General features: G+C 37.8%; 2 protein-coding genes across 5 annotated transcripts; both read right to left on the bottom strand.

Moving 5' to 3' along the window:
* Positions 1-111,878: 111,878 nt before the first annotated feature.
* On the bottom strand, positions 111,879-667,403 carry MALRD1 (MAM and LDL receptor class A domain containing 1). The gene is made up of 41 exons (XM_061435952.1): positions 667,046-667,403; positions 658,548-658,688; positions 649,172-649,266; positions 648,922-649,083; positions 639,362-639,452; positions 628,919-629,020; positions 628,189-628,335; positions 623,374-623,540; positions 615,019-615,111; positions 612,278-612,485; positions 600,770-600,916; positions 594,256-594,353; positions 585,332-585,505; positions 578,760-578,880; positions 576,432-576,530; positions 550,002-550,154; positions 548,454-548,559; positions 547,632-547,999; positions 543,067-543,479; positions 511,645-511,732; positions 500,588-500,764; positions 497,137-497,299; positions 469,612-469,768; positions 465,883-465,993; positions 461,275-461,488; positions 435,292-435,539; positions 430,840-431,131; positions 390,104-390,349; positions 388,157-388,314; positions 340,869-341,052; positions 305,910-306,038; positions 295,252-295,413; positions 264,902-265,059; positions 246,680-246,881; positions 227,917-228,180; positions 218,354-218,479; positions 210,936-211,002; positions 143,468-143,547; positions 143,278-143,374; positions 115,456-115,531; positions 111,879-112,328 (listed from the first exon to the last, which is right to left on the bottom strand). The coding sequence occupies exons 1-41, from the start codon at positions 667,221-667,223 to the stop codon at positions 112,248-112,250; spliced, it is 6,543 nt and encodes a 2,180-aa protein (XP_061291936.1). The 5' UTR covers positions 667,224-667,403; the 3' UTR covers positions 111,879-112,247.
* A 306,510-nt stretch (positions 667,404-973,913) lies between these two features.
* On the bottom strand, positions 973,914-1,001,243 carry ARL5B (ADP ribosylation factor like GTPase 5B). Of its 4 annotated transcripts, none has more exons than XM_061435951.1 (6): positions 1,001,085-1,001,243; positions 987,583-987,643; positions 985,533-985,680; positions 982,832-982,915; positions 981,297-981,448; positions 973,914-980,287 (listed from the first exon to the last, which is right to left on the bottom strand). In XM_061435951.1, exons 3-6 carry the CDS (start codon positions 985,674-985,676, stop codon positions 980,239-980,241), a joined length of 429 nt encoding a protein of 142 aa, XP_061291935.1. In that variant the 5' UTR covers positions 985,677-985,680; positions 987,583-987,643; positions 1,001,085-1,001,243; the 3' UTR covers positions 973,914-980,238. The 4 variants fall into 4 exon arrangements, with proteins under 4 accessions (XP_061291935.1, XP_061291933.1, XP_061291932.1 ...); XM_061435949.1 differs by having other exon boundaries at positions 1,000,920-1,001,192; XM_061435948.1 differs by lacking the exon at positions 1,001,085-1,001,243 and adding an exon at positions 1,000,506-1,000,865.
* Positions 1,001,244-1,005,759: the final 4,516 nt, after the last annotated feature.

Raw genomic sequence — 1,005,759 nt, 5'->3', positions numbered from 1 at the left:
CGACAGCTACATGCAGTATGCAATGCGTTACAACAGGTGGAAGGAATTACAGAATGCCTACGTGAGTCATCAAGTAATGCAAAAACCCCCTATTCAGGGTATAGAAGAGCTGTGCGCAACATATGGGACCCCACGGACATAGTGACCAAGGAACTCAATTCACCTGCCACAAAGTTCAGAAATAGGTCTATGAAAATGACATATGCTGGCGTTTTCTCCCGCTCTCTGCGTTTTATCCTGCTCTCTCAACTTGTGGGCCAGGAGGCTAACTCAAGCCCTAGGAACTATAAAACTGAACATTCCAAGAGCAATCGTCTCAGAGCCTACCTCACATTAAGCGAGAGGCTACTAGTCAACACCTTCAGAATTCAACTGTTGACACCAAAAGACGACTTCCAGTTATAGGTCAGGACAGTAACTTGCTTTTGCCCTCACCATCGGTCTATACCCCCGAGGAACATAAAAAAGTAACCTTGGGACTAGCAGGTAAATCCTCAATAGTTTGGGTTTGCTAAGCTATATGTGGAATAGAATTAGAAAGGTCCTTGCAGTTTTCATCTGTCTTTTCCCTGGACTCACTGAAGACTACTAAGGTAAGTAATCTGGCCCCCCAAATGAGAAAAGTACCATTATATTAACCTGTGGCCTGTTATTCTATCTCTCCAGTCTATTTGACATTGGCTGTGGGTACGACAGGCCAGGGCGAAAACTACAGGTAGGAATGATATGATCTCAGAATGCTGTTTATGGCTTGTGTTCTGCTTAATGGTCATGATCTTCCCTGTACTGTACCTATTTAATATCTTATATTTTGCCCCTTGCCTAAGTAGAGGGAGTCTGTTTGTGGGCTGGGCAACAGCAGTGGCCTCACTCACTGCCAAATGAATTTGATTGCGGGGTCTCTGGCCAGATGTCATTGTTGTCCTCCTGTGGACGTCCATAAAAAATTGACCCGATAAGAACCTGTCTCCAAAGTTTGCCCACTTCTTAGACTCTGTATTCTATGTGTGGTATCTGGTTGCAGTACGCCTCTTCATACTTAAGCTAGGTATATCGCAGAAGAGGGGTGGACCAAGATTGTAAGGGTGGTGCAGGGTGTGTAGGGGTGTGATGTATGGTCAAGCCACTCAAGATGGCTGTTCTCTTGCTGCCTGTACATCCCCTGGTCGACCAGTCCCTGCTCCAAGTGTACCCTACTTATATGAACTTGTTTGTTTCCTGTCCGAGCTAGTGATTGTTCTCATCCTTAGGCCAGAATGGCTCCACCTGCTAGTTTATTAAAGAGAAACACTTGCCCTTGTGATGTTCTTTAAACTGAGGGGCTATAACGGACATTCCCAGGCTGCTGGTTTCCCTGGTAACTGATGAACCAACCTGATGTCAATTCCCCCTATAAATGGTAGCTCCCTTCTCTACTGAGTAGTGAATATGGCTGCCATGTCCTGTCTGCCATACACAGTGAGGTGTTGCTCCAGGAGTCTTTATTTCAGACATATAAGATCCCCTATCCAGTGTCATTAACTCTGGTGCCATTTTCAGATTCTTTTTTCATCTTTGGGGCTGGGTCACTGCAAGGCTTATAGGCCTGCAGGGTGCTACCCAGCAACCCCTAAAAAGGGTGAGGGCATTACCTGACATTTCTTTTCATGTAGCAACAATGAGTACTAGCAACATAGACCTTATTCCTCGGTTATTTGCAAAGATAAATTCAACTCCTGCATTTTGCTAAAAAGGAAAATGGGCAAGTACTCAGCAAGCACTTAGTGAATTAATAAATGAAATATGTTAAGGAATATGCTGCATAATGCCTAATAGGAAACACTCAGAAAAGTTCTGAAAATGCGGATTTGTTGTGGACATTGTCAACCCAGGCTTTTCTGAACTGATCAAAATATGTGTGAACCTCAAGAAATATGTTTTCTAAGTGTGGGACCCAGCCGAAGTTGTGCTTCTGCAAACCCCGGGTGGAGACTCTCACTCCTAGCACAGGTCGTGAGCCTTGTGTTCACTGCTGAAGTGCTCTGCACACAAACCACCACGTGACCAATATTCAGCCTTGAAGGCTTCTCCTGCACTTCCTTTTCTCACCTTGCATTAATCTTGTTTTCCTTTTCTCTAAATTTCCTCCTTTGCATCTTCATCACTTGAGTTTTTTATTGATGTAAAATTTAATTGGCATATATAGCTCTAGACTCATTCGTTTAAAGTGTACAGTGGATTTTCTACTTCCAGAACCATATGAATCACTCCCAAAACCTCATACTAATAGTTACTTCCCATTGTCCTCCCCTGGCCCAGCATCTGGCAACCACTAATCTACTTTCTGACTCTATGGATTTGCCTGTTCTTTATCCCTCACATGAACAAAATCAGACAATATGTGATTCTGGGCCTGACTTCTTTCGTTTACTGTGTTTTCAAAGTTCATCCATGCTATTGCATGTATCAATACCGTACTCCTTTTCATTGCCAAATAATATTCCATTGAGTGGATATACTACATTATATATACTCACCTGATGGACATTTGAATAGTTCCCACTCTGTTACTATTATGACTAATGATGCTGTGACATCACTTACAATATATGTGGATACATGGATGATACACTGAGTGTTTTTAACTTTGTGAGGAAATGACCAACTGTCTTCCATAGTAGCTACATCTTTTAAAATTCTCAGCAATGTCTGAGGGTCCCAAATTCTTGTCCTCTTCACTGACACTTGTTATTTCCCATTAAAAAAAATACTTATATGGCCATCTTGGTTGGCATGGAGTGGTATCCCATTATGGTTTTGATTTATATTTCCCTTCCCTTGTAGCTCAGTCTGTAAAGAATCTCCCTGCAGTGCAGGAGACCTGGGTTCAATCCCTGGGTTGGGAAGATCCCCTGGAGAAGGAAATAGCAACCCATTCCAGTATCCTTGCCTGGAAAAAATCTCATGGACAGAGGAGCCTGGTGGGCTACAGTCCTTGGGGTTGCAAAGAGTCGGACACGACTGAGCGACTAACACTTACTTCAGATCAGATCAGTTGCTCAGTTGTGTCCGACTCTTTGCGACCCCATGAATCGCAGCACGCCAGGCCTCCCTGCCATCACCAACTCCCGGAGTTCACTCAGACTCACATCCATTGAGTCAGTGATGCCATCCAGCCATCTCCTCCTCTGTCGTCCCCTTCTCCTCTTGCCCCCAATCCCTCCCAGCATCAGAGTCTTTTCCAATGAGTCAACTCTTAGCATGAGGTGGCCAAAGTACTGGAGTTTCAGCTTTAGCATCAGTCCTTCCAAAGAAATCCCAGGGCTGATCTCCTTTAGAATGGACTGGTTGGATCTCCTTGCAGTCCAAGGGACTCTCAAGAGTCTTCTCCAACACCACAGGTCAAAAGCATCAATTCTTCAGCGCTCAGCCTTCTTCACAGTCAAACTCTCACATCCATGCATGACCACAGGAAAAACCATAGCCTTGACTAGATGAACCTTTGTTGGCAAAGTAATGTCTCTGCTTTTGAATATGCTATCTAGGTTGGTCATAACTTTCCTACCAAGGAGTAAGCGTCTTTTAATTTCATGGCTGCAGTCACCATCTGTCATGATTTTGGAGCCCAGAAAAATAAAGTCTGACACTGTTTTCACTGTTTCCCATGAAGTGATGGGACCAGATGCCATAATCTTCGTTTTCTGAATGTTGAGCTTTAAGCCAACTTTTTCACTCTCCACTTTCACTTTCATCAAGAGGCTTTTTAGTTCCTCTTCACTTTCTGCCATAAGGGTGGTGTCATCTGCATATCTGAGGTTATTGATATTTCTCCCAGCAATCTTGATTCCAGCTTGTGTTTCTTCCAGTCCAGCGTTTCTCATGATGTACTCTGCATATAAGTTAAATAAACAAGGTGACAATATACAGCCTTGACATACTCCTTTTCCTATTTGGAACCAGTCTGTTGTTCCATGTCCAGTTCTAACTGTTGCTTCCTGACCTGCATACACATTTCTCAAGAGGCAGGTCAGGTGGTCTGGTATTCCCATCTCTTTCAGAATTTTCCACAGTTTCTTGTGACCCACACAAAGGCTTTGGCATAGTCAATAAAGCAGAAATAGATGTTTTTCTGGAACTCTCTTGCTTTTTCCATGATCCAGTGGATGTTGGCAATTTGATCTCTGGTTCCTCTGCCTTTTCTATTAAACATCTTTTCAGTTGCTTACTGGGCATTAGTATATCTTCTCTGAAGAACTCTCTATCCAAACTCTTTTGCTCTTTTTTAGTTGGTGGTTTAGTTGCTAAGCTGTGTCCAACTCTTGCGACCCCGTGCACTGTAGCCTACCAGACTCCTCTGTCCATGGGCTTTCCCAGGCAAGACTACTGGAGTGGGTTACCATTTCCTTCTCCAGGGGATCTTCCCAACCCAGGTATGGAATCTGGGTTTCCTGCATTGCAGGTGGGTTCTTTACCAACTGAGCTACAAGGGAACTCCTTTTTAATTGGGTTGGTGTTTTTCATTATTGAGATGTAAATGCTCTTTGTATATTCCGAACACTCGGCTCTTGTCAAGATATACGAACTGCAAACATTTTCTCCCATTGTGTGGACTGCCTTTTCACTTTCTTGATAGTGTCTTTATATGCACAACTTAAAAAAAATCTAATTTAAAATCAATTTAAATATATTTCATTGTTTCTGCTTTAGGTACCATATATACAAAACCCAAGTCTATTTCTAAGTCACAAAGATTTATACCTCTGTTTTCTAAGAGTTTTATAATTTTAGCTATTTTTTTAAGGTTTCTAATTCATCTTGTTTCAATATTTGGATTCAGTATGAGGAAAGGGACCAAAATTATTTCTTTGTATGTGGCTATACAACTGTCTTGGTAATTGTTAACAAAATAATTTTCTCACTGAATGAACTGGCATCATTGTTGAAAATCAATTGGTCATAGACTGTTTTATTTTTGAACTCTAAATTCTATCCATTAATCTATATGTGCATCCTAGTACTAGTACCAAGCTATTCTGGTTACTGGGCAAAAATAGTAGTTGGAATTTTGATAGGGATTAAACTTACTCTGTAGATTAACTTGGGAGACTTTTGCCATGGTAACAATAAGAAATCTTGCAATCCATTTATATGAGATGTCTTTCCATTTATCAAGGTCTTTAATTTCTTTCAAGATGGGAGTTTTCAGTGTACTAGACTTGTACTTCTGTTATATTTATTCATAAGTGCTTTTTTATGTTATTATAAATGGAATTTTCTTAGTTTAATTTCTGAATTGTTCATGGCTAGCATATTAGTTTGCTATGGCTGCCGAAACAATACCATGCTGTGAGTAGCTTAACATAAATTTTCTCAGTTTTGGAAACTTGATCAAAGTGTCAGCAGGTTTGGTTTCTTCTGAGGCCTCTTTCCTTGGTTTGCAGACAACTACCTTCTCTAAGTGCCCTCACGTAATCTTGGCTCTGTGCAAGTGCTTCCCTGAAGTCTCTTTGTATAAGTCTTTATGTCCACACTTCCTCTTATAAGGACACCATTCAGACTGAATTAGTGCCTTCACTGACAGCCTCATGGTAATATAATACCCTCTTTAAAGAACTGACCTCCAAATTCTGAGGTACTGTGTATTAGGATTTCAACATATGAATTTGGAGGGCATACAGTTCATCCAGTAACAACTAGTATAGACAAATACAAATGATTTTTTTGCTTATTAGTCATGTATTCTGCAACCTTGCTGAACTCATTCTAAAAGTTTCTTAATATGTGTGGATTCTATAGTTTTCTGTATGTAAGATCATGTTTTCCGCAAATAAAGCTCAATATCTTTCTTTTGAATATAAATGGGCTTTTTCCTTTTTCTTTTGGCCTGATTACCTTGGATGGAACCTCCAGTGCAATGATGAATAGAAGTGTTGAGAGTGGTTGTCTTGGTTTTAGAGGGAAACCTTTAGTTCTTTGATCACTAAGTATAATGTTAGCCATGGGTTTATCATTGATTCCCTCTATTAGGCTAAGCAAGATAGGGTCTGTTCCTGTTTTTTTTTTTTTTTTTTAATCATGAATGGATGTTGGATCAAGTTCGTTTTTCTACATCTGCCAATATGACTGTGCATTTGTTCCCTTGGTGTGTGCTCAGTTGTGTCCGACTCTTTGAGACACCATGGACTGTAGCCTGCCAGGCTCCTCTGTCCATGGAATTCCCCAACAATAATACTGTCATGGGTTGCCATTTCCTACTCCAGAGTATCTTCCTGACCCAGGGATCTAACCTGCATCTCCTGAATTGTAGGCAGATTCTTTATCTCTGAGCCACCGGGGGAAGCCTGAAAGGATACTGGCCCCAGATAGCTGAGGTAGATATCAAAGGAATGATTTCAATGAACTCAGACTCTAGTATATTCCCATACATAGAAAAGCACTAAATTCAATAACTTGAAATGTCTATTTTTATTCATGTGTGTTTAGTCAGTCCTGTCCTACAATTTGTGACCCTTCAGACTATAGTCTGCCAGGCTTCTCTGTCCATGGGATTTTTCAACTGAGAATACTGGAGTGAGTTGCCATTTCCTCCTCCAGGGGATCCTCTTGACCCAGGGCTTGAACCCATATCTCTTGTATCCCTTAATTCTATTGGTATAGTGTATTGACAAGCAAATCTTGCAGTCATGATATAAATTCCATTTGGTAATGGGTTATACTCCTTTTACTAAGCTTCTGAATTGAATTTTCTAGTATTTCTTGAGGTTTATAGCAGCCATCTTGGTAAGAGATACTGATCTGTATTTCTTCTGATACTTTGTCTAATTCTGGTATCAGGATAAAACTAGCCTCTTAAGTTGGTAAGTGTACCCTCTTCTATTTTTTTGAATAGTTTGAAGAATTAGTATTCTTTAAACATATGGCAGAACATTCCAATGAAGCCACTTGGATATGGGATATTCTTTGTGGAAAGCTGTCTTGATCACTAATCAGTGTTTTTACTTTTTATTAGACTGTTCAGATTTCATTTTTGAATCTGTTTTGGTATTTTGTATCTTGTTCACAATGTGTCCATTTGTCACCTAATTTGTTGGCATATAATTGGTCATAATACCCCCCTAAATTTAGTTTTCATTGGGGAAGTTTGGTAGTAATGTCCAGTTTCATTCCTGAAGATAGTAACTAAAGTCTTCTCTTTTATTCTTGGTCAGTTGAACTAAAGGTCTGTCAATTTTGATCATTCAAAAAAAAAAAAAACTATTTGTCTTGCTTTTCTGTATTTTTCAATTCTCTATTTCCCTCTAATCTTTATCATTTACTTCATTCTGCTTGCTTTGGATTTAGCTTGCTTTCTTTTTTAATTTCTTAAGGTGGGAAGTTTAAGTTGTTTTAGACATTTTTCCCCCAGCTTGACTAAGATAAAATTGACATAACACTGTAAGTTTAAGGTGTATGGTGTGAAGGTGTACCATGTGATTCAAGTATATATTGAGAAATATTGGCCCTAATGTTGGCTATCACATTCATCTTCTCACATAATGATGACTTTATGGTGGTGGTGGTCATGAGAATGTTTAAGATCTATTCTACTAGCAACTTTCAATATAAAATACAGTAGTGTTAGCTATATTCACTATGCTGTATATTACCAGAATTTATTCCTCTTGAAACTGAAAATTTGTAGTTACAGTTAATATCTCATATCCTCCCACCCCTCAGTCCTGGACAACAACTAATCTATTCTCAGTTTCTATGAATTCAACTTTTTTACATTGCACATAAGTGGAATCATTCAGTATTTATTTTTCTGACTCATTTCCGTTAACATAATGCCTTCAAGGTAAATCTATGTTTACCTTGAACAGATTTACTTTTTTTATAGCAGGATAATATTCCATTTTATGATATATATTTATCTCTTCATCCATTGATGGATATTTAGATTGTTTCCATATTGGCTATTGTGAATATTTCTATAATGAACACAGGGGTGTGTTATCTACTTTGTTATCCACTTTGTTATCCAATTTTATGATACTGATTTCATCTCCTTTGGATAAATACCCAGAGTATAATTGTTCATATACTTTATTGCTTTAAATAAATAAATGCTTTAAATAAACAGCTTTATTTAATTTTTTGAGGAACCTCCATATAATTTTTTCATAGTAGCTGAGCCAATTAACATTCCCACCAACAGTTCACAAGAGTTCCCTTTACTCCACATCTTCACCACTACTTATCACATGCCTTTTTAGTAACAGATAGGAGGTGGTATTTCAGAGAAGGCAATGGCACCCCACTCCAGTACTCTTGCCTGGAAAATCCCATGGACGGAGGAGCCTGGTAGGCTGCAGTCCATGGGGTCGCTGAGGGTAGGACACAACTGAGCGACTTTACTTTCACTTTTCACTTTCATGCATTGGAGAAGGAAATGGCACCCCACTCCAGTGTTCTTGCCTGGAGAATCCCAGGGACGGGGGAGCCTGGTGGGCTGCCGTCTATGGGGTCGCACAGAGTCAGACACAACTGAAGTGACTTAGCAGCAGCAGAAGCAGCAGCAGGAGGTGATATCTAGTGGTTATGGTTTGTATTAGTGATATTAAGCACTGTTGACCATTTTTATGTCTTCTTTGAGAAAATAACTATTCAAGTTCTTTGGCCATTTAAAAACCAGATTATTAGTATTGGGGTTTTTGCTAATAAATTTAGGTCCCTTATATTTGAATATTAGCCCCTTATCCAGAGATATGGTTTGCATGTATTATCTCCCATTCCATAGGTTGCTCCATTTAGTTTTTTGACTGTTACTTTTGTGTAGAAGCCTTTTAGTTTGTAGTTCAGCTATTTAATTTTTGTTTTTGCTTGTGTTTTTGGTATCAGATCAAAAAAAAAAATCATTGCCAAGATAAAACTCAAGAAGTTTTTCCCTTGAATTATTTAGGAGTTTTATGGTTTCAGATACTACATTTAATCCTTCATCTGTTTCAAGTTAATTTTCATGAGTGACATAAAATATCTGTCCAATATCAACTTTTGGAATATGAATATCTGTTTTCCCAACATCATTTTTAAAGAGACCATCCTTTCCTCATTTAGTATTCTAGCATCTCTTTTCAAATATTAACTGTGTATGGTAGGTTTATCTCTGGACACTTGATGCTGTGCCATGGATCTATGTCTTTTTATGGTTTGGTTACTAGCTTTGTAATACAGTTTGAAGTGTGGTACTCACTGCTTAAGAAGAAATTGCTTTCATTATCTGGGCTCTTTTGTGGTTCCATATGAATCTTAGGATTATAAACCATCTACGTGACTGTCTTAAGATTATTTAGATAATCATATGTTTTTTGTTTCTATTAATGTAGTATATTGCATTTATTGACTTACATTTGACAACCATCCTTGACTTCCAGGAATGTTTCATTTGATCATGGTGTATGATCCTTTAAATGTGTTGAATTCTGTATCTTAATACTTATTGAGTATTTTTGCAACTATATTCATCTGAGATATTGGTTTGTCATTTTCTTTTTTATACGAGGGTTTCCCTTGTGGCTCAGCTGGTAAAGAATCCACCTGCAATGTGAGAGATCTGTGTTCGATCCTTGGGTTGGGAAGGGAAAGGCTACTCATGTCAGTATTCTTGCCTGGAGAATTCCATGGGTGGTATAGTTCACGGGGTAGCAAAGAGTTGGACATGGCTAAGTGACTTTCACTTTAAATACTATCCTTATCTTTTGTATCAGAATACTGCTACCCTCTTAAAATGGTTTTGGAATGTTTTCTCCTACAGTATTCAATTTTTCTTTTTTTTAGAGCTTGAGAATTGCTATTTAATTCTTTAAATATTCAGCAGAAGTCACCTATGAAAATATCTGATTAGACATTTTAGACATTTTTGGTCATGAGGCTTTTGTTTAATGATACGGTCTCTTGGTCTGTTCAGATTTTGATCATGATTCAAATTTGGTAGGCTGTATGTGTCTAGAAATTTACCCATTTCTTCTAGACTGTCTAAATTGCTGGTATACAGTTTCTCATACTGTCTCTCATGATCTGCTGTATTTCTGTGGTATCAACTTCAGTGTCTCCCTCTTGATTTATAAAACTGAGTCATCTTTCTTGATAAGTCTAGCTAAAAGTTTGTTTTCAAAAAGTCTTATTTTCATTGATTTTTTTTTCTATTTTTCTATTTACTTCATTAATTTTTGCTCTGATCTTTGTTACTTCCTTCCTTTATACTAAGTGGACTTTGTTCTTTTTCTAGTTCCTTGAGGTATAAAGTTGGGTGGCTTATTTTAGATCTTGTTAATAGAGCCTTTATAAACTTCCTCCTTGGAACTGCTTTTCCCACATCCCATAGATTTTGGTGTATTGTGTTTCCATTTTCATTTTAAGATATATTTAGATTTCTCCTGATTTCTTCTTTGATCTGTTGGTTAATCAGGAGTGTGTTAACATCTACGTTTTGTTAATTTGCCAATTTTCCTCCAGTTACTGATATATATCATCATAGTTAGAAAAAGATTTCAATATTTTTAAGTTTACTGAGAATTGTTTAAACCCCTCTAGTAAATTTTTCCATTGGTTATTATACTTTTCAACTACATAATTTTTATTTGGTTCATCTTTACAATTTCTATTTCCTTATCAACTTTCTCTGAGATACATTTTCATAATTTTTAAAAATTCATCTGGGCATAGTTTCCTTTAGCTCTTGTGAACATTACTTAAAACAGCTGATTTAAACTTTTGCTTTCTTCTAGTAAAACATGTGACCTTCCGCAGATTATTTCTACTAATTGCTTTTTCCTCATGCATGAGCTATTCCTTTGTGCTTCTTTGCAAACTTTTGTAAACTGAACATTTTAAATAATGTGACAACTCTGTAAATCAGACTATACCCTCTCCCCAGGGTTTGTTGTTGCTGTTCTCTATAGCCATTGCTATTTGTTTACTGATATTTCCTGTACTAATTGGGAGAAATCTTTATATGCCATATGTGGCCATTTGAGTCTATTTGGTTGGTCTAGCAATTGTTGATCAGATTTCCTGAAAGGACTGGAACCAATTTTTCTGTCCTTGCTGAGGGGCTTGTGTGCATGTTGTATGCCTTCAACTTTCAGCCAGATAATTTTCAGCTCTACCTTAAGTTTCCACTTTCTGCTGGCCACGGCTTTATGGTCAGCCACAGAGGAGCCACTGCAGTCTTCTATGGTCTTTCCTCAGCAGGCACGCATGCACGTGGCCTTCTAGATTCCTTGCAATACGTCCGAGGTCTTTCAGAGCCACTGTAGGCATCTCATTCTCCAGGTTTCCCTTTTTAAGATTGTTTTGGTCAATCTGTTTTCTCCAAAAGTTGTTTTCTTCAGTAGTTATAAATCTCCCCAGGCAGCTGCAAAGATAAAGCACTTGGTTCTAAATGTTTTTACCGTGCTGTAAGAGAAGAAGGCTTTTAGTATAGCGTATACTCCAAGTTGAAAGTAGATCTTCCAGGAACCCTTCAGATAGGTAAAATAATGACCATACTATGAAAATAAGGCTTTGAAAGAGATCTTGTTCTATTTGCTCACTATAGTGAATGCCATGTTACACCAGAAATGCAGAATATTACCTATTATGGCCACCACTGAGCTGCATAGGGCTAGTGTATGATAAATTGCCCCAAAGCTCACTATTGTTCAGAGTTAACTATTTTTCTTGCATAACACTTATTGTGTTGCTGTGATACTTTGGTTAATTTCCAGAACTCTGAAAAGATTTTTCTGATGATTTTGCCAATTGCTTTTATGGAAGAACATGTTTTTGGAGATCCTGCCTGTACTATTTTTGCTGACATGTACCCCCACTTTTTGTAAAATAGTTTGAAAACTGGGGATTAAGGAGGGTAATAAATCTGAAAGTACTGAAGAATCACAGGAAGAAAAATATGTAAAGCATAAAATATCTGATCTAAGCTAATTCTTTGAAAATGTAGATGAGAATAGCACATGTGCTTAGTCCTTCAGTTGTGTCCAACTCTTTGCGACCCCATGGACTGTAGCCCGCCAGGCTCCTCTGTCCATGGGGATTCTCCAGGCAAGAGTGCTGAAGTGGGTTGCCATGCCCTCCTCCAGGGGATCTTCCCAACCCAGGGATTGAACCCAGGTCTCCCGCAGTGCAGGCAGATTCTTTACCATCTGAGCCACCAGGGAAGTCCAAGAATAGCATAACATTTATATATTTTATTTAAATAAGTTTAAGATTTACAAAATACATTAGTTTTATTACCTTTAATATACTTCATTTGCATGTCAGTATAAAATATTCAGATTTTAAACTCATTAACCTCATGAAGCCTGCTCCTACCTAAAGCAACTTTGTCATCTATTGCTCATCACCCCCTTGTATAATTTTTTTAAGTAGTTTTTCATTTTTATCTTTAAAATAGAAATAAACAACATACATGGAAACTGACTTGTGTTGTTAGGAATCTCAGTATATAATTCAATCGAACTTATTTTCTCACTTGACTTTTTCTGAAGTTCTTTGTAAACAAATTTGTTTCAACTGATTTATGTCTGTTCAATTTTAACAAGGAAACAGATAAAGAATGCAGTATAATATCTAAATGCTTCTTAAAAACAATTCGAAGTTTCCTTAAATGTCTTCATATGCAAAGATTGACTAAAATGAGTCATTAAAATTATAAATTACATTAGATAACGGCTATTTTAATGCTAATTTATAGTGCTCTTAAGCCCACTATAGTGTGCTTCTCCACATCCTTTCTAGTTGGCTTTTACTGTGTCCCTAAAGTGACACTAAGATCCCAAATGGACTCAAGATATTTCAAGGTATCTAATCTCTGTTGTGTAACAACTGTGGTGTAATGTACATAAAATTTTTCTATCGTTTTTAGGCATACAAATCATTAGCATTAAAAATACATTGTTGAACAGCCAACATGACTAACCATATTCAAAACTTTTTCATCAAAAACTGGAAGTCTGTATCTTTAGAAGAAAAGTCCTCATTTCTCCTCCTCCACGCCCACTACACCCCAAGCCCCAAGCATCTGACTTATTAGCTTACTTATCATAATGTCTTAAAGGTTTATGTGAATTATATGTATCAGAATTTGATTCACTTTTAAGGCTCAAATTATCAACATAACATATAGTACACTTGTTTATCCATTTGTGCACCAACAGACATTTGAAACCATTTCAACAAGGACAATAATAATCCATTTGAACAAATAAGAACTGAGTTGGAAGAAAATGTCAGCAAGTGAAAAAAATTAAATATAAATCTCAGAATACATGCATGCATTATGCCACATTTACATGACTAGTATGTAGATAAAACTGACATCTGTTTACTTGGACATAGATAAAAACCAAATTCTGGAGGAAATGTAACTTTTGCCTTTTTTGTTTCTTTCATGTTAATATACTGTATAAAGTCTCTATTCACACACACAAAAATCTATCAACAACATTATTTCTAGTTTCTTTTATTTTCCAATAAGAAAATACCATAGAGTGAATTAACTCTAAACATATTACTGCTAGAAGGAAAACTAATAATCGACATAATTATAGATATGTACTATTTAAACTTGAGAAATGTTAATAGGTTATCACACGTACAGCAACCTTTACTAAGGAATGAAGGGCAACCCTCACATGGGATGTGGATAATTAAAATCAATGCGTACAGGAGGCAAGATGGCTCATGCAATGTGATGCAAAAGCTTGAAGTGAAAGGGTGTGGTGAAAACTCAAGCTTACAGTCAACTGAAACTTGATGGCTCCAGCAAGTTTCTACACGCCCACATAAACAGGCTAATGTCAACCACAGTCATCTTAGGGATTGAAAACTGTGCCTGTTTTCTGGTCAGAGTAAAAAGATAAACTCAAAATTCAGGAAATCATAATCACTTCACATGAAGCCTTGGCAGATCTGGACTCAAATTTTTTAAGATTATTTTGTTGTTGTTTCTCAGTTGCTAAATTGTATTCAACTCTCTGTGACCCCATGATTCTATTACTTGTTAATTACTGTATAAAGTCTATTATACTAGAAGGGTTAGTAGGCAAATACATAGGAAACTAGCTCAGAGCAATCTAATGGGCAATCTTCATTTTGAGGAGAGTGAAAAAGTTGACTTAAAACTCACATTCAAAAAACTAAGATCATGGCATCCGGTACCATCACTTCATGGGAAATAGATGGGGGAAACAATGGAAGAGTGACAGGCTTTATTTTCTTGGGCTCCAAAATTATTGCAGATGGTGATTTCAGCCATGAAATTAAAGACGCTTGCTCCTTGGAAGAAAAGCTATGACCAAGCTAGACAGCATATTAAAAAGCAGAGACATTACTTTGCCAGCAAAGGTCTGTCTAGTCAAAGCTGTTTTCCCAGTAGTCCTGTATGGATGTGAGAGTTGGACCATGAAGGCTGAATGCTGAAGAATTGATGCTTTTGAACTGTGGTGTCGGGAAGACTCTTGAGAGTACGTCGGGCTGCAAAGAGATCAAACCAATCAATCCTAAAGGAAATCAATTCTGAATATTCATTGGAAGGACTGATGCTGAAGCTGAAGCTCCTGTAGTTTGGCCACCTGATGCGAAGAGCCGACTCTTTAGAAAAGGCCCCGATGCTGGGAAAGATTGAGGACAGGAGAAGGAGATGACAGAGGATAAGATGGTTGGATGGCATCACTGACTCAATGGACGTGAGTTTGAGCAGGCTCCAGGAGATGGTGATGGACAGGGAGGCCTGGCATGCTGCGGTTCATGGGGTCACAAAGAGTCAGAGATGACTGAGTGACTGAACAACATTTTGATATAAAATTAGTTATCAAACAGTTAACAGAAGTGGTATGGTCAAGTTAGATGTGATTCCTTTCACAAGACTCTTGGACAACAAAGAGATCAAAGCTGTCAATCCTAAAGGAAATCAGCCTTGAGAATTCATTGTAAAGACTGATGCTGAAGTTCCAGTACTTTTGGAAAAGACCCTGATGCTGGGAAAGATTGAGGGTAAGAGGAGAAGGGAACAACAGAGGATAAGATGGTTGGCTGTTATTGTCTAATCAATGGACATGAGTTTGAGCAAACTCGGGGAGATAGTGAAGGACAGGGAAGCCTGGCGTGTTGTAGTCCATGGAGCTGCAAAGAGTTGGACACGACTTAGTGACTGGACAACAACAATGTTTTAAAACCAACTGGATCTAGACAGCATCTTTAAAGCAAGGAAGATGCAAATAACCTGTGTACGAAGGACAAACTCTGTCATTCTAAATTTTAAATCTAAAATATTTCCATAGCAAACATATTAACACATCACAGTAAGTTGCCAGGATAGTCTAAAAGAACTGTTTAATTCATGATACAGAAAGTTTATTCATTTCAGAAAAACATTGTCAAAAGAAACATAATCGTTAGTATTAAATATTAAATGCATGCCTAAAAATATCCTATTAATTAAACTGTGCAGAATATAACATGGAAATACATGTGATAATATTACATTGATCTAATAACTAATAAGCAATAAACAAGAGCAACTAAAGTAAAGTAATACTGCCCACTTTTAGATTCCCTACATACGTCCTGACTACTCATTGGTGACCGCACATACCCCACAGAGAGGGCCCCGCCCTCCTAAACCACCACCTCAACTGTTCCCTGGAGAGGGCAATGGCACCCCACTCCAGTACTCTTGCCTGGAAAACCCCATGGACAGAGGAGCCTGGTAGGCTGCAGTCCATGGGGTCACGAAGAGTCGGACACGACTGAGCGACTTCCCTTTCACTTTTCACTTTCATGCACTGGAGAAGGAAATGGCAACCCACTCCAGTGTTCTTGCCTGGAGAATCCCAGGGATGGGGGAGCCTGGTGGGCTGCCATCTATGGGGTCACACAGAGTTGGACACGACTGAAGTGACTTAGCACATACACCTATTGAGTTTTCCACAATAAAAACCTTTCAAATTTATACAACTTTGTTGCCATTTTCCTTTTGTAGTAGAACCTCAGGATTGTGGCTGATTTATTGAAATACACAATATCTATTAAAATTCTGCAGGAAAAGGAAGGAACATTCAAATTTAGGTATTCTATGACCTACTTAAGATGACAGAGAAATCACAGGATAATTTGTGTTAAAAAGCAAATGCAAACTTTAAAATCTTCTAGAGCATCAAAAAATTTGAATAAATGCTAATATGCTATCGTTAATGAATGCCTTTAACTGGAAAAGTCTATTAGTTTCTTTTGCTACTTAGAGGATTTCATTTATATTAAAGAATTCAATAACCTATTTTTTCCCAGCTCTACAGAATTTGGTCTGACATATTTTACTACCTGTGTGCATTTTCTCCTTCAGATTAAATTCCAGTTTTCTTGATTAAATCATCCATCATTTTTAGGAAGATTTTTCTCCTATTGGCTTTTTGGTACTGCCTCAATTATTTTAGCCATTTGCTACTTTTTCTTCTTGATATGTCACTTTGAAAATATTTCTGTGGCTTTTGTATATTAAATTTTATAATAGCATATTAATTTTCATTTTAGTTGCAGTTGATTTTTCTATTTCTTATCCTTCAATGCTTTTCATGTCTCTGGATTTCTGTATCTACCTGGGACCTTCAATAAAAAAAGCAGCTCCTTCAAAGAAGAAATCTTACCCCTATGTTGTTATTATATGGCTTGCAAATATTCCATAACCCCTAAATCCTGTGACACCTAGAAGTAAATGTTTTCTAATGTATTAGATTTAAATAATTAGCCACTACTTATTTTATGAGCTCTGAAATGTTTTGTATTAATCCTGAAAAGACCAATTCAACTTTCTATTTTGGGAAAAATGAAACATAAAAGAGATACACTTTACAGGGATTGAGCTTACCTGATGAAGGCCAGTGAAGATAAAAGTTCAGACAATGAAATGTCTGCATTACAAGATAGAGGACATACATGATTGTTTCCTTAGTATTATCTAAACCATGGAGGTAGAAAATGTGTGGAGGTAGGAGGAGCAAAATTTCCGTGCTTGTGTGCAGGAAAGTGTGTTGAAAGATAATCAAGAGGTTGCATTTTTAAAAAAAAACTCAGAAGATACTTGAGAAGCTGTGAGGATGGAGCATGGTCTGGATAGAGGTATGTATTATCAAATGATGACTATGGAGAACTGAGATGTAAAATAGTTTTAATACACAGAGTATCTGGAGACACCACCGAAGAATGATTTCAGATAGAGGACAGAGAGATACAGAGAAAACACCATCAAATGACAGTTGTGGAGTCACAACCACACGAAGACCTTTTTCTATTCAAGGGATAACTCGGAGTCCTAGCATCATGAGCTGACCTCATGACTTGTGAGCTCTAAAGGCTGTTAAGTTGGATCTTAGATTAATGATGGCAACTTGAATCAATATCTTAACTTTTAATCAAAACATGATAGTAATTAATAGAACTGTGATTCTCAACAGGATGAGCATATTCCTATTTCTTACAGGGCTGTGGGGGATGTTTCGGGGGAAAAAAGGCTGTGTAGAAAAAAAAAATAACCCTGACATTATAATTTTGTATATGGGAAACAAAAGTCTTCTTTTTAAAACACAAACTACAAAACAACATCTCAACTAATTGGAATATAAAAAAGACCATGATCCTTGGCTGGGGTGCAGAGGGCACACACTGGCAGGAGTCATAACAGAATATTCGCAAGAAGTGAGTTTTGTGTTATGGAGGACAGGAAACAAAGCTGGAGATACTCGTGTCATAGAATGACTACTTAGTGTCACTCAAGTGTGTGCTCAAGTCAAGATGTGAATAGCTTTGGACGACTATCAAAGCAGGAATTAGACTAATTTAGTGGTATTTAAAAATCTATAATTATTGCCATCATTATCGGAAATTCCACAACTGTCAATCATCCATTTAAAAAAGAGTCTCACAAAAAATACACAACAGAGGCATACTTGTCATTAAAATGTGCTTTACAGAAGCTGGATAGAAAGCGTCTTAGATGAGACAACAGCCTCTAAAGCGGGGATACTTTAAGGTCACTCCTTCAACTAGCTCTATCAGTATCACCAACTATGCTTGTTTTGCATGCATTTCTGACCCACATGCCTGCCTGGTGAGTCTGATTCAGTGAGTCTGAGTTGGGGTGGAACGTGGGAAACAAATTTTTAGGCAAGCTCTTTAGGTGATTAAATGGCTCAAGTCATCCTAACACCACACTTTGAAAACACTGTCCTAGAGTAAAGGAATGACAAAGGGGACTTCTCATCACACATGTCTATATAAATGCATTTTATTTTTATTATCAATTTTTCATGATAGTAAAATTAAAAGGAAATAAACCTCTGTAAGATAATATATGCTTTAAAAAAGCCTTCTCTACCATATAAGTTTCTACAGTTTTATTAGATTAGAAAGTAAGACACAGTAATTAAAAATTATAAAGCACATCCCTCTATGATTAAATCAATTTACATAATGAGGTGTTGTAATTCAGAATTTAGAAAGTAGTAGTCAAGTTGAGGACAAGCCGTCTCATTAAATAGCTCTTCCTCAATTGTGAGTTAATAATCGCTCAGAGCTTAAATGCTTTTGATTCTAAAATAAGTTTCACTCATAGGGCCTTTTAGAGAGATCTGTGAGAACACTTCTTGTTTCATTAATCAGAATAAGTTAAAAATATATGGGGAAGTTCATTTTTCACATTTTTTAAATTATTATAGAGATGAAATTTCTATCTGGGAAAATGAGCCCTTCAATAACCAATACTACCTCTCATTGAGTGTGTGTGTACTATATAGACAGACATCTATTTATTGCTCATTTCTATTCTAAAACATCATCACTGAAATTAATAAACCATGTTTATAGCTTTATCTGAGAACATAGTTCTCTTGTGAAGTATAAGAAATAAAACATTTTGTTTCTAGTATTGCATATATACTGGTGTTTAGAAGGAAATGGCAACCCACTCCAGTGTTCTTGCCTGGAGAATCCCAGGGACGGGGGAGCCTGATGGGCTGCTGTCTATGGGGTTGCCCAGAGTCGGACACGACTGAAGCGACTTAGCAGCAGCAGCAGCAGCAGCCTATAATGCTTTTGCTTATTTAAAATATAGGAATTCAAAGTTACTACCTTTTCAATGGCAGTAATTCATATCATGTGATTCTTACACATATTTTGTGTGTAAATTTAGACACAACTTAGAAATTTTAGATTTCTAAAAATTTGTGTTGAAATATTCAGATTGCCCAGAGTAAAGGAATTGTACTTTGAAATGAATCAAACTGACTGTTTCAATAAGAACTGGTAATGTCTTATATGCAATTTAGAATGTAAAAGGTATTAAAAAGTTACAAACCTTGAGAAAATTTTATAGTTGAAAAATCTTATTTGGTGAGTCCATTAAGTCAGACTTCTGGATTTTTGATATACTAGAAAAAGGAAAGAATCTTCACGCTCATAACTGAGTTATTCTCTGCTTAAGTAGAGTGTTTGCCCAAATTATGACCAAGCTTGACAAAGGGATCTATTCTTGAAACTAGATTGGAAAGTTGCCACTGTGACACTCTAGTAAAACAGTAGAATTACAGTATAAGTAACAATACCCTTTTCTTTCCAGTTCATGACATGGGTCAATCTGGATAATTTGGGAACTGTGACAAAATTAGAAATGGATTGCAAGTGCATAATTTCGAGATTTCATATGTTTAACTTTAGTAGTTTGTATGTGAGATAAATGCATATCTAGAAAAAAACTACAATCAGTTCATTAATCACTTCAGCCTTTCTTATTCTTCTTAGATTTTTTAATTGAGGTATACCTGACATACATTGTATTAAAGGGGATGACATAATGATTCAATTATTTGCATAGTGAACACCATTAAAAAATTAGTTAATATCCAACAATACATAAAGATTTTTTCCCTCTTGATAAGAATTTTTAAGATTTACTCTCCAGTAACTTTTGAATGCAAAAGAGTATCAAAAAGTGTAGTCATCATGCTGTATGTTACATTGCCATGACTTACTAACTTCTGAACTAGAAGTTTGTATTTTTTATTCCTTTCACCCATTTTGCCCAACTGTGACCCTCTGCTTATGGCAACCACAAACATGTTATCTGTATCTATGATGTTGGTTGGTTGGTTGGTTTTATTTTTACATTCTACATGTAAGTGAAATCCTATGGTATTTGGCTTCTCTGTCTGACTGATTCCATTTAGCATAATGCCCTCAAGATGTATGCATGATATCGCAAACATGCAGATCTCATTATTCTTTGTGACTGAATAGTAATCCAGTGTGTGTGTGTGTATATTCCAGTGTGTGTATCTATGTATTTTCTTTATCCTTTCGTACATCAATGAACACATGTCATTTCTATATCTTGCCTGTTGTAATTCTGCAATGAACATGATGGTGCATGTATCTTTTTGTGGTAGTGCTTTCATTTTCTTTGGATGATATTTTAGATATGGAGTTTCTGGGCCATATGATAATTTCATTTTTAATTTTTTCAGAAACCTCCATACTGTTTTTCATAGAGGCTGTACCAATTTACATTCCTACCAATAGGGCACAGGGTTTCCCTTTTCTCCATATCCTTGGGAACATTTATTTTTTGTTGATGATGACCATTCTAACAAATGTACAGTTATAATCATTGCAGTTTTGATTGGTATTTCCCTGATTAGTAATGTTGAACATGTTTTCATATATCTGTTAGCCATCTGCATGTTGTCTTTGGAAAAATGTCTCTTCGTATCCTCTGCCTATTTTTAATTGAATTATTTGGGAGTATTTTTGCAAGTGATATTTTATAAGTTATTTTATGTGACCTGATTTGACAATATTTCCTCCCATTTCATAGGTTATCTTTTCATCTGTTGATGGTTTCTTTTGCTATGCAGTAGCTTTTCAGTTTGTACTCCAACTTCCTTATCTTTTATTGTCAAATCCAAAATATGACTGCCACAACCGATGTTAAGGACCTTATTGCCTATGTTTCCTTCCAAAAGTTTGATTTCAGGTCATACATTCAATCCACTTAAATTTTGTATGTGGTGTAAGATAGTGGTCCAATTTCATTCTTTTGCACATAACGGTACAGATTCCCAACATGATTTACTAGACTGTCTTTTCCACACTGTGTATTCTTTGCTAATTTGTCATAAGATCAGTTCAGTCACTCAATCATGTCCGACTCTGCAACACCATGGACTACAGCACATCAGGCCTCCCTGTCCATCATCAACTCCCAGAGCTTGCTCAAATTCATGTCCATTGAGTCAATAATACCATCCAACCATCTCATCCTCTGTTTTCTCCTTCTCCTCCTGTCTTCAATCTTTCCCAGCATCAGGGTCTTTTCCAATGAGTCAGTTATTTGCATCAGGTGACCAAAGTATTAGAGTTTCAGCTTCAGCATCAGTTCTTCCAATGAATATTCAGGACTGATTTCTTTTGGATTGTCATAAGATAATTGACCAGATATAATGTGTGTTTATTTCATGGGCTTTCTATTCTGTTTCATGGATTTATGTGTCTCTTCATATGATGGTAGCATATTGTTCTGATTACCATAGCTTTGTAATATAGTTTGAAATCACAGAGAACAATGTCTCCAGCTTTGTTTTTCTTTGCAAAGGTTGCTTTGGCTATTCAGGATCTTTTGTGGTTCCATACAAATTAAAGAACTGTTTATTTCTGTAAAAAAAAAAAAAATACCATAGGAATTTTAATAGAAACTGCACTGAATATGTAGATTGCTTTAGGTAGTACAGAAATTTTAACACTTTTAATTCTTTATAATCCAGAAGCACAAAATATATATTTAATGTGTCTACTTCAAATTCTTTATCAATGTCTTACAAGTTTTCAGTATGTAGGTCTTTTACTGCCTTGATAAAAGTTATTCATAGATATCTTACTTGTATTATGAAATGGTAAATGAGACTGTTTTCTTAATTTCTCTTTTTGATAGTAATCTTTGTTATTAGCATACAGGAATATAACAGATTTCTATATGTTGATATTTTCATCCTGTGTCTTTATTGAAATAATTTACTTTACTAGAATTTAGGTGGAGTCTGTAGGACCTTGGCTATATGGTACCATATCATTTGCACAGTTTTACTTCTTCTGTCCCAATTTTGTTGTTATTCAGTCACTCAGTCATGTCCAACTCTTTGTGACCCCATAGACTGTAGAACACAAGGCTTCCCTGTCCTTCACCATCTCCTGGAGTTTGCTTAAACTCATGTCCATTGAGTTGGTGATGCCATCCAACCATCTCATCCTCTGTCATCCCCTTCTCCTGCCTTCAGCCTTTCCCAATATCAGGTCTTTCCTAATGAGTCGGCTCTTTGCATCAGGTGGCCAAAGTATTGGAGATTTAACATCAGTCTTTCCAATGAATATTCAGAGTTGATTTCCTTTAGGATTGACTGGTTTGATATCCTTGCAGTCCAAGGGACTCTCAAGAGTCATCTCTAGCATCACAGTTCAAAGGCATCAATTCTTCAGCGCTCAGCTTTTTTATTGTCCAGCTCTCACATCCATACATGACTCCTGGAAAAAGCATAGCTTCAACCATATGGACTTTTGTAGGCAAAGTAATGTCTCCGCTTTTTAATATGCTGTCTCGGTTTGTCACAGCTTTTCTTCCAAGGAGCAAGTATCTTTTAATTTCATGGCTGCAGTTTCTGTCCATGGTGATTTTGGAGCCCAAGAAAATAAAACTCTGTCACTGTGTTTCCATTGTTTTCCTGTCTGTCCTCCTAATTTGCATATGTTTATTTCTTATTCTTGTTAATTACTTTGTGTAGGACTACCAATAAGTGAGCATACTTGTCTTGTCCCTGATCTTAAAGGAATTGTGTTCAGCTTTTCCTAATGTGTATGATGTTAGCTGTGGGCTTGTCATATATTAGTTACTCAGTTGTGTCCGACTCTTTGTGACCCCACGAACTGTAGCCTGCCAGGCTTCTCTGTCCATGCAGTTCTTTAGGCAAGAATACTGGAGTGGGTTGCCATTCCCTTCTCCAGGGGATCTTCCTGACCCAGGGTCGAACCATGGCCTCCTGTATTGCAGGCAGATTCTGAGCCACCAGGAAAGCCCAGGCTTATCATATATGGCCTTTATTATGTTGAGGCACATTCCCTCCCACACTGATAAGAATTTTTATTGTAAGTAGATGGTTATTTTTATCAAATGTTTTTACTGCATTGATCAAGATAATCACATGATTTAAAATTTTGTTCTGTTAACATGGTGTGTCACACTGACATACAAATAGTGAACCATTCTTGCATTACTGTAATAAATTCCACTTGATCACAATGTTTGACTCTTTTAATGTACTGTTGAATTTGGCTTGCTAATATTTTATCAAGAATGTCTACATCTATGTTCATTAGAATATTGGCCTGTAATAGTCTTTTCTAGTGAGATCCTCTGGTTTGGGTATCAAGGTAATGTTGGTCTCATAAAATGAGTTCGGAAGTGTTCCCTCCTCTTCTGTGTTATGGAATGGTTTGAAATGGATTGGCATCCTTCTCTGAATATTTGGTAGAACTTACTAGTGAAGTTGTCTCATTTTTTTAAATAGCTATTTACTTACTTATTTGGCTAGGCTGGGTCTTTTTAGATCTTGCAAGCTGGGTCCTTTTTTTTTTTTTTTTAAGCTGCAACATGTGGGATCTAGTTCCCTGATCAGGGATTGAGCCCAGGGTGAGAGAGTGAAAGTCATTCAGTTGTGTCCGCCTCTGTGACCCCATGAACTATATAGTCCACAGAATTCTCTAGGCCAGAATATTGGAGTGGGTAGCCTTTCCCTTCTCCAGGGAATTTCCCCAACCCAGGGATCAAACCCAGGTCTCCTGCATTGCAGGTGGATTCTTTACCAACTGAGCCACCAGGGAAGCATTGAGCCCAGGGCCCCCCACATTGGGAGCATGAAGCCTTAGCCATCGGACTACCAGAAAATCCCATGAAGTTATTTAATTTTTACAGGAAGTTTTAAAACTACTGATCAATCTCTTCACTAGTAATCAGTCTATTTAAATTTTCTATTTTTTCCTGACTTAGTCTTGGAAGTCTATGTGTTCTTAGGAATTAATCCATTTATTTTAAGTTGTCCAATTTGTCATTTAATTATTTGAAGTCTCCTAAAGTAATGCTCAAAATTCTCCAAGCCAGGCTTTAGCAATACGTGAACTGTGAACTTCCAGATGTTCAAGCTGGTTTTAGAAAAAGCAGAGGAACCAGAGACCAAATTGCCAACATCCGCTGGATCATCAAAAAAGCAAAAGAGTTCCAGAAAAACATCTATTTCTGCTTTACTGACTATGCCAAAGCCTTTGACTGTGTGGGTCACAAGAAACTGTGGAAAATTCTGAAAGAGATGGGAATACCAGACCACCTGACCTGCTTCTTGAGAAATGTGTATGCAGGTCAGGAAGCAACAGTTAGAACTGGACATGGAACAACAGACTGGTTCCAAATAGGAAAAGGAGGACGTCAAGGCTGTCTATTGTCACCCTGCTTATTTAACTTATATGCAGAGCACATCATGAGAAACACTGGGCTGGAAGAAGCACAAGCTGGAATCAAGATTGCTGGGAGAAATATCAATAACCTCAGATATGCAGATGACACCACCCTTATGGCAGAAAGTGAAGAGGAACTAAAAAGCCTCTTGATGAAAGTGAAAGAGGAGAGTGAAAAAGTTGGCTTAAAGCTCAACGTTCAGAAAAGGAAGATCATGGCATCTGCCCATCACTTCATGGGAAATAGATGGGGAAACAGTGGAAACGGTGTAAGACTTTATTTTGGGGGCTCCAAAATCACTGCAGATGGTGACTGCAGCCATGAAATTAAAAGACACTTACTCCTTGGAAGAAAAGTTATGACCAACCTAGATACCATATTGAAAAGCAGAGACATTACTTTGCCAACAAAGGTCCGTCTAGTCAAGGCTATGGTTTTTCCTGTGGTCATGTATGGATGTGAGAGTTGGACTGTGAATAAAGCTGAGCACCAAAAAATTGATGCTTTTGACCTATGGTGTTGGAGAAGACTCTTGAGAGTCCCTTGGACTGCAAGGAGATCCAACCAGTCCATTCTGAAGATCAGCCCTGGGGTTTCTTTGGAAGGAACGATGCTAAAGCTGAAACTCCAGTATTTTGGCCACCTCATGCGAAGAGTTGACTCATTGGAAAAGACTCTGATGCTGGGAGGGATTGGGGGCAAGAGGAGAAGGGGACGACAGAGGATGAAATGGCTGGATGGCATCACTGACTCGATGGACGTGAGTCTGAGTGAACTCCGGGAGTTGGTGATGGACAGGGAGGCCTGGCGTGCTGCGATTCATGGGGTTGCAAAGAGTGGGACACGACTGAGCGACTGAACTGAACTGAACTGATGATCCTTTGTATTTCTGTGGTATCTCTTGTAATATCTTCCCTTTCATTTCTGATTTTGGGTCCTCTCTTTTGATTACTTGGTAAGTCAAGCTAAAGGATTGTCAATATGGTTTATCGTTTCAAAGGGTAAGTTTTTGGTTTCATTAATCTTTCCATTGTCTTTTTGTCTCTATTTCATTTATTTTTTGGAGAAGGAAATGGCAACCCACTCCAGTGTTCTTGCCTAGAGAATCCCATGGACAGAGAAGCCTGGTAGGCTGCAGTCCATGGGGTTGCACAGAGTCAGACACGACTGAAGCGACTTAGCAGCAGCAGCATTTATTTTTGTTCTGATCTTTACTTCCATACTTCTACTAGGACTTCATCTGTAATTATTTCTCTAGTTCCTTTGAGGTGTAAATTTAGGTTGAGATTTTTCTTCTTTCTTTAAGTAAGCATTGATTCCACCTTAGCATTGTTTTTGCTGCATCCCACTGCATCCTACAAGTTTTTGTATATTTACATTTCCTTTTGTCAAAAGGAATTTTTTGATTTTGCTTGATTTCTTCAGTGAACATAGTTCAGCAACATGTTGTTTACTCTCCACATATTTGTGAATTTTACACTTTTCTTTTTATAGTTGATTTCTACTGTTATACCATAGTGGTTGGAAAGGATACTTATATCATTTGTTTCTTTTTTTGCTGAAGTACCTTTGATATGCAATGTTGTATAAGTAACAAGTGTACAATTTAGTAATTCACAATTTTCAAAGGTTATACTATACTTATAGTTCTTATAAAATATTAGCTATATTCCCCATGTTGTACAGAATATTCTTGTAGCTCATTTTATATGTAATACTTTATACTTCTTAATCCTCTACCACTATTTTGTCCCACCTCCTTTCCTCTTCACAGTGATAACCACTGGTTTGTTCTATATGTTTGTTAGTCCACCCATGTTTTTGCAAATGGCAAAATTAATGTATACACACACATCCCACCGGAGAAGGCAATGGCACCCCACTTCAGTACTCTTGCCTGGAAAATCCCATGGATGGAGGAACCTGGTAGGCTGCAGTCCATGGGGTCGCTAAGAGTTGGACACGACTGAGTGACTTCCCTTTCACTTTTCACTTTCATGCATTGGAGAAGGAAATGGCAACCCACTCCAGTGTTCTTGCCTGGAGAATCCCAGGGACGGGGCAGCCTGGTGGTTTGCCATCTATGGGGTCGCACAGAGTCAGACATGACTGAAGTGACTTAGCAGCAGTAGCAGCACACATCCCACAAACATAGGCAGTGTTTTAGAAAGCAAAGCCATCACTTTGGTGACAAAGGTCCATCTAGTCAAAGCTATGGTTTTTCCAGTAGTCATTTACAGATGTGAGAGTTGGACCATAAAGAAGGCTGAGTACTGAAGAACTGATGCTTTTGAACTGTCATGTTGGAAAAAATCTTGAGAATCCCTTGGACTGCAAGGAGATCAAACCAGTCAATCCTAAAGAAAATCAATCTTGAAGATCCATTGAAAGGACTGATGCTGACACTCCAGTATTTTGACCACACTTACAAACCTAGCTGACTCACTGGAAAAGACCCTGATGTTAAAAAAGATTGAAGGCAGAAGGACGACAGATGAGATGGCTGGATGGCATCATCAGTTCAACGGACATGAACTTGGGTAAACTCCAAGAGATGGTGAGGGACAGGGAAGCCTGGCGTGCCACAGTGCGTGGGGTCACAAAAAGTCAGACATGACTTGGTGACTGAACAACAACAACATACACACAACTTCTTAATACATTCACCTGTTGATGGGTACTTAGGCTGCTCACACCTCCTGGTAATTGTAAATAATGCTTCTATGAACAGTGGAGTATATGTATCATTTTAGTTGATGTTTTGGGGTCTTTTTGGATATAAACCCAGGAGTGAAACTGCTGGGTGATAAGTAGTTCTACTTTTAGTTTTTTGAGAAACCCCCATACTATTTATCACAGTGAGTGTACACATTTACATTTCCACCAATAGTGAACCAGAGTTCTTTCTTCTTCATATCCATGGTAACATTTCTGTTACTTTTGATGATAGTCATTCTGATATGTGTGAAGTGATATCTCATTGTGTTTTTGATTTGCATTTCCCTGTTTGTTAATGTTGAGTCTGTTTTCATGTGCCTGTTGGCCATCTACAAGTCCTCTTTGGAAAAATGTATATTGAGCTCTTCTGCCCCTTTTTTTTTTTTCTTTTTTATGTTGAAGTATATGATCTATTTATATATTTTAAATATTAACCCCTTATATCATTTTCAAATATTTTCTGCCATTCAATAGGTTGCCTTTTCATTGTATCAATGATTTCCTTTGCTGTGCAAAAGCTTTAAGTTTAATTAGGTCCCATTTGCTTTTGTTTCTTTTGCCTTGAGAGATCCAAAAAAATTACTGTTAGGATTGCTGTCAAATAGTCTTTTCCTATGTTCTCTTCTAGAAGTTTTATAGTCTTACCTTCAGGTCTTTAATCAATTCTGAGTTTAATTTTGTATATGGAATTAGAGAATGTTCTAATTTATTGTTTTAAATCTACCACTCCAGTTTTCCCAGCATCACTTATTAAAGAGACTGTCTTTCCTTCATTGTATATTTCTTACTTCATCATATTTTAATTAATGATAAATACATGTGTTTATTTCTAGGCTTGTAATTCTGTTCCATTGATTTATGTATCTGTTTTTGTGCCAGTACTATACTGTTTTGATTACTATAGCTTTGTAGTGTACTCTAAAGTCAGGGAATGTGATTCCTCAAGCTCTGTTGTCTTTCTCAAGATTCTTTTGACCGTTCAGGATCTTTTGTATTTCCGTACATAACTATGGGGAAAACCATAGCTTTGATTATATAGACCTTTGTCGGCAAAGTGATGTCTCTGCTTTTTAATATGCTGTCTAGGTGTCAGCGGGGGCTTCCCTTGTGGCTCAGCTGGTAAAGAATCCACCTGCAATGAGGAAGACCTGGGTTCAATCCCTGGGTTGGGAAGATCCCCTGGAGAAGGGAAAGGCTACCCACTCTAGTATTCTGGCCTAGAGAATTCCATGGACCTAGAGAAGTCCATGGGGTCGCAAAGAGTTGGATATGACTGAGCAACTTACATTTTCTTTCAGGTGTAAACTGTAACTTCCTCTTTTTCAGTTCTGATTTTATTGCTTTGGTCATTCCCCTTTTTATCTTCATGTGTCTAGCTAAAGACTTATCAATTTCTTTTCAAAGAAACAGCTTTTAGTTTCATTCATCTTTTTTGTCTTAATTTCTAGTTTATCTATTTCTGCTCTGATAAGTATGACTTCAAGGCTGTCTATTGTCACCCTGCTTATTTAACTTATATGCAGAGTACATCATGAGAAACACTGGGCAGATGAAGCACAAGCTGGAATCAAGATTGCTGGGAGAAATATCAATAATTTCAGATATGCAGATGACACCACCCTTTTGGCAGAAAGTGAAGAACTAAAGAGCCTCTTGATGAAAGTGAAAGAGGAGAATGAAAAAGTTGGCTTAAAACTCAATATTCAGAAAACTAAGATCATGGCATCTGGTTCCATCACTTCATGGCAAAACAGTGGAAACAGTGACACTTTATTTTGGGGGGCTCCAAAATCACTGCAGATGGTGACTGCGGCCATGAAATTAAAAGACACATACTCCTTAGAAGGAAAGTTATGACCAACCTAGACAGCATATTAAAAAGCAGAGACGTTACTTTGCCAACAAAGGTTCATCTAGTCAAAGCTAAGGTTTTTCCCGTAGTCACATATGGATGTGAGAGTTGGACTATAAAGAAAGCTGAGCACAGAAGAATTGATGCTTTTGAACTGTGGTGTTGCAGAAGGCTCTTTAGAGTCCCTTGGACTGCAAGGAGATTAAACCAGCACATCCTGATGGAGATCAGTCCTGAATATTTATTGGAAGGACTGATGTTGAAGCTGAAACTGCAATACTTTGGCCACCTGATGTGAAGAACTGACTTATTGGAAAAGACCCTGATGCTGGGAAAGATTGAAGGCAGGAGGAGAAGGGGATGACAGAGTATGAGATGGTTGGATGGCATCACTGACTCAGTGGACATGAGTTTGAGTAAACTCTGGGAGTTGGTCATTGACAGGTAGGCCTGGTGTGCTACAGTCCATGGGGTCGCAAAGAGTCAGACACGACTGAGCAACTGAACTGAATTGACTTCTTTCCTTCTACTGTCTTCAGGTTTTGTGTGTTCCTGTAATTTCTTTAGGTGTAAGGTTAGATTGCTAGCGATTTTTTCTTGTTTTCTGAGGTAAGCTTTCATTGCTGTAAATTTCCCTCTGAGAAGTGTTTTGCTGCAACCCGTAGGTTTTGGATCATTCTCTTGCATCTGGTGTCTACCCACCGGTGGGTAAGGCTGGTTCAGGGCCTACAGCAGACTTCCTGGAGGGAAAGGCAGGGACCCAGAGGATTCTAAAGCTGGTGTTTTCTGACTGATGGGCAAAGCTGGGTCCTAGGACCTCTGGTGGACAGGACTGTGTCTAGACTCCTGTTGAGAGGTGGCAATAGGCTCAGGGGGTCTTTAGGCAGCCTGTCTACTAGTTGCATGGTCTGAAACTGTGCCCATCCAGTTAGTAGCCTGGCCTGAGGCATACCAGCACTGTACTTACAGGCTATTGAGTGGGGCCAGATCTTGGTGCTAACAAGATAAAGGGAGGATTCTACTATGGTGCCTGTCAGCACCAGCATCCACACAGCAGAAGGATCTCCCAAGAATGGCTTTTTCCACTGAGTGTCCCTAGGGAGAGCTGCAACCACTCCCCACCTCTCTAGGAAACTACGATCAGCAGGAAGGTCTGGCCCAGGTTACTATCAGGTTATGGCTTTTACACTGGGTGCCACAGCAGGGGAGGTTTCATGTACCTATTTCCTGAATCTTATAGGGCAAGTCTTCAGAGTTGAATGCTCTTGGAGCTCATCTTCCCAGGACAGGACCCCTGAGGCTGCAGAACCTGACACAGGGCTCAGAACTCTCACTACTGTGGAAGAACTTCTGCAATATAATTACTGAAAAATGTGTGGGTCATCCACCACTCCCAGGGGTATACACTTGACTGTATCATGACTGCACCTCTCCTAGATGGCTCATTGTGGTTCCTTCTTTATGTCTTTAGTTATAGATCTTTTCTGGTAGTTTCCAGTCATTTTCATTGATGGTTATTCAGAAGATGTCATTTTGCTCTGTTTGTGAAAGGAGGTGAACTTTTAAGGTCTTTCTATTCTGCCATCTTGGCAAGATCTCTTGGCTGGTATGACTTCATATTTTAAATTTGTTAAGATTTGTTTTTTGCTAACATGATCTATCCTGGATAATGTTCCATGTGCACTTGAAGAATTTCTACTCTATTGCTTATGAATATAATATTCTGTATTATTTTTCTCTCAATGCTTTTATTTGTCTTTTCCTTTCTATGAAGATTTGTATTTCTCAGTCCAAGTTGAAATAAAGAATAACTTTGTTGAAATAAAGAATAACTTATATAACCTTGACTATGTTTCAAGGTTGTTTTTTTTAAGATTAAAAGTAAACTCTGCTGCTTACTTGGTCAACATGTATACTGAAATTGGAACAGCACAGAGAAGATAAACATAGTTAATGTGCAATGATGGTTCACACATTTGTGAATCACTCCATAGCTGTCAGTCTTTGTCTTGGAAGAAATAGGGTAGGGGAAGCAGGATGGCAAAGGAAAATTTAAGGGTACTGGACCTCTACCAATTATATTTTATTTATCATACTTTATTATATAAAACACTGGTCTTAATACAGTAAATTTTGGTGTGTGAGTGCAGTGATTGTGTAGTTCTGATTTTTGTATTTTAAAGTAGAGAAAGAAATCACTATAGCAGTCATTCCATTTCCAAACCTATAAAAATTATCGGAAGTGCATTCCAAGATTTATCCATAAAGATGTTCTCTTCAGCATTATTTATAATTTATAATAGGGTAAAAGTAACAATAATATAAAATTTTAACAATATAGGAATATCACATAAATTAGTCATGTGATTGTTTTATATACTAGCTTACAGTTCTGGAGGTCAGAGTCTAAAATGGGTCTAAATTAAAAAATCAGGATGTTGGTAGGAAGATTCTTTTTTTCTTGCATTTTTTTAGCTTTTGGAGATTTCTACATATAATGGTTCTTGACCTTTTCCTTACCTCACTCCAGCCTTTTGTTTCCATCCTCATTCACATCTTTCTACCACTGACTCTGACCCTTTGACCCCCTTATAAAGATCCTTGTGATTATAACATGCTCATCAGAATAATCCAGTTAAATTTACTCATCCCCACGTGATTAATCACATCTGCAAAGTCTCTTTTACAATATAAAGTAATATATTCTCAGGTCTATGGACATCTTTGCTGTTAAGTCACTTCAGTCGTGTCCAACTCTATGCGACCCCATAGACGGCAGCCCACCAGGCTCCCCTGTCCCTGGGATTCTCCAGGCAAGAACACTGGAGTGGCTTGCCATTTCCTTCTCCAATGCATGAAACTGAAAAGTGAAAGTGAAGTCACTCAGTCGTGTCTGACCCTCAGCGACCCCATGGACTGCAGCCTTCCATGCTCCTCCATCCAGGGGATCTTCCAGGCAAGAGTACTAGAGTGGGGTGCCATTGCCTTCTCCGATGGACATCTTTGGGGGACCACTATTCAGCTACCATGTTACATAAACAACTAAATGCATGTGAATATTTAAAATGTTTAGAATAGCGCCTGAGGGAGTTTCTTGGTGGCCTAATGGTTAGGATTCTGGGCTTTTCTGGCCTGGGTTCAATCCCTGGTCGGGGAACGGAGATCTTGCAAGCTGCACAGCTTGGCCAAAAAAAAAAAAAAAGAAAAATGCCTGATGCAGAACACCATCAACTGTGACTTGTAAAATGAATGGGTAGACAGGCATACTTCTCACTGCTTTCACAGTCTTATCTAAACCACCACCATCTATCTGATAACTTCAATAGTCTTCTCATGGGCTTCCCTGTTTCTACCCTTGCCCCCATCTATTCTCAGCATAGCAATCCGAGTCATCTGTTTAAAACACAAATCAGATTGTATTTCTCCTCCATTTAAAACCCTACACCATCTCATCTTCCCATTTCACTCAAAATACAGTTCAAAATCTTTGACCTTTCTACACTATGTGCTTCCCCTAATGTGACCTATTTAAAGAAAACGTCTGTATTTCCATTTTGCCCCACCCATGCTGGCCCCTTATTATTCCTTAAAAACACTAGTCTTGCTACCACCTCAGCACCTTTTCACTTGCAGTTATCTCTGCCTGGAACAGTGTTCTCCTAGATAGTCATGTGTCTCATATCTCCCTTTCTTCATGTCTTTTCTCATATATCACCTCATTGAGGCCTACACTATGCACTCCATTTAAAATCTCAAAATGATATTCCATCATTTCTGTATTCCAGATCCTTTTTACTCATCTTTGTTATTTTTATATAGCACATTACTTTTTAGTATCACAAATACTTGATTAATTAATCTTATATTTTCTCACCCCCTACTGAAATGTAGACTACAAGGACAGGAATGTTACATGTTTTGCTAAATGATATATTTTCACTCCTTGAATAGTGCCTGGCAAACAGAAACCACTCAATAGCTACTGAACAAGTGGCTGATAAAATCCTACTATGTGCCAGGTTATATTCTCGGTACTAAGATCACATCAGTAAATCTGAGTTTCTCCTTTATTGGTGCTTGCTTTCAAGTCCTCCAGTCTATCAAGAGCTACTCCACCCAAGTCCCCATGTTGATGCAATAGAAATCACTACAATGAGAAGTAGTAAGACTGGATTCATTAATTAGCCTTGTTTCTTTACACACCATCCCCACCCTTACCACTCCTATACTTCTGTCCCAATTACTGGGACTGATGTTTTGGAGATTAATTCAAATAAATGTAGCTGTTAATTGTGCATGCTGCAAAACAAAGCATGGAATTTGTTTTAAGGGTCATAGAATAAGCCAGTGGGAAATTAAAATATCTAAACATTATACCATTTTATAAATATACAGAGAATATATGCACATATTCTCATTGAATTGATTCAAAACTAATTAGCCTTTTTCAAAAATTATTTTCTTGTTGACTGTAATTTTTAAACTGCATTAAGGATAAATCTTTGTCTTAAATGCATCCTTCAGTATGTTATATGGAATCCTGACACAGTTACCAGGTGACTTCTGGCTGAGATTTTTCCATTTATTTGCAGGATAGCACATTACTACCTTCAGAAATTAAGCAAAGCAGGGAAATCAGTTATTCATAAGCAAATGTTTTAATCTGGCTAATTTATACTTTGCTGTTTCCTTTCTATATATAAAATACTCTTAAAGTTTAGAACAAACAGGCTGATGCTCCATCATCCCAAACTTTTTATCAGAGAACGCAGAGCCAGAACATGCCAAATAGTTGATATGCAACTTTCTGACCTCGATTGTCAGGCTTCCAACAGATGAGATTAACTAGATAATTTAATGTACTATCCTACTCTATTTTACTTTTCTATATTATAATGAATTTTTTATTGCAATTTACAAGTGTAAATATCTAAAAGCAGTATATTTTAAAAGATGAAAGTAAAATTTTTTAAAACTCAACTACTTGGGCACCATAGCCAATCATATCCTTTTCGTATTTTAAAACATCACCAAGACTTTCTTTCACATTTTATGAGAAAATAGATTCAAGTTCAATTTCTCCTCAAATACTTTTCAACCACTTGAAAACAATGTAGTATTTCAAAAGGCATCCATTATTTTAGGACTTTTTCTCTGTGACTATCTATTAATCTTTTTTTTTTTCATTATTTGGAGGACCCTCTAAAAATAGAATTTGGGAATACATTTTTGTTTTTGAAGTGTTAGTAAACTCTGGTTCATTTGGTCATCAACTACAATTTTAGTATTTTCAGATAAGATAATTTGTTATACTCCCAACTCAATTACACCAATATTATTAAGGTGCAATTAACTACTCATTGGATTAACTTGTATGTTTTTACATAGCAATATTTTATAAGTTTACATGAAAAATGGATCTTGCTTCAAGACAGAAATGTTAAAATTGCACATAATTTTATTTCCTAATAACACTAAATAGATGATAGTGATTGTGTTTGCTTGTTTCTTCTGTTTCTAGTTTCAATCAAAAGACCTAATTGTAACTTTTAGTTATATGCTCTAGAGCAAGTGCTCAGTACCTCTGAGCATCACTTCATCTTTTATATGGCGATAACAATTCCAGCTCAACCATACAGAAAGGCTGTAAAAATGACATAATCTGGAGGCATGTTGTAAACTCTAAAGCAGCTAGAGATACAAATATTAGATTTATTAAGTGCTTATATAAGTCTCCTCAGCTTAACTAAAATGTTCTCTCCTCTACTTTTTCTCCCATATGGTATTTCTCCTTAGAAAATAATAGATGTGTGACCCAAGTATTGCATGGTTCCACTTACATGAGTTATCTGAAATAGTCAAACTCAAAACAAAGATGAGAAGGGTGGTACCCAGATCTAGGCCAAGGGAGAAATGGGCAGTTATTAATCAACAGGAGTGAAGTTTCAGTTAAGATTTATAAGCTCGAGAGATATGCTGTAAAACATTGTTCCTATGGTCAACAATAACACACTGTACACAAAATGTTAAGACGATAGATGTCATAGTGAGTGTTTCTAACACTTTTTTTTTTTTTAACAGAAACTTACTTGATTGCATCATTGTATGATTCTGCTGATATGAAATGTCCATAATAGGTACATCTATATACATAGGCTTCCCTCATAGCTCAGTTGGTAAAGAATCTGCCTATAATGTGGGAGACCTGGGTTTGATCCCTGGGTTGGGAAGATCCCCTGGAGAAGGGAAAGGCTACCCACTCCAGTATTCTGGCCTGGAGAATTCCATGGACTATATAGTCCATGGGGTTGCAAACAGTAAGACATGGCTGAGTGACTTTCACTTTTGCTTCATAGACATGGAGATGATTGGAGGTGACCAGGGGCTGAAGATGGGAAAATGGGGAGTTAAGTGGTTGGTACAGAGTTTCTGTTTGGGGTGATAAAAATGTTATGGAAGTGATGATTGCACAACACAGTGAATGTAATACCACTGAACTGTACATTTAACATGGAAATTGTTTTCTTCTCCTAGATCAACACATAGACCTTAAAAAATCATGAATATGCATGTCCTCAACAAATATATTAGTGCTAATTTTGAGCTGGCCTTTTAAGGACAGCCTAAGTTGTTTTCCTATTTGGGGAATACAGATGTTTTAAGTTAGAATGCATTCACAAATCCTTTTACTTCCAGTGTTAAGACCTTCTTAGATTCCTGTTAACTCTGTACTTTATTTCTGAAGAGAGAGATCAATGTGCCCATCTATTTCTTGCCTAACCCTCACTTTTACTAAGATTTTTACAATGAAGAAAAAAACCACGCTAACCCTAACTATGAAACTCTTGTTCACCACATAAGAAAATATGTGTAGATCATCTTTTCACCATAACTCTCCTGAGATCTACAGTTCCACCTGGTTCTTCTATTGGCATCTCAACATCAGTACACCTCACACTGTACTTCTCTCTCTTTCCTCATCCCTAAGCTGCTCCTTCTGCTTTGCTATTTCTGTTAACACCAGTACCATTTTCTGAGGCCCTAGCTTGAGAAGTTTTTGTATTTCTGACCTCATATTTTATTTTTTCTTGTTTCCATTGTTTGTATCATTCTATGGTTCTCCACTTCAAAAACTTCACATTTCAGGCACTTACAATCTTGGGCCTGGATTTTTTTTTTTTTTTTTTTTTTATAATTACTAGTAAACTACACCTCTATGTTACTTCTTATCCACTCAGTTGCTAGAATAATTTCTTGAAGACATTATATTCATTCTCTTCTTAGAAGTCTTCACTAGCGTTCAGCCTCCTTAGAACATTATTCAAAGTGAACCTTATTGTCCAACTTTGTTCTTCGAGTAGCCTTGAAACTTGATGACTTATTCTATGTGCTAAAACCTCTTTTTTTCTGACTCCATTTGCTCATGTCATTAAGTTTACCCAAAATGTACAGCCAACTCCATATTCTATCTTCATTTCTTATCCATTACTAAAGACCTAACCAATTACCTTTATGAGAGACACCCTAGCAGGCAATGTGAACTTTCTTTATATTCACACTACTTTTCAAAAAGACTAACAGTTTGTATGCCCATAATTTGCTTTTACAGAGTTCATATTTCATCTGTTTAGCAATGTTGGTTCTATGCTCAGCATATTCATAAATTGTCCTTTTATCTTACAGTGTAGAATCAACACATTGACAACAAATGAAAAGAATCATGAGGGAGAATAAAAGAGTGGAAAGACGAGTTTTGAGATTCTGGGAAAAGCAGTTACTATATAGGATAGTGGAGGAAAAATAATGATCTGGGGAGGAGGAAAGGAACTATATTAAAGCAATAAGTGTATTAAAGAAACAAAATAGTTCATGTTCTTCTCTTGGCTGTTTTTTGATAGTTTTAATAGCATCTCTGTGTGCTCCTTAGAGTAAAGGCCTACACACTGTTAGATAAGTGAAAAGAAACAGACATGCAACATTGCTTCATTTTAAGACATAAATTCTTTGAATTTTTCTCTTTCTTGGGAGTTTTCTTATTTCAATAAGTAAGGGTATGAGGGTGGTCATGATTCAGGACCATTCTGGTTTCTCTGTTATAGGAAAATCTATATATATATTTTTTAAAGAGATCTTTAAAATATCTTCCCTTTTTATATTTTCTTTTTAAAAAAATTTATTGGAGTGTAGTTGATTAATAATGTTGTGTTAGTTTCAGGTATGCAGTAAAGTCAATCAGTTATACAAATATGTATATCCACATTTTTTTTAAGATTCTTTCCTAATATAGGCCATTACAGAGTACTGAGTAGAGTTCCCTGTACCATTCAATAGGTTCTTATTAGTTACCTATCTGATATATAGTTGAGTATATGTCAGTCCCAATCTCCCAATTTATCATCCACATCCCCTGGTAACCAATAGTTTATTTTTTACATCTATGACTCTACTTCGTATTTTGGAAGAAAGTTCACTTGTTGTTGTTGCTGTTCAGTCTCTCAATTGTGTCTTGACCCCTTGCGACCACAAGGACTGCAGCACACCAGGCTTCCCTGTCATTCACCATCTCCTGGAATTTGCTCAAACTCATGTCCATTGAGTATCCAATGGTGCCATCCAACCATCTCATCCTCTGTCGTCCCCTTCTCCTCCTGCCCTCAATCTTTCCTAGCATCAGGATCTTTTCCAGTGAGTTGGCTCTTCACATCAGGTGGTGAAAGTATTGAAGCTTCAGCTTTAGCATCAATCCTTCCAATCAATATTCAGGACTGATTTCCTTTAGGACTGACTGGTTTGATTTCCTTGCAGTCCAGGGACTCTCAGGCATCCTTTCCAATGCGACAGTTCAAAAGCACCAATTCTTCAGTTTTCAGCCTTCTTTATGATCCACCTCTCACATCCATACATGATTACTGGATAAACCATAGTTTTGACTATATAGACCTTTGTTGGCATACTGAGTGCAGCACTTTAACAGCATCATCTATGAAGATTTGAACCAGCTCAGGTGGAATTCCATCACCTCCACTAGCTTGGTTTGTAGTGATGCTTCCTAAGGCCCACTTAACTTTGCACTCCAGGATGTCTAGTTTTTGGTGAGTGATAACACCATTGTGGTTATCTGGGTCATTAAGATCTTTCTTGGACAGTTCTGTGTATTCTTGCCACCTCTTCTTAATATCTTCTGCAAATCCATACCATTTCTTTCCTTAATTGTCCCAATCTTTTCATGAAATGTTCCCTAATTTTCTTGAAGAGATCTTTCCCATCCTATTGTTTTCTTCAATTTTTTTGCACTGTTCACTCAAGAAGGTTTTCTTACCTCTCCTTGTTATTCTTTGGAATTCTGCATTCAGATTGATATATTTTCCCTTTTCTTTGCCTTTTGCTTTTCTTCTTTTCTCAGCTATTTGTAAGGCCTCCTCAGACAACCATTTTGCCTTTTTGTATTTCTTCTTCTTGAGGATGGTTTTGATCTGCCTCCTGAATAATGTTACGAACTTCTGTCCATAGTTCTTCAGGCACTCTATTAGATCTGATCTCTTAAATCTATTTGTCACTTCTACTGTATAATCATAAAGGATTTGATTTAGCTCATACATGAATGGCCTAGTGGTTTTTCCTGCTTTCTTCAAGTTAGAATTTTGCAGTAAGTTACAGTCAGTTCCCAGTCTTGTTTTTGCTGACTGTGTAAAGATTCTCCATCTTCAGCTGCAAAGAATATAATCATCCTGATTTCAGTATTGACCATACAGTGATGTCCATGTGTAGAATCATCTCTTGTATTGTCAGAAGAGGATGTTTGCTATGACTAGCGCATTCTCTTGGCAAAACTCTGTTGGCCTTTGCTCTGCTTCATTTTGTATTCCAAGATCAAACTTGCTTGTTACTCCAGGTATCTATTAACTTCCTACTTTTGCATTCCAGTCCCCTATGATGAAAAGGACATCTTTTTTAGGTGTTAGTTCTAAAAGGTCTTTTAGATCTTCATAGAACTGTTCAACTTCAGTTTCTTTGGCATAAGTGGTTGTGACACAGACTTGGATTTCTGTGATATTGAATGTTCTGTCTTAGAAACGAAACAAGATCATTCCATTGTTTTTACACCCAAATACTGCATTCTGAACTCTTTGCATTGACTGTGAGGGCTGCTCTATTTCCTCTAAGGGATTCTTGCCCAGAGTAATAGATATAATGGTTATCTGAACTAAGTTTGCCTATTCCTGTCCATTTTAGTTCAATGAATCCTAAAATGTCGATGTTCATTCTTGCCATCTCCTGTTTGACCACTTCCAATTTACCTTGATTCATGGACCTGACATTCTATGTTCCTATGCAATAGTGTTCTTTACTTTCACCACCAGATACATCCACAACTGGGCATTGTTTCCGCTTTGGCTCAGCCTCTTCATCCCTTCTGGAGCGATTTCTCCTCTCTTCTGTAGCATTTTGGACACTTACTGAACTCTGGGGGGTTCATCTTTCAGTGTTATATCTTTCTGCCTTTTCATACTGTTCACAGGGTTCTCAAGGCAAGAATGCTGAAGTGGTTTTCCATTCCCTTCTCCAGTGGACCACGTTTTGTCAAATCTCTCCATCATATCCAGTCCATCATGAGTTGCCCTATGGGGCATGGCTCATAGCCTCATTAAGTTACACAAAGCTGTGATCCATGTGATTATTTTGGTTAGTTTTCATAGATTGTGGTTTTCATTTTGTCTGCCCACTGATGGATGAGGAGAAGAGGCGTGTGCAAGCTTCCTGATAGGAGGGCTGGCTGTGGAGAAAAACTGAGTCTTGTTCTGGTGGGCAAGGCCATGATCAGTAAATCTTTAATCCAATTTTCTGCTGATGGGTGGCAGGGGTAATGGTGGGTAGGAGTATTGGTGACTTCCTTGAAAAGGACTTATGCCAGCAATACTGTGCCTCCCAGGACTGCTGCTGTCAGTGCCCCTGATCCCGTGCCAGGCCACTGTCAACCCACACCTCCGCTGGAGACCCCCAAAACACTCATAGACAAGTCTGGCTCAGTGTCTTTTGGGGTCACTGCTCCTTTCTCCTGGGTCCTGGAGCACATAAGGGAAGTCTTTTCCTTCCAAGAGGCTGTTTTCCTAGTTCTGTGCAAGTTCTGGAATCAAATCCTACTGACCTTCAAAGTCATATTCCCTTAGGATTCTCAGTTCCTTTGCCCGATCCTTGGGTTGGGAAGTCTGTTGTGGGGCCTAGAACTTTCGCAACAGTGAAAGAACTTCTTTGGTAAAACTGTTTTCCAGTTTGTGGATAGCCCACCTGGCAGCTCTATAGTAGGGATTATGGAAATCTCCTCCAAGAGGACTTATGCCACATGCCACGCCTTCCAAAACTGCTGTGGCCAGAGCTGCTGTCCCCGCGGCAGGCCACTGCTGACCCATGCCTTTGCAGGAGACCCTCAAACACTCACAGGCAGCTCTGGCTGTCTCTTCTGGGGGCCACTGCTCCTTTATCTGGGTCCTGATGCACACAAGATTTTGTTTATGCCCTCCAAGTGTCTCTGGCGGGTATGAGGTTTGATTTTAAATGTGATTGTGCCCCTTCTACCACCTTCTTGAGGCTTTTCCTTTGCCTTTGGATGTGTGGTATCATTTTCTGGTGGGTTCCAACATTTTCCTGTTGATGGTTGTTCAGCTGCTAGTTGCAATTTTGGTGCTCTTGCAAAAGATGAGCACACTTGTTCATTTGTACCCTCTTTAGACTTCATATGTAAACCACAGCATGTGATATTTGTCTTTCTCAGTTTACTCAGTAAGACAACTTCTAGATCCATCCATTTTGTTACAAATGGCATTTTTTAATGGTTATATTCCATATTTAATGTTTATATGTACCACATCTTCTTTATCCACTCCTCTGTTGATGGACATTTAGGTTGCTTCCATGTCCTAGTTACTCTAAATAGTGATGCAATGAATATTGGGATGCCTGAATCTTCTTAAAGTATGGTTTTTTCTGGGTATATGCCTAAGAATGGGTTGCTGGTCATGTGGTGGCTCTATTTTTGTTTCTTTAAGGAGCCTTTAGATAGTAGTCTGCATAGTGGCTGTACCAATTTATATTCCCAGTAAAAGTGTAGGAGGGTTCCCTTTTCTCCACATCCTCGCAAGAATTTATTGTTTGTAGATTTATTAACTTACTCTTTGTCTTAATTATTTTAGTATTTGTCACCCGTACCTAACACTCCACTATTGAAAATTTAGGAATTAACACTTCTTTAAGGATCAGATAAAAATCTGGGAAGAAAGCCAATTTTGTTTTTCACTTTAAAAAAATAAGGGACTTTTAAAAATTGAAGTGTATTTGATTTACAATATTGTGTTAGTTTCAGGTGTACAGCAAAGTGATTTAGTTATATATATATTGTTTCAGGGAGTTTTCCATTATAGGTTATTATAAGATATTAAATATTCCTTGTTATACATTAAGTCGATGTTGTTTATCTATTTTACATACAGTAATGTATATCTGTTAATCCCATACTGCTAATTTATCCCTCCCACCTTCCCTTTCTCCTTTGGTTACCCTAATTTTGTTTTCTATGTCTGTGTCTGTGTTTATTTTGTAAATAGATAAATTCATATTGTTCTTTTAAATTCCACATAGAAGTGATAACATATTTATCTTTCTCTTAGTATTTTATAGGTCCATCCATATTGCTCCAAAACGCATTATTTCATTGTTTTTTATGGCTAAGTAGTATTCCATTGTGTATACATACCACATCTTTATTCATGCATCTGGTGATGGACATTTAGGCTGTTTCCATGTCTTGAGTACTGTAAGGGGTGTATGTACCTTTTCAAATTGGAGTTTTCATCTTTTCTGGATATATAGACAGGAGTGAGATTGCTATCTCATATGGTAACTTTATTTTTAATTTTTTAAAGAATCTCTACACTATTTTCTATAGTGGTTGCACCACGTCACATTCCCACCAACAGTGAAGGAGAGTTCCCTTTTTTCTACAACTCCTCCGTTATTTATTATCTGTAGACTTTATGATGACAGTCATCCTGACCAGTGTGACATACCTCATTATGATTTTTCCACTTATCTAATAATTAATAATGTTGAGCATATTTTCATGTGCCTGTTAGTCATCCATGTGTCTTCTTCACAGATATCTCTATTTAGATCTCCTGCCCATTGTTTGATTGGGTTATCTGTTTTACTTTATTTTTTTACATGGAGTTGTATTAGTTGTTTGTATATTTTGGAAATTAATCCCTTGTTGGCTATTGAAATATTGAATATATTCATATTCACTATATTGAATATATTGAAAAATATTTGAAAATATTTTCAGTTTAACCATAGGTTGTCTTTTTGATTTGTTGATGGCTTCCTTTGCTGTGCAAAAGGTTTTAAGTTTGATTAGACCACATTTGTTTATTTTTGCTTTTCTTTCTAAAAAAAAATTCATCTAAAGAAAATTGCTACAATTTATGTCAGAATGTGTTTCCTATGTTCTCTTCTAAGAGTTTCATGGTGTTGTCTTAGGTTTATAGGCCATTTGACATTTAGTTCTGTATGTGGTGTGAGGGGGTGTTCTAATTTCGTTGAGTTTCATGACACTGTCCAGCTTCCTCAAAACACTTGAGGACATTGTCTTTCCTTCACTGTGTACTTTTGTCTCCTTTGTTTATGATTAATCCATAGTTGTATAGGTTTATTTCTGAGCTCTCTATTCTGTTCCATTGATCTGTAGGTCTGTTTCTTGCCAATATGATGCTGTTTTGATCACTGAAGCTTTACAGTATTGTGTGGACTTTGGGAGGGTAATGCTTCTAGGTTTGTTTTTTTCTTCAGGATTGTTCTGGAAATTCTGGGTCTTCTGTAATACCATATAAAAGTTTTACAATTGTTTTTTGTAGTTCTGTGAAAAATGTCACTAGTAATTTGATAGGAATCATAATAAATTGAAAGACTGCTTTGGGAAGTATGACCATTATATTAATACTTTATACCCACAAGCATAAAGTATCTTTCCATTCCTTTGCATCATCTTCAATTGCCTTGATCAGCATTTTAACTTCTTACTATATAGGTCTTTTCACCTCCTACATAGATTTATTGCTGGGCACTTTATTTTTTTGATGTGACTTTATTTTTTTCTTTTATTTTCTAATACGTCATTGTTAGTATAAAAAAAAGAAACAGATTTCTGTATATTAACTTGTGCTCTGCTAACTTGCTGAATCAATTTATTAATTCAAATAGCTTTCTTTGTGTGAAGTCTTTAGGGATCCCTATACAGAGTATCGTTCATTTGAGTCCAGTCACTCAGTCATATCTCTCTGTGACCCCATGGACTGCAGCACACCAGGCTTCCCTGTCCATCACCAACTCCCAGAGCCTGCTCAAACTCATGTCCATCGAGGCGGTGATGCCATCCAACCATTTTGTCCTCTGTTGTCACCTTCTTCCCTTGCCTTCAATTTTTCCCAGCATCAGGGTCTTTTCCAGTAACTCAGTTCTTTACACGGGCGGCCAAAGTATTGGAGCTTCAGCATCAGTCCTTCCAATGAGTATCGTGTCATCTACATATGACAGGTTTACCTCTTTCCTTTCAAATTGGACACATTTTATTTCTTGTCTTCTTGAAATGGCTAGGAATGCCAATACTATGTTGAACAGAAGCAGTGACAGTGAGCATCTTTGTCTGGTTCCAGAATCAGTGGGGAGGCTTTCAGCATTTCACTCCTGAGTTTTCTGTTGGCTGTGAAATGGCATTATCCTGTTGAGATATGTTCTCACTTTGGTGAGTTTTTTTTTTTTTTTTTTTTTTAAACAATGAATGTATACTGAAAGCTATCAAATGCTTTCTCTGAATATATTCGGATGACCATTAAGTTTTTGTCTTCTTGTTAATGTGGTGTTATCATATCAATTGATTTGTATGTTAAATCATCCTTGCAACCTTGTAATGAATCCAACATCAACATCATGTACAATTCTTTCTATGTATTCTTGGTGTAAGTTGCTAAAACTTCGAGGAGTTTTGCATCTATATTCATCAATTTATTGGTCTTTTTTTTTTTTTTGGTAGTGTCTTTTTTTATGGTCCTCTAAATATCAGTTGAGTCCAAATATACTACTGTGTCCTTTAGGATTTCTGTTGCCTTTTTGATTTTCTGACGATGATTTGTCCACTGGTATTCAGTTCAGTCGCTCAGTCGTGTCCAACTCTTTGCGACCCCATGAATCCCAGCACACCAGGCCTCCCTGTCCATCACCAACTCCCAGAGTTCACTCAGACTCACGTCCATCGAGTCGGTGATGCCATCCAGCCATCTCATCCTCTGTCGTCCCCTTCTCCTCCTGCCCCCAATCCCTCCCAGCATCAGAGTCTTTTCCAATGAGTCAACTCTTCACATGAGGTGGCCAAAGTACTGGAGTTTCAGCTTTAGCATCATTCCTTCCAAAGAAATCCCAGGGCTGATCTCCTTTAGAATGGACTGGTTCAGTTCAAAAGCATCAATTCTTCGGCGCTCAGCCTTCTTCACAGTCCAACTCTCACATCCATACATGACCACAGGAAAAACCATAGCCTTGACTAGATGAACCTTTGTTGGCAAAGTAATGTCTCTGCTTTTGAATATGCTATCTAGGTTGGTCATAACTTTCCTTCCAAGGAGTAAGCGTCTTTTAATTTCATGGCTGCAGTCACCATCTGCAGTGATTTTGGAGCCCCCAAAATAAAGTCTGACACAGTTTCCACTGTTTCCCCATCTATTTCCCATGAAGTGATGGTTTCCTACTATTATTGTATTCCTGTCAATCTCTCACTTTTATCAGCACTTGTTTAATATATTTAGGTGCTCTTATATTGGGTGCATATATGTTAACAAGTATAATGCCCTCTTGTATTGATCCTTTTACAAATATATAGTATCCTTCTTTGCCTTTATGGACTTTGTTATAAAATCTACTTTATCCAGTATCAGAAAGCTGCATCAGTTTTCTCATCATCTCTGTTTGAATGAAATACCTTTTCTATCCTTGTTGTATAATCTACGTCTTTGCCAAAAAGTGAGTCTTATATGCAGCATACTGTAGTTTCTTTTATTACCCACTCTGCTGCTTTATATCTTTTGATCACAGCATTTAGTCTACTGACACTTAAAGTAATGCTAAGTATGTAGTTATTGTCATTTTAAATCTTTTTTTTTTTTTTTTCAGTTGGCTTCAGCTCTCTTTGGCAGGCTTCAATGATGGCTCAGATGGTAAAGAGTCTGCCTGCAATGCAGGAGACCCAGGTTCAATCCCTAGGTCAGGAAGATCCTCTGGAGAAGGAAATGGCAACCCACTCCAGTATTCTTGCCTGGAAAATCCCATGGACAGAGGAGTCTGGTGGGCTATAGTCCATGAAGTCACAAAAGAGTCAGACACAACTGAGCTACTAACACTTTCACTTTCATATAATTATTGTCATTTTAAACCTTTTTCAGTTGGATTCTGTACTTCCTGTGTTTATTCTTTTGTCCACATTGCTACAAATGGCATGATTTCATTTTTATTTATTTTAAAAATTTTCATTGTAGTTGCTTTACAATGTTGTTAGTTTCTGCTGAACAGCAAAATGCATCAGCTATACTTTTCCATATATCCCTTCTTTGTCACCACCAGGCATTGATTAGTTTCCTACACAGTAGGTTCTCATCAGTTATCTATTTTATACATAGAATGTGTGGATCCCAATTTTCCAATTGATCCCACTCCCCCTTTCCCACCTTGGTGTCCATATATCTGTCTGTGTCTCTATTTCTGCTTTTTAATAGATTCACTTGGTGTATTTTTCTAGATTCCACATATATATATATTTATATGATATTTGTTTTCTTCATTCTGACATACCTCACTCTGCTCTGTATGACAGCCACTAGGTCTAGCCACATCTCTGCAACTTTCACTATTTCTTTTTATATATATATACATATATATATATATGCTACAATGCTACATCATCTTTATCCATTTCTCTGATGATAGGCATTTAGCAGGCTTACATGTCCCAGCTATTGTAAATACTGCTACAGTGCATATATCTTTTGGAATTATGGTTTTCTCTGAGTACCTGCCCAGAAGTAAGTTTGCTGAGTCATATGTTAACTCTGTTTCTAGCTTTTTTTAAAATAAAAATTTATTTAATCGGAGGCTAATTACTTTACAATATTGTATTGGTTTTGCCATACATCGACATGAATCCGCTACAGGTGTACATGTGTTCCCCATCCTGAATCCCCCTCCCACCTCCGTCCCCATCCCATCTCTCTGGGTCATCCCAGTGCATCAGCCCCGAGCATCCTGTATCATGCATCGAACCTGGACTGGCGATCTGTCTCACATATGATAATATACATGTTTCAATGCCATTTTCCCAAATCATCCCACCCTCGCCCTCTCTCACAGAGTCCAAAAGACAGTTCTATACATCTGTGTCTCTTGCTGTCTCGCATACAGGGTTATCGTTACCATTGTTCTAAATTCCATATATATGTGTTAGTATACTGTATTGGTGTTTTTCTTTCTGGCTTACTTCACTCCGTATAATAGGCTCCAATTTCATCCACCTCATTAGAACTGATTCAAATGTATTCTTTTTAATGGCTGAGTAATACTCCATTGTGTATATGTACCACAGCTTTCTTATCCATTCATCTGCTGATGGGCATCTAGCTTGCTTCCATGTCCTGGCTATTAGAAACAGTGCTGTGATGAACACTGGAGTACATGTGTTTCTTTCAATTCTGGTTTCCTTGGTGTGTATGCCTAGCAGTGGGATTGCTAGGTCGTATGGCAGTTCTATTTCCAGTTTTTAAAGCAATCTCCACGTTGTTTTCCATAGTGGTTGTACTAGTTTGCATTCCCACCAACAGTGTAAGAGGGTTCCTTTTTCTCCACACCCTCTCCAGCATTTATTGCTTGTAGACTTTTGGATAGCAGCCATTCTGACTGTTGTGAAATGGTACCTCATTGTGGTTTTGATTTGCATTTCTCTGATAATGAGTGATGTTGAGCATCTTTTCATGTGTTTGTTAGCCATCTGTATGTCTTCTTTGGAGAAATGTCTGTTTAGTTCTTTGGCCCATTTTTTGATTGGGTCATTTATTTTTGTGGAATTGAGCTGCAGGAGTTGATAGTATATTTCTGAGATTAATTCTTTGTCAGTTGCTCCGTTTGCTATTATTTTCTCTCATTCTGAAGGCTGTCTTTTCACCTTGCTTATAGTTTCCATTGTGCAGAAGCTTTTTATTTTTTATTTTTTTAGAAGCTTTTAATTTTAATTAGGTCCCGTTTATTTTTGCTTTTATTTCCAATATTCTGGGAGGTGGGTCATAGAGGATCCTGCTGTGATTTATGTCAGAGAGTGTTTTGCCTATGTTCTTCTCTAGGAGTTGTATAGTTTCTGGTCTTACGTTTAGCTCTTTAATCCATTTTGAGTGTATTTTTGTGTATGGTGTTACAAAGTGTTCTAGTTTCATTCTTTTACAAGTGGTTGACCAGTTTCCCCAGCACCACTTGTTAAAGAGATTGTCTTTTCTCCATTGTATATTCTTGCCTCCTTTGTTAAAGATAAGGTTTCCATAGGTGCATGGATTTGTCTCTGGGCTATTTTGTTCCATTGATCTATATTTCTGTCTTTGTGCCAGTACCATACTGTCTTGATGCTGTTTTTCATAGTGGCTGCATCAAGTTACATTCCCACCAATCGTGCAAGTGGGTTTCCTTTCTCCACACCCTCTCCAGCATTTACTGTCTCTAGATTTTTTGATGATGGCCATTCTGACTGGTGTGAGGTGATACTCATTGTAATTTTGATTTTCATTTCTCTAATTATTAGTGATGTCGGGCATCATTTCACGTGCTTTGTGGCCATTGTATCTCTTTTTTGGAGAAATGTCTAATGAGGTCTTCCACCCATTTTCTGATTGGTATTGAGTTATATGAACTGTTTGTGTATTTTAGAGATTAATTCCTTGTCAGTTGCTATATTTGCAAATACTTCGCCCCCTTCTGAGGGCTGTGTTCTCATGTTCTTTATAGTTTCCATTGCTGTGCAAAAAGCTTTAAATAAGTTCCATTTGTTTATTTTTTGTTATTTTCACTACTCTAGGAGTTGGGCCAAAGAATACCTTCCTGTAATTTATGTCAAAGAGTGAATTGCGCATGTTTTCCTCTAAGAGTTTAACAGTGTCTGGCCTTACATTTAGTTCTTTAATCCATTTAAAGCTTATTTTAATGTGTGGTGTTATGGAGTGTTCTAATTTCATTCTTTTACATGTAGCTGTCCAGTTTTCCCAGCACCAATTATTGAAGAAACTGTCTTTCCAACATTGTGTATTCTTGTCACCATTTTCATAGGTGACCATAGTCCATCGGTTTCTCTGGGATTCCTGTTCATTGGTCTATATTTCTGTTTTTGTGCCAATACCGTACTGTCTCCATTACTGTAGATTATGTAGTACAGTCTTCAGTCAGGAAGCCTGATTCCTCCAGCTTCTCCCTCCCCCACCTCAGGATTGCTTTGGTTATTTGAGGTGTTTTTTTTTTTTTATTTTTCCTTACAAATTGCAAAATTTTTTGTTTTGAATCTGTGAAAAATACTATTAGTAATTTGATAGGAAAATAGATAGTGAAACACTGGAAACAGTGGCTGAATATATTTTGGGGGGGCTCCAAAATCACTGCAGATGGTGAATGCAGCCATGAAATTAAAAGACGCTTACTCCTTGGAAGGGAAGTTATGACCAACTTAGCATATTAAAAAGCATATTAAATGCATATTAAAAAGCAGAGACATTACTTTGTCCACAAAGGTTCGTCTAGCCAGGGCCAGTATTGGAGTTTCATCTTCAACATCAGTCCTTCCAATGAACAGCCAGGACTGATCTCCTTTAGGATGGACTGGTTAGATCTCCCTGCAGTCCCAGGGACTCTCAAGAGTCTTCTCTAACACCACAGTTCAAAAGCATCAATTCTTCACCGCTCAGCTTTTTTTATAGTCCAACTCTCACATCCGTACATGACCACTGGAAAAACCATAGCCTTGACTAGATGGATCTTTGTTGGCAAAGTAATGTCTCTGCTTTTGAATATGCTGTCTAGGTTGGTCATAACTTTCCTTCCAAGGAGTAAGCGTCTTTGAATTTCATGGCTGCAAGCACCATCTGCAGTGACTTGGGAGCCCAGAAAAATAAAGTCTGACACTGTTGCCCCATCTATTTGCCATGAAGTGATGGGACCAGATGCCATGATCTTAGTTTTCTGAATGTTGAGCTTTAAGCCAACTTTTTCACTCTCCACTTTCACTTTCATCAAGAGGCTTTCACTTTCATCATCACTTTCTGCCATAAGGGTGCTGTCATCTGCATATTGGAGGTTATTGATATTTCTCCCAGCAATCTTGATTCCAGCTTGTGCTTCCTCCATCCCAGCGTTTCTCATGATGTACTCTGCATAGAAGTTAAATAAGCAGGCTGACAATATATGCCTTGACATACTCCTTTTCCTATTTGGAACCAGTCTGTTGTTCCATGTCCAGTTCTAACTGTTGCTTCCTGACCTGCATACAGGTTTCTCAAGAAGCAGGTCAGGTGGTCTGGTATTCCCATCTCTTTCAGAATTTCCCACAGTTTATTGTGATCCACACAGTCAAAGGCTTTGGCATAGTCAATAAAGCAGAAATAGATGTTTTTCTGGAACTCTCTTGCTTTTTCCATGATCCAGCAGATGTTGGCAATTTGATCTCTGGGTCCTCTGCCTTTTCCAAAACCAGCTTGAACATCTGGAAGTTCACGGTTCATGTATTGCTGAAGCCTGGCTTGGAGAATTTTAAGCATTACTTACTAGCAGTTAGATGAGTGCAATTGTGCGGTAGCTTGACCATTCTTTGGCATTGCCTTCTCTGGGATTGGAATGAAAACTGACCTTTTCCAGTCCTGTGGCCACTGTTGAGTTTTCCAAATTTGCTGGCATACTGAGTGCAGCACTTTTACAGCATCATTTTTCAGGATGTGAAATAGCTCACCTGGAATTCCATCACCTCCACTAGCTTTGTTCGTAGTGATGCTTACTAAGGCCCACTTGACTCCACATTCCAGGATGTCTGCCTCTAGGTGAGTGATCACACTATCATGATTATCTCGGTCGTAAAGATCTTTTTTGTACAGTTCTTCTGTGTATTCTTGCCACCTCTTCTTAATATCTTCTGCTTCTGTTAGGTCCATACCATTTCTGTCTTTTATCGAGCCCATCTTTGCATGAAATATTCCCTTGGTATCTTTAATTTTTCTTGAAGAGATCTCTAGTCTTTCCCATTCTGTTGTTTTCCTCTATTTCTTTGCATTGATCGCTGAGGAAGGCTTTCTTATCTCTCCTTGCTATTCTTTGGAACTCTGCATTTAGATGCTTATATCTTTCCTTTTCTCCTTTGCTTGTCACTTCTCTTCTTTTCCCAGCTATTTGTAAGGCCTCCCCAGACAATATTTTGCTTTCTTGCATTTCTTTTTCTTAGGGATGGTCTTGATTTCTGTCTCCTATACAATGTCACGAACCTCCGTCCATAGTTCATCAAGCACTGTATCTATCAGATCTAGTCCCTTAAATCTATTTCTCACTTCCACTGTATAGTCATAAGGGATTTGATTTAGGTCATACCTGAATGGTTTAGTGTTTTTCTTCATTTTCTTCCATTTAAGTCTGAATTTGGCAATAAGGAGTTCATGATCCGAGCCACACTCAGTTCCCGGTCTTGTTTTTGCTGACTGTATAGAGTTTCTCCATCTTCAGCTGCAAAGAATATAATCAATCTGATTTTGGCGTCGACCATCTGGTGATGTTCATGTGTAGAGGGTTCTTTTGTGTTGTTGGAAGAGGGTGTTTGCTATGACCAGTGCGTTCTCTTGGCAGAACTCTATTAGCCTTTGCCCTGCTCACTTTCACGCTTTGGAGAAGGAAATGGCAACCCACTCCAGTGTTCTTCCCTGGAGAATGCCAGGGATGGGGAGCCTCGTGGGCTGCCATCTATGGGGTCGCACAGAGTCAGACACGACTGAACTGACTTAGCAGCAGCAGCAGCATTCTGTATTCCAAGGCCAAATTTGCCTGTTATTCCATGTGTTTTTTGACTTCCTACTTTTGCATTCCAGTTCCCTATAATGAAAAGGACATCTTTTTTGGGTGGTAGTTCTAGAAGGTCTTGTAGGTCTTCATAGAACTGTTCAACTTCTGCTTCTTCAGCGTAACTGGTTGGGGCATAGACTTGGATTACCATGATACTGAATGGTTTGCCTTGGAAACGAACAGAGATCATTCTGTCGTTTTTGAGATTGCATCCAAGTACTGCATTTCGGACTCTCTTAATGACTATGATGGCTATTCCATTTCTTCTAAGGGATTCCTGCCCACAGTAGTAGATATAAGGGTCATCTGAGTTAAATTCACCCATTCTAGTCCATCTTAGTTCACTGATTCCTAGAATGTCGATGTTCACTCTTGCCATCTCCTGTTTGAACACTTCCAATTTGCCTTGATTCATGGACCTAACATTCCAGGTTCCTGTGCAATATTGCTCTTTACAGCATTGAACCCTGCATCCATCATCAGTCCCATTCACAACTGGGTATTGTTTTTGCTTTGGCTCCATCCCTTCATTCTTTCTGGAGTTATTTCTCCACTGAACTCCTTAGCATATTCAGCACTTACTGCCCTGGGGAATTCATCTTTCAGTGTCCTATCATTTTGCCTTTTCATACTGTTCATGGGGTTCTCAAGGTAAGAATATTGAATTGGTTTGCCATTTTCTTCTCCAGTGGACCACATTCTGTCAGACCTCTCCACCATGACCACCTATTTTGGGTGTCCCCACACGGCATAGCTTAGTTTCATTGAGTTAGACAAGTCTGTGGTCTGTGTGATCAGATTAGCTAGTTTTCTGTGATTGTAGTTTCAGATTGTAGTTTCAGTCTGTCTGCCCTCTGATCCCCTCTCTCAGTACTTACCATTTTACTTGGGTTTCTCTTACCTTGGATGTGGGGTATCTCTTCACGGCTGTTCAGCAAAGCACAGCCGCTGCTCCTTACCTCTGTTGCGGGGTAGCTCCTCTCGGCTGCCACCCCGTCCTTGGGCCAGGATAGCTCCTCTCAGCCGTGCTCGTGCACTGTCACAGCTGCCACGACATGCTGTTCATATTTTCTATTTTTTCCTGGTTCAGTCTTGGAATATTGTACCTTCGGAAGAATTTGTCCATTTCTCCTAGGTTGTCCATTTTATTGGCATATAGTTGCTTATAGTAGTCTCCTATGGTACTTTGTATTTTTATGGTATCAGTTGTAAGTTTCCCTTTTCATTTCTAATTTTATTGAGTCCTTCCTCTCTTTTTCTTGATAAGTCTGGCTACAGGTTTAACAATTATGTCTATCATCTCAAAGAACCAGCGTTAGATTCATTGATCTTTGCTACTGTTTTCATCATTTCTACTTCTTTTATTTCTCCTGTGATTTTTATGATTTCTTCTACTAACTTTGGGTATTCTTATTCTTTTCTCTGGTTGGTTTAGGTGTAAGGTTAGGTTGGAGATTTTTCTTCTTTCTTGAGGTAGGACTCTCTTCCTATAAACTGCTTTTGCTGCATCACACAGGTTTTAGTTTGTTGTGTTTTCATGGTTTTTTATTTCTATTTATCTTTTTATGTCTTTCGTGATCTCCTGGTTATTTAGTAGCACACTGTTTAGCCTCCAGGTGTTTGTGTTTTTTTACTCTTCTTCCCTCTAATTGATTTCTAACCTCATAGTGTTAAAAAGATGCTAGAAACAATTTCCAATGTCTTAAATTTACCAAGACTGGATTTGTGTCCTATGATGTGATATATCCTAGAGAATGTTCCTTGTGCACTTGAGAAGAAAATGTATTCTGATTCTACTGCTTTCATATTGAATGTCCTGCAAATATCAATTAAGTCTATCTGGTTAATGTGGTGTTTAAAGCTTGTATTTCCTTATTAATTTTCTTCCTGGATGACCTGTGTGTTGGTGTAAGTGGTGTGTTAAAGTCACCTACTATTATTGTATTACTGTCAATTTCCCCTTTTATGGTTGCTAGTATTTGCCTTATGTTTTGAGGTGCTCCTATTCTAGGTGTGTAAATATTTATAATTGTTATAACTTTCTTCTTGGAATGATCCCTTAATCATTATATAGTATCCTTATGTAGTGTCCAAATGATAGACAAGTCTATCTTGTCTGATATGACTATTGCTCCTCCAGCTTTGATTTCCATTTACATGGAACACCTCTTTCCACCCACTTCCAGTCTGTGTGTGTTCCTAGGGCTGGAATAGGTCTCTTTTGTGAACAGAATGTATATAGGGGTATATAGGTCTTCTTTTTGTATCCATTCAGCCAATCTGTCTCTCAGTTGAAGTATTTAATCAACTTAAATTTAAGGTAAGTGTTGGTATGTATGTTCCTATCACCATTTTCTTAATTGCTTTGGGTTTGCTTTTGTAGCTTTTTTCTTCTCTTGTGTTTCCTGCCAAAAGATGCTCCTTTAGCATTCATTGTAAAGATGGGGTGGTGGTGCTGAACTCTCTCAGCTTTTGCTCATCTGTCAAGTTTTTGAAGTCTATGTTGAATCTGAATGGTATCCTTGCTGTGGACATTAATCTTGATGTAGGTTTTTCCCTTTTACCACTTTAAATATATCCTGCCACTTCCTTCTTACCTGCAGGGTTTCTACTGAAGAATCAGCTAATAGTCTTATGGGGATTCCCTTGTTTGTTATTTGTTGTCTTTCCCTTGCTACTTTTAATATTTTTCTTTGAATTTCAGTTCTGTTATTTTGATTAATACAGTATTGACTGGGGGAGTTTTTTCAGAAAACTAATGCCGGTAGCTCTAAATTTGTAAGTGAATACTGAAACACCCTAAAATCAACAAGTTTTCTTTGCATTTAATGTACCTATTTGAAACCTGTAAGATGGTGAAAAACAGAGAAGCCTGGTGTGCTGCCATCCATGGGTTGGACACAACTTACTGACTGAACAATAACATGTCTTACAGAAGCATTCTAATATTTCGTTGAGAGTGTAATCAGTATAGCAAGCACCTCTGTACAGGGAACAGAACATATATTACAAATATACCATATACAATCTGCACTTTTCCTGGAAGAGCAGATGCTATACTTTCTGGCAGTGATTTTTTTTCAGTCCTGTGGGTATTATTTCCTCTAGAATATGTTATTGTACCTGATACTCAACAAGGTATATTTTCTTTTAGACATGCCACAAGGAGGACCAGGTATGGGACTACCACTACATTCACCAGAATGGTCATGGCTACTGCTAACAAAAGTTGCTTGTGCATCATTTTATTCTACGTGTTAAGGCTACACAAAATTTAAATGCATTGGATAAACCACAATTACTCGAATAGAAACCTACTTTCTTACACCATTTTTGAGCTTGCCAGAGTATACTGAAGTTTGCCAGGTATTAATCAGATCTGGTGGCTGTGCGGGCGCAGGAGAGCTGAGAGATCAGGAGGGGCAGCTGTGAGGAGATACCCCTCGTCCAAGGTAAGGAGCAGCACCTGCGCTTTGCTGGAGCAGCCGTGAAGATATACCCCACGCCCAAGATAAGAGAAACCCGGTAAGACAGTAGGTGTTGCGACAGGCATCAAAGGGCAGACACACAAACCATAATCACAGAAAACTAGTTAATCTAATCACATGGACCACAGCCTTGTCTAACTCAATGAAACTAAGCCATGCTGTGTGGGGAAACCCAAAATAGGTGTTCATGGTGGAGAGGTCTGACAGAATGTGGTCCACTGGAGAAGGGAATGGCAAACCATTCAGAATTCTTGCCTTGAGAACCCCGCGAACAGTATGAAAAGGCAAAATGATAGGATACTGAAAGAAGAACTCCCCAGGTCGGTAGGTGCTGAATATGCTACTGAAGATCAGTGGAGAAATAACTCCAGAAAGAATGAAGGGATGGAGCCAGCAAAAACCATACCCAGTTGTGGATATGACTGGTGATAGAAGCAAGGTCCAATGCTGTAAAGAGCAATATTGCATAGGAACCTGGAATGTTAGGTCCATGAATCAAGGCAAACTGGAAGTGGTCAAACAGGAGATGGCAAGAGTGAACGTCAACATTCTAGGAATCAGTAAACTAAAATGGACTGGAATGTGTGAATTTAACTCAGATGACCATTATATCTACTACTGTGGGCAGGAATCCCTTAGAAGAAATGGAATAGCCATCATAGTCATCAAAAGAGTCCGAAATGCAGTACTTGGATGCAATCTCAAAAATGACAGAATGATCTCTGTTCGTTTCCAAGGCAAACCATTCAGTATCATGGTAATCCAAGTCTATGCCCCAACCAGTAATGCTGAAGAAGCTGAAGTTGAACGGTTCTATGAAGACCTACAAGATCTTCTAGAACTACCACCCAATAAAGATGTCCTTTTCATTATAGGGAACTGGAATGCAAAAGTAGGAAGTCAAGAAACACCTGGAGTAACAGGCAAATTTGGCCTTGGAATACAGAATGAAGCAGGGCAAAGGCTAACAGCGTTTTGCCAAAAGAACACACTGGTCATAGCAAACATCCTCTTCCAACAACACAAGAGAAGACTCTACCCATGGACATCACCAGATGGTCAACACCGAAATCAGACTGATTATATTCTTTGCAGACAAAGATGGAGAAGCTCTATACAGCCAGCAAAAACAAGACTGGGAGCTGACTGTGGCTCAGATCAAGAACTCCTTATTGCAAAATTCAGACTTAAATAGAAGAAAGTAGGGAAAACCACTAGACCATTCAAGTACGACCTAAATCAAATTCCTTATGATTATACAGTGGAACTGAGAAATCTGCTGGATCATCAAAAAAGCAAGAGAGTTCCAGAAAAATATCTATTTCTGCTTTATTGACTATGCCAAAGCCTTTGACTGTGTAGATCAAAATAAACTGTGGACAATTCTGAAAGAGATGGGAATATCAGATCACCTTACCTGCCTCTTAAGAAACCTGCCAGGAGAAATATCAATAACCTCAGATATGCAGATGACACCACCCTTATGGCAGAAAGTGAAGAGGAACTACAGAGCCTCTTGATGAAAGTGAAAGAGGAGAGTGAAAAAGTTGGCTTAAAGCTCAACATTCAGAAAACGAAGATCATGGCATCCAGTCCCATCACTTCATGGCAAATAGATGGGGAAACAGTGTCAGACTTTATTTTTGGGGGCTCCAAAATCACTGCAGATGGTGACTGCAGCCATGGAATTAAAAGATGCTTACTCCTTGGAAGGAAAGTTATGACCGACCTAGATAGCATATTGAAAAGCAGAGACATTACTTTGCCAACAAAGGTTCGTCTAGTCAAGGCTATGGTTTTTCCAGTGGTCATGTATGGATGTGAGAGTTGGACTGTGAAGAAAGCTGAGCGCCGAAGAATTGATGCTTTTGAACTGTGGTGTTGGAGAAGACTCTTGCGAGTCCCTTGGACTGCAAGGAGATCCAACCAGTCCATTCTAAAGGAGATCAGTCCTGGGTGTTCGTTGGAAGGAATGATGCTAAAGCTGAAACTCCAATAGTTTGGCCACCTCACATGAAGAGTTGACTCATTGGAAAAGACTCTGATGCTGGGAGGGATTAGAGGCAGCAGGAGAAGGGGACGACAGAGGATGAGATTGCTGGATGGCATTACTGACTCGATGGACATGAGTTTGGGTGAACTCCGGGAGTTGGTGATGGACAGGGAGGCCTGGCATGCTGCAATTCATGGGGTCACAAAGAGTCGGACACGACTGAGCAACTGAACTGAACTGATTAACTCATAATTATACTGTAAAATACAAATGGACTTAGCTATCTGATGGCTGGGTCTCCTGTTTTCTTTTCCTATTGATGCTATTGATGCAACTGAGGTGTCATGAATAGTTGTCACCATGTGGACTAGCCACTTGTCTTTTAAGAAGACTTACTTCTCTCATCTGTAAGAATGTCATTTCTTCCCTCTATAGATTTTCAGATTTCTCCTTTAATTGATTTTGTAGAACAGGATTCTCTGTTACAGTCCCAGAAACTCTGGATTTTTCAATATTTTAGATGTAGACATACTGTTGTAATAACTGTCTTAGTAACTATGGTGTCATGAACCAAGATAAGGTTGTAGGACTGATAATATTGTTTCCTGCAGTTTCTTCACCTGTATAAATTTCAAGGTTGCATATACAACCAATTTCACTTTCACTAACCATTCTGATCAGAATTCATTCTATATTTTTTTTAAGTTTTCTAGGATTATAAATTTTGAATCTGAGTCATCCTCTCTACTTTTTTGTACAAAATAATCCAAAACAAGTTTAACTTTTGAGATTCTGTCTGGAGGAAGTGCAGTTTCTGAGTTAAAGTGAAGAAATGTCATTATTTGTTTGAGCCTTCTTCTTATAATACTCTTTGGAAAGTTAGGTGTTTCAAATAAGGGACCAGTCAACCAATACTCTTTTCACTGTGACTTATTCTTCCTATCAAAATTATTAATTCAAGAAACTACTTTGGGCCACTATTGGTTATATTAGTCCATTTTAAAGCCTTATCATACTTTTTATATGATTTTTCATTCTGTTGGTGATAACAAGTTTGAGAAGTGACCAACTCGAAACAGTCATTATCAAAAATTCTGTTATTTCACTAACTTTGTGGGTTATTATATTCAATAGTTACACCTGACATAGCTATAAAGTCTTCTAATATTCATGAAATGTTGTCTTCAATCCACTCTTCTATAGAGGCAAAGAAGCATTCTCCAGCACATGAGTTTCATTTTCACTTTCCATATCAGAATAAGTCACTAACTTTTTTTGTCTTTTTGTTAGTCTATTATTCACACTGTCTGAATCTGAACTATATTCTGAAGAACTATCATCTTTTGAAACACTAAAATATATGTTGTTTGGACGATCAGAGAAAATATCTTCATAAAATTCACTGAAAAATTCTTTACTCAAAATTTAACAATGCATCATTTTAAAACCTTAAAAAAAAAAAAAAAGCTTTAGGGTAATAAACTTGTGTTTATAGTATACACAAGGTTGGAATAAAACCTAACAAAGCAAAATGTGAATGATAATGACAATCATAACCCTCATCCAGTTTCAAGCTCTAACAGCTCTTCATGTTGATGTTTATTGTATCCCTCTCTAAAAACATATTTGTATCTCCAGGCAACAGTGTGTTTAATGTGTCTTGGCATGTTTCTCCTTTGGTTTATCCTGTATGGGACCCTATGCACTTTCTGGACTTGGATAGCTATTTCCTTTATCATGTTAGCAAAGTTTTCAACTATAATCTCTTGAAATATTTTTTCAGATCTTTCTCTTCTTCTTCTGGGATTCTTAAAATTTGAATGTTAGTCTGTTTACTGCTCCAGAGGTCTCTAAGACTGTCTTCATTTCTTTTCATTCTTTTTTCTTTATTCTACTACTTGGCAGTTATCTAGCTCACTTATTCATTTTTATACCTCAGTTATTCTGCTATGATTCTTTCCACTGTATTTTTCATTTCATTTATTCTGTTGTTCAACACTGTTTGTTCTTCAGTTCTTTGATGTCCATATTAAACATTTCTTGTATTTTCTCAATCTGTGCTTCCATTCTGTTTCCGAGATTTGGGGATCATCTTTACTCTCATTGCTCTGAATTCTTCTTTCAGGTAAATTACCTATTTCCTCTAAATTTCTCTCATCTTATAGGTTTTTACCTTGCTCCTTCATCTGTAATGTAATTATATCATTTCATTTATGTTGATGGGTGGGGCTGTGTTCCTCTTTGGCTTGAGGCATCCAGCTTTGGAGTCTGTGGGCAGTTGTGGGGAGTGAGGTCTTGGTGCCAAGATGAGGACCTCTGGGTGAGCTCACAATCATGAATATTCCCTGGAGTCCAAAGTTCTCTAGTAGTTCAGTGGCCCAGATTTTATGTTCCCACCACAAGGGCTTAGGTCCAACCCCTGGCCTGGGAAATCAGACCTTGCAAGCCACACTGTGGCAAAAAAAGAAAAAAGTATAAATAATAATAATATTAAAAGTAAAATATAAAATAAAAGATGAAAAAAATTTAAAGATTAAAAAAAAACAACTAAAAATTCCCAGGTGCCTCTATTAGTGTCTTTGCCCCTGCAGGCTGGCTGGGGTACAGGCTTCCACAGGCATGTCCAGAAAGCCCAGCACAACTTGAAGAGGCTTTGAAGACATGCAGCATTCAGATCACCAGGACCCAAGTGGCCCACAGGGGTTTTGAGGGAAGCAGTGCTCGGGTCCAGTAGGACCTGTGTGGATAGAGGAGGTGCTGAAGGGTTCAGGCCCAGGACCCACATGACCCTGAGGCTTTGGCAGGAGTGAGGATCAGGCCTGGGATACAAGTTTCGCTGGGGCCTGAGCAGGAGAGGAAGACCCTACCTTGAGAGGTAGGGGAGCCTGCACAGGCATGCGCTGCTCCCATTGCCCAAAGAGGCTGAGCCCAGGTGTGGAAGGGTCTTGCAATGGCTACCATGCCCTTTTGTGTGCCAGTTAACAATGGCACCTTGCTTCCACAGTGGCCAGGACCTCCCCTGCTAACCTTCCTGGCTGGTTGTGGAGGCCTTCCCTCCTGTTGCCTCAGCCTGTCTCCTCACCAACAGCTGTCCCTCCACTTGGCAAACCTCACTCTAGCACCTGGCCCGCCTCCTCACCAGGAGACACATAACTCAGGCTGGGATGTGCAGGGTTGCAGCACAGTGTACATAGGTCTTTCTCTATCTTGCCATCCACAGACCAGTTACTGCATTTCCCTCTGATTCTCTGAAGGTCCCTCTTAGTCCCCACTGATACCCTCAGCATGAGTGGGCTTTTCTGAGTGTGAGGACATTCTCTCCTCCTTCAGCTTCCCCTCAAGGGCACCAGTCCCATCCCACCTCAACTTCTACACCCCCATTCCTTTCCAATGTTCCATCTGGTTGCATGGCAATTTTTCTTGTCCCATTAGATGGCTGAGGTCCTCCACTAGTGTCCAGTAGGTGCTCTGTGAGAATTGTTAGGATGTATTCTTGATGTCGGAGAAGGCAATGGCACCCCACTCTGGTACTCTTGCCTGGAAAACCCCATGGATGGAGGAGCCTGGTAGGCTGCAGTCCATGGGGTCGCGAAGAGTCCGACACGACTGAGCGACTTCACTTTCACTTTTAACTTTCATGCACTGGAGAAGGAAATGGCAACCCACTCCAGTGTTCTTGCCTGGAGAATCCCAGCAATGGGGGAGCCTGGTAGGCTGCCGTCTATGGGGTCGCACAGAGTCGGACACGACTGAAGGGACTTAGCAGCATTCTTGATGTACTTGTGAGGAGATGGGAACTTCACAACCTTCTGCCATCTTTACTCTGTCCCACCCTTTCTTTGGGCTTCATTTGTGGCTCAGCTGGTAAAGGATCAGCCTGCAGTGTGAGAGACCTGGGTTTGATGCCTGGGTTGGGAAGATCCCCTGGAGAAGGGAAAGGCTATCCACTCCAGTATTCTGGCCAAGAGAATTCCAAGGATTGTATAGTCCATGAGGTCACAAAGAATTGGACACAACTGAGCAAATTTCACACACACACACACCCACACACACCCTTTATTTTTAATGACTATACAGAGTTATATTCCATTATATATATGTACCACATCTTTATCCATTCCTCCGTCAATGGATATTTAAGTTATTCACGTTTCTTGTCTATTGTAAACAGTGCTGCAATGGACACTAGAGTCTATGAATCATTTGGAAACACGATTTTCCCTGAATATATGCCCAGGAGTGAGACTGCTGGATCATTAATTCAGTTCAGTTCAGACACTGAGTCGTGTCTGACTCTTTGTGACCTCATGGACTGCAGCACACCAGGCCTCCCTGTCCAACACCAACTCCGGGAGTTTACTCAAACTCATGTCCATTGAGTCAGTGATGCCATCCAACCATCTTATCCTCTGTAGTCCCCTACTCCTCCTGCTTTCAGTCTTTCCCACCATTAGGGTCTTTTCCAACGAGTCAGCTCTTTGCATCATGTGGCCAAAGTACTGCAGTTTCAGCTTCAGCATCAGTCCTTCCAATGAATATTCAAGACTGACTTCCTTTAGGATGGCCTGGTTGGATCTCCTTGCAGTCCAAGGGACTCTCAAGAGTCTTCTCCAATAGCACAGTTCAAAATGATCAATTTTTCAGTGCTCGACTTTCTTTATAGTCCAACTCTCACATCCATACATGACTACTGAAAAAACCATAGCTTTGAGTAGACAGACCTTTGTTGGCAAAGTAATGTCTCTGCTTTTTATTTATTTATATTATTATTATTTTTACTTTACAATATTGTATTGGTTTTGCCATACATCAACATGCATCCGCCATGGGTGTACACGTGTCCCCTATCCTGAACCCCCTCCCACCTTCCTCCCCATACCATCCCTCTGGATCATCTCAGTGCACCAGCCCCAAGCTTCCTGTATCCTGCATCGAACCTAGACTGGTGATTCATTTCTTATATGATATTATACATGTTTTACTGCCATTCTCCCAAATCATCCCCCAAAAGACAGTTCTATACATCTGTGTCTCTTTTGCTGTCTGGCATATAGGGTTGTCGTTACCATCTTTCTAAAGTCCATATATATGCGTTAGTATACTGTATTGGTGTTTTTCTTTCTGTCTTACTTCACTCTGTATAATAGGCTCCAATTTCATCTGCCTCATTAGAACTGATTCAAATGTATTCTTTTTAATGGCTGAGTAATACTCCATTGTGTATATGTACCACAGCTTTCTTATCCACTCATCTGCTGATGAACATCTAGGTTGCTTCCATGTCCTGGCTATTATAAACAGTGCTGCAATGAACATTGGGGTACACGTGTCTCTTTCAATTCTGGTTTCCTTGGTGTGTATGCCCAGCAGTGGGACTGCTGGGTCATATGGCAGTTCTAGTTCCAGTTTTTAAAGGAATCTCCACACTGTTCTCCATAGTGGCTGTACTAGTTTGCATTCCCACCAACAGTGTAAGAGGATTCCATTTTCTCCACATCCTCTCCAGTATTTATTGCTTGTAGACTTTTGGATAGCAGCCATTCTGACTGGTGTGAAATGGTACATAGACGTTTCTCCAAAGAAGACCTACAGATGGCTAACAAACACATGAAAAGATGCTCAACATCACTCATTATCAGAGAAATGCAAATCAAAACCACAATGAGGTACCATCTCTGCTTTTTAATATGCTGTCTGCTGCTGCTGAGTCACTTTAGTCGTGTCGTTTCAGTCTGTGCGACCCCATAGATGACAGCCCACCAGGCTCCCCCGTCCCTGGGAGTCTCCAGGCAAGAACACTGGAGTGGGTTGCCATTTCCTTTTTCAGTGCATCAAAGTGAAAAGTGAAAGCAAACCCACTCAGTCATGTCCGACTCGCAGTGACCCCAGGGACTGCAGCCTAAGGGGCTCCTCTGTCCATGGGATTTTCCAGGCAGGAGTACTGGAGTGGGTTGCTACTGCCTTCTCCAATATGCTGTCTAGGTTGGTCATAACTCTTCTTCCAAGGAGTAAGTGTCTTTCAATTTCATGGCTGCAGTCACCATCTGCAGTGATTTTGGAGCCCCACCCCCGCCCAGAATAAAATCTGTCAGTTTCCACTGTTTCCCTATGTGCCATGAAGTGCTAGGACCAGATGCCATGATCTTAGTGTTCTGAATGTTGAGCTTTAAGCCAACATTTTCACTCTCCTCTTTCACTTTCATCAGGAGGCTCTTTAGTTCTTTGGTTTCTGCCATAAGGGTGGTATCATCTGCATATCTGAGGTTATTGATATTTCTCCCAGCAATCTTGATCCCAGCTTGTGCTTTATCCAGCCCAGCATTTCTCATGATGTTCTCTGCATATAAGTTAAATAAGCAGGTGACAATATATAGTCTTGTACTCCTTTCCCTATTTGGAACCAGTCTGTTATTCCATGTCCAATTCTAACAGTTGCTTCCTGATCTGCATACAGATTTCTCAAGCAGACCACTTGACCACAAGGAGGTCAAGTGGTCTGGTATTCCATCTCTTTAAGAATTTTCCACAGTTTCCTGTGATCCACACAAAGGCTTTGGCATAGTCAACAAAGCAGAAATAGATGTTTTTTTTCTGGAACTCTATTCCTTTTTCAATGATCTAGCGGATATTGGCAACGGGATCTCTGGTTCCTCTGCCTTTTCTAAATCCAGCTTGAACATCTGGAAGTTCACGGTTCATGTACTGTTGAAGCCTAGATTGGAGAATTTTGAGCATTACTTTACTAGCATGTGAGATGAGTGCAATTGTGTGGTAGTTTGAGCATTCTTTGGCATTGCCTTTCTTTGGGATTGGAATGAAAACTGGCCTTTTCCAGTCCTGTGGCCACTGCTGAGTTTTCCAAATTTGCTGGCATATTGAGTGCAGCACTTTCACAGAATCATCTTTTAGGATTTGAAAGAGCTCACCTGGAATTCCATCACTTCCACTAACTTTGTTCATAATGATGCTTCCTAAGGCCCAGCTGACTTTGCATTCCAGGATGTTGGCTCTAGGTGAGTGATCATACCATGATTATCTGGATCGTAAAGATCTTTTTTGTGTAGTTCTTCTGTGTATTCTTGCCATCTCTTCTTAGTATCTTCTGCTTCTGTTAGGTCCATACCATTTCTGTCCTTTATTGTGCCCATCTTTGCATGAAATAATCCCTTGGTATCTAAATTTCTTGACGAGATCTCTAGTCTTTCCCATTCTATTGTTTTCCTCTATTTCTTTACACTGATCACTGAGAAAGGCTTTCTTATCTCTCCTTGCTATTCTTTGGAACTCTACATTCAAATGGGTATATCTTTCCTTTTCTCCTTTGCTTTTCACTTCTCTTCACAGCTATTTGTAAGGCCTCCTCAAACAGCCATTTTGCTTTCTTGCATTTCTTTTTCTTGGGGATGGCCTTGATCCCTGTCTCCTGTACAGTGTCACAAACCTCCATCCATATTTCTTCAGGCACTCTATCAGATCTAATCCCTTGAATCTATTTCTCACTTCCACTGTATTGATTTAGGTCATACCTGAATGGGCTAGTTATTTTCCCTACTTTCTTCAATTTAAGTCTGAATTTGGCAATAAGTAGTTCATGATCTGAGCCACAGTCAGCTCCTGGTCTTATTTTACATGACTGTATAGAGCTTCTCCATCTTTGGCTGCAAAGAATATAATCAATCTGATTTCGGTTTTGACCATCTGGTGATGTCCATGTGTAGAGTCTTCTCTTGTGTTGTTGGAAGAGGGTGTTTGCTATGACCAGTGCGTTCTCTTGGCGAAACTCTATTAGCCTTTGCCCTGCTTCATTCTGTACTCCAAGGCCAAATGCCTGTTACTCCAGGTATTTTTTAACTGCCTACTTTCACATTCTAGTCCCCTATAATGAAAATGACATCTTTTTTGGGTGTTAGTTCTAGAAGATCTTGTAGGTCTTTATAGAATCTACTTCAGCTTCTTCATTACTGGTCGGGGCATATACATGGACTACTGTGATATTGAATGGTTTGACTCATTTCATTCAAAAATGAACACAGATCATTCTGTCATTTTTGAGATTGCATCCAAGTACTGCATTTTGGATTCTTTTGTTGACTATTAGGGCTGCGCCATTTCTTCTAAGGGACTCTTGTCCACAGTAGTAGATATACTGGTAATCTAAGTTAAATCCAACCATTCCAGTCCACTTTACTTCGCTGATGCCTAAAATGTTGATGATGTTCACTCTTGCCACCTCCTGTTTGACCACTTTCAATTTACCTTGATTCATGGACCTAACATTCCAGGTTTCTATGCAATATTGCTCTTTATAGCATTGGACTTTGCTTCTATCACCAGTCAGATCCACAACTGGATCTTGTTTTTGCTTTGGCTCTGTGTCTTCATTCTTTCTGGAGTTATTTCTCCACTGATCTCCAGTAGCATATTGGGCACCTACCGACCTGGGGAGTTCATCTTTCAGTGTCCTTTTTGCCTTTTCATACTGTTCATGGGTTCTCAAAGCAAGAATACTGAAGTGTTTTGCTATTCCCTTCTTCAGTGGACCACATTTTGTCAGAACTCTCCACCATGACACATTTGTCTTTGGTGGCCCTACATGGCATGGCTCATTGTCTCATGACTCATATGCTGGATCATATGGTAGCTCTATTTTTAGGTGTTTTTTTTTTTTAAAGAAACATCCATACTTACAAATTTATATCCCCACCAAGGGTATAACAGGGTTCCCTCTCCTCAAAACCCTCTCCAGCATTTGTTATTCATAGACTTTTTGATGGTAGGCATTTTCATTGGTGTGAGATGATATCCCCCTGTAGTTTTGATATGCATTTCTCTAATAAGTAGCAATGTTGAACATCTTTTCATGTGCCTCTTTGCCATATATATGCCTTCTTTGGAAAAATGTCTATTTAAATCTTCTGCCCATTTTTGATTGGGTTGTTATTTCTGATATTCAGCTGCATGAGCTGTTTGTAGATTCTGGAGAATAATCCTTTTATGGTTGCTTCATTTAGAAACATGCTCTCCCATTCTATGGGTTCTCTTTTTAACTTATTTATGGTTTCCTTTGCTGTGCTAAAGCTTTTGAGTTTACTTAGGTCTCATTTTTTGTCTTTATATCCACTCCTCTAGGATACAGAGCAAAAAGACACTGCTGCAATTTATATCCAGAGAAGGCAATAGCACCCCACTCCAGTAGTCTTGCCTGGAACATCCCATGGACAGAGGAGCCTGGTAGGCTGCAGTACATGGGATCGCGAAGAGTCGGACACGACTGCACGACTTCACTTTCACTTTTCACTTTCCTGCATTGGAGAAGGAAATGGCAACCCACTCCATTCTCCAGGCAACCCACTTGCCTGGAGAACCCCAGGGATAGGAGAACCTGGTGGGCTGCCATCTATGGGGTCATACAGAGTCAGACACGACTGAAGAGACTTAGCAGCAGCAGCAACAGCAATTTATATCAGAGTATTATGCCTACGTTTTCCTCTAAGATTTTTATAGTATCAGGTCTTACAGTGAGGTCTGACAGTTAACACAGCGAGTTTACTTTTGTGTAGTGTTAAAGAATGTTCTAATTTCATTGCTTTACATGCAGCTGTCCAGTTTACCAACACCATTTATTGAAGAGACTGTCTTTTCTCCATTGCATAGTTTTGCCTCACTTGTCATAAATTTATTGACCATATGTGCTTGGGTTTATCTCCGGGCTTTCTATCTTGTTCCATTGCTCATCTGTGTCAGTACCATACAGTTTTGATGACTATAGTACAGTCTGAAGTATAGGAAGCCTAATTCCCCCAGCTGTTTTTATTTCTTAAGACTATTTTGGCTATTATGGGTCTTTTGTTTCTCCATACAAATTTTCATATTTTCCTTATTGTTCTGTGGAAAATATCATTGGTAATTTGAAAGGAATTGCATTTAATCTGTAGATTAACTTGGGAAGTATGGTTATTTTGACAATATTGATTCTTTCAATCTAACAACATAGTATATCTTTCCATCTGTGTCATCTTTTGATTTCTTTCATCAGTGTCTTAAGAGTTTTCTGCATACAGGTCTTTTGCCTTCATAGGTAGGTTTATTTCTAGGTATTTTATTCTTTTTGATACAACGGTAAGTGGAATTGTTTTTAAATTTTCTCTTTCTAATCTGTTAGTGTACAGAAATGCAACAGATTTCTGTGTATTAATTTTTTAAGCTGAAACTTTACCAAATTCATTGATGGCCTCTAGTAGTTTTCTGGAGAAGGCAATGGCACCCCACTTCAGTACTCTTGCCTGGAAAATCCCATGGACAGAGGAGCCTGGAAGGCTGCAGTCCATGGGGTTGCTAAGAGTAGGGCACGACAGAGCGACTTCACTTTCACTTTTCACTTTCACGCATTGGAGAAAGCAATGGCAACCCACTCCAGTGTTCTTGCCTGGAGAATCCCAGGGACGGGGGAGCCTGGTGGGCTGCCGTCTATGGGGTCGCACAGAGTCGGACACGACTGAAGCAACTTAGCAGCTGCAGCAGTAGTTTTCTGGTAGCATCTTAAGGATTTTTTTATGTATATCATCATGTCATCTGCAAACGATGACAATTTTCTTTCCCAATTTAGATTCCTTTTCTTTTTTTCTGATTGCTGTGGCTAGGACTTCCAACCCTATGCTAGATAATAGTGGTGAATGTCTTATTCTTGATCTTAGAGAAGAAAGAAAAAGCTTTCAGCTTTTCACCACTTAGTATGACGTTTGCTGTAGGTTTTTCATAGATGGTCTTTATTATGTTGAAGTATATTCCCTCTATGCCCAGGTTCTGGATAGTTTTTATCATAAATGGTTGTTGAATTTTATCAAAAGACATTTCTCCATCTTTTATATGATCATGTGATTTTTATTTAATTTGTTCACCTGGTATATCACACTGACAGATACTGAAAAATCCTTCCATCCTTGGGATAAATTGCACCTGATCATGATTATGATCCTTTTTTAACATATTGTTGAATTCTGCTTAGTTGCTCAGTCGTGTCTGACTTTGCGACCCCATGGACCCCACCAGGAACCCTTGTCCATAGGGATTCTCCAGGCAGGAATACTAAAGTGGGTTGCCATGCCCTCCGCCAAGGGATCTTCCCAACCCAGGGATCAAACCCAGGTCACCTGCATTGCAGGTGGATTCTTTACCATTTGAGGCACAAGGAAAGCCCATATTATTGATTTTGGTTTGCTAGTATTTTGTTGAGGATGATGAACATCTGTATTCATTAGTGATATTGGCTTATAAACTTTTTTGTGGTATCTTTGCCTGGCTTTGGTACCAGTATAATGTTGACCTCACAGAATGAGTTTGGGAATATTCCTTCCTCTACATTAAAAAAAAAAAAAAAGTTTCAGAAGGAGAGGTATTAACTCTTCTCTAAATGTTTGATCAAATTTGCCTGTGAGGCCATCTGGTCCTGGAATTTCATTTCTTGGAAGTTTTAAAATCAGTTTCTATTTCAGTACTTGTGATTGCTCTGTTAATATCTTCTCTTTCTTCCTGGTTCAGTCTTGGGAGATTGTATCTTTCAAAGAATTTGTCCATTTTATTGGTATGTAGGTGCTTAATATTAGTGTTTTATAGGTGTTTATTTCAGCAGTGTCCACTGTAATTTGTCCTTTCTCATTTCTGATTTTACTGACTTGAGCTCTCTCCTATTTTTTCTTGAAAAAGCTTTATCAATTTTATTTTTTCAAAGAACCAGCTTTTAGTTTCATTCATCTTTTCTATTGTTTTCTTCATCTGTTTTTCATTTATTTCTGCTAAGATCTTTAAGATTTCTTTCCTTCTACTAGCTGTGGATTTTGTTCTCTTTTCTCCAGTTCCTTTAGGTGTCAGGTTGGGTTGTTTGAGATTCTTCTTTGTCCTGAGTTTTATTACTATAAAACTCCCTGTTAGAACTGCTTCTGCTGCATCCCATGGGTTTTGGATCACCATGCTTCTATTTTCATTTGTCTCCAGGTATTTTATTTCCTTTTTGTTTTTCTCAGTGATCCACTGGTTGTTTGGTAGCACATTGTTTAGCTTGCACACATTTAGGTTTTTTTTTTTAACAGTTTTTTTTTTTTCTTCTAATCTCATAGTGTTGTGGTCAGAAAATATGCTTGATATGATTTCAATTTTCTTAAATTTAGTGAGGCTAACTTTGTGACCCAGCATGTGAACAGGCCTGGGAAATGTTCCATGTGCACTTGAAAATGTGTATTCTCCTGCTGTCAGATGGAATGTTCTATAAATATCAAGTCTATCTGCTTATAATGGGTGTGTTAAGGCCTGTGTTTCTTCTTGATTTTCTGTCCAGATCTGTCGATTGATGAAACTGGGGTTTAAGGTCCCCCACTGTTACTGTATTACTGTCGGTTTCTTTTATGAATATTAGCACTTGCCTTATATATTGAGGTGCTACTATGTTGGGTGTATATATTTACAATAGTTATATTTTCTTGGACATTATGTAGTGTCCTTCTTTGTCTCTTGTAACAGTCTTTAAAATCTGTTTTGTCTTAGTATTCCTACTCCAGCTTTCCTCTGAATTCCATTTGCGTGGAATATGTTTGTCCATCCTCTCACTTTCAGTCCGTTTGTATCCCTAGATCTGGAGTGGGAGGTCTCTTATAGAGAGCATACATACAGGTCTTGCTTTTTAATCCATTAACCAGTTATGCCCTTTGCTTGAAACATTTAATCTGTATACATTTAAGGTTAAGTATTGATAGAAACATATATATCACCATTTGCTTAATTGTTCTGGGTGTTAGAGAAGTCCTCAAATATTGATAATCTTTCATTCCTTTACCATTTTTATTACCACCTTTCTGAACTTGGGGCTTAGCAGACCAGAAAGGCCTGTTTCATTGTTTCTTCTTTCAGGGGATTTCTCCTGTCCTTTTAGTTGGAAATCGTTCCTCCACTTTCACTTTTTCTCAAATTTCTCTGTCTCTGTAAATTCAGGAGAAACAGTTACTGTGGTCCTGAAGGGCTGTTTTTATGTGTGACCATCCCTGTGCAAACTGTGTGAATCCAATATTTTGGGTGCAAGGGTTATTTGCAAGTCATGACAGGCATACATCCAAAGGGTGTGCTGGCTGTCATCCTTCTGATAGGGGGTGTGGCTGGTGTTGTGGTGACAAGAGCCTTGTCTGGAAGTTGTGTCGGACCTCTTTGCTGTGTGGCTGTCACAGACCTGTCAGGGATGGGTCTGCTTCCCAGTTGTTTGAGTAGAGGCCCTGAGGGTCAGGTTTGATAAGGGTCTGTTGCTCATATGTGTGTTCTGTCCCCAAGAAGGTGAGCACTAATGCACGTGAGGCCTGTGTGGTCACAGAGAACCTATGCACCGAGTGACCATGCAGGGGTCCTCGGTTCTACCCAGAAACAGCCCAAATGCTGCATCCCTTTCTCCATTTTGTTCCTACTAGACTTAATGCCAGGCTGGTGCTAGGGCCTGCGGTGTGGCTATGGGGATTGAGGTGGCTGTGCTGCCTCTTGGAAACACGGTTGCCTATATGGCAGTACTCTCCCAGGACCTGTAGGCTCAGATCCAGCTCCAAGCTGTGGTGTGAGGTAGACTGGAATACTCCATTTGGAAAGGAATCCCAGCATGCTTCACCCTAGGGGCTCTCTGCAGGTACATGGGATTCTGTGATACAGCCCACCACCCAGTGTGTTCACCAAGAAAGTGGCCACTGCTGGACCCACCCCCTGGTTGCAACACTGATAATGGGCTTGCATACCAGCCACACCCACACCACGTGCTCACTCACAAAGAAGGCAACCAGAGTTGCTCGCCGCTGACAGCATAACTACAGTGAGGCTCCTATGACAGAGCCACGCCACCTCATGCATGTGCTAACAATGGCAGCCCAAACCACACTCCAGACCCTACAGGCTGCCTGCACAGCTACACCAAGTCCTCTCTCAGAGTCCTTCAACTGAATCCTGAGGTCCACTGAAGCCTGAGTTTCAGTGCTTAGCTTCTGCACATAACTAGCAGCCCTACCCAGCATGTGTTTCAGAGTAGACAGTGCAGCAAAGTGGCAGCTGTCAGCACCTGTCTCTCTCTGTCCTGACTGCTAGCAAGTCAGCATGCGCACACTCCTCCCAGAGAGTAGAGACCAGACCCCTTCAGCTCCCTATCCGTTCCCAGAGACCTCCCGGCTGCTGAAGGGTTCTCAGGGCCAAGGAATCTTTCCTTTTTCACGATTCCCTTCCAGGTTTGTCAGTCCTATCCTTATGCCTTGCATTTTCTTGTCCTACCTGGTTACATGGGGATCTTTCTTGAAGCTTCGTTTGCTTAAGAGGTCTTCTGCAACAACTGTTTCACATGTAGGCGTATTTCTGGTGTGTTTGTGGGAGGAGGTGAGCTCCATATCCTTCTCTTCTGCTATCTTGATCTCTGCCTCACTTTAAAGGTTTTTTAAAAAATAGAACCTTTACTTTCATTAAATTGTATCCATGTTTTAAACATAAAAGACATTTATTCCAATATAATAGAAAAATAATTACTATAATTAGTATCATGACAATAATAGATTGAATGTCTACTATATGCAGATGCTTAATATACATCTATACCTAATCTTCACAATAATCTCAAGTGATTAGTATTTTAATACATATTTTATACATGAAAAAAAAACTTTCTAAGTATATAAGTAACTAGTTCAGGGATATGTAGCTTATTAATGATAGAGCCAAGTTTTTAATCCAGTGTTAATACACAAACACATTTTCCACTGTGCCATGCTGTCAAGCATTTCTAAGGTTGACAAGTCTCCTCGACTCTCTCACACACCAAAAATGAGAGAAAAAGCACACAGGTTCTAAAACTTCCAAATATTTGAAATTCATACAAGTCAACTTACTCGAGCTTCTCTTGCTCTACCATGAGGTCTGCAATGCTTGTGGGTCCCTTTAGGTGTCACTAACAGGCCTAAAGCAGAAGCAGAGAAAATGCACATAGGAACAATAAAAGTGATATTAACAGAAGAAAAGAGAAAGAAAAGGAGACATGAAGGGAAAGGATACTTTTGGTCAGGAGTGGGAACATCACCACCAACTGGCTACCAGACACCACCATTTGTGGGTTCACTTTAACAGTTAATGTATTTCTGATAGTGTGTGAAAGTCTCATGTATAGCAGTCAGATATTAGACAAATATAGGAAGAGTTCTTCTGCTCATAGTTTAAAGAATAAAAAAGCTATTTTTTCCTGTTATACCTAATCATCAATGATTAAATTCCAACATTTCATACATGTTCTTAAACTTTTTTTGCTTTGACAAATGAATAGATTTATTCAAATATTTTCCAATGTTATTAGAAATACATTAGGTTTATGAGAGTCATATTTCTTGTCCTCTTTGGAGTGTTTATCATAAAATGATAAGGACAAATTGTAGTAAGATATTAAAATAATTACAAAAACTGGTAGATTCAAGTGATGTTACTGAATTAAAGCTTGAGAAAGTTCTTTTTGTCACAGCTTGAAATGTTTGTCAGCTAATCATAAAGGTTTAAATTCAGAGCAGTGAAAGTTTTTTAGGGACACTGATGGATAATTTGTGAAAATGAAACTGCCATGGAAGCTGAACACAAACAGAAGTGCCTTTAATTACATTTTGTCTCCTTGGTTCAATCTCTCCGAGGCTATCCAATATTTCTTTAATTACACTTCATCAAGGACAGAATTGCTCTTTCAAACCTGAAGAGGTCAAAAGTTCACTCATTCTTTCTTCTCTACATTCACTGGCTTTTCCCTTGAAGTACTAACAGAATAAATGTTCTCTTCTATGCAACATGGAGGAACATATGAATGAACAGTTCGTCTTCCCTCAAGGAAGACAAACTCTGAACTCCATGAGAATGCAAAGACTTGGTTATTCACTGCTGAATCCCATTAAGTGGAGCACCAGCTGTTACTTTATCAGTAGGCATTCAACATACATTTGTGATTGGATGACTATATCTAAAGCTGGGAAAGTTCATTAACCCAGGAAGGAAGGGACTAGGGGAAACTTTAGCAGTTATATAGTCTATGAAAAACTAGCAAGGGTATTTCATTTAATAAGTGATGGTTAATAATATTTTCATTTATAATTCCCACTACATTATTTTCTCAACATTAAGTACTTAAGATGAATCCAGCCAAATTTAGGCTTTATAAAAATATAGGGAAAATTACATTAAATATCTCTTAATCTTTGCAAAGTATGCTGTTTACACAATAAATGGTGTCTATAATTATTATTACTAAGTAGTTTATATTTAGACTTTTGAGGATGCCTCATGTAATAAAACTGTAAGTACAAATACCTCTCAAGACTTACCTGGGAAAATAAAAGATAAAGGAATCAAAGTGAATTTTAAATTGTACCATAGCATTCTAAATTTCACAATACTTAATATATTAGTCTTGGTTCTTATAAATAAACAGCTTAGTGAACATCTCTCAATGTCCTAAGTCATTTATTCTTTAGGATAAACTAAGGTTATTAAATATTTCGTTTTTTAACACACGTATACCTTATCTCTAGAGCTCTTTGGAGGCCTTAAAGTTTTTCTCCTGTGATTCCCTAGTGGTGCCTTTTCCTGAAGCTATTATCCAATAAAAAAGAAGATTAATCAGCATATTCAGTTTGCTGCTCACTTTTTCTGAAGTAAGCTAAATAGTATCTCTAAGGCAGGCAAAATCCTGGAAAGGAACTACCCAAAAGCGCACAGCAATGGCAAGTATACTCAGAAACCTGCTTGTGGTACCTTTTTTTCCCCGGTATACACGTTCTAAGATTTTTTTAATTGGAGGGTAATTACAATATTGTGATGGTTTTCGCTATACAGCAACATTTATTATTGTTGTTGTTTTTGTTTTGCTTTTGGTGTAAATAATAACCAAAGTGTGAATCAGTATGGAAGAAACTTTTGCTGTAAGAACAAGTGAAAACTTGAATCTGTCTATATAACAGCTGCATGAGAGGCCACGTCTGTCTATACAGTATAGTATACTACCTGCAACAGTTGGGGGTGGGGCAGTATATAGCAGAAACACAATTGCTTTATGTATCTTGCTTGATACTTACCAAAGTCTGGTTTAGAATATAAATTGCTTATTTCTGAGATTTCATTTCTGAATTGTAAGCTTCTTGAGGTTACAATGAGTGCCTGATTTATTTTTTCCCTGTTGTTCCTAGTCCACATCTTACGTATTTTAAGTGCTGCTCTAAAATATTAGGTGTAACTAGTTAACTTCAGATTTAATGCTTATACACTACAAATTATACACTATAAATTATTTAATGACACTGAAATAAACCATTTAAACACTCAAAAGCAATTCATATTTTTGTTATGGAATACCCTGAATATAGTGTAAGCCAAAATAAATAAAACTTTTATACAGCCCACAAATGAGGCATATTTGTTCATTGGATAATACTGAGCACCACCAGGAGCTAGGCAAATCTTGCTCCAGGTGTGGGTAAGATGCCTGAAAAGTTTTGGAAAGCTACTGACTTTACAAAGCTATGTTCTACAGACAGATAACAAACAAAATTACTAACACCAAAGTCCTAAAGTGGCAAGAACTTGATGTGCATGAAGATTCTGTGCCTGGAAAAGGTGAGCAAAGGGTGAAATGGTACACACAGATACTCCTGAAGGCCACTGTTAAGAAGCTGAGTTTTTTATGTTTTTAATTATTTTTACAATATTGTATTGGTTTTGCCATACATTGATGTGAATCCACTACAGGTGTACACGTGTTCCCCATCCTGAACCCCCTCTCCCACCTCCCTCCCCATATCTTCCCTCTGGGTCATCCCAGTGCACCAGCCCTGAGCATCCTGTATCATGCATCAAACCTGGACTGGTGATTCGTTTCACATATGATAGTATACATGTTTCAATGCCATTCTCCCAAATCATCCCACCCTCGCCCTCTCCCACAGAGTCCAAAAGACTGTTCTATACATCTGTGTCTCTTTTGCTGTCTCGCATACAGGGTTATTGTTACCATCTTTCTAAATTCCATATATATGAGTTAGTATACTGTATTGGTGTTTTTCTTTCTGGCTTACTTCACTCTGCATAACAGGCTCCAGTTTCATCCACCTCATTAGAGCTGATTCAAATGTATTCTTTTTAATGGCTGAGTAATACTCCATTGTGTGTATGTACCACAGCTTTCTTATCCATTCATCTGCTGATGGACATCTAGGTTGCTTCCATGTCCTGGCTGGTATACATAGAAAACCCTAAAGAGTCCACCAGAAAATTACTAGAGCTAATCAATGAATATAGTAAAGTTGCAGGATATAAAATCAACACACAGAAATCCCTTGCATTCCTATACATTAATAATGAGAAAATAGAAATTAAGGAAACAATTCCATTCACCAATGTAATGAAAAGAATAAAATATTTAGGAATATATCTACCTAAAGAAACTAAAGACCTATATATTATAGAAAACTATATAACACTGGTGAAAGAAATCAAAGAGGACACTAATATACCATGTTCATGGATCAGAAGAATCAATATAGTGAAAATAAGTATACTACCCAAAGCAATCTATAGATTCAATACAATCCCTATCAAGCTACCAACGGTATTTTTCACAGAGCTAGAACAAATAATTTCACAATTTGTATGGAAATACAAAAAACCTCAAATAGCCAAAGCAATCTTGAGAAAGAAGAATGGAACTGGAAGAATCAACCTGCCTGACTTCAGGCTCTACTACAAAGCCACAGTCATCAAGACAGTATGGTACTGGCACAAAGACAGAAATATAGATCAATGGAACAAAATAGAAAGCCCAGAGATAAATCCACGCAGGCACCCCACTCTAGTACTGTTGCCTGGAAAATCCCATGGATGGAGGAGCCTGGAAGGCTGCAGTCCATGGGGTCGCTGAGGGTCAGACACGACTGAGTGACTTCACTTTCACTTTTCACTTTAATGCATTGGAGAAGAAAATGGCAACCCACTCCACTGTTCTTGCCTGGAGAATCCCAGGCATGGGGGAGCCTGGTGGGCTGCCATCTATGGGGTCGCACAGAGTCGGACACGACTGAAGTGACTTAGCAGCATGGACACCTTATCTTTGACAAACGAGGCAAGAATATACAATAGAGAAAAGACAATCTCTTTAACAAGTGGTGCTGGAAAAACTGGTCAACCACTTGTAAAAGAATGAAACTAGAACACTCTCTAACACCATACACAAAAATAAACTCAAAATGGATTGAAGATCTAAACATAAGACCAGAAACTATAAAACTCCTAGAGAAGAACATAGGCAAAACACTCTCTGACATACATCACAGCAGGATCCTCTATGACCCACCTCCCAGAATATTGGAAATAAAAGCAAAAATAAACAAATGGGACCTAATTAAAATTAAAAGCTTCTGCACAACAATGGAAATTATAAGCAAGGTGAGAAGACAGCCTTCAGAATGAGAGAAAATAATAGCAAATGAAGCAACTGACAAAGAATTAATCTCAAAAATATACAAGCAACTCCTGCAACTCAATTCCAGAAAAATAAATGACCCAATCAAAAAATGGGCCAAAGAACTAAACAGACATTTCTCCAAAGAAGACATACAGATGGCTAGCAAACACATGAAAAGATGCTCAACATCACTCATTATCAGAGAAATGCAAATCAAAACCACAATGAGGTACCATTCCATGCCAGTCAGAATGGCTGCTATCCAAAAGTCTACAAGCAATAAATGCTGGAGAGAGTGTGGAGAAAAGGGAACCCTCTTACACTGTTGGTGGGAATGCAAACCAGTACAGCCACTATGGAGAACAGTGTCGAGATTCCTTAAAAACCTGGAAATAGAACTGCCGTATGACCCAGCAATCCCACTGCTGTGCATACACACCAAGGAAACCAGAATTGAGAGAGACACGTGTACCCCAATGTTCATTGCAGCACTGTTTATAAGAAGCTGAGTTTTAAAACTCTATGTACAATAGGAAGCCACTGAAAACTCTTAAATAAAGCCACATGGGCTTCCTACCTAAGAAAAAAACAAATATACATTAAGGTAAAACCAAAGAAAACCACACTGGCTGCTGTAAAGAGGATGGGTGACGAAAACTGAAAGGAGAGAGACTTGATATGAGGTCACTGCAATAATACAGCTACATACAGCTACCAGGAGATGACGATAGCTTTTTTAAAGGGACAGCAGAGGAGAAGAAAAGAAAGTGATAGTTTTGTTTCCAAAGTACATTTTGAACCTAAGAGGACTAGCTGACAGATTAGATGTAGGGAAGAATTAAGGACTCTAGAATTTTTTATTTGAATCACTAAACAAACAATAGTTCTGTTACTTTGATGGCAAGAATAGAAGGAGAAAGTGTGAGAGAGACCTCCACCCGCCACAGAGTTTCAATTCTCTCCTTCTTTGTTAACAACAGGGTTTATATTAAAGATGGAAATGGGTCCAGCTGAAATACATTTTTGCTTTCCTTTCCTTAATTCTAGGTGTGTGCCCACTGGCTGGGTTCTGGCTAACAGAACATAATTGGAAATAACATGGGAGATTTCTGGAAAGGTTGTTTCAAGCTAAGTGATGTTCCCTTTTCACATTGTTATCTTTTCCTGTCTTCCTTCTGAAACCTGAACATGATGGGTGGTATGTCAATACCACCATCAATAATGAAATGATTTGAAACACAGAAGCACATGCCAAGATAGTGAATCAGAAACAAAAACATACCTGATGAACAAGGAGCCTTCATAGCAGCTCTGAATGAAGACCTTCAGACCTCTTTCACATAAGAGAAATAAAATTTATATTTTAAGTCACTTTTATTGATAGTTTCATTTGCAGCTGAATTCAGTCTCCACTGATACCAACTTGTTTGAGGAGAGTTGTGGAAAATCAAGAACTATTTCTGAAACATTAATGTGAGGTGTCTTAGATATCCAAATGAAATGTCTAATAAACAACAGAATACAGAAATCTTGTCCTAAAGAGACCAGCACTGGGAGATATCCATTTGGGAGCTATTGGTGAGTTAAAGCCATGGGACTGATAACATTTGCATAGACAGAAAAGAAAAAACAAGTCCAGTGAGGTAGTAAGAAAATTCAAAGATTTTGGTTTCATAGCAGCAAAGAAAGGAAATAATACCAATATAAGGAGTCAATGGCAACCCACTCCAGTACTCTTGCCTGGAAAATCCCATGGATGGAGGAGCCTGGTGGGCTACAATTCATGGAGTTGCGAAGAGTTGGACACTACTGAGCGACTTCACTTTCACTTTTCACTTTCCTGCATTGGAGAAGAAAATGGTAACCCACTCCAGTGTTCTTGCCTGGAGAATCCCAGGAATGGCAGAGCCTGGTGGGCTGCCGTCTATGGGGTCGCAAAGAGTTGGACACGACTGAAGTGACTTAGCGGCAGCAGGGAGTTTTCAATTGTTCTGAATGCATTCAGTAGAGAACTGAATTTAATGAACTGAGTAGATAAAGAGTCTGCAGAACTGGGAAATGTGGAAAACATTTTGTCTTGGACAAAAACAGTTTCAACAGGATGGGGAAGAACTGGAGCCTGGACTGGAGAGAAGTAGGAGGAGTGCATGGAAGTTTCAGATTCCTGCGATGTGGAAAAATACATATCCTGGAAAGACTCCCAGCAGAAAACTTAGGAATACTGGGCAAAGTATAACAAACACCTTCCTAAAAATGCAGCTAAGCTATAAGAAACTAAGAATTGTAAAGGGTAGACAACGAAGAGGGACTTAGAGAAATAAGCTGAAACTAAAACTGGTTGCCCTGGGTTAATTTGCCAATCACCTTTTAAATTTTTATTAAAAACTGGATACATAAATATTGAATATTTACAATGTATGAAAACAATCATAACAAAATGAACACTTGCAAGTGCCTTCCAAATCCCCTTTGAGCTTCTTATTATATCACCCTTTCTGCTCCTTGCTAAGGGTTAAACCCTTTCCCAAATGTTACTACTACCTTAACTTCACAGACTCCTCAAAGCTGTTCACCCCACCCCAAATGTTATATTGGTAACATTTTCATAGCAAGTTTTAATCTATGTTTAAATGAATTCAGTCTTTGTTATCCTGCAACTTGTTTCATAATTGTATTTTTTCCAGTGTTTATCAGTATTGTTACATAAAGCCATAATTTAGTAACCGATGATGAAAATAACACCAGAGCTGTGGGGAAAAGAAGGTTTTGTCAATAAATTTGCAAACCAACTGGATAATACAGGTGAAACTCACCCCCTACCTAGCCCAACTCTTAACCCAAATCACACAAAAAAATAAAATGGTGGGTTTGAAAGCTAAATGTGAAAGTTAAAACAATCAAGGTCTAGAAGGTAATATAGGAGAAAATCTTCATGACATCATAGTACAAATATATTTCTTAAATTAGACACAAAAGTCACTACACATGAAAGAGAACTGCCTTAAAATTAGGAATTTTTGTTCATCAAAAGATTACGAAGAGAGTAGAGAAAGTATTTGCAACATGTATAACCAACAATGAGTTTGTAATAAAGACTATTCAAACAATTTTTACAAATTGATAAGTCTGACAATCCACTAGAAAAATCAGCAACAAATCTGATTAAGAATTTCCTTAAATTACCAAAAATTATAAGGAAAGATCTTGGCCTCATTAAACATGAGGAAAATGCAAATTAAAACCTCACATGGTACACAATAATGACTGCTATTTAAAAATGACAATTTCAAATGTTGGAAAAGATGTGGAGCAACAGAATCTGTCCTGCAGGTGGGATAATAAATTTATACAGAAACTTCGGAAAACTGGCAGCTTGTATTAAAACTAAGCATTCATGTATCCTCATGCATGTTTCTATTCTTAGGTACTTACCTAGAAAAAGCATATATATGTTTGTTTACCAAGAGGCATGTCCAAGAATGTTCATAGCAGCATAATTCATATAAATCCAAACTATTCAAACTAGAAACAGACCAAAATGTCCATCAACAGTAGAACAGATAGATTATTGGAATATTCATATAGCTAATACTTAACAATAGCAAAATGCAAAAAAAATGAATTTCACAAACACAGTTTTGAACAAAATTGAACAAAAACAAAAGACACAAAAGAACACATACTTATTATTCATTTTAAAAAATATAACAACTCACATATGGTGTGAGGTATGCAGAGTAGTTACTTACCTTTGAGAAGGGAGAAATAACGATTGGGAGAATCATGAGAAACTATGAGGAAGGTTTCTGGAGGGCTGGTGATGTTCTGTATCTTGATCTGAGTGCTGTTTACATAGTTGGTTTTACTTTTGCAGGCTTAGAAAATGAGAATGGGGTTAAATACTAACGGTTTTCATTAAATGTTGAATACGTTTTGTTGAATTTAAGATGAGAGGGAGAAGCCTTATAAATGAGATCATAACTGTTACATTATTTCAGTACTCCATAATACGTATCTCTACTGAAACCAAGAAACCAAAAGTGGCTAACCTGTGTCAACTATACATACTCTATACTTTTTAAATATTTAAATTAGTAATTCCTAGAAATTTTTTTTGGCTGCATCACATGGCTTACAGGATCTTAGTTCCCCAAACAGGGATGGAACCTGTGCACCCCTGCAGTTGAAGCGTGGCATCCTAAGCACTGGATGGCCATGAAATTCCCTGAATTCCCTGAATCTTATTCAGATTCTTTTTACCCCTGACAATTACAAATAAATTAGGTAATGAAAGTGAAAACACATCACTAAATAGGTTTCTAGTGGGGATAACCAAATTCTAAGTGACTTTCACTGAATTTCAGGAATATAATGTTAAAGTTTAACTCTGAAAGCTTTAGAAGGTATTAGGAGAGAAAAATGGGCAACATTTAAAATATCCCTAAAATAATAAGGCTTCCAACTTCACACTAACCGGAAGACCTAAAGAATAAACTGTAGTACTTATAAACTGTTACAACATAAAGAATGGAGAGTTAAAGGATTTCCTTCTTCTAAATGCTCTCAGAAAAATAAACACTTTCTCAAGAACTACTAGGCCAATCCTCAACAAAATACTAGCAAAAAGAATCCAACACATTAAAAGGAACTACAGTATGATCAACTGGGATTTATCCCAAGGATGCAAGGATTCTTCAATATAAACAAATGAATCAATGTAATACATCATATTAGCAAATTGAAGAATAAAAACCATATGATCATCTCAATGGATGCAGAAAAAGCTTTTGAAAAAATTCAACACCCATTTATGATAAAAAAAAAAAAAAAAAACTCTCCAGAAAGTGGGAATATAGGGACCCTACATCAACTTATAAAGGCCATATATGACAAACCCACAGGAAACATTATTCTCAATAGTGAAAAACTGAAAGCATTTCCTTAAGATCAGGAACAAGACAAGGGTATCCACTCTCGCCGCTATTATTCAACATAGTTTTGGAAGCCCTAGCCACAGCAATCAGAGGAAAAAAGAAAAGGAATCCAAACTGGAAAAGAACTATATCTGTCACTGTTTGCAGATAACATGATACTATATATAGAAAATCCTAAAAGATGCCACCAGAAAACTACTAGAGCTAATCAACTAATTTAAACTCACAGGATACAAAATTAATACACAGAAATCTCTTGCATTCCTATACATTAACAACAAAAGACTGAAAGAGAAATTAATGAAATAATCCCATTTACCACCGCAAGGAACAAAAATAGGAATAAACCAACCTAAGGAGGCAAAAGAGCGATATGCAGAAAACTGTAAGATACTGGTGAAAGAAATCAAAGATGACACAAACAGATGGAGAGAGACACCATGCTCTTGGATTGGGAGAATCAATATTGTGAAAATGACTGCACTACCCAAAGCAATCTACAGATTCAGTGCAATTCCTATTAAATTACCAACAGCATTTTTCACAGAACTACAACAAAAATTTTTACAATTTGTATGGAAACACAAGAGACCCCAAATAGCCAAAGCGGTGTTGAGAAAGAAAAACAGCTGGGGAAATCAGACTCCCTAATTTCAGATTATACTACACAGCTACAGTAAAGAGGAGAGCATGGTACTGGCACAAAAACAGAAATACAGATCAATGAAAGAGGGGTAGAAAGCCCCAAGATAAACACATGCATCTATGACAAAGGAGGCAAGAATATACAACAGAAAGAAGAAGATAGTCTTTTCAATAAGTGGTCCTAGGAAAACTGGTCAGCTACATGTACAAGAATGAAATTAGAACACCATAGTGGTGTTCTACACCTCACAGAGCAGAATGGCCATCGTCAAAAAATCTACAAATAATAAATACCGGAGACGGTGTGGAGAAAGGGGAACCAGCCTTTACTGATGGCGAGACTGTAACTTGGTGCATTCACTTTGGACAACAGTATGTAGGTTCCTTAAAAAACTAAAAATAGAATCACCATATGACCCAGCAATCCCACTCCTGGGCATATTCCTTGAGAAAACCGTAACTCAGGAAGACACCTGTACCCCATATACACTGCAGCACTACACAATAGACAGGACATAGAAGCAACCTAAATGTCCATCAACAGAGGAATGGGTAAAGGAGATGTGGTACACATATATAACAGAGTGTCACTCGGCCGTAATAAGGGAGAAATTTAGTCATCTATAGAGACAAGGATGGACTCAGATTGTCACACAGAGTGAAGTCAGTCAGAAAGAAAACAAACATCGTATATTAACACATATATGTGGAATCTAGAAAAATGGTGTAGATGACCTTACTTACGAAGCGGAAATAGATAGACGGAGAGGTCAAACATATGGACACTAAGGGGAACGATGGTGGTGGAGTAAACTGGGAGACTGGGATTGACATATATACACTAGTGATACATGTATAAAAGAGATAACTAATGAGATGTATAGCACAGGAAACTCAGTGGTGACCTAAATGAAAAGTAAATCCAAGAAAATGGGGATATGTGCATACATATAGCTGATTCATTTGGCTGTACAGCAGAAACTAACATTTAAAGTAACAATAATCCAATAAAAATTAATTTAAAAAACTACTAAGCCATAATAAAAATTCAAAACATTTGTAATTTATAAAATGTTAGCCAGGGAATATTGCACATGAAAAAGAGTTTTCTAATAATCTTTTGTCTCCCTAGTAAAGGAAGGAGGTGAGTTTCAAAGGGGAAAAGGAAAAAAAAAGTTGGTGCTATGTTCTCCTTTCCTATAATAAATAATAATTAAATCTCAGTTATTCTCTTTGCAGGTAAAGATTCTCTTCATTATGACAAGGTTGACAAAGAAAGAAATCATCTGTACCTTCAATTATACTTTGAAACCAACTCAGATTGCAGTAGTACTCTAAAAACATTCAACATCTAAAGAGGCTATTAAATAACTTCCTGAGATTTAACTACAAAAATAACAACAAAACCCAAATGCTCCAGGGCTACAGACAACTCCTCCAGCTCCAGGGTTAGCTACCTCCATGAGTGTGCTGCTCCAGAGGAACCAGCAAACAGTGAAAGGATTTAGCTCAGTGTAACCATTTGACTCACTGAAAAATAATTCAGAGCACAAGCCTTATCAATGAGTATCTATACTGTCATTTGTTGTTGTCAGTATTACAATGGACCATGTCTTGAGAGGTAGCTAAAGCCTTATAGTTTAGAAGACAAGTTCTAAAGCCAGGTTGAGTATGAATCCTGCCTCCACCATTTACAAGCTATGACTCTGAGCAAGTTGTTCAACCACTCTGGACCATAAAACCATTAACTGTGAAAAGGGACTAATAATGTATCTACCTCAGAGATCTATAAGGACTTCGATGGTTAATTTTGTGTGTCAACTTCACTTGCCTCGGGGGCCCAAGATTAAACATTCTTTCTGGGTATGCTGTGAGGGTGTTTCTGGATGAGATTAGCATTTGGAATGGTAGACTCAGTGAAGTAGATGGTCCTCCCCAGGGTGGATGGCCATCATCCAACCCACAGAGGGCCTGAGCAGAACAAAAGGCAGAGGAAAGGGGAATTCATCTTTCCTCTTGCCTCATTATTTTAGCTGGAACATCACCTTTCATCTTCTCCTGCCCTTGCAATGGGATTTATATCATCAGTTCCCCTATTTCTCAGGCCTTCATACTCAAACTATAGCACACCACCACTTTTCCTGAGTTTCTAGCTTGCAAAAAGCAAATCATGGGACTTCTTGGACTCCATAATTGCATGATAAAATTCCTAATAATGTATATACTATGAAACAAACCAATAGGAGATATATACCTGGAGAACCCTGACTAATATAGGGGCTAATGAGTTAATGAGGCTTCCCTGGTGGCTCAGAAGTAAAGAATCTGCCTGCAAATGCAGGAGATGTGGGTTTGATCCCTGTGCTGGGAAGATCTCCTACAGAAGGAAATGGCAATCCACTCCAGTAATCTTGTCTGGACAACTCCATGCACAAAAGAGCATGATGGGCTACAGTCCACAGAGTCGCAAAGAGCTGGACGTGATAGAGCACACACAGCACGTGTGTGTATCCAGCTTTTTTCCTGAGTTGAGGTTGAAAGGATAGGCATGGAGTAAAAATAATACATCTTTCTTTAAACAAATTGTAAATTTTTTAAGTTTCCTCCCCTCTTTTCTGTTTGTAGTAATATCAAACTTATTTAGTCAAAGGAATTGGTTGTAATGAGATTGTCAAGTGTATGAACAGACTCTTGTCAAATAGCCTTGAAAAAAGCAAGTATCTGTTCACCATACAAAAGTACATTCACATAAACATCTCTCTTATCAAATCTCTGGGCAAATATTCTTAAATCTGTAGTGGGATGGATGTCCTATATTAAGTTTATAACACAATAACAACAAGCCCAAAATGTATTATACATGAGGCACCATGCATAGCATTCATGAAGGCACAAAGATACACAAACACCTGTACTGTCTAGGTATACAATAAAGTTGTGACTTTGGGCCCTTAATCCCTCCTGGTGGGATGAGCAAAGGAACTGACGCGACATACCTCTGTGGTTGTATGTACCCTTAAAATCAACCTAACCAGAATGCTCAAATGTATACACAGGAACTTCAGCTGATAATGTCAAAAAGAATGTTAAGTGTGTGATAAATGTTATGGCTTCTAGACGAGTTCAGAGGAAAGGATTCACTGCAGGCTGAGTGTTGCAGGGAAGGCTTCCTGGAGGAGGGACGGCCTTAGCTGGATCAAGACAGAGCAGACACTGGATGGCCATAAAAGCAGGACAAGGAGTTCGAACATGTAAAGTGGCAGTGTGGTTTTAGGTGATAAAGACTGGATGTGATAACATGAAAAGGAAATGGTAATAAGAGTTAGCAAAAAGTAAGTCTGATTCAGTGTATGATTCACCTATTTCCACTTCTGTGTGAAAAATCTAAAACTAAGAAACATGCAGTGTTTTATGGGACAGAATCATTCTGGCAATGCTATTAATTGATAATTTTTATAATTTTCTAATTTCATTGTGTATTTAAGAGAATACAAAACTGAAAAATCAGCTTTCGTAACATTTACCATTTTGGATTATTTTCATACATGAGGCACCAAATATAAAATGGTGCCTAGCTAGCTTTATTTTAATAAACCGTCTTAAGGTAATGGACAATACTAAATATCAAATGAAAAATAATAATTTTGTAAAGTATCATTAGTCTGCCAATCAACAAATGTTCATTTGGCACCCAGTATGTGCCAGGCTCTGTGATAGGTGCTGCTGTTGCTGCTGCTAAGTCGCTTCAGTCGTGTCCAACTGTGTGTGACCCCATAGACATCAGCCCACCAGGCTCCCCCATCCCTGGGATTCTCCAGGCAAAACACTGGAGTGGGTTGCCATTTCCTTCTTCAATGCATGAAAGTGAAAAGTGAAAGTGAAGTCGCTCAGTCGTGTCCGACTCATCGTGTCCGACTCTTAGCGATCTCATGGACTGCAGCCCACCAGGCTCCTCCGTCCATGGGATTTTCCAGGCAAGAGTACTGGAGTGGGGTGCCATTGCCTTCTCCATGTGATAGGTGCTAGGGCAGATACAAATAAATGCATTCTGGCTGCAATGGGAAGCATTGATTTGAAATGCTGGAGAGGGTGTGGAGCAAAGGGAAACCTACACTGCTGGTGGGAATTTAAGTTGATGCAGCCCCTATGAAAAACACTATGGCAGTTCCTCAGAAAACTAAAAATAGAATTACCACATGATGCAGCAGTTCCACTCCTGGGCACACATCAGAGAAAACTACAGTTCAAAAAGATACATGCAACCCTATGTTCATAGCAGCACTAGTTACAAATAGCCATGACATGGAAGGAACCTAAATGTCCATCAACAGATGCATGGATAAGGAAGATGTGGTACATATATGCAATGGAATACTACTTAGCTATAAAAAGAATGAAATGTCATTTGCAGCTACATGGATGCAACTAGAGATTATCATACTAAGTGAAGTAAATCAGAAAGAGAAAGACAAATACCATGATATCATTTATATGTGAAATTTAAAAACAGGACACAGATGAACTTATCTATGAAACAGAAAAAGAATCAAGGACACAGAGAACAACTGGTGACTGCCAAGGGAGATGGGGTGGAAGTGGGATGGATTCATAGTGCGGGATTAGCAGAGTAAACTGGTATATACAGAATAAATAAACAACAAGGTCCTACTTGTTATAGCACAGGGAACTAGATTCAGTATCCTATGATAAACCATAATGGAAAAGAATATGAAAAAGAATGTATACACATGTATAATTCAGTTTGCTGTACAGCAGTAATTAACACTGTAAATCAACTATACTTCAATAAGTAAAATAAAATAAGGTGTACATAACAAAATCTGGTGCTCTGAATGTGACCTCATGCATTTCCTCTAGGGGAGGGCTGCAGGAGTGATGTGATCTTACATATTAATATAATGGATCTTGGATATTTATATTCTAACACATACATGTTTTTTGCTTGTGGGACATAATGGCTGTATAAGAACGTTTATCTTTAATATATTTCCACTTTTATGATGCAAACTTTAATGTGATATTTCATAAAGTTGCTGCCTTCTCAAATTTCAAGGGATAGCTTCTCAATCACATATGCCAGAATTTGATGAAAGTTAATTATTTCTCTGTAGCCATCTGGTTCATGTCATTATACATCTCAATAAACAGTAATAAATAAAGAAAACACTGATTTGAAATGCTGGAGAGGGTGTGGAGAAAAGGGAACCCTCTCTTTGGCAGGAATGTAACTTGGTGCACCCACTACAGAAAACAGTATGCAGCTTCCTTAAGAAACTAAAATTAGAGCTACCATATGAACCTGCAATCCAAATCCTGGGCATGTATCAAGAAAAGATGAAAAAAAAAACTAATTCAAAAAGACACATACACCACAAGTTCATAGCAGCATTAGTCACAATAGCCGAGACATGGAAACAACCTAAATGTCCATCAACAGATGAATGGATAAAAAAGATGTGGTATATGCATACACTGGAATAGTACTCAGCCATAAAAATGAATGAAAGTGTGCCATGTGCAGCAACATGGCTGGACCTAGAGATTACCATCCTAAGTTAGTCAGAGAAAGACCTATGATACCACTTGTACATGGAATCTAAAGTGACACAGATGAACTTCTTCTCTAAAGATAAACAGACTCAGGCAGAAAACAAATTTACCAAAGGGGAAAGGGAGTAGGGAAGGGGTAAATCAGGAGTTAGAGATTAGCAAATACAAACTACCACATAAAATAAACAACAAGGTCCTACTACATACCACAGGGAACTATATTCAATATCTCATAATAAACCATAATGGAGAAGAATATGAAAAAGAATTTATATACATATATATTAATCACCTTGCTGTATATCAGAAACACAACATTGTAAATCAACTATACTTCAACAACAAAACCACTGGTTTTGAATAATTCCATCAATAAAAGTTTAAATAGGTCTCTCTGATAACTAAAAAATGCTGCAATTTATATGTACATTATCCCAAAGAAACCTAAAAATATTTTCTACCTTGATATATTAATACTGAATCTGTCTTGATACGTAACTGTTAATCTCACTAAACCAATATGTTTTCATACTTGTCAATGCAAGATAATCATGTTAATTTTTCCTAACTTACAGAGGTGACCAAACTTATCATACTATTTCCAAATATCCACTGATTGGAAAGAAAGGAATAAAAGCCTCATAAACATCTATGCGCTCCTTCTCCCTCCTATACAAAACAAAAAGGTAGTGAGAGAATTCCGACATTACACCCTGTGAGAAAATTTTGTATCATAAATTTCACAAGGTATAAACCAATGCCATCAATTTTTAGAGTGTTTTTGTATCTTCCTTGTAAAAACAAAAACTATGGCCATGGGCACACAAAAGGCTAACTGAAATAGTCCTCCAAATTCTCCCGAGTTCTGTCTCAGGGGAGTATTTGTTAAGGTAATAGATTCTAATAAAAGCATGGTCCTTCTGCTTGTTCCCTACATCCGTTTCCTCCCTCACTCAGGGACTTTTCTTCTGCAATTATTTTTTCTCAGTTGAAAAAAATGTGCACCAGCTTTCTCCTAGAAGTGACTAAAGGTTCAAATTCTAATTATTTAACCAAAGTGTTTAATGTTACATTAATAATAGTGTCTACTTGGGTGGGTGGGTCAGCGTGTGTGTGTGTGTGGCAGAAGTAGGGGACGGCTTGGAAAGATGGGACAGGGGGTGCAGACTTTATAGCTGGACGACAGAGACAGGAGAGGACTACATATCTTTTAAGTGTTTTTTGGTCTTTGAAGTACATAACTATATAATTGATCACACCTAATAACAGCAACAATAACAATATAACGAAATTTTAAAAAAAAATGTTCTCCAATCTCTGTAGGATTACTAGAGCAGAGCTATAAGAGCTGTAACACCTAGCACAAGTTGCTGATTAAATGTGTAAATTAAGACACCACACTCCAATTGTGGAAATTTTCCATAAAATATTATATGCATTTAAAACTTTTTTAGCTTATGTTTTTAAATATTTACCAATCTGCCAGGTTAACATCAGCCATCTTTCCCCACGTGAAATATGAAGAGCACCAACCTAACTCCTAACAGCTTCAACTATGAAGGCTACTATATTAGCTCAAGCATTGCAATACTGCATCGTGATGCAGGCTTACCCAGATCGGGACGGCAGGAGGAAGAGTCATAACATTGCGAGGGACTAGTCGCAGCCAGAGGGGACCCAGATGAGAAGAGTGCCCTGCGTGGGCAACCAGCCAGGCCGCGCGGGTCAGGCTCCTGGGACCATGGGCATCAGGCCTTGAAAACATGAGGTTTTCCCTGTGTCCGCGAGGAAGAGCAACTGCTCTGGCAGCCCTGTTTTCCAAGGCCCCAGAGGCCAAAAGCCTCAGGCCACGCCAGGATGTACCGCTGTTGGCTTCTAGGGGGTGGCTTGCTCCTCTCAGCCAGCATCCAGGCCTTTAACATGCCAAGCAATCGGCCCTTCAGTGGATCTGCCAGGAGGGAGCGAATTGGGAGAGCTTGCGGTCTCTCCACAGACTGCACAGACCCACTAGGCTCCGTTCAGGAGAGCTGTCTGGAAAGGTGGTTTACCCCGTCCACCGCCAGCTATTGTGGGCTGTGTGGCGGAGAAGTAGCTCTTCAGAAACAGGTTGAAGGCCCCAGGACCTCATACAGAGGAGCAGATGCTCTGCAGAGTCCAGGCACGCTTCCAGGCCTTCACGTCCCTCCTGGTCGTCTCCATCTTAGCTGGCGGGACCGACGCTGTGGCGCAGGGCTACTTCTGGCTCTACATCCGCCTCCAGGCCTGGGGCTCACGCCTCGCCCTAGGTCTCTTCACCACCTACCTCCTCTGATGCCGGTCTGTTTCCACGTCTACGGCCAGCTGTGCCCTGAATGCAGAAAGTACCCCTAAGAGCCCGGATGTCCGTGGCTTCAAAGCACTCAGCTTCGCTTGCTAGCGGGTGGACTCCTGATGAAATTCGTGATGTAGACGCTGTGTGAAGGCTAGGCTGGCAGGGCCCGAGGCAGCTGGCGATGCCCAGGCCTTTGGAAGGACCGAAAGTGCTCAACTCTTCATTTGTGGCCAGAACACCTCTTAGGCCAAAAGATACCGAGCTGTACCTATTCTGTGACACTTTGTGAAGATAATTTCAAATGTATTTGAGCACCATTATGTCACCCTGCCTATTTAACTTATATGCAAGGTACATCATGAGAAACTCTGGGCTGGAGGAAGCACAAGCTGGAATCAAGATTGCTGGGAGAAATATCAATAAACTCAGATATGCAGATGACACTACCCTTATGGCAGAAAGTGAAGAAGAACTAAAGAGCTTCTTGATGAAAGTGAAAGAGGAGAGTGAAAATGTTGGCTTAAAGCTCAACATTCAGAAAACGAAGATCATGGCATCCGGTCCCATCGCTTCACAGGAAATAGATGGGAAACAGTGCAAACAGTGGCTGACTTTATTTTTCTGGGCTCCAAAATCACTGCAGATGGTGACTGCAGCCATGGAATTAAAAGATGCTTACTCCTTGGAAGGAAAGTTATGACCAATTAGACAGCATATTAAAAAGCAGAGATGTTACTTTGTCAACAAAGGTCCAGCTAGTCAAGGGAATGGTTTTTCCAGTGGTCATGTATGGATGTGAGAGTTGGACTATAAAGAAAGCTGAGCGCTGAAGAACTGATGCTTTTGAACTGTGGTGTTGGAGAAGACTCTTGAGAGTCCCTTGGACTGCAAGGAGATCCAACCAGTCCATTGTAAAGGAGATCAGTCCTGGATGTTCATTGGTAGGACTGATGTTGAAGTTGAAACTCCAATACTTTGGCTACCTGATGCGAAGAGCTAACTCATTTGAAAAGACCCTGATGCTGGGAAAGATTGAGGTTAGGAGGAGAAGGAGACAACAGAGGATGAGATGGTTGGATGGCATCACTGACTCAATGGACATGGGTTTGGATGGACTTCGGGAGCTGGTGATGGACAGGGAGGCCTGGTGTGCTGCAATTCATGGGGTCGCAAAGAGTCGGACATGACTGAGCGGCTGAACTGATACACAGGGAAGATAGATCAAGGGTTCCTGGGTTTCCGACAAAGCAGGTACCCAGATCTCATTCTGAGGTCCACTTGGCCCCTTCTGGGCCAGCAGGTGTGGCCCTAGGGAGATGAGGGTACCCAGTGGGTGGGGAGGCTCCACAAGCATCTTGCCCTTCTCTGCACAGGGCAGGCTTACTTTCCTGGCATTGCATTTCAAAAACCCACCCGATGAATAAAAGGAGACCTTGCTGGGGGGTGGGGGGTGGAGGGGAGCATTCAAACAACTGACTGATGTTCTAGAGTGTTCATACGTTAGTCAGGCATGACTTCGCATATGATAATTCACAAAAATAAACATTTTTCCAGTGTTTTCTGTTTTAGAAACACTCTGTTTCAATGCTTTCGTAAAGAAGAATTCTTATTACATACTGTTTTTCTAGTGAAGAAAATAGTTTAAGAATTTTTGCCATTTCTGAAGTAGAAGAAAAGTACTAGCTAGAAGGCACTGGGTTGCTTATTGTGGCTGCTACAATGCCTCACATCTCTAGAAACCTTCTATATGAAACTTCAAATACATCATGTTTATAGTAGTATAGTGTATCTTTATGAAATGAATGGGGTGGGGGGAGAGAAGGGGCTAAGGAGGCTAAGGGACTCCTCCAGGATCACAGAGTCAGCATGGAAATGAATTCTCAGAGTGAACCTTTACTGATGCACTTTGCTGATGACATCTGACTGCAAGGCAGAGAGAATGGCTTCTCCAAGAATGGAAATGAGTTCATGTATAAAAGGTTAATCGATGACCTTACTATTGGGGAGGCTTTCCTACTCAAAACACATCTTTCCAAAGTCTCTGTTCAAACTGAATTGAATCTTATAACTTCTCTGCCTTCTTCCTAGTCATCATTTTCCATTAGGCACCAGAGAAACAGTTCTTGGAGACTACAAGTTTTCCGAGAGTCTAAGAAAATGTCAATGGGAAAAATAAATTATACTAAATATATGAAAAAATAATCACAAAATTGAATTAAACATTTCATTCATTGTCTGCAACATGTGGCCTTATATCATCTTCAAATACGGTCCAACTAACATGATTATGTATAAAGTACACTTTAATGTCTGAGAGAATCCCATGGACAGAGGAGCCTGGCAGGCTATAGTCCATGGCGTTGCGAAGAGACACGACAGTGTACATGCACATAGGCACATTTTAAAAGTGTTTGATATAACATGAAGCACTTCAAAGAGTATCTATAATTTACAGAGAACCTGTTCCCCGGGCCTACCTGGAGACAACTACTTGTCTGTCAAATGTCAGCATTAAGTGCCGCTTTCTCTGAGAGGCTGTTTATTATTCTGCATTTCTGCTTCCTCTAGGCTAAAGAGGTAAGCACTTATTTCTCTATGTCCTGATGATGTCTCTGTATTCCCAGTTACCAAGAACTGTGTAAGGGCGTGGTAGGTGCCCCATAGTTCATGATTGATTCATATTCCTTTTCTGTGAAGATTCTAGAGCATCTGAAATGCTACCATTACAGTTATGCTTTTGGGGAGGGTACATATGCTTATAAAATGCACATAATCTTGGGACTTACATTGGAGTGTTTTCCCCAGATCTTTTGTATACCTAATAGTTTTTCCTAGGACTGGGTAGACACAATGTTAGAATCATATTTGATCATTTAACTTTTCCTCAAAGGATGACAGCTAGGCTGCAATTTCCCCCAAATGCTCTTTGCCTCCATTTCTTTCTCTGTTTCTTCTATCCATCATAATTTTTTCCCTCTTTACTCTTTCCATTTTGGACCTATCAATACAAGTTTTAGCTGGAATCAATTATCTTAAAGGTTATTTTTATAACAACTCTGAAAACTCAAGCTTCTCTTCTATATAAATCTTCTCTTAATTTACTGATATTTCCAGGATGTTTGTTTTATCTTTTAGTAGAAGGTGGGGAAAAAAAAAAAAGAAACAGAGCATGCTTATCCTCATACTTAGTATTTTTTACACTTACCCATTCTTGATTAATTACAATGATACGCTGCAGATGTCCAGCATAAACTGGATCATTTAATGCATAATTATACCTTTTAGATGACTCTCAGATCTATTGCTGTTATTTTCCATGGGCTGTAACTGTTATGTACCTGAACAGAATTAAGTTCCCATCATCCTGTGTCATAGAATATTATCTTATGGAAGATGAGAGTGAAAGAGGAAACTAGTTTGAGCAGAAATTGTTCTTATAATAGTAGAAGTAGCACTTTGGAAATGCTTTGAGTTTCTTGAAAGACAGAAAACTGCCAGATGCCACTATTAAAGCATGTAAAAAATAAACTCCATTCTACAGATGATGAAACTGTGTACATAGTAGTGAATCATGCCGCTTGAAGAGTAGGTTTTCAGGACATGTTGTATCATTCACTTGGTAACAAAATACTGTTCCTATGCTTAACTTTCTTCATATAACAGGGATAATGGATAAAAGGGTAAAACCAAAACATCATAGCATTGCTTCATTTTAAACTTTATCATATGGCATACAGTTAATGAGATGCGTGTTTTTCTGTAAGAGTAACTATTATTCAAGACAGCACTGAATTTGTGTGGCTGAATTTTTAGAGATAACAGTATCTTAAAATTGTGATTGGTTTAATTCCAAATAGTATCAGAATTTCAACACTGACCCTGCAAAAAATCAACATCACCTGTATCTCCAAAATATTTAATTGAACTGTGCACTTGACAGCTTAATTCAGTTATAGATTATGAACCTGTGCCTCCCTTTTAGATTTTCTTTTTTTTTTTTAATAGTGGTGATAAACTACTGATGTGCTTTCAAGATCAAAAAGCCTGTTTATCAGAGCTGCCTTCCAACAACAGTATTTCATGGAGCTATTTTATTGAGTCCCGGGGAAGTTCCAGAATAAGAGGATGAATGTTGAGCCACTGAGTGACTGATCTGATATGGCAGAGATGTAGGCCAAGAGTCAGAAGCCAGGCATGCAAGATCAGTCTCATAACTATACTTTGTGGCTGATCTTAGATAGGTTAAATCATAAGCCTTATAAAATTGAGATGATAATACCTACTTCAAAGAATGAATTTACAAGTTTGATGCTACATGGGAAGGCACTTTTAAAGTGCAAAATTACACAAATTTTAAATTCTAGATTTTCCCTTAACCCCAGTGGATGATTTGTTAATCCAAATAACTTAAAAAATGAATAGCAATAGAACTGTCATTTATTGAGGCACTGTGTATATCTCATTTAATTGCCTACTAAAGACTTTATAGGTAACTAGTATTATCTGCATTTAAAAAATGAAATCTAAACAACTCATTAAAAAAATGGCATGTGAATTTTCTCTTTTCATTTTCTCATTGTCCTGGAGCTAGAAATCCATATTACCTACTGTTTATTAAACTCTTTACTGGGATATCTAGGTTATTCAAATTTAATGTGTTTAAATCTAAACTCATTATTGTCCTTCCCAGATCAGGTTCTTTCTCTTGCATTCCTAATTTACTTAATCATATCAATATCTACTTAGTTCTAAATTGGGAAAGGAGTATATCAAAGCTTTATATTGTCACCCTACTTATTTAACTTATATGCAGAGTTCAGTTCAGATCAGTCGCTCAGTCATGTCCAACTCATTGCCACCCCACGGACTGCAGCATACCAGGCTTCCCTGTCCATCACCAACTCCCGGAACTTACTCAAACTCATGTCCATCAAGTCAGTGATGCTATCCAACCATCTCTCCATATTTCTTGAAAAACATTTTACACATTTAGGAAGGTCAGTGAACTCTAAGACTCTTTCTTTCTCAAAGAGAGCCAGAAATAGACATGTAATAGTAAAAATGATGAAAGTTGAAGACAAGGAGACAATCTTGGAACTAGCAGGAGAAAAACTGCTCGTTACTTTAAAAGGACCCCCAAGGAGATTAAAAATAGACTATGGTATGGTATGGTAGAAACAAGGGAAACCAAACACATTCAAAGTACTGAAAGAAAAAAGCTGTCAACCAAGAATCTTTTATCCAGAAAAACTATCTTTCAGAAATGAAGTCCAAATAAAGACTTTACCAAAAAATTGAGAGACTCTATTTCTGGCAAATCTAAGTTTTTCCAGAAAGAAATCCTACATTACTTTTTCAAGCAAAAAGCTGGTGACTTCAGATGGTAATCTGAATACATGAGGAAAAAAAGAGTACCAGAAGACATAATTATGTAGTTGTAAAAAAAAATAGATGTACATATTTTTTATTTCCTTATTTTAAATGATTTAAAAAGCAGTTATATAAAATATATACATAATCTACTCTTGGACTTATAAAGAAATGTGCCAATAATAGCATAAAGGAGGTGAGTGGAAGTAAAGGTGTTTTGGGTTAAAAAAAGGACTAGATTGTAGAATAATAATTGTAGCAATGTATTTTGGGGTCTGTAATATTAACAGACACAATGAGTATAAAAATAATACTTCAATAAAAGGAAAAGAGAACAGAGCTGTATAGGAATAATATTTAGATATAGATGGTAAACCCCGAGCAACTATCAGAAAAATAACCAACTAAAAAAAATGTAGTGAAAAAAATCATTTGAGAACTTAAAATGCTACATTAGAAAATATTCACTTAATGTTTAAAATAATCACAAAGGAGGAATAGAGGAAGAAAAAAGACATATGATATATAAAAAACAGAAAAATGGAAGCTGTAAATCTATCATAGCAGTAATTACATTAAATGCAAATGAATTAAAAATGTATTAAACTCTCCAATTAAGAGGTAGGAATTTTAAAATTTGACTTAAAATAACTGCCACAGTGACCATTCAAAAGTGGAAATAGATTGAAAGAAAAAGAGATAAGAAAGATGTATCAAACAAACAGCAACCACAAAAAAGCTGGAGTGGCTATAGTGATATCAAACAGACTTTAAAATAAAAGATGATACTAAAGATAAAGAGAAATGTTTTATTAATATACTGATAAAAGAGTCAATCCATCAGGAAGATACTATATATGCACTCAGTGACACTTTAAAATATATAAAGCAATAGTGATAGAAATTAAGGGAGAAATAGACAATTTAAAAATAATAATCCAAGCATGAATATTTTATTTTAAATAATGGATAGAAAGACTAGACAGAAGATCAATAGAAAATTTGAACCACACTATAGACCACTAGACCTAACACATTTATAGAACACTCCTACATAACACAGAATATACATTCTTCTTAATTGTACATGGAACATTCTCCATGGTATACCATATCCTAGGCTATAAAACCTCAACAACTTTAGAAGAATAGAAATTATACAGTATGTTCTTTGGCCACAATGGAATAAGAAATCAGTAGCAGGAAAAACTGGGGAACTCATAAATATTTGGAAATTAAAACACACTCCTAAATAACTAATGGGTCAGAGAAGAACTCAAAAAGGAAGTATTTTGATATATGTAAAAATTAACACAACGTACTGAAACTTATTGGAGGAGACTAAAGCAGTGGTTAGAGATAAATTTATAGTAGTAAATGCCTGTAATAAAAACAAAGATTGCAAATCAATAACCTAAACTTTAGACACTGAAAAAGAAAAGCAAACTAAACCTAAAGCAAGCAGAAATAATAAAGATTAGAGCAGAAATTAATGAAACAGGGAATCTACAAACAATAGAGAAAAATCAAGGAAAACCAAAAGCTGGTTCTTTGAAAAGATCAATAAAATTAACAAATTCTTAGCTAGATTGACCAAGAAAAAAAAGAAGACTCAAGCTACTAGAATCAGAAATCAAAGAGGGGACATTATTATTGCCCTACAGAAATAAAAAGGATTTAAAAAGAATACTATATTTACTTGAATACCAACAAATTAGATAATTGAGGTGAAATGAAAAAATTTCTAAAAGTATAAGAACTACTGACGTTGACTCCAAAAAATAAAGGCAATCTGACTGTACCTATAATATAAAGAGACTAAGGAAATAGTTTCTTTAAAAATCTACACAAAAAAAGTCCAGACCCAGATGACTTTACCACTAAATGCTAACAAACACTTAAAGAAAAGTTGAAAACAACCATCACAAATTCTGAAAATTAGAAGAGAACACTTTCTAACTCCTATGAGGCCAGTATTACCCTGACAACAAAGTCAGACAATATCATTATAAGAAAAGAAAAATACAGACCAATATCTCTTATGAACTTAGGTTCAAAAACCTTCAACAAACTACTAGCAAACCAAATCTACCAACATAAAAAAGTATTCTCTATGACCAAATGGAATTTATCCCAGGAATGCAGGGCAGATTCCCCATTTTGAAAACAGTACATTATATCAATAAAATAAAAAATGAAAGTCACATAGTCATCCCATTAGATGTAGAAACTGCCTTTGACAGATGTAATAACTTTTGACAAAAAAGGGATTCAACAAATTAGGAATAGAAGGGATCATGCTCAACTTGACAAAGGCCACAAAAATCATAGCTAATATCATAGTTACTGATTAAAAATCTGGATACCTCCAAGAACAGATAAACAAAAAGATACCCTTCCTCACTATTTCTATTCAACATTGTACTGGAGGTTTTAGTAAGGACAATTAGGCAGGCAAAAGAAATAAAAGCCATCCAGATTGGAGAAGAAGTAAAATTATCTATCTCTATTTGCAGATGAAATAACTTTATTTATAGAAAATCCTAAATAATTCACTAAAAAGAATTAGACCTAATAAATAATAAGATAAATAAATGAACTAAAAGAAACAATCAGAACTAATAGACAAGTTGTTGTTCAGTCACTAAGTCATGTCTGACTTTGTGACCCCATGGACTGCAGCATGCCAGGCTTCCCTGTCCTTCATTTGCAGAATACATGATCAATATACAAACATCAATTTTATTTATATTGCAGTGAACAATTCAAAATGAAAAATTTAAAAATCCTTTTATGACAGTGTCAGAAAGACTAAAATATTTAGGAATTAATTTAATAAAAGAAGTATAAATCTTATACTCTGAAAACTACAAAGCAATGGTAAAATAAAGAAAATGTAATAATTGGAAAAATTCCTTGTTCATAATATTTTTATATGGCAAAACTCCCCAAACTTATCTATAGATGCAGCACAATCATCATAAAAATTGCAGCTAACTTCCTTATAGAATTTACTAGCTCCAAAATTCATATGGAATTTCTGGTCACCCAGGTTTATAGCCAAAATAATTTTGAAAAAGAATACCAAAATTAGAAGATGCATACTTTGCTATTTCAGAAGTTATGGCAAAATTTGAGTAAGTGACACAGTGTGGTTTTGGCCCAAGGATAGACAGATCAATGGAATAAAATTCAGAGTTCAGGTACAAACCTATGGTTTATAGGTTTATAAACCTATGTACAGTCAACTGCTTTTCAACAAGGGTGTCAACACTGTTCAATGGGAAAACAATCATGTTGTCAATAAAAATGGTTAGGACAACTGAATATCCATTTGCAAATGGGATTTGGTCCCCTTCCTCACACCCTACACGATAATTTACACAAAATGGATTAATTGAAATACAAAAACTAAAGCTATAAAAGTCTTGGAAGAAAACATAGAGATAAACCATCATGACCTTAGATTTGGCAATAGATTATCAGATATTGACTGCTCCAAAAGCAGGAACAAAACAAAAAATACATGAATGAATTTTATCAAAATTAAAAAAAAAATGTGCTTCTATTGATGTCATCTGAAAAGTGAAAAGGCAACCACTAAAATGGCAGGAAATATTAGCAAATCATGCTGATATTGTTGACCATGAGGATGGAACAAGAAAACTGAGAAAGAGTTTCTGGCACCTTCATGCCCATTCTAAGCATGAGGTAATGATAACTAACTGCTATATGCCTTTTAAGTCTGCTGGGACGGGTGGCTAGGTGCAGGGAAGAAAGGTTAGGAGAGCAGCAAACAAGCCAGAGTCCTAATTAGAATAACAACCCAACACAACAGAAGCATGACAAAAGAAGAGGCATGCTCATTTTTAGGCATAAATAATATTTACTTAGTCTCTGCTAGTCTACATGTGATATCCAGCATTCTATACAAAATTATCAGACAAAAAGCAAAAAGAGCTAATCCATAATTGAGGTAATCAGAAAATCCAGTTTCAAAATGACCAAGATGTTAAAATAATCTGAAAAGAGAAATTAAAATAATGATAATTAATAAGAATCTTGCAGAAAATGTTGATAATGTATAAACAAATGAAAGATTCAGCAGGCTGAAAGAGAGTATTTAATCAAATGAGAATACTAAAAATAAAATATACAATGACAGACAGGGAGAATTCCTTCAATGGGATCATCAGCAGACCAAGCACAACTGAGAAAATAAATTTGCAGGTACAACAATAGAAATTGGCTTCTCTGGTGGCTTTACCTGCAATGCAGGAGACCCAGGTTCAATCCCTGGGTCAGGAAGATCCCCTGGAGAAGGAAATGGCAATCCACTCAGTATTCTTGCCTGAGAAATTCCATGGACAGAGTAGCTGCTAGGCTAGAGTTCATGTGGTTGCAAAGAGTCAGACATGACTGAGAAACTAACACACACAATAGAAATTATCCAAAGAGAAACTCAGAGATAAAAACTGGGGTAAAAACCCAAAACAGAATAGAGCATGCACAAACTTCAGGATATTATCAAATGATCTAACATATATGAAATTTGAGTCTTAGAAGAAGAGTGAAAAAATGAGATAGAATAAGAGGATGAAGAGATAATGGCCAGAAAATTTTCTAAAATTTACGGATTAAGAAAAAGACACAAATCTATGAATCTCAAAGAACCTCTAAAAGAATAAATTCCCCCAAACACACCTACACATATTAGAGTCAAACAGCTAAAACTCAATGATAAAGAAAAAAATCTGGAAGCAAACAGAAAAAATAAACAAAAGATACATTACACAGAGAGGAACAAAGATGATAATTTTATTTCAAGGTTGATGTGCATTCTAAGCTCATAGTAATAGTAATCACTTGAAAATAATATAATCATTTAAATTCTCATAAATACAAAAATTATACAATCTCTAGAATAAAAAGTGCCCCATATTTTTAAAAAACCTTAATTAATGAATACTGATGCTCTCTTCTTATAAAACATTTGTTCTAAATTGAAAGAATATATTTTAATATAAATGTTTAATCCTAAGGTCAGTAAACTTCATCTGTTTTCTCTCTACAAATTCAAATATAAAATAACTGGGATTAATCTAGTAAAGACAAAGACAAGGTGAACAATATTTTGTTCTATATATGCTCTCAACACCGTGAAACATAGTAGTAAAAGTTTAAAAGTATTTTATTCTAACAACAAGCAATAAGGTGAAATCTTTCACTTTCTATTCCTTACGATGGTACGAAAGATAATAAACTTGCATTATAAAATCACCTTCCACAGTATCATGTTTCAAAATAAATCAGACAGTGTGAAGAGCCCAAGTAATAAAGAGGAATTTTAAATTTGGAACTTTTAATAGTAAGAAATAACACTGTTTATTTGTTCCTAATATGTTTTACTTCGTTTTCATTTACTCTGATATTTTGGATCCAAAACCATTGGGAAAATAGAATGTTTGTATTTTTAATTGGCATAAAACATATGCCATTCGAACAAAACAAAAACCAAAAAAAGTTGAGTTTTTAATCCTAATATAAGCCTTATTTTTTCAGCTTCCAAATTACATTCGTGCTGTAATATGATTGATAGAAGCACATCAAGCACTGGCCGTTTTCTTGCATTAATTGAACTACATTCATTCTAATCTTTGGCTTGGTAATGATTTATGCACTGCATGCGAATGAGCAGCCACTGGGCTGGTTTTCTGACATCTCCTCCCATCCCCCTTTCTTTCTTTTCAGTTCTGCCTCTAGATGCTGCCGTAGGTGAAAGCTTTTCAGAAGCAGCAACATGCTCATTGTCTTTCTAGTCATGGTATGATAGAGAGTGACGAAGAGGAACAAGACTGTTTGGAACAGCTACAATAGTATCTATTATGCATCAGTCATAGAAGGACGAGCTGAATTGTGCGGAATTGATATGTGCCTATTGTGGAAGCTTTTTCTGTAACATCAGATAGAAATAATCATTCTGAGGCAGGCTTTCCTGGGAAAGACATCCTCTCTCTTTTGGACGTGCATTTTCAGTATGGTAGGTGGTGCTGCGGTTAATGTAAAGCACATCAAATGAGTAATTCAGTTTCAAAGAATTGGTTTTAATTACTGTGGCAATACTAAATGATCAGCCATTGGGATGTATAATACCAAGCATGGAACTGGCACTCTTTTGAATTAGAAATTATCTGTTTTCATATTTATATCTGGCAAGCACCTTAAGTGTGAAGAAATGCAAATGCTTCAGGGAACTGCAAATGGGTATCTGCCAAATAGGTACCCATGAAGAGCAAAATGTCTAGTGCTCTTGAGAATCTTGAAATTCATTTTCAGAAATGTCTAGGTCATGAAAATCCTACTTGGCATAGGCATAATTTTCTTGTCTTTGTACTTTAAGGCACCAGATACTCCGTACCTTTTTCTCCTGCTAACATAATTTTAATTGAAAAAATGTTAAATATTTTATTATATTTAACCTTATAATATAATATCTCTGGTTATGATCTACTTCATCAAATGTCCTTCAAAAAGTGAAATTCCAAGGTCGTTTTCTAATAAAAATTTGCCAGGAGATTCATTTTGTAGAAAGACATAGAAATTTATTTTAAAAAAGGGGGATTTTTGTAGTCTTATAGGCAATACAAAGACCCATACATTTTTTAATAGGCACATTATTAAGAATGTAAATCAACCAGTTTTAAATTTATAGTTTCTCTATAAGTTCCTTCTATTTTTCTCATGGAAGGGAAAAATCTGCCTCTAGTCTGTTACAGTGGGTTTTCTTGAGGAACACAACTGTTCAGACAGAGTTTGAACCCAAGAACTGTGCAGACAGAGAGGAGGTCACTAAGAATTTGACCGCTAGAAGCACCCCTTGTTTTGGCTCAGTTGGGTGGGGGTGGAGAGAGAGAAATTCTTTGCATGATGGCCATGCTAAAGCTGTCTTAGATTTGGATAGACTAGTGAGGTTAGCAAAAGAAAGGATTTAGGGTCTCCATCTTATGATTTAACATAAACCAGAATTATATGATCTCTCACTGTCTCTTTTTCTCTTTCTCTACACACACACACACACACACACACACACACATCTATATACACCCATCTGTATCTATGTCTATAGCTATATAAATATAGCTATAGCCATCTATATCCATATATCTCTATCTCTACATTGTTCTGAAGAGCCTGCTGCTACTGCTGCTAAGTCGCTTCAGTCGTGTCCGACTCTATGCAACCCCATAGACGGCAGCCCACAAGGCTCCCCCGTCCCTGGGATTCTCCAGGCAAGAACACTGGAGTAGGTTGCCATTTCCTTCTCCAATGTATGAAAGTGAGAAGGGAAAGTGAAGTCACTCAGTCATGTCTGACTCTCAGCGACCCCATGGACTGCAGCCTACCAGGCTCCTCTGTCCATGGGATTTTCCAGGCAAGAGTACAGGAGTGGGGTGCCATTGCCTTCTCCGTCTGAAGAGCCTAACTTGCATCAAAGGTTTCTTCACTCCATCATTGCAAAGTTTTGTATTCAATTGCATGTTATCTGGACATGAGGACTTTCCCTTTCTCTCCATATAATGTAACTTCTATGTGTAGACATAGGATAAAATTATACGTGAGCATGAGTATGCTACTTACCTACCTGAACAGAATTCATGTCACTTAAATGGATACATTTCTTCCTTATTACAGCTGGGAAATCATTATACTAATTTGTGGCACACTGATATAAATTATTATCATTCTTGATACTAAGGCCATTATAATGTCTAGTTCTATCATAAGTCTGTTTTAATTTGGCACTAAGTAACTTCTACTTCTTGAAAACTGTAATCATGAATAATATTAAGACATTTATTTTATTTATTGTGTTTCCAAATTTAATACAATTTAGTACTTAAAATTTTTACATCTGAAACAAAAGTAAAGCCATGTAAAATGATTTCTAAGGAATAATATATTTCCAAATCTTCACCATGAAATGTTTATTAGGGAAGTCAGAGTTAAGTGAAATTGTGTTCACTGGGAACAAACACAATTTGGTAAAGAGGACTTGTGTTCTTCTAGATTAAATCTATGCAAAATTTGGCAAATATATATTTTTTGTGATCCTTTATTTTAAGGAATTTCAATAACTTCATTCAGTGTTAATTAACCGTCTGTGAGTTTCATTTTTAAAAGTTGCTAAAACTAAAGTTTCTAAAAGTTATCCAAGCTGCTCTTACAGTCTGTTCTCATAGCACAGAATGCTTTCTGAAAATCTATAAAATATTTTATATGACTTTAATGATATTTGTTAAAAACTTAACTTTTATTGATATTTTCAACCCCTAATAATGGACAGTATACAGAATGCATCTGTAAACAAGAATGAAGGAATTACTAGAAAGCAGAAAGGATAGATTTTCTAATCCATTCTTGGTCTGTAATCACACGTCACTGTCTAAATCAGGATCTGAACTTTACATTCTTATTCTATTACATTCTTAGCCAATTTTTAATGTATTTTCCACACCTATGATCTATGAAAAATGTAACAAAAAACCATTGCAGATCCCATGTAACAACAGCACTGTTATGGACTGAAAGTTGGTATTCTCCAAAATTCACATGTCAAAGCACTAACTATAATGTGATGGTGTTTGGAGATAAGACTTTGGCAAAGTAATTAGGTTAAGATGAGGTCATGAGGTGTGGGGCCTTGAAAAGGAGAGGTTTATTTCACTCTTCTCTTCCCTAACACAAGGAAGAAGTCATGAGAGCACACAGGAAAGGTAGCTGCCCAGTGTCCAAGGGAAGAGGCCTCGGAATGAAACCCACTTTGCTGGCACATAGATCTTAGACCTCCAGCCTCCAGAAATAAATAAGAAATAACTTTTTTTTTTGTTTAAGCAACTCAGTCTAAGGCATTTTTGTTACAGCTGCTCAAGCTGACTAAGGCAAGTTCCAATTTATGCTTTAGTTGGTTTTCTTTGGTTGTTTGCAATAGAAATAGCCTGACCAACTTAAGCAAGATAAAGGGATATATTGGAAGGATACAAGGGAGCTCTCAAAACTGAACAAAAGAACAATCAGAACATGTGAAGGATTTGAAGCAGCGTTGCTTTGAATATTGAAGTAAGGGCACCATCTTTGTAGGCATTTCCCAAAGATGCCTCAGCTTCTATTGCCTTCAGTCCAACTATCTTACATTTTCATATGTCTGCTTAATAGGCAGATTCCCATCAGGGAGAAATTAATCGGCCTGCCTGAGAGTTGGTAAGATTTATTATTCTAGTATATCTATTTTACATTTATTATAATAATTTCATTTAAAAAATTTGTTTGTTCAAGACATATATTCAGTTAGCCTTATATATTATTCTTGTATCTAACAAACTTGTTATACTATTTATAATGACAATTTTTCCCTCTTCCAATACTTTTATGTATATATATATATTTTTTTCATGTCTTATTTTCTCTTTAGGATCACTAGTAAACAGTTAAAAAAAAAAAAAAAAAAACCTGGAAGGTGAAGTCTTTAGAAAGACTTTAGAAAGCATTACTGTGAACAAAGCTAGTGGAGGTGATGGAATTCCAGCTTAGCTATTTCAAATCCTAAAAGATGATGCAGTGAAAATGCTGCACTCAATATGCCAGCAAATTTGGAAAACATAGCAGTGGCCATAGTACTGGAAAAGATCAGTTTTCATTCCAAACCCAAAGAAGGGCAATGCCAAAGGATGTTCAGACTACCACACAACTGCACTCATTTCACATGCTAGCAACGTAAGGCTCAAAATTCTTCAAGCTAGCCTTCAGAAGTATATGAACCGAGATTTTCCAGATGTTCAAGCTGGGTTTGGAAAAGGCAGAGGAACTAGAGGTCAAATTGCCAACATTCATTGGATCCTAGAGAAAGCAAGGGAATTTCAGAAAAACATCTACTGCTTCCTTGACTATGCTAAACTCTCTGACTGTGTGGATCAGAGCAAACTGTGGAAAATTCTTAAAGAGATGGGAATACCAGATCCCCTTACCTCTCTCCTGAGTAACTTGTATGCATGTTAGAACCGGACAGTTAGAACCAGACATGGAACAATGTACTGGTTTGAAATTGGGAAAGGAGTATGCAAAGCTGTATATTGTCACCCTGCTTATTTAACTTATATACAGAGTACATCACACAAAATGCTGGGCTGGATGAAGCACAAGCTGGAATCAAGATTGCCTGGAGAAATACCAATAATCTCAGATATGCAGATAATACTACTCTAATGGCAGAAAGTGAATAGGAACTAAAGAGGTTCTTGATGAGGGTTAAAGAGAGTGAAAAAGCTGACTTAAAACTCAACATTCAGAAAACTAAGATCTGGTTCCATCACTTCATGGCAAATCGAAGGGGAAAAAGTGGAAATAGTGATAGATTTTCTTTTCCTGGGCTCCATAATCACTGTGGACAGTGACTGCAGCCATGAAATTAAAAGATGCTTGCTCCTTGCAAGGAAAGCTATAACAAACCTAGACAGCATATTCAAAAGCAGACATCACTTGCCAACAAATGTCTGTATAGTCAAAGCCATAGTTTCTTCAGTAGTCATGTACAGACGTGAGAGATGGACCATAAAGAAGGCTGAGCACTGCAGAATTGACGCTTTCCAATTGTGGTGCTGGAGAAGACTCTTGAGAGTCCCTTGGACTGCAAGATCAAAGCAGTCACTCTTAAAGAAAATCAACTCTGATTACTCATTGGAATCACTGATGCTGAAACTAAAGCTCCAGTACTACCTGATGCGAAGAGCTGACTCACTGAAACAGACCCTGATGCTGGGAAAGATGAAGTCAAAAGGAGAAGGGGTGACAGTGAATGAGATGATTAGATAGCATCACTGACTCAACAGACATGAGTTTGAGCAAGCTCCAGGAGATAGTGAAGGACAGGAAAGTGGTGAGCTGCAGTCCATGGGGTTGCAAAGAGTAGGATACACTTTAGCAACTGACCACCAACAACAATGTCTTATTTTCTCACTGGGATCACTAGTAAACAGTTGGGGGGGGGTGGGGGGGAAAGCTAGAGAGAGAAACAAAGTTTCCTATTCTTTATCTTTTATTCTGGCATTTTTTCATTGGCTCCAAATTATATATTGACTGCAGAGATTATGCTAATTTCCTCAGCTGATTTCTTAGTAACACAGCTTTAGGCAAATATTATAAAACTCTAAGGAAGCTGTCTTGAAAGTGACTAGAACCAGGCCTATAGAAATAAATGTTTTTAAATTTAGAAAAATAAAAACCTCTTTATTATTGCTTCCACATTCTAGAGAAGAAAATGTGTTCTTTACTCTCTCAGAATGTTTAATGACATGTATCTGTGAATTTTTGAGTGGATCCTTAAGTATCATAATCATTCATTTATGCTTTTATTTATTTGCATACTTAACAGATTCATAGTTATAGAGTTCTTTAATTCAAGATATGGCATGTAACCAGTTTCACTGAAATTTCACAAAGTGGGTGCTTGTAGAAAGTGGTGCTTTTTCACTTCTAATTAAAGAGCAAGTTCTTGAATTTAATGATTACTTATTTTACAGATTGAACCCTTGTGTTGGTTTTCTAGACACATCAGCAATAAACTCCAAGCATTTTGAAGGTTGATACCAAAAAAAAAAAGCAGAATAACATTAAGACTCACAAAGCAAGACTTCCCTGGTAGTCCAGTGGCTCCCAGTGCAGGGGGGGCCTAAATTCAATTCCTAGTCAGAGAAATAGAAACCACGTGATACAACCAAGCGTCTGCATACCGCATGGAAAAGATCTTTAGAGCCACAACTAAAACCCGCCGCAGCCAGAGAAAAGACTCACAAAGCTTTCATTGTTCACAGTGAAATATATACTTGAAATCTTATTTTTTAAAAGACTTTTTGGAAAACAAACTCAAAGTCCTTTTATGGATTTTCCCTGGTGTTTATTTTTAAGAATAAAGTTTAAGACTGCTTGTTGCAAAAGACATTGCCATGAATATCGTAGTAGGTTTACCTAAAGTACATGCCCTTAAGTGAAAAATACAAGGCAGTTATTATTTAAAGGATTCATGAATCTTCAGTTCTCTGTGTGACAGATGTGAAAAATGACTGACAGTCAAGAAGATGAAAAGGGAAAAGCAAATTCTTACATGATTTTTTCAAAATGCCATCTAAATGCAGAAAAACTAGGCAAAGATGATATGGTTATAATATGTTATATGCCAAGAAAGCACTGTTAAAATATTCTACTTTATCACATATATTTGGTAGTGTGCTTACAGCTAAACATGCTTTGTATTATTCAAAACTTATCATTATGCTAAAATTTGGCTGCTTCTAGTTAAAATACATATACTGGGAAATATTTTCAGTGCTTATTAGATTTATAGAGATTGCTGCTGCTGCTGCTGCTAAGTCGCTTCAGTCGTGTCCAACTCTGTGCGACCCCATAGACGGCAGCCTACCAGGCTCCGCCGTCCCTGGGATTCTCCAGGCAAGAACACTGGAGTGGGTTGCCATTTCCTCCTCCAATGCATGAAAGTGAAAAGTGAAAGTGAAGTCTCTCAGTAAGTGTCCAACTCTTCATGATCCCATGGACTGCAGCCCACCAGGCTCCTCCGTCCATGGGATTTTCCAGGCAAGAGTACGGGAGATTACTGCTGTGCTATTTATAAGAAAATATTTCAACGTTGTTCTAAGCCACTGCTGTTGGAGAGAACTTCATGGGATGATGGAAATGTACTCTGTGTTAACCGATACAATTGTCACAAGCCACATGTGGCTATTGAGCACTTGGAACATGGCTAGTAAAACAAAAGACACACATTTGCATTTAATTTTGGCTAATTTAAATTTCATATTAAATATCCACATGTGGCTAATATAATATACAGATATTTCCATGTTTGTGATTTTAAAACACACAAAATAAGAACAGTATTTGGCAGATGATTAGTACTTATCAGTGTGTTATTAATGTTGCTATTGGCTTAAAGTATATTTTGGGAAAGAGCAGGTTGGTCACATGTGTCCAATTAACAGTAAGATGTTGTCTTAAATATGTGTGCACTCAAAGCCCTAAGAATTTATTAGCACTGGTATCCATTCATTGGTATCCATTCTCCTGACATCTACCAGCTTAAAAAAAAAAATACTTTCAACAGATTCTCTGTCCTTTGTGACATTTTAGATGATTTAAAGCTGAATTATGTAATTTGTGGGCTCTCTATACTTCCTGTTGTCCCTCTGGTTTGGTTTTTTTTTTTTTTGCTTCCTTTGTTTCTTTTAAAAATCACAGTGATGCAAATTTGGACTTATATCAGAAAGTTTTCAGAAAAAGAAGTATGCAAATAAAAATAAAATTTTTATTTCTAAATCTTGCATTAAAATATGAAAACAACATAAACATTTCTACCTCTTCCACTTACTGTATAAGAAAAATTGGTTTCATTGTTTTAGCTCCACAGAACTGCATATGTATTTGTTGCTGCTGCTGCTGCTGCTAAGTCGCTTCAGTCGTATCCGACTCTGTGCGACCCCATAGACGGCAGCCCACCAGGCTCCCCCGTCCCTGGGATTCTCCAAGCAACAACACTGGAGTGGGTTGCCATTTCCTTCTCCAATGCATGAAGTGAAAAGTGAAAGTGAAGTTGCTCAGTTGTGTCCGACTCTTCCTGAACCCATGGAGTGTAGCCCACCAGGCTCCTCTGTCCATGGGATTTTCCAGGCAAGAGTACTAGAGTGGGGTGCCATTGCCTTCTCCATGTATTTGTTAAGGCCTCACAAATATTTGACTTATACTTTTTAAAGTGTGTTTAACTTGCTCCTGAAGAAAGTTTTAAACACTTTTAAAAATATCATAATTTCTAGTCTGTGTAGATTTTCTAGTCTCTGTCATTAGTCTCAGTCAGAAGCTACATATATGTCAGGAGTTTCCTCGATACTCCAAAGAAACAAGCCAATTTAAATTGGACAGTCATTTTTATTATCTCTTTTGCACTTAAGCTATATTTTTCATGTAGTAGCTTTGAGACCTTTACTAAAGCTATACCTGAATTTTAATCCACTGCTTCTTTAGGAAGTAAGATAAAAATACTGAATATATCTGGATGATATTTTTAAGCTAAAATAAATGCAACTTCCAAAAATGCATATGTCCCACAATGCCATGAACCAGTAAACAACAACAATTCGACAATAAGAATGGCAACTGATCCTCTCCTGTATGATTTTTTTTTCTAAGTTCAGAAATTTTGGTGTTAGTTGAAAAGCAGCATGTAGAAAAAGATATTCATAGAGAGCAAAACTAGAATGCAGTTTATGGAGTTCAAAAAATTAATTTCGATAAAATTTGAGATTAACTTTATTGTAAGTTTAATGAAAAGTAATATTTTTCTCTACTGTGTTCTCTCACAAAGGGCACTATGCTGGTAGTGAAATTTATATGGGGCTCAGAAATGTCCCAAACATAGCCTGAGTAATGAAACTTGTGAATGAGAATCCTTGCTGAAGCCATAAAGCTGTCATAAGAACTACTGAACCCACATACTGCAATTACTGAAACCCATGAGCCTAGAGCCCATGCTTCTCAACAAGAGGAGCCACTGCAATGAGAAGCTATTGTGGTACAGCTAGAGAGTAGCCCCTGCTTATTGCAACTAGAGAAAGACTGCATGCAGCAATGAAGACCTAGCACAGCCGAAAATAAATACATTTAGAATAAAACTTTTAAAGAATAACAAAGCAAAGAGATACCCTAGTTCCCAATTTCCTGATTTGTTGGCTAAAAATTGCCCCATTATTTAAGCCATTTCAGTAGGGAAGTTTTTACTTACAGCCCAAAATGTTGTTTTAAAAAAAATCAATATTTTATAGATAATACTACATTTAAGTTATTGTAAAATATTGGCTATATTTCCTTGTGCTGTGCATCCTTGCTTATTTATGCCAAGGATAGTAGTTTGTATCTCTTAATCCTCCACCTGCTTCTTACCCCTCCCTTCTGCCCTTTCCCTCGCTGGAAACCACTAGTTTGTTCTTTTACCTGTGAGGGTTTTTTTTGTATTTGTTGTTGTGAGGGTTTGTTTTTGTTATTGTTGTTATATTCATTGGTTTGTCTTATTTTTTAGATTCCACATATAAGCGATAACATAGAATATTTGTCTGTCTGACTTATTTCACTAAGCATAATACCCTTCATCCACATTGTTGCAAATGTAGAATCTCATTTCTTTTTTTGCTAAGTAATATATATACACACACATATATACACACATTCACACCTCATATCTTCTTTATCCACTCATCTATTGATGGACACTTAGGTTGCTTCCATATCTTAGCTATTATAAATAATGCTGCTGTGAATGCTGGGGTACATATGAAACACTAAGTTTCGAATCAGTGTTTTCATTTCCTTTGGACATACACCCAGAGTGGGATTGTTCCATTTTCAGTTTTTTGAGGAACCCCCATACTGTTTTCCATAGTGACTGAACCAATTTACATTCCTACCAACAGTGTATTAGGGTTCCTTTTCTATGCATCCTTGCCAAGATTTGTTATTTGTAGACTTTTTGATGATAGCCATTTTGATGGGTGTGACGTGATGTTTCATTGGGGTTTCCATTTGCATTTCTCTGATGATTACTGATGTCGAGCATCTTTTTTTGTTCCTGTTGGCCATCTGTATTCTTCCTAGGAAAAATGTCTATTCAGGTCTTTTGCCCATTTTTTAAATCACGTTGTTTCTTTTTTTGATATCGAGTTGTATGAGCTGTTTATACTTTTTTGATATTAACCCCTTATTGGTTATGCCATTTGCAAATATTTTTTTTACCATTCAGTAGATTGTCTTTTCATTCTGTCAGTGGTTTCCTTTGTTGTGCAAAAGTTTTTAAGTTTAATTAGATTCCATTTGTTTATTTTTGCTTTTGTTTCTTTTGCTTTATGCTACTAAGTCACTTCAGTCGTGTCCAACTCTGTGAGACCCCATAGACGGCAGCCCACCAGGCTCCCCCATCCCTAGGATTCTCCAGGCAAGAACACTGGAGTGGGTTGCCATTTCCCTCTCCAATGCATGAAAGTGAAAAGTCAAAGTGAAGTCGCTCAGTCGTGTCAGACTCTTAGCAACCCCATGGACTACAGCCCACCAGGCTCCTCCATCCATGGGATTCTCCAGCTTTATGAGACAGATCCAAAAAATATTGCTATAATTTACATATGCTTGCCTATGTTCTCTACAAGCAGTTTTATGGTTTCAGGTCTTACATTTAATTATTTAATCCATTTTGAGTTTATTCTTGTATATGGTGTGAGAAGATGTTCTAATTCAATTCTTTTATAAGCAGTTGTTCAGTTTTCCCAGAACCACTTACAGAGGAGACTGTCTTTTCTTCATTGTATATTTTTGCTTCCTTTGTTGCAGATTAATTGACCATAAGTGTGCAGGTTTATTTCTGGGTTCTCTATTCTTTTCAGAAAAACAAAGCTTGTTAACATATATTTTAGCATTATTTTTATATCTATGTAAAGATAGATGGAAAGTTCAAGATGATAATTTATCATATTCTTTTTTTCCAAATACAGAAATACCTTTTATTCATGGTTATGTTGATTAGGATTACTATATTTGCCCACCCACTCCTGCTGGTTTGTAGCCAGTTCAACTTTATTTCTAAGCCCAATGGACTATAAATAAGCATCTTAAAACTTCTTTATATTCAGAATCTGAAACAATTTGATTCATCCTTTAAAAAATAACTATAATAAAGTTAAAAGAAAACAAGAAACTTAAGTGGGACATTTTATTAAAATATTCAGATATATAATGAAGATAAAGTTCTAATTCAGATTCCATGAAAACATTCAAAATATTCTATAAGAAAATTTATTTGTAACTGTAATAATTAGAGTGGTATTCCAAATCCCTTCCAGTTTTACTATTGGATAAGATGAGTTTCTATCAGAGTTCACAGACTGGATATGAGATCATATTTGATCTTTTTGTTTTCTTTCTTTTTTTTTCTTTTGCCATGCCATGCAGCATGTGGGATCTTAGTTGCCTGACCAGGGATCAAACCTGTGCCCTCTGCAGAGGAAGTGCAGAGTATTAGCCACTGGACCACCAGGGAAGTCCCAATCTTGATGATCTTGATCGCACTATTTGAGACGATTAGATATAGTCTCCAGTCTTCCTGATATTGTGTCATATAATGGATTTGAGAAGGAGTATACAGAACTCTAAAGAAAAACACATCGAAAGAGTTATGATTTTAGACTTTAAAATAAGAGACTTTTTCCCAGATCATGCAGTGAGTTTTTAATGGATTTTCACTGGAGTAATAACTAGTGCATCTGTGACTCCTACTTCAACACCTCCAGTCCATACTGCCCGAACCACTGACACAGGCCTCTTCTTGGTGTGTGCCCAGCATCCTCTGAGCAAAGGAGCCATTGCCTCATCCTCACCTCTGGTGCGATGGGGGAATGCAGTGGCCAGGATCTTGACTGCTTCTTTCTATGGCACTGTTTTTAAGTTTGTTACTTTAATTATAGTTAGTTTAAATAAAACTAAATAAAAATATTTACAAAAAAACAACAGCCAACAGCTTTCAGCTGGGAGAATTATATTTTGCAGTATATATTAGAAAATCTAAAACATGGAAAGTTGTATAGGACAACCAACATGATTTCCTCAACAAATAAATTGCAAAGGGAAAATAGAAAACAAAATCTAGAGATTAAAAGAGACTAGAAACATGTCTGGAGAAGGCAATGGCACCCCACTCCAGTATTCTTGCCTGGAAAATCCCATGGACGGAGGAGCCTGGTAGGCTGCAGTCCATGGGGTCGCTAAGAGTTGGACACGACTGAGTGACTTCACTTTGCCTTTTCACTTTCATGCATTGGAGGAGGAAATGGCAACCCACTCCAGTGTTCTTGCCTGGAGAATCCCAGGGACAGAGGAGCCTGGTAGGCTGCCGTCTATGGGGTTGCACAGAGTCAGACACAACTGAAGTGACTTAGCAGCAGCAGCAGCAGCAGCAGCAAAGACATGTCTAACAATTTGAATGCACATAAATTATATGGATCCTGATTTTAAAAATATACCAACAACAACAAAGTACAACCCCTCCACACACACTTATTTATGAGCCAAATGGGATAGGTTGAACACTGATGGAATCTTTGATTGTGTCACAGAATTACTGTTAAGTGTTTGCAAGTGATACTGTGGTTATATATTTTTTTAATATATTTATCCTAGTATAACTGAAGTCTTTACAGGTAAAATTAAATGATACTGGAATTTGCTTAAAAACACTCTGGTTGGCACAAGAGTGAATTGTAATGTAAACTATGGACTCTGGGTGATAACAACATGTCAGTGTAGGTTCATCAGTTGTAAGAAATGTATCACTCTTGTGGGAGATGTTGATAATGGGAAAGGCTATGCATGTGTGGGGACACAGGATATATGGAAAGTCCATGTACCTTCTGTCCTGAACCTGAAATTTCTCAAAGAAAATAAAGCCTATTTTTAAAAATATCACCACCATTCTGGTGGGTGGAGGGAATGGGTGGCGGCAGAAGTGAAACAAGAATGACTATGGGTTGATCACTGTAGATGTTGGCTGATGGGTCCGTGGTTTTCAATATACTATCTTCTAAATTTGTATATCAGAATATGAGAATTTTTCTCTAGGAGTGTTCACAAGGGTATTTTCTGAGAAGTCTACTTTGTTAGGTCAGGAAAGGTGCACTTAGTTTAATTAATACAAAGTTATTTGTTTCTGAAACAACAGAAATCAGAAAAGCAACAAAAGTTGAGAGCTATGACAGGATTTCTTCTCTAGCCATTCTTAATGGAAAGAAACAACATGAAAGAGGAATGATTGATAAAAAATGTCAAATTTAAAACATTTTATTTCCTTAAATCATTTGTAACTTTCAGATTCTAAAAGTTAAACTAAAGACTAAAAAGATTAAATTTTCTTTTCTTTAGTAAAAATAAAAATACATTTATGTTACACCTTCCTACTTTGTCAAGAAGATACATTACTTTTGTTTCTTATTTATTAATATTATCCATTGAGTAGAACTATGTTTTCATTTTTGCTCTGTGACTTAATTGACTTGAAATCAAGTTAATTCTGTATTCTTAGGTATATCTTACTTATTTTCATTTCTAACATAACCACACACACAGAGTGTATTATGTCATTAATGAAGATGTAATGCCCTTAATTTCTCCCTTCCTCTTCTAAGTTATCAGGTAAAGTGAAAGTCGCTCAGTTGTGTCCGACTCTGCAACACCACGGACTATACAGTCCATGGAATTCTCCAGGCCAGAATACTAGCGTGGGTAGCCTTTCCCTTCTCCAGGAGATTTTCTCAACCCAGGGATTGAACCCAGGTCTCCTGCATTGCAGGCTGGATTCTTTACTAGCTGAACCACAAGGGAAGCACAAGTTATCAGGTAACAGAAATTTAAAAAGTCAAGTGTTTTATTAGTCTTTGATCACGTAACTCAAATACGCTGGAAACCACCTCTGCTACTTATTTTTAGTAATAGTAATAACTGTTTGTGACTGACTTTCATTAAAAATAAAAACTGGTTTTCTAACATATGCTCACTTTGACAACAGAATTAATTTGATACGATATTTCTAAAATCAGATGTAAGGAAGCTTTCACACAGACGTGATGTGTCATGGCTAATCCTGTTTTATACCCAAATGGATGCTCATATTACATACTTAAGAAAGGGATGAGAGGGATTTTACTTGACATTTTCTCTCCAGCCTATTTCATATTGCACTCATAAGGAGTAGCCGTTAAAAAGGCCAAGAAAGATGTAACACACTTCAGTTTCTCCTTTCTCTGTCTAAATTATCAGGTAACAGCCCTCACAGCCCACACCTGAACTGAAAGAGAGCACAGAATGCTATTCTGCCTTTTGTGTTTGGGAATAAAATATGAAGAACAGTCCATGAAGAGTTACTGTGAGGAGACGACTAATACCCTGTCAGTTAAACTGATATTTTCCAGAGTTGTTGCCTCTTTCTCGGTATGAACTATGACCACAAAGCCATTTAACAGTGAACTTCTTCTATAAGCAGATTGAAACTGTCCTGAAATGGAAAATCCTCACTGCATATTTAGAGAGAATTAAAATCCTTCCCATCTCATCTCTCTGGTGGAGAAATAAGTCCGCTAAAACATACCTCTTCACCATGATATGGGAACCTGTCCAGACAACACTCTGTGTGTGTGTGTGTGTGTGTGTGTGCGCGCGTGCGTGTGTGCAAGAGCAAGTGCTTGTGTTTTCCCTTCTCAGACAATACAGTTTATCATTGCCACTTACCTCTGTTTTCTCTGGGTTCCTCCAGTTCCCATAAATTGGATTAACAAATGCATGGTTAATACTTCTTTTCGTTTTCCTGAAAGCACACAAGGCCACAGAAAGGAAAGTAAGCATTGAAATTCACCACAGGACATTTTCAAGTTGTCATCTGATACAAATCTTTGGAAGACACACTGTCTAGCCAGCATACTTATTTTTATGATGGTATTTCCATAAGTAAAGACTACTTTGTAGGACACCAAGGCAACCACATCTTTGAAGGCAAACATAGTGTGATGTCTGAAAAGTTAGATCCAAATAAATCCAAGCACAGAAAAAAGTTGTTCGTAATTTCTTAAATATTACTATAATAATACAAAGGATACAACATTAGAAAGAATGATGCAATGTAAAGCTGAACTGGTTATAAGGAAAGACCACCGTGACGTCCCATAGATTCAAAAGTGCCAAGCCCACCACAGTCTGAGGACTATTTTCCATGACATTGTCTGTCATAATGATGTGTACATAGCATATGAGTCAAAGTATTTAACATTGTAAACAGAAAATTTAAATAGGAACATTTTGAAGAGAATTTTATGTTAGTATTTCCTTTCAGGAGTCATAAAGAGGCATGTCCTTGGTAATCTCACATATTGGTTTATATCTGCATAATTGACTCAGATTAACTGAGCTCCTAAATGAGCATTCCTTTTTATATTTTGGTTACTTAAGAGTCAATAGATTTATTAGAAGACAACTAGCCCTGGCATAGTTGGTCACAACTGATGAAGAAACAAATGCTCATCACAGGAAAAAATAATTATAACCAGATAACTAAATACACGCTATTGAAGACATAAGGAAAATTGCATATATGCACACATTCACATACATGTACACACGGTAGAGAGTGGAAGACCAATTCCAGGATGACTGCCAGTGTCTTAAGAAGGAAGAAAAAGTTATATGTGCTGTGTCTAGCTGCTCAATTGTGTCTGACTCTTTGGACCCCCATGGACAGTAGCCTGCTATGCTCCTCTGTCCATGGGAATCCTCAGGCAAGAATACTGGAGTGAGTTGCCCTGCCATCCTCCAGGGGATCTTCCCAACCCAGGGAGTGAACCCAGTTCTCCCACGTTGCAGGTAGATCCTTTACTGTCTGAGCCACCAGGGAAGCCCAAAAGGCATGGAAATATTTGCTTAATCAGAGTATAATGACAATTAATACTTGTCAATAATGTACCTTTATATTCTGAAAGAAAAGGGCGTAAAGAGTAAGTCTTACTGATTCCCTCTTTGATAAGATATTGTCAGAAGTGTGACCTCTTATTCCATCTACCAAACCACACGGTCCTCTTCTAAAAAGTAACAGGATTAATGAACCCAACAGCATAATCTGGGTAACTGTGACTGGCTGGCAATACATTCTCCCTGTGGATTCAGTGTTTTCTAAGATTCCTGACCTCTACTGTTCCTAAATGTTCAGTAGCTAAACCAGATCACCTTTGGGTTATAGGTGAAGAGGGTTGTAGCAGCCATTTTTGTGAGTTACTTTGTGGGGGAAAAAAAAAACAACAAAACAGATATACTTTAAAATGATGACGGAACAATTACTTAACCACTAATTGAAAATGCACAATTGCTATAATTATTAATGAAAATGAACAAGTGGTGTTTGATTCTTTGCCTTTTCTCTCTCCAAGACCAGTCAAGGTTGAGTTTTCAGAGCACTAATCTCAATAAGTGGCATAGTTAGGGCATGATGGGGCTGCTCTTAAAACTTAGACTGGGTAGGAAGTGAAACAGTGTTTTGAAATGTGTCAAATGTGAAAGCAGAAGCTGGTACAGGAGAGACTGAGGTTTAAAACAAGATGGAAATTAGGAGCTAGGTAAAGATGAGACAGCCACAAACACCAACAACTGACAAAAATTCTTGGCTGAAATCAGGCATGAAATCAGAAAGCAGGAGGAAACCCAAACCATAAGACCAGACAGGACAGATGGTCCAAAGACTGGGCAGGCAACCAGGAACTGAAGAGACAGGCTTTGCTGTCAGTGGGATAGAAGGGAGGCACACGCAATAGGAAAGATTTTGATACGAGATGATTATTTTTGGCTTTCAACTGCTAAGACTCCGGATGACCTAAACCACTACTGGCAAGCAGAAGTCAAGTAAATTGATCAATTTTCCAACCCTATTATTACTATGGCTTCAGCTATAGAAGCTACTTTTCTTCTGAAAGGATTTTAAGTCTTAAATAATTTTCTGTTAAAATGAAGTGACCAGCCTTTGGGGTGGGTGACTATAAAGAAAGAAGGGGGATACATAAGTGTAAGGATATGGGGCCACAATAAAAGAAGAAAGGGTCACAGTATGAGTAGTGGGAGGTGAGCGAATTATGTTTACTTCAAATTATGTTTATTAGCAATCTCAAACTTTTAATTTTCCCCAGATCAAGAGCTGTTTCCCAATATGGAAAATTTGAGAACTGTTGGGCTTAATTTTAATGTCTTTCCTATTTAAGAAGTAAAAACATACCCACTACCCATTGATAACTCAATTAAGTACATTTCAAGTGTCAACTCCATAGAATTACTATTTCAAGTTGCATGATATAATTTTCCACCTTCATCAGTTATATAAGTTGGATACTCAAACATAAACCAATTTTACTTAAAATGACAAATCCTGCTACAAGGGACATAAAATGTTTGATTATGAAGTTTTCAGCAAGTCCTAACACTGTATGGTACAATGTTAAGTTTGCATGAGGCTAAAAAATGCTGTGTTTAACTAACTGTATCTGTCATTATTAGGCAGATAGCTCTTTAAGAGCTAAGGTTGCGAAGAATGGAATCACCTCTGGGAATCAGAAGGGCATTGATTTAGAAGTTTAGAGTAGATAAAAGGAAATCGTGAATCACATGCATTCTCCTCCCCTGACTTAACAGGCATTCACATAAATTACTATTAAGCTCTGGCTACACCCAGTGTGTGCAGGCACTGTATAAGGTGGTGTTCTGAGGGGGCTAAACAGAGATATGTTAGTGCAGAACTAGGATAAGGCTGATACAAGTTTCTAATTTAGATGTAGTGAGCATATGGATACCTCCACAGGAACTGACTTCATGGCTTATTAACTAACAAAATTGTTTCAGTGTTGATTAAAAACATGAAAGTAGTTATAATAGATACCTGAAATTATTTTAGATGGGCAATGAAGAAAAACAAAAAATAAATTCCTGTATGTTGCATCCATTAAACATGACTTTCAGGTAAATGCTTATTTTATACCTTTTAACCACCTTATTAAATTACAATTGACACACCCTACAAGTTCTGCTTTATTGACTATGCCAAAGCCTTTGACTGTGTGGATCACAATAAACTGTGGAAAATTCTGAAAGAGATGGGAATACCAGACCACCTGATCTGCCTCTTGAGAAATTTGTATGCAGGTCAGAAAGCAACAATTAGAACTGGACATGGAACAACAGACTGGTTCCAAATAGGAAAAGGAGTTCGTCAAGGCTGTATATTGTCACCCTGTTTATTTAACTTATATGCAGAGGACATCATGAGAAATGCTGGACTGGAAGAAACACAAGCTGGAATCAAGATTGCCGGGAGAAATATCAATAACCTCAGATATGCAAATGACACCACCCTTATGGCAGAAAGTGAAGAGGAACTCAAAAGCGTCTTGATGAAAGTGAAAGTGGAGAGTGAAAAAGTTGGCTTAAAGCTCAACATTCAGAAAACTAAGATCATGGCATCCGGTCCCACCACTTCATGGGAAATAGATGGGGAAACAGTGGAAACAGTGGCTGACTTTATTTTTCTGGGCTCCAAAATCACTGCAGATGGTGACTGCAGCCATGAAATTAAAAGACACTTACTCCTTGGAAGGAAAGTTATGACCAACCTAGATAGCATATTCAAAAGCAGAGACATTACTCTGCCAACAAAGTAGCCATCTAGTCAAGGCTATGGTTTTTCCAGTAGTCATGTATGGATGTGAGTGTTGGACTATAAAGAAAGCTGAGCACCAAAGAATTGATGCTTTTGAACTGTGGTATTGGAGAAGACTCTTGAGAGTCCCTTGGACTGCAAGGAGATCCAACCAGTCCATTCTGAAGGAGATCAGCCCTGGGATTTCTTTGGAAGGAATGATGCTAAAGCTGAAACTCCAGTACTTTGGCCACCTGATGCAAAGAGTTGACTCATTGGAAAAGACTCATGCTGGGAGGGATTGTGGGCAGGAGGAGAAGGGGACAACAGAGGATGAGATGGCTGGATGGCATCACTGACTCGATGGACGTGAGTCTGAGTGAACTCCAGGAGTTGGTGATGGGTAGGGAGGCCTGGCATGCTGCAATTCATGGGGTTGCAAAGAGTCAGACACGACTGAGCGACTGATCTGATCTGATCTGACAAGTCACCCATTTAAGAATATAATTCAAAGTTTTCTAGGAATATTAATTGTATTTATTAATTTTAAAATGTGATAAATATATGTATATAACAAAATTTGCCATTTAAGCCATTTTTTAAGAGTGTACAATTCAGTGGCATTCACTGCATTCACAGTGTTGGGCACTATTTCATTCTTAGTGAAACGAACATCTTTGATGAAATCCAATTTATCTATATTTTTTTTCTTTTGTTTCCTTTACTTTTGGTATCATATCTAAGATGGCATTGCCAAATCTCAGATCATGAAGATTTACTCCTATGATTTCCCCTAAATATTTGATGGTTTTAGCTCTTATATTGAAGTCTTTGATCCATTTTGAGTTAATTTTTATGCATGGTATGAGGTAGGAGTTCAAATCCATTCCTTTGTATGCAGAAATGCAGTTGCCCTGGCACCATCTATTGAAAAGACTATTCTTTCTCTATTGAATGGACTTGTAAAAACTCAAGTGGTCATAGATGTATGGGTTTATATTTCAATTCTTAATTCTAATCCAGTGGTCTCCACTTATATTCACATGCTAATACCACACAGTTTCATTTCCTATGGCTTTGTGGTAAGCTTTGAAATCAGGAAGTGAGTTCTCCAAGTCCATCCTTTATCAAGATTGTTTTAGCTCTTTGGTGCCCTTGTAATTCCATACTAATTTGAGGATAAGTTTTATATTTCTGCAAAAAAAAAAAAAAAAAGCTGCTGGAGTTTTAATGGGTACTGTGTTGAATCTGTAGATTGCTTTGTGTAGTACTGACATCTTGACAATAATAAATCTTTCTATCTATAAACTCAAAATGTCTTTCTACTTACTTAGGTTTTCTTTAATTTCTTTCAGTAATGCTTTGAAATTTTAAGTGTAGAAATCTTTCACCTCCTGATTAAATTTATTCCCAGGTATTTTACTCTCTTATATGCTATTGTCAATGTGATTATTTCCTTAATTTCTTTTTCTGATTGTTCACTGATGGTATTTAAGAACATACCTTATTTTTATGTGTTGATCTTTTATATCAAAACTTTGCTGAGTTTATTAATTCTAGTAGCTTTCTTATGGATTTTTTTGAGTTTTCTATCTATAGGTGTTCATGTCATTTATAGTATAGTTTTCTTTCTTCCTTTCCAATTTGGATGGCTTCTGTCTCTTTTTCTTATATAATTTTTCTGGTTAAGGCTTCTTATTGATAAACACATTAATCTCTAGCTTGCTGCTGCTGCTGCTAAGTGGCTCCAGTGATGTCCGATTCTGTGCGACCCCAGAGACAGCAACCCACCAAGCTTCGCTCTCCCTGGGATTCTCCAGGTAAGAACACTGGAGTGGGTTGCCATTTCCTCCTCCAATGCATTTCCTCCTCCAATGTGAAAAGTGAAAGTGAAGTCGCTCAGTCGTGTCCCCATGGACTGCAGCCTAACAGGCTCCTCTGTCCATGGGATTTTCCAGGCAAGAGTACTGGAGTGGGGTGCCATTGCCTTCTCCGTATCTCTAGCTTAGCAGAGCTATAAAACCTTCATTAATATAAAACCAAATTGTAATGCTAGTGTATGAGAAAAATTATTATGGCAACATTTGGACAGTTTTAAGGTAGAGTCTGATTGCCATTTAATGTGAAAATCTTTAGATAAGTGAATAAGCTTTTATCTAGGTTGAAAAAAAAACAAGGTGACAGCATTCTGCAGTTGAAAAATGGCTATCAGGAAGCTGATAGAAAAGAATGACAAGACAGTGCTTGAATTGTTTTAACTGACAAGTCTATACTTCAAAATAAACATTTTGTATTTACACATATTGTAAGTTTATTAATAAACATTTTGTATTTACACATATTGTATTTACACATATTGTATTTACACATATTGTATTTACACATATTGTAAGTTTATTAATAAACATTTTGTATTTACACATATTGTAAGTTTATTAATAATTGTAATCTGCTTTTATAATTTGTCTTAGTGAGCATCTTATTCGTTTTCTTTACTAAATTTATTATTGGTTTTGGTTATCAATCAGTAGTTTACTTTCTTTTTGTTAACAACAGACATCTTTTCCTCCAATTTTGTGTGTTGGGGAAACTGGTCAGTCTTCTTAAGTCAAATCCACCAAATATCTTCTCCTTGCTACCATCTCATGGGGGTAAAGCTGTCACAATGTTTTCATACTTAAAAGTAAGCTTAGAATATGCTCAAGTGAGCTCAAAACTTTAGCACAAATTATTAGGGTGGAACAACACTGAGAGAGCCATGCACAATGGTTTCTGTTGTATCCAGGTGGACTGTATTATAAAACTGTACTGTAAAAAATCTGTCTACTAAAAAGTATGAAGAACAACACTCTCTGAAACTGGGTACTCCTAATGTAGCTATCAAGGTGATTTGAAGAGATAAACATGATCATTTATTTACCAAAAGATATTTGTTGTGCATGTGTGTGTGTGGAGGAATTTGCTCTCATGCTTCCACTAAAGAAATGATTTCTATGTTTGTTTCTAAATGCTAAAGAACATTCTAAGATCTAAGAAATAACTGTTCTAAGTGTCTAAAGGAAAATGATGTCTATAATGTGGTGACCGATTCCTCCAGATGGTGGAATGCTAGAATGCTGATTATGTTATTTATCATCTTTCATATTCATCTATTTAAATGTATCCAACATTTCTAGGACACATATTGTCTATCAAAGACTGCTTTAGGTCCTGTACTTACAGAGCTAATCAGTATGTGGCTCCTGACTCTAGATCTAATTTCTTTTAGAGGGTGGCAGCTTACTAGATTTCTGTCTCTTAGATTAAATTACATGTTTATAAAATGCCCACCACAAGTAGATGCCCACTAATGGTTCAGTGCTATTCTTTTACCTTCTTTTCTTATTTTCTCCTTTTGCCATTGATATTTTCATTTAAACTCCCTCCTTCTTTCTCCTGACCCCAAAGCTTGGGACCAATGAAAGGACATTGGAATAAAGGGGGGGGGGAGAAGGAAGTGACAACATTGGCAATAATACTCACTGTGGTACTTTTAACTTTTTATGATAGATTTATTTATTTAGGGAGAAGGCAATGGCACCCCACTCTAGTACTCTTGCCTGGAAAATCCCATGGATGGAGGAGCCTGGTGGGCTGCAGCCCATGGGGTCATTAAGAGTCGGACACGACTGAGTGTAGAGTTAGCAAGGACCTTTGCAATCATCTTGTTCATGCATTTTTTACAGAGGGTTAAATGAGGTTCTTCCTTATCTGACTTCCTCTTCTATCATAGCACCTAGTATAGTACCTAGTGCTATAGGAATCAAGTGAATATTTACAGAAAGAATAACAACAAATGTATATAGTCTGAAGTCTTGATGATCCACTAGCTAACTCTCTACTCTGTTCTTCCATGCCCACTCCCAGCAATATACTGCATCAATACTCAGAGAAAGACATTCATTTTTACTATTGTGACCTTGGAGTCACATTTGTGTTTAGATTTCTGTTCCACTTAGCCCAAGACTAAGTGGGCCAGGAGCCTACTTTTGACCTCTGTCTCTTTCTATTTTTTTTTTTTTTTTCAGCTGGTTAAGTGCCAGGCCAGAAGGGTAGCCTGCGGGATTTCCTGAAGATGAAGTGAAAGTGAAAGTCCCTCAGTTGTTTCCGACTCTTTGTTACCCCAGTGGACTATACAGTCCATGGAATTCTCCAGGCCAGAATACTGGAGTGGGTAGCTGTTCCCTTCTCCAGGGGATCTTCCCAACTCAGGGATCGAACCAAGGTTTCCCCCATTGCAGGTGGATTCTTTACCAGCTGACCCACCAGGTGGAGAAGAGTATAATAGAACAGGGCTGGTCCCCCTATCCATTTCATCACACAGGAAATGAAAAAATCATACAATTGGTGAAAAATTAATTTGGTAGAAATAAGTCACTTTCCAACATTTGAAAAATAAAGGTCTGTGTTTCCTACATCTCATATGTATCTCTGAAAAACGGTATGAAATATCTATGTATAAATATCAGGAGTTGATGTGAGTTTTCAGGCTATGAAGTATATGATTTGTTGCTACTAGGGAAAATGTTTTCTAACAGTAAAAGTACATGTGACATATTTTTTTAAAAAAGATCCATCTAAATTATGAAATACAATCATTTCACTGGTGAAAATGGAATTCATTTATTCTGGGAGTAATGCCTATTATATTAAATTTTGCTTACCCTGATTAATGGTGAACCTGAGGTGTCCCTCAGAAGTAAATCTCAATTCTACTTTACTCATTTCAGCCTCTGTCATTTTATACTCTTCAATTTGGTTTTTCTAAATATTTTCAGTTCTAAGAGTTTCTATGAAGTGTTCCTGAGTGTGCTTAATCTTTCAGGTAAAGGGAAAATATATTATAAAATCCTAATAAAAATAAAATATTTTTGATCCCTACTTTTTTTACTCATATCTATTAAACATATTTCTTTTGGTCAAGAAGAGATATTTTTAGAAATGTTTGATTCTTAGTTAGGGTACTATTAATTTTTATTCTCTATTCCATTATATAAATTAATGCTCTTTTTTTGCTTCCTGATTTTAAAACCTATGAAAATGAGGTTTGCTTGTTTTGATTTTTTTGGTTTGTTCATTTTTAAGTTGTAGTAATGGGGAGAGATTGTGCACTGCATTTTCTGTGCAACCATGAGTGCCACACGATTTACATATATCATCTTTCTTTTCTGAAAACCCTAGATAAGTTTTATTTTATACCTGGTCTCTGATCATTTCCAATCCAAATTTTAGCCTGTTTGAATAAACTGTTTTTAAGGAATGGTATCACAAATTTTAAAATTCAGACACTGTTTTGTCCTTTTTGTAATGAAAACAAATTTACAGCAGCTTGCAAAGATAAGCACAACAGAAGAATATAAGACAGATGAGAAGTAGATAGGAAGTGGAGAAAGGGATTCTGAGAACTGGAAAATAGAGTCGACCCAGAGGGAATGCGCTGGGGATGGTCCATGAAATGGGTATGGTCCAGTCTGTGTATTTAATTCATACAGGATACAACTTTGACTTGAAGATTCTCCAATGCAAATTTAAGCAGGACAAAAGAATCAGTTACCATAGGCCACGCTTTCAAAACAGAACAAACCAAAGCCAGTTGCTTAAAAGCACATGTCCAGCTTAGGAGAGAAGACATTTATGGTCTGTATCCTGTCTCTATCATCAAGACTAACAAAGTAACAAGGTCCCACAATATTATTTTAGGAAGACCAGCAATGTGCTTCATTAAGTTGTTTCAACTAAAATCCTTAAAAAATATCACACTGAGATTATGCCCAAGTGTGCTTCGGTAAAAACTATCTAGGAGAGGTGGTGGCCAGAAGAGAGGGATTTAATGGAAACCTTGAAACACAACAGTACCTTAGAGAATCTGATTTCGGGGGCATTTTCATATGGTTGTGTTTATCATAAAAAAGCCAGCACCAAGATTACAATCTGCAGTGTGTAATTACATCGTGGCACATTAAATCTGTTATCAGAATCTACAGCTAGAATAAAATTGTACAACGTTATAAGGCAGTATGAGAAACAATAAACCAAGTCTATTAAATCATCCTTTTCTCACTGAATGTGTTAAAATGCTGTATTATCTGACCACTGCTAAAGAAAAAAGGGAAGAAATCATGAGGAGTAGTAAACAAAAATATTGAGCTATAAAATGGTGTCTACCTTTGGAAAGATGAAGACTTAAAAAAAAAAAGAATTAAAACAATCTGTAAGAAAGGAAAGAAAGAAAACAAACAACCCAATTTGGAAAAGCAGCGATAATTGGGGGCAGTTGTGGGCGGGGTTGGGGGGGGTGTTCAGGGGCAGTGCGGGGAATGTCCATGAACTCAAGTTTTCATTTGCCAGTCCTTATGAAACAATCTGAACCAAATGTTTTGGGTGAGAAAATTCAGAAAACATTGGCTTTGCAAATGTAACCAGAAATGCCACAAAAAGGAGGGGAAAGGATTAATCATCCAGGGTCACAATACCAAACAACAACTGGGACATCAAACTTGCTAAACCAATTCACATGATACAGCAGCTGCCATATTTTTTCTCCGACTCTTCTCAGGCAGGAAATAAATATCACTGACCGCAAAAACTGTCACTGTTTAATTGGATCTAGCTGTGGGAGAGTGCTTAAATGGGAACATGCCCAGGAATATGGAGGCAGTTAGGATGAATAAAGCTGACCCAGGTTTCCGTAGCTTAACTCTAAGGAGACCCCGTGTTGCCAACAGAAAGGCGGTCTCTGCCAGCTTCTCCTCCCGAGTGCAGTGTTAGCACATCCACAGCCATCTAGTGGGAACCAGATGCAGAGGAAAACACAGACTTTCAAGATCAAAAGTGTATGTACGTGTGTGCACATGGATAAAGGTTTGGAAGAAGACACATCAAAATGTAACAGTCTGCATCTCTGGATGGTGACATTAAATATAATCTTTAATTCTTTTCTGGCACTTTGTTGTATTTCCAAAATTCCATTCATTATGCTGCTGTGTATCTGAATCTTGAGGGTGAGGTGATGGTTTTCCAATTTGGAAAAGATAACGAGGTGTTTCCCCTGAATGAGCTCCTTGCCTCGGTCCTGCCCGGCTCCTTGTAAATCATTTACCTAAAAGACAAGATCCTTATTGCAGTCTTTCCTGATTCCTCTCTTTTTAGCATTTCTTCTCAACATCTACCTACCTCCTGTTGCGGCTACACTCCTTAGGCTAGGTTTTGTAGGTCATGTTTTTTCATAATTCCTATTTTTGCTCTTAAATACCCTCTCAGGTGGCACTAGTGGTAAAGAACTGGCTTGCCAATGTGGGAGACATGAGACGTGGATTCGATTCCTGGGTTGGGAAGATGCCCTGGAGGAGACCATGCCAACCCACTCCAGTGTTCTTGCCTGGAGGATCCTATGGACAGAGGACCCTGGTGGGCTACAGTCCACAGTGTCACAGAGTCGGATGTGACTGTAGCCACTCAGCACGCACACACCCTTCTCATCGACCAGAGTCTTTGCCAGCCTTGGAGCCAGGTAAACCACATCTCTTCTTTGTACTTCAGTGTGCATTGTGCATTTTACCATCAGGCTACATGATATTTTTGTTAATTGAAATGAAATATTTTTCTCTGTAAATTCCTCCATATGAAAACTCACGCTAATTTCCTTATTGAATTCCCTTAGACACATAATCTCTTTGCTTAAAAACTGATGGCAGTATTGAAGTTAATTATCAGTCTTGTGATTTCCCCTAGCAATCACCTAGAAATTGGCTTCTTTCTAAATCTTTGACAATTTAAAATTGAAAATGCTGTGTAAGAATCTGTCTAGAAAAATGAACTTAGATGCATTTATTTATCTATACTCACATCTCTCCAACTAGAATATTAACTTCCTATAGGCGGAGCTAAAATCTTTATAATTTATCTAGGAAACATTTCTTCAGCCCCAAATATGAGCCATGTACTCTACTGCAGAACTACTCAAGAGTGTGATTTATATTTGGTTATGGTCTTATTCTGTTTACAGTTCCAAGATGACATAAATACAAAAATTGAGGATAGCTGTTTAGAAATGTTTGTTGCTATTTGTGTGCTGAGGCTAAGAATAAGAAATCTGGACGAGTGTCTTGTGTGTCTTTTAATTTCACTTTCCCAGTACGTCTTACAAAAGCATTGGTATGTGATGGATTGAAAACAAAACAAAACACAGCTGGTCCTTCATCATACAGTTTAGATAGCCCTGTTCTGCTAACACTGGTGTTTAGATATGAGTAAATACACATGTGCCTGGCTGGTTTCTACTTGTGATTTCTAATAACTTTTTGCTAGCTGAAAATATATATATATATATTTTTTTTTATCTTCTGAAAATATGTTCTCTTCCTTTCTCTTTGAATGAATGTGACACCCAAAGTCCCACAATTGGAAAAGACCAAGTACTATATAACTTTTTTCAATCAGCATGAAATATTTTTTCATGTAAATTGCTCTATATGAAAACTCACTCTAATTTTCTTATTGAATTCCCTTAGACACATAATCTGTTTGATTGAAACTGATTGCAGTGTTGAAGTTAATTATCAGCCTTCGTGAATTCCCTTAGCAATCGCCCAGCAACTTGCTTCTTTCTAAATCATTTTAGACAATTTAAAGTTGACAAATCCATATGATAATCTGTGTAGAAAAACTGACTTACTTCATTATGACTTATAAATACCAACAAATTCCTTTAAATATATCCTATATTGGGTTTATCAATACATTTATTAAAACTCTCTTGGATCTTTGAATTCATTCAGATCATAGTGCTTAAAATTTTTAAAAAGCAATAAAACTGCGTTTTCTTATAGTTATTCTAAAACAACTTAGTTTTAAAATATAAAGAGAAATTTTTATGTACACAAGCACATGATTAGCATTCTATGTAGATTTCTTAAATTCTTAATTTCCTATCATTTTTCCTTATCTGTGTTTGCATGTTTAGTCATGTCTGACTCTTTGCAACTCATGGACTGTAGCGCACCAGGCTCCTGTGTTCATGGGACTTTTCAGGAAGAATACTGGAGTGGGTTGCCATTTCCTTCTCCAGGGGATCTTCCCATCCCAGAGATTGAACCTGTATCTCCTGCATTAGCAGGCAGATTCTTTACACATTAAGCCATCACATTAATCCACATCATTCTCCAGTATAGCCTGTACCTTGACACAAGTTGTTCTGTCTGCTCTTCCTGCTTTTCATCTGGGGTTTTCAACCTATGAATTCAGACTTGAGTGATGTAGCATATAAATCCTTTCTCAACCTCCCCCACCATATTATTTTCACCTCTGAAATAGACTTGACCTCTTCTTTACCTGTGTTTCTCCAAAACTTAGTAGGAAGTAGCTGCATATATGCTTGTTGAAGAAATGACATTATTTGCTTTTCTATATGCCTTCTCCACCAGATTGTACATTATCCTGTATTTCTATATCCCCAGCCAAGAGCACAGTGCCCAGCACATACTAGGTGATTAATAAATGTTTGCCAACAAGTATATTAATGAATTATTAAGAGTTTCTGATATATGTATTTCTCTTTCCAAAGACAAAAACAGGCTGGTCTTTAAGGTCTGTTGTAATTGTGTCCTTTGATTCATTGGTGAGCTAGAGATTCCCACACAGTAAACAGATCATTGAACTTGTTAAGAGTGTCCCTAAGGATGGTTCTAAGGAGAAATGCTATCAAAGATGATGTGAAAGCAGAAAAGAGTCTAGCAGGAGGATGGCAAAGCAGTTCGTGAAGAAAAATTATGGAGCTGATCCCATCATCCCCTCTTTGAAATTCCCTACCCTCTAGTATCATTAATAATGAACAACATTTAGAATTCTGATTTTCTGGCAATAGTGACTGAATGTATTTGCTACATGCCATTGTGGAGCTAAATGGTTTGCTAATAGCACATACCTCACTTATCTTTACTACCTTCCTGTACTTCCTCATTTAAACAGAGGTTAAAATGAGGTTACCTCTTTCAAGGAGCAACTCTGGTTTCCCTACAACACATTCTTCTACTCTGATTGCTTGGATAGACAGAAACAAACGAAACACTGAAATACATCAGGACTGAAATGCTGTCTTCCTGCTCATGTAAGATTTATAGTGAACAGAAAGATGATGCTGAAAAGTGCCTTGAATCTTGCCCCGAGGACTACTTCTGCTAAACAGTCATCTGTATTGAAATGGGAAAATAGCTATCTTCAGATCAAATAATTAGAACATGGAGCTATTATACAGTAAAGTGCTCTTTCTATTTTTTCACACAGAATTTATTTCTTAGACTATTTGGAGTCTGTATCTGATGACAACAGAATTGAAACAACTTGGGAAAGTTAGCAATGACAACACACATATGTACAAACCACTGAAGCCTGTATTATTCCAGACTTATATCCCTGACACATTGCATGTAAGCTGATTTTGTACAGTCAACTCTTTGCAACCCCAGGAACTGTAGCCTGCCAAGATCCTCTGTCCATGGGATTCTCCAGAAAAGAATGCTGGAGTGGGTAGCCACTGCCTTCTCTAGGGGATCTTCCCAACCTAGGGATCGAATCTGGGTCTCCTGAATTGGCAGGCAGAATCTTTACCATCTGAGCCACCAGGGAAGAACCAACGATCAGAGGAGTGGTTACTTAAGGAGTTACTAGTTATTTACAGCAAATATTTTGAACATTCATGTGAAATTTTTAATTTTGTTCATTTGATAAATATGAATATTACTTTAAGAGTAAATCTATATACTCATCTATATAGGGGGAGAGTGGACACATGTATATGTATAGTTGAGTCACTCCACCGTGCATCTGAAACTATCACAACATTGTTAATTGGCTATATTCCAATATAAAATTTAAAAAAGTAGAATGGGAGTAATAATATCATTATGAATAAAACTGATAATTAGATTACCAACTAGATGGACTAGATTAGACTGTCAGATGCCAGGCATTGTTTTCAGAAACATTCAGGGTAAAATCTGTCACACATATAAATATCCAAATGAAATGATATAGTGTGAGGATGATATTGGGATGAGTGAATATAGTCACTTCTTAAATTTAAATTTCCTGCCTCCCTGAAATGCCCAGTGTTTTGATATCCAATTTCTTCCATAGATTATGAATGTGCATACTCACAGGATTTTGGTTTTCTCTAATGTCCTTCATTCATATTCCAGGATTTAAGCTCTTGACTATGGGCTGATTTTGTAGCCCATCATGGAATTCAGTAATGATTCTGCTAAAGGTCATACATGTAGGCATCATTTGGAATTCCTTTATTAGCTTTCAGCCAATCAAGCTGGATTGAAATTTTTAAATAAAACTCAACAATGATATCCTAACTTTAAGAGTCATCTGTGAGGATTCTAGCAGAAATAAATCTTGGAGCACTGAAGCCAAGTAAAATATTTCTTGGAATATAAGATGTTCATTTGGACTCAAACACCCTACTGGAAACAGGCTAAGAAATCTGATTTAACAAATAATTCAGTTCAGTTGAGTTGCTCAGTCATGTCCGACTCTCTGCGACCCCACAGACTGCAGTACGCTGGGCCTCCCTGTCCATCACCAACTCTGTAAAGCTTTGTTTGTAAAGCTTTTGATTTCTCCTTCATATTGGAATGAGATCCTTGCTGGGTACAGTAATCTGGGCTGTAGGTTATTTTCTTTCATCACTTTAAGTATGTCCTGCCATTGCCTCCTGGCCTGAAGAGTTTCTATTGAAAGATCAGCTGTTATCCTTATGGGAATCCCCGTGTGTGTTATTTGTTGTTTTTCCCTTGCTGCTTTTAATATTTGTTCTTAGTGTTTGATCTTTGTTAATTTGATTAATATGCATCTTGGGGTGTTTCGCCTTGGGTTTATCCTGTTTGGGACTCTCTGGGTTTCTTGGACTTGGGTGATTATTTCCTTCCCCATTTTAGGGAAGTTTTCAACTATTATCTCCTCAAGTATTTTCTCATGGTCTTTCTTTTTGTCTTCTTCTTCTTCTGGGACTCCTATGATTTGAATGTTGGGGCATTTAACATGGTCCTGGAGGTCTCTGAGATTGTCCTCATTTCTTTTAATTTGTTTTTCTTTTTTCCTCTCTGATTCATTTATTTATACTATTCTATTTTCTACTTCACTAATCCTATCTTCTGCCTCCATTATTCTACTATTTGTTCCCTCCAGAGTGTTTTTTATCTCATTTATTGCATTATTCATTATATACTGACTCTTTTTTATTTCTTCTTGGTCCTTGTTAAACCTTTCTTGCATCTTCTCAGTCCTTGTCTCCAGGCTATTTATCTGTGTTTCCATTTTGATTTCAAGATTTTGGATCATTTTCACTATCATTATTCAGAATTCTTTCTCAGGCAGATTCCCTATCACTTCCTCTTTTGTTTGGTTTGGTGGGCATTTATCCTGTTCCTTTATCTTCTGGGTATTCCTCTGTCTCTTCATCCTGTTTATATTGCTGTGTTTGATTGAGGTGGCCTTTCTGTATTCTGGCAGTTTGTGGAGTCCTCTTTATTGTGGAGTTTCCTCGCTGTCTGTGGGGTTGTACGGGTGGCTTGTCAAGGTTTCCTGGTTAGGGAAGCTTGTGTCGGTGTTCTGGTGGGTTGAGCTGGATTTCTTCTCTCTGGAGAAATGAAATGTCCAATAATGAGTTATGAGATGTCAGTGGGTTTGGAGTGACTTTGGGCAGCCTGTATTTTGAAGCTCAGGGCTGTGTTCCTGTGTTGCTGGAGAATTTGTGTGGTATGTCTTGCTCTGGAACTTGTCGGCCCTTGGGTGGTGCTTGGTTTCAGTGTAGGTATGGAGGCGTTTGATGAGCTCCTGTTGATTAATGTTCCCTGGAGTCAGGAGTTCTCTGGTGTTCTCAGGATTTGGACTTAAGTCTCCTGCTTCTGGTTTTCAATCTTATTTTTACAGTAGCCTCAAGACTTCTCCATCTCCTTTTGAAGACAATGGGCTGCTTTTCTGGGTGCCTGATGTCCTCTGCTGGCATTCAAAAGTTGTTTTGTGGAATTTACTCAGCATTTAAATGTTCTTTTGATGAATTTTTTGGGGAGAAAGTGGTCTCCCCATCCTATTCCTCCGCCATCTTAGGACCTCCTCCTGTCTCTGCTTTTTAATATGCTGTCTAGGTTAGTCATAACTTTCCTTCCAAGGAGAAGGGAAGCGTCTTTTAATTTCATGGCTGCAAGTCATCATATGCAGTGATTTTGAAGCACAAAAAAATGAAGTCTGACACTGTTTCCCCATCTATTTGCCATGAAGTGATGGGACTGGATGCCATGATCTTAGTTTTCTGAATGCTGAGCTTTAAGCCAACTTTTTCACTCTCCTCTTTCACTTTCATCAAGAGGCTCTTTAGTTCTTCTTTGTTTTCTGCCGTAAGGGTGGTGTCATCTGAATATCTGAGGTTATTAATATTTCTCCCAGCAATCTTGTTTCCAGCTTGTGTTTCTTCCAGCCCAGCATTTCTCATGATGTACTCTACATGTAAGTTAAATAAGCAGGGTGACAATATACAGCCTTGACACACTCCTTTTCCATTTGGAACCAGTATGGTGTTTCATGTCCAGTTCTTAACTGTTGCTTCCTGACCTGAATACAGATGTCTCAAGAGGCAGGTCAGGTGGTCTGGTATTCCCATCTCTTTGAGAATTTTCCACAGTTTATTGTGATCCACACAGTCAAAGGCTTTGGCATAGTCAATAAAGCAGAAATAGATGTTTTTCTGGAACTCTCTTGCTTTTTTGATGATCCAGTGGATATTGGCAATTTGATCTCTGGTTCCTCAAATAATAATTACTGGTTCCTCTGGTTCCTCAAACAAATAATTACTAAGATGCATTTTCTAACTGCTATTTGTTGAACTTAGGAATATGAATATGAATAGGACTTGGACCCTACCATCAAGAAGCTCACAATCTGATATGGGAGACATCAAACCAAAAGTCAATGTGAAGAGAAAAAAACAAGGCTGAGAACAAAGCACTTTGGACACTCAGAAGTGGGAGTGCTTGCTTTTGTCCAACGTCACCTGGGAAGATTTGCAGATGACACAGCTTCTGTGGTTAGTGTTTGTGAAAGTTTTTCCTTTTGTGTTTTATTTTTATGGGAAAGGAAGAAGTAAACCTAGTATTTCTGAAAATTTATTCTATCTTCCTTTGACCAATAAGTTCTTCTTGATCACTGGAGTCTGGAAAAATGGTAGCTGGTATCATTCATTCTATGTCTTGGGCATATTTGGCTTATAGAGCCTGAATTCCAAGACTTTGATGTATTACTGCAAATACATCACAGCCCCTAGCCACCTTATTTTTCATCTGCCCTACATGTTATTTGTGAAAAGCACACTGTGTGTTAGGCAAAGAACAGAGTAAACAAACACTGCTGTCTCTTCTTCCCAGAGATTTATCTGCAAATAGAATTAGAACTGAGTCCCAGATATTGCTGTTTCTAATCATCAGTCATCTGTGTGGTCAAGACCACCATAATGATAGATTTGCTAAGTGCCTAGTCTAATTTTGAATTGTAAGTTAGACACTTTTAATTTTTAAAATTAAGCATTAACTCTCTTGGAGAATTGTAATGCAAAGATAAAGACAGGACACTACTCAGTCAGATAAAAGGCACACTAATAGCTGAAAGGTTTAACACAGTTATTAATACATCACAACCAGGCAAGACTCAGGGCCCAAAGGAGTAAACCCTAAGTCTATTTAAAGATAAATAAACAAAAACAACAGTAAACATAATATATAGTCATGCCCTGAATTGTGGGGGTGGCCTATGCATCAGGATTTCCCAATCCCCTGGCCCCCAGTCGTGGCCTGTTAGGAACCAGGCCACACAGAAGGACGTGAATGATAGGTGAGCGAGTAAAGTTTCATCTGTATTTTACAGCTTCTCCCCATAGTTGGATGACTCAGTGGACATGAATTTGAACAAGCTCCAGGAGATGGTGAAGGACAGGGAAGCCTGGCGTGCTGCGGTCCATGGGGTCACAAAAGTTGGACACGACTGAGCGACTGAACAATAAACAACAACCCATTGCTCTCCCATCACCCCCAGATGGGACCATCTAGCTGCAGGAAAACAAGCTCAGGGCGCCCACTGATACTGCATTATGGTGAATTGTATAATCATTTCATTATATATCACAATGTAATAAGAACAAAGTCCATAATAAACGTAATACACTTGAATCACCCTGAAACCATCACCCCACTCCCAGTCTGTGGAAAAATTGTCTTCCATGGAACCAGTCCCTGGTGCCAAAAAGCTACACATGACAGGTATTCGGGAAAACTTTAGTTCAACTTCCTCATTTTATGTATAAGAAAATACAGAATATCAAAACAGTTTTCTTCCCTATTACCCAACCTGTTTATCTCCCTGGGTTTTTGGATTTTTGTTAGCGGCATTATCAACTATGCAGTTGTCTAAGTAATACAGTCTTGGATCAACTCTGACACGTGTTTTTTCCTCACCAGGTATATCAGGTCAGTTGCCACTGCTCAAGTTCAAGTTCTCATTGTTTCTTATCCAAACCTCTGAAATAGGATTATGTCCTCTAGACAGATGATCGCTTTTATAATCTTATCCTAATCTGTTCTCATGCGCTGCATTCTTTTATTTTAACCATAAATATGATCTGGTCATTCTTCTTACAGTCTGAAAAGACTTCTTGTCATTCTTAAAACACTTTCCTGGCTTGCATCAGTTAAGACCCTAGCATGAAACAGCTGATATACTCCAATTGGGAAAGTGAGGAGTGTTCAATAAAATGATAATTTGCAAAAGTGTGGCCAGAATATAAAGAAACCATACATGATGTGGCAGTAGGCTGGGCCAATGACATCAGGCCTGTTACCAGCCTAGGCTGGAAGGAGGAAGACTGAGAAGAGGTACAGCTGAGGTCTACATAGGGCCCCTCATGGACCTATCACAGCCACCAGCCAGCTAGAATGGTGCTGGGAGCCATAATCCTGGCTAGAGCCAGGATTATGAATACCCAGCCCCCTCTCTCTTTCCTCCCTCAAGGTATGCTCCACTTCAACCAAACATAATATAAATTCAGATGACAAGGGAGCCCATTAATGCAATCCATAAAGGCCAGTTCTCTAGATGCTGGGAGGGACAGACAGACAGACAGCACTTATCCCAACTTTATCAATAAATTGAAAACTCCTTAATAGTCATTCAAAACCCTTAACCACCTCTCTACCACATACTTTTATCACAAGTGTAATGTAACTTGTTCTCCTCCATATTCTATAGCTATGTCAGCCTACTGAGAAACTGTAAGTTTCCACAGTATCTTTTATTTTCAGCAATGTTCTTTCCTCATCTCTACCTACATCATCCTTTCAGGCTTTATATAAATGTTACTTTCCCCTTGCAGCCCTCTTCATCCATCTGAATTTCATCTTCCCAGAATATATCGTCTCTACGTGATACACCAAGACATATGCCATGCCCCACTCACTCCACTCTGAATAAAAGGAGTTCTGAAATCCCCAGGCACAGGGTAGGGAATGGGACTCTTCTGAGAGGTGCAGAGAGGTACCTGGGACAAAGGCTCTTCTTCCTTTGAGGTCTTTTTTATGGGCTTGTTCTATCATTTCAAGACAAAAAACAAAGATGAGGATTAAGGGAAAAGAATAGGTGGCGTGGTATTCTTTAAAAAAAAAAAGAGAGAGAGAGAGAAGAAAAGGAAGGAGGAGGAAGAGGAGAAATCATCATGATCACATATGGTCCAATCCTGTTTTTAAGGGAAAGATTTCAAAACCCTGCTCTCCATTGTCCTTTTCTAGCTCAAAGTAAACATTTAGCAGAGTTGACAGAACATGGCCAATATATGCACAAAGGCCTGAGACTGGGGAGTTAGGTTTGTGCATCTTAACAGCTGTACTTCTTTTGGGCAAATGCATATGTGGAGAGAGCAAAGGTTTGCAAGCATCGGGACCTTAGTCATTGCCGCTGGTGGAATTCCAATTTGCTAAGGCTAAGAATTCAGTTCTGGGACCAAAGACAGGCTCACTAGTGACATTCTAGCTGCAAGAGCAGCTGAATGCCTTGAGGCATAAAGTAAGTAATTTTTGATTTTGGCTAAGGATAAATATTCATTACTGAACCCAGTTTAGGTCTAGCCAAGGATCACAAACTAGGAGAGAAGCAAAACTTCTGCCACCAAAGAAATGTATTATCATACAAGGTGTTAGCAGTGGGAAAGGCTCTGGGAAAAAGAATAATAATATAGAGACAGATATTTTATTTGGCCATCAGGGCCACTCATTCATAAATCTCAACCAAGAACATCTGTACTTTTCATGGGCAGCTGGTAAACCTTTTGGGATTCCAGTCACCTTCTTTTTTATCAGAAATATAAACAATTACTATTTTGATCATTCTTTCCTTCCATTTTATCCCCAAAGTATTTTGTTTTACATTTCTACCTTTACACGTCCCATAGTCAAATAAATACATTACTATAATGGAGTATGAGCCAGAAAGCATATAACACATATATATATATCGCACACACACACACACACATACATATAAATATATATCTTTGAGCTTTTGCAAGACCAGCACATAGGACATCTTAATAAATGTTCACGGCATTGAATCAAGAGGCATTTCCAAGATCATATTCAGGTCTTATAATTTCCTACTCAGTAATATTTTTACAGTTGTACATACTTATAATCCCATGAAATTATTTAGAAAGTTTTTAGAAAGACGTAGACCTATCTTATTTCTCAGCATAACTGAATGAAATAGGTCTGTTAATTTTTAACATCTGTTAGTGTATTTATTAAATCAACACAATCCCTCAGGAGTAAGTGCCATAAGACAGCATAATAAACAGCTATTTACTGTGTATTTTTCCCCAGGCAAAGATGATGTAATCCCAAATAGGAAAGGAGTGAGTGTTATGTGGCTTTAGGAAAATAAGGATAAATAGTCCACTATTTATTTGTGTTCTTTAATACTGGCTTTCTGGTGTAGGTGGGATTGTCACAGCTTTTTGTATTAACTGCAAACAATTCTAGAAGTTAATACAAATTTGTTGCATCCTCTAAAGATGTGAGAGCTGGACTAGAAAGAAAGTTGAGTGCAAAGAATTGATGCTTTTGAACGGTGGTGTTGGAGAAGACTCTTGAGAGTCCCTTGGACTGCAAGGAGATCCAGCCAGTTCATCCTAAAGGAGATCAGTCCTGGGTGTTCATTGGAAGGACTGATGTTGAAGCTGAAAGTCCAATACTTTTGGCCACCTGATGTGAAGAGCTGACTCATTTGAAAAGACCCTGATGCTGGGAAAGATTGAGGGCAGGAGGAGAAGGGGACAACAGAGGATGAGATGGTTGGATAGCATAACCGACTCAATGGGTTTGGGTGGACTCTGGGAGTTGGTGATGGACAAGGAGGCCTGGCGTGCTGCAGTTCATGGGGTCACAAAGAATCGGACACGACTGAGCGACTGAACTGAAGTCTCATGAGGAAAATCTGGTGGATTTTGGACTCTGAGGCCAGGTGTAGTAGATACCTTTCAGAGACCTTTTGTGATGACCCCCATCATCCTTACCATGGGGCATTGTATGGGGTCCCAGAAGCCATGTTTGTACAGTTGATCTTGCCCTATAACTCACCCATAGTTGATTTAACCAGAAATGGGATCTTGACCCAAGTGGGCTAATTAGAGGGTCTTCCTTTGGAATATGGACTGGAGATAGAAAAACAAAGATATAGTCTCTCCCCTGGTCTGGGGGCATAATGAGTAACATCCATCCTCAAGGCAACACATTTTTGTTATATAGACAGAGTAAAGGCAGAATGTCTTCAGAGAGAGAATCACCAAGAGTGAAGCAAAAAGCAGCAGAGATGAGAAGCAGAATACCACTGGGTCCAGGCCTTTCTGAGGCCTGATCTCTTTATTCCTACCCTTGAGCTCTGTAAGACATGTGCATTGTTACACTAAATTCTTTATTTTGATTAAGGTGCTTGAGATGCTTTCTTCCCCTGCAATCATGTCCTCACTCATACATTTGGTAGCAAGTAGCTAACAGAAAGGTCAGAGAATGTATAATAAAATCCAGGAACTGCATCTCTAAAAACAACTTTAAGAGGCTTGTTGCTGTGCTTAGCATTGTCTGAGCACGCAGTGCTCCATCCTGTGTTTTTCTTAGAAATGAATACAAAAAAGTTTCAAGTCACTGAAGGATCTCTTATGCTACAGATTGTTTTTATAAAATCTAATGAAAAAGATTAAGGTTAAGGTTTATTTAGAGAAGGTGATAAATTTCTTGCTATCTCAAAATTCCTGCCTATCTCAAAGTTTTGGTATTATTTTCAAGAGGAGTCATTGTTATCATGTAGCTATCTCCCAGCCAAACATTCTAAGTTGCTTTAGGGCTTAAATGATTTTTTGCAAAAAGACATTTTAAAAAAGTTAATGTGCAACATTTTAATTGAAAAGTCATTAGTAAACATGAGCATTATTTCTGGTGATGATCAGAAGTATGGATAATATTAAAGTACAGATAGTCTTCAATAGGTGTGTATTGGATATGTTATGCATATAATGCTAGAAACTGGGAATATAAAGATAAGGAATGGTTAATATGGAAATTGTTAAGTAATAACACTACAAAATGGTGTTGTAACAGTCTCCTTGAGGATAACATTCTGACAACTCAGTGACTAACCCTGAAGGAATACCAGGCTATTTTTACTTAGTATCAAAAATACATGTGTTTGTATAGCTCTGCTAGGCATATTGTGTGAAATGCCACACACTTTAGAGGAATGCAAACACTTCCCAAGGGTAGGGTGTGTGTGGAGGGTGGAGTTGGTGGAAAATCAAACTTGGTGCAGTGGTCTTTGAACATTGCCACTTGAGTTATCTCTAAAATAATTTAGAAAAATATGCATTTCCTTTTACATTTTTATTTTAATGTTAAAAATTGTATTGAGTCAATTTCTAGATAGGTTGATAAGAAGTTGGGGGTCCCTGAGGAGGAGAGAGGGGTCTGGGGCTCTCAAGGGGTCTGGAGTTCTCAAGGAGGAGAAAAGGACAAACTTTTTTTTTTTTTTCTATAGTCCTTAGTTTTAGTTTTCTTTTCTTAAGCCCAGAGATGATGATTACAGGACAAAACAACTCAGCTTAAACTCTGTACTAAGGATTGTATTAACAATGTATCCTGCTTGAGGATATGTTTCTCCTTCTTGAGAACCTTCTGACTAATCCTGTTATCTTAAAATGTAAATTGTGGGAGTGGGTCTAGTAAGACCTTTACAATCTTGGGACATTCTTTTGATTTACTGTAATAACTAATTTAAAAAGTATAAATGGCAACCCACTCCAGTGTTCTTGCCTGGAGAATCCCAGGGACAGCCAAGCCTGGTGGGCTGCCAACTCTGGGGTCGCACAGAGTCGGACACAACTGAAGCAACTTAGCAGCAGTAGCAGCATAGCTCCCTTGCTAAGACTAGTGAGGGGACACTTTCCATCCCCTTCTGATGTCTTTGTCAGAAGCTTTCTTTTTCACTGTAATGAAACTTCTGCCACACAAGAGCCCTGAGTGGTCAAGCCTGGTCTCTCCTCTGGTCCTGAAGCTAAATCTTCTTCGGAGATCAAGAATCCAATATCGTTCACAGTAAGCTATAAGTTTAGTGGTTGCAAAGAAAAGAATTTCTGGAATATTTTATATTGAGTTCTTTATGGAATTTGTCTACCATCTCATCTAAGTGACAAAGCCAGTCGTGCTAACTATCCAAGCAACCAACTCAAACTTAATTTTCAGAAAAAGCTGACTTATTGTTAAATTTAAATACATATGTTAAAACATGTCCCAGGGAATCTAAAAAAAATGGTACAAATGAACTTATTTAGAAAACTGAAACAGACTCACAAACATAGAAAACAAACTATGGTTTGTTACTGTTACCAAAGGGGAAAAGGGTGGGGAAGGGATACATTAGGAGTTTAGGATTTAACAGATACACACTTATTTAGTTGCTAAGTTGTGCCCCACTCTTTTGCGACCCCATGGACTGTAGCCTACCAGACTCTTACTTCTACATGTAAAATAGATAAACAACAAAGTCCTACTGTATAGCACAGGGAACTATATTTGATCAAATATAATGGAAAGTAATCTGGAAAAAAATACATGTATATACACATATAACTGAGTCACTTTGCTATACACCAGAAACTAATACCACACTGTAAAACAACTGTACCTCAATTAAGAAAAAAATTATGATTTCAAACTCTAAGTGAGAAAGGAGAGAAAGAGGAAAAGAGATCTCTCAGGCTGGGCTGTGGTGCCACCAACATTTGCCTTAGAGGTCTCTCCATAGCCCAGAATATACAGGTTGTCCAATATGAATCTGGAGAAGGTGTGAAACTTAAGGTTCTTTTTGAGGACTTCTGCTGATTGTGTTCATATTGTTAGGTAGGTAGAATAGGGAAAAGGAGTCCAAAATGGCGGTGGCTAAAAGACAAAGAAGGGAAAAGCCCGCGAAAATAGAACAAAGAAAGGTCAAAGGAAGGTCTGAGGACCAGAGTGAAGACTTCAGGTAGAACAAACAGCACTCCTGAATAAGCCCAATTTGCATAGGGCAGGCCCAGGTGGAGGAAAAAACATATAAAAGGAGGAGCCAAAGCACTTTTTCGCTCTCTTTCTCTCCCGCGTGTGTGCGCTCTTTCTCTCTCTCTCCCTCTCTCACTCTCTCCCTCCGCTGCGCACTCCTCCACTCTCTTCTCTTCGAGTCTTTGGGTTGGCATGCCCTCACGCTTCCAGGATGGATTCTCCTGCTATCTTCTAAATAAAACAGAGCTGTAACACTGATTTGCCTAAGAGTTATAACACGGTTTGTCCAAGACCCGAGAGCTGTGACGCACTGAGGGCTTTAATGTCCATTGCTCCAAATCTTTGTTGTGACAAGACAAAGAACGGAGGAACATGCACAAACTTATTTATATAATGCAATGATTAGTTTTATGTGTCAACTTGGTTGGGCTGTGGAGCCCTATTGTTTGTTCAAACAATACTCGAGATGCTACCATGAAGGACTTCTCAGGTGTCACAAGCACTTACCATCAGCCAACTTTAAGATTACTACCTGTATTGTGGGTGAGGCTCACTCACTTATTCGCAGGCTTTAGGAGCAAAGGCTGAGATCTCTTAAAAAAGAAAGAATTCTGCCTCAAGATTACAACAGAGAAATCCTACCTGTGTTTCCAGTCTGATAGCTTGTCTGAAAGATTCTAGACTCAAGCTTACACCATCAACACTTACTTGACTTTCCAGCTTGCAGGCCTGCCCTGCAAGTTTCACGCTTGCCAGTCCCCACTATTACATGAATAAATAAGTCCTTCTCTCTTAATATATTATATTATTATCTTATTAATACAATTAAATTGATTATCTCATTAATAAACACTTTTATAATTCATATTGCATAAATGTAATATATTAATATGTAATTCTTTATATGAAGATATATGTTAGTTTTAAGATATCTTAATATAGTGTATACTGACATATTTAAACATAATAAGATAATATGTTAATATAATACTTATATAATAATTACTAATTTATTGTATAGGTTTTGTAATATATACATTAAATATATTATGTATTTGATAATTAAAGATATATATACACACAGAAGGATAGAAACAACAGGATATCTAACTAGATAGCTAGCTTCTATCTTTTAATCCATTTTTTTGTTTCTCTGGAAAAAGCTACTATATAGTAGCACAAAACCATTGCTTCACTTAGTAGCTTTGTTTCTGTTTTTTCCCACTACATTAAGTCCAGACTTATTTTCATTCATGTTTGTATCCACATTGTCTGGCATATTTTAGGCACATAAGAAACAAAGAATTAATAGATGAGTAAGATCTCAATAGTAATGGATTAAAACATATCTTTTTTCCTAATGAACACTATAATTTTATAATAAATTTGCCTTAATTGATGATATCAAGTTTGGTGTCTGCTAATTAACATGATTGCAGGCTGGTGATGTGAGGAGAATTCAAGCAGGAGGCACATATAAGTTGGCACCAAGGAACAGGCAGCTTATCCAGGGCTCTGTGACACACTGGCTTGCAGCAAATCTAAATTTATGAACACAAATGCAGGTGTGCAAGACACGATGCATTTCTTTAATTTCTTAAAATTTCATTAAATCTTATTTTGAGCCCTAGCTTGTTTAGTTCATGGGAAAGACAATCGCTTTCATTACTGGGGGGATGTGATGCGTTTCTCATTCAGATGATAGAAGATGGGTATGGGGTAGGAAGCCCCAGAATCCTGAAGGGCACAATAGCTTGTGAGGTCTTAATCATGCATGAGTCCAGCCCACAGAGTCCCTCCAGGTACACAGATCTCAGCCTCAGATCTGCACGCCGCCTGGGACATGGAGTCTCGGTCTGGGGCACTGGTGCGAGACCTCCCTGAGCAAGCTGAGAAAGGGTCTCTTTGACAGTTCTGCTGCCGACCCTGAGCACTGCCAGAAAGTGGGACATCCATCACCTTGTGCATTTTTCATTTGGGCCGAACGTCAGATTTTGTTATTTAGTGTCTTCAAAAATGTTCCTAACATAATCAGAAAAGTAAACTATGGCTTTTTATTTAAAAACTACTAATCATTAAATAGCTTAGGCTTTCTTCCCAGAAAAATAAATCCATGAAGTATGGAAAACTGAAGTTACCTGAATGTAATGTGGAATGAAAGAAAAATATAACAAATGAAATGTTTCAGAAAATTGGTCTGCCAGAGCAATGGAAGGCATCTCTTACCTTACTGGTACTTTTCTGTTGGCAAGAAAACACAAGACTGCTAGAGTAATATGAGCTATCAGGAAAGCTAATCCAATACCCAGGAGGGTCCATATATCTGGAATTTCAAACCAATGAAAAAATGTAAATATCCAGTGAAAAATATTAGAGACTCCAAAACTCAAGTGATTTTGGTCACAATGTCACTTACTGTTCTGAGTGTTCGGGAAATCAGCAGTCGGTGGGTTAACCTTGATGTGGCAACGATTTCCCTTCCAACCTTGTGCACATCTGGAAATGAGATAAAATGTGATAGTTGGAAAAAAAAAAAAAAAGAAGTGGAAACATATTTTAGCAGTACTGTCATGGAATAAAACAATGAATGTTAAAAAAAACAATGAGATACCAGGAATGTGGGTAACTTTGATATGAAACCAAAAATGCTAAAGCAAAACAAAAAAAAATTTTAATTTTATTATTTTCACATTATTGTTTAAGAGAATTTTTTTTTCAATATTTATTCCCTCCTTGTTTTATCTGTAAGGTGGGGGCTTGATTTCTTTATCTATTTGGTGGGAACCATATTCCATATATTGGAATATATTTCCTTCGATTCTTGTGTTCCACAGTTCCTTTGATTACTGTGGCAGACCAATTCCATATTTCCATATATTGGAAAAGACCCTAATACTGGGAAAGATTGAAGGCAGGAGGAGAAGGGACGAGGATGAGATGGTTGGATGACATTACTGACTCGATGGACATGAGTTTGAGCAAGCTCCAGGAGTTAGTGATGGTCAGGGAAGCCTGGCATGCTGCAGTCCACAGGGTCGCAAAGAGTCAGACAGGACTGAGCAATGGAACTGAACTGATGGGGGGAACAAGACTCATTTCTTGTTTTCAAAAGTTGACTTCACTTTTCACTTTACTTTTTCATTTATCTCAAACTCTAAAGCTAGCATATTTTTCAATAGTGAATGGATTTAAGTTCTTTCAGATACCAAGAGAGAATATTCAAATAATAGATTAACATAAATATAAATCAGAGAGTATTTTTATTTCTCATTATAAGGGGATGATCCTTCAATTTCATAGATGTGGAATCAGATTAATAATCAAACTGGAAATACCATCAATCCTATAGGATTTCACTATCTCTGCTTTATTTAGGGTCATACGTGATGAAATTTGTAACACTGGGAACATCTGCTCTGATATGGATGGCCTTCAAAAAACTCAGAACTGGAGACTAACTCATGCCTCAAAGGGAAACGAGGTTTATTTCTAAGCAGTATAAGTGTCAGAATTTCTCTGGTAGAATGTGTTTGCATATGAATGTGAAAGCTTATATATACATACATTCTTGTTTACCAGAAATAACAGGATACAAATTAAGATGGGTTTGGTTGAGTTTCCTGCCAAGTTCATAGTACATGTGACAAAACTGGATTAAAAACTGGCTTTTGAATGCATGTTTTTAAAAGCTATGTGTTAGAAGTAATGTTTCTTCAGCACACAGTTAATTTTTTTTCTCAATCTCTCTTTTGATTTTGAAAATCTGAATAACCAATAGCAATTTCTTCAAAAAAGCAATAGCTTCCTTAAATATAAAAAGCTTAGAGGTTCGAGGGGGCCCATAAGAATGCCTTCTTTCCTTAGTAAATATTCTTTAAAAATTAGAAATTTAAGACAATTTAGTTGTTTTTGATGTCTGTATTCAAATTAAAATAAATTAGAAATGTTTAAGATCAGAGTCTATTTGTTTTTTTATTCTCATAAACCTTAATAAGTATTCTTTATCAGTTCTCAGGTTGGCAGTGTGAGTCTACATGTCAGTCTTTCACATTTTGCCTTACACTGACTTGATCTAAGACATTACTTTGCTGACAAAGGTCTGTATAGTCAAAGTTATGATTTTTCTCGCAGTCATGTACAGATGTGAGAGTTGGACCATAAAGAAGGCTGAGTGCTGAAGAATCAATGCTTTTCAAATTGTGGTACTGGATAAGACTCTTGAGGTTCCCTTGAAATGCAAGGAGATCAAACCAGTCAATCTTAAAGATCACTGAGATTTTTTTTTTTTTTAAAGGCTAGTCATCCTCTCTATTCCTTTTCATGTGCAATCTGAAGCTTAGATATCTCATTCATCTATTTATTTTTCACTAGCAAATCATCAATAGTAGCATCAGTTCACTTCAGTTCAGTTCAGTTGCTCAGTCGTGTCTGACTCTTTGAGACCCCATGAATTGCAGCACGCCAGGCCTCCCTGTCCATCACCAACTCCCGGAGTTCACTCAAACTCATGTCCATCAAGTTGGTGATGCCGTCCAGCCATCTCACCCTCTATCGTCCCCTTCTCCTCCTGCCCCCAATCCCTCCCAGCATCAGAGTCTTTTCCAATGAGTCAAGTCTTCGCATGAGGTGGCCAAAGTACTGGAGTTTCAGCTTTAGCATCATTCCTTCCAATGAACACCCAGGACTGATCTCCTTTAGAACGGACTGGTTCGATCTCCTTGCAGTCCAAGGGATTCTCAAGTGTCTTCTCCAACACCACAGTTCAAAAGCATCAATTCTTCGGTGCTCAGCTTTCTTCACAGTCCAACTCTCACATCCATACATGACCACTGGAAAAAACATAGCCTTGACTAGATGGATCTTTGTTGGCAAAGTAATGTCTCTGCTTTTGAATATGCCATCTAGGTTGGTCATAACTTTCCTTCCAAGGAGTAAGCGTCTTTTAATTTCATGGCTGCAATCACCATCTGCAGTGATTTTGGAGCCCCAAAAAATAAAGTCTGACACTGTTTCTACTGTTTCCCCATCTATTTCCCATGAAGTGATACCAAATGAAACAGTAGCATACCAAATGAAAAGTAAGAGTGACTTTTCCTGAAGAAGGAAGGCACAGATTGTTATTTTCAGTGGCAGCGTTCTGGGTAGTTTTAACAGTTGTTGGGGATGGAAGGTGAAGGCTCTTGTGGGGAGAAAAAGGGAAAGTAGATGATCTATTGGAAAGAACCTGGTGTGCTTTGACTAAGCAGATGCCAACCAGGGGATACCAGTCCAGGTGGGGAATTCCAGGCACAGCTGTGAAAAGCTGGTTGGCTGGGTGGTGAGTTGGATTGGTGTGGGGAGTCCTGTATAACTGTCTGATACCAAGAGTGAGATCCCTAAAAGAATGGGGCAATGAGATTCACCCTATTTGCTTGAAAATTAAAGACCAAATCATCTTTTCTAGGTAATGTTTTAGCTACATTATGATTAGACAAGACTGAATGGTTGGGTTGTATAACCGTTGTATAACCCAACGAGATTTATTAATATAAGGATGATAAACACTATATAATATTTGTGCTAAAGACTAGGATTATTGTTGTTGTTTAGTCACTAAGTCGTATCTGATTCTTTTGCAACCCCATGGACTATAGCCTGCCATGCTCCTCTGTCCGTGGGATTTCCCAGGCAAGAATACTGGAATGGGTTGTATTTCCTTCTCTAGGGGATCTTCCTGACCCAGGGATCAAACCCACATCTGTTGCATCTCCTGAAGATTCCTTACCAATGAGCCAACAGGGAAGCCAAAGACTAGGATATCTCAGTCTAAATGAGAAGGCTTGTTTTGTTTTAATGTCAAGAAGAAAAGAAATGTTAGATGTGATGAAATTATTCTGGAAGTCTTTTTCATACTGAGTCATAAGAAACAGTTTAATCAAAAAAATTACCTGCTAATTTTTTGCTTGACAAAATGTCAAAAATAACTTGTTTTTATTTAGAAAGTACACATAAGCAAAAAGTTTTTGAGGTAAATTTAATTTATTCCGAGTTAATGTGAGGCTGTGTGTTTTCTCATTTATTTCATATATCTAATGAGTTTAACATTGGAGCATTTGAGCCTTATCTTTTGTTGTTCAGTCGCTCAGTCATTTTCAACTCTTTGTGACCCCATGGACTGTGGCACGCCAGGCTTTCCTGTCCTTCACTATCTCCTGGAGCTTGCTCAGACTCATATCTATTGAGTCGGTGATGCCACCCATCCACCTCGTCCTCTGTCGTCCCCTTCTCCTGTTTTCAATCTTTCCCAGCATCAGGGTCTTTTCCAATAAGTCAGTTCTTCACATCAGGTTGTCAAAGTATTGGAGCTTCAGCTTCAGCATCAGTCCTTCCAATGAATATTCAGGCTTGATTTCCTTTAGAATTGACTGGTTTGATCTCTTTGCAGTCCAAGGGATTCTCAATAGTATTCTCCAACACCACTGTTCAAAAGCATCAAATCTTCAGTGCTCAGCTTTCTTTATGGTTCAACTCTCACATCCATACATGACTATTGGAAAAACCATAGCCTTGACTAGACAGACCTTTGTCAGCAAAGTGATGTCTCTGCTTTTTAGTACGCTGTTAGGTTTGTCATAGCTTTCCTTCCAAGGGGCATTTGGAAGCATTTCAGCTTTATTTTAGAACAATGGAAGTTCAAGCTGCTACTCAATTACTATGTGTGTTATGACTGCCTGCCCCAAATTCACTGAAACACCCATCTTCCTTCCCTTCCCTCCATCAAATTATAGGCATTTCTGTGGTTTGGTTGAGATGGAACCCCAGCCTGTGTCTAGGGTTATCTCATTTTCCTTGGTGCAGTGTTTTGCCTCAGGACCCTGTCCATTACCAGACAGCATTCCCAGTCAGCAGGGATTGGTTCATAGACAGACATGGACATAAGTTGTCCAGAAATAATTCTGTCACCAGTGGGTACACATTGATGGATATTTGTGGTAAGAATTATCCTCTGCCCAATTCTGATGTGAACAAGGAAGAATATAGCCTTAGGAAGCTACCATTTTTCTACAAAAGCCAGCCTGAGGATAAAATAACCTACTGGGAAGACATAGCCTAGGAAATCATAGAGAAAGGGAAGAACAATTTTAATGGCATTTCAACCTGAAAGTCTGTTCCTGTTTCAAGTCTGCTTTGCATTCAGACTTTTTAGATACATGAGTCGATAAATTCCTTTATCATTTGAGCCAGTTTGAGTTTGGTCTTCTTTTAGGAACACACATGCAAAACCCATTTTCCTACTCTTCCATTTTGATCCCTGAAGTTCTCCTCATTAAATCAATATCCCTTATTCTTAAAATATTTATTGAATGTCTACTACATACAAGATACTCTGCCACATAGAAAAAGGATGGCCGAGATACGCTAGAGAATTGGCAGGAGCATAAACTTAGGAGATAAAAACCTTTTTTAAACATAAGTAATAAACAAAATAGAAAACAAAGTATATGAGGTGTAAGAAAGGGAAAGAAAAAATGCTAAAGGAGAAGATGAAAAAACTGCTTCCAGAATCTATTTCTCCAGACTCAGAAAGTGAAAAATGAATAATCACAACCAGACATGTATGGAACAAGTGATTCATTAAAGTGTATTTATTCCAGAGCATGAAGTATTTATATATATATATATATTATATTACAATGAGTCAGAAAAAATGGTCATCTGAGTATGTAGAAACCATCAATGACTGACGGGATCTGGAGAGATATGTCTGAATTATGTTCAAATTGTTAATGGGATGCTAATCTAGCCTCTAGATTTCCCAGTTCTGTACTGAAGTATATTTTTTTCAGAAATACTTACTCTATAGTTTTTTAAGTCTGCAAAAGGGAACTTCCTTCAGAAGGAAGGGATTTTGAAAATAGTGCAGATTAATCATTTAACATTCTAGTAGTAGACTTGTTTTTTTTTTTTACTAGGCATGTTTACAGTAACACTTTATGATTATTAAAATTATGAATATTGTTATAGGAACTGATATCATTCTACAATGACATTCATGCTTCAAAAAACTACAATATACTAAACCCAATAGGGAGTGGATTGAGCACCTCCTATGTGCTAAACAATATTCTAAATACTTTAATATATGATTTGTGATACACCCATGTTACAGGATACAAGTTATTTCCCCATTTCATAGTTGAGAAAATAAAGGCCCAGAGTGGTTGAGCAGTAAGTCACCAAAGGTACTCTGTGAACAAGCCCTTACGCTGTATCTGTTTGGCTCTCAGCTGATGCTCTATTTACTACATGGTTTTGCTTCCCACATTCTTCCTAAAGTTGTAATATAATTGTTTATAATTGCCATTAACTTCAGTTTTTGTCTGTTAGGAGAGACACTGGGGTCTGATCTTCATTGTCTGAAAACGTCCGTTTATCACATTAAGTTTTACCCTGCAAACATCTAGGTGTAGAGGAGACAGATGTGGTGCTGAGAAAGACTAAGAAAGGAGAATCAGGGCACCTGGATTCATTCAGCAAGACTAAGCCACTTTCTAGCTCTGTAGCTTTAGGAGAGTCAGATCACTTGATTTTACTATTTATTTACTTATTTATTTAGAGAGGAGACATACTTTTCATTAATTAAAAGGTGATTATTTTTCCTCTTACAAAAGCAACAGTAGTTAAAAAACAAACAAACAAAGGTAAGCACACACACACACAAAAGAAAAACCCCAGTTTCGATCCCTGGGTTGGGAATATCCCTTGGAGAAGAGAATGGCTAGCCATTCTCCAGTATTCCTGCCTAAAGAATGGCTAGCACTCCAGTATTCCTGCCTAGAGAATTCCATGGAGAGAGGAGCCTTGTAGGCTACAGTCTATGGGGTTGCAAAGAGTCAGACACAACTGAGCAACACTAACACTTTGACTTCACTTTTCTCCACCCAGCTAAAGAAAAGTCATGGTATTCATCTAGACTTTCAAAATACTACACAACAGTTATACACACACAAAAAATTCAGTTTCCTATTTATAAAGAGTAATAAGTACAACTCATCTCACAGGATGTGTAGGAGAACTGAATTTAAAAATGCACATGAAAGCCCATTGCTAACTGTAAAATATTATCTATGTCAGGCTTTTTGATACCCAGCCTTCTGCTTTCTATATAAACCATGGTCATGATCATTCCCTGCCCTAACATACTGACCCACCGGGGAGCTGGCATCTGACAACAGTCCTGTCTCCACCCCTGCCTGAGCATCAGTAAATCTTAGGAGACAGTGAAAAGCCATGGTTCACAGCTTCGACTTTCATAACTTATCACTTATGTCACCTAAAAAGCATTATTACACCCAAATTTACCTGGAGGTTCTTGAACCAGTCACACAGGTAGAGGAAGGAAGAGCAGGTATTTAAGGAGCTCACTGCCTGTGTTGAACACTTTTACACCCCTCCCCCATCCCCTGTGGTTTCTACCCACTGGCAGTACCCCAAGGAGGGAGAAAGTAGTGCCAACCCAGCTTTGCATGAAAGCACGAGTTCAGACGGAGTGCCTTCTGATCCCTATGGCGAGCCTGTGCCAGCAGAAGGGGAGTGGGACAATGGAGGTAAGCCCCTAATGAGCCATCCGTGTTGACATGCGTGAATTCATTTTAACAGAAAACAAGAAAGCAGGAGAAACAACTAAATAATCTCTGAGTCACAAAGCACTGAAATTCCACACTGAGCACCAGTGATTAATTCGCTTGGACTAATTTCCTCCTTGATTAATTAGCTGCAGCATATTTTATAACATTTAGAAGTATTAGGTAGAGCCCTCCTGAAAGAGAAAGATAAACCTCCCACTCCATCCATGCATAGGGGCCTGTTTTCTTAACACAAACAGGAGAAAGGGAGAAATAAAATGTAGTTAGACTCTTTCAGCCACAGCCAGCATCCTAATCTTTCCTAAATTCTTACAGGTCTTCTGCTACTAGTAGGTAATAAGGGAGGAGTTATAGAATAACAGCTTATTTCTGGGTGCGCTTGGGAACACCCATTCATTACTCACTAACACCTGGAACAAAAGATCCTCCCATCCTTTCTGTCATCTGTGTGCTGGTCCCAGCTCATCTCTCTCATTGCCAGGAAAAAACCAAATGAGGAGCCACACATTTTCAAGCATGTGTTCATGAATTAATTTGGTGGGAGCCAGCAGGGGGTTTACTCGGTCCTTTTTGAGCAATATGAGTTGTTCAAATAATTCTAAAGTAATAAAAAACAAACTAAGTGATAATGCAGAGGCATGGCTATTTCATAACATGTTGACATTTGAATATTTTAGATTTTAATTAGTTGACCTCATCCAATACGTCTTACTGATTCAAGATAATGAGGCAAACACATCTGACTGCATTTTTTTCCTAACAATTTTGAAAACTCTTGAAAGGGAATCTTAATTCTGTTTTGAAATATGACATTTCAAGCATCAGAGAGAGAGAAGAATTTTATGTTAAAAGAAAGATGTATAGGTTAAAAACTGTTTCTGAAATTCCATATCCATTCTTCCACTTCATTATCTCCAGGGGTCCCCAACCTCCAAGAATTAATGCCTGATGATCTGACATGGAGCTGATGTAATAATAATAAAAATAAAGTTCACAATATAAGTAATGTGCTTGAATAATCCCCAAAACAACCTCACCATCTCAGTCCCTAGAAAAAATGTTTTCCACAAAACTGACCCCTGGTGCCATAAAGGTTAGGGACCTCTGATCATCTCAATCACCAAAGTTCCATCAATTAACCTGCTAGGCATCTCAGCCATACGTCCTTCTGGTCCATCCTGCTTTGGTCACATGGCCAAAGGCCCTCCTTGCTCTAGTACTGGAACTGGATTTCCTGCCTTAAGAAACTGATGTCACATCATATAACTTCCCTGATTCAAGCCTTTGCTGGTTTTCTGCAGCTATGAGAATCCTATCTAGATGAAGAGGTTTCACGTGGAGACTGTTCTCCAATAGGGCCTCCTGATGGTATGGAAGGTTTGATCTCCATTCTCCCTTTGTTCACACTCGCTCTATCTTTATTTGAGCCGCCTTCATCTAAGATACTCTTTCATACTTCTAGGACCTTCCAGGATATCTATTCTCATTAGCTGGAAAATGGGTTCAATCCTTATCAACCTAGCCAACTCACTTTAAGGACACAGACCAAACAGCATCCCCTGGGAAGCCTTCCTTCATGCCCCTGCCTGACTTAAATGGACCATCTTTGGTTCTAGGAGATTCTTCAAGCTCCTAAGATAGCTCTTAACATACAGCACTGCAACTGCTGGTTTATTTATAAATCTTTCTTGACCATGGATTTTTTTTAAGGTAAAGACTATACCTGTTTAACTCCTGTATGCTCCAATTAGCACAATCCTGCTCAAAGACAATATTTGCTGAAAATATTCACTAGCATCACAACAATGGGAGTTAACACGTGGGCAGTGTGTTACACTTTCATTTTAATGAAAGTCCAGAGTCCAAATAGTATCTGTTTAGCCACAGTCATGGTCATTTATAACTTAGTGTGTAATAAAATGACCTGGAATGTTTGTGAAAACAGATGGCTTGCCCATCCACAGAGTTTCTGATTCACTAAGTCGGAAGTGACCCCAGAACTCCATTTCTCACAAGTTTTCAGTGATGCTGAACAGAGGCCACACTTTGAGAACCGATGCCTTAGAACCCCTCTTAAGGTAAGTGTTATTATCCCCAATTTACAGAGAGGAAACTGAAGCTCAGAGAGCAATGCTTTTGTAAGTGGCAAATTCAGGTTCTCAAAACTGATTAGCCTGTGTTCTTGTCGTTGTACCATATGAATATTTGTAAATTTCTCACTATATTCCATTTCCTTAGGAATATAGACCTCTCCTTATTGAAGTATAGTTGCTGTGCAATATTATATGTTACAGGTACACAATATTATATATTACAGGTATACAAGATTATATTTTACATGTATACAATAGAGTGATTCACAATTTTTAAAGTTTATGTTCCAGTTATAGTTATTTTAAAATGTTGGCTATATTCTCTGTGTTGTATAATATAGCCTTGTATCTTATTTTATATATAACCGTTTGTACCTCTTACTCCCCTACCCCTGGTTGCCCCTTCCCACCTTCCCTCTTCCACTGGTAACCACTAGTTTGTTCTTTTCTTTTTTATTGGAGTATAATTGTTTCACAATGGTATATTAGTTTCTGCTGTATAATGACGTGAGTCAGCTGCAGGTATACATCTATCCCCTCCTTCTTGAACCTCCCTCCCACCCCCATCCCAGCCCTCTAGGTCATCTCAGAGCACTGAGCTGAGCTGAGCTTCCCACTAGCTAGCTATTGTACACTGGCAGTGTATATATGTCACTGTGACTCACTCAATTCTTCCCTGGCTCCCTCTCCCCCGAGCCCACTAGAGATGTAGTCCATTCTCTACATCTGTGTCTCTCTTCTTGCCCTGCTAACCAAAAGCAGCGTATGTATGGTCAGATTTTGTCCTTAGGGGATGATAACTTGTAAATGTAAATCACATGCTCTTGTGTAGGAAATGCCAACCCACTCCAGTATTCTTGCCCAGAAAATCCCATGGACAGAGGAGCCTGACAGGCTACAGTCCATAGGGTCACAAAAGAGCTGGACACAACTGAGCAACTAAGTAACAACCATCACCACCACTTGAACTGGTAGCTAAGTTGCACAGAATTGCAAATATAGGAAGAAAGACTTTCACATGTTACTTCAAATGATTACAGGAGAAACAATTTTAATTACTTCAGAATAGAAATAAAGCAGATAAAAAGTATGTTTCTGTTTCCTCTTTGTTCATATAGGGAACTGATGTGATACCAAAAAAAAAAAAAAAAGAATTCCTGAAATTGATGTTTTGAGCTTCCCACTTAGTTTTTCTTTTTTTTTTTTTTTTGTTCCAACTGTTATGAAGTAATATTTCCCTGGAGTCAGATGAAAGGTGGGGAAAAGGTAGAGGAAATAACATAGAAACTAAATAATTCACAAACTGGGCAATTGAAAATGGCTGCAAGTCAATAGAAACCAGTCTTGTTCTAGGATGAAGAAGATAAAGACATTAAGTTTTTGCTGTGGAGTGTAAACTAGCAAGAAATAGGTTTTTGAACTTTTTCTCCTGTCATTCTATGAAGTGTAAAAGAATTTTCCTTTAAAACATAAACTCTGACTTAATTCCAGCAAGGCCTTATTCTTGTTTTCTCTCCTTCGTTGAATATATGTGGGTTGAAATACATACAAAAGCACACAAGATGGTAAGGCTGAAAACTAGAAGGAAGAAACAATGAATTGTCAGCTCTGAAGGGGATGTCCACTAACCAGAGTGCCCACAAAGGCCAGGATGGGAGTTCATGGGTGTTTAGGATTCACCTGGACCTTTATTAATAATGAGGTCCTGTACTTGTTCACTATACAACAATGAATCTCCTAATGACCTTTCATCTAACTGAGAAAAAAAAACAGTCTAAACCGTGTACTCTTGGTTCAGAGAGTAATTATTGAATGTCTCCTATTGGGTTGGCCAAAAACCTCGTTTGTTTTTCTATAGCGTTTTTCATAAGATGTTATGGAAAAACTCGAATGAACTTTTTGGCTAATCCACATTATACACCAGGCCTTGTTCTAGGTGCACTGTAATCTATTAGAACACATGTTGTCTGGTACTCAGTTCAGTTTAGTTCAGTCACTTAGTTGTGTCTGACTCTTTGCGACCCCATGAATCACAGCACGCCAGGCCTCCCTGTCCATCACCAACTCCCGGAGTTCACTCAAACTCATGTCCATCGAGTTCGTGATGCCATCCAGCCATCTCATCCTCTGTCGTCCCCTTCTCCTCCTGCCCTCAATCCCTCCAAGCATCAGAGTCTTTTCCAATGAGTCAACGCTTCGCATGAGGTGGCCAAAGTACTGGAGTTTCAGCTTTAGCATCATTCTTTCCAAAGAACACCCAGGACCAATCTCCTTTAGAATGGACTGCTTGGATCTCCTTGAAGTCCAAGGGATTCTCAAGAGTCTTCTCCAACACCACAGTTCAAAAGCATCAATTCTTCAGTGCTCATCCTTCTTCACAGTCCAACTCTCACATCCATACATGACTACTGGAAAAACCATAGCCTTGACTAGATGGACCTTTGTAGGCAAAGTAATGTCTGTGCTTTTCAATATGCTATCTAGGTTGGTCATAACTTTCCTTCCAAGGAGTAAGGGTCTTTTAATTTCACGGCTGCAGTCACCATCTGCAGTGATTTTGGAGCCCCCAAAAATAAAGTCTGACACAGTTTCCACTGTTTCCCCATCTATTTCCCATGAAGTGATGGGACCGGATGCCATGATCTTCGTTTTCTGAATGTTGAGCTTTAAGCCAACTTTTTCACTCTCCTCTTTCACTTTCATCAAGAGGCTATTTAGTTCCTCTTCACTTTCGGCCATAAGGGTGGTGTCATTTGCATATCTGAGGTTATTGATATTTCTCCCAGCAATCTTGATTCCAGCTTGTGCTTCTTCCAGCCCAGCGTTTCTCATGATGTACTCTGTGGCTCAGATCATGAACTCCTTATTGCCAAATTCAGACTTAAATTGAAGAAAGTAGGGAAAACCACTAGAGCATTCAGGTATGACCTAAATCAAATCCCTTATGATGATACAGTAGAAGTGAGAAATAGATTTAAGGGACTAGATCTGATAGATAGAGTGCCTGATAAACTATGGAGGGAGGTTCGTGACACTGTACAGGAGACAGGGATCAAGACCATCCCCACGGAAAAGAAATGCAAAAAAGCAAAATGGCTGTCTGGGGAGGCCTTACAAATAGCTGGGAAAAGAAGAGAAGTGAAAAGCAAAGGAGAAAAGGAAAGATATAAGCATCTGAATGCAGAGTTCCACAGAACAGCAAGAAGAGATAAGAAAGCCTTCCTCAGTGATCAATGCAAAGAAATAGAGGAAAACAACAGAATGGGAAAGACTAGAGATCTCTTCAAGAAAATTAGAGATACCAAGGGAACATTTCATGCAAAGATGGGCTCGATAAAGGACAGAAATTGTATGGACCTAACAGAAGCAGAAGATATTAAGAAGAGGTGGCAAGAATACACAGAAGAACTGTACAAAAAAGATCTTCACGACCCAGATAATCATGATAGTGTGATCACTGACCTAGAGCCAGACATCCTGGAATGTGAAGTCAAGTGGGCCTTAGAAAGCATCACTACAAACAAAGCTAGTGGACGTGATGGAATTCCAGTGGAGCTATTTCAAATCCTGGACGATTATGCTGTGAAAGTGTTGCACTCGACATGCCAGCAAATTTGGAAAACTCAGCAGTGGCCACAGGACTGGAAAAGGTCAGTTTTCATTCCAATCCCAAAGAAAGGCAATACCAAAGAATGCTCAAGCTATCACACAATTGCACTCATCTCACACGCTAGTAACGTAATGCTCAAAATTCTCCAAGCCAGGCTTCAGCAATACGTGAACCGTGAACTTGCAGATGTTCAAGCTGGTTTTAGAAAAGGCAGAGGAACCAGAGATCAAATTGCCAACATCCGCTGGATCATTGAAAAAGAAAGAGAGTTCCAGAAAAGCATCTATTTCTGCTTTATTGACTATGCCAAAGCCTTTGACTGTGTGGATCACAATAAACTGTGGAAAATTCTGAAAGAGATGGGAATACCAGACCACCTGACCTGCCTCCTGAGAAATCTATATGCAGGTCAGGAAGCAACAATTAGAACTGGACATGGAACAACAGGCTGGTTACAAATAGGAAAAGGAGTATGTCAAGGCTGTATATTGTCACCCTGTCTGGTACTGCTCTTCCCTAAATACACTAAGGTTGTTCTTGCCTTAGGGACTTCATAATGTTCCTAAGGGACTTAGGAACATAATGCCTCAGGGACTTCATGCCTTTCTGACAGTTAAGCAGTTTTGCCCAAATCTTGGAATAGCTTGCACTTTCCTGGAATTGTGATCTGGACTCCAATTACACTCTCTCAGAGAGGCCTTAACAAATTTATCAAAAATACATTACTGCCTTCATACCTGCTTACCCTAATGATTTCTTCATTGCAACCTGCTTACCCTAATGATTTCTTCATTGCACTTATGACTACTCAAATTTAATGCACACATGTACGCATAAGCATATATATTATATACATATATTTAAAATATACTTCTAAGTATAAATGTGAATATGCAAATATATAAGGTATAAAGAATAAATTTTTGTTTATATGTATATACACACATATTTAAATATTAAACTATAAATAGAAACTTGAAAACTTCCATGAAATAAATGATTTTGCAATGATACTACAAATTATACAATTAATGTAAGCGGTAGAAATCCAGATAAGTTCAATAATACATATGATATTGAAAAAGCCTTAAACACTGCTTCAAGACCAGGCTATCTGGCTGTTTTTGTCCTTTCAAAGTTTCAAGAAAGGTAATTCTCATGCTTTACATGCTGTTTCGGAAAATAAAAAGCTACCCAATTTACTTCAGGGAGCTAATGCTTGCCTAGTAATGAACCTTAAAAAATATGCACAGAAGAAAAGCTGAGAACAATGTTGCTCATAGATGCTAATATCCTAAATAAATTACCAGCAATCTGAATACAATGTGCAAGAGTACATTGTGCTTTAGGATTTATTAAACACTCCTTTTTCCCTGGGTATGTAGTTTTAATCCTAGGGAAAAGAGAAATCAAATGGTACAAGAAGCAGAGGACCCTGTGAGAGAGAAGTAAAATCAAAGTTTTAATCCTGGGGAAAAGAGAAATCAAATGGTACAACAGAAATCAAATGGTACAAGAGAAATCAAATGGAAAAGAGAAATCAAATGGTACAAGAAGCAGAGGACCCTGTGAGAGATAAGTAAAAGATATAACAGAAGAACCTATTGTTCTAAGTCATCCACAGAGTCCTTCCGATAAAGTTTCTTTCTCTAAATCACTGTACTGATGAATTTTCTCAAGTTCTTAATGAGTAAATAATTTTTATGTTATATAAACTCTTCTAAACATAGAAAATATGTAAAAATAAATCCATTTTGTTATTAATGAAAAACCTCCTAATATATTTCCTGGTTTACATCAGTTTACTAGTGAATTCTTTCAAATGTTTAATAAACAGGTAGTTCCCAGGTTATATATGTCCTTCTAAACATGATTTAAGAAAAAAAGGTTAACTAATTTGCTGCATAAAGTTACATATCTCTGCTACATAAATTAAGTATAGCACACCCACAAAATCATAGATCAGGGGCTTCCCTAGTGCTAAAGAATCTCAGCGGGCTAAATCTCAGTGGGTAAAGGGGCTCAGTGGCAAAGAATCTGCCTGCCAATGCAGGAGAAACGGTTCGATCCCTGGTCTGGGAAGATCCCACATCCCGCGCAGCAGCTAAGGCTGTGCGCCACAACTGCTGAGCCTGTGCTCTAGAGCCTGGGAAGCACAGCTACTGAAGCCCACACGTACTAGCGTCTGTGCTCTAGAAGCCGCCGCAACGAGAAGCGCATGCGCCACAGCTAAAGCGTAGCCCCAACTCATCGCAACTAGAGAAAGCCTGTGTGTAGCAACAAAGTTCAACCAAAAATAAATAAATAAAATTATTTAAAAAATCATAGGTCAATCTCACTCAAAGATGCACAAAAATCCTCATATAATTCAGAAAAAAATTCTCTGTTGCACACACACAAATATTTCCATTGTTTACATCTCTTTGTTAGAGTATGTGTTGATCCCTTAAAACTTCACGCCCTTGGACATAATGAAGAATGATGGTTCTTCGTGTGTAACACCTGGTGAGGATGGAGCTCTGGATGGCTGCCTATATGGGCGGAAGCTCTGAATAAGGATAGGGTGGTGTGGCTAGCGATGGAAGAAAAATGACTCTGTTAGGGGCTATTTCACCTTGTGAAAATCTCATAAATTTTAAGGATAATAGGTCATTAACCACCTGGCTGGGGATATTCTAGGTACACAGCGGGAGAAAGAAATTGGAAAAAAGAAAAAGTCAGGGCAAGAACAAGCCGGTGATGCTGATGGATCTTTACCAAAGAAATGTTGCTTCAACTCTCCTGAGGTTTCATCTGTTTCTGTTAAATAAATCCTGACATTAGAAGATTTTACGACATCCAATCTACAGAGAATTAAGCATTTCCCATTAAATTAAAAACACATATATACGCGCGCGTGTGTGTGTGTGTGTAGTTTGAATTATTTCTGAGCACCTTACTATGTTTGCAAGGAAATAAACATGCACGAACAATGGAATTTTTAAGCAATTAGAATGGACATGTAGCATGTATTGATTGTGCTTATGTGCCTAAATCCTAAAAATAAAGCTATTTTTGTAGAATGTTTTATTTAATTTGTAAAATATATCTCCCGTAGCAAACTCTGGGACAGAGGAGCCTAGTGTGCTGCAGTCCTTGTGATCACAAAGAGTCAAGCATGACTTAGCGACTGAACAAAAACAACATATTTATATATATTATATAAACAGATTATAGTGGCAAGTAAATATATGTTTTCATTTGATTTTATTTTACATTTCTATTAAATCAAATGTTGTTTTAAAAATATTTAAGTCATTGTCACACTGTATGTTGTATATGGTGGACCTTACAATGTTCTCTAAAACATCTTTCATAAAAATCATTGTGTTGTTTTGAAATAAACATTTGATACTTAATTTACTTGTTGGGAGATATTTATTGAGGGCCAGGTGCCAAGTCCAAAGTTGGGACAGGAGCATAAAAGACAAAGTCCTAACCTCACAAAGTATATATTTTATTGAGAGAGGGGGCTGTGGAGATAATAAGCAATTTATCAGTAACTATGTTTATGGTGGACTAGAGATGGTGTCACCGACTCAATGGACACGAGTCTGGGTGGACTCCGGGAGCTGGTGATGGACAGGGAGGCCTGGCGTGCTGTGGTTCCTGGGGTCGCAAAGAGTCGGACACGGCTGAGCGACTGAACTGCACTGAATTGAGAGGCTGCAGTGCCAACGGAAGGACCCAGTTGGCAAGAGTGAGCGTGGACACCTCTTTGAAGTGGACAAGATGGAGATACTGGGAGCTGGAATAGAAAGTGGGAGCTAGTGAGGGCTGCGTTATTTTAAGGGTATAGATCCAAGAGCATGTTGTTGATGATTCAGTAGGTAAGGAGAGGCTAATGTCTGATAGAGAGAGAGGGGGTGATGAAAGAAAAATTCTAGGATGAGGAGAAATGGCTGCCTTCAGAGCCCATGGGCAGTAGGATCTTTTTAAAGAGAGGATAGGGAACATGAGAACAGGTCATTTGATAATGGAAAGGCTTTTGGGGAGTTCTCTTCTAATAAATCTTTTCAATAAATTTGAGGGTGAGTAGTTGCCACAGATGGTATTTTGGGGTGGGGGGACTGAGGAGAGGAAAGAGCACGAAACTGGAGTAATTTCTGATTCAAAAAGCACTCAGTCTACAAACATGTAAGGGCGTGTTCACTGAGGTCACAGGTGTGTGTGTGTGTGTAATCAGGGGGATTTTGCTATATTTATATTTTCAGTAAAACATTACATGCATAAGTGTTCACAAACTCAAGTTGAACTAAAAGTCTTAAGCTCCAAGGCAAATACTTTCAATCTCCTTCCTGTTTCTTCCAGTTCTTCCAGTTTCTTCCTCTATTTATATTAATGATATTCATATGTGGTGCTTTTTGATTTATCTATTTTATTGTTATAGCTAAAAGTTTCACCGTGTTATATATGCAGCAGCTCCTTAGTCATGGTGTCTTAGAACCCTTCCTCCACCACTCCATATGATTAAATCCATATTCACAGTTTATAATAACTATTACTACATAAATATTGCTGTTAACTGCCGAGCTAATAGGGTATGAAAGTGAACCATTCATTTACTTTTTTTGTTCTTTTCTCTGGAGCTAATGATCTGATTTATTTTAATTTGCCAAGTTTTCTGGGCTTTGGGGCCAATTCTTAAACTCTCCAACAACTTCTCAATAAAATTTAATCCACTAGATTAAAATATCAGACTTATTCACTTATTTATAAATTTATATATTACTTAATTTTGGCTGTGCTGGGTCTTTGTGGCTCCATGCGGGCTTTTCTGCAGTCAGAAAGAGCAGGGGCAGGGGCGACTCTCTAGTTGCAGTGCACAGGCTTCTCATTGCACTGGCTTCTCTTCCTGTGGAGCACGGGCTCAGTAGTCACAGCTCACGGGCTCAGTAATTGTGGCCCATGAGCTTAGTTGCTCCATGGCACATGGGCTCTTCCTGGACCAGGAATAGAACCCTGCACTGCAAGGCAAATTCTTCACCACTGACCAGCTGGCAAGCCCATCAGACTGACTATTAGCACATTATTTCCTTTGGAGACCTCCAAAGCCCCTTTGTGTTGATTCTTTGGGCCAAACTTGATGCTTGTTCTCTGGACCTCCTTTCCAGGGACTTTTCTGGGACTTCTCTTGAGCATCAGCCCTGTGTCCTGAATCCCACTCTGCCCTCTTCTTTGGTTCTGTCCCCCATTTTCCCCCATTTGCACAGAATACATGGGATGTTCATTTTTTAATATCTTTTCTTTTAAAGACTACACTCCTTCCATTTTTAGTTCGGAACTCAGGTTTGACAATCATGTAATTGAATAAATAAATAAACTTAAAGATGTATTATCTTGTAGATCTCTCCATTCTTAGCTTCTAGTTTCCAGTATTTCTAGGATTATTCCCCCTTCTGTGTATGTGAACTGTTATATTCACGGAGAGTGCTGTCATCTCAGGTTTTCTGAAATTCCCCCAGGGAGAGTCTTTGTAGGACTTGTTTGTCATCCACCGTACCTCTCACTTCATCAGTCTGGGGAAGGTTTTTGCACAGATTTCTTTGACAACTCTCCCTACTTTTTATTTTCTCTGTTCTTTCTTTCTGCAACTCATTTTTTGGGGATACTGACCTTCTGAATTGATCCTTAAATGTTCTTATTTTCATCACATATTTTTTTAGCCCTTATATTCCATTTTAAGGAGAATGCTCTGCTTTCATCTGCCAACATTTTTACTCATATTTTAAAATTCTGAGAAACATTTTAAATTTCTTTAAGCTTTTTTTCTCTATTTTTCATAGACATCAGGTATAATAAATTTTATGTCTCTCTGAACACATTAAATCAAATTAAATATTTTTCTTTAGATCCACACACTGTTTTATATGAACTTCATTTTTCTATTGAATCTTTTGATTTACATTATGAGTTCTACCTGTCTTTTATATCATTGACCCTCCTCTACATTTGGTTATTCTTGGGTTTTTAGGTGTATTTAAGAGTAAAGGCCTGAAAAGATGATCACTGGGTCTCTGGGATGGGCAAAGCTGGTTGACTGACGGGTTACAATTTAAGGCAACAAGCCTCCTTTTCTTGGCACTGTCCTATTATAGAATTTATAGGTCTTTATTCTGGTGTGATTCAGTCTCTGTAGTGGGGGGTGGAAATTTGGCATAGGGAAGATACAAAATAAATTGCTGGAGTTCTGGGGGCTGTGAAGGAAAGGAAAAGAAAAATAAGGTTTCACCATTAAAAATGCAAACTGGCAATTCTTGAAGCAGCATCTCATGACTGTTCTCCACTGAACCTGCTCTTCTGGCATTCAGAGTGCTGGCACAATTTATTCAGAGAATTTTTGATCTCCTGAATGGGTGAGTACAGCTGGGGTTTGGCTGACAGTCCCTTACAGGCTTTCAACAAGTTATTTTCCAACTTAGTGCTCCATTCTGCCATTGAAGTACTCAGTCCTCCAACTTTTGAGCCCTACAAAGCAGCACTCTAACCTTTTTGGCAACAGGGACTGGTGTCATGGAAGACAATTTTTCCCCAGACCAGGGGCAGTGCGGGATGGCATGGGGTGGGGGGTTAGTTTCAGGATGATTCAAGTGCATTGCGTTTATTGTGCACTTCATTTCTATTACTTTATCAGCTCCACCTCAGATCATCAGGCACTAGATCATCAGGCACTAGATTCCAGAGGTTGACGACCCCTGCTGTAGGGTGTCTAATGGGGTGAAGGCACCTGTGGCTCATTGGAAGCCCCTTCTGAAGATGTTTAGGCATCAGCTAGTTCCACTTGGGCAAGTCATCCTTTACCTATGTTTCCTTCCTAAAATGCTACCAACTTATCTTTTATTGTCTATTCATCACTACTGAGGCCTTGTGGATTTACATGGCTTTCATGCTTTGTTGCTGCTGTTATTTTAGTGAGTCTGGAAAAGAGATAGAGGTAAATGCATTTGCACAACCTCCCACCTTTTATAATCTTCTTCATCTACATTTAGCTGACCTGGTATATTCACAGAAAAGACAGGGAGTTGTGTACATTTAGAAGTAGTGTTTTCCCCAGTAAATGATTCGGAAAGTGAAAGTCGCTCAGTCGTGTCTGACTTTTTTCAACCCCATAGACTATACAGTTCATGGAATTTTCCAGGTCAGGATACTGGAGTGCGTAGCCTTTCCCTTCTCCAGGGGATCTTCCCAACCCAGGGATCGAACCCAGGTCTCCCACATTGCAGGCAGATTCTTTACCAGCTGAGCCATAAGGGAAGCCCAAGAATAATGGAGTGGGTAGCCTATCCCTTCTCTAGCGGATCCTCCCGACCCAGGAATGGAACTGGGGTCTCCTGCATTGCAGGTGGATTCTTTACCAACTCAGCTATCGGGAAGCCCTAAATAATTCAGAGGAAAATGTGAATGGGAACTGACAATATTATCAAGAGAAGACTTTTAATCATAGACCACAGAATTGAACTTTGATAAGAATGTACAGAAATACATGAGGAAGTGAGGAAGAATGTAAAAACTACTTTGGAGTCAGTGGTATGGGGATCTGAATAAGAAGGAAGAGTACAGCAGTGGACACTGCAGTGATAGATTATGTGGTCTGGAAGTATTAGGCAGAAACTTGAAATCTAAATAATGGAGCTGTAGGTGATGACAGTGTCCAGGATATGACTATGAGAAAGAAGAGATCTGCAAGTGGAGAAGAAAAGCTAACTGGGAAGAAGTCAGAGAATTGAAAGGACAGAGTATTGTGAGGATATATTCACTAACCCTTAGGCCACTAAGAATGATTACAGGACTGGAAATGAATACAGATGAAAGCCAAAATCAAACACAGTGAGGCAGATGCTGGGAACAATGAGGGGTGGCAAGCAGCAGAGCCAGAGGGCACAGTTTTCAAGGCACAAACTGTTTCATGTGGTGGAAAGGAGGGGGAGTAAGTCATTCTAGAAGTTGCTGATGCTATGAGAAAGTTTGTTGACTACACAGATTGGGGGACATGAGGAAAGAGTGTGGGGAAATGGATGGAGGTGGGTGGGGGGGTTGATGTAGATTAGCAAATGTATCTTATAAAATGGGGTTGAAAATTCTTAGATATATTAAATGGAAGAAAAATGTAGAAAATTAAAGTTTAAGCTAAGAGCCTAATGGCTAAGTTTTGGGAGGGCTCAAGCTAGCTGTTCCCTTCAGTAGTTTAAGAAGATCTGATATCTTACAGGAGAAAGGGAATTAATACAATCAACCTCAAACAGGTTTCTGTTTATCTGCCAAGACTCTAGATAATGATCTTTGAATTATATGTAAATACTCGATGGTATGTGTATAACTAATATTATTTATAATAACTTTTGATCAAACAGAGTGAAGTTAAGTTAGAAAGAGAAAAACAAGTATTGTATATTAATGTATGTATGTCAAATCTAGAAAAATGGTACAGATGATCCTATTTGCAAAGCATAAATAGAGACATAGATGTAGGGAACAAACATATGAATGTCAAGGTGGGTGGGAGGAATTGAGAGATTGGAATTGGCACATATACACGATTGATACTCTGTATAAAATAGATAACTAATGAGAACCTACTGTATAGCACAGGGAACTCTACTTAATGCTCTGTGGTGACCTGAATAGGAAGTCCAAATGGGAAGGATATATGTATACATATGGCTGATTCATTCTGCTGTACAGTAGAAACTAATACAATATTATAAAGCAACTATACCTCAACAAAAACTGATTTAAAAATACCAAAGAACAAAGTATTATGATTCTTAAAACCATTAAAAAAAATAACCTTTTAAATGAAGTGCAAAAATAAGTTCATGGTAAGTACAAAAAGAAGTGTTCTGATAGTACACAGGCAGTATAATCTTAAAGTTAAGGTATAGCAACATATTAATTTTGATTACTTCTGAGGTGTTTCTATTTGATGTACTTCTGAATTCAAAATTTTCTATAATAAATACATTAGAAATATAATTCTTTTATAAGAAAGAAAAAATCTTTAAAAATATCCAACAACACCATGCATTGAATATTTACTTTTCTTTATGTGTGCTTATTTTTAAAAAGTTATTATATGAAAACTTTAGATTAATAAACAAGGTTGCTTTGAGATACATGAAGGCTATGAGACATTCATCCTAAAACTAAATTAACACTTACAGCCAGTGATTTCCAAACTGGACTCATCATTAGCATTCTCCTTTGTTGTTGTTCAGTCACTAAGTCATGTCTAACTCTTTGTGACCCTGTGGTCTGCAGCATGCCAGGCTTCCCTGTCTCTTATTATCTCCTGGAGTTAGTGCAAGTTCATGTCCACTGAGTTGGTGATGCTATCCAACCATCTCATCTCATCTGTGCTCCTCTGAGATCCCATTAAAAGTCCTGCTCCTCAGCCCATGGAACCCAGCCACGATCACACTCCATGGCTAACAGGCTATGGAAGACAGAGAGAGGGCTCTTCTGAGGGTTTTCACCCTGAATTTTTGCAGAACAACCCAGTCATCTCCTCAACCTGCATATCTGCAAATTAGAGGCTATCACAGAGAGCTTTCAGAGTAATTTTAACTACTTTTTTTTACCTTTACTGCCTTTGTGATGGAGGTGACTTTGGTGGCAGCAAAGCTTCACCTCGATGAACCACAATCAGGAATTAACATTTCACTATGTTGTATACGGGCCTGTACAAAACTGTGCTAAAACCTGAACAGTTGGAAATTTTAAAACCTTCTTTTTCTCTTCCTTTGGATAGCTGGATGACTTTGAGTAAATCATGTAAACCCTCAATACCTTTGTCTGCAAATATTCACAGTAGACTCTTTACATCTCAGAAATGCTGTGAATGCATAATTGTTTCAAGAGTGGGAAAATATTTTGAATTCTCCAAAAAGAACAATCCTATATAAACTCAATAATAATGCTTGAGTTTGTTCTATAACAAGTGGTGAGTAAAAGGATTATTTCTCTCTTTGCCCTTTTGCTTCTGCAATGTACTGCTACTCTGAAATGTACTTGGTGTGCCTTTTTAGTTTCCTCCAAAGAGCAGGTTAGGTAGAGACTCAATGGGAGAGGCTCGATGAACATGTTCATCATAGAGGTCCTTAAATTCCCATTCAAATAATGGTAATCTACATGTTGTTGTTGCTGTTCAGTTGCTAAGTCATGTCCAATTCTTGCGACCCCATGGACTGTAGCACGCCAGGCTTCCCTGTCCTTCACTATCTCCTGGAGCTTGCTCAAACTTATGTCCATTGAGTCAGTGATCCCATCCAAGCATCTCATCCTCTGTTGCCCCCTTCTCCTCCTGCCCTCAATCTTTCCCAGCATCAGGCAATTATAAATACAATATAGTACTGATGTTGAATAGTACCCAGTCAATAGCAAAAATATATGACAAAGCCTTGTCCAATTATTTTCTTTTTCTTCCTAGAACTTGTAACAGTATGTACTAATTACACTCTTTCATATTAAAGTAGGGGCTTCCTTGGTGGCTCAGACGGTAAAGCCTGCAATGTGGGAGACCTGGGTTCGATCCCTGGGTTGAGAAGATCTCCTGCAGGAGGAAATGGCAGCCCTTTCCAGTATTCTTGCCTGGAGAATTCCCATGAACAGAGGAGCCTGGCAGGCTACAGTCCAGACGGTTGCAGAGTCAGACATGACTGAGTGACTAAACACAGAGCACACATATTAAAGTGGTCTGTGATTTTATTAACAGATGCTACATTTTCAAGATATATATTTTTTAAAATAAATAATGAAGGAAAGGGTGTTCCACTGAATCCATCTGTAGGTGGAAAGCTAATTCAAAACCTCAAACTTTCCATCTGTTTTGTTCATTGTGATGCTTGCCATGGTGTTTTATATATGCATTGTTTCTCACAATAGCAAGTGACCTGTTTCCCTTGGTTTGCTTGCTGTGATTATGTTGTCATTAATATCAATCTGTCATTTGGTTTCCTTTTTACCAAAGAAAAACTGTTAGTGTTTTTGGCACGTTGGCAAATTGGAATAACCAATCTTATCCCTTACCTCCTCCCACATGGAAAGAAAAGAACCTGGGAAAAAATAGTTTAACAAGAAAGTCCAATTGGAAAACAGTTCTTTAAAGAAGTGTAATCACAGTAGCTAATTAGTTTCCTCTTTTATGAACACGTAGGGGAGTAGAGGAACCTTCTAGAATTAACACCACTACTGTGTTCTGTTTTTTCTTTTTGATTGAGCGCTTACGGGAGAAAATCTTTGATGCTTTCAGGAGATTATAATTACTGTGAACTCTCAAAAGCAAAGCAAGCCAAAGAAAAACAAAACAGAACTTTTTTTTTTTTTCCCTCACATGGAGAAAGGTGAAGGTAGCTTATCTGAGCATTTTGAAGTGATACCTTACTTGGGCGAATATACCTGATATCCTCTTCTTCCATTTTCATAGCCTCACAATGCATATGTAATAACTAATTAAGACCACATTTCACTTCCTACCCTCCAAGGCCCAGGAAGACACTGCAGTAATGACTGTCTTATTCACTGCTTTATCTGAAGCCTGGGATAAGAGGTACTCTGTGGTCACTCAGTACACATGTTTTGAATTAAACTATGATGGATGCTTCTAACTTTTTAAAATTTATTTTTAAAAGTAACTTATTTTTTAATAACTTCTTGTATGGGTATGTCTGATACACCACCACCCCTCACTTGCCAAAAGAAGAAAACTCAGAAACTCTAAACTAAGACTGATAATCCACCTATTGCCTGAGACTCGGAGAAGGCAATGGCACCCCACTCCAGTACTCTTGCCTGGAAAATCCCATGGACGGAGGAGCCTGGTGGGCTGCAGTCCGTGGGGTCGCGAAGAGTCAGACACTACTGAGCAACTTCACTTTCACTTTTCACTTTCATGCATTGGAGAAGGAAATGGCAACCCACTCCAGCATTCTCGCCTGGAGAATCCCAGGGACGGAGGAGCCTGGTGGGCTGCCGTCTATGGGGTCACACAGAGTCGGACATGACTGAAGCGACTTAGCAGCAGCAGCAGCAGCAGCAGCAGCAGCAGCCCGAGACTGGGAGAAATTTCTTCAGATAACAGTTTCAGGCAGATTAAGAGAAACATACACAAGCTTCGACATCTTGTGTAAGCAGACTTTAGTTGCTCAGTCTGTGCCTAGCAAAGAACAAGGAGTCATGTTATTACTGCCAAGCTGTGCTTTGATCTCTCTATCGTCTTTTCAGTGGAGGAACCCTTGGAAAGCACCATGACCCAAAGATACTGATTTGGGGGTACATTATGGGCTTCCCTGGTAGCTCAGCTGGTAAACAATCTGCCTGCAATGCAGGAAACCTGGGTTCTGTTCCTGGTTTGGGAAGATTCCCCGGAAAAGAGAATGGCTACCCACTCCAGTATTTTGACCTGGAGAATTCCAGGGACTATATAGTCCATGGGCTCGCAGAGAGTCAGACATGACTGAGCAACTTTTACTTTATGACCCACAAGATAAAGTCCTCACAGCTTGTCACTGAAGGTGAGGATGGCATTAGGAAGAAAGTGCTCCCTATAACTCAGGCTGTGCATTGTATCTTACACAATTCTGCATCAAGTCATCAACACAGTCATCAAGTTGGCAGATCCAAGGGCCAGTTAGTACCATGGAATAGAGCTGAAAATGGGACTGCTTCTTCCCATCACCAAACTCTGCGTTTGACTGAAGACAAGTTTAACATCATCCAAGTAGAAGTGGAGCAGGGATGTGAGCACCTGATATACTTATTTATTGACCTCAATAAATAAATATAAACACTTATATTTACTGACCTCAATCCACAAGGAAAAATAAACATGCCACCTTAAATATTATAGTAAGAAAAGGTGAAAGGAACATTATCCTAAAGATCCAGAGAATGAGCCACTGTAAGAAAAGGCTTCTTTCATAGAAGTGCTTCATGCACACCAGTGGTGGAGAGAGAAGAAAATGAAATAAACTGGAATAAGACAAGGAAGATTATGTGAACATTTAAAACAAAAGATTTAAAAATTCAAAATATATGTTGGAGGTAACGAACATAGAAATAGGCATTTCAGAAAATAGCTTATTGATGAAGAGAATAAATTTGAGAATCTCATCTAGCATGTAGAAGATAAAGATAATTACTTAGTCAATTTATGCTTCAGTTTCTTTATCTGTAAAATATGAAAACATAACACTTATCTCTTAGGGATTGACTCAATATATGTCAAAGTGCTTATAACTGTAACTTGATATATATTAAGCATTCCATGAATGTTAGCTATTATCATAAACAAATATTTTATTGAGCTCCTAATATATGCAGTGTGCAAGGCTAACTATTAGAAATATAAAGGCCAAGGCAACTGATGTATTGATGAAAAGTTCATCAAATGACTAGCAGAGCAAATATCAAAAAACTGAAATAGATAAGAAGGAGCTCCCTATCTTAACAGTGACAGCTAAAGAGTAAAATATAAGAAAATACACACATAAGTCATTTTTAGGGCTGGTTCAGAAAACAGGCAGTTTTCTACTTTGCCAATTAAACCGTTTACAAGATAGTGAATGATTTGTCTTCCAAAGCAAACATTTGGCTCAACTGATTTTTCATTTCTTCTTTAAAAAAATCATGACTGTTTTTAATGGCATCTCTCTAACAAAATCAGTGCAGCAATACTATTACTTTTAGAGATAAACCACCAAGAGACACCTACTAGAGTTTTTTCAAGTGTGGCCAACATGACAATGAAAAATAACCCATATGAAATTAGAGGCTATACCAAGTGTTATACCACGGTAGGTAAACAGGAGAGGTTGATTAAAAAAATCACATTGAAACAGCCCTTACTGCTCCTCTGGTCCAAGTCTCTCCTCTCATTCCCATCTATGTATAAGGAGACTCAACATCAGAGAAGTGAATTTGGTAAAAATGATTACAGCCATCAGAGCCCACAACTTTTGACCCTCAATATCAAGATCTCTCTAACATTTCCAAATTGTTGTATTTTGATTGTCCCTTGTTTGAACAATGGAATACAAAGAGAAGAAAATTTCCAGAACCTCTTCCAACACTTATTATGGTTCATGACACGCCTGTGTCTCAGAATTAAGTCTCTGTGATGTTTGTACTCTCAGGTTATGTTGAGAACTGGCGAGGTATCAATCATGGAGTAAAAGATTGAAAACGGACAAACCCATGTAAGGTTACAGTACTATTTTGAGCATGCTGAGTCTCAAATCTATTTTGATCTTTTGTGAAAAGTCTTATACTTGGTCTGAGTATCAAAATACAGCACTCATACCCTATTAGTCTGACTTTAATCAATAAATATTAACTGAATACCATGAGTGGAGCAGAGCAGATACCAAAGAGTGTAATAGCCTCTCCTCTTTCTAAACCCACAATCTACTAGATGCCTTATATCTACATCATAGAATTTTCAAAGAACTTCTATCCATACTGTTTTATCCAGTTCTCAGAAAAGCCCTACGAGACAGCGAAGACAGACACCGTCATCCCACTTTAAAGATGGAGAAATCAGTGTTTATAGAAGTCTCACAAGCAATAAACAGCTGAAGACAAGTGTCACCTAAACTCTTAGATGGGAATCATGATGGCTTTAATGATTCATGACTTGCACATTTTCAAAGTAGTGGTATATTTAACCAATTATTGAATAAATGTGTATATATTCTGTAGTATTGATGCTTCTCTCTTAATTCATTTATTTACAAAGGAAGCAAAAACAATTCTCCTTTAGTCCTTGTGGTCATTTCTTGGTGACTAGGTGGGGCTTCTTCGAGACCTGGTATCTAAACTACCAGTACAGAGGTCCTGCATATGGATACTAGGAGATGCTTTCTTTGGGTTTTTCTGGAGCAGCCACCCTGAACTCTGCCTTCTCAAGAAAGACAAAAGCAAAGGCCCAAAGATTTTGTGGGAGAATGCACATTATTAGGATGTGGAAGAAGGGGATGGGTTCAATGCCGAATAAAAATCCAGTTAGCATAAAAGATAAATCAGTCAACAATGTAAAATTTGAATACAGATTAAAGAGAAAAATGATCGGATTAGATGATCAAGTGTGGTTGAACAGCTGTGCCAGCACACCAAAATGTATACATGCCTGCAATGCAAGAGACACCAGTTTGATTCCTGAGTCGGGAAGATCCCCTGGAGGAGGGCATGGCAACCCACTCCAGTATTCTTGCCTGGAGAATTCTGTGGACAGAGTCTAGCAGGCTATGGTTCATGGGGTCTCAAAGAGTCAGACACAATGGGAATGACTTAGTGCACACGCGCACACACACACACACACACACACACACATCAGAGTCACGACCTACTTTAAAAAAAATTGTCTTTATCCTACTGGTGCTATTTTCAACAATGGATATGTCATATGTCTAGCTATTACATCTCACCAAGCAATCAGTTTTATCACAGGTAAAATGGGAATAATTGTGGATGATATACTTGTCCTGTCTCCAGAAACATACATGACTTCTTGGGATCTCTAGGTTCTGTGATATCAAATGTATCTTCAAATTATCAATAGTTACATTGAAGAAAGTCATACCTAGAGAAGTAAATATTGGAGAACTCAAGACCAGAAATGGTCTATGAAATCACTTCCCTCTTCTCTTATACAAAGGGCAAACTCCTAGAAACAGACTCTTCAACATCTTCCTGCAGAAATTTAAAAATTCTTCAATTTGAATTTCATTTTTAAAATTAATTTGACCAGAAGACTGTAGGAGAACCATACTCAACCCTCCAACTGAGGCATAGATTTCTTTTTGATCTCAAATGAAGCTTCTATAGCTTTTGCATCATCATTCTGTCTACAAATTCCCACTTGCTGTTTTTATCCCATACCACAGTGCAAAATATCGACCAACTACATCATGTTTTTTGCTCTTTAAAAATGAATCTTTAGATTCACATCAATTCTGTGATTATTTTAAAGTTATTATCAGAGGAGAAGGACTGATTCCTTCCTGTTAAATAAACAGGAAAAAAAATTGCAGTTCTTTACTCTCTACAAAAGGCAAACACCTCAAGTCTTCATATAACTTTTACGTAGCAGGTGGGGCAGCAAGCTGAGACAGCCATAAATATTCAAGGCCTGGGGCCCAGCACACACTCTGCATCTATCTTTTACATTTCTTTCTTGCCTCTAATTCTCTGGATAGTCACTTCCTGATTCCCCTTTGTATGTGGATATTTTCAGCTTCAACTTTCATGCTCCGTCATTTTCTCTTTTACTGTATTCAACGACAAAGGTAGTTTCTTTGGGGAACTTTGTTCCCTAACCTCTTTTTACTTTAAAAACATTGAATTCCAGATTCAACTGAAAGTTATTTGTTTGCAACTGGGAGTAAGTGAAAGCAAAGTACTGCAGCCATTTAATACAGCAAAGATTTCCTTTCCAAAATACACAGAGAACAAGAAACTGCACTATTTAATATGATTCGCCTTTTGGGTTCATCTATGTAGAAATATGGATACTGTTCATTTTTTCCAGCCCAAGACAGCCTTTATACCTGTTTTCCCTGGTGCTTACCATGTAAATCAGCAGAGTGTGGATAATATGAAACAAGGCTTCACTTAAAGGCTTCAATGATGACTGTGTTTCGTGAAATCCATTATGCTACATATCTTGTTAATAAGATGCAAAAAACCCCTCATTTTTTGATGAAATTTTTTTCTTTCTCTTTTCTTAATCTTGGTTTAGTCTTTTATCCATCAAAATTGTTTGTTCCCACTGGAGAGAGCATGCGAAGGGAAACATTACTCCTGCCGGGTGGATGGCAGTGCATATGGGAGGTGATAAATCATTTTGTCATGTTGAGGAAATCAGAAATTCATCTGCTTCCACAACAGACCATATTATGCTATGAAGTCTATGGCTGTCTATTCTTAACGCTGCGCATGTCAGGAAGCCACTCAGTACATCAGTGATAACCCCGCTCACTGTTAACAAAGAGCTTCATTAAACTGTTAAATGCAATATCACAGTTCCACTTAGAATTGAGGATCATGTGTCAGTGGCAAAGAAATGCTCAAATCTCTCCCCATCAAGGTTTCAAAAAATAGAGGAAGGATAATGATAAATGATATTGATATTTTAGGTTCCTGTCTATAATCTAGAAGAATCTTTATCTATTTCTATTATCCTAGTTTCATAAATTTAATTAATCATCTAATTAATTCCTGGACTATGAGAGTTGTAATGGTGAAAAAAAAGTAACATTTATCTTCACGGTTAGTTGGTACTTCAGTGAACTGAGACATACATGGGTTTAAAGGAATAACATTGATAATTTGTAGACTACCCAAAGAGTGTCACACAAAAGAAAATAGTTTTAGACAACAAAGTCTTTAGACAAGTGGGAACTTTGGCATCTGGTCCCATCACTTCATGGGAAACAGATGGGGAAACAGTGGAAACAGTGTCAGACTTTATTTTTGGGGGCTCCAAAACCACTGCAGATGGTGACTGCAGCCATGAAATTAAAAGATGTTTACTCCTTGGAAGGAAAGTTATGACCAACCTAGATAGCATGTTCAAAAGCAGAGACATTACTTTGCCAACATAGTCAAGGCTATGGTTTTTCTAGTGGTCATGTCTGGATGTGAGAGTTGGACTGTGAAGAAAGCTGAGTGCTGAAGAATTGATGCTTTTGAACTGTGGTGTTGGAGAAGACTCTTGAGAGTCCCTTGGACTGCAAGGAGATTCAACCAGTCCATTCTGAAGGAGATCGGTTCTGGGTGTTCTTTGGAAGGAATGATGCTAAAGCTGAAATTCCAGTACTTTGGCCACCTTATGTGAAGAGTTGACTCACTGGAAAAGACTCTGATGCTGGGAGAGATTGGGGGCAGGAGGAAAAGGGGATGACAGAGGATGAGATGGCTGGACAGCATCACAGACTCGATGGACATGAGTTTGAGTGAACTCTGGGAGTTGGTGATGGATAGGGAGGCCTGGCGTGCTGCAATTCATGGGGTAGCAAAGAGTCGGACACAGGTGAGCGACTGAACTGAACTGAACTTAACCCTGCATACATTTGCATATATATATAATATATATATATATTCATAATGCTATTAGGAGCCACAAGCAATGGTGTGGAATTCAAAAGTTTTTTTTTTTTAACTAATAATGGAAAAACTATATTAAAATGGATCACTATGGACCACCAAAGAATAACCTAGATATTATTTTGAAGTTTAGTCAGACTATTCAGAAGTAGCTTTTGAATTATCCACATGGAGGTAAAGAATAAAAAATTCTTAAAGTACAAAAAAAAGAGAAGAAATTAACAAAGGTAAATGTGAATAGAAGAAAACAAATGAACTTTAAATTTCCATTTTAAACCTACAGAAAATGCAACTTTGAGGGAAAAATCGTATTTAGTAATTGTTTAGGTTTATTCTTGCTAGGGATCAGAGGATTCTTTGCACATTTAACCTGAAAAGTAATTTTCAGTATTCTCATTTTTAAGAAATGTCATAAGCTTCTAATATTTACTCTATATGTTTTCTTTTTGAAACATTTGTCACGTCTTTATCCCATGTACCTTCTGGATTCATTGAGATGCTCTAAGTTAGGTGGCTGGCAGGACTCTAGTTGTTACCAAGGGACTCTTTTCTAGGTCTTACCTTACTGGACTTTCCACCATTTGAGAGTTCTGATGTCACTGGTCTGAATTCTCTGGGATTCTCTAGCTGAATCCCCCCTAGGACTTCTTGACATCAACTCCCCCAGACATTATCCTTACTCAGATTCTTCCTTTCATTCTTTTCTGCAGTCTGCCTGTCCTTTATATTTAAGTACTGCTGATCCCAAAATTAAAACCTCTAGTTCCAAGTTTTAAGAACTACATGCTTTATAGGTATATATCATGATTGACATATATTATCTTATTCTTTATATATATGAACCCTAGCAGTAGAAGTTATTCTCCTTCTAGAATTGAAAAACTGAGGTTCGGAGAGTTTAAGTAACCTGTCTAGTTCATACACACACATTTTTAAATTTAGTTTTACACATACATTTTTAAAATAGTACAGTGGTGACTCAAACCAAAGATTGTTTGACCAAAAGCTTCAGTCCCAGTCACCACACTACACTGCTTCTAATCAACAATCTCCTCTAACAGCCAGATGCTCATATTTAATCTCTAGAGTCTATCTCCATGTGGATATTTCACATCTGCTTCAGAATCAGTGTATCCAAGCTGGAGGTCAACATCATCCTGCAAAATCTTCGAACACATTTGCCTCTCTTAATTCAGAGACTGTTATTTATTCCTAGCAACCTAGTGGAACAAGTCAGTAACCTGACTGTTATCTTCAGCCATTTGTTTTCACTCAGCCCCATATCTGATTGGTTTTCAAGTCTTGCTGATTTCTCTTTTATATATTTTTATGTTTTTGCAGCTTCCTTTTTGTTCTCATAGCCATAGTCATCACCCAGGCCCTCATCATTCCTCTCCTGAATTCTATTCAGTGGCCTCCTCATGGATCCTTCTTGCTTCAGTGTATTACTGACACACTGTTTCCAGAGCAGTCTCCATGGTGCATCGTGATCTGTATAACATTCAGATCCAAGAATGTCCCTTCCCACTTTTCCAAGGCTTACCCTCCTTATTGCGGCACATGATCTGAACCCTGTCTGGCTTTAGAAGTTTACCTCTAAAACCTCTAAATGCCTTTCCTGTACAGGCCACATACTTGAACAGCACACTGAAGAAATGTCTTTACACACTTGGTTACTTCTTCTTGGACTATGTAACTCTTTGCCTGTTTAGTAAACATCTATTTATTTTCCAAGATTCATCTCAAAAGCATTTCATATAAGAAGTGAGAGGCATAGCACACATCCCATTACAGAAACTGAACACTCCAGAAATTTGCTTTTCTAGTTTCCATGGCAGCTAAGATGTCAGCATATGACTTAGGCTCTGCCCAAAAGAGGCTCTCATCCTAGACTTCTTTAAAATTTATTTTTAATTGGAAGATAATTGCTTACAATATTGTGTTGGTTTCTGCAATACAGCAACATGAATCAGCCATAAGTATACATAGATCCTCTCCTCCTTGAACCTCCCTCCCACTCAGCCCTCTATCTCCATCCTGCCCTTTTATCTGATGACCCTGGTCATCACAGAGCACCAAGCTGAGCTCCCGGTATTATACAGCAGCCTACCACTAGCTAGCTATTTTACACAAGGTAGGGTAGGAGGGATTAGGGGCAGGAGGAGACAGGGACGACAGAGGATGAGATGGCTGGATGGCATCACCGACTCGATGGATGTGAGTTTGAGTGAACTCCAGGAGATGGTGATGGACAGGGAGGCCTGGCATGCTGCGATTCATGGGGTCGCAAAGAGTCGGACATGACTGAGCGATGAACTGAACTGAACTGAGGCTATGTGTGACAATACTACTCTCTCAGTATGCCCCACCCTCTCCTCCCCTCACTGTGTCTACAGGTCTGTTCTCTATGTCTGTGTCTCTATTCCTGCTCCGCAAATAGGCTCATCAGTACCATTTTTCTAGATTTCATATCCCCCTAGACTTGGAATTTGGTGCTGGTGATGTATCATGGGCATTCTCACTGAGTCAAGGGACAAAGCAGGTGATTAAATAGTTAATCCCACTAGGGGACTGCAAGTGGAAAAAATATGGGAGACCCACGTAAGTTAATGGTTACTCAGGAAAGCACATTGCTTAACCACAAAACCAAGCAGGCTTGCATAGCAACAAAAGCATGCAACAGAAGTATGAGACATGCCCCCAAACAAAAAAACAATGATAGATGAGACCCACGTCCTTCTCAGTGAGCTCAGTAAGTTAGGACACGCTGTCTGCACACACAAAAAACAATCTGTGGACCTAGCTTGACCATGTAAGGACAGGAAGACTCCCCTGCCCAATCTGGAGGGGAAACTGATGATGGAAACATGGCATCTAATTGAGAAAGACAAAGAAGGTCCTCTACCTCTCCCCTCTCTTCCTTTGATTATAAACATGTGACCCACTAAGTTCTCAGGGCATGACATCCTCTCAGCCACTGTGTGTAAGCCTCTCAAGTGTTCTATTCTAATAAATAACTTCTTATCACTTTGCCTCTCACTGAATTCTTTCTGCACTGAGACATAAAGGACTATGGTCCTGGAGTTCTTCAGAGCCCTTTGAAATACCACCCATCTGTTTCAAAACAACTCTACTATGGGGATACGGGGTTAGCATCTGTGCTCTGTGGCAGCTACGGTGATGCCCCATCACCATCAGTTCTGGGGCATGAATTTAGTCATGGTTCCTGGTTTCATAGATACCGCATAGTATTCTTGAGTCTTCTAAGTGTTTCTATAGACTATACTCTATTTTAAAGATACATTCCTTTCTACTTAAGGCCACCAGAGTTATATCTGTTTATTGCAACTAACAGCATTGATTGTCATGCCCTGGAGGATTAAGCAAGTCCTATTCTCTGATCTCATAGCATCCTTTCTTGTAGGCTATTATGCACATCTCTCATTATATTGTGGTTTTCTTGCTCATCTGCCTTCCCCACTATATTAATCATTTTGAAACTATGATAATTGCCTTCTTTATGCTTCTATCCACATAATACCACAGGTCTTGGTGCATAATGGTATCAGTAAGTGTTTGTTTTGAATGAGGAAACTATTTAATGGATAACTAAAAACTTGTGATTCTGAACTAGTCTGCTTTACTACATTATACTTTTTCTTTTTCAAATAGCAGCCCTCTCTTAAAAATTAACAATGAAGCTCAAGTAGGCTCAGTCTGCCTACAATGAATCTGATGATTTTAAGTGTTTTCTAAAGACACATAATTGAGAGATCAAACGACACTCTTGTGTTTATCTGATCAAAAATGTTTTGGAAGTTACATGTAATATAGGTCACTATAGGACATTTCTTGCATATTCAAGGGTATCTCAGTCCCCATGAAATTTACTAACTAATCTTCAGTTAATGAGAAATGTCAATTTCCTAACCATGATAGCTAAATTAAAAATTATTTGAACTGAAAGAATACCTAAATTCTTTGGACTTGTGACCATTTAATTCACTTTATTTTTAATGAGGAAAAATAGGGAAATGGTATTGAGGGGGAAATTCCATTATTGAATTAAAGTATTTCATTTGGGTCAAGAACAGAGAATATCCTTTGATGTGGACAGTGGATTCTAAAGAGGGTGAGAGATTGATTTTCTATTGATCAACCATGCATTTAGAAACACTCAGTGCTTTCTCTGGCTTTCAGTACAGACTCCCACAGTCAGGACTGGCTGTCAAGCTGCTGCTGCTAAGTCACTTCAGTCGTGTCTGACTCTGTGCGACCCCATAAACAGCAGCCCACCAGGCTCCCCTGTCCCTGGGATTCTCCAGGCAAGAACACTGGAGTGGGTTGCCATTTCCTTTTCCAATGCATGAAAGTGAAAAGTGAAAGTGAAGTCATTCAGTCGAGTCCGACCCTCAGCGACTCCATGGACTGCAGCCTTCCAGGCTCCTCTGTCCATGGGAATTTCCAGGCAAGAGTACTGGAGTGGGGTGCCATTGCCTTCTCCGGCTGTCAAGCTGAGCTGATACCAATTCCACCTCTCAGTAGGAACAGCTGCTTCAGATCTAACCTAATGGGTGACATAGGAGGCAGCCTGTAGAGACCCAACTGACTTAAAAGATGCACATTAACTGGTTGGAACTCTGGAATGTCACAAAATCTTAAAAGGTTATTACAGAGACACTAGTTAATATTAGTTGAGGCTGCAGTGTAATTTTATTGCCCTTACAACCATGTATTACAATTACAAATTTATGTGTCTATCTCGACCACAGTCTACTTTGAGGATAAGAACTTTGCTGGACTTCATCATTCATCTTCTGATCTCCATGAGTAGGCACTGTGCTCGGTACCCCTTTAAAAGTAAATAAGTGAAAACAGGCTAAACCCATAAGCCAATGCCCCTTAAAAACAGGTTAAAAGCTGCTTTCTGCAAAAATCAACTCAGATCTTGTTATTACCCATTTGATGGTTTAAAGAGACTCTTCAATAACATCCATTGAGAAATGGAGTATTTTCTGCCATATCAGTAAACAAGGGTGTCACAGTCACCACCAATGGCTGCCCCCATGGATGGTAAGCTGGTGAACCCTGAAAGAACTCAGAAAAGAAAGAATACCTGCAGTCCAGCAGCCATTGGACTGCAGTCACTCCCTATGTGAATCCTGAGGAGCTCAGGATGTGCAAACACACCGTCCTGGCCCCAGATAGGTGAGGTGCATATCAAAGGAATAATTTCAGTGAGCCCAGACTCCTGCATCTTCCCATATATTTGTACTACGTTGTGTCTGACTCTTTTGTGACCCCAAACATAGAGTCTTTTGTGACCTCCTTACCTGGAGATACCTGGTTTTGTTAATTAAATAGTAATCTCTTGCTGTTCCAAACTACCTGCCCTTTGTTGAAAAATTCCTATGTATTCTAGCTCCTCCCCTCACCTCCTCTGAGCAAGTTCTCAGAGTTATCTGAAATGCTGTCTCCCAGGTTGCAGCCCTCATTTTGCCCGCAATAAAACTTAACTTATAACTCTCACATCGTGCAATTTTTTTTAACACTACCTTATCCTTTCCAATGATTTCTAAATTGTTTTCATCAGTTTTTCTTCTTTTATTATTCTAAGAAATGTTAAACAGTACTTTGCTTTGGTTTGAAATTTAACAGTACCATGATCATAGTTGAAAACAACAGCTAACAAACATGTGAACTTAAAACTTTAATTCATATTAATGGATATAAAATATTGCTATTTATTAAAACACAATAAACATCTAAAACATTTAACCAATTTTCAAAACTAATGTGTTTCTCAAATTGAAAAATCATTACAGGGTTAACCAGAGGAAAAGCAAAGAACCCAAAGGATGAAATGTTCTAAAAAGCCATTTTTGAAGGAATTTCTAACTCAAGGAAGTTTCTGATGTAACCATCCACAGTGAATCTAAAGCCTAAATTTTGTTGTTGAAATCCAGGCTTTGCTTACTGCTAATGTTATGACTTCTTTCAAGATTCTCATCCAGAAAATAAGGATGTCTACATTACTTATTTTACTTTACATTAGTACATTACTCATCTATTACTCCACAGAAGAGTTTTTGAGGATTGAGATAATGCGTAAAAGTGCCCTGCAAAATGCCTGGCCCTAAAAACTCTAAAAATATCATACCATCTAAATCAGATGGACAGCTTCCATGGAAACAAAAATGGGTCCATTTTTTTTGTAAATTAAAACCTGTATTATCATAAATGTATTTAAAAAATTCAGGTAGAAAGGACTTTGGTCACTCTTCATACAACGTTAATAATAATAAGAGTGCTTACTCTAAATAGAAGGCTTACTATTTAGGGAAAAAAATTCTTGTTGGCAATAAAGTACCAGAATATAACTGGGAATACATGAAGATTTTCACTATCTACTTACATTGTTCATTTTTTAAAAACAGAAAAGTAAATTAAATCTTAACTTTAGCCTGACTAGAGGATTATTGGTTTTATGTATCTTTACAAAGAGCCATCTTTTCATTGATTTTCTCTATGGTTTTCTTGTTTCAAATTCATTGTTTTCTTTCTTATCATTTCTTTTCTTCTACTTACTTTAGTTTTAATTCATTCTTTTTTATTTTTGTAAAATGGAAACAGGTTATTGATTTCAGCTCATCCTTCTTTTCTAATATATTCATTCATTCAATGCTATAAATTTCCTTCTAAGCACGGCTTTCATTGCATCCCACAAACTTTGATGTTATATAGTTTTGTTTTCATACAGTTCAAAATAGTTTTCAGTTTCTCTTCAGAGTCCTTCTTTGACCCATGTATTATTTAGAATCACATTTTAAATTTTCATGTATTTTGGGATTTCCCAGTTATCTTTCTGTTACTGATTTTTATTCTTTCAAATTTGCTAAGGTGTGTTTTATGATCCAGAATGTGATCTATCTTGTTGAATGTTCTATGTGAGCTTGAGAAGAATATGTGTTCTGCTGTTGTTGGGTGAGGTAGCCTATAAACACCAATTACATCCAGTGGATGGATGGTGCTGTTGACTTCAACTGTGTCCTTCTGATTTTCCTTCTGCTAGGTCTGTCCATTTCTGAGAGAGGAGTCTGAAATCTCCAACCATAATAGTGGATTTACCAGTTGCTCCTTCAGTTCAATCAGTTTTTACCTCATATATTTTAACACTGTATTGTTAGGTGCATAATACATTAAGGATGTTCTGTCTTTTTGGATTGACCCCTTTATAAATATAAAATTCCTTTCTTTATCCTGATAATTTTCCTTGCTCTGAATGGAGTCTGTTGTGGCAGAAATTAACATACCTACTCCCTCTTTCTTTTGATTACTGTTAGCATAGCATATTTTTCTCTATTCATTTACTTTTAATCTATACACATTTTTATATTTACAGTGGGTTTCTTGCAGAAAACATAAAGTTGGGTCTTGTTTTTTGATCCACTCTGACAATTTCTATCTTTTTATTAGTACATATAGACCATTTATGTTCAAAGTGACTATTGGTTGTGTTAGAATAATATCTACCATATTTGTTACTGTTTTCTATTTGTTGCCCTATTTTTTCTTCTACACATTATTGTCCCTTTTAATTAAACATTTAGGTAATTGTATTTTCTTTTTTTTTCTAAGTGTGTTGGTTATACACCTTTTTAATTTTTTTAAGTTGTTGCCCAACAGTTGGCAGTATATATTTACAATTAATCCAAGTCCACTTTTGAATAAGTGGTAACACTAAGTGGTAACTTCATGGATAGTGTATCTTATAATAACAAAATAATCCCAATTCTCTCTCTTGTTCATTGGATCATTGCTGTTATCCATTTCATTTATATACAAACATATACAATCAAAACTGTCACACTTGCAGTAAGCTCCATCAAACTTTCCTCCTAAACTTCTCCAGGGATATGCATTTGTTTCTTTCTGCTGCTAGGGCTTTTTTCTTGAAAAAGTTTTGAGGAATACTTCTGGGTCATCTGAGGACATTTTTCAAAACTTACCCAGCTTTAAAAAATTTTCTCTCTGCCTTTCCTCTGTCCAACCAGTCCCCTCTCATAGGCCTTCTATTACTCAGTGCTCAGCACAGCTCTTAGAACTTCTTCTGTTAAGAAACTACATATACACCTAGCACATGTTGTGTCTTAAATGACAAAGTAGCATCTACTTCTGTCCTTTTTAACTTCTGAACCAAGAAGAGTGAAAGCCTTTACATTGGTTCTCTCATTCAATGAACAAAACAACTTTATTAAAAAAAAAAAAGTATTCTCATTTGCTTTATTGTATTTTTAAAGCACGTATATGCCAAAGAAAGCGGGCAGCAGAGGATGAGATAGTGAGATGGTATCACTGACTCAATGGACATGATCTGAGCAAACTCCGGGAGGTAATGGAGGACACAGGAGACTGGCATGCTGCAGTCCATGGGGTCACAAAGAACTGGACACAACTTAGCGATTGAACAACAAATATGCAAACGGTGTCTGGGTGCAAGGGTCACAGACATAAACAGTACTTAGCTCTGTATCTGAGAAACAGAGGAAGGTTTAAAACCTATTTTAAATCTAAAATATTTTATATTCTACAAATATTTTGGGTCATTGGTTAACCAAAAGTTGGACCAATGTAGTCGCTGAGACAAAGGAATGGGTTTTCCTGTTAATAATCCTAGCCAGCAGCCACGTGCCAGCACCCTCCCTACTGCTACTGCTAAGTCACTTCAGTCGTGTCTGACTCAGTGCGACCCCATAGACTGAAGCCCACCAGGCTTCCCAGTCCCTGGGATTCTCCAGGCAAGATCACTGGAGTGGGTTGCCATTTCCTTCTCCAATGCATGAAAGTGAAAAGTGAAAGTGAAGTCGCTCAGTCATGTCCGACCCTCAGCGACCCCATGGACTGCAGCCTACCAGGCTCCTCCATCCATGGGATTTTCCAGGCAAAAGTACTGGAGTAGGGTGCCATTGCCTTCTCCGGCACCCTCCCTAATAAACTGCTGAAAAAGGAAATGCTAACCTTTAGATATGTCGGGGCAGGGGGTCAGGAAACTAAAGAAGAAATGGTGTCATGTTTTAAGTAGAAAAGAAAACTGGTGAAAACTGGACCCATATTTAACTTAGCAAAACTTTGCTTTTCCTTATTTACTTGAGCTACAAAATTTGCATTCAAACAAAGAAAATGCCAATAAAGGAAAACCAGAATTTGCTTCTGTAGGGAAAACAGTACATTGTGACCTAATTTACTATTTAGGAGCTAAGAAAAAGATTTTATTCCGATCCATTTTTTAATATACTGAATTCAGAGAGTATCATCTAAAATTTTACAAGATGCAATGGCACCATTTAACAAGAGAAAGGGAGGAAAATTATCTGATAATGTTCTTCAATTAGACCTGATATATAGTTTATTCTAAGTTATAATCAGTATGGGATAATTATTTATATACTGTTAACGAAATAGAACATACCTGCAAAGGACAATGAATAGCTTTATAAATGGCTGCTTTTCTACATCCAAAAGGCTAATTATGAGGGATAAGAGTTAGGAGAATGTTATTAATAGTCAGAATGGGTTTACTTTCTGCTGCTTGTTAGTTCCATGATTTGGAGAAGAACTACAAGGTTTTCCTCAGGTTCATCATCTGAAAACAACACCCTCATGGACTTTTTATTCTTAAAATTAAAGAGACAGGGACTTCTCTGGTGGTCCAGTGGCTAAGACTCCCAAGGCAGGTGGCCCTGGTTCGATCCCTGGTTGGGGAACTAGATCTCACATACTACAGCTAAGAGTTCTCCTGCAGCAGCTAGAAGATTCCACAGGCCACACTGAAAGATCCCACATGCCGTGATGAAGATTGACGCTCCCGTGTATTGCAACTCAGACATGGAGTGGCCAAATAAATAAATATTAAAAAAGTAAATGAAACAGTGGTATCTGACCCATAGTAGTCAGAAGCGATGGCCATTTATATTATTAAATTATAATATGTATCCACTAACAACCCGTTTTGCTCCTGTCCTGAGCTCCCATCATGATATAAGATCTTGCTAAATGTTAATCTTAAAGATGATCCTCATTTAAGAACTCCATTTTATTATGTAGAATCAGATGCTGTCTTGCCTATAAGGATAAAGATCACCTATTGATGTAAATGCCATTCTCCCACCATCACTGCACATGATCCAGTTAAATGAACTGCTTCCGCCTGTCCATCTTTGATGCCTACAAGCAACAAAGCAGACTGATAGGCAATTATGGTAAGCATCTGCTAAGCCTTGATACAAATTTTAATGTCTCTTTCAAATGAATAACAATGGGGTTACTTTATGAGATCAGTGGGCTTCCCTGAGAGCTCAGCTGGTAAAGAATCTGCCAGCAATGCAGGAGACCTGAGTTCGATTCCTGGGTTGGGAGGATCCCCTGGAGAAGAGAAAGGCTACCCACTCCAGTATTCTGGCGTAGAGAATTCCCTGGTCTGTATAGTCCATAGGGTCGCAAAGAGTTGGACACGACCGAGTGACTTTCACTTTCACTATGAGATCAGTTACCTGAAATGAGCTCAGAAAACAGTACTCCACAGGACCACTGGTTCCTGTACTTCTGGGATCTTTAAGCCTACAGAGCACTACCTTTGCATCTTCTCCTTCTTTAAAACCACCAGCTGGGAGGGAAAGTGCCCAGGTAGGGTTTTGGCAGAAAACAGATGACGAAGTCCTTTCAGTTCACTAAGGGGGTTTAGTAAAGGGATGTTTTTAAAAAATGAAGGCAAGGCTTAGGCAAAGCCACAGGGGACAGTGCAGTATATCAGGGCAAATAACAGTAGGAAGTTGAAGGGGTGAGAGGAGAGAGCGATTTCCTGAGCTCAGAAATAGAACTGTAGTTGGAGCAGGGCTCTAGGTCAGAAGCTATGTCTTAGAAGGTACAGCCAGACTGCAACAGCACAGGAGGGAGGTGTCCAGGAAAATAATCTCGTTTTCTCTTCTACCCTCTGATCTCTCACTGTGCATCCCCACAGCTGAATTCAATTAGAAGCCAAAAGGCATGGGAGTCTGTTGATACAGTCCATGAAGGTCAGCATCCCAGGACCAGAGCGTGGGAAGACAGAGTGGAGAATAGATATGGGGGCAAGTGGAGTACGTGCTGCGGGGAGGGGACCGAATATGCATCATTCGTGGTCTGGACACTGCATACTAATAAACACACCTCTGTTCAACAAAAACTAAGGTCAAACATTTAACTTGATCTGTTAGTGGAGTCAGTGGCTAAAATAAGAACACTGGGTGGTGATCTTCTCCATCTATTATCAGTGTTCATATGTGATTACATTAAAAAGTATGTTTAAATTACTGGACAGTTTCACAATTTTGGTTAACTGAAGAAATAACACACATAGTCTTATCCATGTAAACTTACAACATTCATGTCTTTACCCCAAAACTAATAATTACCATACTAGTTGGTATGCAAAATGTTTCCTACGGTGAAGAGAATATATAAAAGAAATGCAAAGGGACACTAAACTTGACCATTACCGACGAGGAGGCGATAAGACAGCTGTGTTTGGACTAACAAAATTATTACAGCTGCTAAGTCACAACAGGAATCAAGTCAGTGAGAGCGTGAAGAGAGAGCTTTTTGGAGCCAATGGTAATGGCTTTGTTTGCATAAGTCTATCTGAGACCACTTCCTTAAAGACCCCACTAACTTCACAACCACATCCCCTTGCTGAGTAATACATGGATGCCCAGTTATCTTTAGTTCTTTCATTCTAGACTCTCAAGCTGGAGGCACATAACCTAATACTTCAAATTTTAAAAGACCCAGATCTTTTCAATGGAACAGCACCTAAATTGAACTTGAGGATTTCTATGCAGAGTATATATTTTTTATTCTTAGATCTTTCTGAATTACTCAGACTATTGTACTTAGTCTTAGAAATAGGTTTGTTCAGTTGGATTATATGTGTATTGACTGTACTGATTATTTTTATCTTTTTCCCTGCTATTCTACTCAATAAATTTCTAGTGTGTTTTTATATTGTTTACCTTTGCTTTTTATTTTTTACCGAGAGATTGGAAGTAACAATGAAAGAGAGTCAACTATGTAGGTAGGCTGTTTTAAATTAAAAAAAGAAAAAAACTCTCAATATTCCTGTTGCTTAGGTTAATGTTTATAATAATTTCTGTACTTCTAAATGGATTTCAAAAAAAAAAAGGGTGCCAAGCCCTAGCAAAAAAGTACCCATTTTTCTAACTCTGAGGATCATAGAGTTCAACATACCTTCATAGAAAAGTAATAAAATTAGCCACTAAGATTGTTCAGTAGATTTTCTGAACTGTCTGTTATCCTGTTTCCACAATAATTGAAGCCAACTTCTGGAGATTTACATAAATATACAAACAAAACCAATTTGTTTGTACAAATATACAGACAAAAACAGTGTTTCGTTGGCCTAACCCTTAAAAACAAAATATGTGGCAGTTTCAGTAAATTTATTTTGGGGTTGAAATTGACATCTATCTTTCAAAAATAGCTTAAAACTATGCCACAAATGATTGAGATTATTTTTAACTTATTTTTAATTAATTTATTTTAATTGGAGGCTAATTACTTTATAATATTGTGGTAGTTTTTGCCATACAGCGACATGAATCAGCCATGGGTATACATATGTTGGGGATGAGTATTAATTTTAAGGAAATATATACATTAATCTTTATTCATTCAAAAATAATCTCCAGTTCTTACCATTATGTGTTTACTTGTTATTATCAATAATAAAAGGACAAGGTTGAGATATATGGACTATAATAAAACTTGGGTCATTTAATATATGTTTAATTTACAATTTAACTCTGAGGAAGTCATGTCAAGTGTTTGGTAAATATTTTGTATATATACTTGTGATAAAATGCTGTTCCAGGCATTAAAAATCAACCAATGAGCTTGCATAACAGACAGCAAACTCCCATTAGATTATAAGATAGCTACGATGCTCATTTTCTTCTAACAAAGATTTTTCACTCCAAGAATGTAACAAATGGTTTCTATCATTCCTTGAAGGTCTTCCTTTTCCCATAATTTGTCTGTAGGATCCTATAATCTGTAATGGAGAATTAGAGTACCAGAAACAAAACGTTCTAAACAAAGTCTAATATTATACTGGGGGAAAATAGTTGGTCAATAAGTAAAACAAAATTATTAATCTGTTTTAAGATGAGGTCTTTACTTATAAAAACCACACTCTTATATAAAGCAGTACCCATTGCCACTTCCTTTTTGTATTTCAGAATGCACCTTTTCCTTTTGCATGTAAAGCGTTTGTTTAATGATTAAAAAGCAATGAGTGTGCATATAATTATTGCTTGGTACTCTGATACATATAGTTTATTTATAATATCTTTAGTGATCTTCATAATTTACTTCAATCACCCTATTTAAAAATAAGATTTTGAATGCTAATTCTAGAATGTCCTTATGTATTACTTGATGTTTATCAGATTTGTCATACTATATATACTATCATATAAAAATATAATCCACCATCAGAGAGTCTAAATATGCTTACATTAAACATATCTTTGGGATATTTAAATGTGATAAATTTATGATAAATATACCTTGGGATTTTTAAATCCCATCATTTTAGCTTTTGCCTCTTTTTTAAACCTATTTTTAATCTTCCTTTGGGACCATTACTAAAAATGAATGTCCAAGAGAAAAAAACACAGATGGCATTAAGAGGATAACAACATGATTAGAAAGCAATTTCTAGATGATTTCTAGTTGGATATGAACACAAAATTAAAATTGCATAGCGCTAATTTTTTTCAAAGACAAAACTCCATTATTCAGACAAGTTCCATTTTTGTATTTTTTCCTTTTCATTTGAAAAACAAAAAATGATTATATAATTGCCAGCTCTCAGCTCTTTTGTTATGAAATACCACGAAACAGTTATTTCTGGATTGAGGAGAAAGGAGAAAGGAGGAAACGAGATAGGTTCAAGAAACAAAATGAGAGGAACTTTTTAACCACAGAGTAACAGTCACCCAGAGAGATACAAATTAGAATTAGATGCTGTTAGATACATTTTTCAAAATAGTCTAGTGTTATGATAATCCATAAAGTATATGATACAGAATATGGTTAGGGTAGAAAGGAAATTAATAAACTGTTCAGTGTTAAGTTTCCATTGAGGTTTTTGAAAGACCTTATACACATTTATCTATTGAAATAACTGAAACAGACTTTTCCTCCTCCGTTTTCTTTTTTTTTTTAATTTTTAAACTTTACAATATTGTATTGGTTTTGCCAAATATCAAAATGAATCCGCCACAGGTATACATGTGTTCCCCATCCTGAACCCTCCTCACTCCTCCCTCCCCATACCATCCCTCTGGGTTGTCCCAGTGTGGAAACACCCTGCTGCTGCTGCTGCTGCTGCTGCTGCTAAGTCGCTTCAGTCATGTCCGACTCTGTGCGACCCCATAAACAGCAGCCCACCAGGCTCCCCCGTCCCTGGGAGTCTCCAGGCAAGAACACTGGAGTGGCTTGTCATTTCCTTCTCCAATGCATGAAAGTGAAAAGTGAAAGTGAAGTCGCTCAGTCGTGTCTGACTCTTCGGGACCCCATGGACTGCAGCCCACCAGGCTCCTCTGTCCATGGGATACTGCAATGGGACTTCAGAAAATAGCAGCTGAGGTGAAGAATACAATGAAGCAGTATCCCCTTGTGGGCATCGCATTCAATGGGGAGTTGGTGTAATACATTTGACTTGAGGGGAGAGGAGGTGACTTGAGATGGTTTCATTTAATTGGCCCATTTCTACTGTGAAAGTAAATAACCTCCATCTCCACTACTACCACCCCTGAAAAAAAAAAAAACCCATATGTTCTTCCCTATGATATACAGACACAAAACCATACATTAACTCTGGAGGAAAAGAAATTCTAGGTTTAGTTAATGGTAACTCAAACTATATACTGTCTTGCTGAGTTAAAAACATGCAAATTATCTGAAAGTGATGCGGTGGTTAGCTGCTGGCCAGAGGTATATACATTGCAAATATGATCAGAGAAAATACTATTCATACTTTCTTATTTAATGCCTTCTGCCAGTGAAATAATTTGTATCTGCCATTTCTCACACGGATTTTATGATGGAAGACTAGAGCTATGTGCTCAGGTTCCTGTACACTCCAGGACTGGAACACTGAGATCTCAGTGATCCCTTCAGGGATACTGTGGAGTATCAAACTCAATTTTTAAGTGTTATTTATTTTTGCATCTTTGTCAAAATGTATGGTGAGAGCTGGAGAAAGCTTGTATGGTGGATAGACTTATTTTACAGGATTCTTACAGGGATCAAAGAGATGTGCTTGTTAAATTTGAACTACTTCATTTCAGCTAGTTCTAATCAAGACTATACAGAGATGACTACATCCTGCCAGCATTCTACAGACAAATGAGCACATGAGTTTCAACCATCTATGTACCACTGAAGTCTATTTGGTGATGTGATAGAAGTTTTTGTAAAATAAAAGCACAGTGCTGTGCTGTGCTGAGTCGTGTCCAACTCTTTGTGACCCCATGAACTGTAGCCTGCCAGGCTCCTTTGTCCACGGGAAGTCTTCAGGCAAGAATTACTGCTGCCACGCCCTCCTCCAGGGGATCTTCCCAACCCAGGGATCAAACCCATGTCTGCCTCATTGCAGGCAGATTCTTTACCATCTGAGCCACCAGGGAAGCCCAAGAATATTGGAGTGGGTAGTCTATCCCTTCTCCAGGGGATCTTTCTGAACCAGGAATCAAACTGGGGTCTCCTGCATTGCAGGCAGATTCTTCACCAGCCGAGCTACCAGGGAAGCCCAAAAAGTACAGTATGAAGACTAAATTTTTTTCTTTGCTACACATTTTTTTTTTTTAAGGAGAACAATGTTACACATTTTTGACACTGTATTCATTTCTATATTTGAACTTCTGGACCACTTCTCCCCTTGACTTCCTAACTTTTACTTTGTGTATGGTTGTACTCTGTACGAGTTTGGAATGATTTTTTTTTTTCCTACCTAGATAAAGCAAAGTTTAAGAATTTAGTTTTCATGAGGCTTCAGTAAAGAAGAATAAATAATAATAATTTTAAAAACCCTACCCTTCCTGTTACTCTGGTCATCCTCATGACAAAAAGGAAGTTAAACTGTTTGCTGACATGTCTCTTATGGTTTGAGCCAGGGCTTCCTTTTCTAGGACTCCTGCCAAACACTCAGCTTCCACAGACAATCTTTTGTGGGAGGTGACCTCTTTGGAATCTAAGAGCAAAGGCTAAAAAAAAATGCCATAATAATTGCAAACAAACCCTAGTTCTGGTGAAGGATTGTTTGGTTCACATTCCTGAAGTAGCTGGAAATATACTTTCTGAAGAGTTTAATAGAATATTAGTTCTCTTCTCTTAAAAACAACTCTTCTAGACACTCAAGTTCCAGTTTACTGTACCACCAATTTCCAAGTTAAAAAAGGTTAGGGTAAACTTTCACTCTTCCTTCTTTATTATCCATCATTCATATTTGATTAATTAGTTCTAAAATTTCTTTTCTAAGATGAATTTTCTGCTACTCCCTTAATGCAGTATCACTTGACTTTTAGATGAATGGTGTACCTGTACCTTTTTTTTTTTTCCCCTGTACCTGGCTTTTTAAAAATTTATTTTTTAATTGGAGGAAACTTGCTTTACAATGTTATGCTGACTTCTGCCATACAACAACATGAATCAGTCATAATTATATATAGATCCCCTCTCTGTTGGGCCTCTCTCCCCTCCCCCATCTCACCCACATAACTTGCATGATTAATTTCAGTCTCTTTAAGTATTCTCTCCATTATCATTTTCACCTAACTTCTTGTCCTGTGGCTTTTACACACTTCACATATTTTCATGATCCATGCAAAGAAATCAATAGAAGGAAAAGTGTCCTTTGGCATATAGGACTAATCCATTGCCTTTGTTTAAACATTTAGTGTATAGATCCTTGATATTCCTTTTGTTGACTAAAACTTGCTTTAGGACTAAGTTTTTTTGCCTTCTCTCCTGCATTCTTCCATCTGTTAGTGATGTGGTCTTTCTCATACCAAGTGGTTTCTCTCTGGGAAAGTGATCTCAAATTTGTTTTGGAGATTTTATCTTGGCATACCAGTATTATGACTTCACCCCATGTGCCTACCTTGGCATGTAGCTGGTATGTTTGCTGATTCATTTCCTATTTATGGAAAGGAAATGGGACATTAACCTTCTGAAAACAGAATTTTGACCATATGACTAATGTGGTTATAAACCATCAATGACTCCCCTTTGACTCTGGATCCGGAACTAGGTTGACCTGATATCCAGTTTTGTCACCACTAGCACAGAGGCAAGCTCCTGAACCTCATTAGGAATAAGTTACTTTATCTGCTAACAATTGATATATTCAGTTTCACTTTTGTGTTTAGAAGTAAACTTTTTCTACACTTTCTCTGCTTTGCCCTTATTCAATAGCAGAAGACACAGGAGATTCAGGTTCCATCCCTGGGTCAGGAAGAGTCCTTGGAGGAGAAAATAGCAACTCAATCCAGAATTCTTGCCTGGAAACATCCTATGGACAGAGGAGCCTGGTGGGCTACAATCCACTGGGTAGCAAAGAATCAGACATAGCAACTGAGCACGCACGTACTCATAAAGTAAACTAAGTAGGATGGTTTTTCTACTTCTATTGTTTTTAGAGGTAATAGCTAATAAATTTATAGAAGGGTTTACCAACTTCTTGAATCACCATTGTGTTGCACATCTACACTTTTCCTTTGGGATAAAGTTTTCTCTTTGTTTAAATACTTAACCAAGGAATTATTTGTTTTATTTGTTTGTCTTTGATTGCACTGGGTTTTCATTGTTTTGCATCGGCTTTCCTCTAGTTGCAGAGAGTGGGGGCTACTCTGTAGTTGCAGTGCGCAGGCTTGTCATTGCAGCGGCTTCCCTTTTGAGCACAGGCTCTGGATGCACAGGCTTCAGCAGTTGGGGCACATGGGCTTAGCTGCCTCAAGGCATGTGCTATCTTGCCAGACCAGGGATTGAACCCTTGCCCCTTGTATTGGCAGGCAGATTCTTAACCACTGGATCACCAGAGAAAACTTCTCTTTTATTAGAAAGCCTATGGATAATCAATATCCCTCTGACCATATCTTTATTTCACTCAGGCTTTATTTTTTTTCCCATAACTATATTTTATTATTATTATATATTTTTTTTTACCAGAGCATGAAACGTCAATTTGACAATTATGTTCCCTCAGTATTTTCCCTCTGTTGTCATGTGGTGTCCTGAGACAAGTCCATGGTTAGTTTAATTGCTAAAACTTTATAAGTACTGTGTATCTTTTCTTCCAAATGCTTTAAAAATAGTCTCTTTTCCCTAAAATCCTGCAATTTTTCTATGACACATTAAGCGGTGGATTTGGGGTTTTTTGTTTTGTTTTTCCTTTGTGTGCTACATTTGAAGTCATAATTTTACTCAAATCAAAAATATTCGCAGCACCTTTTTTCTTTCAATATTGCTTTCCTAATATTCTATTTTTTAAAAAATGTTTCTAGAAATCACAACACTCTACAGATCACTCCCTTCTGTGCCCTTATCTGTGAAGAACCACTATGGATGACATCCTTATCTGTGGTCCTTGGTTGGCTTTCTGTCAGGTTCAGCCAAAGGGAGACAGAAGCTGGAGTTGGAAGGGTGGGAGAATGGAGAATTCAGATATATTTTATCTGTTTGTTTCCTCCAGTTTCTCTGACAGGCAGCTACTTCCTCAACTGCTATGAGGTCCTTTCCCCACGGTTCCAGCTCTGACTGGGCACTGGGCATCCATGTCCGCTCCATGTAGTCTTTCTACTGCTGCTAGTCTCCAGGAGTCTCACCATCCCTTGTCATTCCTTACACCTTGCCAATGCCTTCACTAAAGTAAGTATTCTTGGAAGTTTGTTATTTTAGCCATCTCGATTTGTCTTTTCTGATAGGCTCCTAATACCACTATACAATTATGAAGGGTAGTCATAATTCTAAATGATCTAATTCTAAATCCATTTAGATCTAATTCTAAATCCATTCTTCCTTTTCTTATACCTCACACTATTTCATATACTTGACCTTCAATAAATGATTAAGTTTTATATATTGTGATACAATACCATAAAAACAAACAAAAATATAGGCAAAATACTTGTCAGTATGGATACACAGTTGTTCCCTAGTGTGATTTGTCCTAGTGAAAAAAAAAAAATAACATAAAAAGAATATATTACATATCATCTATCAACATATATCTTTTTATGTATATAACTTGTATCCCTCCATAACCAATAGGAAAAGACAACACATTATAATTTACATTGTTCCAGAGAAAATTCTTATCTTTTTTAGTTCCAAAAAATGGAAAAGAATAATATATATAAAGCCTCATTTTCTATGTTGAAGTCTTCATTCAAAGTAACACATTCTCATTCTGACACTCTAACAAGAGAACAGTACTTTTCAGTTTTATCTACAAAATGAAAAAAAAAGTAATTATTAGAAAATATTCTTATTCCAAACTTAGAATTCCCCATATACACTCCGAAGCATGCTACTTTAGTCCTCTACATTTTCAGATACTGGTGACACTAAAACACAAGTTTTGCTATGAAATGATCTTATATGTTTTCATTCTGAATCCTCAGGCAATAAATTCAAAAGGGATAAATTTCTCTTAATACCAAATACCTGTTCTCTCCTTTTATTTATTATTATTATTATTTTTTGCTGCACCTGCGGTATTTACTGCACTATATTTGTGTGGTCAGTCATGGCACATAGAGGGAATGAAAAGGCAAGAAGTTCAACACTATCATATTCTGCATAAAGTTATTTTTTCCATATTGTGTGTTGCTTTTTCTAGTGTTCATATGTCTGACTCACAATTCCTTCATGTTTCAATACACAGTAAATAGAAGGATAATATGGCCTTATAGATTTATAGCTTATATAAAATCTAGCCACTGATCATGAATAGAGGTCATTTAATCTTAAACTTAAAGACATAAACAAGTTCCATTACCTCTTTCTTCCTCCTGGTGCAACAAGGAAAATAAACAAAGTCTTTCTCTGAAGAATACAAAGGGATGCCCTACATCTCAGAGTTACAGATGGACAGAAGATTAAGGCAATCACACACATAAACCAGGGCTTTCAGAGGATAAGAAAAGTCCCACGGAGGTTTCAAAATTAAAATGCACTGAACTACTCAGATGTGTCAACATTTCACTAGGAAGAGGGACAAGTTCAAAAAGTTCTACCTCATTTGGTAGATTCTGCTTCTGTAAGGCAGAGATCAGACACCTAGCAACAGCACAAAGGAGTGTACTCTTGACATAGTTAAGCTCATGCTGGCTGAGCAGGAAGAAAAGCTATGTATGATCAGGGCAGAGCTGGAAGGCCTGCAGTTCCAGTGCCACTAGGGAGCCTGGTTTGGGAAATTGTGAAATTCCGTCAGAGGAATGCCTTTTTGCCAGCATTCTTTGAAGCTCAGGTCTCAGCACCTCTCTCCCATTCAGGGGACTGCACTGGACACATGCAGACACATCAACCTTGGCAAAGAAAGAACGGGTGTCACTTCCGACCCACGACTACCTCGTTAAAGCACCGGTGTGCATAGGCTAGGAAAAGTGAGGAAGTAAAAACTATGTCGATGAAGAGGAAACATTTTCTGACGTAGCTATTTTAGGACTGGTGAAGCACTGAGCTTTTTCAAGACCCTGATCTTCACAATATAGACAGCTATCTCTTGTTCTGTCTTTTAAAGCCAGTCCTTTGGCACGGTAGATCCTGCCCCAGAAATAACCCACCACTTTTCTTCTAGGAGAAGAGAAATATCTACTTAACAGTCAGGTCAGACCAGAGACTTTGGAAAATATCTGGATCACAAATCTCTGTCAGCAATGACCAGTGAACAAAATCTGGGCCATGTGCTTCTTTGGAGGGCACCCTTTTGGGAAGAGTCCACACCACAGGTCATTCAGAAGGCAGTTGCATCAGATTGTCAAAGCAATGCTGTAGTCAGCTGTGAAAGTTTACAGGCTGGCAGGTGGGTGGGGGTCTAAAAACAACTGGGCAATTAAGTGGCCCAGCACTTCACAAGGCTTGCTTTCTGGGAAAGGGTCAGAGAGGGAAAATGAGGTATTACTGGGCTTTTGATTTTCATGATTCTCTGGGCATATGTGATCAGAGGAGAATGGAGCTCGAGGAGGGAGGTAGGGAGGGAGGCTTGGTAAGAGAGGTTATTTGTTTCATCGTCAGTCGCATTCCTGGCCTGCCTGGCCTGTCTGACTCGGCACAAGGCAGAAAGTGTGTAATGCTTTCTGACAACGGGGGAGGAAAACTCAGAGACAGGCACATCTTATCGCAGAGCTGCTGGTAAAAGCAGCCAGTTGGCTCTGCCTTTTACTGTAAAAGGTGTTATTCTTTTCAAAACATTGCAACCATTTCAAAGATCTTTTTGGAAAAAAATGCATTTCTGAGCTACAAGAGCAGTTCTTGTTAAAATAAAAATGCAGAAACTAAAATATGAAACTGTCCTTTTCTCCAGAGCCAGTCTCCTTCTACAGAGGTCACTGACAACCCTGAATGTGTTCATGCTCATGCTGCTATAAGCATTTGTTTTGTATTTTCACATACTTTCTGCCCGCCCTCCCTCACACAGGATTTTAATACACATATTATTTTGGAATCTGCACATTTTTACCTAACAACAAAGATACTTTTCTGTCAGGATTTATATTTAATTTAAAAATTGTTTTCAAAATAGTACTGGCAAAATACCCAACTCAACACACTTATCTATATTTTTTTGTTAATATGACAGTGGGCTAGAGTCCTAGGATTGAGATGGCTGAGTTTAAGAATTCAGTTCAGTTCAGTCACTCAGTCATGTCCGACTCTTTGCAACCCCATGAATTGCAGCACGCCAGGCCTCCCTGTCCATCACCAACTCCCGGAGTTCATTCAAACTAATGTCCATCAAGTCGGTGATGCCATCCAGCCATCTCATCCTCTGTTGTCCCCTTCTCCTCCTGCTCCCAATCCCTCCCAGCATCAGGGTCTTTTCCAATGAGTCAACTCTTCGCATGAGGTGGCCAAAGTATTGGAGTTTCAGCTTTAGCATCAGTCCTTCCAAAGAATACCCAGGACTGATCTCCTTTAGAAGAATATGGATATTAAAAATCTTGAATGGATATTGCCATTTTGTCTTTTCTACAAGTTTCTTTTCCTAAATGTTGTATGTATAATTTCCTAAATATACAAGTTATATTCCCATAATCTGTATAAAATAGGGTAAATATTTCTACCTTCTAGTAGATATTAGTTGTAGAAGGCAATGACACCCCACTCCAGTACTCTTGCCTGGAAAATCCCATGGATGGAGGAGCCTGGTGGGCTGCAGTCCATGGGGTCGCTAAGAGTCGGACACGACTGAGCGACTTCACTTTCACTTTGATATATTGGAGAAGGAAATGGCAACCCACTCCAGTGTTCTTGCCTGGAGAATCCCGGAGACGGGGGAGCCTAGTGGGCTGCCATCTATGGGGTCACACAGAGTCAGACACAACTGAAATGACTTAGCAGCAGCAGTAGATATTAGTAGATAGTAGTAGTACTATCTTCTAGTACTATCGAGTAGTACTATCTACTATCTATCTAGTACTATCTACTAAAATGGTAGATATTACTAATTTTTTTTTGTCAATTTGATAGGTTAAATCAAAGTTTAAAAGGTTTAACTTTGTACTTTTTTATTAATGAGTGTTCAGTTTTTTCTGGTATGTGTTGAACATTTATATTCCTTTTTCTATGAATAATCTTTGTCTATCATTTATTGCATAATATGTATTGCTCTGAGGGGATACTACATATATTATAGCTAATCTCCATCTATGGTGTTTACTGCATATCTTTCTTGTGGCCTGCTATTGTATCTTTCACCATTACTGCAGTTTTATTTTTGTTTAGGAACCATCCATGCGGTCAAATTTCCAAACCTGTTCATCTTTTCTCTTATGGTTGTTGCTGCTGCTGCTGCTAAGTCGCTTCAGTCGTGTCCGACTCTGTGTGACCCCATAGACGGCAGCCCACCAGGCTTCCCCGTCCCTGGGATGCTCCAGGCAAGAACACTGGAGTGGGTTGCCATTTCCTTCTCCAATGCATGAAAGTGAAGAGTGAAAGTGAAGTCGCTCAGTCATGTCCAACTCCCAGCAACCCCATGGGCTGCAGCCTACCAGGCTCCTCTGTCCATGGGATTTTCCAGACAAGAGTACTGGAGTGGGGTGCCATTGCCTTCTCCACTTACGGTTGCTAGTAAGCTTATAAATGACGTCCATTCTTCAAGATTTTAAAATATTCTCTCATTGTATATTTTCTTTAATTATAAGTTTTCCCTATTTATACCTTTAACAAATCTTGGATTAGTTCATTTTACCCAGATTAGTTTCTGGGTATAATGTCAATAACAATTAATATTTTAAAATAAATGGCTAACCAATAGTCCTAACACCAATTATTACATAGTCCAACCCATCTACCCTCATCAACTTGAAATGCCACTGGCTTTATATTAATTCCATATAGCTATATCAACCTACTAGTAGACTCTTCGTTCTGTCCCAATAGTCTGTTTTGTGGTTTCTGTCCCTTCTCCACAATATTTATTACCAAGAACCTATAGCAAGCTTTAATATCAAGTGCAACAAATAGAAATCCCTCATTTTGTCTTTAAATATTATATTTCTTTTTCTAGTGAACATTAAGATCCATTGGTTTACTTCAGAAACAAACAAAATCTAAAACACTAAAAGTGTCCTTTGTTAATTATCATTTTTATATTATTGAATATTGCTAATTCCAGAAAGTAAGTTTGTTTTCTTTTCTTATCCATTTGATTAGGTCTTTGAGTATCCTTCATTTGTGCATGCAGTTCTCTTTATGTGGGTCTTCATCATTTGAGTGTAGGCCTGTATATATTATAATAACACTATTTCAGAATGGAGCTCTTTTTCTAATTATCTTGTTTAATTATTGTTCTTACTGGTGAAAAGGAAATTTAATTAGTCTTGCATTTTTATCTTGTATCTATCTACCTTGCTGAGCCCTTTTTATTATTCTAATAGTGCCACAGTTAATTTGCTTGACTTTCCTAGGCTGTGAGTATCTGCAATAATATTTGTGTTTCTTCTTTTTTAATATGTTTAATTTTTACTTCTTTTTGCTTGTTCCTTCACTCAAACCTCTTGAGCAAATAGAATAATCTCAGACTCACCCCCCCTTTTTTTTCTTATTCCTGGCTTTAAGGGAAAATACTTTCAGTTTTTAAAATAGATATACACATTTAAGTTTTTGGAGGAGAGGAACAACATCTTTGACATAAAATTTCTACTATGTCATTTAATCTAATCAACTTTAATATCTCTGTTTGGGCCTATTTTGGTGATTTATATTTTCCCATCAAGTGGTCTCTTCATGTGTTATTAATAGATATGAAAAGAAAAGCAACTGCATGGCCTTAAGCTTGCTACACAGAAAACATCTGAATGCTCTTTTTAAATTGACTTCTTGAAATTTTGAAATAATTTTCATTTACAAAGCATTCAAATGTTATTATAAATATATTTGTTAGTCCTTAGCACTTCAGTATTCTGTTTGGGAAAAAAAAAAAGAGGCCATGATCTTAAATTTTGATAATTTGTTCTATTTTCCACCAGTAAAGAATTGTTGTTGGTTGCTATGGAGATGATTTCAATGATGTTAAATAAGAAACTGGCAAACAGATTACCAGTGCTTCCCACTTAGATATGTTTTAAAAGTGTTCTTAAGTAAATAAAACAATTATGAATTATATATATTCAGCAATACAGAAGGTCTTTTCAATTCATAGCTCCATCATGGCAGAGAATGTTGGTTTCTTAGTGAATGCTCATTTCCCCTTCTCTTCAGAAAAAAATGAGGTAATTTATTCAAAGTCATGGAGTTAGTCAAGGTGAATGGAGTTCATACCCAAGCCCAGGTTGACCTCATTTTAGGGTCAAATTCCTGCCCTCTTTTGTACACTTCCTACAGGATATGGCTCATATGCATGTGGGTTCATGGAAATAGAGAGGAGTTTCTACAAGTTGGGACATAAAAAATTAAACTGGAGTTTTTCAGATAGTCACGGTGAGAAAGTGAAAAATGGGCAGAAAGGAACAACATGAAAACTTGTAAGAATAGAAGTGCACAGTGTGTTAAAGAACAGAAAACATGCAAATAAAACTTAGTTTTATAATTCCTTCAGGCATTTGAGTCAAATCTATACTCAATGAATCTGGCAATTATAGAATCATGAGTCACCAAGACTTTCCTGGTCTTCCAGTGGCCAAGACTCTGTGCTCCCAGTGTTAGGGGCCCAGGTTTGATCCCTGGTCAGGCAACTAGATCCCACATAGAACAGTTAAAGATCCCACATGCTGAGACTCAGTGCAGTCAAATAAATTAATTAACTAATTAGAATAAAATTTTAAAAAAGACTCACGAGTCACCTAGTCAAATATCCAAAGAGGCAACATATCACAATGGTTGATAACTCAGGAGTAGAGACACTGGCCAGAAGACTATGGTTTAAGTCTTAACTCTATCACTTTCTTGGCCTTTGTCTTTAGGAAAATTACTCAATTTCATGGTCTCTTCTTACCTGCAAAATTAGACACCGTATCATCTACCCTATAGGTTCATGTGAAGGCCAAAGTCATGTCAGACACTTAAGAGGTATCTGACGTGTGACAGTAAGACACCTGATTTGTAACATTTGAATCAAATGAAAGAAAAGCCATATGATAATTCTAGCAACTATGACTATATATTCTCATTTTCCTTTAGCCTGCCCCAGGCAACACTTGTCCCACATCTGGTAGAAGGGACACCCCTTAACTGTTCTACATTCCAATTGTAGTCTGTTGTGTGAATGTACCATTGTTTATTCTGCCACACTCCTGTATGTCGGCATTTCGGTTGTTTCCAATATTTTGAAATTATAAAAAATGCTTACAATGAGTAACTTTATGGACATGCATTATCATAGTGCTGGAATTGTACCAAGAGTATAAATTCTAGAAGTGGAATTCTTAGGTTCAAGAAGTAAATGCATATGTAGTTTTGCTATATACTGCCAAATTCATTTCTATAAAAATTATACTGATTTGCATTTCCCCTAGCAAAGTGCTTGTTTCTTCACTTTCTTACCAACAGAATATGTTCCTCATTAGAGAGGCAGAGAATAGCATCTTAGTATGGTTTTATCTTTATCTCATGAATGAAGTTGAGATTTCTTCATATATTTAAGCATAAGTTTGCATATTTTTTAACTAATCATGGTCTATTTTTAATACGATGTTTAGGCTTTGGCCATATTTTAAAATATTTAAGTATTAGGCAAATTTTCATTTGCCTGAGATATATGATACAAACATTTTCTCTCAGATTGACAGGTGTCTTCTGATGTTGCATATGGTACTTTTTTATAACATGCAAAATATTCCTTCTAACCACATTTGTACGTAGTCAAATTTATCAGTATTATATTTTACTGTATTTGGACCTGTTTTTTTCTTATATCCAGATTATAGAGAAATTCACCATGTATGTAACTGGTTTAAAAAATCACCCTAGTATATGCATGGTTTCACTTTGAATTCTGATCTACCTGAAGTTTATTTTTATTTGTGTATGGTGTGAGGTATAGTTTTAATTTTTATCTGTTTTCCAAATAGCTAAGAAGTTGCCCCACACTGATTCAAAGTCCATCCTGTTCTGAGACTGAGATGCTGTCATTCATATTTACTAAGTTTTCATATGCAGTTAAATGTATTTCTAGACTTTTTATTCTGTTAGTCTAAAATGTCTATAAAGTCTACTCTATTTGCTGTACTCAGTTCAGATCAGTCGCTGTCATGTCTGACTCTTTGCAACCCCATGAATCGCAGCACGCCAGGCCTCCCTGTCCATCACCAACTCCCGGAGTTCAATCAGACTCACATCCATCGAGTCAGTGAGGCCATCCAGCCATCTCATCCTCTGTCGTCCCCTTCTCCTCCTGCTCCCAATCCCTCCCAGCATCAGAGTCTTTTCCAATGAGTCAACTCTTTGCATGAGGTGGCCAAAGTACTGGAGTTTCAGCTTTAGCATCATTCCTTCCAAAGAAATCCCAGGGCTGATCTCCTTCAGAATGGACTGGTTGGATCTCCTTGCAGTCCAAGGGACTCTCAAGAGTCTTCTCCAACACCACAGTTCAAAAGCATCAATTCTTCGGCACTCAGCTTTCTTCACAGTCCAACTCTCATATCCATACATGACCACAGGAAAAACCATAGCCTTGACTAGACGGACCTCTGTTGGCAAAGTAATGTCTCTGCTTTTGAAGATGCTATCTAGGTTGGTCATAACTTTCCTTCCAAGGAGTAAACGTCTTTTAATTTCATGGCTGCAGTCACCATCTGCAGTGATTTTGGAGCCCAGAAAAATACAGTCTGACACTGTTTCCACTGTTTCCCCATCTATTTCCCATGAAGTGATGGGACCGGATGCCATGATCTTCGTCTTCTGAACTACCCTGCTTTAATAGTAAGGACTTTACTATCTTTGTACTAGTCGGTGTACTCAGCTTCTAGTAGCTTTTTTCAACAGTTAACTAGCTGTTAACTAGTTTTATTTTCCCATATGAACTTTATTATCAAATTATTTACCCCAATTTGTGGATATTTTTGTAGGGTTGTGTAAAATTCATAGACTGACCTAGGGACCAAGGTCCTTTAAGATGCTGAGTCAGCTACCCAGAGAAGGAAAATGTCTTTCTATCTGTTCAAGATTGTGGGATTGATTTTATCATATGGATTGCTTTTTACTTTATTAAATTTATTCCTAAATATTTTATATTTTTGTTTTTATTATGAATAGGGTTTCCTTTTCCATTTTCCCTGAATTTTGTGTATATTGACTATTGATTTCTGAATGCTAATTTTATATCCTCCAAACTTACTTATGGAATTGTTTTCAATTTTTGAATTTTATTTATGATCAATTCTCTAAGGTTTTCCAGGTTTATTGTCATAATAATTTAAGTTCTTTTCTAGTGCTCAGGCTGCTTTTTTCCTTTTCTTTTTGGTCCAATTAAATTGACTGCCATTTCCCATACAAATTTAAATATCAGTGAAGATAATGGCCAAATTTCCTTGTTCCTGACATCTTATGGAAACACCTTGTGTGATTCTCAATTAAGATACTGACTTTATAAATAAAGAATTGATTCAAAATTTAAAATAAGAATTTCTTATCACATTAAGAAAGCATCAGTTGGATACCAATTCATATGTTCCTTAAGGCTTTTTTAAAAAACTCAGGAATGGATATTAAATTTTGTCAAAGACTTTTTTTTTTTTTTTAATTCTGGAGAAAATCCTAATAGGTTTCTTTGTCTCTCTGATTTCAGAAGTCTAATGCTTGACTGATCCCTTTTCCTTATTATTTGGTCTTTCTCCCTGCAGGTAATGAGAATATTTTTCTTTGGTTTAGAGCCTAAGGTTTTTACTAGTGTATATCTTGGAAATGCTGGGTTTGTGTCTGATTTCCCAGGTTGTTGACAAACTGTCATCTTACAGCTGTTCATCCTTTCATTACGTAAATTCAGGTCTTCTTTCATTTCTGAGTTTCTTGGATGATAGTTTTAAATATTAATTCTGTTCTATTGTTTTGATTTCCTTCCTTAGGGACTCAAACTACAGTTGATCTTTGAACACCTTGAGGTATAGGGACTCCAACCCTTGCACAGTTGAAAATTTGTGTATAAATTTACAGTTGACCTGCTGTATCTGAAGTTCCACATCCCCAGATCCAATCAGTCATGAAATGTGGTATACTGTAGTACATATGTTTTTTAAAAAACTGTATATAAGTGAATTTGTAATCTGCATATAAGTTGTATGTACTTCAAATCCATGTTGTTCAAGGGTCAACTGTACATGCATGATTTTTGTCTTCCACTTCAATTACTTTCTCTTTGGTTCTTTTTACTTCATCTCACTTTCACTCCCTTGGTTATTTTCTCACTTTTGTTCAAAATTTCTTAATAAATTTAATTTTAATATATCCTTCCTTGAGAGAATTATATTTTAGTTTTTCTTTTTTAATTTCTTTTCTGAGTTCAATCAGTAATTTGATTCTTACTGTTGTGTTGTCCATTGTACTTTGGTTTTGTCTTTCTCAATTAAGATTTTTTTCCCTTATCTCTAAATGTTTTTTTTTTTTTTTCCTGACAATATTTAGGAGAAGACAATGCGAATCCACTCCAGTACTCTTGCCTGGAAAATTCTATGGATGGAGGCGCCTGGTTGAGAACTTTGAGTATTCTGTCTTTTGCTTCATATTACTTGTTTTTTCTTCTTTCCTGCCTTCCTTCTCCTTACTTCTCTTCTTTTTATTTTTTGTGGGAAGAAGAATAGTGTTCATAAAGTGAACTTTTAAACAGTGGATTTGTAGGTATGAAAATTGCATTTACTCTTCATTTAAAGCCTAGGGTTGTAGATTTGAGGTAGCTTATAAGATTCCTAGTTTAAGAGCACCCTCTTCTGTCATTATAGCAAAGTAGAGTTTCTTCAATGGGTGATATTTATCTTTTTTGATATCCATTCTGTCCTATAAACTGGAGAGTCGTTACTTTTTAGTATAATGAGCACATCATAGGCTCACTCAATATTCTTCTTGCAGTCTACTTAGAAAACATTCAATAATTCCTTTGTGGTTGACGGTCTGAGTTTTGCTGAGACCATATGCTCACCTGGGCTTCCCTAGTGGTTCAGATGGTAAAGAGTCTGCCTGCAATGCAGGAGACCTGGGTTTGATCCCTGGGTTTGGAAGATCTCCTGGGGAAGGAATTGGCAACCCACTCCAGTATTCTTGCCTGGAAAATCCCATGGATGGAGGGGTCTGGCAGGCTACAGTCCATGGGGTCACAAAGGGTCAGACACGACTGAGCGACTTCACTTTATATGCTTACCTCAATAACTTAAGAACATTTTTAAAAGTATTGATATTTTTTTCCTTGAAACTTCAAAACTTTGCATGTATATCCATTTGTTCATCCTTCATTCAGTATATCACACAAATAGCTCTTATAACGTCAGGTATGAATTTGGTACTAGTCATGAGAAGATGTACAACAAACTCTGGAAAATTCTTAAAGAGATGGGAATACCAGACCACCTGACCTGCCACTCGATAAATCTGTATGCAGGTCAGGAAGCAACAGTTAGAACTGGACATGGAACAACAGACTGGTTCTAAATAGGAAAAGCAGTACGTCAAGGCTGTATATCGCCACCCTGCTTATTTAACTTATATGCAGAGTACATCGTGAGAAATGCTGGGCTGGATGAAGCACAAGCTAGAATCAAGATTGCTGGGAGAAATATCAATAACCTCAGATATGCAGATGACACCACCCTTTGGTAGAAAGCGAAGAACAACTAAAGAGCCTCTTGATGAAAGTGAAAGAGGAGAGTGAAAAATCTGGCTTATAACTCAACATTCAGAAAACTAAGATCATGGCATCTGGTCCCATCACCTCATGGCAAATAGATGGGGAAATAGTGGAAACAGTGAGAGACTATTTCTTGGGGCTCCAAAATCACTGCAGATGGTGACTGCAGCCATGAAATTAAGACACTTGCTCCTTGGAAGAAGAGTTATTACCAACCTAGACAGCATATTAAAAAGCAGAGACATTACTTTTCCAACAAAGGTCCGTCTAGTCAAGGCTATGGTTTTTCTAGTAGTCATATATGGATGTGAGAGTTGGACTATAAAGAAAGCTGAGTGCTGAAGAATTGATGCTTTTGAACTGTGGTGTTGGGGAAGACTGTTGAGAGTCCCTTAGACTGCAAGGAGACCCAACCAGTCCATCCTAAAGGAGCTCGGTGCTGAATATTCATCCTGAGATCGGTCCTGATGCTGAAGCTGAAACTCCAATACTTTGGCCACCTGATTCGAAGAACTCACTCTTTGGAAAAGACCCTGATGCTGGGAAAGACTGAAGGCAGGAGGAGAAGGGGATGACAGAGGATGAGATGGTTGGATGGCATCATCGACTCAATGGACATGAGTTTGAGTAAACTCTGGGAGTTGGCGATGGACAGGGAGGCTTGGGATGCTGCAGTCCATGGGGTCACAAAGAGTCAGACATGACTGAGTGACTGAACTGAACTGATGAAAAGGTACAAAAAACATGACTTTTATTTTCTATTTTGGTCTTCAAAATTTTTGCCCACACTCTCTAAAAGAATTTTTGAAAATTTTTGAATTTCCTTTAAGTCAAAGTTATTATTTTTTTTTAATCTTAACTTTAAGCAATTTCAAATTAAAACTCTTAGACCACTTTTTCAAATGTTGTCATTGAAATGTAAATATCATGGTGATTGGATACACATTGGTGGTGGTTTAGTCTCTAAGTTGTGCCTGACTCTTGGCGACCTCATGGACTGTGGCCTGCCAGGCTCTTCTGTCCATGGGGATTCTCTAGACAAGAATACTAGGGTGGGTTGCCATTTCCTTCTCCAGGAGATCTTCACAACTCAGGGATTGAATCCAGGTGGCCTGCATTGCAGGCCGTTTCCTTACCAACTTAGCTATGAGGGAAGCCCTGGATACACATTATCTTCCAACAAAATATACATGAAGAAGTTTGCCTTTAATGGTTAGAATTTTTAATAGCTCCTTTTCCTCATTGAACTAATATTTTGATTTTCCTTTCCAACTGATTTTTATTGTTCATATTGCAAACTTTTTTTATCACAAAGCTTTGTTTTCAAACTTTCCTGCAACAAATATGTAATTTATTTTTTTAAATTGTCTGTGATCATAACTAAGATTTTATCCTTATATATAAAACTTATAAAAATTGGGAAAAGCAAATTTTGATGGTCATAAAAAATGAAATTGCATTGGAAATGTATTTCTTAATAGGATAGATAGGTTTTAAATAGGTAATGAAGTAAAACAAAGACTTGTAAAATAACACATACTTATAGAGTCAATACAGGAGCATAGAAGGAGCAATGAGTCATTTTACTTGGTTGGTATGGGAAAGGATATTCAAAGAAAATGCCATTTATATTGGATCTTAAGTATTAAAAAGTATCATTTGGGAAAATAAGGCAGAAAAAGAAAACTTGAGGCAGAAGTAACAGCGTGTGCGAAGTGTGGAGGAAGAGAAGATGGCCTGTTGAGGCAAAAGATCTTTTTGGACATGTTATATTTGTGATGCCTATTAGATATGAAATCTGATGTCTTCTTGGCAGCTGAATTTAAGAATGTGGAATTTGGTAGGATAGGTTTGAACTGCTAATACACTATTCAAAGTCAATAAATTAACCGAAGCTTAGATGAGATCATATGGTAAGTGAAAGTAGGCAGAAAAGAGAAGAATTTCAAGCCCTGAGTATTGGAGCACTCCAGTATTACAAGAAGGAGAAGGAACTAGTAAAGCAAAGTGAGAGTGATGGCCAGTGATATCTCAGAAACCAGATAAAGAAAAGCGGTAATTCACTCTCACATACTGCCACAGAGAGAAGATGAGAAAAGAGAAATTATCATTTTTATTGTCTTTAAAATTCCAGGTTAAAATGCATTTCTAACCTAAGGGCTTCCTAGAAATGGTATTCAAAATTTCCAAAAAGGTGTTTATTTTCTTTGTCATCCTTCTATTTTTTTTTTTTTTTTTTTCCTTTTGGGTATCTAGAAACTGCTGCTTTCTGTATTTTGTTACTAGGTCATTTGCTACATAGGGATTTTTGTCTGTTGTAACTTTGAGAGTGCATCATTTTAATTTAGCAATGTAATCTTTTAAAAATGTGCTTATACTATAATTTTGTGGGGTTTTGATATTAAAGTTACCACTGTGTATTTTTTTATTCATTTGTCAAATCATTTTTTTCTTGCCTTTTTTCAGTTCTTCTTCTAAATATATTTTTGTTTAAAATTAAATATATGTGAAATAAAAATATAACATATAATGTTCATACAATAAAAAATATATGAAATAAATATGTATATAGTAAACTTCCGTATATGTATGTAATTGTATAAATACTTTAAATTTAATGCTGTTTCCTATTTCTCTCTCTTAGCCTGGCTAACTTGATTTTCTTTTCTTCCTTGTAACTTCTTTCCTGCCCTCCATATTAACTTGGAATTTATATTACACAGCTCACTCTTTTTTCTAATAAACATGTTGGTATACTGAAATAATATAATAATCAAGCCTCCTCAGGTGAAGAATAATTTACATCTTTTGGCTCATGGTTTGCTTCCTAAGTCATTGAACATGCCAAGCTACTAGTGTTTCTCAGTAATGGGAAACCATGGTTCACCTTGTAGCTTCTGATCTTGGGAATAATTACAAGCTCCTAGCAATACGAATGACCTTATACAGTCTCTTTCCTCTGGGATTGTAGGTTAAACCTGAAGGTCCTTTCTCACAGATTCCAAGAGGAAGTTCAAAGGCTTTTCTGACAAGTTTCCTCAGGAAACCATGAAATTCTTGTATCCACAGTGGCCTGAATGAGAGATGGGCTTTGGACTTCTGTCCTTATTTCTTTGGGTGAGAATGACAATGAATTCCCACTCTTGGGAATGAGAGAATGGGGCTTGATATAAAGCCAACACCTTTCCACAGTACCCTAGAGTTACTCTAAAACTGTATTCTAGAGCTGTCTTCATTTAACCTTATATCCAAAAATGAATACCTGTATGTGACAAATGAACTGGATTCTAAATTTAACTGGAAATGAATCTGGCACTAAGTGCCATCAGAAATAATTTAAGTTGTTATTTGGCATTACAGAAAGACACATTATGCTTAAAATAAGGAAATGTACAAGAATAAGTCAAAGGATGGGTATTGCAAGATAACTGTGAAACAAAATACTTAAGAACCAAACAACTAGTAATAGGATTAATGGGGTTAATAAATGATGACAAGCCCATATATTGAATACTATATACTACACAGTATAAAATAGTGGCATAGTAATAATAATGGGTAGCATTCCTATAACGTCTTATGTGTCAGGCTTTGTGCAGAATGTCTTACGTATATTAACCCCTTTAAATCTCTTAATGGCTCTAGGAGGCTGTATGAGTGCACTTATTTTCTCCATTTTAACAAAGAAGAAGCTAAAACAGTCAGATTAATGGATTCACCCAATAATACACAGCCAGTAAGTGGTAGATCTAGAGCTATGTTGACTGATGTGGAAGAACAGCATGAGTTTTCATGAGAAGATTACAAATAAAACACACATACACAGTACAAAGTGTATTGTAAAGTGTAATTCACATTTCTGTAAGAAATAAATGTGTGCTTGTGTGTGTGTGTGAAAAGAAAGCCATGTGGATATAAGCCATACTACTCAAGAGGAGGATTTAGGTGTTGGGATTTCTACTTTTGCCTCATACACTATTTTATGCTTTTAAAAAACTTTAGTACAATACATGTGTCACTTCTGAAGTTCACGATTTAAAGAAATAAAAATTTGAATGAAAAGGCTACCATATTATACTACAAAAAAAATGTTTAAAAGTCATATTTTTCACCCCTATGGAGCAGATAGCCCTCAGACCAGTTGTTTATATTGATGGTAATTACAGTTAGCTAGCTATTTGAAAAGTATTATTTATTATGAAAAGTAACATAATAAAATACTTCATTGGCTTTCTAGTTAGTGAATTCCTTTATGTTGCATTGACCAAAAACTTCATGCGGGTTTTTTCCATAAGATCTTATGAAAAATCTGAACAAAGTTTTGGGCCAACTCAATACATTTTGCTGCATAAGTTTCCTTTCTTTAGTCTAGCTCTCTCTCAGTCCTCTCGTCATATCTTCTCCCCCCACATCAGAGTTTCCTCACTTGAGAGAAACAAGTTTCAAACATCACCATCTGGATTTCAATTTTTAAAGTTTATTTAAGTACACGAGGATGTTGCCAAGAACGCAAAGTCTTTGCTTGCTCAGCTGAGACTAACTACATTTGGGAGCTTTTGTCTAACCATCAGGGTTAGAAAAGAGAAAAACTGGAACCTCCTTATTGTAAACAGTTGACACTAAACATTACCCACTCAGATGATGATCAATAAATATTTATGCCATCATTCTCAATTTCTTCCACAAGATTTTTAGAAATTAGTAATATGTATCCTGTATTTCCATGAAGTCATAATTTGCAGAAAACTAATTTCCATGGAAACTGATACAGGGAAAAGCATAATTTTCCTAAGATGTTGTGAGTTAAATTATGTAGTGAATCTGAGAGTCAAAAACTTTTGAGAAACACATTAATATTTCTGTTTCAACAATGTTAAAATAGTGTAGTATTTCATCATAAAAATTTTTGTTGTTCTCCTTGGTAGACATGTTTGCTTTCTTATAAAGTGATAAATGAATTTTTCTAAAATATGAATGTTGACTCAGAAGGATATAAGAATTTAAACAACTATTAATGAGTTTTTCCAGATATTAATACTTTTGTGTGCTTTGTTATGACTTGAGTGTCAACCTGAAACCATTTCTCTAATAAGCAAAGTAATATATACACTGGTCTGTTAGAATAAAAAATCATAAACACAAATATAATGGAATATGTGTCATTTCCTTTAGAATTTATGAAACTGTTTTGCATGATATTCCCGAAAGGGTGAGAGACAGAAATTTAAGCCATCTTTTTGATAGGCAATATAAATAATTCCCAGAAGAAATCACAAGAACTGTTTTGATTATTTTTGCTTTAACTATGCAAATGTATTCCTTATCTGCACCTTAACTGTATCTACTCATAAACATCCATTTAATAAACCAGAAAAAGGTTTTACTTATGAATTAATTTCATTCTTGTCTTGTTAGAAAAGAAAAATATAGACCATGAAATAAAAAGGGAGATAGGAAATATAGACACTAAGTTTATCTGAAATAGGACGATACCTATATGAAATCTTTTTATAACCTGATATAAAAATTAAAAACAAGAAATAATGAATATTATTAAAACTATATATCCCATACAATATAAAATGAATGTTGAGAGATATAAAATCATGTGAAGTCATTGATATTTTCCTAAATATCAAATATTCCTTTCTCACACTCAAATGGATAAATATTAATACTGCCATTATTCACTGTTTTTACCTTAATAACCACATGTTCATTATGTTCTCTTAGATCAACCTCAAGAAAAACAAGATGACTATAATAAATGTTTAAAAAAAATTTAAAAAGGCAATTATTCTTACCGACACACTGGACCGTTTTCCTCCACCACACAAGTCCCACCATTTCTGCAGTAACCTCTTGGACACTCTAAAAAGAAGCAACCCCAAACCCACAGTTAATTATAAATATTATCAGGAAGAAGGAAGACATATTACTATTAATCAAGACATTAAGTCTAATCATGGAGAATAAATTGCTTCCTACCATCTAAAAGCACAAGAATTTGTTTAGGCTACTTTCCCGTACCCCAAAATTTGTTCAATGCTCCCCATGGCTCTGGATGTGTTCATTCCTTATACATGCCCTGTGCTTGGTCCTAAGACTTTCTTTCCCCATAGATTAGGTACAATCTACTTATTTAGAAGGTCTGTATGACATCTTTGTGATTATACTGAAACGTTTTCTATACTGAAACATTTCTTCAGTTCCACACACCAGTCACTATATCATGGCAGATAAATGCTTTGCATGGGTGACTGTCATTTTGATAAAGTGTCACTCATACGCAGACTCTTGTCCTACCCTCCATGTTTGTGACAGATGTCAACGCAGCTCAAATGGATCCTCACCGCCCTGAATCTGCTTAGTTTGCTGCTTGTATCATTCCTGAGTTCTAGGTTAGCATGAACATTTATTTTCAAAGATGGTTTGTTTATAAGTTAAAAAGAAGCTAAATAGTTTCATGCAGAAGAGGTTAGTGTTGCTCTCCCAAATACACTACGATGTGTAAGACAGGTAGCTAGTGGGAGGCTTCTGTATAGCAGAGCTTTAGCCGGTGTGCTCTGTGATAACCTAGAGGGACGGGCTGGGGGCTGGGGGTGGGAGACTCAGGGGGGATATATGTATGCATAATAGCTGATTCACATTGCTGTCCAGCAGAAACTAATACAACAGTGTAAAGCAATTATACTCCAATAAAAAAAGAAGTGGTTAGTGATTTCAGCTCTTTCCTTTACCCTGTCTCCTTGTATTGTCACTACACGATCCCAATCCATTGCAACTTGCCCATTTCCCTGCTCACATAGCTGTTAAGGCTGAGGGTACTGGAGCCAGACCACCTGAGTTGAAATCTCAGCTCAGGCTATTAGCTGTGTGATTCACAGCAAGGTAGTTAATCTCTCTGTGCCTCAGGTTTATCCCTGTTAAACAGGCTTAATAATAGTACCTATCCCATAGGGCTGTTGAGAATGTTAATAGAACATCAGGATCATAATATGTGTTTAAGAAATGTTGATCTAAAAATTATATAGGCACAGTCTCTGCTCTCATTGACCTTCCAGCTTCATAGAGGATGTAAAAAGTTACTAGGGAATTAAAATATGGCATTAAAAGTAATCTACTTTGTAATGAATGTAACAAGGGTAATGGGGACACCAAGGAGAGAATCTAAGTCAAATTTGACCAACAAGGAAAAGCTCCAGAAGAGCTTTTATTTGGATAGGGGTGTGTGTGTGTGTGTGTGTGTGTGTGTGTGTGTGTGTGTGTAAACATAAAGACACAATGGTCTGAGAAGAGATTGTGATGTATTTGAGAAACTGAGGGATGTTCCACCAGACTGGGTTGTTGATAATACAAAGTATGAGAGAAGGTTATAGACACACAGGGACCAGATTATCTGGGCTCAGTGAGTTTAAACTTTATCATAAGAAGCTACGATCTTAAGAAGGGAAGTGGTATGGCTTATGCTTTAGAAAGATAATTCTGGCTACAGAGTTTACAGTCAACAGAAGGGCAAAAGCGAAAAATCTGGGTGTATGTCACAATCCAGGAATGCCTGAATGAAAGAGATGGAATGGAAACATTCAGAGTTGTGGGGATTTATGAGATATTTAAATATTGGGACTGAAACATTTTGGGAAAGTCAAGGATGATATTCAAATTTCCTACTGGGCTACTTGATGGCTTGATTCCTTGAGTTGTGGAATTTATGGGGAAGGAAGATTTTAAAGGGAATGATGATGCTGTGTTTTAGGTGCCTAAGGGACATCCAAATGGAAGTATTTAGTGGGTAGATTTGTAGGTCTGAAGAAAGGTGAAATACTAACACAGATAGAGAAACCATTTATTTACTTGGGCAGAGGAAGGTTGATGTTCATGAGGCATAGCAGAAAAGTAAAGAGGAGAAATAGAGACATTATGTAGGTATTATCCAATGAAGGAAACCGTGAGTCTAAAGAGTCAGATTGTCAGGTCAGTCACTGAAAGTCCAGAAGGGGCTGGTAGAGGCGTTAGAAAAGAAGAAAACAGGGAAGAAGAAAGGTTGCCTTCTGGGAACAAACTTGAAATATACCATGTGTTTGGTATACATTTCATTTCAAAACTTTCAAGTGTCTTGCTTTTCCAGGGATATATTTCCTGTCTTGCCTTCCCCACATCCTCCTGTGTAACTTCAAGAGGAAAGTGCAGGGCTGGAAATGAGCATAAAGATCTGCCCCCCTCAGGCATTGAAGGCAGACTTGCCTGAACAGAGCAGATGTGAAATTTCCTTCATAAATAAGAAATTAGCTGGTCTGACGAAAAACACCCATCAATTTGATAGAGAATAAATAGATATATACCTTGTTAGTTAAACCATTTTATTATTATTTTTTGTCTTAGGTACAATTTTAATCTTCCTCAAGTAAGAGCTGTGTTTTAATAGTAAAAAAAAATAGAATGTCTGATACTCCACAGTATCAACATATAATACACAGCTGCAGATTTTTTTCTAGAGTTATTAAAATTTGCTTTGATGCTTGCTTTACATCAGAATGACTTTGTGGGAATCTAAATATGTATTTTCTTGCACAAGAGAGTGGAGCACAGCAGAAAGAACACAGGCATCGGCTGCAATAAAGAGTGAATCCCCGTGTCTGGGTGAACAAAGATTTCTAGATTATCTCTGTGAGAAGTTTTTCTAAGTTTTGGCCTTAAAACCAAGTTCTTTATAAAGATAATGGGCAGAAATAGTACAAGCAATTTCATTTTTAATTTATTCAAAACAATTTACAGCAGAGAGAAGAGAGTGAAATGGGGAAAAACATGGACACCAGATAGTAATGAAGATACAAAAAATATTTAGTAGATAAATGAATAGTTCGGAGCTAGAAATCCATAAGCTGGATGTTAGAATTAGCAACACAAATATCTCACTGCCTTGTACCCTCTTGAGTTGTTTATCATAACCATGTGTCTGGAAGCCTGTACAACTCACTGTTACCTATGTGGAAATACCATTCTGGAAAGGATTCACATTCAATCTCACTCTCACGCATGACTTTGGATAAGCAGAAAACACATATAAGTTGGATAAGTGATGAGTACAAAAACAAAAGTAACTTTTAAGCTTCAGTTCAGTTCAGTTGCTCAGTCATGTCCTAGTCTTTGCGACCCCATGAATCGTAGCACGCCAGGCCTCCCTGTCCATCACCAACTTCCGGAGTTCACTCAAACTCACGTCCATCGAGTCGGTGATGCCATCCAGCCATCTCATCCTGTATTGTCCCCTTCTCCTCCTTCCCGCAATCCCTCCCAGCATCAGAGTCTTTTCCAATGAGTCAACTCTTTACATGAGCTGGCCAAAGTACTGGAGTTTCAGCTTTTGAGCTTAAATCTAAATAATCTGCAATTAGGCACACACACAAATATATATTTATATAAAATATTTTTACACATATATTTATAAAATATGCATATGTAATATATCTGTATATAATATTTGGGCTTCCCTGGTGGCTCAGCTAGTACAGAATCCACCTGCCATGTGGGAGACCTGGGTCCAATCCCTGGGTTGGGAAGATTCCTCGGAGACCCACTCTAGTATTCTGGCCTGGAGAATTCCATGGACTGTACAGCCCATGGGGTCCCAAAGAGTGAGACATGACTGACTTTCACTTTCACTTTTCACTTTATATAATATTTATATATAATATAATCATATGTCTTTATATTTATATTTCATTTATATATTTTTTTCCCTTCTCAGTTGCATGGAAACTATAGTGATGACTATTCTTTGGTGGACTATAGGGAAGACTGACAATCACGTAAGTCCTGGTTTTCCCTTTTTGATACATGACTTAGTTAATGATTTATGGATTGTTGTTGGGTTAGGTATTTCAGGTATAAAGTTCTTTATGTTTAAAATGAAGATGACCTTCTTTTATAGGATTTCTGGGAGGATAAATTAGAAGGACTGATGCTGAAGTTCCAATACTTTGGCCAACTGATGCGAAGAACTGACTCATTGGAAAGGACCCTGATGCTGGGAAAGATTGAAGGCAGGAGGAGAACAGGACCACAGAGGATGAGATGGATGGATGGCATCACCGACTCAATGGACGTGGGTTCAAGCAAACTCCAGGAGTTGGTGATGGACAGAGAAGCCTGGTGTGCTGCAGTCCATGGGATCACAAAGAGTCGGACATGACTGAGTGACTGAACTGAACGTTTTTATAGCAGTGAATGGTATGAATAAAGTATTAAATGACTGTTCTCATCCATTTCTCCATATTTGGTGTTATTTTTTTTTAATGATACAATTTATTTCTTTATCTGGCTCTCGTGGGTCTTAGTTGCCACACACAGGATCTTCAATCTTCGTTGCGGCATGCCGGATCCTTAATTGGGGCATGTGGGATCTAGTTCCCTAACCAGGAATCAAACTTGAGTCCTCTGCTTTGGGAGCATGGAGTCTTGGCCACTGGACCATAAGGGAAGTCCTATTTGGGGGTTCTTTGAGTTTACCATGGAACTTAATTTCTATTACCACTGCTCTCCCTAATTCTCTTATTTTCCTTCTATCATCAAGATCACCATCTCACTACCATTTGCAGAAGACCTGCTCTATCAGAGACATACAGCAAGAGTCCCAAGAATTTTATTGATGTTACTTCATTTAATCCTCACAGCATTAAGTGCTATATCCCTATATCCCATACTTATCTTCTTCTTCTTTTTTTTTTTCACAGAGGAAGAAACTGGTTAATAGTATAATTTGCTTAAGTTAACAGCAAGGGAACACCAAATGTTTAACTAAATTTTGGTCCTCTAGTTCTAAATCCTGTTAGTCTAAAAATGTCAAATAATTTGTTGTTCAGTTTAGAATTTCTACCACCCCTTGTGTCTTGATATTATGTGATATTTAGGCAGTGCCATGGATTAAACATACATATACACAGCACACTGTATGTAGTTTCAGAAGCTCTATAGATTATAAGAGTTCACCAGAAAATTGTGCAGCAAACTAAATTCCTAGTGGGCAGAGACTTTTCTTTATCTTGAAATCCCAGCTCAGGGACAGCAGGAGGGATTAAGTGCATTTCAGAAACTTGATAAAGCTTCACAAGTACTTGTATGAGACATTTTTGTGTTATATTTTGGTTTGGTTTTCAGAACCTCTGAAACTTTATTAAGCTATACTATTATTATTGTTGTTCAAATATTAAATTAATACTATCTCGTCTGATAACTGTATATTTTGTGTGCCTTTCCCTAATTCTCCTTTAAATAATGATTATCATAATTACAGTATCACTTTAACATAATCTTTAGTAACTCTACTACTGCAAATGACTGGAAAAAGACTTTCAATGTAAATTAACTCAGACATATTCTGTTTAATAATTTTCTGTTGCCTACGCAACCAAAACTTGAAAATAATATTCCTTTTTAGTGTAACTTGGGAACAAATAGGACTCATTGAAATATACTTAACCTGCAACACTCATGCAGTGCCTGAGCTTGATGTTCTGGTTAATGACTTAAACCTTGAGGTGAGGGGAGACCAGCTGCTCACCATCTGTTGTGTGACCACTGGGAGAATTATTGGATGCTGTAAGATTGGGCTCATAAAAGTCTATGAAATGCTGACCTTAAGAGAATATGATGTTTGAAAAGAGGAAGGTATAATATGCATGGACACATTTTAGCATAGATGAGGTATAAAGGCATTCTTAAAAACAGAAACATTAACTTTATCATACTTGATTGACAAACTAAAAGGCATAAAATATAAATAAGAGAATACATAATATGAATCTTTTTTATGAAAACTGTTTCACTAGTTCTTTATTTCATTCTAACCCAACAGCTGTGGCAATATGACTTATACTTTGTAAATGAACTAAGTGAATTGTTGAGTGACTGAAATGACAGACAACAAAAATGTGTACTATAATATTATCTACAGATTGTCCATCATACAGTATGAATGACAGGTCTTCTGTTTTCCTGAACGTATTTTAAAAGACAGAATATGTCAAAGTAGACAGTGAACTGCAACATGTTGCAACATACTTGTTCTTAGATAGGACTATCTTGAAAAAAAAATCTCAGTTTTATATAGATAAATATGAGTACTGGACATAAGTGCTGTATCTTCATAAGTTCAAAGAATGGACTTATTTCATTAATACCATTCTTATTGTCTTCAGAGAATAAGAACACTTCCTTTTGGATATCTGATCTGATGTATAAGCATGCCTAGTAGAGATATAAAGTCAAAGAGCATTCATCTTTGCATATTTTATGGGATCAGATTTGCCCACTTCTCGATTTCCCTTCATGCTAAAATTCAGTGCTGTGCAAGAACTCATTTTTAGCAGCATAAAAAATATTTTTGCACTATGATTTGATTTTAAATATCTTGCCTTTGTTGCTTATCTCATAATGTTTTTCTATCTTTAAAGATACAAAGAATATATTCTGTCCTAGTTTTGATATGAAATATCCCTGGTTTATTTATTAAATGTGATTGAATATATCTTTTATCACCAGTTCATATTATCTTTTAGTTGTGACATTTACATTGCCTCTATCTTTTATTTTACATATCCCTGCATGAAATAAAAATTCAGTTACTCAGGAGAGATGTTAACAATATGCTACAACAAATTAGAGGCTATTAAAGCAGTTTTGATAGAAGTATAATCACAAAAACACATTATCAGTTCTTAAAAATATTCTGAGGTCAGAAGAAAGAAAAACATTTAAAAGCTAGTCTAAAGTTTCATAAATTGATTTTTAAGCATGACTAGATCATGAAAATAGGGAGTTCTTAGGAAGAGGTGAGAAAAATGCACAATTAAAAATATTAATAACATATTAGATTATGTAGGGGTTATATAAGATTAGATTATGTAGGGTTATTATAGAAACTAGCAATTTGTATAGAGGAGATTATTAAATGCGAATAATGTAAGTTATATTAAATTAAAATTGTTTTATTTTTATTTTGTGAACATTTTAAAATAGAATATGAATGAGTTCATTGTATTATATATTGTGCATTTCTATAAATGTAGCAAAATAACATTAACATTCTTCCTGCCACTAAGCCAATAACAGAAATGTAATTATCCTGTTTGCCGTTATTTAGAATTTCAAGTTTTAATATTTTTATTGTGCACAGGTGAAGTTACTGACTCATATTGCAAAGAATATTTCAGTGGATAGTTACCTAAGCAGCTGGATTCATCAGGTTGGAAATCCATGCAGTCAGCAAAACCATCACAGCGCTTGTGCAGTGGGATACAGCTGTTAGAAGGGGAGCATGTCAAAGCTCCATGAGAACAGCTCTTGTCGGCTGAAGAAAAGAACAATAATAATCACTTAAAAAATGGATTTCTTCTAATAATATAAGCCAATTTGTTTTATCCTTCATTTCTCGAGCCTTATTATTTAAAAAATTTTTAAGAATCTATTCTGTATTGGAGTACAGTCGATTGTGGTAATAACAGGTGAACAGCACGGGGACTCAGCCGTCCATATTTCTATATCCATTCTCCCTCACAGTCCCCTCGCCTCCGGGCTGCCACAGAATACTGATCAGAGTTCCTTGTTCTAGCCTTATTTTTAAACTATAGAGTTCTTAATTAAGAAAACGTCAATTTACTAAAACGTCCTCAAAAAACTATCAATACAATCATCGTCCAGCTGTGTGCATCATGTAGTATTATTCACGTATGTATGTATAAAATGCTTTGTGTATGTTTTATGGTCTGAATTGATGTTAGACTAGTCAACTTTAATATCAAGGCAGATCTCTGTTTGTTCTTCTGTTGCTCCCCTAACATCTCTACATTATGTGCTATTGAATTAGCAGAGACTGTAACTTGTTTGAATGTTCATCCATTTCCACCTGGGTCATAAGCCATGGGTAGTCACTGGATATCTGTTAGATCTGGGTGATGGTGAAGGTCACTGCAGCCCAAGGTACTGTGACTACATGCCTTGATAGCACTGTCAATGCATGATGTAGGCATTTTACTACTTTCAGAGTCTCCTGCTGGCTTGATTTCAAGGGGCAAGCATAAGTCTTGTGCATAAGACTTTGGCTATTTCAGAAAACTGCCTTTATGGATGCCCATCAAGACTACTGACAGCTCAATGGCAATCTAGTCCTGCAAAGTACTTGACCTTCCTCGGATGCTACTCTTAGTCCTGAAACTGTATTCTTGTATCCTTTATATGAATATTTTAACCCAAAACTGCTGCCAAAAATTTATAGAAGACTGATCTATGAATATGATCTACTAGAACAAAGACAGTTAACCTCAAATTTTTCAAGCTAAATTGATAGTTTTAGAATACTAAGGAGTAAATTTCCCCATGTATGCGTTTGCATAGATTTTTTTCAGTTATGTCACAATTTTTTTAAGTATATTTATGGGTTGGAAGGAGTTGTTTGTTTGAATTGTAGGTTATTGATCAAAGGTTATTGACAAGTTTAGTTTGAGAACTGCCTATCACCATTTACTGTCAAGTAGGACATAAAAATGTTTTTAAGAGTATATATTTTCATTGACTAAAACTGCTGGATCAAAAAATTCAAGTGATACTCTTCATTGAGTGATTCTTCCTGCTAGAACATTAATTCCCACCAATAAATAATATTGAGCTACCTTACTGTAAGTAAGACATTATACTTTGCACTTCCACTGGTAAGTGCAGGAAAGAGATTTTGAAAACAGTAATCAAAACATATGGAGCAACAAAATGAAGATAACAATATAAGAATGATTAATGTTTCAAAGTAAATATGGGAAATGTCATAAGGCCAGGCTTAGCTAGAAAAGCATTGGTATAGGTAAGTATGACAGAAACAAGAGATTCCTTTAGTATAGAGAAGTCTGTAAAGGGGCCAAGTAGGAATAGAGTCTTGAGATATTCTTTACATTTTAATGCTTTCAGAGAAAATCCATTTAGCAGAGTGGGAATCAAATCTACAGATTGGGAATCAATACTTTTGATATTGGAACAGTAAGTAAGGCAGTTTGTCTAGGCTGGAGAATTTCTGTGAAGAGGTATGAGAGACAAATCTAAAACCAAAGGCTGAAACCAGACTGTAGAAATGGCTAAAGTGCTAGGAGAAAAAGCTAGGGAAAAAGCTCTTTAAGCTTTTCCAAAGGGTAAAATAATTTTAGGGTATACATTGACAAAATAAATAATATTCCAAATCAAGCAAACTGAGAAACAGAATAATTTTCCAACTCTTATAAGATGAAGAGGTTTGTAAAAATTAAAAAAAAAAAAAAAGGATTGTGTCTCTAGAGCCCACAAGCCACATTTACTGAAGCACACATGCCTACAGCCTGTGCTTCACAACGAGAGAAGCTGCCACAATGAGAGGCCAGTTCATGGCAACTGGAGAGTAGACCACTAGCAAGAACCCAGAGCAAACCAAAATAAGTTAAAAAATATGAATGTGTGACTAAAAACATGCATCAGTATACCCATGTATATATGTATACGACAAAGGTCCCCATGGTCAAAGCTATGGTTTTGCCGGTAGGCATGTACAGATGCGAGAGTTGGACCACAAAGAAGACTGAGAGCTGATGAATTGATGCTTTCAAACTGTGGTGCTGGAGAAGATACTTGAGAGACCCTTGGACTGCAAGGAGATCAGATAGTCAATTCTAAAGGGAATCAACCCTGAAGATTCATTGGAAGGACTGATGCTGAAGCTCCAATACTTTGGACACCTAATGCGGAGAGATAACTCATTGGAAAAGACTCTGATGCTGGGAAAGATTGAGGGCAGGAGGAGAAGTGGGGGATAGATGATGAGATGGTTGGATGGCATCATTGACTCAATGGACACGAGATTGAGCAAACTCCGCAAGCTTGTGAAGGACAGAAAAACCTGGTGTGCTGCCATCCATGGGGTCTCAAAAAGTCAGACACAACCGAGCAACTGAACAACGGCAATGTATGCATATGCATTTTATCATTGTTTTGCATTGCTAGGAGCTGAGAGATCATACAAGAGGACAGTTTTAAGGTATTAAATAATGTGTTGAAATTTGTATACAAAGATGATGGTGCTTATCTACTTGTAGAGCATTAGTTTGGACCCTTCTTATCTCAGAAACACTAATCCAATTCATATTCTTTAACCCAGTTTTCAGTATGACTGAGAGCTTAGTTTCAAGTTTATTGTACAATGAAAAGTTCTAACTTGTAAATGATATAAATGTTCAACCATAGCCCAAGTAGCATTGAAAGACATAAAATATATATAAGAAAACACATGGCTTCAATTTGTAGGATATTTTTCTCTCTTCTTTTTATAGAAAATTTAGTTTAGATAATTTAAAATTGGCCTTTCACTTAATAAAATTAGAAACTAAAATCTTAGTTTCTATGGTATTTTAAATGATATAGTATTAAAGTTAATGAATACATATTAAAATTGCGTTTTAAAAGTAGGTGGAAAACCGACTTTTACATATGTAATGAATACTTATCAACATCTACACAGCAAAGGACTGAAAGGAGGAAAACGGAATCCTTACTTTCTTTTTATCCATTATTAATACACATACAACGAAACATTTTCCAAAATTAGTCCAAATAAGCTATAAATAAAATTTATAGGAAAATCAGGCTTCAAACTGTTTCCTTGGACAATATCAACTTTTGCCACATTATCTTTCAAACATTATGGTTTCACAGCTATAAAAATATTTATTTCAATCTGTCACCACCCTAGAGGTTCATACTCTTTCTAACCAAAATAGACTAAGTATCAGTGCATTTTATGGCTTTTAGCTCATTCGCTTAGGTAGATGATACATCAAAAATAAACAGCTGTTGAATGATGTCTCACCAAAGTTACTTCTGTAAAGTAATATCTCCTTTGAAGATTATATCTGCTACATAAGAAATACACACAAAAGTAAAGCATATATGACTATGGCTGTGTATTTATTTACTATTAAAATGAAAGGTCATATATGTAGCAGATTAACATTTCCAGCATTAGAGGAGCTATGGTTTTGTGCCACGAGAATGAAGGCGGCAAGCCCTTCAAGGCAAACGCACACCTCGCATGAAGCAGGATGGATATGTACTTTGTCCCTGAACAAAACCAATCAGTACTCTTATTAAAATATCTTAGCAGCTTAAATAATTTTAATAAAACTATAAAGACAATTTAATGTGGAAAGGATAATAATGCTTATATTATTCAATTTGCCACATTAATTCATTTAATTCTTGAATACCTCTGTAAAACAGACTTAACCACTATGATTTTCATGTTGAATAAACTGAGGAATACCTTTGTAAGAAGCTGTCAAATACAAAGGGTAATCTTTATACATAGGGTGCTGAGATCATAGCTAACAAATTGAAAGGGAAAGCCGCTCAATTGTGTGAGACTCTTTGTGACCCCATGAACTATACAGTCCATGGAATTCTCCAGGCCAGAATTCTGGAGAGGGTAATCTTTCCCTCCTCCAGGGGATCTTCCCAACCCAGGGATTGAACCCAGGTCTCCTCCATTGCAGGTGGATTCTTTACCAGCTGAGTCACAATGGAAGCCCAAGAATACTGGAGTGGGGAGCCTATCCCTTCTCCAGGGATCTTCCTGACCCAGGAATCGAACCAGGATCTCCTCACTGCAGGCAGATTCTTTACCAACTGAGCTATCAGAGAAGCAACCAATTGAAAGGCCCCAATAAAACTGTTGATAAAGGTTGGTCTACAAGTCTTAGGAGCACAACCCCACTCCTAATTTTCAGAAGTGGCACTTAACTTCATAAAATACATCAACTACTTCTGGAACATAAATAAAAAAGTTGTGTGTGCTCAGTTGCTCAGCTGTGGCCAACCTTTTACAACCCTGTGGACTGTAGTCTGCCAGGCTCCTCTGTCCATGGGATTTTCCAGGCAAAAATATTTAAGTGGGTTGCCATGCCCTCCTCCAGAGGATCTTCCCAACCCAGAGATTGAACCCACATCTCTTGCATTTCCTTCATTGGCAGGTGGATTCTTTGCCACTAGCATCACCTGGGAAGCCCATCAATTAAAGTTAGATAGCAGTAAAACTATTCACCTCCCCATCTACTGGTCACAGTTATCTCTCTTACTGATAGAGAGCATCCATGTACATCTCTTGATCCATCTCCATCTTTTCTCCTTGCTCTGGGCCCCAGGAGGCAGAACATCTTTCTTTATCTTTTGCTTTGATTGGGTTTGATTGATGGGTACCACCAGTGGGAGGTTAATGCAGAGGAAGAGACTGTGAGATTACCAATGGTTAGCTGCTCCCATTACAAATGCCACATCCTTTATCAAGTAGCTCTCCTTGATTCTAGGAGAATCTCTCTAGAACCTCTCTCATCCTTTGTTCTGTGGGTGACAAAAGACCTCCTTGTGGTTTTCCTATGCATATTACTTCCCTAATAAATAATTCCTTTATTAAAATAGTCGAAAATTGCACAACATCAACATGCCATCTATTTCTTGTCAGGACACTGACTGAAACATCTGATGAAATAAAAATCTTCATGACGAATAGATTTCTATCAGAGGAATATCAATGAGAAGAATGTTTCTAGTTTGGGGTCATTTTCCCATATCATTAAACCATATTTATTTTTTTCCACTTACTTTAACAAATTGGATATTTTTGGTCAAACAAAAGTATCACTAACATAAGTGACACTTTTATAGAAAATATGGTATCAATGGAAATACATGGTTAAATATGAATTATTTTTAAATGTTGGACACACCATATGCTCTGTTTAAGCATTCTGATCACTAAACATGTATTTTTGTAAAAATAAAAGACTTTTAAATATCAATTGGTATCGATTTTCCTGTATAAAATTTCAAACTTTTCAGAATTCTGTTCCTACAATGCTTAAAAACATGCAAGTCTCACAAAACAAACAAACAATCAACCAAACCTCTTATTTTGTCCTATATTCCAGTCTCAATGCCACCTTCTTGAAGGGGTTTTCTACAGCTGGCTTCCCTCTATGATTTCTCATCTTCTCCACAAAAGGCTGATGTCACAATTCTGTCCTCCCACTCCACAGGGTGTTACCTCTCCAGGATCACAGCAACTACTTTAGCCTTTTCCCAGTCTAAAAATTTTTACTCCTAATTTTATGTGATCTCACAGAAACATCTGAACCTGTGCATACCCTCTGATACATAGATTTCTACCTTTGATTTAAGATCATCATCCTCTTTTGGTTGCCCTCCTATGTCTATGACCACATCTCCCTGTCTTTTGATTTTTTTTTAAAAACTATCCGTTAGATGTTCCTTAGGATTCTGTCTATCCCCTTATCTTTTTCCTCTATTATCTCATTTACAGCCACAATCTGAATCATTGTATGCTAATAGCTTTGTATCTTTATATATCTTCCTTGAGCTCATTCCTGAGCTCCACACAGCCATTTCAAAACATATTCTGAATGTTTCCATGTGGGTATGCCAGAGATAACATAAATAAAACATGTTTAAAGGTGAAGGCACTTTCCTACCCTAAAAGGTCCTTCTCTTCCTATTTTTCCCAGCTCAAGAAATGGCAGATTAGCTGTCTTGTTGCCTAGATCAGAAATTTGGAAACTATTATTGATTTCTTTCTCCTGCTCTTCACTTGAATATCTCTTAAATCTATTCATACTCTGCACCATACCATTAACCTAATCAACCTCTTACTATTTCATGTGTGACATCTCCTAACCAAGCACCCATCCTCATTCCAATCCATTCCATGTACCACTTAAACACTTATCACTGGCATGATAGGGTGGACTCTTCAAGACCTAGTCCCTACTTATCTCTCCCAACTTATTTCTACGTTTTTCACCACAGACTCTAGTTATACGAAACATTCTTCAATCAAACAACTTCTCCTCTATTCTTGGAACATTCTCACTGAAATCAAGCATTTCAAATTGCCTAATGACTGTCTGTCTTTCCAAATTTGGCTCTGCAATCACTTTTCATGTTAAAATTTAGACACTCTGGCACCATAATTAGGGAGTACCCTATGTTATTCAATAACACTTTGGTTATCTCTCACAGAACTTACCACATGGTATCCCAACTATCATTTACTACTCTCCTTCACTAATATAGAATGTATCTAACAACCTGAGCTTGTATCGAGTCATGTCCATTGGATCATCAATGCCCAATACAATGTGTGGCATAAATTACATCCTTAAGGTCCGTCTAGTCAAGACTATGGTTTTTCCAGTAGTCATGTATGGATATGAGTTGGACTGTGAAGAAAGCTGAGTGCCAAAGAATTGATGCTTTTGAACTGTGGTGTTGGAGAAGACTCTTGAGAGTCCCTTGGACTGCAAGGAGATCCAACCAGTCCATCCTAAAGGAGACCAGTCCTGGGTGTTCATTGGAAGGACTAATGTTCAAGCTGAAGCTCCAATACTTTGGCTACCTGATGCGAAGAGCTGACTCATTGGAAAAGACCCTGATGCTGGGAAAGATTGAGGGCAGGAGGAAAGGGGGACGACAGAGGAAGAGATGGTTGGATGGCATCACCGACTCTCAATGGATATGGATTTGGGTGGACTCCCGGAGTTGGTGATGGACAGGGAGGCCTGGCCTGCTGCGGTTTATGGGGTCACAAAGAGTCGGACACAACTGAGCGACTGAACTGAACTGAATGAAGGTTTGTGAATGAATGAATGGCAGTTTATAAAATGCCATTCTAAATAAAAAAAGAGTCCGTAAAAAAAAAAGAAAAACTGTTATGCTTTCAATTTTTTAGTAAATTGTCACCATCAGATGACAATCCTGTAATTATTACTCTAGCATTTTGTCCACAATATATTTTCATGCAATTTTCCCTACAGAGCCATAACTCAATAAATATTTTAGAGATGGAGAAGAGCAATCTTTCACAGTACCATCTGTTCCTAATGTACACTTATTTCCCTTTAGGAGCAGAATTCCATATATTACTATCTCATCAAATACCAATTTTCTAACATATGTCTAAAAGTATAAGAATACAGTATCTTCCTATGCTTCTCTTTAAATAGCACTGTTATTTGAAGTCAAATACCATATGACTGTATTGAGCTTAATCTGATTTCTTTTTTATTTTTATTTTTTTAAATTTGGCCAAGCCACGAGGCTTGTGGGATCTTAGTTCCCCAACCAGGGATGGAACCTGCAGCTATAGGAGTGAAAGTGCCCATTAATAATCACTGGACCACCAGGGAATTCCTTAACTTAATCTGATTTCTAACAGCCAAATTCCATTAGAGCCTTGATCAGAACAGGGATAAGTATCTTGGCTTCCTTTTCCTCATTTGCCTCTATTTGCCTCTTACTTGCCTCTAAGACAATATTATATGACCTCACAAACTGACTTTACTATAGAAAGAATATACATGTAGGAAATAACAGGGAAATAGAAAGCCAAGGAAAAGAGATTCACTGATTTAAAGCTAAGACCTTTAAACACACACAAAAAAACATTCAAAAACTGTCTTACTTTACTTCATTCATCTTCATGCCTTTTGCAATAGATATCATAATTCTGGATGCTCACGCAAAATGGGGCACTGAAATAGCCTTCTATTTTTTTTCCAATACCCTCATCTTACAGTTACATTCCAAACTTTACTGCTCCAGAAAAAGTGGCCACTAGCATGTGGCTTATGGAGCTCTATCACTGCAGCTCATATACAGTGTGATATTACCTGAAACCAGACAAAAAATAATTAAATAAAATGCTAGTGGTGCCTTGACTCCACCATGATTATGTGCTCACCTTAGAGATTGGTGTAATTTGTGTAATTACTTAATTAACACTAAAGAAAGAAGTTGATGAATGCAGGACCGAGAATTTTACATGCATTCTCTCCAATTCTTATAGCTCTGTAAGGCAGGCATAACATGGGCTGTGAGACTGACTCAAATGACTTTCCCCAAATTGTACAGGTAGTAAGTGATGAAGATGAGGTCAAACCAGATGTCCCACTGATTTACTCTGGCATTAACTTTTTTAAAAAAATGTATTTGTTTATGGCTGGCTAGGTCTTTGTTGCTGCACGTGGACTTTCTCGAGTTGTGGCGAGTGGGGGCTACTCTCTAGTTGCGCGTGGGCTTCTCCTCACCACACCTCCTATTGTTACAGAGCACGGGATCCACAGCACAGGCTCAGTACTACGGCACACAGACTTAGTTGCTCTGGGGCATGTGGAATCTTCCTCGACCAGGGATGGAACCCATGTCTCTTGCACTGGCAAGTAGCTTTTTTATCTATTGTATCACCAGGGAAATCCTGCATTGACTCTTACTGACATAACATCCATCAAGGTCCAGGTCTAAACTCTAATTACATTTATTCACTAAAATGGATATTTCCCCACTTGCTTGTGCCATCTTCATGAACATGTTTAGGGGGAAGAAATTATAATTACATGTCTTTAATCCATCCCCACACACATTTTAAAAACTAATGGATGTGTAAGAGCATCCCCTATATGAATGATTCAGATGCAACTATAAAAAGGAGACGAGACACATCTAACAGAGATTAGTATGACTACAAACAAAATGTTTCCGGAAATGCTAAGCAAGGACTGTACACTTTGTTCAGCAACATAGCACAAACAACTTTGTTATTGATGATATGCTCATGCTAAGACTCTAGAGAACTTTGTTTTATCTGTCAAGCTCTATCATTTCCAAACAGCATTTCTTCCCTGGAACACTGAATGAATGAAAATAACTCACAGCAGCCAGATTCGTCTTCATTAAAGTAGCAGTCAGGCACTCCATCACAAAGCAGGAGGGACGGGATACACTCATGGGTAGAGCACTGGAATTCTGTTTGACCACAGAGCTGGGGAAGGGGGCTGATAGGACAATCCATTTCATCAGATCCATCTGTGCAATCTTCCTGTCCATTACATTTCCCTGCAAGAGGGACACACTGGACAACGTAGATACAAGAAAACTGATCAGCTTCACACAGTGACGGCTGTACTGTGACAAGACCTGAAAAAGAGAGCAAGTCATTTTCACATTAGGCGAGTTAGCTCTCTGTCCAGTGCTGAAACATTGTAAGATATTTTCAATGAAACATTTAGCTAATTTAAGTATTAATTTTCTATTAGGAATAATAAGAACTCTAACATAACAGGCCAACATAATTACAGAATACACCTTATCTTAACCTCAGAAACATTTTTATAAAGGGCATCATTACTGTTAAAAAATGACACTTTCCAATTAAAGAGGAAATTGTGATTCATATTCTTAAATTCAACCATCAGATTTTCTTGGAGGAGTAAAAACACTTTTATATGGTAAGTTAGGCACTTTGAAGGGTTACATTAATAATTTTAGCATTTAAGGAAATTGGCATTATGTCCTTATTAACTGTTTCTCAGTGACTTCAGCTTGGGGAATTTGGCTCCTGAGAACTTGGGGAGGACTGAGTCACAAAATTGAGGCTGCTATGGTTTTGTCACATTATTCTTCGCTCTTCAATAAAAGTACAATATGTGCAGTTGTATCAGAAGTAGAGATGAAAGCATAGCTTAAGCCAAGATATCACACTAGTGAGACTCTTCAAGATAATGTGATTCATACCCAACAATCCCATTTTATATATAAGGATACTGAGGCTTATAAAATTTTAGTGTCCAAAGACACAATGTAAGTTTAATGAAGTTTTATCACATGAAACTGTTCCACAGCAATGGTTTGAATCAACACTTAAAGCATGAGAGAAGAGTGCTGACTTGCTGCTGTTTCTAGAGGTCAGAGAGTATCTGTGAATATACAGGATTGCACTAATTTGCTGGAACATTATTCTTGGAGCAGTCTTTCTACTTCTTATCATTTCTGGGACATATGATAATGGGCTAATCAGTATTTTAGGGGAAAAAAATAGCATGTAATGGGGATTGGGAATTCCCTGGAGGTCCAGTGGTTAAGACTTCACCTTCCAATATAAGGCATGTGGATTTGATCCCTGATCAAGGAACTAAGATCCCACATGCCTTGTGGTCAAAAAACCAAAACGTAAAACAGAAGCAATAAAGTAACAGAGACAATAAAGACTTTAAAAATGGTGCATGTCAAAAAAAATTCTTAAAAAAAGGAAATAATGCGAACCAGTTCAGGAATACCTTTTTTTTGTGTTACATTTTAAAACTATTATTTATGGATTTTGTAAGAATGATTTGTTTTAAACATAAGAATGGTGGTGTGAATTCATTTTAGAAATGAAATCTAAAAGTTTCTCTCCCACTCAGTAGTGGTGATATACTCAGAACATATTTAAATTTGAACCCTGTGATGAAAGTCATGTATCTGAGGGAATTTTTTTTCATGAGAATAAGCATGTTTAAGTGGAGAGGGAAACATGTATGACTCTGAGATGTTTGTATCATGTTTTTATTTAATTATCTAAGATACAGCAGTGCATACAACTGCAGTATTCCAATGGAAACATTCTGAATGAAAACTTAGAAAGTAAATTGGATTTAAATTTTTATAAATATATATATATATATATATATATAGCATATATATCTTTTGATATTTAACCATGGTCAAATGAATAATTTCTCTTCATTCTTTTTATTAATCTCACATTGCAGGAATGGCAGACAGCCTTACTTTCATTTTTTTTCTCAAACATTTTATGGACTAAACTTTTATCTTTATAAACTTCCCTCAAGGTAGAACCTCAGCTCAAGGTTGAAAAAGCTGGATAAACTTTTTGCATGTGAAGAAAACCTAGAACTAATTTTAGTAATTAACCTATTACTTAGTTAAGCTATAAATCTTTTCGGAAAAAACACGAGGGAAGTAATTTTCTGTATTTCACAAGCTTCTTGCCTTATTCAAAATGAAGTATGTGTGCTTTCCTTTATATTTTTGCTTAGATAAGATATGCACAAATAAACTTCTCTCTTGTTTGGAGACAGCAATTCTGTTAAATTCTAGAATCATTTCTATCAAAAGATACTCAAACTCACTTGATCTAAGTCCTTCTTTACAGGAAGCCTGGTAGGTTTGTATTGTCTCCTGTGGACTCTGTCTTGTATTGTCCAGATTTTTCTTGCAAGGTCAAGGCCCTCATTCCCCCGACTGCTGAGAGGTTACCAGATGATAGCCCACAGCTGTCTACCTCTAGCATCTTCCCTCTCAAGTCACACACCCTTGCAGAGGCTGTTCCTGGCAGAATTTTCCAGTTGTCACAGTTGACCAATGGTGCTGGAAGGTTGATTATGGGGGAGACAGGTATACACAAACTCTCTGTAATTTTCACCTCATTTTGCTGTGAACCAAAAACTGTTTTAAGAAATAAAATTCTGTGTGTACATCTCAGCACCAATATCCCTCAGAATCGGTATTCTAGCCTATGACTCATGTTTGATATTTTTCTTTTCAAATTTCCTGTGTTTTAGTTTCTCTAAGTTCCTTTTAAAATCCAGCATTTAAAATTCACAGTACTTATGTAAGTATTGGAGAAGGCAATGGCACCCCACTCCAGTACTCTTGCCTGGAAAATCCCATGGACAGAGGAGCCTGGTAGGCTGCAGTCCATGGGGTCGCTAAGAGTCAGACACGACTGAGTGACTTCACTTTCACTTTTCACTTTCATGCATTGGAGGAGGAAATGGCAACCCACTCCAGTGTTCTTGCCTAGAGAATCCCAGGGACGGCTGGGCCTGGTGGGCTTCCGTCTATGGGGTCGCACAGAGTCGGATACGACTGAAGCGACTTAGCAGGAGTAGCAGCAAGTAAGTATACTGTCCATTGGTCAAGCCACATGGTCCATTTCTTCCCATGCCCAGTGAGCTGCTTAGTCAGTTGTTTAAAACCAATAGAATTGAGGTGCAGGGCCAGTGAATGCACAAGAGAAATGGCATCATTTCAGTCACCCTGCTTATTTAACTTATATGCAGAGCACATCATGAGAAACGCTGGGTGGGAAGAAGCAGAAGCTGGAATCAAGATTGCCAGGAGAAATATCAATAACCTCAGATCTGCAGATGACACCACCCTATGGCAGAAAGTGAAGAGTAACTAAAAAGCCTCTTGATGAAAGTGAAAGAGGAGAGTGAAAAAGTTGGCTTAAAGCTCAACATTCAGAAAACGAAGATCATGGCATCCGGTCCCATCACTTCATGGGAAATAGATGGGGAAACAGTGGAAATAGCGTCAGACTTTATTTTTGGGGCTCCAAAATCACTGCAGATGGTGACTGCAGCCATGAAATTAAAAGACACTCACTCCTTGGAAGGAAAGTTATGACCAACCTAGATAGCATATTCAAAAGCAGAGACATTACTTTGCCTACAAAGGTCCATCTAGTCAAGGCTATGGTTTTTCCTGTGGTCATGTATGGATGTGAGAGTTGGACTGTGAAGAAGGCTGAGCGCCGAAGAATTGATGCTTTTGAAAAACTGTGGTATTGGAGAAGACTCTTGAGATTCCCTTGGGCTGCAAGGAGATCCAACCAGTCCATTCTGAAGGAGATAAGCCCTGGGATTTCTTTGGAAGGAATGATGCTAAAGCTGAAATTCCAGTACTTTGTCCACCTCATGCGAAGAGTTGACTCATTGGAAAAAGACTCTGATGCTGGAAGGGATTGGGGGCAGGAGGAGAAGGGGACGACAGAGGATGAGATGACTGGATGGCATCACTGACTCGATGGACGTGAGTCTGAGTGAACTCTGGGGGTTGGTGATGGACAGGGAGGCCTGGTGTGCTGCGATTTATGGGGTCGCAAAGAGTCAGACATGACTGAGTGACTGAACTGAAGTGAACTGAACCCAACTTTGCCTCCTTGAACATGGACATGATTGTTCATTACGTGTGAGAGTTACTTTGAGGGAATGTAGCATGATCAGAAAAGGCAATGGATGACTTACAAGCTGGAATCAAGAGTGCCAGGAAAATATCAACAACCTCAGATATACAGATGATACCACTCTAATGGCACAAAAGTGAAGAGGAATTAAAGAGCCCCAATTGGAAAAGATCCTGATGCTGGGAAAGATTGAGGGCAGGAGGAGAAGGAGGTGACTGAGGATGAGATGGCTAGACAGCATCACTAACTCAATGGACATGAATTTGAGCAAACTCCAGGAGATGGCAGAGGACAGGGAAGGCTGGCACGCTGTAGTCCACAGGGTTGCAAAGAGTTGGGCATGGATGAGCAACTGAACAACAAAAGTACAACCAGAGCAAAAGAAAACCGACATCCAGAAAGTCAACTGAAATAAACCTCAAAGAGTAAAGTGAGAATAGGAAGGATGAAAGGTAAGAAAGAGAGATTGAGGGACATCAGGAATGTTGGTGACTGTGACAGGGGCAGAGAGAGAAAGTGGAAAGAAAGACAGTGCAAGAAAATGTGGATTCATTTTGACAATGTGATTCAATCTTTAACTTACAGGTGTTCTTATTGCTGTTCAGCCAACATTTCTCAAGCTGTATCTGATTAGGGGAATTGTGAAGACCTGATACCGTGAAGACTTAGTACAATTGTACACACATACACTCACACACATATTATATCATCTTAGCTTTAGGGGCATGTTTCTCAAATAGATCACAAGTCTAAAGCATGTTGGGTTCAAAAACCAAGGGTATCTCACATTGTGGTTTGCAACTGATTCACAGTCCATGAGGTTGCAAAGAGCTGGACACGATTGAGTGAATTTTACTACTCTTTGCAGGCTGGAGTTGATAGAAGGCATTGTTAACTAACTTTTGCATTCCCAGGAATCAAAGACATTCCTCTCATTACCACATTCCACTTCATATTGTGCTATGTAGACAGGTACAATTTCTAACACTATGGATATTTCTTTGTTCTCCTAAAATGATGTTCAGTGTCATTGTTCACTTAGTTTGGGTAGTAGCTGAAATACCTTTTTTTAGAGCAATAAACATTATAAACAATATAAAGCAAAAACATTTCATACTGATGATTTACAGTGAAATACAGTGTAGCATTCTCATGAATTTCATGTAAATTCAATAAAAGTCTAAAAGTGCCCAAGGAAAATCTCATGGATTTTGATCTTTATGATTAATATGTTTAGTGAAAGCAAAATTGATTGCCTGTTTTGGAGGGAAAGAAAAAATATGCACAGGGGAACTTTAGTTTTAAAGAGCAGGAATTAAGCTTTTGCCAAATCTTGCCATACTCAATGACATAAATGGTAAAATGCTTATGTAAAATATGATAGCCAGTTATAAATTGGTAATTCTTTGTCTTTGGCCAATACTTCATTAACAACATTCAAAAATGTTACAGGAAGCTACAAGAGGGGAAGCAGATGATAAAGTTTTAACCTGAATTCTGCAGAACTCTTGATTTCAGATCATTTTGAATTAAAATTTAATTTTTATATCTTTGCAAATCACTTCATAAAGTATAAAAATATTTCTTTTTCAATTAAAAATACTTAGCTTTAATGTGGAGTCATAAAAGAATCATTTTTATCTTTTTATATCATTTCAATATTTAATAGTTTAAATATTCCTAGAAAGATGGAATGTGACTTCAGGTTGAACTAAAGAAGATAGAAGAGCCTGACATAAACAGAGCAGTATGGGGAGCGCTGGAATGAGTGATGAATCAGGAGAACTTGGGTGGGTGGTTAGAAAGGCTATATAGAAATGTCAAAAGTCTAACACAGTAAACAAAAATAAAGGAAATTTAAAAGTTTGCAAAAGGTGAGTCCAAAGTTTTGGGTTGACCAAAAAGTCTGTTCAGGTTTTTCAATAACATCATATGAAAAATCTGAACAAATTTTTTGGCCAAGCCAATAGAAGCTGCTAAGTATTTCAAAAGAGATGCCATATGGAAAGTGATAATTATTTTCAGAGTGAATGGCAGAGCTAGTTAAAGCTAAGGCTAAAATAAAGATAGAAGAATACTAGAAATTAAATTTGTTTTACATTTGAGAAGAGACCATATATCTACATGACACAGAAATCAAGAAAAAGAGTAACAATTATTGAAATTGAAAAAGATAGGAGAGACAAGTTCAAAATTGATACAGACATACAGATATGCACAGACATACAGATGGCAACCGCAGCCATGAAATTAAAAGATGCTTGCTCCTTGGAAGAAAAGCTATGACAAACTTAAACAGCCTATTAAAAAGCAGATACATTACTTTACCAACAAAGGTCCATCTAGTCAAAGCTATGGTTTTTCCAGTAGTCATATATGGATGTGAGAGTTGGATTATAAAGAAAGCTGAGTTCTGAAGAATTGATGCTTTTGAACTGTGGTGTTGGAAAAGACTCTTGAGAGTCCCTTGGATTGCAAGGAGATCAAACCAGTCCATCCTAAAGGAAATCAGTCCTGAATATTCGTTGGAATGATTGATGCTGAAGGTGAAGCTCCAGTACTTTGGCCACCTAATGTGAAGAACTGATTCATGGGAAAAGACGCTGATGTTGGGAAAGATTGAAGGGAGAAGGAGAAGGGGACGACAGAGGATGAGATGGTTGGATGGCATCACTGATGCACATGAGTTTGAGCAAGCTCCAGGTGTTGGTGATGGACAGGGAGGCCTGGTGTGCTACAGTCCATGGGGTTGCAAAGATCGGACATGACTAAGCAACTAAACTTAACTGAACAGATTAGCACTGATAAATGCATATATGTACTTTTGTGTAACAACTGTGTGTATGGATATATGTGCTCATGCACTACACACAGAGGCAGGTTATTTGAAACCATGAAGCTCTTTGCTAGTGACAGAAAGGCTGGAGGAGAGACACACGGCAGTGGATATTGGGTTACCTACAACATGAGGTTGTGATGGAGCCGCTCTCTCCCCAGCACACAGAGGCTGGACGTGAGAGAAAATAAAAAAACACAGTTTCCATACTGGGGAAAATCAAGAGCCGAAGGAGCAGAACATCATTTTTACCCAACATCAGTATTTGCCACAGTGATAGCCAATACCTTCCTAACTATAAATAGTGATTCCACTGCAAATGTCTGAAACTGCATAAATGAAGAATTTTCTGCCTACTTATACCCTTCAGTAATCTAAAACATATGTGAATGTGGAAACATGCATAAAATATGGAATGTTAGAACAGTTGTTGGTCATTCCTTTCTTGTCATGAAGCCTGGAACCCAGAGAGAGACCCCAGTGGATAAGAGATAAATTCCTCTCTTATCATCTCCAGATAATGCTATACTATACTTCTTGGTCTGCCATATCTATGCTGGTGTGGCCTCTTTTGTATGCACTGTTGGGTCAGGTAAAGTACTTGACTTAATGTAATGCTACTGTTCACTGATAGCTCTAGTTCCATATTAACTAAATTTTAATAGTCAAAGAATTCCCCAAATGTTAAACTCTTGACTTCTATATTAGGGCCAATATTATTAAGTACACTCCCCTTTTAATCCATGCTTTACATTGCTTCAAATATATATTTCCCAAAAGAAGAATCCTGCTCAAAAATGGTTCTCCAAAGTCTGACACAATGAAGTCTGCTGTCCTCATAAGATAAAGGTCCACTGTCCTGTGGTTATTCAGTGACTTAACTCCTGGTTCAGTCTCACCAGTGCTCTCCCATTAAGCCTAAAATTGCAGAGGAAATAGTGACTCTCTTTCAGTTATGACTGTATTGTACTCTTTGGGCTTCCCTGGTGGCTCAGATGGTAAAGAATCCACCTGTAACATGGGAGACCTGGGTTCAATTCCTGGGCTGGGAAGATCACCTGGAGGGAGGGAATGGCAACCCACTCCAGTATTCTTGCCTGGTGGATACCCATGGACAGAGGAGCCTGGTGGGCTACAGTCCATGGGGTCACAAAGAGTCAGACACTACTGAATGACTCAGCACAATACTCTTTGTCAGTTGAGGTGAGGCAGAGAAGAGAATGCTGTTGTCATTCCTGTAAGTGGGAAGGTTTTCACTTATAATTATGAGAGGGTGTCTTGGCATCAATCAATTATTACATCTTTGTCTCAGTGTAGAAGGGTTGAGATGGAGAGTGGAAAGCTGTTTCTTTAACACACTCTACAAATACACACAATTGAAGGAAATCTAAGAGTCTCAGGCAATCTGTCTGTGAGGGAACATTGCTGAATTTCATACCTACTTTGGGGACTTTCTACATGTCCCTAGAAAGTCAAAGGAGAGAGGCAGATACCAAGATGAAGATATGGAGGTGGGCAGTAGAGACGACCAGTCAGGAATTAAATATGGTGGTCTTTTAGAGATCTCCCAGCTGTACTGTAGTGACTGCCTCTATGATCCAAGAGAAAGTGGTGGGGATAGCCCATAACTTTTAGTTAACAGGGCCTTGGCTCTAAGCACAAAGACAAATACTTCCAGCTATGTTTAACTTACTATAACTTTTGAGGAATAGGAATGAATAACTTTCTCTAAAGTTTAGTGTTCTATATGATTGAATTACTATTAATTTTAAAATCACATAATTTGAAGACTAATTTCTGCCCTTCTAATAAACCCATTTAAAATGTACAGCTATATACCTGAAACTAATACAACATTGTAAAATAAAATTTTAAAAGTTAAAAATACACTTTAAGTCAAAAAGAACTCATAGAAATAGTACTTCATTCGTTGCTTAATGACAAAAATTGATTTATTGGGAAGATTAAAAAATGATTATTTTAAAATGCGTTGGATTATTTTGCTCCATATGGAATTCTATAGGAGGCATGCCTATTTAACATACCTTAATTACATTTTAATCAGAAACAGCAGAATGGGCAAAATGCAAGATCTGGATATTTTAGAACTTGAACTGACTTCTTATCAATTATCTCCATCCAACAGAGAAGACCAACTATGGGTCTATTATTCCTTTATACCTTTTTCTAATAAAAAACTGCTTATTTCTCTAACCTCATATTTTTTATTTTGAGGAAGTTCATATTAGTGAAAATGATAACTCATATATGTAAACCCATTTATTTACTCTTTGTTAAGACAAGAAAGTTGTTTTTTATTTTCTATTTTCCTATTTAAAAGAGTGGTCAGTCTTTGCTGAGTAAAATATTCTCACCATGCCAGTAAGATGCTATCAGAAAAACGGGCATTCTGTTGAAGTCACTTGTTTTCAATGAAAAGAAAAAAGGCCTTTCTTAAAATAGATTTCTTAGTGAATGAGTGTCAGTTTCTTATTCTATTTCTTAGGCAACAGACAAACACCCTTGTTTTCGTAGATCTGAATGTTTTCCAGATAACAACACATGTGTTCCAGGGAATAAGGAGACCTGTAATAGAAACAGACTTAAATAGCCCAAGAGAACTAAACAGGCCCAGACTGACCTTGGCTATTGAAAAACTCCCAGAATCCCTCAGATACACTTGGCTTGGTAAAACATTTGGCCTGCTGAGTATTTCCAAGTAAAAGGAAAAGAGTCAGCAAAGGTTATGATCATTTTCAAACTGACTGTGCAGTAGAGAAATAACAATCTCCATATTTTATTTTAAATATACATATATTTATATACTATGGTACAAAATATATATGATTATGTGGTAAACATCATTTTTCACATAAGAGCATTCACCTTTAAGACAGAGAAGTGTGGTTTATTGTTATGTTCAATATAAGGCACTTGTCAAATCCAGGCTAATGGAGTATGGTTCCTACTGGGACTGATTTTTCCATGGTTGTCATTTGGATTTCTTGCCCCTAATTCAACAGAATTCCTTCCAGTCTGAGGATCAGCAGGAAATCAAGTAAGAACCACCTCATAGTACAACAGACAAGCTCCTCCAAATGTAGTTAAGAGGGAATCCAGATTTTACTCCTATAAATTGGCTTGGTATTCACTTTTAATGTCATTTTTCTGGTTCCTGTGTTTTTCCCTTCTAATCTAATGTCCTTTCTGGGAATAAAGAGGAATTATTCTATTATTTGACAGACTGTGAGGACTTCACAACCCACAGTAACAGATTTAAAACGTAACAATATTCTATAAACCAGTAAGTGAATCAGAATGAACAGACAATAATTTTCCTTCAGCTTTTTGTACATTCATTATTATTCCTTTAAAGATTAGGCCCATGAATGACTCACTGAATCAGTATTATAAAACAGACCCATGTATTAAAACTATGGTTTATTTATCTACAGTTGCTATGATACCACTTCTGATATAAAATGGATATCTACTCTATATCATATACTTTTTTCAAATTTATATTTTTATCCATCAACCTAAAATTAAAGATCACTTACACACAACAAAATTTTCTTTAAAAAATAAGATAATGGAAATTTTTCAATGTAGAGGAACTAAAAGTGACAGAACTAAAAGCTACACATACCACAAAATACTATGCAAGATATACTACAGGAGAGCTGCAAATTTAAGTCTAAGACAATCTGGAACAGAGTTTGTCTTCCTGCTGGGACTATCAAGGATAAATTCAAGGATAATGACGGTTTTGCTCTGCCCTAGAAAGTGAAAAAGGATTTTAACAAGAGGAGATAAAGGACAGGGCATTCCCAGCCTGAGAAGTGGTAAGATTAAAGTCAATGAGATGAGAGGAGAGAATATAGGAAAATATAGGACAAGACTAGAGAAAGGCAAGAGGTCCTGTTTTAAGGGATCATTTTAGAACCAGAATCACACACCTAGCCAGGAGCTACAATAAAGGGTAAGCAGTGTATTCAGCAGGCAACTGAGAGTCTCTAAATATTTTCCTTCTTCTTTATAGCTGGTCTGAATTACTATATTTTGATTAGTCTCAGTTTTATTTCCTCTCTCACCACTGGCATATAGATAGATAATTTATTGTTTCTGGTCAGCCATATAAATTGAACTATATGGTTACCGAATATTCAGGCTTGATTACAAACTTTTTTAAAGAAGTAGAGGAATGGTGATCATCCAGGTGATGGATGATGTGGAAATTAGAAATGAAAGAGTAACTTACAAGACTCTGAAGCATGGGCATTTGACTAGGGCTTGGTCAATAGTATGCTTCCAATCAGTTCTTTTAATTTTGTGGGAAAGAGAAAGGCACAATTAGAGAATACTCATAATGATGGCAGGGAAGTAGACAGGTCAGCTCTGAAGGAAGTATTCATAGGCAGTGGAATTAGGCAGTTTTACTCACTTTCTGCTCATTTTTCTTAGACTTTTAGTTTTACATTTAATTTTTGGAGTAATCTAATATTCTTTCAATAAACTTATTTTCTGCCTTTTAAGTTAGCCTAAGTCAGATACTGTTGCTTGCAATAAAAAAGAAAAACCTTTCTGTTGCTATGGTAAGAAAACTGCAAGAAATACTTTTTTGGAACTTACACTACAGTAGGGACTAGAACATTAAGTTGATCATTATGTGTGAGTAAATTAGACACATCGGGTATGCAGCCATAAGAGAGATTCTGATGAGTCATAAGAAGCCCTTGAACTACAGTCTGAGCAACAAAAGGGAACTGGGGGGTTGGGGGGTGGGGGTGGGGGAAGAAGGCGAAGTCTATAGAATATGCTGCCTGAGGTATGCTTGGAATAAGCAAATGGAGTAAAAAATACTGGTTTCAAAGTGAATATTTGAGGGAAAAAAAGGCACTAAAATATTGATAATATCCTTTATGGCTATTCATAACCAAGACGTTTTGGGGCTTTGAAAATATCAACTGATACAAATGCTATAAATATCCTTATGATAGGGTAAGTTTTCATTAGCAATATTCTGGATACATTATATGAAATAAATATGCCCATCCTTTGCCCTGACTTTGCACTCCAGGATGTCTGGCCCTAGGTGAGTGATCACATCATCATGGTTATCTGGGTCATAGAAATCTTTTTTGTATAGTTCTGTGTATTCTTGCCACCTCGTCTTAATATCTTCTGCCTCTGTTGAGTCCATACAATTTCTGTCCTTTATTGTGCCCATCTTTGCATGAAACGCTCCCTTGGTATCTCTAACTTTGTTGAAGAGATCTCTAGTCTTTCCCATTCTACTGTTTCCCTCTATTTCTTTGCATTGATCACTTAGGAAGGCTTTCTTATCTCTCCTTGCTTGAACTGCATTCAAATGGGTATATCTTTCCTTTTCTCCTTGCCTTTTGCTTCTTTTCTCAGCTATTTGTAAGGCTTCCTCAGACAACCATTTTGCCTTTTTGCTGGAGTGCGAGGTCAAGTGGGACTTAGGAAGCAACACTATGAACAAAGCTTGGAGGTGATGGAATTCCAACTGAGCTATTTCAAATCCTAAAAGATGATGCTATTAAAGTGCTGTACTCAATATCCCAGAAAATTTGGAAAACTCAGCAGTGGCCACAGGAAGAGAAAAGGTCAGTTTTCATTCCAATCCCAAAGAAAGGCAATGCCAAAGAATGTTCAAATTACCGCACAACTGCATTCATCTCACACGCTAGCAAAGAAATGCTCAAAATTATCCAAGCTAGGATTCAACAGTACATGAACAGTGAACTTCCAGATATTCAAGCTAGGTTTAGAAAAGGCAGAGGAACCAGAGATCAAATTGCCAACATCTGTTGTATCATCAAAAAAGCAAGAGAGCTCCAGAAAAACATCTACTTTTGCTTTCTTGACTATGCTAAAGCCTTTGATTGTGTAGATCACAACAAACTATGGATAATTCTTAAAGAGATGGGAATATCAGACCACCTTACCTGCCTCCTGAGAAATCTGTATGCAGGTCAAGAAGCAACAGTTAGAACTGGACATGGAACAATGGACTAGTTCCAAATTGGAAAGGAATACACTGAGGCTGTATACTGTCACCCTGCTTATTTAACTTACATGCAGAGCACATCATCCAAAATGACAGGCTGGGTGAAGCACAAACTAGAATCAAGACTACAGGCAGAATATCAGTAACTTCAGATATGCAGATGACACCAAACTTATGGCAGCAAGCAGAACTAAAGAGCCTTTTGATGAAAGTGAAAGAGGAGAATGAAAAAGTTGGCCTAAAACTCAACATCCAAAAAACTAAGATCATGGCATCAGGTCCAATCACTTCATGACACATAGATGGGAAAACAATGAAAACAGTGGGAGGCTTTATTTTCTTGGTCTCCAAAATCACTGCAGATGGTGACTGCAGCAATGAAATTAAAAGATGTGTGTTCCTTTGAATAAAAACTGTGACTAATCTAGACAGCTTGGAGAATTTTGAGCATTACTTTACTAGCGTGTGAGATGAGTACAATTGTGTGGTAGTTTGAGCATTCTTTGGCATTGCCTTTCTTTGGGATTGGAATGAAAACTGACCTTTTCCAGTCCTGTGGCCACGGCTGAGTTTTCCAAATTTACTGGCATATTGAGTGCAGCACTTTCACAGCATCATCTTTCAGGATTTGAAATAGCGCAACTGAAATTCCATCACCTCCACTAGCTTTGTTTGTAGTGATGCTTTAATCTGTATGCAGGTCAGGAAGCAACAGTTAGAACTGGACATGGAACAACAGACTGGTTCCAAATAGGAAAAGGAGTCCAGCAAGGCTGTATATTGTCACCCTGCTTATTTAACATATATGCAGAGTACATCATGAGAAACGCTGGGCGGGAAGAAGCACAAGCTGGAATCAAGATTGCCGGGAGAAATATCGATAACCTCAGATATGCAGATAACACCACCCTTCTAGCAGAAAGTGAAGAAGAACTAAAGGGCCTCTTGATGAAAGTGAAAGAGGAGAGTGAAAAAGTTGGCTTAAAGCTCAACATTCAGAAAACGAAGATCATGGCATCCGGTCCCAGCACTTCATGGGAAATAGATGGGGAAACAATGTCAGACTTTATTTTTTGGGGCTCCAAAATCACTGCAGATGGTGACTGCAGCCATGAAATTAAAAGACGCTTACTCCTTGGAAGAAAAGTTATGACCAACCTAGATAGCATATTCAAAAGCAGAGACATTACTTTGCCAACAAAGGTTCGTCTAGTCAAGGCTCTGGTTTTTCCTGTGGTCATGTATGGATGTGAGAGTTGGACTGTGAAGAAGGCTGAGCGCCGAAGAATTGATGCTGTTGAACTGTGGTGTTGGAGAAGACTCTTGAGAGTCCCTTGGACTGCAAGGAGATCCAACCAGTCCATTCTGAAGGAGATCAGCCCTGGGATTTCTTTGGAAGGAATGATACTAAAGCTGAAACTGCAGGACTGTGGCCACCTCATGTGAAGAGTTGACTCATTGGAAAAGACTCTGATGCTGGGAGGGATTGGGGGCAGGAGGAGAAGGGGACTACAGAGGATGAGATGGCTGGATGGCATCACTGACTCGATGGATGTGAGTCTGATTGAACTCCGGGAGTTGGTGATGGACAGGGAGGCCTGGTGTGCTGCGATTCATGGGGTCGCAAAGAGTTGGACACGACTGAGCGACTGAACTGAACCGAACTGAACCTAGACAGCATATTAAAAGGCAGAGACATTACTTTACCAACAAGTATGTCTAGTCAAAGCCATTGTTTTTCCAGTAGTCATGGATGGATGTAAGAGTTGGACTATAAAGAAAGCTGAGCTCTGAAGAATTGGTGCTTTCAAATTGTGGTGTTGGAGAAGACTCTTGAGAGTCCCTTGGACAGCAAGGATATCAAACCAGTCAGTCCTAAAGGAAATGAGTCCTAAAAATTCACTGGAAGGACTGATGCTGAAGCTGAAGTTCCAATAATTTGGCCACATGGTGCAAAGAACTGACTTTATTAGAAAAGACACTGATGCTTGGAAAGTATGAAGGCAGGAGAAAAAAGGGATGACAGAGGACAAGATGGTTGGATGGCATCACCAATTCAATGGACATGAGTTTGGGTGAGCTCTAGGTATTGGTGATGGACAGGGCAGCCTGGTGTGCTGCAGTCTATGGGTTCGCAAAGAGCCAGAACAACAGCAAGTGAACTGAACTGATTCTTCGCCCTGGACCACAGCTGTGGTCTTCACTCCTGTGTGGTGTTGGTAGGAAGCAAACACCATTAACAGTGAGGATCCTTCCTCTGAAGTGTGTGTAGAGCAGCCTATGTAAAGAAAAAGACGGCATGCTTTTCTTCTTAAACCCACCAACCTGCAGTGATGTCATACTGGTAAATTAAAATTAACCATGCTGGAGAATCGACACCAAGGAAATAGGAAAATGCTACACACAGGGCTTTTTTATCCTCTTGAGAACTAGCTTACCAGCACACCACTGAATATTTCTCAGGAATATTCATTGATGGCTCAATAAACCACTTTTCTACGCCTGATGCTGCCTTCAAGTCAAATGAAACTGTCTTAGAACCATAGTTTAGAGCTAAGAGAGTTTCAATTACATTTACTACTATTTTAAGCTTTCAAGGATGCATTGCTATCCCAATATGTCCTTAGATATTAAACTTCTGGAGAGCTGGCAGTAGTATTATAGGCACATATGACTTTTCAATCTAAATTCAGGGCAGCACACAGTAGATTCACAGCAAACTTTAGTTACATGGGATTCCCTGGTAGCTCAGCTCATAATCTGCCTGCAATGCAGGAAACCTCAGTTTGATTCCTGGGTCAGGAAGATCCCCTCGAGAAGGGAGCAGCTACCCACTCCAGTATTCTGCCCAGGAAAATTGAATGGACTGTATAGTCCATGAGGTCACAAAGAGTTGGATGCAACAAAGCAACTTTCCCTTCACTTTTGGTTAAATGAAGGGCAGACTTACTCAAGTTTACAAACACAGCAAGTAATGAGAAGTCTTCTATGTCTTCCCACAATGACATTTCTGCTCTAACTCCTGGACCCTCTGAACTTCCTCATCATTCTCTCTGGACTGTCTTCTTTTCTAGATCATTTTCTATCCCTTCCTTCTGCTTTCCTGATCCTCTTTTACAAATCCCATCCCCTATGATCATAAGATAGTAGAATTAAAAGAGAGAGAAGACATTGTTTATTTCATCTCCCTGGTAATATAACATGATCTAAGGAGTTTAAATTTCTTTGAAAATTATATAAGAGTTTGGTGATACAGTCATGATTTAGACTCATGTCTCCAAATTTTTAGTATAATTGTTATCTTTCTACCTCTCAATACAGTCACACAGAGTACATTGGACAATTCACACAGCTCTGTCTATTGCTGTCTCTTTCCTTTTTCCAAAACAAGGGTTAGAAAATAAGACTGGAGGCAGAGTTCATTGTTGGTAGTGAAGAGGGGTATCATATAAATTCAGTTGATGACTTTTACTTATTCATCTTTTCATTTGACATATTTATTGTTTATTCATAGGACATGTTTATTGAGTATCTCCTATTTAACAGGACTCCTCTAGGAATATAGAATACATCACCGGAGATAATATAAATGATGAAGATGATGAAAACAGACAAATATGTCCATTTTTAAATAATTTGCCTTCAAGAGAATATACCAGTCCTGGAAATGCTCCAGAGTAATACTCTCTGTTCACATCCAGAGATGGGAAAAAAGAAGAAAAATCTCTATTCAAGAATGAGGTGAGAGCTACTGTCATTTAGCAGTGATAATATAAACAAGAACTTGTGGCTGCCTATTCCCCGTGAATTCCTTATGAATTTCATTATTTTGTTTGGCACCTTGCTAGTTGCTGTCATTTTATATTTACCAAGTCAAGTTAAAAGGGATGCCCCAGGATAACATTTCTTTTTTTTGGAATTGCATTCACTCCCCAAAGATCTATTTTCTTTCAATTTAACGACAATAGCAACAACAAAAAAATGTAGCTGGAAAGATTGTTCAAAAAGAAGAACTAAAAAAGCCCAAAGTTAGTGGAAGGAAGGGAATACCAAAGATTAGAACAGAAATAAATCAAATAGAGACTAAAAGCACAATAGAAAAGATCAGTGAAATCAAGAGCTGGTTCTTTGAAATGATAAACAAAATGACAAATCTTTAGCTAGACTCACCAAGGAAAAGACAGGACTCAGATAAAATCATATATGAAAGAGGGGATGTTATAACCAATAACACAGAAATACAAAAGATAATGAGAGACTACTACATACAATAATACGCCAAATACATTGGACAATCTAGAGGAAATGGATTGATTCTCAGTAACACAATCTTCCAAGACTGGTTCAGGAAGAAATAGAAAATCTGAGCTGATGGATGCTAGTAAAGAGATTGAATCAGTAATTAAAAATCTTCCAACACACCAAAGTCCAACATAAGAAGGCTTCACAGGTGAGTTCTACAAAACATTCAAATAAGAACTAATATCAGTACTTGTCAAACTCTTCCAAAAACAGAAGAGGAGAGAACACTTTCAAACTCATTCTGTGAGGTCAGAATTATATACATAAACAAAATACGGACACTATAAGGAAAGAAAATTATAAGTCAATATTCCTGATGAAAATGAATGAAAAATCTTCAATGAAATATTAGCAAACCAAATTAAACAACACATTATAAAGATTGTATGTAATGATCAACTGGGATATCTTCTAGGGATGGAAGGATTACTGAAAATCTGAAAGTGAGTCAGTGTGATACACCATATTAACAGAATAAAGGATAAAAATCATATGATCCTCTCCATAAATGCATAAAAGGCATTTGGCAAAATCAACATCCATTTTTCGCTAAGAATTTTCCCAAAGAAAATATAGAAGAAATGTACATCAACATAATAAAGTCCATAGAAGACAAACCCACAGCTGATGTTATACCTAATGATGAAAAGATAAACACTTTACCTCCAAAAAGATCAGGAACAAGACAAGGATGCACACTCTGTCTACTTTTATTCAATATAATATTGAAGTCCTAGCCACAGCAATCAGGGGGAAAAAAAAGTAAACAGCATCCACATTGAAATGGAAGAAGTAAAACTGTTACTATTTGCAGGTAATGTGATAGTATACATAGAAAACCCTGAGACTTCACCAAAAAAATTCCCTGTTGGAAACAATAAATAAATGCAGCAAAGTTGCAGCATACAAAATTAATGGACAGTTTGAAAGGCAATGACCCTACTCTCTAATGTTGATAAAGTGAAGGATTTTTATGAGAACAAATAGCCACTTAAATGGAAGCATCTTAAACATCAGAAACTCAGATTTTTGTTAAAGGTATGATTTCTTAGAAAAGGAGTTAATTACAAGACTTTTTTTCCTTGATGCAATAGAATAAGAGTTCTAGATTGTAATGTAGAAACAGAAGGGGAAAAGTTAATCTGGATGGAAAAGACGGGTGAGCAGAAGAGTCTTTGGGCAGTTACTGTGAACCTTTGGAAATTAAAAGAAAAAATAAGACAACAAAGCTATATTGAGAAAACTAAATTTTCTCTGGGTTTCTTAAAGAACTTTAGTCAAAGCTACTTTGTTGCCTAGAGGACATGGAAATTTCATGATAAAGTTTCATGGAGAGAAACACTTTACCTCCAGCTGTGTATACTGCTCTTTCTACAATGCATGAGTAAGACTGCATGAAAAGAAACGGAATTCCTCAGAAATTCCCAATTCTTTTATGTTTAGATATCTAAAACAGTCTTTGTACAGCCCATTTTCAGAAGGAATTGCTTACCTCCAAATACACACTCTGGGGTAAAAGAGATGTCATCAAGGGCGATAAGGATGTTCTGTTTTCCACTCAAATCAGCTTCAAATGCCACTTTAAATGGACTGTTACTCGAGAGAGGAACATGTCCGTACATCCAACCAGTGCGTTTATTGCCAATCACTGACCACATAAGGATGTTTAGTCCAGATTCATCAACGGTATACACCTAACAACAGGGAAGAAAACAAACAGAAAAAAATCAACTCTTTGTGGTTTAGGTATTAGAGGAACACGGACATCCAGGTTGTCAATGAAAGAATGGACTCTGGCAATGTGACAACCCAATAACAATACTTCTATATGTGTAAAAGCATGGTTGCCTATGGATGTTATATTTCTTTGGTGAATCAGACCTTGTTTAGTTCTGTCATATTGATTTCTGTGTACCAACTTAGATATGGCTCCAAAGTTCAACTATTTCAAGTCTCTAAAAAGCTGGAGGAGGCGTGCAACCAGAATTTTTTACCACTTAAAAAACAACAACAACAAAAAAAACAAAAAACCATGGAACAACAGACTGGTTCCAAACCAGGAAAGGGATACTTCAAGGTTGTATGTTGTCACCCTGCTTATTTAACTTATATGCAGAGTACATCATGAGAAATGCTGGACTGTATGAAGCACAACCTGGAATCAAGATTGCTGGGAGAAATATCAATAACCACAGATACTCAGATGATACCATCCTTATGGCAGAAAACAAGGAAGAACTAAAGAGCCTCTTGATGAAAGTGAAAGAGGAAAGTGAAAAGTTGGCTTAACACTCAACATTCAGAAAATTAAGATCATGGCATCTGGTCCCATCACTTCATGGCAAATAGATGGGGGAAACAATGGAAAAAGTGACAGACTTTATTTTGGGGGCCCCAAAATCACTGCAGATGGTGACTGCAGCCATGAAATTAAAAGATGCTTGCTCCTTGGAAGAATTATGACCAACCTATGCTATGCTAAGTCACTTCAGTCGTGTCCGACTCTGTATGACCCCATAGACGGTAGCCTACCAGGCTCCCCCGTCCCTGGGATTCTCCAGGCAAGAACACTGGAGTGGGTTGCCATTTCTTTCTCCAACGCATGGAAGTGAAAAGTGAAAGTGAAGTCGCTCAGTCCGACTCTTAGCGACCCAATGGACTGCAACCTACCAGGCTCCTCTGTCCATGGGATTTTCCAGGCAAGAGTACTGGAGTGGGGTGCCATTGCCTTCTCTGACCTACCTAGATAGCATATTAAAAAGCAGAGATGTTACTTTGCCAACAAAGGTCTGTCTAGTCAAAGCTGGTTTTTCCAGTTTTGGAAAACTACTGGTTTTTCCAGTAGTCATATATGGATGTGAGAGTTGGACTATAAAGAAAGCTGAGCGCTGAAGAATCGATGCTTTTGAACTGTGGTGTTGGAGAAGACTCTTGAGAGTCCCTTGGACTGCAAGGAGATCCAACCAGTCCATACTAAAGGAAATCAGTCCTGAACATTTATTGGACAGACTGATGTTGAAGCTGAAACTGCAATACTTCGGCCACCTGATGTGAATAACTGACTCATTGGAAAAGACCTTGATGCTGGGAATGATTGAAGGTGGGAAGAAAAGGGGACAACAGAGGATGAGATGGTTGGATGGCATCACCGACTTGATGGGCATAAGTTTGAGTAAGCTCTGGGAGTTGGTGATGGACAGGGAAGTCTGGTGTGCTGCAGTCCACAGAGTCACAAACAGTCAGACCCAACTGAGCAACTGAACTGAACCTAACTACAACATTAACTTCACATTCTTTGAAAGAGACACACTATTTAGGAGTAATCAGAATCAAAGTGCCTCTTAACAGCAGAATGACCTATGTAGCATTCAATGTTAGCCTGATACCTCTAAGTTTGTTTTTTTTTTTTAATCCCAATTAGTAATATAACTGTACAGACTACCTTCAAAACGCCTTCAAAGGATCTTCCCTCAAAAGGAAGGAAATTTTAGACTGTAAAACTACAAACAGGAAAAAAAAATGGAATTATTATTTGATTTACTCTTTTAGTGTATTCTGAAGAATTGTAAATATTTGGAAAAATGATTTCTGGTTCTGATGGCTAACTGAAAACATACGTTTATCTATACACCTCAAAAATGTTTCCGTCCACAGAAGCACTGGAAAATTAGGAGCACATCTACCAATGTACAAAAATGGTAAATTCTTTCTGGAAGTTTTAAATTAAATGAAAACTGTTGGTTGAAATTACATAAACCAAAAAAAAAAAGAAGAAAGAAAAGAAATTACATAAACCAAACTAAGGAATTTGCAAACATCCACAGGTGAAAAAAACCCACAAAATTGACTGTTCCCAGCAGAATTCTGGAATAACTGTAAGAGATGGACAGCATAGAGAAGAATCTATACATGTGTCACCAGCTTATAATTAATCAAAGAATTCCATGAAAAGCCCGGTCAGTCATTTTGTTAGGAGTTATTGATGCAGACTTGCATACCTAGAACACAGAGGTTGGGTATATACTACTGGAGAAAGTATTTTGTTATGGTGGCCATGAGCAGAGCAAACTAATGAACACATTAAACAAAAATAATTCAATATAGTGGACTGCACAGGGATTAAGACTGAGGGTAGGAGGAGAAGGGGGCCACAGAGGATAAGACGGTTGGGAGGATTATCAACTCAATGGACATGACTTCGAGCAAACTCTGAGAGATAGTGAGACAGGGAAACCTGGTATGCTGCAGTCCATGGGGTCGCAAAGTCAGACATGACTGAGTGACTGAACAACAATAGGGATTAATAAAGAGTAGTGAGCAAAGACCATGCTCTTTGATAATTATCATTGATAATTATATACTGATGATGTCAAAGGAATTTTAAAGAATACAATTGCCAGGAAAGTAGATGACGTTTACAATATGCACCTAACTTTAGTAAGTCATAGAGCTGTTTGAGAGGGTTAGTTTAGGTCAATAAAATTTTGCCAAAGGTCTTTTTTTTTTTTTTGCGGGATAGGTAGTTTAAAGTATGCAATTAATTTTCAACAAAAATGGATAAATATTTTATAGAGATTTACTAAAAAATAAGTGTCCACTTTACAGAAAAAAATATAGCAATTAGAATGTAGAAACACAGGAAATAAGAAGAAGTAAAGGAAGTACAATCAATATAAATGAAGACAGAGCTAACACGGTAAATAATGAAACAAACAAACAGACAAATAGAAAACGTACACAAAAAATGGTTTGTATAGATGCGAAAGAACGGCACTGATTTATCACATCTTAGATTACAGAAAAAAAAATCCAGCCATAAGCTGTTTATAACTGATGTTCAGTTCAGTTCAGTTCAGTCGCTCAGCCGTGTCCAACTCTTCGTGACCCCATGAATCGCAGCACGCCAGGCCTCCCTGCCCATCACCAACTCCTGGAGTTCACTCAGACTCACGTCCATCGAGTCAGTGATGCCATCCAGACATCTGATCCTCTGTCGTCCCCTTCTCCTCCTGCCCCCAATCCCTCCCAGCATCAGAGTCTTTTCCAATGAGGCAATTCTTCGCATGAGGTGGACAAAGTACTGGAGTTTCAGCTTCAGCATCATTCCTTCCAAAGAAATCCCAGGACTGATCTCCTTCAGAATGGACTGGTTGGATCTCCTTGCAGTCCAAGGGACTCTCAAGAGTCTTCTCCAACACCACAGATCAACAGCATCAATTCTTCAGCGCTCAGCCTTCTTCATAGTCCAACTTTCACATCCATACATGACCACAGGAAAAACCATAGCTTTGACTAGACGGACCTTTGTTGGCAAAATAATGTCTCTGCTTTTGAATATGCTATCTAGGTTGGTCATAACTTTCCTTCCAAGGAGTAAGCATCTTTTCATTTCATGGCTGCAGTCACCATCTGCAGTGATTTTGGAGCCCCAAAAAATAAAGTCTGACACTGTTTCCCCATCTATTTCTCATGAAGTGATGGGACTGGATGCCATGATCTTCGTTTTCTGAATGTTGAGCTTTAAGCCAACTTTTTCACTCTCCACTTTCACTTTCATCAAGAGGCTTTTGAGTTCCTCTTCACTTTCTGCCATAAGGGTGGTGTCATCTGCATATCTGAGGTTACTGATATTTCTCCCGGCAGTCTTGATTCCAGCTTGTGCTTCTTCCAGTCCAACGTTTCTCATGATGTACTCTGCATATAAGTTAAATAAGCAGGGTGACAATATACAGCCTTGCTGGACTCCTTTTCCTATTTGGAACCAGTCTGTTGTTCCATGTCCAGTTCTAACTGTTGCTTCCTGACCTGCATATAGATTTCTTAAGAGGCAGGTCAGGTGGTCTGGTATTCCCATCTCTTTCAGAATTTTCCAGTTTATTGTGATCCACACAGTCAAAGGCTTTTGTGTAGTCAATAAAGCAGACATAGATGTTTTTCTGGAACTCTCTTGCTTTTTCCATGATTCAACGGATGTTGGCAATTTGATCTCTGGTTCCTCTGTCTTTTCTAAAACCAGCTTGAACATCAGGAAGTTCATGGTTCACATATTGCTGAAGCCTGGCTTGGAGAATTTTGAGTATTACTTTACTAGCATGTGAGATGAGTGCAATTGTGCGGTAGTGTGAGCATTCTTTGGCATTGCCTTTCTTTGGGATTGGAATGAAAAGTGACCTTTTCCAGTCCTGTGGCCACTGCTGAGTTTTCCAAATTTGCTGGCATATTGAGTGCAGCACTTTCACAGCATCATCTTTCAGGATTTGAAATAGCTCAACTGGAATTCCATCACGTCCACTAGCTTTGTTCGTAGGGATGCTTTCTAAGGCCCACTTGACTTCACATTCCAGGATGTCTGGCTCTAGATGAGTTGCTCAGTTGTGTCCAACTCTTTGTGATCCCATGGACTGTAGCACGCCAGGCTTCCCTGTCTGTCTCAAACTCTCAGAGCTTGCTCAAACTCATGTCCATTGAGTCAGTGATGCCATCCAACCATCTCATCCTTTGTCATCCCTTTCTCCTCCTGCCTTGTAGCTTTCCCAGCATCAGGGTCTTTTCAAATGAGTCAGTTCTTCACATTGGTGACCAAAGTATTGGAGTTGCAGCTTCAGCATCAGTCCTTCCAAAGAATATTCAGGACTGATTTCCTTTAGGATGGACTGGTTGGATCTCCTTGCAGTCCAAGGGACTCTCAAGAGTCTTCTCCAACACCACAGTTCAAAAGCATCAATTCTTCAGCACTCAACTTTCTTTACAGTCCAACTCTCACATCCATACATGACTACTAGAAAAACCATAGCTTAGATTAGATGGACCTTTGTTGGCAAAGTATTGTCTCTGATTTTTAATATGTTGTCTAGGTTTGTCAAAGCTTTTCTTCCAAGGAGCAATTGTCTTTTAATTTCATGGCTGCAGTCACCATCTGCAGTGATTTTGGAGCACCCCCAAAATAAAGTCTCTCACTGTTTCCATTGTTGGGATGAATAAGATGTTAAAGTATTTATTTTTAAAGTGGTAAGGATGTCTGTATTATAAACAAACAAAATAAGATTTCAGGTAAGTATAAAGGGGGGATATTTAAAATTGATAAACATTATAATTCCTCTCACACATATAACTGTCTTGAATCTTCATGCATTCCACCACATGGCTTTGAAATATAGAAGCTGAGACCAATAAAAACAGAAAACCAAATTGAGACTTTATACTGGAGGAAAAATGTCTTTTTCCTAAATTGTCAAATTAAGTCAATAACAGTGAGTAAGGTTGTAGAGGATCATGATTTATCTCTGTGTTTCTATCATCTCTGTGTATCTATCTATCTTTGTTTCAACTAAGAAGCAATCATTTTCTTACACATCCATAGAAAATTTACAAAGGTATACATAAACTTAACAATGATAACGAAAGCATGTCTAATCAACAAAGAGAGGGCATAGTATTGAATCAACAGTCTTGGAATAACCAGCTTCGTATCTGGAAAGAAAATCATGAGTTTCTAACTTCTCACCACATATACACAAAATCAATTATGACTACATTAATCAGTTAGATCTGAAAATCAAAATTATGTGATAACAAACAAGTGAGAATATTTTGCTATTTATGACAGGAAAAGGCTTCCTAAACAAAGCATTAAAGCCAAAATCTATCAGGAAAATAGACTGATGGATTTCACAAAATAAAAATGGGGGAAAAAAGTTGCTTTAACTATGAATATATTAAGTGTTTTTCTCTTTTTAAGAAGTAATATTCAGCTTGGGACCCAGACTTTAAAGCAGAGCTGACTTTTGGTTTTTTCTCAAGGTGACTTTGCACCTAGCTTGCTTTTAGGCAGGTGTAAGAAATATCTTCTTTTGCAAATTCCCATGCCTCTATCCTAAAACTGTGACTTGATTTTAATTTTTAGCAGCATAACTCTTCAACTTTAGGTCACTTTTCTTTTCCTGCTTTTATTATATTCTAAAGGGAAAGTCTAATTTGAAGGTCATATTCGATCAGCTCCTTCTCCTGAGTGTCAACCTTTGCATTTCACAGAGTGCCTTCTCAGCCTGCTAATTTATACTTTAATAGAAACTAACAGCAAGGTTTTTCCCATTCTGAGATTTATTTTCCTATTATATACAATAAAAGATAACAGCACGTGTCAGCACTGTTTCCTCTGTCTGCACTATTGAAGTATCTCTGCCATCAAGGTCTGTGCACCCACCTTTGCTAAGCTGTTAACATAAGCCCATGATTCTCACTACACAACACGCTGGATGAAACATTCTGTTGGACACATTCTCCTACGGACACACTCCCCATCACAGCATCCTCAGTGTTACACAAACTGCTCAGCAAAATGCCTGGCACACCAGGTACAACCTTACCTTTCTTGTCTTCTATTCAGTAAGACCTGTCAGAAGAAATATAGGACACTGATACAGGGAGAATCTTGAAGCTATACTCAAAAAGGGAAGAAATCACTGAAAAATACTTGGGTTCATTTTAACTACTGTTCTTGCGTATTACCTGTGTCCCATTTTACAAATGACTGACACACCAGCATGCGTACACGTTGAGAATTATTGCCTTAGTACATGACTGACTATGTTTTTGCTAAAATAATATGGAATGCTCAAATGGAGGGTATTTTCTAGAGTTTGATAAGTTTGTTTAGAGGGCAGAAATTTGCTAAGTCTGCTCATTTACACAGACTTCCTACTTTTTATGCCTGGGGATATTTGCGTGTATCGTTGTTTCCTCTGTTAAAGATTCTCTGAGGTTATTCTCAAAAGCCGTCATTGATAAGCAGTGTATCACCACTTGTGGATATAAGGACTATGAGGTTCAGCATGTAACAGGAATGAGAGCAAACTTATTAGCCTGGGACAGTTAAAATGTGTTTAATAAAAGAATGAAATTATAGACCAAATACTGATAATGCCTCTCAACAACTTTTGTAATAACATATCATAAAAAAGCACTTTAAAATTAAGCATTAATAATAAACAAAAGGACTAAGCAGAAAAATCTGATGTGTAAATTGCCTTAAGCATGTGCCATACAAACTATAACCTATTTAATTTTGAATGCACAGTTCTATAAATATAAGTATATATTAAACTTTTTTGAATATATTTTTTCCTTCCTGACACTTCACATTTTTATCATTTATCCTTTTACTCAACATATCACTGGAAGAATTTCTATAGCACTAGTGATAATTAAGAAATAGGCCAGGTCCTTGCCTCTGTGGTAACATCACATGGTAAAAATCAGAGACTTGGGGCAAGTCATTAATTCAGGTTATCAGTTTGTAAATTACGACTTCATTGAACTAAGTGGTAATCTAGTGTCCTGATTTGTGTGAATATAATCTAAAATGGGCTTCCCTGGTGGCTAAGATGGTATAGTGTCTGCCTGCAATGCTGGAGACCCGAGTTCAATCCCTGGGTTGGGAAAATCCCCTGGAGAAGGAAATGGCAGCCCACTCCAGTACTCTTGCCTGGAAAATCCCATGGACAGAGGAGCCTGGTTGGCTACCATTCATGGGGGTTGCAAAGAGTCAGACATGACTGAGTGACTTTACTTACTTACCTAAGTCTAAAATGCATTTTCCTTTATTACTAGGAACTGTTTATATACAATATTTTATTAATTCATAATTCAATTATCTATGATATTATTATACGTGGTGATAAGGGTAGTTGCCAATCGGTGTATCAGATGTCCTTTCTAGAATACCTCAAAATACCTGGCCCTCAATGATTTATTGTGCTCTGCATCACCCCTAGAGGGCCTAAGGTCATTTTGCATTTAAGAAACAAGCCTCAATTGAAGTCAGAGTCTTTTCTCTTTTTTGGCCACATGGCTTGAAAAATCTTAGTTCCCTTACCAGGGATTGAACCCAGGCCCTTGACAGTGAGAGCACAAAGTCCTATCCACTGGACTTCCAGGAAATTTCCTAAATGTCTTATTCTGAAGTTTGGAAGTCTAGAAGCAACACAGGGAATATAAAGAATTTCCTCTTGCATTGTTTGAGAGATGGGGGCCCTTGAAAGGGCCAGTTCTTCTAATAGGACAGATATAGATCAGATAACAAACCCAAGAGGACTCTGAAACTGACCAGAAAGGGCTTTGAAAAGTTTGACAAAAAGGATATAGTCTTGGTGGCTCTTGTCCTTGAACAGCTCATTCAAAAGTTAACCTTCAAAAGCAGCAGAACAAAAGGATTAAATGTTATGTCACAGGGGCAATTATAGAAAAAAGGAATACTGATGGCACCCCCATCCAACACCAAACACACACTATACACTGAGGGTGCCACGTTCCGGTTCAGTTCAGTTCAGTTGCTTAGTCGTGTCTGACTCTTTGCGACCCCATGAATCACAGCACACCAGGCCTCCCTGTCCATCACCATCTCCCGGAGTTCACTCAAACTCATGTCCATCGAGTCGGTGATACCATCCAGCCATCTTATCCTCTGTCGTTCCCTTTTCCTCCTGCCCCCAATCCCTCCCAGCATCAAAGTCTTTCCCAGTGAGTCAACTCTTTGCATGAGGTGGCCAAAGTACTGGAGTTTCAGCTTTAGCATCATTCCTTCCAAAGAATCCCCAGGACTGATCTCCTTCAGAAGGGACTGGTTGGATCTCCTTGCAGTCCAAGGGACTCTCAAGAGTCTTCTCCAACACCACAGCTCAAAAGCATCAATTCTTCGGTGCTCAGCTTTCTTCACAGTCCAACTCTCGCATCCATACATGACCACTGGAAAAACCATACCCTTGACTAAACGGACCTTTGTCAGCAAAGTAATATCTCTGCTGTTCAATACGCTGTCTAGGTTGGTCATAACTTTTCTTCCAAGGAGTAAGTGTCTTTTAACTTCATGGCTGTAGTCACCATCTGCAGCGATTTTGGAGCCCCCAAAAATAAAGTCTGACACTGTTTCCACTGTCCCATCCATTTCCCTTGATGTGATGGGCCATGTTTAGGAGGATGATTTAAATAACTGTTACACCAATTTTTTTTGTTTTGTTTTGTTTTGTTTTCTGTTACATTGGTTGTTGTTGTTTAGTTGTTAAGTCATGCCCAACTCTTTGTGACCCCATGAACTGTGGTACACCAGGCTTCCTTGTCCTTTACTATTTTCTGGACTTTGCTTAAACTCATGCCCATTGAGTCAGTGATGCCATCCAATGCCATCATCCTCTATCTCTCCCTTCTCCTCTTGCCCTCAATTTTTCCCAGCATCAGGGTCTTTGCCAATGAGTTGGCTAGCTCTTCACATCAGGTAGCCAAAGTACTGGAACTTCCGTTTCTGCATCAGTCCTTCCAATGAATATTCAGGGTTGATTTCCTTTAGTATAGACTGGTTTGACCTCTTTGCTATCCAAGGGACTCTCAGGAGTCTTCTCCAACACCATAGTTCGAAAGCATCAATTCTTTGGTGCTCAGCCTTCTTTATGGTCCAACTCTCACATTTGTACATGACCAATGGGAAAACCATAGCTTTAACTATACGACCTTTTATAGCAAAATGACGTCCTTGCTTTTTAATATACTTTCTAGGTTGGTCATAGTTTTTCTTCGAAGGAACAAGTGTCTTTTAATTTCATGGCTGCAGTCACCATCCGCAGTGATTTTGGAGCCCAAGAAAATAAAATTTGTCACTGTTTCACTTTTTCCCCATCTATTTGCCATGAAGTGATGGGATCAGATGCCATGATGTTCATCTTTAGAATGCTGAGTTTTAAGCCAGCTTTTTCACACTCCTCTTTTACCTCTGTCAAATTACACTAGTAATTCAAATCAAATTTATATTGAAAACCACAATATGCAGAATATAAAACAGGCAAAGTATCTTTTAAAGACCAGATTTCAATAATTATTGCAGAGAATAAAACATGATTTTGAGCAATAAAGTATGAAAAATAAAATATGCCATAAAAACCCATCTAGTTTTGGGAGGCAGTAAAGCATATTAATTAAAAGCATAGGCTGGAGCCAGTGGATGTGGGAACATCATGGCCTGCCATCTCTTAAATAGTACTGTGACCTTGAACAAATTCCTGAAGCTTTTTCTATCTCATTTTACTCAACTGTTAAAGTGTATAGATAATGTCATTATGTTCCTCACTGGATGGTTGAGGATTCAGTTCAGTTCAGTCGCTTAGTTGTGTCCGACTCCTTGCAACCCCATGATTTGCAGCACAGCCAGGCCTCCCTGTCCATCACCAATTCCCAGAGTTCCCTCAAACTCATATCCATCAAGTTGGTGATGCCATCCAGCCATCTCATCCTCTGTTGTTCCCTTATCCTCCTGCCCCCAATCCCTCCTGGCATCAGGGTCTTTTCCAATGAGTCAGTTCTTCACATCAGATGGCCAAAATATTGGAGTTTCAGCTTCAGCATCAGTCCTTCCAATGAACACCCAGGACTGATCCCCTTTAGGATGGACTGGTTGGATCTCCTTGCAGTCCAAGGGACTCTCAAGAGTCTTCTCCAACACCACAGTTCAAAAGCATCAATTCTTCAGTGCTCATCCTTCTTCACAGTCCAACTCTCACATCCATACATGACCACTGGAAAAACCACAGCCTTGACTAGACAGACCTTTGTTGGCAAGGTAATGTCTCTGCTTTTGAATATGCTATCTAGGTTGGTCATAACTTTTCTTCCAAGGAGTAAGCATCTTTTATGGCTCCAATCACCATCTGCATTGATTTTGGAGCTCCCAAAAATAAAGTCTGACACTGTTTCCACTGTTTCCCCATCTATTTCCCATGAAGTGATGGGACCGGATGCCATGATCTTCATTTTCTGAATGTTGAGCTTTAAGCCAACTTTTTTACTCTCCTCTTTCACTTTCATCAAGAGGCTTTGGAGTTCCTCTTCATTTTCTGCCATAAGAGTGGTGTCATCTGCATATCTGAGGTGATTGATATTTCTCCCAACAATCTTAATTCCAGCTTGTGCTTCTTCCAGCCCAGCATTTCTCACGATGTACTCTGCATATAAGTTAAATAAGTAGGGTGACAATATACAGCCTTGACGTACTCCTTTTCCTATTTGGAACCAGTCTGTTGTTTCATGTCCAGTTCTAACTGTTGCTTCCTGACCTGCATATAGGTTTCTTAAGAGGCAGGTCAGGTGGTCTGGTAGATTAGATCAATGTAAAGGACTTCAGTGTATAGCATATAGTAACCATCTTACATTATTCTCATTTTTTTCCCACTGCTCTTACTACTTTTCTAAATATCACATTAAAACAAAACAAAGCAAAATTTACAAGCATAAGGCCATGGCAATAATGGCTTCCTGAATAGAAGATTTACATGTTGAATTCCATATGTTTTGCAGAAATCATTTAGCTCTAAAACTCAACTTTATTTTGGTTAAGATTTTTTTTTTGATGTGGACAATTTTTAAAGTTTTTTTTTTTTATCAAATTCAGTACAATATTGCTTCTGTTGTTTATGTTTTTTAGTTACTTGGTGATAAGGGATGTGAAATCTCAGCTCCTCAACCAGGAATTGAACCCATACCCCTGTACTGGAAGGTGAAGTTTCACCTTAACCACTGGACTGCCTAAAACTCAACTTTAAAATAAAAACTCACTTCAACCTCATAGGCTAACTGTAAGCTTCTGGGAAGCCCCTTTAGATATATTAACTCATGTGTTATTACTGAAAGAAGTTTTAGGATATAGTTCATTTTTCTCCCTTGAACAAAGAAAAGCTTCTATAAATTACAAAGAGCATTTTTAATTACAAAAGTTCATTTCCTTTTTGTGTCTTTAAAAAATGAGTCTAGAGGAATAAAGGGCTATTAGTTATTTGTAGGGCAATTCTCTTGTCTTGTGCCAAACTTTACCTGTTTTCATAGACATTAAATAATTCACCTGAGCTAGCATTAAATAGTAGGACAAGTCAGAAGCTAGGAGCTGAACTACTGAAACTAAATAATCACATAGGAAATTAATTTGGTTTCACTTAGGGCTTTTTTGGCAATATGTATCAGAAAACGACCAGCACCATTTTAAAGAGTGCTTTTAATTTTATATGTAGGTAGGTAATTGAAAGAAAGAAACTGACCTAGAAAATAAAGTATGTATTAGCATTGGTCCATAAATCATGAGCCTGTGAATCAGAGGATACTGAAGCCTGAATAGACATCTTATTATTCTGAATATTATTCATTCACTATCCTGAATATTACATATTTAGTATCAGGCTTTCTAGTTTCTATAAAACATTTCTTTCATCATGCAGCCTTCTACTTTGCAGGATGGATAGATGTGAATTATTTGGCTTTTTATCCTAAAAAAGTAATAGGGACATCATAATTGAATTTCACCTTGATCTCATCAACTATATAACATTTTGATTGAGCTAACTTTATATGATGCCCTTCACTAATATACTAATAAAATTAAAGTGTGTTTTATTTAGAAGATAATCTTAATATGCCAATGAAGAGCTCAGGCTTGTTCATTATTTGTAGCAATTGTTTTCCAGTTTATTCTTACACTCCACTTTAAATCAAGCTGGGGACCCCTGGAAATCATGTAACTTGCCTTCCTGTTTCACGTCCATTTCTGATTTCCTCCTCTTACCCCCAGGTCCTGTCCCTTTTCCACACAGCATATCTTCTAAATTTTCAAAGATGATATTATTATCCCTCAGTTTAATACTCTCGGCTATAGACTGAATATATCCCCTCAGATTCATAAGTTGAAGCCCAAATTCTCAATGTTTAGATTTTGGGAGATGGGGGTCTTTGGAAGGTAATTAGCTCATGAGTGTGGGGTCCTGTGGATTAGATTAGTGTCCTTTTAAGAACAGACCCAAAAAAGATGATTTCTATCCACTGGTTGAGCACACAGTGAGAGCCAGTTATCTACAAACCAGAAAGCGGGTCCACAAGAGGAACCAAATTGGCCCATACCTTGATCTTGAACTTCTGAGCTTCCAGAGCTGTGAGAAGGAAACTTCTGTTGTTTGATCCACCCACTTCATGGTAATTTGCTATAGTAGTTCAAGCTAAGACTCTCCAATGACTTTCCATGATTCTTAGAATAAAATCTAATCTCCTTACCATCCCTGCAAGGCCCTGGTTCCTACCTATCTCTGATCCTTTCTCTCTTTCTCTTGCTTACTTTGTTCCACTACAGTGGCCTTCAAATACCTTCTACTTTTGAGCTTTTCCCTTAGCTTATTTCTTCTGCCTAGAACATTCTTACTACAGTTATTCACAAGAATTGATCTTTCTAGTTTTTCAAGTCTAAATTCACACCTTGTATTTCTCAGATAGACTTTCTTACTATTCAATATAAAATAACTTTCTCAGCAGATTGTGAGTAATTATGTATTACGGGAAACAGTTTAATTTGGTCCGTAGTATTACATCACAAACAGAAGTTTCATATTGGTGTTCTTTTTTTCAATTTGTTTTCTGTCTTCCTCTACTAGACAGTAAGTTTTTAAGACGTTAATGTAAGGATGACAAATTTAAATTGGTGCTCATTCATAGTTTTTCACTGTTTTATCAGTTAATGTCTTTGAAAGATTTGTGTTTTCTTTGAGTTAGGTACCTAGACAGGGCTCAATTAGGAAACAGAAACTAATATATTTCAAATAGAAGAATTTTAACATAGGTAGTAGGTACTATGTTTATGGAAGAGATGAGAAATCACCAGGGAAATTATTTGGCAACCTATAGATTAGCATGTGCAGGAAGAAGTTTCTCCTCCAAAACCTAAAGTCAAAGGGAGGGAGTAGCGAAGTTGAGTTGCTGGAAGAAGATGGCATTTGTCAGTATCCTTGGTGGGAGTTGAACCAGGGAGGCAAGGCCTTCTGGGGGAACTGAGTCACAGATGAGATGCAGTACAAACTCAGCTAGAGAAATATAAATATACAGAAAAAGAGAAGAGACAAAGAGGAGGAAGGCTTGTCTCCTCTTCCTGCCCTGATTTTTGGCCAGTACCTTCCTTTAGTCAAACTTATTCAGGAATGCGGCAGCAAAGGAGTCTGGGAAATGTTGTTCTCTGGGATACAGAACAGAGCACAGAAAAGCAAGAGATACATAACACTCAGCACAATTTCAGATTTGTGCTGACAAGAGACCATTCTAGCACAATCTGCTATTTGAGCTCTTTTAGGAATGCCAGGTTATTTTTAGGGCCTCATAGACACTTTAGTATGGAACTTCACTTTAGATATTTTCTTTGACATATCCTTTTTAAAGAATTTATGTTATCAATCTAAGAGATGGTTTATAATCTACCAAGTGCTCCAGAGCCACATTTGCTCTTTATTAACTCAAGAAGTGACCTGTTTATGGATATCCTTGAGCTGTGTCTTTCAACGTTTTCAAAGGTGAAGATCCTTTAGAAAGACCCTTGTATATATTTTTCTTACTAGAAAGGCATCATATGCTTAATGTAGAAAAATTATAAAATAAATAAAAGTAATGAAAACAATCTTTTCATCTCACGTTTAAAGATAATTACTCTTTTCATTTTAGTGTATATCCTTTGACATATTTTTTCACATATATATATATATACACACACATTTATACTTATTTACATAGATTAAGGAATAGATAGTCCCATGTTAAAATATGTGAAATTAGATATATTTTTATACATTGTATAAATGTATAATACAATGTATTATACATTCTAGAATACATATTTGTAAATTTGGTTACTTTGGTTATTAATGAATCACAAATGCTTCTCTTTATTATCATTTATTCATTTACAGAATTAACTTCTCCACAGTATTTCACTGCAAGAGTGAATGTACTATATTTCACCAATTCTTAATATTTGACATTCATGTGGCTTCAAATATTCCTTTTTATAAACAACAGTGAGATGAAGACACTTATAAATAAAACATCATGCATATCTATCTTTATTTCCTTATATTTATAGATGTGGAATGTTTTGGTAAATAATATAAAAATTATAAAGCTTTTAATTTCCAAAATGCTCTTTATAATTGCATGCTGATAGCATTGAATATCTATTTATCCGCATCATGCCTCAGTGCATATTATCATTTATTATAGTCTTAAATTTTTTTAATATTAAAAAGAAGAAGTTCCTCCTCACCATAAATTTAGATAATATTATTTTGGATACTTTAGAAAATATATACACAAAGGTGGGTTTTCAGACCCTTTGTAAGAAGCTATCTGTCCATCAGTCTTGTCAATACTGTAACTACAGATGATTCTTTCTAAGGCAACACACCAGCTGAAATACCCCTGCCAAGGAAATTTTATAAAATGTGACACTGTTATACTCAAATTAGAGATTATGAAAAAGAAAAACAGTTGCCCGTGAAGGAATAACATGCAGCTGGAAAGTCTCACTTTAAAAGAGTGGAAAGAATGGGTTTCCACTTCACTGATTCGTTCACATAATATAAAAATATGGTACACTCAGGGAGTTTTTCAGACTGGGAATAACTCAAGATTAAAAGCAACAGTTGAGAAACAGACTTGCCACAGTTACTGTGATCCATCAGAGACATGAGGATACCTTACAAAAACAGTTTCTCCCTGGGTTTCTGTAACAGGAATTTTCCAACAGCAAGTAACAAAGAGAACTTGACTGACTCAGGTAAAGCAGGCTCCGGGATTTAAACAGAAACAGTCTGTCTTCCTTCTTTTGGTCCCGAATTCCTCTGTGTTCTAGCTTCTTTCTCAGACAATCTCTCTCCGCATATCGGGAAAGATGGTCCCCAAGAGCCCCAGATCTAGGCTACTTCTAGCCAGTGATTTGCAACACAGAAGACAGAGAAAGCCTCTTGTAAACATCGCATCAAATCCTGGAAGTGACTATAATTGGTTCTGCTTGGGTCACCTGTGGAGACGGTAAAAAGCCATGGGGGCAGTCAAACCTACCAAGACAATCTGGTGTTGAGGAGGGCAATTTCTCTACACAACCTGGATGTCAGCCTTACTGCAATTCCCCTCCACTATTCTTTCCAGTAGACCTCTCTGAAGACAGCTGAGAGTATAAAAGCAACAGTACACTTAAAGCTGCCTTCCAGTTAGAAAAAACTGTAATCACTATTTTAAGTAAGCTATCAGAAATCAAGACTTGAGATCAACACTTTCATTTCAAAGACAGTTTGGAGAAGCATGGCTAAAAACAGTGGGCTGTTTAACTAGGTAACTCAACTAGCTGACTGTCATAGTTAGGATTTAACAGGTGAATTTTGGGAGACAAAAACATTCAGCCTGTAGCACTGACTGACCAGCTGGTGAATAGCTAAAGGATATACAAATGTTAGTTTTGAATCAAGAAAGCAGCACTTTGTTAGAAAGTGACTGAAATCTCTGTGCATTCTGTTGAAAGGTTTCCATTTCATATTTGCTTCTGTGTGTAACAAATAACCACTGACTACTGTCCTCTTCAATTGCAGTATCTATGTTTTAAAATATCAGTGAAAACAACATATTATAGAGTCTTTTTAAGATCAGTGTTTAGGATAAAATTTAGCATAAGCAAAAGGCTAATCTACTGAATATTTATATACTACATGTAAAAACAAAACAAAAATCCAAAATTTTTTCATGATGTACAAAATACGTGTATCTAAACTGTTAAAAATGAATATCTTTCTTTGTTATTTTTACTGGTTTTTCTAGAGGAAAACAGATTTTCCACTTTCTTGCATGCTTTTATTTTTACTTGATAAGAGCTGGCTTTCCCAGCAATGGCTAGAATTGATAAGGCATTTTATTCTTTCTCTCTTTGCCTCATATTTCTCCTTAGATGTCTCTGAGTAATGCAGAAAATATAAGCAACAAGGATGTCAGATTTTTGAAATCAGATTTCTGGTCAATTGTGTAATCATGGAAAAGTTATTAAGCCACTTTGAGTTCAGTTTCTTTACTGAAAATTCTGGGAAAGCTAAACACTACCTTATTAGGTCAATGTGAGAATTAAAACTGTTAACACGTATAAAGTTAAAATGAATAGCCAGAAAGATAGGAATCACTTAATAATAGCTGTTATTATTTACGAGGGACAATGTTTGAGATAATGACAAAAATTCCAAATTGTATATTTATCCCAACAACAAATGACTGCATAATTTCAAGGCAATATCACTACATATTGTGTTCTGATACACAATCTTTTAATTAGAAATTAAGATTTCAAAATTGGTTCCTAACAAGTGAAAATTTCATTCATTGATCTTTCATATGAGAAGTATAGACGCAGCAACCCGTTTATTTAAAGAGATTAGCATTTGGTGTAGATTCTTGTATTCAGTTAGTTAAAAATAAAGCAGGCGCATTGTTTTCAGTGTGAGCTGATAATATATTTATCTTAAGTGTGCTTTGCTTTTACTTTGGGGAAGAGAATCCTCTCCATTACTATCCCTCTCATCATATTTCTTCATTGTTCCTATCTAAGTTGTTATTAGAAGATACATGTAGAATCTGCCCATAATCTTTCATCTGTAGATAATCTTTTAAAGAGCGTGCACCATAATTGAGTTCAGGTGGCAGCCATGAATGAGACAAATCTTGAAGGAGATTAAGATGAATAACAGAACTTCTTGCCAGAGTCCCATTGCCCCAGAAAGAAATGAGAAATTAATAGAATCAGGATTGGTGTGGTCTGGCTACCAAAAAAAGAGAGAAATGCTTAAACACGCGCTCTGACTATGTCAGTGAAAGACAAATCTCTGTCTTCCTGTTGTACCTTTAAGACTCCTGTGCTCCCGGGATCAACCATGTAGAACCAGAACCGAACAGTGCACATTCCGAGGCTTGCTGGAAAGTATTGGGAAGTGGTGATTCTTGCAGTGTATCCTTCTTTGGGGCCAGATGAGTTGACAAACAGGAAGTGCTGACCACTACCTTGAAATAGATAAACAATTTTTATTTAGTGAAATGATAAATTTTGTAGCACGAGGTAGAATATATTTAAATCGTGTATGAATTTCAGTTTTCCCCAAACACACACACGCACGCACAGAGAAAATTAAACACAACTCACTTTCTGTCAATTATATATCAACAATATTGACTTCTTTAAACCAACATTAAAAAGAGTATCACCATGATTATGTAATTCACAAGATTCACCTTGGTATGTGACTTGTGCATAAAGATGATCAAATATTTCGTTGACTCTGAAAGTGTATTCCTTTTCTCCTACATTGCACAAACTTGTCTGTCAGTTTCAAGCAAATAAAATATTTCGTATGCTGCATGTAGAACAGGTATGGAGGGTGTTGGGACTGACTGATACTCTATGTTATTTTTGGTTGTTCCAATTCTCACACTGACCAAAGTAGCAGTGAATGGCAGATAAGAACTGCAAAGTGAAATGTAATTCTGAAATTTACCTTATTATTTTTCTGAACAATAGATAACTTCTCAACTACATTAGTATGTGAACGATCTCTCAATTTAAACACAACTGGATTTTCTTTTTCTGTAGACATCATCAAAATGCATCACAGTTACTACTTCCTCTGCGGCTTTTACTAGGGGAGAATGAAATGTGTGTATATATATATATTTATATATATATATAAACATTTCCTCAGGTTAATTATTTATTTATAGTTCTAAACAAAGTCCATTAAAATATTCTTTAGTTACAAGTATTTTTTCTTGTGGCTTTCTCAGTATTTTTACTGAGAAATACACATGTAAATCATAAATTGTGAGTTAACAGTATGCCTTTTCCAGAATGTCATATAGTTGGAATCATACAGTACATAGTCTTTTTAGATTAGCCTGTTTCAGTTAGCAATATGTACCATTTAAGGTTCTTCTGTTTCTTTTTGTGACTTGATAGCTCATTTATTATTACCACTGGATAACATTTCCTTATATGGATGCACCACAGTTTCTGTATCTGTTCACCTATGAAGGACATCCTGGTTTCTTCTCAGCTTTAGCAAATGTAAATAAAGTTTTTATAAGCATTAGTGTGTAAATTGTTGTGTGGACAGAAGTTCTCAACTCATTTGTAAATACACCAAGGTAGACAACAGCTGGATCTTACAGTAAGACTAGGCTTAGTTTTGTATGAAGCGGACAATCTATTTTCCAAAGTTGGCAGTCCCACCAGCAATGAATGAGTTCCCATTTCTTCTCATTCTTATCTGCATTTGGAGTTATCAGTGACCTGGATTTTAGCTACTGTAATAGATAATATTTATTTGTGTTCTCTATTGAGGGCAAGTCTTGTTAGAGAGAACAGACTGTTCTGGATAAATGGCAACTTTTCTCCTCCACCAGCTCAAAGCGGAGAGGAGTTTTCTCTGATCTTTACTGTGAGAAATGGTAGGGCTCCTGAAGTTAAACCGTAAACAAGTGTGAGGACCTCTAACACTGGATATCCCCCGGGATTTTTTAATCTCTCAAATGGGTGCACATTGCTGTTGTTTAGTGGCTAAGTCATCTCCAACTCTTTCGCAACTCTGTGGACTGTAGCCCGCTAGGCTCCTCTGTCCATGGGATTTCCTAGGCAGGAATACTGGAATGGGTTGCTATCTCCTGCTCCAAGGGATCTTCCTGACCCAGAAACTGAAACTGCGTCTCCTACATGGACAGATTCTTTTCCACTGAGACACCTGGGAAGCCCAGGGCACACTGAGCCTAGAGCCCTTCATCAGTTAGGGATTAGAACTTCCTCCCCCAGTTCTGATTCCTGCAGAGGTTTCTGCTCTTGAGCTTCTGCTCCAGGAAGCTGTGATTCTGTTTCTCCTATTTGGCTTCAATTTGGAGGCAGTGGTTTGCCTTTGACATCGATTCTCTAACAGATCTAAAAGAGCTGTTGATTTTTAGTTTATTCAGCTTTTTGTCTTGTTATGAGGATAGGAATAATGACTTCCAAATGACTTACATGTCAGATGAGAAACTGAAAGTGACTGGTATATATTAAAAAAAACTATTCCTTTCTGAAAGTATTTCTCTTCATTAAGGACCTTTATAATGTCTGGCAAAATAAAGAAAAAATCTTATCCAAGAAAAATAACCAAGAAACATGAAGTATGAGTTATTGCAGCAAGATTCTCCTCAATATAAAAGAGTGGTGGGAATTCCCTGATGGTCCAATGGTTGAGAAATGGGCTTCCCAGCCAGGGGACTGGGTTTGATCCCTGGTCAGGGAACTAAGATTCTGCATGCCACAAACAAGACCTGATGCAGCCAAATAAGTAAATAAAGCATTTGTTTAAAAAAAGAGTGGTAGTGGAAATAATTTGAAATGCTTCTCTATTACATCTGTGAATGGTCTTCTATCTTCAACGTTCTATGAAATTTATTTTATGTGCTAGCAAGTACTGGATTAGGAAAACTGTACACACTATTTTAATCCAACAATGAAACAGTTTTCTTTCACATTTCATTGCAAGGATGTCACTTGCTTGTTTTCTTATTTGGAAAATGAAGACATATATGTGGCATGCTCAACCAAGGTATACCTACACTTCATCTGTTAAACCCAAGAACTGTGACTTATTCCTTAAGAACATGCATTCTTTATGCTATTTTGATTAAATAAGAACATTGAAGCTTTCCCTCATCTTAATTACATTTTATACCCTTGATGACTTATAATTAGCTTAAATAATTACTCTTTTATATAGTTAAGACTTTACTGAAAATATAGTGGATATAAAGAAATAGACTTGATCGAGTTCCAAATAAGGTAAATTAATGCTAACTGTCTGGGCTGCCATTGTTAGCTCATGCACGAGGTGGCGTGGCTCTGTCATAGGAGTCTCACTGTAGTTATGCTCTCAGCGGGGAGCAACTCTGGTTGCAGGCTTTGTGAGTGAGCACGTGGTGTGGGTGTGGCTGGTATGTAAGCCCATTATCAGTGTTGCAACCAGGGAGTGGGTCCAGCAGCGGCCACTTTCTTGGTGAACACACTGGGTGGTGGGCTGTATCACAGAATCCCATGTACCTGCAGAGAGCCCCTAGGGTGAAGCATGCTGGGATTCCTTTCCAAATGGAGTATTCTGGTCCCGTCTACCTCACACCACAGCTTGGAGCTGGATCTGAGCAGACAGGTCTTGGGAGAGTACTGCCGTATAGGCAACCGTGTTTCCAAGAGGCAGCACAGCCACCTCAATCCCCATAGCCACACCACAGGCCCTATCACCAGCCTGGCATTAAGTCTGGTAGGAACAAAATGGAGAAAGGGATGCAGCATTTGGGCTGTTTCTGGGTAGACCCGAGGACCCCTGCATGGTCACTCGGTGCATAGGTTCTCTGTGACCACACAGGCCTCACTTGCATTAGTGCTCACCTTCTTGGGGACAGAACATTCACACACATGAGCAACAGACCCTTATCAAACCTGACCCTCAGGGCCTCTACTCAAACAACTGGGAAGCAGACCCCATCCTTGACAGGTCTGTGACAGCCACACAGCAAAGAGGTCCGACACAACTTCCAGACAAGGCTCTTGTCACCACAACACCAGCCACACCCCCTATCAGAAGGATGACAGCCAGCACTCCCTTTGGATGTACGCCCGTCATGACTTGCAAATAGCCCTTGCACCCAAAATATTGGACTCACACAGTTTGCACAGGGATGGTTGCACATGAAAACAGCCCTTCAATACCACAGTAGTTAACTGTTTCTCCTGAATTTACAGAGACAGAGAAATTTGAGAAAAGTAAAAGTGAAGGAACTATTTCCAACTAAATAGTCAAGGCTATGGTTTTTCCAGTGGTCACGGATGGATGTGAAAGTTGGACTGTGAAGAAGGCTGAGCGCCAAAGAATTGATGCTTTTTAACTGTGTTGTTGGAGAAGACTCTTGAGAGTCCCTTGGACTGCAAGGAGATCCAACCAGTCCATCCGAAAGGAGATCAGTCCTGGGTGTTCACTGGAAGGACTGATGCTGAAGCTGAAACTCCAATACTTTGGCCACCTCATGCAAAGAGTTGACTCGTTGGAAAAGACCCTGCTGCCGGCAGGGATTAGGGACAGGAGGAGAAGGGGATGACAGAGGATGAGATGGCTGGATGGCATCACCCACTTGATGGACATGAGTTTGAGTGAACTCCGGGAGTTGGTGATGGACAGGGAGGCCTGGCGTGCTGTGATTCATGGGGTCGCAAGGAGTCGGACATGACTGAGCGACTGAACTGAACTGAGACAGGAAAAATCCCCTGAAAGAAGAAACAATGAATCAGGCCTTTCCAGTCTGCTAGGCCCAAGTTCAAAAAGGAGGTGATAAAAATGATAAAGGAATTAAAGACTATCAATAGCTGAAAACTTCCCTAACACCCAAAACAATTAAGAAAATGGTGATAGAAACATACATATCAGTACTTACCTTAAATGTAAACAGGTTAAATGTTTAAATGTTTCAAGCAAAGGGCATACACTGGTAAATGGATAAAAAAGCAAGACCTGTAAGTATGCTGTCTATAAGAGACCTCCCACTCCAGATCTAGGGATACAAACGGACTGAAAGTGAGAGGATGGAAAAACATATTCCATGCAAATGGAATTCAGAGGAAAGCTGGAGTAGGAATACTAAGACAAAATAGACCTTAAAGACTGTTACAAGAGACAAAGAAGGACACTACATAATGATCCTGGGATCAGTCTAAGAAGGTATAACTATTGTAAATATTTATGCCCCCAACATAGGAGAACCTCAATATACAAGGCAAATGTTAATATGCATTAAAGGAGAAACTGACAGTAACACAGGAAGGGGGGACCTTAAACCCCAATTTCATCAATGGACAGATCATCTGGACAGAAAATCCAGAGGAAACACAGGCCTTACCACACCCATTATAAGCAGAGAGACTTGGTATTTATAGAACATTTCATCTGACAGCAGGAGAATACACATTTTCAAGATACATGGAACATTTGCCAGGACTGATCACACGCTGGGTCACAAAGTGAGCAAATTTAAAATTTAAAAATTCTTAAATTCAAGAAAATTGAAATCATGTCAAGCATATTTTCTCACAACACTATGAGATTAAAAAATCAAGGGAAAAAAAAGCTGTTAAAAGAAAAACATGTGGAGGCTAAACAATGTGCTACTAAACAACCAGTGGATGGCTGAGAAAAATAAAGAGGAAATAAAATACCTGGAGACAAATGAAAACAGAAGCATGGTGATCCAAAACCCATGGGATGCAGCAGAAGCAGTTCTAACAGGGAGTTTTATAGTAATAGTCTTACTTCAGGACAAATAAAAATCTCAAACAACCCAACCTTACACCTAAAGGAACTGGAGAAAAGAGAACAAAATCCAAAGTTAGTAGAAGGAAAGAAATCTTAAAGATCCGAGCAGAAACAAATGAAAAACAGATGAAGAAAACAATAGAAAAGATGAATGAAACTAAAAGCTGGTTCTTTGAAAAAAAAAATAAAATTGATAAAGCTTTTTCAATTAAAAAATGGGAGAGAGCTCAAGTTAGTAAAATTAGAAATGAAAAAGGACAAATTACAAAATACAGTGGACACCGCTGAAATAAACACCCATAAAACACTACTATTAAACACCTGCTGCTGCTGCTAAGTCATTTCAGTCGTATCCGACTCTGTGCGACCCCATAGATGGCAGCCCACCAGGCTCCCCCATCCCTGGGATTCTCCAGGCAAGAACACTGGAGTGGGTTGCCATTTCCTTCTCCAATGCATGGAAGTGAAAAGTGAAAGTGAAGTCGCTCAGTCATGTCTGACTCTTAGCGACCCCATAGACTGCAGCCCACCAGGCTCCCCCATCCCTGGGATTCTCCAGGCAAGAACATTGGAGTGGGTTGCCATTTCCTTCTCCAATGCATGAAAGTGAAAAGTGAAAGTGAAGTCGCTCAGTCTACATACCGATAAAATGGATGAATTCTCTGAAAGGTACAATCTCCCAAGACTGAACCAGGAAGAAACAGAAGATATGAACAGGTCAATTGCAAGTACTGAAATAGAAACTGATTTTAAAACTCCCAACAAATTAAATTCCAGGACCAGATGGCTTCACAGGCAAATTTGATCAAACATTTAGGGAAGTGTTAACACAGGTCCTTCTGAAGCTATTAAAAAAAAAAAAAAATTGCAGAGGAAGGAACATTCCCAATCTCATTCTGTGTGGCCGCCATAATCCTGGTACCAAAGCCAGGCAAAGATACCACAAAAAAAGAAAATTATAGGCCAAGCTCATCTATGAACATAGATGCAAACATCCTTAACAAAATATTAGCAAACCTAATTCAACAATATGGGCTTCCCTGGTGGCTCAGATGGTAAAGAATCCACCTTCAATTGCAGGAGACCTAGGTTCAATCCCTGGGTTGGGAAGATCCCCTGGAGGAAGGCATGGCAACCCCCTCCAGTATTCTTGGCTGAAGAAGCCCCGTGGACAGAGACGCTTGGTGGGCTACAGTCCATGGGGTCACACAGAGTCAGACACAACTGAACAACTAAGCACGAGCACACAATCTTTTTATAAAACTATTCCACATTTCATAGTTTAGCTCTTAAATAGGATGATATATATAATGAGATTGATGAACTTTGATCTCACGAAAGAAGATTATGTTTAACTCAGACATCACATATATTTCTTTTCATGATTTAATGCTAACATGATGCTGAAGATTAAATATTTAGGGCAGTGGGGCAAAAAGTATTTGTGTTCATTGACATGAATTTAATCTGTTTTACAAAGTTGGGAACTCTCATTTAAAACCGGTATTGTAGTAAATTATTCTTCTAACTACAAAAATACACTGAAACTTCACTAATTCAGCTGTTTCTCTTGAATAGTTTTAATCATATAGTATGTAGTTTAAAACGTAAGTTTTAAGCTTGCCCAGAAACCTGAGTTCATTCTAACCAAGTTCTCCATGCTTGGTCTTTGCCCACTCGCTTCTAGAGGGACTTAGACTACAGCATCCTTAGTGTCTCAATACCTCCTTTCACGGCACCTCAAGTGGGAAGTTACATCTCAGTTTTGTTTATTAAGTACTTCAGTGCAAACAACTTAGTATTTATTGGTATCTAACAATATTACAGGCATTTGAAAACTAAAACATACAACTGAAAAAACTCATTTCATTCTTAAATAGCCACAATTATGTTCTATCTGAGTGGGCTTCTACTGGGCACTGCACACGTTCTCAAACCTCAAAATCAGATGGAACAAAATCACCTTCACTCCTCATTCCACATTTATTTTCCCAGGACTTAATTTTTTCTTACAGCAACTACTGAAAAGCAGTTTAGCAAAGATACAATATGACTGAAAAAAATGTAGGACAATCTGCTGTTTGTATTTTAGGGTTATATCATGGAACTCAGTGTAAAAAAAAAAAAATACTAACTAATTTACTGGGAATGATGATAATCCAGCATGCCACTGCAGTATATATTATTTCAGTACAAGACAAACAATGTCACATAAAGCTCAACATCAAAGGTAGCAATTCCAATTATTAGTTAGGGGACTGGATGAGCTTTCAGAGCACACCCCACATAGCCTCTTCTGATCTGCATATTCAATTTTGGTCTTACCAGATCCCCCAGTCAAACACAGAAATCAGAAAGTCAATTCCTGTGTGGTGTATTTGTGCTTATAAATGTAAAATTTTATCCATTTAAAAATTTAAGATTGCAAAACCGTGCATAGCAATTTAGAAGCCACCATTGCAAATTTGGTCTTTGGGGATTTTAAATTCTGGAACTCAAGCATATCTAAGTTTGACTTTGCAAGTGAAATAGACTTGTTGCGGTGCTATGTTTTTTGTTTTCCTGGAGAATCATAAAGGTGAAAAGTTGCTAAGTCTCTTAAAATTATTAATAGAAATGTATAAATTCTCTGGGAACTAGGTACTCTATCACAAAATTATAAACTGTTACATTGAATTATACTTTCAGAAATAGACTTGGTCTTTATCTAGCAAGCTCAGACTAGACATGCTTTCGTACGTTTATAAACTTTCAGTTGCTTCATTGAGAGCTACCTATTTATATCTGGAAAAATCCTTGGGGAGGTCAATCCAGCCTCCTTCACAAAGTTCAGAACTTGTTAAAGCAGAAAATAAAGCTGAAAAGTTCCAATCACCACAACATAGTTAGAATGATCAAGCATTCATTCATGGGACAGATTTCCACAGAAGGGGACTGTTTTGTTCATTAATTTGATTTTCAACTATTTCATAACTTTCTACTGGGCATTTAAAAAGCTATTTAACTCTGATATAATAGATCAGAATGGATCCAATTAAGTTTGTAAAATCTAAAACATTACTACATGTAATACTCTAGAACATGGGCATTCATTAAATATTATCTGAATTTTACCTCTCCTCAGATGCTATATCTCCTGATATTTTCTGTACCTTTTCAGTTTAACATTTCAATTTTGCTTGTACCAGACTAATGATTACAAATTCTTAAAATTCTCAGGGTATAGCTTTTATATTTCACATCTTAACTAGCTAAAATAAAAACTGGACAGAAATTTCTCATTAATGTTAAATTCTTTACCTTAAAAATTTTAAAGAGTCACACATGTTTTCAAAAACTGCCTTAGTGTCAAATAGGGCAAATTCATCATCAAAGTGTATTTTGTTCAAATCATTACCGTTTCTTGACATTAGAGGCCAAAATACACTAGCCATATTCAGAATCCATCACCATGCTTCATGAACATTCGTTTTAAACTTTGATGTCTGCAGAAAGTAAAGATTCTAATTTGTCTTGTAGATGTTATTAGCTACAATTTTGAGTTTTTGAAAATGTTTCATTGAGTTATTATGGCATAAGGTAATATATTTGACATGTCTCTTTAAAATAGACAGCTAACACTTTTAAAAGAAAGCTGCATTTTTAAAGCTCCAGTGCCCTCAGCAGAATGATACTCATTTGCACTAGGGTCAAATCATAAAAGACAATTTCTCACTTCAAGTGTTCTGAATTCACTCCCTGCTTTAAATTGTAGGCAATTTTCATCTTTTTTTTCTTGTTCATAAAATAGGCTAATGGTTTTTTTTTTTCTTTCTTTTTTAAATGCAATATGTCTCTCTTTCAAGACAGCAAATTCTCCCTTCCTCAAAGTCAGACTTACTTTGTTTGGCTCCATATCCTCTATAATTTCTGCCTGTCTCTCACTCTAAAATAGAAGGGTGCACAGGACTATGAGTTGAAATGCCCTCAATCTCTTTATGTACTTTCATTCCCTCCCCATACCAGATGTTCAAGGTGTTAGCCATTTGCATCTGCAAGTTTTAAAGCCTGTGAAATAGAAACACACTCAGAGAGAGAACAAAAGTTTCCTCAAAGGTGTCAGAATGGCAACCACAGATACAGCGCCTCTCATGTCAAGTGAGATCTGCTCATAGCATTTGATAGACATTGTCACTGCATCCCTTCCTGAAGAGCTATGCACTGAATATATTTGACATTTCTTCATTTTCACCTTTGCCAACCGTTTATTCTTTAGGCGTTATTCTCTTGAGAGTCATTATTACCTATTTTTAAAAACTCCACTTTCCAGCAGAATGTCTCATTCCAGCACTATTCTCTATTACCAAATCGAGTGGTATAAACTCTCCCCCTCAGGATGTGGTGCTCTGATATAAAAATGAAGCTTCTAGTTGCGACATGCTGACATAGGGTAGATTCAACTTCTTTTGAAGTTTCTAATATGCTCAGCAGCAAAAATGTCTCAATCACATGAAGATGATATATGAATGGAACTGGCTGGTACTTCCTATAAGTCTAGGAATTTCAAAGGATTCAGAGTTTCTCAAGCCTCAAAGAAGAACCCTGAGTTATATCTTTAGTGCTTTTTCCTGTCAAAATGCCTTTGGAAACATGTATTGGTTTAACAGTATTTCTGTAACATGATTTCATTTGCCAAATTAAGATTAAAAAGGAAGCTAATTAAATTATAAACTCTTTTCTTTAGGTAAGTGATATATAGTAAGAAATGATTTTGTTTGATCTATTGCCTGAAAGGGTATGGGAAGCAAATAAGAATGGAAGAAAATTTATCTTTATGGAAATAGAAAACAGTATTATTATATTATTTTAATAAATAAATAGGGAGCAGAATCTGGGCTGGATTGTATACTAGTTAAGCCTGCAGGAGCTAGAGGTCTTGATTCAAATTCTGACTTTTCCACTTATTAGGTATGTGACCTTGAGCAGCCTATTAAAATTCTCCAGGACTCAAAAACAATAAGAGATAAGTATAGTAGGTACTTTAGCCTCAAGGGGTTGTGGTAAAGACTGAATGAGACCCTACACAAGAGCATATAATACCAAATATTAATATAGATGGTAACTGCTATGTAGTTTAACAGATAACAGATGTCTTAAAATTGGTGGATACAGAAAGAGACCATAAAAGATGATTCATTATGTTGTTATTCAGTCACTCAGTCATGTCCAACTCTTTGTGACCCCTTGGATTGCAGCATGCCAGGCTTCCCTATCCTTCATTGTCTTCCAGAGTCTGGTCAAACTCAGGTCCATCAAATTGGTGATGCCATCCAATCACGGAGAAGGCAATGGCACCCCACTCCAGTACTCTTGCCTGGAAAATCCCATGGACAGAGGAGCCTGGTGGGCTGCAGTCCATGGGATCGCTGAATTGAACACGACTAAGCGACTTCACTTTCAATTTTCACTTTCATCCATTGGAGAAGGAAATGGCAAGCCACTCCAGTGTTCTTGCCTGGAGAATCCCAGGGACTGGGGAGCCTGGTGGGCTGCCCTCTATGGGGTCGCACAGAGTCGGACATAACTGAAGCAACTTAGCAGCAGCAGCCATCCAATCATCTCATCATCTGTCGTCCCCTTCTCCTCCTGCCTTCAATCTTTCCTAGTATCAGGGTCTTTTCCAATGATTCATTATATTAGAATATTAAAGAATATTTACAAGTGCTTCCCTTGTAGCTCAGTCAATAAAAAATTTGCCTGCAATAGAGGAGACCACGGTTCAATTCCTGGGTTGGGAAGATCCCCTGGAGGAGGAAATGGAAACTCACTCCAGTCTTCTTCCCTGGAGAATCCCATGGACAGACGAGCCTGGCAGGCTACAGTCCATGGGCTCACAAGAGTCAGACATGGCTTAGTGACTAAACCATTACCACCACCACCAAAGTATACAGCAGAGATGTCATAGGCAAAGGAGGTTGTACAGGAGTGGGAAAAGATCATCAAAAAAGAAAGAAAGAAAGAAAGAAAACAAATGTGGGGGAAGATTTCTGGTTTCCAGTCCAGCATATAAGGAGCTTGGAAAGTACTGGTTTCATCTTCCAAACAGCCAAAAATAAAAAACTTTTCTTAGATCCTTCAAGAAGAGAGATCACAGGGAAAACTGCTTCCCCCAAATTGATGGGCATATATGGAGAGTACAAGGACTTCCCTGGTGGCTCAGATGGTAAAGCGTTTGTCTACAATGCGGGAGACCCAGGTTCAATCCCTGGGTTGGGAAGATCCCCTGGAGAAGGATTGGCAATCCACTCCAGTACTCTTGCCTGGAAAATCCCATGGACAGAGGAGCCTGGTAGGCTACAGTCCATGGGGTCGCAAAGAGTCAGACACGACTCAGCAACTTCACTTTCACTTTCAGAGAGTACAAAAATAGCAAAGCAAAACCTGGGAAAAGGAATTATGACTGGAGTCAGCATTTGGCTTTCCAGGTGGCTCAATGGAGGAGACGTGGGTTCAATCTCTGGGTGGGGAAGACACTCTGGAGAACGAAATGGCAACCCACGCCAGTATTCCCTGGGAAATCCCATGCACAGAAGAGTCTGGCGGGCTACAGTCCATGGGGTCATAAAAGAGTCAGACATGACTGAGCAAGTAAACAACTCACTTGGTAGGAGCCCTACCAAGTTTTCATGGTGAAGATTAGAAAAAAATCCCTTCTACTTCTTACAAGGAGAGAGGAAAAAGTAGCCATCTGAAAGTGTGCCTGTTTTTCTTAATGATTTCTCTCTCACCTAAGGCTTCTCAGGTGGGGTAGGATAAGAAGTGGAAAGTACTTATGAAGGTTAGGGTCAAAGGACACAGCCACACTAGTAGACTGAGATCAAATCGCGAGATTGGAGAATGATTCCCTCCCCTGACCTGACACTTGGCACCTTTCCATCCCATCATCACATCACTAGGGCTCCTACATAATATCAGGGAACTGTAGTGAAAGAGTGTCACCTCTCAGACCTTATTTAAGAAGTTTGGACCTCCAAAATACAACAAGGGAGACAAAGCCAGGATGCCAGAGGAAAACTTTACCTTCTGACACCCACAGCTCTAGTCAGCAGTAAACACAACCTAGCCAGATAAACAAAAACCTGATAAGTATACAGTATTATACTTACTGTATACTGTATACTTATTATACATCATTATCTGGCTGTTTATCTTGATTCTTTCAAAGCAATTCATTATGTTCACCAACGACACAAACTTACAAGTCATACTAAAACAATGATATAGCCAAATGTTGACATTTGTTAATACCCAAAGAATATTCGAGGAACAAGCACACAGACTTTGTAGAAGAATAAGAGATGAAATAAAAACTGCTCTTTGGGGAAGAACATAGGAAGCCCTTAAAACCAAATTAAAAGGTAGTGAAGAGCCTCTGATTTGGTGTCATCATTTGGGAATATTAACCCTGTATCCATGTGAAGAGTGGCCTGGTTTAGGAGAATACTTGCACAAAAATGAGTTGGCTGGACATGTGCAACAGTCCAGGGGTTACTAAGATGGCAGAGGTGGAGATGCAATGAAAGAAAAGCATATAAGTTGAGAATGAAGAGGTAACAGATTGAAATTCAGAGAGAATTAGTTCATAATATTAATAATGATAATTTTAATAACAGAAATAGTAAGATCAGGATTAGAAAATTCTTTCCTAAAGGAAGGTAAGTGTGAGTTTGAATATGGAGTTGAAAATACTGGCAACTAAAAATATGGGATGAGGATGTGGAAACAAGGGTTACATACATGGGGGAATGAACAAATTTTGAGTGCTAAGAGAATAAAAATTCAAGCAAAATGTGTAGGAAAAGATATAAAAAGGTAAAAGTCAGAATATTGGTTGAGATGCACAAATAGGTCCCAAAAGGAGAAAGAAAAAGCATAAAATACAAATATAACACTAGGGGGAAAATCACATACACTATACTGAAAACATGAATACTTTAAGAAGGTGTGGATTGATCATGACTGCGTGCTAAGTCACTTCAGTTGTGTCCACCTCTTTGCAACCCCATGGACTGTAGCCCACCAGGCTCTTCTGTCCATGAGATTCTCCAAGGAAGAAGACTGGAGTGGGTGGCCATGCCCTTCTCCAGGGGATCTTCCTGACCCAGGGGTCAAACCCATGTCTCTTGAGTCTCCTGCATTCGCAGGTGGGTTCTTTTCCACTAGCACCATCTGGGAAGAACAGGTGGATTAATCAGTAGTGTCAAATGCAGCATTAGAAGAATCATTATAATTATGATTATATGAATTATTATGAAATTAATGAAGTCCTCAAAGACAGCTAGAATACATGCTTCATGAGGGTCAGGAATGTATTTGGTGAACAATTATCTCTACAGTTTTAGATCAGTGACCAAGAGTCAGTGACCAATAATTATACATTGAAGAAATACACACACACACACACACACACATACTGCACAATGCTACATGTGGACTCTTAGTTACCCAACCAAGGATCGAACCTGCACCCCCTGCATTGGAAGGGCAGAGACTTAAACACTGGACAACTAGGGAAGTCCCAAGAAAAAATATTTTGGGGGGACTATGGAAGACAGATTGCAGGAAACCAAAGATGATGTGTGTATTGAAGTAGAGGATACAAACAATGTGTTACTGTTCGGTTTCTCAGTTGTGTCCAGCTCTTTGTGACCCCATGACTGCAGCACACCAGGCTTCCCTGTCCTTCACCATCTCCTGGAGCTTGCTCAAACTCATATCCAATTAGTTGGTGATGCCATCCAAACATCTTGTCCTCTGTTGTCCCCTTTTTCTCCTTCTATCTTGCCCAGCATCAGAGTCTTTTCCAATGAGTCACCTCATCTCATCAAGTGGCCAAAGTACTGGAGTTTCAGCTTCAGCAGCAGTCCTTCCAATGAATATTCAGTGTTGATTTCTTTTAGGATTGACTGGCTTGATCGACTTGGAGGCCAAAGGACTCTCAAGAGTCTTCTCCAACACCACAGTTCAAAAGCATCAATTCTTCACAGCTCAGCCTTCACTGTCCAACTCTTATATCCATACATGTTTCACAATGTGTGGAAAATGTTAATTTGAGATAAAAAATAATTAAAAACAATAATATTTAGACGAGAAACAAAGTTAAGATTTTGTAGTTAGGTAATCCATTGTTTTTATCTCAAGTTAATTTGAGATAAAAAATAATTAAAAACAATAATATTTAGACAAGAAACAAAGTTAAGATTTTGTAGTTAGGTAATCCATTGTTTTTATCTCAAGTTAATTTGAGATAAAAAATAATTAAAAACAATAATATTTAGACGAGAAACAAAGTTAAGATTTTGTAGTTAGGTAATCCATTGTTTTTTAAGGTAAGAAAGAATTGTGATGCCTAAAGTCAAAAAGTGGTGATAAAGAGGCAATTTAAGGACACACACAAAATGAACGGAATACAAAGAGGCAAGGTTCTGAAAAGACAGAAAAGGAAAAGTTGAATGGTTCCATTATTTCACTGAGAACTAGAGTCATAAATAAACAAACATTTAGTAAATTCCTTTGAGAGAAATTCTTGATTCTTGGATACTTGGGAAATGAAAAATCACCTGAAAGATTTTCAGAGTATTTATTTAGGCTTTAATCTTGCCCTACAGGATTCTAAAAGCACTGCTTCCTTCACATGGCTTTCACTTTCCACCGTCTCTCACAGATGATACCTCTTGGCATTTCAAAAAGAGAAAGCATATCCTGAGTCCTACTTGAAACAATTATTAAGTATCCTTGGAAGTATTTTAAGTGAACACAGACAAAACAAAGAAAAGAAAAACAGAAATAAAGATTTTGTTTCTCCAGGGAGGCAGGAAAATGTGATATAAATTGGGTGGGGTACTGATTCAAATGGTACATGTGAATGATTGGAAGGGGTTCAAGTTTGATACCAGCATTACTTTTTGCCAACAAAATAGAAATTGCCGTGGGATCATGAGAATTTCTGAAGAAACACAGAGGAGCTGTAGAGGATCTGGGCGTGTTTCTGCTATCTAAACATCACCAAGTTTACCTTCCGTCTCAGAGTAAAATAAGGAGAACAGAAACAACCCTGGCCTAACCACTCACATCCTGAAGGAAACTGTCCTTGCTTTCTCACTTCATGAAGAATAGTCATGATGAGAAGTGCCTTTATTCTAATTCTGCTTAACAAATGAAGGGTGTCATCCATTGGCTTTTTGCAATGAGAAAATGAAATATGCAAGACATATCCTGAGATTTATCAGCCAAAACAGCCTCTTTTTTTTTTTTTCCCCGTTAGCATAGTTATATATTTGGAATGGAATGTTTGTAACTCCAAGTAACTGGAGAAAAAGAGAAAGTAGAAATGATACTGAACTGTGATAAGAAAATGGCAACTAGAGTGAACAGGAAATATAGAAATAAAATACTTGTTTGTTTTGAGCTCTTTGACATGGATAAAAATGCCATCTCCCAACAATTTTGTGTTTTAGAAGAGAAACTACTAAGTATTCTCATACGACCATCACATTTTACATTTGTAAGCTTCGAGAGTGTCATGTTAAGCTGAAGAGATTGTGGGTTACTCATGCAGGCTTTTGCTTTAGAGAGAGATGAGTTTCAATGCTGGATTCAACAAGTGTCTTCTGTGTGGCTGGGGGCAAGTTATTTATTCTCTCTGTGCATCCATTTCCTCTGCTGTAAAAGTCTCAAGGTATTATGAGGATTAGAAAAGAAAGCCAGGGACCTGGTGATTGGCATTCAGTGACTACCAGTTCAGTTCAGTTCAGTCGCTCAGTCGTGTCTGAGTCTTTGCGACCCCATGAATCACAGCACGCCAGGCCTCCCTGTCCATCACCAACTCCTGGAGTTCACCCAGACTCATGTCCATCGAGTCAGTGATGCCATCCAGCCATCTCATCCTCTGTCGTCCCCTTCTCCTCCTGCCCCCAATCCCTCCCAGCATCAGAGTCTTTTCCAATGAGGCAACTCTTTGCATGAGGTGGCCAAAGTACTGGAGTTTCAGCTTCAGCATCATTTCTTCCAAAGAAATCCCAGGGCTGATCTCCTTCAGAATGGACTGGCTGGATCTCCTTGCAGTCCAAGGGACTCTCAAGAGTCTTCTCCAGTTACACAGTCACAATTTTTGATAACCAGGCTTGTTCTATTTAGTTACATAGAAATAAGTAAGTAAGTAAGTAAGTGTTAGTCGCTCAGTGATGCCCGACTTTTTGCGACCCCATGGACTGCAGCTGACCAGGCTCCTCTGTTCATGAGATTTTCCAGGCAAGGATACTGTAGTGGGTTGCTATTTTCTTCTCCAGGGCATCTTCCCAATCCAGGTCTCCTGCACTACAGGCAGATTCTTTACTGACTGAGCTACAAGGGAAGCCCTTAGTTACATACAACAATTTTCAAGTTTTAGTAGTAAAAAGAAATAAATGATAATAAAAAAACCTCTCTTCATCTGTACTATACAAAACCTCTCTCCATCTGTACATATACTCTATGTATATGTAGATCATATAGTACTCTTTCATTCTGAAGTATTTACTTAGTTACTGAATTAATAATTATTTATTAAATATCAGTGCCAAATTACTTTTATGAGATGACATTAAAGGTTACCAAAAGATATAAGAAAATCAGAAAAATATGTTATACTATGTAATATTACTCATTTTATCCTAATAATCCATATCATTATTCTTGATAAAATCTCCTTTTACCTGATGCTATGTATTCAATGGCATCATAGAAGAGAAGTAAAGGGGACAGAGGAGGTACAAATAGGAGAAAATGAGAAAAATACCAACATACAACCTGTCATCATACAGATGTTATCATACAGTAATAACTATTGTTTAATTGGTATTTTCCAAATCTGTACTTTCATAAAATCAATAACATATCAACTTTGAACTTTAACTACATATTAAAAAAAGAAAAATATATAAAAGGCAAATGAAAGAAAATATGGAAATAAAGAATAGACTGATTCTTCTCTTTGAAAATTATTGAACGAGGAGCCACAATAGTTGGGCAATAATTCAGAAAGCAGTATTTTTAGACATAGAAATTGCTGATACCATAAGAAAACTGCATGCTAAGGTTTAAGTATTAGGATATAATATACACAACACAATATTATAAAGATAACATATCAGATAAGATTATAATCACCCCTCTTTACTTTTTATATGTTTTTTTTTTTTCAAAGTACCTTTTGCATAAAGTAGATGAAGTTGTGCTGTGCTGTGCGTAGTCACTCAGTTGTGTCCGACTCTAGCCTGCAGTTCCCTCTGTTCCTGGGGATTCTCCAGCCAAGAAAACTGGAGGGGCTTGCCATGCCCTCCTCCAGGGGATCTTTCCAACCCAGGGATGGAACCCAGGTCCCCCACATTGCAGGTGGATTCTTTACCGTCTGAGTCACCAGGGTTAAGCAGGTCATTTTTGCATTTTCTAGTGGCAAGTACGTGAATTCTAAAACAAGAGGCTGCCCATCTTCAAAGACATGGATATTTTTCTGAGATGGATATTTTTCTGTATTTCTTTAGTTAATTCAAGTGTTTTTTTTTTTTTTTTTCCACTTGAGAGATAAGAAAGCCTTCTCTATGTGTCCAGGGTAATATAGAACAGAGCCGTTCAACAGAAACAGTGAATCCCATATGTAGGTTTAGAATTTTTAGCAACACATTTTAAAAAGTAAAAGGAAATAGGTTAATCTTTAGTAATGCAACTTATTTAACTGAATGTTCCCAAATGCTATCATTGCAACATTTAATCAATAAATTCTTAATGAGATTTTCCTAAATTCTATTTTCTTTTGTATGACATATTTGAAACAGTGTGTAGTTAACATTTGGACCAGCTACATTTCAAGGGTTCAATAATTCCATGTGGCTAGTGGCTACCACATGTGGACAGTGTAGGCTGTAAAAGAAAGCCTTTTAGTCAGAGAGTTCAATATTCCAATCTCCCTGCCCATTTACCCTTGTGACTTAGTCAAGTTTTTCTTTCCAACCTTTTAAAGAATTAAGTATCTTCTACATCTCACTGTATTAAAAGGATGAAATGAGATAACAGAGGCAAATCTCTTACTGTTTCTGATTCTCAGGAAACATTGAACAGATGTTAGTTTTCTTCCTCTAAATCCTTCTGAAATTTATCCTTATTTTGTTTGTAAAAAAAAATCCTTTTGTTTGGGTTTTTGTGAATGGATAAGAACAACAACTATTGCACATCCATTCACAACCCTTTATGGAAACAGTAATGCAGGTAGACTCCTTCTAGTGGCTACAGACAAAAATGTCTTTAACCTATATTACCTCCCCACCCTTGTAACACCTACGCTACTCCCCACTGGCTCCTGGGTGATATTTTTTTGAAGGCTCCACTTTTCCTTTCTTTTTCCTAGCAGTTAACTTTCCACACACCATACAAGCTTTTTATTTAAAATGCTTGATACTTATTTTTTGTTCTTCTCTGCTACAATGTCAGCCACATGACATCAGAAATCCTTTCTTGACATATTCAACATATATTCCAAATAACTAGAACAGCTAACAAAAAATAAAAAAGAGGGGAGCTCAACAACAATATGCTGTATGAATAATTGAAAAAAATTTTTTTCACCATGTCAGTGTATGATTTGACTCAGACGGTAAAGAATCTGCCCACAGTGTGGGAGACTTGGGGTTAATCCCTGGGTCAGGAAGATCCCCTGGAGAAGGGCTTGGCAACCCACTCCAGTATTCTTGCCTGGAGAATCCCATGGACAGAGGAGCCTGGTGTGCTATAATCCCTGGGGTCACAAAAAGTCGAACATGACTGAATGACTAACACACACACACAATGTATATAATTTTATTTATCTGTCACACATGTGTAGAAACTCTTCCATTTAGTCACATGCATTTCTTTTAAGATTTTTTGATGTGGACCATTTTTAAAGTCGTTATTGAATTTGTGACTATACTGCTTCTGTTTTATGATTTTTTTTTTTTGGCCCCAAGGCATGTGGGATCCTAGCTCCCTAACTAGGGATCCAACCTGCACCCCCTGCATTGGAAGGTGAAGCCCTAACCATTGGACCACCAGAGAAGTCCCCAGTTACATGTGTTTTTAAAGCAGTGGCTGAAGAATTACACAAATGACAAATGTTTTACTTTAACACTCTTCTCAGACTTTAATGTGATGATGATGATAAAGAATAGTAGAAGTATATTAGTAGTAATTCACTCCCCTTGGAGTATCCCCCAAAATTCCCATAAAATATAACATGTATTATGTAATAATAGTATTTAATAATACATAATACAAAAATTATGCATTATTATGTATAAAAATACACAATAAATTCCAATGTATTTTTTAAGGATCAGCTAAAATATGTACATATTTAAAAATCATATACCCTCAGAGCAGGAACTGGCAACCCACTCCAGTATTCTTGCCTGGAGAATTTCATGAGCAGAGGAGCCTGGTGGGTTACAGTCCATTGGGTCACAAAGAGTTGGACATGACTGAATGTCTAACACACACACCTTTGTTCTACAGCATTGTCTCTACCCTTGAGTAGCACGTGTCTTTATGAGAAATATGAAGGCTTGACTTATGATACACTTTCATATTTAAGGAGAAAAAGATGTATGTGTGAATGAGCCGATTTTACTGAAATGCCTGATATTTGTGAAATATCATGTCTTTAACCAGCCAACACTCATATTTAATCTATTTTTTCTTTATTTGTCTGTGGAGTGAGGAGCACAGAGTAACAGTGCAACCTTTCCAGGCAAATCCCAGCTCTTCCCTCTGATTCCTCCTTAGAGAGCCTGCAGGAACACCTCAGTCATTTTCTAGAGGTTGAGTGCAGCCACAATAAAACAAAACACACAGCTAAATTAAGCTAAATGATAACAATACATTCAGAGAAGGAACTTCATCTTTAATCTTACAAAAGAGTGTGTGAAGATTTACTGTCAAGTAGACTGACTAGAATTTTAATGGTTAAAATGAGCATGTGTTGGTACAGGTACAGCTGAATTCCACAAGCGTCACCATTGGCTTAGTCCCAGTATATGGATTAATGACTTATATTATTTGTCAGGGTATTTTGAGACTCCTTCCTTTAATTTTTTTAAGCAACATGTGATAGTATTACCTCACATTAAGAAATATACTATACAGAAAGATATAAAGATAATCGTGTAATCACTCTGAACCCTTCTCAGGGCCTTTCAAATGACTATGTGTCTAGTTTTGTGGGGCCATTTTGGTCTGTTACTGAGTTCTTTATGTTAGCCTACTGATCTCTATATTTATACCTCTGCTAATACCACATTATCTTGAATACCATTGCTATCATTAAATCTTAAAATTGGATAAAGTAAAAAAAAAACCATATACCTTGAGTATCATTTGAAAATCTAATGAGATTATTTCAATTATTGCATTCATGTCTTCATTTCTACCTTGTGTATTTCTGAATATCAAATTCTTATTTCACGCTAGATATCATATTATCAGGGTTTTTTTCACTTAAGTTACATTCATATTTTGTGGGAAATATTTTTTAAATATCTTTGAGAAATTTCAAATTTATACTGAAGTATAAAAAAATAGCATAATGAAATCCCATCTACACAAAATCCAACTTTAACAGTTTCAACCCATGGTTAGATTCGTTTCTTCTAAATTAACACTCATACCCTCACTACCACTAGACTATTTGAAAGTAACCCAGAATACCAAATTACATGTTTATATGTTAAATATAGGTCAGTATATATGTCTACCATATTAGGACTATCATATTTCATAAATATATTACACAAAGATGAGTTATACTTCATTACAATCAAATATTTAGACAGTAGGAAATATATTTTATATTTATGTTAATATGGATATAAGTATATTTATTGGAGCATAAATGTATATATATACACACACATATATGTATAAATGGGAATATCTACATTCCCAATTTTTTCAGGAAATGATTATACTCCATTATAAATGGAGAAGGAGAACTGCTGTCTGCTTTCAAATCAAACTCATGTGCATCTGATTCACAGCTTTCATCGTAAGCACAGGACAAGTCGGGTGAGAAGGAACTCTTAAGGCTCAGTAGTAAAATAAACATCTTTCTAAAGAACAACAAGAACATATGACAAATGTCTACTGCACTGTTATCTCCTTCCTCTTTTTACGTAATTGTTCTCTTTGTACGTCCTTATCTTTCATGATATTGGTTGTTTTTAAATGCTTGGTGATGCTTGGCTATCTATTTCAACTTTTGAATGAAGATATCTATATATTATAGATATCAGGAAAGATATATAGATATATCTTAGTATATAGATATCAGGAAAGAATATTCACTGCTGTAACCAGAACTGTTTTTCCCACAGAGTTGTCCTTGGATTGGAAGAATAAAGAGCAGGTGCTGGACAGGTGGACTGGGCACAAAGATGCATAGATGTCCCTAGGATGGGACAGTATTTCTCAACCTGGGATACACATTAGACTCCAGGAAAGTTCTTAAAAATCTTGCTGCCCAGGTCACAGCATTGACTGATTTTGTCAGAATCTTTGCGGGTGGATCCAGGTATTAATATTTTGTTTAAACTCTCCAGGTGGTTCTAATATTCAACCAAGTTTGAGAACCATCGTCCTTGGTTGTGAGGTGAAGGGTTGGCAGACAGGCAGATTGCCTGTTTGATTTTCTTTTATTCCTAGGCAGAGTTATCTTTCTTTATTTCCTCCTGAAAACTTAGGGTATGGATCCTGTATAATCCCCAATATAACCCTGCTTCTTTTCCAGGATGTAATTAAATTATGATAATCATTTTGCAGGCAGATGCCTGGCTTTCCTTAGATGACATTTCGCTGATTTTATTCTGTGAGCAAAAGCTACTCTTGTGAGCAGTTGTGTTTGGAAACCACGGTCCTGGGAAGGAAATACAAAAGGTGGTGCCAAGTTCCAACTCGACCAGGTGTTCTGCGTGCTGTTTCTCAGGGACTTTGAAGAAGTCTTCACAACCTTGCCTGGTATTTGTATTAGTCAGCTCAGGCTGTGATAAATACCACAGACTGTGCTTCAACCACAGAAAGTCATCTCCTCACTGTTACAGAGTCTCAAAGTCCAAAATCCAGGTGCTGGCAGGGTTGGTTTCTCCTGAGGCCTTTCTCCATGGCCTGAAGACAGCCAGCTCCATTGTGAATTCTTGCAGGGCCTTTCCCCTGGGTAAGTGCCTCCTGGTGTGTCTTCCTCTTCTTATAAGGACATAAGTTCTTTGGATGCTGCTGCTGCTGCTGCTGCTGCTAAGTTGCTTCAGTCGTGTCTGACTCTGTGCGACCCCATAGACGGCAGCCCACCAGGCTCCTCCGTCCCTGGGATTCTCCAGGCAAGAACACTGGAGTGGGTTGCCATTTCCTTCTCCAATGCATGAAAGTGAAAAGTGAAAGTGAGGTTGCTCAGTCGTGTCCGACTGTTAGCGACCACATGGACTGCAGCCCACCAGGCTCCTCCGCCCATGGGATTTTCCGGGCAACAGTACTGGAGTGGGTTGCCATTGCCTTCTCCGGTTCTTTAGATGAAGGTCCCCCAATTCATGACATCACTTAACCTTTCAATTTCTTGAAAGGCCTTGTCTCCAATGCAGTCACATTGGGAGTGAAGGCTTCAACATCTGAATTTTGAAGTGGGGGGCACCATTCTGTCCAGGACAGTACTTTTGACTTTAATCTGAGAATATCTGTATAGTTTCCTTGGGAAGATCTACAGGGAACCATGTTCCCCTGGGCTGAGATTTATGCTGTTTTCACTTCACCCATTCTGATCCCATCTGTTTTTTTATTCCCTTCTGGAATACCTCAAACATTTCTGGTTGAAAGATGGGAATTTTCTAAAATGTGTGAAAAGTACAGTTATTATCTCTTTCTACATGTGTGTGTAGGTGTGCATGAGTGTGTGTGGATAAGATCAAAGTAAGTGGTCTGATGAACATATGAGCGAGGGCTGGCTTTTGTACATAACACACCATTTCCCTGACCGAGCCTCAACTCTCCCTGCTCTATCAGAGACCACGGTGAGATGGCGACATAACTCATAAGAAAGAAAAGGTTAAGCGGCCCCAAATAAGGCCATTAAGAAGATTCAGGCAAAGCTGTACCTAAGGATAAAGCAAGACAGTGAAGGAAACAGCTTGGATGAAGCTCCAAACACCAGGGGTTCTGTTCTGAAGTGGGTGCTCAGTACAGACTCAGAGAAGACCTTCAGCTCCTCTTGTTCTTCATCTCTGATGCAGGAATAATAATAGTATCTGTCCTGTCTGCCCAACAGGAAATACAGCTATCACCATCAAGCCTGTAGGGCTCTGTCAACTAACTACCAAGTTAAGTTCTGTTTGTTGAACACTTAAGGCTTTAAATTACTAACATACGCATTAGAGTGTTAGTATCACTAAGATTTTTTGCAGCTTTACTTTTTGACCTTGGGCTGTGAGTAGAGAATTGCACAACAGTAAGTGTGTGGATCATATAAGGAAATACACTCCATTTCAGTTATCTTCCAAACATTCACTTAATTCGGTTTCCAACACATTGTGTGTGGTATTTAGAAGGCACTCAGGAAAACTACACTGCATTCTTTAATCCTAAAAATTTGTAAAATACAGACAAACATAAATCTAGGTCACATGAGGCCTACATAAATACTCATTAAGGTCTATTCAATTATAAATTCTGGAAAGAATATAAAAATAGCAAAAGATGTGACTTTGGTATACCCTATCAGAGTTTATACTCTAGTTGTAGAGAGAGTTGATTTATTATAACATTAAAAAGAAAATAAAGTTATGAGGGAAGGGAAAAAAGAGACAGCAGCCTTCTGCATTTTGCCTCTGTTAATTTATGTCATGCAAATGTCATTCTTGCCATTAAAACTCGTATATACTCAGTCCAAACACTATTCATGTGCAGACTGGAGAGTAGATTAATGCTTGCAGTTTCTCTCTACAACTTTGGTGATGGCCCCAAAAAGACTCATAAATAGGCCTGTGATGGACATTGAGAATGCCCTCCTTATGTATCTAATTCTTCATCTTGGTAACAACAAGTGAAAAGATCCATAAACGCAGCTTTAATTAACAGCAAGGTTGTGATGCTTCGAAAAAGACCGTGGGTTCTTTGAATCTGTTGGCCTTCTCATAAAGAATTTTGTTTTTCCCAGAGGGTCAACATTAATTAATGTCCTTACAATCTATTTAGCAGCCCATTGTCTCAGTGATGCCTAAACAAGTTGAGTGAGCTGTAGTGGTGTAGCCTGGGTGATATAATCAGGCCACTTTGAAAAGAGCACTCCGTAAAAATAAACTGTCTTGCACAGTAATTAACAGGGAGGATAATAAAGTATTCTGTCCACATGATTTCTTTTCCTTATCTGTGAACAACATGACTTGTATACCATATTGCATAAAGAACCAGACGGAAGACTTTTCATGTGGTCTTTAATGAACTCACACTAGCTATAAAAGTTAAAAAAAAAAGAAAATAAAAATAACCATTAATATTCTTTAAATTACATTAAAAAGGATCAATAGATCACTCATGTTTGTCTTTTGGGACAATGCATGGAAGCTTTCTCATGTCCATTGATTATACTTCTTTTTCTCTAAACTATTATATTGTGCTATATTTCCTAAAGGAAATCAGTCCTGAATATTCATTGGGAGGACTTATGCTGAAACTGAAACTCCAATACTTTAGCCACCTGATGCAAAGCACTGACTCCTTGGAAAAGACCCTGATGCTGGGAAAGATTGAAGGCAGGAGGAAAAGGGGATGAAAGAGGATGAGATGGTTGAAGGGCATCACCAACTTGATGGACATGAATCTGAGCAAGCTCTGGGAGTCAATGTTGGACAGGGAAGCCTGCATGCTGCAGTCCATGGAGTCACAAAGAGTTGGACACAACTGAGCAACTGAACTGAACTGATTATATTATATTGTATTATATATTATATTATAGGTTAACTATTATATTTCTTCTTGTTGTTTATTTGCTAAGTGTTGTTTGACTCATTTGCAATCCCATGGATTGTAGCCCACTAGGCTCTTCTGTTTGTGGGATTTCCCAGGCAAGAATACTGGACTGGGTGGCTATTTCCTACTCCAAGGGATCTTCCCAATCCAGGGATCAAAGCTCATCTCCTGTACTGGCAGGTGGTTTCCTTATTACTCAGCCACCAGGGTAGCCCATTATACTTTTACATTTTCCCTAAACTGAGCCTACAATAATTTGTCCCACTAGTAATATTATACAAGCAGACATGCTCTGTAGTTTTAAAATACTGTCTTAAGATGAGGAAAGACTGCTACAGACGTTATCTAAAGAACTCATGGGCATTAGTTACCTAAATGCTACTCTCTGGATCTTGTGTGAAGTCGCTCAGTAGTGTCTGACTCTTTGCAACCCAGTGAACTGTAGCCTATCAGGCTCCTCCGGCCATGGGATTTTCCAGACAAGAGTACTGGGGTGGGTTGCCATTTCCTTCTCCAGGGGATCTTCCCAACTCAGGGATCAAACCCAGGTCTCCCACATTGTAGGCAGACGTTTTACTGTCTGAGCCACCAGGGAAGTCCCCTCTGGATCTTAGTAGCAAATAAATATCAGTTTATTTCTCTTAATTTCTCAAGGAAGAGAAACTAATATTTATCCTCAGAGACTATCAGAAAAGGTTAAAAGAAAAAAGTTCCATCTAAATGCATATTGACTGTTGTGATGTTTGTTATACTGAAAATGTTAGGAAATAATTTAAGAATTTACTGTTAGATAATTTTATAAATCATGATATACATATCCACAAGTAGAATACTATGATATAATTACAATTATGTTATTAAATGTACTGCATAAGATAAATTTGTTCACAGTATGGTTTTTTTAAAATTACTTTATTTTTGTTGGCCAATGTGTACATTAAGAAAGAATGGCAGGAGACACAGATATGAAGCTTAAAAGTAGTTATACTACTCTATTGGAATGACTAGAGTTTTCTTTTTTCTGCTTATTTAAAATGTTTTAGAAAAAAAAATGTATTTCCAGTCATGTAAAATTCAAGAAAAGAATTCTTGAAGAAAAAATTTTAAATATTAAGGATGAAATGCATTAGTTTAGGTTTTTTTAAGAAGTAAAACTTAAAAATACCCACCACGTTTTCCACAAACATATAATTGGGCTGCTATCATGTATGCTGGCATTTCTTTTGAGGTGTCATTCCTGGTTTCAATTATTCTTTTTGTTTTTGGATTTATTTCTCCTCTCCTCTACTTCAACCCTGTCACCCATTTACATAATTCATGTTAATAAACGAATGTATATCCCTTCTCATCTTATTTTCCATGTTCACAGTGTTATTCTAGAAATGTTTACATTTGGAGTTAAATGTATGCACAGATAAGAGGGTGGCAGTCATTGTTGTTTTAGGAATATTAGATCACTTCACATGATCATTTTGCATGCTATCTCACTCCTTTAAGAGTATCTTTTGGAAATCCTTACAAGTCTAGTGTATGGCACTACATTCTTTTCAGTGGCTGCGTGATATTGTGCACTGTGGATTGAATCAATTACCTCAGCTATTCCTCTAGATTCTTGACAAGGGACGATTTTGGCCCCTTGGTGGTAGTTGTCAATTTCTAAAGATATTTTGAGCTTTCAACACTGGAGAGAGGAGTGATGCTGGTATTAGCTGGAAGAGGCCAGGGATACTGCCAAACATCACGGAGTGTACAGGGAAGCTCCACCGCAATTAATTAGATTGCCAAAACACTCACCAGGCATACTCTGACCTCAGTGTGTTTGGCACTGGCTATTCTTCAGGCTAGAACACCCTCTCCTTTGGTCCCTACCTGTATCTCTCTCGCTCGCTTCTGTCAAGTCATTTTTCAAATGGCATTTTCTCAATGCAGCCTATTTTGACCAGTTTATTTAAATTACAACCCTCCCCCAATCCATCCACTAGCCTTCAGGAACCTACTTCCTCTATTCTTTCTTTCTCTAACTGACCATATAACTTTTTTACTTATATGTTTATTTATGATTGTTTCCCCTTTCTAGAATACAAACTCCACTGTGGTGATGATTTTTGTCTGTTTCATCCTCTTAATGTTTCCCCAGGTCCTAGAATGGTGCTTGGCATTTAATAAATGGATAAATAAATGACCAAGTGAATGATTAATGATTGTATGAATGATGCATACTCATGTTGAAAGTGAAAGTCACTCAGCTGTATTTGACTCTTTGTGATCCCATGGACTGTAGCCCACCAGGCTCCTCGATCCATGGAATACTCCAGGTAAGAGTACTGGAGTGGGCAGCATTCCGTTCTCCAGAGGATCTTCCCAAACCAGGGATGGAACGCTGGTCTCTTGCATGAAGATTTTTTACCATCTGGACCACCAGGGAAGCCCCATGTTCATGTTACTTCCCATTTTTTCAACCTCAAACAATGTTGAAGTAAATATCCTTACATACATATGCTTACATAATGGTCTTTATATTTCTACATGGACAGAATGCTTCCCCAAATGGAAAACTTCCCACAACCATGAATGAGTGTCTTTCCCCCTCTTTTCCCAATTCCATCACTCAGTCATCTGTGAGTAGCTTCTGAAAATCCTTTCCCATCTTATTAATTTGCATTTTTCTGATGAGTTGCAAACTTGTGCATCATTTAATATATTTGTTGATTATTTGAATTTGTTCATCTGTGAATTGGTTATGCAAATCTTCCCTTGTTAAAACTGCCATTTCTAATAAGTCTATAAGAGTTACCTACCTATGTACTTGCAATATGTAAAGAAAAGAATTTTTAAATCTATTATATGCCTGTTGATTTTGTTTATGAAAATTTTAGACCATAATTATAATTTTATATCTTTAAATACATGTGGTTTATTTATTTATTGTAGCTTTTGGAAGGTAGATACTTCTTGCAAGAATTTTATTATTTTAACTTGTTATATTTATATCATTAATCCATTTAGAATATATGGCTGTATATGAAATATTCAGAAGAAAAACTAGAATTTCATTTAAGTTCCTTCCATGCAGATAACTAGCCATGCCAGCATCACACTAAATAATACATCTTTTTCCCAGTGAATTAACCTTTGTTATATACTAAACTCTTCTAATTATTTATCCAAATGCCTTAATTCTCTATCCTGTTCCACTACCCCATCACCTGGTATATACTAATCTCATCTGTTTTTTAAGGAAATAAAAACTTGATGAAAGGCAGAGGAAATACAACTTGACAGGTCAAAAGGAATAGAAATATTCAACCTGAGGCTGAATTAGGAAATAGCTTTAAACAAAAACGCACATCCAAGCTGTAATTGAAATCATGATATTTTCAATCTGCCTGGAATATATAAATAACAAAAATACTGTTCTCATTTATTGGACATAGAATGGCTGAGCCAATCTTGAACACCCTTTCTATGAAAAATTATTTTAATTCCATGTAATCTTGTTCTTTTTCATTGAGCCTATGCTTCAATTATTTGGGGGAATGTTGTATTAATTAGAGTTCTCCAGAGAAACATAGCCAACAGGATATGTGTAAACATAGAAAGGCATTTATTAAAGTAACTGGCTCATGTAATTATGGAGGCTGGCAAGCCCCATATTTGCAGAAAGAAAGCCAACAGGGCAGTGGAAGTCCAAAGGCAGTCTGCTGGTGAGTTATCTTTTGCTCAGAGAGGCTGGTCTTTTTTGTTCTATTCAGGTGTTCAACTGATTGGGTGAGGCCCACCCACTATATGGCGTGTAATCTGCTCCAAGTTTACCAATTTAAATGTTAACCTCATCCCAAAATACCCTCCAAGATGATACATAAAATTAATCATCACAATAGTTAAGATGATTTTTTTTTACCTCAAAGAAAAGCTAGATTTTATCCCTAAGAATAGTTTTGTCCCTAAGAAAATTTATCACTGAAAAAAGTTATTTTTAATTCCTAAGAAAGTTTGACTCCTAAGAAAAGAAAAGTGTTAAGCATCAGGCAAAATTTCACGTTAAAAGCAAACAAGAATACAAGTTTACTTCCTGACTCTATCACTTGTAAAATCATTTCAGATCACCTCATTCTCAAACCACCGGCAGGAAGCAAAACTTGTTGAGTTCATTGATGCTTATTCCTTCTATCATCACTTACCTTTTAAATCACTGCCTCTGCACTTTAGAAGGTCTGGAATGAAGCTGATGGCCATCTTGCTATCACTGTGGTAGCATGCCAACTATATTCTTTTGTCTACTGCATGCATTAATTTGAACATCCCCTACTTGTCCTTGCACCAATTAAGAAATTTTAAGGCCATCTTTATTGCTGTTATTTAGTTGCTAATTCGTGTCTGACTCTTTTTTGCAATCCCATGGATTGTAGCCCAACAGGCTCCACTCTCCATGGGACTTCCCAGGCAAGAATACTGGAGTGGGTTGTCATTTCCTTCTCTAGGGGATCTTCAAAACCCAGGGATTGAACCCATATCTTCAGCATTGGTAGGTGGATTCTTTACCATTGAGCCACCAGAGAAGCCCTGGGCCTTTAGGGTACCATAAGTAAAATCTGAGTTTCTTAAAATATGAGTCATGGATTTCTTTGTTGTAGCAATATCAGTTCTACATCTGTTAAATAATTCAGGGGATAACCAGAAGGAACTAACTCTCTTTTCATAAAGGATACTGAGTTCTATCTCCACAAAGACACAAGGAAGGCACTCTGATGTTCAGTTAAAGCAGATTACCACCCAGTGGACTCTTTGGCCTGGCTATCTCTCCTAGATTTACCTGGTGTGTGATCAGGGTCTGGACTCAATGCTTCTGTAGGAATTCCACTGCCAATGGCCCAATCCAAGTCATCTTGAGAATCTTGAGTAAGATGGCAAGTTGTGGTCCAGTTTCCTGAAGTTGTTTCAAAACTGCAGCTTCCTGCTGTGCCTGTATATTGGCCTAAGGAAACAAAAATATTAATGGAGTGTTCTGGAAATGTATGTCACACTTGATATTACACTTCATTTGTGATGGTTTAAAATTATTATGTGCATATTATATTATTTAAAAATTTAAAGAATCATGGCATTTGTGTTCATTGGATATATCAGTTGTACACTGAAGGTTTTTTTTTTATCACAGAATCTAGAAGTGCATGAATACTGTCATTTAGCCGATAAGGATTTACATGAATTGACTAGTAACATTTAAAATGATAGATAAAACTGTATCTATACATGAAGAATGAATATAACATTATGATAGTGCAGATAATTCAGGTCAAATAATTCAATATTTCCAGTTGTCTGGATGATTAATTTAGTCCCTCTGTCCACTGTAGTGCTTGAACAGCAAGGACCATTAGAGAGGGAAAGTCAATAATTAAAGAAAAGTTGCCTTTGGGAGAAGTAGTAAACAATGTAGGATGCAAACCCTCTCTGCTACCATACCCATCATCCACATAAACATTTAAGAGCCAGTCACTAAATAATGAAAGAAGTTCTCTTCTAAAAGTGTTGACTGATAACTCATTAAAATATTAAGTTGTTCACAATGACAAAAATTACTAGATAATAACTGCTTGTCTACTAGTCATCTGTGAAAAGTGCCATCATAACACCCTGATATCTGCTTTCATTTTTCTTTAATTTTCTTTTTGCATAGCAGTTATTATTTTTGAACATTCACTGTAAAAGCTGTGTTACAGAGACAGAATGAATTATTGGATGGTTTAATCAGTATGAATCAACTGAGATTGTCATTGACTATTTTTGCTTTTTTGAAAGATGAAATTTGTATTATTTTAACACTTCTTCTCCAGGTGGTTTCTCATTCCAAACTTTTTCTTAACATAAAACTATTATGAGCATGTATAGATACATTGTCACAAGAAAACTTGCTGTTAACATGGATGCCAGACATTAGGTATTCAAAGCTTTACTATTTTTATAGAAACCTTTCTGAATCTCTGAGAGTATTTTCATAAAATATCAGCCTTTTACTTCTCTGGCATGATTGCATCTTATTTCTATAAACTAGAATCATTTTTAAATATGTACATTTCTTTCATTCATTCTCCATGGCTTATGATCCACTTGTTTTTACATGTTTATTTATGGGCTCTGTATATCCTTTTTATGTTTACATGCCAGGATTATGTGATATAAATAGATCTATATCATACTTACGCAATATGGATAAAAGTGAGGAATTTGTTTCTCCAAGTGTTTAGCTAACCAACTGCAAACATCCAGAATCTTCCAAGGTTACAGAAAAGACAGCCATTGTGTGTTTATTAGAATGAAGTCACATACAGGTTCTACTGTATTTCTGTAACAGTAATTATTCTACATCCTTTTTTTATTCTCTGTGATCACCCTTGCCCTAATTCTTCTACTCTATTTAATATTAAACTTCTTATTTGACTCTCAAGATATCTACACAATCAGGATTTATTCTGTTACATTTCAGCCTCTCTAACTCAAATTACGTCACTTTTACTTTTCCCTTTTCTAGGGCTAATCTTGCTAATCAACTGTTTACCAAGCACTGCTATTAGCATTCCAAGGCTTCATTTATTTCAAGGTTACACAAAGTTTCCACATCTCTCAAACACACATTCTCTACTAATTCCTTTCTCACCTTGCAGAGGTAGCTAGGGTGCACCTCATGTTAAAAAAAAAAAATCACATAAAATTTGAAAGTCTCACTGTGTATACCTTCATTCATTCTTTCCCATGGCTTTCATATTTTTGTGCAAATGATCTACAAATCCACAGACACAATAAAATGCAGGTGTTTTTCTACAAATGTTTGTTGAATATTCTACTTGGAATATGCAATTGTCATCTCAAAGCCAACAATCCTAAAATGAACTCATCATTGATCCCTCCAAATGGGTTCTTCTCTGAGATTGATTTATATCATAGTATGAATCTTCTCTTTCTAAAGATTCAAACTTTGAAGTTATCTTTTGATTTTGCATTCTTATTTACATATCTAATCTACCAACATCTGTGTAATCTCCCTTCAAGAATTTGTTTAATTCACTCCTCTTTTGCAGCCCCATAGTCCCTGTTCTAGTTCCATCGGTTTATGCTGCTGAGTTAAGAAGCCTCTTTCTTTACTGTAACCTTCATTCTATCAACCTTATAAACTCAAACTCCATCAATCATTTTTCAGACTTCTGTTATTTCTCTTGCTCAAAATATTCAGGTGTTCACATTATTTGAAAATGCCCTCAAGACTTCTAGTCCTGAGTACAATAACCTTTCTGTTGATGCAATTTTTTTAAGGCTGAAATCTCTCTTGTCTTCAAACTGTCTCTACAAATTTTTCAGTAAATTATCTCAAATACAATTGACATTTTTTTCAACTTTTATGTTAAACTACTCTTGTTTTTTGCATATTTTCTCTAGCAATTGGCTGCTACTTGTCAGTCCTTCCTTTTCTCTCTTGTTCAGGACATAACTGCAGTTTTATTAAGAGTGAAGAACTGAAGTTTTATGAAGAGTGTCTGAAGAGTCAAAAGTGTCTAAAGAGTCAAACAGCTGCTATCATAGCTCCAGAGGTGTCTCACAGTTTATCTAAGCAATCATGATGCAATGTTCAAATTTCCCTTGTCTTCACTGGTTTAAGACAGTCTTGGGATACATTTCGGACAATGAGACTTACTAGGAAAAAGACACCTAGGAAAATGTTTCTTTATTTTTAAAAATAAGTCAAAAGGAAGAAAATCTATCTGTCCTTTCTCAGGATATCATTGCAAAGACGTGTAAGGGGAGCTGACTTTATAAGACCATTCATTATCTGAAGAAGGCAGAACTTAAAGAATTATGGAGGGCATATAGTTCTATAGTTTTGATGACAAAAGCTACTAAATTAACCAACTCTAAATTGCTTTTGGACTTCTTGCCATTTGAGAAAATATATTTTCCTTATTGTCTGTATAAGAGATGCATTTAGTTTCAAGTACTGAAAGCCCAAATAATAGCGTAAATAGACAAGAATTGATTTATCTCAATTAACAATAGGTCAGGAAGGTGTCAGTATAAGGTTGGCATCCTGTTGTTGTTCAGTCACTAAGTCACATCTGACTCTTTGTGACCCCATGAACAGCAGCACACTAGGCTCTCCTGCCCTTCATTTATCTCCCAGTGTTCGCTTAAACTCATGTCCATTGAGTCGGTGATGCTATGTAACCATCTTATCCTCTGCTGCCCCCTTTCCTTTTGCCATCAGTCTCTCCCAGGATCAGGCCTTTTCCAATGAGTAAGCTCTTTGCATCAGGTGGCCAAAGTATTGGGGCACTATGGTTGTAGTTCCAACGTCCAGTGTGAAGCACACATTTTCCATCCTTCCTTACTGTCATCTTGTCATCCTCATGCTCCTTCATGGTTGCAAAATGCTGCTGTACTTCCCAGAGCCACAGATATTCAGGCCATTGAAAGCAATGCGAAGAGGAAAGAAGAGAAAAGCTTTTTGCCCATTCTGTCGCTTTTTATTTTTTAAAGTGATACTTTCTCCCAGTTCCCATGTATATCTCATGTGCCTCTAGTGGCTACAAAGAAGCTGCAGAAGATAGTATCTGTGGCTGGTTATAATGCTGCCCCAAGTAAAACTGGAGTTCTGTTTTTTAACAAAAACATGGATAGGCAAGTAGCAGGGATTGCTCTGCAGTCTAAACCTGTCAAGTTTCAAATTTCTCTACAAGTGTATTAATTTACCTTAATTGCTCCATTCCATCTAGCAAGAATACTTTTCCTTGAAAGTCCAACCTAGGTCCTATCTTTCTCTTTCCACATCATGTCAGTTCTCGGGTAGTGGGGGTGTTTTACAACAGTAATTATAGTTTTACTATTTAAATATTTAGCAACTTATTACTTCCTGGTTTTGCATTGTCACCCTAATTGTTATTTACCACTGCAGCCTGGTGTGCTACAGTCCTTGGGGTTGCAGAGTCAAATACAACTCAGTGACCTGAACAATAATAATCACTGAATTATTATAAACATTTCCAGGTGATTAGGTATTATTATTAACTGCATCACATAAGCCATAATGATTGCACACTAATTATTGAATGATAGATGATATGAACAATTTGAAATATTTCTTGATGATTAATACATATCAATATTTTTGAAATGGCTATGGCTTTAGAAAAAATAATTTCCAAATTGTGAACTTTGTCATGATTCCTTGAATGGCTTCAAAGCATTACTAACACTCTTAAACAACTGGCATTTTTCCATTGGTACAATATTCAGCCATATGGTTGAATGGTCAGTACAAACATTAATCACCTCACTTATATTAAAGAGATGGCTCCATTATTAGTTATTTTTAATTCTCACATCCATGTAGCCACCTGATTTTGCAACACCAAAATATATAACATGGGCTTCTCTGGTGGTTCACTTGGTAAAGAGTCTGCTTGTAAGGCGGGAGAACCAGGTTCTACCCCTGGATAGGGAAGATCCCCTGAAGAAGGGCATGGCAATTCACTCAAGTATTCCTGCCTGGAGAAATTCATGGACAGAGGAGCCTGGTTGGCTACAGTCCTTGGGATCACAAAGAGTTGGACACGACTAGAGTGATTAACACAACAATATAGAACTATTAAATAATTTTTCCTCATTGTGACATGACTTCTTGGAAAGTTGTATTCAAAAGAATTTTGGAGAGTCTGGGTACAGTGGGAAAGACTGTTGATAATGATGCTCATCACTGTAAAAGACAGGAGAGAAAGTAGCCGCCCCATTCTCTGCCTCCCTAGCCTAGAATATGAAGCACTCTTAACACATGTTTCAGGTAATATCTTCCTTCCACACACACACACACACAAAGGACATCTTTTCTAATGTAACTGTTTCTTTTAAAAAGAATTGCTCTCCTTTCCTATCAACTATGCATTTTTGCAACAAGAGGTAGAGATGCAAAAGAAAAATTTATCTTTGCTCATAACCTACAGTCAAAATTTAGTCATAAGGAATAGCTGCATTTATTGTCTGCTGAGTATAGGGGATATGTAAATAAGGTATTCACAATGACTGACAAATTTCAAGAGAATATAAAAACAACAGTACGAAAGAAGCTAACATTAATCTTCAAAGACTGAACAAATATATCCTTTACATTATTTCATTTAATTCTCAAAGCACTCTGGATGCTATTATATCTTCTGTATAGATAAGAAAAGTGAGTCTCTAAGAATTTAAATAATTGCCCAAGAAATGATGCTCAAAGTAAAAATGAAGACTTCAGTTTAATAATCTCAAAGGTCAATTCTTTCCTTATTTCTTCACAGGTCACTTTGAAAATGTTCCATTATCCACAGTAGATTCTCTGCCTGCAGGAATCCAGTGCTGATGTCTCTGCTACATCCAAAAGATCAGCAATATAAAATACTGAGGGAGTCAATCTGAAGCATCAGTGTTAGTTGCTCAGTCGTGTTCGACTCTTTGTGACCCCATGGACTGTAGCCTACCAGGCTCATCTGTCCAAGGTATTCTCCAGGCAAGAATACTGGACTGAGTTGCCATGCCCTTCTTCAGGGGATCTTCCCAACCTAGGGATTGAACTCGGGTTTCCTGCATTGCAGGCAGATTCTTTACCGTGTGAGCCACAGGGAAGCCTTTGCAGAATCAATAAAGTCACCTGAATATCCTTGTGTGCTCTGCAATGTTCCTCTTGGATATGAACAAAATCTATCAAGATGTTTTAAGAAAAGTACTATTCACTTCTCAACATATTGCTTTTAGTTTAATGAATTCAAATATTTCCTGCTGCTGTCCATCAAAGTCATGGGTAACACTAACAGACATGGTATGTAACGGACTTCAGTTTTTGAACATCAAAAATGCCTCTGTGTGTTTTACATCAGTACCTCAAACAGCTGTGGGAAAGATAAAAATCATGTAAGGTTCTCTGAGACGAAAAATAAATGAAACAAAAAAGCATAGGCAGCATTCACACCTGAAAAACTTTCTACTTGAAACTCTTTCTAATGTTTTAAAGTCTATTTTTATAATTCGTCTACAGATGTACACACGCACACACATCATTCTTCATATGTACCCCCCAAATAACTGGTGGTAACTTTATTCCTGAAAGTACCTGTTACATATAAAGAAAATAACCTAGGGATCTTTTCATTTACAAACTTTTTAAAAAGCAAAGAACTTCATACTTTAATATATTTTCACCTCTAATTGTTTTTCCACAGTAGAAAGTCAATTTCTGAAACCTAATACAATGTCTTATTAATTTTCATATACCCAATATGTGAACCATGAACTTCCAAATGTTCAAATTGGTTTTAGAAAAGGCAGAGGAACCAGAGATCAAATTGCCAACATCCGCTGGATCATTGGAAAAGCAAGAGAGTTTCAGAAAAACAACTATTTCTGCTTTATTGACTATGCCAAAGCCTTTGACTTTGGCATCATAGTAAACTGTGGATCACAGTAAACTGTGGAAAATTCTGAAAGAGATGGCAATACCAGACCACCTGACCTGCCTCTTGAGAAACCTGTATGCAGGTCAAGAAGCAACAGTTAGAACTGGACATGGAACAACAGACTGGTTCCAAATAGGAAAAGGAGTATGTCAAGGCTATATATTGTCACCCTGCTTATTTAACTTCTATGCAGAGTACATCATGAGAAACACTGGGCTGGAGGAATCACAAGCTGGAATCAAGATTGCCGGGAGAAATATCAATAATCTCAGACATGCAGATAACACCACCCTTATGGCAGAAAGTGAAGAAGAACTAAAGAGCCTCTTGATGAAAGTGAAAGAGGAGAGTCAAAAAGTTGGCTTAAAGCTCAACATTCAGAAAATGAAGATCATGGCATCCGGTCCCATCACTTCATGGGAAATAGATGGGGAAACAGTGGAAATAGTGGCTGATTTTATTTTGGGGGGCTCTAAAATCACTGCAGATGGTGACTGCAGCCATGAAATTAAAAGATGCTTACTCCTTGGAAGGAAATTTATGACCAACCTAGACAGCATATTAAAAAGCAGAGACATTACTCTGCCAACAAAGTAGCCATCTAGTCAAGGCTATGGTTTTTCCAGTAGTCATGTACGGGTGTGAGAGTTGGACTATAAAGAAAGCCGAGTGCTGAAGAATTCATGCTTTTGAACTGTGGTGTTGGAGAAGACTCTTGAGAGTCCCTTGGACTGCAAGGAGATCCAACCAGTCCATCCTAAAGGAAATCAGTCCTGGGTGTTCATTGGAAGGACTGATGTTGAAGCTCAAACTGCAATACTTTGGCCACCTGATGTGAAGAACTGATTCATTTGAAAAGACCCTGATGCTGGGAAAGATTGAAAGCAGGAGGAGAAGGGGACGACAGAGGATGAGATGGTTGGATGGCATCACCAACTCAGTGGACATGAGTTTGAGTAAACTCTGGGAGTTGGTGATGGACAGGGAGGCCTGGCGTGCTGCAGTCCATGGGGTCACAAAGAGTTGGACACGACTGGGCAACTGAACTGAAGTGTTTAGAAGGTGGTTCTTAGTCCAATTTAGGAATAGGAATAAATGGAAGAGTTTAATTTTTATATAAACATTTTCAATATATATTTTTACATGAGAGAAAGATAATTTACTATCTGTAATAAATTGTCTATATGCATGTAATAGCTGTCCCTCTTGGCCCATTGGATATGTACATCACTAGCACCATGTTCTTAATATTTTTCCTTTAGAACCTTCTTAAACTTTGCCAAGTTTTTAATGTTTTTACTGGTGATTATTAAAGCTCTACTTGTCATATCTTGTGGGGAAAATGGTGATTTCAAAATGCTTCAGAGCACTGTTTAAGAACTCCATTGAAATCAATTCCTTACAGTCAATGTAAAATATACATATATGTGTGTGTGTATATATATATATTTGATTCATGTAAAAGAAGCTAAAAATAATACTAGGAACTATTAGTTAATACATTATAAATTTCATTAGAGAAAATATGCATTATAGAGGAAACAATATTTTATAAAATTAAGATTATATATTGTAGTATTAGTAGTACAGTTTTTAAAAGTACCAACCATTTATACTTTTTTATGCGTGACTTAAAATGAAAAGATGGGGTGAATGTTGACAATAATATGCTAACTAAAATAAGCCAGTCACAAAAGGACGAATACTGTGATTCCACTTACATGAGGTACCTAAAGTCATCAAATGAATAGAAAAAAATTAGAAGGGTGGTGGTTGGGGGCTGAGAGTTAGGGAGAAGGAAGGGCTATTGCTTAATTGGCATAGAGTTTTAGTTTTTCAAGATAAAAAAAGTTCTGGTTATAGGTGGTGATGTTGGCTGCACAGCAATGCAAATATACTTACTGCCCCTGAACCGTAACATTGAAAGGCAAGAGTAGTACATTTTATTGCACATATATTTTACCACAATTAAAAAAAAATAATGGATGCAAAAAGGAGAAATGAACACTGCAGAAGCATTGTCACTGTACTATCCTGAAAACAATACTGAGCTAAAAATAACAAACACTTATTCACGGCTTGAGTATTACTCCTTCCCAGTGCATGTGTGATGTTTTCCCATTGAGAAGTGGAGTCTACGCTCTTCCTCCGTTTAAATCTAGTCTAGACATTGTTATCTGCATGATCATTAGGAAGAGTCAGGAGGGACATTCTGAAACTTCGAAGGTGAAATCATAAATACACTTGCTATTTTTCCACAGACTCTTGCAATGCTTGCTCTTGGAACATTCACATGTGTGAATGAAAAATGTTGCCTGCCCTGTCAGTAAACAAAGGATGTTGTAGTGATTAGCCACCACCCCGTCCCCCACAGTGAGCCCTGATGGACTCAGGGTAGAAACAGCAGAATGCCTGCCATCAAGCCCTCAGCCACTGCAGCCACCACAACAGTGTAGCCTGAGGGGACTCAGGGTGGGAAAAACCAGGGTGCCACCCTAGATAGCTGAAATGGATATCAAAAGAATTATTTCAATGAGCCCACAGTCTTGCATCTTCCCACACACAGAAAAGCACTAAGTTCCTCAAGATATCTGGTTTTCTTTAATTAACAGTAATCTTTTGATGCCTGGACTACCTGCTCTTTGTTGCAAAATTCCTATATAATCTGGCTCTTTCTGGACCTCTTGGGAACACTCCCTCAGAGCTATCTGAGAGGCTGTCTTGTAGGCTTGAGTCCTCCAAGTAGCAGTAGCAGTAGTAGCAGCATTTAGTAGTAACAGTAGTAGTGGTGGTGTCATCAGTCATACAGTTGTGTTTGACTCTGTGTGGCCCTATGGACTGTAGCCCGCCAGGCTCCTCCGTCCATGGGATTCTCCAATCAAGAATACCGGAGAGGGTTGCCATTCCCTTCTCCAGGGGATCTTTCTGACCCGGGGATAGAACCCTGGTCTCTCGCATTGCAGGCAGATTCTTTACCATCTGAGTCACCAGAGTCCTCCAAAGAAAACACAATTTTCAACTTTCATGCTGAGCACTCATTTTTTCAGTCAATACATGGTAAAGGCCAACCCCATGAAAGATGTCTGACTAACCTGTGATAGTCCAAGCCATACCAATTGCCCTAGAGGTTGAGTCCATGCTGATCCATACAGAGAAACCAAAGAGCACACACATGCCAAATAAGTAAGAGATATCACCATCTTGGAGGTGCTCCTCCAGGTCCAGATGTCCCAGTCTGAGCCATGTGGATCTGAGACAAACTGCCTCACTGATTCCTTCCTAAGTTACAGACCCACAAAATTGCAAACCAAACCAAAGTTGTTTGGACCACTAACTCTTAGGGTACTTTGTTACATAGCAAATGCTAATTGCAACAGGTAGCCTGTGTGGTATATGAGTTCTCATCAGTAAGATATATGAAAAAAATTCTTTGGATTTAAGTATGTGCTCATGTTTTAAAATTACATACTTGGCTTTATACATGACCTTAAAAATCATTTGAATTAAAGTTTGAATTAAAAAAAATGTGGCTCATGTATTCTTTTTCCAGTGCAATGTAATTAATAAAATTAATCATTAAACTAGTATTTATTCAAGGTGCTCATTTTTTGCCTCATCTATAAAATCAGCCATTGGGTGGGGGGGAGGAATGAAAACAGTAATGAGAATTGATGAAGAAATGTAGACCGCTAGTTCAATTTCTGACAATTAGAATTTTGACTCTGCACACAGTTCTATACAATGACATAATGGGAAATTTTTGTCACACGATTTGTTATAGGTTTGCTTCAGTTTTTAGTATGGGGATAAAAAGGATGGTAAGGCTTCTAAATATCTTCAGAGAGAAGTTGGAAAAATATTTTGGCTATTCTAAGTCTACTCTAGTGCGTGAAAAGAATATTTCTTCTCACTCACCAACGTCAGTAAGTTACTCTACTAATAAAGTGAAACTCTGTGCTGAACTGGCAGCATTAGAACAGGCAAACACACTTACCACAGTGAGCTTCATCAGACCCATCAGAGCAGTCTGGCTTATAGTCACAGACAAGGTGGGATGCAATACACTTCTTGTTGTGGCACAAAAAATCCGTGGCCTCTGGGCAAATCTCAGAAGTCTCTCCCACTGGAGAAAAACAAAATAACAATCACAAACATCATTTTGTAGTATTTTCATTATACTTCAGTGCTCCCTTTAGTTGTTTTATAGATCCCACAGTATTAGATAAGTTCAAGATTTGAGTCCTTGCCCAAGATAGACGTTACATGACTCCCCATCTCTCAGTCACTTCTGGAACTGTTCAGCAAGTAATAGAAACTTCACTTTAAAAATATATTTTAAGCAATTAAGGGCTGAACACTGTCTATTACATAAACCCAAAATCCCAATCAAGGCATTAAAATCTTTTGATTTTTGGTTCCAGCTTAGTTTTCCAGATGCAACTCTTCTCTGAAGCACCTGCAGCTAAACTCTATCCTAGGACTGAGGGCTTCACTGAGATGCCACTCGCTTTGTGTTTTGCCACGTCCTCAATAATATTTCTTCCATTGCCTGTACTGATCATTCCCTCTTTTGGTCCTGGTGGTCTGTTCAACCTTAAGACCCAAGGAAACAACTTTTCTCTACTCTGGTCCCACCTTCTCTTTGCCATCCGAGCCTCAGGTTGGACACTCCCTATTTCATGCTGCCTAAGAGCACTTTTATTTCTATATTAAATGCTTACCACCTTGTATAAGAGCTGTTTACACATCTGTCTGTCCTTACAGACTCCAAGCTCTTTTGACACAGGATTTTTTGGGCCTAATACAGCCCTCAATATACAATTTGTGCTTTATAAATGCTAGTTATAATAATTGAAGGCATAATGGTATCATCTAAAGGTGACTTAGAAAAGCAGATTGAAAAAAAAGAAAAAGAAAAGCAGATTCATGGACTTCCCTGGTGGTCCAATGATTAAGAATTGGCTGGCAAATGCAAGGGACACGGGTTTGATCCCTGGTTCAGGGAAGATCCCATATAATATGGAACAACTAAGTCTGTGTGCCACAGATACTGAGTCCATACTCTATAAAGCCTGTGCCTGGAAACAAGAGAGGCCAACACAGTGAGAAGCTGGCTCTCTGCAACAAGAGAAAGCTCAGGCAGCAACAAAGACCCAGATCAGCCAAAAATAAATGAAAAAAAATTTTTTTAAGCAAATCGACATAGAATTTTCCAAGCAATTCACATGTTTGCATATAATTTCAACTGATACAAAGTCTAATGGTAATACTTTATAGCTTCAAAATTATATACATTAAAGGTCTAAAACTATTGTTATCAGATTCAACAAATTAAATAAACCTCAGCAATTCCTTTGTTACATAGATTACTATGGTTTTGGACCAGTGTGAGTGTGGTGGCAGTAAGTCACTCAAAAATAGGCAGTATTTTCATGAAGGAAAATAGTAAATCTCTGCAGATTTCATAAAAGTGCATTTCCATAGCCTTTGAGTCATTTCCATAATACAACAGTTAAAACATGAATAATTTCCAGAAACAATTTACCAGTAAAATGGAGTCTAAATATAAGATTGAAGAGAGGAAACCTTAAAAGAACAGCCGCGGATATCAGTAACATGAATTAAAGGTTATGTTCTTTGAGTGATTTATAATCTTGCCACATAATTTTAATTAACATTAGTGAGAACTTACTATTAACCCAGAGCAGTATGCGGACACTGTTCACTATGCAAGTCTATGCACTGGAGATTATTTTATTTTTCTATGCCATAGGCTGTGGAGTTACATAATTACTCCACAGAGGAAATGTGTTTTAATTTATAATCTAAATAATTGGTTCTTTAGTTTTAAAAAAATGATCAAGAGAGACTCCATCTCTAAATGAGGCTTATTTCCTTAAAAATATAAAATAGAAAAAAAAGAGAGAGAGAAATCATAGTATAGTGAATTATAGTATACTTATTGTAAACTTGGCATAAACCAGAGTACCTATGGTATAGTTCAGTCACTAAGTCATGTCTGACTCTTTGTGACACCATGGACTGCAGGATGCCAGGGTTCCCTGTTCATGACCAGCTCCTGGAGCCTACTCAAACTCATGTCCATAGAGTCGGTGATGCCAATCAACCATCTCATCCTCTGTTGTCCCCTTCTCCTCCTGCTCTCAATCTTTCCCAGCATCAAGGTCTTTACCAATGAGTCAGTTCTTTGAATCAGGTGGCCAAAGTATTGAAGTTTCAGCTTCAACATCAGTCCTTCCAATGAATATTCAGGACTGATTTCCTTTAGGATTGAATGGTTGGATCTCCTTGCAGTGCAAGAGACTCTCAAGAGTCTGGATCTCCTTGCAGTGCAAGAGACTCTCAAGAGTCTTCTCTAACATCACAGTTCAAAAGCATCAATTCTTCAGCAGTCAGCTTTCTTTATGGTCCAACTCTCACATCCATACATGACTACTAGAAAAACCATAGCCTTGACTAAATAGACCTTTGTTGGCAAAGGAATATCTCTGCTTTTAAATATGCTGTCTAGGTTGATCTCAGCTTTTCTTCCAAGGAGCAAGCATCTTTTAATTCCATGGCTACAGTCACTATCTGCAGTGATTTTTCAGTCCAAGAAAATAATGTCTCTCACTGTTTCCATTGTTTCCTCATCTATTTGCCATGAAGTTATGGGACCAAATGCCATGATCTTGGTTTTCTGAATGTTGAGTTGTAAGCCAACTTTTTCACTCTTCTCTTTCACTTTCATTAAGAGGCTCTTTAGTTCTTCCTCACTTTCTGCCATAAGGGTGGTGTCATCTGAATATCTGAGGTTATTGATATTTCTCCCGGCAATCTCAATTACAATTTGTGCTTCATACAGCCCAGCATTTCTCATGGTATACTCTTCATATAAGTTAAATAAGCAGGGTGACAATATACAGCCTTGACATACTCCTTTCCAGATTTACAACCAGTCTGTTGTTGCGTGTCCAGTTCTAACTGTTGCTTTTTGACCTGCATACAGATTTCTCAGGAGGCAGGTCAGGTGGTCTGGTATTCCCAACTATTTAAGACTTTTCCACAGTTTGTTGTGATTCACACAGTCAAAGGCTTTGGTGTAGTCAATAAGCAGAAGTAGAGATATTTCTGGAACTCTCTTGCTTTTTCGATGATCCAATGGATATTGGATCTCTGGTTCCTCTGTCTTTTCTAAATCCAGCTTGAACACCTGGAATTTCATGGTTCATGTACTGTTGAAGCCTGGCTTGGATAATTTTGAGCATTACTTTGCTAGTGTGTGAGATGAGTGCAATCGTGCGGTAGTTTGAACATTCTTTGGCATTGCTTTTCTTTGGAATTGGAATGAAAACTGACCTTTTCCAGTCCTGTGGCCACTGCTGAGTTTTTCAAATTTGCAGGACTTTCACAGCATCATCTTTTAGGATTTGAAATAGCTCAACTGAAATTCCATCACCTCCACTAGCTTTGTTCGTAGTGATGCTTCCTAAGGCCCACTTGACTTCACATTCCAGGATATCTGGCTCTAGGTGAGTGATCATACTATCATGGTTATCTGGGTCATGAAGATCTTTTTTGTATAGTTATTCTGTGTATTCTTGCCACATCTTCTTCTTAACATCTTTTGCTTCTGTTGCTGCTGCTGCTAAGTCGCTTCAGTCGTGTCCGACTCTGTGCGACCCCATAGATGGCAGCCCACCAGGCTCCCCTGTCCCTGGGATTTTCCAGGCATGAACACTGGAGTGGGTTGCCATTTCCTTCCCCAGTGCATGAAAGTGAAAAATGAAAGTGAAGTCACTCAGTCATATCCGACTCTTTGCGACCCCATGGACTGTAGCCTACCAGGCTCCTCTGTCCATGGGATTTCCCAGGCAAGAGTACTGGAGTGGGGTGCCATTGCCTTCTCCATTTGCTTCTGTTAGATCCATTCTGTTTCTGTTTCCTTTATTGTGCCCATCTTCACATGAAATATTCCCTTGGTATCTTGGAGAGATATTTTCTTGGAGAGATCTGTCTTCTTTCTGATTCATTTATTTTCCTCTATTTCTTTGCACTGATCACTGAGGAAGGCTTTCTTATCTCTCCTTGCTATTCTTTGGAACTCTGCACTCAAATAGGTATATATTTCCTTTTCTCCTTTGCCTTTAGCTTCTCTTCTTTTCTCAGCTATTTGTAAGGCCTCCTAAGATAACCATTTTGCCTTTTTGCATTTCTTTTTCTTAGGGATGGTCTTGATCACTGCCTCTTGTACAGTGTCACAAACCTCTGTCCATAGTTCTTCAGGCACTCTATCAGATCTAATCCCTTGAATCTATTTCTCACTTCCACTGAATAATCATAAGGGATTTGATTTAGGTCATATCTGAATGGTCTAGTGGTTTTCCCTACTTTCTTCATTTTAAGTCTGAATTTGGCAATAAGGAGTTCATGATCTGGGCCACAGTCAGCTCCTGGTCTTGTTTTTGATGACTGTATAGGGCTTCTCCATCTTTGGCTGCAAAGAATATAATCAGTCTGATTTCGGTGTTGACAATCTGGTGATGTCCATGTGTAGAGTCTTCTCTTGTGTTGTTGGAAGTGGGTATTTGCTATGACCAATGTGTTCCCTTGGCAAAATTCTGTTAGCCTTTGACCTGCTTCATTTTATAATCCAAGACCAAATTTGCCTGTTATTCCAGGTATCTCTTGACTTCCTACTTTTGCATTCCAGTCCCCTATAATGAAAGGGCTTCCCTCATAGCTCAGTAGGTAAAGAATCTACCTGCAATGCCGGAGACTCGGGTTTGATTCCTGGGTCAGGATGATCCCCTGGAGAAGGAAATGGCAATCCACTCCAGTATTCTTGCCTAGAGAATCCCATGGACAGAGGAGCCTGGCAGGCTACTGTCCCTGGGGTCGCAAGAGTTGGACACGACTTAGCAACTAAACCACACCATACCACGTAATGAAAAGGACACCTTTTTGGGGGTTTTAGTTCTAGGAGGTCTTGTAGGTCTTCATAGAACTGTTAAGCTTCTTCAGCATTACTGGTCAGGGCATACACTGGATTACTGTGACGTTGAATGACTTACCTTGGAAATGAATAGAGATCATTCTCTTGTTTTTGAGATTGCATCCAAGTACTGCGTTTCAGTTTTGTTGACTATGATGGTTACTCCATTTCTTCTAAGGGAGTCTTGCTCACAGTAGTAGATATAATGGTCATCTGAGTTAAATTCACCCATTCTAGTCCATTTTAGTTCACTGATTCCTAAAATGTCAATGTTCACTCTTGCCATCTCATGTTTGACCATTTCCAATTTGCCTTGATTCATGGACCTAACATTCCAGGTTCCTATGCAATATTGCTCTATATAGCACATCCACAACTGGGTGTTGTTTTGTGTTGCTCCGACTCTTCATTATTTCTGGAGTTATTTCTCTGCTGATCTCCAGTAGCATATTGGGCACCTACTGGCCTGGTGAGTTCATCTTTCAGTGTCCTATCTTTTTGCCTTTTCATACTGTTCATGGGGTTCTCAAGGCAAGAATCTGAAGAGGTTTGCCATTCCCTTCTCCAGTGGACCACATTTTTTTCAGAATTCTCCACAATTACCTGCCCATCTTGGGTGGCCCCACACAGCATGGCTCAAAGCTCCATTGAGTTAGACAAGGCTGTGGTCCATGTGATCGGTTTGGTTAGTTTTCTGTGATTGTGGTTTTCATTCTGTCTGCCCTCTGATGGATAAGGATAAGAGGCTTGGATATGGAAGAATATGGAAGCTTCCTAATGAGAGAGACTGACTGAGGGGGAAACTGGGTCTTGATCTGATGCATGGGCCATGCTCAGTAAATCTTTAATCTAATTTTCTGTTGATGGGCAGGGCTGTGTTCTCTCCCTGTTGTTTGACCTGAGGCCAAACTATGGTGGAGGTAATGAAAATAATGGGCACCTCAGTGCCCCCTACCATGCAGCAGGCCACTGTTGACCCACACCTTCGCCAGAGACTGCTGGACACTCACGGACAAGTTGTGGGGTCACTGCTACTTTCTCCTGGGTCCTGGTGCACACAAGGTTCTGTTTGTGCCCTCTGAGTCTGTTTTACCCTGTCCTGTGTAAGTTCTAACAGTTCTGTGGTGGGGGTATGGGGGGGTTAATCTATGGTACATGGGTTGCACAAATTAAAAATAAAAAGATACTGCCATTCTAAGAAATGTAGATCTTCTTTAAGAGTATGGTCAGTCAGACTGGTGTTAGGAAAGTCAGCATGGTAAATAGAAGAGGTGCATTATTTCCCTCAGCATGTCTTGTCTATCTTTAACCATTCAGTTTCTTCTTTTAGTCAAAATGACAAAAGCAGTACCTATTCACCTGGTCAACAGATATATGAATGAAAGATAATCTCACATACACTGTAGTAAATGAGAATGGAAAGAGCATTGGCGCTCATAGGAGCAAGCTGAAGATACCCTGGCTGGCAGAAAACAATATATGAAACAGAGGAAATATTTATTTTAGTTTAAAAAAGTAAAGACTGACAGAGCCCTAAAGACCTAAAACTGAAACATGATAAATGGAAAAGTCCTAGAAAGAAGAAAAGATCTGCAAAATGATGTAGCCATAAGAAGTGAATATTTAATCCAACAAAAAGCATGGGAAATATATAGGACTAATCCACTGTGGATCTGAATACATTGTCCCCACTTAAAGTGACATCACTTGAAAAGTGACATCATTCTTCTTTGTAATAGGATTGACAGTAAAGAAATCCTTGCCCATATCAATTTGTATTTGGAGTGAAATAGCTTTTCACACAGGATTCATTACACAGAACTTGACATAATCATTCTAAAGGTTCTATTTGTGGGCACACACTCATTTTATCATCTCTTTCAAGTGATGATATTCAGTATGCTCTGGGATTTCAGACAGTAAAATTTACATGGGCAGATATTTTTAAACACCTTTTTTTCTCATGCAGAATATTACCACATGAAGTACACAAAAAATGTGATGATAATGGCCAGACCCATTATTGAAAACCATATTATTCGGTTGGTAAGGTCATGTTCCCTTAAGCTCCTCTTCACTGCGACAGTTTCTCAGATTCTCCTTGTTTTTGATAACTTTTACAATTTAGACATTACTGGTCAAGTATTTTGTAGGATTTCTATTGGACTCTGATTCCCGACCCCCGCCCTTATAATTTAGATGGCGTTAAGGATGTAGGGGAGGAATAATACAGAAGTGTTATTTTCATCACATCATGACCAAGGTACATACTATTACTTGACTTGTCACTGGTCATGCTGACCTTGTCTACCTGGCTAATGCAGTTCTTGTCATGTTCCTCCACTTTAATTTTTTCCTCCCCCTTTCCATAGAATAGTTTTTGGAAGGAAATCACTACGTGTAGACCACATAATGAAGATCTATATGTCCCTCCTTGTGGGCAGAGAATCTACCTAAATTTAGAGTTCTTACATATAGGAGACTGCTCTTTTCTCTCCCATTTATGTATTATTTAGTAAATTATATCAACATAGACTCAAGGATATTTATTTTACAATTTGTATTATTTAGCATAATACAATGCTAATTTGGGCTTCCCTCATAGCTCGGTAAAGAATCTGCCTGTAATGCGGGAGACCGGGTTCAATTCCTGGGTTGGGAAGATCTCCTGGAGAAGGAAAGGGCAAGCCACTCCAGTATTCTTGCCTGGAAAACCCCATGCACAGAGGAGCCTGGCGGGCTACAGTCCACAGGGTCACAAGAGTCAGACATGACTTAGCGACTAAACCACCACCAAGGCTAGTTTATTTTACTGCTCAAATTGCTCCAGCTTTGGCCAAGGAGAGCTCTTTCATTTGGCTCCTGTGTCCGTTTGACATATTCCTATCCATGTAGACTTAAAATTTTTTTTTTTTTTGCACACTGCCATCTGTTCTAACACCATAAGTTGCTTCAGGCTGATCTTGTATACTTCTTGACTCGGTCCTAGAATCAGCTGTTAGTCATTTCTGTAAGCAGCCTGGGTTCCTTTTATTGGAGAATGCTGTTGGAAACCAAAATCTGGGTGCTGGGTCGCCCCCTGCTATTAGGGTGTGACTGTTTCTATGCTACGATAACTTGAGGATTCATGATATTTTTCAGTTACAGAAAATGATTAATTTTATCTCTTCAAGTAGTCTCTGTTTCTATTTCTGGAATTGCCATTAGAAGTGTTGGATTCATATACTCTATCCTCAATGCCTCAATTTCTATTTAGTATTTTTTTCTCTTTACCTTTTTGCATCACATTCTGGTGAATAAGCTCACATGTCTTCTTTGACAATTTATCCATCAGTTGTGCTTCTGATCTGTTTAAAATTTTCACTGATATTTATTTTTAATTATAATCATTTCTGGGAATTAAAGTTAATTATCTTATTTAGTATCCTGCCTATTTTATGCTTTCCTTTTTCTGTATTATGATCCCAATAACATGGGGTCCCAACAGCATAAATGTACAGTGGCTTCATGACTGTCCTTGCAGTTTTAAAGGTTCTAGAAATTTTAATATTAATGTGTTGTTTTAGAGTTATTAAAGCTTGTACTATTCTATTTGTGGCATGGCATGAGTTTTAGGGTTTTGGTTTCATGCTGGTAGATCCTGTTCTGTTTTTCTTTAACCTTTTCTAAGTCCATGGGCAGACAACAAATTTCTGGGATTTCTCTGGAAAGGACCAGGCTTGATGCAAATTGTACATGTCTAGCTCTCCTATTCTTGTACAGGATTAAAACTTTCAGTCTCCAGATACCACATTCTATGTTCATGTCCCCCAGTCCTTTAAGCCACTGGGAAGTTAGTTTTCATCTATTAACTGTAGTTGAATCCCCTCTTTGGTTCCGGAACTGATAGATTTTCTTTTTTTTAATTCAGTATTAATTAATAAAATAATATTTAAATTATTTATATTAAATATTAACTTAAAATAAAATAATTAATTAAATATAAGTATTAATAAGTGCTTTTTAAGGATATTTTTAGATGTTTGAAGTGAATGGGAAACACATGCTATGATACAGTTCTGCGAATTTTTCTATAGTCTAATTTTCAACATGAATTTAATATTTTAAAACTTCTAATATATCATGAATTCTAAAAATAATCTCAAGAAAGTCCCAGAAAGCAATTTTCTCCAAATCACTCTCCTCATTTAATATTACTTGGATTTTGTCCAATCTATGCTTTAAAAGGAAAACCTCTGAAATCGGCATATGTTAGTTTATTTTGTGTTTCTATAAAAGTAAACATATACGAACATTTGAATGTGTTCACTGGAACAGAAACATTAAGATATATTTATAGTGGCTAGAAGAGAGAACTTTTTCATAAACATGTTTTTGTTGTTTGTTAAGATATAAGTTTTCCTTGTCATTTGTCCATTTTAATTTGTTGATAAATTGCCTTTGGGTAGTTTTTATTGTAAGTACGCTTCAAACATTTCATCATGCTAGGCAAAAATTTCTCTCCAGTTAAAGTTGGTACTATTGGACAGTAGATACTGATTGTTAGTGGAAAGTCCAAATACGTGAGGCCAATGTAATGTGCTGAGCCTCCATTATAAAAGCTCTGTAACCTTAGGGAAGTCACTTAATATCGATCTCCATATGAAAATAATGGCAATAACTCTCATAGAAAGGACTGTACCTTTACTCCTAGTGATGCAATCAATGTAGTATCTTTCCTTATTCATCCTAGAAACATATATCAAACCATTATCAGACACCAGGGTGGACAGATCTTACCATCAAGGAATTTACAATCTGGTGGTGAAGACTTATATGAGTAAAACAGGATGTTCGGGGCCGTAATTGAAGATATTAAATGGCTTGCTGTCAGAGGACAATAAAATGTAGCCCTAGTTTGCACTGGTGTGATAATAAATATTTAATACATTTATTCAGCTGCTGACCTTTCAAAATGCCTATCATCTCAGCCTGTCATTTAATCAGTCCGAAAGATGGGCTAGACTACTCAACTGAGAGGAAGTAAGTCCTTTACAAAATGCCATTCTTTCTGTTTCCATATCAAGTAAGTTTGGGCACATGTTGCAAATACGGAAGATTCAGCTTTATTTCGAGAATAACATTTGGCTTTTTGAGAAAGGGAAATGGGCTCAAGGAAAAAGTTTTTTGGCAAAGATAATACACCTGGAATCTTCCTTGACAGGTGTTATTCTTCCTTAACAGCATTGATTATTTCACCTGAGTGCTCTCTTGTTCGAGAAGCACTACCAGGGGCAAGTTTGCAACTAAAAAGAAAATCTCAGCACTGCTGACTACATTTCTCATGACCAGAATATTTAAATGTCCAGAAAATAACAATACCACCTTTCATATTTTCTTTATTCAGGGTGAATATTTTAAATCTATCTTATGTTAGAAAAATTGCTAGGTTTTAAGAAGGTCACTGCACATATCAGACAGTTCAGTACAACATATCTAACATAGTAACCTCATAAACTCCGTGACAGCAAAGTTCAACTTGTGCCAAAATTATCAGAAGTGTTATCGGAATTACTGGACCATGTACCATGTCTTAGATACAGCAAGAGCTTAGGGAAATATAAAAAAACGTGAATCCACTACACAGAGCCAAGGTGTATACACAGTTGTCAAGACCAACTTTTCAAGATTTTAAGCAAAAAAAAAGGGGACTTTATAAAATGATTGTATATCAACCTCTCCTTTAAGACATGAAACTCAGATTTTTATCTTTAGCGTTTTTAGATCTGGTTATATTGTAAATGTCTGATTTTCCTTATGGAGTATCCATGTAATTAAGTACAGTAGATTGCTAAATTCTAGGCTGTAGACACATCAAGTTTAAAGGTTTAGACAAAAAGCCTTTTTAGAAGGCCTATGATGAACGAAAAGGAAATAACTAAAAAAGTAAAACAAAATCAACAACAAAATTCAGAAATGATGTATATGACGAAGACCACTATGCTTTTATGCTTGAAGAAGCACTTTTAGTGTGTTAGTGATTCAAAGTCCTCATTTATTCCTCACGTCTTTTCAGGTCCTTGTTGCTATTGTTCAGTCACTGTCATGTCTGACTTTTGGAGACCCCATGAATTGAAGCCCTCCAGGCTCCCCTGTCCTTCACCATCTTCCAGAGTTTGTTCAGATTCATATCCATTGAGTTGGTGATGCTAACACTTCACTAAAAGAACCCTAGCTCAGTTATCTGATGATTTCCTAACTACCATTTTAAAAGAAATGTCAGCCTTTTCCACTCTGGATTTTACTTCTGCATCTGACATGGCAATAATGTCTTCCTTCTTGTAACCCTCCATTCCTTTAGCTCTTGGCCACCATCTTTCTACTGCTCTGTCACATCTTGACTCCCTTCTCCTCTCTTGGCTCCTTTCCTAATCCAAGTCTTTAATGCCACGGCAGCAAATTGTGACACTTTGCTCTCTTTGGACATCATATTCATGATCATGGTTTTACCTGCCATCTGGGAGTTGGTGACATGATGTCTGCAACCCAATCTGTCCCTTTGCCTGAGTTTAGGAACAGGATACATTTCCTGCTGGATTTCTCAATAACATACCAGACACACTAAACCTGACCAACAATGCACATTCTTCTTCTTCTTCTGTTTTTTTTCTTCCTTCTATTTTCTCTTTCCCTACTTTGTGCCTCACACCAAACCTCACAATGCCCATCTGGGGGTGGTCCACAAAAGCTTAACATTCTTCCTCGTCTACTTCAGGCTTTACTCTTGGTTTTATACCCTCATCCGGTCTCATCCATGTGGTGGAGATGGCTGACCGCTTACAACATATACCCTCAAATTTCTACAGCAGACCACTGTTGCTGGGTAGCAGCTGTTTAACTTCTCAGTTCCATTTGCAACCAGGTGGGGCCGCGACATTAAGTTCTAACACAAGGAGTGTGAATGGAGGAGATACCACCTCCAGCTGAAGGCACACAAACTTTCACGCCCTGCTCATCATGTTCTCTTTCTCTGCAAGGTGAATAAGAAATGAACTGTGATCTACCTGTTACGGTTGCAGCTTCACCAACTACAAATGGGATACAATGAGGATGATTCTGATGATGATGGTGGTGACAATAATTCTTAAGGAGAAAGGGGAGTGGGGAAGGCAATGGATTGTATGCCTAATCCTGTTTAAGCACATTACATATATTAACTCATTTAATTCTAAAGATAGCTCCACAAAGCAGGTACTATAAATTTCCATATGATTTGAACTACTGAAGGTCACACAACTACCTCATAGCAAAGCCAGAATTCATGCTCTGACTACAGTCTTTACTTTTACAAACCCCAACACCTCCCCTCATTCTGCTCAAATGTCTAATCCCATAAACTATATGTTAAGTGTTATTCTTTCCAAGTCCCATTTACCCATCCAGCTCTCTTAGTGCTCTGGATAATATTAATTATAGCACATGGTATTGAAATACAGTACACTGATACATTTCCTGTTGGATTTATCCACTATACAATAGAAAACTAGACATGCTTCTTCTGTGAAAAAAAATGAAAGAATCCTTAAAGGAATGAACTGTAATGTATTAATTGCTACATCCCTAATACTTATCACAGAGCCCAGGTATCTTCTAGTGATTAACATTTGTTGAACTGTGTTTAACTTTGGTAAAACTGACTGTACTTTACCACAATAATCAGAATAGGTGGTAAATTAAACACAAAATTCTAAACATGCTATGAATTACATTTAATGAATTTAAAATATGTTGGGCAAAATCATTCTTATAAAATTTTGCATTTAAAATGGTTATAAGAAAATTGTCAAATATTATAAACTATTTATAGGATAAATCAGCTGCAGGATAATTATTGTCACTGCCTAAGATCATTTCTGAGACGTACGATGTACTGTGAGCTGGACCATCTATAAACACAGGTCATGATGTAATTTTCTGGTTGTTACACAGACATGGGTCCATGATGTGTGATGACGTGAGGCAGAAAGCAAAGACAAGCTAAAGAGAAGTGAGGAAAAGCAGCCAGGAGTATTGAGATAATAAATACTCTTTTGAAGGATGATGAACTTGGTGTTAGACATAAAATTGTAAAGAAAGAAAAAAACTCACCCTTAAAATTGTAATCATCATTCACAAGCGGTCCTTTATTAAGGATATCTATCTACATGCCAAATTCCAACTCTAACTTGAAGACAACCCATAATGTAAGAAATGTCATCTGTTTAGACCTACTTAAAATTTTCTAATTGTTGTGTTAAGAGGGGAGTGCACACTTTAGCTTAAGTTTATCTCCAGTCCACTGGAGATGAGGTGTAAGAGGAAATTTTCATATCAAAGCATATGTATATATGTATACACACATATGATAGAAAATGCAAAGGAGGCAGATTGAATTGTTTATTTAGCATTTGTCTCAGAATACTATTTTTTTCCCTTTCTGGTACCTTTTGTATAGAAATTATACTGAAGCATTTGCTGATTGGTTCAAAATAGTAATATACAGTAGGCATATATGTTTATTTAGATAGATAATAAGTAGTTGATCTATTTTAACCAAACTGAAAGCAACTATTTGTATATATTTTACTAATCATGTCAGCAATTACCATGTGTGTTTTTTCCTTTTTCTCCTACACCTGCTTTGGAATTACAGAATAATTGGAATGACAGACTAAATTGAGAATCAGTAAGCCTCATTCAATCTTCAATTCTTTAGAAAAAAAATGACCTTGATTTAAGATTGGTAAAACTGGTTTCTAGTATATGCACTAAATGAAGATATAAACTGTTAATTATTATTACCCATCTTGCCCCCTCTTTAGAAGTAGGAATGCTTCAACAATAATCAATGATATGTGTAATATAGAAAAATGATCATATATCAGATATTTCCACATTAAAGGAAATATATGGTCTTCCTAAAAATGTAAGATTCTAGAACCCCTCTGGTATTGATACCATTAATGGATTTTAAGGAAGTATAAGAGATTTTGTAATGCTGATCAAATCTGATTCAGTTTTCTTAGTTTGTCTTGTCTCTTATTTGGGACACTGTTACATAATTTGCAACTAATGTGCAATTTTAGCATCAGTGATCAAGTTATGTTTTTCTGTATAAAATGAATACAAATAAGTATAACCACAGTATAATATTATCTTTTATCCCTTCCACTGAATTCTCTCATATATGTGAAATGTATAAAAATTTAATCTGTTCTGTATTTTTGGGAAAATATTTCATTCAAATCTTCAGAATTTAATCAGTTTACTGTAGTCTACATAAACACATTTTGATGCATTTCATAACTGTTTACAAAGAGTTTATCCATAACAAAGAAACTTAAAGATATTTTTAAACAAAATCTTCAAATGTCCCTGAGTAAACTCTCTAAAAACTGTGTCATTTGGCTAAATTAATCAGTCTCTCTGAGACTCAGATTCCTCATCCGACAAATGGAGCTACTGAAGGGCCCATCTGAATAACAAAGGTGAATGAACAATAGAAATCATGTTTGCAAAGCTTTCAAACTCAACATAATACTTAAATTGCTTAATATGTTGCATAAGTTCCTTTAAAGATAAACTCATCAAATAGAACATTACATCCTAAAGAACAAAGCAGGATTGACATCTTGGGAAAAGATATACATCTAAAGTAGGATTCAAAAAATGATGATATTATTTTCCATAAAATGTAAAACGCTGCAAAAGACTTTGGTAGTCATGTGTTTTACATTTTAAAATATTTTAAATATTATTGACAGAAACCACTTTTTACTTCCTTTTTTGGTGGTATGAGATTTTAGTCACCGTATTAAGGTCATCTGAAAGAAAATATCTACAATCTGTAATAAAATATGGAATTATATTTTCAAATGCAAGACTCTTCAAAGTAAAAAAATGAAATGAACTCAGCCAACTGGAATTTCTATTAAAATCTGGAGATAACTTCATGGGCTAAGAACTACCCAGGGCAGATTTATTGGAGGTTCCCAGACAAAACTGGAAGCAATAGGGTTTATATTTGCTGCATTAGACTAAATGAGAAAGAAACCTGCCTCTCAGAAGTGGTGGAGATATAGATATAGCCATAATGAACCACCTGAGTATCTATCTCTATATCTGTATCTATCTTTGGCCACCTGGTGTGAAGAGTGGACTCTCTGGATAAGACCTTGATGATGGGAAACATTGAGGGCAAGAAGAGTAGGGGGTGACAGAGAATGAGATGGTTGGATGGCATCACTGACTCAATGAACATAAGTTTGAGAAAACTCAGGGAGACAGTGAAGGATAGGGAAGCCTGGCATGCTGCAGTCCACAGGGTCACAAAGAGTCGGACACAACTTAGCAACTGAACAACAACATCCATCTCCATAGATACATACCTATACTTACCTCTATAGCTATATACCTAGAGAGAGAGAAACAGAGTCAGAGATCAATCACTTGAATCTAAAATTGATACAGAATAACAAAAGGCTAACAGGAGCAAAGACACTCCCGAGAAAGAAGATCAAAACCAAGAGCCTGTATAGTGGATCGGCCAAAAAGTTTGTTCACGTTTTTTCTGTAAGATGTTGTAGAAAAATGCAAATGAACTTTTTGGCCAACCTGATTTTCAGATATCAAAACTTATTTAAACATTATAGTAAATAAGAAATGAGGAACAGCAGATACAGACTCATAGACCAGAGGATACAATAAAAGACCTAGAACTGAACCTCATGTGTTTAGATATTTGATTTTTGGCAGACTTGGCATGCAGATCAAAAGGTAAAGAAAGAAAGGACCTATCATGTCTAAGCAGTCTTCAGGCTAATATGGGTGCACCACAAGAGATCCAATCAGTCAATCCTAAAGGAAATCAATCTGGAATATTCCTTGGAAGGACTGATGCTGAAGCCCCAATACTTTGGCCACCTGATACTCAGAGCTGACTCATTAGAAAAGATCCTGATGCAGGAGATTGAAGGCAGAAGGGGACGACAGAGGGTGAGATGGTTGGATGGCATCACTGACTCAGTGGACATGAGTTTGAGCAAGCTCCAAGAAACGGTGAAGGACAGGGAAGCCTGGCGTGCTGTCGTCCATGGTACTGAAAAGAGTCGGACACGACTGAACAAGAGAGTCCACAAAAATGTTTGCAAGGGAGATAAAGACATAGTTTTCAGGAAATGGATTTCTAATAGATTTTCTTTCCCAAATATGAAGCTTCCTATAACTGATATGCCTAGAATGTACCTATAATCAACTTGGTCTTCCTTTACACACTCTTTCACAAGCACACTTAACGCTTTATAGAAGGTAGAGCTTTGCATCTTTCCCTCTATTTGACATTCAAAAATATACATGGGCAAACTGTGACAGTAGAAATATGGTAATTTTTAGCTCATTTAAAGTCTCACTTCTTTTATTCTATTTTCAAAGAATGTTTCAGCCTGATGGAGTTTCATGAGATTGAAGGGAAAAATATTAGCATGAAACCATTTTACCATACAATGTTATTTACCAACAGTGCATTCACAACTAAAAATAAAGCTATATTTTAAAATTAAGAAATCTGAATATATCAGCACAAACATAAGTAAGTTTGATATTTTTAAGCTTCCATCAAAGTATTAAAGTTTGATACAAATCAGCATTGCTCACAGTGAAAGATCGAGAAACATATACACCTACAGAAAAATTATTATCTGATGTACTGTTAGTAGCTACAAGTTAAATGTTCATGTTAGCACTTCAGAAAGTTGATTGCCTATCATGACATCACTGTGCTCATGAATGAATGTTATGGCAGAAGCCGTTGTTCAACAAACTGCATCAAAAATCATCACAGGGGAAAATAAGACTATGCCTCATTGCCAAGAAAAATATATTACTCCTGAGATTACAACAAGCAGAGAAGAGCTTGTTGAAATATACTTTTGGAAAAGTATGTTTGGACTTACATTGGGAGAGGAGTATTTTTATAAATGTTTACACATTTGTATTTACAATTTTTTTTTTTTCCCTGAAGGAACTGCTTGATGACTAAACAGAAGGGTGCCTTTCTTGCTCATGTTCATCTCCTTACTCTTTTTAAAAGTATGTGCTTATAGACTTTTTTTGATGATGGCCATTCTGACTGGTGTGAGGTGATATCTCATTGTAGTTTTGATTTGCATTTTTCTATAATGAGTGATGTTGAGCATCTTTCCATGTGTTTATTAGCCATCTGTAAGTCTTTGGAGAAATGTCTGTTTGACATTTGGAAATGTATACGCTACCATCTGTAAAATAGACAGCCGGTAAGAATTTGTTGTATGACTCAGGGAGCTTAAACCCATACTCTGTGACTACCTAGAGGGTTGGGACAGGCTGGAAGGTGAGAGGGAGGTTCAAGAAGGAGGAGACATACGTATACCTATGGCTGATTCCTGTTGATATATGGCAGAAACTAACACAATACTGTTAAACAATTATCCTTCAATTAAAAATAAATTTTAAAAAAGTATGTGCTTAAAAGTCAAGAGCAAAAAAAGAAAACACACACACAAATAACATGGATAAAGGAATTGATTAGATATCCCTTGGCCCTCATACAAATAGCCAAGAAGCAACTTGAAATGATGCTGTGTGACCCCATAGACGGCAGCCCACCAGGCTCCCCCATCCCTGGGATTCTCCAGGCTAGAACACTGGAGTGGGTTGCTATTTCCTTCTCCATAAATAATGTATAGATTCAAATAATGTTGTGTTTCCATTTCCATTTGTCTCCAAATACTTCCTCTTTGATTTCCTCAGTGACTCACTGGTTATTTAGTAATATGTAAAGTATGTAGGAATCATGTGACAAAACCAACTTTTTTATCACATATAATTGACAAAGTTATGTTAAAATTATGTTTCCAATTTTTTACATCCTTATGAGTATATTATGTTAAAAAGGAGCCACTAAATGGAAGAGTAAAAAGATTACTATCTTTTTAAGTCTTGTTAGGTAACTCATTCTTGGATATTATTCTTAGAAATTAAGAGAATGAAAAATTCTACTGACTATATTATAATAAATGCTTTTATAAGTCAGGTGGATTCTAATCCATTGCTTCCAAAAATTCAGGGTAGTTTTCAGATATTAGATCAAAAAATAAGTTTTGATGATAAAATACTATGATTTTTTAAAACTTGTATTTTTGGCGCATAATCCAGTTCAAGTACTTTCAGGACAATGCTATAAGGAAATTCAGTCTTAACAAACATCACAGCCTTATGTTAATAAGGTTTCTTAGTACTTACTTTTAATAACAGCAAAAAGTAGAAATAGATTCTTATTCTAGGAATATTCATTCATGAACATATAAAGCAATTGATGTCATGAACATTAGTTCATGAAAGTTGCATGCAGAGTGAAGTCAGTTGCACACAGAGTGAGGACTCTCAAAACACTTTAGCCAAAAAAGAAGCAAAACACACACAATTTTACAGTATGATTCCATTTAAAGTATGAAACCTGACAAAATTAAATAATGTCATTTAGGAATATAGTTGTGCCAAAGCTAAAAATAAATTCAAGAAGATGATTATCATAGAAGTCAGGGTATTGATTTCCTCTAGCAGAACATTACATGAGTGGAGAAGTGCATATAAGGATTTGCAAAGTACCGGCAATATGCTTATTTTGTGTAGAGTAACTTGGGGGATCATTTTATTTTCATATTAAGCTGACAATACACAGTTAAAATACACACACACACACACACACACACATATATATATACACACACACACAATAAGGGCCTATATAACTGGCTGCACATTAGAATTATCTGAAACTCTAAAAATTATCGATGCCTGCAACCCACATCCAGAGATAATGATTTAATTGGTCTGGAATGGGGCCTGGGAAGAGATATTATTTTAAGCTCCCAAAGAGATTTCAGTGTGAGACCAGAGATAAAGGCCACAGCACTGATGCATTTCACAGTAGGAAGTAAATAATGGGTTTTTTAAAATTTTCATGAGAAAATAGTTTTTCCTTTTCTAAAATTTTTAATTGGAGGATAATTACTTTACAATATTGCATTGGTTTCTGCCTTACAACAACATGAATTGGCCTTAAGTATACATATGCCCCCTCCCTAGCAAACCTCCTTCCCAACCCCCATCCTATTCTGCGGGGAGCGAGCTCCGCCTCTGGCAAAGGTCATGAGGAAGGAGGCTTGGCATACGCAAAGGCGGGATCAAGCCTCAGGAGTCTCCCTGGAAATTCTCGAGCATATACCCCGAAAACCAGAGTCTGCCTACTTTCTGCTTTGTGCTTTCACCTACACCTCTGACTTTACGGGGGGCTGTCCCCCACTACCTCTCTCTGAAAAAGAGTTAGCTTACAGCTCCAGTTAATAATTCCTGGGTGTGACAGTGTTTAACCTACAAACTCCTTTGGAAATCCTCTAGCCTGCCTGAATAGGTTTTTCCGGCCACATGTGATTGTTCAGAGCCTCCCAACTGTGAGAGGCAGGAGATGTTCTAAACTGTCTAAACACAGATTCTTTTGAGTAGTTAAAAGATTGATTAGAAATTGTATTGGTGAAGGGATTTTCACTTGTTGAACCAATGTTTGCTGCTAAGTTTCCATATCCCTTACCTGCTGTGTCCCTGGCAGTGTATTGATTAATATAATTGGTGTAAGTAGTAGCTTTAATGTTTGTAACCTGGGACCCTTGAGTTAATTCTTTTTCTTGTTATAGCCCACCACACCTTTGCTCTGTAGGAATGCTACTTTATCTAATGCTTTTGGAGGGTGGCTCCTGACCAATCACCTTTAGAGAAAAATAAGTTTTCTGAAGAAAAGGTCTTAAAATGTTAACAGGCCTCCGGGCCAGAAGATGATGCAAATCACCTAAGCTTTTGCATATGATAAGTTTGCAGGAAGAAAGCCTGGTTTGCTGCAAGACTCTACCCCTTCCCCCATTATCCTCTATGCATAACTTAAGGTATAAAAACTACTTTGGAAAATAAAGTACAGGCCTTGTTCACCGAAACTTGGTCTCACCATGTCATTCTTTCTCTTACCTTCTGGCTGAATTATTCGGCCTCTTTTCTCCACTGAATTTCCTCACTGAGCTATCCTTATTTCAGCCTCTTTTCTTCACTGAATTTTACTGAGCTATCCTCATTCTATTACTCTTTATATCCTTAATTAACGTTTAATTAAGCAATTGTTTCCTGATCTTCGCCTATGCCGTCTCTCCTTCGAATACCCTGGATCAGCCGGGGCTGGTCCCCGGCACTATTCCATCTCTCTAGGTCATCAGAGAACAGCCAGTTGAGCATCCTGTGTTATATAGCAACTTCCCGCTAGCTATCTATCTTACATATGGTAATGTATATGTTTTTTTTTTAATTTAATTTTATTTTTAAACTTTACATAATTGTATTAGTTTTGCCAAATATCAAAATGAATCCGCCACAGGTATACATGTGTTCCCCATCCTGAACCCTCCTCCCTCCTCCCTCCCTATACCATCACTCTGGGTCGTCCCAGTGCACTAGCCCCAAGCATCCAGTATCGTGCATCGAATCTGGACTGGCATCTCGTTTCATACATGATATTTTACATGTTTCAATGTCATTCTCCCAAATCTTCCCACCCTCTCCCTCTCCCACAGAGTCCATAAGACTGTTCTATACATCAGTGTCTCTTTTGCTGTCTCGTACACAGGGTTATTGTTACCATCTTTCTAAATTCCATATATATGGCCCAATCAAAAAATGGGCCAAAGAACTAAATAGACATTTCTCCAAAGAAGACATACAGAGGGCTAACAAACACATGAAAAGATGCTCAACATCACTCATTATCAGAGAAATGCAAATCAAAACCACTATGAGGTACCATTTCACACCAGTCAGAATGGCTGCGATTCAAAAGTCTACAAATAATAAATGCTGGAGAGGGTGTGGAGAAAAGGGAACCCTTTTACACTGTTCGTGGGAATGCAAACTAGTACAGCCACTTGGAGAACAGTGTGGAGATTCCTTAAAAAACTGGAAATGTATATGTTTTGATGCTACTTTCTCAATTCACCCCACCTTATCCTTCCCCTGCTGTGTCCACAAGTCTGTTCCCTATGTCTGCATCTCTATTCTTGCCCTGCAAATATGCTGATCAGTACCTTTTCCTAGATTTTATATTCAGTTAAGTCACTCAGTCATGTCTGATCCTTTGTGACCCCATGGACTGCATCACACCAGACTTCCTTGTCCATCACCAACTTCCAGAGCTTGCTCAAACTCATGTCCATCAAGTTGGTGATGCCATCCAGCCATTTCATCCTCTGTCAACCCCTTCTCCCCCTGCCTTCAATCTTTCAGATTTCATATAAATGTGTTAATATATGATCTTTGTTTTCCTCTAGTTGATTCACAAGGAAGTAAATACTGCTTTTAAGAAACAGTAGAGGGAAAGAGAGAGAGAGAAAGAGAAGATTCTGGAACATTGGAGATTTTGAATTTTTCGGATCATCTAAACACAGGGGATATGGTTTATGCCTTGTTGAAGGCCTCCATATGTTTTATTGAGCATATGTTCTCATAGTCTCTGTAAAACATTCCATAACTTATTGGGCAATTCCACCCAATACCCAGAGAGTGCTGTATGCCTCTCAACTTCATTTGAATGTGTTTATAATATTTAATATATCAGAGATGACTTTCAATCAGTGATTCAACACTTAAAGGTATAGCTGGGCATAAAATAACTCACACTGAAGTGATCTAGAAATGTTAACAAGAGTAAAAAGTCAATGAATAATAAAATCATTAATTTCTTACTGTCATTTTTTATTTTCTTATTAGTTCAACCAACACATTTAGCTTATTACAGATTAAAAGAACCTTTTAATAATACTATGCTTATATTTAAAGCAATTAAGAAAATGAAAGTATGACCCTGCTAAATGAATTCCTATGGGTCCTTGATAATCAGGATAATCACCTAATTCCATATTTTAGTTTCCACCAGAGTGGGATAATTGAGAATTCTAATTAACCACTAAGAAATAAACATGTAAAATCAATGCAGAATGTTCCCCAAGTGCAAAGCACAACAGATTAAAAAAGAAAAGAGTAGATTACAATACTTGGAAAGTATAATAAAATGCACCAGCATGTTGTGAGTGAAAAAAACAATCTAACAGTGATTTTATTTTATTTTATTTGGTAGAGAGCTTGAGAAAAAGCAACAACCAAAAATATAAAGCATAATTAAAGTTAGAAAAAATCCAAATGGTGATGAAGTAGTATGTTCAAGAATATTTAAATGTAAGCATTAAAATGTAAAGATGAAAAACAGAATAAAATGTATTTATTTAACCTCTGGTGTTTCTTAAGCTATACAACAAAGGCACATGTATAAAACAAAACCTTCATTAAATTAGGTTAAATAAATTGGACAAGGATGCTTTCATCAAAATTTCCCTAGTGGCTCTGACGGTAGAGAATCTGCCTGCCATACAGGAGACCTGGGTTAAATTCCTGGGTCAGCAAGATCCCCTGGAGAAGGGAGTGACTACCCACTCCAGTATTCTTGCCTGGAGAATCCCATGGACAGAGGAGCCTGGCAGGCTACAGTCCATAGGATCACAAAAAGTAGGACATGACTGAGCAACTAACACTTTCACTTCATCATCAGATCAGATCAGATCAGTCGTTCAGTTGTGTCCGACTCTTTGCAACCCCAGAAAAACACCTTTACAATATACCTTACAAAAGAATGTTTATATAATTAGTGAAGAAAGAACATGTCCAAATCAATGCAAGAAGCAAACAGCTCAAAACAAATTTTTGACAAGAAAAGGAATGGGCAAATCTCAAAAGAAGAAATGTGAATGACCAATAACAGGCATTTTAGTAAAAAAAAAAAAAAAATTACGTGCATTATTAAGTACAGATGTAGATATATCATTTCACGTACTAAATTAGGAAAAAATTCTTTACAGAAATTTAATGAAAAACAGTGGGCAATGAGGATTTAAAGATATAGATAATTCACCTAAACTAAAAAGGGAAAGCAATCTAGATGGAAAAGGTAGGAGGTTAAGAAAGGTTTAATGTGTTGAATTATGGTGACAAGGGAAATATGGCCAAAGACTGAGAAGAACTGAGCAATAAGGAACCTTAACAGATAGCATGAGAAGAAACAGAGAAAACAATGAAGGGTTGCCAGTGGAAATCTGCATTTTATTAATCATTCTTATTGACAATATATATTAAATTCATCATTCTGTACACCTTTAGGCTGGGATATTGCCTGTAGGGACTTGTGGTAGGCTGCTGCTGCTAAGTCGCTTCAGTCGTGTCCGACTCTGTGCCACCCCATAGACAGCAGCCCACCAGGCTCCCCCGTCCCTGGGATTCTCCAGGCAAGAACACTGGAGTGGGTTGCCATTTCCTGCTCCAATGCATGAAAGTGAAAAGTGAAAGTGAAGTCGCTCAGTCGTGTCCGACTCTTCGAGACCACATGGACTGCAGTCTACCAGGCTCCTCCATCCATGGGATTTTCCAGGCAAGAGTGCTGGAGTGTGGTAGGCTAGTCATTCTCTAAACAAAGATCCATTCCCTTCCTCTTCCTTAGTTTTGAATAAACATATTTCCTAACCTTCCTTATGATTTGACTATGAAACAAAATTTTGACTAATTATAAGTGGAATTTTAAGACATCAGCTTCAAGAAAACTTTTTAAAGAACAGTTGGTATGGGCTCTTTGTCTTTTTCTTCCACCTTATTTTTTTCTTGCCAACTGGGAGGGAGATATTACGACTAGAGCTAAAGTATTTATCCTGAACTACCATCTCCCTTGCCAATACCTCATACAGCTATCTCCCCTTCTCTATTTCTATGGCAATACTCTAGCTAATTACTTTTCACCTATGCCATCAGACTAGCCTTCCACTGGAATAAGTAACTCATCTGTGTACTTATTTGTGGAGGCATTGTATTCATATTTGTTGAATGAATACTATTCTAAGAATACATGGTCAATGAACCAAGAGTGGACGTGTTTACCTTACTCCCTTCATCTGATGACTCCCCCTCATTCACCTGGCTACATGGGCCACCAAAGTGGGGGCTCAGTAGGCATGTTTGCACATGTCTCTGACATCAGATTAGTTAACTGGTGTAAAGATGGCTATTTGACCCAAGATAGGTCAGTTGGAGTCAGCCACCAGAGAACTAAAAAATGTAACTAATGGGTTTCTGCAATGGTGTTTTGAGGCTCTAGAATCCTGTGGTGTAGTAACATTTTTTGCCATATATGGTGAAGCAAAGAAATCTGGTTCCACAGTAGAAAAGCCCAAAACAGACACACAGAGGGAAGCAAAGCAGCACAGAAAGATTACAGCTCAATTTCCCTCTTTCCAAATCCTTGGTTTTAGAATCTTCCTGAAGCTGGACTGCTCTCCAGAGCTTGGGTTTCCTGAGATTCCTTGTATCCTTAAATAAACTCTTTATGTTTGATGTTTTTGGCAATTAAACTAGACCTAATTAACCTAGAGACTTCTCAGAAATGATCATGAGGATGTATAAAGACTGACAGCCCAAGGAGTAAATGAGTGGAAAGAAATTCAAACCACACTTGTTTTTCTGCTGAACTCCTTCCTGACCATTTAATCAACAATTTAAAACTGTATTTCTCAGCTCCTCTGAGGCAACTTTCCAAACAATTTGTTTGACTCATTTTGCTCAAATCCCTCAAGAACCTCTTCTGTATTAAATATCCTATTCCTGTCTTAAAAGACATTATGTATGCACTGGGTCTGGTTTCACCACGCCACCCACGATGCTAGGTGTTCAAAATATATTAGCTTCCTTTCATTGTCCTGATGCTCATGTATGCAGTGCAGGTTTCTGTAAAATAATTAAGTTTGTATGCAGCTAAACAATGAAGGAATTAAATCAATACAGCACAGAATTTGTATGGATTCCTACATTATTTTTCCCTCTATGATAAAGTCTTCTGCAGAGAAGGCATAGTGGAAGAGAGGGAAGTACTCTATCATAGTTCAGCCAGAGAGCAACAAAAAAATACAGGGCTGTTAGGTATGTACCTCATCCCACATTTCTTTGCTCTGTTTCTCCACACGCTCTCGTTTTTTTTTTTTTTTTTTTTTTTTTTTGTCACTTTCTCATGTCTCCATAATCCAAAAGCCTTAAACTCTTTTTCACACCACCCGTTCATCAAGATGCCTTGCATCCTACCCCACACACCTTTTTAGGTACAGTAGCACATTTGCTGAAAAGTTCCTCTATTAGGATTCCTTTATTAGGGTTTTTAAAATATTTTAAACTGTGCCTGTATTTTTACTATGGTTGCTATTTATACCAGCACTGTATAACTTAGTTATCTGTGCTTATAGTGGCTGGTCCCAATCCTGTTTTCCCATAAGCCCTTTTGTATGATTATCCAAATTACGAGGTTTTTGCATAAACTCATGCTTGCCTCTGTGTATATGTATGTACGTATGCATGTATATGTGTGTGTGTTTCATCAAATAGACAAAAAATTAGTTTCTGGTCCTGGCCTAATATTTGTACATGTGTAAACACCTATGGATTTTGTTGAAACCTATTTATGTTTGAACTAACTGGATATAAATTTGAGTTCCACATCTACTTATTTTGCATACACTTCTATCTTGCATATCTTATATAAGTACATTTGTTTCAGGACTGAAGACTTTACCTTTCAACTGTGTAATGGAAATTAAAAAATATATAAATATACACATATATATCAGTGTAAAATGGAAGTTTCATAAACATTAATATTCATTTTGATTAGAAATTAGCAAAAATACAATTCAGTAAAAATTGAAATGCCATACTATTACAAATTCTCTAAGCAATGGTCTTACTGACCTAATAGATATTAAGCGGGGAAATGTTCATTGTAATTGAAACAAATTCTAATTAGAAATTGCATGAATTGAGGAAGATGTTAGTATTCAGATCTACAGTAGTCTTCATTTGAACTTATGGATATTTCAAGGGTTATTGAAGGCTTACTAAAATGTATGTTCAAGTAATTATATTGTCTTAATATTATGAAGAAACCAAGTTATATTATTGTGCTTGATTATAATCAAGTACAATCACATTAATTATAATACTCAATTTGTCATGATGATACGATTATAGCTACATTTTTATATGTAGACTTTGACACTGAAGTGCTAATTATATCAAATTTATTAAAAGATAAATTAAGATTTGATATTTTCTAGGTACGTAATAAATGGTTGACTTGAATGCAACATTAAAATAATTAGATCCATTCATGGCTTTGATTTTTTAATTTAAAATAACTGATTAAAGATATAATAAACTCAATTACTTAGTCCTATTGTCTAAAACATGGAAATGGAATCAGGAATAAGAATCTATTCCCTGATTTTACAAGAAGCAAATAAGTTGGCTCTCAGAGTTAATGAAGAATAATGTTGTTGGCTGACTATAACAAGGAGACTTCTCCCCTGAGGCGTGGCTAAAATTAATTCAAGCAGTGAGGCAAAGTGAGCGTACTGCTCTCAATGTCCAGAACGAGAGGGTTGATGCCACAAGGAGTCTCTCCACCTCTTGGTTTTGAACTTTGCTTAGTGTCAACTTAATTTTCTGACCACTCTCCTCATGAGACTGGAGCCAGGAATGGTATGGATGTTCTTTCTCTCTTAACATATTTAAAGTTTTACTATAGGAACAGTAAATGTATTTTTTATAGAATAGCCCTAACTGTAAAAAAATATTACTGAATTTAACACAGGAAAATACATGATATGTTCATTAGATCTGACTAGATTATACGAAACTTAAAAAAATCTCCAAATCTCAAAAACATCATTTTTTTTTGGTCACTTTGCTATCTAGGTCTATAACAAGTTGAAAGTAGGGATTTTTCTCTGCAAACTCAAGGGAACCAGGCAGATGTAGACACACTGCCTAGAAAATGAGGCATCCTTAACCACAGCAGCAGCAGGAGACCAGGTGGGCTGTGCAACAGCTTGGAAATGCTTCAGCCTGGAAATGACATTTCACGTCCTCACAGCACTCTGGCCACATCTTTTTTACATGGATCTATCTATCTGAAAGGTTCAGGGACACTCGGGGGAGAAAATGGATATATCAAAACAGTAAATATCTCTAATGCACAATGGTAGGTTTAAAAATTTTATAGTATTTGTTCATAAATGAATGAATTGAGATCAGCATTATTCCCTTTTGATAAAGAAACATTTTTGAATCAATAAAAACTAGTTACCTTTCTTTGAAAAGTCAAAATGTTTAACTTCTGCATAATGCATAAAGTACATGCTTAGTAAAACATGAATTTATGGATGGATGGATATCTTATTGATATGTAAGTTGGGAGAGGAATATAATCAGGATATATATTAATTATAACAAACATTTTCAAGTATGACCTTGATACTTTTTGTTAACCCATAAAAGATATTTGCAGAAATGTAAAGTAGTTACTTCAAGTACTTTTTCATAGTCCTTTTCAGAACTGCTTGAGAATCACTGGACATTTCACCAGCCAACAGATAAAGTTCAATATAAAGTATTAGGTTTAATTTAAAGATATGAATTGGCTCTGACACACAGAATATGTTTAACAAATTATATCAATTCTTGGCAGAAATTTTTAGCTTTACACACAAAAGGTGCATTGCAGTTTAAGAAAACCTAAAATAAGAACAGTCGTATATAATCAGATAAAGAAACTGCTGTGAATTTAATCTCATTCAAGTCCTATAACATTTGTTCACAAAGTGTGTTTCCCTCCCTCATCTTACTGAAAAATATTCTGAATTCAAAATAAAACAAGTCTGTAACAATGAAGACTGGTTGAACATGAAATTTTTTAAAAAACAGGATTTATAATGTTGAAAATATTTCAAGTGTTACTAAAACACACCACTGTTAGGAGTACAAGTGATATGTCTGAGACTGCCTTTCTTCCAAGAGCATTTGAAATTATTGACAAACTAGATGTGGCAGGTGTTGCACGACTGCTTTTACTCCAGAGTATTCATCATGATTTTAGTAGTACTCTCTGCTGTTATGGTTCAATATGGTTGTTTCTGTGCCATTAAGCATCAGTAAAGAAATCAAGCTGGTTGGAATTATTTAGTATAACCTCTGGATCCCTCGATTTTCCAGAGTTGCAGTGATGATTAAATTAAACATAATAGTGAGGATTTCAATGATAATCATGTCTAACATTTACTGAGTAGTTATCACAAAGAGTTACTGTTCAAAGCTTCTGGCACATATTAACTTGCTAAATTCTCACAAATTGCCCTATAAAGTAGGTCTGATTTTCATTGCCATAAAAAACTGAGGTAAAGAGTTGATAAGTGCTTATTCAAGGTCACACAGCAACTAAGTGGCAGAGACAGGATTTAAATTAGGAAAGCTGACTCCAGAGTCTGCTGGCTTCCCCTCCGGGCTGTGAGATGATCCTAGCACAAAGCAGCTGGGGACAAAGCTCTGCATCCTGAGGGTCACTGCCGTCTCCCCACACTTCCTTCTGCTTCAGGAACGCATTCCCTCCCAGTGAGTCTGCCTTACTGTGCCTGAGGCCTGGAGTGCTTTTCCCCAGGGTGTTGGTGTGATTGCCTTTGTTTTTTAATATTTGGCCATGTTGTGAGGCACGTCAGAACATAGTTTCCTGACCAGGGATTGAACCCATGGCCCCTGCATTTGAAACAGAGTCTTAACCACTGGACCACCAGGGAAATCCCATGTGGTTGACTTAGTACATTCAAGCCTTTGCCCATCTGTAACTTTCAGAGATTACTTTGACTACTCTAATCTGGGTAATAATTCTCAAATACTTTCTCCCTATACCATTCATAGTACCCAGTACTACATGACACAATATTACATATTTCTTTGCTTATTGTCTGCTTCTGCCAGTAGACTGTAACTCAATTAAGGCTCTGTTCTGATTTTTCAAATATAATAAGATTTGAATAAATGTTTTCTATTAATCCATCTGTCTGTCCATCTATTGGTCCATCCACCCATTCATCCATCCACTCATTCATTCATCTTTTACATACTCTTACATTATAAAGCACTACATATTATCTAGCCATTAGTTATTAAAAATAAAAGTCACTTTTAATTATTTCACTATGGTGAGATAGTTAATACTTTTTTCTACTGACTATCATCTTCCTTTTTTTCCCTTTTCTGACATTTACTATAAGAGAAAATTACTTGGAACACTCCTGTGTTGAGCAGAAATACAGTTTTTCAGATTAACTTAGTGAAGAAACGAAGTTTTAAAGTCACTCCACAGGGTAGTGTGTATAGATTTATGTAAATGTGAACTCTATATAGAGTAATCACTATTTTGTGATCTCCCAAGTTCAATTTGAATTCCGAGTGAGGCTGCGCTGAAATCATTAGCATCAAACCACTCTTTTTCACTCCAAATCAATTACTGCTTACAGGACACTGAGGAGTCATACATACAGTGTTTAAGGGGGAAAGCAAAAGGTGCGAGAGTCGTTATAATCTTTTAAAGTGATGTGAGAAGACCGTGTACTAGATATCTGATATTATAATGATGCTATCTTCTCTTACTTTCTCCCCAAGGTTGCTTCCTTCCTTTCACATTTAGGATTATTTGGGGGAGCATGAGGTGTTTCCCTCTATATGAATTAAGAGAGAGACGGTGTAGCTACTGGGCTCCTGTCTACTTAGAAGACTTTTTTGACTTCTGGAAGCATTTGCAATCCCTGAATTATTTCCTTCTTTTCCTTCAATGGAAAACTGGTCATCATTCAATTGGATCTTTTAGATTTTTCAGTGGAAAAGGCAACATTTTATACTGTTACTGGCTCCTATCCCAAGGTCCTGGGCTTACCAGTGTCTTAGAGACTGCTTGCAGAGCAGTGCTGGCAGCAGAAGACACAGGAGGGGCACACAGGGGAGGGGAGGAAATGCTGGGCATCAGGAAAGGGTACTGAAAGGGGAAAAGGAAAGTCAGGAAAGCCAAACACTGTGAGCCACAGGCGGTTCAGCCCTGCTTCAAAAAGATGGACATAGTTCACTGCAGTTTTCTGTAGCCTAGTAGCTGAGCGATAAAGACCCACTGAACATGGAATGGGCCGAACCAGCTTTTAAGCGTTGATACAGAAAGTGTCATGCCTGGAACAATGTCAAGCTTTTTGTCACTGTTGTTAATCCATACTTGTAGCCAACAAATATTCAGTATTTTTTATGCCCCACATATTCTTCAAAGAATTTGTTTAAAGGATTTTTTTTAAGGATTAAAAAATGATTTAATCCTTGTGAGAGCTCTTTGAGATGGAAGCGGTATTTCTATCATTTTCTGGCTGAGGAAAAGAATACAAAGGAAGATTATGAAACTTGCCTGAAACCACAGAGCAGATAGCAAGTGGTCAAACTAGCATTTGCACCTAGCGTTCTTACTGCAAAATTGACTGATATTTAGTATTAACAGTCAGCTCAATAAGTATCAGCTGAATGACTGTGCATAATAAATGATTGTACTTAATAAATAATATTGATCCAAAATTGAGTAACCATTTAAATTTTGAATTGCCACTTTTATAAGTTACACCGATGGAATATTTCTTTTGTCACTATATGAATTCCCTTCCTACTTTTCTGTGTTATAGAATGGTGGTTGTGTTTTATAAGATTTTTGTACAAATAGTTTCTAAATCAAGTTGAATTTAAAAAGAGAAAATATCAAATTCATTAACAGTCATTTTTTTAAAAAATGAGTATGCTACTAGGTTCTATGTTAACTTGTCCAAAAAGGAGGTATGCTTCTTAATGTGTCCCTGCACACAACAAAGATAGACCTATTCTTTTATTTTTCTGGTAAAAAAATATAATAATTTTGACAGTTAATTGGAGGTAGCACCATGATGTGTTCTGAATACATCATGGGTATATATCTAGAAATATATATTTCTAGATATATGAAGAAATATGGGTATATATCTAGCTTTATGTTGGCCATGTACTAAATATTACTTAGTAAACCAAGTTATGTGTTTTTGAATGGAATGTAAAAAGTAGACATGAAGCTGAAATAGTTTTCTTATCTGCAGGTAAAGTAGATAACCATCAAATATAGCTCATCTATAGCCTCTACTTTCTCCCCTTTCACTCTTAATCAATTTAAAACTTTGTTCTCGTTAATTTTGAAATTTAAAATATATGCATAGATTCCAGAGTTTTCAAAAAGTCCTAGAAAAATCTCAGACACTCGTTATGACTCCAGGAAGAATTATAAGTCTATATACTCTATATACATAAAAAAATAATGATGTGCTTTTCAAAATTTTCTGGTTCTATGTCCCTCCAACTCTTTGTTGTTAGTCTTTTCTGATCTTCACCTTTCCCTGTTCAATTTTGACTTCACTCCCAGTGGTGTTTTTGTTTGTTCATTTTTTGTTTTGTGTTTGAATGTGGGCTGCTGTCCTGAAAGGGAATCCTGGTGGATCCATTTTGAGTGTTCCTGGGGTTTAGACTGCTCCAGCCCCACAGACTTAACCACAGATCCCTTGGTCCCAATGATTCTAAAAGTAGGTGAAATCTCTCCCAGTTTTGGCTGCCATTTTAAAACCACGTGACTGCATCTTCAAGTGAGTATCTGTGGGCCATTTTGTGATTCTCCTGGCTTCTCTCTCATACACACAAATACCGTACAGATCTTGCAGCTGTTGGCAGTTTATCCTCAGTAGCTCATATGCTGGGTTTCTTAGGAATGCATTTTCACTTACTTCGCTGCATATGTTTTCTATAGCTTATAGACTGCCAACTAGGCTTTGACTATTTCTTTTTTAATTTTAAAAATTAAAGTACAGTTGATGTACAGTATTATATAAATTACAGGTGTACAATATAGTGCCTCATAATTTTTAAAGGTTATTATACTCCACTTATACTTATTATAAAATATTGGCTATAGTCCCCAGTTCTGTTTTATGTGAGAATTTGGGAAAGTTCAAAAGGTATTCACCACCACCACCATTTTCGCAGAATTTTTTCTGAATTATTTTTTATTTTTAATAGCTTTTGATAAATAATTTATAATTTAGATACCATTAAGTCCACCCACATAAAGTTTACAACTTTATGGTTTTAGTATATTTATGGAATTGTATAACAATCACTATAAAAACTTATAATAGTTTCATCATCTCATAAAGAAACCCTGTATTTATCAGCAGTCACTCCCCACCCCATATTCTTGAGCCCTAAGTAGCCAGTAATCTGTTTTCTGTCTCTATATACCTCCTATTCTGGGCATTTCATATAAATGGTATCAGACAGTATGTGTTCTGTTGTAACTGGCAGAAAATGATAAGATAAATGAATATTAAGTCATTTTTTAAGTTATTTATCTCAAATGGGAATCAGTTCCATGATAGATTTTATGGTGACCTATTTGCATAGGGTCTGAAACTGGTTTCTTAATAGAGCAATAAAGTACCATTTAAAAATACGACATAGTTAATATTAATGATGATGGGTAAAACAATACAATACAATACATAAATTTTTTACTATGTGTCAAGAGTATTCTAAGCAATTTATGTATAGTAACATAGTATTCACAGAAATCTATGACAGAAGGGCTATTACTATTGTACCCATTTTATTGATGAAGAAACTGAGGAAAAGTGAAATAAGCTCACCTAAGTCAGTCAGTCAGAGAAGGCGATGGCACCCCACTCCAGTACTCTTGCCTAGAAAATCCCATGGATGGAGGAGCCCCGTAGGCTGCAGTCCATGGGGTCGCTCAGAGTCAGACAGGACTGAGCAACTTCACTTTCACTTTTCACCTTCATGTATTGGAGAAGGAAATGGCAACCCACTCCAGTATTCTTGCCTGGAGAATCCCAGGGACGGGGGAGCCTGGTGGGCTGCCGTCTATGGGGTCGCACAGAGTCGGACACGACTGAAGCGACTTAGCAGCAGCAGCAGCAGCAGCAGCAGCAGCAAGTCAGTCAGTGGTAGAGCCAGGTTCCATGCCCAGGTAGTTTCACTCCACTCCTTGTTCCTAACCACCATGTGTCTCTGATGTTTTGTCAAATACCATTCTCTTCTAAATTAGCAATAGTAGAAAACAACCTAGATCAACTTATACATTAATCTGCTTCTTATTACCGATTTTTCACAGCCCTACCATTTTATTGGCATACAGTTTAAAACTAAGAAGACCAAAAAAGTATTGTTTTTTTTTTAGTTCCAGACATATGCAACAGCCTGGCTATTTAAAAAACGGTTACTTCTTCCTAAAATATATTTGACATACAATTGACCATATTCACTACAATTAACCAAAATTGACTCTTTATTTATGACATAGAAAGACTTAAAAGTACTATATCACTAAATATAAGACAATAAAGTATTAGTCAGGAAGGTGAATGAATGTTCAATTGACTTGAATGCATTATAACCATGTAAATTTTCACAGGACTTTAAGAGAAGAACAAAAAGAACTTCAACATGAAACTTGGCAAAACTGGAATAACAACTCTCAAATTTTTTTCTGCACTGAATCAACCCATCCAAGAATCATTCTGTTTTCCTTGAGAGGAAAAGAATCTCTCCTGTTTAATACAAGCTTCTTTCTAAAAATCTTAGATAAAACTTTGAAGAGTTTCTCCTTTGGAACTTGCCAGAATCACTTATAAATTGAGTAACAAACTATAATGGAAATTTAGCATATTACTAGGAAGTTACTAGAAAAGCATTAAAGAAGCACATTCTAACTTCTAAGATACCTTTTCATGATTATATTTTCAGATCCCATTTTCTGTGGTCCAGGAATCCTCTTCCAAACACTTCCACACCCAAACCCTGTTTTCAGATTCTCTGCTCCCTAGATTATCTAGGGTGCATACATTCTGCTTTTATGTAATATGTGTGTGTGTGTGTGTGTGTGTGTATGTACATACATATAATAGCTGAGTCTCAGTGGCCTTTGCTGGAAACACAGCAGAGGGTGGGGGACTCAATAAAGGACTGACATCTAAGCAGAAGGCTTTTCATAAAGAAAGCAAATGCACTAACAGCACCAAAAACCAAAGTCATATTTTCAAAATGTCTCAGTGAAGTGATATTTTAATATGAAAGCAGCAACGGAATTAAGCAGCACTCAGGTTTAGCTCTTCAGTCTCAGGGGCTTGCCTCCAAGGGAACCAGCGTAGGAAACCGCAGAAGGCGTATCTTTCATGGGCAGGACATACCACACTGTACTATTTCGTAAATCAGATGGAATAACTTCTCAGAAAGAAACTTTGAAGTTGTGAAACTGTACAAATATATTTATAATTATTTTTGACATTTTCTGGGTAGTTTCATAAAGAGAATCTAAGTAATTACGCTTCAGATTTAGAAGTGTGATAAATGATAACATATTTTTCAAAGTATTGTTTACTGGCTAGAGTAGCCTTTTAGATGCCTTAAGTATAGCTCTCAGTTCAAGTTCTGCTTGAATTATGCATAGTTGTATATACTTCTTATATAGCCACTAACTTCCTGTTTTCTAACCCTTTCTACTGGTTCATTTAAAATTAATTACATAAATGTATGTGAATATTAGGCTTATGGTTTAAATTGTGTTGAAAAATAAATTCAAAGAAAAACACTTCTACATGTTAGAAAAAGACGATAACATAGAAGAAAGAGAGGAATTATCTTTATAATCAAAAGATGGAGAAACTGTTATCTCTTAACATGGAACTGTAAATTCAACCACCATAAAATCATCTCTTTCAATTGATTTTTATGTACATACAAAACATGTAACTGCAGAACATTTTATAAACATGAAGCAAAGATAAATGGCTAGGTTTTACGTGTGCTTCCAAACAGCAGAGCCTTCCAGAAACTTACCAGTCATGCAGTTTTCAAATTCAATGTCATCAATTGCAGCTCCTCCTCCCAGATCCCGTGTACGGAGACCTTGAAATATGACTTCAAAATTCCTTAACTTTCCTAGAAGGATGACAGCCTTTTGCCAGCGATCACCAGAGTTCTGCTTATTTTCTTCCCATACTTTCGATAGTCCTTTCTCTGTCTAAAGATAAAGAAGCTTGCATTAGGCAAATAATTTAACACAAAAGAAGGAAAAAACACCAATTATTTAGAACACAAGCATTTGACCAGTGAAAGCTGATTAAAAAGCTGATAATAGTCATGGTATACTTTACCCCATTGAAACAGAGGTCCATTAATCTACTAAAGTATTCCCAAAAGAAATATGAGCAAGACTTGTAAACTTGTTTGAATGTTTTCAGAGACATCATTATTAGCAAGTGAATACTCACTTAATTCCACTTCTTCTTGCTTGCATGCAGAGTTCTCAATGGATAGTTGATGGAGTCTGAACAGTTTACTGAAGCCCTGGTTTTACTGCTCTAGGTACCCTCCCCACCAACCTTCTATGCCCATTCTTTAATCATTGATACTGTATTGGGTTGGCCAAAAAGTTCATTAGGGTTTTTCCGTAACGTCTTATGAAAAACCCAAATGAAATTTTTTGTCCAACCCAATACCTTTCTTTACAGACCTGAAATAACTTAAGGAAAGAGAAAAGAGAGAAGAAAGGAGGAACAGGTGGGAGAAATCACAGATCCCTGATAGATATAAGATATTGTGAAGTGAATGGAAAGTGATTACTTCTAAGATGGTATTTCAAAAATTCTATTAGATGATTATATGATTTGGGCTATTTATAAAATTCTACTATGATTATTACATGAGGTAACAGTATTTTAGAGCAAATTCTTCAAATTGTAAAGGAAAAATTAATTTTCTAAGAAAACATTTAAATATCTCCTCTCAAGACAAATGTTTCCTTGACCAAGGGAACATAAAGAAACTACAAGGGACTAAAAATAACTGTACCCATGCACAGGTGGAGTAAATTATGAACAAGCTACACAAAGACTAAAACCCAACTGCCACTTCTGAGGTGCCAGGAGCAAAAGCAGGGACGGTTCATGATTCCTGCACAACAGTATCACCAAGGCCGTGGGCAGACCCCCCATGCCATTCCTCAGCCCACTTAAGGGACCCAAGCAAGGGAAGCTGGTGCTTGTTTTTGCTCCCTGATGCTGTAGCACGAGTCCCAATGAAATCTTGGTTGAATTTCTTGTCTGCCCTCTTATCAATTTCTATTGATTAAAAAGTTCAAGAACCCAAATTAGTAATACTCTGAATGTCAAAGTTTGGTCTGCTCGCAGTACAATAGTCTAATAGATGAATAGTCCAAGTATAACATGACATGACATGACAAGACATCATGTGACATATTGCATAATCTTAACAATAACAACAGCAAAAAAATGATGTTAACAGTAAACTAGAATGTAAGTCAGTTGATCACAAGGATAAGGCTTAAACTGTATGTGTTGCTCTTTGCTATTCTGGGCATAGGCCTTTGCTATTCTGGGCATAGGCCTTATTGGGAATTAGAGGTTAACAAATCATAACAATGGATATATAGCAAAGAAAAACAGAAAATATATATAATTATGTTGATGTCACCAAAATTAATAGTTCAGGGTCTAATACTGTGTTTTTATGACAAATTCACAAGTAAACTTGGTCACTGAAACTTGTAATCAAAAAGGTGGAATAGAGGAGAATATTTAATGGAATGGCATCTAGAAAATCAAATAAGATGCTCCAACTGATTTATAGCATATAACTGAAATACATATTTTACAGATCTTTTTAAAAAAAATATGGACTGAACAAAAAAAAAGAAATGCTTGAAGAGGAGATCCAAAGGAGTTACACATCTATAGTCTCACCCTTTTGGGAAACTAACATTAATAAATGAGGTGGCTGACACCTCATTCTGTTGAGGGAGGCACAGATCAATCAGTCAAACAGCTCTTCTGGGGAATTACAGAGAGAAAGTGGAACTCTGTATTAGTTACTCTAAAATTAACTTTGTAAAACAACCAACAGTACACAGATAGATCTTTCAACATCCTCCCCAAAATAACAAACAAATTTTTACACCCAGAAACTCCTGTAGTTTCTGCATTGAAGGGGATGAGAAATTCACACCTAATTAATGAAAATTCATATCTTTCTAATGATTAAGGAAGAGAAGCTTTTTCAAGGTTAGTCTCTGACTATCACCAATGTCTTAGCGATTTGGAATCAAAGGAATGATGAGTTAAATTAAAGATTAAAGTAGAAAGTGTTTGACACTTAACAGCATAACATGCATAGATAATGATATAAGTCTCTTTTAATTTGCAAACTTAATTCAAGCTCAGTGCTCAGTCATGTCCAACTCTTTTGGACCCCATGGACTGTAGACAGCCAGGCTCATCTGTCCATGAAACCAGGTAAGAATACTGGAGTGGGTTGCCATTTCCTCCTCCAGGGGAATCTTTCCAACCCTGGGATTGAACCACATCTTCTGTGTCTCCTGCACTGGCAGGCAGACTCTTTCCCACTGAGCCACCTGGGAATATATTGCTAATTTGTCCTGTTAGTTTCAGAAGTTTATAGAACCACTTCTATACTATGCCAATCACCAAAAAGGTTTTCCAACAAATGCCACCAAAGAAGGTTGTGTGATCACTTTAACCAATAAAATGCACATCATTTCTTTACTCTGACAGCAGGCCTTCTAATAAATGAGAATTAATATATTTGTTCTCATTTTATATGATAGGAGAAGAAAATGAGGATTAATGGATTGACCTGATGATGGGTTACTGTAGTGTATTATTTTAATATATGTGCTCTCATTCAACTCTGGATATAACATATCAAATCATGTCCCCTTAATTATCAAAAGTAGCCATTCAAATGTGCAATGGAGATTTATTTATTGGCTTATTCAGACAGTCTTCCATATATTCATCAAACATTTGATGCTCATACAGTTGCCATATATGACATTAGACACCAGGAATAAGAAGATCAAAAGAGAGGGGGCGCCTACCCTATAATGGTAATCATTTAATAGAGGTGAGCCATACAAAAAATTATTAGTATAAAATTACTCTAGAAACATAAAACAGAACTTTTAAAACATTTAATATTCATAATTTAAAAATATATAAATGTATCAGATCAGATCAGTCGCTCAGTCGTGTCCGACTCTTTGCGATCCCATGAATCGCAGCACGCCAGGACTCCCTGTCCATCACCAACTCCTGGAGTTCACTCAGACTCACGTCCATCGAGTCAGTAATGCCATCCAGCCATCTCATCCTCTGTTGTCCCCTTCTCCTCCTGCCCTCAATCCCTCCCAGCATCAGAGTCTTTTCCAAGGAGTCAACTCTTCACATGAGGTGGCCAAAGTACTGGAGTTTCAGCTTTAGCATCATTCCTTCCAAAGAAATCCCAGGGCTGATCTCCTTCAGAATGGACTGGTTGGATCTCCTTGCAGTCCAAGGGACTTGCAAGAGTCTTCTCCAACACCACAGTTCAAAAGCATCAATTCTTTGGCGCTCAGCCTTCTTCACAGTCCAACTCTCACATCCATACATGACCACAGGAAAAACCATAGCCTTGACTAGACGGACCTTTGTTGGCAAAGTAATGCCTCTGCTTTTGAATATGCTATCTAGGTTGGTCATAACTTTCCTTCCAAGGAGTAAGCATCTTTTAATTTCATGGCTGCAGTCAATGTATATCTTCTATATAACTAAAAGTAACTAAAAATTATCAAGTCAAATTTGGAAAAGTCAGAAAAAATAAAAACTACAAAAATTGTTTGACCTTTATTCATTTTTAAGATAATAGAGCATAGATTCCAAATATTCCAGTTAAACTTTCTGTGTTTGGCATGTAATGAATTATTTCTGCTATTAATACTTTTTGAAACTTCAACAATTTTTAAACTTAAAATATGCTTAAATAAACATAATGCTTACAAAAGATTAAGCACATAAAGGATACCAGCACATTGAGCAAATAAAGGGTAAAAAAGATGCAATGTGATACAGGAATAATTCTGAACCAAAAACAACAACAAAAAAGTCATTTAATACATGTCTGGTCCTAATTACTGGCACTGCAGCCAAGTTTTGTCTTCTGACTCTAGACAAGACTAAAATATTGATTAATGATGCCATGTAGTATTAAAATCTTTCATAGCCATTATAAAATATTTTTATACTTTTTTTTAATGGAAAGGAATAGCTACAATTTAGAATAATATCTGTATCTAGCAAATAAATATTGGGCTGGCCAAAAAGTTCGTTCAGATTTTTCTGTGTAAGCACTAATGAAAAAACCCAAATGAACTTTTTGGCCAACCCAATATATATAATTCTCTAAATCATCTAAATAGTAAGTCTTAAAAAATTAAATATTAGAAATTTATATTTTTTACCATTCTAAACATTTTCAAATGTTTAAAATTTATATATAGTTTAATCCTATTTTGAATTTTCAAAAATAGGATGATATCAAGCATAGACTATTTTAAAAGTGCAAAAAACCTCTTCCACAGAAATATCTTGCAAATGGCTGTTATACTGGGAGTAAAATCTCTAACCAGTGGCTCTTATATTTACAAGAGGATTTCTGTCCTAACAACATGATTTTCAAGTTTAGATTAATATATTCACTGAACAGTCATGTGTGGTTTTAGACATATATTCACTGAAAACATTTTAAACAATATGTCCTCATGTTTTGTAGAATAATGTTTCTTTAAATTCAAAACATTTATTTCTTGATAACTTTCTTTAAAGTTTTAGGCAACTAGCATGGGACTCGGGCAAAGTAGGCAGTTTAATGCAAAGTATCGAGATGAATAAAGCTGAAGTTATATAATTTTTATAATCACTTTTTATTTTCTTTTTATCATTCTGATCTTTCCGTTTCTTGGGAAACAGGATTCCAGAATCACAACTTCATTTACACTGTACAAGAGAGAAAGTTTAGCTTCTCTTTCAGTCATATGCACACACAAATCTGATATATACATATATATGTATGTATATGTATATACACACACATGTATATTTTTTTACCCCCAAAATAAGCAACTGTCTTTTTCTCTTCAAATGTCACCTTGGAGAAGCATTCATAGGACCTTCAGGGTGGGTTTCATTCTCACTCACATTGCATCACCCTGCTTTAATGTTTATAGCACTCTCACTTCTCATTTTCCAATATTATCTTACATTTTAATTATTTCAGTAATTCACTGTCTGTCTTTCCCACAATTTAAAGTCCATGAAGACAAGAGCTTTCTCTATCTTATTAACCTCTAGATCTCCCAAGCCTAAGACAGAGTTTGGCATAGTGTAGGCACTAAAAAAAGCTTCTTTTTAATCAGTGAAGACATATTTAATTCAAAATGGTGAATTAAGACGTTGCATTAAATTGTTAGTACAGGCTGAAAATAGGTTCAGTGTCTCTTTATAAAAATTCTACTGGATTTCAGATTCTCTGAAAAGGTAAAAACTGAAGTACCATTTCATGCCAGTCAGAATGGCTGCTATCCAAAAGTCTACAAGCAATAAATGCTGGAGAAGGCGTGGAGAAAAGAGAACCCTCTTACACTGTTGGTGGGAATGCAAACTAGTACAGCCACTATGGAGAACAGTGTGGAGATTCCTTAAAAAAACTGGAAATAGAACTGCCATACAACGCAGCAATCCCACTGCTGGGCATACACACTGAGGAAACCAGAATTGAAAGAGACACGTGTACCCCAATGTTCATCGCAGCACTGTTTATAATAGCCAGGACATGGAAGCAACCTAGCTGTCCATCAGCAGATGAATGGATAAGAAAGCTGTGGTACATATACACAATGGAGTATTATTCAACCATTAAAAAGATTACATTTGAATCAGTTCTAATGAGGTGGATGAAACTGAAGCCTATTATACAGAGTGAAGTAAGCCAGAAAGAAAAACACCAATACAGTATACTAATATATATATATATATATATGGAATTTAGAAAGATGGTAATGATAACCCTGTATGCAAGACAGCAAAAGAGACACAGATGTATAGAACAATCTTTTGGACTCTGTGTGAGAGGGCGAGGGTGGGATGATTTGGGAGAATGGCATTGAAACTTGTATATGATCATACGTGAAATGAATCGCCAGTCCCGGTTCGATGCATGATACAGGATGCTCGGGGCTGGTGCACTGGGATGACCCAGAGGGATGGTATGGGGAGGGAGATGGGAGGGGGGTTCAAGATGGGGAACACGTGTACACCTGTGGCGGATTCATGCCAATGTATGGCAAAACCAATACAATATTGTAAAGTAATTAGCCTCCAATTAAAATAAATAAATTTATATTGAAAAAAATAAATTGCAGAGCTTGTCATAATAAACATTTAAAAATTGACTAACAGATAAATTCTCTCAACAGTGAGTCACTACACTCATAGAGATAATTTCCTGAGACTTACTATAGTTATTTTAACTCTTAGGTGATACAAAATGGAGAAAGAATTATTTATAACAAGGACTAGGCTCTAAAGCTGATTATTCTTACAAAGTTACATTCAGAATGATTCTTGCAAGGTCCTTACTCACTTAAAAGAAAGGGCTGCCTAACCCAATTAAAATTCCCAATCTATGATACTGAAGGTGATATCCTCCTTAGTGGTTGATGGCTTGTTTCTACCGTCTTTCACACTACATTTGGTTCCTAAAGGAGAAAAACGTTCATACGGGTGAACGTAGAAGAACAATGGGGAAAAAAATAAAAATGAGGAGTCTTTAGGAAGCATCTGACAGGAAGAATAATAAGAGGAGGCAGCAGGTCCGAGGCAGAATGTCAGTCATGAATGATTGTATCTGTCCCTTGGCACACTGCTGTTCACCAGGGTTGATAACCACTCGATGCGAACAAAAGAACAGCATTTTATGACAAAATCATTGGACATAACTCAGCTCCCTGTCTTCCTCCAGGGGTGGGAAATAATGAGAGAGAAAATAAAACAAATATGTGTGTGTGAAACAGCATATGTGTACAAAGGAACGACAAACTTCAAGCTAAGATTCTTGCACAAATTTTTCTTCCAAAGGAGACACAGGTATACAATGTTTATAAGACATGAATAATGGTCTACTTTCCTTCAGGAAAGTATTAAAAGAGTAAAATTCTCAATCTAAAATTCTCTGAAGACCAATCCTAATAGCAGGCCCAAAATTATAGGTACAAAGGTATTATTACCTAGAGAAGTATATATTATGTGTGTATAAAGAGTGAGAAAATTTTCTGACTTTAATAAATCATTGAATTCACCAAAATAGTATTGTTGTTTGTATTCAACAAACAAGTCAAATATATCCACACTTTTACACTCAAAATATATTACTAAAATAAAAAGTGCAATTCAAAAATAATTATAAACCTAAAATCTGAGTATAAAGATGAAAAAAGAACACTAGGATGAGAATTAAGTCAATAACAAAAGAATAAGTCTAGTCATTAAATCACTTGGGATAGGAATTAAGTAGGAAAAACAATGGTTTATTAAAGACTAGAACCCCAATATGATAAAATGAAATTATGAATTTTCTACTTACTTAACTCATATGTTGAGTATTATGTCTAGGTCAGACATTCTTCTAATTGCTGATAAAATGTTATAATGATAAGAAACACAACCTAATATTCAGCTTGTTTTACATAATCTCAAAGCAGGTATGTGCTCACTACATTGCAATATTCCCTACTGTAAGTAATGAAGGAAATGAACATCTATGATTCAAATGAGTGCTAAATTTTAATTTAAATCAATTATTATTAGGTTCTTGTATGTGCTGTTAATTGAGACGGGTGTCAAGAAGAAAAATAAGCAGCTGTTATTATTTAGTTCAGTTCAGTCGCTCAGCCGTGTCCGACTCTTTGTGACCCCATGAACCGCAGCACGCCAGGCCTCCCTGTCCATCACCAACTCCCATGTCCAAACCCATGTCCATTGACTCAGTGATACCATCCAACCATCTCATCCTCTATCACCCCCTTCTCCTCCTGCCCTCAATCTTTCCCAGCATCAGGGTCTTTTCCAATGAATCAGCTCTTTGCATCCAATGGCCAAAGTACTGGAGTTTCAGCTTCAAGATCAGTCCTTCCAATGAACACCCAGGACTGATCTCCTTTAGGATAGACTGGTTGGATCTCCTTGTAGTCCAAGGGACTCTCAAGAGTCTTCTCCAGCACCACAGTTCCAAAGCATCAATTCTTCGGTGCTCAGCTTTCTTCACAGTCCAACTCTCACATCCATTCATGACCACTGGAAAAACCATAGCCTTGACTACATGGACCTTTGTTGGCAAAGGTCTCTGCTTTTTAATATGCTACCTAGGTTGGTCATAACTTTCCTTCCAAGGAGTAAGCATCTTTTAATTTCCTGGCTGCAATCACCATCTGCAGTGATTTTGGAGCCCCCCAAAATAAAATCAGCCACTATTTCCACTGTTTCCCCATCTATTTGCCATGAAGTGATGGGACCAGATGCCATGATCTTCGTTTTCTGAATGTTGAGCTTTAAGCCAACTTTTTCACTCTCCTCTTCCACTTTCATCAAGAGGCTCTTTAGTTCTTCTTCACTTTCTGCCATAAGGGTGGTGTCATCTGCATATCTGAGGTTATTTATATTTCTCCTGGCAATCTTGATTCTAGCTTGTGCTTCCTCCAGCCCAGTGTTTCTCATGATGTACTCTGCATATAAGTTAAATAAGTGTGGATCACAATAAACTGTGGAAAATTCTAAAAGACATGGGAATACCAGACCACCTGACCTGCCTCCTGAGAAATCTGTATGCAGGTCAAGAAGCAACAGTTAGAACTGGACATGGAACAACAGACTGGTTCCAAATAGGGAAAGGAGTATGTCTAGGCTATATATTGTTACTATTTAAAGGACTCACAAATAAATAGAAACAAAAACACCATGTAACGATTTAGCTTGAGTGTGAGCAAATTCCATTATATTACAGAAAAATAATACAGTACTTGAGTGGAGTTGCAGTAAAATTAAGGATCTATGTGAAATTAGGAAGGTGTCGTAAAGAGTGTAATATTTGTATTGGGCTTTGAAACTGCACAGAATACCACCAAGGGCATAAAGTATATGAGGACATTCCAAGTAAAGAAAATCACATGTGCAGGCAATAGGCTATGAAAGTATTGAAATATTTTGGGAACCTTGAATAGTCTGATGTGATTAGAATATCAAAAGTATAATAAAGACTGAGGATGTACAACTCAGATATAGAGATCAAGACCATACATTGGAAAGTATCTTTAATTTCATTGTGAAGGTTTAATCCAATCCTATAGCCAATATAAAGCCACCTACAATTTTTAAATAAGGGAGTAACCTGATCAGATCTGCTTTAGAAAGATCTGTTCTTTAGTAGAAAGAGCTATAGATAGTGGGAAGGGTGGATTCATGGCAACTAATCCTGGAGCTTTAGAGGAAAGAAATTCTAGAGCTTTAGAGGAAACAAAGAGATGCGATATGCAAGTGGGTTGAGACAGGACATGTATCATCAAAAAGTGTGACATGCAGAGAGCAAAGCCTGAGGCATCTAGGAGTAGACATTACTGTGGAATGAATGGGAGGCTTAAGGGACTTCACTGAAAAATCTAGTTGAAACTAGAATTCAAATTCCTAATGGAACTGATCAATATAAGTATTAATACATGGTTTCCTCAGTAGTCCAAAACCAATAACTAGAATTAGAGCAAATTCATGTAAAGAAATGCTTTTTGGAGTTGTTGCCAAGCTGGGAGTTCACAGAGAAGGAAAAAGAGGATGTAGGCAAACATATGCTTGTGTTTTATAAAGAAAGAATACCTTTGATGAAATTAACAAAAAGTGTAGCCTACAGTGAGAATCAGGTGAAACTTCTAGAGACTATTCATCCATTCCCCTCCTAATCACCAGTATTAATTTCCCAAAGACTCTCTCCCTACCCCAAGAAGACATGAAGATCGTAATGGAAAGTGATCTTAGGTCAAACTGTTCTTTATTCTGTCCACAAGATGGGGACATTGACCTAGAACAGTTGACACTGAGCAGGGCTTCTGGACAGGTGATGAGAAAGAGGTCAAGTCTTTACAGCTCCTAGTGTTAAAGGTAGGCAGGTGGTGCAGTGGTAAAAAACCTGCCTGTGAATGCAGGAGACCAAAGAGAAGTGGGTTTGATTCCTAGGTTGGGAAGATCCCCTGGAGGAGAAAATGGCAACCCACTCCAGTATTCTTGCCTGGCAAATCCCATGGACAGAGGAGCCTGGCAGGCTACAGTCCATGGGGTCACAAAAGAGTTGGACAAGACTTAGTGACTAAAACAACGAACCTATTATTAATCTATTTTGTAAATAAGGAAACTGAGGCTCAGAATACTTACGAAATTTGAAACTGAGAATACATAGCAAGAAATATTAGGATAGAGCAGAGGTTGGACCCAGATTTATGTGAATCTGATGTCCATGCCACGGCCTGCTGCCTGAAACAGGAGAGCCATGCTAACAAGAATTTGTAGGCAAAATACGGTTTAAGCCTCTGCTAAGCCACATGGAATATTTCTCTTTAAAACAGTAATAACAACACTCACTCTATAATTTATTATGTGGACATTTTAACTGCTGAAATGCAGGGTAAGAGCTAAAAAATGAAAGTTTGATTTGGATTAGCCTTTCAATTTATTATGTATATAAAAATATGGGAGCCATACTCATTAAGGTTTAATATCATAAAGAACTGTGCATGTCCTTTGAAGCCTTGGGCAGCAGCACTGAGACCCAAATGCTTACGCGTGGCGGATTAATTACTCAGCAATAAATAGTAAGAAGTTTACTAAGGACAAGAATAAGGAATAATTATTGGATTTATTTATTCATGCCCTTGTTCCAAGGATGAGAGGTAAGGATACAAGAGTATAATAAGATGAAACTAAGTGATAAATATGTAGTTAAGGAAAAACTCATATGGTAAAACTTACACAAATTCTAGTACACTGGCCTGAATGTTGGCCACAGATACTCCTCAGAGCTTCATGTGTTAGCAAAAAGAAAACATATGCACACACACACACAGTCTAAAACAGGAGGGTAATTAGAAAAGGCAGAACATATTTAAATCATGAAAAAGATACAAAGTTCTATTCATAGATCGGAGGTACCATAATTTCCTCTCATCTGTCAAAGACCAAACTTCCAAAAATGAATGTGGGCTTAGCAGTCAAGAATGTCACAGCAGTGGAAGGAGAGGGTGGGACGAAGTGAGAGAGTAGCATTGGCATATATACACTATCATACATAAAATAGCTAGCTAGTAGGAAGCCGCTGCATAGCCGCTCAGCCCTGTGCCCTGTGACGACCTGAGCGGTGGGATGGGCGCAAAGGAGGGAGGTTCAAGAGGGAGGGAATATACATATACATGTAGCTGATTCACCTTGTTATACAGTGAAAACTAACACCACATAGTAAAGCAATTATCCCCCAGTTAAAAACATAAATGCATTTTTGATAAAAAATATGCACACACACACAAAAAGGAAAGTCACAGCTTCCACGAGGCTTAGCTAGAAGGACAGTGCTGCTTTCTGTAGTTATTTCCCATTCCTTAAACCACACAGTAAGTGATAACTAAAATCTCTCCGTATTTGCAAACTTGCCTCATCTATACTACTTAATTTATTCTGCGCTCAATGGAATGTAATGGAAATAATCCAGTTCTGTACTACGAGTTTCACTTTCCTCATCTAAAAAAATGAGAACTATCATATTTACCTTGTCACCTTTTGTAAGGATTGGAGATCCAGTGTTTAGAGCTTCTAATACCATGCCTGACATAGAAGACATTTGCATTTTACCAATATATGTTTACACATAAACATTTATTATTAAGATCTACAGCAAATAAAAAATATATTTCTAAAACATAAATCATGATTGTTTAAATGCATTATCTCTCACCCTATTTTCTTTCCAGGGAAATGTTCTAGGAGTGAGATGAAGAAAAATAAAAATGACAAAAAATATATATGCACTGAGTTGGCCAAAAAGTTCACTGCAGTTTTTCTGTAACATCTTATGAAAATCCCAGATGAACTTTTTGGCCAACCCAATATATCTTTATACTCAACGGTTAGATTAATGCCCTAAGATTCAGTGAAGAGGGGAGACTAACAAATGGGCTGGTAGCTTGTGGCTCAAAGAAGACTCTAAGGACAATAGTCTGCAATCGTTACACTCCACAATGCCCTGGATCTCAGAGGTCTTCACATGAAATTTGTCCTGTCAACAAGTAGAGCCAAATACTCACTGGAGGTCTTTTCACTTACTTTCCTCTTCAGTTCTAAACAACTCAGGACAATGCACAAAGCTCTTCTTACACAGTAGACAGAGAGGCGCAGAATCACTTATTTTTTGTTTCACTCTTGCAATTCACTACAAGCCATCACAAACAATCACACCTTTCTTCCAATTATACACTTGTCAACCTGTGGCTTACACACACACACACACACACACACACACACGGCTTCCCTGGTAGCTCAGCTGGTAAAGAATCCGCCTGCAATGCAGGAGACCCTGGTTCTATTCTTGGGTCAGGAACATCTGCTGGAGAATGGATAGGCTACCCACTGCTTGGGCTTCGCTGGTGGCTCAGATGGTAAAGAATCCACCTACAATGGGGCAGACCTGGGTTCAATCCATGGGCTGGGAAGAATGCCCTGGAGGAGGGCATGGCAACCCACTCCAGTATTCTTGCCCGGAGAATCACCATGGACAGGAGAGCCTGGGGCACTACAGTCCACGGGATTGTAAAGAGTCAGACTAAACTGAGCGACTAAGCACAGCACAGCATACACACACCAACACACACACACACATATACACACACACATACACACACACACATACACACACACACACACGCATAAATAAAGTTACATGTATATAGGTATGTACAAGTATATACACATAACACCATACTTGAGTTTGACTCTCTGCGACCCCATGGACAGTAGCCCTCCAGACTTCTCTGCCCATGGAGTTTTCCAGGCAAGTAGTACTGCATCTTCCGAACCCTGGGATCGATCCCACATCATTGGTGTCTCCTGCATTGGTATACAGATTCTTTACCACTGGCGCTACCTAGGAAGCCCCACATACACACACACACATATGTGTATCTACCATAACCTATTCAATGCTACTATTTCTTTTTTTAACCTTGTTATGTAACTTTAAAAAATATTTTATTTTTATTAATATACTGATTTGGCTGGGCCAGGTCTTAGTTGCAGCATGCAGGATCTTCAGTTGTGGCATGTGGGATCTAGTTTCCTGACCTCCTATCTTGGGAGCTTGGAGTCTTAGTCATTAGACCATCAGGGAAGTCCCTACTATTTCTTGAGAGTCACCAGAAGCCACTGTTTTCTCCCACAGGTGTGATGCACTAATGCTAAAGGGAAGAAGGAAGAAATCATGGATAACAGGTGAAGTTCACTCAGGTAAAAGTCAAAATAAACAGCCACAAGTGTACCAGTAAGGCTAAGAATAAGGGAAAGACTCATTCTTAAAACTAATAAGAAGGGCTGAGGTTTCTCTCACATTGTTATTTAGTATCTGTTGAAGGGCAGATTTCCATTCGCTTGGAAAGCCCCTCAGGCAGATGAAAAGATAGGGAGGAAATAGCCCCCAATCACTTTTTAATGATGTGATTAAATATATAACTATCATATTTAAGATGGCAGAGCTCAGAATAATTCAGGTCAACCATTAACACACTTTTGGAAAAGTGGTCCCTCTGTTCCAATCCTACCCTCTTAACCTTTGTTGCATTTTCTAAAAATTGTATTTCTTTGTATCTCTTGATGGTCAGTTTTATTGTCAGAGACCCAGACTTCTCTGGTACCTGATGTTAATCTGGTGGCTGATATCCGCTGCCAAGCAAACTAAGCTCAGAATTTTATCACTTTTCAATAAAGTCCATTTCCATACTCAGAAAGCAATCACTCAGAGAGTGATTTTTAAAGCAAATGTTAATACTTAAACCCAACACAATCAGGGGAGTTTCTGAATACAGAAGCAGGTTGTAGTGAATTGTCCATTTCACAAAAGCAATAAACATCTTTGTGTAATATTTTAATTGTAGCACTGCAAGTTACTTAATCTCTGGTTTTTGAAGAAGGGTCCCAAGTAAAAAGGCAAAGCTCATGATAACATACATGCTTCTGTGTAGGACAGTCAGTAAAACCTCTTTTTCAGTTTTAAATTAAAATTAGTTAAGAGTATGTTAAGCAACAACTGGCATAGTTCCAAAGTATGAGCTAGATTTCCAAACTCTTGGCTCATTTAATTGAAGATATATTAATAGTCTAAAAATTGTTTTTCTTATTTTCTTACGTCTTATTTTAACCATGCATGCTACATCAATCTCTTCTGTGATCAGTTTCATCCATATTTTTATGTCATCCATGTTAGATGAATGTCTAACATAAATGATTTATATGACACAATCATCTCATTTCACTCTTACTTTTCAGCCTGTTCCTAGGTCAAACTGTGTTTATTGTTAGAATGGTGCTGATTACAATTAGAGTCCTTGGTATATCCTGATCTTCATGAATGACAGAAGGAAGTGCTTTGAGGTGAAAAGAAGCTGCCAATTATATGAGTCTTTTTCAGCCTTGATACTTGTTAGGTTCTTCATATCACATGGAGAAGGAACATACAACCTTTTACTCAGTACCTCAACCCCTCAACTTATTTTTTTCCTCTCTTCATTACTGACACCAAGGTTGGTTTTCTCATCCCTCTAAACACATGATGCCCTGCCACTGGCATCCCCTATTACTCTGACGGTCTTCCACGACACTGAAAGTGCAACCTGTACTATACTTCTTACAGGAAGAATGATTCAATGCTTAATGAATTTAGTTTATATTTCAGCATCATTATTTGCATAGAGATCTTCATTATAGGGTGCTTTTCGGTGATTTTTAGTATCATATAACTTGAAAGTCTGTTACTCCTAAATCATGACCATTTGAATCAAACTACCTTAAAGATAATATAAATAATTACTATGATATTTGTGCCTAGAGTAGTATTAAATGTCTGTCTCCTGAAGAAACAGATTTAGAGTAAAACTAAGTGAACAGGATTTCATTTTACTATAGAACGGTGATGATACAAAATATCTAGATCTCTGCTTTGTGGAACAATTACAATTTTATAAAATATTCTAAGGAAGATTTAGCTGAACTTCCTATAGCAATTATTAGACTTCAGAAAACTTCAATTGGAATAAGCTTTTTTTTTTTTTTTTTCAGTAGACTCTCAGTCTTTCCATTGTAAGGGTCATCTTCTATCTTGACAGCATAGCCCAAGCAGCCAGGAATGCAGAGTTAGCACTGCATGGGCTCAAGAATATCATTAGTGGCTCCACTGCCCAGGAGTTGATTTGTTACAAACACCACCAGTAGAAAGTGAAGTCGCTCAGTCGTGTCCAACTCTTTGTGACCCCATGGACTGTAGCCTGCCAGGCTCCGCTGTTCATGGGATTTTCCAGGCAATAGTACTGGAGAGGATTGCCATTTCCTTCTCCAGGAGAAGCAGAGCCTGATTACAGATGGAACTGCCTTCAAGTGGGACAGAAAATGAGTGCAGACCCAGACAACACCTCTTGGGGGCCCTCTTGGCACACATGGGTGAAGAATGAAAATGCTATCATTATTCTGCTCTTTGCGTTTCTCATAGAAATGTCCAGCCCAATTAGTGAGGCTTCATAAACTTCCCACATGGAAGGGAAAATGAAAATTCAGATGGATAAACTTCAGGAAAGCATTCCAGATAGAAATTTAAACCTGACTTTCTAAGATTATAAAATGCAGTAATTATTTTATATCGTTCCAATAAACCATAGATCCATTCTATGTCTCATCACTAGGTATAAAAAATGTAATTCTCATTTGTTACATTTCACTCTGAATCTGTAGCTCTGGAGCCAGAAAGCAATTACCACGCTATGCACAAAGATTATGCGGTAATAATTATCATTGTCAGTCTTAAATTTTCTCTAGCATGCTGGCTTGGAAGCATTCAAGCTTTTGTGTCATGACTTTTCCCCGAAATTGTAGCTCTCTTGGTTTTAGTCTATGCATTGCTATGCTTATTTTCTGTAAATGACATTTTTAATATCTGAAAGATATTTATCTGGCTAATACTTTTATTATTTCTTTGTTTGAAATTCATTTCTCATACATTGATTACTATGCTATGGCATCAGGGAATTTTATTGATCATAAAATTACAAAGATACTGCAGAGTGGCATTTTATCACAGGACTTCACAGTCAATTTTACTAAATAGTATTAGTGCCAACATGAAGTTAGGAAAGAATATAAATGGGAAAGAGACCACAGAGAAGCCATTAGACTTTAAAGGTTAGAGAAATGGATTTTCCTTTTCAAAATTTCTTGCTGGAAGAAATGCTATTTTTTCTGTACTAGTATCTTTATCAGTCTTCCAGAGGATTTTATTCATTACTGAAATCATTCACTGTTTTTTGCAGTGTTTTAATTATTGTTTTTTGCATCATCAAAGGCAATTTGCTACAGATGGGTCCAGTCATATGCTCCTTCCATCCTCCTTCTTGGCACAAGCATACTCATTTTGGCTCTCATCTTTGAAATCCTTGTATCTAAGCCAAACTCTGGACATGTCTTTCAAGTTAAGGGTTTAACCCTGTCCTAGTCCAAAAAAAATACAATAATAAAATGCCATTGAAGACTAGAGAACGATAATATGAATTATCAAAATATTCTTTCTGGATTACTGACAAGCCATACAAGCCCTGGCAAAAGCATAAATGGTATTTTTAGCTGTATTAATTTCAGTGCAATATATAGAAATATTTTAACTACAGCAGCAATGAATCATTACTGCATTTGGTCAAATTTGAAATCATAAAAGGTGGTTCTTTCTTGCACTCTTTAGTGTGTAAAGCTTTTAAACTTTCTCCAATTCTGGAGTAATTACCCAGGCACACAATAATTACAGAACTTTGGTGTCTGTAATATCTTGTACTCGTTTCACTGTGGCCCTAATTAAGAATTAAAATGCTCTCTTTTACGATTGCCTGCCTTTTCCTACAATGACTTCAGGTGAATCAGGCACTACTCATTATTCCTCATTTAAGCTAGTGAGTTTCTTTACACATCTCCAAAGCCAGTCAGCATTATTATGTCAGTCAGTGCTTAGAACTAGAATGCATTAGAGAGTCAGGCTTCAAATTCTGGATCTCATTAACACAGTTTCTGGAACACAGAGTATAACAAATTCTAGGTTTAAAACACACACACACACACACACACGTACATACATACACACACACACTGAGGAATCCAAAACATCTATGGTGACAGGAAAAGATAACAATGAATATTAAAACGTTTATCCTTCCACATAATAGGGGGCAGAGAAAGTAACACTTAGGTACAGTCCTGATTACTAAAATTACTGCAAAATGAGAACTAGCCATATTCTATACATTAAACACAATCAAAAGTTTCTTTCAGAGTCACAGAGAGAGAGGTCTCCTCTATGTAAGAAAAAATATATATTTCAATTCCCTAAAAGCAGTGTTTTAAGTGGAAAAAACATAACATTTAACTTTTTAGTTCTGAATCTTCTAAACTATAGCATTTATGTTTGAAAGCAGTATGTGTGTGTGTGTAGGGGGGTGAGAAGTGGTGTGGACATCATCCATTCACCTATCCATCTAGCTATATTATCTAGCTAACTAGATTACTATATAGCTACCTAGATATATCACTCTCCCAAGCACAGATATAATGAAGCATGAAGGGCATCCCCAGTAGTGGTAAAGAATCCACCTGCAATGCAGAAGACCCCAGTTCAATTTCTGGGTCAGGAAGATCCCCTAGAGAAGGGATAGGCTATCCACTCCAATATTCTTGGGCTTCCCTGGTGGCTCAGCTGGTAAAGAATCCACCTGCAATGTGGGAGATCTGGGTTTGATCCCTGGATTGGGAAGATCCTCTGGAGAAGTGAAAGGCTACACACTCTAGTATTTTTGTCTGGAGAATTCCATGGACTATACAATACAGTCCATGGGGTTGTAAAGAGCCAGACAGGGCTGAGCGAAGTTCACTATCAGCACATAGTTATTCTTGGAGATCTACATTTATCCTAGGATTTTACATTCTCTGTGATGATAAAACTCATATGAGTTCATGAATATAAAGAATGCTGTCAAGATTTTTCATAGGTCAGTAGGTTTGCCTTAAAAGAAGTGAATCCAGGACCTAGAGATTGCCATACTCAGTGAAGAAAGTCAGACAGAGAAGGAGAAATATGTGAAATCTAAAAAGAAATGATACAAATGAACTTACAAAACAGACTCAAAGACTTAGAGAATGAACTAATGGTTGCTGGGGGAAGGATGGGACAAAGGGATAGTTAAGGAGTTTGGGAAGAACATTTATACACTGCGTATTTAAAATGGATAAGTACGTACCGGAACTCTGCTCAGTGTTATGTGGCAGCTTGGACAAGAGGGGAGCTTGGGGGAGAGTGGACACATGTATATGTATGGCTGAGTCCCTTCACTGTTCACCTGAAACCATCACAACATTGTTAATTGGCCATCTCCACTTTTAGTCACTCAATCTTGTCTGACTCTTTGCAACCCCATGGATTGTAGCTCACCAGGGTCCTCTGTCCATGGAATTCTCCAGGCAAGAATACTGTAGTGGGTTGCCATTCCCTTCTGAAGGGGATTGTCCCAACCCAGGGATCTAACCCAGGTCCCATGCATTCCAAGCAGATTCTTTACTGTCTGAACCACCAAGGAAATACAATACAAAATAAAAAGTTTTTTTTAAAAAGTGAATCCACAGGCCATGCATGTTTTGCTGTTGTAACCCCAGTGCCAGGCACACTAAGCAACCATTTGCTGAAAGATTAGGAAATGATTTTTCCTTATACCACATGATATATAATACATGTTATATTACATACATACACATCTCTAACACATACATAGGCATATATATGATATACATACATTAGATATAAGATATACATTATACATATTACATATACATTTTGTATCTGTATACAGCCACTCTGAATTGAGATCTCTACACTCAAAATTCCTACACTGTGTAGAAGGAATGAATAAAAATAGCACTCTACTGCCACACAAGGCATATACAAAAATGACTGATATCAGTCTAGGAAAAGCACATTTTATTCATTTAGACATATTTCTTAAAACATATTCTATCCATTTAGATGTGTTATGTGTGCTTACTTAAGAAAAAGAGTTAGAGGTTTGTGTTCCTGTAAATTATTATACTAAGGTTAATTAACGACATCACTTAGAAGTAAATTTGTTTCTCTGTCTAGAACTGAGACTACATTTATTTTATAGGCTGTACTTGTCCTGTCATACTGACATATTAGTTGAATTCAACGGGTATTAAGCACCAAATAGTTCCCTCTCATTGTGCTATGTGTCATAACAAATAGTAAAGTATAAAATACATTTCTGAAACTCTAAGTATTCACAACCACTCTGGGAAACATAAGTCATATATATATACATATAAATGTATATATCTGAAGCTATGACGCTATTATAAAATCATGGAACTTAAAAGCATGCACCAGAATCAAAGTTTAATTTATATTAAACTTATTGGAAATCCAATTCATTAAGTAATTCGATATGAGGCGAGGAACAGAACAGTTGGCATTTAAAGCTGTATGAGGAACGAAATAACCTAAAGAGATTCAAAGATGGAGAATAAGGAGGCAAAGATACTGTATGGAGAAGAGTTAGGAAAAAATATGAAGAGGAAAAGATGGAGAAGTTAAAATAAAACCGTGAAGGTATAGTATCCCATAAGCTAAGACAAGGAAATGAAAGTGTTTCTAAGCAGGGGTGGTCACAGATGCCAAATACTGCTGAGCTGCCAAGCAACTTGGGCCCAGAAAGGTGTTAAGTGGCATTGGTGAGATGAAACTGGTAAACTTTCCAAGAGAAGATTCAGTGGAGTTTGGAAGGCTGAATATGAGTTGGTTGAGGAGTGAACACAAGTTGAAGATGGGAGTGCAAGAATTACAACTTTTTAACAAGTTTTGCTGTGAACAGAAGCCAAGTAAAGAGGCGGTAACTAAAGCAGGAAACGAGACAGATAAGGAATTTTAAAGGATTTTACAAGTGGATTGGATGATACAGTGAGAGGGTGAGACCGAAAACAGGAGAAAGAGCATCATTATATGGAAGCAAGCACAGAAGGAGAAAGAGATTATAATTGAGGACATACTGGAGAGGAATTGTATGCACAGTGATGTCAAAGTTGGTTGGTGCCAACTTGAGAGCAATTCCAGTTGAGAGGAATACACAAGCTTTCCATGTTTGGACGTTTTTTTTAAGCTGGGAATGAGGAACCACTGAATAAATGAGAACATGTAACAAGAAGAGAACACGTAAACATCAATGAAGTTTAAGCTGGGAGTGGTTATCAGGATGTCCTTGTGACAGCCAGCCAAGATGGCCCACTCCCCATTGTCTGATATTTACTGAGTTCTAGCCTGATGGACTGCTCACACTGAAGATGCTGGCCTATATAACCAATGGGTAATCCTGCAAATGATAGTGGATAACTTCTGAGGCTAGTTGTTAAGCCACTATGACTCTCGCCTTGTTCCCGCAGGCAAATTCCTTGACCTGCAACCAGTGCTATCTTATAAACATACAAAAAAATTGCTTACAGCCGGAAACAAGCCATAAAACATCCCTTACTTAGATTATTTTTCCTTAAAAGCACCATTTCATTTAGCAACTCAATATTTGAGTGCCTTTCTTTTTTTTTTTTAATTTAATTTTATTTTTAAACTTTACATAATTGTATTAGTTTTGCCAAATATCAAAATGAATCCGCCACAGGCATACATGTGTTCCCCATCCTGAACCCTCCTCCCTCCTCCCTCCCCACACCATCCCTCTGGGTCGTCCCAGTGCACCAGCCCCAAGCATCCAGTATCGCGCATCGAACCTGGACTGGCAACTTGTTTCTTACATGATATTCTACATGTTTCTACATTTATTTTATAGGCTGTACTTGTCCTGTCATACTGACATACTAGTTGAATTCAACGGGTATTAAGCACCAAATAGTTCCCTCTCATTGTGCTATGTGTCATAACAAATAGTAAAGTATAAAATACATTTCTGAAACTCTAAGTATTCACAACCACTCTGGGAAACATAAGTCATATATATTTACATATAAATGTATATATCTGAAGCTATGACGCTATTATAAAATCATGGAACTTAAAAGCATGCACCAGAATCAAAGTTTAATTTATATTGCAATGGTGAATGGAATTGTTTCCTTAATTTCTCTTTCTGTTTTCTCATTATTAGTGTACAGGAATGCAAGGGATTTCTGTGTGTTGATTTTATATCCTGCAACTTTACTATAGTCATTGATTAGTTCTAGTAATTTTCTGGTGGAGTCTTTAGGGTTTTCTATGTAGAGGATCATGTCATCTGCAAATAGTGAGAGTTTTACTTCTTCTTTTCCAGTTTGGATTCCTTTTATTTCTTTTTCTGCTCTGATTGCTGTGGCCAAAACTTCCAAAACTATGTTGAATAGTAATGGTGAAAGTGGGCACCCTTGTCTTGTTCCTGACTTTAAAGGAAATGCTTTCAATTTTTCACCATTGAGGATAATGTTTGCTGTGGGTTTGTCATATATAGCTTTTATTATGTTGAGGTATGTTCCTTCTATTCCTGCTTTCTGGAGAGTTTTTATCATAAATGGATGTTGAATTTTGTCAAAGGCTTTCTCTGCATCTATTGAGATAATCATATGGTTTTTATTTTTCAATTTGTTAATGTGGTGTATTACATTGATTGATTTGCGGATATTGAAGAATCCTTGCATCCCTGGGATAAAGCCCACTTGATCATGGTGTATGATCTTTTTAATGTGTTGTTGGATTCTGGTTGCCTTTCTTTTATCAAGACCAGTTCTTAGTGCTTGGAATCCATCTGTGAACAAAACAGACAAAAGTCCCTACTGCAAAATAAGGTTTATTGTTCAGAGATTACAAAGACCATGAACACACCCTTTTCCTACTGGCAATGTTACTTAGCCAGGGTTGTTCACTTCTTTAAAATTCTTATACTCTTCCCATAAAACATGAAACTAAACTAGGATCTTTAAAAAAAAACACTTCGATGAAAGTCTGCAGAAATCATCCATTCTCTAGGATCTATTTCTTAAAAGAGCACATTTATGAATTTTTTAAAAATAGAAATACCATGATCTGATAATTTTAGTAAGTCCTACTGAAAAAAAAAATCCTGCTTTCTTGTCTGATCTACATGTAGAAATGACATTTTGATTGCCATTTATCATGTTTAAATATGATAGTTGATTAGTCTAATATAGTATAATAATACATTATTTATGAAAATACAAATCTTAACAGATTCTCAAGAACTAGAGCTATTATATCGTTGAATTATTGATTTTGTCTAATAACTCAGAAAGGGAATCCCAATATCATTTTCTTTTTGTGAAAAGTTTACATAACCAACCTTCATTTAAATGAATACAAATCTTACACTGATTTGAAGGAATGGTCAATGCCCAAATACAAAAAGTCTTTTATGGCTGTGTGGCATTGGTACACGTGCTTAGCTGGTTGGCAGGCTATGCAGGTGGTGGTTGAGGCTCTTAGAATGTCCACCCAAGTTCCCCACACCCTGCCCGTTTTCTTGTGGGCATCCTTTAAGTTTAGTTCTTTGACTCAGCAGAATGGTGAGCCACCCTTCATGCCCACCATACACAACTTGGAAGTCTCCTTTCCATTCCAATCCTATCTCTTTGGTTTTGAAGATACGATGCTATTTTTGGTAAGACTCCATGGTGTTCCATGCCCAGTTCCTTAGAGCATGTCTCTAGAACCTCCATAATGTCTTCAATGTGTGCCTAGTTGTGCAGTTGTGTCCAGCTTTTTGCGACCACATGAACTGTAGCCTGCCAGTTTCCCCTGTCCATGGCAGTTTTGGGGCAAGAATACTGAAGTGAGTTGCCATTTCCTTCTCCGTGGGAATTTCCCAACCTAGGGGTTGAACCCGCATCTCCCATGTCTCCTGCCTTGCAGGCAGATTCTTTACCTGCTGAGCCATTGGGGAAACAGAATGTCTTAGTCCTATGGTTTAGTTTACACCTCTGAAGTGGAGGAACCTGAACATGGGTTGGGAAGTGCCAGGAGTCTGAGTTTCTTCGGGAGAGACACCTGCCTTAGGGAGGAACACAGGTGAAGGTTCAGGACTCAGCTCAGGTGTCTTCTGGTTAAAAACTGAGGTTTGACCAGAGACACGAAGAAAAAAAAACACATATGTAAAAGAAAAAGAGAGGATATTGATGTCTCAAAAAACATCTTCCACTGTAGGAGAAAACAAAACAAAAAATGAAGGAAAATATAGCAAAGTAAGATTGATACTATAGATAAAATATATAACTAGTGAGAACCTACTGTGTAGCACAGGGAACTCCACTCAGTGTTTTGTGGTGACCTAAATGGGAAGTAAATCAAAAAAAGAGGGGATGTATGTATATGTATGTATGGAGAAGGCAAGGGCACCCCACTCCAGTACTCTTGCCTGGAAAATCCCATGGATGGAGGAGCCTGGTAGGCTGCAGTCCATGGGGTTGCGAAGAGTCAGACACGACCAAGGGACTTCATTTTCACTTTTCACTTTCATGCATTGGAGAAGGAAATGGCAACCCACTCCAGTGTTCTTGCCTGGAGAATCCCAGGGACAGGGGAGCCTGGTGGGCTGCCATCTATGGGGTCACACAGAGTCAGACACGACTGAAGCAACTTAGCATGTATATGTATAGCTGATTCACACTGATGTACAGCAGAAACTAACATGGGTTTCTCTGGTGGCTCAGAACACAACACTATAAAACAACTATACTCCAATAAAAATTAACTTTAGAAAAGACAGAGAAAATAAATCTAAGGGAGAATGAAGAAGAAACTTTTAAATATGAAGGATTAGAGAAGGCAGTTAGTTAGGAAAGTTTTGTGTTTTCAAATAAAAATGTTTCCTTCAATTACAATCCAAATAAATAAAATGAACCTAATCGTGCAAGAAATATACAAAAACCAAGGGGAAAAAAACAAAGTGTTGAAATTCAATTAAATAAACAGAAGAGCACAATAAACATTCAAGGACTCTGAGAATGCTCATGAAGTCCCTTTATTATTCATCCACTCTCCATCTACTTCATCACTCCCCACATTAGTTTAATTCCTCTCACATGTTAACATTCAAAAGTAAGTCTAAAATCTTATCTTATTTAGGACATGAATTCCCTTTGGTTGCGTTATCTCTGACTCAACACATTTAAAAATCATCATATCTACCAATGATTATTCCGTCTGTGCCATGTGCTTAATTATAATTTTGTTGTTTAAAAGAACAAAAAAGATGTTTTCTATACCTATTATTTTCATTTCAGGTGTAGAATATATTATGGTTTCAACAGGGTTGTATAGATTAGTTTGTGAAACAAACCATGATTTACAATATTGTTTCTACAGAAAAATGTGTTGCAAGTTTCAACTAGCTGATTTATTCATGATCTTTTGGAAAATAAATCACTCACAAATTTTGGGCTGCCTAAAAATGATATGAATTCTATCAATAACCTCAGATATGCAGATAATACCACCCTTATGGCAGAAAATGAAGACGAACTAAAGAGCCTCTTAATGAAAGTGAAAGAGGAGAGTGAAAAATTTGGCTTAAAACTCAATATTCAGAAAACTAAGATCATGACATCTGGTCCCATCACTTCATGGCAAATAGATGGTGAAACAATGGAAACAGTAACAGACCTTATTTTTGGGGCTCCAAAATCACTGCAGATGGTGATTGTACCCATGAAATTAAAAGACGTTTCTCCTTGGAAGAAAAGCTATGACCAACCTAGACAGCATATTAGAAAGCAGAGACATTACTTTGCCAACAAAGGTCTGTCTAGTCAAGCTATGGTTTTTCCAGTAGTCATGTATGGATGTGAGAGTTGGACTATAAAGAAAGCTGAGCACCGAACAATTGATGCTTTTGAACTGTGGTGTTGGAGAAGACTCTTGAGAGTCCCTTGAACATCAGGGAGATCCAATCAGTCAATCTTAAAGGAAACTAGTCCTGAATATTCATTGGAAGGATTGATGCTGAAGCTGAAACTCCAATACTTTGGCAACCCAATGCGAAGAACTGACTCATTGGAAATGACCCTGCTGCTAGGAAAGATTGAAGGTGGAAAGAGAGGGGGATGATAGAGGATGAGATGGTTGGATGGCGTCACCAACTCAATGGAACTGAGTCTGAATAAGCTCTGGGAGTTGGTGATGGATTGGGAAGCCTGGCATGCTGCAGTCCATGGGGTTGCAAAGAGTCGGACACAGCTGAGCAACTGAACTGAACTGAAAAATGATATGAATTTTGATGTATTTGGCCTGTAGTAAAGAATTATAGTGCATTCAAGATTCTCTCTGCTCTTTTCATATTTGTGTAGAAAATTATGCCATATATGGGGTCTCCAGGTGGTACTAGTGGTAAAAGAGTTGTGGGTTCAATCCCTGGGCTGGGAAGATCCCCTGGAGGAGGTTATGCAACCCACTCTAGTATTTTGACTGGAGAATCCTCATGGACAGAGGAGTCTGGAAGGCTATAGTCCCTAGGGTCACAAAGAGTTGGACATAACTGAAAAAGCTTAGCAAGCAAGCATTGCCATATATAAGATTTCCAAGATGTTTCATAAGAACCCAATGGTTCACAAAATTTCTAGCCTATACAATTCTTTGGGGATGAGGTGACTCAGAAGATGCTGGATAAAATACTGATTATCAATAGCTGTCATTAAATCCTTATACTTCTACTGAAGTGTAAGGATACTGAAATTGTACTCATTATCTCTTTTCCTGTAACTTTAATACATTTCTGAGAGTAATCACCAAATTTTATTTTCAAAATCCAACATCTTCCAGGCCATAGCTATGTAATTCCAATTATAAGCTGTGTGTCAGATAAGTAGTAAAATACAACCTAAAATCAATTCATCTTCATCCCACAAATAGGTTTTTTTCCTTCCTGATTTTTCTGTTCTTCCTGTATGTAAATTTTTACCCCAATCACTCAAACTAAATTGAGGACTGTGATCTCTTTCTTTACCTGGCTACCCAGTTCCAGGTCACAAAACACTTATTTGACAATGCATTTTCAAAAATGTACTCTATGGTTTCCAACCTATTTGTGACAAAGTGGTTTATCAATTATTACTTTATGAGTTTTTAAAATTACATTTGAATGGATTTTATTCTTTCCTCCCACCTCGTTCATCCCATGTATTAACATCAGAAAAACCTTCTGGAAAAGGAATAGAGAGAATTTATTCAGGAGTTCAATTACTGAACACTATGGGCTATTATATAAAACTCTGCATAGTCTAGAACTAGGAAACCTTTTACTGAAAAAGACCACTAAATGATGTACTACATTTGAAAGGAAATTGAACTCAGAGGGAAGGAGCAAATGTGAGGAAAGAAATTGGAAAACTCACTATTAAAAAAAAACAAAACCTACTGACTATTTGGAAAAACAAGAAGAAAGTAGAGAATAATAATCTGGTTGATGGGTGAAATATGGGGATATACACTAATCTTTCCTAAAATCCTTACATATCTCGTGATTTAAAAAGAAGTAGTCTAATTAAATTGTGTCCACTAAATACAGAGAAGTTTAATTTATAATTTTCAAAGCAGAGATGAAAAACTAAAATAAAAAGAGAATCTCTTAAAATCAATCTAATAGAAAGCAAGAAATCAGCAAAAGAAGCACACAGTAAACATAGTAACTAATATTATTATTTAAGTATTTTTCTGCTTTCTCTGAGAATATAAATCTATCGGTGTCTCAGACCTAAATCTGTAGTGCTGTAAAGCAACAAAAAGTTAAAGCTATTTCATAAAATGTCAGTGTGAAATTATTGCTACTGCTACTGCTACGTCGCTTCAGTCGTGTCCGACTCTGTGCGACCCCACAGATGGCAGCCCACCAGGCTCCCCCGTCCCTGGGATTCTCCAGGCAAGAACGCTGGAGTGGCTTGCCATTTCCTTCTCCAATGCATGAAAGTGAAAAGTGAAAGTGAAGTCACTCAGTCGTGTCCGACTCTTAGTGACCCCATGGACTGCAGCCCACCAGGCTCCTCCGTCCATGGGATTTTCCAGGCAAGAGTACTGGAGTGGGGTGCCAACTACCTAGTGGCAGTTCATTGTCATCATGGACTATGAAGACAGACTTCAAAACTGAGCTGAAGTTCCTCATTTGTAAAATGGATAACTGTTTCATAGTATTTTTAAGAGAAGTAGAATACATCATACATATGGCATACCAGCATATAGAACATACTCCAAAATTAATATTTACCATTACTTTTTCCCAAAGGTTTCAATCCATGTATAGCAGTGAGTTCAATTTACAAGAATAAAATTATCTTCTAAAGTACATCATATAAGAAAGACTCTTTTCTTCCTTGTAAAATGGAATCTTTGATTTACAAAGGAATAACTTTTAATCTATGCAATACATTGTCTATACTTATCATTACTAGGAGAGAGGATAGTAATACACAAATCATGGATTTCCCTAGACAATGAGGAAGATTTTCATGGGAAAAATGGCAAGAGATTAGCTTGGGAGTAGAAGTAACAAGATAATTCTTTAGCTTTCTAGTGGCTGACTCAGCCTCCTCGCAGTATTGATTTGTGAGTTCATCATTTGCAGGAGGAATGTGTCCCTGTGGGGCTTTAAGTTCAACCCTAAAGGTTCCAGTTGTCCTACATTTGCTCTAATGCTAATTTCTTAGCTCAGCATGTCTCCATCACGCAGATAGTATACACCGGGATTTCTCATTGAACATTTTGCAAATCTAAGTTCTCCCATTATTTCAGAGACATTTTAGCCCTACACGAGACTCTTGAAAAATGGCAAACTTTTCTGCTGCTTTTCTTTGAGGGTTGATGGAGTTTTTCTAATACTGTATTTATTAATTACTTACTCAATTTATGCAGGGGAATTTTTGTGAGTCCAAATTCAGTTGCCCTTCTTTAAAAGAGTCAATTCCATTCTAAACTTAAGACAGTCACATATTATATAATTTACTTATGCAGTAACCGATATGAAGTAGAGATCTGAAAACGTGTCTGTACCATTTCACCACAAAGGTCATGCTGTCTTTAAAATTCTTTAATATAGTTTATAATTAAATAGCAAAATTTTCTCATACGAAATTCCAAATCACTATTATGCTTAGAGAAATCTAGGAAAGTACTTAAAGTCCCTTGGTTTCTTGCCTGCTAGATGTTGAATGAAGACTGTGTGTGGAATTCATAAATCTCTACATTCTACAAACTGAGAGGCAGCCTTAGGTGATGGTTAAGATCTGAGTTCTCAAGCTGAACTGTCTGGATCTATAATCCAGCTCAACAACTTACTCAATATAGCAAGTTAATGAGTACTCTCTAATGCAGTTATACCATGGAAAGAAGAGTATTACAGTAATATCCTTTTCATAGAGTTAGCTTCTTTGATGATTCTGCATTAAAGAATCTGCTTGCAATGCTGGAGACACGGGTTCGATCCCTGGGTCAGGAAGATCCCCTGAAGAAGGAAATGGCAACCTATTCCATTATTCCTGCCTGGGAAACCCCATGGACAGAGGAGCCTCATGGACTATAGTCCATATATAGTCCATTGTGACTATAGTCACAAAAGAGTCAGACATGACTTAGCGACTAAACAACTCCAACAACAAAACAATAAACAAGATAACACATTTAGTTAAGAGGGTGCTTAGTTAGTAGGAAGAGAATAAGAATAGCTACTATTCATTGCTCCATTAAGCACACATTTTTCAATTTCCTATTCCCTGTTAAATAGTGTCTGGATAATATTGCTATTAGAGAGGCTTTGGTAAATGCTAACAGCTGCAGCAACTATTGGCTTTTAGGGTTAGTTATATCTATTCACAAACCTAAATATTTTGTTATGTTCTTCATATTTTAGCTGAGAAGGGTAAGATGATGGAATCTAAACAATACCTCCTGCTAACCCTGAATTTGATACATTCAAGGGCTGGTGCATACATCATGATAGACAATCACTATGGCATTTGAAAACATCCTTCTCCCACTCACTGTGCCTAAGAGGGTGATCCAATATTCACCTTCTTTTTAAACCCAAAACTGTCCACTGTGATATCACACCAAATCATGTACTCATTGACAACACTTTTCCAAAAGTAAATTGTAGCACATTTACCAAAAAAGTTCAATTAAAGAGAGAGTTAATAAAATTAACCTGGGAAAAAACCTTATGGTTAAATAACACTGAGAGCCTATCTTGCTAGGAAACATCAACACCAAGAATGTTCTTTCTTTTAATGTTCTTTTACCCAAATTCAGCTCTTAATAAAGTTCAAATCTGTAACCTCTATCTCACAAGCTAAATGGAATTCTTAGAGAATAATAAATTTATTATCAATTTGCTGCTATCATGTAACAGTTATTCCCAAGTGTGGCTGGTTAAAAACAGGTCCTCACTAAACATTAGAAGGAATGAAGGAAAAAGGGAGAACAGTTCACTAGCTTCTATTTCTTTCTCTCCTTGCTTTTATCACCAAGGTTATTTCCTGAAGTGTACAATGTTCACACTTAACTGAAAGATTTCATTTAGATTTCCAGAGGTCAAGAGGCAGGCTTGTACTGTGCCATTCTTTTGATTTGAAATGCCTGATTACAGCTTAATCCCAAAGTGCAAATTATTCCATCTCAAATTTTAAAGTAGTGAGAAAAGTGTCTGTCTCCTAGACTTGGCATTCATGAGGACTGCTTCCAGGGTCATTTACAGTGACTTGTAATGAGGTTAGAAAAATCTGAACTAAACTTGGGCGCAAAATATCAAAAACCATTTACCCAACATCGCTAATCATTAGAGAAGGGCAAATCAAAACTACAATCAGGTACACCACCTCACACGGTCAGAATGGCCATTATCAAAAAGTGTACAGATAATAAGTGCTGGAGAGGGTGTGGAGAAAAAGGAACTCTCTTACACTGTTGTCGGGGGGGAGCATAAATTGGTGCAGCCATTGTAGAAAGCAGTATGGAGGTTTCCTAAATACTAAAGAGAGCTACCATATGATGATCCTACAATCACACTTCTGTGCATATATGTGAAGAAAACCATAATTTGAAAAGACACATGCACCCCAATGTTCATTCCAGTATTATTTTTACAACAGTCAAGACATGGAAACAATATCAATGTCTATTGGCAGTGAAAAGATAAAGAAGACATGGTACATATGTACAATGGAATATTAATCAGCCAAGAAATTGAATGAAATAATGCCGTTAGCAACAACATGGATGGATAGAGAGATTATCATACTAAGTCGGATAAAGACAAATGTCCTATAACATCATTTATATGTGGAATCTGAAAAAAAAAAGATACAAATGAACCTATTTAACAAAACAGAAACAGACTCACAAATATAGAAAACAAATTTACATTTACCAAAGAGGAAAAGTAGGAGGGGATAAATTAGGAATTTGGGAGAAACATATACACACTTCTATGTGGACACGACTGAGCGACTTCACTTTCACTTTTCACTTTCATGCATTGGAGAAGGAAATGGCGACCCACTCCAGTGTTCTTGCCTGGAGAATCCCAGGGACGGTGGAGCCTGATGGGCTGCCGTCTATGGGGTCGCACAGAGTCGGACACAACTGAAGCGACTTAGCAGCAGCAGCAGCATGTATAAAATAAGCAACAAAGACCCACTGTGTAATATTTTATAATAACCTGTATCTGATAGGTATATAGTGATATTTCCTTGTGGATTTAATTTGTATTTCCCTAACAGCTTATAATATTGAAAACACATTCATAATTTTTTTGCTATCTGTGGTAGTCTCTTCCAGAGAAGGCAATGGCACGCCACTCTAGTACTCTTGCCTGGAAAATCCCATGGGCAGAGGAACCTGGTAGGCTGCAGTCCATGGGGTTGCTAAGAATCGGACACAACTGAGCGACTTCACTTTCACTTTTCAGAAACTTTTATGCATTGGAGAAGGAAATGGCAACCCACTCCAGTGTTCTTGCCTGGAGAATCCCAGGGATGGGGGAGCCTGGTGGGCTGCCATCTATGGGGTTGCACAGAGTGGGACACGACTGAAGTGATTTAGCAGTAGCAGTAGTCTCTTCATGTCTTTTGTCTCTTCATGTCTTTTGCCCATTATCTAACTAAATTGTTTATTTTGTTTGTTAACGTATTTCACTAATGTATGATTTTCACTGTTTGAAAATACTACCCATTATTTGATGGAATCTATTAGGAGGACAGACTATGTGATTCCTTGAAAAAACTCGAGGAAGAGTCAAAACTGAACGGGAGGAGAAAGGATGGGAACTAGAATGTGCTGAAAGACGGAATCCATGTGGAGGTTTGATATTTGTTTTTTCTTCTGTGCTATGGGAATAGTCACATTCAGTCATTCTTCTACTGACTGACATTTGGGTCAATTCCAGCTTAGAGGTTTTAAAAACTCTTTGCTTTGAATTTTTTTCATGACTCTTAGACACACAAGCAATTATTTTCCTAGAAAATATGAAAATGAGGAACATAGCTGGATAACAGGGCCTACGCCATCTCAGTTTTACTTACTACTGCATAGCTATTTTCCAAAATTGTTATACCAATTTACAATCTCACTAAGAGCAAAAAAAAAAAAAGAAAAAAATCTTTCATGGCTTGTTTTACTTTCTTGGGAACACTTGATATTGACTTTTTAATTTTTGCCCAGCAATTTCATATCAAATAATAGCCACCTGTGTTTTGATTTGCATTATCCTGATCACTCGAGTGGAGCATCTCTTCATATGTTTAGTGACCATTTGTACCTTCTCTTAGGTGAAATACCTATTTATGTCTTATGCTTATTTGTCTGTGTTTTAGCAATCTGCAGGGATTCATTGTAAAGAGAGAAAATAGGATAAGTTGGTTTAAAGTGCAGATTCTGGATCTTAAATCTTAAGATTTAACCTAGGCTTAAGTCAAGCCAGGTTTTAGGATGGATAGGGGTACAAGACCAGAGATGGAGGAGTTAAACCTTCATCAGGAAGAGACATCCCCTCCTTATTTGAATAGGAAGAAAAGTTGTACGTGTATCTGGAGGTAGAAGGTGGACACAGGGCTATACATGGAAAACAAAACAAAACAAAAAATCTGAAATCATATTAATCATTGGATTATCCTTCTCATGTTCAGTGCTCTATTGGAGAGCTGGTACTCTGATAACAAAGTGTGGGCACTGGATTTTCTTCTCAGTAGAGAGCTACTGAATGAGGTGTCTACGGCACTATATCATGTTAATGTTCTTCCATCTGTGAGATATCGTGATTATTGGAACATTCGCCATGTGGGAGATGGGGAACAATGTTTTTTTAATGGACCATGTTGACATATCTCAATGTCCTTCCTTAGTTTAAAAACAAACATCTTAGGTTTATCCAGATACGTATTTGTCATGAATAACCTGACTCAGAACAACATTCTGCTTTTCTAAACATTATCTCCTCAATGACAGACATCTTTAGCCAGGTTATGGGAGTCAAAGAATAACAGCTTGTGCTCCAAGCTTAACGCCTGAGGGGATCTCATCATGGCTCAGCTACAGTGGGCACAGGTACAAAGTCCTATGCGTCCAAACAGACAATGTGCGAGAAGCAACACAGATAGTGAGTTCTGGCATCAAAGAGAAGGCACTCAAGTGGCAACAATGTGAAAATCCCCATTTAGAAAAGTAATCGAATTCACATTTGGGGATGATACATATATTAATAGTTTATTTTTAACAAAAGAACAAAGATAAATATTCTAAATTTTACTCTTTCTCCCTTTCCTAAACTCACTTTTCATTAAGAATCAATAGGAAAAAAATGACTTAAAACGTATTAAATGCTCTATAGTTTTCAAACAACACCCTCACCTATTATGGCATTGATGACTGTAGAACTGTTTCAGCTCATGCTATGACCATCATTTTATATGGTGGTTCAGTGGTAAAGAATCTGACACTGCAGGAGACAATCCCTGGGTCAGGAAGATCCCCTGGAGAAGGAAATGGCAACCCACTCCAGTATTCTTGCTTGGGAAATTCCATAGACAGAGGAGCCTGGCAGGCTGCAGTCCATGGGGTTGCAAAGAGAAACAACTGAGCAACTAACTTTCAATTTTATATATATATATATATATATATATAAGGTATACATATGTATCTTTATATATATATATATATTATATATAGACCCTAAGGTCATGCCCAAGGTCATGAGTAATAAGTGGTACAGCTGGGATTCAAATCTGAAGGTCTCTCTGGCTACATATCTAATGGTCTTTTGACACACCCTGAAGCCTAGGGTGAAACTCTGTCAGTTAAATACTTCACACCTTGAGAAATGAGCTGATATAGGTCTCAGTGTCTTGATCACTATGGCAAGATTCATCCACAGTGAAGACCAACTGCTATGTTTAGCGTGGTGTTATCTGAACTGGTGTCTGTCTATGCACTGGAAGGACAGATTATCTGATTCCTTGAAAGCCTCAAAGAAGGTCAAACCCAAAGGAAAGGAGTAAGTCTGAGAATGAATTTTGTTTACCTTCCTACTGTCCAAAATAATAATTAAAACTCTGTAAAATCTATGACATACACCAAAGGCTGTGTTGGTGATTTTGCTTTGAATGAATAAATAAGATCAAAGAAGTATGTGGCTTTCTTCATTTGGTGACAACAGCAAAGTGGTTGTAGCAATCAAGGGGTCTCAGAGTACCAGAGAGCAGCTAGAACAGAATAACTGATCACTGAAAATACTGTTGAGAGTTCCAGGCAGACGTACACAATGATGAGAGGCAGCTTCCTGGTAAACAATTCAATGGGGGATGTAAAAATAATTGCAAAAATATTAGATAATGGTGATCTTTCAAAGGGGAGAGAAGATGACCCTTCTCATGAATGTTTTGTTCATGTAGCTCCTTCTCCATTCTACTTGCAGTTCTCACTTCCTTCTTCAGATAGAGCAAGTAAGATGTTTCCAGTATTCTTACCAAATTCAGAAATATTAAGAAAATTAATGTTAATATATCCATAAGACTACCAAGGCCTCATTTGCAATTTCAACTATTGTCACAAATTTAACTTCTTGCAGAATTTTTTTTTGTTGTCATTATGAAATGCCTACTGAATAAATTGCAAATTATCTTCATGCATACATACATAGACGTATTCACATGGATATATTCACAGGCAATTACAAGGAAAAAATTAGTAAGCTTTCTTTCTCTTCTCTGTGTATAGAATTTCATGTGTTTTCCAAGCAATTATCATGTATAAGAAGGTACAAATGGATGAAACGAGCACTGTGCCTGGGGTAATGATTCTGATCCTTGTGGTTCACACTGCCATTATCAAATGTAACAGAACTTTTCAAAAGTGCTGACTAAAAAAAGTTAATACACCTTATGTGTGTGCAAAACATGACATGGAGCTATCATTTCCCCCCAGAGATCTATGAAAACAAAGTGAATCTATAGTCATCCATCAGTCACTCCAAACCAAGCACTGTCCTTTAGGCGGCTCGTGGTCACTGTGCAGCTATGCCTGCATTCATAAATTTTTCTTAGAAGTTTAACTGTATCTGAGCTACTCAGAAAATCCTACATGTTTGAAGCTAGAGAGTTTGGAGGGGAAAAAGAGGGAGATATTCAAGGAAGTAGGATATATCAGAAACTTCTAACAGAAAATAGAAAATATTGTATCTTAGCTATAGATAAATAATCTGGAAAAAAAAATATGACCTCGTGCTCCAGATCAACAGTGTGCCTTTAATCATTTTATAAAATACAGAAGCATTTTTCAAGTACTGAGGTATCTATTTGAAATATTGTATGAGATTTTGCAAATGTTTATTACTGTGTGGATAGAACAGTAATAAAAAGAATCATAAATACACTGTAAAATCACTACTAACGGTATATCTGGAAAAATAAAACTGCTCACAATCTCTCGGCATCTAAGTAAACAAACTAAATTGCAAACAAAAAATCAATTATATGTCCCCATATTTTGTGCTCAAATGTAGAAAGAAAATGAAAACGAAAAAAATTTCTTCTAATTCTGACTATTTCTTTTTCTTACCTTATCTTTTGTTTAGACATCTTTTGGAAGAAAAAAAAAACTCAAAATGAATAAATTGCTTTGCAAAAGTTTAGCTTGTTTAGTGCTATTTAACGTTTTATTTTCTGTTCTTCTGTACATGTGTTTGTGTATGTTCTTTTGACTATTAAGAAAAATTAGCTCCAATTCTGATGAAGCTGAGAAAGATATTACTTTGAGTCTAACTTATAATTTAGAACTTTTTCCAAAAATAATTTAAATACCCCACTCGGTGCAAAATTAAATCCTGCTCTAAACTAAATAATTTTCTCATCACTTAGAAGCCATATGCATATCTAACTTTGGTGAGATTTTATTTGAAGAATGACCCCAAGTGAGGTAAAAAAAGAGTCAAGTTAACTCATTAAAAATATGACCCCTAAAATCCTTAAGGGCTCATGAATGCTGATGAAAAGAAACCCATAAATTCACAGAAAATATTATTTTACCCTTCTTTTTAACCTCAAGTCTCTATGTCACTTCAATTGCTAGCACTCAGAATAATGATCTCTCAGCTCATAAAACTGAAGAACTAAGTATGCTCTTTTGCCACCAAGAGGTTAGCATAAAATAGAAGACAAAGCAATGTACAATGATTATCTGTAGGATATAGTACATGGTGCATCTTGAATTGAAAATAAAATTGATCTATATTTGTAATCCATAACTAAGTCCTCAATGAATCAATCAGGGAATGTGCATGTTCAAGTCTTGATAGGTGAATATATGATACAGGAAATAAAATGTTAAAGTCTTGGTCCATAAAGTAAATCCTTAAGAAAATGGTCTAATTCATAAAAAAAAAGAACAGTAATTCAGCCAAGTCCATGCTTAACTCTATTTTTCCATTCTTGGGAGAATAACATCAACCGCAACATGACAGGGTTTTCAATTAGGACCACAAAGGTAGTAGTTTTATAAAGAATCTGTCTAGATGGCATAGATAATTCTGTCTACAGGTCCTGCTCAAAAATTTCTTCCATTATTTTCCATTTTGCAAATTCCCTTCATTATATATTTACATATTGTTCTCCTTGTCTATATCTGAGTTCATTGAGATATTTGAAATCTGTCTTTTTTTTTTCCTAACAAGTACTTTATGTGCCTAAAATAAACTATTTTAGGGCTTCCCTGATGGCTCAGATGGTAAAGAATCTGCCTGCAATGCAGAAGACCTGGGTTCCATCCTTGGTTTAGGAAGATCCCCTGAAGAAGGGAATCTCTACCCACTCGAGTATTCTGGCCTGGAGAATTCCATGGACAGAGGAGCCTGGCAGGCTACAGTCCGTGGGGTCACAAAGAGTTGGACATGACTGAGAGATTTTCACATTCAAAATAAATTATTAATTACTTTAAAGGTCTAGTTCCAAATTCTCTTCCCCTAAACACTTTCATTCCACAAATACTCTAACAGCTTTGAATTCCTAGGATATTGAATGGTTTGTTCTCCATAGTTGGCATTTAATTATATATGGGAAGCCTGTATATTTCACTAATTCATTTCAAACACCTATTACATGCTATACACTAGACCTATGCTACATGCTAGAGATAAGTAAACAAGGTAGATACAGTTTCTGCAACATGAAAGCTCCCTAGTCACTGGACTATAGAGTTTTACATGTAGACAATCAGGATGCAATGTGATGGGGTCATGAGACATAGATCAGTGGAATGGGAACACACGCTATTCAATTACGACGCACACCATGACCCCAAGAGAAGTTCCTGTTCTAGGAATACAGCACAGCAAATCATAAGCCACCTTCTCAGATGGAGGACAACTTCAAAAGAGGATAATTAAATATCAAAGAACATTCCATTTTAGTGGGAGAGCTCTGATTGATTCTGATAGACTGAGTACCACACTGCTGCATTTTTGCAAACAGTTTAGTCCACTCTGAACTCACAGCCTTCATGACAGCAAGGAGTATATTCAATGGAAGTTCACTGAAGACTGCTTTGAATGCATGAATGGAAGAGTAATAGTATCCACAGAAGTAGGATCACAGCAGAATGTTACACAGAGCTTTGCTGACACAGGTCATAGATTATGAGAAAATATTCTTGACTTCTTTAGAAGATGTAAAGAGATGTACCAATCTGGACAATGGAAATTAATTCTAAATACTTTTCATCATTAAATGTGCTATATATTCATCTCATAGAGATAAGACTACCAGCATAATTAGGATTTTCATTGTTTATTTTGACAATACATATGAGAGTGAATCATAGGGTTTTTTCTACTCCAACTCTATGATCTATAATTAGTAAAAACATATCACTGACCCTGTAGCAGCCTGAGTCAGGCATGTGATTCATTTAGAACAGTCAGCCCATAGATAAGCAATTTTAACCTTTTCCAGCAGAAACATATGCTGCAAACTCCAAAGAAAATTAACAGAGCAGGCATTATAAATTAACTATAAGATAAATAAAAACTATACCAAGCATCAAAAAAAATTAATTGATGAGAACTTACAAGTTCCAAAAAGTTGCTATCATGTGCTAAAGACTCAATTTTTCCAGCAATGCCCTCCCCAAAAATAAAAGAAAGTGAAAGAAAAATGTGATATTTTGCTATGGCAAATTGGTTTTATATAGTGAAGATGCAAATATCAGGAAGTAAGCAAAAGTAAAGAGGAAATTAACCGATCCTCAGGATTCCCATCACTGGAGGAGGGCACGGCAACCTACCCCAGTATTCATGCCTGGAAAATCCCATGGACAGAGGAGCCTGGCAGGCTACAGTTCATAGGTTGCAAAGACATAACTGAAGCAGCTGAGCATGCACACACAGGATTCCCATTTAGGGCAGTCCGTACATAATTGCACTTTTGAATTTTCTGACATCAAATGGAGAATAAGCAAGTGAAGTTACCAGCCAATTACACCTTGAATTAAAATTAATTTAAACATTAAATTTAAATTTAAAAGTGAGGTAAGTTACAATATTGTTTCTCTTCACTTTCTTCTACCAGACTTTATATTACATAAAAAGTCAATAGCTGTGACTCCTTATGACATTTGAAAAGACACTCCTGAAACTGGGTGATAAATCTCTCAATATTTTAATCCACTAACAGTCAGTTCAGAAGCTGCTGACTCTACCTGGCTGCAAGTCTGATAACCAGCAGCTGAAACAGCTCTTTGCTGTGGCAGCACCTAAACCTGTTTACAGTCACACTGCTCTAAATTTGGTTCAGATTGAATGTAATCTTCAGTGCCTTTAAGTTCCATTTATTGGGAACTGGAATTGCTTTTCCATGCAAAAAGTTCCTACTTAGATAAGATATATATATTTTTTAAACAACAAATAAGGTACATACACTTATGAAATTAAAAATTCACAAGACCCTTTATAAGAGAAGGATCTGGGTTTTTAAGAGGGTAAGAACATGAATGGGGGAAACTTGAACTAAAATTTGGTATTTTTTTCCAACTGTGAATACAGGCAACAAACTCACAAATATTGATAGCACTTGTGACTTTCCCACCAATAATAGTAACAAATATTTTAACATCACTTTAAAGTGACATATCTGTCTCAGAAATATCATTTATGTTTATCACTCTTTGGAATAATAGTTATTTTATCTTCCATTAAATTTGTCTTTTAGAATTTGTCACAAATTTACTATATCACGATTTTGGAGTTTTAAAAGTATTTTAATAATTAGTATTATTTTTTTTTTCTGGCCATACAGCTTGCAGTATCTCAGTTCCCCAACCAGGGATCAAACCTGTGCCCCTAGAGTAGAAGTGCAGAGCCCTAACCAACGGAATGCCAGGGAATTCCAAATAATTAGTATTAATTAACTAGTTTTCTTTGTTAAGTCTAGCATTTTACACATTTATAAGTATTCTGAGAAGTAATTCAGAAGTTCAGATTTCCAAGGAATCTGTAAAACACACAAACATGGACAAGTAAGAATCCCTGACCTTGAAGACTTCTGCTTTAATTTACAGGGTCTCAGTTTTCAAAAAGGGAAAAATTATTACTAAGTTTGATCATACTAGTAAGCAGAGAGGGGAGGGAGAGGAAGATTCTAAAAAACAACAGATGTTTGCAACAGTTTTAAAGATTTCATGTTTGAATAAAAATTAAGAGCTTTAGTCTAGCTAGAATTCTGTCTTAACAAAAAACAAATTATGTTGCTTCTAACTCATTCTTTCTTCACCAACATTAAAACGCAGCTATTAATCATGATTCTGAAATTTTTGAAATATTTAGATATCAAGCAGAGTGATTTAGATAAATGTGGTTATTATTACTAGATGTTGACAAGCTGTTCCCCCCCCCCAAAAAAATCTGTAAAAGTTGCTAAACACAAACTAATCCTTTCCCCTCTTTAACACGTGTGGGACAGGCCTGTGGATTTATTATTATGGAGAGGCAGAAATCTCTAGTACATATGATCTCAGAGCCACAGGAAAACTTTGATGAAATATATTTGCCTCCTCAGCATGAGAATGTTTTAAATTCTAAAAGCAGAAGTGGAATGCAGTTTAGAGACAGATTTTAGAGCCAGAATTGGCTTTAAACCTGATGATACTGCTTATTATTTATGTGATTTGGGTCTCAATGTCATGGTCTGTTAAATTAGAACAAAATATCTACCTTGCAGATTTATTCTGAAGATTAAGTGAATTACTATGTATAAAAGACATATATGATATATAAACAATAAATCAGCCAAGATATGGAAGCAAACTAAGTGTCTATCAACAAATAAATGAATAAAGATAACATTGTATGTATCAGTTCAGTTCAGTCTATCAGTTGTGACCCCATGGACTACAGCACACCAGGCTTCCTTGTCCATCACCAATTCCCAGAGCTTGCTCAAACTCATGTTCATTGAGTCAGTGATGCCATCCAACCATCTCATACTTTGTTGTCCCCTTTTCCTCCTGCCTTTAATCTTTCCCAGCAGCAGGGTCTTTTCAAATAAGTCAGTTTTTCACATCAGGTGGTCAAAGTATTGAAAATTCAGCTTCAGCATCAGTCCTTCCAGTGAATATTCAGGAATGATTCTCTTTAAGATTGACTAGTTTGATCTCCTTGCTGTCCAAGGAACTCTCAAGAGTCTTCTCCACCACCACAGTTCAAAAACATCAATTCTTTGAGGCTCAGCTTTCTTTATAGTCCAACTCTCACATCCATACATGACTACTGGAAAAACCATAGCCTTGACTAGACGGACCTTTGTTGGCAAAGTAATGTCTCTGCTTTTTAATATGCTGTCTAGGTTGGTCATAGCTTTTCCTTCAAGGAGCAAACATCTTTTAATTTCAAGCTGCAGTCAGCATCTGCAGTGATTTTGGAGCCCAAGAAAATCTCTCACTGTTTTCATTGTTCCCCCATCTATTTGCCATGAAGTGATGGGACTGGATGCCATGATCCTCATTGTTTGAAGGTTGAGTTTTTAAAGCCAGCTTTTTTACTCTCATCTTTCACTGTCATCAAGAGGCTCTTTAGTTCTTCTTCACTTTCTGCCATAAGGGTGGTGTCATCTACCTGTCTGAGGTTATTGATATTTCTACCAGAAACCTTGATTCTAGCTTATGTTTCATCCAGTCTAGCATTTTGCATGATATACTCTGTATAAATTAAATAAGCAAAGTGACAACATACAGCCTTCATGTACCCCTTTCCCAATTTGGAACCAGTCCATTGTTCCTTGTCTGGTTCTAATTGTTGCTTCTTGACCTGCATACAGATTTCTCAGGAGGCAAGTAAGGTGGTCTAGTATTCCAATCTCTTTAGAATGTTCCACAGTTTGCTGTGATCCATACAGTCAAAGGCTTTAGTGTAGTCAATGAAGCAGAAATAGATGTTTTTCTGGAACTCTATTGCTTTTTCTATGATCCAACAGATGTTGGCAATTTGATCTCTGGTTCCTCTGCCTTTTCTAAATCTAGCTTGAACATCTGGAAGTTCTCGGTTCACATACTGTTGAAGCCTAGCTTAGAGAATTTTGAGCATTACTCTGCTAGCTTGTGAGATGAGTACAATTGTGCAGTAGTTTGAACATTCTTTGGCATTGCCTTTCATTGGGATTGGAATGAAAATTGACCTTTTCTAGTCCTGTGACCACTGCTGAGTTTTCCAAATTTGTTGCATATTAAGTGCAGCACTTTCACAGCATCATCTTTTAGGATTTGAAATAGCTCAGCTGAAATTCCATCACCTCCACTACCTTTGTTCATAGTGATGCTTCCTAAGGCCCACTTGACTTTGCTCTCCTGGAATACAGGCAACAAACTCACACATAAAAGTGAATATTACTAACCCTAACCTTAACCACACAAAATGAATGAAATCTTGCCATTTGCAACACTATGAACATAGACATTATACTTAGTGAAATATGTTAGAGAAAGACAAATACTGTATGTTTTCATTTATATGTGGAATGAAAAATAAAACAGAGGAATATAACAAGACAGAATAGACTTATAGATACAGAGAAAAAGCTAGTGGCTACCAGTGAGGAGAGGGGTGAGGGGAGCGGCAAGATACGAGAAGGGAATTAAGAGGTAGAAAGTACCAGGTGTAAAATAAATGAGATACAAGGATGTAATGTACAGCATAGTGTAAAAACCATTATTTTATAAAGATTTAAATGAGGTATAACCTATAAAAATACTGAATCCCTCTGCTGTACACCTGAAACATACAACATAGCAAATCAACTACACTTTAATTAATAAAAAGAAGAAAGAAATCAGTCAATAAGTAGAGGTTTGTCCAAAAAGTAGTTGTAGTAGTTTGGAATAGAAATGGAAGTGAAACAGCAATATAGTAGTTAAAAGGACAATCTTCAGTGCTGACCATATGAGTCTCTCGAAAAGTAAAACTCTAGGATCAATTAAACTAATTAACTAGTCTCTTAATAGAAATCTTAATAGAAGGGACTCCACTGGCTGCCTAGTGGGAAGCAGTAGAGGTACCTAAAAGAGATAGATGTGAAATAAGTAGTGAGAAGTTCAGAAAAAAAAATCTTAGGCAAAAATATATGGGGGATAAATACTACCCATTGTTGTGCAGCAGAAATCAACACAAAATGTTAAGCAATTTTCCTCCAAATTAAAAAAAAAAATTTTTTTTTAAATAAAAAACGAAAAAAAAAACCACTGGCATGTTCTCTATGGAACATTTGTTTTACATAAACCATGGTGTTGTGATCTTGTGGGTACTAATTAATCAAACTCTGGGTGTGTTGATCTCTTGTAAGTCTATCATTTGAAATGCAAAGATCAACTTTTCTCCCTTGATTTGGCTAAGATCAATAATATAATAGTACCAAAACTACTCAGACTGAATTGTTAACACACTGAAACAATTCCAGAAAAGCAAATAAAGTTCTGGTACTAAAGTTTAGTTTAATGAATTTACAGCTCCCAATGCACATGACTGGCTTTGAAAAAATCAATTTGCTATATACAACTGCTGTGTAGCCCCTCTATCCATATTCTCTACATCCTTTTCTCTGAAATAATGAATCAAATCTCAACAACGTGATTAAAATAGCATCAGATATTCAATAGGCAGAAAAGATCGAAAGATGCCTAAGTACAAAAGCCTGTCTGACATTCTCTTAGGCACATGAGTATTAGTAATTAGCTGTAAATCTCACATTAGGACTGTGGGGGTTGTGTGTGTGCACGCGCCAGGGATGGGGTAGTGGTGAGTGAGAAAGGATGGAGGTGCTCACTTTGGCCAGTGGACCCTTACACCCAACTGCAGCTCCTTGTTTGCTAGGCTGAGGGTAAAATCAGAGCCAGAACGGCCAAGTAGGCAGTTCTTCCAAGTAGGCAAAGGAATCTGGCCTTTCCTTTGTCGATTTGACATTTACCACTGCCTACTGAACAAAATCTGTATTTCCATACTGAATATGATTTTTAGATAGACTTTCCAGGGAGTCAAGTACATAAGATCTCTGAATTAGAAGTCAGGAAAATTGAATTTGCATCTTAACTTTTTTCTTAAAATACCATATGATCTGGGACAAGAAAGACAACTTTATAATCTTAGTTCCTTCATCTGTAAAATGAATTGTTTAAACATACTTCGAAGGACCTTACCAGCCCGAAAATTCTCTGAATCACTAAGCAAGATAAAGCAATAGGCTAATTTAATTACGCTCTTTCAGCATAACTAGGTTGCTATAATCAGGAGGGCTCTCCTGAAATAACATTATTTTCCTCCACTTCAGGCTTGAATACATTATGTTTTCTATCACAGTGGCATAATGGATAGTCCTGAAGACCTTCCGTCAAACAGATTCAAATTCCCTATAGCATGAAGTCATCTTGATTAAAATATCAACAGTTTATCACAGATGGAGTTGCTCCAAAACACAACAATGCCCTTCAGGCAGCAGGTGTTTCTGCATTTTATTCACAAGACTAGTTGAAAAGATGCAAAGGCCTTTTGTTTCATGATGAGACTAGAAATTTTACCTATGAAAAACAATTTATCAAATGCATGTAAACTTTAAAATTTCCTCAATTCTTTTTTACATATTAAAATCAACATATTACTCATCATTAATTAATTCCATCAGAAAAAATTGACCTGAAATGTGTAAAATTAAATATATTTGTAAAAACAAGTTAACTTTCATGCTTTGGAACTCTAACTCTACCCCTGAGCATTTGTTTCATATTTTTTAAATCTTAGATGGTTTCAAAAGCAATACATTAAAATTTAATGAGAAATTTCATATTGAATGTATGAGTTAAAAGGTAGGTAAAAATGATAGATGATATCAAGAGCAAAGTGAAGTGAGGTCTCTCAGTCGTGTCTGATTCTTTGCGACCCCATGGACTGTAGCCTACCAGGCTCCTCTGTCCATGGGATTTTCCAGGCAATAGCCCTGGAGTGGATTGCCATTTCCTTCTCCAGGGGACCTTCCCAACCCAGGGATCGAACCTGGGTCTGCTGCACTGTAGACAGATGCTTTACCGTCTGAGCCACCAGGGAAGACTATCAAGAGCAAACATACTATTTTGGAAACGAATCATGGTGTCATACGGCAGAAATCAACACAACATTGTAAAGCAATTATCCTTCAATTAAAAATAAATTTAAAAATAAAAAAAATAAATTTTAAAAAGAAAAACAAATTATTATTATATGCAGAAAAAGGCATGACTCAGTATGTGATACTGCGGTTATGATTTGCAGTCAACAACACTACCCTTTAGAACTATATGGTTATAAAATTATGGTCAGTGCTTTCATGCCTTTTGCATCTGAATGTATATGTGTATATATATATATATATATATATATATATATTTCAGACCTAGATTACAGATTCTCCAGGTTAGACTTTAATGTCATGCAAACAATGGTTGTCCTGAGCCCAGCGATGGGCTCCTCTGGGGGAGCACCACTCCTTTCCTCTAACCCCTTCATCCTGCAGTCCCTTCTCCAAAGAGCTGAGACAGACATAAGAATGCAGTCTCAAGGCTTTGCCTTCACTATGTTATGATGTACCTATTGAAATAGTATAAATATAAATGAACAGTCAGTCATCAGGAAGAATTTCTGGAGCTGTGAGGGACACTTACAAAAGGAATAGTCATGGTTGGCAAAGTGTCAAGGAAAGATTTGTGAAAGGCTGAATCTACCCGATTGTGTTGGACCTGATGTGGAGGAAAACCATGGGAACACAGAAGGAGGCATGCCTGAGAAAAAATAGAGGAGACTGGGCCGGGGATACCATATGCATATACTGGGTCCATTCTAAAGGATACGGAGCACAGAAAGAAAGAAAAGGTAGCATTCATACCCCTGCTTTGGTTGCCACCTGGCTAGGACGATTTCCAACTAATGAGTGAGGTGAAATCCAACATGCTTCCACACAGACAGAAGCCTAAGCAGTACTTTGTAATGATGATCAAAAATATGTATTGTGTTAATTACCAAAATGAAATGATCGCCCTAATTCACGAATATAAAATCAATATATGGTATGAAAGATTTCTCTTTGTAATAAATGTAACTAAATAATAATAGGCATTCTTTTAATACAATAGGAATATAGGTCTTTAAAGTTGCTATTAAATGTCCAGAGGAATTGGGAGGAATATGGGAGCTCAATGTGACTTGATAGGAAGACATATGTCAAATCAGTATAATTTAATAGTAAAGTTTTTTCTAGTAATGTAAAGCTTGTTACTATAAGAGATGAGAAATGTAAATATGAGTGAAGCAAATAATAAAGGCAAAATCCAATGCATCAAACCCTTCACATGGCACTGTTGAAAAAAGACAACTTGCTCAAAATGGAGTCACTTGTGCTAAGCATCATGACAGTAAACTAAGACCTTAACACCTAATTTAATTGCAGTTTCAACTTTCCTCAGGAATGTAATCTTAACCAGTCAGCATTAGAGAAATTATCTGTCCAACAGAACCCCTCCATCCTTCTTAGGAGGGGACCTTCCCTGAAACAATGCATTTTTTTTTTTTTGGCTAATAATTTCCTTTTCCTGCCCCCTTTCTGCCTTTGAAAACCTTTTTTGTTTCTATAACTTGGCAGAATTCCTTTCTATCTCCTACATGGGATGCTGCTGAACTCATGAATTGTTCAACAAAGCAATTTGATCTTTAAATTTCCTCAGTTGAAGTTTTGTTATTTAACAGTACTGACCATATAGCCCAGTGTTACATTCAATAGAGTACTGGAAAATATTCTTCTAAGAACTTTAAGCACTGTATTTCAGTAAGTTTCCATATTTAAATATAAGAATAAATCATTGTGATATTTTCTGCATGTATTTTATTAGGCAGGCTTTTCTGCATTATTAGAGAAGGGTTCTAAGTTATAAAGTTAGCTCAGGTTTCAGATAAAACATGAACTATGCAGCCACGAGCTATTCAGACAAATGAGGCCTTTGATATTCTGGTCAGGCATTGTCCATCAGTGTGGGGCACTTCACCAAAGCCCATGTGTGAGAAAACAGCAACAGCCCAAAAATCATGTCTTCAGAGTAAGCTTTCTTGGAATTCTAAAGAGATTCTTGAACACACATGTGTACATACATGTAGGCATGCATGTATGCACACACACACATACACACACACATACACACACACACCCCACCTTTTTGCTGCTGCTGTAACTTGCCAGAGTCAAAGTATGTGAACCAAGTCTCATTAATATTAATATATACTTTGTTACTTTGCTCCCCAAACACTGTCACTCTGTTAAACTAAATTAAAGCCCTGTCAGAAACATCTAATTAATCCACAGTAAGAAAATGTATTACTGTGTCATAGTTAATAAGTGGTTCAATGTAATCATACCTTGATCATTCGCCTGAGCAGTCCTGTCCTTTGTATGCTGTACTTAGGACCAGAATGTTTCACATTAATTTCTTTAATGATCGTTCATATATTAATTACAATGGATAGCTACTCTTCTTTCAGATGCACAAATCATCTAGATTCTTTCAGTGAGGAGGATAGGCAAGGAAATACCCAAATAGAGTGAAGAAACCTGTGGGTTTTAGACTAACTTACCACAGAGAGTTTCTGAGAGTCAGTTACAACCTGTGTTACAACCTGTTGTATGATGCTGAGCTCAAAGCTGGTTCCTGTGCCCAGTTTACCAAATTCCACAAAACATCTGAACCACAAGCAGCATCGCCCTCCGATGGGAGGAGGCCTCCAGGGCAGCAGAGTTGTGATAAACTCCCTTTGGCCATGTGCTGCCTGTAGGAAACTTCACGAAGCTCAGAGGCATCACCAACTGAAATCTTACCTTAATGAGGATCTGAATGGACCCCGTGGCTTTTGTGGATATGAAATACCAGAAGCTCATGGTGCAGGAAGCGCTGGATTCTTGCCACAGGCCACTCTTGAGATGTGCTTCTTCGCCCCGCAGGCCCACTGGAGTAGCTTCCAGATACAGGAAGTGCCCTGGGAACAAGATGAGATTCAGATCATGCCAAAATAACATGGAGAGGATCATTTTAGTTTTCCTATCGTTGGGTTTTTAATTACATTTCATAGGATCTCAACTGCCAAAGGTATTTCTACTTGAAAGAGAAAGGAAATCTAATAGCCTTGCCTCCAGCTCGCTGACAGAACAATTTCCAACTGTCTGTGCTTTTAGCAAAGTACTTCACAGTGTGCAGATGAACTGATCTGACAGAATATTTATGCCATGGACTCAATGAGACAGTTACAGAAATCATTTCATGGACTCCCCAAACTATCCAGTTACTGTGAAACAATGCAAAGATTGTCTACGAAATATAAATAAAGAAATATGACATGCTTTCAAAAAGTCAGTCACCTTTTGAGTGCACAAATAAAATGCTGAGAATGTTAATATACAACATACAAGGCAAGATACTGAGTTTTTGGCTTGTTTATCCAAATGTCCAAAACATTTTACGTATGTAGAGCTGAGTGTTAGAATGGGACTCAGGCCTTCCTTTCTCTGGCATGGTTGGCCCAGCTTGGAGAGCTCTGTTTTATCATGTGCTGTGTGCTTAGTCTCTCAGTCATGTCTGACTCTGCGACCCCATGGACTATAGCCCACCAGTCTCCTCTGTCCTTGGGGATTCTCCTGGAAAGCATTCTGGAGCGGGTTGCTCTGCCCTCCTCCAAGGGATCTTTCTGACCCAGGGATCGAACCCAGGTCTCCTGCATTGCAGGCAGGCTCTTCAGGGAAGCCACCAGGGAAGCCCCTGTTTTATCATAGGCCTGTGAAACTTCAATATTTAAACACCTTTATTCTACTCTGTAACAGCCAGGAATTCAAGATCCCTTCTTTATTCTGCTAATGTCTTTTGCCCCTTGACCAAAGAATATGAGAAATAGGTTCAGCTCACCGTAAAAATTAGCCATTCCAAGCACCCTTCACAGAGATGATCTTACAGCTACGTCTGCACAGCACCTTTAGGGCTTTCTACTGCCCCAAATACAGATCATCTCCCTTGATCCTGACAACTCCAGGGCAAATTTTATTATCTCCATTGGACAGAGGAGAGATTTGAGAATCTGAAAAGCTACATGACTTGCTACTGATCAAATGAATGGTAGAATTCAAGGTTATTGATTACAAATGTGTCATTTCGAAAAGGTACCCGAGGGCAGCCTATGTTATCATCTATCTACAATTATCAAAGCAATATTCAGTTTTAATTACTCACTGTTATATGTTACATAGTGTCCCCCCAAAAGATGTGAAAGTCCTAATTTCTGTCCCAGTTAATGTGAGCTTCTTTGGAAATAGGGTTTTTGCTGATGATTAAGTTGAAATAAAGTCATGAAGGTGGCCTCTAGTCCAATAAGATTATTGTAATGAAAAGGGAAAATTTAGACACATACATAGAGGGAAGACAACGCAAAGACAGAAAGAGACTTCCACCTACAAGCCAAGTAGCATCTGAAGCTACCAGAAGCTAGTGAGAGGCAAGAAATAGATTATTCTCCTTCAAAATCCTCAACAGGAACCAACAGCCCTACGGACACCGTGATTTCAAATTTCTAGCCCCCAAACTGTGAGACAATAAGTGTCTGCTTTTAACACCACCCCGCTGAGGCTGTCTGCTATGCAGTCCTGGGAGACAAAGGTACTCATTAAATGTTTGACTTAGTTGCCCTGACACCACGGTGGTCTCTCTGATGCTCTCGGCAAAGACAATGTGATGCTCACTGTGAACAAAAGTAGAGTAACTGGAACAACCTGATAACCTACCATTTTCATTTCCAAGTGTGTGGTCTCTGGGAGGTCTTAGGCTTTGTGGAGAGCCGACCCCCAAAACCCAATCAAAGTTTTCAGCCAAGGAGTTTTGCCAACCACACCAGCCTTTTTCAAAAGTACAGGAGCCACCGCATTCATTTTCATCAGTATAGTCTCCGCAGTCATCTACAAAATTACAGCTCTGCTCCGGTTTAAAACATCTGCCATTCTGACATTCCCGATAGCCAAGTGGACAGTAACCTAAAAAACAAACAAACAAAAAGGATGAGGAAACACTCCCGCCACGTTTATGAGGTTAAAAAGTAGGAAGAGTAGATTCCCTTTAATATGTAAAGAAACATAATGTTCTTAGGAGTTTGGGGTATCTGACCCCTGCCTCTCTCTCCCCTAATCTCTCCAGGGTTCTGGTCTATAGCTTATTCACAAGCATCATTCAAAATGAAAACAATCAATCATTTTATTGATCTAGGAGTGTACTCCAATCATCCTCAAATGCAGCATGTCCTGTGAGCTATCCTCAAAGAAATAAATTAGATCTGAAAACCAAAGAGAGGCTTTCTATTTTTAATCCTGAAACAAGATCTTCAGGGTAGTAAGAACTTATGTAACATGGGGTATTTGAAGGTACATCAGTATCCACGCACTCCATTATTTATCAGAAGCCAAACATATCATACTTCCTCAGAAGCAGGGGCATGAATATACAACTAATATTTAACCTTCCAACAGATTTTTTTCCTCCAAAATGCTTATTTATTTCATAGTTGTTTGGAATTTAAGGTGCAATTTTCCTACAAAGCAGTGTGGCCCATAAAGACTTTTCTATAAACTTTAAGACAAAGCATGATGATTTTAAATGTCTGAGTTTGAACTGATGCTGATAACTCATCACTTATGTGACTTGGATCATTCCTATATTTGATGAGTTTTAGTCTACTGATCAAAAAAGAGAAAAAAATAATAGTAAAAAGTTAAACTAATTAGAGAGACTTGTTTATACTGGGGATCCTCAATCTCTGGGATCTAATGCCTGATGATCTGAGGTGGAGCTGATGTAATAAGAATAGAAATAATGTGTACAATAAATGTAATGGCTTGAATTATCAGGAAACTATACCCCCACCCTCACATCACAGAAAAAATTATCTTTCACAAAACTGTTCCCTTGTGCCAAAAAGGTTGGGGACCTCCGGTTTCTGTCACTAGAGTAGTGCTTGAACCTTCACAGGCAATCAGTAAATATTAGTCAAATGAATGAGTTAAAGTGTTTTGGAAATAATAAACCCGTTCAATAGGCACAGTCAAGTTATAAATATCCTGCTCCGATATTTCAATAGAACATAACCACCGTGGTTGACAATATTTAAGTAGGAAAGGTTCTGATGTGGTGACGTCAGTTTCCCATTTGCTTTGTGACTCTATAGTACCTGAATTTTTGTTTTCCTTCCTCCTCATTTGGCCAGTTAGGGGAGCTGGTAATACCACTTCCTACTTCATTTTTAGATGGGAGTTTCCATGGCCTGAGAGAGTGGCTGGAGGTTGAGGACTGGTGTGGATTAGAGGAAGAAGGTGATTCAGACATTTCATGGAAGGTGTTCTGAGAATTGGAAATTGCTTTTGATAGAATCTCATAGAAAAGCTTTTAAGTTCTGGATCAGTCTCACATTTTAGAAAACAGATGGCTAAGAGGAAAGAAGTGGCAGGAGAGGAATGGAAGGCCATGTAGACATCAGTGGGGAAGAACTGGTGTTCTGAGAATTCCCAGCCACTTCGTGTGCTAAGCTCTTCTTGAACTGCACGTTCAAGATTGCCTAATTGAATGGCCTTTACATTTGCAATGCCTTTGAAACAAATTTCAACTCTGCATTCTGTCTCTAACAAAACTTTCTTGTCTTCTAGGTTAATTGCTAACATTTTCCTTTCTTGCAGTGTAAGATTAAACTATTTTCATTTAGGTGCCCAGTTCAGCTGGCAGATTGGAGGGTAAGACAAAAGACCTTTGCTGTTTCAATTACAGAGCTTGACTGAGAATTGTAACATTAAAGCATTTTTGAGCTACACAGAAATGGAGATCATTTACATTAACCCTCTCATTTATAGATGAGAAAACTGAGGATTATAGATGTTAAATGACTTGCTGAATTTTCAAGAGGAGCAATGCAATTTGGACCCAGGTCTGTTGTCTTCAGAATTATTTTTTAAGTCCATTGACTTGAAGGACAGTGGTAGGTCTACTATTGTAAGACACAAGATCACCGAGGGATGAAACACCAGTGTTGACTACCAGATGCATTATTTCTCATGGATCTGTTGAGAACCTGAGAAATTACTAGATCATTTGATTTTATATAATTGACATTTGTATTGATTCTGTCAATTTCAATTTGGGGAATAAAAGCAAATTTACTGGTTTTGAAGATATTTTTCTCCAAAGCAACTGGGTCAAGCTAAAATCTAATTCTTTTAAAACACACGAGAAGCTTTTAATTTTAATTAGATCCCATTTGTTTATTTTTGCTTTTATTTCCAATATTCTGGGAGGTGGGTCATAGAGGATCCTGCTATGATTTATGTTGGAGAGTGTTTTATCCATGTTCTCCTCTAGGAGTTTTATAGTTTCTGGTCTTATGTTTAGATCTTTAATCCATGGGATCTAATTAAAATTAAAAGCTTCTGCACAACAAAAGAAACCATAAGCAAGGTGAAAAGACAGCCTTCAGAATGGGAGAAAATAATAGCAAATGAAGCAACTGACAAACAACTAATCTCAAAAATATACAAGCAACTCCTGCAGCTCAATTCCAGAAAAATAAACGACCCAATCAAAAAATGGGCCAAAGAACTAAATAGACATTTCTCCAAAGAAGACATATAGATGGCTAACAAACACATGCAAAGATACTCAACATCACTCATTATCAGAGAAATGCAAATCAAAACCACAATAAGGTACCATTTCACGCCAGTCAGAATGGCTGCGATCCAAAAGTCTACAAGCAATAAATGCTGGAGAGGGTGTGGAGAAAAGGGAACCCTCTTACACTGTTGGTGGGAATGCAAACTAGTACAGCCACTATGGAGAACAGTGTGGAGATTCCTTAAAAAACTGGAAATAGAACTGCCTTATGATCCAGCAATCCCACTGCTGGGCATACACACCGAGGAAACCAGAATTGAAAGAGACACGTGTACCCCAATGTTCATCGCAGCACTGTTTATAATAGCCAGGACGTGGAAGCAACCTAGATGTCCATCAGCAGATGAATGGATAAGAAAGCTGTGGTACATATACACAATGGAGTATTACTCAGCCATTAAAAAGAATACATTTGAATCAGTTCTAATGAGGTGGATGAAACTGGAGCCGATTATACAGAGCGAAGCCAGAAAGAAAAACACCAATACAGTATACTAATGCATATATATGGAATTTAGAAAGATGGTAACGATAACCCTGTATGCGAGATAGCAAAAGAGACACAGATGTATAGAACAGTCTTTTGGACTCTGTGGGAGAAGGGGTGGGGGATGATTTGGGAGAATGGCATTGAAACATGTATAATATCATATAAGAAATGAATCGCCAGTCCAGGTTCGATGCAGGATACAGGAAGCTTAGGGCTGGTGCGCTGGGATGACCCAGAGGGATGGTATGGGAGGGAGGTAGGAGAGGGGTTCAGGATGGGGAACACGTGTACACCCGTGGTGGATTCATGTTGATGTATGGAAAAACCAATATTGTAAAGTAATTAGCCTCTAATTAAAATAAATAAATTTAAATTAAAAAATAAAAATATTTTCATTTGTAAAAAAAAAAAAAATCAAACACACAAGAAAATAATTTGGACATGTCTCTAAGTGGAAACATAAGGCAAAATATTATACAATCAATATAGCTAATATTTTAAGATACCCACAATGTGAATCACTGTTTTACATTTATAAAACATAAATACCTGCATAATTTAAAATACAATAACTCAAATATAACACAAGATTAATTTTGAACAGAAAACTCTCTAGGTTAATAAAGAAAATTTCACTGCTATAATGTACTCTTATCCATAAAACAATAAGCAACGTTTTTTGGTAAATTCAAGGGAAGTTATCAACTAATATTATTTACTTATTTCTAAATTATTTTCCATGCCTATTGTTTTGTCCAAAGAAATCAGCTACCTAGAAGTGTATATATCTTTAAATGATTTGATATTAAGAATCTAATGATATTATGCTCATTTTTACAGGAAAAAATACTGTTTAAATGAGGCAGTGACCCTCCTGATAGGCAGTTTAATTTTGTGTGCTGTGCTATGCTTAGTCGCTCAGTTGTTTCTGACTCTTTGTAACCCAATGGACTGTAGTCTGCCAGGATCCTTCATTCATGGGGATTTTCCAGGCAAGAACACTGGAGTGGGTTGCCATGCCCTCCTCCAAGGAACTTCCCAACCCAGGGATCAAACCTAGGTCTTCCACATTGCAGGCAGATTCTTTACCATCTGAGCAGTAGAGAAGCCCTTAATTTTGTCAGGAAGAACAAGTTATAAAATTTAAAAACCTCCCATGTAAACGTCAGAGACTCTGAAACTTAATATGCTTACGTTCAAAATCCGATTCTTCCCCTTCAAACTTACTCACTGAACAGTCTTCTCCATCTGTGTTAATGGCAACTCTATAACTCCAGTTTCTTGGAGAGAAAAAAGTCTTGTAAGGAGCTCTGTATTGGAAGTCTGACTCCACTTTTCAACGTATGACTTAATGACTGACAGCCTTTCCTCATGTGTTCTACACCCAAGAAATTTTCAAACCTTCTTGGTATGTATGTGGTGTCATCAGTCTTAGAGGTGATAAGATATATTCTAATTATAGGACTAACAATTGACAGAATTCACTGAACGATTACATTTGATTTATGAGATAAAATATTACATATATTATTATTACAACCCCTAGAGCTTGGGACTATCCTCAGTTTCAAGGTAGACTGCTGTTCAAAATTTGGTTCAGATATTAAGACTGATAACACCACACCACACACCAGGCTTGCATTACTCACAAAATGAGGTTTTCTAAGAAAGCCCAGGTGCTCCCCCTGTTGGTAGAAGATCCCAAATATATCAGCCCCTACCTGTGCACAGCAATCTTCATCCAGGTCCTATCCCCTAACCTGCATAACACTCTCCCCAGTTTCCTTTTCTCATTCTCTAAATAATAATAATATATCCATATATAATACTGTTGCAATAATATATAATATTTTATCTCATAACTCATATATAATCTTTCAGTGAATTCTGTCAATTTTCAATCCTACTCTGTTACGAGAGGTGATGTTACTACTACTTTTGGGTCAAGCCACTATCATTTTCAGTGTGTGATTTTATTACAACACTTTCCTTCCTGATCTCCGTACCCTACCACTTCCCATTAAGCAATAAAGAATGATGGTGACGTAAGCTGTTATATATGGAAGGGATAAACAACAAAGTCCTACTGTATAACGCAGGGAACTGTATTCAATATCCTATGATAAACCATAATGGAAAAGAATATTAAAAAGAATGCAATGTATATATATACACACACATATATATAAATCACTTTACAGCAGAAAATTAACACAGTATAAATCAACTATACTTCAATAAAAATACTTACCTAGAAAAACCATGGAGATATTTTATATAAATTGAATGTCACTTCTCTGTCCCAAATGCTACAATATTTAAATACTATTCCCCATTACAAGGAACTAGGTCTTCTTGGGAAAACGGTCTATTTGGGGCTAAGGAAAAGAAGGTTCAAGATGAGCCTGGGAATTTTTTGTGTGTGCCAAAAATTTTAAAAGTGCTCAAAAAAAATTACATCATTATGATGAAAGTCTGAATTACTGGTCAAATCAGAAATAATTTCAACATCAAAATAAGTAATGAGAGGACTTTGGCTCTTACCACACGTATAAGAAAGAGTAAGAAGGTACAAAATTATTCTCCAGCCATAAGCAACTAGAAATCTGGGGAAAATCTATGCCTGATGTTTATGCTCTCTGAAACTGTTTACACTATAAACAGGAGAAGCATCAGCTCATAACAACCTCAAGGCCTAGCTGACAGTTCCAGACCAGGTCCTGAATGTCAGGAGATGCCTTTCTTTATCTCACTTTGCAATTCTGTTTACATGGCAAGAGAGTTCAGTGGAGCCACCAAACCTTCTGGGTGATATGAGGCTAGAAAATAAAACCCTTCTGGTTGTCTTTGCAGTAGGTAAGACATGGCAGACCATTTGCTTTGGGAGATGCTAAAAGATTTCAAAGGCCTTCCTATTGGTTATTTTTATGCCTCTTGATATTTCCCTTTAGTAATTTTCAGCAAAAACTTGAAAATATCAAGGTTTGTGGGATCTACTTTAATGTTATTAGCATAAAGGAGATAATATGTGGGAAAAAGTTCCATAAAATAGATAGTGGTGGCCTTAAAGAATTGACAAACGAGACAACAACAACAAAAGTAGAGGGACTGTGATTTGCAATAAGAAATAAGGAGCAACATGGAGCGAAGTCTAGGCGGAAAAAAGGCCTCCAGGTTTTAAGGAGAAAGACCTAACGTGGCTCCAACTGGCTGTGACTGCAGTACTGCTGAGGCCCTCGCTGAGAAGAGCAGCGTTCTGTACTTCTGTGCTTCCTGGGCAAGGCTTACTAGCCAAAGGCTCAGTCAGCCCTCAACTGGGAACAAACTGCCAGCTGGACAAAATATAAAAATATTTTGCCTGCAGGCTCCCACTTCTTCATTCCAAATAGTAGCAATCCAAATATTCAAAGAGCACTTTCTAACAGTCTTGATCAGAACGATGAAATTTACACTAACACAGTTACCACTCATGTTCATTCAAAATACACTGTCAGAAAGAACAGTTCATGCCTCACCTCTTACTCAATTTTAATACTGAACATTTGAGAAATATTACGTTAACATTACATGCTCACCTTCAATTAACTCTAACTCTCTTAGAAGAACACTTAAATAATTACAAAGGAACCTGTAAAGATACATGTTTTTTAATAATTCTGACTTGGAGAACATTTCTAATGTCTTGGTGGTGAACGATTTATATATCTTGATTTTGAGGGTATCATACTTAGTAACACAAAGTAATGAGTTAGATCACTAAGCATCTCTGTTTTCTGAAGTCTTATTTTTGCTGTCAAGAAATGTAAAACAATTCTTTATTGTCCTTCAGCGTACCTAGTAGAGGCTCCAAGTATTTAAGGAGAATTATTTTTATCTAAGACATTGCAAATGGAGCTGTTGCCATAAGACGAAGCTAGAGCTACAAGTCCGACCTACGGTTAAATCTCAAGCTCGACATCACTTTAGGAAAATTGTATTTTGTACTTCTATGCAGTCCAATTTTTCCTTCCTTCCTTTTATGGCTTTTGACAATCCCATACTAAATAAAAGCCTTCCATATGCTTTCCAGGACTGTATGATTACTATATGATTTCATTTTTAAAAAGATTTCAAACCTGTGATGCACCTGAAATTTACTTTGGCTGCAAATGAACAATAAGATTTTTAGAGTGAAAAAGAGGAATATATACACAGGCATACATACATGTGTGTTGGTGTATTTATTGACTGTCTCTGGAAAGATACATAAGCAGTGAACAATTCCTCTGGAAATAGAAACAAAGACTAAAGTCAAAAGAAAAATTTTAATTTCTGCTCCTTTTTGGTAATACTGTGTGCGTGTAATGAAATGAAAGTTTGCTTTATTTTAAAAAGAAATTGGTGAGAACAAAGGCCTGAACACACCAGGGCCTCATCCCAGGTTAAAGAAAGGGCTATAGTTGTAAAGTTATATTATAATTGGGAAATCCCAAATAGACTGCAGTTCCTCTGAACAGTATTAGCCTGGAATGAGTGGCAAGAATGTTGACAATTTTCTGGACACTACGGTTTATGGGGAAGTGGGAGACTGAACACACTCTACTCCATATGGCTATGGAAGAAATGTTGAAATTAAGGGAATCCAATTTCCGTTTAAAAAAGGAGTTGTAAGGAATGAAATGCTCTACCATAGTCAGGGGAAAGGCCAAGTTTGCTAAGGTGACAGAGAATCAACTCAAGGTCTGTTCGCTGCTCACCTTTCCCGCCTCCTCTCTGATCATGCTCTTCCCCTCAACTTCCCACCATGAACCTACTGGCCTTCATCCAGCCCCTCCAACCACAGACACTTTACACAAGCTGGACCACCTACCTGCCTCAACAACTCTCCCTTTGAAAATCTTGCAGATTGAAGCTCAATCTCTACTTCCTGCAAGAAGCCATGAATGGTCAAATCCTTCTATTATAACCTCTTATCACACCAGGCAGCTTTTCTTCAACGGACTTTTCAGAACTCTGTGTTATATGTGTCTGCATGGTTATGGGCATGTGACTCCACCGCTAGTCAGAAGGGTCCACAGGGGACTGAAATCGACACACCTTAAAAGTGCTCACTATACGTTTGCTGGCTGAACAAAAAACTGAATGAGTGAATGAATGAATGAACTGAGTAAAACAGAGGAGAGCACAGTGATGACTGAGAGCTTCAAGAAGATAGTGCATGCTCAGTTGCTAAGTCGTGTCCGACTCCTTGCGACCCCATGAACTGTAGCCCACCAGGCTCCTCTGTTCATGGGATTTCCCAGGCAAGGATATTGGAGTGGATTCCCATTTTCTCCAGGGGATCTTCCTGACCCAGGGATCAAACCCACATCTCCTGCTTGGCAGGTGGATTCTTTACCACTGAGCCACCAGGGAAGCCCTCCTAGAAGATGGCTGAGTGGAAAATGACTTGCTATCCTGGTTGTTGGACAAGGATAACAGGCACGGGACTGTGTTTGAACTGATGAAATCTGAGATATCAAGACTGAGAAAATTATACAGAGTCAGTCACCTCAGACCTATTTTGCTGTGATGAAAATGTCAATTACTTCCAGGTTTTTCTCCTTTTGTTTTGGATAGTGACAGTAGCTATCCAGTTTGTTCAAAATATACATTTTCAATACCTTAAGCAAAGATTTACCTATTACTTATTTGTAAGTAATTACTTATTTATAAGGCAGAATTTATTATAGTCACAATCCCAATTTAATACTACCTTTATATAATTTGATTCTATAACAAAGCAGTTTCCATTTGTAAACCCTATTGACCTGGTTAACAAAAATTCTATGTAATGAAACTGAGGCAATTATCTAATTCAAAGGGAAATATACAACAGACCATTTAAGCTAAATTCTATTAATAGGAAGCAAAGCAAATCCACAGGATTTGTGTGGCTAAATGCTGCTCCCATTTGTGCAGTGTATTATGTCTAAAATTAACTGGGATAAACCAAACCATGTTTGAATTTGCTTTAGTTTATGTATTTTTGACTTAGTATATATCATTCACAGTGAGTTGAGTGCAAAATCCTTTTAAAACAAGATTAAAATACAGGGTCCCTTTCCTTAAAATATGTATTGTCTACCTAGGGTGAAACTAGTTTTCAGTACTTTTGTATGTATGTCTGTGTGTATGTATGTTACATATGTGTTGCATAAGTCACCAATATTATATATATATATGTATGTGTGTGTGTGCTTGTATAATTTTGTATATATACATATGACAGTATTAAATATATGAGCATGCAAATATATTAAAATATAGTTAAAATGAGTGAATAGCAATTTTAGAGTAAATGGCAAAATTAGTTATTTATCAATCACCTCCTATATGGTTTGCTTTGTGCTAGACATTTTATGAATATCATCTCTAATCCTCATGACAACATTATAAGAAACATTCCCTCCATTTTCAAATGTGGTAACTAAGGATAAGAAGGCTAAAGTACAATTTTACACACGATCGGTGCTACTTTCTCAATTCGTCCCGTCCTCTCCTTCCTCTGCTGTGTCCGCAAGTCTGTTCTCTACATCTGTGTCTCCATTCCACCCTTGCAATAGGTTCATCGGTACCATTTTTCTAGAGTCCACATATATGCATTAATGTACAATATTTGTTTTTCTCTTTCTTACTTCACTCTGTATAACAGGCTCTAGGTTCATCCACCTCACCACCACTGACTCAACTTGATTTCTTTTTACGACTAATATTTCATTGTATATAAGGTACATGTTATTGGTATTTTAATACTTTCTCTTCAGTAAGACTGCAGTGACCAAATGGGTAAACAGATGGAATCAAAAGATAAAGAGAGCCTAATACAATGAATCTAGTTACAAACTTAGAAGCACAATCTGGAATCAAGATTGCCAGGAGAAATACCAATAACCTCAGATATGCAGATGACACCACCATTATGGTAGAAAGTAAAGAAGAACTGAAGAACCTCTTGATGAAAGTAAAAGAGGAGAGTGAGAAAGTTGGCTTAAAGCTCAATATTCAGAAAACTAAGATCATGGCATCTGGTCCCATCACTTCATGGAAAATAGATGGAGAAACAGTGGAAACAGTGGCAGACTTTATTTTGGGGGGCTCCAAAGTCACTGCAGATGGTGACTGCAGCCATGAAATTAAAAGATACTTACTCCTTGGAAGAAGAGTTGTGACCAACTTAGACAGCATATTAAAAATCAGATACATTACTTTGCCAACAAAGGTCCATCTAGTCAAGGCTATGGTTTTTCCAGTAGTCATGAATGGATGTGAGAATTGGACTATAAAGAAAGCCAAGTGCTGAAGAATTGATGCTTTTGAACTGTGGTGTTGGAGAAAATTCCTGAGAGTCCCTTGGACTGCAAGGAGATCCAATCAGTCCATCCTAAAGGAAATCAGTTCTGAATGTTCGTTGGAAGGACTGATGTTGAAGCTGAAACTCAGTACTTTGGCCACCTAATGCAAAGAGCTGACTCATTTGAAAAGACCCTGATGCTGGGAAAGATTGAGGGCAGGAGGAGAAGGGGACAACAGAGGATGAGATGGTTGGATGGCATCACCGACTCAGCAGACATGAATTTGGGTAAACTCTGGGAGTTGGTAATGGATAGGCAGGCCAACTGTGCTGCAGTCCATGGGGTCGCAGAGAGTCAGACACGACTGACTGACTGAACTGAACTGAGCTGAATACCACCCAGAAACAAACTAAAAAAAAAAATTCTTGATTGGCACATGGAAAGAGTAGCATGAATACATAAAAAGAGACCCACTAGGAGGCTATTATGTTTAGGGATGAAGTAGGTTCAGACTGACAGGTATGAGTATTAAGTAAGCAATGCCTGGAACATAGTGAATACTCAACCCCTATGAGCTGTCAACATTGTCATTAGAAGAGTAGCTGAGTTGATGGTGAAAAGTGGCTGAAATTGGGAAATATGTTAAAGAAAATAGGGCCACAGAAATTTTTGCTAGATTCAAAGGTAAATAATCAGTATGGGAAAAGTCAAGAACACTTTTAGGTTTTTGGTATGAAACACTGCCTGAATGATTTAACCATTTATTCAAGTCAGGGGAGGAGGAAAATTTGAGACAAAATAAACTTCTATTATTATTTGCAAGAAAAAGATAGATTAGTATCATAATAGATAATAATAGAAATACCATATTTTTATATAACATTAACATTCAGAAAACTAAGATCATGGCCTCTGGTCCCATCACTTCATGGGAAATAGATGGAGAAACAGTGGAAACAGTGGCTGACTTTATTTTTTTGGGCTCCGAAATCACTGCAGATGGTGATTGCAGCCATGAAATTAAAAGATGCTTACTCCTTGGAAGGAAAGCTATGACCAACCTAGATAGCATATTATAAAGCAGAGACATTACTTTGCTAACAAAGGTCCGTCTAGTCAAGGCTATGGTTTTTCCAATAGTCATGTATGGATGTGAAATTTGGACTGTGAAGAAAGCTGAGCACCGAAGAATTGATGCTTTTGAGCTGTGGTGTTGGAGAAGACTCTTGAGAGTCCCTTGGACTGCAAGGAGATCCAACCGGTCCATTCTAAAGGAGATCAGTCCTGGGTGTTCTTTGGAAGGAATGATGCTAAAGCTGAAACTCCAGTACTTTGGCCACTTCATGCGAAGAGTTGACTCACTGGAAAAGACTCTGATGCTGGGAGGGATTGGGGGCAGGAGGAGAAGGGGACGCCAGAGGATGAGATGGCTGGATGGCATCACTGACTCGATGGACGTGAGTTTGAGTGAACTCAGGGAGTTGGTGATGGACAGGGAGGCCTGGCATGTTGCGATTCATGGGGTCGCAAAGAGTCGGACATGACTGAGAGACTGAACTGAACTGAACATATATTATACTGTCCTCATCTCAATTCCTAGGGGGATTAGAGACCAGGATTCCTTTGTATAGATGAGAAAATTGAGCTGGAGGAGGTATAAGTGGTTTCAACACCTATACATCCAGCAAGACATTTTCACACTAAAGCACACATTGGCAAATATTAACTATCTGCTGTATTTAAGTGCTCTCTCTGGAGAAGGATAATGCTGAATTTTCCTTGAAATTTACTGACATATGGAACCACACCCACGATGTATTTAAAAAGAGAAGGGAGAAGAGTCATGCACTGAGTGAGACAAGATGAGAAGTGGAATGAAAGCTGAAAGAATTTAAGTAATGAAGGTAATCAAAGGTAAACAAACCACTTCCTCCAAAAGTACTTGAAAAATACAAGGGAAAATAATGTACACACAAAGAAATCAACAGGAGAAAAAGTCTAGTTTTCTTTTTTTCAGATTGTCTGCTACAAAATCAAGGCACCGAAAATTTTTGATGAAAATATGCAAATGTCCGATAGTTTTAGGAATATGAATTACAGTTTTGGTGGAAGAAGGCTAACTGCTAATAGTTAACTAAGCATAGCAGGCAAATTCACCATGCGAAGATCCATTCATAGACCTTCAAAGTCTGGTCTCAATCACTTCTTTTAACCTTCCTGTACAAAAATTTTCCATTACTAAAACTGTTGTTAAAAATGACTTCACTTTCACAGTTTTTCCGAAATATAAATAAATGATCATAAGAAGCTTTGGAAAACATGGATCACTATGTAAATAACTATATAAAACCAAATTTAGGTGAACACATGCTTGGTTAAAAAAATAAAAACACTGTTTAATAGTCATCACTTTCATTATCGTAGCTTCCCTGATAGCTCAGATGGTAAAGAATCTGTCTCTGAGGCAGCAGACCTGGGTTTTATTCCTGGGTTGGGAAGATCCCTGGAGAAGGAAATGGCAACCCACTCTAGTATTCTTGCCTGGGAAATCCCATGGACAGAGGATCCTAGTGGGCTACAGTCCATGGGGTTGCAAGGGTCATACACAGCTGAGGGACTCTCATTTTCACATCATTATCATAACTAAAATTAATTGAATGTCAACCAACGCTGGGCATTTTATACATATTATCTCTAATTCTCACTACATTGAAAAATAATTATCTTGATTTTACATCAATATTAATTAACTAGTGCAAATTCACATTGGTATATGGCAGAGCTGGGATTTATACCCAAATGGATCTGACACTGTGGTTTGTGTTCTTTTTCATTATAACTCATTACATAAAATCCTAGGCCAAATGGAAAAACTAAGAAATAAGAAGCCAAGACTACATCTCTGTCCTAACAGAGTTTATAAATAACAACAATGCATACATTTATACTAGAGGTTAGCTGAGAATATAATTCAGTATATGATGGGAGAACTGAATGGCATAAGTGAAGTCTAAGAAAGATGAACGATATCAGCAGATGTAACACTGGGGTCACCGGTGATGACTCCAGAGAGGAGTTGAGTACTTAACTACCATAAAAAGAAGAGTAGAATTCATGGAAGAATCACTGAGAATGGAAAATGTCTTTCCAGCAATCAACAAGTGGTATGAATAATAATAAGTACAATTCACAGCATGCTTGTGGATAAGAAATAAATCAACTTTGAGATCCAAACTAATATTATTATAACATTGATAATTTACAAAGCACTTTCATATGTGTATGTACCTATAGAAACATATATATACATGTATGTATCAGTTAAGTTCAGTCGCTCAGTCGTGTCCGACTCTTTGTGACCCCATGGACTGCAGCACGCCAGGCCTCCCTATCCATCATCAGCTCCTGGAGCTTACTCAAACTCATGTCCATTGAGTCGGTGATGCCATCTAACCATCTTATCCTCTGTCGTCCCTTTCTCCTCCCACCTTCAATCTTCCCCAGCATCAGGGTGTTTTCAAATGAGTCAGCTCTTCACAAGAGGTGGCCAAAGTACTGGAGTTTCAGCTTCAACATCAGTATTTCCAATGAACATTCAGAACTGATTTCCTTTAGGATGGACTGGTTGGATCTCCTTGCAGTCCAAGGGACTCGCAAGAGTCTTCTCCAACACCACAGTTCAAAAGCATCAATTCTTCAGCGCTCAGTTTTCTTCACAGTCCAAGTCTCACACCCATACATGACCACTGGAAAAACCATAGCCTTGACTAGACGAACTTTTGTTGGCAAAGTAATGTCTCTGCTTTTGAATATGCTGTCTAGGTTGGTCATAACTCTTCTTCCAAGGAGTAAGTGTCTTTTAATTTCATGGCCGGAGTCACCATCTGCAGTGACTTTGGAGCCCCCAAAATAAAGTCTGCCACTGTTTTCACTGTTTCTCCATCTATTTTCCATGAAGTGATGGGACCAGATGCTATGATCTTAGTTTTCTGAATGTTGAGCTTTAAGCCAACTTTTTTACTTTCCTCTTTCACTTTCATCAAGAGGTTCTTTAGTTCTATACACACATGTATATAAGATTATACTTGTTTTGCATCAAGCCTTAAGAACAATCATGTAGAGAGTAAATTAGTCAAAACGGGGTCAGAACTCAAATGTATGTCCTCCTACTCTGAAATTCATATATGGACTTTAGTACAGATATGATCATAGGGGATTCTCATCTGTCTGCTTCATGGTCAGAACACTTCCTCTGAATTTAATGGAATTGAGTCTAAACTTCTGAGCATATCATTCAAAGACATTCACATGCCATATCCAGACCAACTTTATAAATCATTATCTCAAATTTTCATTATTACATCATCTCCCTTTCATTCAAACCAGGTATCTGTTCATCCTTCTAAACACACACGTACCGAGACTTTCCTGGCAGTTCCGCAAATAAGACTCTGCTACCACTGCAGGGGTGCAGGTTTGATCCCTGGTCTGGGAACTAAGATCTCGCATGCTGCAAGATGTGGTCAGTAAATAAACGAATAATAAACACTCACATGGATCTTTATGCTCCTGAGTCCTTAATCATGCTCTTCCTAGTTTTAAGTATATCTCTAGCCAAAGAAAATCTACAGTTCCATTAGATCAAACTTATCCCACTTTACTAGATCCCTCATTCTTTAGGAAAAATGATAAAGATAAAGATGGGTGTGGTAGTATAAACAATGACTCATCATAATGTTCCTGCCCAAATCTCTGGGGGGAACCTGTGAAATGGTAATTTGTGTGTGGAGTGGGGCGGGGGGCGGGGGTGGAGGGGGGTGGATCGGTGGGTGGTGTGGGTATGATTTTGGTGAATGTGATTAAAGGTAGCCATCATCTATCTTGGCATCACTAGAGCCTAGAACATCTTCATATATAATATCCACTCAAGAAACATGCTGAATAGAACCAAAGTGGAATACCCGTCTAAGAAATCTGAATTTTATCTTTTAGCTTAGGAAAGCCATTGAGTAATTCTCAGCAGAGAAGCAATGTGATCAGAGTATGGTTCTAGAAGGTTTAATCTTTTTAAATTGAACAATGACCTGAAATTGGCAGTGACTAGAGGCAGTGAGACTAGTTAGGTTTCAATTAGTTAGTCTCTTTCATTTGACACTTAACATGTTAGGAAGCTGACACAGAGAGGTGAAGGGACTTATTTAAGGCTCTATTTTTAACTCTGAGCTGGCAAAGGGCTAAAACTCATTAAAAAAAATTCAAGTTCAATATTCTTCCCACTATACAGCATTGCTATTTGTGGTTCAGAGTGTGATGGTGAACTTTAATGCAGAATCCAGAAAGCATTATCACCTGCCAGACAGTACCCATTTTTCAAAGTATAATGTGTAATTAACCAGGGACAGCCTCCTTTGGTCCAGCTGAATTTCCAAGGAAGTACCAATTCAGAGGACTGACAATGGACATAAAACATGTAAAGCTACTCCTGTGTATCTATGCCTACAGTCATTTCTGGTTACATTCGGTCTCATAAGACTAATAATATTAAGAGTAATGAAGAACCAAGAATAACAATTATTACTGGAGGCATAAATATCAATAGAGATCATTTAGCCTAATAGGATTCTTTGAATCAAGGAGACACACATCTCAGGAGCCAATACCAGGTCCATCCTTTCAGTGAATGTGTTTGGGACAAAGAGATCACATACACCTGCATCAGGACATAATAAGAATTCACCACTTACTATCTATGTTCAAACCTTAGTCAATAAATTATCCAAATATTATAATTACAATAAAGCAACCTGTTGTGGGATATTACGATGGTTTTCAGAACAACCTAACAAGGATGCAGATGAACTAGATTGTATGTTTCAAATACACTGAGGCAAAATATAAAGATAATCTTTAAAATTGTTAAGATTCATTTTGAAGTCATCTATAATAAATGATATTCTTTTAAAATATGTATCTTTTTAAAATTTTATTTTCAGTTGAAGGATAATTACTTTGCAATATTGTGCTGGTTTCTGCCATACACCAACATGAATCAGTTATACACATATGTATGTTGCCTCTCTCTCAAACCACCCCATCCCACCCCTCTAGGTTGTCACAGAGCATGCGTTTAAGTTCCCTGAGTCAAATAGCAAATTCCCACTGGCTATCTATTTTACATATGGTAATTTATATGTTTCCATACTACTCTCTCCATTTATCCCACCCTCTCCCTCCCCCACCCTCTGTGTCCAAAAGTCTGTTCTCTGTGTCTGCATCTCCATTGCTGCCTGCAAATAGGTTCTTCAGTACCATCTTTAAAATATGTATCTTAAATTGGGGGCCAATTCATGTGGTGTCTGGCAGGAAATGTACAATATATAGCCTCCTCTATATAAGCTTAAAGTCTTCCTTAAAGAATAAGACATTGATACACAAGACACAAAATAAGCAATAAAGACTGGTTGCTGATTACCGGTCCAAGGCAAGAGTCTTTTAGAGTAATTCTTGGGGCTGGACGGCTGCTGCCACCCAGTGGACATTAGTCTGGCCATGCCTTTGATAAACGAAGTCCATGTATTCTTGAGAAATTCCTGGAAGGTTTACCATGGTGCCAAGGTAGCCAGGGCTTCCTCTGTTATTGATCAAGGGGAAGATGTGCCTGTGAGCTTTTGGTATCAGGAAGATACTACTGCAGAGCCAGATTGGGGTCTCTTTTGAGTATACCATCTCTACCTCAAAGGAGAAGACTGTGATGACTATAACCATCTTTATTGCTCATCTTAACCTGTTTTCCATACAATTGTTGGAGTGATATATCTAACCAGCAAATCTCATCATGTGTGTGTATACACTTCAATATAAATATTATTTACATGCTTCCTCGAATCACTTAAAAAATACATTACAACTTTAAAGAAAAGTTTGTAATTTTCACTAAAAACATACTTAGTGTTTCAGAAACTATACTAACTAGGTTTGTGATAACAAACAGAAATCAGCCTTTACCATTTCTGCTACTGGGCTTTGCCTCAATCTTCAAATTTTTTGAAGTTTTTTTTTTTTTTTTTTAATGTGGATCATTTTTAAAGTCTTTATTAATTTGTTACAATATGGCTTCTGTTTTACGTTTTTGGATTTTTGGCCATGAGGCATGTGGGGTCTTAGCTCCCCAACCAGAGACTGAACTCACACCTCCTACATTGGAAGGCAAAGTCTTAACCACCGGACTGCCAGGAGGTCCCAATCTTCAAATCTTCAATGTGAACACCTATCATGAAGAATATTACACTGAAATTTTTAATTTATCTGAAATTGGCAATAGTGTTAATATACATTGAAATCTGAGCTATATATTCTAGCTAGATCATACAGCATGATTTCCGGTATATTAAAATGTTCTCTGTATTATAAGAGAATGGATTCCTGTATCACTACTTTATTGTATTATGTATGCCATCTAAATAACTAAAGCACTAAAAGAAACAGTAGTATGTGTTTATATATGCAGTCGAAGTCATTGACAACATTTTAAAAAAGTAGCTAACTCATGCATGTATTTAAATGGACTTTCTTTGGAAAGACAATAAAGATGCCAAAATGAAAGCCCCTTCACAAATAGCTTCTCAAACAATTTCCAGTACAAACAATAATTTATGCTAACTGATCAGTAAAGAACTGCATTTCATTCAGTTCAATTGCTTTTGCACCATCCAACATGAGGGAGAAATAAGCTAGTCAGAAACTGCTTTGAATTGATAAATGTGTGTTCTACTATGAAAAGTGAAGTGAAAGTGTTAGTCACTCAGGTGTGTACTGACTCTTTGCAACCTCATGGACTTCTCTGTCTATGGAATTCTCCAGGCAAGAACACTAAAGTGGGTAGCCATCCCCTTCTCCAGGGGATCAAACCTTGGTCTCCTGCATTGCAGGCAGATTCTTTACCATCTGAGCCACCAGTGAAGTCCTGTGTTCTTGTATATTCAGTGCAAATCTAATCAAAATAAAATTCCAATTTTTCAATTTCCATATTGACCTATATATTCGCTCTGACATCTGGATCAGAGTCACAAAACTATGTGAAAATTGCCGAAGTGTCTAGGCTAATTGACATTCATAATTTTAAGAAAACATTGTGAATAATGTCCTGCCTGTAGATCCAAGGGCAATTAATTTAAAGTGAGGAATAATACCCAGGTGGCACCATGGTAAGGGATTGACCTGCAAATGCAGAGATTCAGGAGGTACGGATTTGATCCCTGGGTCAAGAAGATCTCCTGGAGGTGGCAACGACAATCCAATCCAGTATTCTTGCCTGGAGAATCCCACGGACAGAGGAGCCTGGAGGGGCTACAGTCCATGGAGTCTCAAAGACTGAGACATGACTGAGCAACTGAACACAAGCACACACGAGGAATACCATATACTGAAGTGTGAGAAACTTAGAAGTCATTTTCTTTAACAATTTTTATAGAGATGTTTTCCCTTACAGTTTATCTTGTCATTCTGTTTTGGTGTGTATTTAGAATATCATGCAATGCAAGAAATAAGTCTTCTGGAAAAAATTGAGGTTAACTTTTATCTTTCTGTGGTCTCCTGAAAGAACATAAATTTCAGCAATGGCTTGGCTTTTTTCTCCCCCAAAAGTGTAAACTCATCTTTTCTAAGAATTTTAATCTTTAAAAGTCCACTTGAGAATAATCATTTGGCTAGGGGACTTTAATTCACAAGAATATTCCTTTTATCATCATCAATGATCTTACTTTAGTTTATTGATGAAGACTATAATCACAATGAAAAATATATAATTTGACTGGTAATTCAAGTCTTGAGCAACCTAATGATTGTATTAAAAATGAAAATAATCTTATATAGTCATTATATATAATCTCAATTTTATATATATATATATATATACACACACACACATATAAATGGAGTTTTAAAAGTTGACGACTACTTCAAGTAGCCCATGTCTCATCCTACATTCATTATATTGTCTTACTTTGTATACATTCACTTTCATCTATTTTGTCTAATAACTTCCAATATGTCTAAATAAGGCATTTATAATGTTAATTCTTGATTTTTCAATTTCAGTATAAACTCTTGTCTTCATCCCACGAAGAGTATGGATATAAGTCATGCTACTTCCTTCTCTAACACATACACTTCTCTCCCCCCACCATATATTCATGAACTGTTGTAATTTTTTGTTAAATCCATACTTAGTGTTCATATTATTGTAACTATACAAATACTGTTCTTGACTTAATTACATATACGTTTATAATAGTTAAATTCTTAATAATTATTTTCCTATACTTACTTATTTTTCTTCCACTTGAGTATATAAATGAGATATAAAATTCCTCTAAATAGTCAAATCTATGAATAACAGTTCACTTGTACATTTTCTTGGAGATATTGTTATTGCAAATTAGGCCTCCTAACCCAATATTGTCACCCTGCTTATTTAACTTATATGCAGAGTACATCATGAGAAACGCTGGGCTGGAAGAAGCACGAGCTGGAATCAAGATTGCTGGGAGAAATATCAATAACCTCAGATATGCAGATGACACCACCCTTATGGCAGAAAGTGAAGAGGAACTAAATAGCCTCTTGATGAAGGTGAAAGAGGAGAGTGAAAAAGTTGGCTTAAAGCTCAACATTCAGAAAATGAAGATCATGGCATCTGGTCCCATCATTTCATGGGAAATAGATGGGGAAACAGTGGAAACAGTGTCAGACTTTATTTTTGGGGGCTCCAAAATCACTGCAGATGGTGACTGCAGCCATCAAATTAAAAGACGCTTATTCCTTGGAAGAAAAGTTATGACCAACCTAGATAGCATATTCAAAAGCAGAGATATTACTTTGCCAACAAAGGTCTGTCTAGTCAAGGCTATGGTTCTTCCAGTAGTTATGTATGGATGCGAGAGTTGGACTGTGAAGAAGGCTGAGCACTGAAGAATTGATGCTTTTGAACTGTGGTGTTGGAGAAGACTCTTGAGAGTCCCTCGGACTGCAGGAAGATGCAACAAGTCCATTCTAGAGGAGATCAGCCCTGGGATTTCTTTGGAAGGAACGATGCTGAAGCTGAAACTCCAGTACTTTGGCCACCTCATGCGAAGAGTTGACTCATTGGAAAAGACTCTGATGCTGGGAGGGATTGGGGGCAAGAGGAGAAGGGGACAACAGAGGATGAGATGGCTGGATGGCATCACTGACTCGATGGACGTGAGTTTGGGTGAACTCCGGGAGTTGGTGATGGACAGGGAGGCTTGGCGTGCTGCGATTCATGGGGTCACAAAGAGTCAGACACGACTGAGCAACTGAACTGAACTGAACCCAATCTTGGTTGACTGCCTTGTGCACCCTTAGGGTTGACATTCTGCACACCAATATCTGTGGAAATTCCCATTGCCTTTCTAATTAATCGATTTAGGAAATAATTACTGAGCTCCTACTATGCGACAGGGAGTTTTTTAAAAAAATAATTTAAAATATGCTTTTAAAGCAATTTTTTAAACAAAAGTAACTTAAATTTCTTTGAGATAAAATACAAAGTCAGTATACAGATACATATAGTATGACAGATGAGGGGTCAGTATAAGAAAAATTATCAAAAATGAAAGTTACAGAACAATGCTTTTCACTAATATAAAAGTAAAGATATTCAGAAAAATTATACCTAAAATCTAGCAATATATAGGTAGGATAAAACATTCTAATCAAGTGGGTTTAATGCTAAGAATGCAAAGCCTTGTTTAAGATTTGAAAACCAGTTAAGGTACTATATACAGTTAGATATTAAAGGAGAGATACTGCATGATTTTCTTCACAGATTCAAAAAGAGCATTTGACAAAATTTGATAGCCAATCATGATTAAATCTCTTAGAAGATGAGGAAAGAAATAAAACATCTTTAAACTGATAAAACTGTTCATTAAAAATATTCAGTTATCAGTTCAGTTACTCAGTCATGTCTGACTCTTTGCGACCCCATGAACTGCAGTACGCCAGGCTTCCCTGTCCATTACCAACTCCCGGAGCCTACTCAAACTCACTTCCATCAAGTTAGTGATGCCATCCAACCATCTCATCTTCTGTTTTCCCCCTTCTCCCATCTTCAATCTTTCCCAGCATCAGGGTCTTTTCCAGTGAGTCAGATCTTCTCATCAGGTGACCAAAGTATTGGAGCTTCAGCTTCAACATCAGTCCTTCCAATGAACACCCAGAACTGGTCTCCTTTAGGATGGACTGGTTGGATCTCCTTGCAGTCCAAGGGACTCTCACGAGTCTTCTCCAACACCACAGTTCAAAACCATCAATTCTTCGGCGCTCAGCTTTCTTCACAGTCCAACTCTCACATCCATACATGACTATTGGAAAAACCACAGCTTTGACTAGACAGACCTTGTTGGCTAAGTAATGTCTCTGCTTTTTAATATGCTGTCTATATTGGTCATAGCTTTTCTTCCAAGGAGCAAAGTGCTAATATCACATTTAATGGACAACAGAATGCTCCCCTCTAAAATCAGAAGCAAGGCAAAATGTATCTGACCACCACTTACTCCCAGCATTGTCCTGGATGTTCTAACCAGCAAGGAAAATAAATAAAAGCTCGAAGTTTGGAAGGGAAGAATAATAACACTGTCTTTTATCACATGTTCCATGATTTAAAGTCATAAAAAAAAAACTTATGAAAAGGCTACTATTAGAACTAATATATCAGTTCTGTGAAGATATACATTTAGCATACAAAAATCAATTATAGCTTTAGATATTTGCAACAAGTCTCTGTAAAATAAGATAAAATAAAACACTGCCACTAGAAATAGCACGAAAACATTTAAAAATTTGAGCTTCTTTTTTGAGCATTTCTTAAAATCTATACAATTAAATTACAAAGTAGTACTGAGAGAAATTAAAGAACACTCAAAGAATTGGAGATATATACATGTACATGCACATGGATAGAAAAACTCAGTACTATTCACACATCAACTCTCCCCAAACTGACAGATATGAAGTTATCACAATCAAATCACATTTACATTAAAATATACAGGATATTGAATAGACAAATATATAAACAAAAGAGAACAAAGTTCCAGTTTTAGATCTATACCTATGTGATTAATTTTGATAAAAGCTTCCAGGAAATCAATAGGCAAACAAAAATCATTTCAGCAAATGATGTTGGAACATCATACATAATAGTGACAAGTCAGAGACCTAAGTATAAAAGTTAAAGCTCTAAAACTAATGAGAAAACATGGAAGAATACTTTGTGACTTTGGATAAGGAAAGATTCCTTAGAAAGAAAAAAAACTGATAAATTGGACATTTCTCATCATTAAGATACCATTAAAGAACTAAGACATTCATTTAGAAAAAAAAACTTTTACAATATATATATGCTGATACTTATATCCTGAGTATATAAAAAATTCTATAACTTAATATTAAATATCTATAACAATATTAAACTTAATATCGATATCTTCATATTAAGCATGCTGCTGCTGCTAAGTCGCTTCAGTCGTGTCCGACTCTGTGCGACCCCGTAGATGGCAGCCCACCAGGCTCCCCCATCCCTGGGATTCTCCAGGCAAGAACAACGGAGTGGGTTGCCATTTCCTTCTCCAATACATGAAAGTGAAAGGTGAAAGTGAAGTCACTTAGTCATGTCTGACTCTGAGCGACCCCATGGACTGCAGCCTACCAGGCTCCTCCATCCATGGGATTTTCCAAGCAAGAGTACTGGAGTGGGGTGCCATTGCCTTTTCCAAATATTAAGCATATTAAGATGTTTAAAAAATGAAAAAAAAATACTTAAACAGGCACTCCATAGAGGAATATATGCAGATGGCCAAAAGCACAATTAAAAATCATGAGGGAAAAGTAAACTGACACTACAAAGAGATACCATTTCACACCCACCTGAAGTGCTAAAATTAAGAAGACGGACAAAACAAATGTTAGAATGAGTAGCAGCTGGCAATCTCATACACTGCTGGTGGTGTTATAAAATCATTTTGAAAAATGTTTGGTTGTTTTTTCATAAAGCAAAACATACATCTGTCTAATGACCAAGCATCCACAGTTCCAGATATTTACAAGGAAAAAACACATTTTGACAAATAGATGTGTACACAAATTTTCATAACAGTTTAATTCACAATATCCAATAAGTTGAAATAACCATGTGTTTATCAACAGAATGAATAAACACCATATGACATATTCATACAATAGAATATATCATATTTATTCATTCAATTTGTCTATTTTATCCATCTATTCATAGAAAAAATAAGCAAATCAGTGACACACTCACTAATATGGATAAATTTTAGAAACCTTATATAAGCAAAAGAAGCCAAACACACCACTGATGGGATGGATGCTCATGACAGGCAAATCTACTATGTGGAGAAATACTTCAGAACTTCGATTGTTTTTGGAGGAATGGGGGACAGTATTACTGAGAAAGAGAACAAAGAAAATTTCTGGGGTGAAGGAAATTTTCAGTATTTCCAAGTGGTTTGGTTAACAATAGTGTAAGCATTTGTTAAAATTCATTGAATTATGTAGTTGACCCTTGACAACTGGTCTGAACTGCTTGGGGTCCACTTCTATGTGGCTTTTTTCAAAAATATAGTACCTATATTTTCATTGTACAGATCTGTAAATTAAATTTGGGGAAAAGTTTGTATTCAATTAGATATCACAATATGTGGAATCAAAAGAATCATGGTTGGGTGATGATTCTATGCAAACTGTTTCAGCCCTCTGCCCTTGGATGAATTATTTATTAATTCCTCTGTTTTTGAGGCAGAGATACTAGTACAAGGATTTTCAACTGTGCAGGAGGTTGGTGCCCCTGACCCCTGTGTGGTTCAAGGGTCAACTGTCTACTGGAAACCTGTACATATCACTATATCTAAGCAATACATTTTTTTAAGGAAAAGAAAAGATGAGAACATCCTATGTAAGTTTTAGCAGAGATCCAGAGGACAGAAAAGGTTGAATGAGGAACATGTAATATTCTAAGACATAATAGCTTAGAATGTTTCGGAATTTATGTAGAACTTCAATTCTTAGATTCTGAAAGTTCATTGACTCTTAAGTAGAATAAATACAGAGAAGCCTATCCTATTTCACATAACTTGGAACACCAGGAAAAAAGAGAAAATCTTCACTATCAGCTTATTTTTTAGTGGAAACTTTATAAGTTACAAGAGAGTACCAGGATGTATTTAAAGTGCTGAAAAGAGAAAAAAAAAATGCCCCCTACTGAATTGGAGTAGGTATTTGCAAATGGTATACTGGATAAAGTGTTGATATCCAAAATATATAAAGAAGTCTTACAACGCGATATTACAAACAAAACAAAGATACCTATTGAAAAATGAGCAGAGGAGCTGAATAGATATTTTCCCAAAAGAAGAATACAGATGGTCAAAAGATGCTCAATATCATTAACCATAAGGGAAATGCAATTTAAAAACACAGGATGTCACCTCACACCTATCAAAATGGCTATCTTCAAAAAGCAAGAAACAAGTGTTGGTAAGGATGGAGGAGAAGGGAACCCTTGTCATCACTGGTGGAAATGCAAACTGCTCCATACATGATGGAAGATAGTATGGAGATATCTGAAAAGTAAAGAAAAAAAGAACTATAACACAAGCCAGAAATTCAATTTCTATGTGATTATATGAAGAAAACAAAAACACTAATTCAAAAAGATATATGCACTCCTTTATTTATTTCAGCACTATTTTACAATAGCCAAAATATGGATGCAACCTAAGTGTCTATCAATAGATAAATGGACAAATAAATTGTTAATATGACTCAGCCATAAAAAAAATTGAAATGTGGTCATTTGCAGCAACATGGATAGACCTAGAAGGTATTACGGAGAAGGCGATGGCAGCCACTCCAGTCCTCTTGCCTGGAAAATCCCAGGGACGGAGGAGCCTGGTGGGCTGCAGTCCATGGGGTCGCTAGAGTCGGACACGACTGAGCGCCTTCACTTTCACTTTTCACTTTCCTGCATTGGAGAAGGAAATGGCAACCCATTCCAGTGTTCTTGCCTGGAGAATCCCAGGGACGGGGAAGCCTGGTGGGCTGCCGTCTATGGGGTCGCATAGAGTCGGGCACGACTGAAGTGACTTAGCAGCAGCAGAGGATATTAAGTAAAATAAGTAAAACAGAGAATAACCAATACTGTATGATTTCACTTATATGTGGAATTTCAAAAAAACAAAATAAGTGAACAAACAAAACAGAAACAGACTCACAGACACAGAAAACAAAACCAGGGGGACTTGGGTTGGGTCAAAGGACAAAAGAGGTAAAAAGGATTAAGACATACAAACTTCCAGCTATAATGAATGTGATAGAGATGAAACACACAGCATATGGAATATAACCAATATTGTTAACAACTGTGTATAGTGACAGAGGCTAACTACATTTTTGGTGGTAGTCATTTCATCATGTATAAGAGCACTGAATTATAGTAGTTTCAGTTGCACACCTGAAACTAATATTGGATATTAATCATAATACAATAGAAAAAGTGATCAGGATACAGTTACTTGTGCTAGTAATTTACTATTTGATTCCTATACAGAGCAACGTAGTTTCAAAAATAGTATCTTAAAATACTGTATGATTCCACTTACATGAAGTACCTAGAGTAATCAAATTTATAGAGAAAGGAAGCAGAATGGTGGTTACTAGGACTGGGAACACCGGTAAATGCAGAGGTATTGTGCAACTAAGCCCGTGCTCTAGAGCTCAGGAGCCACAACTACTGAGTCCACATGCCGCAACCCCTGACGCCTGTGGGTCCTAGAAGCCATGCTACGCAACAAGAGAGGCCACTGCAATGAGAAGCCCACGCAGGGCAGCTAGAGAAAAGCCAGTGCAGCAACGGGGAGCCAGCACAACCAAGAATTTGAAAAAGAATACTACTAATAACAGCACTTGGATATTCTAATTCCCATTATCATTTCCACAAATGAATAGAAATAATTTATTTGGAAACAAAAATCTTAAACTGAACAAAGGACATGTTCTTGGAACAATGATAAAGTGAAAAATTCAACTGCACCTCTCTCCACTACTACATCAGTAGGGTACAGCCAATTGACATTTGAAATGAAGCTGAAATTTTCCAACATATTAAGTTCACTGGGACATAAAGCATATTTGATTTCACACAACCATATTTTTCTTCCAAGAGAAATGTAATTTGTGTTGTTTCACTTACATTCAACCATTAAAATAGCTTATCACACAATCTTTCTTGGTTTTTACTTAACCAGCATATACTTTCGGGGCTCAAACAGTAAAAACAGCTTAATTTTACCTTGACAACCAAGATAATGCTAATAATGCTGTAATTTCTAACTTTGCTTATGACATAAATATTTCAGTAAGGATCAAGCTGATGAGAAACGCAAACATATATTAAGAGAATACAAATGTAGTGCTTTGTTTTAGAATTCCTAAGAACCAAATTGTAAATGCAAAGGAAAATATTTAAGATACAAAAACACATTTTTGAGAATTCTGTAACAATTATCACTACTACCAGTCATTTACTAGGAAATAAAACAATCGTTAATCATTATAAGCTGGTACGAAGGTGAAAGTGTTAGTTGCTCAGTTGTGTCCAACTCTTTTGTGACCCCACGGACTGTAGACTGCTCCTCTGTCCATGGGATTTCCCAGGCAAGAATACTGGAGTGGGTGGCCATTTCCTTCTCTAGGGGATCTTCCTGACCCAGGGATTGAACCCAGGTCTCTGCATTGCAGGCAGATTCTTTACCATCTGAGCCACCAGGAACGTCCCTCAGCTATCATTTAAATACCACCCATAGTTAACTAAAAAAAGTGTCCACTGAAAGCAAAACAGTAGAAGTCTAAGTGGTAGTCTACAGAATACAATGTGAAATGCCTAAGAAATTCAGGCCATATCGGACTGAGTTGGCTACATTGGAATTCATAGCCAGAGAGTTATAAAAAGAACTAATTGGCTCAGAACTTTCAATTCTTTATTTAAGGTTTGATCAGATATTCAGAGTGTTGCTGCTATGACCCTAAAGAAATTTCTTTTTGCTTGTAGGCAGGAGGCTGATATAGGCACACACACACACACAAAATCAGACACAGTGTTTGACTTACCAGACTGCAGAATTACAATAGAGGTTGAAATCAAATCTGGCAAGCAAGGTTTTTAAGTGACATTTGGCACACTGGCTCATTAGAATCAGAATGACATGTTTAGAAAATTCATACAAATACAACTAATGCAAACAATAAAGTCAAGCCTTTGGTACAAAATGCTCAGATCAATCAGCATTTAAAAGCAGATAACTCACATCACCCTAAACATTTTAAACAGAACGTGATTTGATAGTGAGAATTATATATCTGAGAAACTGTTGAAATAGTTGGAGGAGTGATGTATGTTGAGTTCCCACAGGAATGACTCCCAGAATTGACTCCCCAAGAGACCAACTGCCAATACAGAGATCATAGAACATCTTTCTTGGTGACAGGTGGAAAATTAGAGATCCTCTAAGAACAACCAGAGACAAGCCAACATACAAATAAACATCATAATGGTATGGCATGTAGCAATTGAAAATAACAAGTTCCTTTATTAAGATAAGACTGGGCTGCTGTCCCAAATCAAAAGACAACAGTGACAAAGTGAGAGGGTTTTTTTTTTTTCCCCCTCTCACTGCTAAACAACCACAGATTGATGTTCTATTGTTTTCAATCCAGGGGACCAGACCCCTTCTATCTGTCACATGCTAAAGAGGCAATTACTCAACCTCATGAACTAAGATCAAAACTTTAGCTCCTGCCATCGCATCTACATTCCAACAAGCTGGTGAGAAGAGAAGGGAAATGGAGAGAATGTTTCTGTCTTTTAATGTACAATCTATAGGGTACATGTAATGCCTATTCAGAGTCCATTGGCTAACATGTACTCACATTCATTGCAAGGGAAGCTGAGAAATATAGTTTTTTCCTCAATTAAAAATGAGTTGATAAGGGTATAAGGGTATAATAATAAAAGGTAATTATATTTATGTATACCAGTAACAAAAAGAAACAGAAAATTGAATTTTAAGAGACTATTTTTAAAAAATCATTTGCCTTTAGCATTTAAAATATTATATAATAAAAGCTCCTTCCATAAAAACTATAAAACATTACCAAGAAAAATTAAAGATTACCTAAATATGTGTTTATCCTTACCATAAACAAGATTAATATTTTAAAAATCAACTACTTTTCTACCCATATCCCCTGCAGTAATAAATGACTACCCACTCCAGTATTCTTGCTAGGAAAATCTCATGGAAGGGGAGCCTGGCGGACTGCAGTCCATAGGGTGACAGGAGTCAAACACGACTTGGCGACTAAGCAAACAAATATGTACTTATCCTTACCATAAACAAGTTAATATTTTAAAAATCAATCACTTTTCTATCCTCAACACAAGTAGAAAACAAAAATTTAAAGATACCACTTTAAAAATTATAATTTTCAATACCATGGAAGATATTAAATGCCCTTACCATAAAGTTACAATATATTATTGAATCTTTCAGTCTATAAAAATAATGCTATTTTGTATTTATTACAGCAATGAAATGTTTAGCTATATGCCTGTCTAAATATAGGGCTATCTTATATACCACAAGAAGAAAAATAAAATGGCTATTTCAGAACAAAAAGCAGATTACCACAGTTTCAATACTGGGTGATTCAATAAAAAATGATACCTTGTTTAGACAAGAGCACTTACTTTTACGTAATTAACTGTATAATAATTATACTGTAGTAAAGCTATATGAAAGAATGAAATATAAATGAAAATCCATTAGTTGCCTTACTAAATAGGGAATTTTAAAACTGATATATGCCATTGTTAACTAATATGTAATATAATTAATAATATGGAGCATTAGTACTATTTTATGATATTACTATCACCTAAAATATTCTAAAGTGAAAGTGAAGTCGCTCAGTCGTGTCTGAGTCTTAGCGACCCCATGGACTGTAGGCCCACCAGGCTCCTCCAGCCATGGGATTTTCCAGGCAAGAGTACTGGAGTGGGGTGCCATCGCCTTCTCCATATTTATTTCTCCAAATATTCTGAGATGGGTTTAAATAAGACATAATGATGTCATATATTTAAATTTTATTTATGCACACACACAATGGAATACTACTCAGCCATAGAAGAGAATAAAATCTTGCCATTTGCAACACCATGGATGATCTTAGAAGGTATTATGCTAAATGATGCTGAAGCTGAAACTCCAATACTTTGGCCACATGATGCGAAGAACTGACTCATTGGAAAAGACCCTGATGCTGGGAAAGAATGAAGGCAGGAGGAGAAGGGGACAACAGAGGATGAGATGGTTGGATGGCATCACCAACTCGATGGATATGAGTTTGAGCAAGCTCTGGGAGTTGGTAATGAACAGGGAAGCCTGGTGTGCTGCAGTCCGTGGGGTCACAAAGAGTCAGACATGACTGAGCGACTGAATTGATGCTAAGAGAAATGAGTCAGATGGCGAAAGAAAAATACTGTATGGTACCACTTATACGTGGAATCTAAAAAATAAAACAATAAATAAAATGAAAACTAATGAACAAATTTCTTTATCCAAAATGTATAGAACTTTACACAATATCTGTTCTATTATATCTGAAATTAGAAGAAAGAAAATTTGTAAAATATAGTCATCACTAGCAATAGAGAGATTTGGGACACGAAAAAGATTGGGGCTTGATGGGTACCTTCCTACTAGAGTGAGGAAAATTTTGTTCTACTTGGAACAAACACATTAAAAAAATAGAAGGATTCCATAAAATTTTTTTGTATTAAAGGAAAAAAGGAGAGTTAATTAATGATTATATCCATAAACATGAGACAAGTGTTTGTTTTTTTCAATAGACACAGGTAGCACAAAAGAAATAAAGTTTTCAGACTTTAAAAGTCCCAGCGCACCCCTGGCCATTCAAATCTGAACCCTCACAAGTCCGAGTGTTGCCCAACTGTATCTCATCATGCCTCCTTGAAAACTTACAGTATAGTTCCTTCCAACATAGTTAAAAATATGTTTCTAAAATTCAGATGTTCCATTTTATCAATTTTTAGAGATTTTTAAAGATTTTCTTTGACGTGGACCATTTAAAAATCTTTACTGAACTTGTGACAACAATGCTTCTGTTCGGTTTTTGACCTCGCGGCACATGGGATCTGAGCTCCCTGACTAAGGATTAAACCTGCACCTCCTCATTGAAAGGTGAAGTCTTTAAGCACTGAACCGCCAGCGAAGTCCCAGATGTTCTGTTTTAAAATGCTGTATCCATAGCCAATTTCACCTTATTTAAGTGTGAAAAATTATTATGCATTACACAATCTACTCATCTAACCCCAACTAAGTTCTAAAAATGCAAATCAAACACAGAGGAGCACCAATTAAGGTATTATGTTTATCCCTGCAATTATAAGAGTCATAAATTCTTTCAAGCCAATGATGTCTATCATTTTAATTAGTCAGTGTCTGAGTTTTCCTTAGACTAACATTATATATTTACAGGAACAAACTTAATAGCAAATCCTTCAGTAAGATATAAGAGCACTTTAATAATTTTTTAAAGATTTTTTTTTTTGATGTGGACTGGTTAAAGTCTTTATTGAATTTGTTACAGTATTGTTTCTGTTTTTTTTTTTCATTTTGGTTTTTTGACTGAGAGACATGCGGGAATCTTAGCTTCCTGAACAGGGATCGAACCCACATATCCTGCACTGGAAGGCAAAGTCTCAACCACTGGAGCAACAGGGAAGTTCCTCTCAATTATTGTTTAAATCTATCACAGAAAACTAGCCAATCTGAGCACACAGACCACAGCCTTGTCTAACTCAATGAAACTAAGCCATGCCATGTGGGGCCACCCAAGATGGTTGGGTCATGGTGGAGAGGTCTGACAGAATGTGGTCCACTGGAGAAGGCAATGGCAAACCACTTCAGTATTCTTGCCTTGAGAACCCCATGAACAGTATGAAAAGGCAAAATGATAGGACACGGAAAGGGGAACTCCCCAGGTTGGTAAGTGCCCAATATGCTACTGGAGATCAGTGGAGAAATAACTCCAGAAAGAATGAAGGGATGGAGCCAGCTACCCAGTTGTGGATGTGACTAGTGATAGAAGCAGGTCCGATGTTGTAAAGAGCAACATTGCATAGGAACCTGGAATGTTAGGTCCATGAATCAAGGCAAATTGAAAGTGGTCAAACAGGAGATGGCAAGAGTGAACATCGACATTCTAGGAATCAGCAAACTAGAATGGACTGGAATAGGTGAATTTAACTCAGATGACCATTGTATCTACTACTGTGGGCAGGAATCCCTTAGAAGAAATGGTGTAGCCATCACGGTCAAGAAAAGAGTCCAAAATGCAGTACTTGGATGCAATCTCAAAATTGACAGAATGATCTCTGTTCATTTCCAAGGCAAGCCATTCAATATCACGGTAATCCAAGCATATGCCCCAAACAGTAACACTGAAGAAGCTGAAGTTGAATGGTTCTATGAAGACCTACAAGACCTTTTAGAACTAACACCCAAAAAAAGATGTCCTTTTCATTATAGGAGACTGGAATGCAAAAGTAGGAAGTCAAGAAACACCTGGGGTAACAGGCAAACTTGGCCTTGGAGTACGGAATGAAGCAGGGCAAAGGCTAATAGAGTTTTGCCAAGAGAACATACTGGTCATAGCAAACACCCTCTTCCAACAACACAAGAGAAGACTCTACACATGGACATCACCAGATGGTCAACACCGAAATCAGATTGATTATATTCTTTGCAGCCAAAGATGGAGAAGCTCTATACAGTCAGCAAAAACCAGACTGGGAGCTGACTGTGGCTCAGATCATGAACTCCTTATTGCCAAATTCAGACTTAAATTGAAGAAAGTAGGGAAAACCACTAGACCATTCAGGTATGATCTAAATCAAATCCCTTATGATTATGCAGTGGAAGTCAAAAATAGATTTAAGGGCCTAGATCTGATAGATAGAGTGCCTGATGAACTATGGATTGAGGTTCATGACACTGTACAGGAGACAGGGATCAAGACCATCCCCATGGAAAAGAAATGCAAAAAGGCAAAATGGCTGTCTGAGGAATGGCTGTCTCAGGAGGCCTTACAGATAGCTGTGAAAAGAAGAGAAGCAAAAAGCAAAGGAGAAAAGGAAAGATATAAGCATCTGAATGCAGAGTTCCAAAGAATAGCATGGAGAGATAAGAAAGCTTTCCTCAGCGATCAACGCAAAGAAATAGAGGAAAACAACAGAATGGCAAAGACTAGAGATCACTTCAAGAAAATCAGAGATACCAAGGGAACATTTCATGCAAAGATGGGCTCGATAAAGGACAGACATGGTATGGACCTAACAGAAGCAGAAGATATTAAGAAGAGGTGGCAAGAATACACAGAAGAACTACACCAAAAAGATCTTCACGACCCAGATAATCACGATGGTGTGATCACTCACCTACAGGCAGACTTCCTAGAATGTGAAGTCAATTGGGCCTTGGGAAGCATCACTATGAACAAAGGTAGAGGAGGTGAAGGAATTCCAGTGGAGCTATTTCAAATCCTGAAAGATGATGCTGTGAAAGTGCTGCACTCAATATGCTAGCAAATTTGGAAAACTCAGCAGTGGCCTCAGAACTGGAAAAGGTCAGTTTTCATTCCAATCCCAAAGAAAGGCAATGCCAAAGAATGCTCAAACTATCGCACAATTGCACTCATCTCACACGCTAGTAAAGTAATACTCAAAATTCTCCAAGCCAGGCTTCAGCAATACGTGAACCGTGAACTTCCAGATGTTCAAGCTGGTTTTAGAAAAGGCAGAGGAACCAAGATCAAATTGCCAACATCCGTTGAATCATGGAAAAAGCAAGAGAGTTCCAGAAAAACATCTATTTCTGCTTTATTGACTATGCCAAAGCCTTTGACTGTGTGGATCACAATAAACTGTGGGAAATTCTGAAAGAGATGGGAATACCAGACCACCTGACCTGCCTCTTGAGAAACCTATATGCAGGTCAGGAAGCAACAGTTAGAACTGGAGATAGAACAACAGACTGGTTCCAAATAGAAAAAGGAGTATGTCAAGGCTGTATATTGTCACCCTGCTTATTTAACTTCTATACAGAGTACATCATGAGAAATGCCGGACTGGAAGAAGCACAAGGTGGAATCAAGATTGCCGGGAGAAATATCAATAACCTCAGGTATGCAGATGACACCACCTTTATGGCAGAAAGTGAAAAGGAACTAAGGAGCCTCTTTATGAAAGTGAAAGAGGAGAGTAAAAAAGTTGGCTTAAAGCTCAACATTCAGAAAACGAAGATCATGGCATCTGTTCTGGTCCCATCACTTCATGGCAAATAGATGGGGAAACAGTGGAAACAGTGTCAGACTTTGTTTTTGGGGCTCCAAAATCACTGCAGATGGTGATTTTAGCCGTGAAATTAAAAGATGCTTACTCCTTGGAAGGAAAGTTATGACCCACCTAGATAGCATATTCAAAAGCAGAGACATTACTTTGCCAACAAAGATCCGTCTAGTCAAGGCTATGGTTTTTCCGGTGGTCATGTATGGATGTGAGAGTTGGACTGTGAAGAAAACTGAGTGCCAAAGAATTGATGCTTTTGAACTGTGGTGTTGGAGAAGACTCTTGAGAGTCCCTTGGAGAGCAAGGAGATCCAACCAGTCCATTCTAAAGGAGATCAGTCCTGGGTGTTCATTGGAAGGACTGATGCTAAAGCTGAAACTCCAATACTTTGGCTACCTCATGCAAAGAATTGACTCATTGAAAACACCCTGACGCTGCGAGGGATTGGGGGCAGGAGGAGAAGGGGATGACAGAGGATGAGATGGCTGGATGGCATCACCAACTCGATGGACATGAGTTTGAGTGAACTCCAGGAGTTGGTGATGGACAGGGAGGCCTGGCGTGCTGCAATTCATGGGGTCTCAAATAGTCGGACACGACTGAGCTACTGAACTGAACTGAACCTCTTCAGAACCAGCTTTTATTGGTTAACATTATAATTTCCTTTATCTTCTCTTACACTGAAATCTCTTTTGTTTTCACTTTCAATTTTTTTCAACATTTTCTCAATCTGGAGGAATTTCTTGTTTAAATTAGACAAAAATATGCACTGAAGAAACACAGTCAGAACAAATGCACAAATGAAATAATATTTTACAGTGTATATACTACTCTCAATTTCCCCTAACCAGAGCAGTGTCTGTGATAAACTTCCTCCGTATGGTCACTGCATGAAATTTTCAAAATCTCATTGTCTATTGACTGTATTTAGAACAGAACTTGAGATTTTTCCTATACAATATGTTGCTTAAACAGTATTCTCAGTTTTGCGTAATCCAAATATAATTTCCAGTATAAATATTGTCCCCCCTAAAAAAATAAAAATTAAAAAACCAGAGTGAAATATAGGCATTCCATGAATTTGAGTACCAAAAATCAACAGATATTTTACCGGGAAAATATTAACTTGGAAAACACTGGGTGGAGTAAGCTTGTACATTTAAAATGAACTTTCCTCTGCCCCCACCCACATCATATGCAACTCATCAACTTCCTTGAATTATAGGACCACTTCTTTCGTCTTCATTGTTTATTATGAATAATAAATGAAACTAGAGAATTTAGCAATTTAGGGGCTTTTGTGAGAGCAAATTCTTTGAAGAAAATAGGAGGGTCAGAGGAAATCTGAATTTTTAAGCAATGAATGGAACATGAAGAAGAAAAAATAACAACTATACAACATGCTTTTAGGAAATTTCAACTTATGCACACTTTAATCTCCCCAACAGGGAGAGAACTGCTAGAAAAAAGGGAGAGGTACTGAACACTGACTGTATGCCAGTGGTTGCTTAAAACATTCTATATATTATTATCTCCACTATTTTTCAGATGACTTAAATTCCAATAGCTCCATTTTTATGGACAAGAAAGATAAGAATTAGAGAGGTTAAGTAGATCAGGTGACACCTTATAAGTAGTAAGCATTACAAAAGTCCAAATTCATCTTTTTAAACCCCAAACACATGCACTTAGAACTAAACCCTGTGTACAGGGTTCACCAAATTACAGAGCGAAGGATAATCAGCCAGATTTCCCAGCAGAGGACTCTGAGTTGCTATGCCAGCATTCTCATCAGTAGGTACGAGCCTTTTAAACTCCCCCCAGGTATTTCAAGGAAACACTTGACATCAAAGAGAAGCTAATCCATTCACGCTCCATTGTCTTATACATTTTTTTTTTTTTGCCTTTTTTAAACTTTTCATTTTATACTGGAGTATAGCTGATTGATTAAGAATGTTGTGATAGTTTTAGGGGCACAGCAGAGTGACTCAGCCATACACATGGATCTGTTCGCCCCCAAAATTCCCCTTCCACCAAGGCTGCCACATCACATTGATACCAGACTTCCCCGTGCTATACAGTAGGTCCCTGATGGTTATCCATTTGAAATTTGGCAATGTGTACACATCGACCTCAAACTCCCTTACACATATTTTTCAAGCAAAAGTTAATTGTCATGTTAAAACATAATTGTTTTATGACTCATATCTATAAATTACTTAAAACGCATATGTGCATACACACACAAATTAAGACTTGGTCTCTGTCCTTATTATAATTAAAATTTTTATTAAATATCGGTCAATAACACAGAATATGATAGTGGCTGAATCTCCATACAGACATTTAAAAGCGGAATCTTGGTTGTCTTTTTCTTATTAAAATTCATTAAACAATTATTTTTCTCCATCATCATTTAGCAATTAACAAAATTGCCATCGAAATAAGCTTTTAAATATAACTTCTAAAGACTCAATAATAACCCCCTAATATTACTTTTGCTAATAAAGCTCTGGTTCTTATTTGACTGATTAGAATCACTAATTCCAGATTCAGTTCAATTGCATCTTCCTAAATATATATGTTTTGCCTCCTCTTGTCTTTTTCCATTTTAAGTCGTCCTTGACGGAATTATTAGCCTACGCCCATGAATATAGATGAAAAGTGTGCATGAACTAAAGTCACTTTCAGAAGTTTAGTGGATATAGCCACTGCCTGAATATCATTTATCCTTCATTTATCTGTGAAAGTTTCAGGTTAAGTGTTTTTGCAGTACCGAGACATTGAGAAACATTTCAAAGATACACACATACACACACGTTCTTCATGACAAATCAAAATTACTAAATTAAAGAGGTTTTCAATAAATAATAGATTGAATGATTACCATGTAATATAAAATAATTATATGCTTGTGATCTCTGCAAGAGAGAAAACTTTGCTAAAACATATGGTAGAAATATATTTTTAATAAAATGCAAATAATGGAGGCTCACACTCAAATGTCTATACCATCTAAGGAATACTGGTAAGGTGCTCAAAATATCAGATAATGTAAAATGATACAGTTTTTACTGAATACATGCCAAACAAGAGAATATACCAAACATGAGACTAGGTAAATTATATAGGTGTTTGCGTGTGTGCATGCTAAGTCGCTTCAGTCATATCCAACTCTTTGTGACCCCATGGACTCTAGCCCACCAGGCTCCTCTGTCCATGGGATTCTCCAGGCAAGAATACTACAGTGGGTTGCCATTCCCTTCTCCAGGGATCTTCCCAACCCAGGGATCAAACCTGCATCTCTTGTATCTCCTGCATTGGCAGATGGATTCTTCACCTTAGCACCACCTGGGAAGCCCATATAGATGACTACCTCTTTTTATTTTAAGAACTTAAGAAACAGGTTCTCTTTGAATAACAGATGAGGAATTTGGGTTTCAGAGAAGTTGTACAGCACATAGCTAGTAAGAAGAATGTCTGAAATTAGTACCTACTTCACTAGAACACGGTATCTACCCGTGCTTCCCCATTTAGCCTAGGGGTATATTTTGCTTCTGTTTAAATAAGAATAGAACTGAAATTCTTTGGAATTCACAAACTGGACCCCAAATAATGTAACCCAATTGTCAGACTCATATAAAAGTGCCCTACAGTATCTACTTCATCTCCTGTGCACTGGGATAGAATGAGTGGCTATCAAGCAATCAAAATGTGGCTAATCCAAATTGAGATGGGTTGTAGTTGTAAAATAAATACACATTGGATTTTAAAGGCTAAGTCTGAAAATAAGAATATAAAATACTTCATTATTACCTTACATAGCTTTTGTGTTAAAAATGATAATACTTGGGGCATATTGAGTTAATTCAGGGTTCAGTCGTGATTCAGGGTAGTTCAGTCCATAAAGAATCTGCCTGCATTGCAGGAGATCCAGGTTCAATTCCTGGGTCGGGAAGACCCCCTGGAGAAGGAAATGGCAAAATATATTCTAAAAATTAATTCTGCTTTTTCTAAACATAACTTCTAGCATATATAAATTACACAAGTAGCTTACATTAGTGGCTTGCATTATACTTCTGTTAAAAGTTCATGATATTGCTGAATTCTCTTGCACCAACTTTCATGAAGACTAATAAAAAGCAGTTTGGCTTCTTAAAAATTTGTCCAGGCCACTCCCCCAAATATGTTTAAACACATATATACACAACAGTATATATACTCTCTACTGGCACTTTATTATATCTAGCCTAATATTAGGTGATTTTTGAGATGGTTTTCCTATTCTCCCCTACCACAATGAGATATTCTTAAAAGCAGAGTCTCAATTTCTATTCACCAAAAATTTTAATAGAATATCTCCAATAGCATCAGGATATACAAAGAACTCTAGTGATATTAATCAGATCAGATCAGTCGCTCAGTCGTGTCCGACTCTTTGCGACCCCATGAATCACAGCACGCCAGGCCTCCCTGTCCATCACCAACTCCCAGAGTTCTCCCAGACTCACGTCCGTTGAGTCAGTGATGCCATCCAGCCATCTCATCCTCTGTCGTCCCCTTCTCCTCCTGCCCCCAATCCCTCCCATCATCAGAGTCTTTTCCAATGAGTCAACTCTTCGCATGAGGTGGCCAAAGTACTGGAGTTTCAGCTTTAGCATCAGTCCTTCCAAAGAAACCCCAGGGCTGATCTCCTTCAGAATGGTATGCACCCTTAATTTTATAATTAATATATAATCTATACCACTTTTTACATACTTTAAACTTTTCCTTTTGGAAGCCTTGTCATTTTTGTTTAAGAAACTTCATTCCAGATTTCACAGGTTTAAGAATTTAAAATTCCCGATGAGATTGGTTTGTTCCTCTGACATCCCACTTAGTAGTTGTTCATTGAAGTTTAAAGTGGTTCTACATAAAACTTTTGCTCTCTCGTTACTTGGATGCTATGAGATTACTTTTTATTATGATCAAACATTTACTATTTAAAAGGTCAGATCTGGACAAAAGCTAGTATAGCTGTCATCAGATTTGCTACAGAGAAAGAAGGTGAAGCTTTTCTCAAGAAGTAGATTATTCTGAGGTATCTGAAATGCTTTTACATTTCACTCTTGTTAGTATCTAGGTTTCCCTGATGGCTCAGCTGGTAAAGAATCCGCTTGCAATGTGGGAGACATGCTGCATTCGATCCCTGGTTTGGGAAGATCCCCTGGAGAAGGGAAAGGCTACCCACTCCAGTATTCTGGTCTGGAGAATTCCATGGACTGTATAGTCCATGGGATTGCAAAGAGTCGGACACAACTGACCAACTTTAACTTTCACTTGTTAGTATATATTTCCCTCAACACAATTTTGAAATGTTTGTTTTCCTCTGTACCATTCCATACTGTGCTGGAAACTTCAAGCAAACATCCTGACTTAATTATGTGTCAGTGGGGAAACAGTTATCTAGAAACATAATCTGTGAAATGAATGAGGAAGTCAAGGCAGAAATGGCACGGTTCCCCATTCTACCCACCATGTTAAGTCAGCACAAGTAAATTAGTTCATTCTTCTTAAAGCACTTTTGTTTCTTATTTACAATATGTAATTTATATACAAAAGGAATGGCATTTTTATTTTCTTCTCCAAACTCATGGTTTAAATATTAATATATATCATGTTATCAATTGATAAAATTTGTTCTTTTGCTTTCTTAACACTATATACTGTATTTATTTTCATCTAATACCTCTAATATATTATAGGGATTAATGCTATTTAATATTTCCACATCTTATAACACTGCCAATTTATGTATTATATTGGACATCTATCAAGTCAACATTTTAATCTAATTATTAAGAAAAATTACCCAAATATTTTTAGGTGAATGGATGGACATAGTCAATCATCTAAATGACTTAAATATATAAATTCAACCATTCAAATGAATGAGTGAGTGAGTGTTAGTCGGTCAGTCATATCTGACTCTTTGCGACTCCATGGACTATATAACCCACCATGTCCATGGCTCCTCTGTCCATGGAATTCTCCAGGCAAGAATATTGGAGTGGGTTGCCATTCCCTTCAAATGAATAAAGTATTTGTCTAAAGAGAATAAAGTATATAAAATAACCACACTAACATCTAATTAAAATGGAATAAATCTGTTCTTGAAATTCTTACATTTTATTAAGAGTGAATGATATTTATTTCGGATTGAAATCTGAATCAAACTGAAAACAAAGGAGCCTTATTTTATTGATCTAAGAAGATACTGACTAAACTAAGAACTCAGGAATTGGTAAATACACCAAAGCTTGGAGAGAAAATTCGAAGACAAGTTTATGAGTAAAGGCTTGAAAGATAAGATTTTAGATTCAAAAAGATTTTTCCTTATGAAAAGAATAATTTACTAGGTGTTTAGGTCACTTCTTTTCCATTTCCTTCCTTCCCACCTACCACTCTGTAAACACACAAACTAAATAAACCAAAATGTACCTGTCGGAAGAGGCACTGCGAGTTCTTCTTTCATGGAGTGATGGGAAGATAGACAGTTCTTTGTAAGCACAATGTCATCCAGTGCTATATCACCACGGTGGCCCTTCCCAACTCGGCCTTCAAATTTGAGTTGGAAGTCCTCATCACCAGACAGGGCTAGCTCTTTCCGCTGCCAGAAATTGCCTTGTTCTACAGTGAGGTTAAGCAGGACCTTCGTTTGGTTTGAGACTGATACCTGGATCAAGGTGAGTGCTCCAATGCCATGTCCATACATGTGATAATGAAAAATTATCTGCAACCAAAAATAGAAATATTATAAATGATTAGTACACTTAATTTCATCTTATTTTCAATTATATCATGCTGTCCTCTCTTAACAGATTCTGGAAGAAAAAATAGGTCTGTATGTTCTATTGCTTAGTGAATACTCTATCAATGAACGAAGTTAGTCTAGCCTTAAATCATATGCTGCAAAACATGGAATGTAGTACAATAAGGACCAAGCAGGAATTTAGTTGAAAAAATGAGTGGCGTTTACTTCCTTTTTGTGACTTATAAAAGTAGGATTCCTCCACAAACTCTTAAAATCTGCTGTCAAAGGGATACAAATATCATTAAAAGGTGTTATATTATATAGAAAGACTTTTCATGATTAAGAAACATCAGGTACTAAAGAAAATAATTTCCATCTCATGAAACTTAAATCATTTTCTTCAAAACAGCAGAGTACTTGATTGCTTATTCCACCACATTCTTAAACTTGAAACACATTTTCAGTTCTTCAAGGTCCTCAGGGCTCTACTATACATAGCAAAACCACCAGAATAGCAATTTCTAAATTTTACTTGAAATGTTTCAGGAGAGTAGACTTGAGTTTTACCCCCAAGTAAAAATTAATATGAGTATTTCCAAGGATTAACATTTCAATGTTTCAAATATGGAGTTTACCAGATTTTTGGTGATTAAAACACTGGTGGAGAAAGTTAGGGGAAATTCTAAAAAAGAGAAGAGTATGAGTTAGGAACAGTAGGGACTCAGAGTTTTTAAGCTTTGGGCTTGTCATTTTTAGGAGTGGGGGAAAACTAATGGGGGGTGATCTTCATGCAGGAAAATAACATTTTAGAAACACTGGCACTCATGGATATTATAGTCTAGAGAAGGGAAATGAATGTGTTTAAAGGGTAAAGAATGTGATTAAACAATATACATAATGCATACTTTCAAACAGCATCAAGAGGTAAGCTCTGTGAAGTCAATCTATGCAAATTTCCTAGCTGATGAATAATACCCAAACTTCAGCTACTACTCTATGATCCAAAAATGTTTATCCTATTGATTAACCCATTAATGTAGGAAAACATGAACTCTGTGACCACTGTGGCTTGTTCTGGGAGGACTGGTCAAACCTGAGTGGCACAAAGTGTCTGACTGGGGTTGACATATATGCACCAATGACACCATGTATAAAATAGGTAACTAACGAGAACCTACTGTGCAGCCCAGGGAACTCTACCCAATGCTCTGTATGACCTAAATAGGAAGAAAATCAAAAAAAGGAGGGGATCTACGTGTATGTGGAGCTGATTCCAGGGGGCTCCCCTGGTGGCTCAGTGGTAAACAAATCCACCTGCCAATTCAGGAGACATGGTTTCAATCCCTGGGTCGCAAAGATCCTCTGGGGAAAGAAATGGCAATCCACTCCGATATTTTTGACTGAGAAATCTCATGAAGAGGAGCCATGGGGCTGCAAAAGAGTCTGACATGACTTAGCAACTAAATAACAACAGAGCTGATTCACTTTGCTGTACAGGAAAAAACTAACATAATAATGTAAAGCAACTATATTCCATTAAAAATTAATTTTAAAAAAGGGTCTGAGGCCAGCTTCTTGAGCAGTGGCAAAAAGCAAGAAAGGAAACTATCCAACAGGCAAAAGCACACATCTGTCTGAAGCCCCTGCAGTCATACACATGGTCTTCCCAGTATCCTGCCTTGTTCTGTCTTATTTGCACAGAAAGCATAAAGCATATGTTTTATGTCACATAAACACTTCTGTATCTTCTTGAGGCCATTTTCTGAATGATACCATTGGGTTAACATGCAAACAAACATCTAAACACAAACACTCCATTTCTACAGAGAATATTTGATGACAATGTAACCTAATCACAGGGCAACATGAGCAAATAAAAATCTGTCAAGTACTGAATTCTTTTAAGGAGGCATCTTCACCAGAATTTCAGTTACTCTCTACACTCATCAATCTATGTCTGCATACTTCTCTGTATTCCATCCATCCCTCAGAAGGGAGAAAATTCTCCAATTTGATTTTTTTCTGCCTGAAGGTATTCCACAAGGTCAAGTGACAGAAAGGATTTTCATGAAAGTTTAGGAGGTCATTTCTGCTCACTTGATAAACAAATTTTTTATATCTGAGAGTCCCAATCATTTCCAGCATGACTTTTCCTTACTACTTTGTATACAATCTATATCATAAATATTCATAAAATGAACTATTCATCATTAATTTTTTGACATTTCTCCTAGGCATACTTCATTATTCTCACACAGATGTTTAAAACAGTGGGAACTATAGTTCTGGGGCCAGGCAAAAATAGAGATAAATGAAACCCTTGGTTACTACAGTATGAAAAAAAGAATCTATTGAACATTCTTAGAGGAAGTCTAAATAGAAAAGCTAAGAAGTCTTCTTTCTGTTGTCTTCCAAATTACTCAATACTTTCTTGAAAATAAAACCCCAGAACACTGGGTTTATATATGTTTTGTCTATATCTATAAATCTGTATATTCACAGATATTCTGAAATGAGAAAATCAGTTCTAGTCTTGGAAAGTTAATTAAAAATTAAACATGCAGTATATAAAATTTCAGTTTGACTTCTTTGCCTCTCTAAAACTCAATGTTTGCCAAACTAATTAAAGTTTAATTGTGTATTTTTTCATTACATCCATTCTGGACTGCTGAGTTATGTCTCTCAAACTTTGATCGTGTCACTTTCTTGCAGAAAATCTATCAAATGTGCCTAAAGAGAGAAGAGAGATATTATTCTGAGTGTTAAACTATGAAATCAACTTAAGCTGAGACAGAAAAGCTCCTAAGACAAGCTAAAGGTTTAACATGACTGGGGCAGTGGTAGGATGTGAAGGCTGGTCAGTATAAAACAGGAACAAACATCTGTAGTAACTACAGGTTCAGCTGGAAAGCCCATGACCGAAGATTTAACATGCCTCCTTCTGGAGTTAGGGCTCTCTGTGTTGTGGAAAGAAATATACAAGAATTTGACAATCTGAAGATAATAAAGATTTAAATCATGCCTCCCAGTTTGATTCTTTGATCAGCTAGCAACTTTCTGGATATAATTTGTTTTCTTTACAGTGTTCAGACATTGAGGAATATACCAGTCCAAATACATGTGTTCACAGCTATGGAGACTGTATTTTTTGTCATAAATATAAAGGGCACATTTATTCACACACTAACTTCTTATAAAAAGATGCCATGAAGTCATTTCTGAGTGCTTAATTTATATGTAAAGCTAAATTTAGCTCCCAGCCTAGCTGGCTCAAATCCCCTGGGGAATAAAAACAGACAATCACACAAATAATAAAGGAAAGTGAAGGACCTTCCAAATGCATAGTCATCATATGAAGATCCAAACAACTCTACTTATATTTTTAACACTCTATAAACATTTTCTTCAAAGTTCCACAGGATAATGGCCAAACCATTTTTTCCTAATCTAGAAATTCTACATTTTAAAGTGTCAACTTCAGTCTTTAATTTTCCGTGAAGATGTCCAACCATTTTATCATGGTGTCAACTGTGACTAATATTAGTTCTTGGAAATATTTAACTATTTTACACTATTTCTCGCTGTTTATTTCTCTTCCTTATGATGAAATCCCAATAATTCCAATGAGTGCCAAGTTCCCTGAGTGGACACAACCAATATTTCACTTTGTTCTAGGTGGTTCAGACAGTAAAGAATCTGCCTGCAATGCAGAGACACATGTTCAGTCCCTGGGTTGGGAAGATCCCCTGGAGAAGGAAACGGCAACCCAATCCAGTATTCTTGCCTGGGGAATTCCATGGACAGGAGTCTGGTGGGTTACAGTCCACGGGGTTGCAAAGAGTTGGACACAACTGAGTGACTAACACTTTCTTTCACTTTCACCCATAGTTATGGATAATAACCATGACATTTTTCCAATGGATTCCAAGATTCTTTGTCTATGGAACTTATCCATAGTATAAATTCTTCCAACAGTTCTAACAAACCTTCCCTTTCATCTTCACTTTCTGCTGCTCACAAAATTCCAAGTTGAGTGCATTCAAAGTCACTTTTTAGTCTGGTTCTGGCCATTCTGTTTTCTGTTTTTGACTCTATCAGAAGTTGCTTATAACATTTCTGTTTTAATTTTTTCTCCATACCTTACAGTTTTTGCTTCTCCAGCTTATGACTGGACTTGAAATTCTGGCTGCCCTCATGGGCTGCTGAGGGAACAAGCTCTTTATAAAGATGTAATGGCCAGATGAATTTCCCAAGGTGTGGTCAGCCGCTGGCTCTGTGCCTGTAGCAGGGACATTGCTCGCCTTCAGATTCCAGTCAAAGTCATCATCCTGCTCCTGCTCCCAGGAACAAAGATCAAACTCAAAGTCACAGCGTCCCCTGGAGGCACCTGGAAAACATTTTCCAATTTATGGTGGAGAGAAAAAGGAAATCAGCCGATAAAGCATGCAATCCAAAATCACATTTTATAAAGCACTCTCATGTCTAGGGGGACCTTTGAACTTGCTCCTCTCTCTGCCAGGATTCCTTCCCAAATGTCCACATGACCTTTCCACTCATTTCTATCAGATCTGTATTTGAATATCACCTTGTCAGTGGATCCTTATTTACTGGTGTATCTAAAATCTCCTATACTCAACTCTCTCCTGCTTCAGTTCTTTTATTGTTGGCACTTTCCTAATATATCATATCTTTACCTATTTATTTTATTTTTTTGGTCTTCCCTCACTCTTCACTCATCAGAATGCATGTTTCATGAAGGAGAGAATTTGCTCAGTTTTGTTCATTGTTATTTTCCCAGTGCCTGGCAAAAAACTGCTTAATTTGCTGAATAAATAAATGAAGTTTAAAAAGAGAAAAAAAAATTATAGTAATCTTATGTAAGCTTTTATAAAGAGAATGAATAAACAACAAGGTCCTATTGTATAGCATGAGGATTATATTCAATATTATATGATAAACTATAATGGCAAAGAATACAAAAAATAATGTGTATATATATAAATATGTATAAACTGAATCACTTTGCTGTACAGCAGTAATTGACACACATTGTAAATCAACTATACTTCAATTGAAAAATACCAAAAAAATTATAGTAATCCTGCTACATCATGCAATATTCAAAACCTACCAATATTATCCTTACAGAAATATTAAAATAGAATATTTTAGTTTGTTACACACAGATACATAACAAGCTAATGACTTACATAAGTTTATTTCTTCACCAATCTGGTCCCAGGGTCAAAATCCATGGGAAAATGTTAGTATTATACACCTTTTCTCCTCCAAACCCCTATTTGATCAAAGTAACTTATTTCTTCTCTCTTCTCCTCTTTGCTTCTCAGCTCTTGGTAGGGAATTTAGGAAGTTCATTATTTTTCAACACAGTTTGGCATGGGAAATACTGCCTGAAGCAAAAATTACTAATCATCACAATTATTTTTTTAATGTATACTCATTTCAGAGGTAATAAAATTGTGAAATGAAAAAGTAAGGTTAAAACTGCAATGATTTATTATAATAAGTCACAGAAACTAAATCTGTTATTTAATACCAACTATCTCTCAGGTATTCTAAAAATATTTATTATTAACATTGCTTAAGTTTTTCTTTCATTTCCAGAACAGTAAAAATTATTGAGTTCGACTATGTCCGTATTGGTTTTCTGCCTGCCAAATCTATGCATCTCTGACAGTTGCTGTTCTTCAGTCACTCTCATGTCCAACTTTTCCATGACCCCGTGGGCTGCAGCACTCCAGCCTTGATTTCTTTTTTCTTCTTTTTAAAAATACAGGCTACCCTTTTTTTTTTTCTTCTTCTTCTTTTTTTTGCTTTTTTCTGGTTGCCCTAGAGTCTACATTATACATTTGCAACTAATCCAAGACAACTTTTAAATAACAATATACTACTTCAAGGGTGGTGTGAATAGCTTATAATAACAAAATAACCCTAATTCCTCATTTTCATTCTTTGTATTACTGCTGTCATTAATTTCACAAAGATAAGCACATGTATTGGAAAAGGAAAGGCAACCCACTCCAGTATTCTTGCCTGGGCAATCCCATGGACAGAGGAGCCTGGAGGGCTACAGTCCATGGGGTCACAAAGAATCAGACATGACTTCGTGATTAAACAACAAAGTATATGTATATATATACACACACATACATATAGATAGATATACACAAGAAATACATAAGCATATGTAATACATTGTTGCTTTTTATTATTTTGAACAAACTGTTTTAAGAAAAAAAAAATGTTTTTTATTTTACCTTCACTTATTGCTCCTCTGATACTCCTTTCTTTATATAGCTCTGAATTTCAGATCATTTTTTTCTCTCAAAAAGTTAGTTTAACATTTCTTGCAAGGCAAGTCTGCTAGCAACAGATGCTCTTATTGTTTGTCTGAGAAAGTCTATAGCTTCCTCATATTTAAAGGATAAATTCACAGGGTACAGAACTCTACATCAGTTTTTTTTTTTTCCTTACAACACTTTAAATGTCATTCCACTTTCTTCTATCTTGCATTGTTTCTGCATAGAAGTTGGATGTAATTTTTACCTTTATTTGTGTATAAGTAAGGTATTTTTCCCTCTGACTTCCTTCAGAAATTTTACTTTACCTTTGACTTTCTGTAATGTTAAAAGTTAAGCCCACATGTAGATTTTTTTGGCATTTATCCAGAATCATATTTCCTGAGCTTCCTGTATCTGTGATTTTTATGTGCCATAGGTTTGGCAAAATTCTCAGTCATTACTGCTTCAAACGTTTCTTCTGCTCCTTTCTTTCCTCTCCCTTAGATATTCCTATCAGTCACATCTTTGATAGTTGTCCCATAGTCCCCCAATATTCTGTTCTGTTTTTCTCAGTCTTCATTCGTTTGCTTTTCAGTTTTGGAGACTTCTATTAATATACCCTCTAGCTCAGATCTCTCTCCTTAGCCACATTCAGGCTACTATTCAGTTAATCAAGACACCATTTCTGTTACAGTGTTTTTAATCGAAATCATTTCTTTTTGGTTCTTTATTAGGATTACATCTGTTCTTCTTGCATGCTGTTTTACCTACCAGAGGCCTTAGAATATAAATCATAATTGTTTTAAATTCTTAGTCTGATAATTCCAACATCCCTGTCATGTCTAGTTGTGATGCTTGTTCTGTTTCTTCAGATTGTATTTTTGCCTTGTAGAATGCCTTGTAATTTTTTCTTGATAGCCAGACATGATGTACCAGGTAAAAGGAACTGTTGTAAGTAGGCCTTGAGATTCTCTGGTGGCTGAGATGTAGAGTCTGCCTGCAATGCGGGAGACCTGGGTTCGATCCCTCTGTCAGGAAGATCCCCTGGAGAAGGAAATGGCAACCCACTCCTGTGTTCTTGCCTGGAAAATCCCACGGGCAGAAGAGCCTGTCAGGCTACAGTCCGTGGGCTTGCAAAGAGTCAGATACGACTGAGCGACTTCACTTTCACAGAAGTAGGCCTTTAGCAATGTGGTGGTGAGTATGGGGGGAGGGAGAGTGTTCTATGGTCTTATACTTGGGTCTCTTTTAGTGAACCCATGCCTCAGGACTGAACTTCACAAGTGTTCTCAGGATTTCTTCCCCCCTCACTTCTTAGGTGAAACAGGATTCCTAGAGGAAGCTAGCATTATTTCCCCTCCTCCTATAAGTTAAGCTCTGATAACACCCTAGCAATACAGGCTCTGGTTAACTAATAATAGCTTCCCCCAATGACAGGATTTGTGAGGAAGAATTGAGTGCTTTGGTGAATTTCAGAATGGTTCCTTTATCCCTCCTCCTGCTGGAAGAAGGAGGGGATTCTTTTTTCTCCAATATTTAACATGGGAACCTGGTTGAACTTCTGGAGATAAATCTCACAGTACTCGGTGGGGGAGGGGGGTTGGAACATGCCTTATGGCTGTGTTCCCCTATAGTTTTTAACACTCAGGCTTGGCCACATTGAGCCTTCAGAAACTCATCAATATCACTCAGGTTTTCCTATCCTAGAAACTGATTTCTGAAGTGGCTACTGCTTGCAAGTCTCTACTCTGATAAATTCTGACCCTCTGTACAGACTGCCTATCTTTCCAATCTTGAGGACAGCCTTTGTGCTATGTCCTCCCCTCTCTTATGGATGCAAGTGAAGTGAAGTGATACTGTCACCCTGCTTATTTAACTTATATGCAGAGTACATCATGAGAAACACTGGGCTAGATGAAGCACAAGCTGGAATCAAGGTTGCTGGGAGAAATATCAATAACCTCATACATGCAGATGACACCACCCTTATGGCAGAAAGTGAAGAAGAACTTAGGAGCCTCTTGATGAAAGTGAGAGTTTAAAAAATTGGCTTAAAACTCAACATTCAGAAAAGTAAGATCATGGCATCTGGCCCAATCACTTCATGGCAAATAGATGGGGAAACAGTGGAAACAGCAGCTGACTTTATTTTCTGGGGCTCCAAAATCACTGCAGATGGTGACTGCAGCCATGAAATTAAAAGACGTGTGCTCCTTAGAAGAAAAGTTATGACCAACACAGACAGCATATTAAAAAGCAGAGACATTACTTTGCCAACAAAGGTCCGTCTAGTCAAAGCTATGGTTTTTCCAGTAGTTGTATACAGATGTGAGAGTTGGACTATAAAGAAAGCTGAATGCTGAAGAATTGATGCTTTTGAACCGTGGTGTTGGAGAAGACTCTTCAGAATCCCTTGGACTGCAAGGAGATCCAACCAGTCCATCCTAAAGGAAATCAGTCCTGAATATTCATTGGAAGGACTGATTTGAAGCTGAAACTCCAATACTTTGGCCACCTGATGTGAAGAACTGACTCATTTGAAAGACCCTGATGCTGGGAAAGATTGAAGGCAGAAGGAAAGGGGGACAGCAGAGGTTGAGATGGTTGGATGGCATCACCGACTTAATTGACATGAGCTTGAGTAAACTGCAGGAGATGGTGATGGACAGGGAGGCCTGGCGTGCTGCAGTCCATGGGGTCACAAAAAGTTAGACACGACTGAGTGACTGACCTAAAGTGAAGTGAAAGTTGCTCAGTCGTGTCCCACTCTTTGCAACACCATGGACTATACAGTCCATAGAATTCTCCAGACCAAAATACTAGAGTGGGTAGCCTTTCCCTTCGCCAGGGGATCTTCCCAACCCAGGGATTGAACCCAGGTTTCCCACATTGCAGGCAGATTCCTTACCAGCTGAGACACAAGGGAAGCCCAAGAATACTGGAATGGGTAGCCTATCCCTTCTCCAGAGGATATTCCTGACTGAAGAATCAAACCAGGTCTCCTGCACTGCAGGCAGATTATTTACCAACTGAGCTATCGGGGAAGCCCTACGGATGTAAGAAAAGTTGTTCATTTTTCATTCTGTTCAGACTTTTATTTGTTATTAAGACAATAGGTTGCTGGCAATTTCTGAGCTCCTCACATACAGAACCAGATAGTGGAAATTACACTAATACCTTTTTACAATTTTGCTGCTAAATGATAAAGAAGGCTGACACCGAAGAATTGATGCTTTTGAACTGTGGTTCTGCAGAAGACTCTTGAGAGTCCCTTGGACAGCAAGGAAGTCAAATCAGTCAATTCTAAAGGAAATCAACTCTGAATATTCATTGGAAGGACTGATGCTGAAGCTGAAGCTCCAATACTTTGGCCACCTGATGTGAAGAGCTGACTTGTTGGAAAAGACCCTAATGCTGGGAAAAACTGAAGGCAGGAGAAGGAGGAGATGACAGATGACTGGATGGCATCACTGACTCAATGGACATGAGCTTGAGCAAGCTCCAGGACACAGTGAGGGACAGGGAAGCCTGATGTGCTGCTGTCCATGGGGTCATAAGAGTCAGACATGACTTAGCAACTGAACAACAACAAAATAATAGGTTGTCAGCAATTTCTGAGCTCCTCACATACAGAACCAGATACTGGGAATACATAAACACCTTTTTACAATTCTTCTGGTAAATGATAACACTAACAATGTTAGTAAAGATGTTATAAAACTGAGAATGTATTCAGTTCAGTTTAGCTCAGTCGCTCAGTTGTGCCCAACTCTTTGCAACCCCATGAATCACAGCACGCCAGGCCTCCTCCCTGTCCATCACCAACTCCCGGAGTTCACTCAGACTCACGTCCATCAAGTCAGTGATGCCATCCAGCCATCTCATCCTCTGTCGTCCCCTTTTCCTCCTGCCCCCAATCCCTCCCAGCATCAGAGTCTTTTCCAATGAGTCAACTCTTCGCATGAGGTGGCCAAAGTACTGGAGTTTCAGCTTCAGCATCATTCCCTCCAAAGCAATCCCAGGGCTCATCTCCTTCAGAATGGACTGGTTGGATCTCCTTGCAGTCCAAGGGACTCACAAGAGTCTTCTCCAACACCACAGTTCAAAAGCATCAATTCTTCGGCTCTCAGCCTTCTTCACAGTCCAACTCTCACATCCATACATGACCACAGGAAAAACCATAGCCTTGACTAGACGGACCTTTGTTGGTACAGTAATGTCAACAAAGAGAATGTATTAGTAAGGGCAATATCTTATAAACATATGTTTAGGACACTTTTCACATTATTTAAAGTAAATTCACATGCTGTAGCATAAAACCAATGAATGATTAATTGGACAATAAAAAATGTACTGTTTAGAATTACTTGTCAACAGTAATTCTTTATTTAAGTCCTACTTCAGTATTACAAAGTGAAAGCGAAAATCTGTAAGATTGTAATTACATGTAAGCTGATGTTCAAAAGTAAAAATACTTGAGAAGAAGGTAAGTTGCAACATGTCAAGGTATATTTATACAAAGATTTTTCTCTTAAAGACAGCACATTTGAACAACTGCTCAATAAATAAAATTTAATAAATTAAAATTTTAATAAATAAAAATTTATAAAATGTAATAAATAAAATTTAGATGATTTTATCAAAATGAGAGTAGGAATGATTCTGCTGCCAAAACTCTCAGGAAAGAGGAGGGCAGGTCGATATCCTGGCAGAAGTCACTGAAATTCCTGGATGAACAATCTATTTTATTACATGGGACTCTTTAAGAACTACCAAGGCATCAAAACTGTGTTTTTTCAGGGAATTCCCTGACAGTCCAGTGGTTAGGGCTCAGCACTTTCATTGCTGGGGCCAGAGTTCAATCATGGTCAGGGAATAAGCTCCCACAAGCCACACAGCACAGTCAAAAAAACACATCTTTAAAAGAAAAAACTTTTTTATTTATGGAGGTATTCTTACTGTTAACACAGGTCAGATAAAAGTTTTAGTTCAGAATACTAAAGTTCTCCCAGGTATTCTCTCAAAGGACTGGGAAGTAAATCTCACTAAAATAATAATGAACCCCAACTCATTATCTTGTTTATAATATGAACTCTTGTCTTGGTTAAGAATATAAATGAAGTAACTAATTCAGTTGCCCTTACATTAGAAAATTTAGCAACCCATGAGGACCAGACTTCCACATGGACCAGCATCTAAAAAGGCTACTTGTATAAGAAATGATGTGCATTGCTAAAAGATTTGTTTTTCTGAAAAAAAAATACAAATAAAATGCTGCTGCATGAATCTCTATAATGTAAATCATATTTCTGCTTTTGATATTTACTATAGGTTTGAAGATATGTTTCCTTGGAAAGTTTAATTCTAAAATGTCGGTGGAGAAAACACAAGGAGGCCTAAAAGCTGTTTGAATTTCACATCACTACGGTTAGGAGGAGCAACTTATGCTTTCATTTTTTACTATTTCCCATCAGTGCCAGGTGAGACAAGCAACAAATAGTCTTCTGTGCAGATGCCAATTCCTGGCATTTCATGGAGCAATTAATGCCAGTGCCAGACAGATGTGCCCTCAGGAGGAAAATGATCACCTTTGTCTACAGCTGTGTCATCCATCAAACCAGTTTTTCCCTTTCAAAATGCTATTATTTTTCCATGGATCAATATCCTTATACATATAAAATATCAGTTTCATTTAAAATGTGCATAGTTTTGAAAGAACATGCCTTGTAAGATCTTACCATCAAATCTCTAAAATTAAAATAGCATTATATTCATTTGTCCCTTTCATATACATTTTAATTATTTATTTTGAATTGAAGTATAGTTGCTGTACAATATATTACAGGTGTACAATATAGTGATTCAAAAATTTCACAGGTTATACTCCATTTATAGTTATTATAAAATATTAGCTATTTTCCATGTGTTGCATAATATAACCTTGGAGCTTATATTATACCTAGTAGTTTGTACTTCTTAATCCCTCACCCACATACTACCTATATTACCTCTCCCCTCCTGCCTCCTCTCCCCACTGGTAACAACGAGGTTGTTCTCTGTATCTTTGAGTCTGCTTCTTTTTTGTATTATTCACTAATTTGTTGTATTTTTTAGAATTCACATGTAAGTTATATCATGGAGATTTGTCTTTCTCTGACTTATTTCATTTAGCATAATGCCCACCAAGTCCATCCATATTGTTGGAAATGGCAAAATCTCATTCTTTTTATGGCTGAGGAGTATTACAATGTATGTATGTGTATACACACACACACACACACATCTTCTTCACCCATTCATCTGTTGATGGAGACTTAGGTTGCTTCCATATCTTGGCAATTGTAAATAATACTGCTATGAATATTAGGGTGCATGTATTCTTTTGAATTAGTGTTTATTGAGCACATTCTATCAAAAAGCCCATTTAAGAAAATGGGAAACAGCCTGGAAGCAGGGCTCCATTGTATTAATCAGAACATAACATAACATACATGACAGAACATAATCATAACATCAGGGCCTGAGCATTTTCTTTATGCATATTATTACACTTAATTCCCATGTCTCTGTATAATAGTTATTATGCTTATTTTGGTCAAAGAGAAAGCTAGAGTTCAGAGTTAGAGTACTTTGCTTAGTATTATCCACTAAGTAGCAGAACTATGAGTTTAAGAATGATATGACACAACCCCTGGACCAATATTCCCCATTATAATGAGGTACACAGTGGCTGGGGGTAGAAGCTTCAAAAAAAAAAAGCAAAAGACAAATAATGCAGGGTAAGAAAATATATGTGTCTATAAGGAAATGCTCTAGGAGATTTCTTCTTTAGGGTAGGGAGCTACCTGAAGATGGCAGTCATCCAGTTTGGCTTGATTCTTCTTGAGGTGGCAAGACATCGTTCATCATTTCTTTAACTCTGTTCATCTGAATTATGAATGTCCAACAGATATCAATTTGCTGTGCAAAGGAAGTATGTTCTTCACAGTTGCCAAGAGACAGAATATGATCAATCTTATAAATTATATCTGTCACTGAGAGATTTCAAAATACACTAGCATATTAAAAGCTCCATGAATTCCCACAATATAGAAACTCTCTTTATATAATGAAGTCTATTCCCAACTTATTTAACAGGGCTTGGTGGCAAGGAACCTTTTTACTTGTTTATTTAGAACTATGAACAACTTTAGAATACTACACTGCTGATAATGAACACAGCAAGGTTCACAAATCCTAATTAAAAACAAACCAGCTAGAAAAATGGTACAGATGAACCTATTTACAAAGCAGAAATAGAGATACAGATGTAGAGAACAAAAATATGGACACCAAGGAGGGGAAAAAGGGGGTCGGATGAGTTGGGATTGACATATATACACTACTATATATAAAATAGGTAACTAATGAGAACCTACTGCATAGCACAGGAAACTCTATTCAATGCTCTATGGTGACCTAAATGAGAAGGAAATCCAACAAAGGGGATATATGTATATATACAGTTGATTTGCTTTGCTGATGACACTACCCTTATGGCAGAAAGCAAAGAACTAAAGAGGAGAGTGAAGAAGTTAGCTTAAAGCTCAACATTCAGAAAACTAAGATCATGGCATCCAGTCCCATCACTTCATGCCAAATAGATGGGGAAACAATGGAAGAAGTGACAGACTTCATTTTTTTGGACTCCAAAATAACTGCAGATGGTTATTGCAGCCATGAAATTAAAAGACACTTGCTCCTTGGAGGAACTGTGACCAACCTAGACAGCATATTAAAAAGCAGAGACATTACTTTGCCAACAAAGGTCCATCTAGTCAAAGATATGGTTTTTCTAGTAGTCATGTATGGATGTCAGAGTCAGACTATAAAGAAAGCTGAGTGCGGAAGAAGTAATGCTTTTGAACTGTGGTGCTGGAGAAGACTCTTGCAAGTCCCTTGGACTGCAAGGAGATCCAACCAGTCCATCCTAAAGGAAATCAGTCCTGGGTGTTCATTGGAAGGACTGATGCTGAAGCTGAAACTCCAATACTTTGGCCACCTGATGCGAAGAACTGACTCACTGGAAAAGACCCTGATGCTGGGAAGGATTGAAGGCAGAAGAAGGGGATGACAGAGGATGAGATGGTTGGATGGCATCACCGACTTGATGGACATGAGTCTGAGTAAACTCTGGGAGTTGGTGATGGACAGGGAAGTCTGGCATGCTGCAGTCCATAGTCACAAAGAGTTGGACAGGACTGAGCAACTGAACTGAACTGATAAAGCAACTATACTGTAACAATTTTTTTTTTCAAAACTAGCAAAAAGCAAACTTAAAGAAGTTAGTTTCCACCAGCTCTGAGTGGGGTACTTTCCTTGAGGAATTGTATTTGTTTCTTAGGGCTGCTGTAACAAAGTACAACAAAGGGGGTGGTTTTAAACAACAGAAATTGACTCTCTCTCAGTTGCTCAGGTTAAAGATCTGAAATCAAGGTGTCAGTGGCACCATGCCCTCCATATTGGCTCTAGGGGCGTATCCTTTCTTATGTCTTCGTAAGTATACAGGTAATTATCGGCAATCTGAGCATGCCTTGTCCTGTCCACACCACTCCACTCACATGGCATCCACCCTGTGTGTTACCACATCATCTCCCCTCTGGGGGTCTCTGTTCCTATTTCTCTCTTCTTACAGGGACACCAATCACAGGGTTTGAGCCCACCTAATCCAGTATGACTTCATTTTACTTATTTTTTTTAATATAAATTTATTTATTTTAATTGGAGGCTAATTACTTCACAATACTGTATTGGTTTTGCCATACATCTACATGAATCCACCACGGGTGTACACGTGTTCCCCATCCTGAACCCCCCTCCCATCTCCCTCCCCAACCATCCCTCTGGGTCATCCCAGTGCACCAGCCCCGAGCATCCTGTATCATGCATCGAACCTGGACTGGCGATTCATTTCACATATGATATTATACATGTTTCAATGCCATTCTCCCAAAACATCCCCCACCCCCTCTCCCACAGAGTCCAAAAGACTGTTCTATACATCTGTGTCTCTTTTGCTGTCTCACATACAGGGTTGTCGTTACCATCTTTCTAAATTCCATATATATGTGTAAGACCAGAAACTATAAAACTCCTAGAGGAGAACATAGGCAAAACACTCTCTGACATACATCACAGCAGGATCCTCTATGACTCACCTCCCAGAATATTGGAAATAAAAGCAAAAATAAACAAATGGGACCTAATTAAAATTAAAAGCTTCTACACAACAAAGGAAACTATAAGCAAGGTGAAAAGACAGCCTTCAGAATGGGAGAAAATAATAGCAAATGAAGCAACTGACAAACAACTAATCTCAAAAATATACAAGCAACTCCTGCAGCTCAATTCCAGAAAAATAAATGATCCAATCAAAAAATGGGCCAAAGAACTAAACAGACATTTCTCCAAAGAAGACATACAGATGGCTAACAAACACATGAAAAGATGCTCAACATCACTCATTATCAGAGAAATGCAAATCAAAACCACAATGAGGTACCATTTCACGCCAGTCAGAATGGCTGCGATCCAAAAGTCTACAAACAATAAATGCTGGAGAGGGTGTGGAGAAAAGGGAACCCTCTTACACTGTTGGTGGGAATGCAAACTAGTACAGCCGCTATGGAGAAGAGTGTGGAGATTCCTTAAAAAACTGGAAATAAAACTGCCATATGACCCAGCAATCCCACTGCTGGGCATACACACTGAGGAAACCAGAAATGAAAGAGACACGTGTACCCCAAAGTTCATCACAGCACTGTTTATAGTAGCCAGCACATGGCAGCAACCTAGATGTCCATAAGCAGGTGAATGGATAAGAAAGCTGTGGTACATATACACAATGGAGTATTACTCAGCCATTAAAAAGAATACATTTGAATCAGTTCTAATGAGGTGGATGAAACTGGAGCCTATTATACAGAGTGAAGTAAGCGAGAAAGAAAAACACCAATACAGTATGACTTCATTTTAATTCACTACATCTGCACAGACTCTGTTTCAACATTCACAGGTTCTAGTTGGAATTTAAAGGGAAACACTATACAACTTAATACTCAAATGTTAACAGGTTTTAAAGCATATCACCATATCACTGGAAAATAATCACAAATTGCTAAGACAGAAGATCTTAAAAGTTCTCTTCACACACACATACAAAATGAGTAACTATGTATGGGATTGGATATTAACCAGCCTTAATCTGGTGATCATTTTGCAATATATACTTTTGGTCACCTGAAAAATATTATATGCTAATTATAAAGTCAATACAAAGAAAATATAATTTGACGTTTCTGTATTTCAATTTATGTCCTACCATATTAAGCAGAATCACAAAGAGTACAAAAAATAATATCATCAGTAATGGATATTCTTGACATGATCTTGATTTTACTGGGAATATTTCCATTGTTTCCTTCTTTAATTTGATAGACCATTTTTAACTTGTTAAAGTAACACCATTCTGTATATATTATAAGAAATGGTTGTTAAATTTCAGAGAATATTTTCAGCACCTATCAGTTTACTGTGACAGTTTTTAGTGACTTGGTTACATTCACAGTCTGTTACATTAAAACATTTTTAAAATGTAAGATTCTCATCTCAGAGTATATGATTGTTACATTACTGAATTTCGTTTGCTGGTGTTTTAAGTTTTGCACATTTATATTCACAAAGAGGTTTAACTTTCATTTTCTTTTCTAATTTCTGGAGTCTTCATTATCAGTAATATATTAGCTTCATAAAATAAATTCTATCATTTCATATGGTTGGAATAGTTTCTTTGGGCATTATCAATTCATTAAAAACTGATAGAACTCAGCAGTAACTATCCCAGGAGACAAAATTGGAGGACGTTTGTTGATAACTTTATTTGATAGTTAATGGTCTATTCAGGTTTTCTGCTTCATTAGTTTGATTTTGGTCATTTTTCTGTGAAAAAACTAACCATTTCATTGACATTTTCAAACTAGCACAGTTATTAGTTTCCATATACTTATTAATTTTCCTTAAGCAAACCTACATTTGTATGTGTTTTTCCTTTTTTAAAATTAAAAAATTGCTGTTTTGTCTACTTTTAAAAATTACATATTCTTGAATTTATCACTTGAATTGGTTTTGTTTCCAAGTTAGTATTTCTTTCTCTTGATTGTCTTAATATGATGTTATTCTTTGCAATATTTTATTTTGAAATAATTTCAAGCTTATAGAAAAGTTATAAGAATTGTATAAGTATTTTCTGTCTACTCTTTAACTTAACTCTTATATATCTGCATTACCCCATTTGTTCTATCTATACATGCATGCTGCTGCTGCTGCTGCTGCTAAGTCGCTTCAGTCGTGTCTGACTCTGTGCGACCCCATAGACGGCAGTCCACCAGGCTCCCCCGTCCCTGGGATTCTCCAGGCAAGAACACTTGAGTGGGTTGCCATTTCCTTCTCCAATGCATGAAACTGAAAAGTGAAAGTGAAGTCGCTCAGTCGTGTCTGACTTGTAGCGACCCCATGAACTGCCTACCAGGCTTCTCTATCCATGGGATTTTCCAGGCAAGAGTACTGGAGTGGGTTGCCATTGTCTTCTCCGATACATGCATATGCATATTTATATAAGAATTTTCAAAAAAATTTGAAAGTAACTTAGAGATATAGCATCACTTTATCAATATTTTCATGTGTCTTTCTTGTAAACAAAGATGTTTTCTTACATAACCACAGAAAAATCACAAAACCAGAAAATGTGACATTAATACTAATATCTAATACACAGTTCATATTTCAATTTGTCAATTATTCTGCCTAAGTCCTTTATAGTTATCTTTCTCCTTGGTTCAAAATCTAATCCAAGTTAGATCACACATTGTATTAGTTGTGTGAATTTTATTTTCTTATCTATGAGTTTTTCATCCTTTCTCTTTCTTTGCCTGGATATGTTCCATGAGGCCAGGCCAGTTATTTTAGCAAGTACTTGAATTTGGGTTTGTCTGAGGAATCCTGGTGATTAGATTCAGATTATGCATTTTAGCAGAAATACATATGAAGTTTCATTCAGCCATGAAATTAAAAGATGCCTGCTCATTGGAAGGAAAGCTATGACAAATCTAGACAGCATATTAAAAATCAAATACACCACTTTGCTGACAAAGGTCTGAATAGTCAAAGCTATGGTTTTCCCAGTAGTCATGTACGGATGTGAGAGTTGGACCATAAAAAAGGCTGAGCACCGAAGAACTGATGCTTTCATGTTGTGGTGTTGGATAAGACTCTTGAGAGGCCCTTGGGCTGCAAGGAGATCAAACCAGTCAATCCTACAGGAAATCAATACTGAATATTCATTGGAAGGACTGATGCTTAAGCACCAATACTTTGGCCATGTGATGTGAAGAGCCGACTCATTGGAAAAGCCCCTGATGCTGGGAAAGATTGAAGGCAAAGGGTATAGGGGAGGGCAGAGGATGAGATGGTCAGATAGCATCACCTACTCAATGCACATGAATGTAGCAAACTTGGGAAATAGTGGAGAACAGAGAAGCCTTGTGTGCTACATTCCATGGGGTGGCAAAGAATCAGATACTAAGCGACTGAACAACAAGTGTGAAGGATACATAATCTATTAATCTATATGATCAATACATACAATATTAACTGTATAAATTAACTGAACTTTATATACCATCAATGAATAGGTAAAAATAAAACTTTAAAATATAATTTTATTTGCAATCCTTTAAAAGTGAAACACTTAGGTAAAAATCTTATAAAATATTTTTAGGACTTACAAGCTAAAAACCACAAAACGTGGGTGAAAGAAATCTAAGTCTTAATAACGGAGAGACAAACAGCTCATGGATTGGAACACTCATCCTATTAAAAGTCTTATTTCTCCAAACTGATATATGTGTTTAATAAAATTCTTATCAAAATTATTTCACTTTTGATAGCTATATAGATGATTTTTTTAAAAATGCAAAAGCCAGGGCAAAGAAACTGGAATAACTGACGCTATTTAGTTGAAAAAGAAAAATAACATAGAAGGACTTGCTCCACCTAATTTCAGGATTTATGATAAAGTTTTAGTTCCTAAGACCATGTGGCATTGATGAAGGAGCAGACATATGGATCAATGGAGCAGAATACAGAACCCAAAAATAGCTTCACACAAGTACAACCAACTAATATTTGACAAATATGCAAATGCAGTTACAGGCAGGGAGGTCAGTTTTGTTAATGGTGATGAAGCAACTGGATAACTATTTACAAAAAATTAAAAATGTGCCCTAAACCTCCCATCTTCTATAAAAACTAACAAAATGGAGCATACATTTAAATGTACAATATAATACTATACTTTTAAAAGAAAAAAAAGAAAATCTGGAATCTAAAACTCAGTGAATTATTTTTACCATATCAAAAGCATGATCCCAAAAGGGAAAGATCAATAAATTGGACTTCATCAAAACAAAATTCCTTACTCTTTAGTGCCACACTGTGTAATGTGCCACTCATATCAGCCAAAGGACTTATATCTGTAACATATGAAGAACTCTGAAAACTCAGCAGTTTGAAAAAAATCTGCTTAGAAAATGGGCGAAAAAGACATGAAGAAACACTTCACCAAAGACAACAGAAAGATGACTGAGAAACATGTGAGAAGATGTTTAACACTACAAGCTACTAGGGAAAATGCAAATATCCTGATGAGATAACCCATACCAATAGGAAGAGCAAAAAATAAAAGTAAAATAGTTACAATACCAAATGCTCACAACAATGTAGACCAACCGGATCTCTCCCACATTGCTGGTGGTTACGTAAAACGGCACAGCTGCTCCGGAAAACGGTACCGTGTGGGACTATGTACATTCCACACAGTGGAACGTGAGGCAGCAATAAAAAGGAACACACAAACACAAGCAACCTGGATGGCTCTCAAGGGGATTCTGCTGAATGAAATAAAAAAGTCTCCAAAGGTCACATGGTATATTTACACATTTACATAACTTTCTCAAAATGACAAACTATGCGGCAGAGAACAAAGCAGTGGTTGCCCAGGATCGGAATGGAAGAAGTATATACAACTGTAAAGGAGGAGCTCAGGGGAGAATTTTGTGGAGATGGAAAAATTTAATTGCATGGATGATCACAGGAATTTCCACAAATAATAAAAAGCCAGAGAACTATATTACCTATTAAACCAATGTCAGTTTCCTAGTCTTGATGCTATATGTTACATAAACTCTAACCACTGAGGGAAACTGCATGAAGGCTAACAGAATTTCTCTGTAATACCTACATAACTTTTCCTATTAATTCATTAGTATTTCAAAGTTTAAATTTCAAAAAGTTAATGACATGTGTCAATCATTATTGAGCTGTATCAATAAGAAATTGTGATACAATATCCTTTCTATTGCCTTATTTTGTTAAAATAATGGTAATAAATTCTACAAATACTTTTCAAACTGTTTCACAGACACAAAACAATTGTTCTACAAAGAGCATATTTGGTTTCCATACTAAAAAAATTGGAGGCATAAGATATTTGGAAAAATTCTATTTATAGTATCAGCTTTTTGAAAATTCACACTGCAGGATCCAGAGAAACCCCTCACATAGAAGTTTGTCTTCTCTGAAATGCAGCACTTGGATGCAATCTCGAAAACGACAGAATGATCTCTGTTCGTTTCCAGGGCAAACCATTCAACATCACAGTAATCCAAATCTATGCCCCAACCAGTAACACTGAAGAAGCTGATGTAGAATGGTTCTATGAAGACCTACAAGACCTTTTAGAACTAACACCCAAAAAAGATGTCCTTTTCATTATAGGGGACTGGAATGCAAGAGTAGGAAGTCAAGAAACACCTGGGGTAACAGGCAAATTTGGACTTGGAATACAGAATGAAACAGGGCAAAGGCTAACAGAGTTTTGCCAAGAGAATGCATTGGTTATAGCAAACACCCTCTTTCAACAACACAAGAGAAGACTCTACACATGGACATTACCAGATGGTCAACACTGAAATCTGATTGATTATATTCTTTGCAGCCAAAGATGGAGAAGCTCTATACAGTCAGCAAAAACAAGACCAGGAGCTGACTGTGGCTCAGACATAAACTCCTTTTTGCCAAATTCAGACTTAAATTGAAGAAAGTAGGGAAAACCACTAGAGCATTCAGGTATGACCTAAATCAAATCCCTTATGATTATACAGTAAAAGTGAGAAATAGATTTAAGGGCCTAGATCTGATAGAGTGCCTGATGAACTATGGACGGAGGTTCATGACATTGTACAGGAGACAGGGATCAAGACCATCCCCATGGAAAAGAAATGCAAAAAAGCAAAATGGCTGTCTGGGGAGGCCTTACAAATAGCTGTGAAAAGAAGAGAAGTGAAAAGCAAAGGAGAAAAGGAAAGATATAAGCATCTGAATGCAGAGTTCCAAAGAATAACAAGGAGAGATAAGAAAGCCTTCCTCAGCGATCAATGCAAAGAAATAGAGGAAAACAGAATGGGAAAGACTAGAGATCTCTTCAAGAAAATTAGAGATACCAAGGGAACATTTCATGCAAAGTTGGGCTTGACAAAGGACAGAAATGGTATGGACCTAACAGAAGCAGAAGATATTAAGAAGAGGTGGCAAGAATACACAGAAGAACTGTACAAAAAGATCTTCATGATCCAGGTAATCACGATGGTGTGATCACTCACCTAGAGGCAGACATCCTGGAATGTGAAGTCAAGTGGGCCTTAGAAAGCATCACTATTAACAAAGCTAGTGGAGGTGATAGAATTCCAGTTGAACTATTTCTAATCCTGAAAGATGATGCTGTGAAAGTGCTGCACTCAATATGCCAGCAAATCTGGAAAACTCAGCAGTGGCCATAGGACTGGAAAAGGTCAGTTTTCATTCCAATCCCAAAGAAAGGCAATGCCAAAGAATGCTCAAACTATCACACAATTGCACTCATCTCACATGCTAGTAAAGCAATGCTCAAAATTCTCCAAGCCAGGCTTCAGCAATACATGATCCGTGAACTTCCAGATGTTCAAGCTGGTTTTAGAAAAGGCAGAGGAACCAGAGATCAAATTGCTAACATCTGCTGGATCATCGAAAAAGCAAGAGAGCTCCAGAAAACCATCTATTTCTGCTTTATTGACTATGCCAAAGCCTTTGACTGTGTGGATCACAATCAACTGTGGAAAATTCTGAAAGAGATGGGAATACCAGACCACCTGACCTGCCTCTTGAGAAACCTATATGCAGGTCAGGAAGCAACAGTTAGAACTGGACATGGAACAACAGACTGGTTCCAAATAGGAAAAAGAGTACGTCAAGGCTGTATATTGTCACCCTGCTTATTTAACTTATATGCAGAGTACATCATGAGAAACGCTGGGCTGGAAGAAGCACAAGCTGGAATCAAGATTGCTGGGAGAAATATCAATCACCTCAGATATGCAGATGACACCACCCTTATGGCAGAAAGTGAAGAGGAACTCAAAAGCCTCTTGATGAAAGTGAAAGTGGAGAGGGGAAAAGTTGGCTTAAAGCTCAACATTCAGAAAACGAAGATCATGGCATCTGGTCCCATTACTTCATGAGAAATAGATGGGGAAACAGTGGAAACAGTGTCAGACTTTATTTTTCTGGGCTCCAAAATCACTGCAGATGGTGATTGCAGCCATGAAATTAAAAGACGTTTACTCCTTGGAAGGAACGTTATGACCAACCTAGATCACATATTGAAAAGCAGAGACATTACTTTGCCAACAAAGGTCTGTCTAGTCAAGGCTATGGTTTTTCCAGTGGTCATGTCTGGATGTGAGAGTTGGACTGTGAAGAAAGCTGATCGCCGAAGAATTGATGCTTTTGAGCTGTGGTGTTGGAGAAGACTCTTGAGAGTCCCTTGGACTGCAAGGAGATCCAACCAGTCCATTCTAAAGGATATCAGTCCTGGGTATTCTTTGGAAGGAATGATGCTAAAGCTGAAACTCCAGTACTTTGGCCACTTCATGCGAAGAGTTGACTTATTGGAAAAGACTCTGATGCTGGGAGGGATTGGGAGCAGGAGGAGAAGGGGACGACAGAGGATGAGATGGCTGGATGGCATCACCAACTCAATGGACATGAGTTTGGGTGAACTCTGGGAGTTGGTGATGGACTGGGAGCCCTGGTGTGCTGCAGTTTATGGGGTCGCAAAGAGTCGGACATGACTGAGCGACTGAATTGATGACTACCTGATTTCATAATTTGGAAAATATTATTCTAATGCATGTCACTTACAAAACTGTTGGTGTGAGTGGGGATCAGTGTCAGTAATTTTGGAAAGACAATGAAAGCTTCCTGGGCTCCAGTCACTTGACTACAGCCTGCAAATAATGAACTCCTGAAGCTTAAGATAGCTGATCCTTCACAGAAGGTCTGGTTTATTAGCATTATGATACCGGACCTACTTTCTAACATAATCTCCCAAAGAAAGCAAAAGCTATTCATCGTGCATGATGAATAAAGTCTCTGAAAATATACCAGTTGTTTTCAAGGTGATGTAAAGTTTATGAAAGTTCATGTTGGGAGTATATATTTATATTTATAATATATAAATATATAATTTATATATTATATATTTATATATTCTCTCCCACTTTTATCCATTCAAAAATGCTTTGTACTTACTCTAATGCCCATTCACACTGTGAATGTTTAGGTAACTATTTCTCTAGCTAGACAAGAAGCTCAACAATTCTTAATGTAGCATCTTATTTTTCTTTGTTTTCACTCCAGGTCACTTATATTAATGTTAGAGATGCCCAGTGTTTACCAAATAAATAAATTAAAAGGAAATGCCCAGTATGCAAGGCTAGGTCAGTGGTTTTCAGTGCCCATGACGGTGGACACTGCTGCACTCTCATAAAGGCAGTCTACGCCTTTAAATTCACTTTGGGCGCAACTGAGCACAAATTCTGAAATGCTCAAAAGTTTTAGGTGAAGCACTGGATATTGATGGACACGTAACATTCATAATATAACCTTGTGTGTATGTGTGAGTCATTCAGTCATGACTGACTCTCTTTGACCCCATGGACTAGCTCACCAGGCATCTCTGTCCATGGAATTCTCCAGGCAAGAATACTGGAATGTGTCGCTATTCCTTTCTCCAGGGCTTCTTCCCAACCCAGGGTTTGAACCCAGGTCTCCTACATTGCAGGCAGATTCTTTATCATCTAGCCACCAAGGAAGCCCTAATATAACCTTACAGTGAGTAAAACATTAGATATATATATAGATATAGATATATAGATATAGATATACATATCATAGCATCAAACAGTAGCCCCTTCTCCCTCCAACATTCATCAGTTTACTTAAAAAGAGAAAGAATTCTGCTATAACAAATGAGAAAGGACATTCAGGACATAAATGAGTCAACTCAAATGAAGGATAACCCTTTAGGGGAATTACAGTTATACATTCACAGAAACCAAAGGAAATTGTTAGTGATGTGGCAATGATACAGAAAGGGCTGTGTTTTGGTTATTGCTGGCTTTTAAAATATTCTTTAATTAAAAAGAAATCATTCAAATACAACAAATATCACTCGGCTCAAACCCACTGTTTTTTCATTCTTTATTTAAATGTCAGTTTCTCAGTGAGAACTTCTCTGATGGCCCTGTTTAAAACTGTAACCATCACTACAAGCATTTTCTTTCTCCTTTTTCCCCATTTTACTTTTTTGCCAGAGCACTTATCCTTATTTTACTGTGTTATTTTACTTACTCTGTTTGTCTGTGACCACCTACACTACCACCATCCATAATGGAAGCTTCATGAGAGCAGGAAGTTTGTCTGTACTGTTCATAGCATTAATCCAAATAGCTAGAAGAAACCCTCACACATGATAGATACTCGATAAATATTTCTGAATAAATACACAAATGTTTATTCTTTAAAATTTCTTCAAATCATCAATAAATTATATCAGGCAATTAAATATATGTACAGCCATTAAATCTTGACTAGAGTATGAATGAATCAATTAAATTCATTAAAATATACAGAATCACTTTCAATATTTAAAACATTAATTATTGCCCATATACAAATCCTGATATATCTGTGCTGCTAAGTCGCTTCAGTCGTGTCTGACTCTGTGCGACCCCATAGATGGCAGCCCACCAGGCTCCCCCGCCCCTGGGATTCTCCAGGCAAGAACACTGGAGTGGGTTGCCATTTCCTTCTCCAATGCGTGAAAGTGAAAAGTGAAAGGGAAGTCGCTCAGTCGTGTCCGACTCTTCACGACCCCATCGACTGCAGCCCACCAGGCTCCTCCGTCCATGGGATTTTCCAGGCAAGAGTACTGGAGTGGGTTGCCATTGATATATTTGTATATGTCAATAAAAAATAAAATCATAGCTCTCTCCTCACCAGAAAACTTTTTCAAATGTTTGTCTGTTTAAATGAGTCTTTCTCAAATTTTAGTGTGTATATATACATACATATTTGTTAAAATGCAGTTTATAATCTATAAGTCTGTGGTGGAGCCTGAATTCTAATAAAAATGCTATTTGTGGACCAAAATTTGAGTAACTGAGTTTAGGAAAATTTTCAGCAGTGTTAAATATTATATATATATATATATATATATATATATATATATATATATATATATACACTGCACATAAATGTAATATTAAAAATATTTTTAAAAACATTGCATCCAATAATAAAAAATGTGTTTAAAAATATTGGTAATGAATTTAGTAAGGCTACTATTAACTAACTGAGTATAAGAGTTTGATTTACTGTTTATCACCAAGTGTCTAACAGTTGGTATTCTTTCACCAAGTGGGAACCCTAATGTAACTATGGACTGTGGTGATAATGACAACTCCAGTGTAGCAAATCAACCCTCTGGTAGGCAACATGTTAGTCAAAGGGAGGCTGTGCATGTATGGGAGTTAGTTTTGCTGTGAACATACAAGTCCTTTAAAAATAAATTCTATTGAAAATTTTAAAAGACAGCCTACAGAATGAGAAAAAATATTTGCAAATCATATATTCAATAGTGGCTTAATATCCAGAATATATAGATAACTCCTACACTCAACAATGAAAAAGTACACAATCCTATAAAGAAAAGCACAAAGGACTTCAATAGACATTTATCCAAAGAAGACATGCAAATAGCCATTAAACACAAGAAAAGATGATTAAGACTGTTAGTAATTAGGGAAGGACAAATCAAAACCACAATAAGAGTCTGCTTCATACACTTAAGGATGGTGATAACTTTAAAAAGGGGGGGAAGGGGAATAAGTATCAGTTAAGCCCCAGATCACCTTTGGGTCATAAGATAAACACTAGGGCTGTAACACCAACATGATGACTATAGCTAGCACTGTTGTATGGTATATTTGAAAAAAAGAGATTAGATCCTCAGAGTTCTCATTACAAGGAAAAAAGGTTTTCTTCCCCTTTTTATTTTCTGTACCTATACTAAGCTCCCTAATATTGCAATTTTCTCTCCATTTTTTATCTCCTTTAATTTACCCTATAGTTTCTCATACAAAGTATATCGTTTTCCACCTTCTGCCACACTCTGTAATATACAGACACACACGTTCTGTGTGACTTTTGTCTTCTCTACTTCTCTTGCTCATTCTTGATGGAGTCTTGGAAATGTTATCAGTCTTTCTAAATTCTCTCTATCTGACATTTGTGTTCTATTCCATTAATTTGCATTGCAAGCTAATTTCTAATGTAAGAATTTAAGTACATAAAATTTTCACTAAGCACTTTCTTATCTAAATACGACAGGTTTTTTATTACATTATTGTTGTTATTTATTTCAAACATATTCTAGCTTTTACTGTAATTTTTTGGGGGGAGCCATGGGTTATTAAACATGTCTTTCTTCTAAGTAACAAGGATTTTTCTTGTTTTTGCCTTAGAACTGAATTCCAGACTAATTAAAGGATCAATCCATGTCACTTTAATCCACTTAAAATTACTGATATTTAGTGTTTAATAATTTTGTATGTACTTGAAATAGATGTCTGCAGTTGAGAAATACAGATTATTAATACAAGTGCCCATTAAGTTCAGATTATTAAATAATTATGCTGGTCAAATATCCTGTATCTTTGCTGATCACAGTTCAGAATTAAATTATTTTGAGTTTCCCTGAGATACTCTTAGTTGCGTACCAACAATAAATATGCTAATTGGAATATATAGGAAAACAAAAACATGACAGTTTTCTAAGGAGCCTCTACACCAATGGGAAAAAAATGTTTAAGATTTCAGATTTCTCAGATACACAAATCACTTTCTTTTTGACTATTTCCTGTATTTTCTAATATTTTATATCATAAAATAAAAAGTTATATTTCAACTTTCAGCCAAATTTTGCTTTCTGAGCCTATACTGCTCTACAGAAAATTAAAGCCACAGATACTTTGATGTATAAAGGATTATTTTATTTTCCTCTGTCAGAAATAGTCTATGTCTTTAAAAAATAGCTCATTTTTTTCTATATATAGGTGGTATATTTATACCAAATGATATTATAGAAGTTTTATTAGAGTTGTGATACTTGTTCAGCCTTTACTTAGCATCTCAAAAAGTAAATAAATAAAATGAAAGAAACAAAAGAAGCACATACAAGTTCCAAAGATCATGAAACTTAAGGCTAAATTCTTGGTTGGTTGTCAGCCAAACTTCTGAAATCAGTTGCTATGGTGATTTTTTTTAAAGCTTTTCTTCCTATTCCTCTGGGACTAATTAAAGCATCAAAGTTTATAGTATATGGAGGGTTAGCACTCATTATTCATATAGCAGGTTCTAGCCACTTATAATTAAAACATTTAAAACCATCAATATAGGAATGCAATTGAAGTTTTTAAATACATAATAAAATAAGCAGTGCTATATAAAAATAAATCAAGTTCATATAATAAGATCCAATATTGAAATGTGGGATTTTTTTTTTTTTAAGGTTTGCTGTAACTTGGTTATTTTTTCTAAGGAGCTAAAAAATATTCTTCTTATGTAATATCAGGAACTAATTCACCTTTCTACTCCAGTATTACTGATATCATGGCCCATTCAAATCATAGAGAGACTGGGAAATTGGCTCACCAAAAGCACCTTCTGATACAACTTTTCCTCCAAAGGCTTATAATGATTTTTGTCTTTAGTTTTCCATACAAAAGAGCTACCAAGACAACAAATTTCAATGCATTTCTCTGACCCTCTCAGTATATCAGTATCCCCTTCCAAACACAGATAGAAGATACTTAGAAATATTTATAACATTATTATCTAAACACAAAGAGTAAAATTCAGCCAGAAATAAAATGTTACTGTAAACACTGAAAAAATGCATTAAATCATATCTTGGGAAAGATATAAATTGGCAACATTGCAAATAAAATTCAAGAGCATAATATCTGTTCTATTTGACTGATAACCTAACAAATTTGTGAGATACTCATATGAAAATGACAATGAAGAAAACGGAAAAGCATTCGATGCAGAAAATGACTAAATATGCAGCAAAAATATTCATAAGATACAGATAAATATTAGTTAAGAATGTAAGATTAGCCACACAGTTTTGCTTGGTTTCTATATTAGTAACAATGGATATTATAAGACATAATCCACAATTGAAGCAACAGTTATTGGATAGAAACAAGATTTCTACATCTATAAGATCTTTGGTTTTCCTAAGATGCAGCTGTACATAGAGGTGGTATGGTATTATAGCTTTGGCAAAGCAGTGAATCATAAACCAAAGTATCTGGAAACTTGGATCAACTCTGCCAGTGCCAATTTTATGAAATTTGACCTAATCTCAGCCATTCTTGTCAGCAGCTTTATCCATGGAAATCACTAATAATTAATATCTTTCCCCCCCCACCCCACGGGTTTCTGTGACGATCAACTGGAGATTAATAGATAAAAGGGCTTTAAATGTTGAAAGTTGTATATAAACATGAGCTCTTATTATACTGAAGTTGTTCTTGTGATTCCAGATTTGGTTTCAAGAGGCAAAAAATAAAAAAGATCAAACTGAAACACACTAGCCCTGAAATTATTACTAGTAATAGTGGAATAATTTGTCGTAGTGGAATAATTAACCTTCATTTTGACAATTTCACGGACTTCCCTGGATGAGCACATATGGCCCATTTAACTAAGGATGGTTTAATAGGTGCTGTTTATTACAAGTTATAACAATACTACACAGCTTATAACAATATTACACAGCTGATATATATTTCCCTTAGGAGATAATTTTATACATTATCTGGATATTGATTTTGTTTTAATCCACTTCTCCCAGATCATAATTGACTCAAGGGAATGACAATTCCCTGAAATACATCAAAGCATCAAGGCTTGTCAACCTGCACAAGTTGGCTTTGATGGATGTTTGGCTTGTCTTCTCCTCCAAAATTTATTTTATGTAGAAAATACATGTTTCAATTCAGTTTGTCTTTGAAGACATCTATTTTCCAGTTAACCTCCAATTCTTCACACACAAACACAAAGTCGCTGATTAGTTTCAAATGACATGTTTTTAAATGACTTAAGTAAATTAAGTATTGCATTTAGAATCATTAAAATGTATTTGAATGGTTAAACTACCTTACTTGCCTAGGCTTCTCCAATTATATACACTCTGTATTTTTCATCAATGAACCCATCGCAGGGAGGGAAGCGGTAGAGATACAGATGACAGGAAGGAAACAGATCATGTGCACTCACCACAGATGAAAGGAGTCTCATCTGAATTATCAGCACAGTCATTCACAAAATCACATAGCTTGTCCTTGGCAATGCAGTGCTTGTTAGCGCACGTGAATTCTTGAGCAGTACATGTTCTGTCTGCGCTTAGAAGTGGGGAACAATCTTGAAAGGAAATATCATCCACTGCTACATCTCCTATGTAACTGATACCACGTTTTGCCCTGAAGACAATCTTTAAAAGAAAAAAATAAAACCACTGAAAAAAACATCAGTAGACTCATTCATCAAGAATTTAAAACTTGGGAGACTGGGATAAACGTACATAGACTATCGATGCTGTTGTTTCATTGCTAAGTCATGTCGACTGTTTTGCTACCCCGTGGACTGTAGCCCTCCAGGCTTCTCTGTCCATGGGAGTTCTCAGGCAGGAATACTGGAATGGGTAGCCTTTTCCTTTTCCAGGTGATCTTCCCAACCCAGGGGTCAAACCCACGTCTCCTGCACTGGCAGGCAGATTTTTTACCACTGAGCCACCTCAGCTTGGACACACTTTTGATACTATGTATAAAATAGATAACTAATGTGAATCTACCGTATAGCACAGGGAATTCTACTCAACGCTCTGTGATGACCTAAACGGGAAGAAAATCCGAAACATCGGAAACTGAGGGAATATAGCTGATTCACTTTGTTTTATGGTAGAAACTAACACAACATTGTAACGCAATGCACTCCAATAAAAATTGTTTAAAAATTTAAAAATAGAATTCAAAACCTGGGACAAACAGTAAATACAGTACAGAACATAGGGCTTGAATCTGATAAAAATGACCCTGCAATCCGTATGACGAAACTGACCCAGGAAGTTGGAGGGACACTGAAGATCTGTAGCAGACTCAACACATAATGTGTGAGCAGCAACCCTAGTGCCTCTTGTCTAGATTTTTGAAGATGGGGCCTGAGAAACTGGCAGGAGCCACCTATCACTGCTGCCTCTGCAAACCTCAGGGCCAAAACAAGACCTGGGCGCTTGAGAGCCTCAACAAACATAGAAGTAGGAGGCCCACCAGGTGACAGAATGTACCTAGAGACAGAAGATACAAGCATCCTTTCTTTTTTTTTAATTTTATCCACTTCTATCAAAAACATACCAAACCTCAAAACTATGAATTTTTAAAAAATTGGCCACCTCTTTGGACTTGACATAATTGTGACTTGTCTTTGATTAATGGATGTGATGAGCAAAATTCTCAAGTGTGTCACTATTGGTCAGTGAGATGTCACTTCTATGGATTTTGATAGAAATGATGGAAAATAGAATAACAGTACTCACTAAAGTTTTCTAAGTGAAACTAATTCAGATAGTTTCTATTAAATTTGTCTGCAAGCTAAATATGTATTTGTGTGTTAACAGGAAATAGTCATATATTTTAAAGCAAACTTGGGACAATTAGAGATGAGTTAATAAGAAATACCTATTTATTGTCATCAAACTCTCAAACATCTTTTTACCAAATCTAAACAACTATTTTTAGTTTTTCCTTAAGATATGATATATTTTTATACTACTATATGAAAAACCTAGGTGTTTTCCTTTTAAGATAATAACTGAAAATTCACATCTTTTACATTATAAAAAATATACATTTTTATGTACAATAAATTCATGTATCAAATTTACATAAAAGGAAAAAATTATTTTTTTTCATAGCAGTTGTACTGGAAAAGAAAAATAAATTTGTAAGATATATTAACAGCTTGGCTGTGATTAAGAAGAGGTAAAATTAGAATTATAAAGATAACTTTTTTATAAGAAAAATTATGTCCAAGACAAATGGATACACAAACTGAAACAGATATTCAATTACTGGATTATCTGAACTCTTAAATATATAATGCATTGCTTCTGATTAAGAAATTATATAATAAAAGTATCTCAATATTCATTTATTTGTCATCCTATAGATACAACCTTAGGTACTTTGCCATAATCCAATGGTCAAAATATCACTTACGTGTCAACACTCCACACAATGTTGGTTAAGTTTCCATAGACTTTAATACTAAATGTCATTAAACATTTTTAAAAGCACAAGCATATTTTTTTAGTACAATAAAAGTTGGATCAATTATTTTATAAAACATAGGAAGCAATAAAGCATGGCATCTGTATTATGGACTTGCACTTGACCTGCCTGTACTTAAAGCCTATCACTGCCTTTGTGTAGTTATATAAATAGGGCAAGTTACCCAACTTTTAAGTATCTCTGTATTCTAATCTATAAAATGGAGATAATAATATAAGTCCCTTATAATATTACAGGAATAAAATTTTTATTCATAGAAGAGTACTTAGCATTTAGTAAGTGCTATGTACATGATTGCTCTAGTTATAAAATTATTATAATTAAAGATTATGATTAAATTGTGGTTCTCAAATATAACTTTGAAAATGACCCAGTGCTGACTCAGTATATAATTTCTAAAAATACTATATACTTCTACTCAAAGGTTAAAGGCACTCATGTTTCTGATGCTAAAGAGAATGATAATATAAAACTGGAAGAACAGTAGATAATATATATGCTCCATTACTATTTCTCCAGTGCATAGTAATGTGCTTTCCTGCACATAGTAGGTTCTTAATATGCTTTTATTAAAGGAATGAATCATATTAAATATCAAATATTAACAAACCATTAAAATTTCATCTTAAGATTCAAACAACATGAGCATATTCCTCTGCAAATTCCATATATGAAAAATTAAATTTCAGAAAGACTAAATTAATAATTGATTCCTCTGCTTAAAACCCTCTTAATGTTGTTTTGAACAAGATTTTACTATGCAAATATTCTACTTGCACAGAATAGTTAAGAATCCACTGCCTGAAGTGGAAGCTGACGCCTGGCAGCAGCTGAACCTTCTACATGTTCTTGCTGATGATCCTTCTTGCCTCTGTTAAAAGGTCTTGAGGGTTAAACAGGTAGAATCTTTTAATAATAAATTTCACACAGTGCAAGGCCACTATATTGTTGTCCAATCTTTCTTATTCTCAAGTTGAACTTATTTCTCGTTCATTTCCTAAATTATCTACAAATGACCCTTCAGAAAACTAGGTTCCAGCAAGATAGATTTATTATACCTAACATTCTAAGAAATTGGGGATAATGCTGAATCAATGCCTTTATTTATTTATTTTAAAATGTTACCTTTTCTTTAAGTCTTTATTGAATTTTTTTTACAATACTGCTTCTGTTTTGTGTTTGGCTTTCTGGCCAGGAGGCATGCGGGATCTTAGCTCCCCTACCAGGGATTGAGACCACACCACCTGCATTAGAAGACGAAGTCTTAACCCTTGAACAACCAGGGAAGTTACAAGTATCAGTGCCTTACAAGAGCTGTATCTAGCCTGTGCTTCCATTGGAGTTGACATGGGCTGATCTATCAGATATGGCACATGACTGCAGATACAGTTACTGAATATTCACAGCTGATTTGACTACATTTGCTGTTATACAGTGGAGAAGGCAATGGAACCCCACTCCAATACTCTTGCCTGGAAAATCCCATGGACGGAGGAGCCTGGTAGGCTGCAGTCCATGGGGTCGCAAAGAGTCGGACTCGACTGGGCGACTTCACTTTCACTTTTCAGTTTCATGCATTGGAGAAGGAACTGGCAACCCACTCCAGTGTTCTTGCCTGGAGAATCCCAGGGACGGGGGAGCCTGGTGGGAGGCTGTCTATGGGGTCGCACAGAGTTGGACATGACTGAAGCGACTTAGCAGCAGCAGCAGCAGCAGCTGTTATATAGAGGACTGGAATTGCGATCATTAGCAAAGATAGTATACCATCTATAGATACATGCTGTAAATTCAAAGAATTCAGGCTTGTGCAGTTAAAACTGAGAAAAAATGACATAAATGGCTCTGGATTCTCACTTTCCCATATCCATTCTAAATCTTAACAGTTAAGCATTATCATCCAGTAAATATCCCTTCATGTCAGACAAGACAAACCTCCAAAAGCAAAAATCACACATCCTAGGAGCTCTTTTTTGCCACATAATCCATAAAAAATAAAATTCACATTATATATCTTGTCACATAATTACTTTTGGGTTAAATGTTTTAATCTAGGTATCATTCATTCTTTTCCTTTACTTTTAGGTCTTATCCTAATATTATTGTATTTTACATGAAGACAAATACAGCATCACACAATTTTGTGCTTCCCCAAATATTTTTCAGTCATGTAAACCTGTTTTCTCTAATAAGGTTCAACAATGCAGTGTACTTTCAAAGGTCTGTTTAATCAGGTTTGAAATAAATGAAGGTAATTACTCTACAGTCTCTGAGAATCTATTTGCAAAATAGAGTGGTGTATGAGACTGTGGAGGCATGATGGTTGTCACTAAAATTAAATATTCCTAGAAATATGGTTGTCTGATTAGAAACAAAATTAGGGCAGTCCAGAACTGTAAATTCCTTATGGAAAATGCTATATGGAGTGCTACGCATTCATGTAACATACCAGAATGGGAATGAGAGGCCAGAAGACAGGGGTAGAGGAAATAAAGAAAAAAATCAACAAAACTCAATCATCGTCTTAACTTGGATTACAAACCTGTATATGGGAATGAACACCTAAAAACAGCTCCACTTTTTTCCACTGTGCACCTTGCTGTCCACTTTGAGCCCACAATTTAGAAGTAACATTGTCTTTCTTGCTGAGTACCTGCAGAGATAAATCAAGTAAGAAGTATTGAAACATTGTGCCTTGATACATTTTAAACATGTAGAATTTTCCCAGTATTTCTTTTAATTTTAATGTCAACATGAATGAGAGAAAAGCTCAGACAATTTTCATTAGATATCTTTGTTTTCTAGAACAGCACTGAGTCCCCCAGGGTACCTTACTAGCTCTGTGTAATAAAGTCGTGCATGAATATCTGTCAGTCAAGTCTGAAGGTATCTGGGCACCATTTAATTAAGAATTCTTAACTACCTTATCTTTTAAAATCTGACAGCAGAAACAACTTGAAGTTTCAATATTGAATAACATTCATGTAGTCACATGAAAAGCACAGGATTATTTACTGAAACATAGTTTTGAGAATGACCTTGTGTTCAGTGGGGATGGTGAAATTACAACAGAAGCCAATTCAATTCCAACAGCACGTATGGGTGATATAAGCAGGCATCTTCTTATCTAAGCCATTAAGAGTTCCCCACCCAATGAACTCTCACCAGTACTACTGGGGCGGGGGAGGGGGTGGCTTCCCAAGTGGCACTAGTGGTAAAGAACATGCAAGAGACTTAAGAGACATGGGTTCGATCCCTGGGTCAGGAAGATGCCCTGGAGGAGGGCATGGCAACCCACTCCAGTATTCTTGCCTGGAGAATTCCATGGACAGAGGAGCCTGGTGGGCTACGGTCCATAGTGCTGTAAAGAGTCAGGCACAACTGAAGCGACTTAGAACATTCACACGAGTACTACTAGGCCCTCATTCTAAAGGCAAATTGAGACTCAGCAGATAAATAATCATGGCTCTTCATTTAGATGACACAAAAAGAGCCATCAAGGGAGTAACTGAGAAGAATAGTTTCACATTTCAAAATAACTGAATTAGATGATGTATTTATTTATATCACGACATTACTTTTTAACAATACAAATATGTACAATGGAATTATTATTCACATAAAGGTGTGGAAAGGTTTTGGTTTTTGAGAGTGAAGTTAATTTTGAATGCTTTCAACATTGGTTTTTAAAGATGTTAAATAGAAATGGTTATTTTTACAAAGTTAGAGTTTTCAGAGTCATATAAAAATTAGTATGCAGCTAGCAAAAATACCACTAAATTCTTGGTCCATAAAATTCAAGTTGAATTTTAAACATATTAAAGTCAAGAAAACAGAATTTCTAAAAAATGTAAAAAATCATTTTGAAGGATACTAAATGAGTCAAGGCTATGGTTTTTCCAGTGGTCATGTATGGATGTGAGAGTTGGACTGTGAAGAAGGCTGAGCACCGAGAATTGATGCTTTTGAACTGTGGTGTTGGAGAAGACTCTTGAGAGTCCCTTGGACTGCAAGGAGATCCAACCGGTCCATTCTGAAGGAGATCAGCCCTGGGATTTCTTTGGAAGGAATGATGCTAAAGCTGAAACTCCAGTACTTTGGCCACCTCATGCGAAGAGTTGACTCATTGGAAAAGACTCTGATGCTGGGAGGGATTGGGGGCAGGAGGAGAAGGGGACAACAGAGGATGAGATGGCTGGATGGCATCACTGACTCAACGGAAGTGAGTCTGAGTGAACTCTGGGAGATGGTGATAGACAGGGAGGCCTGGCACGCTGCGATTCATGGGGTTGCAAAGAGTAAGACACGACTGAGCGACTGAACTGAACTGAAAATGAGTATATAGGAAATAGGTCTTCTTTGTATGAATATTGCTGTACATACAAATCACTAAATAAAACTGTGTTCATATAACATAGTACCAACATTTAATGTCCTTAATATTCAGCCATGCACAAAAATATGGATTGTATGTATTACCACTGTAATTATTTGATAATTAATTGCTTATAAAATTTAAGGCTGTTTTTAATTTTTCATCTACTAATGTAAACTCATATTAAAAAAATATGAAAGCCTATTTCAGACAATTAATCTCAACCACAAAATACACCCACTAAATAATTCTCATTTTTCTGATGGAAACCCTGTAGTCAGTTGTATTGATTGTTTTCTCTAAAACAATTTTTAAAGAATCAGTGTAACACAGAGGTAAATTATAACTTCAATCTACAAGCCTACTTGGATGTTTTCAGGTTATTATATGCACACATACATATACACAAACAGGTTTACTCTTTAACTGTTTTTGGTAGAAAGTCTCATCTATAATAAATAAAACTATTCCAAAATTGATTTATAAATTTAACATATTTCCAATTAAAAAAGTAACAGCATTTTAAAAATAAGATATGTTTATCTAATTTGGGGGATATAATACTTAATATTGCCAGAAAAATCCTAGAATAATACTAAAATTACATCAAGCTAGCTGAAAAGAAATGGATAAGCAGGTGATCTGCAGTGTATTTCTCTCTACTTGTTGGGAAAAAGAAAGCAGGTAACCCAAGTGTTACCTCTTTGCAAATACACTAAATATAGGGCTTCCCTGGTGGTCCAGTGGTTGGGAGTCCTCCTGACAATACAGGGGACATGGGTTCAATCCTTGGTCCAGGAAGATCCCACATGTCATGGAGCAAGTAAGCCTGTGCAGCACAACTACTCAGTCTGCACTCTAGAGGCTGCAAGCCGCCACTGCTGAGCCCACAGGCCACAACCACTGAAGCCTGCGATGCCTTGGGCCTGCGCTCTGCAACAAGAGAAGCCGCCACGAGAAGCCTGCGCACCGCAACTAGAGAACAACCCTGGCTCACCGCAACTGGAGAAAAGCCAGCGCACCGCCCTGAACATCCAGCGCAGTCAAAAAAAATTAATTTTTAAAAAAGATACTAGAAAGAGATAACAATGGAGTGTGATAAATAATTCTATATTGAATTAAAATTTTCCTACAAAAGATTCTATTGGGATAGTGGACAAGAAAAAGAATCTCTGAGTGAAAGATACATTAGAGTTGCCTGTGAGATTCTTGCAACCTTTTGTGAGTTTCAAACAGTTTAATATATATATATGTGTGTGTGTGTGTATATATACATATATATATATATTTTTTTTTTAACCAAGAAACAATTTGAAAGAGACTATTGGAGAATGTAGCACCACTACATCAAAGATAACAAGAATGCACATCCAAATATCACCCAAGTGTTTATATTCATTTGTTGTGTTATTCACAGAATATTGACTCTGAAACCTATATGACATGTTTCAAGCGTAAAACAGTATCACACAGAAGCTGTAGCCTCAGAATAAATTCCATAATCATATACAACATTATAAACTATACCTCAATAAATTAAAAAAAAACAAACAAACATGAGGTCAACTGGCTACTTGAGTTTTAAAACAAACTTTATATGTTTATAAATGGTCTTGACACACTTTTATATGTCAAATACATTTGAAAAAAAATAGAAGAGAAAATAAAATGACCTAAAATAGACCATAATCATAAATAGGATAGTTAAAAAAATTCTATTAGACATTCAGGTCCAATTCTAAATTTTTTCAGTCATAATGTTTTGAAACCAGTTGATAATTGTTGGTAATTGTCCATTTCTCATTTATTAGCACACGATATATTTTAACAACACTAAATTGCATAGTATGAACTTTTATAGAACAAATTTGGAAAACGCCGTTGCCTAAGCAGTACCTGGAGAGAACCAACTGTGGCACCATTCATATGAGTCCAGAACACCAGGGTACATTTTGGTCCCGTGCGTGAAATGACAGGAGTAAGGATATCAGCTATGTCACCAAAATTTCCATTGGAACTATCAGCATACAGGTACCAGCCGTCTGCGGTATTTCTAGGGAAAGAAGGATGTGTTTATCAGATAAAAACGAAGAAGAAACTCATAAATACAGTTTGTCATTGATCATACATTACAGTTCTGTAATTTGTCCTAAGAATATAACATGCTGTTTAGCATAATGACGACTCATAACCTTCAGCATAGACATTCTTCTATTTTAATTTTTAATCTATGTAGCATTGGTACAATGTGCAAAAATTACGGTAAAGGCTAAAATTACCAAATATAACATGTAATGACTTGATCTTTTTTTTTTTTTTTTACAACAGTACTGCCAATACTCTGATCAGTTTTGTAGAGCTTATTTTCATGTGGGTAAAATGAGACTTTGAAACACTGAAAACATTTAGAAGAGGCATAAAAAATGTAACTATAAATATACATAATTAAAGCATGAAAAAGAGAAATGAACTGTCCTGGGGTTCTATTAACTGGTCTAAAGTCTTTCAGGTTCAAATTTATTTTCTCTATTAAGTCAGTTTTACTTAAACATATTTTAATAAATTGGTAGATAATTTTTAATGTGTGTCTTTTCTCTCTGAATTTCATACAGGAGAGGGAAACTAATGATGGAAACAAATATCAGTGTAATCTTGCCATAAAGGATAGAGTTTATACCCTTATTTTAATTATCAATTCAAAAAAGAGATAAGACATGCTATGCAACACAGAGCTTTTTGAAATATTAAATAAGGAAGTGATTGCTGAAAATTCAGGTATTCTTTCACTTCTTTGATTAATTAGCTTTCACAGCACTTTTTCACCACATGAGACACGAGTACCATAGAGTTTAAACTTGCTACTTATTAAAACCATTTGGAAAGCTGTATAACTTACGGAGGAAAGTAGTATGAAACATTAATAGAAAATAGATGGAGACAAAGAGGAAAGTGTTCATCCAGTCACATGTTTACTGAGTCAGTCTTTTGAGTCTTACTTGTCCACCAGTGGGAATGTGACTGTGGACAAGATGCATGACAGGGCTGAGCCCTGGCCACAGCATTTACTAGATGGCACTTTAGGCAAGTTATTTAACTTCTCTGAACCTACTGCTTTCTTCGTTTATAAAATAGGATAGCTCCATGTTATTAACAGGAATTAGAAATAAGTGGAACCTCTAACACAGTACCTGGCCCATCTAATATATTTAATAAATGGGAGTTGTGATTTGTGATTATGTTTATGTCACTAATTGCTGCTAATGGAATAAAGAGTTTAGTGTCCTATGAACTACACAGGTTATGAATTAAGATTATTTTTAAGAGGCAGGATTATCACATTAAATTGTCAGCATTGTGTGTCAATGACTAAACAGTTTCAGCTTTTTTCCTTGTGTGTGCTTAATATCCCAGGATCCCACAGATGCTGAGAACAAAGATGAATACATGAATTATTCAGTGGTTCAGGATTCACTGAAATTCAGCTCCATTTCAGTAGACTTTTTTCCCCAAAATTGGCAAACTGACTGTAAGCTTAATATAGATATCCAAAGAACTAAGAATAGCCATTTTATCACAAAGGAAAGCAAAGTTGAAGAATTTACTTGATCATATATCAAGATTCATTATAAAGGTAGAATAATCAAGATAGAGTTGTACTGGAGTAAAGACAGAAAAATGGGCCAGAGAAATGGATTAAAAAGTCTTAAAATTCTATACATATTTGTACATCTGATTTACGAAAATCTTAGTTCTTCAGAGCAGTGAAGGAAAAGACAATCTTTTCAATGTGGATTGAACAAATTATGTAGTCCTATGAGGAACTTTGACCCCTATTTCACAGCATTCAAAAATAATAAATTACAGGAAGAATATACCTGAAATGTGAAAAGTAAAACAATAAATCTTGTCTAGGATATGTAATAATATCTTCATGATATGGGACTGAGAAAAAATTTTAAATAATATATAAAGATTACTAACTATAAGAGGAAATACTAAAAACTAGGACTGTATTAAAAAGCAGAGACGTTACTTTGCCAACAAAAGTCCATCTAGCCAAAGCTATGGTTTTTCCAGTAGTCATGTATGGATGTCAGAGTTGGACTATAAAGAAAGCTGAGCGCCGAAGAATTGATGCTTTTGAACTGTGGTGCTGGAGAAGACTCTTGAGAGTCTCTTGGAGAGAAAGGAGATCCAACCAGTCCATCCTAAACAAAATCAGTCCTAAATATTCATTGGAAGGATTGATGCTGAAGCTCCAATACTTTGGCCACCTGATGTGAAGAACTGACTCATTGGAAAAGACCCTGATGCTGGGAAAGATGGCGGGAGGGAGGAGAAGGGGACGACAGAGGATGAGATGGTTGGATGGCAATGAACTTGAGTCTGAGTAAACTCCGGGTGTTGGTGATGGACAGGGGGGCCTAGCATGCTACAGTCCATGGGGTTGCAAAGAGTCAGACATGACTGAGTGACTGAACTGAACTAATTATATAACTACATATTTATATAAGGAAGAACAACATGATGAAATACTGCCAAATGGTAATGTTTTATCTTTGGGGCCATGACTATTTCATCTCTTACACAGTGTCTGGTTCACTCTCAACAATAGTTGATACTCTCAAAAATACTTGATACTCTCAAAAATACTTGATAAGCAAAAAGTACTTTTAAAATCACATGTGGAAACAAAAACACCAAGGGAATACTAGAGCTGTAGATCAGTTGATATTATGCAAGAAAATTTTGTAATAATATGTTCCAGGCTAGGGGAGAAAAAATATAAAAAGACAGAACAGTATGAATAGATTTGGAGACCATGGAAGTATTTGGTGACTAAAAGTCATAATTCTAGTAACGATAAAAGCATCTAATCAATGGTTCTTCAACTGGAGGTCCTTGCACTAATTTCATAGCAACTAGACAATGAAAATATACAAATGCTTCATTTCCCCCAACAATACAATTTGAGAAAATTCAATCACAATAACGAGAGTAAATGAATTATTGGAACAATTCTAATTATATTCCCTTGAAATATCCCCTCACCTGCAAAGAAAAGGAAAAAGGGAGACATTTCAGGAGATCCATTTGAAAAATGTAAACAATACAACTGCATTTGTGTTTTAACACTGCCCTATGCACACTGGGCTTCCCCAACGGATCAGCAGTAAAAGAATCTGCCTCCAAGGCGGGATACATGGGTTCAATCCCTGGGTCAGGAAGATCCACTGGAGGAGGAAATGACAACCCCAGTATTCTTGCTGGAAAATCCCATGGACAGAGCAGTGTGGAGGGCTACAGTCCACAGGGTGGCAAACAGCTGGACACAAATGAGGACTGAACATGCAGAAGCACATCCACACAGGACCAGTGTAAAAGTATATCATCTGGTTACTAGTTTTATAGGCCTTAATTGAGGACATATGATGTGTGTATAATGTCTAAAGGAAAATGAAGAATGATCCAAGCACGTGCCTGAGATGAAATTATTTGAGCACGTACCTGCAAAGGAAATCAACTCCCCTCCTGGAAAGAGTACAGCAGTAATGATCATACCTAACAGTGCTGTCACTCATAAAATATCAGCATCTCTCTCCCAGGCTTCAAACTGTCTTTTCTCATATAGGGCAGGAAGTATGATGTTTTATAGAAATATACCTTTTCTAATAAAACATAGCATAAACCACAGTAGTAAAGGTTTAAAGAAAGCACAGCTTTATATCCAGGTGTCACAAAAGTAAAGATTCAGGTGATGATACAGAAGTCATTAAAAAGTCATTATAAAAATAGATCTGATTTACAGTCAAGCTATTTTTTAAAATGCTGCCTAAGCATCATAGGATAATCAGTTTCTAGAGCCTCAGTAGTACACAGATTAAGTGATTTAAAAATTGACATTTCCCTCTTATTTGAGAAGTGAAGTAAAGTGAAGTTGCTCAGTCATGTCCAACTCTTTGCGACCCCATAGACTGTAAAAAATAAACCCTTGCATGGACAAATCAAAATATACAGGTACAGTATGAGGGACATATTCTTCAGGCTTATCCTCTGTGTTGAGATATATCTTATGATTATAATACTGTAACAGGCTGTTGTAATATACCTGATGGTACATGAGTGACTGAAAGTTGTCATGAACTTGATTACCTTCATGAGTAGCAGAAAATACAAAGTGTTCAACAGTATAATTCTCCTGGGGATTTTCATAGTATCACCCTCATGTCTGCAATGAACCATCCTTGCCATGTGTAACTCCTCCCCACCCCTCCTACCAGCTCCACAATCTGATCCACCGACTGCTGGAGTAACCTTCTTAAATAAGACAGAACACTCAGAGTTCTCATGTGGGATTTTTAAAATATAAGGGAAAAGGAACATTCCTTCTTGAGTGTCAGGACATGACCCCACCCCCATCCCTGATCCCCCACCCAGGTCTGAAACCAGATGTGCAGGATTCCAAAATTCCACATATACCCTCTACATTCTGCTGGAACATTGCAAAAGACCAAAAAAGAAAAAGTTTCTATTTGATTTTATTGGTCCTTTACAATATACATTTGATTCTACCATCTGGCTTAGAAATCTTCAATACACCTTTACTTACTCAAAGTGAGATCCCTGAACTAAATTGTATGTTCCTGGATTGCAAGTACATATGAAGCCTTGGTAAAATACACATCAATTCATTACATACACTGTCCTGATCAGCTGACTATTTTGTTTCATTTTTTTAATAGTTAGAATTTCTTGATAAAGGAAGCACTGAATTAATTTGCTTCTGGTGCAAGCTTGTTGATATCATCATTTTCTTGTAACAAGCCTGTCCATAGAGCAGTCTTTCATAACGAGAAAAAGTGAGTTAGTTGCTCAGTTGTGTCTGACTCTTTGTGACCCTGTGGACTGTAGCCCACCAGGCTTCTCTCTCCATAGAATTCTCCAGGCAAGAATACTGGAGTAGCCATTCCCTTCTCCAGAGGATCTTCTCAACCACAAAACCCAGGTTTCCTGAATTGCAGGCAGATTCTTTACCATTTGAGCCACCAGGGAAGCCTCTTTCAGGCTGAATTGGTATCTTAGTGGGGGTCAGAGTACTTTTTTTCTGTGAAGGCCACAGAGAAAGTATTTTAGGCTTTTGGGGTCATAGGGTCTTTGTTACAACTATTCAACTCTGCAGCATGAAAGCATCCATGGACCACTTAAATGAATGATTATAGCCATGTTCCAAAAAAAAAACTACACTAACAAAAACAGGCATTAGGCAAAAACTGGCCCACAGACCACAGTTTATTCAGCACCATTCTTTGGATAAAAGTCTCAACTCATCGAGATCTGAGGAATAACTTTCTATACTAACATCCAGCTTCAACTTTCATATATTATTTCACTCAGCCACCCAGATTTATACTCATTGTATGTGTTCATGCATTTACTTGAATACATCATGTATTTCCTTCTCTCTGTCTCCCTTATGTTGGTCTTTCTTCTGGACAATGTATAACCTCTGTTGCTGTTCAGTCACCTGGTCATGTCCAACTCTTCGCGACCCCATGGACTGCAGAATGCCAGGTCTCCCTGTATCTCACCATCTCCCAGAGTTTGCCCAAGTTCATGTCCATTGCATCAGCCATCCAGCCATCTCATTCCCTAAGATGAGATGAGTATAACCTCTATCCTTAGTCTTTTTCCTAAAGATTTACCTTCCATAGCATCTCTCATCTGCAGCCTACCAAGCTCCTGCATCCATGGGATTTTCCAGGCAAGAGTACTGGAGTGAGTTGCCATTGCCTTCTCCATGCCTACTGCCATTGCCTTCTCCATATGAAGCTAAAGTCTCACATAGACATATGAAGGCATATATTTTAACTTAATCTATTACGGTATCTAGAACACCTTGTAAAATGGCTTAAACTCAACGGATGCTTAATAAATATTTCCTGAATGTGTTGCTAAATAAAAGCAGTAGATATTTCTTGCTTTTCTATAAAAAAATTCTTCTTTACAAATAAAATTTGCACCTCAATTGTGAAAAAGGGATTTACAATTTGAGCAGTGCCTTTTAGATTTCTCCTTCCTAGTCTTATGAAACAAAAAAATGAAAAAAACATTTGTTGAAATTTTACATAACCACCTGGGGTTTTATCAACACAAAATTTAATAACAAGGTATTAAAGCCAACTGTTTTAATTAGGAGCATCCATGGTTCTTGTTTCAATATTGTATGACATTCCCTGCAGAGCAGCTCTTTGTGAGGCAAGAAGAAATATATATTTAAAAGATAACAACTGATAAATATAGAGGTCTTATATGGAAACTCCTAAATTTACACAATGCAGCTGTATTTATCATCTAATTCCAAAATAGGAATTTAGAATGCTCATGTATGTATATTCTTTGTTAAATAGATTTCAGACCAAAGAAACACTAGCTCCTACAATGTATAAAATATTGGAATTTTTACATCAGTCTTTAAATTAGTATGCCTTTAAATTAGGGAGTATTAAATAATGGTTTATTATTTGATACTTGCAACAAGACTAAGAAAGTAGGATTATTCATTACTATTTCATACATGAGATAACTAAAAAAATTTGCCAATGGTAACTTGCAAAATACTGAAGTCAGGACTGGGGACTTAGATTCATCACCCCATGCCTTACACTCTTTTTAAAATAAGAACACTTGAGTTATGCTTAGATAGAACTGATATTTTTACAAAATAACCTTCCTATTCAAGTATGTATTTCCACTTATCTATTTTTCAGTGTTCCTCAGAAGTTTTTAAACTGCATTATAATTAATATACAGTAAACTGCTTATATTTTAAATGTTAAGTTTGATGGTTTTTAATAACCTTTTACATCTGTATAGCCACCACACTGGATATAGAACATTTCTCTGACCCCAGAATATCTTCTACTAGTTGTCCTATAAGTATAATGTCTGAATTAGCAGCATTAGCCTCACCTCTTGGGCCCTATCTCAAACCTACTGAATCAGTAACTCTGGAGTAAGGTTCATTCAACAAATTTTTCAGCTTATTCTGGGGCATATTAAATTTTGAGACCCATTGCTCAAATTTGCTAACAGTTAAAAGTTGCTAAATGAAGATGCTAATCCAAAAGGAATATGCAGAAAAATAAACATTCAAGCTTCATTATCCTTCCTGAAATGAACACTTTAGCGACGATAACTTTGAGATTAAAGAATTTTTTTTAATAATTGTTAGAACAATACATTTTCCATTATATAATGTGGAAAAAGGCCCTACGTTTTAGTAGTAGAAGGAGAAGAGGAGGAAAAGGAGGAAGAGAAGAAGGAGGTGGGGACAGTAGGGAGGAGAAAGGAAAAGGAAAAAATGGTTAGGAGAAGTAAGATATCCATTTGCAAAATAATGAAGCTGGACCTTTACCTTTATATCCCACACAAAGATTAAATCAAAATCCTAAACATAAGAGCTATAAAACTCTCAGAAGAAAGTTTAGAGGAGGACTTTCCTTGGGGGTTTAGTGATTAAGACTCCATGCTCTCAGTGCAGGGGGCAGAGGTTCAATCCCTGGTCAGGGAACTAAGATCCCACATGCTGCATGGCACAGCCCAAATACAGACTAGGGAAAAAGCCTCATGACGTTGAATTTGGCGGCTATTTGTTGGCTATGATACCAAAAGCAAAGGTAACCAAAGGAAAAATAGATAAACTGAACTATGCCAGAAGTAAAGCTTGTATGCATCAATGAACACTAACAACAGAGTGAAAAGTCAGCACATAGAATCTGAGAAAATATTTGCAAATCATACTCTGATAAGAGATTAATATCCAGAATATACAAGGAACTCCTACAACTCAACAATAAAAAACAAAAACCCCATTCAAAATGAGCAAAGGACATGAATAACTATGCAAATTAGCTAAGCACATACAAAGATAGTCAATGTCACTATAATTAGGGAAATACAAATCAGAACCACCGTGTGATATCATTTCCCACTCACTGGGATGGCTATTATAAGCCCCTCCCAGAAAAAAAAAAAATGCTGTCAAGAACATGGAGAAAGAAATGTTTATTATATGTGTAAAATTGTATGTTAGATATATTTTGTCATAATAAAAAATTTGAAAAGACTTTAATAGGAAGCAAATTAAAGATCTTGTTATCTTTCTGGGAAAAAAAGCATTAGCATTATTTGAGTCTAATATTTAATATCTTCCAATACTTGCTTTATTCCTTTTACCATAATTATATAAAGAAAATATTTGTTATTATTGTTCAGTCTCTCAGTCACATGGACTTTTTATCTTAAGCATGGTACACATAAAATCAAATCTCCTCTAATTTACCCAGTGGATCTTACCAGTATCATCATTTTCTACAGGCTCCATGTCATGAAAAAGATTGAGAAGCCCAACTATATTTAAGCTTTCTTTCCTTCTACTGGCCACTTAATTTAGTTTTACATATATAGTAGCTGAAAGTCGAAAGAGAAATGAGAATAAGCAGAAATATAGCATTCTGTATCAAAAAATATATATATCTGTAATGGAGAGATAACTGCTTGGACATATTTTCCTTTTGAAAAGCAGTTGGGCTGATTCCATAATCTAAAATCAGCATAAGCCTGCTAGTGTCAAGGAGGTAAAAGAAATGTACAAGCCGTCTCTGTTAACAGGCAACAGGCTTGTCAGATGTAAATGGCAATCACAAGTATGCAAATGAGTCATATTTTCCAGTCAGATTCTTATTCATTCAACATTATCAGGGTCTGATAAAAACTAAAATGTTCTATGCTCAAATTTTAAATGATTCCTGTATTTGAATATTTTTCAATATTATTAAAGCTATGGTGCCTTGAGATTAAGCACTTCTACCTTTTTCCCATTTTTTTAAAATGCCACACTGTACTAGAGATTAAACTAGCAATAAAGCATGAGTGAGGAGCAGCTATGATGTGTAAAACTATCTGTTGTCCTGTGTTGCACACAGAAAGCTGACCCTCAGATCTCTGCATCTGTACAGAGAGCAGGTAATTTGGTTCTGGTTCTTAACCTTCTCACAATCACACTGATGAAAGGGGATTCATTCTGTGCCATGAATTCCCTGTGCCAGGCCACCGGAGTTCAACATCAGTATTTTAAAGCCTTGTATACTTTGTTAAGGATGATCATGAACTATCATTCTTTGACCTTTACATTATTCTACAGCACTGCTCATCAGCAGTTGCTGTTATCAGTTATTTATAGTATCACTGGTCTGTGTTGGAAAGGGCAATCTAAATTCTGAATATACAAAAGATGTAGATCATGTTAGCAGTATTTGAAAATGTAAACAAACACTACCACAGTGTTTTGTGGCTAATCCTCTGTTTTCCTAATAATGTGAATACAGAATGTCACAACGGGAATCTAAACTAAGGCAATGCTAGTAATGAAACGAACATGGTACAAGCTATAACAGTTTAACGTGTTAAAAGGGAAATCTTCTTTGAACTGAATGTGAACAGCGAATGGGCCTAGTCCAGGACAACTTTGGAGCCAACTATTCTACTTCATGAAAAGCCTCTTGTGTCCTTTCCTTTTAAATCAATCTTTGAAATACATCAATGCTATTGATACTACTGGGCAGTCATATTTGTTTCAAAAATTTTGCTGATAAAAATTGAATTACCAAATTTAATATTTAAATTTTAAAATAATTTAATAAATATCATTTAATTTTTAAAAAATCTATATTTTCTAATTAACTCACTAAAAGCTTTCCCAGAATATTGAGTTCAAGACATCCTAACCAACAGGATAACTGTGTTTCATTAGATAACTTTGTGTTTAATTTAAAGTAGACTGAAAAGTAATCCCTGGAAAAAATTTAGATCCCTACTTTAATATTAGGAAATTTTATTTTAAACTTAGTGATTTCTCCAAAGAAATTATAGCCCAAGATATTTTTCTCTGTCTTCTCTTTTACAAGTACTGCATACATCTCATGTAAAATATATCCAAAGTTAATAAGTGTAATATATCTATGAACATGAGTTAAAAGCATATCAGGAAATAATCCATAAAAGCACCATAATTCTATCTAAAGCAGTTTGGAAAAGAGAACTAATTTTATCATCAAAATTTTATTATTGTCTCCAATCTCCTCTGGCTTTGCTTTTAGCTTTTATTTATTTTTTAAGAACTCCTCTATTGGTCAAAATAGCAAATGCTTCAATTGTGTTGTCTTTTCATCATCCCTTTTTTCTCACAGTTACTTAGTATGCGATCAGCACAATGGTAGGTGTTGTAAAATAGTCAAATTGTTAGCACCCTTTTTCTCAAGATACAGTATCATGAAGGCATTAGACAAGTAAATTAATATTAGTGGTATTCTCAGACACATGCTGGAATACAGCTAATACCCAGAGAACTATTTGGATTTGACTAGAGAGAGATCAGAGAGTTTCGCAGAATTGACTTTCAACCAAGTTTGAAAGGATGGTTTGGAGATTGTTGAAAGAAAGCACCATGCATGACACAGAGTCCCACATTTGCAGAGTAAACAGATTCACTAGAAGAACAGGAGAGAGGGCTAATGATGATGTGGCCAAAATAAGAAGCCTGAGTCACACAAGAAAAGACCTTAATGATGAATGTATTAATTAACCTTACTCTGATAATCATTTTGCAGTATGCACATATAGAGAATTATTACATTATATAACTTAAGCTTACACAATGCTGTATTATCAATTATATCGAGATAAAGTTGGAAACAAAAAAAATCATAATACAAAGCTAAGGAGATGAAGAATGTTAACTTGGATGTTGGCTAAGTGCCTTAAACTAAAGAACTCAAAACAAAATGAGAGATCTCTTTCTGTTCTCACAGAAAGGTCCTATTGGACTTCTGCCAACCCAGGCTTCTAAGTTAAAAACGAATAATGCTCTTTAGCAGCTCTTTTTTCTTTTTTCTTGCATTTCCAGTTAGTCCAATAGTATTGCATTTATATCATACAAGTATTACATCAACTTCTCCAGCCTTTCCTCTCTTTTTTGTCCTTCTTAATTTCCCTTCTTACTCATCACTTGAAGTATTTCAACAATGAATTAGCCATCTAGCACAAAGTGCTACTCCAATCAATTACTATTACCAATAACTTTAGAAAAGCAAATTCAAGCACATCTTTCCCTTCATTAAATGTTTTATCAATCATTCTACTATTGTAAAATAGTTCCAGTTCTGAAGACCTCTATAGAATGTGTCATCTAGGTTCCATTAACTTCTGATTTTCAATTAGAATTGGCTGGTATAAGATATTAGCAGGAGACTGGAAGGTGGAAAGAAAGAGAATTCAGGGTATTTATTCCCACAATCCCAGTCCCTTCCCTCTCTACCTCACCATTTTTGTGGCAGGAAGCCACAAAGTGAAATAGAGATAGAAAATCCACCAGAAAAGGAATTCAGAGTAACAATAGTAAAGATGATTCAAGATCTCAGGAAAAGAATAGAGGCACCGATGGAGGTGATACAAGAAATGTTTAATAAAGAGATAGAAACTTAAAAGAACAAGGAAAGATGAATGATGTGATAACTAAAAAAATTAAAAATACACTAGGAGGAACTAATAGCAGAATAAATGATGCTGAAGCATGAATAAGTGAGCTGGAAGACAGACTGGTGGAAATCATTGCTGCAGAACAGAATAAAGAAGAATGAGAAGAAAAAGGGGCAGTCTAAGAGACCACTGGTACAACATTAAATGCACTCACACTCATATTATAGGGGTCCCGGAAGGAAAACAGAGAAAGGATCTGAGAAAATATTTTAAGAGGTAATAACTGAAAACTTCTCTAACATGGTAAAGGAAACACTCAAGTCCAGGAAATACACAGAGTCTCGTACAGGATAAATCCAAGAAGGAACACATCAAGACACATATTAATCAAATTGATAGAAAGTAATGACAAAATCTGGAGAAGGCAATGGCACCCCACTCCAGTACTCTTGCCTGGAAAATCCATGGACAGAGGAGCCAGGTAGGCTGCAGTTCATGGGGTTGCTAAGAGTCGGACACGACTGAGCGACTTCACTTGCACTTTTCACTTTCATGCACTGGAGAAGGAAATGGCAACCCACTCCAGTGTTCTTGCCTGGAGAATCCCAGGGATTAGGGAGTCTGGTGGGCTGCTGTCTCTGGGGTGGTACAGAGTCGGACACGACTGAAGCGACTTAGCAGCAGTAGCAGCAGCAATGACAAAATCACTGCAGATGGTGACTGCAGCCATGAAGATTAAAAGACGCTTACTCTTTGGAAGGAAAGTTATGACCAACCTAGATAGCATATTAAAAAGCAGAGACATTTCTTTGCCAACAGAGGTCCGTCTAGTCAAGGCTATGGTTTTTCCTGTGGTCATGTATGGATGTGAGAGTTGGACTGTGAAGAAAGCTGAGTGCGGAAGAATCGATGCTTTTGAACTGTGGTGTTGGAGAAGACTCTTGAGAGTCCCTTGGACTACAAGGAGATCCAACCAGTCCATTCTAAAGGAGATCAGTCCTGGGTGTTCACTGGAAGGACTGATGCTAAAGCTGAAACTCCAGTACTTTGGCCACTTCATGCGAAGAGTTGACTCATTGGAAAAGACCCTGATGCTGGGAGGGATTGGGGGCAGGAGGAGAAAGGGACAACAGAGGATGAGATGGCTGGATGGCATCACCAACTCAATGGATGTGAGTTTGAGCGAACTCCGGGAGTTGGTGATGGACAGGGAGGCCTGGCGTGCTGCGATTCATGGGGTCGCAAAGAGTCGGACACAACTGAGTGACTGAACTGAACTGAATGACAAACAGAAAACCACTGATAATTACTCCTCCATGATGGGAACATAGTATAGCTGCTATTTTATCTTTGCTTTGTGAAGTTCTATGCAGTTGTTTAAAACCAGCTCAAAAATCACTTTTCATAATCTTTTTTTTTTCTTTGTATATGATCAACCCTGCTTCCTCTGCACCCAAGTAATATTGCATCTTCTTAATGGTCCTTATATTCTCTTTTAAATGATACCTAATTTTTTAAATTTCTCTTCAGTTCAGTTCAGTTGCTCAGTCGTGTCCGACTCTTTGCAACCCCATGAATCGAAGCACGCCAGGCCTCCCTGTCCATCACCAACTCCCAGAGTTCACTCAAACTCACATCCATCGAGTCAGTGATGCCATCCAGCCATCTCATCCTCTGTCATCCCCTTCTTATCTTGCCCCTAATCCCTCCCAGTGTCAGGGTCTTTTCCAATGAGTCAACTCTTCGCATGAGATGGCCAAAGTACTGGAGTTTCAGCTTTAGCATCATTCCTTCCAAAGAAATCCCAGGGCTGATATCCTTCAGAATGGACTGGTTGGATCTCCTTGCAGTCCAAGGGACTCTCAAGAGTCTTATCCAACACCATAGTTCAAAAGCATCAATTCTTCGGCACTCAACCTTCTTCACAGTCCAACTCTCACATCCATACATGACCACTGGAAAAACCATAGCCTTGACTAGATGAACCTTTGTTGGCAAAGTGATGTCTCTGCTTTTGAATATGCTATCTAGATTGGACATAACTTTCCTTCCAAGGAGTAAGCATCTTTTGATTTCATGGCTGCAGTCACCATCTGCAGTGATTTTGGAGCCCCAAAAAATAAAGTTTGACACTGTTTCCACTGTTTCCCCATCTATTTCCCATGAAGTGATGGGACCAGATACCATGATCTTCATTTTCTGAATGTTGAGCTTTAAGCCAACTTTTTCACTCTCCATTTATCTACACTCAAATTAAAAAATTTTGCATATCCTTCTGTTATTAGCATAAAGTATTTCTCATAACTGGTATGCAGAAATCTCTCTTAAATTGTATTATAATTATTGTATATCTAGAAGTAACTATTCTTAGGGAATACCAGTGATGTTGTATCAATAGTTTACACATTATAAAATCACTATAGTCTTGTAAAAATTTGACTAGATATAGACAAATTTGAACGATAACAAGGATGATACAGATTTTAAAATCTTGACTCTGAATCCCAACCTTATTATCCCAGAAACTTTATTACCTGTACTGTTATACTACAAATAAAATATTTGTAGCTATATATTTTTAGCTGCTTAAAGAAAACATTATGTATATATACTTATTCCTTTAATCTAATGATTATAGAATTTTAAGAACTCTTTATTTTATGATGATCAATAACAATGAGGAAAATAAAATTATAAAAATGAAAACATTTATAAGTTAATAATAAATTATGCCCATTAAAACAAAGTTCATAGAACTAGTACATTTTTAATGAGATCATTAATATTGCTTACATTTCCTTAATTTAATTTTTATTATTATTGTTATATCTCACCTTATTCTCAAAATATACTGCTATTTACAAAAATAAGATATTGTGTAACATTATAAACTAGAGCTTCCCTGGTGGCTCAGTGGCAAAGAATCTGCCTGCCAACGCAAAAGACTCAGGTTCAATCCCTGGATTGGGAAGAATCCCTAGAGAAGGATATGGCCACCCACTCCAGTATTCTTGCCTAGGAAATACCATGAACAGAGGAGTCTAGTGGGCTATAGTCCATGGGGTCACAAAAGAGTTGGACACACCTTAGCAAGTAAACAATAACAACATTACAAACTAAAAGATAAACACACACAAATGTATATTTTATTCTTACACTAAATGGAGCCACAGATAATAAAACTAGATCACAAAATGCATTTTATGTTGTACAGAATCACTAACATTAGATTAAAATTTTCATTCTAAGATTTCTCTGAGTCAATATGAACAAGGAAACATAAACAGCAATATAATTCAGAGACTCAAGAAAACACAAAGCCAAAATGATTGTATCACCCCTTTGGCATCAGTGAATTCTTACAGTCATAGGAAATAAACACACACTTTTAAGGGTCTATATTTCTCAATATGACAGAAAGTTGACAAAGGTAAAAAAGTAACTAAAGTTAGAAGCCCATTTTTGGAGCCATTCCTTTATGAGTATCAGGGAAAAAAAAAAAAGTTTTCTGTATAAGACCTGGATATCAGTATCTTTAACAGTGTTTCCAGACAAGTCCAATGTGCTGCCAATTTTGAGAACCAGAACTTGGCTAAACAAATGGGTCTTCACAGCATGGCTGCCAGATGGGTGGCCTTACCTGGGAACTTAAAAATGTAATTATTAGGGTCCAACCCAGACCTACTGAATCAGAAATTCTAGAGTGAGTCCAAGATTCCTGTCTTTTAACAAGCTCTCCAAGTGATTCTGATGTGTAATGGGGAACCACTGGACTAAAACAATTTCCAGGAAGCAGAATGAGATTGCCTTCTACCAACAAAATGTGGGTTCTGGACTTAAAGAAGAAAAGAAGGCAAGAATGGGTTTGGATACTGGATATTTCTTTTCTTTTTTTAAGTTTTTTTTTGACGTGGACCATTTTTAACCCCTTATTACATTTGTTACAATACTGCTTCTAAGTTTTGTTTTGTTTTTGGCCACGAGGCATGCGGGATATTAGCTTTCCAACCAGGAATTGAACCTCCTGCAGTAGAAGGTGAAGTCAACCTCTGGACCACGATGGAAGTCTCTGGACACTTCTAGATTACTGCTTTCTCTCCAAACTACCATCACTAACATTTCACTCATCTACCCTTCCTTTTTATTCTGAATTATTTATATAGTACCAGTTGTCTTGTTTCTTCATCTCCTATGGCATAAAACTGCAAACAAATCAGGTCATAAATCTTAAAAATGCTTGGTTCTTAAGCAAAAGATATTTCCAAGATGAGGGAAGTTATGTAAGATCACAGATTAGAGCATCTGTGATTTGGCTGCAAAGGTTCCATCTCCCAAGGTTACTAAAGTGTGCACCAAGGCAAGCTGTTTAACATCTTTAAACCTTGGTTTGCTGGCATGTAAAACAGGGATAATTATACAAACCAGCAAAGTTCACTGGGAGGACTTAATGTGATTATGTATGAAAGGCATCCTCATAATGCCTATCACATAATAAACAATTAATACTGATTTCATTTCTAAGATGCTTCACTATGAAAGCTATCAGGGCTCATTTATCAGACCTCCCTGTTACTTGTGTACAGTCAAAGAGGACATGCTGAGGAAACAGACCTATGTAAATATCTGAATTTGAAAATTCATAAACTTGGCATTTTTCCCCTTTTTCATGAACAGTCTCCACTTAATTGTAGATATTATTCTTTGAAATAGGCAAATCAAAGGTAGGTTTTAAGTATAAATTAGATGTAATTTTTAATTCTAACATTTATTAATGATAAATCAGTAATCTTATGTTTCCAGAGAAAAATGACTTAAAGAAGATATAACTGAACTTACATAACATCCTTTCATTAGCCATTACATTATCGATGAATTGTTGAGCCTACTGACCTTAGTACCTATCATGTGTAAAACTATGCATGATTTTTAATAAATCCACTTAAAGCATCTTTTGTAGATACTTTTAAAATAAACACTATGGAGTTAATCTAAGGAGAGACATATTCATTCATTTAGTCATGAAAAGATAACAGCTGTTCTATCTCTTACATCACATTTTAAACTTCCATCCTTTGGTTATCTGACCATTAATACAGAACTAAAGTATAAACAGACATCTCTTGTAAACTATTTTTAATAAACTGTTTTTAGTCTGATCTGCTACACGTGATAACTAAGACAAAACTACTCTTCTTGGATAATAATGTTATAAAGAACTTGAAGAAAATGAGTTCTAAACAACAAATCTACTGAGATTTACTCAAACCATGAGACCGAGAAAGTGTATTTTGAATTTCATTATGACTGTAGTTCTAAAAGACAGACTTTGTAAGACCAATGTAAATAATTCTTCAGTGGAAAAGTCTGTGCTAGATAGGATTACTACCACCTTTACCCACAGTTTATGGTTGAATTTGAATATCATATAAACTCTCAGGAAAATTTTATGTTCTTAATGTCAGAGATATTTGAATGGATGCATTAAAGTCACATCATCTTACAAATAAATATCTTTTTAATATGCAAACACAGGCATCACATTTAAGCAAAAACCTTCACACCATAAAGAAAATGCATTGCCTTCCCTTGCTTGTATTTCTAAGTCTACAAAGTGAATACACAACAAATGTAGAAGATAAGAGGTTTCTTTCTTCCTCTATTAAAGCTCACTGTATATTTTTATACTAAGCATTATGTTGACTTTGTTAACTTTTACTCAATTTATTTTAATATCTCAAAATGTAGAGAAAAGTTTAATTTCAATTCAGTAAATTTTTTTTAAGTGGACAGAAATTTAAAAATCCACTTTATGTCAATCCTTGGTGATTGAAAATATTAAACTAAATTAATAATGTTAATAATGAGGCTTAAAATGTCAAATTGAAAGGAGAATAAATCAAGTAGGTGCAGGTGAAGAAATGTTTCCATTAGAATAAAATTATCTAAGAAGTATGAATACAGATTACAAAAAGAGATGAATTTAGCAAAATAGGAAGCCACTTAATAAAGTAACCTGAAGCATTTCCAAGGCACTTGTTTTAGTGCCTGTAGTTAGGAAAAACACAAAAGGGAAAATATTATGGAGACTAGATCCTAATGAGCTTACGACCTAGTGGAAAAAAATAAAATAAATCCAGATGGCTATTTGCAGAAAACTCAATTGATGGAATTAATTTTAAATATTTGGAAAGTAAAGATAGCCATGAAGTATGTTACTGAAATAAATGATAATTCTAAATTTAGAAAAAAAGGCCTCTCTTTCCATCTCAACCATGTCTGCCCTCCACTTGCAGATATAGCTTCTTTAACAAACATTCTGAAGTTTAAATGATACTATTTCCTTCCTGGCATTTTGACCACTGCAAATAACCTCTCTACTGTCATAGTCAACTTCTGGTCAAGTTCACTACTCAGTGCCCTGAAACCTCAATATAATGACATTGATTTGAGGGATCTATAATGTTATTTTGTAGACATTCTGCACATAATATTTTGTCACACTATTTTCCACTGCCATCAAATATATGATGCTGACTTTAGAAGCAATTTACTGTTACTTTTTCTAGAGAGATAACTTGTTTGCATCTTTACATTTATTTTTGTGAATTCCTCTATTCTCTTTTAGAGACCAATCCCCTTCCCCGTATGCTTGATAATAATTCAATGCATACTGGGGGTGGAATGTGTTACATACAAAGCAGAAAATTCTTCTCTTGTACCCAAAAGAGGCAATCATCATCAATAATAAAACAGCATTGCCTCTGCCCTCCTGAGCTTGTGGTCCAGGGAAGATATACAAGGTCTTTACAGAGATGTTTCTCTCTGTTGTTGCTCAGTCGTTGAGTCATGTCTGTTTTCCACCCCATAGACTGCAGCACGCCAGGCTTCCCTGTTCTTCACTATTTCCTGGAATTTGCTCAAACTCATGTCCATTGAGTTGATGATGCTATCCAACCATCTCATCCTCTATTGACTCCTTCTCCTCCTGTCTTCAATCTTTTCCAGCATCAGAGTCTTTTTCAATGAATCGGCTCTTCACATCAGGTGGCCAAATTATTGGAGCTTCAGCTTCAGCATCAGTCCTTCCAATGAATATTCAGGGAAGGAATATTCCTTCCCTGAATATTCCTTTAAGATTGACTGGTTTGATCTCCCTTCAGTCCAAGGAATTCTCAAGAGTCTTCCCCAGTACCACAATTCAAAAGCATCAATTCTTTGGCATTCAGCATCTTTATGGTCCAACTCTCACATCCTAAATGACTACTGCAAAAACCATAGCTTTGACTATACAGATTTTGTCAGCAAAGTGATGTCTCTGCTTTTTTCCTCTCTAGCTCATGTCAATAAAACGTCTTCTCACAGTTGGGAGACATAGGTATGTACATCCTAAGAATTTTAAGATATGAAAAATATGATAAACAGTAACAAAAGGCCAATAAAATTTTGGAAAAATTTCTACAACATTTGTAACAGATTTTTTAAAAAAATCACCTCAATGCTTTGCTACTGCTGCTGCTAAGTCACTTCAGTCGTGTCCGACTCTGTGTGACCCCATAGATGGGCAGCCCACCAGGCTCCTCCGTCCCTGGGATTCTCCAGGCAAGAACACTGGAGTGGGTTGCCAGTTCCTTCTCCAATGCATGAAACTGAAAAGTGAAAGTGAAGTTGCTCAGTCCTGTCCGACTCTTAGCGACCCCATGGACTGCAGCCCACGAGGCTCCTCCGTCCATGGGATTTTCCAGGCAAGAGTACTGGAGTGGGGTGCCATTGCCTTCTCCACCTCAATGCTTTAAAAGATCTTATATCTAGGACCCGCAACTACAGAAGCCCATGTGTCTAGAGCCCATGCACAATAAAGCAGCTACCACAATGAAAAGCACACACACTGCAATGAAGAGTAAACCCAGGTCACATAACTAGAGAAAGCCCACACACAGCCAGGAAGACCCAGTGCACCCCATAAGGAAAAATAAGCACTATAAACTGAAAACCAAGCAAAGAGCACAAACAGGAGATACACAGAGAAATACACTTGAACAAGGTACAAAGGGAAAAAGGTTACTCTCTCTCTGTTTTAGGGAAATGAAAAGAATGCAGTTAGCTGATATTTAATAGCTTTAATACACACAAAAAAATAATTCAATACTCAATTGTTTGGCAAGCATACAGAAAAACAGACACCATCATGTACTGCTTTCAGAAACGGTACATTTTGCAAAGTAACACAAAATTATAAACCAAGTGTTTTAAAACATAATTAATAATATAAGAATTCTACTCTGTATGCTTTTTAACTCTCAGAATGTAATCTACAATATGTGTAAAGTTGCATAGTGTTCAGCGAAGGTTGATTAAATTTGTGTATAATCAAAAACAACTCATAAATCAAATAGTGAGGAATTAAATTACTGCGTTATGGTGCATCCTGTTAATGGAAAACTATTGCCCCATTTTAAAAAGTATTGGTAAATAATTGCTTACCAATTGTATATAAAATTAAAAGCATATTAGAAAACAATGTGATTAACAGAACCTATTTTTGCTTATCAAATATATGTATATATACACACACAATGCTTTTTATCATGGTGGCAAGATTATAGTTATTGCCATTTTTTCCCTTTGTTATTTATATTTAAACATTTTCCTACAATAAGAATACATTTCTTCTTTTGTGGGGAAAAAGTATTTTTGTAACAATAAAAAAGTTAAAGTCTTAAAATAATCAGTAAATGGTCTTTACCCTTAGTGTGATTTTAGTTCACTTATATTGTTCACCAAAATCCAAATTTGGAGAATCTTTTCAGGTATTATTAAAGATAGAGACAACCAAGACAGACCTGTAGACCTCAGTGTCTACAGTGGGCCTCTCCTGAGTGTGACACATGTATTCATGTCTATGCTGCTTCCATGTCTGATTAAGCTTGCGATTTTCACAGACCAGATGCTTAGGAAATACATGTCTAATTTAAGAATGAGTTGCGTGTCTAGTCAAGGGTACCTCTTCATCCTCCAGACCATAAAGATCTTTGAATATTTGATAAATCTGCATATACAAAGGTCATTAGATGATATTAATATATATGTAATTGATATGTGATATATATATATAAACAGTTAATATGTGGTATATAGTATGCTCAAATTTTCAAGTTGTCTTCATATAAGAATTAAATCTAATTTACCTTACTTGAGAAAATATTTTATTCCTCCATATTTTGTATAACAATTTTGTACAGAAGTTAGAATACAAATATATTTATTTCATCTTAATGTGGTTAAAGGGAAAGCACATTTAAAAATTATATAATGTAAATGAATTCAAAAATTTTGAAAGTAACTGTAAAACTATGATATACAAGTTATTTGATTATTGAACAGTGACCATTGGTAACATATCATAAATCATACGCTATATTATGAATATATTGTTAAAACTTTACCATGTAGGGCAAATACATTACCTAACAAGCTATATTATTTTAGGAATGGTTTACAAGTATTATTTTCAGCATAGATTTCTCTTAAATTCCATGTTTTAGAGCAACTGTAGTTAATTTTTTTAAAATATTATCAAGTTAAAATACACCAAAATAAAATTAAAGTGACTTAATTCACTTAATTAAAACAAATTATTGATAATGTATGAAAAAATAAAGAGTAGGTGCTTAACTCAAGGTCAACCTAAAATGACAGCCATTTTTTTGTGTTTTAGAGGTGCAATTATGCTTTATATTCAGTCCCGTGAAAACACTGCCAGAAATGCTATTTCCCACAAGTGTTAAAACAGTTAAGAGAAAATTACTACAGTTTAATTTTGATTTTGCCTGTTTGCATTTTTATTTTCATTTTAGCCAAACTGTTTCTAAAGCCTACTATTTAACCATTATTCTAGATTTATAAAACTGGATCTTTCAGAAATTATGTTGGAAGAGTGTTGAAGCATTTAAATTGGCCTATAAAATATTGGCTTCCCAGACAGGACTCCGAGAAAGCCGTGATCCTGGCATTTAATGTCTAAGAGAGTAAAGCTTTGCAAATTGTTATTGTTGCAGAGCAGAAAACATTAAAATATTTTCGGGGTTTACTGAAGCCTTTATCCACATTTATATCTAGCACTTAGACACATTATGGTATGCACAGTTATGTCACAGAGACAGCTTGCATTATTTATGTGGTTTTTAGTTTATAATGATGTCAAGCCTGTACAAATGCACAATGCTGATAGGAATGTAGGTCCCCTGGCAACAGTGTGGACTACAGCTCATTCCCATCTCAAAGACAACAGTCAGTGCTATGAAATGAAAATTTCAGAAAAAGTACTTCCAGCTTTATAAACAAGCAACACACGGAATTATATTCTATCTAATCTGCATGTTGAATGAGATGGTTCATACTCAAACAGCTTCTCAATAATCTATAAGCAAACCTTAAAATGCAAGGCATTTAAAAATACCCATCTTTTTTTGTCAAGATGTTAATAAAATCAGTACATTTGGTTTTGATCTTAAAGAAAAGCAAGAGTCATTTTGATTAGGGGTAGAGAAGAAAACACACAGGCAAAAAGACTTGAGAACAAAGGTTGGGTATCTTACATGAATGAGGCAACACAGAGAGTGCCTTGAAATTACATGTCTTCTAGATTAACACAGGGTAGTTTTCTCCCATGCAATTTCCCAATTATAATAGTTACTATATAGCACACACATTTTGTTGTTTTTGAATAAAATCATCTTTGAATTTTTCTGTTGCTTCATTTTTCCTGAAATATTTTGTTCTAAATTTTTTAATTAGTCACTGGATTTAGAGGAAAATGAGTCAGCTCTGATCAAAATTGGAAATAGTTGCTAAGAAAGCCACCCTCTTCTAGCAATACCCTCCCCACTTTCTCCCATATATGGCTGCTAAGAATGAGGTTTTAGAACCATCTAGAAGTTATACTAAAAGTACAGAGTCCCAGCTCTAGCCCGAATATTCTGATTTTTCAAGTGTCAGAATCTGCTTTTAAATAAATGTATTACATATTTAAATATTAATAAACACAGAAATGTGATCAGAGTTCCTTGATGTATAGTTTGCAAAACTTCTCTAGAGCTTCTGTGAGGAGTCAGAAACCACTGCCCCAGAATATGCATGTGTATTCTACTAGATATAATTCCATATGAACAATAAATAGAGAGAGCTTAATCTGCCTGAGGGAACGATTTAAGGCTCCTACAAAACCTTAATAGCAGACCTTACTTAACCAACAGATAGGCATTTACTGAAGTCAAATAAAATGGAATTGAGGGCCAAGGGCTCAAAACTTTGCTCTTCTTGCTTCCAGCTGTGAAAATGAATAAGCTGGATCAAACAAAGGCTTTCTTGTGAGATAAAAATGATCACAAAATTTATGGTACTTAGCTATGAGCCAATTCACCAATTTACACACTATGGTAAAGTTGACTTGGCTTGTTGAACTGATTATGGAGGTTAGAGGAGAGGATTCTGAGGTCTTATAAAATTACAAACTGAGGGAAATCATGCACGACACTCCTATAGCATCAATGTTCTAAACTTAATATGAATTAGCTACATATTCGTACTTAATATGAATTAGTTACAAAGCTTAGATGCTAGGTAATCCAAATGCCTTGATTTAATACTAAGCAAATAATTTTTTAAAACAATTCTCAGTTAAGATTCATGTTTTTCCAAGTTCTGTAGGAGTTCCTGGAGCATGAATGGATATAAATCCATTTTGCTTCTGTGTTTTGTGTGTGTGTGTGTGTGTGTGTTGTTGTTGTTATTGTTTAACTAGATCATTGTTCTTTTCCCAAAATACCAAGAAAATAATTTTTCTACTAAATATTCCCTCTCACTGCCTAAGTTAAAGGAAATGGAAATTTCATCCAACTCAAATCTCAAAAGAACATGCAAATTGCAATGATATTTACATTGAGTAGGTTTTACTTTATTATTTCTCCAGATTATAGTTGAGAACAATACATATTTTTAAATAAATATTTAGATTTCAATCCTAGGAAAAAATATCATGCCAGGTGCCCTTAGTTGGTCCCTGCTGAGCAGGATGAACGGAGAATCCACTCACAAGCCCCATGCCAAGACCACGGCCACACAGAAGAAGCCCCAGAAGAAGAGAAGACTATTTTTAATTCATATACATATGTTGAATGAAATAGCTGTATGGAATGGTGTTACTCTCCCACAAACAAAAAAAGTAAAATAAAGATATAACCCTTATTATAGACCCAGAGTTCACTTTAGATCCTCAAGTATAAAGACTTGTCTGTTAAACTGTAAACACAAACCAAAGATTGTCCCTTGGAATATCACTTCACTTTGTTAGCTTTTACCATTTCATTTCCATGATGAAAAACACAAGACTTATCAAAGATTCAACTACACAATGAAAACCTCCCTACATATTCCTACTCCATCATGATAGACATTCTACTGCTTCACTAGGTATATAAAGTGAGAGAATATTCTGAAATACAGTAATGTGACTTGTTTTTCTTTGTACTAACTTATGAATGACCTTCGCCACCCTAAGCCAGAAGCAGTCTTTGCCTTAAGGTGAAGTGAAATCATAGAATGAAAGAATTGGTGTAGAGCTTTTGTATTTTCAAGAGTGCTCTTGAAAACTATTTCAGACACAACAGTCTAAAAATCTGGCTTTAAATCTCTACAGCCAGATACCTGAGAGAGAAAAAAATATTTTCTAAATGGAAAAGCTCCTCTTTAAAAATAAAACAACAACAACAAAAAGACCAAAGAGAATTCGGGTAAACTGAGCTTGTGCTATATGCTGTGCTTAGTTGCTCAGTCGTGTCCAACTCTTGGAGCCCCTGTGGTCTATAGCCCACCGGGCTCTTTTGTCCATAGCATTCTCCAGGCAAGAATACTGGAGTGGGTTGCCATGCCCTGCTCCAGGAGATCTTCCCAATTCAGGGATCAAACCTAGGTCTCCCATATTGCAGGCAGATTCTTTACCATCTGAGCCATAGGGAAGCTTGGAGTTCTACTACAAACCAGGGAGTAGGATAAATGACACATAAGAACTATTTCACAAAGTAAAAGGGAAAAAGAAAAAAAAACAGAGAGGAAGGCAAGAGGAGATGGAAGCTTAGGGACTGCACCCTTCTCCAGGACTCACTGTCCTGTAGTGCTCATCCATTAAACATTATCTGATTAAGTATTCCTATTTAGGATATATTTAACTTTGTGCCTTGCAGCCTTTAATTATAAAGTATCAATATATTGACCCTAATCATCAACTAACTCATTTAGCAAATAATTACTGGTACTTAATTATATAACGAATCTTTAAAATAATGCAATGGAAGGGAATCACAGTCCTTGAAATTCCTCAGGGAATCTGCAGTCTACTGGAGGTGGTGGGGGTGAGAGGCAGAGACAAACAAGTTAAAAGTCAATTATATTACTCTGCTTATATGTTGTCATAGTTCTATTTGCACTTTTACCACCTCGAAATGAGTCTCTCTTTTTCTTTACAAAAATATAGATTATTAATGAAGCACAGCTTTGCATGAGCCACAGACACTTTCTGAAATCACCCTGTTCTTTTTTATGAGAGAAGCAGCCTGAGAAAACTTTTGTATACTGAAATTACAAAACTTATCTGCCAATTGTCAGAAGTGATCAAAACATGGCAGCATTCATATCTGCTACTCTATATACTTTGGGCAACGTGGTTGCAGATGTTTAAATAAAATGATGGTAAAACTGGAACCATTTTAATGGAACACAACAAAAGAGAGCTCAAAAAATCAGGGTGAAAAAGTCAGCCAGGAAAATAAAGTCACTGAACACTAAAGATACAGCGATCCCCTTGAATGCAAGGTCAAGTTGGCCGGGCCAACAATGGACTGGACAGCAGATACGCCTTTAGTTTTCTTTGAAGCAGCAACCATAGGAGCTGGGGGTCATAAAGTTTTACCAGAGAAGTGTGAAGGTATAAAGGTTTTGAAAAGATTCTCTGTAATATAAACGGGGAGTTCTTTGTCGTCTTCAGTAACAGTTCCTTGAAATCATTAAAAGGAAAAAAGAAAAATGGGAGCTTGTAGGGAGTATTATTTGCAGACTACAAAACAGGGGAAGGAATGAGGTATTAAAACTTGAAAGAAAAGACCAAAATAAACGATGATAAAGAACAAGACTGGAAGAAGAGCAAAAGGGCAAGATGATGGAGGAGAAGTTTGAAAAGGAAGAAAAGAGGAAAAGAAAGTTGGAGAAGAGATGAATGTATAACTCCTTCTGGATCCTGGGCAATATTACAAGTTATTTTTCTTTACTTACACATGCTTTTCTCTGGTTTCTATGACTTTTTTGTATGTAAAAGAGTAGTTTACTTGGAGAAGAACATAGAGACCAAGGAAATGGGGATTGTGTCATCTATCCTCATCAAACAGTTGCAAAACATTGAAACACAATAAAAATGAATATTAATGCACAAAGACTTCATGAGGTATAATAAGTTGCATACATATTTAAGGCAGTCTATGAAATGTATTTTTCTAAATTTTTTAAATTAAAAAAATGTTAATTTTTATTAGAGTATAGTTGCTTTACGATGTTGTGTTAGTTTCTACCACACAGCAAAATGAATCAGCTATATGTGTAATGTGTGCGTGTGTGTGCTAAGTCACTTCAGTTGTGTCCTACACTTTGCGCTCCCATGGACTGTAGCCCACCAGGCTCCTCGTCCATGAGATCCTCCAGGCAAGAATACTGGAGAGGGCTGCCATGCCTTCATCCAGGAGATCTTTCCCACCCAGGGATCAAACCCACATCTCTTGTCTCCTGCACTGTCAGGCAGGTTCTTTACCACCAGTGCCACCTGGGAAGCATATGTACATATATGTATACATACATCCCCTCTTTTTTGGATTTCCTTCCCATTTAGGTCACCACAGAGCACTGAGTAGAGTTTCCTGTCCTTTACAGTAGGTTCTCGTTAGCTATCTATTTTATACACAGTGTCATATCAATAGTGTATATATGTCAATCCAATTCATTCCACTCCCCTCGACCCCCTTGGTATCCATTCTCTAATTCTGCTTTGCAAATAAGATCATCTATACCATTTTGGGGGACTTCCCCAATGGCTCAGCAGGTAAAGAATCCATCTGCAATGCAGGAGACACAGGAGATGTGGGTTTGATCCCTGGGTGGGGAAGATCCTCTGGAGGAGGAAATGGCAACCTACTCCACTGTGTTTTCCTGAAAAATTCTATGGAGAGAAGAGCCTGGCATGCTATGGTCCAAAGGGTTGCAAAGAGTCTACGTGACTGAGCAGCTAAGAAAGCAAGAAAAGTGATACCATTTTTCAAGATTCCATACATATGCATTAATATACAATATTAATTTTCTCTTTATGACTTTTATAAGAGGATTTACTACTTTTTTAATTAAATGTCTTCTTCAATATTGTAAGAAAGAATATACTTAGTCCACTTATTCTCTCACTTAAACATTCATCTTTACAAGAGCACTAACAGGGTAAGGGCGGAGAAGGCAATGGCACCCCACTCCAGTACTCTTGCCTGGAAAATCCCATGGATGGAGGAGCCTGGTGGGCTACAGTCCATGGGGTCGCTAAGAGTCGGACACGACTGAGTGACTTCACTTTCACTTTTCACTCTTATGCATTGGAGAAGGAAATGACAACCCACTCCAGTGTTCTTGCCTGGAGAATCCCAGGGACAGAGGAGCCTGGTGGGCTGCCGTCTATGGGGTCGCACAGAGTTGGACACGACTGAAGCGACTTAGCAGCAACAGGGTAAGGGGGCAAGGCAGGAATTTGGGCAGTGCTTAATAAACAGTTCCTAAGAGACATTTTCCAAATATGTGGTCACTTACGTTGTATGATCCACCGATGGCCTGTGATTTTCCTCACCATGATGAATACTGGTTCCATTACCAAGTCCCCATCTGAATGTGTTTGAATCTTTAATTAATTTTTCTGAGATTGGCTGGTACCATTTACACAGGCTTCCTTTCTCGAAACTGCAAATGTCCATAGCTTGAAGAGAATGGGACAAAGACAAGATGAGTTAATCACAAAACTGTATCAATAAATGGCAGTTTCCATCTGCATCAGCACTTTCTTACTCTTGGGGATTTTTAAAATTTTAAATCAAACTTTTCAACATTACTGAAATAATTAGGCTAATGCTTTATGTAATCACTCAAAGAGTTTTAAAGAAATCTAGGTGTATTATATTCAAATATGTATAGTCACTGAAATGTGGAAATAAATGCACACACTGAAGAATCTGCTTTCATAAACAAGTAAGGTTTTCATTAGCTCCTAAAGCAGCACTTTAAGCATCACCAGTCTCTTCTGACACAACACTTACATTGCTTATATGACCTCCAAGTTCTGATAAGTCTGTTCTTTTGTCACAGTATTACTGGAAAACTAAATTCCAAATTACTTAAATTCAAAGCAATAAGATTGTCAACAGCTTTCATATTGAATCTCTTTCCTTGAAAGTTTTCAATATTCTTATGACTGTATTCCAATATCAAAAACTAAAAAAACCAGTAATTTTTAAAATACACAGGTTGTGTGTAAAAACAAAAGCTTTCTCTTCCTTTCCCCCTCCCTTTCTCTCTGCATGTGTTCATATGTCTGTCTGTTCTCAATCCTCTACTTCTTAAAGATTCAATGAGGTTTTGTGTATAAAATGGAAAGCCTGGTGTGTTAAAACAAATAAAAACCAAAACTCCAGTTTTTTTCAATTTTTAATTGGATGATAATTATGTTACAATATTTTAACAGTTTCTGCCATACATCAGCATGAATCAACCATGGGTATCTTTAGATGGTATAAAAAATAACGGCATAGACTACCACTACCACCATTTAGAAACTTGGGTTCACAGTTTAACATAAAATTTGAGAAGGAAACACTCCATCAAAAAAAGTGATTTTAATCATGACATTCAAGTGTGTTATTTAATCACTGATATTAGTATTGATCATATGATTATTCTGTGAAGAGGTTAAGTATTCAATAGAATCTTGTTCTTCACATTTTAAAAAATTATAGGACAGAGTTTCAGGCAAGCTATCTGCAGTACAATATTATACCTATAGTCAACAATGCCATATTGTACACTTAAAAATATATCAAGGGGGTAAATCTTATATCGTGTTCTTATTATAATGAAAAAATTACAAAATGTAAGACTGTAGATGACAGGAAGATTTATCACAATAGTTCATCTTACAAGAGATAGAGGAGGAAAGACGTACAATTTATTCAGAAATAAATGGCAATAATTCATGTTTAGTCAAAATTAAACATCCTTATGATTTTAAAGTGATAATTTAATTGTAAGCATTCATTCAGGACACTTGGAGAACTTAACGAAACTTAACAAAACATCCCATCCAATCATCAATGACATTACTAAAATTTCTAAGCCGAACTGAGAAGAAAGTCTGTATTCACTAAAATTGCTCACTAGGTGTAATTAATTAGATTTTGTGTAAACTTTTACAAAGATAACTTATGTGTGATTAGTAGAGGATTCTGTTGTCTTCCCATGAAGAAGACTGAATACCACAACATCTTCCATTATCCTACATCTGTGATACACTGTGTATCTTCCTGACCAACTTGAATTAATTACTGTCTCATCTCATTCACAGAGTGGATCAGCTTTGATTTTATGAGTTTCTTCAGCCTCATTTAGTTTACATGTGTATTTATATTTTTTAAGTTTTAGAATTCCTTGATGAGGCTGACACAGACAAATTAGAATGTCACTATAAGTGAAAAGGAACTAAATAGCCTCTTGATGAAAGTGAAAGTGGAGAGTGAAAAAGCTGGCTTAAAGCTCAACATTCAGAAAACTAAGATCATGGCATCTGGTCCCATCACTTCATGGGAAATAGATGGGGAAACAGTGGAAACAGTGTCAGACTTTATTTTAGGGGGCTCCAAAATCACTGCAGATGGTGACTGCAGCCATGAAATTAAAAGACACTTACTCCTTGGAAGGAAAATTATGACCAACCTAGACAGCATATTCAAAAGCAGAGACATTACTTTGCCAACTAAGGTCTGTCTAGTCAAGGCTATGGTTTTTCCTGTGGTCATGTATGGATGTGAGAGTTGGACTGTGAAGAAAGCTGAGCACTGAAGAATTGATGCTTTTGAACTGTGGTGTTGGAGAAGACTCTTGAGAGTCCCTTGGACTGCAAGGAGATCCAACCAGTCCATTCTGAAGGAGATCAGCCCTGGGATTTCTTTGGAAGGAATGATGCTAAAGCTGAAACTCCAATACTTTGGCCACCTCATGCGAAGAGTTTACTCATTGGAAAAGACTCTGATGCTGGGAGGGAGTGGGGGCAGAAGGAGAAGAGGATGACAGAGATTGAGATGGCTGGATGGCATCACTGACTCGATGCATGTGAGTCTGAGTGAACTCCGGGAGTTGGTGATGGACAGGGAGGCCTGGCGTGCTGCAATTCATGGGGTCGCAAAGAGTCAGACACGACTGAGTGACTGAACTGAACTGAACTGATACACTGTACTGTCTGTACGTTCTAAATCTTTAATATTATCAAGACATTTGAGCAATATTATGGTAAATTCACATATAATCAATACTTAATAATGGGCAAGGAAGGGAAAAAATTCACAAGTGTTTATTTCTTCCAATCCTGTGCTTTGCCTATTCAGATGCAGATTAATTTTCCTCCTCTCAGTTTGTATCTCTGACTGAGACATTCACTTTCAAGTTAAATAATTTGCCTAGATCCATTTTTTAAAAGTCATAGATTGGTAGATGCCAAGAAATGGATACCATCTTTCAACAGTATATAGCTACTGAAGTGTCCACATGTACTAGGATTGATTTTCTTATTAACCCTGCACATTTGACATGGTATTCATTGTATATGTGTATTTTGACAATGGCAAAACTTGAACAGATTCATCTTATTTGAGGGTATTATGCTTCTTCTCTAAATATTTCCATTTAATGATATTGAAGAATAAAGACAAAATGAAGATGAATTAAAAAAGGGTTGGTAAATGATAGCCCTAGAATCAAGTTAAGGTCATGAAAACAAGTATTTTGAATCTAAAATATTAAAGATACTTACCTCTTGTTGGACATGATAGAAGAATGTATGCTGATTCTTCCACCATTTTCTATACAAAAACCTTAAAAACTGCTTTAAACCATGTTGAAGACTTCTAACTAGAACATTACAATACTACTTGAGATTACACTAGTGTTTTCTTATCTATTTTATGGCTATATTTAATACAAAATTTAGGAATTCACATACCGCAGGAGGATTCATCTGATTGGTCAGGGCAGTCATATCTAAAATCACATTTCTGGATATTTTCAACACACTGACCATCAGACCTGCAAACAAATTCACTGTCTGTACAGTTGTGTGGAGGCAGTGTTACTGGAACTGTAGTTTCTGGTGGAGTTGGAAGGTTCACAGGTAAATGACCTTGAAATAACAGAAAAGTATCATTTTGCAGTTTTTCCATTTCTTTAAAGATTGCACACAATAAACTTTACTAAGTATGCTTCACATTCAACATTATAAGGAATATCTGATATCATTTTCTAATCTGCTGAACTGCTTTACTGTAAGCATATAAATTGGGGTTCATGGTCTTAGTAATGGCAAATAACTCTGGATATCTCTGATTATAAAAATAGTGCAAGTGCAGATGGAAATTATTGAAAACTCTTCAGAGCTCACTGAATAAATGGGAGTCTCAAGAGCAGGGCTTGGATGATCTTCAGGAACCAAAGGAATCCCAGGTGCTGGCATTAAGGACCAGAGTCAAGGTAAGATTAAACCCTCAAGTTCTCTATGTAAAGGAACTTTGTTCTTCCACTTTCACAATGAATCTAACATCTCATGTTTGTTTCAGATATCCCCACATAGTTGGAATTCAAAGGCTGCAAGACAGACCCAAACAAAAGTATTCACCCAGAAGTATTAAATAAGATAATTTCTGATATTACAGAATTTAGAAGAAATTTATACAAGCTAATTAATTTAGACAGTAAGCTATTCAATAAACATTTATTTATAACATCTCTGTATCATATACATGCTAGTTGCAGAGGACTTAAAGCCAAAGTTGTCACTGCCATAAAATACTGGGTTGGTCCAAAAGTTCATTCAGATTTTACCATAAAATGGAATGGAAAAACCCAAACAAACTTTCTGGCCAACCCAATATTTCTCTGTTCTTTCACCATTACCTCACTGTCTTGATTACTGAAGCTTTATAATAAGTCTTGAAGTCGGTAGTGTCAGTCCTCCAACTTTGTTCTCCTTCAATACTACATTGGATATTCTGGGCCTTTTGCCTCTCAATATACACTTTAGATTTAGTTTTTCTTATTCACAAAATAATCTCCTGGGATTCTGTTTGATTGGGGTTGCATTAAGCCTATAGATCAACTTAGGAAGAACTAACATCTTGAATATAGTAAGAATTCCTCCAATGCATATTTTTGTATCCTTATCTCAAACAAACATTTTCTGTATAAAATATATACTGTTATGTGTCAGAAACTTTTACATAAATAATATTCATACTTTTTTTGAACTTGCATTTTTGACTCAAAACATACTTTTCAGATTTCTCTCTATTGATACATACATAATCAATTCATTCATTTTTAACTGCTTTAGGGTATTCAATTAAATGAGTACCCAGATTCAATATTTATTGTATGAATAGTCTGAAGCTGGTATACCTCTTCTCAAGTAGACAGTAAGAATATAAAGTCCTACAATGGATGTGTTTGTACATTTCTCTCTGTAAACACATGCCAGAGTATTTCCAAGACAAGTCATCTTAAAATGAAATTTCAGAGTTATAGAATATGTAATTAGTCAACTTTAGTTGTTTTCAAAGGTGGTTTACCATTTACACCCAGAACTGTGTGCATTTCTCATATTCTAGCCAACATGTTGTATCATGAATTTTTTTTTTAATGTTTGCCACAGTAACCATTCTGAAATAATTCTGTGATATTCTAACTTGTATTTCCCTAATTACTGAGACTCTTTAGGCCACTCAAGTATTTTACTATAGTTTTTGACTATTCACATTCTCTGCTCTTTCTCTCTATTGAATCCATTGTCTTTATATCAATTCACAAATTTAAATTAATCCTATATTCTCTATACTAATCCTCAATCATTTATCTATGTGAAAAATAAGTTCTCATAATCTATGATTTGTCTTTTCATTTTGTATGGTTGCTCTTCAGAAAAAAAAATTCTAACTTTAATATATCAATCATTTCCTTTATGGTTTGTGCTTTAAATTTTCACTGAAAAATAATTTTCCCTGTTCTAATATCATAAATATATCTTTGATAATTTTCACGAAGTTTTGATAGCTTTACTTTCCATATTTAGATCTTTACTCCATCTGGCCTCTATTGTTCTCTATCAGTAATGAGAATCTAAATTCAATTTTTTCCACACAAATGACCACTTTTTGACCTATTAATCTATTGTGCAACTCAAACTTTTCTCGCTTATCATTTTATATTTTATTATGAAATATATTGGGCTTTCCTGGTGGCTCAGACAGTAAAGAATCCTCCTGCAATGCAGGACCTGCATTCAATCCCTGAGTCGGGAAGATCCCCTGGAAAAGGGAATGTCAACCCACTCCAGTATTCTTGCCTGGAGAATTCTGTGGACAGAGAAGCCTGGCAGGCTACAGGCCATGAGGTTGCAAAGAGTTGGACATGACTGAACAACTAACACTTTCACTTTTTTTTCCCCATGAAATGTAATTATACATATAGAAAAATGAACATAAAATATAGGCTTTTTTTTAAGGATAATGAAAGTCATATGCTTACCTTCAAGTTTATGAAAATAAAATTCACAAACAGATTTGAACCCTCTAGTGTTTCTCTGTTGATTCCAGACCCTCATTGCAATCTTCCCTGGTTCACAGAACACTGAAATTTGTGTTTTTTATTTCTTTGCTTTCATTTGTGTTCATATTTTCTTCATTTGCATATAAACCAAATAAGCTCTTACAGTGTTAACTTACTAGCTCATTATGTGACTAAATAACACCGAAATCCTTAGAATAGTGACCATATACATGGAGCACCATGTAGGTCCAATTTAAATAAAACACTGTTGAGAATCAAACTTTGGATGAATGGACTCATTCTTTTTATAATCTGCAACTTAATTTTTTCTTAACATTGTATATTCACCCACCCAACCTAATGTATGTTCTCGCAGTTTAGGGGTTGACTGCTGTATAATAGTTCACTATACGACTATGTAACATATGTTTTCATATGTTTTGTAACCATTATACCATCAGCAGTTCTTGAGTTGATCCTGTTTGAGGATTTGTTTGTTTGTACATTTCTCCTGATATACCTAGGTATGGAATTGCTTGGTCACAGAGCATGCATATTTAATTATAATAGATAATGCCAAACTGGGGCTTCTCTGGTGGCTCAATCTACCTGCAGTGCAGGAGACACGACTGACTAACACACACAATGCCAAACTGGTTTCAAAAGTAACTCCATCCATGTCTACACTCCCCAAGAATGCATAAACATTCTGGTCATATCACACATTCGTCATCCACTAGTGTAGCTAAGAATTACCTGTGTGTTTGTCATTTACTTTGCTGTCTATTCCCTTTTGCATCTCGGCCTTGGTTTGGCTCATTCTGTCTTATAATGTTGACATTTACACTGTTCATCTGGTAAGAGTCTGGTGCAGTAAATTCACTTTTTCATTTGATTGTGGATGTCATACTGAGTGCCTTTTGTCACCCTCATTCTTGAAAGAATTTTGCTTTGCTCTAGACTTACAGTCATTTTTTCTCAGAACTTTGCAAATAATATCCAACTGTCTTCCTAATTCCATTCTTCTGTAATTGTATTTTAATCTCTGGCTATTTTTAACATAATCTTCCTTTTTATTGTTTTTCTAATTCATTTCCATCAGCTCACATCTGGATTTATTCTAATATTTTTGCATGAGGTTGACTAGGCTTTTTAAATCTTCAAATTCTTTGTCCTTTTCTCATTACTCTGTATTCCACCAAAATTAATTAATCTTAAGTGTAGTATCTTTGTATTTGAGAGCACCAAAAGAACAATTGGAGGAAAGTGCTTTCTCCAGCTAAAATTGAAGTATTTTAACAGTCTTCTCCATTTGGGGTATTTAGTATCTCTCTCAAATAAAAGATGACAAAATTTTAAAGTTTTAAATTTAAAATAAGTCAGTTATTTGTCCAGTTTTATTTTCTAGAGACATAATAAAAAATATTAAGTCGCATAGACCACAGGCTTTGGACAAAACTGTTTCCTAGATATATGCTAAATCACTTTACAAAACTACACTAGAACACTAAAACAAGAATATTTCAGATTATAATCACTGAGTCTCAAATTTCTTCATTTATGCCTTGAAGAAATATTTCCAACATTTCTAAAGTTTTTTCAGAATCTGTATTTCCTTTCAAAGTACAGATTTTTCCTGAAGCATAATGCTTTCATGAAATTTATTATATTGAGATAAATGTAATGGGCACACCAAACAACTTAGTATTAGAAGGTAAAAAGCTGCCTGTGATATCCTAAAAGCATACACAATACAACACACACATTTTGCCACTGAAACAAATACCACCCATTGTAGAAGGAAGGGAGACTTGATCAAGAACAAATAAAGCTGGTAAGATGTGTAGGCAGAGGAGGAGAGATGTCAGAAATTCCATAACTCGGCCGGTTTGGCAGCAATAGCAAAAGCTACTCGGTGTGGACATGGTAAAAACTGTTGCTAAGCACTCTCCAAAGAGTTAATATCATTTCTCAATCTTAAGGTATCATCAGATGCAAGAAATGCCCTTGACTTAGTAACAACTTTCCTTGGAAAAATAAAATATGAATACCTTAGATAGTGATACTCATTCTCGCTCCTTATGCATGTTCAGTCATGTCTGACTCTTTGTGACCCCCTGGACTGTATCCCACAGACTCCTCTTGGAACTGTCCAGACAAGAATACTGGAGTGGGTTGCCATTTCCAACTCCAGGGAAACTTCCCGACTCAGAGATCGAATCTACATCTCTTGCATCTCCTGAATCGGCAGGCGAATTCTTTACAACTGTGCCCCCTGGGAAGTCCAATACTCACTCTAGTAATGAGTAATTCTAGTAACTAATCAATGTAATATGCATGCTGAATTCTGAAACTTTCAACTGGTGAAAAGTACCCACTCCTGGGCATATAGCCGGAGAAAAACACGATCTGAAAGGATACGTGCACCCCAGTGTTCATTGCAGAACTATTTATGATTTACAGACATTTACAGAGAGACAGATAAAGAAAATATGGTGCATGTATATAATGGAATATTACACAGAATTAAAAAGAATGAAATAATGCTATTTGCAGCAACGTAGATGGACCCAGAGATCGTCAAATGAGTGAAGTCAGAGAAGGAGAAGTATCACATGACATCTCTCATATGTGGAATACAAAAAGAAATGATGCAAAGGACTAACTTACAAAACAGACTCACAGACTTAGGAAATGAACTTTTGGTGGCAGGGGTGGGGGAAAGGATGGGGAGAAGAGATAGGGAATTTGGGATGGATATGCACACACAACTATATTTAAAATGGATAACCAACAAAAACCTACTGTATAGCACATGGAACTCTGCTCAATGTTATATGGCAGCCTGATTGGAGGGGAGTTTGGGGAAGAATGGATACATGTATATGTATGGCTGAGTGCCTTTGCTGTCCACCTGCAACTACCAAAACATTGTTAATTTGCTATATTCCAATACAAAATAGAAAGTGCAAATTAAAAAAACACAGAAAAGTATATAGGCAATTTTTCTTTCAGTTGGCAAAGAGTATGTTGTGATGCCATGTCATCACAGATCTATTCTTCCAAATAACTCAGGTATCTCACCAATAATGTGTTCTGCTGAAAGAAATGTACTTCTTGCTTTTCTGATTGAAGATGGAAGGCATAATGCAAAACAGATACTTCCTCTGGGATAATATTTTTAAACCTGAATGTCTGGTAACAATTCTTCCAAAATAATCTACTCTGAAGGTCTAATTCAAGGTGAAGGGAAAGCTATTTAACTTTGCCATCATTCCGCATCATTATCTACTCTGGGAATAGACAACATCATCACACACTAATGCAAAGAATCATACGATTCAATTGCATGGTTAAGATTGTCTACTTTCCCTAGAAATGTAATTAATCTTGTCTAAACAGCTGTTTCTCTATTTTCCTCCTGAATTAGATTTAAACCGAGAATCTCTGTCATCAAAGTACTGAAACAAAGGCAGTACAATCCATAATTGAGAATGGATTTGAAAATTATTAGAAACAACCTGAAGTTAAAAAATGAGAGAAGAATGACCTAAAAAGAGCAAGTAATAATCGTCTAGGATTAAGTGGAAAGAAACTAAGCTTATGGCATAAAAATTATTCAAGAAAAGTAATAAAGGTTTGCAGTTAAGAAGCTCAATCATTTGAGTCAAGGACATGGCAGAGGTAATGGAAAAAATAGAACAGATGTGAGAAATATTTTGGGGTTGAGAGTTAATAGGATCTGCAAGGGGGCAAGTTTAAGGGGAAAGCCAAAGATGACTATGGTATTTCAATCCTAGGTTGCTAGAAAAAACTGAGTTCATCCAAAAGGAATAAGGGAGATATGGTGGAAAGAGTTTGATTTTTGAGGAAATGGGTAAAAATGAAATAATCTACTTCACTTTAGCCATTTTTAGTATAAAATAAAATTACAGGTTACAAAACTGTATTTTGGACATGAGGTCAATAGTTTGTGTTTTTGGTTTTTTTTAGTTTTTATTTGTTTTGTTTCGTTAATCAAGAGGGGGAACATGCCATAGATAATGTTTATACTGAAAGCAAATCAATGTAAGTGATCCTACATACACTGATCCCATCTCAGCTAATGTGATGTCATGACAAAACACTGACTGATAATCATCAAAAGCAATATTTTTATTAAAAGCCTAATTTTTATTTTCATTTTCATCTTATAGTAAGATTACATCAACTTCCTTTATGAGACATATGGCTTCATCAGATTCTGCAGTTTCAACCTAAAGTTTCTTTTGTTATGAAGCCAACATGAAAACCACACAGTTCAGACAGTCTTTAAAATTCCATATTTTTATTCCAAAATGTAAACCAGAAAATTGGGACTAATGGTGTGTAACTGATATTTCACATCTCTGCCCTTGTTTCTGGCAGCTCTTTCCTCTCCACCTTGGAAACATCAGCCACAGAACACATGCAGCAGTATAATTAAAGCAGCAACAGTGTCCACAATGCCTTAGTTCTCTTTCTGAATTATTTATTCCCTTCCACCACTGGGGTTACAGCCATTCTCCCTAAGCTAAGAATGGGACGTGATTTGGGTACTGAAATCACACACCTCAGGTGAAAATCTCATTACAGCTTTCAACTGTGTATTCTCATCCCAGTCATCTACGTTCTTTAAGTTTGGTTTTTCAGATCCCTCAAATGGAAATCGCTTTTTCTTCCTTGGGAGGTGAATGCATTTGATGAGCAATATAATGATAGTGGTAAGCATTCTGATCCACAGAAGAAGACTGCACTCTGACATTTGATAGCTATGCAGCCTTAGACTGGCTATCTCCTTCTCAATGTGCTCCACAAAACTGGGATAACAAACACATCCAACCTATTTATCATTCAAGGTCTCTTCAACCTGTGATGGACCAAGCACTATTTCAGATTTTTAAAAGGTTACAGGATTATATGAGATGATATGGAGAGTGATAACAATATTTAAGGAAGTGTGTTTTTTAATATTTACTTATTCGTTTATGGCACTGGTGGGTCTTAGTTGCGGCACACAGGATCTTCGCTGAGGCCCAGGGACTTCTCTCTAGCTGTGGCACGAGGGCTCTAGAGCACACAGACTCGGAGCTGTTGCGGTGCATGGCCTTAGTTGTACTGCAGCATGTGGGATCCCAGTTCCCCTACCAGGGATCAACCTGCATGCCCTGCACTGGAAGGCAGATACCCAACCACTGGACCAACATGAAATACGACCATGTATCAGCTCCCTTTCTTTTAAGGACTTTCTGTATTTTCTGTCCTTGCCAAGCTCCCCAACTGTAGTGAATACTGCTGTGCCCCATTGTTAGGCTTGATCACTTAACTCGCTCTGACCAGTGGAAGCTAGTAGACACGAAGCCCTAATAAAAGCTTTAAGTGTGCTTTCTTTTTCTAACCCTCTGACTTAAAAACAGAATGTGTCAGACAAGGATTTGGTCCATCAGCTTGGGTCCCAGATAGATAGGACATACAGAACAGATATATAGTTTGGAACTACATGGAATTATGGGGCTTCCCTGGTAGCTCAATGATAAAGAATCTGCCCACCAATGCAGGAAGATGCAGGTTTGATCCTCAGGTCAGGAAGATCCCTGGAGTAGGAAATGGCGACCCACTCCAGTGTTCTTGCCCAGGAAATCCCAAGGACAGAGGAGCCTGATGGGCTACAGTCCATGGGGTCACAAAAGAGTCAGACACAACTCAGTGACTAAAACAATTAAAACAACATAGAATTATATGGAGATATGAACAAGAAGAGTGTATGTTTGCTGTTATTTTTCTATGCCAACTGACACACTTGAGAGCAAGAAATAAATGCTACTGGTTATAAGTCACTGAGATCTGGCTTTCAACAGAGGCTGACATATAGTATCTTACATACCTAATTAATATTTTAGCAATAGTAATAATAAACTAAAATACATAAGTACTTAAAAAAATAGACATCTCTCCACCTATCCACCCATCTATCCAATAGATGCTTATTAAGTACTACTATGCACCAGGTACCGTTTATACTACAAGGTAAGGTACAGCAGTGGTCAAATAAAATCCCTGCTCTCATGCAACATTATTATGGGAGAAAATCAAATTTGACTATAAGGTGATGATAGGTGTTGTGGAGAAAAACAGGAGATGGAAAATGTCAGGTAAAGAGATAAGAAGAGATGTGTGTATGTTTGAGAGAGAGGCGGGGTATAGGTTGAGAGAAGGTTTTCCTAGAGAAGAAATTCTCTATAAGTGATCAGAAAGAAGGAGGTGAAATGGATATCTGGAGGAAGCACATTCCAGGAGGAGGGGTAAGCAGGTATAAAAGGCCTGAGGCATAAGGGAGTTGCAGTAATCAAGGACCACTTGAGAGGTCTTATCATTGAGGGACGTCAGTTAGAAGCACATTGGTCAGGACTTCCCTGGTGGTTCAGTGGTTAAGAAATCACCTGCCAATGCAGGTGACAAAGGATTGATTCCCAGTCCTGGAGGATCCTACACGCTGTGGGGCAACTAAGTCCATGAGTCACAACTAATGCAGCCAACGCACCTAGAGCCCGTGCTCCACAACAGGAAGCCACTGCAGTGAGAAGCCTGCATACCTCAACTAGAGAGTCGCCCCTATTCACCGCAACTAGAGAAAGTCCATGTGCAACAATGAAGAGCCAGCACAGACAAAAATTAAACAAATAAATTTTTAAAAAGAAGGTGCTTTCAAAAAAAAGCACAGTGGTAGAAGGTAAAGACAGAGCCATATATGACAGTGCCAGTCATTTACTCCTTGGATGTTATTGTAAGAAGTTTGGCTTTTGTTCTGAATGAGATGGATGTCATAGCAAGCCTCAGGTTAGGGTGACATGAGCTTATGTAAGTTTGAAAAGGATCATTCTGGCTGCTGTTATGAGAAGAGATTATATGGTTCAAGGGTAGAAGCAGAGAGATCATTTAAAAAGCAATCACAAAAATCTATACAGAGACACTGGTGATTTGGACCAAGAGGAGAGAAGCAAGGAAAATGAGAAGTGGAGTATGGATACACGTGTAGCTAGTGGTTGATCTAATTTGTTGATGAAGTATAAGCAACTAGAGATAAATTGTCATTCACTGAGACAAGAAGAGAGGCAAAAATTATAGGATTGAGGAGACAATGGGTCATCAAAATTTTACTTTTACACATTGAGGGATAAAAGTAAACTTGTTGAATTCTGATTTTATCTTTGCTGGCCTTCCAGAGAGGGGTTTGACTCTGCAGAGTTCCATGGAAACTGCTACACTGAGGATGATAATTAACCCTGCCAGAATCATGAGCCGGAAAATTAGAGCTGGGGCATGTAGCTACAGCAGAAAGCACTGGAATCCAGCCCTCTGATTATGTCTGGGGAGGGGTAGATACTCTGATGGACCATTGCATGTAAAGTTTTCAGCATATGAAAAGGCTCTCCTTGGATTACTGCAATTGATTTTTAAACTACCAAACCTCTGATCACTCTGAGGAGGAGACGGTGCTTCTTCTTGTCATGCAGTTAAAAAATCTACAGTCTCAATCCCAAAATCACCTTCCAAGAGCTTGATATCTACCCCACTAGATCACTATGCACTGCTGGAATGAGTCTCCCTTGGGGCGTGTTTGTTTTAGGTTATTTCCCTAGTTATCTTTGAGATGCTCATTACATCTAAGTTTGGATACTGAATAGGTTGTTAGTATCCAAGTCTGGAGTCCAGCCTTCTTGGGCTTCCCTGGCAGCTCAGTTGGTAAATAATCCGCCTGCAACGTGGGAGACCTGGGTTAGATCTCTGGGTTGGGAAGATTCCCCTGGAGAAGGGAAGAGCTACTCACTCCAGTATTCTGGCCTGGAGAATTCCATGGACTGTATAGTCCATGGCATCTCTAAGAGTCAGACATGACTAAGTGACTTTCACTTTCTTTCTGGAGTTTGGGGTGGTGGGGGCAAAGTTTGAGGATGGAGATATAAATCTGGAATAAATATATTAGTTTTTTAATGGAAAGAAGTCTATAACTTGGAAAGGAAATGGCTGGCAGCAATCCTCAGGAATGTTTAAAGTGCAGCCTGAGAGTAAGACATCACTGAAGGTAACTGAATGGTTACTAAAGTCTCCAAAACAATGTAATTACAAAGCAATCAGTTCAGTTATTATAATTGCTCCCCCCCACCCAATATGATAGAATTACTGTTTAACCTCGGACACATTTTCCTAATACTTTGAATGGGATGGGATGTATACACAACTGATTCAAACCTCTTTACTATGTTTGCAAAGAGTTTGAAGAATTACAAAGATTTGCAACCTTTTCCAGGGTTAATATATTAAGAGAATAGAGAGAAGTGCAAATACTTTTGGAATATTTCTGGAAATGAAATATTGATTTCCTTGGAAGTTCTATTCAAGTAAACAGGCTTGAAAGCACTCATACATTGAAATATCCTTCCTTACCAGGGTAGAGAGTGCAGTCCATGAATGACAAATCATCAATTGCAATGTCTCCAGTAAAGCCATCTCCCACTGAAGCCTCCACTGAAATCTAAGGACAATATAAGAAACTTGTTGATATTGTGAAGGAAATTCATTTATGGATACACATGGTTGAAAAAGAATTCAGAATTTACCTAAAGACAATCTCCTCTTCTGAACCATTAAAATCATACTTTGTAAAACTCTCCATAAGCAGGCATCTTGTCTCTCTACCAAATACTTCCAGTCATAGGAAGCGCCACACCTTACTGGGCCCATTATATCCACGAAGCCCACTTTCACCCTGCTTCTGGTCAAAGTTTTGATTTTTTGAGATTTCAGTGTATCAGACTGATATCTACTTCTTTATAACTTTCCATCATTAATTCTAGACTTGTCTTGCTTTCCTCCGAGCCTTTAAGGCAAATTACTGAACCTCTGCCCAGCGTTGCCCTAGTAGCTCATCTGTTTCCAAGGTTAAATCTCTTCATCCTTCAAGAAACCCAATTTGTTGCCAGAGGTACTTGCTAGACTGCACATTGTGAAGAGCTTTAAAATTTTTCTCACATCGACCTTATTCTGTAACACTTTATGAAACCGGCTAATCGTTATTAGATCTCCTTCAGAACCACATTAATCACAGTGAACTCAGATGACATCGGTGCTGTTATACGAGCTGCAATTCCACTGCAACTCCAGTAAAATATGAAATACTGACAAACCACGATAGTATGTGGCAGATTGTAATTAGGGCTGAGCTTTACTATAGCAGAATTAATCATGATGAATTATTTTAATACTCATGCAAATATGTTGCACACTTACTAGGAATTCTGCTATATAATGAAGAACAGTAAGCAAACTCAAAAAAGCACATTCCCTTTTTCTACTAGTATAGGAATATATGTTTCTGTTTCATTTTTCCTCACAAATGCTATATATGGAAATTGAAATTTTATTTCATTCTTCAAATTCTATCCTCCATTAAAAGTTGTTTCATACATTATTCATGCCCTAAAGAAGATAATTAAAAAGGTCAAATTACTGACTGTAAGCCTCTTGACATCTTCCACCAGCTTTCTAGATTTTCTCCAGAATTACTAGAATTTTCTCCCTGATATGTCACTAAGGAAATTAATCAATTTGGAAAAGGTTTATGCATTCAACTAATGGGCAAATATAGTCCACCTAACACTGCCTGAATAACAGGAAGTCGCCTGCTGTTTCAAAATGGATCACTGCAAATATAAAATGCACCCTTCTTTTCACCACCAGCACGATTAAAATAAAACATTACAGGGGGAGAAAAGAGGAACACAATTGTATTCTAATAAACAAACAAAAAGCCAGCAGTCAGAATTTGACAGAACACACTGTAATAAAATCTCTCTTATTTTATAGAAAATAAAAAGAGCAGTTGGGTGAACAGTAAGAAAAAAGGTGTAAGGACTGATTAATAACTATACATTAATTAATTACTAATACATGCATTGGATCAATATTATTGCAATACAACAGAGGACATGGTAACAAGAGGCTCAGAAGATGTAAGTAAAAGGAAAAATTAGGATAAATAAAAATAAGCATTACTAACTTGGCTACACCGCTCATGCTTATCTTGCTTTATTCGCGAGAAGGAATAGAAAATTGATAGAATCTCAAGTCTATGATAAGCACAACTGTACATATAAATATCTATAAGCTAACTATATGGGTATATAACCACACATAGCTCTATTCAAGTGGGTGGGTGGGCTCAAGTGTCCCAAAGCATTCCTTTTGTTGTCTTTATATAGTCACAAATTCAAGAATTGGCCATTTGAGAAAGTCACAAATTCTCTCATTTACAGTCCACACCAGGTAAGCAGCATTTGTGAGTGGATGCTGTCTATACAAGGAGTATTTGCATTAGGGTTACTTCACATTACACAATAAGCATTTTGATATTGTTTCTACTAGCACTGTCAGTGGGAAGACACAGATATAATCCATGGCAGAGGACAGTTGGGTCTTGCTCTAAGACAAAAATTAACCATAATTTTTACCTAAATATCTTCAATTTCCTAACCTCTAAATGGTAGCATCCTTGAGAAAGAATGAACAAAAATTTCAAGCTGAGATACTAAAAAAGTCAATTTGCATATATAACTGCAGTCTCAGCCTCTTTTGAATATTTAATTAAGGCAGACATTTAAAAAGCTTACTTGATAATCATATCTTGAGAAAAAGTCATGAATGTTAAAGTTCAATTCTACTTCTGTCCTGTATTTATTTCAGTCTTGCAAAAAGCTTTGCAAATTATCCTTAGAAACTAGTCACAAGAAAGAGCAAACCCAAGTGTCTCTATTCTGGAAAACTCACTTTCTCTCTTGGTGTTTTTCCCAGAATAAATGGAAGGCTGTTAAAACACTAATGTTATTGTATGCAAGGCAGTATTGCCACTCTGGACATTAGGGAAGCCAAATTTTCCTCCTAAGTTTCATTAGCACCTTACTGAATGACTTAAAAAGCAACTGAAAATTCCAGTTCGGTCTGAATGACCTGCATTATCTGCAGAGGCCAATTCTACTTACATGAGAACTATTACTGGCTTGAAAATTTTATAAAGTAATCCAGCCCTTTTTAGTTGTTCTTTTCATGGGCTGTTGCATGCTCCAAATAAAGATGGAGTGGCCTTGTCAGCTATATTGGAAATTTTAGCTCTAATGTAGCCAAAAACTCTTATATTAATAAGCCTCTAGAGACTTGTCTGAATAGATTCTTTTCCATATTGAGGAAACCAAGTTATTCACCAAAGTGTTTACATGATATAAAACTAATCATTCATATGTAAGACAGAATTTAATCATATTTTTTACCAAAATACCTTCAATTTCCTAACATATGCATATTAATTCATAAATGATTTATATACATGTATATATATTATGTATGTACATATATATACATGTACATATGTACATATACACATACACATACTCTATTAACTCAAAGGAAAAATGGAATGGAGTCAGCCTGCCACTTAGTTTAACCACCCTGCATTGGGAAAAAAATTACAAAATTCTAGGATAATATATATCCATTTTTAATATAACTCATCTTCAGAAAGATTTGAAATTCTTGCTTAAAATTTATAAAAAGCACAAATCCTGGGTGGAGCAACTAGAAATCCAATGCATTGATGATAGGAATTCAAAATGATACAGTCACTATGAAAAATAGTTTGGCAGAAATAAACCCGTGCACTTAATGATAAATTAATGAATGACAAAGGAGGTAAGAATATACAATGGAGAAAAGATAGTCTCTTTATAAGTGTTTCTGGGAAAATTGACAGCTACATGTTAAAGAATGAAATCATAACATTCTCTAACACTATATACAAAAATAAACTCAAAATGGATTAAAGACCTGAGATCAGAAACCATAATAGTCCTAGAGGAAAGCATAGGCAGAACACTCTTCAACAAAAATCACAGCAATATTTTTTTTGAAATCTGTCTTCTAAAACAAAAATAGAATAAAAAGATAAACACATTGGGCCTAGTTAAACTGAAAAGCTTTTGCACAGCAAAGGAAACCATCAGCAAAATGAAAAGAAAACCTTCTGAATGGGAGAAGATTTTTGCAAATGATGTGACCTACAGGGAGTTAATATCCAACATATATAAACAGCTTCTACAACTTAACATCAGGAAAACAAACCACCTAATTTAAAAAAAATGGGCAGAAGAGCTGAATTTTCCTAAGAGGAAATGCAGATGCCCAACACGCATAAGCAGAGATGCTCCACATCACTAAGCTTCAGGAGAATGCAAATTAGAACCATGATGAGATACCACCTCACACTCATCAGAACGGCTATCATCAAAAAGAACACAAGTAACAAATGTTGACTAGGATGTGGTGGAAAGGGAACCCTCCTGCACTGCTGCATGTGTACATGTGCTCAGTCATGTCCAAATCTTTGCGACCCCGTATACTGCAGCCCACCAGGTTCCTCTGTCCATGGGATTTTCCAGGTAAGAGTAGCGGAATGGGTTTCCATTTCCTCCTCCAGGGGTTCTTCCCAACCCAGGGACAGAACCCAAGTTTCCTGCATTGGCATGTGGATTCTTAACCACTGAGCCACCTGGGAAGCCCTCCTACACTGTCGGTGGGAATGTAAATTGGCACAGCCACTATGGAGTTTTCTCAAAACACTAAAACTACCATATGACTCAGCTTATATATCTAAAAAAAAAATACCATATTTCTTCTTGTCAGGCTTCACAATATATGGATTGGTAAGAATTCGGTTTTTCTGGGCAAATCTACTTTGGCATCGTGCCAACTGTTCCCCTGGTTACCAAGAAGGAAAAAAAGTCTTCCCTGTCCTGGCGTTTCTCATCATCAATGACAGAAGAGACTAAATGGTGATGGTTCAGTCCTTGTGAACTTAGTTTAACCCCAACAGTGCTTTCAAGTAGAAAAGTGAAAGTGGCTCAGTTATGCCCAACTCTTTGCAACACCACGGACTATACAGTCCATGGAATTCTCCAGGCTGGAATACTGGATTGGTTAGCCTTTCCCTTCTCCAGGCGATCTTCCTAACCCAGGGATCGAACCCAGGTCTCCCACACTGCAGGTGGATCCTTCACCAGCTGAGCCACAAGGGAAGCCCAAGAATACACATATTGGAGTGGGTAGCCTATCCCCTCTGCAGCAGATCTTCCCAACCCAGGAATGGAACAGGGGTCTTCTGCATTGCAGGCAGACTCTTAACCAACTGAGCTATAAGGGAAGCCTGTGTCAAGTAGAATAGGTTGCCAAATACTTCCTAAAAAAAATTTTTTTTCTTGATGTGGACCATTTAAAAAGTCTTGTTTGAATACATTATTGCTTCTGTTTTATATTTTGGCTTTTCAAGGTCTCAGCTTCACAATCGGGGATCACACCTGCACTCCCTGCATTGGAAGGCTAAGAAGTCTTAACCATTGTACCACCAGGGAAGTCCCAGCAAATACTTCTAAGACAGGATGTTTCTCAAGAAGATACTGCCTGCAGTTGCTGCAGTCCCCATTACTCCCTATCAAACGTAACTCTAAGGCTGAAAGTCAGTTGCCATTAATTATTTTACACCCGAACCAATTCTCTTAATTCACATCCCTTGCCTGGTTTCCATGGGCACTTGGGTTTGCAATTCCTTGTGCATACTGGTTAGGTTAGAAACCATGAAGGGTCTGGGACTTTATCCTACTTTCAAGCTAACAAGTTAGGCTGTCACTGTTTCATATACATACACTGAGAGAAGATACAAGAGATTGACTTAGAGAGATGGCAAAAAACATCAGCCAGAGAAATGTCTTCCATTGCTTTCCCACTTCCTGCAGGGGAAACATGATATGTGCCAGTCTTTTTTCTGCCTGAGTGGTGGGCTGCATCATAGAAGAAGAACCCCAACATTAGGAGATTCCAGCTGTTAGAAGCTACTGGCACAACTGAAGGACAAGGAGGAGGAGGAGATGGTGACACAGGAGGGAAGGAAGGGGATGGGCTCTAGGTAGGTTAAGTAACTGTGGAACACAAGCAAATGTCTCAGGGTAAACTCTATGCAATAGATTATTTGCTCAGAAGCTGAACAACACAGGACATACAAAATGCACGGAGCAGCCTAGGTGGGAGGGGAGTTTGGGAGAGAATGGATACATGCATATATATGGCTGAGTCACTGTGCTGTGCACCTGAAACCATCACATTATTAATCAGCTATACCACATATAAAATTAAAAAACATTTTTTTAAATGTATGGAGAACTGTCTCCCAATGGGGAAGTTGGACAGTATACTTAATTTGTGGAAGTATGATAATCCCTTCATGTATGTAAAAACTGAAATATTTATCTAAATTCAGCCTCCTTTCCTCTTATACCTCATTTTATACTCTTCTGAACTGAATGAGAGTAACTTGTTAGAGTCTCTCAGAGATGGTTATCCACCTGCTGTTGGCCCAGCTCCTTTTCCACCCACAAAAATCTTTTCCCATGAAAGCTGCTGCTATATTAACAGTAGAGATTTTTTAAAATTCAAGAAGCAAAGAATGGGGTTGAAGAAATAAGGTCACTGAAAACTTCATACAAGCTTCCTCATTCAGATAAAAAATTTTTTCTATTATTCTTCTTGAATGAAAAAGACAGAAACCTAAAATAAAAAAAACGCTGAGTATTCAGGTCACATTATTTGGATTTGCTTTCCACAGTTTTTAAAGGATTGGCAAGCCACAAAGCTTATTTCTGATACTCTTCTCTCTACCATTTTAGATGTACAGGAAGAGTCAAAATTTGGGCAAGTTTTTTTCCTCCTTGCCAATTCTTAACAGTGCCTTTCTGGAACTTGCCTAACTAGATTTTAAAAGGGATAAATGTTGATCAATTTGAAATTAATTTGCTACTTGAAACTGGACACATTCACATGCTATATTAGAGCATCCTCCAGGGACTCATCTAGACCATAACCCATTACACATCTCATCAATTATGTGAATGAAGATAAATAGTTCTCAATTTCTCTAGTTCTAAGAATTTATACAGAACCAATTTGATTGGTGGTTACAAAGAAGCATTTAATTGAAAAAAGCCTGGTCAGTATCAGAGAAAAGTGATGCAGGTTTGGAATTATTGACTTAAAAGTTCAGAAAACTGTGGTTTTATTAAAATGATTCAATAAGATATAATAGAATTTTAACAGAATGCGATGTAATACTGTCTGAGTGACTGGTTCACATGTGCCAAAATCATTTAAGAAGCATAGTGTTGAAATTCTTAAAGGTTATCTTTTTTTCAATTAAAACTCATTTTTTATCCTCCATACTATTAAAAATAATATTTAAAGGTAGAGTAGAACCACAGTTTATTATTTTGAAATCACATGCCCTCTCAATCTCCTTGTGAAAGGATAAAGCTCCAAAGCTACCCCCTACCTCCATATGGGTACTTCTTAAAACTGATGTAGACAGAAAGTGAGAAAAATCGGGTCACGCATTTAAACTCCAACGATAACACACATCTGTCCTTTGCCCTGCTTCCGCATCTCATAATATCCAGCCCGTGATGACTGTGAATTAAAAAATCCCATTTCAAGTCTCAGTTTTAGATTATTACTTCCTCAGAGAAGCCATCCTTGATCACTCAAATTGAAGCTATTTTCCTTTAACAACGTCTCATTTTAATTATTTTGTTACCTAATTTGTAAGTATATTGTTATGCGTGCATTTCAATGTCTGTCTCTTCTTGGAGACTTTAAGGACAAGTGACATGAGGCTCGCTGAGGGACACACAAAGCTGTATGCACCCAGCACCTGCACCCTGATAAGCATGCGGTGAGAATTGACTATTACAGGGAAAAACCAAACTAATTTCAACTAAAACTATACATGTTACTCTTGATGCCTTACTTCATTGCCCACATTTCCTTTCCTTTTTTAAAAAAAAAAAAAAAAAAAAAACTTATTTGGTTGTGCCCAGTCTAAGTTGTGGCATATACAATCTAGTTCCTTGACTAGGGATCCAACCTGGGTCCCCCTGCTTTGGAAGCATGGAGTCTTAGCCACTGAACTACCAGGAAAATCCTAAGCTGGTGTTTTCTAAATGCAACTTAAGAGAAAAAATAGGCCTCCTGATGCCATTTAAGCAATAAACTTGAATGAACGGTCACACTTATATCTCCAGGTATTATTAAAATAAATTCAGATATTAAATAATGGTAACACCTAATTTAGACATCATTTAATCCACTATCTCCTAAACTTGTCTCACCATCAGAATCACCAAAGGTTTCTATTAAAAGTGCAGATTCATAGGACTCTCCTCTGGGGCTTCTGATACAGTGCATGAGAGAACTTGTATTTTTTTTTAATGCTCCAGATGTTTTGATAACTAAGAAAATTTGGGAACTACTAATCCAATCCAAATTCTGTGTTTCAAAGAATAAAGTGGATTCCCAAAGAAATAAAGTTCTTTATAAGATAACTGAGACACCTCACCACACACACATACAAATGCCTCAGAGATGAAAAGTATTCTGCCCAATAACGGAGGTAAGACATAGTAAATGAATGCCACTTGAACCAGTTTCTGTCCACACAGTGCTACCAGGAGAATGTAAATTATGCACAGACTTATTTTGTTGCTCAAAAGGAAACTTTTTCCTGAACTCTGGAGGATCTCTAGCTGTATTTTGTAGCTTCCTGTATGTCAACTAAAGCCTTGAAGGAAAAATTATTTTTAATTTTGATATATAAATGCCCTATAAATTTCTACTTCCTAAGAATCCATTCTATTTTCTCTAGTTCTCTACCATCACCTATTCTATACCTAAAATTACCACTGCATCTCATAGTCAGCTCTCAGTATTCAAGCTTAAGTGCATTAGGGTGAGCCTCCTTAAATGGCAAAATTTCAATACTGAAACAAAATTAAAACTAGTACAATACGGAAGCCACTTAGTGTAGGGTTCACTTACACCTGCTTTTCATCCCCAAGATTTAAGTCTGTATTGAATTTGTTATAATATTGCTTCTGTTTTGTGTTTTGGTTTTTTGGCCACAAGGTATGTGGGATCTTAGCTACCTGACCAGGGATTGAACTTGCACCCCTTGCATTGCAAGGCAATGTCTGAACCACTGGAGCGCTAGGGAAATTGCCATCCTCAGGATTTTTTAATGTATTTCTTTCTTCTACTTTTTTATTGGAATATAAATTGCTTTACAATGTTAGTTTCTGCTGAACAATGAAATGAATCAGCAATATACATACATAGCAAGTTTACTGATAGAAATCAACAGTCACTCGAATGTACTGAAAAGTCAGCTAAATTGGATGAGATTTAACTCATTGCTCTGTCTGGATCATCCCAGTTCATGGAGCCTCTGCGGCAGGTACAGACAGGCGGCCACTAATCAGAGACAGTTGTCCTTGCTCTTAACTCACACCCAAGGCCACAAGTTTTCATATTTGTTAAAAAGACCAAGACACAGAATGACAAGTTTACATTTTTTTTTCCTGGTGGGTAGATGAGCTTTTTAATAACTGCCAAAGGAAGTCTAAACTCTACATATATACAGCTTGCTTTCTGAGTTGCATATTCACATCTGCTGGTTCTATAGAAAATGCAAGTAAGCAATGGCCTCAAAAAAGTCATTAGCTCTAGAGCTTTCTTCATTTTGAATCCCGTGGAAACGAAAGCTTCACCTATCACTAATCTATTAAAAATTAATTTCACATGAAATTGTCTAAGTAAGCAAGGGAAGGTAAGGCACCTGAGAAAGCAATCAGTGGAGGAATAAAAGTAGAAAATCATATGTACTGACAGCATGATGTCACATGGTAATTAAAAAAAAATACCACCTAAAGTCTTAAATCCTGCATTAAAGGATCATTTTTAAAAACTAGACTGTTTTGGACACATTTTAGATAGGAGAATGGAAAGTCATACATACAGATTATTAAAGTGTTTCCTTCAGTGTAATTTTAGTATAGGACATTCACTTTCATATAATTCTTAAGAGTCAGAGATTTAAAAGGCAAGTTGCTCTGTCAAACCCTCAGTTTCATGCTCTTTGCATCTCCTCCATCCGTGTGTTAGCGACCTCTTTTCAACCTATTCTGTCAATCCTTCTGAAAATATATATTTTGTTTTCACCTCATCAGAAAACCATTACTCCACATCCTACCTGTCTGAGCAAGCAGAAGACTGGTTGTGGCCCAAGCTTGTTTTTAGTATATATTTCTAAACCAAGATGATTGGGAAGAATTGATACAATTCCCAATATACTTTTCAGTTAACAATCAGTGTGATCTGACTCCAGGGTAAGACAAAAAAGGCCTGAAAGCACGGTCTAACTATGCCTTTCTAACAGACCTAAATAAATCATAAAGCAGAAATACTCAAAAGTCACATTCAAATTGGTAATGTGGCAACATAAGAAAAACAAAGAATCATACCTAAGGATGACATACAACATACCAGTCCATTCTGAAGGAGATCAGCCCTGGGATTTCTTTGGAAGGACTGATGCTAAAGCTGAAACTCCAGTACTTTGGCCACCTCATGCAAAGAGTTGACTCATTGGAAAAGACTCTGATGCTGGGAGGGATTGGGGGCAGGAGGAGAAGGGGACGACAGAGGATGAGATGGCTGGATGGCATCACTGACTCGATGGACGTGAGTCTGAGTGAACTCCAGGAGTTGATGATGGACAGGGAGGCCTGGTGTGCCGTGATTCATGGGGTCGCAAAGAGTTGGACACGACTGAGCGACTGAACTGAACTGAACCGAAGGATGAACAGCAATTCTACTTCTATTATAATATTAAAGTGTATAATGATCTTGTGAACTCCATAGTGGCTTTCTGCAAAGATCAGGACTCAACAAAGTCATAACTTAGGTGTTTTTTTTTCCCCCCCTTTTAATTGGAGGCTTTATTTTTTAAATGTTTGTTTTCTCAACTGGAACACCCCATTTGTTGTTGTTTAGTCACTCAGTCATCTCTGACTCTTTGTGACCCCATGGACTCCTCTCTCCATGGGATTTCCCAGGCAAGAATACTTGGGATACAAGAATTGGGTTGTATATAAGAAATGGGTTGCCATTTCCTTCTCCAGGGGATCTTCCTGACCCAGGAATAGAACCCATGTGTTCTGCATTGGCAAGCAGGTTCTTAACTGCTGAGGCACCAAGGAAACCCAACAACAAAAGTTGCTTTCATTCTACCATGACTCCCTTGAGTAGTCCAGAGACCAACACTGTGGTTCATGACATCTAAAATATTTATCACCTTGCTCTTAACAAGAGAAGTCTGCAAATGGCTGATACAGATTAAAAATATTTTGCCTGTCAGAATCAATAACAATTAAAACGTCCTTTTATAATCTTTCATTTTTTAAACTATGTACTTATTTAAATTAAAAAATGTAAAAATATCTCAACAAATCACTTAATACTAAATAATTTAGACTGAACTGTTTTAAAGCTGCCTTTTTTAGAAACTTAGAAACTTACTTCCTTTCTATCAAAGTAAAGTTTAAGAATCTGTGCTCAATTTAGTTCCAAACCTGGAAAAAAAAATCTGTTAGGAATATTTGTAGATCCTTTCAATTTTAAAAGCCTTTGATAAACTTTTGAAATATAAAATGTATTTCATGTACTCTATTCTTACATATAACCTGGGGTGAGTCTTACTCTTAGGTGAAGCATACAAAAAGGAAAGGTAAAAGTTTGTGAAAAGATTTTGAAGTATTTGGGAAAATTACAGTGAAATCCATAAAGCCAAATTTTCTATATAGCTATCTTCCATTTTATATGTGTTTGGCGGTTTTAGAGGTAGGAGTATAGATTTTGGAGATATAAATAGAATATCAAACTATCTTCCCTAATATTGAAAGTAAATATTTTGAGAATTTAGGAAGGAAGGAAGGAGGAGGAGCAGAGTGAGATACAAAAGGAAGGAAGGCAGCTTAAAAGGATGACTTAGCAGCTTGGCTGTCTCTGTGATGGAACCTCATGGGCCTTCTGAGGAGCTGAATGAAATGGTCTAAGAAACATCCAATCCATTAGGGTAGAAGGAAGGGCTTCATCCCCTACTGGTCATGAAGTGGGTCCCAGGGCATGAACTTTCCCACACTCCTGGGCAGCACCTGTACGAACATCCCACCTCCTAAACAACAGAAGCCATGAGCTGTGGGCCAGTGCAGGCCCACAGGACCTGGACCTGTAATAGGACCCAGGTTCGGGTCCTATTACACCCGAACAGAGTGGTTCAAGCCCTAGTGGAAGTTTATGAAGAACTGGCTGTTACAGCAGAAGGTAAAATAAAATATGTGCCCGAAAGATTGAGAACTGGTGCCCAGGTATCCAAAACAGGGTCCCATTCACCTTAAGTGGGAACTAAGAAACATTTTCCTTCGCCTTATAAGAAATGCAGACCTGTACCTTTTAAGAACATCTAGGTTAATTAATGCAAAAGGCAATGGCACCCCACTCCAGTACTCTTGCCTGGAAAATCCCATGGACGGAGGAGCCTGGTAGGCTGCAGTCCATGGGGTTGAGAAGAGTCGGACACGACTGAGCGAATTCCCTTTCACTTTTCACTTTCATGTATTGGAGAAGGAAATGGCAACCCACTCCAGTGTTCTTGCCTGGAGAATCCCAGGGACGGGGGAGCCTGATGGGCTGTCATGACTGAAGTGACTTAGCAGTAGCAGCAGGTTAATTAAGCACTACTTAAGCACATTGATGAGTCACCTAATTTTACCTACTCTGGTTTTCCCACTTTCAACATTTTCTCTGCATGAATCAATTCTATACTTTCAATTACAACCAGTATGTTGATTACCCCAAACCTCTTTTCACTCCATACTTCCCTAAACCTCAGACTTTTTTCCCTCAACCCTAAATTTGAGATTTTTTTTTCCAAAAAGAAATGTCCCTCAGAGTTTCTGATGGCCCTCAAAGTTTTAAAATGTCTTTCAATAACTCCTCTTTCTACCTAAAACTTCCTTTCTTTTGCTCTCTGTTCTATATTTCAAATGATGGCTCCTACTGTTGTTACCACCAGAATCTTGAATTATTCTGGACTATTCCCCATCATTCACACCATACATGCAAGCCTCAGTGGCATTACTTTCTAAATATTTCTTGAATCCTTTTCATTCCATCTATATTAGCCCATGTTCCCAGCTTAGGCTCTAGCTGTCTCCTAAGCTGCATACATACGCATATACAAATACACACATACACACACACACATATATATACATGTATATAATTGATTATTTTTTAATGGTAAGCCCTACTTCAAAAATGTTCTCCTCACAGCTAACAGAGTGATGGATCTGACAGTGATCCAAAAGTGGACCACTTTTGGATGGAGTGATCCAAAAGTGATGGATCACTTTTGATCGGCTCACTAAACTGATTAAGACCTTCAATGGTGCTCATTAGCTCATGGTTAGTGTATGCATTTGTGACCATGACAAGTGAGTCATTCCCTGCTCTGGCTTCTGTCTACCTTCCTCTGCCTCTAACTTCATGCACCATGAACTACAGAAGTACTTGGTGGTTCTTCCAATCAGCATGCTGCTTCTCATCTGTATATATTTGCATCAGCTTCTGTGGCTCCTTAATCCTGACCCTCAGCCCCAACACAGGCCATCACCTATAGATACTGTATAGATACATAAATCGTACAACTCCTGCCTTGATATCACCATTCCTAGTCAAGATGTCACTCTTCTAAAAAAATAATTTTTATTGTAACTATTTGCTTGAGTATATCTGTCTCACTTTAGAATGTGAGCTCCATGAGGACAATGACCATCCTCTACTTGTACTTGTATGCCACCAAGTAGCATAGCGCCTGAGGCAATGGAGGGCCTAAAATCAGTGAACAAATTAAGACAGACATGAATTAGCACTTAAGTTAAAATTTACACAGAGAGATTATACTTACAAGTTAATTTTGTTATTTATGTTCCATTTCTTTCAGGATTAATGATTTACTTTTAGTATGCTCAACACATTTTTCTGATATTTAAAAAAAAAGAGGAACTAAATGGCTATCTCTAAAATATACAACAGTAGAGCTGTTGTATATTTGAATTTGAATTATCTGAAAAGAAATTTAAAACAAACTCTGATCTTAAATGTGCATTCAGTTCACTTCAGTCACTCAGTCCTGTCCGACTCTTTGCAACCCCATGAACTGCAGCACACCAGACCTCCCTGTCCATCACCAACTCCCGGAGTTCACCCAAACTCATGTCCATCGAGTCCGTGATGCCATCCAGCCATCTCATCCTCTGTCGTCCCCTTCTCCTCCTGCCCCCAATCCCTCCCAGCATCAGAGGCTTTTCCAATGAGTCAACTCTTCGCATGAGGTGGCCAAAGTACTGGAGTTTCAGCTTTAGCATCAGTCCTTCCAAAGAAATCCCAGGGCTGATCTCCTTCAGAATGGACTGGTTAGATCTCCTTGCAGTCCAAGGGACTCTCAAGAGTCTTCTCCAACACCACAGTTCAAAAGCATCAATTCTTCAGCACTCAGCCTTCTTCACAGTCCAACTCTCACATCCATACATGACCACAGGAAAAACCATAGCCTTGACTAGACGGACCTTTGTTGGCAAAGTAATATCTCTGCTTTTGAATATGCTATCTAGGTTGGTCATAACTTTCCTTCCAAGGAGTAAGCGTCTTTTAATTTCATGGCTGCAATCACCATCTGCAGTGATTTTGGAGCTCAAAAAAATAAAGTCTGACACTTTCAACTGTTTCCCCATCTATTTCTCATGAAGTGATGGGACCAGAGCCATGATCTTTGTTTTCTGAATGTTGAGCTTTAAGCCAACTTTTTCACTCTCCTCTTTCACTTTCATCAAGAGGCTTTTTAGTTCCTCTTCATTTTCTGCTATAAGGGTGGTGTCATCTGCATATCTGAGGTGATTGATATTTCTCCCAGCAATCTTGATTTCAGCTTGTGCTTCTTCCAGCCCAGCATTTCTCATGATGTACTCTGCAAAGAAGTTAAATAAGCAGAGTGACAATATACAGACTTGACGTACTCTTTTTTCCTATTTGGAACCAGTCTGTTGTTCCATGTCCAGTTCTAACTGTTACTTCCTGACCTGCATATAGGTTTCTCAAGAGGCAGGTCAGGTGGTCTGGTATTCCCATCTCTTTCAGAATCTTCCACTGTTGATTGTGATCCACACAGTCAAAGGCTTTGGCAGAGTCAATATAGCAGAAATAGATGTTTTTCTGGATTTTCTTGCTTTTTCGATGATCCAGCAGATGTTGGCAATTTGATCTCTGGTTCCTCTGCCTTTTCTAAAAGCAGCTTGAACATCAGGAAGTTCACAGTTCACGTATTGCTGAAGCCTGGCTTGGAGAATTTTGAGCATTACTTTACTAGCGTGTGAGATGAGTGCAATTGTGTGGTCGTTTGAGCATTCTTTGGCATTGCCTTTCTTTGAGATTGGAATGAAAACTGACCTTTTCCAGTCCTGTGGCCACTGCTGAGTTTTCCAAATTTGCTGGCATATTGAGTGCAGCACTTTCACAACATTATCTTTCAGGATTTGAAATACCTTAACTGGAATTCCATCACCTCCACTAGCTTTAGGGGCTCAAAAACCATTGAAATTCATGGTAACAATAAAAGTTTAGGAAAGCTTTTTAGAATATGATGGGCTTCCCTGGTGTCTCAAATGGTAAAGAGTCTTCCTGCAGTGCAGGAAACCTGGGTTCAATCCCTGGGTCAGGAAGATCCCCTGGAGAAGGAAATGGCAACCCACTCCAGTATTCTGGCCTAGAAAATCCCATGGACAGAGGAGCCTGGCAGGCTACAGTCCATGGGGTCACAAAGAGTTGGACATGACTGAGCTTTTAACTTTTTTAAGAGATGATAAAACTAAATTTAAGTTTCTTAATAAGAAGGATTTCTGTGACATACAACATGTAACAAGAATTGTAGAGTTCAATTATGAATGAAAAATGGAATTTCTAGAATTTTACAATTAGAAATAGTTTATAGATCATTTTACTGTTCTGATGAAAAAATACATAATTAAAAGATTAAATAACATCCATAAAGTCACTAGATCCCTTAATGGAAAATTTAATCTTTAGAATCCAGGTATTCTAGCTCCTCACTTGATGTTACTTCCATTTTATCACATTGTTTCCCAAGTACTTTCTAAAAAATATTTATTTATTTCTGTAGCAGCACCAGGTCTTAGTTGCAGCACGTGGCATCTTCCGCCTTCCTTGTGGCATGCAAGATCCTTAGTTGCAGCATGTGGGATCTAGTTCTCTGACTAGGGATCGAACCCAGGCCCCCCTGCGTTCAGAGCACATGGTCATAGCCACTGGACCACCAGGGAAGTCCTGCCCAATACTTTTAAAAATAATAATTGGAAAACTACATTTACTTTACATGTACAGCATAATATCAAGTTCAGTATAACAGCAAAACTATTATGTGTAATCTATTAAAGGCAAAACAATGAAATTTCATATAAAAATCATCTCAAAATAATTGAATATAACTAACCGGGTAATCTAACAGGAAAAGCTCTTATACAAAGATATTTTACTCCCAAAAAGGGAATATATTGAAAAAATAAGATAAATTATTTGTAAACATGATGAAATATAAGTTAATTCATTTTAATCCAAAGCTTTAATTTGAAGCAAATTGGCTTTCGAGTTATTCCCATTTTTTTTCACAATCTTGTTCTTCATTATATTACACTATGCTTCATATCAACTATAATCAATTTTTCATATTAACATGTGCTGAAAATACAAAGGGTCACCATGCTGGAAATAAGTAGGAAGAATATTTGTTTCTAACTAAATTGTTTAAGTTTCTTGCTAAGTTTTTTTTTTTTTTTTTAAGCAGAATCATCTTATTCGAACACAATGATTCCCCTTCATCCTAAGAACTGGGATCTGTGAGGAAAAATAAGTATCAGCTTAAGGATGACAAAGTGTTAAAGATAAGGTGCTACTAACTGAAACTGCAGGGAGACATGCTGACTGCTTAACCACCTCATTCTCTACAACACTAAAAAGGCAAGAGATAAAAGGGTGGGAGTCACATATTCGGATACTGACAGGACTGTATTTACTGAAATTCATCTTCATGCTTGCATATGTGCTTTTGATTATGGCTGATACAGCAAAAACTATAATACAAGAACTAGATCCCTATTTTTCAGTAATTATAATCTAAGTGCTAATATTAGACTGATCATTTATATAAAGCTTATATCCATAATAGAATATTTTAGCTAACTATGTCTAAATAAACATCCCGTTTCACTCTGTGCAAAAAAGGCACACAATCATGTCACTTTGCTGTGATTTGAGTCCAAGAGAACTTTTGTTTCAAAGGCAATTTAGGTTGGTATTTAAGAACTTGAATTGTGGAACCACACTGCAAATCTTAAAAACCTGGTTCTATTACTCAGTGTCTTCAAACCCCTCTATTCTGACTTCATTTTAAACTTACAGAAAAGACACAAAAATAACACAAAGAATGCCCTATGTCCTTCCCCCTACTTCTCCTAATGTTGACTTTTACTGAGCAACTTTCATTTTCTCCAGGTAAGAGCAGAGTCCTCCACTTAGTAGTTTGGGGATATTATAAAAAGATAACATACAAAATATAGCATCAGGCACATAGAGTGTTAAGCTAAAGTTTTAGCTATGTTTAACTAGTTTCTTTTCTATCTACATGTGTAAAGCTTTGGTAGAAATAGAGGCTAGAAGGAAAAACAGAGGAGGGGAAGCTGCTTGATCTGGCTTTGAGCTGCCAAAATTAATCAGGGTTAACAGCCAGAACTTACAGAAATAGGACTCATGCCAGATTCCCTGTAAAAATAGATCTGAGACAGAGATTTGGGTACAGAAATTTTCCTGGGTGAACTCACCTGGTACCAACAACTGGAGGGGAGTGAGAAAAGGAAGGACTGAATGGAGGGAGCAGTTGAGTTGTGATGCGGTCACAACAGAGGCCTCAGCCAACCACACAGGGAGCCTAGAAACTGGGCCGGCCCTTCAGTACAGTCCTACACGGAGGCAACAGCACTGAGCATTTAGGCTCTGCATTGACCAGACTGCAGATGTGGGCGGTCTCCAAGGAGAGGTATCCCGTTGGCAAGTCAACCCTCTTGAGGGCATTTTCTAGAGAGAGAATCAGCTAAGCAGCATTAGCTGCCAACAGCCCCAGCACCTGGGGGAGGAGCCCTTCTATCCTGAGGGAGATTTAGGCTGTGGACAACAGTGTCCATGATCATTGAGTCATACAGAACTTTGTGTGGACAGGGCTAATTCATGGCCAGCAAATCAAACCTACATCATCCTTCCTATTAGGTGATAGCTACTGAAAAGATAAATCAAAATCTATACATTAACGCTCAAAACCTGTTAAAATATTTGTCTTTTGCTATATTGTGTTTTTGTTCTGTTTGGGAATCTCTAGAGAGCAATCATTACTAATATAACATGGAGTAGGAAGGAGTTAAGGAAAAAGAGAAGCTAATTCTTTCCCCTTTCCTGGAACTCAGACTAAGACACTCAGCATCCTACCCTGTGACAGCATCCACAGATGACACACCTTAGACTGAATATAGGCTGGCCTCCTGTCAACGGGCAGTAGCAGTCCTGACAGTACGTCAGGAACTTTCATGAACAGTGACTATAAAGGTTGGATCTACTACAGAGTATTGAGTCGAGTTCCCTGTGCCTGTGTGTATGTCCTTACTGTAACAGCCTATATGGGAAAAGAATCTAAAAAAGAGTGGATACAGATACACGTGTAACAGATTCACTCTGTTGTACACCTGAAACTAACATTGTAAATCAACTACTCCCCTCAAAATTTTTTAAACAAATAACTTAAAGTTTAATAATGTAAAGTTAAAATGGTATTAATATTATTAAATATTCATAGTATTATTAAGAACAATAATAGCAGACATCAAGCTCAATTTCCTGCTCCTAACATTAATGTAAATACTTAATGTTTTCTGTAGTTATTAATAACTACTGAATGAAAATTAATTTATGCATGCCCAATTTTATCCTATGGGACATCATCATCTGAGGATCATGCCAATATCTTTTGAAAATTGTCATTTTTTTTGTTTATTGTATCTGTGTAATACAAAATACTTCACTAAAAAAGTAAAGGTTGAATCTAGATATTTAAAACAAAGTGAATGACATGTGGGGATTACAGACAAAAGTTGGGTTGTTTTTATTTTTTGTCATGTAAGGAGCAGAAATAAATATGGTTAAGATTGAGGGGAAAAGAAAAAGACCTGTTTTGATGCAGATGGAAGCTACTAAATAAGGATAAATACAGATTGTACATCATAATGCAAGTCAAGCTAGAGGCATGAAAGGCAAAGATTAGGCAATAATTAGAATAGAGACCAGTTGGAACCATGAAATCCCACGCTCAGAGAGGCTATGACAGTCCTAGAAGGAGTCAATTTTGCCAAAGCTAATTAATGAAATGGAACCCAAGGAAGCATTGTGTTATCAAACATAAGTGGAACATAAGCAAATGTTGAAATAATTTGATAATTTATCTTTTGGTGGCTCAGACTGTAAAGAATCTGACTGTCCTGTGTGAGACCGGGGTTTGATTCTTGAGTCAGAAAGATCCCCTGGAGAAGGGAAAGGCAACCCACTCCAGTACTCTTGCCTGGAAAATCCCACGGACAGTAGAGTCTGGTAGGCTATAGTCGAGGAGGTCACAAAGAGTCACACACGATTGAGCGACTTCACTTTTATCATTATATTACAACATAAGAGAAAAATCAGGTAGTTTGTGCTGGCTACCATGAGGGGAGAAATGCCTTTATTTAGAGTAACTAGGCACAAAGATAGAGGAAATGGCCTATCTCCTCAACCATTTAGAAAGGAGACAAAGGTCATATGATGTTTACTTCTAGCTCAGTGACAACCTTCAATTTTTACTTTTAAACTTAATAACACCTATTATATTTATTATTATTACATTATTGTTCTTATTGCTAAGGTTTGAGTAATTACTGTATGCCTGGAAAATTTCAAGTGTTTTATATGTATATATTAATACATGCAATCTTAAAAAAAAATCTGTACAAGGTAGCACTATTATTATACCTGATTACAGGTAAAGAAAATGTGGCACAGAGAGTTTACATAATTTTCCTAAGGCTACACAGATAATAACTTGCAAAGTCAGGATTTGAACTCAAGCAAATGTAAAGTCCATATTTTACTCTAAAGTCCTTATTATATCTTCCTCAATAACCTGAAATCACTCTATAACAGAGTACAAGTTAAATTTATTGTACTAAAAAAATACCTCTTGAATCTGAGCTACTTAAAATGTAAACTAAAATTAACTCATACTTTATACCAAGTAGTAGTTCCAAGTCAATGCAAAGTTCTCTAACACTGCATAAATTGTGGCAGCGGTATAGCACTATAATTTGCAATGTAGGTATAACACTACTAATTGTAGATCCAAATGCATAAGGTTGACTTAGATAGAAGGACATGTAATACACCCACCTCTATCATTAGCAGTTATCAGAGCAAAGATAAAGCAATGAATTACAGAGGAAGCTGTCATTACCTATGAGAGAAGAGAAGCCAAGACAGCAGTAGGAATGAATCTTAAAATGGAATAAAAAATTCAAACGTCAGGGGCAACAACATAGGAGGAGTATAGAGTCTTGGAGGTCAAAACAAGTAGTTACACACTGTATTTCATAAAGAAAAATAAAGCCTTATCCCAAGAGAGAGCCTAGGTGCTCCCTAGCTTTTCTGACACTTCCTCAAGGATTTTAATTGCTTCTGACTGTGTTATAATTAAGATGAAGCTACAACCAGGGACACAGTGGGTGAAGGTCTGCTCTTACTGATTGAAGCAGTAATCAAGGACCTGCAGTTTAAAGAATACTCATGATACATACAAATGAAAATCAGAGTAACTCTGCTAATAACAGAAAATATATTTATATGGATTTGCACATAAATCGATGTGCACAGAGTGTGAATTTGGAGATACCAAAGTATTCAAGTAGCCTCTACATGAAAAGGATGTATTTATACACAAGGACACATATTTCAGATTCTCCAGAACAGTACTCATTTAAAATATCATAAGTAGTCTCCACAAACCTCTCAAATGTCTTGAAAATTTCAAAGGTTTTCCTGAAAATTTCAAAGTTTCCAAATGCAAATAAAATTTCCATAGACAGCAACTCACAGAGAAACTGGGAATAGAAAAGTCCTTTGTCAGATATTCAGTGTAAATAAACACTTCAGGTACATCACAGAATTGCCCAATAGATCAAAGTATGAGGTTATGGGGATTGATATCTATTTTTTTTAAAACAATTTTTAGGATTTTTCTCCATCTTCATTCGTTACTCTTAATCATGCTGGAGACTGGTTCAGAGATCAATAAACATCTTTTATTTTTTTTAACTTTTTTTAAATTTTTTAACTTTATAATATTGTATTGGTTTTGCCATATATCAACATGAATTCACCACAGGTTTACACGTGTTCCCCATCCTGAACCCTCCTCCCTCCTCGTACCATTCCTCTGGGTCATCCCAGTGCACCTCTCTTTAACAAGTGGTGCTGGGAAAACTGGTCAACCACTTGTAAAAGAATAAAACTAGAACACTTTCTAACACCATACACAAAAATAAACTCAAAATGGATTAAAGATCTAAATGTAAGACCAGAAACAATAAACATCTTTTAACTGAAACATTTCATTAATTGGATTCAGATGGAGTAGCCATCAATGCTGTACTTGGATGCAATCTCAAAAATGACAGAATGATCTGTTTCCTAGGCAAACCATTCAGTATCACAGTAATCCAAGTCTATGCCCCAACCAGTAATGCTGAAGAAGCTGAAGTTGAACAGTTCTATGAAGACCTACAAGATCTACAACTAACATCCAAAAAAGATATCCTTTTCATTATAGGGGACTGGAATGCAAAAGTAGGAAGTCAAGAAATACCTGGGGTAACTGGCAAATTTGGCCTTGGAATATGGAATGAAGCAGGGCAAAGGCTAATAGAGTTTTTCCAAGAGAATGCATTGGTCATAGCAAACACCCTCTTCCAACAACACAAGAGAAGACTCTACATATGGACATCACCAGACGGTCAACACCAAAATCAGACTGATTATATTCTTTGTAGCCAAAGATGGAGAAGCTCTATACAGTCAGCAAAACAAGATAAGGAGCTGATTGTAGCTCAGATCATGAACTCCTTACTGCCAAATTCAGACTTAAATTGAAGAAAGTAGGGGAAACCACTAGCCCATTCAGGTATGACCTAAATCAAATCCCTTCCGATTATACAGGGGAAGTGAGAAATGGATTCAAGGGACTAGATATGATAGAGTGCCTGAAGAACTATGGATGGAGGTTTGTGACATTGTACAGGAGGCAGGGATCCAGATGGTCCCCAAGAAAAATAAAGGCAAAATGGTTGTCTGAGGAGGCCTTACAAATAGCTGTGAAAAAGAAGAGAAGTGAAAAGCAAAGGAAAAAAGGAAAGATGTACCCATTTGAATGCAGAGTTCTAAAGAATAGCAGGAGAGTTAAGAAAGCATTCCTCAGTGATCAATGCAAAGAAATAGAGGAAAACAATAAACGGGAAAGACTACAGATCTCTTCAAGAAAATTAGAGATACCAAGAGAACTTTTCATACAAGATGGGCACAATAAAGGACAGAAACGGTATGGACCTAACAGAAGCAGAAGATATTAAGAAGAGGTGGCAAGAATACACAGAAGAACTATATAAAAAAGATCTTCATGATCCAGATAACCACGATAGTGTGATTGCTCACCTAGAGCCAGACATCCTGGAATGTGAAGTCAAGTGGGCCTCTTAGGAAGCATAACTACAAACAAAACTAGTGGAGGTGATGGAATTCCAGTTAAGCTATTTCAAATCCTAAAAGATGATGCTGTGCAAGTGCTGCACTCAATATGCCAGCAAATCTGGAAAACTCAGGAGTGGCCACACGACTGGAAAAGGTCAGTTTTCATTCCAATTACAAAGAAAGGCAATGCCAAAGAATGTTCAAACTACATCACCATTGCACTCATCTCACATGCTAGCAAAGTAAGGTTTAAAATTCTCCAAGCCAGGCTTCAACAGTACATGAACCATGAACTTCCAGATGTTCAAGCTGAATTCAGAAAAGCCAGAGGAACCAGAGATCAAATTGCCAATATCTGTTGGATCACTGAAAAAGCAAAAGAGTTCCAGAAAAACATCTATTTCTGCTTTATTGACTATGCCAAAGCCTTTGACTGTGTGGATCACAACAAACTGTGGAAAATTCTGAAAGAGATGGGAATACCAGACCACCTGACCTGCCTCTTAAGAAATCTGTATGAAGGTCAGGAAGCAACAGTTAGAACTGGACATGGAACAACAGACTGGTTCCAAACAGGAAAAGGAGTATGTCAAGTCTGTATATTGTCACCCTACTTATTTAACTTCTATGCAGAGTACATCAGGAGAAACTGGATGAAGCACAGGCTGGAATCAAGATTTCTGGGAGAAATATCAATAACCTCAGATATGCAGATGATACCACCCTTATGGCAGAAAGTGAAGAAGAACTAACGAGTCTCTTGATCAAAGTTAGAGTAGAGTGGAAAAGTTGGCTTAAAGCTCAACATTCAGAAAACGAAGATCATGGCTCTGGTCCCATCACTTCATGGGAAATAGATGGGGAAACAGTGGAAACAGTGGCTGACATTGTTTTTTGGGGCTCCCAAATCACTGCAGATGGTGACTGCAGCCATGAAATGAAAAAAACACTTGCTCCCTGGAAGGAAAGTTATGACCAACCTAGACAGCATAGTAAAAGGCAGAGACATTACTTTGCCAACAAAGGTCCATATAGTCAAAGCTATGGTTTTTCCAGTAGTCATGTATGGATTTGAGAGTTGGACTATAAAGAAAGCTGAGAGCTGAAGAATTGATGTTTTTGAACTGTGGTGTTGGAGACGACTCTTGAGAGTTCCTAGGACTGCAAGGAGATAAAACCAGTCCATCCTAAAGGAAATCAATCCCGAATACTCATTGAAAGGACTGAGGCTGGAGCTGAAACTCCAATACTTTGGCCACCTGATGGGAAGAACTAACTCATTTGAAAAGACCTGGATGTTGGGCAAGATTGAAGGTGAGAGGAGTAGGGGATAAAAGAGGATTAGATGGTTGGATGGCATCACCACTCAATGAACATGAGTTTGAGTAAACTCCGGGAGTTGGTGATGGGCAGAAAGGCCTGGCTTGCTGCAGTCCATGGGGTCTCAAAGAGTCGGACATGACTGAGCAACTGAACTGAACTGAACCTTAAACATTTTAAAGAATTGCATTCATCCGTATTCTTTTCCTCCCCTTGGCAGAAGGTTTTATATCATAAAATGTAAAGGCTTCTTCTACACAAGCACAAAACAGCCTAATCATTTCTGAATTCAATAAAAAGCTCAAGATGGTAACAATGAATTACTGTTTCCAGCGCAGATTATGACAAGACAAAGTAAACTACAATGTGCATTTGGAGTAAATAAAATTAAAAGATAAGTTACTTGGAAGATGATTTCTTGAATTCTAGTCCAAGAAATTATCTTTAAAAGTTTATAATCAGATTTCAGTTTGGCCATAGTCGACAATGCTGTTTTGAAGATGATTTCAGAACAGGCCCTAGAACAATTCCAAATGACAATACTGATAACAGAGTGAAATCTTGCTAAGACCAAGAATGCTGAGTTTCTTTTCAGACCCCAAAATTCTGGGAAGCCCTTGAATATCCTAGAATAGTAACCATCTTCAATCACCTTTTATCTTATAAAGGAACATTTTCACTAAAAATTTCAATGTAAAAATTTGGATATGCACCAAAATCATTAATCTGACATATTTAAGAAGGAAGAAGGCATTGTGTTCCTAATCTACTGTGAGTTGATATGTTCCATAAACAATTCTGGAAGGAGGCTGCCCTCAGAGCATAAATTGGTATAGATTGCTTTGCTCTCACAGATATCACCATGATATTTTCTGCTGAATGAGAAAAAGTTTAAAGGCATAAATCAAGATAAAGCAATATCTGACAAAGAATTACAAAGAGGTACCATACCTTTTTCTTAGTGAGCGCTATGACACATTGATTTTCTACTGAAGATAAAAGCCAAAATCATGTGTCATCAATAAAAACAAGCAAAACTATTTGGTTCAAAATGTTATATTGTTAAACACACACACACACACACATTTGCAGAGAAAAGTCAAATCTGAAATGTTACACATGATTAAAATGAGTTTGGATCAGCAGAGAAAAAACACACTTGAAAGACATTTCACAGAGTTTATTCCTAGAGGGTGAACAATACATCAGATGGGAATAAACTATTGCTCTTGTTTGTCCAGATAAATACACAGACACTGTCTGAATAAGAAGGCTCATTTCCAGTATGCTACCTACAGTTTTGCTTTTAGCAAAATAATTCTGCCCTGATAATCTAATGCACTTTTCTTCATACTGAAGTTTCACAAAAGTGTAGTTAAAAACTTTGTCAAGAGGCCAGAAAGGCAGCTGCAGCATAGCCAGCACTTTTGCACAAATTCCAGAATGGTAAATAAATCCCACAACGGAGATTTCAACCCCACTCAGAGCCCCTTAGCTGTATAGCCTTGCTGTGGCAAAACCTGCCAAACCAGACATGGTGACCCCCTACACTGCATCTACATTTTCTGCTTCCATCCTACTCCTCCAGCCAGAAGGGAGGGTAAAAGTATTTGCAAGTATGATTAGAAAGGAACTGAATGGCTCATACATGCAACACCAGGGAGAAAAAGAAACAAACCAAAGCATAGTTACATGAAGTTTCAAATAGGGCATAGACTAAAAGGGGATAAGACAAATTAGATGTTAGGAAAAGATCACAGAGAAAAATCTGAACAAACTTTTCGGCCAACCCAGGAAAACATTCGAGCTTGCTATTTTTCTTATTGCTACAGTCCATGGGGTTGCAAAGAGTCACACGTGACTGAGTGACTAACACTTTCACTTTATATGCTGCTGCTGCTGCTGCTAAGTCACTTCAGTCGTGTCCGACTCTGTGTGACCCCACAGACGGCAGCCCACCAGGCTTCCCCATCCCCGGGATTCTCCAGGCAAGAACACTCTATGATTTGTCAATACTTAATGATCCATAATATATCACATATATTACAAATATATAAAGTATATTTCCAAAGTTTAATGACTCATATTAATATTCTACTGTAATTTTAGAGAATCAAAAATATCAGATGTCATTTAGTATTATAGAAGTCATAAGTAGTGTGTTAGTCACTCAGTCATGTCCGACTCTTTGAGACTCCGTGGACGGTAGCTGCCAGGCTCCTCTGTCCATGGGATTCTCCAGGCAAGAATACTGGAGTGGGTTGCCATTCCCTTCTCCAGGAGATCTTCCCAAGCCAGGGATCGAACCTATGTCTCCCACATTGCAGGCAGATTCTCTACCAACTGAACTACCGGGAAGCTCTCTCATAACAAATAGAGCAGAATTTAAATAATGGATTTATTTAAAAAAATAAATAATGGATTTATTAAGGAATGAGACTTCCTTTCTGGCCCTTGCATTCTTGTAATATTCTCTACCTAACCTTTTCTTCTCCCTTTTTTACTCACACATTCTTCCCACTGGAAACCAAGCTCATCACTTTGGATCAGGTTGTGAGCAAGAGTTGATACACTAAGCTATGGTTATATTTGAGTTCAGCAGAAGAAGATAGCCTATGAGAAACTTAAGATTGTAAAATAAGATTCAGTATGCTGTTCAGTAAGCAACAAATCTATGAGCGCTACTTACACAGGCTTCAAGCCAGCAGATTCCATCCCAAACCTTTCAATGTAAATTCTAACAACTCCACTAGAAGCTTGGAAGAAAAATGTTACATGAGACTGCATAAATAATTTATACTTGTAGCACTTCTGTTTACAAGTTCATGAAAAGTAGAATCAACTTAACATTATTAAATATGGTCCTCTTTTATTTACAATATAACTTACGAAACAATATTTTTCCTAGAAATACTGAAAAATGATGCACCATTTAGGATTTAAAGCTATATCCCACAAATGAAAAAAATAAATCACGATTATGAATAAGATTTTTCAATCTTTTCACAAAATCCACTAGTGGAAAATTCTCTTTATTACTGAGGGATGTTACCAGAACACTATAGAATTATTTCAGATTTAGACAGCTCTGTGGTGTTATATATATATATATATATATATTTTTTTTTTTTTACAATTTCTTAATAGTTTAATGATGTGATACCACCTGGAGAATTTTTTTTCTTTTTCAATCCTTGTCCTCTCCTTGGGCCAACTTCATATATAAATATATACTTCAGTAAACAAGGCCATGTTAGGAATAAGTGAGCAGAAGCTTGTAAGTCCTGGTTCCTGTGGTGCCAAAGAATTAATAAGTTTCTTTAAACTAGGTTTTTGCAATACTTACCAGTGAACACTGCTGATATTGAATCCCTGCCAAGAAGAATGGAAAAAAACTTCTCTATCCATATCATGGATACTATTTAACAACAGGAGGAAGTGCTGATATATTTGGTAATAAAATGAATCTCAAAATAATTATACAGAATGAAATATGTCAGAAAAAAGTACATGTCATACAATTTGACTTATATAACATTTTGAGCGGTGTAAGTTAATATATACGGAAAGTTCAGTGGTTGTCCAGGGATGGAAGTGAGGGCCAGAAGGAGATATTACAAAGGGATATCAGGAACTTCCCTGGTGGCATAGTGGATAAGAATCCACCTGCCAATGCAGGGGACATGGGTTCAATCCCTGGTCTGGGAAGGCTGCACATGCTGCGAAGCAGCCAAGCCTGTGTGCTGCAACTACTGAAGCCCTTATGCCCGAGAGCCCACATGCTGCGACTACTGGAGGCCGTGCGCTGTAGAGCATGTGGTTTGCAACAGAGAAGCGACTATAATGAAAAGCCCATGCACTGCCACCAAGAGTAGCCCCAGCTCACCACAACTAGAGAAAGCCTGGGTAAAGCAATGAAGACCCAGTGCAGTCAAAAATCAATTAGTTAAAAAAAGGGAAAAAAATAAAATAAAATAAAAAAAGGGGTATTAGGAAACTTTCAGGAATGAAGCACATTGATATTTGAATTAGCTTGACCACATATTCACTATGTATAGTTACCAATCAAATCTCAGAAATCTCATAATAAAAATTAGGTAGAAGGTTGACCTGAAGCTTTATATGCAGTGCTGAGCTTTTACTGACCATATCACACATAAAGGCAGTGGATGATAATTTAAACTGACATTAATAAGACAAATTGTTCCTATATCTGCATGAGCAATCTGGTTCTACCCTACGTATTTCATTTTAAATGAATGATCCTGAAAAACCTTTAAATTTTTCTATTAACCAAATATTTAGTGAGTACCTATTAATTCCTGGGCATGATACTTCTGGGCATGTAGGTAATTTCACTACAATATCACAGTTAATGAAAACGTTGGTTGTTGCCACCTTTGCTCAGTAGAACAGAAACTATGCATATCCATCATTCAATGAACAAACATCCTATTGCTTAAAATGGTCTCAATCCTTATTATCTTAAACCATTAATCTACACAGCATGCAGAATCTCTGATTTTATCTTTTCATGCCTAAAATTCATTAAAAAACAAAAAAAAGAACACTTAGATAAAATCAAATAGAGTACTCCGTGTAATCCAGGTTGGGTTTCAAACCTCAATATTGATGCTTTAGATTCACAACCAAAGGAATCTTTGGTTAGTTCCATGGTCATCTGACTCTGAAGCCGCTCCCTTACAAGGCTGATTTTCTCCTGAAAACCAATTCTTTTTTTTTTTTTTGTATTGGGGTATAACCGATTAACACTGTTGGGATGGTTTCAGGTGGACAGTAAAGGGACTCAGCCATACATCTACATGTATCCACTCTCCCCCAAACTCCCCTCCCATCCAGCCTGTCATGTAACACTAAGCAGAGTTCCATGTGCTATACAGTAGGTCCTTGTTGGTTATCCACTTAAAATATAGCAGAGTGTATATCCCGAACTCCCTAACAATCCCATCTCCCCATCCATCCCCTTCCAGAAACCACAAGCTCAATTCTCTAAGTGAAAAGCAATTCTTCAGTAAACATCACAAGGAAAGTTAATCCATTTAAATACTGCTGCTGCTGCTGCTAAGTCGCTTCAGTCGTGTCTGACTCTGTGCGACCCCACAGACTGCAGCCCACCAGGCTCCGCCATCCCTGGGATTCTCCAGGCAAGACACTGGAATGGGTTGCCATTTCCTTCTCCAATGCAGGAAAGTGAAAAGTGAAAGTGAAGTCACTCAGTCATGTCCAACTCCCAGCAACCCCATGGACTGCAGCCTACCAGGCTCCTCCGTCCATGGGATTTTCCAGGCAAGAGTACCGGAGTGGGATGCCATTGCCTTCTCCAATTTAAATACTAGTTAAGCCCAAATTACAACTGACCTGATTAGACATTAAGAATTAACTTGAAGTGGGTGAGCCATTATTAAATAAAAGTCAAAAAACCCTCTTCAGTTTCATTTCACATGATTATATGGATCTTACCACTGGGCTGGACAGCAAGATATCACTCTGCACCTTGCAGATTAGGTTTCATGATGTCAGCTTATGTCTGTCAGGACAAAACACCAACCCCGATGTGTTCTCTACAGAGCCACATACAATGTATATCTATGACGGTTAGAAGCTCAGGTGGCCTGGAGCTAAGTTCTTGGCTGTAAAACTCTTCACTAGAGATGTAGATAAAGATAGTGCTTTCAATTGGGGTAACTGAGAAGTTTAGAATATGCCAAAAAAAAAAAAAAAAAGGTTTAGCCAGTATAAGAAGTTTCTTCCAATATATTATATGCATGTCTATTTGACCAGAGGGGAAAAAACAAATATTTAACACTCCTACATACAACAGGCTATATGATGCATCAGAAAGAGAATGAGGGTTTCCCTGGTGGCTCAGTGGCAATAAATTTGACTGCCAATGCAGGAGACACAGGTTCAATCCCTAATCAGGGAAGATCCCACATGCCATGAAGCAACTAAGCCTGTGCACCACAACGATTGAGCCTGTGCTCTATAGCCTGGGAGCCACAACTACTGAGCCCATGTGCTACAGCTACTGAAGCCCACACACTCTGGAGCCCATGCCCTGCAATAAGAGAAGCCAGTGCAATGAGAAGCCTGCAGACCTTAACTAGAGAGTAACTCCCACTCACTGCAATTAGAAAAAAAAAAAAAAAGCCTGTGCAGCAATGAAGACCCAGCAGAGCCAAAAATAAATAAAATTCTTTTTTTAAGCAGAGTAAAAAAAATGCATTATGAAACAAAAAAAGAAACAGAATGAGCATGAATTAAATAGACATTGTGGATTCTAGAACAAGTCCCTGTTTTTCTGCTCACATTCCATCTGGCCAGGAGCTCAGCTGGTAAAGAATCCACCTGCAACACAGGAGACCCCAGCTTGATCACCTGGGTTGGGAAGATCACCTGGAGAAGGGATAGGCTACCTACTCCACTGTTCTTGGGCTCCCCTGGTGGCATGGATGGTAAGGAATCCACTTGCAATGCGGGAGACCTGGGTTTGATCCCTGGATTAGGAAGATCTCCCGGAGGAGGGCATGGCAACCCACTCTAGTATTCCTGCCTGGAGAATCCCCAGGGACAGAGGAGCCTGGCGGGCTACAGTCCATGGGATCGCAAAGAGTCAGACACGACTGAGTGACTAAGCATGGCACAAAAAACAACTTGAGTTTTTTCCTTCATATTTATAAAACTGGCAAAAAGGATCTTTGACTTACCCACTTCAGGGAATTGTTGAATCAAACAAAGTATGCCAAAGGCCTTTACAAAACTGTAAAAACACATAAGCATTTGAACTTGCTATTGAAACTTTGACTTTTAGGAGAAGGTAGGAAAGATTTCGGAGAAGGCAATGGCACCCCACTCCAGTACTCTTGCCTGGAAAATCCCATGGATGGAGGAGCCTGGTAGGCTGCAGTCCATGGGGTCGCTAAGAGTCAGACACGACTGAGTGACTTCACTTTCACTTTTCACTTTCATGCATTGGAGAAGGAAATGGCAACCCACTCCAGTGTTCTTGCCTGGAGAATCCCAGGGATGGGGGAGCCTGGTGGGCTGCTGTCTATGGGGTCGCACCGAGTCGGACATGACTGAAGTGACTTAGCAGCAGTAGCAGGAGGAAAGATTTAAAGAATATTTCACCAAGAGGAAGGAAACCTAGATTCAAAGTCTGGTTCTGCCCCAGAAGAGCTCCTCCAACAATGTGTGCTGTCTTCCTGGATTTTCGCTCCTTACTTAACAAAATCTGAGGAAATGAGAGATTCAAAAGAACAAGTTTAAGAGTCTGAACTTTTGGCAGAAGACTAGAGATTAAGCCAAACTCTTTTTTTTTCCCCTCCAGGTTTTTCATTTCAGCACAACAATGACTTAGATTGGAAGAACCTACAGCTGTGTCCAATGCCATGCGTCCACCTGTAGAAATTTCAATCACGGGTTACTGGAGGTAGTCAAGGAGGAAGGAAACCTAACGAGTTTGGGTACACCCTTAATTAAATGATAAATGTGTGTCAAGCTAACTGACCAAACTTCAATTTCAATTTAAGAACACAGAGATCTTTCATATTCCTTAAATGTTCTGATGCCATTTTGAATATACCTTGTGAGAGCCATTGTCCATACCTGAAAAGGCTTCCTGCTGAAAAGGTTGAGAGATTTCCGTATCCAAATGGGGCCTTGATTCCCAAATATATGCCACAGCAGCTGTCCTCTTGTGTTGTTCCAGACTCGCTGGTAGACGGCCAGCCTATAAATGTGCTTTCCGAACATGTGGTAGTACAAGCGGAAGGTGCAGCCCTCCGCATCAGTGGCGTTAAGGATCGGGCTGAGCAGAGCAGCTCGGTGCTGGAAAACCTGTGGTTCGGAAGATTCGATGTACAGATAGTGTCCCTGAGCTGTGCCCAAAGTGTTATCCTTCATCGGCCCTGTATTAAGCGTTGATGTTGGGCCCTGGTACCGGGTCCAGTCAAAATCATCTTCTGTATCTTGTTCCCAGTTACAAATTCCATTTTCAAAGTTACACTGAAGTTCAGGTACTGAAATGGGCATTAAATAAAATCAAAAGATCATTAAGGACCAAAATAACTATGAATGGGAATACTAGTTGCTACTTTGCTTCTGCCAAGGTAAACCATTCTAATCTTTTTTAATGCAACATTAGAGCAAACTTTTAAGAAAAGTAAATCTTAGCTAATACATCAAGCAATAATATTTTATAGATGGAGGTGGAATCACTTTGGCCATTATTTTCCAAATGCCTTTTATACCCATCCCCTGCCCTGTAGCACCATCCCAACCTTAGGGAAATGATCACTACCCCACAGCTGGCTCACCACAACAAACTTCTGTCTCCACGGATTTCAACTTCAGCTGAATGTTCCAATCACCAGTGAACATTAGAAAAATTAAAGTTCAAGTTCAGCTCCAGATATGTTGATTTAATTGGTCCAAATTGTGTACCCATCAACTGAGAGGATATTTTACTAGCTCCCTTGGTGGTTCTAACACACACTGCTGACAAGAATCATACTAGTTCTCAATCTTTTGGAATGCCCTGGGGTGAATGGTAAAGTTGTTTACTCCTTGGTAAAGTCCTGTACAAACACTATGTAAGGTATGGAAGGAAGCCCAATTTTTAATAAGCACCCAAGATGATTCCGAGGCAGGTGTTTTCCAGACTTCACTCTGAAATCGAATTCTTCTCTCTGGATCCATCCCACCCCTCCTTTGTACCAAATATCCCTCCTTTGTACCACAATGACCATATTTCAATGGTAGCTTATCATTTTTCTTCTCTATTCAAAATCCTTTCATATTTACTTATTTAATCTCAACTTAAATCTAAACTCTATCAAGTTTTACCATTCCCAAATTAAAATAACTTCCTGTTCATCCACAACTGTCTTTCCCCTTGGCATGCACTAATTTGTCAGCACGCCCTAAACATCTTACCTATTCCCCCTCCCTCTCTCGATGCCTCTTATGTGGTGTGCCCCATCAGTTCTCCTCAGTGGTAATCTTTTCTACTCACTGGGTTGTAGCTCCTTTGAGCTGATGCTTTAAAATGTTTTCTTTCTCTATTTGTTTGGCTTCACCAGGTCTTAGATGTGGCATGCAAATGCTTAGCTGCAGCATGCAGGACCTAGTTCCTGGGATTGAACCCGAGCCCCCCGCACTGGGAGCATGGAGTCTTAGCCACTGGACCACCAGGGAAATCCCTGGTGCTTTTAAACTTTTAACTCCCTTCAGTCAGGAGAAGAACTCCAAGCACTTTTAAAGAATTGGTCAGTCTCTTATCCACTCAACACTCTACCTACACTTGTAGGATAACATTGGAATGTATTCATTTTTCAAGATGTGACAATTCTGTTGACATCAAGTACTTTTTTAGAATAAATGGGATAGACTATACGTTTAACATTATTTGGGTAGAAGGGACAGGATTTAGAATCAATGAAGATTCCACACTTTAACTTCATTTACATAAGTTAATGTTTTTGAAAGACAAATGTCAGCTGTCCTCTATTCATCTTACTAACGGCACTTGGAGCCAAAGGTGAACAAATATTCTGAAACAATAAATAAAAGCATATGTGAGTAAACGCAGCCAGGCAAGAACAAATCATCTGTCTTGAAACCCAGAGAACAGGAGCTTAGACCTAATGAAGGGAACCAAGAGAGTAAATGTCAAATGGGAGATGAGCTTTCCTTTGATATTTCCTCACTGGTGACTAATCAAGCGCAGCTGTGACGTGAACTGGGCCCGCAGGTCCCCTGCAAGTGTCAGTTTGGGGCTGTGCAGCAGAAGGGGGATGTCAAGCAACTGTGTTTTTGACATAAAACTGGCACTAAAGCCAACAGATTTTTTCACATTGCCTGTCTTCAGATTGACTGCATGCTCAATCTTTATTTCAAAAAGGAAGACATATAGCCCCACCCTTCAATGAAAGACCACGTTCCACGCATACTTCAGGAAATATAGCATTGATTTCTGGATGACTAAGGCATTCTATGTTAATAAAGTACTAAATCTAGGGACTTCCCTAGTGATCCAGTGATTAAAACTCCACACTTCCACTGTAGGGGGCACGGGTTTGATCCCTGATCAGGGAACTAAGATCCTGCATGCCACATCGCACAGCCAAAAAATAAAAAAGCTAAATAATAAACAAATAAAAATAAAGTCTCCATGTAAAAAAGTTACTATGTTTATTTATATTCTTATGGCTGATTCACAGTGTTGTACAGCAGAAACCAGCACAACATTGTAAAGAAATTATCATCCAATTAAAAATATTTTTAAAAATTACTACGTCTAAATGGAAGGCTATGAGAGAAAGAGAAAGTGACAGTCACTATGGTTTCCTCTCATTAATATTTAGTCAGAAGAAATATTTTGATATTATAGCCATACTTCCAAAATTTTATTCTAATCAGTTAATACTGTGAAGTCTGAAGGATAATTTGCTTATCTTTAGTAATAGATCAACATCTTTCAAGGAGTGGGGTTTGAAGTGAGTGAAAAAGATGAACGGGCTTTCGAAATTTGCAAAAAATAAATTACTTTTAGGACAAGCAATGCTTCTTGTAACAGCCATTGGTCAAAACCATCAATTTCATTTATATGCACTAAAGTTATTAGTTGTAAACAAGCTGCATGGCAATTCTGACTTTAATGTGCCTGACTGTATTAAACACCACATATGTGCAAAATTCTCCACAATATTTATATGGAAATTTCTCAATGTAATGTTTCCTATGATGTTCCAAGTATTTGATGGCTTTCCCTTGGTTTATGATAAGACTTCCAATTTAATAGGCACACAGATTGAATTTTAAGGATCATTGCTATTTCTGGACAAAGAAAAATGCAAACTTTCCTTGATAGATTTTGGTAATTAAAAAAGAAAAACCTCTCTTAGCTTGTGATTCATTTTCAGAAACAAATGCACCCAGCACTACCAGGAACCAGGTTTATTAATTAAACTGCAAGAGGTACACAATCATCAGATACCATCAACTTTTTGGTAATTTAAATCAGAAATTCGGGACTTTAACATCTCACTCTCTGCTCCCTATATCTAAGACATCATCTAACGTCCCTCCCCCAAACTTTAGTCCCTGCATCTCCACCACTGACACTGGAGAGAGGCTGCCAACCCCTCTCCTGGGAACTCCTGCTACAGGCTCCTAATAAATATGATCCAGTTTCCTCTAATCCACTCATTACACTGTATCCACAGTGACATTTTTAAATCTTAAATTTTTAAATCAATTGTATTATATTACCTTCCTTCTTAAAAACCTTCAAATGGGGAAAAACTTCCTTAAAATGGTCTACAAAGATCTGATAATCTGGCCTCCCCCTTCATCTCCATCTTTATGTTGCATCCTAGTTCTCCCTCAGTGCCTTGCTCCAGCCATACTGGGTATCTTGCAGCTGCTGTGCAGTCATGCCTCAGGGTTTTGCACATCTTCATTTACTTACTATTTTTCAGATCTCAGTTAAGTCACCATCTTTAGAAAGTCCAAACCCATAATTATATAAAGCCACAGCATTTGTGAAGTCCTGTCTAAGCTCCTGCCATTTTGCATTTATTTTTTAAATGTGTGAATAATATCTATCTCCTCAATGAGACTGTAAGCCCCATGGGGTCAGCGACTCTGTATAATTGTGCTCATCACTGTATCTCTAGTATGTAGTTCATAAATCTACATAATAAATACTGATGGCTGACTAATCATACAAAACATTCGTTCAACTTTGGAACAATGCTTAGGGCCTTTGTTCTGATGGACTAGGAAAACAATGTATACCATCAAAATGTATACCCGTGGCTGATTCATGTCAATGTATGGCAGAAACCAACACAACATCATGGGGCTTCGCCCCCTGGTGGCTCAGTCCGTAAACAATCTGCTTGAAATGAAGGATACACAGGTTCGATCCCTGGGTTGGGAGGATCCCCTGGAGAAGGAAATGGCAACCCACTCCAGTATTCTTGCCTGGGAAATCCCATGGACAGAGGAGCTTGGCTGGCTACAACCCATGGGCCCACAAACAGTCAGACAAGACTTAGCAAATAAACCACCACCAGCAGCACAATATTGTAAAGCAATTATCTTTCAATTAAAGTAAATGAATATTTTAAAAATTAGTAAGAGGGACCAGAAAGAAAGATACTTACCACAATTGACCTCATCAGTATAATCACCACAATCATCCACCAGATCGCATAACTGAAGTTTTTTAACACAAATCCTAGTGTGCAGACACCAGAAATGATCTGGCTCTTTGCAGCTCTTTGAGGGGGGTGGAAGAAGACAATTTTCAAATCTGATATCATCAATAGCTGAGACACCAACATAAATGCCAAGACTGACTTTATGTAGCAACAAATGGAAAGGCTGAGTAAGACGTCCAAGCTGAACCACTGCCCGTGACCACTGGTCACCCTGGTTATACAATACCCTCCAGAGTACCGTGGACTCGCTGGAATTTCCCACGTGTAGCTGCAACTCAGCTGCCCCCACTGATAGGCCATAGTTATAAAACCTGAAAGAGAACAAACACAAGAAATGGAAATGATTTCCGGAAAAGACTAATTGTGTGACTTTTACTCAGTCAACAGTCAATCAAAAATGAGTTATCACAATAGATGCCTTTATTTAATATTGTGGCCACCCATATGAAAGAGCTTATCTGCTTAGGTGCATACTCTGACTCTCAGGACCCTGGGACCCTTTCTCAAGGAGTTCACTCCAGAACTCAGGAAGCAGTGTTAATTATAATTCACTGTTGGAGGAAGAGTCCTTTTTATTTTAAGAAAGAACATTATAAATACTGATAATGTGCTCCTAAGTAAAATGCTAAATGTATGGATCTGATGCAATAGCTATTTTTAAAATAAAGCCAAATTATAGGAAAAATTACAATATCGAGTACATGCAGGGCTATCCTTGTAACTGCCAATCTGCTAGAGTAATTGACCATTGTTTTCAATATTTACCAGAAGGAAAGAGTGCATCCAGGTCCTGTCTGGCTGAAAGTTGGGCTCTGGAGTCTAGCAATTTGTGATAAGCTGTTGCTTTTCTTCAGAATGAACATAAAGTGCCCTATTGGAAAATAAGAAGAAATCATAACTTAACCTGCTAAATTCTAAAATGAGACATCTTTCTGTAACCCTTACACTGAAGACTATACAACAATTAAAAAGCAATAGAAGTGATTGTTAGCAAATTTTCTTTTATGAGCACTCAACTATTATCTAGAGCTGGGCCAAAATGATGCCAAAAACAACTGGAAGTTTCCATTAATTCAGCCAAAAATATATCTATACTCCATCCCCAAAACCTGTAAAGGAGCATTTCTTTTTTGACAACGTAAGTACAATAGATAATATTCAACTGTTCTATTATTGTTTAGTTGCTTGGTTGTGTCCAACTCTTTGGTGACCCCCTGGACCATAGCCCACCAGGCTCCTCTGTCCATGGGATTTCCCAGACAAGACTATGGGAGTGGGTTGCCATTTCCTACTCCACATTGTCCTATGATGTAGTATCATAGAATTTTACTGCTTCTCTTTTTCTTCTCAGACTTGAGCAAAGGTAAACTGAAGTACAGATCTCCCTTGACTTAAGATGAAGTTATGTCTCATAAGCCCATCATAAGTTAAAAATATCAAAGTCATAGCACAGGGAACTCTACTCAATACTCTGTAATGGCCTATATGGGGAAAGAAACTAAAAAAGAGTGGATATAGACATATCCACTCTGCTATGTTTAAAGTGGATAACCAACAGGGACCTACTGTATACAGCACAGGGAACTGTGCTCAGTGTCACGTGGCAGCCTGGATGGGAGGGGTGTTTGGGGGAAGAATGGATACATGTAGATGTATGGCTGAGTCCTTTTGCTGTCCACCTGAAACTATCGCAGCAATATTAATTGGCCATACTCCAATGTAAAATGAAGTTTTTTTTAAATATGTGTATTTTAAAATACATACATCAGATATATGTATAACTGATTCATTTTGCTGTACACCTGTAACTAACACAACATTGTAAATCAACCCTATGTAAATAAAAAGTTTTTATAAAAAAAGAAAATATTGAAGTTCAAAAGGCATTTGACCTACTGAACATCACAATTTGGCCTTGCCTCCCTTAACCATGCTTAGACCACTTACATTAGCCCACAGTTACACAAAATCATCTAACACAAAGCCTATTTCATACTACAGTGTTGAATATTTCATGTAATTTATTGAATGCTCTACTGGAAGTAAAAAACAGAACAGCTGTAACTATATCAATTGTGCATCATGGTGATCATGTGGCTGCCTGGGAGCCGCATCTCTGCCTCTTCCCAGCATCAGAAGAGAGCATCACAGGTGTATCATTATCCCAGAAATGGTCAAAATTCTAAATGTGATGTATAGTTTCTATTGAATATGATCTCTTTCACACCATCATTAAACTGACGAATCATTAGGTCAAACCATTGTTAGCTGGGGAAAGTGGGTAGGTTCAAAGAACCTCTACAGGCATCTTACCTTGAGATGTGTTGTGAGTGTGATCCCAAGGTGGAGCCTGATCCTCAAATTCAGCAGAGAGGTTACTTCTAGAGCTCCAGGTCCACTCAAAATCATCACCACGGGCTGCTTCAAACCAACCACAGCTATCTGTTTCAAAGTCACATTCGGTAACTGAAAAAGAAAAATGCAGCTTTTCGGTAGACTCTTGAAGGTGATCACGTGTTTAAAAGGGTAGACAGAGCTCAATGGGAATCACCTTGCCACATTTGCCTAAGTAAAGTTTTATTTGAGGAAGAAAAGGATGATATCTGATTCCCTCAAAAAAAAAAAAAAATCCCCTCCAAAAAAACTGAAAATTGATAGGTAGAATCAACAATTTAAGAATATTTTCCAAATATTTTTCTAAGAAACAGCATTGGGACTTCCCTGGCAGTCCAGTGGTTAAGATGTCACCTTAGAATGCAGGGGGGTGCAGGTTCGATCCCTGGTCAGGGAGTTAAGATTCCACATGCCTCGCAGTGAAAAAAACCAAAACATAAAATAGAAGAAATATTGTAACAAATTCAATAAAGACTAAAAAACTATCCTCAGAAAAAAAAAAAAAGAAGAAGAAAGAAACCTTAAAAAAAAAAAAGAAAGAAACAGCATCATTTGGCCACATTGCTTATAGAATTGCAGAGGTCTAATTTATTCTGATACATACGCTAGTTTCTCTACTATTACATTATCTGGAAGGTTTCATTGTTCCTACAGACTATTTTAAACCAAATCATGAAAAGCTACTTCTAAAAAATTTAATATTTGAAAAATCCATGATTTTTAACATTAATGTTCACTTCTGATATTTGTAGAGTTACTATTTCCCAAAGCATCAAATGTATCACCTAATAGGCACAAGGCAAAATAATATGACCTACTTTTCAAGTAAAGAGGAAGAGAAACAGTTAACTTCCATAAAGGCATTCTGGAGGAGGAAAAGAAGAAAAAAGTAAAAGGGAAAGAAGGGGAAGTTTTAATAATAGTATTGTGGAATTAAAAGTAATACGTAGTGGAACAGACCCTATACAGTAGGCTTTATATAAATCTAACTTTCACAATAGCTATGTGGAGAAGGTATTATTATTGTTGTTTTACAGAGGAAGAAAGGAAGGTTTAGGACAGCTTTTAACTTAACCAAGGTCACATAGATAGAAAGTCGTAGAGACTGACTGAAATCAAATATTCTGGCTTCTACTCTAATACTATTTTTGCAACTGCTGACAGTAACTTTTAATTGTCATTAGATTGGAAAAGGGATAAACCAAAAAGGCACGATCTGAATTTTCTTAGTGAGGATATTTAGGTGTTACTACAGACTCCAGTGAAAAATAAGGTTTGCCCCATTGATGATTATTACATTGGGATCCTTGGCCGCTGGATATTTTTATCCAAGGACACAGTAATAAACTGCACAGATATTCCTTTAAAAAAACAATTTAGAAAGTAAGCAGTATATTTAAGAGATAAAAGTATAAAGTAAATCACTCAATGAAATTATAAAATTTTACATGGTAAAGGCAATTATATCTAATGTTAAGTTATGTTTAATTTTGAAAATGCTCCTTCCACATGGGAAGGGATGTTAGGTGACTAGTAACATAATAAACATTTTTTATTTTTTTAAGATTCTATATTTCAAAAAATATGTTTTCTATCAGGTCTTCTGGCCCAAAATATGGCCAATAGAATACTTTCAAATGTTATCAAAAGTCAATGAGAAGGTATGAATACATTTCAAAATAAATATTTTGAAAATGTTGCATCAACTTTAATAAACAAGCAATAATTATATTTCAATAGAGACAAATAGAAATCATCCAAATGGAGACACAATTGCTACACTTAGAATAAAGATTTTCAAATAAATTTAGAAAGCAAAATTAAGTGCTATTCAAAAGTGACAAACAATAGTGATAAATATGACAAACTAGGTACAAATGCTAAGAATATTTAACTCTTTGTATTTTCAAAAGCCATCTCTACCAATACAAATAGCCCATAAATATGCATAGATTCCAGTATGTAGATGGTATTCCAATCCCAAAGAAAGTAAATACTTTTGATTCCTAGTTCAGACAATCCCAAAAATAGGATCCAAGAGTTTTGTTATGCACATATAGAAAGAAAATAAGTTGTTGCTACTGTATAATATCTATTCCACATAGATCCCTGAAAATGGAACTTTGTCATCTACTATCATGGGATATATTGCCATGGAAATAAATGAATATTCAAACAGTAGTAAAATTTAAGAAACTACTGCAGCAATTCTATAGTTCTCGAATAACTATCTTTGAAGAGCCTTAGGAGACAATTTTGCTGTTAAAATTCAAATATGCCTTGTTAGTATACTTTGTTTCTATATATTTAGATTTCTACACACATTTAAAAACTCAATTTGACTGATCAGAGACGTAATAATCAGATGAAACCTTCTCAAACTAAATATACACCTTGTCAATGGTAAACAAATGTCCTAGTCTGGAGGGGGGATGTGGATAATGGGGGAGGCAATGGATATGGACTTCCAACCTACAGAACTAAGAGATAATAAATAAAAGTTGCCTTAAGAAACTAAGTTTGCAGTAGTTAGTTATCTAACAATAGAAAACTCATGTACTGAGTAGAGACTGACGGCTGATTTCTCCCAACACTCTGGAGATAACTTTCCATTTTCTTCTGCTTTCCACTGTTTTCATTACAAAAGTCTCATAGTCAGTCTTTGACAGTGATTTATACCTTTTTCTAGCTGTTTTAAAAATGTTTCACTTTGTTATAGATTTTTAGCAGTTTCACTATGATGTCCCCACAGGGTTTTCATTTTTGTTGTTTTCACGCCCACGGGGCTTCTTGAAATATGGTTTTGTATCCTTTTCAACTTGAAAGCTCTTAGCTAAACTCTCTATAAACACTGTCAGTCTTGTTTTTTTTTCTTTTTCTGGGACTCCAAATATATAACACTAGAAATTCTCACTGCTCTCCCATGCTTATTCTTTTTTTTTTCTTTTTCTGTAGTTTCAATCATTTTATTATACTTTACTTCACTTTTCTCTTGATCTAAAGTCTAATTCCCTTATCTCATTAGCTGTGTATAGTATGCTGATAAACCATTGATGAGTTGTGAATTTTGATTATTCTATTGTAATTTAGAAATTCCATTTAGTTCTTTTTTATATCTTCTAATTATCTGCTCAAATTCTCAGCTTGTTTTATTTTTTTAAACTTTGAGCATATAAAAGATAAGTCTTTTCAATTCAGTGTCTGATAACTGCTTTATCTGGAGGGATTTTTGTTTGGTTTCAGTTTTAATTGAGCTTTTTCTTTCCTGTGGCCTCATCTCATTGGAGTCTAAGTGCTTGTCACTGTATATAATAAAAGGTAAAATAATTTGGGACCTAAGATATTACCTTTCTTCAGTGAGATTTATGTTTGTTTCTGTGGGCATGAAGAGTAAATAATATTTGAGGATTACACAAAACTAACTTCAGAGATTGAGGGTATTTGGAACGGGGTTTGAGACTCTGAGGAACCATACCTTGCAGTTCACACAGATCTCTTAGATACAGATTTTAGGCACTGCAAACAAAACTGCAGAGTTTACCAACCCATATTTAGTATACTAAGCCTGGACTCCAACTTGTTCCCTTGCCTAACAAGACTTCCAAAGTTCTATACTCTAATTTTCAACTACCGGTTCCATGTTGGCATATGAAGTGGTACTAAACACCAGGTTCAGTTATCAAGGTCTTTCTTCTCACTGGTCACTTAATTTGTCCCTTCCTTTTTACATCTTCAATGCATTCAAGTAGGTTTATCATCTTTTTGATTAGATTTCTAGTTGTTCTCAGAGGGTGTCCCAAATTAATCTACCATAACTAGAAATAGAAGTTCTAGAATTTTTTATTTCCACTTTTTAAAACACTACTTTAGAACAAATTGTATGTAATAATAGCACATACAGTAGTCCCCCCTTAGCCATGTGGGATATGTTCCAAGACCCTTGGAGCATACCTGAAACTGAAAGATAGTACTGAACTCTATATATTGTATGCTTTCTTCCTGCACATACTGATGATAAAGTTTAATTTATCAATTAGGCATAGCAAGAGCAATAACTAATATAGAAAAATTACAATAATATAATGTAATAAAAATATGTGAATATGGCCTCTGTCTCAAAATATCTTACTGTACAAATTTAATTCCTTTGCCATATTTATCATGCACTGTGGCTATTAACTTTTGTAGTCTGAGATGCAACAGTAAACTAGAACTAGCTTTTTTTCTACTTCACAATTTCATGTATTTCCTTCTTAGCAATGTCAATATTCAGGTGTTTTTCTTTATTAAGTCAAGAATTTTCAACTTTTCACTTAAAGGAAACACTCTACAGCTTCCATTCAGCATAATCCAAATGAACAGAATTACTACTCTTGTGTTTTGGGGCCATTATTAAGTGAAATTAAGAGTTAGTTGAACAAAAGCACTGTAATACCATGATCCTCAACTTGATAACCAAGACGATACTAAGGGCAGGATACAGAGAACAAAGGGATGGTTCACGTCCAAGGCAGGACAGAGCAAGATGGTGGGAGATTTCATCATGCTGCTCAGAACAGCATGCAATTCAAAAACTATGAATTGTTTATTTCTAGAATTATCCATTTAATACCTGCAAATCATAGCTGACCATAAGTAACTGAAACCACAGAAAGGGAAACCACTGATGAAGGGAGACAACTGTATTAAAATATTTATACAGTAATTATGGGCACATAATGCTCTAGTAGAATTTTATTTGTGGAATGGGGAAAAGTTATTTTTCCTAATGTCAAATTGTTTTCGAAAAAAACAAAGAAAATTTATGTGTATACTTAGATGTATATATAAGGTACAAATTGATGTGATAAATAACATAAAATATTCATTTAAAAACTTTCCAGTCTACTTTGTGTATCTTATGTCAATATTTAAACTTAATAAATTTTTGTATCTATATAGCTTCTAAAATATTTTATTAACAGGTGTTGCAATGGCGTCTATATATCTAAAACAGGAACTACTATTAAATACATTCATAGGATACCAAGTCAGAAATGGAAATATGGTCAAACTTAGTTATAAATAGTCTTTCATTTTTGTTTGGGAAAGGAAAAGAATGAGGAAATATGGAAATACCAGAAAATGCTAAATTTGAACCTTTGGTATTCTTTTAAAATCAATAAATTATTGTTAATATGTTTTTTGATTTGAGGTTTGTCCTAAAGCTTGAGCTTCTGGAGTTACTAATTCATTTATCCATAAGGATGAGAAATCCTTAGAAATTCTGTAAGTCCCACAGGGAATTCTGAAAGGTCAAGACTATTCCACCAAATAATCAAAAATATAATTTTAACAAGGAAATAGAATGTAGGAATAAAATAACTTGCAAGGTAAGCCTAGAAAATCATGTAATAAAAAGACATCATTAAGATGTGATACTGATAGGAGACTACTAATAAAACTGGACGTGCCTTGCATCTTAAAATGGATGAGATAATAATATAAGTGACTCAGAAGTGACAGAGGAACAGGATACCTTGGGTAAATGAAAAAACCCTATAAATGTTAACGAAATAACCTGAGCTTATTAGCTCCACAGATAATTGGGCTCTACTCCAGTACTCTTGCCTGGAAAATCCCATGGACATAGGAGCCTGGTAGGCTGCAGTCCATGACGTCACTAAGAGTCCGACGCGACTGAGCAACTTCACTTTCACTTTTCACTTTCATGCATTGCAGAAGGAAATGGCAACCCAATCCAGTGTTCTTGCCTGGAGAATCCCAGGGACGGAGAACCTTGGTAGGCTCCAGTCCATGGGGTCGCACAGAGTCGGACACGACTGAAGCGACTTAGCAGCAGCAGCAGCAAGAAATACAAAATATCTGAAATCATTAGGTTAGTCTGAGGAAAGAAATACAATACCTATACAAAGAAGATACACATAAAAATCTAACAGGATAGAAAAAAAAGAGTTCAGATCAGATGAGATGCTCAGTCATGTCCGACTCTTTGCAACCCCATGAATCGCAGCACGCCAGGCCTCCCTGTCCATCACCAACTCCCGGAGTTCACTGAGACCCACGTCCATCGAGTCAGTGATGCCATCCAGCCATCTCATCCTCTGTCGTCCCCTTCTCCTCCTGCCCCCAATCCCTCCCAGCATCAGAGTCTTTTCCAGTGAGTCAACTCTTTGCATGAGGTGGCCAAAGTACTGGAGTTTCAGCTTAGCATCCATCCTTCCCAAGAAATCCCAGGGCTGATCTCCTTCAGAATGGACTGGTTCGATCTCCTTGCAGTGCAAGGGACTCTCAAGAGTCTTCTCCAACACCACAGTTCAAAAGCTTCAATTCTTCGGCGCTCAGCCTTCTTCACAGTCCAACTCTCACATCCATACATGACCACTGGAAAAACCATAGCCTTGGCTAGATGAACCTTTGTTGGCAAAGTAATGTCTCTGCTTTTGAATATGCTATCTAGGTTGGTCATAACTTTCCTTCCAAGGAGTAAGCATCTTTTAATTTCATGGCTGCAGTCACCATGCAGTGATTTTGGAGCCCAGAAAAATAAAGTCTGACACTGTTTCCACTGTTTCCCCATCTATTTCCCATGAAGTGGTGGGACCGGATGCCATGATCTTCGTTTTCTGAATGTTGAGCTTTAAGCCAACTTTTTCACTCTCCACTTTCACTTTCATCAAGAGGCTTTTTAGTTCCTCTTCATTTTCTGCCATAAGGGTGGTGTCATCTGATAACCCTTTTTTAAAAAAGTCATCATTCATTTCTGCCTACTCTTGGGGTAAAAAATAGTAAGCCTTTTTACAAATCATATTTTCTGTCTTTATATCACTAGAGTATTCATTTAATGTGATTATCATCTCAAAAATTGTTCCTCTTAAGTTCAGGTTAGGGAGATGAACATAATGAGTTTATTACATGTCTGTGCATGGCTTATTCTTGCTCTATGGAAGCAGCACAAAACGAGAGGTTATTAGACATTTTTCCATGGAAATGTGATGAAGCAGAATCTTTGCTCTTAGTCAACAAAAGGTAGGGAGTTCTCTTTGTTTATGTATCTGGTAAGGCCTTGTGATCTTGAATTATTACTTAAGATGGAGCTAGTCTAAGACATGGTTAGCCTAAGATTCAGCTAACCTTATTCAAGTTTTAAAGAGTGTTAAGAATAAGAATGTTATTCACAAATGACTAAAAATTTCAGTAGTAAACTAAAATGAAAAAGGAAACATATCCATTAAAAACACCCATAGACACAACAGTCTAAAGATGGTAATAAAATTAAATTGTTTAAAAGTGTCATCTCAAAGCTTTATTCTCTTACTAAAATGGTTTTCTTAAAGAATATCAATGGTTCTGAAAACAGAAGTATGGATAGAATCTTACTACATGTATGTATATGATTAACTGAAGAAACAAGATGAGAAAAGTTGAACTGTGCTTTTCCTTTTAAACTGAAAACTAAACACAGAATATTTTCTTTATAATGGAACTCATTATTTTTTGAGCAAAAATGTTCAGTTTTGATTTCCAAAATGGTGTTTCAGAAATCTGCTCTATACATGTTCTGCCACAGATACAGTACAAGCTTTATAAGATAAGCCAGGGTGGAATTTTACCCTTGCCTTTTACTAGATTTGTACTTTTGGTTGTTGATCTCTCCAGAGGGAATTCCTACTTCCTTGAACCCTCCCACAAATTATACAGCACAAGTCTAAATCCATTAACAAGTTCCTCCTAACACTCCTGCTAAAATGCCCCACAGGTCCCCACGGTAAACCATTTTCCTTGTTCTGCAAGTATCAATCAACACAGTTTTGTTACAGGGATTGTATGGTATTCTCTGATGGTTTTTCCTTTAGTCATGTATGAATATGAGAGTTGGACTATAAGGAAAGCTGAGCACCAAAGAATTGATGCTTCTTAACTGTGGTGTTGGAGGAGACTCATAAGAGTCCTTTGGACTAAAAGAAGATCGAACCAATCTATCCTAAAGGAAATCAGTCCTGAATATTCATCGGAAGGACTGCTGCTGAAGCTGAAACTCCAATATTTTGGCCACCTGATACAAAAAACTGACTCACTGGAAAAGACCCTGATGCTGGGAAAGATTGAAGGTGGGAGGAGAAGGGGATGACAGAGGATGAGATGGTTGGATGGCATCACCGACTCAATGGACATGAGCTTGAGTAAACTCAGGGAGTTGGTGATGGACAGGGAAGCCTGGCATGCTGCAGTCCATGAGGTCACCAAGAATCGGAAACGACTGAGCAACTAAACTGAACTGAACTGGTCTTCTCCGATGGATGGGCATTAGTACCCTCCTGTCTGTTCTCAAAATAGTACGCATAGTGATTCTATTGAGTCAGTTCCTGGAAGGCCTCTCTGCTAAGTGCCACAATGGTCCCCATCTCACTCATTTAAAGCCAGTGACCTTACAATGACCCTGTAAGGTCTTAACTGAATGGCATTCAAACTTGGTTGCATATTAAAAATCACATAGGGAGCTTTAAAATTGCTAAGCCTGGGTTGCACCTCCAAGTGACTGCAATGTTAATTGGCCATGACAGCTAGAGCTTTAGAAGCTCTCTAGATATTGGAATGGTCAAAAAGTTCATTCAGGTTTTTCCATGAGATGTCATGGAAAAACTACAAGGAACTTTTGGCCAACCCAATACTTCACAGGGCCTTCCTTGGTGGCCCAGACGGTAAAGAAACTGCTTACAATACTGGTGAGACCATTCCCTGGGCAGGGAAGATCCCCTGGAGGAGGAAATGGCAAGTCGCTCTAATATTCTTGCTTAGAGAATCCTATGGACAGAGGAGCCTGGTGGGCTACAGTCCATAGGGTCACAGAGTTGGACGACTGAGTGACTTTCAATACTTCTCAAATGCAGTCAAGGTTGAGAAGCACAGCTTTAGATCATTTGTTTATTATTCTGGCCTCATTTCCTATTATTTTTATTTTTATCTTTTGTTAAAGAAATCCTTTATTTTCTCTCTTTTTTTTGGGAATTGTTTTTATTTATGTATTTTTGGCTGTGATGGGTGTCCGTTTCTGTGTGGGCTTTTCTCTAGCTGTGCCACGTGGACTCTGCTCTCTAGTTGTGGCGCAAGGGCTTCTCATTGAGGTGGTTTCTCTTGTTGCAGAGAATGGGCTCAAGGGCGCCCAGGCTTCTGTAGTCGGGGCCCATGGGTTCAGCAGTTGCAGCTCCCAGGCTCTAGAGCACAAGTTCAATAGTTTTGGAGCACAGCCTTAGTTGCTTCAAGGAATGTGGGATCTTTCCTGATCAGGGATGGAACTTGTGTCTCCTGCATTGGCAGGCAGATTCTTTACCTGAGCCCCCAGGGAAGCCCTTATTTTTTTTCTTATAATCACTCTCTTCCAGCCAAACAAATCATTTGCTATTGCTCAAACTCACCGGATAGTCTCCTGTTTCAATCCCTTTGTTCTTGCTTTCTGCCTGAAAATCTTTTCTCTGAGATATTCTCAGTTTATTTCCCTTCCCTTCTTCAGTCTGCATTAAACCACCTTGTCCTTGAGAGCTACTATGACAATCCTATTTAAAACTGCAAAGTCATCCCCTCCATCATTACCTGATTGCCTTTACACCACTCTATTTCTTATAACATATACCCCTTCTAAAATAGTATGCACTCTGCTCATTTATCATAGTTTCAGTCTCTCCCCTACTTGGAACAAGTTCCAAGAAGAGAGGGATATCTGTCTGTTTTACTTATTGTGGGATCTATATGCTTGGCATAGACCAGGCACTCAAAACGCACTTGTTAAAGCATCAGTGGTGACCTTCCTTTTTCCAGAAATAATTTTTTTCTCATTTCTTATTTTCCCCCATATTCTTGATTCTATTACTGAGTTAGACATACTTAGTTGGGACTCCCTAATACAAGCCCACTTATCAGTCCATCCACTCCTAAAAATTCACTCCTATTTTTTTTTTTTAATTAGGCTTCTCCTTTGCCAGAGTTCCCTAATTGTGTGTCTCTCTTTAGGTTCTATTTGACCCTTTTTTTTCATCTTACTTATAATTATATTTAATTGCCTCTCAAAGGAGATGTAATTAAATATCATATTTCATCTGGAATGGAAAACCTCAAGTGGTGTCACCACGTCAGATTTTCAGTTAAAAACACTGGCTCTTAGCCTATACTCTCTCCCCAGTATATTCCATCCAATATCAAAGTTTCAATTACTTTATTATGTCAATAAAATTATTCAATAATTATTTCTTCAACTCACTGTCCTCTTGTTAATGCCAGAACTGTCCAAACTACAGACAATAATGATCTCCTCCTTCAATCTTACTTCTCCGTCTTACTCACTCTATAGCCTGTGATTCCAGATAGAAATACTGATAAGTACTACATAAGACACCCATTTTCCATTCTACCAAAATTCACGGATGCCCCTGGCGTCCAGTGGTTTAAGACTTCACCTTCCAATGCAGGGAAGACTAGACACAGACCTTATACCCTTCACAAAAATTAACTTCAAATGGATCACAATCCTAAATGCAAAATGTAAAACTATAAAAATCCTAGAAGATAACTTAGAAGAAAATTTAGATGACCTTGGGTATGGCAAAGACTTTTTAGGTACAACACCAAAGCATAAGCTACGAAAGAAATAATTAATAAGCTAGACTTCATTAAAATTAAAATTTTCTGCTCTGCAAAAGACAATGTCAACATACAGTATTTCTCTTTCTGTGTTTGACTTATAAGTCACAGGTAGGTAATATATAGCACAGGGAATATAAAGTCAGTAATATTATAACTTTGTATGGTGCATAATCTATAAAATATAGAATTATATGTTGTATACCTGAAACTAATATAATACCGTTAAGTCAACTATACTTCAATTAAAATTTAAAAAGACAATGTCATGAAAAGAATGACAAGACAACCCACAGACTGGGAGAAAATACTTATGAAAGACACAGCTGATAAAGGACTCTCGTCCAAAATTTTAAAAATCTTAGCACTCAACAATAAGAAAATAAACTACCTGATTAAAAAATAATCCAAAGACTTGAAGACACCCCACCAAAGAAGATACACAGCTGGCAAATAAGCATATGAAAAGATGCTCCATGTTTGTACATCATCAAGGAAATGCAAATTAAAACAACACTGAGATACCACCACCCACCTATTAAAATGGTCAAAATCTGGAACACTGATGACAATAAATACTGGTGAGACTGTGGAGCAACAGGAACTCACATTCATTGCTGGTGAGTATGTGAAATGGTACAGCCACTTTGGAAGACAGCTTGTCAGTTTCTTAGAAAATTAAACACAATCTTACATATAATCCAGCAATCATGTTCCTTGGTATTTACCCAAAAAGGAACCAAAAATGTATGTCCACACAAAATCCTGCACATAGATGTTTATAGCTGCTTTCTTCATATGAAATATTGAACAATGGAATATTAATCAGCACAAAAAAAGTAATGTACTTGAAAGCCACGAAAAAACCTTAAATGCATATTACTAAATAAAATAAGCCAATCTGAAATGGCTATAAAGCATATGATCCCAACTACCTGACCACACAGCAAAGGCAATAAACACTATGGAAACAATGAACGGATCAGTGTTTGCCCATAGTTGGGAGCAGGTGAGGGATGGAGAAGCAGAGCACAGAGGATTTTCTAGGGCAATGGAAATATTTTGCATGATACTGTAATGATGGATGGATGTATTTATATATTTGTCCAAACCCATAGAATGCACAACACCAAGAGTGAACCATGAGGTATATTGTGGACTTCGAATGATCATGATGTGTCAGTGTAGGTTCATCAACTCTAAGAAACACCCCATCCTGGTGGGTGATGCTGATAATGGTAGGGGTTATGCATGTATTGGGAGTAGGGGTTCTATAGAGGCTCTCTACCTTCTCAGTTGTGCTGTGAACTTAAAATTGCTTAAAATTTTTTTATTATATTTTATTTTTTAACTTTACAATATTGTATTGGTTTTGCCATATATCAACATGAATCCACCACAGGTATACACGTGTTCCCCATCCTGAACCCTCCTCCCTCCCCATACCATCCCTCTGGGTCATCCCAGTGCACCAACCCCAAGCATCCAGTATTGTGCATCGAACCTGGACTGGCGACTCATTCATATATGATATTATACATGTTTCAATGCCATTCTCCCAAATCATCCCACCCTCGCCCTCTCCCACAGAGTCCACAAGACTATACTATACATCAGTGTCTCTTTTGCTGTCTCATATACAGGGTTATTGTTACCATCTTTCTAAATTCCATATATATGCATTAGTATACTGTATTGGTGTTTTTCTTTCTGGCTTACCTCACTCTGTATAATAGGCTCCACTTTCATCCACCTCATTAGAACTGATTCAAATGTATTCTTTTTAATGGTTGAGTAATACTCCATTGTGTATATGTACCACAGCTTTCTTTATCCATTCATTTGCTGATGGACATCTAGGTTGCTTCCATGTCCTGGCTATTATAAACAGTGCTGCGATGAACATTGGGGTACACGTGTCTCTTTCAATTCTGGTTTCCTCAGTGTGTATGCCCAGCAGTGGGATTGCTGGGTCATAAGGCAGTTCTATTACCAGTTTTTTAAGGAATCTCCACACTGTTCTCCATAGAGGCTGTACTAGTTTGCATTCCCACCAACAGTGTAAGAGGGTTCCCTTTTCTCCACACCCTCTCCAGCATTTATTGCTTGTAGACTTTTGGATCGCAGCCATTCTGACTGGCGTGAAATGGTACCTCATAGTGGTTTTGATTTGCATTTCTCTGATAATGAGTGATGTTGAGCATTTTTTCATGTGTTTGTTAGCCATCTGTATGTCTTCTTTGGAGAAATGTCTAGTTCTTTGGCCCATTTTTTGATTGGGTCATTTATTTTTATGGAATTGAGCTGTAGAAGTTGCTCGTATATTTTTGAGATTAGTTGTTTGTCAGTTGCTTCATTTGCTATTATTTTCTCCCATTCTGAAGGCTGTCTTTTCACCTTGCTTATAGTTTCCTTTGTTATGCAGAAGCTTTTAAGTTTAATTAGGTCCCACTTGTTTATTTTTGCTTTTATTTCCAATATTCTGGGAGGTGGGTCATAGAGGATTCTGCTGTGATGTATGTCGGAGAGTATTTTTTCTATGTTCTCCTCTAGGAATTTTATAGTTTCTGGTTTATGTTTAGATCTTTAATCCATTTTGAGTTTATTTTTGTGTATGGTGTTAGAAAGTGTTCTAGTTTCATTCTTTTACAAGTGGTTGACCAGTTTTCCCAGCACCACTTGTCAAAGAGATTGTCTTTAATCCATTGTATATTCTTGCCTCCTTTGTCAAAGATAAGGTGTCCATAGGTGCGTGGATTTATCTCTGGGCTTTCTATTTTGTTCCATTGATCTATATTCCTATCTTTGTGCCAGTACCATACTGTCTTGATGACCGTGGCTTTGTAGTAGAGCCTGAAGTCAAGCAGGTTGATTCCTCCAGTTCCATTCTTCTTTCTCAAGATTACTTTGGCTATTCAAGGTTTTTTGTATTTCCATACAAATTGTGAAATTATTTGTTCTAGTTCTGTGAAGAATACCATTGGTAGCTTGATAGGGATTGCATTGAATCTATAAATTGCTTTGGGTAGTATACTCATTTTTACTATATTGATTCTTTTAATTTTAAAAAAAGGCTAGTGCACTAAGAAAAAAATTTTGGTATCTTAAGACTAGGGCCAATCAAAGAGTCAATCTATAACTTTCACTCTAACTCCTACATACTTCTCATCAGAATTAGAATCATGGCTATATTAGTGTAATATAGATCTCCCCACTAGACTATAATCCCTAAGAAGGTAGGAACTACATGTGTCTTGTTCACCCTGTAAACAGCTGTTGAATCAAGTACAGTGCTTGATAAATATTTATTGAATGCATAAACTGCACTGCCGAGGACAGCAAGTGTTAAACTACACCTGCTTCCTGCTATTATCCACTCTTTTCAGGCATTCTCCCAAGGTATCCACTCCTCTAGCCCAATATTACAACACTAACGCCCCAGGTAAAAACTTTCCCAGCTAATTTGCCTCACTCTACTTTTATCGACAGTAGATAAAATTGATTACACCATGCAAACTGTGCTTCCAGTGAACTTCACCTGTGCTGTATGGAATTTTCAACTGAAGTCAAGAAATGTTTATTCTCAAACTTTTCATTAAAATTTCCCCACAAGTTTCTCATTTTAGAATCTGATTCATGCCTATCCTAATCCACCCTTATTGTCTATGAAGCAAAACCAGCTTTTTCTATTAGTTACATTTTTATGTATATTTTCATCTATTTTTTAAATTTATTTTTAATTGAAGGATAATTGCTTTACAGTATTGTTTTGGTTTCTACCAACACAATATGAATCACAAACATCAACCTGAATTAGCCATAGATTTACCCATGTGCCCTCCCACTTGAACGTCTCTCCCACCTCCCTCCCCATCTACCCCTCTACATTGTTACCGAGCCCCGGTTTGAGTTCCCTGAGTCATATAGCAAATTCCCATTGGCTATTTTACATATGGTAATGTATGTTTCCACGTTTCTCTCTCCATATCTCCCACCTTCTCCTTCCTCCCCACCGCCAGCTGTGTCTATAAGTCTGTTATCAATATTTGTGTCTCCATGGCTGCTCTGCAAATAGGTTCATCAGTATCATCTTTCTAGATTCTTGTCAGAATCTTCATACTCTTCTCCATAGTGGTTGTATCAATTTGCATTCCCACCAACAGTGCAAGAGGGTTCCCTTTTCTCCATACCCTCTCCCGCACTTATTATTTGTAAATTTTTTGATGGCCATTCTGACTGGTATGAGGTGATAACTCATTGCAGTTTTGATTTGCATTTCCCTAATAATGAGTGATATTGATTATCTTTCCAAGTGTTTATTAGCAATCTGTAGGTCTTTGGAGAAATGTCTGTTTAGGTCTCTTGCCCACTTTTTTATTAGGCTATTTTTCTGGTACCAATTTGTATGAGCTGCTTGTATACTCTTGAAGTTAATCCTTTGTCAGTTGTTTCATTTGTTATTATTTTTTCCCATTCTGAGGGTTGTCTTTTCACCTTACTTAGTTTCCTTTGCTGTGCAAAAGCTTTTATTAGGTCCCACTTGTTTATTTTTGCTTTTCTTTCCATTACTGTAAGAGGTACGTCATAGAGGATCTCACTGTGATTCACGTCATAGAGTGTTCTGCCCGTGTTTTCCTCTGAGTTTTATAGTTTCTGGTCTTATATTTAGGTCTTTAATCCATTTTGAGTTTATCTTCGTGTGTGGTGTTACAAAGTGTTCTAATTTCATTCTTTTACCAGTAGCTGTCCACTTTTCTCAGCAGCACTTACTGAAGAGACTATCTTTGCTTCATTGTATATTCTTACCTCCTTTATCAAAAATAGGATATCCATAGATGCAGGGGTTTATCTCTGGGCTTTCTATCTTGTTGGTCTTTGTTTCTGTTTTCATGTCAGTACCATCCTCTCTTGATGACTATAGCTTTGTAGTATAGTCTGAAGTCAGAAAAGTTGATTCCTCCAGCTCCATTCTTCTTTCTCATGATTGCTTTGGCAATTTGGGGTCTTTTGTGTTTCCATATTAATTGTGAGATTTTTTCTTCTAGTTCTGTGAAACATTCCATTGGTAATTTGGTAAGGATTACATTGAATCTATAGATTGCATTTGGTAGTATAGTTATGTTCACAATATTGATTCTTCCTAACCCAGGAACATGGAATCTCTCTCCATCTGTTTATGTCATCTTTGATCTCTTTCATCAGTGTCTTATAGTTCCCTGTATACAGCTCTTTTCTATCCTTAGGTAGGTTTATTCCTTGGTATTTTATTCTTTTTGTTACAATGGTAAATGGGATTGATTCTGTTAGGCGAAGCACACTGACTGAAACTGCCCACCCTGGCCAGGCCCTTTAGTAACCATTCGCATGAGTTGTTTTATGACAGGAGATCCCGGTAAGGAACACGGAACTAATAAGCGACCACCAACCGGAAGAGTTTGGGAAAGGTCAAAAGGAGACACCGCATGTCCGTCCACATCCCAGAATCCCTCTCGCTAGCATCCATCTTGGCTGGACGATGCGTGAACCACCAGGAAAGACTCTGAATTAGAATGATTTGCCAAAGACAACCCGGAAACTAATCCCATTACCACAAAACCTGAGACTGCGAGCCACGCAGCAGAGCAGTTCTCCTGGGTTCCCTTACCCTCCTGCTCTCCACCCGGGTGCCCTTTCCCAATAAAATCTCTTGCTTTGTCAGCACATGTGTCTCCTTGGACAATTCATTTCCGAGTGTTAGACAAGAGCCCAGTTTTGGGCCCTGGAAGGGGTCCCCCTTGCAACAATTCCTTGATTTCTCTTTCTGATATTTCATTGTTGGGGTATAAGAATACAAGTGATTTCTGTGTACTCATTCTGTATCCTGCCACCATTTTGTAAATTCAGTGATTATCTCTAGAAATTTTCTGAAGATATCTTTAGGGTTTTGTATGTATAGTATCATGTCATCTGCAAACAGTGAGAGTTTTACTTCTTTTCCAATCTGGATTCCTTTTCTTTCTTTCTGTTCTCTGATTGCCACAGCTAGGACTTCTAAAACTATGTTGAATAGTAGTAGTGAGAGTGGGCACCCTTGTCTTGTTCCTGATCTTACAGGGAATGCTTTCAGTTTTTCACCATTGAGAACAACATTTGCTGTGGTTTTATCATATATGGCCTTTATTATGTTGAGGTAGGTTCCTTTGATGCCCATTTTTTGAAGAGTTTTTAATCATAAATGGGTGTTGAATTCTGTCAAAAGCTTTTTCTGCATCTATTGAGATTATCATATGGTTTTTATCTTTCAATTTGTTAATATGGTGTATCACATTGGTTGATTTGCATATATTTAAGAATGCTTGCATGCCTGTAATAAACCCAACATGATCATGGTATTACGACCATTTTAATGGGTTGTGGAATTCCGTTTGTTACTCACAGCAGAGCAAATATATTAACATCTCTACATACTCTACACACATTTCTTTTAGCAGATATTAAGTACAACCACTGTTTATTATTATTATTAACCAGGTTACTGGCAATAGATTATCATGACTTCTTTTATGCACACTATCTAGATTTTCTCACTAGATTGCTTTTCCCTAAAGTAAAAACTCCTTTCTATGTCTACCATACAAACCTAACAAAGTGTTGGAAATGTTCAAACAGTCTTAAAATACAGTCACTGGAAATACCAACCTATTTTAATGCCTTTCTTATAAATACCCATGGGGGTGAAACGGTTCACAGTCTTTGAGAACTTTACAAATTTAAGCACCCTGAAGACTCAGTGGGTGAAATGAAAATCAATCCCAAGATCCATTTTTCACACCACCTCTATCTCTACTGAACTAACTGCATGACCACAACCACAGGAAGAGCTGTGATATTCATTGTGTGTGCCTATTTTTCTTAGCTATACATTATTTAATACATATAAATTCATTTTAAACAATGTCAGGAACAAAATAAGTGCATGAGAACTGTGTAACAGAATTTATATTATTATCATACCATCTTTAAACCCATGTTTAAGTCTACACCCCAAAGAAAGGGGTTTCTATCAACCTTGGAGGAAAATGATAACTTCACTATCTACAGTGGTAAAGTTCTTCAAGGCAAGGAGACAGGGACTGTTAAGCACATCTAGTGTTCAATAGGAGAGGATGATTAAATCCACTTATATTTCTCATCACAACCATCACTAACCTGAAAATAGAAACTAAATGGACAACTGTAGCAGGTGTGAAACTAAAGAGAAGGACTGAAGTAGTTGGGGTATACAAGCAAAAATAATGCCACTTATACTTCTAGCTTATAATTTTCAGAGTGAAGAAGAACAATGAGCATGCTGAAAAACAAAATCCAAGTGCCTCTTGATGAAAGTGAAAGAAGAGAGTGAAAAAGCTAGCTTAAAACTCAACATTCAATAAACTAAGATCATGACATCTGGTCCCATCACTTCATGGCAAATAGATGGGGAAACAATGGAAACAGTGACAGACTTTATTTTCTTGGGCTCAAAAATCACTGCAGATGGTGACTGCAGCCATGAAATTAAAAGATGCTTGCTCCTTGGAGGAAAAGCTGTGACAAACCTAGACAGCATATTAAAAAGCAGAGACATCACTTTGCTGACCAAGGTCCATATAGTCAAAGGTATGTTTTTTTCCAGTAGTCATGTATGGATGTGAGAGTTGGACCATTAAGAAAGCTGAGCACTGAAGAATTGATGCTTTTGAACTGTGGTGCTGGAGAAGACTCTTGAGAGTGCCTTGGACAGCAAGGAGATCCAACCCGGCAATCCAAAAGGAAATCAGTCCTGAATATTCATTGGAAGGGCTGATGCTGAAGCTCCAACACTTTGGCCACCTGATGCGAAGAACTGTCTGATTGGAAAAGACCCTGATGCTGGGAAAGATTGAAGACTGGAGGAGAAGGGGACAACAGAGGATGAGATGGTTGGATGGCATCACCAACTCAATGGATGTGAGTTTGAGTAAGCTCCAGCAGTTGGTAATGGACAGGGAAACCTGGCTGCAGTCCATGGGGTTGCAAAAGTCAGACATGACTGAGCAACTAAACTGAACTAAGCTCAACACAATGATGCACACAAAATCTTTCCATAGATACTCTTAATAATGTAACTTATTGAAATTTAATCTTAAATAATCATAGAAAAAGACTTTCCTATTAAATACATAGATTCATATTCTCAATAGAATTTTCAACTGAGAAAATTCACTGTCTACTGCATTACCTATTTTATTATTTTATCCCTACTGTCCTGAATTTCTCTAGCCTAACAACATAATTATCCACAACAAAGACTGATCAAATCATCATGGGTTATTTACCAGATTTTGCTTGTCTACAGAAATAGTTTTCTCTTTCCTCAGTGATCAATGGCTCCACAATTGAGAATGAATGGATTTTTTCTCAACTTCATGGTTTTATGTCACAGAAATGATGAGCCTTTCACCAGAAACAACTTCCCATTTAGTCTTTTACAGTTACCTCTGTCTAGGGAGATCTTTTTTTTTTTTTTTGGACTGGAAAACAGTGTCTAAATCATGGAGGACAATATGAAGAGAAAGAGAACCCGGTTCGGTAAGAAAAAAAATAGCAAGGTCTCCTTCTTTCTACAAAAACATGTAGACTGATATACATTTAAGCAAGATGCTAAATAATTAGCAAATCTAGTTTTATTTGGAGACCCTTTTTTTCCCTGGCAGTCGGGCCTATAGAAAACAGCATTAGATAGAAAACAGGAAATAGCTTATTTCCACATCTTTCATTAAAATAAAAAGCAATTGGTGGTTATACAGAAAAGTACATTTTAGGAAGCCTTAAATTCTATAATTGAGTTTATATATGTTCAATCTCACCAAAAAAATACCTTCTCAAAGAACATTTTTTTTTAGAATATAAGCAGTAAAAGCAGAGCCTTCATTAGATCTCTCTAACATACATGCACACACAGACACAAACATATACACATTCTCAAGAAATAGAGAACAAAAGAAACACAGATATGGAAAATTCAAGCTTTCTCATAATGCTATTGTGTCATGAAAGAAATCTGTCTCACTGCAGAATACAAAAATTGCTATTGGAAGGTAAAGCAAAGTGAATCAAAATGTTAGTCACTCAGTCATGTCCGACTTTTTGAGACCTCATGGTCTGTAGCCCATTAGGCTTCTCTGTCCATGGAGTTCTCCCGGCAAGAATACTGGAGTGGGTAGCCATTCCCTTCTCCTGGGGACCTTCCCAACCCAGGGATCAAACCTGGATCTCCTGCATTCAGGTGGATTCTTTACCATCTGAGCCATCAGGGAAGCCCATTGGAAGGTAAAACATTAGTAAAAATACATGGAGATGGCCTCCAAAGCATCAACACATAAAATCACTTGGCCTCTACCTCACTATCAGCTGTAGAAATGCCAGGGTTTAATACATACATTTTTATATTTAGCAGACATAGTAGTTTGGGAAAAATAAACAGCCAATATTTAAGTTTGAAAAGTCAAATCAGAAAAATAATAAATCACTCTCCTTTTCTGCTCAACCTGCCTTGGCTTAGACTTTATTGAATTCAAACCAAGTACTGATGTATGTGTTTTTTCCTGTGAACAGAGAGAAAAGTAGAAAATAAGAAATTGTGTAGATCTATTTTTAGAAAGGAAGCATATGCATTTTCTGCTAACCAGTTTTTAGACAGAAATACAAGTGCTTAGAAAATGATGTTTGGGAATATTATAATACCTTTAAAACACAGAGAGTTGTTTAAAAAAATACAGGCTTTCTCATCTATCTGATAAACTATGTCTTTTACCAAAACTGGTTAAAAATTACATTTGGTAATTTTTTCCTAAAAAGTTCAAAGATATTTTAGAGACACAGAATATCTAAATCATAGTAAGTTTAACAACTTTTTTGAGGTAAGTCATAATCATTCTTATTATAAAGAAAGACAACTCAAATTAGGTCCGAGATAGTTGTGAAAATTAGAATAAATTGCATTTAGATATTAATATTTGAAACCCTAGAGGAGCAATATTCCTTTTACAGAGAATTTATTTTTATGTGTAGAAATCCTGAGTGTGGTATCGTCTCTTCCTCCTTACAGATAATCTTTTTTTTTTTTTTAAGCAATTAAGCTTTCTATGATTATACGGTGGAAGTCAAAAATAGATTTAAGGGACTAGATCTGATAGACAGAGTGCCTGATGAACTATGGGCAGAGGTTCATGACATTGTACAGGAGACAGGGATCAAGACCATCCCCATGGAAAAGAAATGCAAAAAAGCAAAATGGCTGTCTGGGGAGGCCTTACAAATAGCCGTGAAAAAAGAGAAGCAAAAAGCAAAGGAGAAAAGGAAAGATTTAAGCATCTGAATGTAGAGTTCCAAAGAATAGCAAGGAGAGATAAGAAAGCCTTCCTCAGCGATCAATGCAAAGAAATAGAGGAAAACAATAAAATGGGAAAGACTAGAGATCTGTTCAAGAAAATTAGAGATAACAAGAGAACATTTCATGCTTCAACTAAAAAGCCTCTTGATGAAAGTGAAAGAGGAGAGTGAAAAAGTTGGCCTAAAGCTCAAGATTCAGAAAACTGAGATCATGGTATCTGGTCCCATCACTTCATGGGAAATAGACGGGGAAACAGTGTCAGACTTTATTTTTGGGGCTCCAAAATCACGGCAGATGGTGACTGTAGCCATGAAATTAAAAGACGCTTACTCCTTGGAAGGAAAGTTATGACCAACCTAGATAGCATATTGAAAAGCAGAGATGTTACTGTGCCAAGAAAGGTCCGTCTAGTCAAGGCTATGCTTTTTCCAGTGGTCATGTATGGATGTGAGAGTTAGACTGTGAAGAAAGATGAGCACCGAAGAATTGATGTTTTTGAACTGTGGTGTTGGAGAAGACTCTTGAGAGTCCCTTGGACTGCAAGGAGATCCAACCAGTCCATTCTAAAGGAGATCAGCCCTGGGTGTTCTTCGGAAGGATGGATGCTAAAGCTGAAACTCCAGTACTTTGGCCACCTCATGCGAAGAGTTGACTCATTGGAAAAGACTCTGATGCTGGGAGGGGTTGGGGGCAGGAGGAAAAGGGGACGACAGAGGATGAGATGGCTGGATGGCATCACCAACTCGATGGACGTGAGTTTGAGTGAACTCCGAGAGTTGGTGATGGACAGGGAGGCCTGGTGTGCTGCAATTCATGGGGTCACAAAGAGTTGGACACAACTGAGCAACTGAACTGAACTGAACTGAAGCTCTCTATGGGAAATCTGACAAGTTAGTTCTCTGCTAGACTCTCAGCCTAAAATCACTGTGCTTATTTCTCTTTTTTGTTGCAAAGAAGACAAAAGATGCCTACTTTTACTCCAAATTCTTAACTTCATTTCAACTCACAGCTGGAATCTTTAATGTATGAATTCATAAAAATGGGTTGAAGAATTAGCATTTGTATGACAAAACAGATTCATCAGGATAAAATCAGCCTTGCAGGGGTTGGGGGGGGGGGGGGGACAAGCAAAGAAATAAAGACAAAGATTTTAGAGATATGAAGTTCATTTGCTTATTTTTTAACTCAATTCACTATAATCATGGATCCAATGCCAAATAAAGATTCCCATCCTCTTTTTGTGTCTATAAATCTTTTAAATCCCTGAAACACACAATTGGAATGGAAAGAAATTTAGTACATTTCTGATTTATGAGATGTAATGTGATAAACACAATAATTTCTAAAGAGAAAAGATTAAGGTTTCTCTCTTTTTTAAGGATATTAATGTTTTAAAACTTCCAGACAGAATTCCTAAGATACCATTTGACATCCTAGGGGCCTGGGAGCATGATTTCTCCTCCAAAAGTAAATTCTTTCACTGGATTCAAATTTCCTATTGCTCAAACTGATCAAGGAGGCAACTTTTCATTTCTGGAAACTATCATTTTCAATTTAATGATGAACTTGAACGGACAGAAAGGTTGCAAAATGTGTGGTTAAGAATGTGTTTTGGGAACAGATCACCCACATGTAAGATCTTCCACCAATTACAAACTACACAACATTAGGAACACGTGCCAATTATAATCACATTGTGTCCCAGCTCCAAATCTACCCTCTTTGCTCTGCTTTGAGATAACAGAGCTGGACTGTGCAAACATTTCTCTTTTCAATAGCTCATGCAATGGTTGGCTTTCTTAATAAAGAGCAAAGAATGACACAAAGCATGGCAGAACAAGGACCCTCCCTTTTTGGTTCCAGGGTACTTTTTTCTTGTTTTTGTTCTTAAACCATGACAACCAACCTTATAAGACAATGCAGTTAAGTCACCCTTCAGTGAGTTTTGCAAGTATCTTGGTGGATAATTTCTTCCTTGAATACTAAGCTGTTAACAAAATCTAGCCCACAGCACCCCAGCAGATTTCTCCAAATGGAAGAACACTTCCAAATACACCTTCAGGCCAACATTACCCAAATACCAAAATCAGAAAAGGATGCCACAAGGGAGAAAAATAAAGGGCCAATATTTCTGATGAACAAAGATCCTCATCAAACACCTCAATAAAAATATTAGCAAACCAAATTCAAGAGCACCTTAAAAGGTTTAAACACTAGGATCAAGAAGGATTCACTTCCAGAATGCAGTGATGCTTCAGTATTTACAAATGTAATACACCATGTAACAAAATGAAGTAAATGTGATATATCATGAGAACAGAATGAAGGATAAAAATCATATAATCATCTCCATAGATGCAGAAAAAGCACCTAACAAAATTCAACATCCATTTATGATAAAAACTCTCAACAAAGGGGGTATTAACAGAATGTAGCTCAACATAGTAAAAGCCATATATGACAAGCCCACAATCAACATCATAATCTATGATGAAAGCTGAACATTTCTCCTCTAAGATCAAGTACAGGACAAAGATGCCTACACTTATCATTTTTATTTAACAGTATTAGAAGACCTAGTCACAATATCCACCAAGAAAAATAAAATAAAGAGCATCAAAATCAGAAACAAAAAATAAAACTATTTGCAGATGACATTATAAAAGATTCCCCAAAAATCTGTTAGAACCAATCAATGAATTGGTAAAGCTGCAGGATACAGAAACAATATACAAAAATGTATTGCCCTTCTATATATCAATAATGAACTATGAGAGATAAATTAAGAAAAGATTGACACTTAAAACTGCACCAAAAAAAAAAAAAAAAACACAAAGTATTAGGGAATCAATATAACCAAGGGGGTGAAAAACCTGGACACTAAAATCTATAAAACATTGATGAAAGACATGGATGATGACACAAATAAGTGGAACAATTTTCTATGCTCAATGAATTGTAAGAATTTATATTGTTATAATGTCCATGCTACCCCTCCCCACCCTTCACCCCCTCCCCTGCCTATGAGGCAATCTACAGATTTAATGTAATCCCTAACAAAGTTTCAGGGGTATTTTTCACAAAAATAGAACAAAGTGTCCTAAAATTTTTATGGAACCACAAGAGACACCAAATATCCAAAGCAATCTTGAGAAAGAAGAACAAAGACAGAGGCATCTCACATCCTGATTCCAAATTATATTACAAAGGTATCATACTTAAAACTATGTTATTGCCATACATAAAAACAAACATGGATCAATGGAACAGAATAGAGAGCCCAAAAGTAAACCCACCCATAGATAATTAATGTTCAATAAAGAAGGTAAAAATAAACAATGGGGAAAAGATAGTCTCTTCAATAAATGGTGCTGGGAACACTGTACAGTCACATAAAAATAAAACCAAAGTGGGCCACTCTCTTTACACCATACACAAAAATTACCTCAAAATAGATTACAAACTTCAACATAAGACTTGAAACATAAAAGTTCTAGAAGAAAACACAGGCAAGAAGCTCCATGACAAAAGTCTCTGAAACGCTTTTTCAATTTGACACCAGAAGCTAAGTCAACAAAAGCAAAAATAAACAAGTGGTATTACATCCAAAAGGTTCATCCCTGTTTCTGGTTCAGAGTTCCTAAAATCCTTGGAATTTCCTAAGTGTGCATGCGTGCATGCTAAGTTACTTCAGTCCTGTCCAACCCTTTGCAACCCTATGGACTGTAGTCCACCCAGCTACTCTGTCCATGGGATTCTCCAGGCAAGAATACTGGAGTGGGTTGCCATTCCCTTCTCCAAGGGATCTTCCCAACCCAGGGATCAAAAGTGCATCTCCTGAGGTTCCTGCACTGCAGGTGGTTTGTTTACTGCTAAGCCACTAGGGATTCCTTAGTATGGAGAATAACAAAGTTGTGTATTCTCATGTTAATTAGGCAACTTTGGAGTGAACCTAAGGACAGAGGGCGGTTGCCAATGGAACCAAATATGTGATTAGAGGTTGGAACTTCCAGTCCTACCCCTGACCACCGAGGAGAGGAGATAGGCTGGAGGTTGAATTGGTGGCCAATGATTTAATCAATCACATTAATATCTATGTAATGAAGCCTTCATAATAACCAAAAAGGATGGAGTCTGGAGAGTTTCTAGGTTGGTGAACACATGGAGGTGTTGAGAGAGTAGCACCTGGAGAGGACACAGAAGCCCCTTATCCTTTGCCCCCACTCTGTGTCTCTTCCATCAAACTGTTGCTGAGTTAGATCCTTTTATAATAAACGGGTCATCTAGTAAGTAGAATGTTTCTTTGAGTTGTGTGAGCTGCCCTAGCAAATTAATCAAATCCAAGGAGGGAGTCCAAGGAACCTGATTTAAAGCCAGCCCATTAATAACAACCTGGACTTGAGATCATCATCCAAAGTAGAGCAGAAGAAGGGGGGCCATCTTATAGAACTGAGCCTCAACCTGCAGAACTTAATGGCATCTCTAGGTAGATAGTGTCAGAACTGAGTTAAAGGTGTAGGACACTCAGATGGTGCCCTGAATTTATCTGAAGAAAACAAAAACACTAACTCAATAAGATATTTGTGCCCCCTGCTCACTACAGCATCACTACAATAATGAAGAAAATGTGGTTCATAGACACAATGGAATAATATTCAGCCACAAAATACAAAGGAATCTTGTTGTTTGTGACAACAAAGATAGACCGTGAGGGCATTAGGCTAAGTGAAATAAGTCTGACAGAGAAAGACAAATACCATATGATTTCATTTGGAATCTAGAAAACAAACAGACAATAAAAACCCAAGGTCCTAGTTCAGGGAACAGATTGGTGATGGCCAGAGGCAGGGAATTGGGGATCAAAGGGTACAAACTTATAAGTCATGAGGATGTAAAAACATAAGCATGGTAATAATAATCAATAATATTATATTGTGCATTTGAAAGTTGTTAAGTGAGTAAATTTTTAAAGGACAATGGAGATCCCATATGCTACAACTAAGATCCAATACAGCCAAATAAATATTTTGTTTAAATAAAAGTTCTCATTATAAGAAAAAATTGTATAACTATGTATGGTGATATAACTAGACTTATTTTCATGGTTATTTTGCATTATATTCAAATATCAGAGCACTGTGTTGTATGTCCGAAACCAATATAATGTTATACATTAATCACACCTTGATAAAAATATTTTTAAGATATTAATAACAAAAAAAGAAACATTCTTCATTAATTAAGTAGCATGTCCTTTACATTCAGAGAGTAAATATGTACCCACAGATCTTAGTCGAGTGAGTCTGGACTCTCTCACTCACCACAGTTAGCTTCCTCTGCTCCATCTGGACAGTCAGACGTGAAATCATGCACCCTGCTGGATGAAGTCCAGCCTGCATCCTCAGGTGGCACAAGTCCAGCTTCAAATTAAGAGATGGAGAGAATAAAACATCTTTTTCTCCTCCAACAACTAGATGGAATGTGTAATTGTTTCATGAACACTAGTTTTTAAATGGGCTAAAGATGGCAAGCATAGGGTCTCAATAAATCTCTGGCCATAAATATAACACAATTCACCATAAGTAGGACTTGACAAGTCCCCTTCTACTCCCATCCCTAAACTCCTGCTTGGTAGAAATACTAAAGTCCATGAAGGAGATCTTAGAATTGCCTACTGGATAAATTTGTACAAATGGTAAGAAAGTTTTTTCCTTTGTGTAAAATCATTGGTCTTTCAGGAATAATTCACCTAAGTTTGGCCTAATGAGAATTATGCTCTAACCAACTGAGCTGGCGTGCCAATTGAAGCACACATGAATGAGTTTTGAGTTAATTTATGAAGAGAATTCTCTGTAAGTGAGATCAAGTATTCTCAGAGACTTCTACTAGGGTTAATTTTACTGATAATTTCAAACTTTTAACCACTTCGGCTTCCAAATACACTGCCCTCAATGTCAACTCTAATACCTTCCTACTATTCCAATTCTGGTGATGCAGCATTTAATTAGGAGAAGGAAAATATTTAATTAATTAACAGAAATAAGGTAATTCTGGTTAACCCTCCAAAACTCATTAATCATTAAATCTGCTGCTTTGCTTTCTGTAATGTCTATCAACACCCCCTCCCCCTCCCCACACACACTCACACTACACACAGCTTAGAATGGTTTATTGTAAATTCAGGACACATATTCTGAATAATGTAAAAGCATGTTAACACAGTACAGTTAGGACATAGAATATACAGCCTCACCAATGAAAGATGCCTTTAATAAAGGATCTTTAATGAAAAGTTCTTTAACTCAGATCTCAATTTAAAATTGTTTCTCCTATATCATCCTTGATTAATGCACTTAGCTCCTGTTAAGAATGCAACTTCTCTCACTAAATATGTCATATAAGAAAACATAACTTCAGAATGTATGACATGCCTGATGTCCACATGCAATTATTTTTTATGTAAAGAGATTAATAAAATGAAGTGTGACAATTTTCAGAAACATTTTTAACATTCATTTTTGTTTCTTAAGTGAGACCTGAGGAAAGGGGTGGTCAGAGAGAAACATCAACCAGTGTTAAAATAACAGAGTAACTGCAGGCACAATATATACCCGTTTCAACGTGCTCTCACAAAGACTCCATGGACTATAGACCCCCAGGCTCCTCTGTCCATGGGATTTCTCAGACAGGAATACTGCAGTGGATTGCCATTTCCTTCTCTAGGGGATCTTCCCCACCCAGGGATCAAACCTGAGTCTCCTGCATTGGCAAGTGAATTCTTCACCACCAAGACACCAGGGAAGCCTGTATATTATGGAGAGGTTTTCAAAAATGCCTATTCTATTATTTGGGATCCATTGTTATGACAGTATATCTTTCTCTCAATTGAAATTTTCTACAAAATATGTAGTCAAAGAATTAGTCAAACTCCATCTATTTCTTGAAAAAGTTGTTTTGAATTTAAACACATAATTTTAGGGTCAATTTTGAAATTCTTCTTTGGCCTTAAGTCACTTTTCCAAACAATACTTTTTTTGAACTCCTGAGTGATTCTGAAACATGAATTTAATTACATATTCACTTGAAGTATCAAACAATATTAAAATACAATAGATTATTAGAGAGGTATTTTAAAACATGCAAAATATTTAAAATTCTTTCATAACTATTATAATTAAATAATCTGTATGTGACAATTTTAGCCACAAGTGTGCAATGTTATTTTAGATAGCCTCGGCCTAGACTGTGATAGATCATATTTTTACCTTTTTCTTTTAAAAAAAAGAAATGTTTTAGTTTTCATGGACATGTGACATAATACACATCCTGGTATTAATGAACTATATTAATGAAGTATTCTAATATATTTTATATTTTGAGGGACTTTTCTGGTGGTCTAGTGGTTAAGACTTTGCCTTCCCATGCAGGGGGTGAGGGTTTCATCCCTGGTCAGGAAGCTAAGATCCCACATGCCTTGCAGCCAAAAACCAAAACAGAAAAATATTGTAATAAATTCAAAAAAGATTTTTTAAATGGTCCATATCAAAAACTTAAAATGTATACATATATTTTTATATTTTGGTATCAAAGAAAACCATTTTAATGTTCGAAATTGCAACAACCATAAGAAAAAAAAGAAAAAAACTTACCTTTGCTTTGTACACTAGTACCTGGAAGTGTCTTATATGAAATTTCACATTCCTGGGATACACTGATGTCATCTAGAGCAACAGTAGCGTTTGATGATAAAACTGTAGCTTCCAAAATTAACTAAAATTACAGAAAGATAAATTATTAGAAATATACTATAAACATTTTTTTTTTAATTTCTAGACCCAAGATAGAGCCATTCCTGCCCTGGGTGCCATGACAGCAAATCAAAACTTAAGTAACTTTCATGCCTTTAAATGTTCCTCTTCACCAGAAACACATTATATTCAGTCAGTCAGTATCCAAACTTCAAGCCAACTCTGGGCTCTATATTTCCTTATTCCTTCTCAACCCAAACAAGGTTGACTGTGAGGCCTCAACCAACTGAATATTTTCTGTTTTATCTCTTCCTCATTTTTTATTCTTTACCCTATAAAGCTTCTTGCCTTCCACCCCATTTTGCATTTCTTCAAATTAGACACTGTTTCTTGAAGTGTTGAATAAACCTTGTTTGTACCCCCTAAACTATCTTCCTTAATCATTTTTTAACAAAAGTAAATGTATTACAATCATATTTCTTTGTGTAGAGAAGCTTATTTGCATATGTCCCAATCTTCCAACCTAATTTTAGAAAATTGTTTTGATCAGAAAATTCAAATTAGGAATTTATAAAGTCATAACTGCTTTGACAGCACCTTATGCAACCTTAATATCCTAGGTAACCCTGTTTCAATTAGAAGTTGCAACATTCATCACAACTGAAGGGCCACCTTCCCATTGGAGCCATTAAGAGTTATAAGCATTTAAAATGAGCTCTTTGGGGTAATCAACTGCGTGGTTTACAACTCAATTTAATTGAGATATGAGTTCATTTATAATGTGTCTGCTGAAGGCAATGATTCATTTACATATCAGAATATTTAAACACTTATGTAGATTACATATACATATATGGAAACCTACTTAGGCAAAAAACCACTTACAACCGTTAATAACATTCATATGCTAAAGCACTTGGAGGCACCTACTTAAGTTTAATTTATTCTAACTTTCTAAACAATGACTAATATAATTTGTTTTCTTTCTTGTTAATCACTCACATTATGTTGTTATTCCACCATCTTAAAAAAAAAAAAAAGAAAGAAAGAAAGAAAGAAAGAAAATATATATGTGCAGGGTCTTAACAACACATAGCAGGACAACTAGTCCAGGCTAGCAAGTGGCTAGTAAGTGCATCTCCATGTTATCAGGGAGGATCTCTGAGCTCAAAGACCTTAAAATTAACCTGGTAAGACACATTGACACCTAAACTATACCATAAGTACTATATAAGAAATATGCATACGATACTAAGAGAATCAAAGAAAAGCACTTCATTACTTCTGCCAAGAATGTGAGACAGAATTCAGAAAAAAGTTTTAGTAGAGAGGTAATACTAAACTTCAGTTTTAGGTCACCTACACCTTTGCCTGCTTTCCTCTATATAATTAAATGCAAGACTATGTGATGAACAGTTACAATTTTATCTAGATTAATTAAAATCCTCCAAGTAGAGAAAAATGTTAAAATTCCTCTAAAAATATATATCTCATATCTGTAAATAATATCACCTGATTGTGCCCAAATCATCTTCACTGTTTCTATTTTGTATTACTTGCTGTAAACCAAGCTGATCTTTCATCACTGAAGGTAGCTCCCCCCTGAGAACTACAGTATCAGTTAATAACCACTGTGTGAGCCAGAGGTTGCTCAGAAGAGATGCTTCAACCATGCAAAAATACAGAGAGAAAAACCTAATTTTAAGAAGATTCTGAAGGTAACTTCAGAGCTAAAATTTCTAATTATATGTAGATATCTTTCCTTCTAAAACTAATTTTTAGGATCTTGCTGAGTTTTGTTTTATTCAATTATATTATATTACTCCCTGAGTGAGCAGAATCAATTCTTGGTTTTGCTTTCAGGAAGCACAGCAATGGTAAATATTGTTTACAGTCAAGTGATTACTTTTTACATCTGCAAAACTGAGAGAAGGTTTTCCAGAGAAATATTAAACTAGCATATTTAAATTTTGGTTTTTTGATATCTTGTTTTAAATAAAGGATAATGAGAATGAATAAATATGAATCTAAGGGGAAACAGAGACTATGGGAATATGGTAAGAAAAAATAAAGAAAAACTGGACTACAGTAATTTTTAAACAATGATGGTGGTGTTAAAAATAAAATCAACAGCAAACTTTTACTAAAGAGCTTGGATGCTTTTTTTTTTTTTCTTACATGCCAGGCCTGGAGTAAGCTAAATAAGTTAAAATGCATTCACTTATTTTAACCCTATGAAGGCAGGGCTACTTTTGTTCACATTTTAAAGCAAAGGAAACAGAGCTTAGAGAGCTGAAGTTATTGGTTGAAGGTCACATTTTGAGTAAGAAAAATGTGTAACCTAAGCCATGGATGATTATGCTGAACATCATCACTACCATGAAATAAGAGATAACTGGTCTTCAGAGATGCTGGAGGACACAGCTACCTGGTAAAGAAGATTTAATGATGCCCTGGACTAAGAAGGCCAAGGACATAGCAACATTACAGAGACCAGACCAGCTTTTACTTTGTGTTATAAATCTTACCCTTCACCGAATCCTCAAATAACGTCAGGAAATTGTTATTGATTTATACCATCAACACTGATCAAGAGTGAAAATTATTGTAGAAAATTTCACAAAAGTGTCATCTTAAAATAAAATCTAAATATGACACGATTATGTTTTAGTAGCAAACTCAAAGACAGCAGGTCAACCTGAAATCAATAAACAGTATTCAGAAAAAGTACCACTTCTAGATATGAAATTAACAAGAGTTAGGAAACAAATTGCAAATTAAGTGGATATATTTGTGTAAAAAGCTGAATATTTAAAATGAGTAGGAACAGTTAAAACAGATCGGAAAAAAAAATACTATTAATGTGAAATATGTGAAATATGTGACATACGTTCTTCCAATAAAAACTGCAAAGGCAATGGAGAGAAAATTAAAATGCTAATTTGCTATTCTTGCAAAATAAACAGTAAGCCAAATTCACTTCTACCAGAAGACTGAAAGCCCTACCTAACCCAGGCACTGATTTCCTAAAGAAATCAGAGCAATTTATATTCTGTTGCAATGTGTACAAGAGACATAAAAGGACCACACTGAATCTGAATGTCATGGCTACAAGAGAACGGAGAGGTCACACGGTCCCGTGTCCTTCTCCTTTCCAATGTTTGGATTAGATAACTCTGTACAAATATATGCTTAGCCGCATTACACTGATGGTCAGGCAATGAAGAAGGTCACCCTTAAATACTTCAGCCCATTAAATTTAAAGTGCCAAAGGAGACTGTTTCCAAGAAGATAAACTTTAAATATTTGAATATGTAAGAGCTAGATTGACTCTTTGTAGGTATAACATCTTTTCCGTTTGCTGTTGACCAAAGAATGAAGTAGAACTACATCTAGCTAGGCTCCTCACGCATATTTCTGTAACTTTGAAAATACACTTAGAAAAATCAGGTGAAAAACAACATAATTTTAGCATTTCTGTTGCTTGTAGAGGATAAGAAATGGAGTAGAAAAGGGAACCAAGAAGAATATATCAACATTAAAAGCAAACGAAAATGTTCATATTAATTCATTCTGAAGTTTAAGTACATGGGTGTTTGCCTTTCTGTGTACTTTCTACTTGTTTGAAAGGTTTACTAATGTATCTAAATAATATCAATGTATTCAATAAAAACACGTTATGTATGTGTGTGACTGTGTATTTATCTATCTTATAAAATGTGTATAAAATCTGCACTGATTCACACCAGGATGTTAACACAGACCCCAATTCCTTACCCACAGTCTTTGAGTCCAACTAGGATTTGAAATCTGAATAGTTCAGAGTTGTGGATGTTCATCTTAAATGTATCATGATGCCCTTAGAGAGACCGAGGGCAGCTTTCTATCATCAAACCCATCACTAAATGAACTGCTTAACAGTGGTTCAGCTCAGGTTAAATTTTGCCTCTAAATTTGTTTTTCAAAAGCTTATTGCTTTCCAAATTTTGACTTTCTAAATTTCTGCTTAGAGACTGTGGACCTATAATAGCCTTCTGAATGGTGAAATCTGAGAAAACAGTTATTTTTCTTTTCACTGACTATAGTTTCTAAAACAAGCCTTTACTACAGCCAATTAACAGGATTACATGAGATGGAACAGAAAGAAAGTGAAGTCGCTCAGTCGTGTCCAACTCTTTGCGACCCCGTGGGCTGTAGCCTACCAGGCTCCTCTGTCCATGGGATTTTCCAGGCAATAGTCCTGGAGTGGATTGCCATTTCCTTCTCCAGGGCATCTTCCCAACCCAGGGATCAAACCCAGGTCTCCCACATTGTAGACAGACGCTTTACCGTCTGAACCACCAGGGAAGACAACAGAACAGAGGCACAGGCTAAAACCCTTAGCTTTTCAGGGCAAATTAAACACGGCTGAGGCTTAAAGCAAGAACCCAGGGCCATTCACTCCCCTCCAAAGCCAGAACAATTAAGAAGAACCTGGGACTTGCCTAGTGGTCCAGTGGTTAAGACTCCGTGCTTCCGGGGCAGGGGGCGCAGGTTGATCCCTGGTTGGGAAACTAAAATCGCATATGCCGCACAGTGCGGCCAAAAATATACTAAAAAGAAAAAAAAGAAAAGAGGCTGACTGGTGCTGACTGGGACCCCTCGGGTTAGGAGAGAGAAAAACCAACACAGGATGCTGATTCACCACGGAGGGGAGTGAAGGGAGAAAGAGAGCACCAGAGTGCGGCTGTTTGCCAAATTACAAAATCTCGTCAAACCCTGATCAATCCACAAACTAGTTAATATGTCCCCCAGATAATAAAGAGCAATCTCAATTTTCACTGCAAAACAAAGACGAAAGAAGAAATATTAAAAAAAAAAAAAACACCTATACTATGCTAAAACTCTTCAATAATAAGTGACAGGTTAATGAAGCCCAGAAAGAACAGAATGAGTTTCAACTGCTAATATTTCTCAAAGAGTCAGTTTCAACAAAGAACATTCTGGTTTTTGTATTTTGTTTTTTATTAAGATTTTAGAGCACCTTTAGGGACAGTTTTAGAGCACAATTTAGAGGAAGGTACAGAGGGTTCTCACACACCTCCTGCCCCCAAGCATCCATGGCCTCCTCCATCATCACCACCCCCATCAGAGGGGGGCATTTGTTACAAGTGAGGAGACAACAGTGATACATCATAGTCACTCATGATAAGAATGTTTCCCCAAAGGTTGAATCTTGGATTCTCTAGCACTTGGTTGTTCTCTGGGTGGGGCTGTTTATTCTGAGGTGAAGTATTGTTTTAAATTTAAACAAATTAATTTATTTCTTGGCTGCACTACATCTTCATTGCTGCATACAGGCCTTTGCTACTTACGAAGAGCGGGGGCTAATCTCTACTTGCCGCGTGCAGGCTTCTCATTGCATTGGCTTCTCTTGTGGAGCACAGGCTTTAGGTGCCCTGTGGCCAGTGGGATGTTAGTTCCTGGACCAGGAATCAAACCCATGTCCCCTGCATTGGCAGGCAGATTCTTAACCACTGGACCACAGGGAAGTCCTTATTTTAAATATATCCCTGAAGGTTCTAAAGGCATCTTCTCCAAAATAGTTCGTTCTCCCTGTTGGACTTCTGTATTTGCCTCAGTTAGGAAGTGAGTAGCAGATGAGGTGTGCTATTTTTCAGAGGCTTTGAACACCCCAACAGACCTCCATGCACCCATTTATAGAGAGAAAATCAGAAGCAGAGAAGGATTAAGCAGTTTCCCTCTGACTATATACCAGGGTTTGAACCTCAGGCTAAAGAGCCCATGTTCACAGCCACCATTTTAGCAACATTTTCTTTAATATTCAGCTTCCCCAAGTATTGCTTTTATTATCACTGTGGTTTTCACAGATTGAGAAATCTGAAGCTCAAAAGTATAATGTATACAGTCACTTAGCAACCCTTTGGTTAAGCAGAGATGGAAACTCAGACCATCTGACTGATGGCAGTGTGTGTTCCTCTAATTCCACCACCCAATCTAGTTACTAAACTAGCTCTTTCCAAACATCATCCAGAAGGGAGTCATGTCCAGAAGGGTGGAAGCTGGGGCACTCATTTGATAAGCTATAGTTTCCTTCTTTCATTATTTAATCAAGAAAATGACATAAAAGTGTGATGAAAATTCTCAGTATTAATGGACAGCAAATAGGAGTGCAGCTCAGATTTTTTTCACTACCTCATGTACTCCACCATCCTTATTTAAGAAAAATATCTTCCCATTACATTTCTCTTCTCTCTGCCATCCTGTTCAATCCTTACTTCCACTTTCGCTCTGCTTCCACAAGTCGTGAGTACTTAGTCAAGATAACTTCTCTACTTATCTCTGACTGTGAATATGCTTGCTTTATTAACATCAGACAAACTTATGGGACATATGTGTTCTCCTATTGTCCGGGAAGATCAGCATTAAATAAGCATCTTCTTCTGAGTTGTATTCATCTCTTACATGCTTACCTGAAAAGGGAGAGTAGATTCTCCAGCCTTTGCAATGAGATTGATTTTTGCTTGTCGCCATTGAGATTCAGAGATTCCGATTAGATCACTGTGCTTCTGCAAATCCCCATTCAGAGATGTTCTTGTAAAAAGCGAGAGACGTGAATGCTGAGACAAATGATACCAAAACTGCACCTGGTGAAAAGTGTGTTTGAGTGATATAAATATTCCATTTACTTATGCCCAGTAGATCTATAATTAAAAATACCCAAAATTACTTTGGTGTTCAATATCATCTTAATTCTCCTCCAAATATGTAGACCCAGAAAATGCTAAGTACATCTTCTGCCAGCCTTTGTGGCCCCTCCTTAAGAAAAGGCTCAAGGCAGTTACATTAACTGGTATTTTAAACACATGCTATAGAGCTGTCTAAAGACATGGGACACCAGCATCCTGCTCAGACAAGCATGAGGACAAATATTTGTCTACATCATTAGGGAACAATTTTAGGACCCTTTTCTCTTGCTTCCCTGCTTCTTATGAATATAGGAAGACACGCGTTCTATATCTGACTCAAATTACAAAATCACATACTGCTATTTATTCTCTTTGATGTCTTCAAAATTTCCTCAAGTAAAAGAAGACTGCAAGGAATACTTTTTCATTAATTCCTTCTTTGTTGTGACATTAGCAAAAACCTTGGGAGATCACATAGTACTGTTTATCAATAGTTTAATCTAACTAGAGAATGTTCTTTTTGAGGTTAGGGAGCCCAGATTTGATCATTTTGTTTCCTACTCACCATCAATGGTGGCACAATCTAAAGGACTGACAGGTTAACGAGGTAGTGGAGAAAACAGAGAGGATTATTTTAGGTGCTGACAGCTGCAGCTATAACATGGAATTCAGCACTATCATAACTCAACCAATATTTACTGATCATTTACTAAGGACTGGACACAAGGCAAGTTGAAAATTAATTGCCTCAGTGGTTGGATGATATAATACAAAATATATCAAGAAAAAACCCCCACAAAACCAGGTTCGGACACAACAGTAATTTTTTCTTCCTCTCATTATGCCATAGAGTTCTAATGCTTCATGTTTCAAAGACAGAGCATTGTTCAGAGATGAGGCTCCTGAGAAATGAAATCATTCTCTTTCGACTCAAAGTGACTCCTTTTCAGTTTCACTACATTTTAAATTCCTGCTTTTTTTTTCTTTCCCTTCATCACTGGACTTTTACCTTGCTGCATGGACAGGCATTATTACATGCATTATTTATTTATTTATTATCCCATTTATGTCATTGTGGGTACCAATTTCCGTGGAGATGAAAGTTGAAAAAAAATGTGTAATGTCTTCTAAAAAACTGTTTGAAACATCTAGCATTCTCTGTTGCAATGTGTTACACATTTTTTTTCAGTGTCTACCGAATTGCCATCACTTGGTCAAAGCATCCGTTCTGATCATCCATTTCATATCAGATTTTACCACCAAGCTCACCTACACTCAGGTCTTGAGGCAAACCAAGAAACATAAAGTCAAATGGAACTGTTTAATTAAATTCTGTGGAAAGGGAGGCTACAGGGTCCCCTACCACAATTAAATTTTAGATCCCTGCTATAGTTTCAGCATGTTCCAACTTTGTAAATATTCAAAACAGAGCTTTAAACCTAGTTGAAGAGTTGTGCGTGCCGCACCAGAATTTCAAGCTGTCAAATTGTCACTCAGTACATTACCCGTGCGAGGTTAATAGTGCATTAAGAGTAAATGCCAATGGGATCCATATTCAATTGGATAAGAGCTTAGAACTTCACATTTAATTTAGTTTTTAAAAGTTAATTGGCTTTATAGAGATTTGAGGAGAATTGTTTAGTTTGGTATAGTCCAAGAAACCTCCCAGAATCTTTCCAAATTTAATACTGGTCAGGGTGAAAATACTGTACAAAAGTTAATACAGCTATGACTTTAGACAGGAAAGTAGTCAACATCTGTAGTTCCCACTGTAATACATATTCAGTTCAGTTCAGTTGCTCAGTCGTGTCTGACTCTTTGCGACCCCATGAATCGCAGCACACCAGGCCTTCCTGTCCATCACCAACTCCCATACCTTGGAGAAGGAAATGGCAACCCACTCCAGTGTGTTCTTGCCTGGAGAATCCCAGGGACGGGGGAGTCTGGTGGGCTGCCGTCTATGGGGTAACACAGAGTCAGACACGACTGAAGTGACTTAGCAGCAGTAGCAGCAGTGTAACATTACGTCATGAACTCAAAATCACAATGCACGTTGTTAATTCCTCATAGAACCAACTAGGGCAATTTGTATTTAGTAGGTATTCAGTTAATAGATACTAAAGAAAAGAAGGAAGTTTGAGTAGGACTATCAGCATTAGTGTTAGAGTAAATGTTTATAGGACTTTCTTGGTACAGTGGATAATAATCCCCCTGCCAATGCAGAGGACACAGGTTCGATTCCTAGTCCAGGAAGATTCCACATGCCATAGAGCAACTAAGTCCATACACCACGACGACTAAAGCCCGTGTGCCTGGAGTCTGTGCTCCACAAGAGAAGTCACCGCAATGAGAAGCCTGCACACCGCCACCAAGAGCAGCCTCTCCTTGCCACAACGAGAGAAAGCTCCCGCAAAGCAACCAAGACCCAGCACAGCCAAAAATAAATAAATGTCTAAAGACCTTCAGAGAGAGTAATAAAGAGAGAACCCCCACTCCCGCCATGTATCATAAAATGTACAAGGAATCAGGTGTCCTTAGGGACCTCAAAGTTTTATGGGAGAGAACGAAAAGGAACAATTAAGCATATAATGACAAGCATATGAAAACAGTGTGGCTATTTACATGTAAATGAATTCAACAAAATGACAAATTCACTCTCTCTGTTATCATCACATTTTAAATGCTCAATAGCTATTTGTAGCTACTGACTTCCATAGTGGATGCAGAAGACAATTTCATCACAGAAAATTCTATTAAAAAGAACTATCAAGCATGTATATTAAAATCATGTTGTTGTTCTTATTGTTTAGCCACTAAGTCATGTCTGAATCTTTGTGGCCCCACTGACTGCAGCCCACCGGGCTCCTCTCTCCATAGGATTTCCAAGGCAAGAATACTAGAGCGGGTTGCCATTTCCTTCTCCAAGGCATCTTCCTAACCCAAGGTTTAAACCCACATCTCCTGCACTGGCAGGTGGATTCTTTACCACTGAGTTACCAGGGAAGCCCATATTACAATGATACCAACCATTTAAAATGTATTTATTAATTAACATTTAAAGGAAACTACTATCTTGATTTTTGTCTGATTCACTAAAAAGCAGGGATATAGGGACTTCCCTGGTGGTTCAGTGATTAAGACTCTGTGCTCCCAATGCAAGGGGAAAGAGTTCAATCTCTGGTCAGGGAACTATGACCTGGTGTGCCCCCCTGCCGGAAAAAAAAAAAAAAGCAGTTATATGAAGTGTTAATATTAAAGGCTTGCTTTTATTTCTTCTGGGTTTTCAGTAAGTTGTATATCCACAGCTTGGATTGTATGTACAAGGTGACTATGCAAGACACTGAATCAATTTATTCAAGAGAATTTTATGTGGTTTAAAAAGCTTCCAACAAAGCAATTCCTTTAATTGCAAATTGGAGAGAAAAGAAATGAAGCTCAAATTAATTTACTGTTTTTAATTGTATTCTCTGATTTTATATTATTTGTATATATTTTTTAAAATACTGAATCATTCATTTTACTATAAAAAGAAAGGACATCTTATTGAGTGACTTACACTATTAGTTATGCGTGACTTATACTATTAGTTACTGAGTGCAGGCTGAATAACTAATCTTGCTACTCTGTTTCTACAGGGCCCTGTGATATTCCCAGAGGAAAGGCCAATCTCTACAAAACAATATGATTAGGAACAACTAGGAATTACTTATTAGGAGAAGGCAATGGCACCCCACTCCAGTGCTCTTGCCTGGAAAGTCCCACGGACGGAGGAGCCTGGTAGGCTACAGTCTGTAGGGTCGCTGAGGGTCTGACACTACTGAGTGACTTCACTTTCACTTTTCACTTTCATGCATTGGAGAAGGAAATGGCAACCCACTCCAGTGTTCTTGCCTGGAGAATCCCAGGGATGAGGGAGCCTGGTGGGCTGCCGTCTATGGGGTCACACAGAGTCGGACACGACTGAAGCGACTTAGCAGCAGCAGCAGCAACAGATATAACAGGACATTATTTAGAAGCTCAAAATAATGTCTTCTTTATTTCTCTTTGCTATTTCATCTGATTTGGGTTTGTCTCCAATCAGAACTCTACTCTTTAGATTTTCTGCTTTTTTCCTCAACTTTCTTATGCTCTTGACTCCTTTTGCTTCCCTATGAGGGAGCTTATTGGTCAAATCTTCATGTCTTTTCTCATTTTCTCCAAATGCGCAGTTAGCTTTGTTTTCTCGGCCACAAACATCGACCCCTGTCTGGTGTTTCCAACACCTGTTGTAGCTTCAAGATCCAGAATAAGACAAAAAAATAAAACATGCATACACCAAAAAAAGAGAAAGAAACAAGATATCTGTAACTCCTCAAAACTCAGCTGGGAATAAGTCTATGTAGTACAGAGGGAGCATTCATCTGTCTCTCTCATACATCCCCCTTTAACATTACCAGAATACTGGAGTACAAGAAATCTGGAGTGGGTTGCCATGCCCTTCTCCAGGGGATCTTCCTGACCCAGGGATTGAACCCAGGTCTATTGTATCGCAGGCAATGCATAGAGACCTGGGTTCAATCCCTGGGTTGGGAAGATCCCCTGGAGAAGAACATAGCAACCCACTTCAGTATTCTTGCCTGGAGAATCTCATGGACAGAGGAGCCTGGTGGGCTACTGTCCGTAGAGTCACAAAGAGTCATACATGACTAAGTGACTAACACTACTACTACTATAGTGATTCTTACGACTCCTAGTCATAATGATGCTTTTGACTGACTTTTTTATCTGAATGAGCTTAAGTGGAAGTTTGAAGTCTTCAATAAAATATAGTCTTTTCTCATCTAAATGATTAATCTGGGTGTGTTTTAACCATGTCCAATAAGAAAGAATATCTGCTCAACTTTTCCCCAAAATCCATTGTTTCCTCTAGAATATCTAACATGTATGCATGCATGCAAAGTCGCTTCAGCTGTGTCCAATTCTGTGTGCCCCGCAGGGCTGCAGCCTGCCAGGCTCCTCTGTCCATGGGACTCTTCAGGCAAGAATACATCGAAACCCACTCTAGTTCGACCCAGGAACAAACCCCAGTCTTCTACATCTAACCTGCACTGGCAGGTGGGTTCTTTATCACCAGCGCCACTGGGGAAGCCCAGGATCTCTAACATGATCTAATCCTATCCTTGGAGTAAAGAAAACAGAACAAATCATGATTGCACCATTTCAAGTCCCACCGCAAATTTCCTAAATTTCTCTCTGATAAGACTTTATCACTCTAGTAGGGGAACATGATAAAACATGGCCTCTTAAAACTCATTGAGAGAGTTGCTACAAGTGGGTTATCACTGTTACATTTTATATTGTTAAATGTTATATATCTTATATATGTTTAATGTATGTGTTGTTACATTACACATAATTACAGATAATATTATATATTGGGCTTCCCTGGTGGCTCAGATGGTAAAGAATCTGTCTGGAATGCAGGAGACCTGGGCTTGATCCCTGGGTCAGGAAGATCCTCTGGAGAAGGTAATGGCTACCCACTCTGGTATTACATATATTATATTTTTTATCATGCTGTGAAGCATTTAACACTGAACTGCTATTAGTATCCTTCACTAAATTCTATATTTTGGCAAATATTTTCTACATTATGACAAATGTGTTTCTATTGTCCCTTTAATATCCACATGGAGTATGGAAGTAACAGGTGTGCACTGAGTCAGAGAAAGAACATTTACACTTGTATGTATGCACTCAGGAGTCTCAGAAGAATTATTTTTCTTTTGTTTTTTAATTCCTTGAACCTGAGCCAAATGACAACTCACATGTCTCTCTGTACTAGCTGCTGGGATACTTCAATTCAAACATGTAGCCTGGCCCTCAAACTTTATTTTTGGAACCAGTCTATCTTTTGTTTCATCAATCTTTTTCCTGATATACCCATTGACTTTTTTTTTAATTTTAAGAATTTTTAAATTAAAGACTATTAGAATAGCAAGTATGTGTTGGGGAATTTAGAACAAAAGTCAAACAGATAAACTGTTAATAGCATTGAAAGCAAAAGCTTCATGTTATCAGTCCTGCTGTATTTAATTGTGAAGTGAGATATTTGGTCTTTCAAACAGTAACTCAAATATGAGAGCTTAGAAAATATTAATATTCTCACAAACCTCTTTCATATTCTATATTTCCTGATTTATTAAAAACAGTAACAGTATTTCAACAGCAATAAGAAATACTAGCTTCTGGCTTCCACATGTTCTGTGTGTCCTATCTCCTGGCTATTCTAAGGAAAAATGCCAAATTTCCACCAGTGACTAAAGGAGTTTTTGAAGCTTTTAAATAAAAGTCCACACCATAATTACTGCATAGTTGCAGGACCAATTCTGTATGTCGATGGCATGTGTAGTCTACACATAAAGTACAAGGTAATTCATGGAAAATGACCCTAAAAGTCTGTTAGAAAAAGTTTCAAAAGAAAGCTTCATATTCCTTTCATAAAGTCCTTTCAAAAATATATTCTTAGCTGTATTAGCCTGATATGATTATGTAGAGAAAAAATCATATAATTTCATAAAATGAAAGCTTTAATCATATCAAAGTTCCTCACTTTGGTTATCTCACTGCCTCTCTTTATTATTTTATTACAAAGAACATTTGCTATTCCATGAATACAGCTATGATCAATAGGTTCCAATTAGGAAGATCAGCTGCATTTTCTGGTTACTGAGGAAGATAAGAATTTGTTCTGTTAGCTTATTTTGTAACTTTCATGAAAGAAAGAAACACACATTACCACAGACTTCTAAAAAAGTAATAGTATATTCTTAAAATACTCCTATGGGATCTCTCCTTGGCTATGCCCATCTCAGACTATGAATAACCTATAACAATTAAATAATAATTCTAAGCTGGAAAGTACTATGAAGTAACCCAAATATCCACCCTTCTAACTCAAATATTCCTAACATTCAAGCAGATGCAGTTAAAAGGGAACAAAGACTTCCTCTGGCAGTCTTCCTCTGTAACCTCTTATTTTTCCACAAATCAAGGCAAGCCCCTAAATTAGTATCTGAGAACAAAGGTGGAGAGACAAACAACAAAGCATCTAAATTGCTCATTGCTTTTACTGAGGCTCCACCCCAATAGCTCCCATAGGTAAGCTCCAAATTTAAGCCACAATAAAGAAAAATGTCCTCAAGTGGAAACAATCATAAATTGTGGGTCAATCCCAATGACCACAAATTAATGGCTACCCACACACAACAGGAAATGCAAATCATCTTGAAAAAGAAGAGAGCTGTATGATTTCTTAATGAGTCTCAGAATTTCTAATAAGTTCTTAATGTTAGTTTCCATACTTCTGTAAAAGAGGCAGAATTAATACATTCCATTCCTTTTTATCCAGTCTTTAATGAATTTAACAACAGCAGTTGCATTACTTTGGTATGTGATCTTGAATTAAAGTTCAGTAAGTCTGTAAAGTGCTTTTAAAGAGCAAGTAAATGTTTCACAAGTTCTCCAAAAAAATCTATATCTATCACATCAGATTTAATTAAAATAAACCAAAGGTGGGAGAGTCTAGAGTCCAAGTGGGTGAGATGGAGGTGGAGTTCAGGCCATCGTTTTAATCCAAATTCTCACAAAGATATGGACAACAAAAAAACAAAGGAAAAAATAAAAAGAGTAGGACAATCTATTAAGAGTTGCAGGCACTCTCAGTCAGGCTTATACCATGCTGAAAGTATAATTAAATTTACACCTCTGAATGATCTGTAATTTATCACCAGGAATGCCTGAATTAATTCTGTAACCCTGCATTTCCAGGCAATGAATTTAGTGTGTGGGACTACTGATCCCTTCATTATTTTCTGATAAGTAAAGGGAGAAAAAGAAAGCTGAAATCTACAGGCTCAGAGACATGTTAGAACTCTCAAAAGAAAAAAAAAAAAAAACTCTCAAAAGGATAAAAACTTCTAATGGAAACATTAGTGTTATGGAAAAATGGAAGGATTATGTTTATTGAACACCTACTATGTCCCAAATACTTTCCCAGATCCTTTATTTAATCACATTAGAGTTCTCACAACCATGTGAAGTAGGTGTACTAACACTATGCTTCCAGTGTGGACACTGAGTCTCAGAGCATATCATCTGTGGCAGAAGCGGAATTGGAACCAGGTTCATCTGACTCCAAAGTTCCCTCGCCTTCTTCTCTGTTATGCTGTGGGAATGAACTGAGTGTTTTACCGCTTGGTCTGTGTTTAGTGGCACCAGAAAGACTAACTGAAAAAATAAAATTCTGGAAATATATTTATTTTTCCTGCACAGATTTGTCTTCATTTATTCACCCTTTCATCTTGTTTTCAACAGAATTTGTTAAACTGCTTTTATTTTCCTCAATTATTAGCAACATTTCTGGCCAAAATATCAAGCAGTTGGGGCAACGTGTATCCACAGCTTTAAATTATTGAAAGAACTACATGGAAAGAATACAAAATGATAGAAATATTTTTGAATAGGCCCCCCAAACAAAGGGTGCAAGTTATACGCTGTAAATGTCTTTTGGAATGACATGACATTTCCTGTTGAAATAGCTCACACAGATCTCTCAATACATCATGAAAATAGTAGTAAAACATAGGAGGCATTTACTAGCTGGAGTAACCCAAGCCTAACAGTTTATAACCACAGACTGGCCAATGAAAATTCCAGTAATTGGTTACCTGACATGGGGTAGAGGCAATGACTGATTTTGTAAGAACAGGACTTCCAAGCTTGGCCACTGCAGGTGGTTGATGTGCCCCAAAATAAATAAATGATCCTGCAAAAACAAACATAAAGTCATGTGGATAAAAGTTCTTCTCTTGTACATTTGGCGGTTCTTTGCTCTAATAGCTCAACCGTGCACACATTCAACTGTCAATCAGATAAAGAAAATTACGTTTTTACTTCTTTACCATTAAATTCCAGAGATAACCATGAATTGCTTTCATATGGATAACACTAAATATTTGAAATAAAATCTCATTGATGAAAAATAAGCTCTTGATCTAAATTCTCTCAATGAACATGTTTTATTGGCTTAACTCAAGTCACGGTTTGAAATTAAATTAAACGAAGCTTCTAAATTTACAATTAGATATTCAGCATGCCTTTAGAAAATTCCTAGGAGATCTTTACTTGTAAATTTCTTCTGGATGTACTGAAAGATGAGAGCCTATAGAATGAGCTTGGTTTCTCCTGGGGCTTACATGTTTGTCATTGTTGTCTGTGCTGGTGGGAATGAAAGCTTAATTAAAGATGTAATCTGAGTGTTAACAAAATAACTGCTTTTAGATTTTAACTACAATGGAAGTGCTAATGGCAAATGTACAGGGGGGATAACATCTCTTAGCAGCCGGAAAGATCACACATTCAGAAGAGTGGTCAGGGTAGCTTCCTTGACTAATGAAAATTTACAAGGTAGTCTATGCTGCACAATGTCAAGGTCTGATCCTGCCCTTTGATAATCACAAAATAGTAAAAACAACTATTTTGATGAAATAAAACACATTCAGAAGGGAATTTTCTTAGCCAGATCAACGCTGATTGCACAGAATGAAAAGGATTTCATAATTAAATGTGTTACAGGTACCACCACATGTTTAACCAAACTACCACGGCTGCAAGTCAGCAGTGCAGTCTCTGAGTGAGAAAAACAGAACCCAGTTTCTATGGGCTTTAAATCCAAACCCAATTGGGAAGGATAATGCCCACTGTTCCCAACTCCAGACTAAGAGTAATAGAAAGAGTATATGAGTTCATTAAATTCTCTATTTCACCTATAAAAGAGTAGGAAAAGATGACTTTGAAAAATTATTCCAGCTCAAAAATCTTCAGGTTCAAGTAAAAATCAACTGAATATTGCCAAAAGACTAATAAAAGCTCTAAACATTAACAATATTCAAAGATCTTATTCCTCTGGTCATTTAAAACAATATGGACAATTTCGAACAAGCAGTTAATGAAGGATGAAACACATAAACACTAAAACTCCAAAATCTAAAAGAAGCAAAAGGTTTGAACAAGTTGATTATCCCACAAAATTAACTGGAAAAGTGATAGGAAAACAATCTACCAGGGTGTATGGCCCCACCATTTATTTTATTTTATTTTTAAAGAACAAATATTTGCACATTACTTTCATATATCACAGGTTTTAGGAAAATATGAACAGTTCCTTGACTCATTTTATGGTGCCAGATATCTCTAATGTTAAAAATGATGAAAAGAGAATTAAACTATAGATCAATATCACTCATGATCATAGATACAAAACTCTAATTAAAATGTCTCAATTGCATTTGCAATTCTTAAAAAAAAATGCTGTGCCCCGACCAATGAGCTTTCCAAGAATAGAAGTTTGGTTTAACAGTCTTATCAACATAGTCAATAAGATCAAATTAAAGAGTAAAATAATAGAGTCATATAGAGTGAAAGCAAAAGTGAAATCGCTCAGTCGTGTATGACTGTTTGTGACCCATGGACTGTAGTTGGCCAGACTCCTCCATCCATGGGATTTTCCAGGCAAGAATACTGGACTGGGTTGCCATTTCCTTCTCCAGGGGATCTTCCTGACTCAGGGATCAAACCCGGGTCTCCTGCATTGCAGGCGGAGTCTTTACCATCTGAGCCACCAGGGAAACCCTTATAAACAAATATTGAAAAGACTGTGAAAAATAGTCATTCATTCCCAATAACCTCAATAAAATGTTAAAAAGAAACAATAAAGATTAATGATCTACCTCAAAATAAATAATGTCTTCAATGGCCAACAACAAAATTATTTTAATTATAATGAGAAACTACCTAGAAAATTCTGTCACCATTACTAATTAGAGGAAATATTAGTATGATAATATTACTTATCTTAGACTAATATTATCTCATAGGTCTAGCAAATGTGCAAGTCAAGAAAATAAAATTTCTAGTAAATACAACAGAAAAGTAGAGATAGCGTTCCAGTATTGCCAATAATGTAATTGTAAAATCAGACACCCCAACAAATTCTCTTTTAATAAAGACAGGTATCAATAAGAGAATTTAGCAAGGTAAATTCAGAGAAATACTTCTAAGTTTTTTTATTTATTTTAGCAATAAGACCCTGAATATAGAATGATAAGAAATATTCTACTCACAATTAACAATGATGATACAAGATATGTAGGAATAAATTTAACAAGAAAAGGACAGGACTTGTATGAAGAACATCATAAAACTCCATGAAAAACTATAAGACTTCTGATTAAGTGAAAAGAGATAACATGTTTTAGACGAAAAGATAATATTATGAAAATATTACATTAGTGAAAACTGATGTGGAAGCTAAATGCCATCTAGAGAACATTTTAACCAAATGCTTGAAAAACAGACAGTATTGACTTAAAATTGATATATGCAGGTAGACCCTAAAGAGAATGAACTCTGACCCCAGGCCCATATACTTCCAGAAATATATCTCTGGATTTATTTTCTTACAAGCCTGGACCACAGAATGCTCTGAATTAAGAGACCTATGGAATTATAGCATACCAAAGAGACTGTTTCTGTTCATCTTAACTGTTCATCGTAAAACTGTTCTTGTGAAACTCCTGTAACACCAGAGGGGCTAGCTGACCAGCACAGTATAAAAATAAAGAATGGAGGGGTCAGCCTCCCCAGGCTACACTGTCCAGGCCAGCCTCAACCTCACCTTTTGCAAAGGATGCACCCCTTGTAATGCAATATGGCCCAAAAAGGATTCCTTAGATGCTGTGAGAACATTAGAAAATACCTTATAATGAATTTAGGTAAAAATATCACAAATATACCATTATGCAGGAAGAAATCATAAATAAAACCAGTCAAAAGAAGTTTGTGTCAGGAATACAAGGGTGGTTTAATGTTTGAAAAAATCATTATTTTATTATAAACAAAAAAGATAATATCACAATGATGATTATCACAATATGTTCTGAAAATCATAAACCCAGTTTTAACAGATTAAATAATTAATAAATAATTAAATCCAAATATTTCTATTTGAATGTTTATTATTTATATTTAAAATATCTTTGAAGACAAAATATTTTGAATATTTTTAATTCAAAATAAATATTTTGAATATTTATTAATTATATTTATATTAAAAATATCTTTGGAGACAAAATAATTATTATTTTAATTATTTATTAAATAAATACGAAAGAAACAGGAACAGTCACTCTGGTATGCTATAATTCCATAGGTCTCTTAACTCAGAGCATTCTGTGGGGCAGGCTTGTAAGAAAATAAATCCAGAGATATATTTTTGGAAGTATATCCAAAAATACTTCATCATAAAATACAATCATAAGACCCCAGGCTCCCCCCAACACACACACACACACACATACATAAACTTTAACACTACAAATAGGAACATCTTTATCTAATACAAAACAACCTTTTAGTAACTATAGTATTCAAGGCTGAATTACTGACAGTTTTTCCCCTCAACAGGAATAAGACAAGTACAGCAGCTATCACCAGCTCTAGCCAACATTTTTCCAGAGGTCCTTGTCAGAGCAATAAAACTGAAAATAGAGAGTTTAAGATTTAGAAAGAAGGAAATAAAATTGTCAATCTTTGAAGACAAAATAATTATGAGCCCATAATTTATAAATTCTTAACTATAATTTTAAAATAAGCAAGGTCATTGAATACAAGGTCAATATTTTAAAATATAACTACATTTATATATACAGGAACAACTCCAAAAATTAAGTTTTTAAAATGTGACATTTACAATAGCTGCAAAAGTTTTTAAAAAACCTAAGGAAATATTAGCAAAATCTTTTTAAAATCTATACACTGAAGCTTCAAATATAGAGAAATTAAAGATCTAAATAAATGGAAAAAATTAGAAACATTTGAAAAAGATCATCTTTCCATGAAATACAAATCAAGGTTATATATTTCCATTTATATAAAGCTTAGTGAAGTCGCTCAGTTGTATCCGACTCTTTGCTACCCCGTGGACTGTAGCCCACCAGGCTCCTCTGTCCATGGGATTTTATAGGCAAGAATACTGGAGTGGGTAGCCATTTCCTGCTCCAGGGGATCTTCCCAACCCAGGGATCGAACCCAGGTCTCCCTCATTGCAGGCAGATGCTTTAACCTCTGAGCCACCAGGGAAGTGATGAAATGAGAAATCATTTTTTACACGTAAATTTTTTTTAATTAAGAGAATAGCATGTCTACTGATGGGAGACAAATAGAAAACAGTACTCCTTTTGCTGCTAGAATTTTAAGTATTACAATTTTGAGAGAAAGTACATTTCTGTAAAAAATAGGAGTATCACTGTTAGTTATTTACGACATAGAATTAAAGATCCCCATATAAGAAAATGCATACCAGTATAGATTTTGCAGCATTGTCATAATATTGTTATGCAATAAGAGGATGGCTAGATAAATTACAGCATACCCAGACCAAAGAAATTAAGCAAATTAACAAAAGGAATTAGGCTTTTTTCTGTTTTAAGGCAAGGTTGAATATCAGGCATCAGATTTAGTCTTCTATCTTACCCTAGCAAAGAAATCAAAACAATTTATATTATATAATGGTTTTCAAATGTAGGACAATGGGAACATAGAATCACAATGATCTCTGAGAGAGGAAACAAACGAACGAAGCTACACAATTTTCCCAGCTTGCTACCTAAACCCAGTTCCCAACTGCCAATCAGGGAGGCGGAGGCCAGCAGTGTGGTGGTCTTCTCAAGTTGAAAAGACTGCAGTTTGGGGAAACACAAGTGGCCAAAGTTCATGAAGCAGAGTTCCAGGAAAAGGAGAGCTGCAAAGAGAGCGAACTCCGGAGATCTCCAGAGAGTTCCCTCCAACTCTCCACCTGAGTACTGACCAGGGCGTGGGCATAAGGTAACCACCTGAGGCTGGAGGAAAACCTTCTAAAAGGAGCAGCTGAAACACTGCCCCAAGATCATAAAGGGCCAGAGACAGCAGGGTCTTTTTACTAACCAGAGTGGAAACATTAATTATACATAGGAATTGGACAGAGTGCTCAACTCTAATGAAAATTTATGTCTAAATTATACGCTCATAATCACCAAAATGTAGGAACAACTCAAATATCTTTCCACTGGTATACACCCAGGTCTAATATATGGTATGTACTCAATTGGTTTAAGAAAACATATAAACTTTGAGGAAATGTACTAGTAATAAATGTAGTTTCAATAATTAATAGTCTCCTTCCTATTTTAAACTGTAAATTTAATCCAATCTGCTACAGAATCTGAAGGGAAAAATAAGACCCATTGGCACATGAGCAGAAGTTAAGATCTTAATCTACTGTTAAATAATAAGCTGAGTTTATAGACAACAGATGGGATGAATAGCCAGGCTCCCTCTCTGCCCTCTAACATCCTTCCCCACTAACCCCAATTTCCAATGGCTAAAAACACAGTCAACTCTATTAGTTTTGGTGTACTTCTTTGGAAATCTCAAAGGAGAAAGAGATATAATATCTAGTGGAGGTTATGCAAGCTTAAAGAGGATCTATGGCACAGTTGTGTTATTATAAAGTTATATGAAACTAATGTACCTTTGCAATTCATCAAACAAAACAAAAACAGAACAAAACCCTTCTATTTTCCCTGGAGTTTTACAACCCTTCAGTGGAATGCTATATATAGTTATGGTTGCTCTATTTGAAGGGGATATGTAAAAAATGTACTGCTGGTTAAAATAAAAGGATATACGGGGGAAAAAGTAAGACTGTTACAAAGAAGCTTTAACAGTGATTAAGTTGTATTAGAGTATTTGCAATTTATGTTCGAGCTAGTGCTAAATCTCTGTTCTCTTTTCCTAGAAAAAGGATTAAACTATTCTGTTTTGCAAAACTTGGATTGTTCCAAAAAGAAGGCAAGCCTACTGTACATGATTCATGACAAGAGAAAATTATCAGAAGACTTTTCCCCTCTTCATGCCTTCAATCCCACCTTTTAAAAGGTGTAACAAAACGTTTTGTTATTAAATTAATGCTCCTTTCAGGAAACTCAACCACAAATTATGAAGTTGATTAGAAGAAATGAAAGCAAGACAAACCAGAGTTCCACTTATACAGTCTACAGTGGGAAATGAAAATGCACAGAATCATCATTCCAAAACAGGGGGAAAAAAAAATTTTTTTTTAAAGAAAAGAGGAAAATATCCTACCATGATTTGTGTTTGTTGGGTGCTCAGCATCAGGAAGATGGTGGTCTGCACTGGGCAACCCTTTCATGAATTCCCAGTGTGAATCTTCTGTGAGAAATGGCTCCCAGCCGCAGAAACCAGACTCAAAGTCACACCTGAGATGACTGGCTGTTATGGACAGAAAGGAAAACAAAAGAGAATAAAGGGGGAGCAAGCAGGGAAACATTGACTCTAGCATAGCCCATCAACTTAGGTGGTCAGAACCATCAATGTCTTCTGATCATCAGAGTCGTTTTGCTTTTTCCAACCTCACAAAGTTGTGCTGCGTGAGGCAGCGTCCTTCTACTCTTCTATCTACACCTGGCACATTTCTTCCTGGTTGGCCATCTCTATTGCATTTAATAACACAAGGTAAAACTCTGCAGCTTTTCAGAGTAACCAGTTCAACTGCCAAGATGAAAAAGATTCACCTGCTGGGATGGTTAAAAGGATGGAATTTAAATTAATTCTGGACACCTGAAGAGCCTGAGGTCAGCACCTTAGAATTCAATCTATTATGTTAGTTTAACAGTTTCTCTAAAAAAAAAAAAGAAAAGAAAAAAATCCCCAGCCCACTTTGGATTGCAGGTAAATTAGATATTTTTGAACTTCACTTTTTTCCTTTCTCTTAATACACAACTACAAAGTTGAAAAATACTTAAGTTCCTACATTTATCACAAGATAACGAGTTCTAGAGAAAGTCAGGATTTAGAGTAAGCGGCCTAAACACTAATCATAGCTTTGTCACCAAATTTGTGAGGGAAGAAAACAGCAAGTTTCATGGACTGGGTAGTACACGAGAAATTCTAACAACTTGATTTGTGCTTTCAAGAAATTATAAAGTTTCCTTATCCTAAAATAAGAATTATCGTATCAGCCTATATTAGTAGTTTGGTGGATAAATCCATGAAATTAATTTAAAACATATTTGCAAGTATTCCTCTTTATGCAGAGGCATTTTCATAACTAAAAGAAGGATAAAATAATTCTTGGTCTTGGTCAGAAAACACCTAAAGTTTTGACAGCTCCCCCTTATCACAATTCTATGATCTTTAATAAAATAGGAATAGATGTATTCCCACTGAGCTCCAAGTATGTGCCAAGTATTTTGCATATATTACCATCTGTGTTCACAAACACCCTACAAAGCAAGTATAATTATCTTTTGGAAACGTTAGTGCTAAGTAACTTGCCTATGATACATTTTAGTAAATGGAATATCCAGACTGAGTTGTCTGATACCAAAGGTTATACTTTGAAGCCTCCCTACACCAGGGACTTTGCCTCAAAATTTAAACGACTGCATCACTGCTTGCTCTTAATGGTTTTGTTCAATTTTTAAAAATGTGACCAATTTTACCAGTATATTGAATAAGCTCACTATATCTTAATAATCAAAGAATATTCAAATTTCTATAAAAATGGACACCTGGGTCACGACCAGATATTTTATCACTAATATGTCAGCTCTTAGAACACTAAAGGATGCTTTGCAAATAAGGCCACAAATTTACTCTCCATGTATATTCAATGTTTAGTTCTTAGAGCTATGCTTCTTTAGATAGTCATATAATGGATATGTAACAAAAGATTTTTCTCTACAAGCAAATATTATTTCCCCTTAAATGTATTCTCCAAAAATAAAAACAAGCAAATTAACTACCATATAATAATGGGAAAATGTTGCTCATAACCTAATGGTGAATCAACATGACAAGGAAATGCTGTTCACCCACATAGTACATAACTGGAAATCTATTGCTTCTGGATGTTTTTCTTTTCTCAGCTCTGGTTACAGTGTTGCTGGAATACTGCTATTGATAGCCAGTTATTGCTCCAAGCAGAGCCTCTTCGGTTTTTTGACAGTGTTAAGAACTTATGACCTAACTGTGACTGTCTCCCCCAGCATCCAGAAAATCTTCTGATCTAGTTCTTTGGTCTTCTGTGAACTTCACCACCTGCTAAGCTACCTCCCAGCTCTTCTCAGTCAGAAGAATATACAAATAGACAAGGTTTAAATATATACTTGACCTCCAAAATGTGTTAACAAGTTCCCAATTCTTCACTGTGAACTTGGTCAAGGAATCCCTCCTCCCTCAACCACAAGCACCCCCATCTGGGTTGGCCCAGAAATGTTCCAGTTTATACCCATGTCCAAGGAGAATAATTAATATCTCTCCTCTTTCCTCTCAAGTGCCCTGTTTGGGCAATATGTTCAATATAACCCTATTGGAGCAACAAATTACAGGTTAATACATAGAGGAAGCAAGCAAGACCATGCAGAGAACAATCACTGTTAGACGCAACGGTATGAAATGGCTATAATACCACTGACTGGAAATGGAAAGTACAAAATGACCCAAACATCACCAGCTCTTCCACAGATGTTTCACATCTGTGCCTGTGTCACTCAACTGCAAAAGCCGTAAAGATTTTAAGACAAAATAGATTGTATTCATGTTGAAATTCAGCTTTAGAAGAAAAGTTTTAACCGTTTCTTTCATTATCTGGATGTTTTATCAGTTAAAATGCCAATCATTGCACTTTCCACAAAACCCAAAACACTGTCTTTTGAAAAATGAAAATTAATTTTTAAAACCCATCACCATAAAGATATATGAAAGCAAAATGATGCAAAGTGAAAGTGAAAGTCGCTCAGTCATGTCTGACTCCTTGCCATGGACTATTCTCCAGGACAGAATACTGGAGTGGGCAGCCTATCCTTTCTTCAGGGCATTTTCCCAACCCAGGAATTGAACTGGAGTCTTTTGCATCACAGGCGGATTCTTTACCAGCTGAGCTACCAGGGAAGCAATCACCTCTATAAAATGATGCAATCATTTCTATAGAGATCTTAGTGAACTGCTCAGCTGTTTTTTTTTAAACCAATGACATTCACTCCAGTACGTGTCAAAGGACTTTCTTAAAGCTAAATATTCCAGAACTTAACTGCACTATAAAATATAAGTCAGATTCCAGTCACCAAAGCTGAAGTTCTTCCGTTAATATTTCCTCTCAGATCAGACCAGATCAGTCGCTCAGTCGTGTCCGACTCTTTGCGACCCCATGAACCGCAGCATGCCAGGCCTCCCTGTCCATCACCAACTCCCAGAGTTCACTCAGACTCATGTCCATCGAGTCAGTGATGCCATCCAGCCATCTCATCCTCTGTCGTCCCCTTCTCCTCCTGCCCCCAATCCCTCCCAGCATCAGAGTCTTTTCCAATGAGTCAACTCTTCGCATGAGGTGGCCAAAGTACTGGAGTTTAATATTTCCCCTACATAATTCCAAACATTTAAGATAAAGTTATTATCTGAAGTAAAACCAGGTGGGCCAAACACATGCAGGCAGTTAATAAATGCCTTATGATACCACATGTGTTAAATGTTAAATATTTATAAAATCTAAAAATGTACCTATTCATATTATACACAAACTGTATTCATTACAAGTAGTGATTTGGATTATCTGGTTGCTTTTACTTAAATTTCTGTGACTGCAGAATACATATAGCCATCTCTAATCAGAGGATGAGATATGCCACAGTTTATAATTTCAGTGAAATTTCATTGAGTTCATCAGTTAGAGTAATATTTTAAAATTATGACAAAGCTTTCTCTTGCATGTTTAACCACTGAAGCATACTGGCAAGAGAAAAAGAATTTTATTGTGGCAGCTGAGGAAAATTCTGGATCATGAAAATTAAAATATTTATGAACTCCCCGGTTCAGAAGTCAGTCAGTCAGTTCTCTATTGTATAAGAAAAGAAGTCTGTGTGGGAATTATACATTCATTAAGCAGACACTAGGTTTTAATATGATTATACTAACAAAAATATTTTATTTATTGAGAACCCACAAGATCTTTTCTCCACTAAGTGTACATATATGTCCCTTACCCTCAGGAGGTATTTTAGTATTCAACATTTTTCTTCAAAATATGGAAAGCATTCAGGCACAGTATCATATTGAAAATTAAACATCTTGCACCGGATTCTTGGTTTAAGTTTCTTTCACTTGAATATTGTACCTTCTTCTTTGAAGTGTCACAATTTCTATTTGCATTTTAAATGCTCTAAAACATTCCTATTTTTTCATTCAATTAAAAGAGTTTTCCCATGGAATTTTCCAAACTGCTCTAATTTAAACACTGATCTGTCCATCCTTCCGTCCTTGTTGACACACAGTCTTTCTGCATGAACTATATATATACATTTTTTTCAACATTTTATTGTGGTAAAATATATGGGCTTCCTTTGTAGTTCAGTTGGTAAAGAATCTGCCTGCAATGCAAGAAACCCAGGTTTGATTCCTGGGTCAGGAAGATTCCCCTGGAGAAAGAAATGGCAACCCACTCCATTATTCTTGCTTGGAGAACCCCATGGACAGAGGAGCCTGGTGGGCTATAGTCCATGGGGTTGCAAGAGCCAGACACAACTTAGTGACTAAACCGCCACCACGCTTATTATAAAATTTACCTTTTTGACCATTTTTAAGTGTCCAGTTGAGTGGCACTAAGCACCTTTACACAGTTGTACAATTGTCACCATCATGTGTCTCCAGAACTTTCCCATAATCCCAAAGCCAAACTCCATACCCATTAAACATTCTCATTTTTCCCTTCCCTTCAACCTCTGGCAACCACCATTCTGCTTCCTGTTTTGAGTCCTCTAGGTAAGTAGAATTATACAATGTTTGTCCTGCTGTGACCTGCATATTTCACTTAGCATAATGTCTTCAAGATTTAGCCACATTGTAGCATATGCTGGAAAATTAGGTATATTTGACTATGCCAAAGCCTTTGACTGTGTGGATCACAATAAACTGTGGATAATTCTGAAAGATATGGGAATACCAGACCACCTGACCTGCCTCTTGAGAAATCTATATGCAGGTCAGGAAGCAACAGTTAGAACTGGACATGGAACAGACTGGTTCCAAATAGGAAAAGGAGTTCGTCAGGGCTGTATATTGTCACCCTGCTTATTTAACTTATATGCAGAGTACATCATGAGAAACGCTAGACTGGAAGAAACACAAGATGGAATCAAGATTGCCAGGAGAAATATCAATAACCTCAGATATGCAGATAACACCGCCCTTATGGCAGAAAGTGAAGAGGAACTCAAAAGCCTCTTGATGAAAGTGAAAAGTGGAGAGTGAAAAAGTTGGCTTAAAGCTCAACATTCTGAAAACGAAGATCATGGCATCCGGTCCCACCACTTCATGGGAAATAGATGGGGAAACAGTGGAAACAGTGTCAGACTTTATTTTTCTGGGCTCCAAAATCACTACAGATGGTGACTACAGCCATGAAATTAAAAGACGCTTACTCCTTGGAAGGAAAGTTATGACCAACCTAGATAGCATATTCAAAAGCAGAGACATTACTTTGCCAACAAAGGTTCGTCTAGTCAAGGCTATGGTTTTTCCTGTGGTCATGTATGGATGTGAGAGTTGGACTGTGAAGAAGGCTGAGCGCCGAAGAATTGATGCTTTTGAACTGTAGTGTTGGAGAAGACTCTTGAGAGTCCCTTGGACTGCAAGGAGATCAGCCCTGGGATTTCTTTGGAAGGAATGATGCTAAAGCTGAAACTCCAGTACTTTGGCCACCTCATGCGAAGAGTTGACTCATTGGAAAAGTCTCTGATGCTGGGATGGATTGGGGGCAGGAGGAGAAGGGGACGATAGAGGATGAGATGGCTGGATGGCATCACTGACTCGATGGATGTGAGTCTGAGTGAACTCTGGGAGTTGGTGATGGATAGGGAGGCCTGGCGTGCTGCGATTCATGGGGTCACAAAGAGTCAGACACGACTGAGCGACTGATCTGATCTGATCTGATCTGATCTGTTAGTTGTTCTGTTAGTCAATATATACCTTTAAACCATGTATGCATATACCAATGTATACCTGGTATATGTTACATCTTTTTAGAAATGTTGGAGAAAATATATGGCATGAGTATTTTATTCTTAAATGTCCCTATTTTATACAGGATCATATTAATAACCATCAAGAATCTATAGTTTGGAACTGTGCAGTATTTGTCTTTCTGTGACTGGCTTATTTCACTTAGAATAATGATTCAACTTGCATCAGGTATGGAAAACACTGGAAAGCATATGCTGTTCAGTTGATACAAATTTTGGTTATGCAAAGTAGTGCCTATAGTCAACAGTACTGTATTATACACTTTGCCAGTTGTTTTGCAATACTTAATACTTGTAAAAAAAAAAAATACAAAATTTAGTGTAGTATTTTAAAATGGGAGAGGCAGAAAGGAGAAGGAGCATGAAAAAAAGCTCACTTGTCTGCTCCACAAGCACCCGTTCTCTGAACCGTCTTTCGTGTTCATGTAAACGACGTATTTTAAGCTGAAAGTGCTGTGGGGACATCTATGGGGTCACACAGGGTCGGACACGACTGAAGTGACTTAGCAGCAGCAGCAGCTGTGGGGCCAGGCACTTGCCTGTGCATCTCCAACACCAATCTTGAGCCTTTAAGAGTGGACAGTGGCGAAGTTTTACTGGGCAAGAGCATCTAGGCTATCTGGAACTTCGACAGGTGATATCCTCGACTAGGAAGGGTTAGAGGACTTTGGACAAGTTCTACAAAACTGCTTGCAGTAAACCACGCACTGGCGCTTCCCCATCCTTGCAGGGCTTACAGTCCTTGTTCCTGCTCTGAGAACTGGAAAGGCCTGCGCTCCTCGCTGCTGCTCGGGGTTCTTTGGCCACCACCCCTCTCCTCAGGGGCTGATTCCCCTGGATCACAGCGGTCACAGCGTCCGGGCTTCCCTCCTCCAGCGGCTGCTCGGGGCTCCCAGGTGCGCCCCTCCCTGAACCTTCCGTGGCTCACTGGCACCGCAGCCTGGGCCACGTTCTCCCGCAGGGACCACTGCCGTTTGGGCACCTTCCCTGGCAACACCTCACCTGCCCCGGAGTGTCAGAGGGGGTGACCCCCCCTTTCCCTCCCGTACCCCCACCTCCGCTGGACTGGTCTCTTCCAGGAAGGAGGAGCCGCAGCGAAGGAGAGGACTCCACAGGAGCGCCCGGGTCCCGGGGCGCCGTCACAAGGGGATGCCCTGCTAAGGGGAGGCCCCGGACCTGGGGGACCTGCGGTGATGGCCAAGAGGCCAGGGCCTTCGCCCCCAGGACCAAGATCACTAGGGCGGCGGGTCTTGGGTCCTGCGGCGCCCCTTTCACCATCCGAATGAACGCTGTACCAAGACATCGAGGCGTGGGTTCACCTGCAAGGGCCGGTCGTGAAGGCTGCTAGACACAGGCAGGGGTTCACCTGCAGCAGGTGGGCCCTGAACCTTTCCGCTGCTGGGAAATGTTGAAACACTCGGCGGCCCTTAACTGACCTGAGCCAGAGAAAAACCAGGAGGCAGTGGAGGAGGAAGTGGGAGAGGGGGCCCAGCCTCAGGTACCGCCGGCCGCCCCTCCCCCTGCCATGCCCTTCGCCTCTGCTGCCTGCAGATAGCGGCAGGTACCCTCCAGCACCTAGGCTTCCTGGGCACTTGTATGCGCGGCCCCTCCCGGTTAGGAAGATAAATCTTGGGTCAAGTGTTTTGGCTACAAAAAAGTGGAGGGGGTAGGGCAGGGAAGGACAAGGAAAACTTTGGAGGTGAAGGATGCGGCACAGGTTTCACAAGTGTATGCATATGTCCAAAGTAACCCAATTGTATACATTCGTTTTGTGCACTCTTGTACATAGCACTATTTTAAAACTATGTTGTTAGGAATTATAATGTTGCCCTTAGGTATTAGTGAAGTACTGGGAGTTTTGTTTTCTATCACGAAAGGCCTCCAATTTGCCTTTTAAGACTGTTTTCTCTTACAGTTTTCTCTCCACCTGTTTTCTTTTCTCAGAAAGTATTTTCGGCCTCCATTTTGGAAGCCTTTTAGGCACGGTGGTTGTCAAATTTTAAAAAATGCAGGTGAATCATCTGGGGCACTATTAAAATGCAGTAGAGAAGGAAATGGCAACCCACTCCAGTACCCTTGCCTGGAAAATTCCATGTACGGAGGAACTTCGGAGGCTACAGTCCATGGGGTCGCAAAAAGACAGACACGACTGAGGGACTTACTTCTACGAGAATTAAAATGCAAGTTTGGGTTCTGTAAGACTGGGTTGTATCCGGAAGTTCTATGTTTCCAAGGAATTCTGCAGATGTTGCTGCCGAGACTTCTAGTCAACCAAGTAACACTAACGGTAGGAACTTCAGAACCCGTTTTTCCTTTACCATTAGCTACTTTTGAAAAGGTACTGGGCTGGAGGCTCAATCAACTACATTTGTTAAAATGGTATAAAAGTAAGAGGAACTTGGTAAAAAGAGTTTGGTAAACTTTCTTGGTAAACTTGGTAAAGAATGTTTACCTGAGTAAACATGCATTTTTGCAAAAATTACACTGACCACAGATATCAACTGATAATATTCATGAGTTAATATTTACTTAGCCTCTGGAATATAGTAAAAAATCTGATGTATTCAAGCTGTATATATGAATATCAGTTCAGTTGCTCAGCAGTGTCCATCACCAACACTCAGAGGGTGCTCAAATTCATGTCCATCAAGTCAGTGATATCATCCAATCATTTCGTCCTCTGTCGGCCCCTTCTCCTCCAACCTTCAATCTTTCCCAGCATCAGGGTCTTTTCCAATGAGTCAGTTCTTGCATCAGGTGGCCAAAGTCTTTGAACTTCAGCTTCAGCATCAGTCCTTCCAATGAATACTCAGGACTAATTTCGTTTACAATTGACTGGTTTGATCTCCTTGCAGTCCAAGGGACTCTCAAGAGTGGCTCCAACACCACAGTTCAAAAGCATCAATTCTTTGGCACTCAGCTTTCCTCATGGTCCAACTCTCACATCCATACATGACTACTGAAAAAACCATATCTCTGAATAGATGGACATTTGTCGGCAGAGTAATGTCTCTGCTTTTTAATATGTTGTCTAGGTTGGTCATAACTTTTCTCCCAAGGAGCAAGCATCTTTTAATTTCATGGCTGCAGTCACCATCTGCAGTGATTTTGGAACCCCCCAAAATAAAGTCTCTCACTGTTTCCATTGTTTCCCCATCTATTTGCCATGAAGTGATGGGACCAGATGCCTTGATCTTAGTTTTCTGAATGTTGACCTTTAAGCCAACTTTTTCACTTGGTGTCATCTGCATATCTGAGGTAGTTGATATTTCTCCCGGCAATATGAGCTATACTAGAGATTTATCCTATGCTAACATTTTAAAAAAAGGTATAAAAACATTTTTCTTGAGTTTTATGGACCTGAAAATTCTATTTATAAAAATATTTGTATAATGAATTCAATTTTATAAAATACAAACTCAAAGTATGTTGTACAATGTTTGAAATTGGATTAAAATGTCAAAGGAAAGCCTCTTACGTTGCAATAACATATATATACATGTGTTTATATACTTTATATAGGGGATATGAGATAAGAATGTAGCCATGTTACATACTACAAAACATATATATATATTTGATATAAACATTATTTCCTGTACTTATTTGTATAATCATTTTTGCTTGGAGAAACTTATTTATATAGTAATGGAATTGTTAGAATTGGTACAGTGCTACACTATTTTATGCACTATAGTATTTAACATGTTTTGCATATTACACATGGACTGCAGATGTTAAATACTTCAGTGCAGAAAACAGTATAACATTATAACATTTATATAGATTCTAGTAATTCCATTACTATGCAATAATTTCCTCCAAGAAAAAATGATTATACAAATATGTACATGAAATACTCATGCTGACACCAAACTCTATGGATGTTTTATAATATGTAACATGGCCACCTTTTTATGTCATAGCTCCTATTTAAAGTTGATCTAAATCAAGCAAGCATGCCAGGTGTTCTTTGACTATTTGACTAAATGAGCTTACATTATTTGGAAACTTTAGCTGACTATGAAGTAAAACTGCTTTTTGATAAGGACAGACATCGGTCCCTAAATTCACACAAAGGAAACAGCAAAATGGTATCAAGATATAATCTATGCAGGAAACACCAGATAAGTAATCAATAAAACTTCCAATAAAGAGATATGGGAAAGTATGTCCAAAATCAAATGCTAAAGTATATACTAATATTCTAGATGAAATTCGATGAAGAAAACCAGTTAAAAGGATAGCATAAAGAATCCTTCAACTGCGGGGAAAGAAAGGAGAAAAGCTATTAATAAGTTTAAGTTTCAATATGTGGAATTGAAAAGACAAGAAATATATTTACTCTCAATTATTGAAATTGAGAATAATACAAACCATTAGAAAGGTGAATTTGTCACAAGAAATGAACCAAATTGTCTGTAATAAAAAAACTTTTTAATGAAGCAAAAAAGAGGAAGTGACAGTCACATTAGAGAAAATGAAATGCCTCTTTTCTAATGAAAAAAGGGCACAAAAAAAATCCATGGAAATCATATTGGTAAGGAGATTATTTTACTTAAATTTATGGTTAAAACCAAGTGTCTTGGGAATAGACTGAATTGCTATTTACAAACAGGCAGAGAGTTTCTTCCTTGCTTTCTCATCTCATCTTTTCTACATCTTTGTCCATTACTATCAGTAAAATCCTTACTTACCAATCAGCAGAAGCATATTGTAAAAGCTTTTCATTAAAAAGGTGATATCCATCTTGTTATATTTTTCTGCTGTTCAATAAAGTATATCACTAAAATAAAGCACTGCAGCAAAAATAAATGTAAAGTTTTTAATAATTAAGAAACCCTCCTGTTTGTGACATAGAAATTGAATGCATTTAGTTGTATTCATTGTTTCTAAAAAGACAAATATTTTAGTTGCTAAGTTACCTCATATGAATGAAAACCATGATGTAAGTTGTAAATTAAATTTTGTTTCCTTTCTGATATAACTAGGTTTGAATAGTAATAGAATTTCTTATCATTACTCTTATCAAAGACTTCATAAAAGGTCTGGAATAAAGGAGTTGGGCCTTTTTACCTAGTCGTAAAAACCCACCATGGCTGATTTCTACATCATCATGGCTATCTGGAAGGTAATGACAGCCCTCCTTCTCTTTTTCCTTGCTCCACAGCTTTCTACATAATTGGTCAGAATGGAAAAAAATCTTACATTTAAAAAAGGTTATTAACCCATAGTAAATTTGTATTTAAGAGAAGAATACAAATAGGTTCCTTCTCCCATCCATTTTCCTCTTACTCAAAATGCACACACCTCACTCAACATCACAACTATTCATTTGTTGAACAAATAGATTCTGAGAGTGAGAAAAAAAGCACCAAAACATTAAGTTAGCATAGAGATGTCCACAAGGAATAGCGCTAATGGCTTCAAAGTGAGAACATACATTCCTCTTACTTCATACATACTAACTTCACCTTGCTCAAGATAAAGACTCTCTTAAATTCAACCACTGTCATGAATGTGAGCATAGGAGTGAGTCAACCATTAATTTACTTACAGCAAGTTGTCGGGTCCTCATCACTCTTATCAGAACAGTCCTGCCAAGAGTCACAGACCGATTCTCGAGCAATGCACTGGCCGCTGCCACAGGTGAATTCATCTGCAGAGCAAAGTTGTCTGGACGGGGCCTGGGCACAGGCGTAGACCCATAGGTCATCAAGCCCAATAAAACCTTTGTGGCTCAAAACAGTTCCTTCAAAAATAATCTTCAGGGAAGCACAGAGAACAATTTGTGACCTTAAAAATCTCTTCAAAAAGACTCCAAAAATAATACTGGAGATTCAAGAATTATTAAGAAAAATGCCTTTTTAAAGATAAAGCAAATACAACTAAGAATAAAGTTCCCATTTGATAAGCTTGACTCACATGCATCAGATTGATGGGCACATTAGAGCCACTGAGGTGTCTAAGAAACCACCCATGATCTGATGATCTGATCTGAGAAATCACCCATGATCATGATCCCATTTAATCACCAACAATGTCCCTGACTGCAAACTTACTTGGTCATCATTTTCACAGCCCACTGACTTTAATATTCAAGGAAAAAATTAGTGTTGTTGCTATTTATATGACAAGAGTTATAGATGCATTTGGTTTTTTAACTACTGAAATTAGTTACTAGAAGGTAGGAAGTGAAATGTCAGGCAGATAAAAAGGGATGCAATAGAATAGGAAAACATTTTAAAAGAATAAATTTTAAAATCTATTAATCCTTATAAAAGAATTGCTCTAACAATCAAATAAGTGCTAGTTAAAGGAAATGAATTTATTGTCTCTAACTGAATTGCAGGCTTTCTAAAGGTATAAACTACTAGCAAGTTGAAACAACCATACATTGCTCTTCTAGTGTAAGATAATGTGAAAGTATTAATATCCCTTGAGGTTTTAACAAGAGCAATTATTAGGTAACACCAAGGGTCCAAGAGAAATCAAAAACTGTATAGCAGATGCCTTATTCTCTGCCGTCCAATATGGTAGTCACTAGCTGCTGATGCTGCTGCTGCTGCTAAGTCGCTTCAGTCGTGTCCGACTCTGTGTGACCCCATGGACTGCAGCCTACCAGGCTCCTCCGTCCATGGGATTTTCCGGGCAAGAGTACTGGAGTGGGTTGCCATTGCCTTCTCCAGTCACTAGCTACATAGGGCTATATCAATTTAAATGAACTAAAATTAAGTTAAAATTCAGTTCCACATTTTAATAGTTACATTTCAAGAATTCAATAATCACATGTGGCTACTGGCTACTATACTGGAGAACACAGATAAAATTGCCATTAACACAGAAAGTTCTGTTGATCACCACTGAACTAGATATTGGGTTTGGCTTGGTTTTCATGGAATACAACAAAAGTATATCTATTTTTTAGAAGTATAGTTAATTTATAATATTGTGTTTCAGATGTACAGCATAGTAATTCAGGGGGTATTCTTTTTGCATCGATATTGTTAATTTGTAAATAAGATTCTAGGAACAAAGACTGACTCTTTTTAGTCTTTTCCAGCTTCAAATGTCTGAGAAATTTTCTTTTCAAAAACATGAACAATATATATTTAAGAATTACTTAAGATCAAGTTTGCATAAATATGTAAGAATTTATAAAATAGTATCAAAATGTTAACTCAATGGGCTATGATATAAAGCTCAACTTCTGAGATTGCTACAAAAATGCTGTGATTCTTAAGTTCCAAATTCAGCTGCAAATTGGATTTAAAAAATCTGCATAGTCACAGTTCATATCATTTGGGTCCTCCTTTTAATACCTAGAAAAATGTATGAGTGTGATATTACCTTAAAGGAATGAAATTGGTTTCATAAGCCACACATACAATCAGCCTCATTATTTACACTTACACTCCAATATAAATGCATGTATGTATTTTGTATACAACACAAAATGAAAGGAACCTTAAAGTACTGCACTTTAAAAATAAAAATCTAAACAGCAATAAATAATACCAGAATTTCAATGTTGATCTGACATTACTACACATTGCAATATTGCCATGATATAAGAAAAGAAATGACAAACTAACACTCAATATGAAAGTTTAAAAATGTTACCAGATATTTTTCTGCACAATCTCAACTCTATATACAACACAAAACCCAAGTTAATAATTTTAAGAGATAGCATTCCCACTGAGCATATGTATATTTCAGATGCATATTTGGACAGACAGAGTTACCCATGCGTTATAAAGATGTGAATTCCTGCATTCAAAATATTTGCATATACTCCCCTGATTTTTCAATACCGGTTTATTGTTTATCTGCTTCAAATGCAACTGGCTTCCTTGGTTGTACTGCACAGTGTTTGGGGATGCTAGGGAGGGAGCCCATGGAGAACGAGGATGCTTTAAACAAGAGTAGTTAATATTCTCATCATTTCAAAAACATTTGTTGAATACTGAATTATATAAAATTTGAATGTGTCAATCTTTTGTTTGTGAGTAACCTGTAGCTTCAGTATAAGAACTGTATTATTCTTTCCTAGATTTGATCAATACACTAACTCTGTTTTTAAAAAAAAAATAGTAGTTACTTTCTTGCTTCTCCACTCAAGCAAACTTGACTTGAGCACAGGTAGGTACAATGAAAACAAGTAATTGCTCTCCCTAAACATATGAGTTTGTATTTCTAATTTAAATGCTAATTTAAATTAACAACGAATGATAAATTCACTACAAGACTAAAAATTAAACCTATGATAAAAAATACTTGTTTTCCCTTTTATACCTTGAATGTCTTCAGTTCTTCTGGTATTACCACATCCACTTTCACCCATTTTCTGTGAGTTGATGTGTTGTATATCCAAAATGTTTCTTCTTCCTTTGATTCAAAGAAAAAAAACATCACTCATTCCCAAAATTCAACTCTCGTATTTATATACGTGCCCTCTTAATTACATTTCAGTGGAGTTGATTGTACCTGTAGGGTATTAAGAACTAAAAAACTGAAGTATTGTTTAAAATGGCATATTATATTTTAAGAGAAAAATAAAGAAATGGAGATAGGGAGGGATGAAAAGAGAGAGTGCAGAGAGTGTTGAAGGTAGGGAAAATATTCTTTATGATAATATAATGATGGGTCCATGTCATTCATTATACATTTGTCCAAGCCCACTGAATATGCAGCCCTAAACATGAACCCTAATGTAAATTAGAGACCTCAGGTGATAATGACATGTCAGTGTAGGTTCATCAATTGTAACATGTGTGCCATTCTAGTGGGAGATGATACTAATGGGGGAGACTGAATATGTGGGAACAGGGGGTGTATGGGAGATCTCTATACTTCCTTTTGATTTTTCTGTGACTCTAAAGCCACTCTATAAAAATTATCTTTTAAAATAAGGAAATAAAGTATATATACATAATAAAGATGCCTATTTTTCATGATGGAGAAAAAGTTTAGAAGAAAAATTTGAATGGAATCTTGAATAAAGTACTGCACTTCCAAATATAAAATTCTAAGTATCAAATAGCTGTGAAAAGAAGAGAAGCAAAAAGCAAAGGAGAAAAGGAAAGACATAAGCATCTGAATGCAGAGTTCCAAAGAATAGCAAGAAGAGATAAGAAAGCCTTCCTCAGCGATCAATGCAAAGAAATAGAGGAAAACAACAGAATGGGAAAGACTAGAGATCTCTTCAAAAAAAATAGAGATACCAAGGGAACATTTCATGCAAAGATGGGCTCAATAAAGGAGAGAAATGGTATGGACCTAACAGAAGCAGAAGATATTAAGAAGAGGTGGCAAGAATACACAGAACTGTACAAAAAGATCTTCACAACCAAGATAATCACGATGGTATGATCACTGACCTACAGCCAGACATCCTGGAATGTGAAGTCAAGTGGGCCTTAGAAAGCATCACTATGAACAAAGCTAGTGGAGGTGATGGAATTCCAGTTGAGCTATTTCAAATCCTGAAAGATGATGCTGTGAAAGTGCTGCACTCAATATGCCAGCAAATTTGGAAAACTCAGCAGTGGCCTCAGGACTGGAAAAGGTCAGTTTTCATTCCAATCCCAAAGAAAGGCAATGCCAAAGAATGCTCAAACTACCGCACAATTGCACTCATCTCACACGCTAGTAAAGTAATGCTCAAAATTCTCCAAGCCAGGCTTCAGCAATACGTGAACCGTGAACTTCCAGATGTTCAAGCCGGTTTTAGAAAAGGCAGAGGAACCAGAGATCAAATTGCCAACATCCGCTGGATCATTGAAAAGTTCCAGAAAAACATGTATTTCTGCTTTATTGACTATGCCAAAGCCTTTGACTGTGTGGATCACTGTGGAATCAACTGTGGAATATTCTGAAAGAGATGGGAATACAAGACCACCTGACCTGTCTCTTGAGAAACCTGTATGCAGGTCAGGAAGCAACAGTTAGAACTGGACATGGAGCAACCGACTGGTTCCAAATAGGAAAAGGAGTCCAGCAAGGCTGTATATTGTCACCCTGCTTATTTAACTTATATGCAGAGTACATCATGAGAAATGCTGGGCTGGAAGAAGCACAAACTGGAATCAAGATTGCTGGGAGAAATATCAATAACCTCAGATATGCAGATGACACCACCCTTATGGCAGAAAGTGAAGAGGAACTAAAAAGCCTCTTGATGAAAGTGAAAAGTGGAGAGTGAAAAAGTTGGCTTAAAGCTCAACATTCAGAAAACGAAGATCATGGCATCTAGTCCCATCACTTCATGGGAAATAGATGGGGAAACAGTGGAAACAGTGTCAGACTTTATTTTTTTGGGCTCCAAGATCTCTGCAGATGGTGACTGCAGCCATGAAATTAAAAGACGCTTACTCCTTGGAAGGAAAGTTATGACCAACCTAGATAGCATATTCAAAAGTAGAGACATTACTTTGCCAACAAAGGTCCGTCTAGTCAAGGCTATGGTTTTTCCAGTGGTCATGTATGGATATGAGAGTTGGACTGTGAAGAAGGCTGAGCGCCAAAGAATTGATGCTTTTGAACTGTAGTGTTGGAGAAGACTCTTGAGAGTCCCTTGGACCCCAAGGAGATCCAACCAGTCCATTCTGAAGGAGATCAGTCCTGGGTGTTCTTTGGAAGGAATGATGATAAAGCTGAAACTCCAGTACTCTGGCCACCTAATGTGAAGAGTTGACTCATTGGAAAAGACTCTGATGCTGGGAGGGATTGGGGGCAGGAGGAAAAGGTGATGACAGAGGATGAGATGGCTGGATGACATCACTGACTCGATGGACATGAGTTTGAGTGAACTCTGGGAGCTGGTGATGCACAGGGAGGCCTGGCATGCTGCGATTCATGGGATCGCAAAGAGTCAGACACGACTGAGCAACTGAACTGAACTGAAGTATCAGTGAATAAACCAGCTATTTAAACATTGATCCCACTGACACTACTACATTCTGCAATATTGCCTTGATTAAAGAAAAGAAAAAATGCAGGCAAATATTTAACATGAAAGTAAAAAAATGTTATCATATATATTTTCTGCAAATATCAAATATTTTTTCCTATGGAAGAAGTCATTCCAAGTTCTAAATAATACAGTTCTTTTTTGGAGATTATATTTCTATTTTACTCTCCAGTCACTCAATCAAAGACCTTTCCATGTCTTCTAAAGCATCCTATGTCAGGTGTCTCTATGATGGTCATTTTCCAGGTTGCAAAGTATATGCAAAACTATGTTACTATATACTAGGAGGTCATTTACTTGATAAAAGTTTATAAAGTACTCCACAATTTTGCCCATAGTGTTGGACTTTATGATTTTGATTGTGCTTTCATGCTATGAAATAACCCTATTTTCCTTAGATTTAATGATATACATATATTATCACTGTGGATGGTGACTGCAGCAAAGAAATCAGAAGATGATTGCTTCTGTCAGGAAAGCTATGACAAATCTAGATGATGTGTTGAAAAGCAGAGACATTACTCTGCCAACAAAGGTCCATATAGTCAAGGCTATGGCCTTCCCAGTGGTCATGTACAGTTGTGAGAGCTGGACCATAAAGATGGCAGAATGCCAAAGAACTGATGCCTTCGAGCTGTGGTGCTAGAAAAGACTCCTGAAAGTCCGTTGGACAGCAAGGAGATCAAACCTGTCAATCTTAAAGGAAATCAACTTGAATATTCGTCGGCAGGACTGATGCTGAAGCTGAAGCTCTGGTATTTTGGTCATCTGATGTGAACAGACAACTCATTAGAAAAGTCCCTGATGCTGGGAAAGATTGAAGGCAAAAGGAGAAGAGGGCATCAGAGGATGAGATGGCTGGATGGCATCACTGATGCCATGGACATGAACTTGGGCAAACTTCAGGAGATGGTGAGGAACAGAGGGGCCTGGAGTGCCACAGTCCATGGAGTCGCAGAGAGTCGGACATGACTGAGCAACTGAACGATTATATATATATATATATATATATACACACACACACACATACACACACACACACACACACACACATATAGGTAGATATAGATATATAGTGAAATACAGTGAAAATGCAGACAGTGGCATAAATGTCTCAGGTTAAACTGAGGCCATCTCTGTGACCTCCCATCTGTGAGATAGGAAACAGCACTGGAAGGTGACATCTAATTGTAATCCAGATGACACATGACATCCATCATTTTCAGACTCTTAAGAGCCTTTTTCTCCTTACTTGGTTTCACTTATTTCATTCATATGCAAGATTTTCTAAATATTAATTTCTTTTTAGCTTTGTTCTTTGCCCTCTTTTATCTACTCCAATTTCTAGGTCTTAAATATTTCAGAGAAGATAGTCTAAACCCATTAAAATGTACTTCATTCTATTACTTATTTATATGAACAGTTAAGACTTCCATAAGACAATGAAACATACATGGAGGACACATATTTTCAGCTGACCGTTTCCAGGTCACATCACGATGAAGTTATAAAGGGTTGAGAAATACAACAAATTTTCTTTCAATAATTTCTTAAGCAACTTTAGTTATTTAGCACTGAGACACTATGTCCTCCGCTGATGTTTTTATTGGCACCACCAGGCAAGCTGCATTCACCACGTCTCTTCACTTTCACTTTATGAGGGTAATGTGCTGTTGTTTTGCTCTTTCTTCACAATGACTAATTGATTTTCCCCATTCTACCTGAAGAAGAATGCATTTACATTTTGTTCAAGAGGCTGAGCATAGTTCTTTCTAAACTTAACTTGGCATTTGAAAAACCATTTAATGGTATATTGTGTATGAAATCCAGACTTTTCTACCACATTTTCCTATCTGACAACACAAGTAATGCAAACAAAAAAAATTTACTCCAACTACATGATATCAGCTTTTAGTTTATATTTGTCCATACTCTCAGACTTAGCTAGTTACTTTCAACAGGTGTCAATGTAAAACACAAACCCTCAGGTCAGAAAAGCCTTCAAGTGATGTTCCAATTTTCTACTATCTTAAAATCAATCAAAATTATTTAAATGTCTTTACTCTCCTAGACTAGCTTCCCAGGTGGCAGAGTGGTAAAGAATATGCCTGCCAATGAAGGAGATGCAAGCGATGTGGGTTGCATCCCTGAGTCAGGAAGATCTCCTGGAGAAGGGAATAGCAACCCACTCCAGTATTCTTGCCTGGGAAATGCCATGGACAGAGGAGCCTGGTGGGCTACAGTCCATGGGGTTGCAAATAGTCAGACACGGCTGAGTAACTGAGCACACACCTAGAACTTAGCAACTGGACAAAAACAACAACAGAACTCCCCCAGACCAGGCTTAATAATGCCATTTTACCTCTCAAGAAAAATATTTATGATCAGATCTCTTAGACTTCTCTGCTTCTCCCCCCCCTCCCCCATCTTCCAGTGGTGGGGGGGAGGGAATCAGATATCAAGTTCAAGTTTTTTTTTTTTTAACTACTTTTGATTGCATGTGGTGATAGGTCCATGTACTTTAGCAAAAGCTCTTCTTCAAGGAGAGCTTATTATAGCTTTAAAACTTGTATCATACAAGAAAATATATTTTTCTAAGGCATTTTTTTCCTTTCCCAACTACAGGATCCTCCTATTTATTTGCCAGTGGGAATTTAAAAAATATATAAAAGTCACCACAAGCTGGGAACCCTTACTATCCTTGGCTCACTGACATGGCAACTTTCCTGAGGATAAAAGATAGGCTGTTGCTATGATTATTATCTTATAGATGATGGGCAGAGACTTAATCCTAAGAACAGTTAGATGGTACATACACTGAAGCTGACTTTCAAAGTTTCAACTTTTTATATAACAACTTTTCTTTCACCTATTTTTTATTTCTCAAGCTCTAAAGTACTCCAAAAATAAAATTGTGCTAAGCATTCTCCCTAGATACTTCTTGGTTCACCAGCACACATTATCATAAGGGTTGTTTTTGTTATTCTATCCACAGATTATGTTAATGATCATTTTCATCAAGAGTTAATTTTTTAAATGATAGGTTTGAAGTCCTTTTTAACTTTGTGACAAAACATCAAGTTGTAATTTAAATGTACTGTGATGCAGATTTTTCACTACTGACCGACGTGTTACATGTAGCGAGCACAGTGAATAGTGTCAGAAAAGACTGGACAGTGCCTTGCAGAATACTGTTGAACTCATGGATCAAGTATCAGTCAACACTGCCTCAGATGTATACCTCCAATTGGTTCTGATTAATACGCTGGATCAGTTCTCCACGGTTAACTTCTTCTTATAATGTGGGAGACAGAATCCTGAAAAGTCTATTATTATTATATGACATAGTATCTGAAACCAATTTATTTGCACTTTTTTCTTGTACAGTCCCAAAGCCAGAGGAATGATACTGCTCACTTCCAATAATTCATAATCTCCATATACATGTACTGAAACATAATCCACCACTGATGTTCAGGATATTAAAATAATCCTTAGTATTAGAAGATAAATAACACAACTTTCTACTTAGGGTAGTAACTCATTCAACATTTAATGAATATTAATTACCCATCTTGTGAAAAGCAGTATTGTAGCACCATACTTTTTAAAATGCATCTTTAACCATAATATAAGCTCAACAAAATCTCACAATTTTCTTTTTACAATGCCTTTGTTGAAGAAGGATTTGGAAATTACAGAAAGTTTCAAAGTACACGAAAGCTCACTGGACTGGTTTACGTGGCACAGCTGATAATAACTAAAAGATGCTTGACACTTGAATGCTACAACATATATACATAAAGTTAAACCTATTTTTGTTTGTGAAATTTCTCCAATTATCTGAAAAGTTTGCAGCCCTACAGAAAGGGCAGGGAGATGTTTCAGCCCCTCCACCCACCTCATACCACGTCAAATTGAATGAAATATATCAAATAGATTCTTGGGCAGTAGACTGCCAAATACTACTGAAAAAAAAATGTGATGAAAATATAGTTACAAAATGCTACAAATTGTGTCTCATCCATGTAACAAAGGAAAATGTATTAGGCCATCTAATGAGAGTATTCAGCTTTAGAAGTCTGTGAAGGTCCTAGAAAAGAGAAGGAAAAAAACTGGATATGATGAGAATGACACAAAAAGAAAAAGGGACAGGTGAAATGATAGAACTCAGGAGAAAAAGAATGCCTTGTCAATGTTCGAGTATCTTGGTAATAAGAAGTCTGATACTTGAGGATCAACTATGAAGTCACTTCACACTTCTAGAGCCTATTGTACAAGATGAAGTACAGAAAGAGAAAGACAAATATCATATATTGATGTATATATATATATATGGAATCTAGAAAGATGGTAACTGATGAACCTATCTGCGGGGCAGCAACGGAGAGGCGGTCATAGAGAACAGGCTTGTGGACACAGAGGGAAGAAGAGGGTGGGCCAAATGGAGAGACTAGCCCTGAAACACAAACATTATGTGTGTAAAATTAGATAGCCGGTGGACATTTGCTGTATAATACATGGAGCTCAGATCTGGTGCTCTGTGACAACCTAGAGGGCTGGGATGGAGTGGAGGGTGGGAAGGAGATTCAAGAGGGAGAGGACATATGTATACCTATGGCAGACTCATGTTGATATATGGCAGAAACCAATGCAATATTGTAAAGCAATTATTCTCCAATTAAAAATAATGAATTTTTTAAAAAAGAACAAAAGAAAATGCTTCTGAAAGACGGTTAGTGGCACCTGATAAGTACAAGTGACAAACTTCCGTTGAAGAATGAACCTGACTGATGTCACACAGAGGTTTCAACTCAATTTACCCAAAGCCATCTGAGCAAAACGAAACTTGATTGGAGGCTTTTACTGTCCTTTCCAATGTCAGGATTCCTGCCATTATTGTCAAATGTCTCCCATTTCTACAATGACTGCTGTTTACCCCTACGATTTCTTTATTCCTACCTGTAAATAAATTTTTCACAATAGAAATTCTCAGTGTCTCAAGTATTTTTTGCATGTGTAGAGAACTGTTTTAAGTTAAAGTTAGTTTTTTTTTTTTTTACTCACTAGCATTACCACTACAGCTTTCACTCTGCCCAATGCACTATTTTTTTCCACTTATATGACTCATTTGGCTTATTTAATCAGCAATTACCAATCTTTTAAAACTGTATCTACTGTAACAGAACAAGTAATTTGCTTCCATCATATTTATAGCTTTAAGGATACAGAGATTAAAAGTCCAGAGCAGATCACATCAACACTTCAGTGTAGAGTTAATAAGATGGAATCCCCAATACATTATGACACCATAGTTTCTTTTAACATATTTTCATGAATTTTAAAAATCTTATGAAGTTTTTACAAACTACCACCATGACTTTTGTACATGACAATATCTCTGAAACCAATTTCTTGGTACATTTTTTAAAGGTATACCAAATAAACAAGGTCCTACTGTATAGCACAGGAAACTACATTCAGTATCTTTTACTAAACCATAATGGAAAAGAAAAACATAAACTCCCCCTCAGAGAAAAAAAATAAAAGTATATCAAATAAAGGCAAGTTAAAGAACACCTTCAGTCTACATATAACTAAGAAATAGAAACACAAATTGCCAAGAAGAGAAATTTCATTTATTAATGACTTTGAAAGTAATACAAATTTCTTCTCACCTTATCATTAGACAGTCCTACTCTGAGAACACTGTTTTCCATAGCGTAATAGAATCGAAGATGGCAGCTCCTGCCCAGGCAGTGACACACGGAGCTATTCAGATAAGCCCTGCTGTCTAAATGGTTAAGAGTAGAAGCTTGCTTAGCCCCTATCCATAGACAGTAACCTGAAAAATAAAGGGGGGGAAAGCAACTTAGAAAAAAAACCCAGCTGTTTCTGTTTGAACAAAATTATCGTGTTTCTGGAATTTTCAAAATCAAGTTTGAAACACAAGTATTTTATTTAAAAGAGTAGGATTTTTTTTTTAAATGACATCAACTACAAATTATAGATTTTCACTTTCGTATTTTCTTACTTTTTTTTTTTTTGATGTGGGCCATTTTTAAAGTCTTTATTGAATTTGTTCCAATATTGTTTTCTGCTTTGGTTTTTTTCAGCCATGAGACATATGGGATCTTAGCTGCCTGACCAGGGGTAGAACCCTCACCCCCTGCATTGGAAGATAAAGTCTTAACCATTGGACCAGCGGGGAAGTGCTGCCGTATTTGATTTCTAAAATGCATTGTAATTTCACCCTAATTCCTGAAATCAAAGTTTTATACCATCCTCAATATGAATGTTCTTATAAAAAGAAATCTATTGATATAAAAATCTCTGTGCCACCAAATGATCATTTAAATGTCACAATGCAATCTTTCTTTAATCAAAAATTCCTCATCTTTCTCCCCAGAATTATTTTCCCTTTTGATTATTTTTTCTATTCTTCACAGGAAAACCTTTATCATTTAAGGGAATGTAATTTAAACTGCCTCTTTCTGACCAAACTATGTTGAAGCACCAGATACTTACAATCCCACTAAATTACATAGATGGGTTTTGTAGTACATAAAAATATTGTCAATCAATTTTTCCCAACTGATTCTTAAAACTAATTTGGATTTAATTCAGTAATACATATAATGCAGAAATACAAAGCTATTTCTATATTTTCATAACTTTAATTTTCAAAAATAAGGTCTTTTGAATGCTCTATTTCCTTGTAAGATAGCAAATATTCCTACAGCTTCAAAAATAAACTATGAATTTAGTGAAGCTCTGATTGACTTTAGTCAAAATAGTACAATAAATTAATACTTTGCCTCTGACCTATACACAAGGAAATGATAAATGACATAAAAATACAGTTTTATAAAAGCAGAGAACAATAAGCACAAGAGAAAACATTTCAAAAGATAAGGAAAAATAGATATGATGAACAGAGCTGAAACCATAGAACTCTCAGACTTGAGACCAGACACAGGCTGTAATAGCTAGAATTTCAACTACTTCAAATGCTGCACAGTCCTGAATAAACAGAGTCTAATTCTCTTAATGAAGTTAGAGATTAGGGCTGGGAATCTTGCTTATAAACCGAGATGGGAAATATGTTTACCCTCATTGCTGTGGCTAGGGCTAAGTGACAGAATGTGGAAAACATATGAGACCCTAAAACAGGAATGTTACTCACATAAGGTTCTGGGTTGCTGAGTAATACCACAATAAACAGCTGAACAAGAAGGCAAGAACAAAGAAAAAGAGCTGTAAAGAATAAAGGTAGTGGAGAAAGAGAACAAATCTCATTGAAAAAGAGCCTGCAAGTTTTCCTGTTTCTGGACAACTATGTAAAGAGTTTGGGAGTTGCTACTCCCGTCCACTCAGCAAGAAAATATATGAAATGAAAATCAACAACTCCTCTTATACCCCTAAGAAAATTGAGATCAGGGTACAAACCACTGGGCAGGAATTGGTGACACAAGCAGAAATAGAGAATCACAACACACAAGACCAGAATCCCAAGAACACAAACTTCTGTGGGAATCAGTGCTGGGGTGGAGAAATCTGGACTGTATGAATGAACTGCTAGAGGCTCAGTGTGAACACACTTAAGAGCTGAAAACTCCAGACAGTCCCATCTTAGGGAGGACCCCATTCTGTTTTACCTCCAGGAGCCCTACCAGATTCTCACAGTAAGAGTTAGAGCAAAATCCCTTTTTGCCTACAGTTGAGACATTACTTTGCCAACAAAGGTTCGTCTAGTCAAGGCTATGGTTTTCCTGTGGTCATGAACAGATGTGAGAGTTGGACTGTGAAGAAGGCTGAGTGCCAAAGAATTGAACCTTTTGAACTGTGGTGTTGGAGAAGACTCTTGAGAGTCCCTTGGACTGCAAGGAGATCCAACCAGTCCATTCTAAAGGAGATCAGCCCTGGGATTTCTTTGGAAGGACTGATGATAAAGCTGAAACTCCAGTACTTTGGCCACCTCATGTGAAGAATTGACTCATTGGAAAAGACTCTGATGCTGGGAGGGATTGGGGGCAGGAGGAGAAGGGGACGACAGAGGATGAGATGTCTGGATGGCATCACTGACTCGATGGACATGAGTCTGAGTGAACTCCGGGAGTTGGTGAGGGACAGGGAGGCCTAGCGTGCTTCGATTCATGGGTTTGCAAACAGTCGGACATGACTGAGTGACTGAACTGAACTGAGGGAGAAGAGAAGGCAACGGCAACCCACTCTAGTACTCTTGCCTGGAAAATCCCATGGATGGAGTAGCCTGGTAGTCTGAAGTCCATGGGGTTGCAAAGAGTCAGACACGACTGAGCAACTTCACTTTCACTTTTCATTTTCCTGCATTGGAGAAGGAAATGGCAACCCACTCCACTGTTCTTGCGTGGAGAATCCCAGGGACGGGGGAGCCTGGTGGGCTGCTGTCTATGGGGTCGCACAGAGTTGGACACGACTGAAGTGACTTAGCAGCAGCAGCAGGGGAATAGATGGTTGCATGGCACCACTGACTCAATGGACATGAGTTTGAGCAAGCTCCAGGAGATGGTGAAGGACAGGGAAGCCTGGCGTGCTGCAGTCCGTGGGGTCGCAAAGAGTCAGACACGACCGAGCAACTGAACAACAACAACAACAAGGGGAAAAGGGGCTTCCCAGGTGGCTCAGTGGGTAAAGAACCTGCCTGCAAACGCGGAAGACCCTGGAGATATAGGCTCAATTCCTGGGTTGGGAAGATCCCCCGAAAGAGGGCACGGCAACCCACTCCAGTATTCTTGCCTAGAGAATCCTGTGGACAGAGGAGCCTGGTGGGCTACAGTCCATAGGTCGCAAAGAGTCAGACACGACTGAAGCAGCTGAGCACAGCACAGAGGAAAAGGAAAGTACTCATTTTGAAATATACCTGGCCTCTCCTGTTATTCTTAACAAGGCTTTCACTCAAACTATTTGCCGCCACCACCATATAACTGACTGCAGTTGAGATCAGGGAGAAGTGAAATATCAAATCCATTAGGTTCTAACCTTCCACATGAAGTGAGGCAAATATCCAGACCCAGTCCCCTCTGGCATTCCTGTCTCACCTGATGTAAGGGAGGAGGATTTGTGAAGGTTTTAGAGCAAAAGTACCATTTCTCTCAAAGACTGAGATTGACTCATGGGACTATAGGATGCTTCCCTTCCTCTCACAAGTTATCACAACATCAAAAATGGTCTTGTAAAATAACAAGGGCATGTTATTAAAAGAACAGCAGGCCTCAGACCTTATTTCAGAAGACATCTCTAGGGAAACACAAAGACAACGGTGGAACAAAAACAAAAATATCAGATACAATTTTCATCTCAGACATTAAAAGCTATCACCATCAGTAAACAGAGCCTAATCTATAGCTGGAAAAATATAAAAACTCATATTAGATACCTATTTATCTTAATTCCAATATGCTTGGCTTTCACAAAAAAATTACAAGGCGTACTAAAAGGCAAAAATATATAGTTTGAAGAGAAAGAAAAAGCATCAGAACTAGGCCCATAAATGACAGGGATGTTATAATAAGACTGAAAATTTTTTAAAATTAGGATTAATAAGTTAAGAGTTCTAACAGAAAAAGTAGAAAACATGCAAAAAGGATAATATAGGCAGAGAGTTTAGAATGTTAGGAATAAAAAACACTAGAACAGAAATGAAGAATGCCTTCAAAGAACTCATTAATAGACTGACTCAACTGAGGAATGAATCTGAGCTTAAGAATACAATAGGAACTTCCAAAACTGAAAAGCAAACAGTGGAAAATAAAGGAGCAATTCTATAATTCTATCTAAGAACTCTGGGAAAACTACAAAAGATGCAACATATGCATAATGGGAGTATGAAAAGAATAGAGACAGGAAGAAAACCAATATTTGAAGTAATAATGACTGAGAGTTTTCCCCCAAATCAATGTCAGACAGACACCAAAGTGCAGATCCCAGAAGCTCAGGAAACACAAAACGACAGCTATGCAAATTATTATATTAAAAACTGCAGACAAAGACAAGCAAAAATTTTGAAATACTCCAGACTTGCTTTGTAAGAAATGCTAAAAGGCATTCTTCAGAGAGAAGGAAAATGACGCAGGTCAGAAATTCTGATCTACATAAAGAAAGGAATAGTGTTAGAGAAGGAATAAATGAATCTAAAACAAAACATTTTATTTTCAGCTTGCTTAGTTGATCAAAAAATAATATTCCTGTTGATCAAAAAAAATATTCCTGTTGTTCACAACAGGAATAGTCTTAATGTATTTGCTAATTAAGTGAAATGAATTACATCAATAATATGAGAGAATTGAGGGAAGAATTAGGAGTATTTTATTATAATAAGTTCCTTGCACTACCCATGAAAAGTATAGAGTTATTTGAAAATAGATTCGTTGTAAATGCATTTTTATGAGTCTAGAGCAAACACTAAAAAAAGTAAAAATGGAAGTATAATTGATATGATTTTTCTTTGCTACCTTCATCATCACTGCTTTGATGTTGTTGAGGTGTATATTCTAACACAGGAATTTCTCTTGCTTTTGTGCGCATCCAGGAAGTTTGCCCAGCAGTTGCTTCTGATACCCAGTCACACATGTCAAATGCAAATCCACAGGCTTGACACACTGAAGAGAGGAGAGAAAGATGCTGGCAGACTATCACAGTCTACTGGAGTGGCTGCTTAACAAGGGCTAGAGCTGCAATCAAGGCTAAGCATATATACACACACAAATACACAAATTCATACCTATAAGCCTTAGAGTGAACTCTTCTTTTGAAAAGTTCTTAATTTGATCCAGACAGGCATCTTCCCAAATGAGAACTATTACCATACTTCCATTGTGGTTTTTTTTCATAAGAAATACCAGACTTTACCTACTTTATGGAATTCAGTTAGCTTAAAACCACTTACTATTCATAATCACATTAAAATTTTAAAGAAGATACATTGTATTTAATTTCATGATTTTTAGAGCAACTGTTTTTCAAAACATTACCTTAACTTGATATATTTACTATCTTTCCCTTTTTTAATAAACCACACACTTCCAATTATAATCCAGCTAAAACCCCAATGATACTCCTGGTAAAACGAGAACATTGATGACAACAGAGCTTGTCAAGTGAGTACCCCTACTAGCGGTTTGATATTTCTGTTGGGGTCCGAGTCTCATGGATGGCAGGCAGGCATCTCATTTTTACACTTACACCTCAATCCTTCATCTGTAGAATCAGATCTGCAGAGACTTCTATCTGGATGGCATAGTTCCTTCTCGGTATTTGATGCCTCTTGACATGGCAAAATGTCATCTGTTAAATGTAAAGATTGGCAAAAAGTGAGCTGTGGTATCACTAGAAAGGATCATGGATTTCTCAAAAGGTTAGCCTTTGTTCTACAGAGACTGCTGAACCCAACTCTTCTCTATGGCAGCATCACACCATTATATAGACAAAGAAACAAATTCAGGAAGAGAAGAGAAGAGAGAATAAAACAACCATGCCAGTACTTCTAGGTTTTAATCAGATCTCTGTGGTGATTTCTAAGACCCCAAGCCAAATCGTCTAGGTCTCCAGTGAAGTAGGTTACATGCCTTAATGTGGAAACAAAGAGACTGTCATTAGGCTGATAACTGTACATGTATCAAATACAACATATGGTACCCTCTTTACCTGGGTCTGTCCTGGATTTACTTTCCTTGCAGCTCTTTCAAATGGAGCCTATTTCCGCCCACTCCCCCCACCCCCATAGTCCTCCCAACACAGGACTTGAAGTTGGTGGAATTGTCCTTTTATCCCCTGCTTCCACAGATAATTCTCACTCAGCACAAAAAGAGGCAAGAATATACCGTGAAGGAAATACAGACTTTCCAATAAGTAGTGCTGGGAAAGCTACACAGCTACATGTAAAAGAATGAAATTAGAACATTCTCTAATATCATAGACAAAAATAAAGTCAAAATAAAGACCTGATTGCAAGACCAGATACAATAAAACTCCTAGAGGAAACACAGGCAGAACACTCTTTGATATAAATCACAGGAATGATCCATCTCCTAAAGTAAAGGAAGTAAAAGCAAAAATAAACAAATGGGACCTAATTAAAATTTTAATTAATTAAGCTTTTGTACAGCAAAAGAGACCATGGGAATGGGAAAAAAACATTTGCAAATGATTACTGATAAGGGCTTAATGTCCAAAATATATAAACAGCAACACAACTTAACATCAAAAAACCAACCAAACAAACAAATGACCAGATAAAAATGGGGAAAAGAAATGAATAGACACTTTTATCAAAGGGGAAATGCAGATGACCAACAGGTCATGAAAAGATGCCCAACATCACTAATCGTCAGGGAAATGCAAATCAAAACCACAATTAGGTATCACCATACACTAGTCAGAATGACTGCCATCAGAAAGAACACGGATAACAAATGTTGGCAAGGGTGTGGTGAGAAGGGAACCCTCATACACTTTTGGTGGGAATGAAAACTGATACAGCCACTGTGTAAAGCAGAATGGAGATTTCTCACCTGCCTAAATATTTGACTTCTGAATCTTTTGACATCAAATGATATCCCTCTCTGCCTGTGCCAGCTTGTCACCATCTATGGACACTGGTGCACCACCAGAACATGTTAAAGCTAAATCAAGTAGTGAGTCAGATCTTGGTTCCTCTGCTCAAGATCATCACACGGGCTTCTGTCCTACAGGAAATAGATGTAAAATTCCTTTGCACGATCCTCACACAAACCAGGCTTACTTTTGCCTCAGGACTTCTACATTTACACATGGCTTCCTTCCAATGTACACATGGCTAGTTCCTTCAACTTATTTTCTGAGAAAAAAAAAAAAAAATATATATATATATATATACACATTCTCTAAGTGACCATGTGTGATCTATTTAAAACTTTAAAACTCTACTTAAAACTTCATTTCCCCCTTACCTGGGCACTCTCATCTCAATTTTATGCTATTTTGTTGTATCTAAAACATGTGTCATCACTTGACATAAAATACATTTTTCTATTTACTTGTTTAATTTCATTCACTGTCTGATTAAAATATAAATTCCATGAACTCAGGGATTACTGCTTTTTTTTTTTTTTTTTTTTACTGCTTCTCCCATACATCTAGAAAAATTCTTGATATAACATAGATGTTCAATATGTACCTGTTTAATGAATGGATAAATAAATGACCTAAGACCTATTTAATGAAATATTTTAAAATAGTACAAACTCTATATAAATTGTATTTTTATTGGAAATAAAATTGAACCAATTGGTTATGAAAATGATTTATGCATAACATCCTTAATCTGGTTTCTCATAATGGAAGCTAACAAATGATGAATATGCAAAGCTTCTTGAACATAAGATTCAAGGAAAATAAAACTGTATATGCAATTAAAGGAGTGTGGGCAATAAATGAAGCGAAGATTGAGCAATAACAATTACTGTGAAACAATTAAAACGGTAATTTTTGTAGATTCATATAAGAGCTACAAATCTTCTACCCCTAGAGCTCCATAATTAAATATTTGCCATAGTTCAATTAGATGTTGTATATTATCTCTAATTTTTTTTACTATTTGTACAAAACAATACCCACAAAAGTGCTATAAACAAAAATAGCAAAACAGTGAAGTACAAATTGCATGGAATTAAAAAAATTTTTTTTTTGATGTGGATCATTTTTAAAGTCTTTGTTGAATTTGTTACAACATTGCTTCTGTTGTTTATATTTTGGTTTTTTGGCCAGGAGGCAGGTAGGATGGATCTTAGCTCCCTACCAGGGATAAAACATGCATCCCCTACAGGAGAAGGCAAAGTGTCAATCACTGAACCACCAGAGAATTCTCATGCATGGAATTTAAAATGCAGCTTGTATCAGTTGGTATTAAATATCTTTCACCAATGTTAGCCACTTTTACTACCTTTAGTCCCCCAAATGGAATTCGCAACCACAAAATCAATGACATGTGGGAGGGGTACAATAAATTGTCCATCAATTAATCTCCTGAACAGCTTTTTGTTTTAGTGTATTCTATTTCAGAGCTTAAAGCTATTTAAAGATGTCATCTATATTTATATTCATATTCAATTTTCTCCCTCTCCAGCCTCTCTCTCTTTAATTCTTACATTGCACCATAATCCAGCTGTAGAAAATTATCTTTGGCATTTTAAAATTCTCCATCAATGATGTATAATCAGCAGGATGAAGCTTTGTCAACAATTTCAAAGTCTGTACCGATGAAGCCACATGTGCAAAGCCTGCCATCCTTCAAATCTTATCTTGTACAAACAGGTTACATGAAATTGACCAGACTCCCTCAGATGGTACAGAATGAAATCCAAGCCTCAAGGCTGCTGCTGCAAAAGTTATAATTGACATCTACTTTTGACTCCAGGGGCTTTTGACAATTTCTCTGTCAGTTTTCTTAAATCAGTAATGAATTCCAATGAATAGTCATTAGATCTTAAAAGGTAGCTAGAAATTAATAAGATAAAAAGGTAACTAGCTAAATAATGCTTATTTAACTGGATAATATATAAGCATTATTCAGGTTTTCATCAAGAGATAACTTGTATACTTGGAATGTTTATAAATGAGACTAAGGCAAAATCCTGGCAAACCAACCTAAAAATATTCACAGAATATTCACGATATTCTGATTGTGAGCTATATCATGCAATCTTTATAAGAATACATAGTGATTTGTTCAAGAATCAATGTTATTTAAAAATCAGTGATTAAGCATATTCTTATTTAGTCACAAACACTGATCTTTTTTCATATTTTCTATTTTGGTAAAGCCTAAACAGATCTTCCTTATAATAAATGCACAGTGAATACCCCTGTCTTGGAAGGGCAGTGGTTAGATACTGTTGCATGGAAGTAATGCAATGGAAGCATGGAAGTAATCTAAAATATTTCTTTAATGTTATAAAAAGAATTTAGTTTTATTGTCCAACTTGAAAGCCTTCAGAAACCATGATAATACCTGTATCTATCACTTTATTTATAGAGTTGTTTATACTTCTATAGTAAAAAATAGAAACTGTTTTTTTTTTCCTAATGATAATAGTACACATGATAATCTATGTGGTGAAATAAAATATAAGAACAAGAGAAAATCTATCTAGTGGATTTCTCATGATCAGAATTTTCCCAATTGTAAAAAGTTACTATTTTTTTTAATTTAAAAAAATTAAACAATAAAATTATACATTTCTGGTATTTATTTCTGTGTGTTTTGACAAACATAGAGCCATGGTCTGAAAATCCATCAGTGTCTCATTTAGTCAGTCAGGGCTATCCCTAGTTGCTCTGATGGGCTGAACTGTACCCACCACCACCAATTCATAGGTTCAAGTCCAAATACTCAGTAGCTCAGAATGTGACCATATTTGGAGATAGGATCTGTAAAGAGGTAATTAAGGTAAAGTGTGGCCATAGTGGCGGGCTCTAGTCCAATATGATTGGTGTCCTTAAAAGAAGAGGCATTTAGCACATGGACACAAAGAGAAAGAAGACTATATGAAGACCAAGGAGACAGTCATCCACAAGCAAGGGGGAAAAAATGCAAGAAAAACAAACTTGGTGACCCCTCGATCCTGGATTTCCAGCCTTCTGAATCATGAGAAATGAAATTTCTGTTGCTTTAAGCCATCTGTTTGTGCATTCTTAGTCTCTTCAGTCACATCTGACTCTGTGCGACCCTATGGACTGTAGCCTGCCAGGTTCTTCTGTCCATTGGATTCTCCAGGCAAGAATACTGGAGTGGGTTGTCATACCCTCCTCCATGGGATTTTCCTGACCCAGGGATCAAACCTGTGTCTCCTATGTCTCCTGCTTTGGCAAGCAGGTTCTTTACCACTAGCACCACCTTAAGCCATCCAGTCTGTGATATTTTTTTTTTTAACTACTGCCTTAGAAAACATGCACTCCCCCTGGGGTAATTAAGGCAGGTATCTAGTGACCCAGAGTATGAAAGCCTAAAGAGGTGGCTGTCAGTTTGAAAAATACACTGTAAGGCGAGCTGGTTTACTGTCTCTAGGAATTGGTTCACTCTGGAAGAGACAGACCCTCTGTGATCAGCAAGACACCGGGTATCAAAGCATCAAAACAGAGAAAATAAAAACACGGTAATAGAATTGTTCCCTTGTCTCAAAAGAAAAAAAAAATCTGAACAAATTTTTGAAAGCACACTAGTTTGAAGAAGAAAATAGAGAAGTCTTGTCAGGAAACCTATATATCTTAAACAGAACCATTTCTATAAATCAAAATGACCACCAAAAGACTTATTACAGCATTCACTTTCAAGTGGACTCATTTCCAAATGCTATGTATCTGCTGTAAAATGACAGAAAACACAATGTTTCTACTAAACCATGGCAAATGTTTGCCTCAGCTTAATTCATCCTGATAAAAATCTCATTATTTTGAAGACACATCTTTATTTTTGATACTGAAACAAAACCTAAAAAATAATATAATATTCTTCGCATAAGTTTAAGTACTGCTAAATAAATATATTCCCATGATATTTTATTTAAATCTGCTTTTTATGGAATGATGCTTGTGGCTCGGCAGAAAGAAGAATTCATCCAAAATCCCAAATACTTGATATTTAAATAATTTCACATACTCTTTGTTCAATCTGTTATTCAATTCTCAGCATTTAGCTGTGGAGGCAAATCAATACTGTGTGTGTATGTATGTACAGGGACTTGGAGTGTGGGGGCATTTTCTGTAAGAGAAGGCTTCTCAGAAAAGACACCCTGACTCAGTCTGAAAGGATATCTAGTAGCAGGACAGGTCAAAGAAAATTTTTATGAAATAAGCAGAGGGAGCAATGTTTGCAAAGATATGCAAAAAAGGAGATAACACTGGACTCACAAGTAGCTCTTTTGGGTCAGAATATGGGGATTCTTGGGGGAATTAAGAAGAAAGAATTTGGGCTGGTGTGTAAGAGCAGGATACTGGTGACCTTGTGTCATGACAAAAAAAAAAAAATTCTGAATTCCATTCTGAAGGCAATGAGAGTTACTGAGGGATTTAAATAAAGTAGAGATTGGTCATAGTTGGATGTTAGAAAGTACAAACCGGTGGATAGCAGATAGTAGTGATTAGTGGAGTGGAATAGACTGAAACTGGAATTTTCAAAATCCAAGGAAAAAAAATGTGGGACACACAAAATCAGAGTCAGATGAATAATGATAAGTAAGTGGAGACAATTAGAGAAATATAAGAACATACTCTCAATAATGTTTTGCACCAAGTTAATGTGGAGGTGAGAAGGGGGAAGAAGGACTGAAGAATGACTCCTTGGCTTCTATGTGAGACCAAACAGGCATTAATGACTAAAATAGGGAACATAGGAAAAGAAATAGAGTTTGAAAGAAGATTGGAATTTAATTCTAAATATGCTAATGTTGAGTTTCTGTAGCAAATGGATGCTCACTCAACTTATAAACCTGTTCTCCTTGCCTTCCTTTATTACAGAGGCCAAATTTAAACACTCTGTTTTCTTAGCCTCCCTAGCAACCAAGGTTATCTGCCTGACGATCATCTAGCTGATGAACGATGTGTCCAAAACTATGTCCTATGCCATTCCTTCCTTCTTCCTATCCTGAATGAGAGAGGTTATTCCAGAAGCATAGATGGCAAGTAGCAAGGAAACCCCTTAGTCCTTGAATTTAGCGTATCAGAGTTGAAGAATCTATGCCATGACTATCTATCTCCTCTATTAAGTCATCTGACAAGTGAAAGTTACTCAGTCATGTCTGACTCTTTGCAACCCCATGGACTAAACATTCCATGGAATTCTCGAGGCCAGAATACTGGAGGGGGTAACCTTTCCCTTTTCTAGGTGATCTTCCCAACCCAGGGATGGAACCCAGCTCTCCTGCATTGTAGGCAGATTCTTTACCAGCTGAGCCACAAGGGAAGCCCCAAAATACTGGAGTGGGTAGCCTATCCTTTCTCCACGAGATCTTCCCAGCCCAGGAATCAAACTGGGGTCTCCTGCATTGCAGACATATTCTTTACCAACTGAGCTATCAGGGAAGCCTATTAAGTCAAAAGCAAAAGCAAAAATCTCAGGGTTTTCTGCTTTCTTGCATCCCAATGCATATCTAACCCTATTTTCCACTGGAGTAGGATTTTCTCATGGAAATGTCCAGAAGGTGTTGGGTTGGCTCTGCCTGCTTCTCCCACCTTGGCCATCACCACCAGGACCACACGAGACTGAGACCATTGACTTTAGTCATCCAGAACCCTACTCCAGGGCAGTCACTGCCAAATGCAAAAAATCAACACAAGACTAGGTCTCATGGGTCCCAAAGGCTAGTTCTGTTCTTAAACCTAGAATTGGCTGACTTCACAAAAATTTCCTAAGTATTTTATTTAAAACGTAGGCCCCATCCTCCGTGATTCCCATCTAGCAGGGCTGGAATGAATCCCAGAATCAATCACTCTTTTACATGATTCTGATGATTAACTAGATGTAGTCTGTCAGTGCATGAATTTGGAGAGTCTCATTTGAAAATTTAATGCCACCTAATTTTACCATCTCTCACAGTCCCACCATTTATAAAATGTAACTCCACCTGAATACCAATCCTATCCCATAACGCTTTCTCCTTTGTCTCCATTAGTCCTCATGCTGCTGTGTTTTCCTCCCAAAAGTTTAAATATGCTTTCAATCTTCATCCTATTTGAAAAATTAAACCCGTGCACCCTCACCTTCAAAGATTCAAAGAACGCTTTGTGACCTTGACCTGAGTACAGAATTTCTCTAAAAGGAAACCACTCACTTTGCAGCTTTTCCCAAGGGGAGAGATCTTTTTCCAATGCCCCATAAAACACAAGGCGAAAAATTAAAGTCATCATCCTTCTAAATCCCCAATGTTGCTTCCATACACTGATTTATTCTTCCATGTTGTAAAAACATCTTGGCTCACGACATTCAACTTATAGCCCTGGGTCATCCATGGAGGAGGTCTGATTTCCATATTTATTGAAGACTTCAGTCATGGATTTCAAAGTCATCTTCTCTAGAGCTTTATCTTGTAATCTCGTATACACGTAACAATCATGTAAAAGCCCTACCCAATAATTGAGCTTTAAAGTCCATGTCTCATCTTCATGAAACTTTATTTCCACATCACCTCAGAACAATATGGTGATAACACTACCTGGAACTATTCTTAGAAATTGTAGGTGCCAGTATTTTTCTATGTGACCCCAACTTTTCTTTGAATGTTCAAGTATCTGATGCTCTCACTCCCATTATTATTGCATTTTTTATTTCTATAGTGATGTTAAGGAGTCCAGGTGCTTACTAAAAACCTGGCATTTGTCTTCTGAGTAATTATTATGGCCCATCTACACAGGCCTTTGTCCTAGGGTATGGGTCATGGGTACTTAGAGAAATGGCTTTGGTTCCCAGAGCTGAAGATGAAGAGTTAAGTTCATGTCTGAAATGCTAGCAGAGTCCTGTTACAAGCAATCTCAGGCCCCAAGCACAACCCAAGCATGTTCCTGCATAATTTGCTGTGTAAACAGTTTCAATGGCAACAGCCATTTCCTAACTCCCTGATGGTCCAGGAAGTCCAGTCAAGAGCTGATTTCATGGCTTTGTTCTCCTTTGAGGGTGATCAGCCAGACTGGGCAATAAATACAACTATTAAGGATCATTTTGTCTGGCAGACCTCAATTTCTGTAGAAACTACTAAACTGAGATATATAATGTCCCTGCTGAGGTGGTCAGGGTCAGGGACTAGATGTTTCATTAAGAATCAAGTGTAAGTGGGCTGTGCTCTGGTTCAGAAGCAACCATGCAGGGTAACAGAAGAGAGATTATTAAGGGAGTTTTGAATGGCAGATCATGCATCGCCTGGAGTTGACAATGTATTCTCTACTGGCATATTGCTTCCCTTCTGATAAGTCTAAGGAATATTATCTGCTTGTAGTGAAAAGTCACTGATGTCCTTAATAATAATGCTTAAATAATAATAATATTGCTTAAATTATTTACTTCTAGGAATGAGTGGAGGTTACAGTCTGTTCCTTTAAAGTTCTACATTTCACATCTATATTTCAATCTATCCTATCATGATTTCTTACTAATATATACTAAGAACTGAAAATACAAAGATGAAAGAGAACTTTATGTGTTCCATGTTTAGAGGGGCTGTCATTAGCTCTTGTAAATTTACCTTGATTTGAGTGACAAGAGACACAAACCTATAAGCTCTTATAACAGCAAGAAGTGCTTTTTATTTTTATTTTTTTAATTTTATAAAGTGTTTTTTTTAATTTTATTTTATTTTTAAACTTTACATAATTGTATTAGTTTTGCCAAATATCAAAATGAATCCATCACAGGTATACATGTGCTCCCCATCCTGAACCCTCCTCCCTCCTCCCTCCCCATACCGTCCCTCTGGGTCGTCCCAGTGCACTAGCCCCAAGCATCCAGTATCGTGCATTGAACCTGGACTGGCATCTCGTTTCATACATGATATTTTATATGTTTCAATGCCATTCTCCCAAATCTTCCCACCCTCTCCCTCTCCCACAGAGTCCATAAGACTGTTCCATACATCAGTGTCTCTTTTGCTGTCTCGTACACAGGGTTATTGTTATCATCTTTCTAAATTCCATATATATGCGTTAGTATACTGTATTGGTGTTTTTCCTTCTGGCTTACTTCACTTTGTATAATAGGCTCCAGTTTCATCCACCTCATTAGAACTGATTCAAATGAATTCTTTTTAATGGCTGTGCTTTTTAAGTATCAAAGCACAATGCAAACATCCTTTATCAAGTTTCCTTGGTCTCTCTTAGGTAGACTGGAACATTTTTTTCTTAACCACATTTCTTCTGTTACTGGAACATTTTTATTTTAACCACAACTACCATTTCTTTGTATCCAACTAGAACTTGGAACCCTCTCTACAAAATAGCTTTCTTGATTCTATCATATCATAATAAAATTTCAAAAGGAAAAAATTCTATCAAATATCTATACTCAAATATATCAAATAAATGTTATTACTGCATATTAGACTAATTTCATCCTTACCAACTTATATTTTAAACATTGAACTTTCCTATTGAGAACAATGTGAATGGTGAATTGAATATTACACAGTTAATATAATCACAGGACTGATATGGATAATTTTTTAGATCTGATGTGTGGTTTATTGATCTAGTTGTTTCAGTCTAAATAGAAAATAGATTATAACTAATATACTTCTCCATTTGTGTCTTTCAGTGGCTTAGTTTAATTGATTCTCCAAGAAGACTGTTTCAAATCAATGGGGGCCAGTTTTCTCCTGATACCCTAGAAAGCATAGAATTCTCTGGGTAAGATTTAACTAACCAGTGTAAATATTGCTATAGGGTTCCAAATCTGAGACTAAATTACACACTTCAGTTCTTTATAGTAGCCTGTGTTCACCTCTAGCACAAATCTAGTCATTGTACCACAGTGTATAAGGACAATAGAAAATAGTTCACTCTAAAACATTAAGCAAAAATAAAAGAGCAGATCAAAATCATTACACAATGTTTAAACTGAACTGAATTTATTATACAATAAGGGTCAGAATGAGAAAAATATCTTACCATCTGCTGGCAAGCAGCCTGAGCTGAAAGATAGATCATCAATAGCTATGACTTCATCCTGAGCTGAAATCATCTGGCCTTGAAAAATAACCTGGACAAGAAAAATAAACAAAAATAAAGAACAAGGGACAGTATTTTCTTACAGTCTTGTAGCACAGAGTCTACAAATAAAAGAAACATGATACTTCCTAGAAGCACATGGGTGACCATGCCAATTCCAAGCGGAGAGAGATCTATACTTTGAAGAACAAAAAAATGCCTGGATGGGAGGGGAGTTGGAGGGAGATTAGATAAATGTATATGTATGGCTGAGTCCCTTTGCTGTCCACCTGAAACTGTCACAACATTGTTAATTGGCTACACTCCAATACAAAATCGGAGAAGGCAATGGCACCCCACTCCAGTACTCTCGGCTGGAAAATCCCATGGATGGAGGAGCCTGGTGGGCTTCTGTCTATGAGGTTGCACAGAGTCGGACACGACTGAAGCGACTTAGCAGTAGCAGCAATACAAAATAAAAAGTTTAAAAACAAAACAAACAAACAAAAAACACCTGAACCAAAAAATGTACAGTCTTCTCTGTATCTCACATGTTTAGAATAGGTTAGGTAACATATTTGTGAAATGAATCAACAGCCACCTGGTTTCTTCCCTGTATCATCTTCCATGTTTGGTTCCTATGCCTTCATACTGCTTAGCATTTACCAGTTCTGGGAGCCTCACTCCATCTTAAGCTCTGGTTTTCAGTATTTTGCATCATTAAGCAAAAGTAAAGAGCAGATCAAAGTCATTACCTCTGGTTCTCTGAATTTTACTCGAAGCCCCATCTTGAATGTCCTTGTCCTATCCTCCTGCACATTTTCTGCCATTATCTAAACATAGCTTGGGACACTAATTGGAAATCATTGTTCGGTGACTTACTGTTAAAATGACCAAATGTTGTACTGTGATGGGAGGCCAGCCCAAGTCTCCACCAAGAGGAAATACTCTAGCATAATGAATCTTAGAAACTTGAAAAGATCAAATAATCCTAATTACTTAAATCAATGGCTTCCCTAGTGGCTCAGACAATAAAGCGTCTGTCTGCAATGCAGGAGACTCGGGTTCGATCCCTGGGTTGGGAAGATGCCCTGGAGAAGGAAATGGCAGCCCACTCCAGTATTCTTGCCTGGAAAATACCATGGATCTTGGAGCCTGGTAGACTACTGTCCATGGGGTCGCAAAGAGTCAGACATGACCGAGTGACTTCACTTTCACTTAAATCAATAAAACATTGGTGTATTGGTGGAGAGTATTCTCCTGTCCTCACTAGTGAATATCAATAATGTGTGAGGCTTAATTCATGGATGCATTAAACCTGTGTGCATGACTCAACCTTATTCATAATGTAAATATTATTTCAAGACATCACACTGCTTCTTAGATGAGCATTTGGTCTGTATCACAAACCCTAGCAGATCATTTTGCTGTCCTGCATTTTCTTTTGTTCCTCTACAATGTGATGTCCTAATATATTTCCTTTTAAGCCAGAGATTGTCTACTAGTCTGTTAAAAATGTGATGAAAAATGTCCATAATGTATCCAGTGAACTGTCGATATATAGCCCTAAGAAAGTCATCCTCTCTTCACATAAATTAGAATAACCATGGGACTACTTACAAGTCAGGACCATGATGGAAAAAGTCTATCAAAAATTGTGATGTAGGGATGGCTTCATATGAAAGTAGCATAGCATAGTGTGTATGCTCAGTCATGTCTGACTCTTTCGTGTCAGGCTCCTGCCAGGCTCCTCTGTCCATGGGATTCTTCAGGCAAGAATACTGGAGTGTGTTGCCATTTCCTGCTCCAGGGGATCTTCCAGACTCAAGAATTGAACCCATGTCTCCTGCATTGTGAAGCAGATTCCTTACTACTGAGCTACCTGAGAAGCCCCCATAGCATAGTGATTAAAGTGTATATTTAGAATCAGATTACTTGAATTTAGATCCCAGATACACCACTTCCCAGCAGGAAGAGCCTGGAGAAGTTACTTAACACTTCTGTGCCTCAGTTTATTTCTTTGTAAAAAGGTACTGATAAGAATAGTTATTACCTATATGATAAGGTGTATGCAAGGTAACAAACGAGTCATCACTTACACAACTGCACTTGACCTATATAGTTGGCATCAACCAGTCCATTCTGAAGAAGATCAGCCCTGGGATTTCTTTGGAAGGAATGATGCTAAAGCTGAAACTCTGGTACTTTGGCCACCTCATGCGAAGAGTTGACTCATTGGAAAAGACTCTGATGCTGGGAGGGATTGGGGGCAGGAGGAGAAGGGACGACAGAGGATGAGATGGCTGGATGGCATCACTGACTCGATGGACATGAGTCTGAGTGAACTCCGGGAGTTGGTGATGGACAGGGAGGCCTGGCGTGCTGCGATCCATGGGGTCGCAAAGAGTCGGACACGACTGAGCGACTGATCTGATCTGATCTGATTATGGCATAGAGTTATTAAAATATTTAAGCTACTGTATAGTGTTTACTAATTAAAAATCTACTCTGCACAGATTAACTTTATTCTTCTTGAAAGCCTATTGATATAGATACAGTCCCTAGTTCCTGCTGAACTGAACACTTACCTATAGCAGCCACATTTAAAAAAATTTTTTTTCTTTTTTTAAAATTTTTCAAATCTTAAATATATTGTATTGGTTCTGCCACACATCAACATGAATCCGCCACAGGCGTACACGTGTTCCCCATCCTGAACCCCCTCCCACCTCCCTCCCTGTACCATCCCTCCGAGTCATCCCAGTGCACCAGCAGTTGAAATGCAATTATTTTAGTATAACTGAAAACATTTCTATAGTATTACAATGATCAAAGATAACCAAAAATTAATATTTGGATACTAGGATTTCAAGGTGTCATAAGGTACTTGCAGCAGCCACATTTAAAGAGAAAAGTGGAAATAAGTGTTGACCAGTCTCTCTTCTCCTCCATGCTCTCCCCACAAACCCATTCATCTTCAGGACTTTAACTGTCACCCAGGCTCATGAATACATGTTTACATCAGGAATGTCAACCTCTTTCTCTTGAGCTCTCCTTCCCCATCTCTACCATCTGTTGAATATTTTCAGTCAGGTGACACGAAGTCACTTCTAATTCAAGATGTTCTTTCCTCTCAACTTGGACCTCTGCCCTGACGCTCATCCTCTGAAAATGGTACCAGGAGACTGCCATCTGCAATGCTCAAAACTCCAAAATGACCTTTGACATCACTTTCTCCCCCAGTCATGTCCAATCGATCAAGATCTATTTAACCCTCTTTCCTTTCCATTGCTATTTCCTCTCCTACATCTTCACACCTGATCTAATGAAGTAGCTTTTATGTTATTTATTTGGCTCTGCCAGGCCTCAGTTGCGGCATGCAAATTCCTAGGTGCAATATGTAGGATCTAGTTCCCTTCCCAGGGATTGAACCACAGGCCCCCTGCATTGGAAGCTTGGAATTTTAACCACTGGACCACCCAGGGAAGTCCTGCAGTAGCTTTTAAATTACCTTCTTACCTTCAAGCCTCTCTTCAGAGTTTGCAATATGTGTATTTATTTATTTGATTCAGTTAAATTATAGATTAACTTGGTATAACTGAAGAGAAGCTAGTATGAAAATCGGCCATCATTTAAGCCCACTGGCACTGCAAGAGCAAAGGTTTTCTTAGGGAAAAGAATTGCTTCTCTAATTGTAGGGAAATTACTTGTGGATCTACGTAGCTAGGAAACAAAAGACCCACCAGGTACAAGGAGATAATCCAGTTAAATGTATTTAAACAAAAAGTTTCCAGGGATTTTGGTTGGGATCCTGAAAAGGGGGATGAGTGAATTATCTAAAGAATGTGGAAAGTGAGTGAAGTTGCTCAATCATGTCCAACTCTTTGTGACCCCCATGGACTGTAGCCTGCCAGGCTCCTCCATCCATGAGATTTTCCAGGCAAGAATACTGGAATGGGTTACCATTTCTTTCTCCAAGGGACCTTCCCAACCCAGGGATCAAACCTGAGTCTCCCGCACTGCAGGTTGGCTCTTTACTGTCTGAGCCACCAGGGAAGCCCTTAAAGAACATGGAAACCCATGATAATTTTTTAAAAACCAGGCCCTGTAGTCAGAGGCTGTTTGTGATTTGGTAATTGCGTTTCTAAGAGAAGTGATTAACATTCTTTGTTTTCTCCAAAACTTAGTCAAATAACCTTTTCCAAATACCCACCTCATTTTTTTCTGTTAGGTGAAGCTAAAAAAAAAAAAAAAGATAGGGACTTCTCTGGCAGTCCAGTGGTTAGGACTCTGTGCTTCCACTGCAGGGGACAAGGATTTGATTCCTGATCAAGCAACTAAGATCCTGAGTGCCTCAGGGGCACAGCCAAAATAAAGAAAAGAAAACAACAGCAAAGTAGCAAATCAAAAGCAGATCACAGCGCGGATAATGAAGTTAGAAGCTTGACACCATCACGTAAGCCAGGTACGGCCTGCACTGATGCAATGGAAAACATGAGACAAATTCCTTTCACCTCAAACATTTTAAGAGAAGATGGCTTGGAAGGGAGGCTTTGTGCTGGAAATACTCAATTTAAATCTTCAATGAAACTTTTATGGCAGGTGAACAATGAATATAAACTCACTTGGATTATACTAGTAACGACATGAACAGAAACCCTTGCGTTTATATCTTCTGTATGAGAATTTTCCTAATTAGTAGTATGCATTTAATGGTCTTTTTCAAGAAAATATATAAAACACAAGATGATGACAGTAGTCTTTTCATCGTCATGTGTTCACACAGTAAGTATTCTTGAATTAAAAGATAAAATGTCTCAAATTATGATTTTGAAAAGTTTGAGAGTAGCAGTAAGTTAATAATTTATATTCATCATTATTAACCACATCTTTTGTTTGTATTAATAAAGCCTATTGTTTCTGAATGGGAGAGTGATGAGAAGTCTCTGACATTTCTAAGTGGAATATCAGAGAAATGACAAGTAGATAATAGCATATTAAAAATGCTTCAGTATCGTCTTAAAATTCAGGCACTGATTTCAAGAATCCAGACATTCAACTTGGAAATAACAGTCAATGATATACTTAGTAACATAGTATTTATTCCTTCCTACCCATAAAACCAATGGGGGAAATCCCTTCAAGAACAAGAAAAAAACAGGGATGAGGGGAGATTTCATCTGAATTTGAGGCTAAACTTCTACTATACGTTTAGCGTGGTTTATTCTTTGCTTCTGTGAATATTTTAAGACAAGAGTAAAATTAATTGCTTTTGTCTGCAATTTTGAGAAATGTGATCGCAGTTCATTAGCACCATGCAATGCATAATAATGTTTCATCTAACACAGTAGACAAAGGATTCTTTAACAAGTCACATCAGATCTGACCAAATCTAGAGGTTGGATTTTTTTTCTATATTTTATAAATTCTTACGCGGCTTTATTAGATAAAAAATTATCGTGGCTCAGTGACTGACTGAGATCTGAAATCAAACTACCCTATGGTCTAATCTTGTATGGGATTTGGTAAATTATTTCATTCTCTATAGCTTACAGTCCTCTGGACTTCCCTGGTGCTCCAGTAGCTAAGACTTCGCCTTCCAATGCAGGGGGCCTGGGTTTAATCCCTGGTTGGGGAACTAAGATCCCATTTGCCTCAGGACCAAAAAACCAAAACATGAAACAGATGCAGTATTGTAATAAATTCAGTAAAGAATTTAAACATGGTCCACATCAAAACATCTTTAAAAAATAAAGCTTACAATCCTCATGTGAACAATGGGGTAAATGATAGTTGAGAGGACTGCCATGAAGGGCCAATAAGATAGTGTACACGAAGGACTAAATGCAATTCTTTACACACAGTAAGCACTCAGTCAATACTAGATGTTATTCTTTAAACACCTTCAGAAATTTTTTGAAACACTGCCATTTCTGTGGACTAAATGCATAAACACCATTCCTAGTTTATACAGCAGCAGTCTCTCAGAAATTAACATACACTTCAGGTTAACAAGGGATGGATCTAGTTAGTCCTTTACAGGTGAAGGTGACAGTCTCCACGCAAGAGCCAGATCCAGAGGCTTTCTCAGAAACCCATGCTAAGCCAGCGTCCAGCTGGGACTAAAATCTATGTAAGTATTTCTAAAGCAAGCATGAATGACTTTACGACTATCAAGGCAGCGTGCATGGGAAACTGCCAAGAAAAACAAACAAAAAAATAAACCTAGAATAATTCTAGGAGACTTGTAAATTGATGAGGCAGCAGATACTGTCTGGAGACGCTGATTACAAAATGCCCCCAAATAAGCCTCTTTCTAAAGCTTTTCAGGAAAGGGCTACTACATAGTGGCCGGCAGTACTACAAGTACAGCACAACTCTGTGACCCAGCTCAACAAAAGCAAATGAGTATCTGTTCACTTGCTGACAGGATAGAGCTAAAACATACCTGCAGATCTTAAAGATCGGTGTAGCCAGAGGATCCCATGAGAGTCATACAGTTTCCTAATTTTTAGCAATGCCTTTAAGGTAGAAGCACTGTTTTTATATCAGCAATGAAGGATTTTGAGAATCAAATTAATATGCTCCATGGGCATCTGTTTTGGTGGAAGACACTGCTGCATTTTAAAGCACTCAGGTGAATAATCTCACTTCCTCTGCTACAGCTGAATTGCCCTGGAGATAATCTATTTGGGAATTTAAAGTTTTATAGTTATCTACTACACATATTTAATCATCAACCCCCACAATATGCTATTTGGGAATGGACAGCGAGAAAAGCAAAGAATTTATCCTAAAACGCTTAACTTACAAGTAGCAGGTTCCCGCTACTTGTATCCAACATCAAATCTCTTGTCCTGCTACTAATAAAGACCTTGACCAAAGTATTTCTTTTGGTTGTAGTTTTAGTTGCTAAGTTGTATCTGACTCTTTTGTGACCTGTGGCCTATAGCCCACCAGGTTCCTCTGTCCATGGGATTTTCCAGGCAAGAACACTGGAGTAGGTTGTCATTTCCTTCTCCAGGGGATCTCCCTGGACCCAGGGCTCAAACCCACATCTCCTGCATTGACAGGCAGACTCTGTACTAAAACAAGAAGGCACAATGCTTGACAAAGATAGCTTAAGACTTTTTTTTTTTAATCACCCACTCTGTTTCAAAGTCGGAAAAGGTGTATAAATACCGATAAAGTTTACACACAGACAAGAGTCCCATAGCAGTCCTTAAGGTTTAGACAAGCATGCAGACAGAGGGACTTCAGCGAGCTCATCCTTCGGCATCTAGTCAGTGTCCCCTCAGAGGTACTCTTGGCTCTATTTTGTTGCTATTGTTACAGAAGAGAGACAGATACAGGGAAGTAAGAAAATAAAGTAGTAATATAATAAATAAACTAGAAATGTCTCCTTTGGTTAATGACACCTGAACATCCACAACAAATGGGATGCATTCTTGTTGTCTGGGGTTCTCACTCTGCAGAGCACTCCCCACCAAGGCAGGAACTCAAGATGTCTTGTCCTTGTGCCTGAGGAGTCCTTTATAGGAAGACTTACATGCCGATGGCTTAAAATACCACCCCAACCTCACACACACACACACACACACACACACACAGACACACACACACCAGTAATACTGGATTTCAAGAGGATACAAAGCCTCAAATGACAGAATTATGCTTCCAGCTGTACAGTTATCCTCAAGTCATCATCCAGGAGTCACCTAACTATCTACTAAATTATTTTCTTTCATCTTCTTTAGATTCCCATTTGATTTTACAAAAGGCTGAAAATTCTGAACTTCAGTGATTTTATGACAGATCAATTAAGAATATGTGCCATTCTTATATCTTATCATTCAATTTTAGTAATAGAGGTCCTGTTCATTCTCCCATATTCCCTCTTAGCCACTCAAAATTCAATACAATTTACTCTCTATATTAAGGCAAGTGCTACATCTATCCCATATCAGATGATTTTCTATAGAATGATTCTATAGAATAGGATGATTTTCTATTCTATATCAAAATTATAAAATTATTATATTATTCTAATAATAGATGATAAAGGAAACCTACCTGGGCTAAATTGAGTCACAAACCAGGTTTAAAAAGCCTATTTTTTCAGAATAAAATGTTTTAAGATCCCCTTTTTAACAGGAAAATTTTGCTTGGCTGCCCAAAATGTTAAAGTATGCACTATTTTTCTAAGAACTTCTATAATAGGTATTAGATTATAATTTCCATCATACATAAGTTTTATTAGGCTGCATAAATAAATGTCTTTTATAGGCTTACATTGGCTTTAATTCTCAAAATTATTTTGGAAGATGAAGGCTGTATTGAATAATTTGAGTTTAACCATGAAATGAATGTGACAATGATTCCATTTCAGCAGCATTTGGTATTAGTATTGAAAACAGTCTATGTTCTCATTACCCAAGACAATCCTGTTCTCTCAAGAGCTTGAGAAAATTGTGAAACAGAAGCAATTTTTTTTTTAAATTGGAGGATAATTGCTTTACAATGTTGTGTTGGTTTCTGCCACATAGCACTGTGAATTGGCCAGAAGTATACATGTGTCCCTTCCCTCTTGAACCCCTCCTCCCACCCCTCTAGATTGTCACAGAGCACCAGGTTGAGCTCCCTGTGTTACACTGCAACTTCCCCAAAGCTATCTACTTTACAAATGGTTACGTATATTTCAATGCAACTCTCTCAATGCATTTCACCCTCTCCTAACCCCACGGTGCCCACAGGTCTGTCCTCTGTGTCTGCATCTCCATTGCTCCTTACAAATAGGTTTATCAGTACCATTGTTCTCGACTCCATATATACGCATTAATATACGATATTTGTTTTTCTCTTTCTGACTTACCTCACTCTAGATTCAGCCACCTCACTAGAAGTGAGTCAAATTCTTAAGAATGCAAAATGAAATGAAAGAAGATTGGAATAATGAGAGAAAAAGGAAAGTGGAGGGGATTCAAGAAATTAGGAAGAGTATTAGAAGGTCATATTACTTATATCAATATGCTGCTGCTGCTAAGTTGCTTCAGTCGTGTCCAACTCTGTGCTACCCCATAGACGGCAGCCCACCAGGCTCCCCTGCCCCTGGGATTCTCCAGTCAATAACACTGGAGTGGGTTGCCATTTCCTTCTCCAGTGCATGAAAGTGAAAAGTGAAAGTGAAGTCACTCAGTCGTGTCCGACTCTTCACGACCCCATGAACTGCAGCCCACCAGGCTCCTTCGTCCATAGGATTTTCCAGGCAAGAGTACTGGAGTGGGATGCCATCTTGTCAGTATATAACAAATTTAGTTTTGATACATACGTTTTAAACTTCTTAAAACTGTCTTTTAGGATGATTGGCTGCCCAACTTCCTGGAACTATTTGGTTTCAACACGTGACAGTTCTGGCAAATTCCTCAGTCCTCAGACAACTGGGATGATTAATCACCTGGTGTTAAACATCTGTCCTTTATCATTTTTCCTTCAAAGACAGTTAGAAAACACAACACACATACCTGAAACCTCTGGGGACTCTGAATTTTGATGACATTCCTCTCCCAACGATTCTGGAGCCCAGCAGTGTTTTGCCATAAATGCTGTATAGGGCCACCACAGGTAGTTTGAAAGCCAACCATTAATTTGCCATTCATTTGGCTGGAGAAGCAATAAAATGTAATCTGTGAAAAATAATAAATGTCCACACAATTATAATAATGAAGTTCCCAAATGTGGAAAGTAATTCAAATGCCATGTGCTTTCAAATACCTGACAAGCATGTTGGTTATTTGTTGGAAGAAAAACTCTGCTGCTTATGTTTGAGGAAGTAGAATCCAAGTCAGAGACCAATGAGAGGAAGTGAGCTGTTAGAAACAAGACCATCATTGGTAAACGTATTCAATACACCAGGCGATAATTTAGGTCCATATCCACATTAGGTCAATATATTTTTGTCTAAAAAATGAACTATTTAACTGCACCATTTATTTATTTACTTATTTATTTTAGTTTTTTTTTAATATTTCAATTTAATTTTTTTTTATTTTTAAACTTTACATAATTGTATTAGTTTTGAAATGGTCTGGCCATATTGTTACTTCGATATATTCCCCAGTAAAATAACTAATTTTGAGTGTACTCCATATAATACTAATATGGACTGTAATCCACAACCCAGTTTATCTCATATAACTTAGAAAGTTATAACTCAGCAAAGATGGTATCCAGGAAAAAACATTATACTGGGATTGCCCACCCAAATAAGTAATTCAATGAAGAATTTAAAAGAAATTCTCTTTTGTAGTGCTTTTCTCCCGAAAGAATTGGGTCAATTAGCCGCAGTTTTCCCCAGGATTACGCGGAAAACAATACTGAGTCCCAGTGCTGTCCTGTACACTGCAGTACAGATTATGCCAGTGGACTGTCACTATTTAGAAGCTTATAAAATAAGTACAGAATATTCTCTGGGCTTTCATACATTTTTGCAATGCTTGACAAGGTTATAGTGTATTATCTGGGAACCACTATTTCCTCCTACCCTATTTGGTAAACCCCCATTTGTCAAGAAGAATGAAAAAATGACATTGATGATGATTGTGAAGGTCTACCTACCCAAGTTATTTAGTGGTATTTTAAAGCTGTCTTGGAAATTAAATTTAATTGTCACATCATTGACAGACTTAATTATGAAATCTACGAAAGCTCTTATTCCCTACAGCTTTTCCAAAATTTACCCTAATTAAGTGGGAAAAAAGAATGTTAATGATTGCTTATAGATATAGTCAGAGGCATAACTGAAATCCTTGAAATAACAGAAAATTGTTCTGAGAATGTACTACCTGGAATAATTCTATAAACATAATTTAGATGAAGAGTTGGCATCATGGTGACACAAGGGGACAGTCGTTAGTTTGCTTTTGCTTCATATTCAGCAGGGAAAGCAAATGTTAAGCAAGAGAAAAATCAAATGAGCATAATGAGTCATATAGATATATTGTTTGAGGTATAAATAAAATTGTTTGCAGTACAAATGGTAACACTATTCAATGGGCCCATAATTATTGTTTATAAATATTCAGCTACTAAAAAGCATTTGTGGTACATACAGAAAAAGTTATTTTCATTTGTCAAGGAAATTACTTAACCATATTTAGTTTTCAAAGCTTGGTCTTAAAAATCAGATGGATACATTTTAGCCATTATGTAATAGAACAGCATTTTCAATAAAATAATAAATTATATAAATATTTAAGTTAGATGTGTTATAAATAAGAACTGTCATTTAGTACATTTTATGACACTGAATTATTCTGTATTGTGTCCAAAATTAAATGATAATCTTCAGGTTATCATAAAAAGTAAAGTTTAAATTCAGAAACAACTTAAGATCCTTTGGCATTTGTTCTAACAACAAGCTTTCTTTTCATGGGGTAAAAAAGTGTTCAAAATACACCCAATATAGCAATACCTTTTTAACTTTTAATTCTAATTTAGTGACAATAACAAGTATTTTTTTTAATACACACACAATTTTTAAAACATTTTTATTGGAATATAGTTGATTCACAATATTGTGTTAGCTTCAGGTGTCCAAAGGCAAAGTAAATCAGTTATGCGTACATACACTTTTTTGCATGCTCAATTTTACATTGCTCCTTATCAGCATAGAATTTCTTTAATTCATAGCTGGAGATATTCCTTGGAGAATATCAAAGTATAGAAAGTTCTCTTGCTTTCCCTGGGGCTTTAGTTATCAAGTTTATGATTAAAAAAGAAAAAAGCAGATCCCTGGCAGCAAAAGTTTTTCCACAAGCCCATTTCCTCATCTGGTACCCTTTCTTGCCACTGGCTTTCACCATCAAGAAGGGACTTACGAAGCTGATTTTTTTTTAAAGGTTCTCAATGTCCTATCCACATACCATTCTTAGTCCTTGAGGGAGACTAGTAGTAAGTATCATATCACATATACACACATCACTGTCATCATCACACGTCATCTATTTATCTCTACCGTATTTGTTTCAGTGTATTCATCATCACCAACTCGATGGACACGAATTTGAGCAAGCTCTGGGAGTTGGTGATGGACAGAGAAGCCAAGCATACTGCAGTGCATGGGGTTGCAAAGAGTTGGACACAACTTACCAACTGAACTGAACTGATTCATCTGATTCATAAATTCCCATTTTATGCTTGCATCCATAAAAGCAACTGCATAGCATATCTTTAAAACATATTTAAAATAACCCTGTGATGAAGTTGTTAACTATTAAAATTATGAAATAAGGATTAATGACATTGCAAAATAAGATGACATGATATCATTTATAATCTCAAATGTTTACATTAAAGGGGTTTTTCTTCCTAGTTGCTGCGTAAGTATAGGAGTAAAACTCCAACATAAACTTAAGACTGATGACAAAAAAGTATATAAAATATGAAAGCAATAAAAACCATGAATCAAGTTTTTGAGGGCTAAATTCAATAATTTTGGCAGTGAATTCCACCAACCTTGATCCTCAGAAAAGATAAGGTAGAATATTCGGTCTCACTTTCTTCAATGACTGATAGGCAGTCTTGCCTTTTCTCCATTTTCCAAGTTCTAAGTGATTAATAGTAATGAATACAAGCAGAATAAATATAAATCCTATTGCTCCTGCATAGCAACCAATGCACTTAAAGGAACTCAAAAACTTGAGTATTTTAACAGTGAGATACTATTCAAAAAAATTCAGGCTGCAGGAATGGATCATTGTGACAAGCTCCAAGGCATGAGGCAAAGGTTAGAATATTAAAACTTTGGAAAAGAAAAAGTAGGTTCATCTGTGACAGAAATATGGCTCAGTTCAGATAACAGAGGTGAAATAGCAGTCTTGCATACAATCTCCTTCAAGATGATAATTTCTATTTATTAAATTCCATTTCTATTGAATCAAGTTTTGGCTCATTCCTGTTCATTAAATTCACAAGTCAACATAGCCACATAATATTTGCTAAAACTGTGTCAAAGGATACTCTCAAACAGTACTCCCATATAGTTGCTAGCAGTGTGTAAATAAATGTTGCCATGTCAATTTAAGTCTGCTTCAGTGATAAAGGGCTAGGTGAATTACTTTAGGAAATCATAAAACATAATAAAAAAAATGAGGATGATATCAACAAAATTGCCAATGTAAAGATCTCTGAAAAATTTTTCCTCCATAAAAACAATGAAAATACTGGCAGAATGACCATAATAAAATTTAGAGAACTGGAGAATTTTATTCAATAGATAACTGAATCTCAGTTTAAAAAACAAAACAAAACAATGAATCTCAATAAAATTTAGGCTTTTTTTTTAAGTTTCCCATTGCCCACTCTCAAGCACCATCAGTTCAGTTCAGTTCATTTCAGTCGCTCAGTCATGTCCGACTCTTTGTGACCCCTTAAATCGCAGCATGCCAGGCCTCCCTGTCCATCACCAACTCCCGGAGTTCACTTAAACTCACGCCCATCGAGTCGGTGATGCATCCAGCCATCTCATCCTCTGTCGTCCCCTTCTCCTCCTGCCCCCAATCCCTCCCAGCATCAGAGTCTTTTCCAATGAGTCAACTTTTCGCATGAGGTGCCAAAGTACTGGAGTTTCAGCTTTAGCATCATTCTTTCCAAAGAATACCCAGGACTGATCTCCTTCAGAATGGACTAGTTGGATCTCCTTGCAGTCCAAGGGACTTTCAAGTGTCTTCTCCAACATCACAGTTCAAACTCATCAATTATTCAGTGCTCAGCTTTCTTCACAGTCCAACTCTCACATCCATACATGACCACAGGAAAAACCATAGCCTTGACTAGACAGACCTTTGTTGGCAAAGTAATATCTCTGCTTTTGAATACGCTATCTAGGTTGGTCATAACTTTCCTTCCAAGGAGTAAGCGTCTTTTAATTTCATGGCTGCAGTCACCATCTGCAGTGGTTTTGGAGCCCCAAAAAATAAAGTCTGACACTGTTTCCACTGTTTCCCCATCTATTTCCCATGAAGTGATGGGACCAGATGCCATGATCTTCATTTTCTGAATGTTGAGTTTTAAGCCAACTTCTTCACTCTCCTCTTTCATGTTCATCAAGAGGCTTTTTAGTTCCTCTTCACTTTTTGCCATAAGGATGGCAGCCTACACATTCCTGGTGCAGTATGGCAACCATAGGAATGAGCAGAATGAAGCTAAAACTCTTTCAAGCCTCATTACCAAATAATTATCATTATTTGACTTTACTGATGTTTCCTGATGGCAAAGGAAATGGCAATGCACTCCAGTATTCTTGCCTGGAGAATCCCATGGACAGAGGAGCCTGGTGGACTATACAGTTCATGGGCTAGCAAAGAGTTGGACGTGCCTGAGCACACGTGTTTCCTGAAAGCCATCACTTATAAGGCTGTCTAAAATTGCCCAATGCAAATAGACTCCTCATAGTAGGCATGTGTTGAAAACAACTGGCAAGTATTTTAACTTTATAGTTGCCTGGAACAGTATATAACATCTGACTGATGGGCCAACAACAGACTGACTAAAACTGCCCAACAATCCCAAGTGCCCAAAGAAATGCTCTAGAAATGGATCCTGCAGGTGTGTCTGTGGAGAACAGCAAAGGGATTTCAGTTCTAGACTATGATCATACTTTCCTAGGACAAAATGAAAAGACTGGATGCTGTTTAATAGTGTGTTTCATAATACAGTATATGGACTTTAGACCCATTTTAACAATTTAACAATTGGTTAAAATAACAAACTTTCTTATAATTCCATTTAAACCTAATTTTAAACATTCAAATAAGGAAAATAATCTGGTATAAAAGGAAATATTAACTTTTCATAATTCTTTTATCTTTGATAAACCTATACAGTTTTTAAGTTTACAGATAATTATACATTTTAAAAGCCTCATGTATCACCTTTACTATTAGCTGAACTCTAGAATTATTCTATACTTATATATTTATAAGAATTAAAAGAAAAACTCATTTATGAGTTATAAGAAAAAATTTTATACTTATAAGAAAAATTGTTATAGTCCATCCGTTTAAAAGAATGTTACTATACTTGCAAAGATGTATTTGAATTTTTGTAATAATATTATTTTATCAAATTTGCAATGTTATATACTTTTAAAAATCATTACTACATCTTAATCACTCTGCTTCAAGCTTTAGTAGACGTCAAACATCAGCACAGTGATGCTTTTAATGTTCTAACAGATTTTCAAAATTAGCTCAGAAAACTTCTCTAGGCATTGATTACATGATGAAACTTAATCTGGAGCACTGGCAAATTATTTCAAGTGTAAGTTAATAAAAAATTTTATTAAAACTCACAAAATAAGGATTTTTTAATTAAGACAAGATTTCAGCATAGCTTTTTTCCATAAACATTTTCAACACTTTATATCTGAAGGCAAAACATTTGCTTATTTAAAAGTATCCTAGGGAAAAACACATATTTTAACATTTAGTTGTAGTTATGAGACACATCACTGTTATTAAAATCACTAGCCTTTCATTACTATGCTAATCAAAATTTTGCCTCCTTTTCCCTTTTTGGCTTATATTATTATTTCCATTTTACAGATGAGGACACTGAAACAACATAATAAGCAGGTTAGCAGGGCCAGGGTTCAAACCCAACGAGTCTGACTCCAGAGATCTGGAGTCAAACCAAGTGATACAGATAAAAACAGTGTCTGCCTGTACAACATCTCAATTTTGATATAAATGATCCCACTTTATCTCTTGACTAGGCTATCAAAAAATTAGCATGGCAAAATGAGAAAATAGGCAGAAGGAAGGAAGGAAGGAAAGAAATAGGGATAAAAAGGAGGAGAACAGAAAAGAGGCAGAGATTCTGATGTTGTCTAACTTCCAGATGAAGAGGCAAGCAAGAAAGAGTAAGAGCTACATATGACATAAAATCAAAGTATCAAGTCTTCTGCCCATGATGGAGACTGCAGTAAGTAAAAGTATACTGCAAAAAATCTTGTAAAGTACAAGGAAGAAATGGTGGGGAGGTTCTAAAAGGGAAACGGTATTACAGTGGCTAAAATTTGGGAACCAGATTCAGTGTCACCATATAGTCCAATTGAATTCACAATAAAACTTTTATGTATTGCCGTGAATCACTGGTCCTGTTTGTGAAGCTGGTCTTTCTTGGTGGGTAGGGAGCAAGGGTGGTGGTGAAAAAGTTGGCTTTTTCCTAACAATGGTTAAAAATTATTTTTTAAAACTTATTTTTGTCATCAAAGTCAAGGAAGATAAACGTTTTACTTACATGAGAGTTAAAACTAGGAAAACCAAAATTATTCAGTTCAGTTCAGTCGGTCAGTCGTGTCCGACTCTTTGCGACCCCATGAATCGCAGCACGCCAGGCCTCCCTGTCCATCACCAACTCCCAGAGTTCACCCAGACTCACATCCATTGAGTCAGCGATGCCATCCAGCCATCTCATCCTCTGTCGTCCCTTTCTCCTCCTGCCCCCAATCCCTCCCAGCATCAGAGTCTTTTCCAATGAGTCAACTCTTCACATGAGGTGGCCAAAGTATTGGAGTTTCAGCTTTAGCATCATTCTTTCCAAAGAAATCCCAGGGCTGATCTCCTTCAGAATGGACTGGTTGGAACTCCTTGGAGTCCAAGGGACTCTCAAGAGTCTTCTCCAACACCACAGTTCAAAAGCATCAATTCTTCGGTGCTCAGCCTTCTTCACAGTCCAACTCTCACATCCATACATGACCACTGGAAAAACCATAGCCTTGACTAGATGAACCTTTGTTGGCAAAGTAATGTCTCTGCTTTTCAATATGCTATCTAGGTTGGTCATAACTTTCCTTCCAAGGAGTAAGCGTCTTTTAATTTCATGGCTGCAGTCACCATCTGCAGTGGTTTTGGAGCACAAAAAAATAAAGTCTGACACTGTTTCCACTGTTTCCCCATCTATTTCCCATGAAGTGATGGGACCAGATGCCATGATCTACATTTTCTGAATGTTGAGCTTTAAGCCAACTTTTTCACTCTCCACTTTCACTTTCATCGAGAGGATTTTTAGTTCCTCTTCACTTTCTGCCATAAGGGTGGTGTCATCTGCATATCTGAGGTTATTGATATTTCTCCCAGCAATCTTGATTCCAGTTTGTGTTTCTTCCAGTCCAGCATTTCTCATGATGTACTCTGCAGATAAGTTAAATAAGCAGGGTGACAATATACAGCCTTGATGTAATCCTTTTCCTATTTGGAACCAGTCTGTTGTTCCATGTCCAGTTCCAACTGTTGCTTTCTGAGTTGCATACAGATTTCTCAAGAGGCAGGTCAGGTGGTCTGGTATTCCCATCTCTTGAAGAATTTTCCACAGTTTATTGTGATCCACACAGTCAAAGGCTTTGGCATAGTCAATAAAGCATAAATAGATGTTTTTCTGGAACTCTCTTGCTTTTTCCATGATCCAGCGGATGTTAGCAATTTGATCTCTGGTTCCTCTGCCTTTTCTAAAACCAGCTTGAACATCAGGAAGTTCACGGTTCCCTTATTGCTAAAGCCTGGCTTGGAGAATTTTGAGCATTACTTTACTAGCATGTGAGATGAGTGCAATTGTGCGGTAGTTTGAGCATTCTTTGGCATTGCCTTTCTTTGGGATTGGAATGAAAACTGACCTTTTCCAGTCCTGTGGCCACTGCTGAGTTTTCCAAATTGGCTGGCATATTGAGTGCAGCACTTTCACAGCATCATCTTTCAGGATTTGAAAGAGCTCAACTGGAATTCTATCACCTCCACTAGCTTTGTTCGTAGTGATGCTTCCTAAGGCCCACTTGACTTCACATTCCAGGTTGTCTGGCTCTAGGTCAGTGATCACACCATTGTGATTATCTTGGTCATTAAGATCTTTTTTGTACAGTTCTTCTGTGTATTCTTGCCATCCAGCTTTGTATCAGATAGTTTATGACAAGTTCTACTCAAAATATCTTATTTAGCTCTTAAATCTGATCCAAGATAGATTTTAGAATTGAGTAAACCAAGTCTTAACAAAGTAAATTGCTCAAGATTATATAGTTAGTAAGTGTCACTGCTGGGATTCCAACCACATGTATACTATTTATGTAAACATTTCCAAACAATTAATATGCAATTGCTCTAAATTATCTCTAAGCAGGTAATTCTCTGGTGGTCCAGTGGTTGTGACTTGGGCATTCAGTGCCATGGACCCAGGTTCGATCCCGGGTTGGGGAACTAAGATCCCACAAGTTGCACAGTGCAGCCAAAAAGAAAAAGTTATCTTCAGGGAAACATTCATATATAGCATTTAATTGTATTTATTTGAGAGAAGTACAAACTTTAAAAAATTACCAGCCTTCAATTAGTTATGCCAGGCAAAAGATTACCTCTTTCCATTTCACGTATAAGGCTATCAAATGAAAGCAGGCACAGGGTCAATTTCTGTTCCCTAAAATATCTTAATTGCCTGGTATAAAATGGTGAATGAATGGAATTCATTAGCTAACAAATAAAACAAATAAATATCTGGGTCCAGAGCCAACTCAAAGGCCAGTGGTCAACCCATCAGTGCTTTCTAGGCAGTCAAAGAAAATGAGCATTACTACAATCAGTCGAGCCAAAAGCAAAGATATTTGACAAATTAATTTATGTAGGATTGTCACATTTAAATTTCACAGTTTTCAGACAGAGTCAAAATAGCTATAAAATCCCAATTATCTATATAGTCCTTTGGGATCTCAGGAACCCAATTATAAGTATCTAATATGACATTTTAGATACTGAGTGGCTCAGTGGTAAAGAATCCACCTGAAAGACAGGAGACATGGGTTTGATCCCTGGGTCGGGAAGATCCCTTGCAGAAGGAAATGGTGACCCACTCCAGTATTCTTGCCTGGAGAATCCCATGGATAAAGGAGCTTGATAGGCTATAGTCCATGAGGTTGCAAAGAGTCAGACATGACTTAGCAACCAGATAACAACAACAATATGACACTTTAGAATCACAAACATCTTGAATATGGTTAAAGAAGATATCAAATTAGACATTATAATCATAATCTCTAAATATCAGCCAAGATTTTACTGTCCTAACCAACCGTTTGACAAAAATGAATAATAAAGTTCAAAGCATTTACCAGACATATCACCATTGTGATCATAAAATGGAGGTGACTGGCCGATCAGCCCATTCCTCTTTGTCCAGCCAAGTCGCAGACTCTGATCTCGTATCATACTACAGAGCCCATCCTCAAAATCACATCTTTCATAATCCGAGCCTAATGAGAGAGAAAAGAAATTAGCTTCCAAAACCCTATGTGTCTTCTTAAGAAATAATACAATACATGAAAAAAGAAAGCTTAGGAACAAATGAGAAATAGAGATTAACAGCTGGATAGTTTTTCACAATTTCAGTCTACTTTATCGATGCAAAGATTTTCTGCACATGACATTCAAATAAATCCCCACACACAAAAACCAGCGTGGTCATACAGACAGAATGTCACACATGAGGTCATAAGACTGAGGACCTAGGCCTGATTTTGTCTCTTACTAACTGAAGGCCTAGCTAAACCATTTAATCACACCAAGCCCTTTTTTTCACCTATGAAACTAAAATACTGACATCCTGTCCTTTCTCCCTTGAATGATTTCTATGAAGATCAAATGATACAATGTATTTTAATCACACACAAAAAAGGGTATTTTCTGGCTTTTTTTTTTTTTCCATTTTCTCTGGGTACAAGTGATCCAACAGGCTTGGGAAAAAGAAAAGGGTTTGGACACCTGGTTGCTTGTGATAATCATCCAGAGTGGTCTTTATTCCATTATCCAACATCTGCAAATGTCACTCTCTAAAAAATAGGTTAATTCAACCACAAATATACCATCCCTGGGTTGCAGCTCTTAGTAACGGTGATTTTCCTTTGACAAGTTTGTTCTTGTCCTGACTGGTTGCATGAGCCACAGTGCTTATTCAGACTAATAGATAAGACAGTGCTTGGCAACCCAGTCACAAAAACCTAATTTTTATTTAATCATATTTTGGTCAAAATATTACTTAGTAATACATCTGGTGCATGTTCTTGTGATCATCCATGTGAGTACTAAGAGCCAATTTAGAAATGACACTTTTTTAAAATTTTATTTATAAACTTTACAATATTGTATTAGTTTTGCCAAACATCAAAATGAATCCGCCACAACCTGCTTTACTATCAATGGTCTGTTTTATTAATTTTAGTCCTAGATTCCTTATTGAAAGATTTTACAAAGCAGCTGTATTCTGTAATATTAACAGGAATATTCTAGGTACAATTTACTGAGGAAGGTCAGTGATAGGCTTTCTACTTCTAGCAGTTTACTCTTTACAACAACCTTACAAAGCAGGCAGCAAGTGAATGCTGGGGCCAAAAGTGGAACCCAAGTCTTTTTTGATTCCAAAACCTGAATTCTTAAAATTCTAAGGTCTCATTGTTAATCCACTAACCCATTTTTACCAAATACTTAGAATTAAAGGTTGGTAGGTAGGTCAGAGTTTCTACTCAAACTGAGGAAACCAATATTTCCAGGTAGAAGCAATGTCCTTCTACCTAAAAACTAAGAAACTTGATTAGTTTATGAATCATACTATGATTAAATTTACAATTGCCTTAAGGCCTTTAAAATGGTTAGAATTGCTGGACTGTCTGAGTTATTACCTCATGGACTCCTACTGATCCAAGAATCTAGTTGAACAGAAAATGAACTAAATTATATGCTATTTGTATATAAATGTGTGTCACTCAAATAGCTATGCAATAGCCTGCATAAATATGTATCTGTTTAAGTCTCTTTCAGCTCCAAGCAATGTTTCCAATGATCTATTTCTGATTACAAAATATTCACAAAAGTAATTTTATCACTGTATTTCAACAATTATGTGTATGAAATATACTCACATTCTCACATAGGTGTCAGTTTTTAAATACCAAGAAATTACCTTGTGTTAAAATTACTTAGTTGATGTTTGTTTTCAATGTTTTTGTTCTCTTTAATAAACAAGGATAACGATGATGTATTTTGAACTGTTAGAGCTACAAAGTAGCTAAATAAAACATTTTTATTTCTGAATAGTCTCAACAGGGGTTCTTTTCGTTACAGCATGAATCTAATGAGCATACATTTTTCAACTCATTCTTATTAAAAAGAAGCAATCATGAACATCTCATAACTGCTGGGTTATTCAAAAAATCCATCAGAAAATTTTCTAAGTACTCGTTTTTCTCCCAATAGAGAACTGAGCATTTTAAGCCATTTGAACAATTTTTCTTGAATTGTGGTTGATTTGCCTTTTATAATCTCATATGCCACCCATCTACATTCAAATCTGACAGTACTTGCTATAGTAAAATCTGTGTGGAGATTTATCTGCTATTATAGCAATGCTGCGGTTGGACTGGATGTGGAACAAGAAAGAATGGACGCAGGAACTTATCCAAAGAATCATGTTCCTGAGCTTTCTGAACTTGAGAAACTCATTTTGCTTTTAATTTTGTGATACCACAGGTCAAGTGTACTATCATCAAAAAGAGACTGTCTCTATGTTGTTCTTTGAGGTTGCTTGGAAGACCCGAGTATCTTCTGAATTGGCTTCCACCATGCCAGATTCTCTCATTAAAATTTTACTGCAGAGCCATTCAAAGATGTGATCATTAACACCGTAATTGGGGAAAATATTTTTTAAAATATCCTCAAGTGATAGTTAACATAGGGCATGCTTCTGAGAAAATGGAAAGGAATTTTAAAAAAATTTAATAGTGGTAATGGTGAAGAAATTGATGCAGAATTCAGGATTAACTTAGTATGAGTAGGTCATCACAATAATGAAGTTCTTAGAAAACAGAAAATATAAGAATAAGAAATTTTTTAAAAGGAGAGGTAGAAGGCATTTATTTCACAGTTTTGCCTGGGCCTATATTAATAATGCACATTTTTTCCCTCTTGAAAGATCTAGGAGGCAGAGTTGTAATCTTTCCTTAATGATATAATCCTGCTTTTCTTAAAAAATTGTGCTAAGACATACATAAAATGCATCATTTTAAGTATATAGCTCTGTTGTAAAGTTTAAAAATAAAAATTAAAACAAACAAATACATTCACACTAATATGCAACCATCATCACCCTTCAAGTTCACAACTGTTTCATTTCCCCCAACTAAAACTTTTCATCCTCCCTCCCCTCAGCCCCTCAAAACCACCATTCTACTTTCTGTCTATAAACTTGCGTACTCTAGGTACCTCATAAAAGTGGAATAAAATATTTGTCCTTTTGTGATTGGTTTATTTCACTTAATATAATTGCCCTCAAGGTTCATCCATGTTGTAGCATGTGTCAGAATGTCCTTCCTTTTTAAATCTGAACAATATTCCATTGTATGTATCTACCACATCTTATTTATTCATTCATCTGCTGGAGGATACTTGGGTACTACTAACTTCTAAACACTCATAAGTCTTCCAATCCCTGAATATGAAATGTCTTTGCATTTATTTGGGTCTTCTTTAATTTCTTCCAGCCAACAATTTTTAGATTTCATATCCTTGGTTATGTTTATTCCTAGGTTTTTTTTTTTTTTTTACCCTTTTATGAATGGAATTTTTTCTTAATTTCCTTTTTAGATGGTTCATTGTGTACAGAAATGCAGTTAACATTTGTATGTTGATTTTGAATCTGGCTGCTGCTGCTAAGTCGCTTCAGTCGTGTCTTAATTTGTTTCTTTGTTCTAACATTTTTTTCATAGACTTTTTAGGATTTTCTACATTTAAGATCACATTTTCTGTGAACAGAGATAATTTTTTGTGTTCATATCCAGTTTTAATGGCTTTAATTTCTTTTTATTGTCTAATTGCTCTGGCTGGGACTTCTAGTACTATGCTGACAGAAGTGATTAAAGAGGGCATCTTATCTTGTTCTAGATCTTAAAGAAAGAGCTTTCAGTCTGTCACCACTGAGTATAATGTTAGCTGTGGATTTTTCATATATAGCCATTAGTGTGTTAAGGTTAATTTCCTTCTAGTCCAAGATTAAGTGTTTTTATCTCATTCCTTTTTGAAGAAAGCTATGTATTACATAGTCACAAACTTTCACATACATTTTAATGTTTAGATGATTTCCCTCATGTAGATAGCATATAAAAAATTTTCACAAAGAATTATCTCCCTTACTCTCATTTAATTTAAAAATTAATGGCCAGTTCCTGCAAAGGATAAAAATACATTCAAAATATTCCAATTAAATAAAAGTAAATTTTAATTATCCTCAAAAGTAAATTTCCATGAAAGAGTGCTATTATTTGGCTGGACAATTTGAAACCATTAATTAATTTTTATCAGGGAAATGTTTATACTTCACACTGAATTAATTTTAATAGTTTCAATGAGACAAAAATAGGAAAAATCCTAATTCAGAAAGGTATGTGATAGCAAATGGAATAAGAAGTTCCATAGCTCACACCAGAATTATCTAATGTTACTTAGGTTGGAATCTTGTCATATAGTTGCCTTTAATCTCAATCGGCAAGAATTTGACACAGATACCATCAGTGACACATGAAAAAAAGATTTCCAAATCATTATTTTAACTGTAATATGTTACTCAAGATTACCAAAATTCAAAGGAATTCTCTGTATCTAATTGTCTGGTGATTTCTACAGAATTACTGACTATGTGTGGCATTTACTCCAGCCTGCAGTAATATTACATGAGTATTATAAAGGTTATATAGCTGCTTACAAACAATTCTCTACTTCAGAGCAGCAATTTGGCCAAAAGATCTTCTCACTTTTCACTGCTGTCTGTAATGGTGAATATGGGACCTTTAATAGAAAGTTATCCCTCTTGCATAGAGAAAATTCATTTTGCATTCAATGTAGTGGTAAGATAAATACTGCACATGAAGACTCACATTTCACTCTATTAATGTTTATCTTCATATACTTCAATGAACTTCTACAATTACAATTACTTTTAAAAATAGTTGAAATTTATGTCATCCTACTGAAGAAACAATGTTTTTACTTAATATCATCTGAATAAACACTATCACCTCTCAGATTTTCAGAATGTACCTCTGAGGTAATTTTCACACATTTCACATACAATGATTTATATGAAGTAAATACCTTTTGAAAAATTCCTAAATTCAAAAAGTTTGCAAAAGAAGTTAGGTAATACTTTAAAACTTATGATATATCTCATCATATCAAAGTAAACAAAAGAGGCCAAATGGAAGTATTCTTAAGCAAGACATGTAAGTATGAGAGAAATTGTATAACTGAATATATTTTTCCATTTTTTAGACACAGTAAATTTAGCTCTAAACATAAATGTTAAACAGTTAATGTTTAAATGTTAAACAGTTCATGTTAAAACTAACTTCAGGTATGCTCAAGTAATTATCTAAGAATATTTTCTGGCAGTATTCCAGTAGTAGAGACCCACTGCATGGGATATACCTCAACATTGTATCAATAGTATAGTTTATTATCTTATGGTTGATTTGTTATCTGAATGATAGCAACATAAGTAACATTACTGTTTTGTTCCTGAGTAAAAGTAAAACAATAAAGCCTTCGGACATCAAATAATTTTGCATGATTGCTAAAAGAGAAACTATGGCTTAGTTTAATTAAACTAATAAAAACTTAATAGAATGAGGAAGACCAGGCAATGGGGTACTGCAGGGAGGCAGACAATGTGACATGAGAAACATAATTTAAAAATACCTAGAGCAGTACCACTGGAGAAGGCAATGGCACCCCACTCCAGTACTCTTGCCTGGAAAATCCCATGGACGGAGGAACCTGGTAGGCCGAAGTCCATGGGGTCGCTAAGAGTCCGACACGACTGAGCGACTTCACTTTCACTTTTCACTTTCCTGCATTGGAGAAGGAAATGGCAACCCACTCCAGTGTTCTTGCCTGGAGAATCCCAGGGGCAGGGGAGCCTGGTGGGCTGCCATCTATGGGGTCGCACAGAGTCGGACACAACTGAAGTGACTTAGGAGCAGAGCAGTACCACAACATTTATTTCCCTGGCTCAGGATATTAATAAATTCTAGTAAAGGGAAGTTCTTGTCAACATTAAAAACATATCATTGTTACACCTAAAAATTATTTTTCTTGCTCAAAATTTATTTGCTCAATATCATGTATACAGAATTTATTTCATTCTGAAGATTTAGTCTAAATTTACTATCTTAAAAAAATACTGAGTTAAAATAATACGTTTAAATATTCTGAAAATAGGACCATCATGTAAAATAAGAAATTTTTCAAAAAATTATTAATAGAATTAGTTGCATCTGAATTTTAACTATGTCAATTTCATTTAAAAAAATTATATTAATCCATTCTCTAGAGCTTACATTATTTGGACTTTAATGAGGGTCACAAATTGCTTTTTTCCCCCAAAATGTGATTGCTTAAACATCATAATAAAGTTAGCTTTAGGGAAAAAAAAATCTTGTCTGTAAGTTTAGTATTGCAAATTTTCAAGAGAAAAACTGCTTTGCTATCATGATTCCTCCACAATATTTTCCCTCTAGTATACAAAAGAAACTCATGCTTAAAAGTGATTGTCAATTTTATCTACGGCTATCCCATTTTAAATAAAATACCAAAGTGGAACTTCTCAGAAATGAAAAGTGAAAAAGCCAAGAGGTGACTTCCCCAGGGTAACATTTAAAATGAAATCTGTTTATTCGACAGATCTGCTCCTTCATGCTTCTCTCAGTCTGGGATTATTAGAATCTTTCATGCAGCCAGATCTTTCCTGCTCAGCAACTCTCCCCTTCTTTCGCATTAACCTTTTCCTCAAAGCAGAACCACTCATGTTATCAGAGCAATCGTGCTAAAGGAAGCTTCAGAGGGATTATTAATGGAAGGGACTTTGCACTTCTGGTCAAACTAGCCAAGTGGTTTCCCTTTGCTGCTCAAAGAATAGTAATGGCTTCTGCCAGACAGCCAAAGAAAGGGCAGTGAGTCCACAGGTGGCCTCTGGATAAACTGGACAAATATAAATGAATCCTTCTTTTTCGTTGCACTTTGTGTTTAATAGTTCCTAACAGCCTGATTGTAATCACAAACTGTAGGAGAAAAATCCCTCACCTGTTTCCTTCTAAAGAGAGATTTCCAGTTTTTCTTGTTTTTTTGTAGTAACGACTGAATTTACAAATTCCAACAAAGCAAATATGTAGAGCTGTATGTAGAAGATGAAGAATTCTGTAAGCACTAATTAAGATCATATCTGAACACAAAACAGAAACTGTTTGACTGAATTGTTCTAAAATACTAGACTTAGTGCCTCCAGGTATCTGAGGGTTACTACAAATCAATAATGGACCCATTTAATTGTATGAAAATGTTGTTTATAAAAGGTGGCTGCTTGTAGGAATGGCACTCGTTCCATTGATGAAATGCAGTCTATTTTCAGGATGTGATACTGTAATGGAAACTACAGAAACATACATGCCTTTACCCATATCTTCCTAAGTGAACTTTTTATTAATGTTATATCAGGAGCATTTTCCCACCAGGGAGATCAGTTTATCTCATTTTATGACTTCTTATAACAAACTGGAGGTTCAAGATCACACAATTAGTAGATGGTTGACCCAGGATCCAAATCAAGGCCCTGAACTCTCTAAGGCTTCCCCTCTTTTCCTCTGCCTTAGAATCAAAGGATATTCATCAGTTATGCTCTGTGTACAACAGGTACCAACTTACTTGGTGGGGATATCATAGAAGCAAAAATAAAACCTCCTCAATCTTAAATTCATATTAAATATTCCCATAACTATATTCCAACTTAAGCTCATAATTTCCATCACAGCATTTTAAAACTGCATGACTAAGTTTTTTAAAAATCTTGTTTCATGGATAACAACATTAAACTTACCTTTTTGCATTTCATTCCCTCTTGATACTCAGTAAAAACTGATTCAAAATACATCCCATCAAGTGGAATCTTAGCAATTTGATAACATTTAAGTAGAGTTGTTTTTATTTGTGGATCTGTTTCTTTAAATTTATTTATTTTTAACTGAAGGATAATTGCTTTGTAATATTGTGTTGCCTTCTGCCACATACCAACATGAATCAACTATAGGTATATGTATTCGCCCTACTTCTTGAAACTCCCTCCTACCCCTGCCATCCTATCCCACCCCTCTAGACTGTCAGACCACTGGATTTGAGTTACCTGTTATCATACAGAAACATTCCACTGGCTATCTATTTTACATCACCAACTTGATGGACATGAGTTTGAGTAAGCTCCGAGAGTTGGTGATGGACAGGAAAGCCTGGCATGCTGCAGACCGTGGGGTCGAAAAACGTCGGACAAGACTGAGCGACTGAACTGATGATGCTTCAATGCTACTCTCTCAATTCATCCCACCCTCATCATTCCCAACCTGTGTCCATAAGTCTACTCTTTATGTCTGAAAAAGTCTTTTAGTTTCTGATTGATACTGAAGTCATTTAAATTAACTCTGTGCAGAATCAGGCATCTAACTGAACTTCCTCAGGCAACTCAGCAGCTCCTGGATTAAAGATGGACAGGACTTAGAGGAAGGAGAGAAAGGAAACTTACATTGCTGTTCATCGCTCATGTCACCACACTGATCTGTGAAGTCACACACATTGTCAAGAGGCAGGGAGACTCCATTGTCACACTGAAAGGCTCCGGTTCCTTGTTGAACCGTTATGGAGATGAAAATACAGGAAATCCAAAGGACACACAAAGCTTCAATCTTTGGGAAAGCTAACATTCTGGCAGAGGAGCATCACTTGACATGTCTCTTAGAGATCAGGCAGCGGTAACAGGTCAGTCCATAATTGGAAACATCCTTTTTCTTTTCTCTGTTCTTTGATTTCCAGGTTTACCTCTTATGACTGGAAACTATTGGTAACTATCCACAACTCTTAACAAATGAGTCCAAGGCAGCGCATTTACTCTTTCAGAGGAGTGTCTTTAGAAAATATTTAACTGAACAATTGCATCATTTCTATATCTAGCTAAGCATGTATGTTTATTGCCCTAGTTATACCATGTTCAAACAGTTTAAGCCCTTATAATCAGGCTATATCTTGAAAGAAAAAAAAAATTTTTTTAAAAGAGCAGGCACATAAATGGGAGGAAAACCACTGCAAAGTTAGAAGCAACATAAAAATGTTCCATATGAATTCCTATGTTTAATCATGTTCATGCAATTCAGAACATTGTCATGAAAATTTATTCAAATATTTCAGGCCTGTTAGAACTGAAATATTAGATTAAATATTAAATATTAGAACTGTTTCATGAGAATGAAATTCTTGTCCTTTATCACTGAGTGGAAACTTTGCACTGTTTGTTGAGATAAACTGAAAAACACCAGATTTTAAAAACCAAAGGGACACTGGAGATCATTATTTTCCAAATCACATTATTTGGACTCAAGAAAGTTAAGGTATATGTATGAGGAAATACAGTAATTTGGTGTTAGAAACTGGAACTCAAATATCCTGCTGCTGAGTGCAGTGCTCTTTCTTCTGTAGTATGTGGATTTCCCTGTTAATTCATCTTAATTTGCTTTTACAAGTGAAACATACGATTTCAGGGTGATATTCACAATGAACAGTATTCTCAAGTTCAGAACACTTGAACTTCATATTATAAATAATAATTCAGTGAAGCTGAAAAATAGAAATCAGATGAAGTTGATTATTCAAAATAGTCCTTTATATTTGATTTATTAACAGTAAAGTTCTTTCGAAGTATTCTTAATTTCTGCAATATAACTTCAAGAGATGAAAACACAAAGACTATACAAAGTAACTGAAGAATGTAGGGTGAAAAGAATCACAGACCAGGGACCAATAATGTACCTATGCTTTTAAAGAAGATACAAGGAAAGCAAGATTTTTCACATATTCAAAGAGAAAAGGCCCAATAAACATATAAATTTCTACAGTATGATTATTCAGGATTCTAGGAGAAAAATTCATAATTTTGCCCTATTATTAAACACTTCACACAATTTAGCATTTCCTCACTCTGTGCTTTATTCTATTTCAGAAATATTTATTCTCCCCACCTGTTTTGTAAGTGAGTGCCTACTCCTTTCTTTTTACATCTCTTAAATGCTGATTAACCTGTTAGTCCTTCTCTGTGCTCAGATTATATTTTCCAGGCTTTCTCTTCATGCTCATAATTTCAAGTATCATCTATACATTGTTGTCTCCCGAGTCCATATCTGAAGCCCTGATATGACATGCTGAAAGTGAAAGTGAAATTCACTCGGTCGTGTCCGACTCTTTGTGACCCCATGGACTGTATCCATGGAATTCTCCAGGCCAGAATACTGGAGTGGGTAGCCTTTCCCTTCTCCAGGGGATCTTCCCAATCCAGGGATCCCACATTGTGGGTGGATTCTTTACCAGCTAAGCCACAAGGGAAGCCCAAGAATACTGGAGTGGGTAGCCTATTGCTTCTCCAGCAGATCTTCCCAACCCAGGAATCAAACTGGGGTCTCCTGCATTGCAAGCGGATTCTTTACCAACTGAGCTATGAGGGAAGCCCATGATATAACATGCTGCTGCTGCTAAGTCGCTTCAGTCGTGTCCAACTCTGTGCAACCCCATAGACAGCAGCCCACCAGGCGCCCCTGTCCCTGGGACTCTCCAGGCAAGAACACTGGAGTGGGTTGCCATTTCCTTCTCCAATGCAGGAAAGTGAAAAGTGAAAGTGAAGTCGCTCAGTCGTGTCCGACCCTCAGCGACACCATGGACTGCAGCCTACCAGGCTCCTCCGCCCATGGGATTTTCCAGGCAAGAGTACTAGAGTGGGGTGCCATCGCCTTCTGCAATATAACATGCTACTCAAACCTATATTTTAAGTCTTCTTCCTGAGTATATATACACATACACACAGCACATAGACAGACACTGTGACTTCTCTACTTGTGTCAAAAATTAACCTCATCTTCCTTTCCCCCACCCACTCAATGAGCCTTTACTCCCATATTCTATATTTCAGTGAACAGCACCACCTTGCCAAGCCAGGAACTGATATGTTGGTCCAGGACTACTCTCATTACCTATCCATCAGTCATCAAATCTCATGAGTTGAATTCCATATATGTCAAGTGAAGACTCCATCACTTCTTATCTCAGCAACACCCTGAACCAGATGTCTCCTATCCACAACTCATTTTCCATTCTTCAGGCAGAGTGATCATTTTCAAAGCATAAGCCACTCCTACTTATTTCCATCTGAAATAACTGTAGGTGCCATATGCCCTAGCAGCTTACCTGCTGCAGTTCACTGCTGATTGAATCCTCCTCTGTGTTCTCCATTACAATTTTGCTTAAGCATGACCCTGGCAGTTTTCTGAACATGCATCTCAAGACTCCAGATCTGAGATCTCCTTCCTATCCCAACCACCAGATGCATATTAATTAGTCTTTAGTTTTCCAATTTTGAAGACTATCTTTGAAGTATCTTGACTTATTTTCTCAGGTTGAATTAAGTTTTGTCACCGGATTGTCTCTCATAGTCTTCTGCTCACTAATCTTAAACACTTCTGGGTCTGGTGTGGTCACTGATGTTTACTTCAGTGATTCCTCCACTAGTCTATAAGACTAGAGCTGGACTGTGACTTTCTCGCTATTGTATCATGAGTTACTAGCAAGGTCCTGGCAGATAGGTCCGTAAGAAATTGCTTATTGAATGTAATTTAGGAGAGCTTACTATCATTTCAACTTTTGCTGCTGCTGCTAAGTCGCTTCAGTCATGTCCGACTCTGTGCAACCCCAGAGACAGCAGCCCACCAGGCTCCCCCGTCCCTGGGATTCTCCAGGCAAGAACACTGGAATGGGTTGCCATTTCCTTCTCCAATGCATGAAAGTGAAAAGTGAAAGTGAAGTTGCTCAGTCGTGTCCGACTCTTAGCAACCCCATGGACTGCAGCCTACCAGGCTCCTCCATCCATAGGATTTGCCAGGCAAGAGTACTGGAGTGGGTTGCTTTGCTAGGCACATGTAAATAAATGCAAGAGTTGAAGTTTTTAGTGCCTCTACATAAAAGGGATATAATTCTTGTGTTCAATGTGGCTTTTTTTTATTTCCAAATCTTGTTCTGTTTTTAAAGATCCTTTAGATTTTGAAATTGCAATTTTGTGTTGCATTGGCAATACACTCCACCACCTGCTCACACTAAATAAGTAAAGACATGTATCATGTCAAAACTCATTCCAGATTTTCCTTTTCAAGTAAGGAAGACAAAAGAGAATAGAAATGAGAGAATGTTATAAAGAAGAAAAAAGAATGAGCAGAAGAGTGTAAAAAGGCATGAAAACATAAAAACATTTCAATTTTATATTCTAACTCTGAATTCAGGTCCCTTAACATTTTATATGATCACTATTTTCCATTTAGAAAAAAAGTTATATATTTCATTGCTGTCATAGCTGTTTATTGCATAGTTTCAGCTGGGAAACTCCTTTATTAACCATTACTGTCTCCTAAAACTAACATTACTCTATACTGTTTCAAGTGCCATTCATCATTTAGACAAGAAATGAACTGGAATAATGGCACCCAAAGTAAATCAGTATAATCCAGTATATAAAGCAAATTTATATTTTGTGGCCAAAAGATAAAATTATATTCAAATGATAATATATTTAATCACTTTCCCTCTACATATACCAAAGGGGTATAAACTGATACTGGTAGCACCCAGGGATGTTTTTATCTAGTTTACTGAGGAAAAGGACAAGTCTTAGAGATCCAGTGCTCATACACTGGGCTGGGTGCATTACATACACTGTCTCATTATATCCAAAATGTCTTGCATTGTTCCCTAGATCTAAATTTAAAAAATAGTACTCAGTTGTCCAAGATCACGTGATTATTAAATGATGGTACATACCTGGATTAGAACTCAAAGAGAGATGAGTTCTAAAATTGCATAGTCTAAAAAAGGACTATGTAATTTTAATTGGCAATAATTGTTCAATAATTTCATAAGGCAATATAAAGGTGAGATTTCCAAGAGGCAAAGTGACAGAGAATATTCATTTTAGAAAGACATACCATTCTATTTTTTTTTAAATATTGAGAAGCTACTTTACACTAGACATTGGGGGTGGGGGTTAGGAAGATAGGAGAGACACAATGGAAAAAAAAAAAAGACAATGTGCCTAACTTAAAAGAAATTACAACTTGGAAAGGTGATATGAGACATTTATAAAAAAATGTACTCACACTGATACTAATTTTGGCTAAAAAGTGGTAGGTTATACTTTATATTTAAAAAGCAGCATTCTCAAAATACAAGAAAGTTAGATGATAGATGGAGTGGAATATAAACTGTTTTAAAATATATAATTGAATCCTGAGCCTAAAAAACTCAAAGAAAATTCCCAAGAGTTGGAAGGGAAATAGGAAAAAGGAACTAGCATTAACTCAGAGTTTATTACTGAAAGATGGTACTAAAGAATATTTTAAGGAAAATTTCAGATGAGTTCAAAATAATGACTGAAAGAAGGTATAAGATGCATGAAGAAGGCTTGAGAAAGCACTTGCTGTATTACAGATTGAAGTGACCCATAACCCTAATTTTTAAAGATGAACTGCAAAAGAGATACTGATGTATAGAACAGTCTTATGGACTCTGTGGGAGAGGGAGAGGGTGGGAAGATTTGGGAGAATGACATTGAAACATGTAAAATATCATGTAAGAAACGAGTTGCCAGTCCAGGTTCGATGCACGATACTGGATGCTTGGGGCTAGTGCACTGGGACGACCCAGAGGGATGGTATGGGGAGGGAGGAGGGTTCAGGATGGGGAACACATGTATACCTGTGGCGGATTCATTTTGATATTTGGCAAAACTAATACAATTATGTAAAGTTTAAAAATAAAATTAAAAAAAAAAAGATGAACTGAGAAAGGTCATAAAAAGATTTAGATTTATATAGCATAGGGAAATACAGTTGCTATCACTGCAGAAAGCCAGAGGAAGAATATGCTAGGAAATAAATTCCTGACACCTTCAATAAGGATTCTCATAGGTTATGATCATCCAAATAAGAACTCGGTGAAAAATTAACTGGCAAATCATAAACAAGTCTATATAACTCGGAGCCATCACAAATAATCAAATAAACAAAGCTACAATTACATACCCAAAGTGTCATACACTGGTATTATGTAATAGTGAATAAAAATTATTTATCAAAGATTTTAAAAGATTAAAATTTTAAAACAAGCACAAGGAAAGAGACTAAACATGATTTTATAAAAATGCCCAGGAAAAATATAATCATTGAGAATGAAAGTAAAGTAAATGGTAGAAGCAGGAAGAAAAAAAAATGAATAAAGAACTTAGTGAATTGGAAGATAGATATTTTTTTAAATATACAAAATGCACCATAGAGATGTATGCAAATATTTTATAGTATAGTTTAACAGCCTGGAACATAGAATCGTAGAATCCAACATACGACTAAATGAAACTTACAAGAGATATTAAAAAAAAGAAATATAGACAGGCAATATTTAAAGTAAAAATTTTCCAGAAAAGAAGGTCATGAACTAGTAACCCTTTTGATTCCTTCAATTGTCTACAACCTCCTCTAGAAGACAGAAGCAGAGGGGATGCTTCCTAACTTATTCTATGAAGACATGCATGTGTGCTCAGTTGCTCAGTTGTGTCCCATTCTTTGTGACCCCGTGAACTGTAGCCCATGTGGCTCCTCTGTCCTTGGAATTTTCCAGGCAAGAATACTGGAGTAGGTTGCTGTTTCCTACTCCAGTTCTATGAGGACAGCATTACCCTATTACCAGACAAAAGACAAAAGAAGAAAAGTTACAAACCAATCTTTCATGAACACAGATGTAAAAATCCCCAACAAACTGAAGGCAAATCAAATCCAGCAATGTATAAAAATAAATGTGTGTGCACGCAAGCTAAGTCACTTTCGTCATGTCCGAACTATATGCCACTCTATACATTACCAAGTGGAATTTATTCCAGATGTGTAAAATTGGTTCAACATTCAAAATCAATTAAGGTAATCCATCACATCAACTGTCTATAAATAAGAAAAGTTATGATTATATCAACTGATGCAAAAAAAGTATTGGACACAATCCAACATTAATTATAATTTTAAAAAACTCTCAGAAAACCAGGAATATAAAGAAATTATCTTCTTGATGAACATCTACCGAAACCCCACAGCTAATATCATACTTAATGGTGAGAAAGTAGGTGTTTTCTCCCTAAGATCAGAAATAAGGCAAGGATGTCCTCTTTTCCTGTTCAATATCATACTGAAAGACCTACATAATGCAGCAAGGAAACACACACACACACACAAATGATATACTGATTGGGAAAGAAGAAATAAAACTGTTCAATTTTTTATGACAATTTTACATGTAAAAAGAAAATTTTTTAACCACATATTTTTAAAAAATCCTGAAACTAACAAGTGATTACAGAAAGGTTACAGGATCCAAGCTTAACATATAAGGTAAACCACTTTCCTATATACCTGTAATGGACAATTAGGCTTTGAAATTAAAAACACAGAACTATTTTTATTAGTATCCAAGAAATGTATAAATATAAATCTAAAAACATATGCATAAGAGTAATATACAGAAATATAAAGTTTTGATTTTAAAAAATCAAAGAAAATTTGAATAAATGGAGAAACATCCCATGTTTATGGATAAGATGACAATGTTAACAGCTCTTCCCAACTTCATGTATGACCTCAACACAATCCCAATAAAAATTCCACCAAGTTATTTTATGAATATTCACAAAATGAGTCTAAAGTTCACATGAAAAGGCAAAGACTCAGAAAAATCAATCCTGAAGAACAACATTTGAAGACTTCACAACAGTGTGAATATACCACCTAATTTCAAAAGTTAGTATAAAGCTTTAGTAATCAAAACCACGTGGTACTGGTTAAAGAAGAGTTAAATTAATCAATGGAACATAATGGAGAGTGCAGAAACAGATCCACACAAATACAGTAAGTTGGCTTCTGACAAAGGAGCAGGGGCAATTCAGAGAAAGAATAACCTTTCCAACAACTGGACATCCACCCAGGAAAAATACCCTGATGCTGGGCAGGACTGGGGACAGGAGAAGAAGGGGACGACAGAGGATGAGATGCATGGACGGCATCACCGACTCGATGAACTTGAGTTTGAGTGAACTCCGGGAGTTGGTGATAGACAGGGAGGTTTGGCATGCTGCAATTCATGGGGTCGCAAAGAGTCGGACACGACTGAGCTACTGAACTGAACTGAAAGATATTAACATATAAACACAGACTTTAGAGCTTTCACTTTCATTAATTCAAAGTCGATCATAAACCAAAATGTAAAAAGTTTAACTATAAAGTGCAGAAAATAACATAGGGGAAAATTGAGGGGACCTTGGGCTTGGCAATGATTTTTTACATATAATATCCAAAGCACTATATATAAAAGGGAATAAATGGGTAAGTTTGATTTTATTAAAATTAAAAATGTCTCTCTGAAAGACTAAGTGAATGAAAAGATTAGCCATAGACTGAGAGAAAATCTTTTTCAGTACATTATCTGATAAAGGTCTTGGGTCTAAAATAATAGAGAACTGTGAAATATCAACAATGGAAAAAAAATCTAATTCAAAATTGGACAAGAAGAAAAAAAAAAAACTGATTAGAGACTTCAATCCAAAACCTGAAACCGTAAAATTCCTAGAAGAAAGCAGAGGGTGTAAGCTTCTGGACGTTCATCTCGGCAATGTTTGTTTGTTTTGAATTTGACGTCAAAAACAAAGGCTGCAAAAGCAGAACTAAACAAGTGGGGCTAGATCAAACCTCAAAGCTTCTGCAAAGCAAAGGAAACCATCAACACAATGAAAAGACAATCTACGGAAATGGGAGAAAATATTTGTAAGTCAGATAAAAGGCAAATATCTAAAATATGTTTAAAAAATTCACACAACTTAATATCAAAAATAATAATAATGATTCAATTTTAAAATGGGAAGAACCAAATAAACATTTTGGTATGACCAAAATGTTCATGAAAAAGTGTTTAACATCAATAATCATCTGGAAAATGCAAAGCCAAATCACAATGATGTATTACCTCATACCTGTTAGAATGGCTGTCTTCAAGAGACAGGAGAAAATAAGTGTTGGTGAAGATGTGGAGAAAAGGGAACTCATACTCACTGTTGCTGGGAATGCAAATTGTAAAGCTACTTTAGAAAGCAGTTATGTGATTTTTTTCAGAAAATTAAAAATACGAATACCACATGATCCAGTAATCCCACTTCTGGGTATGTAGCCAAAGGGAATGAAAATGGGATATTGAAGACGTAGCACGCTCCCATATCCACTGCAACATTATTCACAACCATCAAGTTACAGAAGTAACCTAAGTGTCTGTCAGCAGATGAATAATGGATAAAGAAGCGGTACACATACACATGGAGTGTTATTCAGCCCTGAGAAAGAAGAAAATAGTGCCAGTTGGGACAACGTGGATAGACCTTGAGGACATTATGCTTAATGAGCCAGACAAAGACAAATGGTATATATCACTTGTATGTGGAAAAGGCTGAACTCATAGAAATGGAGAATCCAGTAGTGATTACAAGGGACTGGGGATGGGGGGAAATGAGGAGAAGCTGGTCAAAGCTTATAAACATCTACTCAGAAGATGAATAAATTCTGGGGATATGACGCATGGCATGGTAATTATGGTCATTATCATTACATGACATAACAGAGGTGTTTGCTAATGTGATGGCAGTCATCACATTTCAATATTTAAGTGCATCAAATCAACATGTTGTATACCTTAAACTTACACAACGTTATACATCAATGATATTTCCATAAATCTGGGGGAAATTTTAATGTGGGAAATATGAATAGATACCTCACCTAAAGAAGATATGCAGGTGGCAATAAGCATATGAAAGGATAATCAACATAACACGTGTTCAGGGCACTGTGAGTTAAAACAATGATATGATATTACACATATATTAAAACGGCTAAAATTCAAAAAGGGAGAAAGCCTCATCCCCTGTTGATGGGAATGCAAACTGGTACAATCACTTCGGAAGACAGCCGGTAATTTCTTGCAGAACTAACCATATTCTACCTTATGATCCTGTAATCACACTTCTATTTAACCAAATTATTTGAAAACTGTGTTCACACAACTTACTTATAACACTTTATAAAATCACCAAAAGCTAGAAATTATCAAGATGTCCTGCAATATCTGAATTATTAAACAAATTGCAGACTATCTATACAATGGAATAATATGTGGTGATAAGAAATAAGCTATGAAAAGAAGGGAAATTAAATACTTAAAGAAGTAAGTCTGAAAGCTATACATGATTTGATTCCAACTATGTCCCATCACTACATGGGAAATAGATGGGGAAACAGTGGAAACAGTGTCAGAGTTTATTTTTTGGGGCTCCAAAATCACTACAGATGGTGACTGCAGCCATGAAATTAAAAGACGCTTACTCCTTGGAAGGAAAGTTATGACCAACCTAGATAGCATATTCAAAAGCAGAGACATTACTTTGCCAACTAAGGTCCGTGTAGTCAAGGATAGGTTTTTCCTGTGGTTATGGATGGATGTGAGAGTTGGACTGTGAAGAAGGCTGAGTGCCGAAGAATTGATATTTTTGAACTGTGGTGTTGGAGAAGACTCTTGAGAGTCCCTTGGACTGCAAAGAGATCCAACCAGTCCATTCTAAAGGAGATCAGCCCTGGGTGTTCTTTGGAAGGAATGATGCTAAAGCTGAAACTCCAGTACTTTGGCCACCTCATGCGAAGAGTTGACTCATTGGAAAAGACTCTGATGCTGGGAGGGATTGGGGGCAGGAGGAGAAGGGGACGACAGAGGATGAGATGGCTGGATGGCATCACTGACTCGATGGATGTGAGTCTGAGTGAACTCTTGGAATTGGTGATGGACAGGGAGGCCTGGCGTGCTGTGATTCATGGGATCGCAAAGAGTCAGACGTGGCTGAGCGACTGAACTGAACTGATATGACATTTTGGAAAAGGTAAAACTATAGAGATAGTGAAAAGACAAGGGGTTGCTTCTGCTTCCAACTCAAGATCAATCAAAAAAAGTTAAATATGCTCCCCCCAAGCCAATCAGTAACATGACTCACTTTTTATTAGCTGGTCCACCTCCAGCTTCCCAGTGGCAACAACATCCTTTAAGTCCCACCTAAAGCCCTCCCTTTTCCTCGTTATGAAACTTCCCCACTTCTCTGCCTGCCTTTGAGTCTGTGCAAGTCATGGCACTGACCCTTGCTATACCAAGCTTGGAATAAAAAGCCTCTGTGTGTTCTCTTTTGGGCGGTCTTCGTTTATTTTCACATCAGCAAGAACGTTAACACCCCTTCCCCTGACACCCTTTCCCCACTGCCTTCACTCTAGCTGTTCTGCCCATTCTGGGAGAAGGGATGCATCAACTCAGAATTGCAGAGATGAAAGCACATCAGATGTGTTTAAAGTACAGATATTCAGTGTATCCAGCAGTTTACAGTGATTCTAGCAGCTAGCCGCTCTTTTCATTAACACCATAGCACTGCCAGCTTGGAGAGGGGACAGCCAACTTGAGTAGGGGACACAGCCAGTACACCTGCCGAGAGTGGCTCATGGCCAATCCAGTTACACGCACAACACGGATCCCCCACACGTCCCATGACCCCAAGGTGGAGGGGAGAGGTCAACAGCAGGCCAACCCCCTCCCCGATCCATGATGCTATTACACTAAGTTCTGAGGATTCAGGGCACTCTTCAGAGCAAGAATCCCCAGGGGCTTCCACATGGAGTTTTTTCCTAATTGGAGGATAACTACTTTACAATAATGTCGGTTTCTGCTATACATCAATGTGAATCAGTCATAGATAAACTTATGCCCCCTCCCTCTTGAACTTCTCTTCCACCTCCCATCCCAATCTACCCCTCTAGGTTGTCGCTGAGCACTGGTTTGTGTTTCCTGAATCATACAGCAAATTCTCGCTGGCTATCTATTTTACGTATGGTAATGTATATGTTTCCATGAGGTTTTTTTGCCCAGCCAGTGTCCTGAGCTTAAAATAGCAGGCCTGCCCTGGGTGGACATTTAAACATCTCTGGAGCTTTGCCGCTGTAACTATTCAGCACCTGTCTCCTGCCCAGCCATGCCCACCCTCACTCTTCCACTGCTGAGCTCTCACTTTGAGCCCTCAACTGCTTCTAAGGACCTGCAGGGCACCAATAACCACTTAGCAGTAACCATGCAATTCTGTCACCTTTGAAAGCTTTGGTTTCCCCAGTCTTTCAAATACCTCAATGGTTGTATCCTTGAGGGCACTGATTTCCCAGGTCACTATTGGTGAAATCATTAGCAGGTGGGCTATCACCAAGTGAGTGTCAGGGATTATTTTGCTTCACAAACCACTCAGAGTGGTGTCCATTTCACCTGCAAGGTCACAAGCACACCAGTTCCCAAACCTCATCTCACCAGCTTTCCTCTTACACTACTTTTGCTAAGCAAATCCAAGAGCAGATCCCAAAATGGAAGACAAGACACTGATTAAGTGGGGGTGGTGGGAGGGTCCTCATGATGAGTAAAGGGCTGAGAGCTGGAAGAGCAGGAAGATAACCTTCTAACAACCTTGGACAGAAGAGGGAAGGGGGCTTGGATTGCAAGAAGCTGTGACTATAGCAAGAAAACTTTCTAGAAAGCAATCCTTCATTGTATAAACATTATCATCAAGCCAGTGACAACACCTTAGAGAAAGAGCTTTGTGTTACAGCAGGCTCTTTTTTCCCTCCAAATAAACATACGATTTTTGCCTTTAAGACTTGAGAACGTTATGGTGAAAACTTGGGTCCTACGGGACTTGCACATATAGTGTGATGATCAGATTCCCAGCGGAGCAACAGCCATCCGGAGACCCTGGAGTAATCAAAACTGTATGACCTCTCAAACTGTGGAGTTCTATTGCTTTCCCCTCAGTGGGGTGGGTGTTTGTTATTATGGGTTTCTGCCATAAAATAAATACAGTATAGAGAGCCAACTGTGCAGACATGAAGAGAGTGTAGGAGAGCTCAGATTTTCCACATGTTAGAGTTTCTATGAGCGCAAGGGTAAACTTTTTCCCAAAGTCTTAGCAGCAGGTAGAGGCAGGTGGTGATCTCAACCCACCAGCAACCTCAAGTCTTCAAAATCCATCCTACTGAGAAGTGACTGTGAGAGATTCTGGTTCTCGGGTCAGGCTCCCAGAGTGCAGCCAAGTTCACTGAAATAAGATGCTGCAGCAGCCAGGCTGTCTGCCATAGCCCTCAGGCTCTGCCGGACTCCTCTTTCATTGAATTTAATATTGATTTTGATTTTAAGAAATAAGATAAAATATTGATTTCAAATTTAAGGGAAAGGGCATATTATGAAATGAATCTCTCTGGCAAAGCCTTGCAAGGTGGTGTTCTCCCTTACCATGGTAAGCAATAAATTCAGCTTTGTCTTATCAAAAGCCTCTGCTGTAATGTCGGGGGAGCCAACCAGCTAGAGAAGAGTGTCACCAAATGCTGAGCCACCAGGGAAGCCTGATAAGAATTACAAATGGAAGGAATTAGAAACTAATAATTTGGAAGATTCAAGTAGCAAGGGATACACAGCTTGGCAACATCATAACAATGGTGGACACTCTGATGTTAAGGCAACCAGTGCAGGAAATACATAATTATAAGTGAAGAAAAACAAATTCATTGGGTGTTCATGTGTGTCTGTGTTTAGGAAAAAATAAATAGAATGTGGGCCATATTATGTTATCTACCAAGTGACCAAAAACTCATCTCTCCACATGACATAGAGAAGACTTGGCATTGTAGACTTAAAAAGAGAAGCCACACAGACAAATCAGACACGGAATATGCCAAACGTTGAGATTAAATCTTAGTGATTCACGGTTCTCTGACATTTGCTTTTGTGCTTCACCTTTGTCCTTTGTTCTTTGGCAAGAGTGCAGAGGCGAGGGAGGGAGGGAGGAAGCCCCAGGACAGGCTGCTTGATATTATTACAAAACACGGAAGAGTGCTCCAAAAGCCTGAAAGAGCAGGAAGATGACCAAGTGAATAATAGAGAATGATTTTTTGTCCCCTTTCTTTGCTCTTCAATGGTAAACAAAGACATCTGCATTTCTCACTCTATTCACCAATCTATTCTCTCTTGAACTACTTTTGCTTCAGCTTTCTAAAGGGCTGGATGTGTTCAGAGTCCTTAGAATTATGCTTGAATCAAATCCAGTCCAAGACTATATGATGCATATGGTATGGGTTTGGAGTGAGAAAGCATGAGTCAGAGACACTTGTTGGAACACACTGAAAGGTACTTTTAAGGCAGATGATTAACAAAAGCAATCAGGACTAAGAGAAATTAGAAAGATTCATGAAGTAAGGCAAAGAAAAGAATCAATCAATAAGAATGTGGAATAGTATATAGAAGGCAAGATAACTATAATTGTTAGAAGGTGAGGGACACAGGATGAGGTGGTTGGATGGCATCACCGACACAATAGACACAAGTTTGAGAAAACTCCAGGAGATAGTGAAGGACAGGGAAGCCTGGCATGCTGCAGTCCATGGGTCAGACACACTGGTCAGCCATGACTAGTCAGACACATCTTAGCAACTGAACAGCAACAAAGTAAGTAGAAAGTAAAATTAGGAAAGGAAAAATAATACTATTACCATGAAGTGTGGGTATGTTGTAGAAACAGAGAAATTACTTATGAAACAATCCAAAGATACATAGTAAGTATAATTTAATGTGATAGAGCATCCAATAAGAAATAAGACTAGAATATGATTGTTGTGGACAATTCTGGAATCTAATAAAAAGATATATTTTTGTCAAGGCTATGTTTGGAGTACTTAGAAGAAAATGTGAGTGTTATTCATTGCTCACTGCCATTCTTTGGAGAATTGTGTAGTAGTGATGGAAACTAAAGCACCAGGGGGTGGAATAGCAAAACTATGATAAGAAAGCCAAAAAGTGGGGGAAAAGGAGAGAATTTACTCACTTGATCTCGCCTCCCAGTGGCGTAGGGATGGTTGCACAGGCAAGGAGGTCACCAGGCGGTATTAACAGAAAACTTCTTGCCATGTCTTAGTCCATTTGGATATCTGTAATACAATACCATAGACTGAGTGATTTATAAACAACAGAATTTTATTCCTCATAGTTCTAGAGACTGGGAAGCCCCAGATGCAAGTATCAGTTTTTAGGACCCATTTCCTGGTTCATAGACAACAGTCATCTTCTCCATGTCCTCACATGAAGGAAGGGATGAGAAAGCACTCTGAAGTCTCTTTCATAAGGGCATGGATTTCATTCACTTTGACCTAATCAAGCTGCAAACCTTGGGGATTTGATTTCAACATAGGAATTTTCAGAGGACACCAACAGTGCATGGCATGCAGGAGGCAGAAAACAGAAGGTGCAGGCTGAGGAGCTGAAATGAAATGTATGAGGATCTGAAGTGGCATCAGGAAAAGTTGATGCAAACAATACTGAAAGCCAAGTTACAGGATGAAAGCACCAAGGTTGTGAAAGGAGAAACTGAATGTTAGGCCACTCCAGTGTTCCGAGGTCAGAAAGATAAGGAGCAAAAGTGGCAGAGAGGCTACAGATGGGAAGGTAGGATGAAAGCCAGGACAGTGAGACATTCCAGAAATGAAATTAAAGGAGGAATTCAGGAGGAGACAGATCGTCTGTGTCAAATGCAGCTGAGAGATCAACTGAGAGTAGAACGATGATACAGCAACCCTGTGAAGCTTATTGGTGACTTTGTCGGGGGCAGCAGACAAGGGTCTACTTGGAGTTCAAGACTGAAAATGGGGAGAGGAATTTGGAGAAGTGATTACAGATAACTCTTTCCAAGAGTTTTATCTCAAGGGGGATAAAAGTGGGAGTGAAAAAAAATGAAAAGGGAAAGTGAAGTGGCTCAGTCCTGTCCGACTCTTTGTGACCCTGTGGAGTGTAGCCTACCAGGCTCCTCCATCCATGGGATTCTCCAGGCAAGAATACTGGAGTGGGTTGCCATATAAGTGAAGTGAAGTCGCTCAGTCATGTCCGACTCTTCACGATCCCATGGACTGTAGTCTACCAGGCTTCTCTGTCCATGGGATTTTCCAGGCAAGAGTACTGGAGTGGGTTACCATTTCATTCTCCAGGGGATCTTCCCGACCCAGGGATCGAACTCAGGTCTCCTGCATTGCGGGCAGACGCTTTACCCTCTGAGTCACCAGGGAAGCTCGTAAAAGTGGGAGAGTAACTGACAAAAAGACATGAGATAAAAGGAGCTTCACTTTTTAAGAACAGGGAAATAAATGGAAACTTGTTTGTGTGCTTAGTAGACTAACACAGAAGAAAGGGACCAGTTAGCAATGCAAAAGAGGAGAAAACTGCTACAGGAATAGCACTGAGAAAAGGGGATATACACTAGCATCTTGGGGGAGGAGCTGCGGGGACTGCGGATCCATTGTCCACTGGAGATGGGGAGAGTAAATATTAAGAAGGCAGGTAGTTAACCATGGTGGAGCAGAAGGTAGTTCCCTCTGCTGCTGCTGCTAAGTTGCTTCAGTCGTGTCCGACTCTGTGCAACCCCATAGATGGCAGCCCACTAGGCTCCTCTGTCCCCTCTGGATTACTTCCATTTTCTTAGAGACCTGGAAAACAAAGTCATGAGCTGAGAATGCATGCATGCAGGAGAGAAGATAGTGGAGGCTCAAGGAAAAAGGAGATGTATAAAATAATCCTATAGGAGAGAAGAGGAAATGAAACACACCAGGGACTAGTATATGATAGGGATAGCATTCAGAGCCCATGGAAGGGATGATGTGGGCTTCAGTCATGAGTTGCTTCAGTCATGTCCGACTCTCTATGACCCCATGGACTGTAGCCCACCAGGCTCCTCTGTCCATGGAATTCTCCAAGCAAGAATACTGGAGTGGGTTGCCAATTAGGGATAATAATAATATTGATATTTTCTCACAGAAAAGAGGATTCACTGATTAGATGGATGGATGGAGAGACAGACAGACAGAGAGATAGACGGGTAGAGATAGGCAGCATAAAAATGTGCCTGAAACAAAGTTTTATAGGAAAGCTGTTATCTATCCTGATGTTGATGACCATGGATTTAAATTCAAGATAAATACCCAAAACCAATAGTTATCAAATTCACTTAACTCCCTCTTCTTTCACCACAAAATACAGTAAGTTACCAAGTCTTGTCAATCCTGTTTTGTGTGTGTGTGTGTTTTTAATTTTTGGCTACACCATGGGGTTTGTGGGATCTTAGTTCCCCCACCAGGGATCAAACTGTCAACCTTGGTGGTGAAAGCACAGAGTCCTCACTACAGGACTGCCAGGGAATTCAAGTCTTGTTAATTTAAAAAAGGAAACTTTAAGGTATAATGTTGCATCATATAAAATTACTGATGTCCAATTGCTGATTTTCTACAAATACATATATATAGTTCAACTTACTATGTTCCCTAACTTGTGACAGACCAACTTTAGATAAGGGGCCCAAACCCTAACAGACTGGAAAATTTTTGTCCTGCTTTATTGAAAAAAATGAAAGTGAAAATGATAGTCACTCAGTGGTGTCTGACTCTTTGTGACTCTATGGATTGTAACCGGCAAGGCTTCTCTGTCCATGGAATTCTCCAGGCAAAAATACTGGAGTGGGTAGACATTCCCTTCTCCAGGGATCTTCCCGACCAAGGGACTGAACACAGGTCTCCGGCATCGCAGGCAGATTCTTTACTGTCTGAACCACCAGGGAAGTTTACTGGAAAGTTCCTTCAAATGCCAGAATACATCTGCCTTTCCATATCTTTTTCTGTATCTATTCCTATCCTATTCTAGAACTTCAGGACACACTCACACACACACATATGCATGTACATCCCTTTTAAAGACTTTCTTTTTAAAACAATCACTGGCAAAAGATATTTTTCTAAATTGAAGAAAAAGGCATCTAAGACAGTCAGGAAATGAATGAGTGATGAACACTCAGCAATTGAAAGCAAAGTGATGGATTCACTGAGTAGAGAAAGATCAATTGAGCCCTGGAGGGAGGAAAGGATGCTTTAGCAGGGCCCACCCATGCATTTCACCTGAAACAGATTTCCCAGAAAAATATCATGAAGATGAAAGATAAGGCAAAACCCCAAGAGGCAAACACCCTGAAAACAATAACAACCAAACAAACCCTCTAAAAAGTCAACTCTCATTAAAAAAAGAAAAACAAAAAACACAGGAACCCTCAAGCCTGAGACAAAATGACTTGACTGTTATTTCTTCAGTATATAATGCAATGTGTTCCACTCAGTCAAACATTCATTCCATCCTGAAAACTTCCAAGATAACCACAGTTACTTCAGATTGAACTCGGTCAATTTTAAAAAAGATTCTCAATTCTTCTGAGCAGGTTTATAAGCCTGTTGCATAGTAATTTACTTTAAAAAAAAATGTGGTTACAGTTTCTAAAGAGCTGAAAACATTATTTACATTCAATCTGCTGCCTGGGTGGTAAGTGAGACCATGTTCCTGGTGGCTCCGAGCCACCTTCCTTTTTAACCAGAGAGAATGCCCAACAGATAACAGGCTGCCAGGTCTCCCTTGATTCCATGCCGGAGGAAAGCATCTAACAAACATTATCAACTTTGAAATATAAACTTCTACCCATGTTTACACGGGGACAATTTTATTTTCTAACTTAAAATAGCAAAAATAAGTTATATCTCCAAGAGGAATTTACTGTCTAACTACTTCATTTTGCAGCTGAGGTGCCAAGATGCATAATGAATATGGAATTAATGTGATTTCTATACATTTTAATTGCCACATTCAAGTTGAATGAACTGTATTAATGAAAACGCAAGGAGTTTCAGTAACCCTTAGCTTAATCCATATTTAACAAGTATTGACAGGCTTTTTTTTTTCTTTTTCTTCTAGGAAGGCAATAATCACACACCATCTGCTGCCAGTTAAATGGAACTAATTCAATTGTTAAATTACAAATGTAAAGGACTGAGTTATAAATATGTTTGATTAAAACAGACGCTGGGCAGATTTCTTTTGGTAGTGGCTGGTGCTGCCAACTCAATCACTGAAGAGTGGAAAATTCATCCTCTTTCCTTCTTTCTTTCCCCCTCATGCTTTGCAGTTTCAATGTACGAGCGCTTTTGTCAGAGAATGAGCAGAACAAGAAGTGATAAATATACATGCGTCCCTTCTGGGTCTAAGGCTCCCAATAAAAGCAGTAACACCACTTCTTGTTTTAAACAACAACACAAGTGACCAAAACACTGTACACCTAATGGTAACTATAAAACAGTGTTTTTCTTTGTACTGTAGCATTCAGAATCATGAACTTCTAGACTTAAACATTTAGTCAATGAAACCATCATTAATCACTGCTTAATCCATTCAATTCTCTGAGTCTATTTACGGAATTTATATTCTCCAGCTTATAAAAATATCTAGGAATTTTAGTTACATATGGCAGATGGTCTCTCTGCTTCCTAAGCTACCTGATATAAGGATGAAAGAAAAAAAGATATAGATGCAAAAGTACAAAGAGATTAGGGAAGAAGATGAAAGCAGAAATGAGATTAACAAATTTTGAAAGATGGAAAGTAGATGGAGAAGTTGTAAAGGGCTTAGCAGAGGTGGAAAAAAAAAAACAAACTTATGTCTCACAGAAAGCCAGAGGATCTCAGCCACTGGAGGCACCAATGCCTTAGAAAGCAGAGTAGAGTTGAAGGAATGAAAATTAGACTTTATTAAAAGCTGGAATACAAGTCTTAGATGCTCAGCTCTCTCCCTAACCCAGCACAGCCATGCCACCGTTCTCAATTCTAGTCCTTTCTCTCACTGCAACTAGAGAAAGCCCACGGAGAGCAACAAAGACCCAGCACAGCCAAATAAGTAAATTAAAAAGGAAAAAAAAAATGTATATATGTATATAACTGAGTCACTAAGATGTACAACAGAGACTGGCACAACATCTAAATCAGCTGTACTTCAACAATAAAAAAAATTTTTTTAATCAGCTAGACCCATGCTCATATTTTCATACCACTTTAGATTTTTCAGAATAGTCATAACTTCAAATATTTCATCTCTCTACCGTGATAAGCAAGCTTATGCTTTTCAGATAATGTGACCTAATTTTCTGCTTGAAAATTACTGTTACTCTGTATGTTTCACTGGGCTTCTCTAGTGGCTCAGTGGTAAAGCATCTGCTTGCCAATGTAGATGTGGGTTCAATCCCTGGGTCAGGAAGATCCCCTGAAGAAAGAAATGGCAATTCATTACAGTATTCTTGCCTGGGAAATCCCAAGGACAAAGGAGCCTGGCGGGCTACAGTCCGTGGGGTGCAAAAGAGTCTGACTCAATTTAGCGACTAAACAACAACAAATTTTAACTTAGGCATATCAAAGAACTGAATGCTGCGCGGTCTGTCTAAACCTTTTATACCAGATACAGAAAAACCTATTACCTCTGCCTTCGATGTGATAAAGGTCACCTTTAGACAAAACAATCACCATGTGCTGTTTTAGTCTTGGCATTTAAAGAATTACAGCTACCGCTTCAGAAATATAGATCCATTTTGAAATCACATGTCACAGTTTGCTTAACATTTTCAGATAGCTAAATCATATGGTACTCTGCAAGTAAGGTGTGGGTGTGGGTGTGTTTGTGTGCGCATGGGCTCAGTTGTGCGAGTAACGTGAAGAACTTTAAAAGAGAATAAATAAATGGTGGATGAGGAAGCAAAGGGGGAATAAAGAGACAATATTTTCATATCCACCAGTTCACCAAATTCTCTTAACTGAATGAAGTAGATTAAACTTTACAGATGAGGGAACTAAGGTTGAGAGAGCTTTTAATTTGCCCCGGATCACACATCAATTTTGGAGAAGGAAATGGCAACCCACTCTGGTATTCTTGCCTGGAGAATTCCATGGACGGAGGAGCCTGGCGTGCTACAGTCCATAGGGTCACGGGGAGTCGGATACGACTGACTAACACATACATCAATTTAATTGAATACTTATTGAGCAGCTACTTTGTACCTGATACTGCACCGCCACACACCAGGAATACAGTGGTGAGAGGTTTCACAGAGCTCACAAAGTCAGAGAGAACAGATAAGAAATCACTGATGGATAAGCAAGGTACCATGGCAGCTAAGCCAGCCTTCCTGGGAAACTAGCAGTTAAACTGAAACCTGGAAAACTGGTAGGAATTAGCTGGGTAAAATTAGTTAGTTTTCATGCATGTAATACTACTTTCATATTTTTTGATGAGAATTTTAGGGAATATCCAATATGTACAATTCATGTTTCCCATCTGCTATGGATAAAATGTGTCCCCCCAGATTTCATAATTTTGAAGCCCTAACCCCAATGTGATGGTATTTGGAGGTGGGACCTTTGGAGGTTAATTAGGTTTAATGAGATCATGAAGGTAGAACTGCCATGATGAGATTAATGTTCTGAGGGGGAAAAAAAAAAGGAAAGAGAGACCAGAGCTTTCTCCTACCATGTGAGGACAGAGAACTCTGCCAGCCAGAAGGCGGGTTCTCACCAGAAATGAAATCAGCCATCAACTTGTTCTTGGACTTCCAGCCCCCAGAACTGTGAAGAAATTCATGTCTGTTGGCTAAGCCCAGTCGATGGCATTCTGTTATTGCAGCCCAGGCCAATTAAAGCATTTTCTTTATAAAACTCCAAATCTACCTAGGATGGCAGAAGAGAAGTATAAACCAGTAAGTCAGAAACAGGCTGGATAAAATGGATTAGATAAATAATAAATAAATAAATCCACATCCAAACAGTCATTGGATAAAATGACTGTTTTGAATCCAAATTCTTCAAATGGCTAAACCTCTCCAAAACAAAGTTGTAAACTCTCTAATAAACATATTGACCTTATAGAATAGTTGTGAGAATTAAATGAGTTAATAAACATGAAGTCCTTGTAAAGGGCTCAAAAAGTGATAACTACCATCTTTATGATAACAAAAGATGTTATGAGACTGTCGAAGAAAAATTAATCAATCTAAAAATGAAATTGAAAATTTTTATTCAAGAAGAATTTGAGGATCCTAACCTGGGAACAGCATCTCAGAAAGCTCGGAAAACTGTTCCACCCATTAGAAGTCAAAGCACAGTTATATACATTTTTTGAAACAGAGGGCTATACAATAAGTGGTGCATTATTGACAGTTTACACAATCCAGATGGAAGTGTCTTGGGCCTTGAGAAGATTAGGAAGGAATGTTATCTTTAAGGAGTTGTTGCTGTGAGGAGAATGTAGCTCCTTCTGGTTGAGCGGGTGCTTCTGCTGATCAGGCGCAGGTTGTTCAACACATAATGCAGATAGACAATGCACAGTGCAGGGAGTGGGGAGGCCAAAGGGCAGAGAAAATATTTTCTGTTTATATCCTTGTCTTGCCATAAAATATGAATTTCATTTCACAATACGGTACCTATTTATGTGCCAAATGATTAACTAGTATAAAAAAATACTCAGTTTTCTCTTCAATATTTTTGCTCCTTCCTTCCTTTGGAACTCTGGAGAAGAAATGGCAACCCACTCCAGTATTCTTGCCGGGAAAATGCTATGGACAGAGGAGCCTGGCACGAGCAGACACGTAAGCACACCCTTTGCAACTCGCTCCCATCACTTCTCCCCAGGCACCCACCTCTTATTTTTCAGATCTCCATTTACTTATCCCCTCCTCTGAGAACTTGCCTGAACTTCCTTGAGCCCAAGAAAGCTTCTCTTTCTTTCTTCACCTCCTCCTCATGGCAGTATCTCAGCCCAGGATTCTTTAAGGACTTGTGCATGCTAAGTTGCTTCAATCAGTCCAACTCTGTGTGACCCCATGGACTGAGCCCACCAAGCTCCTCTGTCCAGGGGGATTCTTCAGTCAAGAACACTGGAGTGGGTTGCCATGACCTCCTCCAGTAGATTTTCCTGATCCAGGGATCAAACCTGTGTCTCTTAAATCTCCTGCATTGGCAGGCGGGTTCTTTACCACTAGCACCACTTGGGAAGCCCCCAAGAACTTGTTACCACATGAAATTACCCATTTTAATTTCATTAGTTCTTATCTATCTCCTATGATAGCATAAACATCATAAAAACCAAAGGCATTTTCCCTGAAAACCCAAAGATTATTTTGTAAATCTGTCACCGAATTCCAGAAAGAGAAATGTAAATCAATCCTGTAAATTTTCTATTATTCAATGTTTAAATACTAAATCATTTATTGGTGAGAAATATCCTGAATCAAAAATTATTTCTTGAATGTTCCCTACATGTATAGATTGATTTGGGGAATGTTTATTCTGTTCCATTGATCAGTATTTCTGCACTTATAGAAAACCTATTCTGTCTTGATTAATATAACTTTTTTTTAAAGGCATTTTCTTATCCAATGTCCTTTCCCAGAAACAATATCTGGCATACAGTAGTGGCTCAATGAACATTTTGAACAAATGACTAAATGCTCTTGGATTAATAAAGTATGTATCAGATAGAAAGAATTCAATGATTTCATCAGGAAAGTTACTATCTATGTAGAACCTTAACTGTATCTGTGGGGGTCACCACCAATAAAATAATATTCTATCGAGGAAGCCAGTGTCCACAATTTTGGCAGATGCCCCCATGAAGCATTAGAATTTATCTTGATCTAGACAGTATGTTATATATATACACTAAGTTGGTATGAATCCACAATGGTAGGATTGAGGTAGATACAGATAGCTGCAAGAGGCAAAAATTATCAAGACATGACTGTGGAAAGAATCTGAGCCATAAGGATATGTGAATAGAAACTTCCAAAATTAAAAAGTGCCCCCAAAATCCACAAATTTGATGAAAAATGTCAACTTCTAGAACCAAGAAACACACCAAGTTCCAGGCAGGATAAGTTCATAGAAAGCACAATTAGACAGATCACAATCAAATGCTAAATCAAAAGAAAAGTAATTCTTGAAGTAGAATGAGAAAAATGATTTTAAAATTACGGCTAACCTCTCATCTCACATGCTAGTAAAGTAATGCTCAAAATTCTCCGAGCCAGGTTTCAGCAATACATGAACCGTGAACTTCCAGATGTTTAAGCTGGTTTTAGAAAAGGCAGAGGAACCAGAGATCAAATTGCCAACATCTGCTGGGTCATGGAAAAAGCAAGAGAATTCCAGAAAAACATCTATTTATGCTTTATTGACTATGCCAAAGCTTTTGACTGTGTGAATCACAATAAACTGTGGAAAATTCTTCAAGAGATGGGAATACCAGACCACCTGACCTGCCTCTTGAGAAATCTGTATGCAGGTCAGGAAGCAACAGTTAGAACTGGACGTGGAACAACAGACTGGTTTCAAATAGGAAAAGGAGTACGTCAAGGCTGTATATTGTCACCCTGCTTATTTAACTTATCTGCAGAGTACATCATGAGAAACGCTGGACTGGAAGAAATACAAGCTGGAATCAAGATTGCCGGGAGAAATACCAATAACCTCAGATATGCAGATGACACCACCCTTATGGCAAAAAGTGAAGAGCAACTAAAAAGCCTCTTGATGAAAGTGAAAGAGGAAAGTGAAAAAGTTGGCTTAAAGCTCAACATTCAGAAAACAAAGATCATGGCATCCGGTCCCATAACTCCATGGGAAATAGATGGGGAAACAGTGGAAACAGTGTCAGACTTTATTTTGGGGGCTCCAAAATCACTGCAGATGGTGACTGCAGCCATGAAATTAAAAGACGCTTACTCCTTGGAAGGAAAGTTATGACCAACCTAGATAGCATATTCAAAAGCAGAGACATTACTTTGCCAACAAAGGTCCGTCTAGTCAAGGCTATGGTTTTTCCAGTGGTCATGGTATGGATGTGAGAGTTGGACTGTGAAGAAGGCTGAGTGCCAAAGAATTGATGCTTTTGAACTGTGGTGTTGGAGAAGACTCTTGAGAGTCCCTTGGACTGCAAGGAGATCCAACCAGTCCATTCTGAAGGAGATCAGCCCTGGGATTTCTTTGGAGGGAATGATGCTGAAACTGAAACTCCAGTACTTTGGCCACCTCATGCGAAGAGTTGACTCATTGGAAAAGACTCTGATGCTGGGAGGGATTTCAGGCAGGAGGAGAAGGGGACGCCAGAGGATGAGATGGCTGGATGGCATCACTGACTCGATGGACGTGAGTTTGAGTGAACTCCGGGTGTTGGTGATGGATAGGGAGGCCTGGAGTGCTGCAATTCATGGGGTCGCCAAGAGTCGGACATGACTGAGCAACTGAACTGAACTGAACTGAACCTCTCATGATAACCAAAAAGGCTAAACAACAATGGAACAACAATAGTTAAGCACTGAGTGAAAAACAAAATGGTCAAGCCAGAATTTGATATCCATTAAGACCATTCAAAAATTAGGGTGAAAACCAGACATTTCAGATTATCAAAAACTGTAAAAATTCACACTAAAAGATCTGTTTCCCAAAAAATGCTAACAGAAATTCCTCAGGCTAAAGGCAAATGACACCAGGTGATAATTGTTAGAGGAAATGATAAGAATATGAGTACATTTTCTATAACAGCCTAACAAATCAGCCTAAAAGCTAGTTGGCTAGTTGGTTTAGTTGCTAAGTTGTGCCCGACTCTTGCAACCCCATGGACTATAGCTCACTAGGCTCCCCTGACCGTGGGTTTCTCCAGGTAAGAATACTTCAGTGGGTTGCCCTTTCCTTCTCCAGAGGATCTTTCTGACCCCCAAATTAGTAGCCTAATATAAAAAATATATTTTTCTCTCTTATAGGCCTGTGGGTTAATTGAAATCAGCTGGGCAGTACTTACTTGAGATCTTTCATGTGGTTTCTGGCTAGAAGCTTACCTGAGACTTCATATAGCTTGAGCTGCTCAGAGCATGGTGGCTGAGCTATAAGGGGAAATGCTCTAAGAAACTCAATCTGAAGCTGCAAGGCTTTCTATGAGCTATCATTGAAAGAATAACACAATTTCTACTGTATCGTATTGATCAAGTGTTAAAGTCAGCCCCAAGTCAAGAGCATTAGAAATCAGATTCCACATTTCAACAGAGTAGTAGCAAAATTGTAGCAATGTTTAATCCATTAAAAAATATTGAAAAAATATAAAACATAAAATGCAATCAATGACAAAATGTTAATTTCTATGTGTTATATAATACTTAAAAACAAATATAATGTATTTAATTGCAATGCATATGGTGCAAAAACACATGGGAAAGAGATGCAAATAGTATTACACTGATGGAAGACTCTTATACTTTGTATGGACTAACACAATATTAACTCTAAGATTTTTGTTAATTAAAGATGCAATTTGAAAATCCTAGAGCAGCATTAAAATCCTTTCAAAGAAGAAGAGCTAAATGTCAATATAATTATCAAAATAGATTTTTTTTTAATATTTGGGAAGGAGAGGATGGGACAAATTGAGAGAGTAGCATCAACATATATATTGCTGCTGCTAAGTCGCTTCAGTCGTGCCCGACTCTGTGTGACCCCATAGACGGCAGCCCACCAGGCTCCCCTGCCCCTGGGATTCTCCAGGCAAGAACACTGGAGTGGGTTGCCATTTCCTTCTCCAATGCATGAAAGTGAAAAGTGAAAGTGAAGTCGCTCAGTTGTGTCCAACTCTTAGTCACCCCATGGACTGCAGCCTACCAGGCTCCTCCGTCCATGGGATTTTCCAGGCAAGAGTACTGGAGTGGGGTGCCATTGCCTTCTCCGCAACATACATACACTATTGGGTATAAAATAGAGAGTTGGCAGGAAGCAGCTGTATAGCACGGGGAACCCAGCTGGGTGCTCTATGATGACCTTTGGTGGGATGGAGGCTCCAGAGGTAGGAGATATATGTATACACAGGATGGCATAGATGGCAAAGAATCTGCCCACAGTGCAGGAGACCAACATTCAATCCCTGAGTCAGGAAGGTCCCCTGGAGAAGGGAATGGCAACCCACTCCAGTATTCTTGCCTGGAAAATTCCATGGTCTGGGGAGCCTGGCAGGCTACAGTCCATGGGGTTGCAAAGGCTGGACAGGACTGAGTGACTAAGACTTTCACTCTCATAGCTGATTCACATTGTTGTACGGCAGAATCGAACACAATATTGTTCAAAACCAGTCATACTCCAATTTAAAATTTACATTGTTTTGCCCTAAAGAAAGTAGGACAAAGGAAGCAAAGGAACAAAAAGGAAACAGTAAATAAAACAGTAGATTCCAATCCAGTCATATCAACAATTGTATTAATTGTAAATGAGCCAAACTTTTCACAAAAAAAGCAATTATCAGATTAGATTTTAAAAAAAACAAGGCCCTATAGTACATTTTTAAAAGATATACTTTAATACAAATGAAAAGGATGAAATACAAATATTTATCATGAAAAAGATTTTATCACTGGCTATATTAACATCCCTGGTGGCTCAGATGGTAAAGCGTCTGCCTGCAATGCAGGAGACCTGGGTTCAATCCCTGGGTCAGGAAGATCCCCTGGAGAAGGAAATGGCAACCCACTCCAGTACTCTTGCCTGAAAAATTCCATGGACGGAGAAGCCTGGTAGGCTACAGTCTATGGGGTCGCAAAGAGTCGGACACAACTGAGTGACTTCACTTCACTTCATATTAACATTAGACAAAGCAGACATCAAGACAAGTAGTATCAAAAATAAAAGATTTCATCATGAAAAAGAGTTAATACATCATGAAGTTAAAACATGTTTAATGTGTACACACCCAACTATAAAGCTTCAAATAACATGAAGCAAAAGCTAACAAAATTAAAAGATAAACTAAATAAATCTAACATTACTTTTGGATAGTCTTGTATCCCTTCTCAGCAATTAACAGAACTATTACACTATCAACCAACTTGATCTTACTGACATTTATAGATACTATACCCTAAACTGTAGGCTATCTTTCTTTTCAAAAGCATGCAAACATTCAGCTAAATAGACCACATGCTGAGCCATAACAACACCAATCATAAGCCCAGTAAGGTAGTTTTACAAGAATTGATCATCTAGTTCTAAAATTCCTATGGACCTAGAATATACAAAACAATCTTGCAAAAGAAAAAACAAAGTTAAAAAATATATGTTGACTGCAAGATTTACTATTAAGCTACAGTAATCAGTTAGAGCTTGAAATACAGATAAATACAAAGTTGGAACATGACAGAGTCCAGAAACAGACTCATACTTACACAGTTAATCGATAATTGACAAAGATGTGAAAGCTATTGAGTGAGCTGTTGTTTTTAACCATCAGTACTGAGACAACCGACAAAGGAACCTGGCAGCCTACAGTCTTGGGGTGGCCAAAGAGTCAGACGTGACTTAGTGACTAAACAACAATAACTGAGACAACTGGACATTCAAATGGAAAGATGAGTAAATAACCTCTACCTCTACGGAATGAAGCAGGGCAAAGACTAATAGAGTTTTGCCAAGAAAATGCACTGGTCATAGCAAACACCCTCTTCCAACAACACAAGAGAAGACTCTACACATGGACATCACCAGATGGTCAACACCGAAATCAGACTGATTATATTCTTTGCAGCCAAAGATGGAGAAGCTCTATACAGTCAGCAAAAACAAGACCAGGAGCTGAACTGTGGCTCAGATCATGAACTCCTTATTAGCAAATTCAGACTTAAATTGAAGAAAGTAGGGAAAACCACTAGACCATTCAGGTATGATCTAAATCAAATCCCTTATGATTATACAGTGGAAGTGAGAAATAGATTTAAGGGCCTAGATCTGATAGATAGAGTGCCTGATGAACTATGGAATGAGGTTCATGACACTGTACAGGAGACAGGGATCTAGACCATCCCCATGGAAAAGAAATGCAAAAAAGCAAAATGGCTGTCTGGGGAGGCCTTACAAATAGCTGTGAAAAGAAGAGAAGTGAAAAGCAAAGGAGAAAAGGAAAGATATAAGCATCTGAATGCAGAGTTCCAAAGAATAGCAAGAAGAGATAAGAAAGCCTTCCTCAGCAATCAATGCAAAGAAATAGAGGAAAACAACAGAATGGGAAAAACTAGAGATCTCTTCAAGAAAATTAGAGATACCAAGGGAACATTTCATGCAAAGATGGGCTCCATAAAGGACAAAAATGGTATGGCCCTAACAGAAGCAGAAGATATCAAGAAGAGGTGGCAAGAATACACAGAAGAACTGTACAAAAAGATCTTCTCATCCCAGATAATCATGATGGTGTGATCACTGACCTAGAGCCAGACATCCTGGAATGTGAAGTCAGGTGGGCCTTAGAAAGCATCACTACGAACAAAGCTAGTGGAGGTGATGGAATTCCAGTTGAGCTATTTCAAATCCTGAAAGATGATGCTGTGAAAGTGCTGCACTCAATATGCCAGCCAATTTGGAAAACTCAGCAGTGGCCACAGGACTGGAAAAGGTCAGTTTTCATTCCGATTCCAAAGAAAGGCGATCCCAAAGAAAGGCAATGCCAAAGAATGCTCAAACTACCACACAATTGCACTCATCTCACATGCTAGTAAAGTAATGCTCAAAATTCTCCAAGCCAGGCTTCAGCAATATGTGAACCGTGAACTTCCTGATGTTCAAGCTGGTTTTAGAAAAGGCAGAGGAACCAGAGATCAAATTGCTAACATCCGCTGGATCATGGAAAAAACAAAAGAGTTCCAGAAAACATCTATTTCTGCTTTATTGACTATGCCAAAGCCTTTGACTGTGTGGATCACAATAAACTATGGGAAATTCTTCAAGAGATGGGAATATCAGACCACCTGATCTGCCTCTTGAGAAATCTGTATGCAGGTCAGGAAGCAACAATTAGAACTGGACATGGAACAACAGACTGGTTCCAAATAGGAAAAGGATTATGTCAAGGCTGTATATTGTCACCTTGCTTATTTAACTTATCTGCAGAGTACATCATGAGAAACTCTGGGCTGGAAGAAGCACAAGCTGAAATCAAGATTGCCAGGAGAAATATCAATAATCTCAGATATGCAGATGACACCACCCTTATGGCAGAAAGTGAAGAGGAACTAAAAATCCTCTTGATGAAAGTGAAAGTGGAGAGTGAAAAAGTTGGCTTAAAACTCAACATTCAGAAAATGAAGATCATGGTATCCGGTCCCACCACTTCATGGGAAATAGATGGGGAAACAGTGGAAACAGTGTCAGACTATTTTTTTGGGCTCCAAAATCACTGCAGATGGTGACTGCAGCCATGAAATTAAAAGACATTTACTACTTGGAAGGAAAGTTATGACCAACCTAGATAGCATATTCAAAAGCAGAGACATTACTTTGCCAACAAAGGTTTGTCTAGTCAAGGCTATGGTTTTTCCTGTGGTCATGGTATGGATGTGAGAGTTGGACTATGAAGAAAGCTGAGCACCGAAGAATTGATGCTTTTGAACTGTGGTGTTGGAGAAGACTCTTGAGAGTCCGTTGGACTGCAAGGAGATCCAACCAGTCCATTCTGAAGGAGATCAGCCCTGGGATTTCTTTGGAAGGAATGATGCTAAAGCTGAAACTCCAGTACTTTGGCCACCTCATGCGAAGAGTTGACTCATTGGAAAAGACTCTAATGCTGGGAGGGATTGGGGGCGGGAGGAGAAAGGGACGACAGAAGATGAGATGGCTGGATGGCATCACTGACTCGATGGATGTGAGTCTGGGTGAACTCTGGGAGTTGGTGATGGACAGGGAGGCCTGGCATGCTGCAATTCATGGGTTTGCAAACAGTCAGACATGACTGAGCAACTGAACTGAACTACTTACCATATACAAAAATTACTCTGAATGAAGCAGGGTCCTAAAAGATAAAACTATAACACTTTTAAAAGAAAACATACAAAAAAAATCTTGCAGACTTAAAGAAAGGTTTCCTGGAAAGCAGAACAAAATTATCACAAGAGAAAAAAATGAAAAATTAGAACTTCTCAAAATTAAAAATTGCTGATCGAGAGACATCACTGAGAAAATTAACAACAAATTACAGACTGGAAGAAAATATTCACAAAACATGTAGCTGACCACAGTCTTGTATTCAGAATACTATAAAAAAATTCCTTTTGAGAAATAAATAGTAAGCACATCCAAAAATACTTAATATCATTTACCATCAGGGGAATGTAAATTAAACCCATAAACCATCACTAATGAAATTAAAAAGCAGTACAGCTGTTTTGTAGATATGCTTAGCATGTGTTATACTAATAAACATACACCAACACTTTACCCAAGCAGCTCCATTCTTAAGCATTTATCCAAGAGAAGTGAGAACGTATGTCCAAAAAAAATAGAAAAACTTACAGAAGAAGATACACAGATTTTGAACCATAGCCAAAACCAAACTCATTTCAATTGCACATAAAACCTTCAGCTAGATGACCACATAAAACAATGGCAAATGTCAGTTATTGAGAGAATGAAATGACAAGCTGCCATTTATTCATATAATGGAACACTACAACGTGGAGAGGAACTAATTTGTACTAATACATGCAAAAACGTCAATGATTCTTAAAGACACTGTTCTATGTGAAAGCAAAAAAAAGAAAAATGAAGGATCCCTAACATACCCTGGTGGCTCAGCTGCTAAAGAATCTGCCTACAATGTGGGAGATTTGGATTCAGTATCTGGGTTGGGAAGATCCCCTGGAGAAGGGAACAGCTACCTATTCCATTATTCTGGCCTGGAGAGTTCCACGGACGGTACCGTCCATGGGATCTCAAAGAGTTGGACATGACTGAGAAACTTGCACTTTGATTCTGACTTTTAACATACAGGTCATGAAGTTCTAGAACAGATGAAACTAGGTTAAGATGAAAAACAGGGAACAATCACTACCTGGGTTAGGAGGGCAGGAAAAGTGACAAGAGCAGTGTGCCTTGGAAGGGACATGAGTTAACTTACTCGGCAGATGAAGTGCTTCATGTCACGATAAAGATGTAGTATACGTAGGTGTATATATTGGTCAAAAATTATATAGATTTATGCATTTCAATATGTGTAATTTTTACCCCGCCTCCAAAAAAAAAAAAAAACTTGAGTCCCCACTGAATTATCAAACAAGGGATAAACAGACTAAGTGATATAAGAATGGTAGAATGATGATAATTGTTGAAGCTGAGTGATTGGTACAAGGGGTTCATCATAGTATTTTTCCTTGATATATGTTTGATATTTATTATGACATTAAATTTTAATTACCATATAATCATTCATTCATTCAAATATCGCTTCATGTTTATGTGCTAGGTTTTCTCAGTTCTGATGATAGAGCAATTATACAACAAACATTGCTACTCTTACATTATATGACTAACAGGTCACATTCTCGTGGAGGAAGTTTTAAAAACTAAAATAGTAAAGAAAGAAACAATAAACTAGGAAAAGATAAAGCATAACAGGTGGTCATAGGAGCTTTAAAGAAAAAGTGGACAGAGAGGGAAGGGGAAATTGTAACAAAGGCCAGTGATGTAATTTTAAACTAAGTGATGGACTCACTGAGATGGTGATATTTGAGGAAGAAAGAGACCATGATAGGGAACAAAACAGGCAAATATCCCAAAGTAGGGGTATAACTGGCATGTTCCAAGAGCAGCAAGGTGGGGAGGGGAACAGGTCATTAAGGAACCTTGCAGGCTAGTGTGAAAACTTTGACTCTCAATTGTAGTGAGACAGGAAGCCTTTGAAGTGTTCCACACAGTGTAGTGACATGATCTTATTTACATTTTAAAAGAAATGTTCTGGCTCCTGTGTTGGTAATAAATTTAAGAAGATCAAGGCGGGGAGCAGGGGAACATCCAGATGAGAGAGAAGCTAGATCTGAGGATGCTGGTTTGTGCCAGCTTTGTAGCTATGCAAGTGTGAGAAGTGGTCAGATTAGGGCCATATTCTAAAGTTAAAGCTGCCAAGCTGTGCTGAAGAATGATTTCTGAAATCAAGAATAACTCTCAAACATTGTCCTGACAAATTTAAAGATGGAATTACCTCTTATGGAAATGTGGAAGATTCTAGAAAGGGTAGATCTGGGGATGCAGTCCATCATAGGAGGGTAAATATCATCACTGTTCCCCCTTTAAAGTCTCAACATCAGACCTGACACGTTATAGGGTTTTTCCAGCTTCTGAGAGGAACTCTTCAAGGCAAAGCAAATTTTTATTATGTCTTGTTCAAAAGCTCCTTTCCAAAAAGGGTAAACGTGGGGAAATTTAGAATGGCATGAGGGACTTAAAAAAAATAATCCAGCATTGCTCTACGAAAAGCAAAGAAAAGGCATGTGACTCTCAAATTTCAGATGAAATCATTTAGTGCCCAAAATATAATTTTCATTTTCTAGGTAGTAAAGAATCAGCCTACCACTGCACAAGACGTGGGTTCAATCCTGGGGTCAGAAGATCCCCTGGCAAAGGAAATGGCAACCTACTCCAGTATTCTTGCCTGGAGAATCCCAGGGACAGAGTAGCCTGGTGGGCTGCAGTCCATGGGGTTGCAAAGAGTTGGACATGCCTAACAGATGGGGCGCGCGCACACACACACACACACACACACACACATTCTATAAGAAAGAGGAAGTTAGATGAAAACAGCATTAACAGATAATGGAAGAAACAGTATATTATAGGGAGAATTCAGAGGAATAGAAAATGAAAAAGAAAGGCAAGGAAGGAGTCACCAGAATGATAAAGGGGCCAATGGTTTGGGGTCATTTCAAATACCTTGTGGAAAACAAAAGCTACAGGACCTTTTCCTAACATCTTGCAAGTTTACCTCCAGTGGTTGTTAGATACTTATCAGCAATTAATTCAGTCCTTCCCCTTCTTCCTTTTGGGCCGAGTGTTCCCACCTTAGCTACTAAAAGAATCTTCTATCCCTCTCTGTTCTGCCCCTAAATGCTGTCGTGTTGGTACTTAATGTTTGGAGGTGCCAAAGCCATCAGGGCTAGGTGGAAATGATGCCCAGTGAGGAAGCCATAACCAACAAAATGAGGATGTCACAGAAGATGAAAAGGGGTCGACTCTTGACCTTTGTGCCACTGAACAAACTTTGGGACTTTCTATTTCTGGATTTCTATCCATGGGAGATAATTAATCCTATTGTTAAATCAACCTCAGTCAGGTATTCTATTATTTGTAATGTAAAGTAATCCCCCCAAGCACTTCTTTGTACCAGCAGTTCTTCCAGCAGCCTTAGTTTCACCTGGAAACTTTACAGAAAGACCAATTCCCAAGCTCTATCCCAGTCTCTGGAGACAGGGGCACAGCAATCTATCTCAGCAAGGTGATGGTGATCCACCTACAGTTTGAGAATCCTTGCTCTGTACTTTAATGAGCAGAAGCAGATAGATAAAAAATTTCATTCCATTCCCCTAGATTCTGACTGCTAAATGCAGGTCCTATCAGGGCAGAACTGAGAATATACCTTAATTGAAAGACCCAAACTTACATCTTGGAAACTGCAAACAGTAAATCTATGGGAATAATCATGTGAAGTTTTAAGGAACTGTGATCTTTGCCACAAGTTTATCCTCCAAAATATAATTATTCATGAGAGATCCTGAAAATTTAGCTCCTGGAAAGAGAGGGAGGTATTAAGTCCTGCAATGGGCCACATCATGGCCAAAGCTAATTTCACAGCCATTGCTGCTATCCTTTCTAAATGCATATTTTAACCACCTCACCTATAATCCCCAAACTTGGTTCCCACTGTTAAATTTATATATCAGTTGCTGGCAGCCGCTAAGTTTTTTAAGCGTGGCCAATCATATTTCATACACTCTGAATTTAAAACATTTGAAGCTAATTTAGTGGTTATGTCTAGCATTAGATATTTTAAGTGCAGCAATAAACTCTTATTGCTCTCCTGACTGATGGAACATGTAATACAATTGCCACTGAGTTTTGACTGTCAAAATAATTCATTACATTCCATATAAACTTTTTTTAAAAAGAGAGCAGGTTACGTCAAATAATTTGAATAAACGTTTAAACCCAAGGTCACCAAAGTGTTTGAGACTCCTTTTCAGAATTAGTTGAAATTCAGGTACATTCTCTGCAATGATTTGAAGTCTCTTCCCAAATATACAAGCTGTCTGAAAGCAACAACTTGCTGCCATGCTAACTGAGCTGTTAAGCAATTATCAGTGACAGCTGTAACTCAGGGCTATGCCAAGCAGGACCTGCGTGCAGACAAACTTTTTAATTCTTTCGGCTGACAGTTACTGGATTAATATTTGACACAGTTCAACCAGCTCCATTTTATTTGTGATGATGGGGCCCCAAGAAGCAAAATCTATTGACAGCCTACTTCGTGCCAAATTCTCTGCTGCCTAAATTCACACATACCATCTCACACTTATCTCTTACTCTAGTTTAAAGAAGAGGAAATCAGAACAGAGAGGATAAAGAGTTTTACCATGACTCTAGCAATGTATGAATTCAGATGTCTCTGACTCCAAAGTGCTTTTTTCTTGTACAGCATATTAGGGTTTGTGTATAATAATTTGGCTAATTCTTAAAACTGTTTTTGTGATGTGCAAAGCCTAGTGTGTAAAAAAATTAGATATCTTCCATGCTTCCCTGTGCATTTTAGGAAGAGTTGTTCCACTGCAAGCCAGTCCTCAACTAAACCATAAGTGGTTACATTCCTAAATGGGAAAAGAATTTTAAAAGAATAGATATATGTATGTGTATTATTGAATCATTCTGCTATATATCTGAAGCTAACAACGTTGTTAATCAATTATGCTCCAAATACAAAAGTTTTTTTCAGAAGTGGTTATAGTAACTTCCAACACCTCTCACTTTTTTCTGTGGGAGAGAGAGAGGAGAGAAAATGAATAAAGAAGGAAGACAGGCAACGGACCCAGGTACTCCCCCAACCCCTACCATGTGGTAACCATGGTGCCTGATCATTTATGCAACATTAACTCATTTAACAGCTTCCCTGGTGGCTCACCAGTACCCTCGCCTGGAAAATCCCATGGATGGAGGAGCCTGGTAGGCTTCAGTCCATGGGGTCGTGAAGAGTCGGACACGACTGAGCGACTTCACTTTGCCTCTTCACTTTCCTGCATTGGAGACGGAAATGGCAACCCACTCCAGTGTTCTTGCCTTGAGAATCCCAGGGATGGGGGAGCTTGATGGGCTGCCATCTATGGGATCGTAGAGAGTCGGACACGACTGAAGCGACTTAGCAGCAGCAGTAGCAGCTCGTGGCTCAGGGGTGAAGAATCTGCCTGCAATGTGGGAGATGCAGGAGATACAGATTTAATCCCTGGGTCAGGAAGATCCCCAGGAGGAGGAAATGGCAACCCACTTCGGTATTCTTGCCTGGAAAATCCCATGGACAGAGGAGCCTGGCAGGCTATGATCCATGGGGTCTCAAAGAGTTGGACATGCCTGAGTGACTGAACACAACTCATTTAACATTATTCTCCTCACTACTGAGCTTCCCTGGTGGCTCAGATGGTAAAGAATCTGCCAACAATGCAGGAGATCTGGGTTCGATCACTGGGTTGGGAAGACTCCCTGGAGAAGGGAATGGCAACCCACTCCAGTATTCCTGCCTGGAGAATTCCATGGGTAGAGGAGCCTGGTGGGCTACAGTAGTCCATGGGGTCACAAAGAGTCAGACACAACTGGGAGACTAACTTTCACTTTTCCCCACTACTCAGTGAAATAAATATTTGTTCCAGTGGTGAAGCTGGATCTTTAATTAGTGAGATAATTTGCCCAGACATTACAGGACTACTCAGAGGCACAACAGGGATTAAAATTGAGTTCTGCATGATTAAAAGAAGTTGTGTTTCCTATTACACATTTAAGGTATATGCACTCTCTCTTCTCTCTCTTCCTGGGATAAAACTAATAAAAGGTTCCAGACAACAGAGCAAGTCCCTTATTCCCACTATAGACAAATGTCTCCCTTTAGCCACCCTGGCTTGGTCCCAATTAATACCAAAAAAACACATATGACTGCATCATTCAAAAACTTCATTTGTAGCCAAACTCTAGAAGTGTTATTCTTCCTCTTCGCTACTGAGCTCTGTGGTAGAGTTTCACTATCTTTGATTTCCCCTGGGCATCTTCCTGATGGATTCACTGTGAATTAAGAGTTGAAAAGAGGAAAGAAGCCAACTGAGGAAGTTCACAGTACTGTGATTAGAAAATAAAATGCAACTCCCTTACAAAAAATACATGTTATTTAAAATGCAAGTATTCATTACAGATTGATTTACTTTAAATCGTGCAAAGGCATTTTCACTAGAAAACTACTGATTTATACTTATTTTGCTGTAACAGGAAGTTTTCAAAATCTAAGGTGCTTGAAGGGCCTACTTTATATAACAAAGTAAGAAATTTTTCATTGAAATGTTTTCCCTCATTTTAATGATAATCTCAGCAATTCTCAGTATTGTATTTATCAGTGCACATTTATCAAAATAAAAAAGGTTTAGACTTCCACATATAGTTAATCTGCAATGATTGTCAAATGTATTCTAATTGATTTAAGGCCCATTAAAATTCTATTTCCAAATAGAAAATAAGCAAACATGAAATAAATGATCAGTCATCTAGCACAACCAGAAAAATCATATTAGTTATAAGTTATTCAAATGAAATGGTAACTCAGCAAAATCTTTAGACCATCTCTGAGACTTAGAAATAAGGAGGAAAAAAAATTAAGCTTTTAAATGATTTTCATGGTCAAATTGGTATTATGCTTCAAACACCCATTAAGAGTTACTAGAAAATACTACTAAAATAAGCTTAATATTTATATTACTGTTGCTATATTCAATGGAAGATAAAATCAAGAATGTTACATTAAAATTAAAATGAAGATTATTCATTTTGATGTTATATGTTAAACAAACTACTTTTCTAGAAATCACATATGCTATCAAATTAATCTTTCTAAATCTGAATATATTTTCAAAATTAAGTTAGCACTTATTTTTAAAAAGTCATACTAAGTTTAACACAGTATAAGCAAACACATAAACATATATATGTATAGATATAAATTATATAGCTGGATCTACATACCAGAGACAGAGAACAAGAATATAAGAGCATAAAATCTGGAAAGACATCAAAGATTTGGCACATATGACCATGTTAAATGTAGTAAGGAGCTGGTAGGATGACAATTTGTAAAACTGGGCTGGATTAAAACAGGCTGTGTATTTGCCAGATCATAACTTCTCAGTTACTACTTCTCTTGGGATATGCTAAATGCACACAAATATGTAACAAATAATGAGAAACACAAGTCTTCTGGCACAATTATCATATATTCATGTACAGAAATTGATGAAAAAGCAGTGTTAATGCATAGTGTTCATTGTAATTTTGTCCGGCAAATCTAACTATTGGGAAAATTCCCTTCCCCTTGTGTTTTAGGAATGGTTTAACTTCCATACATGGTTCAAAATGTTCAATCTGTATCTGAGGCTGGGGTGAATAGGTTATAGTTATTAGTTCAGAAATGGATGAGTGACTCACTTCCTGTTACTAACATGCCAGAAGTTTACTGTGGATTCTAAGAAAGATTCTTAGCCACACTGTGAGAGAACTTCTAGAGGGGCCCTTCTCTTTTCCTAGCACTGACAAGAAAGCATGTATCCCTGGGAATCATCGGCAGCATCATCATTACCTAAATTAGGAAAAGAGAATAAAGCTGATGTTGTCAAAGGCAGACTAGAGAGGTAGACATGAACTTGACCCTCAGTTAACTGAATGAGCCCCTATGTCAAACCAGACTCAAAGACTCTTTCACTTCTGTACTTTCCTGATATGTGAACCAGTGAACTCACCACGCAGTTTAGGCCAATTTCTCTTGTTTAGAACCAAGTCCATTAAAAAATTATATACTCAAAGTGTTAATTCAACCAAAAAATTTGTTCAGCTTCTACTTTTAAAAAGGAACTAAAAGTTACGACGATAAAAAGGATCGTACTTCCAGACTTCATCTAGACAATAAAAATGAACCCTGCATCACTCAGCTTTAAAATACATGACAATAAACTACCAAGATCTCCAAGGCTTACAATACAGCGTCATTTCTCACTTCTGTTACGTGTCCATTGGGGTCTCCTCCATGTTTTCACTCTGAGCACATAGTGCCAACAGTACCACCCAGAGGCAGAACCCAGCCTACAATCCCACCAAGCAGTGAAGCCTAGCATACAGCCCTGGTTGACTGCTAAACACAGTCCCTGGACTCACTCAACTGTGGTGTTCTTTCGAAGGCCCTCCAACCAGAGAGCCAGACCAGTGACCTCAACCAAAGGCAGAACACAACCAATGGCCTTTCTGATTGCAAAGCCCCATCTGTAGCCTTTGATCAACTTTGGGGCACAGCCTGATTACCCATCTGTCCATTTAACCCTGCCAGCTCGTGGAGTCCAGTCTGTGGAAATGTGCAGGCAGGGAGCACAGCCTAAGGCCCCACCCACCCAAGGGCAAACGTGAAGCACGGCCCACAGCCCTACCCAACTGTGGAATCCAATCATTGGTACCACCTTGCCAGAGATCGTAGTCAGCAGCGCTGCCCAACCAGGAAGCTCACCCAGTATACCTACTTAAAAACAGAGTCTAAACTTGGAGAGAGAAATAGACACTTAGAATCACTAAGCTCTAAAGACCACAAATAGGTTGAACCAGTGTACACTGAGACATATTATAATTAGACAGTCAAAAACAAAGAATTTTGAAAGCAGCAAGAGAAAACTGACTTGCCACATACAAGATGGTCCCCTGTAAGATGATCAGTGGTTTCTCAGTGGTAACTTCGCAGGCCAGGAGAGGGTGGGAAGATATATTCAATATTAAATGAGAAAAATTCAACCAAGAATTATTTTTCTGGAAAAGCCATCCTTCATATAAATTGTTGTAGCCACTATGGAAAATAATATGGGTTTCCCTTGAAATGGTAAAAATGAAACTATTTTATGATCTAGCAATCCCACTTCTGGGTATTTATCCAAAGGAAACAAAAATACTACCTCTAATAGATATCTATATTCCCCAGATAACATTATTTATAATATCCAAGACATGAAAACAACTTCAGTTTCCATAGATGATAAGTGATAAAAGACATACACACACACACACACACACACACAATGGAATATTATTCAGACATTAGAGATGAAGGAAATCCTGTCATTTACGTCAACATGAATGAATCTGAAGGGTATTACACTAAATTAAATCATTCAGAGAAAGACAAGTAATTTGTGATCCCACTTAAACATGGAACCTAAAAAACTGAACTCATAAAAAATAGATTATTGCGTGCCACGAGTGAGGGTATGGATTAAAGTGGTCAAAAGGTACAGACTCCCAGATGTAAGATGAATAATTTCTGGGGATCTATTGTACAGCATAATGACAATGTTAACAACCCTGTAATGTATACTTGAAAGTTAAGATAATAAATCTTAAAAATTCTCATCACACACTCATACACACACACACGTAAATCTACATACTAATTTTTATCTGAAAAAAAATAAGAACCAAATTTCAGAATACCATAGATATTTAAAGGCCCCACATGTCTTCAGAAGAAAAAGTATACACAAAGGATTGAGAGCCAGAAAGTCATGAGAGTTTTCCAGCAGAAACTTAGAAGGTAAAAGTAATTGTACCAATGCTCTGGGTTATGAAGTACAAGTTTTTAACCTGGAATTCTATGAAACTCTAAACAATCAATTACAAATATGGAGAGAATAAAGAGATTATCAAGCAGACAAGGTCACAAAAACTTTGCTTCTGAATCAAACTGTCTCAAGATCCCCATGTGTTTGATTACACTGAGAAGAGTTTTACATTTTCAGTCAAAAACTAGGTCGATAGACAACAACAAAAAATTATCTCCAAGAAAAAAACTGTACATCGTGGCAAATATTATCACTGATGCAATGTAGTTCACTTGTCAACAATATTTACATATTATTACTATTATTATACTAACAATAATATCAGAGGGTTGGTACATGGACCTTTTTAATATTATAATCCTATGGGACTACTTGACTTTTACATTATGTCCAATTATATCTTTGATTAAATTTCTTACTTTAAATAAAAAAACAAGAACAATTTAAATGCTTAAACTTCTTTGCAAGGTTTTCATTTTCTTTCAAACAAGCTTAAGTTCCTGTTTCTAAAACAAAAAGCTGGGCCAAATTATTTCTATTGTTATTGTTCAGTTGCTCATGTCCAACTCTTTGCAACCCCATGGACTGCAGCACACCAGGCCTCTCTGTCCTTCACTATCTCCCAGAGCTTGCTCAGACTCATGTCCATTGAGTCAGTGATGCCATCCAACCATCTCATCCTCTGTTGTTCCCTTTATTCTATGAGTCTATGTGCCTATAGACACAATTTATTTCATTCTACTAGTGGAGAATTATTATGAATGTGTAAAGAAATAAAGCTTTGAATTCTTTTTTTGAGCTCTTTTCTAGAGTTCACATTTGCTGAGTTAATAAGCTGTTCTCAAGACCCATCTAGGCATCACCCTTAGATTACTGTATGTGTAACATACTTTCACTTTTCACTTGCATGCATTGGAGAAGGAAATGGCAACCCACTCCAGTGTTCTTGCCTGGAGAATCCCAGGGACAGGGGAGCCTGGTGGGCTGCCGTCTATGGGGTTTCGCAGAGTCGGACACGACTGAAGCGACTTAGCAGTAGCAGCAGCAACATAGCTAATCTTCTACTCCCACCTTTAAGCAGCAACAAATTCTCACAAGCTGATACGTGTCTGTGAATTTCATGGTGGAGTGATCTTTTAAGAAAGAGATGGCAGGACTTCCTTGGTGGTCTAGTGGTTAGGAATCTGCCTGCCAATGCAGGGAACATGGGTTGGATCCCTGGTCCGTGAAGATCCCACATACCACGGGGCAATTCAACCTGTGAGCCACAACTTCTGAAGCCTGCACACCTACAGTCCATGCTCTGCAACAAGGGAAGCCACCGCAAATGAGAAACCTGCACACCAAAACCAGATCAGACCCCACTCACTGCAACTACAGAAAGCCTGTGCACAGCAGTGAAGACCCAGCTGAGCCAGTAATAAATAATTTTTAAACAAAAAGAGAGAGATGGCTTCCTGGGATACCAAGTAGTTCCCATTTTCTGCACTTGTTCATATTTTCCAAATGACTTTGAAGACATTTTTTTCTGAATTTAAAATCGAGGCCAGTTTTAAGCAATGAAGTTTTATTTTTGAAAAGGAATCTTGTGCCAAGACTAATGCAAAAGAAGGTGCCCTGATTTGTTCTGACAAGGTGAATTCCAAAATCAAAGAAGAACAATTTGCTTTTTCACATTAAAGGTCAACTTGACAAAATGTCTCTCAAAGGCACAGGTCTGCTTGTCAACTTCATCAAATAAGACCTAGAGGTATTGATTCAATCGTCTTGTTAACCCAAATATATAATCCAGGCGCTACAAGGGAGATTACCGAATGCTGTTATCACATTCTTCTAACAGATACTAAGGCTGAAAAAGCAGAACCAATTTGGTACAGTTATGCATGAAATCTTTTTATAGTACACAAGCTTCAACTGTCCTATCAAAGTATCTCAAAACTCAATAGTAATTGTATCTGAACCGTTCACCCTGCAACAACTAATGCAGTACTATAGACATGATCATTTGATTTTTTGCTCATATTGTTCATGGCTGATTCAGCCTATTTTAACGTAATGAATGGAAAAGTCAGCATTTTTTTCTCTCAAAATAGAAAAGCATGTTTTTCAAGCCACAGTGAAACCGCATCTGATGTATGTGGTAGTGGTGGTTTAGTTGCTAAGTTGTGTCCAACTCTTGCAACCCTATGGACTGTTACCTGCCAGGCTCTTCTGTCCATGGAATTCTCCAGGAAGAATACTGCAGTGGGTAGCCTTTTCCTTCCCCAGGGGATCTTCCCGACCCAGGATCAAAACTTTGTCTCTTGTGTCTATTGCACTGCAGGCAGATTTTTTTTTTTTATCACTAAGCCACCAGGGAAGCCCTCTGATGTATATTTGTAGTCAACATATTCTAAGACGGGGCTTCGCTTGTAGCTCAGTTGGTAAAGAATCTGCCTGCAATGCAGGAGATCCCAGTTTGATCCTTGGGTCAGGAAGATCCCCTGGAGAAGGGATAGGCTACCCATTCCAGTATTCTTGGGCTTCTCTTGTGGCTCAGTTGGTAAAGAATCTGCCTGCAATGTGGGAGACCTGGGTTCGATCCCTGGGTTGGGAAGACCCATTGGAGAAGGGAAAGGCTACCTACACCCGCATTCTGGCCTGGAGAATTCCATGGACTCGTCCATGGGGTCCCAAAGAGTTGGACACGATGGAGCAACTTTCACTTTCACTATTCTAAGACAAGGTGAGAAACATCATATCTTTCTTAAAATATTTTCAGTCTTAAACACAAATTCAAACAGAAAATGTATAAGCTATATTGAAATAGTATCTGAACATTTCCTTGGTACTATTCTATTTAGTGAGCCTTCATAGGGCCAACCACAAACTCTCCACAAGGTTAGGGAGAATTCATTAACCAGAACTCATGCCCAAATGAAACTTGTCTAACACATGTATTTTGTCCAAGACACACATCACTGCCTTCTTGCCCTTGGGTACAGTAGAGGTACAGCTCTATTCAGTTCAGTTCAGTCGCTCAGTCATGTCCGACTCTTTGCGACCCCATGAATCGCAGCACGCCAGGCCTTACTTGGGCCAATTTTAAACAATGAAGTCACCAAAAAAAGGACAAAAATCTGGAAACTCAATATGGGTTTCCTTAACAGCTGTACCATTTTGCATTTCCATCCAGGCATCCTAACAGATGTCGTTTGCATTTGTACTTCCCTGATGGTTTGTGATATTGAGTAAAACATGGTACTGAACAGAACATGAAAAGGATTCTTTTTTCTTTTTTATTTTTTTAACACTATGACAGCTGAAACAAGAAGGCAGAGCATCACCTGTTAAACTTCAGTTGAAAACATGAGCTTCAGGCCATTCAAATATTTCACCACTTGGCATTTCCACAAATGACGACAAAGGCAGATTAAGTATTGGTTTGGAGGTTACCAATAAGCTTTAACAAACAGGCGAATTTGCAAATATGGTGTCTGTGAATAATGAGGATTTATTTTACCTCTTATGCGTGCTTTTGAATCCTTAAACATTTTATAAAATCCTTGTTTTATTATCCACTAGGCAGGCCAATATTTTTTTTTTCAGTTTTCAGTTTAATTTTTAGACCAGCATTTTCTGTGTTGTAAATTTATTTCTCTCAAAGGTTTCACAGTCATTTTAGTTTTTCCTCTGTGCTATTTTATTTTAAGGTTGAACAAACTGTGTTTTATCTTATTATTTCATATTTCAATTCCATTTTGAGAAAACTAGAAAAATGTGTTTTATCCTATTTGTTAACACATGACACATTATCTTACTCCAATTTTTCAGATGCCATTTGCTGTTTCTGTATTAATAGTTCATTTCATGCTGCAAATTAGACATTGCTTGTAATTGTTAGGCTTCTGCTAAGTGGCAGCTTCTGGTTTCTTGAGGCTAAATGAGATTTGCATGTTTTTTAAAAAAATTTAATTTATTTATTTGGCTGCACCAGGTCTTAGCTGTGGCATGCACAATCTTTTATTTGTGTCACGTAGAATCTAGTTCCCTTACCAGGGGTCAAACCCGAGTCCCTGGCATCAGGAGCATGGAGTCTTAGCCACTGGGTCATCAAGGAAGTCCCTCCTGCTGCTGCTGCTGCTAAGTCACTTCAGTCATGCCCGACTCTTCGAGACCCCATAGACAGCAGCCCACCAAGGCTCCTCCGTCCCTGGGATTCTCCAGGCAAGAACACTGGAGTGGGTTGCCATTTCCTTCTCCAATGCATGAAAGTGAAAAGGGAAAGTGAAGTCGCTCAGTCGTGTCCGACTGTTAGCGACCCCATGGACTGCAGCCCACCAGGCTCCTCCGTCCATGGGATTTTCCAGCCAAGAGTACTGGAGTAGGGTGCCATTGCCTTCTCTAGGAAGTCCCTAGATTTGCATGATATTGCACTTACTGATTAAAAACTAAGCTGGAATTGAAAGCTTATTTCTCAGGAGCTTCTGCAGTACTAGTTTTTCATTCTAAATCTAGATTGAAAATAGAAGCAATAGGTAGCTGAAACTAGAAATATAAGACCAAGAACAAACTATGAAGTATTTCAATGCTCTCCATAGTAAAGATATTTTTTAACTTTAATTTTAGGACTAAGCATCACCAAACTACTAGGACTTTTAAATTGAGTCCCAAAATCCATTTTAACACTTGCTATAAGTCTTTTCTAATTGCCTGTGCTAACTGGGGATACAGAAGGAAAAGGAAGAAAATATATAGTACCTAAATTTTCAGTAAAAAGTAATCTAGAATTTCAAACATTCTACTGTTCCCTTTTAACCAAACCATTTATTTGTAAGAGATTAAAATAGTTGTTTTTTGGATAATCTATATTATACTTTGAAATATTAGCCTTACATGCAAAAAAAAAAAAAAAGGAATCCTTGTGTTAACAAAATTGCTTGAATATTTTGGATATCTCCTATTTCTTAATAGCCTTCTTTTATTTCTCCTTCCCACTGACACATGCTTTTCTTGTGGGGAGAGAGGGCTGGTGTCATTTCATTTGCCACTTGGTGAAACTAAGTTTTTATCACCAAGCAGCAGCAGCAGATCAAAGTTCAAATTTATGTTGCTTTATCTTTGTTCCTTGTGTCTGAACCTTGGCCTAATAATCCACAGCGCTAACTATAACCACTGGGAAGATCAAGATGTGGATAAGGGTTGAGTTAGTGTTATAAAAGATGAAAGAATCAAAACCAACATTGATAGGGACTTTCATTTTAAAGTAATCAGTCTGTCAATGGTTTTAATCTAAGTTGCAGTTTACCAGTTATAAAACTTAGATGTTCTACTTTCACATGGTATACTATTTGGGAAAACTAACTGCTCTCTTTTCTGTTGAAAATTCAGTGTTAAGAATTATGGAAATTATTAGTTTAGATTTTAATAGTTGTATTAAGGAAGTCAAATAAATATGAAGAGTGTATGCTAGTCTATTATCTACTGTATAAAAGTCTTTAACTTTGAAGGTATAATATCACAAGGACAGAAATATCTATGCTGTTATTTATAGTTGATGTATTCTCTACTAGGGGCATTGCACAATTTATCACTGATAAAAAAAATTATTCCCCTCCCCCCAAATTTTGCTCTTAAGAAGAGGATATTAGTTTTTATTTCTCCTGGACCACGTGAGTAAAATTTTTCTTGAATATACAGCTAATATTAGAATTGCTGCATTATAGGGCAAGAAATTAAAATAGAAGTGCCAATGTTTTTAAGTAGTTTTACTAAGAGATATAAGCTACCAGCAGTGTATCAAGGATCCAGCTAATCTATGTCTAACACTGGCAAATGTCTGCCTTCTCGGTTGCTGCCAGTATGAATTTTTCATTCTGTGAAATAGTTATTCATATATTTTACCCATTTCTATACTGTGCTGTTTTATATCTTTCTTGACTTGTAGTAATTAGATTATCTGATTATTAGTACTTTGTCAGGTACGTGCAATATAAATATCTCTTCCCAGGTAGGAGCCTCCTTTTTCAGGCTCTTCAACTTGTTTTTAATAAAATGAAGTTCTTAATTTTAACATAATAAATGTACCTATAATTTCTCTACTGGTTGAGTTTTTGTCTTCAGAAAGCCTTTCTAATGCTAAAGCCAGCAGGGCCTTTCCTTGTATTTTCTCCTAAAAGTTTTAAAACTTTGTTTTTCATATTTGTGTCTTCAATCCATTAGGGGTTGAATTTTTAGTATGGTGCAATGGAAAAATCCAATTTTATGTTTTCATGTAGTTAACCAGTTTTTCCAATTTCATTTATGAGACAGTATCTCCACTATAAATCTGTTTTGTCACCTCTGCCAAATATCTAGTTCTAAATATGCATTGTCTGGGGAGGAGGGATAAATTGGAAGGTTGGGATTGACATATACACACTATAATTTATAAAATAGATAACTAAAAAGAACCTGCTGTACAGCACAGCAAAATCTACTATGGCTTTTATGGTCAAAGAATCTGAAAAAGAAAAAGGTGGAGATATATATATATATATGTATATATATGTATAACTGAATCACTTTGCTGTACACCTGAAACTAATACAATATTGTAAATCAACTATGCTCCAATAAAAATTTTTTGAAAGAGAGGCTATTGCCAAGCTTAAGCAAAAAGGGATATATCAAGCAGGGATTAGGAAACTACAACCCATGGGCCAAATCTGACTCAATGCTGGCTTTTGTGAAAAAGTTTTCTGGGAAAACATCAATCAATCAATAAATAGGCATGGTCTATTTCTAATCATTCTGTTCTTCATTATTCAATTTGTTCACCTCTGCACTAACACAACAGCATCATAATTACTGTAGCTCCATAAGAGTCTTGATATATGGTAAGGCAAGTACTTATTTATTCCTCTCCTTTTTTTTTTTTTTTTGGAGTGTTTTGACTTTTCTTGACCTTTTGTTCTTCCTTATAAATGAGAAAATTAGTTTGTCAAGCTCCATGAATAACCTGGTTGAGATATTTATTGGCCCTGCATGGACTCTCTAAACAGATTTGGAAAAATTGAAGTATTAATGATATTAAGCCTTCTCATTCCTGAATTTGGCATGACTCTCCACTTTCAGAGGCTTCCTTAATGACTTTTATAAAGTTTTATAACTATATATCTTGCTCATATTTTGTTAGATTCATTTACATGTGTCTTATAGCTTTTGTTGTTATTATAAAAGGTATTTAAAACAAAACATTTGTTGAGATTGAGATGTATGGAGAGAGTAATATGGAAATTTACAATACCATATGTAAAATAGATAACCAATGGGAATTTGCTGTGTGACTCAGGGAACTCAAACAGGGACTCTGTAACAATCTAGAGGGGTGGGATGGGAAGACAAGAGGGAAGACAGGAGGGAAGTTAAAGAGGGAGGGGACATACATATACCTGTGGCTGATTTTTGTTGATGTTTGACAGAAAACAAAAGTCTGTAAAGCAATTATCTTTCAATTAAAAAATAAATAATTCTTTTAAAACTTAAAAAAAAAGTTTGTTGGTGAATGAGAACTTAATTGATTTGTTCATATCGACCTTGCATTGAGTCACTCTGCTAACCTTTCCTCTAGATCTAATAATTTATAATAAGTTTATAGTGGATTATAAATGTTTTATAGAGACAAAATCAATAGCAACTGTATTTACTCTTTTATAATCTTAACACTTTTCATTTCTTTTCTTTGACTTACTGCATAGCCAAAACCTTCAGTAAATTGGTGAATATAAATAATGGCAAGGGGATTTCTGGCTTTTAGCTGATTTTAAAAGAAATTCCATTACTGTTTCTTCACTTAGAAAGTTGATTGCTGTGTCCATATAGTAAGGGCTATCCAAGTATTAGCAATATTCATTGTCATTTTATTGTTAGCTACTTTTACTGCATTGACTTAATTTTATAGAATTGTATTCTATTCCTTCAAATAAATAATTTATATATTTTCATTAGTATTTATAGTGAATGCATGCATGCATTCATGCTAAGTTGCTTCAGTCATGTCCGACTTTCTTTTACGACCCCATGGACTGTAACCTTCCAGGCTCCTTTATGGGATTCTCCAGGCAAGAATACTGGAGTGGGTTGCCATGCCATTCTCTAGGGAATCTTCCCAATCCAGGGATCAAACCCAAGGGTCTTACGTCTCCTGTACTGGCAGGCAGTTTCTTTACCACTAACACCACCTGGGAAGTAATTAGAGTAATTATATCCTAGAATCTACAGTATAATATAGTAAATACTATTATAATGTTTTTGTCTGTCTGTCACCCTCCTTCCTTCTTCTGAAATATAAACACTTTTCATTATGAAGAATGCAATTTAAGTGATTTATATGGGAGTAAATTATCACCTACTCAATACCCAGGCCTGCATAACCAATTCTTCCAAGCCACAGTAATTGCTAGTCCAATAAGAAGGCATTTGAGTTGAGACCACAGAGAAAGGAACATTTACCTGCTTCTGAGATCATTGGTGCTAAGAACCATATAAACCTGTAGTACAAGGAATGTTCTCAGCTAAGATGTAGAGAAAGGCTGACTGACAATACAGACAAAAAAAATTAAAAAAAAGCCTGAGTGAGCAAAGCTGGCAGTCCTCTGGTCCTAGAATGCCTCAAAAATAACCTCCACTTTTTATTTATGTGCCAAAAATGCCTACCCATACCTACCACTTTTGTCTCCACCATATTGATTTTCCATTTCTTCTACTTAACAATCAAAAGAATCCTACCATACAGTTCAGTTCAGTCTCGTAGTTGTGTCCAACTCTTTGCAACACAATTGACTGTAGCCCAGCAGGCTTCCCTGTCCATCACCAACTCCCAGAGTTACCTCAAACTCATGTCCATTGAGTCTGTGATGCCATCCAACCATTTCATCCTCTGTCGTCCCCTTCTCCTCCTGCCTTCAATCTTTCCCAGCGTTAGGGTCTTTCCCAATGAGTCAGTTCTTTGCATTAGGTGGCCAAAGTATTGGCGTTTCAGCTACAGTATCAGTCCTTCAAATGAACAGTCAGGACTGATTTCCTTTAGGATGGACTGGTTTGATCTCCATGCAGTCCAAGGGACTCTCAAGAGTCTTCTCCAACACCACAGTTCAAAAGCATCAATTCTTCAGTGCTCAGCTTTCTTTATGGTCCAACTCTCATATCCACACATGACTACTGGAAAAACCATAGCTTTGACTAAACAAACCTTTGTAGGCAAAGCAATGTCTCTGCTTTTTAATATACTGTCTAGGTTGGTCATAGCTTTTCTTCCAAGGAGTAAGTGTCTTTTAATTTCATGGCTGAAGTCACCATCTGCAGTGATTTTGGAGCCCAAGAAAATAAAGTCTGTCACTGTTTCCATTGTTATCCCATTTATTTGCCATGAAGTGATGGGACCAGATGTCATGATCTTTGTTTTTGAATGCTGAGTTTTAAGCCAGCTTTTTCACTCTCCTCTTTCACTTTCATCAAGAGGCTCTTTAGTTCCCCTTCACTTTCTGCAATAAGGGTGGTGTCATCTGCATGTGTGAGACTATTGATTACATAGCTATTATTTATTCTTTTTATATTCTAGTCCATAAACCATGAAAATAGAAGATATGTCTATTTCTACCCACACTACCTTCACAATGGCTGGCATGTGGTAGATAGTTCATATTTGATTATATCAATGCCTATACTAATAAACATGTAAAAACTATGTTTTTCTATACAGAATACAAGCTGATATATTTTGTCATATCAATCTACATTTATTTTTATAACTTAATAGTTTATGTACAATCCAATAATGATAAAGAATAGAGTTTTATGAATCTTTTTCCATCATTAAAAAATTATTAGTCCTGTACTTTTCCTCATTTTATTAAAAGGTATAAATTATTACTGGTTTTATTCTCCTCTCCTTCAAGTATTCACTCCACAAGCATGTACCCAATATCCACGTGACACCATGTTAGATATTCCAGGAGATTCAAACTGAATAAGGCATGGTCACCACTTCCAAAAATCATCCCAGTGATCTTTCCCATGAATTCAGTGTCTGTGTACTCTGTAGAAACAAAGTTAAGTGAGGAAAAGAACTCTGGACACTAAATGGCTTTCTAGTAATCAAGAAGATAAAAAGCTCTAAGTATATGATCCTACCTAAGACAAGTTAAAAAGTAAAGAGGAAAAATAATAGCTAAAAAAAAAAAAAAAAACATGATGAGGTAAAAATAGAGAAATGAAGACAGCCAGAAGCATGTAACTAGAACTGAAACAGATGCTGAATTACCCTCAGCATCTTTAAAATTATACTTTCCAAACAACCAATCATTTCTAAAATCTTAATCCATGAGCATCATTTTTCATACAAATTGCCCACATTTGGCTATAATTTCAGGAGTTTGCATTTATGCCAGGAGATTCAAGAAAGCAATGTTTTTACATAGCATTCAAGCTGTTACTGTTGCCATTATTAATCTGGTCATTTTATATGGGTGAATTGAAATATAGCCTGCAAAATGTTAAAATTTCATCTGTAAACGTAAAACACAGAATTTCCAACATCTGAATTCACATTGATGTGGAAATTAAATCAAATGATGCATTTCAAAGCACAGTGTATACACAGTGAACTTGATACAACTAAACAGTGAAAACTGAGAGATCACTACAGTAAGAAAAATATTTTGTATTAACACAAAGAAAGTGTCTTAAGTTTTGTGTTCCAAACAAGACTATCCCAGGTTATTGTCAACTCCATAAGTTGTTCTTTTCTTTTCCGAATCCTATAAACTGCTCCCACTGGCATGTCATGTAACAGCAAGTTCACAGAGCAGAGATCAGACAAAAATCCATCGTGGATAGAAACCCATTCCTAGGATAAAAGGCTCCAGGTACTTTTCAGGGACTTTAAAGGAGGAGAAAGCATCTTCTTATGAAGGATCTTTGCTCAGATAGTCGCAAGTCAACAGAATGCAGGAGATGCCTTCACTTGATTCTTAGCAATCTGCAGAAACCCTGAGCTTCGATCAGCACTGTTTCATACTGAGAACACTCCGCTATCCAGCTAGGCACCCAGACTTCATAAGCAAAAGCTGAGCTTTCTTGTAATGGATTGAGTTGACAAAAATAAGGGACAATATCACTATTGGTAAAGAACTAGCCTGCCAATGCAAGAGACACAAGAAATGCAGGTTCGATTCCTGGGTCCAGAAGATCCCCTGGAGTAGGAAATGGCGCCTCACTCCAGTATTCTCACCTGGAAAATTCCATGGTCAGAGGAGACTGGAGGGCTACAGACCATGGGGTCTCAAAGGGTAGGACATGACTGAATGACTAACATTTTCACACTTTTCACATGGTATGAAGAAGACCAGAGGATGATGGCCCAGGGTTAGGACTGTAACAGTGGGATAAGGGCAAAGGTAGTGCTGCATAGACACTAGTTATGAATGTGTTAGATATTATTTACATATACAATTTTGTATGTGTTAAGTTCAGTTGCTCAGTCATGTCCAACTCTTTGTGACCCCATGGAATGCAGTACACCAAGCCTCCCTGTCCATCACCAACTCTTGGAGTTTACTCAAATTCATGTCCATAGAGTCGGAGATGCTATCCAAACAATTCATCCTCTGTGACTGATTACCTTTAGGATGGGCTGGTTGGATCTTCTTGCTGCCCAAGGGACTCTCAAGCATCTTCTCCAACACTGCAGTTCAAAAGCATCAGTTCTTTTTCTTTGGTGGTCAGCTTTCTTTATAGTCCAACTCTCACATCCATACATGACTACTGGAAAAACCATAGCTTTGACTAGATGGACCTTTGTCAGCAAAGTAATGTCTCTGCTTTTTTAATATGCTGTCTAGGTTGGTCATAGCTTTTCTCCCAAGGATCAAGGGTCTTTTAATTTCATGGCTGCAGTCACCATCTGCAGTGATTTTGAAGCCCCCCAAAATAAAGTCTGTCACTGTTTCAATTGTTTCCCCATCTATTTGCCATGAAGTGATGGGACCAGATGCCATGATGTTAGTTTTCTGAATGTTAAAAGCTTTCACTTTCATCAAGAGGCCCTTTAGCTCTTCTCCACTTTCTGCCATAAGGGTGGTCTCATCTGTATATGTGAGTTTATTGATATTTCTCCCAGCAATCTTAATTCCAGCTTGTCATTCATCCAGTCCAGTATTTCTCATGTATTCTGCATATAAGTTAAATAAGCAGGGTGACAATATACAGCCTTGATGTTCTCCTTTCCTGATTTGGAACCAGTCTGTTGTTCCATGTCCAGTTCTAACTGTTGCTTCCTGACCTGCATACAGATTTCTCAGGAGGCAGGTCAGGTGGTCTGGTATTTCCATATTTTGAAGAATTTTCTACAGTTTGTTGTGATCCACAATCAAACACTTTGGCATAGTCAATAAAGCAGAAGTAGATGTTTCTTTGGAACTCTCTTGTTTTTTCGATGATCTAGAGGATGTTGACAATTTGATCTCTGGTTCCTCTGCCTTTTCTAAATCCAGCTTGAACATCTGGAAGTTCATGGTTCACATACTGTTGAAGCCTGGCTTGGAGAATTTTGAGCATTACTTTGCTAGTGTGTCAAATGAGTGCAATTGTGTGGTAGTTGGAGCATTCTTTGGCATTGCCTTTCTTTGGGATTGGAATGAAAGCTGACCTTTTCCAGTCCTGTGGCCACTACTGAGTTTTCCAAATTTACTGGCATATTGAGTGCAGCACTTTCACAGCATCACCTTTCAGGATTTGAAATAGCTCAACTGGAATTCCATCACCTCCACTAACTTTGTTCATAGTGATGCTTCCTAAGGCCCACTTGGCTTCATATTCCATAATACACACATATATTTAAGTATGTATATATATGTTTACATTATGTGTGTGTGTGTATATATATATATTCCTTTTATTCAGTTGATAATCAGTAAGGTACTTGATAAGTAAAAATAGAGCTTATTTCATTGAGTGGATTCGTTCTAAGGATGTTTTTAAAATTCCTACATTACTAAGTTGTATTTTTTCTTAACTTGTCCTATATGCGATGCTGAAATTTAAAATGATGTATAGGCATCAACTCTTCAGCTGTCAGATCTTATGGAGAGAATATTCAGGAGGGTCTCAACAGCTTGGAAGGAGTGTGAGCAGCCCTTTGCATGAAACACCCCTCTGCAAGAAACCCCTTTTCTTGTCACTTTATCAAAGCTATGTTGCAACTAAACTTTAAACCAGGCACCTGCATGCTCTACTCACCTCCCAAGCTAGCAAATCCTTCACGTTTTTGAATTACACTTCACCTGTGCCTAAAAAATCATTGCAAATGGTGACTGCAGCCATGAAATTAAAAAATGCTTACTCCTTGGAAGGAAAGTTATGAACAACCTAGACACCATATTAAAAAGCAGAGACATTACTTTGCCAACAAAGGTCCATCTAGTCAAGGCTATGGTTTTTCCAGTAGTCATGTATGGATGTGAGAGTTGGACTATAAAGAAAGCTGGGTGCTGAAGAATTGATGCTTTTGATCTGTAGTGTTGGAGAAGACTCTTGAGAGACCCTTGGACTGCAAGGAGATCCAACCAGTCCATCCTAAAGGAAATCTGTCCTGAACATTCACTGGAAGGACTGATGTTGAAGCTGAAACTCCAATACTTTGGCCACCTGATGTGAAGAAATGACTCATTGGAAAAGACCCTGATGCTGGGAAAGATTGAAGGCAAGAGGAGAAGGGGACGACAGAGGATGAGATGGTTGAATGGCATCACTGACTCAATGGACATGAGTTTGGGTAAACTGCGGGAGTTGTTGATGGACAGGGAGGCCTGGTATACTCCAGTCCATGAGGTCACAAAGAGTTGGATATGACTGAGTGGCTGAACTGAACTGTGCCTAACTTGTTGATTCTTTCCAGAAATCAAAGTAGAAGAAATGAAGAATAATTAACAGATAACAAGATCTCTTCCCCAGTTTTCTGTCCATCATCTCATGGACAAACTGAACAAGATAACATCTAAAGGAAGATCACAAGAGTCAACAAGCCTGTCCTCAGTAAGGTGATGTTGACAACTCTGAGTCCCTATCTCAAAGATTATGTTTACTTCTCTTTTTCTCTTTAAAACTTTCACAGCTAAGCAGACCAGGAAATCGTTTTTGTGGGGGGACACTGAGTCCACTAACTCCTCAGATTGCCAGCCTTCTGACAAAAAGCAACTTTCCTTTCCTACCAACATTTGTCTTTCTTGAGTATTGATTTTTGACTTCTGAGTAGAAGGACCTGATTTGATAGCAAGAGGGAGAGAGGAAACTCTCATCTCTTTCTCCTAAGGGCCTTAATCCCATCATGTGGATCCACCCTCATGACCTCATCTAAACAAAATTATCTCCCAATAGCCTGTAAATACACCAGGGGCTATGGGTTCAACATATGAATTTGGGAAGCACAACTCAACCTATAGAATTGGTGAGGTCCTCAGGACAGGGTGCAGACTATCAGCATATTTCCAGACCTAACCTGACCATGTGGAAACAGGCTAGGATCTAGATTCATTAGCCTCTGGTCTCACCATACACAGTCATAAGGTACCAACCTTTGCATCAAGGACATATTTGAAAATTAGCCCTCTGTACAGTCCTGGGTTGACTAGGCCAAAGCCTTTGACTGTGTGGATCACAATAAACTGTGGAAAATTCTGAAAGAGATGGGAATACCAGACCACCTGACCTGCCTCTTGAGAAACCTAGATGCAGGTCAGGAAGCAACAGTTAGAACTGGACATGGAAAAACAGACTGGTTCCAAATAGGAAAAGGAGTACGTCAAGACTATATATTGTCACCCTGCTTATTTAACTTGTATGTAGAGTACATCATGAGATATGCTGGGCTGGAAGAAACACAAGCTGGAATCAAGATTGCTGGGAGAAATATCAATAACCTCGGATATGCAGATGACACCACTATTCTGGCAGAAAGTGAAGAGGAACTAAAAAGCCTCTTGATGAAGGTGAAAGAGGAGAGTGAAAAAGTTGGCCTAAAGCTCAACATTCAGCAAATGAAGATCATGGCATCTGGTCCCATCACTTCATGGGACATAGATGGGGAAACAGTGTCAGATATTTATTTTGGGGGGCTCCCAAATCACTGCAGATGGTGACTGCAGCCATACAATTAAAAGACGCTTACTCCTTGGAAGCAAAGTTATGACCAACCTAGATAGCATATTCAAAAGCAGAGACATTACTTTGCCAACAAAGGTTCATCTAGTCAAGGCTATGGTTTTTCCAGTGGTCATGTATGGATGTGAGAGTTGGACTGTGAAGAAGGCTGAGTGCCGAAGAATTGATGCTTTTGAACTGTGGTGTTGGAGAAGACTCTTGAGAGTCCCTTGGACTGCAAGGAGATCCAACCAGTCCATTCTAAAGGAGATCAGTCCTGGGTGTTCATTGGAAGGACTGATGCTAAGGCTGAAACTCCAATACTTTGGCCACCTCATGTGAAGAGTTGACTCATTGGAAAAGACTCTGATGCTGGGAGGGATTGGAGGCAGGAGGAGAAAGGGACGACAGAAGATGAGATGGCTGGATGGCATCACCGACTCGATGGACGTGAGTTTGAGTGAACTTTGGGAGTTGGTGATGGACAGGGAGGCCTGGTGTGCTGCAATTCATGAGGTCGCAAAGAGTCAGACACAACTGAGTGACTGAACTGAACTGTACAGACCTGGGTATTCATTGGAAGGACTGATGTTGAAGCTGAAACTCCAATACTTTGGCCACCTGATGTGAAGAACTGACTCATTGGAAAATACCCTGATTCTGGGAAAGATTCAGGGCAGGAGGAGAAGGGGATGACAGAGAATGAGATGGTTTGATGGCATCACCGGCTGTATGGACATGAGTTTGGGTAAACTTCGGGAGTTGGTGATGGACAGGGAGGCCTGGCGTGCTGCAGTTCATGGGGTTGCAAACAGTCAGACACGACTGAGTGACTGAACTGAACTGAAAGTGATTCTAATCATACTTCCTCAAGAATATTTCATCTACAATTATTCAGAAATAGGACTGAATCACAATGTCCCCAATTCCCTATGCAAATGTAAACTTCACATGAATTAAGTGGAATATTTTTTAAATTAGTTAGTGATGAACATTGTCTTATCCTAAAGAGTATTCCTTTTTATGATAAAAAAAAGTAAAAATATCAATGAATATAGTTTAAATTGGAAAATCATTCAGTGTGTAATAGAAGCACCAAATGGATTTGTAGATGGAAAATAAATGAGCTGGAAATGAAAGAGTAATGCATTAGGGATTCTTTTCTTTATGTAATACGTTTCTGCATCTGATGGAATCTGTATTGACCACCTCTCCAATCTCTCATGAGATGGAAATGCCAGCAAAGAAAAATGCTAGAGCTATAATTCTTACTGTCAAGGGTTTTCAATCAACTCTTATCATATGAGGTCTTAGAGCTTCAGTTATCTTTCTATGCACACGTGTATTATCTTCCTGCAACTAAATTATAAACTGAGCTCCTGGAGGATTAAGGCCATATCTCAATAGATCATACCTTTCTATACACTATTTCAACCTTAGAACAATTAAGAATACACAATGATGACTTTAGAACAACCAAACTAACACTTGTACATTTTTTGTCTTCCTTTGAATATTCTCATCCATATTCACACAGTTTTATAGTCATCATGATGGCTTACATAGAATTTCATGTTGCCAAGTACCTAGAATTTCTTCAAATATTCCATCAGTTGATTTAATAGTTTCTGTAACCATTTCCCCTTATCCCTTGTTTAATCTTTTTGAAAATTCTGTATTATGAATAATTCCACAACAAACCATTCCGCAGAAATAGATTTTTCTTTAAAATACATCCAGGGACTTCCCTGGTGGTCCAGTGATTAAGACTTCATGCTTCCACTGCAGGGGGCACTGGTTCGATCCCTGGTCAGGGAACTAAGATCCTTCATGCCACTTGGTGAGGCCAAATAAATAAATAAATTATATCCATAGAATACGTTTCTGGTGTGGGATACATTGTCTAAACTAACACCCATGTCTGAAACTTCTTCATACACAATAAATACAAATAAATATAAAAGACAAAATTGGAAATGCTCAAGGAAAGACCCTGAGTAATTAATAGCAACAGATTAGAGAAGTTAACTAATGAAAGACTGGGATGGGATCATAAAGATCTTCAAAGTCTACTAAGTGAAGCCTAGCAAATGAAATTAAATAGCTTGCTTTACCAAGAGGAAGAAAGAATAGAGGATAACTTAATAAAATGAGCAAAATGAATTTTAGATTTAAAATCTAAAGATCAGATCTTTAAGGTAGTTTTTTTCAAGGTAACATAGTGTCACATGGGTTTGGGACATTCTGCTCAGAAGGTTGCTGTCCTCTGACCCAAGTCCTGACCCTTCACATAGTCATACTTGGGCCTGAACCCTGGGGCTTCCACCTCCTCAGCTGGCTCCCCAGAGTTTCAGGGTTAATGGCTGAGAATCTACAGTCAAATACAATTAAATCTTATCCCTTCTGGGGAAGTTCTCTCTATTCTCTTCTTCCCTATTTAAAAGCATTAGCCAACAAGATAAATTAATTTAACTTTTTAATAATGTCTTACCCCTCTGCTATTTTGGACTCTAATTCGAATTACCAATCACGTAGGGTAGAAGATACTAATTTGATAAATCAGTGGGATAATTATGTTTTGATGGCTAAACAAAGTCTCTTTCACAATACCTTTCCAAATATGATTTACAGGTGACTATATGGCCACCTAATTATGTTAAAAAAAAAAAAAAACTTACTTTTATGTCAAGTGTATTTAGTACCTCATAAATAATTCTAAATTAGCACCATAGAAGAAAAATAGAAGCCTCTTCGCTCTTTTTCATAGTCATTGCATTTACAGGCATATTAAAGAGGCAGAATAAGAAGCTATATAGACTAGGGGGATTTCAAGCAAGCCCAGGAGCCAATGCGCAGCCAAAATTAATGGAACAAGTAACCTTATAGATTGCTGAGTGGAACAAATTTATATAGCCCTTTTGAAAAACAATTTGATACTCACTGCCAACAGACATTTTAAAATGTTTTCTTATCCTGTGAGCCACTAAATTCACCTGTAAGAAAAATCCTAAGTAAATAATCTTATACATTAAAAAGTTTCATACTCAAAGGCCTCTTCTTAAAAATACTTGTAGTGAGAAAATTATAAATAGCTTGAATGTCCATTTATAAAGACCTGGCTACTAATCTTGGTTCTGCCATGTTCTGGCTATGTAACTGAAGACTGAAGGCAAGTTACTTAATTCTGCCTGTATTCTCCTTGGCCCTACACCTGTATTCTAGAATAGACAGAAGGAAGAAGATTCTGTCCCTGAAGTGTCTAACACAACTGTATTTGAAGCTTCTAGTTTCAGATTAGATCATAAACTTACCCCTATGCCTGGCCAAAAGAGTGTCATGACCTAATAAGCTTCTATTTACAATAGCCAAGACATAGAAGCAACTTAAATATCCATCAGCAGATGAATGGAAAAGATGTGGTATATATAAATACAATGGAGTATTACTCAGCCATAAAAAAATAAAATAATGGCATTTGTAGCAACATGGATGTACCTAGAGATTATCATACTAAGTAAAGTAAGCCAAAGACAAATATCATACAATATCTCTTGTATATGAAATCTGAAGGGAAAAAAAGATACAAGTTAACTTATTTACAAAACAGAAGTAGATCCACAAACAAAGAAAACAAACATGGTTACCAAAGGAAAAAGGGAAGGGGAAGGATAAATTAGGAGGATGGCACTACCATATATCAGATCAGATCAGATCAGATCAGTCGGTCAGTCGTGTCCGACTCTTTGCGACCCCATGAATCGCAGCATGCCGGGCCTCCCTGTCCATCACCAACTCCCGGAGTTCACTCAGACTCACGTCCATCAAGTCAGTGATGCCATCCAGCCATCTTATCGTCTGTCGTCCCCTTCTCCTCTTGCCCCCAATCCCTCCCAGCATCAGAGTCTTTTCCAATGAGTCAACTCTTCACATGAGGTGGCCAAAGTACTGCAGTTTCAGCTTTAGCATCATTCCTTCCAAAGAAATCCCAGGGCTGATCTCCTTCAGAATGGACTGGTTAGATCTCCTTGCAGTCCAAGGGACTCTCAAGAGTCTTCTCCAACACCACAGTTCAAAAGCATCAATTCTTTGGCACTCAGTCTTCTTCGCAGTCCAACTCTCATATCCATACATGACCACTGGAAAAACCATAGCCTTGATTAGACGAACCTTTGTTGGCAAAGTAATGTCTCTGCTTTTGAATATGCTATCTAGGTTGGTCATAACTTTCCTTCCAAGGAATAAGCGTCTTTTAATTTCATGGCTGCAGTCACCATTGGCAGTGATTTTGGAGCCCCAAAAAACAATGTCAGCCACTGTTTCCACTGTTTCCCCATCTATTTCCCATGAAGTGATGGGACCAGATGCCATGATCTTCGTTTTCTGAATGTTGAGGTTTAAGCCAACTTTTTCACTCTCCTCTTTCACTTTCATCAAGTGCCTTTTTAGTTCCTCTTCACTTTCTGCCATAAGGGTGGTGTCATCTGCATATCTGAGGTTATTGATATTTCTCCCAGCAATCTTGATTCCAGCTTGTGTTTCTTCCATTCCAGCGTTTCTCATGATGTACTCTGCATATAGGTTAAATAAACAAGGTGACAATATACAGCCTTGATGTACTCCTTTTCCTATTTGGAACCAGTCTGTTGTTCCATGTCCAGTTCTAACTGTTGCTTCCTGACCTGCATACAAATTTCTCAAGAGGCAGATCAGGTGGTCTGGTATTCCCATCTCTTTCAGCATTTTCCACAGTTTATTGTGATCCACACAGTCAAAGGCTTTGGCATAGTCAATAAAGCACTAACATATATACACTGCTATATATATAATAGATAAGCAACAAGAACCTATTGTACAGCTCAGGGAACTATACTCAATATTTTATAATAACCTATAAGGGAAAAGAATTAAAAAAAATTTATATGTGTGTCTGTAAAACTGAATCACTGTGCTGTACACCTGAAACTAACAACACATTGTGAATCAACTACACTTCAATTAAAAAAAAAAAAAAACAGCTGAAGCTTTCCAGTTCTGATCCTATCACTTCAATGAGTGATCAAACTACCCAGTGGCATAGATGAGTGATCAAACTACCCAGTGGCATAGATTAGAAGGTATCCCCTCCTTGAAGTTGGAGTCCACACTCAAGGGATCACCTTACACATCCCTGACTATTGTATGAAAGGAGGAGGATAGAATGGATACTGAACAACAACCACAATGATACATGAAATGCTTCATTTTATATCTCAGGAAAAGAGCAACAGTCACCATAGTCAATATGCTTTAACAAAAACATTTATCTATTAACTATCATGTTTTCTTTCTAGGCACTAGGGCTATGCATGGACAAGATGGTCACAGTACAGGCGAATGGGAGAATGAGACATAGTTATAAGCACTGATACTACTAAATGATTAATTCTATTTAGAGAGATGCTACAGAGGAGGATAAGGATAATGTGAAATATACTTGAGGGATTTACATGTTCTAGATGTATATATGTTCTGGATGGCAATGATTTCAAGCTAGGTTCTGCAGAATAATAGACCAAATAGTCTGTGAAAACTCAAAACCACAGGAACCTGGCCTATCTTGGTATCAAAAGGTGACCACTGTGTAGATGATGAAGGAAAGTCTATCTGCAATTTACCTTCTAAGAATTTGGCAGTTTTTCTTCAATTATAGTCTGTGACTGTGCAGCCACAAAATTAAAAGACACTTATTCCTTAGAAGAAAACCTATGACAAACTTAGTATACTACAAAGCAGAGACATCACTTTGCTGACAAAGGTAAGTATAGTCAAAGCTATGGTTTTTCCAGGAGTCATGTATGGATGTGAGAGTTGGACCATAAAGAAGGCTGAACACTGGAGAGTCGATGCTTTTGAACTCTGGTGCTGGAGAAGACTCTTGAGAGTCCCTTGGACAGTAAGGAGATCAAACCAGTCGATCCTAAAGGAAATCAACCCTGAATAGTCATTGGAAGGACTGATGCTAAAGTTCTAATATGTTGGACACCTGATGCGAAGAGCTGACTCACTAGAAAAGATCTTAATGCTGGGAAAGATTGAGGGCAGGAGGAGAAGGGGGTGACAGGATGAGATAGTTGGATGGCATCACCGACTCAATGGATGTGAGTATGAGCAAACTCTGGGAGATGGTGAAGGACAGGGAAGCCTGGCATGCTGCAGTCTGTGGAGTTGAAAAGAGTTGGACACAACTTCGTGACTGAACAACTGTTCGTTGACTTGCATGACTTTGGCTGATGTGTATCTTTCTCATTAGATAAATAGTTCTTAAAAGCATGAACTTTTTCTATAATGCTCACCACCATATGTTAGCATGTAGCCTGACACAAATTAGGTGTTCCATAGGTATTTGTGGAAGTAGGGAAGAAGTCTAAATGCACTTGGATTTAAGGTGTGGGCATTTGACACACAAATTCCAGTACAACCGCCACTAAATACAATGATAGAAAAAAAAATGATATAATAGAATCAGATAAAATCACCATCTGGGAAATTTTGCAAACTTACCCAGATCTCACACAATTACTGACACAGCATATTTGCTTCAAAGATAAGGATCTCATGAAGGGCATATAGGATTCCTCCAGAATCCAGGGTTTCTTGCCCAGCTTAGATTATAAAAAAGGAAATCTTGATTCCCATGTCAGCAATGGACCAGACACAAAATTAGAAAATAAAACTAAATAACGTACATTTTATTTTGTACACATTATAAAGGAGGCATCTTAGGAGGAAAAATAATATCCAATCAGACAAATAATGTGTCAAGTTGTAAAAAGTAGATCTCACAACTTGAGCATAGAGCTCTTAAGTTAAATTAGGAATACAGTAAATTACCATGAAGAAATAAAGTAGAAGTTGTTTTAGAAAAGCAACCTAGCCAGAAGAGATCGGTGACTGATCTGTGGGGGTTCCCCTAGTTTTCTGGTCCTAATTCTATTTTGATTTCAGTTCAATCCACCATTTAAATATCACATTAAGGGGAATTCCCTGGCAGTCTAGTGGTTAGGACTCCGCACTTCCACTGCAGGGGCATGGGTTCAATCCTTGGTCAGGGAACTAAGATTTCACATGCTGCACCAGCACAGCAAAAAAACGAAAGGAGTTTGGGGGAACTCCTTCAATGGTCCAGTGGTTAGGACTTGATGCTTTCACTGCCAAGGACCATGATTCATTCCCTGGTCAGGGAACTGAGATTCCACAAGCTGTGCAGTATGGCCATAAAGAAATTAGTATCACATTTCACATTTTTTCTGTCATATGGACCTTCCAGTTGAATTTGTCTCAATGTGTACTAAATAACATTCATCCTACAACACTGGTGCTAGTTATTAAAGTGAAAGTGAAGTCGCTCAGTCGTGTCTGACTCTTAGCGACACCGTAGACTACAGCCCACCAGGCCCTCCACCCATGGGATTTTCCAGGCAAGAGTACTGGAGTGGTCCTAAGTACTGGGTGCCATTGCCTTCTCCGGCTAGTTATTATTGGGGTACCTAAAAGGAAGAATTCATTCTGTAAGTCTGCACAAATTTTTTTTCACTTCAATAGAGCCATGAACAGCTCAGAGAAGATTGCTTCTTCCTCTTTAATTTTAGAGAGCATCTCTTAATCCTTGACTTCATCCCTGCCCAACAGATATCTGAATCAATGGTTAAAAAAAGTCAGTTTCATTCTTTTACAAGTGGTTGACCACTTTTCCCAGGACCACTTGTTAAAGAGATTGTCTTTTCTCCATTGTATATTCTTGCCTCCTTTGTCAAAGATAAGGTGTCCATAGGTGTGTGGATTTATCTCTGGGCTTTCTATCTTGTTCCATATTTGTTCCAGATCTATATTTCTGTCTTTGTGCCAGTACCACACTGTCTTGATGACTGTAACTTTGTAGGATAGTCTGAAGTCAGGCAGGTTGATTCCTCCACTTTCATTCTTCTTTCTCAAGATTGCTTTGGCTATTCGAGGTTTTTTGTATTTCCATACAAATTGTGAGATTTTTTGTTATAGTTCTCTGAAAAATATCATGGGTAGCTTGATAGGGATTGCATTGAATCTATAGATTGCTTTGGGTAGTATACTCATTTTTCACTATATTGATTCTTCTGATCCATGAACATGGTATATTTCTCCATATATTTGTGTCATCTTTTATTTCTTTCTAACACCATACACAAAAATAAACTCAAAATGGATTAAAGATCTAAATGTAAGAACAGAAACTATTAAACTCCTAGAGAAGAACATAGGCAAAACACTCTCTGACATAAATCACAGCAGGATCTTCTATGACCCACCTCTCAGAGTAATGGAAATAAAAGCAAAAATAAACAAATAGAACCTAATTAAACTTAAAATCTTTTGCACAACGAAGGAAACTATAAGCAAGGTGAAAAGGGAGCCTTTAGAATGGGAGAAAATAATAGCAAACAAAGCAACTGACAAAGAATTAATCTCAAAAATATACAAGCAGCTCATGAAGCTCAATTCCAGAAAAATAAGTGACCCAATCAAAAACTGGGCTAAAAAACTAAACAGACATTTCTCCACAGAAGACATACAGATGGCTAATAAACACATGAAAAGATGCTCAACATCACTCATTATCAGAGAAATGCAAATCAAAACCACAATGAGGTACCATCTTACGCTGGTCAGAATGGCTGGATCAAAAAGTCTACAAACAATAAATGCTGGAGAGGGTTTGGAGAAAAGGGAACTCTCTTACACTGTTGGTGGGAATCCAAACTAGTACAGCCACTATGGAGAACAGTGTGGGGATTCCTTAAAAAACTGGAAATAGAACTGCCATATGACCCAGCGATCCCACTGCTGGGCATACACACCGAGGAAACCAGAATTGAAAGAGACCCGTGTACTCCAATGTCCATAACAGTACTGTTTACAATAGCCAGGACATGAAAGCAACCTAGATGTCCATCAGCAGATGAATGGATAAAGAAAGCTGTGGTACATATACACAATGGAGTATTACTCAGCCATTAAAAAGAATGCATTTGAATAGGTTCTAATGAGGTGGATGAAACTGCAGCCTATTATACAGAGTGAAGTTAAGTCAGAAAGAAAAACACCAATAGAGTATATTAATGCATATATATGGAATTTAGAAAGATGGTAACTATGACCCTACATGCGAGACAGCAAAAGAGACACAGATGTAAAGAACAGACTTTTGGACTCTATGGGAGAAGGTGAGGGTGGGATGATTTGAGAGAATAGCACTGAAACATATATATTACCATATGTGAAATAGATCACCAGTCCAGGTTCAATGCATGAGACAGGGCGCTCAGGACCAGTACACTGGGACAACCCTGAGGGATGGGATGGGGAAGGAGGTGGGAGAGGAGTTCAGGGTGGGGAACACATGTACACCCATGGCTGATTCATGTGAATGTATGAGCTGCTGCTGCTACTAAGTCGCTTCAGTCATGTCCAACTCTGTGTGATCCCATAGACAGCAGCCCACCAGGCTCCCCCGTCCCTGGGATTCTCCAGGCAAGAACACTGGAGTGGGTTGCCATTTCCTTCTCCAAAGAATGCACAAAAGTGAAAAGTGAAAGTGAAGTCGCTCAGTCGTGTCTGACTCTTAGCGACCCCATGGACTGAAGCCTGCCAAACTCCTCCATCCATGGGATTTTCCAGGCAAAAGAGTACTGGAGCGGAGTGCCATTGCCTTCTCCGAATGTATGGGAAAAACCACTATAGTATTATAAAGTTATTAGCTCCCAATTAAAATAAATACATTAATACAAAAAAAGTCAGTAAAGTCATGTACCCAGGGATTCTTAAAGGTTTGAGGAATTTCTGGGAGAAACTGGAATCCACCTGCATGTGTAGCAAGGTGTGGGCCTTTGTTTAACTTAGGATATATTATGAGACGTTAAATAAAATTACCAAACTGGCAGCTCCCATAAGAAATCTGTTGGAGGTCAGCTTGTATTAGGAAATTGCAGAATCAGGTTGTGGAGCTAGACCTTGATATTTCATTTTCAACTTAACAAATATTTAGTACATTGATTGATGGTGACAACCTGGATGTCAAACGAAAGATAATTCACAAGTGAATGATCCAAAAATGGCTTTGTTGATAGAGTAAAGGAAGGAGGGACAGGCTTGTAATACTGGCTGTATGCCCAAGGGCAGAGAAAAAGGAGAGTTGGAACTTTTTCAAGGTAGCGTTAAGAAATTTGGAAAGTGGAAGCAAAGGATTCATGAGAGAGTGGAGATGATTCATGGCTGCACATTTATGGAATGAGTGGAGCTGGAGGCACCTTCGAAGACTGAGAACATTTTAACTTGAGAGACACGGGCCATAGAGAAGGAAAGATGTCACGCAGGTTTAGGAACAGAGGAGTAAATTGAAGTCATTGTTGTCTGTGGTGGCTCAGTGATAAAGAATCCACCTGCCAATGCAGAAGACAAGGGTTCATTTCATCAGTCAGAAAGATCCCCTAGAGAAGGAAACAGCAACCCAGTATTCTTGCCTGGGAAATGTCATGGATAGAGGAGCCTGGAGGGTTACAGTCCATGGGCTCGAAAGAGAGTCAGACATGACTTAGCAACTAAACAACAACAAACAGGGCTATGGGAAATAGATACCTTCCTTCCCTTTGGTTTACCTTCTATCTCTGCATTTTTTCTCTTCCTGAGCTTTGTTTTAGTTCCCACCTTGTCTAAGGTATAATTGCTGCTACCAGACCTGTCCTTGTCTCTATCCATTATGAATCTACCAGTTCTCCAAATTTCTATTTGTTTGAGAGCTCCCTGATAACCTTTATCTTTCTCATAAAAAAGCTTAAGGATTGTCATGTCAGTTTCTGTTCCTTACAATTAATACAGGCCTGTTTTAATCAGTACTTTGAAAACAGATACTTCTATGAATTATCTTCTAATTATCTTCTAGAAGTATCTTCTAATACTGATGATAATGAAATTATCTACCAATAGGTAGTATAGAAATTAATCAGAAAATTCTACCTGCCCGCTATGAATGAAGTATGATATTGGCTAAGAAACCCAGAATGACCATAGAAGTTGGAGATGGCTTATAAAGGAAGAACAACCTATAGATAATTAGAAGGAAGTGATGCAAGTCACAGATCACAGGATGAAGACAACTAGCCAAAGTAATCACCTGGGGCCCAAGGAAACATAAATTGAGTGTGACAGCAGTATCATTTTAAACTCATACCTAACTAAAGGATGGTTAAGAAATTAATTTCCAAAAATATCACTATAATTTTACTTTTCAAGTTTAGACTATCAGAACTGTAATAATATCAGAATGTAATAAATGTAGGAAATGTACTTCTGAGTCCATTGTAAGGAAAAAATAGAAATAATTCAAATTTATCCTTACATTAGCTTTTCAGATCACCATAAGAAACTTACTGGCCACTCTTGATGACCTTCACATATAAGCAGCATAGACAATCACAGTAATCTATTTCAACTTTCTTCTAAGATTTTTTCAAAAAGAGATAGAAACTCATGACATTTAGTTTTCTTCATTTTCATAATCTTTACTAATGGAAACAAGAGACATACAAAAGAGTAACAATGAAATGGGAGAAACATGAAAACACAAATTATATAATCATCTGCTTGGAACTGAAAGTTGCCTATAAAATGATACTCATTTGTTCAAGAACAAAAATTAAACAGGAAAAGGAATTGTTCAAACAATCATGTAGCTGCTATGACTATATAGTGCTGTCTCCGACTAGTATGCAGTACATTCAGAAAAAATAATACAACTGAATGTTTAGCCCTAGCTGAAGACCAGATCTTTAATATAGCCTGATAGAAATATTGAGATTTTCTTTTTGGCTTTATAAGTTTGAGTTAATGGAGTTAAAGATTCTGGAAACTTATCTTACAAAGTTTAGCTAGAACACAAATTCAATTGTTCTAGGACCTTAATATTTCTGTTCTCAAAGAAAAATCTTCAAAAAATACCATGTCAGACACCTCCAGGAATGAAAATTTTTTCTATCATGAAACAAAATATTGAAAAGACAATAATAAAACAACTCTACTCAAGTCCAAGAAAAAAATAAGAACTATTTGCTTCTTTTGTCTGTATGGATGACATTTAGACAATGTGTTAAAAAATAATTGAACAAAAATGGGGGGGGAAATGTAGGCCTTTAGCTTTAGAATCTTTCCCTTCTGGAATTAACAGGAGCCAGAGGTGAGCTAGGAGAGCCTCCAGTAATTGAAGATTTCATTCAAAATAGTGATCTATGACCAAATCCCAAAGTGCTTTTATTGTTAGAACCATCTTGTTTCTTTCTAAATTAAAAATCATAGTTCTTAACTTTATATACCTATAGCACAGAATTCTTTTTCTTTCAAAACTTCAGTTGAGAAATTATTCTGACCAAATTCTCCCTAATTCTGGTTTTCCATGCTTTCAACACATCCTAAAAGGGATTGTGCTATCTTACCACATCTTTGATGGTCTCATCAGATTAAAATTCTGTTCCTGAATCCACCTGCAATGTAAGAGACCTCGGTTTGATTCCTGGGTCGGGAAGATTCACTGGAGAACGTATAGGCTACCCACTCTAGTATTCTTGGGCTTCCCTGATGTCTCAGCTGGTAAAGAATCCACCTGCAATGCAGTAGACCTGGGTTCGATCCCTGGGTTGGGAAGATCCCCTGGAGAAGGGAAAGGCTACCCACTCCCATATTCTGGCCTTGAGAATTCCATGGACTCTATAGTCCATGGGGTCACAAAGAGTTGAACATGACTGAGCGACTTTCACTTTCCTTTTATAATTAACAAAATTCCCATCAATTGGAGAAACAAAATCTAGTCCCTATTCCAGGGTCTGGTGAGAAAAAACTTCAAAGCTCAAATAAGTTGAGCTTTTCCTTTGGTGATGTCCAAGCCAATGAGATCCTGCCAGAAAAGTAATTCTATATGGATTTCATGATTCAAGAGCAGATTGTCTACCAATTATTCTTTTGTTAAGAATCAGATAGGAGATATTGCAGGTGTTTCTGACCAAGCAGTCAGTCACAGCTACTCAGTTCTACTGCTGTAGTATGGTGGATGTAGCTGTGTTTCAATAAAACTTTAGAAAGACAGATGTGAGCCAGATTTGGCCTTTAGGCCATGGTATGCCAATGCATGTTCTAGAATATTGTGGTATTGAAACATTCATCAAATAAATTTAAATTGGATCTTTGAACACAATATTTCTGCAAGAAACACCAATGGAATATAAGATTCAATGATTCATCTACTGTCTTCCAATAAACAGGTAAAAAATTTTTAGGCTGTCTGTGCTTAGTCACTCAGTAGTGTCCGACTCTTTGCAACCTGATGGACTGCAGCCTGCCAGGCTCCTCTGTCCATGGGGGTTCTCCAGGAAAGAATACTGGAGTGAGTTGCCATGTTCTCCTCCAGGGGATCTTCCCAACCCAGGGACTGAACCCAGGTCTCCCACATTGCAGGCAGATTCTTTATCATTTGAACCACCAGGGAAGTCCCTTGGGCTGTCTAGAACCAAATTATCTTTCTAAAGATGTGTAACTACTTCAGACTGATGGAGATATTTCCCCCCTTAAATCTGATGGCTAAACATATCATGGTATATGTACAAAATGGATTATTCAGCCATAAAAAGAAATGGAGTACTAATATATACAACTTGGATGACCATAATGCTAAGTAAAAAAAAAAAAATTTTTTTAAAGCCAGGCATAATGACACAAACACACTGCATGATTCTTCTTATAGGAAATATCCAGAATAGGCAAATCTAGAAAGACAAAGACCAGGTTAGTGATTGCTAAGGGATGAGACCAAGAGAGAATGGGGAGTACTTAATAGGTATGGTGTATTCTTCTTGAAGGACAAAAAAAAAAACCTGAAACTTAAGAGGGGTGATGTTTGCCCAATATTATTAGTGCATTAAATGCCATTGAAATGTATTCTTTAAAATGGTGAATTTTATAATATGCAATTTTATCTTTATTTTTTAAAAAACAGATCTGTTACCGGAATCTTTTGTTCTGCTTAAGAATTGCAAGCAGTGCTCTTGGAATTTGCTAACAGTATCCTTGCCTTAAGCTTTCACTGTGTTCTCTTGTGGACGTGGCACTAGACATGCTGTGGTAACAGATGCTGCCTCTGCCCTCAGGAGGATCACAGTCAAGAGGTAACAGGCATTGCATAGTGTATGGAGTTCCTCTATGAAGCATATACTTTCAAGGAATAAAGGAACATAAGGCATAGAAAAATTGACTTAGTCTAATGTGGGAGGAGTGAGAAGAAGAAGGGTGTTTTGAGGTAAGGAAAGTTAGGGTTAGATTTCCTAAATGTATTGAAGGATTTGTAAGAGTTTACCAGACTAACCGCAGGTACAAAAGTCTCCCAGTGGGGCAGTAAGTCCAAAGGCTCCAAAGCTTGCCAACCAGGAAAGGAGTTGCTTAACATGGGGCTAGAGAAGAAGACAGAAGCCAATTCATGCAACATTGATGTGCCATAAAGATTTTTTTCTATATTCTACAATCAAAGTGAAAATGCTACAGGGTTTCATTCAGGGAAGTCATGAGATCCAGGTTACTTTCTCTCTGAGCACTGTGACTGTCAAGACCTGGACTGGAGGAGAACAAGTGTTGAGGGGAGAAGACACTTTAGGAAGTCATTGCAGAAAAGTAAGGAAAAGGCAAAATGTTCATAACCAAGAAATAACACTTACACTCCTTCCAAGTCAAGGGCCAAATATATTCTTTATCTTGTCCAAAAGGTGCTTTCATGGTTCAAAATGTTATTATAATATTCCTTATAAATTATAGCCTGAAGTAATTCTAGGTCTTGTGTGCACTGGATTCAAATGCAATACTTTCAGAAAGTCCTATACTTGGTTTATAGATTTCACCATTGTTGGGGTCCTTTAATGGACCGGAAACTGCTGGTCCAGAGTCAACGATAAGAAAGTGAAAGGGAGAGCCAGAGGGAGGCGGGGAGAGAGAGAGACAGACAGACAGACAGACACGGGGACCCAAGCTCTGATGGAGCAAAGGTGCTTTAATGATCTTTCTGTGAGTATATATAGGCTGTTGTCCAAGAAATTTCTTTCGACAATGATAAAGATCAGAAAACCAAACATACAGCAACCATTACCAAGGGAACAAGGGATTAACAATGGTCACAAGGTCAGGAAATAATCCATATCTCAAGAAAGTGGATTGGGACTAAGCAGTTTTGTCATAAGGAGAATGTTTACTGAAGGAGATTCAAGCCTGTCTCATCCTATGACCTCAGTCCTGGGAGCGGCTTGTCGTTCCACTAGTTTCTGACAACAGTAACTGATAAGGAGCAGAGGATTTATGAGAAACAGCACGCAGGAATCCTCCTGTTTAACATTCCCTGACAACCATGACCAAATTCCATGTAAGACTTCCTGCATCCAACGTAAGCATCCAGGAGACATGGATTCATTGTAAGACCCCAGGTGAGTAAACAGACCCCTTCATTAAACTCTAAAACTAAATGAAAATACTGATGAGAAATAGATTACTGCAGAAGACAGGTTGGGATGTTGCTGGTTTCAACTAGAGTGTAAGCAACAGCAAGAACAGGTGTGAAAGATCTTAACATACTTAGGTGAAATCATCTGATGTTGGAGACTGTTAGCATATAACATAGAGGATAATAAACAGGACCTTCTTAATTTCTCTCCTTTTCCACATATATTCAACTGCACAATTGCTTCGGTCAGCCTCTCTCTCTCCCGCTCAGCTTCTATCCCCATCCTGAGTTGTTTCTAACCTTTTCCAGGAAAGAAGGGATTTGATAAAAAGGCAAGGCTTTAGGGTTATGTTTAGATTCAATATCATGGGCCCTCTAGTGTGGCCTATGTTTTCAGGTTCTCAGGTGGCTCTTTCTCCTGTGGGACATGTTCACAGGTGCACATATGATCTCTAACTGCATCTGCCATGAAACAAACAAAAGAGCACCCCCTCTGCTGATCATATGCAACTGATTCAGTCTCTTTGTACCTCCAGAGTCTCCTGGGTAGAACACTAAAATGACCTTCCCCTCACAGATGTATATGTGCCATACCCTGAAGGTGCTGGTATACTAGAGGTAATTAAAAAAAATTTATTAAGTTAATCGGGATTTCTGGTATGAGCAGTTGCATAGATTCCACCACTACATACTGAATGAGTGAGCTGAAAATGAGAAGCAGAGACATATGGAGTAGATGAGAATGATGACTTCCATTTCAGATATCAATGTTTAATTAGCAAAGTGAAAGTGTTAGTCACTCAGTTGTGTCTGCCTCTCTGTGACCCCATGGACCGTAGCCCACCAAGCTCCTCTGTCCATGGAATCCTTCCAGCAAGAAAACTAGAGTGGGTGGCCATTCCTTCCTCCCAGGAATCTTCCTGACCTAGGGATCAAACCTGGGTCTCCTGCATTGCAGGTAGATTCTTTAATGTCTGAGCCACCAGGGAAGCCCATTTAATTACCAAAGGAGATGACAAGTAGGCCATGGCATAGCACGTTGGTACAGAATTCACAGGATGGTTCAAGGTAGAGGGTATAATTTGTAAATTGCTGCTGTAGAGTAAGTGAGGTAATGGGTAAAAAGAGGATTAAGGACCAAGTACTGAAGAGTTTCTCTCTTTAATGGACTGGGGGGAAAAAGAGAGGTCAATAAAGGAAACTAAGAAATAGTGGCTAGAAAAGCACAAAAGAAAAACGTGTGGATCTCAAAGCAATCAAACAGAAAAGATGGTGTAAAAAACTGTTGCAATGGGCAGTTTAGATAAGTCTGCTGAGTTGCCAAGCAAACTGCAGATGCACAATTCCTAATTAAATTAATCCATAAGGAAGTCATCTGTGATGTAAGCCTATTTGGTTTTATTCAGCAAAACTCGTCAGCTTGACTGCAAGCCTGGGGAAGGGGAATAATTGGGTTCACTCAGGACTGGGGGTTTTGCCAAAAGTTGTGACGAAGGATGGGAAGGGAAAAGGAATTTAATCGGTTTTTAAATAATTTAATATTCTATATCACTTTGTTTTAATTCTGAGGATCCTATGGTATAGTCAGGAGGAAAAAAAGTGAGCAGAAGCGAATTTAGTGAAAACAAACCCTCCTGCCAATTTTGCCTCAGCCCTTCCCAGAGGGAGCTCTTCATAATAGAGAAGAGGAAACCATCAAAGCCAGACCCCACTACAATGTAGGTCCCAAGAAGGTCAACAACCTATCCGTGGTGTTCACTTCCAGACATGCAGGGTCTCACACGAACAACAGAGATTCAATTAATATTTGTGAAATAGTTAAGAATTGAATAAATGTGTGTAACTTTCCAGGATGTTTGCAAGTGAATGGATCTCTCTCTCCAACATGTTTCAAAATATTGAAACTATAAACCTCAGTGGACCCCAAAGTTCCATTTTTTCCTACTTAAAACTGTAGTAAACATATCAATAATACATAAACCATATACATATTTGTGTGAAAGACTCTGATAGTATGCATTCAACAAGCTGGTGCACCTAGAAAAACCTGAGAAGGCAGTGTTTTAATACAAACTGGGCACACTTTTACAAAAGCCTACTAAAACCTCTGCCTACTGACTATATGTATACTTAAAATCATCAATTGAGGTTACCCCAAAAACTAGAGACAGATGCAAACACAGGTGATCACAGTATACCAGGAACAGGAACTGCTGGTGGATTCCACCAGAACCTAACCAACTCTAGCCTCCTCTAGTATTCCTGTGTCTCCTAAAAGGGTGTGAGGGGTGTGAATGGCTGACCAGCATCTAAGTTTACAGTCCAGAGACACCATGAGACACCTGTATCATAGCAGAGAACTACAACTCCAAGAACTAGAAACCTCAGACCTCATTGGAAAAGTTTCTAGAGAAATCCAAAGACAACAGTGGAGATAAAAAGGCCACCAGAGAAGACCTTGGCCTCTGAGACCTCCAGCTACAACAAAAAGTAAACACACCCTAACTTCTAGCTACATAAATATAAAATCTCAAACTAAAGGCCCGTTTACCTGTTTATTTATCCAGTTCATCATGTCCACCTTTCCACAAAATATTACAAGGTATGCTATAAACAAGAAAACACATGCTGAAGACGTAAAGCAAGCATCAGAAGCAGACTTAGAAATGGCAGAGATTCGGGAATTATCAGATGGGAAGTATAAGGAACAATGATTAATATGCTAAGAGCTGAAATGAAAATACAAAGTTGAAGCAGAGGACAAAGTTGGAGGACAGGTTCTGTCTGACATTAAGACTTACTATAAATCTACAGTTATCAGGACAGTGCAGCTAGCCAGAAAAACAAACAGATCAACAGATCAGGATAGCCCAGAATCAACATATGCAAACATAGTCAACTGATCTTTGACAAAAGAACAAAAGCAATTCAATGGAAAAAAAAAGAGTTTTTCTAACAAATAGTGTTGGAACTAGACACCCACATGCCAAAAAAATTTGTCAAAAAAGAATTAAAAGATACAAGTTACTACGTATAAAACCAAGATACAAGGATGTTATGCAGAAAAGAGTACTTAGCAAGAACATTAAATGAAGTATAGTCTATAAAAATATTGTCATGTTGTACACCTGAAATGAATACAACATTGCAAATCAACTATCCTATACTTCAAGCCCTTGAAAGTACCTATCTTACATCTTTCACAAAAATTAACTCAAAAATGGATAATAAACCTAAATGTGAAATGCAAAAACTATAAATCTTCTAGAAGATCAGGCAGTAGGAAAACCTAAGAGATGTTGAGCTTCACAATGACTTTTTAGATAACAAAAGCATGAATCATGAAAAACAAAGTTACTGTTAGATTTCATTAACAATAAAAATAATCCATTAATTGCCCTTCCAGATATCTAAAGTTAAAAACTTATGTCCCACAAAAATCTGAACACAAATGTCCTAAAATGCTCTAATAAAGTAAAACATTAATAAAAATTAATGAAGTAAATACAAAATAATCATTGTGGGAACTGTGGAAGCTACAAAGGATAACACTAAAATCACCTTTTATATCCCCCAGAGCCAACTAGCTTTGTTCGTAGTGATACTTTCTAAGGCCCACTTGACTTCACATTCCAGGATGTCTGGCTCTAGATGAGTGATCACACCATCGTGATTATCTGGGTCGTGAAGATCTTTTTTGTACCGTTCTGTGTATTCTTGCCACCTCTTCTTAATATCTTCTGCTTCTATTAGGTCCATAACACTTCTGTCCTTTATCGAGCCCATCTTTGCATGAAATGTTTCCTTGGTATCTCGAATTTTCTTTAAGAGATAAGTCTTTCCCATTCTGTTGTTTGCCTCTATTTCTTTGCATTGATCGCTGAGGAGGGCTTTCTTATCTCTTCTTGCTATTCTTTGGAACTCTGCATTCAGATGCTTATATCCTTCCTTTTCTCCTTTGCTTTTTGCGTCTCTTCTTTCCACAGCTATTTTAAGGCCTCCTCAGACAGCCATTTTACTTTTTTGTATTTCTTTTTCATGGGGATGGTCTTGATCCCTGTCTCCTGTACAATGTCATGAACCTCCATCCATAGTTCATCAGGCACTCTATTTATCAGATCTAGTCCCTTAAATCTATTTCTCACCTCCACTGTATAATCATAAGGGATTTGATTTAGGTCATACCTGAATGGTCTAGTGATTTTCCCTACTTTCTTCAATTTAAGTCTGAATTTGGCAATAAGGAGTTCATGATCTGAGCCACAGTCAGCTCCCGGTCCTGTTTTTGCTGACTGTATAGAGCTTCTCCATCTTTGGCTGCAAAGAATATAATCAATCTGATTTCGGTGTTGATCATCTGGTGATGTCCATGTGTAGAGTCTTCTCTTGCGTTGTTGGAAGAGGATATTTGCTATGACTAGTGCATTCTCTTGGCAAAACTCTATTAGCCTTTGCCCTGCTTCATTCCATACTCCAAGGCCAAATTTGCCTGTTACTCCAGGTGTTTCTTGACTTCCTACTTTTGCATTCCAGTCCCCTATAATGAAAAGGACATCTTTTTTGGGTGTTAGTTCTAAAAGGTCTTGTAGGTCTTCATAGAACCATTCAACTTCAGCTTCTTCAGTGTTACTGGCTGAGGCATAGACTTGGATTACTGTGATATTGAATGGCTTGCCTTGGAAATGAACATTCTGTCGTTTTTGAGATTGCATCCAAGTACTGTATTTCAGACTCTTTTGTTGACCATGATGGCTACCTCATTTCTTCTAAGGGATTCCTGCCCACAGTAGTAGATATAATGGTCATCTGAGTTAAATTCACCCATTCCAGTCCATTTCAGTTTGCTGATTCCTAGAATGTTGACGTTCATTCTTACCATCTCCTGTTTGACCACTTCCAATTTGCCTTGATTCCTGGACCTGACATTCCAGGTTCTTATGCAATATTACCCTTTACAGCATTAGACCTTGCTTCTATCACCAGTCACATCCACAGCTGGGTATTGTTTTTGCTTTGGCTCCATCTCTTCATTCTTTTTGGAGTTATTTCTCCACTGATCTCCAGTAGCATATTGGGTACCTACCGACCTGGGGAGTTCCTCTTTCAGTATCCTATCATTTTGCCTTTTCATACTGTTCATGGGGTTCTCAAGGCAAGAATACTGAAGTGGTTTGCCATTCCCTTCTCCAGTGGACCACATTCTGTCAGACCTCTCCACCATGACCCGCCCATCTTGGGTAGCCCCACATGGCATGGCTTAGGTTCATTGAGTTAGACAAGGCTGTGGTCCGTGTGATTAGCTTGACTAGTTTTCTGTGATTACAATTTCAGCATGTCTGCCCTCTGATGCCCTCTCGCAACACCTACCATCTTACTTGGGTTTCTCTTACCTTGGACATGGGTTATCTCTTCACAGCTGCTCCAGCAAAGCGCAGCCGCTGCTCCTTAATTTGGATGAGGGGTATCTCCTCACTGCCACACCTCCTGACCTTGAACGTGGAGTAGCTTCTTTCGGCCCTCCTGCACCTGTGCAGCCCCTGCTCACAATGGTGTGATCACTCACCTAGAGCCAGACATCCTGGAATGTGAAGTCAAGTGGGCCTTAGAAGGCATCACTATGAACAAAACTAGTGGAGGTGATAGGATTCCAGTTGAGCTGTTTCAAATCCTGAAAGATGATGCTGTGAAAGTGCTGTACTCAATATGCCACCAAATTTGGAAAACTCAGCAATGGCCACAGGACTGGAAAAGGTCAGTTTTCATTCCAATCCCAAAGAAAGGCAATGCCAAAGAATGCTCAAACTACCGCACAATTGCACTCATCTCACAAGCTAGTAAAGTAATGCTCAAAATTCTCCAAGCCAGGCTTCAGTGATATGTGAACCGTGAACTTCCAGATGTTCAAGCTGGTTTTGGAAAAGGCAGAGGAACCAGAGATCAATTGCCAACATCCACTGGATCCTCGACAAAGCAAGAGAGTTCCAGAAAAAACATGTATTTCTGCTTTATTGACTACGTGAAAGCCTTTGACTGTGTGGATCACAATAAACTGTGGGAAATTCTGAAAGAGATGGGAATACCAGACCACCTGACCTGCCTCTTGAGAAACCTATATGCAGGTCAGGAAGCAACAGTTGGAACTGGACATGGAACAACAGACTGGTTCCAAATGGGAAAAGGAGTATGTCAGGCTGTATATTGTCACACTGCTTATTTAACTTCTACACAGAGTACTTCATGAGAAGTACTGAGAAACGCTGGGCTGGAAGCAGCACAAGCTGGAATCAAGATTGCCAGGAGAAATATCAATAACCTCAGATATGCAGATGACACCACCCTTATGGCAGAAAGTGAAGAGGAACTAAAAAGCCTCTTGATGAAAGTGAAAGAGGAGAGTGAAAAAGTTGGCTTAAAACTCAACATTCAGAAAATGAAGATCATGGCATCTGGTCCCATCACGTCATAGGAAATAGATGGGGAAACAGTGGAAACAGTGTCAGACTTTATTTTTCTGGGCTCCAAAATCACTGCAGATGGTGACTGCAGCCATGAAATTAAAAGACACTTACTCCTTGGAAGGAAAGTTATGACCAACCTAGATAGCATATTCAAAAGCAGAGACATCACTTTGCCAACAAAGGTCTAGTCAAGGCTATGGTTTTTCCTGTGGTCATGTATGGATGTGAGAGTTGGACTGTGAAGAAAGCTGAGCTCCAAAAAATTGATGCTTTTGAACTGTGGTGTTGGAGAAGACTCCTGAGAGTCCCTTGGACTGCAAGGAGATCCAACCAGTCCATTCTGAAGGAGATCAGCCCTGGGATTTCTTTGGAAGGAATGATGCTAAAACTGAAACTCCAGTACTTTGGCCACCTCATGCGAAGAGTTGACTCATTGGAAAAGACTCTGATGCTGGGAAGGATTGGGGTCAGGAGGAGAAGGGGACGACAGAGGATGAGATGGCTGGATGGCATCACTGACTCGACGGACATGAGTCTGACTGAACTCTGGGAGTTGGTTATGGACCGGGATGAATCGTGCTGCGATTCATGGGGTCTCAAAGAGTCGGACACGACTGAGTGACTGAAATGAACTGACTGAAACACCAAGTTCCTAGTCATATTAGCCCCACACTCCGTAAAAAGTCATTTTGTAGTTTAATTTCTTATGCTTATTCTTTAAACAATTAAATGATTCATCACATTTTGCATTTCTGAGTGCCTAGTATGACAGAAAACATTGAAGACATAGTGTTTCATTGATTTGCTGCTGCTGTTGCTAAGTCGATTCAGTGTCTGACTCTGTGCGGCCCCATAGACAGCAACCCACCAGGCTCCACGGTCCCTGGGATTCTCCAGGCAAGAACACGGGAGTGGGTTGCCATTTCCTTCTCCAATGCAGGAAAGTGAAAAGTGAAGTCGCTCAGTCGTGTCTGACTCTTAACGACCCCATGAACTGCAGCCCACCAGGCTCCTCCGTCCATGGGATTTGCCAGGCAAGAGTACTGGAGTGGAGTGCCATTCATCTATTTGATCTCAAGGTAATTCTTCATGGCAGCCATTTTGTTTCCTGCATGCATTTCCAGGTAAATAGATGATGGCTTTATTTTCTTTAATGTGGAGAATCAAGTTTGTCTTTCTAAGAAATATAAATTTTAAATCTTTATCTTAACATGGTATTAATTAAATTGCCATTCTATTTCTCTTTGGACTTATTTGAAACCCTGCTGCTATTTTTATTTCCAGAAAGGGCACTTCTATTAAATCTGATCCTTTCATTCTTCTTCCCCCTTCACTGCACCACTATTGCTACTTTATACTTTATTTCTTCTTTAAGTATAATAAGTGTGGGCTGACAAGATAGTTCACGTGTTGTGTGTGTGCAATTGCATTGTGTCTGTGTGTGCACTATTTGGGAAGGGAATAAATAAAATATAATTCTACATTAGGCTTAAGTCATTCATTGAGTAAATTCCACATAGATGCACAATACAAAAGGCATGTAGATGAGGCTGATCCTTTTATTTTTCTCAATGTCTACAAAGACATGAGGAATATAGGTACTGAATTATTTACTTTCAATTGATTATATTGGAAGAAAAAAATCCTCTCAGGCCTAAACCTAAACATGTGATTCATTATGTTATTTGATTATGAAAAAAGAATTCACAAATTTTTTAGAAATGTTTTATGAGAGAGTCTTTGGGTGCTACCTCAAATGATTCCTATAACTGAAAATTTCAAAAAAAATAGAAATAGAAAATTACAACTTTTAATATCATAAACAACTATAATAATTTCAATTAGTATTGTTACAGACAGTTGAGCATAGCTAAATTATAAGCTTCAAAATGTCCTTGCCCACATGTGACAAACAAAATAGAAACACAGAAGATTATTAATACTTAGAAGAATACTGAAGCTTGAAGCACATGTATTAAATTTGGGCAGTCTTGGTGAAAATGAGAATGGGTTTCCTCATTATACAATCTGACATCCTTCATCTAAAACCAAATGAGACAATAAAGTAAGAGAAACGAGATATTTTCTGCATAAAGAACCATATAATCTTTTACCTCATTTAAACAGATTTGTAATTTTATTCCAACTATTCTTTGAAATAAAAACACACTTAATAATGCCATATGTCCAAAACATACATGATATTCCTGTATTCTTATAATGTGCACAAGCTCTCACATTTTGATTTCAGTCTAGATAGTTTTATGCAGTTTTTCATGCACTATATACTAGAAATGAGAGGAATAGAAGGAGATAATTTTCCAAAAATAAGTTGACAGCAGTTTAATATAAAACTGGAGGAGAGACTGAACTGACAATATTTAATGTTCTTATGAAAATAACTAAAGTATACCATTCCTAAAACATCTCATTCAGAAATGGGATTTTTAATCCTTGCAGATAAAAATAACTCTCAAGAATCAATTCAAATTTATAAAGATTTCATTAAAACATGTAATTGTTACTTATTTTGCTTTCTTATGTTTAAGATCTTTTCCAAATTCTGAAGCAAATTGGGTGATAGGCATATGATATTCACCGTATTATTTTTTGTACATTTTTCTGTGTACCTGAAATCTTCCATTATATAGAATGTATTCAATACTTTAAAATTTCATTCCACAAGTACCAACAAAATATCTGAAACCAATAACTTTATGATTATACCTTCATATTCAAATATTTAATTCAAATATATAAATAAAAATTTCATGTAACATAGTCTATTACACTTAGTACAATATTATACTTTTAAGTATGAACTACCAGACACATCCCAATACCATCAACCCCAGCAGTTTCTCCCTGAAATTCTTAGAAATAAATAAGCATAAAAATTAATCAGTTTTCCAAGACTGAGTGAAAAGGGTAATAAAATTTAGTTACCTACCTATTCCCTCTTTCAAAAACCCTTTATGAAGTCACAAAACACAAATTCCTTCACTCAGTTCAATGAACACTGAATAAACTTAGGGACCTTCCATGTAGGAATTCAAAAGCTATGGGCCATCAGTCATAGTATTACACCAGCATATACTCATGGAAGTGGTTTCATTAACTCAATTTTATACTCAATAACTCATAACTCATATTAAATGCAGTTCACTTTTATTGACCTACATATTCTAATAAAGTTTTTTTTTTTAATATCACCAAGTCCAAAATAAGGAAGAAAACAGTTCCCCAACAGCTATGAGGTTTCAACAGCTACAGGTGTCAAGGTGGGAATCTTGGGCTCCAGCAGAGGGACAGCAACATTTCTCTTCCTCCTCCTCCTCCCAGCCTGATCAGCCTCACTGTAATGATGTCAACATTAAATCCCTCTCTACTCAAATACTCAAAGTGGCTTCTTTTCTCTGACTGGACACTGCTGCTGCTGCTAAGTCGCTTTAATTGTGTCTGACTTTGTGCGACCCCATAGACAGCAGCCCACCAGGCTCCACCATCCCTGGGATTCTCCAGGCAAGAATACTGGAGTGGGTTGCCATTTCCTTCTCCAATGCATGAAAGTGAAAAGTGAAAGTGAAGTCGCTCAGTCGTGTCCGACTCTCAGCGACCCCACGGACTGCAGCCTACCAGGCTCCTCCATCCATGGGATTTTCCAGGCAAGAGTACTACTGACTGATAACATGAAACAGGGCAATTCAGCTGGGTAGTCGGTATATGAAGAAGAAAGTAGAAAAATGTCAACTGTATTACAACTAAGTTATTCTTATTGTCATTATTTCATAGAATTCTGTCAATATGAATGGGAAGAATGCAAGGTCAAAAAAAGAATAAGCTCAGGAATAAAGGGCAATTGCTCAATATGCTACATTCCAAACAACTTATCTTCACATTCATAAGCATCCCAGTACCTATTAGGTGATGAGAAGACAAGGAACATGGTGGGGAGGGGTCTTTTGCTAAAATAAGTCTTGGGTGGGTATCCACTGACTGACACAGGGGCCTTCAAACAAAATTCTTGTCTATCAGAACAACTGTAAAAACACCTAACTCTTCAACACACTATAAAAGCTGCCAGGAACAGTAAAACAAACAGCAAATCTAAACAGTTTACCATATATAATAAAATTCTGCAAAAATGATAGGGGAAAATAAATATACTTAGATGGATCACTGAAAGTTAACATTATATTTGAAAATTCTGATGGAGTATACAAACATACAGTCAGTTCAGTCACTCAGTCATGTCCAACTCTTCGCATCCCCATGGACTGCAGCATACCAGGCTTCCCTGTCCATCACCAACTCCAAGAGTTTGCTCAAACTCATGTCCATTGAGTCAGTGATACATCCAACCATCTCATCCTCTGTCGTCCCCTTCTCCTCCTGCCTTCAATCATTCCCAGAATCAGGGTCTTTTCCAATGAGTCAGGGTTTCCCTGGTGGCTCAGATGGTAAAGAATACAGAGTGAAGTAAGCCAGAAAGAAAAACACCAATACAGTATACTAATGCATATATATGGAATTTAGAAAGATGGTAATGACAACCCTGTATGCGAGACAGCAAAAGAGACACAGATGTATAGAATAGTCTTATGGACTCTGTGGGAGAGGGAGGGGGGGGATGATTTGGGAGAATGGCATTAAAACATATATAATATCATGTAAGAAATGAATCGCTAGTCCAGGTTCGATGCAGGATACAGGAAGCTTGGGGCTGTTGCACTGGGATGATCCAGAGGGATGGGGAGGGAGGTGGGAGAGGGGTTCAGGATGGGGAACATGTGTACACCCGTGGCAGATTCATGTTGATGTATGGCAAAACCAATACAATATTGTAAAATTAAAAAAAAATATAAAAGAATCTGCCTGCAATGCGGGAACCCTGGGTTTAATCCCTCAGTTGGAAAGATCCCCTGGAGAAGGGCATACCAATCCACTCCAGTATTGTTGCCTGGAGAAACCCCACGGACAGAGGAGCCTGGTGGGCTGGAGTCCATAGTGTTTCACAGAGTTGGACATGACTGAAGTGACTGAGCACAACAGAAGAAACATGCAAGTCTTATTCAGTGAATTTCTCTGGTTGACAGTTTATCAGCTAAGAAATATTAAGATCACATTCATTATTGGAATAACATATCTTAATAACCCTACACTCACTCTCCATCAATTTAATGCAATATTTATTGATTTCCTACTACAAACTAGGAATTTCAAATAGGAAAAAAACCAGAAAGTATACCCATCACCTTAAGATTCTCAAGAACCTAATCATTTTTCCCTTTAAAAAATAGCTTCCTTAGTTATGCTTGAATTTTAAAATTTGAAAATGTGCTTCATTTCCAAGCAGAGATCTTGGTTTTAAGTTTAGTACGTTTGGTTCAGTAGCTCAGTCATGTCAGACTCTGCAACCCCATGGACTGCAACATGCTGGGCCTCCCTGTCCATCACCAACTCTCAGAGCTTGCTGAAACTCATGGCTATCAACTCGGTGATGCCATCCAACCAGCTCATCCTCCGTTGTCCCCTTCTCCTCCTGCCTTCAATCTTTCCCAACGTCAGGGTCTTTTCCAATGAGTCAGTTCTTCGCATCAGTAGCCTAAGTATTGGAGCTTCAGCTTCAGTCTTCCAATGAATATTCAGGGTTGATTTCCTTAGGACTGACTGGTTTGATCTCCTAGCAGTCCAAGGGACTCTCAAGAGTTTTCTCCAGCACCACATTCTAAAGCATCAATTCTTTGGTGCTCAGCCTTCTTCATAGTTCAACACGCACTTCCACCCATGACTACTGGAAAAACCATAGCTTTGATTAGACAAAACTTTGTCGGCAAAGTAATGACTCTGCTTTTTAGTATGCTGTCTAGGTTGGTCATAGCTTTTCTTCCAAGGAGCAAGCGTCTTTTAATTTCATGGCTGCAGTCACCATCTTCAGTAATTTTGGAATTCAAGAAAATAAAGTCTGTCACTGTTTCCACTGTTTCCCCCTCTGTTTGCCATGAAGTCATGGGACCAGATGTCATGATCTTAGTTTTCTGAATGTTGAGTTTTAAGCCAGCTTTTTCACTCTGTTTCACTTTCATCAAGAGGCTCTTCAGTTCCTCTTCACTTTCTGCCATAAGGGTGGTGTCATTTGAGTATCTGAGGTTACTAATATTTCTCCCAACAATCTTGACCCCAGATTGTGCTTCATCCAGTCCAGCATTTCACATGATGTACTCTGAATATAAGTTAAACAAGCAGGATGACAATATACAGCCTTGATGTACTCAATTCCCAATTTGGAACCAGTCTGTTGTTCCATGTCCAGTTCTAACTGTTGCTTCTTGACCTTCATACAGATTTCTCAGGAGGCAGGTCAGGTGGTCTGGTATTCCCACGTCTTGAAGAATGTTCCACAGTTTGTTGTGATCCACACAGTCAAAGGCTTTGGCATAATCAATAAATCAAAAGTAGATGTTTTTCTGGAACTCTCTTGCTTTTTCGACGATCCAATGGATGTTGGCAATTTGATCCCTTGTTCCTCTGCCTTCTCTAAATCCAGCTTGAACATCTGGAAGTTCACTTGAAGTATGTTAGTATGTTACTTGAAAAATAAAGTTTTTTTATTCCACAATAAATTATGATATTTTTAAGAGGAAATTTATTTAGAATTGAAGTGTTCATACAAAGATTATATGGCATAAAAATAATGTGTAAAGTTTCTAAAGATAGAAATGCACCCGCTGCGGGAATGGGGTGGGGAGGGGTTGACCCTTGGCTCTGGGGGCTTCGCTTGGGAGGGCTTCTTGTCCTGGCAATGAGTGGGGACAGCGGGGTAGCTTTGCTCGGTGCGTCCTTTGGGTGCTGTGGGGAACACCCAGCTCCATGTTGGACCCTGCAGCACACAGACGCTAACCCTGTAGGCAAGTGCCAGGGGCCAGAGGAGCCATGCAGGGGGAGGGGGTCGGCAGGCCGGGCTAGGCCCTGCCAATAGGCAGAGTTGTAGTAGTTGTGCGGGTGGTGGTTGTGGGCCGGCTCGCCCAGCTCAGGGTACTCAGGCGTCTAAAGATAGAAATGAAAAAAATCCAATGGCCTAAATTATTCTTCCTTGCTTGAAAAATATATTTATATAAAAAAACATTATTTGGAAAATAGATACTTTTTGTCTACTTACTGTGAGTCAGGCACTGTGTTATTAGATACTGGAGTACAAAAGAGTATGAAACAATTCTATCTCTGAAGTACTCAGAGTCTTATCTAACCAATCACAAAAAGTCACTTTAAGACACCTCACAAAGAGGCATGCAAATTCTTAAGAATAATGATTTTAATTACAGGTGGCAAGAATACACAGAAGAACTACACAAAAAAGGTCTTCATGACCCAGATAATCACAATGGTGTGATCACTCACATAGAGCCAGACATCCTAGAATGCAGAGTCAAATGGGCCTTAGAAAGCATCACTATGAACAAGACAAGTGGAGGTGATGGAATTCTAGCTGAGTTATTTCAAATCCTAAAAGATGATACTATTCAAGTGCTGCACTCAATAAGCCAGAAAATTTGGAAAACTCAGCAGTGGCCATAAGACTGGAAAAGGTCAGTTTTCGTTCCAATCCCAAAGAAAGTCAATGCTAAAGAATGTTCAAACTACTGCACGATTGCATGCATCTCACACGCTAGCAAAGTAACGCTCAAAATTCTCCAAGCCAGGCTTCAACAATATGGGAATCATGAAATTCCAGACGTTCAAGCTGGATTTAGAAAAGGCAGAGGAACCAGAGATCAAATTGCGAACATACGTTGGATCATTGAAAAAGCAAGAGTTTCAGAAAAACATCTGTTTCTGCTTTACTGACTATGCCAAAGTCTTTGACTGTGTGGATCACAAAAAACTGGAAAATTCAAGAGATGGGAATACCAGACCACCTGACCTGCCTCCTGAGAAATCTGTATGCAGGTCAGGAAGCAACAGTTAGAACTGGACATGAAATTGGTTTCAAATTGGGAAAGGAGTACATCAAGGCTGTATACTGTCACCCTGATTATTTAACTTACATGCAGAATACATCATGAGAAATGCTGGACTGGATGACACACAAGCTGGAATCAAGATTGCTGGGAGAAATATCAATAACCTCAGATATGCAGATGATACTCACACTTATGGCAGAAAGTGAAGAACTAAAGAGCCTCTTGATGAAAGTAGAAGAGGAGAGTGAAAAAGTTGGCTTAAAACTCAACATTCAGAAAACTAAGATCATGGCATCTGGTCCCATCACTTCATGGGAAATAGATGGGGAAACAGTGGAAACAGTGACAGACTATTTTGGGGGGCTCCAAAATCATGGCAGATAGTGACTGCAGCCATGAAATTAAAAAGACGCTTGCTCTTTGGAAGAAAAGATACTTCTGAACTGTGGTGTTGGAGAAGACTCAAGAGCCCCTTGGACTGCAAGGAGATCCAACCAGTCCATCCTCAAGGAAATCAACCCTGAATATTCATTGGAAGGACTGATGCTGAAGCTGAAACTCCAGTACTTTTGGTGACCTGATGCAAAGAACTGACTCATTTGAAAAGTCCCTGATGCTGGGAAAGATTGAAGGCAGGAGGAGAAGGGGACGAGGGAGGATGAGATGGGTGGATGGCATCACCAACTTGACAGACATGAGTTTGAATAAACTCCTGGAGTTGTTGATGGACAGGGAGGCCTGAAGTGCTGCAGTCCATGGGGTCGCAAAGAGTCTGACATGAATGAGCGACTGAACTGGACTGAATTCCCTACAAATTCATACCAGATATGCCTCAAACATTGAAATTTGCTATTTTTGCTTCTCTTACACAACCTACAATAGCATATTTTGTCATAAGGAAAAGTATATAATGACTTTACTCTGGTTTGTTTTTAACAAATATACAGTATGAAACTCATTTCATAAGTTTTATAGCCTTCCTGGCAACAAAGGGGAAGAAGAAAATGCTATTTAAAAGAGAACAAATGTTCACCTTGAACCAATGTCATTCATCCATTGTAGCCAAGCTTTAGTTGCCTTCAGTGACCTGAGAAAGGAAGTTCCTGGTCATTTTAACCTGGTGTTTTGAGTAACTTTTACCTATACTCATTGCCAGTTTCCATATAAATAGTTCCAATAACACAAAACATTTTTTCACACACTAATGCTAAAGCTCCAAAGTCCATGTTATCACTGATATGCTTTTTACACGTTTTTATTGATCAATGAACTTCCATGTTTACATATAAATCTAGAGATTGATAAATAAGTACTCATTCACAAGGTTCAGCTTTGGTACAAACAAGTTGATCAGCCTTTGTTGATTTAAAAAAAAAAAAAAAAGGCACATAGTATTTAATGTGTGTTTAGGAGAAATTGCATTAGGCAACAACCAGAATACCTACAATTGATTTATTTCACAGTGTGAACTGGATGAGTTGCAAACCAAAAACATTTAGTGTTTGATAGATTGTTGACTTAAAAAAGTAATCATCTGTGACTTGAAAAGGTTTTTTGGCATTTCCTTCCCAAGATACCTGAAGAAAGATTCCATAATTTATGATTACTCCAATATATTAAAAGTCAGCACAGATTCTTCTTCCAGTAATGACAGAGTGGATGACTCTCCCATAGATAACAATTATACACTCCAGACAAAATGTAAATAAAAACAATCATTAAAAGTTAAGGTACTAGGAAGTGAGTAAAACTTTCAGGATTTAAGAAGAAAAGACTTTTGAAAAGAGAATAACTGCAGTGGGTGAAATTTAAGTTCACACAGATTTCTCTGTAAGGGCACTTCCAGTCTGAGCGGCTCAGTACAGCATGAAATCAGCAGAATGGAGTTCAGGTCTGAGAGAAACCGCTCAACCAAGAGCTATAAAGAAGATGGACTAAACCCTGTTTAAATACTCTACCCAAATCCTTCTCTGATCCTTGAACTACAAGGGGACTTCATGGCACCAGGTGAAAGAAACAGGTGGAGGCTTAAAAACTGAGAAGAAATTTCAGGCACTTGCTCACCAGAAAGGTTATAGACTCGGGAGCTGCAATTCAATTACATTATAATGCCTATTAGGATAAAGGTCAAGATTCTACATTGAAAGACAACAAAATTCAGAACTCCCAACCATCTATCAACAATAATGCCCATTATAGAATAAAAAAATTACTTGACATTGAAAAAGGCAAAAACATCAGAAGAAATTAAAGAAGTTCCATTTACCACTGCATCAAAAATAAAATAACTAGGAATAAACTTACCTAAGGAGGCAAAACCTGTACTCTGCAAACTAAGACACTGATCAATGAAACTGAGGATGATAGAAACAGATGGAAAGATATCCTCAGAATTAAAGAATTAATAGTGTTAATATAACCACACTACCTAAGGCAATTGACAAATTCAATACAATCCCTATCAAAATACCAATGGTATTTTTCACCAAACCATGCTCCCTGACTGCAGACTGTTCTATCGCTTCAGACTATACTATTGATACAAAGCTGTAGTAATCAAAACAGTATGGTACTGGCACAAAAACAGACATACAGATCAATGGAACAGGAGAGAGAGCCCAGAAATAGAGCCATGCACTATTGTTTAATCTATGACAAAGGAGGCAAAAATATTCAGTAGAGAAAAGACAACCTCTTCGGTGAGTGCTGCTAGGAAAACTGCCAGGAGAAATATCAATAACCTCAGATATGCAGATGACACCACCCTTATGGCAGAAAGTGAAGAGGAACTCAAAAGCCTCTTGATGAAAGTGAAAGTGGAGAGTGAAAAAGTTGGCTTAAAGCTCAACATTCAGAAAACTAAGATCATAGCATCTGGTCCCATCACTTCATGGGAAATAGATGGGGAAACAGTGGAAACAGTGTCAGACTTTTTTGGGGGGGCTCCAAAATCACTGCAGATGGTGATTGCAGCCATGAAATTAAAAGACACTTACTCCTTGGAAGGAAAGTTATGACCAACTTAGACAGCATATTCAAAAGCAGAGACATTACTTTGCCAACAAAGGTCTGCCTAGTCAAGGCTATGGTTTTTCCTGTGGTCATGTATGGATGTGAGAGTTGGACTATGAAGAAGGCTGAGCACCAAAGAATTGATGCTTTTGAAGTGTGGTGTTGGAGAAGACTCTTGAGAGTCCCTTAGACTGCAAGGAGATCCAACCAGTCCATTCTGAAGGAGATCAGCCCTGGGATTTCTTTGGAAGGAATGATGCTAAAGTTGAAACTCCAGTACTTTAGCCACTTCATGTGAAAAGTTGACTCATTGGAAAAGACTCTGATGCTGGGAGGGATTGGGGGCAGGAGGGAAAGGGGATGACAGAGGATGAGATGGCTGGATGGCATCACGGACTCGATGGACGTGAGTCTGAGTGAACTCCGGGAGTTGGTGATGGACAGGGAGGCCTGGCGTACTGCGACTCATGGGGTCGCAAAGAGTTGGACATGACTGAGCAACTGAACTGAACTGAACATGTAAAACAATCAAATCAAAACATCCTCTAACAGCATATAAAAAAACAAACTCAAAGTAAATTAAAGACCCAAATCTAAGACTGGAAACCATAAAATTTCTGGAGGAAACCATATGCAGAACAATCTGACATAAACCATTGCATTATTTTTTTAAATCTGTCTCCTAAAACAAAGGAAATAAAAGCAAAAACAAATGGGACCTAATTAAACCTAAAAAGCTTTTGCACAGTAAGGGAAACCATTGACCAAACAAAATTATAACCTACTGTATGGGAGAAAATATTTGCAAATGATATGACTGAAGAGGAGTTAATATCCAAAATATAATTACTCAGTATCAAAAGAAGAAAAATCTAATTAAAAAATGGGCAGAAGACCTTAATAGACGTTTTTCCATAGAAAACATACAGATGCCCAACAAACACATGGAAAGATGCTCAATATCGCTTAGGGAAATGCAAATCAAAAGAACAATGAGATATCACTTTACAGTTGTCAGAATGGCTATTATCAAAAAGAACACAAGTAACAAATGTTGACAAAGATGTGGAGAAAAGGGAACCCTTGTATATTGTAGGTGGGAATGTAAGTTGGTGCAGCCACTGTGGAAAACTGGATGGCAGTTTCTCAGAAAACTAAAAATAGAGCTACCATATGACCCAGCAATTGCATCCTGAGTATATATCTGAAAAAAATCCAAAAACACTACTTCAAGAAGATACATCCAATCTCAGTGTTCACAGAAGTACTATCAACAATTGCCAAGATATGAAAGCAACCTGTTTCCATCAACAGATGAATAGATAAGGAAGATGTGGTGTATATCTATATATACACACACACAAATACTACTCAGCCATTAAAAAAAAGAATGAAAATTTGCCATTTGCAGCAACATGGATGGACTTGGAGGGTATTATTCTAAGTGAAATAAGTTAGAAAGAGAAAGGCATATTGTATATTATCACTTACATGTGTAATTTAAAAATTCAACAAGCTAGTGACTATAACAACAAAAAACAAAAACAGACTCACACATATAGAGAACAAATTAGTGGTTACCAGTGGGGAGAAGGAAATGGCACCCTACTCCAGTATTCTTGCTTAGAGAATCCAATGGACAGAGGAGCCTGGCAGGCTACAGTCCATGGGGTTGCAAGAGTTGGACATGACATAGTAACTAAACCACCACAGTGGGGAGAAATTAGCGGGGAGAGGCAAGAGAAGAGTAGAGGATTAAGAGGTACAAACTACTATTTTAAAAATAAACTACAAGGATATATTGTATAACACAGGGAATCTAGCCAATATTTTATAACAACTATAAATGGAGTATAACCTTTAAAACGGTGAATCACTGTATTGTACCTCTGTAATTTAAATATCACACATCAACTATATATTTAAATTTCCTAAAAATCCTTAAAAATTAAAAAACAAGATAATACTAATATTGACACCAACAAAATAATACTTTTGAGAATCTTGAGTTTATAAGATACTTAGGAGAAAAAAACTTCAGGACAAAAAAATTGTCCCATAGTCAAGAGAAAACAACTCTAAGTTTATCCTCATGTTGGAATTAGCACCTAATTCAGAGAAGCTATGATAAACATGTTCAAAAATGAAGAGAAGTTTTTTTTCAGATGAACAGATGAAAATGTTATCATAAATTCACAAACTACAATAGTACACTGAATAGAAATCATAGAATTGAAAATGACAGTATATAAAATAGAAATTTTGCTGGATAGTTGCGGGGAGCTGCCCGTGAGAACGGGGTCCTTTGTCTGAAGGACACAGCTCTGGGAGCTGCCTCAGTCCTTGAGGGTTTGCTTGCAAACATAGCTCTCTGTCCCGCCACCCCAGAGATTAGGCGCTTATTTACTGCAGGCACCTGGAGTTCTGTGCAAACTTCTCACGCACAGAGAAATGTTATCTGGTGTAAGAAATAATAACAGGGAGCCATTGTAACTGTTTGTAAGATGTATAGGCCGACCAAGAAAAAATGTCAACTGTCTTGTCTTTCTCACGCTTTCTGTATAAATATGAGATGTTGAATAAAGTTGGTGTCAGACTGTGTCCCTTCGTGGTGACGTGTCTGAACCTCTCGACCCCATCTTTGTAGTCTCTTGCTTTAGTTTCTTTCTTAGCCCCGCCGTGCACATTCTCGGGACCTGATCGACTTTGCCGGCTGGCTCCGGCAGATAGTCTTAATAGCATAGAGATTCCAAATGACTACCACAACAAACTTCGAGAGATAAATGGAAATATTCCAATCTGGGGCTTCCCTGGTGGCTCAGACGGTAAAGAGTCTGCCTGCAATGCGGGAGACCTGGGTTCGATTCCTGGGTTGGGAAGATCCCCTGGAGAAGGAAATGGCAATCCACTCCAGAACTCTTGCCTGGAAAATCCCATGGATGGAGGAGCCTGATAGGCTACAGTCCGTGGGGGCGCAAAGAGTCGTACACGACTGAGCGACTTCACTTCACTTTGCTTCACTTTCAAGGAGTAAAGAGGAAAAAAAATTTGAAAAATCACTTAAATCCCTATCAAAATTTCAATGGCATTTTTCACAGAAATAGAACAATTCTTTGTATAAAACCATGAAAAACCTTTGAATAGGCAACACAATCTTAAGAAAGAAGAACAAAGCTGGTGGAATCACACGTCCTGATTTCCACCTATATTATAAATATATAGTAATCAGATCAGTATGTACTGGCACAAAACCAGGCACAAGGTTCAGTGCAGAAGAGAGCCCAAAAATAAACCCACACATATATGGTCAACTTATGACAAAGGAACCAAGAATATACAATGGGTAAAGAGTAGTCTCTTCAATAAATGATGCTGGGAAAACTGAACAGTCACACACCAAAGAGTGAAACTGGACCACTGTCTTATACTGTATACAAAAATCAACTCAAAATGGATGAAAGACTTGAACTTAACACCTGAAACCATAAATCTCCTGGAAAGTAACATAGGCAGTCAACTCTTGACGTTAGTCTTGGTCATGATTTTTTGGATTTGATCACAAAAGAAAGGCCACAAAAGCAAAATTGAACAAATGAAATAAATGACTACAAACAGGAAAAAGCTTCTGTACCACAAAGGAAACCATCAACGAAGGGAAAAAACAGTCTTCTGAATGGAAGAAATTATCTGCAAACCATGTATCTGATAAAGGGTCAATATCCAAAGTATTAAAAATATAAAGAAATCATACAACTCAATACCAAAAATATCTGATTAATAAGTGGGCAGAGGATCTGAATAGACATTTTTTTCAAAGAATACATAAAGGTTAACAGGTATGTAAAAAAGTACTGAGCACCACTAATCAGAGAATTGCAAATCAAAATCTCAGTGAGGTATCACCTCATACCTATTAGAACAGCTATTATCAAAAAAATAGGAAGTAACATATTTTAGCAAGGCTACAAAGAAAAGGGAACCCTTGTTCAAGCTGTGTGTCTGCCTTAGTTTCTTAGCCCAATGACCCTCTAGGTTCATTCAGGCTGTCACAAATGACAGAATTTCCTTCATTTTTTTTTTAAAGGCACGATAATATTCTCTTTGATACCACATTTTCTTTATCCATTAAAGGAGACTTAGGCTGTTTCTATGTCTTGGCTATTGTAAATAAAACTGTAGTAAACATGAGGGTGTGGATATCTTTTTGAGTTAGTTTTTTTTCTTTTTCTTTGATAAATACCCAGAAGTGGGATTGCTGGATGATATGGTAGTTCTATTTTTAATTTTCTGAGGAATCTCCATAGTGGTTTCCACAAGGGTTATACCAGTTTACAATTCTACCAATAGTGTAAAAAGTGTCCCTTTTTTCTCCAAAATCCTTAACATATTAGCATAAGATATTAGCAAATAGCACAATTCAACAGCATATTAAAAGGATGACCTACCATGATCACCTTGAATTGCAAGGATGATTCACTATACACAAAATCAATATGATACACAAAGTTAACATAATGGAGGATAAAAGTCATATGATTATCTCAATAACTGGAGAAAAAGCATTTGCCAAAACTCAACATCCTTTCATGAGAAAAATTATCAACAAATTAGGTATAGACAGAACATACCTCAACAGAGTAAACACCATATATGACAAACATAACCAACATCATCATACTAGATGATGAAAAGCTGCAAACTTTTCTTCTAAGGTCAGGAATAAGCCAAGGATGGCAACTCTTGCCACTTCTACTTAACACAGTACTAGAAATCCTACACAGAGCAATTAGGCAAGAAAGACATACTAAAAAGACATCCAAACCACTAAGAGTCAACAGTGCTTTAAGTATTTAAATAATACACAGTATGTTATCTGACCACAGTGGAATTAAATTGGCAATCAGTAACAGAAATAAAAATGAGAAACCTCCAACTATTTGAAAATCAAACACCTTTAAATATGAGTCAAAGAATTCACGATGGGAATCAGCAACTTTCTTGAAATGAGTGAAAAAAAAAAAACAACTATCAACCCTTAAATAAAGCAACTAAAGTCGTATCACTCAGATCTGCATTAACTCGTAGGAATTGTGGCTCAGAGAACCTGGGAGTGGGGGAATTACAGAACGATGGCTCCTGCTATTGTGAGTAATAAACTGTCCTTTGCCTCCAGCTCAGGAGATGTATATTCTTCCTAAATCTGTAAGACTGTGGATAGATTCACTTGGTACCTTAGCAGTAAGGTAAAATCTCAGAGCCTTCACAGTTGCTGAATGAGAACTATAAAATCCAATTCAGAAATCAATCTCACATATTTGAGAAGTTACTATTTGACAAAGGAAGAATTTTATTTCAGTGAAAAACTGTGACATTTAACAAATGCTATCAGAACAACTGGCTTTCCATCTGGAAGAAAAGCAGATCCATTCTTTCCTCATAAATGTAAATAAATTTCAGAAGAACGAAAAAACTAAATATAAGACATAAAACAATAAAATCCATTCACAATATACAATCTAAGGAAATATCCTTTACCATGGATAGAACCCCAGTAGCTACAAAAGAAAGATTAGTTGAGCCTTGTAAGCTTTAAAACTTTGTAAAATAGAAGACACCATAGCTTAACAGATGAATATGGGGCTTCCCTTGTTGCTCAGATGATAAAGAATCTGCTTGCGATGCGGAAGACCTGGGTTTGATCCCTGGGTTAGGAAGATCCCTGTAAGATTGGAAAAATCTAAAAATTATTATATCATCTCTTACAGGTAAAATGTAAAGGAAAGGGTATTCTGACAATTTTTTTTTTTTTTAATAGAAATGACACCTCTTACAATCCAAGGTAAGCCTTTTGGAAAGCAATCTATAAACAATGAACAAACTTAATATTGTACCCCTTCAACCAGCAACCACGCAAAGACATATGTTTAATACAGTACTGCCGATAGTATCTAAAATTGCAAACAAACTGAAATGCCCATTGAGGAGGGAATACTGTATAACTGCTAGTATGCCCAACTGTGATCTAACATGTAGTCAATAAAAAAGAATGAATGAAAATTCAGTCTGAGAGAGATTTCCATACTGCTTTAAGCGAGAAAAGCAAAATACAAAAAAAAACTGCATATTATGTAATTACTATTCATCTTCATGTATCGGTGTATTTTGTATGATTATTTAAAGCATGAAAAAACAGGAAGAACATGTTTTTAGCATTGGATACCTATGGTAGAAGTGGAGGATTAGGGTGATTTGCTGGGAGAGGATTAAAAAGGCAAAGGAGAAGCTCAGAAAATGCATAAGATAACATAAACTTGATGGAATGCATATGTGTGTGTGCACATGCATGTGAAAGATTTAAACAAAGAATTGTTTTAGTGAATTACCAGAAAATAGATTCTTTAAATCACTATGTGTGTGTTAGTTGCTCAGTTGTGCTCAACTCTGCGATCCCATGATCACCATGCTCATCTGTCCATGAAATTCCCCGAGCAATACTGGAGTGGGTCGCCATTTTCTTCTCTAGGGGATCTTCCTTACCCAGGGATCAAACCTGTATCTCCCACATTGCAGGCAGATTCTTTACCTTCTCAGCCACCAGCGAAGCCCTTTAAAATCACTATAGTAAAGGAAGAAATGTATTCATTTCAATTAAATAACCTGGTTTCAAATTTTGCCTCTGCCACTCTGGGCAAGTTAAATAACCTCTTAGAACTTCAGTTTCTTTGTTTGTAAAACTTAATTAGAAATATGACCCATAGAGGTACTTCCGCGAAGTTGTTACAAAGGTTTAACTCTATAACAGAATACAATTTTCACAAATTGTAAAATTTGCACTGCACTACTACCATTGCTGGAATTACATAAATTCTAGATTTCATCCTGACATTTTCATAAGTCACTAAAGCTATCACTTAACAGGAATTACCCAGTCTTACTTCCAAAGTACTGATGTCACCAAAATGGAAAGTGATAATCATCACAAACATGGCACCAGGCAATACTGTACTATAAACTTTTCCTGTGACCACCACCATCACCACCATGCACCCTCCCACGTGTTAGGTTAAATGCAGAGCATCCTGAATTTCTTCCTTCAGACATATTGGTCATACATAATTTGTATTTGACCTTGTTCATAAGAAAATGAAATATTTAACAGGTACTCTACATTAAACTAGAGGGTGTTCAAGGTGGCTCATAGTAAAGAATCTACCTACCAATGCAGGAGAGGTGGAATTCAATTTGGGAAGATCTCCCAGAGGAAGAAATGGCAACCCGCTCCAGTATACTTGCATGGGAAACCCCATGGACAGAGGAGACTGGCAGGGTACAGTCCATGGGGTCCCAAAGAGTTGGACACAACTGAGTGACTGAGCATGCGTGCTACATTACTAGACCTCAAGGACAATGATTGGGAAGGGAGGTGGCACTCCTCAGCATACGTTCTCCCAATGACCACGGACACCAATGCCTATGCTGATCAGCCCCAAGTGATGTCACAAGCTTCGAGCATCACAGCGACAGGGCGGCAGTGACAGCTGAAGAAGATGGTGAGAACTGAGCAGGAGGGGAGAGCCTCACTCTGGAAACAGAGGGACTTGAGAAAGTCATGGGGGTGGGGATTTTGAGGCTGTGTGTGAGCAGGTGGTTTTAAGAGTCAACAAATAAAGCATGATTTTTGTGTGTGTGTGTGAGCCACTTTTTAAAGTCTTTATTGAATTTGTTGGCCATGAAGCATGTGGGATCTTCGTTCTCCAACCAGGGATCAAACCGGCACCCCCGCATTGGAAGGTGAAGTCTTAAGACTTCACTGGACTACCAGGGAAGTCCCTAGAATGATTGTTTTTGAAGTGATGTCCTTTGGACTCTCCTGCTACTTCATGAACCCTTATGTGACCCTTATGTGACAGGTTACATTACACAGTATTTCTGTGTTTTTTCTTCTAAGACAGAATCTAAATATGGCTCAGCCATTATAGAGATTTCTAAGTCCTGATAGCTCAGTTGGTAAAGAATCCACCTGCAATGCAGGAGACTCCTGTTTGACTCCTGGGTCAGGAAGATCTGCTGGAGAAGGGATAGGCCACCCACTCCAGTATGCTTGGGCTTCCCTTGTGGCTCAGCTGGTAAAGAATCCGCCTGCAATGCAGGAGAGCTAGGTTCGATCCCTGGGTTTGGAAGATCCCCTGGAGAAGGGAAAGGCTACCCACTCCAGTATTCTGACCCGGAGAATTCCATGGACTGTATAGTGTATGGGGTCACAAAGAGACTGAGTGATTTTCACAGGACAGAAGAGTTTCTATGTACTCAGCATATTTGTCCACTTGGAAGCACAAATACAGTAGACTGACTTACATAGCACCAGCAGTAATATTTATAGTTAATGAATGAACCAACTTTCATCTCTTAAAGCTATTTTTCCAGGATAACAAAAAATGATTGCTAACATTTTATGCTGCTCTTAGCCTAGATTTTTTCTTGTCTGTGACAATGAAAGCACACTTAAAAAAATAAAGCAGTTTTAAAAAGATGTTTTCCATATTTTTAATTGAATTGGGTGATTATATAATCATTTCTCCTTTAAGGGCAGCCAATGGCATTTTTTTTTCCACTTTCTGAAACTAAACTCCTACAATCAAGGAGGCAGGAGGAGGCAGGGCAAAGGGTATATTCATTTATAATGAATTGAACCTTGACTTATTAGAAAATGCAATTTGAGAACAGAAAAATCACTTGCTTCATATAATGGCTTGGCACTTTTCATCCTTACATAAATCTGTCCCTTTTAAACTCTTAGCTTTTAGGCCCTGGCCACTCTCATTATATTTAGGAAAATTGTCTTCAATTACATGACTCCAAACAAGGCCCTGGGCTCTTTACAAATCCATTTCTAATGTGTTGATCTTTATGCTGCACCTTAAGGACTCTTACATCTCAGACTGAATAGAACTGTATAATGGTGAAGAATTATTATTCAGCATCTTAGACACTGAATGAATAGTGTCTAAGCAAAACAGAGTCCTCCTGCTATGTAAAACTGTCCCTTGGAAGCTAAAATACAAGACTTTCCAAATCCTAAATACCAGCTCAGTTGCTCCCATCACATAATCTCCCCTACAGAGGACTCAGAGTGTGGATTGTCAACAAGTGTTTGACAATTATTCAACAAAAACGGATAAACACCTACCACAGTGTGCTAGGCACTGATCCATCTAGGGGGTTAGATACATAAACAAGACATATGGAATCATTAGTGATTATATTTGTCTCTGTGCAACTTGCTTCTACCCACAGATCCAAGAGGTAAATAATCACACATGCCAAACTTAAAAATTTAATGAGACAAGGTAGCAGTTGTTGTGGCATTAACAACATGCTAAAAAGGAAAAATACATACAGAATAAATTATAGTATTCACCTGATACTATGTGCTGTTCAATTCCTTAGGTCTTTATTAGAAACTATTTTAAAACCATGAACAGGGACAAAAGAATTGAAAAAAGCATGACCTTCACACTACTGATTCAATAGCAAGTCAAAAGCTTGAGTTGAGGGCACAAAATGTTGCTGCCTAAAGCAGAAAACAGTAAATGGGGAAAGCAGTCTTTTTCCTGAACTTAAACATCTCTTACCATATACATTTTCTTTCCTTGCAATGAAAAATAAAATTCTAGATTTTCTTGGGATGGATTCCTATTTAAGAATTAAATGTGCCCATCATGTATTTATATGTAATAAGATTCTATTCACAACAATGTTTGTGACAGTGAAAATTAGAAGCATTCACCGTCCATCGAGGACTTCGCCGGTGGCTCAGAGATTAAAGCGTCTGCCTGCAATGCGGGAAACCTGAGTTCAATCCCTGGTCAGGAAGATGCCCTGGAGAAGGAAATGGCAACCCACTCCAATATTCTTGCCTGGAGAATCCCATGGACGGAAGAGCCTGGTGGGCTACAGTCCACGGGGTCCCAAAGAGTTGGACACTACTGTGCGACTTCACTTTTACTTTCAGTGTCCATCATGGAGGTCAGATTCATAAGTATCGATATGACCACAGTGTATTAAAATCATGCTGCATTTGTATTACAGACTGTATTAATTACCTTAACTTTTCACATCTCCCAGTACTTACATCCTTGGTATGTTCCCACACTAATTCTGAGCATAACCTTGTGATATGCTTCGGTACAATGGGACAATAGTAAATGTGATGCAAACAGAAGCTTGACAAAACTCTTCCACACTTCTTCACTGATTCTTTGATTCCTGCCTCCACAATTACAACATGCATGAGCTAGCCTCTTAGATGTGAGACACATGAAGAAAGCCATGGCTGTCTCTGACTAATTTCACTAAGCATAACATCCTCAAGTGCCCAGCAATGGATGAATGGATACAGAAGATCTGTTATTACATACACAGTGGACTTTCTCCATTGGAAAGTTAAATATAAGAGCAGGAATTTAATGCACAGGAAGACAAAAAGTAGCCCAATTGGCCAGTTATTAAAATCAACCAAGATCTCTAAAACAAAGGAGCGTCAGTTGGGGAAGGCACCTTGCTTTTTGCCCAACCATGAAGGGAATACCTCTTTGAAATGGATGCCTCAGCAGTCACAGCTTAAGCCAGGCATTTGAATTACCAAAAAAAAAAAAAAATCACCCCCTAACAACTGTCAAAAATCACACTACAATACAATCTTTATTGATTTAAATTTTTTTCTCAGTGAGCATATTTTCATGTATTACTTACAGAATTTTAAGAGACTCTTCCAAAGAAAGCATAGCTATAGGAAACCTGCACATTGAAGTATTTTCTCTTCTAAGCCCGTTTGTTAAAAGAACATTAGGCTATAGATGATAAACATTTCAGTGAGTTTCATCTGACTTGCAGAAGAAAACTTTGAAAATCTAGGAACTTGAAAGAATCTCTTCAAAGCAGATATAGATAACTAGGTGGATAAAAGACCTAAGAGTAGATCTCTGATTGAACTATTTAATGGTGTCAATTTAATAGTTGTATTTAATAGCTGATACTATTTAACGGTAGCCTTAATTGTGGTAGATAAATAACAAGAGAGCAACACTCAGAATCCTGCTGACCTACAGGTGCCTTGGAAAACCTCCATCACTACAGTGGATATAAACACCATTTCCTTGAGCCTAGAATTGTCCCCAATACTTAGAGATAGATCATTCTAAGCCACCTAATTCAAAGCACCTCTATTAAAGAAGTTCCTTTAAGAAATTCATTATAATCTGAATGCTTGTGTCCTCCCCAAATTTTTAAGTTGAAATCTTAATGCCCGATTTGATGATAGTAGAAGGTGAGGTCACTGGGAATTGTTTAGGTCATAAGGGTCATGGAGCCCTCACAAAGGAATTAATGCTCATTTACAAGGGACACCAAAGAGCTAGTTCATAGGGCCACCATGTGCAGATAGAAGAAGTCTGCATGTAACCTGGAAAAGGACCCTCACCCAACCATGCACACACCCTGATCTCAGACTTCTCAGCCTCCAGAACAATGAGAAATACAGGACTGATGTCTGTAAGCTATTCAGCCAGTGGTGTTTTGTTATAGCAGCCTGAAATGACAAAGACAAATGTCACAGTTTTTAAATTAGGGAATCCAGCTTCATCATCCTAATTCGCTCATTTTCTAATTTAATATGAGAGGTGAAAGAGAGGCATATGTCAAATATGACCCACAGGTTTCTGACTCACCATACTAAGAATTTAGTGACTTCCATCACTGAAATAGAAAATATGGATAGAGGAATGCTGCCAAAAGTTCTATTAAACATACAAAAGAAAACAATAGCAATTCAGCACTATTTATAAAGGAAAAACACAAAGCACTCTTGATTTATGCATCCTGTGTGATATCTTGACCCAGAAAGAATGCTTATTTTTCAGCTTAGGGTTATCTGTATATGGCAAGTAGTGCTATAAAACACATTCACCTAAATCAGAGTATTTTATATTAGAACTAAGGAAAAATGGTGTTTTCCTATTCAATTGCTCACCTACAGAATAAATTTCCATAAATCCAATTCAACTGATGTAATAATTTAGAGCCCTCCCCCTTTAACAAACAATGATGAATCTGATCCTAAAACCAAGTTCATTTCTAGTATTTCATTTATGTGCTTGTACTCACCCCAAATCTCCAGGTTTTTCCTTTTGGATAACACATACACTTTGCCCTTGAAAGCACTCTTAAAGTAAGAGATAAACGGGCTAAATCTCATCAATGTGCTAAAGAAGCGATGGTATAGTGTGATAGTAACAAACAGTATTATCCTTCCAGACCACAGTTACTTTATAGTCAAATTAGTTCAGCTCTTTCCAACCATTTTTCCATCATGACATACATATAACATGATCATGTCTGCCAGAAATCTAGAGTAAATGAAAGGCCTTTCCAGATCCTGTCTGGCAACTCTAAAACCCACTAATTTGTGAACCCTGCATTGGATTATACATGTAATTTTCACTTTCTAGTATCTCTTTCAGAGAAGGCAATGGCAACCAATTCCAGTACTCATGCCTGGAGAATCCCAGGGACGGTGGAGCCTGGTGGGCTGCTGTCTATGGGGTCGCACAGAGTTGGACGCAACTGAAGCGACTTAGCAGCAGCAGGAGCAGCAGCATCTCTTTAGTTTCCATTTCTTTTATGACCCAAAGTTAATGGCACAATCAATTTGAAGAAGATTTATCCAAGGTTTAATGAGCCCAAGCTTTGAGAAATATCCTTGCTGCTGCTAAGTCACTTCAGTCGTGTCTGACTCTGTGCGACCCCAAAGACAGCAACCCACCAGGCTCCACCGTCCCTGGGATTCTTCAGGCAAGAACACTGGAGTGGGTTGCCATTTCCTTGAAAAGTGAAGTTGCTCAGTCGTGTCTGACACTTCACGATCCCATGGACTGCAGCCTACCAGGCTCCTCTGTCCATGGGATTTTCCAGGCAAGAGTACTGGAGTCGGGTGCCATATCCTTTGACATCACCAAATTCATACCTTTTCTGTTACTGCTCCATTTGTAATATATTTCTATGCCTTGAACGTCAAAGGTGCAGGAGAGCAAGGTTGATTCAAAAAATGTCTTCTTTTAACTCATCTTATGGATTAATTAATCCTTCATGGATTCTAGAAGGATACACAGAGCAATTCTTTCCTCTAGTTAAGTCGCCTATTGTTATCCACATAGAGTCCACCTGAAATAGGTTCTCTACACATTTCAACTTGTCCCACTAGAACCTTGACAATTCAAGAAGAACTTCAGTCCTGTTTCTCAGGGTCACCCAGAACCTCAGCACCTCTGCCATGCACTTGATGTTCAAATGGAAATAAGACACCATCCATAAGTGCTTTCAAAGTTCTTTTGACAGCTAACATATTACATCATTTGGTTCTGCCCAGATGCACAGTTTTTCACCACTGATTCATGCCTCACTAAAAAATCCATCAATTACCCTGTTCAGTTCAACCCATCTGCTTTGTACAAACATGGTAGGTTTTCACTTTCAACTGTTAATAATCCCAAATTTCTCTTTCCTGCATTCTGTTAAAAGGATGTTTGTATGTCCTACGAGCCCTTGTTCATTTTTTTTTTCACCAATGAATACATTCTATCTCTAGCAAATTCTTTTATTATTATTTTCTTTAGGATGCTGCAACCATACCCAAAAGAATACAGAAAATGAGAGTCAAAGAAGAGGGAGGAAGAATTCTGGAAGAACTCAGAAAAGAGATGAGTTTCAATATATAATAAGAAAAAATATTTTAATCTAGTAGAAAATGGAGAATGAGGCAAAGGTCTACAGTGTCGGCCCTGACACGTGTCATTCCTAGGGAGTTGTGGATGGCAGGGCTGGAGGGCATTCTGCCCAACACAGGACCTTCTCACACCCTCGAGGCTTCCTGAGATTTTCTTTTTCCCCTTTGGCACAGCCACTTATACTCTGCACTGGAGTCTGTCTGCCCAAGTTAACAACTCTTACTGCTGAGCAGCAAACATTCACAAACTTTTTCTCTCTGCTATTGTTGATGCAAATAAAGGGATTTGTCCCTGCAGGTGGAAGTCTAATGACCACCAGGAGAATGAATGGGCACTGTAAGAACACGTCTGCACAATTTTGCCAAAACAGGTAAATTAGACGGCTAATTTAAAAAACCTCACAAAATCCCTTTTCTCTAACAGGAATAACTTGAGCTATTACTATTAACCATGTTTCTAGCTTCCACACATTTGATGTTTTACCTCTGCCCTTCATGCATATCCCAGACATGCCTTGTTCTGGACAACATGACAATGTGCTTGAGTCACTTCCTTTTAGCCTCCTTCACATCTTCTCTCCTTGGAAAGAGTCCTTCTCTCAGAGGGTGCACTTTTCAAATACAAATCAACCAATCCAGGCTCCACACTCCCAACCAACTTCCTTTTTGGGCTCTCATACTTCAGGCCACTATTCACCTGCCTCCTTGCTCCAGGGCCAGGTATTCAACAATGAGGGACAGCCCCCAGTCCCATGAGCCAATCCCAAACCTGCTTCCTTTGCCTTGTCCATTCCCTCTCACAGAAAACCACAGTTTGCACACAGTTCCCCACCCCCCACCATGACCAACCCCAGTGCTTCCCCAGGTGGTCCCTCATGGCATGCCCTCTCCACCTAGGGACTGTAAAGAACTATCTTTATAATGAAAGTCATGTGCTCATCTGTTAGCCTCTCTACCCCTCAAGTTTCCTATTAATAGAGCATTTTAGAACAGCTGCTAACTGTCACTATAAGGTAACCTGGAGAAGACGGTGACCAAAGTGACTAGATGAGGAATCTATAAACCAGACACTGAAGCTAAGATGTCTCTCCCCAGTAACTGTCATTTCAAAAAGAAGACTGACAGGGAATAACCCCTTTCCCAAGGGTTCCCACACACTTTGAAGTACCACCTTTTCCTTCACAAAGGCAGACTAGGGGCCCAGACTGGCTCCATATCTTCCCTAACATAACTGATCATCAGTTTCTTTTAACTATATAAGATAATGCTGCTAAACTCTTGCAGTGTGTGAGAATTACAGATGTGAAGTTCCTGTTACAGTGCTTCTTCATACATAGTGGGTACTCCATAAACAGGAAATATTTTTACTGATATCAATATCATTATAATTGTCATTTTTTTAAATAGCACAAACTAAGGAATTAGTTCTTTTTTTTTTTTGGTTGCACTGGATCTTCATTGCTGTTCTCAGGCTTTCTCTAGTTGGGGGTGTGGCACACAGGCCTAGTTGCTCCTCAGCACATGGAATTTTCCTGGACCAGGGATCAAACTGGTGTCCCCAGCAATGGCAGGCTGATTCCTATCCACTGTACCAGGGAAGTCCTAATTTTAAAATTTTCTTTTCATGTCTCACTTCTTGCTGAAATGGCACTTAAAATCCAACAAGGCAGTTCTATTTCCAGTTTTTTAAGGAATCTCCACACTGTTCTCCATAGTGGCTGTACTAGTTTGCATTCCCACCAACAGTGTAAGAGGGTTCCCTTTTCTCCACACCCTCTCCAACATTTATTATTTGTAGACTTTTGGATCGTAGCCATTCTGGATGGTGTGAAATGGTACTTCATAGTGGTTTTGATTTGCATTTCTCTGATAATGAGTGATGTTGAGCATCTTTTCATGTGTTTGTTAGCCATCTGTATGTCTTCTTTGGAGAAATGTCTATTTAGTTCTTTGGCCCATTTTTTTATCTGGAGTGATTCTCCAACATGATGCGACGTTCCCAAATACATTAGGATGTTTTCTAACAAGCAAGAATATTCTCCCACATGACTTGAATACAGCATCCAAGTCAGAAGATTGGGTCGTTTACTTTTCTGGAGTTGAGCTGTAGGAGTTGCTTGTATATTTTTGAGATTAGTTGTTTGTCAGTTGCTTCATTTGCTATTATTTTCTCCCATTCTGAAGGCTGTCTTTTCACCTTGCTAATAGTTTCCTTTGATGTGCAGAAGCTTTTAAGGTTAATTAGGTCCCGTTTATTTTTGACTTTATTTCCAATATTCTGGGAGGTGTGTCATAGAGGATCCTGCTGTGATGTATGTCAGAGAGTGTTTTGCCTATGTTCTCCTCTAGGAGTTTTATAGTTTCTGGTCTTACATTTAGATCTTTAATCCAGCAATCCCACTGCTGGGCATACACACTGAGGAAACCAGAAGGGAAAGAGACACGTGTACCCCAATGTTCATCGCAGCACTGTTTATAATAGCCAGGACATGGAAGCAACCTAGATGTCCATCAGCAGATGAATGGATAAGAAAGCTGTGGTACATATACACAATGGAGTATTACTCAGCCATTAAAAAGAATACATTTGAATCAGTTCTAATGAGGTGGATGAAACTGGAGCCTATTATACAGAGTGAAGTAAGCCAGAAGGAAAAACATAAATACAGTATACTAACGCATATATATGGAATTTAGAAAGATGGTAACAATAACCCGGTGTACGAGACAGCAAAAGAGACACTGATGTATAGAACAGTCTTATGGACTCTGTGGGAGAGGGAGAGGGTGAGAAGATTTGGGAGAATGACATTGAAACATGTAAAATATCATGTAAGAAACGAGTTGCCAGTCCAGGTTCGATACACGATACTGGATGCTTGGGGCTAGTGCACTGGGACGACCCAGAGGGATGGTATGGGGAGGGAGGAGGGAGGAGGGTTCAGGATGGGGAACACATGTATACCTGTGGCGGATTCATTTTGATATTTGGCAAAACTAATACAATTATGTAAAGTTTAAAAATAAAATAAAAATTAAAAAAAAAATCCAACAAGGCCACATGTTACTTCAAATTACTTCAAAAAAAAATTTAATGAGTTTTTCATAAATGAAAAAAAAACACAAGATTTGTCACTTAATTACTCAAATAGCTTGATTTGTTTCCACAATAACCAGCCAACCTGTCAAATTGTTCATCCCAAAAGGGACAGAAATCATGATGATTGTGACCAGGCTAGGAAGCATCAGGCATTCAGTAATAAAGAGTAATAAAAAGGGATGGACATAACTATGAAAACTTTTAAAATATTTAAACATCAGTAAATCTCAAAAATATCACAGAATATAGAAACTAGGTATGTCTAGTGTTGATGTTATATCTGATGCTATGCTATTAATTTCATGTCAACCTGAATGGCCCATGGGGCACACAAATATCCGATAAAATATTACTCTGGGTATTTCTGTGTATGTGTTTGGAGATAAGATTAATATTTAAATCGGTAAACTGAGAAGTTCCCTGGTAGTGCAGGGGATAAGAATCCACCTACCAATGTAAGGGACACGAGTTTGATCCCTGGTCCGGAAAGATCCCACATGCCTCGGAGAAACTAAACCCATGTGCCACGACCACTGAGCCTGCACTTGTGCAATGAGAAGCCCATGCACCACGAGAGAGTAGCCCCGCTCTCGGAAACCAGAGAAAGTCCCCGCAAAGCAACAAAGACCCCGAGCAGCCAAAAATAAAATTATTTTTTAAGAAATTGGAAAACTGAGTACAGCAGACTTTCCTCCTTAATGTGGGTAGGCCTCATTCAATCAATTAAAGGCCTGAACCAAAACAGAACAATAGGTCTGCCCCTGTTATCATCCTGTGCCAGGTAAGAGAGACTTCCTCTTAGCTGACTTCTTTCAAAACAAGGCATCAGCTTTTCCTGCCTTTGAATTCAAACTGAAACAACAGGTCTCCTGGATCTCTACCTGGCTAATTCACCCTGCGTGTCTTGGGGTTTGTCAACCTCCATAATCACATATGTCAACTCCTTTAAAAAAAAAAAAAAATCCTATTGATTCTCCTTCTGTGGAAAATCCTGATTCATACACATCCTCAAGAACATGTAATAATAATGAGAAGAAATAATCACAGAATGTTTTCTATATACCAGGCACTGTTCTAAGCCCTTTATAAAAATTTTCTCATTCCTTACAAACAATCCTATGAGGATTGATATTTACAGTGGAGCAAACAGAGGCATAGAGAGGTAGAAAGACCTGGACAGCTCATAAAACCAGAATTTTAATCTACACACAATGGCTTCGAATCTCTGCTTCTAACCATGTTAGTATTAAGAAACAAAATACTTGGATGAAGTAGGTCATCATTGGAAACACAGTATCACCATGGACAATTCAATGTGACATGTCAGAACCATATTCCTGTCTTTAAAAAAAAAATAACTCAGGACTTCCATGGTGGTCCAGTGGCTAAGACTCTGAGCTACCAATGTATGGGGTCTCAGTTCAAACCCTGGTCAGAGAACGAGATCCCACATGGCACAAATAAGACCTGCTACTGCTACTACTAAATCGCTTCAGTTGTGTCCAACTCTGTGTGACCCCATAGACGGCAGCCCACCAGGCTCCCCCGTCCCTGGGATTCTCCAGGCAAGAACACTGGAGTGGGTTGCCATTTCCTTCTCCAATGCATGAAAGTGAAAAGTGAAAGTGAAGTCGCTCAGTCGTGTCCGACTCCTAGCAACCTCATGGACTGCAGGCTACCAGGCTCCTCCGTCCATGGGATTTGCCAGGCAATAGTACTGGAGTGGGGTGCCATTCTTATTCTTATTCTTATTCTTATTCTCCGAATAAGACCTGGCACAACCAAATAAATAAATATTTTAAAAAATAACTCAAAGGATTTGTAAAAATTGAGTATTCAATTAATAATATCAGTGTCAAACAAAGGGCTAGCACTCAATTATTAATTTCTTTTCCCATTATGAATGAAATCATCTTGATTCTATTTTCATTAATAGATTCAGTTCAGTTCACTCAGTTGTGTCCAACTCTTTGCGACCCTGTACACCGCAGCACGCCAGGCCTCCCTGTCCATCAACAACTCCCGCAGTTTACCCAAACTCATGTCCATTGAGTCAGTGATGCCATCCAACCATCTCATCCTCTGTCATCCCTTTCTCCTCCTGCCTTCAATCTTTCCCAGCATCAAGGTCTTTTCAAATGAGTCAGTTCTTCGCATCAGGTGGCCAAAGTATTGGAGTTTCAGCTTCAACATCAGTCCTTCCAATGAACACTCAGGAATGTTCTCCTTTAGGATGGACTGGTTTGATCTCTTTGCAGTCCAAGGGACTCTCAAGAGTCTTCTCCAACACCACAGTTCAAAAGCATCAATCCTTTGCTCAGCTTTCTTTACAGTCCAACTCTCACATCAATACATGACTACTGGAAAAAAATACATGACTACTGGAAAAAAATAAAATAGATTATATGGACCTATGAGTATTTCTTCTCATCAGAAAGCAATACACTGCTATGTTTTCATTCTTTTCTTCTTTGATGATGTATCTCCCCATAAACTTTGAAAATTAGGAGTAAACATAAAGGTGACTCAATTTTAATATCCACATTTCTATCAAGTTACACCATGCTTGCCATGTTGTAAAACAAATTTCCATAATTTCATTATGATAAAATGAAAGAACTTGCTTTCTGACATTAGAATAATATACCTTCTCTAAGAGCCCTAATTCCAGCTTCATAAATGTGACAGGTAATTTTTTTTTATTCTATTCATACTTTATGGGGGGAATTTACTTGCCAAATTATATACAAATTGCACTGCTCATTATTCCTTATAAGACAGAAACCACAAGAGCTCATAATGTTTGTAACATTTGAATTGCTATCAGTAGCACTAATGTTTTGTATACTTTGCATTTCTTTACAGAAAGCTGCATTAATGTCACTAGCACAGTTTCATCTAGAGAGCAGTCAAGGTCATGACATAGGTTTACTTGTCTGCAACTAAGTGAATGTGTTTTTCTTCCCCCTTTTATTCCTGCTCAGCTTCAACTTGAATCTGGATATATAAGCAAATAAAAATTTTTAACAGATACAGATATATTGCCATTCAATAACTATGTATATTTTACTCTATTATTTGATATGTTTGGACAGACGTATTCACCCATGAAACAATTACTGCAAAAAAGATGATTTATCCATCAACCCAAAAGTTCCCCTCTGCCCCTTTGTAAATCTTTCCCATTTAAGCAGTGCTCCCATCCCCAAACGTGGGGGACAGACTGAGGTGGCCTCCTGCTGTTCATGCTCTTACATCATCTCCTCCCCTTGGGCGTGGGCTGGACCTGTGACTTGTTTCTAATAAATAGAACTAAGATGACAGGATGTCCATAGACCGATCATAATATTCATGGATGATGACCTCTCCCTTGCCAGCCTTTAGGAAGCAACCTGCCAATTTGTGAGCCGCCATGTGGAGAGGGTCATGAGGCAGGGAACTGAGGGCAGCTTCCAGCCTAAAACCAGAGAGGAAATGATGTCTTCAGTTTAGCAGCCTACAAGGCACTGAATGAACCTGGAACCTGATCCTTCCCCAGTTGAGCTTCAAAGAAGAGCCCATTCCTGGCCAGTGCTTTGATTACAGCCTTGTAGACGAGCCTGTTAAGCTGTACCCAGACTTTTAACTCACAGGAAGTCTGAGATAATATATGGATATTGTAAGCTGCTAAATTTTTGGTAATATTATCACATAGCAATAGATGATATACCAGCCAACAATTGACCTGCTGTCACCATGGACTAGTTTGCACTTTCTGGAATTTTATATAAAAGGAAACATAGAACAAAGAAAAAAATTTATCTAGCTTATATATGTGTGTGTATATATATTTGTGTACACACATAATGTATAATTGAATTGCTTTGCTATAAACCTGAAACTAAAACATTGTAAATCAACTATACTTAAATTTAAAAAAAGAAAAAACTAAGGCAAAGAAAAAATAATGACTTATTTCAAATCTACAAAGCTTATCTGGCTGTATTTTCCACTTACACTTTGTTTATGCAATTAAATACAGAATCACCTTATCAACTCGTCTAAGAAGACAGTGACCATGTCTGAACCTAAGGCAAATAAATAATAAATATTTGTCTTTGAAAATATAACTTTATTGTGTATTCCTAACACTTAAAAGGTGAGGCTTAAATGTCAGTTGTTGGTGATGATTAGTAGCAAAGAAATTAAGAGAAAGTAGGGAGAGAGATGTAGCAAAGAAAAATAGGATTGGTGATGAAATACAGTGAATGTTTTTCCTGCCAACTTAATGTTCACTTTTTCCTTTTATTTAATGACCATTGTTATCACTTGATATTGAATTAAGCCCTGTTTTATACCAGGAAATGCTAGATGATTTGTTCTTCTTCTTGAACAAAATATTTAAATTCATAATCTGACTTATATGAGGAAAAACAAAACAAAATGAAAACAGGCGCATAGATACAGAGAACAAACTGGTAGTTGAAAAAGAAAAGGGGAGTGATGAGGGGAGGTAAAATATGCAGAAGGGATTCAGAGGTACGAACCTCCAGTTATAAAATAGATAAGCCACAGGATGTAGTGTAGAACATAAGGAATATGGTCAATAATATTTTAAGAGGTATGGGGACAGATAGTTATGAGACTTATGGTGGCAATCATTTCATAATGTATGCAAATGCCAAATCATTATGTAGTACACCTGAAACACAGTATTATTGTACATTAACTATATTTCAATTAAAAAATAAAAAAGATGAATATTTAAACTCTGATATTTATATTTAGTTCTTCATACCTAAGAGCCATGGGACCCAAACTGTTAACAATCTTTAACTAATTGATCTCCCAAACCACCCACTGTGCTTCGTATTGGTCAGTTCAATGCACTATTGAGTGCTGACTGCATGACAGTTGTGTTCAGGTACTGGGGATAGATGAATTGGAATGGTCATTGTCCTTGAAGTTTTACTTGCACTGTGGACTTGGAAATGTAAGTAGATGATTCAAATGCAATCTATTAAGGTACAATGAAATATCATGAAGGTACAACTTAAAGGACTTAAGACCTACATAGTATACAAGCGATTGTGTTGGCAAGATTTGTTTTCCAGGTTTTATCAGAAATATTCTCACATGATTTTTGATATTAAAAATCTGTCATCCTGCCAACATAAGCCCCCAAATCAAAATGTATAAACCAGAAGAAAAGGGAATCTGAGAACAAAATTAAGGAAGGGGGGGGAAATCACAATTTTTCTTTTATTATCATCCTCACAGTCCTATCTCTACTCAATAGAAAAGATCCATACAGTCTGTTAAATGGCTAATGGTACTGGAATGAGGTACAGGAAAAGCTTTCAGATTGTCCTAATGTGATTTGTTAGAAGTTCAATGTTATAAGTTTAAAAAAAATAGGAAAATTTCACTTCCTGTAGTGATGATGCAAACTTTCCTGCAGAGAAAAAAATCAGAAAGCTGTATAAAATATTTTAAAGATTTATAATCATGAATAAGTGGCTAATGAGGCACTAAAAACTGGACATGGAACAACAGACTGGTTCCAAATAGGAAAAGGAGCACGTCAGGGCTGTATATTGTCACCCTGCTTTTTTAACTTATATGCAGAGTACATCATGAGAAACGCTGGGCTGGAGGAAGCACAAGCTGGAATCAAGATTGCTGGGAGAAATATCAATAACCTCAGATATGCAGATGACAGCACCCTTATGGCAGAAAGTGAAGAGGAAATAAAAAGCTTCTTGATGAAAGTGAAAGTGGAGAGTGAAAAAGTTGGCTTAAAGCTCAACATTCAGAAAAAGAAGATCAGGGCATCCGGTCCCATCACTTCATGGGAAATAGATGGGGAAACAATGGAAACAGTGTCAGACTTTATTTTTGGGGGCTCCAAAATCACTGCAGATGGTGATTGCAGCCATGAAATTAAAAGATGCTTACTCCTTGGAAGGAAAGTTATGATCAACCTAGATAGAATATTAAAAGGCAGAGACATTACTTTGCCAACAAAGGTCCATCTAGTCAAGGCTATGGTTTTTCCAGTGGTCATGTATGGCTGTGAGAATTGGACTGTGAAGAAAGCTGAGTGCTGAAGAATTGATGCTTTTGAACTGTGGTGTTGGAGAAGACTCTTGAGAGTCCCTTGGTCTGCAAGGAGATCCAACCAGTCCATCCTAAAGGAGATCAGTCCTGGGTGTTCATTGGAAGGACTGGCTGAGGCTGAAATTCCAATACTTTGGCCACCTCATGCAAAGAGGTGACTCATTGGAAAAGACTCTGATGCTGGGAGGGATTGGGGGCAGGAGGAAAAGGGGATGACAGAGGATGAGATGGTTGGATGGCATCACCGACTCGATGGAAACAAGTTTGGGTAAACTCCCGGAATTGTTGATGGACATGGAGGCCTGGCATGCTGTGGTTCATGGGGTCACAAAGAGTTGGACACGACTGAGCGACTGAACTGAACTGAGGCATTAAAAAACCTACATGGCCAAGACCTGGATAAAGAGGCGTATCCAAAGAAATGAAGCTAGCATTAGAGGCTATTTCCCCCGGGGGATATTTTCTAATTGCAAAAGAGGCAGATAAGAGGAGAGTAGTTGAACAGGGCTTTGTGAAGATTCATGGGGTTAGTCGACCAAAAACTGGAGTTCAAGGTCAACTAAGAAGGGAATATCAACCTGAGTGCTCTTTCATGGTCTTTCACCTGACTTGAGCTTGTCGTATCATGTTGAATGAATTCCAAGAAGAAGCATCTCATGGATAAATGTGCTAAGAGACTCAAATGGAAGCTGCAAGGCTTCTTGTGACTTTGCCTCAGTAAACATGTGACATTATTTTTGCTCTAATCGAGCAAACTAATTGAGTCAAAGTGTCAGTCTACAGTCAAAGGCAGGGAAATACTCAATAATGTGAATACTGGGGGACATGATTCACTGAGGAGGGCACCTTTGGAGACTACAAGAACTTTAGGGCACAGGAAGAACATAATTGACAATCCCTGCTGAGCTCCCAACAAGCGTCAGCTGCTGACCATGTGAGTGAACCATCAAAAACACAGAGCCTAGCTGAGCCTTCCAATGATTCGAGCTCTAGTCACCTGATTAGACTATATCACAGAATCCAAGAGCAAATTTTCCAGATAAGCCCAGTCTCAACAGAAACATGAGAATATTAATCAATTACTGGATTAGGGCATTACATTTTGTGATGGTTAGTTGTTCAAAATTGGACAGCTGAAACACCTCTCATGGTCTAGACATTAAGAACAAGGTAAAACAAGGACCTATTGTATAGCCCAGGAAACTCTGATCAATGTTATGTGCCAGCCTGGATGGGATTGGAGTTTTGTGGAGAATGGATACATGTATATGTATGGTTGAGTCCCTTTGCTGTCCACCTGAAACTATCACAACGTTGTTAATCAGCTGTACCCCAACACAAAATGAGATGCTTTCTTAAAAAAAAAAATAAGGTAAGAATGTATGTTATAATACCTATGGTAAAAACTGAACTAGAGAAATGACTGCCACTGCTGCTGCTGCTAAGTCACTTCAGTTGTGTCCGACTCTGTGAGACCCCATAGATGGCAGCCCACCAGGCTCCTCTGTCCCTGGGATTCTCCAGGCAAGAATACTGGAGTGGGTTGCATTTCCTTCTCCAATGCATGCATGCATGCTAAGTCGCTTCAGTTGTGTCCAACTTCATGCGATCCTATGGACAGCAGCCCTCCAGGGTCCTCTGTCCACAGGATTCTCCAGGCAACAATACTGGAGTGGGCTGCCATTTCCTTCTCCCAGAAAAATGACTATTTAACTATAAATCTTACAAAGAGGGAAAGAAGGATAATAAAAATAATCAATCCAGACAAACTTGACTTTATAGCTATTTCACAGCAGGCCAATGCTCCTGCAGTAACAACTAGTAAAAAATTAATTATTCAAAACATGTTTTTAAAAGGTCTTCAGAGTCTGTGGAAGCAAAGAGTAAGATTAAATAAAATTCTAAGCAGAATTCTAAGAAGTTTCTAAGAGGAGAAATTCTCTCAGGGGAGCTAGTAACATCCAATTATTTTTCCCATGGAACATGAAGTAATTTTTGTTGTAGACTCAGATCTGATTTGTTCAAGTTTCAAGGTTACCTAAGAATAGAGCCTCTAATGGGGAAAATGTAAAGTGAAAAGCTTTGAATAATCAAAGAAATAGTGTGGCAAATTGAAAACTTGAGAACTAAAACAATAGTTCATAATTCAACAGGACCTTTTCTGTATTTTGAGACCATAAAGGTATAAGAAGATAGAGGTCAAAATCTTCTAGAGGAAGACTGAAATTCTTAGTTTCTCAATGCTTAGGGAAACAAAAACTTGCTTCAAGCACACTGTCAAGTTTTCCTTTCAATATTAGTCAAATGTTGAAAATATGCAGAGTGTGAACGTGGAGATTTGGTTCTGAAGCACAGAACTGGAATTACAATAATATTTCATACCTAGACTTCCCTGGTGGCTCAGACGGTAAAGCGTCTGTCTACAATGCGGGAGACCCGGGTTCGAGCCCTGGGTTGGGAAGATCCCCTGGAGAAGGAAATGGCAATCCACTCCAGTACTATTGCCTGGAAAATCCCATGGACAGAGGAGCCTGGTAGGCTACAGTCTATGGGGTCGTATAGAGTCAGACACGACTGAGCGACTTCACTTTCACTTTCATACCTAGGGAAAATAAGACCATCCAGGCTCTAAACCAGAGATCTGGGACAGCCATATCCTTGAACAAAGATGACCAAAGGTAAACTGTGTAACAAACTCAAACTCAGCTTTGGTCCAGTTTAATTTTGATTTGGATTGAGATAGCAGTCTCAATTATCTGCCCAAGAAAGAATCCTCTTAGTTGGAAGTCTGTAATATCAGGAATCTTTGATTCTTTATATCTCAATATAAACATTGAACACATAACTTAAAAATTACAAGAACAGCAAAGAAGAAAATGTTACTAACATTGAAAAAGAAATGGTAAATAGAAATGAACATATAATCAAAATAGAGTTAGCAAAAACTTTAAAATATATCAAAGAAAGAATATGGATCAAATAGATAAAATAATGGGAAAATTTAATAGAAAGTTGGAATCCACAAAACAGAATCAAATGGAGAATCTAGGACTGAAAACTGCAAAACAGAGTATATAAGATAAAAAACCCAACTGATAAGTTAAACAACAGATTGAACACAGAACATGAAAGCAGTAAGTTGTAAAGCAAGTCAATAAAAATAACTAGATGAAGAGAGAAAAAAAAAATGAGGGAAAAAATAAAGAACAAAGTACAACAGGCAAATAGTAAATGATTTTAAACCTTGAGGCTTACATATAACAACTTATATCCATAACAGTCTATTTTAAATGGAGAATGACTTGGCCCCATTCTAAAGTTCAGTATTTTTACTCTCTTCTGTATTTCTGCTTCTGAGACCATATTTTACATCTTTTAATTGTGCTATCCCTTAATTATTATAATTGCGGTTTTTAATACTTTTGTCTTTTATAATAGCTATAAAAATGACTAATCAACTACCTTTACTATATATTTATCTTTCCCATGAGATTAATTTTTTCATGTTTTCTTGCTACCAATTTGCACCCTCAAACTAATTAGTCCTTTCCCATAGAAATGTTATATTTTAATAACAAAATCTATTTTTATGACTTGACATTTCTCTATTGACATACCTATCCAAAAATCATGCATGCTCAGTTTAATGAATTACCACTAAGTGTACAACTACCACCTAGGTAAAAAACTGATTATTGCCAACATCACACAAGGCCCTTTAATGTCCTCTCTCAATCTCCCTACCTTCTTTCTAAAAATGACCACAGTCTTGAGCTTTACCATGATGGTTTAGTTTCACCCTTGCCAGCTAGTCACGAAAATTTGGATGAGTCACATCAGTTGACAATGGCCAGAGTCACATAATAAACATATGATTCCAATTATATAAATATACCAAAGATGACACCATAAATGACCTAGAAGAAATTTTCACTACATCAAATCACAATAGAAAAACATGAGAACAAATTGGAGTTTTAAAAAAAAAAAAAACACTTTTTAGAAAGTAATATAATTTTGAGAATGCCAATATATAATTTTTATTGGATTATTTGAGTAAACATGTCGGAATCTGGCTTAACGAATGCTATAGACAGAGGAGAGAGAGAAACTTCATAGTTATTCAGTTGTTCCTTTCCTTAGTGCAAGTGCTTGTTACATAATCAGGTCTCCAGAAGTCAGGGTCTCTAGAATTGCGACTCAAATATCACTTGCCAAAATAACAATAATAGCATTTAATATTCCTGATGCTATGCTACAGTAGGAATATAAAAATGAAATACATCACAACATTATAAAGTTCATTGTGTTAAAACAGAGCTATGATCATCTAATTATACTTAGGAAAAAATAACTTGTGATATTACAGGAAATACCTGAAAAAAACACATATTAGGTTCGAAGTTTTAAATTAAAATTTACATTTTAGGGACTTCCCTGGTGGTCCAGTGGTTAGGACTCTGCATCCACCGCAGGGAGCCCAGTTTTCATCCCTGATCAGGGAACTAAGCTTCCTCAAGACACACAGCACAGCAAATGTACGTTTTAATCTTATTTCAGAAACTTCTCTTCTAACCACTTTCCATACATGATACAAATCACTTGTACTCATGAAGCACTGTATGACTGATAAATTTAGTTCAACAGAATTCTCAATCATTTTCCAGCACTCATGTATGGGAGCACTGGACCATAAAGGATGCTGAGTGCCGAAGAATCAGTGCTTTCAAATTGTGGTGCTAGAGAAGACTCTTGAGGGTACCTTGGACTGCAAGGAGACCAAACCAGTCAATCCTAACGGAAATCAACCCTGAATATTCACTGGAAGGACTGATGCTGAAGCTGAAACTCCAATACTTTGGCCACCTGAGGTGAAGAGACAACTCATTAGAAAGACCCTAATGCGGGGAAAGATCGAGGACAAGAGCAGAAGGGGATGACAGAGGATGAGATGATTGAATAGCATCACCAACTCAGTGGATGTGAGTCTGAGCAAACTCCAGGAGATAGTGAAGGATGAGAAAGCCTGGTGTGCTGCAGTCCATGGGGTCGCAAAGAGTCAGACATGACTTAGTGACTGAACAACAACAAATCATTTACACACTTCCTACTTCTTATTTGTACCCTTAAAAAAAAAAAAAAAAGAACTCAATCTATCATTAGAAGTTAGTCTATTAACAGCAAGCAAAATGTCTTTAATAGATCTCATTTACTCAAACTATATGGTCTCTCCAGGTGACACTAGTAAAGAATCCACCTGCCAATGCAGAAGCAAGAGACTTAAGAGACGGGGGTTCAATCCCTGGGTCAGGAAGATCTCCTGCAGTAGGAAGTGGCAACCCACTCCAGTATCCTTGCTTGGAAAATTCCATGGACAGAGTCGCCTGATGGGCTACAGTCCACAGGACCACAAAGAGTAGGGCATGACTGAGCATTACTATTTAGACCGTAAAAATAAAAGGTTCCTGGGCACTAAAACCAATAACAACAAAAAAAGGTAAGACTCAATTTGTAGATTTAAAAGTCTCACTAAAACCCATTAAAATAGATCTACATAAGGCAAATCCTTATACTACTATTTTAATCAGTAAAATATCAGTATCCGAATATGTAAAAAGAATTCTACAAATCAATTAGGAAAGACATGAGTCAAAAGAATCATAAAAAAAAAAATACAAGAATTTCACATTCTACCATTCAAGAAGACAGAAACCACTCCTAACATTTAAAACAGAATACATTTAATAAAATAATTGGTTACAGAGGCATTTGGAAGGTTGAAGCCAAACAGGGGATGATGAGGCAATCCAGACATTAGCACAGAAGAAACCCCTCCCAACCCTCCACAGGAGAGACAGGGAAGTGATATAATCGGGGTCCAGGGATGCCCATCACCAAGTAGTAGCTAAAGCAACAGTGAGCTGCTAGGCACAAAGGGGACCCCTGCGGGGACAGAGCAGCCAGCAGAGGCAGATTGGGGTTGGCACAGGGGAGAGAGCAGGCCAAGGAGACGCTGGCTTTTCCTCACTCTGCCATCTCATCCCTGTCTCCAGCCCCCCATTTGCTAGGCCCAACTGGGAGCCAGCGTCACCTGGGGAAAAAAATCAGCCCGGAGGATGTTGACCCCTGCTGCCAAGCAAGAGAAACAGATCTGGGTACAGATCAGAGGGCGAACAGGCCACGGCCAGCCCCGCAAATACAGACAGAGGTTTGTTGTTGTTGTTTTAAATCAATTCCTCAGATGCCACTAATTTGGATTTGAGATTAAAATTAAATATTTTCAGAGGTAAACATGTGCTTAAATGCTTCCACTCTGTTCAGTCTTCTCACTGAGAGGAAATGTTGCTTTATTATTAATTCTTGGAAAACTAGCTGTTTAAAAAAGCAGTGAATGGACTTAGGAAAATCCTTAAAAGAGCTCAGTTTTGTTTTTTTTTTAATGTGTGCAGCCTCACATGATAAATATGCTATTGACCTAAAATTCTAAATATGTTTTCTGATTTTACCTTTTCCCTGGGCTTGTTTTGAGCTTATATAAAAGCACCTTCTGTAGCAGAAGTCTCTTTAATAAAGCAAGTAACTAAGTTTCCATATTTCCTTTCTTCCTTCCTCCCGATTAGAATTAAGGAAAACTATGAAACATAAGAGTATACGCCTCCTTAAAAAAAAAAAAAAATCCACTTACACATTCTGATTCCAACTTTCCAAACAGTTGTAAACAATTACAAAGCATTCTGATTCTCCTATACAAGTGCAGAAAGTGGTTTCCCCATGCATTGACTGAAAAGTATAAATGCTACCAACACTTATATTTTGTGAATTGTCTATTACCTGAGTATAATTCAGTTTCTTCAGTAACAAAAAGCTGTTTAAAAAAAAAGAGAGAAGAAAAATAAAGAAAGAAAAAAGAAAAAAATAGCTTGAAGAAAATGGATCTACTCCAAAGCTATTAAAACCATCCCCTATTTCGGACAGATGCCAACCCTCACTCCCTGCCCACTTAAAATGCTTATTGATACTTTAATAGCTTTGATGCAACCACATCCCCATAATGACAACACAGCAGATGATTAGGACTGTGGCCATTTTGTTGGTCTTTAATGATAATATCACACACAGAAAGATTGAACAAAAGAAGATGGCTGAAGAATAGATTTAGTTGGAGAATTTGTAATCTAAAACATAATAAACAACATCCTAGGCAGATGGCACAAAACTGTTTAACCATCTTTAGAAAATAGCAACAGATTATTAAAAGCTGCCCTTTAGCTATTAAGGACTTGGTTAACAACAAAGATCCACCCGTATGAGGTTTTGGGTTGTTTTTTATTTTTTTCCCTTTTTTACTAGCTAAGCATTTGCTGGTTATTTGGCTCAATCTCAATAAAAGTATGAAAAAATGCCTAAAAAAAAAAGTGGCTCATGTATTATTTAATAAAGACATGTTAACAAAAAATGTCCAAAAGACATGTAGACAAATTTACTGTCAAACAGTCTTGAAGATTTTCTTAATTTAAGTAACATATGTTGTGCTTTCAAGCTGTACAAGTATTCAAACATTGTCCTGTGGTCTGAAAATGTTTAACTGAAATGCAAATGAATGACCTTTAAGGCCCAGTAAGATGATTTCTTTTCCTTTCATTTGTGAAAAGCTACTATGATCACTATCGTTTTTACCTAAAGAAAAGTTTTCTCAGAGTAAGAAGAGCCAACAAAAGACCATTTGAAATATAATTTGTTGACCAAACAGGAAATTTTACTATGCATTTCAGCATCTGGTTACATAACAAACAATTAAGCAAAATTGAATTATGCCTTCAGTTGGAAATGGTAGTTGTTTTAAGGAGTGACTTGCCTGAACGAATACACGCTCTGTAGAAGCTTGGAATTCAGGCTTTAAAATCATCTGGCTTAGAAACTGAGCTCTATGACTTACCATATGTGTGACTCTGGGAGTTACTTAAACTAAACTTCAGTATCCCTGGTGGCTCAGAGGTTAAAGTATCTGCCTGCAATACGGGAGACCAGGGTTCAATCCCTGGGTGGGAAGATCCCCTGGAAACGGAAATGGCAACCCACTCCAGTGTTCTTGCCTGGAGAATCCCAGGGACGGGGGAGCCTGGTAGGCTACAGTCCACAGGGTAGCAAAGAGTCAGATACGACTGAGTGACTTCAGTTTTACTTTTCACTTTCATCATTGTTTTTAACACAGACTCTCATCATATCTCATGTGTTTCTTCTAAGAAACAGTGTACAGAAACTGCTCAGAATCCAGTACTGAGTAATAAGTGACTTTGCTCAGTCGTATCCAACTCTTTGCTACCCCATGGACTGCAGCACGCCAGGCATCCCTGTCCTTCATCATCTCCTGGAGTTCGCTCAAACTCATGCCCATTGATTTGGTGATGCCATCCAACCATCTCATCCTCTGTTGCTCCCTTCTCCTGCCCTCAATCTTTTTTTACCGTTGTTTTAATATTACTGAGTCAAGAGTTTGTAAACCGCTGACGACATGGTTTTAGCTGAATTACAGCTAAAACAAATGTTAATCAGGTCAGTGGAGTTAAAAAGTATGTCTTGAAAGTAACTGAAGAAAATCTTTCATTTCTTCTGAAAGGAGAAAACCTATCCCTATTATTCTGAGAACGATTTGTTGTGCAAATCCCCAGAAAGTTCAGGGAAACAGGTTGGGTTAACCACGGGACAAAGGCACTGGAAGTATTGCAGCAGGTCAGCAGCTGTTAGTGGACAGTTTGGGCTTCAGCCAGAGTAGGGAGAAATATCTGGAGGCCAAAGTTGTATGAAGGTCATACCGAAAAATGTTTAGTTGTTCAGGGTCTTTTCAACATATTTTATGATGGCAACAAAATCATTACTTCACAACTACTGCATTTACTCCAGAGAATGAGCTATAAACCAAGGGAACATAAACTTGTGGTTACAGTGTTAGGGTTAACACAGATCAAGGCGGAAGCAAAGGGAACAGTTAGGAAATTAATGTGACAAAAAGCACTTCAGCAGAATATTTTAGGCTGGGAGGAATATGCCTGGGGTGTTTAAAGTGAGGATAATTCCTTCATGAGGTTAAGGATGAAACCTTTCAGGAATGACTAGGGTGTACCCACCTATTCATGCTATTGTCTACTTTTGTTTGTCTGCGGATTAGGACCATAGATTAGAGTCACATGTAGAGGTTTTAAGACCTTGGGCTAATCCTCAATTTCCACACTTGGCAAGTGAGAATAAAAACACCTGTCTCTGGAACTTCCCTGGTGGTTCGCTGGTTAAGGCTCCATGCTTCCACTACAGGGGGCTTGGGTTCTATCTCTGGTCAGGAACCTGACCCCTTAACCCACCTGGTGTGGCAAAAAAAAAAAAAAAATCTGTCTCATAGAACCGCTTTGAGGATTAAAGAAGATAACAGATTAAAATCCCTTGTACAAATCAGTAGTCACTCCAGTGATCACTATTATTTCATTCTGTGTCAGCCATTGATATGCTTCTATAATTCATGTCTAAACTTCCCATATTTGCATTTGAAAGGAATAAAAAAAGACTCTCCACCTCCTGAATTTCCTACGTTCTCAAGAATAATGCAAGAGCTATTAGGAACAAAATTAATGAGAAATGACCATTCATTTCCCTTCTAGTACTATTTCCTAAGGGAACAATAATCCAAAATATTAGCAAAGATTTACATACAAAGACATGAATATGCTTAAAAATTAGGCTTACTCTGAGCTTTAGCCAAAGGAAAACTCTAGTATTTTCCGAGAAAAGTAAGACTCGAAATTTTATCTGCAGTCCCAATTCAGCTATTGCAAAGTGCATAGAGAAAAAGACAGCATGGAAATAAATGTGCCTTGAAACTGACCTCTAACTTCTGTACAATGCCTCCCACTACAGATTTTCTTCTGCACTTGGTGCTGCTTTTATTTATACTTTCCTATCTGTAAGCATGGGCATTGTATCCTCCAGGCCAAATGCTGCCTGAAAGAGTCTGTTGCATTATTCAGAATCTTATTGCTTTATGATTGTCCACTATCATTTACAATTACACATAGCCCAGCTCCAATGGCTAACATTAAGAGCTGTGTTTTTGTTACAACAATTCTCTGAAACATACGAAGCTGTATTTATCTCAGGCAGTAGAATTATTTCTTCATCCTTTGGAATTCTTGAAATAACAAAAAACAATACTTCCCTTGATTCCTTCTGTTTCCACTCTTTCAGGAATGTCTCACACACCGGTTAAGGAAAACTTCAGCACCTATGTTCCCTCTAACAAATTCCACCTCTCTCTCTCGGCAAACTACAAAGAAAATATCTTAAGCCAAAGTTTTAGTAGCTCATTATTGTCATAACAGATGCTCATTTCCTAATTAACAAAATCTATACTCCGTGCAATTTTGCATAAGGCAAAATTTTTCAGCCATCCGTTACACAGAGCACAAGCTCACCCATCCATCTGGATTCCTCTCCATTCCCCCATCAGGACTATTTTACTGCTCCAGTTTCACTCAGATCCTTCCTTCATGCTGAAACATCCTTTCCATTTTCCTGTTAGTCTTAAAATTCTGTTCAACCCGATCCTCACCATTAGCTTTCTAATCGTTCTGCCTGCTTCCATATTTGACTGCTTGCAAGAGACCCAGGTTCAATTCCTGGGTCAGGAAGATCCCATGGAGAAGGAAATGGCAACCCATTCCATATTCTTGCCTGAAGAATCCCATGGACAGAGGAGCCTGCCAGGCTATAGTCCATGGGGCTTGTAAGAGTTGGACACAACTAAACCACCACCTACTATTCTTCACATGGTGACTAAACTGACCTTAAGCAATTAACTCACCCCAGTGCCAATGACTTTATTCTAAAGAATAGTTATTTTTCTTTTCTTTTTGTCTGCGGTGGGGTGAGGGGGTGAGGGATTGAGGGGGTGGGGGCGGGGATTTTACACAGCACATGGGATTTTAGTTTCCCAACCAGGACCAAACCCTCACACTCTGCATTTGAAGCGCAGAGTCTTAACCACTGGACAACTAGAGAAGTCCTTACTGGCAATGACTTTTGATGACCTTACAGTAAGATCTCAAGGACAAATGAAATACCAGCCCACCAGCCCTACCTCCCTCTGAATGATCCTCACTTTCTTCAACACTTTCCATGCTCTTCCCACCCCTGAGCTTTACTCTTCCTTTGTCCTCCAGACACATTCTCCTTCCTCCTCCATGTACCTCCCAAAGTCTCTCATGGCTTCTCCTTCACATAATTCAAGTTTCTACTCAAATGTTATTTTCAAAGTTGTCTTCTTCAACTACCCCGTCTGAAATAACATCCTTCTCATCTTTCCACCACATGTTATTGTTTCCCTCACTTTTTTTTTTTTTTGAAGCATTCATTTGTAAGATTCGGAGCATTCATTTTCTTGGTGGAGACTAATGGCTAGGTTATACGTAAAAAAAGAACTCCTACCCACAATCTGTAGCAACCATCCCAGGAAGCCAACCTATTTTCTGCCAATCAGACTTGTAGGGAGTCAGACAACTATCTCTAACAACCATTCCAGGAAGCCAAACAATAACCCCTAACAAATTGGCCACAAAATGACCAGTCTTAATAATGCTGCTCTAATTTCTGACCTACTTCCAACGCAGGGGCAACTCCAGAAAGCCAAATACACCCCACTAACCAGCCACACTGAGTGTCCTGCCTACACCCTCCCCTGCCAATGGCCTTCAATCAAGGCACATATGAAGCCTTCTATTATTCCTCTATTATAAAACTTTCTCAGTCCTCTGCCTGTCTTTGAGTCTCTCTCAAATTCAAGTGATGGTGGTGGCTGACTCTCTTGCTATAACAAGCTCTGAATGAATAGTGGTCACTTATTCTCTATATTTTCATTATTAATAATGTAGAAATATGGGACACAGACATGCTCAGACAGAAGACCATGTGAAGACAGAGAGAAGATAGCCATCTACAAGCCAAGGAAAGAGGAGAGAAAACTAACTCAGCTGAACTTTGATATCACACTTCTAGCCTCCAGAAATGTGAGAAAGTAAATTTATGTCATTTAAGCTGTCAAACAAACAACAAACAAAAGCTGCTTTCTTGAAAAATCTAATGAAATAGGCAAAGCTTTCATAATTAAAAATCACATAAAACAGATGAATAAAATTGGTCACAGGGACAAAGCTTATGACTACATTCTGTTCTTACTAATATGTATTTTTAAATACTATTCTGGAATCTATTGACGAATACTATAAACACACACAAATTTGAAGTAAAAAAAAGAAAAAAAAAGCAAATATAAATGAAGACCAATCTATCTCAATAAGGATGCTAAGTTCCATGAGGAAAAAGCACATCTATTTTGTTCATCACTGATTTTCCAGCATGTACATTGGTGCTTAGAGCATATGCTAAATAAAAATGATCAATAAATGAACGAGCAGCATTCCTGAGCCACAAAACACCCCTTATTCCTCTGTAATCTCATATAAACCAGCCTACATCGCCTGTGAGGGCTATCAGTCTGCTCTGTGATGTAGTACCTTGTACTCCTGCATTGCCCTCTCCCTACTGTGAATTATACTACTTGAACACAGAGAATGGTGTAATTTTTTCTTTTAATGGTCATAGCTCATGCTATTCTCCAAACATATCTCTGATTGTCTTGGGCATGTCCATCGCATCTCTAAACAGCACTGTCCTCATTTCTGCTCTCCCTTAATTTATGGTGTATCTTTGGGTGAGTCAGTGCTGCTCTGAATGGTAGCTTGCTTGTTTGTAAAAGGAGATGATTAGATCACATGATCCAAAGCCCCTTCTAACTCTAACAAGCTCTGATTATCTTAGGATCTGAGGTAAAAGACCAAGAGGGTAGGAAGAATCCAGGTTTCCAAATGACTTTCACTTTGGTGTATTTCATTAATACAGAAGTTACAAATTCACTTGCCACACATTGCAGGTAAAGCTGATTTATATTCAGAGCACTGGGGAGGTTTCCATGTAAAACACAAGGATGTCCAGCATACTGATGAAGCTTCTGTCCTTTGAAGACAATCCAACTTAAACAGGACGACAGAACCAAAGAATTGCTAGGGGTAAAATGTGTCGATCTTTTATGTCTTAAGGCAGAAACACTACTAAGGAGCTTCCACACAGACATGAATAAAACCCTTTAATGCAGATATAGTATAACAGTCTCCACAATTATATAGACCAAACAAAGGAAAAGGCATTAGTATTAGATGTAGAATTTCCAAGACTTTTGTGTTTAAGTTTTTCTTTAAACAGCTACCTAATTATTAATTCATTATGTCTTCAGTATACATTTACTGACTATCTACAGCCCATTTCTGGGCTCTACATTACTAGGTAAGTGGGTTTGAGAGTTATGTTACTTACCTTGCACCTCAGTCTCCTCATCAGTTGAATGGGGATAATGAAAGTGCCCACCTCAGAACTGTTGTATGAATTAGATGAGTCAAACCCTAGAACAGAGACTAATGGGTTTCCCCGTTGGCTCAGTGGTAAAGAATCCACGTGCAATGCAAGAGCCACAGGAGACACAGTCCGTGGGGCTGTGAAGTCAGACACCACTGAGCATGCATGCACAGAGACTAAGCCACAGTTAACACTACTGAAGTGGTTTATATTGTTACTGGTGTTACTGCTATTATTCTGGTATTGTTATTTTTCCACGTAGGGCACACAGCTATATGTGTTTGACAATTTAATAAGAGATGATCATGATGGGAGGGGAGGCATTATCAGCAGAGCACAGAGGATATTCAGGACAGTGAAAATATGCTATATGATGTCCTAATAGTGTGTACATGTGTGCTAATTACACTTCAGTCATGTCCAACTGTTTGCGACACCATGGACTGTAGCCCACCAGGCTCCTCTATCCCTGCAATTCTCTTGCCAAGAATACTGGAGTGGGCTGCCATGCCTCTTTCAGGGGATCTTCCTGACCCAGGGATTGAACCTGTGTCTTCTATGTCTCCTGCATCAGCAGGAGGTTTCTTTTTACCACTAGTGCCACTTAGGAAGCCCATTCTAATGGTAGATACATTTAATTACATCAATATATTGGTCTAAACTCAAAGTAAAACAGTAAGAATGAACCGTATTAAAATATGGACTTGGTACAATTATAATGTTTTGATATAGGTTCATCAGTGATAATAAGATGTACCACTTTGGTAGGGGAGGTAAATAAGGGAAGCTGGGGTGGGGGCACGGAATACAGGGGTATCTCTGTTCTTCCCCTTCAATTTTGCTGAAATCCTAAAACTTCCCTCCAAATTATCTTAACAGCACACCTAGAGGGGTGGGAGGGAGGCTCAAGAGGGAGGGGATATATGTATACTTATGGCTGTCTGAGGAGGCCTTACAAATAGCTGCGAAAAGAAGGGAAGTAAAAAGCAAAGGAGAAAAGGAAAGATATACCCATTTGAATGCAGAGTTCCAAAGAATAACAAGGAGAAATAAGAAAGCCTTCCTCAATGATCAACACAAAGAAATAGAGGGAAATAATAGAATGAGAAAGACTAGAGATCTCTTCAAGAAAATTAGAGATAACAAGGGAACATCTCATGCAAAGACGGGCTCGATAAAGGACAAAAATGGTATGGACCTAACAGAAGCAGAAGATATTAAGAAGAGGTGGCAAGAATACACAGAAGAACTGTACAAAAAAGATCTTCACGACCCAGATAATCATGATGGTGTGATCACTGACCTAGAGCCAGACATCCTGGAATACGAAGTCAAGTGGGCCTTAGGAAGCATCACTACCAACAAAGCTAGTGGAGGTAATGGAATTTCAGTTGAGCTATTTCAAATCCTGAAAGATGACACTGTGAAAGTGCTGCACTCAATATGCCAACAAATTTGGAAAACTGAGCAGTGGCCACAGGACTGGAAAAGGTTAGTTTTCATTCCAATCCCAAAGAAAGGCAATTTCAAAGAATGCTCAAACTACTGCACAATTGCACTCATTTCACACTCTAGTAAAGTAATGCTTAAAATTCTCCCAGCCAGACTTCAGCAGTACGTGAACCATGAACTTCCAGATGTTCAAGCTGGTTTTAGAAAAGGCAGAGGAACCAGAGATCAAATTGCCAACATCCACTGGATCCTCGAAAAAGCAAGAGAGTTCCAGAAAAACATCTATTTCTGCTTTATTGACTATGCCAAAGCCTTTGACTGTGTGGATCACAATCAACTGTGGAAAATTCTGAAAGAGATGGGAATACCAGACCACCTGACCCTCTTGAGAAATCTATATGCAGGTCAGGAAGCAACAGTTAGAACTGGACATGGAACAACGGACTGGTTCCAAATAGGAAAAGGAGTACGTGAGGGTGTATATTGTCCCCTGCTTATTTAACTTCTATGTAGAGTATATCATGAGAAACGCTGGGCTGGAGGAGGCACAAGCTGGAATCAAGATTCCTGGAAGAAATATCAATATCCTCAGATATGCAGATGACACCACCCTTATGGCAGAAAGTGAAGAACTAAAGAGTCTCTTGATGAAAGTGAAAGAGAAGAGTGAAAGAGTTGGCTTAAAGCTCAACATTCAGAAAACTAAAATCATGGCATCCGGTCCCATCACTTCATGGGAAATAGATGGGGAAACAGTGGAAACAGTGGCTAACTTTATTTTGGGGGCTCCAAAATCACTGCAGATGGTGATTGCAGCCATGAAATTAAAAGACGCTTTCTCTTTGGAAGGAAAGCTATGACCAACCTAGATAGCATATTAAAAAGCAGAGACATCACTTTGCCAACAAAGGTCCATCTAGTCAAGGCTATGGTTTTTCCAGGGGTCAGGTATGAATGTGAGAGTTGGACTATAAAGAAAGCTGAGCACAGAAAAATTGATGCTTTTGAACTGTGGTGTTGGAGAAGACTCTTGAGAGTCCCTTGGACTGAAAGGAGATCCAACCAGTCCATCCTAACGGAGATCAATCCTGGGTGTTCGTTGGAAGGACTGATGTTGAAGCTGAAACTCCAATACTTTGGCCACCTGATGCAAAGAGCTGACTCATTTGAAAAGACCCTCGTGCTGGGCAAGATTGAGGGCAAGAGGAGAAAGGGATGACAGAGGATGAGATGGTTGGATGGCATCACCGACTCAATGGACATGGGTTTGGGTGGACTCTGGGAGTTGGTGATGGACAGGGAGGGCTGGCGTGCTGTGGTTCATGGGGTCACAAGAGTTGGACATGACTGAGCGACTGAACTGATGGCTGATTCACATTGTTGTACAGCAGAAACACAACACTATAAAGCAATCACACATCAATTTAAAAAAATTTTTAAACAGTAACAACAACAAAAATCTCAGCACATAATACCCATACTTTACCCCTCAAAAAGCCTGAAGTCATAGGAGAGGAAAATGTACTAAAATGTGAAAGTAGTAATGCTTTTTGAGGGATAAAGATAGAATGCAACAAAATTTTAAAGGATTACTTGGATGAATTTCCACTCTAGCCCTTATCACACCATGTGATTTAAACAAACAAACAAGCTTCCTGTCTCTCCTTCTGCTGCTGCTAAGTCACTTCAGTCGTGTCTGACTCCGCACGACCCCATAGATGGCAGCCCACCAGGCTCCCCTGTCCCTGGGATTCTCCAGGCAAGAACACTGGAGTGGGTTGCCATTTCCTTCTCCAATGCATGACAGTGAAAGTGAAGTCGCTCAGTCGTGTCTGACTCTTAGCGACCCCATGGACTGCAGCCTACCAGGTTCCTCCATCCATGGGATTTTCCAGGCAAAAGTACTGGAGTGGGATGCCATTGCCTTCTCCACCTCTCTCTCCTGCCCACCCCTATTGGGCTGAAAGTCACCTGGAAGGTAAGTACCATGACTAATTCACCTTTGACTCATGTTGCCTTACACAGAACACAACATAAAGGAAGGCTTCAATAAATCTTGATTTAATGGGAGTAAATGTTACTGAGCATCTACATAGGAATGTCTGGCAAAAAGTTAGCCATTAATTAAAGTTTCTTGAGTTAAGGAAGGGCCACGTACTGAGATCTGAACTTCAATAAAATACTATGATAGTTTTCTTCAGGATGAATTGAAAAAGCTGGTGGTCATTTAAACTTTCCAGTGTTCTTCAAGTGTCAAGAAATTTAACTCAACATATTTTCAATTTTCCCTTAGTTTTACATCTTTAACAAAAGATATTTAACGAACACTTCTATTATTGGCATGGTATCCTTTGGTTCATTACAAAAATAAAGTCAGGACATTTGAAATGTGAGGCCATTCAGTAGATATTGAATTTTATCAGTTCTAAGATAACATTCATGCCATAGATGCTGTCAGAGAGAAGGATCTTAGAAGAGACTTAGCTAAGACAATTTTATTACAGATTCTATGATTGAGATTTTATATACATCTAGTGCTTTCCATGAATAATCTATCCTCTATAACCCTCGACTATAATCTATAACCCTTAAAAATAATTTAGGACAACAGTTCAGCTACATAGAGAAGAGAATTAATAAAATCAACTCCTTCTATCCTACAGGCATTGCAGAGCTGCAGTTACAGTAAAATGTTCTTAATGATATTTAGTCACACCACCTCCCAAAATGTTAAGATACTGCTACTTTCCAAACTGTTGGAAAGTAAAGTACTTTTCCACATTGTTAGGCAATTATTTATTGCCTCCTTCTCCAGAAGCTCAAAGTAACTGAAATGCTTCATATATGTTGCTGAAAAAAACACTGATACATTTGTGTCTGGCCACTTGGGAATTCATACTCTGAACCCACTATGCCAATCTGCTGTATAAAAAAAAAAAATTGATAAATTACAAAAATCATGTTTTCCAAATGCATTGCTCATCTATAAAGAGTCTGGGAAAATGCCCACAAGGCAAGAAATAGTGATGATGATAAACCAAAAATAGAATAATAACGAGAATATGAAGCTGAAAATCTTCTGGTGACAAATGCCAACAATGAGTGTCTTTAAGGACAGAAATCCCACGGTGCTGATAACTGAGGAGAAGAACTTTGTGGATGGAAACTGCTGGACTGAATAGGCCCTCACTCTCCCCACTGCCAAAGAAACAACCAGAAGGAAGGAATGACTGCATGACTCAGCTCTGCAGCAAAGAGAGCTAAACCTGTCTACCCTCGCCTTGGTTTTAGGGGAGAAATAAGAAAAATGATCTCATAAAAAAGTTTAGCCGTGAACTTGCTTCCACATGTGTTTTGGAATTGACTTCACATCACACATATGATGTGTGAAGTAGAAGCCAAAACAATTATTCAGATGGACCCAGGATGATCACACAAATCCACTCTAGAGGAAAGTATCATCCACTTAACTCCCACAGGATTTTCTCCACAGTCAAACATTAGTCCAAAATAATGAACAAATACATATGAAAACCAGGCATTTTGAGTGAGAGCCAGTAGAAACAAAGACAGCAGATTGAGATCCTCAAGGATTCTAATACCAGAATATGTATAAGATAAAATCAAGCATTAAAATCTTCAAAGAATAAAGAATCAAACCCTAGCCAAGGCTCAAGAAGCTATTAAAAATAACCAAGCCAATTTGACAACAAACCAAGAAAAAGATCTAAAAAATATAATCACTGAAGTTCAAGACTCAAGAGAATAGTCTTGAGTGAACAGCACACGAAACAAAACCAAAGAAAGAATTAATAAACCAGAAGAAATGACCCAAATGCAGTGCAAATAAGAGAAGTTAAGAGGTACAGAAAATATTGATAGAATGAGAAACTTTAAAATATATCAAGTCACTCCTGCATACAGAAATACAGAGATTGAACTAAAAAACATCTCAAGAATTATGTCTAAGCATTTTCTAGACATGTTAAAACAAAAACACTCAAACAGAATTTTAAAAGGTAGAAAATCACACTCTAGATATTAATATATCACATTAAAAATTCAGGAAACCAAAGATTCAGAAAAGATCCTTTAAGAAGTCATTTGGAAAAAAACAAAAGAATAAACCAAATAAAGATAAAAGAGAGAATCAATAGCAGGATGAAATAGAAACTAAACATAGACATGTAAAATTTTCAATTTGTCCCTTTAAATCAATGAATATGTGGCCCTCAGGAATAAAAAGCCCTGAAATTGACACTTATATACAAGGAAATATAATATATGACAGATGTATATCATTTATACTGCTGATCAGTAAGGATGAACTAGGAGCTTAAATGATGGAAAATGGATTAATGAAACAGTGATGCAGGAATATTAATTAAAAACATAAAACAGAAATGGGAATTCACACCATACAGAAAAATCATTTCTAGAAGATCAGAGATTTAAATTTGAAAACCCTTTTAATTTAAAAAATATAGATGAAAAAAGAAAAAAACATATATAGATGACTATCTTCAGGACTGATAGAAGGACTGATGCTGAAGCTCCAATACTTTGGCCACCTTGTGCGAAGAGCTGACTCATTGGAAAAGAGCCAGATGCTAGAGAAAGATTAAAGGCAGGAGGAGAAGGGGACAACAGAGGATGAAACGGTGGGATGGCATCACTGACTCAATGGACATGAGTTTGAGCAAACTCCAGAAGACAGTGAAGGACAGAGAAGGCTGGCATGCTGTAATCCACGGGGTCACAAAGAGTTGGACATGACTGAGTGAACAACAACAATCTTCAGGTCACTCTAAGGATGACTTTCTTAAAGACACAAAAGCATTAATCATGATTGAAAAATAAACATGACCCATTAAAACTAGGATTTCTTTTCATCAGAAAGTATAAGAAAGTATAAAATCGAATTTCAAACCTATTTTTGTAATTTATAGAGCATAAATGAAAACAAGTGTTGCAAATCAAAAGAAAAATATCAACAACCAATTGAAAGAGGAGCAAGAGAAGAAATGTGAAGTCTTATAAATAAGTAAAAATATGCCCAATCTCATTTTTAATAAGGGATATGAAGGTCAAAACTATAAAAGAACATTTATACAGATTGGCAAGAACTTTAAAAACTGACTTTTTGCAAGTAATGATAAATAAAATGAACGACACACCATTAGTGTGAGGTAAATGCATTCAGCAGTCTCATGAAGATGCTTGGCATTATTTTATAGCACCTCTTGCCTGTAATCTACATCCAACTCTTCTTGAGTGCTTACCCAATGATAAAATTGTTTTCTTTCTCTTCTGCCTTTGTGGAGAGGTTTCCTGGGTTAATAGGAGATTTTGTTTTTAATTATATTTCCTCAACAATTGCAAAAGCAAATTACAGAAAAATATGGAGTAGCATACTATTTATAGGTGGTTCAAGATTCAAAATTGATCAATATTGGATTACAAATATGTACCTATGTGTTGAAAAAATGCAGTGAGCACACTGGAATTGTAATACAAAAATTGAAATTGATACTATTGGAAAGGGGAAGAAGAGGGTTTGAATGGAGAAAAGGTATGTAGGAAGCTACAATGTTACTGGTTTTATTCTCCTGCTCAATCTGGGTGGTGAATACCAGGGTATTCAATCTCACATTCTTTGTGCCTGTTATATACTGTTGTGGGGGTTTCGTATGTGGGACACCCTTGTCCTGCTGTCTAGACAGGGGACCTTCTGAGGTAACAACTCCTAGTATTGTGTGTCCTGGCACAAGTCACCCCTACCTCTCCACACCTCTCCCCAGGCACGTCAACTTCCACCCTGGATGTCCTCTCTTGCTGCTGAGGCACATGATCAATGATGCAGGACAGAAAATGCAAGGCAAGATAAATGTTGACAAATGAGCAGAAAAAAACCCAATCGATAAATTCTTTTCCCTTGCCCCCAGTAGACTATTTGTTGGACAATAGCTTCGTGGAGCCCTTTGAGGACATCAGGGCACACATTTTCCCTGTGAAAGCTGTGAGCATCAGTGACCTACAGCTTTGCATCTGTTCACCCTTCTTCCCTGTCTCAGATGCCTTTTTTTAGTCCCAACAAAGCTGTACACATAAGCTTTTGCTCAGGCTCTATTTTGCCTGGAAACAAGAACTAAGACATTTTATATCTATTTTTTATTATTACTATTAAAATTTATATTTTATGCTATGCTAAGTCACTTCAGTCGTGTCCGACTCTGTGGGACCCCATAGACGGCAGCCCACCAGGCTCCCCCATCCCTGGGATTCTCCAGGCAAGAACACTGGAGTGGGTTGCCATTTCCTTCTCCAATGCATGAAAGTGAAAAGTGAAAGTGAAGTTGCTCAGTCGTGTCCGACTCTTTGCGACCCCATGGACTGCAGCCTACTAGGCTCCTCTGTCTATGGGATTTTCCAGGCAAGAGTACTGGAGTGGGGTGCCATTGCCTTCTCCGTTATATTTTATACATTTATGCTTTTATGTAAATATAGTTTAGGGAAATGGTAACAATTTTAAAACAAAAATAATGCTAATAAATATAAAAGATGAATATGAAAAAACTCTCCCAAGGAAAATGGGATCTGGAGAACAAGTGGAAAGGTTATTTCAGGAATCAGATCAGATCAGTCGCTCAGTCGTGTCCAACTCTTTGCGACCCCATGAATCGCAGCACGCCAGGCCTCCTTGTCCATCACCAACTCCCGGAGTTCACTCAAACTCACGTCCATCGAGTCAGTGCTGCCATCCAGCCATCTCATCCTCTGTCGTTCCCTTCTCCTCCTGCCCCCAATCCCTCTCCCAGCATCAGAGTCTTTTCCAATGAGTCAACTCTTCGAATGAGGTGGCCAAAGTACTGGAGTTTCAGCTTTAGCATCATTCCTTCCAAAGAACATCCAGGGCTGATCTCCTTCAGAATGGACTGGTTGGATCTCCTTGCAGTCCAAGGGACTCTCAAGAGTCTTCTCCAACACCACAGTTCAAAACATCAATTCTTTGGCGCTCAGCCTTCTTCACAGGAATACTCAGCTCTAAAATTTTTTTTGATGTGGGCCATTTTTAATGTATTTAATCTGTTAGAATATTGTTTCTGTTTTGGTTTTTTGCCTCCAGAGCATGTAGGATCTCAGTTAAATGATTAAGGATCAAACCTGCACCCCCTCATTGAAAGGTAAAGTTTTAACCACCGGACTACTAGAGAAATCCCAGGAATAACTACTCAGCTCTAGAAGTGAATGGAAGGTTGGGATGAGAAGAGATGAGAGAACAAGAATAAATAAGAATTGGAGCAAGGCAATGGCACCCCACTCCAGTACTCTTGCCTGGAAAATCCCATGGACGAAGGAGCCTGGTGGGCTGCAGTCCATGGGGTCGCTAAGAGTCAGACACGACTGAGCGACTTCACTTTCACTTTCATGCACTGGAGAAGGAAATGGCAACCCACTCCAGTGTTCTTGCCTGGGGAATCCCAGGGACGGGGAGCCTGGTGTGCTGCCATCTATGGGGTCGCACAGAGTTGGACACAACTGAAGCGACTTAGCAGCAGCAACTTGTGTTTCATCTGTCTCTGTCAACAAGAAATCTTGTCCACTTACAGACATTGAGAGTGACGAGGAGAAAATTGAGCATTGAAGGAAAGAAAAATCACTATCATAGGTGTTAGTGCAGGGCAGGTGGAGCTGGTCAATAGGAACTGGAAATGGATAGGCTCCATTAGTGCTCAGGCTTCCACCAGCGGTGATTAGTTCATGTGTTAGTCACTCAGTTGTGTAAGATTCTTTGCAACCCCATCGGCTGTAGCCCACCAGGCTCCTCTGTCCATGGAATTCTCCAGGCAAAAATACTGGAATGGGTTGCCATGCCCTTCTCCAGGGGATTCTCCCAATCCAGGGATCAAACCCAGGTCTCCTGCATTCCAGGCAGATTCTTCCCTGGTGGATAAGAGATAAAATCCTGAGTTTTTGGCTATCCTCAAATTCACATAGCCAAAGAGCACCCCAACTAAACACACAAAATAATTAGATAACTGAAGCTTAAAATGAGCTCAAATGAAACCATATGAATTTGCAACATATAAAATCTACAGCAGATTTATTGTCAGGAAGATTATGAAATTGAATTGAAAATTTCTGGAGTGATATTCAAAAAGTTATCGACAGTTTGAAAGGAGAGTAATCACCAGTAGGCCAAGTGTAATATTAACGATGAAAAATATTGTATTTGAAATAATGAAACAGTACATAATTTAAGCAGTAAGATGAATGTTTTATTTTTAAAAATAAACTTAGAGAGCTGGAAACAAACTGAGAAAATAACAGAAAAGAATAAAGAGGTGTTTTTTTTTTCTTCCAAAGATAAAGAATTTGGAAACAACACATAAGCCAAAATACAGGTATAAGAGTCATAAAAGAAGAAAAGTAAAATATTGAAGGGGTAAAGCGTAATAGAGATAAAAGCCCCAGATTAAAGAGGGGCAAAAGAACTCAGATCAAAAGGGCTCAGAGAGTGCCACCTATGAGAGATAAAAGAACCCAAGTAAGACAAATAGGACATCAAACAGATGGAAAGTTCTAGAGTCTTTCAGAGAGAGACAGCTGATCATATGCAGAAGAAAAAAAAATCATATCGAGTGAGGCCCAAGAATATGCACTTCTAACAAGTTTCCAGGTAATATTAATGCTTTTGGTCCAGGAACCACACTCCGAGAATCACTGTAATATATTACACTCAGAAATCAAATAGCAAGCAACAAAAAAATTCAAATATATGGAATATCTGAATAATACACTAATATGCTTTTAGATACAGAAAACTCTAAAACAACAGAGCACACATTCTTTTCAAGTACATACAAGATATTTACTAAAATAAATTATTCAGTTCAGTTGCTCAGTCATGTCCGACTCTTTGCGACCCCATGAATTGCAGCATACCAGGCCTCCCTGTCCATCATCAACTTCTGGAGTTCACCCAAACTCATGTCCATAGAGTTGGTGATGCCATCCAGCCATCTCATCCTCTGTCATCCCCTTCTCCTCCTGCCCCCAATCCCTCCCAGCATCAGAGTCTTTTCCAAAATAAATCATTAGGCCTCAATAAAAGTGAAAGTGAAGTCACTCAGTCATGTCCGACTCTTTGCAACCCCATGGACTGTAGTCTGCCAGACTCCTCCATCCATGGGACTTTCCAGACAAGAATATTGAAGTGGGTTGCTGTTTCCTTCTCCAGGGAATCTTCCCAACCCAGGGATCAAATCTGGGTCTCCTGCATTGCAGGCAGACTCTTCACCATCTGAGCCACCAGGGAAGCCCTAAGCCTCAATAAAGGAGCCCAAATAAACCCCAAAGTATAAATATTGTACAGGCTCTATTTTCCAACTATAATGCAGAAAACATTTTTAATAATAGTTCTCTTGTAATGAAACTGGTGGTACTGGACTGTAGTCAAATTATCATTTTTTAAGACAGAGAGAGAGGGAAATGCAAGTATGTGTATAGACGGGTTATTATACATAGAGAACTGGAAAGATATATTTACTAAGGGGCATTCGAAGCTATGAAACCAGTAAAAGCGTATCTGAGTACTCAAATCCTGATTTCCACATACCATCCTCCAACACAAGGAGCAAGTCTCCTTAGAAAATTGGTGGATTTCAAGGTTAGGGATTAGAAGATTAAGCCTAGAGCATCTTCTGGTGTGAAGAAGATAAAGGATAGTAGTATATCAAAGACCATAGGGACAGATCTGCATGGTGAAAGCAGGGTATTAGACCCAAAGCTGCTGCTGCTGCCAAGTCACTTCAGTTGTGTCCGACTCTGTGCGACCCCATAGACGGCAGCCCATCAGGCTCCCACCATCCCTGGGATTCTCCAGGCAAGAACACTGGAGTGGGTTGCCATTTCCTTCTCCAATGCATGAAAGTGAAAAGTGAAAGTGAAGTCGCTCAGTAAGTGTCTGACTCTTTGTTACCCCATGGACTTCAGCCTACCAGGCTCTGCCCTCCATGGGATTTTCCAGGCAAGAGTACTGGAGTGGGGTGCCATTGCCTTCTCCAGACCCAAAGCATCTCCCCCCAAACATTCAGTAATTTCAAGAGTGAAATAGTTACTTGTGTATTAGAAAATCCTGACAAAACACCACCTTAACCAAGTGATCAAGGTTAATATCACTATTAATATGTAGATATTAGGGACCTGATACTATGTCCTGATACCTCTGTGGTATTCTTCTCAGTTATGCATCATCACATTCTAGCCCAGTGGAATCATCCTCTCAACTTAGACTGAGGGACATTCTGTGTGACCAACACTTATGAAGAGTCCTGGTCGAAGTTACACAAGAAAAGACTGAGGAACAAGTACAGATTATTGTTGTTCAGTTACTGAGTCGTATCTGACTCTTTGTGACCCCATGGACTGCAGCACACCAGGATTCCCCATCCTTCAATACCTCCTGGATTTCGTTCAAACTCATGTCTATCCAGTCGGTGATGCCACCCCATCAACTCATCCTCTGTCGCCCTCTTCTCCTCCTGCTCTCGATCTTTCCCTGCTTCAGGGTTTTTTCCAATGAATCAGCTCTTCAAAGAACTTAAAATACACAGAACAATGGAATGTGATGCAGAATCCAGCACTGGATGCTGGGAATGGAAACAGGGCATTACTAGAAAGCTGGTGAAATGCAAGTATGTTCTATATGTTAGTTAACATTATACCTAGGTCAATCTCTTAGTTTTGATCATTGCTCTTTGGTTACAGTAAAGGCTGATGTAGGGGAGCAAAACTTGTCACCCCAAAATATCTTTCTGGTATGAATTTTATTTCAAGCTGAAAACAATCAAGGCATAAAAGACTCAGGAAGAATCTCTTACCTTCCCCCTAACTGCCTGAATTTAGATGGTGAACCTGTTCCAGGAAGGACACTGTCACTATAGATAACTATATTTGGTCAGTCAAAAAGTTCCTTTGGGTTTTTCCATACCATCTTATGAAAAAACCCAAAGGAACTTTTTCACCAACCCAATAGATGTGGTAGCCAGGGAGGAATCTGGCACAGTTTGTCAAAATTCCTATCTGCCTGTTGTCTTTGCAGGCCCGGCAAACATCTGTTTACCAAACAATTTTCTTTCCATCTCTATGCAAATTGCCTTCCTCCCCTTTGCCTTCCCAAACCATTACCCTCATCTTCCTCTTTTTATAAACTAAAAATGTTAACCAAGGTGAGAATTTCAGCCACTTTAGCAAGCTATTCAGTCCTGGGTCTCTCTTGTGTATACGTGTTAAAGAACTTTTGTTTGATTTTCTCCTCTGAATCTGTCTCATGTCAACTTAACTCTTAGACCAGCCAGCAGAACCCAGAAGGGGAGAGGACACCGACTAAGAAAAGGCTGAATGAAGGGCATCCAAGGATTCTGTTCTATCTTTTTGCAGTTCTTCTGTAAGTCTAAACTATCTCAATTAAAAGTTCATTAAAAATTCTTTAAATCATACCTAAAACCTCAACAAAATGGCAAATTTTAAACTTACAGCTATGTCCCATAATTGAATTCTCAACACTCAAAGGCATTTTTTTTTTCATTTTTAAATTAACAGTCATTTAATATATACATCATGTTTTTGCTTTCATGGCTTTTCAACTTGCATTTCACAGCAATTCAAAACCAACAAAAAAGCTAAAAGTATGGAAATGCTTTGTGTTGCCATAATATTGAAAGTAAAACTCTAGAAAATGTTAAATAACAGTATACACAAGAAGCCTTTTTAATTCTTGTCCCCCACCACCCATCCCTTGCTTAAGAACTTTCCTTTAGCACCTTTTGCCATGGCTGACAGAGGCTGGGGTAATAGATATCTCAGTTGAAACAGGCTCCACTGATTGGTCTGATTCACTCAGATTCTCTCATGTGAATGACAAATGCTGCTGCTCTGTCAATAAAGGATGTTGCAGGCTTCAAGCTCCTGCAGCCCCCAACAGAAAGCCCTGAAGGCACTCAGAATGAAAAAGAACAGGATACCTGCCCTAAAATGCATATCAAAGAAATAATTTAAATGAGCCCAGACTCTTGCCTCTTCCCATACAATTGTGCTTATTCATTCAGTCACGTCCAACTCTTTGGGACTCCATGGACTATGTAGCCCGCCAGGCTCCTCTGTCCATGGGATTCTTCAGGCAAGAATACTAGAAAGGGTTGTCTTGCCCTCCAACAGGGGATCTTCCCAACCCAGAGATCGAACCCAGGCCTCCCCCGTTGCAGGCGGAGTCTTAATTATCTGAGCCACCAGGTAAGCCCTGCCCCCATCCTTAGAAAACTGCTAAATTCATTAACTTGAGATATCTGGTTTTCTTTAACACTAATGTTTTGATATTCCTACTACCTGATTTTTGCTGCAAAACTCCTACATTCTGGCTCCTCCTCTGTCTCTTCAGAGTAGTCCTGCAGAGCTATGTGAGAGGCTGCCTCATAGGCTTAAAATCTCAGAAAGTCCACAGAATAAAACAATTCTCAACTTGCAGCTTGTACATTTTTCTTTTAGTTGACACTTTCTCCAGCAATTTAGAGTCTAGACACTAGACACTTCAGTATCATATTTCTTTCATTGATGCTAAGATGCAGATTTTTGCACATTTTATAATTTATAAAATCAGAAGGCATCTCAAAAGCTTGTGCATCATACTTGACAATATTTCTTCTTAGTCATACATAAAGTCATCATTCCTCTTAAAGTACTTGGAACACACAGGCCAAATATAGTATGTGTCTTATACACTTGGGTGGGAGACCATGTGGGTCTGAAGTTGTTATGAAGATAAAGAATAAAGCAAACATACAGAAGAAAGACAGGTGAGATACTCTATGGCCCCAGAGAAACACTAAAAACATTTATATACGTTAGTAAGAACTGCTGCTTTGGCTCCTGACAATAATGTCATTCTGCTTAGCTAAGCTTCTGTGTGGCCCAGTGGCACTGCCATTACCAGGTCGTGCAAATTATTTCATACACTTATTATAAGTTATTCTTCACTAAAACATATATGCCAAGACATCGAGGTTATTCAAGGACACCAAAACGATTTGTAAATCAGCCAAATCTTCCAGAATTTCAGGAAGAAAGCTGTCACCTGCATTAAACGTGTTTAATGTGAAAAGTGCTACAGTTTGCTATCAGTTCAGTCACTCAGTCGTGTCCGACTCTTTGCGACCCCATGGACTGCAGCACACCAGGCCTCCCTGTCCATCACTAACTCCCAGAGTTTACCCAAACTCATGTTCATTGTGTCAGTGATGCCATCCAACCATCTCATTCTCTGTCGTCCCCTTCTCCTCCTGCCTTCAATCTTTCCCAGCATCAGGGTCTTTTCAAATGAGTCAGCTCTTTGCATCAGGTGGCCAAAGTATTGGAGTTTCAACTTGAACATCAGTCCTTCCAGTGAACACCCAGGACTGATCTCCGTTAGGATGGACTGGTTGGATCTCCTTGCAGTCCAAGGGACTCTCAAGAGTCTTCTCCAACACCACAGTTCAAAAGCATCAATTCTTCTGTGCTCAGCTTTCTCTATAGTCCAACTCTCACATCCATACATGACCACTGGAAAAACCATAGCCTTGACTAGATGGACCTTTGTTGGCAAAGTGATGTCTCTGCTTTTTAATATGCTGTCTAGCTTGGTCATAGTTTTCAGGGAGTAAGCATCTTATAATTTCAAGGCTGCAGTCACCATCTGCAGTGATTTTGGAGCCCCCCAAAATAAAGTCAGCTACTGTTTCCCCATCTATTTGCCATGAAGTGATGGGACCAGATGCCAGGATCTTAGTTTTCTGAATGTTGAGCTTTAAGCCAACTTTTTCTTCCTTTCACTTTCGTCAAGAGGCTCTTTAGTTCTTCTTTGCTTTCTGCCATAAGGGCGGTGTCATCTGAATATCTGAGGTTGTTAATATTTCTCCCTGCAATCTTGATTCCAGCTTGTGCTTCTTCCAGCCCAGCGTTTCTCATGATGTTCTCTGCATATAAGTTAAATAAGCAGGGTGACAATATACAGCCTTGATGTACTCCTTTTCCTATTTGGAACCAGTCTGTTGTTCCATGTCCAGTTCTAACTGTTGCTTCCTGACCTGCATACAGATTTCTCAGGAGGCAGGTCAGGTGATCTGGTATTCCCATCTCTTTCAGAATTTTCTACAGTTTGTTGTGAACCATGGTCAAACACTTTGGCATAGTCATTAAAGCAGAAATAGATGTTTTTCTGGAACTCTCTTGCTTTTTCGAGGATCCAGTGGATGTTGGCAATTTGATCTCTGGTTCCTCTGCCCTTTCTAAAACCAGCTTGAACATCTGGAAGTTCACGGTTCACATATTGTTGAAGCCTGGCTTGGAGAATTTTGAGCATTACTTTACTAGTGTGTGAGATGAGTGCAATTGTGCAGTAGTTTGAGCATTCTTTGGCATTGCCTTTCTTTGGGACTGGAAAGAAAACTGACCTTTTCCAGTCCTGTGGCCACTGCTGAGTTTTCCAAATTTGCTGGCATATTGAATGCAGCACTTTCACAAAATCATCTTTTAGGATTTGAAATAGCTCAACTGGAATTCCATCACCTCCACTAGCTTTGTTCATGGTGATGCTTTCTAAAGCCCACTTGACTTCACATTCTAGGATGTCTGGCTCTAGGTGAGTGATCACACCATCGTGATTATCTGGGTCATGATGATCTTTTTTGTACAGTCTTCTGTGTATTCTTGCCACCTCTTCTTAATATCTTCTGCTTCTGTTAGGTCCATAATATTGCTGTCCTTATTGAGCCCATCTTTGTATGAAATGTTCCCTTGGTATCTCGAATTTTCTTGAAGAGATCTCTAGTCTTTCCCATTCTATTGTTTGCTATACATTCATCTTATCAAAGCTTTTTCTTCCCAACCCAGGGATTGAACCCAAGTCTCCTGCATTGGCTAGAGGATTCTTTACCACTGAGCCACTAGGGAAGCCCAAGATGTAGAATATCAAGTGATAATTCATGTTTTTAAAGGAAAAAAATAAAGAGTTGAACATTGGGGATGCTATTTATGGTTGTTGTTGTTTAGTCACTCAATCGTATGGAACTGCATGATATATAGTGTCAGGAGTTTAGAAACCATCAATAGGATGTGCCTTAATTGTTTTTACATTCCTCTCACTGAAATGGAAAATCTGTCAAAACTTGAAAAATAGAACATAGCAAGAGCAACACTGCACCAATTTCTGAGACCAGATTTTATGAAACTGGCAGCTTTTACTTCCTGTCTCTTGGCATACTTACTGTTGGAACCCAGCCCCATGCTGTAAGGAATTGTAAACAGTCCACGGAAAGGTCCAATTGAACAGAAACCGAAACCTAGCCCATATACTGACTGAGTTCCCAGACAATGGTTTGTCCCAGTGTGCTAGCCACAAGAAAGAGCTAGCAACTGGATAAGAATGGACCTGCTAAGGTAGATCAGCTGGTAAAGCATCCGTTTGTAATGCAGGAGACCCTGATTCGATCCCTGCGTAGGGAAGATCCCCTGGAGAAGGAATAGGCTACCCAATCCAGTACTCTTCAGCTTCCCTGGTAGCTCATATAGTGAACAATCCACCTGCAACTCGGGGAGACCCGGGTTCGATCTCTGGGTTGGAAAGATACCCTGGAGAAGGAAACAGCTACTGACTCCAGTATTCTTGCCTGAAGAATTCCATGGACAGAGAAAACTGGCAGGCTACAATTCATGGGGGTTGCAAAGAGTCAGACGCAATTGACTGACTTTCACGTAATCTCCATTCAACCAGCCCAAGCTGATATTTAGTAAAGATAAGATGCCCCCTATCAAGTTTGGGCCAAATTGACAGCCAGAGAAAAAAGTGGAGAGCGCACTGTTGTTTCAAACCACCAAATTTAGGGGTGATTTAGGTAGTTCAGTCACTCAGTTGTGTCTGACTTTGTGACCCCATGAACTGCAGCATGCCAGGCCTCCCTGTCCATCACCAACTCCCAGAGTTTACCCAAACTCATGTCCATTGTCTTGGTGATGCCATCCAACCATCTCATCCTCTGTCATCCCCTTCTCCTCCTGCACCCAATCATTCCCAGCATCAGGGTCTTTTCGAGTCAGCTCTTTGCATCAGGTGGCCAAAGTATTGGAGTTTCAGCTTCAACACCAGTCCTTCCAATGAACGCTCAGGACTGATCTCCTTGCAGTCCAAGGGACTCTTAAGAGTCTGCTCCAAAACACCACAGTTCAAAAGCATCAATTCTTCAGCTCTCAGCTTTCTTTATAGTCCAACTCTCACATCCATCCATACATGACCACTGGAAAAACCATAGCCTTGACTAGATGGACCTTTGTTGACAAAGTAACGTCTCTGCTTTTTAATATGCTCTCTGATGCCGCTGCTGCTGCTGCTACTAAGTCGCTTCAGTTGTGTCCGACTCTGTGCAACTCCATAGATGGCAGCCCACCAGGCTCCCCCATCCCTGGGATTCTCTAAGCAAGAACACTGGAGTGGGTTGCCATTTCCTTCTCCAAATGCATCAAAGTGAAAAGTGAAAGTAAAGTCGCTCAGTCATGTCCGACTCTTCACGACCCCCTGCTGTCTAAATTGGTCATAACTTTCGAGGAGTAAGCGTCTTTTAATTTCATGGCTGGAATCACCATCTGCAGTGATTTTTGGAGCCCAAAAAACTAAAGTCAGCTACTATTTCCACTGTTTCCCCATCTATTTACCCTGAAGTGATGGGACCAGATGCCATGATCTTACTTTTCTGAATGTTGAGCTTTAAGCCAACTTTTTCACTCTCCTCTTTCACTTTCATCAAGAGGCTTTTGAGTTCCTCTTCACTTTCTGCCATAAGGGTGGTGTCATCTGCATATCTGAGGTTATTGATATTTCTCCTGGCAATCTTGATTCCAGCTTGTGCTTCCTCCAGCCCAGCATTTCTCATGATGTACTCTACATATAAGTTAAATAAGCAGGATTACAATATACAGCCCCGACGTACTCCTTTTCCAATTTGGAACCAGTCTGTTGTTCCATGTCCAGTTCTAACTGTTGCTTCCTGACCTGCATACAGGTTTCTCAAGAGGCAGGTCAGGTGGTCTGGTACTCCCATCTCATTCAGAATTTCCAGTTTATTGTGATCCACACTGTCAAAAGCTTTGGCATGAGTCAATAAAGCAGAAATAGATGTTTTTCTGAAACTCTCTTGCTTTTTCAAGGATCCAGTGGATGTTGGCAATTTGATCTTTGGTTCCTCTGCCTTTTCTAAAACCAGCTTGAACATGTGGAAGTTCAGTTAATGTATTGCTGTAGCTTGGCTTGGAAAATTTTGAGCATTACTTTACTAGCATGTCTTAAATATTGCACAAAATTTTAAATAATTAAAATTAATAATAAATGCATATACATTTTACAGGCATGTATCAGATAAATGTAACAGTTCTATGATGACCTACAAGACCTTCTAGAACTACACCAAGAAAAGATGTCCTTTTTTCACAGGGGATGGGAATGCAAAAGTAGAAAGTCAAGAGATACTTTGAGTAACAGGCAAGTTTGGCCTTAGAATACAAAATGAAGCAGGGCAAAAGTTAACAGAGTTTTGCCAAGAGAACACACTGGTAATAGTAAACACACTCTCCCAGCAACACAAGGGACAGCTCTACACATGGACATCACCAGATTGTCAATACCGAAATCAGATTGATTATATTCTTTGCAGCCGAAGATGAAGAAGCTCTATACAGTCAGCAAAATCAAGACCAGAAGCTGACTGTGGCTCAGATCATGAACTTCTTGCTGCAAAATTCAGGCTTAAATTGAAGAAAGTAGGGAAAACCAGTAGCCCATTCATCTATGACCTAAATCAAATTTCTCACAAATAGTGGAAGTGACAAATAGATTTAAGGGATAGAATTTGATAGACAGAGTGCCTGAAGAACTATGGACAGAGGTTCATGACACTGTACAGGAAGCAGGGATCAAGACCATCCCCAAGAAAAAGAAATGCAAAAAGGCAAAATGGTTGTCTGAAAAGGCTTTACAAATAGCTGGTAAAAGAACAGAAGCTAAACGCAAAGGAGAAAAGGAAAGATATACCCATCTGATTGCAGAGTTCCAAAGAACAGCAAGGAAGAAACAAGAAAGCCTTCCTAAGTGATCAATGCAAAGAAATAGAGGGAAATAATAGAATGGGGAAGACTAGAGATCTGTTCAAGAAAATTAGAGATACCAAGGGAACATTTCATGAAAAGATGGGCACAATAAAGGACAGAAATGGTGACACCTAACAGAAGGAGAAGATATTAAGAAGATGTGGCAAGAATACACAGAAGAACTATACAAAAAAGATCTTCATGACACAGATAACTACAATGGTGTGATCACTCACCTAGAGCCAGACATCTTGGAATGAGAAGTCAAGTGGGCCTTAGGAAGCATCACTACGAACAAACCTAGTAGAGATGATGGAATTCCAGCTGAGCTATTTCAAATCCTAAAAGATGTTTCTGTGAAAGTGCTGCATTCAATATGCCAGCAAATTGAAAAACTCAGCAGTGGCCACAGGACTGGAAAAGGTCAGTTTTCATTCCAATCCCAAAGGCAATGTCAAACAATGCTCAAACTATCGCACAATTGCACTCATCTCGCACGCTAGCAAACTAATACTCAAAATTCTCCAAGCCAGGCTTAAACAGTACATGAACAGAAAACTTCCAGATATTCAAGCTGGATTTTAAAAAGGGAGAAGAATCAGAGATCAAATTGCCGACATCCATTGGATCATTGAAAAAGCAAGGGAATTCTGGGAAAACATCTACTTCTGCTTTATTGATTGCACCAATGCCTTTGACTGTGTGGATCACAAGAAACTGCGGAAAATTCTTCAAGAGATGGGAATACCAGACCACCTTACCTGCCTCCTGAGAAACCTGTAAGCAGGACAAGAAGCAACCATTAGAACCACACATGGAACAATGTACTGGTTCCAAATTGGGAAAGGAGTACGTCAAGGCTGTATATTGTCACCCTGCTTGTTTAACTTATATGTAAAGCACATCATGTGAAATTCTGGTCTGGATGACGCACAAACTGGAATCAAGATTACTGGGAGAAACATCAACAACTAATAAGCAGATGACACCACCCTTATGGCAGAAAGTGAAGAACTAAAGAGTTTCTTGATGAAAGTGAAAGGATAGAGTGAAAAAGTTGGCTTAAAACTCAGCATTCAAAAAACTAAGATCCTGGCATCTGGTCCCATCACTTCATGGCAAATAGACAGGGGAAAAGTGTAAACAGTGAAAGATTTTACTTTCTTGGGTTCCAACATCACTGCAGACATTGACTGCCACCATGAAATTCAAAGATGCTTGCTCCTTGCCAAGAAAAGCTATGACCAACCAAGAAAGCATATTAAAAGCAGAGACATTACTTTGCCAACAAAGGTCCATCTAATCAAAGCTGTGGTTTTTAGTAGTCATGTATGGATGTGACAGTTGGACCATAATGAAGGCTGAGTACTGAAGAACTGATGCTTTTGAACTGTGATGCTAGAGAAGACTCTTGAGAGTCCCTTGGCCTGCAAGGAGATCAAACCAGTCCATCCTAAAGGAGATCAGTCCTGAGTGTTCATTGGAAGGACTGATGCTGAAGCTGAAACTCCAATACTTTGGCCCCCTGATGCGGAGAGCTGACTCATTTGAAAAGACCCTGATGCTGGGAAAGATTGAAGGTGGGAGAAGAAGGGGACAACAGAGGATGAGATGGTTGGATGGCATTGTCAATTCCATGGATGGGAGTTAAAGCATACTCTGGGAGATAGTGAATAACAGGGAAGCCTGGAATGCTGTAGTCTGTGGGGTCTGAAAGAGTCAGACACTACTTAACTACAGAATAACAGTTTAGAGATGTTCATGTGTACTCGTTGTAAATAAGATAGCCAACAAAAGTTTAAGAGATTTTCCCCAAACTAAGAATTTAATGAAGAAAGTCATCAAGATTAAAATACAGTCCTCCAGCCTTATCGTTTAATGTTTTTCCCATAGACTGTGCCCCTTTGCAAAGGTTTTAAAGGTATTTATTTTCTAGGGCAGGTTTGCACTTAATTGGCATTCTTCAAAAGATAACTCCAGCACTAATCAGGGCAAAGAAATCTAACATTATGCTGGAAGTCAAGTGCACGTTCCAGACGAACATTTTAATATCAGTGTTCCTTCCATAAGCCTTAAGTAGCAGTATTTATGAATAATTGGCAACAGCATTCTATCCAAACATGTGGGCAGTACAGTCAATTATACCATTAACAAGGAGAACAGAATAGCATCAACTCCAGCAATAACAAGGCAAAAAAAATAGCCAACAAAATTAAATGTTAAAGGTTAATAAAAATGTCAGATGACAGACTCTGATTGTATGCAACTTGAGAATTCACTGACCCATCTTTAAAAATAAATCTAAAAAAGTATATTCACCTACCATTCCAGAAAGTATCTTGCGAAGTTTTCATTTTAAATTTACTGAAAAGAGACCCTACGTAACTGGTATTTCCTGCAGGGCTTGCATATCACTAACACCCAGGAAATATATAATAACAAAATCAAAGAATAAAATGCCACACGGAAGAGGTTACACAAGCCTTGCAAAGTCAAGAACGCAAAGGAGAAAATGTAAGCGGACTATCAATCTTGTTAGTAAACTCAACCAAAACACTGGAAGTATGGCTCAGGATTCATTTCCACACCAAGCCAATGAAACAGAAAACTTTCTGTCCTTCTGACTGGCAAAATAAAATAAATATTTCCTTCTTCCATCCCAATGTTTTGGCCCAGATGAATCAAGAAATATATAAATCAAAATCATTGTTCATGTTTCTGGCTATCCTAGTCAAACAATCCCCTCAGCAAATAGACAACATCCAGAACTGGATGGAAGACAATTTCTTTTTTATATCAAATTTCCCTCTAAAAACAACTTCACTTAAAAAAAAATAAAAAATAAAAACAACTTCACTAACTGCCATGACAGATGTCTTTTGGGGGGATGTTCTCAGCTTTGATTTCTCTATTTCTCTGCCCTTAGCCCAACTGTGTCTTGCTTCTAAGGAGCTGTTCAGAATACGCTTTAAATATTTGTTGATGAAGCATCTCCCATAAATTTTAACTACTAGATGTAAAATAGTCATTACTGATTATAACAGATACTCCATGGATTTGTAATAATAGAGTGGTTAACAATTCAGGAGTGGGAGTTGGAGAGATCCTGGTTTGAATCCTGACTATTTTCTATTAGCACTATGACACTGGGCGAGATACTAAGCCTTTCCAATCCGATCTGATTTTACAAGGATTACATTGGATTAAGTATGAAAACAATTGAGGATTTTTTAATTTGCCCATGGGTGAAGAAACAGTCCAATTAACAGTAAAACTTATTCTTGTCTGTCTCCAAAGCCCTATTCTGCTGCTGCTGCTAAGTCACTTCAGTCGTGTCTGACTCTGTGCGAGCCCATAGACGGCAGCCCACTAGGCTCCTCCATCCCTGGGATTCTCCAGGCAAGAACACTGGAGTGGGTTGCCATTTCCTTCTCCAATGCATGAAAGTGAAAAGAGAAAGTGAAGTCGCTCAGTCATGTCTGACCCTTAGCGACCCCATGGACTGCAGCCTACTAGGCTCCTCCGTCCATGGGATTTTCCAGGCAAGAGTACTGGAGTGGGGTGCCATTACCTTCTCCGAAGCCCTATTCTATCTACTGCAAAATACCATTTCCAAAAACACACATGAAATGCATATGCAGTAGATGGCACAGAAGTATTATTCAATGCAGAGATTTTTTTAAACCAGCATTCACATATATTGTCACTGTAAAACTTTATGCATATTAGCACATTTCCTAAAAAATAGAGCAACATGGTAGTAAATGCTTCTCATGAGAGAACATCCCTTTATAACAACTCTTGGAAGGCAATTCTCTATTAGACTCTTACATTTCCAAATGCATTGCAAGCAAGGAAATGATTGTCCTTTTTCCCCAGACTTTCAAGGAGATTTGATTTAAAAATAGCCTTGGAAGACAGATATTTTTCCCTTCAGGAGCAAAAAAGAGTAGTTTTGCTTCCTTGGCAGATAGAAACAGTATCTTTCACCAGACCAACTGCCCATTAGAGAACAATCAGATTCCCCGAAGTCAGGGTTCCTCTCCTGCAGTGCAATCCATGGTGTTTCCAGGGTATCATCTGACTCATCACAGCACCTTGTGTAAACGGAGGCTGGGAAACTGGTGTATAATGCTGACACTATTATTGCTATGAGAAATCACATCGTTTTTGATTTGTTTTGATTTGTTCTACCAGCATCCATGAAACCATTAAGCTGACTTGTCAGTCTGCAAGTGGGGAAAAATCTCAGACTATTCACAGCTCTTAACAACTTACGTGTTTTTTAATACAATTCTCAAAATTTTGAAATTGAACTTCTAGGTAACCATAGCAGAGTTAAGCTGGACCACATATTTCCTCCTCATAAAACTAATGGAATTAAAAAGGAGCAGCAGTCTACTAAAGAAGTAGTTATACACCAAACTTAAAAGATTTCAAAGAGTGGTATGTTGAATAGAAAATTCTGTGTGATCACTAATCCCACCAGCAAACTTCAGAGAAGGTATTGGTAAAGGAGGACAATAATTCTCAATCTGGAAAGAAACTTGTCTGGGGAGAAAGACAGAAGCCCCAGAAAATGTTGAGGAAAAAAATGAGAAAATAACTATAATTGCTACAAGATATTCATGTTTGCAGTGAACATCAGCAAGATTCATCATCTCTATGACTTTGACTCCCCCAAAAACATATGTTAAAGTCTTACCCTCCCCCTAGTACTCCAGGATGTGACTATATTTGGAAATAGGGTAGCCTCAGAGGTAATTAGGAGACTGGGGAGATGAATCTACAAGCTGAAGAACACAAGGATTATTGCCTGCCTTCCTGCCCCCAGAAACTAGGAACAGTCAAGAAAGTATTCTACCCAAAGTTCACAGAACTTCACTTTAGACTTTTGACCTCCAGAACTTGAAAAATAACCTTTTAAGGTGGTAGTTTGCTATGGCCGTCTAGGAACTTAATGCAGTGATGAAAGTAAATGAACAACCTATATCTTTTGGACCATACCCATCAGCATAGCATAGACAAAGCTGCATTAAGCCCAAGTTGAACTCTCAACAGCCCCTCGCTTGCATGCGCACTTGCTCCATCCTCCCACCACCCCAACAAGACCAAAAGGGAATGGGGCAAAGTGTGCTGTCCTGCAATTCAGAGAAAAATAGATCTTAGGTTAGTCTCTTTCTCACTCCTTAGGCTCCATGCATCATCAAATCCTACTACCATGCCAGTGTATTCAGAACTCTTACCAATGCCACCACAATCACCTCACTCACTTTCACCACTTTCTCCCAACTGAATTCTTGTAGCAGCTTTTAACCTGATCTCTCGTACCCTCATATGCCCTTATGCTCTATTGTCACACTGCAAGAAGAGCAATCCTGTTAAAGATGGATCGTGTCACTCTGCTCAGAATCCTTCAATGGCTTCCCATCTTTCTTCAGATAAAAACCTAAGGTCTTACAGGGGAAGTGGAGGGAGGCTCAACAGGGAGAAGATACATATATATAATTATGACAGATTCACATTGTTGTATGGCAGAAATGAACACAACATTGTAAAGCAATTATCCTCCAAATAAAAAAGTTTAATTTTTAAAAATTAAAAAAATAAAGAATCTAAGGCCTTATAAGAACCACAGGGCCCCACATCATCAGGCTACCTGCTACTCTTAGACGCTCTCTCCTTCTTTCCTCGACAGTGACTTCTTTGGTAAACTTCAAACATGCCAAGACTTGAGGCATACCGCTCTGCCTAAAACACACTTCCTGCAAACAGTTAACAATGTGGTTTATTCCCTCACATTTTATGGATCTCTGGTCAAGTGATCCTTTATCAGAGTTGCTTCCCTTAATCACTCAAAAATGGTAAATCTCTCTCCCCTACATGTCCTTACCCTGTTCTGTTTTCTTAACATGACATATATCTACCTAAGAGATATATTGGTTTATTGCTATATGATTGTTGGTTTATGTTCCCTCCTATTAGAATATAAGGCCCTTGAGGTCAGGGACTTTGTTCTGTTCATTATTATATTCTGAATGCATAGAAAATAACTCCCACTGAACAAATATTTGTTATTAAGTAGGTGAAGACCAGTTCTGTGTGCTACCTACTGGCTATCTTTATAAGAGTAACTGGAAGATCTGGACAGATGTATCACAATGGCCCAGTAAAATGAAACATTCTATGCTTTAAACATATAATAAAAATAAAGGGCTACCATGGTGGCTCAGTGGTAAAGAATATACCTGCCAATGCAGGAGACACAGGTTCAATTCCTGACCATGCCATGGAGCAACTAAGCCTGTGCTCTAGATGCCAGGAGCCACAACTACTGAGCCAATGAGCCACAACTCTTAAAGCCCCCGTGCCCTAGAGCCCATGCTCCACAAGAGAAGCCCACACACAACAACTAGAGAGTAGCCCCCACTCTCTGTAACTAGAGAAAATCCTATGCAACAACAAAGACCCATCACAGTCAAAAATAAATTAATTTAAAAAAATTAAGCAATATAGTCTATAGTCCTCAGGAAATGGCAAGAGAGAAAGTGTGTCTTATTCACTCTGAATCACAATTATTTAACATACATTTGTTTATTAGACTAATAGGTCAAAATGGCAAATTTTATGTATCCTTCCTATAGTTTATAACATCACTTCTTTCTCCTCCAAAACAACCAGTATTTGTAATAATTTACCCATAATCATAATCCCAGCATTAAATATGGAAAAATTCATCCTCTAAAAAAATTCTATAGACAATGTCACAAAAACAATTTCAGTATCTAAATTGAATGCAAATTTAGTAAGTAGCTTTCTTTGAAATTTTTTTCTTTCAAATTTACTCAAACATATCTACATTTCCATAGTATTTATTTATAATATGTCTAATGTGTTCATTCAGTTCAGTTGCTCAGTCATGTCTGACTCTTTGCAACCCCCATGGACTGCAGCACACCAGGCTTCCCTGTCCATCACCAACTCCCAGAGCTTACTCAAACTCACGTCCACCGCATCACTGATGCCATCCAACCATCTATCCTGTGTTGTCCCCTTCTCCTCCCGCCTTCAATCTTTCCCAGCATCAGGGTCTTTTCTAATGAGTCAGTTCTTCACATCAGGTGGCCAAAGTATTGGAGTTTCAGCTTCAGCATCAGTCCTTCCAATGAATATTCAGGACTGACCTCCTTTAGGATTGACTGATTGGATCTCCTTGTAGTCCAAGGGACTCAGAAGAGTCTTCTTCAACACCACAGTTCAAAATCATCAATTCTGTCTAGGTTGGTCATAGCTTTTCTTCCAAGGAGCAAGCCTCTTTGAGTTTCATGGCTGCAGTCACCATCTGCAGTGATTTTGGAGCCCAAAACATAAAGTCTCTCACTGTTTCCCCATCTATTTGCCATGAAGTCATGGGACTGGATGCCATGATCTTAGTGTTTTGAATGTTGAGTTTTAAGCCGATTTTTTTCACTCTCCTCTTTCATTTTCTTCAAGAGGCTCTTTAGTTCTTCTTCGCTTTCTGCCATAAGGGTGGTATCATCTGCACATCTGAGGTTATTGATATTTCTCCTGGCAATCTTGATTCCAGCTTGTGCTTCCTCCAGCCCAGTGTTTCTCATGATGGACTCTGCATATAAGTTAAATAAGCAAGGTGACAATATACAGCCTTGACGTACTCCTTCCCCAATTTAGAACCAGTCTGTCGTTCCATGTCCAGTTCTAACTGTTGCTTCCTGACTTGCATACAGATGTCTCAGGAGGCAGGTCAGGTGGTCTGGTATTCCCATCTCTCGAAGAATTTTCCACAGTTTGTTGTGATCCACACAGTCAAAGGCTTTGGTGTAGTAAATAAAGCAGAAGTAAATGTTTTCCTGGAACTCTCTTCCTTTTTTGATGATCCAACGGATGTTGGTAATTTGATCTCTGGTTCCTCTGCCTTTTCTAAATCCAGCATGAACATCTGGAAGTTCATGGTTCACATACTGTTGAAGCCTGGCTTGGAGAATTTTGAGCATTACTTTGCTATCATGTGAGATGAGTGCAATTGTGCGGTAGTTTGAACATTCTTTGACATTGCCTTTCTTTGGGATTGGAATGAAAACTGACCTTTTCCAGTCCTGTGGCCACTGCTGAGTTTTCCAAATTTGTTGGCATATTGAGTGCAGCACTTGAACAGCATCATCTTTTAGTATTTGAAACAGCTCAACTGGATTAACCCTCACCAATAATACATTTTTATTAGAGTCAAATTTACCTTTTATCTCTCACGCTCTTAATAATTATGCATAAAGTAAAAGAAATGTGTTAGTATTTTACAATTTCCTCTAATTTTCATTTGCCCCACAAGAATGTATGATACACCTCAGAAATAACTTTAAGAGGTATATAAGTTGGGTAGTAGAGCATGCAATGGTGTTCCTCAAATTAAATTCTGAAAGATTTTTAAAAGAATAAAACATTCTTCAAAGCAATGATTTCAAACCTTGAAATTATGCAAGTTAACATAGAATTCCAATGTGTGGCTAAGCCAACACATGGCCAGTGGGTATGTTCTCTATTGTGTGAAATCCTGTTGCTCAAAGTTAATGCATAAACTTGTCAAATACAGTAATGAGCCCTGACACAATTGTGTACATCAAAAGCCTAGCCAGGCATTTACAAGTATATAAACCTTTGGGATAAATTATTTCCTTGACTTCTTGGATTACAATGTTATTGGAACTTGGCATTTGGGGGAATTGGAACTTAATGAACTTTAGATGAACCAGGATATGGGCGGCTGCCTCTAATGAATCACTGTGACACAGCCTCCTTTCCTTCCTTCTTTTTTTTTCAAATACGAAAGTGAGTTGGGTAAGGGTCAGTTTATTTCCATCAAAAGCTCAATGAGGATTTGCAAGGTGAGTGGGAGTGGGAGCCTTTGCTCCGATGAAGAGCTAAAAGGGTTCACTGGCTGAATACTAGATATTTAGCCATTTGCCAAGCATCTAGAAAATATAACCTTCTACTGTGTTTTACAAAAGATACTTGGAAGCAATTTAGAGTACAACGATTCTCCCAAATGGGTCATCAGTCACAAACAACCTGAGTTCCCACTGTCATACTCTCAACCTAAACCCAGGGAACTGCCCTTCAGGTCTCAGATGTGAAGGTTTTGCCTCAATTTCTAAGAAAGAGTTCCAAAGCAAAAGTAAAAATGATGCAATTACACAGTTCTGGATCTCAAACCCAAAGATGCGAATCTGACATCAATTTACCAACCCCCAAGATGAATTTCACTTATAAGTGATGATTTTCGTGTACCCAATATGTGACTTAGTATCACACTTCTTAACAAGGGAATCAAATGTTATTCTACCACATACTCAATTTCCCCTCCTTCCTTTTTTCCTTTCCCTTTTACTACCAGCACCACAGTTGTATGTAAGTTTGCATCCCTATCTACTTGTCTTTGAATTATGACCAAAGGTACCATTTTAGTGCCTAGAGCAGCCACAAAAGTGACTACGAACCATATAAGCAATTAATCTGAGTGTAAGTTGCATAACATCCTAAATATCCACGGGGAACTAAAAATATAAAGAGGAATGTCTTCTTCCTTATGCATTTTTTCTACTCTGCCTTACTCCAGATAAAATAAAAATGCTTATTAATGACTGAGATATTACATAATTTAAAGTAACATGATGATCTGGTGGACATGATAAAGGCAGAGCCCAGCACATTTGAAGTCAGCAAGACTGAAACAAGCTCTAGCTGTCAGTTAAAAAGCATCCGGTTTTATTTCCCTGAAAGGCCTTGCAGAGGCTGACCCTGCCAATTTATACTAACATTCTCAATCTTGCATAACATTAGGTTAGCAACCTCTTAAACACAAGTAGGCTAAAGTCTGCCATCAGCTTCCAAATTCTCTCTGCTTTCATTCTACAAATCTGTCAGTTTTGGAATTAAGTTCATTTGTATCTTTTTTTTAATTCCAAGAGGTATCATATGATGTTTGCCTTTCTCTGACTTACTTCACTTAGAATGATAGTCTCTAGGTCCATCCATATTGCTGCAAATAACATTATTTTATTTTTATGGCTGAGTATATTCCATTACTCAGTAATATTCCATTACTCAATAATATTCCATATACACATTCTATATACACACCATGTCTTTTTCCCATTCATCTGTCAATGGACATTTTGTTTGCTTCAATGTCTTGGATACTGTAAACAGTGCTGCAGTGAACACTGGGGTACATATATCTTTTCAATCTTGCACTCATTCTAATTTAGTTGCAACAACACATCAATACTATAACTCACCTCAGGTCACTCATGACCTCACTCCCTGTTAAATATTAGTAATACCACATTTTAGTCTTAGAGTTTTACTATCATATTTCACATCTCCACATCCTTCTATACTCATGTCCCCTCTTTCATTCCTAAAGCCATCTCTTTCCTAACATCACATTATTCTGGTTATTTCTCCATGTTCTGGTCTCACCTTTGCAGGTTCATGCACCACTCATTGACTTTAGAGATTAGTCTGGCCAGGCTCAGTTCTACCCCTTTCTTTCACCGTTATACACTCTCTTCTTAGATTCACCAGTATTTCCTAAATTGACAGTTTTCACCCAGAACTCTTCTCTAAATTTCAAAACCACATGAATACCTATGTGACATCTCTTAAGATGTCAGTTACTTTGCAATATGTAAAAAACTGAATTCATCACCCTGCCGTCAACCTAACTTGCCTCCTGTGTTCCCCTCAAGACCTTGTTCTACACGCCAAATAAAGTTTCCTTGACATCTCCTTTCCACTGATTTCTTCGTTTCTCATACACGTGTGTGCACTTGTACACATGTATGTCTGCATGAAAGAGAGAGCCTCCTGTGGGCATGGATGGATATCTTTGAGTGCCTATGTGAATCTTTTGGTGATTAAAGTGAAATTGGTCAATAGGGTATGTGATTTGCTCTAGAAATATTAAACTGCTTAGAGCAGTACAGAGGTTGAACAGTTGAGTTTAATGGAAAATTAGGCTTTGCAAGATGAATATAATGGAAGAAAAGGGAAGGGATTAGAGAATTCAAGAGAGTAATTATGTTAGATCATAAACTCTTATGTGGAGTAATAGGTCAGATGAGATCAGGTGCATTTAAGGTGCTACGGCCATATACCTATGTTGAAGAGTAGAGAAAGTAAGAGAGAATAAGTATTGATAGAAATAATGGTCAATACTCTGTAATGACCTATATGGGAAAAGAATCTAAAAAGAGTGGATATATGTACACGTGCAACTGATTCACTTTGCCGTGAACACTGTAAAACAACTAAACTATTAAAAACTTTAAAGATAAAAAATAAAAGAAATAATGGTGAGATAAAAGGATTAGAGGTCTACATAGAGCCAAAGAAAATGAATGGAACAGGCTGGAGATCAGTGAAATGCTTAAAATTTTTGAGTAATTGAGAGGCCAAGTTCTAAGGAAGAGGAAGAACTATGTTAAGTCATTAACTTCAATAGGGGAGGAAGGCATCACCAAATCAAATTTATTCATTGGTTTTCACCACAGCACCCCAGTATATGCCACCATGTATGGAAATACCCAATAATACTCGTACCTGAAGAAGAAAGTGGGGAAAACCACTAGATCATTCAGGTATGACCTAAATCAAATCCCTTACGATTATACAGTGGAAGTGAGAAATAGATTTCAGGGACTAGATCTGATAGACAGAGTGCCTGATGAACTATGGACAGAGGTTCGTGACATTGTAGAGGAAACAGGGATCAAGACCATCTCAAAGAAAAAGAAATGCAAAAATGCAAAATGGCTATCTGAGGAGGTCTTACAAATTGCTGTGAAAGGAAGAGAAGCAAAAAGCAAAGGAGAAAAGGAAAGATATACCCATTTGAATGCAGAGTTCCAAAGAATAGCAAGGAGATATAAGAAAGCCTTCCTTAGTGATCAATGCAAAGAAATAGAGGGAAACAACAGAATGGGAAAGACTGGAGATCTCTTCAAGAAAATTAGAGAAACCAAGGGAACACTTCATGCAAAGATGGGCTCAATAAAAGACAAAAATGGTATGGGCCTAATAGAAGCAGTAAATATTAAGAAGAGGTGGCAAGAATACACAGAAGAACTGTACAAAAAAGATCTTCCTGATCCAGATAATAATGGTATGATCACTCATCTAGAGCCAGACATCCTGGAATGCAAAGTTAAGTGGGCCTTAGGAAGCATCACTACGAACAAAGCTAGTGGAGGTGATGGAATTCCAGTTGAGCTATTTCAAATCCTCAAAGATGATGCTGTGAAAGTGCTGCACTCAATATGCCAGCAATTTGGAAAGTTCAACAGTGGCCACAGGACTAGATAAGGTCAGTTTTCATTCCTGTCCCAAAGAAAGGCGATGCCAAAGAATGCTCAAACTACTACACAGTTGCACTCATCTCACACGCTAGTAAAGTAATGCTCAAAATTCTCCAAGCCAGGCTTCAGCAATACGTGAACCGTGAACTTCCAGATGTTCAAGCTGGTTTTAGAAAAGGCAGAGGAACCAGAGATCAAATTGCCAACATCCGCTGGATCATCGAAAAAGCAAGAGTTCCAGAAAAAACATCTATTTCTGCTTTATTGACTATGCCAAAGCCTTTGACTGTGTGGATCACAATAAACTGTGGAAAATTCTTCAAGAGATGGGAATACCAGACCACCTGACCTTCCCTGCCTCTTGAGAAACCTGTATGCAGGTCAGGAAGCAACAGTTAGAACTAGACATGGAACAACAGACTGGTTCCAAATAGGAAAAGGAGTATGTCAAGGCTGTATATTGTCACCCTGTTTATTTAACTTATATGCAGAGTATATCATGAGAAACGCTGGACTGGAAGAAGCACAAGCTGGAATCAAGATTGCCGGGAGAAATATCAATAATCTCAGATATGCAGTTGACACCACCCTTATGGCAGAAAGCAAAGAAGAACTAAAGAGCCTCTTGATGAAAGTGAAAGGAGAGTGAAAAAGTTGGCTTAAAGCTCAACATTCATAAAAGAAAGATCATGGCATCCGGTCCCATCACTTCATGGCAAATAGATGGGGAAACAGTAGCTGACTTTATTTTGGGGGGCTCCAAAATCACTGCAGATGGTGAATGCAGCCATGAAATTAAAAGACACTTACTCCTTAGAAGGAAAGTTATGACCGCCTAGACAGCATATTAAAAATCAGAGACATTGCTTTGCCAACAAAGGTCCGTCTAGTCAAGGCTATGGTTTTTCCAGTAGTCATGTATAGATGTGAGAGTTGGACTATAAAGAAAGCTGAGCACCTAAGAATTGATGCTTTTGAACTGTGGTGTTGGAGAAAACTCTTGCGAGTCCCTTGGACTGTAAGGAGATCCAACTAGTCCATCCCTAAGGAGATCAGACCTGGGTGTTCATTGGAAGGACTGATGGTGAAGCTGAAACTCCAATACTTTGGCCACCTGATGTGAAGAGCTGATTCATTTAAAAGAACCTGATGCTGGGAAGGATTGAGGGCAGGAGGAGAGGTGGACAACAGAGGATGAGATGTTTTGGATGGTATCACCGACTCAATGGACATGAGTTTGGGTAAACTCGGAGCTGGTGATGGAGGCCTGGTGTGCTGCAGTTCAGGGGGTCACAAAGAGTCGGACACAACTGAGTGACTGAACTGAACTCATACCAGATTATTCTAACATATATAATTTGTATATTTATTTCTAATGGCAGAACCAGAATTATTTGTAAATTACCTATAACCATCCCTTAAAGAAAACAGTAAAAAAATAAGTATATTTACTGAGGATAATATCATTATTTACTGGAGTCTTAATTTTTTAAAAATTAAATTAAAATAAACATTATAAGAAAACATAGGTACTATACACGTTAGTAAAATTCTGCACATGTAAAAAGTCTGGGAGAAATATCTAAAAATATAAATGGAAAAGATTCTATTTGTGTGGTAATAGTTTAAAAAGTAAATGTGGATAAATAACATAATTCAATATATTTTATTCTTCAGAAATAATCTTATATATGTCATTGTAAAAGAATAATACCTTATCTAAGGTTAAAAAAGCAAGCAAGAATTTGTCAGTAATACATAGCTATGGCATGGGAGATGTGGCTTAGTGCCTCTCATAAGGCAACAGAACAATAAAATTTACATTATGTTTTTTCCTTTAACTAAAAATAGCTGAGTTGGCAAATGAATGAATCATGTAGTAGAAACTGACAACGTTGGCTACATTCTGGCACATTGTAAAGATATTCTTATCACTCATATTGTAGGATTTCTGGTAAAGTACTGCAATTAACACTTTTAAAAAGGAGTATTTTAGGAATACATGTTTTGTTGAATATACTGAATAGTAATATTTCAAAACAATTTTTAAAAACCATAGTGCTTCCTGAGCACCTCGAAAGTATAATATATTTAGCTCCCTTATGAATACAATTATATTACGGTATTCCATACACTTTTCAAAATTCCCTAAATCAGTGTTATTAGACTGAGATTCAGCACTACTGTCTAAATTACTCAGCATAGCACATACCAAAATGAGCAGTATAAATATAATTTCTCAGTAATGAGGATATAAAAATGTAAGCCTATGACTTGTGGACAAAATTATCAGTTTCAAATGTCTACAAAAATGCTTATAAAGAAAAGGAACTGTTCAGTTACCTTAAAAGTTTATGCTTTTAAGTAGAATTATCCTTTTAAATTGCCAGACCTGGATGATAAAATATGCCAGGCCAAGTTCCACCTGTACAGATAAACTCTTCAAAATATAGGCTTTGCAAGGCTTTAAAATTTCTTATTTCAATGGAACTGACAGACCAAGAACAGATGCGAAATCCAAAGATGTGAGAACCATATCTTATCACTTCTTCCCTTGAAGTTTAATCACAGGAAAAGCACTGAGAGCACACAGATTGGTCTTTCCTATTTTTAAGACTCCATGAGAAAAAGCATTTTTCTAAGGTAACTGAAGTCCAATCACAACATTTTTTCATTTAAACTCAGCGTCTCGAATTGTAACCTGGAGGTGAATCATAAAACTGCTATAATGCCTGCAAGCCTCATACTTCTCAAGGATACAGCCCAGAATGTTCAATGTAAAGAGTGATATTTCCCAGATATCATGAGGCCCTTGCCCGAACAGAAAGGAAAGCCCTAAAATATAAACAACATTTAGTGAGATTGTTTTCAGCACCAAAAAGTAGATTTGGGGAGGAAACTGCAGAGATTGCGTGTGTTGTGTGCTTAGTCGTGTCCAACTCTTTGCGGCAGCCATGGACCGTTAGCCCACCAGGCCCCTCTACCCATGGGATTCCCAGGCAAGAATACTAGAAATACAGACAGTTTCCTACTGCGGGAGATCTTGCTGACCCAGGGATTGAACCCGCATCTCATATCTCCTGCATTGGCAGGCAGGTTCTTTACCACCCGGGAAGCCACCTGAGAAGCAGAGATTATAGAAATGAGAAAATATTTCACGTGGTTTTTCTTCAGATGTCAGGTGTTAAAAGCACTACTGAAGATACAGTATCATTCAAAAAAAAATTTAACATACTCTAAATTTTTTAATGTTCTTTTAAATAGCTTTTTTTCAGAAAACTAAGATCGTGGCATCTGGTCCCATCACTTCACGGGAAATAGATGGGGAAACAGTGGAAACAGTGTCAGACTTTAATTTTCTGGGCTCCAAAATTACTGCAGATGGTGACTGCAGCCATGAAATTAAAAGACACTTACTCCTTGGAAGGAAAGTTATGACCAACCTAGATAGCATGTTCAAAAGCAGAGACATTACTTTGCCAACAAAGGTTCGTCTAGTCAAGGCTATGGTTTTTCCAGTAGTCATGTATGGATGTGAGAGTTGGACTGTGAAGAAAGCTGAGCACCAAAGAATTGATGCTTTTGAAGTGTGGTGTTGGAGAAGACTCCTGAGAGTCCCTTGGACTGCAAGGAGATCCAACCAGTCCATTCTGAAGGAGATCAGCCCTGGGATTTCTTTGGAAGGACTGATGCTAAAGCTGAAACTCCAGTACCTTGGCCACCTCATGCGAAGAGTTGACTCACTGGAAAAGACTCTGATGCTGGGAGGGATTAGGGGCAGGAGGAGAAGGGGACGACAGAGGATGAGATGGCTGGATGGCGTCACCAACTCGATGGACATGAGTTTGAGTGAACTTGGGAGTTGGTGATGGACAGGGAGGTCTGGCATGCTGCAGTTCATGGGGTCGCAAAGGGTTGGACACGACTGAGCGACTGAACTGAACTGAAATTTTTAAATATAAAATTTAGACAGAAACAGTATTTCAAAAGTGGAAGTCATGTTTTTCTTCTTTTTCCATTATGTGGCAATTCACTATCAGAGAACAGGGAGAAAAAAGGTAGGTCTCAAACTAGGTAAGTTTTGCTACTTACTCTTCATTTCCAGAAATGTTTTGGTGGCCATATTAGAAAGTTATGACTAGATGAAATTAAAAAGGTACTTATGATCCTGGCCTACACCTTCTATCCAAATACTATAGAAATATTATCTTGAATTCTAGCCATCTGATATTTAAGGAATAAAAAGACACCCTAACCAGACAGTACACATGTACTATGGGCCAAGCAGGTTCCAATCACAAAGCAGCACCATTGTGTAACTATCACCAAGTACTGTAATAAAATAAATTGCTAGGTAGTAACTTTAATTAAAGGTGAATTTCTCTAATTCCATTATTTTGAGATGTTCGAGCTAACTCCCCTAAAAGAACATATGTACGTAGAGAAGGGATGTGAATAAAGCCTGCAAACTCAATTTACATGTGAGTCACATGCCACAACTAATTCTCTAAGAAATTCTCTTGATAGTCTTAAAACATTTTTTAAGTGTGGTCTGTATCTATTTCTAATTGTATAGATTACTACAAAGTGAAATTCAAATAGATGCTTAATACATATATGTGAAATCTAGAAAAATGGTTACAGATGAGCTTGTTTGCAATGCCGAAATAGACACAGAGGTAGAGAACAAACATATGGACACTAGGAGGGATGAATTGAGAGATGGGGATTGACATACACACACTACTATGTACAAACAGATGACTAATGAGAACCTACTGCATAGCCCAGGGAACTCTACTCAGTGCTCTTTGGTGACTTAAATGGGAAGGAAATCCTAAAAAGGGAAAATACACACATACATATAGCTGATTCACTTTGCCGTACAGTGAAAACTAACAGCACTGTGAAGCAACTATACTCCAATTTAAAAACAAAATTGAAATGTTATCTACATAATTTCTGAAGTAATTAAGCTATAAAAATAAATCTATTAACTCTAAAAAAATCTAGATGTTTCAGCTGACACTCAAAAGCAGTATTTCTCAGTAGAGATATTCATATTTGAGGTACAATAATGCTTCAGACTTGCTCTACCAGCCTTGACAACTCTGAACTGGAGCAGACACCCCAGGGATGGGATGCCAGAGAACTGGACCATGAAGGGAAAGGCATTTGACCAGCACATCACTCCCTGTTCTCTCTCATTCCTTCAAGCTCCCCACTGTGCCCCCATGGCCACTGTTAACCCACCTTCTGTCACTATATATCAGTTTGCATTTTTAAAGAATTTTATGCAACTTAAATCAAATACATAATATTTTCAATCGGGCTTCTTCTACTCAGCATAATTATTTTGAGACAAATCAATGTTGCAGTGTGTAGTACTGGTTCATTCCATTTTCCAACTGAGTAGTATTCCATTGTATGGATATACCATGGCTTGACTGATAGATATTTGGGTTGTTTCCATTTTTTTGGTTATTACAAATAAAGTTGCTGTGAACATACACTTTCCAGTCTTTGTATGGATATATGCTTTCTTTCCTCTTGGGCAAATGGCCAGGAGCAGAATATAGAGGCTATCCAGTAGGTATTTTTAATTCTGTAAGAATCTGCCAGTTTTCCAAAGCGGTTGTATTGTAATATTTTACATTCCTATCAGCACTCTGAGAGTTCTAATTCCTTCACAATCTGCAAACATTTGCTAGGTCAGTCTAACTGTATCCAGTCTATTAGATATATATTGTTATCTCATTGAAATAATTTGCATTGCCCTAAGCACTAATCTTTGGCCACATCATGCGAAGAGTTGAGTCATTGGAAAAGACTCTGATGCTGGGAGGGATTGGGGGCAGGAGGAGAAGGGGACGACAGAGGATGAGATGGCTGGATGGCATTACCGACTTGATGGACATGAGTTTGAGTGAATTCCGGGAGTTGGTGATGGACAGGGAGGCCTGGCATGCTGCGATCCATGGGGTTGCAAAGAGTCGGACACGACTGAGCGACTGAACTGAATTGAAGCACTAATTATGCCAAGTATCTTTTCATATATATATGCTATTTGTTCAGTTAGCTTTTTTTAATCCAATTTTATAACCACTGCCTTTTATTAGGATAATTATTCCACACTACCAAGGGAAGACCCTCTGAGTACTCTACCCAGGGCTCCATAATTGTGAAGTTTTCTAGTCTAGCTGAAGGAACAGGGACTATTTTGACCTTGACAGCCACATACTGCTCCAGCTAGTCCTTTCAAATGTTTCCTTCTCTCAACTCAGGTCTGTTGGTTTCTCACCTGAGCTAATCACTATCCCGCTAAACACCTGCAAGAACCTTCTTGCAGATCAAAGATTCTTTGTGTAAATATCTCTTTTCCAGATCTCTGGCCCGTGGACTTGAGCTGATCTGGTCACCTTGAACTCCGTTATATTTCTTCAATTCAGGGAGTCAACTGTATTCTACCCAAGTTCCCTCACCCTGCACTACAGCCTAGAAATTTCCTCAAGACTGCTGCACCAATCATGGGTTCACCTCATTTGTTTTCTGTCAGTCACTGTTCTCCATGCCTGATGCTCAATGCCTTCAAAACTGTTTCATCTGTTTTGTCCAGTTTTATTTGTTTCAGGAGGTAAAGTAATTCTGGCAGACATAGACATTTATAATCTTAGAAATTTATGACTTAAGTGATGATAGGATTTTCTGTTTAAGAGTCGTCAGATAAGGGATCCCAGAGTTTTCAGATAGGGCATAGGACAAACAAGTCAGACTCACCAAATTAATATGAAGGGACTATTAGAGAGAAATATAGAATTGCCTTCTCATTACATCCCACAAGTTGTCTCTGTTCATTGAACCAGTTATTCAACCACTAGAAAAACTTTAATGATTCTAAGTATGAGATTCACTCATTCATCTAACCCTTTACTGACTTTCAGTAAAACTGCAACCTCTCTCTATTCAATGATAATTGTAAAACTTTCTCATAGACTGAGGCATTTACTTTGCCCTTGTAAAGTTTTCCAGTCAACATTTCTTGCCCATCTGCTGCCACTGGAACAAAGGAAACCCACTACCCCTTGGTGATATTTGCTGCTCACACAGAAAGATGTGACGATGGAATCAGGCTTCACCCTGCCAGTTGTTTTTGCAGGGTCATAGAGCAATCTTTACAACATTGCCAAACTGGGCTCTGCTGCTCCACACCCTGGACTACCCAGGGTAGTGAAATGGCTACCCACAACAGTACTCTTGCCTGGAGAATTCCATGGACAGAGAAGCCTGGCAGGCTACAGTCCACGGGTCACAAAGAGTCGGACACGACTGAGCGACTAACACTTTCACTTCCACACACTATCTTTTATATTCCTCTGACATTAACCTAAATCTATGTCTTTGACTGTACGGAAACCCAAAAGAAAAGGTTTCGGTCAAGAAACCTTGTACCATAGCAATAAAAATGCTTCCAAAGGAAATAAAGACATTGACTGGTAGACTCCTTACTGTATAAAAAGGAGAACCTTCAGTATTTCACTATTTCAAGATTTTTCAGCATTTTTATTGCACTTAAAGCAGCCTGCTGCTGCTGCTAAGTCGCTTCAGTCGTGTCCGACTCTGTGCGACTCCATAGACGGCAGCCCACCAGGCTCCCCCGTCCCTGGGATTCTCCAGGCAAGAACACTGGAGTGGGTTGCCATTGCCTTCTCCAATGCATGAAAGTGAAAAGGGAAAGGGAAGTCGCTCAGTCATGTCCGACCCTCAGCGACCCCATGGACTGCAGCCTTCTAGGCTCCCCCATCCATGGGATTTTCCAGGCAAGAGTACTGGAGTTGGGTGCCATTGCCTTCTCCATAAAGCAGCCTAGAAATGCTTTAACATTTGATGATTCATTTAACATGTCTATTAAGCATCTCTTTAGTGATGAGCACTATCCATTGCACTGAGAATACAGTTGTGAAGGAAACCCGTTCTTCACGATGCTTGTGGTCTGGAGTGGGTCTCAGGGTTTTATAGGCAAGTAAGTATAAAATCAGAAAAAAATTTGTTTCCATAAAAGGCCATACCCAAGATGAACTATTACAGAATTTTTAAATTATAAAATAAATAAGTTTTTAAAAATCACAGAGATGAAGCTCACTTATTATCACTCATCTTAAACTCTACCAAGCAAACCATCAAGTCTTCCACAGGTAAGTGCTATCAGGCTTGCCAAACCATGAACCATGGGTTAAATTCCACTTGCTTCCTGTTATTTTTATAAATATTTATTGAACACAGCTGCTCATCATTTACATATTGCTTAAGGCTGTGTCATCCTATCAGAGTTGAGTAGCTGTAAGACATCACATGGTCCCTGACACTGAACTTATTACTACTGACCCTTTAGAGCACTGGTCCCAACCTTTTTAGCACCACAGACCAGTTTCATGGAAGACAATTTTTTCATAGACTCAGGGTGAGGGGGATGACTTTGGGATGATTCAAGCATGATACATTTAATGTGCATGTTATTTCTATTATTATTACATCAGTTCCACTTCAGATCATCAGGCATTAGATCCCAGAGGTTGGGACCCCTGCTTTATAGGGAAAATTTGCTAGCTCCTACATCAGATTATTAACTGATCAGTCCTGTGTCTAAACAAAGAGCTCTACCTAAACCAAGATTAATACTCGGCTGCTTTGAAATCTATATTAAAGGAAATGAAACCACCCATGAGCCAAAGAGCCAATTTTATGTTTAACAGTGGCTTTCTTTCCACTCAGCCCATCATATCTGTTTTGTTTGTGTAGTATCAGAAAACACCTGACCATTAAACTCTTTATAGTCCTCTACATGTTTTTTTATATGCCACCTCTTCCCTCAAAAGCCAAAATGTTTCAAGCTTCTTACAACTGTCATAATGCAAATGACACAGTGAAAACTTTGATGTCAACCCCACCTGCCATGTGACTTCCCAAATACATGATTTTTCAGTAAATCATTTTCTTTGCATTACCTTGATTTGGTAAATGCCATTAAAATGTATCAACTATTTCTACTACTATTTTCTTGAGGTTTTTTAAATAATCTTTTTTTGAGAAGGGAATTATCCCCTCAATATCAATTTCTCACATTCTGCTTTTCTAATGTCACCTTTTGCCAATAACATAGGTGCTCTCATTGATTTACAAATAGTTCTTTGACATACTAAACAATTTTACCATGACACAGATTTCTTAAAGCCATTTAATTTAGAATTGCTTGCATAAGATACAGATGTTTTAAAATATTATCAATTACTCCCAAATAGATCATTAAGCAACTCAACAAGCCTCAATAAGAGTATCAAGCAAATCTAAAGAAATTCAAAACAAAATAATTCAGAACCTTGTTGCCTCAGCTGGTAAAGAATCTGCCTGCAATGTGGGAGACCTGGGTTCAATCCCTGGGTTGGGAAAATCCACTGGAAAAGGGAAGGGCTACCCACTCCAGTACTCTGGCCTGGAGAATTCCATGGACTGTATAGACCATGGGGTAGCAGAGTCGGACACAACTGAGTGACTTTCACTTTCATAACTAAACTTCCTTAAAAATAAGAAGTCATGGAAAAAGAATCTAAAAAAGAGTGGAGATACATATATATATATATATATATATATATAAAAAACTGATTCACTCTGCTGTACAACAGAAACACATTTTAAATCAACATATTCCAATACATTTTTTATAATTTCAAAAATTAAAAAATAATAAACTTTAAAAATTAAGTCAGTTGTTAACACAAAGGTGTTTCTCATGAAAGTATAATGGAGAAAATGTCTTTATTTCTGTATGGACAGACCAAAAACTGGTAATTTACTTAATTGGTTTGGGCTAATATAGGAGAATATCATAGACTGGGGGGCCTAAACAACAAATATTCATGTCTTACAGTTCGGGAGTCTGGAAGTCCAAGGTCAGAGTGCCAGTGTGGCCCAGGTCTCGCTGAGGGATGTCTTCCTCTTAGGTCCTCACAAGACTTCCTCTGATGCATGCTGGGAGAAAAAGCCAGATCTTCCAGCTCTTCCTCTTTTTATAAGTCCACGTGAGGGCTCCAGCCTCATGACCTAATTACCTCCCAAAGGCCCCACCCCCAAATATCATTTCACCTGGGTATGGATTTCAATCCATGGATTTTGAGGGGACACAAACATTCAGTCCATAACAGTAGAAATTAGCTGCTATGATGAAAATACCCTTAGATGCAAAATCATCTCTACAGACCCTGTATTTTTAAATCAGATTTCTCTTTCACTCAACCCACTCCCTCCTCAAATCAATTCTAGAGTCTCAGAGCTTGTTTTCAAAATGAGATTGCCATAAGGTTCCTCAGCTGAAGCAACTACACAGCACGAGTTTAGATTCTTCTATTTATCCACTAGGGCCAATCAGTGAATAAGCTGACTTAGTCGCTGTTCCCCAGGCCCAGCCACTATAGTCTTTGAATATAATTAGAGACATTAAACACCTCTGTGAGTTTTCAGGGAGTTTTATGCAGTTGCCCTTATAATATTGTACTTTAAACATTTTAAACAGGGCTATGTCTAGTAACTGAATTATTTATGTTACCTCTTAGAAAAGTCAAAAATTCACTCTGAAGTTTCCAAAATAAAAAGGCAGAGCTAGTTTTCAAGCTTGAGCTATTTCCTTATTTCAAGACCCAGGTGATAAGATGCAGTTCAATGAGATGTTTTCAGTTACTTTTATAATCCTACACAGCACCATTTAACATACATTATATGGAACAACATGCAATAATAGAACAAATGTTTTACTACTACTCCAGCTGCTGTCTTCATTTAATAATTGTTCCGTGTGTGTGTATGTTAGTCATTCAGTCATGCCCAACTCTTCATGACCCACAGACTACAGCCCACCAAGCTCCTCTATCCATGGGATTTCCCAGGCAAGAATACTGGAGTGGGTTGCCATTTCCTTCTCTAGGGTATCTTCCTGACCCAGGGATTGAATCTGGGTCTCCTGCTCCATAGTTTTACCTTAAAAAAGTCATTCGGCTAATATAGTAATTAGTTCATTTTCCATTCCTGAATTAGCAATTAGTTTCATTTTGAATTCACATGTTGCTACGTCACTTCAGTCGTGTCCGACTCTCTGCGACCCCATAGACGGCAGCCCACCAGCCTCCCCCGTCCCTGGGATTCTCCAGGCAAGAATACTGGAGTGGGTTGCCATTTCCTTCTCCAATGCATGAAAGTGAAAAGTGAAAGTGAAGTCGCTCAGTCGTGTCCGACCCTCAGCGACCTCATGGACTGCAGCCTTCCAGGCTCCTCCATCCATGGGATTTTCCAGGCAAGAGTACTGGAGTGGGGTGCCATTGCCTTCTCCGAACTCACATGTTAGATAAATATTTATCTTTTTCAGTTTAAGTACCATCAGAACTACCTATAATAATCCACTGGCTTCTCATATTTCTAGATTTGTTGTTTAAAAAATCACCACATAGAGATCATTAGCCCTCCTTTTACATTTTTTATTTTCTTAACATGGCCCTCTGATGAGAACAGATTTAGAATAATAGAGGGAAAATAAGCTCTATTTATGGGCTCCTTTCTCTCCAACAGTTTTGTATGTAAGGATATGGTTTCCATGACAAAGAAAGCATCATATAAACCATTGAAGTATCAATGTGGCTTTCCAGTCCCTCACTCTAAATACTGACCACAGCAGGCATATCAAGGCCTCCACATAAACCCCTTTGAACATTGACTATTTCCCTCAAACTTATTTTTCAAAATGTTGAACCAACACTAATACTGAATTCACATTCCAAAATATTTGTCCAAAGAGTTTTATTGGAAATATTAGCAAAATACATCCACATAGGAAAATTTAACCCTTTTGTTTCTAGCAGTATTTACTTGTGCAACTCTAGCATTATAGCTTCTGCTTTAGAAATGATTGTACAAAAAAAAAAAAAGAAATGATTGTACATCTAGAAAGGATGGAATTTAATAATAACAGTAATAATAGCCATCATTTAATAACAACTGAAATGTGCCCAAATGTGTGTACTAGATGTATTAAGTATAATAAAATCTATTTAATCCCCACAGCAATCCTATTAATCTCTCCTTTTTGCAAATAAAGAAATTGAGTACTAATAAGTTTAAATGCAATGACCAAAGGGAGGTAGCTAATAAGACTCTGAGCTAGAATATTCATCAATATCTGAACCTCAACCTCTATACAACATGGTCTCTCATTAAAAAATGACCACACTTGGAACTTCCCTCGTGGTCCAGTGGGTAAGTCTCTGAACTCCCAATTGGTTCAATTTCTGGTCAGGGAACTACTGATAGATTCCACATGCCACAACTAAGAGTTCACATGCTGCAAATAAAGATCCCAAATACCCCAAGGAAGATCAAAGATCCCACACCCGTAATTAAGACACGGCACAGCCAAATACATAAATTATATATCTCTGTGTGTGTTAGTCGCTCAGTTCATGTCTGATTCTTTGTGACCCCATGGACGGTAGCTTGCCAGGCTCCTCTGTCCATGGAATTCTCCAGGCAAGAATACTGGAGGGGTAGCCATTCCCTTCTCCAGGGGATCTTCCCAACCAAGATATTGAACGATAGTCTCCTGAATTGCAGGCAGATTCTTCACCATCTGAGCCTATATATATATATATATATTTATATTTATATACAATATATGTGTATATATGTATATATAAATACATACATGTATATATAATATTATCATATAATAAATATTATACAATAACATAATATTACAATATTTATAATCTAATAATAAATATATATGTATATGTATAATATATATACATATATATAAATTAAAAAACAATGGCTGCACTTGGTTTTAGACTTTTAGGTGTTTCTATATTAGTGCCAAAAAAAATAGGCTAAACATTTCTGGATAACCTCTCATAATCTCCCTAAATTAATATAGTACCGAGCAATCTAAAATATTCAAATGAAAAATTCATCCTCCGAGGAACCAGAGTCTATTGTCAACATCCCACATTTCATTTACCATGCTGAATGTAAAAATTTAGATTGTGAGGCTAGATGTCTCTTATTTGGGGTTTTAGAAATTTCTGAAAACCATTCAACACTTGGCAGCCCCTCTTAAGAGACCTGGTACCCTTCCCTGTTTTGCTCACCTTCCCTCCCACTCTTCTGTGAAGCATCCTCTATGAGGGGTCCCCAACTCCAGGACCTGATGCCTGATGTTCAAAGGTGGAGCTAATGTAATAATAATAGAAATAAAGCGCACAATAAATGCAAGTGCTTGAATCATCCCCAAACCATCTCCCCACCACCAGACCATAGGAAAATTGTCTTCCATAAAACTGGTCCCTGGTGCCAAAAAGGTTGGGGACTGTTGTACCTAGATTATTTCTATTGAATTTTAGAAGGCAGTATTTTAATAAGCCATAAACAAGAACGCATTTGAGTTACTTCTAATGTGGTGGAAGAACGTAAAGCCTATTATACAGAGTGAAGTAAGTCAGAAAGAGAAGACAAATATTGTATATTAACACAAGTATATAGAATGTATAAAGATGGTACTGATGATCCTATTTGCAGGGCAGTAACTGAAACACAGACATAAAAAACAGATTTGTGGACACAGTAGAGGAAGGAGAGTGTGGGACGAACTGGGAGAGCACCATTGAAATACATTACCATATGTAAAATAGATAGCCAGTGGGAATCTGCTGTATGAAACAGGGAGCTCACATCCGATGCTCTGTGACAACCTAGAGGAACGGGATGGGATGGGATGTGGGAGGGAGGTTCAAGAGAGGGGACATATGTATACCTATGGCTGATTCATGCTGCTGTATGGCAGAACCAAACATAATATTGTAAAGCAATTATCTTCTAAATAGAAATAAATAAATTTAAATTTTAAAAAATAAGTCTGTGGATCCACATAGTACAAAGCACAATATTGTTGGAATAAATAATAAGTTTAACATTTGTACGTATTGCATTTCAAATAGATTTTAGTGATTAATACAAGTTATTTGAAAGTATTTTAAAATTCATAGCATGTTTGTCACATCAACTACCATAAAAATTATAAGTAATGAACATTGGGGTACACGTGTCTCTTTCCCTTCTGGTTTCCTCAGTGTGTATGCCCAGCAGTGGGATTGCTGGATCATAAGGCAGTTCTATTTGCAGTTTTTTAAGGAATCTCCACACTGTTCTCCATAGTGGCTGTACTAGTTTGCATTCCCACCAACAGTGTAAGAGGGTTCCCTTTTCTCCACACCCTCTCCAACATTTATTATTTGTAGACTTTTGGATCACAGACATTCTGACTGGCGTGAAATGGTTCCTCATAGTGGTTTTGATTTGCTTTTCTCTGATAATGAGTGATGTTGAGCATCTTTTCATGTGTTTGTTAGCCATCTGTATGTCTTCTTTGGAGAAATGTCTATTTAGTTCTTTGGCCCATTTTTTGACTGGGTCATTTATTTTTCTGGAGTTGAGCTGTAGGAGTTGCTTGTATATTTTTGAGATTAGTTGTTTGTCAGTTGCTTCATTTGCTATTATTTTCTCCCATTCTGAAGGCTGTCTTTTCACCTTGCTGATAGTTTCCTTTGATGTGCAGAAGGTTTTAAGGTTAATTAGGTCCCATTTGTTTATTTTTACTTTTATTTCCAATATTCTGGGAGGTGGGTCATAGAGGATCCTGCTGTGATGTATGTCAGAGAGTGTTTTGCCTATGTTCTCCTCTAGGAGTTTTATAGTTTCTGGTCTTATGTTTAGATCTTTAATCCATTTTGAGTTTATTTTTGTGTATGGTGTTAGAAAGTGTTCTAGTTTCATTCTTTTACAAGTGGTTGACCAGATTTCCCAGCACCACTTGTTAAAGAGACTGTCTTTAATCCATTGTATATTCTTGCCTCCTTTGTCAAAGATAAGGTGTCCATATGTGCATGGATTTATCTCTGGGCTTTCTATTTTGTTCCATTGATCTATATTTCTGTCTTTGTGCCAGTACCATACTGTCTTGATAACTGTGGCTTTGTAGTAGAGCCTGAAGTCAGGTAGGTTGATTCCTCCAGTTCCATTCTTCTTTCTCAAGATCGCTTTGGCTATTCGAGGTTTTTTTGTATTTCCATACAAGAAGGAAAAACACCAATACAGTATACTAACGCATATATATGGAATTTAGAAAGATGATAACAATAACCCTGTGTACGAGACAGCAAAAGAGACACTGATGTATGGAACAGTCTTATGGACTCTGTGGGAGAGGGAGAGGGTGGGAAGATTTGGGAGAATGGCATTGAAACATGTAAAATATCATGTATGAAACGAGATGCCAGTCCAGGTTCAATGCACGATACTGGATGCTTGGGGCTAGTGCACTGGGACGACCCAGAGGGATGGTATGGGGAGGGAGGGGGAGGAGGGTTCAGGATGGGGAGTACATGTATACCTGTGATGGATTCATTTTGATATTTGGCAAAACTAATACAATTATGTAAAGTTTAAAAATAAAATAAAAATTTAAAAAAATAAATTAAAAAATTAAGAAAAAAAATTATAAGTAATATAACATGAATGTTTCTATCGATTTCTTACTTTAAAAGAACTCTTCATAGTGAAAAGTAAAAAACCAATACATTATTCCTTGAAGAATAAAATTTTCATTCTGCTAGGTCTATTATGATGTGCACAGCAAAACAGGAAAAGTATCCTAATACCTTCTCTATAATTGTACAAGATTACAGCAATAGACAAAAGAAAAAGCCCACAAGCAAAAAACTGAAAAGTCCTCCAAATAGAATATCTTGTTGACTACACCCAAGAAATGAATTCGAGAACATAAAAGAACAAAAAGTACTAAGACTGATTCTCAGGATGCCCCTCTGTCTCCTCTCCCAGCATAAATAATGTGCAGCACTGCAACCCCTGCAAAGGAGGCCCTGGGATGCACAGTATGCAAAGAGATTCAGTCTAGACTGTGTTTCTTCCCAGTTATTAGCATGTCTTTTTTAAAGGGCTCAGCAGCATAAAAGTGAGGCATGGATATTTTAGGCAAAATATTCAAGAGCCACTCTTTAATTAACTTCACCAAAGATATTCAACATTATACACCAGTAATTAGAATTTAGAGCTATTTGCTCTGTAATATTAAAGAATGGCAAGGCTTCCATTATTTATAAAGCTGCATTTTTTCAGCTTTTCATTTCACTTGCTCAAATTGGTTCTGAAAATATATTTCAAAGTATCAAGCTTCACTATTAATCAAAATTGTCTCAAAATTCCAGTGTGTTCTCATTGCTAGCAATGGTCACCCCTAAATAGATACCTACTCCATAAGTAAGTATTGACCTTGATGTGATTGACCTTGATGAACACAAGTAATGTCTCTCCCACAGTTATTTGAGAAACAGGATGTTCCCTGCTGCCTAGCCTTTGATCCACATAATTTCTCTTAGTCTTTTACCCAAAACCTGTAGAAAGACGTTAACTTCATGTTGATATTTGGCAAAACCAATACAATATTGTAAAGTTAAAAAATAGAATAAAATAAAATATAAAAAAAAAAGAAAGAAGTTAACTTCAGAGTTAGATCTGTCTGCCAACCCCAGTTCCATTACCTACCATTGTTTTATTCAAGGAAAATTGTTCAACTTCTTTGAATCCCTCTCCCAACAAAATTTACTTCACTGTCACTAAGAATTACATGAAGCAATTCTTTATACACAACTGATAAAACTTTGACCAACAGCATTTTATTCCCTCAAGGAGCCCACCCCCACTTTCCTAAATATTTTTTATTCCTATCTCTTCCTCAGGTCTGAACACTTCCTTCAGTCCACACTGCTCAGTGGCTTTGACCTTGCCCATGAAATATACATGGGCTTCCCTGGTGGCTCAGTGGTATAGAATCTGCCTGCAATGCAGGAGCCACAGGAGACGAAGGTTCCATCCCTGGTCGGGAAGATCCCCTGGAGGAGAGCAAGGCAACCCACTCCAGTGTTCTTGCCTGGAGAATCCCATGGACAGAGGAGCCTGCCAGGCTACAGTCCATGGGGTCGCTAAGAGTCAGACACAACTGAAGCAACTTAGCACACACACTTGAAATATAGGGACTGGCTAGTATCAGGTATGGAGGAGGCAATGGCACCCCACTCCAGTACTTTTGCCTAGAAAATCCCATGGACGGAGGAGCCTGGTAGGCTGCAGTCCATGGAGTCGATAAAGTCGGACATGACTGAGTGACTTCACTTTCACTTTTCACTTTCACACACTGGAGAAGGAAATGGCAATTCACTCCAGTGTTCTTGCCTGGAGAATCCCAGGGACGGGGAATCCTGGTGGGCTGCCGTCTATGGGGTCGCACAGAGTTAGACACGACTGAAGTGACTTAGCAGCAGCAGCAGCAGTATCAGGTAGGAAGAAGTGCAGGCGAAATCATCATCATGGATCTTGCTGGTTCTGTTTGCAACAGCTCCTATTCATTTGCTTAATTCATCCTCAAGGGAATATGTTTATTTTCAAGAAACATCTAAGTAAGTGCTAATCATCTAAGTAAGTGTGACAAGATGAAACTCAGTCTAATCCAACCAAAGAGCCAGAACATAAACTTTTTTCAATTGTAATTACATAGGTTAAATTACAAGAAAACTGTGGACATAAATCAGTGTTTCTGGAGTTCATGAAAGCTGAAAACTGAATGTTTGGATGCTGTGAATCAGATATACAAAAATCATTCACAACCTTATTTTTCTTTACTTTCTATCACAGAGACTGGAAAATTGAGATGCCTTTCTAGAATCCCCCACAGTTGGGCTTAGCCACGTGACTCACTTCCAGCCAATGAACTGCAGGCCAGAAGGACAGGCTTTTTCAAATGGACAATGGTGTAAGTTCTGGCGTTTTGCTCTTGCCCTGCAACCCTCTCTTTTCCTCCATGTGGAACATGAATAGAAGGCTAGAGGCACAAAAACCACATTGTAACCATGAGGCTGAAAACAGTTTAAGGTTAAAAGGAACCAGGTTCACGCAGAACTATTTTACCAGCCTAAGAATTCCTAGCTCCAAATTCCTTGTTACATGAGACAAATAAACCTCTCATTTGTTTAAACCACAATTAGTTGAATTTTCTGCTAGCTATCATAATTGAACTTTATCCCAATTAATGCAGCCTAAATGGAGAACAAAATTTAGTCTAACAAAGAATGGCAGAGAACTCCAGGGAGGAAAAGCAGCAGGAGACATGGCCATATCTAAGAATGAACGTCCTTGGTTTGGAGAAAAATGAACAAAATAAATTCACTGAAGTCAAGGAGATACAGAAGGTATCTCTGAGCCAGCAGGGAAGCCTATACAGAAGGCAGCAGCAGATAGGGTTGTATCTGTGGATAAGGGCCCAAATACATAGTGTCTGAGTGCTGGGATGAAGGGTGTGAAGTGGGGCAAGAGGGGATTTATATATAGTATAGTATAGTATATTCAGTATACTATGCGGCTTCCCCAATGGCTCAGCAGGTACAGAATCCGCCTGCAGGAGATGCAATGCAGGAGATGCAGGTTCAATTTCTGGGTTGGGTAGATCCCCTGGAGGAGGAAATGGCAACCCACTCCAGCATTCTTGCCTGAAAAATCCCATGGACAGAGGACCACGGTGGGTTACAGTCCATGGGGTTGCAAAGAGTCAGACATAGCTGAGTGACAAAGCATGCACACACAGAGTACTATAGTACAGTATGTGTGGTGTAGGACAGTATGGGGTTGTGTCATATAGTATAGTATGGTGTGCTAGGTGTAGTACAGTGTAGTATAGTATAGTGTGGTATAGAGTAGTATGGTATCATTCATTCATTTCAGTCGCTCAGTTGTGTCTGCTCTTTGCGACCCTATGCACCGCAGCATGCCAGGCCACCCTGTCCATCACCAACTCTTGGAGTTTACCCAAACCTATGTCCATCGAGTCACTGATGCCATCCAGCCATCTCATCCTCTGTCATCCCCTTCTCCTCCTGCCCTCAGTCTTTCCCAGAATCAGGGTCTTTTCAAATGAATCACCTCTTCACATCAGGTGGCCAAAGTACTGGAGTTTCAGCTTCAACATCAGTCCTTCCAATGAACACCCAGAACTGATTTCCTTTAGGATGGACTGGTTGGACCTCCTTGCAGTTCAAGGGACTCTCAGGAGTCTTCTCCAACACCACACTTCAAAAGCATCAATTCTTTGGTGCTCAGCTTTCTTCACCGTCCAACTCTCACATCCATACATGACCACTGGAAAAACCATAGCCTTGACTAGATGGACCTTTGTTGGCAAAGTAATGTCTCTGTTTTTGAATATGCTGTCTAGGTTGGTCATAACTTTTCTTCCAAGGAGTAAGTGTCTTTTAATTTCATGGCTGCAGTCACCATCTGCAGTGATTTTAGAGCCCAGAAAAATAAAGTCTGACATGATTTCCACTGTTTCCCCATCTATTTCCCATGAAGTGATGGGACCAGAAGCCATGACCTTAGTTTTCTGAATGTTGAGCTTTAAGCCAACTTTGTCACTCTCCTCTTTCACTTTCATCAAAAGGCTTTTTAGTTCCTCTTCACTTTCTGCCATAAGGGTGGTGTCATCTGCATATCTGAGGTTATTGATATTTCTCCTGGCAATCTTGATTCCAGCTTGTGTTTTTCCAGTCCAGCGTTTCTCATGATATACTCTGCATATAAGTTAAATAAGCAGGGGACAATATACAACCTTGACGTACTCCTTTTCCTATTTGGAACCAGTCTGTTGTTCCATGTCCAGTTCTGACTGTTACTTCCTGACCTGTATATAGGTTTCTCAAGAGGCAGGTCAGGTGGTCTGGTATTCCCATCTCTTGAAGAATTTTCCACAGTTTATTGTGATCCACACAGTCAAAGGCTTTGGCATAGTCAATAAAGCAGAAATAGATGTTTTTTCTGGGACTCTCTTGCTTTTTTGATGATCCAGCGGATGTTGGCAATTTGGTCTCTGGTTCCTCGCCTTTTTTAAAACCAGCTTGAACATCTGGAAATTCACCGTTCACACAATGCTGAAGCCTGGCTTGGAGAATTTTGAGCATTACTTTACTAGCATGTGAGATGAGTGCAATTGTGCGGTAGTTTGAGCATTCTTTGGCATTGCCTTTCTTTGGGACTGGAATGAAAACTGACCTTTTCCAGTCCTGTGACCGCTACTGAGTTTTCCATATTTGCTGGCATATTGAGTGCAGCACTTTCACAGCATCATCTTTCAGGATTTGAAATAGCTCCACTGGAATTCCATTCCATCACCTCCACTAGCTTTGTTCGTAGTGATGCTTCCTAAGGCCCACTTGACTTCACATTCCAGGATGTCTGGCTCTAGGTCAGTGATCACACCATCGTGATTATCTGGGTCATGAAGATCTTTTCTGTACAGTTCTCCTGTGTATTCTTGCCACCTCTTCTTAATATCTTCTGCTTCTGTTAGGCCCATACAATTTTTGTCTTTTATTGAGCCCATCTTTGCATGAAATGTTCCCTTGGTATCTCTAATTTTCTTGAAGAGATCTCTAGTCTTTCCCATTCTGTTGCTTTCCTCTATTTCTTAGTGCCGTATAATATAGGTTAGTATAGTATGGTAGAGTATAATGTAGTATAGTATTGGATAGTGTGGTGTAGCGTAGTGTGGTATAGAGTAATACAGTGTGGTAGAGTAGAGTGCAGTACAATATGGTATAGTGTAGTACAGTATAATGTAGTGCAGTATAGTGTGGTACAGTGTCGTGTAGTGTAGTATAGTATAGTGTGGTATAGAGTAGTATGGTGTAGTATAGTACTGTGTAGTGCCGTGTAACATAGTTTAGTATAGTGTGGCACAGGGTAGTATAGTAGTGTGGTATGGTGTAGTGTAGTATAGTGTGGTATCATGTAGTCTCATATAGTACAGTGTGGTATAATGTAGTGTAGTATAGTATAGTACAGTATGGTAATCTGCAAGGGATTTTTTCCAGTTACTTAATCCACATACACATGAAACCACTATTTTTTATTTTTAAGGACCTAGAATGATACAGCCATACAATATCTATTCCTAGTAATTCACTCTTTCTAATCTATGAAATAGCCCTCACTCAAGTCCTCTGAATAGTGTTCAATTCAGAGCCATCCTAGTGAAAGCCCTCAAAATAAATAAGTAAATAAAAAGCAAGGATGTGTTTATCACTTGGACACACTGTCCTTTGCATGATACCTAAACTCTTCACATGTCCTATCTCCCATATCCGGTAACTCCAACTAAAAATGCCATGACATTTTTGGCAAACTCAGAAAGAGAAAAAGTCCAGCTATTGATCTAGATGGTGAAAAACACGCCAAATACTAAATTCAGAGTCTAATGTCTTAACTAGACAAGAATTATGAGAGAGAGCCACGCTTGCTTCCTCAAATGGGCTGTGACTTTTCTTCCTTATTTAACAAACACTGACACAATGCCTACTACATGCTCAGCACTGTTTTATTTTGTAAAGAAAAGCAAACAACATTTAACTTTCCAAACAACTCTATAAAGCACTTAGTATAATTTATCACCATTTTACAGACAGAAGCATAAAGAGGCTAAGTAACTTTTCCAAGGAAAAAAAAACTACTTCCAAAATATTTATATATACTAATCATTGCAGTCATCTACCTCCCTTCAAATTAAAATTCTGATCAGTGTTGGGAGTATATGGTCACAGTCTGAACCCCTATTACAAGTTTTTGCCTCCTTATAATTATCATTGGCCTATCCTCAGGTTGTAAAGGGAGGATTAGGACGAAAGAACTGAGCCTTCTGGCAAATGTTCACATCTAGACTAAGTAGAACAACTGCATGACAAATCACCTCTATCTTTACAGTGTTTGGTACACCAGAAATAGGCTAAATAGGCTAAACAAGAACAAAGTAGGGCTTCCCAGGTGGCTCAGTGGTAAAGAATCCACCTGCCAATGCAGGAGACTCGGGTTCGATCCCTGAGTCGAGATGAGCCCGAGGAGAAGGAAATGCAACCCACTCCAGTATTCTTGCCTGGGAAACCCCATGGACAGAGGAGCCTAGTGGGCTACAGTCCATGGAGTTGCAGAGTCAGACACAACTGAGCAACTAAACAGAAACAGAGAAACTGTCAACCAACTATGAGATGGACAGAGCTTTCCACATAAGAGAAATTTTGTGGAAAGCAATATATGATTTCAGATTTCATGGATCATGAATTGCTATGGGTTGAGTAGGGGCGACAATAAAATGTGATTCCAGAAAAAAAGCTGGAGTTTCTTTCCAGAAAAAAAAAAAAAAAATCAATGAGCTTCTAGATAAAGCTTCCATGAAAGGCTTCTACTTACAGCCATGAGGGACTAGCTGGTGTCAGAGCATTGTCTACTGAAAACAAGAAACCTGGGTAGATTTTTTACAAATAAACAAACAAACAAAAAAACTGATGGTAATGTGTTACCAAGACAGCAAGGACTTGAGGAGTCAATATCCAATAAAGAGAAAGTATAATACAAAGAGGTAAGGCTAAATTTATCATTATATGCTCCTTTCTGTCACTGGCTTTTTTCAGGAGGTGGTCAAGAGGCTGAAAAGTCAAAGAGGAAGCAACTCAAAGGTCAAAAAGTTGAGTAGAGTTCAACAGAGAATTCAGGGGTCTCAGGGGATTAAGAAAATAAAGATGAGAGCCCACCAAGAAGAAGATACCAGAAAATACTTTTAGTTTTCACATAGGACTCATCAGGGGCCGTGCTATAAGACTAAGTGCGACTAGAAATAGAATGCTGCTGCTGCTGCTGCTAAGTCTCTTCAGTCGTGTCCGACTCTGTGCGACCCCATAGACGGCAGCCCACCAGGCTCCCCCGTCCCTGGGATTCTCCAGGCAAGAGCACTGGAGTGGGGTGCCATTTCCTTCTCCAATGCATGGAAGTGAAAAGTGAAAGTGAAGTCGCTCAGTCATGTCAGACTCTTCGTGACCCCATGGACTGCAGCCTACCAGGCTCCCCCATCCATGGGATTTTCCAGGCAAGAGTACTGGAGTGGGGTGCCATTGCCTTCTCCGAGAAATAGAATAGTTTTCATAAAAATTTAAATACAGCTGCAAATCAACTCAACCCCACACAAAGCTGAAATATTCTTCCTCTAAATCTCCTGCATGCCAGAAGCAAAAATCAATTCTCTTGCCAGGAAGATAACACACAGAGCCTCAAAATCACTTTACAATTTTTCACACACAACTATAAGAAACAATCATTTCTATGAAATCAGATAACAAAATTTACCCTTATGCTGCTGTAGTTATGAGGACTGTAGACGAGGTCTGTAAATTATCTGGCACTCAAAAGATCAACAAATGACAGCTTTCATAGCAAGCACTGAGGAAATATAAAGTGTGTCATGTTTTTTAAAAAATTCACTTTTATTCTTTCTGCCAGAGACCCTGGGGGGTTGACTAATAACTTTGTTATATTAAAGGAAAAGATGTGTTGGCTTTATGATTTGATTAACATTAGTATTAGAAACTAGAGATAGACACTTTTCCCTTGTCAGCTCCTGAGCAAGTAACCAGAAGTCAGCAAAAATGACAGTTCCACATTAATGAAACAAGCACAGCTTGAAAAGCATTTAACCTGGCTTTTTTAGCCATTGTCACCACATCATCCCAGGCTGTTCTGTTTATAATTAAACAAAATTTCTGCATATAGCTTCACAACTTAATGTTTCATAATCAAGGGAAAATAATTACCTTTTAGTCTGGGTGTTCCTTAATGGTTGAAAATGGAAATGCATTATCCATGCTTTCAACGTCTGTTTTGTACCACACTTAGAACAGCAGAATGGAGGGCTGATATTTGGAATTAAAGGCAGTTCAAATTTATAAAGGGTTTTACAAACATATGAGTTCTTATTTTTATACCCTTAAATAAGGATTGGGTTTTGATATTTATACACTAATGGCTAAGAATATGAGGCCTAAGAAATTTAAATGCCAATAACAAAAATTTGGCTTAAAGCTCAACATTCAGAAAATGAAGATCATGGCATCCGGTCCCATCACTTCATGGGAAATAGATGGAAAAACCGTGGAAACAGTGTCAGACTTTTTTTGGGGCTCCAAAATCACTGGAGATGGTGACTGCAGCCATGAAATTAAAAGACGCTTACTCCTTGGAAGGAAAGTTATGACCAACCTAGATAGCATATTCAAAAGCAGAGACATTACTTTGCCAACAAAGTTTCATCTAGTCAAGGCTATGGTTTTTCCAGTGATCATGTATGGATGTGAGAGTTGGACTGTGAAGAAGGCTGAGCGCCAAAGAATTGATGCTTTTGAACTGTGGTGTTGGAGAAGACTCCTGAGAGTCCCTTGGACTGCAAGGAGATCCAACCAGTCCATTCTGAAGGAGATCAGCCCTGGGATTTCTTTGGAAGGAATGATACTAAAGCTGAAACTGCAGGACTGTGGCCACCTCATGCGAAGAGTTGACTCATTGGAAAAGACTCTGATGCTGGGAGGGATTGGGGGCAGGAGGGGAAGGGGATGGCAGAGGATGAGATGGCTGAATGGCATCACTGACTCGATGGACGTGGGTCTCAGTGAACTCCGGGAGTTGGTGATGGACAGGGAGGCCTGGTGTGCTTCGATTCATGGGGTTGCAAAGAGTTGGACACGACTGAGCAACTGAACTGAACTGAACTGAACAGCCCCGGTAATACTAAATTGGGGTAAAATTATGGCTAAATTGAGCAGAAACGATGGCCTTAATTTTCCTTGTGCCATTTACTCATCAGGTTTTCAAGGTCACTTTAAACTGGATTTGAAATATTCAAACGTTATTTTGAATAACTGTGCCCCACGTTTTAGATATACCGCAGCCTGGGAAGTGTAATAATATAACAGACAAAATTTAAAAAGAAAAAAAATCGAGATTTAAAAAATTTTCAACTGCCTCACACTACTCCACTTCTTCCACATTGCTGCCCTAACAGGACCCAGCAGGGCAAAGAACGCTGCAGGACAAGGTACACAGCAGGAGGTGGGGACCAGGGCAGCACGAGGCCCTGTTCTCCGCTGGCACCAGCATCACGATCCTCTGCTTCTGGGTCACCAGCCAGGGCAGCTCTGCTGCTGCTGCTAAGTCGCTTCAGTCGTGTCCGACTCTGTGCGACCCCATAGACGGCAGCCCACCAGGCTCCCCAGTCCCTGGGATTCTCCAGGCAAGAACACTGGAATGAGTTGCCATTGCCTTCTCCAATGCATGAAAGTGAAAAGTGAAAGTGAAGTCGCTCAGTCGTGTCCGACTCTTAGCGACCTCATGGACTGCAGCCTACCAGGCTCCTCCGTCCATGGGATTTTCCAGGCAAGAGTACTGGAGTGGGGTGCCATTGCCTTCTCCGATGGCAGCTCTAACAACATCATTAACTGGTGCTACCAGGAGGTGAAAAGCTTCCGGGTAAAGAAACTGGCTGCCAACGCAGGAGCTGCGGGTTCGACCCCTGCATCAGGAAGATACCCTGGAGAAGACGTGGTGACCTGTTCCAGTATTCTTGCCTGGAGAATCCCATGGACAGAGGAGCCTAGAAAGTACAGTCCATGGGGTCGTAGAGTCCGACACAGTTTAGTTTTAGTGACTAAACAACAACAACCCGGAGGTGAATCACTTCTTCAAGGAGGTGCCCATCACAGTCGTGGGCTGCAAGACAGACCTGCGCAAGGACATGCAGCTGGTGAAGAAGCTGCGGGAAAGGACTGGAGCCTGTGACCTACCAGAAGGACCAGGAGATGGCAAGGGAGGGCCGTTTGGATGCCGGGTCTCCGTACAGTGCTCAGCTTGGCTGCACAAAACGTGTGTGCCGTCTTCCAGGGAGTAGCCAAGGTGATCCTTGGCCGCAGTTGCAACCTCTGGTGGAGGATTACGCAAAGCTTTGGTGCGGTAACAGGATGGCCTGGGGCCCTCGCTGCCCCCGAAGGACCCCACCGCGCGGGAAGGAGGTGGGCAACGACCTTCTGCCTGCTTGGCAGAGTTGTGACCGCCGTATTGCATTTGAATCAGATGAGAATGGCCGAAGCCTGTCTCTGACCTCAAGGCTGGCTCCCTGGACTGGAGAGAAACCCCGCTGCGGCTGAGGCCTGAGGGAAGGGGATCCTGGGCCCATCAATCCAGTAGAGGCCCAGCCCTAGAGTCTCCTGGACTTGCTGACAGACCATCTCCCAGCGCCGGGCCGCGCATCTAGGACCGCGCATCCTGGAGCCACCTGTGAAGCCTGGCGCCACCTCGCGGCTGTTTCTGGATCTGCACCTTGAGGACCTGCATGCCTAGGACTCAGTCGGCCTGATTCACCGTTGCCCTGCCCACCCCAGTGGTAACTGTAACAATTACTATTATAAGTACAATCACAAATGACATTGTTATGCGCGTTCAGTCACTCAGTCGTGTCTGACTCCTTGCTATCTCATGGACTGGATGTAGCCTGCAAGACTCCTCATGGGATTATCCAGGCAAGAATCCTGGAGTGGGTTGTCATTTCCTCCTCCAGGGGATCTTCTCCACTAGCCATCCAACCCTCATCTCCTGCGTCTCCGGCATTGGCAGGAGGATTTTGTATCACTAAGTCATCTGGGAAGCCACAATGACATTACTTATACCCCCCCAAAAAATTGTTACATGAAATAAACAACCACTTATTTCACAAAATAAACAACTATTGGCAACCATGATATCCCAAACCCTACCCTCATGGTGACACAATGAAAGAGGTCTGAAAGAATTGTGATCCTGGAAAAATTATGGTTATCTGAGTAAAAGCTTTCTTGTAGTTCTTAATCTTTAGTTACTATGACATATTCCAAGAAGTAAGGTGTCCTTAAGTACAAAATAATTTTTGTTCTCCATATAAATTTCTTCTTTCCCCCATGATAGAGGTAATAAATTCAGAAAAATGAAAGAAGCAAAGAAGATCCATGACTTCTGATGAGAACAAATAAACAGACAAGATCTGAAATTAAGAATTAAGGAGATACAATAAAAAAGAACTGACAATTTAAAACATTGGCAGTTTTAAGTGATGTTTGTTATATTAAGCAAAACTTTTTATGACAGGAAAATAAAATATCAGATTCTTGATTTTTAAACAGTTTCAAAAAACCATTTACCTACTAAAATGTATTGAGACTTGCGTACCACGATATGATATCATAGGATAACAGGTGAATAGTTCAAGTAAACAGCAATTTTTAACTGAAGCACTATTCTCCACTTTAAGAAAAATTCAGTTTATAATAACAACAAAAACTAAAATAGCTATGAACTAACAGGACAATTGATGTACAAGAGACATATCATGAAAGCTATTACATTTAAACTTTATTCAGGGACACAAGACGTGAGTACACAGAGAATCACACCATGTTTTGGACTGAAGGTAAAAATATTGTAAGCCAATCAACTTCCCTTAAATAAATTGATAAAATCAAAACAATCAAATTTTGAACAGAAATTATATGGAACTTTACAACGTGATTCTAGAATTTAACTGAGAAACTAAATGCACAAAATAAGTAATACAATCTTAAAGAAATAAAAATTAGTGATTCCTTTGATAGCTCCAATACCAAAACTGTGACAAAAAATTTCAGTACCTAAGAGAGTCTGATTGTCTTAGAAATATTACCAATAAAATAGATAAATAGAATCAAGTACTGGAAAAGTAGACCTACCCATACGAGAATAATTAGTATATAATATTGTTAATGTTTCAGGTAATTGTTAAAAATAGCAATTAAAACTGTGACCATCCATTTGAAAACTAAAAACAGATCACTATATCACAAATTCACAAAAATAAATTTCTATCATACTAAAAAACTAAATGTAACAGGTCAAATTGTGCGGTAATTTGAGCATTCGGTCTGCTTTCCAGTACTTGATTCTATTTATCTATTTTGTTAGTAATATTTCTAAAACAATCAGATGTTCCAGATGCTCAATCTGGTTTTAGAAAAGGCAGAGGAACCAGAGATCAAATTGCCAACATCCGCTGGATCATCGAAAGACCAAGAGAGTTCCAGGAAAACATCTATTTCTGCTTTATTGACTATGCCAAAGCCTTTGACTGTGTGGATCACAATAAACTGTGGGAAATTGTGAAAGAGATGGGAATACCACAGCACCTGACCTGCCTCTTGAGAAACCTATATGCAGGTCAGGAAGCAACAGTTAGAAATGGACATGGAACAGCAGACTGGTTCCAAATAGGAAAAAGAGTACATCAAGGCTGTATATTGTCACCCTGCTTATTTAACTTATATGCAGAGTACATCATGAGAAACACTGGGCTGGAGGAAGCACAAGCTGGAATCAAGATTGCTGGAAGAAACATCAATAACCTCAGATATGCAGATGACACCACCCTTATGGCAGAAAGTGAAGAGGAACTAAAAAGCCTCTTGATGAAAGTGAAAGAGGAGAGTGACAAAGTTGGCTTAAAGCTCAACATTCAGAAAACTAAGATCATGGCATCTGGTCCCATCACTTCATGGCAAATAGATGTGGAAACAGTGGCTGACTTTATTTTTCTGGGCTCCAAAATCACTGCAGGTGGTGATTGTAGCCATGAAATTAAAAGACACTTACTCCTTGGAAGAAAAGTTATGACCAACCTAGACGGCATATTAAAAAGCAGAGATATTACTGTGCCAACAAAGGTCCGTCTAGTCAAGGCTATGGTTTTCCCAGTGGTCATGTATGGATGTGAGAGCTGGACTATAAAGAAAGCTGAGTGCCAAAGAATTGATGCTTTTGAACTGTGGTGTTGGAGAAGACTCTTGAGAGTTTCTTGGACTGCAAGGAGATCCAACCAATCCGTCCTAAAGGCTATAACTCCTGGATGTTCATTGGAAGGACTGATGTTGAAGCTGAAACTCCAATACTTTGGCCACCTTATGTGAAGAGCTGACTCATTGGAAAAGACCCTGATGCTGGGAAAGATTGAAGGCATGAAGAGAAGGGGATGACAGAGAATCAGATGGTTGGATGGCATCACTGATTCGATGGACATGGGTTTGGGTGGACTCCGGGAGTTGGTGATGGACAAGGAGGCCTGGCATGCTGCAGTTCATGGGGTCGCAAAGAGTCACGACTGAGTGACTGAGCTGAACTGAACTGAATAGGCAAAACTATAAATTTTAGAAGAATATATAGGATATTATATTGTTTTCACAGAAAAGGTGTTCTTAAAACTAAAACCCAGAAGCCGTAAAAAAAATTTGCATATTTAAGAAAAAAAATTTAATAAGAAAATCCCTTAAACAAAGTAAAAATGAATGAGAGAATAAGGATTATAGTGTACAAAGGATTTCTACACATCAATTTTTTAAAGAAATAGAAACGACTTTAGAATGTATGAATAAGCAAATCACAGAAGAATAAATACAAACCTCAAATCATCATTTATGATCATATTGTTAAGAACCGTGGGAACTAAAGTTTACCATCAACTTGGTATAAAATGAAAAGAATTCAATAAAATCTAGTGTTGGTCTGCCTTCATACTATTGGTAAGACTACAAAATGTCACAGCTGTTTGAAGGACTTTTGACAAAATTAGTCAAAATGTAAAATGGGCACAGATACAGATCCAGGTACTTCAGTTCTTCAAATTTATCCCTCAGAAATACTTGAATATAATGTAGGGTAGAAACTATCATTATATTGGAAAGTAATTATTGTCTAATTAAAAATAAAATTTTGAAAAAAGAAATGTTTGAATAAATGTTCAGGGATATGTACAAAAGCAATACTTAAAGCATTGATTATAACAAAAATTAAAACAACTTAAGTATCTATCAATTAAAGAATTTTTATATATCATGATAATCCATTTTACAAAATTACATGTAGGTTTTAAGAAAAGGGAGGCCTACCTGTTCTAACATAAAAAATTCTCCCAAAATGTCCATAAAATAATTGAGGTGATGTACAATATGTACATTAAAATATAATTTATCTTTTAAAATATAGATGTGCATATATATGCAAATTAATAGAAATCTATATGAAAATATAACACCAAATATTAATAGTGATTTGTCTTAGGGAGTAATAAATGACTAACATAATCTACTTTAAGTTGTAAGAAGTTATAGCCAACCTACTTAATAATGTTGTAATCGGTACCTAACAAATACTATGTTGTCAATAAAACTATTACTTGATACATAACACACATGTAATTGATTCTGTATATTGACTTTTTGTTAACACGGAAGAAAAGCAATAGTAACATATATCCACAAAAATACAATCAATAAAAGCATTTTATTTGAGTTTTCATTTAGATTCCCAGTCTTTTAGAAATACATATAACAGTTGTTTTTATGTGAATAAATAGCTATATATGGAATCAAAATAAAACCAAGCTTAAAATTATCATCATCCTCATCAATTCTGTAATATTCAAGTCCAAAATTAAAAAACAAAACAAAGTTAAAAAAAAAGAACAACTGAAAGTCCAGTGCTTAGGATGCCATGCTTTCACTGCCCTCAGCCCGGGTTCAGGGAACTAAGATCCCACAAGCTAAGCAGGGCAGCTAAAGAGAAAAAACGAAAACAAAGCAAAAGAATAAAATTAATTTTTGAAAATGTTTCCAAAGCCAGCCTATATATACCCAACATTGTTATTTTACATTTGCAGACTCATAAGGTAATAAGTGTAGTTCTGCAGTTTTAACCAATATCTCAAGACATTTCAAAAATTTCCATTGCAAGTGTCTTCTGTACAATCCAACTAGAAGTGTATGAGAAAGGTGAAAACAAACAATTTAATTAACTTACCCCAACTGAAGTCAGTGCTTCCCAGGTGGCTCAGACAGTAAAGAATCTGCCTGTAATGCAAGAGACCCAGGTTCAATCTCTGGATCAGGAAGATCCCCTGGAGAAGGGAATGGCAATCCACTCCAGTGTTCTTCCCTGGAGAATTCCAGGGACAGATGAGCCTGGCAGGCTACAGTATACTGAGCTGCCAAGTCAGACAAGACTGAGAGACTAACACTAGGAAAACCGAAGTCTGTTTGAATTATTCAGGGAAACTGAGTAATAAGTCAAATAATTATACATAGCTGTTTTCCCCTGCTCCATGAGACCAAACTACCCATTTGGATATGATCAAAGATGAACTATCAATTTTCCTAAACAATACTCTCAAACATTTTTGTGACAATTCCCAGTGATCTCAAATTGTACATTCATAATTTCCTGTTCCAAAGACCTCCCTTAGGAAAAATAATATGAAGTGCAGATTGCCTTAAGGATAACTGAACAAAATGTTAAACTGCCGTCTGGGGCAATCAACTCAAGACATTTTCACAGTATCACTGGATAGGAAAAAAGGTTTGAGTTTCACAAGTGAAAGACCCATTGCCAATTAGTTGGCAAACAGCTATCTGTATTGCCTTGAGTACTTTCCCTGGGGCTTATTTTCTTGTCTATAAAATGAAGTGATTAGACTAAATGATCTCTAACATTATCCATCTCTTTATTTATTGAGGTTATGGGCCAGGTTTTCAAGCTTAAGAGCTACAGAGAAAGGGCACCACTAACCAACATGAAAGTAAAATGGGGATTGAGGTGATGGGGGTGGAATTAGTTATCAGCTAGTTTCAGTTAGTCGGAGAAGGCAATGGCACCCCACTCCAGTACTCTTGCCTGGAAAATCCCATGGACAGAGGCGCCTGGTGGGCTTCAGTCCATGGGGTCGCAAAGAGTTGGACACAACTGAGTGACTTCACTTTCCCTTTTCACTTTCATGCATTGGAGAAGGAAATGGCAACCCACTCCAGTGTTCTTGCCTGGAGAATCCCAGGGACGGGGGAGCCTCGTGGGCTGCTGTCTGTGGGGTCGCACAGTTGGACACAGCTGAAGCGACTTAGCAGCAGTTTCAGTTAGTATCAGTTTATATTGCATAACAAATCACACAAAGCTAGAAGGTTTGAAACAACAAGTATTTATTACTCCTTATGATTTTGTGGGTTGGCTGGGTAGTTCTCTGATCTGGGCCAGCTTACCTGGGATTAGATGTCTTAGGGCATGAGTCCAAAACCTTCTCTGTAAAAGACTTTGTAGACCATGTGATCTTTGTTGCGATTACTCAGCTCTGCTTTTGAAGAACAAAAATCAGCCACAGATGATATGTAAATGAATGAGTATGGCTGCCTAAATACTATCTTATTTACAGAAGCAGATATTGGACTGGATTCAACCCACAGATCCCCATTTGCCATCCGCGGTCTACATGCTCTAACACACATCTGGCTGGTTAGCTCAATATCAGTAGAGATGCTTCAGTTCTTTTCCATGTCAACCTCTCATTCTCCATGAGGCTAGCCGGTGGTCATTCACATGCTGTACTTGGACTTCCAGATGCAATAAGACAGCAAGGCAAATTGTGGAACATTTTTCAAGCATCTGCTTGTGATACATTGCCCCATTGGCCAAAACAAGTCACGTGGCCAAGTTCTGAGTCAAGGAGTGGAGAAACAGACTCCACCCTTTGCTGTGACCAATGGGCAAAATCACATTATGTATCACGTTATATGTAATCACGTTATATGTAAAGATGGAGTAAATCTATTCCCCTTTGTATAATATGCCATGGGGAACTCTGTAAAAGATACCTGCAATGAATCCAAATTTCTAATCATTTAGATTTCACTAACCCCAAGCCAATTAGAAACATAACATTTTGAGATGACATGAAACATACTTTATTTCTCCTAAAAAATAAGTTTAATGTTATGATTATTCCAAATTTCTTCATATGAAAAGAAATAGTATCACTCCAGAATTCCTCTGACAATATAAACTCTAATCTATAAGGTTGGTGGAGTTTAGACCATTATGCTGCTGCTGCTGCTAAGTTGCTCAGTCGTGTCCGACTCGTTGCAACCCCATGGACTGCAGCCTACCAGGCTCCTCCGTCCATGGGATTTTCCAGGCAAGAGTACTGGAGTGGGTTGCCACTGCCTTCTCTTAGACCATTATAGAGTAGATTAATAAAATCCTTTTAAATTGCAATGATTTTTTGCCTATCCTTATATGAAAAGAGATGTCTATAGCCTACAGCAATAAGTGAAGAGTACATTTATTACTTGAGACTAAACACACACACTTCACTCCGTCATTTTCACTCCAGTTTGATATCTATCCTCTAGGCAACAGAAACTTACAATGACAGAAGCAGTGATCACTACAGAAATTGACTGGTGTTATTTTATAGCAGGAAAGTACCTGAGACAGTGGTCTGAGAAAATTGGGAAGCACCCTTGGAAAGCCAAAAGTGGAATTCCCCCTGAACATTTTGTCAAAAATATAGAAATAAAAGTGAGAATGTTTGGTTATGTGATATGACTTTCAAAATAATGGATAGACTACTTCAGCAGCCATCGTTGAATCTGTTCCTAAGATACATTTATTTTTAAAAACACTTTTATTTATATTAAAGTTGATCATCCATTTGTCAGCAACAAAGAAGCAGAAAGATATACAAAATAGAGAGGCATTTGAAATACGATTGAAAGTTTCCTGTACATGGAAGTGATGCCTTCTGTGTTTGACATGATTTTATTTGCTCTCCTCAGTGATTAGCTTCATAAGAAACTGACCTTTTCCTACCTTCTAACTCTCAGGAAAGGAAAAATAAATTTTCAGGTAAGCCTTTCAGAGAAGATGCAATCCACATTCTTAAGCATGAAAAAAACAACATAAATTATTTTATAGATCTCCTATTGGGGATAGGTCAGAGAATAGAAAGAATTCACTTAAGAACAGGGGTCTTAAAATGTGGCTGCTTACTAAGAGCATTGGCATCAACTGGGGATGTGTTAGGTATGTAAGTTATCTAGCCCCATACCTTGGTCGGCGAATCAGAATATCTAGGAATGGGATCCAGCAATCTGTTTTTAAGAAGCTGATTCTGAGGCTCACTAAATTTGGGGACTGCTGTATTCAAAGATAGTCCAATTTGATTATTACATTAAGAGGGACCACTGGAAGCCAATCATATCTGATGATTTTAAAATGTCTGTTTTCATCAACCTTCATGGGCCATTCACTTTTTTTTTTCAGTTAGATATTCAGTCAGGAATTTCTAGTTATAGACATACAAGTTGACTACGAACAATAGGCTTGATTGGCAAATCACCATGCTGTGAATCCCTGCACTCATTTCTTATTCACGTCAGGTGGGATCCGTGAAGCTAAGGAAGCATTAACTAAATGAACAAAGTTAAGACATGGAAATTAGATAAATTCCATTTCTTTTTTCACAGTAGTTTTCAGGAGGTGTATACTTCCTATGACTCCAGGGGTTCTATTTGGATCATGAACAGAGTAGCAACAATGTGCTATTTTGCTCTAGAGCATTGAAATCACACAATATAGTCCAGCATAAATACAATTAAAAAAAATAGGTTTTATCACTTACCCAGAAAAATACAAGTGGTATTTTTCTTCTTTTAAGGAAAAGGTTGAAATTAAACTGACACTTGAAAATATTAGCAAGACATGGGAAAGAAGATAACAAACTAGGTGGAAAAGCAATTTAATAAAACTGAGGACAAAATGATAGACGGAGGGTAAACTGGACATCATATAGATGATGGATGAGCTTCCAGAAGTTCAGAATGTTTTCAACTATGTAATAGTCTCCATGAGTTCACAATTGTATTTACTTCTGCTATTTTCTACCTTCATGGAAGATGTTGTGAACATCCAGGATACTGAAGGTTCAGAAAACCTGTTCTTCACCATCCAGTCCCCCATCTCCAGCTACATTCTACATTCTTTTCTCACTTTTGAACATGGTGTTTTGGTAGAAATGTGTATTTCATAGGCCTTTCTAACAATGAATAGCTTAATCGTAATTGCTTCCCAAATACTTCTTTACCTAATGAAGCAGGAGGGTGACATTTCCAAGTGTATTTACTGGACTTTCCTGGCCATCCAGTGGTTAAGATGTCAAGTTTCCAATGCAGAAGCTGTGGTTCAATCCCTGGTCAGGGAAACTAAGATCCCACATGCCACATGGCTTGACCAAATTAAAGCACACACCGCACACACACATGCACACACACTTCAAGTGCATTTACCAACCTATGAGAAATCTTAAGTTCAAATAATGAAGGTTGACGGGGTTCAAGACACCAAAATATGGGTGCTTGCTGCTGCTGCTGCTGCCGCCAAGTCACTTCAGTCGTGTCTGACTCTACAGTCTGTTGGCATATTGAATAGTTTCAGCTGAAGGAGTTTGAGAAAATGACAGAAGCAGGAAGGTTTCTCTGACCTTCCTCCCACCCTTCTCTCCTGAAACAGGTTGTAAAATGCTCACAGGAGAGATGCCTCCCTACACCTAAAGGAAAAGGGCATCCTTATCACCAAAGACACAGGGGCTCCATGAATAATCTTAACAAACAGGTCTTGCTAAATTTTTTCCAGTTTATTACACTTACCTCATACTCCTTGCTGCTGCTGCTGCTGCTAAGTCACTTCAGTCGTGTCCGACTCTGTGTGACCCCATAGACGGCAGCCCACCAGGCTCCTCCGTCCATGGGATTTTCCAGGCAAGAGTACTGGAGTGGGGTGCCATTGCCTTCTCTGTCATATTCCTTAACCTACTACATTTCTACCTGACTGCCCATCTTCATCAAACCTCGCATAAAAATACAGAGGTCTGACTGTTTCTTTGGGTCTGTGTTTCCTTATGAAGGCTCCCAGGTCAGATACATTTTATAGTAAATATATTTATATGCTTTTTTCCTATTAGTCTGTCCTTATCAGCTAAGTTTTCTGACCCACCCAGTGACCCTAAGAGGGTCATGCAAGAAGTTTTCCTTTCCAATAAGGTTATGGAAACTCATGAGGGAAAAGATCATCTTAAAAGCAAAATTTGGTCTTTCTGTAAGTGTATTTTATATAGTTGATTGCCTAGAAAGTGTCAGTCGCTCAGTCGTACCCAACTCTTCACAACTCCATGGACTGCAGCTCATCAGGCTCCTCTGTCCATTGAATTCTCCAGGCAAGAACACTGGAGTTGGAAGATCCTTCTCCAGGGAGTCTTCCTGACCTGAAGATCAAACCCAGGTCTCCTGCATTGCAGGGAGATTCTTTACCAGAGCCATAGCTAATCAAGACAGTTTCAGAGGTGATTGTTGCTGGGAGTATGGCTTTCTGAAATAAAGGTGGGCATGGGGGACCTTTACTTATCTAGATTGTTTACAAACCTAAAACAAAACATCACTAACTAGTGCTGGTCTCAAATATTCAAAAGTGAAGTTTCTCTTTCCAAAGTAAGTCTCAAACTTGCAAATGATATTTTATGTAGAATTATTATAGGAAATGACCCAATAATATGTTCTTTTTTAATATTGCATGAAAGATTGGTTTTTACATCTTTAAAAAACGAAGAAGCTATAAAACATTTACACTAATGAGAAAGTTAGGATAATTCCTGATGCATTATATTGTCTGACAAGCTTATTACAAATAATATTTTACTGATTTTTAAAGCTTTGTACATGAATGACAATAATCTACCAACTGTGAAGACATTAAAAATATAATTTCCACAAAACTATTCTGAGGCCAAGAATGAAATCATTGCCTAAGGTCTCCTATTTAGTTAAATAGTATCTGTTTAAAATTTTTAAAGCATAAGCACTATTTTAAGCTCAATCTATGAATGTGATCAATGACTTATAAGCCTTACTGAACTTATTAAAATGAAATTTTTTCAATTGATTTGCCTGATTGTCTTTTTGTAATTTGCATCCACAAATAAAATCTAAGTTACATGTGCTTTTCATGCAGGAAAAAAAAAAAGGAAATATTGAGGTTGATAAAAATCCAAAAGATCAAATTATGTAGGCTTCACCAATGTTCATAGCAGCATTATTTGCAATTGCTAAGATGTAGAACCAACCTAAATGTCCATCAACAGATGCACGGATAAAGAAGGTGTGGTATGTATATGTAATGGAATACTATTCAGCTATAAAAAAAGAATGAAATTGTGCCAATTTTGCAACAATATGGATGAACTTGGAGGGCATTTTGCTAAGTGAAATAAGTCAGACAGGAAAAGACAAATACAGTATATCACTTATATGTGAAATGTAAAAAATACAATTAACTAATGAATATAACAAAAAAGAAGCAGACTCACAGATATAGAGAACAAATTAGTGATTGCCAGTTGGGAGAAGGAGAAGGGAAGGATAATATAGGAGTAGGGGATTAAGAAGTACAAGCTATTAGGTATAAAATAAGCTACAAGGATATAATTGTACAATACAGGGAATATAGCCAATATTTTATAGCAACTATAATTGGACTATAACCTTTAAAATCATGACTCACTATATTGCACAACTGTAATTATATAATACTGAATATCAATTATGCTTTGATGAAAACTTTTAAAATTAAAGGAATAAATACCAATCATTTAGGATACAGTGAAAGCAGGGCATGGAGGGAAATTTACATCTCTTAATGCATATAATCTAACAAGATCTATATGAGGAAAACTACAAAAGTCAGATGAAAGAAATCAAAGATGACTTAAATAATTGGAAGGATATTTCATGTACTTGGATAGGAAGAGTTGATATGGTTAAGATATCAGTTCTCCCCAACTTTACCTACAGATTCATGCAATCCCAGTCAAAATTCTGGCAAGCTATTTTGTAGGTATTAACAAATGTATTCTAAGGTTTATTTGGCAGGCAAAATACTCAGAATAGCCAACATATCAACACTGAAGAACATAGTCAGAAGACTGATACTCCCTCACTTTGACTTAAAAATACAGTGGTCGAAACAGTGTGGTGTTAGCAAAAGAACAAACAGATCAACGGAACAGAATAAAGGGTCCAGAAGTTCACCTTCACACGTAAAGTCCACTAATCTTTAACAAAGAAGTAATGACAACTCAGAGAGTCTTTTTCACAAATGGTACTAGAACACTAGACATCAGCATTAAAATAAGGAATCCAAACACAGACTTTCTGGGACTTCCCTGGCAGTCCAGTGCTTAAGACTACATTTCCACTGCAGGGAGCATGGGTTCAATTCCTGATTGGGGACCTAAAATCCTGCATGCTGCATAGCTTGGCCAAAAAAAAAAATCAATTAAAAAAGTAGATAGTTAAAAGTCAAGGTTGGATGCTTTCCAAAAAAAATTTTTGATAAAAAAATTTTTTTAAATGAACACAGACCTTCTATCTTTCATAACTGTGAACTCAAAATGGATCATAGGCCTAGGTATAAAAATGTAAAACTATAAAACTCCTAGAGGATAACACAGAAGAAAATTTAGATGACTTTGAGTTGGCAATGACTTTTTTAGATAGAACATCAAAAACTCTAGCCATGGAAAAAATTGATGAGACTTTATTAAAATTAAAAGCTTTGACTCTGTGAAAGCACTAAGAGAATAAAAAGGTAAACCAAGACAGTGAGAAATTATTTGCGAAACACGTATCTGGTAAAGCACTTGTATCCAGATTACACAAAGAACTCTTAAAACTCAGTAATAGGAAAACAACCAATCTAATTTTAGAAAATGGACAAAATACGTGAACAGACACCACATTAGAGAAAAAAGAAGCATATAAAAAAATTCTCAATACCATATGTCACTAGGTAATTGCAAGCTGGCAGTATGTATATTTTGTTACTCATTTTTATAAAAGAAACACCTCTGTCAACTAATGTATAAATACCTATGTAATAATAAATATGATGTATATAGTTAATAACAAACATAAGCAAATTAATATGTAAAAACAAATAATACATTTATCACTTAGAACTATCTATTCAATCTTATTTCAATCTTACACTAATTGAAAATTGGTTGTTAAATTATAACCATTGTGTGCATGCCTAAAAAAAGGAAAAGACAAGAGAAATGCAACGATAAATGTATTTTCAGAACGAAATTTCTTCACATTCAAAATCCAGTGCTTCTGAATTGTATTTTTCCATACTATATTGTCCTCTGTGCCATCAAGAGGCTTGGCGAGACATCGTTTATTTCAAAAGCTTCACACTTGTCTTCAGAATTTCCTCCCAAGCTGCTGACATTCACACTGCAAGGTTTCATGTCAGTGCTTTGTATATCTTACCTAAAGATGTCATCAGAAGGTTTTCCAACAGAACAGACTCATATTTCTTTCAAACGATCCTTAATGATTTGTTGACTGAGACATCAAAGGATTGCTATGGTCCTACCATGCCACCAAGAATACTAAGCAATTTGCACCGCTTAGTGGCAACCACATCATGAGCGTTGCCAAGACACGTCATAAAATATTTTGTAATTTCAGAGTTGACAAGTGCGAAAATAATATGCATCTTAAAATCAGTGAAACGTAGTATTAGGTTTCATTTTCTTTAATGAATTTGAAAGATTGCATCAGTGGATTTAAACCCAGCTCTATTTGAGTGAAGTAAGTCAGACAGAGAAAGACAAAACACTGTGTGATATTGCTTATATGTGGAATCTTAAAAGAAATGAGACAAATGAACTTATTTACAAAACAGAAAAAAACTCACAGACTTAGAGAAGGAACTTCTGGTTACCAGCAGGTAAGTGTGGTGGGGAGAGATACTTCAGGAGTTTCCGATGGACATGTACACACTGCTACATTTAAAATGGGTAACCAACAAGGACCTACTGTATAGCACAGGGAACCCTGCTCAATGTTATGCGAAAGCCTGGACAGGAGGGGAATTTGGGGGAGAAGGATACATGTACATGCATGGCTGAGTCCCTTTGTTGTGCAACACTGTTTATTGGCTATACTCCAACATAAAATAAAAAGTTAAAAAAAAATAATAAGGCACCACACATGAAAAAAGAACAAGCAAACAGAAAAGCCCATCTCTATTCATAATTACCAGTGATGTGTGTGGACATAGTTCTGCCATCCTATTTTGCACATGTATAAAATGGCAAGGGGAACTTTCAGCCTTTCTGAAATCCAAAATTTCAAACACGAATTTTCTAACATCCTTTTTAAATTTTCTTCAATTCTTAATCATAATAAAAAAATCAAAATACCCTTTAATTATTTCTTGTCTCCTGAGAGCTCACTGAAGTGACTTAGCAGCAGCAGCAGCAGCAGCAGCAGTGTCTCTGTTAGGGTGATTTCTAACAGCGGAATGTACTCCCAGTGAGAATACAACAGTTGCACTGAGTCTTTACTATGTGCAATAGTAAAGTCTTTACCATTTAATTAGTCTTTAAAAAATAGTCTTTACCATTTAATTCAACTAAAATCCTTCCTGAATGAAATATTTAATATTTCACCTGAAATATTTTTACCTTCTGAATAAGCCTCATAAAAAGAAAAGTTTTCAAAAACATTATAATATTCAAAATCCAAAACTGAAAATTTATTTGAGTACAGCTTGGAGAGTAAATGTCACCTACCCACAGGAGTTATTAGAATCATTGCACATTTTCTTTAAACTATGACAATATTTGGGGGGAAACTTTAGGGTAGAAAACAGTAAGTCATTTTCTTTGAAAAAATGCACTTTCATTCTGATGGTTTTCAAGCCCAATCTTCCTTCAAAAGAACATTTTGCTTTTAAATACAGCTCATGATTATTCCCTAAAAAAAAAAAAAAAGCAAAGAATAGTATGAAACAGAAAAGGATTATTATTTCTACTTTGGCTATTATCCTTTCTCTTATACTACTAAATGTGTGAAAAACAAAACTTCAAGGAGTAAAACAAGCAGAAAGTGAATAAACTGTAATGAAAAATAATACTCTTGGGGCAAGTTGCTTTTTTCTCAGAATCAGGGTCTCATTAAATACTGTCTAATAAGTTTAGTAAGTTGAAAAACACCTTTTCCTCTTCTATTATCTTACTGTACCCTGAATATTCTTTATACATTACAGATGCACTGAATACCAAAAGGTACAGAATCTCTTAGGATAAAAAGACAAAATCTTAGGGAAAAACCATTGTCCATTTTTCTCTACAAATATTTCAAACATAGGACATGAAAAAGCATCAGGCCTCCCTTTCTTTAATTATTTTGGATTGCAGAAAATAAGTAGATTGTCTATTTTAGCGTTCGGTAATATTACCTAAATCACCTTGCCAAGCTTGGAGACTGAAAAGGGATAAAAATTGTTTAACCTCCCATACAACATAGACATAAAGGATGATAACAAATGGCCCATTCATTTTCAAAGTTCCAGAGGCATCTTTATCCAAGTTATTAAGGAACCCATGATCTGTCCCCTCAAACACAAGAGAGAAAGTTCATCAAAAACAAAACAAGGTTTTATCTAATTTTTTTTTTAATGTAGCAACAGTGCCTTGCAGAGTGTCAAGTTGTAGTATTAACAAATGTGTGCTGTCTGTTGTTTAATGAAAGAAATTTTAAATGAGTTGAACCAACTGTATAGTACCTCTTTCACACACTTTAAAGAAGTCAGCAATAATCATTTCACTTTGTTAAAATTCAGCAATAATAATTTTACTTCTTTTCCTTCAATATAACAACTTTGTTTCCATGTGTCCTCACGTGCAGCTTTCCACAGTTTTCTAATGCTTCCAACAATCTCTTTAGGAGGTCCTCCTAATCTCTTCCTTGGTGGCTCTTTCTCTCCCTCACAGTGACTCAGTGGTAAGGAATCCACCTGCCAATGCAGGAGACTAGGGTTCCATGCCTGGATCGGGAAGATTCCCCGGAGCAGGAAATGGCAACCCACTCCAGTATTCTTGCCTGGGAAATCCCACGGACAGAGGAGACTGGCAGGCTACAGTCCATAGGGTTGCAAGAGTCAGACACAACTGAGTGAATAAACAACAACAAATTATGCTTCCAGAGAGTCAAGGAGAAAGAGGTTTTAGTTGAGGAGGGTGTCTGTTTGATTTGCACTGTGAATTACCTCCCATAATGACATTCCAACTTGCCAGAAATTCAATTGGGCAATATGACTGCTGTGGCTGTGTAAATTTATGCAAGCCTATAGAATTGCTACTGCTGGGGGAAAGATAATTGAGCTTAATATTTGATGAGAAAGACAGAAAAGTTATGATCCTTTCTAGTCCCCGATATGCTGAGCTCCCAATTATCAGGATTTGAAGCTGAGTGCCACAATAAAATGAAAAAAAAAAAAAAGTAACAGTGGGGAATTTCATCAAGAATTAAAACCTAGCCACAGGGAGAGATTGCTGTTGTTTGGTTGCTGAATCGTCTGACTCTTGTGATCCCATGGACTGCAGCACCCCAGGCTCCTCTGTCCGTGGGAATTCTCCAGGCAAGAATATTGGAGTGGGTTGCCCTGCCCTTCTCCAGGGGATCTTCCCTAATCAGGGATCGCACTCCCATCTCCCATGTCTCCTGCTTTGGAAGGCTGGTTCTTGCAGCTGAGCCACCAGGGAGGCCCCTCTAAAGAGATCAGGACCTCCTAAAGATAGGTGAAGATTTGGTCCAGGGGACTCAGCCCAGACAGAAACATAATACACAGAACGCCTCTAAATCGAGTGTAAAAGACAAGACTGAGACTATAGAAAGGAAAGAGAGGGTAGGTGGAGTAATAACAGGAGCAGTCCGCATGCCAGAACAGCAAAGGAAAGACAGTTTCAAGCCAACGGAGGGAACAAAGTTTTTCATTTCCATTTAAATGGGCCACTAGCCAGTGAATGCCATCCTCTCTGTGCAACAGAACCGAGGACTGACACCTGGCAATTCAGATAGAATTGAGATGTGATCAGATCAGCTTGGCAGGCCCATGGTGGTTTGTTCCGGATGTGAGGAGAACAGACTTGGCATCAATGCACTTGGATTGTTTCCTCCTTGTTGGTAAATCACTCAATGGATAGTCTTTAGTATTAGTGAAGTATCGCCTCCCAAAATAAACACCATTTTATGCACATATCCATTTACAATACTTCAGCCTCGGTAAGACTTTCAAATTTTGAAATGAAGGTTTTGGTCTGACTAGATGGGGTAACGTCAGACACAGATGCTTTAGGGTATGAATGGGAATTTGGAAATAAAGTTTGAATATCATTATGTCGCCATGGCCATGGCTGTAGATATAGGTATTTTTTCTGAGCCAAATGACACTTCAGCATGGTCATTTAATCACCACATATTTGCATATGTCCAAATTTCATTTTATACATTGCAAGTTTCTGCTAAAAGAAAATAAGATACTTTTGTGTGTTTTGCTTGTCATCAAATTCTACCAATTAGAAAATTTTGCCTGATGGCATATTAATATTTTGTTGTTGTTTAGTTGCTAAGTTATTTCTGACTCTTTTGTGACACCATGAACTGCAGGCTGCCAGGCTCCTCTGTCCATGGGTTTTCCCAGGCAAGAATACTGGAGTGGGTTGCCATTTCCTTCTCCAGGGGATCTTCCCCACCTAGAAGTCAAACCCACATCTCCTGCACTGGCAGGCAGGTCCTTTACCATTGAGTCACCAGGAATAGGGCTAGATAATATCTGAAAGTGAGTATTTTCTGAGTAATCTATAGGAATGCATGACCACTTTTTGCTTTGTTGGGGCCATAGAGGAGTAAGTGGCCTTCTGTATCTGAAAACAGAATTTATCTGGGACTTGCCACCCTGCTCAGGGTTGGCAAAAAGCTATAGGAAAAAAAACTATCAAAAAACTATAGGAAAATCAATGACCAGCCTTTCTGTCATGCTTCTGGAGGTAAGTGGATAAGTCTTTGTGACTGTAATTTATGTTGCTAATGGATCCAGACAATATCAAAGATAAGTATGGGGACATTACAAACATCACAAAAATCTCTTTTATAACAGTTCCTTGGATTACTTGATGTTAAAAAAAAAAATAGATACATTCAAAGAGAAGTTAATCTATGGCATACTTAGGACAGTGGTCTTCGAAGGAACATGTCACCGAAATCCTTGAGCCTTACGAGTATATCAGGGCTTCCCTGGTAGCTTAGACGATAAAGAATCTGCCTGCAATGCAGGAGACCCGAGTTTGATCCCTATGTTGAGAATATCCACTGGAAAAGGGAACGGCTACCCACTCCAGTATTCTTGCCTGGAGAATCCCATGGACAGAGGAGTCTAGCGGGCTACAGCCCATGGGGCCACAAAGAGTCAGATACAACTGAGTGTCAAACACTAAGAATGGATCTGACCAGTGGAAAAAAGATGATAAAGCCCTCAGACATATGGTGGGGCGGGGAAGCAAGGAAAACATGATGTTTTTATGCTATCCACACGTTTCAAAAGAAAACAGCATGGCAGCAAGGGTGAGATGGGACAATCGCTGTGTGGCAGACAGGGCCAGCTACATAATTTGCAGGGCCCGGTGCAAAATGAAAATGCAGGGCCTCTTATTCACAAAACTGGCAAAAAGCTCCTCCTCGATTTTGCCATCTGTCTCTGGACCAGCCATGGTATTTTCACAATAATAAATGTTGCGCTGTCTTGGATGAGCCAACCTCACAGCTCTACCCCACAACTGGGCACATATGATGCTTTCCAGCTCCAACCATCCCATCCCACGCCTACACCCTGTTCCCTCACAGCAGGTGAAGGCCATGGGACCACAGAACAGGTGCCTGAGTGTGTCGCAGGTGGCACCAGGGTGGCCCCCACATGAAACAAGGTTCCAAGTCCCCCGCACACACTCCATTGTTCCATCAGAGTTCACTTATTGAGCACAGATTCAAAGATTAACTTGCTAAGAATTTCAAGGTGAAAATTGCAAAGCATTCAACCGAAAGTTGCCTGCACTGATCACACACCCAGGAAGCAGGTCCTGGTAACTCACAGTCATCCAAACCGAGGGCATACGGACTAATTATATGATGACAAATGAGAGCGAATGGAGCCAACGGAAGTGGCTACTCGGGCTCAGGAAAATCCTCCTTTCCTTGTCTTTCTCTGCTCTCGTGAGCTGCCAGGGAAAAACAAATGAGATTTAACCAAATCTGTAAAGAAGGTGAGACTTTCTGGAAATGCTTTGAATTGGCTCATTTTTTATTATTATTATTAATTAGTGACACACATAATAAACAGCTTTCCTGATACTGGATAAATATAAAATGTTAGGAACTAATTTTTTTTTTTTCACCTCTTCCTACCTGTTCTGCATAGCCACTAGGTCATGTCTGATTCTTTGGGACCCCATGGACTGTAGCATACCAGGCTCCTCTGTCCATGGGATTTCTCAGGTAAGAATACTGGAGTGGTTTGCCATTTCCTCCTCCAAGGGATCTTCCTGACCCAGGGATCGAACCTGCATTGACAGGCAGATTCTTTACCACTGTGCCACCTGGGAAACCCTTCTACCTCTTACTCAAGCCATATATTTCTTTGCTCACAAATTTCAGTCTAACTTTAATTGAATTTAATTTCCCCACTAGTGGAAAGTTAACTGATAAAAGAATATAGAATTCTGTACTTGATCTTTGATAATGAATCAGAACAGTTTTGCCTGGTTCTTTTGTATATCTGCTGGGGCAATCTAGCAAAATCCTCATATATTGCTGAATAGTTTTCATCTGCTTGGTAAAAATTCACAGCAGTGGGGCTGAAAACCATAAATTTCACAAAGAGGGCAGTTAGTGATTTTTTTTTTTTAATTCTAACTTCTCTTTGCCCAACTCAGAGACTCTCGAACACCTTAAATAAATCATCAAAAAGATTAAGTCCCTAAAGCTAGAGGAGTGTCGGTAACAAAGGGCTGCTAACGAGATCGCCAAATTTTATCACAATTTCCTACAGTTCTTTCAAAATTATGAAATGACTTATAAGGTTCTGACAAGGGAATAATATAGCATCAAGTGCAGTCTTATTAACTGTAAAACATCTAATTCTTTAACAGATACACTATCTTTATTCAGCCATCTCCAGGGGGTTAATTCAACACCACAGGGTTTAATCTGAGGGGAAAAGAGAATACTTTTTTGTTCTTAATAATATCATAGTTTCGGCCTGCTTTGCTGCAGTTTTAAGAAAAGAATACAGAAAAATAGCCCTGTTTGAACCCCAGCAGCAGAAACACCTGAGAGAATGAATCCTTCCTAAGGCTTTTGTCTATTACTATGTTCAACCCCACTGCAGAGATCTGGGGAGATGAACGTAGAACCCACAGTGGATAAAAGCTGAGTGAGTTTCTAATGGGGTGGCCATTCAGCATGAGACAGGATTCATAATCTTTGCAGTGCCAGCCTGCTAACAAAAGATTCCTGGAAAGAAAAACAGAAATTGTATTCTTTAGAATGAGCTCTTCAAAGTGGCCCTAAATTGTTTCCTTTTAATTTCAAGCAGAGCAAACAGGGTAAATAGAACTGTGAACTTATATTTGGCAAGATTAGCACAACTATAATGACAAATAAAGGCGAACCTCAGCTGTTCACAAGATGTGCTTCAGAGAAAATGTATGTTTGTGCAACCACTGTGTCTCCTTAATCAACATCATTAAAGTAAACATTAGGTGGCGTTGGTAATAAAACAATTCTAAATTCAAATCTTTCTTGCAGCGTTTCACATCCCCCAACTTTGCCATGGAGCCATTTATTAAGTTCTCTTTACCCTGTGAGACATATTATTATGTTGACTGCAGGAATGTTCTAGAGAAGATTGCCTCTACACGATCCATAGAGCAAAATTCCCTCACATCCATGTACATAGCAGAATTATGGATATATGACATTAAGCAAATTATTTCATTTTATTCTATGATCATTAAACAGCATGTAACCATCATTAGTTATCAGGTAAATGCCAATCAAAATCACAGTGAGAGGGACTCTCCTGGTGTCCAGTGATTAAGACTGTGTTTCCACTGCAGGGGGCAGGAGTTCAATCCCTAGTCAGGGAACCAAGATCCCACACGCTGTGCAGTGCAGCCAAAAGATTTGAAAAAAAAAAAAATTATAGTGAGATACCACTTTACACCCAATATGATGGCTTGAATCAAAAAGTCAGATAGCAAGTGTTGGCAAGGAAGGGGAAAAAGTGGAAACTTAATACACTGGAAGTGGGAATGAAAAATGCAGCAGCTACTTTGGAAAACAGTCTGGCAATTCCTCAAATGGTCAAACACAGAGTTACAGCATGACCCAGCAACTCCACTTGGGTACTTACTCAAGAGAAATGAAAACAATGCCACACAGACGCTTGCACACAACATTTAGGGCAGCATTTTTCAAAATAGCTAAGAGGTGGAGATAATCCCAAACACTGATCAATCGATGAATGAGTTTTTTTAAAAGTGGCATATCCACATAATGGAATAGTATTTGTCCATAAAAAGTGAAATATTGATGATATTTTACAACATAGATGAACTTTGAAAACGTTATGCTAAGTGAACCAAGCCAGTCATAAATATATGTATATACATACGATATGATTTCATTTATATAAAAGTCCAGAATAAGGAAGTCTACAGAGAGAGAAAGTAGGCTAGTGGTTTCTTAAGGCTGAAGATTGGGGGTAGACTGAAGAAAGGTAAAAGCCAAAGAATACAGGATGGTTTTTTTGTTTTGTTTTGTTTTTGTTTTTGCTGTGTAATATGGCTTGCAGGATCTTAGTTCCCAGACCAGGGATTGAACCCACATCTTGGCAATGAAAGCACAGCGTCCTAACCACTAGACCACCAGGGAATGTCCAGGGTTTATTTTTGAGATGTTGAAAACGTTCTACAATTGACTGAGGTGATGGCTGCATATATCTGTGAATATACTAAAACCCACCAAATTGAATATTTTCAATGTGTGAACTGTACTGTTTATCTCAGTAAAGTTGTTCAAGATTTTTAATTAAAAAAAGTAGAAAATAATGTAACCTATTTTTATCTCCTGCTGTGAAACAGTCAGTCAAACTTATGTACAATTTCAGTAAATGTATAAACTTCATAGATTATGTTTTTAAATACTAATTTCACCCTAGCTTTATCTGCCACTTTCTTGACTTTATCTTTTCATCTCTCTTACCACCAACCTTCTAAACTTGATTTATTCACTTATTTATTTTACATCTATTTATTCTCCAGGTAAATTTATACACTGTCTTGTGTTCTCTCTGGAATGATCATGCTATTAATTATTAATTAAGCTGTTATTATTAACTCAATTAAACTTTGCTCTTTTAGCCAATAGGTTAGAGTAACAATGTATACCAGATTTACAATTTATTTAAAGGAGACAAAATTAGCACCAGTTTTCTAGATTCCATATATATGAATTAATATAGGAAGTTTGTTTTTCTCTTTCTGACTTACTTTACTCAGTATAACAGGCTCTAGGTTCATCCACCTCTCTAGAACTCAACTGCATTCCTTTTTATGGCTGAGAAATATTCCATTTTATACATGTATCAAAACTTCTTTATCCATTCATCTGTTGATGGACATCTAGATTGCTTTCATGTCCTACTTATTGTAAATAGTGCTGTTATGAATCTTGGGGTACATGTGTCTTCTTCAGTTATGGTTTTCTCAGGGTATATGCCCAGTACTGGGATTGCTGGGTCATTTGATAGTTTTTTTTTTTTTAAGGAATCTCCATACTGTTCTCCATAGTGGCTATCTCAGTTTACACTCCCAGTAACAGTGCAGGATGATTCTCTTTTCTCCACATCCTCTACAGCATTTATTGTTTGCAGATATTTTGATGATGGCCATTCTGACCAGTGTGAGGTGACAACCTCATTGAAATTTTGATTTGCAGGGCAGGAATAGAGTTGCAGACATAGACTAGACATAGGCTTCTCTGGTAGCTCAGCTAGTAAAGAATCTGCCTGCAATGTGGGAAACCTGAGTTGGATCCCTGGGTTGGGAAGATCCCCTGGAGAAGGGAATGGCTACCCACTCCAGTATTCTGGCCTGGAAAATTCCATGAACTGTATAGTCCGTGGGGTTGCAAAGAGTCGGACACGACTGAGCAACTTTCACACATGTTTCAGAGAACAGACTTGTAGACACAGTGCGGGAAGGAGAGGATGGGACAGTTGAGGGGGTAGCCTTGAAACATATACATTACCATGTGTAAAATAGATAGCTAATGGGAAGTTGTATATCACAAGGAGTTCAACCACATGTTCTGTGACAACCAAGAGAGATGGGATGGAGTTGGCGGTGGCAGGGGGTGGGGTGGGGTGGGGGGCGGTCAGGGGTGTGCTGATAGGTTCAAGAGGGAAGGGACATATGTATACTTATGGCTGATTTACGTTGTTGTATGGCAGAAGTCAACACAATATTGCAAAGCAATTATCCTCCAATTAAAAATAAATTTTAAAAAGAGACAAAATTAAAATTCATATGAAAGTGTAATTTACTGTTTCACCCATTTGAAAAATCTCATCTTCATTTAATTATAGGGTAATATTTGCCATTTGTGGCTAACATTTTAAGAACACTGGCTATGTCTATACCATATCAGGGAACTCTATACATCTGAGACAGAATGACCAAAAGAACTATCCAAAACATTTGTGCGTACAAGCTAAGTCATTTCAGTCATGTCTGATTCTGCTACCCTATGGACCATAGCCCGCCACGCTCCTCTGTCCATGGATCGAATTCATGTCTCTTAACCAAAACATTTACTTTAAGCAAATATTAACCTGAAGAATTGATTGCTTAAAATACTGTTATTTTTACCTATCCATTCAAGAGTTCCTTGTAGCTCAAACGGTAAAGAATCTACCTGCCATGCGAGAAACCAGGGTTTGATTCCTCGGTTGGGAAGTTCCTCTGGAGAAGGGAATGGCAATCCACTGCAGTATTCTTGCCTGGAGAATTCCATGGACAGAGAAGCCTGGTGGGCTACAGTCCATGGGGTCGCAAAGAGTCGGACACGACTGAGCAACTAATATACACATGATATATTCAATTTGGGTAGGTGATATAAAGTTAGCACAGCTTGCTCTAGAATCAGTTTGCTTTTGTAACAAAAGGATTATGTGAAGTTAAGCAAAAATTTTCACATAAAAGTTTAGCATATGAAACTTAAATGGAAGATGAGTTGACACAATTAAGCTTCTTAGAAAAGAACATTGTACGAGGATAATGTTTTTGTCAAAAACGTGAACATCTGCAGTACCACGTATCAGTTCTGGAAAATCAGATGTCTCTTCCTATATTCCAACAGAAGGCCGGACAAGAAAGCTCTGAACTTCACAACAGCAAACACCAACAAAACATGCATTACTGCATTTTCTTCAGTTTGCCGCTCTCAGACTCATGTCTAATTTCATAAAAGCACAAGGCTGAGATTGTCCTGAAGGTATGTAATTAATCCTAGTTTCCAGGGTAGAAGGAGCTTTTATAATTTTGATTTTTCATTCTTTTCATATTACTCAGCCAGTGCTAAAGGGGAGAAGTGCTAACACTTTGGAAAATCCAGTGAACATACACCCTCTGCTGGTTAATAGCTGTCTTTCATACAGCACGAATTCATCATCTTTTTCTCCCATGCGTGAATCCTTTACATATTAGATTTTCTATTTCACAATTCTTAAAGGAAGCTCTGAACAAACCAGTAAACAGGAGCCTTTTAAAACGATAGATTTTTAGCAAACTCATTATAAGCAAAACCTTCCTTCTTGCCAAACTTTAACCTTTGAAGAATTTGATACCACCATCCTATTTTGACCCTCACCTACAAAGCTAATCTATGAAAAATGCTATTTTTTCCTTCATATACAATAGCCAGGTCTAAAAACTTCAACCAAAGGCTTCTTGCTTCCAAAATAACTAATGACATAACTGCTGATACCATAGAAGTCTTCCTAAAATTCTTGGAATGTTGAACATCAAAATTTATACACACAGAAAATGACTCATTGCATTTCATCTGTTTAAAAATGTGTCTTCGGTTAATTAATGAACAATATCTTCTTTTTATGGCTTTAATCTCCATTCTTACAGCTGCCCTATTAATAGTCTGAACTTCATTTTCTATTTGCATTTCTCTATTTCCAGATCATTCCTGATTCCAATTATTTGTCCTACTGCTACCAGAAAACTTCCCTAAAGCGGGCAAATGTCCCTAAACCCAAGTTAATCATTTCACTCCCCTGTTCCTAAATCAATAGTCATTTTGAAACGAACAACTTCCACCTCATTTCCTTCATTAGACTTGAATAAAGTTGTAAATCCCTGAAGTTAAATAAAAAAATTTGCATCTGTATACATATACATTGTTCTGGAGAAAAGATTGCATAGCTTTCATTAGCTTATCAAAAGGACTCAGGATACTGCCTCCAAATTGTAAGAACTTATTCTTCTGTGTCTGCTGCAGCCTGTCCCTCTACACATAAATATAGGTATCACACTGGCCCCTTTGCTCTGCTGGCACTCATACTTGAATGGCCTTTGTCTTTACATTCCACTATCCAAGTCCTGTCCTTTTTCAGGATACACGGTAAGATGCCACCTTCTGCATAAAGCTCATTCCAATTGCTTCTCAGTTCTTGAAAGTGAAAGTTGCTCAGTCATGTTTGACTCTTTGAGACCCCTTGGACTGTAGCATGCCAGGCTCCTCTGTCCATGGGATTCTTCAGGCAAGAATACTGGAGTGGGCTGCCATGTCCTTCTCCAGGGATCTTCTCAACCCAGGGAACAAACCCAGGTCTCCCACATTGCAGGCAGACTGTTTACCAGATGAGCTACTCAGGAATCTGCCTGAGCATCCGAGAATCTCAATTCTTCAGTTCAGTTCAGTTCAGTCGCTCAGTCGTGTCTGACTCTTTGCGACCCCATGAATTGCAGCACGCCAGGCCTCCCTGTCCATCACCAACTCCTGGAGTTTACCCAAACTCATGTCCATCGAGTAGGTGATGCCAACCAGCCATCTCATCCTCTGTCATCCCCTTCTCCTCCTGCCAATCGCTCCCAGCATCAGAGTCTTTTCCAATGAGTCAACTCTTTGCATGAGGCGGCCAAAGTACTGGAGTCTCAGCTTCAGCATCATTCCCTCCAAAGAACAACCAGGACTGATGTCCTTTAGAATGGACTGGTTGGATCTCCTTGCAGTCCAAGGGACTCTCAGGAGTCTTCTCCAACACCACAGTTCAAAAGCATCAATTCTTCGGCACTCAGCTTTCTTCACAGTCCAACTCTCACATCCATACGTGACCACAGGAAAAACCATAGCCTTGACTAGATGAATCTTTGTTGGCAAAGTAATGTCTCTGCTTTTCAATATGCTATCTAGTTTGGTCATAACTTTCCTTCCAAGGAGTAAGTGTCTTTTAATTTCATGGCTGCAATCAACATCTGCAGTAACTTTGGAGCCCCAAAAAATAAAGTCTGACACTGTTTCCACTGTTTCCCCATCTATTTCCCATGAAGTGATGGGACAAAATGCCATGATCTTAGTTTTCTGAATGTTGAGATTTAAGCCAACTTTTTACCCTTTACACAGCAGCACTCTTTTTGTGTGCTAAATCATTTTAGTCATGTCAACTCTGTGAGACCCCATGGACTGTAGCCCACCAGGCTCCTCTGTCCATGGGATTATCTAGGCAAGAATACTGGAGTGGGTTGCTGTTTGATCTTTAATTATTCTGTAATAATTCTTCAACCATGGTCAAATAATCACTTCTTAATATTTGTGTCTTGTGTATTGGTTTATTTTCCCAACTAAACTGCATTGTCTTATCACTTAACATGCCTTTTTCATTCTTTCAACAGTGAATTTCCTGTACTCAGTCCCAACATCCAGTATTGCACTGGGTAGAGATTCCCTAAGTATACGATACATGGAGCAACAAGAGGTCTGAAGGAAATAAAATATCTCACTATTTTATTTCTTTCAAATACACAAGTATTTCAAAATACACCTATCTATGGATTTTTAAAAGACTTTGTGAAAATAGTCATAATCTAAGGTTTTCCCAGGTGGCACTCAGTCAGTTCAGTTGCTCAGTCATGTCTGACTCTGCAACCCCATGGACTACAGCATGCCAGGCTTCCCTGTCCATCACCAACTCCCGGAGCTTGCTCAAACTCACGTTCATTGAGTTAGTGATGCCATCCAACCGTGTCATCCTCTATCGTCCCCTTCTCCTCTTGCCTTCAATCTTTCCCAGCATCAGCTAGCGCTAGTGGAAAAAAAAAAAAAATCCACCTGCCAATGTAGGAGATTCAAGAGATGAGGGTGGGGAAGGTCCCTGGGTGGGGAAGGTCCCCTTGAGGAGGAAATGGCAACCCACTCCAGTATTCTTGCGTGGAGTAACCCATGGATGAAGGAGCCTGGCAGGCTACAGTCCATGGAGTTGCAAAGAATCGGATACAATTGAGCTACTGAACACACCCATGGGTGTGTTCACTGTGAAGTCGCTCAGTTGTATCCGATTCTTTGCAACTCCATGTAGCCTGCCAGGCTCCTCCATCCAAATATATATATATATATTGACTACTGTTGACTCAAAAAGATGCACAACATGAGAGTCGCCAGTGAACTTTTATTTGAGGCAAAATAAGGACTCAGTCTGGGAGACAGCACCTCAGATAGTTCTGAGAAACTGCTCCAAACAGGCAGTGGGGGAAAGTCGATATATAAGATTTTTGTGAAGGGGGAATTCAGTGCAATCAAGGCTTACTTTATAGAGAAGGAAATGGCAACCCACTGCAGTATTCTTGCCTGGAAAATGCCATGGATGGAGGAGCCTGGCAGGCTACAGTCCATGGGGTCGCAAAGAGTCGGACACAACTGAGCAACTTCACTTTCACACTTATACAACGGTTTTCTGCTAGTCATGAGGAGCTGATGTCACCATGAAGGGATTTAGGGCTTTTCTAGATATGAGGAGACAAAAGAATTGGAATCATGGCATTAGTTCCTGAAATATCCAACTATTTAAAGACCTGTCCCACCAGTTTCCCTGGAGCACAGATTGCCTCACTCTCCACCCTGAGTTGCCATCAGGGCATGTCAGATGCAGCCCTGCGCAGAAACACAGGGTTCAGTCTCCACAGAGGCAGTTGACAAATGCCCTTGGGAAGCACCAATTTGTAGTTGACACTACATATATATAAACATAAAAAAGAATAAAATAATGGCATTTGCAGCAACAAGAATGGACCTAGAGATTATTATCCTAATGAAGCAAGTCAGACAAGGAAAGACAAATATATGGTGATATCACTTATATTTGGAATCAAAAATTATACAGAGAAAATGGATAGCAAGACACAATCCCAGACCCCAAAGTTTTGGGGGGAGACTATATCCATATTTTCCATAGATTATGTCAGAGCTTGGTGGTAATCACGTTATTTTCTTTTTGTCCTCTATGAAACAGTTTGCCATCTTGTTAAAGTCTCTCCTATAAAAGATGAATTTTTGCAGTAAAAAGATATGAGAAGCAACAACAGAACGGGCAGAATCCAAATGATCTCAGTCCTAACTTTAAAACGCGAAGGCATTAGCAACAGACAAAATGAACTAACTAGTGTTTCTCCTAAATCACTGCAGATGGTGACTACAGCCACGAAATTAAAAGACGCTCCTTGGAAGAAAAGTTATGACCAACCTAAACAGCGTATTAAAAAACAGAGACATTACTTTGCATCACCGACTCAATGGACAAGAGTTTGAGTAAACTCCAGGAGTTGGTGATGGACAGGGAGGCCTCTCTTGCTTCAGTCCATGGGGTCACAAAGAGTCATGACTGAGCGACTGAACTGAAGTGATTCTTAAGCCTGAACACCATTGGAATTAACTGGAAAGCATTCAAAAGACTATATGTACCAGAACTCTAGCCCCAGATTTAATTACTCTGTGGTAGAGTCCAGGCATTTTTTTTAAGCTCTCCAAGTAAATCTAACATAAGGTTGGATTTGAGAAACTCTGCCCTAAATCACAACTGTATCTTAACAAGGTTTATGAGATATATTATACAACTCAGTAAATGAAATTCTGTAGGCATGAATGAAAAAAAAAGAGAGGCATGAATGAAAAAAAGAGAGGCAAGGAGTCAGAAGGAAAATGAAAAGAAAAGACTATAAAGGTATTAAAGAGTTTCAGCTATCTTCAGACCAGCAGAAAACGTACTGCTCTAAAATCCCTCCACTTTCCAAGTGTTAGCCTGAGATCTACTGACCCTTCAAAAGCTTGTTTTATTAAATTGTCTCATAAATTCTTTCTTCCAGGTTCCCTTGAAATTTAGATGAGTGGTTCTCAAAGCTAGCTGTGAATCATCAGATTCCATTCAGATTTTTCCTTTAAATACAGTTTCTTGTCCTACCTCCAAGGTTCTGATTCAGTAAAACTGCCATGAAGTTCAAGAGTCATTTCGACCACTAAATGTTTTCCAGGTGTTTCACAGTCAGGATTGAGAAATACTGGTCTGTATTATATGAAAATAAGCTCTTTTTTTAGCAAGAGTGTGTCCATTTCAGGGGTTCTCAAATAGACTTGTTGAAAATACAATGGGTCCTCCATAACTGCAGGTTCTAAGTGAGTGGATTCAACCAATGGTAGATCAAAAATATTTGAAAAAAAAAATTCTAGAAACTTCCAAAAAAAGCAAAACTCAATCTTGCCTCACCCTGGCAACAACTTACATAGCATTTACATTGTATTTACACTATTTACTTAGCATTTACACTGATTAGGTATTAAAAGTAATCTAGAAATGATTTAAAATGTATAGGAGAATCTGCATAGGTTATATGCAAACACTATGCCATTTTATATAAGGGAGTTAAGCATCTGTGGGTTTTGGTATCTCTGTGGGGAGTGGGGAGGGTATCCTGGAACCAATCACATGTGGATACAGACAGACAACTGTATACACTTTCAGACTCAATCCAAGTGATATTCATTCAGCAGGCAAAGAGTTTAGACTGAAACATTTGTATTTTTAAAAGCACCAGAGGTAATACTGAAGCACCCAAAGCAGATAGCCCCCAGCATAACACATAAAGTTCAATGCATAGCAGATAGCCCCCAGCATAACGCATAAAGTTCAATGCATAGTTGTTGAATAAACCAAAGAATGATTGGGTATAAATCTCTGACTTTTGCCTCCCTTTCATTACACAACTTGCCTTGCTTTAGATTTATAACTGTATTTTTATACCTCTTTCTCAATTTGGGTATAGGATGTTCCCAAATATTGGTCTCTTAATTCCTAGGAAGACTTGATGAAAACAAAGACCAATCTGACTTCCACGGATAATTTGTTCATAAAGCCAGGATTCCAACTAGGGGTGGATAATATGTCTCAAACCCTGTCTGAAAGTTGTACTTCTTTCTTCAACCAGAGCATAGCAGAATCTTGATGTGAGTAGCTGTCTTGGAAGAAAAGGGATGGCTTGGTCATCCGTCAAGTCCAGTAACAATAAGACAACCGAGTAGTTAAATTAAATGTGTCCTTATCTTGCTATTCACTTATTAAATCAGAATCTTGGGACAGGGGAGAATATTTTGGAACTTTTTTTTTTTTAATATTTATGTCTTTGGCTTCACTGTGGCACATGGGACCTTTGATCTTCCTTGCAGCATGTAGAATCTTTAGTTGCAGTGTGTGGAATGTAGTTCCCTGACCAGGGATAAACCTGGGGCCCCTGCATTGGGGACTTGGAGTCTTAGCCACTGGACCACCAAGGAAGTCCTGGGACTGGTTTGTTTTTAATAAGCACTTGGAGCTAATTCTATGATTAGGCAAGATTTGGAAACAATGAATAAGGGGGAAATTTTAAATAAACCAAGACATAAAGGAAATTTTGGATAAACATCCAGTGCTTAATCCAATAGATAAGGAAAAGCAGCTGATCATCACATCACTTAATGTAGATTGCAAATCATTAAAACCATGCCTTAGATGGAAAGAAAAGGAAGACAATATTTCACCAGAGCATATAGAATAATAAATAAGTGCAGCTTTTCAAAGTAATTTATTCTCATGAAGTCCCTCCATTCTTTCCACTTCAAGAAATGACTTGGGGAGCTTCTCTGGTGGCTTAGTGGTAAAGAATCTACCTGCCAATGAAGGAAACATGGGTTCCATCCCCGATCTTGGAAGATCCACGTGCTGCAGAACAACTAAGCCCATGTGCCACAACTATTGAGCCTGTGCTCTAGAGTCCAGAAACCTCAACTACTGAAACCTGTGCACCCTGGAGCCCTTGCTCTGCAAGAAGAAAAGCCTGTGCAATTGTGAAGACCCAGCACAGTCAAAACTTAATTTTAAAAGGTTAATTAATTTAATTAATTTGTTTAATTAATTAATTTTTTAAAAAGAGACTTGGGCTGGCTAAAGTACAAATATATGGATATTTAATAATTATTATAAAACTCAAATGCCAGTTTATATAGATGAAAGAAAGCAATTAATATCCATAAAACTCTGACAGATGAAAGTGATAAAAATGAAATTCAAAGCTTTGCCCTGAGCTTCCTAGTGGCCTAAGTAACAAGGGAATTTTGATCTGTTATATATCTCTATTGTCTAGTAAAAGAAAGTGCATCAGTTCATCAGAAGAAACAAACTTTTTTTAAATCTGAGTACTATGAAAAATTAGTCCCAAGGTCTATATATAAGGAACATTGAGAGTGTAATGAACTGTGAACACTTAGGCAGAAAAGAATAAGGAATGTTGTTATTCAACATATGGCCATTTTTCAAAGCTTTAGTGAAAGTAAAGGGCACAGTGGTAATGATTTTGTAGAGATATGCAGGCTTCTGGTAATTTCTGCTAATAGGAGAATGATGAGTATCACATTATCCTCAGAAAATCTCGAGAAATTAACAAGCCCATTAAGCTTGTGTTGCTTAGTCAATCATATGTAAGAATCACACAAGAGCAGTTAAAAAGTGTAAATTCCTATACTGCTCCCTAGACTTCAGAGCTGGGATCAGAAATCTACAAATAGAACAAATGATTCTCAAATGATAGTGAAAAACCACCTTCTAGAATTGCAACTTTCAAAAATCAGTTGTCACCACTGGAAATGTTCTGATTCAAGGTAGAACACCCCAGTAAATGTCTGGCAGGTACACTGATTGAAAGTGGCAGGAACCATGGTCTCTAGGATTAGTTTGTCCAAGTGTGGCCTATTCCCTTGGTAGCTTCTAAAAATACTTACTTTGAGAATAGAGACGCAGATGTAGAGACTGGACATGTTGCCACAGAAGGAGGAGGGGATAGTGAGATGAACTGGGTGAGTAGCCTTGACATATATACACTACTATGTGTAAAATGGGTTTCCCAGGTGGCACTTAGAGTAAAGACCCCACCTGCCCATGCAGGAAACACAAAAGACGTGAGTTTGATCCCTGGGTTGGGAAGATCCCCTGGAGGAGGGCACAACAACCCACTCCAGTATTCTTACTTGGAGAATCCCATGGACAGAGGAGCCTGGTGGACTACAGTCCATAGGGTCACAAAGAGCTGGACATGACTGAAGGGACTTAGCACGTGTGTATAAAATAGAAAGCTAATGGGAAGCTGCTGTAGAGCACAAGGAGCTGAGCTATGTGCTCTGTGATGACCTAAATGGGTGGGATGGGAGTGGGTGTAGGGGTGGGAGGGAGGCTCCAGAGGGAGGGAACACATGTATCCTTATGGCTGATCCACTTTGTTGCACAGCAGAAACTAACAGAACTTTGTAAAGCAATTATACTTCAATAAATAAATAAAATTACCTATTTTGAAGTCTCACTCCAAAGCTGGGGAACCCCTCTGTTAGTGGTAGAATTTAGGCATCTGTATTCTAATACTGAAGGTGATCCTCTGCACAGTAAAATTTGAAAATCTTTGTTATAGCCTTTGTGTAAATCTTTGTTATATTGAACATATAAATGGGGGAGAAAGGATAAAAAAGATACTTTATTACAAGAAGTAAAGTTCATGACTTGAAATATGGCCACAGGGGAAGCCGCTGGGAGAATTCTTACAAGTTGTGCCAAGATTTCCTAGAGAGCAATTACAGATCTGTTCCCGTGCTCAAACAGGAATCAACTGAATATTGTACCATCCATGGCAAGTAATTAATCTCAAGTTTCCAGAAACTTTTAGCTCTAGGAAGTGTCCTAATGCAGCAGCAATGAGCATTGCAGAACTATACTTTCAAATGCAATCATTCTTTGAAAACTTCCTTAAAAAACACTCGAGCTTAGAAGAGATTTTCCAGTTTATCTAATTAAATTCTCTCAATCTGCAAATGGAGAAAGCTGTAGACCAGACATCATGGCCAAGGTGACATGGCTAATTTGGGCACATAAGTTCAAAACTCTGGGCCCCGACTACTACCATAACCCAACTCTTATTACAGACTTGCCAATGCAAACCATTTTAAAGAAAGGCTTAATTTAGAGGTTATGAAAGCAAGAAGGCAAATTCTTTTTTGTTCCTTTTCAGGCCAAGCCATGCAGCATCTTAGTTCCCTGAAAGTGAAAGTGTTAGTTGCTCAGTCATGTCATACTCTTTGTGAGTCCATGTCCTGTATGTAGCCTGCCAGGCTCCTCTGTCCATGGGATTCTCCAGGCAAGAATACTGGAGTAAGTTGCCATGCCCTTCTTCAGGAGATCTTCCTGACCTAGGGATCAAACCTGGGTCTCCCACATTGCAGGTGGAGCCTTTACAGTCTAAGCCACCAGGGAAGCCCTGGTTCCCTGACCACGGCTCAAACCCTCACTCCCTGAAGTAGAAGTACAGAGTCCTAACCACTGGACCAGCTGGGAAGTCCCCAAGAAGGCAATTCTTTTAATGTGCTATTTTCATAAAATGTCCTTAGTAAATGGTGATTCTCTTTAGGGAGGGGAGGGGTTTTGACTTGGTTTTGCTCTTGGTTTTCTCTTGCCGTATTTTTTGTTCTGTCCTGGTTCAAGAGATATTTTGGTTGATCTAACTATTCTCTTTACCCAAAATCCCCACTTAAAAATTTCCCACTGTGAAAGTGAAAAGTGAAAGTCACTCAGTCATGTCCAACTCTTTGAGTTGGAATTCCATGGACTATACAGTCCATGGAATTCTCCAGGCCAGAACACTGGAAGGGGTAGCCTTTCCCTTCTCCAGGGGATCTTCCCAACTAGGGATTGAACCCAGGTCTCCAGCATTGCAGGCAGATTCTTTACCAGCTGAGCCACAAGGGAAGCCCAAGAATACTGGAGTGGGTAGCCTATCCCTTCTCTAGAGGATCTTCCCGAACCAGAGATTGAACCCAGGTCTCCAGCATTGCAGGCAGATTCTTTACCAGCTGAGCCACAAGGGAAGCCCAAGAATACTGGAGTGGGTAGCCTATCCCTTCTCTAGAGGATCTTCCCGAACCAGAGATTGAACTGGAGTCTCCTGCATTGCAGGCTGATTCTTTACCAACTGAGCTATCAGTGAAGCCCTCTCACTGTGAGTACAGGTTGAACGTGGGCATCCCACTCTAATGGTCTGCTTGTTGATGCTCAGTATCACTTTGACCTTCATGCTATGACGTTTTAAAGCCAGAATGACCTCGGGTGAAGCAGAAACTCATCCCTTCATAAAAACACTTCCTTCCTGACATTTTCTAAAGACACTTCCAACTTTCTTGACATACATAATCCTGGCTGTAAATTAGTTCTAGACCCTCCAAAGCTCAACTATAAATCTAACCCTGAATTACACATTCTGACTTTATATTCAAAAAGAACTCAGAAAGAAATGGTGCTTTTTCTCTAGAGTTTTTATCTGAAACTGTGTTACCCATTAGTCTTCCTAATGATCTACCACAATCTGCTTTTAAGAAATGTCTTCAAAGGGAAAAGCTCAAAATAAATACAGATTATTTTCCTGAGACACTTTAGAGTTTGTGTTTATCTATATACATTTTTTCCTTTTACCTTCCTCTGAGCATGGTCTTGTTAGAGTTTGATTGGAGTGGTCCTAAAAGCCTACTAATGGTAGCTATGAGGAAGAAAGGCATTAACACACATTTCAGGAAAACAGGCTTAGCAAACAAGTCCCTATACTTCACAGAGGATAAAAAGCTCTTCTACCGAAATGCTGTTTCATATGAGATTCTATTCAAGGAGAGGATATTTTTACTAAAATGCAAGAAAAAGATGCTGTGAGCAGACATCCTTTGTTTAGATTTATGGAATTTAAGAAAACTATCAAATGGAACAATCATAATTAATAAACACTGCCCCCAAAAATGTTGAAATTGGGTGTGATTTCTGTAGTCTTGAAAAATGTGTCAAGATAGATGGAACTTATTTTCCTTAATTTTGATCTATTATGATTAATTTCTTAAAAACCCACTTACATTTCAGGAAATATAGTTAAAATGAAAGCTTTTCACCCAATATATCATCCATTGATTATTTCCTAGCTGCCATGCACTGGTTACCATAAACCAATTGGAAAGAATTTTTTATATTAATTCAACAACCATCTTTTGTAAGTTTTCTATCCTTCTGGGACTAGAAATACAAAGAATTAGAAGAGCTGAGCTCTTCCTGTTAAGAGGGTTGACATGTAAAAAAATAATTACAATTCCTTGTGGTAAGTACTAGAAGATATTTAGATGCTAAGCAAGTCCTTGAAACAATCAACTCCTTTCCTGGGATGAAAATAGAAATTTACTTCAAGGCCCTCTTCAAACTGAGATTTATAGAATAAGGAGTTGATCACGATATGTGCATATCCTAGGAGGCTTTCCTAGCAAAGACAAATCAGGACCACATATGCAAAGGCAGAATCATGTACAAGCGTAGTGTATGCAGAAGACAGTTAATATTTTGGTGTCTATGTGGAGAAAGGATATGGCAAGAATGTGCAACCAAGCAGGAACCTATGGGACTTCCCAGGACTGACTCCCTACCACCACCACCACCATGTCCTATGTCTGCACTAATTTGTAGAAGAACTTTAGCCACTTAGGTCTTCCCTGAGTTCCAAAACCAAATTGGAACAGAGACGAGAGAAGTGAAAAAATTCAGAAAATAAGAAAAAAGAGTCTTGCAAGACAAAATAATAATAGTTTAGCCATTAAACAAAGTTAAGGACTTTTATTTCCTCTTTAAGGAATACAGATAATATTCTGAGCCATTTTCTTTAAGCTATTTTGCAGATACTGAAACCCCTACCAGGTGGAAGGAGTTAACTGCACGCTGACCACAAGCACACAGACCCCCACACCAGTTGGACCAGAAGGTTGATGATGTTGACACCCAATTACCTCATGGTGATGTCGTGAGAGCACCTTTGGGCTGTAAGAGGCTGTGTGTTAGTCACTCAATCATGTCTGACTCTGGGACCCCAAGAACTGCAGCCCTCCAGGCTCTTCTGTCCATAGGCAAGAATACTGGAGTGGGATGCCATTTCCTTCTCCAGGGGATCTTCCCAACCCAGGGATTGAACCTGGGTTGATCTTTACCATCTGAGCCATCAGGGAAGCCAGTTACCTCACCACCAACCAATCAAAAGAATTACCATGAGCTGATACCGCTCAACGTTCTCCCTCACCCTGTCTTTAAAAACCCTTCCTTGTTCAGGTCTTTTGAGCATTAGCCACCAGTGTTTGGTGGATGCAATAAATCCTACACTTTCTTTCACCACAACCCAGTGTCAGTAGATTGTCTTTACTACACTTGAGCGAGTGGAGCTGAGTTTGGTTCAGCAACAAATAGAAGGAGATTAGAGTAAATGAGCCGGCAAATGCCAAATTATAAAGGCTTTTTATGCTCAGTTCAGTTCAGTCACTCAGTAGTGTCCAACTCCCTGCGACCCCGTGGACTGCAGCACGCCAGGCTTCCCTATCTATCACCAATTCCCAGACCTTACTCAAACTCATGTCCATCAAGTCGGTGATGCCATCCAACCATCTCATCCTCTGTCGTCCCCTTTTCCTCCCACCTTCAATCTTTTCTAGCATCCAGGTCTTTTCCAAAGAGTCAGTTCTTCGCATCAGGTGGCCAAAGTATTGGAGTTTCAGCTTCAACATCAGTCCTTCCATTGAATATTCAGGACTGATGTCCTTTAGGATGATGATACAACCATCAACCAGTCATGGTTGGATCTCCTTGCAGTCCAAGGGACTCTCAAGAGTCTTCTCCAGCACCACAGTTCAAAAGCATCAATTCTTCAGCGCTCAGCTTTCTTTACAGTCCAACTCTCACATCCATACATGACTACTGGGAAAACCAAAGCCTTGACTAGACAGACCTTTGTTGGCAAAGTAATGTATCTGCTTTTTAATATGCTGTCTAGTTTGGTCATAGCTTTTCTCCAAAGGAGCAAGCGCCTTTTAATTTCATGGCTGAAGTCACCATCTGCAGTGATTTTGAAGCCCCCCAAAATAAAGTCTGTCTGTTTCCATTGTTTCTCCATCTATTTGCCATAAAGTGATGGGACATGGGATGCCATGATCTTAGTTTTCTGAATATTGAGTTTTAAGCCACGTTTTTCACTCTCCTCTTTCACTTTCATCAAGAGGCTTTTTAGTTCCTCTTCACTTTCTGCCATAAGGGTCGTGTCATCAGCATATCTGATGTTATTGATATTTCTCCCAGCAATCTTGATTCCAGCTTGTGCTTGCTTCATCCAACCTGGCATTTTGCATGATGTACTCTGCATATAAGTTAAATAAGCAGGGTGACATTACTTTGCCAACAAAGGTCCATCTAGTCAAAGCTATGGTTTTTCCAGTGGTCATGTATGGATGTGAAAGTTGGACCAGAAAGAAAGCAGAGCACTGAAGAATTGATGCATTTAAACTGTGGTGTTGGAGAAGACTCTTGAGAGTCCCTTGGACTGCAAGGAGATCCAACCAGTCCATCCTAAAGGAAATCAGTCCTGAATATTCATTGGAAGGACTGATGCTGAAGCTGAAACTCCAATACTTTAGCCACCTGATGTGAAGAACTGACTTATTAGAAAAGACCCTGATGCTGGGAGGGATTGAGGGCAGGAGGAGAAGGGGACGACAGGGGATGAGATGGCTGGATGGCATCACTGACTTGATGGACACGAGTTTGAGGAAGCTCTGGGAGTTGGTGATGGACAGGGAAGCCTGACGTGCTGCAGTCCATGGGGTCACAAACAGTCGGACATGACTGAGCGAATGAACTGAACTGACTGAAGCAGGGTGACAATATACAGTCTTGACATACTCATTTCCTGATTTAGAACCAGTCTGTTCCATGACCAGTTCTAACTTTTGGTTCTTGACCTACATACAGATTTCTCAGGAGGCTGGTCAAGTGGTCTGGTATTCCCATCTCTTTCAGAATTTTCCACAGTTTATTGTGATCCACACAGTCAAAGGCTTTGGCATAGTCAATAAAGCAGAAGTAGACGTTTTTCTGGAACTCTCTTGCTTTTTTGATGATCCAATGTATGTTGGCAATTTGATCTCTGGTTCCTCTGACTTTTCTAAATTCAGCTTGAACATCTGGAAGTTCATGGTTCACGTACTGTTGAAACCTGGCTTGGAGAATTTTGAGCATTACTTTGCTAGCATGTGATATGTCCAGTGTTCTATATAACAGTTTGTTTTAACTTTGTCCAGTAACAGCTGAGGGTCAAAGAGAACCTAAAGAAGTGAAGATAAAAAAAAAAGAAACACGTGAGAAGTATTTATATATCTGATTGTAACATAAGAAAAACTGTTAAGTTTCACAACAAATATGACCACATTTAGAAAATTAACACATCTGTGAACATAGGTAAATCTGAAGCTGTCTTTTACTTTTACTCTTCATGGTGAATTTAAAGTTATATATAGGGATATTTTTTGGAACAACAAACGACAGCTATTATGTCCTAAAGCTAAAATTTGTGCATTTGCGAAACTTAAGTATTTCTATCCTTTCATGCCTGTAGTCTTTCTCAGTATCACAATTTTATCATTTTCTATTCTTACTTCTCCCAGCATCCTGCTGCAGTCTGGCATGAATGGATCCTGAATCATCACTCTCTCTTAGCATCACCTAGAGATTTCCTCTGTGAGGCAGTTCAGGTGAATGTCAACTGAACAGTCACCTAAAAATAAAGTAAAAATACATAAAAATGCATTGAGAGCTTTCAAAATTGAACTGTAAACACCCAAACCTAAAACAGAACAGAAATACAGCAGTGCAATTTTGTAAGGGCTTTTCAAGGTCTTAGAGAAGAAATTCTCGTAGAATACATATTGATTAAAATACTGACTGCCAATCAGGCTCTTCCAGGGCTATGTTAAGTTTCATCCTATCAGTAGGTAATGGACTGATTACAGATGTCAACACATCCCCTACTTTACCACCCATTACACACACACACACACACACACACGTGCGTGCATGCACATGTTAAGCAGAAGTTATCAGGGCTGGTCAAAACTGTAATAGAAGTGACATTTATACTTTCTGTTGTTACTCCACTGATTCTCCAACATTTTTCTCTTTTATAAATGTCTTCTCAGTCCAAAGCTGCTAAGTCATTTCTTTCTTTCACCCCTTCAATCATATTTGTTAGCACATTCTATCGACTCTACCTTCTGAATATCCTTAAAATCTGACCTCTTCTCACCTCTGCCCTTCATACCTCTCTTTTCAGAATTCTGTGATAAAAAACTCAGGAAAATGGGGGACTTCCCTGGTGATGCAGTGATTAAGACTTTGTCTTCCAATGCAAGGGGTACAGGTTCAATCCCTGGTGGGAGAGTTACGATACCACGTGCCTCGGGGCCCAAAAAACAAAACATAAAACAGAAGCGATATTGTAACAAATTCGACAAGGTCTTTTCAAAACAGAAATCAGGAAAATGGGAAGGGAGGAAGTTTTGTGATGTGCACATAGTTGAAAAGAATATAGCACAAAGTGGGGAAAACTTGTCAGTGGAGAAATAGTAGATAAAGATTGAAAGAATTTATTATTTACTTATTATCTCCTTTACAGCGTTTGAGTAACACAAGTAGATATTTTAATTACTTTGACTTGGACTGATGACACTATATATGCTGCTGGATTATGGTCTTGCTTTGTGTCTGGGCTATTGCATTCTGGCTTAGTAGGATTACTTAGAGACTTCCTTGGTTGTTTTCGGTCATTCCCATGACTTTTATGTTCTCCGTGTATAGATTAATATATTTGAAACACTAGTCCTGCTTTCTGCCCTAAGCACCAATCTCATAATTTAACTGCCTGCACCTCAAACACAATTTCCTTAAAGTTTATTTGCTAGAGTTTCTTCTCAACGTTCTCCTGGTTTTCTGGTCCCTGTATTTACTACTTAAACAACATTGACTTTTTTTTTTTAACATCGATTTTGCCTGCTTCCCTCCTCTGCCCCAACTTCCAGTTTATTGCCAAAGCTTATCATTTCTGCTTTGCATCATCATATCAGTATTGTATTGATTAGGTCCTCGCAGGAACTAGGATAACACACTCAAATTGGGCAGTTTGAAGAGAGGTTAATAAAGGTACAGATGCAATAACGGAGGTGGGGGGGGGGCTGTTATTACCCTTAGGTTTAAAGGATGAACAAGAGACGAAAATTGTTAATTGAGGGAGGAAGCTACTTGGGGACAGCTGTCTGATGAGAGCTATGGCCTTGGATCACAGCAAGACCATGCCAAGTCCTGACAGGAGCTATGGTGTGCTGGGAGTGGGGGGAAGCAGGTATAAATATACTGATCTTACCTTCTTTCACTCCTCTGATGTCCAGTCAGGGCACATCATTGTCTGGACTTAATTAGAAGCCAGAGAGTAAAAATACCTTTCTTTTTTTTTTTTTTTTGTCAATAGATATAGTCCAAATTTTTGGTTTCTAACACTCTGTAGAACAGGATAGGACGGGACCACAGGGAGGCCCTGATATTATTAGTGAACAAAACCCATCATTTTGCCAAATAAATGAATGGCTCATCAGCCACTTGAATCCCCCACTGCAGACCAGGGTCCAAACTCTCATACTCATCCCAACAGCTTTGTGCAAGTGACACAGATGCCACAGCTAAACCCTGGAGGTGAGTGACAAAAGCAGCATTGTGAAACAATTACAGGAATGGGAACTCAGGTTAAATTACTTTTAAATCCGTTGTGTTCTATTCAGTCATTTGTGGAAGGCTGAGCATAATTATGAGAATAAGTATGCTCTGTGGGGTTATTCAAATGAAACACTTTCTGGCCTAAAGTAGTATATAGTTTAATGGAGAGTGAATAAACAAATAAAAAACTAAATAATGAGTGAAAAAGAAACCCTAAGTAGAGCTAAATACAATTACCCATTTTCAGTTAAATGCCAGTTCTTCAAAATTTCCTGATCTCTATTAATTTGTTCTTCCTCTCAGAGCACTGTTATAATTTCCCCCATTTGCTATGCCAAGTCATTAATTCTTATGTGATTATTTGATGAATGACTATCTCCTGGAATCATGTAGGTAGAACCCATGCCTGCTTTCTTGCTCACTATTGAACTCTAAAACCTCAGCCAGTGCCTGACACCTGGAAGTACTACTCCATAGAGGATCAAACGTTTCCATTATATTTTTACTACTAGTTATATAACTCTGAGGCTTCCTTGGTTGATCAAGTGGTAAAGAATCTGCCTATAGTACAGATACCCCAGGTTCAATCACTGGGTCAGGAAGATCCCCTGGAAAAGGAAATGGCAGACCACTCCAGTATTCTTGCCTGGAAAATCCCACGGACAGAGGAGACTGGGGTTTCAAGTCCATGGGGTTGCAAGAGTCGGACATGACTTAGTGACTAAACCACCATATAACTCTGAAATAGCGTCCAATGGTGGAAATGATCCAGTATTATACTGACACTAAATTATTAATAGAGTTTTGCCAAGAAAATGAACTGGTCATAGCAAACACCCTCTTCCAACAACACAAGAGAAGACTCTACACATGGACATCACCAGATGGTCAACACCAAAATCAGATTGATTATATTCTTTGCAGCCAAAGATGGAGAAGCTCTATACAGTCAGCAAAAACAAGACCAGAAGCTGACGGTGGCTCAGATCATGAACTCCTTATTGCCAAATTCAGACTTAAATTGAAGAAAGTAGGGAAAACCACTAGACCATTCAGGTATGACCTAAATCAAATCCCTTATGATTATACAGTGGAAGTGAGAAATAGATTTAAGGGCCTAGATCTGATAGATAGAGTGCCTGATGAACTATGGACAGAGGTTCGTGACATTGTACAGGAGACAGGGATCAAGACCATCCCCATGGAAAAGAAATGCAAAAAAGCAAAATGGCTGTCTGGGGAGGCCTTACCAATAGCTGTGAAAAGAAGAGAAGCGAAAAGCAAAGGAGAAAAGGAAAGATATAAGCATCTATATGCAGAATTCCAAAGAATAGCAAGAAGAGATAAGAAAGCCTTCCTCAGTGATCAATACAAAGAAATAGAGGAAAACAACAGAATGGGAAAGACTAGAGATCTCTTCAAGAAAATTAGAGATACAAAGGAAATATTTCATGCAAAGATGGGCTCGATAAAGGACAGAAATGGTATGGACCTAACAGAAGCAGAAGTTATTAAGAAGAGGTGGCAGGAATACACAGAAGAACTGTACAAAAAGATCTTCACAACCAAGATAATCACGATGGTGTGATCACTGACCTAGAGCCAGACATCCTGGAATGTGAAGTCAAGTGGGCCTTAGAAAGCATCACTACAAACAAAGCTAGTGGAGATGATGGAATTCCAGTTGAGCTATTCCAAATCCTGAAAGATGATGCTGTGAAAGTGCTGCACTCAATATGCCAGCAAATATGGAAAACTCAGTAGTGGCCACAGGACTGGAAAAGGTCAGTTTTCATTTCAATCCCGAAGAAAGGCTATGCCAAAGAAGGCTCAAACTACCGCACAATTGCACTCATCTCACATGCTAGTCAGAGAAGGCAATGGCAACCCACTCCAGTACTCTTGCCTGTACTGGAAAATCCCATGTACAGAGGAGCCTGATAGGCTGCTGTCTATGGGGTCGCATAGAGTTGGACATGACTGAGCGACTTCACTTTCACTTTTCACTTTTCATGCATTGGAGAAGGAAATGGCAACCCATTCCAGTGTTCTTGTCTGGAGAATCCCAGGGAGGGTGGAGCCTGATGGGCTGCTGTCTAAGGGGTCACACAGAGTCGGACATGACTGAAGCGCCTTAGCAGCAGCAGCAGCACACGCTAGTAAAGTAATGATCAAAATTCTCCAAGCCGGGCTTCAGCAATACGTGAACCATGAACTTCCAGATTTTCAAGCTGGTTTTAGAAAAGGCAGAGGAACCAGGGATCAAATTGCCAACATCCACTGGATCATGGAAAAAGCAAGAGAGTTCCAGAAAAACATCTATTTCTGCTTTATTGACTATGCCAAAGCTTTTGACTGTGTGGATCACAATAAACTGTGGAAAATTCTGAAAGAGATGGGAATACCAGACCACCTGACCTGCCTCTTGAGAAACCTATATGCAGGTCAGGAAGCAACAGTTAGAACTGGACATGGAACAACAGACTGGTTCCAAATAGGAAAAGGAGTACGTCAAGGCTGTACATTGTCACCATGCTTATTTAATTTCTATGCACAGTACATCATGAGAAGCATTGGGCTGGAAAAAGCACAAGCTGGAATCAAGATTGCTGGGAGAAATATCAATAACCTCAGATATGCAGATGACACCACCCTTACGGTAGAAAATGAAAAGGAACTAAACAGCCTCTTGATGAAAGTGAAAGAGGAGAGTGACAAAGTTGGCTTAAAGCTCAACATTCAGAAAACGAAGATCATGGCATCTGGTCCCATCACTTCATGGGAAATAGATGGGGAAACAGTGGAAACAGTGTCAGACTTTATTTTTTTGGGCTCCAAAATCACTGCAGATGGTGACTGCAGCCATGAAATTAAAAGACGCTTACTCCTTGGAAGAAAAGTTATGACCAACCTAGATAGCATATTCAAAAGCAGAGACATTACTTTGCCAACAAAGGTCCGTCTAGTCAAGGCTATGGTTTTTCCTGTGGTCATGTATGGATGTGAGAGTTGGACTGTGAAGAAGGCTAAATGCCGAAGAATTGATGCTTTTGAACTGTGGTTTTGGAGAAGACTCTTGAGAGTCCCTTGGACTGCAAGGAGATCCAACCAGTCCATTCTGAAGGAGATCAGCCCTGGGATTTCTTTGGAAGGACTGATGCTAAAGCTGAAATTCCAGTACTTTGGCCACCTGATGCGAAGAGTTGACTCATTGGAAAAGACTCTGATGCTGGGAGGGATTGGGGGCAGGAGGAGAAGGGGACGACAGAGGATGAGATGGCTGGATGGCATCACTGACTCGATGGACGTGAGTCTCAGTAAACTCCGGGAGTTGGTGATGGACAGGGAGGCCTGGCATGCTGCGATTCATGGAGTCACAAAGAATTGGACACGACTGAGTGAATGAACTGAACAGAACTGAAATTATTAGGAGACCCTGAAAATGTCACTTCTTTCTCTCTCTTTGTTTGTATTCCTCAGCACTAAAATGAGGATTAAAACCATCTGACTCACAGGATTTCCCTGGTGGTCCAGTGGCTAAGACTCCAAGCCCACAATGCAGGATCCTCAGGTTTGATCCCTGGTCAGGTAACTAGATCCCACAGGCGACAACTAAGACCTGGCATAAATATATATATTTACATATGTGTGTGCTGGTGTGAATACATATATATATATATATATATATATATATATATATATAAATTAAGGAACTCATTTTTAACATATGTGTATTATATATATTTAATATATAAAATTAATACATAGAAAGGACTTCCTAATGGAAATTAAGAAGTTCCTAATGGAAGTTCAAATCACAGGAAAAAAATGAAGCACTGATTAAAACAAAATGGGTAGACATAAATAACCAATTACTAATAGAAGTGGCAAAATGTTAATAAACATGAAAATACATTAACTAACTTGTGCTTTTAAAATAATATTAACTAAATTAGACTTTTAATATAGTAAAAAAAAAAGGGCTTCCCTGATGATCCAGTAGTTGAGAATCCTCTTGCTGATGCAGGGGACACAGGTTCGATCCCTGGTCTGGGAAGATCCCACATGCCAAGGGGCAACGAAACCCATGCACCACAACTGCTGGGCCCGAGCACTCTAGAGCCTGTAATCTACAACAAGAGAAGCCACCACAATGAGAAGCCCATTCACTGCAACTAGGGAATAGCCTCCACTTGCTGCAAGTAAAGAAAGTCTGCTTGCAGCAACAAAGACCCAGCACAGCACACCGCCCCCCCACCGCCAAAAATAAATAATAAATAAATAAATAGCTTAAAAAAAATCTGACTCAGCTTTATATGGTTGCTGTGCCAGTTATATTGCCACATAACAAAAGCATTTAAAACTTAGAGGTAAAATAATTATATGATGCTCATAGATTCTATTGGTCAGGAATTCGAACAGGGCAGAGTACACTTCATTGTTTCTGCTCGAAGATGTTTGCAGCTCACCCGGGAAGACTCAAAGATTGGAAATGGAATTATCTGGAGGCATCTCCACTTACATATTTGGCAATTGATGGTGGTTGTTGGCTAGAATATCAGCTGGGCTGTTGGCCAGAATAACCTATGAGTGGTATTTTCCTAGTATCCTCTCAAGTGCAGTAGTTTGGACTTCCTTGCATCAGAGAAATTAAGCTCCAAGAGCAAGTATTGAAAAAGAACCAGAAAGAATCATCTTCTATGATCTAATTCAAAAGCCACATAGCCCTACTTACACTCCCAATTTCATCCAGGTTCAAGGTGATACAGTTTATAGACCCTACCAATTAATGGGAGGAGTGTGACATTCACATTGTGGGAAGAACATGGAGATTAAAAATAATGCTGTAATATTTTTTGGATGTACACAGTTCCTTTGAAGAGGGTGCCAGGAGAAATACCAAACCATATCTCTAAGAGTTAATTTTTGTCCAAATCTACACCCTTAGTTAACCTAATAAAATCTTTGAATTATGCATTTCTGAGGCTTCCTTATCGTCTTTATTGGCACTTTTATGCTGTTCCTGTTGGAAAATCAAATCCCAGAGAAAAAAATGAAGCACTGATTAAAACAAAATGGATACACATAAATAACCAATTAGAAGTGGGGGGAAAGGTTAATAAACATGAAAAAATTAAATTATGCAAATAAAACAATAAGACAATTTTTATCTGCCAGATTAGCCTACAAATTACAGTGTCAGCAAGTACTCTATCCCAACTGCTGATAGGAGGTTGTATTAATTATCTATTGATGTGTAACAAATTATCCCCAGATGTAGCAAGTTAAAACAACAATTATTTATCATCTTACTCAGTTTCTGGGGGTCAAGAATCCAGCAGTGGCTTAGCTGGCTGGTTCTGGCACAGAAGTTCCAATCAGTGGCCATCAAAGTGTTGGCCAGGACCGCAGTCATCTGAAGGCTAGCCCAGGGCTGAAGGGTCTGCTTGCAAGATAACTCACTCATATAGTTGTTCACTGGAGGACTCAGGTCCTTGCTGGCTCTTGACAGGAGGCCTGAGTTCCTTGCCACATGTACCACTTTTCAAGGTTGCATAAGTGTTCTCATGATATGGCACTTGGTTTCCCCTAGAATGTGGGATTTAAGAGAGAACAAAGTAGATGCCACAAAGATGTCTTTCATGACAAGCCATAAAACATTTCCATTATAAAATACTGATTTACTCAGGTCAAGCCAATTCATTTTAGAAGGAACTATATATACGAAGGCATAATAACAGGAGGTAGGTATATTTGGCATAATCACCAATAAACTGGTATGATCACTTTGGATAGCAATTGTATATTATGTATCAAAAGCTTTAAAAATGTTTCATAGCACAAAGTTGGCTTTCCAAGTATGTTTGTTCCAGGAATGATTAAACGAATAAATAGCCTAGTAGCTTCGATTCTAAGAATTGCTCTAAGGAAATAACAAGATGGAGCTGACAAAGATTTATATACCAAGATGATAATGATGTATGAATTACTGCAGGGATCAAGTGGAAATAAACCAAGTGCACAAACAACAGAATCATCAAAAACATTATAACACACTGTATCTTGATTGGTTTTGCAGTTATTAACAATTACATTTTTGAAGGAGTTTAGTGAGATGTTCCTGCTATAATGTTAAGCAGAAAATAAAAGCAGAATAAAAAATAATTAAATATGATCTCAATTAGTTGCATTCACAAGTGAAAATAAAGAACACTGGAAGGAAATATAGCTAAGAGTTAACGATAGTTATTTCCAGGTTGTATGTTTAGCTTTTCTGTTCTCCTTTTACTTCTCGTATTTTCAAATTGCCCATATTGCAAGTACGCTATTTCTATAAGCAGAAATAGTACCTATTTAAATGTTCATTTATTGCTTTGCCTTCTCATTCACTTTCTTCTCAATGCTCATGCAACCCTACACGTTCTTGTAAAAAAAGAGATAGCTCAAGTTTTGCACTTTTCTATTACGTTAACATTTAAATATTATGAACATGGAGAACAAACTCAATTTCTTATCTTAACATCTATGATCACTATAGAGTCAGCAATCTACATAGTGATTTATCAAATTATATTTTTGCTATTAATATTATAAATTGGGGCTGGTTTCTACTTGCTTGTCACAAAATCATCTATTCCAGAAAATATTGCTATTAAAATCATAGAAATCACTGTTTGAATAAATATACAGTGAATACCATTTGGAGATGAACAGATTTTTTCTTCCTTCTTTTCTTTTCTTTCTTTTCCTTTCTCTAGATAATTATAGTGGCTTTAAACTTTACAAATAATTAGCCTGGTGTTTTATGTCCCAGTAATTTTGAAGTTCACTTTGTCTGTTCTGTCTACATATTATGGTCACTAAAATCTTTCACCCAGAAACTGAATCTTTTTACAAATGGTATCTTAAGACACATATTCCTGCATGGAAACTAAATAATTTGATTATATAAGTAAGGTAACACAAGCAAGAGTTAAATAACCAACCATACTCCCAAAGCAAATTTTGAAAGCCCTTGAAAGAAGAGGCTTTCTCCTCAAAGACCAGCCTCTTTCATCAAGGGTCTTTAATATTCTTGTCCTTCTTTGCAAATAACCACAAAAAAAGAACTTGAACCTTTGCACTAAAATATTCAACATGACCCAAACATCTGAATGAAACAGATGAAAAACTCAAATAAAATTTAAAATAAGAGTTATCATGTTCCATTACACACTAATAAGGCCATTTTCTGTTCTTGTTTAAAAATTGATTAAAATCAACCCATCCTCATTGAAATAAATATATCCTTGCTGTAGCCTCCTCGTTTGAAAAAAATAATATGCTTCAAACTAAGAACAAAATTAAAAGAAATTATAATTGGAATAAAATATTTTTATACATTCATTTCAAAGTCATTAATATTTTATCTCCCCATAATTAAACTCAGAACAAGAAGTTCATTCAAATATATTAATTAAAATGCTCTATACTGCTATCAGTGTTGATTAGCTATTAATACAAATATGTTAGCAGTTTTTATAAAGTAACAAAAATTTACCCCCAAAGAAGAAGGAAACCACATATTTAATAACAGACGCCAAATATGAAATTGTTCTCTCTTTAAAATTCACCACTTAAAGACTAAGAACTGGAGAAGAGATAAATATACTTTTCTCTATGGGTTTCTTTGTCTTCAAACATAAGGACTGAGGACTTATTACAGAGAAGCTGAAAACAGGCTATAGTAAGTTACCCAAAAGCTGCTTGGCACAGTGCCCATCTTATAAAGGAAAATGTGTGGGTTTTGTTATAAAACTTACAATCAGCTAATCTAATATATAGAGAAGTCCTCATTTGGATTCGGTATTTAGTATGAATCAATCACTAACATTTATAGTTGCAAATCATAAATTTGATAAACCAACATCTCAAAATACAAAATTTATATCTAGAAAATAGAAACACCTGTCATTTTAAAGGTATTTAAATAGATTGAAGTTATCTCTGCTCTTTTGAAAGCAAATCAAGTAAGGAAATTTTAAAATTTACCTGCCATCATTCTATTTTGAAAGTGTATTATCTATCCTTAACTCAAGCTATATGCTATGTTGAAGAATTAAATGCTACCCACAGGTTAGACATGGTGCTGCCTTTCCTCATATACAAAACAGAATTTCCAAATCCTATCTAAATTTCTTCACAAACATGCCTTGTACCCTTCTGAAAGTCAATGGGATTTAGCAGTTAAGAACAGAGACTGGAGTCAAGGCTGATTATAATAATATATAGCCCATAGAGAGTTTTTGCAAGGAACAAATGAATGATATAATGAAGAACTTAGAAAAGGGTCTGTCACATCACAAGTGCTCTACATTAGCTTTTTTAAAATTTCTGTTCTTGTTAACACAACCTGTTCACCAAAACTTCCTGTATTATTATGAATCCTCACTAACGTGACCTGGTACCCACACATAAATACTAAAATTCCACATCTGGGATGTTCTTTGGGTCTTTTGTCACTCACTGCCTAGAACTTCTGTATTTCAGGGTGTAATTCCTATGTAAATGTGAGACAATATCATACCTAACTTTTAGCAATCTCAAACAATTAGCTTGCTTCTCTGAGGATCAGGATTGTGTTTTACTCGTCTTTTATTAGAGCTGCAGCCAGGCACATAATAAGCACTGCATAGAATTGATTTGAATATTTATTATCCCTGCCTAAGCCAACGTCATCATACTAGCATATTAGCATGTTGTAACTCATGGAAAAAAAAAAATAAAGAGGGAGGAAATTCAGGTGGGAAACTCATGAGAAAGTGCACAAACACACTAATTGATTACCCAGGTTTTGTCTTCAGAGCAAAAGGAACATAGTAGAGCAAACATGGCGACTGGGAGGACTGGCAACTGTCTTGGTGTCCCGGAGGGAATTCCCGGTGGTTGGGATTTCACCTGGAAGTGTTACACTAATCCCTGTCAAACGTGTGAGACAGTGATTTCAGTGGCAGCTCTGTTACTACTGTAATTTATTGCTGTCCAATGACTAGGTTGTCGGATTCTTTTTTTGTTTGTTTGTTTCCATTATTTGGGTTGTATTTAAGCAAATGGATTAGAAGAATTTCGAGTATTGTGAAGCCAGACCTTGGGGTTCTGTCAGTGCCCTGTCCACAGCCCCTGCAGAACACCTCAACCACTACCCACAGATCAGATCAGATCAGATTAGTCGTTCAGTCGTGTCTGACTCTGCAACCCCATGAATTGCAGCAAGCCAGGCCTCCCTATCCATCACCAACTCCCGGAGTTCACTCAGACTCATGTCCATCAAGTCGGTGATGCCATCCAGCCATCTCATCCTCTGTCGTCCCCTTCTCCTCCTGCCCCCAATCCCTCCCAGCATCAGAGTCTTATCCAATGAGTCAACTCTTCACGTGAGGTGGCCAAAGTATTGGAGTTTCAGCTTTAGTATCAGTCCTTCCAATGAACACCCAGGACTGATCTCCTTTAGAATGAACTGGTTGGATCTCCTTGCGGTCCAAGGGACTCTCAAGAGTCTTCTCCAAAACCACAGTTCAAAAGCATCAATTCTTCGGTGCTCAGCCTTCTTCACAGTCCAACTCTCACATCCATACAATGACTACTGGAAAAACCATAGCCTTGACTAGACGGACCTTTGTTGGCAAAGTAGTCTCTGCTTTTGAATATGCTATCTAGGTTGGTCATAACTTTTCTTCCAAGGAGTAAGTGTCTTTTAATTTCATGGCTGCAGTCACCATCTGCAGTGATTTTGGAGCCCAAAAAATAAAGTCTGACACTGTTTCCACTGTTTCCCCATCTATTTCCCATGAAGTGACGGGACCGGATGCCACGATCTTCGTTTTCTGAATGTTGAGGTTTAAGCCAACTTTTTCACTCTCCGCTTTCACTTTCATCAAGAGGCTTTTTAGTTCCTCTTCACTTTCTGCCGTAAGGGTGGTATCATCTGCATATCTGAGGTTATTGATATTTCTCCCGGCAATCTTGATTCCAGCTTGTGTTTCTTCCAGTCCAGCGTTTCTCATGATGTACTCTGCATATAAGTTAAATAAGCAGGGTGACAATATACAGCCTTGATGTACTCCTTTTCCTATTTGGAACCAGTCTGTTGTTCCACATCCAGTTCTAACTGTTGCTTCCTGACCTGCATATAGGTTTCTCAAGAGACAGGTCAGGTGGTCTGGTATTCCCATCTCTTTCGGAATTTTCAACAGTTTATTGTGATCCACACACTCAAAGGCTTATCTGTACCTTACCACCCTTCTTAACTCATCTTATGCCACTCCTGGCCCCATTCACTCTGCCCTAACACATCTGCTTCATCACTTACCTGGAAAATACCCAGAATGTCTCCACCTCAACACCTTGGCGCTTACTATTCTTTCACCCAGAAGTTCCTCTTCCCATAGACTTCATGTTGTTCCCTTCTCCCCTTCACATCTTGATTCTGATATCTCAGACTTGGAAGATCTTCTATGACCATATTATATAAAACAGATGTGACTACAGTGTTCTTTTAATTTTTGTTTGTTTCTGTACAGATGGTGACTGAAGCCATGAAATTAAAAGACGCTTACTCCTTGGAAGAAAAGTTATGACCAACCTAGATAGCATATTCAAAAGCAGAGACATTACTTTGCCAACAAAGGTCCGTCTAGTCAAGGCTATGGTTTTTCCAGTGGTCATGTATGGATGTGAGAGTTGGACTGTGAAGAAAGCTGAGCACCGAAGAATTGATGCTTTTGAACTGTGGTGTTGGAGAAGACTCTTGAGAGTCCCTTGGACTGCAAGGAGATCCAACCAGTCCATTCTGAAGGAGATCAGCCCTGGGATTTCTTTGGAAGGAACGATGCTAAAGCCAAAACTCCAGTACTTTGGCCACCTCATGTGAAGAGTTGACTCATTGGAAAAGACTCTGATGCTGGGAGAGATTGGGGGCAGGAGGAGGAGGGGATGACAGAGAATGAGATGGCTGGATGGCATCACTGACTCAATGGACATGAGTCTGAGTGAACTCCAGGAGTTGGTGATAGACAGGGAGGCCTGGTGTGCTGCAATTCATGGGGTCGCAAAGATTCGGATACGACTGAGCAACTGAACTGAACTGAACCGTACATACTAATTTTTGTATATTTTACTTGTACGGAGCCTACCTCTATTATGTAGAATATAAGCTCCATGAGGATAAGGACTTTGTCTTGTTCACCAATATATGCCCTAGAGACTACCACATACAAAAACTCAAATATATATATATATATAGTCACATGAATGAATGAATGAACATAATTACTGCAAAGTTTATACACATAATTTGCAACTCATATAATTTGCAGTTTACTTCATTGCACCAATGAAATTCTCAAAAGTGAGTGATTTCATTTTGGCCGTAGTGGCCGTAGCACAGCTTAGTGAATGAAAGTTAGCTTTCAACATACAATGCAGCCCATTAATGAAAAAAAGAAATCATCTTATTGCTTCTTGAATTCTGCCTTTAATTTAGATGAACCTTTATTCCATTGATTTCTTGGTCACTTGGACTGTGAAAGAATCCAAAAAAACCAGATCAGTGTTTAAAATCTCACCAGTCATTGGTATTTTCTTCATGATTTAATGACAAACAACAAAACTGACAAGTGAAACTCTGACTTGACTGACTTGGAACCATTGCTAGCACAGTCATGCTCCTCTGTTGTGTTAAATATCTGGTCAAGTAAGTGTATTCTTTTTCTACCCACACTGGATACACACTGTGAATAGTAACAGCTCCCCAGACTTGCTCCAACTCAAGACATAAAAAAATATACTTTAAGTTGTTCATTTTTATTTGTAGATTCTTCCCATGTCTATAAAAAACCAAGCTGTATACAAATTATACAATTTTTATCCCTCAGTGCATTAGTACCTTTTATACTGCAAATGAGGGTTCCTCTCTTACCCCCTGGGGAATCCATTCTCATACAAGAAGCTGTCCTCAGTGTCAGCCCACCAGATCTGGTCTCCCAAGGTGAGCCTAGATTCAAGCACTATGCTCATGTCCCATACTTTGGCTAGAACTAATCTGTTAACTGATTCAGGCCAAGGTAATGATGAACAATAACTTTAGATGGAAATATTGAAATAAGAAATATTTTTTAGCACTTACTCCAACATGCCACACAGGGAGTTACTTATTACAACTAAATATTATAAGTGGTGCCCTCTCAGGAAGGAAACAGAATGTGACTGAATCCCGTATGAAAAAAAGTAGTTAAGCACATTACAGCAATCCACCAAAGGGAATATTAAGTGATTATTTAAAATGGTGTTCATGGAGAGTATACAGCAAGATGTGAAAAATACATTAAGTCAAAATCATAAATATTTTAAATTGCATGTCACTTATGCTTATGCCTGTAAAAATACATATGGATTTAGATAAAGACTGGAAAAATGTGATTTATGTATCTGAATGTTCTTATTTCTTTCTTTTAATTTTTTTAATCTCATAGCTATTTTAAGTTAAAAATAATAGTTTTATGGAACTTCTTTAACTGTATTATAGGAATATATAATATTCCTTTTATAATGATTATAATATTTCCTTTTGTAATTAATCTTTTTCTCTCTCTCCTTTTTTTTTTTTTGGCTTGATTTGACTGTCTTTTTGAAAAGTCTTTTTTTATGTGGACCATTTTCAAAGTCTTCATTGAGTTTGTTACAATATTGCTTATGTTTTAACCTTTTGGTTTTTTGGCCATAAGCCATATAGAATCTCGGAGAAGGCAATGGCACCCCACTCCAGTACTCTTGCTTGGAAAATCCCATGGGCGGAGGAGCCTGTTAGGCTGCAATCCATGGGGTTGCTAGGAGTCGGACACGACTGAGCGACTTCCCTTTCACTTTTCACTTTCATGCATTGGAGAAGGAAATGGCAACCCACTCCAGTGTTCTTGCCTGGAGAATCCCAGGGATGGGGGAGCCTGGTGGGCTGCCGTCTATGGGGTCGCACAGAGTCGTACACGACTGAAGTGAGTTAGCATAGCATAGTACAGCATATAGAATCTCAGCTCCCTGACAAGGGATTGAACCTACACCACCTGCATTGGAAGGCAAAGTCTTAACCACTGGAGCAGCAGGAAAGTCCCCTGATGCTTCAGTCTTACACGGGCTTTTTGAAAAAAATTTTAATTGAATGATGTAACTACTCTTTGTAGTCTTCAAAATTAAAAGTCTCATTATGATATTTTGGTCATTCTAAGCTATGTTATGATATATTACAAGGAAGTCTAATAAATACCCTGCCTACTAAACATGGAATAGTTTCAACAATGAAATAGCATATAACACTAATTCTTACATTAATCTCATAATTTATAAAGCTCATTTGGAGAATTTGAATCATCTTCCTATAGTAATATCTATTCCATTATGACACTGCTGTTTAACTGTCATTAGCTTTAATGATATCTTTTACTGAAAACAGTTTTAATCTCAAATCATCTTTAAATTTACTTATTTATTTTGACCACGGCATGTACTGCTAGTGAAGAACGTATCTTTTTCATGTATTTAAAATTATCTAGATTTTCCATCTTCTGGATTTATTTGAAATGGCAGATTTAATTTAATTTCTGTCAAACTGGACCATGATGAGATATACATCTCAAAAATCCAATGAAGTCTTGGATTTCTAGCAGTATAATGTATGACTCTGATTGACATTTTATTTTGGCTGTAAGTGATTTTGATAAGCACAAAATATCCAGTAAATATACTGACTCCAAAGTCAAGTTTGGACAATTTTGGCCACAGAGAAAACATTTCCAATATATCCTTGCTTTAGAACAGTTTACCCCCCAGCACCCCAACCCATAAAATAAAAAAGAAATGATTCTACAAACCTAGAGTCCAGAAAATAATTAAGCGGAGTCAAAAATAAATCCTGTTCTTGTGAAGACATAACCAAAGGGTACTGGTCTTGCTCAGGCCCTGATCTCCCACTATTGGGAGAGATCTTCAAAGATGTTTAGAGGAAATTTCACAGCAGTTACGTTTCTCAACAGTGATGGATCAGTTTTCCAGTAGAAGTTCAAGTCTCTTACTAGGAAGAGATTCTTCTAGTAAAACCATTTAGAATGAACCTTCCATTACCGTGTATGAGCTCAGCATGGGAGTAAAGAATTCTCAAGGTAAAGAGTCACATTGTTGGTGTTACTCAGTTGCTAAATTATGTCTGACTCTTTTGTGACCCCATGGACTGTAACCTGCCAGGCTCCTCTGTCCATGGAATTCTGTTGGAATGGGTTGCCATGTCCTTCTCCAGGGGATCTTCCCGACCTAGGGACTGAACCCACGTCTTCTACATTGCAGGCGGATTCTTTACCACTGAGCCACCCGGGAAGCCAAAAAGAGTCTTCGAGTGGACTAATCATAGAACCACAACCAGCATTTTATACATTTTAAGTGGGAAAATTAAACACTTTCATACCAATACACTAAAAATCATCTACTCTTTCTTGTTCACTGGAAAACAAATTTATTGAGGTTGGGACTTCCCCGGTGGTCCAGTGGCTAAGAATATGCCTTCCGATGTATGTGAGTTCAATCCCTGGTTGAGGAACTAAGATTCCACCTACCGCAGGGCAACTAAGCCTGCACACCACAACTACTGAGCCCACAGGCTATAGCTATGATCCCGTGCAGTCTAAATTTGAAAATAAAAAAGAAGCCCTGCTGAAGGGGGTTTTGTAGAGAATGAGAAGACAGAAGGCACTCACTACCATTTTTTAAAAGTTTGCTAGTGAAGGATGTAAAGAAATTGGACAATATCTGGTGGGAAATGAGGGGTCAAGAGAAGGTTTTTGGATAGAAAATATTTCAAGCAACTTTTATATTTTCAAAGATGTGAAAGATCCATTCTTATATTATCCCTTGGCAAATATCAGCTTTATGTAGCTTCATTTCAAAGTCAATATGCAGCTTCATTATAAAGTCATTATAATGTCAAAGGGGGAAAAAAAGCCAAATAGGTATTTTTCTCAATCCTACCATTTCCATGGAAATCTTGAAAGCATATTTTTTAAAGGAAATTTTTAAAGTATACTGCCTTTATAAAAATGCCAGCCATTTGAAGAAAATATGTTTTTAAAATCTTGATATCAGATCAGTTAAGCACAAAATTTAACATTTGACTTCCCACAAAAAGTAACAAAATTATCCATGAAATGAGAAAGAAATAAAATAATTGCTACCAATTTGCTTCTTATTTTCAGGACAGTCTCCTGCCAGTAACTTCATTAAGAGTATTTAACAACATAATGAATGTGGTAAATATGTGTATCCTCAAAAATGTAGTCCATGTGGCTTTTTTAAATTTTAATATAACAAACTTCTAAAAAACAAAGCCTTAGGACATATTTTGCAGTTCTTTGTGGCAATTTCTACAGAAACTTGACATCATCTAAAGCACTACTTTATGGTGGTCTTGAAATAGAGAAATCAGAAATTGAATGAATAATTTATCTCTAGGACCAATGCTCCGGAGACTTTTTCAGACCCACACATGTCCTTCCAAGTGGTCTTGAACAAGCCTGTCTACAACTGTAGGAAACCAAGGACTAGGTATTTCTGCATACCCTCAACCAATACCAACTGGTATTTTCACAGATTGAGAAAAGTCTAAAATGATGACTTTCAAATGTTCCCTGCTGGCTCAGCAGTAAAGAATCTACCTGCCAGTATAGGAGATGCAGGCTCAATCCCTTGGTTGGGAAGATCCCCTGGAGAAGGAAATCCCAACCCACTCCAGCATTCTTGCTTGGCAGATCCCATAGACAGAGGAGCCTGATGGGCTACAGTCCATGGAGTCAGAAAAGGGTTGGACACGACTTAGTGACTAAACAACAACAATCTCAACATAGGCACTCTAAAATACCACATTTGTGGAGAGTATCAGAGGCCAGTACATATGTTTTGCTCACCCTTTCACATCAATGATCACCTATTTTGTTGGAAATATCAAAAGTCCTCTCAAAACAAAATATAAAAGTATACCATTTTCCTCAAATTAATAAGAAAATACATAAACAAGTTCACTTTTCTATGAAGAGTATTTTTTATTTGTTTGGTTAAAAATAAGTATGCCTCCTCTACTTTCCTATTTCTTCAGAAGGCTTAAGACTACTGAAAACAAATGTTTTGCCTAACTTTTTAGAACCATATTTCTTCCAAATAAAACCAAAAGTAAGTACCCGTAGGGATACAGAGGCTTTTTTATTTAATGACTATAGAAAATAAATCTAAAAGAGAAATATCTGTAGCCATGTATTATGTGATGATGAAGATAGCTAAGCTCAAGATTCTTCGTTCAGAGTACCCAGCATGTGCTGGGGAAGATGGAGAAAGAATGAGAAGCTAATATCGAAGCTGAGAAGGGATGCTGCAAACTGAAATACAAAGGATGAAAAGGACATGAGAAGACTGTTATTTACACTCCTGGAACAAGACTATTTCTAAGTCCAGTGAAGCTAAAAACACCCACAAAAATGAAATACCATCAATGTCCAGAATTTAGCCAAGTATATTTTATTGTGTTCTACTGCTCAGTGTGAAATGAACTCACAGAGGGATTACAATCCAGGCTCAGATGCTTTAGATCACCAATTTCCCAAGTGCTAGGACAAGACACATTCATCACCATATTTTACGTTAGAGGATTTTCCAGACATGCAGTTCCCTAGTAAGCTTGGGTTTTTACATTTCTTCACTATTTATGTACATATGTGTCAAACAGAGAAATATCATTAATAAGAAACAGCGTCTATCATTACAAAAATAAGGTTTCCAGATTTTTACTCTCTAGAAGGATAAATGCATTGTGTCAGTTAAAAACTCATGGATGGTCTTGGTCTCCATTTTATTTATTTATTTGGCCATACCATGAAGCATGTGGGATCTTAGTTCCCCCAACAGGAATCAAACCTGTGCCCCCTGCCATGGAAGCAGGGAGTCAATTATTGGACCACCGGGAAAGTCCTGGTCTTCGTCTCTTTGTACTCACTTGGCTGCAGCCTAGTTTCTCATCAGTTCTGGGCTTAGCCAGGACATAAGCACACACACACACGACTTAGTATATCCAGGTTCACAGGCTAAATTTTAGAGCATTCAGAGTCAACAAAAACCAAAAGATCATCTTTTGGAAATGATGCTACTCAGGTTTAGAAAGTCAATATACACACAAATGTTTTACTGCCAGAGAATCAATCCTATTACAATTATTATTTGCAAGGTCCATGAGTTTTTATTATCATTTTATTAGGGGGATGCTTGTAATGTGCTGAGGCAGTGATAAATAGGCACTGTAACTCAAATACTTTTCTCTAAGTATCAGTCGGAATTGGATGCCTCATAGTACCTTACAAAGTGAGTGTTAAGGGCATTCAATAAAGAAATTTTACCGAATAAATTAATGCATGGAATTATTTCATTCCATGAAATCATTCACAGATCATGGTGTTCACTTCAGAGAGAAAAAGTAGGCCCAATGAATCTAGAATCAAATTCAAAATCAAACCATGTCGATTCAATATTTAGTAGCTTAAATGCCAATGTCTGCTCTTATTCATAAGATAATATCTTCATGAGGGTCTTTCCTGATGTTCCAGTGGTTAGGATTCCACATTTCAATGCAAGGGGACTCAAGCTCCCTGGCTAGGGAACCAAGATTCCACATGCCATGGAGCAACTAAGCCCTTGCTCTGCAATTGGAGAGCTGCCGTGCCACAACTAAGACCCAATGCAGCCAATAATAATAATAAAAATATCTTCACAAGGATATGTTGAGATACAGACTTTGAGACCCTTGCTGTAATGGCCATGGAAAACATTAGAAGCAGTTTTCACATAGATGCAGGTACAGAAGTCTTAGGTTTAACAAAATCAATGTTCCTACAATGTCTCTGGTCTAAAGGGTTAACCACATTTATGTGGACCTCTTTCCCTTGCCATTTAGAGATAAGCAAGCTATTTAGATGCCATCTTTGTGCCCAAGTAGATTTGTCCATATGAGCCCTTGTTGAATGGTCTTAGATCAGCTTATTCATCTGCTCTGTTATGAAGAGCCTCTAAGTTCCCTGCCACTTGCTCTCAGTCTTCTATACATTTCACCAAGTTTATTTTTCATTCTTGCACACCTGGATCCATCATACTTCTAAAGACTGCCACGTTTCTCCACTGCCACCAGTGTAAAATCAAAATGTATTACAACACTGAACACGTTTAGACTAACCTAACATTTTAGCCTAATATCTCCATTTCAAGTATGCACACACATATCTATCCCTCAGATTCCTCAGTTTTTCCCAAATGTCACAATATTCCTGCTTCCAAGCCCTTGTTTGTGCTACTTTTTTCCCCCTAGCATGCCTCTTTAGACCTTAAAACTCTTACTCATTCTTCAGTGCCCAGGTCTAAGATTGTCCCCATTGTAAAGCCTCTGGGTTTATGGGCAGAATAAATCAGTTTTCTTTGTTTCCATAACTCTTGTATCTGTGTCTTGTAAGGAGATAATATAGTCATCTGTGTTCCTACCTTGATTTTAAAGTCCTTCAGTTCAGTTCAGTCACTCAGTAGTGCCTGACTCTGCGACCCCATGGACTGCAGCAAGCCAGGCTTCCCTGTCCATCACCAACTCGCAGAACTTTCTCAAACTCATGTCCATCGAATTGGTGATGCCATCCAACCATCTCATCCTCTGTCATCGCTTCTCCTCCTGTCCTCAATCTTTCCCAGCATCAGGGTCCTTTTCAATGAGTCAGTTCTTTGCATCAGGTGCCAAAGTATTGGAGCTTCAGCTTCAGTATCAGTCCTTCCAAAGAATATTCAGGACTGATTTCCTTTATGATGGACTGATTGGAACTCTTTGCAGTCCAAGGGATTCTCAAGAGTCTTCTCCAACACCACAGTTCAAAAGCATCAATTCTTTGATGCTCAGCCTTCTTTTTGGTCCAGCTCTCACATCCATACATGACTACTGGAAAACCCATAGCTTTGACTAGATGGACCTTTGTCAGCAAAGTAATGTCTCTGCTTTTTAATATGCTGTCTAAGTTGGTCATAGCCTTTCTTCCAAGGAGCAAGCGTCTTTTAATTTCATGGCTGCAGTCACCATCTGCAGTGATTTTGAAGCCCAAGGAAATAAAGTCTATCACTGTTTCCATTGTTTCCCCGTCTATTTGCCATGAAGTGATAGGACCAGATGCCATGATCTTCATTTTTTTGAATGCTGAGCTTTCAGCCAGCTTTTTCACTCTCCTGTTTCACTTTAAAGTCTTTGGAAGTGGTAAATTCTTTCATACAACAAATTATCACTACTATTATCATAATTATTTTAACATAATTATATTATTATAATTATTATTCAGTAACTACTAAATGCCAAGCACAAATCTTGGAGCTGAGGATACAGCAGAGAACATAACAAACAAGATGCCCTACGCTGCTTATCTTCTAGTCTGAAGACAGAGACAATACAAAAAATAACACAGTAGAGCTTCTCTGGTGGCTCCAATGGTAAAGAATCTGCCTGCAATGCAGGAGACCCGGGTCTGATCCCTGTGTCAGGAAGATATCCTGGAGAAGGGAATGGCTACCCACTCCAGTATTCTTGCCTGGAGAATTCCATGGACAGAGGAACCTGATGGGCTACAGTCCATGGGGGTTGCAAAGCATCAGACACAACTGAACAACTAACACTTTCACTTTCAATACAGTTTTGAAAGTGTTGTTGTCAGAAGGTAATAAGAGCTGTGAAAACAAAATTAAGCAAAGAAGCAAAATAAGGAGTACTGGGATTGATGATTGCAATTTTAATGTGGATGAGCAGGAATGGACTCCCTGAGAAAGCAATATTGGGACCAAGATACAAAGACAATAAGGCAGAATGCCAGGCAGATATTTAGAGGAAACACACTAAAGGCAGAAGAAACAGCAAGTACAAATGCCCTGAGGTAGATCACTGGAACATTCAAGGACCGTCAAATAAGTCAGTGACTGGAGATGAGTGAACAAGGGAAAGAGTAGTAGAAAATAAAGAGGTAGTGGCAGCCAGATCATGTAAGACCACTTAACCCTTTGTACGGATTTAGCTGGTTTTCCAAGTGAGAAGTTAACCATTGGAAAGTCTAGAGCAGGAAAGCAATTTGATGCTTCCATTTTAATGAGCTTAACTGTGACTGCTTTATATTCAAAGCTAATTTTACTTCCTTCCAGTATACACATTCAATGCAATTTCTTAGCCTCCCTTGCAGTTAGATAAGACCATGCGACTGGCTTTCAGCCAATAGGAAGCAGTCAGAAGTAATATATGAGCACCCAAGCCAGGTAAGAAAACTCATACACTGCCCATATTCTCTGCCACATGCAGAGAATCCAGTAGACAATTTCATACCACAGAGAAAGAAGGAAGAATCTTGGGTCCCTGATGACCATGTATCACAGATCAGAGACCCTTCACCCACTCACTGTCATGTGAGCAAGTAATCAATATTTGTTGCACTAAGTCACTTAGATTTTGAAGCTGTGACAGCAATTATGTCATGACTAACACAGGAAGCTATTGCAATAATCCAAACAAAATACGATGATGACTTGGATCAGAGTGGCAACAGTGGTAGAAGCAGTCAGAACCTTGATCTATCTTGAAAGTGAGCCAATGGAATTTACTGATAGATTAAATCTGGGATGAGAACTGAAGACACTAGTCAAAGATGACCCCAAGATTTTGGCCTAAGGAACTAGAAGGATGGAGTTACACAGATATGCACTGGAGGTGACTGACACAATCAGGCTGTGCAGAACTTGAGAGCTCAGTTTAAGAAACGTAAAGCCTGACCTCCAGTACAAATGTCATCTAGGCAGTCAGACACAGAAGACTGCAGGTGAGGGGCAAGGTTTGGGCTGCAGATATTTAGATGACATAATATATAATATTTGGCACATATTTAAACCACAAGACAACAATAATTATTTTTATTATATAATATGTAAACCACAAGACCACATGAGATTTCCAAGGTTTTTGGTGTAGATGGAGAAAGGGGCCAAGGATGGAGCTCTGGGACATTCCAATTTCAAAGGTCAGGAAAATGAAAACTACCAGGGAGGTAAATTGGAAAGGAAAGACACTGAGGTAGGAGGGATCCAAGACAGAATGAAAAATGGATAAAGAAAATGTTTCAAAGATGGCAGAGTAATTAACTGCAGCAAGAGCCGATGATAGATCACTTAAGAAAGTTTGTATCATCCTTTTCCTCTTTAGCACAGTACCTGATACACAATAAAAATGAATAAATATTAATAAACTTTGGATTACTCTAAATAATAACTATAAATTTGCTTCAAGAAATGGGTAAGATGAAAGAATAGCATGAAGGATACAAGAGTCAAGAATTATAGTTAAGGGAAGTGATAAAATAAAGTTCACCTAAAAAGCTATCTTAATAAATATTCTTTTTTATAATGTATAGTATTTTTATTTTGGAAAAAAATGGCTCTTTCTTAAAAGTCTGGCTATTTGAAATGATAAAGAATAGTTTGAATTTTACATGGATGAGTAATTATTTCATGCATAGCTCTGTCTTCTGTGATAACTACCATTATTAAGCTTTCCGGTCTTTGCACACTTCCCATTTTTTTTCTCTTTAATTCTCCTCAATATGTTGAAAATATAACACTGAACTTTAAAACATCCCTAGGGAATTAAAATAGAAATGAACTAGCATTGCCAGAAGGTTGATAATAAAGAAATACTACTTACAGAAATTATCTACTTACAAATATTCAAAGAGACAAAGGATATGAAGAATTGACAAACTGACAAAGTTAATGTGATTCCATAAAATAAAGCATAAACACAACCTGTGGATACCAAGGGGGAAAAAGGGTGGGGAGGAATTGGGAGATTGAGACTGACATATATGCACTATTGATACTATGCACAAAATAGGTAAATAATGGGAACTTGCTGCTGAGCGCAGGAAACTCTACTCAGTGCTCTGTGGTGACCTAAATGGGAAGGAAATCCAAAAAGAGAGGATATATGTAAACATAAAGCAGATTCACTTTGCTGTATAGTAGAAACTAACACACCATTGTAAAGCAACTGTACTCCAATAAATTTTTTTAAAAAAGAATAAAATATAAAACAAGGTCAGGAAACTATAGATAAACCTAAGCTATAAGGCTAAGCATTACTACATAGTTATGGATGTTATAGGTACTAAAGTTATAAAAACTGGGCCACAAATTAATTCTAGACCTTCTTGATGACCAACAAGGGATTAATGCTTAAGTCTATAATTTCTTCTGTGTACTTTGGATTTTCCTTAGAAGGGCTACTCCGTGGTGTAGTGATAGCTTCAACTACTTTCCTGACTGCTTACAATAAATTGAAAAATATATGTATCTTACGATGCTGTTTATGGGAGGGCATTTTCAAAAGAAATTTAAATGGAATTTTGTAAGGAAACCAAAATAATATGGACCACTGCATAGCTCTTCGATGCTCTGGCTTAGTTTACAGAAAAGAATGAGCTGCTTAAAAAAATCCCTCATAGAAATTGATTATCTCAAGAGTTCCCAAGCTGTTCAGTGGTTAAAACTCAGGGCTTTCAATGTGGTGGAGCACAGGTTCCACATCTGGTTGAGGAACCAAGATTCTGCGTGTCGCATGACATAGTCAAAAATATTAAAGTAAATTAAGAGATTATTTATCTCAAAGGGGCTTGAAAAACACTACAAATATAAATTCTTGATAATTCATTTTGAACAGTTTTCAGTTTAGCTCTTTAAATACTTGTGTCTCTCGCAAATTCTTGGAGACAAGAATTCTTCCATCTTCATATTATACAGTGCCTATCATGACATCTTGCGGGGGCAGCTGCTGTTCAGTCATTCAGTTGTGTCTGACCCTTTGTGACCCCATGGACTGCAGCATGCCAGGCTTCCCTGGCATGCTGGTCCATCACCACCACCCAGAGCTTGCTTTAACTCATGTCCATTGAGTTGATGATGCCATCCATCCATCTCATCCTCTGTCATCCCCTTCTCCTCCTGCCTTCAATCTTTCCCAGCATCAGGGTCTTTTCCAATGAGTCAGTTCTTTGCATCAGGTGGCCAAAGTATTGGAGCTTCAGCTTCAGCATCAGTCCTTCCAAAGAATATTCAGGACTGATATCCTTTAGGATTGACTGGTTTGATCTCTTTGCAGTCCAAGGGATTCTCAAGAGTCTTCTCCAACACCACAGTTCAAACGCATCAATTCTTCAGCGCTCAGCTTTCTTTATGGTCCAACTTTCACATCCATACATGACTCCTGGAAAAACCATAGCTTTGACTAGATGGACCTTATCAGCAAAGTAATGTCTCTGCTTTTTAATGTGCTGTCTAAGTTGGTCATAGCTTTTTTTCCAAGGAGCAAGCGCCCTTTAATTTCATGGCTGCAGTCACCATCTGCAGTGATTTTGAAGCCCAAGAAAACAAAGTTTGTCACTGTCTCCATTGTTTCATCTATTTGCCAGGAAGTGATGGGAGTGGATGCCATGATCTTAGTGTTTTGAATGTTGAGTTTTAAGCCAGCTTTTTCACTCTCCTCTTTCACCTTCATCAAGAGGCTCTTTAGTTCCTCTTACCTTTTTGCCATAAAGGTGGTGTCATCTACGTGTTTGAGGTTATTGGTATTTCTCCCAGAAATCTTGATTCTGGCTTGTGCTTCATCTAAGCTCAGCATTTCACATGATGTACTCTGCGTATAAGTTAAATAAACAAGGTAACAATATACAGCCTTGATATACTCATTTCCCAATTTGGAGCGAAAGACTAGGGATCTCTTCAAGAAAATCAGAGATACCAAAGGAATATTTCATGCAAAATGAGCTTGATAAAGGACAGAAATGGTATGGACCTAACAGAAGAAGAAGATATTAAGAAGAGATGGCAAGAATACACAGAAGAACTGTACAAAAAATATCTTCACAATCCTGATAATCACGATGGTGTGATCACTGGCCTAGAGCCAGACATCCTGGAATGTGAAGTCAAGTGGGCCTTAGAAAGCATCACTATGAACAAAGCTAGTGGAGGTGATGGAATTCCAGTGGAGCTATTCCAAATCCTGAAAGATGATGCTGTGAAAGTGCTGTGCTCAATATGCCAGCAAATTTGGAAAACTCAGTAGTGGCCACAGGACTGGAAAAGGTCAGTTTTCATTCCAATCCCAAAGAAAGGCAATGCCAAAGAGTGCTCAAACTACTGCACAATTGCACTCATCTCACACGCTAGTAAAGTAATGCTCAAAATTCTCCAAGCCAGGCTTCAGCAATATGTGAACCGTGAACTTCCTGATGTTCAAGCTGGTTTTAGAAAAGGCAGAGGAACCAGAGATCAAATTGCCAACATCCGCTGGATCACAGAAAAAGCAAGAGAGTTTCAGAAAAACATCTATTTCTGCTTTATTGACTATGTCAAAGCCTTTGACTGTGTGGATCACAATAAACTGTGGAAAATTCTGAAAGAGATGGGGATACCAGACCACCTGATCTGCCTCTTGAGAAATCTGTATGCAGGTCAGGAAGCAACAGTTAGAACTGGACATGGAACAACAGACTGGTTCCAAATAGGAAAAGGAGTTCGTCAAGGCTGTATATTGTCACCCTGTTTATTTAACTTCTATGCAGAGTACATCATGAGAAACGCTGGACTGGAAGAAACACAAGCTGGAATCAAGATTGCCGGGAGAAATACCAATAACCTCAGATATGCAGATGACACCACCTTTATGGCAGAAAGTGAAGAGGAACTAAAAAGCCTCTTGATGAAAGTGAAAATGGAGAGTGAAAAAGTTGGCTTAAAGCTCAACATTCAGAAAAAGAAGATCATGGCATCCGGTCCCACCACTTCATGGGAAATAGATGGGGAAACAGTGGAAACAGTGTCAGACTTTATTTTTCTGGGCTCCAAAATCACTACAGATGGTGACTGCAGCCATGAAATTAAAAGACGCTTACTCCTTGGAAGGAAAGTTATGACCAACCTAGATAGCATATTCAAAAGCAAAGACATTACTTTGCCAACAAAGGTCCGTCTAGTCAAGGCTATGGTTTTTCCAGTGGTCATGTATGGATGTGAGAGTTGAACTGTGAAGAAGTCTGAGCACCGAAGAATTGATGCTTTTGAACTGTGGTGTTGGAGAAGACTCTTGAGAGTCCCTTGGACTGCAAGGAGATCCAACCAGTCCATTCTGAAGGAGATCAGCCCTGGGATTTCTTTGGAAGGAATGATGCTAAAGCTGAAACTGCAGTACTTTGGCCACCTCATGTGAAGAGTTGACTCATTGGAAAAGACTCTGATGCTGGGAGGGATTGGGGGCAGGAGGAGAAGGGGACGACAGAGGATGAGATGGCTGGATGGCATCACTGACTCGATGGATGTGGGTCTCAGTGAACTCCGGGAGTTGGTGGTGGACAGGGAGGCCTGGCATGCTGTGATTCAGGGGGTCGCAAAGAGTCGGACAGGACTGAGCGACTGATCTGATCTGATCTGATCTGATAGCTTTACTTTAGCTAAAGTAAAGACTTTAGCTAGACTTTAGCATAGTTAATGAAGCAGAAGTAGATGTTTTTCTGGAATTCTCTTGCTTTTTCTATGATCCAACGGATGTTGGCAATTTGATCTCTGGTTCCTCTGTCTTTTCTAAATCCAGCTTGGACATCTGGAAGTTCTTAGTTCATGTACTGTTGAAGCCTGGCTTGGAGAATTTTGAGCATTACTTTGCTAGCATGTGAAATGAGTGAAATTATGCAGTAGTTTGAACATTCTTTGGCATTGCCTTTCTTTGAGATTGAAATGAAAACTGACTTTTCCAGTCCTGTGGCCACTGCTGAGTTTTCCAAATTTGCTGGCATTTTGAGTGCAGCACTTTCACAGCATCATCTTTCAGGACTGAAATAGCTCAGCTGGAATTCCACCACCTCCACTAGCTTTGTAGTGATGCTTCCTAAGGCTCACTTGACTTCTCACTCCAGGATGTCTGGCTCTAGGTGAGTGATCACAGCATCATGGTTATCTGGGTCATGAAGATCTCTTTTGTGTAGTTCACCATGTATTCTTGCCAGTTCTTCTTAATATCTTCTGCTTTTGTTAGGTCCATACCATTTCTGTCCTTTTCTGCGTCTTTATTGTGCAGGGGCAGAAGTTTTCAAAATACAAAAACAGTTGCATTGCTTCACTGACAAACTTTCTTTGAAAAAAAATGGATAGAGTGCCTCCTCCCAGCTAAGGTGGTTCCTTTCCTCACGGTTCACCACTGGTCCTTGATTGTCACACCACAAGAGTAAACGGAATGGAAAGGGAGACTGAAATTACCATTCCCACCATGAACATTTAGAAAACTGTCATGCAGTCTTTGTTACATCTTTAACCATAAGTTGTAGACTCCATTAGTTCTTGCCCCACAAAGTAAATAAACTTGAGCTAATGAGCAGAACTGACCCCAAAAGAGAAAAGATAATTTTTTGAGTACCTGTGATGCAGTCATCACACATGTTTTACTTAATCAATACAAATAACAATCCTGTTTGATAGGCAATATTCAATTCATTTTACATTTGGGCTATTTCAAATTTGTAGACATGCAGTGTTTCTCTGGGGCTACACATCTGGTAAACAGTGGAGCAGGGCTCAAATCTCAAAATGCCGTATTTTAACGCATATATATGGAACCTGGGGTAAAATGGTACAGATGAAGCTATCTACACAGTAGGAATGGAGATGGAGAAGTAGAGGACAGGTGCACACAGTGGGGGAAGGGGATGTGTGGGATGAACCGGGAGATTAGGATTGACATAAATTCACTACCATGTGTGAAATAGATAGCTAGTGGGAACCTGCTGTATAGCACATGGAACTCAGCCTAGTGCTCTTTAATGATGTAGATGGTGAGTTGGCAGAGGGGTGGGGGTAGTGGGAGGGAGGTTCAGGAGGGAGGTTCAGGAGGGAGAGGATACATGTGTACACATAGCTGATCCACTTCGTTGTACAACAGAGACCAAAATAACATTGTAAAGAAATTATACTCCAATAATAAAAAAATCTATGCTCATTCTCTAATATCAAATACTGCTCTCAATCTTCCATATTATTTTTTGTTTAGCGATGTAGAGGAAAGCTTATTAAAATAATACTGTTTTTCAGAAATAGAGCCTCATATAAAATTACCATATGTCTAAAATATAAATGCACAACTAAAAAATTAAAGTGCATTGCAAGAAGTGAAAACTAAGTAATGTTTTATTCAAGAAAAGTAAGAATCTCTTTCAGAATGATACATTATAAGGTATGACTTCAAGATCTTCATCTTTATTAAAAAATATCAAAAATATTTAGCACATTGATAATTATAACAAAATAACATAAGCATATAAATTAGTTCATTAAAATGTTTACATAAACCTTTTAGAGCTAAAAATCAACAATGCATATTTCATTGACATATGTGTTTCTGTGAGTATGTGTGTGCATGATCAATTCTGTAAGCTCTGAGTAGTTATTTCCTTGGGAGATTTGGGAAGCAGCTAAAATTGTCATACATAAACAGAAGAAAGGATGGTGGCCAATGCACATTATAATACTAAAGCTGAAACTTGATTAACACCACCACAATATCTGAAATTCAAAAATTCTATAAAATAAAGTAAAATGATTATGAAGTCTTTCTAGGTAACAAATTCCAAAATATTGAGAATAACATGTCTATCAAACACAGATTTGAAATTGGCATGAGCTGAATAATAATAAAGCTAAAGCTTTCTATCTGTAAGTTCTGTCATTTCTGAAATATTATTTCACTAACCTAGAGAAAAGAAATGAATTGTTCCTTTTTCTTTTAATATTGCCCTGTCTCAGAAGATTTTCTTCACAGCTACCAAATTTTGCTTCGTGTAATTTAGAGATCATTTTGAAATGCAGGTACAATTTCTAATGTGAACTGTTAAGAAATAGTGCAATATAAGCTCTTCTTCGATTTTCAACTTTGGTTTCATTTCCATTTCATTGCAAGCAGACCTCAGATTATTCAATACCATCAAAGCAAACTTTTTTTAGGATTTTCGGATATGTTTTGTGTCTATAAAGTCTCCATCAGCTTGTAAAAACACCTTTAGACCCTGAGCTACATAGTGATTAAGGGATAATTGTTAAACAAGAATTGAAATATTAATGGATACATCATGATAAATTTTTCTAAAAGTGTCATATGTACCATGCAGTTCCATTTTCTGACAGTAGAGGCTGGGTTCCATAACTGATCCTCCAATTAAAAACAAGTTAAAACATAAGTATCCCTGATTAGTTATTAGGGACATGAAAATCAAAATCATAATGCAGTACCACTAAACACTTATAGAATGCCTATGTTTTTTTAACTGACAATATAAGTGATCAGAATTTTGCAGAGCAAATGGAACTCTTCTCAACTCCTGGTGGGAATATAAAATGTACAGCCACCCAATTTAGAACCCAGGGTGGCAGTTTCATTAAAATTAAACACACATTTACTCTACAACCCAGCAATTCTAATTCTACCTATTTACCCAAGTGAAACAAAAATTCACATTAAAACCAGTATAGGGGGCTTCCCTATACTGGTGGTCCAGTGGTTAAGACTCCAAGCTGCCAGTGCAGAGGGCCCAGGTTCTCTATGCACCATATGTAAAAGAGATAGCCAGTAGGAGTTTGATGTATGACACAGGGAACCCAAAGCATGTGCTCTGTGACAACTTGGAGGGATGGGCTGAGGAGGGAAGGTGGGGGGGAGCTCAGGAGGCGGGGGACACATGTATGGCAAAAACCATCACAATATTGTAAAGTAATTATCCTTCAGTTAACATAAATAAATCAAATTTAAAAACAAACCAAAGTTGAGCCACCTCAATGCTGGTCTCAGGCACCCACAAGGAGGTATCTTGCCCGGGACACATCAGCAACTGGGCTGTGGAGGAGTGTTTGACTGGCACTAGCTCCAGGCTTCAGATTCTTAGAGGGCCCCTTAGGTGAACACTTCAGAAGTGTGACATCATGATATCAATTGGAACACAGAAGATATATGGCAGTTTGTATAACATCTCAAGGACCATCAATGTCATACCCAGAGGAAGAACATAACAGAGAGACTATGCTAAGTCACTGCAGTCGTGTCCAACTCTGTGCGACCCCATAGATGGCAGCCCACCAGGCTCCCCCGTCCCTGGGATTCTCCAGGCAAGAACACTGGAGTGGATTGCCATTTCCTTCTCCAATGCATAAAAGTGAAAGTGAAGTCGCTCAGTCGTGTCTGACTCTTAGTGACCCCATGGATTGCAGCCTAACAGGCTCCTCCGTCCATGGGATTTTCCAAGCAAGACCCAGCAATTCTCGGAGGAGACAAACTGACCTGCAGGGTACTGGGTTCATACCTAATTCCTAAAATTGCAAAATCTTGAGACTTCCCTGGTGACCTGTGGCCAAGATTCCATGCTTGCAGTGCAGGGGTCTGGGTTCAACCCCTAGTCTGAGAACTAGATACTGCATCAGTTTAGTTCAGTTGCTCAGTAGTGTCTGACTTTTGCAACCCCATGAACCGCAGCACTCTAGGCCTCCCTGTCCATCACCAACTCCCGGAGCTCACCCAAACTCATGTCCACTGAGTCAGTGATGCCATCCAACCATCTCATCCTCTGTTGTCCCCTTCTGCTCCTGCCCTCAATCTTTCCCAGCATCAGGGTCTTTTCAAATGAATCAGCTCTTTGCATCAGGTGGCCAAAGTACTGGAGTTTCAGCTTCAACATCAGACCTTCCAATGAACACCCAGGACTGATCTCCTTTAGGATGGACTGTTTGGATCTCCTTGCAGTCCAAGGGACTCTCAAGAGTCTTCTCCAACACCACAGTTCAAAAGCATCAATTCTTTGGCGCTCAGCTTTCTTTATAGTCCAACTCTTACATCCATACATGGACACTGGAAAAACCATAGCCTTGACTAGACGGACCTTTGTTGACAAAGTAATGTCTCTGCTTTTTAACATGCTGTCTAGGTTGGTCATAACTTTCCTTCCAAGGAGTAAGTATCCTTTAATTTCATGGCTGCAGTCACCATCTGCAGTGATTTTGGAGCCCAAAAAGTAAAGTCAGCCACTGTTTCCCCATCTGTTTGATACTGCATAGCACAACTAAAGATCCTATGTGCCACAACTAAGACCTGTTGCAGCCAAATAAATATTTTTTTAAGTATACTTGATTTAAAAAAAAAACAATTCAAAATCTTGCAGCCAGAAGAAACAGCCATTAGAAGAGTAGTATTTTTTGCTTTTTAGTATTCAGCAAAAAGTAGATGGTTTATTCAAGTATTTACAACCTATACACACAGTAAAAAGCTTTTAGAAAAGGTCTCCCAAAGCAACTTTGGGCTTATCCTCCCAAATAAATGAAATCTAGATTTAAAAAGAGATAGCATCCAGTGTTAATTTTCCCTTTCACTTCTTATATTCTCATTTTAACTTCAATAATGTAATTGGGAACTAATTGCCCTTTAATGATGAAAACAATTGAGTAACAGGCAATTGATTCTTTGTCAGATTGAAAGCATATTTGTTGAGGGTACAAGATGAACAGAAAAGGTTAACACACTATTTTGATCTTTTTTAAAAATCAACTACACTGACTTAGGTTTTTCCACAGATTAAACAACAGATGTTTTCTTACCAAGGTTAACTTTTTATTGGAATTTATTGGGTAAAAATTATAGGAGAATTCCCTGGATGGCGCAGTCTTTTAGAAATAAAAATATATTGTCTCATGTTGTCAGAGAATTTGAAACTCTAAATTTCATCTATGTTCTAAAAAAAAATGGTATTTGGAAATAGGAATCAGTCCAAAAAATGATATTTGAAAATAGAAATCAGTCTTAAAAAATGGTATTTGGAAATAGAAATCAAATAAATGACTCTTTTTTTCCTAGGATAAAAACATCAGAAAAGCAACATTTTGAGGAGGTAATATACCACACCAGTTAATGACAGTTTTTGAGGTCAGTAAAAGTGAGTTGAAATCCCACCTTCTTCTAACACCTCAAACTAGGCATGTCTTCTTTAGCAATTTACTTCTTTTCTCCAAGCCTCACTTTCCCACTAGCAAGAAGACAGCACTAATACCTACCTCTCAACCGAGCAAGTCAATTAATCTTTGTGACCTGCAGTTCCTCTGGCTATAAAAATGGGCTGTTAATGCTGGTCTCAGAGACTTATTGTTACATCTAAATGAAACCTGCTAAAATACACGTCACGTAAAGAACTATATAAATATCATAATTGAGTTGCTTCATATTATTTGTGGAACATGGTGGTGTATAAATTAATAGATTATTAAGCACTGTTAAATACAAGATGGAGACTCGACTTGGAAATTCTCTGAACAGACAAAACTTTTTGGGGTCATTGAGGGGGAACATACAGGGGGAGTGGGAAATACTTTGAGACAATGTAAAAATCCCATCTCTAATTAAATTTTTACCCACTGGTTTTAACACCCATTGATGAGTATTGCCTGAAACTATTATTAATGTGATCATCACCAAGTGGTGATTTTTTTTAACATTTTTTATCAGTTGTTCTATAATTAATTAATTTGAAATTAATTTGCAATATACATTAATTTGTGAGATTGATTTTTTAGGTATCACAATGGGTTTATTGATTTTTTGAGAGATAAACTACATCTTTAAAATTTTTTTTAACTTTTACTGAGATATAATTGAATATAACGCTATATTAGTTTTAGGTGTACAACATAATGATTCTATATTTGTATATATTGTGAATGATTGCCACAATGAATCTAGTTAACATCCAACCATATGGAGTCACAAAAACTTTTGCTTTGTAATAAGAACTTTTACAATCTACTTTCTTAGCAGCTTTCAAAATATAAAAAACAATATATTAATTATAGTTACATGCTGTATATTACAACTTCATGACATTTAGTTTATATCTGGAAGTTTGTACCTTTTGATCCCCTTCAGCCATTTTACCAACCCTCCAACCCCCACCCCTGACAATCACATTTAAACCACATAAGCAAAACTAAATCTAGTTTATTTCATGAACATAAGTGAAACTTAGGTTATTTCTTGCAAATACTACTGATAATCATAAAAGGAACTTAAGTCATCACCCTAAAAATGGTATAAGGTAATCACTTTTAACCAAACCTTGCCACATGGAGACCCCTATAGTAATAACCAATTATTGTAAAGCTTAATGGACTTCCTCATTTTCACTTTATAAGCCATCCTGTAACTCCATGCCACTGAACTTCCTATTAACTTTGAATTTCAAAGTTCCCAGTTTGAAAACTGTTCATAATGCACAATAAATTTTTACTAAATAATATTTTATTGACCTGGTAGTTTTAATTTTGCTATTTCTGGAGTTCTGACAATATATATAATTATTAATATAATTAGTAGAATTATCTAGTCAATTGTCAGACAGGGCCTGATGCAAAATAAAATATAAAAAAAAAAAGAAAATCTAATTTACATTTAGAAATGGCTTGATTTGCACTCTTCTTGTCTTTTTATCATTGAGAGGGTTTGTCATGGAGATAAATGTCCACCAGGCATGAACAGATAAACACGTTTTACCTCCTGACCTGGTCAAATCTGAATGCAGGTGGGCATGTGAGGTAAAAATGCAGCTGAACATTGCAACTCACTATTCCTATTTCATCAGTGTTCAGCTCAGATTTCTTCTTAGTTTTTATTGCCTCATCTCTGCTCCCCAAACCCTAGAGTATAACATCTCTAGATATTTCTGCACAGCAATAAGGATTTATCCCACACAAAATGATGTTTCAGACTTCTGATATTCTTCTGACTTGTTCTTTAATCTGTTTCTCCTTCAGATACCTAGGCTAAAATCGAAGGTCATTTTATTTAACCTTTTTTTTAATATTTAACAGTCATACAGAAAATTTTAATACAGTTATAATTTCCCTTAAATCTCTATTTTTAATATCTCCATGTGAGAGTTCTCTGGTTATCCAGTGGTTAAGACTCCATGCTTCTACTGAAGAGCTACAGGTTTGATCCCTAGTAGGGAATGAAAACACTGCATGCCTTGCAGCCAAAAGAAAAAAAAATTCCCCATGTGATAGTACAGTTGTTAAGGACGGGCTATAACTCTGAAACAGGATTTTAAGATACTATATTACTGGCGACTTTAGACTTCATTCTGTTCAGGAACTGGCAGACTCCTGATATTTAATATTTTTATGAGTCATTGCCTGAGCATATTGTCATTTTTGGAACTTGTATAAGGCAGGTGTAATGGCATATATGTATGCCATACATATGAAGATAGAATATTTTTCATTTTTATAATGAAATATCTTATACATATAAATGTCCTATTTATACAGTATAAAGAATAATACTACAACATGTACAATGCAGCCATCACCCTACTTTATTTTTTTAGTTTTATTGAAATATACTTGATTTACTGTTATATAGTTGATTGATGTTGTGTTAGTTTCAGGTGTACAGCAAAATAATTAGGTTTTGCAGTTATATATATATATATATATATATATATATAAATACATAAATTCTTTGTTAGATTAATTTACATTATAGGTTATTATAATATATTAAGTGTAATTCCCTGTACAGTAGGTCCTCATTGGTTATCTACTTTACATGTAGTAGTAGCTGTTAATCCCAAACTCCTAATTTACCCTGCCCCACCCACCACACCACCCTACTTTAAAAATAGCAATAGTTTTTATATTTTCCTCGTTGGCTGTTTTAGGTATCAGTTACATATTTCCTCCCTCCTCAACAAAACCTTTGAATTTTATAAGTCATTATATTTATATTTAAAATGAAAACACTTGAAATACCCGCAGAAAAAAGAATATAATATCAAAACTAACATTTAAAAGCTGTCACTTCTTCAAAAGTGATTTTGTATTTTATATCTATATCCAATTTTAATATTATAAATGATATGCAGAAAATTTTGAAAGAGAGGGAAGTTGTTCACAAAATAAAACAAAATTTATAGGAAAACATATTTCTTAAAGCAATTACTTTTTGCCAGCTTTATTGAGGTAAAATTAACAAATAAAAATTGTATATATTTAAGGTGTACAACATGATAATTTGGTATACATATGCTTCATGAATTGATGACCACAATCAATTGTGAAGACAATTAACATATCTATCACCTCACATAGTTACTGTTTTGTGTGTTTGATAAAAACACTTGAAATCTACTCTCCTACTGAATTTCAAGGATATAATATATATATATGTATATATATGATATATATATCATGGGACTTCCCTGGTGATCCAGTGGTTAAGACTCTGTACTTGCAATGCATGGGGCATAGGTCTGATCCCTGGCCAGGGAACTAAGATCCCACATGCCAAAAACTAAGACCCCATGTGGCAAAAAAAAAAAAAAAGAATATAATACATCAATATTAATTTTAGTCACCATGCTGTACACTGAAAGTAGAACCACAAGGACTTGGCCCACCAGGCTCCTCTGTCCATGGAATTCTCCAGGTAAGAATCCTGGAGTGGGATCTTCTCCAGGGGATTCTCCCAATCTAGGGATCAAACCCAGATCTCCTGCATTGCAGGCAGATTGTTTACCATCTGAGCTACCAGGGAAACCCAAGACCGGAGATCTCTTCAAGAAAACCGGAGATACCAAAGGAACATTTCATGCAAGTGTGAACACAATAAAGGACAGAAAGGACCTAAAAGAAGCAGAAGAGATTAAGAAGAGGTGGCAAGAATATGGGGTTCTCCAGTGTTTCCCTGGCAAAGAATCTGCCTGCAATGCAGGAGCCACGGGTTCAGTCCCTGGGTCAGAAAGATTCCCTGGAGGAGGGCATGGAAACCCACTCCAGTATTCTTGCCTGGAGAATCCCATTGACAGAGGCATGAATGGCAAGAATAAACAGAAGAACTATACAAAAAGTCTTAGTGACCTGAATAACCTTGATGGTGTTGTCACTCACCCAGAGCCAGACATCCTGGAGTGTGAAGCCAAATAGGCCTTAGGAAGCATTACTACAAACAAAGCTAGTGGAGGTAATGGAATTCCAACTGAGCTATTTAAAACCCTAAAAGATGATGCTGTTAAAATGTTGCAAATTCCAAATTTCCAGCAAATTTGGAAAACTCAGCAGTGACCACAGGACTAGAAAAGGTCAATTTTCACTCCAATCCCAAAGAAGAGCAATGCCAAAGACTACACCCAACTGCATTCATTTCACACGTTAGCAAGGTAATGCTCAAAATCCTTCAAGCTAGGCTTCAGCAGTACATGAACTGAGAATTTCCAGCTGTACAAGCTGGATTTAGAAAAGGCAGAGGAACCAGAGATCCAATTGTCAACATCCAGTGGATTATAAAGAAGGCAAGGTAATGCCCAAAAAACATCTACTTCTGCTTCATAGACTTCACCAAAGTCTTTGACTGTGTGGATCACAACAAACTGGAAAATCTTTAAAGAGATGGGACTATCAAACCACCTTACCTATCTCCTGTGAAACCAGTATGCAGGTCAAGAAGCAACAGTTAGAACCGGACATGGAACAACAGACTGGTTCAAAATTGGGAAAGGAGTACATCAAGGCTATATAATATATTGTCACTCTGCTTACTTAACTATATGCAGAGTACATCATGCTAAATGCTGGGCTGGATGTATCACAAGCCGGCCGGAAAAAACAACAACCTCAGATACGCAGATGATATCACTCTAATGGCAGAAGGCAAAGAGGAACTAAAGAGTCTCTTGATGGGGGTGAAAAAGGAGAGTGAAAAAGCTAGCTTAAAACTCAATATTCAAAAAACTAAAATCATGGCATCCAGTCTCATCATTTCATGGCAAATAGATGGGAAAAAAGTGGAAACAGTGACAGACTGTTCTTGGGCTTCTAAGTCACTGTAGACAGTGAGTGACTGTAGCCATGAAGTTAAAGAGCTTGCTTCTTGAAAGTAAAGCTATGACAAACCTAGACAGAGTATTAAAAAGCAGAGACATCACTTTGTTGACAAAGGTCTGTGTAGTCAAAACTATGATTTTTCCAGAATATTCATTGGAAGGACTGATGCTGAAGCTGAAGCTCCCATACTTTGGCCACCTAATGCAAAGAGCTGACTCATTGGAAAAGATCTGTGATGCTGGGAAAAACTGAGGGCAGGAGGACAAGGGGACAGCATAGAATGAGATGGTTGGATGGCATCATCAACTCAATGGACATGAGTTTGAGCAAACTCCAGGAGATAGTGAAGGACAGGGAAGGCTGGTGTGCTATAGTCCATGGGGTCACAGGGAGTCAGACCCAACTTAGTGACTGAACAACAAAAACAGGCTGCACATTAGGGCTCCAGAACTTATCCTACTTTTGGTATTAGGATAATGCTGCCCTCACAGGATAAGTTATAAAGTAGTGCCTCTGCTTCTAGCCTCTGAAAGAGATTGTAGATAGTTGATAGACGTACTTCCTTAAAAGTTTGGTAGAATTCACCAGTGAGTCTGGGTTGGCCTGGTACTTTCTGTTTGGGAAGGTTATTAATTATTGATTTAATTTCTTTAATAGATATAACCTTATCCAGATTGTCTACTAGTCTCTTTTTTGCCTGTCCTTTATTAGAATTTTAGTATTTTCTTATCAATTTGCAAAATGTACATATTTCTTTTCAGTGGCTATTTGGGTCATTGAAAGTATTGACTTTCATGCATGCAGAACTTAACTGGTCATTTATTAACTCTAAATCATCATAGGCACATTCTCCAGAAATCTGCTTTTTTGAGGCGGCAGAGTGGGGTGGGGGGACCATGCTGCACAGCTTGTGGGATCCTAGCTCCACAAGCAGGGATCTTATCCAGGCCTTTGGCAGTAAAACGCAGAGTCCTAACCACTGGCTCACCAGGGAATTCCCCTACAAATATTAATATTACAGTTATAATGGAACACACCAACTGATTGATCCAATGCCTTCAGGTTCCAGATAAGGAGACGAGATCACAAGGCCAGGCCAAAGGGAAAAACATAAAAGAAAAGTAATATTTGATGAGTATTGCAAGAGAAACAATTGTCATTTACTTATTCAACAAATATTTCCTGGCAGTATTACATGGCAGGCACTGTGTTGGCTGCTGGGGATTCAGACAGCTACCTCAGAGATTATATGACTGTGGATATGACAAAAAACAAACATGTAAAAAGATAGTGTGTTACAATAATTTTAGTGTTTGATATGTGCTCTGAAGAAAATTCAAGCAGACTAGAGGGATAGAAAGAGGTTGGAGAAAGGAAATACTATTTTGGTTAAAGTGTCTAGCTGGGTCATTCTAAGACAATGACATTGGAGCAGAGATTTATATGAATTGGAGGAACAAGCCATCTCATTTCATCTTAAAATAAATAGCAAGTGAAAAAGCAAAATCCCTGACTCATGAATGAGCTTAGTGAGGTTGGAAACAGCTCGAAGGCCAGAGAAGCTATAATGAAATTAAAGACAACTGTGGAAAGAGAGACATGGAAAGAGACTAGAGTGCATAAATTGTTATAAGCCATGGTAAAGAGTTTAGGTTTTATTCTGGAGGTGGGGACAAATAGAGACATACTATGATTTAGTTTTACTCTTAAAGTAGATAATGGATGTCTGTGTGGGAACAGAGGGACAACCAGGGAAATACGTAGACCACCAAGAAGGAGTATGACAGTTCATCTGTAAGATTACGATGATCTGAACTAGGAAGTAGAAGTGAAGTTTCAGACTCAGTACAAAGTTTAAAGATAGGGCTCATAATATTTGCCAAAAGATTGACTCTGGAGAATGAGGAACAGAGAAACTATCATTATCAGCATCGTCGATAATGTTATGCATTTATTACATGTCTGGCAGTATGCTCAGTCCAACTGTTTGCACATTTTCCTTCTGTTCTTCAAAATAACCCTTCAGAGGAAATCCTAACTATTTTACAGATAGAGGCCCAGGAAAACTAAGTGCTGTACTCCAGCTAATAAGTAGAAAAGTTCAGGTTCAAATCCAGTCCTGCCATTAAAGCTCAGGTTCTTCCTGTTATATCCCTGACTCCAATCCAATTACCATTCCAATGGTATCACATGCTTTCCTTCACTTAAGCAGAACATACTCAGCCTTTCCGTTATGCCAAACACACACAGTAGTCATCTTGTCTCTTACTTAACAGAATTTTTAATAATAAGTCAGCTTTGGCAAAAGTCTTGTGATATGGCATACCATTGCAGTTTTCATTTCAATTTCCTATTTATCCATTTATTTTGTTTAGGAAATAAGGCTTTTATTTACACAATAGGAAGCGATTAATTTGGAAAGGTTCTCTATATTCTATTGGCCAAAAATACTTAGTTTTAAATTGGTAAGGGTCACTATGAATTGTTGCATTTCAGTTTTCCCTCTTCCTTCTTTAAGGATGCTGAGAAAAGCAGGGAAAAGCAGTCCCTGACATCTAGGAACTGGCCTGGAACACACAGGTAGGATTTAATGTCCTCCTGTTGAACATAAAAAATTTATAGAACACCATGATAGATTAAGACAAAAACAAGATCACTGTGTTTGCCTAATACAAGCAAAACATGAACATCAGCAAAGCCACATTAATGACCAAGCATCCCCTACCCAGCTAATATACATAAATGCCTTACCTTACTGTGACCTCCTTCTAGGTAAGATTATTTAGGACGTCTATTATGGGCTGAATTGTGTCCCAGTAAGATTCATATGTTGAAGCCCTAACTCCCAAGACCTCAGCAGTGATGATATTTGGAGGTAGGGTCTCCTAAGAGATAAGTAATTTAAAATGAGGTCACTAGAGTGGACGCTAACTCATTATGATTGTGTCCTTATAAGTTGGGAGGATCAGGACACAGACACAGAGGGAAGACCATGTGAAGACCCAGGGAGAAGATGTCCATCTACAAGGCAAGGAGAGAGGCCTCAGAAGAAACCAATCCTGCCAGCTCTTTGCTTTTGAACTTCTAGTCTCCACAGTTATAAGAAAATAAATTCTGATTTTTAAGTCACCCAGTCTGTGGTAAATCTGTTATATCACCCAGTTTGTGGTATAATAGGAAATAGATTTGGTCTTTGTTCTTTTTTCTGGTACGGAGCTCCTAAAACTCTTAATTTCCTAAATGACAAGTGAAACGAAAGTCTTAGTCACTCGGTCATGTCCGACTCTTTTTGACCCCATGGACTATACTCCTCTGTTCATGGAATTCTCCAGGCAAGAATACTGGAGTGAGTTGCCATGCCCTCCTCCAGGGAATCTTCTCAATCCAGGGATCGAACCTGGGTCTCCTGCTTTGCAGGCAGACTCCTTACCATCTGAGCCACCAGGGAGCTGACAATGATGAGAGTGTCTCATTATTCTGAGCAAGCTCTTTGGAACTCTCCTGAATTTCTATTAATGAGGTGACTTAGGCTAAGTGAGTGAGTGAAAATCACTCAGCTGTGTCCGACTCTTGTGACCTCATGATCTATACAGATCATGGAATTCTCTAGGCCAGAATACTGGATGGGGTAGCCTTTCCCCCAGGGGATCTTCTCAACCCAGGGATTGAACCCAGGTCTCCCACATTGCAGGCAGATTCTTTACCAACTGAGCCACAAGGGAAACCCAAGAATACTGGAGTGGGTAACCTACCCCTTCTCCAGCAGATCTTCCCAAGCCAGGAAACAAACCGGGGTCTCCTGCATTGCAGGTGGATTCTTTACCAACTGGGCTATCAGGGAAGCTCTGATTTAGGGTGGGGACCCTACATAGCCTCAGACTGGGATTGGTTACTGGAAAGATCAGGTGATTAGAGCACCTAGCCACCAATTTCAAGGAAGTGAAGAGAAGGGCAGTGGGCTAGAGTTTAAACTCTCTAAAACTCTTAAACAAGATCAATGAGCTTCTGAGCTGGTGAACCTCACGTGCTTGGAGGGTGATACACCCTAGTTCCACAGAGATAGAAGTTCCAGTCTTGAGTTCATTGAGAGGTTTCTTTTGTTAAATACTCTCCAGTGCTTATATTCACCAGTTTTACTGAGTTCCAAGGTATTTTCCAACCCAAGTAAGCAGTTCCAGTGCCAATTAGCTCACAGTTTAAAGAACCACCCCATCATCTCACACCCCCATCCCACAAAAGACATTCTAGAAAGGTTGCTTCAAGAAAATGCCCTCAAGACTCTTTGTTAGGTCCTCTTGACATACCAAGTCAGACACCAGGTGCTTTACGCAACTTATATCACTCAATAAATGCTTTCAGCAATCTGTGAACCAGATATTAGTTTCCTCACTTTTAAATGAAGGCCACACCAACAAAACAAATGCTAAGACAGAATTTTCATTCTCCAAAGCCCACCAGGGATTTTCATAAAGCTTTGCTGACATAAAATACACATTCCAAAAGACACTTCTAAATAGATGAAAATTACCCACTTGTTGGCTGTAGTTTGCATTCTCATATAGTTCCAGACTGTTACCTACCCTTTGGAGTCAGGCCCCAATCAGGGTCCTCCGGTCGGTGTCACTAGAACAAGGCTGAGTTGGGTTCAGAAACCAAGGAACTCTTTAATCTTTGAAGAAAGAATGAAGAGATGCCAGCTCTGGCTGTATAGCACAGGCTCCCTGACAGTCTGTGGGCAGGCCTGTTTCATGAGAACCCCAGCGGTTTGGGGGAGATGGAGTGCACCCCATGCCAGGAGCAGCTTCTCTGCCCATGGCACACCGCCGCCATCTTGATTTGAGGTGTTGAGCGCAACCTGTTTTCACTCGGCTGTGAAGCCAACTTGTCCAGGCAGCCATTTCACAAGGAGGAACTCTGGTTGGAAATGCCAGGCCCTAGACCTCTGTGAGTCAGAGAAACTGGACTAGCCACAAAGGAGAAGAAGAAAGGTAAGACTTTATTTTATTGTGCATGTTCTGTTTTTATTTCCTGGGAATTGTGAATGGATTTTGCCAGTCACCAATCTCTTCTCTACCTTCGTCTGGCTTCTTATTCTTGAGGTTCATTGAGCTGGGGGAGGGGGATAGGGTGGGAAGGGGTGGGGGAGGGGTGGTGGTGGTGGAGGGGTTGGGTGGTGGTGAGGGGGCGATGGTTTGGCTTCTGTAACTACTCCCTACGGTACTGAGGGCCTCGTGATAACCGCCGGTGGAGGAGCTGAGCTTCCCTCAGCTCCTTTTGATGTGCTTGCTAGTCAACTGACTTGGGCCCTCCCTCTTCGATCTTCGTCTGCCTAACCTTTTAGAGACAAAGGACACCAGGCAATTTAAGGTCTGTGGTCCCAATACTAGAAAGAACGTAGTGGTCAGGTGTCAGAGTTTTCCTAACAATGCAGGTATCTCAGTCTTCAGCCTATAAGTGAGTGGGCCCTGGTGATGAGGCCCTGTCAGGGCCTGCATATCCCTAGTCAAACAACTTTTGTTGTTTGTTAGAAGAGAAGCTTCAGGTCAGAGAGAGGTTCCCAGAGTTGTCCTTTTTAGCCTTGGAGCAGAACTGTTGGCAGTATGGCTGTTTTTGTTGCATGTTTGAGTCCTACCACTTGAAAGCCAAATTTCTTGTGCCTCTGAGCCTAATGCAATACAGAGGAAGGCATCTTTAAAAGCTAGCACAGTATATCAGTATTCCTGGTGGATGGTAGAGTGGCCAGCAGGACCTAGGGATTAGGGAACACTGGATATATATTACTGCCCTGTACCATCTGATATCCCCCACTGGGTATCTTTACAGGGAGACTGGGGGTATTACAGGCTGACTGGATGACCTCATAAGGACATGGTCAATTAGGTCCTGTATAACAGGAGCAAGACCCAACAGGCCTTGGGATAGGGTACTGTTTTTCTTTTCTCCCCACCCCCGGCCTTTTTTTAATACATGTTTTGTTTTGTTTTGTTTTCCTTTATTTGGAGTGTAACTGCTAGTACTGTTTTCTATTGGGCTTTGTACGTCTGGGTTTTAGATGGACTATCACGGGACTAGCTCTTTCAGCTTGTAGCACACATCCCTGGGCTGAGACCTCAGGATTTACTCCAGGGAGATCAACTTATTTTGTCTGGGGAGCTTTGTCCTCAGTCATTAACATGTTTATTTCCTGAAAATTTTTAATAGACTTTGCTAGTAACTACAAGACTACATGAGACAGGTAGCAAAAGGAATGGAAAACACTGGGGTCACAGTTAACAAACAGACAAAAAGGTAGTCAGCACTTCCTTAGCTCTTTTTTTTCCCTCTCCATGGTTGTATGTACTACTTAAAAAGGCACCATGTTGGATAGGAGAAAATAGACAATACATTGTTACATAAACCACTTTTACAGATTAGATATTGTATAGATTAGACTAGCCATTTGACACTTTTTCATAAAATGAGTATTCAGTTAAAATTTTTTGAAAGAATGAAGACACAGTTTTACATTTTCACACTTCATCCTCAGAAAAATCCTCTGAGATAAAGAGAAAGTGGCCTCCAGGACTGATTCTTTCTGATCAAGAGATGTTATCTTTCAATTTACTAGGGGTAAGGGAATCATTTCTAAAATTTTTGCTTCAAAGACAAAAGCGTTTTTTCTCCCCACTGCTTACAGCATAGCTTCTGTCATATCAAGCAGACATGAAATTTATCATTTTATAATATAATGCTTTTCTCTTTGATCAAGTTAGCTCTGGACTTTGCAGAAAGGAATAATAGAATGCATTTAGGTATAATAAATAACATCAATTTCCTGATTAAAAAGTGTGAAAGGAAAATAAAAATGGAGTCAGTATTGCTAAGAGAGCTGTCTAAAAGTGGAGCCAGGAGGCATTGAGGAAGTGTGACGTATGCATGTCTCAGCCTGAATGGAATCTTAACTTTGACTTATTATCTTAATGCAGGCATCTAGAACATCTGCCCAGTGTTCCAGAAACTCGAGATACTTATTGAACCCTTGCTATAAAATAACTCATGATTGCCTATATCCTAAGAACAAATATTTCCTTTCTTGAGTCAAGGTCAGTCATAATTCTTGCCAGACAACTGTAACAATCTTGTGGGTTTTGCCTTTATAAGCCCTGAACTTTCTTTTCCCCAGAACAGTCTTTTGGTTTTACCCAGATCTGTATCTCTCAAATTGTGATATTAGACCCTATATAAACTATTTTCTTGTTTACAGCCTTCTGCATTTCTTGGTTGGCAAAAGACAGTAATTTTCTATTAAAAAAGAATTTCAGTATGCATGCTTATTCTTTTCTGAAATGCAGAATTATAATGGTTTCATAATAAATCACTTTGTAAGGCTGGTGAGTTTTTAACTTAAAAATCTTCAGAATGACAGCAATTGATAAATATCAGTCTACAAGTCTACTACTCTGGAGAAGGCAATGGCACCCCACTCCATTACTCTTGCCTGGAAAATCCCATGGAAGGCGGAGCCTGGTAGGCTGCAGACCATGGGGTCGCTAAGAGTTGGACACGACTGAGCGACTTCACTTTCACTTTTCCCTTTCACGCATTGGAGAAGGAAATGGCAACCCACTCCAGTGTTCTTGCCTAGAGAATCCCAGGGACGGGGGAGCCTGGTGGGCTGCCGTCTATGGGGTCGCACAGAGTCGGACACGACTGAAGCGACTTAGCAGCAGCAGCAGTCTACTATTCTCTAGTTCCTCAAGACACATCATACCCTGCAAATGCTTGGAGAGAGGTAAGCACTCCCCCCAGACTACTGTCCCACATGGTTTACTCAAGATTCTGGGACTTCCCTGGAGGTCCAGAGGTTAGAACTTGTTGTTTTCACTGCCATGGGCCTGGGTTTGATCCCTGGTCCAGGAACTGAGATCCTGCAAGCTACACAGCATGACCAAAATTTTTGAAAATTAAAATTGCAGAAAGGAACTAGAGCCTCCTGATACAATAATTATTTGGCATCAGTGAAATGGGTCTTTAAATTCTAGAATTCTGGGGTGAGGGGTGAATGAAATGGGTGAAGGTGGTCAAAAGGTACTAACTTCCAGTTATAAATAGATAAGTCATGGGGCTGTAATGGGGGCTGTAGTCAATAATATCGTATCTTATACTTAAGAGCTGTTAAGAGAGTAGCTCTTAAAAGTTTTTATCATAAAAAAATTGTGACTGTTTGGTGGTGGATGTGAACTAGACTTATTGTGGTCATTTCACAATATCTATAAATATCAACTCAGTATGTTGCACACATTTGCTAATATAATGTTGTCAATTATTTCTCAATTTCTAGGAAATTTTAGAATTCTGGATACCAGTTTCTCATGGATGGTGCATATACATGGGTGCATGCATGTATACAGTTCTCTCCCTCTGTCTCTCTTTCTCTGTCTCTCTCTCCTTGGATCTGAGAAGCAATAAGTTTGATGTCTGCTCAAAGTCACAATTTGTTGGAAAGTGAGTAATGGTGATTATTCTCACAATGGCCTTACATAATCGAGAAAAATAGCAAAAATCCTCAAAGAAATTGATACTGAAAAATAAAAAAGTAAAGTCCTTGGGAGTCAGACTATTTAGCTTTATGAAGACCTTTCTAAACTTTTCACATTCTGAATGCTTTCTGAATGCATAAGTAGCTAAAGTAAAGCAGAGAATGAAATGGTGATGCAGTCACTTGAGACTAGACGGTGACAAAATCTTGATATCTAAAGATCAGCCAAAGCCAAGTGCCTGTTGAGTTCAGAGTGCAGGAAACCTTGCTTTGGATACATTAAGCCAGGGAGTGGAGGGAGTTTGAGTGACAGTTAGCTTCTGCATGTAAGTCCTTTTTTATCAGGTAATAACTCAGAGTGAATAGCCCAAGAGGTCTCTCAGAAAGAATCTGCAGTGCACGTTTGAAAGAGTGTTGGGGTTGATAGGTTTCAGCCCCTTTGCAATGAGGAGTGTCAGGGAAATTGAAAGAAAGGCCCAAAGTGAGACAATTGGTAGAAAAGAACAGTGTAAAGGATTTTCAGCTTCTGCTGGCTCAGACGAATGGAACCAGTTCTTTTTTTTTTCTATTTTAAATAGGTCATTTTTTTCTCAATAAACTCATTGGTGTGTGTGCATGTATATATATATATATAAACTCCTATAAAGTACAAAAAGAAAAATTCTCTAAACATACAAATTAACCCAAAGGTTACATAGCTTTGAGAAAATAAAAAAGTACTTATTTCTTATCTATTATTGAATAGGGAGTGCTAGTTTCCCATCTTATCTTTCCAGGGTTTAGGCAACTCCTTGGAATAAAAGATATGAACTTGTTAGGCCTATGTGGCAGTGCTTATTTAAAAGTCTCCCTTATGATTTTTTTTAATTACCATATCATCCACAAATACCAAAATCACTGACTGAATTTAAGGAGCCACAAAAGTGATGTTGGGCTAGAACAATGCAATCTACCCAATAAATCGAGGATTATGAGCCCAAAACTCCAGTACAAAAAGCATAAAGACTCTCCAATAAATGCTTGTGAGTTTTCACACAATAGTGTTTCATCAAGAGTAGCTGTTTTGGGACTTCCCTAGTTCGATCCTCAGTCAGGGATATAGACCCAGTTTGCTGCAAGGAAGAGTTCGAATGCCGCAATGAAGATGGAAGATCCTGCATACCGCAACTAAGACCTAACACAGCTAAATAAATAACTTTTTTAAAGTTGTTATATCAGTATAAATTGCAACGATAATTGTATGTACAGGCCCCCCCAAAAGCCATTTACTAGGAAACCATTATATATCCACCACAAAATGCAAATTCACAGTGTTTTTGTGGTTACAGTGAGTGTCATCATCTGCTGACTTGAAGAGTAAGAATTAAAAAATGTTTTTCCTATGCTTACAGTGGCATAAAGAATATGAAGAAATAATACATTTTCAAAAGCACTTCCATCACACTTTCAGCTTCTAATAGTAGCATCTGCCCACAAAGATGACACTTCTGTCTTTGTTTCTCTGCTTTAAATTGTTTGCCATCACAGCTTCAATCAAAAGCAAATTTTACACCCAAGAAAGATGCAAAACCTAGCTTTTTCCAGAGTATTATCAAGGACAATGAGTCATTTGTCTCTCAGCCAAACTCTATATAGAGTCTTATTTACACTGCAATAAGAGCTTGCTTTTCAGAGTTGCTGATAGACATAGTTATGTTCTGCGTAGCAGGATCACTCTCTCGTATCACTCCCTCCTAGACTGCTATTCACAAATTTACCAAACAGTAGAAAGGCTTTTGGGGCTTCCCCAGTGGCTCAGCAATAAAGAATCTGCCTGCCAATGCAGGAGAGGAGACAAAGGTTGAATCCCTGAGTCAGGAAGATCCTGTGGAAAGGAAATGGAAACCCACTCCAGTTTTCTTGCCTGGGAAATCCCATGGACAGAGGAACCTGGTGGGCTGCAGTCCATGGGGTACCAAAGAGTCAGTCACGACATAGTGACTAAACAACAGGACTTTAGTTCCAGTTTTGCCCTTTTGGTGGGTCACCTGACTTGTTACTACCTGAGTTTTCTCATAAAAAGTATAGCATTGGCAAAGCCATCCAATAGAGGACCTTGCTTTTTAAAAAAATCTCAGACCCCTTTGAGAATGCTAGAAAAACTTAACAAATAATTTCCCTAGAACTAAATACACATAGGGGATAATCGGCTTCCCTGATGGCTCAGATGGTAAAGAGTCTGCCTGTGGTCAATCCTTGGGTCAGGAAGATCCCCAGGGGAAGGGAATGACAACCCACTCTAGTTTTCATAATCACAAACATATGTGGTTTCAGTTCACATACTCCTGAATTTTACCCATGAACATCTGGTTAAAACTCTCACCCACAGCTTTTGAAATGAGTACCATTGCCCGAGGAGGTTATTATGTGTCAGTTTTAAGTTTCCCATGTCCGTACCGTGACGTAAGAAGGCGGCCAGTGACCAGAAAACATTTGACTCTGTGAACTACTATTCATAAAGTGGCTGGAGTTACATTTCCCCACAACCAGTCAGTCCCAAGACTGCATTCCATTCCTTAATTGTCATTAAGGACGAAGTTTAAAATAGCCCCCTTTCTCCCTCTATGTACAACCTTTATTTTTAGAAAATTTTCCTCCACAGGGAGTTCAGCTCAGTACTCTGTGATGACTTAGAGAGATGCAGTGGGCTGGGGCAGGGGTTGGCGGTGGGAGGGAGATCCACGAGGGAGGGGATATATGTATACATATAGCCGATCCACATAGTTGTACAGTAGAAGCTAACACAATATTGTAAAGTCATTATGCTCCAATTAAAAAAATAAAAAATACCTTCTCCCTTCCAGGGGAACTTTATTATTTATTTCAGCTGTGCTTTACCCCCATGCTACACCCGCAGACTCACTCTAACCCTCTGGGGATTGCACTACCACTGCTTCCCCAATTATGTTGTGGAAAATTTTCCCTTCCTCCATATTAATTGCTGGTTTAACACAGAGATTGGCTTTCTTGCTGTGGGCCCCACATAACTAACTCAGTTTTCCTGGCGCATCTAGAAAGCATCAAAGAGTCACTGCTTCGTCCTCCTCTCAGTGTCCTTACCAGTCACAGGCCTATCTTGAGGCCCTGACACAGAACAAGGATTCTCTTGGTTGATCTATATATTAGGTATACCCTGCAGCCTCTCTTGGGCTCGTCTCCTAGCCCTCTTTTAAGTATGTATTTTATTCAGTGATTTATATTGTCTGATTAACTAATCTGAAGAGACCATTCTCTTAATAAACCAGCAGCATTTCTTTTTTTCCTAGACACAAAGGTCTACTCTTAGGTCAGAGGCCAGAGGAACCTGATCTCCTAGAAGTTGTTAAGGATAATTGTCAAACTCTGTTTACTATTGTGCAGTATTTGTGGGCTGTCAACCAACCAATACAAGAAGAATGTATTCATTTTCTCATTCAAGTAATATTTACCAAAAAAAAAATTTTTTTTTTTGCAGAGCTCCACACTTGCCAAGCTTCCCAGGTGGCGCTAGTCATATAAAGCCAGCCTGCTAATGCAGGAGACCTAAGAGACATGGGTTTGATCCCTGGGTCGGGAAGTTCCCCTAGAGGAGGGCATAGCAACCCATTCCACTATTCTTGTCTGGAGAATCCCATGGACACAGGAGCCTGGCAGGCTGCAGTCTGTTGAGTCACAAAGAGTTGGACGTGACTGAAGGTTCTTAGACTCAAAGTATGGAGGGGGAGGGGAGACAGACAATGGCTCTCCACTGTGTAGAGTACAGTCTTATGGAAGGACAAAAATTAGAGGATTAAAGAGGATAATTTCAGATAAGGAAAAATAGTATTTTTTTCTAAAAGTGCCAGGTAATAAAAGCCACCGTTAGGTTTGAAAAGCAAGAAAGAACTTACCAGGGAGATAACATTTGAGTGTAAACTGATTAAGCAGCCAATCATGCCACATTTGGGGAGCAGGATTTTCAAATCAGTATGGCCAGCAGTGGCAAAGGTCTAGGGTAGGGAAAAGGTAGGCAGTTTATTTAGAAAGATGGTCTATAATTAGAAAAGAGCGAGTGGGAAAGTGTCATGAGATGAGCTTGGAGAAAAGGGTTCATTCTTTTCAGTTGAACAAAGAGTAAGGAAATTGGAATTTTATTTTAGGGCTTTTTTGTTTTGTTTTTGAGGGGTTGTTTTGGTTTGAGGGGTTTTGTTTGTTTTCTGGCCATGCTGTGCTGCATGCAGGGTCCTAGTTCCTCAATGAGGGATCAAGCCTGCACCCCCTACAGTGGAAACTGGAAGTCTCAACCACTAAACCCCTAGAAAAGTTCCTTGAATTTTCAGTTCAGTTCACTTCAGCCTCAGTCATGTCTGACTCTCTGGGACCCAATGGACTGCAGCATACCAGGCTTCCCTGTCCATCACCAACCCCCAGAGCTTGCTCAAACTCATGTCCATCGAGTCAGTGATGCCATCCAACCATCTCATCCTCTGCCATCCCCTTCTCCTCCTGCCTTCAATCTTTCCCAGCATCAGGGTCTTTTCCAATGAGTCAGTTCTTCACATCAGGTGGACAAAATATTGGAGTTTCAGTTTCAGCATCAGTCCTTCCAATGAATATTCAGGACTGATTTCCTTTAGGAAATCCTATTAGGGTGGATCTCTTTGCAGTTCAAGGGGCTCGCAAGAATCTTCTCTAACACCATAGTTCAAAAACATCAATTCTTGGGCACTCAGCTTTCTTTATAGTCCAGCTCTCACATCCATACATGACTACTGGAAAAACCATAGCTTGAATTTTAAACACAGGAAAAAACCAATGAAAAGCTAAAGCAGAGGGTGACATTATACTATTTCCATTAAGAAGTTTGCTCTAGGTGTCATATGCAAATAGACTATAATGGGATAAGAGTACAAACAAGAAATGAGAGATAAATAAGTACTCTGTAGTAAGGAGAAACTGTTATTCCTCAGCCAATTTTTGAAACCCTGGAGATGGAAATGGCAACCTACTCCACTATTCTTACCTGGAAAGTTCCATGGACCAACGAGGCTGGTGGGCTACCGTCCATGTGGTCACAAAGAGTCAGACATGACTGAATACATATGCATGCAATTTTTGAAAAGTGAATTTGCCTGGCCTTCTACCAATAAAAATCCATACAACAGAAGTCACTTCCAAATCAAAACACTGTAAAGATAAAAACTCAAATTGGCATTACTGTCTAATGAAATGTTTTCGAACCTCTTTTGCATGATTTTGTCAGCCAAGTATTCCTTGTGTGTCTTTGGAGCATTTATCTCTCAGATGCAGACAGTTACCTAATGTTAATAGCTGCTTTGCAGGTTAGTACCAGTTGATTCATTTGAAATAAGGCATATATAATATGATATTTTACTTGTGTTTTGACTACAGTTTTAAGCTTTAAATAACATTAGATTGCTTGTAATATTACATAATTGGATACAAACTTTTAGGAGGTATCAAATTTTATGCAGAACAAGGATCTAAGTCTGGGTAAAATGGTTCCTACTGCTATCACTATGTTTCAGTCATATTAATTGCATTTTAAATAGAAGAAACAATGGAAATAGCTAGTAATTAAAAAAAAAAAAAAGCAAAACTGTGTCAGTACTATAAAAAGACCTATTTTTCATTCACCACCCCTGAATATCAGACCTTCCAAATCCACAGTTGAGCTCTTGCCCTAACATGTTTAATGTATTTACTTTTGTCCATCCTTCCACTTTTGGCAGAACTAGTCCCACCTTTTTCATCATTGTCTACTGCCCAGGGTACCTCGATTGCATTCTAGTGTGTGTTTTAGTGACTGCCAGGAGGGAAATCTACTTAGAATATTGATGGTTATTAACATTTAAAATATTCCTCTGTCCTAATAACAGGAGGATTGAGAAACAGAAATTATGATACAAAGATATAAATGTCATTTTAATGGCAGAAATTGCGGACATTCTGAATATTCTAGAAGCACAGTGATGGAGGAGGCCCCCAGACTCTGCACAGATCCCATCTCTAAAGCCCTACTCATGCCCCACATGGAAAATTACCTCTGCCAATGCCATGGCTGCCATTACCATTCCCACGCATGGAAGAGGCTCAGGATTAGAATGTGGATCTGCAAGGGGAGAACCACCTGTGCAACAAGTACTGCCAGATTTTTCTTCCCTACAATTCTATCTTCCTTAAAAGTGCTATTTGTAACTTTAATGACTTCTTCCTCTGGTTGTTGTTCTTTAGTCACTAAGTCATGTCTGCTTTTTTGTGACCCCCATGGACTGCAGCCCACCAGGCCCCTCTGTCCATAGGATTTCTCAGGCAAGAATACTGGAGTGGGTTGCCATTTCCTTCCCCAGGGAATCTTCCTGACCCAGGGATTGAATTCTCTTCTTCTTCATTGGTGGCAGGTTCTTTCCCACTGAGTCACCTGGGAAGCCCCTTCTTCCTCTCACCCAGTCTTTTCCCACACATCTCACGATGCCAAATTTCAACTCTCAAATTTCAACTCTCACGATGCCAAACAACACTGTAAATGTTTTAGCTAGTTTGCTAGCTATTTTCATCATTCAGATATGACAGACCCAAATAAAGAAATTCAATTTCTGTCTCTGATGACATATATGAAAAGCCAAAATATGGTGACACTGTGGCTTTGCCAGTGCTTAATGAATACCATGCAAAAGGAATATCCTGATTTTTTCCCCCAGCAATCAATAGGTACAGTCTCCATTGTTATATTAATCCACTCAGCATTCAGACCTAGAATCGACGATTACAGCTTTCAAGTCTCTGTACTCATTTCCCAAGGTGCTCTAGTTGATGATGTGTTTTTTCTAGACATTGAGCAATTGTCAGTCATCCCTACATTTCGCCAGCTCCCTGCTAATAAGTTATTTGCTTTGCTGATCTATTAAGTAATGTATGAAGAGAGGCACAAGTTTGTGTTTTCAATGAGTCATAAAAAGCTTGAGAAAATCCAACAAAGGGTGGTGAGCAAAGGAAAGCTTAATTAGCTCAAGAAACTGACTCAGAGAAAAATGCTAATTTGCTGACTGTACCAGGATCTGATTTTGTTGAGAACAGTCTTCCTTGACTGACTGTTTCATCTAAGCTCACTTTTGACTTTTAATTTACATTCATGACTATAGACTGTCACAGGCTCCACCCTTCAAAGCCAGGGTCGGCATAGGGTTGATGACAAAGAAGAGCCTCCAGGCAGGAAGGCCAGGCCTGGCTCAACAGGAGCTGTTCTCAAGGTCAAGCCCAACAAGGGCTTCTAGTAGGAGGGAGAGAATGTCACCTACAGCTGAGAAGACAGGACAAGCAGATGGGAGCAGTTGAGAAGGCATAACAAGCAGATGCCAGAGTTGGTCCTAATCAGAATGTCAAAGTGCAGGTCTGGGCTAGTTGGTGAAATAAAAACAGGGGTCATTGTGGGTCAGGCTGTGCCCATTATAGATGCTGCTTGGGATGAGGACATGTGAACAGAATACAGGAGCCAATCTTTAAAGTGCTCTCAGGCCCAGAGCTGGGGCAATTTGAGCAATGCAGTAAATGTAGTAGTGGAGGATAACCCAAAGAATAAAATAAATACCCATGATATGAGTAAATGACTGAATACATAAATAAATGGGGACAAGACTTTTTTAAAAATAGAATTCCAAAAATAAATGTAGCAGAAATGAAAGAAATAGAAAACCACAATGGTTATTTCTGCAGGGAAATCCCATTGATGGATACTAAACTTAGTGGGTAAAACTTTAAGGAGAAACAGGATATTAAACAGGATATTAGCATAGCCTCAAAGTATCACCTCATAATATTTATTAATTACTATATTGCCTGTTAATTACTGTGGTTCCAGGAGGTGGAATGGGGTCCAGATTTAGTGACTAGCTTCTAATGAATAGAATGTGGTATGGGAAATTTTGTAACTTTATAGGCGAGAAACCTGCCAGACACCACCTTAACTAAATGATCAAGGTTAACATCACCAGTGTGAGTTATGTTGATATCATATTCTCATTAAGATGTCAACATGAGAAGGGCATGTTATCTTTGTGATATTCTTCCCAAATGTCTATAACCCCGATCCAATTAATCATGGAAAATTGAGAGATATTCTACAAAATACCTGACTGGTACTCAGGTAAAAGTCTTAAAATCATGAAAAACAAGGAGGAACCAAGAAACCACAAAAGAATGGACCCTAAGGACAGAAGAAGGACATTAGTGGAAAAGTTGATCAAATCCTATAACAGTTTGTATTAATTTAGTTAATAGTGTGGCTTTGATGTTAATTTCTTAGTTGTGATTGTGTACTAACATTATGTAAGATGTTAACATTAAGGGATACTGGGGAGAGAATAAACCAGGACTCTCTGTACTAACTTTGCAATTCTGCACTTCTAAAATTATTTCAAAATACAAATGTCCTTTAAAAGACTAGAAAAGCAATCAAACCATTCAGTATTTTTTAAATAAAATTTAAAAAATAAAAAAACACCACAACCTTCTTTGAGTGCTGAAATGCTGTTTCTCATCACTCTCTTTTAAGTTTATAATTTTTTTCTAATTAAAAGAATGTTCTCATTTAAAAGATTGACCTAGGTCAGGAGGATGAGAAGACAAAGAGAGAAATATTTGCAAAAGATATACTTGATAACAGATTGTTATCCAAGATATACAACAAATTCTTAAAAATTCAACAATAAGAAGGCAAATAAACCAATTTTAAAATGAGCAAATGAATAGACACCTGATCAAAGAAGATATATGGATGACAAGTAATCATATGAAAAGGTGCACAATTCCTTACATCACTAGGGAATAGCAAATTAAATAGCACTGAGGTACTACCCTACAAACCTATAAACACCAAATGCTAACAAGGATATGTAACAAGAACTGTTATTCATTGCTGGTGGGAATGCAAAATGGTACAGACACTGTGGAAGACCATTTGGCAGCTTCTTATAAGACTACACATACTCTTAAAATCAGTTCAGTTCAGTTACTCAGTCACATCTGACTGTTTGTGACCCCATGCACTGCAGCATGCCAGGCTTCCCTGTCCATCACTAATTCCTGGAGCTTGCACAAATTCATGTCTGTTGAGTCGGTGATGCCATCCAACCATCTTATCCTCTGTCATCCCCTTCTCCTCCTGCCTTCAATCTTTCCCAGCATCAGCGTCCTTTCCAATGAATCAGTTCTTCACATCAGGTGGCCAAAGTATTGGAGCTTCAGCTTCGGCATCAGTCCTACCAATGAATATTCAGGACTGATTTCCTTTAGGTTGAACTGGTTTGATCTCCTTGCCATCCAAGGGACTCTCAAAAGAGTCTTCTCCAACACCATAATTGAAAAGCATCAATTCTTCAGCACTCAACTTTCTTTATGGTCCAACTCTCACATCCATACATGACTACTGGAAAAACCATAGCTTTGATTAGACAGACTCTTACAGTTTTGCAATTGTGCTCCTTAGTATTTATGAAACTCCAATACTTTGGCCACCTCATGTGAAGAGTTGACTCATTGGAAAAGACCCTAATGCTCGGAGGGATTGGGAGCAGGAGGAGAAGGGGATGACAGAGGATGAGATGGCTGGATGGCATCACCGACTCAATGGACATGAGTTTGAGTGAACTCCGGGAGTTCGTGATGGACAGGGAGGCCTGGCGTGCTGTGATTCATGGGGTCGCAAAGAGTTGGATACGACTGAGCGACTGAACTGAACTGAAAAGTCTACACATGGATGTTTAATCATAACTGTCAAAATTTGGCAGGAACAAAGATGTCCTTCAGTAAGTGGATGGATTAATAAACTGTGTGTATCCACACAATGGACTATATTATTCAGTGCTAAAATGAAATGAGCTGTCAGGACTTCCCTGGTGGACCAGGGGTTAAGATTCCATTCTTCCAATTCAGGGGCACAGGTTCGATCCCTGGTCTGGGGAACTAAGATCCCAAATGCCTTGTGGTACAGCAAAAGAGAAAAAAGAACTGAGCTGTCAAGCCATGAAAAGATATGGAGGAAACAAATGTATAAGATGTACTAAGTGAAAGAAGGTAATCTAAAAAGACTGTATAGCGACTTCCCTGGTGGTCCAGTGGATAAGACTTCCCCTTTCCAATCCAGGGAACACAGATTCAATTCCTGGTTGAGGAACTAAGATCCCACATGCTTCGTGGTATGGCCAAAATAAATAAAAAAGACTGTACATTTCGAACTATATGGCATTCTGGAAAAGACAAAACTATGAAGACAGTAAAAAGATCAGTGGTTGCCAGAGATGAGGGGGAGGGAATGGATGAAAAGGTCCAGTGTAGGGGATTTCTTTTTTAATAGACTTTATTTTATAGAACAGATTGAGATTCATAGGCACTGAGAGGAAAGCACACAGATTCCCCATATATGCCCTGCCCCTACTCATGCACAGCTTCCCCCACTGTCAACATGACCCACCAGAGTGGTACATGTGTTACAATCAATAAACCTACATTAACACACCATCACCCAAAGTCCATAGTTTGTGTTATGGTTCACTCTTGGTGTTGTATACTTTAAAGGTTCAGACAAGTTCGTAATGACATGTATTCACTTATAGTATCATACAGAGTAGTTTCACTGCCTGAAAAAACCGTCAACATAGATTCATCAATTATAATGTATTTATCATATTGGTGATGTAAGCTAATGCTCAGGAAGGCTGTGCAAACACTTCTGTTCAACATTCCTTTATATCGAAAACTTCCTTAAAAAAAAAAAAGTTCAATTTTTTTAAAAGATTGAAGTGGGGTAATGAATGAAGACAATTTACCAAGTAAAGAAAACAATTTCTTCCTAATTATAAAGCAGTAGATTTACTGGTACACAGAGTTTCCTATATCACCATATTCAAAAAGCTTGCAGTACATATGAAAGAGTTAGTCGCTCAGTCATGTCGGACTCTTTGTGACCCCATGGACTATAGCCCACCAGGCTTCACTGTCCATGGAATTCTCCAGGCAAGAATACTGAAGTTGATTGCATTTCCTTCTCCAGGGGGTCTTCCCGACCCAGGGATGGAACCTGGGTCTCCTGCATTGCAGGCAGATTCTTTACCATCTGAGCTACTTGGTGTGCATAACTTACTCAATAATCAAATGTACTTAATCAATCATCACAATATTACTATGAGGTAGCTACTTTTATAATTACTCCTGTTTCAGTATCAGTTTAGTCACTCAGTCATGTCCAACTCTTTGCGACCCCATGAACCACAGCACACCAGGCCTCCCTGTCCGTCACCAACTCCCAGAGTCCACCCAAACCAATGTCCATTGAGTCTGTGATGCCATCCAACCATCTCATCCTCTGTCGTCTCCTTCTCCTCCTGCCCTCAATCTTTCCCAGCATCAGGGTCTTTTCAAATGAGTCAGATCTTTGCATCAGGTGGCCAAAGTATTGGAGTTTCAGCTTCAACATCAGTCTGTACAGACAAGGAAATATACTCAGGGAGTTGTTGAGAAGGCAGAAAAACATAAAGACAGGTAATACTTTCTAAGTAAAACACAAAGACAGAAACTGAGGTACATTAAATTTCCAAAAGATTATTTGAGTAAATATCCATTTGAATCACTCAGTGTCAGACGGAAAATGGTTAGGAGCACTCCAAAGATAGAAGCTAGTATAAAGGCTTTTATTGAACAGAGCAGAAGCAAAGCAAGGAAATTATTTGATTGGCTATAGCTTCTCTGGTTGCTCATTTGGGAAAACCTAATCGGTTGTTGGTGATCACTTGTTCCTAAATTGTCCTTCCTCAGGTTCAGGTGCATCCCCTCTGGTTTACATAGACCCCCAAGGTATTAGAGCCACCTCATTCTAACAGTCTCCTTAGTTGATTACTTTAATAGAATACAGCTAAGTTTGGGGGCATTAAATAGAGTCCTACTCATAACAAGAGTTTTGAAATTTTATACTTTTTATACTAACCTATGTAATACTGACTAAAGAATCAATTTATGCAGAAATACAGTTGACCCTTGATCAATAAGGGTTTGAATTACATATATGCAGATGTTTTTTAATGTATTAGAAAAATTTTTTGGAAATTTGCAACAGGTTGAAAAAGTTTGCAGACTAATCATGTGGCCTAGAAATATCAAAAAAATTAAGAAAAAGGTATGTCATAATGGCACAAAATAGAGGTACACACTAGTCTATCCTTATGCAGATGTAAGATGAGTGATGTTTAATATAAAATTAATAATGTGTCAATATTTTACTGTCTTATAACTGTACCTTGAAAGAATTCCATTACTAGACAAATATGCCTCTCTCTCTCATAATTAGATAAACTGCTTATCAATCTATCATAATAGGTAAGTGATTTTTTAAATATTGTAAAATATTTAAATACTATACTATGAATATAACTGTAATACTGTCTACAATAGAAATTTTATAAAAATTCATCCATTAGTGTATAGGCTAAGCTACAGTGCAACAACTGTACCAAAGACACTAGGCAATCATAAAATAAGTATATTGCTGCTTTTTTGTTATCAATGCATGAATCATTATACCTGTAAATAAATATGAATTTCCTTTTCACATCATCTTTTAATTTTTGATGTCTAGTGTTATAATATGTAGAATATCTATAGTGTTTTGTGTCATATAAGACAATATTGATGTAGGTATAGACAATTCATTTTATAAATCGACAATGTAAACTTATGGTATCAATAAACGCAGTATGGTTTTTTAAATGTATTTCTCTCCCTTATGATTTTCCTAACAACATTTTCTTTTTTCTAGCTTATTTTATTGTAAGAATACAGTATATTATACTTATAACATACAAAATATCTGTTGACTCAATGTTATCAGTAAGGCTTCTGGTCAACAGTAGGCTGTTAGTAGTTAAGTTTGGGGAGAGTCAAAGTTATACGTGGATTTTTGACTATGCAGGGGTCAAGGCCCCTAACCCCCCCATGTTGTTCAAGAGTCAACTGTGCAATGATCTCAACAGAAAATCACATTGTTTTTTATAGATTCAAAAAGCAATTTTCTTTCCATATGTAGTTACCTTGGTAACTCTGCTGGTAAAGAATCTGCCTGCAATGCAGGAGATCCTGGTTCAGTTCCTAGGTCGGGAAGATCCCCTAGAGAAAGGATAGGATAGCCACTCCAGTATTCTCGGGCTTCCCTGATGGTTCAATCAGTAAAGAATCTGCCTGCCAATGCAGGAGACATGGATTTGATCCCTGTCAGGAAGATCCCACATACTGTGGAGCAACTAAGCCCCTGAACCACAACTATTGAGCCTGTAGCCCAGGAACCACAACTACTGAAGCCCAAGTGCCCTAGAGCCTGTGCTCTGCTACAAGAGAAGTCACTGCAATGAGAAGCCCGGGCACCATACCTGCAGAGTAGGCCCCTGCTCGCAGCAGATAGAGAAAGCCTGCAGACAGCAACAAAGATCCACCACAGCCAAAAGTATATAAATTTTTTTAAAGATGTTCTTTTTGCATCTGTCATTGAGAATATGTTGATGTGAGTTAAGATCCCCACCAAGAATAAACAACCTTAACAGAGGGTACAGTACTCTCTGTGCAGAGTGAATTACATACAGCAGGTCTAGTGAGGCAAAGGGAAAGATGAAGTGGGGTTGACCTAGTGTTTTAATGAAAAGCAACCCTTTAATCAGTGGTGAAAATAAATAAGGAACAGAAGAGGGAATAGAACAGAAACAAAAAAAAAAACAGTGAGCTATTTTGCCCCTTCTTGTTCTTAACTTTTGACGGCTTCTCATTATCAGTAAAATAAATTCCAAAGTCCTTAACATGTCACACGATCACTAATTCCTAGGCTTCATTGGCAGTCATCATTCCATAGGTTCCAATTTCGAATTACTTAAATTCTCCAAACTCGTTCTTCGCTTTCCAGCTCAGTGCCTTTGCTCACGTGTCCCCTCATCTTAAAATATCCTTAATATAGGCTCACTCAAGATCTAATGCAGAGGTCAATCTGGCAGAAAAGTTTCCCCAAATCATATGTAATTCTCCCACTGAAATGTATCTTTCTTCTCTCTCCCAGTATTGTTTTTTTTTGGCTGCACCAGGTCTTAGTTGTGGCACACAGGATCTACAATCTTAGTTGCAGCACTCAAACTCTTTGGTTGATCCCTGGATCACCAGGGAAATCCCTCACTCTTCCAGTATTACCGAGGCATTTTATACATGAGTAGGAACACATCACATTCTTCCTAATGCAGCAGTCAGCTAAGACTGTCTACCTCCTTTTCAGGGCTGTAATCTGAGAGCAGAGAATACAACTTACTACTTTCCTTGTCCTCCCCAATATAACTTTTGCAATGCCTGACATGTAAAAGAATCCTAGAATCTTAAGTTCAGAGTTAGAAGGAAACTTAGAGATCAAACAGCAAATTTTGTAAGGCATTAAGAAATGTTTGATGCAAGAAGATGGAGAGCAGTTTGAGGGGAAAGGTTAGGAAAAGAAAACTAGAAAGGGCAATATTAATAATGAATATTTATTAAGAACTTACTAGGTGCTATACAATTTATGTACATTATCTCATTTAATGTTCACAACAAAATAGGTATTGTTATCATTTTCATTCTAACAAAGAAGCAAACCATGACACAAAGAAGTTAAATACTTTGCCCAAAGTTAGACAGTTAAGGAATGATGGAGGTGCTGATTAGAATGGGAAAAAAAATGGCATTCAAATCCAGGCCGTTTGACTCTAATATCTGTTGTTGTTGTTCAATCAATAAGCCACGTCCAGCTCTTTGCAACCCCATGGACTGCAGCATGCCAGGCTTCCCTGTCCTTCACTATCTCCCAGAGTTTGCTCAAACTCATGACCACTGAGTCAGTGATGCCATCCAACCATCTCATCCTCTGCTGCTCCCTTCTCCTCCTGCTCACAGTCTTTCCCAGCCTCAGGGTCTTTTCCAATGAGTTGGCTCTTTGCATCGGGTAGCCAAATTATTGGAGCTTCAGCTTCTGCATCAGTCCTTCCAATGAATATTCAGGGTTGATTTCCTTTAGGATTGACTGGTTTGATTTTCTTGCTGTCCAAGGGACTCGCTAATGTCTATACTTATCAGTGAAACACAGTTCAGTGGAAGGGTTTTTCACTCATACTACAAGGAGAAGGAACCTTTAGGAACTGGCGAATGAAATGTAGCTTCCATCTTGCTGACCTTTGGGTGCCCACACTAGGTACACTGGGAGTAATTATCTTGAAGTTAAAATCCTTACCCCAAATGGTCAACATTCGTGTGCTGTTATAAAACTTTCATATAATATGGCATATTCAGAAAGCACCTTTCTGTGATTTTTTTAATGCACAGATCCCCATGAAAGCAAAACATTTGGTAACCAGCCCAGAACTGTAGCCACAATAGAGGAAACTCAGTGAATTTAATCAAAACTATGTACACAGCCATCAAGGCCCCTTTGGGAATGCTTGCTAGAAAAACCACATGTAGCTTTCATTTTCAATCATCTGGCCTTAACGTGGCCCATGTTTTTTTCTGCTTCATAATAATTCAAAGCAGGTTGCCAATGGGAATAATTTTTAAAAGACTAATGTTTTTATAACTTTGATGCAAAGGAAATTAAAAAATTTTTCCCATTCTAATCAGCACTCAATAAAATATTAATAAACTACTGAGGGTCATAGTTTATGCTTTTCCTTTTTTAACAAATGGAATAACACTGAGTATCGATATCATGTATGTTCTCTGTGGTCACAACATGGAGAAGTTGTTAAGTCTATTTGACTTTATGGAATATGTAGGTCAGTTCGGGTTTCAGGAAAGTTTCTTAAATTCAGCTCAGTGTAATAGTAGAGCAAATTTTAAAGTTGAGCATGGGAATGGCTTGAAAACTGCGATAAGAAGTATTTGACAAGGAAGCAAAAATATGTCCTCAGTTAATCTTCAGTTAAACACACACACACACAAGCACACACACACACACTCCCTGCCCATCACCATGTTGGCATTTCTGGACACACCACTCACACTGTAGTCTAAAGCAATGCTTCTATTTATGCTCCTTCTTTTCTTTCTTCTTACTGCCTCTTCCATTAATCAACCCTACAGTGTCCCATTTTCCTGGGGAAATCAGATCTCTGCCTTTTATTCACATTATACAAATACCACGACTGATTTCAAGTTTAAAGATCTACCCTTCCTGCATTTTAACACAGAAAAGAAAAGATTAGAACCTGAGGTTGAAGGCTTGGGAATTTCAAGCATCAGTTAGCAGGTAGAAGGAAATATCTGAGGACGTCCAAGCATCTCATCTATAGGGAAGCAAAACTTGCCACTACAAAATATCACTTTGGCATGTGGATTATTTTGAAATGAAAATAATCAAGGCCCAAGAGACTCAGGTAGAAACTTTGACCTCCCCCCCTTAGCTGCCTAAAGAATTTAAATCAAGAGCCCATTCACAGGAATAGAGCTATCACCATAGATAGCTATAGCATAAACTAGCTGTGGTAGACAGAGAGGACCCTAGCAAAGTATTTCTGTTAAAATTCCTCTGTGTGGCAGGCCCAGCAAAGGTTGTTTACCAAACATTCACTCATCCACCTCCGCATCAATCGCCTTTCACCCCTTTAAAGTCCCAAACCCCTACCCTCAACATCCCTTTTGTCTTTAGCTGAAGTTGGTATTTAAGGTAAAGGTTTCATCTGTTTTGGCCAGTTATTCAGTTTTCCTGAGTCTCTCCCAAGTATACATATTATTAAACTTTGATTTTCTCTTGTTAATCTGTTTTAGGTCAGTTTAATTCTTAGACCAGCCAGAGGAAGCTTGAAGGGTAAGAGAAAATTTTCTTCCTCCCCAACATAGCCTTCATATGTAATAAATCATATAGATGGGCACCTAGTCCTCTTCTATTAATCCAGCTCTTCTTTCTATTTTTCATGAAACTTCAGGGTCATTCATCCCTTAGGTTTCTGTTGGTGAACTGGAAATGTGTTGCAGGATAAAGAGATGTGGGTGGCGAACCCACTGGGCTAAAGTCCAGTGCCATGTTCACCCCGGCCTCACTCTCCCCATCCTTGGGCGCTGTTGATTCATTCATTCATCCCATCTTTCTAAAGCCCCATATGTAAAATGAGAAGGATAATAAGACTCTCTCGCAGGGCTCTGTTGAGTGTTGGAATTCACACGAGTAAACTTCTGGGATGATCCTTGCAGCACTCCAGAAATAATAACTAGTGTTGTTAAAAATCTACGAAGTTGTACGGCATTTGATCTCTAAAGAAAATGCCCCAAGTTTTGTAAACTTCTTGTTTACAAAAGCTCGCACTTACTCTTACCAGGTTTTCATTACTCTGCCCCACTGAGATGACAGGGCTCCAGATGTTATTCCTCCTTCCTCAGATTACATAATACCTTTGATGCCTCACTTTCAATCAGGACTAATAGGCTCTAATTGCAGACATTATCGATGTGAATGGCGCTGCTTCCTGATAAATGAGCCGCCAGCACAGGGTGTCCTGCCACAACAAGTAGATGAGCACGGGGAAAAGCAATGTCATTCCGCAAATCACTCTCGGCACCCAGGACTCGGAGGATGGCACCTGGCACTCTCTCTGTTTCGGGCCACGTAGCCTTTGCCAGTCACTGATTGTCATCAAACAATATCCTCTCATATTATTCTATGGTTTGGTTTGCAAAGATATCCTTTCTAAAATGGTCCAGTTGATTCATTTCCAGGCCACTAGCAAACATAATCACATAGCGCAGACAGAATAATAGAGTGTTTTGGTTGCTCTCATATTTTCCAGGATGAAATCAGAAAAAAAGTGAAAGTCTGTGTTTTGAATAAAGTTTGAGGATGAGAGTTTCCAGGGTCAGAGGGGAGCCACAAACATGACTTTAGAGTGAGAATTTCACAAAGACTTTGAATTCTTTGATGAACATTCATGCTGAAAATTAAGCACCCTCTTTACCACAGAATCTATTCTACAGCTGTTTAAAGCTTGAGCATTTAGCCTCTCAACTTCCTCAAAGTGTTAATATGTCATTGGTGATCCTAAATAAAAAGAGTGAAGAACAGGGAACTTGAGCCACGTACAGTAACCTCAACCATCAGTGAAACTCGAAAAAGAAAAAAAAAGAAAGCATTTGATCAACTTCATCTTTCTAAACATGGAGAATACTGAAGGAAACAATCAGAATCAGAAACAGACAAAAAAATCTTTCATTTTTTCTGTTGAATTTGGAAATTTCTAATCAGGGTGTCTCTGCAAACTTCTCTGACTGTGAGAAGATACTGTTATCAGTATTAGGCTCTGGAAGATCCACCTGCCTCCAGCCAACCTGATCTTATTTCAATTTCAGTTCCTCCAACTCATTCAGTTATCCCTCCACTCAGAGCCATCACACTGGCCCTCCTTCTCAACCTGGAACATCCTCCATGCCCTTTCCCACACAAGCTTACTCTGACCTCTCCTTTAATTTCAACTTAAACATCACCCCCTCACAGTGATCATCTCAGACAAATTCCCCCAATCCAGGCTTCCTTCCCTCATACCCTTACACTTTCACTATTGCCCCCAGACCTCCCCTGTAAAGTTCTTCATACTTATAGTGACTTTTCAGCATGGATATTTCCTATAGTCCACATGATCCATGATGACTGAGACCTAGTCTTCTTTATCTTTCTGTCCCTAGCACTTAACATAGAGCCCATCACATTTTAGGCACTCAATAATTATTTCTTGAATTACTTGATGAAACATGACTGGATGAATTCAAGCATGTTGATGCACTTGTACAGGGTGGTCACAAATTAGCACCAGGAAACAGTTACTTTTAAAACATGATATCATTGTGCTTTCAAAGTCTCCAAAGAATATTCCATGTCCAGACAACCAAGTGTATAACTGTGGCCAAAAAATAAAAGTGCAACCAAAAGCCTCACCTTTTTTTTTTTTTTTGGTCACACTGCTCAGCTCAGCTTGGATTTTCATTCCTCAAAGAGGGATTGAACCTGTGTCCTCAGCAGTGAAAGCACCGAGTCCCAAGCACTGAACCACTAGGGAATTCCCTAAAGCACATAGTTCTTTATTAAAGCAGATACTCTGACCATTTGTCATCTTCCAAAGAGCTGAAGAGATCCAAGAATTTATTTATATCCTGAAAGAAAAATAAACAAGCACACAGGGTAATACTAAAAATACAGAAGTTTCATATACAAGTATACTGGTCATTAAGGTTAGATGGAAATCAGCAGAAACACAAGTGGCATTGATTTCCACAGCCCAGGCTGCATCTAAATCCTCTCTGAACTATGTAGCCAGATCCTTGTGGAGGATGAAAAGAAGCTTTCCCTCAGTTGGGGAAAAATTAATATGCACAAAGAATTTGTTCTAAAAATTGGACTAGTGATATTGTCTCCATCAGTCAGAGCACTTAGAAACTGCATTGTGACTATTTCTGGGTATAGTAACCAGGATCTACACTAGGTTACACTATGGTAACAAATAAAACCTCAATCTTAGGGCTTCCCTGGTGGCTCAGATGGTAAAGAATCTGCCTGCAATGCAGGAGACCCGGGTTCTATCCCTGGGTTGGGAAGATCCTCTGTAGAAGGGAATGGCTATCCACTCCACTCCAGTGAAAAAGAGAGTGAAATAGTTGTCTTAAAGCTCAACATTCAGAAAACCAAGATCACGGCATCCGGTCCCATCACTTCATGGCAAATAGATGGGGAAACAGTGGAAACAGTGAGAGACTATTGGGCTCCAAAATCACTGCAGATGGTGACTGCAGCCATGAAATTAAAAGACATTTGCTCCTTGTTAGAAAAGCTATGACCAACCCAGACAGCATATTAAAAAGCAGAGACGTACCTCTGCCAACAAAGGTCCATCTAGTCAAAGCTATGGTTTTTCTAGTAATCATGTATGGATGTGAGAGTTGGACTATAAAGAAAGCTGAGCACTGAAGAATTGATGCTTTTGAACTGTAGTGTTGGAGAAGACTCTTGAGAGTCCCTTGGACTGCAAGGAGATCCAACCAGTTCATCCTAAGGGAGATCAATCCTGAATATTCATTGGAAAGACTGGTGTTGAAGCTGAAACTCTAATACTTTGTCCACCTGATGCAAAGAACTGACTCACTGGAAAAGACCCTGATGCTGGGAAAGATTGAAAGCAGGAGAAGAAGGGGACGACAGAGGATTAGATGGTTGAAGGCATCACCGACTTGATGGATATGAGTTTGAGCAAGCTCTGGGAACTGGTGATGGATAGGGAAGCCTGGCATGCTGCAGTCCATGGGGTCACAAAGAGTCTGACATGACTGAGCAACTGAACTGACTGACCCACTCCAGTATTCTTGCCTGGAAAATTCCATGGACAGAGGAGCCTGGTGTGTTACACTATGGTAACAAATGAAAGGGCTTCCCTTGTGGCTTAGCTGGTAAAGAATCTGCCTGCAATGTGGGAGACCTGGGTTTGATCCCTGGGTTGGGAAGATCCCCTGGAGAAGGGAACAGCAACCCAATCCAGTATGCTGGTCTGAAGAATTCCATGGTCTGTGTAGTCCATGGGGTCCCAAAGAGTTAGACATGACTGAGCGGCTCTCACTTTCAAGAAATAAAGCATTCAATCTTAGTGGCTTAATTTGTTTGTTTCTCCCTTTTGCCACCTGCCTTTTCTGTCTTGGAGTCTTGCCATCTTCTGGCTTAAAGATTAGTTGCATTATTGGGCAAAGGAATAAACCTGGAGTAAAACAGTTTACTTCTACTTACATTCCATGGGGCAGAACTCATCATATGGTGAATCCAACTGTAAGAAAAGATGAGAAATAAAGAGTGAGCATGTGGATATGAATATTAACTGTTTCTACCACAGTAAAGTTGGGTCTTTCAGAGCAATTCTGCTTTTTGACACTCGGTCTTGATGGTTTAGCTAAAAGGGCTATTTCTTTGACAATAATTGGGTTTAGTCCAGACACTTTTAAAATATACACTCAGAAACCTATAGCTTTGCATTTAGATTCTTTGGCATTATACTAGGATATACTTAAGGTATTGTATCGTTTATTTCTACATAACAAACGATCTTAAAACTTAGCAGCTTGAAACAACAAACATTCATTATCTCACAGTTGCTGTGGGTCATGAATTTGGACGTGGCCTCTGGCTTAAGAGCTTTGAGCTCACAGTCACACTGGGTGGCTGGGGTGAGGATACATGGAAAGGTGTAATTAGAGGAGGATCTGCTTCTCAGGTCACTTTCGTGGTTTTTGGCAGGATTCAGTTCCTCACAGGTTGCTGGACTGGGGACTCGAGTTCCTCACTGGCTGTGGGCTGGAATTCTCCCTCAGGTCCCAGCTAAGGGTGTCTCCATAGGGCGGCTCACAACACAGGTGCTGGCTTTTCCCTTAGCGTGAATGAGCAAGAGAGAGCAGCTGAAGATGGAAGTCAGTCTTTTGTAACCTAAGCTCAGCCATAGCAGTCATATTTTCCACTTCCTACGCATTAGAAGTGAATCCCTAAGTCCAGCTCACATTTAAGGGGAGAGCATTACATAAGGGCGTGAAGACTAGGAGACAGGAGTCACTGAGGGGCCATCCTGGAGGCTGCTTAACGCAGATGTTCTTCCGGCTCATCTTATTTTGGGTTATACTTTTTTTAACTCTTTTATTTTGCTTCATATTTTCTTTACCAGTTTAGGATACTTTACTGCCATGAATCAGATAAGTTTTAGAATCTTGGATGTGACATTCTTCTTTGGTCATGATGCTGAGTGTGGCCTGAAGATGATGGAAATAGTGAAGAACGGATCTGAAAACTGTAACAGATCCCAGTTGCATGGTCATCTAAAAAGTAAGAAGTAGAGCTTTTCTTCAGCTACCTAGTGCTGTGTTATGCTGTATATGCTTTCCTAATTAATCTCTTACAAGACTTGATGGTTTCCAAAATCCCATCTGATAACTGCTCTGTCAGTGACAGACAGTATCTTTGGATAAGTGAAATGGCCTATTAGCCAAATTGAATGAAAGTGTGACAGTTTATTAATAATGACATTTAAATGATATTTCCACTCAGAGAACTTTGTTGCCTGTATCAGGATGTAGGTTATATGAACTAGCAAGTAATCTTAAATTCTAAGTGGCATAAAACTACCCAGATCCATGTCCTGCTCCTACTACATATCTCCAGAGCTGAGATGGAGGGAATGAGTTTGGGCAGGGGGCTAGAATTTGCTCATTGTTGTTATTACGAGACTCAAGCTGATTGAGGAACATTACTCCAAGTATTGGTTTCCATGCCAGAGGAAGCAAAATGCTCTGGAGTGTCTTGTACGAGTATTGAAGTTTTGGCCCAGAAGTGATGGGTAGCATTTCCAAAATCACTTATGTGGCTTCTCAACCACGGGAAGTCAGAAAGTTCCATTTTTTCCAAGTGCCCAGAGTGGGAAAGAAATAGAAATGTTTGAAACTAACAATACAACACTCCCCTTACTGCCCCCAAAATCTCAGCAAATATTACTTTGAGGAAACTTTTATCTTTCTTTCCCAACCTGAAGGTCAAATAATCCTACTCACATGGTCAAATTGGAGGTTTATAATAATAACAATTAATAATCTTTGTTAACACCCTATATATTCTTGGAACTGCCATCCGAACTGCTTAGACCTTCCGGTGCCTCAATATAGGGTTTGATGTGTGCATGCCAAGTCACTTTATTCATGTCTGACTCTTTGCGAACCCATGGACTGTAGCCCACCAGGCTCCTCTATCCATGGGATCCTCCAGGCAAGAATACTGGAGTGTGTTGTCGTGCCCTCCTCCAGCAGATCTTCCAGACTCAGCAATCGAATCCATGTCTGTTATGTCTTCTGCATTGGCAGATAGGTTCTTTACCACTAACACCACCGGGGAAGCCCAGGATTTGGTGAGGCCTGGACATACTTGCTTTTACCCCCAGTAATCTCAAACTGAATATCATCAGTGTCTATGCCATCTGGGAAGGGGCCTGGATGTTTCTTTGTACCTAAATTAAGAAATCACTGTTTTTATATCATTTTATATATATATATAGATAGATATTTGAGTAATATCAGACAACATAAGACAAGGGCTAACAGGCTTAGAATTCCTTAAAAAGTACATGGATTTAACTTTTAAGGATTTTGACAATAATACATATAATTGTATATGTTATTGACTATCTAAAATAGAATTTTATGATAATCTTTATCACTCTTTACAATAGATATTTTATTATCTGGTCTTCTTGTTTATTCTAGTTTTTTCTCTGGTCTTTACTTTATAGATGTAAATATTTTAACAAAAATTCAGACTGTATCATTCCCGTATTCACAACCTTCCAATATCCCCCAAAAGGCTTGGAATAAAAGCCAAAGTCTTTACCAAGTTTTCATATCTGGCTACATGTCTAATTTGCTATCTTACCACTTCCCATTAGGGACCTAATGGAATTAGACCATAGGGCCTCCTCCATGATAACTTCACTCAACAGGCATGAGTCTCAGAATCTTTGCACCTACCACCCATCTGTGCTCTTCCTATAGGCCTTCACGCAGGTGTCTCCTTCACTTCATTCATATCTCTGCTTAAATTTTAAAAATCTAGAGAGTGAATTCCCTGGTGACCTAGTGGTTAGGATTCCGGGTTTTCACTGCTGTGGCCTAGGTTCAATCTCTGGTTAGAGAACTGAGATCCTGCAAGCTGCATGGTGTAGCAAAGAAAATAATAATAATTTTTTTTAAAAAATCCATAAAGAGACCTTCCCTGACCAGTCTTTCACTTCTTATTACTTTCTCCTGTTCTTTCTAGTGTGTATTACAGACATTACACTATGTTTAATTTTTTTTTTCCCCCCTAAAATGAAAGTTTTATGAAAGAAGCTTTGTCTGTTTTAGGCACTGCTATATCTACAGCACCTAGAATAACTGCTGGCATATAGTTGGAGCTAGAGGACACAGAAGAGCCATTCAATAAAGTAATTTTAGAAGAACTCAAATCTAAAAGGAAATTCCAGAAGGGCAAGGGGTATTTTAAATTTTTACCCAGCACTGTGAATCCCACACATAACAAAGTGCCCTGCTGCGTAATAGTTTTTAAACGAGTATCTGTGGATGAGATGAATGAGTAAACTGTGGCCTCAAATGAAACAAACAGTGCTACTTGTCCTTAAAATGTGTAATGAGATATTTTTCCCAGCTAACACTTTCTACCTGCATGCTAACCAGGGAAGAACAGCAACAATAAAAAAACAGAAGGCTGCAATTGGTGAGAAGCCTGGCAAAGCCTTATGAAACACATAAGGAGATTAGAAAATTGGGATTGTTCATCTCTAGCCTATTGCATAAGCAGAGTGGACCAGAAATGACCTTTTAGTGGAGCTAGTCTAATCCTGCAATCACATTGTTGAATTCCTTTGAAGAGATGAACTTGAAATCCCTCTGATAATGAAGCCAGAACCCAGAGGTGAAGGCAAACTTGTATACTTGCTCCTCCTCCCTACTCTTCCACAAGACAGAAAATGCTCATCAATCAATCATAGCGTCCTTTCCTTCTGAACCCAGACTTGGTCTCAGAATCCTCAGCAAGGCTCTCTTAGATGCCATAGCTGTCATTACTCTAGATGACAGTATATGTCATTGTTTCTTGTATTAGTCAGACTAGGGCAAATTATCAGAGATTGAGAAAGCACTGACTGAGGAAAGACTGAGCAGAGATTGAGAAAGCAATTTAGTAAAGTAAAATTATTACTTTACTACCTAAAACAAATATTATAGAACACAGACCTCCATGTATGTAAACCTAAAATCTAGATGTTAGCCTTTATTACTTTACCTCCATATTAGTGGAGAAAGAATGATCTTCATTTTGGGAAACATGAGATCCAAGCTTTTGTGATGGAAATATGACCCCTGCAAAAGAAAGGTTAAACTTGAACTTTCAAGTACACCTCTTGGGATGTTTCAGATTAAAGCTGCAAATGTGACATTTTAAAAAAAATTTATATTTTTGAGATTAGTTGTTTGTCCGTTGCTTCATTTGCTATTATTTTCTCCCATTCTGAAGGCTGCCTTTTCACCTTGCTAATAGTTTCCTTTGTTGTGCAGAAGCTTTTAAGTTTAATTAGGTCCCATTTGTTTATTTTTGCTTTTATTTCCAATATTCTGGGAGGTGGGTCATAGAGGATCCTGCTGTGATGTATGTCGGAGAGTGTTTTGCCTATGTTCTCCTCTAGGAGTTTTATAGTTTCTGGTCTTACGTTTAGATCTTTAATCCATTTTGAGTTTATTTTTGGTTCGATGCACGGTACTGGATGCTTGGGGCTGGTGCACTGGGACGACCCAGAGGGAGGGTAGGGGAGGGAGGAGGGAGGAGGGTTCAGGATGGGGAACGCGGGTATACCTGTGGTGGGTTCATTTCGATATTTGGCAAAACTAATACAATATTGTAAAGTTTAAAAATAAAATAAAATTTAGAAAAAAATTTATTTATTTATTTGGCTGCTCAGGGTCTTAGTTGAGGTTTGTGGGGTCTTTTATCTTCATTGCAGCCTCCAGGATCTTTAGTTTCACATGGGATCTAGTTCCCTGATCAGGGATCAGACCAGGGCCCCCTTCATTGGGAGTGGTGAATTTTAGCCATTGGACCAACAGTGACTTGTATTTAAGTCTACTCAAATACAAATGTGTATTTATTGAGTGTCTGCTGTGGAAAATATATTCCCTGGTAGGAATAGGTTGGGCTTCCCTGGTAGCTCAGTCGGCAAATAATCTGCCTGCAGTGCAGGAGACCTGGGTTCAGTCCTTGGTTGGGAAGATCCCCTGGAGAAGGAAATGGTAAACCACTCCAGTATCCTTGCCTGGAAAATGCCATGGACAGAGGAGCCTGGTGGGCAGTAGCCCATGGACTTGCAAAGAGTCAGGCACAACTGACTGCTAACACTTTCACTTTTCAGGAATAGGTTATTAAGAGATGAAAGAAAGCTAATAGTCCCCACTGGCAACTGTATTCAGAGATGACAGTTCATAATATCATAAACTTTTATAAATTATGATTGCTTAAGGGGCCTGACATAAATTTCATCTTTTGGATGTCACTAATCCCAAATTCCTATTCCTAAAAACTAAGCCAGCTCTATTCTAAAGTTTCATTTTGAAATTTCTCTTGGGGAAAAAAATGTGTCAGTGAGCAAATCCACAACATAAAGGTAAATGTAACAACATTTTCAACCTAGAGAGTGAGAGAATAATTTTCCAGGATTCCAGAGAAGGCAATGGCACCCCACTCCAGTACTCTTGCCTGGAAAATCCCATGGATGGAGGAGCCTGGTAGGCTGCAGTCCATGGGGTCGCTAAGAGTCGGACACGACTGAGCGACTTCACTTTCACTTTTCCCTTTCATGCATTGGAGAAGGAAATGGCAACCCACTCCAGTGTTCTTGCCTGGAGAATCCCAGGGACGGGGGAGCCTGGTGGGTTGGCGTCTATGGGTTGCACAGAGTTGTACACGACTGAAGCGACTTAGCAGCAGTAGCAGCAGCAATGACATTCATTAAGTAGAAACAATAAATGTCAGTTAACAATAGGTCTTATCTTTTCTTTTTTAAACCTGGTAGAGCAGGATCTACAGTTTGGCAAGATAATTAGCAATTTATTCAAGATAGCATGCAACCTAAAAACATCAAACATTTTGGCATTTTGGATTTTTTAAAAAATGTATTGTTCTATTTTTACACTAGTGTACCTTGCTTCTCCTTCCTGTGACTTTGGATAAGTGAGGTGTTATCTGTAAAAAAAGAAATTAAGCTCTTTCTACAATGTGCTCATGTTCGCGCTTAGTTGCTCAGCCGTATCTGACTCTTTGCCACCCATGGACTGTGTAGACTGCCATGCTCCTCTGTCCATGGGATTCTCCAGGCAAGATTACTGGAGTGGGTAGCCATTTCCTTCTCCAGGTTCCTGACCCAGGGAATAGGAAACTTCAATTAAATAGCCAAGAGGATTCAGCAATACAAAATGAAATCCTGTTCTGCCATCTAGAGGACACACACAAATGGCGTAGAAAATATTTTGTCTTTAAAGACCCCTGAAGCTTAAAATAAAAAGAGATATTCTGTTAAAAAAAAAAAAAAGAGGGCAGCGTGTTTTGCTCTATAACATATCAGATTTTGCCATAGAGAAAAAAACAATATTTTTAAAGCAATTTTTAAAATTAAAAACTGTGGATTAGATATGCACCAAACTGAGGTTTTACACTTCATCAAATTTTCTTGACCCCATCTGGCCTCCAAGGATTTGTCCACTTGCAAAAGCAGAGCCCTGGCCATAGCTACATGCCCTAAGAAGCATTCCTGGCCACCGAAAGACAAACAGTACAGCCTTTGTTGTGCCTGCCACAGGGTAATCAGAGTTATCTGAGGCATCTGGGTTTGACCTCATTAGACTCAATCAGCAATTTTTCAAATATTTCTGATGATATTCTAATTTGACTCTCTCCAAATGATTCATCCCAGAATTCCACAGCAATTTGTCATATTGCTAAGTGCAAGAAAACAAGGTACGCCTGTACTCGGAGAACTTCACCACTGAAAGGATAGTAAAGACAACCTATTTCAACTTCCTCATTTTTTGGTAGAAGAAACTAAGATCAAGAGACTCTATAACTCTGTCTTAAGATCACACACCAGTTATCAGTGGAGTTTTCATGATAACACACATGGCCTACTCTTTTTTTTTTTTTTCATTGTCTAGCCTTAAATCCAATGTTTTCCACTTCATGGATCTATTCATTCAACAAACACTTAGCACTTACCTGCACTTATGGACTAAGTATTGTGATAGGCACTGAGCAGAAAATGCCACCTGAAAAACAAAGAAGCAAATGAAAAAATACAGTCCCTGCTCTTCAGACCCTAAGTCTGCTGGCAATGAAACATTAATCAGAGCCATATAAAATTATGAAAGTACACCACTTCCCTGGTGGTCCAATGGTTAAAAGTTCATTTTCCAATGCAGCAGGTTTGGGTTTGATCCCTGATCGGGGAGCTAAGATCACACAGACCTCCTGGCCAAAAACTCAAAACATAAAAAGAAAAAACAAAAAAACAGAAGCAATATTGTAACAAATTTAATAAAGACAAAAAAAAAAAGTACAGGAGATTAAGAATTTAGTGGGAGCAGAACTTAGTCTGGTCTAGAAGAGCAGGTCTGATTTCTCTAAAGAAGCTACTTTTAAACAGAGATTTAAAAGATAAATAGGTGTTATCCAAGGAAAGCAGAGAGAAAAATGCATTCCTGGGAGAGTAAACACCACTTGCAAAGGTCTTGAGATAGCAGGAAGGCTGATACTCTAGTGGAACTGAAAGATCAGTGAGAAACAGCTGTGAGCTGTCTGCTTAGACTGACTGGGGTCATCATCTGGAGATGAGGAGGGCCATGACAGACAATAGCAAGACTTGGAGAGTTTTAAGAAGTGGATTTAGACAATCAGATTTGTGCTTTTGTAAGCTTGCACTGGATCCAGGGAGTGACAGAGAGAAAGAAAGAAGAGACCTTGCATAAGCCCAGTTAGGGGGCCAAACATGACAATAGCTTGCACTACAGCAGTGCCGTTACTTTGCCAACAAAGGTCCGTCTAGTCCAGGCTATGGCTTTTCCAGTGGTCATGCATGGATGTGAGAGTTGGACTACAAAGAGAGCTGAGCGCTGAAGAATTGATGCTTTTGAACTGTGGTGTTGGAGAAGACTCTTGAGAGTCCCTTGGACTGCAAGGAGATCCAACCAGTCCATTCTAAAGGAGATCAGTCCTGGGTGTTCATTGGAAGGACTGATGCTGAAGCTGAAACTCCAATACTTTGGCCACCTGATGCCAAGAACTGACTCATTTGAAAAGACCCTGATGCTGGGAAAGATTGAAAGCAAGAGAAAGGGACAACAGAGGATGCGATGGTTGGATGGCATCACCGACTCAATGGACTCATTTAAGTAACCTCTGGGAGTTGGTGATGGACAGGGAGGCCTAACATACTGCAGTCCATGGGGTCGCAAAGAGTCAGACACAACTGAGCGACTAAACCAAACTGAACTGAACAGCAGTGCCCTGGCACCAGAGAGGCACCATAGGATGTGGTGATGTTAGCAGTGTCTCCTGGTTTGGACAGAACACTCCTTGCACTGTGGCATTGTTACAAAAGCATGGACTTCTTTTCTTGAATCTGGAGCATAAAACCTTTTTATTCTCGCTTTCATAGTGTCAACAACAAATTGGTGCTTGCAAAGGGCATTTGCCATCTGCCTCTGCAGAGATTGGGCTTCCCGAGTGGCACAATGGTAAAGAATCTGCCTGCCAATGCAGGAGATGCAGGTTCAGTCCCTAGGTCAAGTAGATCCCCTAGAGGAGAAAATGCAACCCCCTCCAGTGTTCTTCCCTGGAAAATTCCATGGACAGAGGAGCTTGGTGGCCTACAGTCCAAGGGTCGCAAAGAGTCAGACACAATTTAGCGACTCAGCCCACACACACACCAGGGATGGAACCCTGTGTCCCTGCAGCTGTTGACCTTCAACACACTCTGAAGGCAGTTCAGAGTGGAGAGTGAGGCACTTCGTGCTCCAAGGAAACTGGTGGAACAGGTCTTTAAGGAACTGATTTCAAGATCCCAATCCTTGCATCTACTCATACCTAAAAGTACTAAATCCCTTCAAGGTGACATCAGCTCTTTGTGACTAGCAGAAAACCTTTTGTAAGATAAGTGCTTGATTGTGTGACCTCTCCCTTCACCAAAGGCACCTATATGAACCTTCCCCCACTGCCTCTTTGGAGCATTTTCTCAGAGCTATCTGAGGTGCTATCTCCCAGGCTGCAATTCTCATTTTGCCCCAAATAAATATTAACTCGCAACTCTCATGTTGTGTTTTGTTTTAGTTGACAATAGGCACATACTCAGACTGTTCCTGCCTCTTCAAAAGCAGAGATGTCTGGTTTCTTCTGAAAGAATTTGCATAAAAGTTGTCTCCCAGGCTCTTTCCTGGCAGTCCATTGGTTAAGACTGTACTCCTCAATTGCAAGGAGCATGGGTTCAATCCCACATGCCACATGGCTTGGCCAAAAAGCCGCAAAATAAACCAAACCAAAAATTGTCTTTTATTGAAAGATATTACCAAGAGACTCTCATTAAAAACGCAGGGCTTGCAGAGTTCCCTCACCTGCCCACTTGCGTCCCTTACAAGTGTCCTATATTAATAAATCTACTTCTTGCCTATTGAAAAAAAGAAAGAAATGCAAGGATCTTATTCTTGCCTTGAGAACCCCACGAACAGTATGAAAAGGCAGAAAGATATGACACTTGAAAGATGAACTCCCCAGGTTGGTAGGTGCCCAATATGCTACTGGAGAAGAGTGGAGAAATAACTCCAGAAAGAATGAAGAGACAAAGCCAAAGCAAAAACAACACCCAGTTGTGGATGTGACTGGTGATGGCAGTAAAGTCTAATGCTGTAAAGAACAATATTACATAGGAACCTGGAAGGTTAAGTCCATGAATCAAGGTAAATTGGAAGTGGTGAAATACATGGCAAGAGTGAACATCAACATTTTAGGAATCAGTGAACTAAAATGGACTGGAATGGGTGAATTTGACTCAGATGACCATTATATCTACTACTATGGGCAAAAATCCCATAGAAGAAATGGAGTAGCCCTCGTAGTCAACAAAAGAGTCTGAAATAATACAGTATTTGGGTGCAATCTCAAAAATGACAGAATGATCTCTATTCGTTTCCAAGGCAAACCATTCAATATCACAGTAATCCAAGCCTATGCCCCGACCAGTAATGCTTAAGGAGCTGAAGTTGAACAGTTCTATAAAGACATACAAGACCTTCTAGAACTAACACCCAAAAAAGATGTCCTTTTCATTATAGGGGACTGGAATGCAACAGTAGGAAGTCAAGACATACCTGGAGTAACAGACAAATTTGGCCTTGGAATACAGAATAAAGCAGGGCAAACACTAACAGAGTTTTGCCAAGAGAACGCATTGGTCATAGCAAACACCCTCTTCCAACAACACAAGAGAAGACTCTACACATGGACATCACCAGATGGTCAACACCGAAATCAGATTGATTATATTCTTTGCAGCCAAGGATGGAGAAGCTCTATACAGTCAGCAAAAACAAGACTGGGAGCTAACTGTGGCTCAGATCATGAACTCTTTATCGCCAAATTCAGACTTAAATTGAAGAAAGCAGGGAAAAATGATTAGACCATTCAGGTATGACCTAAATCAAATCCCTTACGATTATACAGTGGAAGTGACAAATACATTCAAGGGATTAAATCTGACAGGCAGAGTACCTGAAGAACTATGGATGGAGGTTCATGACATTGTACAGAAGGTAGAGATCAAGACCACCCCTGAGAAAAAGAAATGCAAAAGGGAAAAATGGTTGGCTAGAGAGGCCTTACAAATAGCTGAGAAAGAAGAGAAGCTAAAGGCAAAGGAGAAACTGAAAGATATACCTATTTGAATACAGAGTTCCAAAGAACAGCAAGTTAGAGATAAGAAAGACTTCCTAAGTGATCAATGCAAAGAAATAGAGGAAAACAACAGAATGGGGAAAACTAGAGATCTTTTCAAGAAAATTAGACATACCAAGGGAACATTTCATGCAAAGATGGGCACAATAAAGAATGGAAATGGTATGGACCTAACAGAAGCAATTAGGAAGAGGTGGAAGAATACACAAAAGACTATACAAAAAGATCTTCATGACCCAGATAACATGATGATGTGATCACTCATCTAGAACCAGACATCCTAGAATGTGAAGTCAAGTGGGCCTTAGGAGGCATCACTACAAACAAAGCTACCGGAGGTGATGGAATTCCAGCTGAGCTATTTTAAATCCTAAAAGATGATGCTGTTAAAGTGCTGCACTCAATATGCCAGCAAATCTGGAAACCTCAATAGTGGCCACAGGACTGGAAAAGGTCTGTTTTCATTCCAATACCAAAGAAAGGCAATCCCAAAGATTCAAACTACCACACAATTGCACTCATCTCACATGCTAGCAAAGTAATGCTCAAAATTCTCCAAGCCAGGCTTCAACAGTACATGAACCATGAACTTCCAGATGTACAACCTAGATTTAGAAAAGGCAGAGGAACCAGAGATCAAATTGCCAACATCTGTTGGATCATAGAAAAAGCAAGAGATTTCCAGAAAAACATCTACTTCTGCTTCATTGACTACACTAAAGCCTTTGACTGTGTGGATCACAACAAACTGTGGGAAATTCTTCAAGAGACAGGAATACCAGACCACCTGACGTGCCTCCTGAGAAATCTATATGTAGGTCAGGAAGCAACAGTTAGAACTGGACATCGAACAACAAACTGGTCCAAATTGGGAAAGGAGTAGGTCAAGGCTGTATATTGTCACCCTGTTTATTTAACTTATATACAGAGTACATCATGCAATATGCTGGGCTAGATGAAGCCCAAGCTATTATCAAGACTGCCCGGATAAATATCAATAATCTCAGATATGCAGATGACACCACCCTTATGGCAGAAAGCAAAAAAGAGCCTCTTGATGAAAATGAAAGAGAAGAATGAAAAAGTATGTTTAAAACTCAACATTAAAAAAACTAAGATCATGGCATCCAGTCCCATCACTTCATGGCAAAATAGATGGGGAAACAATGGAAACAGTGGTAGACTTTATTTTGGAGGGCTCCAAAATCACTGCAGATGGTGACTGCAGCCATGAAATTCAGACGTTTGCTCCTTGGAAGAAAAGCTATGACCAACCTAGACAGCATATTAAAAAGCTGTCTTTTTAACTTTACCCGACATAATTTTGCCAACAAAAGTCCATCAAGTCAAAGCTATGGTTTTTCCAGCAGTCATGTATGGATGTGAGAGTTGGACTATAAAGAAAGCTGAGTGCTGAAGAATTGATGCTTTTGAACTGTGGTGTTGGAAAAGACTCTTGAGAGTCCCATGGACTGCGAGGAGATCCAACCAGTCCATCCTAAAGGAAATCAGTCCTGAATATTCATTGGAAGGACTGATGTTGAAGCTGAAAATCCAATACTTTGTCCACCTGATGTGAAGAACTGACTCACTGGAAAAGTCCCTGATGCTGGGAAAGATTGAAGGCAGGAGGAGAAGGGGATGACAGAGGATGAGATGGTTGGATGGCATCACCAATTCGATGGACATGACTTGGAGCAAGCTCTGGGAGTTGGTGATGGACAGGGAAGCCTGGCGTGTTGCAGTCCATGGGGTTGCAGAGAGTCAGACACAACTGAGTGACTGAACGGACTCATGTACAGATGAAATTCAATGGGGGTCTTTGGAAGTTAATACTCATGGGAATCCACTGCTACTGAAGATTTCCCCATTCATCAACATTTATCAGTGTTGACTTGTTTTGATTCTGTTAGCTCAATCTGAGTTATTTCCATGTCACAAGCTCCAGGAAATAAAAGGAGGGAATAGGAGACCAAAGCTTTTCCCTGTTAGATTTCTCCTTGTCCCTATAACTTATACCCATCACTGGGGAACTCTGTGGGTTCTTTGAGAGGACCAGTCACAGCCCTAAGCCCACCTAGGGAAAATTTTGGAGATAGGAGATGATCTTAACCATGCTGAATGAGAGTGGTAGCCATGACCATATGAAGATGGCTTTTTCCAGGGAGGAATCCCATGTGGACCAAGATGACAATGACAAGCTGTGGGTACATATGTTCACTCTATTAGTTGTGCACATTGTTTTGTGTACTTTATTAAAGTTAATAATTCACACAAAAAAAGGAAATTATAACACTAATGAGGAAGGAACAAAGATTTTTTTTTTTACATTTGCTTTTTGTTTTCTTATGAAGCAGAGGAAACCAGGGTCCATATTTAGCTCAGTCAAGCATTCCACTGATTTCTCCCCAGAACATGAAATCCTTCTCTAAGCCTCTTCTGGCCACAGGGTCTTTTTTTAAATCCAGACTCGGTTAGGCTTCCTTTGTGGTTCAGCCGGTAAAGAATCCACCTGCAATGTGGGAGACCTGGGTTCGATCCCTGGGTTTGGAAGATCCCCTGGAGAAGGGATTTTCCAGGATTCTGGCCTGGAGAACTCCATGGATGGTACAGGTCATGGGGTCACAAAGAGTCGGACACAACTGAGTGAGTTTCACTTCATTCTCTTTGTTAGACAGGATTTCCATTATGCCTATGCATCCTCTGAACCTTTTGGTCAAGGCATTTTTGCAGGGAATTCTTTCATGTCTCTTTCATTCTGTTGAAAGGAGAAAATGAAGCCAGAACTAAAGTTTCCAAACCTTCTCCATTAATAGTTAACAACTTAGAAAGACACGTATCTGAGTCCTGGCTCTGCCACTTACTAACCTTGTGATTTTGCACAGGTCACTTTCCCTCTGAGACAGTTTTCTTACTACAGAATAGGAATAAGTACATTTACCTTCATAAGGCTGTTGTAGTAAAATGAGTTATAGAGTGGTTAGCATAGGGCCTGGTGTGTGGTTTGCTCAGAACAGTAGATGTCTTCGTAAACTTATGACAATTAGTTGTCTCACCCTCTGAACACATTCTTCAATACCGTGGCTTGTATCCCATCTCTCCACCAATTCCACAGTAACTGGCTATATTTGACTTCCCATCTCCTGTTGGCTCAGCAACTGGATCCAGTGCCAGAAATAATCTCATTTTCTACTTAGGCAGAATTCAATAGGCTGTAACTTAAATGGAATGTGAAAATAATTCAGCACAGAATCATCAAGCACTAGATAGATGAGATGACTCCTATAAGGTTAAGCAGTACCCTGACTTTGAGTTATACGTCATCTACCAAAAATAAAGTGATTAATTTGAAAGAAATGATAAAATAACCAACCCCATTCAGAGGGCATGGATTTTGTCACAAAACTCCTGTTGCCTTTGCTACTGCTGCAGAAGAATCTTCCCAGATGATTACAGTACCAAGTCTTCAAATCCCCACAGAAACCTCAGACATCTCAGCCCACTGAAATGGTAAGCCAGCTTTGCTGGCTCCTCTAGTTCACTGATTTCAAATAGTTTGGAGAAACACAATGTGGTCCTGTTTTAGTTTCTTCCTGCTGATGTAACTGATTACCACAGATGTTAATGGCTTAAAATAAAAATTTATTCTAGAACCTTAGTCTAAAATCAAGGTGCCGGGACTTCCCTGGTGGTCCAGTGGCTAAGACTCCTTGCTCCCAATGCAGGGGACATGGGTTCCATCCCTGGTCAGGGAACTAGATCCCTCATGCCACAACAAATATGGATCCCACGTGCCACAACTAAGACCCAAGGCAGTCAAATAAATATCTTTTTAAAAATAACTTAAAAACATAAAATCAAGTTGCTAGCAGGGCTGGCTATATTCCTTCTGGAGACCTTAGGGGACAAGCTTTCCTTGCCTTTCTCAGAGGCCTCCTGCATTCTTGGGCTCTTAGCCCTTTCCTCACTTTACTCCAAAATCTTCCTTCTGTTGTCTCCTATCCTATTCTTGATCCTGAGGCTGATCCACCTAGGCCCTTTTCATAAAGTCCCTGGCAACTACATTTAGGTTTATCTGAACCATCCAGGATGATCTCCCCATCTCAAAATGCTTTTACCATGTAAGGCAGCAGTCACAGGTTCTGGGGAATGAATCAGTACTTCACATGAGCTAAAAGGAGTGCCCAGAATCAAAACAACCCATCATGTTGGTACCTGGTCACTTTTCTGACTTAACTGTCATTTGAGAGAGTGTCGGTTAATAAACAAACCACGGACCAGAGCTCTCTAGTTTGGTTTCCCAGCAGCTATTGCTTCCAAAAGATTCTCTGCATAATCAGTTTAGTTGGAACCATCCTGGATTTTGAGATGGTAACTCAGAGAATCTGTTCTGCACTAGTTAGTATTTACATTGGATTTTAGGGACACCAAAAATATGTCTCTAGTTGATTGATTCCCATCTTTGCAACCCACTGAGTATTCCATAGTTTGATGGGCCAGAGTTTTAGTAAACTAAAATAAATTAAATTAACCTAAAACTTAGAAACAAGGTAAAAAGATTACCATACATTTTCAAAGTCATACTGTGGCATTCATTGTCCACCAAATCCACTGAAAGTTCATCTGATTTTCTAGAGGAAGACATAAATGATTTCTGCTTACTATCATTTAGGCCCCAGACTTTATAAGTTAGATGGTAATGTGCCGAAAATTAGCTTCCAAGTTTTTCAGATGTGTACTCCTTTGAATCAGCTTTGTAGCCTGCTGGTTCCTTGACCACTGACTTAAATCTTTAACAAGTGATCACCATATAATTATATGAGTTTGTTTTTAACTTTTTAAAATTATACTTTGACATCAGGCTTCCATGTTAATGGAGAACTGACAATTTTTCTCCTATGAAGCAAGCATGTTCGTTCCAAGCAAGCTTGGGCTAACGATTAGAAAATGGAATGGACTATATAAAAATTACATGCAGATGCTATATAGGAATCTGTTAAGAATATTCAACCACGTAATTAGCCAAAACCCATGTACTGATCCTCTTGTATTTTGTCCTCTGTAAATTAAGTAGTGTTAAAAATAGGCAGAATGTTAAAAAGACATTGTTAATAAAAAAGCAAGCCACAGACTGGGAATGGACTGCAAATAACATCTGATAATAGCTTCTATGCAGAATAAACAACTCTCGAAACTCAATCATAAGAAAAGCCAATGAAAAAGTAAGCAAAATATTTGAACAGTTTGCCAAAACAATGGTAAACAAGCACTTGAAAAGATGTCCATCATTAGGCATTATAGAAACGCAAACTAAACTCACAAGATACCAATTACAATGTCTAAAATCAGTGACCAGACCAAATGTTGGCAACTGGGACCCTTATATACCAATAGTGGGAATGTAAAATAGCACACTTTGAAAAAGCTTGCCAGTTTCATAAAAAGTTCAATGGACACTTACCATATGTCCCAGTCATTCCACTACTTTTCTTAGTTTAGCCAAGACAAGTGAAAGTAAATGTTTATACAAAGACTTATATGTAAACGTTCTAACACTCCAGCAGCTTCATTTGTAATAGCTAAACCCTGCAAACCACCCAAATGTGTACTAATAGGGAGTACATAAACAAATTGGGCCACCTCTATACAGTGGAATACTACTCAGCAATAAAAACGGCTGAACTATCAGTAGAATAAAATAAAATGGTGGTTTCTATTTTCTTGGGCTCCAAAATCACTGTGGACGGTGACTGCAGCCATGAAATTAAGATGTTTGCTCCTTGGAAGAAAAGCTATGACAAATCTAGTTGTTGTTCAGTCAGTTAGTCATGTCTGGCTCTTTGAGACCCCACGGACTGCAGCATGCATACTAAACCTAGATAGCATACTAAAAACCAGAGACATCACTTTGCCAACAAAGGTCTGTCTAGTCAAAACTATGGTTTTACCAGCAGTTGTGTATGGATGTGCGAGTTGGACCATAAGGCTGAGTGCCAGCGAATTTTGTTTTCAAACTGTGGTACTGGAGAAGACTCTTGAGAGTCCCTTGGACAGCAAGATCAAACCAGTCAATTCTAAAGGAAATCAACCCTGAATATTCATTGGAAAGACTGATGCTGAAGCTCTAATACCTTGGCCACCTGATGCAAAGAGCCAACTCATTGGAAAAAACCCTGATACTGGGAAAAACTGAGGGCAAGAGAAGGGGGTGACAGAGGATGAACATGAGTTTGGGAAAACTCCAGGATATAGTCAAGGACAGGGAAGCCTAGTATACTGCAGCCCATAGAGTTGCAAAGAGTTGGACATGACTTAGTAACTGAACAACAATGATAATCTAATGTCTCCGTTTCATAAAGATAAAACTATGGGAGCTATTATAAACTTGGACATTATATGGCATGGGACTAGGAAACAGAAAAATCCCGTCTAGAAGTGGATTTGAGAAAGAAAAGTAAGAGAAAGGCAAGCTCTTGGTTTCTCCTCAGTGTTTCTCGGTCTCCAGTCCCAGGCTGTTCTAGAAGTCCAAGTGTATTTCTGACCTTGGGTTCTGTGAGAGCCTACCACCTCATTGTTTTGGTTTTTTTTGGTTATGCTGGGTCTTTGTTGCTGTGTGCAGGCTTTCTCCAGTTGCAGCGCATGGGCTTCTCATTATGGTGGCTTCTCAGTTGTGGAGCATGAGCTCTAGGTGCTCGGGGTTCAGGAGTTGTGGCATGTGGGCTCAGCAGTTGCACCAGCACCTCATTTTTAATTATAAAATTCCTCTACGTTGCTTAGGTGAGTTTCTATCACTTGCAGCAAAACTGTTAAAATTTTATCTTAAAAACAACAACAACACTGGGTTCATGTCATATTGGAAAAGTAATTATTTATTATGACAAAAATAAAACTGTTGACTGAAAACAATGTTACACTGTATTGCACCATGATTGCAAATGAGCCAAAACCTGTCTAAAAGATGAACATTCCAGAGCAAACAGCATCCTTTCACTTGGATAAGTAGGCATGCAAGCAGTAAGTCATGAGTACCAGTAACCTAAACTTAACATATCGAAGCATTTTACGACAGTAATAAAACTATTAAAAAGTTAAAACATGTCTTTAAAACAACCCCACCACTAGAAGAACATGTTTTGAACCACTTTCAAGAAGTGATGATGTGAGTGCATTAAATAATTAATTTGCTCTTTTAATTCTATGAATGCTTATATACTGCACCAATAGCACACATCTCAGTTGTTTGGTTGGGATTAAGAAGCACAGTTTGTGGCATGAAAGACATTTTTTTCCTCTGTATAATACCAGTGGACCCCCAGAGAGATCCAATTCATAATTTTGGCCTTATTAACACCATCTTCATTTTACCAAGCTGATTAGCTAATATATTGTTACAGTGTTTGCAGAAAGCCTGAAGCTTCATGGGTAACAATTTATATTTAAATCTTAAGAAATGAACATAAATATACAGACACTTTAATGTAGTTTTACATTCTGAGGCAAGAAGTGTATTATATAGGGCCTGCTGTTTCCTCTTTCATGCTCTAAAGCACCAATTTATGTTAAGATGGCAACGTGCAATTATAATCATGATATTCTGATTAGAACTAACACAAAGCAAGGCTGCAATGATTCTCAGCTTTATTTTTTGTTTTTTTAACCATCCTCTGTACAGTGATCAATAAGGTAAAATTTATAATAATTACATAATGGAAAAAAATCATAACCATTATTTTATTTCACACTTTTAATGAAACAGCAGCTCAACTTTTAAGAAAAATCAAAATGAAAAGTTTTCATAACTACACTGAATAGTTTACTCCAAGAGAACAAAATAGGGGCTGTAGAGTCCCTGAATTTCCTAAAGGAAAATGTAAGATTACAACGATTATATTCTCTTATGAATATGGCCAAAAGATAACAAATAAATGATATATAACCAACATCAACTGATAGTCATTTGATATCTTACCAACACTGATGGAAATATATTCACAGTATAATAAAAATCAATTAAATTTTAAGGTTTTTCCTTTCCCTTACTTGGTTTTAATTAAACAGATTAAATATTGACTAAGCACTTGTCCATGTGCTTTAATGAACAGTATATGGATCTGCTCCACATGAGTCCTGCTGGTGGTAAACTAGACTAAAAGAAAACAGTCTTTGAGGAATGTTCTCCCTTGGCTGTGAAACCTGCCTATTTCAGTACAGTTTGGGGGAAGGGGACTTTAATAGGATGGTGCCACATCACACAAACTGGAGGACAACACCATATGGACTGAAAACTGAGGTAATTTTTAAATTAAAATTTTACAAGTTTGTGCAAGAGAACATTTCTATTCTTCTAGAATTTTGTTTTCAATTCCAGAAGACATGCATAGCACATTATTTTTCCATTTCTAGGTGGGGGCGGGGGCAGACTACTGGTTTATAAAAATGCAAAAGGGGCTTTTTGTGACTATACTCTCAAATTCTAGAAACCCAATCAGTCTTCAATCCTTTGGTCACATAAATAATAATATAGGCCATCTGGTTCTACAGTAAGACTGAATTTTCTAGTAGTTTTAAGTGCTTTGAATGGGGGCAATTCACTGTTTTCATTCAAATTTTCTATTGAAGATTTTAACCTCACATTATCAAGTTTTTTGACTTTTGTTTCTACACATGCTTCTAAACCTCTAACATTTCTCAAACATCTCACAAGACTTCATATATTTAAAGCTGATTTTAGGTCTGTGATGAAACACAATATTTTTTCTATCTTGAATTTAATATAAAGCAGCTTAAAAAAAAATTTTTTTTTTTAATTGGCCTTCTCTGTATAACTCTGGTTAACTGAAACTCTTAAAAAGTACTTTTTGGGGACCTGGCTTTTAGATGCCAGTCTTCACAGTAATGCTAAATGAATAAGGATGAGACATTACTGAAAAAACTGACTTTGAATCTAAACTACTTACAGATTTATGATATTTGTAAAATATTGACAATCCTGGCTGCACTATCCTTTCAGTACTGGAAAATCAACATAGAACTGGAGTTTGGGGTAATCCTCTAAAGCCAATAAGCTCTGAACAAACTAACCACTTCCATCCAATTAGTAAAAGCCAGGAAAATAAGCAAGATATTTTCTAGAAGAGAGCACTTCCCAGTATAGTGTTTTGTAAATAGCTTAAATATCTTCTTAGCAATATGTGGCTTATTTTCTCTTTTGCATTTTCATTAACTATTAGCTCAGTTTAAGTGGAGTGGCAGTTACTAGCTGATTCTTTGCTTTCTTATTTGATTGTATTGATATACTAAACGAAATGATAATAAGGTGGGAATCAAATAATAGATTTGATTTCATGTTACATGTCCTTCCTCCATCTGGTTTGCTTCTTTTTTGTTTCTGTGTTTTGGGTGTTTTTTTCTTCCTTCAGTTTTTAATAGTAGTATATAAACTTTCAGAATTTTAAAACCAAAAGTTGTACTGCTGCTCTAGTTTTCTTCAGTATGGGAAAAATAGTAAGAAGGCCAGGAACAATAGTAATTGTCCAAGGTCACACAGGTCACAGCCAAACAGATTCAAATCCACTTCTTTAGATAGCCAGCCCTACATTCTACTAGCTACAAGCCATCATGCTATATTGTGAAGTGACCATACCCTGACAAGATAAAAAAGATCCTTTAGAACTGAACTAGGTATGAAATATGTTTTGGATTCAAAGCCATAGTTAGGCTCAGAAAGTTGGTCTTCAAAGATAAATATCAAGGGAATTAATCTATTCTAGGTATAATACCAGTATGTTTTATCAACTGGTATTCTTTTATATAGTTAAGAATTCAATGAACTCTAGGCAGAGACAAATCCATTTATAATTCATCCTAAGATACTACATCAAAAATACTTTTTTAAAAATAAAGCTTTTATTGTTTTAAAATTTTCTTTGCTTTGTGGCTCCCCATCACTCTTCCGAGAATAATGTTTACAGCACTGCCTATATCACTCTTGGTTTCCATAGGAAAATAATTGTTTTCTCTTTATGCTAAAGATAATGAAAGTTATTTATGCTTAATCAAAATGACTATGGTTACAAGAGTAGCATCCATTTAAAAAATAATTTTTAACAATGAAATTTCAATTTATCATCATTCCTCTAGTGAAGCTAGAATAAAATTATACCTTTAAGTATACTAACAAAGAACCTAAAAGCAAAAATGTGTACTTAATCGTGTTATTTAACAGATTATAGATTACTATTTCAAATTTTAAGGAATTAAATTACATTAACAATACACAGCTGTGTTCCCATATAAAAAGGCTTATTAATTCTAAAAGTTCTCAAATGGACTTTGATAAGAAAGATGGGTTTAAACAGGAAGAATGCAACATGTTCAAAATTAAGAAAAATGCCTTGAACTTACAAGGGTAACAGTTACATTTTAGTTATAACCAAAGATTTGTTTAGTTTCTTTATCTCAAATTAAAAACAAATATGTAGAATAATCTCCCAGAAGTAACATGGGTGGGTCCCCCTGCCTTCTACCACTTATTAGAAATTTTGCTAGGCAACTAAGGGATTGACGGGGAGGGTGAAACCTGAACTATTGTTAAATTAATAATGAGCTGCAATTATGACTTCTAAAGAACAGGTATAATACAAAATTGAGAACTTATCTCAAAATTCAGATAAAGGCACTAATCACAATTTACATTTTTTCATCAGACAGTATCTTATAGTTGACTGATTTTCAATAAATTTCAGAATCAATGTTTCAATGTTAAATACGTGCTTGGGTCAAAACATTCTCTTGGAGTAAAGGATAATCAGTTTTCATATTACTATAAGAGGAAATATCTAATGAGAACCCATAAAAAAAACTTTAAAAGTCTTACATGAATTTTCTAATTGAACTTTTCCCAATCGTTGGCACAAAACTAGCTGGACATCTATTTCATCTTCAACACACAGCTAACAATTTCTAATCCAGAACCAACAAATATTTTTTTAAAGCATTTAGAAAATAAAACAAATTGTATTTTAAAGATCAAATAGAAAACTTGAGTCTACACTAGTAGTCTGACAAAATACAATCGACTATTAACACTTTCAGTATAATGCTGATGTGGTAATATAAAAAAATAACCATATAATTTGATAGAAGAAAATGGAGCCAGCCAATCTTATTAGATACAAGAAGAAAGATATCACAATAAGAACAAATACAGGAGTATTAAATATGATTTTTCTCAGGAAAGAATTCAGAGAATTATCCCCAGTATTCATGGCTAAACTATACAACCCATGATAGAAATTCTGGCCAAGTGTGCTTTAGGTAAACAGATTTTCATAATTTCTCCTGCCCCTACTCTACCCCACATACATACCGTATTGATTCTTGTCTACTTTTCTCTCCTGTTCCTGACTATACATTATATTAAAAACAAAATTTCCCTCTACCTGGTACAGTATCATTTAAGAAAAAGGTTGAAAACAAGGTTAATGAACAACTAGGTCCCAAAGCCCAGAGAGTTTTCCTCTGGTGATTTCCAGTTCCAGGGAGTACTACCACTAAATAGGAATCAGAAAAATGTCACCACATTCAACTAAATTATTTAGACTAAGTATAATAAATCCAGTATACCTGAAAACAGCAAAATTTAAACAACCTACAGTAAAAATATTAAAATATCACTTTTGAATAGGTATTGATATTTTTATGAACACTGAATCCTATTTTTGACCCAAATGAAAGAATACTGCAAAAATAAAGTATTATTCTCTATGTATGTGTTTTATCTCTTTCATTATAGCAAAAGCGCACATTTGAAATAAAGAGAAGCAAAACTACAATACTTTTCCCCCCCTCTTAAGGTATGTACTATTTAGATTACTGTTCATATTAGACACTGCCTTAAAAATGTTTTAATGTTATTCAATAAAATAAACTTTTGCTAGATTATGAGTTTTTAACTAGCAAAAATTTGTTTAAGTTGTTAGTGTATTAAACTTGAGTTTCATAGTAATATTCTAAAAGCCACGCTTAAGTTCAGCAGTTTCCTATAATCTAGTAAAAGATTTTAGAACACGAGGCATAATTACACAAATGTTAATCGTTTCAAGCCTATTACACCACAACAGATTTAAGCAAAGACATGGATTTTTTAAGTAATATACTGCTGGTGGTAGAGATGCTATCACACAATTTGAAATCCTAAGAAATAAAATGAACTGTTTATTATTCTGCTTTTTAGCTATTGCCCAAAGCAGATGTGGTACCCTTGCAAATGAAACAGTTAACTTTTTTCTGATAATAAAGTTGTTTGTAATTGATAGTAAAAATATATTTCAAGTGCCTTGTTATATTTTCAGTGCTGGTATACTTTAGTAATTTCTGATAGTTATATATGCATTGAATAATGTGACATTCTTAAAAATACCATATTTAATCAAAGTATTTACTATTGAAGTTGGGCTTTGAAATAAATATTTTACTATTATTAGTTTTTAACCAAAACCAATCCCGTCTTGTAGGCTGAAAACTGAACTTAATTCTTCTAAGATAAACAGCCTTCTTAATTGAGATGCTAATAGAAACTTAAAATTATTCCATGACTTGCAATAATGTGGGGTAAAGCAACTCATTTAAAAGGCAGGTCTCATGATGTTCATCCACTCCTTAAATATATATCTTTTAGGCATATTTCTTTCTCTATAATAAAGTTCTGTCCAAAAGTAAGTGGTTTACAGAGGGAGCAAATATTTAGTGTTAGATAAGTTTGCAAACAGTACCTGACAAGTTCCACAACTGGTAATTATCTGGTAGGGGGAGGGAGCAGTCAAGAAATGAAAAGAAACTGGTCATTAAAGTCATTACAATACTTCAGAAAACATTAAACATATGACAAATATTTCTTAAAAGGCAGTCGTTGAATAATTAGAATAAGCAGTCTGAAGAATTCTGTTGCTGAAAACAGTTATACATTATGTTTATCCAACTGAAGATTAGTGCATTAAAAAAAAGTTAAGAAAAAATCTTTTATGTTCCAGTTCAGCTGCACTTGATTCAAGTGTTGCTCACAGAGGTTTGTGTTGTTATAAATTAATTAAACATGCTGCTGCTTTAGCAGCCAAATGTACTAGGTTCATGTCACAGAATAAATAGAGTCTCTTTCGAGCAAAAAAGTTATCTCACACCAATCCGGGAGGTCATCCACTCTAGACCTTGGCATAACCTGAAACAGAAAGCAAAAGTCTTTTCAAAATAAAAAAACTATATATTAAAAACTGAAAGCATCCTTTAAGTCTACTGTAAGTATACTTTCGGAGAAGGCAATGGCACCCCACTCCAGTACTCTTGCCTGGAAAATCCTATGGACGGAGGAGCCTGGTAGGCTGCAGTCCATGGTCGCTAAAAGTCGGATACGACTGAGCGACTTCAGTTTCACTTTTCTCTTTTCATGCACTGGAGAAGGAAATGGCAACCCACTCCAGTGTTCTCGCCTGGAGAATCCCAGGGACAACAGAGCCTGGTGGGCTGCCGTCTATGGGGTCGCACAGAGTCGGACATAACTGAAGCGACTTAGCATAGCATAGCATAAGTATACTTTAACAAGTATAGGTCCAAACATCAACATATAGCTACTATATTACAAGTTATTTCTAGTATGAGAAATAATGAGAAGGTCAGTTTGATTTGAGGATAAATAAGTTCCTAGAAATAAACTGGGTAGGCCATATATAATACAATGGGTTCTCCTCAGTCTACTATGTCCAAATGTACGTTCTTAGAAAAGGAGAAATACATTAGAATGGATTGTTCTTAATTGTTCATTGTTTACAAGTGTGCCTCCCAAAATGACTCCTGATAAGAAAGAGATGCGCTCTTGTCGAAAGCTGGGAGTTTAGACTTAATTTCTTTGACGTCTCCTCTTTTATTCCGGTTACATTAGTTTTCTCCCAGTTAATCAATGACACAAGAAATGAACAACAACTGAAAATCTAGATTGTAAAAACTTTCTTCAAAAGTTTGTTCTTGCCCTTTTTTGGTAAAACATTCCATTTATACTAAAAGTTACAAAAAAAAATTGTTGGTAACTTAGTTAAACTGTAATTTAACAGTAGCAATTGAGTAAAATTATTCAACCTGAGACACCATAAGAACAAAAATGGAAAAGGATTCAAATAAGAAAGCAAGTTGGTGGAAAACACTTGCAAGAAATCTGAAAGAAGTCACACACTCACCCTTCTCCTGTTAAAGCACAGCAGGACTGAATGTGCCATGGATGATCCTTAATTGAGCTGAGGGTGAGGTATTTAGAGATTTCAGCTGCTGTCATACACCCTTTCATATCCTGTTTATTGGCAAAGATAAGGACTGCAGCCTTCCGTAAATCCTGCAATCAACATGAAATCTTTTATTAATGTTTTAATTTTATATTGGAGTATAGGCAATTAATAATGCTGTGATAGTTTCAGGTGGACAGCAAAGGAACTCAGCTATATATATACATGTATCTATTCTCCCCCAATGAAATACTTATAATACATCAAATATCACAATTCAAAATAAAACTAATGAAGCAGGAGGGTAGAATAGGCCCTACGGAACAATTCTAATGAAATCTCTGTACTTTAAAATAATCAGGCACTAATCATTTAAAAGTTTTGTTGAAATAAAAAATGACCTCAAAGAACCATGACTTAATGATTCACTCTAAAAAACACATTAAACTAATATAAGCTAGATATTAAAAGTTATTTTTCTGTTGTTGGGCCAAATGGGTCAAACTAAAAGTAAAATAAACCTGAATCTGAAATAATGACTTAAAATTATCTGAGCAATATTCTAGTAGGTCAATACAGTATACTATAGAATCTCTCCAGAATTTAAAGGAGCGTACTGAAGGTGAGGGTTGGGCAATACTACTAATTAATCTGTCCAACCAAAGCTCATTGATTAATGTTCACTGCAGAACTGGGAACACTGGAAGTAACTTTAGTGTTCATTAAGACAAGAACAGATGAAGTGTGGTATATATACTTAGAGTAAAACACTATATAGTTGTTGATGGGTACATAAAATTGTAGTAATAATGTGCACAGTAATAATATGCATAATATTCACTACTTTTAGGATGGTGTAATCTTTCAGGATCCTCTCAGACAGAAGGGAAGAAAATCAGATTGGAGAGATCTCATAAGGTATTTAACATCATATATTGAGTGGTAGCTACATAAATGTTTTACTTTCTAAGTCTTTTGTATTTATGAACTATTTAGAATTAAGCGACCCCATGGATTGTAGCCTGCCAGGTTCCTTTGTCCATGGGATTTTCCAGCCAAGAATACTGGATTGGGCTGCCATTTCCTCTGCCAGGGGATCTTCCTGACCCAGAGATTAACCTTCACCTCCTGCATTGGCAGAAGGGTTCTTTACCACTGAGCCACCAGGGTAACCCATTATACACTGCAGAGATGAAAAGATCTTAAATTTTCCATTCTCTTGCCACAATTTTTCAGACTTTTTAAGGTATGAACAAGTAGTTTTAACTGTGAAAACTGTTTTCAATTAACAGCATCAGTCTCCAGATTAATGTGTAAGGTTTTCTTAAGTTTGATAAAGTATTAAAATTTTTTGACTTCACGACTTTCATCAGTTTGATATATAAAACTTAGTTAACGAAGAAATAACCAACAGCAGAGCACATTAATCTTTGTGAAAACACAAAAGCAGTATTGGATACCTTACTCCATTTATGTTTGTTTTCAAAATTTACCTCGTGAGCCAACATTCTGTATAATTCTTCTTTCGTAATAGCTAGTCGTTCCCTGTCAATGCTATCAACCACAAGAATGATGAACTAGAAGACAAGTAAAAAGAAAGAAAATTGAATGAGATGTTCATGTTTTCTGCAAAACTACTCTAAGTGCTAGAAGTACTTTCTACTATGGCAACATCATCACTATAAAACTGGTCTTTTTCATCATAAAGAATTTGTATTATACTGAATTACATCAAGCAGTAAAATCCAAATGTCAATATGAAAAATAACTCACAACTTCAACAAATAAAAACCATGCTGGAGTTTATTTTTTAAAAGTGATATTTAAAGATATAATATGCCCTTAATATATATACTAAGATTTATTTTAAAATTCAAGTAGTAAAAGGTGTTTTTAAAAAAGAAAGCCACAGTCTTAAAAAAAAGTCCCAGTAATTTAAATAACTCACACTAAAACTTAAAAAAATTTTATGTAAAATATCAACAATAGAAGGGCAAGAAAAATGTGTTAAATGGAAATATATATACACACTTGGATGTTACTAATACTCTAACAGGAGAAAGCTATTGATAATGGTGTAAATAAAGAAAGGTATGTTACATTTTCAAAATAAAGCATCTTTGATAAGAAAAATAAGATACAATGAGAAACGGCCCCTAAATTGAACATCTTATACAGAAGAAAAAGAAATGAGACTAAACATTTTGAGGGTTATAGAAGATGAGTCAAATACACAGGAAGGGTAGAGTCATATTTTCCAAATGACCCTACAATTAGGGGAAAGAAACAAATAGAGCAATCCGAGCACAAACTAACAAGAGCTTATAAAGAGATAAAAGGAAATCTAAAAACAGGGGATAAATGTAAGAAATATGGCCAAGTCAGAATAGACAGAATACGGGGAAGTAACTCGGTAAGTTAAAGACGGACTGCTGCTGCTGCTGCTAAGTCGCTTCAGTCGTGTCCGACTCTGCAACCCCATAGCCGGCAGCCCACCAGGCTCCACCGTCCCTGGGATTCTCCAGGCAAAAACACTGGAGTGGGTTGCCATTTCCTTCTCCAATGCATGAAAGTGAAAAGTCAAAGTGACATCGCTCAGTCATATCCAACTCTTAGCGACCCCATGGACTGCAGCCTACCAGGCTCCTCCGTCCATGGGATTTTCCAGGCAAGAGTACTGGAGTGGGGTGCCATTGCCTTCTCCTAAGTTAAAGACGGAAGGTGTCAGAAATTAGTCAATGACTGTGTAACTTACTGTATGGTGACATTTCAGCTTTTAAATGATGCCTCCATATAAAGAATTTAAGCAGCAAGATAAGAAGGGTGAACAAAGTGAACAAAAATCACTATGTAGATAAAATCTCTACCTAAGAATCTAAGGCTGCAAATGCTATGTGCTATGCTACTGTGCTACATGGAAGGTCAAAAAGTTCTCTGTAGTAATTCTGATATTCTTGTAGAAATAGTTCCTAAGGACAATTCATGTAAGTGGAGTCACTAATAATGTATGTCTCTCTGGACCAATGTGAAGTCTTTTTGTGTTAACAAATTGAAAAACTACCATTTAGGAATGTTATCAATACGTATGAATCAGCTGGAACCAACTTTGATCTATTCACCAAAGGTAACTGCTCCTTTCAGACTTGGAGTTAACTGTGAGCTGTGAAGAAATTACAGCTATATTAAAATGTTCTTCCCTTATTCTAACACATTTTAGTTTCAGAATGTTATTTTGCTATGTTATGTAGAAATATATACTAAACTAACCTATAACCATAAATACTAGCTTATCAACCTATCCTCCCCTTGCAAATAAAAATAATTAAGCACTACTACAACTGCTAAGTATCCATGATATGCCATCATGGTTTGACCAGTCACACACTGCACTAGAATATATACACACATACACATAGGCTATTATTTTTTTTTAATTTTAAAAGACAAGTTATTCACCAAAAATTCTTTGCATCAATACTCCCACCTCCTCTCCAACTCCTTCTCAAAAAAAAAGTCAATTTTTAAGGTTTCATTACAGAAAAAGTAACTGGTTTGGTGTACCTCTTTGTAAAGAAAAACTATAGATGCAATTGCACATTAGTATTCCTGAAGATAAACCTCTCTCAATAGCACTGCACTTATTATTTTTTAAAGAATTTGCCTCTAAAAAGATTAAATAAACACAAATATAAAAGATATTCCAGATTTGCTTCCTGGGTTGACTCAAATAATGAAATAAGTGATAGTGAATGCTGGGAGGATGGCTTGCAAATCATCTGCTTTTTATTTAAAATATAATCTCACCAAAAATGTGAATGTTCAATTCATGTGATTTAAAAATCCTGTATTAAATTATGCTTAAAGTATTGTATTCCCTGCTACCCACAGCCTCTTGTAAGGCTGGGAAAGGTTATATAGTTTATCCTGGTGTCCACTTCCTCCAGCAATGGAGATACTACAGTATTAGCCTAAGGATGAATTTAGAGAGCCAGACAACAGTAAGCATTCCACTAGTAATAGCTCCCATTATTCTCCCGACTTGCCTTTCCTCTTTAATTTGAAAACCTCCAATTCCTTACAGAAAAAGAATCTTATTAAAAGGGAACTGTGACTATGCCTTCTGTGTAGCCTATCTGTTTTCTGGGTTTACTCTTTGGTTCTTCTCATTCAAATTCAGAAGTAACCTCAGTATACCTCTGTATTTGAGTAATACGTGTTCCAGGATGATCGAAGTGACTCTTGACCACCAATATCCCACATAAGAAAATGAGTGTTCTTCACAACTATTTCTTCAACATTGCTTCCTATGGTTGGAGATGTATGAACCACTTCATTCATTAAGCTGTTAAAAGACAGATACCATAAAAACTCTTGTAAATCTTGAGAACCCAAAGCAACTGTTATCTCTGTATTTTCATATGAATCAACCTTTTTTACTTGCACCAATGATGGTAATCACTAGCAACAAAATCACTGTTCAACCTTGCAGAACATTTGTGCAAACAAATACCTAGACAAACAACAACTGAAGGAATGCTTTTTGGTTCTTTTAATAGAATAAACTACAGGCTTGATCTGGACAGAACTGTGTGGAGTGAGAGGGCATTTTTGTGGCCAGAATTCCAATAGTCCCATGTCCTCTTATCAGTTAGAGCAGAACCAATCCCCTACGCTGAAAGAGCAAATTTCTAGGTGACTGTGTCATCTATACTTGTAAAGTAGTAACCAATGAATAGTAAGTAGGCTATCACTTTTTAAAAACTGTCTACGTGAGAAAACTGACACTTGGTTCAGCCATAAAGATTACTGGATGTCTATTAACTAAAACTACAGTCGATATGCCATCCTGTTCTGGGCTCAAGTATGGCGGTTGTTTAGTCACTAAGTCATGTCTGACTCTTGCGACCCCACAGATTGTAGTCTGGCAGGCTGCTCTGTCCATGGGATTCTCCAGGCAAGAATACTGGAGTGGGTTGCCATTTCCTTCTCCAGGGGATCTTACCCACCCAGGGATCAAACCCGGGTCTCCTGCATTGTGGACAGATTCTTTACCAACTGAGCTACAAGGGCTTGAGATCATTTTAAAGACTGTCTACATGAGAAAGCTAACACTTGGCTTAACCATAAAGATTACTAGATGTCTATTAACCAAAACTACAGTCGATGGGCAAATGAAAATACAATGATGCTCATATCACGTGTATTATCATAATCATCAGTTAAGCTATATTAATCAATTAATTCAACAAAATTTATCTGCCTATAATGTCAGTACTATGTTGGAAGAAGCTTGTAATTCTCCCTTGGGTTTAATGTATGTATTTTTGAAGCTATATGCAAAATTACTTCAACAATGATGACAGGTTTCTGAAATGTTTATTTCTAAAGTCCAAAGGCTAAGGCATAGTAAATTACATAACGACCAATGGATGAATGTTTTAAAGAAAAACAAGTAGTTATTCAACTCTGAAACAACAAGCCATAAGTTGGTAGCTTTTCAGCAAAGCAGCTGAAAAAAAAACATTAAGCATTGCTTAAGTGAAGTATTTCTGGAGAGCTGTCAGCTGATGTACTTAAGATGAGGCGGGAAGAGACAAGAAGCATACAATGGAGCACTGTATTTTATAATTATTTGTTAAAATGCCTGGGACACAGATCCATTCCCACTGTTTAACAAGGATCACTGCACTGGCACTGAGAGGATAATGGGAGGCAGTCTGACAAGTGGATTGATGGGCTGTTAAAGTATCCTGAAAGTAGTAATGTATTTCTCTGGAAGTCTCGAGCCTCTTGTTGCAAGCCGCTAAAGCAGTATTTTCAGGTGCGATCTTCATTTCTTTTGATTTGACAAGTCTGGGTATGTTAAACAATTCCTGAGCTATTTAGTCAGGAGAGCAATAATAGCTTCAATATATCATTCTATTCACATGGACTTCAGAGAGGGAAGAGCTCAGCAAAATGTACTTTATCCCATCCTTCCCTCACAGGAATGTGTGCTTCAGTTATTTTTAGTTTAATATTAATTCTTTCTTTCAAGGCTGGAAAAAAAATGAGTGTTTTTGAACATTGTAGCAAACATACAGCAAATTTACCTTAAAAACTGCTTAATAAATTTTGTGTTTGGCTAAATACAAAACTGTATGTTTAAGTTTTCCCCTTATAATGGCATCTCATTCTTATTAATTATACAAAATTAGCTCCAATATTGAAAATAAAAACTGTTTAATTAAACACCCATACTTACAATTGATAAAGAATGGTGGTTTTCCCTGCGTTATCCAGTCCCACTATAATTACTTTGTGTTCTACAAAAAGAAAGCAAACCAGAAACATTTAACACTGCTGCGCACTTCAATTACACGCTTTCAACAATGATTATTAGGTAGCTCTCTAATGAGAATCATTCACTGGATATTTATTCCTGGATTAAGATACAGACAGAAATAAAACTTTATGATGTCAAGACTACTTGCCTTAAGTGAGGCAATCTGTTATGACATTTTCTCTCTCTTATAAAAGAATCTGGGAGATGGGTAAGATGCAGGCACAAGAGAACTTTGTTACTTAGTTTGGGGGGAAAACCCAAATAGTAATCTTGACAAGATAGTATGAATTAGAATATAAGTTTTAAAAAAAGCGCTGTACACAACTGCTTGCCCTCTCTACCAATCAAATTAGTTTTTTGTCAAGTTGTTTTTACAGTCGGATGTTTTCCCACCTACACATACCAAGATATTTTTTTCTTTCCACTTAAAAATCCAAAAAAACTGAACAGTATTCCCTGTCAATAATAAGATGTATAATTTCTTTAAGACACATAATTTCAACCAGACTTTTTTCCTCCCATTAATTTCCAGACAAATAAGCAATTACTGAGTTTTTCATGCTTTTTCAACTGTTTCCACTCTTCATACAAAAACAACTCTTCAGTTCCCTCCTTCAGGTGCCTTGCATTAGAAGTGCCATTTCTTTCATAACACATTTTTAAGGCCCAGCTAATTATTCTGTTAAGTAGTAGATATTTGGGAACTGCCTTAGTATTCAGAAAATACTTTACATATCATCTTTGCTAGACTTTTAACCTATACAGAATGTATGATTCCTCTCTCCCAGGGCAGAACGTTTAAAAAGTTACCAGTGAATTCAACAGGGTACTTAAGGAAGTTGCCATAAGAACAGCCACATAATCAACTCATATGTAGTGAATCTGCTACATTTCATATCAGATCCCTGATGCTCTTGGTAACCTCTGATGAATGTCAAAATTCTGATTATACATCTACTCAAATAGTATCAACACTGCACCCATCAAAAAGAGGAGCCATAATTCACAAAACGTCTCTGTCTTCTCATGACCCGCATGCTACACGGGCGCTGTCTATAGCACTGCAAGACAAACGACATGGTCCTCTGGAAAGGCTATTTTCACTATGGCAGGAGTTACTTTTTAAAAAAAGAAACACAACTTGTTTGCTTATCTTAACTCACTGTCATTCTTTTTCTTTTTCTGGCTTTTGATTTGTATCCCGTAATTTCTAATGGAGTCGATCTTGAAGTGTTGCCCTGTTTCTGTCCCTGAGAACAGTACACGAGTGGCAGCGCTCTTATTAGTGGAGGAACAGATATCCTAAACTTTGGTGACAGCTGGAAACTCCACCTGCCCAGGATCTGGAGACCACGTGGCCCTAGCGGACAGGAGAAGAAGCCACTAATGTAAAGGTGCACTCAACCTGAGTACTCCTGCCAGGAGAAGGGTATGGAACGATAATACCATCATTACTGAGCAATTCAAGAGAACACACAGGGCCATTTGCAAACATGCCTGCTCTTGGCTTTACGGTTGTATTATAATCACTATTATGGTACTGAAGACTTGTAATGGTAAATTCATAAATAACCCATCATTTTGAAAGACTGGCCCTGAGTTTAAACTGTTAGGAAAGAAAACACTGAAGGTAGATGGAGTATGAGCTTCGTTAAAGTTTCAAATGCTTAATTAACTTAAAGTTAATCAAGATTAACCTTTTCAGACTCCTTTCCCTCTCCAAGATATGGAATTCTAGCAATTAAGACAAAACATAAAATTTCAACTCTGGCTTATGATGAAGGGATGTGTATCTATCCTTCAGGTAAACTAAGACACATCTTCTGAAGTGAAAATTGAGTCTATATAATAAAGCACCATTAGTAAAAGAACAGCTAAGTGCTTTTTGAAAGCATGAAATAACCAAAAGTTTATTTTAAATCTTTTCTTTGAAAAATCTCTATAACTATCTATATAATAAGAGTACACTCAAGTTCAAAGAGCATTTACTAAAAACAAGTATAAAATAAAAGCTGTTTGTATTCTATGCACAACCATAATTCTTCCTCCTCCTTTCAAATGCCTCTGCTGTGTTTAGCTGCTACTTGAGCATATCAATGACCAAAGACTTAATTCAGTTCTCAAAGAAATACTGAGAAAAATATGGAAAGTGACACATATTCTCCCTAGCATAGCAGAAAAATTTAACACACTGCTTTAAACGTCCACCAGTGGGTGTCTAGACTAATCAAGTGTTAGTTTCTTGGAGCTACTGAATCACAGCACTCTATCAAATTTTCACATCAATACATATCAAAAGCATAACTACCATCATAACTACCATAGTGTATGGTGTTACCTGATGTTAAAAAGGGGCCCTCATGCTCACAAAATCTGTTTGTTCTGTACTGGAAGTTTATTCTGTACTGCTGTCTTTTTGGTTAGGCATAATCAACAAGCCATAGACAGTTCTTATTTTATGTACTGAAACCCAAAAGATCAACTAAGAGACTAAGCTATATAACTGTCAGTGATTTCCTGTAGAGTAGCTTCGATTAAAAACAATTTCCCTTGCCTTTCATAATTAACTAAAACAGATGTGCTTTTATTATTTATTTACCTAGTATGCTAAAAAAAAATTTCAAAATATATCAGTTATGGTTCAAGTGAGTCTCAAATTAAGGTGAGAAAGGATTTATGCCAAAGGTTGAACTGCAACCTGCTGCCTATGAGATGAACTTGAAATATTTTAATGTCATTTTTATTTACAGAGCAGGGAGTAGAGATTTCCATTTCACTAAAACTGAAATTTCTAAAGTTATGAGGAGAAAATTATACAATTGTATATTTTTATAACTGCAACTTCTCCTCAACATGTATATGTAAGCCATATATTCTTATCTTCCAGTTCTTCAAACTACTCTCCATGAATACCAAAAAAGTCAATTTTTAGTTAAGCTTAAAGAGGGCAAACCATAACATGGACAACACTAAATTCTTTATTTCAAATGGACTTTACATATGTAATTAAATTAAGATTTACTGTCTTTTCGCCAATGTTTCCGGATAGCATTATTTATTTAAAAACATGTTGTCATAGAGTAATAGGCTGCCCATGCTTAGGGAAAGGAATGTGTGTTTTAAAGGCATGGTTGTGTGTGGAAAACCAAGTAATTCTGGAGTTAAGCCATAACAATCAGAATGACAAGGAATCCAAACATGTTAGAACTGTGTCACACACTGTGAGATGGTCTCTGTGGGCATCCTACTTCACTAGAAATCTCTTCCAGCTCATTTGGGTTCTGGAGATGCATCAACGAGTAGCACTGGAAACATTATTCTCAGACCTTTGTTGAGGGTAGAGGTGCAGCTTGGTCTCCTGGAAGAGATTTCTAATGAAGTACGGTGCCCACAGAGACCATCTCATGGTGTGTGAGCCCAACACAAAGAAGGTTTATTTGTATTAAATGAAGGAAAATAATCATAGAGCTTTTGTTTAATTTTGACCAAGTATTTGCACAGAAGTTTTTCAACAGGGCTTGGCTTTGGTGTTTATTCTCTTGGATTTCCTTAAAAGCTGGCTCCTCCCAACCCCCCAGCAAGGAAGACATAAAGACTATACAGGATGAGGATTCAAAGAAAATTAGTACGCTCACTGGCTTGTAGACAAATATGGGTAAAATGGCTAACAGGAAAAATATGATGAAAAAGGAACTTAAAAAAAAAAGTAGGAAAAAGAAACAACAAAAAAATTTCTCCTTTTATCCAACTAAAAAAATTTTTATATACTCAATTTGTAAGGATAACAAACAGAATTTATAGTTTTAGCATAGACTATTAAACAATGAAAATGGGCTAACGCCAAAAAATATATATAAAATGACCAATTTTTAATCTTAAGACAAAAGATAGCCACCTAAATATCATGAAATAGGGATTGCTATCTTCTAGATACATAATACCTGCACTAAAATTGCCATATAAGGAGAACAAGCCCTCTATGAACACAGAGAATGTGAACAACTATGTAACTACACAAATAAAGATGCCCTACGCTGCCGTCTATGGGGTCGCACAGAGTCAGACACGACTGAAGCGACACAGCAGCAGCAGCAGCACACCAAAATTTAGTGACTTGGAAATTTAAAATACTGCATGTATAGAAAATAAGTTTGCATTATTGCAATAGGTAGGGAGTAAAATGTCAGCGGATATGGGGTCACAACCTGAGACCTGAAGGCCTGGAGAGCAATGAGACACAGCCTGCCTCCTGGAGAGGGCAAAAGGGAGAACCATTAAAAACCCTGTCCTATATAATACTATTCAGTTCAGTTCAGTCGCTCAGTTGTGTCTGACTCTTTGAGACCCCATGAATCGCAGCACGCCAGGCCTCCCTGTCCATCACCAACTCCCGGAGTTCACCCAGACTCATGTCCATCAAGTCGATGATGCCATCCAGCCATCTCATCCTCTGTCATCCCCTTCTCCTCCTGCCCCCAATCCCTCCCAGCATCAGAGTCTTTTCCAATGAGTCAACTCTTCGCATGAGGTGGACAAAGTACTGGAGTTTCAGCTTCAGCATCATTCCCTCCAAAGAAATCCCAGGACTGATCTCCTTCAGAATGGACTGGTTGGATCTCCTTGCAGTCCAAGGGACTCTCAAGAGTCTTCTCCAACACCACAGTTCAAAAGCATCAATTTTTCAGCACTCAGCTTTCTTCACAGTCCAACTTCTCACATCCATACATGACCACTGGAAAAACCATAGCCTTGACTAGATGGACCTTTGTTGGCAAAGTATACTATTACAGAATCATAAACGCCATAGCTTTATCTGCTCCTTCTCTCCCACCTCTTCATCAACAAATGTGTTACCTACACAGCAAATCTGAGGAACCCAGGTCTCCAAAAATGCACAAAAATACTGACCTGGGCCACCTTGCATATTTTATAGATTAAGAAATTACAGGCCTATGAAGTTAAAAAAAAAACAAACACTCAAGATGCTATTTTCAGCAAAAATACACTTTAGGAATGAAGGTAAAACGGGCATTTGCAGATGAAAGAAAACTAAGAGAACTGATTCACCAGTAAAACCACACTACAAAAATGGTAGTGTAGTTCCTTTAGCCTGAAAGGAAATTATACAAGATGGAAATTCAAAACATGAAAAACAGGAATGTGGGTAAATATAAGAGAACATTTTACCCTCTCTTAAAACTGAATGCAATATAATATATTAAAATCTGTGGAATAAAGCCAGGCAGTACATAAGAGGAACATTTATAGCTTTAAGATGTTTATATATGAAAGGAGAAAGACATAAAAACAATGACACCCTGCTGCTGCTGCTGCTAAGTTGCTTCAGTTGTGTCTGACTCTGTGCGACCCCATGGACAGCAGCCCACCAGGCTCCTCTGTCCCTGGGATTCTCCAGGCAAGGATACTGGAGTGGGTTGCCATTTCCTTCTCCAATGCATGCATGCATGCTAAGCTGCTTCAGTCGTGTCCGACTCTATGCAACCCTATGGACAGCAGTCCACCAGGCTCCTCTGTCCACAGGATTCTCTAGGCAAGAATACTGGAGTGGCATCCACCCAACCCTTAAGAAGGTGAGGGGAGGGGAGGATAGGAAACAAAGTAGATGGGAGGAAATGAAAAACAAGAATTAGTGAAACAGAAACAAAGAAACAAATGAGAAAATGAAAACCTTTTCTTTGAAAAGATCTAACAAAACAAAGGTGGGAGTAATACCAGCTTTAAAAGTTATTGTGAAGTCACTGCAAGAGAAGAGAAAGTCTAAAGGTAACAGATGGCTCAGAGGGTAAGGAATCTGCCTGCAATGCGGGATTCCTGGGTCAGGAAGAGTCAAGACACTGAGTAACTAAAAAATGAGAAACATTTCTGTTTCAATAAAGACTCCAAAGTAATCAACTGGGGTAAAAAAGTCTTCAGCAAATCCTACTGGGACAAATATCCACATAAAAAAATAAAATAAAATAATGAATCCCAACCCCCAAACAATCTGAGATGGCTACAGACCAAAGCATCAAATCTAAAGCTTCTAGATGAAAGGAGCAGGACATAGAAAGTAACAATCACTTAAATAATAATATATAGAGAAATGAGACTTCACCAAAACCAAAACTTCCACTCAGCAAAAATCTCAGTTAAAAAATGAAGAGAGAAGTCATAGGCTGGGTGGTTAGGGGTGGATATATTCACAAAACACATCTGACAGAAGACTTAATTCCAGGATGCGTGCTAAGTCGTTTCTGTTGTGTCCACCTGTAGCCCACCAGGCTCCTCTGTCCACGAGATTCTCCAGGTAAGAATACTAGAGTGGGTTGCCATGCCCTCCTCCAGGGGATCTTCCCAACCCAGGGATAGAACCCATGTTTCTTACCTCTCCTGCATTGGCAGGAGGGTTCTTTACCACAAGCACCACCTGGGAAGTACAATTCCAGGATAAATAAAAAGTTTTTTGATCCCCCAAAAAGGGGCAGGGCAGAGGATTCAAACATTTTGCAAAGAAAGTACACAAATGGCCACTTAGCACATGCAGCTGCTGCTGCTGCTGCTAAGTGGCTTCAGTCGTGTCCGACTCTGTGCGACCCCATAGATGGCAGCCCACCAGGCTTCTCCATCCATGGGATTTTCCAGGCAAGAGTACTGGAGCGGGGTGCCATTGCCTTCGCCGAGTTAGCACATAAAGAAGTGTTAATACCCAAAAGTCATCAATTCAGTTCAGTCACTCAGTTGTGTCCGACTCTTTGCGACCCCATGAACCACAGCACGCCAGGCCTCCCTGTCCATCACCAACTCCTGCAGTCCACCAAAACCCATGTCCATTGAGTCGGTGATGCCATCCAACCATTTCATCCTCTGTCATCCCCTTCTCCTCCTGCCCTCAATGTTTCCCAGCATCAGGGTCTTTTCCAGTGAGTCAGCTCATTGTATCAGGTGGCCAAAGTACTGGAGTTTCAGCTTCAACATCAGACCTTCGAATGAACACCCAGGACTGATCTCCTTTAGGATGGACTGGTTGGATTTCCTTGCAGTCCAAGGGACTCTCAAGAGTCTTTTCCAACACCACAGTTCAAAAGCATCAATTCTTCGGCGCTCAGCTTTCTTTATAGTCCAACTCTCACATCCATACAATGACTACTGGAAAAACCATAGCCTTGACTAGACAGACCTTTGTTGACAAAGTAATGTCTCTGCTTTTTAATATGCTGTCTAGGTTGGTCATAACTTTCCTTCCAAGGAGTAAGCATCTTTTAATTTCATGGCTGCAATCACTATCTGCAGTGATTTTGGAGCCCAGAAAAATAAAGTCAGCCACTGTTTCCATTGTTTCCCCATCTAAAGTCATCAGAGAAATGCAAATTAAAACTAAAATGAGACACCATTACACACCCAACAAAATAGCTAAAATTAAAATACTGACAACACCAAATGTTGGTAAAGATATGGAACAAGTAGAAGCCTCAAATGTTGCTGGTAAAAGTAAAAAAAAAAAAAAAAAGTAAAACCACTTTAGAACAATCTAACAACCCAACATGATGCAAATGAATAAACAGACTGTGGTATATTAATGCAATGGAATTACTTATAATAGTTCTATAGGGAAAGCTTCCAGGGTAAATACACAGAAACAGAAAATAAATAGAAACAGAAACAAACCTAAGACACTTGGAAGACATAGCATTGTGAAGCAATGACATAGGAACAACAACAAAGTAACATTTAGCAAATAATAAGTTTTTATAAATTAGAAATATAACAGCTAAAAATAGACAATAGGATTGGAAGACAAAGAAATATCCCAGCACTCACACATACACACTCAAAAGACAGAAAAATGGAAAGGACATTTAGTACCATATGACCAATAAGATTTACAGATTAGTAGAGGAAGAAATCCTAAATTTAAGAAGAAAGAAAACAGATTTCCTAGAATGAAAAATACCTTCAAAATTCTGAAAGAAATGCTTTCCAACTTGGAATTCTATATCCAGCCCAAGTATAAATCAAAAATGAGGACAGGCCAAGATATTTTCAGGTATTTGGAATCACACACAAAAAATTATCACTTTGGACACCTTTGCAGGAAATTTCTGAAGGATGAACTTCATCAAGGAGTACAGCCAGGAAATAAGAAAAAAAAGAAATTTCTAATAAAATGGAAAAGCAAAGGAAATTCCTAGAATGGTAGCAAAGACAAGTCCAGAATAGTAGTATAGCAAGCAGTCAAAGATGAGAAACAGGCCCAACTAAGAGCAGGATGGAATACTGAGGGGGCGAGTAGGAAGAGTAGATCATGATAGGTGTGATGTAGAAACTCTACTGTTCTTGCCTGGAAAATTTCATGGACAAAGGAGCCTGGGGGGCTACAGTCCATGGGGTCACAAAGAGTTAGACACAACTGAAGCGACTTAGCACACAGCACGCACAAAAAAAACTAAGGCAATGAGATGTGATTATTCAAGGGGGGGAAAAGCTGTAGAAAAAAGGGAAACATAATTATAGCATATTGCAACTTAGTAGTAACAAAACTTTACAGTCACAAAAATTAACCCAAAATACTATCCTAGGATAATGAGGGAAAAAGGTATAAAAATACTAATTTCTCTCCTACCACAATAAGACAAATAATCAGTACACCTGCAACAAATATAATGTTATGTGTTGATTATACCTCAATTATTTAAAAACCCCAAACTATGTTTAAAATTTCCATGTTATCCAGAATATGCATATTATTCAGAAACATGTGATTTGACTAATACATCATTTACAGACTTCAGAACTATATAACTTTTTAAAAAGTGTATTTGATATAAAATTTTTGTTTGAAAAACAAAACAAAAAAAATTGAACAAAAGTTCTTTTGTATTGGGGATACAATAACAAACAAGACAAAGTTCATGCCTCAAGGAATTCATTTCTACTGAAACAGATAAGTACTGTAAACAACTAAATTTATATGATTACAGGGAGTGATAAGTGTTACTCAGAAAAACAAGGAGGGTAAAGACAGTGAATGTTGGGGTAAAAGTGGTCAGGGAAGGAAAGGGCTCTCTGAGGAATGACATTTGATCAGAAATCTGAACCATTTGAAGGTATGGATAAAGCAGGTTTTAGAAAATGGGGCAGATAGTGATAAATTTAAGTCTGGTGTGTTTCAAACTAGCAAAAAATCCAGAATTAAGAGCAAAACACTAATAGGAGACATCAGATGTAAGCCATCAGAAGTGAACAGTAACAATGCATACAAATTGGCTATCATTGCTCAAAATGATAGCAGGAAATTAACCAATGAGAAGGAAATGATGAATTAATGAAATTAAAATGTCACTGTTCTTTGGTTCTGAAAATGAACTACAATTAAAACCATATTCCACTCATTCCTAACTCTGAGTAAAATAAGAAATAACTGATGACCAACTGTATAGTGGTGACAACACCTAGAAAAAAAGACCAAGGTCTAAGAGAGTTAAGAAAGTTTAATAAAAAAAAAAAAAAGAGTGCTCAATTTCTGAGGTGAATCTGAAGACAGATAGCAACATATGTATTTTCTACAGGCGTAACCTCATTTTATTGCACTTCACAGGTATTTCATTTTTTACAAATTGAAGGTTTGCGGCAATCCTGCACTATCAGATGATGGCTAGCAATTTTCAGCAATAATTAAACTAGGATCTGTACATTGTTTTTTAGACATAATACTATTGCACATTTAATAGACTACAGTATGGCCTAAACATAACTTTTATGTGCATTGGTAAAGCAAAAAAACTGTGTAACTGGTTTTTTTGCAATATTCGCCTTATTCTGGTAGTCCGGAACCGAACTCAGACTATCTCTGAGGTATGCTTGTACAAAACACATAAACCACCACAAAGATTACTTCCTTCATTGATAAGTGCATTGAAGTAATCAGTCTCCTAGCTTAACATAAGGAAACACAAAAATCACAGAGATTAAGCATGCACTTTGTCATAGCTTTATTTAGCCAAACGTGCTGTTAGTATACTTATTCCCAGAAAGGTATCACATTTATGAGAAGATGCCTGGTGCTCTAAAATACTATAGGAAACAAACGTTGGAAGAAAGATAAGGGAAAGGACTATTTAAGGCAAGATAAACAGTCCTCAATTCCCTCTTTATATTCCAGTCATCTTGGCACTGAGGCCCAGGGCCACTCCTCCCCTTTCTGATTCAACTGGTCTGAGGTGGGGCCTTGGGCATATTATTCTAATATGCAACCAAGACTGAGTGATTTGAGTATCACTTGATGTGTCATAGTGGTGAAAATGGAAAATGCTGAGATTGTCAGATGATACAAATAGAAAGTAAAAATACAGAACTAAAGTACTAATCTGATCATATTATTCCCCTGCTCTAAAAATAACATACAAGGACCAAACTCTGGAAGGGCTCTATGGCTAGCAGGTCTACACACAAGGCCTTCTATGATCTGGTTCTCCCGGTTACCTCTCCAACTTCATCTCCTCTAACTCCCCCCACAGGCAAACTAAGATACAGCCAAACAAAACTACTTATCCAACTATCTCATTCCTCTCTTATTTGCATATCAGTCCTTCCACTCAGACCGTTTAGCAGGCCTCGTAAACACCTATTTATCACTAAAGTCCAAGTATATCTTTTCCTGTAATGTCTTCTAGGAACGACCTGAGAAAAAATTTATTGCTTCCTTCTCGGTGACCATCACCATGCTTTTATTACATTATCTGTGAAATAATTTACCATGCTGCATCTTTATTGAGTACTTTGAGAGCAAGTAACTACCTTAACTTTAACTTTTCTGTTTATTTTTAACCTTTGTCTCTCCTATGCCTAAATCTCATGTCTGGCTTTATGGTCTATGAGTAAATGTTAGTTGTATGAATGAATACAATGACAGAATAACCATTACATAGTTCTAAATTTTCTAAACAAGGAAGTTAAAGGAAAATAAAAATTCCTAAATAATAATGGGGATTTAAAAGGATGAAACAATTATGACTTATAGAAATAGCCTATTGAATGTCTTTCATCATCTGAATTTTCCCTCTTCATACCTTATTCCCTTCTAGTCTGATTAGTTAGTTAGTTAAGTCGCTCAGTCGTGTCCGACTCTTTGCGACCCCGGGGACTGTGTAGTCTACTCCATCCACGGGATTCTCCAGGCAAGAATACTGGAGTGGGTTGCCATTTCCTTCTCCGGGGGATCTTCCCAACCCAGGGATAGAACCCAGGTCTCCCGCATTGAGGGCAGACGCTTTAACCTCTGAGCCACCAGGGAAGCCTAGTTTGATTAAGAAACCTCAAAAAAATGATAAACAGGGACTTCCCTGGTGGTTCAGTGGTTAAGACTTCACCTTCCAATGCAGAGGCTGCGGGTTCAAGCCCCCATCAGGGAGCTAAGGTCCCACACGCCCCAGGACCAAACATAAAAGGGAAGCAATACTGTAAAAACGTCAATAACGACTTTAAAAATAGTCCACATCAAAAAAATCTATAAAAAAATTATAAACACAGTAATAAAACAGAAAGGAGAGAAAAGGGGATGGGACAAATCACACACAGAAAACTCTTTAACTATGAGAAAAGATAGCAAGTGATTATTAATCTCTATACTTTTAAATATGTCTTAAAATGTTGCTTTACATAGTAAATTCAAGTAATGAGGATTAGAAAACATACACTGCTGAAAAAATAATGTATTAAAGTTATGGATAATATCCATATGGAATTAAAACTCTGGCCACTTTGAAACCTGCGGTAATTGCGTTTATACACACACGTATATGTGTATGCATATATCCATCTTTATTAACTTGTAACCTTGAAAAAGAATATTTTAGTATTCTTATCGATCTACAGAACAAGTGACTATAAAGTCATTTCATTCTCCTAACTTCTTAAATACAGAAAAAATAAATCACATTAGCAATAACTGACTGGTACTATCATAAAACACTGGCTTTTATTATGTTCGGATGCTAAATGCAAAAAAAAAAAAAAACCCGTATGTTTTAGAATGGTTTTAATTACTGAGATAACAGTTAAAAGAATGCCTAAAACTTTACCTATAGCCGGCCCTTTTGTCTGGGTATATTCTCTTCAGAAGCCATCACGTCTTATTCACTCTGAGAACAGGTTTTACAACTTCTTGGCCGTTTGGATTTGCAACTTTTAGACATCTCAGAACCAGTTTCTAAACTAATTACGGACACGCAATATCCTCCACAGAACCAAAAGCATTGAGTTTTTCAATATCGAAGAAAGGAATAAAGGGTTTAGTACGAAGATTTCTAGAAACCCGTGTATCTCAATTCATTCCCAAGTCCGGGAAAGCAGGCGAAATCACAGAGAACGTGACGGCGAACTGGATAAAAGAACAGGGCGAAAAACAAAGCAGCACTAGTAACGTTTTTTTAAGTTGATAGGTTTCTGAGCGAACACATCCTGGGGCAAGACTTAGGATACTTAATTAGAAAAGGAAAAGGCCCTCCAAATGTCTCCCGGTATCATTAGGTTGCTTTCCGCTTTCCTTCGGTAAAATTTCCAAATTCTTGGTTTGGATCCCAGGACACCAAATGCCCCCTGTTCTGACTTTCCATTTCTCGCAACTATCATTCCGTTTCTCGCAACCATCACTTGCACCTTCTTCCAAGCTATAACAGTGAGTTTCTACCCAACCTCCTTGACTAAGTCGCTTCTCTGCGTCTCAGAACGTTTGTGTCCACCGAGGGCCCTGCCTTACCTTGTCCTAACCCCCAGACAGCTGTCCCCTCCAGCGGTTAGACCCTCTGCCTCGGATTCGAGCCGTTGCGCAGCTCCATCCTTCTCACCTTGGTTACAGAAGAGGCTCCATAGTTTCGCGAAGATCAACCCCATCATGAGCACCTTGGCGGGCCGCGGGGTCCCTCAGCAGCAGGTGCCGCTGCGCCGGGCCCCCCACCGCGGGACTGGCCGTGGGGCACCGAGGTAAAGCCGACTGGGACCTCGCGGCGAGGGCACTGGTTGGCGGAGAAGCCGCGATCTGCCGCTCAGCTACCCGTCAGAAGGCACTGCGCCGAGTCCCTGGCCGAGAGTCCTTTGTTCGAGCCCACTGAGCCCAACGCCGACCCGTAGTCCCCTCGGTCTGAACCCACCTACCCACCAGAGCCTCAACCAGCCCCAAGCCCCGCCTCCGCTCCGCCTCCCCTCCCGATCTGTGAACCACCCATCGCCGGAAGCACGGCGCCGGACGTCGGCGCGCTTACGTCAGCCCACGCCTTCCATGTGGCGTTTCCTCAGTTTCACTTCCGGTGGGCGGGCTCCGAGCTACCAGAGGGGTGGAAAGTGGGGATGTGGGTGCAAGTCGCGGAGTTTCCCGGGAAGAACGCTTCTTCGGGTGTCTTCCTGTTTAGAAGCTGTTGCTGAGTTACCTCTCTTGAGTTTCTGTTGACTAGCAGGAGCCTTCCTGGTCCTTAAACCTGGGCACAGACTACAGTTATTCTGAGCAGCTGCCTTTTGTTGCGCAAAAGGGAGGAGTGTTTCAACTGCCAAGTTCAGGCTGGTGGGCAAGCTTCGCTTCTGCAGTGATTCTTAATTCTGAATAGAATTGATTACGAAAGGATGCATGGAATGCCTGTAGCCGCAGAGTTCGGCTGTGTGATCGATTTGTGCTCTGTGTGGTCTCAGTCCTATTCGAGTCTTTGCTACCGCACAGAACCCCGCCAGACTCCTCTGTCCACGGGATTTTCCCTTCCCGGCAAGAATAGTGCAGTGGATTGCCATTTCCTTCTCCAGGGGATCTTCCCGACCTAGGGATTCTGCCCTCCTCTCCTGCGTCTCCTGATTTGGCAGACCGGTTCTTTACCACTGGCATTCTTTACCTGGGAATCCCATGTGACTAGTTTAAGGTCCCCCTATTTTCCAAAGTATTCGGTGTTTTCGAGGATCTCCAGCCCACAAAACAAAAAAAGTGTCTTTTGTGAAGTGTTGATTGGAAATAAGTTCCTTTAGTTAAAATGAATCCTAAGAATCGTTCTTCCCAGTTTAACCAAAGAAGGAATAGCTACAAAGTGCAAAACAGAAACTAAAATTTCAAGGAAAACATTTGAACTAGGGATTATAAAAGTGTTTGTTATCTAATGTTCTTTAATAAGAACTATTGGAAGGAATGATGCTAAAGCTGAAACTTAAGTACTTTGGCCACCTCATGCGAAGAGTTGACTCATTGGAAAAGACTCTGATGCTGGGAGGGATTGGGGGCAGGAGGAGAAGGGGACGACAGAGGATGAGATGGCTGGATGGCATCGCTGACTCGAAGGACATGAGTCTGAGTGAACTCCGGGAGTTGGTGATGGACAGGGAGGCCTGGCGTGCTGCGATTCATGGGGTCGCAAAGAGTCGGACACGACTGAGCGACTGATCTGATCTGATCGTAAACTGACTTAAAAGTCTTGGAAGAATTGGCTGCACTTGGATATTGAATTAAATTTATTACTCAGTTAACTAAGAAGTCCACATATATAAGCCAATTTTCTACATACTGGTTTCATTGCCTTTTTCCACACCCGCCCCCCTCCCCCCACCGTGGTTAGGTTTTAACAAATATGAACGCTTCAGAGATTGGGATGAAATGTAACAAATACCCATGAAACTGAAGGAGAGAAATTAAAGACAATGGATTTATGTGGTAGATTTTAAACTCAGCATCAGGGGCCTTTTGAAACAAACTATTTTATTACTTGTACAAGTGTATTTCTTTTTATGTGCTTCCAGTGTTATGGGTCAAAGACCCTTTAAGACTTATATGTAAAATAGTGTGTTTCAACATTCTGATATTAAAAGCAAGTTTAAATCTCCCATACAAAAAGGTATGTACTGTCTATGAAAATCAGTTTAATTTCATGACCATGAATTGGCCCATTGTATATATGATGTGTATATACAGCAACCCCATGGACTATATAGCCCACCAGGTTCCTCTGTCCAGGGAATTTTCCAAGCAAGAATACTGAAGTGGGTTGCCATTTCCTCCTCTAGAGGATCTTCCCAATCCAGGGATCAAAACCGAATCTCTTGAGGCTCCTGCATTGGCAGGCTGATTCTTTCAACACTGTGCCACCTGTGAAGCCCCATACATATAAATTTATAGTCACTGCTTTTGTGTTTGAACATAAAGCCTTAAAGGGACATTTCTAATCTTAGTTTCAAGATAAAGTCAAAACAACTAGGGAATTAAAAATATTTTTAAACTACATATTTTTTTAAATTATCTTTTACTTGGTGGAAAAATGCCTTACAGTTTTGTGTTGTTTCCTGCCATACAACAATATGAATCAGTCATAATTATATATATATATATTTATATCCCTTCCCTCCTGAGCCTCCCCCCATCCAACCCCTCTAGGTCATCACAGAGCTCCAAGCTGGGCTCCTTATGTTAATTAGTGATGTCCCACTCTCTACCTATTTTATACATGGTAGTGTATATATGTCAATGATACTTTCTCAGTTTGTTCCACCTTCACCTTCCTCTGCTGTGTCTATAAGTCCGTTCTCTACTAGATTAATCAGTACCATTTTTCTAGATTCCATGTATATGTGTTAATATACTTGTTTGACTTACTTTACTCCGTATAAGAGGGTTCAGGTTCATCTGCCTCATTACAGTTAACTCAAATTCGTTCCTTTTAATGGCTGAGTAATATTCTGTTGTATAAATGTACCACTGCTTCTTCATCCATTCATCTGTTGATGGACATCTAGGTTGCTTTCATGTCCTGGCTGTACAACTACATATATTTAATATTCCCTAGAAGGAACTATTATAAACTAACTTTAGATCAAGCTGAATTGGCCACAGATGGAATTGAATACAATTTATTACTCAGTTAACTAAGATATATTGTATGCATAGCTTTAACTAAGGATCCAGGGACAGCATGTTCTGTTGACTAGGAATGAAACTTAAAAAAAAAAAAAATTCTAAATCTTAAAAAAATTATATTCACTGTGACTTTAAAATTCTCCAGTCTTTCATGTTTCTGCATATCTTCTCATACCTTTTTGATTTGGACTATCTTTTCAAAGATATTTGTATAGCAAATGTGTTTTAGAAATTTAACATCCCTCTTTGGGGCAGAGGGCAGATTTGTTGACTCATCATGATAGTAAAGACAATGTCTCCCACTGAAAAAAGATGAGGTTTTCAGAAAAGATGAGGGATAGGGTGGAGCGAAGCTCATGGGTGGGGCTATGAGCTGAACAGTTTTAGTCATTTTACCCCACAGTCTTTGAGAAGGTGTGAGACAAGGACCCTTCTTGAGGTTCAGGGAGGTGAGTTCCCAGAGGGGGAGAAAAGATAGGGCTTTCCTAAACAGGATTCCTCTCAAAGAACCCAGTTCAACTCTACAAGCATCAGCTGGCCACCACTGCTTTGTAGGAGTCAGAGATTTGGGAACGAACACAAGTGTTACTATTCTGGCTGCTGCTATTGCTATGATTAATAAACTTTCCTTTGACTCTGGCTCAGGAGTCTCATAGCTTCTGCGAGGATCTATGATACTGCAGTATGCTGACTTGTTTTCTAATGAATAAGCAAAACTGTAGACCCTTCCCAGTTGTTGGCAGTTTCAGTGACAAAGATGGAATACTAACAAGACATGACTTCCTGGAACAGGAAATATAAGAGCCTCTCCACAGTCCATTTAGTCCATTTAACATGATTTGAACTCCTAGAGATCAAACCAGTCAATCCTAAAGGAAATCAACCCTGAGTATCCATTAGAAGGATTGATGCTGAGGCTGAAGCTCCAATACTTTGGCCACCTGATGCAAAGAACTGACTGACTGGAAAGGATTCTAATAGTGGGAAAGAATGAGGGCAAGAAGAGAAGCAGGTGACACAGGATGAGATGGTTGGATGGCATCATCGACTCAATGAACATGAGTTTGAGCGAACTCTGGGAGATGATGAAGGACAGGGAAGCCTGGTGTGCTGCAGTCCATGGGGTCTCAGGGAGTCGGACACGGCTTAGTGACTGAACAACAGCAACATGATTTGAAAAAAGTCCTTGGATTTAGTAACGGCTATATTATTCAACCCAGCAATAAATAATCCTCTATTCTCTCACTGAGGAGGAATTAGGGATAAGGATGTGGACTGAGCACTGGGAAGCAGGTTCAAAGACAGCTTCCTGAACAGTGACTTGATTGTTGTTATCCTTGGGATGAGGGCTAGAGGGTCCATATGATCAGCCTCACACCCATCCTGCTGCTGCTGCTGCTGCTAAGTCACTTCAGTCGTGTCCAACTCTGTGCGACCCCAGAGACGGCAGCCTACCAGGCTCCCCCATCCCTGGGATTCTCCAGACAAGAACCAATGCTAAGATTCACCCTGGCTTAGAGGAGAGTTCTGATCCTTTTCAGACAATAATTACAGAGACACTCACCTATGCCAAATGCAAAAAGAGTGAAATTTATGTATGCTCTGAGTAGAAATCTTGCAAATTTACAGAACTTTGACTGGTTAGCTTGGGAGATAAAAGGAAGGCACACATACTATTTGTTAAGGAGTCAGATGTGTGAAAAGGAATGAATAGCTCTTCCTAGGGTGCTGTAGGGAGAAGGCAATGGCACCCCACTCCAGTACTCTTGCCTGGAAAATCCCATGGATGGCGGGGCCTGATGGGTTGCAGTCCATGGGGTCGCTAGAGTTGGACACGACTGAGCGACTTCACTTTATTTTTTCACTTTCATACATTGAAGAAGGAAATGGCAACCCACTCCAGTGTTCTTGCCTGGAAAATCCCAGGGACAGGGAAGCCTGGTGGGCTGCCGTCCATGGGGTCGCACAGAATCGGACACGACTGAAGTGACTTAGCAGTAGCAGTAGCAGCAGGGTGCTGTAAAAGACAGTTTGGTTCAGCACTCTAGGCAGAACTATTTCTTTTCACAAGCTATTTGATGGGACTAGCTTGGCCCTCTTACAGCTCAACTTCTCCTGAATTCTATCAAGCCAATCTCAGATCCTTTCAAAGATGACATTAAAAAGCCTCAAAGTTTTTTTTTTTTTTTTTTTTTAAGTGAGTTTGGGTCATAAGGGCACCC

Source organism: Bos javanicus, chromosome 13 (assembly GCF_032452875.1).
Source record: "Bos javanicus breed banteng chromosome 13, ARS-OSU_banteng_1.0, whole genome shotgun sequence".
In the NCBI taxonomy this organism is placed as follows: Eukaryota; Metazoa; Chordata; class Mammalia; order Artiodactyla; family Bovidae; genus Bos; species Bos javanicus.
The sequence above is the reverse complement of the archived record's forward strand: the minus strand, read 5'-3'. Positions and strand labels throughout refer to the sequence as shown.

Bases quoted from the DNA above. Each gene is read 5' to 3' on its own strand.
- MALRD1 (XM_061435952.1), bottom strand. From the start codon at position 667,223: ATGTTAGCTTTCCCAAAGATTGAAGCTTTGTGTGTCCTTTGGATTTCC. The intron at 649,084-649,171 runs GTATTTGAAAGC...TATTTTTCACAG, and splicing joins ATAACCAACATGCTTGTCAG to ATTACATTTTATTGCTTCTC. The intron at 306,039-340,868 runs GTAAGTTTCTGG...GTTTTTCTCCAG, and splicing joins ATTTGAAAACTGCATGACTG to TGGGAGAGACTTCTGAGATT.
- ARL5B (XM_061435948.1), bottom strand. From the start codon at position 1,000,554: ATGATGGGGTTGATCTTCGCGAAACTATGGAGCCTCTTCTGTAACCAA. The intron at 985,681-987,582 runs GTAAGTATGGGT...GTCTTTTAACAG, and splicing joins ACCACCATTCTTTATCAATT to CTTAATGAATGAAGTGGTTC. The intron at 981,449-982,831 runs GTAAATTTTGAA...TGTTGATTGCAG, and splicing joins ACAGAATGTTGGCTCACGAG to GATTTACGGAAGGCTGCAGT.